General features: G+C 39.2%; 4 protein-coding genes across 4 annotated transcripts; 2 read left to right on the top strand and 2 right to left on the bottom strand.

Annotated features, from left to right (window-relative positions):
• Nucleotides 1–129,309: 129,309 nt before the first annotated feature.
• GPC6 (glypican 6) lies at nucleotides 129,310–934,358 on the top strand (the record flags this gene model as incomplete). The annotated part of the gene is made up of 9 exons (XM_082013968.1): nucleotides 129,310–130,828; nucleotides 380,122–380,280; nucleotides 576,178–576,569; nucleotides 716,679–716,844; nucleotides 861,879–862,009; nucleotides 869,750–869,893; nucleotides 923,207–923,343; nucleotides 933,533–933,708; nucleotides 934,156–934,358. The coding sequence occupies exons 1-9, from the start codon at nucleotides 130,495–130,497 to the stop codon at nucleotides 934,356–934,358; spliced, it is 1,842 nt and encodes a 613-aa protein (XP_081870094.1). The 5' UTR covers nucleotides 129,310–130,494.
• Nucleotides 934,359–961,119: 26,761 nt separating this feature from the next.
• On the bottom strand, nucleotides 961,120–981,235 carry DCT (dopachrome tautomerase; the record flags this gene model as incomplete). Its single annotated transcript, XM_082000438.1, has 8 exons — nucleotides 980,857–981,235; nucleotides 969,991–970,290; nucleotides 968,436–968,536; nucleotides 967,212–967,378; nucleotides 965,402–965,581; nucleotides 965,159–965,294; nucleotides 963,494–963,695; nucleotides 961,120–961,301 (listed from the first exon to the last, which is right to left on the bottom strand). The coding sequence occupies exons 1-8, from the start codon at nucleotides 981,155–981,157 to the stop codon at nucleotides 961,120–961,122; spliced, it is 1,569 nt and encodes a 522-aa protein (XP_081856564.1). The 5' UTR covers nucleotides 981,158–981,235.
• A 17,039-nt stretch (nucleotides 981,236–998,274) lies between these two features.
• Nucleotides 998,275–1,012,068, bottom strand: TGDS (TDP-glucose 4,6-dehydratase; the record flags this gene model as incomplete). Its single annotated transcript, XM_082012501.1, has 12 exons — nucleotides 998,275–998,375; nucleotides 998,779–998,876; nucleotides 1,000,762–1,000,820; nucleotides 1,001,410–1,001,575; nucleotides 1,001,843–1,001,886; nucleotides 1,003,554–1,003,613; nucleotides 1,004,789–1,004,887; nucleotides 1,006,533–1,006,675; nucleotides 1,007,708–1,007,798; nucleotides 1,010,341–1,010,409; nucleotides 1,010,845–1,010,911; nucleotides 1,011,992–1,012,068. The coding sequence occupies 12 exons, from the start codon at nucleotides 1,012,066–1,012,068 to the stop codon at nucleotides 998,275–998,277; spliced, it is 1,074 nt and encodes a 357-aa protein (XP_081868627.1).
• A 581-nt stretch (nucleotides 1,012,069–1,012,649) lies between these two features.
• Nucleotides 1,012,650–1,036,286, top strand: GPR180 (G protein-coupled receptor 180; the record flags this gene model as incomplete). The annotated part of the gene is made up of 9 exons (XM_082014465.1): nucleotides 1,012,650–1,012,785; nucleotides 1,015,262–1,015,420; nucleotides 1,019,252–1,019,446; nucleotides 1,023,329–1,023,509; nucleotides 1,023,718–1,023,767; nucleotides 1,027,323–1,027,480; nucleotides 1,033,815–1,034,006; nucleotides 1,034,355–1,034,432; nucleotides 1,036,128–1,036,286. 9 exons carry the CDS (start codon nucleotides 1,012,650–1,012,652, stop codon nucleotides 1,036,284–1,036,286), a joined length of 1,308 nt encoding a protein of 435 aa, XP_081870591.1.
• Between the last annotated feature and the right edge of the window lie 21,057 nt (nucleotides 1,036,287–1,057,343).

The following is a 1,057,343-nucleotide window of genomic DNA, read 5'->3' as shown; positions in this document are numbered from 1 at the left end:
GGAGAAATTCAACAAGAAGAAGCTGTGGCCTCAAGTTGCACCAGGGGAGATTTAGACTAGATATTAGGAAAAGTTTCTTTACTGAGGGAGTGGTCAAACACAGGAACAGGCTGCCCAGGGAGCTGGTGGAGTCACTGTCACTGGAAATGTTAAAAAAAAACTGTGGACGTCGCACTTCAGGACATGGTTTAGTGGGCATGGTGGTGTTGGGTTGACGGCTGGACTTGATGATCTTGAAGGTCTTTTCCAACCTTAATGATTCTGTGATTGTGTATCTGTTCCTGAGTTGCCATGGCTTACAGCCTAGTAATTTGCAGAAACGCATTAGGGTCTAAATTGCTGCAACAAGGACAAACATTCATCTCACTGCTGAAAAGACAGTAATCTCCAGGAGAGAAGAGCCAAAGCCGGTAATAGTTTCCCTGGTCCTAGTGGAGACTCTTTTTTAGTGTGAATCAGAATTCTGTGTGCTGAAACTAGCCAAGCAACACTTTCGGCAGAAATGAGAAAAGGAAAATTATGCACAAACTTACATTAATCTGTATAAACACACATCTATACATAAACAGGGATGTACTAATATATCAGCCAAGGATCATCAGCACTATCTTTTCTTTTTTTTTTAATTTATTTTTTTTAACAGTTGTTGTTTCTTTTCCTGTAAGTCATAAGAGGATTTTGGAAAAACATCTTTCTGTATTAAAAAAAACAGGCAACATATATCTGACTGAACACTCAGGAAAGACAAACAATGTAAACATTCACTTTTGCATTTTGATCTCTAAAGAAATAAGCATGCTTCATAGCTATCTCTATCAGGTGTCCATGTACCAATCTTCAATGAGAAACATTAATTATCTGTGCACTAAAACATCTGGTTTCAAAGACCATAATTTGACTCTGAAAAAGACCTGATGTCATCAGTATCCATTGTTTTGATTTTTCCCAGTTAAACTTAAACCATACTGGGCCAAAGTAGTAATTAACATGCAAAACAATGTTACCCTAAATGTTTTCTAAATCCCTGCATAACTATAAACTCTGTCTAGTTCTCTGACAATACAGATAAAAACACGGATGTATAACCACTGTATGGATATAGTTCATCCGGACAACTGCATAATCATTTTGTTGCCTCTCTCACATTATACCCTACCACTCCTTTCGCATACTAATTTTATTTAGTATTTTGTATATTTGTTAATTTTAGCCTTTTATTTCTAATCTGACTGTCGATTTGCAGAGCAGATCTGTTCCTTTTTAGGTTTGTTCATGGCCTAATGAAGAGGAATCCCAATGTTATTCAGGCCCATAGAACCTACTTAAAAAATTTATGCTTAAAAATTATTAATATGAGGGAAAGACAACCAATGTATCGGGTACGGGATATTATTGCTAGTATGCAAAATTCAGCCTTTGCTTCCAGAAACATACTTTTTATTTGGCATCTGTTGGTTATTTTAACAGTTTCAGACCAGAAATTAGAATAATCATCTGAATTCATAAAACTGTGAATTTCTTCATCAGATTTCCTGATGAGGCAAGTGGGAAAACAATGAAACCCAAAACACAAACTTCTTGCTTTTCATATAGGCCTGGATATGTGAGATAGTGGGTAACTGCCTTTCACAATTCAAGAGGTTCCTTCCAGTCCTCTGTTCACAACTGCTTTTTACTCCATGATGCAGCATCCATTTTGCAAGTTATTCAAACTCACAAATTATTCAATTTGCAATCGCAAGTTATTCAAACTGATTCTCCTACAATAACTGTCACAAGATATTTTATTACTCATAAGTGCTAAAAACCCCATAATTAAATAGGTATCCAACCCTCCAGGGCAGATCAAGAAACGCTGAGGTATTCTAGTGAGTTCAGACACTTTTCAGTCTCGGAAGGAAAATAAAGTGTATTTATCCACTGCTAAGTGGCTATATAGGTTACACTGTCCATATATCCATCACATATATCTTTGTAGGCAGTAATGTTTGGCGTTCTTCATCAGAGTCATCTTTTCCAGTTTCCCTCTACTTTCATTTATTAGGGTGATAAGACATATTTTATCAGAGACCCTACCATCCAAATTTACTTCTATGATATTCCAGCCCTTTCCAGGGAAGTTAGACCAATTATCACAGGAGCTGGATAAACCAAGGAACTGACAATGTGCTCATGAGATGCACCAGCTTTAGACTGGTTGTACAGTTTTAGGCAAACTACAGCAACACTGCTTTATCTGGTAGCTTTTTGCAGGACTGTATTGAAGAACACTGCAGTTTTAGATATGTTGCAACTAGTATATTTGATTGGCAGTTACAGCAAAAAGGCTGAGGTTTGAACAAGCAGAAGCTGAACTCCACCAGCCTCTATCACTGAGTCTTCCAAAATGGAGCTGAAGATGATGCTTTGACAGGGCAATGTCAGGAAGCCTGCAGTGCTTGCTGCAGGTGTTGTTTGTTCAGTGTCTAGATAAAAGATGTTAGATTCTTGCACTGTCACTCTGACACATTTCAGAAACACAAAAACGGCTTGTAGGAAAGACCCATAAAGCTATCAAATGTTAAGGCAAAATTAAATCTACATTTCATGTAGTAATTATCATTTCTCAAACATTGCTAGCTGGTTTAAATAAAATGTTCTTGACGATTTGTGGTCTGTGGTGCATTGTGTTGAAATAGCTTTACATCAAGGCCTGACACTGGCTTTTCACCAAATTATATCTTTGTTACATGATGTATGTTCATGGAGAGTCTCTCAAATTGTGAGGTTAAAAACAAACCTCTTGCTTGCAGACATAGCTCTGCCCTTTATTTTTTCTACCCTTCAGGCTGTATCTCATTTATTCAAAAAGCTTCAGAACAGTGAGTGTCTGAATGAAATTTAATTTGCCAGATTCAAATATCTCATCTAAATGTTGCCCTACCCTTTATGACACAGTAAGTACATTGTGAGATCTTATATTCTTTCTTTCACAGCAAGAATCAAACAACTTGAAATAGAAAATCCACAGCACAGTGTAAGCAATGGCCAGTTTCTTATGCAGAGAAACTCTAGTAGATAAAAATTTCTAAAAGACTCCATCTTATACACCCCCTAAGGGAAAGAAACTATCAGAGGTTCACTCCTTGATGCCATACAGGTTGGTCCAGGTTTAGATGATGAAAAGACTTATTTAGCAAATTACTCCAATCAAGCATCCAGAAGGCCACACAGAATGTTATAGCAGAATTTTTTTCACAGATTGAAAATGGTTGTACCAATAAATTGCAACACCTTGTATAAAGACCTATTAATTTCAGTAAGTATGAAGTTACTGAAATGTTATTTGTGGGATCTGGGATTTTACTTAATGGATTAAGTCTTTAGACATAAGTATGTAACACTTGGTGTTTCCTCCTGTGAAAAGATTGAAAATGTGTTATTTATGCCTCTGAGGTGGAGATCACACTTAATCCTTAACACTGAGTCCATGTAGTCACTACTCGGGATTTGTACCATACTTCCTGATCTGTTTTATGTTTCATGTTTTAATTGAAATGTTGAAAGCATGTTATGGACTGTCTCTACCTTTGTATACTAGTTTGCATTTATGTTGGGATATTGTGAATGAATGTCCTTTCACTTTAGAATTCAGATTATTCACTAATTATATTCACTATATATGCATATAATAATTCATATAATTATATTCAGTAATTATTCACTTTAGAATATCAGATTATTCCCCTACTCCCAGCTACAATTAAAGGTACTTTAAAAAAACATAATTTTTAAAAACCTTTTATCCACTACTCCCTTTGAAAATAACTTCATAAATAACTCACAGTAACAGGATCAATGTAAAATTTTGTGGTTTCCAGGCCTATGTGCACTAGAGCATACTACTCTAAGTATTTCGAGATATTATTAAATCACAACTTCCTCCAGTGCACAAGGTGCAGCCTAGCTCACTTTGAACCTTCTATCTGTTCTATCACCAGCATTGTGTACAAACTATCAAAGGCATATTAGTTTCCAGGAAAACACCTGAAAAATTAATGAGTAAAAAGATCCATAGTCACAAATAAGAAATGTCAACTTAAATGATAGGTTCTTTCTGCTTTCTCTCCTTTTTATCAAAAAGGGAGCAAAAAACCTCTCAGTAGCTAGCATTGAAGAAATGCCTCATTCTAGGATAATAAGCTCAAAAAAGGTGGGGCAAGGGGAATTAGGTAAAAGCTTTTAATTCTTCTGACTAATCTTCATCATAAAAAAAATTGAAATGGCCATGAATGAAAGAAAGTCTATGTATCTCCAACTCCATGCAGTAGGAGACAGCTGTGAACTGGAACATGTCACATTCACGAGACTATACCAGAAGAGGTAAGCATAGATCTAGGCATTCTTCTAATGTGTTTTCTCCAACTGCTAAATCTTAATTTAGAAAATGCAGTCATAATACAAAAGGAATTATCTAAGAAATAAAACACAAAACAGATATTGATATTCTACTGTAACCTTAAAGGGCACACCTGTTGCACTTCCACAGGTGCTGACAGCTATAGGTTCCCACATAAAGGAAATAATGATTTATTTTCAATGACGCTTCTTCCCCAAGAGTATAAAGGAAAAGTAACATCATTTGAGATCAAATTATATATTTTATCATTAATTCTAGAAGTAACAGTGGTCCCTGATTTCCTTGCAGGCAACTTCTAGTGTAGCGATTCAAGCCTTTGTCATTTGATCTCTCAAAATATATCTGCAAAAAAACAAACCTGACTAAACTCTACGAGGTTTTCTTCAAAAAAACTAAGTAGCATATTGAAATCTATTAATATCTTGGAAGACTATTATCATTCCCTGGACAAAAACGTTGAGCCTTTGAACAAAGACTTTGAGAAATCAATTCTCAAAGGAAAATTCATGGCTCTTTTCTACCAAATATGAAAAAAGGTGCTTTGGACTTCTTTTTTTAAGATACATGTATGCTCAAAGGAAGCATAGTAGTTCACGGAAAACTATCACAATAAACCTTGTATTTTGAAATCTTTGAATGAATACCTAGTCAAAGACCATGCTGGGAATGTAAAAGAAGTTGAGCTTGGAGGCGGAAGAGATAGAATTCATGTCACCTAAGCTCAATCTTCTAAAGTGTTAGGTCCAAGCCTGTCCAGACACTCTCTGGAGTGCCTCTGAGGCACTCTGTGAGACATTTGCAGCACATCTCATTTTAATATAAGCTTATATGAAAGAAAAAATGGATTGCCTCCTGCAGATAAATGTCTTCCTCAGTCCTCTGTAAAAAGAACCTAGATGACTAAATTACACGAGGTACCTGAGCTTTTAGGTTGCAAATAACAACTCATCCCCACCTCAGGTGTCCAGCAGCAGTGAGAGGAGTAACATTGCCTTAATCAACTGTTTCCTTCAACTAAAGGAATTCTAAATACAGTTATGATTATGAAAATATTTATTAGAAGGTTGATTATTATTACATACATGTTGTGGTTTAACCCCAGCCAGCAACTAAGCACCACGCAGCCACTCGCTCATTCCCCCATGGTAAGATGGGGGAGAGAATAGGAAGAGTAAAGGTGAGAAAACTCATGGGTGGAGATAACAACAGTTTAGTAGGGAAAGCAAAAGCCGCGCACACAAGCAAAGCAAACCAAGGAATCCATTCACCACTCCCCATGGGCAGGCAGGTGTTCAGCCATCTCCAGGAAAGCAGGGCTCCATCATGCATAGCGGTTACTTGGGAAGACAAACGCCATCACTCCAAACATCCCCCCTTCCTTCCTATTTCCCCAGCTTTATATGTTGAGCATGATGTCATATTGTATGGGATATCCCTTTGGTCAGTTGGGGTCAGCTGTGCCAGCTCTGTCTTCTTGTGTACTTGCAGCCTACTCGCTGGTGGGGTGGTGTGAGGAGCAGAAAAGGCCTTGACCCTGTGTAGGCACTGCTCAACAATAATAAAAATATCTCTGTATCTCTATCAATACTGTTTTCAGCACAAATCCAAAACATAGCCCCATACTAGCTACTATGAAGAACATTAACTCTATCCCGCTGAAACCAGCACATTAAGGAAATTAAAAGGAAATTAAATTGATGTTTAAATACACAGATTAAAAATTTTGATACCTCTTCAAAGTCTAGAGACTAAATAAAAAGCAGAGCCTTAACTGCATCAATACAGTTATTTTTCCAATGTTTTTATGCCAACCAGCCAACACTGCAGCTATATCAGTCCTGTGGCAGGAATGAATTGACAATAGGACTTTGGATTTCTTATATTCATAAGGCCTTGATTAGACCAGGCAAATAAAAAATTTCTTAGACAGCAGAAAGTATCATAACATGGCCTTCCATCTAACAATTAGCATTGCTGTAAACTCAATTTGGCAGGAACACACATCAATTCAGCTTTCTGCTACTTGCTGTATACTTCAAAAACAACAAAGTAATTTCCAAGGGATATTAATGGAGATGGTCTGGACCTAAAAGGAAAGGTTCGTGCATTTTAGATCTTTGCTAATGAAATTAATGAACAAAGACATAATGTCTGATGGATTAAATATTACATTACCAGTCCATTTCTAAAGGATTGATGAGTTCCTTGTTTGTTTCAGATGGTATTTAAAACTGAGAAGTAAGACTGACTAACAATCTGAATACCTGAACATCTCCGATTTTGTTTACCAAAATGCAATACAAAAAGCACCAAATCCACCACAGCCAAGAACGACAACAAAACAGCAACAAGAAAAGGCTTTTGTTGGTAAAGCTCTGCTTGAAGGCAAAACTATGGAGTAATGCTGCCTCAGGGTATGACTCGGTATCATAGATGCCTTATAACAAAGGTTAATGAGCCTGTTGCCAGTACTGAAAACACTATTTGCCAGTAGCAAAACTAACAGTAAGTCTATATTACTGCTAATTTGCTGGCTATTTTTCTTCATTCACTATCTCATAAATTCCAACAATGTTGCTTCTAGGGAAATATTAATTGCTATGGAAAAAACATGTAAATACGTCATAATTCTAAGCGGGTTTTTAACAGAATTATTAATATTTGCAACTCAGAATCACAGAATCACTAGGTTGGAAAGGACCTTTAAGATCATCAAGTCCAACCATTAATCCAGCACCACCATGTCCCCTAAACCATGTCCTGAAGCGCCACATCCACACGTTTTTTGAACACTTCCAGAGATGGCGACTCCACCACCTCCCTGGGCAGCCTGTTCCAATGCCTGACCACCCTTCTCAGTGAAGAAATTTTTCCTAATATCCAATCTAAACCTCCCCTGGCGCAACTTGAGGCCATTTCCTCTTGTCCTATCACTAGTTACTTGGGAGAAGAGACCAACACCCTCGTCGCCACAACCCCCTTTCAGGTAGTTGTAGAGAGCGATAAGGTCTCCTCTCAACCTCCTCTTCTCCAGACTGAACAACCCCAGTTCCCTCAGCCGCTCCTCATATCAATCCTCCGCACAATCACTTCCCTACTCCTGCTGGCCACACTATTTCTGACACAGGCCAGGACGCTGTTGGCCTTCTTGGCCACCTGGGCACACTGCCGCCTCATGTTCAGCCGGCTGTCAACCAGTACCCCCAGGTCCCTTTCCACCGGGCTGCTCTCCAGCCACTCCTCCCCAAGCCTGTAGCGTTGCATGGGGTTGTTGTGGCCAAAGTGCAGGACCCTGCACTTGGCCTTATTAAACCTCATACAGTTGACCTCTGCCCATTGATCCAGCCTGTCCAGATCCCTCTGCAGAGCCCTCCTACCCTCCAGCAGATCAACACTCCCACCCAACTTGGTGTCATCTGCAAACTTACTGAGGGAGCACTCAATTCCCTCATCCAGATCATCAATAAAGATATTGAACAAGACCGGCCCCAGAACCGAGCCCTGGGGAACACCGCTTGTGACCGGCCGCCAGCCAGATTTAACGCCGTTCACCACAACTCTCTGGGCTCGGCCATCCAGCCAGTTCCTCACCCAGCAAAAAGTAAACCCGTCTAAGCCACGAGCCGCCAGTTTCTCCAGGAGAATGCTGTGGGAGACGCTGTCAAAGGCTTTACTAAAGTCCAGGTAGACAACTCACATGTATCACTGAAGATATGAAGGTTAAACTTTTCTAAAATATCTAGTCAAGGAAATGTGTTTGCTTGGATTTAGAAATGAATAGTAAAGAGGACTAAATGGCAATAATCAATCCAAGACTGTAATATCAAGTGATTTCTAGTTTAGTTGCTTGAGAGGAAGAAGAGTTAATAGCCTGCCAACTTGTAAACACAAGAGTTTTCCTGAAAATACGGCTATACAAATATCCTCTAATAATGCTGAAAAGGTAAATAAAATATTTATTTCTGTGGGAGGTATTTTTGTCAAATGTTATTATCTTTATTGATGGAGAGGCCCTCTTAAAAAAGAATATAAAAGTTAATGGCAGGAAGTTTTGACTATATTGAACAATTGTTTTACTGTGATGGAGTAGAAGTGAGCAAAGGGAGCCTTGTAGTTATGTGCATTAGCTTGTGTTTTATCTCCAAAAACTCTTCTCTGAAAACAGTCAAGATCAGCTTGGATAACAAACATGATGTGAATTTAATGATACCTAGTCAGGTATAGGTATTTTTATTGAAATAACTTGTTTTAAGCCTGAATTCAGAGAAATATCTCTGCCAAAACATACACTTGACAATGTGATTTCTTCTTTACCTTAAAAGTTACCATACCTCCAGGGAAATTTTCTTTGTAACATGTGATGTATTAAAAGCTGTTGACAAATGAAGGGGGTGGGAGAGGGAGGGAGGAGAGAAGGAGAGAGGGAGGGAGAAGCAGAGAGAGTAAGATCGATGAAAAGGATGGGGGAACAAAGGAAAGAGGGAAAGGGAGGGATGAAGGGAAGGAAGGGAGAAGTAAAGGGAAGAAAACAGGAAAGAGAAAGAGTAAGAAAAGAAGGAAAAAGAAAGGAAGAGGAAGAGGAAGAGGAAGGGGAAGGGGAAGGGGAAGGGGGAGGGGAAGGGGAAGGGGAAGGGAGCAAGCAGACATTTATTTACTGTTGACTATGTATTTCAGAATTCTGAATACTGTTGTTCATATAAACGTCCCACTCTCTGGATTTGCTAAGATTTTACCTTGGTAGTATTACAAACAACAAATTCCTTTGACAGTGCATTTGATTAAAATCATTATTTCCTTGAGTTTAAAGCTAATGAAATTTTATAGGAAACAGTAACTTTTCTTTTCTTTATATTTTTGCACTTCCAGAAAAGGGAGTTAAACCTCCATTTTCCTTTTGCTGCTGCCTTCACAGGCAGTATAAGCCTCTTAATGAGGATGTGCTGGCATCTTTTAAGTATTTCCCTTTTGTATCTTCGCTGGCTGGCTAATGTTACAAGATATCAAGTAATATGGCATTGAAAGAAAAACGTCATAATAAAAAAGGCATTTAAATAACACAAAATAAGGTCTAGCAGTTTGTAGAGGGAGGGAAAGACTATATTTAATATTTCTGAAGATTAATTTAGCATAAGTATTACAGTTCATATTCCAAATTCCTGTAAAAAGCAACTATAAAATCTATAGTTCCTCAATGAAAGGGAAGCACAATGCTCTGCCAGAAATCACTGCAATAAAAGGATTTATCCATTTATCCCTGGATGATAGAAAACTTTAATAGGAAAAAAACAACTATATTCACTTACTTTTCGGTAAAAGAAAAATTCCTGTCGAGTTGCCCAACACTTTAAACAATATGTGCTTTGCCTGTTTTCCATTTATTTGAATAATGGCTCTTAAAACCTTTGTAAATCCTTTTGTTTGGATTTTCTGCATGAAATATTCCGATACAAGCAAGCTGTGTTAGATAACATGATGAATCTTAAAAATGCTCTCCATTTCTTTTAAGCAAGATGTCTAGAGATTCCTCTAAACAGCAGGCTAAATGGAGATCACTGGTTTGATTGAAAGTATGCTGGGGCAAAATGGACTACCTGGAAATACATCACAAGTGACACTAGTGAAAAATACTGCTGAAAGCACTTCTCTCCCCTGGGTGGCATCAATTTTTCCACTAGTGCTGGTCAGCACTCTTCAGTACATTCATCCACAGATCTGTGTTTCTTGTAGGTGCCAAGCCACCATATGGCATATTAAAGTTCTTACTTAATAAATCTAGCTAAGGAGACCTTTCCTTCAAGCTCTTTGTTTGTTTGTTTTATAATAAAATTTCCTGGTTTTGCAAACATCTGGGTTTGACAATGACGATAGTGTACATTTTGCAAAAAGATTCTTCATCTCTGTTATTTTCGTCATTGACTTTCAGTGTTAGGAACTATATTTTTCTGCTGATACATATCTGTCTTTATGAGATCCTAGAAATACAAAACATAAAATGTGGTATTGGCAAAAAGTTTCTTTGTTTCTAATTTTTTCTCTTTCAAGTGTCATTCAGAAGGAAAATTTGCATTCTGATTATAAAGACAGAAGTTAAAAGCAAGTGGCAAATTAAAAAGAACAGGATTACTAGACAGGTTATACACTAAGCCTTCCATCAAACTAAACAGATATCATACTTAGGATTTCCAGGACAGCTGCCCTTTTATATAACTTATATATAATTTATATATAAATCTTTTTTTATGTGACTTCCACTTTGTCATATATTCAAACGATGTGCAGGCACCTGTTTCATAAAAAGTAAATAGCCTCTAGGCAGTCATATAATGTCCACTTTATCTGGAAAAAACTATAGCTCAACACCTTTCTTGCTACAAGTAAACCTTTATTTCTTCGGGATTTAAAGAATAAATGCTGTCAAAACAGTATGCAAAATGGACACTATGTGATTTTATTCTTTAATAAAACACACAAATCAAGCACAGTAAATCAAATAAAATTGATTTTCAAATAATGATGAAACACAAATGTCTCAGGTAGTAAGAGTTCATGGGTCTGGTACAAATATTGCCACACACTTGCACATCTTCATATTCATAGATTTCCCTACGCTCTGGTTCTGGGTGTCTCTGTTATGCTGTAAAAGAGAATCTCTGTTCCCTGTCTTTTCTTTTCTTCACATATCAGAATGCAGCAAGATATATATTTCTGCAGATATTTCTCAATTTCTGATGCACAAACATAAAAACCTCTAGATTTTTTTCTCTGTAAGGTTTCCTTGCTGAAACATTTCTCGCTGTTTTGTGCTTGACTCTATTTGCAGCCCCATCAGTTGTTCCTGGTAACTATCCACTCAGCCCACATGTGCTCCCTCATGTAGTTCTGTTACTCTTCAATAATGCATAACACAAAATATTTTTGTTAAATGTGTTGTTCAAAATGCACCAACTTCTAGCATTCGCTTTGTTGTTTTATTTCTGGTTCACTATTGACCTCATTTGTTCTTTTCTCCTTTCCTTTCCCTACATGTTCAACATGATGGAATGTGATCTGATCTCTCCCTGTCCCAACTGGCAGTGAGGCTTCCCGAGTGCCCGAAGCCCATGTGGGACAGTGCTATGCTGAGAGTACCAGCCTCCCCCCATGTCTGTGACTGCACATTCCCGCTGCCTCCTGGATTTCAGCTCACTGTGCAGTGAGGTAGATCAAGTTGTCAATCCTGTTGGAAATTTATCCAGCAAAAATCAACGGTTTTTTTCACTCTTGGTGCCACTTGCTCTTGCAGCAACTGCTTGCAGGAGCACCACTTCAGATGAAGAAATGCACGGTATCCCCCATCTTAGAAGTAACTGTAGCTTGAAAATTAGGGTGATGAGGGCACTGTCCCAGATCTTGAAAGATGTGAAATTGAACTCTCTTGGCCTGTAATCCTTCATGGGTCAATCATTCTAACCACTTCACTGTCACCTAAGAGTGAACAGGTCTGCCACCACCACAGGCTGGTTAGCCGGGTGGTGCCCAAAATGCATCTATGATCTGTGGCTCACAAAGACATAAAAGTGCACGCACACACAGAGACATGTACACCTACAGTCCTACAGGACACTGGGATTTTTCATGTATCTCTACCCTCATCATTCTTATCAGGCAGTTCCCTGCACAGCGTGTGGGGTCTGAGGTCTTCATGTATACTGCATGGGGAAATTATCTACTCAACAAAACCTGCAGTCTTAAATGTCAGGCCTTATAGAGAACTTTTAAATCCTTGATTGGATATTTTACTCTCAGACTCAAGAACTTCGTGTTATCTTTGACTTGTTTGATTTATTATTCTTCATATCAGTCCTTTACTAGAATGTGATACAATTTTCTTTTAGAGTTCCTTCAAAACCTGAGGGAGGAAACACATCACGGCTAAAGCTCTCAATGCTCTAGCTATTTCTGTTTTAAGAATTGTGATCTTTTCATCAGCATCTATCTTTTGAGGTTTGACATGCTGCCACTAAAATTATCTTCTGTTTTATCATTTGCAACTTATTTTCTACCTTTCTGCAATCTGGTCACTGACTCCCCTAATTTAATTTCACATTCACCCTCTTTAAAGCACTCTATAGCTCCACCTTCTCTGCTATCTCTCATTTTCTTTCCAGTAACAGTAGAGAATCTTCCTCCTGACACAATCTGCCATGCGCTTTCTATTAAATAACCCTCTGTGTTGCAAGAGCAAGCTGATAATCATCTGCTATATGACCTCCTCCTTTGTCAAATTGCTCCCTCAACCCCACTAACACTGTGAGAACTGTTCTCGCTGCTAAGTACATTGTTACATGTTTCCATTGTCCATTACTTGCACTCATTGTAATGAAAGTACCTTTATGTTGTATGCAGCGGTACTGTAATGAACACATTTTTTTGCATTTCTTGCTTTTCTCTGTGGTCACTGAAATAATTACTTTTTCTTTTTTTTTCCAGGGATTTTAGTGCTTCAATGGGCTTTGAATTTGAACCCTATATGGAGTTTTCATGAACAGCGATTTTGTCTTTTGGATATGACATTTGCACTCAGTGTGCTTTTAAGCACTGGACATATCACCAGTGTAGTAGGGACAGGTCATCTCAATAGAAGAGAAGGAAAGGGAATGATTCTCTCCACATTTTGAATGAAACCCTGTTAAAGAAATGGCTGAACTTGCAGCAGTTTTGTAAAGGTCTTAGAATATGAGAGAGTGCTGCATGGTTAATAAGAATGATTGATGATAAAATTTAATATCAGAGAAGTTAACAGCAGCCACTTTAGAAGAGAACAGTTTCTGTAAAAGTTAAGCATCATACCAGCCTGGTACCATTGGGTTGTTTCAGCTGCTTGTTGAAGTGATGCTATTAAGTGTTGGTACTGATGGTATTACTGTAAGTGCTATTGTTTGTAACATTACACCATGGAAGAGAGGTGTTCATCAGAAGACTGAAAGGAGAAAAAAACAGGAAGGGGAAAGGATATTTAGTGAAAATGTTAATAAATATTCAATAATTAAATAATTACTTGAGTGATTTAATCATCATAATTTTAGCTATAACATTTTCTGCTTACATCATCTAGAATTATTTACAAAATACAGAGGATTTGTGCCTGGTATCTATTCCTAGCATATGCCCATCAATTTTTAATATTTACAAATTCTTTTAAGTGCATTTTTGGGAAGGATTTATTTTATATTACGGTTTTTCTTGTTTTCATACACACAAGGCTTGGACTGGCACCTGGTGAACCTTGTTTCCCTGAAACCTTTCTTACCAGAAAAAGTGATTCTATCTGATGTTTTGTCGGAATACAATTTAAAGTAAGCCCCAAAGTAAACCATACTTAACTTCAGAACAATTTAAGATCAGGCTTAAGCATTGGGTCAATACCATAACACAGTTTCCTCCTCATTTTTAACAGTAATCATTTATTTAAATTGAGTGTAAAGTAAAATTTCTTGTACCATGTGTGCCTATAAACAATCTCTAGAATATGATAGTTTATCCAAATCACAGTGCTTTGCTTGGCCATTTTATTTTACATTCTTTTGGAACGTTATAGCTGAACAATTTTCCTGGAGAGAGGTTTAGTTAACATTTTATGAGACAGACAACTTTCTGAATTCCTTTTGAGCTTTGCTAAATTGAACATGTGAAAATAAAGTTGTCAGGTTTAAGAGCAGTGGAGCATTTTGCTAGTCTGGTTTGGAGGATAAAATCACATGGTGCTGTCTTGGGAACAGATTTTAGTCACTGTGAAGTGCATCATTATTATTCAGTCTGGTTGATCAAGGGAAATATTCACTCCATTTAGATCAAGCAAAGCCACAAACAAATGTCACAATTTGATTATTCTGTACACAGTCAGGTATATGCCATCTATCTCATCTAAGTCAATCTAATACACTTTTCTGTTTTGTTAAAAAGAGCAGACCGGTTCCAGCAGCTGAGAAGTAGTAGGTGGATGATAATTAACTCAATGATTGTCAGGCTATATGAGCAGAAGAAATAAATAAAAAAGAATAAATAATAAAAAAGAAAAACAACTTTTAAATCTTGCAAGTTACATAGAAGGAAGGACATGTTTCTGTTGATTTTATTCAAAATAGTGTTGGTATCAGATAAATTAGATACACCTTCTGCCAGACTGTTCACTCAGTTTTGGAAGCAGATGGAATATTTTTACATTGTCAGACTGACTAGGTAAGAAATAGTCCACTCTGGCTATTTGTGAACAACTCTAATTTATTCCATTATTTTATCAGACAATTGTCAAGAGACTTAACATGTCATGTGATTCATTTTTGGGTGTGAAGAGGAGATTTCTGACCTCCTGGAATGCTGAAACTAGAGACAGTTGAACTTACATATATGCTTTTACAAAATTTTGTTTCATATTTTCATTAGATTCATGGGCAAGAATATCATATGTATTCTGGATCTATAATGCTTTATTTTTCATGCTTCCACAACAAAATCTGATTTTTTTTATAGTATTTAAAACAAAGTTAAAAGTGACAATGCCAGTGAGAAAACTTCAGCTGTGTGGCACCTGCACATGCATTTTCTGAACTCTGTTTAAAAATCTAATTTTAAGCTAAAAGGGTAGAATGTAAATAAAACATTACCATTTGTTACATATTGACGCTGTCCTTAGCTGTGTGAAAGAGAGCACGATTCATGCTTTAAGAAAGAAGTTTGCAATCAATGACTTAAGCATATAATGACCAGAGCCAGTTTTTGAAGAAAGAGACCACTTCTATAGATCAGTGAGATTTGATCCCAGACTTTCATCCACCTATGGCAAGAATGGTATTTGAACCATTTTATCAAGTTATGCAGCTTTTGCTTTTCTGCATCAGAAATCATATTGCTACACAGTACAAGGCAGCAGGAACACAACTTCACTTCTCGCACCTCTTTAGGGTTCAACATAGATATTCCACATAAATAGACAATGTTGACCCTCAGCCAGTGCTTTTTAGTTCTGCATTTTGAGACAGAGATTATAATATCCAAACTGACAGACTAATAATGAAACAACCACAGAAACAAATTCTACCGGAGTAATTATCCTGTTTTCAGAACAACATTTAAATAAGTAGTATAGGGCACATCCTGAAGAACATTAAGAGTAAGAGAAAGTATCAAATGGTTATTAGAGTTCTGTGGAAGGTTTGTTGCTGCTGCAGTTATACAATATTAATACGACTATGACAGCTAGTCATCGTGCCAAGCACAGTGAAACCTTTGCAGGTGCTTATCCATAGTGCTGGCTTAAACACCTTTGTAAAAATGAGTTTCCTAGCCTAACTCATTAATCTTCTCTGAAAATATGGCCAATAAAGGAGGATTAAGGGACAGCGATGAACATTCTAAAATTGGAGAAGTCATTCAAGAAGTTTGAGGAGATTACTCTTTCTCCCAAACTTCAGTTTTATTCCACGTCATCTGCCATCGCTACTACTGAAGTCAAGCCATGGTGGAGTTAGGAGTGCAAGATTTATGAGCACAGAATAAAATCCAGATCCAGAAGGCAACTGATTCTTACTGCATATCTTGGTCCTGCCCCCAAGGCTGCTACATATTTCATAGTAGACAGTCACTGAATACAATACAGTTATACCTCAGAAGCAAAGACCAAACCTCAGCCTGCCATGCATGTTCAAACCCATAAACACATTTCTCCAAATAGTTTCAAAATCTAATACCTGAACATGAGGATTTGGGGATTTTTAGTGGGATTTTGGTTGGAATTTAGGCATTAAATTCCACTTTTAAATTCCTATAATTCACCTTAAGCATCTTTGTGAGCAGTAAATTTTCTGAATAGAAGACTCCCTGTATGGCCCAGCAGTTAAAGTATATACCTCAATTTAGAGGACCAAATGATGACCCACAGGCAGCTTTAATTCTAACCTTTTGTATCTTCTTGAGTTCTTGGTTTTGTAACTTCAGCATTGTTTTAACACAAACATGTAATATATTTAAAATATGTATTTTTGAGTGGTAAATAAAATTACTAGAATTAAAAGCAAAAAAAAAAAAAAGCAAAATCATTACAGGGACTAAATCCAAGAGAGATTTATTTGATAATCCCATTTTATAAATAAAACATGGATGCCTCTTATTGATCCACCATATTATTAATTTTCTCATTAGATAGGAACATCAGACAGGGATATTCCAGTCCCTTGCTATTGCAGGCAATTTGTAGCATGGTGGCTCAGAAGAAAACTTCCTGAATAGGTTATTTCTTCACAAAGATTAAGGAAAGTGTACTCAATGAAGCAGGGAGATACAGTGAACACTGAGGACGGCAAAAAGAAAAGGATTTAGACCTTATAAAATGGCTTACAGTGAAAATGTCTGGGAGATTTCTGATGGTGGTTATACTTATAGGTGAAGTTAGTAACATAACTTATATTTACGAAAGCATGTAGGAATAAATATACTTTCTCATGGATATTTAAGGAAAGGAGGGCTTATTTATGTTGCCTGCTTGGTCTGGAATACTGAGAAAAAAGTTCTTCTGTTTCCACTATGAGGAAGATGATGTGGTTTTGACAGGGGTGGATGAGAAGGGGCCAGGAACCAACCTTATAAAAGCTAGAAGGAGTAGCTGGTAAAATGCTCAAAGAAAACCAGTCCAGGAAAGAACAACTTCATTTATTCCTACCCAAAACATGTGAGAAAACTGGGAAGAACAATGCACAGTACTTTATTCCAGGCAGATCATAAAGCTAAAATGTATAAACAAAAGGCCTAATTGAACAGTTAGTTCATGGTTAGTCAAGATAGTCAAGAATAACTGGGTGACTGATTTTATTTAGTTGTGATATAGTTTCCACCTTCTCCCAACATCGACTGCTGGTTATGGTCCGTACACATAATTAATTTGTTTCATCTAAGGATGTCCTTTAGTATACCTCATCCTCTACAGCTTAAGAAGCAAAAAACTGGCACAAAAGCTAGTTTATACAACCTATGCAAAAATAACCCAAAACTAGTTCTACAAAAGCCAACCAAAGACAGACATGGGTTATAAGATATTGTTTAAACATTGACAGTCTTTCCATATTTAACATTTCGTTTAAGCAAGATGAATACATAAATTACTTCTTGGATTATTTACCTTTTCTTCGTCTTCTGGCATGACATAACTCTTGTTAGATACAGAGGTTCTGTTAAAGGACTTTTTCATCAGGTTTATCATTCAGAACTTGGTGCTGCAACTGCTAGCACTACCAGTGAACAGAGAAATTGAGAACGATACAGCTGATAGGTTTTATCCTTTATCAGCTTCATGGTAATTTAATGGCAATACTGAATATTATTTGCATTATTTCAAAAATAAAAAGATGCTTCCTGTGGGATTACATCACTATTAGACATTTCTTACTCTATGTGTGAGTCAACACAGCATTCAAAACAGGGATCGTACAAACTTCATTTGTGATAATAAACTTAATGAGTAGCACTGAGAAATGTCTAAAGAACTGAATTATAACGACATAGTATTTGCCAAATAGAGCTTTGTATTTTTTTGTGTATTTTTTTCATTAAAGACATACTAGCTCTTTTGGCACGTAATTGAAAATGAAAACAGCAATGTTCATTTTAAACATCTACCATGCTGGGCAATCACTGGAAGGGAAACAAACAGATATAAGATGTAAAACCAGAACACTCAAACTTGTTCCTTATGAAATAAGATGGTTAAGGTGTTTTGTTACGCTTTCTGTTGCTGAAGTAGTAAAATTCCCCAGTTTTAGTGTGCATCGTTGACAGGGAAAGGGAGGAGGGAACAGTATACAAGTTTCTATTTCATTAAGAGATAAAATAATAATATAAATATAAATAATATAAATATAAATATAAACAATAGCCCAGTTTAGTATCAGACAGAATGGCTGAAAATAGTCATACACCAACCAAAGTCAATGTCACCTAACTTGGTCATTATACGCAACCACAGAAGAAAACAAAGAAAAAATCTTATAAGGCTTCATACTTACAGACTGGGTTTTGCCTGGTACCCAATAACCCGTCTGGACCCAAACCTGAAGGAGATCTTCTTTATTCACTGACTTCCATATCTGAGAAATTTAGCATCTGGAAGACACTGTTCTGAAAATCTACTCTAAAAGAAACTTACACCAGGAAAGAAACACAACACAAACTTAAAAATTAAACCAATGACTTCGTAAGAAATAGATTTGCCTGAAAAGAAACATATCACCTTCTGCCCTAAGGGTAACTGAGAATTCTGTTTGGGTCTAACAGCTATGACAAAAGACACGCAGGGGACTCCTGTCCTTCTAACGTGGCATTTAAGAACAGGTAGATACTTCAGAGAATTATGAAAAATTGAACTAAACTCTTAAATCTAAAATTATGTATATGGGGCGGGACAAAGACAAGCTATATTCATTCTGCTATGGACTACAAGAGTTTCTATAATGTCTCTGGAAAATAATAATGGAAGTCAGGAACATGAGAAAAAATTGGATAGATATGTCCTATATTTCAGAATTCATACTGAAACTATCTGAAGTTGAAAATTTCAAAATATTTTTGTTTCTATTTTTCATAAATTGTAACAGACTTTTTAAAAAAATAATCCATTTAATGTTTGGTTTACAACATACTTTTGATTTTGCTTACCATGCCTGACAGTCTTTCTTCTGTCATTTCATTTTCTGTTTTGATATTTATCACCACACTGTCACTGTCCTCATCCTTTCTTTCCTATTTCTGTCAGTCTGCTCTCTAAACACATAAGGACATCATCACCTATTTACTCTGAATGAAATAGCCAGCATGATGAGTCTTGGGCATGTCAATAATTCATATTACACACCAAAGAAGATTTAAGAAATATTTGTGATCTCTCAAAATCACCTTGAAAACAGATTAAATCTAGGATGATAAAGATAAAAATGACCTGTGAAAAACTGCATTTGAGGACAAAAAGGTGAGAAGACAGTTTTCCTAGTATGAAGGACAAATACATAATTATTTAGTTATTTTTTTAGAAATGCTGGTGCAACTTCAATTTGTATGGCTTTTTTTTCAATGAGTTCCCATGACCAATATTCTACTATTTCTAAAATAAATGATCCAGTTTAGGGAAAAAAAAAAAAAGTTATTATGAAGGACAACTTCAGACTATATTTTTCACCTGGGATTTCATTGCTGGATAAGTATATCTTCATTTTTTCTATTTATGATAACTTTGCTCCACAAAACTCCAACAAGGCTGTATATGAAGAATCAGTGTCTACTGTTCGATGCCATATGTTTCTGAAAACTACTTATTTTTTTTCCTTGTTTGTTAACTCCTTTAGGCAATTTGCTTAAAACAAATTGGTCAGTGTCACGTAGAATGTGCTGAAGATAAAGAATTCCTGAGTGGGATGCATACAAGGTAGTCGTCTTCTAGCGAAACATAGCAGAAGGCTGTAGCAGGTATCAGATGGAGAAAACTGTAAAGAAGCAGATGTGAGTTAACAGAGCTGTAATCTGTGTGATCCATAATGATGTTTTACAAAAGCCAGAAAGAGTATGTGTTATAAAGTAACAATCACAATTGACACTATTGATGGTAATCACAAAAGAAAATCTAAAAGCTAAATGCTAAACAGAAGGATGGAATAATTTTGTAAGTTTGCTTCCCTGATTCAAGGTTGAGATCATCTGGCAAATGTCCCTTGTTACTTGTATTGTAAATACCTCCGCCCATGTTATAGTGATAAAGGCCTTGAACTACAAATTTTTCATTTATTTCATCACCAAATTCCACCTATGTCAAGCAAATAGAGGCCATGCCTACACTGCTGTACAAGGCAGATTTCCTGTGGTTCCTGTGCCTTGGTGAATGCCCAAGCCATATCCCAGCCACACATTAGGACAAGTTATCAGTATGTAATAGCCCTTTCCTGTACTCACAGTTACACAAGAGTGGATCTTCAGAGCATGAGAGGCATCATTCTATTAAGTAAGTACAGATCAGGATGTCTAGGATACAAGGCCCAGGAATGCATCAACAACAAGGCTAGTGGCAGCCATAGAAAGCTAAAGACAAGGACCAATGTTGAAAAACACAAAGCTTTCTTTTTTTCAGACTCTTTCAGTCTACTGTAAGACAGAGTAAGAACGGGAGCTCTTCAGAACTCCAAGTTTAATTAACTTCAGTCTGAAAATAAACAAGGACTGGATATAGGGCGACAAGGAGCAAAAGTTAATCTACTCTACAATGCAGTCAACAATTGTGGGCCAAAGGTTCTCTAGTTAATAAAATGATAATTTAGACAGTGTGTCTGGAATTTCTGCAGTATTTCTGCAGTGCAGATTTCTCTAGTGAAGGTCTCCCAGATGCATGAAAGTGGAAAATATTCATAAGCTTTTTGTCAAGAAACCATTTCAAAGAGGACTCACTGTATGAATGTCATACTTATATCACTAATTTTGCTGTAATGTGATTAGCTGAAAAATAATTGTGTCCTAGTCCAGATTTGACCTATTAGATGTATAGTGCAGTAGTAATCCTTTTTAACTTAATATTTGTCATCTGTTTAACAAACATCAGCTGCCAAAACACTGGTGTTACTTTTTTGTTCTCACAGTCCTCAGATTTTACAGCATTTATACAGAAAAAATTGTAACTTCTTACCACTGCAGTAATCATGGAAAGAAGTTCCTTGTTGTGCCTAAATTATTCTAGATTATTTTGGGAGTCTCTTATTAAGCTTAAAAATAATCATGGTATTCCAAAGACCACTTGTTGTGGTTTAACCCTGGTAGGCACCTAAGCCCCTCAGAGCCACTCACCTACAGCAGTATGGGGGAGAGAATTGGAAGGGTAAACGTGCAAAAACTCGTGGGTTGAGATAAAGACAGCTTAACAGGGAAAGAAAAAGTTGTGTGCACAAGCAATGCAAAATAAAGAATTCATTCTATTCTGCCGATCAGCAGGCAGGTGTTTAGACATTTCCAGGAAAGCAGGGCTCCATCACACGTAACGGTTATTTGGGAAGACAAACACCATAACCACAAACATGCCCCCTTCCTCCTTCTTCCCCCAGCTTTTATTGCACAACATCATATGATATGGGACAACTCCTGTCCCAGCTGTGCCCCCTCCCAACTTCTTGTGCACCCCCATCCTACTCACTGGCAGGGCAGTGTGAGGAGCAGAAAAGGCCTGGACACTGTGTATGCACTGCTCTGTAATAGCTAAAACATCGGTGATGAAAACAAACAAGTAGGAATAAATCACTTCTCATTGAGCCTGGTCTTTGAAAATTACATGTAAAAAGGTTGTGAACATACAGGAAGTTTAAATCTTGTTTTAGAAAACAAGAGTAATGAAAAGTAATGAAAATTTTAAAAGAGGAAGTGATAATCTATTTCAAACTATTTTAAAAGATTATGTCAGTAACTCTTGACAAGGTAAGTGTTTGAAAGAACCTTACTGAAATGTTAGAAGAAACATCATAACAGAAATTTATTTTTCAAATAACCATAATATCAGACTTTTTGAAACAAAGGTCTCCCCAACAAACGTATAGTCTTATTTTCTGTTATGAATAAATATCCTTTTTGCTGTTCTACAGCTGATAATCTAGAGGGTTTTTTATGTTATTAACATATGTAGAAGTATTTAGATAATCTTGAGATGAATTTTACAGTCAAAATTAATGAAGCTGATTTTTTTCGTTCTTGGTTTTTGTTGAGTTAATATTAAAAATTATACCCAGCTATCTTAATACCTTGATTTATAAGTTTTTTCTTTCCAGCACATCAACCCATTTTTTGGCCCACATAAATACATGAAAACTGAGCTACACTGCCTCAGTATAATGCAATTCTGGGAAGGCATCCAAATCTGGGAATGCTGTTTTATGATCAGAACATCAAAAATGGATAAATAACTCATCTCATAGTTGTGGTTTAACCCCAGCCAGCAACTGAGCACCACACAGCTGCTCGCTCACTCCCCCACCAGTGGGATGGGGGAGAGAATAGGAAGAGTGAAGGTGAGAAAACTCATGGGTGGAGATAAAGGCAGTTTAATAGGTAAAGCAAAAGCCGCGCACACAAGCAAAGCAAAACAAGGAATTCATTCATCACTCCCCATGGGCAGGCAGGTGTTCAGCCATCTCCAGGGAAGCAGGGCTCCATCACGCCTAGCGGTTACTTGGGAAAACAAACGCCATCACTCCAAACATCCTCCTCTTCCTTCCTATTCCCCCAGCTCTATATGTTGAGCATGAAATCATATGGTATGGAATATCCCTTTGGTCAGTCGGGGTCAACTGTCCCGGCTGTGTCCCCTCCCAGCTTCTCATGTACCCCCAGTCTACTTGCTGGTGGGGTGCTGTGAGGAATAGAAAAGGCCTTGATGCTGAATAAGCACTGCTATAACTGAAACATCTTAGCATTAGGAATGCTGTTTTCAGCACAAATAAAAAACATAGCCCCATACTAGCTACCACTACACAATCAACTAAGAAAAGCTTATAACCAAGGAGTTTGAAGCTGAGATTTTCCATTTTATAAAAATGATGCAAGAGACTTTCTTGTTTCCTTACTAAGAGTGCCTTAAGTGTACTCAACGAGTACAGTGCCTGTATTCTTTGAAAGGCCCTTTTCCATTTACAATTGTTTTATTAACAGGTAATATAGTTCAAATAGTCTTTTATGTAGCCAAGATTTCTTCTATGCAAATATTAAAGATTTGCAGACAAGCACAACACAGGGTGGTGTTGTGTGCTCTTTAAAATCTACTATAGCAAAGCTGCAATTAAACAATGTCTCATTACTTGCAAAATCTTTCCAGTTTAACAGTCTTTCTGCTTCAGTAGTTTACTGGTTTCCTCACCCTGGAATCTGAAGGTTATTTGAAAAGAAACAGACAGACAATTTGTCTTTGCAGGAGGAGTAGATTAGGGAAACAGTTTAGAAAGGATGAACTCTGGAAGTAGCAGAGCTGAGTATCTAAAATAATATTGGAAATTGCTTTCCAGTGCTGTTTATGTTCTCTGGCTTCAAGAACATGCAGTGCGAGATGATGAGTGTCAGCTAGTAAACATGACAACTCCAAGAGGGAGTCATGAAATGACAGCAAAAACACCTGGTAAGTACAGCAGTACCCAGAAATCCCAGAACTTTAAAATCACAGATTTGTACCAGCTGAGGAAGGTAGAAAGATATTAAATGTGCATCCATTCTTTCACAGGTCTGTAGCAGGTTACTTGCCATGGGAAATAACCTGCAAGTCAGGTTTTCTTGCTGTTGGCCTTTCTGTCTTTATGATTTTGGGGCTTGTAGGATACCCAAAGCACAATCCCACATTTCAGGTTATGTTACCATTTACAGAGCTTTTTTCAATGAATCACCTTTAATAATACATTTCATTTTAGGTACAATGCACACTGGTTGACAATGGTTCTCTTAAAATCTTCTCTTTAACTTTTAAGCTATGTCTTGCAAATAAATGGGATGTTTCAAGAGCAAGGTTCATTATTATAACATCTTCTCAAGTACAATTTGCTCAGTGCAGATTACACCAAATGCTGTCGAATGCTGAAATGTACCACACAATATTTATTATTCTTGCTAGAGGTTGAATGACAGAGTCCAAGCTAAATTACAGAGAATAAAGTCCTCCAGAACTGTAAAAGAGTGAAAGTCACAGGTTGTCTATACCCAAGTATTTTGGAAAAATAGGTTGAGCATAATAAGCACGCAGACAAAATCCAAAAAAACATAACCTCCAATAAAGATAAAATCTGAAGTCTTTCTTTGGAGAGGTTTAATAGAATGGAAAAGAACAAACCAGTTGGATGAACTTGATTCTGAACTGGATGAACACTTTTGGGCCCTTCACAAGAATCACACACACAGAATCACACAGAATCACTAAGGTTGGAAAGGACCTTCAAGATCATCAAGTCCAACCATCAACCCAACACCACCATGACCCCTAAACCATGTCCTGAAGCACCACATCCACACATTTTTTAAACACTTCCAGAGATGGCGACTCCACCACCTCCCTGGGCAGTCTGTGCCAATGCTTGACCACCCTCTTGGTGAAGAAATTTTCCCTAATATCCAGTCTAAACATTCCCTGGCACAACTTGAGGCCATTTCCTCTTGTTCTATCACTGGTTACTTGGGAGAAGAGACCAACACCCTCGTCGCCACAACCCCCTTTCAGGCAGCTGTAGAGAGCGATAAGGTCTCCCCTCAGCCTCCTCTTCTCCAGACTGAACAACTCCAGTTCCCTCAGCCGCTCCCTATAAGACTTGTGCTCCAGACCCCTCACCAGTTTCGTTGCCTTTCTCTGGACACGCTCCAGCACCTCAGCATCCTTCTTGTAGGGAGGGGCCCAAAACTGAACACAGGATTCAAGGTGTGACCTCACCAGTGCCGAGTGCAGGGGCACAATCACTTCCCTACTCCTGCTGGCCACACTAGTTCTGACACAGGCCAGGATGCTGTTGGCCGCCTTGGCCACCTGGGCACACTGCTGACTCATGTTCAGCCGGGTGTCAACCAGCACCCCCAGGTCCCTTTCCACCGGCCAGCTCTCCAGCCACTCCTCCCCAAGCCTGTAGAGTTGCATGGGATTGTTGTGGCCAAAGTGCAGGACCCAGCACTTGGTCTTATTAAATGACATGCATTTGACCTCTGCCCATCGATCCAGCCTGTCCAGATCCCTCTGCAGAACCCTCCTACCCTCCAGCACATCAACACTCCCACTCAGCTTGGTGTCACCTGCAAACTTACTGAGGGAGCACTCGATCCCCTCATCCAGATCATCAATAAAGATATTGAACAAGACCGGCCCCAGAACCGAGCCCTGGGGAACACCGCTTGTGACCGGCCACCAGCCGGATTTAACGCCATTCACCACAACTCTCTGGGTTCGGCCATCCAGCCAGTTCCTCACCCAGCGAAGAGTAAACCTGTCTAAGCCACAAACCGCCAGTTTCTCCAGGAGAATGCTGTGGGAGGTGCTGTCAAAGGCTTTACTAAAGTCCAGGTAGACAACATCCCCAGCCTTTCCCCCATCCACTAGGCGGGTCACCTGGTCGTAGAAGGAAATCAGATTGCTGGATTGAGGGGAGGGGAGGGGAGGGGAGGGGAGGGGAGGGGAGGGGAGGGGAGGGAAGGGAAGGGAAGGGAAGGGAAGGGAAGGGAAGGGAAGGGAAGGGAAGGGAAGGGAAGGGAAGGGAAGGGAAGGGAAGGGAAGGGAAGGGAAGGGAAGGGAAGGGAAGGGAAGGGAAGGGAAGGGAAGGGAAGGGAAGGGAAGGGAAGGGAAGGGAAGGGAAGGGAAGGGAAGGGAAGGGAAGGGAAGGGAAGGGAAGGGAAGGGAAGGGAAGGGAAGGGAAGGGAAGGGAAGGGAAGGGAAGGGAAGGGAAGGGAAGGGAAGGGAAGGTGTCTTTTCTAAGTGAGAACTTCTATTGCTTTCTAATTCTACTTCAATTGAATTCTGCATGTGACAAGGTACATCTAATGAAATCATTTCATATACTATTTGAGATTACACAAGACACTCTGACCTCATTAGAGAAGAAAAATCCTGAATTAGACATCTGTATGGAGAATTACAAGATTGAAGAAAACTGTGACAGATGCTATACAGCATAACATGGATGGAATATCATTTTAGCAATATAATTAAAACTGGAGATATTATCACCACATGGAAAGTTAAGTATGCCAGTTACAATCTGAAAGGGACAGAAAGAAGCTGAACCTGAAGACTTTATGTGCACGTTAATTTCTGAGTAGTTATCTATACACTGCAGTGGGTGTGCATGAATACATGATTCTGAACCTTGTGTTATGAACCACTGCATGTGATAAGTGAGGTAGGGAGGCTGACTAATTATTATATATAAATATATGTCTTTTTTAGTAATGACAGAAGTAATAAAATGCATATATTAATGAAAAAGTGGAAGATACATACATCACTAAAGATAAATGACAATGAAAGTAACAGCACAGAAGGAAAACATGACAAGGTATGTGTATCTCAGAAACACACTGCAGAATGAAATAAGCAAGATAGCAAGTGAACTGAATATATTAACGGTAAAGAATATAAGTGACATCCCAGCTGCCTGTTTACATCAAAATTCCTCCTTCTCTCCCCATCTCTTCCAAACTTGTCTTTATCAAACATTCATATGTCCAGTTTCAAGATGCTGAAAGAGGAGTTTCAAACTTTTCTTCTGGAAAGAACTTCAAGATACAAGTACAGTAGTCCAGACTATTAATTTGAGTAAATTAGTCAATGTTCCTGAAAAACAAAAAAAATCTTTTGTGTACTGTGTACTTTGCTGATTTTCATTAATGTCATTTTTATATTAAATTTTATCTCCTGGAAATAAATGTCATTCATAATATTCAAATGATAGACAGATAATGAGAAACTGTTCCATTTGAAAGGGCAATATGACTAAAGCAAAAAAGCTTCTTTTGGCAATTTTGTTGATTTACAGTACCTGAAAATCTGACCCAGTACAGAAATTTTTGTTTCCTTTTGTTTGCATTTACTTGTGCTATGAAGAAGAAAGTGTCGCAAGCATATAAAACCAAAAATTACAAGTCATCCAACTCCTGTTTTCTCCAGATGTTGCTCATGAATGCAGAAGAAAAAGAGAAAGAAATCATTTGTTAGCAATGAGGAAAGAATTTACAAAAAAAAAGAGCCAAAACTGCCATTACTATGTAACCCTGCTGCAGAATTTTGGCCTGGATAGAAACTTCTGGGTAATCTGAGATGGAACAGTAACTTCAGAAACATAAAAATAAACATCAAAGTATACTTGAGGCCACTGTGTAACCCATACTACCAATCTCATTTATATTTATTGAAAAGCTTTAATGGGACTAAGAGACATATTTTAGGGAGTAGATTCAAAAGCGTCTGAGCTTGCTAAAAAGCACTACAGAAAAGTTTTCTTTTTTCTGAAAGCAGTTGTATTCAATGGGCAGACTGTTCCCATGCCTTGCAAAGCATTACAATAGCTAATGTTAACAGACAGAAGGAAATGTGGCTACAGGTAGAAAAGAAACCTGAATCACCTCTCTCAGTAGGGGCACTGTCCTAGTTCAGCATAAGCTAGTTGTGAAACCAAATCCTAGGAAAAGTAGGGAGAACTATCTTCTGAAAGTGCTTAAATTGGTCTATCATCAGCTATGGGAGGTATGTAAATGTCTAGGTCAAAATGATCTAATTCAAGTTTCACACAAGATTACCTGAGCAAAATTTGGTTTTCAAGATCAAAATCAAGGCTTAAGTGGTTCACAACTCAATTGCATTTTTCCCTTTTCTGTCCTATTTGTCATGTCCTCCACGCCATGATAACACTTGAGAGAGCATTCACAGCCCTGAAAAGAGAAGGGTTTAAGACATATTCTTCTCATTAATATTTTCTGTTAATTAGTTGGGCTATATAGTTTGGGCTTTTACCTCGGTGAGCTCTTGTCAGTGTTTCCAGAAGACAAAGAGTAGGACTGCCCCTCTACTCGCTCTGGTGAGACCCCACCTGGAGTGGCATCCAGCTCTGGAGCCCTCAGAACAAGAAAGACATGGACCTCTTGGAAAGGGTACAGAGGAGGGTGACCAAAATGATCAGAGGTATGGAACACCTCTCCTATGAGGACAGGCTGAGAGATTTGGGGTTGTTCAGCCTGGAGAAGAAAAGGCTCCAGGGAGACCTTCTTGCAGCCTTCCAGTACCTTAAAAGGGGGCTTCTAAAAAAGATGGGGACAGACTTTCTAGCAGAGCCTGTTGTGATAGGACAAGGGGTAATGGTTTTAAACTAAAAGAGGGTAGATTTTGACTAGACATAAGGAAGAAATCTTTATGTTGAAGGTGGTGAGACAGTGGAACACGTTGACCAGAGAAGTTGTGGGTGCCCCATCCCTGGAAACGTCCAAGGCCAGGTTGGACTAGGCTTTGACCAACCTGATTTAATGAAAGATGTCCCTGCTTACTGCAGGTATGTTGGACTAGATGATCTTTAAGGTCCCTTCCAATGCAAATCATTCTGTGACTGTTTGATTCTATTCTATAATTTATGAAGTCTCATAACTCATTAAATATGCCAAGCATTCACAATATAGAAATCTTACAAAATAGGAGTAGAGTCTTGATTTAAAGAAATGTGGTCATTAAAATAAAGTCTGACTTGTAAAAATTAGCCTTTCTTAGTTATTCTCTGCTTTGCATTCTGAGTAGACTGGTACAAATAATTTATTTTGTAAGAGTTAAGGTGTGATGTTATAAAAAAACCCCACGGCTTCAATGTTTAGTTTAATACCAGAGCTAAATTTAGAATTAATGAACAAAGTAGCCTAAGCTGTAACCTTTCATTAAATTCTGGCTACAAGGAGTCTGAGCTATTCTAGTTTACTTGCACTGGAAATAAAGGAAAATGTAAATTAAATATGTCCATATATGTATGTATGTATGCATGTAATAATATATTCTTCTTTATACACCCTGCAACTGGAGGATTGAAAATATACAGTATTAAGAGAAGTTACTAATTCATCACAATTTGCTCAAAATACTGAGGTGATTGTTTCAAGAGTTTTCAGTGACATTTGTTGATTGTATAATAATCAAGCACGTGTGACCTCTGTTCTCTTAGAGGGAGTGGTGAGCAGAGTATCTTTCTTGTAAGCAATCCAGGATGCAAATGAAAAGAGCAAATATTTTCTTTCCACTTGAACTAAGAAAAGAAAACTGCAGATGTGTACATAGAATGGACCAATGGTACATACCAAATTCTTTTCATAGAGCTGGTATAAGGAAAGATATTTTGGAGCAAGATCAGCAGAGGGCTACTAAGATGGCTGAGGGGGTTGATCCACATGCCCTGTGAGGAAATGTTGAAAGAATGGGGCTTGTTTAGCCTGGAGAAAAGAGGCTAAGGAGGATTTTATTGCCACCTACAAACACATAAAGTGAGAAAGTAGGGAAGACAGAGCCAAACTTCTGAAAGGTGCAGAGTGGAAAGTGAGAAACAAGTTGGAATACAGAATAAGGAAGTGAAATAAAATCCTTCTACTTAAGAAAAAAAATGCCATAGAGCTGGTCAGACACTGTAACAGGTTGCCCAGAGAGGCTGTGGAACCTGCGTCTTCAGAGATATTGAAAAATCAACTTGACATGGCCTTGAACAACCTGCTGGATGTGCTCTGAGCAGTAGGTTGGACTAGATCACCTCTGGAGGTCTTTTCTGATCTATATGAGTCTGTGATTCTATCTTCAGTATAAGGAGAATCCTTCAGATTCATGGGAGATTTTATTTCCTTTCCTGTTGCACTGGATAAGTATCGAAAAGAATGCATTGTAGAAATACCAGGCCAAAATGAGGCATCGACTACACTTTTGCTCATTCTTCCAGTTTCTCAAACGATAAATGATACAAATCAGATTCCCTGTAAATTGCTGGAGATCTTAAAAAAGGTTCAGAGCAAATCTAGATTAGCAGAAGAATTCTGAATTGTCAATTACTTCATCATCAAATGGATTAATTCTAGTAGGTTAGATCCAGGCAATTTATTTCTGACTGCACTGAGGTCAAATGTAGAAGGTTCAGCTCTAGGTAGCAACACAGGGCTGTCTCCTCTTCAGGCATAGCCTGGTCTGCCTTAAAATTATCTTGTTGCTGCAGGGCATTTCAAGAAGTGCTCAAATCAACTGCAGTGTAGGTTTTCTCAGGTGATGACATGACTAGCAGTCTGTAGAGCAACAGAATCAACAGAGTATCCCTTACATGCCATGCATTGAAGCAGCATAACTGTGTAGTTCAAAATATAAAACTTTCAGTGGGAGGAGGAGACTAAGATGCAGTCCTTTGATGAAAGAATATCATGTCTCTCACTGATGTTTAATTACTGAGTTATATGAAAGAATCTTTTTTCCAAATATAAAGAAATGAGCAAACTGTTTTTACCAAAATGCATTATTTCAGTTTGTGGTTTTAATAACCTTTATGATTTCTGAGGTTTAATTTATTAGAGGTGTTTACCCAGATCTTCCATTTGAACAATCTAACTTACATGCTCATGCTCCCAAAATAATCAACAATTGAAGCTATCATTTTGGTTATATGGTCGCCCTTCTCTGGACCTGCTCCAATAGCTGCATGTCTGTCTTGTTCTGGGGCCCCCAGAGCTGGACACAGTACTACAGCTGGGGTCTCATGAGAGCAGCATAGAGGGACTCACCTGCTAGCCATGGTTCTTTTGATGCAGCCCAGGATATTATTGGCTTTCTGGGCTGCAAATGCACATTACTGGTTCATATCCAAGTTTTTGTCCACCACTATCCCCAAGTCCTTCTCCTCAGAGTTGCTCTCAATCAATTAATCCCCCCAGTCTCTATTGATATTGGGGATTGCCCGGACCCAGGCTCCAGACCTTGCACTCGGCCTTGTTGAACCTAATGAGGTTCACATGGGTCCACTACTTAAATCTTCCACAGTCCCTCTAGATGGCGTTCCTTCCCTCAAGTGTATCAGCTGCACCACTCAGCTTGGTCTCATCTGCAAACTTGCTGAGGATGCACTCAATCCCATTATCTATGCCATTAATGAGGATACTAAATAATATTGGTCCCAGTATGGACCCTTGGGGGACACCATTTGTTACTGGTTTCAACTTGGACATTAAGCCATTAAGCCATTGACTATAACTCTTTAGACATGGCCATCCAGCCAATTCTTTATCCATCTAACAGTCCATCCATATCTCTCCAATTTAACAGGAAGAACATTGTTGACAGTACCAAAGGCCTTATAGAGTCCAGGTAGATGACATCTGTAGCTCTTCCTTTGTCCACTGATGTAGTCACTCCACTGTAGAAAGCCATCAGACTAGTCAAACAGCATTGGCTGTCTCCAGTCACCTCCTTGTCTTCCATATGTTTCTATATGTCTTCCAGGAGCATCTGCTCCATGATCTTACTGGGCACAGCAGTGAGTCTGACTGGTTGGTAGTTCCCAGGTCCTCCTTTTTAATCTTTAAAAAAATGAGTACAATATTGCCTTTTGTCCAGTCACTGGGGACTTCTCCTGACTGCCATGACTTTTGAAATATGACAGAGTTGTTTGGCAACTACCTCAGCCAATTCCTTCGGTATCCCAGGATCACCTTGGTCCCATGGACCTGCCTACATTCAGATTTCTCAGGTGGTCTCAAACTTGATCTTCTCCTACGATGGGAAAGACTTAATTGCCCTAGTTCCTACCTTGAGGTTCAAGGACTTGAGAGATAAGGGAAGAGTGACTACCAGTGAAAACTGAGGCAAAATTTACTGAGTACTTCAGCCTTCTCCATGTTGGTTGTTACTAGTTCTCCTGTCTTATTTATCAGGGCGGGGGGGGGGGTATATTTTCTTCAATCTTTCTTTTCTGAACAACATACCTGTAGAAGCCCTGATTATTATACTTCACATTCCTTGCCAAATTCAGCTCCAGCTGTGCCTTAGCTTCCCTGATCCCATCCCTACACATCTGGGCAGCATTCCTGTGTTCTTCCCAGGATACATGTCCCTGGTTCCACTGCCAGTGCATTTCCTTCTTACCCTTTAGTTTGACGAGGAGGTCCTTACTCAGTCATGCTGGTCTCCTGCCTTCCTTACCTGAGGATAAACATATATGTTATTTTGCAATAGAGCAACCCAACATTATTCAAAGGAAGAAAGCTCATAGGAAAAGAAGTTCAACAAAAAAAGATTCAGCTATACAGTTAATACAGTAATCTGTGGGACTGTGATTTCGAATATCAAAACAGGCAGTATACCTAAAATATTCTTATGTTTTAAATGGCAGATTATTAATGGAAGGAAAAAAATCACATCAAGCTCAGGAAACTATGCTTAAACTTACTGTATTTCAGTATGTTTATAGGAATAAGAAACTGATTTACTAAGAACTGAGAGGAAATACTTTATAGTTCTTATGAAGCCACAAGTTCCATAAAATTCCCTCTAGGTATTCATAAGACTTTTCTGAAGAAAAAAAGAGAGTACAGTAAACTCATGTTAAATCATAATTTTTATTTTAATGACTAAAATTTTGGTTTGCTCAGTACATTGTATTTCTACCTTAATGGACATTTTGGGTTGGGTTCAGTTGCTTAAACAGAAGCACCTAAGGTGTTTGATTAGCATTGATTAGCACAATGCATTGCAGCTTAAGTAATAATGTAAACTGCATTAAAAGTCACTCAGATGTTTACACATGCAATGTTACAAGCTTCTAATATAGTTACTTCAATTAAGGACCTTAAAGTAAATGCAACAAATCTGACTCCTGTGTTTCTGTCTTTGACACACCTATGTCTCTATTCACCCCTCTTCTTCATGACCTGTTGTTCCTGTGATGATTTAAGTGACCCATGTACTTACACACACACCCCTAAACAATCAGTACTGTAATATAGTCCTCCTGTAGAATTTGTATAACTTTCTTATGAACAATATCACAGTTATCCATTATGCCAGTAAAATGGAGCAAGACATTGAGGTTTTTATAAAATATATTAATTGGGGTTTTTTTTCAAAAAAAAACCCCATAGCTAGACTTTAGATCCTCATATTCACAATGCTTTATTTTGTTTCTACTGTATAGTTTCTGTTGTAGCTTTTATCTACTATCTGTTGTGATCGATGTGTTACTGTCTCTAAAGTGATGCTTAAAATTTGCTCTGAATTTGTAAGTCTGGTTGTTTATGTCTTTTTATTAACTGACTCTACTTCTGTAATTGTTATCTACATGAAAGTTTAAAAAAAAAAGAAGCATTTTGTTAAAATCTCTTAGCTTCCTTTCAATGTACTAGACACTGTATCAGGCAATAAAGTAGTATCACCCCATGAGAATTTCAGAGACTTTCATTGCAGTTCTGTATCCCAGATGATACTCCAGTTTGATCACTGGTTATAATGTAAACTTCTAAGTATTGACTAGGCATTAAATATTGTATTGGTAATACTAAATGTATCATCTGTCATAACAGAAGAACTTCAAAGAGTACAGACAACTGTAGAAAACCTGAAAGTTTGATTTAGACCTCAATTTTAGTTGAGGGTGGATGTAAGGTTTTACTCCTCAATAATAGGGAACACAACTGATGCATCAGCAAAATGAAATATTAAAAAAAAAGTTAACAATGCTTAAAATATTGTTTACAGAGTATGAAAAAAGTTGTATCATCCTATTCGGTCAAGCTTTATATAATCTATAACGGCAACATCTTTATTTTTTCTATGTTATATTCTTCACTGGACAGAAATTTGAAACACTACTAAGTGATAACTTCTCATTTTGTGCAAATGAAATATCTATCCAGTCATTCCAGATGGTTAGGCTGGGATACATCCCATCTAATTTTGGGCAGATAATCAAAGGGCTTGCTCTTTAGTTGATGACAATTCTTTTCATGGCTATAAATGAAGGGAGCACAAATCTGATGATAACAGAAAATGTGAACTATCTTTGGTTCTTCTTCATTGGTCTGGACAGAGAGGTGGAGCCCAGGACACTAAACCACCAACAATATGATTTGTAGACAAGGCTTGGCCAAGAGAACTCAAGAGCATCCAGTTTCTAGGAAATTAATTTAGAATAACAATATGAAAAACAAAGTTAAATGTAATAGAAGTTTAGGGACCTGGCACAAAAGCTTGGTGGTCTTGCATATCAAAGGCCATCTCAACTCTACTTTTCTTCAAAAAATTGTTTCAAGAGTATAGTTCATATAATAAAAGCATGCATCTTCAAATGTTTACTTGCTCTTAAGGTCAAAACGAAAAATCTCTAATTCAAAGACAAACAAAGTATTTCATGAGACCAAGAAATGAAAGAAGGCATGATAATAAATAATGGAATCATTTGGATACACAACAGTTTCAAAGCAGTAATTCTCAGACGTGAGTCAGAAACCTCTTTGAGAGAAGTAAACCTTTCATTCTTTTTAGCACCTGTTTCTTCATCTCAGGTTCAGAAAGGAGAGGTCATTAAGTACAGAAGGAAGACATTATATTCCAGCTACTCCATAGAGATAATATTGCAGCTGCTCCCACCAGATAAATATCTAAAGCTCGTCGCACAGTACTAAAGCCCAGTATTTAATCATTGAAGACCTTTGTTAATTGAAGTCAATGAGGAAGCTGAATGCTTGATATAGCTAAATATTAGTTTACTGAGTCATGGTTGAGAATATACATTTAATTAAATAAATATTGTACACGATATATTATACCTATGAAAACTATCATAACTATTGCTGCTAAGTGGCTTATATAATTAATATTCATACTGAAATGATAATTTGTATAACTAATTACTGATAAAGGATAGCAAAAAATCTAAATTAATCCGACTGCTTTATTTATGAATAAACTTTTTGTGCCAGTTTCGCTGTAGCCCTGTTTGAGGGATTTCATGGAATTTCAATGGTTTTTGTTTTATTGAGAGATGTATTTTGAGACACAAAAGTTAAAAAAAAGAAAAGCATTTAAGTTTACTGGTATTTAATGGAATGTTAATTTGATTTTTATATAATTATGTCAGTTTCATTTAATAAAAAAACTGCTTCTCTATGTTAGATTACTTTTTTATTCCACAGAAACTTCCATCTTGTAATTTTGAGGGAAAACATAGGTAAAGAGAGATTAGCACTAAGAAGAAAATTTGTAAAAAGTGATTAGACAAATGAAATAGCTGGGGTTTTTTATTTCTAGAAATATGTATGTTTTTCAGAGCATTCTATTTCACTACACTACCTGCTTGCTCTTGCTTTGCTCAGTCTTGCAGAAGTGATCATGTAGGACTGAAATCCTATATATCAGCTGGCTATCATGGGACTTACTGTAGACTGCAGATAACACAAGTTAAAATTATTTTTGTGGGAGGAACAAGAAGGCATCTTCCTTAAGTACCATATAAACATAGTATCTTCCCATTTTCAGGATCTGTATGAAACTCCCTAAGCAAATACTTTCTTACGTGAATACTGAAAACTAGCAAAATAAACCTCTCTGTAACTTAACATAGTATCAACTGAAAGTTCATCATTTCAGATTAAATTAATTCAAATTACTTCTAGGCTAATTCATGTAAAAAGGTATTAGTCTGTAGATTCCATTTGAAAAGGTCTTTTTAAGAATTTGAGCCTACCTGACTAATTTTTGACAAGACAGAGTCACTAAGAGAAATTTTTTCCCCCTCAGATGAATGCAAGTAATTCACATGATATGGGTTCCTTTCATCCATTGTAAGACCCATACTAATCTCATTTTTATGATTATTTACTGCTGAAACTGCTTGGAGAAGGAGGTTGGACTAGATGACCTCCTGAGGTCTCTTCCAACCTGAATTGTTCTATCATTATGTACAACTGTACATGCTGAGATTAGTCCTATTGATTGCAACTTGTTCTATTTCAACCTGTGACTGAAGTACAAGTAAATATATGCAGCAACAATTTTTGACACATAAATTCAGTTACAAATTTAATTCAAAAGTTTTATTCCATAAAATCTTGCTACCTACAGCTGTTTCCAGAAAACATCTATGAAGATGACTAGGAGGTAGCTGATAAGGAGACAAGAAGACAATACAGAACAAATAATTTGATTAAATTATTGAAAAATGAATATATGCACTATGTGTTCCTTATGCATTTTCCCAGCTTCTATACTGTAAGCATCCAAGAAAACTTATAATCCAATATTTTAAAACATTGTTTCTATAATTACCTTTCTTCTTGTTGTACGTTTCTGTCTCTTCAATTATTAGCAGCTGTTCAATTATTACAAACTGTTTGTTTAAATGAGTGAATCATAACTCCAATTACTCTCCTTACAAGATATTGTTATTGCATCTATAGTAAAAGACTTAGAGTTTCATGCAAGAGCTGCCTAAGACAATGATGTATTGTTTAAAAGAGCAAAGCTTTAAAAATGTAAGGCACTCAATAGCAGGAACAATCCATGTTTTTTACTGTCACACATTTTTATATTATTAATATTTCTGTATAGGATCAACCAAGTGAACAGCAGAGGAAATGCGAAAAAATATGCCAAATAACTCTGATAATTGGCTGAAGTAGTACAGAAATGATAAAAAAAAAACCACAGTAACTTAAACGAGTTTTAAAAGTAGGATTTTTTTTAAATTTCCCCCTAATTTGCAATTCTCTTTTCTAAAGAAGACATTTACAACTATACAGATCCCCAGCTAAGAAATAAACTTAATACTCAGTTAAGAAGTCTTCAGTCAGGAAGCAAAACTGATTTTAATACCCAACTTGAAAAATAGCCCTTGGTAAAGCCATATGAGCTGTTTCTGGTGCCTTCTTGTCCTTCAGGTGCCTGAGCAAGGTTTCCCAGAGAACCCTAGCCTGTAATCTTCCCAGGGATTGAGGTGAGGCTGGTGGCCTTCTTGTCCGTCTTAAAAAGGAGTGTGAGTGATGTCTGCCTTTTTCCAGTCACCAGAGACCTCGCCCAGTTACCAGTTACCTTTGAAGATGATGACAACCACCTTGCAGTGGCAGTCAGGTCCCTCAGCACCCTCAGGTCCATCTCCTTCAGTCCACTGGTTTGCTATAACGGTCCCTAAATGGATCATCTTCTGCTGTGGGCAACCAGACTTTAAAAAAATTGGTAACACTGTAGCTATGACAAAACAAAACATTGTTTTGTGTGATTTATTCTGTCTTCTCTCTGCAGCAATACCTGTTAAAAGGGCTATCAGACCTCCAGAAAATTTGGGATTTGCAATTCTACTTAAAGATCCCATTACTGACACGTAGGAACCATGTAAATATAAAAGGCAGAATAAGGACAACAAATAGTTCTGAACGAGTAAGCAGTTTAGTCATTCAAGCAGCTCATACTGAAAAAAAAAAAAAATAAAAACTTGATTTGCAAGCTTGTATAGCTGGTTTACAAGACCGAGTAACCACATAAGTTGTATTTGAGCTATTTGGGAATGTGCACTGGAAGCCCCCAATGCCCTGTATCAACCACTGCTCTAATGTTATAACATTCTCCTTTATTAAAACCTCCTAAAAGTTCACAAGCCATGTAAGATTCTGCAAGGACAAAGCCCTACCAAAAACTGTTTCCAAGCTAAAAAATAATCTTTAAAAATCTTGATTTCCATCTCTTTTTAATTCCAGTGGATAGTAAAGGTGAAAGCAAGGCTCTCTTTTGTCTGCCTGATGTTACATAGTCTCTTACAGTATGCTGTAGTCTTGATGAAACCCTTTTATGGAGAAATATTTTTTGGAAAAGTGCAAAAGAAAATCCCTTTCCTCATCTTTCAAGATTAAACATGGATTTGAACTAGAATTAAAAATGGAGACAATTCTTAGCAAGGAACATCATTAAATTCTTGATTTCAGCATTAGAGCCTGCAGTGTATAGTTTTCAATAAAGCAGGAATTCCTGACGTATTTTGTCTGATCTTCAGAGCTACCACAAAAGCAAAACCAGTGTTTCAGAAAGTTCCACTTTGTTCTGTGAATGAGCCCTTTGTGGTAACTTAGGAACACATGAACAAAACACAACACAATTATATTCTGTTCATGTATGCCATGGCTAATTAAAAAAAAAAAAAAAACTCATAGATCTTTTGGGTTGGAAGGCACCTTTAAAGGCCATCTAGTCCAACTCCCCTGCAATGAGCTGGGACATCTTTAACTAGATCAGGTTGCTCAGAGCCCCGTCCAGCCTGACTTGGAATGTTTCCAGCAATGGGGCATTTACTACCTCTCTGGGCAACATGTTACAATGCGTTACCACCCTCATTTCTTCCTTAGATCTAGCCAAAATCTACCCTCTTGTACTTTAAAACCTTTACGCCTTCTCCTATCACAACAGGTTCTGCTAAAAAGTCTGTCCCCATCTTTCTTATAAGCCCCCTTTAAGCACTGGAAGGCCACAATAAGGACGACCCGGAGCCTTCTCTTCTCCAGGCTGAACAACCCCAACTCTCTCAGCCTGTCCTCACAGCAGAGGTGTTCCATCCCTCTGATCATTTTTGTGGCCTCCTCTGGACCCGCTCCAACAGGTCCATGTCTTCCCTGTGCTGAAGTCTCCAGAGCTGGACACAGGACTCCAGGTGGGGTCTCACCAGAGCAGAGTAGAGGGGCAGAATCACATCCCTTGGCCTGCTGGCCACATTTTACAGAACCCCATTTGCGAAAATGAAGAGAGTAAAAATTGAAGCTCCCTGAAAAGCAGGTTATCTAGAATGTATTGTTCATTTTGGCTACAGACCAAACTGATATTGCTCAGTTTCTTTCCTCTTTTACTTGATTTCATTTCATTTATGAACTATGATTGCAGAAGAATAAAATGTGGATAATGAAGATAAGAAGATAAGGAGCAAGAAAAAGAAGCAAAAAAGAAAACAAAGAGGAACAGTCCTTTGAGTTTTTTCTTTTTCTTAAAAGACACTGAGTACAGGTGAAAACTCAGAGAATAGAAACAAGAAATATAATTATGATCCAAGAAGAAACAGAAAAATCCCAAACCATATTTCTTATTGATCTTATTGACTGATAATGTGAGCAGTTGCATCAGTATTAAGCAGTTTTTCCATAGTATGCATTACTTCAAGCATCAAGCATTTATAAGATTGAATCCAGAAATTTCAGTTCCAAAATTTAGTTGCAATTTCACCTTACTGACCTGGTCAACAGCAACACTTTGGAAATGTCTTTAGCAAGCAGCTACTAATTGCAATATTTACTATGTAGATAGCATGATAGCAAATGAACTACAAATGCAGTGGAGAGCCACAGTGTCAGTCCTGGATTAGATTGTAAAGGGATTGTGATTAATAAAGAGTGATAACTATTTTTCACTGCCTGACACAACACACAGTGGAAACAACTCACTGAAAATTTTCTGTAAGAGTTCTAATTGTCTTATCCCCAAGGAGTTTAAATTTTGAAGAATGTAGAGCAGAAATACATAGTACACCATAAATCATTTCTGCCTTGACTGCTTCATTAAAAATAAATAAAACCTCAAATAACTCTAAATATGGAGGCCAACGGAAAAAAAGTCTCACCAGATTCTTGATTTCTTTATATGGTTTCTACAGCATACCAGAAATGTGAAGTACTGAAGAATAATTCCCCAGTTCAAGATCTAAAGCAAAGAACCCTCTAAAATTTGACTGTTAAACACTAAAAGGCAGTGTATTTGAAAGCCTGAAACACTTACTGTGTTTGACAGGTATTGTGCATAAACCCCAATAAATACTGAAATACAGCATGCCATGTATGATATGGAAGTTACTGAGATCTTAAACTATTTATCTTTTTAAATCAAAGGCTGTCGATTTGAATTCCACTTCTTTCCATTTCCAAACTGCATTGTTTATATGTCGAACCGCCAGCCAATAAAACACTGGAGAGAAAATGGGTACTGTATTTAATCTTATTATAAACATTATGTCTTTTCTTATGCATTTTCACTTCTAATTCTTCACTTTTTTGTCCTTTACATGAAAAGAATTTCAGCTCTCTGTCAGAATTTTATAATAACTTTGGACAAAAGTCCTCCATTTATTCAATCTAATTTTTTTTAAAGGAACAGCTCTTAAACGTTTCTCCCTTTTAAAAGCATCAAAGTTCTGAAATCATCTCAGTTATACTTTTGGTTTTTTCTACAACATTTAATTTTTTGATAAAACTTAATTTTTATTTTGAAAAAATAATTTGGTTTTGAACACAAAAAATTACAAAACCAAAGCAAATTTTAAAATCCCAATGACATAAAAGAATGATGCAGCTACTTTTTGGTTTTGAGGTTTATCAACAATTTGAGATTTTGATGTTCCATCTTTCACATCAACCACAAGAGTTGTGGTAACGACAGACACAAATGGGTCAGAGGAGAAGGCTGAGTTCAGCTATAGGATTTGACTTTGAAAATGTGATTCATTCACCTAAACAAAAATATCTAATTGATTCCAGCAGTTCTTGTATGTTCATACATCCCTATATGGGGTACTTGTGCAGATAGCATACACATTCAGTATCAGACTATAAAAACTGAAGCAGAGAGTGATGTGAAATAGAGTTCTTGTTAACTTGTGCAACATGTAAAGGAATATTATTAATTGAAGAATGTGAAACTGAATTCATAAGTGAGGGGGTTCCTCAGCCACCTGCAGGAATGCAGCAGGGTAGCAGCTAGATGGTGAGTAGTTTGAACACAACTGTTCAGGCTTGCTGAATTTGGCAGCCGATAGACAGCTCTCTGTCCCCAGATCCAACCACTAGTGAGGCTAAACATGGGTTCTCAACAGGCATGTGTGGATGGACACACACACTCACACACAAAATTCAACACGTGGCCAGTCACCCCATGCTAACTCAGGTGGAATATAGTGCCTTCACCAGCACCCACATAAACTCAAACAAATATGAATAGCATGGAAAGCCTGATACTGTGCTTCTTCTCCACCTGATTGGGATTGAAGTTCAGTAGCAGACTACACACACACACAAACACACCATATTTATATACACTTATATGCACAAAAGAAAACATGGATCAGTCCATCAGCTGGCCTTAAACACTCAGTATCTCCAGTGGCTGGCCCTTGGATTCCCTGGTCTTCCCAGTTGCTGGCACTTGGGCCTATGAGCCCCCACATTTTTTGTCTTACTCACCTTTTATACACTTGTTGGCTAATCCAGCTTGAAGTTGGCCAGTGTTCACACATATGCACTTGGAATAGAGAGTACACCCACACAGAACATAGTTAAAAATACAATTTAATGACAACATGGATTAGACCACGGTGATGAAGTGCAGGGCGTAGATGACCTGTATACACTTTTAACTTTAATCTCTATTTCTCTCTGTTTTCCCAGGCTTGTTCCGTCCCTTTCTTTGCCATTGGTCCTTACAATAAAAGTTCTACAATAAGCCTTGCACATTCTCACAGTCTCCTGAATATATTCCACAATAAATTTTAGGCAGTCCTAAAAAGCTCTTTCCCCGGCATCCCATAATTAACCCTATGTCCCTCTTCATCAATAGCCCCATTCACTCCACAAGGCATTTGGGGAATCACAAAACAACAGAATCATTAAGGTTGGAAAAGACCTTTAAGATCATCAAGTCCACCCCTCAAACTTCTTTCCTCGGCTTATCTTGGGGGATGAACACTCAGACACTGGGCTCATTGTTCTTCTTGGGCAGCACTGGGACAAGCAGTGTCATCTTGCACTCATGGAGTTACTGGGGTCCTTGGCCTGTTGTTGCTCCTCTGTTCCTCACCAGGCCTTAAGTGGCTGTGGTGATATAACAACCTAACACACTCCGAGTAGTATTCAAAACACTAAAACCTGAAAGATTATTTGGAAGCACGGGGCACTCAAGGGGTGAGCAACATGCTTGGCAGGCTTGGGAGCGGGAAGGTCAGCAAGTGCCAGTGTTTTAGCTGTGAGTTAGGTGCAGTTGCCATGAAAAAATGGCTAACTCACTTTAAAAAGGGCCCAAGAGGAAAAAAGTTGAAGCAAGGTACTCTGAACCAGATGGCTCAGGGAATGAGGATGGCTCCCTGGGGCACATGTGGAAGGTGGCAAAGTTTGTCACAGCTGGTACAACTGTCTGGAAGGAGCCACTTACCTCCCCTTGCCCCAGTCCTCTCTCTGAAAAGTGGGAACAATAATATTGCCCTATCTTAAAGGCTGGGGAAATGCGTAATATCTGACACAAACTCAGAAATCACGCCACTATTGTAACAAAAGGAGAAAGCATTTCAAATGGTGAACAGTGTTTCCTTATCCAGGCTGTAAAGTCTTGCACACAAAGTCATTAAAAGTCCCATGTCCCTTTCTCTGCCTGCATGTTTGGTTTCCATCTGAAGAACAGCGTAGGACAGCGCACTTTCTCCATTGTTATTTCAATATACAGTTGGTATATATATGACTACTGACAATGTCAAAGGATTTGGAGCTAGGAAACACTCCCCACTCTGAGAACTTACAATACACTCTTAAAGCTCTCTTGTACATGTAGTAAGTAATCATATGGCTCAGTTTTGAGACATTTTTGGGAGAAAGTGACAGCTATAGTAAGGTTAGACTCCACTATTCATCTTTTTTTTTTCCTGCTAGTGAAAGAGAAGGGATAGGAGGCAAGATAATCTTTCTTTAAACCACAAGCTTTTGACACCAAGACTTTCAAAGGAACAATGAAAATGGTGATGTGTACTGTGAATACATAGACTTGTTTAAATGACTCACTTTCTGGCATGTTGAAAAAATTATTTCCTGTCAAGAAGGATCAAACAACTTGTTATAGAGAACTACAGAAGACAAATATAACAAATTGCCTTGCAAAGTAGCATATCAGGGAGTTCCTCTGCCCACAGTGGTTAAAAAAGCACAGCAGGAAGCCAGGAAGCAAGCACTCATTCTTAGGACAAAACCCATTTTCTTTCAATAATTAAATAATTAAATTAAGTAATAATAATTGTGCCATTAGAAAAATGTCATGTTAGCAGTGTATATTTCACACATACTGCATTGACATTTATGAGAAGCAGCTGATGTCCAGGTTAATATAGCACATGCCAACTCAATGAGATGAAAGTTTCTTTGCATCTCATAGAAGTACTGTATATTGTGACATCTGAAAGAAATATCATAAACTGAAATAGCCACAAATTTTCATGGGGAATTTTTCAATTTAAAAAGTCATGACTTATTGAAACAATCTCTTAGTAAGAGAGTGTCACTGAATTTTCTGGGTAAAAATAAATTTATAACTGTCAAAGCTTTTATAGTTTTTTAAAATCTATTTTCTGTTCTTCAGAAGAAAATTACTTTTAATATTAAAATATAAATACATTTATATAGTGAAAAATAAAAGACAAAACTGAGATGGAATGTTTTAGAAATTACTGCTACAGAATGTTTTGATTAATCTTTACAGATGTTTTTCTTTATTACATTTTCATTAAGATATATTTATCATATATTCAGTGTTTCTTTCCAACTCAGAAAGAAGCAATTTAGTTGCTTTAAAATGGACAACTAATTCCATTATAAATGCTCCAATGTTTTTTCAGACAGTTGCATGGAGCTAGCATATCTGACCAAGGATCATGGCAGGTGAGGGGCAACAGATGAGTACCTCAAAACTCTGCATGTCTACATTTAGGTAACTGAATCCTGCATTTTGTGACCCTGCAAGCCAAAATTCTTTGGTGAACATATGTAGACATATCTTCACGTTCAGCTGTGCCACTTCTTTTGACTTTTGTTTGCTTCTTGCCAGAAACCAAGTGAAAAACTCCACTCTCCATAAGTGTAATAAAAAACAAAAAAGGGAATTTGTAAAATAAGGGAAATTGTAAAATCGTATAAGTTACAAGAATGTTTCAAACAAGCTGTTTGTTTGTTTTTAATAAGTTTGTTTTATTGATCCTGGGTTTTGATGGGTAAAACTTGCAAATGGAAACTTTAATATCTCAGTATTGTTCTTTATAAAGGAAGAGTGTAAACAGGAATTAAGGAGGAAAAAGAAGCTAAACTCTTCTGAAGAGTGTTGCTCTGATTTTACATTTCATATCTATCCATAGTCTGGTATTATTAAACACAAAATTTGAATGCATAATGAACTCAGCTCTTGGACCTTTCTTTGGTGTTTATAGGGAGAAAAAGCAGTAGAAATATTTGTGCTAAATCCAGTAACAAAAATCCCCAAAAATGGCATTTTTCTGATTATTGGTTAGTGTTCTGATCCTTGTTTCATAAAACATATTTTCTTTATGAGTATGTGAAACTAAAATTAGGATATTTAAAAAAAAAATTATGCTTACATTCATACTTGTTACAAATCAAGATTGCATGAGACCAATACTCATATTTTAGCCATAGCAAACCAGAACATAACACAAATACAACATAAACTGTAGAAACTTGTTTTCATTTTATCCTTAAAGCTATTTTGTTTCTAGTGGCTTATCTTTTTAAAGTTTTACCTAAACCTAATTCTAAACATATTCTTTCTTTCTTCTTGGATATATATGTGTCTCAAATACAGTCATGGACACACATATATTGCCTCAGTAAAACATTTACAGCCAATGCAATTAGAAGGAGTTACAACAGTATCCCCAGAGTATCTGGATCACTCAGGAGAATAATGTAGTTGCAGAGACCAGCATTATACTGCCTTAGAGCTAGAGAAAGTATGAAAACAATGGATAAAATATGAAGAAGTTTTGGGGTTTTTTTATTCTCACACCTTGGAAAAAAACAAAAAAAATCTAATTTTTTTAAGATCTATTATTTTTTTCCTAGACAGTTTGAGGAGATCCAGTGAACTACGCATTAAAAAATTAAGTGCTTCCTCCAGATTTGTTTCATTCACATTAATGATTGCTCTAAACCAAAATCCTACGTCTTAATATATTTTTACTTTTACTTTACATAGATTTCCAACTTAACATCATAGTTTCTAATCTTTGTCATGGTCCAACCCACAGATCTGTATCTCAGCTTGTACCAGCTTTGGACAAATGAAGACACAGCACAACTTTGTTGGTCTAACTCCCTTTGCAAACTTTACAATAGTGACATATTCAGAGATCCTCACTAGTTTTGAACTAACAACAAAAAATAACATGTATTTTCTAAACAAATAAACTTTTTTGCAAATATAGCCCCTTTTCTAGTCAGAAGAACATAGTTTCAACCCTACTAGCATTTGTGACAGGTTTTACATATTAATGAAAAATCTTGACTGTGAACATTAAAAGGGCAAACGCTTGACAACATGCACAGTTACGTCTGTAATGACAAAAAAATGCTCCTGAAAATGTGCTGTAACTGAACGAACTTGTTGAAAGACTTGAAGGTCAGTTTGAGACAAGAGACTTGCTAAATGGAAGAAGTCATGTCACCTACATAGCTGCCCTGTCATATGAAGTATTTGCTTCCAGAACTGACTCAAATACACTTCCTTTCCAACACAATGCATTCTTGATTTCTCAGGAATGTGACACACACTATTAAAAGTGGCAAGTGGTAAGTGTCTTCACAGAGCAAGTTCTGCTGAGCAGCCTGCAGAAATGTCACATTTTGTTAGAGCTGCTACCATGTCCTCATGTCTCATTATGTGTGGATGACTATACTGGAGGGTATCAGTTAATGAAATTAAAGCTGAAAATGAAACAAAACCCAAAATGACTGCATGACAATGCCATAATACATCTGCTCCCTTTAGAACATGTTACAAAACAAAGGTACAGCCCTCACTATTTCAGCTGGGGTTTTTATATTATAATTGTTTGTTATGTACTTGCAAATCACCTTAAATGGCTGCAGAAGTAACGTATTACTTCTGTTGTTTAATTTATGCAAACATGTCGGAATTTACTATTCTCCTTTCCCTCTTCCTTACATTACTCTGTCTATTTAACCTCCTGTTATGACTTGTTAGACAAAGATTTCGTCTAGTGTTTGCCTTCCTTAAGGTGTCTACGCTGGCTTGCATCACGTGAGTCTAAGATGCATTGGAACCCACAGGCACTATTCACAATGTAAGTAATAGATAACAACAGATAGCAACTGAGAAAATAATGCAAAATATAGGGATTAGGGGTCCATCATACAGTTATACTGACACTAACAATATTTTACCTGAATATTCTACACGGCTGTTATGGAGTTTTTCATTCTTGAGAGAAAGATCGGTCACTGGCTGAGGCATCTGCTAGATCATATCTAAGACAACATTCATGCTGTCTTTAGTAAGTAAGGCCGGAGTGTTACTAGAGTTCCTAAACAAAGTGGCATTCATCAACAATAGCTACTTTTTGGAACATTTAGGCAGGGATGTGTCCTCCGGTATCTTTAAGACTACAGTGAGATCCTGGAGGAGTATGATGGAGTCCACTGGTTGCACAGAAAGTCTTTGTAAAGTCTCCCTAAATGGCAATTTCTACTGCTCTTGGAGAAAAACACCGGGCAAGACAAATTGTTGGTTTGACTTTGGAGGACATTTCTTGTGTTCTTGTGATAGGGTCGAACTCAAATGCCCCCACATAACTTCCTCCTTCCTCCACCTCTCCCTCCGTTTGGAAGATTATATGGGAAGTGAGAGTGGAAAGATAAGCATACGGAAGAGTTTCCTGCTGAAAATTCAGCACTCAACCACTAAACAGAAGAGATTTACAAGATAAGAGAAATCTTGACTTCACAGTCTAGTGCTTAAAGCATTCCATCAGGCCGTGGAGTCCTGGATTATGCTCCCTGTTTTGTGTTTTACATTTGAAAGTCAAAAGGACGGATTCCCGTGTGGGTTTCCTAGCCACTAGGATAGTCAGTAATGCTTTAGGCCTTTAGCTCTGAAGAGAGGCAATGAAGTATTCTGGGGCTGTTGTTAACTAACAAGATAGATTCTTTAAGTTTTAAACTTGGATCCTACATCGCTCAGTCCTACAGAGATAATAATTTATGAGAGTCATAATCTTTGTTATCATCATGAAATTCATTTCATTTTCCCCTTAGCTCAGCACTCATGATTATAACTTTTATAAAGTAATTTCAGTCAATATTCTGCAGGACCTTGATTCACAAGGGCATACAGGGGTGGGGAAGAGGATGTAATATATCACATTAAAATCTCCAGATATATTTTCCTTGGTATTGTTTAGCTCACTTCCTTTTCTACTAGGTCAAGATGTGTATTCTGCTGGATTTTTTTTCTCTCTTTATGTCAGGTAAAGCGGAAAGGAAGTCATTTCACAGTGTGTAACTTATTTTCACCTGTTGTTTCCCACATAAAGAATAAAGTTATGCACATTTGGCATTTATTTATCTTGCTCATATGTTAGATATGTACTTTCTTTGATAATTCATTCTAGAGCTGCTTAGACTCATTTGAACAAATTAGGATAGGTAAGGGGGTCTGGGAGAGAGACATGAAACTGTCTAGGAGTTGCTATCATCTGAGCAGAGTATATGATACAGATCTGAACTTCTTGTAAACTAAACATGAAAAAATGGTGCAGAAATGTGAGATTTTTCCTATAAAAGCTATAGACTGAGGAATTCACAATGTAAAACTTTCAGGTTGCAATTCTGTTAACAGAAAGGTAGTGGGAGTAAAAGACATTAAAAGATGGCGCTACAAAAACACTACACTATAATTGTTAGACCAGTGCCTCACAACCACAGCCTTTTTTAATCAGAAATCAATCTACACTTCTAAAAATACAAAGGTTATCTTGTGCTATGCTGGCAGAGTGATTTTCATCTACAGCCTATTAAAAAGCTAAACTAAGCATGGAATGCTCAGTTATTATTTTTGTATTTTCATATTTTGATTGCTTCCATGCCTGTATGTGAACAGGTATCATTTCATGAACCCCTTGCTCAGATCCTACAGATCACTGATAATCTGGAAATCATGGGCTGAGAAACAGATCATCTGGCTGTTCCAAGAGCTGCTTTGATTAGTCCTTCGACTCAGATGAAGTGTCACAAGTAACACTAGCAGCTATAAATCTTTAGGAGTTAATATGATTTTTTCTAGAAGCTGTCTGAAAGAGACCAAGATCATCATTCTTCTACAACGTTAATGTATACTGTACATCTTCACACACATAGACAAAGCCACTTGCATATATTTTACAGTGTTTTCTCTTGGGGCTTGATGACAGTTGGTTAGTTAAATCACAGAATCACAGAATCATTAAGGTTGGAAAGGACCTTCAAGATCATCAAGTCCAATCATCAACCCAACACCACCACGACCCCTAAACCATGTCCCAAAGCACCACATCCACATGTTTTTTGAATACTGCCAGAGATGGTGACTCCACCACCTCCATGGGTAGCCTGTTCCAATGCCTGACCACCCTCTCAGTGAAGAAATTTTTCCTAATATCCAATCTAAACCTCCTCTGGTGCAACTTGAAGCCATTTCCTCTCGTCCTATTGCTAGTTACTTGGGAGAAGAGACCAACACCCACCTCACCACAACCCCCTTTCAGGTAGTTGTAGAGAGCGATGAGGTCTCTCCTCAGCCTCCTCTTCTCCAGACTGAACAACTCCAGTTCCCTCAGCCACTCCCCATAAGACTTGTGCTCCAGACCCCTCACCATCTTCGTTGCCCTTCTCTGGACACGCTCCAGCACCTCAGCATCCTTCTTGGAGTGAGGGGCCCAAAACTGAACACAGGATTCGAGGTGCGGCCTCACCAGTGCCAAATACAGGGGCATAATCACTTCCCTACTCCTGATGGTCACACTATTTCTGACACAAACCAGGATGCTGTTGGCCTTCTTGGCCACCTGGGCACACTGCCGGCTCATATTCAGCCGGCTGTCAACCAGCACCCCCAGGTCTTTTTCCTCTGAGCAGCTCTCCAGCCACTCCTCCCTAATGGTTTTCTGTGGCTTGATCCCTAGACATTGATGGTGTCTCTGAAGGTGCTAAGGTCTTAAAAGGTGTAAAATGCATTCACAACACGTGACACCTGATCCTGTGGTAAGTCCTGTTCTAGAAGTATATGTCTGCAGCCACAAAATCTGTGATTCTTCCTGCTGACTTCGTTGGAAACTGGACTGTACGTTTATGTCTAAGTAAACAGTGTTAGTGGAAAGACTGACATTCATGTGTATTCATAGATGACTAGAAACTAATAATTATTTCATTCTGTACTCTTAATATATTATGAGATGGACTTTTGTACTGTTTTAACTAGTATAAAAGAAATGGAATGAGATGAGGGAAATACTCACTGTTAAAATCTCCATGGAACTCATTATAAAGATGAATTGATTACAATACTGAAAAATGAATGGAAAATTAGACTGAAAACAAAAGTGAATATCACATGGGTTTTGTCCTATTTTCTAGGGCTTTTTTTAATATGCTCTTGTTTCATTGCATTTTTACATTTTTGTTACTTGGCTATCATTGAAAATTTATTTGTGGTGCCAGAGAGGATTTGGAAAGCAGCAGAAAAGCTGAGAGAAGTGTAATAGAACTCAAAGAGCTGAACTGGTATTTTGGGGAAAAAAAAAGGATTTTCTTGCTTTTCAGCAAAACTCGCATTTGGTAATTCTACAAAATATGATCCTTATTGCAACCACAATGTCAAAATACAAGGGGAAAATGAGAAAAATAAAAGTCCTATAGAATTTTTTCTGTTTGTAACTTTGGTAATGAAGTCTTTGGCAACTGGCTCTAGGTCACCCTGATCAAGCGGAGGGATTGGACCAGATGACCTTCAGAGGCCCCTTATGACCTCAACTGCTCTGTGATTCTATGGTTAAAACCTTTACCGTTTGTCTTTGACAGAAATCAATGAACTACAGAATTTATTTTTTTTTTTCTCTTCAGGGTAACTGTAAGGGCAATTCAGAAGGAAATCAGATTTGTGTCATTCACTTTGTTTCTTCAGGAAGAAGTGAATGTATAGGTAGTGTAGCTGAGCTTATTTTGAAGATGCTCATCCTAAGAGATTGAGTTTGGTGGAGTATAAGCATAGTGCTTTCAGTAGTAAAGTACTGTTTAGCAAAGTGAAATGGTTTATGAATGCCAGAATCTCCCTGCCCCACTCCCTTGCTTCAAACCCCTCTAATGACTTTACATAAAGAGATTCCTGAATTGTAGCAACATAGAAGAGATGAAAATTGATCTTATAATGCACCTATATGATCTTTGCAAGGCAAGTAAAACCTTCATCTGCCTTCCTCTAAATCTTTGTCACTTTTTGTAGGCTCAACCAATTCACACACTGTGTTCTGTTGTTAACATAATGATTTCTCAAGCTAATGTGATAGTGAATATTTAGAATATTTATGTTATATATATATATATAAGCATCCAATCAACGTGAAAAAAGTAAAAAAATTTTGACTCAAATGTTGTGTTTTCTTCTTATGAAGATTACTTTTTCAAAACAGCTATGGTATTTTTTTGCTTAATTTTAAATTATTTATTCATTGCATATAAAATTGCATTAATTACATGGCATTACAGTTACCTGGTTATGGATGAAGATTTTAATATGTTTAGCCATATCTAAGTACACATTTTCCTTTATATTTCTTATCAGAATTAATTCCCTATAATCACCAAGGGAACCCATAATAAATAAGATCAGTTCATACCAACAGACTAAGAATCTATTCTGTTTAATGTAGTAGAGTATTAACTCTTGTTCTAAATCCAGGTATTGAAAGATTTTATGTAAGTGCAAAACTCAGACTCTTAGGGTCAGAGTCAGTTGACCAAACATAGATTTCAAGTGCCATTTGAGCTGCTTTGGGATATTCCTCCTGATCTACAGACAGTTCTTTGAATATGTATGGGTTATCCATAGATTTCATATCAACTAGCCTTGAGTAGATAGCTGAAATGTCCATGAGTATCCAAAATGGTTCCTGGTGCCCATATACAGGCACCCAAATCTTACTCCAAAGTTATTATCCAGCTAAATGCCTACTTTCCCATTACAGCCAAATGAGACCTGGTATCATTTCATCAGTTGCATTACTCTGCAGACTCCATTGGCTACAAAGCAGTTGATAAGACATTGGTAACCATTTGAAATACCATGTGTTATTCCATTTAGCCCATACTCTTCCAGAAGGACATGGGACTTCCATAGATTTTCTGTAAGATCTGCCAGTGTGTGACATCTCAAAGGCACCAAACACCTTTGAGTGGGCCTCTGAATCAAGTCTAAAATCTTCCAGAAATACAGTAGCATCTTGGATACTAGTTTACAAGTGGACACCTAAATGTAGGCTTCTAAATCTGCTTTGCAACTTGTCCACATTGGCAATTATCTTGCTTTCACTATAAAGGAAAGCACACACAACAGCTGTTTTAAATTTGGGGATATTACATTTAATTTCCCTATAGCACATGGTGTTTATGTTACTTTTGTGCAGTCATTAGCTAGCAAGACCCTATGAATTAAAAACAGAGGATCAGCTAACATTGCACAAAATTATCTAAAGAACAAAAGTTATAGTAGTATCAAAACCAATAGATAATCAAAACTGTTAGTAAAAGTATCTCTTTTGCAGAAGAAAACTTCCTTGTAATGTAATCTAAGTTGAGATACTGTTGATTACAGATCCAAGATTACAAGAAGCATTAAACACAGAGATCTTCTCAATTACTTTGCATTAAACTTTTCAATTACTTTGCCTTGAAGTCCCTATTTGTAGCTTATGGCAGTTGTGCTTAGCAATATCTTGTATCTGTTGGTTTAAAAGCAAAAATACTTGTTTCTCTTTTTATTTTAACTAATTAAAATATAAAATTCTCAATTCATTGAGTGGAATTGAAATGTGGAATTAGAAGTAAATAGGAATCTGAATTCTTTTATTCATTATGCTAGACAGTCACCACTTTATATGCACCACAAAAGCTTAAGCAGAATAAGTACCTGCAGCTGTTCTGTAGCAGATGGCTTTTGTCAGCATCTGATTTTTTGTTTACTGCTATCGAGTGTGCAGCACTTGATTCAATAGCCTAATTAAAAAAAAAAGAAACAAAAAACCTACTGACAACCTTATAAGATATGATTTGTCTTTTCTCTCCTTTTGTCTTATAATTGCCTTATAGCTTCATCATACTATTTCCACAGCTTGGTTACTTTTTTGGGAGGTTGGTATCTTTCAAGACTCCTGCTTGATAGTTTTTGAATTAGCATTGTAGATACCCCTTGCAGACATTCTCTCCTCTGAAGGAAAGTTATGTTGATAGTCTTAAGACTTCATTTCACAATTTCACAAGAAACTTGCAAACATTTCTATCTTGTTTGGAGAAGGGCTGGGAATCAAGAAGGTAACAATCAGATGAGATTTTTCCAAGTAGACTACAAACCTCAAAATTATCCACTCGATCTGAAACACCAGAATATGAGACAAATTAGTCCAAGCTACCATAGGCAACTTCTAGCCCATTCCTTATGGAAGGGAGCTGGCCACCCAGAGTTTGTGAGGGGTTACTCCACAGGTTCTTAAGATATAGTCTGTAGTCCACTGCTGATCAGTAATGACATTTAAAGCAGATCAGAACAATATTGTCGTCATAATCGCTTTTTTCCCCCAATGAAGTTTGATACACAAATGCCTATAAAAGTGTATATATGTATGCACACATATGGAAGTCATTAAGAACCTTTAACTGAAAAATAAATAACACTCCCATTAGACTGTATTTATTAATTTCTAGCTTCAGAATGACCCTAAAGCCATAGAGAAGTACCTTTTCACTGAAGTTCCTTTACGGTTCTTTACACAGGCTCTTCATGGAGAAAACTGCTTAGGTGTGGTTCAATTCTTTTTGAATTTCTAAAGCTTTGCTGAAGATCAGTAATTTCTGCACTGCACTGAAGAAGGAACTATTGGAGGCTTTGCATCCAGGAGTCATATCAAGTACAAGGAGACAACTTACTTCTGAAAAGTTCTGCCTCTACAAATTTTAGGACCTTCGTAAGAGCAAAGTCAGTATATCCCAAGGGACATATTAGTGAAGACTTCATGGATGTCTGATTAACATATAGTTTCTGTTAATCAAAGTTTAGTTAATCAGTTGTCCACTTGATTCTAGAATAATTCATTCTAGGATAAATTGAGAATTATCTTAGAAATATCTTAGAAACCACTCACGCTTAGCAGGTTGATTGGCAGATCCATTAGGCAGCCTTAGGCTTGCTGTTGCCACCCTTGCAAACAGTATTTTCCCTTTCCCATTTGCACTTTATTTTAGAACTTGTTCTAACACAGTCTAAGCTAGTGTGAGTGTCATGAGAAAGGACCACGAAGGGAGCAACTCCAAATAAAAATTCTGCAGCTAGTCTGTAGCATAGAGAAGTAGAGTGTCTGATAAACACAGAATTAAAAGTGGAAGAAAAACATAAAAAAGAGGAAGTCGTAAGATCTATAAACCATACTAAATAAAATACCATGTGAATTGCTTTCTTTAATACCAATTCTCCCATGCAGACTATTAAATAGAATAATATCTTGATAGCTGGAACCCAAGGTATCTTCATCATAGAATCATAATTCTATCTCTCTAGTTTCAACAGCATCTTTTATAGTAATTTTGAAGTTGTTTGGAGAACTTATTCCTCCCCGCTCCCACCCAGCAGATTAACTAACCTAACATATGGAGAAATCAAGATCAGGACTCCATTATGAAAGCTGCTATAGTATTATTTGGGAAAAGCTACTTTAAAAAACAGTTGTCATACTATCACCTGGGAAAATCTGGCCCTGCCTTGAGTGGGATTTTGGAGAAGTTGGCCTCCAGAGATCCCTTCCAAGTAGGTGTCCTATGAATCTGTGATTCTAAAGCCTGTTTTATTTTTCAAGGAGTTTGTGGCTTAATTGAAGACAGATCACAACAGCCCATCCTGGAAAGAAAGTAAGGATTAGAGTTAAACAAGACAAACTACCGGACTACTATATCATGCGATAGCCTTCACATGCAAATCAAGAGGAATGGTTACAAGGAAAGTAAGCTATAAGACTAATTTTTCCAACTGGAAAATTATGTCAATAACTGTGGGTTATTGTTATATCGTTAATATTATTCAGGGTTTATGCATAGCTGAAAGAAGGGCAGACTTCAGAGCAACATCTTGTGACAGGACTACTGAGAGCTGTCAGGCTTGTTACTTCACTGATAAATCTACCTGAACACAAGACTACTGCTTCCAAATATGTAAGTACCCCAGCAGACATCACTGCACTGGCTGTCCTTGATACAGGTTTGTAGTGCATCCTGTACTGTTGTGGAGGTTAGAAATGAGCATGGTAGAGGGACATTTTCCCTTATCTTCATACCTTTCTTTTGCCTTCTTTAATCCAAGGTAGACATTTCAAAAACCCTTCAGACCCAGAAAGTAAGGCCTAAGCTTACGTTTTAATTTGCTCTTGGAATTTCAAAACATGATGAATATAATAGAATTTCTTTTTTTTTAAGGTAACTATTGTAGTTATGCTGTACTAATATAAAGGACATAGTTTACTATCTTGTACAACAGCACCAAACCACATTGATCTGCTTGCATTGTAACTCCCCATCACTGTAGTTTTAAAAGTACACCGAATAATTTCTTTCTATAGGAACAGACTGTTACTTGAACATGCTTCTCTGAAATTGTTATGGGTGCTTGAGTGATAACCAATTGGATGACCTACCTACACTCTAATAATGAACAGAATATAGAAAGTAATATGGCATATTAAATTGAGGATATAAATCTCTTTCTATTACTACTGTCTTCCACAACACTAATGGAAAGTTCAGCTTTTTATGGCAGCTTAAATAAGAACTGGAAAATGATGAAGCAGACAGGATTAATTGAATGCCCAGGAGACATCGCTGTTGCTGGTCTGCCTCCTCTGTGTTGGTCTCCTGCACTCACCCTACAGTTCATCTACATTCACCTTCCATTTAAATAACATATTTGTGACATATTGGGTTTAGGGTTTTTTTGTTTTGTTTGATGAGATTAATTTTCTGTAAACCACAGGGGCCATTCTTGTCTTGACTTGACATGTTTGTCCATAAAACTCAAAATTTCCACTTAAGATACTTGCCCACCCTGTAACTACAACTGCAGCTAACATAGCTTCATTCAGGGCAAATTGTGCCTGACAAATTTGGTGGCCTTCTAGGACAGGATTAGAGCATTGGTGGGTAATGGAAGAGCAACTGATGTCATCTACTTGGAGTTCTGCAAAGCATTTGACACTGTCCCACATGACATCCTCATCTCTAGATTGGAGAGACCGATTTGACAGGTGGATCACTTGGTGGATAAGGAATTGGCTGGATGGTTGCACTCAAAGAGCTGCGGTCAACATGGACATCAGTCCAAGTGGACACCAGTGACAAGTGGCATTCCTCAGGGTTGGTATTGGGACTGGTGCTGTGTAACATCTTTGTCAGCAACACAGGACGGTGGGATTGAGTGCACCCTCAGCAAGTTTGCCAATGACACCAAGCTGTGTGGTGCGGTTGACACACTGGACCCAGCATGTGAGTTGTGTACTTGCAGCCCAGAAAGCCAACTGTATCCTGGGCTGTATCAAAAGAAGCACGACCAGCAGGTCGAGGGAGGTGATTCTGCCCCTCTACTCTGCTCTGGTGAGACCTCACCTAGAGTACTGCGTCCAGCTCTGGAGCCCTCAGCACAGGAAAGACATGAACCTGTTGGAGAGGGTCCAGAGGAGAGCCACAGAGTACTGTGTTCATCTCTGAAGACCCCAACATAAGAAGGACATGAACCTCGTTAGGTTGATGGCTGGATTTGATGATCTTAAAGGTCTTTTCCAACCTGAATGATTCTGTGACCTGTTGGAACAAGACCAGAGAAGGACCACGAAGATTATAAGAGGGCTGGAGCATCCATCCTATGAAGACAGGCTGAGAGAGTTGGGCTTGTTCTGCCTGGAGAAGAGAAGGCTCCAGGGAGACCTTATAGCAGCCTTCCAGTACCTGAAGTGGGCCTACAAGAAAGCTGGAGAGGGACTTTTTACAAGGGCATGCAGTCATAGGACAAAGTGTAATGGATTTAAACTGAAAGAGGGTAAATTTAGATTAGATATAAGGAAGAAGTTCTTCACTATGAGGGTGGTGAGACAGTGGAACAGGTTTCCCAGAGAAATTGTGGATGTCCCATCCCTGGAAATATTCAAGGCCAGGTTTGATGGGGTTTTAAGCAATCTGATCTAGCGGAAGGTTTCCCTGCCCATGGCAAGGGGTTTGGAACTAGATGACCTTTAAGGTCCCTTCCAACCCAAACCATTCTATGATTCTATCATTCTAAGAAATCAGCAGTATCAGACCAAAAGTCTTGTTGCTAAAAAGAAAAAGGTTGTGTTGATTCTGTCCCCAGTACAAAAGTGTGTCTCAAACATTTCCCTTAACCTTAGATGTGTAAACTCTCTTCAAAACTTAATGTTCTTGGGTTTACCTTGCATAATATCCCACATGATGTGCCTAAAAATTAAATTAACTTTAGGAAGAAAAACTCAACCTATGAAGTTTAAAAGAAATAGCTATATATGATGTTGACAGTTTACTATTTTATAGAAGTCTTGCGGACCTGGTTTTGTTTCAGAGTTAATTTGGCTTTGGTAATAAGAAAGAGAGGTATTTGTTGGCATATTAAACTCTTTTGTTGAAGTATATTGATTTAGGGTTTAACACCAGCAGTCAAGATAGAAGTTAATTACTATTCAGTACCTTTAATTGCAAGCTACAGTTCAAATACTTCAGGACAAGGTAAAGCAAATAACACTTGTCACCATTAATTACAGCAAGTTTTCACCATCCTACCTTGAAGGCACTGAGCTGCTGCTTTCTTAAGAGGTCATAAAAGATAAATGAATGAAAAGGGAATCAACACTTCTAAAACATCTGAATAACACTTCACTTTGAGAATTCTTTTATTTATCCTCAAATATTGCTTGTCATTCACCTTTAACATTGTTTAGACCCAAAAAATGCATTTAATTTCTATTCTTTTGTTGTTAGGCATTCCAGGAAGTCTCCGTAACATTTACTTTTGCTTACTGGTAATATTCACAAGGTCTGAGGAAAGGAATGAGTTGGCTGTTGTGGGGGTTTTTTTAAACAAACTCCCAGAAAGACCTAGTAGGCAAAGTACACCCCTGTAAGCAAAATGTGCAAGAGAAAAATAAACAGAAAGCTCTATAAAAATGAAATGGTCAAAGGGAGACTGTGATTGCTTCTAAAATTCACAGATACCTCTTTTTCTCCTATGCAGCATGTGTGGAAAACATAAACAAGTAAATGGAAGAAGACAATTTACATCAAGCTGTTTCTTAATTGAGCTCTAATGGATCCCCTTTGAGACCCATCATAACACAGAAATTCATATGTAGTCTGATTTGCATCTGTGCATTGAGCTGGCTCACAGGTGTTTACCTTTGCTATCTAGCAATAACAGCCAGTTTTTAGGACTGGCATGTGATCTAAATCCTCCTCTCATCTTTTCGAAGCAGCACAGCCCAGAGCCTCAAAAATAAGTGTGCTGATACCTCTCTGTGAAGCTGCATTTCCCTTAAACATCTGCACCTACGAAGTACTATTTTTCATCTTGCCTCACAAGGTTTCTATAAGGTATAGGTGAGTTGGATTGTTAAGAGTAGAAGATAGAAAGCATAAAACAAAAAAATGTCTCTGCTAGACAATCCCTACTATCACCACCAGCTTTAGCTGCTTTCTAGTAATTATAAATTGTCACTGACAGAAGTAAGGTGAATGTGTGGTTTCAAGACAGCCTCTAGTGAATTAGCAAGTATATCACAAAATTCCCCTTCACAATGTATTCATAAGCTTCATGCATATGTGGGTGTTTGATCATGTGCACACACAGTAATGTGGCCAGTTCTCTGAAATGGATTGATCTGGAAATTATTCAGACTGCTGAGAGATGAGGTATTACAAAGAGATGAGTAGAGCTTATATTGCCATTGAAACTATGCCTAAAGAGAAAACTTGTGTTGAGTTTCTCTTACTTAGTGACCACAAATGATACGAACTTCCTGGAATTATTGGTACCTTCCCATGCGGTTCTTCACTGACTTTATTCAGATCTCAAGAAAGTTACAGTCTGCTAGGAAAGGCTCTAAATTGCTGCTGTACATAAAAGAAATCCTAACTTTTGGACTGGTTAATGCTTATTCTCCTGGGTCATTTCTTCCTTGGACTTTCATTGGCCCCTCCTGCTCAGCCGTAGTCAGAGAGGAGTTAGTTGCAAGCCAGTTCATTGGACGCTTGTTTTCTCCCTGACTGGTCTCCAGAGGGAACTCTTCATGAAGCCTACATATGCTAGCATGTATGAACTTAGGAAGAGTAACAGGATAAATGACAGCTTCAGAATCAAAATGTGCTCTTCTTATATTGGATCTTTTTTGTGCTTTTCTTCAAAGTTCATCATCTAACTTTGTTTTGAGATGATTTAGGTACTTGAGATGTTCAAATGTACAGTTAATACTTTGTTAGAAAGGAAGTCATTTCAGTCATTTAAATAATCCCTATGAAAGTCTTTTCGACACGAATGTAAATCGAATGTTCAGAAAAATTGCTATCCTCAAATTAAATTCATAAATGTAGGACTAGACTTACAGTGGTTTGCAGTTGTGGAGCTCATCAGATTAATAAATAAATATACATATGTACATATGTATGTATATAATCTTATATATGTCATTTGTGTATATTCTTCTGATTCTATGAAAGTTTCACATCAAGAAAGAGAAATCATAGAGGATTGCGTGGGGACAAATGACCAGGGAAGAACATACATGAAAGTGTGGGGAGAAAGGGAATGTCTGTTTACCTTAATAGGCATTTCAAATATGTCATTTTGGGAAACATGCAGATGATCATATGCTTGTGTGTCAAGCATGAAGTATTCAGGTGAATCAGTTTATTAAAACAGTTGCCTTCATATGAATTGTCAAAGGTAAATAATAACGTGTTTTAACTTCAGTGGACAATCATCAGTCATAGTTTCCCAATATGTCTGAAAAGCCCAAGTATCGAGTATCATGAATAATTTTCATTTAAGTAAAAAAGAATATCACAGAAATTGAGATATAAGCCAGAAGATCAGGAAGTAAATAAGTTTTATCCAAGAATTTTGAGGGCACGTTTTCATCAGAAACAAATTAAGGTCCTGAAAGTGCTAACCCAAAATCCTGGCAGTAGTCAAAATAAAATGTGTTTTAGATACTGCTGAGGATGTATTATATTGCCTCTGCAAATTCACTGCTTAGATAAAGGCTATCAGATTCATTATTTTCTCAATGAGTAAACAAATTTTATAAAAAAAGACAACTTTCACCTTTAATAATGTATACCATGAGCAAATTTTAGAGATGGAAAAGTATCTTTTATCCTTTCCATTTTCCTGACTTTATATAGAGACAATCATGCATAAATTGTCAAGATCTGGACAAATATCAGATTAAGAGAATAAAGAAATCCTTGAAAAACAAAGGGATTTAAGATGGCAAGCTAGTCCAGAACTATGTCTTACTTCTCTTTTATCAATTTTTACACCCTGTAAGTTTTTGTGCATCACCTTAGCTATGTGAGACTCCTCAGCAACCACAGTAGGGTAAAAACTTGGGGTGGCTGTGGCAGTGCATCAAACGTGAGGAGACAACATCCATCAACAAATCTGAGCTGATGTCTTCATCACTGGTTTTGTTATGCCAAGTGCTTTGTCAGCAGAGCCCCTAGCGTATATGCAGAGCATGGCAGCAGAAAGTGCTTTTCTGCCATCATAGTCCCACTAATCCTCTGAATGACATAAACCAAGTCTGACAAAGACTCTCCTCTATCAGCATAAATGTGTCTGCATAAGGCATTTTTCTGACATAACAAAGTCAGTAAGGGGTGAGGTTTTTTTCACACCCTCAGCTACGAAACTCTGTTGATAAAAATTTTGAGTGTAATTTAGACTAAGACTTCAAGACTAAGAAATCAACATTAAAAATCCCTGAGAACATTCTCTCCTTCGTGTTTGTGTGGAGGAAGAGCTGAGATGGCAGGAGCAGGATCTGTGGGCCACAGAAGGGTAACAGCATGAGTTTGATGTGGGGCTGTAGAATTAAGTGTTCATGTCACCCTCGTTCAAAGACGATGTCAAGGAGTTTGGGGAGAACTAAGTAGTGTTTGGGGACTGTAGTAATGTTCATCTGTGATGTGGTTATCAAGATGCCACTTTCTGTACAATGATATACTGGAAAGATGTTTCTAGGAAATAGTCTATATAATGGAGGTTATTTTCCTTTGCTTTCTATCGGATGCTACTGGGCCTGTTGTCATTGCTCTTAGTCCAATGTCAGTGACAGTGCTCTGTAATATAAATGGAATTTATTATGAATAGTGTCATAAATTATAATATATCATACCTTCACCTTCTCAGTTACCAAAAATGTGCTGCTCTAATGGATACATAACAACATAGGCAAATAACGTGCATTATATACCATGCATATAGGTACATACATACCTAGATATAGTATATACCACTATATTATATATAGTATATGTAAACATTTACATATATATATTCATATTGTATCTAACCCAGGCCTTGAGGTGCTAAGTTTTAGCTGATTGTTTAGACTTATTTAGTGAAGCATAAAATGCAGTTTTACTGGAAAAGCTCTGGTATTCCATTCCCTCTAGTGACAGATTCTGAGGCCATAAGAAATACTCTAAGGACTGATCCACAAATTTTTGCATGTCAGTGGAATGTTTGTTTATCATTACCATTATACAGAGATATACGGTCTTGTACCAGTATATTCAAGATAGTAAAATTTCTTTATGAAGGCAAGGCCTAGGTTCAGGACAGCTTCTTCTCATCTAACTGTTACATTTAATTTTAAACCTACAAAGTATCCCTAGAATAATTCTAGCAAAGTTCAAGCATTTTGTCCTCACTGTCTGCAATTATAGTTCATATTTATTGGTACTATTATAAGGCATTGCTTTATTCATAGCATCCATTCCGAATTTCAGTTCTCTCCAGTGTTTGCTTTTCCCTTCAGGTGCCTCCTATTAAGTATTTATATTTTTAAATTTGACATGGCTGCTTTATCTGCAAGTCTCTTACACTTTATTACCGCAACTAGGTAACTGAACTTACGAACTTGAACTTACGAACTTGAACTTACTACGTTGGCAGTAAGTAACAGAGATTTTCTGGCTTAAATTTTTTTTAGTTGAATGTTTTCTTCTGGACTGCATATTTTTTGCCTCAGTAGTTATCTTCATTGCTGCTGTCTTAAGAACCTTCTGACACTACTGGCAAAGACTCTTTCACATGCAGATCTGACTTCTGATTCCTGTTCACTAAGCACTCCTCACTTCAGATGGGGCCCAGTTGTACAGAAGTAATTTTTACTAGTTCTGTTTGAATACCCCAGTCAGAGCATTTAACTGGGGCTTTTCCCCTTACTGTCTTTCCCTCTGGTTCCATGTCTCTTGTATCACTGGTTACAGAGGGAAGCACACGTTTTCAAATGTGGAAAGGGAAAGTTCGTTCTCCAAAATACTCTAATACTTAGAGTATTGCCTTAGAAGGTCAAAGAAGAGACTGAGACTCTTCTAGGGAAAGCTGTTATTCAAAAGGTGGGATCTTATAATCTTTTGTGAGAGTTATTTTAGGCAATTACTCTTATGGGCAGGCCTAATTCTCTAGAGGATGGATGGTGCTAAATAGACTTCTCTGACTTGGAATACTGAATCTGGGACAAGCCTGTGCTCCAACAGTCCTGTTTGTTGGGTGTGGGAGGTCCTTCCTCAGCTGGAGGAGTTCGAGCATCCTCAGAGGGAGGCTACCTGGTCTTCCCTGGCCTATAGATGAGAGCCTAAATACCAAACCTCTGAGGTCTGAATCATCACCTAGTGACAGGTTCCTCATGCCTGTGTCTGGTTAGGTAAATGAATTTCACCTTTGACTGATAGAATATACTATATAGTGCCATATAATGAGACTTAATGGTAGTGTTCATCCAGTTGAATTAATATATTGTTATCAAGAAATTATTGTCATTCAGGAAAAATGTACAGTGTTGAATACAATACCTGAGTCTTGGGTAAAATGTTTATTTTACTGTAGCAACTATTTGACCTATAACTTTCCTTACATTTTTTCCCTGTTGTATTCCTAGGTTAAAAGACACGACTTTATTTTTTTTAGTTCTCATCTATAATTAATTGTACTAGTTTAGATAATACTCCTTTTATTGTTAGTACATAATTATTTTAATGAAATGCTAATCAAAACTAATTATATTAGAAAAGACTCAGCACTTGCACAGCTCAGATCTTCACCAAGGATGTATAGGTGCTTTCTTTTCATTATGTTTTTCAATGGTTTTAACATCAATAAAATCTCAAGTGCACCAAGACTAACATTAAATTGCTGAGGCCTGCATTCCAGGTCCAGGTTTGAAGTTAAGAAAAAGAAGAGAAGGGTTGAGTTAGTTTTTTCAGAACCTGGAGACAGAAAGAATAGGTGAGCACTGTCCTTAGATCAAGGGCTACTGGTGTTTGAAGACTGTGGACTCTGCTGCTATGGCTTTTAAGCACATGGGCACAAAGGGCATATATTGTATATTACTCATCCCTGGAAACAGAGCTGAACAGCAGGGTCCTCCTGAAGAGCTCTCCACATGTAAGAATTTGTAATCTGTATTTGGACAGTGCAGCATAGTACAACGCCAGGCAGAGGCTGTGTCCCAGCTAGTTCTGAAACTGGAGGCACCCTCGTGCTGAGCCTGTACCTGCCAGGGGTTACCTTAGTGTGTTTATGTTGCTTCCAAGGTCTAATGGAGCATAAATCCGCAATTGTAGTATTGTACTGCACTGTGCAGCCACATTGCATCATTTAGAGCTAACTGACATGTTTCTAACAGACTGTGATATTACTTCTTGTAAGTATGTCCTTAAAGCCCTAACAGCTTGGACTGAAATCAATTCACCTGAGGTACTTGACGCCTCTATTGGCTACAATGACAATGTTATGCTATAGTGGTTATGGTATTGCCGTATGCTATTTCTTCCTAAAAAGCAGAAATGGCAGCTCTGTGGATGGACATTACTCTTTGGTTCCCAAAGGAACATATGCCACATTAAGATGAATATTCAGAATCAAGGACTGTCAGTGTAAAAGTGGTTTCCAGACTGTGCAACAAGGATTTGAAAAGCAAAAGTCAGCTAACAACTTGCCTGTGACTGAGCTCAGGCACATTTTAAAATCCACTTCAGTAATTTCTCAAGAGTATGTAGGTTGTCACCGCTTCTTCATGTGCTTGCAGCTCTGAGATGTCCATTCTATCAACGTCTTTTCTATTTCTTAAATTTTATAACTTTATTAGACTCAGCTATCTATCTGTTCTTGCCAGTTACAATCTCAGTATTGCATGGGTATTTTGATTTTTTTCTTCCGATCACAGTTTTCTAGATGGTATCCTTGTTACCGTCTCTGTATATGAGATAGTCAATATTGTCTTGAATTGCAACAATAAAATTTCAGATAGTTTACTTTCAATATCTCAGGTATCATTTCTTGAAAAAATTACTTAAATTTAATATTCAGTTTCTAGAGTTATCTGTGGTTTTTCTATTTATTTTCACCCTGATTGAATATTGGTCTTGTTCCACTAGTATGGAAACATATTTCATAGCTTTTAGCTCCAGAAGATGGAATTTCTATATATAATCTAAGAATGTGATACCAATGATCACGTAATAGATTATTGTATGCATAATTTCAGACAATAAATAGCTTAGCAGTTACTAAGACATTTATGAAAGTTTCTTAGAATGCCATGCAGTACCATTTTTTAAATTAATGGTTTTCAGGAAGCTGTGTCTCTTTCATTATGTCTGAACATGAACAACTAGTACCATTTGAGACAAGGTGAAACATTTGCACAGAGTTGGCAGACAGAAGGATGGGAAGGTAGAGGATGTGCAGCAGAGCGGTGCCTCTCTGGAGTGGCAATAACAGGCTGGGCAGCATGCCCTAGAATTATAAAAATGGCTCCAGACATCTATCTTTAAGGACCTGAATCAGTCCCTAGTTGAAGTTTTTTCATGCGTATAAAATATTTGAATAACTGTAGTTTCAAAACATATTTTAAAAGTTTAAACCTCTCACAATCTCATACATCCAAAATCATTACCATAAAAGAAATTTTATGGGCATTTTTTATGCATTTAACACTTATTTTTCCTACGATTTTATTCAAATATGCAGGGCGATGTGTAGTAGGGTCTTGCGTGAGCATATGTGTTAGCCATTTCATGGAAAAACATGCACAGACTATTTCTGCAGAAAAAAAATTACACATCTGAAAGGACACAGAACTGAGGCTCCTTTGAAAATTAGAGATAAAAATAATGTATCAAACTTAGTAACCATTTAGGTCTGTGCAACTGCACTGTTACAGGGACAACTGAAAATAAAGTCTTTCCTGTGGATATTAGTTGGAAGGTGGCGAGATGCATTATGGATCTAATAATTATATAATAATTATAATTAAATTTTCCCATCAGTTAAAGAGAAGCCTCCAGAAAAAAAAAAACACAAACAAGAAAAACCAACAAAAAACTAAGAAAAAAAATTTTTTTTGTCTTTGCTGGCATAACAGTACAGCTCTCAGCTCCAACAAGAAGAAATTCCTTGCCACAATAAATTCAGTATTTGATCTTGCTGTCCCAATATAGCACTGAGTTAAACTTATGGGTCACTTAACACTTTTGAAATGAACACTATTTATACCTGCAACAACAGTCTGTAATCAAACTGTTCCACGATCTCTATTACGTGTCTTACAGAAAGGTTCAGGAGAGTAATTAACGCTCTTCACTACAGCAAAGAGTTATTAACCAACACTAAAACAAATACATGGAAACAATTGTAAATTATTGGGTTTGTAAATTAATAGGTTTGCAATGAGAAGATCAGTAAAGTTTAGCAGCCTTTTGAGAACTTACTGTAAAAACATTGCAGTATTTTTCCATTCCTAACAGCAAAGGTGGACTGTCTATATTGTCTTAGGTAGACAGAAAACCACATCCGACCTGAAAATCTCAACAGAGAGATGAACATCAGTTTGAATTTGCTATCTGATTTGATAGCACTATCTCAGCAGTTTTATTTGCTAATAGAGTGGGTAATTTTTGAATGGTTCTTACACATCTCAGTAGTCACATGGGATTTATAATAATTTTTAACCAACCTGTAGGTATAACTGTAGGTATAATGAATTTTTCAGAAAATTCAACTTCTGACTTTAAATGTTTAATTTCTATTATAAAGTTCGATTTTTCAAGATTTTTCATAATATCATAACATTTTTAATCTACAGATTTTTCTTGTGTCTTTTGCTCAGGTTTTCTTGGAGATTTCATAGAATGAGGACAGAAGATACCTACTGGCCACCTATGGGTGTTAAGTGCCTTTCCTATGCTTTAATGCTACCCTGAGTCCATTGCCCCAGGAATATGCCACATTGTTTCATTAATGGCCTTATCGAGAAAGGCCAAGGTTGGCATCATGGGCCTGGATCACCCAGAGGTGAATGAATTCACTCATGGAGGCTTTACTGGAGGCCTCTGCCCCATCGCTTATGCTCAGACCCACAGCCCCGGCCCTCGCCTGAGCTATGCTGTAGGTATGACCATGCCCAACCTGATCCCTACCTGTTGACGCAGCAGCTCTGACTCAGTGCAAGCAGGGACAGGAGCGGCGGCAGCCAAAGCCCCTCAAATACAAGAGCAACCTCAGGAAGCGCGAGCGACCCGGATTGTGGCAAACAGGGCGGGCAAACAGGGCATGGCATGTCAGAAGGGCGTGGCGTGTCAGAAGGGCGTGGCGTGTCAGTTTGCACAGAAGATCACACAGGGAAGGCATGTGGGCAGGGCGCAGTCCCCCCTGGCACTAGGGGCTCTCTGACAAGTGGTCATCGGCCTCCCAGAAGAGGTTCAGCCATGGTTTCCACTCCGCTGAAAACCATAGCCAGAAGGAATATGGCGACCCAGACCAAGCTCCCGCTCAAGCAGGCGGCTGTCCAGGTGTCCAGCTGCAAAGAGTGCCTGAGCCTGTCGCTTGTGCCTGAGACCAGCAGAGACACCACCTGCGTGTGGTGTGACCAAGTGAGCGACCTGCTCAGCCTGGGGCAGAGCTGAAAGAGGCAGTGAAGAGGCTGAGGAGCATCAGGGAGTGTGAGAAGGAGATGGATTGGTGGAGCCACATCCGGCCATCCCTGAGGCAGAGGCAGCTGGTGAAGACTCCACAAAGCAGCAGGGGATCCTCTGCCCTCTTGCTGCTAGGCAGAAGGAGGTGACCTAAGAGATGAGAGGAAATGGAAGCAGGTCCCTGCTCGGAGAGGCAGGCGAATCCCCTCCCGGCCTCCCTCACCATCCCAGCTGCCCTTACACGACAGATATGGGGCTCTGGAACTTGAGGGCCAGGAACATGAGGACCCCAATGTAAGTCCATCCAGGGAGTGAGTCAGCCAGCCCCACACATAAGACATCCTCTGTTAAGAAAAAAAGGAGGGCAATTGTCATAGGCGACTCCCTTCTGAGAGGTACAGAGGGCCCAATATGTCGACCAGACCCCACTCACAGGGAAGTCTGCTGCCTCCCCTGGGGCCTGGGTGAGAGACGTCACCAGGAAACTCCCTGGTCTGGTTCAGCCCACTGATTACTACCCACTGTTGTTCATATAGGTCGGCAATGATGAGATTGTGCTAAGAAGCCCAAAGGCAATCAAAAAGGACTTGAGAGCACTGGGGTGACTGGTCGATGGAGCAGGAGCACACAATTCCTTCAGTGACAGGGAGGAACGCTGAAAGGAATAGGAAAGCGCACCTGGTCAACACATGACTCAGGGGCTGGTGCCGTCGGCAGAATTTTGGGTTTTTTGACCACGGGGAGGTTTACACTGCACAGGGCCTCCTTGCAGCAGATGGAGTGCAACTGACTCCAAGGGGCAAAAGGATTCTTGTTTATGAGCTGGCAGGCCTCATCAAGAGGGCTTTAAACTAGATTTGAAGGGGGGAGGGGATAAAACCAGGCTCACTAGAGACGAGCCTAGGGGTCGCGTGCCAGAGTTGGGGGTGAGATCGATAGCCCAGATCAAGTGCATCTACACCAATGCACACAGCATGGGCACCAAACAGGAGGAGCTGGAAGCCATTGTGCAGCGCGACAGCTATGATGTAGTCGCCATCACAGAAACATGGTGGGATGCTTCTCATGACTGGAGTGCTGCAATGGATGGCTATAAGCTCTTCAGAAGGGATAGGCAAGGAAGGAGAGGCAGTGGGGTGGCACTGTATGTTAGGGAGTGTTTTGATTCTATAGAAATCAATGACTGTGAAGACCAAGTAGAGTGCTTGTGGGTAAGGATGAGGGGGAAGGCCAATGAGGCAGATATCTTGCTGGGAGTCTGTTACAGACCACCCAACCAGGATGAAGAGACAGATGAAACATTCTATAAGCGGCTGGCAGAAGTCTTGCAATCGTTAGTCCTTGTTCTTGTCAGGGACTTCAATCTATCGGACATCTGCTGGAAGTACAACACAGCAGAGAGGAAACAGTCTCGGAGGTTCCTGGAGTATGTGGAGGATAACTTCCTGACACAGCTGGGAAGTGAGCCTACCAGGGGAGGTGCCTTGCTTGAGGTGCTGTTTACAGAGAAGGACTGGTGGGAGATGTGATGACTGGAGGCCGTCTTGGGCTTAGCAACCATGACATGATAGAATTCTCAATTGTGAGCAAAGTAAGGAGAAGGGTCAGCAAAACTGCTACTATGGACTTCCGGAGGGCAGACTTTGGCTTGTTCAGGTCACTGGTTGAGAGAGTCCCTTGGGAGACAGTCCTGAAGGACAAAGGGGTCCAGGAAGGCTGGACAGTCTTCAAGAAGAAAATCTTAAAGGCAGTGGAGCAGGCGGTCCCAATGTGCCGAAAGAAGAGCTGGCGGGGAAGATGACCAGCCTGGCTGAACAGGGAGATTTTGCTGGGACTCAGGGGAAAGAGGAGAGTTTATCATCTCTGGAAGAAGGGGCAGGCAACTCATGAAGAGTACAAAGATCTCTTTAGATCAAGCAGGGACAAAATTAGAAAGGCAAAAACCCAGCTAGAACTCAATCTGGCCACAGTCATAAAGGATAACAAAAAATGTTTCTACAAATATATTAACAACAAAAAGATATCCAAGGAGAATCTCCATCCCTTACTGGACATGGCAGGGAACATTGTCACCAAGGATGAGGACAAGGCTGAGGTACTTAATGCCTTCTTTGACTCAGTCTTTAATAGCCAGACCAGGTATCTGCAGGGTATTCAGCCCCCTGAGCTGGAAGACACGGATGGAGAGCACAATAACCCGTCCATAATCCAGGAGGAAGCAGTTAAGGACCTGCTAAGCCACCTGGATACCCACAAGTCTATGGGACCTGATAGGATCCACCCAAGAGTACTGAGGGAGCTGGCAGAGGAGCTTGCCAAGCCACTCTCCATCATTTATCAGCAGTCCTGGTTAACAGAGGAGGTCCCAGATGACTGCAGGCTTGCCAATTTGATGCCCATCTACAAGAAAGGCTGGAAGGAGGATCCCGGGAACTACAGGCCTGTCAGCCTGACCTCTGTACCAGGGAAGATCATGAAGAGATTCATCTTGAGGGTGCTCACAGGGCATGTGCAGGACAAGCAAAGGATCAGGCCCAGCCAGCATGGGTTCATGAAAGGCAGGTCCTGCTTGACCAACCTGATCTCCTTCTATGACCAGGTGACCCGCCTAGTGGATGGGGGAAAGGCTGTGGATGTTGTCTACCTGGACTTTAGTAAAGCCTTTGACAGCCTCTCCCACAACATTCTCCTGGAGAAACTGGCGGTTTGTGGCTTAGACAGGTTTACTCTTCGCTGGGTGAGGAACTGGCTGGATGGCCGAACCCAGAGAGTTGTGGTGAATGGCGTTAAATCCGGCTGGTGGCCAGTCACAAGCGGTGTTCCCCAGGGCTCGGTTCTGGGGCCGGTCTTGTTCAATATCTTTACTGATGATCTGGATGAGGGGATCGAGTGCTCCCTCAGTAAGTTTGCAGGTGACACCAAGCTGGGTGGGAGTGTTGATATGCTGGAGGGTAGGAGGGCTCTGCAGAGGGATCTGGACAGGCTGGATCGATGGGCAGAGGTCAAATGCATGTCATTTAATAAGACCAAGTGCTGGGTCCTGCACTTTGGCCACAACAATCCCATGCAACTCTACAGGCTTGGGGAGGAGTGGCTGGAGAGCTGGCCGGTGGAAAGGGACCTGGGGGTGCTGGTTGACAGCCGGCTGAACATGAGCCGGCAGTGTGCCCAGGTGGCCAAGGCGGCCAACAGCATCCTGGCCTGTGTCAGAACTAGTGTGGCCAGCAGGAGTAGGGAAGTGATTGTGCCCCTGCACTCGGCACTGGTGAGGCCGCACCTTGAATCCTGTGTTCAGTTTTGGGCCCCTCCCTACAAGAAGGATGCTGAGGTGCTGGAGCGTGTCCAGAGAAAGGCAACGAAACTGGTGAGGGGTCTGGAGCACAAGTCTTATGGGGAGCGGCTGAGGGAACTGGAGTTGTTCAGTCTGGAGAAGAGGAGGCTGAGGGGAGACCTTATCGCTCTCTACAGCTGCCTGAAAGGGGGTTGTGGCGACGAGGGTGTTGGTCTCTTCTCCCAAGTAACCAGTGATAGAACAAGAGGAAATGGCCTCAAGTTGTGCCAGGGAAGGTTTAGACTGGATATTAGGGAAAATTTCTTCACCAAGAGGGTGGTCAAGCATTGGCACAGGCTGCCCAGGGAGGTGGTGGAGTCGCCATCACTGGAAGTGTTCAAAAAACATATGAATGTGGTGCTTCAGGACATGGTTTAGTGGGCATGGTGGTGTTGGGTTAATGGTTGGACTTGATGATCTTGAAGGTCCCTTCCAACCTTAATGATTCTGTGCTTCTGTGACTGGACTTCTGGACTCCACCTCAGATTTGACTGGCTACTGCAGACTTTCCCAGTGATCACAGGACTCGTGTCTGACCATGGTGACCATCACTGGTCCCGCTCTGTTCTTCTTATTCACATACAACAAGGACGTGTGCCCTTCCTAGCAAGAGCCTGCTGCTCTGTGCTCCTCATTGTCGCCTTCAGGACCATGTAGGGGGAGTGGAGACAGTGACATTGAGAAGGAACCACCACTGCTGTTGAGCTTCCTCAGGCAGGATGTCACAGTCTGGATCAGGACTCCTCTTCTGAAGCAAAGGAGCTCCTCAGCTGGAGGCTGGGTATGGGCACAACTGCAACATTGCACAGGTGAAGAACAAGGGCAAGGGATTAAATGCAGGTCCTGAGCAAAGAAATGGTGAGTCCTTGATGGGCTGCCTTGCAGGTAGCTTACTCACTGTCCAAAACTGGGGACCACCTTCTCTCACCATAATGATTTACCAGAGCTACTACTTTTTCTTTTAACCTTTTATTGAAGATCTGTGCTTGTTTTCTCAGCTCAGGATGAATGACTCAGTTATTATTGTTGATACAGGGTTGTTGTCCACTGGCACTCAAAAACAATTCTGAATCATAAGGTAAGTTTTAAAACCAGCTCTGTTAGTTCTCCGTTTGTCCTCAGTCTTCTCAATTTATGTATTCAAGCTTTTCTATTTAATAATTTCACAGTTTCATGTTTCTCTGCTTCTTTTTAATTAAAAGCTGACATTCTCATGTAATGATACAGCAGTTAGGACATATGAAAATAAAATAATTGATTTTGTGAAATCTGGTGACTTTAAACAATGGTTTCATGGACTGCCATCTGAACCAAGGTTGTTGGTATAGTGAGTTCGGAAAAATCCTTTACCCACAGTTATAAAATATTTCCCCATCTCCTCTATGTCATATTGTTAACATTCTGAACAAAAATCTGAGAAACCTTCCAAAATTTTTTTTGAAGTACTTGACTCTCTTATGCACTGGCATTCAGCTCGCACAATAGTTGATGTTGCAAATGATTGCTTATGTCTCTGCAATTCGATTTGAGGCCAAATCAGTTGAGTAGACCACGTGCATGTAAACCAGCTGATTATGATGGTACAAGGGAACTTATTTTTGCTTTCAACCTCACCTCATACATGAGGTAGCAGCAGCTCTGCCAGCCAATATAAATGTCTTGGAAAAGAGTGTAAAACTGGCCATTTTTACAACAAAAATTGCCTTAAAAATGTCCTTTTGTAAGAAAGAAGAGATACACACAGAAATGAGATGTTAAATAGCTTCCATTACATGTCTCTGAGCATAAAATGTATCAGTTTTATCTCCCTGGAGCAGTATAAAAAGAAAACATAAAATGGTTTTAAAACTTAGACAAACATTATAGATATAATTACTCAACTTTGCGAACAATATTATTATCCATTATGAACATGTCATCCTGAACAAAGCATTCACACTTCTTTTTTTGTTTTTTACAATAAAATCATACATACAACACACAGGTTCATTTTTTCCTAATTGAGGTTTTATAAGCAAATAAATAGTTAAACTTTTACTTGATCCTGAAGAACTAGGGAAATTAACAGGGAAAACAGCATGTCTCCCACAACATCTAAGAAACTTCTCCCTTATCCTAAAAGCAGATGTTGTTTGAGGATTTTTTTTGTGTTGAGTGATCCAAAATAGCTGAATATCAGGGTTACTTATGAAACATTATATTTTGTTTTTCTTTACAGGAGAATTATCCATTTCTACAAGACTCTTTCATACTGTATTTTAAACTTTATTTCTTTTTCTGTAGATATTACCTAAAAGCAATATAATGTTAATGTGAAAGTACAATTGGGGAAATATTGGAATATTTATTCCATATGATTAATGCTTGAGCTCTTTTTTCCTTAATGCAAGTAAAGCCAATGGTAAGGCTCCTAATGAATGTCAATCTGATTTAAATATGAACCAAAAAGTTTCTGACCCTTTGACTTGTAAAAACATACTCTGTATGGCCAATATTCCTAGTATTCTTTGATCTCTTCAATTTATTTTTATTACCAGAGAGGTTGCTTTGATACAAGAAAAAGTTTAGGGATAATTTAATCTCTTATCTTCCCTGGAATTCTTTAATGAACAACTCGATTTACTTCCTTACAAATCAGTTGATGACAGCAGATACAAATTAAAATCATCAATTTCTGTATAATACATACTGAGTTTGGACTATATCCAGGAAATATGTTACTTAAATATACTGGTCAAGACAAAAATCTTTGAAAATTATTCTGACTGTTTTTTGAATGCAATAAAATAAGAAGCAGCTGTCCCATTACTACAAGTTAACAGTGAAAATGTATCTTTCCAAAATCTTCATGTCTAAATTCAGGTATAATAAGCTTTATGTAATGTCTTTCCACTTTGCCCTAAAAATCCTGTTTTTATAAAAAAGGGATGGCTAAACAGGTAAAAACAGTAGCAACATAGATCAAAACATGTACAACAGGTGCAATAATGTTCACTGTTGCAAATAATCATCATCTGGATAGTGGTATTCATACTTCTTTATTTCCTGTCATGATACTTAAGTCAGTTGAACAGGCCTGCACTTGTCTAGGGTTTTGGTTCTTTGGGTTTGGTTTTCTTTCAGGTTTTTAATTTTTTTTTTTTTTTCCAGGAATTTCTCTCTTAGCTCTGTGGATCCATGTAAGATATCTGTTTCCAGATCTGGAACTTCCAGGGTTATGTGACAGAAAGGATCAAGTGTTTCTGACTTCAAACATTGCATCTTTGAATTTTATTTTTCCTTTGCATATAGACATGTTCACATTTCTGTATGCTGTTCCCTACATGTTTTATACCATCTTCATGAGAGCAAATCGAAGAAGACAGTATATTGGCTTTGGCAGAGTGCGGTGCTAACGCAATTGGACTGCTTCTGGTGTATGAGGTAGCTCTTTCAAGCTGTTTTTTTTCTTGATTCACAGGCATTTATACATTTGAATGTGAAGGAATCCTGGAATTTCTGTGGATGAATACCCTGAGCTCCTCTGTGCAGCATCACTAATTCCCTAAATTCATTGAAATCTGACCACTTCAAACCAAGAATATTTGTAACAGAACTCCTTTTTTTTAAAATAATTAATTTAATTGAATGATTTAAGGTTATTTTGTATTAAATCCTTACAAGGATATCCAGATCAGTATAAACTTAGCATTACCTCTTATTGATTCATAACGATTTAGCAAAGAAATCTGCCAGCTGTCACAAATCTGAATAGCCGAGGCTATTCAGTACTAATATCATTATTAGTGGCATTTGTTCTCCAACACTGTATTTAAGAAGTTAAATATTACTGTAATGATATCGTTCCCAGATCGCCATCTGTTGAATGATAATTGGTCATTATACAACACTTACAGCAAAATTAATATTGAAGTCTTCTATGGTGATTAAAAAATTACTGTTTCTTGAGACATCAGCTATAAAGTTTCACAAATGTGTCTTCAGAAAGACACGACTGAGAAAACAGCCTAAAGCCATTAAGAAGGTTGTAAATAAATTGAAGACCACAGCAAAAAAATGTTAATTGGTAAATGCTGGTGAAAAAAGCTGAAAGACCCAGCCTAAAAAAAAAAGGAATCTGAATAGGATTATCTATAGCCCAATCATAGAGAACTAGGAATCAAATTCTTATAACAGCAAGTTGAAGACTTTAGCTTAAATACATTAGAAAGAAAAAGAGACAGCCAGCTTCCTAAACTATCTAATAGACACTGAGGCACTTCAGGAATTATCTTAAGGATGACTCTGCATTTGTAATTTTTTGCCCTAAGGTTTACTTTGGAATGTTTTCCTTAACATAATAATATATTTCAGTTTTAAACCCTGTTAGGCAGAGGGTAATTTTTGGGAGATCTGACAGCAGTAACTGGATCAATGAGGAATGGTGGCTGGGCAGGCAGAACCCATGCTCCAGTACAGGACTGACACATTGCTCAAGAATTTCTTCTTAATGAATTTATTTGTGTGCTTGCAGGCTTATGTGAGAAAGGAAGGTTCAAGAGACCTGCATACAGCTGCAAAGGCTCATTTTGGGGTGGGAATTCCCAAATGCTTAAGCTGTGGAGGGTTTTGACTGCTGCTGCAACAGGGTAGGAGTGTATCAAAATGACTATGGAGTGCATGACTGTCACATTGGTCATCATATCCAGATCTGGCTCAAGGGGCAAGAGAAAACTCCCAAAACAAGCCAGTAAAATCTCCTTCATTATTTTTTTCTGGTTTGTTCCCAAAAGATTGTCCACTATCCACACCTTCGTTGTGCTGGTGTTTCTATGGCAAGTAGGATTCCTACAAGAGAGTTTCTGATTAAAAAACAAAATATTTACCAGAAATATCAGCTGGAATGGGTGATAAAGGAGCATCCATATTTTCCAGAGCTAAATCTTTCAAGTTCAAAATTCCTGAAACAAGCTAGTTTGTCTTCAAGAGATGCAAAAAGCATGAGCCTGTTCTTATTTCAGGACTCAATCTCTGTGTCAGACATAGATTTCACAACCTGCTGTGATAAAGCAATTACCTCAAGTTTTGAAGTCAGCTATAAGAGAAAATATTTAAGGATTCCATAGTCTGGTGGAGACATCTGGCTGGAAGACAGAAATTAGTGCAATTGTATTGCTCTAAGCTAAGATACATTCCAGCCAACAGTCCAACAAGGCGCCTAATGCTTTTTAAGGCTGCAAATATATTTTAGAAAACAGAATATCTGTAAATACGATAGATGAACAACCCCAACTCTCTCTCCTATGAACATAGGCTGAGCGAGTCAGTGTTGTTCAGCCTGGAGAAAACAAGGATCCTTGTTACAAGGACCTTATTACAGCCTTTTAGTACTTAAAGAGGGCTTATAAGAAAGATAGGGACAGACTTTTTAGCAGGGCCTCTAGCGATAGGACAAGGGGTAATGGTTTTAAGATAAAAGAGGGCAGATTTAGACTAGACATAAGGAAGAAATTTTTCACAATGAGGGTGGTGAAACACTGGCACATGTTGCCCAGAGAGGTGGTAGATGCCCCATCCCTGGAAACATTCAACGCCAGCTTGGACAGGGCTCTGAGCAACCTGATCTAGTTGAAGATGTCCCTGCTCACTGCAGGGGAATTGGACTAGATGACCTTTAAAGGTCCCTTCCAACCCAAACTATTTTATGAGTCTATGAGTCTATGAGTCTGAACATGAGCCAGCAGTGTGCCCAGGTGGCCAAGAAGGCCGATAGTATCCTGGCTTGTATCAGAAATAGCGTGGTCAGCAAGAGTAGCAAAGTGATCGTCAGCCTGTACTCGGCACTGGTGAGGCCGCACCTCGAATCCTGTGTTCAGTTTTGGGCCGCTCACTGCAAGGATATTGAGGTGGTCAAGCGTGTCCAGAGAAGGGCAACGAAGATGGTAAGGGGTCTGGAGCACAAGTCTTATGAGGAGCGGCCAAGGGAACTGGGATTGTTCAGTCTGGAGAAGAGGAGGCTGAGGGGAGACCTTATCGCTCTCTACAACTACCTGAAAGGGGGTTGTGGCGAGGTGGGTGTTGGTCTCTTCTCCCAAGTAACTAGCGATAGGACGAGAGGAAATGGCCTCAAGTTGCACCAGGGGAGGTTTAAATTGGATATTAGGAAGTATTTCTTCACCGAGAGAGTGGTCAAGCACTGGCACAGGCTTTCCAGGGAGGTGGTGGAGTCATCATCATTGGAAGTGTTCAAAAAACATGTAGAAGTGGCACTTAAGGACATGGTTTAGTGGGCATGGTGGTGTTGGGTTGATGGTTGGACTTGATGATCTTGGTGTTCTTTTCCAACCTTAATGTTTCTATGATTCCATGATTCTATGCTTAGACCCTAAAATAAATGAAACTATCCACTTTTGAATTGTCTAAACCATCTTACATTAGGTAACAAAGCCACTGAGAGGAACGGTTTGGTAGAATATAAATAATTTTCTTTTCATTTTAATTATCTTCTACATGTAAGTAATTGTCTTGTCCTTCATATTTATTAAAAGTAGTCCGAATTCTGTTTATAACATAGGTAAAAATCCTCATGAAGTATTCAGTGATTTCTAGATCCCATAGGTGGGATACATCATTCTGGATGACTTCTCTCTTTGCATCTCTTATGAAGGTAGGTCTTCATTATATAGCTTAAAATAAATGCATCATTTTCAAGGGGTTAAAACTGAGTGAAATGGATTGCATCTTTACTGATTAATTTGATATTCATAAATTTTGCCAGCTTGCCTTTTACATTTCCATTAAAATTTTTCAGGATGCTTAAAACAATATATCTTGACTTCTTTCTTTCAAACAAAATTAAGAATCACATGATGCCATCTGTAAAAGGTTATTTTTCAGTTTAACCTGTAACTCCCTTACTTATTAAAAATAAATTTAAAACTCTGCAAAGGCACTAAAAAAAAAACAAAACCGAAACAAACAAAAAAGCACAAAACGATATTTCAGAAGAGCAAGTTTATACCCATTTTCTTAACCTGCAGATGCACTCATATGGGAAACTGAGAGGTTTTCCTGTCTTCATGAGCAGAGATAGGAACCATTTTATCTGAGCAAATGTATGGGAATAATGAGATTAGTAGATGTAACCTGCTAGATTTCCTCTTTGTCTTCAGATTTTAAATCTTCTTCAATCCTTAGCATAATCCTAAAATTATGCCCTTTTCACATTCACTTCCCCTGTATTTTTAACTTGACCCATTATTTTTCCTATCATGACTAATAAAATAAATGTTACTATTTTTTCCACTAAATTATCTAACACATTTCCTTCCTAAAGCTTCTACTGACAGTCAGTGATTTCAATAGGACTGTACTAGAGCCTTCAAAAAGATTACTTCCTTTGGGTGGTTACCTCTTCAGAAGTGGAATACCTAAATCTTTGCTTTTTAATTTAGTGATTGACCTTAGGTTTTTACATACAAGTTTTTTAAAAGGTTAATTCAAAGCCCTGGAGTTTGTTCTATTTCAAATGCACAATAAATTATTCAATCACACAGTTCTGACAATGTTGATGGAAATTATATTTCTTAATGCAAAAAATCTATTAATTTAATTAAAAATAATATTCATAAGATGTTTTAATATTCTATTTGGTATGATATGCCAGCTAGGTGATATTGTTATAAGTGTGCTTCTTTCTTTCTGATAACAAATAATTTAATGAACTTTTCCACTGGAACTTTAGATCGTCTATTTTTCCTTTGAGCTCCATTTACCTAGTCTTTGCTGACACAGAGAGCAGTTGATGTGCAATCAGCTGTTCACTTAGGGCACCTTTGAACTTACCACTTTGCTATCTTAATAAGACTTAAATGATAGAATAATAAAAAACTACCAGAGCTTTTTCATGCTGTTCATAACACTGGTAGTAACAAAACAGATGCACAGACAAAAAACTACAAAAGAATCCCCATTTTCAGAAGTGACTTTGCATTGATATTGAATCATGATGAATGGGCTTGACTTCTAAAGTGTTATGGACATTTAAAATAAATGCAAATCATTCCTGAAAGTCTATGCCTTATTATGAAGAATCTAATGTGCTTCTTTGAAATTAAAACTTTTAACTCTCCATTCTTTTCATTTTTAACTGTGTATGTATACTGTGACTTCTATTACTCAAGTGATTCACATGTTACTGCCAGGCTGAAAAATACAAATAATCTAATATAATTTGACCTTTTAAAAGCAACATCCATTTTTAGATTAAGAAGAGTTAGGTATTTTCATCAATTGTAGAGGCAGCATGTTATAAACTTCTGACCTTTTGTAACAAAATTGTATTCCTCTGTTTATTTGGAGAACCAGAAATAAAGAACAGTGGTAAGGTACTCAGGGGCTAGCAAATCGACATGTGGTTTAAACTAAAACTATAGGTTTTCATTCCCTAGTAATTTCTAATGAGAAACTGTATCTAAACACTCTGTACCGACATTGTGGTTTAGCACTTATGTTTTCACTTCACCTGGCATCCAGGTTCTGTGTACCTTCTTTGACAATATGAATTATATATTTGCATTTCTGCAAAGTATGGAACCAGTAAAAAGATAAAAACCTTCAATCAGTTAACTTTTAGATATTAAAAAAAAAGAAACCAGATAAAGAAATGGGCAGGGACGTGAAACCAAGAAGGTTTAGTAATGTAAGCTTGCTTACATGATTAGCTGATCCTGTTGTATGAAAATCTTTTTGCCATTATGACAAAGAAGGAGTTGTGAGGGCTAAGATAGCTGACTGAAATTTCCCAGTATATACTTATTCTTTTTTTCCCTTAAATGTTTTTTTCCTCCCAATGAAGAGTAGGTGCATTTTTGTGCTGAAAGGATGATTATGTACAGTGATGATACAAGCGACTGTTACTGTCTATATGGATGTAATATCTCACAGATTAAAAAGTGAAAGAAGAGCTTGAAGTATACTTCAATATACAAAAATACTGGAATCAGAGCAAGGCTTTGGACAAGACTCTTATGTATTTTACTGTGTGTTTGCTTTTGTTAAAAAGCAGGTCTTCAGGGAGTATCTCAATAGCATTAACAAAGTCCTTTCCCTTGTGTAATTGATTGAGGAAAAGGCAGGCTCCTGCTTTGAGCCATCCTGTGGAAGAACCTAACTTTATAGACTAAATAAGCAGCTGAGAAGCCTTTGTCTCTCTCCATTGACTATTAAGCACAAATTAATCCTTAAGATGACCTTTCACTTAATTGAATCATGCCTCTAGATGATGTCACATTGCAGGATGGTTCTTCACTGTTTCCTTAATGCAGGCAGCCCTGTGCAATAGCTGGCTCTAGGGAGAGAGCTGCAAAGGTGGGGGCTAAAGGGAACAGTTGGCAAGCTATAGCATGGACAGAAAGCAAGGGAAAAACCCAGGATACTTCAGAGTGAGGAGAACAATAGAGTTCCTTGGAACACAGGACTCATTTAGAAACACAGGAATTTTCTTGCTCCAGATGGCCAAGCCTTTATGCAATTTTTCTCCAGCTGTGCAGAGAAAAACAGGACTGTGAACATATTTTTTCTGAATAACCAGTATCATACCGAAGAAATACTCCATTTCTATTTCCAACCAAATATAAATTACTTGCACAGGCTTATGGCAAATATTTTCAAGATAGTTGATAATCTTAAACTTGTGTTCAATAAGATTTTATGAACTTGGAGTTGTGTGGTGGTAGGTTTTGTTTTCCTACAAGTTTGGGAAGTTTAAAAAGCTCTGCTTTGGATGTCATTTTCTTCTGAGACAGCTGTAATCAGGTGCATTTCTAGTCAGTGATACAGATATTTGGGAATAAAATGAACATGCAAGGCATTGCACAGAGAGGTGAAAGCTGCTTTCAGGTGGAAGAAATTTTTCTCCAGTGGCACTCAATTCTGCATTCGTATGAAAATACAGGGGTAAATGCTTGATGTCCATAACCAGTCTCCTTAATCATCTGTGTCCCTGAGATAGATAAAAAACTTAAAACAGTCTAATTTCAGTCAGAAGGGACCTGCAATGATCATCTAGTCCAACTGCCTGACTAATTCAGGGCTGACCAAGTTAAAGCATATTGTTAAGGGCATTGTCCAAACACCTTTTAAACTTTGACAGGCTTGGGGCATCAACCGCCTCTCAAGGAAGCCTGCTGCAGTGTTTAGCCACCCTCTTGGTAAAGAAATGCTTCCTAACGTCCTTGTCTAAACCTCTCCTGGTGCAGCTTTGAACCATTCCCACACGTCCTATCACTGGATACCAGGGAGGAGAGATCATCACCTCCCTCTCCGCTTCCCCTCCTCAAGAAGCTGTAGAGAGCAATGAGTTGCCTCTCAGCCTCCTTTTCTCCAAACTACAGAACCCCAAAGTCCTTAGTCGCTCCTCAGAGGACATTCCTTCCAACCTTTTCACCAGCTTTGTTGCCCTCCTCTGGACCCATTCAGGGACCTTCACTTCCTTCTTAAGTTGTGGGGCCCAGCACTGCACACAGTACTTCAGGTGAGGCTGCACCAATGCTGAATACAGCGTGATAATCACCTCTCTTGAGCGGCTGGTTATGCTGTGTTTGATGCACCCCAGGATGTGGTTTGCCCTCCTGGCTGCCAGGGCGCACAGCTGACTCATATTGATCCTGCTGTCAACCAGCACCCCCAGATGCATTTCTGCAGGGCTGCTCTCCAGCCTTTTCTCTCACAATTTATAATTGTGCCCAGCATGATCCTTCCAGATGATTGGATGACTTTTTATACATATTTTTCTCTGTTAGAGGTATCCTGTCAAGACACTCACTTTCAGAAAATAGGCATTTGACTAATAGGAAGGTCACTTGCATAGAATTGTCCCTATTTGGTTAATCAGTGCTACTGTAGGCAAGCTTTAAAGCAAAACAAATTCACCAGATGATTGTATACATGATTCACCAACCAAAATACCCTGCATATCTCTATCACCACTGGCAAAATTTGGAAAGTTTAGTTTTACAAACAGATACCCAAACCAGCCAGGTTGTAGCTGGATGTCCCACTGTATCAGGCTATGGTTGTTAGCCACCTGCTCTGAGAAGCAGAAGCAAAATGTTAAGCCCACGGCGCTTGAGGATCCTGTTTTAGACTTGTGGTTCTCTTCTGAGAACTGAGCTGAGACTCCCTGCTGCCCACAGAAACATAGAACAGTTTGGTAAAAAGATTAGAGAATAAAGTTAGAAATAATGTATCTAGAAAGGAAGAAAATAATGGGATATTTGATTCTTGGCTATTTTATCAGATATATATCTTAGCCAAAACAAGAGCTGTGACAATGACCATATTAAAAGTAGCAGTCTGTCCCATTTGTAAATTCATATGTTAACGTATGTGTTACAGACAATCACTTTATATCTAAATATTAAATGTTTTATAGTATATCTTTAACAAACTTTTAAAAGACTATATATCAAGCCTCTTTCTGGACTATCTTATCTTTTCACAGCATCCACAAGCCACTTTTTAAGAACTTATGAGCACAAAAGTACCATAAATGTAATAAAACCTGAGCATATCTCAGTGGAGATGAGTAAAAGTTAAGCTAATACAACAAACATTACAGTGGTCACATGCTGGAAACACTTGGAAATACACACAAGAATTACTTCAGTCATATCTCAGTCTCTACTGAACTAGCCTTGATAATGCCAATTCTCATACAACTGGAGTTAAAATAATCAGGACTACTGCTGACATGAAGATTAACCATTTGCAAGCAACCGTTCATACACATATCAAGCAGTGGTGTTCTTATAAAGGAAGACAATAATGGCATGAATATCTCTCTTCACATCTCCAAGCCATAATTCGACTCATCCTAATACAAATGTCAAAACCAGGTGAAGTTAATTAATTCTAAAATATCCAGTTTGGACTTAGACATCCAAAATTAGGAAAGATATTTCTCATCCTATGCGGTTTTGAAACAGGTTCTGTTTAGGCTATTCTTGTTGCTTAGTATCTAACAACAAAGAAGCTTTCCTTAGTAGTGAAGGGTTTTGTCCTCATCGGTAGGATACATCTCACTTAACTTTAGACAACTACAACTGAACTAATTTGCAATGCTCCCTGTAGAGTTAATAGAGATACAAAGGCATCTTGAATCGGACTCATTGTCTGTGAAGACAGTCTGGACAACTAATCAAATGTAGACATCCTAATTCACTTATTTGGATCCTAAAATACATTGTTAATTCTAGATACAATGTTTTTAGAGATGACCAAACACATCTAGGTCATTTTCTCTCCCTTCACAATTCTTATTCCTTACTATATTATGAAGATACTATGCAGTCTTATTAAGAGTGATTAAATACTAGTTTAAGTAGATAATCAATGTTTGCTAAGACAGATCACCTTATTAAAGAGAAATTAAATTTTAGGCATCTCCAAAAACTGGGACATAGTATGTAATAAAAACTTAGGGCAGTTCACCAAAGTCAAGTTAAGAAAGAAACGTATCAGATCAAGCAAGAACAGAAGTAACTAGACACAGTCAAAGTAAAAGTAAAAATCACAGATGTAGGGATAATTTATGTCTCAACATAGGCAGAGCAGGACTATATTTTATGAACCTCTTGCTTAACCTTAAATGACCTCCTGACTCTGCACTTAAAATATCCAGAAAGAAAGAATGTTTACTTCATTATAGGAGGGATTTTTTATTTTGGCTATGTTAATGATAAAGCCTGTACTGAGAAATAATCAGTTACTTCAGTTGTCTGCTTAAATTCCAGGTATTTTCTACCTTTCTGACTGACTGACTTTTCTTCCTTTTTTATGATTTAGTATATCATCTGATCTATTTCTTTAATGATGCCAAATTGATTGGATGTTTTGCCACCTTTGATGTACAGGTGGTTCCAGAATAAAACTTTTTAATGATCCCTAATCTGTATTTAAACAGTAGACATGAAATGATGGAGAAGAATCGGTGCATCATGAAACTGAAATTTTCTTTGCTCATAATCTTTGTGTGCATTAATAATACTACCAAGGGAAACCTTGAGCAGACAAAGGGTGGCTCTAGGGGCTAACGTGAAAGGTATAGCTGCCCAGACAGTATCCTACTTGATCCTAATGGTCAAAAGGAGAGGATGCACCAGAAAGTCATCTCCCAGCTGCTCAGCTGGGGTCATTGTCAGGTCTTTGTCTGTTCTTACCATGGAGCACTCTTCAACGGATGCGAACTTCTGCAGGGAGAAGAGACAAGATCCACCCAATGGAGGCAGGAGGCAAGATTATATTTAACAACAGGATTCCTGACCTGGTGAGAAGGACTTTAAACTAGGTTCAGTGGGGATGAAGGCCAAAAAAAATGCAGAGAAATGGGGGAACAGGGGTGAGAGGAAGCTCACTGGTGACAGCATGATGGAAAAGGGTCTCACACTCCCCTTGAGAGGGCAAGGTAGATGCAAACCCATCTCAAGTGCCAGTAACCTATGAAGTAAACAAATCAGAAGCCTGTTCACAGCCACTGAGCTCTGATACCACTGGGATGAGAGAGATGAGGCAGGATAGCTCCATCACCTTGAGTGTGGCAATAAATGGACATGGGCAGGCTATTACATGAACATAGGTGGAAAATACATGCAATATGAACTGCTCCAGGCACAAAGGAGCAACTATGGAGCATGGACATCTGCTATGAAGCAGCCTATTGAAAGATTATGGTTCAGGTCAGAGAAGAGCCTGTATTTGGTCTGGCTGGGAAGGAGTTAACTTTCTCCATGGTAGCCCTCTTAGTGCTGTGCTTTGTATTTGTAGCTAGAACAGTGTTGATAACACACCCATACTTTTGGCTACTGCTGAGCAGTGCTCACACAGCATCATGGCTCTCTCTCTAACAGCCCCACCCCAAAGGTCAGTAGGCTGGAGGTGGGAAAAAGGCTGGGAGAGGACATAGCCTGGAGAGCTGACCCAAACTGACTAAAGAGATATTCCATACCTTATGACCCTCTGCTCAGCATAAAAAGCTAAAAGAAGGCGGGAGGGGGAGGAGTCAGGGGAAGGGAGGACACATTCATTATTAAAGTGTCTTCCAGAGCAACCTCTATGTGAACTGAGGCCATACTTCCCAGGAAGTGGCTGGACATGACCTGCTGGTGGGAAGTAGAGGATAAATCTCTTTGCTTCACTGCACAGCTTTTGCTTTTCTTTATTAAACTGTGTTTATCTTGATCCATTAGTTTGTCGTCTTATTTTCTCCTCCTGTCCTGCTCAGGGAGGTCAATGATAGAGTGGCTTAATGGGCATATGGCAGCCAACCAAGGTTAATCCACCACAGAGCCAAAAGGCAAGACACTGTAGTGGGCATCTCATATAGTCTAAGCAAATCAAGAAGAAAAAGTGGATAATGTCTTCTTAAACCAGCAGAAAGTGTCCCATCACAGGCCCTGGTTCTCACAAATGAGGAAGAGTTGACTGGGTATGTGGTAGTCACAACTTCCCCACATATTTTGGCATAGATCATCACAGCCTCTGACACTTATAAATGAACTAGGGCAAAGTTACAATGAAGCCACGTTTTCGTCTCTGACCATTGCATAATCAATGTTATCCTGGAACATGGGTAGAAACTTTTAAAGGTTGAGAGGTGGAAGATAAACTTTCTTTTGTACCTGGCTGCTGTTCCTATAACTTATTTCTGTAGGGACATATATCCTACTTGTGCTTCTACCTGCAGAACTGCCACCTTTACACAGATTTCTTGATACAGAACTGTGTTAACTGGTGGACCCATTTCCTTTCAATCTCATGTACAGCTGGGGCAGAAACTTTTCTTTTGTAAGTTTAATGCTTGGAATAACAATACCTTATTTGAATCACACAATAATGTGGCCATACATGACCTAGAATACTGGCATCTCCTTCTCCCCCTCTCCCTGTCACCAACATCTGCCTAATCCCTTTATTTCTGTACTTTAGTTGTGTTGCTACCAAGAAACAGACTGTGTCTGCTTTTAGTAGGCAGAGGATGGGAGAGGCGGAAAAGATTCAATTTCTACAACAATCAGGCACACAGAATGATTTTTCATAAAGTTACCAAAAGGAAATATTTGAACACATTTTAGTATCATTTATGAGTAAAAGCATGTTGAGCAATAGACAACTATGGTCTGTTGTCCAACAAGTGAATAAAATAGAGGCAGATGGCAATACATTAACTCTAACATGTTTATTCCAAGGCACCCAATGCCAGCTGTGCTCACCAGAACTTCCCAAATATTAACTTCCTTCTCCTTCATTGCCACATGCCACCTAGTGACTTAACGCTGAATCACGGCTTAAAAGCTATTAAGAATGACTGGGAATTGCAGCATATCACACGAAGAGTAGTTTCTGAATGTATAAGGATTTAAAATGGGCCATGGAAACTGCTAAAGGCACAGCATGAAGAATAGCTTTACCTCGGAGTGCAATTTCTCTTGCAGACCTCCAAGGACAAAGAAGCAAAACAAAAAAATTGTATGTGTCTGAATGATCCAAATTTTGTCTTCCATTATTTGTACCCATGAAACTGAAATACTAAAAGAGAGATCAGGTCATTCAGATGTTAAAATAAAAAATAGAAGTAAGACAGTATATTTGCTAAAAGATGAAGCAATAAATTCAGTTAATGTATAAAAATAACAAACATGCCCTTCTTCTGACTTAGACTTCTTAAACATTTTACTTTACTTTCTTACTTATCTCTGTATATTTTCAACTTTTTAAAAGTTATACCTGTATTCATATGAGTTCTGGTTTTTCATATTTTTATTTTCTCAGAGAATACAGAAAGTGGAAGAGAGCACCTCTTTCTGAGGGTGAGCTAAGGCCATGTTACAGAGATGTTTTGATTTTTGAACACAGCATCACATTTCTTGCACAGAATAATGAGAGTATGGTCTTTGTCTCAGAAATTAGAGATCCTTTAGACATTATTTTAACATCTTTGCCAGTAACAGCAACCCTAGAATCTCACTAAATGATGTATTTATAATAACTTTAAACCCGAAAATTTTGTGCTTGAGCAAGCACTTTTAAGAAGAAGAGATATGGTGATCTCTGAGGATTCTTCCTGCTCAGGAAATAAAAAACCCAAACAAAACAAAACTATGGCATATTCATGATGCTTATCAAAATACTGTGTCTGCTTTCTCTCAAGTGTATTTTGATTGAACACTGTCTGAGAGGTTCTTGATTACATAGGCAGTCCAGACATTAGAGATTCAGCATGACTCTATGTAATGCAGATCAGAAAGCATTTGATGGCAACTTAATATTTGAAATGTAATGAATAATTCACTATGTGGATCCAGAACATCATTCTCTAAGTTGCAACATTAATAAAATTAAACTGCAAAGAAACATCATCTCAAAACAAAACAGGATACCAGACCAAATCAAAATGACATTTATCACACAAGACTGTTAAAAGATCTTGTAGATGAATATTGCAATATATTCTCCTTTGAGGGAGGGTTTCTGTATGACTGGTAACATAATAATTATGCCATGTTTGTCTATAGTATTTTTTTCATCTGATAAGTCTTGACCTGTTTCCCCAGAAGAAACTTCCCTTAATCTGCATGAGGGAAGCTGAAGTCAGAAGAAACAAAGAATCTTTTAATGATTTATCTGTTACCTTATTCACCTGCAACTGTACAATATTCAGCACAGTCTGTCTTTCAACAAGATTTAGGAATTCAAATCTGAAATATATTTCCTGGTCTGTGGATGTTTTTTTAAGGTTCATACATAGCATGACTCCACATTTTTAATGGTACAAGATATTCCTTTGCCCAGCAGTTGAAGATTTCAGGCTGCATTTAATGAGCAGCAGTATCTATAAGCCTATCTCATGTTAAGATCAACTGTAACTGCATTTGAGAATTTGATCATTTGGTCTGTTTGCACTAGATAAGACCAACCAAAATTTCTTTCACTAAAGTATTTAATCTTCATTCTTCTTCACTTATGAAGTCTAAGACTTCCAGACATAATTCAGACATGCAATTCTCAGATTAACTGAAAAAGTCTCAAGTGTTTAAACAGAGAGCATGTTTGTAATGCAGATATTACAGGAAAACAAACCTGGATTGGTGCTACAGACCTGGGCTGGTGTTTCGTCAGTATTTGACAGAGCAGGAGAAAGGCAGTTTTGGGTAGGCTTAGGCATTGATAGCAAACATTCAAAATGCTCTTTTAATTCAGGGGCTAAGTATCCTCCTTCGACTGTTAGTTGTCCTTCAGCTTGTCATGGATATCAGCCTTGATAAATGGGAGGATGGGAGTGATTCATCCTTCCTAATGCTCTGCACTACAGCTGACCTCAGTCTCTCCTGAGAGTTCCCAGAGTCTGCTGAATTTATTGGTATAACCTATGGCTCATAACTAAAATTTTGAAATAATTTTAACTGCAATTTAAATGTATTATATATGTATGTATCTCAGTGAAGTGATATCAGAGAGGGAAAGGAGGGCAACGTACACTGTGTTGCGAAGGGAATCTGCCTTTGAAAAGCTATGTGTTCATTTGGTGTTTAAAAACCATCTGTTTTAGAGTGGAAGAAAGGAGCACACAGTGTAATACACCATAGGCTGTCAGTGCTGCATCTACTAGACAAGGACAATGCCAGTCAAACTTTAACGATAACTTATTCTGGTTGAAGCTAGACAGAACAGCTTCCTCCAGCTTCTTTGCAGGTGTGGCAGTTTGGAGAAAATCTCTCAGGGTTTGACAAAGTAGCTGAGTTGTTAATAATGTCTTCCAGAAACCTCACAGAGGCAAAGAGAGAGAAAAGAGAAGAACGAGGAAGAGAAAGGAGACCGGCTTTGTGATTTAATGACCAGCTCTGGCAGAAGCGTAGGATCCTGAGCTCTTTAAATGATATTTACCTAAACACTGGAGAGTTTTTCCAAATGGTAAAGAAATTGTGGCAACTGTTGCTTGGGGTAGGTTATTTTTTTGTTCAAGACAGTAGCAGTTTGCTGCATTGAATCCGTTGAGCTTTCCCTGCTTATCATGTCTCATGCTTTCAGAGGGCTGAATGATAATCATCCCTGTGACAGTGTGAAAGTGTATGCTAAAGCTATCAACTAATCACTGTGCTGGCCTAAAAGTGCTGCAGACCTTTTTACAAATGGGTAGTAGGTTAATAGCATGATTTAGGCCATTTATATTCTCTCGAGTCCTAAAGAAAAACTGCATGTTGTCTACATTGCAAAGCAAAAGAGGCTAGGGAGAAAACTCAAGCACTGGCCCCTGATTATCACACCACGTAATTGTAAGTCTCCCACTAGCTCACTATACAACTGTCCCAGTTAACTTTTTTCAGGATTAAAGCTGAGCTGGATGAGGGATATAGTCAATTCCCAAAAGCATAAGGATAAGACTGTTCCAGGATTGATTTCCTCCACTCTCCACATCCTCCAACACAATGCAATGACATCTTGCAGCCTCAAACACACCTGAAGACCCTTATCCCTTCCCCAAGGCATGCAGCTAAAACCTTTAGTTTCACACGAAGACACCATTCTGGTGAGCGTCATCAAAGCCCTACATTATTTCTGACACTCCTAATGGAAACAGAACTGGGGGCAGTGCAGACTGCATGTATAGACTGTAGGACCATATCTTATAGGACAGTCCAGCCTTCCCTTTCATAACACTACCCATGTCTGAAGCATTTAAAACAAATGAACGTGCCATCATGCTGCACTTCAGCAAAATGGGCTTGCTTGAGCAATGTTGAGTTCAGTGGTGCAAGTGTAGGAGCCTAAACTACTCTTTGGTGTCCAGTAGGGTAAAACTGGCAGGCACAAAACGTGTTCACACTGTGTCCAACACAGCCAGAGAGCACAAGAGGCACAAGTGACTCTGCCAGTCACTGAGTACACAGGGTCAGAGCAGTGTGAGGAAGGCACGTCCTAAAGATCTAAACTTTGTTGAGGTAGCAAGCTTGGAGTTAAGGAATAATTCACTCTACCGCTAGTGACCTGCTACGTATAACTCATACATGGAACATTACCAGGCTGTGTGCTGAAGAAAGAATAAACTGAAGATGTGTGTTGTGTACAATCTAGAGAGTATTAAATTAACTTCTTCTGACCCGACACATTATTAATAATTAATGGTATATCATTACTATGTATCATTCTACATACACATTAGTAATCTATACTAAGCAAAATCAATAATATAAATCAGTTAAGAACTTTAAGTGAAATCAACATAACTCAATCATGAGTGGTTTTTTGTTTTTTTTTTTTAAATGCAGTAGTTCAGTGCAGTTCAGCCAGAGGAAACTGAACAGCAAAAAGTAAACAGATAAATTGTCTATTAACTATTCATTTACAACCTAAGATGCTTACTATATCAAAATACAGTAGATTTCAAAGTGTAGTCAAGAGCTTATACAAATGAACAAGTCATTGTGGTGTAACAGCTTCACACACCTCAGCTGATTTGTGGCAGCTGCCTGTATACATGCTCTTAGCTTGTGGTAAAGTAATGTGAGCTAGCTTATCCTTCTTTCATTAACTTTGTACCCTGTGGGAACTTTTTCATGTATTTAAACTCTCTGGCAGACACCTAACTTTCAGACTAATACACTGAAACATCGCAGCCAGACTGGTATGAAAGGATTTGAAAATATGCACATCTTTTTAAGCTACACTGATGGAAAGAAGACATCACGGGATCACATGGTTTTCTTTGTATCTGAAGAGCATAATCAAGTCTTACTGTAAAGTGAAACATCCAAAAGAAAGTGAAAAGAATCGAGATACTTGTACTACACATATTTCACCAAAACAAGGGATAGTTTAGTAAGAACAGTGTTCTCTTAACACTGTTAAAACTCCTTCAACTTATGAAGCTGTCTTCAAGGACATATCAGCTCTTAATCATTGTCTAGCTGATCTACTGAGAACCCTTTCCTTCTGATCCCTCCATAGACCTTCATAAAAAATGACTGAAAACAATAATAATAATAATAAAAAGTTAAACAAAATAATTACATAAAAAAATATTCTTAACCTTAGGAGAAGGGGAAAAAAGCCCTGTTTTCCAAATGAACCCTATACTTGTAGTTTTATTTGTATTAAATATTTTATAAATATTTCCTTTGTTTTATATTCCCTCAAAATAACAGTTGCTTCCTGCTTATCTTATCCCATTTTCAGAGATGACTTACCCATTTTTTCAACTTCTAGTCCTTTTATCTGGTTCATGGAAGAACTAGAAACTGTCTCTTTGGAGTCCCATTAAAGCTCTCTATTCACAGTTGTGCTCCTCTGTACTTCATGGTGCAACTGGTTTTGAAAGGGTTGAAAGCAGAAATGTACTTGGAGAGGGAAAATATCCCAATTCAAAGAATGAGATGGGTGTGCATACAGGTCTTTATTTTATGAATATGGGTGGGAGATGTGGAGCAAAGGGTATTATTCTCACCTGACTACAGATATCTAAAATGTTATGTCATCATCAATCATCAATGTCTGTCATCATCAATTCTTATTAATGGCAGAGAAAGAGAGCACCAAAGAACAATTTTGCTCACCCTAACATAGATACCTAAGACAAGCCAGATTAATCTGAAGGTGTCTGTTTCTCTCCATCGTAACCAAAGAGAATTTAGGATGACTACTTCCAGCTTAGGCACCTAACTTTCAGACATCTAAATTGTGAGAGAGGCAAATGTTGCTCTTAGAATTATTCAACCTTACTGAACTGATTAATTTCATGCTGCTGAGGATAATATGCAACAAAGTAAGAACGACTCCCTTTCATAAGCATTCTATAATGTGTATACTCCCAATACTTTAACTGGTCCGTTGTTTTCATAATTTGTTTAGACGAGTTGCCCAGTTACCTTTCAGACTGATTTCTATAGCTTCCCTTTCTTTCCCCATAAATGCAACCTTTTTTTTCCTACCACACTATTACATCTGAAATAGTTTTTGATATATAGAACCCTCCTTTTAGCATCCCTCAATTAAAATGCAATCTCTCTTCATATCCTATTTGAAAAGGGTATTCTCTCTGCAATAATCTTAAACTTGCATCTATCAACTACCCAGAGAAGTTTGGGATTTTCTTGTCATAGTTAAACTATCGAAAGATGTAAATTAGCACTAAGTTAACTATATTTAAAATATATATTATTTTAACAACTTCCTCTTAGAATATCAAGAACTATTTTTAAAGATAAGAGTGCTTTAGTGTTACTTCTGTAGAAGTAGCTTTGTGTAGCTATTCCTTTAAGTAAAATGGACACCGACCAAATGAAAATATTTATGTGAAAGCAGGACCTCACAAAAATATATTATATATGACTAGGAAAGAAAAAATGAGCTGGGCTTGGAAGAATAACAGCAACAAGAGATATCACTATCAGAAATAAAATTAAATGTAGACAGGAACATCAAACAAGAATGTTGTATTATAAATAACTATGTCCCTAACTGAAACCATAAATCAGACTTTACTTATCTTTAATCTTTCTCTTGGGCATTGTAGATGTAGCTTCAGCCGCCTAACTACAGCTCTGACTGGCATTTGATCCCTGGGACAGTCCAGTCAGCCTTGAAGCAATGCATTCTGCCTCACATTAATCCACGCCCTGGACCAGATTTAGGCTTCATTTCTACTCTAAGCCATATCTCTTCCCAGACTGCTTTTAAATGACTTCCCTGATTCACCCTGAGGAAAATTTTGAGAATATGCATTCTGCACGATCCCCCAGCAATTGTCATGCAGCCAGCGTAATGCACCCTGGCACCGGCCCATTAAGGCTCCAGTCCTGCCTCCAAGGTCTGTCCCTGCCCGCCTTTCATCTTCAGCTCCCACTTCGGCCCAACTGCCTCTGCTAGTTCCATGAGCCTTGAAGGTCACCTGGTCAATAAAAAGATCAAAAGTGAATATTTTAAGACAGGTAAAAATCATGAAATCTAAATGAACAAAAAGTCAGCGGAAGAAAGCAATACAATTGTACTACCGGAAATAACTGACACAACTTCTGCAAAAAAAGTGGATATAATGTCAGTTACAGCTAATAAACATATAACTGCCTTTATGACTTACAGATTTCTTATGCATAACATTTTTAAGTTAAAGCCTTTCCTATCCACTGGCAAAAGAAAACCAGTAAAAAAATTGATTTCATTTTTTTCATCTCTCACTTTGATTAATGACCTTTTTTTGCCTTGAAAATTGCAATATTGGCCAATAATATCCATTCAAAATGTTCTTGCAAAGTTCATTGTCCTTGTGCTCAGCTTGATCATATTGCCTGCTTCTCTAAGTTCCTTATGTGTCTGCCCATTCTTAGCTCAAGTCTAAGCTATTTGTCTTTAAAAAGGTTATATATGTACACTCAACTGCATTTTGTGCTTTCTTGAATACCATTCAATACATTTGGGTGACCCAAACTAAACTTTTTAAGAGGTTTCTGTTTTTTTCTTAACACTGTTGAGCTTTCAAACTGCTTACAACAGTTAATTATTGTTGAAATACAACCAATTAAAAATCAGTAATAAAAATAAAGTAAAAATTGAGGAAGGAGAGTTTAGAAGACAATAGAGCTGAGAAAAGATCAAATTCAAAGATTTTAGCTTTTGTGGTGCACTACCTATTGCAAAAACCAACAATATTGACATGCCCTTTGTACATGAAAAAAAACTGAATGCTGCATAACCTTTGGTATAAAATTATTTGTACTAATTGCCCCACAGTTTTAATAGTAACACACCTATAAATAACCACATTGAAATTACAAAAAATTAAATTAAATATGAAAAAGTATTTCTGATTTATAAAGTCCCTAACTAGTGAACTTCTATAAAGTCATATAATAGAAATAGTGGTCAAGCTAATAATAAGAATTAATTATGTTAGATTTTAAAAGAGAGGAAATCAAGACAAAAAAGAATTAGACATACTACATCTAGGCTCATCAGTTTTTAATTTAAATTGATAAATATAATATGCATGGATTTAAAACAATAATTTTCCCCAGGAAAACAAAAAAATAGTCAGCAAAATCTGGGGGCAAAAATTATGTACCTCTATCCGTTTTCAACGACTCCTCTCTACTGTGCCAGCTAATCTGCAACATCATTGTGATGAATGAGTCAACAGAAGGTAATATAAAATCAAGGTATTAGTTTTTGACAAGTGTAAGCAGAATTCATATGAAGAGTGCGACATTGATGGAAGAATCTGAGAAACAAAAGTAAAGAAGAGTGGCAGTACTCCTAATCTTCAAAGCTTATAATGTTGGGGGTTGAAGAAAACAACATGTGCAACAACACTTGAAATCTCTTAGTTTTGTCAAGCCAAGTGCTAATGAGAAAAATGCAAACCATGATAGATGCGTACTTCAGCTTCGTGTTTCAAGAAAAAAAGCTAGCAGCAGGATTACCCTGTGGTTTAGCATGTGTTATGACATTTGGGGATTCTACTTAATTTCATTTCAAAGACGAGTTAGCCATTTGCTTTCCTATATAAAGTTATACCTGTGTTGTGTGTATCTTACACACAACAGAAAACAAAGGTGCACTTTCCCAGTGTGTTTGATTATTATTAATAACAAAATTCAATTATGAGTTTTATGTAACTGTTACTAAAGCAACATAGTGAGAAAGGCTGTCAGGAATTAAGGTACTTTATCATTAGTTGGTTTGAAATAAACACTCAAGGTTTCCAGAACCAAAGCTGTTGATGCAACTGAATGCCCAAGGCTGAACATCATCTAAAAGTGAACTGGAAGAATTATTTCAGGAAACTAAGTGTCCATTAACAACACTTTGACAGCACATACGTGGACACTTGCTAAATATATAATTAAAATGAATCTCCACTTGTTGCACATTCTATGAAGCAGATGACTTTGTGCTGAAAGAGTGAAGATAATGTCAGTCAAAATTAAATGACCGGCCATTTGCAGCTATACTTCTATCTCTTGTAAAATATTTTTTTTGCATAAATATAATGTGTTTTTTTAAATTTTGCTTTATTAGTGCAAATTCTTGCATTGCTATTTGAGAAAACAGACATCAAGAAAACTTTGAGCCAAACAAATTTTCATGACAGAGAACTGCAAGACAGTTTAGTTCCTTCATGAAAAAAGTGTACAAAGAATTAAAGAAAGATTTGCACCAAGTTATTCGACAACTAAGAAACAGTCAGCTCCTGAACTTGGAACTTGAGCATTGTAGTTGCTGTCTGGGCCTTAACACCCATGACTGCTGAGTGCTCATTAGTTCATTTCAGAAAATTCAACATAAAAGACTAATTCAGTTCTCTTACAACCACTTTTGACAGTTGAATAGGTTTTATTCTAACATAGACATTAAAATCAACTTGGAAAATTGAAAAAAAGAATGTTTTTGACTTTCATATAGACAGTTGTTCTCTGATGGCTCCAATTCTAATTTGCAAATGTCCTTATTGCAGACATTGTTTCTTTAACATTTTATTTTGAAGATTAATTAACAAACACACACAACAAACGCATAATTAACAAATGCATCGTTTTTTATGTGACTGTAGGTACAAAACTTGAGGACAAAACCATAAGTTTATTGTAAATGTTATGGAACAAAAGGGTAAGCACATACTTAAATGTCAAAAATTATTCTCAGTGTGTCTCAAGGCAGTTTTAAATGCCTGCTTTTTGTTAATGTGATTAATGTGCTACCTTTGAAAACATATTCACAGAAGAAAAGTGTGGCAATAAAATTGGTTACAAATAACTAGAAATATTTCAGGTTTTTTCTTGACTTCCATTAAAATAAATTGTAGTTTCTATAAATTCTACCTATAATTCCTGACCAACATATGTCCTTTGGAATTTCCAGAATGGAGATTCTTTAGTCACCTCAATTTTTAACTTGGCACATTTTCATAATATATAAAATAAATCTTGCCTTTCTGAAACTAAACCCCACATAGTCTGTGTACAACAAACATGGAGAATGTTTTTCTTCACATCTAGCATTCACAATTTTACTTTACCCTGTTTTCATTGCATTACAGGAGCATTTCATTACAGGAGGATTACAACTGCAGCCTTCTGGACACTCTCGACCTGGTGTTTATCTACCTTACACTGCAGGTGAAAACATTTCAGCCAAGACCATACAAGAAGATACTCTACAAAACAAAGCAGAACGGGGTATGGCCTATGCCTATTTATATACCCCGACAATAATTATAATATTTTTTTTGCAATTCCATTACATCAATCATTGTTGTTTCTCTTTGATCCTGATCCTTTTTCGCATAATGCTACAAAGCCTATTATTCTTATCTTTGAGAAGTAGTGCAGAACCTCTTGCAGCGTATTTGGAGAATTGCATCCTGTTTGGATTGAGGGTCTTTTTCCAGAATATTTATCTAGTTTACCAAGACAATTTTGAATTTTAATCTTATTGAACAATGTGCTTGGAGTACCTCTTAGGTGATAAAGATATATTCTCTTCTATTATCAAATGTTTCAAGGCATTCAAATTTAAACATTTAGGATTGAGAATTTATTTTTTTGAAATTAAATATTCAGGGAAGATTCTCAGTAACAGAGATAGAAATGAATTAAAAGGAACTTTGCTGAACGAATGGATTACTTTGTTGCTGTATAAACATTGTCAGCGCTAGGTGACATTTTTTCCAAGAATACTTAATTCGGCAAGAAGTGACATTTTGAAGTAATCAAAATAATTTGCAAATTTAGTGAAGAGTTTAAAAAAATATTAAAAGATATATTTTGAGAATGAGTTGTTCTGTCTTCAAAATTAAAAATAATTTCTCTTTGATATTTTTAAATTAAATGTTTTAATATATTGTTTCATTTGGATATTTATCTCTATTAAAATGAGAAAGGGCTAAATAACTTGAATGTGAAACCAATATTTTCATACAACAAAAAGAAAGTGTTTGACATTAGTCATATTGGCAGAGTTTTTTTGTTTCAAAAAGAAAAGGGAGTAGGTGTGGTTGTTGAACCCACAAGAAGTGTATTAACCACAGCTACCTCGGGGAAATATTTAGTATCAAACAAAAAAATTTTTTTCCTATCTTATTCATGATAGATATTCTACTTGCATTGTCAGATCACAGTGTTGAAATCAGAATATTTCTTTTCAGATTTTTAAAATACTGATAATTGCAAAATTAGTCTTTCAATAGTTAATTATATACTTATGTGAAAAAACCATGTCAGATACCTTAAATAATATTTTAAATAATACAGTTCAATTCTAGGATCAAAGATTAAGCCAGACATAACTGAGATAATCCTTAAAATTCTTCTCCTCAGCTCTCCCAATAAATATTCCACCACTACTACTCCAGGATATATGTCATTGTTAATCAAATAAATGTATAAGCAATTGTATTGGAATAAATTGAAAAAAACATAATAAAATCAGCCCAGTGTGCAAACACTGCTGCACCTTTTCTGGAAAGTCTTATTTAATTACGGACTGACTATTCAACTCTGGACAGTGATAAACAACAACCAATTCACCGCAGCAGTAGTAAATTCCTCCTCATTAGTTCCTTTCATTCTATTTCCTCTGATCTGAGAACTTAACTACCTGAACACCCGAGCAACCCTCTCTCCTTCCGCTGCTACTGTTAGAGCAGTGAGGGCTCTTTCGGCTGACAAATGGCAACGGGGCTTTTCCCTCACCTAAGCACAGTCACACCAGTGACCCAGCACCGTAGGCTACAATCCTGCTGTGAGACTCAGGAGTCCAGCATCTTCCAATTGCGTGTCTGGGCAAAAGTTAGGCTTGTTCATAGTCCCTGGCCCCTACGATTGCCGTTGGAGGACCATCTTTTGCAACGACAGGTGCAAAAAAGAGATTTCAGTGTGCTCTAACAGTTCTTTTGGAGAGAAGCCAGGACTGCAAAATGAACTGGGGAGCTACACTACCAAACAGCTCAAATGCAAAGGCAGACTTTGAAGTTGGTCAATGTATTCATTTATGTATTTTACTTTTATAATTTCAAGACAGCATTTTGAAATTCCAGCCAAGTTTGTCTACATTTAATAGTTTCAGATGTTTGCAAGATGACTGTGGTGTTTCTCTGTGGTGACGGTGAAGAGAGGAAGGTTGTAGGAGCAGCAGCCAGCACTACCACTATCGCCTCGAACTGAAAAATCTACCACAATTTGTTTACAAGAGCAGATGTTTACCAAGATTTTAGGGGACAAGTCCTCACATAAAAGCTTGAGAAAAGGCTTTCACTGCAACTACACAGGCTAAGACTTGACCTGGGACTGTACAGTTACTGTATTATAGACAGTAATATATGGTTATTCCCAAAGGGAGCAGACAGGGAGCTTGGAGACACACTGTACCACTGTGTGACAATAATTTGTTCAGCTAGTGTCTTGTCTGAATTGATGTCCTGTTCTTTTCTGAGTACTGCTGATACTGACTGCTTTGGGTTGCTGTCAGGAAATAGACAAAGGGCCATTTGTTGTTAACCACTTATGGAAATTAACATTGTGAAACCCTGAAATTAATTGCTGAATTCCTACATTTCACTTTGCAGATTTCAACAGCACCCTCTTTTGAAGCTACCAGGAGCTATGTAAGAATTTGTAGCTGTCATCAACAGATCTTATTCCCATATAAAAGGCAGAACTATTTCCCATTATGATTTCCTCCTGGAAATACTCCCTGCAGGAAAATAAACATATGGTAAATGTGAAAAAGTTAATTGGCTATATATTGGCTGTAAAAGTTAATTAGCTGTATAGTGTTCCATATACTGGTATTTTAACAATTTACCTTCAGATGTCAAAACTGGTCCTTTCATTTTCCTAGTTCTGTTACCTCAAAATTAGCTTTCAAAAAAGTTTGATGCAATAAACAGATCTTTCTGTCCAGAGACTGTGTGCACCTTATAGAGAAGTGTTATACTTTTTTGTTAGTCAACACAGTGAAAAGAAGTGCATCCTTGGGATTCTTGCCATCTGAATTTGTGAATGGCCAGTCAAAAGCTAACCTGGCAAAAATACACATTTTAAGCCAAATCAGCTCCCTGAATCAATTCATTGTCTGGCCACACAAGCACAAAGGCTCAAGAAAAGAGGTAGGACGATAGTGTCAGACATGATTTCTGTGGCCTTAAGCCTACCTAGAAACCATAGTTTAGTTCTTCTCATATTCTGTCGCTATGACTACTACACTTTTTAGCCTCGGGTGCTCAAGCTTAAATTTGTCTCATATTCAGGCTTTGAGCAAGCTTCAAATCAAGGTGTGTAGGGGAAAAAGGGGAGTTTGAGCTCCAAAGACCCCTTAGGACAGTGCGTCAAGGACCTAACCATGATGTACATTACACCTGGTAATGCACATAGCTACAGTCAGTCTATTTCTACATTTCTCATACTGCCTGCAGATGCAACATGTGACTAGTATCAGGCAGAAAACGAGCCACACATTCGTTAGAAGCCCAGCAGGACAAACCAGAATTTTGAATTTTTGGTTATCTGAACACAAGCTGTCTGTATTACCATGCCCTGTCATAGTCCCAATTTTATGCTCCTGTAAAAAGCTGCTTATGTAGAAAGATGTGGATTCTACTGAAGACACCAGATACTTGAAAATCAGGTGTTAAATTATCTAACACTAGACCTTTTATTGGGTTTAGACCTACCATACTCCAGAGTCCGAATTTTGCTACGAAGTTGGTACTTTGAAATTTGATATAGTGCTGAATGTCACAGCGGCCAAAACTCTGGGCACTGCTAACACTGTCAAGACAGAACTCAAGACCTGAACCCCTGTCCATCCACAGCACTTATATTTTAATTTATTCCTTTGTTATGGACTACTCTAGCTATCTGTTTCCAAGAAAGCTGCGGTACAGGCAGATAGAACCAAGCAGTCTGGAGGCAAGACAGTCTGCGTCACTTGGCTTTGAGGTCCTATATAATTCTTATCATAACTTATCATAATAGTATAATAATCACTTGTTTCTCAGACTCTGGACCTGACAGTGAGTCCACTGTAATCTTCAGCAAGAACTGGACAGCCTTGAGGAAGCCTAGTAAAATTAGATCTATGGGAGGGTTCTTTACTCCTCTCTCTTTTGGACAAAGGAAAGGTAGAAAAGGGCATGCCATTAAAAAATTAAATTATTTTTGCATTTACAGAGGCTTTTTGTGCAAGAACCTTACAGTATTTATGAATTTCATGTACTCATGCAACTTCCTTATGAAAGTTCCATTTTCCAGGTGTTTAAGAACTTAGAAGACAACTAGCTTGTCAGTGGCAGAATATGTGCAAGATCACCAAAGACACTCTCCCTGATGCCAGTTAACTAATTATTGCAGAAGGAAAAAAACACTGGAAGATATAAGTTCTTAATTTGGACTGTGGTCTCAACTTTCATTCAAGCTGAAGCTACATTTGTAATAACGTTTGTAATATTCATTAAAAATTCCCCTCGTTATGTCTCCAACTCTTCTTCAACTTCGTGTGTATGATTTCTTATACTATTGATAGATGCTTCTGCAGTTACTTTTCAAATAAAAACATCCTTCCATCAGGATCTGAATGCTCAAAGACTGACAGTCTTTTCCTTTTCATTAGATGTCTTAGTTGTCATGAAACTGAGAAAAATAAATTACTATCACTAAATGACTACCAAGGACTACCCAGCTACTCTCATCACTGCCTCTAGTCTGACTTAATTGGCTAGTAATTCCACGATGAATGCTTTTTTCAGATTTTAATTCCTTCTTCCTACGCAGATTATTCCCAAAGAAACAGTAGAATTTTCTAAAGCGTGTTAGCTCTATTTATTTCTGCATATTTGAAACAATTCTCATTGGATTTTATATACAATTCCAGCAAGCTTTTAAATCAGAATTTACGTAGCCCAGAAAATCTGCCTTTTTGCTGCTCCACTGGCAAAACTGGAGTAGTGTAAAATGATCTTGTGGTGGTCAAACAAAGCATTGACTTGTTTGTTCAACCTGTGTTTGACAAAACTCTGAGGTGCTAGATTAGAAACACTTGAGCGGAAAGACAAATCTGGACCAGCTTCAAGAAAGGCTTACGCTTAAGTCAGTACAGGCAAATTTTAAACGCCCAGGTGCAAAACTAACAGATGGTCATCTCTACAAACATTTACAGCTGGGCACTTCTTTCTGTACGTCAGACAGTTTCACCATCAAGTTTGCTTTGCAGCAGCAGCACTTTAGACACCTGCAAGCCTGATAAAGTAGGTGTGCTTTAAACGCACCTAGTACACTGGCCTCACTGAAGGCAAATTATTTTCTTTTTAAAATACTGAGGATGAATATGCCCACTATCTTATCAAATAGATGGAGGTGATCTAGATTCCTGTCCCTCCTCACACTAAGCCATAAATCCACATTCTAAGGCTACTATTAGAGCATCGAGACAGAAACTAGCTTCCTTTCTATGCAATGAGGCTCCGGCAGAATTTGCGGAAGAATATAAAGTTTGAGGGGCCAGAAAACAAGTAAAACAATGTGTCCACTGGGAGATGAGGCTTCGATTTCATTCTAGCTGAGCAGGGAATAGAATCCAGGCTTTTTATTCTGTGGTTGAATGCTTTACTAATTTTGTAAACAAGTCCTGAAAATTAGAAAGTGTGTCACTGCCATGTTGTCCTGATCCTTCATCAGCCCACTTGAGTCTGTCAGTGCATAGTCATATATGCAGTTTCCAGGATCTGGATCTTAAGTGGTGAAGGTATTTGTGGTTTTTTCTCTCAATTTTAGTTTCCTAAGAAACCAGTAATTCTAAAAGAATTGGCATTTCAGGTGTGGATAGCCATTGGCTACCTTTAGGCCTGCCACTGCACTAACCATTGAATTTTTTCTTCTTTTTTTGACAGAGTGGACTTTCTCCTCTCAGCTGTGTTAGGATTCCCCTTCTGAGTTCCTCTCGAGCAGAGGAGAGAACAGGCCTTCATGGGGTTTAGCCTCCATCTCTGGGAATGATGAATTCAAGCAGTATTCAGTGGTAATACAGTACCTGAAAGTACATCTAATAGTCTTTCTGAATGAAAGGAAACTTCCCTTTAGCCTGTCTCTGTAACCAATATACAAGTTAAAATCAGCAGGTCACTGCATGCACATCTGTCCCAGTCTGTGACATTTGGATCCACTTCCTCGTCCAGCCCCGCTACACCCGGAGCTGATCTCAGACGTGCATGCCATCTCCCTTCTCCACAGCCTGTTTTTTCTACGGGAGGGAGTTGCTCTGCATTCACTTGAGTCCCTTGATCTGGACAAAAAGATCAAAGCTGTAATGCACTCAGGGAGGGCATCTGCCTCACCCTCCTGACACGGGGACAAAGTCTGCTAACAGGGAGCCTATGTAGGACCTTTACAAAACACTGACTTAAAAAAAAACAACAACCCAAAATGCAAACCCCTATACCCTGAGAATGTATACAATGCTGAATGTAAACAACAACCCCCTAACTTTGAGTACGAGCCTACAAAGCCTACAATACACTACAGATGGGCTGAGACATCCTGTACGTGACTTTCTTGTCAACGGTTCCTCACAAACCTACTTGGAGGAGTCTCCAAAACGTTAAAAGCTGCCCACAATGTTTAGACATCCTATATATGTATGTGCCAGTGTTCTCCTGAAGAATCGGGATCTGGTTCTATCCTTCTGGTGAGTGTGAAAGGTCTTGCAGGTTTGCCAAGTCAATCTGGCCATCTTCAACATGAAGGAAAGCTCTCCTTTTTCAGCCTGGATGAAGTCCTTAGATACAGTTGTATAGATTTGGGACTGATGCCAGGGACTCAGGGGAAGCTTTTTAATACCTCACATGCAGTGTTAGATTTTATCAATCTCTCTGCAGCTGGTACACATTTACGGAGGGCAACTGAACTTCATTACCAAACCAGGCAGGCAGGGCAGGTAGCCTCACATCTAACAAACAAGCCCACTATCAAAAATGATAAAATGTACTAGGCTGGGCAGTAAGAGAGAGAGATGCAGATCAGAAATGTTGCTTGAAGAGGCGGAAGCTGTTTCATGAGGGAGTTATTAGTAGACTTTTGGACATTGCTTGTTTTCTTGGAACATAGCTGAAGTTAGTAATGTTAGATACAGCTGGACTAGGGCTTGGAGACTTTGATACTGTGAACTTCAGAAAGCTGCCAGTGGACTCTGGATCTGCTATTTCTTTCCTTGCCTGTAAGTCTGAGTATAATGTAGCTATTGATCCTTGCTGGTTTTGCTTATTGTGAATAAACACAATCTTGTTATAAACTGCGGTATATTTGGCTTAGTTGTCTTTCCAGAGTGGAAGCTGATCTTTGCTGTTTAATATCCTTTCACTGGTTATACTTTTATATGCTATGTGCATTGAGCAATACAACCACATTGTACTTGAGTTATGGAAAAGCAGTCAAATAGACTGGTCCCAAGTTATCCAGCTATAAATCAGGAAATATAACTTGTATTTATGCTGAGAAACATTTGCATATACTTACATCTGAGATCTTTAATTGCTGAAGTATCATTATTTTTCATGTTGTCATTTTAACTCCTATTTTGTTGTGTTATTGGTAGACAGCAGTGAAATGGTTAGCAGCATTGAACAGAGGTTCCCAACACTTATATCCCATAATCACTTAAAGAAACATATTTAGTTCTAATTATCTTTTTTATTGTCTTTTTGCCTATCATGTCTTTCAAAGTAGCCACATTTTCCAAAGACATGTAAATATAATGGCAGTCATATTGACCCTCTGTTCCAAATGCTTAAATCCCATAATCACTCTGAGAAACATGTTTAGATAGGAAAAGATCTCTGCTACCCCCTGATTTGATGTGGCGGCAGGTAATCTGGGATTTTTTCCCTGTTCAAGATGAAAAAAATCACCTGAAACATCAACATTTCATGGACATCTAGGTAAAACACTCTCATTCTAAAAAAAGAATGTGCATATGCAGACTGCACAAAAATGAAAGAAAAATATTATTCCAATTATTGTTAGCTTGACAAACCAAAAATAAATCACTCTCAAGCTAAAATTGTTTATGTATTAGTTAGAGGTAAAATCAATGCAGAACTGTGAGTAGCAAAAACCTAGAAGCTCAGAACTAATTTCTTTTCCAGAGTTGAGGAAAATGGAAAACTGAAATAAGGGGTAGCTTATCATAGGCACAAACCTGCTTTTATTTTTTTTTTATTTATTTTTCTTTTACTGGGATATGCAGCTCTTCCACTCTATTTTAAACCTGCTGACCTCAGAAGCTATTACAGCAGACAACTTTTTTAATGCATGTTTTTTGAAGTAACTTTTTGGACAAGAAAGTGGTATCCACTGAAACTAGGGTTGCATTTGGAAACAAAACTGTCAGACATAGGAAGGAACAACTTCATTGTTGGTATGTTGGTTTTTCATTCCTTCTATATATAGCTAAGTGACAAACTCATTCTATTTGCTCATACAAAAATTAAAACAAAATTCCTAGGACACATCTATGAGACTATATATCTGAGATGAAGGGGATTAAGCTGTCGCTTGTACTTTTCTTGTTTAAGGGTTTTGGCAGTTCTCAGAGTTGGGATCAACAGTTTTTTCCAAAAACCCAGAACTAATACTGGAACTCAAACTGAATTTTGCAAGCTGATGCCAGTTTGGGTAGCCAATTGATTGCTCACTATATTACACATTCTTTTTCATGCTGAATTTTTTCCAGCTATTTCAAATCATGATGTGATGTATTTACTCCTATATATTTCATCACTTTTTTTGATAAATGGGGAATTTATAAAGCTAAAATAATAGATATAAGGAAGTAGGACAGTAAGTTTGATTTTGAAGGTCAATCTCATGGTCATTTCAAGTTTCAATAACGTGTCTTCATTTCGTGTTTTTGATCTAAATCTTCAAAGGAATGACACTTTCAAAATACTGATTTTGTACTTTCTGAAAGGCAGTCTGCTTTTAAAAAGTTCAAGATTCAGCAACCAAAATCATTACTTTTTACAAAATTTAATACGTATGCATAAAAATTCATATTTGAGTAAAATATTATCTCCTAGTTTTTCTGCACTTCCAACTAAAGGCAATGCATGAGCAAACAAGCCTGACAAACTTCTGTGAATATTCCCTGATAATACATTTGTTCTGTTAAGCCAAGGAACTAATTCGGTATAGCTATTGTTTCATACCTGTCTTCGGGAAGGAAGCTATTGCTATGTACTGAACTCAGAATTCTGATGAGTTCTAGCTGCTGTAAAGATTGGGTTTACTTTATTTAAACCATAAACTGTGCTCATCCCTTCAGAAGATGGGTGTTGTCGAAGAACTTGCATTGATTCAAAATCAATCCCAAGTGGGAGGAAAATGAAGATTTAAGATGATGTTAAGATGGATGTTCTGTATATACTATTCCTGCACATTGCAAAAGAAAAATAGAAAGTTTTTACTTTTTTTTATATAGAGTCAATGCCTTTAATGAGGTTTCCTGCTTTCTAGAGATAGACTCAGGCTAATCATTTAGCTGAAGTTTAATTTATAATCTGGTTATGTCCATTTTGAATATTTGGATACTACTTGCATAAACAATGCATCTACTATTATCATCATTTCCCAAAAGATTACAAAAATACTAATTAATCTAATTAACATGGGGATAAAGATAGTTACCTGAGCTCATTTTCTATTACTTTTCCCTTTCTTTATCATAGTAAAATGCCTTTTTTTTTTTTTAAGATTCACACTGTACTCTTATAGAACTGTGCTCCTATAAATATTGTTGTTTGAAGTTTTCAAAGATAGGGCTCAGTTCCCTCAGAATGGATTATTCTGTGGTTCTATTCCCTGGATATTAACTGATACCATGCACCCATTCAGCTGAAAATCAAATCTTGGAATCCTGAGCACTCTCAGCATTATAAATAGCCTCCTCTTTAGTCTTATATTCTAACATGCATGCTTATAAATGAGGAATTTATGGAACAGGTTAACCCCACAGCTGTGTTTGCCTTTGAACACTGAATTCCTCTTTTTTTAACCTTCGTGCTTCTGGATATCTCTATATGTATGTTCTCTTCTCCAAAAAGGAGATGCAAGGCTATTTTAAAATTTGTGTGAGAGAAAAAGTATTTTCTTAGTTGAGTGGCTAGCAGGGTTCGATAGGTTTAAATCCCTAGATGACTGACAGGTACATTCTTCACATTCAGCATCATTGTAGTCAGTGAGCTAAAGGGTTTCAGAGAGAGTGAAAACAAAGATCATACCCAAAGGATTTCTTCTCCTGGTACCAGCAATAATAACCCTGAGTTTTATCCTTAGGCGGCACACATGAAAAAAAGGAGTACATAAATAATTTACAACTATTAAACATTAAAACAGAAAAGTTTTTTTCAGAGGTTATGATGTGTCAATAACATAACACAGAAGGGAACAACAGCAAACTTTGCTGCACTCTCCTATTGTCATCCAAGTTGAAGGGAGAGTGGCAAGGACAGAATTTCCAAAGATGGAAAGTTATTTGAGTTATAAATGTAGGCATAAATGCATATATCTCAACCCTTCTGTTATCTGTGGTACAAATTTTTTCCGTGTGGTACACAGGTCACAGCTTGTGAGTTTATGGGATCTCTCCTTGCTTTCCTTGTATAATAGAATCCCTATGGCTTTATAAGTAAAATTTCCTGATTTTTTGCTATTACTGCATCTTAGATATGAAGCAATCATCGCGTTTTATCATGATGCAGAGGTGGAACAGTCACACAGGTCTAGCTGCGTGCAGTAGTATTTGGGGTGGCACCAGATACACTTCACTTGGTGTCAGGTTTCTTCCTTTTGCCTACGAAGACAAAATCTCTCAGTTCTCACACTTTTGGGTCAGATCTTGTGTACCATCTCTTGTGCTGTGTACAACCCCATGGTTACCATGACGGTCCAAGTTTGGCACGTGGGATTCTGCAAGGATGCTGGAGAAGACTGATGAGGTAACTGTTCTAATGCCGGTAAGAACAAGGTATTCTAAGGTCATGAAAAGAAGGAAAAAGCTTAAAATATCAAAGTGCATGTCTGTCTGTCCTTAAAGGTGAACTTACTTCTTTAGACAATGCTCTTCTTCGCCCAAACTAGTTCATGTGGCTTTCTGGGCAATTAAGTGTGAATCTCCTCAGTCTTTGGCTTTTCCTTTGCCTTTAAATACATCAAATGTGTTTTCTTATATGCCTTTCTTCAAGCTGCAGCTTACAACGCCTGCTGTTTTCCTGAATTTTCTGTGGACTCTTGCCAATACCATGTGCAGTGCTACAGCATTTCAGTCTTGGTCTTTCAGAGATGCTGCACTCTTCTACCTGTTCCCTCGCCCTCCTGCCCCAAATCTTCCCAGATCTCTCCCTGTTGCTGGCATTTTTTTCAGAAGGAAGATGAGGAAATTAGTTTTCAGTGGGAACAGGTCCCTGAATAAATAAGCATGCTGCATTATTTCTGATGGACTAATGCACAGAGAGGTAGGAGGTGATGGAAGAATGATCAGGTTTTGGCAATCGCGTTGCAAACAAATCAGTTTTCTAGTTAATAATTTTTCCATACAGCATTGTGGAGTAGCTCCATGTTTACCAAGAAACTATTCTCTTATATTCTCAGAAAAATTACTGATGATTTTTTCATTTAGTTTAATATTGAATAAAAAGAGCTAAAATTACCTTGATTTAGAATAAATATAGATTAATTTATTAGAATAAAAGTGCTGCAAGGATTTTGAGATGTTTTAAGATTGCCTTTATTTATAAACAACGCCTTTTAATGCAGCAGATATGTTTTAAGGTTTATGTGTTGTACAAAGACTTATCTATCAATTTATATGTCAGCTTCCTTATTGGTCTGCCATTTTGGTTTTTGTTTTAAGTGCCTCTGTGAAGTTTCAACCTGCACTACATGAAAAAGCCACAGCATTTGAAGCCAAAACTTTCATAAAATATGAAGATGAATAATATATTGTTAAATATCAACAGGGCAGAATAACATTCAGCTTCAATAAGATTCATTTTCTCCTGTTCTTTTTAGCATAATTTTGGTAATGTTTTAATTGATTACAAGTTTTAATTTTTGGTCCTTTTTTACATTATATGCTACATTGAAAGAGCCAAAAGAAAGAACCCTACATTTATCACAATTTTTAAATGGAATTATTTGAAAAAACAAACAAACAAAACAAAAAAAACCCACCACTGCTCCATGACTCTTTGAAGGAACTACAACTCCAAGAATTGGAGTGTTGGGGTTTTTTAATGCTAAATTATAATGCTTTCAGAGTTCTATCTTGTTCTGAGCCTTAAGCTCAAAGGATAGCACAGAGTAACACAGAAACCAAGGCACACCGGAACTTCAGTCTCTTCTCTAAAACTCTCCCTGACAATGCTGATGTTGTCAGACATTCCTGGGAACCTGTCATTATCCACGTCAGCTGGGCTGCAAATGCTGTCGAGAATGCATATACATTATGCTAGCAAATAACGCTCTGCTTTTGGATGTGGACAGTACAGTCATGACTGTCCCTGAGCAGCAGCTGCAAGGAGGATGACAAGAAGATACTTTGAGATACTGAACTTCCCAGGCATGAAAAAGGAACCATGTGGTCTGGAAGGCAGCAAAAATGCTTGTCACCCTTGAATGAGAAGCATGGTAAAAACTAATAAAGCAATAATGACAATGTTAATTTTATATATTTTCTACTTCCATAATTTCCATTTCATTTATTTAAAAGAAGAAAAAAGAACAAGTGAGAAAAGGTCTGAAAATTTCACATTCAAATTTATTAAATAAAACTTGAAGGCTGCTTAAACAATGAAAAAATAAGGCATATGTAAACTTTTCAAAGGTATTATTAAGTACTCTTTTAACAGAAAAAGACAAAAAGACAAAAGAAATACTGAACATTTAATGGATATTTTCTAGTGTTAAAAACATGAGGCACCCATTAGTGTCTCATTTACTGATTTCAGTATGATAATTTAATGCATGCAATGTGTGACTTGTACACATATCTTTGCTTGGAAATGAGGCAGAAACCATGTTGTTAGCTGTTGTTGACAAGTTATTTCTTACAACTTAGTATACACTGAAGTGGCTGCGAGCTTGGCAGCCAGAGTGAACCTTGAGTTTTAGAGCAAAATCATTGGGGTGTTTAACTTATAAAGTTTGAGAAGCTTTATTTGGTATAATGAGATGATTTAATAATGATTTAATAATGTATGTTTGCAATTATAAGCATGAAAAACATAGCTCTGTGTTCCCATATTTCCTACCCATCCCAATGAAAAATCAAGTTCTTGGTGTTACTCACTACAGATCCTGTGTATTTTTACAGAATTTGCATTATGCAAGTAGGTCACCTCAAAGTTTCTGTGCTCTTTGAATGTTCTTGTGTGAATGCAATATGGAATTTCATTTGAAGATATGCAATTTGTTAAAGGGGTTTGGAGAAAATTATGAGATTATACTAAACTACGGTGCTGTACTATATCCTTTTTTTATACTCTCTCTCCATTAAGCTTGAATGGTCATCATGGTAAATTATCTGAATCAGCTAATATTAAATTTCTGTTAATTAAACTAATTTATAACTTCACTTATTTTTATTGTCAGCTTATATTTTTCACTGTTGCTTGATTAATATTCTATCTCCTATTTACTAAATCAACTCTGAACTGTTAGTAAAAGGAAGTATTTCAAAGTATTCTGGTTATATCTTTTAAATCCCCCTAGTCCGTTTAACTGAATCCACAATGTATTTTATGTCAACAAGTGATGATCTTTACAACCTCACAATACAGTCAAGGATAACAAGTTGCATGGATATAAAGTAAATTGATTTGAAATATTGTTCTGTTATGGCAAGAATGAGTTACTGGAGTTTCTCTCAAGGGTTTGCTTCTGTGTGTTGTCATATGCTATTGATGTATTTTTACATTACGTACTGCCCAGTGAGTTGTTTTCTTTTCTGTTATCTTTTTATTGCTGACTGAAACATAGCAAGGGCTGAGTTAAAATTTTATCATGTCAGACTGGATCAGGTGAGTGAATAGTCTCTTTGTTGTTCTTGTTGTACTGGCCGCATATTTGAACACAAAATGATAATAAACAGGATAAAGAAATCCCAGTCTCAAAGAGTATGGAATAAAATCTGAAAAAATTGTGGTCTCAAAAAGCAGAGAATCTGAGGCTGACCAGGTGGTTCAAATCTGTCTCTTCTCTGTAGACAAAAGGGAAGCAGTACTGTTTAGGATAACAAGGAGTATGTGTGGGAAAAGTTTTCTGATTTAGGATTATTGGTCACTCTAAAAAAGAGTTCCTATAAATTTTTCATACACTGATTATCACACTTCTGTTTAGCTACTGGATCTCTGTAACATTATGTTCCATGAACTGATTCATCTGATAAAATCTGTTTTGTAAAGGACAAGGACTGCTCTTTTAACCTATTATCTTTAACTCTGTAGAGGTTAGTACGTTAATAAATGACACATTAATACAATCTGATAGTGCAAGCTGCAGCCACTGAGGTATCAGCAAGGACAGATGCTGCTCTGTAGGGAACAGGTTAGGGAGGTAGAACATCCGTGTCAGGAGCACGCTCCCTCTGCCAGACCACCCGAGGGAGGAGAGGGCACTGTGTGCTACAGAGCTTTGGGTGGGAAGAGGAATTATCCCCTCTCCCATTATAATGCCTCCTGTCTACCAAGTTTTCCTTCTGCTTGGCATTTGGTGACAAAAGAGGACCGGGGCTGCTTGCTGGATACGTGTGGAGATCCAGCCTACATAAATTATGATACATCCACCGCAGTGGGGTGTATGCATGTCCCCATATTTTAGTCCAATGCTTCCTGGATAGGAAGATGGGAAGCAGCCCCACCCTCTGTTACCTTAATAGCCCTTTTCCTTGCTCCGGCATTTTTGGGTTGCCACCACTTCTTGTCCTAAAGCATGGTCAAATTTGGGTCATTCTACATTTGGTTTGTGGTGTTATGGAACTGAAGAAGGACATCAGTAAGCAGAGCAAGTTGCGCAGGCGAGCCATGGAATAGAAAGAGTATGAGAGCAAATGGGGTGGAAGTAATGAAAATTCCCTCTGCTAATCTTCACCTTGAGGTAGAGCAAGCTATACAATTATACCCTCAGGAGGGATGGAAAAGAGACACCTCAGAAAGATTTAAATATGTGGAAAGCCGTATCTAACAGAGTCTGTCCAGGTTCTCTAAAGTGTACACAGTATGACAAAAATAATAACCACCTCTTCTAAAAGGTACAAAAAAGTGGGACACCTCCCAGAATAAACCATGCTCTGCATCCCAGGCAAAAGTATGAGAAAGGGCATTGTTTTGTTTGCTTGGGGTTTTTTTGCATAACAATTGCTTTGCATCATACTGGACTGAACAGGTAAAAAAAAAAGTTGAGAGCCTTCTGCTGATGGCGGCATGTTTCCAGTCATTGATGCTCCCGCCTGTTCACTGTGAGCACATCAGAAGATCTCACTGCCAGGTGGTAGATGATCCAGGGAAGGAGAATAGATTTACATTCAACCTGATAAATCATAGAATCATGGAATCACTTAGGTTGGAAAGGACCTTTAAGATCATCAGGTCAAATCATTAACCTAACACTGCCAAGTCCACCACTAAACCATGTCCCTAAGTACCACGTCTACACGTCTTTTAAATACCTCCAGGAACAGTGACTCGACCATTTCCATGGGCAGCCTGTTCCAGTGCTTGATAGCCACTTCGGTGAATAAATTTTTCCTAATATCCACTCTAAACCTCCCCTGGTGCAACTAGAGTCCATTTCCATATATGTACGATGAATTATGTTTTCTGCATGTGAAGAGGACTCCTACATTCACTGACAGCTTCTGTCCCAGCTCAATTGTATGCAAATGAATGCTTAAAAACAGGATACTCCTTTAAATATTAACACCTCAACCCTGACTTAACCTTAGAACTACATAAGAGCCCACCTAATAATCTCTGTATTCAGTCTACAACTTCCATCATATTTTTAAACAGATGCAGCTGATTTAAAGATTTTAAAGTGATAAGGAATTTACCACCTCCCAGTGTAAACTTCCAAGGATTAAATAAACTTATCGTAAAAGAAACATCTATGCCCTCTGTTTTTGTCCAGCTTCAGTTCCATAGCATTGCACCATATAACTGCTTTGTCTCTTTGAGCAATCGATCTGAAATCTTTTCCTTTATGGGTTGTTGTGGTTTAGCCCCAGCCAGCAACCAAGCACCGCACAGCCGCTCGCTCACTCCCCCACGGTGGGACGGGGGAGAGAATCAGAAGAGCAAAAGTGAGAAAACTTGTGGTTTGAGATAAAGACAGTTTAATAGGGAAAGCAAAAGCCGTGCATGCCAGCAGAACAAAACAGGGAATCCATTCACCACTCCCCATGGGCAGGCAGGTGTTCAGCCATCTCCAGGAAAGCAGGGCTCCATCACGCGTAATGGTTTCTTGGGAAGACAGACGCCATCACTCCGAATGTCCCTCCACCCCTTCCTTCTTCTTTGTCCCAGCTTTATATACCGAGCATGACGTCACATGGTATGGAATATCTCTTTGGCCAGTCTGGGTCAGCTGTCCCGGCTGTGTCCCCTCCCAGCTTCCCGTGCACCCCCAGCCTGCTCGCTGCAGGCCAGCATGAGAAGCTGGACTGTCCTTGACTGCTCAGCAGCAACCCAAAACATCAGCACATTTTCAACAGTTTTCTCATCCCAAACCCAAAACGTAGTCTCACACTGGCTTCTGTGAAGAAAAATAACTCTATCCCAGACGAAACCAGGACATAGGTATAGATAGACTGTTATCCAATACTCTCTTAGCTTTCTCTTAAGTAAACTGAAGAAATGGAGCTTCTTAAATCTCTTATTATGAGATTTTTTTTTCACGTCCTTCCCAAACCTCTAATGATTCCATAAGTATCCTGATGGGTGAATACCAGAATTGCAGATGATGTTCCAGCCAGAATAATTTATTCCAAATAACAGCTTCACTGCATAAGATATGTTTGTAAATAACTGAATCAAGTATTGTAATAAATTACCCCACATGGTTAGAAAACATGAAAGTTGTTACTGATGTTTAAAAACTGCAGTGTTGAAGTTCTGCTAAAGTCTATTCATTTTATGAAAAGAAGCCTTAAAACTTGGGTTAATATACTTTGAGTATATTTCCATTTCCTTTATATATAATGTCTTAGGTTTGGGTTTTTTTATATCCAGCAAAAGCAAGTAGGTACAGGAGAGCAAGCATAGCATAATGTAGCAAGTGTGGTTTTTGTTTAAATGAAGGATAAGGAATAATTTTCCTGAAAATAGGAATGTTAATTTATGCTTTTAGGATCTTCTTTTCCTGTCCTCTGTTTTTTTCAGAGATGACTTAGAAGACCTTTGAATAGTGGTGAAAGCAGAAAGAGTGATGCCACAGTAAAATTTACATACTGTACCTCCTGTATCACAGAGATGGGATGTTGTCTTTGAGACTTGTTCCTGCATTGGAATTCTAAATGCTTTGTAAGCTGGGATTCAGTACATTAAACCATCTCAGATAAGTAATAAAATTGAGATGATTAAATGGTATGTACTTTTGTTGGCTTCTTTAAATAGGTAAATATTTATCAGTAAAACTGTGCCCTTTTCCAGCATCTGGAGAATTATGCTGTGACTGAAATGGCATTATTCTACCACCCACAGAATGTTTTTGCTCAGAGTTCACAGAGAGATTGAGATGATAAAAACATATTCTAACAATGAATATGTTAGAGGAACATTTCTATTGCAAAGATCCTAGAAGCTGAATCAAAACAACATCTACTTTAAGCATTTCTTTTCAAATAAGATTATTTTCTTCCTTGTTTTCTATAAAGCTCTAGTAAAAAAAAAAGTATTTATTCATCCTGTATAGTATTATTGTTGTTGAATAAGTATTCTTTTTCCCATTTTCCTCCTGTTATTCAAGGTTTTGATTGCTTTCTGTGAATATTCATTCTATATATTTTCAATTGTAATATAAAAATGAATATTGTTATTACTCTGTCAACATTTCATTCCATCAGCATACACCTTAGTGAGAAATAGTGTCTTGGGTGAACTCAAACCAGTTAGTTTTATAAATGCTTTTTCTTCCTAAAAAGAGTAGCTAGTTTTGTTTTCTTTAAGTTGATGTGGATTAAATTTGTATAGGTGTGCTCTGTACCTTATGGTTTGTGGCATCCACAGAATATTGTATATAGGAAACTCAGAAAGGAGGAAACACTAATATGATGAGGAGTGGCCACCGGGAGGAAAATGAGTTCCACATATGTTATTTTCAGTCTTTTCCTTCACTAAGTAGCAGATGGGATAACTGATACTGGGGGCTTCATAGGATGAAACAGTTTTCAATTTTATATTTTGTGGGATCTTTTAGACGAATATGTCAGGCTTCACTCAGCAACTACAATCACTGACATTCTGGATTTGCCCTTTTGGAGTTTAAGATGTATTTAGTCACTAAACAGATAAGGTAAAGCAGAAATATATGGGGTCACTGAATTGGTCAATAAAGTTTTGTTAACAATTTAAGCTGAAATCACCCTCTTTCTATTTAGAGACTTTGTAAACATCATCCTCCCCTGCTGAGCTTAAATATGCTATTTCCTTTGGAAAGTAACTATCCTGTAAAATTCTGAGGTGTTAATGCTTTGGCCAAGATTTGCTAGGCTCAGAACATCTCACCTACTGCTAAACTAATACCTCCATAAATATGTCCCTGGTACAGGTCTGGTGGTAATTTTGCACTGAGAATATTTTTGCAGTGATCACTGTCAGGAGAGGTAGGATCTGATTAACACCGGTCACCTTTGCTAGCTCTATCTTTAATCACAGACTCTGCAATAAATAGAGAAATGTAATCAATAAAGTTGCAGATACAATGAAGAAATATAGATGGGGACTAAAAGTCTATTGATAAAATCTGGTGATTATTTCCCATCAAGACTTTAGGCTGTTATCTTTACTTGTAACACAATGCGGCAGAAGTGTGTGGCCAATTATTAATAAGCAGTGCCAAGGGAAAAAACACTGAAGAAGTTCCTCTCAGGACTGTTTCTTAAACCTAACTTTCATTTACTTGATCTATTTTTTTCTTTAAATATTTCTTATGTCTCTTACTATGAGATTATTTGGTAGACAAGTCATTTATGCACACTAGTTTGAAGTTTGCATCATTCCTCATTATAATTTTATTCTAACTTAACCTTTCAGGTAACCAAATAACTTAAAGCATTTCTAGAAAGTGATCAAATATTTTTATTTAACAAAAGCATCACATCTTTGTTTTGCTTTCTAACAAATATATAAAACCATTGTTATTTTGAATGTCACAGTATATAACCTTTTTATAAAACCACAATCCAATTCCCCTATGTTCAGTAAAGTTCTTAAGCCTAAATTTTCTCTTTTTCCCCCTAATTTTTTTCTAAAGTCTGGAGGAAAAATCCCAAAGCCCAAACAATAACAAAAAAATCAAGTATTGAATGTGATAAATGAGATTTTGAGTTACAACTCTTTTGTTTCTTTTTGTAAAAGTTGCATACAACTGTCAAGGATCTTCAGGGAAAGAAAAAGGGTATTTGTCTTAAGTTTGACTTCTTTATTAGCCATAAATTTAGTAATAAATCTCTCTACGTAACAAACGCCTAAGATCAGGTCATAATCCAAAGTATATGTGTATATTCATCATATACAGGATACATGTTTGAAAACTCTGAACCTAAAGCATCATTTTAAAGAAGTAAGTTGCTCATTTGGATCTCCTTTCGAAGCAAGGAATGGCACCGTTGCTCTTAACAGTGAGGGAACAGATCCAATATTTTCTTGATTTTTGATCAAATAGGATAAAAGTATGATAAATATGTCTACTATCCCATAAATTCATGATAAACTGTCATTCTTTTCCAAAAACAATTTATCATTGATAAAATTAAGCTAGCAACTTGAGCATAAACTTCTTGGGGATGAGCATAATTTCTATAAAGACACTTATATGCCCTTTTGCAGTATTCAATATCTTGTCATTAATTATCTTTAAAACAATATCCTATTTTTATGTTAAAAAACCTTACACTATCTCTGCAAGAGAAAAGCAGATTTCTTTCTCATATTATCAGTGATTACTTCCACATATACTTTGAAAAATAGAAAGTAAATTGTGGTTTTCAAATTCAGATGATCTGCCACTTTTTTGGGAGCACATAAACATATTGCTAGAAGCTTTGCAAAGGTATTTCAGGGCTGAATTCAAGATGACAATGGAGTTAGTGAGTGAAATCTTTCTTACCCACCACAGCAGAAAATGTACACCGCACGGTATTCATCCTGCTCTCTTTCACTCCAGTAATCACACTGTATTCAAAATGTCAGTGTAATTTTATTACGAACTGACAAAGATGAGGGGATCGTGTGATGCACGTATTGCATATGGGGTATGGAAATGTGCTCTTCAGCTAAATATTTGCATGTGCCTTACATGTCCCCTGCATTAAGACTTAAATTATTGTCTCCTGCTTAATGCTTGTATTTTTGCAAGATGTGTGTGGTTTATTATTCAAGTGGTGTTCAGACTTGTAGATTACAGATATGATGCAGCAAAGCTCTGCCCCAAACTTCTCTGACAAGATTGTATGAAGTTTTTAGCTTCCATGTAGATTAAGTCCTTGGGTAGATGCACAGAGAGGAATCACTAGGACATGGACAAACACAACTTCAGGAGCTCCTTGAAGCTCTTGGGCTATAGCACTGCATACTTGGGGCATGACTTTTCTTCCCTACCAGGAACAAGGGCTGCCTTTTGGACTGGTTTGCAACACTAATCTTCAGTAATGAAAGCACTGAAAGAGTGCACAGACTTACTAGAAAGAGGAATGTTTGAATTCTAGCGATAGCAAGGAATCTTTTTTGGTTTCCCTTCACTTTTTTTCTTCGCATATTGTATTCTATGGTTTGGTTAGGTATCTAAGGTGCATTAGTCCATTCTGTATCTGCCAATTGTTGTGGTTATTACTATCTGCTGTTTGGCAATATGCTTTTGTGTGTTATCAGTGACCTGAGTTGATTTTTCTGGTTATTCTTCTGGAATTTTTCAGCAGTTAGGGTCATGAGACTCCAGTAAATCTAACCTGAAGTCCAGGCAAAAGGACTCTGCACATGCATAGAGTATGCGTGTCTAAATGCAGTCTACTGCATATAGTTAGACTGACTATACAACATTTAGCGTACCTATGTAAACATATGCAATTTGCATACCTCTAGTAAGTTACAAGTAGGGACAGTTTGTGTGAAGAAATCAATTGCAAGAGTTCTACTGCAATCAGAGTAATTTAATAACTTTAAAAAAAAAACCTTAGGGTTTTTGGAAAAGCTTTGCTTAGTCTTTTGAGCTTTGCATTTAAAAATAAGTACATGATGTAGAAAAAACATCAAGGGACTGTTTTTGTAGCTCTTCCCTCAAGAAAGGTGAAATCAGATTTACAAGAGGACCTGCATAGTCTATGTGCCAAGATACCAAGGCTCACTTAAATTGACATTATGATACCTGTGGTTTCCAAGAAGGTCTCCAAAGGCACTCTCGGAACTGTGAGTTTTGTCAGATGTGTATTCTGTAAATACCTATTGTGATAGGATTTATACATGCTTTAGCTTGAAAATGAGCAGCAGGAAGCCATTTCAGCTAGACAGAAGAACGTGTTAATTAAAGAAACATAGAATGGTATGAGCTAATGCTTATTCTTGAGCCAAGATGAGTCCAGTTGCTACACATGCAATGAAAGACAAGAGGAGCCAATTAAAATGTCCAGGAAGAAAAGAATACAGAAAATTGCATTCTAGGCATAGACATTGCAGAGTTGCTGTTCTCCTTAGCCTCAAGCACATCCCAGTTTCAGTCCTCCCAAGCCAGCTTCATCGTTCCATTTTGACAAGCAGCAAGAAAGGAGTCGTTGCTGTCAATAGAGTCATGCTCATGACTCCTATAGCTGAGATCTGTCCTATAGAACCACAAAGAAAGATGGAGTTTGCCACCAAGTTGTTTTCAGAAATCTTTTTGTTTTTTCTTTGTATAACTTTATTTCTCACCCAAAAATCAGCATATCACATTGAGGTACAGAGTCATAGAATAAATTATGCTAAAAGGGACCTCAGAAAGTCATCTGGTCCCACCACTACCAAAAATAGCGATAGTAAGGTGTAAGTATTCCAAGGTTTTTTCTAGTAATCATGGAGAATGGTACAAATATGAAATGGAAACTTCCTAGCCTTGTGCGGCCCTTGGATTATTACCCGCTACTGCTCTTCCATGTGGGTGGAGACGAAGCTGCAACTCATAATCCAGGATGGACCACAAGAGAGTTCAGGGTGTTGGGACATTTGGGAATGGAATCTGGAGCACAGGTTATTTTTTCCTCCCTCCTTCCAGTTGCAAGCAGCGATATAGGAAGAAACAGATGTGTTCGGTCTATTAATGCATGGATCCATAACTGGTGCCACCACCACAATTTCTTTTTTTTTTCTTAATGGGACAGCCTACATGGGACCTGACTTGCTGGCATCAGATGGGAGTAACGTTTCTCAAAGCGGGAAGAGGGTCTTTGCTTGCAAGAAAGGGGAGTTTATTGACAGGGCTTTAAACTATACTCGAAGGGGGAGGGGGATAATATCAGGCTCAGCCACAGCAAGCTGTGGAATGACACACCAAAGTTAGATGGATGAGGTGCTAGTGAGGTCCCTCAGCCTGTTGCACAAGAGAAAGACTTCAGAGGAACTAAAGGAGGTACCTCTAAGAGGGTGACATGGCCAACAGCCCAGCTAAAGTGTCTCTACAGCAATGCACACAGCATGGGCAACAAACAGGAGGAGCTGGAAGCCACCGTGCTGTTAGAAAATTATGACCTGGTTGCCATTACTGAAATTTGGTGGGATGAGTCCCACGACTGGAGTGCAGCTATCGATGGCTACAGGCTGTTCAGAAGGGACAGGTGAGGAAAGAAGGGCAGAGGCGTTGCCCTCTATGTCAAGAAATGGATAGAGTGTGAAGAGCTGTTTCTGAAGAATAGCCACAAGCAGGTTAAAGCTTATGGGTAGGAATCAGAGACTGAGGCAACAAAGGGAACCTGGTGGTTGGTGTCTACTACAGGCTGCCTGATCAAGCGGAGCCTATTGACGAAGCCTTCTTACTCCAGCTGCAGGACGCATTGTGCTCACAGGCTCTTGTTGTGCTGGGAGACTTCAATCAACCTGACATCTGCTAGAAAAGTAGCACGGCAAGCTGTAGGCAATCCAGGAGACTCCTGGAATGCATGAAGGATAACTTCTTAAGCCAGGTAATAGACAGCCCTACTAGAGGGGATTCCATACTGGACCTGTTGGTCCCCAACACAAGTGAGTTAATTGGGCATGTAGAGATTGGAGGCAGCCTGGGCTGCAGTGATCATGCACTAGTAGAGTTCGCAGTCCTGAGGGATAGGGGTCAAGCAAAGAGAAAAGTCAGGACCCTGAATTTTAGGAAAGCAAACTTCCAACTCTTCAGGGAGTTAGTGAATAAGACCACCTGGGAAATGGCCCTTGGGCACAAGGGAGCAGAACAGAACTGGCAGATATTTAAGATGCATTCCATAGGCTGCAAGAGCTCTCAATCCCCAGGTGTAAGAAATCAGGAAAGGAAGGCAAGAGGCTGGAATGGCTGAGTTGAGACCTGCTGGTCAAAGTAAAGGGCAAGAAGGAAATGCACAGGCAGTGGAAGCTGGCACAGGTGTCCTGAGAAGAGTACAGGGACACTGCCTGGTTGTGTAGGGATGACATCAGGAGGGCCAAGGCATGGCTAGAGCTGAATTTAGCAAGGGATGCAAAGAATAATAAGGGCTTCTACAGGTATGTCAGCCAGAAAAGGAAGGTCAAAGAAAGCGTACCCCCCTGGATGTGCAAGAGTGGCAAACTGGCAACAACAGATGAGGAGAAAGCTGAAGTACTCAGAGACTTCTTTGTCTCAGTCTTCACTGGCAGCGCCTCTTCCCACACCTCTTGAGGGAATGGCCTGCAAGATGGGAACTGGAGGAGCAAAGTCCTTCCCACTGGAAGAGAAGATCAGGTTCATGACCACCTGAGAAATCTGAATATACACGAGTCTATGGGACATGATGAGATGCATCCCAGAGTCCTGAGGCAATTGGCTGATGTAGTTGCCAAGCCACGCTCCACGGTATTTGAAAAGTCCTGGTAGTCAGGTGAAGTGCCTGGAGACTAGAAAAAGGGAAACATTTCACTCATTTTTAAAAAGGGTTGAAAGGAGGACCCTGGGAACTACCGACCCGTCAGTCTTACCTCTGTGCCTGGGAAGATCATGGAACAGATCCTCCTAGAAACTATGCTAAGGCGCATGGAGGACAGGGAGATGATTTGGGACAGCCAGCATAGCTTCACCAAGGGCAAGTCCTGGCTGACCAACCTAGTGGCTTTCTAGGATGGGGTGACATCAGTGGACAAGGCAAGAGCTACTGGTGTTGTCTATCTGGATTTCTGTAAGGCCTTTGACATAGTCCCCCACAACATCCTTCTCTCTGAATTGGAGAGAGATGAAGTTGATGGGTGGACTGTTCGGTGGATGAGGAATTGGTTGGATGGTCACATCTAGAGAGTACTGGTCAACGACTCAATGTCCTGATGGATATTGTCCCTCAGGGGTCTGTCTTGGGACTAGTACTGTTTAATATCTTCATCAGTGACATTGACTGTGGGATCGAGTGCACCCTCAGAAATTTTGCAGATGACACCAAGCTGAGTGGTGTGGTTGACACACCTGAGGGACGGGATGCCATCCAGAGGGACCTGGACAAGCTCGAGGCATGGGCCCATGTGAACTTCATGAGGTTCAACAAGGCCAAGTGCAGGGTCCTGCACCTGGGTCAGGGCAACCACTGGTATCAGTACAGGCTATAGGATGAAGGTATTGAGAGCAGCCTTGACGAGAAGGACTTGAGGGTACTGATGCATAAAAAACTGGGCATGAGCCGGCAATGTGCGCTTGCAGCCCAGAAGGCCGACCGTATCCTGGTCTGCATCCAAAGATGTGTGGCCAGTAAGTCAAGGGAGGTGATTCTGCCCCTCTGGTGAGACCCCACCTGAAGTCCTGTGTCCAGCTCTGGAACCCTCAGCACAGGAAAGACATGGACCTGTTGGAGCAGGTCCAGAGGAAGGCCACAACAATGATCAGAGGGATGGAACACCTCTCCTATGAAGAAAGGCTGAGAGTTGGGCTTGTTCAACCTGGAGAAGAGAAGGCTCTGGGGATACTTTCTTGCAGCCTTCCAGTACTTAAAGGAGGCTAATAGGAAAGATGGAGACAGACTTTTTAGCAGGGCCTGTAGAAATAGGACAAGGGTAATAGTTTTAAACTAAAAGAGGATAGATTTTGACTAGAAACAAGGAAGCCATTTTTGACAATGAGAGTGGTGAAATGCTGGCACAGGTTGCCTGGAGGGGTGGTAGATGCCCCATCCTTGGCAACATTCCAGGTCAGGTTGGACGGGGCTTTGAGCAACCTGTTCTAGTTGAAGATGTCCCTGCTCGTTGCAGGGGTGTTGGACTAGATGACCTTTAAAGGTCTCTTCCAATTCAAGGATTCTATGATTCTATGAAATAGACATAAATTACCTCCTGCATAGTCAGTGATTTTCATATACAAAACCCCCACTGGAATTGCATATAACACAGAAAATTGTCTTTTACATTTCTTCTGTTTATTCTGAAGGAATTGATATCTGACTTGATATTCTGACGCTGCAAAGAACCTTATCTTCAGAGAGTTGAGGCTGAAAGTGACTCCCCAGCCACTGATTTCCAGGCTCTCTTTTACCTCAGCACCTTCTCTCTCCTAGGAAGGCAGGGCGCAAGCCTGCAGTCTTCACAAGGACGTCACCCAAAGACTTTATCAGATAACAGAAATGTTTTAGCCAATTATCTGTAGCTTGCCAGGTTAGGCAAATGGTCTTTCAAAGGCTGCCTGGAGGCAGCTGACCACCTGCCATGCTGCGTGACATGCCCATGGGGTCATACGCTCCTTCGGTGTCAGTGGGGAACAAGCCATGCATAAGGATCAGGTAGACTGCTGGATCCTGTGCAAATACACAGTCCTTTATCTTCTGGGTTACCACAGTCTCTCTACTGTGTTTTATCTGCTTTGGAACTGTTTTATTTTTAAGGGTCATGATTTTGTTGTTGCTGCAGAGGAGACTGTAAAGAACTACTTCCAGTAGAAAAAGAAAGTGTCCTGCTTAATTTTTCTTGCTTTCTGCAAATAAACTCCTGCCATTCCCATTCATAGCACTTTCTGAAATCCTGACATTAAGACTGAGCTTTGCAAAACAAGAAGGATGGTGATATGATTACACTAATGATAATTTTGCTGACAGAAGTAAAAATTATCAAAGGAAGATACATTGAAGCATCCTGACACAGGGGGTAATGAAAATAATCTCTAGGAGAAAGAGCATTCTCCAGAAACCTGTGAGCCTGGAAATAAAAATAAAGCATCTGAGAGACTTAACAAATACACATTTTATAATTAAAGCCAGCTACTGTCTGAAGATTGTAGGGAGACTGAATACAATACTTTCACAGAAGAGTTAAAGGTAATGCTGGGAACTACAAAGAAGAACTGAAGCAGTACAGGAAAAGCTACCTGCCACTAAATTAACCAACAAAGAATTGAATAAGGACGGATCAATGCCCACATCTAATTTTTCTGTATCAAAATTGTAAATCAGCAGAACTCCCTGAACACAAGTATTGTTAAAAGAATACAGTCTTTTCTTTCATAGTATCTGCAAAAAGCATCCTGATGGAAGTGGGGTAAATTTCTCATGAAAAAACAAATTTTTTCCCGGGGCTTGGATTTGTAGCTTGCTGAACATGAACATAAGGCTGTAGCAGACAGGTATTTATCTGAACAATAGGCAGGTAAATATAGAAGAGAGGTTCTGTGAGCTTTCCTCTCCCTAGGAGGAGTGATCTTTTTATTCAATTAAATGTGTGGAATCCTGTGTCCTGAGGATAAAAAACCTAAGACTTTTACACTGATATTAATAAAATCTTAGTAATTTTGCCATTTAAAGGTCAAATGGACATGAGCTGTGTTGAATCAAATTAGAAACTACTGCTGGGACTAAAAAAAAATCCCCTTCCATGGAATACCACTCAGTAACAAGTCAGGGGGACTTACTGGAAGGGAAGGATGGGAGGGAGGAACTGTGCTTTCCTGTGAAGCAGAACATACTGTATTTGTTCAACCAGTGATCTTGTAGAATACAGTAACTCCTGTGAACTGCCCTGACAGTGGGAAGTGGAAAAAAGTCAGGTTTTGACAATCTCTGTAATACTTGCAGGTTGAAGTTGATATACCAGGGGTTTATGAGGGATTTACAAGGCATGCACGTTTATTGGGAGGGTCTGCACTGCTTCCTGATGGAGGTTTGAATTGATTGAATGCACTTGAGAAACCGGTATGTTTTTCCAGACCCAAAGAGATAAGCACTTACTTAGCATTTAGGTTGTCTTCTGTTCTAGGTACATAAAATCAAATCTGTATTAAGAACATAACATACAAATTTCCGTACTGGCTTTGACCAAAGGGTAGACCTAGCAGGCTGTTCCTTCTCCAACAGTGGCCCAAATGTGCTGATGGAAAGTACAGAAAAGGACAAATTTATAGAGATAATCTGTCATCTTGAGTGACTGGTTGCTCAAGTTGAACTGGTTGCTCAAGTTATTCCTGAGCCAGAAGTTGACTCTATTTATTTAGCAATTCTCACCTCATTTCTTCTCCATTAGTTTGTCTAGTGTCTCCTTGATCCCATGTAAATCTGTATCAAACATCCATTGTTTTGCATTCTATAGAATATTCTATTTTGATTATTAGGCATGCCATGCCCATCCCATGACGCGAAGGCGATGACATCACTCTATTAAAAAGTGCCAAGAAAAATGAAATTGTATAACTGTGCCTGAGGTGTATTTTCCTTTAACCCTCACAAAAGTTTTTTTGCCTATCTTTACCTATGAACGTGACCTTTCTTTTCTCACAGCCTTCCAGTACATATGTGTGTGCACAGGAATGAATGCACCATTGCAACCTCCTCCTGCACCTCATTTGCTGATATTCTTACAAGATGTTTTGGTTTAGAAAAGTAAAACACACAAGAAAGCTGACAAGGTGAGCAGTGAGCATGACAAGAAATGAAAAGAAAATTTACTCTCCAATAAAATGTCAACTATTATCATAATGCACATGCTAAGTCTAAGATGTCCCATATTTTTGCTGAGTGTATAAGCTTGTATGATTCGTTAGGCTCCCATTCATTATGAAAAGAGACCAGTAAATTACATTTTTTGCAAATGGAGTCATTATAGCTGTAATTTACAAAATATATTAAGCCCTTTGATCTTTGTCAGAGAACATATCATACACTTTTAAACACAATGCTCAGAAATTGTAATTTAAAAACTATAAACCTTACAGTCACAGCTCTAATGCATCTATTAGACTGTACTTTTCTACCAAAAATATGTCCTTGTTCTTTCTATTGTGTAACATTGCCTCAATGTTCATCTGATCAGAAAAACAAAAAGATACTGCAAATGGATAAAATATGAATGAAAATTGTCACCAATGGACACCTGTTGGCTTTGGCATTACTTAGGCCTATGATCTAAATAAAGTGAATTTTTCTAGTGATAATCTATCACAGAATCACAGAATCACTAGGTTGGAAAGGACCTTCAAGATCATCAAGTCCAACCATTAATCCAGTGCCACCATGTCCCCTAAACCATGTCCTTAAGTGCCACGTCCACACGTTTTTTGAACACTTCCAGTGATGGTGACTCCACCACCTCCCTGGGCAGCCTGTTCCAATGCTTCACCACTCTCTCAGTAAAGAAATTTTTCCTAATATCCAATCTAAACCTCCCCTGGGGCAACTTGAAGCCATTTCCTCTCATCCTATCACTAGTTACTTGGGAGAAGAGACCAACACTCACCTCACCACAACCCCCTTTCAGGTAGTTGTAGAGAGCGATAAGGTCTCCCCTCAGCCTCCTCTTCTCCAGACTGAACAACCCCAGTTCCCTCAGCCGCTCCTCATAAGACTTGTGCTCCAGACCCCTCACCAGCTTCGTTGCCCTTCTCTGGACATGCTCCAGCACCTCAACATCCTTCTTGTAGTGAGGGATTGCATATTGAATATTTTCAACTCTGTAAGATTGCTACAATATACCCCGTAGTTTGGCATCTTATATATGCATGTTTAAAAATAAGTAATATTTCTCAAAAATATTAATATACAGTCTAAATGTGGTTTGGAAATTAATATTTTTCTTTGACTTTGTACACCAAGTGTTTTTTTGTTTTAATTGTTACTTTCTAATGATAGTAAGATAGTGCAGGAAAAAAACAATAAAAAGATGCTTAGCCATTTTTAGGAATCTTTAAGGTAATCTTCCTGTACAGTTGAGAATCAGAACAGATGTTGCATCTTATCCATGGATTAACTAGAGAGAAGCGGATTCATAAAAGTATATGTTTGAAAATGCAGCTGATTTTGTATGTATTTGTTCTTATGAAAAATGGCATTTGCTCTTGAAAGATCTAGTAAAATATCAAAATCCTGCCTGAGCTGGAGACCAGACACTTTGAAGGAAAGCATCATAACAGCCCAAAAGAAGCAGTACATAATATTTAAAATGCTATTCTTTGGTCAGTGTAAGATCTACACAAATATATAAATAGTTGTATTTTGGAACTTTACCAACATTTATTCAAGCTTTAAAAATGTTTTGGACTTCAGTGAAATTGAGCATAAGAACAGAATTCATCTCTATGTGCACTTCAGTCTGATGGTTTCACTGTTTATTGTAATGAAAAGTTATAGTCTTTTTAAGACTATTAAGACCATTTCCTTTTTACCCTTTTTTTGGAACTGGCCTTTTCTAAGGAAATACAAGCTGTAGGCATTTTATTTAAGAGAAAATGTCACTGTGGTCCATTGCTTTTATTAAAAATGGGAAGATTAAATGACACTACCTTAAATAAATAGGTAGAAAAACATGAATTTAAAAAAAATTATTATTATGAACAACAGCCCTGGATTGTTTGCAGTAATCCTCACCTAAAGGGAGCAATGGTTCTGTCCAGCCTTCACATACTGCTGCTGCAAAGCCCAGGCGTTTCGACTTACCCATTCAGTTGCTATGCATAAACTTCTAGCATTTGTTCACAAAAGGTTTCATAAAATGAACAGCTAAAATAAAATGCTGCTTTTTGCCCAAAATAGCATAGCCTGCAGATTTCAAGAGCAACCACTACTGCTTATAATTAATATGATATCACTGATTACCACTTACAAACCTTTTCTATGGGAGCCTAATCCTCCTATATTATGCGTAACTGAGCATATGGAATCTTAGATCATTTTTTTACCTTCTGTCTCTGAAAATTTTCAGAGGAAAGCAAGCTAGTTGTGTTTCATTATTCTGTATATTTAGTAGGTCTGTTTCCTTGGCCATGAGTCTGAAAACCTTTTCTAAGAGGACTTATCTAGCAGCTGTGTTGACAATTCTATTTTTGAGTGCAACTTCAAGAGCAAGACGAGTTCTTCACACCTGTGCCTCTAGAGCTTACTTTTTGGAGAGAACGGGGCTTTGCATTAATTTTGCAGCGAACACCATACAATGCAAAGGAAAAAAAAATCCCTTCTAGCATAGAGTGATAAGGAAGAGCAGTTTGTGCTGTGTGGAGGAAGTTTTTCTATGAAGGCTCTGGACATGACATGAAAAAACAGTTAAAAGGGGCATTTTGATTCTGCAGTGTGTGCCATCATTGAACTGGTCTTCGGAAACTTTATTTGGGACAAACTCATAGCTCAATTTCATTCACAGAGTGTTACTTCATCACCATACAGTTAACAATTTCTGGGCTTTTAAAGAACCACATCCACCTGGAGTAGACACTGTAGCCATAGAAGAAGAACATTTCTTCACATAATTACTTTATATTTTTACAGAAAAAGGAGAGTGTTCAGATTTCCCTATTGGGGCATATGGCCTTGATTGTGGGTGACTTTTGGTCCTCAATATCAAGGATGTGTTCTGTACTCTAAAAAAATGCGTTGGAAATCTGTATGGGGTTGGATCTCCCCCTAAGATGAAGGCAGGATCCTACCAGACCTCCCTCCCCCAGAGCTACAACTTCTGCAGTGCTTCAGGGCCTGGTGGTGCAGACGGGGCTAATTGCAAAGAAGCAGTCCTCCACCTGCAGAACTAACTGAAACATCAGAGCCACTTCACCAACAATAATTCTATTTGACATCTGAGAATCTCACTGACTGTTGCCTCAACCTGTGAAACCTTCTTGCTAGAAATCCATTATGTGAAAGCTGCAAATCTATGGAGAACATAGATTTAACGGTGAATCTAGAAGTCAGCTTCTTTTTTTTTGTGAAGCTGAGTTATAGAGCATTTTGACATTTGCCAAAGCTTTATTGTCAAGTCAGGTGAAAGATGCTTTTGTCTATGCAGTCCCCTTAATACCCATGACATCAAGGAGAGTTTTTTGGTAACACCTGATAATAAATCAGTGTATCTTTCAATGTAACATCATTTATCCTGTTTCTAAAGTGAAATAACTCAAAAATAGGAAAAAAAAAGAGCAAAGCTTCCTTGTACAATCTCAATCTCATACCTATGTACTACACGTTATAATGTTTAAAATCCATGATCATGTGCTTTTCCACCGTGTCCTTGAATCGTACAGAGTTCAAGATGATGGCTGCTTGGCAAATGACATAGCAATTCAATATTTGGTTTTGCCTTTATTTTTTAGAGATTCCAAAGCTCCTTCACTGCACACCACAAAACTATCTCAGCCATGTGGGGCAGAGTGTTCCAGTGGTTGGAGGAATTGGAGTGGAACTACTGCTCCACTTTGCATTGACGTTTTTATTATGATGGGGTGTGAATGATTACTATTAATCCATTTTTATAGAAGTATTTGGACACAAAGGTTAAAAATCATTTGTCTTCCACATTTTTGGCACAACTGTAGGAAAAAGTTTGAAAAAAATCAATCAGTAAAACTTGATACGAATGAACACGTTCTATTTGGAATAACTTGAAAAAAAAAGCCCGCTTGTGGTAAACTTGGCCAGTAGATGCACTTCAAAATCTTCATTCTATGCAATCATCTATGTTACTACATTGAATGTGCTTGGTGGATGGGGCTCTCCATGATTGTTTTTCAGTCCAACTGCCACGCAAGCAAAATTATTAAAAATAATTTATTTTTAAAGTGCTATTATTTCTTTCCACAGAAATGCAAAAGCAGCAAAAACATTCCTTGATGATTAAAATGTTCCATTTAACTAAAATAAAATGTTTCATTTTGGTGTTTATGCAAATGAATTGAACGTGTTTCTTCCCAAAGTTAAGGTAGAAATAGTCAGCCTTTTACCCAACAGCTTAGAGGTTTGAGCACTCACCAATACGCGGCAACTCAGAATCAAGTCCACTTCTGCCAGAGAATGCTTTAAACTGGAAGACCCTAATCATCACGTCAAGGAGGAGGAAGTAGGACGTTATTCACGGTCTTATACACATTAAATTGTTTCTAATTCAGCAACCAGTGGTTGGTTGTGCATCCTTCTGAAAGAACAAATTAAAGAAGTATTTTCATTAGTTGGGACACACACTGGTTGCATGTTTTTTTGTAAGGTACTGTTGAAAAGGGATGGGTATGTTCTGACCACCTCAAATAGCCGAATAGCGTAAGCCCTGAAATCGGAGAGCTTTTAGCTCATGCCTGTGATGTGCCTGGCAGAAGGTGTTATATTTCTAAGGGATTGCTAAAGCCACTGGCTTAGAGTGCGTTCCGACCTGGGCTTTCTCTGGAGCTCTTCCACTTTGTAGAAAATTAATTACATATGTACTGAGGACACACAAAGATTCTCCCATGTGATGAGTAGGAGATTTGTTGAAGCGGTAGAAATATTTGTGTTTAAACGTGAGCTCTTGGGAGAGTAAGTTGTTCTTTCAACACACAGGAGTAGGATGCAACCGTCTGTCCAGGCCATTTATGTCCGAGGCAGGATTCAAGGGTGGAAATGAGTCTGATTTTCCTATAGCAGGTTTCTCATGTTATATAAAGGTTATATCATGCTGTCATCACCTTATGTAGAAAAGCTATCATATTATCACTGGTGTGAATTCAACTGGTATTTGCAAAAAGTGCAGGGGTGAATAAGCCCCATTTCTCCTAGCAAATTTATGGTTTTCTTAAAAAACAATTACATAGGTGCACTCCTGAGTTAATCACAGAATCTCTTTTGCTATTTTATGATGATTTCTGCACTTCAAACTAGTTTGCTGATTTTCTCATTTGCATCTTTGAATTTGTGTTAAATAACTTTTCTGCAGGTTGAAGAAATGTTGAAAAAGATGGGATTGCGGGGGAGTCTGTCATGCTTTGTCTGTGGTAAGCTAATTCTCTGCTTTGTCCACGATGTAGAGGAAAGTTGGAGCAATCCAGAAGAAATGAGGTATGTGTAACATTTGTAACACTCTCCTGACCCTATCTCGGGGTGAACTGTATGTATCTCACATACAGTGAGATCTTACATATGGATCTGTCAAAACTTTTCCACTCAGTAAATATACGGACCTTGCCTAACTTTTGATTAATATGGTGTCATTAACATGTACCAACAGCTTATTATTTATAGTGGGCTGGTAACACGTGGAGTTCTCTGTGGGTTGCTAAAGCAGTGACTTCCATCCTGTCCTCCAGGAGATGAGGTTGGGTGATAGCACTTGACACTGTGACAAGACCTATTCACCAACTCCCCCAAAAGAAGCACTTGCAAGGATTGTGGTATGCAGTTAAACCTTTCAAGCTAGCAAGTCTGTGGAGCTTTAAAGCGCTTGTGGACCAGGAAAAAGGAAGGAAATCCTCTTTCACCAACCCCAAACCTAAGCCTTTGACTGATCTCACTGGGGTCTGGCACCTGTCCCCTAGAGACATCTCGCCGTAGGGAGAGGTTGTAGGCACAGGTGCAAACCCCATCTTTCTGACCAGATTGCAGGATTCCATGGCTCACCCACCCCTTCCTGCCCACCTGGGCTCTGCACATGCAGGGACTTTGCTGGGAAGAGGGAGGACAAGGGCTGCACATACAACTGTTGTTTCTCTGCTGTGTACACAAGCAGTGTCAGAGCATCATCACTCGGTTGGTGGGGAAAAGGGGAGGGAAGAAGAAGAAATGACGATGTGGGAGAGGGAAAATGGTAGGGGAGGCTAAGGGAACACACAACATCAGGTGGGACCAGGCTGCATACGCTGGCCCAGACCCACGACTAACGCTGCAGTTATTGTGACACTGCAGCAGTATCGGTACCTAATAATTTCGGTCTAATTTGAATGCATCTCCAGCTATGCAAGTGGCATGATCTTGCTCTGTGGCTCCTGAAAAGTGAGTCTCCAAGTTGATGGTCTTTTATCTCTCCTGTTGGCCGCCTTCACTTCATCCTGGGCCTGACATCTCTCTCTGTATACTTTTGACAAAATACTACACTTCTCTACAGTACTCGTAAAAAGCACTGCGATAAATCCTTTCAAACTGTAACTTTGGATTTTACTATCAAATACTTAAGAACAGACTATTTTTCTTCCTCCCTAAACAGAAACTGAATTCACCTTGCAGGAGTTTTCTTCACTTTCTCCATTCAATTCTCTGCAGATGCTCATTTGCAGGAGAGAATTTATGGTTTTGTCGCCTGCTCTCCTCTCCTAGGGTGGCAGGAATTACCCGGGTCAAGGACTGCCTTTCTTGTTTCCTCCTCATTCTTCTCTGTCTGATTCACTGAGCCATCCTTCCTTCTCTCTCCCTTAGATGATGGACTCATCCTCATTCTAGCTCTTCAGCTCAGGTATTTATGTGTGCAACAAATAATAATGAAAAAGAAAAAAAAATATTTACAAAGCCCACTCCAAACCTGACATTACAGAGAGCAACACCACCGAAGAGTATCGTTTTTTGACTTCTCACTAGCAGGCAATTTGTAATTTTGGGGCTAGGAGCAGCTGGATTTGTGGTGAGGAGGAAGTTTTCGAGGCTGTGGGTGCTTTTCCTTCCTTCCGTCAGCAAACAGCGATCCACGCCAGGATTTGCTTTCTGCTGCTGTATTTCGGCGATGCAATGTGCAGCACGTTTCTCGCTCTGTGTGTGTGTGTGTGTGTGTGTGTGTGTGTGTGGTGTGGTGTGTATGTGTGTGCGGGTGTGTGTGTGGCTCTCCCTCGCTGTGTCTGTCTCCAGGATTTCTCCCTTGCCTGGCTCAGGAGGCTGCTCCAGCGCTGCGCGGAGCGGAGGTTTCCCCGGATCCCGTAAATACAGGCACACGCATCCAGTACACCACACGCATGCACACACACACGCGCACACACAGAGGCACGCACAGAGCCGCTGTCCAGTCCATCCCCACGCCGGCTGCTTTCCCCACCACCTCCAGCCTCGCAGAGGCGGCAGGCACAGCTCCGCGGCGGATCGCCCTGCCCCTGGCCCGGGACTCCGCTCGCAGCAACGCACCCGCGGTTTCAATCTTCACAACCTACTGACAGATTTTTAACCCCCCTTTTTTTTCCTTTTCTTTTTTTTTCCTTGGTTTTTTTTTTTTTTTTTTTTTTTTTGGCTGGGGGAGAGAGCGCTTTGCATTTGGAGAAGGAGCCGCGGGGGGTCGAGGCTGCCGCTCTCCTGCCCCCGCCGTGCGCGCATGTGTGGGTGTGCGCGCCCATCTCCCCCCCTCCTCGCAAAAGTTTGCCTCGGCGGCCGGGGGGCTCCCGGGCCGCCCCCCCCTCAACCGGGGGGCGCGGCGGCGGCGGCGCGGCGAGGCGGCGGCGCGGGACTTGCGCGTCGCGCCATGCCGGCGGCGCAGGGGGTTGCGCGGCGTTGCGCCCTAGCGGGGCTGCTGCTGCTGCCGCTCCCGCTGCTGCTGCTGCCCGCGGCCGCGGGGGCCGAGGGCAAGGCGCGGAGCTGCGGCGAGGTGCGGCAGGCGTACAGCGCCAAGGGCTTCAGCCTGGCCAGCGTGCCCTACCAGGAGATCGCAGGTAAGGGGCCGGGCGGAGCGCAGCGGGGCGGGGGGCCGCGGAGCGGGGCGTAGCGCCGCCGCCCGCCTGTGCGCAACTCTCCGCGGAAGCGGGGCTGTGAATCGCCGCGTTGTCTGCGCGGCGTTGGAGTGGCTCCGCGGGCGCGGGTGGCACCCGGGGGCTTCCTGGTGAGGCGTTGTGTATGTAAATAAATGATTCAATAAACATAAAAACTAAGGAGGGGGGTTAAACAAAAAAAGGGGGGGGGGGCGCGGGCGAGCCTGAAGCCGTGGTTCTGTTCGCCGGCAGAAACTTCTTGAGAGTTGCAGCCGGGCTGCGAGAGGCAGCGAGCGGATCCGCAGTGGCTGCTGCCCCCGTTGCCGCCCTGCGCGGGGGAGTAACTTCGGCCTCTGCCAGCGGGGACAGGGCGCGAGGGAGGAGGAGGAGGGTGAGGAACGCAGTCCTACCCCCCCGCAACCCCCACTCGAATCCCGCCGCTGCCGCGGCCCCGAGGGTGGGCGCGCCCCTTCCGAGGGGGCCAGCCCAGCCCCGCGCCCCGGGCCGGGCAGCTCGGCCCCGGCAGGCGCAGCCGGGCGCCTCCGCTGCAGCGCAAAGCGCGCAGAGGCATCGGCGGCTGGGGAGAGGCACCCCCACACAGCCCCCGCTCCGCCGCCCGAGACAAGCGGGCAGCCTGTTAGTTAGCTTTTCCTTCTGCTGAAACGTGCCTACAACAGGTTATAGCTCAGTCTGCCTACGAAAGTGGTGTTGGTTTCTTTTTTTGTTTGTTTGTTTGTTTTAATTTTATTTCCCTGCTTTTCCCTACAACCTTATCCATATTGCATCTTTGGGACTGAATGAATAAAAACATGTTCCGGGGCAGATAATCCTTTAGCAATCAGAGAGCACCACAAAAAGAGAGAAATGATATGGGAAGGCATGAGCTTGGGCTGCTTTAAATTGGACTGCTCGAGCCATCAGGAAAGATTTCTGCTTTGCCACTGGCACTTTGCTGTTAGGTTCTGCCGTTTGTGGAGTGAATTAGATGCCCCTCGGTTTGCTTGCTTCCTTTTTAAAGTTGGAAGCAGTAGATTTATCTTCCTTGAGGTGAAATAAAGCCACAGTTATTCGCTGTGCAGTATTTAGCGCTTTACATGAGGAATGATAAATGTGGAAAATCTCAGGACAGTGAGGATTCAGGTCACAAAAATGCGGGGAAGGTTTGTTCCACGTTGCCAATGCAGAACAGACCAGATCACTGCGTAGCCACGTTGGTTCCTTTGGACACGTAGGTCTGACCCACTGATGTGTTTTAGGACAAGGCAGGAGAGTAAAGGGCCTGTGTGTCTAACTATTCCACAGGCACCGTCATCCCTTAGGCTCACCGATTCTCTGGTCTTTCTGTGCTCTTTTTTAAAAATTTCTCTTCAGATTGCTCATCAGTTGTAGCAAATCATGAAGCCTCTCCTGTGAGCAACAGATCCTTTGAATATACAGTCATGCTTTCCCTTCACTCACTGTTACTCTGTCTGCTTTGAGACAATGTAGTAGGATATGCTGTGTCCCATTAAAAAAAAAAAATCCAGTGAATTTCAGACTTCTGGTAACTTCGGGTAAACACTTGTTGCTTTCCGCTCACAGAGAAGTTTTATTGTCACATTTGTTTTCTGAATGTACAGTGCAAACTTGGCATTCAATTTTTAAGTAATCCCAGCATTTGCAAGTTTCTGGTAACATGTATCGGTACAGAAAGACTCATGGTAGTTAAATATTTAATAGTAGTTCAATCCAAAATTACTTTTCAGTTTCCTGCTAAGCTTCGTAAGTAATGATCTACTTTTATGGTTAAGAAATACATGATTTATGCAGAGATGAGGGTTTTTTTCTGACCTTCCTATTACAAGTTATTTGTTTTGTTTGTGGTTTATCTGCCATGTTACTAGTTGGTGTATCAACTTTGGAGCGGTTCTGTGTGTAGCTGTTCAAGCTACTCAGTTGTTGGAAGACTAGGATTGCTTAAAGGTGTGTTTTGCGGTATGCTCTGCTCGTACAGTGCTGAGAGGTTGTGTAATAACTGCTCCTGCAGCATGTGCTCTTGTTAATGTGAAAGCTATGTATTTGCAACCCGGTGTGATGCTGGAAGTTTAATTAAAGCAATCAATGTACAGGTTTCAGAATAATCTTTTTTTTTTCATTCTGTCTTTTTCCACCATACTGACTTGGTTAAGGAAGCAATTTGTTACTGCTATGAAGGAAGTGTAGTCTGTCAAATGCCTCATGTTTTAAAGAGTTCAAAGAACTTTAATTACAGTCATATTTCTGAACAAACATGGTGTTTTCAAAAGATTTTGCATCAATGGCTTGAAAATATAATGGAAAATAGTAATATGCAGTATGGTTTATGTGTTTTGATTCAACAGTAGTTGTCTGTTTTCATTTGTCATTTGTTTAAAAGCTGCTTTCTAGCTAGGACTGTTGAAACTTGATAAACTGAAGAGGTAGTGTGTATGTCCTGATGCAATGTGTGTATGTCCTGATGCAGAGAGCTGAAGAATCTGTTCAAACTAGAGACGCTACGGACACAGAGGTTGAATGGAGCTGCAAAGCCAGGCTTGTTAGATAACTTCTGTAAATTTATTTATACTGGCACTCACTTTTGCATGGAGAAGGTAGAAGTTACAAGTTACAGTAGATGAAAAAAGCTGTCTGTTTTTGCACTGTAAGGCAAGGTTTTCCTACAGTATTTTGTTGCACGTGAGATGCGTTGAAGTTGGTAATAATGTGATTGCAGTCGTCTGCTATGCTTTTACAACAGTGCTAAATTGTTCAATGTAGTTGTATAGTACTTATTTGTAATCAGCCTGCTGTGCCTCATGTCTTGTCCGATTCTGGTGCTGTGACCTACACTGGAGCACAGTGTATAAAGTTGGCTTCCAGCACAGGTTGTCAAAATAAGTCCTCCACAAAGGAACTTTGTCTGAGAATGGGGGAAGGAAGAAAAATTGAAGTACACATATAATATGCTGCTGTGGCCTTGATGCTATGCACCAGTCACATGCAGGGCGGGCAGCAGTAGCTTGTGCTGTATGTTGTGCTATCCTTGTAAAAGCTGCCCTCTTCCCAAAGCTGCTGTGGAGTATCCTGCGTCTGAAGAAGGGTTCAGACTCACGCTGCCGTGACCCAGCATTCCTGAGCACGGAGTGGAGCTCCTAAGGACTTTGCAGGAAATGTTGCGCCATAGGAAAATCTGTCACTTGAAAGTCAATACAAAAGTCACAGCACGTATCTGCTAGCATTACTTGTTTAACTCCAATTATGATTTCAGTAACTTGTACCATCTTAGGGGAGGCCATGAAAATGAAACATCAAAGTTAAAGGTGAAGTGTGTCCTTGCCTCAGAGTTTTCTGAATGGAAGTTAATGTCTGATTGTTTAAAAGTAATGCATGTGTCTGATTTGTGCCTTCCCACTTTCAGTTGATGTAGAGAATTTGAAAGATGAAGGGTTTGGAGGTTTTGTGGGTTGTGGTTTTGTTTGGATTTGTTGTTTGGTTTTTGGGTCGTGTTTTTTTTTTTTTTCTTTAACTAGATGCTGAATAGTAGTGTATATAGGGAAAGACTAGAAGTGTTCTGGTAAAGCGTCCAACTGTAAAGATGTTGAATTCTAAATACTGTGTAAAAAGTTAGTGAGCTTTGTTCTCCTGTGTACATGATGAACGAGCTGAGATTCTGCCGACACAGAGACACAGTAGTGAAAGTAACTGAAATGAAAGCAGAAGCAAACCCTTCATTTTGAAGGTCAGGAGTCACCTGAAATTGTGCTTTGATGAATGGGCTTCATACTGGCATAATACAGAGGTGTTGACTGAAGAAAGCTAGCAAACATAACACAGTTGTAGCTTTAAAGTGGTAATAATAATAATAATAATAATAATAATAATAATAAACTCAGTAGTCACTCATGCAATTGAGCTATTAGTCTGTGTCAGATGTTCCCAAGATACTCTGAGTGTTTTGCTTTCCTTTAAGTAGCTCTAAAATGTGATGATAGATTGACAGGAGAACAGCAGAAAATCCTCCTGACTGAGTCTGTATGAAAGGATTTCTTAATTACTGTCTTCTTTTACTGTTTCTCTGCTGCTGTCACAGAGACTTGTGTGAAGAAAGTGCCTGCAGACCAGGAGGCAAATGGGGATTTGCAGGCACCTTGTGCAGTTGTCTCAGGAGTGTAATGTAGGAATAGCCGTACTGAAATTAATAATATAATTGATGCAAATTTGTGGAATCTGAATTGGGCCATTAGAGATTAATTTATTCCTGATCTCAGTGATGACAGTGAAGATGGACATGGAATTTCATGTAAACTTTTGGAACTTCATGTACTTTTCTTGTTTTAGTGCTGTTGTAGTAGTATCTTCCACACTGTGTATGACTGGTCCTCGTTTTTTGTTTGCGATTTCAGTAACTGCTGCATCAAGAGACTCTCTGGTCAGCCTCCCTTACAGCCTTCCCGATGTTCCTGTTGTAAGAGCATGGTGCACGCTAATAAACGGGTGCGTGCATTTAGCTAGGAGAAGTATAGCTTTCCTAAAAGCTGGCTTGGCTGTATCACTTTTGTACATATTTATTGGTTTGTATGTGGCTGATGCCGTTAAAGGGAATACAACTTAGGTGTGCACATCTAAACATAAAGGTGCTTTTTGTAAGATCAGGGCCTATGAGGAGAAATACCATGGTTTTCATGCTTATAAGCAATTCATTTTTGACTGAGAATTTTAAATCTCAGCATCTGGAGTTTCCTCGATGTGACTTTATGGTAGAGTATCTTGGAAAAAGAGACTTTAAAATAGAAAAGGCAATGTTTTAATAATTAGTGTAATGATGAATTTCAGTGTATTGTACTCCAATCATCTTTTTTCTTTCTGTCGTCAGTCTGATTTATAATCAAAAAGCATACCTAAAGCTATAATATTTTCTACACTTCTAAGTGCTAATGTGTTAAACTGTTCTAATGCTGTATTAGTACTTACTTCATCATATGCTATTGTGAAATACTCCTGAGATTAGGTGGTGTTCAGACATCAGAGAGGTCAAGCACTATGTTAAAAGCTCAAGCCATTCTTTTTATATTACTGCAATAAAGAATATATTCATTTCATTTATATTACCACTTGGCTCTCATAAAAGGTCAGTTTCAGCTGAATGTACAATTACTTGCAAATGGCAAATCTTATAACAAGTGATCAACAATAAAAGCTTTTCTGGGTAATTTGTCTTTAAAATTACCACCTGCCATTTCTTTTGAATGACTTGAGCATCTTGCAGTATCACTTGGAGATCTCTGTCTTAATCCCCACGATACGTGTAAGAAAACTATGCATACTGATCTTCCTTTCTGCTTAGTAAAGTAAAAATGCATACTCACATTAAAGTTTCTATTTGAAATAACAAGCTTGGTGCTTAAAACTCCATTACGGTATCAAAGTATCAGGACTCCCATTACTAGCAAAATGAAATTACGTTTTCAGTGAGCTATGACTGTATGCTCCCCTTCATACCTGGTTAATGGGTGCTATCTCCCTGGGAAGGGAACCTTCATTCAGTGCTTTTGACTGTTCATACTACCAGGCGTAATTATTTTAGCAGCTTAAATATGTGTAAAAGAATTAACACTTCTCCACAAATTCCTAAGAACAGCCTATAAAGGTTGGTGTTTAAAGGCAGAATAGTTACGATGCTAAACAGAGAGAATACATTACAAGATGCAAAAGGAATTTAAAATGTGTTGCAGATGGCAGGAAAACATATGCCTGGTAAAATTCTTAGCACTTTATTCCTCTGTATGTAAAAGCAGTCTAATACCTACTAAAACTGGGGTTTGCTTTCTTCACGACTTATAGCTACAGAGCTCCTGAACACATCTAGAAAATAAGCTTCCCGAATAAGACGTTTTTTAGCCCTCGTTATTAGGAGGCTGTCAGAAAGACCACCAGCTCTCCCCGGTGAGCTTCTTTCGGCTGACACGGCCTTTTCCTTCCGGCAAAGCGAAACGACGGTACTTTATCCTGCTGAGCGATTGCAAACGAGAGAAGACACGCAGCATTTGAAGGCAGGTGCCGCGAAGGAGCCGCCCGCGCTCCCGTTGACGGCGGGGGCGGCAGCGATTCGGGCCCTACCGCCCCGCCCGGCGGAGCGAGTCTCCGCGGAGCAACGCCAGGCGTTGTTCGTCGCGGCGGGAGGGTTCGCGTCCCGCCCCGCCAGCCCGCTGTAGAAACCCGGGTGCCCAGGAGGAGGCTCTACCGCGCAGCGCCAGCCCCGGGACGGAGACCCGCCGGCCGCCCGCCTGGCGTTGATGTCTGTGGGAAGGAGCCGCGTTCCGTCCGTCAAAAAGAAGCAGCGCGGGCTGATGCTCCTAATGCAAACAGCAAATCGCTCCCCGGCTCGACTCGCCTGCCAGGTCTGTCACCTGGCAGGTCTAATGGCCTTTTAACCGCATCTCCAGCTGAGCAGCAGATGTAAAGGGTACCGAGCATCCTGAGCTGGGGTTTTTTCCCTCCTAAAAGAAGCATTTCTACAGATGCTCGACTAACAATAGAGCCTCGGACCTGCTCGCTGACCTGTTGGGCTTAAAATAGCAGGGCAAATCTCCCGAAATAAGTGGAAGTCTTGACCGCTTTTTATCAGGTGCCTTGTAGGGCTGCTACATTAAATTAGGTGTGCTTACACAATAACGCAGTCGTATCTCTGTGTGTGTGTGTGTGCGTGCAGGGGTAAAATCACAGCTTTTTCCTGGAGTGGCCTCGAAGTTGTGTTTAAGCGCTGGAAGAGCTAGAGAAGTTGCACGTTACCAGGATAGGTATTTGCAAGCTAGGTTGAAACTTTGTTTTATGGGCCCCATCTGAAAAACACATGTGCAAACACGCATGAATGCAAACATATGCACAATAAAAAACTACACAGGGCTCAGTTCATATATGTCAGAAAGATCAAAGGCTGTCAGCTGCACTAATCTTACTGTTTGGGGAGTCTAATTAGTTCAAGCCTGATGCTTGTCTAAGCAGTAGTAATATAACCTGCCCTCTAAGTCAAAAGCTAGACCTCTCTGTTGCCAGAAACAGATTCTTTGTCGGTCTCCCTAGCTGTAGCTCTTGCTGTATCTATGATGGCAGCCACATACTTCTCTGATATTTTTGGCCACGTCTCTTGGACTTACGTGTTGAGTTTCTAACATACTAGAGACTGTGGGGACACTCGTCTGGCTTTTGTCTGAGTTTGTCTTGGAGGGAAGTCAACGCACAGGATGAAGCTGTTGCACATCTGGGTATCAGACGGTAGTATGGTATGGTGTGAGGATGTGCGTGGATATGGTAGTGAGAACAATGGAGGTATGTAGAAGTACTCCAGATCTGTCAAAATATAGTCTGTGAATGCCTCACTACAGTTCTCATGTCATATGTCTGCAGCTGGCCTTTGAGTTATGGTGTCTCTTATGACCTCAGAGTTTTCCTTCGAGAGACCATAAGCAGTAATTAATACAGAAAACTATAAACGGCTTTCTTAAACAGAATTATTTTTTAAGAAGTAAAGCATAACATTAGGAAAGGATCTTCATGCACAGCTATCCTACCAAAAGTCCGATGGTGCTGATTGATTGTCACAGCCAGGGAGACTCCCATCAGGGCCTGTGTACATCTCCTGTAAGTTCTTTTTCAGTTCCGGATTCAGTTTCCTGTCTTCAGGAAATGTTTCTCTTTGAGCTGCTCTTGTCTAAATTCCATTTTTCTGGTGATATCAATCAAGTAACAGAGGTAACATTTTGGACAAAGTGTTGGTATTTATGGTTGCAGCATTTGAATCTGGAACAACCATTTTTCTTGCCCAGAATATGCCACATTGATCTGTGTTTTGGTTTTGTACAGTGTTTTGTGAGCGTAGCAGTCTGTGGCTTTGGAGTCAAATTATGCAACTCTAGATAGAGGCAATGAGGTTAGCAAAAACCTAACTCAGAGACCTGGGGAGAGAATGTAGGGTAGGATGAATTGTTGGAGAAGGGACTGTTACTGGAAGATGAATGAGGCATGAATGGGAGTACTTCTCCGTCTCATTGCTTGAGTCACTTTGCATTCATTGTGTTAGGTATTAAGACCTTTCACACAGTTAAAGCCCTAGGAGAAGGGAAGAAGACTGGAAAAGTGCTTTCATGCTTTCATGCAAAGCTTTGGATGAATAGGATGCAAAGAAGGAGAGGTGGAGCAGACACACTCCATTTCTTTTTGTTGTTTTTTTTTTTTTATGTCCCACTTGGTCTTGGTCCATACAGTCTGTAGATTTCTCCTTTTTCTCGCCATCTAAGTGGTTAAACATCTAATCTCAAATTGATTGTGATGACCTGAGTTATCATGCTCAAAAATGGAAAAAGTTCTAATCAAGATGTATTGGCATTTCTATTGTTGAACGGTTCCTTCAGAGCTTGTTGCTCTGCTAAGTGGGCAGTTCTCAATAATTCAAGCTGAGTATCTGGTAAGTAATTGTCTCATTGCAGAGAGAACAATGGAGCTTTTGCACGGTTCTGTCTCTCATCGTAACTTTACGTAACTATACTCCATAACCGGAGAGATCAGGCTGTGAGTTTCTGGCTTATACCTCCTTTAAACCTAACAGCGCTGTAAAAGGCTTGTGTCCGGACTACTGAAGTATGTTTTCATTTACAACTCGTCCCATTGGGGGTTGGCTGTCAGCAAAGTTGTGTGTTCCCCGTTCCTTCCTCTGACCGCTTCCCTTGCATCATGTCTAGCCATCTGACACACTGACCTGGACCAGCAAGCTAATCTGCTAGGTAACCCACCAAAAAAGATCTTGAAGTTACTCAAGAAGGTATGTGTGTGCGTGAAATCATGAGGAGAAAGCAGGGCTCACCATTTGATGGTGGCTTTCAGGTAGATGTCTTACAATTGTCAAGTTGTAAGACAATTTATCAAATTAACAAATGAAATTGCAAGAGGACGACTGTCCCGTCTTTTCTCACGTGGCAGCAAAATGCAATGTGCCAATAGTATAATACTTTTACAGTATGATTGAGAAAAAATTGTTAGCAGCTGAGAATTTTTGGGTATTATTCCCACTTTTGCACTGGACTTTCTAACTGCATCACCAAAATTTGAAAAGCCATACTAGCCAAGTCATCTGTTCTCCAAAACTGAAGGACCTGAACATCTCCCTGAGATGAGGGATCATACTGAGAATGCTTCTCTACCGTAGGGAAAATCTCTACTTGTTATCATGACGATGTGTGATAGTTAATGTGGTCAGTTTAGTGAGTGTCTGCCGATTTTATTGCACGTTGAAATATGGGGTTTATGAGGCAAATGGATTGGATTATTAGACCACAGGTTTATATACTATGTATTGTTGTTTTTATGTTTTAAATCTTTTCTACACCTGAGAGTACCCCCTTCCAGCTATATGCAGCTTTGACATATAAAATTGGGCTCATAGTAGTGTTGAAATACAAGTTGTTAAAAGCAGTGGCAGGACACTTCTTTGAATGTGGTAAGTACCCAGTCAGGCAGCAGGCTTCAGAAGCTGTTCCACAATTTTTAAATGTCTTATAATTTCCGAGTACCCTTGTTTCTAAATGTGTGCTCGTCCCTAAGAAGCTTAAACAATGCAGTGACAAATCAAAGGCAAGGGATGATGAGCACCCAGTGTCCAGTGGCTAAACCTGAAGTGTTTTCCATCTTTTCTCTTAAACTGACATAATGTTTCACAGAGAAAGGAGCTGCAAGTACAAACAGTGGCTGCATCTTATTTAGTTACACAAAATTGATTCACAGTATAAACACATAATATAAATATTTATTTCTCTGATATTAGCTTTTGGCTTTACAGCTTTAACATGTAAGATAATACTGCATATCAGCAATTCAGATTCCTTGGATAAAAATAGCTATATATAATTTTGTCTGTCAGTATTATCTGTGTTGTAGAGAAATATGGAAGGTAGATACCCTTTGAACAGTTTCAGACTCAGACCATATTCTCTTTAATCAGTTAGAGTGATTGCAAGTATTCTTATCTGGTCCAAACTTTGCATTACATGCATATATTTAAAGCAGTTTCAAAAATGTAAAAGAAGATAACAAAGCTGGCCTACAGTAAAAACTTCTTTAATAAAACTTTCTTTTTTTTAATTTGTGAAGTAGTGTATCCTCTGCTAGCAGTCCAGCTTCAAAAAAAGCAGGGACGACAGATCATGCTAATCAAAATTGCAAGATAGGTTTTGTTGGTTCAAGAGAGGTTTTGGTGTTTCTGAGCAGAGAATCGAAATCTAATTTAAAAATTAAGGTATTTAAAAGGGGAGGTTTATTTTTTGAATTGGTGAAAAGCCAGGAGCAATATTCCTTGACTGCTGCTGTTCCAAGATGGTCTATCGTGCTGGCTATGGGCTGGCAGTGAGCACTGTTAATTGAATACACGGAATGTAACTAAAATGCATTGATTAAATACAAACACCTGTCTTTGTAATGTAGCATGGCTGATGAAGTGAAAAGACTCCCAGAAACGTCTTCCTGAAATTGAACGCTGAAACAGTGATTAGCTTGTTCTTAAAGCTGATCTTCAGAAGTCCCGTACCGTTCTTTGAAGGAGAACTCCAAAGCCTCTTTCTTCTTTAATTACTGAGAAAGCATACTAAAAGCCATGTATAAATTGACTGTAATCAGATTGGTTGTGGGGTATGTGCACACTTCTGTTGCAAGTTTTTTGAGTTTAAAGACCCCAAACCTGATTTCTGCCCATTTCCATTGAATGCAACTGAGGGCAGAATTTCACTGAGAATTAATTGCAGGTTTTTTTACAAAAGTAAGCAAACCAGTATGTAATGAAAATTCAAAATTATAATTTAATTGTGTGAAGCTCTGAAGAAATACAGAGGAGGGACAGTCCTGTCTACAAAGAGCTTCCATTTTATTTTTTGCCAGTATTTCTTCTTAAGACTTACACAATCGTAATGTCATAGTTACGTGCATACTGTTTAAACCTTTTTTCTGTTACGTAAATGACAAATGCAGTACAAATAAATATGCTGCTTAATTTTTTAATTGTCCTTTTAAAGGACACGAGCTTAATATCCCGCTGAGATTACTACAATAATTGATGGATCTTTTGTGGAAGCATCTTTGTACCTTGTTAATTAGTAATTTAGAGTCTGCGTTTGCTTTTTAAAGCAGCTCCAGCTGGACACTGTACATCACTGTCTAGAACACAGTCTATGCTCGGTACAGAAACTGGCCAAACCACAAACTTTTTGCACCTTGTATACCAAAACCTGGTTGCTGGTGAATACTTGGACACATAAATACAGATCATTGATCAAGTGGAATTTTTCCGTATCTGATGAATGGATTTAAATTGCATTTCTCTTGTGATTTGCCCAAGAGACTAATGCCTTCTCTTCAACTGGGAAGACTGCACGAAAGCATTATGTCCACAGCATGTGGACGTCTGTATATACATTCATATACCCATGTACCTGAACAGCCTCTGATGTTCAAAGAATCTGCTGAAATTCTATGATATGCCAGACAGCTTTTTTTCTAAGGTATATTATACCACTGTAGATAACTTTTGGATTATATGTGAGGTCCAATTTTCCTTCTAATATTTGCATCGTTTTCTTTTCATTATTAGTTTTTGCTTCTTCGAGTATTCTAAAGTAATTTCCATTTTTCTGGTGGCAGGATGGTCACTGCCAGAGGAAGCCGCACAAATGATCAGAGGGATGGAACACCTCTGCTGTGGGGACAGACTGAGAGAACTGGGGTTGGTCAGCCTGGAGAAGAGAAGGCTTTGGGAAGACCTTCTTGCAGCCTTCCAGTACTTCAAGGGGGCTTTTAAGAAAGATGGGGACAGACTTTTTAGCAGGGCCTGTTGCAATAGGACAAGGGGTAATGATTTTAAACTAAAAGAGGGCAGATTTAGACTAGACATAAGGAAGAAATTTTTCACAATGAGGGTGGTGAACCATTGGCACAGGTTTCCCAGAGAGGTGGTAGATGCCCCATCTCTGAGTCCTTTCAAGGGCAGGCTGGATGGGGCTGTGAGCAACCTGATCTAGTTGAAGCTGTCCCTGCTCACTGCAGGGGGGTTGGACTAGATGACCTTAAAAGGTCCCTTCCAAACCAAGGATTCTATGATTATTGACATTACCTGCATGCCTAATGGACCTCTCAAGCTAAATCTCTCTACAGGATTTCCCTGTCCTTTTTAGTTGAAACACCAGCAAAAATCAAACTCAAGATGAAGAAAATTAGATACTTAATAGCAGATTCATCCAGATTTTAGTCTGTAATGCTGAACAAATCCAATGCAGGTCCATAAACTCCACTTGGGCTAAAGATTCATACATGCAACTTTGCTATTGATTTATGTACTTTTAGGTTATTTTTTACAGTCCTTTCAACGTCATTCATACAGTTACTCTACAGCACAGACATAAACCTTTCTAGAAAGACTAATGGAGCTGGCAAATTAGGATCATCATCATCATCATCATTTTGATGGCTGATACATAAGCGCTAATCTTTTTGTTCCATTCTGTGGCTTGCCTGAAACTGCTGAAACTGTTGCATGCAATGACTGTTCAACTAAGTCATGCGTAAAGGACTGATGTAGCAGAACAGAACTTCTCAAAATGGTACTTAGAGTTCCTATACCTTTGTGTTAATTCAATACAGAGATACAGAGATACAGTCACAATTAGTTTAAATCAGCAAAAATGAGATGCGTTATTCACAATTTTCAACAATAAGCATCTTGGAAATATGATAGTAACAGCAGCCACATTTTCTGATTAATAGATATTTGTATTTTTGACACTCATATGAAAGGCAAATTTGGAAACATTACTAATATTTATTCCACAAATATTTGTCTCATTTTTATTTCACCCTGCTGTGATCTTCAAGTGCTAATCATTTGAGCCCCTTTGGAGCGAAGGTATTTACTAAATTGTGTTAGATACAGCAGGAACTCAATAGTCAAACAAATTTTTGTTGAAAAAATGTCTTGGTTGGTCTAATTTTACAAGAGAGCTGTATGCATGCTTTTCAACAGTGAGGAGTTAATTTGCACAGGCGAGCTAAAGAATAAATCCTGAATATTTCCTTAGTTGCATATCGGGGGCTCCTCTTCTTCCTTTTTTTTCTAAATCATTCTTTTCTATTCTGCCCAGATTATTCCGTGTTTATGCAACACACATGCACACCTCCATATTTCAAGAGAACTAAAAATAACAGATAATTCGTTTTTTCAACATTGCTTGCATTTGCTGGAACACTTAACTGCTTCCACAAAGATTAGGCCATCGCTGTATTTACTGCTGGAGCCCCTTATTTTCAGGCAGCTTCCTGCCTTGCAGGATGAAGTTTTCATCGAAGTGCTTAAGGCTTCAGGGTACAGTGCACGAGGAGAGTTCGTCACAGCAACTGCGCAGTCAGCCAGTGACTGAGCTGGGAGAAACGTCCTGCGCGTGATGCCGGCGAGTGAGAGGTTTGAGTCCTCACTCCTCACCTTTTGGGAGAACATCTGGGAGGCCCTTTCTGGAGGGATGCATGCAGTCTGTCCTTTGGAAGCGATTCTGCTGTGCATGAATAATAGCAGGTTCTCTAAGCCAGAGAGGGTGTCTGGTTTTGCGCCTGGTTGTTAGCACATTGGAGGACACTGTTTTGAAAGCGCCGAAACATTTTCTCCGGCTCCAGTCCAGCAAATACATGAATATTTTTGTGTAAGGCAGCTACTGGAAAACGGACTGAAACCAGCATCCTGGATCTGGAACCCCTCTGTGAGGTGAGGGGTGCTGCACTCGGCTAGATAATGCCTTCACTCTGTTTCTGCCCGAAGTAATTATTGCATGCCAAGCAAGAGTGTTTTAATAGAAAGGATTGAGAGCAGGTTGTCAAAATTATTTTTCTTTGCCAAGGAGAGCCCTGTCTATAGTATATCTATTTAAACATAAGGTAGCTTTGAAGTAGGCTGGCATCACTATTTGATCATGAAGCTTTTCTTAATAAAAGACTTAATCAACTTGAAAATTGGTCAGTGCAGAAGATTTTTTTCCCTTTATGTTTTCCCTCTTGAGGAATATTTAAACAATTGCAATTTTCTTCCTGTGCTGATAATGTTATTTAAATTATTAGTAATCAAATACTAGATTGCAAGCAGTCAGCAATAATCTAAAAGATGTTTGGCAAACGCTTTGGCATAATGTGTGGATGTAGTGCTTCAGGACATGGTTTAGGGGACACGGTGGCGCTGGATTAATGGTTGGACTTGATGATCTTGAAGGTCCTTTCCAACCTTAGTGATTCTGTGATTCTGTGATAATCTTCCAAGGGATTTGATGGGAAACTCATTGCTTGGGCCATTTTATCCTAAATTAGATAAAGTACAATGAATTGCGTGTTCCCGTCACCTCGTTAATGATTTGTCATTAGTGGTAGCAGGCCTTTTTTCTCTAAGTACTCTAAAGGAACAAACCACAGTGAAAAGAAGAATCTACACCTTGAACTGTGAGGTTCTGTAGGGGCCAGTTTGGTTTAACATGGTTCCCGCTGTAGGTGGCTGCTGGCCCTTCGGCTCGTGGATTCCCAGACGACCCAATCCCTGTGACATACCAGTTTTGCTCCAAGCAAGCACACGGCCTCAGATGGTACGTATTGCCTGCTCCCGCTGTGCAGGATCCTCAAAAAGTGATGCTGAGTTGGTATGAAGAGCCTACGCAGAAATATTTTGTCTTCTGCAAGAATGAGTCTTTCGTGAAAAAGCAGTAGGTGTAACTGTTGGAATTGCACATGAATAATGTTAAAGGTGAGTTTTGGGTAGGTTGTAGTTCCAAAAATGTGTTGATTCTTCCTCAAACATGTGCACGAAACAGAAAGCATTCTTGGAAGATGTTTTTATTTTCCTGTTAGTGAGAGTGGGTGGTGGTGCAGAGCAGTTCCTCATAGACCCCTGCTAAAGGGTTTAAAGTTTTACATCCTACAAATATGTTTTTTTTAAGAATGATACTATAAAAACAAACAAACAATCAATTCTGTGGAGAGTCAGCAGCAGAAATCTTAGTATTCTTTGCTGAAGATGAAACTATTCTCCTCTTAAGATGTTCCACTGAGGTTAAGGTAGAAGAGAGAGGTCTTGAACATCCCAAGGGTTCTGTCTGTTTCCAGTGGAAGTTTTATTTGCTTTTTGAGTCTAGATACAAACTTGGCAGAGGGAATAACAGCAGCTTTAAAATTTTCTCCTGGGGAAGTTGCTTGACTTCAGAAGCATCTTAGAAGGTTGCAAAGGTATCACTGGCCAACAGGCACAAAATAATTTGATATAAAGCTGAGCTCCAAGTTGCTTTTGGAAACCACGAGGATAATGAATCAGTTTCAGAGAAAAAGAGGTTCATTATTTTTTATTTCGGCTGCTTTCCAAGAAATCCAGGGGCTGCTCATCAAAATGCAAGAGGTGTTCCAAATATCATAAAGTTTAAGGAAATTAAGTTCTGATGAATTCTGTATAGCTGACATGATGAATCTATTGATTATACACTGCTGACCTTCACTAGCGAGTTTTCCTACATCTTCAAATATCATCTTGTGTGAAAAACGACACAAACATCAATTTAAGCAGTACATAAATATGAACTGAAGTAAGTACTTAAAATGAAACTTCAACAAGACCAAAAACATTTTGGCAAAATTATTTCAGTGAACAGTTAAAATAAATGAGAACAGCTTTCCTTTGTCATTAACACCATTATATTCTCATTCATTGAGGACATTGTATTCATTCAGGACTTAGACAGGAATTTTCAGAGGAGCTGTGTAACAACAGAATGAGAAAAGCAATAAAAGACATAGAACTAATAATATATTTCATTTTCAGAGAAAGCAGGATGCAGAGTGGGCTGGGAGGACTGGGGTACGTCTACATTCAGCTTGCTGCAGAACTGTGATGTAGGCAGATGTGGGAACTGAAGAAGCATTTCTCATGCAGTTACATAGATATAACCATGACTGAGGAGGTGGATATTTGGTGGAATGCTGATGGGTGGACTTAAAAGGCTTTCTGAGATTGCTTATTTTTGCCTTCACTTTAAGTCTGAATTCCCTCCTTATTGCCATCAATCCCCAAAATAAAACTGGATTCAAAACTCCCTTACTAAGAATTTTGTGTTCATGTCATAGGGGCTTAGTACTAAACTCAAAAATGAACTTGACGCAGTTACCACATATCTTTGACTGTGTGTTCCTGAGTGACTAACAACAGCATCAATCCTGTGTGATGTCTTTCTGAAAGTCTCTCCCCTTAGTCTCTTCCCTTTCCCTTCCTTTGGTCTTTTCCTAAACATCCCGAAAGTTTTCAACATCTCCCCAGACCCTTCAGCATGTCTCAAAAAATTTGACATGGTCTCAAAATGCTCTTCCCTCTGCACCCATCTTACAAGGAGTTGTTTACCTCTGTAGACAATTACCCTGTTTCAGGTGCACAGCATTTGGGGGAGAGAGCTTCTATCTTGGCTTATTTTTGGTTTCATATTATCAAGTGATCATTCTCCTCGGACAGTCATAGGAATAGCCGACTCAGTGTCCTCTGGTTTTCCCTGACTAGAGTTCCTCACTGCTAGAGTTCCTCCACCTATATTGTTTCCCTGATCCTTGCCAGGACTTATTTGTGTTGCCTTTATTACAAAGATAACCTGACAGCAAATATTCAGCAGCTTCACTCCATGCCACTTTTTTTCAGTCTTTTACTACTTTTTTTTTTTTCCTTTTTCAAATTACCTAAATATTTTGCTTCTGCAACTCCAGAGTAATTTTATCTGCCAGTTACTCCAAAAGAAGTATCATTTAGTGTTGCCTTCTTACATTCATGGTTTAGCCTCCTTTCAGTGCGTTTTCTGTCAGAGTCTGTTGGGAGTACTTTTTTGCCTTGTCAGAGACAACCTTGGTTTTATCTGTGTTTCAGAAATCACTTCATATGAGGATATGTCACTGAAACTTTTCCTGACTCGTTGATACAGTGCTGGCTTTGCCAAGGTCTATGTCAAAACTCTGCTGGATGTTAGTAGGGCCAGGACTTCTCTCTTTGCCCAGAATGTTCTTTCCTGAACTATATCTTTTGGGACATTTTAATTATTTGCTCAATATTTAAACCAATATGTAAGAAAACTTCTACCCTTTGGCATGTGAAGAGGAGTCCACTTTGGCTTTGTGAAGGAGCAAAGTGTTGAGGAGCAGAAGCATGAAGCACACAAGCTTGCTTCAGCAGAGCAATGTGAAAGCAGAGGAACACAGTCCACGTTCAGCAGTATCTGCAGGAGCAAAAGAAGCAATAGTTAAAGTAATCTTCTGTAACTTTGGCATATGTGTTGCTATAGCAGTTTTGCTTAAATTCTGACAGTAGCAGAGCCTTGTTTCCAAACTCTGATTTTATGACCCCACTATACTTAGTCCCTGTATTTTACTCTTAGACTGTGACACTTAAAACCGGTAAGTTCCCATCCTTTGTCAAAAGGGATCTGAAAAACGGTGCAGCCCACTTGCAAACGATGTGGCCTGGCCCGGGGAGGGATTCCCACCTGACCTGCAGCTCAGGAGCTCCAGGCTGGCCAAGCAGGCATACGTACATACATACATGCATACGTACAACACAAGACGTGTGTTTCTGAACTTCACAGAACGCCAGGAATTTAGCCTTAAAAATGCCCTTAACTACTCCTGTGCAGAATATATTTACTTCTGTTGTGTAAGCAAGCACCTCTTGCCTTATGCAGTAGTTTGATGCTGTGTGGAGAATAATGCTATGCGGAGTAGAAGGGGGTGTTAGGATGGCTCTGAATTTGGATAGGACATCAAATGAAGAAGTTAAGAATGAGAGGTTTATTAAATTTTTTTCCCCTCATGCTTGAAGGACGGAGAAGTATTAACAGCAAACAGCAGTATGGATGTATTTTTACTTCTCAGTCATCAGCACTTTGGGAAGAATATAGACAAAGGACAAAACAAAAATGCAGCAGCATGGCAGAAGTAGCGGGATGTGTTGAAAAGGCACTGTCTCTGTCATCCTGCTGTAGTCAGAAAAGTCAAAATCCTCTTCAGAATACAGGAATAAAAATGACATTCTGCTAGACTGAAGCCTGACAAAATTGCCGTGAAAATAAGCTAGCTCCAAGCAAAACACTGCTCATCTACTGTTTACCATGATGTTGACTTTTAAGATAAAAAGTATGATACTGTATTTGGGGAGTGAAAAATTAATTTTTTCATAAGCATGGCAATTTTTAGTGCCATTACTTCATAATCACTCCACCAAGTTTGGAGCAGAGATGTCTAGCGTTGCCAATAGCTTTTTCGTCCTGTTGAATAACACGGAAAAATAAACAGCATAATCAAATCCGAATGTAAAATTAATATGAAATTGCCAAGGCCTGGCTTTTTTTATTTTAAACAGACACATAAGCTTTGAAGAAAGCTTCATTAAAAAAAAGAAAAAAAGTGTTAATTGCTATTATGAAAAGGAAAAAGTGGAGTTTTTGACCTAGAGGAGACAGCTTCAGAATAATGCATGAAATAAGCTGTTGCTACATAAAAGCGTGGAGCACCAAAGGCAGATGCAACCTCAGTCTAAATCAGGACTGTGCAAGCACATAGCGTGTGGCACCACAGGGCTGACTGATCTGTTTACTGCTGCTTTAATCTCCCCTCCTGACCTGCGCGTGGCCAACAGGCGTGAACTTTGTTTGTTGACATTTTTTATGTTAGCTCTGTTTTTAGTAGCAGTGAATACAGCTAAATTTTGGGAGAGAAACACACGCAAAAAGCTTACATGGTAGCATATTGTGATTGTAACCTGAACCCATGTGATGTGAAAAGTACTGCATCAGCAAAATTGTTTGTGTGTTACATTTTGGGTTTAACATTAAATCGTGGCGGTATTCCCCACCACCTTGTTTACCCATGACTAATTTGCCTTTATAATCATGATACAAAAACCACATGGTCAAGGTAAAGCTATTTTACTAACTCCAGGTAGGCAGAACAGCCTGCAGTTCTGCTTTTGGCATCATGCTATATATCTGTAGAGCAAGGAAGCAGTTTATTTAAAAATGAAAAATCTACTTACTCATTCCTTGCAGAAAGCTTGCTGTTGTTACCGATTCGGATTCTGGGCACAAATAATACATATACACATACTGAACCAGGTACTGTGATTGCTGTTGTTTAAAACTGTTTCTTACACTACAATTCATGAGCAGATACTGGTAGAAAAAGCTTTACTATGAACAGAAACAGAGCTGGGGAAAAAAACAGAGAAGTCTGTGAATTGAGCTGAGATGAAGGTTGAATTTGTATTTCTGTGTGATGCCAGGGACAAGTAAAAGAGGGAGATCCAAGGAGAAATGTACTTGGAAGCCTGTTGGCAATAGGATCAAAAGGAACCCAAATGGGAAGTAGGGAGGATGGGGAGAAGGGGCACTCCATGGCAGCAGCACGCAGAGGGAAGCGGAGGTGAGGGCAGTGGCGTGCGGTACCTTCCCTTTGGATGCCAGGCTTTAGTTTGTTTGTGCTTGTTTTGCATGTGAATTCTGCAGCATTGTATTTGCTTTCAGAACCTCGTCAGGCACTAGTGCTTGTTGGGGTATTTCTGACAGTATTTCTAGTCTCTGAACTTCATAGTTGTGATTAGTTCCTTCAACAAATCGTCCATGCAGTTGCTTTGATTCTCATAATTAATCACTCGCACTCAAGCAAGTACACTTTTCAAAGACTGGAGTTGTTAAATATAAGCCGTTCATGATCCCATAAAGAAAAGGCAATTTTGAAGGTTTCAATTCTCCGTGTATTTTCCTGCTATGAAGAGAACATGACTACCTGAAAAGAACAAAGAGCCATGTTCCAAGATACTCTCCATTCAAGGACAGGTTAGGGGATTTTTTTTTAATACATTCCTAATGTGTTAAGATGCCAGTCAGTTTCCAAATGCAAAATCCTGGAATTGATTTATTAAAATGGAATTCTCTATCGTATTTGTGAGGTGCATATATATATATATATATATGTATAGCTCTGTATAGGTGGTTGAAGCAAAGCTCTTATTTGCTGACATTTGTGAAACAACATTTTTTTTACTATGCGTGTGAGATCGGAGTGTCTCAGCACGTGAAATGATGTGTGATACTAGCAAACAGAAAAGCAAGCAAAATGAAAGGTGATGTTTCACCTGGAAACAAAGGCTGGAGTGGAGGCTGTATTACAAGTGTTTTATTGCATGCAAATCCTATAGTCCACTTAGCAGGAGCGTATGCAGATCCCCTAAACTGGAACTTAAAAGGACTTTATCTGGAATTTAGATACTAAAATTTCAGAGAACAATTCAGGGAGCTGCTTCTCAAGAACCCCATGACTTCTGTAAAAACATAAAAAACAGCCCCTCTCACCCCAAACAATTTCATTGTCTGTTTTGGGGCAGAAACTTCAACTTGCTAGCCATTAGGCTACTGAGACAGAGTGCTATTCTCCTGTGTATGTTTCTCACCCAGAAAGAGGTGTTTGGCAACTTTGAATCCCAACTGGATTTAGGCATCTGCTTAGTCAGGTTTATGTGCACTCCTGTGCTTGGTGTTCTGGTGTGTGGATACCTTGCAGTTTTACTTGAAAGTATATAGGTTTCTATGGTCTATATGTTTTCTTTTTTCTTTTTATAGTACATGAAAAGAAAATATATGTCTTTTTTTTCTGTCATAGTTATTTGTAGTCAATGGAGAAGGGAAGTCTTCTAATTAAGATGTTCTGCATCATTCCCTGGAAGCATTTAGAGAATGTACCTGCATTAGGATTTTGGTATGAATTAGGAATGTGCTTTTGAAGTAAAGCTCCCGATTGTCTCTATTTGCTGTGCTTGGATTCACATCACAGAGCGATCTTGGAGAGCACAGGATGGACCTTTTTTGGATAACTGGAAGATGTGCTCCAGCCGTTACCAGATATTCAAATCCACGGGGCCAGATCAGAATAGGTCCAAAGTCTTTCATATGTATAGCGTGGATGTCAGGTTCTCATCACCAGTGTTTTACCCTAAGGTTTTGTTCCTGTTGCACTGCACTGCTTGCTGATGAAGGTACACACACAGATTTCTTCAAAGCTTTCTCTCTTCTAGCTACAGGGCGAGTCTAGGTCCTCAGCACAGGCAGTCTGAATCCCTGTCCTGCAGTGAGGTGCCTAAACATGAGGCATCGAAACACTCACATTAGCTGTCTAAAAGTGGGTGATATAGACACAGTCCACAGTGTTCATATAAAATAGAGCAAGACAGTGCAGGCAGCAGTATATCTCTTCTTACTTCAGTCCCTTTCAGTGAGTTACTCTTCCTGGGAGAGAATGCAATGCGGATCGCACCCCATCTTTGCTAATCCAGTTCTTGACCGTTTGTTGTTTTACAGAGACATGGTAATATTGCAAAAAATGTGAACCAATAGTAAATAGGAAACAAAAACCCTATTTCTTTTGAGATGTACCCTTCTCCACACTTGCATTTGGCTGTTCGTAATCACTTGGGTAGCGTGAAACAAATTGTTTGATCTTGTATTAGGACTATTAAGTAAAACATCTAAATTGTTACTAGCATTAACTCCTGTTTCCTAGCTTGTTCTCTCGAAAGCCATTTGGTAAATCTTGTTTCACTGTCAGTTTAGATATTGTTCCTCCCTCCCAGAAAACACAGACCTCTCAATTCTTTCAAGGAATAGTTTACCAGTACACATTTCTCATGTCAAGGCCATAATAAATCAAGTACGAAATGGTACAGGCTTTAGTGATGCATTTTTCTCTAACTTACTCAATCTCATAAACATTTGTAGCATATATTTCTACTTAAAACACGTAAAATACTACGTTAGCTCATAGGTAGGACCCTCTCCCCCAAAGACAATATACTAGTGTATTCTTAGAAATTTAGAAGTGCAACATCAAGCATTAAACATTTAGATAATTAAGATTGTTGCGGAAGCTTCAATTTAGCTCCCTCGTATGTATGAGTAAAGATAGTTGTAGCAGTATAATCATGCACAAATCCTCATGCATGATCAGTAGTGCTTATAGACTTAATTCTTTGTCTTCTACTAGATTTTATTAAAATCTTGTTCTGAAGACAAGATTAAATATTCTTACAGCCTCTTTTATAACTACCATATATGGAAACTTAATTAAACCCCTTTACTTTCACAGTACCTTGTGATATGTTATTTTCCTTTTACAGGTGAGAAAGAAACATATTTTTAAAGTTTCAGATGCTTAACTTGTGTTGTAAGAGTGCTTAGCACTTTATATTTTTAGAGCATCACTAACAGTGGTTTCAGGTGCAGTCTCTGAGTAGATCTTCTGCATATCAGGCTCCATTGTGTCTGGTTTTGGACACCAGAAAGTTATTAATGTAAACGGAGAATCAATTGTGAAAGTTTGGCTGAGATGCAGGAAACTATAGCAAGAAGAATGGTACAATGCAGTTCTCCATGGAAATGCTCTCACCGTCATACTCACGAGATTATCCTTTCTCTAGCTGTAACTCACATCTCCATTCACTGAACACTTTCCAAGTTCAGCAAAAAAAAGACTTATCCTACAGACTGAATAATACCCAATCTCGCTCATGGGACAGAGGGTACGGTTTTATGGTATGGATGTTTCATTTCCTAACTTTCATAATGATCTTTAAAGAGGACTCCTTAGATGTATATAAGTTACAGTGAAGGTGCCTGAAATTTAGATTTTCTTATTGCCATGTAATCTTTCTGTATAAAATTCAGTCTTTATTCTGCTCAAATCACATCTTGGTTCATTGAGATATAGACATGTTGGAGCAGAGGAGGGCCACAAAAATGATCAGAGGGATGGAACACCTCTCCTGTGAGGACAGGCTGAAAGAGTTGGGGCTGTTCAGCCTGGAGAAGAGAAGGCTTCGGGGAGACCTTCTTGCAGCCTTCCAAGCACTTTTAAAGGGATCTTATAGGAAAGATTGGGACACTTTATAAGAGGGCCTGTAGAGATAGGACAAGGGGTAATGCTTTTAAACTAAAAAAGGGCAGATTTAGACTACATAGAAGGAAGAAATTTTTCACAGTGAGGGTGGTGAACCATTGGCACAGGTTGCCCAGAAGGGTGGTAGATGCCCCATCTCTGAGTCCTTTCAAGGGCAGGCTGGATGGGGCTGTGAGCAACCTGATCTAGTTGAAGCTGTCCCTGCTCACTGCAGGGGGGTTGGACTAGATGACCTTTAAAGGTCCCTTCCAACCCAAACGATTCTGTGATTAAAAGTCCATTATAGACCCTTTATATTGTGATAAATTTCCCCAATATTCATCTAGTAGTAGCTTAGTGAGAATTGTATTAAAATGGACAGGGAATATGATGACATTCATTGAAAAATGTGAGAAGAGCTACACATTTAAGTGTTCTGTGACTTTTACCGTTTGATAAAACTGGGAGATTTGCTTCAAATGATACTCAAAACAGCACCGCTGGATACAGTATGATACTCTTGCTTTAGGAGGATTAGGAGGAACCTTATGAAGACATTTAGGGGGAAAAAAAAAATGGAATACAATTCGATTCTTTTGAGCATCTGAGTGGGATTCAGGTCCATACATGCAGGAAGAGGGTGGTTTGGGATTGGACTCACAGGTCCTCTTCTTTGTGAAGCCTATTCTGCTCCAATGCTGTTGGTCCCTGGGGGACCAAGCGACAACTAATGAGAAAGAAGATTTTGCAAGTGGAGCGGACCTGTCAGCAGAAAGGCTGGGGAAGGCACAGTTGAAGAACGAATGTTTGGTTTATGCCTGAGCTCTTCCAGACAGGGGAAATGCACAGTTTCTTCAGATCAAGTGGCAGCTGCTAATGTACTGCTGTAATCGTACTAAAGCACCAGGTTCATATGGGACGCAGACTTATTTTAAACCCTCGCAAAAATGAGAACAGTTCTTCAAAGTTGAAAGCTAAAGCATTCATTTATTTCAAGTGTTTCTCTTAGAATGATTTACTTTTCGTAGACTACACTCTTAGTTTACTATTGAGTAGTTTATTATTGTTTCTGTTTCCTTTTGAGAGTTACTTTGGGTATTGTACTGCAAAGTTCAGGACCTTCTTGAAAAGTCCGTGAGAGAGAGAAGCCTGGCTTGTCTCCTCCTCCTCTCTGGTTAGTGAGGTTACTGCTGTGCTTGAATTACACCAGATGAGCAAGTGCACGATCTAGGAGACATACCATATTGTCACACCCCTCATCCAGTATGTTTCACTTGGTACAAGCCTCTCCTGTGTTATCAGATTACCACTTTTCCTGTGTCACGTATCTGCCTTGAGAAGTTTTTTTCCTATTATTATTTCAGCCTTGTGAAGGTTTCGTTTTCGTAGGTCTTGGGAACATTTATCATTATGCTGAAGTTTGCAGCATGTAATGCAGCTTCTACCTGCAGCTCCATGACCTTGTACCAGCCAGCAGTATGGTGTCACTAAGAGATGCCACTCATTGGCAACAAACGCTCCTCCTTCTCCATAATTTTACCTGTCTCCACAGCAACTGACAGCTCAGATGGATTTCCCAGAAGCAGATCTTTCGTGTTGAAGGCTTAATTTCAAGGCTTAATTTTAAATTCTAATTCTAAAATGTGTGCGCTGCCCACATCTAATTCCATTTGTGCCTTCCCTGCGTGCTGAAAAAATTTCATCTTCTCTCTTCTCCCTCTCCTGTCTTCTGACATAATTGTAGTAGCTGGTGTCCCAGTAGATTTCAAGGAGTATACTAGAGGCAAAATTCCAAACAAGCAATGCAAAACAAAACAAAAAAAACACCCTAATATGTTTTTCTCCTATTTAACTTCCATCTTCAATCCCTACAATCGCGTATAATTGAATATAGGCAGAGTCTGCATCTACAACCTGGAAAGGCAAGGCTAAATCAGACAGAACTAGGTGGTCTACCCCAAGACATGTGTACAGCAGACAGTATTCCTAAAACAAAATCTAAATCTATTCTTTTTTCAAATTAAAGTTTCTTAAGCTATTTAATCTTTTTGGGGGTTAAGTACAGGAGCTTTTTCTTACGTTGATTCATTGTGGTCTTCCTTTTCTATACCTTTGCTAAGTATACCATGCTGTTGAAATTATTGTGCAGGTGTCGAGCATTGTAAGGTTATATAGTAAATAATTTTCTATTTTGGTCTTGTTTCCTATTACTTAATAATTCCTAAAATTGTGTTTTGTTTTTAACTGCTACTGGGCATGAAGAACAATAATCAAAGGATTTAAATTGACTATTAATACTAATGAAAGTTATAGGAGTCCATGATTGTTTATCTGCAGTGAGGGCTGTCCCTTCTCGCCTTGCATATGCAGTACTTTGCAAATACATATTTTGAATTTCATCTGTCATTTTTTTGCCAAGTGATTCAGTATTGTCAGATCTTTGTACAGCTCTGCAAAGGCAGCTTTATATTCTTCCTGTTCTGGTTAATTTTTTATCGTCAAACTTCCTTTTCACTCATCATCCTCTTTTCTCAAATGCTAAGAAAGGAAGTTCAGTGGCATGAGAACCTGAGAGATGTTGTTGGGAACTCTTCCTTCTCTCTTGTGAATACTGACCATTTATTTCTAACATGCTTCTTATCTGCTAACCAGTTATTAGGCCAGAAGAGACTCTTCCATCTCCTCTCATGATGGTCAGGTCTTAGGCCCTTTGAAGGATGTTATCAGAAAGAAGTCTTTTGGAAATCCAACTACTCATTGTAAATCAGTTGCATCTTACACACATGTTGCTTATTTCTTCAGAGAAGTAATAATTTGTGAGACATGACTTTTCTTGTTATAATACATTCAACAATTTCCTATTCATTTGATTCATTAGACAAACTTCTGTTGATACCGCTGATACAGAGGTTGGGATTCCTCTTTTGGTGTTTCTTAAATCCTGAGGGAGATTAAAAAAACCCTTCTCTCTTCCAGCTGCAGCTTTCCTCTCTGGCACAGAGCTTGACTTAACTGGCAAAATTGGGTGTGTTATGTGCTCTCCCATGTTCTACACTAATTTGGAGTGCAATGCAAGCTATAGGAAAGAAAAAAACAGAGGTGCCTGAAGAGCTATGAAACCACTGTTTTGTGGACTGAACGTTACCACAGGTCTCACGCTGCAAAGAGAAATTCTTCATTCAGAACCATCTTAGTTTAAAAAGGAAGCTGAGCTCATCCTCATCAGGAGTCCTAGAAAGGCATAAGCAATGCAACTCTTCGAAAACCCAGAACTGTGCACTAACTGCCACAGTAAATAAACAGAAACATAGTTTTTAGAAGACCAGTAAGAAGAGTTTGTTGTGGTTACAAGAGTTAGCACAAAAGCAGTAAGTGAAGTTGCTATCCTGCGTTATCAGCATGTTCAAAGAAAAGCCTCTTTCCTAGAAATGCCAACGTTAAGTTAGTTCTTAGCGTTACTTTTACTTCAGACCAGAAAAGCTAAGACCTTGGAACAGACCCATGAAGATCAGAGAGAGAGAGCGCGTGCGCTTTCCAGAGATACCACTGTATGGAGGTCTGGTTGACTAGAGAAGCGTAACCACGGTCTCCAAGCAAACATCTTTGGAGCTAGAAGCACTTACTGATAAGATACAGGATTGCATTATTAGTTCAGATGAGCACTTGTTATCACTCACATCGTGTTTATTTCCAGAATAACTCCAAATAGCATTCTTCCTTTCAGGTAAGCATCAGAGCTTTTATAAAGGCACTATCAATCTGAGGCAGAGAAGTCATGACTCCTATTTTGAGATCTATGGAATGATAGCCATGAATGCATGGCTGTCATTACATAAATTCGCCATTTCTGCTATTGGTCATACAAAGTAGAGGAAAACAGAAATTACATATAATATAAAAGTTTGTTTTGAATTTCCATATTTGATGTTTGATCTTGCTATCCCAAGCAAGATATATCTTTCCAAGCTTATAACTGAAAAATTTCACAGAAGTTGATTTATGGACCTTAGTGTGATGGAAGGTAGAAAAGTGTAACTGTGCTTACGTGGAGGTTTCCTTTCTTCATCAATAAAAGTCCTCAGATCAGAATATTCTAGAAATGCTGTTTATGTCATTGTGGTGAATTCTTATGCTCTGCAGTACTAGAAATCTTTTTTTCATTTTTCCTCAGTTCATTTATTTGAAACAGTCTGTTACTTAGTGTCGTGGTTTAGCCCCAGACAGCACCAATTAAGCACCACGCAGCCGCTTGCTCACTCCCCCCTCGCCCAGTGGGATGGGGGAGAGAATCGGGAAAAACTCATGGGTTGAGATAAAAACAGTTTAATAGGGCAGCAGGAGAGGAGGAAACAACAATGATAACAATAATGATAATGCTACTGACGAATGCACAAGAACAAGTCATGCCCAATACAGCAATTGCTCACCACCCGGTGATCGATAGCCTGTCCCCGAGCAGCGATTCCCTCCCCACAGCTAACTCCAGTTTATGTACTGGGCATGACGTTATATGGTAGGGAATATCCCTGTGGCCAGTCTGGGTCAGCTCTCCTGGCCGTGCCCCCTCCCAGCTTCTTGTGCACCTCCCCGCTGGCAGAGCATGGGGAGCTGAGAAGTCCTTGGCTGAGTATAAGCACTGCAGCTACTCAGCCACAACTAAAACATCAGCGTGTTACCAACATCGTTCTCATACCAACTGCAAAGCACAGCACTACACCAGCTATCGGGAAGAAAAAAAACCACCAACTCCATCCCAGACGAAACCAGGACACTTAGGAATGTAACACTGAATTAACTTGGTTGTAAAAGTTTACTGGTATGGATTGACCCTCAGGGAATGAGCTGAGGTATCACTTGTTTGAGTTTTGCCCTCTTGTTGCAGGGACAAATCAGTGCCAGTCTTAACAGATGCATGCATGATCTTTGTAAGAGAGGGAAATTTCAACAGTTTTATTTGACCCAAGGTCATAAGGGTGGGGATTTCTATTTTTTAAACCATTTATTGAAAAAAAACCCTCAGGTATATATGAGGCCCATTAAATAGCCCTAGAATATTTTTTTTTTTTAAGTGACTGAAATGCGGGCTTTAGAGGACGTATGAAACTTTCAAACATGCTTAGATCTGCTTTTTCTGTTCCCATTTCCCCTAACCCCAGGCCCACAACTCAGCTGAGGCGTTTTATTACGATATCCAATTACGGTGTGTTTGCGTTGTTGAAGTTTTTATGATATGGTTTGCATACATGGTATTTTTTTCCCTGGACTTTCACCTCCTATCCTCACCTCATAATGTAATATGTTAAGCTGTGGGTTTTGTTAGCCGACGTTAATGGTAGCCTGCTTTCAGTGTGTTTTTTGTGACCACATTTGAAGTGCCAATAAAAAGTTATGAGTCCCACAAGATGAGGACATAAAAGATGCAAAATTTAATCCTCTACCTCATAGTCTTTTAACCACAATTTTATTTGAATCAAGGACACTATCATTATGTGCCATAACCCCCAGTATTTTTAAAGAGCGTCTCCCAAAGTAATTCTGACAGATGGGACAGACATCTTTTGATGTGGTCATCACCTACCAGGGGTTTTTAAATACCTATATATGTTGTAAGAAAATAGTAGAAACAGGACCTATCACTGTAGATACTGGAACAACTAACATGATGATCTGCGCTCTAGATGAGCATTCCTCAGGAATATTTCAGCACAAACCAGTTAAAAAACTACTGTCCCTTCCAGAGATTACTGAAAAGCAATAGCTGTGCCTTGTCTTAGTCCTAGTCCAACAGTCGGGGATAGGTCTTAGGCTAACCCAGAAAGATTTATCTTGAAGAGGCTTGTTAAGGTGGTTTAAAATACTCTTGAAGCAAGATGCTAATTAAGCACTGCGGACTGTTGTATAATAGGTGCTTGAGCTTATTACATAGCCATCTATTTTTATTTTTATTTTCAAAGCAAATGTGAAATCCTAAATATTTAGAGAACTCTACTAGGTGATTCAGTGGCCCTCATGTCCTTTGCCAAGGTGTCAGCACTGAAAAATATCCTCCTTGCTCAACGTTGTGATGCCCTCTCCCCTCTGTAGCAGTCAGCTGAGCACTCCCTCTCTGGGGAGGAAATCCGTTTCTGGGTTTGTTTTCTGTGGGTATCAGTATTAACTCTTCCCTTGCAGTCTCTTCCGTATCAGGTGTCTTTTCTGCCCACCGGTAGATGCAACCTTGATCAGCATCCAGCCAGCCCATTTCCCACGAGCCTTCTCTCAGCTTAGTCCTCAGCAACGTCTTTAACATCAGCGTCCGATGACAGCTCCTTGTGCCTTGTTTGTAGTCTACAACCACTCTCCAGGCACTGCGGAAGAGTTACCCGCATTTCGCCCGTATTGTTAGGGTAAAGGGGTCTTGGGGTGGGACCAGATATCCCTAGTGAGTGTAACTACACACTCACCCCCAGCTTGTAGGGTCTTGGGACCACAAGACGGCCCTTGTATAAACACTTGTCCTGAACCACAATATCCTAGCCCTAGTGCTAGCCTGCAAGGCCACTATGGTTAGCACGTTCCCAAGTGGTCTCAGAGGTTTAGCCATAGGTACATATGTGTTTGCATATGAATATACAGATATGTAGCTATACACACCTACATATCTAAATACGTACATATATGTATATATATACTGCATCAGAGGGTAACCTTTGCACCTGGAATGCTTCTGGCCACATATCAAATGCATTAGGAAGGCCCCCATCACCAGGCTGAGAAAGCAAATGGCTACAAACCCTTTTTTTAAGGTCGGGAAAATGTCCAAGAAATTCCTCATTCTTTCTTGGACCCTCTTTTCCTTAACTAAGCTTTCTTACATGGGGGGCTAATCTGCCTCTTTCTCTGATGCAGGTCCCTTGCAGCTCCCTTAGCAGGCAGATTCCCAAAACCTGCAAATGGATTGCTGTCGGATCGAAGCTGGCTGTTTCCCAGACTTTGAGGGACTCGTGCACCGCTGCACTGACCATTGCTGTGAGCAAGTTAACTGGAAAGACTGGGTCTTCCTCAGTAATGAAATCACCAGTTTTCAAGTACATAAATTCTTTGAGAAAAATGGTTTTAAGCTGCAGTGTTTTTGTGACCAACAAAATGCTTACATGTGATGGGGACTGTGCAGGCAGAGCGAATTTAGCTGATATGTTGTGCTCTCAGTGGAGCAGCATGGATGCTACAGCTGATGACTACAGAAAAGTGTGAGATCGAGTGAAATGTCTGAGGGCCGGCAATGGGACTGAGGTCAGAAAAGTTAAATCTAGTTAGACCATTTATAATGTTTCTTGCTGAAAGGCTGGACCAGATTTAAAATTCTTGTGTGGGAAGAAAAAAAAGCAGCTGTGCACATCTCAGAATTTTATTAGTTTGTTTTGTTTTAATCCTTCTGTCATACACTAGCTTAGTTTTCAAGTATGCTCTCTGCTGCTATGCAGTATGCCAGGGAGTTTTTCCTTGCTATTGCCATGAAACCATTGGAAAATGCTTCTTCCTTTCCTGTTGTTTGTTGTACTGATTCTTAAAATATCCTATTCCAAAGAAATATATTTGCTATTCCCTGGATGCCCTAGAAATAGTCTGTTGGGGGACCTGGGAACTTGTAGGTGTTTCAATACCTGTGTTTAAAGATTTGCCATGTACTTTCATCAGGAATGTCTTCTTGTCTGTCAGGTCATCCAGGCAGTGTTCCCTATTTAAAAACTAAATAGCATATCTTTAAAATATAAATTTGCATTAATGGGGCCTGAATACAGAATGATACAACAGAATTAAGACTATGCTTAGTAATAGCGACCTTCCTTGGCTGCTCCAGCCTCTCTGAAAGGCTTCATCTCTCTTCCGTTTGTGTCAAGACAGACTCTCCCTCTATTTAATTGAAGCTTATCTGCAGACCCCTTTCAGTTTGCTTATGCTGAAGAATATGTCTCCAAGTAAAAGCTAGCGCTTTCCTCCCCCGCCATCCCCAAACTAGAATGCTCCCCTCTGTTGACTTGTCGTGTAAGAAAGGCTCTTTCTTTTTTCCTCTTTGCTGAGCACCCCTGGTGATGACTAGCCCTGGCACTGAGGAGGAGGAGAAGGGATTACTTTACTTCCTCCCCAAGGTTCTCGAACTAATGCTTCAGTGGCTGCTTACTTCAAAGTGGCAAACAGAACAGTGCCTGACGGAGATGTGTGCGCCTAATTCATATGAGAACCATTCCTAAGAAGACTTATGAGGATTTGTCTGGGATCAACAGACTTCATAGTATGCCTCTCATTTACAGAAAAGTGAATTTTATGTCTTTTCTTTTGTATTAGAAATATAACGACTCAACAGGTGTTTCAAGCTTTGGGCATAATATGTGATTTTTTTTTTTTAGGACATCTGGAATATATAGCTTTAGCTTTTTTTGTATCTTAGACAACAAAATGTTAAAGCAAGTGCAAGATCTCAGACTGGAAAAATAAACCAGGGTAATGTAACACTGAAAAAAAGTCCAAAGCATAAACGGAGTAAAGATTTGTGCAATGTACATAAATGCAGAAGCGATTTTTAATCATGATAAACTATCAGTGATGCAGGTATTGTAACTGCTGTTTTCCATATCTTATTTCTGAATATCAATAGGTCATTATAGCAATTGGGAACTCTCACCTTCAGCCACTGTTTTGTTCCTGTGTATTGCTTGTGAGAGATTCAGTAAATGAAGTCATAAAAATTCATCCATTTTTGTCTGGTGAGTTTTCAGAAACAGCAAGTCAACAATCACAAGAATATGTGAGGGAGTTCTTGGTCATTGATCCTACCAATTTAATTCATGTTATGATAAGCCATTTTGGAAACCACCTTGTATCCCCTGTATTCAGGTTAGGCAGATTCTGGTACAGTTCAGCTTATCACACTAAATGCAGAAGAATTGCATGGCTGCTGTAAAGACTGTGATTTCAGCCAGTGGGTCTCTAAATGGGAACGTCACCAGACAAGCAGTATTGAAACAAAAAACCCCAAACTTCCTTCTCCACCAGCAAAAACCATCTAGGAACATAGATTTCTCACAAAATGGGAGTGATGATCTAATGGTAGCTTTTACAACAAGAGAGGGGATAAAACACTCCCTAGAGGTACGTTTAGATCCCTTCCAGTACCACTAGAGAATATATGTAATTTCAATAGTATTTTCTGCTATTGCTTGCTGTTAGTAGACTGCACTCCCTCTTCTAAATTGGAACAAAATCTGTTCCTTCATATACATGTGCAGTTCCCAAAGAAAGCTATGGCTCTATATAAAGTGGTTTCTTGAAAAGGTTTTCAGCTGCTAAGAGGCTTAGAAAGAAATTGTTGATGTACTATCACTGATGACCTAATAGCTGTACTTTCAGGATGGAGTTTTCAAAAGCTGTTATTGAGGTCCTCCATAAAACTCGTGGGAACAACCTAAGATAATTCTGTGCTGTTTTGAAATCTGCCTTAAACATGTGAGCTCTCCAGGTGCTACATGAGAATGTGAATTGGGCTGTCCTGTCCCGAAGAAAAGCCCTCGTGACCACTACTGATACGCCCTTACTCTGTCATGGGGGCATTTCTGTGTTCTGCGGGTAGTGCAGAAATAGGAGTTGCCATAGCATCCAAGGACTGTCATAAAATTAAAAACTAGCAATTGAATTCACATGGAATCAACTCCATTTTCCTTTATTTAGCTCAGTCGTCTGCTTCTAACAGTAAAACCTGTTATTCCTTCATGAGAATTTATTTCCACTGTAATTCCTTTAATTAAATGGTACTACATAGGTACTGATGTAGAGTAGGAACCACGCTAAATTAGACTTTCGGGGGCCCACAAATGTTCCAAAGAGCCCAGGGCAAAAGTTGAAATTATGGTCTTTTCTAAATTGGGATGTATTATTAATGTCATCACACAAAGCTCACTGTGCCTACTCGAAATATTGCAAACTGTCTTTCCTGCTTCCTCAGCCTCATCTCCTGGGCAGCCCTGGGCGGTATTTATGAGGTACTTTTCTTTTTCTTTTTTTTTCCTGTTTTAAACTTCTCAGTATCTTTCTTCAAACTTGAAGTGTGGTCATTGCTTTAGAGACAGCAGAGTACATAGTGGAATGGTCACTTGTGGTTGGATTTAATAATAACTGGGAGGACAATGTGAGGTCCATTTATAAATTATAACAGCTTGAAATGCGTTGTATATAATGGCTTGGGAAATACAGCAGATGTATCGCCCAAGTTCAAGAGCAATTGATTAAAATACTATCAAGAGAGACATACTTACGAGCGTGCAGTAACTCCGAGTCAGCGCTTAAATTCTGTGTTCCTGACTGCTGGGTCCAACTGTTGTCTCTCATTTTCTATACACATCATAAAAGCTACGTGAATGCCTTGCTGTTTCTCCCAGCCTGGTGAAGCTTTGCGCCCTGATCAGTGACACTAGGTTTTATCAATATACAGGTAATAAATGTATTGCACAGTGAAAGGAGCAAGTGGTAACTGTTGCATAGATTTCATAGAGGTGGCATCGCTTTTGGTGATGGTCAGCTCATTCATTTCATTGATAGGCTATGCTTTGTGCTTACCCTTTAATTCCTTCTCACACTCCCTACAGTCTTTTATCTCCTGCATTACATATTTGGTTAAAAAAACTGTATTAATAAGTATTTAAATATTTTATAAAAATACGAGCTTTACAGTTAATATTGTTACTGCTGTTTCTGCTAGTTGACGCATACTGCTCATTCTTTCTAGATCTGAGGACAGTCTAACTCTTAGGATTAGACACGTGGACTCCAGCACTCAAAGGGGACCCATCAAACTGAGGAGGTTCCCTGGAGCTTGGTAAACCTGTTGCTCAATCCCAGGGAAAGCGTACTGGCTGTGGCCTGCCCATCAGCACCCGTCTCTCACCTCTCCTTCCTTCCTAAGTAAGGTCAAACTGAGTGTGCAGTGAGTTAGTAAGGACGGTATCTTACAGACCTCAGAGTCTGTAAAAACCCTGTCTGCAGATTCCTCTTTTGGCTGCCATTGTCGATGTCACTGCTTCTATACCCTTACCACGCCTGCAAGTATATATTTCATTCCAAGCCTTCTGTACTTTTCATGAGTGCTAATTTTGTCTCTTTTATAATATTGTTATGTCATCTGTTTCTTTGGATAGGCTTTTTAAGAAGGTTGGAAATAAAGCTGCCTTTGCAGTCATGAGTAGGATTAAAAAAAACAAAAAACCCAAACACTAATAAAAATAAGATTTAGCTACTGAATGCTGAGCATAGCCACTGACTAATCTTTAAATGTCAAGACTGGAAATTATGTTAGGCGTTGCAGGCAGCTCTTATTCTTGCGCATGAGAATAGTATTGGCTGCAAGAGTGAGAACCGGGTGCGAGACAGCATAGCTGCTGAAGGGCAAAGAGGGAGTCGAGGATTTCAAACCTGCCTCCCGAGCGGTCTAGTTCCTTACGTTAATGAATTGCTGAATAAATATAATAAACAGTTATCACAGAGGGAACTGCAGCATGCTTCTCTCTCACCTGGCTGCTCTGCCCTTGAAGCTACAGAATCATGCTCTTTGCTTTTTCTTTCTCCTCTTGACTAAGGAAAAGGCTGGAGGGGGCTCTTTCACAGCCAGAATAATGTACAACCCACTTGTGAAGACACTTTCCAGGGAACTTGGATGTCTGGGATAAAGCTTCAGCTCTCCCACCTCAAAGCAGCACGTGAATACATTAGAAAAGTATGTATATGGGAACTGGAAACATCAGGTGGATTTTTATCGGTGCTGCCTGAAGGAAAAGAGTGATCCCAAGTACATTTTTGAAAGAAAGGGTTTCTTGTTAGGAAAGATTTTTGCCTCATGTCTCCGCGGACATCTAGATAGGGATAGCACTTAAGGTATATATGGGTCCGCTTTGCTAATTGCTGGCTACTTCCAGGCTAGTTTCCGCACTGTTCTCCGAGGTTAATTAGATCCTCCATCAGCCTGGGCTGAGCATCTCGCTTCCGTGATAATACTGTACAGCATAAGGAGCTGTGCTGCTGATACCTGATTCCTTACTCAAGTCACATAGCCTGATGCTTTGCATAACCTGCAGGGTAGTGGGAAATTGGGGCTTGAATTGCAGTAGGTGAAGAAAGGGGCTGAACCGTCATCTCTTGAAAACATCTTGAGTATATCCTTGACCCGCTGAATCAAGACTTTGAATTTTTTTTTTTTTTTTAATACTATTCAGGGTGAGATGTGTATCCATAGCAAACTTCAGTCTATTGATGATAGGTGTGCTGCTCTTAGTTATTTTTTATGGATTACACTGAGATAGTCTGCTCTTGTGTAATGCCTGCAGACTACAAATTGAAAATAGGTTAAGCTACATTCAGCTATTGAAAAACAGGGCAAGCTAGCAGTTTGTGTTAGATTTTAAAAGTGCTAGTTAAGACTCTACTTCATAGGTGCTTGATTCTGGTCCAGTGTATCAGAATAACATCTAATGAATTCAGTTCTTCATGGAAGGTAGGCAGGAGATTATCAACTTGATTTTTGTGTTTGGATTTAGCTAAATGCTGACTTCCCAGTATTCACAAACCTGGAGAAAATCTGTGTATATGCTGAAGGAAAATGTTAGGCACCTAGGAACTTTTCAAATAGTAAAACTAGGTTCCTTGGGTAAACTTTCATCTGACTTCAGGTCTTCAGGATTACATTTTTGAGTATAGGCATCTGTTTTTACTGAGCTTACTTTAACTGCCTGATTTCCTTCTTTACTTCTTTTAGTTTTTTCCATCTGGACCAACATGGATTAACCTTACAGTATACCTACAAATGAGTGAGTTAATACCCAAGCTGTGCTGCTAACAGTGTTGCGTTTACTGCTGAACTAGGAAGGAGAATAGCTACCTTAACATCTGGCTGTCTGTGATCTGGCACCAAGTTTAATTGGACAGCAGTAGCTCCTTGAATTAACAAATCCTACTGGCAGCACGCACCTGATTCCCAACATGACCAGAGGGGATGCAAGGGAAAAGATATCTGACACTATGGAGGAAAAAAAAAAAAAAAATTAGTAAAAGCAAAGCTCTTTTTTTTTTTTTTTTTTTTTAAATTAACAGGTAGTGATCAAACATTAGTTCTATTTTAGGAACTGCTAGCTGATAAACACTTTTTAGATTTTGAAATTTTTTGTCTGAGAGCTTGGAATTTTTATCTTCTGTCTTGAGAAATCTTGGAACAGAACAGTCTTATTTATAGTAAATACTGGCAGAATATTGGACATACAATGAAGAGTTATGCTACTTTTTTGAGTAACAAATAACTTGTCATACCACTTCCCCTAGTCAATGCATGCATTTCAACAATGAATCAGTGAGTATTTAGTGGTATTTTTTGAAGTATTTTTGAACCAGGCAAGGAGACATTATGGCATAGATAATTATGGTAGACCATCTAAATCCCTGTTTTTTAACCATTATGTTGATGCTTGGCTGTGGAATACAGGAAATGAACAGAAAATTATTTTCAGCTTTACATCATGTATCTGCATGAAAAAGCTGGTTTATTCAATATGTTTAGCTGGTCACAGCTAAAGAGTGAATCTCACAATCTCCTGTATGTAAGTACATAACCTTAAAAGCTGTCCATCCTTGTACCACAGTAGCTGATAAACTTCTTATTCCAACTATTTACTCTTCCCCTTTTCTACAATATGGATTTTGAATTATTTCAGTTTCCATTTAAACTGTTCCTCCTTTTTGTTTTATTTTTTCCCTTATCAGCCTGGTGTCTTGGCTGTCTAGTTAAAAGAGAGAAGTGCTAAAAGAACCAGAACTGAAGAGGACCAGTTTTTTATGGATTTATGGCTCTTGGTTAATAATTGAATTACAGAGGTCTTCTTTTATCTCTGAATATGCATATATTCTGGTAATGGTATGCGGGCTGCCACACTTGACAGCAGAAATGGGCTGATAAGATTGTTAGCACCCTGCATGTTAATGCTAGGGTCCTGGTCTCTCTTCTTTCCAGCAGCTGCTGCTTTCAAAATTTATAAGAGCGTAACTGTCTTTGAGATTTCTATCTTCTCAGTCACATTTGGTTGAAATTGGGCTACTTAGTTCAAAAATTACAAGGAGAGGACATGCAGACTGTATTATGTTATTGCGCAGCCTTGTTTCCATAGGAAACCAGGCTAAAAACAGCCTGATAAAAGTCAGCTTTATCTTCTGCCAAAAAAACTCCCATCCCAATTTGCACGCTATAGACCCATAACATAGTTGAGGCTACTCTGAAGCAATTACTTTTAAGGACAATAGTATGCCTAAGCACACACGTGGCAATGACAAATACTCATCTTCTGTTAGAAGGAAGCTTTTCACCTGAGCAGGTGTAGATAGGAGTCATTCAACCACCGAGAGCCTTCTCTGCCCAAACCTGCCCGTGCGGTCTCCTGTGGATGAGGGTTGACATCTTGTTCCATACGTCTGTGAGGAGAAGTAGATGAAGGCAGGCGGATGAGGACTACAGAAGGGTAAAACGTTTCTTCCCTACCTCCTGTTGAAGATCCATATGTGTCTTTTTTTCTGCCTGCACTCCGCCTCTCTGTTCAAAGCTTCATTTCTCTACAGGTGTGCAGGGAGCATTATGAAACTAATTGGGAGCACGTTATGAAGGAAATTGGAGGTACAACCTTCCAAGTTGTATACTGCAGCAAGAAGAAGCCTTGCTTGTAGAACTTCACTGATAAATGACAAAGTGAAAGAAAGAATATTTGGCTAAATCGTAAAACAAATATCAAACCCCAGCATCCTGTAGAGACACATGATCCAAAAAACAGGAGGTTTTAAGAATAGTTTCACCTGAAAAGAGTATTATATACAAAACTCTATTAAATTGTTTAATAACATGACTTTCTGCACCTCAGAAAATATTAAATTATCAGGACACCCCCCCCCCCCATTTCAATGATAAAAAACTGGATTAAAAAGCAGTCTATTCACCAAGTACAACTAAATCAATAATTAAGAATAGCTTAACTTGAAGAGTGCAAAATTTGAAGAATTTTGGCTTGGCAGACTTGTCGTAAGTTTGACTAAGTGTTTGCTAATTTGTTTATGTACGCTAAAATATTTAACACATATGACAAGGGAAAATATGCCAGCTGTGGACTATTCATGAATTATTGAGCCTTTGGGGTAAGTAGTGGTCTCTCAAAAATAACATACGTTCTATGTCTATTAATGTAACAGGCAAAGTATACATACGCCAGCTTACTACCTTCAAAATATGTGCAAACTAAAGGCTTAGTCAATAGATGGTATCTGTATATTTTTAGAAATCCAAATGATGATGGCTTGTATAGTAATATATTCAGAAGTGTAAAGTTCTGGAAATGACCCGGCACGTGTAACTGAAAACTCCTTTAAATTGAATGCAGCCATAGATAATCCATCTCATTTGTGCAGCATGCAGTACGTTGTTTAAGGGTTAAGCATCAAGCCTGAAGTTAGTTACCTCAGCTCCTTATGTAGTCAGTGGAGAGGAAGGGGCACCTCCAGAGTGTGGTTCATCCCATGTTAAGTGTATGACTGGCATAAAAGTGGATAAAAATAAAGAAAAGAGATATTCTCATTCTGAAGATAAGGAGTGTTTAAAAAAATTGTGATTGTTCTTAAAGCATGTCCTTCACCTTCAGAGCAGCACTTCGGACACGTGCTGATTTTTGTTGCGACATTTGCAGCATGTGACACACAAACATGTTAAGATGTGTTTAGGCAGTGGCGTAGGACCTGTGCCAGGTGAGGATTTTTTTTTTCTACAGCATTTAGCAAATGGACCAAGGTTATGACAGGATGAGGTGGGATGTATCTTTCCCACCAGTTTGCTCAGAAATACTTTAATTGGCTTATTGAGTTCTAAAAATCCTTTTTTCTCTATTATTATTTAATCAGGCTTAGTACTAGCAAATATATTCAATAGCAGTTTTACCAGCTGAGGAGCAGACTCTGATTGCAGATTCCGAGAGTAATGTATCCAAGATATGATGTTATGACAACCGCCATTTTTATTTCATTGATTGAGGACAGTAATGAGGTCAAAATCATACATTTAAAACTGGTTCATTTAAGCCGCTAATGAGCTGTGTGATATGAAAGCTTTTTTCATGTCTTAGAGTATAGACACATACTGTGCAGTAGGGAAAATACAGAAAAGCAAAACATCTGAAAGAAGCACATAATTTCTAAAGGCTACAGAAATAGCAAGATCATAGTAATATGTTTTGAATTTGTTAACCTTTCTAATGGAAATTTATGGTTGATTAAGGAATTGCAGTGCCATAACTTGAGGCTGCAATGCCATGTTGGCTTGCGGCCAGAAGTTATTCGCCATCGTCACCGGAGGAAAGTACGTGCACTGAAACACGTGTTTATGGAGTTTGTTGCTGCCCACAGGTTGCACTGTGTACGGTCAGGGGTCCACCGTGTGAAGACCTGCGGAGATGTGGATCAGGAGAGCCATGCTGATTATAGTTGCAGTCTAATTTAAGATGAGGTTGAAGAGGTAGGAAATACCCCTGGAAGGACGACTGAGAGCAGGAGGTTTGCAGTACTGAGGGAACAAAGCCATGGAAACTAGCTCTGTGCAACAGTCTCATGTGCATGTTGTTATTTTTTTATTTATTGGTGTTCTTGTGCCATTTTTAATTATTTTTCAAAGTTTACTGTAAGATCACAGGCACTTTCTTGTTTGTATCCATTGAGAGGTAAGTGTGTTCACATACCAAATCCATATGTATGTGACTTTTCAGGTGTGTCACTCATCTTTCACAGGACTGCAGTCCTTTGGTTTGCAGTTTCTAATGGGCTGGCATATCAGCTATCGATACTGTAACACATACACTTCAGACTGTAGTAGTTTGCAGTAGAATCACAGATGTGGCTTACTGTCTTAAGAGCTTACCTTAAAACAACCCTTCTTGTGGTATCTTGCTTCAAACCACTGAATCTGTGGGCTGGAAAGCAGTCTGTGAAATTAATCACAGCTAAAAGCGTTGTGATTCAGCTTTATTGTGTAGGCTAAAACCAGAAATTACTTTTTTGAAGACAAAGATATATTTATATTTTTTATTCTGCATTTATTCATGCAGTATAATGGCTACTCAGGAATTCTGGTCTACTAGTCCTAACGTACTGATGGTTTCATTGACATCTTCCAGAGGTGAACAAGACCAGAAATTAATTTTACTTAGTTGACAGTAGCTTCTTTTTATCTTAAAAGTAAGTACTGTACTTCCAGTCTTAATAATTATAGTAAGAATGATTAAAAAGAAAAACAACCCAACCCCCCCAGGTTTGAGATTTCTTCAAGTCATAAAACTGTTAATGTCACATCCACCCATACTTGTCTATAATTAAAAATATTTCATATGTTTTTAAACATGGTATTTTACTCTTTATTATCTTCCTGTTACTGTTTCTCTCTGTCTTCTAGGGAGATCACAAGCTCCTTATCCAACGTTTTTTCCATCAGGTAGACCTGACATTATTCATTCTCAGTAGCTTATCTTTATATATTTTATATATTTTTTTTTAAAGTATTTCAGGTAGATATTTGTAACATACATTATTTTCCTTTCAAATGCCAGTTGTAGTGTGGAGATAAAACTAAAAAACATGTAAATTGATTCATGTTGATAAATGAAGGACAACAACTGTTTTCCCTCACCTGTTTTCTTCAGATGTTACACTGTAATGCTGCATATGTTAACTGTTTCAGCGCTGGGGTTCAGAATGATTGCACTACGTTCCCATCCTGAATCCTGTTTGTTACATTTTAAAAAGTTTCCATTAACTCGATGCCACGTTGACTGGATTTAAATCTTCAAAGATGTCTCCTGAAAGACTACCTTCCATCACAGAGCCAGGCTGTCACTGCTGTTCGTGTTATACTTGCCTCTCACTGATTTTCGTGGGACCACAAGTAATAGGGCAGTGGAAGATTTCTGTCCTTAGGGAGCATACCAGCCATTATCACAGTATCATACTATTTATTTCGGCCTCTTGCAGTGTTTTCTTCTCTGAGTCAAAGTTACCATCCTGACCTGCCACCGAAGCCAAGCAGCAGTCATCTCCTCTCTTCAGGAGATGCTGGATACAGGGCAAAGGAGAAGGAAGCAGCCAGTACCATTGCGACAGAAAGCTACAAGACCAGAAGGAGCCTTGCGATTTTGGCGGTGGCTCTCTTTTCCCATTGCCTTTTTCTTTTTTTCTTTTTGAAAACTTGTTAATATTTTAAGTTCATTCTCATCTCTATCCTTGGCTCTCCATGCCTGGAAAACAAGAGGGAAAATTAAGGCCGTTTTGAGCCACTTTCTCTCCAGGCCTGAGAAGAGGCTTAGGATGGGTATGGGTGCAGATCGATGTGCTGAAAGAGCAGAGCTGCTCAGGAGGCTCCCATGCATCAGCTACCTGCTTTCTTCTCCTTACCTACTTGATGCAAGCCTCTCCATCCCTGCCCAATATGTTTAGTGTTCCTCTATCTTCCACTACTCTTACCCAGTCTTCCCTCTCTTTTTTCCCACCTTTTTCTTTGGTGCGGTTTCCATTAGTAGTTTATCCTTGTTGGCCCTACACACCTTTCTTCCCTCCACCTCCCCCCAGCTTACCAGGTACATGTCAGCTTTCCTGTAGACTTCCCACCCCAACATATGTTTCATTCCAAGCTGAAAGCTGGGCCCAGCGATGGATACTTGGGATTTTCTTCCCCGCCCCCCCAGAAGGGACCTTCAAAGGCCATCTGGTCCAACCCCCCTGCAGTGAGCAGGGACATCTTCAACTAGATCAGGTTGCTCAGAGCCCCGTCCAGCCTGACCTGGAATGTTGCCAGGGATGGGGCATCTACCACCTCTCTGGGCAACCTGTGCCAGTGTTTTACCACCCTCAGTGTGAAAAATGTCTTCCTTCTATCTAGTCTGATTCTACCCCCTTTTAGTTTTAAACCATTACCCCTTGTCCTGTTGCAACAGGCCCTGCTAATGCCCTGCTTAACCATGGTAGCCTTGAACCAGGGCACATTCAAGCACTGAGGGATTTCTTGGAGCATCTAGTTGCCAAATTCATTTCCACAGTGTATGTCAGGAGAGAAATCTTCCAGAAGAGTTCGCATTTTGTTCAAAGTCAGTGCTTTTTTTCTAGGAACCACAAAAAGCAGCTTTGTTTACATATTTCAGTTTGCTTCTCTGGAGTGTGAAGTGACAAGTTACTTGATGAGACTGGAGAAGGCATTTGTAAAGCTTTGGCAAAGCAAATCTTTTCCTGCCTTTCCCTGTCTAATTTCAGTCTGGAATGGAGTATCTGAACAATTTCTGCATACTTAAACAACAAACCTCAACCAGATAACGGGTGAAAGAATTTTTTTGTTGAAAAATTGTTGGCAAAATTGGAAATTCCTGAAAGTAGGGAATGTCATAGAAAAGTTTGAACAATACAAGTGCTGAAGCTTCCCATCTCCTGTAAACAGCTTCCACGTTTTGCTTTTAGCAGTGTCTCTAGAAATAATGAGAAATAGTGCAGAAGATTAATGATAGTGCTGTTATCATAATGCTGATTATAATTGCATACACATTGTAATAGCTTCACACCGTGATTAGCTGTTCAGATTAGGATTGTTGCAGGTTTAGAGCTTTTGAATTTTAGAAAGGTTTACCATGGTAGTTAGTTGCTTTCTATGACATATTTTTTTATAGCTTTACCAAGATTTAGCAGGGAGAAGTGAAACAAAAAAAGTTCTTACTTTATGCAGACTGCTGTTATTTGATATTCTGTTTGTACACTTATAGTAGTGTTAGAGTAGTAGACCAAGAAAAAAATCTTTTCTATCTTACATTTTAAAGACATTTGTAAAATTGCTGCATGCAAAATCCATTTAATAACACTATGTAGAAGGCCTACCAAGACTATTACAAGGCTACTGTTAATGAATAGTGCACCTTCCAGCTCCTTTGAACCTGCTGTTAACATGCGGATATAGGTATAAATTGCTACTAGAAGAATCTTTCCTGTTTTCTAAGAATTGCTGGAGAGAGAAAGGGAATGAGACAGACAGGTAGACAGACACGTGGCTCTAGTATTGCACAGTTTGTGTTTGATAGTCACATACCCTCCACCATGGATCTAGGATATAGTTTTTTAATATGTTCAGCATAATACAGAGTAGATACTGTTTAATACACATGCAAATGCTTTTTATGTCCTTTACTCAGATGTTTTCTTGTGGAATTTTAATTCAGTGATTCATAATCCTCTGAGTTCTTTGGAAACCAGTGTATTTTCAGCTACTGTTAATGTCTACCAGTTTGTCTTCAGATTCCTGTGTTTTTCAAGGGGAAAGTTTAACAGCCTCACGGAGAAACTAGTGCTGTACAATGCAATTAATTTTTCCATAGAGACGTCTCCACCAAAGTCATACTTCATATGAAAAAGTATAATAAACTGGTAATTCTTTAGTGAGAAGACACCATGTTTCTCATGCAAAAACACTTTTAAATGAAAATACAGTCCTTCAAAGAGTTTTGTTGTTAATGGTCTGTTGTCATTTAGAGGAATATAGGGAACACGTATGGGGAGCAAAGAGAATTTTATTAATTTGCTAGAAACTGTATTACTAGGTTATGCCTCCTGAATAATCATGTCCAGTATCTACCACAATTAGAACATTTTGCAGTCCCTTCTGTAAACGTACTCAATTATATTTTAAAAATAATGAGCATATTTTGCCCACTTACGGTTTTTATCCTTCTTGCTTACACCATTCACCCATGCACTGTTCCATTTTCAGTATATCTTGCATGGGTATAAGGCAAAAATATTCCAGACAGGGTGCATTAGGGGTTGACACACCTGAGGGATGGGATGCCATCCAGAGGGACCTGGACAAGCTCAAGGAATGGACCCATGTGAGCCTCATGAGGTTCAACAAGGCCAAGTTGACCTGCACCTGGGTCAGGGCAACCCCTGGTATCAATACAGTCTGGGGGATGAAGGGATGGAGAGCAGCCCTGCCGAGAAGGACTTGGGGGTACTGGTGAAAGAAAAGCTGGACATGAGCCGGCAATGTGCGCTCGCAGCCCAGAAGGCCAACCTGGGCTGCATGCAAAGAAGCCTGGCCAGCAGGTCGATGGAGGGGATTCTGCCCCTCTACTCTGTTCTGGTGAGACCCCACCTGGAGTCCTGCATCCAGCTCTGGAGCCCTCAGCACAGGAAAGACATGGACCTATTGGAGAGGGTACAGAGGAGGGTCACAAAAATGATGAGAAGGGTGGAACACCTCTCCTGTGAGGACAGGCTGAGAGAGTTGGTGTTGTTCAGCCTGGAGAAGAGAAGGCTCCAGGGAGACCTTATTACGTCCTTCCAGTGCTTAAAGGGGGCTTATAAGAAAGATGGGGACAGACTTTTTAGCAGGGCCTGTTGCAGTAGGACAAGGGGTAATGGTTTTAAACTAAAAGAGGGTAGATTTAGACTAGACATAAGGAAGAAATGTTTCACAATGAGTGTGGTGAAACACTGGCACAGGTTTCCCAGAGAGGTGGTAGATGCCCCATCCCTGGGTCCATTCCAGGTCAGGCTGGATGGGGCTCTGAGCAACCTGATCTAGTTGAAGCTGTCCCTGCTCACTGCAGGGAGGTTGGACTAGATGACCTTTAAAGGCCATTTGCAACCCAAAGATTCAATGATTCCATGATTCTGAAATAGCTCAGGGTCTTTTCTCTTTTCTGGATTTCTGCTCCATATACTCCTAGGATAGTACTGTGGTCCCTTTTTTTTTTCTTTCTTTTTTGTTTATCATCTTGTTGGCACCTCTGATCTTCTGGGCTGGATTTCATAATGTCTAATCTGAGTCACCTCCAAGGTGATCATCCAGTCTAAAATAGTTGTTGAAGTGTGGAGAAAAAGACAGGCATCTAGTGTGTGTGATTCATCCCACCTAAGATAACAGTTTTAGTTCAATGTGAATCATGAGCTAAAGATACTCTCCACTAACCGCAGAGAAATCCTCAATGACTAGCATAGACTAGACAACTTGTAGATGCTTGAACTGGGTAAACTGAATGTGATAGTCTGTGATCACCTGTACACAAAGACTTTTTCCTGCTTCTCCTGGTAACAAAAGAGTTCCCCTGTGCAAGAAGGCAACAGATAACGCTTGTGTGAAGTATACTGCCAAGGCAAAAGCAATGCAAGAGCCAGAGGCTCATTGCCTTTATTCTTGCATCTCTCTTCCCTTTTCACAAGGCCAGGTAACACTAGCTATGCTGGAATTAAATGTCAGTCCACCGAAAACACAATTGCTGTCAGATTTTGAGGTAGCACACTACTGCTCTAATAAAATGTCTATACAGAATATATATATACACATATACATATACATCTCTCTCAATAGAGATATATATGTGTGTGTGTGTATATATATCTATGCATAATTCTGTCTATACAGTTTCTCTCCAAAATTGGTCTTGGGATAAAGTGGTGCATTTAACCTAAAATGACAGCTTGTGAAGAGCTACATGGGAGGATCGAATACTGATATCTCAGCAGAACTGAGATAGCAGACTTCTTGCTATGAGAGCTGTGAAGAAATATCAGAAAAGTTGTATTTGTAAAATGGAAATCATAGTTAGAACCATTCTTGGTATGCACATTCTGAGTAACTGAATTTATTAAGAAGAATCTACATTCAGAAGTCTCCAATGGTTTTCACATTTTTCAAATTGTTTAGTCTTGGTGATACCTCCTCTTGCAGAAACATTAATGAAGTAAAAGCTAAATTTTCCCTAATTCTTTATATAGTAGTACCAACCTCATATATAGTCTTTTAAACTTAAATAGAATGTTTAAAATAATGTTTTAACATTGGTACCTATTGAACAAGTTACTGACCTTTCCCCCCCCCCCCCCCCCCCCCCACTTAGAGAGCTCATTCTTGTCCTGATGAGCCTGGCAGCTCGCTTAAACATTGCCAGATAAGTAACTTCCCAATTAAAATCAGCATTTGATAGTTAAGTGCTGATACTACGTTGGTAACCAGTTATAATGTGAAATGACCTTGCAGGTTTTATACCTAAAACACCTTTCTTTGTACCTGATGATGGTGTTATAAAGTATTGCTATTAAAATCTGGAATATTTTGGAATTTGGGGGAAGTAAGAGTTATTATCTTAATATTTGAAACATTCATTAGAAGTAGCAAGAATTTCTTGTTGAATAATCCCCAAGCATAAACCTTCTTCGTAATATTTAATGCGTGAAGACTTTGCAAGCTTTTATAATACACACAACAGGAATTACAGAGGGTAAAGTTGAAGCCAGTGCCTGCTTTTGTGTTGTGTTGTGTTTATTACAGATTATACTACAAGTACGTTAAGATTTGAATATAGAACCTATGTACAGGTTATCTAAAAGTTGTAGACAAAGAAATGACTACATCTTAAATATCAATTAGCCTTAGAGAAGCTCATGATAAGGTAAAGTTAGAAAAGAAATCAGTAGAATTCCAATTTTCAGCTGGTTTTCTTGTCATTATATTTGTTACCAGTTTTACCACTTACAAGGGTCATCTTATTTCTTGCACAGCAACCAAAAAAAGTCCTATTTATCTTATAGAAGCAAGAGATAATTATATGCTGGTATTTCCCTTTAATCTGGGAAATGCTGTCATTCACAGATTGAAACGATCTCTTATCTAAACTATTCTAAATTTCCGCAGGTTTGCAAATACTTGAAGACAAGCACAAGTCTAAAGAAATAATAGCTATGTTTCTTGAATCTTGTATGCTCAGATGATGGCAGGAGATCAAGACACCAAAGCTTCATGACTACTGCCTGTGAAAGGAGCCATGGGAACTGATGATGACTCTCTAACCGTAGTCATCTGCACTTGTGAAGTAAAGTACATGAGCCTAAACCAGGGCCACTCAACCTTTCTAACTGGGTGGACAATGCTCATTATAGGGCCCTAGTGACTTCTGTCAAGAAGCACCCATAAGGTGAACAACATCAGTAGAAATTGGGACAGAAGAAGGCTGAAATGCTGGAGACATCCTGATGGCCATAAAACATGGTAAATTTTATAGTGTTTTCCTGGGTCCCCTTGGAGTAGATGGTGTGAATTTTAGCTTTTAAGTTTGATACCTGAGTAAATTAATTTCCTCTGACGTCCCAGCAGTTTGCAGGTGCCAGCTTCTACTGCCAGACTTTTTTACATGCTGTCTTTTGCTTTTCACTCGTATAAACAGTGAAAAGAGTCATGCAAACCTTAGTCTTGCTAGCATAGGTAAAATATGATGGCATGAGTTTCAGTGTGTGCTGCATGAGGCTGGTGGGATCTTTACCTGCTGGGCTTTCCTGCCATTGCTGATCTCATGGTTACCATTTCTTCACTGCTATTGCTACAGGGTCACCTGGGTTAAAGCTAATGTGAGCGAGCACTCCTGTCCTGATTGTAAGTGCAGCTGTGTACACTGTGTACCAATGCTCTGTTCCTGGTCATGGATCATCAGCTTGTCTTTCATAGTACTGAGGTGGGGAGAATCATATTACATGGATAGTTGATATTCATAGGATGTGATCATAAACTATTCTCCAGTTTCTGCATCAGAAATTATTTATTTAACTTTCATGCAAGTTCAGAATTTTTCTGTTGTAACTGACCTTTGCCATGGGCAATTAAAAAGCTGTGCCTGTACCTGGTTTTTGGGGTTTTTTTTTTTTTTAATTTCTTTTCAAAGTCCTAATTCCTTTTATGCCTAGAAAAAAGAACTTGTATGTTTTATGTACTAGTGATCTTTCTTATTGTTATTATTTTCATTTTAGACCATGTCCTTAACATTTATTATGCAATATTGCTGTTCCATGGAAATGTGAGAGCACTCGTACTTTTAATAATCAGTCATCACTCATATTACACACAGTAAAAGAACTTGATACATTTGACTCTGCTTTTTTTGCCTTAATCCATTTAAGCCTTTGGGTGAAGCTAGAACCTCCATAAAGATATGTTGCACGTCTTTTTAGAAAAAAGACTATTTCAGTTCCATTTGGGCTTCTTTTTTTAGAGAAAAAAATGCAAATATAACCAGGGGAGTAGAACTACAAATTTGTTTGGTTAAAAGGCCAGAATGTTGGATGTTTTGGATCACCTAGAGTGTCTGCCCAGGTGACAGAGAGTATTTCCAGGAGACCTGTTTGAGACAGTTTGAAAACTAACAAAGGTGAAGATGAATACTGTGCCGATACAGAAAAATACAGAAACAAACCTATAAAGGAAAGTTCTGGACACTGATGTTGGTGTAAAAGCACATGGTACTGGTTTGTACTTTGCTGCCAGTGGATGAGCAGGCAAATTACTGGTAAGTGTGGTATGGAACTGAGGGACACATATATAAATAGAATATATTTATAAATGTAAATATAAAATATTATATATAAATATAAATATAATATTATATAAAATATAAAATAGTGGAGATCATTCATCATGACTTTTATGCAAGGAAGTTATGTCACTGTCTGCAAAAAATCTTCTGAAAGAAGTAAAGGAGCATATGGACCAAGGTTCATCTAGTTAATATAGTCTGCCTGTATTTACAGAAATCTTTCAGCAAAATTCCTTACCAAGTCTTTAATAGGAAATTAAGCATCTATGGAATAAGAGGGAAGATCTTTCCACAGTTCTATGTTTAAGGATAGGAAGGAAGGAATAATAATGAAGTGAAAGAATAAAAATGGTCAATATTTGCAATACTAGGATAGTGGAATACCACAGCTATTTATTGCAATATAGGGAGGTGATAAAGTTTTCTAGCGATACTGAGCTATTCACGGTAGTATACTCAGAAGTGAACTCAGGCTTTAAGATACCGAGTAAGTAAGTGATAACACAGAAGACGAAATTCAATAATGACAAATCCAAAGACAGGTGTGCTGGGGAAAAACAGTATTACCTATTCAGATACAGGTATTTTCACTCTGAACTGGCTGCTAAAACTGTGAAAATGCATTTTCAAGCTTGATAGTTCTGTAAAACATTGGAGAGGGGTGACAGACTTGATTATAGGTACGGAGCAGTGCCTGGGCAAGGAGATCTAACTAGACTAAGACTTAAGTAAGAAAAAAGAAGTTACTAAAGGTAAATAAAGTAAAAGTGTATGAAACATGCTGGGGTTGAGTAGAAAAATCATTATTCACTTTTTCTCATAAGTATCATGGATCCTTAAATTATCAGGTAGCAGGTATAAAATGAGGAAAAGAAAACTTTTTTCATACAGTACATAATGAATTCATGCATTTCATTTCACTTTAGGAAGTTCTGGAGTCCAAAAATACACAGGATCAAAGAGTGACTGAATTCATGGAAGAAGGAGTGTCAGACCCTAAGATGCAAAGTTTACAAAGTCCTGAAATCCCACATTTCTGGGAACTGGGAGCAGGTGTGGAAGTCTTACTGTGGGATTGTTCTGCATTTAGTAGATTTGTAGAGATCGTTATATTCATTACACGTTTTCAGACACAGGATGCCTTGAAGGATCTTTGTTCTGGCCCAGTACTCCTGCTTATACAATCTTACAGCCTCATCTAGCTGCTTGTATTCCATGCTTTTAAAAAGTGCAGTAACCCTTGGGTACCAGGTCAGACCCAGTGTCCATCTGCCCCAATCTCTTGTGTCAAAGCCCAGCAGGGAATGCTTAGAAAAGGTTTTAAGGTTTGCACCAGCACACAGTTATGTTTCCACTCCTATACACTCTATTGCCTGCAATCAGTGGCTTGGAGATTTTCTGAACAGGAGCTTTTGTCTTTTTTTTTTTTCTTTTTTTTTTAATACTACTGTTGATTTTTCTTAATCTAAATTCATCTAATTGTTTTTGAACTTACACTTTTGGCATCTACAACCTCCTGTTGCAATAAAGTTTAATATTGCCCAGATGCTGTGAGGAGTATCTTCTTTTTCTTGTTTTGGGTGAATGACCTGATAGTTTCATTTGCTATCCCTTTACTACTTGTACTACGGTGCATAGTTCTTCAGGCACAGTGTTTCCTATTTACCGTCTCTATAATGGTATTGATTTTACATTTTTCTTTTCCAGTTATTTGTCTTTATTTATCTAATCTCCTCTCAAACAGAAACTGATCCGTACCTTTGCTTATTTTTGCCATCTCCATCTTTGCTGTACATTCCCCAGTTCTTCTGTACCTGCAAAGGCCCTTCAGACAGAGCTTGTGATGGGGTTGCTATTAGACAAGTTTTTGCAACGCTAGTAATGAACAGAGAGAAGTCTCACAGTGTGTCTTGTATCACTTGCAGGCAGGCCCGTGGACTTCTCTGGGAGCTCTTCCAGAGCAACGTAACTGAGTGTTGCAAGTTAAGCAATGCGAAAATGCAGAGATGTCTTTCGCTACGCTGGGCGGGGATAAACTGGTACATACACAGTACTGCCGTCATGCTGAGCTTTGCGTCAACAAGAGAGGAATGCAGGAGTTGAGTTAGGATAGAAAGAGCTTAACTGTTTTCATGAAAACAAGTATTTGGAAATACTTTTTGTTTCAGTTTTTGCAGTTACTTCTGGTAATACAGTTCTCATGATTTGAAATGTAAAATGCACGTGTAAATGCATGTGTAAAATGCTGGTGGAGATAAGGGCCAAAGGAGTGTTCTCCTTTGTGTACTGGCCAGCCATGGTTTTAGATTTTAGCAAGGTACAAGTATAGCTTGTTTTTTTGGTCCCATAGGCAAAAAGGCAATGGCTCAGTGCGGCTGAAGAAGAGATTGATGAAGGAGGTCACAGAGGTCTAAGGGCAGAGGTCTTCTACCCTTCTTGTACCTGCACATGGGTGTCATGAGGAAGGTTACTGAGATCCCTTCTTCTCCAGTCTAAGGCAGCGAAGCTCCTGCTTGTTGAAGCAGACCCGAGACCATAAATTCAGTGTTTCTCAATCTTGTTTTTATACCTTATATTAAGTCTTGTATCATACCTGAGCTGGGATTAATCTTGGCTAACCTGAAGGATAATGATGTTGTTCTATTTCCAGTGCTTATCTGTATTGTTAGTTGTACTTATCTTTATGCAAAAGTAGTAGTCTTTCCTCATGTTTTTGTGCCTTCAGAAGACTATCAGGAAAAAAAATTTCCTTTACACTTGCAGCATCCTTTGCGCTTTAAATTATCTTCTTCAAACCCATTACGAGATTTGTAAAATCCTTCATTGCAACATTAATCCTTTCATGGTTTCTTTTTTCCAATTTATTCTTCTTCACATTTTTGTATTTTCTTAGATTATAGGTTTTGGGATCAAATAATATAGTCAAAAATTATAAATCAGAATCCCCTAATTATGAAATTTTACTAAAAGTGACTTTAATGTTTCTAGTAGGTCTTTTTTATACATGCTTCTTAACATTTTAGGCTTTTTTTTCCTTTATAATAAGAGTGGTTCTTTTTTCAGATGAAAGTTGAGTCTTGAATAATTATGTTTAAATGGATATATAAGGAAAATACTAAATAATGTAAGACTTCAGATGACACCATATAAGCTTAAACCACTGATGATATTCCATGATTTATTTGAAGTATATTTTATATTTGCACTCTGCGAATTTGCTGTATTTACATAACAGAATAAAAATAATAGGTATGAGTGGAAGTTTAAGGTTTGCAGACAAGACACTTAATCAAGATCTTTTTAATTTGGATAATCATAAGAATTCAGATAATGTAAAGTTATTCAGTCACCTGAACAATGAAAAAGGGAGAGATGGGCTTCCACTGTTAGACTATTGGCTCCAGAGCACGTTTCCTGACTGACTTAAAGTGCTGCTTGTGTGTTTGGGCCATCAAATGCTGGAATGCTTTCTCTTTTCATTTTTATCCTTTGAGGAGGAATGACATTTATGGTATATAAGACATAGTGGAAAAAAGTAGACAGTTTGATCTGTTAAGGAAAGGGTTAAAGATCTGTTGGCACCAAAGGCCAGTGTTTTCTTAAAGGCTCCTTTGTTCCATATGTGTATTTTTATAGTAATAAATTAATTAATTTTTGATATTATAAAGGGAAGAAGCCAAGGTAAAATTTTAAATTGGTTATTTTGTGGCATACCATCATCAATTTAGTTTCAACAAATTACTGTAGGTATTTTTATATAGGCATAACATACTTGCTAAAAATATACTCAAATTATATGATAGGCTAAGTTTGGGGGTTTTTTTTCATAAATAATATTACTTATAGAAATTGTATTACTATATTACTGTAAAATTAATTTTCTTTTACATTTTATTTACTGCATTTACTCAAACTGACTAGGTACTTTAAACATGTAATTAAATAGTATTTTTTAATGTGTGCAATTTAAGCAAAAAGCTGGAATGATTCCAAATCCTTTTTGGTAAATGTATACAAATACTATTTTTGAAAGCATAAATTACAACACTGAAAGATATTTTTCAAAAGATTTCAAACCTGATATTATATAGGTGTTACTGCTTTAAGCAATGTTATCTGTGAAAGGTGAAAAAGTAGAATGCAGGAAATACAGTGTCAAGACTGCTGCTCTATATTTATATTTTTGTGTTATTTTCTATTCAATTATATGAAAGCCAGCTTCTCTTGGAGATCATACTGATTTTCCAGGAATTTAGACTGCATTCTTTAAGAACCAATTACTCTGGAAGTATCAACCCATTGCACTCGTCCATCCTTTGCTGACCCTTCTTCTTATTTTTAACTCAGACTCAATTTGACCGGAACAACACAAAACAGATTTTATAACAAGTTTAAGAGGAAGTGACATTGGGAGAGGGGGAGGATTATATTACCTGAGTGGTGACAAGGTAAATAAACACACTTCTGATGTTTTTTTTTCCTTTTTTTCTCCCGTTAGCTTTCACTGCTTCATGATTTGTATCTTACAGTTTCAAAAAAACCCCCAAAAAACACTGCACGAAAAAAATCCCTAACAAGAACAACAAAAAAGCCTATAACTGCAATTTCAATTACTTTCATTGTGTACTACAATAACAGTAGTTATTGGTTACAGTTAATGCTCTTAGGCAGTAGGCAGTGATCTGCCAACATCTCTGTTGGTTTGATGTAAGGCTGAGAACACAACTGTTACTTCAAGTAAGTGGAGGGATATTAAAAACTTCCCTTTCATATTTTCAATCACTGTAAACTCTACGGGAGGAATTTAACCTCTAAAAAAACCCTTGTGGGGTATATCGGTTATATAAAAATAAATGAAACACTGATTTTCTTGAATTGCTTAGACGTGTCACAGCTTTTCCTTTTTCCCAGCTGCAAAGAAACACACTTGTTGAATTGGACATTGGACTTTGTGCACAGGATTTCAAGCCCTCACGCTTAGCAAAATGGTGGACCAAAATGCAGGGCCAAGATGATGTCTTGATGGATGGTCTGATAAGGTTGGGATGGCTTTGGTGTAGAGAAGATACTGAAGCCCACTAGAGGGCTCACAAAGCGTTTGAAGACACTTGAGTTTTCCTATGTTGCGTATTGTTTCCTGCAGGACCTGACAGTGGGCCTGGAAAGTACCTGCTAGTAATCTGGAATATGTGTGTAGTGAGTATAAGTGAGAGCTCTCAAATTTTTTTAAGGATTAGTGTCGTCTACAAATTCCCACTATTTTAGCGTATGTACCAAGTGTCTGTAGTACCCTTGTACAAATGGTGCTTCCATTCTGCACATACTTGTGCATATGTGCGTTTTCATTTGCCAGGAGCAGTTCAGTTTTCTACTCTGCCTGCTAGCACATGATTGAAAATTCAATAAAGATTAGATCCAGCGTCAGAATAAACATCTAAACATCTAAGTGTGAACTTGGGGTCCAGGCTCCCCATATAGACAACGTATTTTTAGGCAAACCAGTCAACGTGGCCAGGAGCACCATTCAGCCCTGGTTAAAGTTAAAGTTAAGACATTGAATATGATTCAGTTGGCTGTAATGGTCCCATTTGAGGTGCCCTGCTGTTTTACAGGTGCTACTTAAGAAGGTTACAGGTGTCCTATCTGCCAGCCCCACCAGATTGGTTTGGATGTGCTATAAAACCTCAGATGGCACAAGGCTTCTGTGCAGGCAGCTAAATGAATCACCTTTGCCAGCTGAGTAACTCTGATCATAGGGTAAGTTACAAATTTCTAGACCATTATGATTAGCAGTATCTCTGTCTCAGTATGCTTAGTTTTTTATGCGGGGCCATTTTCCCCACAGGACCAGGATGAAGATTAGCAGTTCTTTGGAGAAGACTTCCTATTTCATTCATGACGGCTGTCCATAATACAAGTGCAGTGGGCACATTGGGACTGACAATATCCTAGCACCCTTGCGTTGTATATCAGCATAGTTTGGCTCTCTTGACAAAGAGCAAGCTTCTTTTGTAACCAAGACAGCCCTATATATCCTCTGAATAACATTATTTTTAAACCAGTATTACCAGGATAACTCAAGGTCATCAATAATCCTCTGCTTCTATCTGAAAAATTAAATATGAGTGTTTGGAAAAGCTATAAATGCTGATAAGCATCTAAACCTTGCTATATATAGCATCTCATACGGAAAGGTACTACAGTACAGATATCAAAGTGAGACACAATGAGCCATGATTAGTTTGTTCCGGCTGATACTAATGATACCATTTTCATTTTTAAAGCTATTCTTTTTTTACAAGTGGCTGCTGTGTAATTAGGAGGAAACATAGCCTATCCTCTCAAATACGTTCTCAACAATCTCCACTTCAGGAAGAAAAGGATTTCGAAGTCCTGAAAAAACATTTGGAAGCACAAACTAGGATGAAGTCAGGGCAATCCTCTGTCTTTTATTATGCAGCAGGTCAGATTATGGGATCACAGAGATCTTTATGGCTTTATAATCTATGATTACCATCTTAATTTTTAACTCTGTGCTTTGGTCCAGTTCTTTGCAACAATGCGTATTAAGCATGACTTTGGAGAAGGTGGAGCCAAAGCAAGGCGTTAAAATCAGGCAGATGTTGTAAGTGCTTTGCAGGCCACAGCTTGAGTCCTGACATCCTCAGTTCTTTTTGTCTTTCAGAATGTTTGCAGTGAAATGTCTTTTTTTGACATGGTGCTCTTCAATGCCTTCCACTTTATTTAAAAAAAAAAAAAAGAAGGTAATGAAAGTATTAAGGTTATAGTACTTTTTCTTTGCCTAAAGAAACAATTTTATTACTTGAGAAATGCATTTTAAAAAGTTTTAGTTAGATGGAATAATCTGCTTTTCCCTAGGTTTTTTTTTAATTTTACATTTTCATAGAATCTTAGAATACCAGGTTGAAAGGGACCTCAAGGATCACCTGGTCCAACCTTTCACGGCAAAAGCATGGTCTAGACAAGATGGCCCAGCATCCTGTCCAGATGAATCTTAAAAGCGTCCAATGTTGGGGAATCCTCCGCTTCCCTGGGGAGATTATTCCAATGTCTGATAGTTCGCATTGTGAAAAATTGTCCTCTTGTGTCCGGTCAGAATCTGCCCAGGAGTAACTTGTACCCATTACCCCCCTGGTCTTTTCCCTGTGACTCCTTGTAAAAATGGAGTCTCCATCTTCTTTGTAGCCACCCTTTAAATACTGGAACATGGTGATAAGGTCTCACCTAAGCCTTCTTTTCTCAGGGCTGAACAAACCCAGTTATTTCAGCCTTTCCTCACATGGCAGGCTTCCCAGTCCTTTGATCATCTTTGTCACCCTTCTCTGGGCCCTCTCCAGCCTGCCCACATCTTTTTTGTATAACAGGGACCAAAACTGAACACAGTATCCCAGATGTGGCCTGACAAGTGCTGAGCAGAGCACGATAAGGACTTCTTTATCTCTGCTGGTGATGCTCCTGTCGATGCAACCCAGCATCCTGTTGGCTTGCTTTGCCGCAGCAGCAGCACACTGGTCACTCATATTGAGCTCGCTGTCCACCAGGACCTGCAGGTCCCTTTCCACAGAACTGCTCCCGAGCTAGGTAGATCCCAGCCTGTGCTGCACTCCTGGATTATGTTTTCCCAGGTGCAAGACCTTACATTTGTCTTTGATGAACTTCATAAGGTTCTTGTTAGCCCACTCTTCCAGCCTATTCAGGTCTTCCTGCAGGGTGGCTCTCCCTTCTGAGTTTGGTATCAGTGGCAAACTTCATTAGGGTAGACTTGATCCCATCATCCAGATCACTCAGGAAGATATTAAAGAGCATTGGGCCCAGTATTGATCCCTGGGGGACCCCACTTGTGGCGAGTTGCCAAGAAAAGGAGCTATTTACCACCACCCTCTGAGTGACGTACAGGACCACTTGTCTAGACTGTAACGTATCAGTTTCTCTGGAGGACACTCTGAGAAACTGCATTGAAAGCCTTGGAGAAGTCCAGGTAGACAACGTGCACTGCTCTCCCCACATCAACCGAGCAGGTTACTTTGTTGTAGAAGGCGGTCAGGTTTGTCAAGCACGATTTGCCCGTGGTGAATCTGTGCTGGCTTTTCTCAGTCATGTGCTTCATTTGACTTGTGATAGCCCCCAGGAGGATCCGTTCTGTAACTTTCCCAGGGCCTGAAGTAAGACTGATGGGCCTATGATTTCCTTCATCCTCCTTTAAACCCTTCTTGTAGAGGGGGTGACATTAACCTTCTTCCAGTCTTCTGGAACATCCCCTGATCTCCATGACTTCTCAAAGATTATGGAGAGCAGCCTTGCAGCAATGTCAGCCAGCTCTCTTAACACCCTTGGGTGGATATTGGCAGGGCTTATCAATCTCTAGGGGTCAAGCTCCTCTTCACATACAGTTCACGTACCAACTCTCCCCTCACTGACTGTGGGTCTGTGTATCAACCTCTATTTTTGTTCACAAGGTCTTGGGCCCAACAATGCTGGTAAAGACAGACGTGAAGAAAGTGTTGAGAACTTCTGCCTTTTCAGTGTTGTTGGTGACTGTCCTGGTTTCAGCCAGGATAGAGTTAATTTTCTTTACAGAAGCTAGTGTGAGACTATGTTTTGGATTTGGAATGAGAAAATGTTGGTAATGTGGTGATGTTTTGGGTTGCTGCTGAGCAGTCAAGGACAGTCCAGCTTCTTGTGCTGGCCTGCCAGCAAGGAGGCTGGGTGTGCACGGGGAGCTGGGAGGGGACACAGCTGGGACAGCTGACCCAGACTGGCCACAGGGATATTCCCTACCGTATAACAACATGCTCAGTATATAAAGCTGGGAGGAAGAAGAAAGAAGGGGTGGAGGGACGTTCAGAGTGATGGCGTCTGTCTTCCCAAGTAACTGCTATGCATGATGGAGCCCTGCTTCCCTGGAGATGGCTGAACCCCTGCCTGCCCATGGGGAGTGGTGAATGGATTCCTTGTTTTGCTTTGCTTGTGTGTGCGGCTTTTGCTTTCCCTATTAAACTGTCTTTATCTCAAACCACAAGTTTTCTCACTTTCACTCTTCCGACTCTCTCCCCCGTCCCACCGGGGGGGAGTAAGCGAGCGGCTGCGTGGGGCTTAGTTGCCGGCTGGGGCTAAACCATGATAGTGACTAATTCACCTTTCCTCTTTAATAGTGGGCCAATGTTTTCTTTCTGTTTCTTTCATTTTCAGGCAAAATACATAGTATCACCCATAGAAATACTCTGAAAGTTCAATTTTTCTTGTGGAGAAACATTAAAATAGTGTATATGATGGAAAATTAACGTTATCAACCCGAATTCTGTACTTCAGGGTCTAAATTAAATCTATGAACAGTTATAACACAACTAAATAATATATCTAACTTTTCTAATAACCTGTTAAAGTTTTGAAAAGTAATAAAACTGAGGATATTAGTCAGCTTGATATCATTCTTAGTTAATTAACTAAACATCAACAGTAACACTGAACTTAAGTATGCTGACCCCTGAAAACTATATCTTTGATAGTAGTAACATGAAGTAGCAGGCTTACGGAGTGCAACTAATTCTCCAAATATGTATTGGGGTCATTGCTCCCATTACAAAGTGGTTGTGCTGGCTAAAATCAAAAAAATTGTAGCAGTGTGGCACACCCTGAGTATCAAGTGAAGTAATGGGTACATGTGCCTATACTAAAAAGGACCTACCTTACCTGGAGTCCTGCATCCAGCTCTGGAGCCCTCAGCACAGGAAAGACATGGACCTGTTGGAGCGGGGCCAGAGGAGGCCACAAAAATGTTCAGAGGGATGGAGCACCTCTCCTGTGAGGACAGGCTGAGAGAGTGGTGGTGTTCAGCCTGGAGAAGAGAAGGCTCCGGGGAGACCTTCTTGCAGCCTTCCAGTCTTTAAAGAGGGCTTATAAGAAAGATGGGGACAGATGTTTTAGCAGGGCCTTTAGTGATAGGACAAGGGGTGATGGTTTTGAACTAAAAAGGGTAGATTTCAACTAGATATAAGGAAGCAGTTTTTTACAATGAGGGTGGTGAAACCCTGGCACAGGTTGCCCAGAGAAGTGGTAGATGCTCCATCCCTTGAATGATTCAAGGTCAAGGGATCTCTGAGCAACCTGACCTTGTTGAAGAGGTCCCTTCTAATTGCAGGGAAGTTGGACTAGATGATCTTTAAAGGTCCCTTCCAACCCGAACTATTCTATGATTCTATGATCTTTCTGTCTGCAGGATTCATCTTTCCATCTCTCATCCCTGGTCTCTTTGGGACTAGGATTTACGTCTCTCCAAATGTTTCTATTACAAATAGAGTTGCAAACGTAATTTATAGACAAAGATACGTTCAACAAATTTCTTGCCATTTGCAAAGTTTCTGTCAAGTTTTCTCATATTGATTTGTTATTCATACACCCAGTGCTTCCAATAACGTTTTCACATGCTGTTGTCATCAGTCTTCAGGAATCTCAGATATGTTGGGTTTACTGGTTCTCAGCCAGTTTTCAGCTGCCATTCTAGGCGTTGCCACTTTTTCAGTTACCCAGATGCTATGAGTTTTGCTGGTAGGATAGCTGCATCTATTCATCTGTTTCTGGTGAAATACACCCTTTCTGCCCGACTTTGTAATTTCTGTGAGCCTAGAATTCCCTCACGGTTCTTTTCTTTCTTCTCTATCGGTCTCCCTTCCTGCCATGCCTTTTGTTTTTCCCATACTCATTGCACTTCATCCCTTCTGTTTGCACTTCCACTTGCCACAGTCTCTTTCCTGAAACCTCATTTTCCTCCTTGCTTGTTGCATAGTTTCTCTTCTGTGTACCATTTTGCTCTCTGCATAATTATCAAGGTTTTAAGTGTTTGCCACAGACAGAAACCTGTTGACAAAAAAACTAAACAAACAGATGACCAGCAAGAGAATGACTAGAATTTTTATAAAAGTGTGGATGATTCCAGATGGCTGGCTGATTTGGAAAACCACCTTGTGAGAGTCTTAAAACATTATGGTAACAAATAGTTTTTGAGGTCCTGTTTCTCCTTGTACAAGTATGTTCTGGGTTTTGAGCTGGTGAGCTCATAGTCATTAGGACTATGCGCAGCCAACGATGGGAAAAAGAAAGCATAGAAGCAGCAAGAGAGTTTGTCCTAGTGTGTACATGCTTCTGCCTTTTGGAAAAGTTGCACTTTACAGGCTGGTGGTAATGCTGATTTGCAATTCTTAGCAAGTGTACATTAGCTGTCCAAAAGTCTACCCCAGAGTTAGAGTTGCCAAGGGCACTTTCAGCTCTTGAGTTCGATTTCTTTAAATTCTCATGCAACATAGTAGTGCATTTTAAAACACCAGAAAGTGATGAATTGAAGTAATGCTGACTTCAAATTATGAAAAACACTTGCAGGTGTGCCACAAAATATTCTAACACTGCCTGCCTGAATCAGCCAGTAGTTACTGGGAACAGTAATAATTGTATCAGAAATGTTGTGGCCAGCAGGAGTAGGGAAGTGATTGTGCCCCTGTACTCGGCACTGGTGAGGCCGCACCTCGAATCCTGTGTTCAGTTTTGGGCCCCTCACTACAAGAAGGACATTGAGTTGCTGGAGCGTGTCCAGAGAAGGGTGATGAAGCTGGTGAGGGGTCTGGAGCACAAGTCTTATGAGGAGCGGCTGAGGGAACTGGGGTTGTTTAGTCTGGAGAAGAGGAGGCTGAGGGGAGACCTCATTGCTCGCTACAACTACCTGAAAGGGGGTTGTGGTGAGGTGGGTGTTGGTCTCTTCTCCCAACTAACTAGTGGTAGGACGAGAGGAAATGACCTGGAGTTGCGCCAGGGGAGGTTTAGATTAGATATTAGGAAAAATTTCTTTACTGAGAGAGTGGTCAAGCATTGGAACAGGCTGCCTAGGGAGGTGGTGGAGTCACTATCACCAGAAGCATTCAAAAAACGTGTGGATATGGCACTTTGGGACATGGTTTAGTGGGCATGGTGGTGTTGGGTTGATGGTTGGACTTGATAATCTTAAAGGTCTTTTCCAACCTTAATGATTCTGTGATTCTGTGATACATGTGCTGTAAGCCGAGTATTGGAGTTTGGAGCATATGCCGTGTTGGTGCCTCGTCTTCCATTCACAGCATTAAGTGCAAATGTACTGAACAGTGGGGGATTGGTTGAAGGGTGTTGTCGGTGTCGTGAATGATGTCATGAAGACAATAGTGGGAGCCTGATGCTTCCACTTATCGTCACCTAAATATAGATGTCTGCAAGTGAACTTTGTGAGTAAGGGTAAAATTGGACTCGGTTACCTCAACGTAGGTGTCTAATGCTGTTTGAGCCAGATTCTCCCCTGTGTCTGCAAGACCATTGTGCAGAATTTGTTTCCTGAGTGCCATTTGAGGTGGTCTAGTGCATCCCACTGATGGGAAACTAATAAATAGTAATGAAGCTTACAGGTCTTCCATAGAGCCTGAATTGTATTGGTGTTGTATCATCTCCCTGCGTGTGTTATGGGTACCTCACAGCTTCATGAATGACTTTATATGCCTGTCTTGAAGTAACCAATTCTATGTGTAACTTTCTGTTTACAATGGTGGGAACTTGTTCATATTTAGACACCTAAATGTATATCAATGAAGAACTGAGCATATCTCACTTTCAGTACTAAGATTCTCTATCACTAAGAAAAATAAGGTGGCATTTTGTTGCCATGATGGATAAGATAAAATAGTAATATGGATGATATAGATCAATGCAATAACAACATGTAAATAAAGGCAGTTTAGGAAAAAATGTTCTTGTACAAGGGAGAAGTGATTAAGTGTGCAAGGGCTGTTTGATGAGTAGTAGATTCAGAGACAGGGTGGAAACCATGCCTAAGTGGTCACCTTTTAGCTTGTGCCTGATGCACTTGTCTTGCTTTCACATAATGCTTTCTTTTTCCATAATGCTTCTATACTGTTCTGTAATGGCTCTAGTGGAAGTGTTCTGATCCCATTATGAAAGAAGGCAGAGCTGAGGTTAAACCTTCTTTCTTTGATTTTTTAGAGACTTGGGGATATTTTAGTTCAGATTGTGACACTAGCAGGTGACCCTGACTGTGCATGAGCTGGTGGATTAGCCGGTAGCCAGATGCCCAGCCTGGCCTCTTGCCACAGAGGCCACCCCTGCAGCCCCCTCCATCTACCAAAACCTTGCCATCTGCACCCACTACAGTCAGAAACAGTGATTTCCTTTTTGTGCCAATGAAGGAAATATCCATTCTTCCCTTCTACTGCCTGTAGTTGTTTGAAAATAGTTCTGCTGGCCAGAATTAACCCTTTTCCTACTTTTTCTTATTTTTTTCTCTCTACTTACTGTTTGACCTTGCTCTTTTGAGGTGAGGAGGTGGTGTGAGCAAGTAGGATTTGATGAGCTAAGCAAAAGAGACAGGGATATTACACTCAGTGAGATCAGCGGTGACATGCTATTTGCAAGAATGGAAAGGAAGAGGAGATCATTGTGACATGTATATCCCACATGTGCAGACTTACTCTCCTCTTTATACTGTCCTGTGTTGTGCTGGCAGTACCCTTATCCCTAGGAGTATGTTCACTAGCGATTACGAAGAGAAAGAGAGATTTGGGGTACTTTCTTCTAATAAGAGAGCAACAAAGGATCCTCACCTGAGATTCTGAAGCAGATGCTGAAATAAGAAAGGAATTATGGAAAAACAGTATTTGTAAAGGAGTTCGTTAATAGATCTCTCATCTCTTTCTTAATATTTGTAGTTCTCCTCTGCCAGAATTCCCAGAAAGCAAAGGCCATCTCAGACCTTTATTCATTGATGGGTCTTAGAGAAACAGTATTTTTGAAAATCTGCTTCTTAATTAAAGCTATAATGACCATATCGGATTCTCAAGAACATAACAAGGAATATCCCTAATGCACGTACTCTTGAGCCCTGCCTCATAGTGTGTGTGTAAGTCATAAGTCAGGTTGTCGTGGTTTAGCCCCAGCCAGCAACTACGCACCACGCAGCCGCTCGCTCACTCCCCCACGGTGGCACGGGGGAGAGAATTGGAAGAGTAAAAGTGAGGAAACTCATGGTTTGAGATAAAGACAGTTTAATAAGTAAAGCAAAAGCCGCGCACACAAGCAAAGCAAAACAAGGAATTTGTTCACCACTCCCCATGGGCAGGCAGGTGTTCAGCCATCTCCAGGGAAGCAGGGCTCCGTCACGCGTAATGGTTTCTTGGGAAGACAGACGCCATCACTCCGAACGTCCCTCCACCCCTTCCTTCTTCTTTGTCCCAGCTTTATATACTGAGCATGACGTTATATGGTATGGAATATCTCTTTGGCCAGCCTGGGTCAGCTGTCCCGGCTGTGTCCCCTCCCAGCTTCCCGTGCACCCCCAGCCTGCTCGCTGCAGGCCAGCATGAGAAGCTGGACTGTCCTTGAGTACTTAGCAACAACTCAAAACATCAGCACCTTATCAACATTTTCTCATCCCAAATCCAAAACATAGCCTCATGCTAGCTTCTATGAAGAAAATTAACTCTACCCTAGCTGAAACCAGGACACAGGTTCACATTGAGAGAAGAGCATGATGTTGCTCTAACAGTATTGTTACCCATGTGGCAGTGGGAAATTACTGTTAATAATACTTTTGAATGTAAATTCTTGAACTTTAAACTTTTGACTTAAAAAAAGAAACACATTTTGAGCTACTTTCCAAAATGTGAACATCAAAATGAATGTAACATTTCAATAATGTTGTAAATATGTCTTAATACATCCAAGAGCAGTATTTGCTGTCTTAGCTGCAGCGTCACACTTGAAGTACATGTTTAATTGATCTTTTACGCTTAATTTTAAGTCCTTTTCAATTTTACTGAATTCCATTGAAATTCTTCTGTTGTGTGAATATAATCTGCACTATCTGTTTTGACATGCAACCTTGAATTTAAGCCTCTGAAATTCACATTGGTCTAGGTATTCCACATTACCAAGGAATCTAAGTTTTCTTTGTAGTTGACTTATTTCTTCATTGCTTTATGTCTCCAACAAATTCGGATTATCTACAAATGTTTTCTGTACCTTTTTTTTAACTAGCAAACACTTGTACTTATCTAGGAACTGCTGGGATGATTTCTGATATTGCATTGGCATGAATACCTAGAAAAACACCTAAGTTGAGGAAAACTGAAGTAAATTATAGTGAAGTAGAAAGAAACTTTTTTTTTCCCCCAAACAAATGGTTTTTCTCTATTTATGGTGTGTCATATAGGTGTGTTTCTTTAAAAATACTCATATAATTATGTAGTTGGGCTGTGGAAGTACTTTTTGTTTATGTAGAAAATAACTTACGAGAAAAAAAAAAAAGCCAGAAGGCAAATCCAGATTTTTTTAATTGGCTGTTTAAAATTTGAAATTTCAGATACTTGAATACGTATGCAACACTGAGTACTAGAATAGTTTGCATGTTTAGTGTCCTGGTTTCGGCTGTGATGGAGTTGGTTTTTCTTCCCGATAGCTGGTGTAGTGCTGTGCTTTGCAGTTGGTATGAGAACGATGTTGGTAACACGCTGATGTTTTAGTTGTGGCTGAGTAGCTGCGGTGCTTATACTCAGCCAAGGACTTCTCAGCTCCCCATGCTCTGCCAGCAGGGAGGTGCACAAGAAGCTGGGAGGGGGCACGGCCAGGAGAGCTGACCCAGACTGGCCAAAGGGATATTCCCTACTGTCATGGTTTTAGCCAGGGTAGAGTTAAGTTTCTTCATAGAAGCTAGTGTGAGGCTATGTTTTGGATTTGAGATGAGAAAATGTTGATAACGTGCTGATGTTTTGAGTTGTTGCTAAGTACTCAAGGACAGTCCAGCTTCTCGTGCTGGCCTGCAGTGAGCAGGCTGGGGGTGCACGGGGAGCTGCGAGGGGACACAGCTGGGACAGCTGACCCAGGCTGACCAAAGAGATATTCCATACCATATAACGTCATGCTCGGTATATAAAGCTGGGACGAAGAAGAAGGAAGGGATGGAGGGACGTTCGGAGTTATGGTGTCTGTCTTCCCAAGAAACCATTACGCGTGACGGAGCCCTGCTTCCCTGGAGATGGCTGAACACCTGCCTGCCCATGGGGAGTGGTGAACAAATTCCTTGTTTTGCTTTGCTTGTGTGTGCGGCTTTTGCTTTACCTATTAAACTGTCTTTATCTCAAACCATGAGTTTCTTCACTTTTACTCTTCCGATTCTCTCCCCCATCCCACCGGGGAGTGAGCGAGCGGCTGCGTGGGGCTTAGTTGCCGGCTGGGGCTAAACCACGACATTTAGTCATCTTCTTTACTGCATTAAGTAATCTTGCTAATAACAACAGAATGTTTATGTACATATAGGAAAAGTGATAAAAAAACGTCAGTTGGAATCTGGAGAAAAAAAAGCAATACGTGAGTACAGCTATTGCATTTTTGTTGGTTGTGCCTTAAGATATGTATTTTACTAGAGTATTTCAGCATCAGTATGTTAGTCATTTATACCAGGTGAGGCTATAACCTGTGGTCTTAGGTGATAGCTGGCATTTTCTCCATGGTCTCGGAGATAATACAGGGAACTTCAGTCATTTACTTTTCACACAAGCAGAATTTTCCCATCAGTAACTTTACAAGGTTATCTGTTTATAATCCTTCCTCTCTTCTTGAACATAATTTTGCTCTAAACACTAACGTTGAATCTTCTTGTAAGGATTGTCTTCATCTTTTGTTACAGGGGTTTTAAGTAGGGTAATAAAATCTAGTGATGTGGTCATTGTCGTATACTAAAAGCCTATAGTCAGGCAACTTCTGCCAGAAGTGAAATTGGAAGCATTATCAATGATGATGTTTTGTAAGATAAGATGGGTTTAATTATGTTTTATAAGCACCGATGAGAAAGAAGGGTACTTGTTAACTACCATTTATTCACTACACTTCCACCAGCGTACTGTATACGTTTCACAGGAAGCTCTCCAAAGACAGTATTTTGAAATTAATTGTTGTTATGACTTAGTCTTTTTGCTTTTTAAAAAAGCAGCAGTGCAGAAAATCTCTGGACTTCGCAGGGGCGCGGTGCTGGGAGGTCTTTTGATGCAAGGAGGGTCACAGGAGACTAGGAGTACAGCTTGCTCTTTTCGCTGTTTACAAACCCTATAGAAGAAGGGGATCAGTGAAACCATTGCTTAATCTGCTTGCTGGTCCCATTATGTTCAAGAAGTGAGGAAGGATTATAAACAGTAATTCCCACACTGAATTGTGTCCCATTGGGGGTAATTCCTGTGCCTCCCTGTCAATGAAGAACAACTGTTTTGTTTGATTTGATTTTTGTGAATTGAAGATGCGTTTCTTGATGTGTTGGGTGTTTTTTTTGCTTTTGCCCATGAAAATGCTAGGTACCTTAACTGCTGTTCGGTGGATATTCTTGTTACCCCCTTTTTGTTCTACATTGTAAAGCTTGCAACAAAAGGTCTTAAAAATCTTAAATAATGTAAAATTTTTTAGTGAGGATAAAAATCCACTGGGGACTAACAGTAAACCAAAGCCCTGATTTTTCTTTTTATAGCTTGATGAGTGGGTTAAATTTTTAATTCCATCTTTCCAAAATATTCCCAATGTGTTAGTGTTTATACAGTGTTCTTCAGAAGTACACTGCCTTTGCCAGAAGCTCACCTTGCATTGGCTAAGGTATAATGGTGACAAAGTAGCAGGGACACAAAGGTCTCTCTTCTCAACTGAATTTAGATGTACACATCATAGATGAACAGGGTAGTAACTGTAAATGCCATTTAATGGAAAGACATAAACACTTCTCAAACGCTGTTAATTTGGTCAGCATTAGATGCCTGCTTCTCTCCAATGACTAGAAGAAGTGCCTAGGATGAATTCCTTAGAGGTAGATGTCTATGGTATAAACATTGTGACAGGTAAATTCCCATTCAGAACATCTGTCATTTTACACTGATGAAAACACAACGCTTCGTTAATGCTAACTGATATTTTGCATAAATAGACGCAAATATACATACATAACCTACATTTTTTGGTATCATTTAAGGAGATATTTTTCTTCTAACTAAAAATTCAATTTACGGATGAGTGCTTCTGAAAATCAGTTTTGAGCTTGTTTATGGGAGGATTGATTGAGTTGAGCAGATTCTGCATTTAATGACAAAATATCATAAAGTTGTAATATTTTAATTCCAATATAAGCCTACTTGGTAAAATATTTTAAATATGATTGGAATGCAGAATGAAGGTATTATTAAATGAAATGGAAATGTTTTAGTGACACAGTAGCACCAGTTATTAAGTGACTGAGTATGTTTAGGGAACTAAACCAAAATCCAAGCTATTTTTCAGGATATGTAAAACATTACAAGGTCCTTATTTTCAAACATTTATATATCGAGTTAAATGCAGTATGAATATAAACACATCAGCAAAGCTAATATGACTTGCATCTTCTGAAAACTTAAGGCCATATGTCAACTATATGCCGAGAAAATGACACATTTAACTTTGAATTTGAAAAGATATGTCAGCAGATTGTGATTTTTCAAAAAAATCCTTTTCTTTTTCAATACTTTTTGCAAGAAAGGAGTGTTTTTGATAAGGAATAATTTTAAATTAGAATATTTTAATCAAGTACAACAAACTATATTCCACTATATTATCTGATGCTTACAGAAGGTAGTAATAATACTCTTCAGACAGGGACTATGAACTGAGAACCATGTTTTAGGAAAGCTATTACTCCTATTGCTAAGGCCATTCATGTGTAGATAATAGGTACCAAAGAGGTGGTGTTTTTAAAGTAACTTTAGTTTAATAGATATGTCCAACAATTTGCTCCTTCCCAGTCCAGGAGGTAATCAGCTGCCAAAAGGCCAAGGAAGGTCCAAAGGAAGTAGAGAATGAAGACTTCACGTTCCTCTATTATCTATTAATCTGTTATCCCATTTTTCCAAAAACAGATGCATGTCACAAGTCATTTCACAGTCACGGAATCACAGAATCGTGATTTTCCACACCAGAATGTGGAAGCATGACTCTCTGAAGCCTGTGGTACCCGAGCTGACGCAACACGAGTTGGTAGCATCATACAAGGTTGCGTAGCAGCACGTGACCATATTAGCTTCAATCTAAAACCTTCTTTGGTTCAGTTTTGTGCCCCAGCTGATAAGCGTTAGTTCTTCATTGGTCTCACCAGGCAGATCATTGCAGTTGCAAGCACTGAGGTGATAAAATCATGCTACTTCTGGCTCTGCACCTTGTGTAACTACTGTGGCAGTTGGTTTGCACTGGCCATTGCATTTTCCCTGATAGTGGTACCTTCAGCTCATGTATGTCTACAGCTGTTGGAGATCTCTTCATTTGTGGTATCTTTAAGCATTTATTTATTTATTATTTGCTTTATTTTGCATTTTGCCTTTACTGCTAGTGGATGTATCATTTTCTAAGCCACAATTACTTTCATTAACAATTATGTACCGTAAACTGGCAATTACACAAATTGTAACAAAATAATTAGTTGCAAAATGCAACTATACATATTTTAACTTCCTTTAAACAGCACTGGTGGATAGAAGTATTATTGTCTAATTTTAAATACAATGAGTAATAGTACAGAAAGATTAAGTGCTTTGACGCTGCAGGTCTTTGACAGATTTACATCTAGGATCCGGTTAACCCAGGAAACAGTTATAGTGCATCCCAGAAAGACCAGAGGAAAACTAACAGATATGAAATCCATTTCAATATGTATATATTTTAAGTAGATATAAAGCCAAATTGTAGCTAACTATTCTTTTACGACATATGAGCTTTGAAATAGGCAATGACATAATAGTCACAATCAGAAAGCTGTACAAGACAAAACTGATTATTAAGCTTATGTTTACCATAGAAGTGCAGGATTATGATACAACAAGAGAAAGTCTATAGGGTAAATAATGGTCTCTAACAGTGTGGCGTCTTATGATTAATGTGACGTCCTCTTGGCTGTAATAACTATATTACGCTCTCTACATTGTTTTGGGGATTATTTGTGTAGAATACATACAATGCAAAACAATTATCATGTGAAAGTAGCTGTCAGATCAGGTCCTCTTTCTTACATATTTCACTTATTTTTGTGTGCTTTTATGTATTGCATAAGAATAAATGTACTCACATTTGAGAGTATACTGTATCATTATACAATCCAAGTATTTCTGTAGAATGGATTACAGAATAATAACCAAAAACTTTAAAACATTTTTTTGTGGTGACTAAACTTACCTTTTTCATAAACTGTGAATAAGGTAGTGATCTAGGAAGTAGAAGGTATAAGAAAGGTGCATTTACTGTATTGATTAAGTTGCAAATCAAGCAATTACTTTAGATTGTGAAAAATACCGGGTTTTATCAGTATTGTTTACCTAGAAATCACTGTGTAACACTTATGCCTGCTAAACAGAAAATTCCCTACATCATTGGTACAAATGTATTCAGCCACAAAACTGCATGGGAACTGAAATTAAAAGGCTGGTGCTCTCTGATGAGGGAGAAATTGATAGACTATTAAATATATGTTTACTTTTAATTTTCTTTCTTGATTATGCCATTAATGAAGAGAATACAAATAATATTTTCTTTATGCAGTCTGGGCTAGTGAATGAAAAATGTACCTGCTTGGGGATCATTCTCACCCACTCTCCCAACATCAGTGAAAGACAACATTTTTTATAGAGCTAGTGTGGTTTTCAGTCAGATGTGCTTCCTAATACTCATTTGCACGTACTATGCATTTTCTGACTTGGTTTGTGTGAAGGTTTGTAGCGTGGGTCTTGTTCCTCTATGGCCTGACAATAAATTGGTTTAAGGAAGGAACAGGGCATCTGATCTCATTGATAAAAGCTGGTTGGTTTTATTAACAGCTGAATACTTCAGCTGCTTTGGATGAATGCTGCCTTAATTCTTGGGCCATTTAACTAAAATGAATAGGCTTTCCTCCTGAAAGAAGATGACAAATATGTTAGAAGGCAGACCTTAATTTTGCCTGATAGGATGAAAATATATAATTTGTTTTGTACTTATTAGTCTAATTCTCCAAATGTTTCGTGAAATAGCAATAAACCATACATCTTCTAACAGATTTTACTGGTGCGCATATATGCTTTGCTGTGTATTTGTGCAATTAGCTGCTGGCAGTGGGCAGTAAAGCGGCTATTACGTACTCTCCTTTCCATGTGGGAATAAATCTGAGAATTAAACTTGGCTTATTGCAGAGGAAATGTGCTCATCCACCGGCAGAAGAGTGTCATCTGTACCGATGACTGACTGCTCCTCGGGAGAGCCGGGGCAGCGGCAGTGCCGGCACCGGTGCCCGGCAGCAACACCTGGGAAGCGCAGAAACGCTGGCGGGAGGAAGAGGATGGTCCAGGCAACAGAGAAACAGTGTTTATTCCCTTCAAAGGAGAGACGGGGAGGGAGAGTGAGCTCCAGCGCACGCGTGTGGTGTGTGATTACCGTGGGATTTTTTATTTATTATTATTTCTCTTCGGAGATCACACATGAGAAGAAGAATTAAAACATACTCGACCCTGAGGAGAAAGGAGAAGAGAGTCCATTTAGCTGACAATCTACCGAGGGACTAGAAAATGGGACTTTAAGGACAGGGAATAGAATCTGTCAGCACATCTGCATCCAGCCTCTGGTGTTATACAGGTCTCTAGTTTAGTGGCACTTTCGAAAACCCGTTCACTTACTTTAATATTGAGTTAGCCTATACTGTGTAAGTCTTGGCCTTCAAAAGGTGTTATGCCACTTCCTGAAGCTACTCCACTCTAGTTTGTCAAAAACCGTGCCACTAATTTACGCCAGTAACTCCTAAAAAACTTCCCTCCACCAGGAGTCCTCAAGCCACTAACATCAGCCGCTGCTCCCACTAAATTCAAGGAACTGCATTGCTGTAAATCCCCCATCTTTTTCTTAGGGGAATGCATTTGCCATAGGAATGTTTTTTATTTGATACTCTTCTAATGTTTAAGCTACTTCTGCAGAAATTCCGTATCAAAAAAAAAAATCACAGTAATGAACAGATGAGTTAAAGCACATCAGAAATTACGTGCAGCTCCAGCAGTGGGGTAACCATCGTTTATTAGCCTTGCATAATACACTTTGTAGTGGTGTTATTTTTTTTTAAATTATGAGTTGAGCATTTGTGATGACAGTAATGACGATGTTTGTCCACAGAAATCCTGCTTTGATACATCCAGCCAGACATAAGCCTGAATAGTTCACAGGATTAGAAATCGGATAAAGAACAGTAAGCTTTGTATTCCTAATTCAGGAACATTGCGTTATTATTACCTACTAATTGGTATCCTGGAATTTGATCTTGCGGCTAATTTGCAATGAAAGCTATTTTTTATAATCAAATATTCATATCACAACTCATAAGATTCTCAGACAGCTGAGGTCATTAAATCATGGAAATGTAATGCTTGAATTGACTTGAAGAGATCATCTAATTCATCACCTATACTGAAAGCAGGATCAAGTACAGCCATATGTGACAGATGCTAGTGTATATTCTGTTCTTAAAGTGAAAAAGCTTTTCCTGAGATCAGACATAAATCTTCTTTGCTGCAAATTAGGATAATCTCATTTTATCCGCCATGGCCACAAGGAACAATTGATCGCTGTGTTTTCTACGCCACCTTCTGCCTACTCCAGTCAAACGCCTCTGCCCTTGCCCCTTCCCGCTGCCCCTTCCTCTCGGCAGCGCCTCATGGGCTCCATTCAGCTTTCCTTCATTAAAGTTGCATGTTTCGGTCTTTTAGTATCTTCTTGGTTTTATTTGGGTTCTGCAATTTGTCTAGACTAAATTGCCCCAAAACGCTGACCGTCCTCTGGAAAAGGCCCACTATTGCGAAGACTAAGAAAGTAAATACTTCCAGTGTCTCATAATAAATGTTCGTTAAAAAATCCAAAGCTGTCTTGCTTTTTTCCTACAGCAGTGTCATGTACAGTTAGTGATGAGTCACATATAGTTAGGGATCCATTATAACCCGCAAACCCTTTCTATCATACTGGAGAGTTTCCAGGCTGTTGTAATTTTGGTATCTCTTTGACCCCCCTTTATAAGTATCACACTTAGGACTATGTCGGTGGATTTCCTCGGCTCACCGGGCGTACTGGTTGTCTGCGCAATTATTTAGACGCTTTCCCAGAGCGATGCCGTGCCCTGTGAGCGGTGTAAGCAAAATCCCTTCTGCACCACACTACAAATGCTGTGTGAAGCTGGGCCCAGGACAAACTTCTGTAGAGTTACAGTTGCCCATTTCCCCACAGGTCATAAAACAAAACAATAGCAGCTTTGTGTGTGTTGTTTTTCAACATGTTTTGCATCATCTGGGCTGAACTCACATGTCACGTGTAGACATTAGATCTGTTTGATATGTCCTATGTTTTTCTGCCTGACTTCCAGCTGCTAAATCGAAGTCTCATGGTCCAGAAAGAATGGAGTGCTCCCAAAAGGTCTGTGTCGTATCGATGAGCCTTGTGTCAGGAGACTTACTGTGCCTGGATAACTCTCTCTCTTATCCCCCATGGCTTTTCAGATGTTACTCTAGACTATTGCTTTATTCTTCCTTTTGCCTCTGACCCTATTTCAAAAACAAATCTCTGGTATGACCAGACTTTTGATTTCTCAATGTCAAAATATGCATAAATATGTAAAATTTTCCTGCAGGTTCTCCTTACTGGATTTCTTCAGACCTAGCTGTAGTCTTCCTTATTGTTTTTTGGGAGATTTGGCAAATGAGCATGTTTTCTTATGTCCCTCAGAAGTGGTCAGGTGTCTTTTCTTATGCCTTTTCTTAAGATCCATTGGTAAAGATTTTCCAAAGACGTTATTGCATTAATGTGTTAGAGTCACATTAATCCAAAATAAGAAAGATTTGGTCAAGCAATTAGAAATACACTTGTTATCTCCTCAGCTGTAAAGGGAAATCATCGTGTCCAAAACATGACAGTAACCTAACTGGAATATTGTTAGACTGCAATGTCAATATCTACAGAGATGCCCGCACATAAATAAAAGATTGGAATTGTTGACATTATATAAATTTCTATTTTTCTGATCTTAATTTTTCTTTACCTTTACAAAGGATCAAGTGCTTTCAGAAGAGATCATTTCAAACTACATATAAGCCCTGTGTAAAGACAGTCAGCAAAGTTGATGAGGATAATTTTAGAAATGAAGCTGAGTGGCTCAGTTTTTGCTATGAAAGAGATGTGTAACTTCAATAAATGAGAGCATTTATATTTGGCTTGTGGGAAGAATCATTTGATTTAGTTGAGGCAGTTGTTGCTGATCTTACAGTTTCATTTTTTAATATAAATTGAAACATCCCCAGTAATGACATATATGTTGATATTAAACCTTTAACTGAAGATAGTAATCACGTTGATCTACATACATTGCACGAGGATAGTAACACTTCGAAGTAGCATATTTTCTGTTAATCCAAAATGGTTAGCTAGAAATACGTTGAAAACCCTTTTTGGGTGTAGTTTTTCAACATTATTTGAAATAATGGGGATTGTTTGAACCCTTTTTATCAGTATGGCTCCAGAATATATGCATTAATTTTAGCTCCCTTTGAAGATGATTGCCACGGGAAATTAGTCTTTATTATTGCGTTGGCCTTATGCAGCAGAGTAAAGCTTGAAAAAGCAAAGTTCAGAAAAGAAAAAAGTACTTTGCTTACTACATCGTCATTTTTTTCTCCATTTTTTTCAATGGAGATCATTGGTTAACTTCTGGTTAAATTACTTCCTTCTCACTTGGCAGTGTTTCTATATTATGTTGGGATTAAATCAACTAGCTCTAGATTGGGTAGATACTGCTGAGACTTAGAAGTTGGATATGGATTCTTTTAAACATTTAAATGAACTCCTATTATTGAACCTGAGAAATCTTTGTCAAATACCAGGATTTGCCATCGGCGTAACGAAATTTTTACCATCCCATATAATTTTCTATTGCATTCGTGAGTTAAACCCCGGTGTAACCTGAGACAAAAAAAATAATCAGAGGAACATCTGAAGGGAAAAGTTTATTTGAAGGAAAATGTTTGCTCCTTGATATGTTTTAAGCGATGGTTGAATTTTGTTTGCAGTATTTTTACTGTTTCTGCTGAAAAATAAATATTTACAGACATTTTAAAGACCTGGTGCAACAGATGCAAAGCAACGCATCTAAATTATTGTCAATTAGCAAATTCTGAGGACCGCTCCGCAATGTGCCAGGGAAGCCTTAATGAAAAAGGAGACCAGATGTATTTCAAAGGACAACTTCTAGCTGCCTTGGCAGGCTCCAGTCCTGACGTGAACTCTCTGAGCTGCAGTGGGAAAGTGTGATTTATGACTGATGAAAACGGATTAATACTGCTGTATCCAGAGGTATCCAACCGTCATTTTGTCTGTGGAGATACTGAACTGCACAGTCAGACAGTGCTGTCGGCAGCGGGGTAGAGAGCCACTGGAACGTGCCTTGTCCTGAGGGAGAGTTAAGCAGCCTCACAGGCTGTCTTAAGGCAGCTGGGTCCCCCTCCACCCCCCCGTCATTTACTTTGACCTGCGTTCTTTATTCATTTATTTCCAATGGTTGGCAAAACCCTTGCAAAATATCTAAAGCTTATATGGGTGAGGAAAAAAGTAAGTTCACATGATACTTCCTAAAAAAACCCACTCTATCATGGCCTTATAGACCCTTTATTCTGGTTCTAGTGCCAAAGTGAATATTCAGTTTTACAAAGAAAATAAAACATCTCTTTATTATGAAGAAGATAAGACATCTTTTTATAACAAAAGTAATTATGTATTTTAGGTATGAGTGCCTCAGCTACACGATTCACGTGAGATTATGCTGTAGAGATTATGTTTTAACAAAGATAGTTCAATAGTGAAGTCTTCTTTCTTGCGTTTTACTATTGGTTTAGGTTTCAGATGAAAGTTAGAAAATTAAGTTTCTCTTTGCCATAACAGGAACATTTTTGTGATGAATCTTTAACATACTAGCCTTTGGCAGGTAATGCAGTTGCCTGGAGGAAATTTTAAAAGCTTTTTAAAGTGCAGAGTTATCAGCAGATGGTTTGCTGTATCCCAGTTTCGCTTTTAAGACTGACTCAGAAGTGTACAATGTTCAGTCATTATGCACAAGAATATATGCTAGTTTACCTCTAAAGCAAATGAGGTTATGTAGAACAAGTTAAGCAAAAGATTCAAACAGACAACTAGGAACTTTGTAGAAGTGTTTGAAACAGAGAGGAAAAATGAGAAGTGTAAAGAAAGAGTGATCTTCTCATAATGGAAAGAAACTCGAATAGTCTGAAACTGTTTTGTAACAGTGAGTTGCAAATAATACTAACAAAAATATCATTAGGCTTATGATTTTAATACCATTACCTGTACATTGAAAATTACAAGTTGATGAATGTGACCTCCCTGTCTGTAGGGATGATGATGTTTCATGAACAACTATTTGAATTATCCAAAGCGTAAATTTTCAGCTAATGGCAAACTCCAGCCCTCTGCTAGAAGAACAACACAGCAAGATGTGGAAGTGCTTGCAACAAAACAAGTTGGGCGGTGTGGTGATGTGGGGCAGGGAAGAGACTGGCGTATTCACTGCCTTCCTTGTTCTGCATCTGTGCTGGCAAGGCTTATGTCAGGTCTACCTGGTATAGGAGCAAAGTTTTTGGAGAAATGTACTATTGCCATAGATCAAGATCAAGTTAAGGACTATTCAAGTGAGCTGGTCAGACACAAATCCATGGGGGGCAGTTGGCTGATGTTATTGTGAGATTGCTGCATTTTTGAAAGGTTATACCAGCTGGAGGACATCCCCATGAGAGAAAGACAAATGTTTCATCCGTTTTAAAAAAAAAAAAAAAAGGAATAGTATCTGGGGAGCTATACACCAGACAGTTTCACATCAGTCCCTGGAGAAAATATGGAGTAAGCCCTTGTGGAAACCATTTACAGATACATGAAGACGAGAAGATGATTGGGAGCATCTGGCATGGATTTGCCAAGTGAAAATCACATTGGATCAGCCTGATTGCCTTGTATGCTGAAATGGCTGTCTTTGTGTACAAGAAGAGGGCAACAGTTGTCATTTACCTTGACTTTAGCAAGGCTGTCTACACAGTGTCCCATTAACCAAATCAGGGCAGTGTGGCCTGGAGGAGTAGACTTCAGGGTAGGGGGAAAATGGCCTGAACCGTCAGGCTGGAAGGGCTGCGATTAGCAGTACCAAGTCCTCCTGTCCACTGTCTGAGGGGTGTTTCTTGGGCCTGAGACTGGGGCTGATGCTGTTTAACGTCTTCATCTGCAGCAGTAGGAGGTGCATAGCTGGTGACAGAGACTGATCGACCCCTCTGCTTGACACCAGCCAAGCTACATGTGGGAAACTGTGTCCAACTTTGGACCCTATGGAAGGGAATATTGGCAAACTGGACAGTGTCCGGCGGAGGGCCATCGAGACTGTTGGTAGGCTGGAGAATGCTGTACAAGGAGAAGCAGAAAGAAATGGTTTGTTCAGCCTGGATAAAAAAATACTGAGGGCCATCTAATTGCAGTTTGCCACTACCTGTAGGACATTATAGAGAAAATGAAGTTAGACTCTTTCGGAAGTGCATAATGGAAGGACAGCAAGCAACTGTCACAAACTGTGATACAAACTATTTCAACTGAGTATAAGGAAAACAATAATTTAGAGCAAAAGTGGTTTATCATAAGAAAAGGCTGCACGGAGAGGTGGTGGAATCAACTTCAGCTGCTTCGTTGGAGATTTTCAGAAGTCGGCTGACTGGAAGCCCAGAGCAATCTGATCCAGCTTTGCAATTAGCCTTGCCTTGAGCAGAAGCTTGGACTAATCGCCTCCAGAGGTCCCTCCTAACCTCAGTTGCTCTGTGGTTCTTTGAAGGCAGCTAGCAGGAAGCCCCTAGAAAAAATGTAGTTGAAAATACAAAGGGGGTTTACTCTCACTTTCTTTAACCCGCTTAGTGAGGACATAAAATGATTTATTACATCAAGGAACAGAAAGTGCAGATCATAATAAAACCAATAAATTCTAAGAGAACAAACTAGTAGTAGGGCTGATGAGTCAGACCTCGTTGCAAATAAATCTAAGGGAAAAACATTTACAAGCACTGGCAGTTCCTCCTAGAAATTATATTTAAGGGAGAAGCACAAACCATCTCAATACATATGAAGCCTAGGAAGTAGCTCCCTTAAGTAAGCCTTGACTTCAGTGGCCTAAGGCCCAGGAAAAAAAATCCCTCAGAAAGTGGAAACTAGGTCAAATTACCAAATTGGTGTAAATGAAGTAGCACTAATGTGAAGGGTGACAAAACTGGAAAGGCCAAGACACAGAATTATGCATGGCTTAAAAAAAGAACATAAAAGGAAACTAAAAGTAATTTTATAAACACATTAATAATAAGAGCAAGAAAAAGAAGGTTGATCTGCTATCAAACAGGGAAGGAAATCAATTGAAAAATGCCATTAAACATGCAAAAGTGTTTAATATCTTTTTCAGTTTTCCTTAACTGGAGCTACTGTGCTCGGTTAACACAAGCCTAAGAGAGGGCTAAGATGTCAGATTGAAATGCTGAGTTTCTGAAAGAGCATATAGATAAAGTAGGTATTTTTAAATGAGCTGAGTTTAATGAAGTTTATTGTATAGTATTTAAGTAACTAGATGAAGCATTCTCAAGATCCATTAGCAGTTCTCTGTTGTGGAGAATGGAGGAAGTTTCAGGAAACTCAAAAAGAGCTGACTCAGTGCCTTCCTTCATAAAGGAGAGGAAGGAAGCGCTGGGGAATTACAGACCCGTCAGCATAATTTAAATTTCGTTAAAAAAAAAGATACTGGAACAAATAATCAAATCAAATGAACTGTAAGCACCTGCAGAATAGTGGGGAGATGAGTAATAGCCAAAATGAATTTATCAAGGAGAAATTGTGTAATAGCAGTCCAATACCCTTTTGTGACAGAATAACAGTTCTTGAGAAGAGGATGAACCAGGAGTTGTCATCTGTCTTCACAAATAAAGCTTCTGACATTATCTGACATGACATTTTCATAAGAAAACATTAAAAAAAAAAAGAAATTACACTACTATTATGTGAGTGTGTAATTAGTAGGGAAACTATGCAGAGTGTATTGTTCGCTGTCAAGCTGATGTGTGTTCTGTAGGAATCTGTCCTCAATCTTGTACTATTGCACACTGTTAGTATTACATGGACAAAGGAATAAAGACTGGTCTAATTAAATTTCCACCAAAATGGGTGGGAGGGGAGGGTGAGCTGAATCAGCAAGCAACATGGGAACTCAAAAATTTAAAAAAAAACACCAAACAACACAATTGATGACAAAGGCAAGTTTGTATTTTAGGTGAAAAAATACTGAGGTCACTGAGGTTATTTCCATGATTGTAGTAATAATTCTTGGTCTCATTTTTTAAAGAAAACTTTCAAATAATGTAAATGAGATACTTTTACGGTACATAGTTCTTTATGAGGGTAAATATATGCATATTTCATATAGATCTTCCAATGTACTTAAATTTGATCTTTTTACAACGTTCTTGCTAATAAGAAAGGTAAAGCTTACACTTTTAGAAAAACATATTTTGTATCTTTGCAAAACTTAGAACCCAGTACATTTTCACTCTACCTTCATAACTTCTTGATTTCTAGGTAATAATTACAATTTGTCACATGCTCCTTCGGAACAATTGTGCCTGGTATATAGTCCATGGTCATGAGTTTAGACTACAGTGTCATAATAATGTTTTTGGTAACTAATAAAAAAAATCATGCAGCTTTTATAATGTTTTCAGCCAAGAGTTTTCAAGAATAGATTCCTGAGAAATGTTAAGGGCCCAGTATTTTTATGAAATCCTCATAGATGCTCTAGAAACTCTCTATAGTGGATGCAAACCCAAATTTTAGGGCATGGAATTTCACCATTAGTAGAAGACTGTAATGATCTTCTATATGAGTTACAAACCTATTGGAAAGGAATCAGTGTTAATGTTGTTAAAATTATATTTCTATAGGTGTGGTTATTGTAGACTCTTTATTGTTTACATCTTTATTTACATTGCCTCCATTTTTCCATTTCCATATCATGCACAGATGATAATTTTTTTGCATTTATTTTTTCTAATTTTTGTACTGTAGCCATCTTCACCGTAGGTTAACAAAGTGTATTTCCAAGAGATGTCTCATATAAAACACAGAAGGGATAGTAACGATTACATACTAATTTCATCTGGACTGAAAAAGGTGCATCAAATAAAATGATACAATTTATTGGTGCTCTTAAATTTTATTGAAGCTAAGCTAACCTTTCTCTAAGATGAGTAAACTAAGAAAACTTTCAGACTAAGAATTCTGCAATCTGTGCTCAAAATACGAAGAACCTAGTGATAAATTTAGAAAACAGGCATTATCTCTGGTTCATATTTGTTAGTTAAATACCACCATGTTCTTTAAGAGGAGAACAAAGGCAAGCAAGTTCCAAATGCTTTATCTCTGACAAAGCATTCGGCTCTAAATACTGAAGATTCAAAGCTAGTGGTGGGGGAAAAAGCAATCCGAGACAAGACACCTGCCTCTTACTTTCCTATTCCAGAACATACTTATGCACAGATACTTTAGTATTTTTAAAGCTTTAGGCAGGATATGCGGAGGTCCAGGAGGAGAGACAAGAAGCTCACCGCTGAAGTCAAGAAGAATTTTGCCAGATTAGTGACATTCAGGTTAGACTCCAGGGCCTGGATTTACCTCACTTAATTTTAGACATCTAGCTATCACACCTCATTTAATTCAGGCTGGGTCACTGTCACTGGAAAATATTTAAAGCACTTCACCTAGTGAGATCCTGTTCTTAATACAGCAACACTTCAGTCAGCAGTAATCTTATATTTTGTATTGCATACTTTGTATTGCAGATTATTTATTTCGCTAGAGCATATTGCATACAAAGCAATTGACTTTCAGGTCAATCTGAGAGGAGGTTTCAAAGATACAGCATAGAAAGCAGGCAAAACCCACACAAATACGTAAAAATAATAGTAATGCTCTGCAATAACAACTTAATCATTACCGGTTCCTTTGGCATTTGTTTTAATAACATTAATCACGAGGTACTCGTTTGGGATTAATGTGGATGAAGTACTTAAAGGATTTCAGTGTTCATTGACCATTAGTTTTAAATGTTCCTACATGAATTTTGAAGTCGGGAGCATCACACACTGAAGATGACTTGATTGTAAGGTAGCTGCAGAGCTACAGAACTATGTTCTGTATGAGCATATGATTTAGGTCTGGGGATGGTTCTGCGTCCTTATTGCACAGACTGAAAACTGCATGCATCGTCTTCTGTGATTTGCTTTTAACTTCATTGAAGTTGCTGAATCAAGTAATGTAGACCTATTTAAGTCAGTAAGTACCTATGCATAAAAAGACAGTAAGTTTAACCAGCGGGAATGAAGCATTTACAGCTAAATTGCCTACCTTTTGGATAAATTATCAACCGCTGGCTTTTGAATGCTGCTTTGTTTTTAATAACTTTATCTTAAAATTAAGCTGCATAACATCAATATAGATTTTTGAATCGTTAAAATTGTGCTTTTGATTCAGGACCAACTTCTTTCATACTAAGCACCTGTCAATGGGCACTATGTGCAAATAATCTGAAATCAAAAGGAACAATGGTGGTAGTAGCTGCAAGTGGTTATCTTTATGGTTGCAGATAGGTTTTCTGTCTACCTACTTGTTTTTATTATTTCATTCTCACATCTTTCTGAAACTGTCATCTTTTGGATTGCCCAAATTTAGGTCTTCCTGAAAATATCTTTTTAACTTCTGTTTTGGAAAATCGTTAGTGAAGTTTGAGGTCTTTCTGTAAAGTGACACCTCTGACTCGGAGGTTATCATTCATCTTCTTCTGTCTTTTACGATCTCTACTGAATTGGGAAATGTACGCTTTTGTCTGAATTCCATCAATTTTTATAAGAATAGCTAAAGGTAGGTCTACACTATGCAGCAAAATACAGAACAAAGATTGTTAATCTTAGTCTGACTTGCATCTGCTGTGTGTCACACTGCAGTACTCTACAGTTGAGACAGGAGCTGGTGTCCCAAAATGCATATTAACTGAAACAGTTAAACTAGCTACCCTTTCTAACAGAGGTATTGAAAGAGAAATTAGTTTTCCAGAACTGTTGTTGAACAGGGGGGAAAAAACAACATAAAAAGATTGAACCCCAAAATTCATGCCTGGCAAGTGATTAAGGGGGTTGGTGGAGGGTGCTAGAGAAGCAAACAGAAGAGGTTATCAACCATGTTGCCCAGAGGCCAGAAAGGTTATGTGTTATCTCTCTCCAGTGTCTGAAAGGAGGTCTACAATTTGTGTGTGAGCAAGACGATGTATGGTATTCTACATTTTGTGTCTGAAGTAACAGAATCTTGCTTTTGTAAGTGAAAAAGTTGGAAAGCAGACTAAAACCATAAAGCATTATCGTTGTTTTGTTTTTAAAATCTCTTGGTTTTAATCATATCCTTTGTGATTGACAACTGTAAAGAAACTTGAGCAAAATTGAGCACTTGCAATGTTGTAATTAAAAACAAAATCAGAAGCTGAAATTACACTTGCTCAAGTTTTTCTCAGTTGTCAAAGTCCACAGGCAGAGCAGACTGAGCTGTCCATTTTGTCAACAGACAAAATAATAAATACAAATCTAGTCCAAGGTGACTAACTCAAGTTTATAAATTTTAGACAAATAATTTAGGTCAGAGATGGTATTAAAAAGAAAATTTCATGTGTTATTTCAGTAGTGTGTGAAATACTATTTAGGAGAGGAGGGAGCATTACTTATACTTTTGCAGACTCCCTACTTTACTTATTTTGCTAAACTCCTTCTCTACTGTAACATGGAGCAGTAAATGTTTCTGGGTAGACTTCATGAAGAAATGAAGCGGTAAATTGCGTTATGTTTTGTATTATCTCTGACTGCCACTAAACAATGCAGCTTCAAATTGAGCTCATATGTACAACAGCTTTTACTAGAAAAAACATCAGTTCTGATAAACTCATTCTGTAAAATAGCAAGTTTTCTCCCTCATGCAAAGTTGTTTTTTTTCTGTACTCTGTGTTGCACAGGGTTGTGAACCCCAGTTCATAGTTTCTTGAGGTTTGCAAAGATATTTCATTTAGTCCATGAAACCAGTCATGTCTGGGAGCTGCATGAGATGGGGAGGGAGGATGCTGTGATCCAGCTGAATCATGCTGGCTATGGCACCCCACTGGATGCCCTCTTACATACGGGCCCTTCAGCAGCCCATACATGCTGTGGGTAGCACACACTCGGTATAGGCATCAGCGCTCACAGCTCCAGTACTGCAGCCATGCTGCAGCCCTCGTCGTGTGTCAGGAAAGGGGTTACTTATAACCCTCAGCTCCCTTAGTTATAACCCTCAGCTGCTGCTAAGAAGATATGTGGCTCTGAAAGTCAAACGAGCTGAACTGAGAGTAAGAGTTTAAAATGCATGAGTTGGGGAATGCTAAGTCACTATCTAGATATTTTGGTAAATTAAGTGGGTTTTCGTCACAAGAAACTGGTCTACATCTGTGTGGTTGCATGCACATAACCTGTATTTAATACGTATTAAAGATACACCCTTGGTCAATTGGCTTCACGTCCCATCTAGAAAAAAATTATTTATTGTGGAAAAGAAACGGTATAGAATATCAAACTGCACAATGATTTCCCTAAGGCCCAGCAAAGGTCAGAGCAATCAAAGGGATTGTTTGGAGTTACTCCTTTATCTGCCTCTGAGCAGGTCACTCTCTTCTGGAGTCAAACTACAGTGGTCATACTGATGGCAGTAAAACTTGAAGAAGACCAGGAGATACTCTGGGCAAATAAATAAAGAAGAGGAGCTGGAATTAAATACCTGACTGTGATATATTGTTTAATGCACACTGTTCATGGCGAGTCACAAGTTAGAGCTGACCAATTCCAGTCATCACAGAGTTCATTATTCTTCATTACCACCCATTTAAAGATCATTACGGTGTAAGTAAAAAGCACTTTTGGAAACAAAGAGGTATGAATGAAACTTAAAACAGTAAAAACCCAGAGGTTTTTCTGTTTCCCTGCTGTGTGCCACTTTTTAGTGGCCCTTGTGGCACTTTTTCTTCCATTAAACAAATCACTTCTAAAAATCTGCTACGTTTTTCACCTCTAAAAATGAAGATGCAGTGCTCTGTATCCCCTAGCTCACACAAAAGTACCTTGAAAGCTTTTTCTTGACGATATCCCTTTCAACCCGTGGGAGAGGATGAGTATGAGATGAAAATAAATGTTCTGTGTCATTGGTCGTCTTAAGGATTTGAAGGAAGCCCTCCTTTTTGGCTTTCTTTTTTCTGTGCGCTTCATTTCCACAGCTGCTTTATGCATGTTTCAGAAACCTCTCTGCTTTAACTGTAAGGACTTCGAAGCTGATTTACTTCTTTTATTGTTTGCAGATAGTTCAAAAATTCTGGGTAAAGAAGCCTATCAGAGCAAAGAGATTGGCCAGTCATTGTACATATATTATTAAAAATTAAATACAGGATTTTAGAAATTAAAACCTTGTAGCAAAATCGTCCTCCAGAAGCTGCAGTACTTCTGTAAAAAAACTCTACTGATGTGAAACAGTTTAACTATAAAACAGCTGTGTGCTCTGATGGCTGAAGAAATTCCCATTTTAGTGTAATGGCTCATATTGTTGAAAAACTCCACTAAAGGTGATGAAAAAAGAGAACAGTAAATGTTTTTTATTATAAAATATGATTAACTTTTCACATGATTGGGCCATATGAAAGAGATGGAAGAGGAAAAGGTAATTTAAAAAATAATTAAAATTGATATTTGCAAAAGGTTTATTACCTTGATTTTTATTAAGGTTTTCTGCTAGCTGCTCTACTCCCTGCTGCTCCAGTTCTTTCTGCTAAAAATCAATCATAGATTTTAACAGTAATTCGCCTGTCACCAGGAATTTTAATTGTCAGTGTGATCATTTATTAAAACCAGAGGTTGATCTGCCCTCTGCTATGCAGCAGGTATTTCCATAGATTCAAATTAAAGCAATTGTGCAAGCATGTGTTATACAATAGAAATAACACTGCAGGAAGAAAAGCTGCTCTGTATAAGCAATTCTTTAATGCTAATAGTGCTGAAGGTGTAGATACCTCAGAGAAGGTTAGTACTATGGGCTATGGTGTATGCTAACTTGGAGGAACTTCTTGTTGTGTCACTAGGGATATTTGAAAAGTCTTTACGCCAAAGGATTCTGTGCACTAAGAAAAAGGGACTTTTAAAGAAACAGCCCTTTATCCCAGCTCTGCTCCAGGTAGCAATAGAGCAGGGGCTGGGTGGGGACAGCTGCTGCTTTCCTGGAGAAACAGGGGCTTGGGATTGGAAATTGAAACCCATGATCCTGTCTAAGAGGCCACATGTTTAAATTTACATTTATTGAAAAAGGCTGGAACTAAGTTATTTTTGCAGCAAGGACAGAAAAGAAGACCCATAATGAATGGTAAATCAAGATCTATCTTTCCAGAATTATGGCTTTTAGTTTTGTTCTTTAATCATGGGAAAATACTGTTTCACCATTTTGTATATGAATTAATATTTAAAATACAATTTTGGTACCAAACCTACATGCATAAATAAACATGAGCTCTCAATTGTTGGCAACATAGGCCATTCTCATCTTTAACTTTAGGCACCTGCTTGAGGCACTGGAGCTAGAAGGGTAGTTGGCTACAAGCCCTCTACCGTTACAGGGGAGTGTTAAGGCTTGAATTGCTTAGAGGAAGAGTGTGTATATTCTTCTTCATTGGCTCTAGGGGGAACTTCAGGTCATTAAGATTCAAATTTAGATATCTCAGATTTCATAAATGTTGAATATTGTAGCCACATTTGGGGCACCCGACTCTGTGGCCGTGTATTGAAACTTAGTCTTCTTTGACACTCTCCGACTCTTTTCTCTCAATTTTCCTCTATAATGACAGGTAAGATTCAAGGAACAAAGAAGAGAGAATACAAGGATGTATAGTCGGAGAGAAATCTTATTTACTGATCTCAAGACTATACATATTTATACACAGTGATGACAATGAAAACTGTGCAAGTAGTCCTGAGTGCAAAGTGTCACCTTGCACCCATATGAATGGAGAATCCAGCATGTACATTCTCCCAAATAAAGACTGAGGTTGACTATGAAACTTGTTAGTCTATGTAGATTGCTGGCCCGTTTCACATTCTCTTACATTCTCTGGTCTGATTCTGTTAAATCAAAGGGAATTTGACTGAAGTGAAACTGCAGCAGCACAGGTAGGGTCCAGTGCAGTCCTTCAAAATCATACAAAGGTACTTACTAAAACAGATCACTTTTTATTAAACATGCTAATAAACAGGCATTGTGATTTATTGGCTAAGAATGGCTTGTCTTTTAGCATCCTCTGCACCTGTGGATGTTGTAGTTTTCTCTGGAAAAGGGATTCCTTTCATTGTGTATTTGGTGGAGTCCTTTCGATGAACCAGAAATCTGCACTGCGATAGAAGGAGGATGCTGGATGTAAAGGATGAAAGCACTCATGACAAGTTCTCAGGAATGTGTATGCCAAGGACAGATAACCTAGAGCAGAATTCACTGCATGCCTGCTTTAATATCTGGAAGTAGGAAATTACAGGGACAGTGTGATGTTAAAGCAGAGATCTCTGTGAGATCTTCTAGGTACGGGAGAGGGCAAAGCTGCAGTCACACATCAGCTGGGACAGCTAGCATTCAAGGTCTTTCAACAGTCTGATTACGAAGGAGTTCCACCAGCAGCTTCTTTCAGAGGTTTGCTTTCATCAGAGAACTCCCAAGTCTAGCAGAGGGGATTATCTTAGGCACTAAAATGTAACTGCCATATGAAATAGAATAAAACGTGTTCCCATGTCCTGCATTTACCAGGTTTTGTCTAGCAGGGTATTTGAAATGCGGAGTTTAAAACATCCCTCCAACAGAGATTTATGCTAGACTGGCAACACTGATAACCAAATAAAAAATACTACCATGCAGCATGATGTCTGGAGTCTGCAGAATGGATTCAAAGAGCTGAGGCTGTAATTTTCTCTTCTCCTCTGGACACTAACCAGGTTTACATTTCCCTCTCTGTTGGTGGACACTCTTCTATGTTGTTTTGGAGTTTTTTTTATTCTTTTATTCCTCGTTAAAGTTTTCTTGCAATATTTACTGAGGCCAGATTCCCACACACTTGAGCGACTGCCAACAATTCAGAGTTTCACTTAGCACCAAAAATTAATCTGGTTCTAATTGCTAAAAACACTTTATTGATGGAAGTGATAACTGGGTAAATTCTGAAAGGTAGTGTTTATCAAACGCTCTCCTTTTCAAAGGCTGGTTTTAAATTAAAAACAAAGGGTTATGTAATCTCTTTTATTATTGGTATGGAACATCACTTCAGTTGAAATGCTATTAAACTAAGCAGTAGTCTAAGTCATTTTTATATGACTCCTAGCTCTTAATAAAAAGATAGCTGTTCGTGTAACTCAGTATAATGCTGGATAGCAATAAAATGTCTTCCTCATTACAATCAATACCTATGAATAGCAAAGACCTGCAGTGTGCCACGGCCTTTCTCAACAGGCAGCCTCACTTGGTGGTAAGGAAAATTGCTGTCGTCTTGTATGAAACCATTTTAGCATCACCCTGAGCTTAATAGAGCAATCTTTCATTGCCTGTTAACAAGCTGAGCTATTGCCAGAAAGTGTTTAAACTGACAAATGTTGTCAATGCTCTTTCCTTGCAAAGATTATTTTTTTTGGTGCATTTGGTGTGTTAACATTAGTTTGAATTCTGTCAAAACATATGTTGATTATTTTATTTAACAAACCAATCAGTCCATTAGTTCAGGGTACAGAAATTCTCTAAAACACAATAGCCAGCTGTTAGCGTAATAGTGGTAAGTCAGAGCCTGTATGCTTGCAGTTGGTTTCATCATGGTTTCAGTCGTGTGAAAATGTGGAGCAGATACGATCGTTAAGGGCTGTGTTCTATAGCCCAACCTTTTGCTCAGTAGACGGTCGTCGTTCCTATGCGATATACAATACATTGCTGTTACAGTAACGACCTACATATAGCAAATATGATGGAATGATGAATGTCTCCTAAAGGCCAGACATGCTGACATTCTACAGGGATTTATAGTGATATATGTTCTTGCAGCTGCATATGATGCATACTGATAATAACATGCAAAAAATAGGGCAAATGAAGGTACATGATGTTTAGAGGTTTTGTGTAAGGTGAACAGTCGTGAAGAAAGTGAAGAACAGGATCATTCCACTGCTCTGTATTCTGGGAAGGAAAAGGTGAAATCTAAAACTGTCCAAATTTGTTAACAGGAGAAAAATTAAACATGAAGGTTTTTTGGGAACATACACCAATTTTAAGATGTCAGCAGCTGGGAGTATAATAAGGATGCATTATTCGTGCTGCAACGACTTTCAAATGACACAAATGGTCAAACTGGCTTTGACCATCTGCCCTCCAGTTTTGGAAAACTTTCACAGGCAGTGAGAGGCAGGAAGAAGCAAGAGGACATGCTGAAGAAGGAGACAGGCTAGTGTATGCTGCTGTAGGCAGCGTCCTTCCTGCTTTATTTCATTGCAGCCTCAATTCCGTGATTTACCACAAGGTAACCCCCTTCATCCCTCGTGGCACAAAGCTATACTGTAGTGCTGTACTTAGGCAGCTGCCTACTTTGCTGAGTGCACTTCAGGTAGACCTGGTGGATAATATGTATTATTTTTTGAGTGTCCTAGAACTAGTAGCATTTTTGTTTGTTAGCCTTACGGTTAGGATTTTACTTTTCAGTAAGCCTGATAAAAGGAAATCATAGTTTCTATTTTATGTGGGAAATGCACTCATTTTATTCTCTGTGCCTCCCTGGGAGCCTGTAGCTTCACCAGATTTCCTAGATTGTAAGTGGAGTTGGATGTGAAAGGGAAGGAAGATGCAATTTGGTCTGGACCCTCTAATTTCAACTGGTTTTCAGGAAATAATTATCAAATGAATTATGTCTCTTGATTGAAGCTCAGACAAACAGTTATTCGACTCTGTAGATAGACTGTTCTATTTTCATGCAGTCCAGAAGTGACCAAAAAGACCGTTGAAATAAATTGAGGATCTTTCATTGAGAGTTACTTTTTCATTCCTCTTCGCAATATAAACTACGTTGTAGCCTTTCTGTGACATGTGGTTAATGTGTGGGGAAAAGTAATTCTTTAAAGATAATTGTTTTTCTTTATGCTATAACGAATGGCTGGAATACTGTCGTGATTAAAAAAGAGGAAAAATACTAATTAAATACCTTTCTTATGCCAGCTGTGTGTTCAAATCCATATTTCTTGCTACTTTTCTCAAGATACACAGACCTAGAAATAAGGCTTCAGAGTAAGAAAAAAGCTAAACCATAAAGAGATCTAGAATCTCACAAAGGGCGGAATTGTCTTCCTTTCATACTTGAAAAATCACACCGAGTCAAAAGGAGGACAGAGCAGTGCTATATACAGTCCCCTGAGAAACAGTCCTCCTCTATATCCCGGAGTAGGAGGATTGTGCATCAAAACCAGGCTCACGCTACAGCAAGTCTCAATACAAGCACTGTATTAGTTGAGACAAGGGGAAAATGAGAGGAGGGAGCAATCAAAAGGGAAAGATACAGGAAACTCCCACTTCATTTAAAACATTTCCAAATTGCTAAGTTCCTGAAATAATGTTTGAGAGAACTCTAAAATTTAATGCATTATAATTACTTGCAGCAAAATAAGATACAGGCTTTTCAAGAATCTGATCTCCATTTTCCCTTTCCATGTCTGTGAATTGCCGGTGATGGTTGAACGTACAGCCCGCTAGATCAGGGGACCAAGTTAAATTGAATGCTGTTACTGCATAATAACTATGTTCTTTTTCATAAAATGTTCATTATATTATGGGCCAAGATTTTCCTGTTTCCCTGAGCTATGGAATTTAGCACAGTTCTGTTAGTGCTGAGAGTTTTATGCAAAACCCAATAATTTTCAATAGATATGCCTCTGATATCATAGAGATATCAGAAGTTTTAACTAGCGACACTTTGTGCAGTTTGTGAAAAAATTGTTCTAGTTCTTCTTCCTAAGTAGTGTTGAAAGACACTTTCTAAAATGCCAAACTGATTTGTTTTTTGGAAATAAATTACCTTTTTGTTAGTTTATTTGTAACCTTTTCCTGAGATACCCCATTTTGAATGTATAAATGAAAAATGGCCCAAAGCATATGATAAAAAATAATGCCTATGGGTACATCAGGCAAACAGAATGTAAGAGGTTAGTATACTGTAATAATGCTGCATACCACTGAGGATGAGACCAATGTTTTTGTCATCTGGTCCTCATGATTATTTAAAAAAAAAAGCGGAACACATATATATACAATGTACCATAAAACAGTTTGGAAGCAGAAATCTTTTTCTTCGTAATCATGTAATTGTACTTCTGTTCCAAAATATGTTTATCCAAACTTGGAAGTTTTGGAGTCTAGTTTGTTATAAGTTCTGAATTGGACTTGTAAACATTTACACTTACTTTGAGCAGATTTTAATTTTTGGAGAAGATTCCTAGTGCTAAACAAGAGCATTTAAATTGAAGATTGCATCTGCTGTAAAGGAACAGCAAATGAGTGTTAATATCAGTGAAGATATTTGCACATGGGGGCTTTTCTTGGCTTTATGTGAAGTTTGCATAAAGTCTCTGGAACATTTCTCACCTTATCTTCCTGCAGCAGTACAGTAAAGCCTTTCCAGAACAGCAGGGATGCTTTCTTAGAGTTTGCATTGTGCTCATAAAATTATCATCAGGTTCCTTTTCTTCAAGTAGATCCCATGTGATCTTTCTGAATAGCTGCAGAAATAAAATCAAACAGTTTGCTGGCCACGAAAGGAAAGGATTTGCTGAAAGTCTGAGGGTGGCCCTAGCAAAAGAGTAATGCTTGGGAGTCTGAATCCAGATGAAATAACAATCTCAAAAGTGTGGGAAATAGGGACAAACACAGGAGAAGTCAAATGTCTTCTGAGAACTGAACTGAATATCTTCATTCAAGGCTGCCATGCTAATTGTTTAAGGAATCCTTGTTAGATTGCTTTTGGCTGCATGCAGGTGAAACTTCAGCAGTTAAAAAACAAGCAATAAAAACGCCTGTTGCAGTTTCAAGTAGTTGTGGTCAGTCTGTGGTTCCTGCTGTTTTATACATTAAACTATAAGCATTGTAGTCAGCTGAAGAGAGGGATATGCAAACAATCCTATGGTTTGGAAGCAGATAGCTGAAATCTAAAATATACATTTATTTTCCTGCTTAGGTCATTCAGTCTCTTCTGCAAAAATAATTTAACAGTGCAATTATAAGAAAATGTATGCACAATTTCATGTTAACCAAGGTAATGCTGAGGTCTGCTAGGAAGGAAGAGGATTTATTTTGGAGTCTGTTTATAAAAATGTGTCCTAGTTATATCTCAGGACTGTGTCTGGAATTCGGTTTCCTGTTTTGACTTTCAGTTTTACAGGATCTGCTTGTGTGAGAGCTGAATCTCTCAAAGATGCTGATGTTAATTTGTAGGCTTCCAATCCAATTTTGAGGGAAGCTTTTACAGTGGGGAGTTGAATTAGGGCCTACAAACTGTATAGTCTGTGATGACCCACGGAAAAGATGCAGTAGCTTTTCTTCATAAGGGCTTGTGTTTTCAAATACTTGACACTTTTTGAAGTTTTCGAAATGCAGTCTCTTTTCTTAATTTCCCTCTGAATTCTTGCTACTCAACGCAAAGCTTGGCCGGACAAACAAAAATTCTGATCCCCTCTCTTAATCTGGGTATATTGAACAGAAACGGAAGCGCATGTTACTCATAGGTGAAGTCCAGGCTTTCCAACAGGTTGCGGGGAGAAGCGTAAGGGCCAGCCTTGCGCTGGCAGTTTAAATTTAGTGGTGTGGAGGAACTATCTTGTTGCATTGCACCTAGAAATGGGCTTGCACTAATCAACCACAAAACCTCTGCTGCTTTTCTGTTCATTTTTATGTGAGGATTGCGTTTCATTGCTATCTCAAAATCTGTAGCTTTCAGTTCTCAAGCAGATTTTTGCCCTGCATATATGCTGTAGTTTAGCTGTGATAGTAAAAGTGTAAGTTATTCATATGAATATGATTTGGAGCAATGATCTTCTGAATTTGCTGTCTAAAACTAGAAATTCACATCTAGTATCCTCAAGTTCAGACATTTGAGGCAGTTACAGCATTTTGTGTTGATGAAGTATTGCAGTAGTTTTATATAAATTATGATTAAGTGTTATTGACAGTCATTGGTAAATTATTGGCTTGCTTTTGCCGGTACTGCTAGAAAACTTCAATTTCTGCAGACTTCTTACAGCACAGATAAACAATTCTACATAAAAATTCAGTGACCACATAGGGACCTGCTTATAAATGTGTTCACTAAGGGTTAAATTGTGTGTGTCATAAAGTATGAAAAGGCGGTATTTTGTGTTGCAAGATTCATCCTTTTATCTAGGTCTTTGTGGAAACGAATTCACAATACTATCAGATAGTTCACTAAACATGCCAACAAATGCGTAATCTTATTTCAAGCACAAAAATAAGTTGTCCTTTGTCTTGGAAAACTGCTTGGTCCAAACCCTGTTAAACTCAATGGAAGTCATTTTATTGACTCTTAACAAAATGGACTTTTGCTTCATACCTTTTCAGCTTTCCTCCCCAAAACCTTCTGCTTTCCAGGCACTCCATACCTACCATAAATGCACTGCATCTTCCGTGATTATGAACAGATTCACATACTACATAGTATAACAAAATGTTCTCCATGCCTTTTCTGCCTGACATCCACCCTTCTTTTACTCATGCAGTCTGCCAGAGTTGTCCATTTTCTGGTGTTTTCTAGGTAGGTCCCATTTGTTCTGACAGATGTGCTGCATCTATACTACAAGTTGGTGTGTTGAATCCCTTGCATGATTCACTATGTTTCTTATATGTAGATGATGTCAGCATAATTAACCAGTCAGCACTACTAGATATGTTCATTAAACCCATGATTATAGAAATGCAGTGAGCAGATCTTTATCCATCTGTCAAGAGAGAGATCTAAAACCAGCTCCTTGGGCATGCTTTGGATTCCTCAGTGCAAAGCTGTGTTTTATAGTCACTGAAAGACGCATCTTCATCCCTCAACCCTATCATTGCAAGCTCTGAAGCTGATCCAGGTGTTTTCTAAGGTTCATTGTGCTTTGGATAGTCTTGAAATTGTGCCGAGGAGATAAAGCACTTGTTAGCACCTCACAATACCCACTTATAAATCTCCTAAGCAGTCCTGGATGAAAAATCCTGGCGATCACCCCTAGCTCAAATCTGCTGAAAATAAAAATGCAAGAAAAAAAAAGTTTGTTACCATGCCGTCTATTTTGTATGTTGTAAATGTTTCTAAAAACTGATGAATAAGAGAAAGAAAAAAATGCTTTATTTTCTGATATCAAGATTAAAACTGAAAGTTGTCTCTATGTCTGTATGCATTACATAGAGGATTATATTTTCTACATGCCATTCAGGTTCATTTTGGGAAAGAACTGCTTTTTGGTGGGAGTGTTAGCTTTGTAAATAATCTCCTTCCTTGAATGTCAGTAGGACTTTGGAGAGATTTACCTGCTCTCCTTCAGTTCTTTCTGCCTTACTAACTTCTGGTTTTCTTAGGACTTAGCTTTACTGTTCCTTCAACTGAAACAGACATTTTCGTAAGGGAGCAAACATAACTTTGATGGGTCAGGTATCAATTCCTTCATTTGACGGTCACCTCTGAGTGAATGTGAGGTGTGGTGTTGCACTGCCCTCCTATCTGGTGACCTGCTGAGAAGTGTCTCCACCCAACAATCATCCACTTATGTTTTATATCAGACTGCATACTAAGATATAAAGATCATATACTAAGAACACACGTGATGCAAACGTGTATAGGGAATGATGTATGTAGTCATTACTAAGTCACAACAAAGTCCTAGACAGAGTGGTAGCCAACAACTTTGAGAGGACAAGGAATTTGTATCCTTGTTGGTGTCCACCATAATTTTTCTAAATATAATTAATGTACCACTTCTGAATCCCATACGCTAGTAGTGAATCTAAAACGTATGAGAAAGCTACAAGGTTCCGAACACCGAGGTGTGGGTCAGCACAACATACTGTGCTTTCCATACTGCTAATAGGAATAACCATAATTCAGTCTAAAGATGTCACAAATCTTTAGATATGAAATAAAGCCATAGTTTCACTTAAGCAGTAAGAGCATGGAAAATATGTCTATAATAAGACAAATGAGGTAGATTAAGCTGAATGGTAGTACTAAATACAACCAGATTCAGCTGGAGGGTGAAATAGATGACAGTATTTTTTGCCTTTTTGGGTAGAACTGCCAGTTGGGTAGAACGGGAGTATCCATGTAATGGACTGTGCAGCTGTGTATCTCGCACCTAGTGCCCCACCCAGCCAGTCCTGTAGCTGGGTAAAATCTGCCATCTGTAATTATTCTTTCATGATCTATTATATGGCAAACGCTGTGTTCCAGCCAGTAAGTCATAAAATTCTAATTAATTACATTACTGTTTGTGTTGACATAATTACCCTTAGATTAATATTTTTTTCAGTAGGATAAAAGTTTTACCAAGGCAAAATGACATTTTATATGGCCTCAGACTCTGAAAAGTGAAGACTACTTTTTAGTACAGGTTTTGAGAAGCTGACTCTTAAATTTATTACAAATTAAATTTTCCTAAATTTCCATCTGGTTCCTATCCCGTAAAAAATTTTGTTGGTCCAGAGACTATGCTTAATGACTTTATATATGATTCTGAATCTTTGTAACAAGCGGATGGTAACTAATACTTATGTCTGGTAGTAAGTTAAGAATCTTATATTACACTATGTAAATATATCAGAGAGAAAGTTTTTGGAACCAAAGTCTATTTTAAACTGATTCTCATTGTTTCTTTATGTGATGGATCTGTACCTTGGAATCTCATGATAATCTTAACTATGTTGCTGGAATTAATGCTTCTGTAAATGGTATAAGAGTGTTAGATCCAGTATTATTTATTTGGGGAGAATTTTTTTTTACTTAAGATGTTTTCATTCGATAGTGTGGTTTGTGCTTGGCAGTTACCATCTGTGCTTCTGACTTTTTCCTGCCCAATGCCACCTCTAATTAATTAAAACGCTTCCTGAAAAGAAAAAAAAAATACAATTTGTGGTTCCAAATTTCCCCGTCAGAAAGTTGCCTATTAAATTTTGATATATTTGGAAGTAGTATGAAGCAAAATTGAAAGTACGCACAAGGATAATTCTTTATGTGTCATAAAGTAATATCTCCAGGATTCAGCAGTTTAACGTGGTGCTTTCCTGATCATTAGCAATCAGTTATGTTAACTGGAACTTGGATAAGAGTTTTGTCCATAATGCTGGAGCCAGTATGGAATCCAGAATTTTTTGCCAGAAAAGACCACATTATAGAGAGCTCATAACAACTGAAAGTAATTTTTTTGTATTCGTGTGTCTTTGTTTGGTTAGTTTTAATTATTATTATTTTCTCCAGACTTCTAGTAAGCATGCTGAGGTAGATCTCATTTTCTTTTATTGTTGTTCCGTGTACAAGACAGGGTATAAAAATGTGCATTGATGTAAGGAAGGTAGATGGCTCCAAAGGTGTTGAATAGCAGATACAGAAAAGCTAAAATTACAAAATTACAAAAAAGAATTATTTTAATTAATAGAAAGGTTGAATGACAATAATTAGTTAGACTGAATTGTTGGATCAATCTAATGCTTCAATTTAACATGTCTCAGTTGGTATAATAGGTGTGCGAACACAGTTCTGTAAAAATACTCTCCCAACCAACTAGGCAGCATCATTTTCCAGATGCCATAGTAACATAATTGTATTTCTAAGGACTCAAGTGACCAAAGAATACCTAAAAATGAAGTTCCAATGACATTGAATAAGAGATGGTTTGTCAGCAAGGTGACTGAAGAAAGATGATGCTTCCCCAGTCATTTGGAGAATGGAAAAGTCTTACAGTAGCACAGGAGCTAGACATGTGTATAGATTTTTGAAAGGATATCTATCCTATTTGAAAAGTTAGGTTATGAAAGAAGCAACAGTTTTTTTCAAGGAATGATATCATGTACCTCTTCCTAAATAGCAGGTGGGAATTTAATTGGGATTTGCTGAGAACAATTTGGTTATTACCTATGGGGACTGCAGTCAAAGATTGTGTCTGACTACAAGTTTGGGAAGATATTCTTTGTCCTTTGCTATGCCTGTATAACCTCGAATCTGGAAAATGATTGAGCTGTCCCAGAACTAGTTGGAAATGTGATTGCTTCAAATTTATACATGAAAAGGGCAAGGAAGGAATAACACTTCTGGTGATCTGAGGGGGAAAAAGTTCACTAAATTCTTAAAGTTAGTTTGAATTCTCATGAATGCCATCAGGTGCCCAAGTATTTAAATTGCATATTTTAGGAAGCCAGTCAATCACATTCCAGCGGTGATTTCAATCTCTACTTTTCACCTTATGCTCTAAGTAGAGGAATGGAGTTGTACTTAAAGCAAGACTATAAACATTCTGATTGCCTGTAACGGGACTGATAGATTTTATGTTGTACATCATTTCAGTGAGTTTTCTCAGGGACCCTTCCCCTCCACAGTATTTTAGGATTTTATGGATTGATTGCTAAAGCCAAAAAACGCCCAAAACTGTTCAGGACCATTTTTGCTGCATCTTGCTCTTCTGTCAAATTGATATATGGACTTTAGTAAAAGGAACTTTTGAGATACGTGAAAAAGGATTGTTCAAACTCTTCCTTCCCCAGTGTAAAGTGTGTACAATTATTTTAGTATCTCTTTGCTTACGGTAGAGTGTTTTATTATAGAGAAGTGAATAAGCAGGTGAAACAGCATTTATAAAGGATGGAGAAAAGGATGGTGCACCAGTGAAGACACAGGGAATGCACAGGCTGTGTATTTGGATATGGAAAGCTGTATCTCTTAAAAGGTTTGCTGAAACAGTCTGCAAGGTGGAGATGTATCTTGACTATAAGGAACTAGAGCTACCACTTGAGGTAAGTCTTAGGTTTTGTATCTGAGGAGGAGGATGGAATATTCACAGACATACAGAAAGGAAAGAGTAGAGAGCACTCAGGCTCAACAGTAAAATTAAGAATACTCTTTAAGCCATTATTATCTTAAGCCAATAGTTAAGAACTTCTTGAAATATACCAGAGTGTTATTTTAAAGCAAAATTAGAGAAGTAGGAATAAAAGCTGAAAGGAGTGATCTCAGAAGCTGAAAGATTACTGTATTTCAAGAAAAATCTTGTGCCAGAAGTCTTTAAAAAATAAAAGGGTGAAAAGTAAGTCTCGATTCTGCTTTTGGCTAAGAGAAAGCATAGGGAATCTTTCTGGGAAAGTTGTGTCCATGGAATACAAGGACAGAAGTCATGCTGAAGCAGAGGAACTCCAGACACCAAGTATAATTAGAGAAAAATATGAACTCAGAGGTAACTGTAAGAGAATATTTAAGATGCTGGTGTCAGGGAATGTAGGTGGTTGGTTATGACTTGCTTCTGTCGTGTTTTTTATAAAACAGAAATGACTGAGGGTTTGGACAGATATGCTCTGCCTAAAGAAATTACCATATCTATCTTTTGTCTCACTTCCATTCTAACACTATAAGGATGACTAGAAAATGGCTTATGCAAGTCTTAGTTTCCATTATATTAATATTGCAGCTCCAGGGTCCAGAGCACTATTAAATACACTAAGATTTCAAAAAAAGAAAAAAAAAATTTTTTATATATATATATATATAAAAACCTATCTGCAATAAGCACATAAGAGTGATGGCGCTGGATCAATCTGAAGAGACTTGCAGTATAATACTGTACATCTGAGAGCCATCACTATCAGATGCTGAAGGAAGAGTATGAGATCAAGGGAGCATACAATAATATCCTGACTACTTGCCCAGACTCCAGCAACTTATAGCTTTTGTGGGTTTTTTTTACAATACTTTTTCATTTAGTTTTCTTGGATGATTTGGGCAACATTGCATTTCATATTACAGTAAATTTCATGATGGGGCATAGCCTGACATAATCCTTTCAGTCATTTCTGTATGGAAAGACAGCTACAGCTGACATCTGCATCAGTTGCGATCCTAGGTAGCCTCTTGTTGCAATGGAGAACTGTCTCTTATAGATGCTTGTCTGAGTCCATTTCTCTTTGCAGGTTTTGTTTGTATAAAGTACTGCCCTTTTTTAATTAGTATGATTTGCCATGATCAAGAAAGTCAAGAGGAATGACAAGATTTCAAAGGGTGACAAAAGATTAGGATTTTGTGTCTTTGTTCTGTGAAAGGTGAGATAGGAAGGGATAGTTCTTTTTGGAAGAGATTCTGTCATCGCATGTTTTTTTTTTTTTGGTAGCTTTATAGCTTTGAACTTTAATAACTGTGTGGTTACACAGCTAAATACCTCTCAGATTTCAAGGATTTGGTCTGAGAATCAATATTCTAGTGTGGGACTTTCAAACGTATTCCTCAAATCTCAGGTCTTAGAATAAAAGGCCTAAACTGTTGCATGACATAAGGCAAATCATATTGCTCCTGTCTTGAAATCCTATGAATCTTTTTTTTTTTTTTAAAGGGATTTTGAGTGTGTCATTGTAACTTCTTAAATTTTTAAAAATTCATTTATTTAGTTTTATTTTTGAAAAATCTGTTAGAACTTAAGCTGTGGCATTTCTCATGAGTGATTTTCCGAGTGTCTTTTTGAAAAGCAAACCCATTATTTTTTCTTTGACCAACTGGCTTTCCAAGTATTGGTGTTCTACTATACAATATTCTACTATATAATGCATCATAGGTGCATCATAAGGTGCCTTCAGGGCATATGATGCTTAAGTATTATGTAACTGCAAATTCTTCCTTCTATCTTATTTTGGTACAGATGATCTTTTTTTTGGGGGGGGGGCAGAGAAATTCAACGTAGTTCATTGAAAATAATATAGGGTAAAGACTAGGAAGGGCGAAGAGTAATGCCTGCTTTTGGAAGTCTGCTGTGTCATCTTTGCTTAATCATAAAAAATATGTGTCCGTTGCCCTCAAAGTCAGGATTTACTGACAGTCTGACTTAGTATCTTTAGGGTTGCTTAGGCTCTTCTGCATTTTGCCAGTGAATGTTGTAGTGGGCTAAATTAAAAAAGGTAAGTCCATAAAGCTGCTCAATCTCTTTTGAGTAAGATGTGACAGGAAGAGCACTAATCCATGTCATTGATAGCAGATATGCCTGTACCTGAGTGAAGTTCAGAAATTCATTTTGGTATTGATAAACCTAATCATGTTGATTATGAAATGTTTTTGAAGCTGTATGCTTGCAATTTTGACTTTGCTCCTACTACTTCAAAGCAGCAATATGGTTAATGCAGTCAGAGGAAGATTGCTTTTGTTTTGTTTTTAACTCCCTGAAATACGAATTTAGTCATGGAATAAGAGGGCTGACTTCAGTTGAGTTATGTCCACATATACACTATTTGGGCCAAGTTAGCTGATGCAGAGAAACACCATGTTGAGCAGTAAATCTGTTTGAAAAATATACTTCTCAACCTGCCAAGGCCCTAAATGCCTGCTGGAATGTGGTCCAGGGAATCAGAATGAAAGACACAAATATTACTAAGGCAGAAAATCTTAAAATGCTCTAGGGTTCATTCTTTCATAAAAAAACACAAAACCCTCTTTCTGTAACTTCAGTTTAAGGATCTTTTTTTCTGATACAAATAATTCTTAACAGTAGAATGTAAGGAGAAAGCAAATATAGCGGAGCATGTGGATACCTTAGGGACTAAAGATTACTATGCAACTAAGATGACCTTCTTTAAGTGAGCATGAAAAATGTGACTCCCAAATTTTGCACGCACTAGAATGCAAAACAGGCTATGCAGATGGAAAAATATATTTCCAATAGCAGAAGTAAAAATCAGTGCTGCAATCTAATGTAACAGTCATTGCAAAATAATTCTTGAAGCTGTCACAAACGAAGGATAATTTCTAACATGTGCATAAGTTATTTGAAGTGCCTCTAGTAAATGTTTGTACTTACAAGAAAAGTAGAATTTGGGCCCATTTATTTACATATATCTTAAGTTCATTCTTTGGTGATATTGAATCATTTTGTAGTTTCAGTATGTTCAGCCAGGATTAGGGCATTTTTATGTTAGCTGCTAGATAGCACTTTAGTTTATATTTGGTTGTATTTCATTTACAGAATATGCTTGATGTATAAATACCTTTTGTTATGAATACCATGGCAAATATAGCCTGTATTTATGATAAATTTGTTGAGTTATATAGAACAATTGTTTTACTGTACCATGTACAGAATCTACAAAACTGCTAACCTACAATTTCATGAAATCCTGAAATCATTAGGAAGCTCCTTACAGGCATCAGAGAACCTGCCAAAGCCAGTCTCACCACACGTGGAAATTGTTTCCTCAAGGCAGGCAGCTTTCCAGTTTGGTGAAAATGATCTGAAACGCTACTTGTGATTTGACGTTTGCTCGTGCCCCTTGTGCATTACTTTATCACCAGTGGAAACCGAAGTGGTGGGCTGCAGGAGGGTACTAAGGCCTCTGGCTCATGTTTGCAGACATTTTGCAGCACGACTGAAAAAGAACTTTGTTTTCTCCATTGCTGCCGTACCCAGCACTGAGCTTTACTAATGCGAAGTGCTGTTGGTTTCAGCTTAGAAGATGCACGGGGCTGTGAACAGCAGTGGCGTAGGAGGGTTTCCCTTTCTGCTGTTCCTCATGTAACCTCCGGCGGAGAGGAGCGCCCAGCTGGGACGGTCACCGCTCCATCGGTTTCAACACGTCCCTTTTGCAAGCATTCACCATGCCAGCCTGAATTCTAGCTCTTAACTCCCTGAAAGACTGCTATGGTTTTGAAGGATGCTGAATTCTCAGGCGCTCTCTGTTGAACTCTCTAGTAAACGTACGTTGAGGCACGTTCTATGGCACCGAGGCCGCCGGGAGCAGAAGACCACATCCAGGGCATCACAGCCCGGCTCTGCGGTTACGCAGAAGCGGTTGGGGGTGGTTGGAAGAACTCCAGCTGGCACAGGTGAAAGCTGTGACAGCAGCCATCCAAACTATTTCACAGTCCGGACGGTCAAATGATCAATTATTTGATAATTCCAGAACCTGAGTCCCAGGTTATTAGCAATAATTTCTAAACTTCAGCTTTGCTTTATGTATTACGCAAGTATGCTAGTGGAGTAGATGTGCACCCTGTCACCCACTGCATACCTCAGAGTAATGTGTGGGGCACTGAGACAAAGCCGGCTTTTAAAGTTGGCAAGCCTGTAAGGGTGAAGTCTTGTTGCCCATCACATTGTCCAGTCACCAGAAATTATTATTTTGCTGCCTTTTTTGTCTTTTTTTTTTTCCTTTCACTAACAGCCTTTAAGGAAAATGTGTTTATTTGAAAATATATTTGGAGGAACTATTCAAGTTAAAAAAAAAAAAAAAAAAGCTATACCCAAAAGACATAACAATAAATTCTTTTGCTGGTTATTTCAGTGTCCTGGCAGGTAGTAGGTTAAATAACACTCTGCTTTCTGCCCTGGAAACCCTGGCTTGGGAGTTTTTAAGAGGCATTTTACCTGTTCCAGGTGCTAAAAATTGTCCTTGAGCTGATCAGAGTGGCTGCTCTAGTGACTTGGTCTCTCTCTATTCCTAAGAGCATTTCCTCCCTTCCTCCCTCCCTTCCTCCCTTCCTTCCTCCCTCCCTTCCTCCCTTCCTCCCTCCCTTCCACCTTTCTTCCTTCCTTCCTTCCTCTCTCCCTCCTTCCTCCCTTCCTCTCTCCCTCCTTCCTCCCTTCCTCTCTCCTTCCTTCCTTCCTTCCTTCCTTCCTGCCTGCCTGCCTGCCTGCCTGCCTGCCTGCCTTCCTGCCTGCCTTCCTGCCTTCCTGCCTTCCTTCCCTCCCTGCCTTCCTGCCTTCCTCCCTCTTCTCTTGTCCCTTCATTTCCTGTGAGAGTCCGGGACCACTGTTGGTGGCTGAACCATTTTCTTCTGTTACTATTTCTCAGTGAACATTTTAATATATATGTATATGTATATTTTATACAAACAGAACTATATATGTGACATTTCATATGTTTATATAAACAAACAAATACATAAACCACAAACATATACACATGTGCATATAAAGCATTGCATGTATAAAATGATAAATATATACACACAAAACAGTCCTGACTTCAGGCTTCTTTTCCCTGTAATTCATTTTCTAAAAATGAAATCAACAACATTTTGTATACTGTATCATAAGGAATATTAAACATTGGAGTTAATTCCTTCGGCTTGCTGCTGTGTTTTGTCTGTATGCAGGAGCCAGGGCAGGTGGGAAAGAGCAGTTAGGTGTGCAATGACACCCTCATCCACCCATATCTGCTCTTAGTTTAGGAGCTCTTCCTAGGGACTCTGTAGGAACTGGAGCCATCAGACAGACTGGATGAAGACTGTGCTGATTATAAACCGAAGGATAAGGCGTAGGACTAGGTGGAATCTTCTTCTGTACCATATGTTCAGACTACTATAGTGACAAGTTTTAAGATACCAGGAGTTCTCCTACGTTTTCTGGAATTCTTGGAAAACTCCCCCCAACTTCTCTCTCTCAAGTAAAAGTACTTAGTATAAACTTTTTAGAGTTCATGCCACCGTAATCATAGATGTTATAAGCAGTGCTCTTTCAATTCATTAATGAATTTCAGATTTTGAAGTACAAAACCATCTTCTAAGTGGTGAGTTTAATTGCTTCTGCAGATTTACTGAAAAGTGTAAAATCACATTAAAGAGTCACAGAAGTTTTGAGGTGTTAAAATTACTTGTGTTTCTAAATATCTCCATCTTAAAACAGAACATATGCTTTGAGACAATTGTCTGCCATCTTAACTGTTTCTGTTTGAAACTGTAAAATGTGGCATAAGTATGTGGCCATAACAAGGGTGAAGCATTTAAAGCACTGAAAATCTTTCAGTAGGGATTTAGACAAGCTGAATTCATTTGTCTTGCAGTCATTAGAACTATCAAGTGCTATTAAAACAAATTATCTGAAAAAAATGTAAAAGTATGGATATGGGGCAGGAGACAAGGCACTGAAATTGTCTTGAGGAGTAACTTAAATGAGTTCTAATTTCCATTAAGAAAACATTTCTACATATTCAGGAGTTGGTAAATGTTAACATATTTCTTCCCAGTGACATGAAAAAATAGCCATTTGAAAAGCATTTTATGCATACCCTCTTGTATGATTTTTTAATTTCTTTTTTATGGATTGATATATTTAAATTGAATTAATCAGAACTTAGCATGAAAAGTAAAATAGTTCTGCATTGGATTCTATGGGTTAATAACAAGAATAGAAAAAGAACTTTATGCTTTCTGATCTATGTACAATACAATCTTAAAAACACTACAAAGATACATGTCTACATGAGTAGTTGTTTGATACTATTGTGTATACACTGTGAAGCAGATGGTATTTTCAGTAAGTTATTAATGAAAGACAAGCTTTGCATCACCACTTGAAAGAATTAAGTATCTTGTTTGCTAGTCATATCCTGTTAAAAACTTCTTTCACCCTTTTGTTCCTGCTATAAGTATCCAATGGGATAAAATTAATCACTTCAACCATATGTGTTATGCAGCACAGAGATCATAATACGATTTTTTTACTTTTTCAAAGTAACTCTTATGATTTTTTTCTGTATATAATTCATGATTTAGTGAGCATATGGTAGTTGAAGTTCTACAACTTTTCTTTTTGACTATTTTTAAAATTAATGTCATCCTTCTGATCATCAAAAATATGAGAGGTTCTGAAAGATATTTGAAAATGCCTTATTCCCTAGCAGTGTTTTCAAAAAATGCTATAAATTAATTTCACAACTTCTAAACATATTGTTCAAGTGAGTAATATGATAAAGTGAGCTTTGTTGCTAACCTTGGTATGTGACTTCTAGCAGAAGGAGCAACAATCTGTTTAATGTGGACAGCTAAAATAGTAAAGGCTATATATTAAGGCGATCTGAGAGGGGGAAACTATCTGGGAGGTTTAGCTAAGTATGAACTTGTTTCTGTACTTGAAAGAAAGTCTTAGAAAATGTAACTTAGTGCCTTGGCCAGGTTGTCCTCTGGTTGTGAAGTCCATTAGGTGGCCTCCCACCGCATGAATGAACCCAGGGACTGGAGCAGTTTGCTACCTATAGATCTCTGCCAGAATCGGATCTCAGCCTGCAGGAGCTATTACCTGCAGCAACCTAACATCATCGTTATCACTTCCAAGCAGAAATAACCTGCCCTTCCCAGCTGTTTTATTTGGAATGACAGGTTTTAAGCTCAGTGCCATCCTCCCTAATTAGGAGGCCTTGAAGATCTTAGCCTGGGGGTTGTTCAAGCAAAAGGTATTCTCCAACACAAACATATTTTATCTCCAATACAAGTATGATTTCGTGATCTAACTGCAGTTAGTTATTATAGAGACATACACTTTTAGCTTTGGGCAAACACCATGAGCAGCATTTGTATTCAAGACAATAGGCACTCATCAGTGTAAATTCCTGTCTACTATGCAAGGTGCATCTTTTGATCTTTTAGAAAGAGCTGGAAAATTGGATGGTATTTGCAAAAGTCTTTCAGCTGAGAAATGTCAATAAAATAATCGTGTTGAGACTAGTACATGGAATTGTCTTCTTGGAGAGCCCACAGGGATGGTTGCAGGTGCAGGAATGAATTGTGTAGCTCTTGATTACATAGACCGAAGTTCACAGATGAGAAGTGCACAGGATCGGCATCTCCAGGCTGTACCACAGTCTCATATGTGACATAGTGTATTGGCGTGGAAATACTGGGATGCACTTTTTTTATGCAGTGTGTATGGAAATGCTTTGTAAATACTTTGCCTTCAGCATGCTAGTAAATACATAAAGGCAACAATGAAGTGTGATTGCATTGTTACGGTTGGTGCATGTTAACAAATGGGAGTAAATGTGTAACAGAATTTCTTACTGAAACGTTGTTACACAGTCTGGCTCCCCACAAACACTCTTCCTCAGTGGATTTTTGCAAATCTGCAGCATTTGATGTGTCCCTCTCCAGGTCACTGCTCCCAATCCACACTACTTCCATAAATAAATATAAATAATTGCCAGTGGTTTAAAATTATTATCATTCATCAATTGCATGTGTGTGTTGTTAACCCATTAGCTTGAAAACACTACTGTTGTTTTATTTCTTCTTTTTTTTAATACATCCAGAAGAAGCAATCTAATGAGTATGCGTAAGTCTTTTCTCCTCCTTCTTAGACATCACTACTTTGAATGCAACATTTTTCAAAGCTTATTTTTTTAATAATCCTATAAATATGTAGGGATGTTTGTGAAGTACAAATGCAAATGCTGTACTCAGTGCAATATTGCAGGATTGCCAGGATAAGCTGATGGTTCATTAAAAGGCTGGTTTTAATATAGGAGTGAAGTAATCAAGAAGTGGAAATGAGAAGATAATCCAAATGGAAGTACAGGGGAAGGGGAAATAAAAGGCTTAAGGGAACATGTAATATCAGTGCTTCCTTGCTAAGAAGGTGTAGAAAGGAGAAAGTGGTAGATTGGTGAGTCCACTGGTAGAAATACAAAATATAAGTTTTCCTGACATCAGATTAAGGTCTTGACTTTTACTGATTGATATGTGTTGTCTTTGCTGTTCGTGGAGTAGCCATCAGCATGTAGGAATTTAACAGTGCTTAACTGAGCTGCAGAGGAGCACTTCAAAATAATCTCCATTGTTTGTACAGTAATATCTTCCTATAAATTTCAGTACAGTATTTCTCAGGAAAGGTTCCTTATTCAGTGGCCACAGAGAGAAGCTGATGATGCTATAACAGCTGCTGAAGATACACATATCTAAAGATGCGATCTAATGCTTGAGACTGATTTTTTGGGGTTTTTTCAGTGTAGGGGATCTTTTTAGCTATAGGATACACCCATTAGCTCTTTGGGATTTTCACATGTGAGTTCTGGAATAGAAGTATTTCACATTTTTATTTGGGTTTCTGTAAGTAATAAGCAAAGATAATGGTTAAAGAACAGCAAACAAACCCAGAAGATAGAGATTGTTTTCCAATATTTGGAAATTTCAAAGCACAAGACAGTGACATAAGTATATATGTAGAGGCATATCAGATTACACCAAATGTTCAGCCAATTTGCATCTTGACTAAAACAGATTAATAACAGGGTATTGACAGCCTGGGGAAGAGTCTAAGATGAAAGCGACATTGCACAGAAATTTTCCCAGGACTTCCTGAGACATAATGGTAGGTTTGTATTCAGTGGTTTCCAAATGGACTTTCTTCCCATGAATTTGTCCGATCAGTTCTGGAAATTTGTAAAAAGTTTACAAAGAGTTCCTTACCTTTATTTCTTGTTATGTGAGACAAGTTATGTCTCCCTCCCTTCCTCCTTTCCTTCCTTCCTGTTTTTGTTTGTTTTGATAGTAAGTCATTCCCTTACTCCCTGTATCAGAAAAGAGAATGAGCGGTCTATATGCACCTTCTTCAGACCACAGAGAACTTTAATAGACCTCTATTATATTTCTGTCCTCTATTTATCTCTCATCCAGGCCGAAGCACCCTTGACTGTTTCGTAGTTCCAGGTACAGAAAACCTGTAAAGAAGCCTAATAAGTTAGGTGCAGTTTAATAACCCAAAAAGGCAAAACTACATATTTTAAGCAGCTGAATAGAAAGAGGTCTCTGTGGGCTTCTAGAGTTGTCCCAAGCATTAGCTGATTTTGCTTATTTGAAGTTTACTCGGTACTTTGTTGCTCATTTAGGAAGCGTATACCTCTTTGAATCTATCCTTTATAATTCTTCCTAGAAATATAGGTTTGATAATAAGAAACAGCAAATCTAAATGATCTAAATGTGAACTTTGTGATAATTTAAAACTCAAAAAAATCAGAGTCCCTTAACTGTGCTCTTTGACATGCATATACCCAAATAGGGCAAGATCACCGTACATACATTGAGGTTTATTAACTGACGTGATGCGCTATTAACAATGACACTTCCAAACTTGTTACTGACAGGGGCTTTATCACTTAGTTCAATTGTTTGGACTTGATTTTTTGAAACATTTGTCTGAGTTTGTGTGAAAATGTAGAGAGAAATTAACGATGAGACTGGAAGGAGTGAAAAAATTAACTTTATTGGCTTTTAAGGTTTGTTTTGGTTTTGTTTTTTTTTTTTCCAAGACAGATTAAAGTGGAATTCAGGAAATTACATTTGTTGGCAGATGTCACACAGGATTTGCCGTTTCCCAACTCCTAGCTTTGTGCTAAATCTTGCTAAAAAAATACTATTTATCTCTCAGTTTGCAATTTTGAGCTGGATTTTAAATACATTGTTGCCAACTCTTTCTATATATAATCTTACACTTTTATGGATTCTGTGGAAACCCAAACTATGGGAAGGTGAGAAATAGAGTTAGTCATTCTGCAGTTCCTGTGCTCCTGTGATTCCTCACCACAACACATCCTTCTTGCGTGTGCGGTGGAAGAAATAGCATTGACACCCTCCCCCAGCTGTTTGGAGAGCTTAGCTAGGTCCACACCTTCTCTGAATCACAGAATCACAGAATCACTAGGTTGGAAAGGACCTTTAAGATCATCAAGTCCAACCATTAATCCAGAACCACCATGTCCCCTAAACCATGTCCTGAAGTGCCACATCCACACGTTTTTTGAACACTTCCAGGGATGGCGACTCCACCACCTCCCTGGGCAGCCTGTTCCAATGCCTGACCACCCTCTCAGTGAAGAAATTTTTCCTAATATCCAATCTAAACCTCCCCTGGCGCAACTTGAGGCCATTTCCTCTTGTTCTGTCTCTAGTTAGTTGGGAGAAGAGGCCAACACCCTCATCGCCACAACCCCTTTCAGGTAGTTGTAGAGAGCAATAAGGTCTCCCCTCAGCCTCCTCTTCTCCAGACTAAACCACCCCAGTTCCCTCAGCCGCTCCTCATAAGACTTGTGCTCCAGACCCCTCACCAGCTTCGTTGCCCTTCTCTGGACACGCTCCAGCACCTCAACATCCTTCTTGTAGTGAGGGGCCCAAAACTGAACACAGTATTCAAGGTGCGGCCTCACCAGTGCCAAGTACAGGGGCACAATCACTTCCCTACTCCTGCTGGCCACACTATTCCTGATACAGGCCAGGACGCTGTTGGCCTTCTTGGCCATCTGGGCACACTGCCGGCTCATATTCAGCCGGCTGTCAACCAGCACCCCCAGGTCCCTTTCCGCCGGGCTCCTCTCCAGCCACTCCTCCCCAAGCCTGTAGCATTGCATGGGGTTGTTGTGGCCAAAGTGCAGGACCCGGCACTTGGCCTTATTAAACCTCATACAGTTGGCCTCTGCCAATCGATCCAGCCTGTCCAGATCCCTCCGCAGAGCCCTCCTACCCTCCAGCAGATCAACACTCCCACTCAGCTTGGTGACATCTGCAAACTTACTGAGGGAGCACTCAATTCCCTCATCCAGATCATCTATAAAGATATTGAACAAGACTGGTCCCAGAACCGAGCCCTGGGGAACACCACTCGTGAGCGGCCGCCAGCCGGATTTAACGCCATTCACCACAACTCTCTGGGCTCGGCCATCCAGCCAGTTCTTCACCCAGCGAAGAGTAAACCCGTCTAAGCCACGAGCCGCCAGTTTCTGCAGGAGAATGCTGTGGGAGACGCTGTCAAAGGCTTTACTAAAGTCCAGGTAGACAACGTCCACTGCCTTTCCCTCATCCACTAGGCGGGTCACCTGGTCATAGAAGGAGATCAGGTTGGTCAAGCAGGACCTGCCTTTCATGAACCCATGCTGGCTGGGCCTGATCCTTTGGCTGTTCTGCAGATGCCCTGTGAGCACTCTCAAAACCAACCGCTCCATAATCTTCCCTGGAACAGAGGTCAGGCTGACAGGCCTGTAGTTCCCAGGATCCTCCTTCCGGCCTTTCTTGTAGACGGGCGTCACATTGGCAAGCCTCCAGTCTTCTGGGACCTCCCCTGTTAACCAGGACTGCTGATAAACGATGGAGAGTGGCTTGGCAAGCTCCTCCGCCAGCTCTCTCAGTACTCTTGGGTGGATCCCATCAGGCCCCATAGACTTGTGGGTGTCCAGGTGGCTTAGCATGTCCTTGACTGCTTCCTCCTGGATTATGATGTTTCTTTGATGCTAAGTAATTGTTGCATGGACAATTATGGCCAAAGTACTTTTTTAGAAAAAACAAACCAAACAACTTTGGACCTTGGCATACAGCAATACTTGCGTTGGGAATGAAATCACCCAAACAGTTGATCAGTGTCTGGATGGAAATGGGAGTCTTCATGGCAAGGGTCTTTGCAATGATATTGTTAGATCGGACGAAATGCCCCAAACTACTCTTCTGCTGGCGTGTGGTACTAGTTGACCACTCCAGTGCATGCATGGTCCATTTTGAGGAGCTATCTTAAACGACATAGAAAACACCTAACCATCTTAAAAGTACATGCAAAAGAATGTCCTGTATGAACATTTCTGCATCTGCAGCATGTTTCTACAGGCTGTTTTCAAGTGTCTTACCTATGTACGATTTGATCGATTCCCCAGTAGGAGCCGACTGGGACACTCAGGATGTTAATCAAGGCATTTAAGTTCACTAATTGAACGAGGCATGTCAGGAGGTGCCTGGGAGAATCTCTACAACTCTCTGAAATTCCCACCTGGAGAGCTCCTGCAACGGTAGCTCCTCAGTCAAATAATTAAACGTGATGGAAGGTGGCTCAAAGTTCAGTCAGTCACTTAGCTTCCAGTCAGTCCCTTGTCGTCAACCACTCCATTAGCTCATCTGTGCAGAAGATTGGCCTGGGAAGTCCTGGGCCAGTCAGGGAATTCATTACCGGGTATGCACACAGGCACAGCCGTGATATCCAGCTGCACCACGGTTGCAACTGTGGACAAACCTGAGCTTCATAGTTGGAGTTTAACTTCCATAGCCCATGCGACAGAAGTACAACAGGAGAGGTGCCGCAGCTGGAAGGGGCATGGAAAGACAACGGTCATGGGCTTTCCTGCTCCCCCAAACGCTGTTACCTTCTGCAAACTGTTACTTAAAATCTGCAGCCAAATTGCCCCTCCACCTGCAAAACCAAAATATTTTGTCTTCTTCCACTTACTAATGTGACAGTGTTTCTATCCTTAGCACCTGTAAAAAGTTTCAATATCCTACCAAATTCTTGCTTTAGGACCCTGTGGCATAAGGAAAAATTCTGGTTTCCTGATAATATGCACTGGCATTACTGGACGTCTATCTTCAGGTTTAGGGGATTAATGAGGTAATGGCCTGCAGTTCTTTTTGCTGAATTATGTGTGTTTTGCCATTTATCAGTAGTAGGACTGGGCATAGTGGGTACAGAAATCTGTGTGTGTGAGAAAAAACAGTGAAGCCTTTTACTGCTATTATGTCATTAAGAGCATACCTCCTCATTTGTCCTTAAAATAAAATTTGGATTAAAATATCCACACAACATTACTCAGAAAATCTCATAGTGTTTCTCTCTTACTAATGAGAGATACAGTGACAGCAACACAGTTCTTGGGTCAGTCACCCATCTGTCTGGTTTGCTTTTGTAAATTTAAAATACCCCCAAAGAGCCCTGCAACAGTTAGACCTACTCTTCCATGTCCTCTTGTGTTAGTGAGGATACTTCAACCTTCAAATGAAGCTTCGTTTTGATTCATCTGCCTGGAATGACAGCTTGACATCTAAAATGAAATGTTGTCCCATCAGAATAAATGCTTTAAAAATATATCGTTGGGTTTGCTAATGTCATGATTTTAAAATTAAAGTACAGGGTCAGCACTGTTTCAGAGAGCTCTTTTTTTTTTGTTTTGATTTTTACTAGCCCAGATGGTAGGTTGACACTTACATTGTCAGTATTATCTTTAGCAATACCACTAGATGTTTCTTTCCCACCTCTACCATTCCGGTCAATAAAAAATAATAATAAAAACAATTCAATTTTATTGAAGTGTTACACCTTATTTTGTCCTTGCCTGCCAGCAATGCACAAAATGTCAATGTGGCTTCTTTAAGGTTCTTGTGGAGGTGGTGCACTTGGAAATACATTATTCCAGACAATTGTCTCTCTACTGAAACTTGAACCGTGTTTTATCTGGGATTTTATGAAAACCTCCAAATTCTCATTTCCTTCAGGATGCTACTTAAAATGACAGTTCTTTAACTGTTAGGTTGGTGACAAGATGCCACAGATGGTATATTTGGTATCTCAAAAAATGTTTTGCAAACCTTCTACCCCTCTGGGAACATTAGCTCCTGTTTACTACGCTGAGCTTCAGAAACAGCTAGTAACATGCCACAGCTGAATTATCCTCAGACACGAATGCTGGTTAAGTGCATGCCTTGCTGTCAACAATTTTAGTTGACACAGTAATTTTTTATTTTTTTAATCTGAGCAAAATTTAAGTTTAACATAGCCTGGAAAGTTGACCCCTTCCTAATTGGCAGATATGCCTGGGAAATGCTGTAGCTTGTATGCCAGAGAGAGAACACAAAGACTGCCAATGAATATGAATATAAACTGATATGAACCACTACACATGCTTGCCTAGATTAAGAGCATGTCTGTGATATATTTAAGCAATTAACTATGTCTCTCAGTTTCTGGTCCAAAGGCCTTTATAGGTTTGGGTTTTTTTGTTTTGCTTTGTGGTGTTTTGTCTGACCAGTCTCTTTCTGTTTTTTTTTTTTAAACAGATTATTCCAGTCTTGCTGCTGTGTCACTAATTGGTTTCATTGCTGAAGTAGTATGATCTAAAAGTAAAATATTCTGTACTTGAAACAAGGACCTCTCACATATGCTTCACTATTGCTGGGGATATACTCTCTTACATTTTTTTAAACCTGTACAAACCTTTACTTTAATTGTCAAAATCTTTTGAATTAGTGCAAAATATGTTCCCTGGTCTGTAGGGCTTTTTCCATGATTGATTTTTGCGTATGTACTTCTAATGACTTGTGGAGTAGAGATATTAAATCTTTGTGGCCCAGTTACACAACATTTTATACAAAATGTTTCTAGAGTGTCCCACATTTCATAACTTGGCTCATAACTTTGCATAAGCTGGTTCAAGCTCACTGCCTGCAGCCAGAACTCCTTGCATTCATTTGCTCTCCTCCTCCTCCCCTGCTCCATATCATTGGGGCCCTCATGTGCCATCTTTCTAAGTCACCAGTTTTTATCTTGCAGAGGTGCAGCATCTTCCCGTTTGCCGCTTCTCCTTCCTGCCTTGGTGGTGGTTGTTCCTTCACCAAAGCGAGCAGCTCCACACATGCATCCTGCCCCACAGTGCTATTTAACCCCTTTCCCTTCGATTTTCACCCTCCCCACCTCTTTTCAGGGGTCGTCTTTGGGACGACCACAAAACTCAAACGAACCTCCTGATGGCAGCTTTTCCTGACACAGATTCCTGAGTCTCCCTCGCCCAGCACATCTGGAAATCTATTCCCCACCTCCCTAGTGATGGTGGCCAGGCAGGGTAGGCTTTCAATGTTCATTCAACAAAAGGAAAATTGGTTTTCTTTGGGCAGCTCCTTCTTTTCTGTCACTCTTCCCCTCTTTTGTCCATTGTGAAGGGGAGACAAAAGCCCACAGGCTTCTAGTTTTAATTAAGACATAGTTTTCCTTACTGAACAGAACTTTCTTCTCTAAGCAAAAATCATTGACAAGACTCACATAGATACAAAATGTAAGATAAAACTGATTAATCTATACCCTAACTTCTTAAAAGTCATGGAAATATCAGAAACGTGAGCAAAAATGAGGGCTTTATTTTCCAGCTATGCATATTTTGGTTAAGCTGTTTTCACTGACTAACATCATGTGAGTAATAATATTTAAATGAAATTGCTGTTGTTTTTCATAAAGAAATGGAGGACGTCTGGTCTGGATTGAACAGCCAGAAGAAGAGACAGAGTAGATTAAAACTGTATGAAGCAGAAATCCATATAGGGTCATAGGAATTGATCAGACACTTATTGCCAGAAACATAAACATGAAGATGCCTCTATACTTGCAAATGCACCAAAGCAAATATGTCAGCATATAGTACAGAACAAACTTTTTTTTTTTTTTTAATTGGTAGGAGGGCAGTTACTCAGAATACAGATTGTCTGAAAGTGCAATAAAGACATTTTTCCAAGGCTAATCTAATCTTGCATTGACAGCACTGTACAAGTAGACTGCATAATGGTAGCCACTGCAGAAACGCTGAAGCTGGCAACATCTCACACCGACTCTGGGATCATGGAATATAACTTACAATTAAGTAATTTAAAAGCAATGCAACTGCATTTGTGTGATGCATATCCAAACTCTGTTCCTGCTGAGAAATGTTCTGTCTTAGGTGTAATGTTGCATTTTTGTTAGGACATGTGCATCACGCTGAGCTGCCTCGTGCAGACGCAGGAGCTTGGTCAGCATTAGCTTCAGGACCTCAGTGATGTGCAGTGTGTTGGAAGGATGCCCTGTGGAGTCCCTTGCTTACACATAAGAGTGCTTTCTCTCAACTCTTTAAAAAAAGATGTGTTTATTGAATGTGCCACTGAGAAGTCTGTGCCGTAATGACTTCCCTTTACCTTCATGTTTGTGATGAATTAGAAGTTATCAATATTCTCAACAGTTAATTGCTGTTTAAAATCTCTGAGTCATCTAAATCTGCAAAGAGACTTATTTTCTGTGCTCCAGCAGAACATTCATCTTCAGTCAGCTACATTTGGGCAAGACCTCTTGAAGCTAAAAGTTGCAGTATTTTTCACTTACAGGACAATGTCCGACTGGGGGATGTCAGCAACATAAATACTGTACTGGGAAAAAATTAAACCGTAATTGTTGCTCCTCATATTGATATTAAGCTTCGCACTTCTCCCCTCTAATTCTCTAATTCTGTGCCTGTCATCAAGCGTACGATGTACAGAATCTCGTAACACAACAGTTGTGTGAATCGAGTTGTGCAGAGAGACAGGCTGTTTTGCTGGGAGAGCTGTTCCTGAAGGACATACCAATTTGTGCATTGTGCTTGTATGTAATTCTGCCGTGACTAGACAGATGGGTGGCTATAAATGAAGTATCTTCCTATTCCCTCTGAGACGTATGCAGTAATGTCCTTCTTTAGATGTTCTGTCATGGCAGTGCACACAATTAGCTACAGAGTATTAGTTACTCTGCAGGATGCAAATCAACATCTTTCTGTAAGTGTAGTAAAGGCACAAACCCATCAAATGGTATCAAGATACCAGATTTTCACATATACCCAGCTTGTATTAGTGATTTGGTTGCTCACCAGCTGAGTCAGGGGGAGAGAGTATAATGAATGGACAGTCTTATGTTTATTTGTAATGAACTACAATTTAATGTTTTCATCTCCTTGCCCATTTAAATGCAAAAGAGCACATTTCACTTTGTAATGAACCACATACACTGATGTACAACTTCACTGAAATATCAATTTCTTCCAAAGCTTCTCATTGAGATGTAATAGCTTCACAGTGGAGAATGACATTGTGGTTAAACACCAGTAAGGATCTAAGTCAGAAGTAGACTCGTCTTCAATGTCCTTTATATAGAAAAGAGAAATACATCCTGCTGTTAAATTTAATATTTTTTCAACCTGGAGGATTTCCTTGGAACTCTTTGTGACCTTAGCTACACCAATGGGTGTCTATCTGTTATGAGCTTGCTGGGTAGATAGCTTTAATTGAAGAGTAGATGGGTTTGATTAAACACCTTAATCTAATATGTGCATATAAAGACCTGATCTCTGCCAAGGATCATCAATAGACTGAGGATCTGACATTTTGTTCTTAAACATGAAGTCTAACTCATTTCTCTTGCAAAATCCTGTTTTGAATCTGAATGCCCAGTGGGTGCCTTACACCCCTGAGAATCAGGCTCTAAACAGGGACCTGAAACCCCAGGAGATGAGATAATTTTGGAAGCACAGAAGGCCTTCAATAGCCTCTGTAAAATGTCAACCTTCCTCAGTCACTGTGCAAATGCAGCAATTCTGTTCACACTTACTTTATTGTGAGCTATGTTGTGGAAAGATCTAGATCACTCTTCTTGCATCAGTTCTGTCTTGAGCAGTTAGTCATCTCACATTTCTCAGGCAGAATAAAATTAACAGCCCTCTGGAGGAGCTAATTTATCTCTATTGGTTATAAGGTAGCATAGGGATGACTGGCTAGATGAAGGTGTCTGGAAGCTGATTGTGTAAATTAGTGTTCGATAACCTTACCCTTAAATACAGCAACACCTTTCAATGATTACAGTCTGTGTCCTCATAATCTACTTTCTGTTAACATTTCATTCAACAGATATACGTTTATTCTAAAGCTTGAGTATGGCTTTTGGAAGGACTAAGTTAACAGCAATTTTAAAATCATAATACAAGTTCATAACTTTGTTCACATACACTTTTTTCACTGCATTCAGGCAGTACCCATACGCATAAACAGAGCTTCCTCTCGCCTACTCCTAGATAACAGTTCTGTCTGTTCAGATCTGCTTTATTTTAAGCTTTCTCTTGATATGTGATGAAGCACCACAAATTTGCATCCAAATCTTACAATTTATCACATGTTAAGCCCTTAGAGAAGACAGACAATATTATGTTGTTAACAGTCCACTTCTTTCCTATTTCCACAAGAACTTGCTGATGAGCCTTGATGATACTGTAAAAGTGGGAGAGAGAAAATGTATCCATAGCATTTAAAATGAAAAGGCCTTTGAGAAAATGACTCTTCAGCATGATATGCCAGGAATGATCTGGAGTGTTGGCTCAGTATTTCTGGAAAGCCAGAAAACTGATCTCCATATCAAAGTCAGATAGAGACCTTTTACAGCAATGCAAGCCAAATTTTAAGACACTTCAGGGAGTCTGAGAGTGAATTAAGCAGTTCATGTAGATATTCCTACTATACTCTTCGGTCACAGTTGGAAATGTTTGATTGTGTTACTCATGGTAGATTTCAGAATGACTGTGTTTTCAAAGTGTTTTTTTCAGTTGTTCACTAACAAGTCTATTAGAGTTGTGTGGGTTTTGGGGTTTTTTTGTTTGTTTATTTGTTTGTTTGTTTCATACCTACTTTGCAGCAAACTTGCAGTTGTTTTGGAAGAATTTTCTGTTCTGTGATTGTTGAGACAAGTAGCCATGTCTTATGGAGCACAAATGTTCCTTTCAATGATGAGTTATTTGTTCTTCTACTTAGAGCAGTATTTATGGTTGTCCAGGTGGAGAACTATTGACAAGTTAGCATTACCCCACTTGAACTCAAGCCTGTTATATTACTGCAACACTGCAAAATTTCAAACCATCTGTTAAGTTCCTTCTGAGATTCCTGACTCAAGAGTGTTCTTGAAAGGGAATAAGCTCACCCTGGACCCAAGCTTAGATAACACTGAAAGCAGTTTAATAACGTAAGTATTACCATCATCTTGTGTTGTGTTTTCTCTTCTAGAAATAAGAGAAAAAAAGAAAAATACATCCTCAAATCCAGATTTTTGTTGTAAAGAACCACACCTTCTCATGCTCTTTCTCATTCTTGTGCTGTCTTCTCCAGTACATTTGTTCAGCTCTAGAAAGGTCTCAAAAGCAGGAATGCTAAACCAGAAGCACCTGCAACAGTTCTCTTCAAGAATGAATTTTCTCTGCTAGTAACAGAAGTGGTTTCTCACTCGTTGCAGAAAATGATGTAAATATGGCAAACCCAAATATGTACTGGTAAGATTAGAGTCATATAAAGCTCTTAATTTCTCCAAGGATCCCCTGGATATAGTAATTTTGTACCACCTCCGTGTTCATTTTGTAAGCCTAAAGTCAATATGAATTACTACTCTGAAACAAATTAGGTTTATTTTCATTCAGTTTGAAGACTGGTAAATAGCCTCACACAATTTTAAAATATGTTGCTTCTAGTACAGCTAGTGTACATTAGCTATGTCTAGGTGTAATAGCTAGGCTAAAAGTAGCAAGTCATCAGTAATTCTTTGTTTCATTCTTTAAATGCACATAGGCTGGTAGTGGGTATACCCCGCTGAATTTGTCAGTACAGCCTTTGCATTCATTTCTCTTCCCTGACAGCAGCGTCATTCTCTTGCTTGGGCTTTGGCCAACTCAAATTAACTACTTACACTGAAGCATGTATTACAAGGACTGTGCCAGATCTGCCTGGTATTCACGAGTTTCTGGAGAAGGCCTTGTGCCCCAGAGGTCTAACACGTCTAGCCAATTTGGAGTGACTGTTAGGAACCCCATTCCTGTTCCCTACAACCATTTGTTCTGGTTGTAATTCAAAGAAAGCTCTTCCTCTGGCAAAAGAAAAACAAAATTTTTTTAGTTGGAACAGCCTCATGTCTTTTCCTTTGAGTGTCAGTATATTATGAATAGATGTCTTATATGTATAAAATCTGTTAAAGTGTTATGGCAAGTTCAGTTTTGTATCCAGATGACTGACTGACACACTCTATTTGTGAAACACTGTTTCTGAGCTTTTAAGTTCAAGTTATAGGTCACTTCCATTAGGAAATGCAAAACAAAAGTTTAACTAGCATTGGTTATTTCATGGAAGACTTTTTAAGTTATGACAGGCAGGCTGCTGGTCACTTCATCAGTTCCTCTGATGCTTTTCTACTGAAGCCTTTGATAACTGCTAATCCAACAAAGGTTTAACGTTTGGTAAACAGCTTCTCGTTTTCTCAGAAACCACCAGATACTGCTTTGATCTCCTTTTGCACCTCTTGTCTTTTAGTCTTATTTAAAATTACTGTGTCCGTTTTGGTGTTTTTTAAACATGCTCGCATCTGCTCTTTTTTGGTTCATCAGAAAAACCTGCTCACAATTTTATCTTCTTAAAAATAAATTCCATGTCTCCTTTCAGAATTTCCCTTTCTTAATGTGAGAAGTTAGCTAGTAATTAGAGTCCTGAGGATCCTTTAAGTTAAAGGAGAAAATGACAATGAGGTTGGATCCCTCTTTATACTTCCTCTGTGAAATAAATAGGGTTGTGTCAAAGTCCTGTTCCTCAGTATGGTAAGGAGACATGCTTTTATTCACAGATTCAGTTCTTCCACCTGGCTGCTTTGTTGCCTGCTGCCTCTGCTTCTCTCTGCATTTTTTTAATCACCCTGCCTCAGAGATAGGCAGGCCTTTGTACGGTCCAGCAGAGCTGTCGAAATACCGTGCCCACATCTGCCTGGCGCCTGCCTTTGGGAAGTGACCTGGATTTGACCTGTCCTGAAACTCCTGTTTTGGCAGTCTCCTTCCCTGGAGCTGCTCAGGGGCTGTCCGGCCACGTGGGAAAGAGAGCATTGGGAACAGCCCCCCCTTTCCAAGTCCTTTAACCAAAGCATAACCTGTCTGAGAAACTACGTGTGAAACACAGTTGAGGTTGGGCAAGATGACCTGCAGAGGTCCCTTCCAACCTCAACCAATCTGTGACTGATTCTGTGATTGTGAACAAACTCTGTACAGAAATTCCCAGATGGGAAATGTGGTGGCCCTCAGCTATCCACATAAAAAGTGGAACTATATGCACGTTTCCAGACAATGACCCACTGAAGATCTAATTGCCGTCTGCAAAACACTGCCTTCCTCCTTGTTGACAATAGTGGAAGCGTCCCAGCTACCTCTCTGTTAGCACTTCACTTAGGTTGTATGACTCTCCCTTGATCTCCAGGTATAGATGCAGGTATTGGAGTAGAATGGTTTGCATGAATTTGAAGGGACATCTGATTTTAAAAGACATGTATCTGAAGGGTTCCAATTACATTCTGGAATGAAGGACCTAGAAGCTATTTGTATTATTACTGCTTATTTGATCTGATGACTAAATAAACATGTCTGCATCCCCTCCTGAACTTTTATCTTTTTTGTTAGAGCATTTGTTTTTGTTTTGTGGTATTCTACACATCTTTTGGTGTTAAGAAATTGTCTTAATTCAGTTTGAGTATTGGAACAAAATAAAAGGCAATTACTAAAATCTAAACTGTAGTAAAGATATGTTCTTTAATAGACAATTTAAGTATAAGTCTATATAGAGTTAAGGATGAACATTCATAGCATGAATTTCTTTTTCATAATACCCCTATCTGAATAATTTGGGAATAGAAAGCAGATTGTAAGTCATATAAATTTTTCTACATCTGTAGGCAATATTTAGGTCTTGAAAGCAAAGCCAGAAAGGAAACCATTTTTTTCACACTTGAGGTTTTTCAGAGTGTTTCCCAGTACTATACTGGAGTAAAACCTGTATCTTTTGGAATGAAAACAAGAGTATAAAGTTGAAGTTCTACATCTGAATCGGGGAGAACAGCAGTGTCAACTTGTGTCTCAAACATCACATATGAGCTTTGTGACCACCTGCCCATTGGATATAGGTTTATATGTGCTCCCTTTCACAGATGATGACGAGTAGTTCCATCTTTCTGGATGGAACTTTTCCAAGCTTCAGTTCTGCAAGCCAAATGAGAAATTATTTTTGTCCAAAAATTCCAACGACTTTTATCTGCAATATTTTCCTTTGAAATACCAGCCTAATTTATCATAGAAAACTGTTGAGCCATGCTTTTATCTTTTGCTGCTTTTAAACACATTTTAACTATGTTTCACATGTTACTACCTGAAAGAAACACAAAAACAAAAGCTGCTTCTTCAAATTCACTTTTGTAACTGCTCCTCAGTCCTTCGCTATGTTTTTAGTCAGTTGTTCTGTTTCCATGGAGCTGTACAAATTAGTAGACGTCTGAGTAGAGAAACAAGAAAAAAAGGCACAAAACTAGAGTACGTATCTTATCTGACATTTTCAGAAGAAAACCACTGTGTTTTCTTTCACTATCAGGGATGTAAAAATGGGCACGTTTTGAGTGGTTTGAAAGTTTCAGTTACTCTTCAGGCAGAAGTATCATTACTGGAGCACTTCAGCAGAGCTCTTTTCTCCCTGCTGAACTGTAAGTGTTCAGCAGATTATGGCAGCCGCAACAGGGTTTAGATTTCATCCCTTCTTTTGTTGAGAGCAAAATAATTCCTTTCAGTAAAAATAGCATTAACAATGCTTCTCTATATTTGTGGGACTTTTATCATCTTTGTGGTTGAGGACACTTTGTAACACAAGATTTTCCTTGTTGTTCAGGTACCCTGTGGCATGATCACAGTGAAAAGATTCATCAATCATTCAATCAATCTCTCTATGCCTATACGATGACTCATCAGTTAATCAGTGTGCTAATTTGATTGCTACTTGCCCCTTGCCAGATTGGTAAAGATGCCATTGTGGTCCCCATAAATTAAAAATAGTATTGTGCTAATATAATAGCAGTTGCAATTAATTATTCATAAATTCTTATTTATGTGATTATTCTTTTGACTGTGATGCAAATTATATTTAAACCCTATACTCTATTTTTGGAGGACTTAATGGCAAAGAAAGAAGTGCCATTTAATCTGAGGTGAATTGAATCTCTAAAGAATAAAGGAGAAAATAAAAGAAATTGTGATCCACATCCTATTCTTTTCTTCAGGTCCATAGACCATTACATAGTGAAAAGGTTAACAATTTGCCTCTAGAATAACAAGCTTCAGATTGTTCTGCTTTAAAAATGCATTTGTTATCTCCTTGAGTGCTGGAAAACTACCTAGATGACTTTTATATCCTTATAGCCTTAAAATAATAGACGTACACAAAAAGCAAAAAGGTGGGAGTTATACCCATTAAAAATAATTCAAGACAGAAACAGCTAACTAGAGGTGACAAAGTAAGACTTCCTGTCTGTGGACTTTTTTACTTCGTGGTGATTTTCTGCTGATTCTGGTAGCAGTATCTCTTGTAGCAAGGTAGGGCTCTCCCTGCTAGCCCTACACTTCCACCCCCAGAGGCTGCAAAGAGACTTTGAAGTATTTCATTACTAACACATATGTAAAGGAGGGACACATGTTCTCTCTGTAATTCTGGGATTTGGGGTAATACCATCTGGCATGCTAGAATGTACCAGAGTTATTCAGCGTGAAAACTGATCAGGAGCCTTCATTAATGTGGACAGTATGGATCATTTCTCGAGCAGCATTAAGGTCCCTTTGAGGCCAGGCCAGGTCCCTTGACCCTGAGTCCCGAGCTGTAGTATAGCTCTGCCTTCCAATTCCCTTCTCCTTTTTTATTATATTCCTCAAGAAAAAATGCCCAAATTTTTACCTAAAAATGTTGTGTCAGCTGGTCCAAGTGGTAATTGCACTCACTTCTTTGATCTCCCCGCTTTCTGGAGAATTGTATTGGAAATCCAGGTTGGTGGAAAGCACATGGTGCTTCAGCAGAGTGTTGACATGATACAAGTAATACAGAAAAATAGCCACGCGGTACGGTAGCCCTAAAAGGAGATGAAAAAAGGAAGATCACATAAGATTTCTGTCTGTTACTGAAATTTAGTTTTGCCAGCACTCTTAAGGTGACTATCCACAGCATTCCCACTACATTAAGATCAGCGAAGACTGCATAGCCTGAACCCCAGGAATGCACTTTTTCTAAGAGCTATAGATTCAAATATTCTAACCAAGCTAATAAAATAAGCTGTCTTCTGGGAGAATCACCAGACCTGGAATGGGCAAATTACTTCGGGGAAGAATCTGCAAAATCTTGTATATTTTGCTGCTTTGGGTTGCTCTGATAAATACATGCTGTTTTTGAAAGAAAATAAGTAACATAACTATGTTATTAAAAAAAATGGGTTTTCTTTGATTAAAAACAATACCTCACATTTAGCTTGCACTGCCCAAAGTGCAATTTGCAGGCACTTCACACAGTCTTTTTTTTGGATTAGAAGCATTACATCCCTTCCCATCAGCAACATGAGAACAGTGGGGTTTGGGTTTTTCTCCTTGTAACTTGTTAAAAAGGAGATGAACTCTTTTCCCTAGCTGAAATTTAAGGCAAAAAAATGAAGTATATAATATAATTACCAGCACTGGAATCTCGCCAGGATGCTGGACCTTATTTCCCTGAATTCCTCCAAAAAAGTGTCACGGGACCCTCTAATTATAAGCAATCAGGACCACAGTTCCATATCTGACATGAAAGACTCTGCCTCCAGCAACACAGAGCATCAGTCTAGGCATTTGCTCAGTACTGACTCAAAAATGCCACCTAATGACTCATAGTCATATTTTCTGTTGGGGTTTTTTGTTATTTTTAATTTTGTACCTAGGGCTTGTCACAATATCTTAATAACCAACAAATGTTCATTTTACAACACTCTGTTCTACAGTCAGTAAAACAAGATCAACCAGTACATATAATCCAGTCTATACGCCTTAATACCATTTTGTAAGAGAAGTGTGTGGAAAATGTAGGGCAATGTTTTTCATCTTTGTTCATGTGATTTCATGTGATAGAAAGTAGTATGGAAATAGTATTTTAATTGCAAGGAGTTTTAAAATCATTCATGTATGATAAAGTTACAAATTCAGCAGGAAAGAACTGTTCAATTAGAAAGCAATGCCCCATCGTACTATCCTGGCTATAATATGTGTCAGTGACTCTATTTTACAACTCACTGAGAAAAGATTTATCCACACTCCAGTGACAAAGCTATTCAAGATCTACCAATGAAAAAAATTACTTCATGTGAAATTTGAATTTCCTCAGCATGTTGATCAAACAAGTCCTGTTGCTCTTGTGCAAAAAGGAGTCACTGGTATTTTCAAACAGGAGGATGATAAACTCCCAAAAAAAGGAAGTGAAAAAAGGAAATTGAATGGGCTTGCTCTCATAGAATTATTTTTAAAACAGACATCAAACAGTTGATGAAGATGGAATAAATGGATTGCGGTTCATGTGCCAGTTTAATGAAATAACTTCATAAGTTCCTGGAGTTGAGGTGTCTAAGTGGAAGGAAGTGTGTATGCGTGAAAATCTTCCCATCCCAACCTATGAACAACTCTAGTTTTTACTTTCAGAAAGGAGACTGGTAATAGAATATCAGTTGTAGAAAGTGTAGAAAATATCTTTATTCACATGCTAACTAATTAGAAAAAAACACCAAAGTTATTAGATAGATCACATGTTTACTTTTAAGTTTATCTCGTTCTCATTTATATGCAGAGTATGTGGTAAAATCAATGATCTGCATGGGTAAATGAAATCAACATCAACATGTTGACTTCATCAACATGAAAACAAAATCAACATCGGTGCTGCTTAGTGAAATAATTTTGGAAATTACTTTGATTTCTTAGGTTGTTTTCCATTTTATAAATCATGCTACTTAGTCTTTCCTGTTCTAAAATTCCTGTCCAGCTGTTAACTGTATAAAATAGAAAAATCCCAGCTAGTGGATGCCTGGAAAGAAGGAGATGGGCATCTCCATTATTTTCCTGTGTCAAGAAGTGCACAAAAGGAGGTTTCCTTCTTCATATGAGGAATCTGTAATGATTTTAAAACTCTGTTTACCTCACTACTGACCAGCTTAAGCCTGGCTTGTCTTTGGTTTACAGTAAGTCAGCTTCTATGCACTGTAAGGCAATAATAACATAAGGTTGTATAATAACCATTTTAAACAAGAGTTGCATCACTTCTGGAAAACTGATTTAAGACAGCTGAGATACATAGCAAATTGTTGGGTCCAGAGAGATTAGAGGCTGTGTGGTTGCCTTGAATAACTCTTGTTTTTTTGTCTGGTGCTCAGGGCAGTGAGAGCTGTTTTTGAAATGATGTTGAAGTGCAGTTGACATCAGTACCCTTAAAAACTGGTCACATAATCTTTGACTTCTGCATTTAGAAGGATCTCAGGGTTCTGGAGGATGAAAAGCTGCACATGAGCTGGCAATGTGCATTCATATCCTAAAAGGCCAACTGTATCCTGGGCTGCATCCAAAGATGCGTGGCCAGCAGGTCGAGGGAGGTGATTCTGCCCCTCTACTCCACCCTGGTGAGACCCCACCTGGAGTCCTGCGTCCAGCTCTGGAGCCCTCAGCACAGGAAAGACATGGACCTGTTGGAGCGGGTCCAGAGGAGGCCACAAAAATGATCAGAGGGATGGAACACCTCTCCTGTGAAGAAAGGCTGAAAGAGTTGGTGTTGTTCAGCCTGGAGAAGAGGAGGCTCCAGAGAGACCTTCTTGAAGCCTTCCAGTACTTCAAGGGGGCTTATAAGAAAGATGGCAACAAACTGTTAGCAGGGCCTGGTGCACTAGGACAAGGGGTAACGGTTTTAAACTAAAAGAGGGCAGATTTAGGCTAGATCTAGGGAAGAAATGTTTCACAATGAGTGTGGTGAAACCCTGGCACAGGTTTCCCAGAGAGGTGGTAGTTGCCCCATCCCTGGAAAGATTCCAGGTCAGGTTGGATGAGGCTCTAAGCAACCTGATCGAGTTGAAGCTGTCTCTGCTCATTGCAGGGTGGTTGGACTAGATGATGTTTCAAGGTCCCTTCCAACCCAAAGATTCTATGATTCTATGATTCTGTGATCAGGCCCCTAGATTTGTTACATACTAAGTCCTTTAAAGAAGCTTGCATGTGTGAAAATAGGACAGAATAAGATAAGCTTTCATCTGAATTTAATAGTTACTTTTGGCAGAAATTCACCTGTAGCAATGTGGTTATCCAGGCAAATTCTTGTCCATTTATATCAACTAAATTTAGATTATATTCCTTTTTGTGGAGTTGTCAAGCTGAAAGCAGGTCAGGACAGACATATTCACAGATATAATTCTCAAATTTTCAGGATATATGTAGGTGGCCTCCTATGAGGGAGGCTAAAATTTAACAAGCTAATAACAGATGAATAGGAAAGGTGGCATTTGACAGAAATGCAATTATATGTTGTGCAAAAGTTTTAATAATCTGGAAAAAGAAACCTGACAGCATAATATTATAGAGCTAGTAATACCAAGTGCCTTGGTATACTTACTTGAAGTAAAGGTTGTTGTTATTACTACATTGCTAACTTGTAAACAAACAAACTATAACCCAGCTCTGGAGCATTACCACAGTGATGCTCCAGGGAATAATTTAAGTGGAATAAAGGTATATTATTCTGTTAATTGTTAGTGATTTAGTTGTGGTTGTGAGATATTACTTCACTGGACAAGCAAAAGAAAAGGGCAGGTAATGAAAGACATGCTTTTATTGGGAGGACCCACCTCCTCATTTAGTCAGTCAAGGATTGTTATCCCTTTATTACCCTGTAATTTGAGGGCAAGTTCAGTGAACAACTGTGGAGGCCATTAGGAGCTGTCATGGAAAATTTATTTGCCTTTGAATGGAAGGTGGAAGCAGTACGGCAGAGGCTATGCTGCTTCAAAGTGGATAGTTCTCCTTTTGCAAGCTTTTTAATACCATGTTTATTGTTTCCTAGTATGTCTCCCTAGGCTGTTCTTTGTTGCCTTTGCTGCTCTTGTCAGGAGTAAAATTTATGGAAGTGTGGCCCAGGAGAACCAATCTTATTTTGTAGTGACTACACCACCAGCTCACAATGTGTCTTACTGGAAACCTACAGGAAACAGTAAAATCCACACCTTTGCAGAAGGTAAAGGTCTGGTTACATTTTCTTCTTTCACTGCTGTAAAATATAGGTAGTTGTGGTAAAATAAACTCTTTCTTACACTGTTTTAACTCCAGAGTAGATCTCATCAAAGTTTGTAAAAACAAATTAAGTCAATTAAGTTGTTACATCCTAGTTTGTGGAGGCATCTGAGTTGCTATGAAAGCAGTTGTTGCTCTTGTGTTTCCTGAAGTGTAGTAGCCATCTTGAATACAAGAGAAAAACCCAGTCCTTGCTTTAAATAATGCACTATATGAACTTAAAAGGGATAAGAAGATATGTTAATTTAGACAGAAGACTGACAGCAGTAAGTTCATCCAGTTGCAACCATAGGCTACGTTTACCCTGGAAGAACCAGTGCTACTCAAGAAGTTGAACCAACAATTTTGCTCCAACTGTGTTTTGAGGGTAAGGATGGGAGAGAGGGAGATCCTTTTTTAACAGACACTGTATATTAGACATGAAAGGTATCTGTAAGTAAAGATGCAATTTCCAAAGCTCATGTCACCAGTACTTTATGTAATTCACATACCCTGTGGATGTGCTGTGTTACAGGAGTGTTTGAGTAATGTATTTTATTTTTCTAAGTGAAATCAGTCCTTGGGTTTTGAGCCACTTCATAGGTATGCAGTTTCCTTACCAGGGTTTCTCTTGCAAATGTCTCAGAGGAAGAAACTTAAAAAACATAAACTAATATGAAAGTATCTGGAAAAAACTTTTTCAGATACAAAGTCAGCCAGGGGCTTCAAAGGCCTTAAGTTCACGGTCATCTAGGGCTAAGTTTGAGTCCTATGTTTTTCTCTTCCCCGGTTAATGTTGCTTTGGTTACCACTCAGTATTCAAAACTGAGGGGATCTTATTGTGGCATTGATACCACTTATACAAGTAAGTGAAAATTGACAGTTGCAGTGTGTTTGTGCAGATTTTTACTGGCTGATTTACCCATTCTTCTTAATACTTCATCAAAATGTGATTTTTAATTGAATATCTGTGCATTCACTGTCAGGCTTACGCTCTGAATTTAAACACTCTTTTGTTTCCTGAAAAGTGCAGTGTTGTTGAAATACTGCTGAATGAATCTAAATTCTCTAAAAACTGTAGCTAAGCTAAGTCTTCACTGTCATTCATCTGAAGAAAAAAAAAAAATTGCTGATACCCAAAATAATTCCTGTTCATAGATATACTTCCTGCCCAGTAATGCTCCAGTATTATAGCATGAACTCTTAATAATGTTGATATAGCAAATCATCTAATTCGGAGAGAAGAACACAGTCCCAAGTACTTTATTAACTGATCAGCTGCATCAAATCAACTACAAAGATTCTGGCACTAATTATTTTTTCCTCTTAGTTGCTTCATTAAGAAAAAATAACGAATATGAGCTTTTTAGTTGGATACTTCCACAAGGCATGGACTGATTCCTTTTATAAATACCTAGACATTATTTAAAGTGTTTCTTTCAACAACTGGCTTTCAAGGCATACATTCCATTCTGCTTTTCTTCTGCATTTCCTTCCTTTTTCATCTGCAGGGTTTTAAACAATTTCTAGACGCACTAGCAGAGGTTTCTTCTGATGTTATTAATAGCCTAAAGGGCAGTTTATGGAACAGCAATAGTAGGTACAGCCTAAGGAAGAAAAATGGTTGGAATAAAGTTGAAGATGATAAATATTTTAAAATTGGAATTACATGATCTTTCAGAGGACAAGCAACAGTCATTTGCTAATCATCAGTTATTGGTGGAAGAGTTGTTGGCTTTTTTTTAATTGTATCTCAAACTCTCTGTAGCAAACAGCTGTGAAAATGTAGCTATGTAGCTGTTATCCTCTGTGTTTAGTTCTGGTGAACAGCAATTCCTCAGTGAGCAATGTGCTTGCCTAGTGGTAAACGATTAAATCAGTAATGGGAGGAAAAAAGAGAAACCTCTAAACATACGAAGAAGCATTATCTGACGCTCCCAAGTCATCATGAGTCTGGTCTTACTTTTCGCATACTCATTTATTCAGCTGTTATCATTTGTAGGCTACATTTACAAGGCTAAATGTATCGGTTCCCGAAGTGTCCCCTGACTCCTCAGGGGAGTGATGCAGGGTGGTCTGGCCCACGCTGGTCACGGCTAGCCTCCACTGAAGGGGAGCGATTGTGTCGCGTGAAGCAGCGCTTGACTGTGGAGGGTCCTCAGAGCCCCACGTAGTACCCACGCAATCCTGATACATGACTCTTACGTGTGTACAAGCATGTGTGCACGTGGGTGGTGGAGGGGGGCAAAAGCTCTTTTCAGTTCAAAGCATAGTTTTGCATTCCAGTGTTTTTATAGCATGATATGGAAGGTATGCTGTGCTCAAAGCCTAGCAACCCTCTCGTTCCCCATGTTGAAAGTAGAGTCCAGTTGTTCATCTGTCATTGCCCATTGTGCAAGACCTGGGAGTACGCTATATCCCTGTTAGAGGCACAGAGTTGCCTTCATGTTTTTATGTTTTATGTTTATGCTTTATTTTTTATGTTTTATGCCTTTATGTTTTTAAATAAACAGTACTGGACCTTCAGTACTGGTATTCATGCTCATACTTCTCAGTTAGGCTGCTACCCCGAGGGGAGCAGTACTTTACATCCACTCACACCCATCTGGCATGGTTAAGAGCAACAGGAGATGGCACTTCCACAGTAACAGTGTGAGCAGTGTCAGAGCTGCCAGGTGAAGCTCATTTCAGTCGTTACCAATGACCACAATCTTAACTGCTGTGCCACCATTCCCCTGCCACTGGCCCTGTCCTTACCTGTGCAACCCTCTACTCCTACCTTCATGTTTTACACAACTGCTGGAACACCAGTTGTATATTTACACAACCAGTTCCTGCAACTTCAGTGGAAAAGGGCACTTTGGATGTGTTGGCAATGTCAAAAAAATCACCTGCTGCTTTGTGAAGTAGTAGATACATTACTTAATTCCCCAGCTCTCTGGTGAAGCAAACCAAAGTGTTTCATCCCTCCAAGGTGAACCCAGCTGCAGTTCAGGAGATGCTTTGTCCTGAGGACAAATCGTTCTCAGCCAGGACCATGCCAGGTTTAGTTTCTTCTGCCCTACACAGTCCTCTACGCTATCCCAATGGGCCGTGTACTTTCAAACACACCATATGTTCTGATGCCATATCCTTCGTTCCCTTAGCAGCATGCTGTGTATACACCACTCTGTGCTGACAGATTGCACGACAGCCTTCCTGTTATTTCAGGTATTCGAACAGCAATAGCTCTAAAAAAATCAAACAATTATGTCTAACGGCCACAAAGACACTGCATGAAGGAGTGGGACTGGACTGCGGGCCACGGTACTGCCAGCCCAACCAAGAAGGAGGTTATTCACTACATGGCCTGGGGCCCGGGAATGATTAGCAGTATTAGACGTAGTGTTGTACTTAACTGGCAGATGCAATTAATCTATCTGCTGCAGGATATTTACTTGCACAGTGTAGCTACATTAGCAGAATGATGTGAAAAAGTGTATCATGTATCAGAGGTGGAATAATAACCTTACAGTGGCTCCTTTTTTTCAGCTGTCCACATTCCAGTGTAAGTGGCCAGTATCAGAAAGGTCTTCCTAGACCTCCTCATCTCCCTTATATCAGTGTGGAGAAGTACGGCTTGCAATCAAGACCTGAAAGAATAGCTACTTTGAAGTTCATGCTCAGACATTATGCCTTTTAATTGCCTGATTTTCACAGAATGGGTAGCTCTTGCATGTCCACAGGGCATACCAGTGTCACTTTATGGTGCATCATAGCTTCATAGTGCACACAGATGGAAAACCACTCATTAAAAAGATGAACAGTTCCTGCTTTTCAGCACCTATTACTATCAAGACATCTAAAATATGCAGTGCACATTCTTAATGGGTACTGACAAAGTACTTTTAGGCACATTGATGTTTTAAATGTATATTTAGACTAATGAACAAGATGTAGCTGAAGATTAACCTTTTGAGTCTATCAAATCAGTGGGATAGCCTCCCCCGCTCCTGAATCCCACTGTTTTCTTTCTTAATGTTTTAACCATACAGTGATACATTAGGGGGATAGTGAGGTTCCAGCTCTCCTCAAAGCATCCCAGATCATAGAGAGAAAGACTGGTAATTCATCAGGGTAAAAAAGAACCTGCATAGTAATGGCATAAAGGACAGAGCACAGTCAAGATTACTGAAAGTATGATTTTGACCTTGGCAGTGACTTTGCCAAAAAAGCACTGTAGACCTCCATATTTAATGTGTCTCTCTGATTTTTCATCTAAAACTTGCTTAGCTGGAGGGTGAAGCAGTGTTGCTCTTCCAGACCTTCTATCTCTATCGACGCTGCCTCAGCTCTAGTGTCCCAGCTGAGCTCTCTCTGGCATAAGATCCTTCAGCAGTAAGGGTGCTTCTACTAATTGCCACCCACCCATGTGTAACCTTCACTTAAGGGATTCTTTTCTGCAATTCCTGTGAAAGCCCATCACTGCATTCAGTGCATGGGCGTGAGAACAACCGGTTTTAGACATGCCACAAGTAGTACTAGCAGGTATGTAGGGAATGTACATATTGAAGGGCAGGTGACATTGATGGCAATGCATGACAGGAGCAATCTGGGATTATTTTCTTCTGTGCAGGCTACACTGAGGTCACAGTTTGGTCTGTCCTGGCATGCAATTCATATGCACCCGTTTAGTTAGGAAAGAAAACAGAGCTTTGATTACTTGACAGTAAAAATAGCAAGAGATGGATATATTCCCGTTCAATCTGAAGTACTCGTTGCTGTAGCAGTCAATGTAAGAGCTCTGTGTTAGAATAATTTTGTCTAAACCTTGGTTTGGGGGAAGAACGTTCTAGCTCCCTAATTTCTTTCCCCTGTTGTTGAAAGCTCAGTTGTTTCTACTAGTTTCCAGAGCCCACTTTCTGATACAGTTTGCACTTTTCTGTACTGCTATGTGTTTGTAAAACATGTCATGATGGGACTTCTAGGCAACAGCTACTAAGTCCTTGGATCACTTGTCATAAATGCAGGATCACCCACCAAGATTAAATGATGTGGCAGACTGCCTAGATCACAAGTGGTATTGGAATTTAGAACACCTAGAGATAAGCCTTGAAAATATGTGACTTGGTTTACTCACCTTTCTCCTCTATTTATTGTCTTAGTAGCAATTTTCATCACACCTAGCTTTAGGAATATTCTTGATGTTCCTAAACTAGCAGGTTATTTGTCCTAGGCTTCCTTAATGATAGCTGAGGGAGATAGGCATTTCTAACAGACGGATCTTTATGCTTAAATGTAAACATTAAATCTTTTATTTATCACTGCAGAGAAAGATTAAAAGTGGTTTTAGTGTAGGAATCTATTAAAACGTGTGGTCCAGAGACTCTAATGCTAAGAGTCGCTGTGCTGCATGATTTTTGTGTTGATTCTCTAAGATACAGAAATATGAGTCTTCTGACTTAGCTAGATCCCTCTGAATATTAGTAAAATCACTCATAAGATATGAATAGCTGCTTTAATAGTATGGGCTTTTTACATTAACTGAGATAATAAAACATAATCATTGTAATTAAATACCTAAACTCACATAGACCTATATATGTGATGTTCTTATCCATCCTTTTTTTAAAAGTATGGGAACAGTAGGGGCTTCAGTAGCATTGTATACACTGGATGTTTGGAACTTACGTTTGCAATATTGGTATTTATTTCCAAAAAAGCCTCCCACATCCTTCATGAACAGTTTTCGTTTATGTAGATATAGTAAGAACAAAATGTTTATGCCTGCTGGTAATCTCTGTGTATGTAAGGTTTCCAGATTTTAGCTGAACGTTTTGCATATGACAGCTTGATCTTCTAATAAGTGGACTGTTCAGCCCAGATTATGTCTTTCTACGTGAAACTATCTTTGTTTTCTTGTACTGACTTTCTACTTAGTTACCTGTTGCTTTTCCAAATACATGTAGTTCCTCAAGAGTGTGGGATCCAGAAGACTAGAATTAGTGTCAAAGATCTGCTTTTTGGTTGATGCAGAGTTGATAGTTTCCATATGATTGGCAAGTGTCACAGAATCACAGGATCATTAAGGTTGGAAAAGACCTTTAAGATCATCAAGTCCAGCCATCAACCCAACACCACCATGCCCACTAAACTATGTCCTTAACTGCCATGTCTACATGTTTTTTGAACACTTCCAGTGATAGTGACTCCACCACCTCCCTGGACAGCGTGTTCCAATGTTTGACCACTCTCTCAGTAAGAAATTTTTCCTAATATCTAGTCTAAACCTCCCCTGGTGCAATGTCCTTGTGGGACATTCAATGCTTCAAGTTAACTCAGTATGAACATTTGACAAAACCTTCTTAAAAGGACTTCAGAAAAAATGTGCAAAGGATATAAAGGTTTGATTCCAACCACATTTGCCTTATCTTACACTTAGATAAATAAGAACCAAAACAAGCTACACAAAAAAAGGCCTCAGTGAGCATGCTGATTTCATTGCAATAAAATCCTATGGCAAACAATGTCAGTGAAAGGCTTCATAGTTAAAAACTGGAAGACAAATCAATATGAAATTTGGATCTTTCAGATTCTTCTTTATTGCATTTTTGAAAAATTGTTGAAATCTGAGGTTCCACTGAAGAGTTTTGTATAAAAAATAATCATATTATATACCACATCTTCTTAGTTCCACAAAACATACTTTTCTTTTAAACTTACACATATTGTCTACTGATAAGCTTTATGTAAAGTCTAGATAAATGTCCTATTTCAAACTAGAAGTGTGAGGCACCTTGTTCCTGATACAAATGATCATTTACTCTACCAGAAATTGGTGTTTCTCATTCAATCTACTAACCTTTGCAAATCTATGTGAAGTTATTTACAATCTTCCATACTTCACTAACTGATATGATCACCTGCACGCTTCAAGTATTTAGTCAACTTTCTCTTCCAATACACTGATGAATAGATCTACTTAGCATATTGACGTTAACTGTCTCCCTTCAGAAGAGCAGTCTTTATAGAGTGTCCTGAGTTAACATACCACAGGATTTTCATTTATTTATTTATTTGGTGACTGTCTCACAAAATTGTGATTTTTAATATCCTTTTGCATGCTAGGCCATATTTCATTTGCATCCTTTTCTAAAGAGAAGCAGACACTCTACTATTGACTGTGCAATCTACAGTACTCTGTATGCTGACTTCTGTGGAAAAAGGATTTTTTCCTGGTGCTGAATATATAGACAAAAAAGATTTTCAATGAAATAGGGCCATTAATGCATGGTATTTGCACAGGTCAAGAAATGTGTTTTTGTTTCTGTTTGATGTTTTTTGCAACTGTAAGTTGAAGGACTGCTCTAATTTGGTCCAATGTACTTTCTCGGGAACTGTGGGCAATTGTCCTTTATAGTGATGTTGCTGCTATATTCCTTCCATGATTTGTGGATTCGTGGCATGGCTGAATCTATAGCGAATAACCTTTTTACAGAGCTATCCAACTATCCGATTTGCCCTCAGTCATTTGCTGCACTTAGGATTCTCCCGAGAGAGTTCAATTTCTAAGGATCAGTTCCTGAAAAATGTCTTTAGGAGAGCACGACAACTCTTCTCTCCCTGTGTAAGACTGACAGGAAAAAAGAAAATTAGCCACTGTGCTTGTTAACCATCTTTTTTTAGTTAGTATTTCTCCCTTTGAATTGCATTTACCATATTTTTCTAGCTGTATTTAAAAAAAATTCCTAGTTTGTCATTGGTTTCCTTTTATTGTTTGTCTTATTAAATACCGTAATGTGTGATGTTCATTTTCTATTATCTCCATTACTGTTGATGAAGCTGTATGTCTATACACTTTTACTTTCTCCTTTCCACTCCAGGGCCCATTAAGAATTTCAGTCTAGTCAGTAATTTAAGGTGAAGGAGATAGGAAGAGGGGTCAGTTGTGTCAGTGCTCAGCAGCAATCTCCTTATTAAAGCAAGAGCAGAATAAAGCAAGAGCAAAAGCAGCGGCTGTCGTCATACTTCAATCTGGTATTTAAGGTATCAGTTCATTGGGAAATAACTTCCTCCCATTGGAATAGTACCTTCTCTTACAATGGGAGAAACACTGAATGTGTACGCATTTTGTTATTATTAACTTCCTAATGATCACTCGGAAACGGGCATCATCAGAAATCTTTAGATGGAAATTACAAATCTTTGTATGGAAATTACAAGTCCATTGCACATATATTATGACACAAACACATGTGTGTTTTATTTTACTCACCCCTCCATTTTTCAGTTTGCTTTTTGTATTTAATGTGTCCAGATGAGATGGATGGATGAAGGGAACTGTATGAAAAATATTGGACAGTTTAGTGTCTTCAGCAGGTATTTCTTTCTCTACCTCACCCCAGTACATTGCTGATCTGATCTGAGACACGGCATTTCCATTTATCAAGTTGATGGAAATATTGTAGGTTGCACTAATGGTTCGGAGGCCCACCGGGAGAGCAGCCGTAAAACCCGCCTGGGATTAGACAGGGATTTCACTTGCGCACATAGGGAAGGGGCAGTGGGTCAAACCTTTTCTACCAGCTCTGGTTTCAGTCTCTTTTCAGGCTTGAACTAGTCGGTAATGGGGCTCATGCCTTGCGCTCGCTCTCTAGGAGAACTTTTGGCAGAGTTCCTGCTGCCAGGGCCTTTGTTTGGCTGTCACAGAGATGAAATCTGCCTATAAATGTGACAAATGTCTCCCAGGCGTAATTCCCTTGGCTTCAATAGAGTTACACAAGGGATGATTTTGGACATTTTCGGCAGTACTTTGCGATTTTACTACCTGCATGCATGCAGTTTGGAGCACGTATTTAATCTGCACAAGCAATTTGATAGCTGTCCCAGAAAGATGAGTCACCTTTTGTCAGAATTATTGCTCTATATATTCCACAGTTAAGACACTATTAAATCATTTACTCTAAAAGCTTAACATTCTCTATCTTTGAGACTTTGCTTTCTTCAAGTAAGTAAAATGTCCAATCCAGCATAATGTAAATTTTTTTCCTGTTGTTTTTTAATAAATACGTGAAGAACTAAATAATTAATAATACTGTGGTTGGTTTAGGGCCTAAGGCAAATACAGTTTATTAGTCCAAAGACCAGAAATGTGAAGGCTCTTCTTTTCCTCTTGGAGTGCTGCATTTCCAGATATATCCTGATATCCACCAGTCTTGTGTCTAATTCCAATTGCTGTATATCCTGGTTTCGGCTGGGCTGGAATTACTTTTCTTCCTGATAGCTGGTACAGTGCTGTGTTTTGGAGTTAGTATGAGAATCATGTTGATAACATGCTGATCTTTTCAGTCATTGCTAAGCAGTCAAGGACTGTCCGGCTTTTCATGCCGGCCTGGCAGCGAGAAGGCTGGGGCTGCACGGGGAGCTGGGAGGGGTCAGGACAGCTGACCCAAACTGGCCAGAGGGATATTTCATACCGTATGACATCATGCTCATATATATATATATGCTCCCTCACATAAACTGGGGGAGTTGGCTGGGAGGAGCTGCGGCGTCAGTCAGCAGATGGTGAGCAGTTGTGCTGTGCGTCCCTTGTTTTCTATATCCTTTTATCCTTATTATTATTCTTTTTTTCCCCCCCCTGTCCTATTGAAGTGTCTTTATCCCAGCCCAGGAGTTCTACCTTTTTTTCCAACTCTCTCCACCATCCCACTGGGGGAGGTGGGGAGAAGTGGACGGCTGTGTGGTTGTTTTAGCTACCTGCTGGGTTAAACCACAACACTTGTGTCAAGTCCCCTGTGTGTGACCAGAGCCAGGAATGAACCAACAGTTCAGCAGTTAAGTGGGTGACGAGAGATCCCATGCTTGAGCTTTCTCCTTACCCTTTTTTAGTTTGCAGTATGGATATACTCAATTATTCAATCACAGAAGCTTTTAAGCTAATTATATCTGGATATGGTCTGCACTTGTAGGTCTACGAGGCCAAATGTCAGGTTCAGGAATCCTTTTAGAGGCCCTTGCTAACTATCCTTGAATAACACTGCCTCAGCTCTGAAAAATAGTGTCTGATCATCTTGGTACTCCTGGGGCTGCAGTCCGGCTTTTGGCACTCTGGAAATCCAGTCTGATTTATCCCTTCAAAGATGATAGGCAGTAAAACAAGGCTTAGCAAAGGCCTACTCATGAGGACTTTGTCCTTAAAATATCAGACATTTCAAAATACCCCATGTCCTTCTGTTGCTGGCCCTTCAGTGCGTGCGATGTTTGGAGTTTGGGCAGAGGTGGCTGCTGCCAGCCCTTGCTTTTACACACGTTTGCTGGGCAGCCGGCCGTGTTTGGCTTCCCTTGAGCGGAGGACCTGCCTTTACAGAAGATATCCCTCTTTATGACCAGCAGCTTTAAATCTGGGAATGCTCCAGGCAGTCCCGTTTGTCTTCGCGTTTTCATATGCCACCTATATAGCAGATGCTTTTCTGATGCTTTTTTTCCCAGTGAAATTTTAGTAGAGGAAGAACGGTAGTAGCTTTTGAGCTATTTCACAGCCTTTCCATAAGTGACTGACATGATTGCCAGGGCAGAGAAGGCCCTTGAGGTGTCTTTAGGGTTGTGCTGGCCTGTAGAGTCCCAGTGTCCCAGCATTTCTAAACTCAGACCCAAAAGAGATTATAACGCGGTTGAGAGGATCAGTTCTGTAACAGCTCCTTCTCCCCATATCGGTGTTACAGCCTCTAAAGCACTATGAGCTGGTTGAAAAGTGAATGTGCTTCACCCAGATATGGGTTGTGACAAGCGGTAAAAATTTATTTTTTTATTTTGTTTTTAGTGATTTTTTTCTTTGAAAACTGCAGAGGAATGGTCCTAGAAGCATGAGAAAGCACTTAATGCACCAGATGCTGACAAGAAGGCGAAACCGCCTGAGCAGAAGTCCAGGTTCCGTTACCATTGGCAGCAGCAGTGCAAACTATTCATTAGGATTCTCTGACACACTGGTACACTGCATGAGAACAGTTTATTTTCTATTCTGGGTTTAATTACCACATTAGACCTTAGACCTCTCAGTGAACGAAAGCTTCCTGCCATTCTGACAGTTTATTTGATAGCAACAATTGTTAACCTTGAAGGCACCTCAGATGACATTTGAATAGTGTTATGGATTTATACCGCACATCGTGCTGTTTTGCTCACTCTCCGTTAAACCAAACAAGACACCTCGAGAAGGCTGTATTGATTCTTGACCACAGATCCTGGCTCTACAGGATACTAGTCTATTCTTCAGAAAGGTCGTGCTCTCTCAATATCTTTTTTGCAGAAAATACACATTGCATTGCAGCCAAGAGCTGTACAGATGACCACATAACCTAGTTTTAATGAAGGTCACTGTCCTTCTGCTCCTGCTACATCAATGGTGCAACACCTTTTGCAAAATATATGCATACACGTTTTTTCAAAGTCAGCTTTATTAGTCTAACAAGTAGCAGACGTTAAATTCATCGTTGTTTTGTGTATGCTTCAGTGACTTGTACCTGAATTTTAGAAATGTCTCATTTGCTTTTAATGTTTTTCTTCTGTTGCTGTTTACCTCTGCCAGGTAACACCTCCTTCTATGTCTGTAATCTTTTCCTGTTTATGTTCTATTTCTTTGCTTTTCAGAAAACACCACTGGGAGTAGTCACTGCTCTGCTACCCTATAGACATCTAGCTTCCTTTAGCTTCACTTTTCACTAGCTTCACTTCTTGTACAATTAGAAGGAAGTCTACGTTCAAATAAGTGGTTTGCAGAACATGTTCTAACATACAGCAACCTGTGAAAGCAGATGAGGCGAAAGAAAACAGACAATCATATTAATTATAAATATATTTCTGGGTTTTTAATTTCTCTATATTCAAACTACATTCATTTCAGCCTTGTAGCCTCAGCCTTTGTTTCCTGTAAGGGGTACTGCATCACCCACTCAGACAACTCCTAATGTATCATATTGAGTATAAAGCTAACCCCTCATTTCCACAAAAAGATGTAACTTTGAAGTCCATTGTAAACTCTACAGACACTTGTGATGGACATTTCAAAAGACAAGTTCATTTTTGGCTTTCTACGCTATACCTACCAGTCAAGAAAATGATCTCTTGACTTGCACAGTATAGATTCTGCTACAGGTGTCTAGATAATGCCATTTGCTAAATGATTTTATAATCCCATTGCAATAAACCAACATAACTGAGACCTTCTGTCAAAAACAAATTAATATAATTTTCAAAAGAATGTACTAGTCCTTTAATGATTTTTCCTAATTGACTGTTCAAGTTGATGATACCAGTTCATTCACTCCTGAATCTGATTTGCAGTTGCTGGAATATTATCTGGAGGATTGGAATTAGTAATTGTTACAGGAACACGGTTGTCTAATAACCTCCAAAGACTGGTGAGAAACGGACTGACTTTCGGTTACAAATCCAAGGAGAAAAAAGCCACTGACTCTGCACTGCTGCTTAAAATAGGATCAGAGGATTAGTAGCAGTACCCACGACATTAAAGGTTGATCTTCAGAACATCTGCTAGCTCCCCACTTCTGCCCTGGCTTTTCACCAGGCATCACCAGTATTTTTAGTTGTGATGTTAACAGCAATACTAAGCTAATGATTTGTGAAACACTTCATTTGCTTTAGTGATGTACCTGCAATTTTTCAGCTACTAGGCAGCAGTGGGCTACAAGCTGGTCAGTTACATTTTTCTGAAAATTGTGACTGGTCCTTTGCTAACGCAGTATCTTGAAAAAGCTCTTCTATGGGTGGTGAGCATTGTTTAATGTGGTGGTTTAGAGTCACCGAGGGCATATGCATTTGCAGTTCTCTTGTGGTAATTAATAATGACCTGGGACTTTTTGGTTGTGTTTATCAAGCTAAGTCCTGAAGTTTTGGTTTAAAGCAGCTATTAAGAATGAAGACAGTGAAAAGAAGTGTGTGGGTGTTGATGCATAGAAAAAAAGTTGTCTACTAGGCAAAAAAGAAACAGAAAAGCATTTTTTAGAAGATGTTCAGGTTAGTTCAGATAGTCAACAGAAACACTTAAAAAAAACATGCTTCAACTCAATATACAAGTTCATGAAGTTTGATGGAAAACAAAGCAAGAAACTAGAAACCTTCTAAGGTTATTTCATCTTTAAAAAGGTATTCCAAAGCAAATTATTTTTTTGACTGCAGTCTTTATCTTTTGCATCTGCTATCTATTTAAATATGTGTTCATTTGCTTTGATGCTAACTATTTATTCCCTATTTATAATAATCTAACGTGATAAGTCTAGTGAATCACAGACTTTATTTCTCCAAGCTCTGGAGTCCTTTGTATGTAAACTGAAGCAGTTGCTGACATAAACAGAATAATCAAAGCTACTAATCTGAACATCAGGCTTGAATTAAGGCCATTAAGTAAAACAACGACATTAGAGAGATGAACTATAATTTACTTTAAATTAAAGTAAATTGAAAATGTTAGCATTATTATACTGTGAGAAATTAAATACTTCTACCTTCTAGACATGCATAAATACTGGTGAATTTTCCTAATTGGTTATAAAACCCAATGTTATCATTTTAGGAAAAATGCAGTGCAACGTGCATTATGTTTTGGCTCACTGAGTATAAAGGTTTCAAAAAGCAAACATTAGAAGTGACTTTCTAGCTGAATAATGGTATTGTAAAAAGACATAAAAATGGGGAACAGTAATAGATTACAACTTGTTTAAATACAATATTCTTAGAGGAAAATATAATTGACTGTGTTCCTTTTCTACATAGCACTACTGATTACTGCCTAAAGTTAGCCAGAGGTCATTAGAAAATCTACAATTTTTTTTTTTGATTTGCGATTATTGGGAAATTTTGAAAATTGGGAGGTATAAAAAGTAAATTGGTCATTCTCATGTGTTTTGGTAAATTAAAATCTTGTCTTCCACTTTTAAATCATGTCTACTTTTAAGATGCAAAAAGTAAGAAACATAGTTATTAATAAATTTTGAAATACAGGAACATATTCATATGTCCTCTAGCAGTAATTTTTGTGGCCAAGAATCACAAACATTTTGCAAACACATTTCTCAGAATTCTTAAGGAAATGCTTGAAATTTGTCAAATTTCTCAGGTATTTGGGGTTTTTTTATGCTTTTGGGGTAAAACATCTAGTTTTAGTTTTATTAGCTGACTGTTTAGAAAAGCAAAGTATTTCCATGCAGAATTCAGAAGCAGCTGTTTTACTAGTTCTTCCCAGTTTTTCCCTAGTGATAGTGCCAGAGTAGCCAGCCTTTTCCCGCATCACTTCTGTGCTAAGAAAAAAATCAGTCTAACTGTTGTGTCAGAAGGACTGATCCTTCTGCCTCAGAATGTGGCCATGCTGCAGACAAACTGCGTATGTGTGCTGGGGACAATAATCTGTGGAGATTGTGTTGAGACAAAGGGGCTATTCAGCTGCTATCACAGCCTGCTTCTGCCCTCCCACTGCTTTTCCTGCTGACATATTTATTTGTTTGAGGCATCCAGTGGTTTATAAAATTCCTCTGGTCTCTCCATGACTCTTCACAGCTCTTTCCAAATACACATGCAGACTCATTTACACACTGAAGAGATGTCTGAGAATTGCAAAACAATAGTCATCCCAAAATATCCATATTCAGAAAAAAAAAAAAATCTCTGTTCATGGAGTTTTGTGGTAGCGCATAGAGACAAGGCTTGCACATTGCTTGGTTGAATGGCAAGTTAGATTGAAGACACATGTACAGATTTTTCTTTTGTTGCTATCTCTACTGCAGGTTACATAATGAGCCTACTTCCAATGTTTCAGAAACTGCTAGCATTACCATATTAAAAGGTACAGGTAATACTTATCTGGAAACACAGCATATATATCATAAATGTGGTGGTTATATCCTGAAAGCAGATAACGGCAAATTTGCTGAGCTCAGACAGTAGTTTGTTGTTAATAAATGCCTTATTGAATCTAAGTAAGCATATTTGCTCCTTTGTGTGAGGAAGGCAATTATAATCCGTAAAGGAAGCATCGACTTGTGATATTGAAGCTACCATGCATTGGATGTAATAAGTAATAGGTATAATGGTTAAAATGGTATACATAAGGAATAAGGAATAGGAATGAGGAATAAGGAAACTTCCTCTTCCAATATTTAGGCATACAGGTATTCATTAGTATGGTATACTGTGTGTTCCTCAGAAGAATCAATTGTTCTGGCCAATTAGAAATCGGTCTTCTACTGTCAAAAAAACCCCAACTAACCACCTTGTCTCAAAGAATATTTCATTTAGTCATTTATTCGTGAGGCTGTTTATTGCTCTTTCAAAGAAGGGAGGCAGGCATCACTTCCATTGTCCATGCTGGCTGAGCTCTTGCTCCCCGTGCGGGGTTGTGGTGCTCTGTGCACACCCTTCCTGCACATACCTTGCACACTGAGTGGTCCCAGCTCATCTGGAGTTGGTCTGGTTGCCCACCCAGAGCTGTTGGACTTCATGTGCAACACTTCATAGTCCTGCAGATACAACTTAGACATTTAGGAAAGTCATTGGTGACATTTAGGAGATCCAGTTCTTTTAGGATTAGCAGCTGGAGGCCATGAGGTGTTCATTCCCTGGGACATCTTGGATGGCACCAGAGACATACATGCACTCAAGTAAATTGAACACTTGATTAATATTGAGGAAAAAGAAAGACCCTTGAGGCCTGGGATTGCTCACTTTGTGGCTGACACTACTTTGGGCAGGAGGTTGGAATGGAGACCTCTGATGTGCCTTCCAAACTGAATTACCATGGGAAGCTATGAAAAGAAGTTAAATTTTGCTTTTGCCCTGGTTTCCGGTTACAAATATCTCTACAGTGGACATGCTTCTGAGATTTGGGTATTAGTGTTGAGTCCAGATTCCTAGACAAGACTATCCTTCAGCCTGACTGCCTTATTTTAGTACTCATGTTTATGCAGAAGTGAAATTAGTTACTCTGAGATTATGCACAGATTCTGCATCACTCGTATTCCCTCTGCTGGGAAACTGAAATGAAGGATTTGTGCTTTTCCACTGAGATCCTTCCTGTCACTCTTGGAAAGTCCACCCGGACACCACAGAAAATGCGAGCAAGACCTGCTGGTCAGCCAGGATGGTTTTCTCCCACTGCTACAGAAAGTTATCTCAGATAAGCAACTTTCTAACTAAGTTTCTTTTAAGTGTCTAGAAGAAGACTGCAGTCATACAGCTGAAAAAATACTTGGAACGAAACCACAATAAACTGAATTGGACTTTGTTCCTATTGTGAAAAAAACAGCCAATATGAGCAGTCAAATATACTTGGATAATTAATCATCGCTTGATGAATGGCATCCTTCTGTTCATTTCTTTTTAGCTGAAGATTAACTTGGTCAATAGAAGATTGATATTTTCAAAAATATTTCTGTTGAAAAAATTACCTCATATCACTACAAATAATTGAGCAAGAATGCCGCAACTGTAAAAATTGTTACATGGAGTAGTACATTGTGCAACAAGGCAGTAAAAAGTCAGCAGAAGCAAAGAGAGCATACTTACAGTGTTTACAGAGTAGAAATATTTCACACTCCTGGTCATTTCTGATGTCAGCAGTTCAGCCAAGATGTGCACGGAAAGACTCTGTAGGGATTGCCATGCACAGATCTCAGGAGGCTGAGAAGATGAGCTGGGGTCATTTAATGCCATGGATACTGTCTTCAGAGATTGCTTCTCATCGGTAGGGAATGATGGATTATGAAATCAATAATTGCCATCAGCATTAAAAGCAAATTTTAAACCAGTGTTATGGAAATCTGTGATAAGACGTTGATTATTTGTATAGGGGAATGTCAAGAAAAATATAAGCTCTAAACGACTGGTTGTTATATTTGAGATTATAGAGCTTGATGAAAACATGCTCATAACTTGAGAGAAAAATTTAAAATAGTTATTTAATTAAATAGACTGTTTACATTCTCAACTTTCAAATAATTTAGAGCTGAATATTCCTTTCTATTGACAATTTTTAAAGGAAATGTGTTAAGAATTTATATTTTCATAGTGGTGCCAGAACTGTCCATCCAGAACCATCGAGCTTTACTGTTGCATGGTAAAAGTTTAACATAAGAGTGCAGTATGAACCTTGTTTTATTTATTTTATATTGTTTTATTTACTACTCTAGGAAACTTCATTCAGTGTTGTAAGACAGATGCACTTACAGAAGACGTTCCTCTTTGAACACTCTCAAAAAAATACAGAAAATAACATACCTATTCTAGCAAATGTTGCCAATTCTTATTCACACCTTATTATTTATCAGACACTTATTTTGAGCTTATTTTCTATTTTATTCTAACAAATAAACTCTCTCATTACATTAGTGATAAGGATATGTCTTTTTTTAATTTGAAATTGTTAATTGTTAATATAAACTTGTTCTCATGTACTTCTGGGTTTTGTTATAGCATAAAATTATATTGAAATAGAAAATTATTTTACTAAAGGTAAATAGTTACAATCTCTGTAGCTACGATATCTGTAGCTAAGCCACACTTTTTTTGATGGTTAAATAATTTTTTCTGCAATATGCAATTTTGGTCCCAATGAAAGGATTCATGAATTTGGGCCAATACTGGTGAACAGATAAAATCAAATCAAATCAAATCAAATCAAATCTTATTTTCTAAAGACACCTTGAATTTCCATATCAAAATATTTTGAGCCACTAACTAGCTAGTTTATTTCATTAAAAAATCTTTACACATAGCTTTTTTAGGGAAATCAATTACAGCAGATGTTGATGGGAAATTAACTATGTGGGAAAGAATTTTACCTGTGAAACTGAAGAAAAAGCTATCCCTGTGCTGCATGGAAAATTAAACAATGGTTGTTTATTTTTTCCTAGTTTTAGAATCACAATACTTAATAACATTGAGCTCTTACCCAGCATGTTCAATTAGCAGATCTCAAAGCATCTAGAGAGGATTTAATTGCAATTTTATTAATTCCATCCAAGACCTTTCAAAATAATCAAGTATTAAAAATCTGAAAACACAAAAGAAATCAAGAAAATGTCTAATGAGACATTAGGTCTACCTCCTGAGGGAAATTGTCTAAAGACACTGATAAAATAAGTTTTAAAAAGACAAAATACTGGGCTTTTTTGCTTCTCAGAGCTCTGAAAAATCTACGCACGAAACTTGTCACAGGCAAAGATGTACATCAGAAGATCTATCACCAGACATTTAGTCTCTAAGGCATTGGTCATGTTACATATGCAAAGTTAACGCACTGCCCACCTTGCAACTGCAAAATGTGCTTGGTTCTTCTCTGCTGGAGATACTGCACTATACTTGTAAATATAAACTGTTATTCATCCTATTTGCCAATTACACTTGCTACTTTTCAATAAAAACTGTTGGTTATCTTATCACTAATACAGGCGCTCTGCTTGACTGCGTGCTCTGTCAGCACACCATCTTGGCCAAGGCAAGAGAGCAAATAGGCTCCAAAAGTATAACACGTACAAAATATTGCTGTAGGGTTTAAAGAAAGTTGTAAATTGTGTTCCACTATGAGAATAATTTGGATAAACAAACCATATTTCTGCTTGTAAATGCTGATCTTTTGGATTTCAGTAGAGATCTTTCATCCAACTGTCATATAAGGGACAAAACAATTAAATCATCTCCTCTGCTGTCATATTCTGGACTTTGGTAGTGTGTGAAGACTAAGGCAGATAAACGTAATGGGAAACATTCAGTTTATGGTTAATATTTCTTTCTCTTTTAGGCCACTCAAAGGCTAACTTCCATTTATTCCTAACATTTTTTATGACACACATCTTTAAGTAATGTCCACATTGCACTATTTAGCTATTCAGGATAACTGTGGGATGTAATTACACCTCAGTTAGCTGATTTGTTCCTTTGTTTCACTACAAGAAACAAAAAATTGCAAATCAATATCTAGACAGAGATGCTTTCACAATATTCTTGCGATATTAGTACCAACAGTATTTTCTGTGTATGTTAGAAGCCTCAGATAACCACCTTCAAAAAACGTACCTTGGCAATGCATTTGTTGCTTCCTTGTAGTAAAATCATGGTGGTTTTGTTTTAAGATAACCTGATTTCGGAGAACTCTGAAAGGAGGCTTGTGCGACCACACAGTCTTCCCACACGTGTCCGGAGCCCATGGGCTAATTTCCAGTAGAAGGTAGACAGTAGAGAGAGAGTAGAAATCGCACAGACAAATTCACAAACTTGGGGGAAAATCAGTGTTAGAGAATAGGAGAGAAAGCAAACTTTATTTTCTTAATGGAGTATTCAAGAGAATTCAGCTTGGCAGTGTCTGGCTGTGTAATTCTGTGATCACCGCAGCACCAGTCTTCCTTGCCAGTGGACACAGAGAAGCAGGTGAAGCTTACTGTGGTGAGGGAGAAAAGAAAAGGACAAATACTCTTTAGTTCCTAGTGCTTACAAACAGCGTAAGCTGCTGCTCTTTTTCAAAGGTATCACAGAGGTGCAGCTGGCACCTGGCTCTAATATTTTTATGGAGTATATCCATTGGCGTGTTAACTATATGATGGGCATAAAGCAGTCCTATTGAAGAATGCAGCTGGCAGAAGTTTATTAATTCAGGTGTGGGCAATTCAGGAAGATCAATAGGGTCCTGACCACATCATTGATTGTGGGAGCACCAAAATACTATGCTCAAATACTATTTTTGTTATTATATGCCAATTTTAACAGCTTCTCTGGGCAGTTGACTGAAAGCCTCTTTAAAAATAATGTATAGGTTACATTCTGCAGGTCTTCCACAGGTGAGCACCAGTTGAAATCAATAGTAAGGACAGAAATACATTTCCTCCAAGGAAAAAAGGCTAATGGAGAAATGAGCAAGAAAATAAATGTCTTTGTTTCACAATGGTATTTTATATGCAATAAAAACTGTGGCGTGGTTGGGGATGAAACAACCTTCATACACAAATATATCCACAATTGTTCTGATAGCTAGTTCCTGCTATTTAATGTGTGGGAGAGGTAAGAAAACAAAAGTGCCTCTGTCAATTAGTGGAGATATACCTGTTGTGCGATTCATAAAGCAAGCGTTATTGGGGAAAGAGGTAGTTACATACTAGGGAGCTCATAGCCTGAAGACCTGATGTAGAACTGTCATTAAAGTGAATACTAAATGAAGTTCATTCAGCTTAGTTCGTACATGATGCTGATGATTGATTTTCACAGTCAGGCTAATAAGAACAGTTTTTGTCAGTCCTGCAATTACATTACTGTTAGAGCACTCTTAGTTTTTTTTTCCTCTGGTATTATGGATTTAATAGAATTTCTGAGTCTCTTTTGTTGCTTGTTAACTTAGATTTAATTGAATCTTGAAATCTCAGTATTAAAAATTTCACCTTTTATTCTTTGGAAGAACAACTGTTTTTTGTATTCCCACCACCTCAACTGACTGACCTCAAAAGGATAATCAATGCTTTCATAGTGGCAGATATTTCAAAAAAAGAAAATGCCCATGTGACTTAAACTCAGTCATATAATTTATCAATGGAAATGCTTTAAGACAAAAAAAAAAGGATAACGTCTCTTTGTCATTTTAAGTGAGGTTAGAAGTCTGCATGTTTATATCACAATGTATAATGAGAATATATTTTGTCATGTTATTTAAGTGAGCTACAGGCAGTGAACAAATAGTGGTTGTTTTTAACAGTTTTCCTGAAAAAGCTTTTCTTTTAAATAGCACAGATCAGACTGGTCCCTCGCAGAAAGTTACACAAGTCCATACATGAAGAAATCATTTCAGACTGATTAAAAATTTAACAATGGTGCAAGTGACATTGTTAGCTCTGAATCAGACATACACGAATGGGGAGAAAAGAGAGCAAGGCTGACCAGTCAATCATGTTGTATCACAAGGTACATACAGTTGGACAAGTGCTTCCATATTTGTATACTGAAAAAGGGACAGAAAAAATTCTGTTGTCACATTGCTGTTTCATATATTGTATTCTTATTAAGAGTTGGTTAGTGCTGACATCTTTTAATACAGAGTATTAAAAGCAAGGGTTCTCAAAGTGATGCATAGTAATTAATTCACTGAAATAATATTGAAATAGCATTTGATTTTTTTTTTCTACTTCTACCTAAAGAATACTTCTAAATTAAGTTGTAGTCATGTGGGTCAATGCATAGGCATCATGAAGCAGAGCCACATCTAGAGGCGCTATCTGTAATGTCATCACGATCCAAAGCACGCTTGGTACACCCTGCATGGTGAAAGAACAGTGTCTCCTTTCGAGTCACCTGATCTCTGTGGTTTATAATCTGTGAAAGCCAAAAAAATGCTGAATGAGAGAGGGATGTGCGTATGCATTGAAGATAAACTCTCCACAATGAATACAGATTACGGACTCGTTTATGCAAGAAGTACAAATGATCACTGAGAAAAAGATTTTCATATACTGAAGCAAAAGTCTTTTCTGCTTCACACTATTGACCATGACACAAATAAGAAGATAAGACAAAAAAATAATGTATTTTACATGGTAATTTTTACAATAGCTGGAAGTAGCTCCTATTTTCTTTTCAGGTGGTTGGACAGAAATGGATCCCAGGATGATTGTAAGAAGCCATGTAAATACACTGGGGATAGTTTGTGTCATGTAAGTTATGTGCCTGGTGTGAAAGACTGATAATCAGCTGTACCTTTGCTGGAAGAAGCAGCATGACCTTTTCAAAAAATATTTGGGTCTGCTCCCCAGCTGCTAAATCTCACGAGACTGTCTTCATGTGTATTTACACATTGTATTTGAAGGTGCTTAAAATTACAAGAAGGTCATTGGATTGAAAAATAATTAACGCAAAGGAATTTAATCTTTTAATGCAAAAAGTTGCATCTGTGTGATGCAATTTCCGAAGGCTTAATAAAAATATCAAAAGCAAAAAAGTCAATGCATTTTTTTAGTGAACGCGTGTCAATCAAACCTAGAAATTATTAGGGTTCCTTGTCCAAAAATATCTGTAAAATAATGAGAGAGAGCAGAGGAGTTCAATATGATAGGTAAAAGGGAAAGCCCTTATTATCCTGTTTGTATTTTCTGTGAGTTCCCCTATAGCCATCTCTCCATTTCTATAGGTGTCTGCCCAAGGAAGAAATCTCTGTTCTCTAGCCAAGGGGTACAGAGAGCCTCAGTGTGTGCGCCGAGTGTGACCAGGAGGACTGCATTACTGCTGCCGAGGGGGGACCTGCGCACTGGGACCTGTGTCCTTAGATGCGATGACTGTCGCATGGGTGTTTCTCAAACCCCTGGAAATAAAGTGAGGGCTGAATGACAGCCCAGCAAAGTGATATTTTCTTAGCAGGATGGTCGGTGTTGCCTTGCCTCTCTTGGGATGTGGCCTGAGAAAGGCCATGGTTCAAGGTCTGATGATATAATGTCAAAGTGCATGTACAGAGCAAGGGAGCCGCATCTAAACTTCCGGCAGGAATCTCTCCATCTAAGTGAAGTGTACCAAGGGTGGTGTCTGGGATTTGGTCTTGGAGGGGGTTAGTTTGTTCACTATAAAAAATATGTTTAGACTACTAATTACCACAGGATAAGAATCCAAAAGTGAATTGAGGAGTGAAGTTACCTGACCCAGTGGATCCTTACAATGTTTATGACAGTGAGATCACTGCTCATACAAAGTCATAGTTTCACAGGTGATGCGTTGTGAAGGGCTCTGGCACTTGAATCTCTATCTATCTCCTTCTCTCTCTTTCTGTCTCTCTTATCTGATCTGGAAAATTTCCCTGCACCACAGTAGTGGTGAATCTAAGATGATTTTTCTTTATGAGGGCATGTTTTTGCAAACTGATAAGTACTTTGGGGGATCCAGCGAAAGTTCATATCGTTTTTTTTAACGTTACATACATGACATGTCATTACAGTTTCTGCTAACCCCAGAAATAGATTCAGATTGAACTATAGGCCATTAGTACAAGATGTTATTGTCAGACACAGGCTAGTGATTTATTATAAACCAATTAGATAAAAATAATTTTGGGGGGGTCTGAGATGGAGTATGTGTATCTGACATTTAGAAACAAGAAACTTGAAAAAACAAAATGAAAATGTGTTTTGTAGTGCAAACTCAGGTTTTTATATTTCAGGACCATGCAAAATCAGAAGGTAGTCTGAATTGTTTTTAAGGGCTTTGATAAAATTTTAGTCAGCAATGACATCTGAAGTTATTCCAATTCCTGAAAGATTAATATAAATTTAATTTGATGCATGAGAGGGAAGCTCCACATAAAACTCTTTTAGAACATTGCCAATATGCATCCCTGGTTTTGTTAATATATTGAATTGTTAGACCCAGTGATGCTAGGATGCTGTCACTTGACAATGTACAGGTCAGATTCACCTGAGCAAAATGCTGTTATCAAGAATGTCTGCTGGCTTGCAGCAGAAACAGGAGGCATGAACTTGACACACTGGTGCCAGTCAACAGCCTATGGAATAAAGAGGAGCCACCTGCTTCCCTTCTTCTCGTCTATGCCTGTCTTCAGGCGTGATGCCTGTTTATATATTTTTTATGAGGCTCAATGTCACTGCTACCTCTGAGAACAGCTGGTAGGTGATGGGTGGCGAGCTGCTTTGCACTGATGAGAAATGCTGCTGTGCGGTGGCACTGTTGGTGTTTCCGAGCACACCAGAGCAGTCACAGGGTCCAGTTCTGCTCTGATGCTGATGAAAGGCAACAATAACTTCATCAGTTTATGTAATCGCATTAATTTTAAATTTGGGCAAGTACATTGTAGGCAGGCTTCTGAGTTTTCTCTTATACTTTTCTTAACTGTCTTCTTGATGTGCTGGGTATGGACATTTGTGGTTGTAACATCTGAATATTCTAAAATGAGAGAGTATTTTTATATGCACGGAAAAAATAGCACTGCAAGAGTTGTACGAGTTTTCAAGCAATCAGCTATGTTTTTTGTAGTATGAGATGGATCACTCATTGATTTGCTGTCAGGTACTTTATTATTCTTATGCCTACACACCACTATAGTATCATTCTCTCCCTTTGTCATGGTTTAGCCCCAGCCAGCAACTAAGCCCCACGCAACCACTCACTCACTCCCCTGCCGGTGGGACGGGGGAGAGAATTGGAAGAGTAAAAGTGAGGAAACTCTTGGTTTGAGATAGAGACAGTTTAATAGGGAAAGCAAAAGCCATGCACACAAGCAAAGCAAAACAAGGAATCCATTCACCACTCCCCATGGGCAGGCAGGTGCTCAGCCATCTCCAGGGAAGCAGGGCTCCATCACGCGTAATGGTTTCTTGGGAAGACAGATGCCATCACTCCAAACGTCCCTGCATCCCTTCTTTCTTCTCCCTCTCCCTCAGCTTTATATACTGAGCATGACGTTATATAGTATGGAATATCTCTTTGGCCAGTCTGGGTCAGCTGTCCTGGCTGTGTCCCCTCCCAGCTTCCCGTGCACCCCCAGCCTTCTTGCTGGCAGGCCAGCACGAGAAGCTGGACTGTCCTTGACTACTTAACAACAACCCAAAACATCAGCACGTTATCAACATTTTCTCATCCCAAATCCAAAAGATATCCTCACACCAGCTTCTGTGAAGAAAATTAACTCTACCCTGGCTGAAACCAGGACACCCTTCTAGGATAAATATTCAATACAACAGCAAACCAACTTTTGAGCAACTGAGTGAATTTTTGAAAATTTGGTTAGTAAAACTATCTGACATTGTGTATAGACAGTCTTTCAACTACATGAAATAACGTTCTCCTGACTTCACTAAGAATGGATGTCATAAACAGCTCAGTGTGAGATTCTAGTCTATTCAGAAACCTGAATATTTTAAAATAAATGGGCATGCATCACATTTTGTAGAAGAACCTTCCCTGTGTGTTGAATGTAAGTGATTATAAGAAGCAAAACCAATCATGAAGTCGGACCAGGGCTACCAAGAAAATTCACATTTTAATTAAAAAAGATCCAAACACCCACTGTTAAGAGCTTTTCTCAAAGGGAACTCAGTGGGAGTTAAAGTCCTTGACATACGAGTTATCTCCCCTTAACTAGAATGAAGAACTATTTGTCATTTTGCACTTGTCAGTACCTTTTCTCTTTTTAGTTTTTCACAGTCTGATAACTACGAGAATTAACATAAGAACTTTTGAGATCAAATTTTATTTCCATTACTGAATCTTTCCATGACCCAGTCTGTCTGTCTGTAAAATTGAATTGGGATTTACCAAACAAGGATAATAGAAATAAATTTACTGTGTTAAGCCCAGTAAAAATAAAATGCATTAGAATATGTAATCAGTGTTTTGAACATTTTCTTACGTTGCAATAATATGCTTGGTTTCAAACTTTCCAACTTTCAAACTTTTTCAATATAATTTGAATGACCTATGGGTAATTCTGGGTAATCTGGGACCTTTAAACACTGATTACACCTAAACTGTTTTGCATAAATGATTTTGCATCAGTAAATGCCTGCAAGGTGGGTACGACAGAGTATGTGGTCTTCAGTGGGTTCATCTTCAAAAAAAAGAAGAAAAAGAGGGAAAAAAAAAAAGACAATGTGCTTCATCAGTGAGCCCAAAGTCTTGGTTCATTGATATGCAACATCCTTGCAACCCCAGCTGTGCAAGAGCCAAGTATTCACTGTCTCCGAATGTACCCTGATTTTCTTCAGAGGTTTGTGCAGTGTGGGCAGCAAGGGAGCCAGGATGTGACCCAATAAATGGGGGGTCGGTGTTTTGCGGAGTGCTTGTGTTCCCCCGTGGGACGCAGCGAGCCGGTGAGTGTGCGGCGTGGGGCAGGGCGGCGTGTGCCTGCAGGCAGGGTATTCACCCGCCTTAATCTGATATAAATCCTTCATGAAGATGAAACAGGCCTGTAATTTTTGTGTCAGCTGGCTAATGAAGCTAAGCCCTCGGCTTCTGTTGGTCATTTCCCGTATCGGAAGTTACTGGCAGAGCTGAACACCCTCTTCTTGAAACGTTACCGTCCCTTGGCCGCTGTGGAGACTACATCCAGTTCTTGGGAGGATTTCGATCATCCGTCCTCCAGGACTGGGGGAAGGAAGATCCTGTTGATGTCACTGGCAATAGGGGCCTCAGCAGAACTCAAAGGTTTAAAAAAAAAAAAAAAAAAAAAATCAAATGAAAGATCAATATTAAAAAAATTCAAACAAAACATCAACATAAAAAAAGAGGGAGCTTGTTCTTTGTGGATTACTTTGTAACCTGTAAAACTGTTTGCCATAGGCCACTGGGAATACCAAAACTGCACAGGAGTGCAAGGGGCAATCCCAAAAGTTAATGAAATAAATGCCATCAAGAGTTTCTAAATGCAGAGGTGTCATCCCTGAAATCTGTGTGCTGCAGAAACACAAGGACCAACCGAGTGTTACCAGTCTCTCCCTGTATTCTTACCTTATTCATATAGTTTGATTTTGGCCGTTACTGGAATGGGTTATAGGGCTAAATAGAGTGGTTTATGTTTATAGAGTGGTTTATGAGCTGGTTGACAGCCGGCTGAACATGAGCCGGCAGTGTGCCCAGGTGGCCAAGAAGGCCAACAGCATCCTGGCCTGTATCAGGAATAGTGTGGCCAGCAGGAGCAGGGAGGTGATTGTGCCCCTGTACTCGGCACTGGTGAGGCCGCAGCTTGAATCCTGTGTTCAGTTTTGGGCTCCTCACTACAAGGAGGATGCTGAGGTGCTGGAGCGTGTCCAGAGAAGGGCAACGAAGCTGGTGAGGGGTCTGGAGCACAAGTCTTATGAGGAGCGGCTGAGGGAACTGGGGTTGTTTAGTCTGGAGAAGAGGAGGCTGAGAGGAGACCTTATCGCTCTCTACAACTACCTGAAAGGGGGTTGTGGCGACGAGGGTGTTGGTCTCTTCTCCCAAGTAACTAGTGATAGGACAAGAGGAAATGGCTTCAAGTTGCACCAGGGAGGTTTAGACTGGGTATTAGGAAAAATTTCTTCACTGAGAGGGTGGTCAGGCATTGGAACAGGCTGCCCAGGGAGGTGGTGGAGTCGCCATCTCTGGAAGTGTTCAAAAAACGTGTGGATGTGGCGCTTCAGGACATGGTTTAGGGGACATGGTGGCGCTGGATTAATGGTTGGACTTGATGATCTTAAAGGTCCTTTCCAACCTAGTGTTTCTGTGATTCTGTGATTCTGTGATATGTTGTGCTCAACAGAGCCAAGGTTTCCTCCCCTGTCTGTTGGTTCTCCAGGTGGAAGTGTCCTGTGTTACCTGTGTTCATTTTTTGCTGGCTTTAAGAGGAAATTACTTTTCTACATCATCAAGAGGAGGATACCACAATTATTATTTAGGAACAAGGGCAAGCCTGATGGCTCTACTAAAAAGGCAACAGAATCCTAAAATCGTATTTCTGTGCTTTCACTGGGAATGGAGAGGTGTTTAAATTAGTCAAAACACATCTCTGTGGGGACTTAAGCGAGGAGCAGAAACTGTGAAACCAACAATTGGTCAGTAAAAACTCTCACAAGCCTTTGGGGCAACATTAGTGAAAATCTTCTTTTCCGTGAGATAGAAAGCAAGTGTTAAGGAGAAGAGGGTTAAAGGAACAGGAATTTTACAGAACATGGAACAAGTAGCAATCTCATCCTTGCTGTTGAATTTCAAGAAAAGATGTCTGTATGTCATTTGTTTTAAATCAAGTGTTTCAATTACAATGTGAGAAGTACAGGACATCCTTTAACTCAAAATACTTGCTAACAAACTTATATATGTTCGTTGTGATAGTAGTTGTAGATTTAAATAGTACTTGTACTTTTACATAATGGTCAATATTGTTTAAAATGTAAAAATGAAGTAAGTTTACAGCAAAGGCAAGTTTGCAACAATAGACCTTTGGAAGGAATTTTTGAAGGTATTTTTGAAGCCATTCAAAAAGAAAGCTAAGATTCAAAAAAATAAGGCAAAGTACCTTATATCCGTGAATTCTCAAATATCTTGAGTAATGATTATTTTTCTGTAACACTGAGGGAATATTAAAAGTGCACAACACACCTGAATATCACGTGTCTTATTGAAGATATAATTCTTTTGGATTTTTTCATCAGGGGGCATGGAGAGCTAAAATTAATTTATTTTCTCAATATGACAGAGCTCACTTCAGGAAGATTTGTGAAATAATTTTGTTCAAAGTTTTCTGTACTAGTTAGGCATCGAGATACATTTTTATAGCTGCAATTCACCACTACAACACCAATAAAATAATCATAACAGCTCTCCTGTGTAAAGTACTTTGAAGTACTCTTGAGGGTTACAGAAGTCACGACATAAGTGTAAAGTAGTCCATATAATCACGGTACAAACATTGTCAACAAATTGTTGTAACAACTGACATTTCATGTGTCCTCAGTGAAAATATATGGCTTTTGGAAGGCCTGTTGAAAACATGGTACTCACAGGAGCTGTTAAAAGAATGGAGGAAAAAGAGCAAAAGAAACTTTCAGATTGTAATTCTAAGAACATGTTTCATGCAATGAAAATTTCTGAGAAAGTTGCTTCACTAGAAGCCAGAAGGTAGAAAGTGCTGGCAACAGACAACAAGATGAAGGGATACAATTAGCCACAGATCTGCGAAGGTAAATGTGTGGTGTCCGGAGCGTAAGAGTAAACACCGAGTAGACTGTCAGGGAGAGTACGTGCTCTGAAAAACCTGAACTGAGAAGGTGTGGAACCAACTTTAATTTACTGCCTCCCAAAATGAGCTGCTGCTTTGCTTTTAATATTGAGAGGATATAGTTATAGCTCACTTTAGGTAACATAGATGTTCAGATAAGTTAATATAATTTTATTGAAGCTTTACCAAAATTATAAACTGCAGTGCTTTTAAAGTAGCCATTTATTTGTGTATTTAAAAGCAAAACATAGATGTATAGAGGGCCACAGATTATTGTGTAATTTAAATATAATAGCACATATTTGTTTAGGAGAAAGTTGTTTTGTTTTTTTAAAAAAGAAGAAACAACTTCTGAGAATACAGTTATAAGTATAGGTCAGGAAAGCTATTTGCAAGCAACTCCACAAATCCTTTTAATCCAGTCCGGTCCTCAAGTCTTTTCTAGGAGAATCTGTTGTTTTTTTTTTTTTTAATGTTGTTTTTCTGTAAATATCGAAAATGTGCATTTGAAAATTAGAAGACAGAGTGTGCCAGAAAGATGCTCTGAGGCGGTGGGACAGAGGACCAAATCTGGCTGTGCACTGTTTCCTATGCTGTCAAGTTTAGCTGGCCATTGAAGCAATTTATCTAAGGTTGTTTTCATGTTTCCATTTTACTTTATTTTGAGTAATATAATTTAAAGTCCATCCAGATAGTTTTTCTCTGACATCAGAAGAGGAAAGGCTAGGTAATCATTTTGTGTAGCAGAGGCTGATGTCATGAATTACCAGCTTTAGTAAGGCCAAATAAAACCCCTCATATTCAGGCTCAGGTTCTGCATCTTCCTTCTAGCACTGCAATGAAGATGAGTTTGGAAAGTGCCTGCCTGAAAAAGACATAGAAATGAGTGTATATGAAATGTCCACTTGTTCTCACATCACGTAAAACCTTCTGCTGGTGTCTCCTCAAACCAGGATGTTCCCACCCCACCTTATTGAAGGCTCTGAAGGAGGAGCGTCTCTGTTGGGATGCAAAAGATCTCACGGTGCCAATACATTAAAGTGTAAGCTTCACCTTTTGCCTTTCACTTTTGCTTTGGAGCAGTCATCTCTGTTCTTAAATCCGGACAGTTTGGATATTTTAGTTGAATTGCTACTGATTTAGTGGTTTAAGGTAGTTAGTGAGGTTTCTTTACTCATTCACCAAGTGTTTGTTCAAAATTGTTGTTTTCTGGAAATTGTTATTCACAGAAGTCCACAGAAGTTTCTTTTTTCCTTCCTGAAAACCTAATGGGAAACTTGACCTTGTTCTCTAAGACTATATAGTAAATTTATTATCTGTATTTTCACAGTGTTTAATAACATGAACTGAACATCATGATCCAATTTTAATTGGTGCTGTAAAAACACAGATGGAAAAAGGAGGTCCCCAAAATATGCAGAAAATAAGAACTACCAGATGGGCAAATTTCAACTGAGGAATACAACGAATGAATTAGCCAGTGCAAGTACATATTGCTGGCAGTGGTTTCGGTGCACTCTTGGATTAGACAGTGAATTCAGATGAAAGTTTGTTTCTAATCTGGAAGTGCAGTTGATTGGGTTTTGGTGAGTCTGAGGGTTAGACCAGTGAATCCAGATGCAATTTTAGTCTACAAAGTTGTGTGTATGCACTGTTCTAATTGTTTAAATGGTTCCCTTACTCAAGTTTTGCATTCAGTTTACCACGTGGCAGGAATTAGTAGTAAATAGAAGAAAGGTGCAGCTTCCGTGAGTATTCTGAAGGCAAAATGAAGTAGAAAATTAAAGATATTTATCTCCATTATTCTCCTTTAAACTTGTTATTAACAAATCCAAAATAACAAAGAAAATGATAAATTATTATTCAGACTCTGAAGTCAATATATATTTTAATGGCAGGAAAAATAGCCTGCTGCTTGCATATTTTGCTCCTTTCTTTCTTTTCTGGCATAAATGAGGTTGCAACTGTTCTGTGGCTATCCCTGCCTATTCTAAGCAGTTGTTAGATTTGTGATGTGCTTTCGTGGCAGGCTGTACCAGTTGGTGCCAGCAGAGAGGTCGGTAATAACCAAAGCAGATTACCAGTGACAACAAAATGTGAATTGCCTCTCAAGCTCGAACTGTTAATGGCATTAAAATAACCCATGCATTTTTAAATATCGGTAAATGTTAGGTAGGTTTTAAAGAAAAAAAAAATCAGACATACCTTAAAAATTACATTCCTAAATACGTGATGTGTTGGATGAACTGCTTTTAGTTTGCATTCGATGCTGCTTGCCTCATAAGCTTCACTCGGTGAAGAGCTTTTTATCATTTGTTTGCCCGCATTTTCTCTGCCTCAGAAGAAAAGTTATAGGCTGTTCCTCTGAAATTGCTATCTTTAAGTCGCATTTGCGGGATAAGTTTATAAACACATGCTACGGCAGACAACATACCAGACTGTCTCCATACGTTGATGCCCATGCTGCCCTGGCAGGATCACCAGAGCCGTGGAGATGCCTCCAGTCCCGCAGGGATGTCCGAGGGAGTTGGACGTTATGGAGGAGTCTCCAGGACATGAAGCCAGGCTCCAGATCTCCTTTCTTTCACTTGCTGATTCCTGTTACTAACTGCAGCAGGGTGCAGTATGTGGGCAAGTGGTTCTCCAGTAATCCCCAGGAAAAACATTTTCCCTGAAGGATGGTAGTCACGCAGATTATAAATGGTTTGAGCTCCCTGGGGCCAGGTAGCCGCCTGACTCTTTTCAGTCTCCCTAGGCTGCACGCTCCTCAGAGAATCTTGGACCACTAACATAAATAACTGGGAAGTAGTGCCATGTTTTATCAGCAGCAATAGTACTCTTTTCTCTAAAAAAGAGAATTATTAGTACCTGTGCTTAAAATGAACCTGTTTGTTGTCAGTTCAGCCGGCTCAGCTGGTGCACTTTTTTCAGTGATTGCTGATCAACTGCCCAGCTGCAAACATTTTTTTTTTTTTTATCAAAACAACTACAGGAGTAACCCCTAAAAATTGTTTCAGCTCATATTGTGCCGATTAGATTACTGCATATTGTATTTTTAAACATTCTTTGTTAACCTCAGTTGTAATTCTCCATATTAATACTTTAAAAATAGTCTAAACAAATTGTCAGGAACACTGGACTATCAGGTAATCCTGATGGATTAGCATGTTTGCTATAAGTGTAATGAAGTGTATTTTACCTGAAAAAGGTTTTAATTAGGAAAGCATCAGAGATTTGTCTAACAGCAAACCATTAATCTGAAAATGGAATTATAGCAAAACCAGATGAACACACCTCATCAACTAAAAATGAATTTGCTATAATTATAGAAAATTACATAGTCTGTTTAATACATAAATTGCAAGATAATGAAATTAGGGGTCATCTACTTTAATAATAATGATTGTTTTTGGAAAAAAACCCACAGTACTGCACATAATAGAGAGGAAAAAGGGTTATGATAAAAGCTTTTCAAACAGTCTCTGCTGACTGTAATCTGAAAAAGACAAACATGATCTTGAACATTTCTAAAAAGATGAACATTAAATCATAGTAATTGTATAATATACTGTTGTGCTCACAATTTGATACATTTAAGAAGTTTTGGTCATTCTAAGACAAAGAGGTATTAAAAAAGGTCTCAAATTTCATATTCTGTGGGGTTTTTTGTGTTCTTTTCTAAATTCTTGCAGTCATAAAACGTACAATAGAAGGGCAAAAACATCCTTAATGGAAGGAGTGACTGACTTAATGACAGAAGTAGCTCTGTAAGTAACTGACGTTAAAAAGAGAAAGGCTAATGGTATTCATGATAACATAAGTCTGTCTGTTGTATAAACTCAGTACTGTTTACTTATTTAATGAAAACCATGTCTGTGAATATCCAAGCAGATCACAAAATAGTTACAATTATGTATAACCAAGAGAGTTCAAAAGACCTGAGATTATTTGTAACTTCGTACTACCAGGGCTTAACTGTTCACTGGCTTTGTTTTGTAGTTTTCATACATCTTGCATTGGTTTCAGAAAACTTGGGGTATTTCTCCTTCTAGCATAGATCTTTAAAAAGTAATAACACATTTTCTCACTTTTGCCTAGGTACAACGTCGTAAGCAAGACAAATGATTCAGCTAATGACCTCATACAAAGTTTTGGGTCATCCAGTTACAGACTTTCAGTAATTCTGATGCAGACCCGAACTCTGAACCACCCTTTCCTTCTTGCACAGGCCTAATGGTCAGTGCCCAAATCCAGATGTTCAACACCTTTACATCTACGCTGCTAACATGATCAGACCTGTATTTTATTTTGGAGGCTGAAAGTAGGATATGGGATCTGCCACTGTAGACTATCAGCTTTGCCTAAATTTGTCAGTTTAACAAAAAGCTTAGCAAAAAGCGAAGACTCTTGGTAGGTTTTGACCAGGCTCATGACAAATTCTGACTGTAGCTGTATTGTCAGCTGGAATCCAGCTACATGATAAAGAAATGTGCAACGTACTTGAGATCACTAAATAAGTAATACTGTTTATCAGATTCCTTATGTAAGTCATAAAGTGATAGTAACTAGACATATAGCAAGTAAATCCTTGAAAAGAATAAAAATGCCTTGAAAGGCCGAGGTTTCCTTTCATGTTATGATAGATCGGTCGATCACCTTCTCAAAGTACACGTTGTTAATCAGGAAAAAAAAAAAAAGCTATATGATATCTGAATTCAATCTTTATATATAATTTTTCCCACTTTTAAAACACGTAAGAAATACAGACAGACACACACAGAGAGAGATATATACACAAACACACACACAAACACATGCTTAGCTAGATTAAGAAGTAAGGCTCGTTAAATGGAAGGTGACATGTTTTGTGATCACAATTGACCCATCAGGTAAAATATAAGCATGACACTTAGAGACATTAGGAAGTGTTCCAACCTGTACGGTCTGGTTTCACAGAAATCACAGCAGATCTGCAAACATAATTGCATTAAAATGCCTTGACATAAAAATGCCACCTCAGCTATTAGTATTACTTTACAAAGAAAACCTCTTGCCTTGTAGTATTGCTACAGAACTGCCAATGAAATATGTTCTTTGAAAATACCTTCATTCATATTTTGTATGCCTCAATAATTCATATGTTAAATGAAATTAAATGCACATGCTGTAACATAACATAAAATATTTTAATATCCATAGTTCATAGAGCTTTTTATAACAATGATTAATAATATTTCAATTGCTAAAATTTTTGCTTTCCTCAATTCATTCAAACCAATAATTCAAGCTTATTTAACTTACATAAGATGACTAATGGAAAAGCAAGTTAAAATACTTATATAGATGTATAAAAATATATATATGTTAATATGTGTAAAATATATACATATATATAAAATATAATGTGTGTGTGTATGTGTGTGTAAGGCACTTTGAATACTGTGGTAAATATCCCACGACATGCCAGGTTAGAAATGTCTGGGTTTTGTTTTTCAAAAAGGAAATCATATAAGAAAACATATGCACACTAGAAACTGGCAGATATTTCTTTTCTTTGTCTTTGTTAGAGCCAAAATACTATCCCGGAATTCTGTTGGATAGATAGTCCCAGGTCTAAAATGAAAATAAGCAGTAATCAAGAAATAAGTACTTTTTCCATGACAGACAGGAAACACAAACATGTTTTGTTACGTACCTCTTTTTAAAGTACTGTCTCTTCTTTTAGATTTGCTGAAATATTTAGAATGAAATTTACTGCTGACACAATTAATAAATAAAACCGGCACAAAATCAGGTCCAAATCTAATCCTCTCACTGTAGAAATAACAGGAATGTGTTATTGTTGTGGTTTGACCCTGGTAGGCAGCTGAGCCCCAAGGAACCGCTTTCTCACTCCCCCACAGTGGGATGGAGGAGAGAACTGGAGAGGTAAGTGTGCAAAAGCTTGTGGGTTGAGATAAAAAAGTTTAACAGGGAAAGCAAAAACTGTGCACGCCAGCAAAGCAAAGCAAGGAATCCATTCACCACTCCCCGTGGGCAGGCAGGGGTTCAGCCATCACCAGGGACGCAGGGCTGCATCACGCGTAATGGTTACTTGGGAAGACAGACGCCATCACTCTGAACAACCCCTCTTCCTCCTTCTTCCTCAGCTTTTGTTGCTGAGCACAACCTCGTATCATATGGGGGATTGCTTTGGTCAGTTGGGCTCAGCTGTCCTGGCTGTGTCCCCTCCCAACTTTTGGTGCACCCCCAGCCTGCTCACTGGTGGGGTGGGGTGAGACACAGAAAAGGCCTTGACGCGGTGCAAGCACTGCTCAGCAATAGCTAAAACATGGATGTGCTATCAACACTGTTTCCAGCACAAATCTAAATCTTAGCACCATACAAGCTACGATGAAGGAAATTAACTCTATCCCAGCCAAAACCTGGTGCAGTTATATAACTTAAATAGTGACATAATTGCTATGAAAGTAAGTATGTATCATTAAGGTCTCACTGCCCTCGCTTTAATGATGACCCAAGGTTTTTTAGATAACATTAGAAAATTGTGTCTTAATCTTTCTTTTTCAGTGTTAACATGTTAGAAGTGTTTGGGGAAAGCTGAGTAGTTCTCGAGTCTCCTCTGAGTACGTTGATCAGTCCCTCAACTAAGCAGACAGTAGTCTAATGCCATTTTGATTTCCTGGGGCATCACAGCTGCCTCCAGCCGCCAGGCCAGAAAGCCTTGGTGCTCATTTGGCACCTCTGTCATGTCTGTGTCTGGCTCATATACTCCAGAGTCTCTCAAGTCACTAGACACCTATATTTAGGTAGATAAGTCAAGCGCAAGGGTTTGTAATCTGGAGCTGAATTGCACCCAAGAGGGCATTAATTTGACACATATTGCATTAATCTTCACCAGGAGCAGATTTGTGGTCAGGTTTTCTGCCTCAGTCAGAGATACAGGGGGTTGTGGAGGGGGGTGGTGGTATTGTTTGTATTGTGTTTTTATATAACACGATTTTTCCCACAGTGATTATGTATGGTGTAGCAATTTAAGCAGATAAGGAAAGGCAATACAGTTACATCATGACTGGGAAAACCAGTAAGAAAATTGTAAGGCAGCTAAGCTACAGAAATATTGAATAGACACAACTGCTTTGAAAAGGACTGGGATTTCCTGTTACTGGACACAGTTGGGTTCATTCAGGTTGCCTCATTTAGGCTTATAATGATTCTAACTGTTTTAGATTATTAGATTATTTCATCCTGATGAGTTTCAGTTTTAAACATGAACAGTATTATTTCTATTTTTCTACTAACTGCAGCATCTAAGAGTCAGAGTTGTTTAGCCTCAACATAATGATTTTGATTCTCCAGTTGTTAATGGAAATATTAAAAAAGACACTGAAAACTGATCCAGAATATCCAGTTGCTGTCTGTTTTCTTGTCTATTCGGGGAAATCAGGTACCTTTACATAGTGATTCATTTCTCCTGAGTGCCAAAAAATGGGTCAGCTAAGGTCATACAGAAAAAAGTTCAAACATATATTGGTAAGGAAAAGAGGTAGAAGTATTATTTAAATTATGTGAATTATTATGTGAAAGTAAATTATTAAATTTTCTAAGAATAATTTTTCTTCCTTATAATAAATGTCATAAATACTATAAGAACTCCTACATGTAGAGAGGTGCTTCAGAACTTCACCAAGTACATGTTTGTCCCTAACGCCTTCTGATCACAGTGTTCATCAAATGAACTAATGTTTATTGCTACTTTAGTTTTTTCTCATCTCGTTTATGTAAGGAGATATCTACTGTTCAGTTATGCAGTCTAGCATCTCTAGGCTAGTGACATGTTATAGTCACTACAGAAGTCTAATAAAACATGTGGGTCCACAGCAGCTGTGTACTCTATGCAGTATTAGACAAATTGATTTTACACTAGTATTTTTTTCAAATCAGTCAGAAGATATTTCTTTCATTGTCTTTCCTTGTAAGTTACATAAACAGAGAGATTCTCAGTCTCAGCTCCCCAAAATGGTCTGTTCTTTTATTTTCTCTTCCTTATTTTATTTTATGTAATAAAAAAAGTTTATTTAAAAAAAATCTGTCTTGCTAGATGGTAATTCTATGCCTCTCATCTTAGATAAAAATTTTATTTTTTTATTCCTGTGTATTTCCAGTTTTTCTTTTTTTTTCATTAGAAGCAGTATTTTAGGTTAACATTAAAGACTATGCAGCATGAACTATTCTAAAACTGTTGGGTCATCTTCATCTTGTCCTTGTCAATGAAGTGCTTAGCACAGGTTGCACTTGACTAAGAAGCAGGTAGACTCTTCATAATGCACTGTGTAATCATAATCTTGTGTCATCATGGCTAAATTTGAATACAAATGTGAGCTACATCTTGGACTGCAAACCGTATGGTTATATTTCTTCACTGCTCCATTCAATTCCATTTTCAACCATCTGGAACTGTGTCCACATTCATATCCGTTATAAGTTAAAATTTGACAGAAAACATTAACTTTGTTACAAGAAAAGTTTTGTGTACTATGTATGAGCTGTTCCTCAGTTAGCCTTTTGTATACCAGTTTCCTCCACTAATTTGTTAGGGTTTTGTGTATGTAAATCCTAGCATCCAGTAAGGTCTACAAAAACACTGTGCATGGGTCAACCAGATATGTATGCTCAGCCTTTCCCATCAATCAAATCTGGAAAAACTGAAACCTCCAAATTCATAACCAAGTGCTTCATGGACACCAATATTCATACCCTTTCTACCATGAAGTTGGTTTGTCTTCATAACAGAAATTGAAAACATGTCCCAGGAACAGCAGCTAAAAAGAACATGTAATCAAATAGCAACATTTTAGAGTTTTCTCTCAAACCAGAATATTTTCATGTCTTTAATCTTCTCCAAATGTCTGCCACAATTTTTCCCTTCATGACAGTTTACAAAAGAGAACCAAATAAAAAGAGAAAGGAATCAGACAAAGCCTACATTCAAGGTTTTCAAATTTAAACCATTTGTGAATCTACGTACGGAAGGAAACTTCATAGCATATGCAAAGGGTATAAAATACAGAACTGGATAATAATTAGTATAACTCTACAGAAAGGAATTTATGGTCCATTTGAGGTCATTTTAGAACACACCCTAATTACAGAGTAGCTATCAATCAAGAAAAACAGATGAAACAGCATGATTCTTTAAACAGTCTAACATTACACAGTATACATCCAAATGGGATACTCATCATCATTCATTGTATTCAAGGATGTGGTTAAAGAAAAAAGGAGTTTCTATTGACAAAAGAAGATTTTATTTCTTCTTATTTCAGGGAGTAAAATATAAGTAACAGCTCCAGCAATCCTTCTAACCTCAAGTCTATTCATATATATGAAGTCTTTACATTACAGTGAAGTCTCAGAACTTTTGCTTATACATAATATAGACTGATTTTATACTAAATACGCTAACACTAAGCTATCGCTATTAGAGGAATGTAATGTAAGGAAAAGTTTCACAGAATGGTTCTGTATAATATTAATAGTGAAATAAAATTATTCAGAATGACAGGATGAGGCTGCAAGGTATGAAAATTGCATGCAGAGTGGTACACAAAAATGTGAGTGTCCATAAATTTGTTTTTATTTTTTCCCCTGATGTTTTTCATTGAAGAACAGTTCTAACATGCCTGAAGTGTTGTCAAATGTAACTCTCAAAATTTGAATGGATCACCACATGCTAAATGCTGTGTATGCCTGTGGACAACCATTATTTTACCACCCTGGAAGAGTATTAGAAGCGTAGTTACTAACAAGTGTAGACCACATGCAGTCATAATGATTCTTTGCTGCCAAAGAAAAGTGTAAGGGCAAAGGGAGCTGTTGGATACACAGACTGGGCAGTCTCCTGGATATCAACAGTAAAAATATCTTGTGATGTATGTCAGGCCTTTCAGATTATCCTGAATATTCCAGAAGTGAGAAGATATTTGGATTTCACACTTTGACTGGGAGAAGTCTTTTTATTGTCTCTTGGTAGCATCTTATTGAGGCTATTTGTCTACTCACTAGAGCCTGGAGAAGTTCTCAAATCTGTCACTCATGAGACTCTACTCTGAAGGCATGATTAGATAGCTCCTAGAAAGGAAAGATGTAAGTAGTGTCAGAAATTACTATTGTCTCTCAAAACATCCTCATTTTGCCAGAGGAGTAGAATATTGCAACTGGACAAATGTAGCCTCATTCTTGATTTCAAATGGAATGACTTACAAATACAGGGAACAGGTAAACATGGTGTGTCTGGAGGGCACCTAAATATGACCTAGTAATAATAAGCAGCAAGTCTTATTCACTATACCTTAGAAATACAGGCTTTCTTCATAGAAATTCATGGTGAGATAACAAGTGGAAAATGCCTGTAGCATGCTTAAGGATGGTACAGTATTTGCTGTTTTTCTATTTGATGGGTGTCCTAACACAGACTTCGAAATTTACAGATTTGCTGTGTCTTCAGTCACATTAGAGATTATATGGCCTGTAAACTCTGATAACCATTCATTAAATGTAGTGCATTCTTTCTTAATTTCTCAAATTGTCACTTAAGTGACATCATACCTTTACTTTTTAAAATAAATGTAACTGCTAGAGATGAAGGATAAAGTCCTGGCCAACACAAAATTGTCGGTGACTGCAGTATACCTAGGATTTACATCTTCCTTCCTATCATGACATAAGGGCAAATTCTAAAGCAATTCATAGAACGCTACTAGTTATTATAAAATGTTTTTCATTCTTGGTAGCAAAATTTGAGCCCTATTGAATTCACCAGAGAGAAAAAACATTCAAACATTACCTTTCCTCAGCTTTATCACCATAGATAACTCGAAGTATGGAGTTCTTCCTATCGTAGAGGATTTTTGTTGTTTACTTTTCAGTCTTTTATCTGAATGTACTCCGCACATTTTCAAGGTTTCTGGGTTTACATTCAGGCCAAAGATCATGATTAGTGTGTCTGTTGCATTCATCACTTAAAAGCAAGTGGTTTTAATGCTGTTCAGATAGAATGGGAACGAGAGCTAATTAATCATTTTGTAATAATATTACTAGAAAATCTGTGATGTATCAGAAATACTTTCATTGGACTCACTGTAGCAGACAGATTCTAAAAACCAACAGGAAAGATTGTTTAACAAATAGTTTTAAGAAAATGTCTTCTGACGAAATGAGTATGAACCAACTCAGTCTTAAACAACACTGATTTAATTCTACAAAAAAGTTATTTTTAGAGTTGATATTGTACTTTAATGGTTCATTTAAATTTCAGTTTGGTTTCCCATAGAAATATATCTGAAAACATGAGCAACAAAACTGCAGCTTTGTAAAGATTTTTGTAGTCTTGGATTCATAATATGAGAGAAGTGTATGAGGTTGAACACTGCACTATCAGGAAACATTGTATCTTCTAGTTTTATTTTTTAAATTGTAGTTGAATTTAACACTTTTGAACTTGAGAGATTAATAAATAGCACAGCCTTGAAATGGTCCTTACAGATCTCCCCATCAGCTTTACCAGTGTTCCCATATTCTGAGCTTCTTTGAGCAAAGACTGGTTATGGGAGTGGTAGTTTGTGATCTGTGAAACTTGAAGCAATCAGAGCACCATCAAATGCACTTTTTCTTTTTTCCTTAGGGATTAAATTTCTCATGCAGAAGCACAAATCTGGTATTCTCACTCTGCAGGTCTCAGTTATAATGTCAGGAGACCATTTAGTGGTGGAGATTCCACTTTCTAACATCTGGGTCCTCCTATGGAAGTGAAGTCTGTCACAGAAGTGAATGACCAAACAGGTTTCCTGTGCTGAAGGATGGTTAGGAAAAGAAGAGTATTTTGCATAGAGTTATTTGCATACATACTCTGCATACAAATGTCCTCACATGACAGTTACAGATATCAAAAGGTTCTTAGAGTTATAATTTTATCTAGGGTAAAAAAAAAAATCACTGTAAATCCCATACAATTGTGCACAGATGAAGAGATGTCAAATGGAAGAAGCTGGTCAGTATATACAAGAGGAAAATTATTCAGAACACTGTTAGCTCACAAAACTGAGCTAGACTTGTCTATTTACACTCTGAAGCCAACAGTTTTTTACCCAGTGGCCTCCAACCCATCTCTTGAACTGAATCACTTAGCAATATTTTGGGTTGTCATTTCTTCTATCATCTTCCCTGTTTTTCTTATATTATTCTGTAGTGAGAACAGAAAAGAACTATGGAACAGTTAGCTTCCATGACTCTGCAGTTGATTTTTGGTTCATTTTCTACTATATTCTCCTTTTTCTGCTATATTGACCACTATAGTGATGTATAAATAAAAATACTCTCTTCTAGCAAAGCCAGAATTTAAAACACAGTAAAGGAACTTTGCTCAAATGAATGATGAAAGTGTCCTTTTTGTCTGTAGATATTAATGCTAAATCTTCTTTCTCTTCTTCTTTCTCTGTTCTTTGACATTTAACTGTTACATTCAATAGCTATCATTAGGACAAAGGTACTATTTCCAAAGAAGAATGTGACTTTTACTTTCCTTTTGCCTTAAGATTTGGCACTGGCATTATTTATACTTTTATCCAATAAAGAGAAGCTTTCTAGAAAATGATTCATGTTCTGTCTGTTTAAAGAATGCAGAGGCATATACTCCATTCAAAGGAAAAAAAAAGATTTTTAGGCCTTTTTTTATGTCATGTCTATCCTCTTTATATCATTTTAATGGTTCCTTCAGTTTTTGTGGAATGGAGGCTTTATTGACTAGTCAGCCTAAAATACAGTGGTAAATATTATATACGAGCTAAATAAGTTGATTGTTATTTTGCCAAGTAGATGTCTGAAAAATGTTAAATTCCCCATTGTGATCATCTAAAGAGAAAGCTCATTTAGTCTCAGAAGAAACTATAACAGTGTTACTTCTTGGTTTTGTTTGTATTTATTGCCAGAAGCAAACTGAAGAGGTGTAAAAAATTCACATCTGGGGAGAAAAAGCAATATTTTAGGAAAAATATTTTTTACTTTGGTTGAAATAATAGTTCATTCTTTCCATGTTTTAAGTGTTTATTTAGATGACCCTTCCTCCAGTAATCTGAAATAAACATTCGGTTGCAGAAGGGAAGTCCATTCCTTCTTAGTATATATCCTCAAGGTATATAGCAAGAATTAATATTGACTGACTGTGTGTTGTTTTTCTTCTCCAAAAACACACCTTAAACTGGTTAGTTACTTGAAAATGCTAAGGAAATAAAAGCAGCCTCCAGATGCCCAGCATGCTAAGCTTGTTCTAACCCTTGAACGACCATATTTCTAGAGTTGTAACAATTGTAGCTGCCCTTGGGACAGCAAAGTGAGGAAAAGGTTTTCCAACTAAGGAGAGGGAACTCATGCTAGAAGGCTAAAGCAGGTTGCTTATGTCTGTATCCAGTTGGCATTTGAGTGTCTCTGAGAATGGAAACTCCTCAACAATCTCTGGGCAACCTGTGCCAGTACTTGGTCACCCTCACAGTGAAAAAGGTTTTCCTGACATTCAGAGGGAACGACCCATGTTGCAGTGTGTGCCCATCGCCTCTGGTCCTGTCACTGGGCACCACTGAAAACAGCCTGGCGCTGTCTTCTTTGCACCCTCCCTTCAAAGGTTTGTGCACATTGATGAGATCCCTCTTGGGCCTTCTCTTCTACAGGCTGAAGAGTCCCAGCTCTCTCAGCCTTCCCTTACATGAGAGATGGTCCAGTCCCATCATCATTTTTCTAGCCCTTTTCTGGCCTCGCAGCTTTCAAACTGCTGGTTTTTTGAAGGTTGTGTAATAGTCAAAGCCACTCTATAAAGCTTAACATAAGATAATTAAGGCAAATTGAAAACACTTGCTTCTTCAAGAATCAAGTGATATCTTCATTAAGTTTTAATTTATGGATAGACTTTGAGTGCTATTGACCAGCGTCTTGTGACTTGGAAGGCCAAAAGAATGACGGGGGGAAATCTTTTGTGGCTGGGATGAGGCAAAGCAAAAATTATTAACTCAACTGATTAGCTACAAAAGAAGGTGGAGTCCAGACTTAGCACCTTTGAAGCTATTTCAAAGTATTTCTTCACTCCTTTTCAAGCAGTACTGAGTTTTGGAAAGAGTTGTGAAGGGTGCATAGATGGAGATGTGTAAGACTCATATTAAGAGAAAAGCTCATAGTTTCTTGCATCTTTCAAGGCCCTTGAGACAGGTCTAGTTGAAGAATGACTGCATGTTATGTCTTGACAACTGGCACATGTATATTACCATTTTATTTAAAATGAACATATTCTTTTGAAGGAGATGTTCTGACCATCCCACCTTTAAATCTTTTCATTACTATCATGGAAGCAGTGCTGAAGGTTAGAAAGTGAAGGCTTTTTGGATGAAACTTAACCAGATGTTTTCCTGCAAATCTCCTGTGCACCACAAGAATGGACTAGAATGAGTCTGGAGTAAAAATTCCCAAAAACTCAGCAGAAAGCGCTTCGTTCTGCAGAACCCCCTGTTGCAATGCACTGCTTGATAACGTAAAGATAACCCACAATGCAGAAAAAGCAGCCCAGGAACTGATTTTCTTTGTCGTTCACAGATAGGTAGACCATTTTGAGGTGAAAAGCCCCATCCTTTTAGGGAGAAGTTGACAACATGATGGATCATTTATAGTAACAGCTTCTTTGTATCTGAACCCATACAAAGTGTTTAGGTGAAGTTTGCAAGTTAAGAGTCCAGCCAGCACAGGAGCTAACTTTACAGCATCTGGGCAGATGTTTGATTCCCTTCAATGATGGCGGTGTATCTATGGGGTATGTATGGGGATATGATTTGTTTTCTTTGCAAATGTTGACGCTGTTAAACTACTGATCTGAGCAAACTTATCATCACATGTATGTGTATGTGTATACACACACACACAAACAATATACACATGCACACCAAATGTACTGTAGTGTTTGTAAAACCCTGTACTATAACTGCCTGCCTTCAAGTTGCTTCTCACAGAAATCTTGATGAAGGAACTTCTGCTGGTACACATGTGAAAAAAATCAGTATCCTAAATCAGCTGTTTCTATGTAAAATACATTAATGCAGTTAATTAGTATTGACCTTTTAGAATATTCATCATGCCATAGCTTTATTATCCTGAAAGTTCACTTCAAAGGACATATAGCTCGTCCTGCAGGGAGAGGCTGAAAGAAATCTCAGTTGGGTTTTATTTTTATGCTAACATTAGAAAAAAGTAAACAGTTTCTGCTGGGTAACCTTAATTTGCAACATCGTTACACATACCATATTTATTTTGTATTATTGTAAACTTTCTTAAATTATATTATTCATCAGATGATTACTTGGCTAGAACATGAAAGTTATTTGTACTGAAATTGCTTAATAGTCATGCTTTAGCATATTTTCTTGCAGAAAAACATGTCTTTATCCAAATAAGCAAAGTAATAATGATCCCTGAAATTCCATCACAACTCCACTGAAGATTAATAATCGGGAGTAATACTAAGGATTTTTTAATACAGTATATGAATGATTTCTTCTAAGTCTTCAGTGAGTTTCTGTAGACATACATAAGGCTGTTGTTGTTTACTTGAGTTTCGTGTTTTCTGTTAATATTTTTCTGGAGCTCTACCGTGCAGACTTCATCTGCTGTTTTATAAAGAAACTCAGACATGATGAACTAATAGTAAGCCTGCCAAAAAAAGAGCTGGTGCAGGCCATAGCCATGGCTGGTCATATTTGTACTCCCCCATGGAAAAGAAGTATCTCTTGAGATACAGTTTCTATATACGCAGTATCCAAGTTACAAACACAGGTGCAAAGAAACAGACTTAAAACTTATGTGGCTTCTTATACACACATTCTTTTTTTCCAGAGTTTTCGGAGTGCTAAAATATGCTTCCCACTGCATTTGAGGCTTGCACCTTGCAAAATCCTAATCTGGATTTCTGCAGTTTTCAAACTCCTGCTGCTATACTGGAGTTATTCCAGTGCTTCTTGCTTAACTAAATGGTGGCACTACTGTATTTTCCACTTTACGAATTACTACGGTACCTACCAAAGATATGTTTAGGGGACAGTCACTCCCAGTCACTGCCATCTCAGCAGGGTTAATGCAAGAGTTCAGTATTTATCTATGAGGTCATGTAATGAACCAAACACAATTATCTCGTCATATTAGTGTCAAGTATATTTTATAATCTCCACGTGACCATAAAAATGCTTCTGAACTAATAAATGTAAATGGAGTCACTGAAATTTCTACTCTGACATTTTTACACAGGCTGGAAAAGGAATTATTCATAAATCAAGGAGAATGTGTGTATATGGTCAGGGAAGTGCAGGAAGCAACACTATTCTGCCACATCCGTGCTTGCATCTCTACAGCAGCAGCACGACAACCTTCCTTTAGATGGGAGGGCTGTCTAAATCATCTCCCCAGTAAGTCAAAGAGCTAAATCAATTTAGGAATTGGGAAGAATTGAATGTGTGTAAAACTCCCAGAGAGCACTCGGAGAAATAGTCTATAAAACCCAGTATGTTTTGGTAGCAACAGATGCTCATTAAGGACATGCAACAGGAATGCAGGACAGCAGGATTGCTGAGGGTGTCTCTGGGAGTTGGATATATTGAGAAATCTTTTACATTTGATGTTCACACACCTAGTTTAAATATAGATTACTATAAACATTTGCATCTGTTTTCTATTTTGCATTTGCTTTAAAGGTCTTTTTATTCTACCCTGGGTTAAAGGAAATGTTGAGGTACACCAAAGCACTTCTCACCCATTTAGGGAAGAAAGAAGGCTTGAATACAAAACGTGCCCTTTACTAAGTGTATTTTCAAAACTTACCACAGAGGGGCCACACTTTGTCCGGAGTCTTTTTATGCTGCTGTTCTGCTGTATAAAACCATTTCTGCTGGATTACATGAGAGTGGGCAATTTGGGCAGAGCTAGGCAGGTAAATTCAAGGATGTATGGAGATACCTCTGTCCGCCTGAACTAATTTGTTCTTCAGTGTCTGGTTTAGGTTCTGGGAGCAGGCATCCAATAAAGCATAATTAAAACTCCTAATCTGATTTTGCTACTGCTGTTGTTCCTGCTGCTGCCATTCATACTGTCAAAGGACAATCACTCTCATTAACCAAATGAAAGTACTGTTTAGGGGAATGCAAATTCAACGAATCTTACTCAGCGCTTGGCCTGTCGTAAAGGTAAGCAATCTCTGACTCTCTGCTAAAACTTTACACTTCCCCTGGGCAGTAAAGCGGTGATTTTTTAACCAGTGTCATGCTTCTTTCTATACCCGATGATTAATGTGCTGGTAAAAACCTCATGCACACTTAATCATTCATAACCAAACATATCTTATTCTGTGCTGCTAAAAGCTTCAGCATTTATAATTAAATGTCATCAGCAGAAAGAAACTGGCTAAATCTAGAACTAGACAGTTTGAAAGCTTAATGATAATGTTTAAATCTTCCTCCATATTGCACTGTGTCATTTAAGGGGGATTCTTGGTGGTTTTTATCATGAGAGAGGGAAGAGGTAATAGCAGCTCCTTCACAGTGTTTGCTTGGTTACACTGTGTTTTCTTGTCTAGGGAGGAGAAAATTGGGGCAGTGCAAGAGCCGTCTAAACATTTTTACAGGAATATATGTTAACAAAGTATGTTTGAAGCCATGGGCATGAATATTCAGCATGTAAATTTGAAGAAAAGAAGACAACTGTTGGCTGTGAAGATTGTAAAGAGAAGGGGAGAGACAGTTGTGGGATTCTGCTTTCTCATCTAGGGACTCTCTTTTACTAAATTAGGGTGTTCAACAGAAATAAATTAATGCCAAAATTACAAGAAAGTCCCATCTGCTGATCCTTAATCTGCCTCCTCTTAGAAGAGAAGGAAATTTAAGTTTAATCTCCGGGCCTGTGAAGGACTGGATGAAAGTTGAGGCATTAGCACCTGCTTGTCAGGCTCTGTTTTTGATGGCACACAGGGACTGCACAGCCAGAGGGGGATGCATGTTCTCAGGTCACACCCTGAGTGCAAACTTAGCTTAGAAATAACACAGTTCATGAATTTTGGCTAGACTTAGATGGAACTGTTGTTTCTCAGAGAGTAAATGCAAGAATATAGCCTTATAATTTATCATATTGCTTCTTCCCATAGCTTTTGTAATTTATCGTAACTCCTCAGATGTAGCATATCTTAGACCAAAAATGAGTATTATCTAAAACATATGTGTACTTAAGACAAATTACCTACGGATATAAAGTGTTTTCTGTGAATGTTTGGAAGTAGGCTTTTTGTATTTTCATGTAACCCACTACATAAATAAATATGCACACTTTTAAATCCAAGTTTTTAAATGGACTTTTCACTGGTTGGTTGGTTGGTTTTTTTTTTCAGTTGGGAATATGTTAAGCAATAGTAAAGGACAATAAATTACAGGATGAAATGTTTCCATCTTGATTTTTTTCTTTTTTTTTGTGGTCCTCCAAACAGGTGTAACAGATGGATCGGTGGTCTAATTTATTAATTCCCTGAAGCTTGAAAGAGATATCTTAGGGCAAAAGAATGTGGAAGCTCTCTGAAGCAATGCAGTATTCAATTATTTATTTGCCTCTCTCCTTAAAGACTGCTTCAGTTCCAGATCTTCCCATTTCTCCTATATAATTAATGGGAAGTATAAAATACAGTTCAGAGAAACTTGGCTGGATTTGAAAGCATGTATGCATGTCATTTCTTTTGTTCATCATAGGGAGTACATAGGCATATGCATACCAGTTTCTGTTTATTTGTGCAGCAAATACTTGATGTATGTCATGTGTTTCACTATGTCCTGAAACTGAAAACACCTGTTTTGCAGGAGGATATCTGCATAGATGTATGAAAAAGATTTATACATTTGTAAGTGGATATATTTATAACATTTGTTAGGCCTAAACCATTATTTTAACTTAGTAGTACTGAGATAGACCTCAGAAAGCTACATATTCCTATTTGTTTACTCACCATAGACAATGTTTTACAACAGGAACAGAAACCTTCACTCTAAAATACGGAAGGGACGAGGGCATGTTCTGGGAAGGTAAAAGGTATAGGTATATTGTTGTGGCTGAGGAGAATGTTGAACCCAGACCTTCCATTTAAAGGGTAGACTCTAAGGTGAGAATCACTACCGCATTCTTCTGCTGCTTCTTTACTTCTGTTTCCTGAAAGAAAAAAAATAAGGAATCAACTAATTGCTTCAAATGTGATGTGTAAAATCACTGCTATGTCATTGAGTCTCCAAGTTGTTCATCCCTGTGCTTCAAAACTCCACAAATAGATTCCAGATCCCAGCTGCCCAGTGGAAAAGTACCCGAGGGTGCTGGCTGACAGCCGGCTGAACATGAGCCGGCAGTGTGCCCAGGTGGCCAAGAAGGCCAACAGTGTCCTGGCCTGTATCAGAACTAGTGTGGCCAGCAGGAGTAGGGAAGTGATTGTGCCCCTGTACTCGGCACTGGTGAGGCCGCAGCTTGAATCCTGTGTTCAGTTTTGGGCTCCTCACTACAAGAAGGATGCTGAGGTGCTGGAGCGTGTCCAGAGAAGGGCAGCGAAGCTGGTGAGGGGTCTGGAGCACAAGTCTTATGAGGAGCGGCTGAGGGAACTGGGATTGTTCAGTCTGGAGGAGAGGAGGCTGAGGGGAGACCTTATCGCTCTCTACAACTACCTGAAAAGGGGGTTGTGGTGAGGTGGGTCTTGGTCTCTTTTCCGAAGTAACTAGTGATAGAACAAGAGGAAATGGCCTCAAGTTGCACTGGGGGAGGTTTAGACTAGATATTAGGAAAAATTTCTTTACTGAGAGGGTGGTCAAACATTGGAACAAGCTGCCTGGGGAAGTGGTGGAGGCACCATCACTGGAGATGTTCAAAAAATGTGTAGATGTGGCACTTCAGGACATGGTTTACTGGGCACGGTGGTGTTGGGTTGATGGTTGGACTTGGTCTTAAAGCTCTTTTCCAACCTTAATGATTCTGTGATTCTGTGATTTTCAAAATATAGCAAGTGCTGGCTTTTTTTTTTTTTAAAGCTGATTTTTGAGACAAACAAATGTGATAAAAAATATTTAGAACGTTATCATTACATTCCTTACTCCTGGCTGTCACATGTATTATTGCCCATATTGAGGAGAAGTGTCTGTGTGTGTATGAAATATATGAGCTGATTTGTAGACTAAGAAATCTGCAAGAAATGTAACAGCTAAGTTATGTGGTTGAACGCAGGATATGCTTTGTATTTGGATTCCCAGTGTAGTTTCTAGATAAGTAAAATCCAGTAAACATAGCATTTTACTACTGATTAAGTGTTCAGCCTCTAGAAATCACACATTTCTAGTAACTGAAGACTGGCTAGTCTTGTTGGGGACAACAAATATGTAGTGCATGCATTTTGCTTCTATCTCAAAACCTATCATATAAAAAATATACCCGTGGATAAATGCATTCTCTTTCAGTGCAGCCCTCTCCCAGGTTTGCTAGACGGCTCTGCATAACTCACAAGATTCTCTGTAAACAGACAAGTGCTCTATTGAAGTCACAAGCACTGCTGTTTTCTTAAAACTCAGATCCTGTTTTACATTCTGATATATTAATCTGAGCCTTTCAACAGGAGAAAACAGATGCAAAAATCATACTATTAAGGATGTTAAATATAGTGCTTTATAGAATTCAGCCCTTGCAAGCTTTCTATACTGAAGTTAATTATTTCTCTGTGTCTGGAGCTGATTTAGCACTAGAAACCCCAAAGTAAATACAGTTTGCCCTTGAACAGTAGTATAGTTTATGAATGTAAGGCAGTTTGTTTATTTTGAAAACTGCATGAGCAGTATGGATAACAGGTTTCTTAATTTGCACACATTAAGTAGACCTTTCATGTAGTTATTAATGTTTAGTTTACAGTATCCCAGGTCATGATATGTGACGCTGGAAGCAGGGTGAATGAAAGCACAACCTTTCCCTCTCGTTTGTGAGAAAAGAAAGTAGTGGGGAGGAGGAGAAGTGTCTTAACAGCTCTCATTGCCAAAGATTATTTAAAAGCTGTAAAAGCCTTCATTTGCCTTCAGGAGTTGTGACATATGGTCAGAAGTGGTTTCAAGATTTATTGTCATCTTTGTTGGATGAGATTCAAAATAGTCTTTAACAAGGATATTGTCCCTCATCATCCTTGGAAAAATCATTTGGAAATTGTAAAGCGTACAGGAATCGGACAGAGCCTCAAATCTTTTCTTGGGTTTTTTGGTTTTTGGTTTTTGTTTTTTTTTTAAAAGGTGGTAAGCAGCATTTCCAGATGAAATAAATTAAATACTCATGGTAAAAGTGAACCTTATTTTTTACTTGCAATCCATTTTTTTACATGACACCATTTCATCATATGCATCAATGACAGATTGTTCCTTACCCAGTTAATTCGAATTTCAGGTGCAAACTGTACACACTACACATCACAGGGTCGTTCAGTCATGATTTGGAGGCATAAAGCTTCTCCATGCAATTACAGGTATCCATTTTGTCTGGACCTCCCTCTCCCCATAGTTAGCAGATGTGGATTTCACATTTTGAAGCACGATGAGACCTTTCCACCCATAAAAGCCCATAAAAACTTGTGAGGCCAAGAAAGTGACAGGGAGATACCAAATGGTAGGCTGCCTGATCAAGCAAAGTAAAGGCTAATGGCAAAGGGAATAAAGGCTAATGGCAAGGGGAAGACAATTGCCTGAGCATAGAAATGCTTAGAACCAAAAATAGCCCCAACTGCATGTCTTAAAATGCAATGGACAAATCTTTAACTTCATTTTCCAAGCTGAAGGTACATGGAACAATACTGTGCCTGCTCTTGCTCCCACTGACTGCTGCACCTGTGGGAATTTAGAATAAAGCCTGTCATGATGAATATTGAAAGGCACATTGATCTCAAGGTATACGAGGTACCAGTGAGATATGGCCAAGGGCACCTTTCTTATCCCTCTTAAATTTTGCATAAGTCAGACTGATTTAAGCTTTAGCTGAATAAAATCCTCCAATTTTAGCAATCCTGACAAGAATTTATTGTGTTCCACTAAGAAAATAACACAGAAACGTAATACTCCAATCATATTTTTAAAGGTAGCTACACAGTATAAAGTCACAGCGCTTGCACGGTAGAATTGTAGTTACTTTCAGATTCAGTGTCCTTGGTTGCTTCTTGAGTAATAGTAATATATCCCATAAGCAGGAGATTAATCATCTACATATGTAAAACTTCTCACTCTCTCCTCTCTAGCTGGGGTTAGGAACTCCACAAATAGATTCCTGCAAGCAGGATGGGGACAGGAGGTGGCTGCCACGTTAGTGTTCCACTGTCTCGTGACGGGAGGAGGCAAGAGGCACCATGCAAGCCTTGCACACTTTCATGACTACCCTGTAAAGACCATGAGGAAGGTGATCCAGTAGTAGTGAGAGGCAGAGAAGCTGTGAAAATGCATTTTCACCAGGGCTTCTTGGAGCACAAGGAATCAAGTGAAGAGCAGTAAGGGGAAGAGAGGCTTGGTGTGCCACTTGGGCAGGGAGTTTTTCCTCTCCCTTGATTTTGTTGCTGTTGTCACTGAAGTTTTCTGCTCCTTTTGGGAGGAGGGAGAGTATCTAAATAAATCCTTGGCATGCTCTTTGCCATGTTTCCAGGTTGGATGAAATCTGGGCCAGGCTTACGTGAAAATAAAACCATTTGTTCCAGCATCCATTTACCATCCAAGACAAAAGAAAAAATTATGATTGAACAGAAACTACTTCATCAAATCTGCTGAAAGGTTCCAGCTACACAAGTGGTGGCAAATTAGACCTGTCCAGAGCTGTCCTCCAGCAGTGGGACCAGCAGACTTGTCTATTCAACTCTCTTTACCTCCACATGTTGCTGCATGCAACATGCCCATGGGCACAGTGGCTGCCATGTGCCACTCCAAATTCCACTTTCTCCATACCTGCCACTGCAGGAAGGAAAATGATCCATAACTGCCCTGCTTCAGGGTTCTTTTTCTGATAATGTTTTTACCTGTTTTATTCCTTCTTCAAATGCCCAAAACTTTCTACAGAGCATCCTTGTTTCTTGCAGGAGCTTTGTTTTCCTGGCAGCAAGACCTTCCTAGCCCTCAGGCTGTATTTTTGAGCCTTTTTTGCATAAATTTGCATAAACACACCAATATAGGGCCTCCCATCTGCTTGCACTATTATCACTGGATGGTAGGAACAGCATAAATATTCGACACAGAGCTGCCAAACCTGCCTGAGACGTTCTCCTCTCTCACACAGGGGCCACTGTGGTGCAGCAACTTGAAAACAAACTTCCAGGTGTGAACACCACCCACTGTGGTGAAAAACATCTCCTTCCAGTCTAATCCAAGGGTTCAGACCAGCAAATGCTACTCCAAGAGGAGCACGGAGGCGGTGGGATCATCACCAGCGAGGAGAAGGCAAGCAGTATAGGTCCTCAGAGACTGCCCTGGCACTCCTGGCTGTGCCGGCAGGGAAGGCCCTGCTGTTGGAGAGGCAGGGCTGTGCCAAATGCCTGGCTGGAAAGGCAGGCACCGCTTCTGCACCCCTGGAGAGGGCTGTCTCCTAGGGCCCATCTCCAAGTCAGGACTATGGGATGGAAGTAAGGAAGGAGTACATAAAAAGAGAGATGTCCGCTGCAGAGTGGAAGGGGAATGAGCCCTTCTACATTTCTCTCCACACCTACATCTTGAATAACCAAGATGAGCTATCCAAGATGATAGTGAAACAGTCTTGGCCTTCTATGAGAGCTGAATCGATGCAGACCTGTGTATGGTGCCTCAGAAATTGCTCCAACAGAACACACTTCACAGTATTATTCAGTTTCTGAGATGCAGAACTAAGCTCTAACAGTTTTCTGAATCACTTGAGATTTGCTCCTTGTTAATGCTAATTTAAATCTTGAGGGAGTTGGTAGCAAATCTGTCACAGGCAGAAAGTCTTTTTTTTTTTTTTATTTTTATTTTTTAAGGAAGGAAAAATTATACTTGGAAGCAGATCTTAGTCATTTTCATTTGATTTTTGTGTTAAACACTGAAGTACTGCTCCATGACTTAAATTAACCTTGTTGATACAGTTATATAGTAACTCACACCCTCCAGTGGCCTTTAATTCCTAGTCTGTCTTCAAACACCTGTTTTTGAACATGGAGCCGAGGCATACATATAACGTATAAAGGCACAAATATATTACTAGGAACTTCAAATATCCTGTCCCATGGATACTTACCGTCTCATTAAATAACTCATGAAAAGAAGTTTGAATTATCCACACTGAATGATAGCTAGGAGACCTGTGTAATGAATTTATAAATTTATCCTAATCAAATGCTGTTTTCCAGATATAATTTCTTGACTGAGCTGTGGGCTAAAGACAGCTCAGTAGGGGGCTAATTATACTAGTGCTACTAGTAAGAAAAATAGTTGCTTTCCCTTACGGGAATGTTTCTGTAGACTACCAGGTCAAGGTAATGAAGCGCTGTTTGCCAGTCCGGAAAAGTGCAAATAGCAGTTGCTTTTCTTAGAAGTTGAGGTAGGTGATTTTGATGAAATTTGTGAAATTCTGTGAAATACGTGCCATTGCTTCCAGAGGGTAATTCCAGTGAGCAGGACAAATAGGCTACTGTACTTTATTTAAGATATTACATTAGAAATGTCAGCACACGTGAGAATAACATATTATGCAGGTGAAGGAACCATTGCTTCTAAAAGGAAATCAATATATAATAACCGCTAATATCAAGCCTTTATTCAGTATAATGGGGGACATTTTCAAAAAGCCTGCAATATGCCTGCAAGGAACATCCACTTAGCACTCCAAGAATAGGTGCTGTAACTGATCGTGCCATTCATGCATCATAATACCCATTTGTCCCTTACATTTTTGGGTTTACACAGTGAGCTATAACCCTGTAAATACAGAGGAAAGTGGAACTTTCTATTGTAGCTGTACAAAAATAGACATTATTTTTACTGTTGTGCACACATTTTAAGAAGGGAGCAGAATAACAGAGTTAGAATCTCTGGATGGAGGGTAATAAGCATGTTGGAGAAACCTGAATTATATGGTTTACAGAATATTAGGACGATCAAACTTTTGGCTTAGGCCTTAACTGCTACGCAGCTATTATCGTGTTGCGTATCAAGGTCAGGAAAGATTCTCTCTTACTTCTTTTTCTGGATTGAAGATGTATATTTAGGTGGTCTCAGAGGAGGAAGAGGCAAGCAGATCTGTGTTTGAATTCTTAGGTATTGATTAAAGTCTCTGAGGCTCGATTCTGAAATTATTTTGCACGGTTTTTGTTGCCACTGTGTCCAGTCTGTTTCAGTTTTAGTTTAGGGAATAGCTTAGTATAGTGCTCTCAGTGAAGTATTTGTTTCCCATTAAACACTGCCAAAAATTTGCAGTACAGAGTACAAAGTTAATGATCAAAATACTGCTGTGTTGTTTTCTAACATCAGCTGCAGTTCATTGTAGTCCTACAGCTATGGTGTCTACGTGGTGGATGAATGAATGTGCATGGTTTATAATGGGATTAGGTCATATGGGTCTTTCTAACATTTTTTTGTCAACGCTCCCCCCTTATCTCTAAGAAATCTAGGAAGTAAGTCAGAAGTTGTGGGAAAACAGCATGGTCTTCCCAATATGCAAAAAATGTTAGGGAATTTCTTTCTTACTATTAGTTTGGTTCTGATAGAGTCATCTACATTTTTCTCTCTTATTTTTTGATTACAACTTTTGTCATTAAGAACAATTTCTTAGAACAAATTTTCTGACTTAACCTTTCTAATTCTTTTAGATGGTTGGAGAAGTTTTGACTTTCTTTAATGAAATGTTGCAAAATTGGGCCTTTGAGATGTATGTGCTTCTGTCTATTTTACTTCTTATTGGAGGGTGTAAAGAGAAAAAAGGTGATAAAATATAAGGCCACTCACAGGTAGGAATGAAGGCCTGCTTTTCAGAATGCAATACACAACCTGAAGTGAATTAGAGGAGAAAAAAATGTACCAAAAATGGGAAACCACAGAAGTAAAGTACACAATATTGGATTATAAACTCAGAATTCCTGTTTTACCGTAGGAATGCTATGAATGGTATTTTTTGCTTCTGTTTTATAATCAATAAATCATTTGAAGGCCTTACTAAGGATAGACAAAAAAACTCAGGAAAAAAATCACTTCTGTAAGTATGCATACATAAATACGTTTTCTACTATGATGGAAACACAGACAATTAAGTAACTAACTTATATTAGAGATGAGGATAAGATAAACTGATGTTGAAAGTCTGCCTAAGACTTCACCACACAGCTCTAAGGGTTTCTTTTCTGCAAATTTTAGACCATATGCAATTTTGAAGAATTGATATGGCTCCCTCATCACTGGATTTAAGTGCCAGTAAGAGCAGCGGTGACTTAGCATTTGACAGTCTAGTTTAACTAAATTTGATGGTAACAAGTGTATGTTTTTCTCCTTGGTGCCCAGGCATAACAGTGATGAGCTTTGGAGGTACTGAACTTTGAAGCAAACCCATTTCCTTTCAAAAGTATGAAAAACAAACTGATGTGTAGGTCTCTACAGTATATGAAAGGTATGAGTAACCCTGTCAGATTTACTCTTTAAGCATTCAGCAGACTACTTAAGCAAAGATATTAATTCATTTTTAATGTTAGGAAAATACAGTCATTAAAAAGCAGATAACATAAAATGCCAGAAATGCTTTTAACATTACACGAAGTGCACTACTTGCCTAAATAGCTTGCTACTTTTGGAGATCTAGATATGCTGAGGTATTAAATATTAAAATAGGGGTTGCTTTTTAAAATGCAGTGTTTCTTATCAGAAAAACAGTTTGAACAAGCAGTGCTGTTGTATAATGCATGATGTTGCTAATAAGAGAGTCTTGGAAAATCATTTTTCACGCTGCAAGAATGACTAGTGTTTTGAATAAGATTCTTTCTCTTCATGTTCTCTTAACACATATATAACAGTGCTGTCAAGCTGCATGCAATTATAAATTTGCAATACATTCTGAGTAACATGAGGTCCATTCTGGGCTTTTATCCTATTTTTGTATATTTACTAGTTATCAAGTAGTAGTCATTCTCAAAGAGTAGTTATCAGTGTTGGTTTAGATGAATGTGTTGGAAGGGTTCTGCAGTGTTTGCTCTATGTTTGATGTTATTTAATATTCACGGTATTGATTTGGATGAGACAATAGGAACAATGCTTATTCAATTTTCCAATGACACTAACCTATTCACTATTGAATCTGCAACATTAAAGGAAAAGATTCTGATAGGTTGGAGAAACCACTGGGAAGAAAATAGGGTGAATTTAAATGAAAAAAAAATTAATCTGTGAGAAATAGCAGTTTAAGTACAGGCTAAGAAATGGTTGATTATGTAGCATTTTAAAGAAAAAGGTTTCTATAGCCACAAGGCATTACAAACTGACCAGAAGTAAAAAATGGCATGATATTGCCAAAATAACCCAAAATATATAGTGGGATGGATGGGCAAGAACATTTTTGGAAAGATATAGAATCATAGAATAATAGAATAGTTCGTGTTGGAAGGGACTTTTTAACGTCACTTAGTCCAACCCCCCTGCAGTGAGCAGGGACATCTTCAACTAGATCAGGTTGCTCAGAGCCCTGTCCAACCTGACCTGGAATGTTTCCAGGGATGGGGCATCTGCCATCTCTCTGGGCAACCTGTGCCGGTGTTTCACCACCCTCATTGTGAAAAATTTCTTCCTTCGATTTAGTCGAAATCTGCCCTCTTTTACTTTAAAGCCATTACCCCTTGTCCTATTGCAACACACCCTGCTAAAAAGTCTGTCCCCATCTTTCTTATAAGCCCCCTTTAAGTACTGAAGGGATGCAATAAGGTCTCCCTAGAGATATATAAAAATACTCTGTGCTGTCATACAGGTGCATTTGGTCCAGGTTTGGACACAACTGAGAAAGAGCAAGTGCAGATAGTCCAGCCAGTGTAATCAAAATTACTAGACAATATAACCTCTGAGAAAACGTGGAGGAAACTGAAGTTTTTCGATTAAGAAAAAATCTTGAAAAGTGAAAAAAAGTAACTATTTAAAAAATTAAAATTAAATTATAAGTTCTCCAGATTTATGAAAACAAAACAAAAAAAAAAGAAATAGGCATTCAACATCATAAACTTTCTAACACTAAGGCCATTGAAGCACTGGAATGAGAATTTGAGAGCAGATTATTTTTCAACAATGGCAGAGACATTCAGAAGTTGGAGATGGACAAGAGCTGTGTATTCGGTTCTGAGATTTTCTCAGCACAATGAGCAACTCTTGTCCAGCCCAGATATCATTTTTAACCTGCCGAAGACAGTAAACCACAGCCTCACTTCCGAATGGAATTGGGATTGGTTAGAGCACCCAAACTTTTGACTATATAAATCAGTGATATTTAAACTTTGCTATGATTTTTTCATGGTAGAAGTTATGTGTTGGTGAGAACTGAGTAGCTGTGGGGGCTTTTGGGGTGTGACTTTGAATTTGTATTCCAAATGGACAGACTAACACACTTTTAATCTATGCAAATATTTCTTTTCATCAAATTCCCAGGGCAAAAATTTTCCCACTGGAAAATTTTCAGACCAAATAATGTGAAGCAAATGGGAATAATGCATTTGTTACTGTGTGCTTACAACTGTATGTGAAAGTCTTTTTTTTGTTTGGTTGGTTTGGTTTGTCTTGGTGATAGCATGCAATGATATGTCTTAAGAGCAAGTGCAATAACGTTTTCACTCAACATTAAATAATGAATGATCACTATTATAGGAAAGCGAGAGACTTCTAATAGGCCATGTAATAACGTGGAGCTAAATAACTTGAGAGGAGGGTACATCAGACTGGAAGGATCTGGATTCAGATTTTGCCCTTGACTTGCCACTGACTTTGAGCAAATCGCTTTGTCTCTTCCTTTCGCCTTGGCCCTACTTGCCTTATGTAAGCTAATTCTCTGAAAAGGAGTGCAATGCATGCCTCTCACTGCATGTTTAACAACATGGCCACCCTCATTCCACTGGGTACTTTAGGGAATATTATTATTTAATAACAACAACAGTGTAAGACAGAAAAGGAAATGTTGTAAGTAAGGTTCATATGCACAGCACACATCTCGTCGGGTTAGACACATGGTGCCTTGCGGTGAGAGATTAGTACTATTCAGCCAGAATCTACTTAGTTCCTTATTCCCTTTAAAATATTAATATTCTTCACTTACTGTGTTATTCACAGCAACAACAATAAAAGGAACGGAGTAAAAAATTTTCGTAATAATCGCTTTATTAGTCTGCGTATATTCCTTGCATAATCCCAATCCTATTGTCTTTCATCTCTTCTAGTATTATGAAATTCTTTATCAGTAAGTACTTTAATTAAGAGATATGCTTAATGTTATAAATATTAATGTTGGACATTGCGTGATAGCTCAAAGAAGGTAGACATATTATCCCCAGACCATTTTATGCATGCTGGTTTATATTTACATCTTGCATGCATTTTTGTCCTGAGTCAGAACTGTTGATGTGGTAATTTTATAACCTGTTGATTTTAAAGTCTACAATTCAACATAAATGTAAAATTTCCAGTAATCCATTATTTGTAAGCACTGTGAGTGAAGTTTTTGGCTGCCTGTGAAAGAGATTAGGTCCCCTGAGGCAATTTTAGGTAACAGAGTTCCTTCAGTGTCAGGTAGAATAGCTTTTCTGAATTATTTCAATAGACTAATGCCTCCAACCTAATCAGTCCTGCTGATTTAAGTGGTCTACTCTGGAGCCAGGATTTTCAGATTCGACAACACTTGTGACTTTATGGGAATCAAAAATATTCTGGTTTCTGGTGCATTCTTGACCAGTAGCTTAACTGGAAAACATTAGAATGAACTATCCAAGAAGAAAATTAAATCTTATAAGACTGGATTAACCTTTTAAGAAAAGAGGTGTAATTGAATCTGAACTATAGTAAAAAAAGTAAATAAATCTCTTTCTTACTTTTTATAGCATGTAGCATTTCATGGGGTCTAGGGGGCAGAACTCCACAAGAATAAATTGTAACTTTCAGTACTTGCTTGTAAATTATTCAGTCTGTTTTCATTTGTTTCAGTCCAAAAATTAGTAATATTGATACATGGGATGATGATGAATGGAAAGCCTGAGACCTCTACTAACATTTGATTGAATATTTACTACTCCTAATACATCAGCACCTGGAGATCTAAAATCCTATCTAGGCCTAGTTTCTGTTGCAACCTTCAGTCTGCTCATGACTTCCCATGAAGAAGATAGGGGCTGAACTGCAAATTTAAGTTTAGCCTTAGACTAACTTTGTAGAATTCAATGAAAAAAGCAGTGACTGAGGAAAGCTAGGTTTGGACGCACTGAGATACTGAGGAGTAGCGTGTCTCTAAATAGGCCCATTGACACTGCATTGAGTACAACTATATCAATGTGGTAATGAAGCGATGTGGCTTACAGTTCATAGACTAAAGACTTCAAAAACTGGCAGATTTGCTAGGGGGAAATATATTTTTATAACATTTTGTTACTGCTTTTAAGATTTGGATGCTACTGATATGAGGGTTTTGTAGCACAGGCTTACAAAATGTTTTAGCCATTTATAATTTAAATTATTCTCAAACATTTTAATACACTTATCCTTTTTGGAAAGACTTCTCAGTTACATTTCTCAAGATTAGTGTTTACCTTCTGTGATAGCCATGCACGATAGAGAGTTTCGCCTTGGTGCTTTTACATTCACATCGTCAGTTGTTTGAACAGTCTTTTGTATCTTGCAGTCACCATGGCCAGCTTTATACTGTAATTTAAGTAACTGTAACTTCAGTGTCCAAGCTTGGACTCCCACAGTCAAGGAAGAGGTATTTCCAGAGAGCAATTCATCTCATCCTGAAATAGGTATCTACATATTTCCTTGTAGTGAAGTCTATTTTTCTCCATCATTGTACATACCCTAACACTCACATTTAGACATTTAATTTTTAGATGTCTGAAATTAGAGGAGATAAATGTTGTCCCATTGGACAATCAGTACTGCACATGTCAAAATATTTAGCATAAAAGTGTTACCTGGAATTTCAAATGTTGTTCTTGATAAATTTCATAACTCATTGGTTGAATTTCCAATGAGATTTGTTTGTGTTTGTCATATACCTTGTACTGAGACCAGCCTGCAGTATTCAACAGCTGAGAAACATCTTGATTTCCTGCTCTGAAGTCACTTATTCCCAAGATGATATTGTATGCCTATGTTGGTGAAAATTATCGAGACATTTTTCATGGCCAATTTCCAAAGGTGAGAAAGTCCTACTTTTGTTCCGTATCAACAAAGGAGGTAGGATTTTATTTTGTACTGTCTTTCAATTGGTAATCATTTACAGGTGCTCCAAGAACAAAACTCTAGCAAGTCAAAGTAATTGTCTTTATGTAATTCAGATCTGTCAAATCTCATGCACTGAACATGAGATTCCCACCCTCCTCCTCTTTTCATTTCGGTCTCCTATTTCTTTACCACTACACCTATGTATTTCCCGTACAGTGCCATGGTCTCTCCTACTCCATGAATCCCTACACAAGAAGTGCTGCACCACCTGGTCTGGGATCTGCTGACCAGCTGTGTATACAATATGAAGTCAATAAATAAATAAAATATCAACAGTGCTATACTGCTGCCAGGGCATTTCTTGTAGCCTGGTCTTGCTTCAAAGGACCCATAAGAAGGCATTTTCCCTTTTTGCAGCCCTGTGTGCAGTCATGTAGCTGTCGTGATAACATGCAGAACATGTAATCAGAAGTTTTCTATAATGGTATAGGAGAAAACTAAGAAATTTGTACATTCATCTTTACTGCAGAGATGAAAATGGCAATTAAAGGTAGAAGACTCTTGTGACTCAGATCCAACCAATTTCCTGAGGTTTTATGGCAATACAGATACAAAGCAAATCTGAAACAAAATTATTTGATTCTTTAGGAAATAGCACATTCAATATATTTTGCCATATGTAAGTAGCAGTATGTGGCTAAAAGAGGCAATGTGGTGTATGACAACATAACAAAAAGAATTTGGTAAAGGAAAAAGAAACTATTAACCCTTAATCCAAAGCTGTAAGAAAGACAAATCAGTGAGGCCACTGCCTATCCCTTTCAGGGAGTGAAATCTACCCACAAGAAGCATTTCTTTTCCTGTATGCATGAAAAAAAAAGAGAGACATTCAAATAATGGAAGAATCTGCATATTCGTCGCTTATACGGAAATGAAACTTGCTATGTGGACATGATAAGAGTTGCATTTCAGTAGCACTGATAAGTGAATGTCAAAGCATACATTTTTAGGAGACAATCTGGTTACTTTGGCAACTCAAGTATTATTAGTCACTTTTGATAGAAATCCTTCTTTCGTTACCACCTGTGTCCTTTGTCGCTCTGTTTCCTAGTAACATCAAATTGTTTTGATAAAAAGTAATTAACATATTCAATTGTAACAAGACTCTACATAAATTTGATCATTCTTTATTGTTTCTTCTGGAGACATCATAACAAAATATTAAAATAAGCTTTATTTCCTTTTCTTTTCTTTATTCCTAACAAAGCCTAAGAGAATTATGAATTCTGAAGAGGATTAGAATTACTGAAGCATCTATATATCCAATTCCATTAAAATAATACAATTAGGTTTAAAAATGCCAGTTAGGATTGCTGCTTTAGATCAGGGAATATTTGATTAACAAGGGGAAAAAATAGCCTTGAGTTAAAGTAAAATAGAAAATGATTATTGTGAGAGCTTTGAGAAAATTGCAACAATTCAGAGATACAGAAAATAGTTAAAACCCCTTTCAAAATATAATTGTGAATGATTTTTGTTGTGAATTACCTTGACTTATTTAACCATGTCTTAAAATCCTGATAATTCTAAGTCAGGAAAAACACTAACTTTTAGAAAGTTTAGTACAAAGAATATTGTTAGGTTTTATTCAGATGATTACGGATGTTAACATACACAAAAAAATACACATTCATATGTATGTATGTGTGTATGTGTGCATGTGCTAGTGACTCTGTTTTTGAGGATGTAGGATTCTTTTCTTGCTGATGCACTTAATATGGCAAAGAAGACAACGCAGGGAAAATATAGTGCTGGTAGCAGTAGAAATTCCCTGAATTAAATTGCCAATTACTTCAATATATTACAGAACTGCAGAATGGTTGAGGTTGGAAGGAGTCTCTGAAGACCATCTAGTTCAACCTCTCTGCTCAAAGGAGAGTCGATGAGAGCAAGTTGCCAAGGGTGGAGTCCAGCTGGGTTTTGAATAACTCCGGGCTTGGAGTCTCCACAACCTCTCTGGGAAACCTCTGCCAGTGTCTAATCACCCTTACAGTAAAAAAGTTTTTTCTTGTGTATCAGTTTGTGCCCATTGCCTCTTGCCCTGCCACTGGATACCACTGAAAAGTGTCCAGCTTGGTCTTCTTTACTCCCATCAAGTACACACTGAGAAGATCACCATGAGCCTTCTATTCTCCCATTGAACAGTTCTGGCTCTCTCAGACTCTCCTCATATGAGAGATGCTCCAGTCCCTTAATCATCTTTGTGACCATTTGCTGGACTCTCTCTGCTATTTCCATGTGTCTCTTGTACTGGGTAAACCAGAGGTGGACACAGCACTACAGGTGTGGCCTCGACAGTGCAAAGCAGAGGGAAAGGATCATCTCCCTCAGTCTGCTGGCAACATTCCTCCTAATGCAGCCCAGGAAGCTGTTGGGTTTTTTGCTGCAATGGCACATCAATGGTTCATATTCAACTTCTTGTCCACCAGGTCCTTGTCTGCAGATCTGCTTTCTGGCAGCCCCCAGTCTGTACAGTTGCGTGGGGTTATTCTTCCCCAGATGTAGGACTTCCCCTTTCCCTTTGCTGAACTTCATAAGGTTAGTCCATTTCTCCATCTTGTCAAGGTCTCTCTGGATGGTAGGACAACCCTCTGGTGTATCAGCCACTCCTCTCTGCTTTGTATAATCTGCAAATTTGTTGAGGGTGCACTCTGTCCCATCATCCAGGTCATGTCCTTACTGAAGTCAAGATAAAACACATCCACTGTTCTTCTCTCATCCACCAAGCTAGTCATTTCACTGTAGAAAGCTATTGGTTTGGTCAAACATGCTTCACCCTCCATAAATCCATGCTGACAACACCCAGTCACCTTCTTGTCCTTCATATGTTTAGAAACGGCTTTCAAGATTATTTGATTTGTCACCTTCCCAGGGACTGGGGTGAGGCTGACAGGTCTGTCGTTCCCTGTGTCCTCCTTCTTGCACTTCTTGAAGATAGAAGTGGCATTTGCTTTCTTCCAGGCCTCAGAAATCTCCCTGGCTTTCCATGACCATTCAAAGATATTTGAAAGTGGTGTTTGCAATGATGGCAGCCAGCTGCCTCAGTACCCATGGGTGCATCTCATCCAGATCCAGACTGTGTATGTCTATTTAGTTTAAATGTTCCCTAACCTGATCCTCCTCCACCGAGGCTGTCTTCCTTGTTCCAGGCTATCTCCCAGGTCTCAGGGCAGGTATTGCTGAAGGCTGGTCTTGCCAGTAAAGATCAAGGTGAGGAAGATGTTGAGCACCTCAGCTTTTTCCATGTCCTATGTCACCACGTGCCCATTCCCATTCAGCAGCGGGCCCACACTTTCCCTAGTTTTCCATTTGCTGTCAATATACCTGTAGAAGTCCTTCTTGTTGCCTTTTCTGCCCATTGCCAGATTTATCCAGCCAAACATGCCTTAATTTTAGACCAGCTAAAATTTTAAGAGGAAAAAAACATGCAAAATATGTTAGTGTACATAGAATCATAGAATAGTTTGGGTTGGAAGGGACCCTTTAAAGTCATCTAGTCCAACCCCCCTGCAATGAGCAGGGACATCTTCAACTAGATCAGGTTGCTCAGACCCCCGTCCAGCCAGACCTGGAATGTTTCCAGGGATGGGGCATCTGCCACCTCCCTGGGCAGCCTGTGCCGGTGTTTTGCCACCCTCATTGTGAAAAATTTCTTCCTTATGTTTAGTCAAAATCTTTTAGTTTAAAACCATTGCCCCTTATTCTATTGCTACAGGCCCTGCTAAAACATCTGTCCCCATCTTTCTCAGAAGCCCCCTTTAAGTACTGGAAGGCTGCAGGAAGGTCTCCCTGGAGCCTTCTCTTCTCCAGGCTGAACAACCCCAACTCTCTCAGCCTGTCCTCACAGGAGAGGTGTTCCATCCCTCTGAACATTTTGGTGGCCTCCTCTGGACCCGCTCCAACAGGCCCATGTCTTTCCTGTGCTGAATTTGTTTATATGTATTAGTGTAGATATACATATATGCCTGTATATATTTATGTCAGTAAATACTATGGACCATTCAAACAGACTGTAAAGCAATGCGATCCTATTCCATATATGTCACAGATTTCACTAAACAGCCTGAAAGAGAGGAAACCCTAAAAATTAGTGCAGATAGCAGAACTGAGCATTTGACTGCCTGTCAGATTGCTGATGTAGCAAGAAGTAACCACTCTATGTCCTTGAAATGTGACCTCCCTGCTCTTGAAAAATAGGTGTCAAGGAGGAGTTACTCATGGAATTAATTTTAAATTTAAATAGGTGCAATTCAATTTGTAATGTGGAAACAGCAACTCAACAACTGATTAGCCAACATCTTATACAACATTACATACTTTACTCATGAAACATGCAAAATAAAAAAAATTGTGTCTGTATATGAATGTGAGTTTGGACTCTGGCGTGATGTGTATTAGTATTTGTGGTATGAATCCCATTGATTGTAATCTAATAGCACCAGTAAATAGCAATTTACACAAAGATGAGAGGAATACTTTTTCAATAGCTATAACTGAAGGCAGACAAATTAGAGAATATTTTTTTCTGTTACAATTTAGACAGATATATTCAATATTTTCAATTTGTGGCGTTTTTTGTTTTGTGAAAAATGAGAAGTTCTGAATATGTTAATTCAGAAAATAAAGCACTCTATTAAAACATTGTCAAAATATTTGCCATTTTCTGATGTCACATAAATCTTTTTGTTAGTCATTGTTCACATTTGTTTTTTGGTTTTTTTCTGTAGATCTACTTAGGTGCTAGAAATCCTTGCACACTGTGATCATGGTATTTTCTGATTGACCCTCCTTTTTTTATTAACACTTTCTGATTTTATTTAAGTGTCCAGAAATGTGTCAGTAGGTTCCTACTGAGAATCAGCACTTGCTGAATATTGATACTGATTGCAGTGGAATTTTTTGGTGTGCATTCTAGTTCTCAAAGATTGCAAAAGATTAGAAACTAACTTGGGGGACTCCTGTGAATATTCTATGTGAACGATAGTCCTCTGTGCAGTTTTCTGTAAGAGAATGGCATAGGGTAGAGTAAGAGTTGTTGCAGAAGTTGCCATTGAGTAGTATTCATTGTTAAGTACCATTTATTGCTTCATTTCCATGATGAAATAGTTTTCAGAAGTCTGATTATGGATCAACTGAACTGGAAAGAAGCTTAATCTAAATTGTGAATTGTGTACAAATGTTACATAGTATTTGTAGAAAACAAAATACCGCAATTTCAGCTTTTTCACAAACTATTCCCTTCACTCATAAAATATAATGCAAAATTCTAGTCAAAATTTGTTCCAACCATAAATACTAAAATATCAAATAAGTCACGATTTTTTAGAGTGCAAAGAAAAATGTACTATGAATTTTCTGTTGCTCAGTCTTGACTGTTATCTTTAAGAAGAGTATGAAGCCTTTATGACCAGAGAAAAGGACAAAATTCATCAGCTAAGTTATTCATTAAAAATTATTGCCCATCTGTAGTGACATCATGGAGTGTAATGGTCTCTTTTTACATTATACTGTTCAGGCCAAACTTAATTCACAAGTGCATTAGTATTTGAATCTGTTTTTCTGAACTAGCTGAGTCAGCATTGTGAAGTTTAATGGAAACAACAATCTTGCTATCTTGTTCTTAGAAATAGGCTTTTGCACTCCTTATACTAGATTCTTCCCAAAGTCAATACATGAAGGATTTGTGAAAATTCAGGGTAATAATTAAATAATTTAAGCTGTGATAAACATGGGAATAACTTCCACACAGCAATTGAATCCGAAATTATTATGTCATTTTACACAGTAAAAGTCCTTGGTTCAAATATCAGTGAGATCAGCAGAGGTCCTTACAGTTTGTCACAGTATTGAATTTGTGCCTGCAGCTGTTGGGAATGATTCAAAAACACACTAGCATATGTTCAAAAGAGACATTTTTGTCTCAGCTTAGCTAGAAGTGAGCACTACGAGTAATCTCATCTAATTTCTAAGCCACTTAAATTAGTCCTTTTGTCTAAGTTATCAGCTAGGATGTATTTGTAGGTAGGAGAGACAGTCAAAAAAATCTAGAAGGCAGCTAAATTATCTCCATTAACTACAGAGAGCTAACAGTGGTGAATGCACATACATTTACATCTGGTAGAAGAGAAACAAGAGGTGCAATCACACGTGACTTGGAAGACAGGCAACATTGCTTTCAGTAATGTCATGATCATCCTCATTTTACCCGGTGTAGACTTCTCTACATCAGATGAATTCCCCCCGCCAATGTCACTTGTTATCTCCTCGGACTTTGAAATTACCGTAGCTTAGGTGTAAATGTGGCTCATCCAAATGTAGACACCTGCAATATAGAGAGATACGTAGTTGGAGTTAATAAATCCTACCTTCTTTGTCTCTGAAGTTAAATTATATTTACAAGATGGGCCACTGATTATGTTACGGTAGAGTTAGTCAGAAGTTTGGTATCGGGTTCCGTGACTGCCTGGTAGAAGGCACTTGATGCAAAATCTTTGTGACTATCAGCAGCTGTTTTTTCAGCCTCTGTAAATGTCAAGGGACATTTTACTGTGACTTTGACTTTAAAAAGATACCTGTGATTATATTCTAGAGAAATACTTGTTACTTTGGGGATAAAGAAGCCAAAAACTGAATAAATTTTAGCTTAATTCCTGATCCTTTTGCAGCTCGCTCAGTTTTGAATAGTGTAGGAAATGAATTTACTCACTATCTGCTAAACCACTGCAGCTATGTGGAATGAAAGAAGAACTATAAACTTATATGTGAATTTGCATATATATTTCTATCAGAATCTTGATCTGAAAATCACATATCCAGAGCCAAAGCCTAAATACAAATTACATATACTATAACTGTACTCCTGTGTGAGATGTGTTGAAATTAAAGGGCTGTAGGCATAGTGCAATTTTAGGGCTATAATTATGGATCAGGATTTATAATTGGAAGCAAAAATAAAACAAACTTGTTGAACTCAAGACAGCCAATCTCAGTATTTGAAAGATGCTTCACAAGGAATTCCATCCCTTTAGACTGAGAACTGTTTGAAAAATCTTTCTACAACAAATACATTTTTGTGGTAGTCAATTCAGATACAGTTTTAATCCAGAAAATAAGTTGCTTGGATAAAGTAGCAACTGCAGTGCATCCCTTTCCAAGGTGTAAAGGGATGGGGACAGAACTGAATATTTATGTATGTGAGGGGGAGTGTTACTAGTATTCTATAATTTAATTTTGTTCTCTGAAACCTGATTTTGGAGAGATGTGAACGTTAATGATTCCTATGTTTATCTATTTGAAAATGATAATTTCTACACGTTTCTACAGAAATCTGATTCACTTACCTTGTGTGGTTTTAAATCTAATTTCTTTAAAGGGAGTCCATTCAAATGGCACTGTGTGTTAATGTGGAGATTTGATTTAAATACAACATCTATTAACAGTATTTGGGTTTTCAGCACTAAAAATGTCTTACCAGAAAGAATACTTATGCTTTGAAATTATTTTTTCTCTGTATCTAGAGTATTTTTCACTTTTGTTTGAAGTTTGTTTAAATAAGTGAAAGTATTTCAGATACAATATTTCCATAAAAAGAGCTGAAGACAGTGATGATATCAACATCAGAAGAAGAGTTGCAGCAGCATAGTTAATGCAGCAATATCACCGTGAGATATGGAAGCTGTATTCAGGGGACAGCAGGATATTAAGAAACCTGAGCTATGTTGTTTAAGCAGCTGTTTAGAAAGAATGAGGGCTATCGTAGGAAAACAGATATTCAGCTTTATCCTCCTGTGTGCCTGGGAGTTGATGTAGTGGAACAGAGTACTCTGCTGGGATCAAGGAGACATGGTGTGGCCATCATCAGTAAGATGAGATGCAGCTAACTCGAGAAATTCCCTTTGCAAATAAATCAGACTTCCAGGCTAAGAATAGGAAAATAATAATAATAGTATAGTACTGCAAGAACACAACGCTCCTGTCTCATCTGTGGGTATGGTCAAACTCTGTGATGGTCTGTAAGTTCATTTAGCTCTACTGACTGTTAAGCAGGTGGTAGCAGCTTCAGATAGAGGCCCAACAGATGAAAAAGAGCAAGGAAACAAGAATTAAAAGGTGAATAAGCTTTATATTTACAACTGTATATATTATGGTTTTACTGCTTTCTGTTTAGGTTGTGCTTTGGATTATTCCTCTACACAGTTTTGAAAAACACTCCAGAGGGAAATACAAACAAAAGTATGAGAACTTGAATTGCGATTGAGTGGTGACTCAATCTGAAAAAAAGAAACAGAATACAGGTAAAATAGAGCACAGGCAGAAGACTAGCACAGGGCTAAACATCTCTCCATTTTATTTAATTTTACTGCTTGCTTTCTGTGGATGGAGTTGGAAGGGACTGCCTCAAATTTACATGCTGGCAAAAAGAACTGTTCAAAAACGAATTGTAATTGTATACCCTGTTGCTTAAATTTCCCCAGTTTCAGAGTAATGGGAGATGACAACTACAAAATGACTGTTTAAAGGTGACCTTAAAAGATTCAGTGGAATATAGGCCTGTTAGTTTGACTTCTCTACTGGAAAGGAAGTTTTAAACATATATATAATTATGACAGAGAAGACAATTATTCATCTTTTGTTTACAGAACATCACAGAATAGGGATGTATAAAGGTGTTAAATATACTTGATTTTCAAGAAGCAACTTTATTCAGTCCTCAGGTTTTCTAGGGGAGTAATAACTGTTTAAAAGATAGGTGACTGAAGTTAGAAATAAATGGTCGGTTTCTCCAAAGGTTCTGCTCAAGCGTGAGATGAAAATTGTGCTCTCTAACCTCTTTATGAATGATCTAAAGGAAAAAAAAAAAAAAGTAACAGAAGGGACATAAAACTGAAGTGGTTAAGTTGTTGAGCCTATCAAATTATTAAAGGCAATGAAATTAAAATAAACCTAACTAATCTATATTATAGTTATAGCTATGTGTAATAATAAGTATGTGGGTGCACAGTGTTGATCTACAGATTAGATATTACTTTTCAGGAAAGAGTTCTTAGGGGACAATTATTAAATCTCACTCCTCAACAACTGTAAAAAAGACAAATAAAACTTTGGGGATTTTTAAGAATGGTCAGTGAAAAAGAAGCATCATTATACTAATGTCCAAATAAATGTTTTTCCCTCATCTTGAACATTATATTCAATTCTGCTCACCCCTAGTAAAAAAGATTAGAAGAGCCTGAAAATGTGCAAAGGCATTCAGAAAAAGATCATCAGAATTACAGACTTCCATACAGCCATAGAAAGGATTATTAAATAGACTAAGAGCCTTCAACATTGAAAGGAGATGATTGACTGAGGTCAGAGAAGATGCTGGAGTTCGCCATAACATATGGAGAAAATGTCCAGGTCACGATGGGTCACCATGTTTTACTGTAAAAGTAAAACTTATTGGCATTCAATTAAATTGTCAGGCAGTAAGTTTAAGAGAAACAAAAGTAAGCATTTTTCTCATATGACCCACAATCGTGGAGCCAGTGTGGAACTCACAGGATGTTGCTGTGGACAGATGGATAAAAGCATTCAAGGAGCAATTGCGTAAGTTACCAGCACAAAGTCTGTTAAAACTGTAGTGAAGCTGTTAAATGAATTTATATACAGGGGATCAGGTTATCCTTAAATTACAGACTGCTGTCAGTTAGAAACACGTTGAAGGAAAGTATCACTGTACTATTAGCCTGTTCTTATACTTCTTCTCTTAGGTACCTGCTATTTACTCCAATCATTATATCTGCAATGCTGAATGGAAGACGTCTGGGGCACGTAGGGTCTGGAGGTTAAGTAAAGTAGCTCATGGATTGGCACCTGTCCATTTTACATTGGCCCTTCCAGAGCAGATTGGTTTAATCTGGCTGCATAATGCTGAGTCTCTTCTCAGCCCCATGTGGTGCTCCTACAGCCCTAGCACACAAATCTTATTTTTTGCGTGTGTTTGTGGTTTTTTACTAAGTGTGCCTGAAATAACATGAAGACTGTGTTGCAGCCCACCAGAACAGGCTCTTATGGTACGCTGTGGAGGGTATAGGTTGCATGCCAGCAGGTATGGGGAAGTGATTATTTCCTCTACTCAGCAACCATGAGGCCACATCTGGAATATTGTATCCACTTCTAAGATACTCAACATAGAACAGACTTTGTCATATGTTGACATGTCATCTACCAGGACCCTGGAGCCATCTTCAGAGCTGCTGCAGTTGCATGTTGTTGTTTCAGCCCAGATGCAGGACTTGGTATTTGTCTTTGCCGAGTTTCATGAGGTTTATGATGGCCCGTTTCTCCACCTCTCAAAGTCTTTCTGAGTAGTAGCTCTCATGCATATCAGATGTTTCCTCACCTGTCATTTATTAACTTACTGGAGGTCCATTCTGAACAATCATGCACATCACTGACACAGCTTCATTGATTCATTTGGTTCATTCATTAGCCTCAGAATCAGCTCTTGAAAAATAGTACCCCAGACTGGCTACCAGTTAGACTTTGAACCATTAGCCTTGATTCTAATTTGCACAGCCCGTTTTTCATCCACCGTGTAATTTGTGCATCCAGTCCATCTTTCCCCAGTTTAGCTACAAGAATGCTATAGGAGACTTTGTCAAAAGCTCTACTAAAATAAAAATAAATGTCTTCCAATGCTTCCTCCCCACCACCTCCACCATCCACAGAGGCTTTTAGTTCCTCATAGAAAGCAATCAGGTTGGTCAAGTGCAGTTTGCCCTTGGTAAATCTGTAATGGCTGTTCACAGCCACCTCTTGTCCTTAATGTGCTTGGAAATAGATCCATGGGGACTTGCTCCATAAGCTTCACAGACTTTCATATTCTCAAGTTAAACAAACTGAAATATAAACCAAAGTAAACGTTCTCTTTAAAAATTCGTCTTTCATGTTGGTAGTATTACTTCAGACTTATTCCAGTTTTGATGCATTCATCTGTTTTGATAAAGGATAGATTTTGCATAGAATATTCTAGGTAATATTCTTCCTTACACAGTTGTGGTAACAGTTACCTTCAATTCTGTAAATACATAGTGTGACACATAACATATGCATGTTGTAGCCTTCATTATGCTGGCATCTTCCAGCTATCTTCTGTTCAACAAGTAAACCTAGTTCTGTCATCTTTTGCTATTCCCTCTCCACTTAGTAACATGATTTCCTAACTGTGTGGCCTTTTTCCGAATTCTATTGTTCCTGAAGATCCACGTATCCCTATATGGTATTCTTATCCTCCTGTCTTGTGTCTTGAATAAACTTCATTAGTGTACTCCAGCTCTTTGTGCCAAAATCACTAAAGAAAAGATCCTTAAGGAACTCCAAGAGTAACTTCCTTCCAGTGAAATATGTTACATTCTTCTCTTTAACTAGTTTTGCCTCCACCTCAATTATTTTAGTCATAAATGTTAAACTAAAAAAAATTACTAAATTACTAAAACAAGTAATAAATGTTTTTATATAAACTAACAACTTTTCAAGTGGTATCATATGTAATGTTTGGGAAAAATATATTGTTTTGAAAAAATATATCCATGATACTGCATTTTCTAAATAATTTATTTTCTAGATATAAAACCAGTCTGGCACCTATGCTTAGTGCATACTTTTAAATATTTTTTCCCTTATCAACATTCTTTTAAAATATTCTTTCTTTCAAAAATTAATCTAAACCATATAATCTTTAAACATTCATCCTAAAGGAATGTACATTTTTATAAGTCTTGTTTTCTCTTTCTTTTAGGTTTTATATTTGCTACTGTCTAATCATATGAAACCTTGTGCAAGAAACTGCTATTTCTTGCTAGACAACTGAGAGTGACACAGAAACCTAAACAGAGAATTACAAAGTCTCTTTCTATAAAAAATGGGCTTGGACAGGAAGAAATCAGTGGGGCAGCTTGTCCCATATAGCATCAACAAATGGGAGACAAGTCTGCTCCCAGTCAACAGACATGTCAGATCTGTTGGGGAAACTTGTCTTGTTTTCACATGCCTTGAAAGGCTGAGAACTATCCTATGTATGTACTTTGAATTTGCGTGATGGATGCACCTATTTGCCAGATCCCAGAACAGATTTAGGGGAAAGAGGGAATATGAAGTAAAGTCTGTTTTTTTCCCTTTGATGCCTCCAAATGTAGCATGGTAGTGTGTTGTGGTTGTAGCCACATAGCTGTAAGGTACAAACTGTGACTGTACCAGCACAAAGAGATTACACGTACAACTGGCCTCACAGGGCAGGTAGAATCACAGGGGAGAAGAGAGGTGCTGTATTGCAAATCTCTGCTCTGTAGGATGCCTGCGATACGTTGCTCAGGATCAACATCTGCAACTTAACAGGACCTTGATCCACACTTAGCCAAACTAACTACATTATTTGGTGTCCCATATATAACATGGCTCTAGTAGCAAAAACCATGGTGCAGGTGCAAGTATACCAGCAACAGCATTTTGTCCTTCTTAAAATCAGTGTGTGTTTTACCATTGAATTCAGCAGCTAAAACACAGCATGATTTTGAAAAACTCACCTAGCATTGAAATATTAACACTTTAATTTTCTGGCATTATTAATCAAGAATCATTAAAAGGTGATAATAAATTGAAAATGTATGAGACAATTGCCTTGACTACCCTTCCCAGATGTCTTTATTTATTTTCAATTATAAAGAAAGGCAGAAAAAATACGAAAATATTTTCTTGTGGCTAAGTGCTATCTTGCTTTCCTTAAAGCCTACTGGCTTATAACATCTACATTCAAACAGTGTTCAGATCAGTGAAGTGGAAGTAAAAGTAACAGGGTTGTTGGGTTCTTTTATAATTGTATGAAAGGAGCAATCACGTCACTTTATGAATAGCAAGTTCTTAGGTCAGGGAGCATTAAGAGACAAGCCATAAAATAAAGAATAATATAATGAGGATATCAGTAAGATAGTAGAATCAGCACTTCTTACTCTATTTAACTGGAAAGGATGAGGCCTGCCTTGGGAACTAATGCTTCTTAACGGTATTTGGGCAGAGAGCCAAAAGGAAAATGCATTTCAGAAAGAGAAAGACGGGCTGGTATTTGGTAGGATAGGTAATCATGGCAAGCCACCCTAAAGCAGCTAAATCCAGGATTTAAAATTGAGCATGAATAAGACTTTCAAGTCCTTGTGGATGCTGCAAGGAATCAGCAGTGTATTTATCAGATTACTTGTGAAACAGAAGCTTGAAGTTTAGACTTTTGCTTACTGTCCAATCCAAAATTGAATATATGTAAGTAATCTAATTAGTTACACAGAAATGTTTTTATAAAAGTACTGAGATAGATATTCAGTTAGGTCTACATGGGCTTTGCAAGATGTAACTGGAAGACATATTACCTTAAGGATGTGCCCATCCTTGAATAGTCCGTGTAGAGTTCACAAAGTCTAGTTTTTCAGTTTGTTACGACTTCATTTTATTGTGTAGTTTGTTTATTTGTAATTTATTATAAAGGACAATTGATTCAAATAGTCTAAATATAAATGCAGGTTACTGCCCCTTCATCCTTTTCTTCCTCAAGTTGTTTTCCACTTTAACCCAAGATTATAAGTGCTTTCATAATAAGCAGCAAACATAAATCTTTAGGCATATACTAGGGATTTCTGTTTTCTCAAAAGGAACCACATTCTCAAGTTCAAACACATATGAAGAGCTGTTGGAACAGAAATCTGTGTTCATGCTGATGAAAATCTTACTATAGTAGCAGTAAGTGCTCTTATGATATGTGAACAGCAAATATAAGACCTGAAAACTGCTATTAGAAAGAGTGATAATTAAGGTACAGAAAATACTAGGATATGTATTTCCTTTTAAGAAATATTTGACATTGCTTTTAATTTTACTCCTAAATAGTGTTAGGCAGTGATTAACTTTGGCATCAAGACTAATTTTGGTTCTTATGTGTTAGTCTTTTTAAATAGAATATGTCTTGTGTGTCTTTATGATTATTCATATGTTTATTAGCAGCATACAGAAGAAGAAATCTAAGGGTCTCAAGTCTAAATCCATCCTTGTATTAGAAAGGTTAACAATCTGAGAAACACGTTATATTTCATACCTCTCTCTCAACTAACAATCCCCACTAATCTGTTGCCCGTTTCTCTTCAAATACAGAGTTTAATGAGATTTTAGAAGTATATGATTTTGCTGTTTTGATCCAAAACATTTTTCCCACCATAGAAATATTATGCATTTTTTAAGATATGGGTTTTTTTAGATATTCAGTTTGTACTCATTTGTCTTAATAATATATAATTACTATTTTCTTCCGTAGCAGAGTCGTAACAGTCCTTCAATATAATACCAGTAGTTCCCTTGTCAGAGAAAGACTCAGAAAAATCTTGAATGCTGCATATCCCTCACAACACACTGCTACCTCCTTAAAACCCCAAATGGCATTGTATCTTATGACCTAATGTGTTACCAGACTATGACGAATTTCTCATTTTGAAGCGAGGGAAAAAAAAAAAAAAAAGCAGCAGCCAGCATTGAAAATTTCACAGCATCTATAATTTTTCTTCAGCATGAAGGTGCAGTTTTCCTTGTCATTGAAAGTGATCTTGTAACCATACAAGTCACAAATAAATTGAAATAAATAGGTATATCTGTCATCAGTTGGTCTTTATAGTTGAAAGATTCACAACACTGTGAATTACTAGTGATGTTTTTAAATATAATAATCATTGAGTTTTGATTTTAGAACTTGTCCTTTGCTCGTATATGTTGACAGCAATAGATATATCAAAAATATATGCCAGCAGACTTTCGTTTAAACAAGTTCTTGTGGGTTCATTTTGTTCTTCTATGGTAATCATTTTTATTGTAAATTATATAATCTAATTTAATCTTTCTGCAACTTAATATCCATCTTACCCAAGTCTAAACACTGTTCCTTTGATCTCACTCTTGAGTGTAAATCTGCACAAGCACAGGGGGAAGCTAACACAGAGCTGTGTCAAATGCATGTGGTACATCATGGGGAAACTTAAATTTCTTGCAGTTCTCTTTTTAATGAATGGTGGAGGCATTGCACTTGGGTTTTTTCACAAGTAACCAAACAAAAAGACCGAGCAAGTTTTTTCTTGGAAAAATTTTCAACTGGAAATTTTCAAGTCAGGCACTGACTCATCTGTGAAGCTCTAATGTGAAAATAGGGAATTATCAGAGGATCTTTGTCCTCACTAAAAGAATACTGCTTATTTTCTAAGAAATATTCTGAAGGATTGAAATAATTTTTAAACACCGTATCCTCATATTTACTTTTATTTGTCTCATGGCTTATAAAGACTAACAAGACTTGAACTGTGCTTCATTTTGGGAAAAGTATCAAAAAAGCTGCTAATCTGAATCTTAAGTAAAGTTCTTAAGGGATAAATGTACTTAGCTCTCCTGATTTATATCAGAAGTATGCTATAACCTTTCTGCTGAGATCAGCTCTTCTACAGGTTCATCTTTCATTCTCTTCCTAAGTAAACTAGTAATGAAGTAATTTATTATGAGAGAATGTATAAACATAGTTAAATCTTGAACTTTTTTACCACCACTTCAGATGAGCTGTGTATGTTATGCTGCTAGGACAATACTGAAAAAGAGCAGGGTTTAACAACCCTTTTTCCCCATTTTATCTAAAAGCAGTATCAAAATTAGTTATGTGGCTTAATTTGTTTTTAATTTATTTTAAAGGATATTCAGTAGGCACAGCAATAGCATGCAAAAATACAGTTACGTATAAAAGGTAGACATGGATTTCACAGCAGTTTGTTGTATGCACCTGTAGAAGAAACAAAACAACACTTTCAGCATGAGAGAAAATCATAAGTATTGCCCAAAAACACTTATTTAAACAAAAGCTCTAATTTTCTAGAATTCTGTAAATATTTTCACGTCAGTAGCCTTTCCCCCATAGTATTGCCTGTATATTTTAAATGCACAATTGCTGATGCAGCACAAGTGCCTGCATGCTGATCGTCTAGACTATAGAATCATGCTGTCAGTACCCATCTTACATAAGATATTTAACTTATCTTACATGTCTTACATATGTTAAGACATTCCAAGGAAAATGGAGTAGTTTCAGGAGGAGAAACAGAGAGAATCAAACTTCGGCATTAAATACCCTGACTGGAATTCATCTTACAAAACTTAGGCACTAAAGAGCTATTAAAGATTTTGGTCTGAAGCAGGAATTTAGTTAATAGAAAGAGTTAGGTGATAGGAAAAAAAGTAGAAATACCCGTAAGTTAAATGACTCCATCCTAAATTGGTCGTCAAGAATAGGTTACTGTTGTAGGTACTGACATTGACAGCTAATGACATGTATACAGCTAAATATAGGTGAGATATACCCAGAATGGATGAGTACCAGAAGAAATTGGACCAGGTTCCTGCAGTCAGAGGTAGGGAACTGAACTTGTTTCTCTATCTGGAGCAAAGTCTCTATCCAGTGAAATACTGGCAGAGAAGCATGCCGGGCACCACAGCTCTTGCTCTTCCAAATTGCCTCTGCACCACGTAAACCCTGACGTCTCTTAAAGCACCTACTCACTTCAGTCATTTAAGGCAGGTACGTGGAGGAATACTCGGTTTGTGAGCCCAGCAGTAGTTAGATGTGTGCCAGAAAGCTGCCTGCTTACTTCGGTCAGTACACATGCAATCTGAGTGTGCTCAAAAAGGGAGACCTTAGTGCTGGAAATACACCTGTGGTAGTTCAGGTACCTGAGGAAGTCATGTTCTGCCAGTGTTAGGCAATAGTTCTGTGTGGAATCTGAGAAGCCTAATTTTCGATTTGGGCCTCTGAAAATGGCAACTGAACTCTTATGTCCCATTTGGGAATTTAGTGTAAATGAAATAAATCTGTTCTAGCTCTTCTGTAAGTCAAGTGGGAATACAAAGTCCTTGTTTTGCTTATTATTTCTGAGATATTTGGGTGGCCATTCTTGCTGTACCTTATTGCATTCCAAAAGGATGATCATAAGAAAATATGTGCTTTAGTCCCTAGGAAAAAAAGCTATTAAAAAAAAATAAACATATCCAGAGACGATATTCAAGTAAGTTCTTAAAAAAGAAACATGTAATAAGACAGCTCTTTTCTTTGGCCACTAAAGACAACAATTGTGGTTTAGTCATTGAAATTGTGTTAATACACTTCATAGACCTTATTGCAGCCTTTCATTACTTAAATGGGGCTTATAAGAAAGATGGGGACAAACTATTAGCAGGGCCTGTTGCAACAGGACAAGAGGCAATGGTTTTAAACTAAAAGAGGTCAGATTTTGACTACATATAAGGAAGAAATGTTTCACAATGAGGGTGGTGAAACACTGGCACAGGTTGCCCAGAGAGGCGGTAGATGCCCCATCCCTGGAAACATTGAAGGTCAGGTTAGACGAGGCTCTGAGCAACCTGATGTCGTTGAAGATGTCCCTGCTCCTTGCAGGGGGGTTGGACTAGGTGACCTTTAAAGGTCCCTTCCAACCCAAACTATTCTGTGATTCTATGATTCGATGAGTATTCAGAAAGATAGCATTCCCCAGCTGATTGTGGTATCTGATATTAATGTTGGTCTCTGTCGCTAAGCCAAGGACTATTTTCCTTGCCTACATTATCTTTAGTCCTAGACGCTAGTAGCCAATAATAATAAAAAAGTATGTATGGGAGGGTGAACGATAAAGATCAAAATAGCATACAGAAAACTGATATCTAGTGGAGCAGTTCAGATATCAATATTTGATGCCATTATCTTCCTTCTCAGATCATTAAACAGCTGATGATACTGAAATGCATCGGAGAACTGCTTTGGCAGTATTTTGTATATAACTAGTATGCTTCCTTTCCTAGACTAACTATTTGTAGAAGCATTGGGTGGAGTTCTTACTCGCTCCAAGGAAAACTTCCTTTACAATTTCATAAATAGCTGTTGAATTAAATGCCCAATAATTTTCAAACTTTCTGGATATTTATGGGCTGAGTCATTCTATTCAAATCATTACAAATGTATAGACATTTGAATAAAATACAGCTAGTACCCTGTTTTTCCCATCTTTTCTTCTAGAGGAGAGAGTAAATGGGATAAAGCATGTGTATTATAACATTAAACCGGAAAATGTGAAAACACTAAAGTAAAATGGTACCAAAGTAACAAGACAGGTAACACTATGCCCAATGACTGTAATAGTACTGCAACTAATAGAAACTCAATTTGTAAAACTGTGATCTAATAAATCAAAGTGAAAATATTTTAAAATGGGCTTTCAAAAGAGATCTGAGATATACATTATGAAGAAATTTTGCCAACGGTATGTTCCAGAAGGAAGAAGTGCCTGGAAAGCAGAATTATGTCAAGAATTTAAATAAAATGCCAATGCATTTTGGTGTTGGATTTAAAACCAGTGTAGGGATAGATTTTAAGCATGCAGAAAAGTTTTAGAACATAAGTATATGAGGTGAAAGCATGAGAGAATTCCTGTCATATGAACATGGCGTTGTCATATAAATTTCTCAAACTGTCAGTAGGACTGCAATGTTTGTATTCTTAAGTGTCCTTCCTATTTTCAGTGAATGAGATCAATTCCATCAAATTCTGCTCATCTCTTTCTCTGTCCCATATGATACTTCAGAAAATATCAGCTGCTTTATTTCTAAAAGGCCTTTTGTATCCAAATACAAGCCATAGGTGACACACTAAGCATTCTTCTAAGGCCATACTTACAGCCTTAGGACTGTACCAAACTGATGCTATAAGCAAGAGATAAAATAATAATAAACTAAACCACCAGATAAAATTTAGGGTAGGAAAAAAAAAATCCTTTCAAAGTTCAAACTAAGGAACTAACATTATAAAATTGCAGGTCCTTACTTCACAGCTGTTGGGCTGAAGAGGTAAAGATCAAAAGAATCAGGAAAAAAAAGTCCTAGAAGGATCTTCAAAAGTTCATGTTCCCCATTTTGATCCAAGACAGAATCCTATACCAACAACATTGCAGACCTGAGCTTTTACTGAGGATGACTTTTTCACAGTTTCCACAGAAGATTTCTTCCTGTATTCAATTAGCTTTACTATTAGAGAATGTTCATATTTCTTAACTAAATTTTCCTTGCTGGAATGTTAACACCATTTTTTCTTTTCTTATATACTGAGGGCACTGTAAGTGGCTTATTTCCTTTCTCTTTACAACTGCTTCTTAATATTGGAGAATATTTTCTTATTCTTTTTTTCCTCATTTATTCTTGTATTGCAGTTTCAGTCATTTTTCTTCTATGGACAATAAATCTGGCTATTTCTGTAAGTTATGATTATTAGACATCTGGTTGCTCCCCTGTAGGGTCCCTCTAATTGACCAATTTTTCTTTGAAATGCAAGGCCCAAATGCTGACTCAATAGGCAGAGAAGGCTTTGCCAATCCCAAACCCAGCCCACTTTTTGTGGTTTACAAAAGGTATTTCTCTTTATACATCTCAGAATAGCCTTTTTCCAGTCACCTGGCATTGACAGCTTGGAATCAGCTGGGAATTCAATATATGCCTTAGACTTTTCCCTCTACAGCTGCCACCCTGCCAGTTGTTTCCCATCTAGTATTTTTGCAGCTGATTATTCTGCCTCCCTGAAGAACATTGTGGGTGTTTTTTCCCCATAATGAATCCCGTCCTGTTTCTTTCAGACCCTTTCCTCAATTTTTTGCTCTTGTTTTCTAAAGCATTTTTTTATTTTGTTGTCTGTGAATTCAATTCTCTATTCTGTCACCCAGGTTGTCCATGAAGTATGGAGACTATTGATATTACTGGATCTACATCTGTTGATTGTCATATATACTTCCAGTCTTAGAATGAACTATTGATAACTACTCTCTGAGTGCAGTTCTTAAACCAGTATTGCACGTGTGTCAGAATAGTTTTGTCTGTAACATTTTTTGGTTATAAAAATGTCTTGTGAGGCAATGTCAAAAGTACTTTTTAAGTTAGTATATCTGTTTTTCATAAGGCCTTATTCTTAGAAGGAAATTGCATTGGATTTGTTCATGACAAATATGTGTTGGCTGATACTCATCTTCATGTTAACTTTCAGGTTGCTAAAATTCGTCATTTTTTCCAGTATTATTTCAGGAACTGAATGTAAGCTGAGTGGTTTATAATTCTTTGTCTCTTCCTTTTCCCGCTTTCTAGAGATAAAGGTTGTGTTTGACCTTTTTAAATCTTCTGAAATGTCATCGTCTTCTCCAAATTCTGAAAGATAACCATGAATGTTTCTGACGTTGTAGTCAATGTTTCATGTACTCTAAGGCAAATTTCCTGAGATACAGTTGATTTGACAACATCTAATTAAGCCAGATACTCCCTCCTCGGTTCTTTCTGTGTTCTCACCTGATTTCTTGCCTCTCTGTTGAAAATGTTAGCTGCCTGATACCTACCTGGTAAATGCAGTAACCACGCTCTGATTTCTTCAATACTAGTAAGATAGGCCTGAGCTTATGAAATCAACACAGACTGGTCTTCAATGTTCTTGTATCTTCTTAAACCAAATTTGAACCCCTACTTCATATACTTTTCATGGGCAGACAAAACTAATCTCTTTCCCGGTAACCATCACAAAATTTTCTAAAGGCAGGCAGAAATTGAATTACAGTCCCTGATATGAAGTGTTGTTAGTTTTGTCGTTTGGTTTTTTTTTTCCCCTCTTCTTTTTTTACTGAAATTCCACCACAGAAATAAAACTTATGTCTCTAAATTGCCATTAAAGGTAGGATTCAGACACCTCATTGCAGGGGCTAAATGCACCTGCCTAAACATAAATGCACAGGTCTTTCTGATACATGCTACAATGTCCAGAACATAGTTAAAACACAGGATCGGCACAACACATCCTTCATATGTCAGTTCAGCTCAGGTATCTGGTACCATCTGAAATGTCCTACAACATTCTTCTTTGCCTTCAACTGCAGATTCAGAAGGTCACGCATCTTCCATATGTCTGCTGTCGTATTTGATAACTCATGGAGATACCCCAGGTATGCCAGAGTATCTTAGATGGAGCTTGGCACCTATGTTTAAGCAACTCATTCCCCCTCACCATTGTATAGATAGACACCCATACCCTGTAAATTAGATGTCTCATTTACAACTTAAATCCCATCCCAGATTTCATAATAATAGAATTATTACTGGTTGGAAATAATCCTGCTTCTCATCAAAAGTGCTTGCATGCCCTTTTCTTCAGAAACAGTTCCATGCTTGTATATATTTGATCCTTTTCCTGTATCCTTTAGTACTGGGGAAATGAAATAAGAACACCTCTCCCTCAGGCTGTTTCTAAGAGTTAATCTTCTTGTTGCTCTTTTGTATACTAAAGTCATAATCCTCTATTTGTGACACCAAAACTGGTTGCTGTGGAAATAATTGCACTGTTACCAAACAAGATTAAGAGTTCAGGTAGAGAAGCAGCTGGAGAAACAAATTCTTAGACATGGAAATTCTACTTTAACATTAATATCCTTGGCAGTGAATACGGTATTAAAGCAAAATTGTTTCTAAGCAGAATTGTTTTTTCCAAAGTTCTCCAAGAAGTATGACTGTTCTTTCAGCCATCATCAAAATTCTTTTTTCCCTCATATTTCTATGTAAATATCTCTAATAAAAGAAAAAGAAACAAAACAGGGGATATATATAATACAGTGAACAAAAGTGTTTCTAATATATATTCTGAAGTGGCAGAAAAAAATCCCTGAGCTACAGTTGCTGCTGGCATGCATTATGCCCACTTCTCTTGCTGCAGATTAAAACATACAAAAGTATTTTTCTCTCAATCCCTTTTTTCAGGCTAGTAACTTCTTTTTTTTTGAGAAAGCATATGGTTTACATTCATGTATGATAAGCCTAAAATTAATCTGAAAAAAAAAGAAAGTAAAACTAGATCACTGTAACAGAAAACTGAAACTGAGAAAAAGATTTCTTAAATAGCATCCCAAAAGCACTGCTTACTTTAGGGTAAAGTGAGTAATGGTGCCCATTTATCATCATATGTAAATAATATTGGCAAGCCTATCTTGTATGCTGAGAGCACCACTAAACATTCAGTCACACAGGTTTACACTAAAACACTTTGACAGCTTGCAGACATTTTAACCCAGAGACAAGTATCTCTGTGTGACCACTAATGATCCTGATGCATGAAAAGCAGTGACTGAGCTGAAACAGTAGGAGAAGGAGACAAAGCTGCTAAATTAGATGTACTATCAGACACCTGAAAGCATTGCTGGTAGTTGCTGTAGTAGGTGTACGCTCTCATTGTGAAGCCCGAAATCCAGACTCCTAAGTGCATATGATTTATTTGTACTTAAAAATTAAATCGTGTTGATGTTCTGTGCATTACTTTGGCTAAATGGGTAAGTCAAGAGGAGATAAAGTCTGAGGTTGTGTTTGATCAGATGTGCTTAGCAAAAAAAGGTTAGAGAATGAAAGCTGGCAGTAACAATCTTCAACTCTAACTGAACCAGCTGATCAGATGTAATTAATCTGTCTTGTGTCATAGGTGGAATACAGCTTTAAATATACTGCATCCTCTAACTGTAAAGCAATAATACATTTGCTATTTGAGAGAGAACTGTATTCAGCACTCCACCGAACTGCAAGAGGAATCTGTTCCCAACACGGAGGAATTTACATTGCAGTCAGGTTAACTTGTTCCTGTTTCTTTGTTCCTTTCAGTCGTCGGTATCTTTGCTCCTCTGTACCGCTGCTGCTGTCTCCCGCTTCTATGTCAGTACCGCTCCAGAGCAGGAGATGTTTTGCAGACATGCACAAAGAATGAGTCCCCGGGATCCAAGAATATAAAGAAAAAGCAAAACGTGAAGGCAGGGAAAAGAGACAGAGTCTAAAAGTGTGGGAGAAAGAGGGCTATTATGAATCATCTGTGTTTTATCTGTGCAAATTCATATTCTGGACAAGGCGTTAAAGACAAACTTCCCGAAATCATAGCGACGTTTAAGCCGTGCTCAGCTCCCTCCCCTGTTGCTGGCCTCACCGCAGGCACCAGGCTGTATTTCTAGAATCTACCTGCAACCAAGAGTTCGTGTAGCAGCACCTAATCACTACAAATCTGCACTCTTAAGCCTGAATTGACTTAAAATATCTCTCCAAGTTCCAGCATAAATCACAAGTTTTGTAAATTTATTTAAGAGGAATGAATCTCAACATTCCTACCAATGCATACAGTCAATGCAAAATTCCAAATACTCATGAAACAATAATGACTGATCTCCCTTCCTCAAACTTGTAGCAGCACCGTAAAAATGTCTCTAACGGTGGCATGGAAAAACTCAAGTTTTAACATATGTATTTCATGAAATCTGTGTGCCATGGAGTAAGGGAGTGAAAATGAGGAACGAATTTGAGCCTATTGACTGCATTCTCAGTTAATTAATATTGCCACACCTTTATTTGGAGCATGTTTTAGCAGTAGAACACTTACTGAGAAGTAATAATCTGAACTTATTTTGATCAGAATAGTGTAAATCCTGAGTCCGTAGTAGATCTTGATTTCTCACTTCCTGGTACAACAACATGAAATTATTAGGTCAAATCTTAACACATGTTAAATTGAATTAAATTGAATTTATAAAGATAAAATATTTTCTTTTTTAACTGCTACTCCAGACTTTATTTCAAGCTTAAAAAATGCTTGGTCGTTGCAGCCAGCTTGTTCACACATACTTTAATTGCTCCCTTGGGATCTTGTAGGGTGTCTCTAATTTGCAATTTATAATAATTTGCTGGCCCTGGCAGTCAACAGTGCCTTTCAAATTTGTGACTTCTAGCATTGCCAAGAGAACATTTATCATTAACGTTCCTATCACCACTTTCATTTTGAGCCTTCTGTTAGTTTCTCTTTTTTTAATTTAATTTTATCAAAGTCAGACTGAAACAAAAGAGCTCATCAGTGGTTAGGAAATAAGGGTTATGGCTATGTTAGCAAATACTGCAGTCCAGTAAGAGTAGATCTGCAGAGTGGAACAGCTGCTGCTGTGGACCTGATGTCTATATTATATGCATTTCAGGGTGTTTATTTAATTGTAGCTGTAATGGTTCTGTGGATTGTATTTCTGTTAGATGCTGGAATACCTTAGGTAAAGACCTGGAGTGAATCTTTTCACTTGCCATAGTTTAATTGGAAAGCAAAGCAGTTTGTACTTGCTGTCTGAGACGTGGCATGAACCAAAGCACCAGAGGCGCAGGCATTGCAAGATTAACTTCAAAATTTCACTCCTGATCCAAACCAAAATGCTAAAGTAGCATACCCAAGGTTTTAATGCATGTAGGACCACTATGAGGCAAAAGTACCTGGGGAAAAAATGTTCTTTTTTTCAGAAGACAAAATGTCCCATGATTCTTTATCAAACAGTAGCAACTCCAAAATGTCCAGCCTGTGTTCAAGGCGCTGTTCAGCTGTGTGTAAAGGCACGCAACAGTACTGAGAAACTCGCTTAACTCGATATTTGGTGGATGGTGTTTTGCTCTGCCTTGGGGACGTTTGCTAGGCACCACTAGAAAGCCATCCTGCAAGATATAGTTATTAAGCAAACTGAGCAGCTAGGGAACTCTGAATCTCCAAGATCTATTGAAACTGAATTCAGGGTACTCAGCTTGAAATAGAAAATGACTTTTTGTTGTGCTTGACAAAAAAGGTACGATAATTTGACAAGCATGGAATGACCTGTCTACTGGTTTGATTTTCTGATAATCTGCAGTCTGGGCACTTTCTGAGCAGGAAATTGCATCTGTGTCAATATATTCTGTAGACATCTTATTTGTCCAATAATTCCTGAACCCATTTTGAATTTTACCACCCAAATGGAATATGTGGCAATGAGTCAAATACCAAATATCTACTTTTGAAAGTCACTACTTGATTTGATGCCTTCTGGTTTTTGCAACATAGGATATGCCCACCTTAGCAAGTAATACGGTGCAATGGAAGTGAATATGTAGAATAAAATGGTTTATGCTGATGACCCTACAATATGCATTTGAGGGGGGTTACTTCAAGGTAACTGCTGTGTGGTTCCATGAACACCTGTTAGTGGCTGGATCATTTTAGGTATCTGGAGTACATCTTTCAGTTTATTTTCCTTTTAAAGGAATCTATGTCATGTGCACTGAAGCTGCGCTGCAGTGTGAACCAAAGACGATATTTGCTTCAAGTGTTCTCCAGATCAAAACAAAACACTGGTGTGGATTCACATTGCTAGTAAGAGCTCCCCACTCTTCTCTCTGCTATTCATCATTTTACAGATCTCCTTCACATTTCCTCAGTAATTTCTTTTCCTAGCTGAAGAGCCCTAGTTTATCTATTTCCTGCTTGTATGAAAGTATTCCATACTTTTTATCATCCATGTTGCCTTCTTAAGTTTATTATCTCCCTGGGAACGGAACTGCAAAATTCAAATCCTTCACTGCCAAGAGAGCTCTCTGACTACAGCAGGGCTAAGCGAGGAAATTGCTGTGCCCCACTCGTGGGAGCGCAGGGTCAGTCCCTGGAACTGAAGGCTCGTCATGTTCTTCTTCCTTAGACACAAAGTCACTGTGGAGGAGAAGCCTCATTCAAATACAGGGACAAAGTGGAGGAGAGGTGGACGGAGCCAGTCAGGAAACTGGCAGTTTGCAGGACTAAAGGAATAAAAAAACTGGCAAGGAGAAATTCAAGTAAATTAAAGATAATGGAGATGAGAAAGACGGAGCAGGGAGGACATAAGTCACACATTTCCTTCAGAATTTGGAAGAAAAGTCAGTATTCCTCTGCAAAAATCTGTCAAATAGACTGGCAAAATAGCATCCTGCTTGCACAACTGATTCTGTTAGGTTGTGTCTGGTCAAGTTGAACGGGACTTTGAGTAACCTGGTCTGTTTGAAGATATTCCTGTTCATTGCAGGGAGGCTGAACTAGATGACTTTTAAAGGTCCCTTCCAACCCAAACTATTCTATGAATCTATGAGTGTTTGTCTTAAGGCAGAGCTGAAGTTCTGGGCAGAGCCCCCAGGTCTTCCCCACTTGCTGCACATCAGAGAGCTGAGTCACAGGACTGTTTGCATTTTCAGAGCAAACCAGCAACATCTTCAAAATGTGCCCCCTCCAAAAAAGGTCCAGTCCAGGTGCAAGCCAAATACATTCTGACCCTTCTTGGGGAGTTATGGATCTTTACCAATGACCAGTCCTTTGGATCAATCAGTTCCCACGCAGACTAGATTAAATCTCATTTCAGGTAAAACCCCTGTAATACATAGATCGTTGCAGGAGTCTCACCACCCTCTGTTTTCATCTGGTGATCCTCTTCTGTTGCTTCAAATTACTTACTAACGTATACATAGCTCGCAAAACTAACTGATAATTAGCTTGAACATCCAGTGTGTCTAACAGTGCAGAGCTCATTATGGTTTCACAAAGCATTTCTGACATTTACTTTCCTTTGTTTATATACAGCAAAAAAAAGTGATGTTTAAAATAGAGATAGACCCCCATAAACAGGGTCTGGAAAGCCACATGCTCAACTGTTAGGAAATGTCAGAATTACGGTTGCAGAGGTGCCCAGCAGTCACAACTGCGAGTCAAGTCAATTAAGGCAATATGACATATATTAAGTGTTAATGCTATTAAAACTCAGATTCTATGTAGCTTTAAGAAAAATGTAGTGTATAATTTGGATGGCTTTTAACAAAGTGTTTATTGCTATTAGTTCTCTAGCACTTTTGGAGAAACTCTGCTGTCAGGGATGTGTGCATATATCGTGGCATAGACACACACATGTAGCTCTGTGAGTTTTACCATCTTAGTCACTGGTAATCTATACCAAATTGCAATCAGAGCATTTTTGAATTACAGCAAAACTATTGCAGGACTGAGAATAGTCTTAAATAGAAATCAAGCTGTACTGGCTGTCCTGCTGTGGTGGTGTCTGCCCTCCAAATGGAGCAGTGCACTAACGCTGGGAGCGCGTTGCTGCTGGGTCACGGTTTTGCTGTTCTTCTGCAGCACTGGACGCAGACTCCACTGGCACTTCCCACCCCAAACCTGTTGTTTCTGTTTCAGTAAAAACACACCCTTTAGAGGGCCTCCCAAAATTTTTCCATTGTGTCCATGCTTAAAAATGTGTTTTTTCTTTCAGATAAATTTGTCTGGTTTCATATTCTAGCTGGGACGAGGGGGAGAGAAGAGAGTACAGACATGGATTTGATATTCTCAGATTCTCTCTCATATCTTGATATGTTTTCCAGCACTAGTATTATCTGAACTGACAGTATCATCATGTCAAGTTTTCAATCTGTGTTTAAAGGCATAATGTGGAATTCTTCTTAATGTTGCTTAGCAGTGAGATTAAACACAGCTAAGTCAAATGTTTTGGCTTGCAATTCCCCTGTTGTCTGTAATTCGCTATTTGCTTTAGTGTTCCCATGACTGACTGTGCTATAGTGGACACAAATTGAAAATATACACAACCAAAATTAACTAAGTACTTATTTGACTTTAATGGCTTTTTTGGGGTAGTAAAATATAATGTAAGTCAGGTTATGAAAGTCTTTCAATGAAAATTTTAAAATGGTATGGAAAGATAAGGTGCTTTTTCAGAGACACTTACAAAAAGACATTTAAATAAATCTCCTTTTGTGTAGGTTTTATCTGTTTATGTAGCTTTGGAACAGAAATCTAAATCAAATTATTCTGAATACCTTTGTAAGTCAAGTAAAAGACATCTAAATACTTTTTGTGTGGAGGAGATGCTTTCAAATATCCAAGAAATGTCTGCTATCCCATTTTAATTTGCCTTAGTAGAGTGACTTCTTTGTTATTTGTTTCTGGTTTGCATAATAGTTACTTCTGTTCAACCTGTTCTCTTCTAAGCAGGGTTTGCAGATGGTACAAGCACGTTGATTTTTTTATGGTATATAAACTGATAAACTGAGTTCCTTCCATAAAAGGGTAACTTAAAGATAACATTGTGGTAAACACACTTATGCTAAAATATCAGGTTTCTTTGGAAGATATGAAAACCTTAATTGCCCTGTCATTAGGAATATTCAGCTACAATCATTAAAAAAACCCATATTTTGATTTTGGGGATTTCTTCCCATTTTATTTTGCTATGTGCATAAGTTCAGCAATTCATGTTGAACGGAAGTCAAATTCATAAAGATATGTTGGTATAATAATACATAATCCAAGTGTCAGATTTTATTGTAACAAGATGCTACAAGAAGTTATCTCAAATAAGAAATACTCAAGAATTGCACAAATTTTCTCAAACAACTGATTTCTCTTTTTTTTGTTTTGAAATATTTTTTTATTTGCTGAAAAAAATAATCTAATTAACAATCTTCTATATCATTAAATTGCCCCTTAAGTCAGCTTTGTTAAAGCACATGCCTTTCTTTTATATGCCTCTGTTCTTCACATTCTCCTGCCGGTTTGGCTTTCACATAAATCTCAAGCCATGCCACACCAGTTTTATCAGCGATGTCAGTCCTAAAGCCCAGCTGCTATTCTGTCACTTTTGTCATCTCTTTGCATGCCTCTGCAGTGCACCGAATATGTTCCCAATGAAACACATCAAGTACAGCCATCTGCCTATGCTAACACAACAGGAAAACCTCTCTTGTCTTCTTGTCACTTGAAGCAAATCTCCTACCAGATCGCTGCTTCCTTGTTTGTGCAAAAAGTGAGTTGAAAAGGAACAAAATATCCCCAGGTTATCACCTTCTAATGTTTTCCAAGCTTGTCCATTTTTGATCCAAAGATTTCATGTTCCAAGTGTGGATAGTCCTGCTGTCGCCAGGGACTACACTGCCACTCAAACAGCAATTTTTTATTACCTCGAGTGATTCTGTACTATGTGTAATTCTAAATCAACCTCTTAATCTTCACAACGGTTGTATACGCACAAGTTTACCAACAGGTCCTGATACAGGTGATGCGTACCACCCAAGCCACATCACATTTTGTTGTGTATTGCTTTTTCTCATACCCTCAAAATCAGTAACTACCAATACCAATAAAACAAGTAATGAAATATTGTTATACTGTGAACAGTATCACAATCTTTATGTTATAAAGGTTTAGTGGTTCTCTGGTAGAATTAAGTGAAGGACTATTATTATCTGAAGACTGGCAATTCTCCCCAAAACAGATAAGCAGGATGTCAAGTTAGACCCAAACAGATAGCTCTTCAGGAAGACAGTGGTACCCCAGAGCTGAGGAGGTAGACCTCATTTGTTTTCAGACAAAGTGATGTTAGAAAGTGTATAAAATAAAAACCCCAAAAAACTTATCTGAAACTACATTGCTTTTTAAAAAAGAGTAGTTTCAGTGGTTACTCTAAGATTTACATAGGATATATGCTGAAGCATGTATTCAATGCTTTTTTACCTACAGTGAGATAATTCCTTCATCATAGCATGAAAAGGTGGCTCTGGAGCATCTGAAAAAAATATACACAGTAGAGAGGGATAAAATTTAGATTTGAGGGAGCAGTAGGAGTAGATAGATGTCTTGGAGAAGATCTACAGAGGCACTAGCTAGCCTGCCACCACAGAAACATCCAAAACTGTCACTACTGTAGGATATAGAGTAACCCCCCATTAGGGAAAGAAAACAACTGTCGGTTGTTTTCAGTGTTTTCAGATCCCTTCCTTAATGGACACATGTTCACTGTCCAAAAGTGGCACATAAAAGAGCAGTATTTGCTGTTGCAGTGCATAAATGTCTACATAACAGAATGATATGGAAACTAGGTCTTTGTCTGTCTTTGAAATCCATGTCTCAATAGGGCCTGTGTGCAACAGCTGCCTTTGATCCCTACTCTTTGTAACGGGAAAAAACTACTTGTAATAGTCAGGCTGTCATCTTAGATGGATAGTTGAAGTATTTTGAGAGCTAGGGTATGGCAAAAGAGAAGGGGTTCAATGAGGAGTCAAAGAAGAAAAGTTCATGATGAAGGAATTATCTCACTGTAGAAAACAAACATTAAATACATGCTTCAGTATACATCCTATGTAAATCTTAGAGTAACCACTTGTCATGGTTTAGCCCCAGCCGGCAACTAAGCCCCACGCAGCCGCTCGCTCACTCCCCTACAGTAGGACGGGAGAGAGAATCAGAAGAGTAAAAGTGAGGAAACTCGTGGTTTGAGATAAAGACAGTTTAGGAAGTAAAGCAAAAGCCGCGCACGCAAGCAAAGCAAAACAGGGAATCCATTCACCACTCCCCATGGGCAGGCGGGTGTTCAGCCATCTCCAGGGAAGCAGGGCTGCATCATGTGTAGTGGTTACTTGGGAAGACAGACGCCATCACGTCCCTCCGCCCCCTCCTTCGTCCCAGCTTTATATACTGAGCATGATGTCATATGGTATGGATCAGCTGTCCTGGCTGTGTCCCCTCCCAGCTCCCCATGGACTCCCAGCCTTCTTGAGCAGGCCCGCATGAGGAGCTGGAGTGTGTTTGACTGCTTAGCAACAGCTCAAAACATCAGCACCTTATCAACAATTTTGCCATCCCAAATTCAAAACACAGCCTCACACTAGCTTCTGTGAAGAAAATTAACTCTGTCCTTCTGAAACCAGGACACCACTGAAACGATTCTTTTTGAAAAAGCAATATCGTTTCAGATAAGTTGTTTTTAACAATTTATTTTAACCACTTTCCAATACTAACCTATTTCTTATCAGTTTCTCATATTTTATATAATCAATTACATTACATCTAATTAGGTGTTAAGTTTAAGTGCAAGTAATCAAAGGAGTAGATCGTTTAATTACAAAGTAATTACAAAGTTATTGTGTTGTACAATTACATATTTGTCCTCATTAAAACTACCACATAGTGTATGCATAAGCAAAATTTCTTCTGAAGTTCAGTATTTTCATAATTTCAACATGGCAAGGATAATTAGTCTAAATTATAATTTTCATTGCCTTGGAAGTACAAAATGCTTACAAAATCTGGAGGTGAAACTGTATAGGTGAGTTTCATTTTGATTTCCTACCAGTCCTGTAAGCAGAAAGACCCTTGACACAGCTTCAAGTTTTTTGTCTTTTTAAACTTTTGGATTTATATAATGATTTAAAAAATCTCTTTCAGGAGGGTCAAGTTTGCCGCAAAACTTGAAGCATTGCCAGGACTCAAAATCATTACGTACTTTACTGTTATTATAGCATTTTATTTGCAAAACAACTTGCTGCAGGACAAAGCAGAGTGATACGTATCTGGTCGTTCACTCCTGCTTTGGAAGTGTAGCAACGCGATGCAATTCTCAGAATGGTTGCAACCAGTGATGCTTCACAGCAGCTTCAAAGAGCAGTTCCACATCAGCCTGCTAGCAGATGGCCTTGCTGACTTGACCAGCAGACCAGCCTCAAATCCCTGCAGTGACATGTTCTTGTTTTGTTCCTACTGACTGCTACATTTCATACCATGGTCACAGTTGACAAAAATTTACAGGAAGTGATTAGAGTTGATGAATGTTTCTTATTCCTAATAATTTGCTGCACAGCTTTATCACATACCTGTAGTGGTGATACAAGCAAACTTTTTAATTAAAGATTGGAAAGGACATTATAATTCGGATTGAAATCTCCATTTTATAATACATATGAGATTTGAAACACGCAAGGTTGTAGCTTTGTTCTAAATGTGGGAGCAGCGGGAAGTTGAAAGTATGATGATTGGTGTCTCAAAAATCTAAGATCTCAGTAAGAACTAAAAGGATTTCTCAAACTCTAATCCAAATGGCAAAAAAATTGCTGTAATTAGTAATATTTTTTAATTATCACTGTAATTTACCTGTGATGAAAATCTCAGTTTTATTTTTTCTGCTTTCCTTATTGATAGCAATTTTCAGAAGGGTAGCCTTCAGGTATCATTTTAAAAGATTATTTCAGTACAGATCTTGTTCAAAGGCCAAAGTCTTACTCCTTGACTCTTTCAGAGGGAATTAACTTGCATCACGTACTATGCAAAGAGCTAAATCACCCCATTAAGGAAAATAACCCCAGTCACCATATTCCTAGTTCTCCATATGCCAATGCACCTTCTCCTATGGGACCTATGTTGGGAACCTTATCATTTGCAGATGTCTGGAGAAGAGTTAGTGATGAGTTGTTGATCACTGGAAATGAAGAAATTATCTTTTTTTATATGCATGTTCCTATGAATGAGATACATAAAAATGAGCTGCGCCATAAGAACATCACAATATTAATGTGACAGGACATCTATATTTCTGTTTTCTATGGAAAATAATGACAGATGAAAGGTCCATAAGTGCCAAAAGGAGCCCACTGAAACTTAGGCTGGACAACAATATCTCCAACATCTAAATGATGATGATGATGATGATTGTTGTTGTTGTCAAATATTTAGTTCAGTAAAAGTAGATATGTAGGTCTGCAAAAACTGTATGACAGATTTGATCTAAACTGGGAATCATTTACGCAGCTGATGGAGTGCAACTGACGCCGAGGGGCAAAAGGATTCTTGCTCATGAGCTGGCAGGCATCACCGAGAGGGCTTTAAACTAGATTTGGAGGGGGGAGGGGCTAAAACCGGGCTCACTAGAGTTGAACGTGCTAGAGTTGAAATCGATAGTCCGGCTCAGGTGCATCTACACCAATGCACGCAGCATGGGCACCAAACAGGAGGAGCTGGAAGCCATTGTGCAGCGCGACAGCTATGACGTAGTTGCCATCACAGAAACATGGTGGGATGCTTCTCATGACTGGAGTGCTGCAATGGATGGCTATAAGCTCTTCTGAAGGGATAGGCAAGGAAGGAGAGGTGATGGGGTGGCTCTGTATGTTAGGGAGTGTTTTGATTGCATAGAAATCGAAGATTGTGAAGACCAAGTAGAGTGCTTGTGGGTAAGGATGAGGGGGAAGGCCAATGAGGCAGATATCCTGCTGGGAGTCTGTTACAGGCCACCCAACCAGGATGAAGAGACGGATGAGACATTCTATAAGCGACTGGCGGAGGTCTCGCATTCTCTGGCCCTTGTTCTTGTGGGGGACTTCAACCTACCGGACATCTGCTGGAAGTATAACACGGCAGAGAGGAAACAGTCTAGGAGGTTCCTGGACTGTGTGGAGGATAACTTCCTGACGCAGCTGGTGAGTGAGCCCACCAGGGGAGGTGCCTTGCTGGACCTGCTGTTTACAAACAGAGAAGGACTGGTGAGAGATGTGGTGGTTGGAGGCCGTCTTGGGCTTAGCGACCACGACATGATAGAATTCTCGGTTGTGAGGGAAGTAAGGAGAGGGGTCAGCAAAACTGCTATCATGGACTTCCGGAGGGCAGACTTTGGCCTGTTCAGGTCACTGGTTGAGAGAGTCCCTTGGGAGACAGTCCTGAAGGACAAAGGGGCGAAGGAAGGCTGGACAGTCTTCAAGAAGGAAATCTTAAAGGCGCAGGAGCAGGCGGTCCCCATGTGCCGTAAGAAGAGCTGGCGGGGAAGGCGACCGGCCTGGCTGAACAGGGAGATTTTGCTGGGACTCAGGGAAAAGAGGAGAGTTTATCACCTCTGGAAGAAGGGGAAGGCAACTCACGAAGAGTACAAGGATCTCGTTAGGTCAAGCAGGGACAAAATTAGAAAGGCAAAAGCCCAGCTAGAGCTCAGTCTGGCCACAGTCGTAAAGGATAATAAAAAATGTTTTTACAAATATATTAACAACAAAAAGAGAGGCAAGGAGAATCTCCATCCCCTACTGGATATGGCGGGGAACATTGTCTCCAAGGACGAGGACAAGGCTGAGGTACTTAATGCCTTCTTCGCCTCAGTCTTTAATAGCCAGTCCAGGTATCCGCAGGGTATTCAGCCCCCTGAGCTGGAAGACGGGGATGGACAGCACAATGTACTCCTCATAATCCAGGAGGAAGCAGTCAAGGACATGCTAAGCCACCTGGTCACCCACAAGTCTATGGGACCTGATGAGATCCACCCGAGAGTACTGAGAGAGCTGGCGGAGGAGCTTGCCAAGCCACTCTCCATCGTTTATCAGCAGTCCTGGTTAACAGGGGAGGTCCCAGAAGACTGGAGGCTTGCCAATGTGACGCCCGTCTACAAGAAAGGCCGGAAGGAGGATCCTGGGAACTACAGGCCTGTCAGCCTGACCTCTGTTCCAGGGAAGATTATGGAGCGGTTGGTTTTGAGAGTGCTCACAGGGCATCTGCAGAACAGCCAAAGGATCAGGCCCAGCCAGCATGGGTTCATGAAAGGCAGGTCCTGCTTAACCAACCTGATCTCCTTCTATGACCAGGTGACCCGCCTAGTAGATGAGGGAAAGGCAGTGGACGTTGTCTACCTGGACTTTAGTAAAGCCTTTGACAGCGTCTCCCACAGCATTCTCCTGGAGAAACTGGCGGCTCGTGGCTTAGACGGGTTTACTCTTCGCTGGGTGAGGAACTGGCTGGATGGCCGAGCCCAGAGAGTCGTGGTGAATGGCGTTAAATCCGGCTGGCGGCCGGTCACAAGCGGTGTTCCCCAGGGCTCGGTTCTGGGACCAGTCTTGTTCAATATCTTTATAGATGATCTGGATGAGGGAATTGAGTGCTCCCTCAGTAAGTTTGCAGATGACACCAAGCTGAGTGGGAGTGTTGATCTGCTGGAGGGTAGGAGGGCTCTGCAGAGGGATCTGGACAGGCTGGATCGATGGGCAGAGGCCAACTGTATGAGGTTTAATAAGGCCAAGTGCCGGGTCCTGCACTTTGGCCACAACAACCCCATGCAATGCTACAGGCTTGGGGAGGAGTGGCTGGAGAGCAGCCCGGTGGAAAGGGACCTGGGGGTGCTGGTTGACAGCCGGCTGAATATGAGCCGGCAGTGTGCCCAGGTGGCCAAGAAGGCCAACAGCATCCTGGCCTGTATCAGGAATAGTGTGGCCAGCAGGAGTAGGGAAGTGATTGTGCCCCTGTACTCGGCACTGGTGAGGCCGCACCTTGAATCCTGTGTTCAGTTTTGGGCCCCTCACTACAAGAAGGATGTTGAGGTGCTGGAGCGTGTCCAGAGAAGGGCAACGAAGCTGGTGAGGGGTCTGGAGCACAAGTCTTATGAGGAGCAGCTGAGGGAACCGGGGTTGTTTAGTCTGGAGAAGAGGAGGCTGAGAGGAGACCTTATCGCTCTCTACAACTACCTGAAAGGGGGTTGTGGCGACGAGGGTGTTGGTCTCTTCTCCCAAGTAACTAGTGATAGGACAAGAGGAAATGGCCTCAAGTTGCGCCAGGGAGGTTTAGATTGGATATTAGGAAAAATTTCTTCACTGAGAGGGTGGCCAGGCATTGGAACCGGCTGCCCAGGGAGGTGGTGGAGTCGCCATCCCTGGAAGTGTTCAAAAAACGTGTGGATGTGGCGCTTCAGGACATGGTTTAGGGGACATGGTGGTACTGGATTAATGGTTGGACTTGATGATCTTAAAGGTCCTTTCCAACCTAGTGATTCTGTGATTCTGTGATTCTGTAATGAAGAAAGGAAGGGAAATTGGATTTTTTTATTTCTTAGCCAAATGAGAAAAATAATAGTGTTCCCACATTAGAGCATGATCTTTCATATAGCTGATATTCTTTAGTCACTCTACAGATAAAGTACTAATGGTAAACTCCCAGCAGCTTGTTTTTCCATTTAAATGGAATAAAGACTGGTTGGGAACCTGCCTTGCAAAGTTTTCTGGTTAACACACTGCTAATGAGAAGGGGAGAGTGGATAGTTTGGCCTTTAACATTTTGCATAACATGTTTTATTCTTGAGGAAAAAACTCTTTCAGTACTCTCACAATGGAAGTTCAAAGAACTGTGAAGGAGAGAAAAAGTGAAAGCAAATCCTTTAAGTGAAAAAAAAAGCCTTAACAAAAGTGTTCTGAGTAATTTGCTCTAGCTGTCAGTCAAGAACTATAAACCAAACCAATCATATGCACCAATTGTTTTCCACTACTTGAAAAATACATTATTTGGAAAAACCAAAAAATTGCAATAGAGAAAGATACTTCCAGTACCTTAGGAAATCATTTCTTCTGTTAAAAAGTTGAAAATGAAGGACCTATTTTTTTAATTAGCAAACACCTCTTTTGTTCTATTTTAGCTGAATTCTTTTTAAATTTAAAGCTCTTGAATCTTACTGAAGAAACAACCCAAAAGTTTTAATCAAGGTTTTGAAAGGTAAGCTCCATTTCAGTAGCATGAAACTTGGGTTTCACTTAGTCTGACAAAGCCCACTAACAGTTACAACTAGTAAGTTAAAGAGCAGATATTTAAATACTGCGTTTTGGAATGAGGACTAAAATACTACCAGTAGAGTTTTCTCGTGGATAGAGAGACATATTTTAAGTAATGAGCAATCAAGTTCTTTTAAATATAAACATAGTTCATTTCATTCTGTTTGTCTCTCTGGTACTTTTATGTCTTCAATACTATTACACAATCTTTTTGATAGTCAAAATGCTGTAACTTAAATTGACTTTTTACAGTATAAGTGCAGAACAATAATTGGTAATATGCTTGAATCCTTCAAGGAATTGTATTTTATTCTTTTAGTCACATGTAAGAAACATATAATAAGCAAATAGTTTTAAGTGTGCTTATTATTGCCCTAATTAGACCTACAAAATTCTGATGGTGGAGATGAGAAATTGATGATGCAGTGAATCAATTATCCTCTGGAAACAGTGTTTAATGGACCAGTTTTGCTTCAGTTTTCTGCCTCCTTCTACTAGAAATCTCACTGATTTCAGGCTGCCTTTAAACTCATGATGGTAGAATTCCCGGAAACTTATGTATCAACATCTATTTTAATTAGAGAGTATACATATATACACGTGCACACACACATATATATGTATACACCCCCCCCCCACCTCAACACATACATATATCTGTGATCAAAAAGGAAAAACATGAAGAATTTAGATTACATCTATGATACCGTAATCAGATGAAGTTGCGGATTATAATAAAAGACTGGATGCAAAGGAAATAGTGCTTGTAGTATACAAACTGGTTTGGATATTGATGAAAGCAAAATTCCCATTGTTCAGGAGAGCACTTCTTATTGATGCGGAGAGTTAAATGACTGTGCCAATGTATTGCTTGTAGTTCAACATCCTCAAAGCAGCAAGATGCATGTAGGAAAACTCTCACGGAAAGCTTATAAATAAAGGCAAAACAATTAGCTCACAATCTCTTAAATCCCTGAAATCCATACGAGGCACTCAGAATTGAGATTTACTGTACAGTTCAAAGATGCCGTTAAGTTTGAACACCATTCGCTCAATCTCTGCTAAACTCCCCCAGGCCTCAAGGTTTCTCTTTTGTTTGTAAATATCAGTGTGGTAGAAAATGATGTTTCATAAATAAAGACTAGCCTTTTGCAATGGGGAATAAATTACACACAGAAGTATTGTTATTAACTAATTTTTTAAAAGCTTAAAACACTGTGCAAACTCTGTTTGTAAACCAGGCCACAGTATGTGTGGAGCTTCGGTTGAAAATGAGAGCCAGAATTTCCTGACTATAAATCAGAACAATAAATCAAGTTGAAGTCCACTGAATTTGTGTCAGTGGAGAATATACATATCAGAGGTAGTGAGCAATCCGTGTAAAAATGCATTTGAGCGCGCCCACACATTTCTTGTGGCTCCTCCTTGACCTCTCCAGCCCACAAGGGATGCGTGTTTTAAAAACATTAACAGCAAATCCAAACATTTGCAACTTCATGGACTTCTGAGGAGCGGAGATCAGGCTTGCAACTAAATTTCAGTTGTCCTGTTCCAGGAGCAATGCTGAAAGCACAAATGAAGCATATCGGAGAAGTATTTGCTGTTCACAAGTCCAAGTTACAAACAGGGAATGGTCTATTTTAAAGATAGACACTGATTCTGCAATACCATTTTAAGGACATCAGCATGGATAGTGATATACTTGACTTCTTATATACTGCTTCTCTGTTTTAACTGCTGCCAGCTGCTTCCCTGCCATTCATAAAAGACCACGTTTGTTTTTGTAATTAATAACTAGTCCTGTGCCCTGTGCAATTAAAAAAAATTCTCTGAGTTGATAACTTCTATCCCTTGACATAATAAAAACAAGAAAGGCAAAGTTGCAAATACCTGCTACTTGTGTGCTTAGCTTTCTCTTGGGGTTAGGGAGGTTTTTAAAGTATGTCTCTTAATAAAAACTGAGCACTTCCATGCATAATCTCAGCTGGTATGGCAATTCTGACGTTCTGAGGCAGAATCTATATACACCTAACTGTTCTCACAAATATATATCTAATGGGTCACAATGAAGCAGAAAATAACCTGAAGATTCTGTTAAAGTGTACGTGAAGCTTAATATGATATATTAATCATATTAATATGTATGTATCATATTATGTATGATATCATACATATGTATTCTGCACCCTTACCACAGACCATAGGAAAGTGTTGTTTAGTTGTCGTTCTGAGAAGGGAATTTCTAATTTGTCCTTTTTCTACGTATGCTTAGAACTGGGTCAGGAAAAGAAAAAAGTATTTTGCAATTTTTTTTGTTTATTTGTTTTAATGCCCCCATATGGAACTAATCGCACTATTTACTGGAGACTTCTATTTACAATACAAAATTGGACAAATGTGAAATAGAGAGTTCAATTCCTAAGCATGTTGAACATTGTTTTATACCAGAAAAATCAAAGGACAAACCTGATAGAGGTAAAAATGTGCTTTCTGTATTTATGCCACATAACAAGACAATTTTTTTCTTAGTTAACTTTTTCAAGACACTGTAGATGCATGCTTCATAAGGAGGAAATATATTGTGCAGATGGTATTAAATATCCAGGTTCCTAGAGACTGTTTCTGGGATAAGAGAAATATTTTATTCCCCAAGGCAATAACCAGAGCCACTTGATGACATATGTAGTAAAAGGTGCAGAATCCCAGTTTGATACATTGTCCAAAGTACATTTTTTCCTTACCCAATGGAGAATTAGTTTTCTCTTTTTGTTCAAGATGACATATTTGGGAGTATTTTTTTTTATTATTTTTCTGCTCTTAAATCTCACAATCTTTTTTTTTAAACTCTTCTATCATACATTGCATTCCATGATTTAACTTTTCCTATTAAAAAAATTCAGGCAAACATAAAGAATTATTTTTTTTAATGTAAAATCAGGGAGGTAACCTTTGGAACCAGAGGATGGAATATGCTCAGAGGAGACAGAAAACGCAAAGAGAAAGTTGTAACACCTTTCAAACAAAGAGAAAGGTGTAATTCATAGGCCTGGTTTTAACAGATATTTAAAAATATCTGCGGCTGATCATAGTACTGCTCTTTTATAGAAGTAAAAAACTTGTAAGAAACTTGTCTTTTTTTTGTCGCCTTCAAACAATCTGAATTGTGAATGTTTAGATTAATACTGAAAACTGCAATAAGTATTCTGACCCATACATTTTTTATGAGTGACCACAGGCAACTGGCAGTAACTACTTCACAATTTTGCATTATCTGTAACTTAAAGTTACAGATAATGTAGTAAGTTGTAGTTACTATTGGAAATATGTAGCATGATAGACTTCAGTTACTGACCTGGGAGACAGTATTGTTATATGTCTGACAAACAAACATATGCATTAGAACATTGTATGAGGGTCCAGTATACCATCACAGTTAGAGCTTTTCCTTCTGTTTTCTAATAAGGGATGAAACGGATACAGAAACAGATGCAGATATACAATAGAGTAAATGTAAAAAGTACTGTTGAATATTGATTTTAGCTATCATCTTAACTTATTTAAGTAGCTTAACTAACTTAATAAAATAAATAAAACCATTTAAAATTATTTATAGTGAAGCTTATAGCAGATGAGTGAAGGCAAACGATTCTCTCATTTTTCATGTCTGTCTAAACATAGTTTCACACAAGTCTCAGAAAGATTTGTTTACATTTCCATTGGTTCAGCACAAGGTAATAAGCATCTGCCTTAAAATTATTTCTTTGTGAGGAATGATTTTTTTGCATTTTTTCCATGTGTCTTAATTTCCTTTCAGCATTTTCATTTATACAATTTATCCTATATTGTCAAAACAGTGAATACATCCTCCAGGACCAAAATATAAACATGTCAATACAGTGCTATTTATTGCCACAAAATTATTGCCTTATGGTGTTGACTCTTCCTTATCATCTACTGAATAAATGAAAAAATAGATCTTTGGCCTTCACTGTTTCTTTCTACACTCCTAGAAGACGAGCCAGCTATGCACCACCATGCTTAGGAAATGTCAACAGTTTACCCCTGATAGAACTTACTGTTCTGAGAATATCCACGTTTGCATGTAAGCACTTATGAACTGAAAGAAGAGCATATGTGGGTTTCTTCCAGCTGTCAGTTTGTTGCATTTGTAGTGCGAATTTGACCACACTAAATTTTGACATTTGTAATGATGTATTCATACAATGCCAATATAAATTAATGCATGAACAATCACCTGGAAAAAGACCAGCAGCTCAGAAAAAAAAATAATCTTATTTCTGCGTAACTCTAACTGCAAGTTTCTACTTTTCTGCTAAGGTTTAGATCAAGATTAACATACTTAATTTACTGGGAGAAACAAATCAAAAGAAAAATGTTGCCTAACTTTGATATTTGTTACAAAACTGGTTGTCAAAATGACAGTGCAAATGCATCTTTTCTCTGTAGCTACTGAGACAAAATTTAGTAGTTCGACAGTAACAAGTGATCTAGCAGGATTCCCAAGCCAGGAAGGTTTAGGAATGTCAAGGATGCTTTGGGAACTTCCTAAACAGTACAGGATTCCCAAAAGTATTCTTGCAGTTGTACATTGGTAGATGTTCTTGCTTGTCTTGTAACCAGTAGAAGTTGCATCTGTTTGAGTGTATGTTGAGAGTGTTCATAAAGGAAAATTGTAATTTAGCATGTGCCAGAGTGCATAGTCTCAACCCATAGTGAAATGAATTCATAGCCTTCTGAAGTGGTATATATTCAAGCTGTACTATATAGTTTTTTTCTGAAATATATTTTAAATGAAGTAAAATTAATATTGCCCCATTAGCTTCCTTGTTGATAGCATGTTTTGCATTTTTTAAATTGAAATTTGAGTAAATTTAGGGGCATGTTTTCCTACCATTCCTTCCTTCCTGCCTGTTTATCTAACTACTCCTGCCAATACAGGAATTTGCATTTAACATGCAGGAAATAAACTTTATTATAATGCATTTAAGTGCCTGAAGGAAATTATATTGATGAACTACGCAATATATTTTTTTTAATTTTACAAAAAAAAGGGCATTTAAATACTCATGGTATTTAAAGAACTGGCTGAGTAAAGAACTGCCTGGATGGCCAAGCCCAAAACACTGTGATGAACGTCGTTAAATCCAGTTGGTGGCCAGTCACAAGCGGTGTTCCCCAGGGCTCAGTACTGGGGCCAGTTCTGTTTAATATCTTTATCAATGACCTGGATGAGGGGATCGAGTGCTCCCTCAGTAAGTTTGCATATAACACCCAGGTGGGTGGGAGCATTGATCTGCTGGACGGCAGGAGGGCTCTGCAGAGGGATCTGGACAGGCTGGATCGATGGGCAGAGGCCAACTGTATGAGGTTTAATAAGGCCAAGTGCCGGGTCCTGCACTTTGGCCACAACAACCCCATGCAACGCTACAGGTTTGGGGAGGAGTGGCTGGAGAGCTGCCCGGCGGAAAAGGACCTGGGGGTGCTGGTTGACAGCCGGCTGAACATGAGCCGGCAGTGTGCCCAGGTGGCCAAGAAGGCCAACAACATCCTGGCCTGTATCAGAGCTAGTGTGGCCAGCAGGAGTAGGGAAGTGATTGTGCCCCTGGACTCGGCACTGGTGAGGCCGCACCTTGAATCCTGTGTTCAGTTTTGGGCCCCTCACTCCAAGAAGGACATTGAGTTGCTGGAGCGTGTCCAGAGAAGGGCAACGAAGCTGGTGAGGGGTCTGGAGCACAAGTCTTATGAGGAGCAGCTGAGGGAACTGGGGTTGTTTAGTCTGGAGAAGAGGAGGCTGAGAGGAGACCTTATCGCTCTCTACAACTACCTGAAAGGGGGTTGTGGCAACATGGGTGTTGGTCTCTTTTCCCAAGTAACTAGTGATAGGACGAGGGGAAATGGCCTCAAGTTGCACCAGGGGAGGTTCAGACTAGATATTAGGAAAAATTTCTTTACTGAGAGAGTGGTCAAGCATTGGCACAGGCTGCCCAGGGAAGTGGTGGCATCACCATCACTGGAAGTGCTCAAAAAACGTGTACATGTGGCACTTCAGGACATGGTTTAGGGGTCATGGTGGTGTTGGGTTGATGGTTGGACTTGATGATCTTAAAGCTCTTTTCCAACCTTAATGATTCTGTGATTCATTTTATATACTGTAATCTGGTAACATCTTAGACTTTCTAGGTTTTTTTGAAAATTAAGTTTGGACGAGTATTAGCCTGTCTTTTCTTGCATTTCTCTACCTGACATAAATGCTTTGATATGAACGAATCTCTGCACCTTGCTTTGCAGACATGTACGTCCTCATAGATGTAATTTTATAGTTTAAGACTCTGATTCCAGAAAAATGACTAATCTTTCTCTGCACACTTGTGAGGATTATCTATCCAATAAATTAAAATGATACAGATCTTCTACTGTGTCGTAAATATGATACTTTATGTAGATAATATATGAAAACTTCTTTCCGAGTACTATGCACTCTTCTTTTGTTTTCAAGAACAGTGAGATAACACAAAAACAGTAAAATAATTTTCAACATCAGAACAAGTTTCTGAATATTTATAAGAGATGTAACATGGGGAGAGGTGAACCCAGTAGACTATTACTTTAGTAGACAGCTCGTTTTAGTCAGATGTAAAAAAGTTGAAAAAGAATTGAAAATGGCCAGATCTTCCTATTATTTAAATATATTACTTAAACTGAATTAGGCACTGATCCCAAGTGAATATACAAACTGTTGGCTGTTTTCTGAAAGAAAAAGAGAAACAGAGGACAAGGAGTTGGAAAGGCAGCTTTTCTAAACTGTCATAAGAAATAAAATATATATGGAAGATATTTGTGCAGAAAAGGTTTCATAAAGTTATAGAACTTGAAAACTGGTAAGAGAAAAACATTTTCAGTCTGATGAGACATGCCAATCATTGTATGCACATTCTTTTCTACAGAATTGAACTGAACAGAAGATACAGACCAGAAAACACTCTTTTTTTCTGTTTGCATTAAATATTACTGAGTAAAAAAGTCCATGTGCTGAGAAGAAAAATATCTTTTTATTTTCTCTCATCAATCCATGAAGAAACTGAAAAGCATCTTAAATTTATTTTGTGAGTGAAGCACCCTAGGTAAATTTGTCCCTTGAAGGCATGTACAACGATGTAATACACTCAGCATGTAAATCTTTGCATCTTGATAAGACACTATCCTTACCATGGTTTGACAATGAAAACTCTTGTCTTCATTTTAATATCTTAGAGGTATAAGATTATGATCATGGAAAAACATTTTTAGCTTGCAGCATAATTTAAGTGTATTATTTTAAAATACTGTGTGATGAACTGCAGTGTTTTTACCCACATGTTTTGTGAAGCCCTAGTTGCCTTAACTTTAACAGCTGAGTTTCTTGGGGTTTTTTTTCAAGTTTCTGTCTAAAACTGAGCTTTAGATCATACTTCACAGAATCACAGAATCACTAGGTTGGAAAGGACCTTTAAGATCATCAAGTCCAACCATTAATCCAGAACCACCATGTCCCCTAAACCATGTCCTGAAGCGCCACATCCACACGTTTTTTGAACACTTCCAGGGATGGCGACTCCACCACCTCCCTGGGCAGCCTGTTCCAATGCCTGACCACCCTCTCAGTGAAGAAATTTTTCCTAATATCCAATCTAAACCTCCCCTGGCGCAACTTGAGGCCATTTCCTCTTGTCCTATCACTAGTTACTTGGGAGAAGAGACCAACACCCTCGTCGCCACAACCCCCTTTCAGGTAGTTGTAGAGAGCGATAAGGTCTCCCCTCAGCCTCCTCTTCTCCAGACTAAACAACCCCGGTTCCCTCAGCTGCTCCTCATAAGACTTGTGCTCCAGACCCCTCACCATCTTCGTTGCCCTTCTCTGGACACGCTCCAGCACCTCAACATCCTTCTTGTAGTGAGGGGCCCAAAACTGAACACAGTATTCAAGGTGCGGCCTCACCAGTGCCGAGTACAGGGGCACAATCACTTCCCTACTCCTGCTGGCCACACTATTGCTGATACAGGCCAGGACGCTGTTGGCCTTCTTGGCCACCTGGGCACACTGCCGGCTCATATTCAGCCAGCTGTCAACCAGCACCCCCAGGTCCCTTTCCGCCGGGCTGCTCTCCAGCCACTCCTCCCCAAGCCTGTAGCATTGCATGGGGTTGTTGTGGCCAAAGTGCAGGACCCTGCACTTGGCCTTATTAAACCTCATACAGTTGGCCTCTGCCCATCGATCCAGCCTGTCCAGATCCCTCTGCAGAGCCCTCCTACCCTCCAGCAGATCAACACTCCCACTCAGCTTGGTGTCATCTGCAAACTTACTGAGGGAGCACTCAATTCCCTCATCCAGATCATCTATAAAGATATTGAACAAGACTGGTCCCAGAACCGAGCCCTGGGGAACACCACTCGTGACCGGCCGCCAGCCGGATTTAACGCCATTCACCACGACTCTCTGGGCTCAGCCATCCAGCCAGTTCCTCACCCAGCGAAGAGTAAACCCGTCTAAGCCACAAGCCGCCAGTTTCTCCAGGAGAATGCTGTGGGAGACGCTGTCAAAGGCTTTACTAAAGTCCAGGTAGACAACGTCCACTGCCTTTCCCTCATCTACTAGGCGGGTCACCTGGTCATAGAAGGAGATCAGGTTGGTTAAGCAGGACCTGCCTTTCATGAACCCATGCTGGCTGGGCCTGAGCCTTTGGCTGTTCTGCAGATGCCCTGTGAGCACTCTCAAAACCAACCGCTCCATAATCTTCCCTGGAACAGAGGTCAGGCTGACAGGCCTGTAGTTCCCAGGATCCTCCTTCCGGCCTTTCTTGTAGACGGGCGTCACATTGGCAAGCCTCCAGTCTTCTGGGACCTCCCCTGTTAACCAGGACTGCTGATAAACGATGGAGAGTGGCTTGGCAAGCTCCTCCGCCAGCTCTCTCAGTACTCTTGGGTGGATCCCATCAGGCCCCATAGACTTGTGGGTGTCCAGGTGGCTTACTTATAAAGTTTCAGCCTGTTGCCCTTAGATAATTCATAATTTTAAAAAACAAATTGTACTTGAACCTAACCCATGTAGTAGATTTCCGTGAGAAGAAATAGTCAGTTCTGAAGACTGAAGACATATATATGTAGAACCATATGAATAAGAAAGACTGTATATATGAAGACCTTCTATGTCTCATATATCTAAAGTTGTATGTGTTTGGTTTTGTTATTGTGGTACACTGATAAACAGCAATGTAGTTATAAGTGTAACTTTAAGGCAGAAACATCAGTCAACAAAGTAAAAAGATCTGAATGAGATTATTTAAATGAATTCCAAAGTCTGGAATGCTACAGATTTTGTCTAGAAAAAAAGCACCGCATTTTTTTACTTTTCAGTGTTTCAAAAAAAGGCTAAACTTCATATGAAGAGTTATCTGCCACCTCTTCTTCAATGATGTCACTCTTCTTTTTCACACTCCATATGTTTGATTTGTCACATATGAAAAAATATGCTAATCAACATAACCTCCTCAAAGTTACTGTGGAAACAAGGTTTCTGTAAAAAAATATCAAGGTATTGCATTCACAGCAAAGCTATACAAGATTGGGCAAACCTTGAAAGCAGAATTACCAGCTTCAGTGTGTGTGTTGCAGAGTGGACCTTCAGGAAGGACTGCCGCTTCCTGGAGACCAGCAGCTGTAAAGCTTCCTCTAGATCCAAACCGTTCAGTCTGACACTGGATCTTGCTTTCTTAAGAACCATGTCAGACTTAGGAAGTTGTAGAAGATCTGGAGATGTTTTCTGCTTGCAAGCCTGACAACCAGAAAACTGCTTAAAAAAGGGGGCCAATTTGTAGCCCCAAAGTATGTGGCATAGTCAAGCTCGTATCCATATTACTTTGCCTCTTCTGGAGCAGAAGCCGTTCCCACATTTCATATTCCCCAGCCTTGATTCTCTTGTGGTCCCATAATAGGGTAGTGCGGTGGCATTATTGGTGCATTTATTCAGGTGGCATTATTGGTGCATTTATTCAGTTCAAAGCATCTGAAATAATGCAAGGTTTTATTCTGTCTAAAGAATTAGTGTGATTTGCTTTTATGTTCTACTTTACTTGAGAGCTTATGAAAATTAAGATAGCAATGACATGGTTCTTTCTGGACAAATGGTACATTATTTATACCCTCAATTATCAATATTCTTTGTTCATTTTTCTCTTTTTGTTTCCCTTTCTTTCAGTCTCCCTTTCCTTCTAATATTTCATAAGCCTTAGACCTTTGTTTGACAATTTAATTACACTATCTAAAAACAAACTGAGACTATCTAAGGGTTGTGGTCCGATCCTGAGTTGAGCTTCATAGTTATGCAAACTTATGCATTGAGTAAGTGGGTAAGTAAGGAAAATATGACAAGTTTGACCGAATTTTCTTTTTGAGGTTTGTCAGTTCAGTCAAACTTGGAAAAAGGCAACTTAGGCAGATCAAAACTGAAGATGCTATTAGCTTGACTCTGTGAAATTAAATAGGTGAACTTTGTTCAGTTCTGAGCAGCAGAATTAAAGTGCAGAAGAGATCATGAAATGCTATGGGAGCATTTAATAAAATAAGTTGTAGTCACTCATGTGACACTGTGATTCCATTGTATTTCTTTGATCAATCACACTTTTACCTGTGTGGACGTCACTCGCTGTATTACTTCCACCTTTCATTTAATTAATCTGTTCTGATGATACATCCCCTTGTACAGGAGATTCTGCAACATTCACAGAGTTTCAGTTTGATCATTTTTTCCTTTGAATATGTCTTGTCAAACAAGTCTTAGATGGTGTCTTGACTCTAAACGATACATCAAATTAGCATTAAATCACTGCTTGCTGGTTCTCTTTTCGAGGTCTGTACTTACAGATCTGCAGCTTGACATGACGTATACAGTATCTGCCTTTAAAAAAGCAGGGAGCTCAATTCATATCTTCGCTCTAGAATTCATTCTAGCTTGGCTAAAGCTTTGAATATCTTTTTGTATTACTTATTTCATCTTCATAGCTATAGTAAACTGCAAATCAGCTGAGAATTATTACTGTGGGACCTGACAAGATTCTGTCACTAGCACACATGCCTAAGTCTTATCATTATATGATTACCAATTTTTTAAACTTGTTAACAAAATTTTATCTTAATAGCAAAGTAATAATAGTTTCCTATTATTATAGGAACTTAAACTCCTAATTCTCCAGCACAGTATTTCCAGATTCTTGCATGGGACGCTTGCCTTAAGTACCACTGGAAAGAAGAGGACAATGCAGGTGCTTAATCAGATGTTTTCTTGGATATCTTAGATATCAGTACATTAAGGTTATCTCGGCTGAGTTCATCACCAGATTTAAGTCATTTAAGTGTGACTACACATTTATAGGTTATAACAAGGAAAGTTTGAAGCAAGGACTTTGATAATGTGGTATGTGAATCATTCTAGTTAATTGTATCCCAAATAAAACTTTACCTAGAAGCCAGTAGGTTCTATTTATTTTAGATACTATTTGGCCAAACCTAAGGAAAGTCTCAGATTCTTGCGTGGAGCTCATGATCATCCCTGGAGCTTCCTATATTTTACAAAACTATAAAAAAGTGAAATCAATAATTCAATAATCAATAAATTATCAATAATAATTTAATTTCAGGTGTGTAAGTCATCCCATAGATCTTAGTGGACATTTCAGGTGTAGAAATTATTGCAGAATTATTAGTATCATCATCATCATCATCATTATTTCATAAGTCTATTTTGAATGTTGTGGGTAGCTTTTCATATTTTAGGAAGTAGATAGTTACTTTATGAGTTGTCAGATAACAGCAAATTGTTAAATGACAGCAAGGAGTAGCCTAGATGGCTGTTTTATGACTTGATTTAATAGTTTTTATGTAAAGGTTTAGAACTTTGTCATAAGATTATGCAGTATTAATTTTGGATTATAACTCCATTAAAATACAATTTTAGCTTTAGATACTTTGTTTTTAACCGTATTGTGAGAAGGCTAAACCTGCTCAATCATGCTATGTTGTTTTTTAAAAGCATGTTGTCCAAGTGGAAGGGGATTGAGAGTATTCCTAAAGTGATGTTAAAAGAATGCAAGTAGTAATCTGATTCTCCCTTTAGGACATTAATCTTTTAACAGTACTATCAGCTAAAATTGGCATTGATAATTTAATCACTCAAGAAGTGAATTTGCATTTGGCAGAAAATGGCTGGAAACATCTGCAACAAGTGCTAAAAACTGCTCTTCTGCTGAATGGATGTAGAAAATAGCCATAAACATTCAGAGAATATTCATTAAACATAGTACTCATTAAGCAATTTGTGAACTCCACCAAATAAATCACACTGCTTAGAAGTCACCTTGAAATACAGACTTTTTGTCTTAGAAAACAGTACACAAGGAAAAACTTTAACAAAATGGTTTGTATTTTCTGTTTAATGGAAGATGTACAGGATTTTCTTTTCCTTTTTTACACATAGTGCTTAGTGGAGTTAATAGCACCTGCACTATAATGTTCCTCATTATAAACCTATAAATCTCTTTCAAAAACATAAAACGCTGTGAGAGCTATTAACCAGTAGTATATTGTATTTATTAGGATCATGAATCCCAATTTGTAATTTAGAAAAGCGACAACTCATTGAAGAGGTTATTTACCGGCAGGTGTGTATATTTTGTATATGCCTTTTTCATAAACCATTTTGACTTGTTTTGTTCATGACTGAATCTTAGGTTTTATAGAACATGATTTGTTGTTTTATCTCATAAACCACTATAAGTAGACCAATCTTGATACTTTTTGTCACAGAAGCAGCCAAACTTCACTCCAGTTTTTCTGAGCATGGCTTTCAACAATTTCACAAGAAGAAAGTATATTTTTTCATGCTGTACACTTAATTACATAGGTAGCTTAGTGCAAATGTTCATAATTTGTACATATTATTTCCAGACTGATTGTTTAAATCACCACCCCAGAGCAACGTTCCATCTCCTGGTATCTCCTTATTGCCCATAAATCAAACCAGGAAAGAGACTACGCAGGCTGACATTCAGGCAACCTGACACAGTTGTGCAGTAACTTAAAGTCTCATAGAAATAGAAAGGCCGTTCCTATGACAGTTAGCAGAGACCTTCCTTTAAACACCTTACACAGTTTACCAGATAACTTAGGCTTTTTTCTTTTTTTTTTTTCCCATCTGTAATTACAGATATTACCTTTACTTGCCAAGGAGACATATACTCTAGAAAGACTGGAAAAGACAATTTAATGTTGTTCACACATACAGTTCACTAGATGTATTCCTTAACTGAAACCTGTCAGTCATCTTTTATAATTGTGTTTGTGATATACAAGGAAAATAGAATATATATGACCTCCTTTTGACAGTCAATAAAAACAGTGTTAAGGACAAGCATAATGTGAGTTTTATGAGGACATTTGCTATTAGGAATAATATTAATGACAGCAAAAATCAATATTGTTGACTGAAAATATGAACATTACTAGAATTTAGCAATTACTAGTAACTTGTATTTAAAGAAAAACTACAGGGATATTGCCTAGTACTATTTTTTCCTCTTTCATGTTTTTTGCCAAGGCGACAAAAGAAAAATATTGCAGGCAAAAGATTTTAGGCATGCATTAGTCCAACACAGCACCAGAAAGTACTGTAATATATTTCCTACTGCTGCTGTTGGGCCCAGAGTAGAACTATATAATTCATCCAGGAAAAAAAAAAGTCCCAAAATATAACTCTTTCCTAAATATACATGATTCATATTGGAATTATGTGCATGTTGACCTAGCTCGTATTTTACAGATTTATTCTTGCTGTTTGCAGAGATTTCTATAGGTAACCATAGTCATTCCCTGTTACGGGTGTAAGTGATCACCGCTTTAGCTCAGAAAGCAGTTCTGCCTTGGGAAGGGGACAGCAGCACACTGCACAGCTGCCCCTTGGCAGCGAGGGCCACAAGCTGGCAGGAGGAGAGGGGAGGGAGGGCAGGAAATTCACCCCAGGCACCCGGGGAAGGCAACAGACATTTCCACAGGGAATGAGAAATCCTCAGATTTAGACCTTCGGAGATAATAATAAAACCTGGAAGCATTATAGCTGCATCTGCAATGCAGCCTTGGCACATTTTTAGGAGCGTTACAGATGTTGTATTTTTACAGTTTTTGGGGTAAGGTGGGCAAAGTCATTTGAGGTTTGTGCAGACATGCCTGGAGATTTCTTTACATTTCTACCTGTCATTACTGTGACCCCATCCATGCAGCAGAGGCCAGAGAATGCCTTATTCTGAGTAGTTTCTGAAAGAAGGAACGAAGAGAGAAATATGTTCAAGGACTCTGAATTTAGACAGATGCCTTAGAGTCTTCCTTATACTAAAGAGAATAAGCACAAATGACTATGACATAGTCTTTGCTTTCTTTCTTCCCAGTTCCATCTGCTATAGATCTGCAGTTTCCTCCATGAGACAAGTATTGTCTCTGGACGATGTCTGTCCATATTATGTCAGCTGAAGTGCACAGAGTAAACAGGACTAAAGAGTGCTTTGTCATCTTTATAGGAAATAGCCTGTTTAGTCATAATGAAGAAAGATTATCAAGCATCTTCAAGGAAAATACAGTGCCTATCAGATCCAGAATATAATGTTCTTTCAATAAATAACTAAAGAAAAAGGTTGTTTGTTGTTCTGGTGTTTTTTTTCCCAAAAGTCTGGGCTACAAGGTAACTACAAGGTAACCAGAGGTCACTGCTGTAAGCAGCCAGTCGAAAGCTGTGATTGTACTGGACTGGATTCAAACAGTGCACAGAAGCCTTTTATTTTTGCAGTCAAAAATGTCCATTCAAAAATATGGTTACATAAGAGAAGACTTCAGACATAGAGATTTCCTTTCAAGCTGATCTTTAATCATAAAGGTCAAACCTTTAACATTAAAACACCTGAAGGGCAAGAAATTCTGTTACATTCAGTTATTGATTTTGAAGACCCTGACCCTTGCTAAGTATCAAGGCCATAGAGGGCATTGACAAAAGTAAATTAATAAAAAGAGCTAAAACACTTGTTCAGTCTTTTTTGTGTCTAAATCCAATAAAAAAAAAATGAAAAGAAAAAAACACAAACAAAAAAGCGCCTGTGTAGGACTAACAATAGATTCAGATCTCAAGCACTATTGGGAATAGTGGAAATCTGCAATTGTTGCAGCTAAGCTTCTATCCTCTTCTCTAAAAAGCTTTCATTTTCCTTTTGTTAGTGATTACTGTGGCTGGCTGATATAATGGAAGCATAGTTTCTCCTAATTAGAATGAGTTAAAAGTTTTCAGAGAAAAACAGTGTTCTATTAAAAAATATTGACTTAAAGAAATATGATTTTGTAAGCAAAAAATCTGTTAGACTGTAGGACTGCCTACGCTCCAAAGCTTGCAGCATCAGCAGTGCAAGGCACATCTGCCCTGTGTCTTCCTTCAGGCCAAGAGCCCTCTTCAACTCAAGGACAACATCATGCCTGCTGTGCCAGGCTCCCTGAATCCAGAGTCCTTTGGCCTCTGAAAAACCTTACTCTGATTGTTAGAATCATAGAACCATATAATCGTTTAGGTTGGAAAAGGTCCTTTAAGATTATCGAGTACAACCATTAACCTAGCATTACCAAGTCCACCACTAAACCATGTCCCTAAGCGCCACATCTACACGTCTTTTAAATATCTCCAAGGATGGTGACTCAACACCTCCCTGGGCAGCCTGTGCCAATGCTTGACAACCTTTTCAGTGAAGACATTTTTCCTAACACCCAATCTAAACCTCCCCTGGCACAACTTGAGGCCATTTCCTCTCATCCTATCGCTAGTTACACGGAAAAGACACTGACACCCACATCACTACAACCCCCTTTCAGATAGTTACAGAGAGTGATAAGGTCTCCCTTGAGCCTTCCTTTCTCCAGGCTAAACAACCCCAGTTCCCTCAGACACTCCTCATAAGACTGGTTCTCTAGACCCTTCACCAGCTTCATTGCTTTTCTTTGGACACGGTCCAGCACCTCAATCTCTTTCTTCTAATGAGAGGCCCAAAACTGAACACAGTATTCGAGGTGCGGCCTCACCAGTGCCGAGTACAGGGGCACAATCACTTCCCTACTCCTGCTGGCCACACTATTTCTGATACAGGCCAGGATGCTGTTGGCCTTCTTGGCCACCTGGGCACACTGCTGGCTCATATTCAGTTGGCTGTTGACCAACACCCCCTTCTCCTCAGGGCAGCTTTCCAGCCACTCTTCCCCAAGGCTGTAACATCGCATGGAGTTGTTGTGATCCAAGTGCAGGACCCGGCACTTAACCTTGTTGAACCTCATACAACTGGCCTTGGCCCATTAATCCAGCCTGTCCAGATCCCTCTGTAGAGCCTTCCTACCCTGAAGCAGATCAACAGTCCTGCCTGTCAGGATCTTTGTTTGAAAGGGGACTGAGGAACAAGCTCAAGTACTGGACCCAAAATCATGAAGTCCCACCCTGGCTCTTTTTGACTGGTTCAACAACTTTGCTCCCAGATTCATTGCGTACAGAGGGAGTTTGCCCTAAGAAATGTGGGTGCAAGCTCCTCTGCCCACATTGATCAATTGCTGGCCCCTTTTTGTTTAGGGGTTTTAGCTATAGCCTTTGGATGCACAGGGAAGTGTACAGAAACCTGACAACTTGACCCGAACCAGAGGCTGAGAGGATTTTTATCTCCTGTCATAGAAAATGTGGAAACCCCAGAAGTTTTCAAAACTGGCAAGCTCTGAGAAAGCCTTGGGACTGTAACAGGAAAGATATCACATAGTCCAGACTCAGAAAGCCTTCAAGACTTCACAGCTTCTCCTGAAGTGTGACAGCGCTGCTGTCTGAGTTACCTTCAGTCCAAATACCTCCAGGCTTCTAGGCACACATGCCAGCTGCCTCCCTCTTCCCATTCAGAAGGATGCCTCTGAGTCCAGCTTGCCTGAAAGAGGGGAGCACCTGGACACCCCAGCCCAGGCTCTAGGAGATCTGACAGCTGGTTATTGAAACTGAGAATCTGATAACAGGAATTAAGAAAGGATTTCAGGAATGTCAGTTTGCATTGCTGAGATTCCTAAGGAAATAAATTTTATTGAAAATGTTTCAGAATTTCCTGCTTATTCATCAAAAGTTTGCCTATCCGTGGTGTTAATAATAGAATGTCTACTCTCATGATATACTTGACAATATCCACAGAGAAGCTTTAGATTCATGTTATGAAGCCTTGTAATTCAGATTATTTTTATTCATACTTTAATGCATAGGGTTTTTTTCAGTTCACTGAAGCTATATTTGTCACGTAAGTGAATCAAAACAGTCTAAAAATAGTCAAAGTCAATAGAAAAAATCTAGCTTAAGAGAACTTTCCATTGGCACATTCTCAGTGGAAATTTGTACTCCTGTGTCAGCTGGTATCCCCTATCACTGAAGAAGAGTCAGTTCATCAGCATGAATTTTGGTAGGAGAGGGCAGAAAAAGGTCCGAGTTCTTTAACTGCGTAAGATTTACTGTGAGAAACCACAGAACATTTTCTTGTGCACCTTTAGGAAAGAACTAAATGCTTATTTCTGTGGTTCTGAGGTCCTCTCACCTGAAGGAGATATGACTGGCAATGAGCAATTTGTAGAAAAAAGACACTCCCCTACTGTGGTATTTTCTCCCACCTGGCCCATCAGGAGGAGCAGCTGGGGAAGTTTTCTCCCCAACGCCTGGGATTCAACTCTCTCTGAGCCACTGCAGAATATACACAACTGCAGAATATGCATAAGAGTACAAAGCAATCATTTTCTGGTTACTACACATGATAGATAACTAGGACTAATGAGCTATGAGGCTAAGCAATACTATGATTGCCATCGATGATAAGACATCCAATAATGCTCTGGTGGCCAGGCAGTCATCAGTCAGGTTGGGAATGGGCTGATCTTCCTTATTGTTGGGTTGCCAACATCCAGTTTTTCACTTTTTTCCCATGGGCTTTTATACCTTCCTGTGTCAGTAGTTTTCTCCTTGAATCCTTTAACTCCCACAATCCTGTCAGTGGTTTTGTTTCCAGTACCTTGTCTGGCTTTACCATGGACTTGCTTACGCTGTAACAGCAATTGGATCTGTAAAACCAAGGCAAAGACACACAAACTTGCACCAAACTTGGCTCACAGACCATGGGACTCCTGCACAGGAGTAACAGGACATGATTCTTTGCATGTCTTTGGACTCTCTTGCATCGAGTGATTTCTCTGTCCATTTTACTTGTGGCTATATTCTTAGCATGCTTCTCTGGGAGAAAAGAAGGGGTTTTTTGCCCCTATGAAGTCACAGACACACAAACTTAGTGCTTTGCTGTTTGCCCTACGACTTGTGTCACAGTAAGGTTAATAATTAGGAGCTGGTAGGGGCAGTTTGTTCTTTACAATGATTGGTTCCAAACAGAAATGAAAGGACAAATGCCAGCATTTCTGGCCCTGAAATTTCATGGGTAGACCTTGAGCCAGTACAATAACAGGACTAGGAGGTACTTATAAATTGTAGCCTTCCTTTTAATGTACCCTCTTTTCCTTGGGTGACTAAGAAAGAGATTAGGCTGAAGTGTATCTCAATAAAGAGCTTATGGCAGAAACGACAAAATCGTACCACTGACATACCCTTTGCAGCCTTTGACATAAGACCAACATGATGTATGTCGTGGTTATCTTAGTGAACTGTTTCTATGACTGGCATTGCAAGAAATCATGTCATTATCAATCAGAAGATGGGAAGGTAGATTCATCAGTTTAATGGCAGCATGAAAAGGTTTCCTTGGACTGACTGAAGCCATATGAGTAAGATAAGAGGACTATGATTAAGGACTATTAAGCACTTGTTGCTAAGTTTAGTATCTTAGAAAGATGGATTTTATGCATGACAATACAGTGATGAGCAAGGGATCTGCATGGTTTTAAAGTATACTTGACAGTGCAATCAAATGGCACAACTGTAGCTCATGCAGCTTTAACTTCTGTTACATGTATGTTGGTAACAGCATTGACTGTGTTAAGGACTTGTTCTGGCAATACAGCATAGCCAGTTAGCCTCAGGTAACTAACTCCACTCTGTCCTATTGTGATTGCATTTCTGTGGGTACATGAACGAAGTGTTGCAAATCTGTCTCTGATACATCATGTGCTGCAATCACATCTTTGGATTTCAGTGTTATGTGACAAATGATGATTAAAATCTTTATAAATGCATGAATGTGTACAATCTCATCCTGTTATTTTAATAATAAAATTATTCTGAGAGCAGCTGAAATACAAAACCTGCTTGCACTGTGTTTTATGGCCATGGTAAAGCGATGTGCTGCTTGTATTCTACTTCTCACTATAATGCTGTATAAGATATTTATGCTATTATAGTAGGGGACATAATAAACAGCAAAAATCAATGCGGGGGGGGGAAGTTGCCTGCTGTTGCCAGGTGAAACATGCTTTGAAATCAGAAAATTGCAGCCATGTAGCCAGCAAGATGATGAAAATATACTGTGCTGAATCACAGCCTTACCGTTTGCTTTCCATGAGGCACTGAGCACAACGCCAGTAATACACCCCCCAAGAGGTAACTAAAGATTCTTCTCACAAACTGTGCATCAAAAACCAATTGTCTGACTGTGTATGCTTGGAAAATAAAATGAACTTGAGTGTTGGAGTAGTGGTACTGCTTGTAATAGTTTAGTTAGGAGGACTCTAGGGACATCAGCTCTTTCTCTAGCATCTGTATAGTCCTAGTCTGAACAGGTTTGCCTTGGCCTCTGCTTCTGTAACATTACTGCCAGCTTCCCAAGGACAACAGGGTCAGGGCTTCTTGCAAATGAATGTTCCCTGTGGGACCTGTAATGAAAAGGCAGTTAACTAATTATCAGTCTGTTTCAAAGGCATTCATTTTTTAATTGACCTCAAAGCACTCAAGGAACAAAAGGAATCCAAGCAAAGATGATTTGGGTCCAAGGCAAACAAATGAGTCATTTTCTTTCATAGGGTAGTTGCATAGGTTTATTAGAGTCCACTGGACATACAAGTTCTTCAAGTTCTATCATAGAAGTACAGAATCATAGAATAGTTTGGGTTGCAAGGGACCCTTTAAAGTCATCTAGTCCAACCTCCCTGCAATGAGCAGGGACATCTTCAACTAGATCAGGTTGCTCAGAGCCCCGTCCAACCTGACCTTCAATGTTTCCAGGGATGGAGCATCTACCACCTCTCTGGGCAACTTGTGCCAGTGTTTCACCACCCTCATTGTCAAAAATTTCTTCCTTCGATCTAGCCAAAATCTGTCCTCTTTTACTTTAAAACCATTAGCCCTTGTCCTATCACAACAGGCCCTGCTAACAGTTTGTCCCCATCTTTCTTATAAGCCCCCTTGAAGATCTGAAAAGCTACAATAAGGTCTCCCTGAAGCCTTCTCTTCTCCAGGCTGAACAACTCCAACTCTCTCAGCCTGTCCTCATAGGAGAGGTGCTCCATCCCTCTGATCATTTTTGTGGACCTCCTCTGGACCCAGTCCAACAGGTCCATCTCTTTCCTGTGCTGAGGGCTCCAGAGATGGACGCAGGACTCCAGGTGGGGTCTCACCAGAGCAGAGTAGAGGGGCAGGATCACCTCTCTCGACCTGCTGGCCATGCTGCTTTGGATGCAGATCAGGATACGGTCGGTCTTCTGGGCTGCGAGCGCACATTACTGGCTCATGTCCAGCTTTTCATGCAGCAGTACACCCAAGTCCTTCTCGGCAGGGCTGCTCTCCATCCCTTCATCCCTCAGCCTGTATTGATACCGGGAGTTTCCTCGACCCAGGTGCAGGACCCTGCACTTGGCCTTGTTGAACCTCATGAGGTTCACATAGGCCTATTCCTTGAGCTTGTCCAGGTTCCTCTGGATGGCATCCTGTCCCTCAGGAATGTCAACTGCGCCACTCAGCTTGGTGTCGTCTTCAGACTTGCTGAGGGTACACTCAATCCCGCTGTCTGTGTCACTGATGAGGGTATTAAAGTACTGATGGACCCTTGAGGGACACCACTTATCGCTGATCTCCATCTGGACATTGAGCCACCCACTGAGTCAACCACTACCCTCTGGATGTGACCATCCAGACAATTCGTCATGCACACAACAGTCCACCCATCAAATCCATCCCTCTCCAATTTAGAGAGAACGATGTTGTGGGAGACCATGTCAAAGGCCTTACAGAAGTCCAGAGAGCTGACATTGGTTGCTCTTGCCTTGTCCACTGATGTAGTCACTCCATTGTAGAAGGCCACTAGGTTGGTCAGGCAGGACTTGCCCTTGGTGAATCCATGCTGTCTCAAATCACATTCGAGACAAAGTTCAATATTCTGTTGATTAAAATTAGGAGAGCTGTGTCTGACAACATGAGCTGTATGTTACAGACAGCTTTCCCTCCCTTCCTTCAGCTGTCATTTTCTGTGCAAATATTGCTCCCGTCATCACTTGTCAGGCCAATATTACAATGGAATTAATTTAAATCATAATTTGTTTCCTTTTAGTTTGAGTAGGAAAGTTCAATTCTGTGACTTGAATGTCAGGTGCAATTTTACAGAGACTGCTTGCAGGGCTGTTATACCCCACAGAGAAGATAATTACAAAGTCAGAAGGAGCCTTAGGACTTTTTGGTTAGGGAACAAGTTTCATCCAACAAAATGATATTTTAATTTTCACTATTTGAATAATGGCTGAAATGATGAATCTCATGTTTCTAATTTAGTTATAACTGCTAAATAAGTTAATGCAGTTTTGGGTTTTAAGTTAAAGATGATTGTTAGTCAAATTCTTCTACATTTCTCTTTACATATATGAGTGACAGAAGGGTATAAGTGTATTGGAGAGGTATAGTTTTCTATAACAGAAAATTAATAATGTCCCCATGAAGAGTTCTCCCATGCTCCTGATTTCACCAGCAGAGCACTTAAATGGAAAACTTAAAAAAACAGGCGTTCATCCAAAGATGATCCAAAATCTCAAAACAATGGACAAGGATTAAAGCTGAATGAGGTTTTTACTTTAACTCTAGTCATCATATTTTTAAAATAATCTACAGTAATATTTTTAAATAATTTTTTAAAATACAAAAAATGAGATAGTATAGGGATATGTTTTGTATTTGTGCTGGGAACAGTGTTGATAATACAGGGATGTTTTCATTATTGCTGAGAAGTGCTTATACATAGTCAAGACCTTTTGTACTCCTCACATCATCCCTTCAGTGCATGGGCTGGGGGTGCACAAGAAGTTGGGAGGGGATACAGCCGGGAGAGCTGACCCCAACAGACCAAAGGGACCATATGATGTCATGCTCGGCATATAAAGCTGGGAGAAGAAGGAAGGGGGGGATGTTCGGAGTTATGGCGTCTGTCTTCCCAAGTAACCATTACGCATGATGCAGCCCTGCTTCCCTGGAGATGGCTGAACACCTGCCTGCCCATGGGGAGTGGTGAATGGATTCCTTGTTTTGCTCTGCTGCCAAGTGCAACTTCTGCTTTACCTATTGAACTGTCCTTATCTCAATTGATGAGTTTTCTTACTTTTACGTGGTGGGGGAGTGAGTGAGCGGCTGTGTGGTGCTTCGTTGCTGGCTGGGATCAAACCATGACAGGGGGAAAATGCTAATTTAGAAACAAAACTCCAGCTGTCCAGTCCTTTATAATTCTGAAAGTTTGGAAGCTCTGAAGTGCCTAATTGCAAATCCATAGAACAGACCAAGTTGGAAGGGACCTTGACGGATCATCTGGTCCAAGGCACTGTGGGAAAGGGAGCCTAGATGGGATTAACTAGCATCCTTTCAATCGTATCTTGAAAACCACCAGCAATGGAGACCCCACCACATCCCTGTGGAGGTTGTTCCAGTGATTGATTGTTCTCACTGTAAAAAATTTATTTCTTATGTCAAAATGAAACCTCTTCTGGTGCAACTTCTACCTGTTGCCCCTTGTCTCCTCCATGAGGCTCCTTGTGAAGAGAGAGTTTCTGTCCTCTTTATAGCTGCCCTTTAAGTACTGGAATGGTGTAATGAGGTCCCCCCTGAGCCTTCTCTTCTCGAGGGAGAAAAGACCTAACTTCTTCAGTCTTTCTTCACAGGGCTGGTTCTCCAGCCCTTTGGTCATATTCATGGCCCTCCTTTGGACCCTTTCCAGTCTGTCTGCATCTTCCTTGAATTATGGGGACTAGAACGGGACATAGTACTCCAGGTGCAGCCTGACAAACACTGAGTAGAGTGGGATGATCATGCCTCTATCTGTGCTAGTAAAGCTCCTGCAAATGCAGCCCAGTATCTGATGTGCCTTTGCTGCTGCCATGGTGCACTGCTGACTCATGGTCAGCCTGTTGTCCACGAGGAGTCCAAGTCCATTCAGCAAGGCCTCTCCCCAACCACACAGATCCTAGCCTGTACTGGGCTCTTTGGTTATGCTGTCCCAGGTGCAGGACTTTGCACTTGTCCTCATACTGTTATTAAATTACACCAGTTTGTCCACAAATGGCTGAATATGAGCAGGTCTGGAGCAGGTATTTCTGATTTTAAAGAATGTGGTTAATGACAAAGCCCAGTCACATTAATCTAATCTGCAGGATGAAGGATGCAGAGCTATCTTCTCTTCCTTTAGGTTCTGTTAATGAATACAGAGTGATCAAGTTTGAAAGCACACCTTGAATTTACCCCTTTTGTTTATTAACATGTATTAATTGCTGTTTTTATGAAGCAGTGTCATGACAGTATGTTTCTATTCTCACCAGTCATACAGTTAGTCCCACCATTCTGTCAACAGAACAGTATCGGTTTTTTTAATTTATGTTTAGGATAGAAACTATAAAATATTGACTGCCTCAGAAAGAATTGTTTCTGAAATTGTTAAACTTGCAATATGACTCATAAAAAACTCTGGCTGATGTAAAATATTTTACATGATAATGCTTCCAGTTCTGATAATGTAACCAATGCTTTCATCAAGTATTCAGGAAATCTGGCAGTGGAATTGTTAAGGGTAATGTTATATTCCACAGGGTTTACTGCTCCCTCAGATTGTAACTTCTGCAAGTAGTTGCCGTGCTCAAATCAGTTCTGATACACAGTAGGAGCATTTATTGAGAGTTGTAAGTTACAACATTGTAAAGACTCTTGTGAAGTTTGTAGCATGTTATGGGGACACCAAACTGCAATATATCTGAATATAGAACAAGTGCTTTAGAAATTGTTTTATCACACTTCAAAACAACATGCGAACAGGATTGCCAAATTCAACTGTAAAACTTGCCAATTTAGATCATGTGAAGGCAGGTGTGAGATTACAGCTGTAATAAAACTGAAATTGAATACTGGTAGCTGAATTTGTAGTAGGCAATTGATTTGATTTATATAACATAAGACACATGAGGAGATAGATGTAGGTCAGCATCTTCAGCTGGAAATGGTCGTTAGAAGAGTTGTGGTAGGTCGCTGGGAACTGCTGAGTTAATACTTGTTTAGTCTGGGAAAATGCTGGTGCAGTGTAACTACATTCTGTCAAACTTGTCTGGGGAGACACCATTTGCAACAAGGAAAAACTAGTCAGTTATATCCAATGCCACTTGTGCCATAAATATCTTTGCTAAAATTAGCATAAGAATGTAGACCATATTGAGTTTCCCAGGGCAAGAATTGGTACATTAGCTGTAAGCACATTTTCAGCTAGCAAAATACTTAAGGTGTGTAAATACACAAATCAGTGATTAAACTCCTTTTAGAGTAATAGAACAATATATTACAAAATGCAAAAGGTAAATGATCCTGTTCAGGGAAATAGAGGAAGCAAAATCAAATATAGCCTGCAGTTATTCCCAGTCCAAGCAGCCTGTTACATCACACATTTGCACAGAAGCAGCAAAAAAAGTCCAGAATAAAGCACACACCCCTTAATTAAAATAACAAAAAAACACACAACAAACAACACACAACAAAAAAAACTATTTTAATTTGAGAAAATCATGTCCACCTTTTTCATCCAAGGAGTGAACTGGTGATTCTATCATGAGTTGGAGGTTTAATAAGAACAAACACAAAATGGTAATTGCTGCTTTTAAAAAGTAAATTAAGGTTAAGCTTACAGAAATGACTGTTTGTCAGAGAGTTTCCATTTGCCATTCCTAGGAAAGGGCCCAAGTTTTTGTTCAGTTGTGAGCGTTTGGAGACTGCAGCCAGTTGTGGTCAGTACAAACATGCTAGGGCTTATGAGCCATAATTCCGAAAGACTTTATCTTTGCGAAGTGTAATTGAACCTTGTAGGCCTACAAACACTCCATTGGCACAGAGCAGTGGAAAATGCTTTTGCTTTAACTATAAGCTGACCTGTGCCTCCAGTGTGGAAAAGAGGAGGAGGAAAAACATCCTGAAGCAGAATATGAAGAATAGCACAATATTTACATTATTAATTCTTTCTACCAAAATACAAGGAGTATAAGGCAGGGGAGGAGAGAAGAACTAGAAATGCTATTTTAAAAAAGCTGATTATAGTTTAGCAAAGTTTTTGTGTTGAAGACGAGTAGTTAGTATAGATGATTTAGAAAGATACATCGTTAGGAAAGGAAAGCAATAAGGTAGTGTAGAAGTGAGCATTTCTGATAAACGTGAGTTTCGTATTTCAGCAGTCAAGAGCCTCATGAATGAATGAAGATCCAGTGAATTAAAAAGAAGAAACTTAATGAAAATACATGTATAAGAAATAAGTGCAGTAGGACTCTGAATGAGTTTGTAGCAGCCAACGTGGGAAGTCATTTTTGTAGCAAAGAGAAAGTAAGACCGTAAATAAATAATCGAAAGAAAAATTAATATCGCCACAAAAATGACTGCTATACTGAGTTCAATATGCTTTAATTTGTTATAAGACTTAGCATAATGTAATGTCTTAAAAATCTAGACCCATGGCTGTTAATCACTAAGTACAGTGCCTTGATGATCAGCATTAGTTCAGTTGATAGTCTCTCAATCCTGAAAAACAGAGCCAGATAAAAGAGAAAAAAAAAAAACCCAACAACCTTGACATGAACAGAGGAAAGAAAACTGAATTTTATAAAAATTCTTGAGTGAAACAGCACTACGGGACATTATCATTATAGAAAGCGTAAACTACCACTGTGGCTGGAACTGAGATTGTAGGTCTACCCAGTACTTTCCAATGAGCAAAAGACCATGGGTTTGCTCAAGGAAGGGCGTTACAGGCGTTATGGATGAGGTATTTTTTTTATTTAATCAAGCACTTGGCACTACTTCTATTGACACAATATTTCAGCTTTCCTTGTCTTCCTGACATCTAATAAAAACTCGGAACATTACTGTTACTAAAATAATTCTTATTGTGTCGTTATGGTGCCTCCGCAGTCACCTGGTACCTGTTGAATAGTTTCAGCTTAACGTGACAGCAATGTAGAGGCTAAGGCAACCATTAGTGTGCCACTATCATTTATGTTTGACAGCAGCTGGCTCACCAGTCCCTGCATGTGTTGTTTATGGCTTAGATGCGTGATTTTGAGACTGGAGAGGAATTAATTTGTTGTGTTGGGGGGGTGTAGTAGACAGGGCAAACAATCCTTACAATATTTTGATGGTCATGGGGTATGTCTTTTTCCAGGTTTATACAATGTTTTATATCATGGTGCTTTTGGACATGACTGGGACTTGTAGGTAGTATTGCTGCACAGTAACTGATAGTAATGAAATGATCCTTGCTGAAGATGTATAGCTGTGAGCTTTTAAAAAGTCTTGAGACTGCTAAAAGGAATCTCATGGCATTATAGTTCATATACTATGAACTCTTGCAGAAAAAACAATTTAAGATGGGAGTGGTGGGTCAGGGTTGAGGAATGACTAAATTTCAAATTAAAAGGTTTAATTCAAAAACTGAAACAAAAATTTGAATAAGGGAGAGAAAACTCAAGACAATGTTTATTCTAAGCATGTGCAAACCTCTTTTTGATGCTGTTTTCAAAATGATGCAGCAGCTAAATGTATTATACCCCTGGGAAGCATAAACCTTAGGGCCTGATTCTCCTCACTACATAATAAGAACGGTGAAAAGTAGCCCTAAAGTAGGTATACATTGCATTTAAATCTTGTTTATGGCTCAGCAGTGGTGGAAAGAAGGCTTGATTTAAATGAGAATCAGGTCCCCAGTATTTATTTAACCCTTGGGCTTTGTATATCATTTTATTTGCACCTTTAAGAGATTTGCAGAGGGATTTTTAATCAGGATTCGGTGTACAGAAAGCTAAATGTTTTCATTGCCTTACAAGTAACTTTAATCATAGAGGCAGATCATTCTTTTTATTTCTCAAGAGGGAATGTTAGAATTTCCTGCCTTTGTACAAACTGAGCTAAATGTTTCTGACACCCATAGTACAGTGTCAATTGGAAATTCACATTTCATGTAATAACAGACCATTTTAATTTCATGAGCTAAAGAATTGGTTTCAACTTGCAAATTATACCAAAGAAAGCAATATTGTCAGAAGAACTGGCACAGTGCTTCAAGAGATAAATCTATTGAATTAAATAAGAGGCTTTCATTACCTTTTACATTGCATTTCCGTATAACATAAGCATTAATTAAACTCTTCATTGCTTTCTCCTATGCAGCAGAGCACTTGCTTGGTCTGACAAGAAACGCTGCCCCAGAAACCATGTAGCACCCAAACACAGGCATTAAAATACACTTACTCAAGCGAGGGGAAGGAAGGGTAGAAGGGGAGAATGTTTTGGTGCATTTGGGCAAGTGGGATCTATCTACGGAAATACATAATTTCTGGTTTTTAGGTTTTGACAGCAAGACAGCTCCAATGACTTGTAACAGGTCATCTCACTAGGTATTTCTCCAGGCGTTTTGAATAGAAACAGAAAGCAAGCAATTACTTTGAATTTTTAAATATATGTCTGTTTGTGAGGAAGGTTTCTTCAGCGTGAGGAATCACTTTTGGCATACGACAGTTCTGCATTTTGAAGTATCACAACAACTCTGCAAAGCATGTCTCCCCTCCTGTGTGAGGAATGCCCAACTATGGCAAAATTGTTGATACAGATTCAAAGTGTTCCCAATCAAGTAGTCAAGCTTTAAAGAGGTCTTTGGATACCCCATTTTCCTTAGCTGAAGAGACATAATGAATACTTGGTTCTGACACATTTCTATCTGTATTCAAATATTTCTAATTCCTTTTTTCTTGTGATTCCAGGGGAACATTTGAGAATCTGCCCTCAGGAATATACATGTTGCACCTCAGAAATGGAGGACAAGTTAAGTCAACAGAGCAAACTGGAGTTTGAAAACTTAGTGGAGGAGACAAGTCACTTTGTACGCACCACTTTTGTATCCCGGCACAAGAAGTTTGACGGTAGGCTGGATATAATTTACTTACTTTCAAGGTTATGGGATTTAAAAGTCAGTTATCCATACTAAATTCCAATGCTCTTTTCTTTATGATTAGATATCACAATTGCGGTTGTCAGTTTGGCTAAGATAAGGGTTAACTTACAGCTGGTATGCTTATCAGCCTTGTGAGTATTGCCTTTAATTACAATGACATCAAGAATCAGCCTGTTAAGTGCCTGCAGGCTTGGCTAATGTTGAAAAAAGAGATTAGATATGCATAGAGAGGTTTATAATTTTTGACTCCTAGTTTCAAATGCAAAATTTAGATTTGCAGTTGCGTTTACTGTTGCAAGATGAACTGTGGATCTTTCTTAAGTTTTGTTATTGCAAAGCAGTTCTTTTGTAGTCTGCCTTTTTGCAGCCTTAAGGCTGTAGGGTTTTTTCCTGCATGATTTTCTTGTGATGTACAGAGTCTCTCTTCTGGCTTCCAATCGCTAAAGCCTCAGTTGCATTTGAGAGGGATTGTCATGCAAACCAGTGAAGCAGTATCGAACGTGTCTTTTATACCTAGAAAGAACTGACAAGGACAGTTTGGGGTTTTTATTTGTTTCTAATCAGTACTCCGATCTCTTCTGGTTCTCGGCCTTTGTAAGATCTTTGTAAGATCAAGGGCTCAGTGTCACAATTTGCTAAACGCTTGTCTTTAATAATGAACATTAAGTAGTTTTTATGGTTGTGTCCGTATTTACAAGTCACACTGTACTGAGATTTTCTCATAAACTGCAGACTAGATATGCGTAAAAGACCTTCAGAATACTCAGTCATGGCTTTATCTAAATATGAAATCTGTATTTGTGTTGAAAGTGTCTCCCTGAGCATTTCTGCATATGTGTAAATTGGAAAGGGTCTGGCACTGAGAGGTATAAATTGGCATTGCAAAGGGGGCTGCAGAGCTGCATCCCTGCATGTAAGTAGAAAGACTGCAAGCAGGTGCAGTAAAGCTGGCTAACCCAGGTCATGGGGCATATGCGCACATGTAGAATGGTGGAAAGGTTGTCCCTGAAGTTGGAAGCTTACTTGGAAACTCTGAAGTCGCATTCAGAAAAAAGTGAAGATGTCTCTAACTTCCTAGGGTAGTTCTGTATCATTCTTGTTATCCAATTAAAGATTTTTTTTTCCTAATATTGATTCTTTCAATAAGACACAGAAGGGAAGATGAATTATAAATGGAGGGAATGGAAACTATATAATATGAGGATGAGCTGGAGAAGAGTCCCCAGCAGCAGATCAGATGCTAATATAATTTTAAAAGTGTCCTTAATCCTTGGAAGGACTGCGGTGCGGATGGCTGTGCAGTGCTCTGCATTGTGATTGCTTCTCTTTTTAATGTTAAGTTGGAAATTTTTGTGTAGTGGACTTTCAAAATTTTACTTGGCTTCGAAGGACCTAAAAAAAAAAAATCCAGAAGTTGTGTACAGTGTTACAAGATGGGCATGCAAGCAGAACAGACGTTTGAAACCATCTATGGCATGTACAGGGCTTTTCTCTTCTTCTGGAAGGAAACCAAGATGATCACTGGTGTTCAGTGAGCAGTGCAGTTTCCTAAAAACACTGGGCTCATTGACCACAGAGCTCAGATAGTACCTTACTAGTTCTCTGGCAACTTGAAGCCTTTTTATATTGCAGTCAACTTAAGCATATTATGGCTTTCTCAGTAGCCTGAAATTCTGTGTCTTAATACTGACGGGAAGGTGTATGGCTGAAAGTTACTGACCTGTTGTAAATACTGCATTCCGGGATTCTTATGGATCTGCTCCACAGGAAGTTGGATTAAAAGACTAATTGGTTTCTTCTGGTTTATCATTGATGTGTTAAAGGGAATTTGTAATGTAAAGTCTTATCTAAGAGCAATTGAACTTTGTGTATACTTTCAGTATTTTAGTGCTATTCTAAAACTATTCAAAAGTTGTTCACTTCTATGGAAAAACTGCTTAATCTTTCTAGAAGGGCAAATACATTAATGAAAAAATATATTCACCTAACAGGCTGTCTTTCATATAAAACCAGCTAGATTTGTTGCAGTTTAAGTCGCTTTTTGGTGTAAAGCAAATACTGGATTGTTAGATAACGTCAATGTTTTAACTCTTGAAGAATCATCTTTTTTTGTTTTAATTTGGTGCTTTGATTGCACAAGGGAGTTCTGATACATGATTCTGCCATTTGATGCTAGCACACCACAAATAATAAAACAAATAACAGTCAGTTGTGATGATGTTGTGCACAGGACATGTTAATCAAGAGCAGCAATAACAGAATATATGAACATTTAAAGTAAAGTTGAGAGAGTATATTAGCGTTGTTCCCATGAGGAGTTAATTTAAACTAGTGTTGCTGCCAACCTCTTTGATCGTGCAGGTGTTTTTATCATTTTGCAAACTCTTGAAAGGGACATGGAAGGTCTTGTAGATTTTTGCAATTTTTTTCTGCTGTACCAGGCATATCTTAGGGTAATGCTAATCTTTGCAACATAAGACTTTCTAGGGGTATGTGAACTCTTGTTGAATTATGATCTGACTTTCATATGTCTTGCCTTTCTTGTCATATTTGCTTTTCTGTCCCACATCCATACCATAGATGGAATGATTTTATGATTTCAATTTTGAGAGTTAATTTGAGGTCTGTTTTCTTTTTCAGGATTTTGCCCCAGATTCCTATTCATGATCTAATCTACAAGGAAACTCAGTCTGCTGTAACTTAAACATTGTCTCTTTAGCCTCTGGTCAGACACACATTCCTAAACAGCATCACAGAATCAAAGCGTGGCTGAGATGCGAAGGCATCTCTGGAGATGGCCTGGTCAACCCCTCCCCACTCAAAGCTGGGTCAGCTACCGCAGGTCTCCCAGGACCATGTGCAGTTGGGTTTTGAATATCTCCATGGATGGAGACTCCAGAGCCTCTGTGGGCAACTTGTGCCAGTGTTTGACCATCCTCACAGTAAAAATGTGTTTTCTTGTGTTTAGATGGAATTTTCTATTTTTTTCATTTGTGCCCACTGCTTCTTGTTCTGTCACTGGGCTCCGTTGTGAAAAGCCTGGCTCCATCTTCTTTAGTTCCCTCACCAGACATTCATACATATTGATGAGATTCCTCTGAGCTTTCTCTTCTCCAGGCTGAACAGTTCCAGCTCTCTTGGGCTCTGCTCATGTGGGAGGTGATCCAGTCCCTTTATCATCTTACTGCCCTTTGCTGGACTTGTACCAGTATGTCCATATCTCTCTTGTACTGGGGAGCCCAGACTTGGACCCTGCACCCCAAACGTGACCTTACCAGTGCCAGTTCACCTCCCTCAGGCTGCTGGCCATGTGTCTACATCATTTCTATGTCAGTTTTACATTTCAGTTTACCTGAAGTGCAGTACTTTCCAAATCTACAAGAACTAATTTCTGTAAAAACTATAAGCAGAAGCAGCTAATTATGAAAATCGTAACAGAGAACTTTAGAAACTATTAAGCATTTTGGAACCTGAAATGAACACCAAAAAAATATACCTTTCTTTTAACTGGCAGCCAGTTCTTGCATCCTAAAGCCCTGTGCAATCTTACTAATATCTTATTAATTTGTCCTCCACATTTCTAAGGGGCTGTCACTGTGTTGGGACTTTTAACTGCTCCATTCTTCTAGATTATTTTTTTCCTAAGTGTTTTATTCCTCATAAGAGGTTCAAAGATGCCTAAGGTCTGCCGATAGTATTTTTCATTTGGTTTCCATATTCTAGACAATTACTGTGAATTAGTGTGAATCACTACACGATATAAGACAAGCTGCCAACTGCTTCTCGTCTGAGCTTTATCTGCAGTTTTTTACATCTGTATTGCCCACATCTGCGTATTTGCCATTGCATTGCCATACTGGATGGTCATTTCAAAAAAATGAATATCTGCAATTTCACTAATGGGTGCATGAGGATTTAAGGAATGTTCTCCTGAGAATCTTGCCCAAGAAAGCAAGCCTTGAAATGAGAAAAATTCCTTTGAAACAGTACTTGCTTAATGTTTCTAGCAAAGAATGCAATATCTGTTTCAGCAATGGGACTCACAAATCCTTCCAAAAACTAGTAAAAGGAGCAAAAAAACTTTCCAGCAGACAGGAAACACACAGGAAGTGAAGAGTTCCAGCAGATAGGGATTTTTGTTTTTCCTCAAGGCTTTGGGTAGGACTAATCCAAATAAGCAGACATGTAGAGACCAGCTTTTTCTTGTTCCTAGCAACAGACAAGAATTGTTCTCCAATTCTTGGACCCCCACTGCATACCTCAAAGAAGCTTAAAGTATGTTATGCTCCCAGTGTAGCTGTAATAGTATCATCTTATTATCACTGATTTCCTTGCATAGTGGCATCGCTGAGCAGCTGTTTCACAGACAAGCCAATTTCTTTTAAGTATTGCTCCATCAGCAGCCGAAACCAGCCCTACCGGAAGGTTTTGTCATGAATGTTAATTAGGAGACAAGTAGCTGTTCAGTGACATTTTCTCACTAATCCTTTGAATAACTATAGGAAAATCAGAGCAAATAATTTTAATTTAAGCTAAATAGATCTGAACCTGATAAAAGAGACACTGTCTCCTCATTCTCATTAAAAAAAAGTACAGTAGTAGTCTTGGTAATGGTGTTAAAAAATGAAAGAATGTCTAAGAATAGCTGTCATGAACTTGAATGGATATGGATAGCCTTCAGCAGAATGCGAGGCATGATGCCATTTAAGGAAAATAACCTGAATAGCATAAGAACCAATCTGCAGCTGCATTGATCTGTCTTACAGGGTCATCATTCCCCATGCTCCTTTTTTTTACAGTCTAGGAGAACAGTGATCCATACCCATTAGCACTGCTTGCATTTCTTACAGTCATTAACAGCGGTAGCCGTGTAAATTACAGGGCAGAAAAGAAAGTTTCAAAGATAATCCCCCAAAATAATACAGAAACCCTGTATTCCCTTTTATTTTCTTGCACAATTTATGAAAGAACTTGGAGAAAAATAGTGTTTGTGAATCTTTCCTTGATATTAGAGCTGACAAAAAATGTGTTTTATGAAGCTGCTGTCCAACTAAGAACTCTTCAATGACATGGACTCTTGCAGCCAGGTATAACTATCTCATTAAACTTGGCAAAAAACGCATTGAAAATAAAATAAGGGAGATGCTGGAAATCAGAATACATTGAGGTTCAGGTGTGTGGCCAATGCAAGTCAATAGCCCTCTGCTCTCCCTTCCTCCCACCCTTTCTGCCCAGCCTGCTAGCCCAGCTCGGGCCCCAGCTCATGCCTGGAGCTGCACTGACCTCCATGGACTTCTGCAGAGGAGGGGGAGTGCAGCAGCACAGAACCCCACTTGCACACTGGTGCTGGCATGGTCAGCGGATGAAGGATGGATGTTCAGCAGGGAATTTTTTTCATGCTTTGCTTACACTGAATGTGAAAGGGCACAGTTTGCACAGGAAGATTTTTGGTTTGTTTCCCTGGTTTTTGGAAGCAGGGAATCAGAAAGGTCTGCCTTTTCCATAGACCTCTCCTGGAGGCAGGAGTCTTCTAAGGAGTGTGGAAAAGTCAAATAGATATAGCATAATCTGTATAATGCATGCAACTACTCATATTATTCTTGTGCTGCCAGGTCTGCGCTAGAACATAGCTCCACCATACGAAAGCTGGGCTACAGGTATTTCGGGATTTTAGTTCTGGTGAGTGTGTGGCGCTTCCTTCCTTTCCTTTCTCCTTTCCTTTCCTTTCCTTTCCTTTCCTTTCCTTTCCTTTCCTTTCCTTTCCTTTCCTTTCCTTTCTTTCCTTTTCCTTTCCTTTCCTTTCCTTTCCTTTCTTTCCTTTCTTTCCTTTCTTCCTTTCCTTTCCTTTCCTTTCCTTTCCTTTCCTTTCCTTCCCTTTCCTTCCCTTTCCTTCCCTTTCCTTCCCTTTCCTTCCCTTTCCTTCCCTTTCCTTCCTTTCCTTCCCTTTCCTTCCCTTTCCTTCCCTTCCCTTCCCCTTCCCTTCCCCTTCCCCTTCCCCTTCCCCTTCCCCTTCCCCTTCCCCTTCCCCTTCCCCTTCCCCTTCCCCTTCCCCTTCCCCTTCCCTTCCCCTTCCCCTTCCCCTTCCCCTTCCCCTTCCCCTTCCCCTTCCCCTTCCCCTTCCCCTTCCCCTTCCCTTCCCCTTCCCCTTCCCCTTCCCCTTCCCCTTCCCCTTCCCCTTCCCCTTCCCCTTCCCTTCTTCTTCTTCCTTCTTCTTTCTTCTTTCTTCTTTCTTCTTTCTTCTTTCTTCTTTCTTCTTTCTTCTTTTTTTTCTTTTCTTTGTGTTACAAGATTTCAGTGTTGATTTGCAATCTGCTTTCCATCAAATGCAAAATCCATTGCAGGACAAGTGGATTTTTAAAACTCCACAGCTGTTCAGCTGTAACAGTGTTAGCAGGACCACAGTTGCCATATAATTCATCTACTGTTTTAACACACTACATAACTTCTGCACTTACCAAAATACAGGGCTTAGAGCAGTTAGAAGCCTTAAAAAAAGGTAACATATGCTAGCTTGTAGTATGTAACTGCTTGCAAGCCTTCGTTGGACATCTAGCACAAGCTTCTAAACTTTACAGAGATTCTTGATAAAAGATCCCTTACCTTATGTTTGACAGGAACACTAATTTGAAAATAAAATATTCTACACCTGATCCAAATCCTATTGGGGTTGATAATAGCCTAAGAGGTATCTCTATTGCCTACAAATGATTTTACAGGTCTAATCGTGTAAGATTTGTGCTGAGATTACTGTTTATCAGTTTCACATATTATGTCAAAATTTGTGAATTACATTAGGTCAGAATAAATTGTTTCTTACAAATTAACCAAAAGAGGAAAGGTGGCAAGCCTACAATATTTGGAAAGGAAGGGTTGACCCAGCACTAAGAACAGTTTCCAGACAGGTCTGCAAAATCCTGTAACCTGGTCAAGTCCTGTACTGAAAGACAGAGCTGTGGGAACTGGTGTCTTCCGCATGCTCCCTGCAGCTGGAAATGCACTTGTTCTCTCTGCTCTTCCGCAACTTCGTTCGCTAAATGCAGCTGGTCAGTGGAGCGTGTCATCTTCTACCCAGCTGCATCAGGGTTGTGAAGCTGCAAAGCAAAGGACAAGCTGCTACCCTGTGCTGGAACAGGCAGACAGGACCTGACAAATGAATCTCGTTAGAAAGAATGTTGTCCAGGTATAGCCAAATCCAAACAGGCTTTGAGAGGACAGGGATCTGCTGTTTTTCCTGTGAAACAGAAAGCAGAATATGCTTTGCTGAGTATTAGATGTGTATGGTGTAAGATACCCCTGCAGGTAGTCAGTAGGGAACAATAGGTCCAAGTTATGCTGGTCTAAAGTCTATACCTCAAATTGGTCAGGAAAAATCTCTCCCTGAAGGGCTTATTTCTCTATATTGATTAGAGAGGGTGTTTAGTTCAGACATAGATGCCTATACTGTGGACTTACACATTTGTTCAGATAAATTCCACCCTGAGGAACATGATATAGAAGTGAAACATCTAAAACACTCTTGAGGCTCTCTTTTTGCCCTACCTGCTTCTTTTACAAAAGTCATCCTCTGTTTTTTTCTGTAGTATTTTGTGAGGGAAAAAGACCTTAAAAATATTGAGGCAAGTAAACACTATGGTGGTCAGTTATTGTCTTATGCTGGTTGAAAAAAACTCTTGTCTTGTTGAATTCAAATGACGTTTAATCTTTGCTGAAGCTCTGAATAGTGTATGTTTTTAATATTTTATGATAGAAATTGTTTTCTGAACTTAGTGTCAAAGCCTTAAAAATACTAATCCGTAAGTAAAATTACTATTTATAAATACTAAAAATCCTGTGATTAAAGATGCTTCATATGCATATGAACAAGAACAGGATTAATAAAGGACTCAACCTCAAGTCCATAGCACTGATGAAAGACATCAGTCTTCTGACAATCAGCCGTCAGAGGCTCTGTTACCCATACCTGATTCTACTCTGATGGTAGGTGCTCACCTGACACATAGCAAGGACAAAATTATGCTGTAAGAATGAAAAATAGGGACTGTATACAAAAACCAAGCTACAAACCAAGGGTATTCATACATAGTGTCAGCAACCTGTATAACAGGAACTATAGCCTTATAATTTCTCATTTTTTGTCCTCAACCCTCATTAAATGCAGAAATACTATGTTTAGATGTAATTTTTTGACTGTAATACACAGGCATTGTTGTCTTTTTTATCAGGGCCTGTTGTGATAGGACAAGGGGTAATGGTTTTAAACTGAGAGAGGGTAGATTTTGGCTAGATCTAAGGAAGACGTTTTTGACAATGAGGGTGGTGAAACACTGGCACAGGTTTCACAGAGAGGTGGCAGATACCCCATCCCTGGCAACATTGAAGGTCAGGTTGGACGGGGCTCTGAGCAACCTGATGTTGTTGAAGATGTCCCTAGTCACGCAGGGGGGTTGGACTAGATGACCTTTAAAGGTCCCTTCTAACCCAAACTGTTCTATGATTCTATGATTCTAAAGTTTCCTTTTTTCTTTTTACATCTGTTCTCTGTTTTTCCATGAAAATAAGGAAGTGGCTCTTTTTCTGAGAGGAGTGTTGTAGGAATGCCACTTTTAGCAGTAAGATAGATCCTTTAGGGTGGGAATGGAACTATATGCCTATGTGCCACAAGAATACTTTTAGGGATAGTTGAAAACCAGGGATATTAAAGTCCATTTTTGCTATACTTCATGATAATTGTAAAAAATTCCATATATAAATCAGAGCTACCAAATCTTCAGGAAAAGCGTAGGAAAGATGTAGCACAGAGGTGTTGCTTCTGAAGTCTTCCCTGCTTGCTATATATTAGCTCTCATTCTATACCCATAGCTGAGAGATGAAAATAAGCATATGCTGCCGACACTCCCATAGTGCAGTCTATCTGCTCGTAGGTGCTGGTAGAAAGGAGTAGCAGTCGCTCTCTGTGTGGGCAGCCCCACTCGATGCTGGTGAGGGCTGACAAATGCGGTGTGGGCTGGCATAACACCATGCCTGCAGTGCAACTGTTGTTAGATGTGACACCACCATAACAAGAGCAGTTCCTGCCGCAGACTGCTACAGACGAAATCAGATCACCAAGATACAAACTCTCCTAGATGATCCATACTGCAATATTTCTTGCTTGTTGGTACTGTTCAAGAACATGCAGGTATAATTTCTGAAATCTTGGGACTTAAAACATGGCTTAATAGATAGAGGCACCTAGATTATGGAAATGTTCCAATTTTCCTTAATATATTGGAACACTAAATTTTACTGATTCCCCGTAAATTTTTTATGGATTCTTTTTCTGAATATTACTGATAGAGTTCACACTCTCTCACTTCTTGAGATATTTCCATAAATTGGGATCTTTATTTTCAACTTGCCCATCTTTTCCAAGTTATACTGAAATGGTTTTGTTTAATGTCTTTTTTGTATATGAATCACATGCTCACTTTACTCTGGGATATGTATAGATTCATTTACAAGCTTTATCAGAATAAACTCTTTCATTTTCTTCTAGTTGTAACCTGTGTGCTCTATGCCTTCAGAATGATATACCACTGAAACATCAGCTGAATGTTTCAGCAATGTGCAGGTCGGTTACCTATCATTAAGAGCAGTGATATTGTAAGGGCAATGTATCAAGCAGGAGATTAACTGGGAAAGGGAGAGAGAGCGGTAGGACCAAAAATACTGCACTGCACCATGAGCTGTCTATTATGAATACAATAATGTAAAGGACAGTATATATCTTACAGGAGCAATCTTAGGTGGATCATTTGATGCAGCTCTTGTGGAAGATAGTCTTCGTATTAGTGGAGAGACAGATGGTGGACAGCATTACTAATTGAAGTGTGCTTTAAAGATATACTAAGAATTTTAATAAAATGAACAACAAACCTTAAGGCCTGAAATATATCTTCTTTAATATATGGCAGGTTATTAATTTAACATTCTTAGGTGAAATTGTTTACTGTGAATTGATACTTTTTTGCGGTATCATGGGAGCTTCTAGAAGCCATTTGGTATTTCTTAGTTAGAAAATTTATCAACACACAGCTAAAAGGCTGTCCTGGCTCTTGAAGAGCTACACTTGTAGTGAAAACATTAGACATATGTGAAGCAGGAAGGAGGTGAAAACAACTCATTTCAGTAACGTAGGACATTTTCAGTCAATGAAATCTCAGCAAGATTATGGCCAAGAAAAGGCAACAGGAGGTAGCTGCTGAGTGCTAACTTCAGTGAGTGGGTACAACGTATGTGATTTAATTTTTACTCCAATAAAAGCAACTTGATTACACAGGTACTAAAACTGCACTGAGGAAATAAATTCTGTTGATATCTGCTTTTGCCTTGTCCTCACGTTGAAGCATTTTCATAGGGGTGTGCAGTTTAAGGCAGGCATCAATTTATACATAGTTGTGGTGTAGAAGTTGGATCAAAGTTTGATAGCACCTTGGAGTAACCACTGGAAGACAAGGTGATCTCCACTTGATGTGAAATAGTTTTTGGAGCATATAAAATCTCTAGAGGAGAAAAATATGACAAGCTTGCATGTGATGGAATACAGACTAGGAAATTTGCTATTTTCTAAGACTAAGCAAATGACTGTTTGGGTTGTTTAATTTTCAAAAGCTGGAAGAAATTGCTTGAAGAAAACACTTTGTTTCAATCAATGCACAAACCAAAAAGCAAGATTTGAAGTTGAAGTACGTATTTCATGTCAACAAAATGCTATACAGATTTAATTTCGAATTTCAGTAAACTCAAGTATTTTGAAGAATTTCAAATTAATGCTAAGGGTTATTTTCAACTGAAAAATCCAACATTTGCATTTAAAAATGAGGAAACAAATTATTATAAACTTTTTTTGCAATAGTATATTTTATGGCACAGTGAAATTCTATGAATTTGTGAAAAGCGTCAGCACTGCATTTTTAAGTTTTACAAGTTTTTGATGTTAACATGTTGATCAACTTTACAAGCAAATCTCAAACACTCCCAGAAAAGTAATGTTTTTTTTGGTGTCTACTACTGTATATGTCTCCATAACTTTCCTGGCACTCCTACAAATAAATAACATATTAATTTAAGCTCTCATTAATTAACTTGCAGGGGGAATCTGTCTCATCTTCTCTGGTGCCTAATGAAGTTTTAATACTGGCCATGAGCTGAAGATGCTTCTAGGCTATGAGGAGTGGATCCCAGAGTCTCAGACATCTCAGGGTTGGTTTTGGGCTCTACCCAAACCCAGCTGGGATCTGCTGCCTACTGAAGAGAGCTACAGCTAGTGGAGAGCTACAGCTGTGAAGTTAGTCTTTTTTTTAGTGCGATGCCCAGAAGCCATCTTTTTCCTATATGTAGTCTATCTTTGAGATTCAGCTTCCTATTTTGATACCAAAACATACACGATCTGATATTTTAAAAGGCCGGTGTGTGCTTGTAAGTGTGTTGGTATTCAGCTCTTAAAACTTGTGATTTGCTTATTCACACATTAGATTTTAAATTTAGGTAAAGGTGTACAGGCTTGATCATTCTCATCTAACTGCATATCAAAAGGAGAGATTCTTTTTGTTTGTTTCTATATAGCTAGAAACTTGAACCAGTGAAAATTCCATGTTTCATTACATTACCACATCCTACTTGGTCCAGTTTTGCCACATTAATTCAGAATCCGACCATTCTTGGAGTTTACTTTTTAGACTCTTCAAGCAGTGTGATCCACAGAAACGGGGACATTTTAGATGAAGGCAAGGTGCTGCTAAATCAAACAACCTTCTTAACTACTCCCCAGTTGTGCACCCTATACCACATGTGGCATTTTCCTGTGCCAGTGTGGAGCTTGAAGTGCCATGTTTGAAAAATCACAGTGCTATGAGAACAGGTTGGAGGTAGGGGAGCAGAAATGGAGAGTTGAGTGACATGATGCTAGTAACAGTTTTCCAAATAGGCTACTGTGGTATACCAAGTGTCACTCATCCGTGTCTCTAGGATGCTTCCTGGGATTTGTTCTCGAAATGTCATTAATAAATGGAGCCCTCCAACACATTCCTCCTTAACCACTCTTCTTATGTTTTGGTATAGCCATCATTATATCAATACCAATTATTAAGACATTGTAAAGATTCAGCTTTATTTTGTTCATTCTATTGACTTAAAGATATTATTTAGCACATACGCAGTTGTACTATTTAAATATCAATCAAACCATGTCTATCTTATACTCTTTACACTGGGCATAGATATATCTTCAAATGCCAATGGGTGGACTGAAACAAACAGTATTCTGTGGAGCCTTGTGTCCAAGCTGAAGTTATTTTAGTGTGTGATATTTTTTTCAGCTGTCCACTGCCAGAGTCTAGCTTCTCAAGCAAGTTGTATAGTAACACAATTAAAGATAGGGATAAAATAAAATACCTTGCAGGCTAAGGATCCCTACATGACAGCTTCTCTGTTAAATAAAAATGAGATGTTAAATATCAAGTGATCATTAAGGAAATTTAAATTAAGAATTTATACAGATCTTATACTAGAAATTACCCTACAACAGACTTTTCTTCCCCTCACATTTTATAGTCACAGTATCACACTCCTTGAATAGCTATGGGCACATCTTTAGTATTTTTAGCAGTTTCAGTGTCATGCAATGGGGGTGCTGGTTGGCAGCCGGCTGAACAGGAGCCGGCAGTGTGCCCAGGTGGCCAAGAAGGCCAACAGCGTCCTGGCCTGTATCAGAACTAGTGTGGCCAGCAGAAGTAGGGAAGTGATTGTGCCCCTGTACTCGGCACTGGTGAGGCCACACCTTGAATCCTGTGTTCAGTTTTGGGCCCCTCACTACAAGAAGGATGTTGAGGTGCTGGAGCATGTCCAGAGAAGGGCAACGAAGCTGGTGAGGGGTCTGGAGCACAAGTCTTATGAGGAGCGGCTGAGGGAACTGGGGTTTAGTCTGGAGAAGAGGAGACTGAGGGGAGACCTTATCACTCTCTACAACTACCTGAAAGGGGGTTGTGGCGATGAGGGTGTTGGCCTCTTCTCCCAACTAACTAGAGACAGAACAAGAGGAAATGGCCTCAAATTGCTCCAGGGGAGGTTTAGACTAGATATTAGGAAAAATTTCTTTACTGAAAGAGCGCTCAGGCTTTGGAATAGGCTACCCATGGAAGTGGTGGAGTCACCATCACTGGAAGTATTCAAAAAACTTGTAGGTGTGGCACTTCAGGACATGGTTTACTGGGCATGGTGGTGTTGGGTTGACAGTTGGACTTGATGATCTCGAAGGTCTTTTCCAACCTTAATGATTCTGTGATTCTGCAATCTCTGTATAGAGGTAATAATTGGATCAGGACCTGCCTTATTAAATCTGCATACCCTTGTGATACCTATACATACGTACCTATGCAATACTTCTTTTTATGCCAGAGTAAAATACCATGAAAAATATCAGAGGCTTTGGAAAGTGAAAGAGAAACAGGAAAAAGTTTTCAAATGGCCCTTTAATAATGCTCCTTGTGGAAGGAAGGTACTGCTGGTCTCAGGAGTCTGAGTGTACCTGAATTCTATTTTTCTCTGATTTTACATACTTCTTGAAAAGGAAAAAAATATTAGTGTTAGTTCAAAGTAATAATTAACCAATTCTAAGAACAGAGCCAGAGATACAGTACTATTCTTGCCAGGATAATATAGTGCTTAACTGTTCACAGGGAAGCCTAAAAGCATAGGGATTTATTTGGATTTTCTGGCATCTTATCTTCCTACATTCTCTTCCTTAATGTGACTGGTTTTTTGAACTGCTTTCTTTCATATGCACTGAAATCCATGACAGTACATAAAACTAGAAAAATCCCTGTTCAGTTCTTAGCCCAGGGATAAGTCTGTGCTGGACCTAAATATACACAGGCTTAATGCCAGGCCTTTGCATGGGGATTAATTGCATTTTCACCTAATGCATAAAATAAAATGCAGGAAGACAAAGCAATGTTGTGCTTGCCATTTTTAAAAAAGCTCTTTGAAATAAAACTCCTTATCCTCACCTTCACCTGGGCTACACTCGTGATTTATGTAGTTACATTGCTGAGAGATGTGTTTCTCTAGCGTCATCTGGTTTTCTACTTACGCATCGGTAGGTTGCTTACTAAAACTTTATCACTGTTGTAGCGGTGTGCCGAGGAGGAAATGGTTTTGTTCATCTGTTTCTAAAGAGGTTCATGGAAGAAGAGCAATGCGGATGTGAGAGGAGAGCAGAGGAGAACTGACTGTACTTTTTTGGTGGCGTTAGTCCCATTAAGCATTGAAACCCGGTCACCCGGGGAAGGCCACCTCAGCAAAGGACTCTCACCGGGCAATCCACGGGGCTTTATCGCCATTGCAGTCAACAGATTTATTTGTCAAAGGTTGCAGGATCTGGTAAGTGATGTAAAGGTATGAGCAGGAGAGGAAGGCTGCTTACCTAAAGATTGTTTACCAGCAGGAATTTTTTGTTGTTGTTGAGTATTATGTAGTACGTAAATCTGCCATCTTCCTGGCACCTGCTTTTCCTCTTCAACTCAAAAGAGACTTCAGAACGCAAGGAGTGTCTGGCCTTCAAATGCACAACTTGAAAGGAAACAAAATCTGCACAGCATAAAAAAAATAGCAGATACTTGGTTTGACTAACATTTCTAAAGATCTTAATCTCTTTAATTTGTTTCTCTAATGCTGCTTTTTAAAAATCACCTAAATAGAAAATGTGTTACTATGCAGACTGACAATATCCTTATTGATAATCTATATTGTATTTATTTATTTATATATTATATTATTATATTTATATCATATATTTATTTATTTTTACTACTTTAAGCATACCTCGGAAAACTATAATCCATATTTAAGTGAGGACTAAGAGTGATGTGAGAGGCTTTTTATGTAATCTCTGGAATAAAGCTAAATACAGCACTAGGAGGAAAAAGCACAGACCCTGTGACCGTCTATGGGGATGATTCATGAATCCCTAATGCAGAGCTATAGGTATGTAAAAGAAGGTATCCCCGGGCATTTTATTGGCAGGTCTCAAACTGAGACTCAGGTGATAATATTGCTTGTGAGTTTGTGTGATGCTGTTCATGCCCAAGTGAAATTAAAAAGCTAATACTGTGGCCGTGTGTTATTTCCTGTTCGTTGCTTGTTCAGTGTTTTTGCTTGTGGCTTACAGAAAATTTTTCTTTTTTTTTTTTTTTAACGTAAGATGAATATCAACCTTGCATTCTAAGTGTTGTACCATTGCTAGACATACAGGTGGCAAGATAATTTTCTGATGGCTATAGGGTGCACAGATAGAAGAGCAAAACAAGGCATCTTTGCAGCAAGTACATTTTTAGATCAAAATATTAAAAATAAATTAACAATAAATTGCGAATGAAAAAGAAAAAAATTAAATTAGTTCTGCTTGCAAAGATTTCAAAGGTACTGCCTGAAGTTAGTCTTGTTTGAATGAGTGACCTTTGTTTTCCATGCATACAACTTGTATACAGGACCCCAGTGTCCCTAGGTGTGGGTTCCTTCCTTCTGTCTATTTAAAAATCTCCTTTTGCTACTCAGACCTTACATATCCTTCTCACTTGAAATTTCCTTCACTAGTATGATGAACATGTTTAGGCTGGTTATAGTTAAACTCATATTGTTCAAGAATTTTAGATGTTGAAGTTCAGGATCAACCACAAGGTCACCTTACTGTAATGGTCAGCATACCATCAGCCAACTTTAAACCAACTCAACTGATTTAGCTTGTTAAAGCAGCAAAAATGTTCTGTGTTTTTTTCAGATAAAAGAAAAGGGAGGAAGGGATAGAAAGAGAAAGAGAGGTGAAAATTCAATGGTCGGGCCATGTAGTATGGCAAGTAAGAGGTAAGAACAAAATACTGTAAAGAGAGTAACAAAATTAGGAGGTGGAAATTTTGACAAGGAGGAACTCAATAACTTAGCGCTTGGCTGTTTCCTTATGTTCAGCTGTGACATAAAAACACCAAAGTACCAATGCAGATTTCAAACTCCTCGGAAAGGGCGAGACCCTGCTCCCACCAATGCCTTACCACTTAGTCTATTTAAAAGACTTTATTAGACTACCCAGAGAAACAGCGCACTATCAAATTCGCTAATAGACCATCTATGAACAAGTGCAGCAAGTTCGGTAGCAGCTAAAAGGTTTCTCAGCTTCTGTTTGCAAAACATGTGTGAGTTAATGGAGTATCACATTTATATAGTGCTGGGGCATTGACCTGGAGTCTCTTTAGGAAATAGATCTAGGTTTTACCTAGACGTATTGTGCTTTACAATGGAAACAGCCCACATTTTCTTATAAGATAATAGTGTTATTTGTTCATTAAATAATAAAGGTGGATGACAGCTTTTCTATCCCTGAATCTTTACCATCTATACATTACTATGCTGTTCCTTCTTGGAGAGAAGTTATCTTCCAAATAAGTCTCATTTCTCTGTGTTTGCCAACTTAATTATTAAGCAAACCAGGGCAGCTCAAAGTTTGTAGTAATGATCCTAGTTTGTATAACTAAGGGAAAGAAAATAATATGGTTTTGTTTCCAAAGAGTTCAGTGCCATTTGGGAAGGAATTTGGGGAATGCTTTAGAAATACCTAGAGAGTAGAGCACTTCTAAGGCAACACGCCGTGTGAAAACATGATACTGAGATTAGTCGCACAGATAATTAATAAACAGAACTTTTTCTTATGCTGGTGTCAATCTATCTGTCATATTTTAACTGTTGAATATAGAACATGCTTATGGATTGTCAGGCCTTCCTGTTAATGTTGACATCTCTTCTTAGGTAAGATGTAAAGAAAGGCTGAAAACTGATTTAGCAAGTAGAACTCAGTAAATAAATTAACATGGTCTGAAAAATACTCTCCCCCACTCCATCCTTTAGCAAAAAAGACAATTATGAATTGCATATTCATTCTCTGAATGACACGACTTGTTTTCAAATACACATCTGCTTCAGACATTTCTGTAATTAGACTCAAGACACTTTGCTGAAAAGAAAACTTGTTGTCAGATTTTGCAGAGTTGTCCTGCATTACCATATTTCAACCAAGTACATAATTCTCTTTAGCCACATAGAAAGACTTCATACATATTATTCATAGGCGAATGAATATGCACAGGATCGCTGTCCCAGAATGACAGAGATGGGAATCACAGGTGTTAAATGAGAATGTAAATCACATACCCCTAAACCTTTGAACCACAAGGATACTAACTCATTCTTTCAAGTAGTTTTACCTATCCAGATCTTGACAGTTCTTCTGTATGTGAAAGTATCTCAGGCATATTTTTTCACCCCACGTATTTTCATTTTAGTATTTATATTTTCTCTTGTTTTTTTTTTAATAATTTAGATCAAGATTGGTTAGTTAAAGTCTTCTTTAAACTTCTTTTTAAACTTCTGTAAGGAAACTTAGAGTCTTGCAACTTCTTCTATAAGAAAATGTTCTTATAATATCCATATACTTATAAAGATGATGAATAAACCGAGGCACATAAAGGCAATCTGACTTTCCTGAGGTCACATAATTTGGTAGTGACAAAATTGCAAATGGAACAAGGGTTGCATTTCATCTGCATTGTTTCGGATCCTTAGATATAACCTCACCTTTCTTGATGTTAATGCCATAGAGTTTTTAGAGAAATTCATAGGTTTTCTTGATTTTCATTGTTACAAGCTTTTTCTGTAAGGAACAATTATTTTTCTTTTCTCTTATGAGTTTAATATTCTCTCATATTCACTTTTTATTACTTTTTGGTAAATTTCTTTCAGTTAAGGTTTTTGGTGTAGAAGTGTCCAGACCTATACACAATATTCAGTGAGTGCACCATGTTGCCACAGGAGGGGTTTCTGGTTTGCAATGTCCTTTGCCCTATGAAATGAAACTGATTATTTTTTTCCTCGCTGCAACACTGTGTTACAAATTCACATTATGTTTTTTACCCTCAGATAATTTTTCCCCAGGTTTTCGTGTTGAATTTTTTCTTATTTATCTTAGAAACATTCGCTTATATTTTTCTCGATAGAACCTACATCAGTACTGACTGTCAATTTTTATTTTCAGTCAGTACAGGCTTTTTGTCTTACCTCTGTATAAGTTGTTGCAGCACCTCCCATTTTGGAATCACCTACAAATTTAATTAATGTGCTGTTTACCCCTTCTTCCAGGTGATTAATAGATGATTCATTTGAAAAGAACACCCATTCTTTATCTGACACAAGCTTCTTTGGGATATGCTACTAACATAACTAATTACACTGCTGAAATTCTGCCATAACCTCCTCTCATCATTGATCTTTCAAAACAACAGTGCTCTCGTATCAAATTTCTGCTGTGTATCTTCATGCCAGCTTCCCACAGCTAAAGTGGATTATTGAACCCCAGTTATTTATCAAACAAAGCAAGCCTTTTTCTTCAGGTTTGTTACCAAATTGCAGTAGACTTGTGGCCTTCCTAAATTCAGTATTCATCAAAACATTTAAGGTTGGCTGGCTCTAAAATTGTTTCCATTAGTACCATTACTGCATTGACCACTCCACTTTCTGTATCTCACGGGTGATTAAGATGCCCAATATATCTCTAAACCAGTAAATAAATACTCATCCTTGATTTCCTCAAATTCTCTCCAAAATTAAGAAATAAATATATTCTTTCACTAGGTCTGGATGAGTTTTGATTTTAGCTAGTAAATCCTGTCCAAGGCACAATTCTGTAGTGAGCTAACTGTAAATAATTAATATGAAACTTCAGCGTATGTTGCAGCACTTCTTAGCTGTTAAGCAGAAGCTCCTGAGTATAGGTTCTGTACGTAAGGACTTCAAATACATTTCTCTATTAGAAATTTTGTTTCAGTTGCCAAATGCATTTACCATATTTCTATACAGAACTGGAAAACCAATGTTATCCTCATGTCATACCTAACAAAAGTGAACCACAGGTCAGCTCAGTGGTAGCTGCTTATTCCCCCTCTTAACACTATGTCTTCTCCATAAAGGCAAGACAACGCTGTCTTTTGGGCTGGAGAGAGATTTTATGCTGCTTTCTCCTGGCATGTGCATGATTTCCAACAGCCAGCTTTGCTCCTGACTTTCAGAAGAGATAGAAGGGTATTGCTTAACAGCACATGCACTTAATAAATTGCAAATTCATTTTGTGGCAACTTCTGGCTTTTACTCTTTCTTCCTCCTCTCCAGCTGACACATTATTTGTCCTCCAGGAATGTGTTCTGATATCACAGGTACTGGAAAGTGGCAGCTGTTGCTAACTAATAGCATTTGAATGATAAGGATAGTCTCTGATAGAATTAACTATTACAATCAGTATTTACTTCATGTGATATAAAGAGTTGTGACTGCATACGCAGAATGTCAGTATGTGGGTGTACAAAACATATACTGAAAACCAAACAAACAGACAACCAGGCAAACAAAAATATGTACAGGTAAAAACAACAGAAAAGGAGAAACAACCATTGCATCTCCTCAGGACCAGCAGTGAGTCCAGAGGTGAAAGGACAGGTATACCTAGCATAGCCCTATGGTCAAAATATTTAAGAAGAAAGAATATAAACCACCAGAAGGCTGGAAAAAGAGAGGTATTCTACATCTTCAACGGATGATGAAGACAGGAAATGTCTTCATGAAGACAGATGAACAGACAGGAAATTTGTTTGCTAATACTACAAATACGATTCCTTCCAACTGACAGCATACAGTACGTGTAATTATTTTGCTGGCTAGCCTAGCACCTGCCTGTTACAGCGCTTAGCTCTGAGCTATCCTGCACCTTAAAGCTCTATCCTCAGAGGACTGATGGGAACCAGGATGTCATCCTGAGCCTTTTCTTTTTGAAATATCTGTGCAGAGAATACCAAGCTAAACGTTTTTCTATTCCTTATACAGCTATTGCTTGAAGATAACTTATTAGTGAAATGATTGATTTATGCTTTGACCTTTACTGTTCAGTAACTGATCTGTTTGTCTTTGCCTCCGAAAGACAGAAATGTGTGTCTTATAAGGTAGCCCTGCCACGATTTCAAAACATTCTGTTTTAAATGGAAACAATGAAATCTGGTATTTGAAAATGCTGCATGTGGAATATCTTAATAGAGATGATGGTACCGACAAAAATACTAACAGTGATTACTATGAATATATCTTTATGTGACCTGGAAACCTATCTAAGATGTACGTGTATTATGTATAGCTTTATACCCTTGTAAACATGAATAGATGTTATCATTTATTCACAGAAGTAAGGAATGCTTTTAATCGGATGTCTCATAACTAATGTTTAGAACATCTGAATTACTCTGAAAACACTTTCTCTGTTTATTACTCAGTACTTTCAAGTTAATTTGATTTAGTTTTAAGGCTTAGTTTGGGAAATAAAAGACACCCCCACAGAATGAGATGTGAAGGTATTTAGGAATTTAATATTTTTATTATTGTTTGTTAATTTGCAACTATGATCTTACAAAGTCTATCGCCATCCCTAGAAACAGCACTCTGAAAAAATAAATACGAGTCTATGATGTCCTGAAGTGCAGCAGGTGCTGGCTGTGTCATTACAACGTCAGTTTGGAGTTCAACAGCCTTGTAGGACTGAGATTGTCAGTTTGCAGGTGTTAAAATTAAAAAACTGTGAGGCCAGCTGCATTCAGGCACTGCAATTGTTCACGGCAGGAATTCAAGGACAAATCATGCTTGAACAATCTGATTGCCTCTCTGACAAAATGACTGGCTCTGCAGATGAGAGAAGAGCCGTGGAGGTAATATACCTTGACTTTGGTAAGGCTTTTGACACCATCTCCCACAGTGTTTTCATTCGGTAGCTGAGAAGACCCTGGCTGCCTAATCTGACTGCTGTGTGGGTAGAAAATTGTCTTGGCTGTCAGGCTCAAAGGGCAGCGATCAGTGGCTAAATGCCCAGAGGGCAGCTGAGGAAGAGGGAACGCTAGGGGCTGAGTGCTGGGGCCCATAGTGATCAGCGTCAGCATCTGTGATGTCAATGGTGACACAGAACAAATTTTTACATGGCACAAAGTTAGGGGAAATGGCAGATGTGAGGAATGGGAACTTTGGTCCAAAGGCTTATCAAGGCAAACCTGGATTAACTTGAGGACTGAATCAACAGGAACCTCATGAAGTTCTGTGAGGAGAAGGCAAAAGCTCTGCACGTAGGAATGACAAGCTGCTTGCAGGCTGGAAAGCAATTGCCTGAGAATTAGCCTTACTGAAGGAACCTAGGTGTCAATGTGGATGCCAGGCTGAATATGAACAGTTTGCTTTTTGCCTTATTGCAACGAACTTGTGTACTGGGATATACGAAGAGAAGCATAGCCAGTGGAGAGAAATTATAACACCCTTTACTTGCTGCTGCTGAGGTCACATCTAGAATACTATTTCAGGCTCCCACTTCAAAAGAGGTGTGGAGAAACTGGAGAGGGTCCAGTAGAGGGTTACAGAAGGGTCAGGGGCCTATAGTTATGCAAAGAAAATCGGAGAGAATTTAGTTTTAGTCTGACAAAGAGGAGGAAAAGGGGAGCTGGAATAGCTACTTATAATTCCTTAAGGGATATCTAGTGAACAACATAATAGAACCAAACTCTCTTCGTAAGTGCCAGATGATATAACAAAAGACAACAGCCACAAATTGCAGCTTGAAAGCTTCTGGTAAAAAAAAATTCTCTAGAAGGCTGCACGGCTCTGGTGCAGGTTGCCCAGAGAGGCTGTGGTTCTCCATCCGTGGAGGTTTTCCTGGTCTGGAAAGGCCCCAGTTTGCCATGCTTTGAGTGGGAGGTTGGGACAAATGACCTCCAGAGGTCCCTTCCACCCAGCATTTCTGAGATCCTCTGGTTTGTCTGGTGTCAATATCTGGAGTAGCCAGAACAACAAAAACTTCAGATATTTTAAAGATTTAAAAATCTTAAACAGGAGCAACAAGCAAATGGTGTATATATTAAAAAGGGAAGCGGGAAATTCTTAACCAAATCCGTAGCAGAGCTGTATGGGCGCAGAGGAGTTAGCCATGTGTAGAAAGCTGGGGAGGTTTCCTTTCCTGTTCAGTTCTAGCTTCATTTATACCTCTCTTTTCTTGCTTTCCACAGGCTTGGTAATATAGTTATTCAGAGTGTTTTCCTCTCTGCCTTTGACAAGTTAAATCTGTTCATCACCTTGTTCAGTTCTGTATTATGTCCCAATGTCAATCTGTCCGTACTTTCTCCACTAGCATTTCAAACACTGGCCTCTCACTTTCTATTAATTGAGACATTTATGTTTGTTGCTGTTGTTCCCAGTTCCTGATTATTCTCCTTCTTTACATGTGACTTAAGTATTAAAGGTTAGTCACCCTCCTGATACTAGGTCTTTTCCATTTAGCTTAGGTCCTTGTGCTCTGCATCTTTGGTACCTCTCCCTCCTCCTCCTCTCTCCCTCTCTTTCTCTGTCTTTTTTGAATGGGCATGTCAGCCAGCATGTGGATGACTTCATCTGAGCAAATTGTCTCAACTCCCTTGATAGTCACTGGAAAGAAATAGGAAGTCTCAGGGCACAACATATTTCCTACTTTAGAATAGGTTAGATTAATACATCTTATATGTGACTCCTTTTCTCTATTGACTACATGAGAAATGAAGATTAAGCTTCTCAGATGCACGTCACAGGTATCTAAAGTTAGGTAAGATGATATCACAATAAATCAGAGTGATCACAGCCAGAAAGAACGATGCTGACACTATCCCACGGTAATAGGGGGTGTTCCTTCGTCATGTTTTAAGGACTTGTCATTCTTTCCATGTTCCAAAGATTCCTCTACCTAAATTTCTGTGCTGGCTTTTGTGTTTCCCCATATTTTTAAGCTTTCTATTTACAGATATAGTGTATGGAGACATTACTCCCCTTCTTTTTGTGCAGCACCTTGTGTATGAATGTATCAGAAAGTTTCAGGTACAGAAATCACTTTTCACACACAAAAATGATCGAAGAATCACAGTACCGGGTACCTCAGTGTTGGTTTTGCAGATGCAGATTTCACCCAACAGAAACAGAATAGATTAAATACTTTTTTCTGGTTATTTCCTTTCCATCTTTTACATTCCAGTTAGCTTATTGGCCTCTGTAATGTTGAATACCATCAAAGTTCCCCAATCTGAGAGATATTATAATGTTACTGGCTGGTACAAAATGCTTCTGCTGTGTTATAAGTACAGCGATATACAGCCAATGAGATTTTAATGTCTCTTTATCGCAGCTGGACTGTAGTAATAAATGCATCAAGACTTCAGACACTTACATTCTCCTTATACGTGACTGAGGACATTGACGAATCCAAATACATGGGAAATATAATTAGAATATTTTGATTTACAATAAAGTAGCCAATGCTGTAGCACTATTTTCAGTCTCCTCATACTTAAACTTGTCTCACTTCAGATTTTAATGCACCAGAAAATCAATATTAGGCTAATTTTATACACATAGCAGCAAACCTCCACATTTTTTATTTCCAGATATTCATGAAGACTGTGGTGACTTTTACAAGATAAGCTTTTCCAATCACAAGCGATAATGAAGGCATCTGCTTTAGAGATGTAAGATCATCAGGTATCAGGTTTCCTACTCTTCTAGATTTCATTAAACCTATGATTTAAAAGAGGAAAGGTTGATCTAAAATTTGTTTATTAATTCAGTGACTGGCTTTTTTTCTCCTTTCTTATTACAGATGCGTTTTCATCCTTTGATAATCATTCTTGTAGCACAAAATACAGCCCAAGCTATTTGCATGCATATGTGAGCATAAATTTATGTATATTATTAAGTAATATTGCACAAATAGGGACACATTTGTCTTTCACTTATATTGAAAACTATAGAATTGAAAATGTAAACTTGGAGCAATTCTTCGTCTTCAAGTTATTGTATGTTTTAGATCACTGAAGTTAAAGTCACTTTCAGTGACAGAGTAAACAAAGTTAAATGCGAAGTTAAATGTGAAGGAGCAACTTTTAGTTCTCTTCACACTGCATTTTACAAATCAGTCTGATAAAAGCAGGGTTTTTGTCTCCCTTTTATGAATTTCATGTGAACAATGCAGAGGCAATTGCAAGTCACAGAAAATACAAGGCAATCTCCCATAATGGAAATTTTCTCATCTTTTTTAGTAAATGGCAATAACTTCACCTCTGAGACGACACAATTCTTGATGTCCATTCCTGTTTATCTCACTGAGATATTAGGACTAAAGGGTCTGATGTTACTCATCCTGCCACAAGCTCCCTGTTTTGCATTTGGTTACTTGATCAAAAAGTTTGAGTGTGACAGTAGAAAGAATGTAATGCTGTAATGCTGCACTAGCATAACGCTGGATGAACCATACTGGAAATATTTGTTCTGTATCTTTCTCAGGAACAAACATGCAGTTGGATATTTGGGTCAGCCCCATATTTTCTTTTTGGATACTCAGGAAGTGTTTACATTCATATTGTCTTTGTTTTTCACTGCAGGGAAAAATCCCTGAGTCTCTGTCTGCAGCATGCATACATGAATCCATGGCCATCTCTCTTCTGCATGGTAGTTTTGCCTAGATTAATAACATGATTATTAATCATATATCTGTGGTTTTTTTTCATGTACAGCTGTAAAATCCACAGAATAAGTCTATTCTATGATATTTTAACTTCTCTGCTTTCAGTCAAATGTGATGCCCCCAAGCAGGGGTGCTGGCAAGTGTTGCAGAGTTTAAATGTTACCGTTGTGGTTTCTCCAACCCATTCTTTCTAGGAGGGATTCCTCATTCATTGTAAGGGTGGTCTGCGTTGTGGAAATGGCAGGACAATGCTGCACAGGCTTTGTGCTCCAGAACAGACGTTGAATATTTTGAAGTTCACAGTGTCATAGACAAAGTGATAAGTGAGTATGTTACAACAGGCAAAGTGATAAGTCAGTACTGATAACAAGTATGTTATAACTTGAGTTAACTGAGACCCTTACCACCTCTTAAATAGTTATATAAATAGCTTTATATGACTAATGCCCCAGTTTAAAGCCCATATTCCCTTCCCTTTCTGACTATTACACACTGTCATAGGTAGGAGTCAGGTGTTCCTTTGCAGCACACACAAGTGGGGCATTTAGCGTATTTTTGGAAATAGTACTTTTGTCTCTTTCCTCTTGAAAAGCAGAATGAAAACTTTCTTCACCCTGGTCTCTTAACCCTCAATTCTTTCTTTTCAATATATAAAAAAGTAATTAAAAGCAAATCACAATTTTGTTTCTTCTTTCAGCCAAAATGCCTTTCCAGCATATTCACTCTGGGTAAAGAAGAGTTTGGTCTTTTCAAAAATCATAGAATCATAGAATAGTTTGGGATGGAAGGTCATCTAGTCCAACCCCCCTGCAGTGAGCAGGGACATCTTCAACTAGATCAGGTTTCTCAGAGCCCCGTCCAACTTGACCTTGATATTTCCAGGGATGGGGCATCTACCACCTCTCTGGGCAACCTGTGCCAGAGTTCCATAAAAATATGTACTTGCATATAAAACATCTACTATTAGATAAATTAGACTTTGTTGTGAACCTGTTGTGGTATCATCTCACTGTGGTCAGTCTTAGGCTGCTTTACATGGCTCGTTACACCATCACATGTGATTTTTCTCCTTCAAGAAGAATGATACACTGATGAAGAATAAATTAAATTTAAAAGGAAGCAACATTTGCTTAAGGGCAGAGATAATATGTTTACCTATTGTTATATTCACCATTTATTCCTTTGTGATTGGGCTTGGAGGAGTTTATTGATTATCTCCCTTCTCCAAAATTAACATAACAGGTTTTTGTCATAATAAAATAGAAAACAAGACTATGCTATTTTAACTCATTTGAGCCTCAAAATCCTTCTTTTGTTTCTAAAAATTTTTGTGAATAGATTGGACATTTATTTGGCTTTAAACCAAAATTCTTGTTTTTTTAATGAAAAGTGGAATTAGGAACACTATATTGTAATTACATTGTCTTGTTACCCGCTGTTTTCTGTTATTTTAAATGGTTATCAAAGTTAATCAAATATGTTTAAACTATTTTGTTGAGAAAAATGTGCCTGTGTTTAGCTTTTGTTGTTTCAGATTCTCAGGGTGGTATTTCACCTCCAGACTGCACACACCAAATTACAAGGGGGGAATTCACTAACCTAAAAATAGACATTTGCCATTTCAGATGTTTCAGGGTTCTGAAGACACATGCAGAGCTTTGGCAATTGCGATACAGTATGTGTGAGAGACCTGGAGAGGCAGCTGGATGCCAGAAGGACCCATGTCCTAGTGTGCAAAATAATACCTGTCTCGGTTTAACCCCAGCCGGCAACTAAGCACCACACAGCTGCTCGTTCACTCCCCCATCAGTAGGATGAGGGAGAGAATCAGAGTGAGAAAACTCATGGGTTGAGATAAAGAGAGTTTAATAGGGAAAGAAAAAGTCTCCCATGGGCAGGCAGGTGTTCAGCTATCTCCAGGGAAGCAGGGCTCCATCACATGTAACGATTACTTGGGAAGACAAATGCCATCACTGTAAACATCCCCCTCTTCCTTCCTATTCCCCCAGCTTTATATGCTGAGCATGAAGTCATATGGTACGGGATATCCCTTTGGTCAGCTGGGGTCAGCTGTCCTGGCTGTGTCCCCTCCCAACTTCTTGTGCACCCCCAGCCTTCTCGCTGGTGGGGTGGCATGAGAAGCAGAAAAGGACTTGACTCTGTGTAATCACTGCTCAGCAGTAACTCCAACATCCAACATCCCTGAATTATCAACACTGTTTTCAGCACAAATGCAAAAGATCACCCCATACTATGAAGGAAATTAACCCTATCCCAGCCAAACCCAGCACAATACCATACCCTTATATTTCAGCAACTGATTCACATGCTGAATGTCTGCTTGTGAGCAACATTGCCTTCTAACACACCTAATGCCCTGTGAAATGCCTCAGTTATCCTGCCTGGCCTTCAGCTGCCCCTTCAGAGGGCATGGCTGACCCAGAAGTCATATGCCACCTTTTGTAGCTCTGTGAGGATGTCTTACATACCCTAAAACACCTCAAGTGGCACCAAACCCCTCTACATGGATAACTGAAGTGAGCTATCAGCTTTTTCAAGTGCAAAATAAGGCTAAAGCAAGGAGATATGGGCTGGAAACCTAGGAATTATGGGGTTTCTTTAAGATAAAACGAAAGGCAGTTTTTCTGTGATCAAATGACAAAAGACAAGACACAGAAGCTCAAAGCACTGTAGAAAGAGTTCAGGAGTTGTCCGTGGAGCAGTCAGATGTGTCAGGTCTCTTTACCAGCACATGGCAGACATAGCACTGTAGAATTTAATTGACGTTTATTTTTTGAATTAGTGAGTACAAAAGGTGTGATAGTTTCAGCTGATGTCTGCATAATAACTACGTGAATACCAAGGAGTCCTGTGATGAGGATGTTACGGTGAATCAAAACTGGAGTTGTCTAACCTACAGTCCAGAGCTGGAGCAGCGAGGGACATTTTGCCTCCTGCTATATTGTGAAGGATGGAGAAGGGAAAATTAGATACCACTTTTAAATATATAGAGAGTAAAGTATGATCTCGGAGTCACAAGCCTTAGAAGTCAGAAGGATATATGGCTTAGAGCAAGAAGCAATAGTGATAAGGCAGAGGGAAATTAATGAGAAGATGAAAATATGGATGTTTTGAGACTTTTTGCCTGTCAGTGAAAAAAATAGCAATAAAAGAAATCCTCTTGGGAAGGTGGAGTTGCTCATCAGTAGGAAGCTAATTCATGCTTGATTAGAGATAACATTTTTTCTTCCTGAGAATTTTTTTTGAAGCAATGTTTATTTTCCTGCTCTTATTTCAAAGAATGCATTTTTACTGAGCTAAAAGACAGAATCTGCATATAAATGGAAATCCTTCAACACCATCACAGGAAAATTTCATTTTCCTGTGCAAGGATAATATTATTATATACACTTCTTAATACTGAATGAAGTGTAAAACAGAATATTTTATTTAAATGTAAATTTTGAAAAATGAATGCCAGGTTATCTCTAAGTTAATTCAGCATCACAGTGCTGTTATTGGGCAAAATGAATAAACATTTAAACAAAATATACTTCAGCTTCTTTATATATATTTTAATGTAAAATTTTTGAACAAATCTAAAAGCAATGCTACTGAAGACATTTTTATTTATGAAAACCAATTTGTGACATATAGGACATAAGTGTTTCAACTCTTTAGTCTGCTTCTGGTTTACGTTTGGAAAAAAAAAAAACAAGAACTTTCAGTGTCCCCCTCACATAAGATATTTTGCCATAAAAAAGCTGATTCAATAATAGTTTCTGTTATATTAAAATTAAAGTAAGGTACTCTTTTCAGGGCGCTCATTTCTTGTGTCCAAAGAGCAATGAAGCTGGTGAAGGGTATATAGAACAAGTCTTACAAGGAGCAGCTGAGGGAACTGGGGTTGTTCAGTCTGGAGAAGAGGAGGCTGAGGGGAGACCTTATCGCTCTCTACAACTACCTGAAAGGGGATTGTGATGAGGTGGGTGTTGGTCTCTTCTCCCAAGTAACTAGTGATAGGACGAGAGGAAATGGCCTCAAGTTGTGCCAGGGGAGGTTTAGATTGGATATTAGGAAAAATTTCTTCACTGAGAGGGTGGTCAGGCATTGGAACAGGCTGCCCAGGGAGGTGGCGGAGTCGCCATCTCTGGAAGTGTTCAAAAAACGTGTGGATGTGATGCTCTGGGACATGGTTTAGGGGGTCGTTTATGGTGGTGTTGGGTTAACGGTTGGACTTGATGATCTTGAAGTTCCTTTCCAACCTTAATGATTCTGTGATTCTGTGATTCTGTGATAAGTAGTCTTTTTGTTTGGAACTTGAGTCCAATCTTTTTACAGTCAACAAGAGCCTTTCCAGAGTGAGTTTTGATTAATTTCTTGCTATATCAGTATGAAGAGACAATAATAAGGATACCTGTCCTTAGAAAGGGACTTTTTGAATCCATAGGTTTTGCTTTCAGGTTATTAGGATAACGCAGATTAATATTTTAGCCAATTGTAAGCTGCTAAGAGTGTCTGTGTTATAAAAAGTTCTGCAACTTTTTCTTTAAAAACTCCAAGCTTCATAAGCTCTACTTAGTGAGCTCCTGTTCTGCTGTTATAAATTATCAACTCCAGTATTATTGCAAATCCAGATAAACTCCTTGGTGATTACAGATTACAGTCACAAATCCAAAAGGTACAACACAATATACTTTTCTTAGCTAAATTAATTATTTCAGTTCTGGGCAACTCAATAGTAAGAACTGAACCACCAGCTGGCTAATATGTACAGTCAAAACATTTAGCAGCAGGTTTTTACATTAGTAACAGCAAGAATCCATTTCATGGAAGACAACAGAGAATAAATGATTCTCATTTTAAGAGTCCTTAAGGCTAAAGTGCATTATTCTCCTTAAATGTTCTGACTAACTAGCTCCACATGATGTCATCAAGATTAATTTTATGTAGGTAGTTTCACTGCAGAAAAACAGTAGAAATGTGTACAAGGCTATGGGAAATAGGGGAGACAGAGCAGAACAATGCATGTAAAATAAAATTGTCCATTTTCATAACCAAGCCTTACAAATGTGAGGCAATCTCATTTTTCCAGTTGCTGATGATGTGATTGTAAGTTCAATGATGGAATGTACTAAACTCCTCCCTACTCTCAGAAGTTTTCTTTTCCATGAGTCAATGTGTAGGCTAGACGTTTTTTAGAGACTAATTTGCAAAGAAGTAGTGCCAACATTCTTCTGGAAAGCATGCAAAAGACAATGCATCTAGGAATGTTGCACTGTTAGTTTGCTATTCAATTGAGCCAGCAAAGTTATATAGTAGGTTGGGTTTTGGTGGGGCTTTTTGTTTCTCCTTGACCCCCAGCAAGAAAATACCTTTTGGCATATAGTTTGAGGAAACTATGTTAGATGTTAAAAACCATCTTATTCAACAATACAACCAGTAGTGCTTTAGCTATCTGAACTTCCATTAAGGCCAAAGGAGGCACAAATCAGTTATGTACGCATCAGTGTCTAGTTTCATTGGAGAAAACCCAGAATACCCAAAACGTATCTACCAGAGTAGCAGGTATGACACAAGACTTGTTAGAGACATTGGTGAGTCTGCTTTGGTTTATGTTGGTCTTTTTCATTGGAATGCTGATCCAGCCTTGTTGCAATCAACAGGAATTTGTCCATTAACTACAATGGAAAGATGTGACACAGGACATTTTGGAGACCCACATTCTTCTGGTGTAACAGTTTGAGGCCAGGGAGATTACAGTAATGCATTTCAAATGACACTAGAAGCCTGTGATAAAGAAGTTGAACTGAGTGCTTGCAATCTTGCCAAAATTATCAGTGGATGCTGGCATTTCTTCATCTATCCAGTAGGATAAACTGAGTAGCTCTCCAGATCCACTGAGTTTATTCATTTGCCTGGCCATAGTTATCTAAAGAAAGGTACAAACATTAGACAATTATGTAGTTGCTTGTGTCAAATTCTATATGAGATGTCCTGTATGATCCAAGATACAGCCTTGGTTATCTCAGTGACAGTAGTTTTTAGCAACTGGTTTTCAGCAATTAAATTGAGGCCCATAAGCTTCCCAGATCTTCAGTCAGTGTAACAGGAGGATTTCCCATTCCCAGAAGATGTCTCAGATATGTTGGGATGTTTTGAATTAGACACTATATTAGATACTTGCTGTAGAGGCACCTACATGTAGATTTTTCCAGTCTGAAGCTAATGCTTGGTGTGGGCACCAAGAGATGGATTTGTTGACCTCATCTGGGAACTTAATGTAGGATTTGTTGTTCCCTAAAATTCAACACAGTCAGTGAGGAGAGTAGGAGCTTCCAACAGGAATTTCAGAGTAGGAGCATTGATTAGATGTTTTTCCATCCAGGTAAACTACAGCTAGGAAGCGCAGAATTCAGTTGTCCATTTGGGACATTTGAGATTCCCTAGATTATCTGCCACATCAGATAAACACCAGATACACTGGAGATCCACAGCATTTTGGCATGGCAGCTGGAAGCCAGGCTTTTGAGGCATCTCAAGGTACTCTAGACACTATGCCCAGGCATAATTTTTTCATGTATGAGCAAATTCTATAGTACGCAGAGAGACTCGGCAAAGAATGATATACACGGTTTATGAGTGCAAAGTAATTATTTCCTGGCTAATACACACAACAGATAGGTAGGACTAATGAGCTACACGGCTAAGCATTAATATGATCGAGCAATGAGATACCCAAGACGTCTCAGCTGGGCTGCCCCACTGTCAGGTGGGGAACAGGCTGATGCTCAGTGTTGCAGGGTTTCCATTTCTGCTTTTTTTCCTTTGGGTTTTATAGCTTCCTATGCCAGTGTTCTTCCCGAATCCTTGATCTGCTAACCAATTGCTAAGCAATTGCTCGGCTGTCTCTCTCTTTGCTTACTTATATTGCATGACGTAGCTAATGGACTTTCTCACACTTCCTCACACACTTCGTAACAATTTTCTCCATCAGGCTGAGCCAAACCAGGCGTGGCTCACAGAGAGCAGGCTGCCTGGGCTGAGGGTTACAGCACTGAGCACAACATCTCCAGAAGACTTGCAGTCTTCTGGGGAGGTAGGTAGAGGCCAAGAAGGATACCACACTGGCTGAAATAATGCTGATTCTGGGCAGCTAAGTCCCCCACAGGTCAGTATTCCTCCATACGCTAGCTTCTTGATAAGTAAGTGCAGTCATAGTGAATTTTGTCCTAAAATTGAAACTCTGTGACAAATTGTGTCTAGAAATCCTAGTTTTACCAGACATCAATGAATTAATTGTGCAATTGTGCTTAGTGAAAATAGTTGCAGGAATGAATAAAAGATACTTTTTTCTTTTTTTCTGAAGAACACTATGTATGTTTTGAAAACAAGACGTGTCACAGTGAGAAACAGTGACAGAGAAGAAAGTGGAACTATTTCTGTGGCACACAAATGCACAGACATCTGGAAGAATATGTTAGAAACACTATTTTCAGTGTTTCTAACTACTTAAGTCGTGTTTCACGTAACCCACATTCCTCTAACTATCCATGAAATATCTCTACAGATATTTTTTCCAGACAGGGGAAGACTTTGCTTTGTCTGTTGAAAGAAAGGGCTGGGAAGATTGCACCAACTGCCAGCATAGAGGATTACATTCTAGCTAGAAATAGGAAGAACTGATATATTATCTGTTTATTTTTTATAAACTTGCCTGTGTATTACCTGCATAAAAGAAAATTAAAATATTGCCCAATTAGAAGTTTTCCCACAAGTAACCCACCGGCTATGAAAGTATGACAAATTAAGTGCATTAAATAACTTTCTTACAGAAAATTAGAAGACTCTTTCAGAATCTGATGGAAGATATTTATTAAAATATTTTTCTGGCCTACTTCTTTAACTCTTTGATGTCCTTCTTTTTTTCATCACTGGGAAAGGACACTCTTCCACTCCATGAAAAGTGGAGAGGAAATTAATAGAAATTTAATATTTTACTATTGTGGTAATTATTTGTAATATTGTCATAATGATGGTGATAAGATTATAATCTTTCTTTTTTTTTATCAATAGCTGTAGAATATTTTATATAGACAACCAGTTAACTTTTGGAGTTGGGTAAATGAGGATGCTTAAAGATGTTTTGATTTGCCCAGGGACCAGAAAATCTAGAACAGAATGCATCTGTGTTTGTTTCTTCTTAAGCATGGACTTTTATCTCACTTGAATTAGTGGGATATAGAAAGGTGATTAAAATTAAAGCATTGCTTGTATGCATTCCTTAAAGGCAAAAGATGTAATTCTGGCCCTGTCCTGTCCTACTCTAATCAGTTTTATAGTCTTCCTTTTATTTGGAAGTTGATTAGACAAATCACAATAGGTGAGGATGTATCAGCTAAATACACAATATTCTTTCTGAAAATTTTTAATGAATCTGAGAACTAATAGCTTTAGAATGAAATTTTAAATTAAAATTAAACATTTTGTGGAGATTTGGGGCATTTTAGTGTGTTTCAAATAGCATTTTAGAGAAATGACAAAGCACAAAATAAGCATAGAATCATAGAATAGAATCATAGAATCATTTAGGTTGAAAAAGGCCTTTAAGATCATCAAGTCCAACCGTTAACCTAACACTGCCAAGTCCACCACTAAACCATGTCCCTAAGCACCACATCTACACGTCTTTTCCACTTTGTGAAAGTTTTTTTTATTGTGAACTTTCCAGAAGTTCTATCACTCCTTCTCCAGGAGTGGTGACTCAACCACTTCCCTGGGCAGCCTGTTCCAGTGCTTGACAACCCTTCTGGTGAAAACATTTTTCCTAATATCCAATCTAAATCTCCCCTGGCGCAACTTGAGGCCATTTCCTCTCATCCTATTGCTTGTTACTTGGGAGAAGAGACCAACACCCACCTTGCTACAGCCTCCTTTCAGGTAGTTGTAGAAAGTGATAAAGTCACCACCAAGCCTCCTTTTCTCCAGACTGAACAACCCCAGTTCCCTCAGCCACTCCTTATAAGACTTGTGCTTTAGACCCTTCACCAGCTTTTTTAATCTCAACTTAAAAAACATAATATCCCACTTCATGTGATTTTTTTTTTTTTCTGAATTGATTCAGTTAAATTACCTGAAATTCACAAAATTTTCAGGTGGACCCTGTATTTTTCACAAACTGATAAATGAATCCAATGTTTATATTTTGCCACTTTTAGACAGAGCTATCAAGTAAGCATGTGCTGAACTAGTTTGCCGACTTGATGGGTCAATGTTTCAAGTATCTCAGGTATTGAATCCCAAAGTCAATTTTCCAGATATTTGGGCAATAAGACATTGTGAAGAAAATTCAGAATTTCACTAGGAAAGAAAAAAAAATTAAAATTAGTGTTGTCATTGCATGTAAAATATTTCTAAAAGTTGAAATAGAAGGCAGATGAGCACCAGAACAAGTTGACGCAGAAAATCATGGTAGAAAGAGGTTTGAAGCAAGAGAATAACTGTAATTGTATAGTGAATTTGTCCAATCAGATATGATTTATTTGAAATGATTTCTAATTTGCAGATAAATGAGCCATCAGAAATCCTGTCTGGAAAGACAGACATAAAACAGTGAAGTGTAATTTAATAGCAAAAATGGTAGTGCCAAATATAAGGAAACCTAACTGTTCATATAGAAATTAATATGAGTCTTGAAATAATGTAATATAAATTCATCTTTGGAATGCACCATTAGGAATACTTTGAAATTATGAACATAGTTAAGTGTAATCATCTCTACCAACAAAGATCACAGTTAAGGATTTGTTTTCAGTTTGTTTTCATAAGGCAACACCTTAGTGGGGGTTTGAAAAAAACTTGTGGAAGGATACCCTGTCTACCCCAAACACTATGTGAACGACATTATTTATTTGAACTTACAGCCTTTTACAGAATGGCAGCTCAGGGCTACTAGTACCTTTAAACACATGCAGTGTTGCATGCAAAATTTTGTTATGGTCAAAAAGGAACACACCTTTTGTACAGAGCCAACAATATATTGTGAGTCTAGTACAAATCTTACCAGTCTAACCAAATAATTATTGCTAGTCCAGGTCCAATTACAGAAAAGAACACAATCATAGAAAAATGTCCCAATAATAATACAGGTGGTGGAGGGGGTGTTGTGGTGAGGTCTCAGCATCCCAGCTTGGTACTAGCAGAAGGCCACTGACGATTCTGGGCAATTCTTCCTCCCTGCTCCTGGGTTTGCTTGGGAGGATTTGCTTGCAAATTTTCCTAAATCTTCTGTCAAGTCTGCTTGCTTGTTCTTCCTTCATTAGTTCCCAAAGCAAAGCTGTATATGAGGTTCTACAAAGGTATGCTTGATCTTTGCATTTGGTTGACCTTGAAGTAAACCAGCTTTACCCACCTCCCAAGATTGCATCCCTGTAGTGACCAGGAATTGACAACTGGCGATTCATTCGTAGAATCGGGGCCTCTATTATCCTCCTATGTCAGCACCTCCACAGTCTATGCTACTATCCTATGCTTGTACTGTTCTACACAACATTTTTATTCTGGAGCCAGAGATACTTCATTCTGTGCCATTTTTGTTTTAAAGCCATGGATAATGTTCATTCCGTACAGAATTACTGCTTACTGTTACTATCATTATATATATGTGTGTGTGTGTATAAACTAAAATTGCTATAACTATTTCTGTGCCACCACAGAACTGCACAGAGCTAAAGCTAGAACAAGTTAAGTCATAGGAACCTGGTTGTTAGACCACTGCCACTAGAGATAAACCAAAACAAGGTCCAGGCCAGAACAGCAATGCTATATCAAATGGAATAGACAGCACAATCACTTTGCTAAATGAAGAAACCTAATTTGTAATTGTAATCTAATCCCTAGCTTCCAGATAAACACATTGACAGTCTCTTGTCCAGTTTTGACTCCTCTAAAGAAGAATTTATCTTATCTTTGTATTTTTGGTGTCAGTACGGACAGAGGGGAAAAAAAAAAAGAAAAATTTCCACTAGCAAATGTCAAAGTGCTTAGGAGAGAACTTAGAGCAGATGTTGGAAAAAACGCTTTCAGAGAGTCAGAGAGGTCTGTTTTTGGAGTTGGTCTTTACTAAATCAAGGTGGTGAAGTCAGCATGGAGTTAGATTATTTTAAGGAAGGTTTGAAAGAAGACAGCAATTTTGCCCACCACTTATCTTACATAAATACTGAAGATTTGTAGTATGGCTCCTCTCTCCTTTATATGATTGCACGCAGGTCTGTTATATGATGAATATGTCTTTGTTTCTTGCTGTCATGTGGCACTATGTGACACAATAACGTGATGACCACATGGATTCATACAGAAAGTAAAAAAGGAAATTTACAATTTCGAGGTAAAGAAAACAAAATGAACATGTGTGGAGTGAGTTATACAAATATCACAGGGGCTTGTAGAGAAAAGTTTTTTCCTTAAAAAATTTGGTTTAAGACCAAATTAAAAATGCAAAGACCTGTGCTATTTCAGATATTGGGTTTTGGTTCTTTTTCCACTTAACTCAAGTTTTTCATTATTTAGGCTCATATCTAAACAGTCTCACTTTTGTGTAAGAGTAGGAGGAAGGCATGGATTTAATATTGAAGAAAGAAATTTCACAAACATACAAAGTATACAAAGTGAAATCCTTTAAGCTCTTTCAAAGGGCCATAGTACTTTAAACTCCAAGAAGTTTAAGCTTTCTGATAGTTTTGACCTTTCGGTTGTATTTCTCCGGAGTATTATCCCAATGTAATTTGTTTTAAGAAGAATAAAGGAAAACAGAAACCTGATGCAGTTCAACAAATGGAATTGCAAAGTCCTGCACCTGGGGAGGAACAACCCCAGGAACAAGTACAGGCTGGGGGCCGAGTGGCTGGAAAGCAGCCTTGCAAAAAAGCACCTGGAGGTATAAGACATGGGCATACTGGAGCAAGTCCAGTGAAGAGTCGCCAACATGATTAAAGGACTAAAGCATTGAATATACGGGGAGAAGCTGCGAGAGCTGCCTGGCCAGGAACAGAGAAGGCTCGGGGGTGGAGGGAGGATACCTGAAGGGAGTGTGCAAAGAGGACAGAGCCAGGCTCTTCTCAGGGACAGGACTAGAGGCAATGGACAGAAACTGAAACATGGGAGGTTCCCTCTAAACATCAGGAAACACTTTTCCATCGTGAGAGTAACTGAGCACTAGCACAGGTTGTCCAGAAATGTTGTGGAGTCTCCATCCTTGGAGACACTCAAAAGCTTTCTGGACACAGTCCTAGGCAACCTGCTCTAGGTGGCCCTGCTTGAGCAGGGGGGTTGGACTCATTGACCTCCACTTTTTTCCAAATCTTTCCAATCGCAGCCATTCTCTGATATTGTGAAGAAACGTAAGATTCAATAAAGTTCTTGGTGCTTTAATGTTGGTGGTTTGTGAAACTGTGTATGAATTGAAGAATAATTGTCATAGGTGTCAGTATTTACTATCAATCAGGCTTTATGACAATCTGCAGAGCATATGTTGATTTTAAATAGTGCTGTCTCTGCTATTGTTTCTTAATCTGCGGAGAGTAAAGTTCATAAGTTGTATACCAAAGCAGTAATGAACCAAAAAATAGCTGTATAAAGGAGAACCCCTCCCTCCCACAAATAAAGCACTCTTGTAATCACAGAACAGTAAGTATAAAAGTAGGTTCACTTTAAATACTTTGTGAAGCTGTTGTGACAATATTATTGTAAATAATGTAAAAGAAATGTGTGTGATTTATTTTCTAATACAGCAATAAATCCATGCAAAAAACTTCTGTCTGACATTGCTGAAGCAGCCTCTTATGCTGTTTGAGAAAAAGCAGTAAAATTTCTGAAGAGATTTCAAAAAGCTTTCTAAGAAACCTTTGCCAAATAGACACCTGATTTAGAATAAAATTCCCACATGATGACAAGGAACTGGAAGGTATTTTATGAGATAAATTTAAATATAAACATTATTATCTCAACAGGTAAAATCTTTTGCCACTTGTTTACAAAAGATTTCCCTGATTGTGAAAAAGTTGCTGTAAGAGATCCAAAATTCCAAGTATAGCTCTACATCTTTCAGTACTTAGCACACCAAGTTTGACTTTCATCAGTATTTTCAATTTAGACAAGCAACTGAGGAAAATGCGGTTTTATGGATAGCAATGAAAAATTCTTAGCACAATTTTGTGACACAGTAGTCATTTTTTACTATTGTTTTCTATGTAGCTGAGATTTTTGCCTGTTTAATTTGAATGAAATAGCTGTTACTGTGTCAGAACAAGCAAAGTCAGAAACTGAACCAGGTCCCTTCCATAACACTGTGAAATACAATTATTCTCTTTCATCTCATGATTTAAAACACACCTCTTGAGCAGATGGACTGCAAGACAGGGACTGGAGGAACAAAGTCCCTCCCACTGGAAGAGAAGATCAGGTTCGAGACCACCTGAGGAACCTGAACATTCACAAGTCTAGGGGAACTGATGAGATGCACCCCAGAGTCCTGAGAGAATTGGCTCATGTAGTTGTCAAGCCACTCTCTATGATAACTGAAAAGTCCTGGCAGTCAGGTGAAGTCCCTGGAGACTTGAAAAAGGCAAACGTTGCACCCATTTTTAAAAAGGGTTGAAAGGAGGGCCCTGGGAACTACCGACCCGTCAGCCTCACCTCTGTGCCTGGGAAGGTCATGGAGCAGGTCCTCCTAGAAGCTATGCGAAGGCACATGGAGGACAGGGAGGTGATTTGAGAGAGCCAGCATGGCTTCACCACGGGCAAGTCCTGCCTGACCAACCTAATGGCCTTCTACGATGGCATGACTACACATCAGTGGACAAGGGAAGAGCTACCGATGTCATCTATCTGTACTTCTGTAAGGCCTTTGACACAGTCCCCCAGAACATACTTCTGTCCAAACTGGAGAGGGATGGATTTGATGGATGGACTGTTGGGTGGATGAGGAATTAGTTGGATGGTTACACCCAGAAGGTAGTGGTCAATGGCTCAATGTCCAGATGGAGATCGGTGATGAGTGGTGTCCCTCAGAGGTCCATAATGGGACCAATACTGTTTAATATCTTCATCAGTGCCATAGACAGTGGGATCGAGTGCACCCTCAGAAAGTTTGCAGACAACTCCAGAGTGATGCGGTTGATACACTTGAGGGATGGGATGCCATCCAGAGGGACCTGGACAAGCTTGAGGAACAAACCCGTGTGAACCTCATGAGGTTCAACAAGGCCAAGTGCACCTGGGTCAGGGAAACCCCCGGTATCAATACAGGCTGGAGAATGAAGGGATTGAGATCAGCCCTGCCAAGAAGGACGTGGGGGTACTGTTGGATGAAAAGCCAGCAATGTGCTCTGGCAGCCCAGAAAGCCAACCAGATCCTGGGCTGCATCCAAAGCAGCGTGGCCAGCAGGTCAAGGGAGGCGATTCTGCCCCTCTACTCTGCTCTGGTGACCCCCCACCTGGAGTCCTGCATCCAGCTCTGGAGCCCTCAGCACTGGAAAGACATGGACCTGTTGGACTGGGTCCAGAGGAGGCCACAGAAATGATCAGAGAGATGGAACACCTCTGCTGTGAAGACAGGCTGAGAGCGTTGGGGTTGTTGAGCCTGGAGAAGAGGAGGCTCCAGGGAGAGCCTGTTGTGGCCTTCCAGTGCTTAAAGGGGGCTAATAGGAAAGATGGGGACAGACTTTTTAGCAGGGCCTGTTGTGATAGGACAAGGGGTAACGGTTTTAAACTAAAAGAGGACAGATTTCGACTAGATCTAAGGAAGAAATTTTTCACAATGAGAGTGGTGAAACTCTGGCACAGGTTTCCCAGAGAGGTGGTAGATGCCTCATGCCGGGCAACATTCCAGGTCAGGCTGGATGGGGCTCTGAGCAACTTAACGTACTTGAAGATGTCCCTGCTCACTGCAGGGGGGTTGGACTAGATGGCCTTTAAAGGTCTCTTCCAACCCAAACTATTCTAGGGTTCCATGAGTCTATGAGTCTGTGATTCTAAATTCTTCTGAAAAAGGTTCCAGGGAAGTAAGAAATAGATGTAGTTCTATAGAAGTACAAAACAGGTACATTTAACTTTGAATGGCATGCAGCAAAAATGCTTTTCAGGGTGTCTTTCAATTCGTGCCAATTTGCATTGGTAAAATGTCTAAGTAGTTAACAGATTTAAATAAGAGCTTTGAAGAGAGGCTTTATATTCTGCATAACAGATAGGTATTCAGCAGAGTTTACTGAATTTTTTAAAGCTTTAAGTGGTAAAAAGAGTATCTTTCAAGATGAAAATCTTTCTTCATGTACACTCATGAAGGTTTTTTATGGAGACACTATGCTAAATGCTCGAGTCTGAGTTGGTAAGTTACAGAGACAATCAAACTGTATAAAAGTAATTTTTTTAAATGCCCATGTAATTAAGCTTGTCATATGCAACCTCAGTAGTATTTGGGGTTATATTTGTAGCTGTGGTTATTCATGGAAGTGTTGCTGAGAAATCACAAGTATTACAGATTTTAAAATTAAATTATAATAATCTCAATGTTGTTGAAAGAATGTCGCTGAGACACCAGCTTGTATTTCAAAAAGATAATTGGCAGCACCCCACTAATGTATATCAAATATCTGTGCTACAGCGTCTACTTCAGATCTAAATAGTATTTTGAAGAAAAGCTTGCACACTACGAGTAGATGATATACACATGTTTGATTGTATCCTGTTGACCCCATTTTGACGGGACATTAACTTCCATTATGCAGTTCACTTGTATTTCACCTGATATGTCAGCCACAGTCCGTAGTAAAGACTCAAGGCTTCACAGAGTGTTCAGATAATATAGCCAAGATTTTCTGGGAGATCAAGACCAAGTATTTGCTCTGAAGCACATAGCAGAATGGTTTTAGTGTAAATAAAGTTGTGCAAGGAAGCATGAAATTGAGAGAGTTCTTGAAGCCTCTGGGAATGGAGGGAGCTAGTGCTTCTGCTACATTTGACACTCTTGGTTGGGTAATTTGTCTTCAAAATGGGGTGAAATGGGATAAGAAATCAAGAAGTGCCCATTATGCAGACCCTTTAACTTCTTAGAAGGTTATAATGTTGCGAGCCAGTAAAATGCATGGCCAAGGGAGAAACTATTCCATCAGTGAAAGGTTATGGTGATATGAAGTGACTGTATGAAAAAATTTACAGCAGTTTAGTTTTAGCTGGTGTTTTTGGTTTTAATAGATTAACTTCTATTACTAGCAAAATTCTTCACTATTATTAGTGCTGCCTTGCTTTAATTCTTTAAAGCAGTTCAAAAGTAGTACTTATAAGTTGTTTCACAGAACTTTGAATGGGTTCCTTGCCTACTAGGCGTATCACTGCAGCTCAGCTAGAGCAAGCAAGAAAATTAATAAACCCATGTTTTCTGAAATAAGCAATTTTAGAGTGTCTGAACAAAATGCATCTGTGTGAAGTGATACAAGGTAGGAAATGGGCAGGCTGATAGTTGGAGACAGCTCATCCAGCTGTAGATTTAATCTCAATAGATGGTTTACATTGAGTTCTTAACATTTCATTCAGAATAGATAAACAATGCTTGTAGATCAATTAATTTATAATGGCAATTTTTGAGGCTCTACTTCTCGTATTTTAATAAATTGAGCTTATGTTCTTAAAGCAGTTTTGTTTGAAAGTGCAAGATAGAGAAAATTTAAATTTCTTTGCAGGTCTTCTCTATGGACTTTCTGTATTTGGTTTGGAACATTTGGCTTCTCAGCATTTAGCCGTGCATGATGGGGGGTGTGGGTGTGGTTCTAAACTAAAATGTCTGTGATTACACTGAAAAAGAAAATATAGATGGCTTAATTAAAGTACCTATATATAGTCATCCAGTGCCGGTTGAAATGCCATGGCATACTGTTTTTGACCTCCAGCTGTCACTTCAGAAAAGCACAGGCCTTTGTATACGCCATGGCATAATGCCTCATTCTTGAGTATCCTAGAACATCCCATGTAACACTAGCCATCTTTGTTTAGGCACCTGAATTGACAGCAAAGTTATATTACACTCTCGGAGAAGGATACAGTTGCTTAACCATAGGTGCTTCATGTCATTAAAGGTGCATGATACTGTACATACAAGGTCACTAGAAACTTGTATTTAGGGAACAAGTATTCTTTGGATGGGACTCAGTTTCAAACTACAATGCTTAAATTTAGTTGTATACTACACAGGTGCTTACAAGTGAGCCAAGTATCTAAATTCCTATCATAGTTAATGGAGGTCTAGTAAATACAGACAACGGAATCTAACAACCTATTTATTAGTCTCAATTCAATGCCCATGCTTGACATCTCAGAAGGAAGTAGACACTGCTTAGGTAATTGAACCAAGATCAGGGATTAGCTCTCAGCGACCTAGCTGATTTGGCCAAGGACACCTTCTGGTTCCTGCACATAGGTGCTTAGTGCTACCTGAGCCACTGCAGGTTTTCTGGGACATTTTTCCAGGGCTGGCAGGTATGAGACAGCACTTACGTCACTTGGGGAGTAGCAGCTGAAGGGCAGGCAGGGTACCCTAGAGAATTTCAATTGTTGCTAGGTACCTATGTTCAGAAAAATGAATCAAAATTGCATCCGTGATGATGATAGTGGGAGCCAGGGCATGTAAATAAATATAGGTATCTTTACCTGAGGGTTGAATCTCATCCTTCATGTCTGTTTTTTCGCTCTAATGTAGTTGTCCGTTGCATTTGAGACACCTGTGGTGTTCTGCCTGTCCTCTAGCTGCAAGCCCAGAAGGGCACAAATCTTTCCTAGATCTTGCATCACATTGACCAGAATAACGCCAATATCTCAGATAAAATAAAGCATGTTGAAGGGCCCTAGACACTTTATGTTAGGCAACTGGGGGAAATCCTTAATACATATGTCAATGAAGTGGTAACACTTCAAGAGTTTCAGAATCTGAAATTGAACCTGATTTGAAGTATAATGGCAAGTGACTTGTAAGTGTAAGTAAGTTTGTTAAGACCTCAGAGCATTTGGAAACAGGCAGGGGAAAAAAAAACCCAACCAGTCTTACATATCTGTGCAATAAAGATGATTATTACAATTTTTTAAAGTGTTACCCTTCCAAAAAATTAGATAAGTCAGGTATCCCATAAGTAAGATTTACTAAGATTTTCACAAAGAAAACAGGCGTATCATGCAATATATATGCAATCCACATAGTTGTTTACTATAAACACAAGATTTGATGTGATCTGGGAAACAATCAAATCAAAACATTAAGGACCCAAAAAGAAAGAAACTGGTATTCATCACAGAAAGGTTACTATTTCAAAAGTTGAGTGATAATCTAGAATACTTAAAGAGGGTACTTCTCACCTCAAGGTGAGGAGTGGCAAGACAGGTAGTTGTTTTCCCACCAAATGAGGTGTAGAAATGCTGCTGGCTTCATTCTCGGCTGTTTTTGCTGTAGCATTCACTGTCGTATTAGTTAAGCAAAGACTCGAATCTCCTCTGGGAACATATGAGAAATGAACGGTGACTTTCTTAGTAGATATTGAAACTAAAAAGCATTGATACTAGTAAGTTTTATAGAGAAAAGAATTTGTGTTTGTACTAAATGTTGACACCCATGCATACATTTTAGTGCACATGCTGTTTTTTCATGTGTTTCCTGTAACACAGTGTGGCCTTTGTAGTAGCATTATCAGGGGTATGGTGTCAGCTAACTGAGAATAGGTCTTTTTTCATAGTTAGAGAGGGCAAACAAACTGACAAAGAAGTACTTTCGGCTTTAAAAGTAGAAGTATATATAGAGCCTTTGTTAAAGGATTAAAAAAAATCAGATTATGATATGCATAAAAGCAGATTAGAGTAAGGACATTGGTCTGTTACGGTTCAGAGGACTGCATCTTTTACTTCGCAAATATTTGCGGCCGTGGAGAACTGCCAAGCTGCCACATCTCTGTCAGCATCAATTCTAACCGCAGATGCTCTTTTCCTTTTTTACTTTGGGAAGTTGTTGAGCACAACCTATTACCCCCAGTAAGCCAGGCGAGTCCTGTCCTACCTCTAATCCTCACTGCTGCTTGGAAGAGTCTACTGTTTCATTATATTCTAGTGCAGAGCTACTGGAATGCTTTTATAACCTGTCCATTACTCATCATACAAATCGTTGCCTATTTCACTACAATTAACCTGGCACTAAGTGTCTTGGGTTCTTGACAGTCTCTTGCCTTTGCTGTATTTCTTGGCTTTGATTGATTTGCTAAGTGTTTTCCATAATCCTTTGACCCTGTAGGTTTTGCTTCCTGAGTCTGCTGTGTTCTTACGGATTGACTCTGTAGTAATGATTTGGACTTTTTATCTTTACAGTCTGTCCTTAGGTTCCTGGCACTTAGTATTTACCTTGGTGCAAAAGCTTGGTTCCTTACTGCAGCTTCCTCCATTATATAGAGAGGATGCAGTTATACGTAGCTGCTTATCTGTAAGTGACTTTAGACTGACTGACCGACATTCGTAATCAACCATAAACTGAAACAGAAAATCGCCTGGTTTACAAACTGTGTTTTTGTCTTTAGACAGAAGTATCATTTTTATAATTAGACCACAAGTAATATTCTTTACTAATAACAAAATTTTGGTTCTACAAATGAGGAAAACAAAATACTTTATTTGTAGTACAGAGGGACTAAAATAAATAAACAGTGTTTGGCCCTGATCTGATAATTTTCTGGGGTTTTTGTTTTGTTTTGTTTTCGTTCCCCTAAACTGGCTTCATTTAATACTGAATTAATGTGCTGTCTCTCCCTTGGTCATAATTTCTGTATCAAAAATTCTGCTTCTAATGCCTCACATTATTGTATTTCCAATCTGCTGCTGTTCTGTGCTATGTGATTTGATACCATGTGTGAAGGACTTGGATCAAAGTAGACATTTATTTTTACAAGGCTGGAAGACTATATCCAGTGAGACTCAGAGGCTTAACCTCATTCATTTATTTTTAGTTAAATCATTATGCTTTGATACACATTCTCTGACACTCTTTATTGTTAAGTAGGAATTTAGAAAACCACGCCTCGGCAACTTCGCGGTATGTACATTTTCTGCTTCTGCTTTACCTATACTGCTTAGTAACAACCTATAGCCGAAGTACCTATGGGCATAGTCGCATTGTTTGGAGACTTTTGCTGCATTATGATGAAAAGATAATTCCTCTGTCCACTAGCTTTCCGTTACATGGATTCTCAGGAAGCATAAGCTGCGATTACACTTAACCTTCTTGATCTCTTTCATAGTAGGGGATGACTAAAGAAAAGAGTATGCGAGCACCATGAGATACCAAAAACTTGTAGCGCCTTCCAGTACGTGTAACTCTGTGGTACCACAGTAGAGCTGCTAGGGAAGAGGGACGGGTGGTCCTCTGCAAGCTCTGCATCATCTCATAACTCACCTGCACTTGAACGCACTAGTCGCACAATTATAAGTACATAGGGATATCTACCCTAAGCTGTAATGAACTTCAAAAAGTCATCTCTAATCTTTTGTAATTGTTTTGCTTTGCTTTGAATAGTATTTTTTAAAGTGATGCAACCTGAATTGCGTGCAAGGTAGAGAGACACAGATGGCTGTGAACCCATCTTGTTAGAGTTTGTTAAAATAAAATGGCAGATGTACCTTAGAAATTGAATACAGGTGCTGCATAGAGAAAGTTATTACTTTGTATCTGACTTTGGCTGGAGACAGCTGGTGCTACATCTTTTTTTCTCTCTTTTTTTTTTTTTATAATGGGGATTCAGGCATTTTATTTGTTCTCATCTGATATGTCACTTTCAAAACATAGTTAAATGGCTCTAAAGATGACTACCAACTGTAATAAATAAAGATTTTCAGATTTGCCAGGTATCCACAACTCCCAGTGATTTCAGTATGTTTTTTCAAATTGAGGTCCTCAATCAAAAAAATAAAATGGAAGCATTTTGCTTCAAATGTATTTCTGTATTTGCACCTGAGTCCAGGCTAATCGATATAAACAAAGTTAGACAGAATGCCTATAAGTTTTGCAAAGGAGATGATTTTTGATACATCAAAATACTGAAAATTAGGTAGTTCTGTACTTCCTGCATGGTGCTTCATGTCATATCTTCAACTCCCATTTACCCTTTACTCTGAACAGAGCTAACTGCAGAATTATATCTTATATTATTAAATCAGGAAGATTCTGTGGGACTCTGTGTCCATATATCATCACAATTTAGAAATCAGAAAAAAAAAAATAAAATTAGTGTCTTCAGTTATATTGACTGAACTGAGCTGAAGAGAAACAGGGCACTAAAGCACGTTGTTTAGATGCGGACCAGAAAGACAAAAGTGAAAAATCGTCTACTGGTTAGAAACAGTTGTCTTTAGTTTCGTTCTGCTAATCAGTAAAGCCATTTGAGAGAAAAGGGTGGTTGGCAGCTGGTGAAAGGCGGGGATGTTAGTAAAGCGGAAGATCACTATTCTGCACGGAGCTGACCGAAGCGGGTGGTGAATGCCTATGAAATGTTCAGGGGTAGCTGGCAGGGTGTCACAGGGGAAAATGGAACACGCGATATCTTTATTCAGTCCATAACTTTTACTATCTGGTATAATAATGGGGTTTAGTTTCCAGGCTCATCTGTTGAAGGTATTTTATAGACCTCACTTGGGGCTCGGGACAGAGAGAACGGTGACAGAGAGACTGTTCTGTGACAAATGGTTTCCTCCAATGCCTGGATGTTTCTGTCGTCTGCCAACTGGCTCTTCATTTTGAGATGTGGTGTTCGTTTGGTTTCAACTTTATGGCTTCTACAAGGACATTCTGTGCACTGACTGAAATGTATTACAGCCTGGGATGAAGGGCTATAGGGCATGTAGCTTTTGATGACCCAGTTGTCCAACTAATTAACTGTGGTAGCTTAGGAGATGAATTGAAAAGTTTTACACTTGTTCTCACATCACTGATGTGATGTGAGATGTTTGTTAATTTTGGGGAATTCTCCCTCTAATAGTGTTAGGTGAAGTTAGAAGATGCTTTCTAGGATAAGAAAAAGCAGAATGTCAGGAAATCTTCTTCCAATGTATGAACTTCTTTTCTGTATAGATTGCAACAGGTTAAACACTTTCTTTTAAAATAGATTTCAGCGTAGAATGATATGTAACACTAAAAATGCTCAGTTAAGCAAGGTTGGAAGGTCTTATTCATGGCAGGGGTTGGTGGTGAAATAAGGATACATAGAATTCATTTATAATTCAGCTCTGTTCTGATACAATCCTGTTTTTCCAGAGGAGTACTGAGTGTAGGTCATTTTTCAGTTATTAAAGTAGTGTTCTCCTCAGATCAAATGCTCTTGTGTTTGAGACCCTAACTGTATGCCACTTTTTCTTTGATTTGTCTGGGTGGTTACTGGTGCTATACATGCATAACATGGAGAGAGAGGCTTACAGGCATTCAGCTGGTCATTGAATTTAAGAAACTTTCAAACATCCTACTAATGCTGAAGAAAGACCTTGTGACACATACTTAACTTGGAGCATATTAAAATGAAGGTGTCTAAAATTATCAGTCCTCTTTGAAACATAACAGCTTGTTAATCATTAATTTACCAAAGTTTCTTTAGAAATTAATATATAGGAATGCAGTGTAAAATTCTTCTTTCATGTTCTAAATTTGCTTACATTTTTTCCTTTGGTAAAAATCAACACCATTAAAAAATTAAATACTCTTTGTGTGAAATACTGCAAGTTCTTAAATAATTAGAAAACCTATATTCTGGTGTACTGACATATCTCTGATTATGATGCCAGCAGCTCTGGGCAAAATCATACTTTGTGGGTAGTACTGTGAATCAGTGGGTATTTTGATTAACGACTGGAATAAGCAGAGCTCTTTGAAGCACCAGTTATGCAATGCCCACATTCATATAGTCCAACAGACTTCTACCTAGATTTTGTGTAAGTGGTACAGAGAAACAAATATTAGGATCGAACGTTGCTAATCAGATGGTTAATTTTTTTTACATTCACAGTGATGCATTGGTAGTATCCAAACTCTGTAACTGTTAGACTTAAATACATGGCTTGTGATTACTATTTAATTTAACTGTAGTTTTCCATCTAGATTCATATTTTTTATGCTGGAAATAATATTTCCAACTAGAACAAAAGTTTGCTTTTAAGCCTTTTGCATTAGTTCCCCTGAATATTGTTGATTAGTTCTGTTTTTTTAAGTGATAGCATAAAATCTGTTTCCTTTAAAAAGAGTGATACTGATTTTTCAGTAGTCTTACACTGTACTTAGCATGTGTCTGAATTACACTGTGAGCATCAGCAGCTGAAGACTTGCTCTGCTTTGCACTTGCTATCATGTTTCCCATTGGCCACAACTGTTTTAAAGTATTTAAGGGGAAAAAAAGAGTGTATTAGTATCAAAAGCATAAGAAGAGGTTTAATTATTTAAAAAAGAATAAAAAACACCAATATACATTTGCACTCTAAAATGACCAAAGTTAATAAAAAATCTACTACAGTAAGGGTGTTGGATATGAAAAGACCCAATGCAATGTTCAAAAATGAATGAGAAGCTGCATGTCTAGGAGGTCACAGTAAGATGCACGCTCAGTAACTAGCAACCAGGATATCTCTGGCACTGGATTTCAGTAAACGATTAAAGTGGTGATAAAGGCCTGCTATAGACCTTTGAAATTATAATGATAATAATCCTTAAATGAGATAGATAAATGGCTAGGGAAAAGGTAGGACTGCATAAAAATGTACTTTGCATTTTTTAGTTAGTTCATTACATTCTTATATATATCTGTGATGGCTGGGTAAAAATTTTAGCAGTTGAACTGAAAGTCAACAGTACTGATTTAGTCATTCTTGTCCCAGGAAGGCTTAGCTCATTGGACAGGTATCACACCTTCCTTTCCTCCTTATATATTCTAGTACAAGGATGGATTTAACATTGCATTCTTGCCTCATGAACTGCATTAAAAATAAAGAGATTCCTATATCGGAATAGAGTTATCCATAGCATTGAGATTATGCCGCTATCATTGTTGCAGTTATATCCATATCTTGTTTTATACACATGCAACTTTCTTAGCTAGGAAAGTCCCTTAAATTCCTTAATAACTGAGGCACTCCTGAGACTCTGGTTTCAGGACTCCCAAGGATGCTTGTTCATATGGCTTGATCCGAAGTCCTCTGGAGTTCCTGGAAGCCCGTTGACTTTAGTGCAATTTCCATCTGACTCATATGCAATTATGAGCCCCTGTATAATGAAATTAGAACAATCGGTTATCTATCATTTTTGCAAGTGTAATGACTGTTGGCGTACTCAGCTTCATTATAAGGGAAGGCTGCTGGTAGAGAGACTTGAGAAAGCCAGATGGATTTACTCAGGTGTTGGCAAAGTATTAGTCTTGAACGTAATTATTAGACTTTTCCTTCTTTAACTCAGCAAGAATCACTTATCATCTATTGCTCTGCCATTCTAGAATATTATACCATGACTGTAATGCCGAAACACTGTTTGCATACTGTTCCAGACCATGACTGTTGGCAAATCTGACTTGCTTCTGTGGAATTTGCAGATTACTTTGGAGGCAAATATGTCTTCTCTGATACTTTTCAAGTGTTTTCTGCTCTTTTTTTAAATTTTATTTTTTCTTTTTACCTTTTTCTTCCTCTGCTTTGTTATGCAGAGCCAGAAAATTTTTTTTGGTCCCTTCATACTTCATTATTTGTGACAGAGTGTGCCTCGGGAGAATCTGCATCACTCCAGGTAATTTCATCAGTGTCAAAATGGATGTTAGCCAGTGGCCTTGACACTGCAAGTTAGTCTTTCATGGAAGATTTAAACAGACAACAATAAGGCGTAGGGTGGTATCTTTAGACTAGACCGTGGAGAACTCAAATGTCAAAAGCATACAGCATTCTCTTTAGTGTTTTCAAATTTTCTTGAAGGTTTTACATTTGCAACAAGACATATACTTTGAAAAATCAAAACAGTAGTGGTAATTTCCAACAAGTTGTCAAATTTACATTTCAGAATCTCTTTCTCTCCTCTTGTTTGGATGTAATAAAATACCATAAAGTCTGACAGTCACCCACACATACTAATATACTAAGACCCTGTGAAATAAAACCGCAAACTTTAAAGTGCTGACTTTCAGCTCCTGCAAGTACTGTGTAGTTATCACACAAACACAGTATTTTATTTGCACACTAAAAAAGTTAACTTAGTATTTGGAATGTAGCAATACTTAAAACAATTTAATCTGAAATGTCCTTAAATATTACTCGGGTTATCTCATTAATACAGACAACAAAAAGACTTCTACAATGGAAAAGCTTATGATGTGTGTTGCTGGTAATTTGTATTTCCCATTTTGTAATGAAAATTAGTCCAAAATGTGGCTTATTATGTAACTTTTCAGAACATATTCAGTAATAATCTGGTTTTTTTGCATGTGCTGATAATTCTTTGGATAAACAAATTTATAAAGTTGTTTTTCCATCATAATTTCTACACAGTCCCTTAATGATAAATGATCTGGGTGCATGAATAAGGAGTTAGGCAAGTTGATCCTGTTACAGGCTGAAATGTCAATTTTTTTTTTTTTTTTTGAAGAAACTCTCTTGCCTGTATTTAGGGGTCAGTAAATAAGGGGGATGCAGCCTGACCTGATTAGGGCTGCAGATGCGAAAAATCAGTTCAGATAGGTTCAGGATAAGTTTTTGTTTAAGGAACAGATGCAGATTTTTGTTCTCCAGAATATATTTTGTTTGCACAACAAAACATTATATCAAGGACTGTCTGAGATTTAAAATAACTATTATAATCTAACAAAAAATAGAAAAGCAGTCCAGAGAAACAGAATCTATGTTACTTGTAGAATTGGTGTCTGGGGAGACCTCATAAGATGAGACAGAATTGTGGCTGAAGGGGCACTTCTTCCAAAGTATCACCTTTTGTATCTGCTCCCTTTACATTTTGCCAACTTGATTTACTTACTTAAAAATGTTGTTCTTTTTATCAGTTTTGATTATGAGTCTCACTTTGGTTTAGGGTCCCTGTTTTTGACAAGTCAATAATCCTCCATCTGTTAGAACTATTAATGTTACATTAGTTGGTTACCATGGAAAAATTGTCTACAGTCTGGTGAGGCTTAAAGTGTGGTATGTGCCCATTCTTTATCTGAACAGATCCCTTCTTTGTATTCATTACCCATAGCACTCCATAGCACTTCTGGAAGAATGCTGAGATCTTGTATTTGAATCTTGGTTTGGTTATTTTTGGTTATTATTATCCAGTAATTCTGTAGTCCCCTGTTACACGTTCATGTACAGTTATGCTATACTTTAACTATTATTACTGTAACATAATCTTCAGATAATTATATCAATGCTAAGTATATCAATGTCCAGTGATGATAATCTCTTGTAAAAAGAACTTTTTTAAGATTTTGATGGTCACAGAAACAGCAAGAGAGCTTTAAAATGTGCCATATCTGTATCAAAAAGCAAAACATACTTGTAGCTAGTCCTTCCAACAACGTGACTCATACCAGAAGTGTGCAAGAATACAGAACGTGACATGCCACACTGAAACCCATCTCAAACTCATCCACTGAGCAATGGAGCCTGTTGACTGACGGGTGACCACAGTGAGCAGAGAGGTTTTGTGTAATCAAGCTGTTGCTGAGGCAGTCTTTTCCTTTTTGAGTCTGTTTTATTATTAGACTTGCAAAAAACTTGACCAAACAAGATGCTATTGCAAATCTTTCTTCCTGGTAATTATTTAATTTCTAATGTAGGCAGAGGCATATTACTTGTTAATATGTAATATGTATGCATTTGCATGCTGTTTGGTGTTCTTCTGGATGAAAGACATCCCAGTTAAATCCATCTCTGTATGAGTTGATATGACAATATCAAGTATCTATTAAAAATAATTAACAAATAATTAAAAACAATTAAAAAGGAAGAATAAAAATTAATAATTTTAAACTGTATGGAGGTATCTGGAGATTTACCTCAATAAAAAGCTCCCAGTTCGGGCGTTGCTGGCACCATGTAAACCAGAAATGATTCTACCTTCCCATGAAGAGTTCCAGACTCATCAAGAGACAGCTGTCAAAGAAGGTTTCTCTCTCAAACCCTCTTCTTTTTGCATTTCTTATATTGAGCTCTTAATGTTTCATTGTTGTGGTTTATCTGTTTGGTATATTTATGTGTGTCAGTAGTACTCTCTCAGCTGCTGGAATTACATATTTTCAATTTATATATAGTGTAATGATGGAAAGAAAGATACAGCAAAACAGTGTATTTAGAAATAACAGGAGTCATGAATGGGCTTTTCACTTATTTTTAACTTCTCAAAGTTAAAAATTCAGTGGCAAACATGGAAACACTTCCTTATGTTTTTAAACACAAATTCAGGGAAAAAAAACAAACTTGAAAAGAGAGATTAATCTCCCCAGCCTTGACACATCCAAAGCATAGATGAGTAAATCTCAGCCAGTTCCCTAGGCTTCTTTTAAAGTCAGCAGAGATAAGCATTCCAGAGAGTAATTCATCTTACTCTTAGATGCCTTTCTTAGCATGAGATTAATTTCACTTCGTGGATTGTAAAGGGAGCCTAGAATGACTAGTTGAGACTTAAATGCCCAATCCGGAGATGCCTAAATTAGGGCTAACTAATCTGTCCCACCATTTAAGGCAGAAGGCACTGTTAGACCATTTAGCCTGAATTTCTGTATATTACGTTTCACTCAGTGGCTGAATCCAGCAATTTCAGCTAAAGCTGACAGGAAGCTGAGCTGATATTAAGGTCAGCTTCAGCTCATCTATCTCAGAGGGTCTAGTTATCACGTATTAATCTGAATTCCAAAACCTGTATTGGAACATATGCTTCTGCAAGAAAGTGGATGGGTGAAGTCTCAGCCTTCTATTTTTCTACCTCTGACGCTGAGCTACGACAAAATCTGTCTCCTATGCAAGTGAGCTGGGTTTTCTGATTGTAAATGATGAATACAGAGAATTATTCTATTCCAACTACTAGGACCATGTTTCATTCTAGTTGATTGTCTTGCCTACCTGTGGCTTCATTCCAGACATGAAATAATTGTTGCAAATCTTTGCTCTGCTTCAAACAGCTTTCTGTTCATTTCACATTCAGTAACGTTGTTCCCTCCCAGGCAGTAACTTTCAATATCCTCTCAAAACACCATTTCCATGTATTAGGTGTGAAAAAGTCCCTCTGAATGCGATAGTTTCCAATCTATTTTTGAGAATTTGGTGCTTGCTGCATCTTAAGTTTCACTTTCCCACCTTCAAAATATTGCCATATTGAGACTCAGTTAATAGCAAATGCAGCAGCTTAAAATCCTCTCTGATTCCAGTCTCATTACATTACACCTGTTCAAAAAAATCTCTTTACTAGCCTTCTATACAATTCCTTATAGACTTCAAAGTGGCTTTTTTTCCCCTTACAAATACTTCCACAATAGTAGTCCAGTATGCTGTGGCACTCTGACCACCTTTTATCACATGTCACTACTTCTCCATCTAGGCATGTATGCATCAGACTGTTATTGAAAGGTCCTCATTATCAGCTGGATTTAGTCTTTAGCAGCTATAGCTCTGACTGCAGAGTTACCCTATGATCCAAATTCAGCGCACTGACATTGTGCTGTCTTTCAAGTCCACATTTAAGGAAGATATGCTGGAGATTTTTAATGAGTTTTTAGCCTGTCAAACACAAGATGTCAACTGTGAAGAAAGCCCTTGATGTCTGTGATTTTAGTACTGAGAACATCTACGATTTAATTTGTAATAGTCAGCATTCACCAGAACAAATCTTGTGCCATGTTCTGGGTTGGTTCTTCAAATAAGTTCAGTTTCAGTAAATCACTGACTTTGCTTGGTTTCTGAGATAAGGGAAATTCAAAAGATTGACTGGTCATCTAGTATCATTGTCTCAAAATATAAGACAACTTAAAATATGCAACAGTTGCAAGACAACTAGAAGTATTTCTCAACTTGACGGTTGACAGGCTTCCAATGCCTGAAGATGATCCCTTTTTTTCCTCATTGTTTGTCATGTTTTCATACTGAACTACAAGTATGGCAACAAGCCTTTTTTCCTATCAAACTAATTTCAGTCAACTTCTGACTCCTCAAACCAGAGGTTCACCACCAAAATGCCTAAGGGACACAAGCTGCTCTTGCAGACATCTATGCAAAACCCAAACACTACACTCTTGCTTTGCATAACTGGGATTTATGTGCTCTTGTTTAGCCGCCTCCTCCTCTGGCTTGCTCTCCTTTCACAGAGCAGCTTAATCTTTCCCAGCCTCATCAACCATCACTATCACATGTATACACAGTAATACAGTGGTGTTTACAGCCCTTTTACCCCTGGATGCTGTCCCACTTGATAAATATCAGCAACTGAACACACTTGGAGTTACAGGGTTCATCAGAGCTCAGATTTCTGCCAAACTTGAGCACTGCAGATGATATTTATGTGAGTATTGCGGCACACAAGAGGGAAATATTTAATGAAGAAGATCCCCTCCTCTTCAACCTTTGCCATATCTTAATGTTAGTTATTGTTTTTTCCTCTTTCTCTTTTACTCAAGCTCTGGTCTATGTATTCTGACATAAAATCAGGGTTACTTTAGTTGATCAGCAGTCATGTTAGCAACCTGTGTCGTGGTGGAGAGGGGATTTCCCACGGCACCTGGGAGTAGAAGGCTCTCGGCTTGGGCAGCAGCTCATCCTTCCCACCGGCAGTGGCTGGGGCACCGGTGGGAAAAGTAGAGGCACGATTATGGAGAAGAAACAAGGATCTGCATATGACTAAAAGAGAAATATAGAGGTTTGAATCTACCAGGCCTGTGTACCTTCAGAAGTCTAAGAAATCCAAACAGCTACATATACTGCAGAATCACAAATATGTGGGGGAAGGCAGGGGTGGGGGTAGAAAATACCGTACAAATTCAGGTGAGAGTTAGCAGGAGGTTGGCTGTCAGCTGGTCTATTTAGTTCTTATTTAGCAGGAATACAAGTACCTAGTACAAATAGGAAGTTTGGTTATTTTCTTTGACACGGCAGTTCCCTGTTTTTACCAATCAGTGTATTCTGACTTTCTAGCTTCATCCATTTGCTATTTATGTACTAATATTCATTCAAAAGACAATGTGCTTCATACTAACCAATGGGAATGACAATATTAAAGTATCTTTTTAATATACTTCCCAAGGATGCAGTGAGATTTGCTTATGTACACAGCTAGCCAATATAAACATACAAATGAGAGTATAGTTGTATATATACTTTGTGATATGTGTTTTACATGTAAATATGCAAACATTAAAAAAACCCCAACTATAGTAGGGGACATTATTGATTTTTTACCTAGAAGTAGAACTTATAATACCTATCATTAGGGAATGGTAAAATCAAGGTCTGCACACATAAATGATAATATAGTCTTAGCTTTCCTATTCACATAGATTTTTAACAGAAGCCTTAACCCAATGCCTCGTTCTGTCAGGCTGCATTGAAAGAAAATGCTGTCTATAGGATTCCCGATTCATTTGTTTCTGGTTTGAAGGTGTGTAACACCGGAGATGGAACTGATGTCTGTGAAACAGGATGATACCATCATTAATGCAGCCATGTTAAAAATAGTATCTTCGTAAGTGGAAAAATGAGACAAGCTTTCAGGAACCTATGCCCTTTTTCCATTCTTAAATTGAAGCAGCAGATTTTAAAGTTGAATACCCCTGTTGAGAACAATTGCTCAGATATCTGTCAGTTAGAACATCTTTGTAGGAAGAGGTAGCCTACAGAGCAGAGCCACAAGAGGAGAAAGTGAGAGGTGATAGACAGAGGAGAGGTTATCTCCCAGGGGAGAGAGAGAGACAAAGCTATAAAGCATGGCAGAGTCTGGAGGGAAGGAAAAGGAAATTCCTGGAACCTACACCTGAATGTCAAAAATACATCTTTCATCTAGTGCATGAAATAATACATTTGTAACTATGTTTCTTTCTTTCTAGATACTCCATGGAAAGTGTGGGGTCAAATTTGCAGATCTGTTGTGTTTCCAATTGTAGATAAAATCATTTAAGACTGCTCTGAATGAGGACAATGTTATAAATTAGTGTATGAAGAAGTCAGATCTCAAGTGATCGAAACTTCGTACCCCAAACTAGTGAGCATCTCAGTACAACTGTGATTAATTTTCAAACTGGCAAATGGCTGTAATAAATTGAATCTTAGGAATTTGTATTTATGAAGCATTCATTCACTATAGCAAAAACTCCATGGAAACGGTGATGAAGAAATAATTTTACTTTCAATACAAGGTTTGAATAATGTGTGCTAAATAAGGTATGGGGTCAAACACTGAATAAGGAAAACAACAAAAAATAGCACCTTGAATAGCAATAAATGCAACGGGAAGCTTTGAGGAAGAAATATAATGAGTCATGTAGCTAAAATATTATGACGGATATGTCAAAGAGGCTATAAAGTTGCATATGCATAGGCAATTTTTCTGACAAACTTCTGAGTGCTTGAATACGTAACCATGACATTCTGCGCACAGAGGAGTGTGCGTACTCCAGATTAATAGAATTCTGCATATTTCTAACTTCTTAGAAAACAATCTGCCATCTGATCAGCTATAAATATGTTGGTAATGAATTAGGATCATCAGCATTTTTCTAATCAGTGCCACAAACTGCTTCAGCTTCAGGCAGTGGAGTAACAAGTAACAGTAGACGACTATGCATCATCTATGTACCAGCTGCTATGGATAATGGGACATAAGGAATCCAAAGTATAAAAATATTAAAGACCTTTGAAGTTCAATTACAAACTCCTTAAGGAAATGTACCTTACTGATTAGAGGCACTTCTACCCATATAACATCAGCTAATCTGGTCCTCTATTTCTATATAACCGCATGTCTTGTTTTCTCTCTGTCACAACTCCTATTTCTCATGCTCTGCAGAGTATTCAGGCAATTGCCTCTATTCTCATTTTACATTTATGCCAGGGAGTTATAATAAATACTTTTTAGTTTAAAAGCTGACCTCCCAGCCATAGCCAGTCCTCTCATCATGGAACACAGTCGGGTTGGTCAGACACAACTCACCCCTGGTGATCCCGAGCTGGCTGTTCCCAGACCCCTTCTTGTCTTTCATGTACTTGGAAAGGGCTTCCAGGAGGATTTGATCCATAACCTTCCCAAATACTGAATGACGCTGACCAGCCCGTAGTTCCCCTCACCCTCATTGCTCTTTCGGAAGCTGTGTGGCACGTTCTGCTCTGTGGGTACTGTTTCACTCCCACAGACTGGGACACCTGAGAGCAAACCTGGCTAATGGAAACTGAGAAAAAGAGAAGTCATTGAGTACCTTGGCCTTTTGCACATCTTTTGTCATTAGTTTTCCTGCTTCATTGAGCTGTGGACCTCCACTTCCCTTAGCCTTCCTTTTGCTGCTATGTACATACAGAAACCCTTGTTGCTCTTCACCTCCCCAGTTTGTTTCAACTCCAGCTGAGTTGCTGGTGTTCATGCCTCTGTATTCTTCCTGGGTAGCTTATCCCCACTTCCACCTTCTCTGTACTTTGTTTTTGCTTTTGAACTTATTCAGGTGTTCCCTGTCCATCCATGCTGGCCTTCTGCCTTGCTTGCTTGATATTCTGCACATTGGAGTAGACCATGCCTGTCCTCTGAGGAGGTTGTCCTTGCAGATGAACCAGCTGTCCTAAGCCCTTGCTCAGATCCCTGAGCAAGACAAATTCTTTTGAAGGTCAGTATTGTAATTATTTGTTTTGGTCACTCCTGTGAGCATTTTAAGCTCCACAGTCTCACGGTTACTGCATTTCTTGTTTGCTTTTGAGTAGCAATTCCAATAGACCATCTTCCTGAGTCAGGTTGTCCATCACCTGTGTCAGGAAATTGTCATCAGCACGCTTCAGGAGACTCAAGGGTTTACTTAATGTGCACAACTATTAAATCTTCTCTCCTCTCCTCTGCGCTCTGCTCCACCCCACAGCTATTTGCCCTTCCAGCAAATAAGAGACTTGTTATGTACTATAAGTAATGGGGCCTGTTATCATGAGGCTTCCTCCAGCTTTCCAAAGAAAGCTTCATCTGCTTCCTCTGCTCAGTCAGGTGGTCTGTAGCAGAAGCATACCACAGTGTCAGCTGTGTGTATCTGTCCTCTGTTCCTTACCTGTAAGCTCTGAAATGGCTCATCACCAGTCCCAAGGCCAACCTCCAGGTGTTCAGTGCACTCCTTTGCACAGAGCTCACCTATTTGTGCTTTCCCTGCTGGGCTTTCCTGAACAGCCTGTGTCCACCCACCGCAGCTCCCATCTGCTGCTGCAAGCTCCCCTGCTGCACCTCCTCACCGCACATGGGATCATTTCAATGGTATTTCCAATAAATAACACAGCCTTTTTTAAATTACTTTTGCCACTCAGTGGCTGTTAGGATAGCCACCAGATGCAATCATTCCTTTCATGAAATCCTGTAATGAAAATGTCGTGGTTTTCTAGGGAGTGAGCAGCCGTTTAGGAAAGCCATGGAGCACTGAGGACCTCAGTCAGTCTCGGTTTTTCAATTGGTCAACAGTATAGGCTTAAAGATCTGAGCTTTCTTAAAAGTGGGAATGCACATAATAGTAATTGAAAGCCTTTTTCTAAATAACTGAAAATTCACTCTTCACATTTGATTAAAAAAAATCTCCAATGAATTATCGTATCACTAATAGGGCAGAAGAGTAGCTATAAATATTGGACTTCTGAGGTGTCTTACCCCCCCTAAGGAAATTAAGAGATATGATTTAAACTGTCCTATCATTACTATTATAAATGATGTTGAGTAGTAGGTACTTCGTATGCAGCTTGAATGTATATATAAATTCATTATTCTTCAAAATAGAGGCTCCATCAGCTAAATTCCACACTATATTGTAACACGTTGTGAAGACTGATAATATATATAATATGAGAAGCTTGCTATTAAAACTTTCCTAATATTATCACATAATACTATGCAAATCTGTGGACTGAGGAAAATCAGAGGACATAAGATCAAGGATAAATTTGTCTCATCTGATAACTTATGTCTATTCTGGGCATATACCATATATATTTGGCATATTTTGTATGAATATTTAGTCATTATGAAAAATGGGGGTGTAAGCTTGCTAAACTCCATCCTAGTAGACACAGGAAGTGGTGCACAGGGATGGTGCAGAACTAAAAAAATGGAATTTAGTATCTTTGTGTAATCACCAATTCTGAGATAAAGAAATATTAACAATGTCAACATTTTCATGACCATTCTGTTACCTTAGGCTCAGCAATATGGCGGATGATTAAAGCATATAAGAAAATGCAGTGAAAGCTGTGTTCTGAATTCCATGTCATTGTGGCAATGTCATCCTGTTTTGGTAACAAGAATAGTGTGTGTCTGGGACAGGGCATAAAAGTATTCCTAAGACTGTGACTGTAACGGCATGCAGCCGCCCAGTCATCACATATGGCAGCACTCTTTTATCACCATCACAATTAAAGTCCATTCATCTTGGACAGTCAATGAAGACACATTGAATTAGAATGCAATTTAGATCTCTGAAGCACCACACTTTTTTATCATAGTTTTATCATTGTTCCAAATATCAGCAGTTCTCAGATGCAGCAGAATATCAACATAAAGTCTGGCTCACTGCCAATATATGGTCCATTATACCTGTATAGAAAAAAACATTGTTCCTTTATCTTGATGTGACGTTCTTAAAAGAAACAGTTGAAAGGTGATACATTGTTCAGAAATCATCCTTTATTTTTCATTCTTTCATACTTCCCCTTTTAAAAAAATAATTTGTAAACACTCAAAGCAGTATTATAACTTCTTAAGCAATTTTAAAACTACTAGTGATCCTACACGTTGTGTTGTCCCTATGTATTTCACACCTCTTGTCAACCAAAAGCAGATACTTCTGTGTGTTAATCCTGCTCTAACAGCACCTGGTAGACTAAATTCTCACTCTGAAGCCCTGATCTTTAACTCCTGATTATGGGATATATTAGAATGTTTCTCTTACTATTTATAAGTCTTGGAACACTGCACATTTTATTTTACATAATATTTGCTACTATCCAGTCATTCTGTGAAGTATTTTTTTCCCTTTTTAATCATAGAAACCATGTCTCTCTCTCCCCTTAATGCAAGAGATAAATATAGATTCACAAGCATTTTATTTGGGTTGTTTTATGGGAGGAGGAAGTTGTACTCCATTAAGTCTCTTCCTATTCCCTTTAAATCCAATTTGTATTTGTTTTACTATATATAAGCAGGGAATTTGTTTGTTAATGCATTATTTTTTTACTCTGTATGCCAAGCTATATCCCTTATATGATGAAATATAAGTCACAATACAATAAAACAAAGACAGAATTTATTTCAGAGAATTATTAAATATATCAAGTTGCCTAAAGTAATTTTCAAATCTTTGTCATATTTGAATTACATCTTGTGCAGTAACACACTCTTGATTCAAGGAATATTATAAAGAGGGAAAGTAACCAACAGGACTAAGATACCTGAAGGAAATATTACATAAAAAAAAAAAAGAAAGAACTATTATGTTACGAATCCACTTTTAAATTAACTGTTATGTCTTTCATTAACAAGGCAACATATGAACATTATTTAAGGGGTGTTTAACTGACTCCTATGATAGGTCTATTTCCGTGAGTTTAGCAAAGTCCCACAAATCCCAAAAGTCACTGCAACTGTGAGGCAAGAGCGTTGTTTCTAGTATGGAGTAGAGATGTGCTGCTGACAGCAGGCATGTAAATTTGAGTAAAAAGAGAGGTGGTAAATATGACTAGTTACAGCATAGTTTATCTACTGAAGTATCACAGAGCTTAAGCCCAGACAACACAATAAAATATCCAGCCTGGCCTTTCGGTCTTCATCTTCCCCAGGGCTCGGTTCTGGGGCCGGTCTTGTTCAGTATCTTTATTGATGACCTGGATGAGGGGATCGAGTGCTCCCTCAGTAAGTTTGCAGATGACACCAAGCTGGGTGGGACTGTTGATCTGCTGGAGGGTAGGAGGGCTCTGCAGAGGGATCTGGACAGGCTGGATCGATGGGCCGATGTCAGCTGTATGAGACTTGATGACACCAAGTGCCAGGTCCTGCACTTGGGTCACAACAACCCCATGCAACACTACAGGTTTGGGGAGGAGTGGCTGGAGAGCTGCCTGGTGGAAAGAGACCTGGGGGTGCTGGCTGAATATGAGCCAACAGTGTGCCCAGGTGGCCAAGAAGGCCAACAGCATCCTGGCCTGTATCATAACTAGTGTGGCCAGCAGAAAGAGGGAAGTGATTGTGCCACTGTGCTCGTCACTGGTGAGGCTGCACCTTGAATCCTGTGTTCAGTTTTGGGCCCCTCACTCCAAGAAGGACATTGAGTTGCTGGAGCATGTCCAGAGAAGGGCAACAAAGCTGGTGAGGGGTCTGGAGCACAAGTCTTATGTGGAGCGGCTGAGGGAACTGGGGTTGTTCAGCCTGGAGAAGAGGAGGCTGAGGGGAGACCTTAATGCTCTCTACAACTACCTGAAAGGTGGTTATGGTGAGGTGGGTGTTGGTCTCTTGTCCCAAGTAACTAGCAATAGGACGAGAGGAAAAGGCCTCAAGTTGCAGCAGGGGAGGTTTAGACTAGATATTAGAAAAAATTTCTTTACTGAAAGAGTAGTGTAACGTTGGAACAGGCTGCCCAGGGGAAGTGGTTGAATCATCATCAGTGGAAGTATTCAAAAAATGTCTAGATGCTGCACTTCGGGACATGGTTTAGGGGGCATGGTGGTGTTGAGTTGATGGTTGGACCTGATGACCTTAGAGGTCTTTTCCAACCTTAAAGACTCTATGATTGTATGATTATATGATTTGAGTGTGTCAAATCTTGCCTTTTGCAAGAAAGGTACAAGAAAAAGAAAAAAAACCTCAAAACAAATTCTTTGCCTAAAGAGGGGAATAAATTCCTTCCAGACCCCAAATTAGCAATCACTATGATCTTGATTTTTAGAGAATTTAGATGAAGTGTCAATAATCCTAATTATGATAAGCCATCAATACTGTATTGAAAAACTCTTTTTTGGCAATTGCTGGTTACAGCCACCCAATATTTCCAAAAAGAACCCGAGGCAGCCTCATGATTCCCTCTGTGTATCTAGCACGAGGAGTAGGTGGTATCAAGATGTCCCTGAATGCTCTCCTGGAATGTAATTTGCAGACGTGCATTAAATCTGCATGCCTGTTCCTGACCTGCCATTCTGCACTCAGTTTACCATTATGTTTACTGGATGAAATTAGTCATGTTGGGAACCATATTTACTCAATAAGAGAGGGAATTTTAAAAATTAAGGGATTGCTGCTCCAAATTTGCAAGTAACTGTTCAGGGAACTTGTGTGTGGTGGAGAATTAAACAAAGAAGGTTACAAATGTGATTTAACACAGCTCATCAGTACCTTTATGAACTTTTCATGTTTTCATTTCAGAACTGTAAATTTGGGTAAGTCTGATGAGGTTTCAGGAAGGTTTCCAAACCCCTGACATTTACTGCTATGGTCTCTGAATCCGGGTGTAAATGTGCTAGTGTATGTTGGCTCATCTGGACTTTTGGCAATGTCTGGGACTAATTCATTGCCTCCTCCTATGTGTATTCTGGCAACGCCACAGGGCTGGGCAGCCATATGCTTCTATATTAATTTTGGCGAGGCTAGCATTGCTTCAATGCACATTCCACAACACATTCATAATGTAGAACCTACTCTTGTCCCAGTGGTGCTGCTGGTGACATTACTTTGAAATCCTAGAGGTAAGGCAGTAGGGGTTTTTGATTGTTGGAAGAGGGGTATGGTTTTGTTTTGTTTTGTTTTAAATATTGCAAGTAAGCAAGGGAAAGATGTCACTTGTAAAATACTCCATATTTCTACAGGACATGAGAACTCAGTGTCTTAGTTTTGCCTTTGGATATGAAACATATGATGAATCAGTGCAGCTGAAGCTAGACCTTGACTGTCTGAGTCTGTTTAGAACAATAGTAGTACATTTCCAGTGTTTTAAGATAAAAATGGCTTAAAGTTTTAGCATTCATTCTTGTCCTAATAAAGCTAAACACTCATGGTTCTTGAACACCCTTCAACACAAAATAGTGTCCATGTATTTTTGCTAACTGAACTGAGCCAACTGTTGTTCCCATAACATAATACTAACAAAACAGAAAAAATGCATTTTTGATTTTTCATTATTTTGCAACTAAAAATGTGTCTGAACAGGTCAGACAGATCAGAATAAAATTTTTGATTGATGAAAAGCCAATATATCCGATTCATAAAGATTCCTTGTCAAAGAATAATTTTGATTCTTTTAGTAAAATCGTAATAATTTATGAAAGCAAACTATATAGCAGATTCGAGATAAACATAATGGACTTGAAAGTTCTTTCAGATTTCTACTTTTACTGAACAATACATCATAAAAACAAATGCAGATTGACTGTGGAAACTGTGGTTTATGGCTTCTTGGTCTCTGGGTGTTCATAAAAAGTGTTTTAAGAGAGCACTTTATTTTAAAGGGGTTTCATTCTTAGCATGTCTCCTTGCAAGGTAGGTTTTTTTAAATGAGAACTGTCCATTTTATTTTATTGCACATGCAGTTAAGAAAAAGGTAGCATTTTAATGCTGTATGACAAAAAATGCTACTATGAAGCTGAACATGTACTAGAAAAAAATAGAAAAATCTAGTCATTGAAGCATAATCATTTTACCTATTGTCTCGGCTTTTACTGATATGTGAAGAAACCAGCAGTGCATTTTAAAACACAGTGGAGCAGTAAGGGACATTTTAGAAGTTACTCTTCTCTACAGATTCGTACTCTATTCCAGTAATCATGTAACACTAATGTAAACATCTTCATGGCTACCCTAGTCACTTCCTTCTTGCTAATTCAAGTTACAGACGGTAACAATCAACTTGGTCAGTCGTATAATCACTGTGGTAAAAAGTATAGCATAAAGAAGAAACATATTCCTTCCACTGAAGAAAGATATTCAATCACATGTTTTAATATCCATAGCAGTGAATATTTAAAGAATCTTTGTGAAGTTTCAGAAAAATAGCCTACACTATGTTTTTTCAATATTCTTTCTTTATTTCTTCAACACAAAACATTTGCTTTTAATTAATGCATAATACCATGCAAGGAAATTCACTCATCAACCCTCTATTGAACTTGATCCAAATTGTTTGATTCATGGAATGGCTCGGAGAGGAAAACCTACCTGACATTTGTCTCTGCAAATTAATGCAAGTTTTAGTGTAGTCAGGTGCAATCCAGTTTCCATATATACCTCATTAAACCAAGAAGAACTGTATAACTGTATTTTCAAAAGTGTAAAAATGTCAAAGCAAAAGTGTGCAATCATTCAGAGAAGAACAATATGAAGTTTAATACTCTTTAGTTTAATAGGGTCAAGTGCTGGGTCCTGCACTTGAGTCACCACAACCCCATGCAACGCTACAGGCTTGGGGAGGAGTGGCTGGAGAGCTGCCCAGTGGAAAGGGACCTGGGGGTGCTGGTTGACAGCTGGCTGAACATGAGCCGGCAGTGTGCCCAGGTGGCCAAGAAGGCCAACAGCGTCCTGGCCTGTGTCAGAAATAGTGTGGCCAGCAGAAAGAGGGAAGTGATTGTGCCCCCGTACTCGGCACTGGTGAGGCCGCACCTTGAATCTTGTGTTCAGTTTTGGACCCCTCACTCCAAGAAGGACATTGAGTTGCTGGAGCATGTCCAGAGAAGGGCAACGAAGCTGGTGAGGGGTCTGGAGCACAAGTCTTATGAGGAGCGGCTGAAGGAACTGGGGTTGTTCAGTCTGGAGAAGAGGAGGCTGAGGGGAGACCTTATCGCTCTCTACAACTACCTGAAAGGTGGTTGTGGTGAGGTGGATGTTGGTCTCTTCTCCCAAGTAACTAGTGATAGGACAAGAGGAAATGGCCTCAAATTGTGCCAGGAGGGGTTTAGATTGGGTATTAGGAAAAATTTCTTTTCAGAGAGAGTGGTCAAGCATTGGAACAGGCTGCCCATGGAAGTGGTGGAGTCACCATCACTGCAAGTGTTCAAAAAACATGCAGACATGGCACTTCAGGACATGGTTTAGTGGACATGGTGGTGTTGGGTTGACGGTTGGACTTGATGATCTTAAAGGTCTTTTCTAAACTAAACTATTCTGTGATTCTGTGATTCTGTAATATATAGGTCTATCATCCATGAGAAATATCTGGGGTAAGAATATTATATTTATTTTCCTTCTCCTTCAGAATTTTGCACCACAGACTTCCAGATGATACTTCCTTGTTTTTCATGTATTTTAAATTCTTGCTGTTAAATGTGTATTGGCTTAAGACCTTGAACTAGTGAGGTTGAATGGGTCATTTTATCTTTCATTTCGGTCACAACAGCTGGAGATGTAGGGTTAGTCTTGCTATATTTCTTCCATTGCATAAGCCCACAACTTTCAGTTGATTATTTTTGTTTTTCAACAAAAGCAATGACAATGACTAATGGGAAATTCATTAAGAGATATGTGCTAGGTTGCGTGAATATTTGCAACAAGGTTTTGGAACTACAGCTGAACCAGTACTTTCCTATTATACTTCAATTTTGATTTATATTATGAAGTAAATAGGGCCACGGAGCATTGAAAATGAGGTTGTATAGGAAAATATCTCCTAAGTTGTTTTTTTTTTTCACTGTAGCACTGAAAGCAAAATCAAAGTAAAACCTCTTCTCCATGGCTGGGTAGCTCTGACCAGTCTAAATGGGTTTGTAATTTACAAAGACAGTCACGACACTGAGGAATGCAGAAATATAAAATGATCTGTCCATGATATTTGATAAGTCATGGCAGTCAGGTGAAATCCCTGGTGACTGGAAAAAGGGAAACATTGCACTCATTTTTAAAAAGGGTAGCAAGGAGGACCCTGGGAACTACAGACCCATCAGCCTCACCTCTGTGCCTGGGAAGATCATGGAGCAGGTCCTCCTAGAAGCTATGTTAAGGGCCATGGAGGACAGGGAGGTGATTTGAGAGAGCCAGCATGGCTTCACCAAGGGCAAGTCCTGCCTGACCAATCTAGTGGCCTTCTACGATGGAATGACTACCCACTAGTGGACAAGGGAAGAGCTACCTGTGTTGTCTATCTGTACTTCCTTAAGGCGTTTGCCATGGTCCCTCACAACATCCTTCTGTCTAAATTGGAGAGAGATGGATTTGATGGGTGAACGAGGAATTGGCTAGATAGTCACATCCACAGGTAGTGGTCAATGGCTCAATGTCCAGATGGAGATCGGTGATGAGTGGTGTCCCTCAGGGGTCTTTAATGGGACCAGTACTGTTTAATACCTTCATCGGTGCCATAGACAATGGGATAGAGTGCACCTTCAGAATGTTTGCAGGTGACTCCAAACTGAGTGGTGCGGTTGATACACTTGAGGGATGGGATACCATCCAGAGGGACCTGGACAAGCTTGAGGAACAAACCCATGTGAACCTCATGAGGTTCAACAAGGCCAAGTGCAGGGTCCTGCACCTGGGTTGGGGAAACCCCTGGTATCAATACAGGCTGGGGGATGAAGGGATTGAGAGCAGCCCTGCCGAGAAGGACGTTGAGGGTACTGGTGGATGAAAAGCTGGACATGAGCCGGCAATGTGCACTCACAGCCCAGAAGGCCAACCAGATCCTGGGCTGCATCCAAAGAAGCATGGCCAGGAGGTCAAAAGAGGTGATTCTGCCCCTCTGCGCTGGTGAGACCCCACCTGGAGTCCTCAGCACGGGAAAGACATGGACCTGTTGGAGCGGTCCAGACAAGGGCCACAACAATGATCAGATGGATGGAACACCTCTCCTATGAAGAAAGGCTGAGCCAGTTGGGGCTGTTGAGCCTGGAGAAGAGAAGGCTCTGGGGAGACCTTCTTGCAGCCTTAAAGGGGGCTTCTAAGAAAGATGGGGACAGACTTTTTAGCAGGGCCTGTTGCAATATGACAAGGGGTAACAGTTTTAAACTAAAAGAGGACAGATTTCGACTAGATCTAAGGAAGAAATTTTTTCATGATGAGGGTGGTGAAACACTGGCACAGGTTGCACAGAGTGGCGATAGATGCTCCGTCACTGGCAACATTCCAGGTCAGGTTGGACGGGGTTTTGAGCAACCTGATCTCATTGAAGATGTCCCTGCTCATTGCAAGGGGGTTGGACTAGATGACCTTTAAATGTCCCTTCCAATCCAAACTATTCTATGATTCTATGATTCTATGATTCTATGATAAAATATGTTATCACAAACTAAATTGAGTTCATCGAAGGAAGGACAGACTCCACAGAATTCTGTGACTTTACAGGGTTGAAAGGTGATATCCAGGTGACAGTTGCTTGTCTGTAACTTTATAGATATTATAGATATTATTCAGTAAGGTAAATGAGAACAGTGCTCTATAAAGTGTGCTGAATGTATATCTAGTGTGTAGCTTATGAAGAGCAAAATGCCCCACAGTCAAGTTTCCTGCAAGTAATTTGAGGTTATTGTTGAATTGCTTAATTTCTTGATGTGAAGCAATTTAAAAGGGAGTGTATTAGATACATCGTTCCCATGACATTTTCTTTCTCCTTCATTCCGTCCTTATAATGCTGCTGTTGACATTCCTTCTTTGACATTTATTTTGCTCCCTTCAGTAGTTTTGTAGTTCTGTGAGAAATCAACAGACTAACAGATTCCCCATTTTAGTTTCATTCAGTATTATGTTTTTATTGGCAATACTGCTTAGCATTTGGATGAAAGAAGTTTATCTTGTTTCCTACCCAGAAATAAGTGTTAGTTGAATGATGGAAACCCAGTGGGATAAGCTAGTCTCATTCTCAAATGTTTATATTAATCCAAACAGGTAAATTTGCTTAACCACACTGGTGCATCCAAAGCCTTAAGTTAGGAAGAATTTGGACCTTTCTCTAATTAACAATGACCTTAAAAGTCTTTATGTTTAAAAATGGATTAAAGATAATGCACCACTACACTCAGGAAGACAGATTCTGTTCATGACAACTCAGAATAAAAATGGGGGTGATATATAATATGTTTTTCTTAGTTGGTTTAATAACCTTGAACATACAGCTTTCACAACTTAACTGAGAGATCTGGAGTAGCACAAGGCTATTTTTATTTCCAGAGTTTTGACTGAACTGGATTGCCATTTTTTTGCTTTAAATTAATATGTAATTATATATGGACTGCCCTGTGGGCTTTTAATTTTTTTCAAAAATATTTGTTTTTCTCTAATTTTCCTATGGTTTCATCTTAACACTGATTTTGGAAATCATAATTTTTAATTCCAAACCTCAGCAGCCATAATTGTTTATTAAACTATTGTATTTTCCTAGGCAGCATATGTAGTTTTATTTTGCAAAGCTTTTTCAGTCCTATGAGTTTTTGGCCTTGTGAAATGTGCAATGAAATACCTGATTTCTTATAGAGAGGGAAGGGAAGGGAAGGGAAGGGAAGGGAAGGGAAGGGAAGGGAAGGGAAGGGAAGGGAAGGGAAGGGAAGGGAAGGGAAGGGAAGGGAAGGGAAGGGAAGGGAAGGGAAGGGAAGGGAAGGGAAGGGAAGGGAAGGGAAGGGAAGGGAAGGGAAGGGAAGGGAAGGGAAGGGAAGGGAAGGGAAGGGAAGGGAAGGGAAGGGAAGGGAAGGGAAGGGAAGGGAAGGGAAGGGAAGGGAAGGGAAAAAAGGAATTTTCAAAGAAAAATATCCCACAATTTTCTGTGCTTGGCATCTCATTTCTTTTTCCAAATATTGTATAATATTTGGAAGCTCTCAGCATTCCTTTCAGAAAAGTTGTATTACTTATTAGATGTACCTCTGTGTATTGTATTCTACAGTTACATGCCATCTTAACTCAAGGATAAAGATTCTGAATATAATTTTGAGGAATGTATGTTGGTCAGTATCTGCATCCTCCCTATCTCTAAGTATTTTTTCTTCTATTTAAAAGACTGGGCATTAGCTGTCCACTTGCTGAAGATTTTTTTTTTTTCTCCTTTTATGCATAGAACCCTTTACTCAACTTTCCCAACTGCATCATAAAATGTATTTGAAATTAGGTTCTGAAATGAACTACTGCTCTTATGGACTGTAGCATACATATATTCTAGTATTTGAAACAATGTTTGATAAAATATTTTTATTTATGTTCAGTTTTCTCTATTTCTTAATACATAAATACATCAATGAAAAGATATGTTTTTCTCGAGTCACCCCAAAAATATAGAAAATTATGCTCCTCCATAGTTTCAAAGGAAGATGAGTTATTAGAAGATTTATTGAATATCTTTCTGAAATTTACCTTCCTGAGAGGCTCTGATGTTATTGGTGTCGTAGACACATGGGAGAGCTAGCAATCAAATACAGCAAGTTGAAGGAAACTCGGTGTCAGTGACTAGAAAGCCTTCTTTCGCCTGCCTCCCTAGTCTGAAACTGTTTAATTTCCTTGTTTCTCTTATGTAGAGGTAGAACTTTATAGGCATGGATTTCCTCCATATCTACCTAGATCTGCTCCGTAAATGTTGTCTACCTCTCTGTTTTCCAGAGACTCTATACTCCTTCCGCCCTTAGAAATTCTCAGAATATCTTTCAAACGCAGATAAGTATGATTGGTGATGTGGCAGCATCTTTTATATAACATAGTGAAGCTTAGCCAGGAATGAAGGTGTCAGAGGGTGTACAGTACTCAGGAAGGAACAAAAGCTGACTGGGATGTAGGCTGGGGGTGGAAACTTTCCACTCCTTCTCCTAATGTACTTCCATTGTTTAAAAAAATTCTTCAAGTGTTGTTAAGCTAAAGAAAGAGTATAAAAGGAAACATAAACCTGTGACCCAGTAATTTAAGGTATGCATCTGTAAGAAGGGACTCTTAGTGGCACCTGATGCAAGGATTAACTTTTGCACTTGACTTAAAACAGTCATAGGAGAAAATATAAAAAGGAATAACCTTTTCTGACTTGTTTATGAGTAAAGTAAGTTCTCTGAAATATTTGCCAGAGATATATTTGTAGACTGGTGGTAGCAAATGAACAAACAGTTTTGCCTAAAGCCCAGAGCATGATATAGAAACATAGAATCCTAGAATAGTTTGGATTGGAAGGGACCTTTAAAGGTCATCTAGTCCAGTGAGCAGGGACATCTTCAACTACATCAGGTTGCTCAGAGCCCTGTCCAACCTGACCAGACACAACGTAACGGAACCAGTTTCCAGGGATGGGGCATCTACCACCTCTCTAGGCAACCTGTGCCACCCTCATTGTGATGTCTTCCTTATATCTAGTCTGAATCTGCCCTCTTGTAGTTTAAAACCATTACCCCTAGGTCAACATCTTAGTCCCATACAGGAAAGGATGAGAAAGGATTGCACAAATGCCCACTGAACAGCATTTCCTACAGCTGTCTTACGTTGAGCTTCAGCATGCGAGTTGGTTTAGATCTCTGTGGCCCTTAATACTCTAGTAACAGGACTTAAAGCTCCTAAAATTCTCCTTTGGAAATAAGACTTAATGGAAGCTATTATATAGGTACCAAAATCTTCTGTTAGACTGTCATCTTGTCATTGTTTGATACCTAACATTTCCTAGAGCAGGCTGCATGTCTAAAAAGTTATGCCTACAGACATTTGCATTTGTGGAAGGGTCTCCAAAAATTTGGAGAACAGATGTTTAAAAAAAAACCAAGAAAATACAAAAAATAAGAAATAAATAGTGGAACTGGACCATAATCCTGCAGTCAGATTTTCATGGCTGCATAGATCCCCCTCTACAGATGCTGCTGTATAAACAGTGATTTGGCATGGTACAGCTGTAAAAGGTGTCAACATATTTATTAAAGAAACAAAATTTCTTCTTAATTAGACAAAGTGATTGAATGTAACAAAATAGATCTTAGTGCCATTAAAAATAACCAATAGAAAAATCGAACAAAAAGAATCAACAAAGTTAGTTATAAAGAGCCTGAACTGTTGCCCAGTTCTTTAAAAAAACAAAAGTCAGAGGGACTAGCTATGGGGCATACGCTTAGTTCCCATAAGAAGAAATTAGTGGTATTTCAAGCAGATTAATTGTGGACTAATATACTTAATTGTTTACATTCATTTTGAATCTGACTGTCATCTATATCTGGTCTCTCAAGTAACTCTAAATCCTCCATGTAGGAAAAATATCTTCTTTCCCTGAGTTTGGGAGCAGGGGATGTACTTCTAAACTTGTCTTACTCTAATCGGTTTCATATGTGGTATTGGTGAGGATAAAGAATGAAGAATGCTTCAAGTGCTTTTTGCTGTTGAAGTGCCATTCTCGTGTTTATGGGGGATTGAGGTTGCTGTGGCTTGTGGCTTCCTCCATGGGAGGAGAAGGTATTGCAGTAGCAGGAGATCTTTCAGGGTGAAGATTGCTTTGACAAAGGAAAAGCATGGATGGAGAGTCCTGTTAAATTACTTCTAAGAAGTGGACAATTAGAAGGGCTATAGCACTCCTTCTAAAAAACCAGTTTATTTTAAAAAGCAACAACAATTTTTGTATTAATAAATTGTTGATTAGAAGTTGGATGACTGAGAGGTTACAATAGAGGTGTATTATAAAACAAGACATGTGGCTTTACATTATTCAATACCTTTTACTAACCTGAAAGAAAATGAAATAGAAAAAAAATAAAGAGAAAATACAAAGAAAGGAGAAAAAACAACCATGGAATGGTCAGTTATCTTTGCTCACTTAAAACTGCAGTTTCATTTGAGGGGTATCTGCTGCAGTACAGTTAAATATAAAAAATATTTCTTGAAATCAAGACTGAATGTTGTACCTGCTAGATGTATCCTCAAGTGCAATGAAACTGAAAAGGATCTTGAGGTCAGGGTTGAACATGAGTTACCAGTGCAGGGCTACAGATAACAAATAGACTGTAACTATTGGCAGTGATTTCCAGTAACCAGGACAATAAATGGGACTAGGGAAGAAGTATTACATAGTATGCAGCATCAGTGATATTGTTACTGAAGTACTATGTTCAGCTTTAAAGTTCAGCTTTAAAAGCTGTTGATGGAGGTGAATTACTAGAGGATTAAAAGAATGGTTAAATTCAGATTTATCACTCATTACATGAATTTAAAGTAGTTCTCTAGTTTAACAAGTAGAAAGCAAAGGGTGGTTCATTCTAAGGCTCCAAATGAATAAATTATTTCTGGCAATGAACAGCCCTATAATATAGAATCAAAAATAACCTATACATGGAAACTGAAACGAGATAAAAGATCAGTCTAGATGAAGGCATTATACTTTCATATGTAGTCATTTGGAAAAATGTGTTCAGTGATATGGTAGTTGCTCCATGACTTTAAATTCAAGGCACCACATTTCTCTCAGACACATATGATAACCCTAAAAGAAATCAAGGGCTTAATTCCTGAATTATTGCATGACTTTTTTATAGCCTATGCTATGAAAAGACCAGATGACTGTAAGAGTTCCTCTGGCTTTTAAATCCAAACCTCTGTGAAGAGGCCACTGAAGAAAGAGCTCAGTGAAATTGGAGCCGACACTGGAATCTAAACCCCATGAAAGAAAGTGAATGAAGGGTCAACTGGAGAAGATGAACATTCCCTTGTATTTGCTGATTTCATCCCACATGCCTAAACTTTTAAATTTTACTCCAAATACATACAAACACTGATTTTTACTGATTGTCAGAGCAAAGCAGTATGTAATATTGTAATCTAATTAAATCAGTTTCTAGATCTGCCTTTATTACTTGTGTTCATTACAAAAAAGTATTGGATACATACTTGTAAGAAAATACCATAACCAAAATTATCAAACATTAGATTTTTGTTGAATTAAATAATTTCATGTTGAAAATTTCGTAGGAAGATGAGCTGAGATATTTGAAGATTTTGTCAGGAAGTCGTAGCAAGTCTGGTCAAACTTGCACTTTTCAGATGGTTTTGCAACTGTGTCTAACCATGGTTTGTCTAGGAACAATAATTAGATGTTTTAGGATTATGTTGCTCATGATCCATCCAAGCTCAAGTTAGATGCTATGAATTAATAGTACTATTTCTTATGTAAAACAGACAAGTGCTGTAGTATTTATTTTGCTAATTTATATACATGACTAAGCTACATAAATATTTAAATCATTAAGTAAGCCTTATGAAGATGAGCTATAGCTCCTCTAGTAGTAATATAAGTACTGATGGAAACCAGGAAAGAGACTCCCATTTTATATTAACTAAAAATCACCTTGACAACTGAAGATACCCCTTTATAGACTTCTTAGAATGCATTTACATGTAATTAATCAAAATGTTTTTTGAGAGGACTTAAATTCATTTCAAGGTAACATACAAGTGTTATTTCCTGTTTTAAAAGTATGTTTGAAGCATTGTATGAGATGCAAATTTTTTGCCAGTGACGCAGGTTTCCAAAATGTCTTTGCTGTGAGCAAATGAAAAAACAATGGGACGTATTTGTCAATGATCTTTGTTAAATCTTGTTAAGCAATAGCTATTTTATCTCTTATGGAATAATTTTAGCATATTTAAGGACAGAACCAAATACACAGGACCATCCTAAAGATCATCCTGTTTGGATGACCACACTTAAAAGAACAATGAAAACTGTTATTTGTTTCCTACAACAGGAATTATGTTCTGTGCCACTTGTTCACTTTCCACAAGCCCACAATCCACAAGATTGAAAAATCTATTAGGAGTCACATGTGAGTGAACCCACTAGCCTTTAATGTGCAAGAATACTCATCAGTCATTTCTCTATCCCTTCTTTGTTCTAGTTTTACTCACTAGGAGTGAGTGCTGCATGAGTATTCTTACACATAAGATTACCTGTTTCACTGGCTGAGCCCCTTAAAGATAATACTCATTTGTGAAAGCTGTGCAATCCAAACCCTTTTACAGTTTGCAGCTTTGCATGTTCAAAGTAATGTGTGTCCATCCCAGATTAATTATTTGTGTGATAATAAAGAAATTTTCATAAAGCCTAATTAATTTTATGGTTGGATATAGAATTAGTCTTTTCTTGTTCTGTAGATGCAGTGCAGATACCTCTTTATAAGCAAGGCAGGCTTCACTGTCATAAACAGTTTGCAAGTCTAAATCATAAAGGTGTAATACAAACAAATGAGTCAAGAAAGCGGAACTAAAGCTTGTTGGAGAGAATATAATTTCATGTTCTCTTTAATGTGTCAAAACTTTAGTGTGTCAAAACTTTAGAGTGTCAAAACAAAGACCTACCTAGCAGTGGTCAATTGGATGTTCAAGGAAGAATGTAAGTAGTCTTAAACTCTTTTAGATCAAGCTTTTACAATACTTCACGTTACTTTCCAATAATTGTATGATCCATAATCACGTACTTCATGAGCCAGGGGTTTTCTCTTTACATTAAGTCTCTTGATGGATTTTCATTTCCATCAACAGGACCCTTTTTGGCCCTATGCATATGCCATTCACAGCTTTCAGATGATAGAATGGTAGAAACAGGAAAATGGGTCTTAAAGTAGCTAATGAACATCAATTAGTGCAAATGAAGGACAGGGACCTCCCAAGTGTAGGAAGCAGTATTTAGGAAAAATATCTTGAGTGCTTTGTATATGTAGACCTTCTGTTTCTATACAACACTAATGAACTTTCAAAAGAAACTAAACATAGAGATATGAAAACTAAATATAACCATCTATTGTACTTTTACTGAAATGCGGCTATTCCAGCAGCTCGTGTCATCAGTACAAAAGGATTGAGGGGAACTCAGCTGGATTAACACATCGAGCTGCAACCGAGTGTATTTTCAGTTACCAACGGGTAAATTCTTGTATTTGTCTATGATAGAAGAGTTGATGCCTTTAAAAGAAAACACGCAGTGTAGTTTTACTAACCAAGCTTGGCCAGGACTGGGATTGTATTTCACACCTGAAATATGATGGCCTCTGCATCACCATCCTGATGCCGCTTTCTGCATCTGACAGGTGTTTTATCAAAACCGAGGAGCAGCCATACCAGCTGAGCGTAGAGGTCTGTCTAACCTAGAATTTGTTTCTGACAGTTGCCAGTAATGGATGATTATAAGAGCAGGGCAAATAGTGATCAATCACTACCTTGTTTAGGTTTTAGCCTACCGTAGAAAATAGCAGTACTTCAGACTAACGTGACTCATTTTGACATATTTTAAAGGTAGCGCTTTCTGATATTAGAAACCACAGGTATCACTTCAGCTGTTTTCCTGAGCAGTAGGAATGCTGACAGCAGCTGTACGACGAAACCTGATAGAACCATTATGCATTCCCTGTATTTGTTGCAGTGCTAGCTGCTGGTATTTAGGGACTCCTCATTTCTATTTATTTTTTATTCAAACTGCTTTTGTAAGTGGGCTAGGCTGTACACTCAGTAATTTTCCCCCCACAGCTTCTGGTGATAAACACCAGCTGTCAACAGTGAATGCAGTGACATGAGAAGCATACAATGATTTTCAAGACAAGGTCAAATGACAGGTAGTTAAATAATGTAGAAAGGATAATCTTCTGAACAAGCAAAAATCTGAGGTTGGCGCAATGTTTTTCACAAAATCTACAATCAGCAGATGGCAATGCAGAGGTCAAGCTCCCAGACAGAATATCTCATGTACCTGAATAAATAATTTGTGTATAAATGATACTCTCTGAAAACTAATTTTTGCTGTTGAGATACCTACCTGACCTTGTGATGTTACTGTTAACACTCTTTAAATTGTTGTCTGAATTGCATAATGAGGTAGTACTTGAAATCATATGTTGCTACTATTGTCACATTTACATTGTTATACACATATGTTTAAATATCTAATGATCTTGAAAGCTGGAAGGCTGGGTTCTCTGTGCTGCTGTGCATCTTTAAAAGTGTCTTACAATGGGAACATGACAGAAATCATGTTCTTCAGAATTTAAGCCAAACTTAGCTGGTCCTGGGATTTTGTCTGGTCAGTTTAGTGCCTTTCTTTGCATATTCCTTTTATGCTTATGTCTTTAAGAATATTTCAATAATTTGGCACTGGGCAAACTTCACGGTGTTTCACGGTGTCTCTTGAGAGTTTTTCCTTTACGTTGTCAAAAAGCCTACGTTCAACTGACGTGAGATTAGTAAAGTGCTTTATACTACTTCCAGAGCTTAATTTCAGTTCTCCCTTAAGCAAGAGGTTCTTTAAATTTCTTTAAATAAAGAGTATTGCATACATTTATTATGCAAAAGTTCAATTCAACTCAGTAAATATCTTCTTACTACCCTTTTAGAACAATAACAAATTAATGCTTTTCTAAAATGGAGCTCTTATGTACATCAAAAAAATGCAGTAAATTGATAATCTAAAATCAGTATGTAACCATAGAACCCACAGTAAGCTGTCACAGACATAGTAATGTAACAGCAATGGAAGATTTTTTAATAGAAATGTCAAATACAATTGTATTAATAGGAAGTTAGCTCCCTATGACAATGTAAGTACTATTTCATTGTCAGTTGGGAGCTTAAAAGATTCCTTTCCTTTTATATATTATATTTTAATAAAGGAAATTAAAATATCAATCAAAATCTACGCTAAAATCATGTTAAAAGTTTTAAGAAACTAGGCAATGTAGGAAAATTCACAGATAAGGCTGCCACAATATCCAGAGATTAAAAGCAGTGAAACAACCCCCAGGAATTGCTTGCCTTCCATGAATTGTCAGTTGATGATGAGCTGATATCAAAGTGAAATATTTCTTCCCAGTGAGCTGAAGGTGTGATATTGACTTTTGAAGGTGCAAAGATAACTTGATTAGACTGAATTTGTTCTAAATTTACTTTCTAGTTTTAAAGAGACAATCTCCCTTAAGTTAATGGAATACTAGTAAGCAGAACCTCATACATTACATTGTTTTTAACACCTAGGACATTCTCAAAAGTAAAGAAGCATTTATGAATTAGTGCAACTACACTGATTTTAAAGATCACAAAATCTTTGGCCATAGTGACAGAGAAGGCAGTTTTGAAGATTGTGTTTACAGCTACCGTACTTACTGTTCTGAAAACAATCTTACAACCTTGGTTTTGAAAAGGAAGTTAATACAGAATATGAAGAAGTGGGGGAATTTTTCTCTAACCAAAAAATAAATGGATGCTGCATTCTTTCTCTGCAGTCACTTTGTGCTAGTCACATTCCTTCACTGAGACAGAAAATATAAACAAACTGTAGGGCTCACATCCAGCAAAACAAGAAAAAATATTGTTGACAGCTTGAAGATTATAAAAATTACTGGCTATGAAAGTCAAGTGTTTATGCAGCTCAGAGGAAACCTGTTGCTAAAATGGCATTATACTCCAGTTCTACAAAACTTTTTTGCAATACCACTGTCAATAGCTACACCGTGTTTAAATGCAATTAATTTATTTTTTTTTAACATTCGAATAAGAGCAAGATCCATCTCAGTGACATAATAAGGATTAATTATATTGTAATATTACATACACCAATAGAAGCATAGAGGTTGTCATCAGGTTCTAATACTGCTGTTTCTGGCATTTGAAAATGACCTCCAATGGTTTAGCATATGACATTTTTATGAGCATCTCTAGCTGGAAGCAGAGAACATTTTTTAATATATGTCTCTCTCTGGCTTATCTGACAAGGTCTGGGATTTAGATTGTGGGTTTTTTTATTTTTAATCCACACTTTTATTGTCTTTGAAGTTGTTGCACAATACCTAACAAGCTGACATTTCAAATAACCTATCAGCAGTATAATAATAATTTGGCACTGGGCATGCATTTCCATTGCTACCATCAATGCTTTTGAAGGATCTGGTTATTAGCATAGGTTGGAAATTATTGAAAAGATTGAAAATCATAGCTGTTGTAGTGAAAAGAGGGTCTATCTGCAAGCAAGAGTGTTCGATGTAAAAGTTATTTCTCTTGGGATATTTTAACTTTTATGACACCAAGTTGCTAGCTGATGCAACGTGTGTATCACTGACAAACCTGAGCTGCTAAAAAGCCATTGAGAAGTGAACAAAAAGGGTCAATTTGTGTATTCTGTATCTTGTCTTTCTGAATAGAAGGCAATCTCTAACAACTGTATGGCCTCCACTGTTACATAAAATATGCACAGATCACATTTTAAGCTCTAATAGAAGTAAGGAATCATTATCTTATTTTTCATCTGAGTCCTATGTCTCCATATCTATTCTCCAACTGAACTTAGCAGTGATTATTGAAACAAAGGGCTGGAGATCAAGATGCATTTGTAGCTACATCAGAAGTGAAATTCACAGTGAATTCAATTACTGTGTGAATATTTCCCCCCTCCACTTACAGATTTTGGTGAACCTGAGACCTTAAGACATAGTCTTAATGAATTAAGTCTTCTATTTAACTGCAAAATAGTTGTAACAGAAGCAACAAAACATGGCACACATAATCATTGAAAATATCTTTAAATAATGGAAGCAGGAATTTCACTTCATCGCAGTACCTGCTAAGAGCCATGGGAGAAAGCAGTAAAGAAGGAATGTTTAACACAACAGCATGTCATGCTTAGTGTGGCTGAGTATAATTAGAGGCTGATGCAATGCATGCTTTTAAGAGTTGTTAGCTTTTGTAAACCTTTCTTGTATAGAAAAGGGACTGGGGGGATATTTACCAGCAATTTTGCAGATTATGTTTTATATGAGGAACATTTCATCATCAGATTGTCATAGATATTTAATCAAGTCAGTCAGTTGGGAAAGATCAAGAAAAGATTTTGATCTGAGATGTCAGGGAATTCTTCCAATACCACTGTCTTAAAAATAAACACTAAATATAGTTAAAGTCTTTCAGTTGCTCCAAAGCAGATTCTGTAATGCTCCCAACAGTGTAAAATGTACAGCAGGTGGGGTGCCGTTCCAGGAAACCATGATTCTCCTGTCACCCAACTTACACTTATCTTTCATCTATTCCACCAGAATTATGTCTTGGCCGATAGTAATTTTATGAGATTCAGACCATAGTTTTATAACATTTGGTGATCATAAATTTTTTCCATATACATTACAATTTGTATTTTTACTGACTTGTCTGCTAGTCAGGTGTAATCTAGTGTAAAAAAATAGTAATGTCTATGTTTTATAATGAAAGCGCTCCGGAGGTGTCAGTCTTTCTTTGTTGCCTGAAGATAGAGCCTACATGATCAGTTTTGGGTGACTACTGCCATTTATAGGACAAGTCTAATTAGCAAAGATTAATCCAACCCTGTGGTGTTAATCCACGTGCAACAACATGTTTCCTTTGAAACTTGAATCTTACACAGAAATGATATTTTGAAAGTGATTCATATCGGTATAAACATATACATATATGACATCTTTGGTTAAGATGTTTAGTTTAGAACATTTTACAGCTCTGTTTTTAAGGGTAATTTAATTATAGAGAAGATTTATCTCCTACCATTTATGATAATGTTCATATTTGAGTTCCACTGAGATTCTTTTAGGTTATTTTTTGTCAGGATTTTTTTTTCTTTCATAGAGCTACACATTTGGGTCATAATGGTTCAGTATCATGCCATATATTGAAGAAGTAGCTTTCTAATACTGTTTAAGCATTCTGATGTTTTAAATCTTGCAAAAGAAAAAGATGAGAGCAAGAAAAATATTTTACTACTGCATCATGAGTTTAATACCTATGTGACTTCCTGAATGTTTGAAGAACACAAAAATATAAGTTCCAACCTTCTATACACAAGATGAATCTACGAAGAGCTAGGTAGTGTCCTGGGTTACCAGTTCAGAAATAGAAGATAACAAACAGCTGTGAAATCAGGCTGATTAACAAGGCTAAGGGAAGCCAAGATAAAAACAGTAGTTTCACATGAAAAATGTCACATGAATCATGAGTAGGTAGGTAAAAGCAATGCATTTCTACATGGGCTTATTGGAAAAAGTGTTTTGCAAAACAAAATTAAAAAAGGAAAATATGTTAATGTTTTTTGTTTCTTGTTATTACCAAATACTCAAATGAAACAGAATATAAATTAACTTGAAAACAACTGAAAACCAACCACAAAAAAAAACCATAAAAAGAACATACCCCAGAATCAAACAGTTTGGAGACAAAATCACAACACCATTCTGTAATCCTGTAGTGCAACAAAGGTGAACGAACCCAGTGACATCATACTGAAGTTTCAGGGGAATGGTTAGTTCAAACTAGAATACAGTAAAGAATATAGAATCATAGAATAGTTCGGGTTGAAATATGCTGGAGATTATTGGAAAAAGTCATTCGCGCTCAGAGAGTGTTCCTTTCTTTTACCATTTTCAGAATATGGCTCATGTATGCTCGGTTTATGCTGATTTAGAGGATAGGGTTTTTCAGGAACAGCAGTCCTGCCACAGTGATGATTCAGCTGTCAGAAATGTTTGCACTATGTGGTGGAAGGGATGTGGTCAAGGCTGCATAGAAATGCAGTGATTAGGATCACACCTTGCATTTTCCACAGAAGGAGAAACTGTCCAGTCAAGGTACAGTTGCCATCTTCATTTTCCTCTATGGCAAAATCCTGAAGAAATTGTGACTAGTATTTTACTTTATCTATCTTTCACTCTGGGACTATGATCTGGAACGTAGTAGATGGCATGGAGGAGATGTACATAATTTGTGCTGGATATGATTCTCTATTTCAAGACAGTCTATAAGGAGACGTGAAAGGACGCAAGGAGGAAGTCTCAACTCATTTCATACACAAAGCTCTGTCTTCATGTTTTTTCTTCAGAATAAAAAAAAAAAATTATCTGCTTATCTACCTTTAGCACCAGCTAGTGGTTAAACATGCTAAAATTATAACACATGCATGAGCTCACCTCTGACTGAGTGCATTATGTTCGGCAAGCTGCCTTCACATCCTTTGCAGTCACATTTTTTCTATGCTTTAAGTGGTTTTAGTTGTGCACGGAGAACAAAGATATCCTTGTAAAATGGATAGTGCTCACTTCTATTTTTATTCCTTTAAAAAAATTTAAATATAAACACATAAAAAATATAGGTAAAAAGGCATAAGGAGAAGAGAAAGTTAGTTAAAAATACTTCAGCAGCAAAGATGATATTCAGTCAGCAAAGTGGAAGTTATACTTCTTGTCATACGTCACTTTGAATCTTTGGAGACTACTCCAAATACCATCATGATGGGCATTAGCGTAAGAATACGAATATAATTGCTTTTAAAATGCATCAGTGTGGGCAGGACTTCATTGCACTTACATAAGGAACTATGGAATAACCTATCAGCAGTTTCTGGGGTGACGAGGAGGTAAGAGAAAAGAGGAGAAAACCCTGTTTCTGTCAACAGTTGTAGTTGTTCTAGGGAAGTGGGCAAAGACACACATTTTGTTCTCATTGCCATTTGTGAATGTGCAATTACACATTCTTTATATTGTTGGTGATACCCAAGTAATTAAATAGTGTAAACATCTGAGAAACTCAGAGCATCCAAGAGCATCCTGGTTAAACAGTTAGAAGCAGCTCTTAGGGCACAGGTCTAGGATGTGGTACAGGTAAAATGTATAATGAAAGCATGTATATACCACCATATAAGTAAATCATAGCTTTCTTCATGTGATTTCTATATGGTCATATGGATTGCATGCAATTAGTGAAAGCCATCTACTTTACATGTTGCTTTGAAATAACGTATTAGTCCAAAATTGAGTCACTGCACCTGGTGCATTTACACTTGACAAAGCAGCATTTACAGGAAAACCTGCAAACTTTATCTAGGCCACTGTCAGGAAGTGATGAATGAGGTCAATGGTGGTGTAACCCCAACTCTTTTCCCATGGGTGCGATTGGCTCCCTCGGAAAATATTTGCTAGCTGATTTCAGAATATGCAAGGTTTTCTACCGAGTATCTGTGGACTCATAGCTTTTACAAGGCACCTGAAATGGTTTTTTTTGTCAATCAGGAGGGAACAGTGTATGCAGCGGTGTACTGTTTTCAAAAAGCTATATAGTACTAGATGTCATTAATAGAGGTAGAAAGAGTTGTTTGTTGACGCATGAACATGTACAGATTCACTCACCTATCAACTCTAAAAACTAGCATTTGCGTTACAGTAAATCAGAACTTTGATGTTTGAATAATTTTTAAGAAGTCTGCTATACTGCCTCTCATTACATTTTGAAATACCAACTTTATGCTGGAATCAATGGGGATATGATAAAAATACAGATAAAAATTAACGGATATAGCAAATTTCCTGTAACATTACCCAATGTACATATTTTCTCAGCTGTGAAAATTAGTGGTTGACTGTCCTATTTTCTATTTGATTAGTGAGTGCCCTTTTGGTACCAAAAGGCTGTATTTGTGCAGTGGTATAAATACATTACAGATTAATGTGAAATTAAGGTTTAGTTTGCATTTTACCAATACTCAGATCAGAGTCTAAAAGAACGAACAGGTGAGATTTTAGGACCTTAAGCACAAAGGTTCTTTGTTGTTCTGATTTCGGATCAGTGTAATCCTCTCAGTAAAATAGATGTTGACCTCCGGAACAGGCAAGGAGGGAAAGGACTGTGATCTCTGACAAGTCCTACACTGGACTAATGTATTTCATGTTCATACAATTTAATTCCACATAAGTTCTTTAAAAAGCATCAGTAGTGTATATGAACATAAGGAAAATATGTGATGTAGATCTATGTTTGTGTATAGCAACACATCTAAATTCTTGTGATAGTCAACTTAGTATTTACCAATGAATACCAATGCTCCCTAGCTGTGCCCTCCTGCTAGGAATGTTTTTATCATTGCCAAAACCATAGCTTTACAAGAAGAAAACAAATCAGATGATAAAAAATTAATGCATTCATTATACTGGTCTTTTTTCTCCCTACTGAAGAAATCCAGCACCTGTTAATAGTACTTAGACAAAGAGGAAGAGGGAGAGAAAATGTAATTTCACTGCCCTATCCATTAGCGGCAGTTTTTAAATCATCAGCAGAAAAATGACAGTATCCTTTGATTTCCTCCATGCCTATGGAGGAAGCATAAGACATTTACAGTGAAATCAATATCTCTGATTATATGGTGATAATCTAGTTTTAAAAAAGGAGCTACCCTTATCTTCTTTGTTCCAAATAAAATAAAATAAAATGTAAAAACCCACCCATCAGTACAAACAAAACCCAATCAAACAGAATACTGAAGTCAAAAATGGGAAGAAAACAAGCTGGAAAAGGGCAAAAGTAAGTTGCTCTAAAGTTATATCAAAAGGCACATGCCATTTTAGTTCCCACCTCCTCATTTTGTAAAATTTTTGCCTTGTAGAAAAAATAAGAAAGAAGAGAAAGGTAGAGATGGCTGACTGGAGGCCTGAGCTAAGTACTGTGTTTCTGAAGCCCTTCTGGCTTATACTGCCCATTAATGACATACACTCTCTATCCAGATTACAGCTGATCTTCAGCAGTTAACAAAATCTCATCCTCTGGTACTCTCATACTCTGTAATGCATGAGGCCAAGTGTGATCACGCCGTTATCAGTACCAGCAGATTTAAATGTTAAGTGCAAGAAGTACACTTTCCGTGGCAGAGTAACAAGAGAAAGCGGCATCCTTTAGTGATGCTCAAAACCACATCTTCCCACTCACCTCTAGTAAATTCTGCTCTGCTCATAAGGGCATATTCAAAATAATTACCACATTTTTTCTTCAATTCCCCTTCTGTCAGTCTTATTTTCTTCTGTGAAAATGTAATAACGTACCCTACACTTTATTTACAGGAAGTTTTTATGTCTTGGCAATCTCAAGACACTTTTTCTTGTTTCCCTCCGAAAGGGCATAGGGCTTTGCTTCATCATCCAGTCTCTTCAAAATTCTGTCACTGGGAAGTGTTTGCCTTTGGTTTCAGCCTCCTCACTTTACTCAGTTCTGAGGACATTTAATAATGCTAAGTATTTATGGCAAATAGACTCCCTTTTTACTCTATTAAAAAAAAAAAGTGCTTATGTTCTCAGTTCACGTGCTGTTTCCCACACTTTTGTGCTGTTTGTATAGGCATGTGTGTGCATGCAATGTACAGTCAGAAAGCACGGAACTAAAGGTCCTTGTTCAATCAATTTAGTGCTGAACATTAATAAGAACAATACTTTCATGTTGATTTGTATTGTAAGAGGTCTGAAAATGACATTCTGACAGATAGAAATGTTTCTAGTTCAATTTTTTATTGCAGATGTGGCCTGATAATTTGAAATCACTCTTACCATTTTGTTCTTCTAACTTTCCCTTTTGAATGCATTTCTCTCTTTATTCCTGTACTCAGCCCTTTTGTACCAACAGTCCCCTGAGTCAGAAAGAACCAGCATGACCTTGAGAACAGATCAACGCGGATGTAGTAAATTTACATAGTATCATGCAGTTTTCCTTGAAAATATATCACCTAGTGGAAAATGGGGACATGCATAATCCTAGACAACATGAATTGAAGGATAGCTTTGACTAAAGGCTTTTGACATATTAAACTGTTTTTTTATGAGAAATTACAAACTTGTGCAACTTTTTTGCCCCTCTGAAACTCTGAAATTAAAGGCTGGTATACAGAAAATACGGTACTGAGTGAGACATTCACACAAGGAGGAACCACAGGGTTTTTGCGCATCTATGTGCTATTTGGCACCATGAATTTTAAAATTAAGTGACTTAACGCAGTCCCTTCTTCCAGTTGCTGCCTCTTTTCCCTTAGTCCAACATACGCACACCGGCATCCAAAACATTTTTCACCTTTGTTTTCATGTTCTCTTCAATTAGATGCAACTGTCAGCTGTATTTTTTTCCTGCTGACCAAGAACAGCATCAGCAGATTGACAGCGTGAAGTGTGATAGTGTATACCAGCTGGGTGATAACAGTCCTTGTGAAACAAGTTGGGAAAAACCCTACCTATTTTGTGTGTTAACTCCACTACAGCATTTGTCTTATACAACACTCAGTAGCAGGAATCTTTCTGGTGGCAGATAAATAGGAAGAAAGCAAATCTGTTGTGGCTACACATGATATCCCAGAAGTACCTCTGAAATCCACTTACGTTTTGAAGGTTCAGATTGGTTACGCTGGCCGAAGTCTATCTGCTATTAATATTATTAGTAGCAAGTGTCAGACAATGGAGATTTCCCACATGGTCTGGTCCCCATAGTTCGCCAGATGTTTGGAGAGAAGAAGAAAACCTGAAGATGTGTGTTGGAAAATCCCACAGGTAGACAAACAGGGTTAGGTGCAGGTGAGTCAATTAAATGAGAATGCTAGTTTTGAGACATTGCGGTTGTGTATTACATCAGTGTGATGAATAAGTCAGCCAGAAGTATAATTTGCAGAAGATAACAAAATCAAGTGTCTACACTGGGTTTTTTTATTCATGTGCTTTGACTATAATTATAATAACACAGGAACAGGGAATTACTCAATAGCTGAATTGCTAGCATGCAGAACAACAGAGTTAAGCACTGACCTTCGTTTTGGATAACTCGTTTTTCCCCCTGGGGGCTGAATAGTTTATCATTTTGCAAAATGGAATTCAGAAACTGCAATTTACACTTCAGATCTTAAAAAGTGAAAAGCTAATATGTTAATGCTGTAGGTCAGTGGATGCTGTCAGGATTTGTAAAAGCCAGTGCCATTTACAGATGTCTTGCTTCTGTCTTTGCATTGCTCTTCACTGTTGTTTTACGCCATATACCTGAAATGCTAAGGCATCCAAGCATAGTAGAGAGCTCAGACTTTTGGCCAACTGAGTTATATTTGCCTAGCAAGCACATCGAGCTGTAGCAGTATGCAAGGAAGATAAAAATTAATGTCCCTCTTGAAATAGAGTGGTACAACTGTTTCTGTGTTATAGTTACCTTCAAACACCAAATGCCAAACTCCTTTGAAACCTAGAAAAGACACTGTGAAAGTTTAAATATAATTTCCTCATGGAATACATTAGATTACTAAATATTTCCTGAAACTTTACAATGCTTGTTGTTGAAATTATACAGCAAGCAAATTGTATACTTGATGGAAATAACATGAGAAGAGTCTGGAGAATATTAGCATACATGAACAAATCATCTCATGTTCCAACATATTTGACTGTGATATGATATTGTGCTGGGCAGTTTCTGAAGTAGATTAACTTGGCACAGAAATGCTGGGGTTTTTTTTAAAGTATCCTCCATACTCTGTTTATCTGTAACATTTGGAAACATATAGGGGCTGGAAAAATACATTTAAAATTCTATGTAGGTTAATGCTGAAAGACTATTTATTTCAAACAAAGAATAACTTGGTGCTGACTAATCAGGTATGACCTATATATCTGACGTGTTTATTTTAAACATATAATCCTGTATGATTTTATAATCTGGTACTTTAAAATGGTTCATTCTGGTGACTGTATTGGATTAGTCTTTATTCTTTAAGGGTCTGTTCTAATGCCCATTAGAGAGTAGGATCAGGTATTAACATAAAACTGGTTAGCTCCCCCAGGACTCAAATGTAAGTAGCATCTGAAAATATGAACCTGGGTTTATGTTCGTTGTTCTGACAGAAAAAAGTGCTTGGAAATTAAAAAAGAAGAAAAAAGGGAAGATTTAATTTATGTCTTATTTGAACTACAGAAAGAACTTAAAACAAAGATACCTAACAATTCAAAGATTTCTTAACTTCATAGAGATATTGGAAATTGCTACTCTTTAGGCTCTTTAGCAGTTTCATGAATTTTTCAAGTTAATTAGTCCCTGTGATAGGTTCCTTTTCTGATGAGCCGTACCCACTCTTCACATAACTATTATTCTTTACATAACTATTTTTTAGTTTATTTATCTGCCAGCGGTTCTTTTTATTATGGTCACAGGCTTCTGAGGAGCTGAACTTCTATCGTAAACTAAGCTGTCATACAGGCAATATACTTTTATATTTGTCTTTTTTTCTTCCTGTCTAATTCAACTGTCCCCCTAACATAAGGATTCTCCACACTTAACTAGAGAATCCTTTAAAACAGATTGTCCTGGCCAAAGAGTTGTGGGGGTTTTTTGACTTAAAAAAAGTGGTCATTTAGACAAAAATTATCTTCATCCATAGGAAATGTGTGAAGACAGATCCCATAGGTTTCTTACTGCAGTGAATGATTGTATGAAGAATTCTGAGCTTCATTGCTGCTAGTAATGGAGGAGAGTAGGAGGAAGAGCAATTCCAGCAGCTTTATTCATTGGTTTCCAACCGTGAATCATATGTTCCATCACAAACTGTTTTGGAAACTTAAGTAATCCTGCACTGATGTCTTCTTAAAGCTGTAAAATTAAAACCAAATGAGAAGTTGGTCAACTTTCAGTCAAAGTCACACTGAGATGCTTCTTCATCAGGTTTATGGCCATAACAGCATGCCTCAGAGCCAGAGCAGGACAAGTAGTGCGCTAATGAGAAATGAGCCATCCTGTATAACCGTGTCCTGGGGAAGAGCTATGTTAGGCCTTACATACAGCCAATAATGCTAAGTCAAAGAGGATCACTTCTTGTCCCTGAGAGCAAGTGACCAGGACTGCTTCACAGCTATCCTGCCTACAACTTCACTACCTATCACATCATTCCACTCTTGAAAGAATCTGTTTGGAACAGTTCAAAATGGAATCAGAAAGTAGACTAATGACAAGACAATATAGTGTCTGTTGATATGACTTGCTTGACCCTTTATTTATGCCCTTAAACCTAGCCTCAGAGGGCCATTGATGTCCATAGCAGCAGCCACAGCTGGCTCACCTTCCCCAGCCTACCCAGAACCTCCTCTTCCTTCCAGCTAGTCTCTTTGCCAGACACATCATTCCACAGTGCACATCCTGCCCTCAAGTACTTGGACGCCTTTCAGCAGATGAAGTTTCGTTATTCCTACCACAGTGGCTTGATTCCACATCAACTGCAATGTCGGTTTGTGAGGTTCCATAGTATGTATATGTATTTCCCCTTGTGTGCTTACTATACCTGCATGGGCTTCCATGCATTTGTATCTTATGTGCACATTTTGTGGCTATGATGTCTTAAAGGACTAATAATACAGACCTCTTTATAAAACCTGGAGGAGACCTCATCAGATTAGAAAAACTGGCTGGATTTGGTAACCTCTTAAGCCTTTCCCTTCTCTAAGTTTGTAGTTACAAAAGTACAAAAGTTACCAGTCCTGGTAGATAATGTTTGTGTTCAGTAGACTCATATGCATTAAAACAATCCATAGAGCAGACAGTATCCATTCTGCTGCTACTGAACAATTTGGAAATATTAGCTCTTCATTTTCCAAAGCTGTACTTAGATAAGACAAAATATCTTGGAATGAAAATAAGGACACCACTCAATGAAAAAGTGAACCTGTGAAGCAGACCTGCTAATTTTGTTTAAGAGAAAGAGAAATCTGATTATTAAAAGGCAAAGTGAAATCTTTACCATTTCCTGCAGCTACAAGTTTACCTTCTCCTTTGTTGAGAATGGGGACCCGTATGAGCACCCTGCTTTGCCTCATGAAAGTTTCTCAATCACCAATGACAAAAATGTTATAATAAAGTGTCAGGGCAGAATCAGGTGTTTCCATCTGGAAGAAATCTCGTTAAGTAGGTCTGTCTGCAAAAGGACCTTCTGCATCTTCAGTAGCAGCTCTAGCCTTATTTTATTACCTGCAGCTACATGCATGTAAAGAAAAATTCCCTCCTCTGCTACATCTTTTCCTTTGCTACAGGAGATGAACTCTTAAACTTTAAACAGTGATATTCCCCTTTACTCTTTTGTGTTGTTAACATGCACTCATCATAGCAGTGAATGTACTGTGCTTGGAACAGCACGTGCCCTAGGAAATTTTCTTGCAGGTACCATTGCTGTTCCTGATCTCTCCTTTGGAACCTGCGACACGAAAGTTATGGTGCAGTTGATTAATCTGCAGGGTTTAGAGCCTCTCCTCTCTTATACACAGCTTTGTAGCCCTGAATGACACCAGAAGCTGCTAGATCTGGCCGAGGTAGACCTTTTCAGGGAAATCACAGCTGTGCACTCAGAAAATTGGCCAGCACTCTTCCTGCCTGTGGGGTAATGGTGACATGTAGAGCACTTTGTATGACCAAAGACAGCCAAGTTTCAGTCTTCATCTAAAGAGTCTTCAGTTTCATGGGGATTTCTACAACTTAAGAGTTTAGGGAACACTCTGTATTGCTTTTATGGGTACTAGCCAATTTGTGTTGGCCAGTAAATCAAGAAACTTCCAACAGTTCTCTCTTATTTCCACCTGTTTTATTTTCCAGCACTGAGCTCATGCACCAGTAAAACCCCTTGCCCACCAAACCCGAACATGTACAGTTGTTTGCTAGTTTTTTTTTTCCTGAGAGAACTCAGTGAAAATATACTGAATGTTTTTAGACACACATAATAATGAGTATACATAGAAATTAATTACATGATCTTTCTGAATAGGATACTAGCAGATTAAAACATAATTATGAAGTCAAATATAATTTTCAGTACATAGATCAAGTTTTAATTGCTAGACTAATTACAGAAAGACAAGAGACCTTTGAAATCATTTCACTGAACAATTTATCAAATGTGGGGTTTGTATTTTTTCTACTCCTTTCCTTGTTACTTTGCAAATAATACCAGTCTTCACATAGTCATTGTATTAAAAGCTTTTTATTTAGTAATTTAGAAGTTTAACTTCTTGGATAAGATGAATGCTTGCATTAATACACTAATTAGTACTTTAAGGGGTCTGGAAATTATTCAAGACTTAAAATATTTATTGCTGTTTTGCTTTCAGCCAGTGTAAGAAGTGAGCACACAGTCTAAGTTTAAAGATATGTTTGTGAAAAGATTCTAAAATGCAGAATACCTTTATTAGTATTAAGGAAAATATTTCTGATTTGGATATTTCAGCCCCTTGAATATTTTTGACTGAAATAAGGCTGTTGAATATAATTTTATTCTTTTTTATTTTTCCTAATATTTTTGCTAATTAAGCCAGCTGAGATATGAGACAGTGTCATTCAACAGCTCAAGCTTTTTCTCTGACCATGAAAAATAATACGGAATCTTAAGGAATGACAAGATCTATTCTAATGACAGACCTTTCCATCAGTTCAGGAACGAGGGTCTATGGGGGCTCTGCTACAACTCATGAACATTGTAGAATATCAACATGAAACATTATACAGAAGGGTTTATAATTAAATTACAGAAATAAGTTTGAACATAAAATATTTTACAGCTACATGAAAAGTAGCTGCCTTATGAAAATCTGGATTAAACTGAATTTTTAATTTCTTTAAAAAGTTAAAATCAGATTTTATTTTCTGATATTCTATTTTCAGTAATCTGTGACTTAATGGTATGTTCTCTAAAACAGGAAATAAGTATTTAAAATAAGCACCATAGGATTCATTTTTATAAAAAGGTACAGTGTAAGGTCCACTAATCTGGTTATATACAACCATTCCTACAGACCTGTGTGCTTTCTAAACCTGTCTGAAATAAATAGTACACATAAAATACAAGGAGCATGCTGCAGCTCTTTGTGAAGGTGGTTTGCGGGAGGAGGTGTCTTCTTTTTGGAGGGAGAAACAGGTGTGGTGATTTTCAGATTACAAAGAGGGAAATACAAGAGACAGATGTTGACTATGATAAGGAGATGATGATGTATATATGATTAATATATCACTAAGTATGTTTTAGGACAGTTCTGTATGACCTCTTTATTCAGATTAAAAGCATGTGCTCTAAATAACAGTAGGCTTTTAATTTAATCAGCATTTGCCTTTATACTGCCAGGACTCAAATGGAAATGTCATGGGCATTTAGGTTGATGAGACCTTGCAGCTACTATATCATTTTTGTTAAGGACAGTAAATGACTACATATTTGACCTTTCCTGTTATATCCAGTTACACTATAGATTGAAAAATTATCCGAGTTGTAAATGTTGTCATTATGTGCTTTGCTAATACAGATCAAATCCTATTTTGTGAATATCCACTTCATTGTTATTCTTGAATATTATCATTTCTTTTTCACATGGATTCATAGCCCACTCTGCTTTCACGAGACTAAATTTAAACGTATATGAAATATATTGTTTAATGTAAATGCCGCATATAAATTCTGAATGAAGCCATATATTAGGAGTTTGATATCGCCATACCAGATTGTTCATAAAACCCAGCAGAAATTCCATGCCTTGGAAATTAAATTCCATCTCTGCAAATCAAAGTGCTGAGTTTTATTGAAACACAACGTTAAAAGAATTCCAAAATACATGTTTTCCATCAGACTTCACCTTACCTCAAAACACATATAAGGGCATGTTGTACACGACTACATTTTGTGACTATTATTTTTTTTTATTATTCAAGGATCATTCACAATCTGTCTTGATAAATGGGAAAAGCCCAGTCAGCCTTGTTATATGTTCTGAGTTGTATCATGTGATATTGATACATGATACAAGCAAGAAAACTAATTTTACAGGCAAAACATACTGATAGAGTTCTGGTGCTCTAGTGGAAGGCAGCTATGTTTACACCTCTATGACAATGCAGCCTGCTTTTAAAAACCTGAATAACAGCTTCTGCAGTCTTGCAATAAATCACTACCCTGGGCTGGATGGAGATATCTGAAAGTAAATGCAAACATTTGAATTAAATGTCTAAATTATGTCATACTTAATGAAGATCTAGGGTCAATTTGGTTGCCTAACCACAAGATCCAATGACACATGATCTGACCTCAGGTAACCACTCTCACACCAGAGATCTCTCCATGGTGTTTTTACAGATCTTGCATTGTATCTACTACTATCCACTTTCACTTTATGCCTGCTTTCATTTGTGCAGCTTTCATCTGTAACCCTAATACAGATAAATAAATATTTCAGTCATGATGCACTGCTCTGAAATTCCAACAGGAAAAAAAAGTCAAAGGGAATTTAAATTTGGACAACCTATCATAAGACATGTAGCTACTGAGAATACAAAACAGAATGATCACAAAGAGAGAGAAGGGGACAAATCACTTTTCTGAGATAAGAATTTCCCTTTTTCTGATCTAAGAGTTGTCAGAGGTAAGAACAGAGGGTAGGTTTTCCCCGGCCTTTCTTCGAATAAAGATATTGCTTTATTTGATAAAACATGCAATTTTAGCACTCAATCTGTTTTTCCAAAGTAGAGTCTCCTGCAAGTCTTCTGTGCTGCTTTTTCTCTTGAGATGATGCACAAAGTCACTGGGGGTAAAGAGATTGTCAAGTGACTGTGTATCTCATAAATTAAAGTACAGGAAAATAGACTTACTCTTTAAATATCTGAATAAATTTAATAAAGCTTTCAAAAGAGACCAGAAAATATACTAGAAGTAATCGAAGTCTTTAAACAGTCTTATAATGAAGTTCATGCAGGCCTTAATTATACAATCCTTTTGTGAGTATTTCCAGGCTAAATACCCACTACAGTAAAGGATTTTTTTTTAGTGTAATGACATTTGGAAGAAAAATCCATTTAATAAAATATAAATGCATGAGTTTATGAATTTCAATTCATTTTTCTCATCAAAATTATTTTATGTTATTTATTCTGAGAAAATAGTATTTCTAATTGCTCTGATGTATAGATTTTACAGTAGGTTTTAAGAGCACAGACCTCTCTGTAAATCTGCTTATACAGATTGCTCAGTTCAAATTAAATTTGGAATTGTGTAATACAGAATAAAACTTCAGTGGTTTTATCAGAATACAATAGAATAGATGCAAGTTAGATACAGAACTACTGTAAATCATGAAAATACTCTCTAAAAAGACAAAGAATACTATATAAGTCTGTATCAGCAGTTTGAAGCTATTCCTTTTAAAAAGTCCATTATAAAAACATTTTTCATTTTATTATTGTTTACAAGGTTTAGCTTTTAATTTACTGAGGGGAATCTCATCATTTCTTTCCTCCTGTGCTTTTGAGTTGTGATAGACATGAGCATGAGTATGTGTCCTAGTGAGAAAAAGTGATTATCTGTATGAATGAGAGATAGGTCAGGCTTAGCATAGTAATTGCTGGCTTGTGTGTGTTGTATACGTACAGATGCAGAGTGCATACATACCTTTATAATAATAAAGTGAAGAGCAAAGCAAAGTAGCTACTCCCTTTCCCCTTACCCAAACCATGCCCTTTCCCCCTTCTGTGGCACCATCCTACCTGACCCTCTATCCTCCATCTATTCGCAGCTAAGCTTTCTAGAGCTGTGCTAAAATTATATCGATTGACAACTTCATAATAACAGAGGAATCATTTTTTCTCCCTTTTGGTTAACTTTCTTCAGACAGATCATGACTCACAGCGATATGAATTTTCTATCTGAAGAATTTGAAAACGTGTTCTCTCAATCATTTCCAAAATGAAATAAATACGGGAGAAGTAAAAGCATAGGACTACGATGTACAAGTTTTTAGTTTAAGACCATAGAAAGGTTTGATGAACATGGACTGTATCATCTGAAATATTCGTCTGTTCCTAGGTTTCAGTGCAGCGCGCTGCTTTGCTATGCTTGTCAGTAAGTTTTCTTCTGCCATACAATTAAGTACGGAGCAGGGAACTGCAAAGTAGCAGTGACTTAACTTATTGCACAACGGGAAGCAATATAGTCATGCTGGTATAGAACCAAATCCGAACTCGTAAGAACTCCTTCTAGGCAGCAAAGTTAATTAGGACCATGCTAATGAGTTTAGACTGCTTTTGGGACCTCGGGTGTTTTTTTTTTTTTTGGCCTGGTGCTGCACCAACTTTATATAATCTGTCTCCTTTAGGGATGTTTTGCATGCTGCTATGCCATGCTCCATTGAAAAATACAGATATGCTAAAGAAAACTCTATGAATTGGGTGCTCACAAATATGTTTGTCATAGATTAGAATATCAATGCATGATGAAATATTGCTTTAAGAAAAGTAGCAAGAGCTCCAAATTAAATAAGACATGAAATGTTTTTGGCTGATTTATGCAGTTCTCTAGAATAATAACCAGATGTATAAACGTGTATGTGCACAATTTGTAGATGAATTCATGTAACTGAACATAGATATCTAAAATATAGTTGTCTTCATCTGAGTTAATCATGCTTACTTTTATAATCAGTGGAGAACAACAGAACTTCTAGAGTGTGATTCACTGCATCCTAAAATAGACTTCTAAATTTGACTATAGCATTACAGTGCCTGTTTCTCCCCATCGACTATACAAGGATCCTACAGTGACTAGCACAGATATAAACTACATTGCAGATATCTTAGGTCAGAAATCCCATGCTAAATGACCAAAATAAAGTCTCTCTTAGCGCATATTATAAGGATCTGAATTTCCCTGGAAATACCATGATAATGAATAATCAGTGTAGTCATTAAAATACCTAATTAACTCTATAATGATAACAACCCTACTGTATGTTTGTCAGAGGGCTAGTGAAAATGATAAATACTTTCAACTTTTTCTTAAAATACATGGTAGGTTTTCTTCAAATTGTATTAAGAAGTTTCAAAGCAAAATGGCTGTACCACATTGTGTCAATGTGGTATTTCATTCATACAATTCCAGTGGGTCAGCTCAGGTGAATCTGAGTTCCTACAATGATAATATTAAAAATACTATAAAAAAGTAATATTATATAAGAAAATTAGAGGGATTGTTATACAAATGTGTGGTAATGGACTGTACAATCTTTCTATTTATCTACTAAGTGTCTGGACCACAAGATGGCTTCTCTGTTAGCAAGACAGATTTCTGGCTATACTAAAGCTACCTATCACTAGGCCATTCCCTATTATTGTTTACATTTTTTGTCTCTCACATACCTTCCTAGTGTTGAAGCACTTGATTCAAGGGATCATCTTTATGAATAACAGCACATTTTTATCAGAAGAGACCAAGAAGGATTCTTCACAGAATTACCTAATAGTGTTTATGAATGTACTGATCATTTTTCCAGTCTGCAGAATTATTTGACTTGAGGGTATTGTTCCAAATTTGTGTGAGAATGAGGTTTTGGAAGAAAACCTGAAATCTACACTCTCAATGCCAAACACCCATTTCTGGTCCTAAATATTGTGGTAGAGTATATATAAGTACGCATAAATATAAACTGTCCTGTAAAAAAAAGTGCTGCATAAGGATCGTAGAGGGCAAGGCAGCCACTGTGTGGGGAGTGTTTAAGGGTATGGCTTACACCTAATAGTAGCAGTCACCAACCCTAACGGATGCCTAAAAGTTTGATGTCTGAACTTCATCTAATGACTCTAAGTTTTAAGCTAAGCATCTCTAAAAGCCTTCCACCTTTCGGACCCTCATTTTTGAATAAATTAAGTGCCTTTTAGATCAATCTATTGGTCTTCAGAGACTATGAGGAGAGTTTGGTGTACTGGTTCTACTAGTTACTAGTTCTAGGAAATAGCATGCCCAGTGAGGAATTCAGGTGCCTAAAGGCCATTCAAATCAGTAGGAGTGAAGTCCAGACTCATTTTCAGATGTATTATAACTTTCCTCTCCAAAACTGAGTTGGGCTACTGCAAAAATTCTGCCAAGAGCAAAGTGATCAGACTCATAGCAGTCAGGGTTAGAAATTAGCCAGAATAGAGCATGAGCTACCCCTTGAAGCTATTGTTGATATCAGAGACTTTCTTCTGCTACTCCGTCATAGGATGGAAGCCTTATTCTTTTCTTGTGCCCTTTTCAAGCTTAGAATTATCTACCTACATCTGCTGGAGCTACTTTTCTTCTGTTGTGCTGAGTGTAGTTATCATAATTTCCTGGGATCCTTTCCTATGAAGGAAAACTACATTGCTATTCAATACACAGTCCATTAGTGATTCTGTACTCTTGAATTTAAATACTTCGATACCTTATATCACTGTCTGTCATAAGAAGTTTTTGGTAGATAAAGCCTAAATGGGAATTTTAAACATTGCTCAACATACTGGTGAAATCATTAATACTGAAAATATAAACAAGCTGTCTTTATGGTGAATGTAGCCCTCAGGGGGCTGAATTAAAACTATGACATTTTATCATAATCATTGCATAAAGGGAAAGATGATAATAATGATGATAAAAGAAGCCTCTGGAATAAATGACAGCTGAAATTATTTTCATCTTGATGTTAAGTATTCTCTCAAACCCCCTTTCTAACACTCTTTTTTATATATCCTATATGCCAGATTGGTGCAGTGAGACAAGAGCATTTTAAAAAAGAAAAAAAACCTTCCGTTTTAACTGATAATGTGCTAAACAGTGACAGAGACTGTCTCTTACTCTTGTCCAATCTCAAGATATAATATTTATATCGCTTAGTGCCCAAGCAATGGGCATGTCAGTTCGGTGAATCTTCAGCAGAAATCAATAGTTGCTTATGTACACAGAGGTATATATAAAGAGGTTACATATAAATAAACTAAGTACTAGGAATTATATGGTTGCTGGCTGCTTTTATTGTAGACAGAGCTGACACTGATGCTAAAGCTTCCTATTACAATCAGTGTTTTCAGTAGGTTGAGTAGCTGTGAGACATCAGCCATTTGGCTTCGGCTAAAGGCAGGTATTAGTCTTTTAAAAGTTTTATTCCCCTTTATTTATGCCACTTTCTAAGCCTTACATTCTTGAATTGGAAGTTTTCTCATTTTATATAGCAGCATAATTCAATAAGCAGGAAAACACCTTGCTAGAGATAGCTATCAAAATATGTGCAGTGTTTACTATGCACTTTCCTACTGCAATACCTAGAAGACGTGCACACTTGATATCAAAAGAAAACAAATGTAAAAATATTCCTACAAAAAGCTTTGTAGTGTCAGATTATTTTTCTGTATTTTTTTGATTCTTTCGTAAAGATTTGTATAGTAACATTATTAAGACATTGAAGTGAAATTTTCACTTTTCTTACTAAAACCACTTACTATACTTTGCCCCTCTCTTACACTCTCTCTTTAAATGCTTATCTTCAGTAAATAGGTTCTATGAACTTACTTAGATTTTCCTCCATGTATCAGGCTCTATCCTTGCAGCTTGGAAGGATGACTTTGCAAGTGCTATGCTGCATTGCTTCTACCACTAACAGCTTTGGAAACCCCCTTCTCTAATACAGGGTTTTCATTATTTATCGTAGCTGATATACCACTGCGTAATGATACAGTAATGGAAATGCATAAATAGGAAGATATTTTTGCCTGGCAAGAGATGGAAATATTGAAAGAAGTAAGGCTTGCCTTTTGTGTTGGAATAAAATACCTTACTGCTTCACAAAAACTCCTGTAATTGTTATATGTGGTAGCTCTTGAGGGGTAAGAAGACATTTCATCCAGATATGTTATCAAAGGGACTTTGCTGATACTGTAAGTAAAAAGGAAAGGAAAATTATAATGAAATATTAGAAATGCTACATTTCTTCTGAGAAATATAAAATCAGCTTACTCATCTAATGATACTTGTGTTAACCTTGGAAAGTGAAATGAATTAACAAATACCAAATTTTTCTGTAGACTGAAATGTCCCAGAAATGAACACTTTCTTGTGGCTAAATCTCATTCTTTCAATACGAGGGGGGAAACCACTAATTCTGTGGTACAGAGATGCCTCTTCTGCCTAAGTGGCCAGAGTATTGTGTTCCTTTCATTAACTCTCTTCATACATACTGCCTTCACAAGGCACAGAACATCGGGTAACCTATTTTCCAAATTTTATTTGTTCTTTTGTTGTTGTTGTGATATCCTGCCTGATTTCAGTGGTCATAGTAAATACTGATTTTTTTTAGGGAATGAAGGAAAAATCCAACAAACAGATTATCTTCTTATACCAGTCACAGGCAAGCCAGGCTAAAATATGAGGTGGTTTATGGAGCACTAGATTGAAACCATCTTGGTTAAAATACAATCAAATGACAGTGCACAGGCATGCTTTATTTTAGTTCATTTCCAGACTGTCAGGGAAAATTGGTGATATCAGTCCTCCTCTCTGTTTGATTATTCTATTATCGAAAGAATGGGGAGTGCCAGAAACATACATGTTGATTTAGTGTTGTGCTGATGAAACCATTCTGTTTGTGTGATGTGTCATTTTTCATTGCTTTCTTATCAAGGTGTTTCAGCTGCACCCAACCCAGGTCTTGTAATTGCTTCAGCTGCTTGTGGCAAAGTTATGTCAATGTCAATCGCTGAATAACTTTTGACTGCTTCAGGTTGGATCAGTTAGAAAAGAAAGTGCAGAATGGACTTTTACATGCTGATGGTGTGTCACTCTGGATTGCAAAAGAAGGCTTTTTACCAAAGAATGTGACTGCTAGTAAATATAATTATAAAGTATTAAACATGAAACCTTGACATAGGATTTAGAGGAGTGAAAAAATACATTTATATTAAGAAGAACTATAAAGCTTGAGGAGATCGGATGACACACTCAGAAAATTTCAAGTAGAAATCTAAAGGCAAACCCTGTTATCCATACTAGGTAAAACTCCTGAATTTCAGCAAAAGATATGTCCCCAGCTGAGACTGAGTGGACATGCAATACTCGCCCAGAGGCAGAGATAACACCCATTTGGGTAGCGTCCACAAGCCATTCCCGCATTTCATTGAAGAGACATGGTGTAGGGAAGGGCTGCACATCCGTGGTAATTAGCAGTTACTGGAATGTGAAAGCTTGTTCCTCCTGCTGAGTAGACAGCTGCTGAAGCAGATTCAGGAAGACACCATGATTTTTCCTGATGCCCATTAGGTACAGGGCGTGAGAATTTCAGATTCTTGTATCAGCCCTACATTATTTTAATATTAAATACCAAAGTGGAAATGAAGTAAGTCTGAAAACCAAATGTGCCGTGTGTCAGACAGATCAATGCAATGTAGTATTTCTCTCTTGAAATAGTCCTGTTAACTATTTAACTTACTATAACACAGGGTCATATATGTAGATGTAAAATATAAGAGAGAGACAGGCACAACTAGCTGTTTTGCTGTGTTATAAGTTTGGAACAAAAAGTTGACCGTCAATTCTCGAATTACATTTTTCAGTGAATCGGTGCCAGAAGACCAACTGGAACATATTTCTAAAAATAATACCACTTTTTTATCACACTGAATTTTTCATATCTATGACATTCACAAACTGCTATAGCTCAGGTAAGAACATGGTCAGCTTAAAGTGATTATGTTTAGATGCTCAGACATGCTGGGAACTGGGATCTCAGGCTGTCATGAAGATATGCAGTAGAAGCAGATATGGGAAATCTGGGGGAAAAAATATAAAAGGAAGGGGCAATGGCAGGCTGGTTTTCAATATCTGTCTTTGCTTTAAAGATATGCTTTGGCAGTACCTTGGGTGGTCTGAAGTCAGAATAGGGTCCAAGCCAGAAAAACAAATTTATTGACATGACGACAATTGGTGTGACCATCTAGCACCAGTCAGTGATCTTTACCTGTAGCCATCCAGACTTTCTCTACAAACTGGTTTTGACACGCCTTAGGAATGAAAGTCTTTGTTTCAGAGAACCTGAGGACCATGAAAGATGAACCACTGAGTTTCCAGGCTGATCGCAAAATAAAATAATAAACAGATATTACCATAGGATTTCTAGGTGGCTTTGCACCCTTGCTTGAATAGGAGTGAGCTCCTACGTGGTGAAACCTACAGCGGTTCCTGAGTACCACTCACATAGTAGTAGTATTTTTTCTTCACATCCACTGGCAGACATTACATTTACAAAATAGCTCTTGTGTCCTTATACTTACGGTGAACTTTGAAACTGATTAAAGCAATATGACTCATGAATATGTGCAAGTGAGATCATAGCTAATATTCAAAGAGGAATAGAAAACGGTTTCCATTACACATACTGGACAACACATTCTGGTAGAAGCAGTATTTCTTGTCTCTGTTGCATTCTCTGAGGCTGAAATTACTACACACATTTAGTTTTGCAGAATCTAGTCTTTAACTCAAAACCAATGTGTTTCCTGCACACACACAGGGCACTAGACTAGTGTTTACCTCCTACTGCTTGCCTGTCTTCTGAGGGAGGCAATTATGAATGTATTGTACCTAGTCAAACAAGCTCTGTGTTCCATGCTTTGGTGGCAGGTACAAGAGCTATCTAGTGGTACTGCCTGGGGGAGAATACTCCCTATTACGTAGACTTCCTTTCAATCAGGTAAGGAACAGTAAAGATACAGCAGATAAATTCTTCAAGATATGGTACCTATGTGAAGATGTCAGTGCGCCCAGGCCATCTGGGTCCTCTGTCAGTATGACAGCACGGCCTTCTGTATCTGTACTTAGTAGCCCAGTTCTGCTGCATAGGGCAGGACAAATGATCTGATTTCAATTTCCTGACCCCTCCAGACACATATTCTTCTTGATTCCCCCAAATCAAGTTAAGCATCTTCCAGAATCCACTAGTTTTGCTGTAACCCCACCCACCCTTCCAAGTTGTTGTTGTTATCGTAAATTATTGTTACATATATATTATACCATGCCCTAAAGTAAAATCAGTAGAGCAACTGAAGATACGAATACCATTTTTCATGATCCTTGGGTATTCAAGATCCTTGGGAAAGGATCCAAATAAGAAGGAGCCATTCCAACTTCTCCACTTTGGAACAACGTTAGAGATCCAGTTGCTGTATGAAATGGTGACATTTACTACTTAGGTGATTTATATTTGCCAAATAAACATGAAAAGGGCCCATGGTTTCTATTGCCAACTCGTTGGAAAGCTAATTCAACTTGAATCACAGGAAGACATTTTAAAATTCTTTTAAAACTTTTTAAAATTGTTCTGACTTATAGTTTTGCTATTTCACTCCAGAGACGTGGTTTTAGAAAGGAAATTCTTCAGGTTTTAACTGGATGGAGAACAAGTTATTTCAGGCCGCCTCCTTTGGCAGGATTTCACTTCTCTTTGTTCATTTAGCATTTCTTGTTAAGTCTTGAAAAGTCTGTCATTTCTGATCCATGAGATGTATATAGAAACAAAGCAAGCTATGTCTCAGTTGGATCAAAACAATACAATATTTCTTTCTCGGTTTTCGAAGTTTTTGTTGAACAACTATATTCTTGTAGTCCCAGAATTTCATGATAACCCTACTTTTCAGATTTTCGAGCATTTAAGTGACCCATTGTCGTGGTTTAGCCCCAGCCGGCAACTAAGCCCCACGCAGCCGCTCGCTCACTCCCCCACGGTGGGACGGGGGAGAGAATCGGAAGAGTAAAAGTGAGGAAACTCATGGTTTGAGATAAAGACAGTTTAATAAGTAAAGCAAAAGCCGCGCACGCAAGCGAAGCAAAACAAGGAATTTGTTCACCACTCCCCATGGGCAGGCAGGTGTTCAGCCATCTCCAGGGAAGCAGGGCTCCATCACACGTAATGGTTTCTTGGGAAGACAGACGCCATAACTCCGAACGTCCCTCCACCCCTTCCTTCTTCTTTGTCCCAGCTTTATATACCGAGCATGACGTTATATGGTATGGAATATCTCTTTGGCCAGCCTGGGTCAGCTGTCCCAGCTGTGTCCCCTCCCAGCTTCCCGTGCACCCCCAGCCTGCTCGCTGCAGGCCAGCACGAGAAGCTGGACTGTCCTTGACTACTTAGCAACAACTCAAAACATCAGCACCTTATCAATATTTTCTCATCCCAAATCCAAAACATAGCCTCATGCTAGCTTCTATGAAGAAAATTAACTCTACCCTGGCTGAAACCAGGACACCCATACATTGATAATCTTTGTATGTTTCAGTGACTTGCAGGCTATTTTTGTGTGCTCTGTTTTCTTATAATTGCTTTTGATCCTTTTATATACACTTAAGTCCTGTTAATTGCATTGATTTTTTGAATCAATTTTAGAAGAACACATTTTCATTTCTTTGCCTGAATAAACTTTTGGGTTTTCTTCTGTTGATTTTTAAATGCTACCTTCACTTTGATGTGCAAAAATTTGTGCATGTTCCAAGACTCTTATAAAGCTGTTGGAGACCAAGAGAAAATTGGAGATGTGAACATCGTTTTCTAATCTGTATCTGCTTCTAAGCTAAAGAAGCTGTCAGGACGATTTAATTAGCTTCTGTTTTATTTCTTAGGCACATTTTGCTGTGCAGTATCAGTATTTTACACACAGGCAGTGAAAACAAGTCAACATTTCAAAAATGTTGAAAAGATTTTATTATAGTTGCCTGTCTTTTACTTAAGAGTAAAAGCAGCAACAGAGTGGTTGCTGTGTATTTCTACAGCGGATGCCTGAATTCCTCTTTTCTTTTCACGGTTACTCTCCAGTTCCCGTTTGTCATTATCCTGCTTCTGAGAAGGAAACATTTAGAAAGGTGTAAAACGCTGACTGCTGTGGACATTGATGTAACTGGAATAAGCATCACTGAAAGAATAAAACTGTGTTAGAAATTAAATATTAACCCTCATTTATAAGACAGATAGATGTCAAATATTGTTGTAACTATATTTATAACACCGTATTTTTAAAAGAGGGCTAGTTTATTTTCAGATATTGTGTCTATCACTATAGATTCCATAGTGATAGAGAAGGTCTTGTAATTGTTGCAAACAACAAGACAATGATAGCTAAATATATATTTATAATGCATATTCTAATGAAGTCTTGAGGAGAACTTTGCACCGTTTTAATTCTGATTGGAGTCATATGTTAGACTCTTCCTTCAAGCTCGGACGGGAGTGACGTGTGATGAAAGGAGTCTGTTCTGCCAGTGCTATGGATTGATGCTGCTCTCACAAAGGCTGCACCTACTCTGTCAGTTTGAATCATTCAATTTTTCACTCCAGAAACCCATTCTTCCTGATTGTTCACACTTCATGCATGCAGAATCACTCCTGGAATCCCTTTTGGAGTGGACCAACTGTGTCTGTCTGCAGATAGGAGTGAGGAGGGGCTCTGTGCAGACTGGTCCAAGGACTGCTCCAGCAGGCAGGGAGGTTGCCGTGCCCTCCGGCACACAGCACATGCTTTCAGCTTCCTGCCGTCGAAGCAAAAACTTGACAGGCACCAAGGAAGCCATTCAGCTTGTCCATTTCATATAGAAATATTAATCTTTAAAGAATTGTAAAAATACTGCTACAATGTTTCATACCCTCAAATTAAAATGACCTCTGTTAAGCCCTTGATGAGAGCTGGTGTCACACAGTGAGAGAAATGCTATGTATGGTGCGCTGAGTATGTTGAAAAGGCTTGCGAAATACCTATTACATCCAAATTATATATAGCCTGAAGAGGCATCCAGACTAATTTAGAAAAAGCAGGATGGGCTTGAATCATTCAGGACTCATTTAGTTAAGGGAAGGGTCACTCCTTGGAGCGTATCACAAAGACCACATAACCCAAATGTGTACATACATGTATATATATATGTAGATGCGTATAGGCAGAAAGGCGAAGTTTGGTTTTAAAAACCTAAAACTGTGGCCTAGTTGCAGACATGAGGGAGTGAATGGTTCTTTTTCTTTCAGTACGCCTGACGTGTCAGTTTTACAGACATCTATAAAAGTCATAATAATGTAAATGTGAATTACCTTCTTAGAGAACTTGTAGGTATCTTCCCTTTCACCTGTGATTTTGCTATTAATAGTGTTCATTTGCTTATCGAAGGTAACAGTGGAAGTTTCATCAGGTTCATTAACTTAATTTATGATGACATACTCATTTTGCCTATGTAAGCTGGACCAGAGCCAACCTCCAGACATCTAGAGAGAAAATAGTCTCTCTGGGAATGAGTACATTGGACTCATCATTGGATGCAGGATGGCGAGTTTTTGGCAAAAGCTTCAAAATTCCTGTAAAAACGTACACTTCTTTTTAACTACATAAAGCTAACATTGGAGAGCTCCGGTGAACCGTAATAGACTATTAGTATTGCTCTTTAGAACAGTGCTAAGCAACAACACTACATATCACTCCTGAATAACACAAAACTGTTTTAACATTCAGTACTAACAATTAAAAACCATTGTGTAGAAAAAGATTTTTGCAATTAGGAGGGATACAATGAGGAGAAGGCTGCATAGACTTCCTTTAAAATGTGCCTAGGACAGTAGCTGCCTAGCTCTGATTGCTGAGGCAATATTATTTTAGGGTGTCACTCTTTTGCTTTATATCTTTATGTTACTGCATACGTTCTTATGCCTACCTTAGTGCCCTGACTGAAGTTACTTATTTATTGCCATTTTTTAAGTTTCACTAGATAAAACATGAGCTCACAAAATAAACATCTTCCTGAGCTGACTAACAGTAACACAGTATATTCTTTTTCCTATTTTGTATGATGTAGGTCTTCTCTTTTCTATGTCAAAAAAGATTTATTTAATAGAATTTTATATATGAACCTTGGGGGTTTTTTGTTTGTTTTGTTTTGTTTTTTTCTGGGAACAGATTACTGAATCATGATTAAGCACCAGTCAAATAGTTGAAATGCGAAGGGAGAATGGAATTATGAAAAAGATAAACATTATACTACGGAGTGCTCAGTAGTGTCTGGAGAAAACCAGAACCACACATTCTCTCATTTCTTGTTTAAAGACTTTTAATAGATTAAAGTGGTGGACGAAGAGAAACTTGACAGCATAATCCATTTTCACTTTGAAGGAGACTCCAGTGAAGTCCCTCACATGTGGCTGTTAGCAGTAGGGTGTCAAGGACAAGATTCAGAAGTAAGCTCAGTGATGTCTGACTACTAATTTAGAAGAAAAATCTCCATATTTGAAGGTGATACAAAATTATTCAGGTTATTGAAGAAAAAAAGAAATGGGTAGAGCCTCAAAGAAAGCTAGACAGATTAAGAAAATGGGTTTCAGATAAGTTCACTGTTGAGAAATGCTAGGAAATCTATTTAAAGAATATGTGAGGTGTTTAGCCGGCTCAAACTTAATTGCATAGATACAGGAGAAAGAGGAGACCAAAAAGACTTAATAACTTCTGTGAAGAAATCAGAGAGAATAATGGAATGGGCAAGAGCTGATAAAGCTACACAAAAAAAAAAAAAAAGGCTTCTCACTTGAAACATACAAATGAAAGGATTAAAACTCTGCAAAGGGAAGGGGAGAAGTGATAAAGACAGAATTCAGAAAGTTGATTGGACACCGTGGACAAGATACAATGATCTGTCCTATACTTTAGCAGTTGCAAGCAACAAAATAGTAACATTTGGTACAAGAAAAAGTAAAGATTATATCGATCTATAACCTATATAAATACATTTTCTTTTACTCTCCCAAGGGAAGTGAATTTACAACTGCAAAAAATGTGTGCAAATGCTTGCAGAAATCACCACACCAGAAGTGGTTTACCTAAACTCTTCTCTCTGTTTTTTTTACAAACCAGCCTGGGAACTGTAGCAATCTCTTGTGATGTTCGTGACCAAGAACAGCAGACTTTTTGTTGCATGCCACAGAGAAAAGTTCAGAATCTAGTAGGCAGAGGTATTTTTTTTCCATAAATGTCCACGAACATGATGTATATACATACGCCAGCTAAAAAGATGAACTTTATTTGCAGATAAATGCAAAGTGAAAGAGAAGTTACAGTTATTAAATAACTTGGTCATTTTAAATGAGAAGAATGTCTTAGCAGTGAATAACTTTCCTAGTATGTATTCACTGAAATTGCACATGAACTGAAAAAACTTTTATATGAATGGGGAACGGATAAATTTGCTGCTTCACAATTATGGGTTTTATATTTACCATATTATTTTCCCCTTCTTCAATTTTTTTCTTCCCATGTCCACAGAGGAAGAAAGGCTTGCGCACACCATCAATAAATGTGGAATGTGGTGATATTTTCCATCCTTATTTTAATAACTCTCAAGAAATAAAGTACCAAGTGATGGTTGTTGGTTCTTTGAATAATTCCTGGATTTTTTTTATCGCTTAAAAGAAAACCTTAAAGTAAGTGCAAGAGCACAAGTAGATGTATAAATATCTAAAATCATATAAAAGGAATTTGCATAAATCTGTATATCAGTTTATACTCATTGATTTCTTTTTAAGTTTCCACAGGGACTTTAAGAATAATAAGAATAATAAAGAAAGATAGATATCTGAGTCCCCAGGTTTACTTTTTACCCCGTACTTCAGTCATGACTGAGTTGAATTGCTTTATTATTTCTGTTTTAGGAAGATGTTGCCAGTCTCTGTGTGATTGGTAAAGGACGAAAGACAGTCTGTGAGCAGAAAAATGTTTATAGCTATAAATATCTTCATCAGGTTGTGTTTTAAGTTATTTATTCCCTTTTCTTTTACATATAAACATTAAAACTGTTGCCATGAAGATTTATTTCTTCATTAAACACCTTGAACCCTGGAGGGAAGGCCTGGGGTTCAGTTTGACCTTGTAGCCCCAGGACCATACACCCACGTCTTGGCTTGAAGTGGCGTTTGCGCCCTTTGCTGCGCCCTGGCCCATTCCATGTGCAAATACAGAGCCAGCTGCTGGGGCATCCTGCAGCTGGCTATCATGGGGCCTCACCCTGGGTTGCCACCAGCAGGGAAAATACTTGAATAAATCAGTTTTGCATGCAATCATGTGCTGCAAGGCTATAGACCAACCGCAGACACAAGGGTAATTTTTACCAGCAAGGAACCCCTTGTGTGCCTCTTCGTTACCCCTAAAAATGCAGTTCTGGGAGGAGACTCCAGCTATGAACTGTAGTGTAATATGTGATAATAATCTACTGGTGAAGTTACAAAGTTTACTGTCTATAATGTATATATATGTACTTTCTATGTACATGTGCATGATGCCCATCACTGTGCTGGGAATTTTTTATTAATACTCTATTAATATGAATTGCATACAGAAATAGTAAATTTTTTTAAAGATTACAGTGTTCTGGTATTGTGGTATCTCTCCAGCTAGACTGAAGTTTTATTTAGGAATGTTAATTTTGCATTGTTTCAGTGTGGTTTAGGAACTTAAAACTGGATACGGACTAAGATGCATTTTTTCAGAAAAGTCTGAAGGACATTTGCATTCTATTAATTTTAATGGAAGATGCGTTTAATTTTATGAGGGCTGGGTTTGTTTAAAATAAGCCTTTATAGATAGGACAAATGAAAACTGATGTGATATCTGAAGATTTACATGTCTTGTTCTCTACATTCATTTTGTAGAAATAATAGAAGACTTTATGTCTCATTGCTTTATATTCTGCAAATTTACCCAACACACACTCTCCAAGCTTTTGATTTGCTCTTCACTGTAAGGCACACAGTGGATGAAAAGTCAGAGGAAACTGGTAGAAAGATCACTACAAACATCAAAAAGTTAGAGGTGTAAAAGGTGGAGTCCACATAAGGAGCAGGTATTTATGGATAGGGAGAGAAAATTTTTAGGAAAAAATTTTTAATATTTTTGTCCTGGGAAAAATATGATCAAGAATTGATAGTTGCACTGTCATAAAATTGCTTTTGTTACCCTGGGCTTGTCTGAACCAAACTTGTGAAAGGTCTCACTCAAAATAACAGGTTTTTTTGTCATTAGATGTGGAACATTTACAGGTAAATGTTAATTAGCAGAATAATTTCTCACATAACCCCAGTAAAAAATTCTTCAGTGTTTACCTTTTCTTTACACAACAGAAAAGCGAAGTATGATCAGGGTGGTTCACGAATTTGGGACAATGAGCTTTCATTATTTTTGTCTATTGTGTTTGTCCTCAAAGCTTGACTATGTTTATTTTTAGAAAAAGTCATCTATGCCTAGGAAACTCTATTTATTCTTAGCGTTTCCTTTAAATATTCTGAGTGGTTCAGCATCTAACAATCTTTTTAACATTAAAATATTTTCAATCCTACTATATTTTCCAGGCTTTAAACATGATACAGACTTGGTTGTGAATGACCCTACCAGAATTGTATCTCATCAACAATCAAAAAACCACACACCTATTTTTCAAGAGTTTATTTGTTAGGTAAATATTAATTTACTGGGTCCATCTGCTGTATGCACAGTACAACACAATTAAAATTCTTCTTAGCTTCATTACACAATTACTTTTCTTTATGCTGTAGAAATTAGTGCTTTTCTGAACTATTTTACTAAAATAGGGCAAGTTTAGGAAAAAAAGATTTCTTGTTATTATTAACATTTATATTCAAAAATGTTAATCTTATGCTCTTAATATGCTAATATCTGAGGCTGAGGTATTTTTGTCTGTGAAAATGTATTCAAAAGCATGCAGCGGTTTGCTGCTAGGCTTAAGGTAAAAGAGTTTCTGAACATTCTGTAATGAGAATGTAATCCAGGAAAATTATTCATTCTTAAGCATAGATTCCTTAATACAGTTTTGTAACCTCCTGAATATGGCGAGTGTGCTTGAAAGGACAGAAATCATTATTTTCCAGAGATATAAATGTTTCTTTCACTGAGACTGGGAAAACTTTGAGTAACTGGGGATTAATGGAATAGATGGGAAGTCATAAACTCATTTTTACACACAGCTTAACTTACAGGATATGTTTATTAACTACCTGGAATAACTTTGTGGAAAGGACACATTTTAAGAAGTTAAAAGTTTGTATTAGCAGATGACCATTTTACATATAAGCTGGAAGCACAGTATTTATAAATATCCTGATTAAGAAAAATATTCCTACTGAGGAGAGCGTATGCAAAGGTGCTTAAAGTAAAGCTGAGTCTGAAGTTCAATTAGAAGTAATTTAAGTGGAAGCATGTCAGTAAATTCTTCGCTGTTTTAGGGAAACACGTACACCTCTGCTTTACACTCAAATATACCATGAAGTTCTTTCCCAAACAGGATATGTGAGTTGTCATCTGTCTAAATCAGGAACTTCTGTCCATGGACACACCACTGTGTATGGCATTATACACATAAATTAATTAAATTTATTTTGTTGCTGCTTTTAAGGACTGAAACCATGCATGAAAAAGAACCAGCTTCCCAAAATGTGTAAAGCTCTCAGATGTGACTTTCAACAGGGTAGCCCTAGACTCACTTCCAAACCACATTATGCCATCAGAGGCTATATCGTGGTTTAAGGAGCGTTTCTCTTTTCCCTGACAAAACTTGTTCCATTTCCTTTTCCAGTCCTGATGCTTGCCAAATGCTTCATGTACAATTAGGTAATTCTACAAAAAGAAAAAGTTACTACCTTATGAATTATGGAAGGTCATTTGACTTTCATAAATTTTTATACCTGCAAATATTTCTCCCAAATGAGTACTCCCAAATATACTCCCATATGAGTAGCTGTCCTGACAGCCATGAAAAATTTCTGATAGAGGTGATGGAACAAGTAATCCTCTGCTAAATCAAAGGGAACATTCTTAGACCAGCTTTGAAGGTTATTAAATAAACAAATTGGTGAAAGGTGAAAGGTGTGCTTATCAAGCTGGCATGCTCAGAATGTGACATTTTATGTAGCTGATACCATGTCCACTGCCTTTGATTGTGCACATCAGATGGGTTACCCCTTTGCTGCTCGGTCAATATGAAGTGGCATTTGGGAGTCTTCTAGATCCATTTCTACTTTGTCATTTCAACGTTGATTTGAATTTAACTGCATTTTTTTGAAACTAGCAATCAAGACTTCAACTATGAGGACATCGTAAAAGGTGATTATTAACATTTAATAGAGAGTATTTAATGTCTCTGAAGTGCCACAAAGTCTTCTAAAAATTCATCTACCCAGCATAGTATCAGCATTATAAAACGAATAAATAAAAACAAAATTTAAGGTATGATTGGAGACAGTTGAGCAGATAATTTGTTTAGAGACTCTGGGGATGGACAGATGACAGGCAGACAGACAGATGCGTAGAGATGTGTATACACATGCATACATGTGAAAGCCCATGAATTCTGCTACCTTCCATTTCTGTATTTCACTGTGGCAGTTTGTGCACAGCTCTTACATACTCTCCAGGTGTTAGGATCTTTTGAAGAAAATAAGGGTATGGAGACCACAGAAGCATTGGTATTTCCTGTTTTAAAAGTTTTTAAGCTGCTCTTTCTGATTTTTATTGAGATTTATATGCAGAGAGATCTGTAAGCCTGTTGTTCACAGGTCTATGACTGATAGTAAAAGAGAAGGGGACTGCTAAGAAAGAGGGTTAGCAATACTTAAAGCTGAAAATAAAAATAATTTGTAATTTATTATTTCTTCATATATATTGGACTTTTAATATATTTAGGGTCTTAATTTTTCGTATTTGAAAATATGCAGTCAGTTGTGCTCCACCTGCATTTTTCTTATTATTGTATAAACCGGAAAAAATCAAAACAAACCAGATCAATTTTTTTTTTTTTTAAATGTTGTCCCATCTACTAGGATTTCCGCTTAACCAAAAAGGGACAGCAGTCTATAATCTCATATCTGTTTCCAATTTTTTCAGGATGAAGAGCGGGAAAAACATTGATATCAGACACTTACTTAACTAGCCACTTCAAACAATAAAGAGTGAGGATAGGACAACCACAGTATGTATAAAAAAATAGTAAGGTCTAATCCAAGCCACTGTCTGCATTTCAAAACATTACAAATGCTAGTGATGGTGCACAGGCGGACCCTGTGTCATTTTCAAGTAAATGGCTTGGTTGCACCCGTCTTTATTAGGTATTCCACCTGTGAGACTCTCATAGAAGAGATAAATTGATTTGGAGAGTCTGATTAATTTTGTGAGTTGATTTATTGGCTTTGCATATATTTTCCTAAGTATCTCTGCCTTTTTATTTCACTCTTTGTCGTCATGCATCCCATATCTACTTCTTTCTTAGAGAAGTTCTAACTCCTTCCTGCTTCTCTTTTTCACTGAGCCATCAAATTTAGCCAGGTATCTACTTTCGACCTAGTCACTGGCTATGTCTGTACTGCTTAATAAAACACGGCCATAGGGTGGTCTTGAGGACTGAAGTGCTGCTCATCGTTACTGCTGATTCCTGGCATGGTTTTGACCCATGCGATCTGGTCCTTTCGTTGCAAGACAGTGCCCAAGAGTTGTTTGTGGAGGACATCTGAGGGGCCATTCCCAACACAGGATATGAAAAGCACTGCTCCAGGCCTGGCTCTCTGTAGCCTACACAGTTCCTGAGCCCCACAGCAATGCCAGCAGTGCTCTCGTGCTGCCTTCATTCTGCTTTCTGGCACTTGCAGGGAAAAAAAAATCCTCGGTTTCACGCTATAAAAATGTCACTCCAGTGGACCGCACCACAGTGCCATATCAGAAAGTTTGAAATGAAAAACACCCATACCCTACAACTAGCAGTAATGTATAAAGACCAGCAAGATACCAAGGAGACCCAAAGGAAACCAGTAGCTAGAGCCATGCAATGTGCCAACCTGTGTGCCACTGGCTGAAGGGCAGAGGGGTCTCCATGACGCTGTTTTATTCAGTCTTTTTACAACCAATGGGGAAAAACAGGCACCCTTAAGTGGAGTTAGGCTCAATCTACGGTAAAAGTCTAGTTTGTATTAGCTGAATTCTGCTGTAGGAGAGAGGCTGTTAGTTAGGTTTAGGTGAGATCAATCCCACCCCAGGTGCTCCAGTTCTGTTGCTATATACTCTTCTGTGTGTTTCTTTGTTTTGGTAGGAGCTTTTACACATAGTCTTTAACAATGGCTGGCTGCATCTCCCCGGTTGGGAGAGTTGTGCTGGTTTGCAGTGTTCCTTCAGAAAGTACATTATATACTGAGACTCTGCTGGTAACTGTTGTATTTCGGTGTTTGTGCAGCAGAAGAGAGTTTGTCCTTGCTTGAGAAAGGGAAATTCAGAAAACAAATTTCAAATTGCACCGGCACAGGTGTTGAATCTTATCTTATTGGAACAAACATACAGATAAAACCCTACAGTGTGATATCAAGTTCAATAAACAGCTTAGTTATTAAGGTTAAACAGTGCTCCTGAGAGATATGCTAATGTCCATTTTATTTTTAACAAACATAGTTTAAACAGTTTTGCAGTCTGAAGAGACAGTGGGTTGGAATGGTTCACATAGGGATGATTAACGATTGGATCTATCACTGGAAAGTAATAGCATCTTCTGAGAAATTATTTTTAAAAAGCAGTTTATATAGCAAATATCCTTCTAGCAAATTGTTAAAAATTGACTTAATTTTACTTAGTAATTAAAATATCTTGTATTTTTTTCTTAGTCCAAATAAATACTGAAAAAGGCAGTGCTTCATTAGAAGTGATTCTTTGCAAGGACTACATTTCCGATCAAAGAAAAAAGTAATTTTTCCTCTAGTGTTAAAAATGTAATACAGTTAAATACTGGCATAAGTTCAAGGTATGAATTGAATTAACAGTTAATGTAGTTTAAATAATGCATTGATTTAAAATTGAAAAGATTTAAATACTGAAGCTGTTGTAAAAAGGAAAAGGTTTCCTAATACTTCTGCTACGTCAGTGGTGGTATATAAACCCAGGGCAAAGCTATTGCAGAGGTAAAAGACAAGTATTTAAAAGCTTTTAACATAATGTTATGGTGTACTTTATTATAGAAAACATAGCAGCACTCTAACAAATAACTTGAGTACTTAAATAGTAGCATTTTTCTGAGTAGTAGATCTTTCTTTAAAGAAGGCTAAAGAGAATGATATGGCAAATTTTTATTGTCTAATGAAGCAAGTCATTCTTCTGGCCTGGAGAAATGACAGTATAAATCACTGAAGAGCAACCAAATCTTCAGTTGTGCAAAGACTGGATATAGGTTGAAAGGTAGTTTGCAAAAACATCATGAGAGAGTTCAGCAATCATCATGTTTTACTGTTTTTCTAGTCAAATCGGACTTTTTGCAATAAAAAGAGGTGGTTTTGTAATTGCCAGAGCTGCAGAAGAACTCCAGGGTCTGGTCATCAAGGTGAACTGTCTTCCTGACATGTACCTGTTGCCAGAAGGCAGCAGAGCAGTTGCACAAGTTTCACCAGGGACATATGATGAAGACAAATGATTCCTACCTGTAAATTAGGCATCATGTAACTGAAGGTTCCCTCTTACTGGAAACATGGATGGGATTAAAAATACCAGGTTTGGTCCTCAGATCATGTGGGAGCCTAGGTAACCAGGCAATATACTGCATTTTCATTTGCAAACTGTGCAATTTTTTGTGAAGAATGAGAAACCCAAATGTCCAGAAAAGAGAAAGTTCATTTTAAGGTTTAAAACCCTGTTTAAGATTTGTGTCCCCAGAAACTGCCTTAAAATCTCAGTGCTCAGACCTGGGAAACATAGCGATCAAAGTGACAATACTGAAGTCAATAAAGACAGAAGCATAATCTGAGATTATGCTGTTTTATTTCAATTCATGATCAGCCTTAGGTATTCTGTTGCAAAGTGTATTTTGACTTAAAAAATCAGGCTTTTGAGCAAAGACATTGATTCATTTGTTCTGATGATTGTAACATCAGATCAAGGATGCAAGTGAATAAACTGTAGCAGCCCTGTTTCCGAATCGGTAAGTGGTGCTAGCTTCACTCTTAGGGGAGCAAGCATCCACCACACGCTCTGCAAAATGTCACGGCTTTGGAACTCTCACAGCAATACGGCCATAAATACTACAAATCAGAGTAATTTAAGGCTGTAATTCCACAAAGACAAAAATACCAACAAAAAATTATTTGGTCAGAAAACTTCCATATCCTGATGTTTTGTCTTTTTACATGTATGTTCTCTTACCGTGTGTATATAAGGATGGATATTTCATACAGTTCAATATATGTAGGTTAGTTCTATAGACAATCTCACTATCTCGTTCATTCTGTGAAGGTGTGACACTGCACTTGTGGAAATAAGAAAATATTTGCTAGTATTACAGTTTTACTGACTGTCAGTGTGAAATTTACAGCACATATTTGTTTCCAAAGTATTTGAATACTTTATGAATGTGACTAAGTAAATGAAAAGATATGTTGAAGCAGCTTCTCTATAAATGATGTTAAACACAAGTAATCAACACAAAGTAAGTAAAATGAAAATAATCCCAGTGCAGATTTATACTTTGCTTATCAGAAGATTCTTCATGAATCCATCAAGGTAACTTCTTTCTCCTCCCAGTGGAATGAGAGCAGTAGGTACATCTTTTCTCTTTATTTGCAAACAATCATCATTTCAGAGCAGAGCTTTTATTTTTTCTTTTTGCAACAATCAGAAGAGGAAAAAGCTTTGGGAGTAAGGATGTGTATTTATGCATATACGTGTAAGAACAGGGATTGCCTGTGTGAATAGAGCTTTTTTTTTAACATCAGAGTCACTATGAATAGACAGAAAACACATTTGACAGAAAATGCATTGGAGAGAATGGGCAGTGTTATATAATTTAGGTATAAGGGAAATAGAAACTATGAATTCTTTCCTTAAATTTAAAAAAAGTCAGAATTCTTTTGTAAAATGCCATCATCATACAAAAATATAGAGAATGCAAACTTCCTGCACCCGTCTGGAAAACCTTGGATGAATAATCCAGGTTGACTTCATAATGAAGTCAACTTCTTTAATTAGGATTTTTCACAAGACAATTAGTAAATATTATTCTGTACCAATGTTTCCAGTTAGTGACCTCTAGAAGATACAGGACTCCTCAATAATTAGAGTTTCAATTAAGCAGAACATTGAAGAAATTGGGGAAGGGAGGAATAAAATAGCTTTTTTGCTAAAATCTGAATAATTTCCTTTTCTTGCCCTGTAGACTCTCATTTCAGGAATTCAAAATGTTCATCACTATCATCTGATATTTTATTTAATGAATGGGATTTTTTTTTTTTTTTGTTAAAAAGATTTATACATATAACCCTGATGTACCAAGGTAAAAGAGGATGAAAACTAAAACAACTGCATACCTGTTGGTTCTGATCACAGCTTGTGTCCTGGCTGTGATTGCAAATTACAAATTTGTCTAATTATCATTTATAATTATCAGTTATTTTCTCTACAAGGGGTATGTGATAATGCCTAGATCCTCTGGCACTTCACTTCAGATCCTCAATAATCCTTGAGAAAGCCTTCCTAGCTGTCCCGATTATCCTTATGCTTGTCTCTGACAGTTCTAGAGGAGTCCAAGTTTGACTACAGACTGTCTAAGAATTTGAAGTGATTTATCTACAATTTGCCAGACCATTTCCTATTCTGAAATCAGGAACTGACACTTTAAACTTTATTTCATAGGTAAAATGAAGAAGATCTGAGAGATCCATTTTATTGTTCTTGAGTAAACAACAGTGCTGGAGATGTGACCTGACACTTTTTTATTCTTAATGGATTTGCTTTAGTGACGCAGGCTTCCTGTCTAGATAATTTGTGTTGCTGTAGTACAGTGGAGAGATAATTTCAGAAGAATCACATGATGCCCGGTCATCATCTACCACAAACAGAATAGATTCTTCTCATCAATGAAGAGGACATTCTTCATTCATTTATGAAATTTTCTTACCAATGAGTAGTCTAAGAGTTTTCCTAAACTGTGGATCAAGCTGACCAGTTGTGGGCATGTGCTTTAAAAGAAAGGTAATGATTCTACAGATAATTTTTTTCCCTACATCTTTCCTTGGCACATTACTCACAGTATGTATACCATTCTTCCCCTGATAACATGATATTTTTCTGTGAGCTTTTGGTAATTTAATTCAGTCTCGTAAGAAATAGGGTGTGGGGATGCGGAGAAAGGCTTTAAACCAAAAGTACAGTTAAAGGTATATGATTCCTTAAACTCATAAATTATTTATTTATGGTGCGTAGCTGTGCACTGGAACAAACCATCCGTTTTATTGATGCACCTCTTAAGAATGCTTAAGAACAGCTACAGAATATTTGCAGGAGTACACAGGTTTCAGAACAATATCTTAATATTACATGCCTTGGGATGCTGAAATGGACACCTGAGTGGGAAGAGCAGTTAGTTGCTTCAGGGTAGCAGCCATATTTCCTCCAGGTTTATTCTATCAAAGGAGAACACTCATGCAGGCAAAGCTTAGAAGAAACACTTGCAGGAGAGATTAATGAAATAAATCAGTCAATAGCACTAATTGGAATTTAAAAGAATGAGCAGATGGTCTTTATGTGACTGGAAGTATCAAGGTAAAAATCAGCCCATGTGTTTGCTAAGAAAGCTCTGCTCCAAGAAAACACACCTGTTTACTTTTCTGATAATAAAAACATTGTTAATACAATTTTTATTTACAGTTATCTTTGCAGTTAAATTACTCTGCAGAGTTTTAGTCCCTTTTGTAATCAGACAGATAATCAGCTTTAAACTATATTATTCGTATAAGTGTTTTTCCCCATGGGTCCAATAACATTAATCATAACATCAAAATAGCAAGGTGATCTTTCCAGTTTCCTTAATCCTATTTACACCATATGACAAACACAATCCAGCTAGAAATAGAACAAATGTTGTAGCCTCACAACTGGAAAGTAGAGGTTTTTTCCCAAGGAATAACAAATGAAATTCCAGTTTTCACTGCACTGTATTGGCAGTTGATCTCCATATTGCTTATCTTCCTAACCACATTGGCATAGAAATTTCACTTGGGTCACAACCCCATGCAACGCTACAGGCTTGGGGAGGAGTGGCTGGAGAGCTGCCCGGCGGAAAGGGACCTGGGGGTGCTGGTTGACAGCCGGCTGAACATGAGCCGGCAGTGTGCCCAGGTGGCCAAGAAGGCCAACAGCGTCCTGGCCTGTATCAGAACTAGTGTGGCCAGCAGGAGTAGGGAAGTGATTGTACCCCTGTACTCGGCACTGGTGAGGCCGCACCTTGAATCCTGTGTTCAGTTTTGGGCCCCTCACTACAAGAAGGACATTTTGTTGCTGGAGCATGTCCAGAGAAGGGCAACGAAGCTGGTGAGGGATCTGGAGCACAAGTCTTATGGGGAGCGGCTGAGGGAACTGGGGTTGTTCAGTCTGAGGGGAGACCTTATCGCTCTCTACAACTACCTGAAAGGGGGTTGTGGCAACGAGGGTGGTCTCTTCTCCCAAGTAACTAGTGATAGGACAAGAGGAAATGGCCTCAAGTTGCGCCAGGGGAGGTTTAGATTGGATATTAGGAAAAATTTCTTCACTGAGAGAGTGGTCAAGCATTGGAACAGGCTGCCCAGGGAGGTGGTGGAGTCGCCATCTCTGGAAGTATTCAAAAAAGTGTGGTCATGGTTTAGGGGACATGGTGGCATTGGGTTAATGGTTGGACTTGGTGATCTTGAAGGTCCCTTCCAACCTTAGTGATTCTGTGATTCTGTGAAATGTAGCTACAACAGACTTTTGCTACATTGCCTAAAAAAAGAATGGGCATTACCTATTTTTCCTTAACTTAGCCAAGACACAAGTGGTGCTGTGACAAAAAGGTTCAGCTTCCTTTTGCCCCTTCCTAAAAAGTGTCTGTCATCAAAAGATTTGCTATGGCAAGACCTCAAACCAATTATTGTACTTTAGTGGGATACAAAACCTAATTCCAAGGATTCCCAAGCTCATTTTATTTTCAGAGACCCAAGAGGTAGGGCTGCAACATGGCTTTATTTCAGTATAAGAAAACAGACTGCCTTCTGTGTTCAGATGGCCTTGTGTGTTCATTGAACAAGTCTACTAAAGTGAAAACGAATTTGACTACAAAACAAATATCTAAGTATTTAACTGCTAACTTTGGAATGCAATTGTGAAGAGGCAAATAATATGAATATCTATGTGTTCTCACTGAACTCGCTGAATATCTTCCTTTGCTGCTTTCACATTGCTGATGACTTTGAGAGAATTGTAACATACAGAGTTTTCTGAAACTGAATTTTCTTAGCGAAATTGTTCAGGATATAAATCTCCTCTACTATCTTACTCATGCCTCTTAAGAAATTTCTTTTAGTTCATCTTCATTCTATAATTCAATCAGAATTTAACATTACTAGACCAGAACTCCTAAATAATTATAGTTTAAAGTTTTCTCTTGCTCGGTGTTCTTTTGGCATTGGTCTTTAAAAGGGAAAATGCAAATGAGTCATTCCCCTCTGATTAGGGAACTTCCCAAAATGTACCTTTAATCATATTTCTTAATTAGCCTTTGCATACTGAGCTGTGTTCATACTACTCAATACATTTTTGAATGTAATAAACAGCAAATAATAGTACATAATAAATAGTAATAATAAAAATAAATAAATTGTATATATTCATGAGAGTTTCCTGTACGTATTTCATAATAAAATAAAGTTCTAGTCACTAATGACTAGAATTAAAGGTATCTGCTAGCCACAAAATTAACCAATTAGGCATGAGAGCATGCTTTCCCTTTCACTACTTTCTTCCATCCCTTTTACCAGTTTTAAAGCTCCTGATGTCATGAGGAATACTTGTGTCTTTTACATACAGCTCACATAAGCCCGGCACTGTATCTACTTGCCAGATGGATATACATGATAGCATGCTTTCTTAAGACAGCTAGCTCTGCAACTCTACTCTTAGCCTTGATAGTGATGAAGAGTCATTAATAATTTGTAAGCTTTCTTTTATGTCATATTTTTTTAAAAATACACTTAATTAAGCACAATGCTTTTTAAAGAAAAAGATGTTGATGTACAGCTTCAGCTTTTAACTTTTCAGAGTGAGTGCAGCAGAAAAACAACAGGTACATGTTCTACATTCATAAAGATTCTCTGATTCAGGACCAATCAGAGACCTAATTCAGACCAAAACCAAAAGTTATGTTCTTTGATCCAAAACTCAGTAGATGGCTCAAGTGATAGGGCTTGTTCTTACATGTTACATTTAAAATGATAGCCTTTGCAGGCACAGTAGGCTGGCAATGATGGAAGGGAATGGCACCAAAGGAAAACAATACCTGGTGAACCACAAGTAGCCTGCTAAATAAAAGGAATCATAGAATTATTTAGGTTGGACTTTTAAGATCAAGTCCAACTGTAAACCTAACACTGCCAGGTCCATCAAAACGTTGTGTAACTTTGTTACTAGGTCTGACTTCGACTGAAAGACCTTAAAACACCTCTGGGTCTCTACAGTATTTTTATACTTGGTTTAGTATTGTATTGGAAAACAACAATTGATAAAATTCAATAAATAGTGATATTAAAACCGTTTCAATCAGACTAGTTTTTACTACAAAGACTATGCCCATGCACCTATAGTAATTTTGTTGTATTTATGATTGCATATGAAACATATGAAAATCAAAGCAAAAGTAGCATGGAAATATTTTGTATATTTTTAATGGCAATTTAACACTGAGAAATGAAAGAACAAAACAACTGTGTACAGGATGCCCTGTAGACTAGTGTTTTGAGAATCTATATCCCCACTACTAAGACGAATTCTTGGTCCAGGTCTGAGCTCTTATGTACATTACAGTGAACAGAAGAAAGTTGAATCCTAATACAAATATTTTTTCTAAGATGGTGTATATTATTAAGAATTTACGAAAACACAGTACTTTCCAGCTGCCAGAAATTCTTCAGTAAGAAAACAGTTAAAGATAATTTATAATTAGATCAGTAGCAGTTAACACAGCAAAACTTCATGGTTCCTTGAATAGTTGGTCCCATTTCAGGTAAACAGTTCAGAAATCAGGTCAGAAGCAAATCAAAAATACATGTCATGCCCTCAAGCCGAGAAACATGTTCACTGTATCTTTTACGAAACCTCATTAAGTTACTTACAAACCATGGGTAGCAAGTTATAGCAAAAAAAAGGTGGAATAGAACAATAGTAATTAGAAGATAATTTAGCCCCACATATGCCCCACAGAGCTTAGCAGTTGGAGATCAGCCCACACTGTGAGTGAATTTCATTTAAGCTTCCTTGTCTTGCTTTGGAAATTAGAGTGACAAAAATACGCCTTGTTAATAGACATCAGACTACATTTCACCCCACTGAAAATTTTCCTTATCATGTGCTAAATCTTATTATCCATATGGTTGTTATTTAGGCCACAGCTACCCCATTTATCTTTTATTGTTCTTTAATTTTATCCATAAATAACATAATTTCAGAAAACTTAATTCTTGTCATCTATCACTATATGTAATGAGCATAAAATTAGCTAAAGAAAACCGTAGCTTTGCACAGATGGCCAAGTGCTGTCTGATAGTGGTTCACATGATGTCTTTCACCACCACCGGGATATATATTGCTGCTTAAGTAAAATATACATACATATACCCCTTCTCACTGAAATGCTCTCATCTACCTGGCATGAAACCTGATTCTAATACCCAGATCATCTTCTTTTTATTCTCTACCATAGCCCCAGTTCTACAAGGCACTTAAGTCAGGGATAAAATTAAGAATGTGAGCGTCATCTGGCTCTGCGGGATTACATATAGGTTGGAGGTAAAATATATTCCAAATTAGAAGCTTTCCTTTGAAAAGTTTTGGATGTTAATGTTAAAAATGCCCTAAATGTTTTGCTGAATCAGAGCTGCTAAGAAGTTCAGAGGGTGAAGAAGTGATTACCTCCATCTTCTAAATTTGATACCATAACATTCTCTTCTACACAGTAATCATTATGATGGCTTGCAGGAATTCTGGATAGATAGATAGATAGATAGATAGATAGATAGATAGATAGATAGATAACCTATTCAGTCAATTAAGTAGTTATCACCTCATCACTCTTGTTTCACTTTTGGTTCATTTTAGAAAAGAAGTTTGTATTTTCAGTCTCTTTAAATACTTTTAGAAGTGCTCAAAAGATGTTCTTTAGCAATTTCCCATGGGAGTAATTTGTACTTTATGTATTATTTCCATGGTAACTTCAGAGACCAGGAAAAGGATGCTGCTATGTTACATCCATCTTAATTTAGTTTAGGACATGTTGGGCTTTTTTTCCCAGAGTCAGTTTTCTTTTAACAAAATATTAAACGGCCTGTAAAATGAAGATTGAAAAGGCAAAAGTCCTTTAATAAAATACTGTACTGAAGTCCTTTTTCACAGTACATTAGTTTTCATCTTTGAATAAAATACTGGGGATCTTGATATTATTATTACTTTTTGAAAAGCAGCAACTGAAATCCGTTGTAAGTTTTCTGGGACAGAACTAGAATACAACAATGTAGAATTTATCCTGAATCACTTGGAAACTTGCTCCCTGACCTTTTCGCTGTGCTATTCCTCATTAATGAAAGTACTAGTCATCGACAAAGGCAACATTTTTCAAGTGAATCCAAGCAGCTGATTGGTTTGATATATCCTCAGGAGACATCCTCCAGTGCTTCTGTCTTTGCTTCTTTTAAATTATAGTATTGAAGCACTTTTCTCTGTTCCTACCTGGCTCCCCAGCCCACATATTCTGTCAGTATAATTAACAATTTTTGTGCTCTGTATCCTTTTTAAACCAGCCAAACATTCTTTGATTGACCACAATGCTTTTATAATCTTTTGGCTCCCAATTCTGTAAATAATTATTTGCAAATATGTATATTTATTTGTATATATTATATAGATTAAGAATTGTATGTATATATCACTAAATGGGATTCCCTGTTCAATTAGTGTTGTTACTTAGTATTGTTGCATACGTAATGTGATTCTCTCCAGAGTCAGACTTTTTATTAGTAGTCTTCATATTTATAACCTTTGGCCAAATATTTATTAATTTCTAACTAGATTTCATAAGAATTATAGAGATAATGAAGGATCTGTAATAAATGAAGCTACGAGAAATGAAAACAGCAGGTTATACTGTTGGGGATAGTGGCAAGCTAACAAGAGATGTTCATTAAAAGGTTAGGTTTCATTTCTCTGTTTGCGTGTGTGTCCTCCTAAACATTAAGAAATACTGTGTAAGACACTGTACAACTTCATCATGAAGCTGTCAGGGTGCAAAAGCACGTTTTCTAGATCCTGAAATATACTGGGTAGAAGGTATTTTTATAAAGCGTCAATAGAAAATATACTTCAGGGAACAGTTGTGCTGTGTAGAGAGAGAATTACATTATAGTCATCTCCATTAAGATGTCAGTAGTCACCAATTGATTCTGTGAAGTCATTTCCTGTTTGCATCAGGGAGAATAGTGGTCAGCTGTATGATGGAAACAATGGCATTTAATTATGCATAATGTTAACTTATCAGCAGTTTAATGACAATCACTGTATCTCAAGTATGACGTTAGCATATTTACATGCTAACCTCACAGTGGGGCCATATTTTTCACTGGAAAGCCTTGGTATTTTTAATATAAAATAACTCTTCATTTTGAAATTCTAAGTGATTTAGACTAGAAATTTTCAAGGGTAAACAAGTGAAAACTGAAACGATGTTTCCACAAATCTTTTCAAAACTGACTGTTTCTATTAGACTCCTCTTATTTTTCTAATTTCTGCAGGGAGACTGACTTGAATTTCCTGATTTGCAAATTCTTTTTTTCCATCTCTGAAATGTTCCTATATGTTTCTCACTCCCTTCTGGCACAGAATGCATTGATTTGGGCACATGGTTTCAAATCTGTGAAATAAATAGGGTGCATTAAGTTTTGGCTGAAGCAGAGAAATGTGGAGTTAAGATTTTGTAGGAATTGTTTTCTGTAGCAAGTGACACCTTCATCCGTAAAGATACTTTTGGCTCCTCTCAGCTCCCTTCTCCTACTCCTCACAGCCTTTTCTCATTTCTTACAGTTGCTCCCACTGTTTGTTCAGCTTGGTGCCTGGAAGAGGGCAATGGAAAGCCTTGAGTATATTTTTGCTCATTGCATGCCCTTTATTGTGTGCTTCCTTCTCATACTTCATTTTGGATTAAAAAAAAAGGATAAAAACACAGCTGAAATCCAAGGTTCACTTTCCTATGGAAAAATGATCCCTCGTGACTAGCTTTGAGAGAGGGCATTGAAAGCAGGGTCATTGCATCTCTAGTCTAAGCTGTGATTTCAAAAAAGGAGAGGAGAGAATCAAAATAGTTGGTTATGAGTGGAGGCACATAGTTTATATGTAGTGCATAAATTGCAAATCCCACAGGACCCAAAAGGTTTGGATATACTGGTAAAACAAAAATATTAATAGCAAACACTGTAGCAGAATCTCAAAGGGTTTTATATATTTTTCAGAGTCTTTGTGATTAATTTTACTGCCTATCCAGAAATAAATATCTTTATTAATTAAAAGAAAACCTCAACATAAGACTGAAATTAATAGAAAGGTAATATTTTGTCTTTTTAAGTATAATGTTTGATTTAGCTATTTCCTTGAAATTCGTGTTTTGTTGTTGAAGTGCAGGCAGACCTAGAATCTAACTTACTTTACCTCAGTTTTGTGAAACACAATTTTTGTTTGTCTTGAATTTTTTATGAAATAATTGTTAGATAATAATTCTCAAATCTTAACCAAGGTGTCATTAAAGCAAAACATGGTATCACATTTTTTTAAGTAAATGCAAGCTGACTACAGACGTCCTTGCTACCTTAAAAAAGGTAGCAAGGAGGACCCTGGGAACTACCAACCCATCAGTCTCACTGTGCCTGGGAAGGTCATGCAACAGGTCCTCCTAGAAGCTATACAAAGGCCCATGGAGGACAGGGAGATGATTTGAGACAGCCATCATGGCTTCACCAAGGGCAAGTCCTGCCTGACCAACCTAGTGGCCTTCTACGATGGAGTGACTACACTTCAGTGGACAAGGGAAGAGCTACCAATGTTGTCTATAGGTACTTCTGTAAGGCCTTTGACGTGGTCCCCCACAACATCCTTTGGTGATGAGTGGTGTCCCTCAGGGGTCCATCTTGGGACCAGTACTCTTTAATATCTTCATCAACGACATAGACAGTGGGACTGAGTGCACCCTCAGCAAGTTTGCAAATGACACCAAGCTGAGCGGTGCAGTTGACATGCCTGACAGACGGGTTGCCATCCAGAGGGACATGGACAAGCTTGACAAACGGACCTGTGTGAACCTCATGAGGTTCAACAAGGTCAAGTGCAGGGTCCTGCACCTGGGTCAGGGCAACCCCCAGTACAGGTTGGGGATGAAGGGGGTGAGAACAGCCCTGCTGAGAAGGACTTGGGGGTGCTGCTGCATGAAAAGCTGGACATGAGCCACAATGTGTGCTTGCAGCCCAGAAGGCCAACCAGATCCTGGGCTGTATGAAAAGAAGGGTGGCCAGCAGTTCGAGGGAGGGAATTCTGCCCCTCTACTCTGCTCTGCTGAGTCCCCACCTGGAGTCCTGCATCCAGGTCTGGAGCCCTCAGCACAGGAAAGACATGGACCTGTTGGAGTGGGTCCAGAGGAGGGCCACAAAAATGATCAGAGGGATGGAACACCTCTGCTATGAAGAAAGGCTGAGAGAGTTGGAGTTGTTGAGCCTGGAGAAGAGAAGGCTCTGGGGAGACCTTATTGTGTCCTTTCAGTCCTTAAAGGGGGCTTATAGGAAAGGTGGGGACAGACTTTTTAGCAGGGCCTGTTGCAATAGGACAAGGGGTAATGGTTTTAAGCTAAAAGAGGGCAGATTTTGACGAGATAGAAGGAAGAAATTTTTCACAATGAGAGTGGTGAACCACTGGCACAGGTTGCCCAGAGAAGTGGTAGATGCCCCATCCCTGGAAGCATTGAAGGTAAAGTTGGACGAGGCTGCGAGCAACCTGATCTAGTTGAAGATGTCCCTGCTCATTGTAGGGGCATTGGACTAGGTGACCTTCCAAGGTCCCTTCCATGTCCCTTCCAAATCCTATGATTTCCCAGAGATCACCTCCTTGAAATCATTTAATCTTTACCTTTCAAAATGACTGCCTCACTCCTTCAGCAAGCTGTTATATCAGAGGAGGCATCTGTCCAATCTCCTTTATCAGAGAATCATAGAAGCATTTAGGTTAGAAAAGACCCTTAAGAACATCGAGTCCAACAAGGATGTGGCCACAAAGTAGCAGACCTGGATTCTCTTACTTGCTTATTCTATGGGGATTTAATGTCATATTTCCCTAGTCTGGGGTAAATTCTTCTTGAAGCTGGGTCTTTGTATTGACAGAACTGTAAGGCACATGGGGCTGTGAAGTGAAGGCATTTGAAGCCGGACTTGATAGCACTGTATGCAGGTACCAAGATTGCCTTTCAGGCTGTGAACCTTCACAGAAAAGAATAAGGGATGCCGGCAATGTGCATAATAATGTAGCACGGCATTTCTCCATGGGACTCTTTCATTCTCTCTGCTTATCCTTTCTGGTGCATGGCTTCTGGGAAAAATGGTGTCCTCACACATTTAGTGATTATCGTAACATTTAAAGAGACAAACCTTAACCAGCATGTTACTGTGCATTTGAGAACATTAGACAGAGGAGATCTCTAAAGTCGACCTGACCTACCCACAGCAACCCGGAACCTCATCTGGAGAAAGAGCCCCGAGGAACTCTGCATTGTACCATGCCATTATAGATAAGATCTTCTGAGAATTTAGGAGTCAAAATCTAAGCATCTGCTGAATGTAGGAGAAATGGTAATTTTTCAAAACCCTGTAATTTTGACTGGATATGGGCAGGTCTGTGGTAGGAGTGACTGAAATTACTCACTGGCACAGAGGCAATGCAGATGGCACTCTGTATTCTGCTTGCACTAGGTTGTGGAAGTGGGATCAGTGTCTCAAGTTTCAACTTTTTCTTCTAATTTTTGAAAAGATTTCTGCTCTTGAACATTTTGTGTCCTAAAAGAGCTTTTGGGGCCATTCTTACCTGCAGTGCAGTGACTTTCTGCCAACTCTCATTAAGGTATATTTACTATCATTTGCAAAAGTAAAATTAGGCCATCAATCCTCCCTTATAGTGTGACTTCATTGTATGTTGAGATGGTGCTGCTGCTGTTACCAGTATCAATGCTTTCCTCCTGAAGGTGTCAAAATGCCTTGAAGATGCTAATGAACTAGGAGTCCCAACAACCCTGCAAGATAATTAGGTAACTTTATTCTGCGTTATAGACAGAAGAAATTCATTTGCACAGAGAACTGATGATTTTCTCTAATGGGCATAATGTTTTGAGATGTAATAAATCATAGGGCCAGAGTTGAATAAAGGTTTCTGTATAGCTCTGTTCACTCCTATCATAAAAAGATATTACAGAGGCATATTATCAGTGTGAGGGTATTTGCTTTCTGCTTTTCCAGTCACCCCCTACAAATTCAAATGTATTGCAAGATGGGGGTTTGAATTCTCAAAAAATTAAACCTACTTCCATAATTCTTCTTGGGTCTAACAAACAAAATTAAATAAATCTAGGTAGCGTCTCCATCTGTGGAGATTTTCGAAACCAGACTGGATAAAGCCCAGAATGTCATCTGACCTCATGGCTGTCCCTGCTTTAAGCATGAGATTGCACTAGAAACCTCCTGAATTTTCCTATGTATCAATGTTTTTGTGCTGTTTACTGCTAGAAACTGCCTGCCCATGTCAATTATATGCATATATCATTAGCATATTATTGTGTGTAAGAACTGAATATTCAAAATAAGATTAATGGAGAATACATTCTATTTATTGTAATATAATACCATAACAGTAGAACTTCTTAGCGTTAAAGGAATGATGGCATCTTGTAGGACCTCTCCTGCATTAAATAAGCAAATGACTTAATTTTAACTAAAATGCTTCCTAAGAGAAACAAATAATAATCATGGAAGCCGGAACAAGAGGATGCAAAATGTGAATGGGTCAGAAGTTATTCTGGGTACCTGTAGTGCACATTTTCAAGTTGATTTAAAAGATATTTAAAGAGATTAATCTTTTGCTTCCATAATAATTGTAAAATATGTTTTTTTCTGTAAAGTTACTAGAAGTTATGCATAACATTTATACAATGAGTACAAATGAGTTTACACTGAGTATAAATTTATCATTAGCTTGCATGATCCAAACCCTACAAGCCTAGGGACCACAGCCTAAATACCATATCCTTTCTGCAGATTAATGCATTAATTGGCACACAGTGCGTGTAAGCTTGTTTATTTAATGAAGTTCATGATGGTCTCTGTGGGTGAATGCACACATTAAAATCTTACAAAGCATGCGTAACACTTTTTCTTCCTTTAATTTCTGGAACTTTTTTGTGTTAATACTTGATTATTTTCTAGACTCTTCAAGCTTAAGGCAGAGGTAATCCATAATTAGGGAAATCTAGGAAACCCTGAAATCAGCGTTGTTCTCTCTGTCTCTCAGCCTAACTTGCACTGTGTCAACAGGGGACTGAGAAGAAACTACCATGATGCTCTGTGGAGCTTTGGCAGATGAAAATGCTGCCCTTTGTATTTGAAAGATAATTTCACCTCCTGGCTGTATAGGCAAGCTATCTTAAAGGTTGACTGTCTGAGGGTGAATAACTAGATCCAGGCTCTTTTGCAAGGTCTTTTCACAGACAGGAAGACAAAGACCTAATGCCCCCATTTAAATGAGCAGTTCACAGTGCAAAAACTGCAGCCTGTCAATCTAGTGGGAAAATTGTAACCGCCAGTGACGGTTGCTACAGAAATCAGTACAAAGAAACTGCCAGAAAAGGAACTTACTCCAGCAAGTAAGAATAAAGGAAAAGTTAAAGAAAAAAGAGTGTTGTACCAGGACAAGCATTTGTTGCCAGCTGCTGTAGCACATTACTTGTAAACTTGATCCAGACATCAAACCCATTTAGTGGTGACTGCCTATAGGTAGTGTCAGGATCCCTTTTTCAATGAATGACTGTAAAGCACAACATCGAAGAAGGTATTATAATTAGTCTGACTCTGATATATCTGAACTTTACCATCTGTCCTCAGTTGCCCAAGAAAAAACAAAAAGCATGATCTAATTTTGTTCCTCCAATGAAAATATATTTGGAAGAGGTAAAAGAGAACAACAGAATGCAAAGCAATTGCCCCCTTTGATCTTACTTACATGAAATATTTATAACTTGCATTCACTTTCTATTTTCCACTCATGTTGGAAGCATACAACTTAATACTTATGTGGAAAGCATGCATCTTAACATTTTTCATCTTGTGAATAGACCACAGTAGCAATCTGAAATCTGACCTCCTGTCTGTTTTCTGCCTACTTATTTGGAGCTGTTGTGGGACATGCAGAAAAATGTTTGAAGTTCTCTATCTTTTGCATGTGTTATGTATATTTGATTATCATAATACTAGCAAGATTGTGAATGCAGTGGATAAGCACAGTCTGGGTCATGACCATGCAGCTATGGCCAGCTGGAAGTTTCTTTTTCCTAACATGAGGCATTTGGGTGCTGTATCTCCCCAGTCAGAGCATGCTCCGTGACTGATGGGACACAGTACTCGGGCAATATGTTGACTACCCAGCTTGGGTGTCCTGTCCTGTCCATTAGCTATTCTCTGAGTACATCTGGGCAATATGGATATTAGTCCTGCAAAGAATGCGTACATGTTTAACACTTAGCAGACTTTCAGGGTCAGGTCCAATTAACTGTAAACCATGGAAGCAGCTAGCAAGAAACCTGTGCTGGGGCATTGACTTCCAGCACTGACAACATCAGTGGACGAGAACCAGAATGAGCAAGGAAGGCTAATTTTAAAGAAATAGTCCATAAACATGACCTTGAAGAGGTTTGCTACACAGCGAGACTTAATGTTTTTTTAATATTTCTTTTTTCTCCAGGAAGAGCAAGATAACAGGAGGTGAATACAGTTAATGACAAAATTAATCTGCAGTGCAGATTCTCTTTCATGTTTCTCCTGAAGAGAAGCTACACAGCTGCACCAGCCCAAAAAAACTTTTCTCGTGCCACCACTACTCTTCCCCAACTCCCAGACATAGCTCTGGCCACTGTGTTCTTCTGCCTTCTCCAATTTACCTCTTTTGCCTTCCCTTGTGCATGGGGAGCATGCATAGCTGGTTGGGTCAGCCTAATTCCTTCAGAAGTGGCACCCTTGAAACAAATGATATAGCAGGTTTTTCCTTCCTTTACCTGATAATGGGGAGCCCTCTGGGTTTGCAATATGCAGCCTGAGAAGCCTCACAAGTCCTGGTTGTTTGCTAGGTCTTCAGAGAGCAGACCAAGAGGTAACAGCAAGCAGCAAAAAGCTCCAGCCATCATACGCTCTTCTTGCAAGGTATTTGGTCACCACCTTGGTCTTGGGGATTAGAGGATTCTGTCAGGACAGCCATGACTTAGAAAGTCCCTTCATGGATCTGATGCAAAGGCACTGCAAGACACACGTAGGGATTCTATGGTAGTGCATGTATCTTTCTTGCTTTCTTTCTGTAGCAGCCAGCACTCTCAATACAGATCAATAAATTTCAATTAGCTACAGAGGCTTAAAATAACCAGGCTCAAAACCTGTAGGGCAGCTTTTAGCACTTTCCTTTGTCATTTTTTATCTTAAAAAAACTTACTGAAAGTGGGGTAAAGAATATTAGTATCATGCAGTTAGATCAAAAAATTCTTCGTTTGGGTTCTTTCAGTCTTTTTAATTAGTACGCTTTCGGTTTAACAAGACACCACTGAGTTCCTGTAGAAAAACGGCATGCAACAAGCAAGCTATTCTTTGCAAGGTGTTGGGCTTGGTGGGCACTTTTCTGTTTTCTATTGGGATTTAACTTGAGGTCAGACTACATATGGGCTAAGCTGATTTCATCATATACAATACTGTTGGACTTTTTCCTATATCAAATAGAGCTGATGGGAAAGGTTTAGCAGGAAAACTGTGTATGTGTTTCTGCAAAAAGAGGTTTCTGGAGAAAGAGAAAACAAGAAATAGCCAAAGTCCAACATCTACCGAGACAATGGGTGACCTAAAGTCAAATCACTTATTTCTTGGCTATTGGGAGCTTGCACTTGTATTTCCCTATATCCTGGTCATACCCCTGGCTTTATGGAAATTCTTATAAAAGTTTCTCACATTCCTCTTTTGGAAATATCTGTAGTAATTATGAACTATTTCTTAAAGCACCAACTTTTTAGCTGGGTCTCATGCTTTTCATAAGATTACCCCAACCACATGGATCTGTCTAACTAGAAACTTTTGAAGGACACAGGTTTCAGTATAATGGAGAAAAAGAACTCGGGGTTGCAGGGTGTTTTTTCTTTTCTATAGGATGGGAAACTTTTTTTTCTCGGGATTTATCTTCAGTGGGCTCTTTCTTCATTGCTGGATATCCCACTTGAATTAGAAAAGCAGAAGCTTAAATAACCTATAGTGGCAACGCTATACTATTTAATGATTCTATTTCTACTTTTTCTTCTTGAATGTATTTAAAAGTTCATATAAGATTAGCGTATGTCTATGTAAATTTTGGTATATAGAATATTGGATCAGATCGTATCCCTTCCAAGTTCTCATTATGATCCTGTAAATTGAAAGGGATCCTTTGTGCTTAGTGTTTTTTTGAATACATAAAAAATAGGGAATAATTTGTCAAGGTGGAAGGACATTGTACCGGTGAAACTTCTCATATTAGTGGCATAATTGATGTCAGCAAGTCACACATCCATTCTGATCTCACGTGGGTGAGGGAATAATGGTGTTATGATGTCCTTTCCTATCCCCATCTGAAATCTATACATCACATATTTTCAATGGCTGTATCTATTAATATTTAGTGTTGTTGCACTTTCTGTAACATTGGTTTCAGTAACATTGGTTGCAGTTTTTAATAACCTACAGTTAACTGAATCACCAATCTGTCTCCTAATGCACCCCTATCTTTGTTAAAAAACATGCACACTGATGCGTTATTTCTAGTATACACTAATATGCTGTTTCTGAGATGCTTTGATTTGCCATGCTGGGTGAAGTGCCAATTGTTTAGAAAACAATCTCTGCCTCCCATGGCAAAAAAACCCACATAAAGAACTGCCTGCAATGTGTGGATAGATGGGCAGTGACCAAGCCAGACTATACATCAAATATATGTCTCAGGAACTTTACTATTAATAATTTTTACTGTCAACTTTTAATATCAAAGAAGAAAGCACAGCACAATGTTTTAACACACTCCAGAACACTTTATTAAATAGCATAGCGGTATGCTGTTGTAAATTGAGGTCAGGAGGAAGGGTAGCAGTACTTTACAGGCTTAGGAACTTGATACTTCGGTATACCACCGGGATAAGAGTCTCTCTTCCAAGACTGTTCGCAGCTGACAGTGCTATCAACAACTCCCGCTCATTAAGACAACAATAACAATAACATGGTGAAAAAAAAAAGGGGGAGTAAGTATCAGAGATATAGGTAAAAACAATGATTTTGTTTATCCCAAGCAAAAAAGGCAACAAAAAGGGACCCTTGGGACACCTGAGAGAAGAAACTCTAATGCTAATTGACATGACTAAAAAGATGACTCTGTTATTGCCAGCAATCTAATTTAGTCATTAGCTGCCCAATGCTGAGGCAATCAAACCAGTTGTTGTAATTTTGAGTAGATGGATGACAAGGTGTGCCTCAGTGTACAGATGTATATGCTTGAAGATAGTCTAAAAGAATGTGAAAAGAGCTTTCTAATAAATACATATTGTATATCTTTTTATGAAACACCACTCCTTAATGTTATTTGTCTGCTGCATGAGCTTCATTATATTTTGCACAAATATGTAGTAATAATTTGTCATGAGGCCTCAGAAAAACAGCAAAACCAAAGCTATCTACATCTCCTTAATTTTGCCTTTTCTCAAATTAAAATGTTTACATTTTTACAGAAAAATAAATATTTGTTAGAGGGAAAATGTTCTGTGGGTTTTTTCCTCCCTATATTCTATGATTGCTTTGAAACAAATGTCATTGTATTAAAGAACTCAGGTGTTTGCTGGAAGTTGTCAAGGATGTAAGAATTAAAAAGTAGTTGTACTTACATCCATGGCAGGTGTAACTGGCTAGGTGAGGTCAAAGATTTGCTGCAATACTGTCCTCACATCTGTTCCTGAGTACAGTTCCCACTCTTAAAGTGTCTTATCAGTGTCATGCATTTTTACTAAATGATGTGACAATGTCCTGTAATGCATTACACCTGCTCTAACCGTTCTCTTTGCTAAATCGTATGTGGTTCAAATGAAGAGTGAAGGGGAAAAAAAGAAAAAGACTGTATATAGGAGTCTCTTTCCAGACCTCCCTGCTACCCAGAAAAGCTCTCTGTGCCTCTCACATAAAGTCATTGTCCTATCTTAACTTTTCTCTTTAAACTTGCTATAACATTTTACCTTTCTCAGTAAGTTTGCTGCAACATAAGACGCCTGTGTTCATAGAATCATAGAATAGTTTGGGTTGGAAGGGACCTTTAAAGGTCATCTCATCCAACCCCCCCTGCAGTGAGCAGGGACATCTTCAACTAGATCAGGTTGCTCAGAGCCCCGTCCAACCTGACCTTGAATGGACCCAGGGATGGGGCATCTACCACCTCTCTGGGCAACCCGGAATAGGCTTCAAGGGACAATGCTGATGCTCTGAAATCAAGACTCTGTCTAAGTAACAGGATTGGGTCAGTCAAGGAAGAAATACCTGAGTGAGAAGGAGAGTAGCCAAAAGCTCCAAAGATAAGGTGTTCTTACGTCATGTGCAGATCAGAAAATTGGTCTTTACTTTGAGTCAAACAAGGTATGAACAAACTATACGAATGTCCCTGTTTCCAAATTCTTTAAATGTAAACTTTTGAAAGGTCTATTTCAAAGTTTTAAGTGGATTTTCTATATTAAAGAAAAAAAGAAAGTGCAACCCTCAAAAAAGTTAAGCTTGAAATTAAATGTTTAACACTAATAACAGGTTAATTTTGCTTACACTTTGTTTTGTTCAGAGCAACATAAAAATACTAAAGATGAGCTTTTGAAAAAAAATGTCTTGTTTGCTTAGCTGGTATCTGCCAAGAGTTCTTGCAAATTCAATAGAATTAATGCCCTTCCATGACATTACTACACTTTATCGCTGGATGATATAAACGGGCCTTAGAAAATGACACTGCCAGGAATGGATTAAGAGAATTAACTTGCACAAGGGGTCAAATCTCTGACCTCCACTTTGATTCGCCTCTCATGAGTGCCACAATCCGCTAGGAGAAAGATGGAAGTGATAGCCTTTACACAGCAGAGCAGATGAGTGCTCTTGTACACAGAAGAGCTTTTGAGGAGTTGGATTGCATGTGGGTCAGTCCAGTCACAATTTACTGCTGTCTACTGCTAGGGCAATTTGCATAGGGGAGATTTTTATACAGCTTGTTAAAACAAGTGTAAGGGAATCATTGTCAGACAGGAGACTACACAATGGGAATATTAACAAGCCAGCAATCTGTCATTTGCTGCCTGATTTTTTTTTCATAATAATAACTTAAAGTATAAACTAGTCGTAACCTACAGTGTACAGAATGGGAAAGTGCCATACGATCCCTCCCTCCACACAAATACCTCCAGCTCTGTTTGGGAAAAGAGTAGCCTCACAGCAAAAAGGAGCCAGTACAGCAGAAGCCATGCCCAAATGGCATCTCCACCTCACTAAAATTTTGCCGGTGTGCTTTCCTGGTGCCTCCAAAGGGAGAAGGAGAAGGAGTAAGGACAGGAGGAGAGTTCTGCGGCTGTGAGCACAGTCGTGAGTCAGGGTTGAATTTCTGTGGGATTCACAGTTCTGGAAGTGTAAAAACATGCACCTGTGGATGAAATCACAGTCATTTTAACATGAGTTAAAATCAAACCACAATTCATACCTGGATGTCAGGAAAGCATTCTTACCCCGTGATGTTAATATATTTTCTGTAGATGGTGTATGTCTAACAGAGGGCTGCAAATAATTAAGCATGTGCTTTCTGACATTTGAACTACGCAATGCTGTGTCTGGCAAGGAAAACGTGTCTATACCTTATGTAAAAGGAGATTTGTAAAGATTTCTCTATTGGCTTTTGTGTGGGGTTGTGATGAATTTTGTTCAGTTATGAGAAGGGATTGAGCTAGGGCTTGGATCTAACAATTCTATTATTCGTAATTGTATATCAGGATATATCATAGGTATATCACAGCTGAATTTTGACTCCAGGAAACAGTTTCTCAATTGATTGAGCACAGACATCTGTGCTGCTGAGAGGAAACGTGCATTCCCTGTACAAGGGAAGCCCTTGGCGATGATGCAGGTTACCTGCCAAGTGGGCCCTCAGTGGCTCTAGAGCACACCTACCCTGCTATAGTTTTGATTATTCAACTCCTATGGAGTAAAATGCTGTTGCTTTGGTGAGCCTGTTACTTTATTTCTCTACTCAGAGCGGAGCAATCCTCACGTGTTGGTGCTGTCACTGCTCACTTGCCCCATGACTGGTGTTCCCAGTCCTAACCTCCAAGTGATGCAATGCATGCCTTGTACTATAGAAGTACTTCTAAACCTATCAGTTAGCATGTGCTATGAATGGCCACAATACAGAAACAGGATACTTCCCACCACCAAAGAAATTTCTAAACTTGTCATTCAAAGCTAAACCATGTTTGCACATAAACTATGTCTGCTTGTAGCTTTTTTTCACTTGTTTTATGTTAAGTCCCATAGATCAAAAAGCTTGGGCTTGCTGAGAACGGAAGGATATGAGACCGCGAACTGTTCGCTACAGCTTTCAGCTTTCTGGTATGGGCTGTACCCTTCCTGTACCCCGTAGAGTATCACACTTCTCACCAAGCTTCTAGATAACCAACACAGTTCTGCACTACCTAGCAGCTTTGGCTTTTCCTAATTATTTGGGATTTAAATATGATGTGCAAACAGAGAGAATGGGTCACTCCTTCACTTTTCAGAAGTGCTTTAATCCAGTATAGCCACGTTAATGAAATGCCAGGCACACCGGTCCTATTATTGTCACAGAGAGTTAGGTGATTGTATGAAAATATTACCTTCTATAAAAACCTGTCTAAATTATCTTCCTGGAGTTTGTATGTTATTACTGATGATGATGTTGAGTGTTATTTTTTTTGTAAAAGTGCTTAATCTGAAAAGAATTAGAGCTCATGCTTATGTTATTCTTTCTTCAGTAAAACCTGTAGGAAGACACTCATATCCTAGATCATGATATTGAAGGAGAAAATTTCTGCAAAACAGGACTTTAGAAAACAGTTTTTCTGGGACTGCTATTAAACAATAGAAATACATGTTGCCTGTCTTTGTTAAGAGGACATATATTAGCCACTACCAAGAAGACATCAGTGTTTAGTATAATTTAGTCCTCAAAGACTCCAATAATTAACATTTTAGCATTGCAATTTGTATATTTGTATAATGCCTTCGAAGTATGTGAGGGGCTTTATAGGCATGCAGTAATGATTCTGCCTTTGGGAGTTAAAAATCCACCTGGGTGCCAAAAAGTGAGGGACAGAACAATACACTGCAGTCAAGGAGATAGTTATTTATATATTTTTTTATATATCAAATTGACAAAAAATTTAATATTAATTTCATAGATCTGTAGTATACCTCTAAAATTATATTTTTTAGAGTACGTATGATAATGCAGTTTAAGTCTTACAGTTAAAATACAGGGCTCTTTCTGAAAGAAGTCTGGTTATGACAATGACCTACCCCTTAATTTTTTTATATATATATATATAAAAAAATATATATTTTTTTATATATTATATCAACTGATAATATTTCCACTGTCACCATTTGTACAGTGTTTAGAACAGTCAGGGCCCCTACTCTGTAGGTCTTTAAGCACCGCAAGAATTAACATAATTAATCATGGTAATTATAGAAGGTGTATGCTTAAGAAAACACAGTGCAAAAACAGCACAACATATGACGGAGGCACTGCCAGTGGTAAAGCAGTAAGCAAACAAATGGGGCAACAGCCTTGTTTTAATGTACTACATTACGAGATGCAAAAGATAAGCCTGAGTGCAAGTAGATAAACAATCCAATACTCCAGTGGGATGTTGTGCATCAGAGACAGAATACAGTGCAGATGCTTTGAGATAAGAGTTGTCCGATCATATTTCTTGACTCTCAGCAGAAAACAAAGAGCAGTACATTTAAGCATGCGGATTGATAAGCTGCATTTAGGAACCGGGTAGAATGTCAGCAAGAAAAACCGGGTAAGATAGAAATATGAAAGTATGATAAACATGCATTAAGGTAGAAGAAAGTCTGACCCTATGGCTATATTCATCTGAGAAATGCATTTATTGAGATAAAATGCAGTCTTCCATATATATGAAAATCTACAAATACTCAGAGACCAACTGCACCATTTTATTGTATGGTAGAGTAAACCATATCTTTAATGACTAAAATTTTCAAATATTTTATTTAAACAATGAATTGCAATACCATTTACAAGATATATTTGGGAAAAAAACCCACCAGTTATACCTTGGGAGGCCTTTGAGTTTTTAGCTGAAATTTGTGCCAACCCAGTACAACTACAGACTATTTTTATGGTTTGATGAAGTGCAGGGCAAAATGACAAAAGAAAGTAATGACATTTCTTCACATTCCTTGTCATTTCCTCCATAAGAGGAAATTTGTGACCATTAGCTTTTAAAATGACCTGCATATCTTTTTAGAACATCATCATATCCATAGGACCTGATACTTATTGCCAATAAGACACTGCAGATTATTCTCACATAAAAGGTTAATCATGTGCATAAGTGTTTGCAGGAAGAGCTATTAAAATGTGCACTGTATGCGCCCTAGTAGCAAGGCAAACCTTGAAATAAAATGAGATAGAAAAATTCTATTCTTTAGACCTTGCTGCTTATCTGGCAATTTTTAGCGTTCAGATCACATAGCCACAGTCTGGAGGAACATCAAACAAAGGGAGAGAAATCAGCATTACAATTATTTGGAATATTTCATATCAAAGCTTATGAAAAGACTAAGGAGCAATCACGACCAACGTCTCACTGCTAATACATGAGTTGGCTCTTCAAGGTTGAATGCCCCTTACTCTCAGTGATATCAGAAAGAGGAATCTGAATTACCTGCCTTTTGCCATAGGTTTGGCTGTGCATTTTAGCTGTGCATCAGCTAATACACTGTTAACATTCCTGCATGCTAAAACCCTCAGACACTGTTTTCAACCCACTACCCAACAGAACTGGTCACACAGTCCATTCTCACCTGTAACTAGCAGTTCCCTCACCTTAATTTCCCTCCTAAAATGTTCTTAGAATCCCCAAATCCACCAAGCAAAATATCTTTCGTTTTCTATTTTGAAATTAGGGAAATTCGAAACCACATGTAGAAGCATGAGCCGCGAAAACTAGGCACAAATTGCTGTTAATTCTAGTACATATGATAGGATTTTATGTAATTATAAATATTTGCATTGGTGCTTTTCTTATAATCAGACCATAAATGGAGGCTGGATCCTACCTCCTACATTTCTACCCTTAGAGTTCTTATCTGAGGAACACCATGATAGCAGAACACAATAGAGTATGTCAGGCTAAAATATTTGATTTCTTAATTGCTGTGGAAAATCTGTCTCTCTTGCTACATTGTGCACAAAGCATTCCAGCCTTCAAGTATTTTCCAAATGTCTCTGTATCCCAGTTTTATTGGTTTGTTTGGTCTGGTTGGGCTTTGAAATCAGTCTGATGAAATATTCTTTCCAAATTAAGCTATGACTTTTTCTTTCCACACCAGTATTTGATGGATCAAGTTGAGCCCATTAGTTGATTTATATAATAAAGTATCTAGGTAACATTGTGCAAATCTTTCAACACACTTCTTGTGAATCTGCATTTGCTAGACGAGGTTTGCTTTCCCTTTGGGTGCACTTTGGGAGCCACCACAAATACAGGAGCATAACTTGACTGTGGACTCCAGGCAGAAACTAGTCTATGTAAGGCTGCAGGGCCTTAACATAAAAAGACTAAGCCCAGTTCAGCCACTGGGGATTTTCCTAAGGCATTTACAGCCCTCGTCATGCTAATATATTGCAGGACACCGAACAGCATTAGAGGCAGCACAGTTGTCGTTACACACAGAGCAGAAGTCCCCCGTACAAGAGAAGGTGCCATATAATTTCTGATAGTGGGAATGGGCTCTGCATCAAACTTTTTTTACACAACTGAACAGCTACATGCACTTCAGGTTCAAATACCAAGACCCAAGTCTGTGTGATAAGCTGCCACCATGGAAACCACCTTTTCCCTTTTATTAATCATGCAAAAAAAAGGAAAGGAAAAAATCTCAAGTGGCTGAAAATGCATGATATTCAATAAGTCTTGCAATTCTAATGACCTCAAGAGTTTCTAGAAAAAAAAAATCCTTTCTGCTCCACAGTTTTTAGGTAGTGATGCTGATAGTCATTACTGGAAAAGGTTAGCTGAGAAGGACTGCAACTTTCACTACTCCAGTTCTGTCTTGTTTCCTTGAAGACAAAATAAATCAAACAAATGCAAAAGTGAGAGGAACAGATAGCCAGAGCAGAAAATACAGCATCAGTGACGAGGGTTGAATTGCACGTCATTGCAGTTGAAAAAAAGATGGGTATTACACACAATCGAGTCAGCTGGTCTGACACTCAGCAAACTTGTAGCAGTGTCAAGCTGTTTGAGATATTATCATTAGCTGCCTTTCTAGTGATAAGCTTATTTGAATCGAAAAAAATTAGAACATTTTGAGCAGCCAAGGCTAGCAGACTTGCAATGAAATGGATTAGAAGTTGTGATCTGCTAAATACATCTGCTTTGACATTCCCTGTTAGCAAAGTGTGACCACTCATTGTGTAGCTGTGGGAACTGTAAAAGAGGTATTTTAGCCATTAGCAAGAACCAAAACCTAGTATGTTGAGTGTTTCTATCCTCCAAGTCTATGAAATAGAGCCCTACTCTGGGGTAGAGTTCATCACATCAATAAGTCACTGAGTTGGCGGATGCAGTTGTACAAATACAGCTCTGGTCATCTCTCTCTGCCTTGCTGTTTTACTTGCACTTAATTTTAGGTCTGTTTTCCACTGCAGTGTTTTTCATGTTGATGGAAAACATGCTAAGGGTTGCTGGTGTGGCTCTGCAAATGGAAAGGTTTTACGAGAAGAAATACGAGGTGAAGGTTAAAAGGATACATGGAATCCAGTAATGTTAGGATTGTGTCACATTTCAAATAAGGCTTCATACCTGACTGAGGCCAGGGATAGTGATGATATCCTCTGTATACAGTTTTTGTTTTGGTCTGTTTAGGTCATTTCTCAGGGTCAGTATGACGAAGAATGGTGTTAGGCTGGGGGGAGGAAAGAGACGAGAACAAGCTCCAGGAGGTGGCATGGTTTGTGGGTAATTCTCATTCCATTACTACCAGACTATGGGTCCTGATGACTGGAATACTCCCTCCTTCTTTTTATTTTCTTCACTAAACAGGTCCCGTATCAATATATATAAATTCAAAGTAAATAACTTCTTATCTGTAGTACATATGTTCCATGCTATTAGGTGGTTGACATAGAAAACTTAACTTTGACATGTTCTGCTTTCATATTGTAATTGTTGACTGGCTTTATAAATCACTTTATGCATGTAGATGAGACAGATTTTTTGTTATGTTGGTCAACTAAAACAATAATTTTACAAAAATACGGTGTTCATTAGTTCTCTGCTGTGAATTTGTCTGCAGCTTCATTGGAATAAAGTTAAATTAGACACCATTTCCTTCATAGTCTCTCTGAAAGACTCTGAAAGAATCCAACCCAATCAAAGATATAACTACTGAACAAAGAATAAACTCAAGTTTAACATTAATTATGTTAATGTAAAATCGACACAAATCCAGCATAATGGCAGCCCTTAGGTATTGAGTTCAAGATGGAGAAGTACACCAACAGGAGAATGTTTGGTAAAGCTGAGAGAAAGTAGAGAAGATACCGAGAAGAATATCCTGATTGTACTCCAAGGCACCTACCCATCAAGTCCTGCAGGAGGTCTTGTTGCCTTAATAGGTGAAAAGGCCAGGAAAAAATACTGCCATTATAAATCCCCTGCTGAAAACAGCAGGGAATTCTCCTCAAGAAAGGTGAGAGAAGACCCCGTGTCAACTGGGGACAGAGGTAGACTGATAAAAATTCTTAAGTTATTTTATATGATATACCTCACTGCACCCTGGAGTGGTTATTTGCAACCAAGTAGAAACAGAGGACTTGCTAAAATGTAGAGAAAGGATAGAGTACCATTTCCAGGTAAGAAAAAAGCTAATAGAAACCTGGAAGAGTTATAAAGAAACTATCAGATGGAGAATTGTAATTGTAGTGTAGAAGAAGCAGGTTAATTGCTATTCCCCTCCAACTAATAGGCAATGAGAGAGACTGAAATTGAGCATCAACATGCTTAATTTATTTTTTTAAATTATTATGGCATTTTGAATTCTTGTTTCTATTACTCGTAAACGTTTTATGAAGAGGGTCTTGTGTATATATTATGCTCCTAGTCATTATGTTAGCACATTTAATATTAAAAAAAAGAAAAGAAAAAAAAAGTCAATTCTTTCTGTACAGAATGTTTCATGACTTGTTTAAGAACCTCTTTAGACTAAGAGTCTGCTGGGATTAAATGTGGCTTTTACCTCTTCCCAAACAGACCCCAGGCCTGTTCTGTTTCAAACACCAGTTGATCAAATTCCTGTCTAGGCAAGCCTGAGACTTGCTTAGGAATATACTTGAATCTTTCTGCTCTCCTTGATATTATGTCTCCAACTGCATGCTGTATAAAATTCCCTTTTAAAAATCAATAATGATAAAGGAAGCATGCAGAACTGTGTCATTCAAGTTTCACTCCATTGAAGCACTCCGTCCTATTTTCCTGTGCATCACTGCCTTAAATCTCAACAACTTGAAGCGCCTTGTCATTAAGGCTTATCTGACTCCTTCCTTTTTCTGAAGAAAGACATGTAAGATCTGTGAACAAAGAGGTGAGATCTATAAGCAGAGATTTCTTTGTGGTGAGGTCCAAGGAATCTTTCTGCTAACAATGATAAATAGGGATTCCTAACTGTTTAAAAAAAAAAAAATTAATAGGATTTTGAAAGATAAAATTATCTCTATTTAAAAAAAAAAAAAGTTTGAGGATCCCCAGGGTTGAAAACTAGCAATGCAGAAGTCAGGTCATAGAGAAAAAGGTTTAGCATTAAAGTAAATAGTAATTCCAAATTTTCTTGTTGCTGAAAACTTAATGAAATAATTGAATCCCTGGCTCTCTACAAGTTTTACCACCCCAGTAAACAGACAAAAGCAGATTTGGGGGGAAAAAAAAGTAAAAATCACTCATAGCTTATTCCTATTTCTAGAAGAGCTACTGGAAAAGCTGTCAATTCTGTGTCCACTAGTGAATGGAATGTATAATTAATTTGCTCTTTTTGCTTGGAAGAGGTCATCTTTATCTGTGACAGTTCCGATCAGAACAAACCATCAGACCTCTAAACCACCTCCTGCTGTGAATGATTAACAGTCAGAAGTATAATAAAAAAAAATTATTTAGCATATGTTTTTCATAGCTTTAGCTTAACATACTAGCCTCAGCTTACGTCTTCTGTCATATTAAGGGCTATATTTTTACACTTGTAAGTGTCTCTCAATTTCAACAGAATCATAAAAACCATAATGCATAATTTCCTTTTCATTGTCAATTTTAAACACTTTGCAAAGGTCTCAAAGACTTATGCTGGATTCTTGTTCAGTGTTATAAATAGATGAAAAACAAACCTCAACATTTTTAATATTTCTGTTATTTCTTTGAAACAATTGGATTGTGCATGATTGGTGTGTAGAGCAGCATCTTTCCACACACTTGTGTATAAATGCATAGTTACAGTATAAATGCATAGTTACCCATAGCTAACATTATGGTTCTTTGCTTTGTTCTTTTTTTTTTTTTTTTTTTTTAAGGATAGTATCTTGGTGTTGACTTCACATCATGAATACCCCAACATGGTGCAAGATGGAAGTAATGTAAAAAAAGTCCAATATTTTCTCTGTACAACCACATTTTTTACAAAAATCTTTCAAATCATACGTTTTCTGTAGTATTGTATAGTTCATATATTATGTGTCAGTAATTTATAAACACTCATGTATTCGTGAAATTAAATAAAATTATTCTCAGCTGGGAGTTAAAATTATCAGAACTATGTTATTCTGATTCATTTTAGCATCTACACCAGTATTACCTTCTTTAAAATTCTATTAAATGTTTTGGGGCATTAGAAATTACACACGTTTTGTCACTGAAATAAAGCAAGGCAAATAAATGTGTATTTATGGAAACTGACTCTCAATAGAATCTATCCATACTGTTTCATTAATTGAATAAAGTATTAAGCATTACAAATTGTGATGATTTTAAAATCTACCTTAAAATAAAAGTATTATATTGCAAATGGTAACATCCGTCCTTCGGACTTTGTAATCTCTAATGTCCAAAAACATTTAATTTAGTTCAGCTCAGCTACCCACACATACAAATTCTGTATTGGCTGAAGCGCTTGCTGGATCAAACCATTGTTTGGATTGAATTACGTATCCAAATATTTGTCATTTTATTGACAATTTGTTTTCCCTGGTTCCTACCAAAATATAGCCCTGAAATACTGACTTTATTTACAGGTCTCTTGCCATTTTGTCTATTTCACATGAAATAAACTGTTATTTACAGAAGTTTAAAATATTTACACTCCTTGAAATTGAATATTACCATATGATGTGACTTTCTAGAGCTGCATGCAGTGAATAAAATTACAATACTCAAAGTTAAGATAGCATACATGAGTGTACCTGTAGCGTCAGGCTTGGTGTTTGTTCTTGTAGATGAATAACAGTAATTCTGTTTTCTAACTTGTGTTTGAGGCACTGCTGTGACTATCAATAGGGAGGTTGTCTAATTATTCTTTGAACAGACGTGAGGCTTGGGTTTCCATTATACAGCTGATTGACAGAAATTCACCATGCTATCATTGTAAAATAGAGGTGCTATTTCTAGTAATTACTTCTAATCAGATATTTGTTCCCTAAACCACATATACCTGCTTCTTAGAATAGAGCATGCCAGTTGTTGAAAGACAGAATTCTGTTTGCTTTTTACTTGTTTACCTGGTCTCATCATCCTGATTTTTGTAAATATTTGTGAATCAATGGATTCCTTGTTTACAGGCTCTCCTACAGAGCTTGAGTGGAAATCTTATGTGATTCAGAAGTTCTGTAAATTACCACACATTATGATAAGCATGAAGAATTGACTAATGTTCATTTACACTGTAGTCATCTTACATTCTATTAGATATATATTTAAAATCTCACTTGGGCTCTCTTTGAGAAAGTCAAGGCTGTAAGGTCACAAATTGCATGTTGAACAAACCCCACATTAGTCACAAAAGAGATAGCCTGTAGCGATGCAAGTTCTTGTGGTTTTTGTTGGGGTTTTTTTTGAGGAGACCAACCACTAACATACAGTATTTGCATCTTGAAATTTCATTCTAGCAACGGTATTTTAAGGTTAATCTGAACCTGAGTTTTCTTCAGCTAATTGATATTCAGTGGATGGCCTGACTTGCACTGCTGAAGAATCCTTAATCGAGTAGTTTTTTTCATTCCGAGTCTTGATGTTGTGAAAAAGAACCCATCAGTTTTGAAAAGGAATTTTAGATTATTTTCTCTCTTTTCTCAGGAACCAGAATAGAAAGTCGCATTATCCCCAATCCCATCAAGGACTGTGACAATTGCTGTCTAGATACGTACTTGCAGTGACACAGTTATTGGGGTAATGTTACAGCACGACTGAACAATGTACCTGTCAAAACTACTACCGACGTTTGTGAATTAATGCTCAAATCAATTCAGCAAACTGTAATACATTAACTTGTGACTGGACTTAATGTTAGAGATGGAATTGGTCCAGGCATTGTTTTGTGCATATTAGAAGTGGCCAAGAACTTCTTGACAATGTTTTGTTTGGTTTTTTTAAGCTGGAAAATCCAATTAATTGAAACAGAAGCTCATTATTAGTTTGTGCCGGTATAAGAAGGCTTTTGCTGGCAAAGACTTTGCAGCTCCCTAAAGGAGTTCCTGGTCAAAACAAGTAGTGAGAGAGAAAATGGATTTAAATTGTAGGGTTGCGGTCTCCAGCATGAGAAGAGAGTGCCATGATGAACAGATTATTATTTTGGATTAGTCTTTTTCAGGTTTACCTGCTGGAGCTGTTCCATGACGTGTGACTTATTATGTATTAGTTGATGAGGCAGTGTCAGCAATGTCCCAAGTAACTCCCATGCCTACTGAATTTATCCTTAATAATTTTATCCAAGGTAGAAATTCTTCAAAAAGGAACAGGCTTAATAAATAAGATCCAAATCCAGTAACTTCATCAAATGGATCATCTGTGAATGGGGAAACAAAAATGGACATGAGCCAGCCAGAGCCAACAGGAAATGTTGGTATAATTCAGAGCATGTTGAAGGCTGAACATCACATGTCCTCCAGTCATCAAAGCAGTGAAGGCAGTAGGACCGAAGCAGAAAGTTAACTCATGTGGACATAATACTGTATGACACCTGAGATAGTGAAGAATTAAACTCAACTCAATGTGACACTGTTCAAAATTAGTCCGTTTAGTAAGGGTCCCTAGGCACTACACTGCTAGCCTTCAGCAATCGCTCCTCAAATGAGGATTGCTGGCGCATATCATGCCCCCAACACTATTTCTCTTCCTTCCTTTCTCAACATTTTGGGGTGTTTTTGCTGCCACTCACTGATCAAGATTTATACTTTGCTCTCATGCAACCAAATAGAAAACTTGAATTTCTGGGAACTACAGCTCGAGGTAATCCACTAAGTGGGTTTAGCAGAATGACTGCAGGATCCTGGCTGAGCTGCTTCCCTGAATAATGACTATAGATTAGATGTCATAATAACAGCTGTCAACAAGCAGCGTGCAAAAGAGTTTTTTGAAGTCACAATTACTCGACAACCTCTGTTCCCCTCGCACACTAGAAGCACGTTTGATGTGCCGTCTGTTGCCCTCCCACCTAGCGTTACCACTGCTTTGGGCACCATAACATGCCTGCTGCTGCTTGCAAGATGAGTCACGCAGCTCAGCAAAGCCTATGCTTCAGCTGTGGAAAATGAATAAAAGTGACACCGGCGTCCTGGCAACATAACATGTACTTAAACTAGTGCCTTTTCAGTTCAGCGGGAAAGTGTTTTCCTTTGCATTTGGGATTGGTGTTGGCAGGAGGTTGGAAGTGACCGCTCTGTGATAGCTTTTGTCTGTAATTGGCCTTTGCTATACTGACATAGTTGATCTCAGTGGGAATAATTAATCTTTCACCCACTCAGGATATTGACTGGGTAGCTAGAGCTTAGAGAGATCAGCTAGAATTGTTCTGAGTCACCAAAAAATTGGCACAGGGAGAGGCAGGATGAGAAGGGATAGAGGTCCTCTACAGTAACGAATGTAAAACCATGCAGGGAAAGAAAATAGCGCATTCCTTTGCTTTCCTTACAGAGTAGCTGATCAAAGAGTTTTCTAAATAACAATCTAAAACATTGGATTGATTAAAGATCTGCCATATGCAAAAAAATATTATTTGCTCTGTTTAGAAGGCAGCTATCTAATACTGAAAGGAGAAACATGATTTTCCTGCCTTAAAATTGATAAGATGGTTACCTAAAAATAGGTTCCCTGTAAGACTATTCTAAAGAAAAATATACAAAACCTGTTACAGCTCCAGTAACATATTTTCTCACTGTTACTTCTCTCTGAATTTACATGTCATCATTTCAAGTCCTTTAAATGGTATATAAATCGAGAAATCCAGTACACCGAGAATGCCTAATGTGCATGAGGATACACATTTTGACAGTGCAGTAAGCAATATTGATTCAGCCAATTCTTCACAAAAAGCAAATGCAGAAGGAAAAGTCTTATAAGTGTTGTTTCTTGTGCTCCCCATTTTTCAGTCTTAGAATAGTCTGCAGATTTAAGTGCATGAGGAAAAATTCAGGAGGCCAAGCCAGGGAAGAGTTAAGCACCGTCCTCTCGTCTAGAATTTTAATGCATCCAGAAGTCTTCCTTGTGACTATCGGAATTTGGACACGAGTTCTAAACCAACCCTCCTGTCTGAGTAAATAAGATTTTCCACACACAGAGTTTCAGGACAAGCACCATTACCACCACCACCAACAAAAAAATTCAGCATGGCAGAAAAAAAGCATGCATGGCAGAAGAGAAATTTATTCTGTTCTCTTTGTAGATAATACACCATTAAGTGTGACTTAAAAGCCACGGCTGGTCCTAAGTTGTGAATTTTCATTTTGAATTGTTTTCAATTTTCTGTTCCAGATAATTTTTTATTTAAAGCTTATTTTATTAACTAAAAAGTTGGAGGTTTTTTTTTCACATGAGATCTTCCTTTCAACATGAATTTTTTTACTTCATTAAAAATTAATAAAATATTCAGTCCGAATTGATTTTTCATTTTTTCCCATGATTTGCCAGCAAAGCACAAAAATACTGTTTGCCAAGCTCAAGTCACGAAATATTTAGTGCATCATGCAGAAATGGTACAATGTGATTTTTACTTTTTCATAAATTTTGTTCTGAATGCATTAATCTTTATACTTCCAGGCAAGTAGCTCCAACAGCTTAAGTGCATGTAAAATACTGTTGCAAGGAATAGACATTTTTGTCTTTTGTTTCCCTCATTCAAATTTCATGATCTTGCTAGCTGTACTAATGCTAACAAATTACCAGGCACTGATAGGTTTGAGTTGGATTGGGGAGAGTGGGGGAAAGGAGGAAAGGTTTGTTTCTCAGACATTAGGCAGTTACACATTTACTTTTTTTTTGTTTTAAACAATTAAAAAATTATTTTTATTAGACTAATCAAATGGTTAAACCTTCTGGATTAATTCTTTCAACTAAGTAAGTATTGATCACATAGAGGCGTAGCTGCGTAGTGGATTCATTTACTTTCTGTGTGAAAGCCTTACAGCCTTCATAAAGTAATAGATACTGGTAATATAGCAGATAACTGTAAAAAAAAAAACAAAACCAAAAACAACTAAAGTCATAATGATAAAAGAAAATACAATTGTTTCAATTTATAGCATCTTCTTCTGTTCTCCTTTTCCAAGTTCTGATTTAATAGAGCTTCTTAAAAATGTTAGACATTTTAAGACTGTCCTTCAACTAAGAAAACATGTTTTGTTGAGAACTCAGAGTTTGGCCAGGTTATCCAGGGTTCAGATAAAGCTCATGAAAGTGAAACTTTACTCCAGCTATTTTTTTTTTTTGTTTAAGTTTTAGCAACATCATTTCTTTACCTTTTTGACTAAGTTTCCTTGGAGATCTTGTTAAAGTTTCACGACTTGCTCCTCCATCCTTGCTGAGGTTTATTGTTTCTCTGTGTATTTAACAAATAACGTTTTGAAACTTTGGGGTTTGGGATTTATCTAGGGTATGAATTAAAGAATTCATTTTTCTTTCCAAAATCTTCTCCATGGACTTCCAGCAACTTGTTGCTATTGCAGCTTCATGTTTTCTTTTAAACAGCAAAAATTTGAGTTTTATAGCTGTGCATTATTAAAGTAAAGAAAAGAACGTGCTGGGAGATGAAAGTTAGAAACAAGATATGCCCTATAGCCATGTCAAAGCTATTAAATCTCCATCATAAAAACTAATCTTTCGTTATTTTTTTCCCCTGAAGAAATACACTGTGATCTCATTGTGTTTTATAAGCTAAGAAAGGTCAGGCCAGCCTCCTCAGTCTTTGGATGAATGAAAACCTAAGAACTCATCTGTGCTTAGGAAGATGCTGATTAAGTTAGTGCAGAGACAAACAAGATCTAGCTAGAACAGTTTGAATTTACTTTTCACAGCTGTTTATTGCTGCTTCTTTAGGTAATCATTACAGCCCCAACAGCTGAGGCCAAACAACAGCTTGTGGGAATCCTCCCACTCTGTTCCAGTGCAAACCAGCTGTATTAATTTAAGTCACTGTGGAAGAGTGCTCAGGCTAACCCAAATGGTGACTTATTAGTGCAGTTCAGTATGGGGATGATGATGAAGATGAGGAGGAGGAATTGTTAATATTGTGACCTAAAGCTGCTATTGCTGCCTTCAAAGTGAGTAATTTATGGTTCTCTAAGCTACACTGCTACGGAAAGGTAACAGTAGGAGGAAGCGCTAGAGCATTGCCAGTTGTTTTGGGAGATATGATTCTTATTTTTGAGAGCTTGGACCCTTTCAAACACCACACTGAAGACTTTCTGTGCAGTTAACAGTGTCAAGTACCAAAGAGTTTCAGATAGTTTCATATTCTTCTTGTTGTTATAAAAATTAGTCCTTTCTTTCTCTTGACTTCAAGAAAATCAAGTGAAAAGGAAAATGTTTTTTCAAGTGAAATAAAAATTTCTTCATTCATATTACATTGGCTTGATTTTTTTTTTTCTCCATGGAAATGCAAAGCAATGCATGGAGAAAAGTCTTTGATAAAAAGACTAAATGGAGCTCATTTCTTCAAAAATAATTTGAGTTTCTTTTACATACTTCTTTGTCCATGACTAATGCTAAAATTAATGATCAAATTAGGAATAAAATACAATTTGTTTTTTTGTTTGGGAAATATCAATTTCATATAAATGGGAAATACTGTTTAATATTCCTGTTCCACACTACTGCATACTGTTGATAAATGCTGTTAGACATAGTTCTCATGATCACAGGTAATGTTGCTAAATAAAAAGAAACTGAGGAAATCAACTTGAGTATTTCACACCATCTATTTTTTAAGTCAGTCTTTTGATCTGTTTTGGACCTTTCTAACTAGCTCACTCTGGTAGCCCTAAGCATCGTGGGCACAAGCCTCATGAGCAAGAACTTGTTTCTTTTCTTTTTGAACACTGATATTTTAGGATAAGTTAACTGACAGAAGTTTTGTAATCAGTTTATTAGATTATTTGTGCATCTGTTTACTAAAGTTCATCAGTGGCCTGTCTTATGATTTCTAATCATCTTTTTTCTGAAAATCAGCTCTTTCCTGTGACACCCTTTGCTTCTACTTATGAAATTATTACTTATAGAGAACAAAAAGGAGGAGGTAATCCCAAAGCTAATGATCTTTTGTTTAGATCATTTGTGTGGAATCAGGAGCAGATGAGAGCTTTTTTGACTCTCACAGATGACTAAGTACATGCAATCTTTGCAGTAATATCATCACTTATTATTTATTATCTGGGAGAGACGTGAAGCCTCTGGCAAATGAGGGACTGAGTTGCTGCCAGTGCCATCTTTCCACTGGCTATTGCTGAGGGACACCAAATATTTCCCCTCAGGCTTTTTTTGTCACTGCTTCCTATGCAAGGAAACCAGAAAAGGTACCTGCTACGTTTCCCCCATATGAGCTCAAAAAACTCTACAATGAGACCCTTGGAGAGATTCTTAATTCTGTTTGACTACTGAATTGCAGTTTCTGAATTACTAAAGGGTGCTTATACATACATACATACCTGTGTGCATATAAAGATATATATACGCATACATATACATATCCACGCATATATCAGACAAGCTACATTGATATCGGGGAAGTAAATTTTGTAATAGGCACTGTCCCTTTTCTCCCAAACAAGGTTTAAAATAACTATCAACAGTGGCGTATGATTAACGCCACCATTTGATTAATGCTGTAGTTTAGAGATAGATTTCAACTGAAATTGTGTTAATTTATTTTTATTTCTCTCAGATTGGAGAGAGGGCCTGCAATGCTCTGTGGATCAATTTGTTACCTCAGTTTGGGGCACTGATGAACAGCAGCTCCATGATCTACCTGTGTGGAAAGGACCATACTAATTGTGATTTGTAAATGTTATCCCCTCATTGTACTATTTTAGAGCAACACTCAATCCAGGTAGTTATGATCTGTTGCCTCCGCTGCAAGAAGACACTATATAAATCCTTCAGCTGAAGTGGGCTTGTCAGGCTGAGACTAATGTGCAGGTCCTCAGAACAGATTTATATTCAAGGTCCATTTGGTAGGTGTGATTTCCAGTTTTTCATTTCTCAGAACTGACAACAAACTGAACTAGTTGGTTATTCCCCACCGATGCTGTTGTACTGATAGGATGATTGATAATCTGTGACTAATTTGGAGTCACTCACATGTTAATACTAGGCAGTTTCGACAAGCCTTAGTTTAAGTATTGATTTCTTCTGTAATTTACAAAAGAGAGGCATACCAGACATGATGATGCTTTGGAAGTTGTTTGCATCCTTCTTGTAGGGAACCCTCACCCCCAGTCAGAAGAAGACCCATGGTAAAAAGTTCGTTTGAATCAAATACTCTTACGCCTGCTCAGGAACAGTTTTGTTTTGTTTCCTTTGTCTTTCGTTCATGATGGATTTAATTTCAGTTTAGAGATAAATAAATAACTAACTCTTTCAGCAGTGTATTAACGAGTCTGTCCCAGCAACGTAATGTACTCGTCCCTTGCTACTGCATGTTTTCTGGTTTTACAAGGTGTCACAGCCTCAAGGGCTGAGAGATCAAGGCATGTTTTGCTTTGTTATCTATTCAAACAAAAGCCCTTTTTAGTCAGCACAGCTAAGGAAGTACGTAATACCATTTGACAAAATAAATGCACGTTTTGGTCACGTTTTAGAAATCGTTTGGGTTTTTTTTCTTTTCCTGGAAAAATATATTGTGTTGAATTCAGCTTTCTTTTTTAAAAAGTGCAGTTTCCATTGAAATCAATAGCAATATCATGGCTGAAAAAAGGTGTATGTTGGTAGTGTATCAGGGCGTATGGTTGGAACACATGGAAGTTCATCTGATGAGAATGAAGGATAGTAAAAACTGTAGTGGAGAACCCAGGATTTTTACCCGGTAAAACATCCTTTTGCATAATACCTTATATTTGGAAACATCAGACAAACAGTTTGGAAGGTTTAATGAGGCCTAAGGATAACAGCCTTTAGTACGTGGAAAAAAATAGTGAGTCAGTTATAGCAAGAAAATTTTCCTCTCTGTTAACTGTGATAAATGACTGTTTTAACAGCAGGTTAATATTCCCTGGCACCTTCAAAACTGTGAAGATTTTTTTAAGCAAATAGAAAAGATTTGTAGTGAAAATTAAACTAATTCACTTTCCTTTCTTACTGCTGAAGTAATCAAACTGTAAGATATGTTAATCATTTTGCAAAAAGAATTTCGCCCTGGGAAATTTGCTAAAATATATTTATTTAATTATTCATTTTCATTTAAATAGCAAAATTATTTACAGGAAGCTAAATCATAAAACAAAAAGCCCTGTAACGATATAAAAAAAAAATGGATGCTAGTTTAACTAAAGATCAAACAAACTTGCTGCTGACAGTATTAAAAATAATGTGCTCATTTTCTGGTTTTGTTTTGTTGCTATTTTTGATTGGCAAACTGCCCTGTGCGACATGAAAAGAATACAGGAATAAAGTACTTCGGGGTTGGTTTGATTGTTTGTTTGACTGGGGTTTTTTGTCACCACATATCAAGGTGAATGCATTAGTACCTGTCTCCTGCTGTTTTGCTAATATGTGTCAAACCAGCTATATTCCATATAGCACAATACACAATATCATGCAAACAGTAAGTAATTATGCAGCTGTATACACAAAATGAAATCAGAATGCGATATGCAAATTAGCCGTCCAAACCCATCGAGAATAGAGATACATTTAATGTGATCTGTAGAGCTGACATTTTCAGCAGGAAAAGTGATACATTTTGAGCAAAGATGCAATATATGCAAAAATACCCATCTCATGTTGGCCGTATCTTTTGACCATTTTTGATTAAATTTTCTTTTGCCCACTCTTGACCAAACTGAAAGCATCAACCACTCAGCCTTGGTGAAGGGGACTGTTGCCCTGTGCTGTTGTATGTTGCTGCAGGAGCTAGTAGCAGGAGGGTGGTAATAGAGTTTACAAGGTAGTTTTGCGATTATGGCACTCTCATGAGTACAGCAGTTTTAATTTTTTCCTAGGTGAGAATTTACCCATTGCTTTGACAAACATGCACATCTCAGGTGATCAAGGCTGTGCCTTGTGTCTGTATGGCACAAAGCAAACACACGCTGGAATCTTATTCACTTTATTTGAAAATATTGTGACACAAAATTCCTGTGTTATAATGGTAAGTAAGGGCATACTTTATCCAGATTTTGCTGTTCATTATGTATGATATCAACTCTAAGGCTCTGATTCCACCACAGTTTGCTCTCTGGCACGGTGATGAAGTAAAGCAGCGCTGCAAGATACTGCAAACAGTATAGAAACTTTTCAAAGTGCTTGACTTAGGCCATATATACTTTAGAAGGACTTCACTAATTGGAATCCTTATTCTCTCTGTTGATGCACTGAAGCATAGGTTTATTCCATGTAATTTAGGCATCTGACCAAAATATCTAAGTCAGAAAACACTTTCCCTAAAATCCCGGAAAGTCAGTGAGGAGAAAGAGATGCACTTCCAGGGATTCAGATTGCAGAAAACTCCATATTGTACAAGAGGTCTACAGAAGTTATGCTCTTCACTTAAACTCCTAAAAGGAAGGTATGTGAATCTGGTACCAGTGTACATGGATCTATTTTTGAAGACCTGTACTTATATCACTTGTAATAACTGAAATAATGTTAATTTGTAGGAATTAACCAAAGGATTTCTGAGTCACACTGAAAGTAAGATTTGTGTCAAAATTCTGAAGAAGCAGGCATATTTCTATGCCCCGCAAATTATCCTGCAGGATGAAGATTAAACTGCCTTACTAATTTACATGTGTGCTCGGTCAAACAATGTATGGTGGCCTTGAAAGTATCACTAGTGACTGAATCACTAACAGAAAGGTCTGCGAAAAAAGTGTGTGTCAAATTTTGCAGAAGTGGTGGATTAAAGTGTCAGTGTTGTAGGAGGGTCCATGGAATTAATGAAGAAACGAGGAACCTGGTTGTTCATTTACATCACAGACCTGATATTTTTCTAGTTAGTACCTGTCACACTGGCAGCTGCCTTTGGCTTTCTTCACAGCCTGCTTCTGAGGGTTGGGCAGCTGGGCGAGGGATTTGCACAGGCACAGGAAAGGAAGCTAAGGGTTATAACAGCAATGACCACAACAAGCATGAAAATCCCAGGCAGGGAATTTCATTATAATGTTAGATCACATTTAGTGCTGCTCCAGAATGTTTTGATTTTGGTTATTCCTGCTCTTCTTCACCCTAAAGCAGAGCATGGGATTCTGAAGTTTGTTTGTTTATTTGGTTGTTTGTTTAGTTTACGGAAAACACAGTTAGTGAAATGGAAATGACAATATCGAAAAGGAAGATGGGACTGACGGGAAAGTTAAGGAGGGTTTTTATCTTCAACGTGAGTCCAGCAGCCAAGGTAGTCATGGGTTAACACATTTAGCAGGGTATGCAAGTAGAAGTCCATCTGATGGTCCAGTAATGAAATGACAAGCAATACTCTATGATTGCCCTCAATTACCCTATGCAAAGCAAGAATTAATTACTAGCATTGAAAAAATTCACCTTTGTCCCTCATTTCAGGCTCTCATTTATACTGAGTGTTTCTCAGGCAATATTAATAGAGGTCCAAGTACTTGATAGCTGGTTTTTTTTCTTCTTTTTCCTTGTAATGGGGCTGATCCTTTTACATGATAACTGTAGTCTAATCAATCAATGGCTGGAGTAAACATTAAGGCATATACAGAGCATTTTAAAAGTGCTGAACCCACCCATGTACTGTTTGGCACTTTGTTGTCCAGGATTGTAGTACACAGGATGGTTAATTTGATCCATTTGTTTTGCAACAAAGACTGCCACCACCAAGTTATTTTAATGTAACATTATAAATCAACTTGAAGGCTGCATAAAAAAATAAATAAGCCAAATAAAAACAACCTAGAGATTCATCATGTTTTGTCTCTTTTTCCTTCTTGAATCAAGAGATGTGATTCTAAAAGAAAAACAATGCTAAATGATCATTACCCTAGCCTCCCTTTGATTTACAAGTTGCCAGTATAGTATTATATTGGAAGAATGAACTGGCTGCTTGCATGTGATTTTAAAATACATTCTGTCTATGCATATTTAGTATAAGTCTAGACATAAATGCAGAGCCAGAACCAGAAATTTAAACAGAAATTACTAAAAAAAAAAAAAAAAAGTTATGAGAATAATCATATTCCCCCATGTCATATTTATTTTACAGTGAGGTTGACCCTTTATTGAGGTCTATTTTAACAAGTAGAAGTGATGCTGTAGTAATAAAAGAGAGTGTAGTCATATAGGAGAATATGCACCAACATCTTTATTTGGTTCTAGACATTTTCTTACAAATAAAAAAGGCTTAGAAGATATGTGTCCAGACAATTATGGACAATTTTGAGGAGCACTAAGATTTTTTGCGTACACTGCTATAACATTCAGGTGCCTACTAAGGCTGAAGACAAATACATGAAGAGTAAAGATAGCAGATGAGAAATCAATTCCAGAGACTCTGAGATTTGCAGTCCCCGGTGTCAGATGGGGAGAGCTGGTCGCGAGCTGCTAGCGAAGTGAGAGCAACTTCCAAAATCAGTTGTTCAAATTAACCCTCTTGACTCTGCTGTGAAAGGTACTGTAAATACTCACTCAGGAAAGAGCAGGAGGAAGTTTCAAAAGCCCTCTCTCTTCTTTCAGCAAAAATCCATGAAAGGAGGCCTCTCATCTGTGTAGACATCTATAATGTGTTGGCAGTATCTGAAGTGGTCATTCAAGCTTCCTTTATAGAAAAAGAATAGGCACTTCTAGAGTGCTGTTTCCCTCATTTCTTAGGTAGAGATCTGATACGGACCACTTTAATTGCTCTCTAAGAGTTCCTACTTCGCACCACCGCTAAAAAGGAGCTCTAGAAAACTAAATCTGTGGTAGGTGTCTACAGAGGTCTGCAGGTGGATGAGAGAAATCCCATCTCCATTAAGTGACTTATGAGTGCTTTGATCCCATTTGGTGCTAAGTCAAACTGGTTATTTTGAGTGATAACTGAAGATTTAGGAAGCTGATCCTTGCCATTTCTAATAGTTAGAAGATTTCAACTGAAAACTGTTTGAAATAAGCTGTTTGCCTTTGCACTGAAGGGGACTGGAATATGTCACACACCAGCTATAACCAAGAAATGCTTCTGAAAGCATCTCCCATCAAGAAAGCAGTATTTGCCAGTAACAGAGTGGGTGAGCATCCATGTCAATCATCCATGTCAACCAGCATATTGTGAATGAGCTCAGGATAGACAGCAGTCACCTGATCATGTAAGTGTATTCTAAATTGCTTTCTAAATAAACAGTAGCAACAGAGGTGCTCGGGCAACACAGAAACATGATCAGACACTAGTCACAATGAAGACTCACTCACAAAGACTAGCTTCATTTCATATATATACTGCATTTTGTCTCTTCTTTACAATTTTTTAATATAATGTTAGCAAAAGATACCATAAAAGTTTGGGTTTTTTCTTTTTCCAACAACTCAATATCTTCTTTCTTATGTTCCAATTTAAGGGACTTTTTTCCAGGAATTTTTTCTGCTGAAGGGGATTTTTTTTTTTTTTTTTTTTTTAGAAAAGTAAAAGTATATAAAACCAAAGGATTATAGAAGTTACACTATGACTCTGGAGTTGAGGCTGCATTTTCATGGAAAGGAGGATTAAAATCCTTCTCTTTCACACATCACAAGTTGAAGTAAACTTTTAACTTAAACTGCAGCCTTCACAGAAACATGATACAGCTGAAGAAAAAGACAAGCTCAGAAGTTATGCATGGTTTTTTTGTTGTTATTGTCTCCCCTTGTTTTCTACCTGTATTATTATGAAGCAAAGTGTGGAAAATATATATTGTTTTAATGACCACCTTCGCAGCTAGACACACTAGAAGCTTTGCTGCTCTGCAGCATTTTTAATGGAAGGACAGACTCAGAAAAATAAAAACATTAACAGCAAACCTTAAATCCTTGGCTTTTGTATGCTTGTGACTGAATATCCCCGACACAGTATGAAATGACACAATTGTCATTTTGTACAAGATGTGTGTCTGTGCTTTGTTCCTGGCTTTATTTAATAAATAGAGAACAGCTGTAACAGCACAGCACTGGGCTTGGTGAGAGAACCAGGCTGGCACACTGGTTAATGTAAAGATACGTGCAAGAGTAGTGGCTAGCAGGGAGACTTCTAACAGAGGGGATACAGCAGGTATTAGCAGAGCGTCGTGTAAGAACGCTGATGCTGAATGAGTCAAAACTGCAGTGCTTTTTCCCTGGGCGTTAAAATACATAGCATTAAAATCTTCTTGGGTAATCCTTAGAGAGAAAGGAGTGAAAGGAGAGCAACTGCACACAGTCACAAAGGCACGCGGCTTGTTGTGGTAGCTCAGTGGAAGCGTTTCGGTTCTTCTCACCCTGCTGAGGAATCCAGCAATGCTGAGGCCAGCAGAGACTTTCACAGAAAAATCTGATGCTGCTGGTGGCTGAATTATTCCTTTTTTAAGATGGCATATGCTGGTGGAATGGTAAGAGGCTTTGTAGGATTCAAATGGGAAATAAGTGTTTGCAGATCTTTGGTTATGATGTCATTATGGTTTACAGGATAAGGAACAAATTTGGAGTCTGGTCCTGAAAGTGTAACCAATGAATGTTTCTCTGCCCTTCAGGATGATGCTAAGATAAAACTTTAAGGAGAAATTAAATGTGTCATTAGAACTTTGATAATATCTGACTACATTTCACCTCTAAATGAATAAGTTTCTACATAAACAACTGGTAAAAATAGAAGTTGCTGAGGGAATAGATTTATTTCCCATTGGTTTTCAGCAATCTTTATATGCAGTGAAACATCCCTAATGTATGTCCAATCTCAACACAAAACAGTTAAATGAGTAAAAGCTCAGAGCAGTAAATTGTGGGCTACATTGATTTTGTGACCTGCATACACAGTGAATTTTTCACATTGAGGCTACCCACAAAGTCTTTTGTTTTCTACTTCTCAGATTTCAGTTTGAAATAATTGAGAGGAAGCTTTCAGCATCTCCTTTCAGAGGCATCTTTTGGAGGTGACCCTTGACTTGGAAGGAACAGAGCAGCTCTTCAAATATCGCAAAATTACAGTATTTTCAGGGAACTTTTACTGTTTGACCTAGTTACTAGGTATATATAAATATAGTATTAAAATCAAAATTGTCCAGAAAAACATTAATTACCTGGTTTTTAAATTTCTTAGATGATGATTGAGGAAGAAATTAAAAATGTAACCTTCTCACTGAAAAGTCAGGATCCCTCCAGTTAATGTGCTTGCATAGTCTGTTTGTCACTGACACAAGGGTTCTGTACATAAAGGTTTTGGTTGGGACATAGTGAAGTTCAAAACAAAGGAAAAAAATGCATATCAAGTCAGAAGGCAAAATTTTGTACGAACGCGTAATTTTTTAAGAGAGACAGTTACATTCCTTCCACAATAACAGTAGTCATCTTGAGGGGGGGTTTGTGGGGTTTTTTAGGGAAGGAACAGAATAATGTGAATAGTATGTTTTTAAAGGGTTTCCATCACATTAGATCTGATGGGAAGATAGGAAGTTTTGTGTTTGGTCTTCATACTGCAAATAACCAATTTAAATCTAGCTACTCAGATCCAGCTCTTTTCCTATGTCTGTTTAACTTTTGGGAAAATAGCTTGCTGTTTGCATCACTGACTTAGGATGCAAGTTTTGACAAAATTACATGTTTTCAGTATTTTTCAGTCCCCACTTTTTACTGTAGGAAAAACTAGACTTCAGGAATTTCTGAGGAAGATGAGATAAGGAAAAAACAAAACTAAAATTGAGCATTGAATGCCTTATTTCCATGAGAAAACTCTTTCCTATTCTGAAAAAATAGCGGTTATTGAGACTTACAGCACATCTTCCATGCATGTACACTCTGATTTGGTGGGAGAGGACCATTTAGGGCTAGTCTGGTAATCAGATTCTTTCTAGCAGAGTTTGTATATATTATTTAGGGCTTACTGCCAAAGATAGGTTCTTATCATGGGGTAAATTTCACATATCAAATGCAAAGTATAATATTAAGGTAAAGACAAGCCAGTGTTATTTTCTTCAGGACTAAATTGAGTGAGAGCTCTAGATGCCTAATAAATAAAAACAACTGTAGCTCTATTAGGAATTCAAAATTAGTGAGAAACGGTATGTGAGTAGTCCCATGGTAAAGGAAAAAGAAAAAACCCTTCTTTTCTGTAGAAGACAGGACTAAACCACAATGGAAATTATTTTAGTGTTGCTTTACTTTCTTTATTCAGGCTGAGCTTACACTGATGCAGATAGCAAAGAATTTCAAGTTTTGGTTAATACTCGTAGTATTTTCCACTGTGTGAGTAAAATTTTCCACTGAATTAAAATGAAAAATACTCCTTTCAGCTATACAAACATTGCAGTTGGACTAGATGATCGTTGTAGGTCCCTTCCAACTGAAATAGTCTATTCTATTCCATTCGCTAAAATAATTCATCTTGTCTTCTCATGGCTACATCCTCAGATAGACAAAAGTTTGAGGTCCGGGGCCTGAAATGCAGTCTCCAGCAAACAGCAACTTCAGCAGCTGCCACCACGATGTCCCTTTCCTTTTACCACTCCCAGTTCTGATGGAAGACTCTTGCCAGGGCCTTGCTCCTTGGTTGCATTTGCTATTAACTGTCTTTTTGTTTCCAGGTCAAGTTATGTTCTGTTGATACTCACCTGGTTTTGCACCAATATGGAACTTAAGCTTAAATAGTTCTTTTCCATCCCTCTCTGAAAAGTTATAAAGCCATAAATGAGTAAATATGTTATATAACACATACATATGTATGTAGAAAGTATATTGTACTTATGTGTACTGTAATGCAAAAAAAAAAAAGTATAAAACATTCCAAGGTAGCAAACTATTTTTACATTTGAGAAATCAAGTGTTTTAAAATCTGTGCAGTATTTGCATTTTTGGGTGTGAATCACGGCTAGGAATTAGTCTGCAGCCAGCAATTAACAGATAGCTGATGAAACAGCTTATGCAGAAGGGAATCTTACCTGTTCTTGGTGTTCATGGATGGCACTTCAAAACTACCTGTTGTGCAGAAACACAGTATTGCTTTCATCCTGGTTAGCTTCTGAAGTGTGTATCTTCTCAGGCTCTGATGTGCCTCTGAACCATTGGACTAAGTCCAGGCAAAATATTTTCAATTCAGCAAATCAACTTCCTGCTGTGGTACATTGTTAGGAGGTACTGAAAGGTGCTTCCAGATTTGTAAATAACCACATCTCATATAAAAATGATTCTTTTGTTAATAGAAGACTTTATGTAAACCAAAGTATTCAATTCAATCTTTGGATAGGTATGGTGATGTGGGAGAGAGTGCAAGCATCTGGACAGCCCTGTTAATAGAGGAAAGAAATCCTACAGATTATATTGTTAAATGCAAAAGTCACTAGATTTTAATTTTTCATTTAAAATTGTCTCAACTCGTATGCTGAAAGTGATGTTTCAGGAATACAGATGAACAGACAAAATATGTCTGTTAAGCCATTCCAAAAGAGATCAAAGAGAAGAGGCTGGAGTTTGGCAGCAGACTTTTGAAATACAAAATGTACTTAATCCCTGTGCTGAAATTTCTGCTAACTGTACTACAGGTCAAGGGGGTCTCAAAGGCATAAGAAGCTCCATAAGTTTGATAAAAATGGTTACACTCATGAAGAAGAGCTGTACTTTTTAAACACTGTCATAATACTGTTTTGTACTAGTTCTTTTTGTACATTAGTGGTGTCATATAACATAAGGAGAGAAAACCAAAGTGATTTTCTCTTGAGGACATCAACCCACTAGTGAAAGTGTATTAGGTCATGATCCTATGCCTACTTATAAAAGATACGAATTGTCACAGCCCCGAGACGCAAAGTCTTGATGTTGTTATTTCAAGCTGCTTTTTTAAAAGCAAGATCCAATAAAAAAACCTAAGTAGGATTTGGACAGTATTTAAGCAAATGCATGCAAAACTGTAATTGTGAAATTTTACATGATTTTCCTGCCCTGTACTTGGAGAAATGGAGCTCCTGTCACATGCACCTTATCTTCTGACCTTAAACTCGTGCACTTCACTCAGAATAGCATAAACCAAGTCAGAATCACAAAACATAGGTACTCTTCCAAATCGCCAGAAGTTGCAGCTAGTGGTTGCTTGTGGAGCATCCCTAACACAACCTGTAGGATGCGATTGCCCACAAAATGCAACGGTGTTTCCTTTCATTATATGGAAGCCAGAAGTAATGGTTGTCACCATAGCAGTGCTCTTGCTTGTAGAGGTTTGTAGCTGAAGCACTCTCCCAGAAAAACCTGGCTTCTGTATCTGCTTTGGTATACATTAGTACAGCTTTGTATTACTCGGGTATTGATGTTTCTACTCTTGAAGGTGTGAGACTGCATAGAGAAATCAGAGAGGAAACCTATGTGTGGGGAGCTGAAGCCAAAGAAAGGACGGAAATTTCAGCCTCCCTTCAGTCCTCAACATTTTCTACAGTGTGAAACCTTTGCCTAACTATAGGCTTCTCACGTAATATTTAGTGCTGTCAAATATCCCACTTGATCTCCAGAATTCTTGTACTCTATCTGCTGAGCTCAGCTAAGGTGTCTCAAATGACAGATGAATACTGCCCATTGCATTTGCCATTGATTAACCTGATAATGACTAAGGGAACTCGGATATGTGTTTTGCATATCTTTTTCCAAAGGTGTCACTTCTTCCACTTTGTAGAGACAAAACTTCCCCGGACCCAGCCTTTGAGTCTGGAAAGCCTCTATTCGGTTCAGTCTATATTCCATTGGCCTAAAGAACAGAAATGCCCATTAGGATCAGTTTACCTATATTTGGAATTTTCTTTAAGGTTTGGGGTTTTTTAAGAAAGCATAGTTACTCATACTTGACCAGTATACTTTAAAGCTAATTACATTTGAACCTGAATAGCTGTCATCCTTTTCAAAGAAAACACTAGAAATAAACTTGATTTGTATTGAGAGGAACCTGACCACACTGTTATCAAAAGTAGTACTTAGCACCGTTTCTTATCTGTCATAAATGCTTTGCCATGATAAACATACAAGAAGTATTCATTAATTTGGAAATTATTCCTGAATATCTCAGTCTGTTGGGTTTTTTACATCATATATTTATTAAGACGTGAATACATGTTACTAAAATTAATTTCTTCCTCTCTTGTCCACTTTACTGATCAGAATATGAAAATCTCTGTTGACTTTGAGACATTCTGATGATTGCTTAGATTTTTCAAGGTAGAGGTCACTCAGTGGTATTTTTGGATATAGATCAAACTAGCTTTGGTGCTAAAAACTTTTTTTGTATGTTGACAATGAAGAACCACTTATAGGGAAGACAGTACCAGGAAATGTTTCCAGGTAACACAACTTCCTTTTGTTTTTAAGTAGGTTACACCTTCAAAGTTCATTTCACTGTGCTTCTCATCCCCCCTAAATGTATTTTTAAGGACATAAATATGAAATGAAGATGTGGACTGAAAAAGGTTACTGACAAGTACTTTCAGTTATCATGCTCTCCTTTAGTTGGTTTGAATCTAGGTTGACTACTTACCCCCAGCTGACAAAGACCACATGCTGGTAATTGCAAATTTTCCTCCTTCATAGTAGTCATCTTTTCACAAGACAAGAGCAACAATATATGTCTCATCTCCCTTTTAACAAAAGTGTTTTTCTAACTCTGTAAAAGGGGACATACACATTGACCACATCCTATTGTTTTTTCATTGACCTTCCTTCCCTCCACCAGAAGCCAAGAGAGAGTCCTCTTCTGAGGCTCTTGTCACACAAGGCACTCCTGGGGCAGGGAATGTACGGCTGGGTCTGCAAAGGGATGCTTGTCTCAAGTTCTGACCATACAGCTTATACAAATCTCAGATAACTTGCTACTCCAACAGCATCAGGGGTTCATAATTTGTGCAGTATTATCACTGCTGGTCCAGACTTTCTGTAAATGTGTCTAAAAGAAGACAGGAGCCTTGGGGTTGATGCATTTTGGATATCAAATGCTATATCAAAATCCTTTATCAAAATGGAGATCATCTTAAGAACAATGCAAATAAAGTTGGTTTCCAAGTAGGAAATCCTCAGGTAAGAAACCCATAGAATATAGATTTTTTTTTTTAAGAACTACTATAGTGTCTTTAGTAAAGGAGGACCACAGAGCACTTGAAAAATAATACCTTATTTCCTACAAAAACACTTTAACATTAATGGTGCTGCTGTCCATGGCTTTTGCTCTGTAATTGTCATGACTAAGGGAAACACAGCTTGGGCCTGCCTTTGGGAAAAGAAAGGCAAGGCGCACAGTTCATCAACACATTTTATAATACACATCTTCACTGATTTTTTTTTTTTTTGCATGTAATAATGATAGCTTTGTATTTTGTTTGACATGCAGCACAGGTACACAGAGATGTTTCAGATAACTAAGGTATAACTGATGGAAGGGATTAATTTGGCTTAATTGATTACATTAATAATATAAAAATACCAGGGGCCACTTCAGGGACCTTATGGACATCACATCTCTGTGCTACAGATCAAGCAGGAGATGATGGTCAGGCTTTACATGAGATAGAAAGGACTTTCCCTAGCCAGAGCAATTTGAGACAGTTTCAGTACGTTCTTGTGACAAGTCTTCAACTCCCAGCTGTAGGTGTCTGCATTTAGGTATTTAAAAGTTGGTGTCTATATGCAATATTGTATCTATGGCCTCATTTTAGTCAGGAGGAACCTGGGTCTTGATTCCGGTGCCCTTCTTGGCTGCTTATGCTCATTTGAGGTGCCTTTGGGTACCCACAAGATTGGCAGATGTGACAGAACAGGTAGAGCTATGTATGTAGCGCAGTAGCTGTGACCTATCATTCATGTGCAGAATTACAGTAGTGAGTAAATAATCTGAGATACCATGTGGTTCAGATACAGTCATGCATTCTTAAAATAGGGGCAGATAAATAGGAGCAGAAAAAGTGAAATTAATCCTGATAGAAGTAGAGATTGTCTATGGGTAACCGTGTCTACAACAGACCAATAGGAGCAGCACATTTATGCGTCAAGAGTTCTGCAAAAGATGAGAAACAAAACACATAGAATGAAAATTAGTCAGTGTCAAGAGCTACTTGAAGTGTAGCAGAACTAAAGAAAATCTATATTATTACATTCCTTGTACCTCATTCTTTTGAATTTTTGTAAATGTACTCTTATTGTAGGTTATATTTTTAAGAAAACATATCATTCTAGCCTTATATCTTATCTTGAAGTGGACTTTTACTGATTTACCACAACTCAACATTCTACTCTTGCAAGTTTTCAAATCCTTAGAAACCAGAGTCTGAACAGTTGCAATCAAAGAAATCAACACTTTTACTCATAGTAGAAGGAGAAAGCATCTCTGAATACACTGCCATGGGAGCTCATTTGAGGGTAAATTTGTTAGATGGTATGCTATCAAATTTGATGGTTATTCAGCATTTGATATGGGAGATGATGTGCAACTGGGGATCCTTTTGTACTGCCTATTTCATAGGATTCTAGTATCATTAGCTAGGAGGTCTTAGGGTCGATTTAACTTCTTTATGTGTATACACTTCAGCAGTATTTACATTAAGGAAAAAATGTTGAGATTTTTTTGCCTTGGTAAAAGTTTTTTTTTTTTTTACTTTACTGGTTTCCCTCACGCTGGAAGTGTTGCAATTGGTGAAAGGGAGAAAACTGGAATTATCAAAAACAATGCATGCTGAGTGGGCTCAGGTACACTGAGGATGTGTGCTGAAATACTTAGGGCTATAGAAAGATATGTGATAATTTACATATAAATGGACTGTTTTAAAAGAAGAAAAAGTTAGCTTTCAGGAATTTGAGGGAAGAAGCATAATGCAAATTATATTTTGTTGACTGCTGAACAAGCTCAAAAATTAAATTATAAAAAATGAAATTATAAAAAAACAAAGACATTTGGAAAAATGTGTTACCATAAAAGACACAGAAATCAGTTGTTAAAACAATGGGCCTCAAGTTTCAGAACTTTGACAAAACTGAAGGTTCAGAGGCTTTCTTGCCTGTGAGTTTTCAGCAACTGGGAGGAAATTATTTTAATACTGGTGAAATTTGCAGTGAATAGCATTTTGTTTTCTGTGAAGTTTTAGGATCATTCTTTCTTTTTAGAATATATGATCATGTTTAAAATGCGTGTGTTCTGGATATGGTGCCAGCTCAAAAACAAAGCTCTCAGACTCATTTTTTTTGGTGGTGTTTTTGAAAAGTTTTCTGTATTTAGGGATGTTGATTGTGTCTCTGTAAAATAACATCTTGTGAAGTACAGAAGATGGTTCAGAGGCTATGGTACAGGAAAAACTGATATCCCAGCACCAATCCTCTATTCCCTGAAAAAAAAAGAAGCAATATCCAAAAGGCTAGCAACCCCTTTTTCTCCTTACTGGTGGATATAATCTTTCCCTAGTATCACTTTAAGAACATGTGCCTAATAGCCTTACCTCTTCCTGTACCATGCTGTAGATTTACTATGTTTAAAAGAGCTAAGAAATTCTGAGTAGCTAAAAAAAAAAAAAAAAAAAAAAAAAAAATCTCTCACTGCACAGCTAACATTTCTCAGGCTTAACCACTAGGAAAAGCCTTTTCTCACCTCTTCTCTCTCCTTAGAGCAATCATCTTGTTTCAAAGTGGCAGCGATTAAGGATTTAGCGAATGCCGCATCGCTTTTTGGCCTGGCAGAAGTTCAGTTCTCAATGAAGTGTTAAGAGCCTTAGAATGGGCAATGAGCAAATATTGCTGCTTGATGATCGCTGACAGCAAACGCTGGCTTCCCTCGAGGCTCTCCTCCCCCGCAAGGGAGGAAAGCGGAACCCAGCTCCGGCAAGCGGGGAGCGGCCGCGCAGCCGCGGGGCCGGCGGGCTCGGGGGGGATCAGCTGTTGTCTGGAGTGAAACGCACCAGCAAAGCTGCTTCGCCCGGGCATTCCCCCTTCGTGTGGAAGGAGTGAGACAGCCCCGAAGTGTCCCATGCCAGTTAAGAAGTTAATGCATACTTTCAAAGAAATATTTTTAATGTTTTCCTGGCCTTTGTTTCTAAGCTTTAAATATGCGGTAATTCTTGCTTCTTTTCATCAGCCTCTTTTCCTACAGAGCGTATCGCCCTTCCAATTCTCTCCTGTCTTCTCTCCCACTGTCTCCCGCTCTACCTCCTTTCTTCCTCTTATCCTTCATATGAAGCAGTCATGGGAAAGGCTTGATGCCTCTGCCTAGTAACTGGAGAATTTGAATGAGCATCCGAAGTCAGATACTGAAATGGGATTGGGGGTAGTTTTCCCATGTAATATCCATGTGAGAAATGGGCTCCTGCTGCCTTCTGCCACCACTGCCCCATCTGGAGAGAGGACACACTGTTCTTTGCTGCTGCTAGCGTGGGTTATGGTTCTTCACATCAATTTCTGGCCAGCAAGTACCAGAGAAGTGCTAAGTGCTTATCTTTTCCAAGACTGATCTGCTCCTTCACTGGAAGCAATGCAGTTCTTGCTAAGGGTTGGTAATAGTCTGGTTCAGATGATCCTTGTAGATGGGTCTGCAGTTGGACTCCCTAGCTTACCCCTTTATGGTTTCCTTCAACTTCACGGTGATATCATAAGAACTTATTAGTGAAAACATGGGACAGGACCTTATCCAGAATTTATACTCCTAAATCAAAGGGAAGATTAATATTCTGCATATTTCAGAGCTAAGAGTTAGTGTTTGACTTGTCCTTAATGTTGTCCCTCAAACAGGGTCCAGTACCCGGTGTGCAATAAGCCAATCCTTACACACAGAGCCAAGATACATGTTTGTGCAAAGATGGGTGCTAGGGGATAATTCCACAAAGCTAGCACATCACACGAAGGAGTGACAACGTATTTATCCTCTTACATGATTAGCAGAAACAATGGAAAACCCGCCCAAATTTACTTTCATTGGTTAGTGATCACCATATTGCTTGCTATTGGCTTATTATATTTAAATTAGCTTCACTTGCCATATAAATCAGCACGCATGCTCTTTACGGGGTGGGGGAATTTGCATAGACTCTCAGTTGAGTCAGTGGTCGTGATTTCCCCCTGACGCCTTTACTCTTACCCCAGCTACAGTGGATTTTTGCTGACTTCAGGCCAGTAGCGTTCTTCTATCCTTGTTATCTTCCTTGTAACAAGATGTCTCCTTGAAGTCCCCCTTATCAGTCCCTCCTCTGGAGGTGGGTGATTAGTAAGGCATACAAAGTAATCAGACCTAAATTAAACAGTGTCACCACTATCTAGACATTAACCAAATCACATGGTTGTACTCAGTCTACATTAACAGGGAATGTGCCCAGGATTAGTTACCAATTCAAACTTTGAAGTGGAAATAGGAATGCCCATTTTATAACAATCATGAGCTGCTTGCAACACAGTGCTTTTCAGGGGAATTGGAAAATCCTTACAGGACAGTGATATTAACTTGGAAAAAATACCTATTTTAAAACAGATTCACTCAGGAAAGAGAGTATTAGGAGTTGCAGAGAAGCATGTTTAACACAGTCCAAAGCAGCTGAGAAAGAGGTTTTCAGGTAGACATGGTGACCAGATAAAGACATCTAGCTCTGTAAGCAAAGTGATTTTCTTTGCTTTTTGAGCCCTGTGGTGATTACAGAATCACCTGCATTTTTTTATAAATAGACAAGACTCTTGAAAGAATCACTAGTCATTACATCTTTCTTTTGCTAATGCAAACAATTCCCCCACCTCTGAGTACCAGTTAACCCCCTTTATTAAGAACAAAAGTCCTAAATAACTGCTTTCAGCTTCTGATTTCTGAGTAGGAGTAAAATGAAAAATAAGATTCCTACTAAGACAGGATTGTCATTTCCCCACAGTAATTTCAAGTAGCATTTCAGAAGATACTGGACTAAGTATTCTATTTTATTCTCCCTCATTTATCTAACCTGAACCTTGAGATCTGTCTGTTATTATTGTTATACACATCTAATTCCAAACAGGACAGCTTAAGTTCCTAATTACCTGTTCAATTCTCAGTTTTCGATTGCACAAATGCTATGTAATGTTTCCCAGTGTGTAGCCATACAGGTCTTTCTGAACATAACAGGAATTAATACTTACTGAGACTACTAATCTCAATGACTATGTAGCAGATTTTATTTCCTCTCTCTCCATCAAAACTATGAAGTTTAGAATCACTATCAAGGATAAGAGGTTTGAGTTTTAAATCCTTTAAAATCAGGTCAAGCAACCAAAACCTTGTAAAAGCAAGATTAAACAGCAAGTGATAACGTTTAATCCAATTCTGTTAGATTTTGCATCAGAAGAAACACATAAGCAATATAAATCTTGTGCTGTGTTTTACTCCAAGGTCTAAATTTGTTTGCTGTTCCTTCCCCAAGCTATATTAAAAATATTAAAGCTTGGCTAAATTAAATGTTTGTTTAGTGCTTAACATTTAGCTTCCTGAAGTATACTTTATTACTTCTGTCACTATAATACGTAGGTACTGCATAGCTTGGTTGGGTATGTTGTTGAGGCTTTCAAAGCCTCTCTGAGGCATGCGGTCTGATTAGTACCATTTTTCTTATGAGAAACTAAAGCATAAAGTTATGTGTAGCTCTTTTGAAAACAGACACCTCACTCTGCTGGTTCTACAAATAGCCTCCTTGGTGGGATCTTTAGGAGAAGTTAATGTATTTCGCTTCTACTGCATCTGCCGAACCAGAATGCAGGCAATGTCACTTAACTCTGCTTGCAGGAGGTTGTGTGCTCATATCTTTAAATAGTCACAACTGCAAAGAAAATCAGAGTAAGACCTAGGATTTCAGTTTTGAGCACCTAAATTTGAGGCCACCACGTGAACACCTAACATTGGTTTTTCTCCGATGTTGCTTAACGTGAGGCAGCGGTACTTACTCCCTACTGCTCATGGTCATTTAGCACTGAGAGGCAGGGATATAAAATGCTGCATATGTAGGATTCCTATACTTACATCCATTGAAGGAATGATTTGTGACTTTTCATGGTCAATACATGCTCTGGAAGTGTACAGAAACATCCTTTTCCTATCCTTTCACTCACTCTTGTAATGTAGCAAGTTACTATCTTCTCCAAAGACAGTGACCCAGTGGTAATTGAAATAACATATGGAATTCCAGCATAAAAGGCCTTTACATGGTTACAGCTATTTCTCAGACAAAATCACTAGTCATCACCATTTCCTTAAATTTTAAACCACTGTTGCTTACGTGGGCTGCCTAAGTGCTTCTGGTTTTAACCACACAGTCAGAGATCCGGGCTTTTTGGCTTCTCATGATGAGATGAGACAGAGACACTTAGTAATGATGAATAGGTATCTGTAAGATGCACCACAAAGCTTAAAAATCATTTAAAAAGACAGAAAATTTGTATAGTGTTAGAATTTCTAGTGCTAAGCTTTGTCTTTGTGCTATAGAAGAAAAAAACCCAAACCTCAAAAAAAAAAAGTAGAACTCGGGAACTAATCCATGTCTCTTTTCCTTCTTGTTCATTGCTATTCTGTCTACATTTTGTTTCTTAGTAGCTTTTGTTTTGGGATGTATGTCTTTGGAAGAACCAGATGTTGCATCACAATTGCTGCTGATTTCTCGTAGGGTGTCACACTGTTGTAAAATCCTAATGACATGTTTTTCACAGTTCCTGAAGCTAAATGATGATTTTTCCTACTGCAACTTCTTTGTATCTTCCTTTCTTGCATGCTGTAGTAACTTAACATCCTCCAGCAAAAATGTACTTGAAATACACAAATTTAGTTGCATACCTAAAAAATGTGAAAGGCTGTTTTCTTGGCAGAGGTCCCCTTACCAGTTGGAGCACATTAACTGTGCTCACAGAGGACATCTTCTGGTTTGGTTTCATTTCAAAGGAATCTCGTCACACGGTCCAAGACCATCCTGCCATGTGAAAGAAAACATGGTTAAGTGCACCAAAAGTGCATGCCTGCTCCAAACTAAAATATCTAATGTAGATTCACCCCTGAAATGTAAAGAATAGTGTCCCCAGACAGACACAAACTTCCTCCTTGTGGAATCTGCTAACAAGTATTAACTCTTACAAGTAGCAATGGTTTTGGATGGATGGAAAAGGTAAGTGAGATCCCTAGGTCACCTACCAGGTATGGATGAGATCACTTGAGCATGCTATCAGTATGGTCAGCGTTATTTCAGAAAGTGGCTTAAGTGAACACTGTAGGGCAGAAAAAGAGGGGATTGACCTGCAAAAGAGATTAGAAAAAAATGGTGATGATACCTTATTGAAAATCTAATTGGTACTGATACAGAATACTTTATGAAATGTTAATTTTCTAAAATATGTTTTGCTTCACTTATACCTACAATAATCTGGGGTTTTTCTTGCAAATTATTTTATCTGTAAACCGAGTATGTGAAATATGTTTTGTAAAATAAGAACAATTCAGTGTAGATAAAATCTCTGTTAACATCATAAATGTCAAATTAGAAAACTGGCTCTGTTTATTCTGTACCTCTGTTTCTTCTTATAAATATTTACAGAAATGGAAAAAAATATTTTAGTGTTATACATTACAATTTAATGAGTAAAAAAAGTCTACTATTTGTTTTTGTGTGCTAAGGGTTCACTGTCTTCTAGTAACTCAAGGAAAGGTAACTAGACTGCAGAACAGTCTTTCTTTTGTATGTGTAAGCTTTTAGTGTTGCCAGTTTTTTCAAATCATTGCTATATTAATGAGTGAGGAAAATTATTTTAATGGATATTTGGATGGATGATAAATGGATAAATAAAATGGATTATTTTGTATAGATAATATTCATCAATTTTCAATGTAAATCAAATGAGCATAGGTCTTCCATGTCTACAGCACAATCTTCTCTTCTTAAAAGTCTTCCTCAGCTTTATTGCCCAGTTACTTTTATTGGAAATTTGTTGCAGAAATTCTCTATTCTAATAGAAATCATCTAATTCCTAGAAAACTGTATTAATGTCCTTTTGTTCTTATGCCTATTTTATCCATCATTTTAAAAAACTCTTTTTTCTCCCTGGTGTTTAACACTCATGTGCTAGAGAGTAAGCACATCTGGCCCCAGCCCAACATTCATAATGTTAGGTTAAGCATGACAAGCTCTTGTAGTGTCCTGTGGTATGACAGGTTCTCTGTTCTTTTGATTATCCTAATGGTCACACTAAAATGACCAATGAATCCCTTGTTGATATGTTTAATTTGCTATTATATTTCTTTTCAAAGTGCTGAGAAGACAACCATAAATAAATTCAATCCATTCATTGCATGTTACTTCCAATGGTCCTTTCTGCCTGTCCTTACTTTAATAGAAAACCAGATTCCTTAACTACCAAATAACGCCTAAATGCAATTAGGACATTCATAAGCTGTGGTTATAACTGAATGAACATCAGGAGGCAGCTATGATTCACCAGCCTCTTGCTGCCCACTGGGACTCTTTGCTCTTTATCAGCCGTCAAATCAGCAATTACAAGAGTGGTTTACACAAATGTAACTCCAATACACTGAGTTGCACCTTATTTTAAGCCAGCCCTAGCGCAAAACTTGCTCGACAGTTTGTTTCTCAAATTGTTATCACCCACTATGCTTTTCCAGCTACAGGCTGACAAGGTCTGTTCCATAGAAAATCCCAAATCTTATGGTTACCCTGAAGTTAGAAGTAATGTTTCTGTCCCTGGAGCGAATGTCTCATGTCATAGGAGACTTTCTGGTCAATCAATAAAACCGATTAGCACATGCCTACTTTCCTTCTCAACTTCCAGCGTTTGCAATGTGTTCTGTCAACTTTAGACATATTTACCAGGAATGTGATTGCCGGAATAAAACTCCAGCAGTAATGGCATAAGAACAACATACAGAACTGCCAGAGCTACCATTTTTGTTTGGGCTGTTTTGGGTTTTTTTCACCTTTCTAGAAATGCCTTAGAGACTCCCATAGCTGAAAACAGCTTATAAAGTGCTTTAAGACCTCTGGATGAAGAACAGTAAATAAATGCAAAGTATTAGTTGCTTTTCTCCAGGCTAGCATCATACATGACAATATTATGCTTATTTAGGAGGTAGAAGAAGAATTTCAGTACAATATACAGACTAAATATCATATAAGTACTATGGTACTGATACAGATAATAAGAAATGTCAACATATGCAGAAAAATACTAGTTTAGTAGCCTTTTCTGTTCTAATTTATATAAATGGCATGAAGCTCCAGAACCCTCTTGGAGGGGAAAATTAGGGAACACTTGACCTCTTAACATCAGCCCAAGTTTCATCTGAGCACTCTGGACAGATCAAGTGATTAAAAGGGCTGAACACTTTTAACTGACAGATAATCACAAGCTTACTTTTTCAAATAGGGAGAGCAAATACTGTGAGTGTGATTCACATGACCATGTACATTGTAGACATCTTTATCTGTTTTAGTCACTCTTGGTATTTTTATAGCCAATAAAGAGAAATAAGCACTTCAGGGTGCAGTTTATATGTCAGTAACGCACTCCACCTTAGGTCAAACCAGCTGTGTTGTAAGAAGCACTAATCCTATTCCCTAACTAAAAAGGGACCCTACTGTGACCAATTTGGATACAGTCATCAGCACTGACAGCATCCAAAGTTAGGTGACATGAATCCAGACTTTTAAATAATTAAGTCACGAATCAAACCAGTTGGAGGCTGCTGCATATCTGTCTGTTCCCAAACTCACTCTTTACCTTGCAGTATAAACACAGACTTGTGAAAGTGAATACTGTATTACCTGTGCTTCTGTGTCATGAATGCTGACAAATTAGTGAAAACAGCATTTCCAGACCAGTCAGAGAGCGACCGTGTCTTTAATGAGCTGTACAGAATTAGCACAGCAATCACCCACCTTTACATCTTGTCAGTGAAGGGGCGCACGTGGACACCCACGAAGACTTCTCTCCCGTGCACCACAGTTTACACCAGCTGAACATGTCTGACCATGGGTAAATTCTGCTATGATGCTATGAAAGGGGAAAGAAAAAAAAGGAAAGTTTGGGGTTTACTAGTTTTTGCCCCTATTAGATTTATCAGGGCTTTTTTCTTGTTTACAAGCTGATCATTTGTAACCTGGATGCTTTGCAAGTATAACAGCAGCTTAGGGAAGTGCTCCTCTCTCTCACACACATTAGCTATTTCTCCAGAGACAATTTAGAAGTGCTATATTAGGGAAATAAACATTTAGAACAAAAAAGGAAAAGAGAGTCATAAGAGGTTAAGAACTCAATAAAAATGTAACATTCAGTCACTGACTATAAATATTTAAAGTACCATCGATAGTGTTGAATGAAGAAAAATGGCTATCAAGAAATAATGGATCAGTCAGAAATTCTGACTATGTATTTGTAGAAATAAACATTTTCTTGCCAGCTAGGCACTTCCTGGAAAGAAATGCATTTTTAAATTTTTTAGTCTATACAGTCAGACAAGGCCTACAATGCATGTTATTCCAGGGTGGTGAGTTTAAGTCAAGATTTTTACCGTTATTTTCATCGTGGCATGAATAAATTTGCACTTAAAGTTTGCAAGTGTGGATCTAAGTAATGGTGATCTTAAAAGATGCCAATGAATCGGTAATCATGTCTATTTTTAACAGTCATAGACTTATTACTTTCTGAGGCTTTATGACAAAGATCGAGAAATATTCTGATTGATGCACAATTCTGTATTTTATGCATACTTACTAAAGATTGCTGCAGTTAAGTACATTAGTGTGCATAAAAATGTATAATACTGACTTTAAAAGTTACATCTCTAGCACGTGCATAAACATGCATACATGAGAGAGAGCATAACATGGAAGTATTATAATAATGTCAGGGTGATCAGTAGCTTATCTGTTTTCTCCGAAGTTCTAGAGCCACATAATCTTACACCACTGCATTCTTTAATGGTGCAAGTGATATCTCAGAAGTCGTGCTGAGAGGTAAATGAGAAGGGATCAACTGCTTTGACTCCTGTGACTTACTCTGCAAAATTCAGGTTGATTTGGACCTCTTCCTCAGTTCCTGTTGGTTTGTTTCTTTGGGGTGTGAGGTTTGTTGTTTGGGTTGGGTTTTTTTTGTGTGGAAAGGGTCAGTCCCATGTTTGTTTAAAAAAACCAAGCGGGATTCTTCTTACTTCATGGTGACCTTCATTATTTTGGACAGTGAGGGCTGTAACCTTTCTTTCAAGGTTCCAGATCTGCAGCTCCTAAAGGACTACGTGAATGATCTTCTTGCTCCAATTTGGTATAAATATTTGCATTTTATTTTCTTTATGCTTTTCTTTTTCATTCTGTCTATGCACATCTTGCATTTTGAAAACTTTTCACAAACTGTAATGGAAAAGAAAGCTTTGTGTTCTAATCAAAATTAAGATAATCTGAATTTTATGTCACGCTTGAAAGTGATCATGCTAGCAATACAAGCAGATAAGCACATTTGACAGGAATTGTCTACTAAAATATGTGTTTCTTCTCACCATTCAGACACTCACAAACAGACACTGTTTTTAGAGCTTGCTGGAGCAAAGTTATAATAAGTGGAACAGGGAAGAGAATTATATTATTTGTATTTATAATATACTTTATATATTTATAATAATTATGTATAATAATGTATTTTATATACTTATTATATATATTATTATATTTTCAAAAGGTTATCCATCACGTATATAATTATGTATATTTCATTAATGGCCAAATGTGAAAAACTAGTAAAACTTAAGAAAATCTGAAGTTGTGGATGAATATATCCAAGTGGGTTTTTTTGGTGTTTCTTTTTTTTTTTTTTAAATATCTTTTGATACATGGCCATCTTTTTTAACCCTAGGTACAATAAGTTCACCTTTTGGGATAATTCATTCTCCCCAGACTTTTGTTGACCTATGTCTTCAATTCAGAGTCCAATTAGATAACAAGAGGGCCAGCCTTTGATATCAACAACTGTATCCCAACCCATATTTGATCAACCATGCTTGCATTTTTATACTACACACGTATGTGAGTTACTATGCTCATTATAGCTCTCAGTCTGAAAAACCCATATAATCATTCTATCGTTTCTGGTGAAGAAGCATGGGGAACCGAAACTCTGTCTTGGTAGGTATATGGAGAATAAATCTTGGCAGAGTTCTATAATGGTTGCTTTGTGTCCACACGGCATAGTGAAGAGACCACTTGGGTTTAGATTGTATTGCTGACCTTATAGCATGTGTGTTGAAGACAATCAACCTCAGACCACAGGACTTCATGTGCAAAGGAGAAGCAGAATGAGACAGCAAGTGACTAAAAGACCTGATAGCTTAGAAGGGTAGGAAACATTTTTGGCACTTCAGAGGACCAGCAGCTTCCTTTGTCCCTTCTCTGCTCCTTCAGATCCTCCCTGTCGTCCCCAAGCTAGTCCTCAACGTGCATGAGAGAGTCTCCCACATCGCATCATTACGAGTCACCTCAGGAATTTAAAAGCCTGTCATTAGCCTTTTCCTGAAATAGTGGATAAAAAATAAAATAAAAATCAATTCACCTGCCAAGGTCAATGCCTTCTTGGACAAGGTAGGAAAGAAAAGGAAACAAGTTTTCTGGCTGCTTTTTGGTGTGTGGGTGTTTTTTTTTTTTTTCCAGAGAATGATATGACAGTTTATGATAATGAAAGCACTCAGTTTATTTTCCAAGCTTTTTAATCCTGTGTTTAAGATCCTATTTAATAACAACTGCTACAATTACTTGTTATCATAATGAATTGTTGTCATTTTGTAGTTCAATCTAGGATAGACATATCATTTGAGGGGCACCAATTTGTCATCAAATCCATGTTTGTTCATTTGTTTGTTTATTTTCTTAAGTTATGGATTTAGTAGTTTAAGAAATCTATATTTGTTTTCTGTTATTGTTGATGTCATCTGAGCAGCCAATGTTTTATTAGACGTGTGAGCCTAAGGTGGTATGTTCTTTAAGCACAAGTTTACTGGTGATGTGCATTTTGGTTCAGCAGAACTTTTTCCAGCATTTGCTCAAATGCCTGTGGCCAAACAAAAAAATTGTTGTCAGAATATTGTGCTAACAAGAAGCATTGCCAAATGGTAAAATATTAATCCTTTTACTTTATATGCAGATATGAGAGAAGAAGCAATTACCCCTACTTTAATTGTTTTGTAGATGAGTACAATTATGATGTTATTCATTCCGTTTGCAGACTGCATGTAAAAAATAACATCTACATCGTATAGTCAGAGATTTCATTTTAAAGTAAACCTTACCAGTGTTAGATATATTAAAGCAATAAACCAAGAGATTAAACTTTCATAAACAGTAAGAGCTCATTGTTTTGTAAATGGATGTATAATAACGTCTCTGTAGCTCAAATGAAACCATAAAACTGACTGGGTGCTTTAGTTTTTCTGCAAACTTTTGATTTATCTTTTTAATCACTTGTTAGCTTTTTTAATGGCAATTAAACATTGAAAATGGCTCCAGTCTTCTTGCTACATTAGTCTTCTGTTATTGAACTGCTGTCATTTCTTTATGATGACAAGCAATTTAGAGGTGCAAAAAAACAATTAAAGTGTGGATCCCGCTGCTACAGGTGTTCTGTACTAATGAATGAAGTGATAGCTATTGTTGGAAGATTTATCTTTCTTTGTGACTTGTGCAGCAGAGAGTGGACAGGGTACCTTTGAAAAGCTGATGTAAACAGTCCACAATCACAGAAAGACTGTAGCTGGAGTTTATATCCATAATACCACAGTTAAAGTTAGGGAAAGGTTAACTAGATTGGTTTAACTAGACTGTGATTTTGAAGCTTGCTGTAGCTACAAATAAAAAAATGTATTACAACAGGTGTTATGGTCCATCTGTTACAGGTACCTGCTAATGTTCCAAACATTTTTTAAAAAAAAACAACAAATACTTAGATATACATCATTAAGAAAATGCAACATAATGAATGATAAATACCATAACTGTTCTAAAAGAATTAAACACTCTGTAGAACTGCTCCACATGTACTGTGACAGCCATTGATAACAATAACTATACCTAAGATTAGGAAGCAGTTTCTGGAAATCCCGAATAATTTCCAAGCTCTCCGTCTTCCAATCTCTATGTGTTATGATCAAACTCTTTTTTTTTTTTTTTTGTGAGAAAGAGAGGCTGTTCATGCCTAATAAAAGTTTCTAGGACTCTCTTTGCCCGCCTCTGTCATGTTATTACTTCAGGGCTAACAGGACTAAAGAGTTCTAAGAACATATTTTGTCATTGAACAAATCTGTTGATCCAAACTGCCATTTTTTATGTGGCGACTTTTGAGAGACAAACAGCACCCTAGAGACAGCTGCTCTGTGGAAGAAGAAAAGTAATAACAACAGCAGAATTTAGCTTCTTGTTTCCCATTGCAGTCCAGCTACTTGGAAGTATTATCCGTCTCTGCACCCAGTCCACAATGAGGAGAGAACTGTAACCTGGGAATGTTTCAGTGTTGATAGGATCGAGTCTTTCATATTTTTAAATGCTAAATGCCCTCAGTGACTTTTTGTTTCTTCCTTTGCTTTTAATTTCCAACATCCTGTCTTCATATTTTTTATTAAAGCATTTATTGAATTTCACATTCATGTGTTTAAAATGCATTATTTTAGTCTATCATCACATCAATTACTATCTGCATCCATTAATGATTTTTTTCTGCCAAATATAATCAGCGTGGCTCTGCAAATAAGCTTGACCTAAAAATAAACCAGAGAATTAACATCTAGATATCATGGAAGAAGGCAGTAAATTCTGAAGTAGCATCAGCTTTGAATTCTGCTTTTTTAGATTACTTTCCATCCACAACTCACATCAGTCAGTCTGTGTGTTGCTAGGGTATCCCTACTGTACGGGGTTCATTTAAATAATTTTTGTTGTGTGTTGTTTATGTAAAATGGAATGAACAAAGGAGAATTTCAGGGCCGAGTCTGAGATTTTTGGTTTCAGACCACAGACACTATTTGCATGTAGCTTTTGTGGTACAATTGTTTGGTTCTAGTTCTGCTGATATTGTGGTGCGTTAGCAGTGCAGATAATAACAGATGACAGTTTATTTTGTGGAAGTTAAGAACTGGCTGATTAATTGTTATTATGTTACACTCTAGAGGAAACCTTGTAATTAAACCACAAAGAGCTACATTAACATAAAGTTAAGGGTCTGACTTAATCCCACAAAAGCAAGAAAATTCAAAGTTAAGGATGAAGAGTGTAATGTTACATGTTTTAGGCCAAGTGGTGGAAAAGCCACTCTCCAAGTGGAAAAGAGCTTAGTCTGACCATTGTAGTTGTTTCTGTGTGTGATTAGGGCAGCTGCATTTAAGTCAGATTAAGTCCTTTGACTTTTCTTTGTGTGTGCTTGCAGATCAGGCTTTATGAAAAAGATTATTGAGCGCTGTTATTATATAATTATATAATTATAATATAATAATATAATATTATAATTATTATATAATGCAACAGCTGTTCTGTCTGGAGCTAAGTCTGATGCTAGATTTCATGTTTCCAGGTACCTAGTCTTGGCTTTAAACCAGAGGATGAGCTCTTCAGTAATTCTTATATTTGCAATTATAGTTCCTGAAAGCCTACCAGACTAGTATCGGTACATTTACATGGCATATTTTGATTTGCAGTAAAATGCTGTTTCTTTACTTGTATAGTTTGGAAGAAGATGCACCCAGTTTATTTGAAGGAGTGTTTTTCTAGAAGCTAAAATTTTCCAAGTTTTAATACATACTCTGTTCTGGAGATATTTTTTAATTATTTCCACACTCACCCTTCCCCGCCTTGCTTCATGTGTCTTCAGCTTTTTTCTCTCACCTGTATAATACTGACCGAAGATTTCAAACCCTGTAGAAAAGTCTATGCAGACATACTATTGGGATGAAACGTACCACTAACATTTGTGTAGTTAAACATTTGAGGTACATTGGTGATTAGTCTGACCGGCTGATCACAGCAACTGCTTCCTCACCTCTTCTTCCTCCATTCCAGCCCTTGTTTCTCGGAGAGTTACAGCATCTGCCTTCAGCCCGGGTTGTTAGTTGTCATGCCCTTCTCCGCAGCAGCTGATTGGGAGCTTTGATACTCCTGAAAGGTCTTGATTTGATGTAGTCCAGTTTTGTGTGAACAATTTAGGTAACACAGACCTTAATTCTCTATTCTCTAGGCTGCATGATCCCATGGCAATTTCATAGCCTGTTTTGCATCTATCATGGGTAAAAAATTACACATAGGTCGATAGAGCTGGCAGTGAAGTGGCAAAGACAGGTGATTATCTGCAAAATTCACATCCTCTAACAAAAAGACTTAAATTCTCAGGTATGGGCATCCCCCCACCTTGTATGCCTAAAGATTAATTTCACATATATCTACAGAAAAATAATGTCCAATGCTTAGTACTGAAACCAGAGAACGAAACACGTTAAGTGGACAAGTTCCTGAATCGATCACAAGATTCAAGTGTAGTGAGTTATTTCCTGGCATTTTGAAGAACATGTACAATAAAATTAGTTTCAAGAGCTGCTTACTGTAAAGGACAATAACGACAAGTGAACTATGTATATTAAAACTTTATGAAAACAGAAACAGTTTTTGAAATATTAAGAACTCGCTCAGTTATGAAATTTAAACAATGTAAATGGACTCCCGAGATATGATTGCAATTCTAGGCATAGACCAGTTTGTGAGCTGCCACAGCTAAAACATTCAAAACAAGAATACATTTTTCATGTAGTCTTAAGGCTTTAAAACCAGTAAAATTCTTTAACTTTTATTTTTGAGTTTCCTGATTTCAAACTTAGTCCAGTACACATTTTAGTTGCATATTCCATCAACTCTGTCCTACTTAGTTATCATGCAAACTCATCAACCGCTGAATTTTAAATACGATGTAGTCATCCTTGTTTTGGTAAGCTAAAAGAATGCAATCTTACCTCCAAAGGGTTTATTATTCTGAACTCTCACCCCTATAAATATGCAAGAAGCAAGATCTGTAGAAGAAAGACAGGGATTAATATTTTTGAGCAATTTTTTTTTTTTTTTTTTTTTTTTTTAATTTCTAGAGTATACTCTTTTTCAGTGCTGTCCTGGATCTGAGCATACAACATCCCTCAGACTTTTGGAGCTTTCTGGGCTCCTTTTATGTGCACTTCTGAAGTGTTTAATTTGCTTTTTGTCCCCTCTCTCTGTCTCCTGGAGAGGAGTCCAGCTGCTAGCATCTGCAGACACAAGCCAGCCTCCAGCCTCCTGGCTAACTCATGGAAGTGCTCTGGTTTGCACGCAATTGATACACCTGCAGCTTTAGCTGTCTGGTTTGTATGGACCTTTTAATTATCTTTATCCTTCTCCTAAATGAAGGTCAGATATTATACTCACTGGCTTTAACAATATTTGTTCTCTAAGCAGACTAGTTATAATAACTTAATTTTGCTTTTTTAAGCCGCAGAGCTAGGTCAAATAAGTCTTTTTGAATAGGTGCAAGCTACAACCTTAGAGGTTGCCAAAGATTTTTCTTATTTTATCTGCATAGGATCCTAATGATATATGTAACAGAACACTGAAACTGTCATCTAGAGGTCTTTCATCACCTGTAGGAGCCTTATCTTCATTCCTGTAGATACCTGACTTAAATATTTGATTTGTAAACACTTTTGTATGGTGGTGCTTGACAAGCATGTTAAAAATGGTCGCTCATGAGCTACAAATCTCTTAACTTACAGCTACTGCATATAATGCACAGCTGGCTGTCATGATGCTAGCAAGATTTTTGCTCCATGTTCAAACAGGAGTTTAAAATTCAAAGCATTCAAGATGCTTATCATTATTGTTGTTTCTATGCCTTCCTGAAAATGCTAAGAAAAACTTTTCCACCATCCAGGCACCACCCACCTAAGATGCACTTTTAGCAAAGTTGCCAGCTCCATGGTGAATGAGTACCTTGCTATTTTCACTGAAGCTAGACCCTTGTCGAACTCTGCCTGTTGGGGCCCACTTAATTTGAAATAGTTGGAGCACTGCACAGAAGCCAGACGCAGAAGGACACAAAAACTACATTGGCAAATGATCTGTCAAATGACCCATGAACAAAATCGAAATTGAGTTGCCCTTTGAAATAAACCTATTTGAATTTTATTATCTCTAGAGCACCTTGTGTCTCTAATCTTGTGAAGGGTTAGTATTCCATCCATCAGAGCAAGATTAGAGCTCTAGTTGATGCCTGTGCTTGATGATAACTGAATGCAGCAGTTTAGGCTGGAGGAAGGAGATTCATTACCATCAGCAGTTCAAAGAAAGATTGGGTAAACAGACGGTCGGGGAAGCAGGTTCGCAATACAGACCTCATGTATTCCAGGTCAGGATAGCAGAAATCAAAGGAGCAGAATGTCAGTGAAGATTTAAACCTTTTAAAAATAATCCAAGCAAAGCAATGTTACCTTATTCCCATCCTTTTATTTCGTGTCGCAGATTAGCAGACCCAAATGGCTGCTGCCTACTTGACTGAAATGCTAATCACTTCCTCAGTATATCTATGAAGAAAAAGCTAAGACTGAAGGAATAAATGAGAAAATAATGAAAGACACAAATCCAGGACTCATGACCAGGTTAATGTCCACCTGATATGCACAGACAGAAACGAAGACTGCAGATTCTGTAATCTTAAAAAATAATGCTCTGTATTTATTAATTCAGAAGTTCTCCCTCTCCTACCTCAGGTAAAAATAATTTCTCGAGCCTTATGTCTTTTTAAAGCTTATCTGACATTTTGAAAAAAGCTTTAGTGAACAGGCATCGTTTTTCCATGTCTTTGTTTGCCTGAACTTTCTAAATTTTATATTATGCTCAGAATTATATATAAGATTAAGTTAATAACAGTGATGAGCTTACTTCTTGTTTCAAAAACAGAAATATGATTAAGTTCTTCATTGTTCTGTGGCAATGTCAGCTCCAGTCCTATGCATTGTTTCAAGAATATAGAAGTAATCCAAAGGATTAAAATGTATATATTTTTCTAATCCTTTAGTTCCTCCTGGTGGGTCTGGATTTATGCCTCTGGCTTTTCTATCCGTCCAGAGCAGACGGTGTATTTATGATCTCACATTTGGTTTTGAAGGATAACAAGAGGTCCTTTGGACCTGATGCCAATGTATCAGCCAGCAGCAAAATAACATGAGACCGAATTTTTTATTTGCTGTCAAACTTCATAACATCACAAAGGAAAAAGAAATAGAGGATAGGTCTGAGATTTTCCAGAGGCGAGAGGTATGTTAAAGCAGTAGAAGTGATTGTATGCAAAGTAGGAACCTGTTTAGTTCTTAGGTATTTCCAACAGTGTAGTCACAAAATAAAAAAACAAAAACAAAACCAAAGTAAAACAATTCCAAAATGAATTTAAATTTGTAATAGATTATACTGATGCTCAGAGTACAAGAAATCATGACTTTCAGCTAAATCAGATGAAATCAGAACCTGTTACAGACTATACAAACTTTGATGGCTCCTCAGAATAAGTAAAAATATTTGTAAGAGGCCAATTTTAAAGCAAAACCAGGTAGTAGCAACAACAAAATCCTGGTGTTTTCGTGTTATGAAATATTTCTGTACAGCTCTTGATTCTGGAGACCAAAACTGCTGTTTCTGTGTAATCAACAAAAAAGTTTTTTCAGTATTCTCTACAGTTACATTTTCAGCCACTTATCTAATTTTTACTGTATTAAGGGACTAGCACTATAACCTATACATGGGTGTATAACACTAATTAAAGTGCTTAATGACTAAATACATATTAGGCTGTATGGCACCTATTGCAATTATTGTGACAATAAACATAAACATTTCAATTGAAATGTATTATACATATACATATTATGGGCAAGTCCGAGTGAACATGCGATCTTTACAAGAGAGGAACATGTGACTAATAAAATAATGCTTCTTCAGTGAAAGTGGAGAATATTTTCTAGATAATGGGTTGAATGAGCAATATAATCTAATGCTGAACCCTCATATAAAAGTCACCTATTGGAAACACATTTCTAATTATATGGTTTGTAAATGTGGAAGCACTTAAAGTACAAGGCCATATAGGCTACATAAAATTATTGTGTACTTATGAAGTTTCTTATCATGGAAAAGGAGCAGTGTAATTAGTGTCACCTAATATGTAACATACCTAATGTTTCCATTTTGCAGAAGTTATCACTGTTTTAGTGTGAGCTTGAAAGTCTTGTCACAACTATTTAGGTCCTCATTCAAGGAAGTATATTCTTGGAAGTATATTCTATAATTCTAGGCACTGAATGGAAAGACTTTGCCACCAAAAGTGACCCAGAATCTCTCCACCACGAGGCTCGGGAGGAAGCATTAGGCACCAGTGAAGAAAAAGTGCCAGTGCCTATGCCCATGTTCCCCCATCCAGCTACCAGCTAAAAACCATGTAATGTGAGGAATTACATCTGTCTCAGAGACAGGGATGAGTATTGTATTGTAGGGAGGGCAGACAATTGGGTCTCAAGATTGCAGAGAAGATGGAAGAAGCAGTAAATGGCAGAAAGCCTGGAAGACCAGTCTTCTGTGCAAAAAAACCCCAACAACAAACAAACAAAAAACCTGTGCAAAAATCCAGAAATAGGTTCTAGATCTCCCACCTCCTACTGAGCCACAACCGTTTGTTTCATAGGAATGAGTCAAAGTGATTATTTGTCTGCTTAGATAGTCAACAGTTTGTGGGTTCTTTGAAATATTCTTGTCAATATGTTTAATAGATTCAGCAACCAATCAACTGACCAATATAGAAGCACAAAACTTTGGTATCACTACATGACATTTAGATGGAAACATCGTATGCAATACAGCAGCTAAAAAATGGGAACAATTCCCCCAATAAAATTGTCCTAGGAGTTTTAAGGCCACTCCTGTGTAGTTCAATCAAAGACAAAGTAGATTGTACTGCTTGAAATCTAATATAATCCTAAATGTATACCAATCTTGCAAAGATAGTTTTTCAGTTTATTGCACCATATCTTAGATATAAGTTTTCCTCTGACTGGAAAACTTTCCCAGTAGACACACTCTTAGGAGAAAAAAATGTTTCTGTTGAGAAGGTAGGTCACATAAAAATCAATCATGCAGCATCTCGATCAAGTGAACTGATGTCTGCAGATGAAGATTTGTGTTGACTTTGAAGCTATTCAAATGCAAACTTTGTTTTTTAATCCCTGATATTTGAAACATCCAGGTAGGAAAGTTTATTGACTTCACAAAGCCCCCCAGGGGATCCAAGGTCTTTCTACCAGCACATGAATCCAGGTCCAGGATCTGAAAGACTGTTTTCTTCAAAAGTAATCAATCTTTTCCTACATTTGTAGCTTCCTTGAGGCCGACTGTATTATCCTTAACCATAATCCTTAACCTCATCCTTAATCTATGACTTTATGCATTGCCTGGTTTTAAGTAACTGATTGCCCAAATCTCATCTGGAGGACCATTGCTGCTCCTTAACTTTTCTAAAAAATCATCCCTCTAACAAACTGAGAACATTTAACTTAACTTAGTTTGATATCACAAAAGAAAAAGCAAGTTTGCTGCTTCAGTGAAGTTTGACCATGTAGCTCAATTTACAAGCAAGAGATTCAATCATACCTCTGTATTATTACAGTAACAAATAGTCAAGAAACAACTGGGAAACCAGCCTGGATTAATACTGCTTGGCCTTAATGGTGCATGGGGCTCCTTTCAGTGTGGATGTAAAGAAACTGGATAAGCTCAAAAACAAGTAAATGATCTTGGAGGTAGTTTTCTCTTTTTTGTTAGTGGTGTTAAACCATAATAGAAGTTATTAGCTGCATTCAGAGGTGTCTAGAAAAACCATCAGCATGACTTCATTACCTCTTAAACTGCAGACTTATATACAAAATTGATTTTATGTATATAACAGGAAGTCAAACTTCAAACTGCTTTAACAGCAGCCTTCTGCCAGTTAGCTCCAACAGAAGTCTTTGCAGTTATTGCAGTAGTATCTGTCTCAGGACTCACATTTTAGCGGTTTTTTTGATATATTATACAGGTTTCTTTATAAATACTAAAATGAGCTTGTTTCAGAGAGAGAGAAAGGTGAAATGAGATGGAAAGGAAAACTGCAATGGATTTACAGCAGTTACATTAAATAAATACAACTGTGCAAATACGTCTTAGCTCTCTGCATTTGCAAGCGTGATGTCAAAGTAGCTGCAGTTCTAATTTTAAACATATCATGATGCACTCAATCTGATCTGTTTAATACCCATCTTTCCACACTGGGATTCAGGAACTTCACTTCCTACTGGGTACTTTGCAGAATGGATGTGGTCCAGTAGATGCTTCAGAAAACACCCAGCTTCTCTAAGCTGAATAGGGCCCAAGAACCGGTTTTCAAACTCCTCATAGACAGCCCTTCACAGTAGTCTGTTTTGTTTAAAATGGGAGGAGGAAACAAAGAAAGACGCTATCCTAAAGGAGGTGAAGCAGCCGTCCGCAATCCCATACATACCTAAATGCAGGTTGAGATTTCTTCCTCCAAAGCCCAGTTCCAAATGTCGCTGCTGTCAGGTTGGCGTTAATCACCCCACTGTAAATAAAAGCCAATGAAGATTTCGGTGTTTTCCTCTGGCCAGCCAGAGCCTCCTTCCAGATGAATGACTCCTGCCCTTAGTCAATTCAAGCTGTCTATTCTGAGCACAGGCATGAAGACATGCAGTGACTTCAGTGCCACATTCCTCCCCAGCACAACACCCGACCTCTGAACACCACAGGCCTGAGCCCAGTGATAGCAAATACTGCCTCTGGTTTGGGACCTGCTTGTCAAAAATTGCCTACTTTTTTTTTTTTCTTCTTTAGACAGGATATATACATTATTGTGGTTTCAATCAGTTTTATTTGGATTGTGGCAAGGCAATTTCTTGTTAATTTTCCCCTATGCCTTCTGGACCACCTTACACTTCCTGTATTAAAAGTCAAAGTTTTAATAGGTTTAAAAGATTGTTGTAGATTATAGGCATGGCAAAGAACTTTCATACAAAATGTTAGATGGTAAATCTCCTTAACTATAAAACTGGATATTTAATAGCCTCTAGTGGTGCATATGGAAAAACAGAACAGTCTCTATATTTTAAAACAATTGTTGCACCGAGTCCCATAGTTTATATATTGTTAATATCATTTTCATGAAAGCTTTAAATGTTTTTCAGAAGAAACTGTGGTGACTTATGAATACTTCATGAGGCGTTATGCATTTTTATGAACATATGATGTAAAATTCATCATTCTGAAATTCACAGATATCCATGAAATGCTACATGTCTCTCATATTCATGACAGTACTACTGCTGTAGGCATTTAAATGGCCATTCATAAATATTCTAAAATGTTGCCTTCTGATGCCATGTAACATTTTGCTTACATTTTATGAGTACTTCACTTGGGCATTTTCCACTTGATAATGAAAGTAGAACCTTCAGAGACAGTTATTAGTGTATATATAAATTATGCGTAAAGCTATCTCATTGCTTTGTTTTTATTCCTAGCACTTTCTTTCTTGGTTATTGCTTTAAGTTCAATGATTCCTTATAATCAAGGAGAAATCATCAGTACAATGTAGCAGACGCAACAGAATATGAATTGAGATTCTAGAGACCAGTAGACATTTCAAAAAATATGTGTTAATACCTAATTTAATAGTTCTCATGTGAAAGTGATGTGTTTCACCTAGTTGCAGGATTGTCTGTACAAAATCAGTGGCAGGATCAAGTCTCCCCTTTAGACATACTCAAGTGTTAGTAAATGACCCTCTGCAGTGAAGAAACAGTAAGTTTAGCATTTAAAGGTTGCACCCCAGCACCCCCTCAAGTTGATGATAACGTTCTCATTTATTTCAGTGTTGCAGAATAAAGTCTTATAGACCTTTACCATGCATGTAATCAGTTTTGAGTAGAAGACAGATACAGATCCTTTAACTCTATGTTAATGTTCAGTCGTACAATAACTTTGTTGTTTTATAACAAAATCTTTGTTGTAACTTTGTACATCGGTGTTAAATAATGCCTTAAATTCTTTGTCATATTAGGTTCCCATTGTGATAATGGCATTTGATGTTTAAATATCAGCCTAGCTTTTTCTCCATTTGCCTGCACCTGATCTAACCTGTCCAACCCAGCCCATGACAGATGTGTTTGTGTTTCTTTGCCATCCTCATGTCCCTCACTTTAGCACAGGACAGTGCTGTTTGCATTGTCTCCATGCTCCACTGTGGGGAGTGGTTCAGGGTGGAGCCTCAGTGGTCTCTCCTTCTGCTGGGTCTCCTTCCGTCCTTGCAACAGCCTGACCCATAATGGGGAAGAAGTCATGGACTCTGGACAGGAGGCAGGGAAGAAGGTCGCAGTGAATTGTCTTCTGTTATCAAGCCTTGCAGTAGTCTGAGAAAGGGAAGTATTAAAGAGGGGAGAGAGAGCCTCATCTTTACACACAACCTTTGAGACAGCAGTGGCTTCTAAAAAATTTAGTAGCATCCAAAAGATGTCATAATGTCATGTTATTTACAGGTATAGGACATTCTAGAAAGGTATCGATATCTATTAACAGCTAAATCATTTCACCCATAGGTGATTTTGCCCAAAACATAAGTAGAGGGTGTAAATGACCTATTCTGAAATTTGTAATTATAGAACACATTTAATTTTCTGACTTGTATTTCTTAGCTTTAAATGCAATGTCTATACATTCAAAATGAGTTTAAAAAGAACAGCCATTTTCAACAGACCTCATCACATTGCAGCTTTTGTTGTTCCTAATGGGAGCTGAAATTCGTTTCCCAGTTGTGACTGTTGAGTGTTTCTAAAGGTCAAAGCTATAAGGGAATTTTAAAATTAGTTATTCAGGCTCAATAAAAACTACTAGCAACGCACTGGTAGCCTTATGCATATGATTTGTTCACTCTTGAATATAAGGACAAATGTAATGTAAAAAATAGGAAAAAAAAATCTGCTGTAAGTATTCTCCTTACAGCAATTTTTTCTCAACCAGGAAGTTAAATTGAGTTCATTTTGTTTTGTAAGGTTAGTTATTTTTAGAAGAAAATCTCTGGAAACCTAAAAAAAAAGGTTGGAAAATGAAAAAGCATAGAAACCACAGAGGTTAATTTCACTTGATTTTCCTTGAGATAAATCACAACTTCCACTAATTGATACCATTGTGGAATACCTTTTAAAAAAGAAAAATTTTTAAAAAGCCTTTGTGAGAATTCTGCATAAAGATGAAGAGTTAATTTTGTTTTTATGAATGAATTCATGAACAAAGACAAGCATACAGAAACAGGGCAGTAGGAAAAAAAAAAAAGGCTGCCATTGATGTATGTCATGAATATAAGTGTCTGTACTTAATGAATTCCCAAAGAACCTTTCTGTCAAAAAAAAAAAGTAGTCAGCTTACATGAATTCTAATATCCTTCGTACCATCAGCCTTACCAGGACTGGGAAGTTCAAAGATGTGAAATGTAGTTAGGTACCTAAAGTCCCCATAGGGTGTAGATGCATGCACATCTTCACAGTAAATGGTAGATCACTGGAATTTGTGTGTCTAAATCCTCAGAGCTCTTTGGAAATCAATGCCCAGAAGCAGAAGAACAAGGCTATAATGGGGAAGTGCCTGTATGTTTTGGGTGGTGTTAGTCAATGATGGATGAAATCAGTATGCCACACTGAGCAATGTTTTGCATAAAGGTTGATGTGAAATCAGACATATATCCCTGCACAGAACTTCTGCAGAGCTCTGTGCAGCTGTGCTGTTTTCTCTCGGGTTGCAGTGAGACTGCTTGTCCAGGGTATCAGAGGCACCATAGAACAGCATTCAGATCTCAAGTTCTGCTAAAAGGGAAAGCTGAGCGGAATATATGGTAATTAAATGAAATTTCCTTTTGGTCTTTTTGGTCTTAAAGCTCATGCATATCTTTTTGTTTTTTTGGAATCAGACAACAAACGGTTTCTAGCTTTGCATCTTTTCCTACAGTCAGATGTTGGTTTTGCTTAAATTACAGGTTAAAAAAAAAATACAAGGGAATTTATCAGGCCAGAAATGATCATAGAACATCCGCTCCAACATAATACAACTTTGTGTATCTAAGAATTGCCTCTATATGGTTGTGATTTTGTTGAAGGCAGTTATTACATCATGTCATGTTGCAATATTATCCCAAGTCCTGATCTTATGGTGAGAACTAGTCATCACTTTGGAATTAGGCTAACTCCCAGGTTAAGATGCATTATGAGACTGGATTACCTATGTTAAAATAGAGTGAGAAAGTCAGTTTCCAGTCGACAAGGTAGTGTGAGAGCTAAAAAGACCCTGTTTAATCTGAGAGCAGTAGCTACCATTCAGTAAGAGATTCTAGCTATGCATTGTGTCCTTTCACGGTGTAACTGAGTTGACTTATCATAGACTTCATTTGCAGAGACTGTTATTATCAATCTTACATCCTAAATTTACAAATAATGTTTAAAAATTAAAACTAGCTTAAGTGTTATCTATTGACTGGAAACCCACCATTTAGGCTTATATAGAGCATGTAACGGTTTGAAATAGCAATCTTCTCTCCCTTTTTCGGTAGGCCAGTGTGCCTTAAACCTTATCCTTTCCAGCTACCTCATAAGCAGAACTGAATGGGCTTCCTGAGACCCTCTAGCTAATAAATGAAAGCTGTATAAAAATGAGCTTGCAACATAAGACATACCCAGGACATGTTCTGTCATATAAATGAATCACCACTTAAAATTAGGAAAAATTATTTCCAGCATTAACACTGCTCATGACAGCCTATTTTAGGAGCAAAGAATTTCACAAGATATATATTTTAAAACGCTGCACAGATCTGTCTTATATAGATTCTTCTCTCCCACCCTAGTACTTGAGTGCCTTCCAGAAGCACATTAAGTAACATGACTAATGTTTGTCTCATCTTCATTCTTTTACTTTGAGCTGAAATATTACATTATTTTTCAAAAGCTACCTGCAAGTTGATGAAATATAATCTTTGCAACGAACATAAAGTCTTTAAATTACTGTGAAGACCATGGAAAAATTCAGCATTTGCAGGAGCAAGTACAGGTTCTCCTGATGTAACTGGACAAGTGCCCAGCTATGCTAGGACAGAGGTTCTGTACTTAAGCATCACAAAGCAGACTACTTTTTTGATCTATGGAGGATTTGCTGACTAAAAAAGCAAGTGGTCCTTCACAGCAGCATTCATTTTGCTGGATGGGAGTTGATTAAGTATTTTTCTAATTAGTACAACAGGGGAGATCTCCTTCTCTCTGAAATTAAAAAGGTATCCAATTTTGTAGTTGTTGCTGCTTTATTATCCTGATCCTGCATAGGGTTACTGATGCAGATAACTGTTAAACTGTCTTTTGTATCAAAGCATACAGAAGACTAGCAGTCTAACTTTTTAATGGCATAACTTACTCTAAGCAATAGCTCTCAAAGACTAGAGACCTATGAGAAGACTAAAAATTAAATGAATGTACTGCTATGTAGAGGACATTAGCTTTCCTACAGAATGTATATATATGGTGTCACATTTGGACTAGTATGAAATTTAAGCTTGTGGAGTTGCTGATAATGTTTGTACTGCAGTATAAATATAGATTGAGACCAGTACGGACCACATTGTGCTAGATGCTGTACAAGCACAGAATAAATGCGAGCCCCTCCCAAAAATGTTGGTTGCTTCCAACAAACTGACTGTGAGATTACTAAATAATACCCCCACACAAGGAAATAGTAGGCTGACGATCTCAGGCAAGAGGAGCTATCAGCAAACTTGGTTATGCTTTGCTGTGACTGACTTATGTATGACATGATCTTTTAAGATAAATAGTGGGATTCCCAGTGTAGCTGTATATTGGGAGGATCCAGCATGTGAATTGCTTACAGCACTCCCCCAGCATACAAAGCCTTATGGGAGAGAAGTCGAGGGTCCTAGATTCACTGCTTTCATGATTGTCTTTCTCACTTCTCAGTCAGTTGCACTGGGCTGAAAGCCTGGCATTAACCTTAAAACAAATTTTAAATTGAGCCCCAAGTCCTCTGCCATATTTTTTGCCTACCACATTGTGTGACTAGAGAGCTATATGTACTCAGCAGTACAGTCAGTGTGCATTATTTCTTAGAAGAAGAAATGCTGAATGTATAAAATAGTATCAATAGTTTGGGTTGGAAGGGACCTTTAGAGGTCCTTTAGAGGACCTCTAGAGCAGAATACAGAGTGCCATCTGCATTGCCTCTGTGCCAGTGAGTAATTTCAGTCACTCCTACCACAGACCTGCCCATATCCAGTCAAAATTACAGGGTTTTGAAAAATTACCATTTCTCCTACATTCAGCAGATGCTTAGATTTTGACTCCTAAATTCTCAGAAGATCTTATCTATAATGGCATGGTACAATGCAGAGTTCCTCGGGGCTCTTTCTCCAGATGAGGTTCCGGGTTGCTGTGGGTAGGTCAGGTTGACTTTAGAGATCTCCTCTGTCTAATGTTCTCAAATGCACAGTAACATGCTGGTTAAGGTTTGTCTCTTTAAATGTTACGATAATCACTAAATGTGTGAGGACACCATTTTTCCCAGAAGCCATGCACCAGAAAGGATAAGCAGAGAGAATGAAAGAGTCCCATGGAGAAATGCCGTGCTACATTATTATGCACATTGCCGGCATCCCTTATTCTTTTCTGTGAAGGTTCACAGCCTGAAAGGCAATCTTGGTACCTGCATACAGTGCTATCAAGTCCGGCTTCAAATGCCTTCACTTCACAGCCCCATGTGCCTTACAGTTCTGTCAATACAAAGACCCAGCTTCAAGAAGAATTTACCCCAGACTAGGGAAATATGACATTAAATCCCCATAGAATAAGCAAGTAAGAGAATCCAGGTCTGCTACTTTGTGGCCACATCCTTGTTGGACTCGATGTTCTTAAGGGTCTTTTCTAACCTAAATGGTTCTCTGAATTTATTCTCTGATAAAGGAGATTGGACAGATGCCTCCTCTGATATAACAGCTTGCTGAAGGAGTGAGGCAGTCATTTTGAAAGGTAAAGATTAAATGATTTCAAGGAGGTGATCTTTGGGAAATCATAGGATTTGGAAGGGACATGGAAGGGACCTTGGAAGGTCACCTAGTCCAATGCCCCTACAATGAGCAGGGACGTATTCAACTAGCTCAGGTTGCTCGCAGCCTCGTCCAACTTTACCTTGAATGTTGCCAGGGATGGGGCATCTACCACTTCTCTGGGCAACCTGTGCCAGCGCTTCACCACTCTCATTGTGAAAAATTTCTTCCTTCTATCTAGTCAAAATCTACCCTCTTTTAGCTTAAAACCATTACCCGTTGTCCTATTGCAACAGGCCCTGCTAAAAAGTCTGTCCCCACCTTTCCTATAAGCCCCCTTTAAGGACTGAAAGGACACAATAAGGTCTCCCCAGAGCCTTCTCTTCTCCAGGCTCAACAACCCCAACTCTCTCAGCCTGTCCTCGCAGGAGAGGTGTTCCACCCCTCTGATCATTTTTGTGGCCCTCCTCTGGATCCGCTCCAACAGGTCCATGTCTTTCCTGCTTTGAGGGCTCCAGAGCTGGATGCATAGTAATCAGGATGATTCAGACATCAAGGATACCACCAGGTCAGGGTTAGAAGTGAAAAACAGTTTTGTTTTGCTTTTATCTAAAACAGCTTTGTCAGAATTAGTAGATAATTTGGAAAAACAAGAGAAAGGACTGTATGTTGTGGACCTCAAGTTGTTCTATTTGGCAACAAAGAATAAGAGTGTTTCTTTTTGGTTGTTTTTTCTTTTCCGTTCATGAACTATTTGTAAAAGCATATTCTTTTCCAGATGGAATTTATTCCATATGAAGGGCTATGGTTTTAATAACAGTTTAGACATTGATACATTTATTAGAATATATTTTCTCTTTAATAAATGCTTTGATGTAGCAAGTATGTTCTCAATATTCTGTGTATACATTTTCATGATAACCCTTCTGCTGTTATCTGGGAGATCAAAGACTGCAGCTCTGCACAATTTCTGCCGAAAAGAAGAGGCTTTTTTCTTACTGAGCCCTTGTACTCTTGTCCACAGTGTTCGGTGGATTCTGCTTTCAGCTGATCACAGTTGAAAATCATCAAATTTAGTGTAGATTTTTGGTTATGTAATCTTAATTGTCAACCTGTCTTTAGCATTGCAGCGGTTCTGCATTTTCATGAGTCACTGTAGTCACAGCAGGGCCCTGTCTTAAAAAAGTATTCACATCACAGCATTAGCCAAGACTGTAAGACATCAGCATGTCCCTGCAGTTAGCACACACAGATGTGTCTATGGGCAATGACCACATCTTTAGAATCTGGTATCCCAGAGTTGGCTGCATGATGACTCCTGCATCAGTGAGAGTCATTTAACTGCAGCAAATGTACATGTTTTGCCAAAGACGTTGCCATCTCTGCCTTCCTGTCTACAATGCCCCATTTACAGGCCACAGCAGTCATTGAACTCTTTCCCAAAGGAGGCTTGAGAAGGTTGACAAGTGGATCCTGCAGGAACATGGGATCACAGAATCACAGAATCACAGAATCACAGAATCACTAAGGTTGGAAAGGACCTTCAAGATCATCAAGTCCAACCATTAATCCAGCACCACTGTGTCCCCTAAATCATGTCCCGAAGTGCCACATCCACAAGTTTTTTGAACACTTCCAGACATGGCGACTCCACCACCTCCCTGGGCAGCCTGTTCCAATGCTTGACCACCCTCTCAGTGAAGAAATTTTTCCTAATATCCAATCTAAACCTCCCCTGGTGCAACTTGAGGCCATTTCCTCTCATCCTATCACTAGTTAGTTGGGAGAAGAGGCCAACACCCACCTCACCATAACCCCCTTTCAGGTGGCTGTAGAGAGCGATAAGGTCTCCCCTCAGCCTCCTCTTCTCCAGACTGAACAACCCCAGTTCCCTCAGCCGCTCCTCATAAGACTTGTGCTCCAGACCCCTCACCAGCTTCGTTGCCTTTCTCTGGGCATGCTCAAGCACCTCAGCATCCTTCTTGTAGTGAGGGGCCCAAAACTGAACACAGGATTCGAGGTGCGGCCTCACCAGTGCCGAGTACAGGGACACAATCACTTCCCTACTCCTGCTGGCCACACTATTTCTGACACAGGCCAGGACGCTGTTGGCCTTCTTGGCCACCTGGGCACACTGCCAGCTCATGTTCAGCCGGCTGTCAACCAGCACCCCCAGGTCCCTTTCCGCCGAGCAGCTCTCCAGCCACACCTCCCCAAGCCTGTAGCGTTGCATGGGGTTGTTGTGACCGAAGTGCAGGACCCTGCACTTGGCCTTATTAAACCTCATACAGTTGCCTTCTGCCCATTGATCCAGCCTGTCCAGATCCCTCTGCAGAGCCCTCCTACCCTCCAGCAGATCAACACTCCCACCCAACTTGGTGTCATCTGCAAACTTACTGAGGAAGCACTCGATCCCGTCATCCAGATCATCAATAAAGATATTGAAAAAGACCGGCCCCAGAACCGAGCCCTGGGGAACACCACTCGTGACCAGCCACCAGCCAGATTTAACGCCATTCAGCACAACTTTCTGGGCCTGGCCATCCAGCCAGTTCTTTACCCAGCGAAGAGTAAACCTGTCTAAGCCACAAGCTGCCAGTGTCTCCAGGAGAATGCTGTGGGAGATGCTGTCAAAGGCTTTACTAAAGTCCAGGTAGACAACACCCACAGCCTTTCCCTCATCCACTAGGCGGGTCACCTGGTCATAGAAGGAGATCAGCTTGGTCAAGCAGGACCTGCCTTTCATGAACCCATGCTGGCTGGGCCTGATCCCTTGGTTGTCCTGCACATGCCCTGTGAGCACTCTCAAGACGAACCACTCTATGATCTTCCCTGGTATGGAGGTCTGGCTGACAGGTCTGTAGTTCCCAGGATCCTCCTTCCGGCCTTTCTTGTAGATGGGTGTCACATTGGCAAGCCTCCAGTCTTCTGGGACCTCCCTTGTTAACCAGGACTGCTGATAAATGATGGAGAGTGGCTTGGCAAGCTCCTCTGCCAGCTCTCTCAGTACTCTCGGGTGGATCCCATCAGGTCCCATAGACTTGTGGGTATCCAGGTGGTTTAACATGTCCTTAACTGCTTCCTCCTGGATTATGGGCGGGTTATTGTGCTCTCCATCCCCATCTTCCAGCTCAGGGGGCTGAATACCCTGCAGATACCTGGACTGGCTATTAAAGACTGAGGCAAAGAAGGCATTATGTACCTCAACCTTGTCCTCATCCTTGGAGACAATGTTCTCCACCATATCCAGTAAGGGATGGAGATTATCCTTGCCTCTCTTTTTGTTGTTAATATATTATTTGTAGAATCATTTTTTATTATCCTTTGCAACTGTGGCCAGACTGAGCTCTAGCTGGGCTTTTGCCTTTCTGATTTTGTCCCTGCTTGACCTAACGAGATCCTTGTACTCTTTGTGAGTTGCCTGCCCCTTCTTTCAGAGGTGATAAACTCTCCTCTTTTCCTTTTTTCCCAGCAAAATCTCCCTGTTCGGCCAGGCCGGTTGCCTTCCTGCCAGCTCTTCTTACGGCACATGGAGACCGCCTGCTCCACTGTTTTTAAGATTTCCTTCTTGAAGACGGTCCAGCCTTCCTGGACCCCTTTGTCCTTCAGGACTGTCTCCCAAGGGACTCTCTCAACCAGTGACCCAAACAGGCCAAAGTCTGCCCTCTGGAAGTCCATGGTAGCAGTTTTGCTGACCCTCCTCCTTACTTCACTCACAATCGAGAATTCTATCATGTCGTGGTTGCTAAGCCCAAGACGGCCTCTGACCACCACATCTCCCACCAGATCTTCTAAAAACCATGAGAAGCTATGTCAGCTTTTGTCAGATATGTTTAAAGAACTACTGTGCATGCTCAGTGTTTTTCTTGGGAAAACCTAAGCATTGTATGGCAGTTAAAAGATCTTAACAGAAGAGGTGATTACATATTTCCACTGTATCTCATGTACTCAGTTTCCAGTAAGAGTAAATTCCACAAGCCAAAATTTAGAAATAGGTTATAGTGTGGGCCTAAGTAGATAAAAGGCACAGAAGCAGTAAAGTCTGAAATCCTTTCCAAAAAATGTAAAGTCTGCTGTTCCAAAACCAACAACTAGCACAAAATAGAATTAGTAGGCTGGCTGTGACATGACTCCTAGAGGGTTCTAGTGCTGTTCTTCAGCAGAGTGGCAAATTATTGAAAATACTAACATTTTCTTTAGCACTGCATAGACACATAATACTTTTAAGAGGGATTCTGCTCATTTCTACACAGGTCTATTCAAGTTCTCTTCAAGAATATTTGCAAAAAAGTTTTCAGATTTATTTCGATGGTGTTCTACTATATTGTAAACATTTCAGCAAAATGGAACTTATAATTTTCTAGCTATTCTAAAATAATGAAATTTTCAGTAAAATCATTATATTAATGACTTTACTTTTAGCTTAGAAGTTTTAATATACTGGCTATGGAGGATATTGCAAGGGAGAGGAATTGCTGTGTTCAAATAGTACATGAAGAAAAAGTGGAACTACCCTCACTAAAATTCTTTTAAATGTTTTTTTTTATATTCAACGTTATAGGTTCTACATCTTTCTACCTTGTTGGTAGAACAAGGGTATTAAGGTTGTACTCTATTTTTCTTTACTTGTAAATAAAGCTATTTCCTATCCAAATAGATTAATTTTGCTAATAAAGTGCTGTGGTAACAACATATTAAGACAAACTTTACTAATGGTAATGTAGGAATGCAATCAGAAAATGCTTCGTACCTTATTAACATATCTGTTAACACTTGCTTGTTTTCCCTGCAGAATTTTTCCGAGAACTTCTGGAGAATGCAGAAAGATCCTTAAATGACATGTTTGTCCGGACGTATGGCATGCTGTACATGCAAAACTCAGAGGTGTTCCAGGACCTCTTCACAGAGCTGAAGCGGTATTACACAGGAGGCAACGTGAACTTGGAGGAAATGCTGAACGATTTCTGGGCTCGCCTGCTGGAGCGGATGTTCCAGCTCATAAACCCCCAGTACCATTTCACTGAGGACTACCTGGAGTGTGTAAGCAAGTACACAGACCAGCTGAAGCCGTTTGGAGATGTACCCAGGAAGCTGAAGGTTCAAGTGACTAGAGCGTTCATTGCTGCACGGACCTTTGTTCAGGGGCTGACAGTAGGCAGAGAGGTTGCAAACAGAGTATCCAAGGTAATCTAAAATTAGACTTTTTTTAAGCTTGATTTTGTTTCAAACTTGCTTTGTTTCAATCAAATTGAAATTGATTATGCACTTTTTTTTTAATATGGGGAGGGGGTTGTTTGGTTGGTTGATTTTTATGTCTACTGATATACCCATCCTAAGTTTATAAATAGGGACAACAGTTGTTTTTAATTCCTTCTGGAGATATTAAGGTAATACTTATTGGAAAGCATTTCTCTGTGCATAGGACACAACAAAATATCAACATACATCAATGTTATAGCATGGTAGTGATTGTCATTAGTAATTCAAAACTGGCTATGTATATAAAAATTATGATTGTGAACAGAATTAAATGTTTCAAGCAAATTTATGCTGCTGTTCATTAGGGCAGTAGAGTCCTCACAGCATTCATTCATCATGCAACTGGGTGATGGATTTTGTTAGTAATGTCTAGTCATGTTTTTGATGAGAAAATAGAGGAATAGTGACACCTCTGGAGCTCGAGCTTTCCCAAAGGACAGTTTGACTCACATTTATTTTAGTTTTAATTATTTATCTATGCAAATATTTGTGACGATTATAATCCTTGAGGGCTTCACATAATTAAAGCTATGTAAGAAAAAACACACACAAAAAATAACCCATCTGGTTAACAGAAATGTGCATGAATGACTTTCTTTTATAGTGTTTCAAACTCAGGTATGTTTTTCTGAATTGCCGTTCAACTAAATACTTGTTCTGTGGTTTGGCTATTTCACAGTCCTCATACCGTATTTGGACCTTAACTATATTCTGAATTCTGAAATGCTCTAGTGAGATCCGCTATGAAATGTCCCCATCTTTCTTATAAGCCACCTTTAAGTACCAGAAGACTGCACTAAGGTCTCCCTGGAGCCTTCTCTTCTCCAGGCTGAACAAGCCCAACTCTCTCACCCTGTCCTCTCAGGAGAGGTGTTCCATCCCTCTGAGCATTTGTGTGACCCTCCTCTGGACCCTCTCCAACAGGTCCATGTCTTTCCTGTGCTGAGGGCTCCAGAGCTGGATGCAGGACTCCAGGTGGGGTCTCACCAGGGTGGAGTAGAGGGGCAGGATCACCTCCCTCGACCTGCTGGCCACGCTTCTTCATTATCATGAAGAATCATTACGCATCATTATCCTATGATCCTATTAAATGATTAATGAAATGAATATTTTTACTTAAATGTAGAATATGCTTTCATTGCAAGACTGACTTTTTTATTGAAATCTCAGTGGCTATATTCATACCCACAGCAAATGGTAAACAGTTGCTGGTTTTAGGGACTTTGCGTCTGCTCCAATAGGCTGTATATGACACAAAGAATCCCAAGTGGCATCAAATGTTCAAGATTAATAAATATCTTGTAGAAAGGCTGTGATTACTCTGAGATCCAAGCTTTCATGATCATATCAGAACTGTGGATTTTTATGCTGGTCTATCTACTGTAGAAAGTGACAAATCCTTTTCTTTAATCATCATTTTAAAAGACTGCAACCATTCCTTAGAGTCAGCACATAACTACAACCAAAAAAGAGACAGGTAAGTATTTTTTGTTGCTGTTCTGTGGTAAGAATGCCACATCTAGGTAAGTCAATGAAAAGCAATGAAAAAAAACCCACAAAAATGAAAAGAAGAACTGTTGCAGTTCTTTTACAGAAATCTTTGTCCATTGCCTGTAGTGGCTGGGAACAAGGGGGGGATCTCCTAGATGCAACTTCACAAGCTAAAAAGATTTTTTGCTTTCTATTTGTGGACCCATTATCTCACCGAACTGCCACAGTCAAAGGCCACTCACATAGAAAAATGTTGAACCTACACCTTAAAGACCACGAGAAAGAGATTTATTAACGAGAACGTTGGTAACGACATCTCCTTTGGGCCTTTAATTTGCTTTCTCAGCCTCTTCTGTCCCATTTCTGTAAAGGAGTTGGTGAGTCACACACTCAGAGGGATTTGTTCCCTACCTAATGTCAGGGACACATCCTTTCTGAAGATTTCTCTTCAGAGAGGGTGTAATGTTGATACTGACTGAAAATGATGCAGTCAGTGTACTCCTTGCAAAGAAGCTATACTCCCCTCTTTTTGCAATGAAGTATGCACTCAACCACACTCAAAATAGGTAACACATACCACAAACATTTTCCTCTTACAACAGTATTTTGCAATTTGAGATCACAAAGTGAGATTGCAATTTAGATAAATCCCGTTTAGAGAAGTAGGAAGGACATGTCTTTTTTTGTAATTTTTTTGTAATATTATATTTGAATTGTAAGCAGGCATAGTTGCATCTCATTTATCTAAGCTGTGCAGTTTTAGTTGCACGGCATTTTCATAATCTCAAGATCCAACTGCACTTTTTAATTTTCAGAGATTTTAAAATCTTTTTATTTTTCATACTAATGCATGAAAGATATGTCAGTCTGTGTTGCTAAGGGCTTGTTAACTCTTCACTCAATGCAGTATATTTCCACTGGCTTAAGTAGACTTTAGCCCACTAAATTCTATATATGCTTTGTAAAGCTGCATATGCATATGAGCAAAAAGTATTTACAGTATTTCTTAAAGTGAAAAAACTGAAACCTATTTATTCATTAATCTAGAGGAATCATAGAATATCTCAAGTTGGAAGGGACCTATAAGGATCAAGTCCAACTCCCTGCTCCTCACAAGATTATCTGAAGTTAACCATATGACTAAGAGCATCATCCAGATACTTCTTGAACTCTGACAGGCTTGGTGCCGTCACCATTTCCCTGAGGAGCCTGTTCCAGGGACTGGCCACGCTCTCAGTGAAGAACTTTTCCCAACGTCCAATCTGAACTTCCCCCAAGGCAGCTTCAACATATAATATTCAATATATGACATAAGAACTGCCATTTTGGGCACACCAAAGGTGTGTTCAGTTGATTTTTACCTCAATGCCCAGTAGTTTAAAGGTCAGTATAGGAGCAGAGCTTCTCACCCAGTACACTTCCTTAATTATAGCTAGTAGATCTTTATGGACTTTCTAAGCTACAGGCTCAGAAATAACCATTAAAATTTTCTACCACCTGTTTTTCTATGAATTTGTCAGATCCTAAAAACCTGTAGAATAGCCTTTTCTGCTTTGTTTCCATTTGGTGGAAAAAAATGTGCTATCCTTTTCTTTTCCCCCATAAACATATAATATATTCAAATGTCAATGTTTTTAAATGTATTTTGTTTTTCTCAACTTTTTTTTCTGGAGGAAAAAAAAAAATCAACACAAAAAAACCCCAAACCTTCCTGGCAAGCTGTGATTTAGTATTTAATGTTAAACTGAAGAAACCACTGAAAATATTTCTGAAGTTGCTGCCAGCTGTGATTTCCAATAATGTGATAGAAACATCGTATGCATTTTTTTCATGTTCATCTTTTACTATGTCTGAGCTCTGGACACTTTACAAGAAAATAATGCTAAGTTATTCTCTCTGACTCTAAACAAAACATTCTCAGTGATCATAATACTCTCTTTGAACTGTCACTGAGTGGTGGAAAATGTAAGCAGAAAAATAAATGGGGAGGATAAAGAAATTGACATTTAAAAAGGGGGGTCTTTATGACTTTCCAGGAGCTTATGATTCTTGAAATACTTTCCCAAATATATTCATAAATTACTTAAAATAATTATAAGGTTTGTTTTACTGGAGAATTTTTTTTCATTAAATAAGAAAGAGATCTGGACCACACAGAGCATGTAGAAAATAGAAGTAGTTCCCAAGAAAAGCTTAAGACTGAAACTAAAGGTACTTCAAAAGACAGTCTAAATCCCTAACAGGATGCAAATTTGCTAAAAATACTGTACTAGATGGTACAGGCAGTCCTGTTTCCCTAACAGGATGTTCTCCCATCAGGATAGCATTACACCCAAAGAAAATTTTTCCTGGAAAAGGAAAGTTAAAGAAAACAGGAGAAGAAAAAAAGCACATTTTTTGTTTCACAAGCATAACTTCTCAGATCTGACTTGTGCTGATTTCATGTTTTAACCTGGGTAAACTCACACTGAGAACATATGAGTTTAACAGGGGAAAAAAAAAAAAAGTAGTATGACCGGTCAGTCCTATGCAAAAGCACAGCCGTTAGCCAGCTGTCATTACCCCACTGCTGCTCAGAGCTCTAATTTAGTCCTAGGCAGACAGTTACGTCTTCATTAACTCCTGCACTGAATCGGGCTCACTAGGAACAGCAAGGGAGTAGAGAGTACTTTTATTTACATAGATCTCGGGTTTTAGTTGTTGTTTGCTAGTTTTGCTTTTCTCTAAGTTTGTCTGGTTTGTGGTTTGTTTTTCTTTCCTGAATTTGGCCACGTTCTTCACATTATGTAATGGGATAAGGACAAGAAGAATTGTTCTTGTTTTGACTTTGCCTTTCACACTTGCAAATTCATGCTACCAGGAACGAAAGTAGTTTTTATACCAGGAGTAAGGTGAAGCTTAGCTCAGGGGCATCATTAGGAGCAGTTAGTGATTTTGTTAGTGGCATAACATCAAAGATATGTGACCCAGCCACTAAGAACTTATTTCATTAATGCATTTAGATATCAATTATCATTTATTGCAAAATAGAAAAGATTGTTACAATACTTTCCTCATTGCATGGCATAGGCTATATGTCTCCTTCTTTTTAAACCAATTAAAACCATTCTTCCCCTGAATATTATTAAATTATGTTAATATCAGACTTCTTATTAGGAACCTGATGATATATGGGCAAAGTGAAACAAATTCAGTAATACAATTATAAGGTTAAACCCAAGATTAGTAGTGAAAAGCAGGCTCTAGTAATTGCCTGTGATTACTTCTACTCACAGAATGCCAGGCCACTGCTTTTCTAATATGCCGAATCAATATTCTTACAAACTCTGCTTTTCACGGTTTATAAATAAACATTCGACAGTTTGTGAGAGCCATAAATAAAGGTCAATATTGAATGTCACACTGATTCAGAATGTAATTATTGCGGGGGGGAGGAGAAATATGACATGCTGATAAGTCAAGTAATTAAAAACCAAAACGAATAGTACTTTAATGCTGGAAAATGTGATTTTCAGGGTGTGACAGATAGAGCTACGTGTCCAATATATTTTAACTTCATTGGCTAAAGGGATTTGGCTTGTTAAAGTCACATTTGGCTAAAAAGCACTGTGGTTTTCACTAAACTTTAATCCTGAGTTCAAACTGTTAGTTTAGGAATAGCCCAGCTGAGCAAGCATAGCTTTTATTATTGTTTCTGTGTCTATTGTTTTAAGGTTTTTTCAGTCATTCATTTTTCGAGTTTGAATTGAATTAATGTATCTTTCCAAGAACTGGATCATACCATGCCATGAGTGGGCCATATTTTTTTTCTTCTTCCCGTCCTTTGGTGTTCCTCAGGTAGGGGAGTCCAGGCATTGTCCATCCAGGGGGGTTTCAGAGCTCAGAGATGTCTATGGCATAGAAACAGGAGTGAATGGTATCTACGCTGGAGTGCTTGTGGGAAGTATCCATTGAATTGAGGTTCTCCAGCTATGCAGGAAATCTTTCCTCCTTTCTTGGAGAGAAAAAGGACATAAACAGATCTGGTTAATTTGCAGACATTTCATGGAAAAATAAACTAGATGCCTTCCAGATATCCCAGATAGGCTTACTGCAGATGCACTGATATATTTTCCACTTTGTGTGCACTGGAACATCAAATGTGCCATAAGAGCAGCTCAAGAGAAAAGGCCTAAACTGAAACCACAACTCCAACAAAAGGAAAACAGAGGTAGGAGGTCCGCAAAAGCTGTGGTCCATGTCCTATCTATTAGAATGGTCAAATATAATTCAGCCTGTCTTCTCCATTTCTTAGGTCCTTAAATTTCTTTCAGCTAGCTTTGTACTGACCTTAATATCCTGAGTTTGAGTCATACCGCTCAGTAAGGCATTCAGTCTTGCTCAGTATCCCTTAAGTAGGTCTACCAAGCTGCTTTATTCCTACTATGTACCATTTCTCAAAATTTGCAGTAGTCCTGTCTTCCTCGATTCTTTGTATCATTCATAAGCAAAGTTTTTCTGATTACAGTGCTTTTGTTCAGTTTGGACTTTTTTTTTTTTTTTTTAAATGCCTATGACAGAAAATAGCCTTTAGTTCAGATTTACATGAAACTTCTACCTATATATTAAGAACCAAAATGAAAGTATTTTAGTTTAACAATGATGTCATTAAACACTGTCATGCCACATTCAAAAAATAATTATTCAAATCAAGATTTTCTTTAGGATTGCCAAAAAGTAAATTTGACACACAGTCCTTCAAAGTTTTTGTACCAGTTGTATTGCCCACCTATAAAATATGTTGATATGGCATCTGCAGAAGCTATAAAACAGAAAATGTAGAACATAAAATGTAGAACTTCTTCAGAGGAATTCCTAGAACAAAGGATGTATCCTAATGCGTGTCATGACACACAGCCAAGTCATGATAAAAATAATGGTGAAGAAGCAAAGCTCACCTAGGAGCTTGCTCACCCTGCTAGATTTAGACCTCTGCAATTAATCTTACAGCAGGCTTTACATTTTTGCTGTTTTAGCACAGCACAGTAAAAGAAAATTCAGAAGAATCAAATGGAAATAGGAAGGAGATTAAAAATTCTGAAGGTTAAGCAATGCAAGGAGATCTGTATCATCTTGCAACATGCTGACTTTTCAGAATGACTCTTTTTACAGATTGTCTTCATCCTGTTTTGGAGGCAGCCTATGGAAGCACTGTTTTCCAACCACAATCTGATAAAAGCAATTAATTTTGTTTCTTATGTGAGCCAGAAGCACAAAACCTAATAGGTTCTTCTGCCTTCAGGTTTCTACAGAAAACATTAATCAAGGAAATATCTGATTTACCTAAAACTCATCAGGAATACTAACTGGAATTTCAATGCATATCTGCTTAAGTGTTGTAGTCAATGAAATCATCAGCAACATATTGAAAAAATCAGATTCTTTGAGATTTAAAAATAATGAAGTCTGAAATCAATGAAGTGGATCTAAGTTCAATTCTCAGTTATTCAGAGGTCAGTGGCAGTTGGTTTTATTGTCTGCTTAAGTCTTGCATCTCAAAAAATAACTTAAAAGAAAAATGGTATGAGCATAGGAATATAAAATGAAGCATTTCATTGTCAGGAAAATAACAGTTCTGGTAATCTGTAAAATTTTAAACTTAGCCCCATCCTCCAGTATCTGCTTCTTTTGGGAGTTTTTTATGCCACAAGCTTGCCAAGATTTTTCCATAATCTTTTCTGAAGAGAAAACGTCATTTTTGTTCAGTCCACATGTATAAGGCTATCATTGCTCTTTCTTTTTTTTCTCCTTTCCTCCTTCTCCTTTTTTTATTTTTAAAGCCCCTAGGAAGGATTCATTTCTTGAGTAAAAACTAAATGTACCAGACAAAAGAGTGGAAAAGTAGAGCTTTGAATAAGATTAGGAAGATTTAGTTGACCTCCGCTATACACATCTGTCACCATTACATGGCCAAGAGCAGAAACTAAGTGCATAGAGAGAGGATTTTAATGCAAGAAATACCTGCCTGTGCTTCATAACAGTTTGCCATGCTCTGGCAGCTGACATACAAGGTCTTGCCTTTCCCCAACACCACAGCACAGTTTCAGCCTGCGAACAACTTCCCCATTCTTGAAAATGGTTTTGCTTTTAAAACTGCCAGAGATGTTTTGATGTTCAGGTCTGTCCTGGTACTGTGCAAGTTTGGCTTCTGGTCTTTGATTTCAGAAGGTTTATCAATTTTGCATGAACACACCACTGGAGAAATTACTGGATTTATTCAGAAAGCACGTACAGACTCCCCACTTCACCCCTGCTTACGGGATTTTCGGTATTGCCAAGCAACAGAATTGCATCTACTCTTGCCTTTTGTACTTTTCATCCCATGATTCCTTCATACATGTCCATATGTTGGCATTATCCGTGGATCCAAAAGCCAGTACGTATAAGGCAATACCTGCCAAGCTAACAAAACTAAGCAGGACTAGTACACTTAATTCGCATTTCCTGAATAAATGCTCTGCATGCTGAGTTGTTGTGCCAAAGTATTAGTAGCTCTCTCCACAACACAAGACACTGATCTAATTGTTCTATTTCAAATGGAGTTTTTATGCATCCAGTTGGTAGAGGGAAGCCTGAGCGGCCAAAGATATGGATCTGAATTTCACAAAAGCAGCCCTCAGTGTTTAAGTACAAGAAAGAGAGAAATTACAAACTGCATTCTTCTGTTCAGCAATTTGCTGGCTCAACAGTACCGCCACTCACTGTGATGTTATGGCACACTGTGGCAGCTGTTATGAACGCTGTTTTTCAGACATGAGCCAAAACAAGTGAATGTATATGGATCTAAGAACTTGGTCTTCTCTGTCTAGGGAACGCAATAATGGACCAGCTTTGGTCTGTGGCATCTAAGCTGTATGAACACAAACTATCTCAGGCCTAGGAGCCATGGAAACGTGTAAGGAAAAGCTTCTCAGCTCAAGCACCATCTTCTTTTAGGTCTGTGGTCTTCGGTATTGATGGAACAGGGAATTAGGCTGGAGCAAGTCCGACAATTCTCACCCATACAGATGTGGCCATCAATACTTAACTCTCGTCTTTCACTATGCTGGAAACCAAACCTGTATTAGATGACAGACGACTCCTTGTGAATTTCAGCCAAAACTGGTAGCTTCTTGCCATGTTTGCAATTTTCCCTATCAGATTGCTGTGTTCTTTTTGGATTTGGCCACAATGCCTTCTATACTTGCCTATTTCGCAGTGGAAGAGGGAACTCTTAGAGGCATTTATGCATCTAATTTCTTCAGGCTGAATCTATCGCTTTGTTGTTGTTGGCTTTACCTGATTATATTAATATTAGAGTGCAAGTCAATTAGTTGTTCATTTGAAACAACAATTTAATTTTGTATGCTAGTGTGCAAAGGGTAGCCTGAATGAAAAAAAAATATCAGCTTTCTTCCACTCTGAGTGTTAGTTTTGAATTTTCTTTGGCTGACATTCTCTTTGGATAAGGGGTGGCTATTTTAACAGTTAGTTTGAAATCCAGCACAGAGACAGATCAAGGCATGCTGTGGCCTTTACTCCTGGAGATCTTAAGGTAAAATTCAAGGGAGTAACCTGCTATCACACAGAGTATGGGAAGGCAGAACTGAAATATGTTAGGAAAGTTCCTGGCAACCTATCCATCCTGGAAGCCTATCTATCATGCGTAAGATGTAGTTTTGTAGGAAAGATAAGCACTTGTGTATCTTTTGTCATCACACATCTGTTTGTAAAGAACAGTGCACATCTGCTTTTCAAGAAAAACATATAGAAACCGAACCACAGGACAAACTGCTGTTAGAAACTTCCATGCTGATCCTCAAAACTGAAGTTCTTTTGGGAGCCCTCAGGATATTCCCTGGCTGTAACTATGAGGTTAAAGAAATCTCTCAATTTGATACAACTTTTATATTGTTTCATAATTCATTATATGTAGCATTCAGCATTTAAAAGCAAGACAACATGTGCCCACTGGAAATTAATGCAATTCAGGTTTTCACCTAAATCAGAGTTAAAATTTTTGGTGAAGAATGTTTTCAGATTAATTTATGTTCTGGAGTCTCCAAAGCTAACAGAGGAAAATGGCTGCCAATTCCCACTACTATACATCTACTTTTTGTTCTATTTTGTTTTACAGTCTTCTATATATGGTTACAGGAATATTTAAAAAGTGTCAAAATGTGAAAAAATATTTATACAATAAAGTTTATTAAAAATAAAGGGGGGAGGGGAGAAGGAAAACTGTCTCATTTTTACCCTGACCCCAAAGAAAGCATCCTGTGGTCATATTTTATTTTCAGTCTGATTCCCCAGAACCACTTCTGAGAGAAATGTCTTCCAGACTTAGCTTAGTACTGAAGCACTGTGAATGTACATATATCAGTACAGTGCCTATTTTTATATGTAAAGGTAGATTCTCTATTCAAGATTTAGTCTGTGCCTCCCTCTCCCTCCTCACACTTTCCCTCCTGAATCAGTAAAAAGTACCTTAGCCCTTGACTTCAATCTGAACTTGATTAGGGTCTGATTGTTCAGATCTGTATAAAGTCAGGTAGAAAACAAAGTATATTAAGGCAAAGGGCCTTTACAGGGAGACTGAAGAACTTCCTGACGGAAAATTATTGCTGAGGAAATATGGGTGGAATAACAGATTTTCAGTCAAGAAATGACCATTTAAATGTGTAAGAACAACACTACAAGTTAACATAGGTAAAATGTTTATAGACTATCCATATATGCAGTTAAATTCACATAAAATCATCATCTGTGAAATTTCACCCATGTGATTTAGTTTAAACACACTGTAGAAGTTTAATATGTTTCTGAAGCATATCGCATCACCTGCCACCAGAAACGTGTTCCAAACTGGAGAGCACAGTGTTCACAATCCCTAAGGGCAATTCCTGTGCCCTGTGGCAACTAATTACAAATAGAAAAGCAGGAGAGACTACATACATGAAGAAGAATATGAACATAATTAACTTCTCCAACTGACTTGGTAAATTCTTGCTCACTCTAGTGAGTTAACTGGCTGCCAGGGTTTGTTTGTTACCTAAGGATGGGTAAAGGCACATGTATATGAAGCACTGAACAGGGTATATCTATGAAAATGGATTGCCATCCATCATCTGCTTTTTATCCACTAATTATTTATTTGCAAGAAAGTTTTTTCTCTATGAGTAAAAATGTTCTGTAAGCCATTTTTTGAACAATAGCTATAGAGTGACCACAAAAAACACTATTCAAAAGAGGTGTTGGAAGAGAAAACTCTGCTAGAGACTGAACTTTTAAAAGTTTTGAACATTTGTCTTTTATTATCCCATCTGCAGAGATTCAGTGCTACAAGGACATTCTCTTAGGCAGTATCAATACAGTGTGGAGGTTTATGAGCCAAGATACACATCAAAAAAATTTTGAGAAGCCTTGACAGATATATTGTATTAATAATGCTGATGTAGTGAGGTAGGACCTACGCAGAGGTGTGTGTAAAGCACGAAGGTATTCTTACTGCTGCCTAAGATATGACATAGAACAGACTGTCACTTGGTGGAAGAAAGAGATGTGTTAACTAAATGTAATGAATTATTTTCTTTTTTCTTGATCAAAATTCTTTTCCTGGTGACTGCATATTGCTTCTCAGTGGGAGGAGTAAGTACCTATCAAGGAAAGATTAGATTTCTGCAAAGTGAATGAGCTTACTGCTTAATCAAGTGATGAACTGTTTCAACACTTTTTTTCTCTTGTCCTGTCCTCACACTCATGCATGTGAGCACACACATACACACACACACAGATTCAGGGAGTGCCATGTTGGCAACTAAAGTAGTGGGAGAACCCATTGTGTTATGTGAGAGGTAAATTGGACTATCTTCCTTTGCACAAATTAATAGTTGTTGAGGTCCTCTCACCTGTGTCTATGCTCAAATATATTTCAGCATACAAAGAGAGAGAGAGGACTAGTGCGTATATGTAGGTGGGCACACAATCTAACTGCAGGTAATAGTATACAAATTCTATTTGAGCTTGTAATGACTACGTGGTTTACCATGCGATTGATATTTATTGCACTACGTAAAATGTTGATATGTATGTACATAGATCACAGAAAGCACTCTTCAGTGTCTTTGAAGGCAATCTTAATACAGAGGAAAACAGGTACAGAAAATTACATTAGGTTTTCTGTAGCATGTAGATTTAAGTTTCGTAGCTTTAATTTTGCCTTTTTGGGTCAAAGCTGAAGCAATGCTGAGAGTCACATTTTCTTGCTCATTTTTATCAGTGAGCAAGTACTCAAGTCTACTATGCTGTCAAGCTGACATCCTTTAAAAACAGAGGGTATAACTAAATGCATTCTAATGGAGCCATTCTTCACTATTATGCTTTTACCTACATTTATTTGCAGCATGATCCAAAAAGCTTCAGAACTAAACTGTTTCCTAAATGGTCTGAGAGACTCAAATATAATGCTATGTTTGAAAGTGACAAATGGATAGGCATGAGAAGAAGAACGGAAGTTTTGGCAAATGAAAATGCTTAGAAATGTGTTTATTAGCAAGAGAAGTTAAGGGCTTGCAGTGCAGAGAATATTAAATGAGAATTTGCTAAGAAGCAAAATGCTTGATGTGGAAAAAGTAGAGGAAAGGTGTTCTTTGTGTGATATTTAATAACAAGAAATTTATATTGCCTAGGATAGGCACTTATCTAAGTTAAAAATAGAGTGATCTGATGCTGTTTCTACAATCCCTGGAGAAAAATAGGCACCTTTAGGGGCAATTCACATCTTGTGCAGGTTGAATCATGTTCTAGAGCTGACAGTCTCTCTGCAGCAAAGGAGGGAACCGCTAGTGGCCGTTCAATGCATGGGCCAGACTATAACTAGTCCAAGGTAAAACTGACTGGTCATGTCGACATGCCACAAAGTTAGTGAAACTTCCTCTACACTCAAAGGTGGGAATTACTTAAGGTGTTCTTGCCAACATTTGTAATAAAAGTCTTACATTCTTTTCTTTCCTTTTTACTCAGCTGCAGAAAACACACCTGTGCATTTTGCTTGTAGCATTTAATTTTTTTTAAATGAACTTCTAGTTCACATTTTTAAATTACTCTTTAAGTTTATATTTATTTATCATGGTTAGGATTTCATTAGAGAAGTCAAGAAAGTGATGATGCAGTCCTTAAGAGCCCAGAAGGTTACTTTTTGCCTCCCACATGGATCTACATTAGTTATGTCTTACAAAAGAAAAAATCCGATTAAACTCAGTTTCTTCTTGTATAACCTGTGTTCATCCAAGTATACAATATCTCAGTGACCAGAAGCTAATTTTGCAGATGATGGATAAAGATTAAAATAAGACAGAACCAACCTTAATTTCCTTTATATGTAAAATGTGGTGCTTCATAATTCATTTTCCTGAAGTTAGACTATAAAAAGTGGGACTGCTGTTGAACTGAAATGGAAAATGTCCTCTTTAATCTGTTTCTCCAGGTGTATGTAGATTATTCATTATTAAAATAAAGAGACCTTGTAAATTAAAGAACAAGTGACATGACAAAAGAGGAGAGGGAGTCTATGGTTTATAGAGTTCAGATGCTATGCACTTACAACAGAATTGCAATTTGATTTTCTTAGCAATCATTAGGGAAAAGAACCTTTAAATCAGTACAACATAACTACAAATGCAATGGGTAAGAAATTTACAGCTGTTGGTTAGTACCTTCTGAGACAAGAAATGCCTGATTACAGAAACTTCAGTCTGCCTGTTTAAATTTTTGTCAGCATTAATATTATTGACTTACTCTTTTCCCAAGATAGGAAACTATATCCCAATGCAACTAATTTTATTCTGATTGCTGTTGAAGGTATTTCCGGATTTTTCTGGCATGAGGTAAAGGTGAGGATTTTTGAGCAGTTGCTTCAAATGAAATGGTGGTCAGAGAGCAGTAAGGAGGGAAAAAAGTGAAAATCTCACTTCCCTGCCCCTTTACTCAGAAATACACACTGGCAGGTATCAGCAATAAAGTACCCAAGAAAAGCTCCTGTCAATATTCAAATGGTAGGGTTTGCTGCTAGTAGGATCTGAAAACAGGTGTAATTTCAAGAGAAGAAAGCTGAACTATTTGTAAAAGAGGTTTTTTTCTGAGTGTCAGCTGATTTAAATCAAATATCCCCACTAAAAAAAAAAGTGCAGATAAATGTGTTGCTTGAATATCAACACAGTTCTGACTTGGTACTTTGTAGTTCCCAAATAGTTTGTTCCATTTAACCAGGTAGATTTGCCTTTGACTGTTATTAAGTTGGAGAAGTGGAGTGGCTGTTTTTTACCTGGGACCGTTATTTTCATTGGGGTTTTTTTTTATTTTATTTTTGTAAGAGTTGATAGATTGCTGGGTTTTCTTATTTGTTACAGAGCATGAAATGAACCTGGCAAAGGAGTTACTGCCTCAGTAAATACGAACAGCCATTTTCAGGATGTGCTTAAGCATTTTAATGGGTCTCATCTCAAAGCATGTGGTTTATCTAATGAGAGAATTGACTTCAGATTGTTCCATAAATTTTATTCTGGTGTAGTCAGAAAGGTATAAACTGATTTACTGTGAGATAAATCTCTTCTGCCTCAGAAGGCTGTGGAGATGGTCGGCTGCATAATTTCAGCCCCCTTTTCATGAGGTTCAAAAGGGAGCTGTAGTCTGGAGAAGAAGAAACAGCCTACACTAGCCTGGCCATACTGCGAGGGGGAAAGAGCTGTTTGATCATGTAGTCTCTTCTCTGCGCCCTTATCAGTCACTCTACGATGTGGTGGACTTAAAAATACTTAAATAAATTTTTATCAGTCTGATCTTACATATGTCCTGTAATAGCGTTTCAGCCGTGTAGTCAAGAGACTAAAACTTTACCTAATGTCAAAACTTACTTTCTGGGCTAGAGATTAATTACACAATTTGAAAGATTTCTTACCCCTTTGTTTCCATAACAAGAAAAAAATGCATTCCTGTTTCTCTTATACAAGTTTCAGACTCTTTACAATAGTTTTAGTGTATATTTCTCATCAGAGGAAAAAATATCTCAGAAGTCTTACTGAACTAAGAAGTTAAGAATTGTAGATAAAAGCTGACCTTTACTGACTTACTCATTTTTATAGAGGTTTATTCAGAATCACATTTCTCTGACCACGAAGGCCCCTTGGGTTATCTCAGCTAGTCTGGTTCATTAAGCAAAAGGGTGTTACTTTCTTCAGCAGAATTCCAGATGAACCTAACTTTAGGTTAACCAAGGTACATAGGTTTGGAGTGTATTTGCCATAGGCTTCTTCAATAAGCAATGAAAAGAGATAAGCATCTGCAGAAAGCAGTTCCTCTCTCCAGTCACATGAATTGACCTCAGGATGTTGCTGTCATTCCTTACCAAGTGTAGAGGAGAAAATAACTCTTAGAAGTAATATTTTCTTCCTTTAGATACTTTTGTTTACGTGCATAAATTTAGGTGGGAAAAAACATCCAGCCAGTCAATTATATGAAATATAGTATTTTGTAAGTATTAAATTAGAGATTAAATTAGAATTTTATAATGGGTTCTTATATTTAGCTTCTCCCTTTAATTAAGTAACTTAAATACAATTGTTAATGACATTATATTCAGTATTTATTAGTTAGTCATTGTGGAAATTATTTCTGAAAGGAGAACAGACCAAGATAATGATTTTCTGTAGAAATCAGCTGGTTTAAAGGCAACAAATACACAATTTAATGCAGTTGATTGTTCTGATGTATTAGCAGAGTTGACTGAATAATAAAAAATAGATTGTTGAATATGTTTGAGTAAAAGTAGACTAATTTTACTTTACTGGAAGGAGTATTTCTGAAAGTGCTTTGAAATCCTCAGTTTTGTAAATTCTAAATGAATTAATCAGAGTATTTATGCAAGGAGCCTGCTGTTAGTTGGTCAGCAGCAGAATAATTTTGTTTTTCAATAAAGGATCTAAATACATGGCTAACTAGTAAGGCATACAATTATCCAGTTAAAATATACAGTCTGTAAATAAGTCAATGATAACCATAATTTCTTAAATTCTGCTGTGCAAATGCTACTGAATAATGAAGACATCAACAGCAATAGAAATTGATCAGCATTAGAAAAACATCCTGCATCTCATAACCTGTACCACTTGCAACGATATTTCATCAGATGTACTGATTAGGATTATGACATAGGGTGCCTATGTGATTCTAGTCATGAAACTTGTTGAGTAATATATTTTCTGTTGTTATTATGGTCTGTATCTCACATTCTCCTTGATGCTCCCCCACATCCCAGATAACTCAAGCATTAATTAATTAACTTTTGCTTTTTTTTTTTTTTAAGAAGGGACTTGTTGACAACCAAATTTAGATGGGTTTATGCAGTACTACTGCATTACCCCACTTGTTGATCACACTGGAAGTGCTTAGATTTTATTCATCTTTTTCCTGCTGACTTCGGGTGTGTTCGTGGTTAACATTCTGCAATTAGCCCAGAGGTCTCTGTAGCACTTACATTAAAAGCATAACATTAGCATGAGTGTTAAATATCCTGGGAATACAGTTCATGGCTGTACAACTTAAGAATTTATAATGCTGGAAAGGTTTTTAAAACACAACTTTAAAGAGTTATATAAAAAGTTATGTAAGTACATAAAAGGATACATAGCTTTGGTTGGCAGAAAAAGTCATGACCCACAGGAACTGGAAGCATGACAAAGGTGTGAATAATGTACCTATCCAAGTTGCTTTTTTGATACCTAGTATCCCAGTCACAGAACGTGATTTGGCTAAGTCACTTTTCTCAAGACAAATGTAATCTGTGAATCCTGGCCTCCGTTACTCTAGCCTACCAGTGCTTGAGAGAGTTTTCTCCCATAAATAAAAGTATGTTGTGTCAGCGCTTGAAGATTGTACTCTTTGCTGCCTATGCTGGACACCAGCGTTCCTCATGAGCTGCCCAGGGTACCTACAGCAGTTCAACCTCTCTCTGGCAGAGTCAAGTGCCTGAAACCACCACGTCATCCTCTCTTCTATCATTCACGTATCTCATTTTGGCTTGGGCGTTTGGCACTGGTATTCCACTCTCTCAAAAAACACTGCTCTTCATGCACATAGGATGGCCTTGGCAGTGCAATATACTCTCCCCACCTCAACCCGCAGTTGACTGGCAGCTGTGTACTGGAAAACTGGCATATTACCTTGCAAGGGGCATATTGCCATCCATAGACAATCAGGAACCTCGGCAGAAAAATGATCACAACTGAGTATCAGCTGTTAACGTTCAAGAACTGATTCCAAGTCACTGGGGTTGGACAGAAGCATGGAGTCTTTATTCTCTTTATTGCTAAATGCAGAAATCTCTGTTGCACACAGCCTGCTGTCTTTCACGTAAATAAGTATAGATAGACAAATAATTCTCTGTACAATATTTACAGCACAGATACCTGTGCTCTTCCATTAATAGATGGAGCTATGCAGTTTTCAGGAATATTTTGAATTGCAAAATAAGAAAATATATTAAACATGTTTGGCTTTGATGTCTTATCTTACCCATGCTTACCCTGAGAAGCAGTTTGTGGTCAGTAGTAAATTAGATTGTTATCAGGGTTAATAAATGAATGTTCATACCACTGTCTTTTCAGAACGAAAGATAGAAAAGAAATTAGTGATCTAAGTCTTGACCATAACTTCTTAATCAAGAAATCAGATAAAGCAATAAAATAATGCAATAAAAAGCATATGTCAGGCAAACTTAGACACCATTTAAAAATGTGGGTTTGATCAGAAAAATATGTCTGGAGTCATTTTGAATTATTTTTTCTTCACAGTTTTATGTATCATATTTAGTTCATTTTAACAGATTTCTTAAAAAAAATAGAAGGAACTTTGAATTAGCAAGCATGAATGTTAAAATTGGCTGAGTTTGGCTCTTACGAAAATTCAATGAGCCAGGGTCCCTACACAGATTGGAGACTGTTTTGTCTCCAAATGGATGGGACAGTTGTAATGTGGAGCAGGATCCTGCACTGAACAGTTGTGGAGACCTAGAAGCAAAACCAAAATTGAGTTAATTCTCCCATAATTCTGTGCAGTTTATAGTGCTATGAAAAATACTAGTCTTTGATTTTTCTTACCAGACAAATACGATACTGGATGCATGAAGATGGCTTGAATGTTAATAACATGATGACATTTTTGCATATTGTATTCTCAGATTGGAAATTAATTTTGATTTATCACACAGCTTTTAGGGCAATTTTATTTGACCTTTTCTAAATACTACCTCTATTTATCCCTGGGCAGTTGACAAAGTCTCTTTTCCCTCTGACATGGTATTTGTTAGAAAATATGAGAGTCAAGGTTGGTTTGAAATTACCGGCCTCACGCATTTAGTTATATTATGAAAAATGTGGGTCAGCCTTAGCCTCGTTAAGCAGACTAATGAACTGCCCTTCCCCTCCCCCCCAGTTTGTTCCAATATTGTTGGAACGTTTTAATTGCCTCTCTAGCACTTTTCTCAGGTACTTTTAGCCACTCAGCCCCAGCTACATGGGTAAGACAAAGGGATAGGGGACTTAGCCCTGGCTTCAAGGTTAAGTGGCACAGATTAACTCACATTTGCATGGTGCTCTCACTATGCAGAGTGAACCACGCCTTCCACATTCATGCAAAAGCAAATTGTCTTTTTTTCTAACTGGGATGAGTTAAGCTTGCATCCTGGAAAAAAAAGGGGAATGTTATGTGCCAGTTTTCAGCACCTCTCCCTCCTTCCACGAGAAAGCGTGTTACCATGATCATCACGTCACGTTTCGGCTGGGCTCTGTGTTGTAATTGCCAGCAGAGTAGCGATACAATAATAAGCTGGCTGCCAACTGGGCTGAGAAAACTCACAGCAGGGTGGGCAAGTACACAAGAACCCCATGTGGAAGGACGGATCCGAAACACAGCTCTCATCCGGCCGCTCTGAGGATCTCTGGAGCGCAGTCGCTCCAGCTGCGGGTTTCTCACAAAGAGTGTGAAACCTTTGGCCATTCCAGCAAGTGACAAATTTACAAAAGGGAACGAGTATGCTGTCAGCACTTTGTTCACAGCCCATTGTAAGGTTGTGAGAATTCATCCTTAAAAAACGCGGAACTGGCATTTTTTGACAATAACTGGAATGTCAGTAGGTAGAGGTGTCCAAGTTTATGCCCCTTTGTTTTATAAAGTGAGCCCACAGTACTAAGCCGACAAGGTGAACTCGCTATGAGAATTGGCATTCACTGTTTGCCAAATTTTCCAAGACTTTATTTCAGGGAGTGGAGATGGTGCTAATCACAGGGAGGGGGCCGTGCACCCAAGTCGGTGTGGGAGTGATACTGCGCGTGGGTACCTATTCCACATACTAACGGGTACGTTAAACTTTCTCTGCTCCCATCGTGAATAAATCCATGTGTGTCTGGGACACCGAGCCGCTCCTCCAAGACAGACATCATTCCTATGAACAATTCTGGCAACATTTTAAAGTGAATTAGAGTTTGGCTTTATTTGTGTTTTCCACTCTATCCTCACACAGAAAGGATTGTAAGTGTCAATTAATTTATCCTTTAAAGGGAGGTATGATATTTTTCCGTAGGTTTCCTGATCCACCCCATAGATGGGAATGTTGTTACCATGAGTTTACAAGACCTCTAAAGCTGACTGACTGCACAGAAAACAGTGATATGAGAGAGCATCCTGTTCAGAACAAAGAAACTATAAAATGATCCAGATGCAGCTGCATCTCAGAATTACTTCATATGCTGGCTGTTAAACATCTTGCAAATGCTGTTGACTCCTCTTGAATGCAGTTTTTGTCAACTGTACACTAATCCTATTTGTATGCAGTGGCTATGTAAATTTCTTTTTATAAGGGTTTTTTCCCTGGCAAATTGGACTTGTATACAAGAGATCTTGATGATTTTATGATTCATAGAAGGAACCAATATATTACACACCAAGAGGCATGACAATCAGTGCAAAACAGTATCAGGTGGATATCTGAGACCTTCTTATAGCTTAAAAGAAACAGAAAAATCTCTTAATAAACTTTTTTTCAGAATATAAAATTCAAAAGCATCTTTTATTGCTCGATCCAATGAGGACTCCATGTTTTTTGTATTTGCGGTTCTGTTACTGTTTGTAACGTATCTCAATATGTTGACTTTGTACGTTAGTTCTGACTCAACTTTAGACCTAAAAAATATTCAGCTTTAAATTCGAAGTACTGTTTGAAAACTAAGAACATCACTTAAATATTTTGCTAAATCAGGGCCATGAGCTCCACTAATAAAATGTAATTTGAATATTGAATTTGCAGTAATGTCATTTTCTCTTTTTAAAGTGAATAAGTTCTTTTAATGTTTTCACACAGTGGGCTTTGGAGTTTTTAGCAACTATTAATCAGAAAACATGTAGAAAGAGTGTAGTTTTTCTATAGTCGGTGGTTCATGGCTTCTAGCACACCAGTACAAGATGACATCTTTAGCAGAATTAATTTTAAATAATTACTGCTGAGAGAGTACTGTCATGCTCATTGTTATCTCAGCATTAGTAGGGATTAACATAAAATATATTTAATGTAAGTTTTTTTAAAAGAAAAAGAAAAAATATTTCTAAGGCTAGAGCTTTCCTATTTTAAATACAGAAATGGTTCTTTTGAGATTAATATGGTCTAAAATTGGGACTAATATGATATTTACAGCAAACTGATTGCAAGAAGATAATTATGTAGACTGATGTTCTGCTAAAATGAAAATATTCTGATTTTTGAGAGAAACCTGAATGTCTCTAATGCAAGTTGTTACTCTTTCATTGCAATCACTAAATTAAAGATTCACTTTTGCATATTACATAGATGCCATTAAGGCTAAGAGTTTTAAAAGCAGCTAGAGAGTTGGGGAGTTCGGCTTGAGACACCACAGGAGTGGCATTCCCTGAACTCCGAAACTACTCAGCAGTTTCTAAAAGTTTGGACTCTGAAATGTTCATTGTCTGGGCATCTGGATCCCCTAATTATTTTTCAAATCTTGGATTAATATTTAATAGAAAACAGACACGTCAGAAATTTCTCTAAATTACTATCTTGAGAAAGAGGTGATATTCTTCCAGGATATGTAAAACTTACTTCAGGAAACTCCAGGCCATCTAGAGTCCAGGCATGCCCAGACTTCTGATCTGTATTTGTTTCACTAGGCTTTGTGAGCTGGCCTGATAGTTTTGGGAAGTTCTCTTCATCCTTATTTTGAAAGCATTTGCATGTTTACACATAACAGTCTCAGAGGATTATTTTTTTGCAGAGCAGTTTTGTAGCATGAGCACCAGGTCAGGGTGTTTTGAGAACCAGCAGCTTGGTGATTAGCGGGAGAACATTTTAGAATAAAGATTTTTCCTTTCTGGCTTGTTCTTCATCTTTGTTTTCTTTCTCCTACATCAACCTGAGCTAGAATTATTATATATTAATTATGAATTGCCCTATCTGTAAAATTAGGGCCAGTGGCCTTAAAAGAATAGAATCAGATATCTTTACAACAGAAAGTTTATGACAACAGGTACAATGCTGGAAACATGGCTTTTCAGACGATTGGTTATCTGTAAAATACAGGGAAAAAGAAAGGAGCATAGGGGAGTCCTTTGAAATACAAGAGAAGTGCAGAAATAAGCGTTATGTTTCTAAAGAATTGCAGATAGCAATTTCCTGACTCAAAAGGGCTGTACTGGATGAAAAGGGTTGAATACTGACAAATAAACATGAATTGATCATAAAATGAAAGGATAAAATTGCTCAGATTTAGGTGGGTGTAACTGGGTTGCATTTAGTTCAGTCTGAAGAAGATTTATCCACAGCCTATTTTGAATTGAAAATGTGCTTCCAGTGTCCATGTGTCAACAGTCCAAGAAAGATATTGAAACAGTGATGACGACTCAGAGGAATGTTATAATAATATTTAGAAGTAATTAAAGCATACTCTGTAAGAAGAGCCTGAAGGAGTTACGTCTATTTCCCTAGGAGAAAAGCAGTATAAAAGATGATTTAATCATGGCTTTTACATACGTATATGTGGAACAGCAGTTTGACTGATCAAAGCGGCTTGCTTTTAATTGACTAGAATACATGAAGTTCTCTGGCTGGAATCTGAAACTAGGCAAATTCAGTCTCTATTCAGTACACACATTTTTAATTGTGAGGGTAATTACCCATAGAAACAGCTATTCAAAGTCCCTAACACTTGAAATTTCGAATATTGTATTGGATATTTTTCAAAATAGCTTTTTCAGAAAGTTGTGTTGTGTTTTTAACCTAGTTATTTGACTTGAAGTAGGAATGAATTCCAAGAAGACTTAGTGGCAGTGTTTTGCCAGATGACTGCAATGGCCCTTTCTGGGTTTAAAATGCTATCCTTAAAAAGGGAAAGAACTGAACAGAGCTGCCTTAATAAGCTTATGTGAAAATTTATCTTGATCACACTCATTTACTGAATATTATGGCTGCACTATGAGCACTCAGATAAGACAGCACAGAATAGGTTCAGTGGGGAAGACTTGCCTTGAAGTAATTTTTGTAGTATTTTGATCCTATTCTCAAGGGAACTGAAAGACTTTCACAGAATAATTTAATAGTCTGTAATTCTGTTGAAAGTATGTAACCTATGTGGGATGCCTTATATTATTATTAATGCTGATAATAATAATAATCTGTAATTTTAAAATATATCTAAGCCCTCAGTCCTACACTACAGGCCCCATGTGCTGAGTGCTATACAAATGCAGATTTTCCATTAACAACCTGTGTGTGTGAAGGTACTAATCTCTATCTCGCTTTGTCCGCATTACTATACCAGGACAAACCAAGTCTCTGCAAAGCAAAGCCTATGCCTCGTATTGTTTCTAATTCAGGGAGATTGTTTCCCATTCAGGCTAAATGGATTTTATCAGCTGTGTCCGGGGCCCATGAAAGAGAAAATCCCTTCCTACTGCTTTTAATTTCATAATGCAAAATATGTCTTTAGATCATGGAGGACATGATCTCCAGGACCTCATCTCTGGGGTAAACCTGGTGCTAAGATGTAGGGCCTTCCTGTTTACCAAACAAGAGCTGTGGAGCTGTACTGCAGCGTATAACCTAGATAAATGCAGCAGAACACACTCTTGGGAGTTTCAAAGCGCACGTGAGTTTGGAAGTAGGATTTGTGAAAGTGTACCATCCAGTACGCGAGGCACGCGAGGTGCCTCACGTACCTTACACACCTCATATATGCCTCTGTATTCACAAAGAAAATAAACACTTTTTGACTTTCCTATGGCTTTTGCTCGAATGAAAAGGTAAAACAACTTCTTCTTTTCTTTCAGTTCAACTAAACTTTTTCAACAGTTTAGCCAAATGGGAAATGTCTTTATTTAAATTCCTTCCCCCCTCTGAGGGGATTAGTTAATAACCTTTCTTTGGAAAAAATCACCTTGTTACTTTAAAAAACTCTGTGTTATCTAGTGAGGTACACATATTTCTTCTTCAGTGAGTCAGTTCTTCCAATGTTAGGTACAAAAACTGCGTGTTGGACTTAAAAAGGTAAAATTATTAAGGAGTGAACTAGGCCAGAAAAATTTCTCTGTGCAGTGCAGATTGGTTTAAAAGATATTTTAAATATGCATTTAGCATTGATGACTGGGCAAACATGGATATTTGAATCAGAGGAACAACTTTTTATTTATGAATGTCAGATTACATAAATAATTTCAATATAATTTATGACAGTACGGTTTAAACAAACATCAACCAAAATGTATACCCAAATGTCCTTAGGAGCATTTAAATAAATGACAACATCCTTGGTACTTCAAAAATTCAGGTCACTCAGGCATTATTTCAGCACCAATAATGATATAGGGGACTTGTACGAGGCATTCGTTATTAAAAATCTTCCATAGGATATAAAAATTACTTTAAGTAAATGGCATTTCAAATACAACTGGATATTAAAGCAATGTAATCCATACAGTAATGTGTGATCTTGTATGATGTTGAATATCTTGTTGAATTTGCCTCTGAGTGGGAAGCATTTAAAACTTTCAGTCTTTGCTTATCCTTTTTAGCACAAAAGCTATATCATAAGAAATGATGATTGTGTTTGGATTGTTTGCTAAGAAGCAGCAGGATTTTTTTCATGTTGAAAGCAAGAGCAACACAGAGACAAGGCTCTGTGGGAGACTGTAGACACTGAATTATCGTATATTTGGAAATACTCAATAATCACTTGTGTGCAGGCTTCTATAAAGCTTTTGTGAATGCTCTAGGTACAAAACAAGACAGCATTTTCAGTCATCTGCTTATTAGAAAAGGGAATAAAAGGTTGAAATTGCTGAAAAATATGCAGTTGGCTTCACAACAGTTACTCTTCAATGCATTTAAATGCCCAGTGTTTGAAATGTCATTAAATATTAGCAAAGTAAAAATTCAGGTGTTTCTTACAGGGCCTTTGTTAAGTAATACAAAGAGAAACAAGGTGAGGAAAAAAGGCAAATAGGTAACTATGTTTAAGTAATTAGATACTGAAATTGCAGAAACATTTGTGATTGCCATATATTTATTTATTTTCTTCTGCATTTGTAAGTTTGAAAAATAGTGCTACTGAAATACCTGCTAATGCAGAGTACATTGCTAAGGGAGGAGGCACTGGCTGATTTGATGTAAATCCCTCCCAGAAAACAGCTTTTTGTGATAAAACTTACAATTTTGACCTGTACTAGTCACAGAGCCTGTGCTCTTTGCAAGCTATGGAGGCTCATGTTCAACACTAGTACCTTAAAAAGCAGCTGGAGAGGGACTTTTTAAAAGGGCATGTAGTGACAGGACAAGGGGTGATGGCTTTAAACTGAAAGAGGATAAATTTAGATTAGATATAGGGAAGAAATTGAGAGAGTCAGAGAGCGGAACAGGTTGCCCAAAGAAGTTGTGGATGCCCCATCCCTCAAAGTGTTGAAGACCAGGTTGGATGGGGCTTTGAGCAACCTGGTCTAGCTGAAGGTGTCCCTGCACATGGCAGTGGGGGTGGAACTAAGATGCTTTTTAAGGATCCTTCCAACCCAAACCATTCTAATTCTATGATTCTATGAATTACAATGTGCTGTTATCTTGTCCACCATGGGAAAAGGAAACAGTATCAGACAACCTTTAATACTGCACGATGTGATTGCACTGGTCCTTATCGAGGTGCAGGCTGAACTTCTTATATAGCCTTATTATTCTTATATATCTTTGGGACCCTTCACTGCCAAGCTGTCTCTGGACAGCTTTCTTCTCTGTTGTAAAAGGACAGATGAGAGCTGAGACTTTCAATGCACTGTATGCATCAGAGCTCCACATGGGTGGCAGGTTTGCCTTGATGACTCCAGAGATTTCAGAATAGATGCTTAAGAGTTTAGCAATCAAACAGTGTGCACACTTAACAAATTAGGATTTAAGCCCAAGCTATGGCCAACTGCAAATATATTATACTGCGGCAAATATTATAAAACTATACATATATATCATAGAATCCTAGAATCACAGAATAATTTGACTCGGTAGGGACCTTTCAAGGTCATCTAGTCCAATGCCCCTGCAATGAGCAGGGACATCTTCAACTAGAACAGGTTGGTCAGAGCCCAATCCAACCTGGTCTTGAACATTGCCAGCAATCGGACATCTACCACCTCTCTGGACAACCTGTGCCAGTGTTTCACCACCCTCATTGTGAAAAATTTCATCCTCATGTCTAGTCAAAATCATCTCTCTTTTAGTTTAAAGTGATTACCCATTGCAACAGGCCCTGCTAAAAAGTCTGTCCCCATCTTTCTTATAAGCGCCCTTGAAGTACTGGAAGGCCACAAAAAGGTCTCCCTGGAGCCTCCTCTTCTCCATGCTCAACAACCCCAACTCTCTCAGCCTGTCCTCACAGGAGAGGTGCTCCATCCCTCTGATCATTGTTGTGGACCTCCTCTGGACCCACTCCAACAGGTCCATGTTTTTCCTGTGCTGAGGGCTCCAGAGCTGGATGCAGGACTCCCAGTGAGGTCTCACCAGAGCGGAGTAGAGAGGCAAAATCACCTCCCTCAACCTGCTGGCCACACTGCTTTGGATGCAGACCAGGATATGGTCGGCCTTCTGGGCTATGAACGCACATTACTGGCTCATCTCCAGCTTTTTGTCCACCAGTACCCCCAAGTCCTTCTTGGCAGGGCTGCTCTCAGCCCCTTCATCCCCCAGTCTGTATTGATAGCAGTGGTTGCCCTGACCCAGGTGCAGGACCCTGCACTTGGCCTTTTGAACCTCAGGAGGTTCACATGGGCCCATTCCTTGATCTTGTCCAGGTTGCTCTGGATGTCATCCTGTCCCTCAGGTGCATCAACTGCACCACTCAGCTTGGTATCGTCTGCAAACTTGCTGAGGGTGCACTTGATCCCACTGTCTGTGTCATTGATGAAGATATTAAAGAGTACTGGTCCCAGTACGGACCCCTGTGAGGGATACCACTCATCACCGATCTCCATCTGGTCATTGAGCCATTGACCGCTACCTTCTGGATGTCACCATCCAACCAGTCCACCCATCAAATCCATCTCTCTCCAATTTAGAGAGAAGGATGTTGTGGGGGACCATGTCAAAGGCCTGACAGAAGTACAGATAGATGACGTCTGTAGCTCTTCTGTTGTCCACTGATGTGGTCACTCCATCCCAGAAGGCCACTCACTTGGTCAGGCAGGACTTGCGCTTTGTGAAGCCATGCTGGCTGTCTCAAATCACCTCCCTGTCCTCCCTGTGCCTTATCATAGCTTCTAGGAGGATGTGCTCTATGATCTTCCCAGGCACAGAGGTGAGGCTGACGGGTTGATAGTTCCCATGGTCCTCCTTTCTACCCTTTTTAAAAATGAGTGCAATGTTTCCCTTTTTCCAGTCACCAGGGACTTCGTCTGACTGCCATGACTTTTCAAATACCGTGGAGCGTGGCTTGGCAACTACATCAGCCAATTCCCTCAGGACTCTGGGATGCATCTCTTCAGGTTTGATAGACTTGTGTATGTTCATGTTCCTCAGGTGGTCTCGATCTTCTCTTCCAGTGGGAGGGACTTTGCTCCTCCAGTCCCTGTTTTGTAGTCCATCCACTCGAGAGGTGTGGGAAGAGAGATTGCCAGTGAAGACTGAGGCAAAGACGTCGTTGAGTACCTCAGCCTTCTCCTCATCTGTCGTTTCCAGTTTGCCAGTCTTGCTCATCAAGGGAGGTATGCTTTATTTATCTTCCTTTTCTGGCTGACATACCCATAGAAGCCTTGCTTACTATTTTTTGCATCCCTTGAAAAGTTCAGCTGCAGCCGCGCCTTGGCCTTCCTGACCCCATCCCTACACAACCAGGCAGTGTCGCTGTACTCTTCCCAGGACATCTGTCCCTGCTTCCACTGCCTGTGCATTTCCTTCTTGCCCTTTACTTTGACCAGCAGGTCTTGACTCAGCCATGCTGGTCTCTTGCCTTCCTTTCCTGATTTCTTACACCTGGGGATTGAGAACTCTTGTGCTCTATGGAAAACATCCTTAAAAATCTGCCAGCTCTGTTCTCCTCCCTGTAACTATATATGAATAGTTATCTGAAATATAACATTGCCAATAGTCAGATTACCCTTAGTTCTCAACCAAGGTTTTCCTCCCTTACAACATTATTTTCTTTTTTTTCTTCTTACCCACCCCTCCTTCACATGTTTTTTTCTTCTTATGTGAGTTTTATCAGACATTGAATCCTCTAAGTATTCCCTTTCCCTTACCCATTTCACCAACTACACCTCCAGATTTATCTCCAGTTCTATTTTTTTTAACAGTTCTGTTCATCTGTTGTTTTCTCTGCCACTGTATTCTTCTCTCTCGACTTTGACTGCAAACTCTCTGTTTGCAACTGAAGAGTATTTTGGAACGTAGCTTTCACACTGTGAATAAACTTTCTTAGAAGAATTATTTTTCCAACATAATGTCCTTTTAGACTTGGTATTATTTTATATTCCTGGAGTGCTTCCTTGCCCACCCCTCTGGTTCCTTTCTGCTGTGATACCATCCCTCTTTAATTAAGATTTTATGCCCTCTCTCCTGTTTGTTTCTTCCCATTCAGTAACTGATCATTATTGCATTTGTCCCAATAAATATCAGTGTGGCCTGTGTGACAAGTAGGACAACCTAAAGTCAGTAACAGATTCTCTGATTTCTGTTCTTCCACTGGCTATACCATTAGCATCATCGTTAAGTCAATGTTTCCCCATTCACTTTGCAAGCTGTGAATAGTATTCTTTTCCTATTGACTACATATACTTTCACTTTGAGAAATTTTACCATTTTAATTCCTGTCTTGTAGACTTCTCAAGAATTATGTTACTGTCAAGTGCTGGATTCTGCTCTTTGTTTCAAACACCAAGAATCACTTCAGAGTTCAAATCAGTATCACTTTTCTGTCCTCATGCAATATTTCTCCTCATGCAATATAGATTGTAAAGGTGTTGGTTGAGAAATCGGAAGCAATTGCTATTATCCATGGATACACTGTGGACTTCACTTCTTTGAATTTCATCTGGCCAATTGGCAATAGAAACTCCTTCCAGAAAACTGTCCTCACTGATCATTTTGTACAAGTGTTTTGAGAGGGGCTATTCTTTGTGGTTGTCCTGTGTTGAAAACCACTGTTCTATTTACAGGTCTCTTTCTAGTGCTTTTTTCAAGGTTAACAAAACTGGAGCTACTACATTTCAGTCAGAAGAATAGTGAAGATAATTATTCTTAACTTCAAGATAAAACTATTTTTACAGTATCAGTGTGAAACACTTTTGGTCTCACTTTATCATTTGCTGCATTTCTTCACTGTGAGAAAAGGCAAGTAACGTAGTATCGCCATCCTGTTATTCCTTCCTCCTATGAAACCTCTTCTTTACTGTAGGTGGCAGTTAACATTGTTTGTCCCACTTTATCTCAATTAAAGTAGTGGGAGGAAATTATGTGTCCTGGGGAGCTGCTGTGTATATAGCCTCTTTCTCTATTAGGCTAGTGAGTGGGTTGCACTTGAAGCTATAACATGCTTGCTTTCCTCCACTTGAAGGTCAATGGGACTGCCTGATTGTTAGATAATATCTTTGTCCACTACTCTCATGAAGTTCAAAATCCCACTTCTCAGAAGGGAAAAAAAGCGGGAGGACATTGAATTTGCTTGTCTTTTTTTTTTTCAGTCTGCCTTTTTGATGAAGAACAGTAAATTATTACAGTAAAATTCTACCACTCTTAGTTAAATTATTAGTGCTACATCCAAAGCAGATTGTCTGAACCCAGATGGCAGAATGTGAAACATTATCTCCAGAGTGGGAAATACATCGTGGTCATCACAACTGTTAAAACACACCTTCTAATAAGTAATAGCAGATACACAATGAAATTATGAAAGGAACTTACTTAGATAAATGATCAGAGGGATGGAAAACCTCTGCTATGAGGACAGGCTGAGAGAGTTGGTGTTATTCAGCCTGAAGAAGAGAAGGCTCCAGGGAGACCTTACTGTGGCCTTCCAGAACTTAAAGAGGGCTCATAAGGAAGACTTTTTAGCAGAGCCAGTTGCAATAGCCAAAGGGTAACAGTTTTAAACTAAAAGAGGGTAAATTTCAACTAGATATCAGGAAGAAATTTTTCGCAATGAGAGTGGAGAAACACTGGCACAGGTTGCCCAGAGAGGTGGTAGATGCCCCATCCCTGGAAACATCCCAGGTCAGGTTGGACGGGGCTCTGAGCAACCTGATCTAGTTGAATATATCCCTGGTCACTGCAGGGGGGTTGGAGTAGGTGACCTTTCAAGTTCCCTTCCAACCCAAACTATTCCATGATTCTATGATTCTAAGTTTTAGATTAGATTTTAGGAAGAAATTCTTCACTGTGAGTGTGGTGAGACACTGGAACAGGTTGCCCAGAGGAGTTGTGGATGCCCCCTCCCTGCCCTCCCTGGCAGGTTGGATGAGGCTTTGAGCAACATGATCTAGAGGAAGGTATCCTTGCCCATGGCAGCAGGGGTTGGAGACGTGGCCCTCTTTCAATTTAAAACTATTCCGCCTTGTCCTATCACTATACTCCCTCATAAAGAATCCCTCCCCATCTTTCCTGTAGGCCCCCTTTAAGTACTGGAAGGCTGCAACAACATCTCCCCGGAGCCCTCTCTAGGTTAAATAATCCCAGATCTCTCAGCTTCTCCTCATATGGGAGGTACTTCAGCCCCCTGATCATCTTTGTGGCCCTCCTCTGGACCTGCTCCAACAGGTCCATGTCTTTCTTATGCTGGGGTCCCCAGAGCTGAACACAGTACTCCAGATGGGGTCCCACTAGTGCAGAATAGAGAGGCAGAATCACCTCCCTCGACCTGCTGGCCACACTTTTGATGCAGGATGTGATTGTCTTTCTTGGCTGCTAGTGCATATTGCTAGCTCATATTCAGTTTTTCATCCACCAATACCCCAAACTCCTCTGCAGGGCTGCTCTCAATCCACTCATCACTCAGCCTATATTCATGTTTGGGATTGCCCTGACACAGGTGCAAGACGTTATGCTTGGCCTTGTTGAACTTCATGAGGTTTGCATGGACCCGCCTCTCTAGCCTGTCCAGGTCCCTCTGGATGGCATCTGTTGCCTCTAGAGTAATCAACCCCACCGCTCAGCCTGGTGTCATCTGCAAACTTGCTGAGAGTGCACCCAATCCCATTGTCCATGTCCCTGAGAAAGATGTTAAATAACACTGGTCCCAGTACAGACCTCTGAGGGACACCACTTGTTACTGGTCTCCACCTGGACATTGAGCCATTGACCACAACTCTTTGAGTGCAACCCTCCAGCCAATTTCTTATCTACTGAGTATGTCTCTCCATTTCAGAGACAAGGATGTTGTGTGGAACAGTATCAAATGCTTTGCACAAGTCCAGGTAGACATGTCAGTTGCTCTTCCCTTGTCCACCAATGCTGTAACCCCATTGTAGAAGGCCACCAACTGTCAGGCACAATTTGCCCTTAGTGAAGCCATGCTGTCTGTCACCAATCACTTTTCTGTTTTCCATGTGCCTTAGCATAGTTTCCAGGAGGATCTGCTCCATGATCTTACCCAGCACAGAGGTGAGACTGACTAACCTGTATTTCCCCAGATCTTCCTTTTTTCTCTTTTTAAAAATGGGTGTTACGTTTCCCCTTTTCCCATTACTGGGAACTTCATCAGTCTGCCATGTCTTCTCAGATATGATGGACAGTGGCTTAGCAACTTCATCTGCCAGTTCCCTCAGGACCTTCAGAATTATCTCATCAGGTCCCACGGACTTGTGCGCATTCAAGTTCCTTAGACAGTCTTGAACCTGATCTTCTTGTACAATGGGCAGTACTTCATTCTCCCAGTCACTGTCTTTGGATTCTGTGAACTGGGCAGCATGGCTAAAGCACTTGCTGGTGAAGAGGGAGGCAAAAAGGTTGTTGTGTCCATATTGTTAATGTCCACAGCAGACATTAAACAAGTCAAGGTTCTATTAACATATGTGTATTGTCACTCATATTTCTACTCACTGAATGTTAAACTTCTGTAATCTGGGGGATTACAGAACTCACCAACTTCTAAGGAATTTTTTTGCAAATTTTCACTGAAATAATGTGTTGATCGGATACTGTGTTATGACATCTGGAACACTACCCCCAGCTGTCTTTGGAACCAACGTTCATGTGGCATCAAAATTAAGCAAAGCGAGCTCACTCATTTACATATTTTGCATATTTATAAAAATGCCATTTTCCTGTATCAGTAAAAATCTGGGTGCAGAGACAAATCTGCCCAGCTCCATTGATTTTAAAGGACCTGATATGATTGGTACCAGCTGAGATTTTGGCCTGCTGTGTTTAGCTGTGGTTTACATTGAATTACATAAAGCCAGAAAACATGACGTGACAAATACGTAGAAGTGTTTTAAATCTTCTCTTGAGAAGCTTCTGCACAACAGTACTAATTTCAAATCCATGAAACTTTACAGGCAAAAGAGCTGGGATAAAACAAAAGCAGCACTGGACCCATGAAATAAGCCTGAAAATTATTTCTAGCAGAGAGTATTGGGACATAACTAGTAAAAGCTGTCACAGTATCTGAAGTTACACTGCTGTGGCCACGGCACAGGTGGAATGGTACCTCCAAGATACATTTCTGCTGGAATATTATTTTTTTATTTACCTTTCAGACTCCCCTGCAGCTGGATAGTCTCTCCCCTCAGCTTTAATGAAAATAAAAGCACAGCTGGGTAAGAACAAAATCTCCTGGAAAACAATGAATTCTTCACAATTGATGGAATAACTTAAATAAAGAAAACCCACAGTTGGGTACCAAAGATTACACAGAGCAGTCAGTGACCGGCAGAAATAAAAGGAGCGGCACCTAAAAAAAACAAGCTTGAGGAAACACAGTCTCAGGGGAGTTTTTTCTGAGTGACAAGGGGTGGCTCTGAGCGCAGTTTCCTGTGGAGGGGATGAGGTGTGTGACCGCAGCTGCACCAACGTGCAGGCTCACATTGTTCTGGGCACCTGCAGAAGCCAGGACACACCTGCAGCATTTGAGAAGGAACTCAGCCGTGGTAGCTGTTGGCAACTGTATAACTACCTTTAATGGACTTCACTGCAAATATTTTCTTATACATTTGTGCATGTGTGTGCATGTACGCATGTATTATATACGAACATGCACACGTGTGTCCATTAAGATTATTGGTATGATCAAACGTTTAAGTGTTATGTTAAATAGGCAGAAGTACTGTGTTACTGACATGACTGTTTGATATGTTAATAGATTGAAATATTGGTTTGGTAAGAGGACATCATCAACTTGAAATCTCACTTGCATCCGAAAGTACTTTTGATGTTTCAAGGCATACATAAAGTTACGATAACTGTAAGGTAATAGGGGTTGAAATATTTCACCTGTTGCTCTGTTTATTTAGTGTGTTTGACAGCGTTTCACATGCGGTGGGTTTCTCCAGCTACTCAGCGTCACCTTTAGTTGCAGAGATCTTGTTGAAAACAAACAGAAAAATCATTCTCAGGGGGGAAATTTTTCTGCTTTTCTCTCTTTACTACCTGTCCCTGATTCAGGAATATTTTTAAATATAGCTCTAGATGTAAGCGTGAAAAAAAGCTGAGGAAAATTATTCTATTTGTGTGCTTTAAAAAATAGCAGTTCTGTAAAGTTCTCCACTAGATCAGGCCCACTGCCAGGGTTATTAATGGGCAGATGTAGTCCCTGAAAGTACTTTTAACTCATCTCATGAAACTGATTCAATTTTAATTTGATAATCTCACTTTAATGGTGCTTATTGTACAGTCAGTGCTAGTTAATAGGTATATTCACTTTCTTTGCCAGGAAGTGGTTTCATGTGAGGTATTTAATGGATATTTCAGACCTCATGCCAGATATTATGGGTACCTGAGAATTTATTATTACATTCATATATGCAGTAGTCCCTTGAATAGTATCTTTGAAATTTGAAGAAATGTTGCATTATTTCTTAAATATGTGGAGATATCACAGAAGAAAATAGTGCTATCATTACAGATTTAACAATGCAGCTTACATTTCTTCCATTTTTACAGCTGAAAATGAGCCCTATTCTACGATTATGATAACTTCTGATGCTTTTTATGTGACAGAAGGGCATATTTACATCTTACCCGTCATGATGAACTAAAAGGAAGCCTCAGGAAATGCTCACATTTGCTAGCGGTGACCTTTGGTTTACACTAGAAAGAAACTGAGGCTTTGGTGCTCTAAGGATGGATTGCCTTTTATAAGCAGAGCTGTCTCTGTACAGCTGTGTTTGAAATCTGGTTTGAGCATGGTAATGATTTAAAAATGTACAGGAAAGGAGGCAAGTGATTCTGAGAAGGAAATGGACTGAAGTTTATTTTTTCTTGAAAGAGTGTGAGATTTGGATCTGCTCTGTACCTCCACTACAGAACCTTTATTATACTCTCAGGAATGGCGGTTTTACCATCAACTTCCCACACTGTAGTTTTTCAGTAACATCTCTTGTTAGTTTTCATCTCCTTTCTTATTTTTAATTACCCATTAAAAGAAGACTGCCAACACTTTCTAGCCATATTTAAAATTGGCAGGTTAGGGAAATCAAAGGAATTACTTTATTTTTTCCCTTAATTTTCTATCTAGTATCAAATTTTTGGCTCAGTTTAGGCAAAAACTTCCCCAAATGGTGGAATATTACACCGTTACTTGTAAACAGAGCAATTGCAGTTTGTCAACCAATTAGTTGCAAGCAATTTGTTCAGTAAGATTGTGGGAGGAATGACCATGGAGTGAATGAACTGCGTGGAAGACAGCAGTGGCTGGAATGGGAATGGGCTATGAATTACTTCACTGTGAACAGAAAGGCTTCTGTTAATCTGTTCAGAAAAAAGAGCAAAGCAGTCTGTTTGCCACTTCCTATCTGATTTATTTCTGGTTTTTTTGAGACATAGTTCAGATTTCAGAGACTGTTTGCCCTCTTGGCTTTAGTTAATATCTCTATATTATCTCCATTATTTAAATAATTGACAAGTCTCCAGAGTTCAGGATAGTTAGGAATGGTCTTGAATCGCTTCCTGATTTCAGTTTGGATTCAAAATAATAGTAAAAAAGTGCAGTGTTTCATTAGTTACATAGTAGTCAACGTACTGTCAGACAAACTAAGAACTTAGTGTTCCAGGATCAACTTACACAACAAAAAAAAAGAGAAAACAAGAAATACAGATTTTATTAATTTGTTATTTAAATGGCACATCTTAAAAAGCTGTTTGCTTCAGCAGGTCCAAAATGTAATTTATATGTTATGTTCGCTTTATAGCATTAGGCTGCCTAAAGCAATAACAGGCAACAGCTGAAGTAAAATGTGTTGTCAAGCAAATAGTGAAAGAGGGAATTAAAGGGAACACCTGTGTCTTGTTATTAGAAATCATATCCATGCTGGACTTGTAATAGCCTAAATAATACAAATTTATCTAGAAGTACCAAAGCAGATGGAAACATCTGTGTATTGTATTCAGTGACAGTTATTGGATGGTAAAGTATCTGGCCCTGGTTCTCCCCCCAGTAAACATTATTTACATAGTAGTTTTCATCTTCTGCATCTTTACCCCTTAAAAAACTTTGACGTCTGATGAAGATAGCATAGTTTATACTAGAAGATTAGTATAGGGACACAGTCTGGTCCTGATGTAAACACACAGGTACAGATGTACATCATGTAAATGTCCAGTACAGAAGTACAATGAACGTACTGATTGGCATAAGTGGAAAATAGCACATTAAAATTTCCTTGAATGTACCATTTTCTCGCTAAGTGAAAAACTCACAGGAAAGGTGTTGCAATGCCATGTATGACTGAGATAACAAACAGCACATCAAATGCAGCCAGATTGCCACATCATCATAAGTCAAAGCTTAAGTCAAAGGAATTTAGCTCTCCCGAACATCAGATGTCTACAGTGAAGGTACAGAGCATGCAAGCAAGCTGTCTCGTTCTAGTCAGTGTGGTCAAAGGAAAGGTGTCAGTATCTATTTTAGTGTGAGATGAATAGCTCTGAAGCCTCCACCAGCTCGGTTGACTAGGTCATCCTCTAGCTGTCGTGGGAGCTTGGACATTGACCTTGCTTACAGTTAGGCTGCAAGATATCTTACATTGAGTGTCTGAAGTCAAAGCTGAATCCCACTTTTGTAGTTCCCTTATACACAGATGCAGTTCCTAACATCACAGTATCTGGAGTACATCAGTCACACTAACTCTGTCTTATCTTTTAAGAGAACTATGTTAAATCACACATGACCATGGTGGGAAAAGATTGTTTTCTGATAGTCATGCATTCTTTTATATGTCTTCTTCAGCCAAGATTTCATCAGAGAATGGAACGAAACTCAAAAGCAACAACAAAACCAGATCATACTCAATGTGTGAAGCCTATAGGACCTTAAAATGAAATATATGACCCTTTGTAAGATGAATTTGAGCAAAATTTCTGCAGAGAGCTCTTTAAAAGCATCCCCTCTTTACAAAATATTTAAAGGAACCCAGAGAATCTGAATCTTAGATTCAGATTTTCCTTTTCATACTTCAAAGATGTAGAATTAAATATGATTTCTTTTTTTTCTAGCTGGAACATGTTCTGTACTTTGTCAGTAGTCTGAGATGGTTGAACACTGGGCATGTTGGGCCAGAATAAGCTTTGAGATTCTACAAAGGCAAATGCTAAATCAGACCTTGAGGTGGATGAAGTTAACAATACATGAGATGATGAAAAATACTTTTCTGGGAGTGCTTAATGGCGTGTATTATGCTTTTTGAGACATGACAGTATTCTAAGTGGATACATTTGGAGTGTGGCTAAGAACTGACTTCTTGTCTATACGGACAAATGAAGCTCTAAACTGCTGTTCTGCTTCACTCTGTGGTTTACATCTAATGCTTCCAAAGAAAATGTTGCCTAATGCACCTAGCAAATTGTGGAACTTCTTTCTGACAGAATAATTTCTTCCTGAGACCATCTATGAAATCCATGATTGCATTCATGTTTCTGAATTAATTTTTGTAACTTTTTGACATAGGTATAAAGGCTTTAGATCTTACTGTTGTTTGCATAAATACAGAATCCTTTTAAAATTCTCCCAGTGCAATTGTCTCAATGATTTCTTACAGATGACCTACAGAGATCCCATTTTGCTTAACTTGATGGCTTTGAGTTGCTTTCTGGGGTTAGCTATGGCTAAGCACGCTCATTGTTAAGAGAGTCTTCTGATGCAAGAAGAACAGTCGTAATTGCAGAAACAGTAATTTATTTTACTCAAGTTTTCCCTTCATTCCGCTGAATTTATTAGTAAGAAAGTAAGAGTCATGCACTCTTCTATTCTTCATCCAGCTATTGAGCATGTTATATAATAAAAAGGAAACATACTACTAATGAAATTACATTTCTTAATGCATTATTCACTAATCTCCAGGGTTTCAATGCTATTTTGTATTGCTAAACACTTACTATATTCATTATTTAACATGCAACAAAAATGCAGATAAACCAGGCCATTTGGGTGGTAGATCAGAAGGCAGAGAATATGAATTAGCCAAGGAATGTCTTTTTATATCAAATTTTACTATGCTCTACCACCAAATTTTCAGAAATGCTGCAAAGAGCAAATCTCTATTTTTAAAAATGCCTTCCAGACCAGATTTCCATAAAATAAAACTAATCTGTTGTATTCTTACCTATTTATCTTCCTCACTTGGAAGATATCCATGGCTCTGTCCCATCTTTAGGCTCAGACACCACCTCCCTATTTTCTGATCTTCCTTACTCTACATTTCCAAGGTACTAAACACGTCTTAATCTCTTAAACACCTCTTAAACATCTCTTAATCTCTGCTTATTATATTGCCCCTACGTATCAGTGACAGTTGTCATCTTGTTCTTTGGCATACTGCTGCCTGGTGTATTTTGTTGACAGATTCTGCTTGTGAGCCTTTGTGTACTGTTCTTTAAATCCTCGGTGGCAAGCAACCTGGTAAATCTGATGAAGGCAAGAAAACTATATAAAAGGAAAAAGAATTAAGAGAAAAAAATAGTAGTGCTTTCTCTAATCCAGTGAAGTTTACTGTTGAAAAGGGAAATTTAATGTGTTCTGTGTTCTGTACCACTTGCATACGGCAGAACCCAGGATTCATACGTCACATATTGCCTAAATGTCTCCAGTAATTACATTGTCCAGTTACCCTTTTCATAGAAATGGGTTTTCATCTAGATCATGTGCCATTGGTTATGGATGGGCTATGCTTGCTTATAGCTTTAATAACCAATCTTTGTAATTCAGGTAGGGTGTAACACTCCTTTAAGGGCTCCAGTCTTCTAAAGCTTCATGATACGTTGAGGTGCCCATGGTAGATCTTGTCCTAGACACTGGTATGACATTTTTTGTTGTCAAGATCCAAACCTCCAAGATATTTCTTTACGAAGCCACTATAAAACCAAAAATTCTTTCCACTTGAAAACTCTTTCTACATGAGATGGTCTGGCTCAGGCTGTCATGTTCCTTTTTCTTCAGAAAACCTCAGGGCAGAGTGCCATGCCAGAGTGCCATCCGCTTTCTTTCTGCCTCAGGTTGTCTGACCATTATTTGTTCATGTCCTGGTTCCTATAGTGCTCTGAATTATATTTTATTCCTGTGTGTGCCCTTTCCTGACCTTAGTGTGTTTTCTAAAGATCCATTGGCCATTGACCTGTGTGATAGAATATTAGCTCTCACTTAAAAATAATATATTTTTAACATTCATAGTTAATGGGGGAAAGGGAGGGAAAACCAACCACAAACCACAAATTGTGGCCCACCTAAGACCCAGAGATTCCCATACCTGAAGAAAAAGGCCCCAAAGCCATCAGTGTATTACTGAAATGTGAAATTTAAAAAGCCTTTTGGTGAAAATGAGTCTGATTTTGGAGGAACAGACTCACGGCTACTAAATGTTCCTGCTTGGCAAGGCAGCAGTGGGAGCACCTGCAGTGGAGCCCCTGCTGTGGAGTTATCCTCCTGCCAGCTTTTCCCCGTGCGGTGGTAGTGGCAGAACCTGCAAATGCTCCACTGGCATTCCTGCTAGGTAAGTGCCAATGTATTTCATTTTGCAGGTGAGCCCCAGAGCAAATTATACTAATAAGGATTCCCAAAATGGGTATTTGAGAAGGACAGCATTAGAGCATAATGATGGATATTGCAATGGATATGTTAATACGTAATTAGATAACCTCCATATAGACATCTCTATAGCACTCATTACCAGAGCAGCTGTGATCTGATTATGTCAGCAATCTGAACTTTATCAAATCATTAACTTACGGCTTTAACAGTTTGGGAAGACAATCACAACATAAAATGGCTGGCATTGCTGTTATTGTAATACATGACACAGCGTGGTTGCAACTGATAATTAACCATGTAATCAAATGTTATCAAGGTTAATACCTGTGTGTTTGTCCACTGCGGAGCATTACAGTTTTAAATAACACAACACTTAGGATGTGGTACTCTGGCTGGAATACAATCTCTTGGGAGGAAGCTTTATAACTGTGAGTAGTCTTATGCTCTTTTGGGAGCAGTGCATGTGTTCCCACGTACCCTGCGATGCAGCTGTACATGAAATAACAGGGCCCCTGTTTGACAAAGCCACCTGGAATAGGTGCCAGAAGGCTTGTGCTTAGCGGTCCGTGAAAGAAGTCATGCAAACCAGGTGGGACTCGTGCGTTCCTGAAAACATGTCCAACGTTGCTATAATTTAGCAAGCCCGGAAGGATGCAGATTGAAAAACACACTTCTTTCACCCTTTGTCAGACACTGTGAAGAACTGGGTTTTTGCCGTGCTGACAGATAGCACGCTGGACGGACACATTAGAAATTCTTGTTAGTACCTACCTGCATCAGGTCTGGAGGGCAGCACTTGCGTTAGGTAGGGCTGAAATCTGGACTGCATTTGTTTTTCAAAATCAGTTGTGTAGGTTATTCGAGAACATTTTTTTCTCCCTCACTAGAACTGAATGGTCTCATTTAGGGTGACAGATTGAGTCAGCTTTCTGCTAACTTTTCTTGAGTGAAAAGTACTGCCTTTGAAAGGACATTAGACTGACAGCAGTAAAGGCTGAAGTAATTTGCTTATCCACAAAACGGGTTCTGTAGAATCAATGTCACAGCATGTTTGCTAACACATCTATCTAGTCGTGGTTATGTTTTGTTTTTTTAAACTTGGAAAGCACGATATCTAGAGTGAGTGGAGTTTTTCAGCCTCATGAGCCATACCCTGCTGGTCATTCAACTTCGAATCTGCACCTGTATTTCTTTTGTGATGAAACAAATGAGGCTCATTCATTGAACTGAGACCATCAACTCGTTTTACGTATGGCCCCAAAAAAGCCTCACTCACAAATATCTTGAGAAGAGAGAACTAATATTGTGAAGGCATAAGTCACAACATTATTTGTCACTCTCCTTTAGCAGGTCCAAAATTTTTCCTTTTGCCCTGTTTGTAACCTTTCTAATAGAAGAATCTGAAAAGGACAGCATGATTGTTAGCATATTCCCGATCTACATCCTGATCCAGCTCTCTGTCATTTCATCTTTAATACCTAGACTTTTAGTCCTGAAAGAGACTGTCTTTCCTGCCTGCAGTTCCCAAAAGATATTAATTCAAAGTCACATTAAGGCAAAGACTCCCAGGAATAAAGGTATAAAATCCCACTAATCACATTCTGTCTTCCCAGCACTGTGGTGTCCCAGTGAAATGGAAAGAACAGGACATCCCATGGGGTCCCTTATACAACCATACTAACATTACAGAATCCCAAAGGCACTAGAAAATGTGATAAAAATATAAGATAAAACCTATGTTTTAACTGTTCATGAGACCCATAGGTGCCTGTGATACTCGGGCTTTTATCTCACGCTCCAAAATACTTCTCTCCTTGGAATCTAGCAGAACATTTCTGACCATCATTTGGACACCTCAGTGTCTGACTGAAGAGACGACCTCCTTACACATCTCAGACTGGCAGAGCTTGTTTTGTGTGTGACTGTGCAAAAGTGGGGCCATTTGTTATTTTCTTATCTGATTTTTTCTTTGGTAACATTTTGGGGTTTTGCAGCTCTGTGTGTTATTTTGAGTGAGTGTTTTGTGAACGTGCTTCAGTTTAAATGAACCAAAGGCACTCATTGCTCAGTGGATGTTGTGATGCTTGCAATGACATTGGCAAGTTTTTGTGATTGGGTGGCATAGCATGTATGTTAAAGACGTCTTCATGGCCCTAATCCAATAAAATGTTAATAGGAGTCTACTAGTAAAAGCCAACATTGTCTTATTGATTTCAGTAAGATAATGCAAAGATTCGTTGTTTTCTGGATTGAGACTGGAATGGATTGCTGCATTTGGCATAGAGATTAGACTGGTACATTCTCCATAATTACCTTAATTTAAAAAAACATTCTTAACTTTTTTGTGTACATTTCTGGGAAGTAAAGAACATTTCTAGATGTCTATGCAAACATTTTGTTTTGCCTCAGATATTTTCTGAGAAAGGAAAAAAGATCAAAACTACCACAACACAAATTAAATTTGTGGTTTTCATTCAAAAGATGCAAAGGTATGATTTTGGTGCTTTTACCACTAAACTAAAAGCTAGGCCCTCCTCTGTCCTATAAAAACCCACTATCTCTTCATGTGAACTAAGTGACTAAATCCATGATATGTAAGGAAAACTATTAAAAAAGAAGGAGGGTGTTAGATAGCGTGGGAAGCAGATTCATGGTTCCATTCGGCTGCCATAAACACAAAGAGAAAGAATATGAATCCTAAGGCAGAATATCCCTCAGTTTGCACTCATAAAACTGAGACTTCTTAAGGTTTCATTTTTATTTAAAAACAGAGAAAGTAACCTTTTAGCACCACTAGGGACAGAAGTTTTTGTTTTTCAAGGGTGTCCAACTCCAGGCGCAGTCTAGAGAATATTTTGTGCATAGTCTTATTCCCATTAGTGGGATTAAACAAGATCTTTAAATTGACAGGTTTAATACAGTGTTAAGTAGGGTATTACTTTGAGTCCAAATGGAAGATGTCTGAAGAACTCTTGAGTGCAATATAGGAAAGAAAGTTTTGCATGCACCTTGTCTCCCACACATGTTCATCAAAAGATGGCTCCGAGACCCTTAAGAGACCCTGTAAAAGAAATAAGCCTCCTAGGTACATTTAAGCATTGATGTGATGTGTGTGCCTGGAAATGCAACACCCTTCACACTGATCAGCTTCAAATTCACTGTACTTTACAGCTATAATAAGAAGAATGTTCCCCTCATACAACCACAGCAACTGACTGGCTTGGTTTGTAGTCTTCACTCTAAAGAAGAAAGAAGATTAATCATCTTGGAGTAAAAATGACAGTTGAGGGGGTGAGTTCTGTTTAAAGATGCCAAGATACAAGAAACACTGTGCACCCTTACATTGCAACAGGCTTTGTGGGTTTGTTTTCCTTCTAGCACTCGCATTTGGGGTGTTAGCTTGCCATCCACCCCAGGTGCCACTGCAGAAATGAGCAGTTTGTGACTGAAGAAAAATGAAAAGTTATCATCAGGGACATGGCACAGAAATCCAAAAATATGGAATTAAATAAATGGCAAAATCTTCTCTTGGTTTACATGCCAAATTCTAACTAAAATGAACTGCAGCTTGAAAAGGGTCCTGCCAGTAATTTTCTGCAATCAAATAAAAATTCAAACTTTGTCTTGGAGACCCTATGATTTTATTGCCACTCATGTGCATCCCAAGTAAGCCACCAGTGTCTAAACGTTTCATACACTGGGCAATTTGTCAGATTCCGAAGATGACACCATAATTCCCATAGCATGTTTTTGTTCTGAGTACTGCACCTTATTCAGTACCATGTGTTCTGCATACAAAAAACCTCCATCATTAAATGCTTCAGTGAAGTGCTTTTCAACTTATTTTTAAGTAACTTCAGAACAATAGGGACAGGTGGTGGTGACAAAGGGAAAGAGCTTCTGTTTTCAGTAACTACCGTATGAAAAATGCAATAATCTCCTGGGTTTCTGCAGACAAACAAATTTCCTTTCATATTCACTGAATACCAGCTTCGAGCCATACTGGCACTGGGACATTATGCAAGGCAGATCAGAAGGCCACAAATAGCATAGAGGAGGCGGCAGCCCCTCAAAACTCCATGGGAAGTGTTTTCCCATATGGAGGAGGAATGGATGCATCTTAAACATCATAGCATTGATATATATTAATTCCTTTGATTGATTTTCAAGCTTTCATTCAGTAGAAATATGGCCTTGAAAACAGCTCAGCACTCATGTGAACAGAATACAATTAAAGCACATTTCAGAGTCTGTTGCAGACATCCTTGGTTTTGGTGGGGTTTTCATATTTTTCTAGTTGGGAACCAAGTTTTAGAAATAAAAGGCGAGTTCATGAACATGTCTGGTTTCATAATGATTTTCTATAACATCACTTTCAAAGTATGTCATAACTTTGAGTTACCTCTGTCAAAATAGAATTATTTAGCTTCACGGCTGACCCACAAGATTGGTCTTTGTGTTTTATCATGTTTCCAGCAATTTACCCTTCCACCTTCATGTGCAGCAGTTGCAGGACTCGCATGCACGTTCTTACTCCTTCCTTTAAGTAGAGTAAAAGTTGTAATTTGTTCAGGCCATAGAAGTAAATCAAGAAATTATTATCCTTTCAAGTGTGGGAATGCTTACCTGCAAGACTGCAATAAAACTGCAGGAAGGAAGTTAGTCTTCTGAAGTTTACAAAAATGCTTACTGGAATCGAATGAATTCAGATTTTCCTAAGCAATATTATTTTCCTATATTCTAGTATCAGAAACTGCAAGGAGTTTTAGTTGCTAGGAACATACACTTCTACAACTAGTGTTCCAGTGTTATTCTGTGGCTTTAAAAAATGGAACATCCAAATATGGTTAGATATTTGGTATAAAACAGTTGGCAGTCATCTTAAAGCCTTTTGCATTCCCTCAGAAAGTTATAGTAGGTTTTGAAACATCTCTGCTCCAAACGTTGGACATGTAAGTAGAAATTAAGAAGAGAGTGTTTACAGAAAAACTTGCAGTGCAAAACTGAAACATAAAAGGTTAGTTTTCTTTCCATATAAGAGGGTTAATAAGTGCTGAAGTTCAGTTGAGCAAAAATGTTCCATTTGTGTTAACCTGTATATTTCAGCAAGAAAATTCCTCTAAAGACTGCAGTTTGGTAAATTGTAAATAAAACTATTTACAATGAGAATTATTGTGGTATATGTTACTATGGAGATCACTTGAGAAAAGAGGTATAAAATTATAGCTTTCCTTCTTTCAAGAATTGAAAAAATGGTTTGAAAACCTTTAAAGGAATTTGTTCAATTGAGATAGGTAAAAGAATAAAGTAATGGAAAACCTGTATCTACTTATTCACAGAATTTCACAAAGTGAGGAGATAGTGATGACAGAGTTATGTTTTTCGTGATGGGAAATGTGGGCATCTTTTATATGTCTAGTTAAAACCAATGGAAGATATTGTTAGTCCACAGCAGTGGAGTATTCAAAAACAATTCACAGGGAGAGGTTTGCCAATCCAAATAATGCTTACAGGAAGTTGTATCTGGGGCTCTTTTCAAAGCTCATTTATTTGCTGGGTATTTATGACTGCTATATGTGCTCTGAGAAATTTTTCTAAATGGAAAACCCCAGTCAACTGGTGTTCTAAGTAAATAATTTGTAGGCTTAACCTGTCCACATTCAGCGGCGTAAGAGGCTGCAAGTAGCATAATATTATGTCATTTTACATTTTTGGTTTTCTCTTTAGTAGAGAAATATCTCACTGTTCACTGGGAATAGAGTGTGGCAACCAGTGAGCAGTGATAGGATACACATCTGAAATTAACAGATGCTGTAATGAAATGCAAAGGTGGGAGAATGGAATTAGGAGGAGAAATAAAAGCAAGAAAGAACAGTAAGAAGAAAATTATAAAAAGATGGAAGACTGAAAGTAAAAGAAAGCAAAAGAAAAGGAAAATAAAAGATAAAGTTTTATTTAAAGCTATTTCAAGTCTTCACTTCTGCAATGGTCATTTCTAGTCTTCATTTGGCTTTGATGCTTTTTTCAATGGACCTTCTCTGTGCCAGTTCTTTTTCTCGGCTGTTCAAAGAGCTCAGAGATGCTTCTCTCCGTTTTTCTTATTCCCTTTTCTTCACATTTGTCATCTCTTTTCTGAAGAAAAAACGTGGCTCCTGAGGGTATTTCTTCACTTGTTTTTCAGGATTCTGCTAATGAAAGGGTGGTTTTTTAGAAGTTCTGATAACCAAACCCAATTGTTCCCATGCCTAGATTTCTACTCCATTTCCAACATACTCTCACTCTGGATGTTTTCTGGGGCCTCAGTTTCTGTTATTGTCTGTATGGCGCTGCATTTTGTGTTCAGGCTAGTCTACGGTTATGGTCTTTCCAGTCTTACTGGTCTTCTTATTAAGTTTGAAGAGAACTTAGGATAAGAATGCTAGCCTTCCTTCCTGGAAGCCACATATGATGTGTTGGATGACCAACCCATAACACCATCATCAGAAGCCCTCACTGTCTCCCGCAGGTGTGAATGACCTTACCCAGCAGCACATGGTATAGTGAAAGCCTGGGAGCTACACTTGAACATCTTTGTAAGAAGGGAAGAAGAGCACACACAAAAAGCTTCATATTTAGGCCAAAGTTTCATCAGCTTAAGATATTGGTAGTTCACTGAATTAACCTTTAGTCAAACCAAGTCATATAACTTTGTATTGGATAGGGATCAAGAGCATACACACACACGCACGCACATGCGCAGTGACAGTGACTCAGCTGAAACAGCATTCTAATTTTCCTTTTATGATTTAAAATGAATGAATTAATTAAATGATATTAGAAATCATTTATTTTGCATTAAGTTCAACTTTTCCCTTGTCATAAATGGAAACAAGTTCCATTTAAGCTAAAAGATACCCATTTAGTTACTTTGGTCACTACATTTATGCCCATAGCTTCTTTCTTTATAGTCTTAAATGGGAGTAGCTCAGCTTTCTTTTGAGAACAACATGGTAGTCAAGGAGAGAATTAATTCTGAGGCACTTGAGAAGGAAATAACTGAAACTAGCTATTAAAAACATAGAAAAGTAAATGCAGTGCATTTTACTTTCAAAGTACTTTACATTCAAAGCAGAGATGAAAGCATTGTGAATTTAAATTAGTATAATGACCTACAGAAACTACAGCAAGGTCTCTGGAATTATTCAGCCCTGGCAACAGGAAGGTGTTGAGATTTTGTCTTATTTAGAGTTCAAGTTAAGCACAAGCACTGCTAGCACTTATTTCACCCTTCATGTGGAGGAACCACTGCAGAGAACTTTGTTTTTCTGAGCAGTACTGTTCCAGTGCTCCACATTGTGGTATTGGAAAATAGTGTTGCTCTTTTTTTTCCATCTTTTTTTCTTTTTTCCTCTTTCTTTTTTCCCTTTCCCTTTCCTTTTTCCTATTTCCTCTTTCCTAGAATCATAGAATCAATCACTGAACAGCCCAAGTTGGAAGGGACCCCGACAGATCATCTGGTCCATATTTTAGTGGGAAAGGGAGCCTAGACAGGATTATCTAGCTCCTGTTTCAATCACATCTTGAAAACCTCTAGTGATGGGGACTCCACCACATCCCTGTGGACATTCTTCCAGTGATTGATTGTTCTCATTGTAAAAAAATTCTTTTTTATGTTGTGATGAAACATCTCCCAGTGCAACTTGTACCTGTTGCCCCTTGTCTTCTCCTTGTGAAGAGAGAGCCTCTGGCCTCTTTGTAGCTGCCCTTTATGTACTGGAATAGTGTAATGAGGTCCCAAATGAGCCTCCTCTTCTCTGGGGACAAAAGACCTAACTTCTTCAGTCTTTCCTCACAGTGCAGGTTCTCCAGCCCTTTAATCATCTTCATGGCCCTCCTTTGGACTCTCTCCAGTCTGTCTGCATCGTTCTTGAATTATGGGGACCAGAATGGGACACAGTGCTCCAGGTGCACTCTTTCTTCTTTCCTTTTTCCCCTTTCCTTCATTTTATTATGGTAATAAAAAGTTCTGCTTAATTCTCATTCTTTAATTTTATCTTCTGGTGTTTTTCTTAGCCTCTTTTTTTTTTTCCTACAAAGAGTGAAAACTTGAACTTTTAAGGTGTCTGAAGGTAGATAACAAGTAAGGCCATCCATTCACTATTTCAGCAGTCTGTTGAAGTCTTGTTAAGAGTCTTGTTTTTTTTTTCATGAGAGTTGTGGGTCTCTGGAGCCTAGTTCACAGAGTTTAAATGGATAAGGTTGGCAATACTGGCAATCAAGTTTTTGAAATGTTTCAAAGAGGATGATTCTTCATTTCTTAAGGTCTGTTTTTGAAAAGATAGGATAGATTTTTTTTTTCAAAATAAAGCAAAATGGAAAAGACTGTTATGATAAAATAATTATACTTGCTTTCTTTTAAGCCTAAAAAGTGCAAATACATTTTGCATTGAAACTGAAAAAGATGTCTCAACTAGAGAAAAGTCTAGAACTTAGATTTGCTTCTTTCCTGAGAAGATTGAATCCCTGGATAACCAACTTGAAATTAGCAGCATAAAGGGGCACGGTACCCCAATCAGTACATAAAAGCTATTTGGAAATTACATCTACACTATTTGTACATGTGATTAAGTTCTGAATTAGCTGTAATCTCTCAGGTAAAAAAAAAAAAGATTTAAATTTCACTGTGGACAGGTCAATGAAGACATCTGTTCGGTGCACATCTGCCGCCAAAGGGAAAATGTTATGTGCCTTTTATCTCAGTGGAAGCTTTACACAAGAGAGAATGACAGGAGCAGGCTCAGAGTGCTGAAGATGCTTGAGATGTCTTGTCTTTGGCCCTACTAAGAGGGAGGATATGAGACCAGGCGACCCATTGTTTTGTCCCAGTATGACAATTTCTATGTTCCCATAACGAAAGGAACAAAATCATATGTGCAAGAAAGAACAAAGAGATCTGCAGATAATAGCCAATTAGTGGATCAAAGGCTAATTAGGTACGTTCTAAAATAAAGTTCTGAAGGTGATACAGGCAGCTAAACAGGGAATTGTCATAGGAGGGGATAATGGTGCTCTCTATATACAGCTCAGGAAAGGACAACCAAAGAGCTTAGTGATGACTGAAACGGCAAGGAAAAGAAATATGCTTAAAGAAACATTCAAAAAAAGGAATTCCTTAAATGAGTGCTTCTGGAAGTCACTGGTGGAATTTGGACCAAATGAATGATGACACTGATGTATTCTATTTTAAAACACCTCATGTTCTACTGTTTATTTCTTAGATTTCAGAATAATCAACAAATAGTAGAACATGAGCTATTTTATAAATATATATAGATATGCATGCACAGATACACACACACATTCACATACACAGCTTGCCCATAGTTATTCCCAAGTATATTATCTGAGACTGAAGGCATAAGGCTGAGTTCGATCCTGAGTTAATATTTAAGTGATTTCATTACACTTAGAGAGTTGCTCCAGTCAAACAGGAAGGTAACTTGCAGATTGATTTATTTGACTTTTACAGAATAGTACTAATTTAATGACAATTTATCTACTGGAGGGTATGAATTTTGAAAGAAAGGAAAGAAAGAGGGATGATTAAGCTGTGTGCAACTGCAAGCGTTAAGCACCCAGGCAGGTAGAAAAGTTGTTAGAGGCAAGTAGAGCCTAAATCAATAATGAAGCTACAGAAAGGACTCCTATATGTACGCATTGCCTTCCTTCATCTACTTAAGCACACCCTCTCCCAGCAAACACTGGCATGCTTCCTTAATGAGAACCAGTCCTCACCACAGCAGCCCTTCTCCCACTCCCTTGAGGTTGGCTGCTCGAAGCCAGCGGTCCCCGCTCAGACCCCCCCGCTCAGACCCCGCTTAGCACTGGTGAGGCTGCGCTGCATGCCAGAGAAGGGAGTAGACCCGCTTAAAAACCCAGCTTTTCTGAGCTTTTCTGCAGGATTGCTTTTCAAAGTAGCTCTGTGGTCATGCAGTCACGTCAGCTGTGATGCAAGCTCAAAGCAAATGACGGAAATTGGCCACCAAGGCAGGGCTGTTGCTTTCTGCCTGAGTATGAATTGTCTTCAGCAAATCATGGAATGTCACCTTTATGTATTCTTCCTTCTTTAGTCTTCCAAATTTAAAAAATGGTTTCCTTTGCATACTCTGATTCCTTTTTCCTACAGCCAATATTTGGGTTTTCCTATGGTAATCCCCTTTATAAGAAGCAAATAATGGAATATATAATATTTATGAGTTATTATAGTCTGTCTCCAGAAGTCACCATGTGAATTAATGTCCTCCCTGGTACGGCATAAAGTACCAAACAACTTAGATGCCAACATACATCAGCTTTCCATCAAACTAATAACCAGAGATACCAAGCAAGCTGAATTACGTTCAGACATACTGAATATTTCCCTCACTGGATATTGTTTTTAAAAACTTTGGGTATGTTAATACTTTGCAAAATTGGATTTGTGAATTTTATCTTTGTTGTTGTGTTTTGTGATTCACACCACTATTAAATTCATTCCTTATAAAAGAGCATGTTACACTGCAGAGTGTGTTCAATGACTCTTTCTAGGCAGGGGAAAGACTTAGTAATGCGGTCCTGGAGTCACCGAGGACAGACACTGCTTTCAAGATGTGGCCTCCTGCATCTTGCCTAAAGGTCCTTGTGACTTTCAAAAAGAGCTGATAAAATACACTACATAGATGGAGTGTTCTTACATGGGTTTGGGGTTTTTTTTTTTCACATTCAAATATAAGAAAATATTCAGCATTAGGGAAAATGAGCTGTCTGACCTCCGTGCTTGGCAAACTTGACATGCTCAGGAATATATCTATCACCAACACTGTTTATATTTATTTAAAATACCCAACTTCATCACAAAGGGCAGACTTCATCTAACTTAACTGTAATAATCTAGAAATTAAACATTTAGTAGGCTATGCTAATTATCTATGCTTGCTGCCTCAGTGATCAGAGAGAGGTGGCACCTCCAAAAGCAATTTGGTTAATCCTACTATAGGCATCTAACAACCAGAGGTGGAAAGAGTTGCCCTCTGGGATCATGTGTCTCACAGAGGGCTTAATTTAAGTGAGATGAAGCACCCTGCTCACATTTGACTGTCTTTTCATATAAAACGTTCAACTGTCAATGGGAAATTGTAAAAGTAGGATTTATTTGGAAAATAAAGGGGAAAACTGTACTTTTAACAATGAATTAAGATATATTAAATAGGGATAAGACAATACCAATAATTCAGTATTTCTCTTTCTTTTTAAAAATGCTGCCAGATATTTTTTTACATTTTAATTACAATTTCTGTGTATTTATTGTGTACGTATGTTGATTATTAATTTTTGCAGACCGCTACGCAGGTTCCTTAGAGGGACTGTATTTTTTTAAGGGAGACAGATGATGCATATTATCTAATTAACTAACATCTCTGTCTCTTTTTTTTTTTGAAAGTATCCTCTGAGCTGATGTCTAGAAAACAAATATGTACTACCAGTATCTGAAAACAGATGGGGCTTTGCTTTAGTTAAAATTTGTGCAGGTTCTGCTTTTTAAGTTGGAAAGCTCTAGTTTGCACTTCACACATCTCATTTAGACAACAATCATGCTTCTTTTTCTTTGTCCATTTCATCTTTCATTATAATTTACATAGTGTGTCTGTTTGGGGATTTCTTTCTTGAAATCTAGATCCCCAAACGCGCAGTTTAAGAAAAATTTATGTGCTGAATGTCATACCAATGTGGGGATTCTTTTCAAAAATTTTTATCCTACAAAATTGCTCATGTACATTGTAAGTACATACTTAGGTGTACGTTCAGGTGACATAGTCCAATGTATATGAGCAAAGTTATTCATGTAAGATAAAGCCTAAAGGTGTATAATGCTTTGCATTCTGTGTATGCTGAGAAACCGCCTAACATCTACTTCAAGCTTTTTAATGCATAATATAACTCCTCCATAATAAGTTCAGATGATTCTATGGTTCTAACCTCATGCAGTAATGCTATAAATTATTTGCTCGCCCCTCTCAGAAAGACAACAGCTGCATCGAATGTGTTACCAGTTTTTCAAGGTCCTGGACACTGCACAAACTTCTGAAGGTGAATTTGTGCACTTTTGAAGGTGATGGAACAGTGTGCACCAGGGATGCATCATAAAAGATCCATTATCCTGCACAGTAAGTTAGGCGTATTTTCTTGTCATAAGAAAAAGAGACTGTCATGGTTTAGCCCCAGACAGCAACTAAGCACCACGCAGCCTCTCGCTCGCTGCCCCCCCATGCCCGTGGGATGGGGAAGACAATCAGGAAAAAAAAACTCGTGGGTTGAGGTAAAAACAGTTTACTAGGACTGCAAAGGAAGAGGAAATAATATCAATAATAACATCAACAACAACAATAATAATGAAGGAATATACAGAAACAAGTGATGCACAATGCAACAACTGCTCACCACCCAGTGATCGATAGTCCCCGAGCAGCGATTCCCACCCCCCAGCTAACTCCAGTTTATGTACTGGGCACGACGTTATATGGTAGGGAATATCCCTGTGGCCAGTCTGGGTCAGCTCTCCTGGCCGTGCCCCCTCCCAGCTTCTTGTGCACCTCCCCGCTGGCAGAGCATGGGGAGCTGAGAAGTCCTTGGCTGAGTATAAGCACTGCAGCTACTTAGCAACAAGTAGCAAAAACATCAGTGTGTTACCAACATTATTCTCATACTAAATCCAAAGTCACAGCTCTATACCAGCTATTTAGGAAGAAAGTTAACTCTACCCCAGCTGAAACCAGAACAGAGATACATGGCATTCTTAATGTGTTGCTCAATTCCAGTGATCTTATGGTACCTTATTTTTCTATAGTGCCTTTACATTCTGAAATATTATTTTCTTCTTTATAAATACATCTCGTGGTTTAACCCCAGTCAGCAATTAAGCACAGCCGCTCACTCACTCCCCTTCCGCTACGGCGGGATGGGAGAGAGAATCGGAAGAGTAAAAGTAGAGAACACTCGTGGGTTGAGACAAAGACAGTTTAATAAGTAAAGCAAAAGCCGCGCACACAAGCAAAGCAAAACAAGGAATCCATTCACCGCTCCCCATGGGCAGGCAGGGGTTCAGCCATCTCCAGGGAAGCAGGGCTGCATCATGCGTAATGGTTACTTGGGAAGACAGACGCCATCACTCCAAATGTCCCTCCTCCCCTTCCTTCATCCTCTGCCAGCTTTATATGCTGAGCATGTTGTTATATGGTATGGAATATTCTTTTGGTCAGTTGGGGTCACCCATCCCAGCTGTGTCCCCTCCCAACTTCTTGTGCACCCCCAGACTAGTCGCTGGTGGGGTGGTGTGAGCAGCAGAAAAGCCTTGACTCTGTGTAAGCACTGCTCAGCAGTAATGAAAACATTTCTGAATTATCAACACTGTTTTCACCACAAATCCAAAACACAGCCCCATACTAGGTCCTAGAAAGAAAATTAACCCCATCCTTGCCAAAACAAGCAGAATACGCCATTGACGGCCTTTCCACTGCCACCCTCTTTTCTGGACCAGCCATAATTGCACCTCTCTTTTATGGAATGATGACAACTATTATTGAGATGCTTTCATTTTTAAAAATCCGTTTCTTATTTTCTTAACCAAATGTTTAAATGTCCTACCTTTATATGTTATTGAAGAAAAAATAGGGAAGTGACAACTCTTATTTTAAAAGCAGAGCTCTTTTCCACAGTTCTGGGTTATGCAGCTTCACCAGAAAAAAAAACAGAAACACAAACACTGAAATCAAACTCAATATTTAAGAAGCAAGTAAGGAAAAACTGAAGAATAAAAGACATTTCTTCTCTTTTGATCATTGGATACTAACTGAAATTTTAAAGATATAGTGTAATACTATGCTAAGTTTATGTAGGAAAAAAGGTAGCTTTTAAATTGCTTAAAAGGGTCATGGTTTTCCTCAGTCTTTGACTTTAAAGAAAAAATAGAGGTGAGCTAAAAAATATTTTATTTTTTAAATAAGACCATAAAGCTTGTTGTAAAGCATAGTTGACAGAGAGGAAAGAAGAATAAAAAGATACTAAATTGTTTTTTAAGACAGAAGACTATTTAACTGAAAGAGAGTAGAACAAGGCAATTTTGAATCTTCATCTTGGAGAAAAATCAGTGATGTAGCTGAGGTCAGTACTGAGTAAGATATAGACTAATGATCTGGATGAGAAAGTAGGAAATGAGTCAGATGTTTATTAATAACAGTGTTGTAAGTTGTTTTACTTAATTAACATGACTGGGCAATTAAAGCTATAAAGATGTAGACACCTCTGTCCCTGATGTCCTCTATGAAATTCAACCAAGCTGAGTATAATGCTCATGAGTGAAAATAACGGAAATAACTGATTTTTTTTTTCTTTTTTTTTTTTTAACCTGAAAGATTAGAAGTCTTGAGAGGAAGATGCAGAGAATGTCTCTTCTAAAGAAAAAGTTTTCTTGTGGGAGTTTTCTGTTTGACATTATTTGTGCTGTTTGTGACAGTTTAGCTAAAAAATAACACACAGAGGATCCTCTCAAATAAGAAAATAAGAAAAGCCAGAAAGCGATAAAGTCATAATGATGACATTGTGAACGAAATAATGTTTCTCTCTTGCTTCATTATGTCTTATAGCTTTGATCCTATGACTTTAAGGCAAATGTTGCTGAGACTGAAACAGCCATCTCACAAAGATGTATATAAAATAAATAGCATCACCCAGGAATGTCCTAGTCTAATGAGGAGCTATTATACAGCTTAAAAAAACAAAAACAAAAACAAAAAACAAACCCAACCACAACAGAAAAGCCTCCTATAATAAAAGCAGACAGGGTTATGGAAAATGAGGGGGGGAAAATGAATGGCATTTATATTATTGAGTGGGAAGTGGGGCTGTTAAACTACTGAAAGAACAAGAAACCCTTTGGTAAACTTGGCTGGGAAGACTAAGACACACTGAAGGTTGCAGAAGGAGACGTGGTGACAGTTTGCCCCAGACTGCCCTCAGATCCTGCACTCATTGATATGGGCTGTTTTGATTTCTGCGAAATCAAGCAATTATGCATGAGCCACTTCATGATACTTGTGTCCATGATGGGAAAGAAGAACGAAGCTGAATAAAGAGCACGTGTCTCGTTTCACATGTAAGTAATCCTGACTCGATATCCATTACTTCTTTAGTTAAAGAAGCGAAAACAAAGTCATAATAAAATCTTAAGCTTCAGGGAGATAATCCATCACCTGTGGAGGTCAGGGAGGCATTTTCTCTCCCCTATAAAGAATATTGCCTTGGGTGCACCAGGCATATTTTGTCCTGCTCAAGAGCATGAAGTGTTTGATCATTGCTACTGGCAGGCAAGGCACTGTGACAGACCAGTCGTCTGATCCAGTCTGACAAATGCTGTGTTTCTAGTTTAATTTATTCAGGTCTAAAGTTTGCTTATGAAGTTGATAGGGGCACAGCAACTAGCGACACAAGATCGTTTAACTTGTCCTGGAGAAAAACGGTTGCAGTTTCAGAACACACTGCCTCTAATTAGGGTAAATTACTCCTGATGGAATAAGCAATCTGAGAAAAGGGAGAAGAAAAAGTGAGTTTAATTTCTAATGCCACAGGGAGGTCTTGACGGTTCAAAAACTGTCCTTAAATCTTAGGAGCTCCTCTTTGAAGTGATAGCTAATAGCACTGGGCAGGAAATAAGCCTGATTAACATTTTGTTAGTAACTTTGAGCACAAAAGATGTACTTACAACAATAGCAAGACTTATCATCTTCAAATGAACTTGACATTTGTTTAGAAAAAAAGTAAATCAAAGCCATTAAAATGACATTAAATAAATTAGGATATTAATTTTGTACATTGTTTATCACTTTCTCAATTAAAAAAATATGTTTGGAGATCTTGAGATCTAACTATGGAAGAAGGGTTAGCATTGATTTAAATGGTTTGTGACACATTTATATGCATGTTATTCACCAGTTAATATTAATTCATATCACAACAATCTCCGCTGCTCTTTAATACAGCAAATCAATCAGCAATATCTACAATAAAAAGGCTAGGAGAGATGTATTAGGTTTATTGCAAACAATTTACATCTGTAGCCTTAAGGCCTTGTTCCACAGGATTGATCTGAATTCTTTTCAATGCGTGAGGCAGTAGTTATGATGTCTTTTGCCATACAGAATAATTCAATGTAAAGCTTGGATGGGCCACAACATTTTCTCTTTGGATTCTTCTGGTACCACTACAGTGAGTAATTGTAAATGGATTTGGAAAGGAAGAGAGGTTTTCTTGTTTCTCTTGATTTGGCTTTTGCTTTTCATAATAAAATTCATATTTTTAATGAAAGAATTTCAGAGCACTTGCTCTTCTGCTTGGATTTTTTGTCGTTGTTGTTCAATATCTGTTAGCTCAATTTTGTGATGAGCACAGAAGACAATAAGGGAAAGCTCACAATAGTGAAGAGAAACAATATTTGCCCCTGCATACAGAACAGAATAATCCCTTTAAAACCTATAATCAGTATATCCAAAAGGCATAAATTTTTGTGAGCACACAGCTTAGTTGTAGACATGGATTTTCATACATTTGGGAAAAAAGAGAGAGGGGTAGGGAGACAAACTTTAAAAGTATACTTTGTAGACTTTTGTAGACAGCTTACTTTCCTGTAAAGAAAAAGAAATCATAAAGTGAGGAGGTTGAAAAATAGATGGAAAGGAATGTAAGTAAAAACCTTGGAGGTAAATGAATACTGAGGTATTCATCAGTGTGAGATTTTCTTTCTGGACGTTGTTTTTTGCCTTACTGCTTTACAGTCTCTTTGGTAGTTTTTCTGTCACATGAGGTTTGCTCTCAGTTGTTTTCTGTAGGCTGAACATGATTATCAGCATCCTCAATTCCCCTGGCTGCCTGTGGACCATTCATTTCTGTCTGGAGGAGGCTTCTGAAGGCTGAGTGGCAGGAGCAAGAAGTCTGTTGTTGCACTCAGGAACAAGCAGCTATGTACTGATAATAATAGATACGTATTCCTCTTTAAATGTGGATTTCCGAAGATTTATGTTTTATTTTCAGCTTACATATATGTATTAGCATATGAACTTCTCCAGTAATTTCCTTCCTAAGACTTGTTGTGCTCAGGTGTGCAATATGCTGACTCTGTTCAAGTCTTCCGTGCCCCAGAGACAGGTTTGTTTAACCTAATCCTCCCATGCTCAAACACGAGCTTTCCTAGCCAGATGTTCAAATCATTGGCTTGAAACACTTGGAGGACCTTAGAAACTCTTTCTTCCCCCAAGTATTAGCATTCCTTTTATTTAAAATTAGTGCCAGGTGGTTTGTAAAAACACCGACTCCTTCTGTTTCAAGTCATTAATTATTCAAGTTTCATCCATTTACTTTATATTTCAGTCTAAAGGAGTTCTGATTCCTCAGTGAGGAAAGGGACCACAGAAAAACAGAACTGTTGGTATAAACCCCGTATTTTTTAGCACTCAGTATTGCAGCCTGTTCAGAGAAGTGGGTGCAACTGTGCAACCTTCTTCCTCCTAAAAGAATTCAGAAAGCATACAGCAAGTTAACTGCTGAAATTTAACTTTTTGTGATTCAGTGTTTTCCAGCTCTGAAGAAGTGATGTTCAGAAAGTACTTATCTGGGAATATAACCAATAGCTTGTATGTGTACAGTGTATGTATGGTGCCCTAGGGCCAGTTAAAGTTTGGTCTGAGTCCCACAGGGATGCTTCTAAACAAACTTTCCAACTGGTCTCTAGTCTCAGTCAACATCAGTTTTGCTCTTATATTAAGAATTACCAGTATAAATAAGGATTTGCTCTACTTTCATATATCCTTACTTAAAAGATCAATATAGAGCTGGAAAGACAATCGAGTCATTTTAACTTGGTCATGCACTAGAAGTTTATACCTCCAGACCAAAACCTGTTTTCTCAGATGCCTAGTTTTAGGTTTAACCTGACATATTACTGCCTTGCCAAAAATATGAAGTGCTCAAAAATGTGCGTGCTCATTTGCCAATATGTGAAGTTTCACACAGTGCTATATGCAAGATTGTCTGTACGCATGTGCAGGATCTAAAAGTTCAAAGGTTATATTAAATTCTTAAGGAGGAACAAATCTTAAATTGTTCTAATGGATATCATCAAATAGTGTGATTCTTATTGTGAAACAAAATAGTAATCCTGTATTCCTTGTTTATCTCAGCTGAAATGAGATGCTTGAAAGGAACCAAATTTCTCCTTCTGACACTTCTCTTATCTCCAGATTTTGAAAAATATTTTTCCTCAGAATATTTTGCTTTTTGCTCCCAGCTTAGTGATAAAAAGGAAGTCAGACCGTGACTGCAAACAGACAAAGCTGACACAAAATCTCCAAGAATTCTGGAAGTGCTTTATTGCAGAATACCTGTAGCCTAACTTGAGGCTAAAACCTGCCCTGGATGAGATGATAGGCACTAGCTGTGCCAGGGAGAAGTAAGGATACAGCTTCTACAGACTTTGGCCCCTGCGTTAACGTTGCTTGCTGCAAACATTCTTTCTCTCTGCCGCTACCCCAAAAGGATGTACCGTAGACCCCAGTGCAGGATAATTCACAGATTTCCTTCCTGGATCTCTGTACCATAGGGCATGAAAATACACACCCATTGCAGGCAAAACATATATTCTATTTTCTGTTTTCAGAAGATACCTATCACACTAACCTACCCATAAAGGAGAAAACCCCCAAAAAAGAGAGCGTACAGATGCAAGTTCAGCTTTAAACTGCAGCATTTAAATTCATACCTGGTGATACAGCTGAATCAGCAGTTCTTTCAATAATGTTAAATGCTCAAGCAAGAGGATTCCTATTTGGGGCTATTTATAGGCCCCTTGGATCATGAATGCTGGAAGTCTCTTGTACCGGTTCTAACTTGCAGCTATTCTCTCCAGATCAGACGTGCCCGCGGGTCAGAGTAGAGTGAAGGGAATGTTTTTTTCTAGCACTTTAGAAAACTAGGAGTTGGATTTTTTTCTGAGCTTGACCTTTCAGAAAAAGGAATTGGCTGTCCTCATTACTGACTGTAGGATTTTCTTAACAGACGTGGATCAGTCGGGTCACAAGGTGAGAGATACTGAGGCATACAGAACATGAATGAGAATCAAATATCATCATCGGCTGCTTTTCTCCCTTCTATTGCCTTGAACAAAGAAATCAGTCAGCAGAGAGTCTCTGCAGTGCACAGAGCTGCCAAATTCTGGGGCTATGCCCTTTTTATAAAACCAAGCATGGGAAATATGAGAGAACAGGGAATACAGAATCACTTCAGTTGCTGTATTGTTTTTCAATCTCAGATGTAGTAGTGTCACCTAATACATGCCTTAAATAGTTTAACCATTCCATTGTATCTGCTTGGATAGTCCATCACATTCCCAGATAAGTGAGTTCTGATTATTTTTCCCACATGTCAAAGTCAAAATATCTTTTCTCATGTATTGTAAATGCACTCTAGGATGGTGACTACCCTGTAAATTGTCTGGATTGGCTCTTTGGGTATGGGAAGAAAGAGTAAAAGCAGGTGTTAAGTCTGCATCACACGGTGAAGCCTGGAGCAGAGACCCACAAGCTGGAGTCACCCAAGTTACCTCCAGAGCCAGGAGCAGCACAGAAGTGGCTGTACCCCACTCTGAGACAATTAGCCCATGCAAAGGAGAATTTGAGAGGAAGGCATAGCATCAGTTAGGGAAACGCTGCTGGTTTTGTTTGTTTCAGTGCCTCATATATACTATTTTCTATATATATGAAATATTGAAAGAGTATATTTTTTTTAACTTAGACAGACACTACTTTGTTAGTGTTTATATATGCAGTGCCACAAGGACTGGAGTTGATTCCCCATTGTATTCTCCATATCATAGCTCCGATAAAAGGTTTGGGAAAGCTTTTCTATTCTGTTTACCTCTCTTGGTGTTAATAAGATCGATCTTTTCCTTGCCCTCATTGCATCTCAGACATTGAGTGAGCAGCAGTAAGAACAGGGAGAGAAAGAGGAGTCTTAAAGACATGGATCATTTCCTTTACAGATGCCTATGGACGGACAAGTTTTCTCTTGATGACCTGGAAAGTCTAATTACACCAGGGTACAGTGAAAAAATGTAGAGCATACTGATCTGCTTTTGAAAAACAATAAAATTTAAGAATTATCCTTAACATCCTCTCATTAAAAAAAAAAAAATCTTGTAATTCAAAACCAGTAGGATTCTTCATGCTAAAAAGTCACTTCTCTCTCCCATCACAAGTTATCAACTGATACTCTCTCAATGAAAGTGGAGAATTGACAAATTAATCTATGGAAGTGAGAAGGAGATTTCAAAGAAATCAAGCAGGAAGCCTTCTATAACTGCTGCCATTAAACTGTAACATTACTTTTATAAGAAACTGTTTATGAAACAACTTATTCTTATGAATGTTTGCACAAGCTTGTGTGATAGTGAATAAGTGGCATGCATAAATAGCAAAACAATACAAAGATTAAATAATGATAATACTTCTCTCTGAGTGGAGATGAAGGAGCTTCCTCAAAGGCTGCTACTATTTGCAAAATTTCATTTGCAAACTTTAACTCACAGATAACGCAATAAAGTATGCAATATTTAATAGGTTTTTCAATTTTAAGTTTAGAATTTTCCATTTCAGTTTCGTGAACAAAATCTCTTTTCATTTCTGGAGTCATGTTTTTCCTGTGTTCACCTCCATCCGTGTGCTCCCCAGTCCATCAGAGATTTATACTTCTGTCTTAACAGTGTTTTCTATAATGTCTGTATTTTATTTTTCTTTCTTATTGTTCATCCCAAAAGGAAAACTTTGCACTGTAGTTTATTTTGGGTGACCAATTATTTCCCTTCCTTTGTTGACATGCATCTACTGAGGGCATGCTACTCTTGCTAGAGGTATAAAAGCCAGATCATTTAAGTCCCTAGCCAATTGTTACACAAATCCAAGAGAAGCACAAATACTTTCTTTCCTTCTTGAAGCACATCCAAGCACATGCGTGGATGCCAGAATTCCTTCCAGTATTAGTCCTAGCCTGTATGTGGTGGTCATACTTGAAGCTTCTAACTGGCCATTGATCCATCTGTTGAATGCCTTGATCGTGTCAGTGCTGACTTATATGTGTCCAGTAAACGTCATGTACCACCTGACAGGTTGCTCTGGCTGCAGAAAAAAAAACAAAGAAAAAACAAAAAACTCCCCCCAACCTTTCATTTCCTCCTTTTCAGGCCAGCATTGATATGATCAGTGGCTAGACAAAAGAGATAAAAATAAAATGGTTACAGTGCCTTTAAACTACCCAGAAACATTTCAGAGTGCCAATTAAAAAAAAATCTAGATTTTTTTTTTTTTCCTATTGCACTTTATCTTCAAATAAAACAAAACCTATGAGTAGGAGTAAAGTGACTGGATCTACAAACAGCATTGAGTCTACAAGATTCGCAGACAGCAAAGAATTTCCACTTACTGTTGAAGTTTTTCTTCTTTTTCACCATAAAAAATTGAAAAGTATTTCACTTAGGAGACAAATTTGACTCTGAAAATGGTCATATATTCTCTGTATTGGGCACACAAGGAAGAGTAGTTTTCCAGCTGATCACTTTTTAATCCATGAGTGCATAACAATAGGTAAACATTTTATTCGGTTTTTTGTTTGCCTATTTCACCCAGCTATGTTTGTTGATACGATGTAGAAGGAGAGGCTGAGAGAACAGTGTTTGTTCAATCTTGAGAAGAAAGGGCTTTGCACATATCCTATTGCTGTCTACAAATATCCAATGGGTGGTTGCAGGAGGGAGCTAAACTCTTCTGAAATGTGGACACTAGGACAAGAGGCAACAAGCCCTAGTTGCAACGTTGAAAATTTTAATTCGATGTTATGGGTTTTTTTTCCCATGAGGGAGGTCAGGCACCAGAACAGGTTGCCTTGGGAAACTGTGGAATCTCCATCCTTGGAAATATTCAAAATAAAATAAAAATTGAAAAAGTTATCTCAGTTGAGTAATAACACCTTTAGTGACATAACAGCTGTATCTCCAGTTCTCTGGGCAGTATTTGATATCTGTCAGCTGTATTTTTGGCACAGTTTGTTCTACATGAAATAGTTAAAGTAGCTGGATTTCAAAATTATCATTATATTGGTTGAGGGGATGTGGATCTGAGCTAACTTAGGCTTTATTTAGAGAAGCTCTTGAAAGTAAATAATTCACTGATTGCTCCTCGGTGATTATCTTCAGGCCACTGTAAAAAAACAAAGAGTACATTGTGATTAAATCATACTTTTTATGCATTATTTCCTTTAAACTTTAAGTACTTATTTTACAGAAAAGGTGAGGGTCTGTAGCTGGGCCGCAAAACCAGGAATCACTGAGTACCTTTGCATATCAGTAACAGAAGACCTAGTGCAATACAAGGCAGACACTGTCAGTGGAATTGCTCTAGAACAATAACGGCAATTTTAAGGAGTCCTCCTTACTTGATACACAAAAGGCAGAGAGTGCCGATGGCAAATCTGCTCTTCAGGTAAAAGTGAACCGAGCTTAAGAACTGGCATTACTTTTGTGTCTCTGCCTGCTGCCTATTTTAAATCTGTGTCTGAAGTAACCAGAGAGTTTTTTTCTGTAACGTTGATAGTACTGGTCTCAAGGACCGTGCTGAAGACTCTGAGACTCCAAATCTGCTTGCACTGGCCAAACATTGGTGTGAGCTGATCCCAAGCGTACGCTTGCCCTTGTGCAGCTCGCACTGATTCTGCAGTCAGTACTGAGTGCAGGGTGGTCTGTAAAGAAGCGTTGCAAGTCCTTCCTCCTCTTCCCCTATGCCATCTGTCTCATCCTGACGTAAGTGGTTCAAGCAGAAAAACATACGATGTCGCAGAGGTGCCTTGGGCTTTCCATTGATTAGTCCAGACACAGGCAGCTACACTGGAGACATCAGAAATGAGGAGCGATGGTCTGGCACTCAAAGGAAATAAACAGATAAATGCTTAATCAACTCTAGAAACAGCAGTCAAATATTACTTTGTCAAGCAGCCTGTTTCGATCCATAAAGCAAACCAGAAAGGGGTTGGAAGAAGAGGATAGAGGTAGGGGACAATGGAATTAAAACTACAGGAGCAAACAGTTAAAGGTGGTATATATCACAGACTCCACAGGCCACATATATAGACAGGAATAAAAAATAAGCTAGAAGAGGACTCTGCTTAGATTTACGTTTTATAATGCAAGGAAACACAAGCAGGCTGTAGAGCTCTTCCGTACAAATCTTCATAACTGTCTCATATGTTTTAATCATATCTCATTTTGGAAAATGTTACGCCTTACATCCAAATAAAACCAACATGTTTTTTTAATTAGCTACAATGACTTTAATTGAATGGGAACAGAAAGAACATGAGACGACCGCTGAAAAGAATCGATCCAGCCGAACTTCGCCAGTAAATTGCCACTGGTGCGCTTCAATCCACGGCAGTCTGCAGCTGAGCGGAGACTGCCCCTAATGACACGGTTTTCATCTTCACCACGTAAAGCCCTGCAACAGTCGCCACATTTCAGGCAACTACTGAGGAAAAAGAGCGTTAAAGGAATCAGTGCAAATCGTCGTTATTTTCATGTAAAGCAGGCAGAAGCAAAAGTGGCCCTTCACTTTCAGCTGCACTTTGGTTGCGGCTCTGGAAGCATGGGCTCCTGAGTGCCTGTGCCCTGAACTGAAACCATAAAAGGCACTCCGTGCACATTTAGTCCTTAAGTATCCTTTCATTTCAGTGAGACTCCTTTTCTTAAAATGTTCTTTATGCATTATACATCACCAGTACTATTTTTGTTTAGGCACATCAGGAATCATCCCACAGTGATTAAAAATCATTATTCCATTAACTTTCATGCCTAAAAAGAATTAATGACTCCATGAATCATAATTACGGCTTCCACTTCTTTTGGCAAGCAGAAAGCCAGACATTCAACAGACCTTCTTGTTATCTATTTTGGCTGTTCTAATGCTTCATTTTTCATCTTGCTTTCAGGCTGATATCTCCATGCTTTTCCTTCATGTTTCTTTACTGTGCTTGGCTCTAAAGTTGTTGAGCAGCAGATCAAAACTGATGAAGGAAAATATGGCTGTATGGATAGGCAAGGTACTTTGGGTATTTTTCTAGTATTTTACTGGAAAGCTTAGAATAAAAAATTGTGGGGTCATTTTTAATTTTATCTTTAAATGTAAGGTTGGAAAATGTCCACTGTATTTTTCCCAAATGACAAAACTGATGATTTGTCTTACTGCTGTCCTCCTAGTTTTCCCCAGCAATCAGCGCTTTATCAAATACTTTTGTTAGCAAGGTCATAGTTATGAAAGGATGTACTACCACTTGTGTATGAACAGGTAACCAGTGGTCTTAAAGCAGTCTTCAAGTTTATTGACTTAAAATATTTGCAGGTATTCATACATTCATCTAAATTGATTATATGAATCATCAACTAAATATTAATCAAAAACTTTCTTGAAAGTATTTTCAGGAAAATCAGCTATGGCCCAATGCAGTGACATGTTTTGAAGTTCAGAGGGAAAAGCTTGTATGTTTTTTACAGCTGGGTAAAAAACTGGCTGGATGGCCAGGCCCAGAAAGTTGTGCTGAATGGTGTTAAATCCACTTGACGGCCGGTCACAAGCTGTGTTCCCCAGGGCTCGGTTCTGGGGCCGGTCTTGTTCAATATCTTTATCAATGATCTCGATGAGAGGATCGAGTGCTCCCTCAGTAAGTTCGTAGATGACATCAAGTTGGGCAGGAGTGTTGATCTGCTGGAGGGTAGGAGGGCTCTGCAGAGGGATCTGGACAGGCTGGATCGATGGGCAGAGGCCAACTGTATGAGGTTTAACAAGGCCAAGTGCCAGGTCCTGCACTTCGGCCACAACAACCCCATGCAACGCTACAGGCTTGGGGAGGAGTGGCTGGAGAGCTGCCCAGTGGAAAGGGACCTGGGGGTGCTGGTTGACAGCCGGCTGAACATGAGCCAGCAGTGTGCCCAGGTGGCCAAGAAGGCCAACAGCGTCCTGGCCTGTGTCAGAAATAGTGTGGCCAGCAGAAAGAGGGAAGTGATTGTGCCCCCGTACTCGGCACTGGTGAGGCCGCACCTTGAATCTTGTGTTCAGTTTTGGACCCCTCACTCCAAGAAGGACATTGAGTTGCTGGAGCATGTCCAGAGAAGGGCAACGAAGCTGGTGAGGGGTCTGGAGCACAAGTCTTATGAGGAGTGTCTGAAGGAACTGGGGTTGTTTAGTCTGGAGAAGAGGAGGCTGAGAGGAGACCTTATCGCTCTCTACAACTACCTGAAAGGGGGTTGTGGTGAGGTGGGTGTTGGTCTCTTCTCCCAACTAACTAGTGATAGGACGAGAGGAAATGGCCTCAAGTTGCACCAGGGGAGGTTTAGATTGGATATTAGGAAAAAAATTCTTCACTGAGAGAGTGGTCAAGCATTGGAACAGGCTGCCCAGGGAGGTGGTGGAGTCACCATCACTAGAAGTATTCAAAAAACTTGTGGATGTGGCACTTCAGGACATTTTTTGGTGGGCATGGTGGTGTTGGGTTGATGGTTGGACTTGATGATCTTAAAGATCTTTTCCAACCTTAATGATTCTGTGATTCTATGATTCCCTTTTTAAAAAAAAGTAAAGGGATATTTGCTTTTATCAGAGCAATCCAGGGAAAAGCATAATAAATATTAGCACGAATAATTATTTGATTTGCCACAAATCAGATATTCTCGAGAAACAAACTGATGTAACTTGTTGGCTTTCACACAGCTAACCTGTGCAATGATCCTTTCCTCTTGAAACCTGGCCCTTCTTTCCTCTTCAGTTACTGCTCTGTTTACCTTCTGTATCTTCGTCCGTTTTCTGGTAGTCCTGTGAACCCAGCCATCTCAGCCTTCTCTAGGGTAATTGCTGCTGAAAGTCAAGCACTAATAACGCAAGGCCTAACACACTGGAGGCCAGGATCTGTGGCTGCATATAAATAGTAGTGCTGAGCTTCTGAAATAATGGCAGTAACCACAGTGCCTGAAACTGAAAGAGCTTCCATGCAGAGGAGGCGTCAGGCTGTTACCTGCTAAAGATCAACTTGCAGTTGGAATTCTTGCATTTTTCAGTTGAAGTGTAGGGCCTTTTTTTCCTAAAGCACTATTAATTATAATGCATGTGTATAGATAATTAAAATTATGATTATATAACATTTATACAAAATAATTAGTTATAATAAGACACTGGTGGTACTGACCGAGATGAGGTTTCTTCCCTGAAGAATTTTTCCTTATGGATGGCAGGAATCACTCATTTATCTCAAACACCACCTTCTTATCACATTTTTTACCCAGCATAACAGATCAAGCCTTGCAGCATGGCAGGGGTATGGCACTGCCCTCTGCTAATTGTCTACTTCTTTCTATTTTTATCTCTTTTCTTTCAATATTTGAAAGAAGCTATTTTGAAGGTAGTCCTGTCTTCCTTGGTTCATTAGCCAGCTCTGTCTCTCTGCGAGCAAATAACACCCACTGTGTCACAGATCTTCATATCTCAGACTTTTTATTTTTCTTCAAACTAGCAACAGAAAGCATCCTGTGAAGATACTTCCTTCTGCTGAAGAAGGGATTGCAGGACCTCCTCTGCTCTGCTGTTATAAATCCTATTTCCACATTAATTCTGAAGAATGAGACTGCTGAAAGAACTGTTTGTTAAAAAGTGGTTCTTTTTTCATTGTTGTTTTAGTTGGTGGTGATGCAGGTTTTTTTTCCGCAGTGCTCTAATGTATGAATACAAATTATTTGTGTTCTTTTTCCCAGATGCCCAGTGAATCTACATGAACAAAGTCACTTTGTCTGGTCAACCAGGAATTTACAGACCTACATTTGTAGCACCATAGTGAGAGCTGTTCATGTCCCAGGTGATGTTCAAAGATGTCCCTAATTCTTAAACTCCAGTTGAGGGCTTTTACAGAGACTTTCAACACCTCACTCACGACTCTTAGCTCCTGAGTGGCAAAACACATAAAAGAGTTTGAATCACTTACCATCTGACAGTACTTTTTATTGGCAAACTAAACAGGCATTCCCAAAATGTAGAAGAGATCAAACCACTCCACTGTCTGGGTGGAGGTAGAGTCTGGTCACAACATGGTTTCCCAGGATGTTTGGATTTTTTCCTGTGCCAATTTATCATCGGCATCTATTACCATTTTGGTGGGAAGCTGCTACAAGGTTTGGCATCTTCATCCCTCTTCCTGTTCTTTTCAGACTTATAAAAATGTTTACAGCGATGTTCAGTGAAAATCTAGTGTCAAAAATTTCTGTACATTTAATGAGAGAAATTAAATTTAAACAGAGATAAGAAACAATAATTTATTATGTCAAGTGTGGAAGTTAGTTGTCAAATATTTTATTTATTGTCTAGTGTTGCAACTGAGAGAACTTTTTTCATCAGTAACTTGAACAAATATTATGGGCAGCAAGTTGCAGTCTCTTTCCCTTAGAGATAGAAAAGTCTTGTAAAGAACCTACCATATGTATTCCTATAAGCTGCTGTTCAGAAGGGAACAATACCCTCTAAATTCTTTGGAAGATATAACAATGCCACAAAATAAAAAATAATAGTAGGACACTGAAAGATCCCCCACTCCCTGCCTTTTCTCCCTCCCCCCGTAAAGCAGAACATTTTCTAAGTTTCATCACAGCAGCTTTCAGCAGAGATGATTTCTTGCCCAACGGCACAGGAAGATTAACCAAGTATATCCAACTGCTCAACCAATAACTCATCTGAAAAAGAGTCTAAAGAGCAAATTGTAAGCTTCACAAATGCAATCAGTTTATCAAGGTCAGATAAGGACAAGAGCCTGAATAGATATGATTCAGGATAAAAACTGAATAGCTACTGATACTGTATGATTAGAACGAAAATGAGGCCACCTGCTGAATCGCAGGGGTGACATATCACACTCTGCAAAACTGCACTGTCACTAGAGCACACACAGACTGAAATCCCTGCTGATGATGAGAAATTAGCTTTGTAGTCAACAAATTTATTGATGCTTTCCTTTTACAAATGTACAGTGGAATTACTGGTGACATTAGGAGGAAATTCATAATTCATAAATGAAGAGCTTTTATGAGCATTTTCTATTGTGTCAGTGAAATAACAGTAAGTCTCTGACAATGACCTCTGGTATAATCATCATTAGTGATGGAGCAAGATGTCATCTGCTGAGAAGCTGGCACCTGGCAGGTGAAATATGGGTATCTTTTGAGTAATTGAGGGCAATGTTTTAATGGAAGAATGCTGCATAAATAAAATAAATTCAGGAAACCAAATTGCTGTATAATTGTGAATGTGTAAAACCAGAAAAGACGTGGCCTGTTCTCCAGATGATGTGAGGGAAGAAAGAAAGTCAGAGGGCAATGGTTCATCCCAGGATGAAACCTGAGAAGAACATGTGGTGACAAATGTGCCATTCAGCAACAGGATAAAACAGGAACACAAACAATAAACAGGACAAGGCAAGTCAAAAATAAACCAAGATTTACTGGTTGCAAATCTTACCAGTAGAAATCAACTGCTTCATTTTTGTTGTCACTTTTTAATTTATAATTCACAAGAATGGATGGTCTGGTATGTTCTACATAAAGGTCCTTACGCTTAGATAATATTTTTGCTGTAGAATTGATTGTCCCTTAGAATAGTTGTGAATGAGCACTTAGGCTGTCAATTTGCTGTTAAGCTGTGCTCATATGTGGAGTCACTAGGACTTCAGGGGTCAAACTGCACATTTCTTACCATCACAAAAAAGTAAAATATCCCTAGAAATCTTTCCCTGAGAGTTTTTTGTCTGAACATGTACGTGGATTGTAGAAATGCATGAGAGAAGCTGACTCAACCCCCAACCTAGTCGCTGGTGGGGTGGTGTGAGGAGCAGAAAAGCCTTGACTCTCTGTAAGCACTGCTCAGCAGTAATGAAAATAGCTCTTTTTATCAACACTGTTTTCAGCACAAATCCAAAACATCGCCCCATACTAGCTACTATGAAGAAAATTAACTCTATCCCAGCCAAAACCAGCATAGAATTCACAGAAGACAAAATGTCAAACTTGGATTTGCTGCAAGAAAAAAAATAAATTAAACTGAGCTTAAAGTGTCCAGAAGTAGAATTCATTATCTGAACTCTGAGAAGCTAGAAACAGTGAAAAATCAAATGTTATGATTTAAAAGTGTTTGGGATTTTTTCACAGAAGTCCTGAAACAATGCTGGAAATTATTTTTTCTATCAGACACATGTGGAATATGGAAGAAATCTCAAAAATTACTTTAGAGGAATACTAGGAAAAAGAACCATATATGGAGTTTAAAATTTAAAATTGACATTGTCTATATCTTTACCAAAAGAAAGAAATTCTTAACTTTAAAGACTGCATCATTCAGACAGAGGTTTGCAGGTATATCTCAGCTGTATTTTGGTAGCCTTCACACTTCAAAGTACCGGTGCTCTGAAAACTTCCTTAGAAGAAACGTTGTTTCAAATACTTGATTACACAAAATTTTATCAATGAGTAGTTGCATCAGTGTAACCTACCACTGCTTTTAAGTTTTTATAGATTGGTATTATTCACTTTTTAACTAAACTTTACAATTTTTGGAAAAACACGAGGGCAATGTTTTTATGTTCATCGGAGGTAAATAGTTTCAAACATATATGGAAACTGTCATATCCAGAAGTAAATTAACTTTTTGTTTAATTTAGTTTTGAAAATTCTAGATTGACTAAACCAAGCAAAGAGGAAGGTTTGGCTGGATGAAGATCTGGTGCTACAAAAAAAATAATAGGCATGTATTATAACATAACAAATAAAAACTCTTAGAATAGAAACATACTCCTTAAAAAAACACTACTTTATAAAAAACAGCAGATCTTTGAATGGCTTCTCATTTATGTGGGTCAACCCTTCAGCAGAACCAGGAATAGGAACACTGAAGCTTAGCCCTTCATTTGCAATAGAGGCAATGGTTGGGCCCTTTTTTAAATTTTTCTACAGGTGCATATTGTGTACCAGGCAGAGATAAAAGCAGGACAGATATGGAAGTTTCAGTTAAGAACAGAAGTTGATGGTTTGCGCAGTGAACTGATGCTGATATGGTGGTAATCAGGTGTCAGACTTGTGCTGTGCTAGTAAAATCATTGCAGTCCTGTACAAAAATGCTATGTAATGACAAAATAATGTATGAAGAGGACTCTAAGTGCATATGACATTTGGAGACACAGCAACAGCTACTGTCCAGTGTGCTGTGCACAGCAAGGGTGCTTTGGGTGCACAAAAAAGATCAGATCAGCGTACCCAAAACAGACTTGGTGAATTTTGTAGTATCAGGTGATAGGTATCTTAAATGATAAGAACAATATTAGCTTAACATAGATGTTGTTATGAATTCTATTATTATAATTGTCTATATATTAATATGAAGCTATTAAGGCCTATGCTTATGCTGGTAAAAAAATAAATATTTCTAATACTAACAAGAAATTAAGAGTCCTTCATCCTCTCCCCATAGGCAGTGTAGTCAAAGCCAACTCATGGAAGTTCATAAAAGAGGAGAGAACAATGACCTGAAGCCAGATTTACACAGAACTTTCTGATAGGATTCCTGCCTTAATCTGTGCATATAATTGCTCTGTATCTATGTACGCCTTCAAGTCAATTGAAGCTTCTTCCAGAGTTTGATTCATCATCTCTTAAGGTAGATCAGATCAATTAGCTAGACAGAGAGCCTAAGGTAACTCACTCACACTTAGATGTCTCATTTTTGAGCAGCTGAACCTCACTTTATGTTGCCAGTGAAGATCACAAGAGTACATGCTTTGCAACTGCCATGCTGAGCTATTTGCCAATTCTTTCCTGTAACCTCTAATCCCAGTCTAATGAAACAGCCCTCATGAGAATGATTTTTCAGAACTGAATTACACTGTAAGGATTTTATTTTCACTTTCTTTTATCTTTCCCTCGCTTTCGGCACCTCTGTCCTCTTCTTGAAATCTTTTCAGTCTCTGCTCTCAGGCCTCTGCTCTTTTCAGATTCTCTGCTTCTTTATTTCCCTTCCAATATACTAGTTTTAGCTGAAGGCCCTCTAGGGTCTGTCCTGGTCCATTCCCTCCTTCCACTGTGCCATAATCTCATCTAACAGCAATCTAATTTACTATTTTTTCTACTGGGAAGGTATGTAATTTACTATCAATACCAATCCTGTTTCCTTCTACTCAAGCTAAAACCTTGTTTCTGTGATACCTCCGGGTTACCTGTTCTTAAATTTACCTGCAAAATATTTCTCTATTACCTTTCTCTGTAGCTTTTTGAACAGCAGCACCATCTTTCCTGTCAGAAGGTCTTGTATGAACTGCAGATATTAGTCTCCATTTGGAATTTCCTCCAGGTTACACCTAAGTATTGTAGACTAATTGTATGTTATATGAAACAACAACTTTTTCCTGCATTGACATGCTTTTATCCAGGGTCCCAGCCTCATGTGTCATTCTTTCCTGGCCTTAACCAATGCAATCTTGCTTTTGTTCAGCGGCTGGAGAGCAGCCCCCCAGAAATGCATCTGGGGGTGCTGGTTGGCAGCAGGATCAATATGAGTCAGCTGTGTGCCCTGGCAGCCAGGAGGGCAAACCTCATCCTGGGGTGCATCAAACACAGCATAACCAGCCGGTCAAGAGAGGTGATTATCCTGCTGTATTCAGCATTGGTGCAGCCTCACCTGCAGTACTGTGTGCAGTGCTGGGCCCCACAACTTAAGAAGGATGTGAAGGTCCTTGAATGGGTCACAGGAGAGCAACAAAGCTGGTGAAAGGGCTGGAAGGCATGTCCTGTGAGGAGCAGCTGAGGACTTTGGGCTTGTCTAGTTTGGAGAAAAGGAGGCTGAGGGGCAACTCATTGCTCTCTACAGCTTCCTGAGGAGGGGAAGTGGAGAGGGAGGTGCTGATCTCTTCTCCCTGGTATCCAGTGATAGGACGTGTGGGAATGGTTCAAAGCTGCACCAGGGAAGGTTTAGACTGGACATTAGGAAGCATTTCTTTACAGAAAGGGTGGTCAAACACTGGAACAGGCTTCCTTGAGAGGTGGTTGATGCCCCAACCCTGTCAGTGTTTAAGAGGCATTTGGACAATGCCCTTAACAACACACTTTAACTTTTGATCAACTTTGAGACAGGTGGACTAGACAATCATCACTGTAGGTGCCTTCCAGCTGAAATCTATTCTATTCTATTCTATTCTTGCTAATGTTTCCACAATGCTGTAAAGATTGTTCTTCCAAGCTGGTTTTTGGGGTTTTTTTTTAAACTTCTCTTAGCAGTCCTCCAGTGGATCCCATTTTTTATTAAATTAAATGTAAACTTTCTGTTACCTTCACAGCTTATCCCCTTCTCTCATCAGGACACTTCAAGCATGCAACTGGTGCACAACCAGCCTCCATCATTGGTCTGCCCCTGATTCTTATTAGGAGTATCCTGGAGTAAACCTCTTTCAAATTGGCTGAAATTTGTGTAACAGCAAAATTAGAATCATCTGTGCTATTCATGTGCTACATATTTCTATTGCTTATTATGCTTTTCACTTTTTGGTTCACTCTGTGAACAACTGCTTCTCTCCATTCCTACTATTATACTCAGTCTCTATGCTTACTTTTGTTCTGTTTTTTCCTCACAGTCTTTTTTTACAACAGGGTCTTGATTTATGGCTAGAGTTCATGGTAGTAATAGTAATTAAAAGAAAGAAAAATAAGGGACAACTGCAGTATTCGATGTAATGTAAATCGATATACTGTTAACAGGGAAAGACATTTTGCAGGAAGAACTAGAAACTAATTTGTATTTATTTTACGTAACAACTTACAGTAATGTACTTTGGATGGCCAAGGAATATTTAAATAATATTCCAACATCATAGGTTAATTTTTCTCAATGAAAAATTCTGGTGAAAACTTTCCTGCCAGGAAAAATAAAATAATGCAAAATGAGTGTATGCAGATCCATAATCCTGAAAACGAGCATGCAAGGTTAGAAGTGATCATATGTTCCTTTGAACGTGGTATTTTGATGAATGCCACAAATTTATCATGTCCCTCATCGCTCCTGAAGGGGCAGTATCCACTCAGGCTACTGGTGACAGTGGATTCATTATTCCACTGTCAATCCAAGTTGACGGTGGATTCATGATTTTACTCTATACAGCTCAGCTGTATTGTGCTGTATTATTAGTAACTTTAAACTTATAGGAGATTTCTGTGTGCATTAATAAATAGTGCAGCAAGAACTCCTTCAGTCAAGAAAAGTGTTATTTCTGAATTACCATTCTCCAATAACTGAATTCAGCTACCATGCTTATTAAATCAAAACTTTAGCAAGAAAGCATAAAACCAATAGTCCATATAGATGAGAAATATGTTTCTCAAGATTTGAGTTGCTCAGATGTGAAAATCGGTGCAAGCTATACAATCACTTTTATATTGTGCTTATAAAGGGATTTTCGTAACAATATGATCTTACCAATCGCGTGTTTTATTTTTTCCCGGTAATAGTACTGGCTAATTTCAAATCGTTTGTAGAGGGTGAAGATATAAATCCAAAAATGTTACATTTTGTGATGCATAGGGAAGGATTGCATAACTGAACCCATTTTACAGGGATGGGTTACTCCATGAAATTAGAGAGGGGTTTTTTCACCCCTCAAAAGTTGGACAGGAAGGTGTCAAACTAATTTGAAGTTTTGGCACACAATTCTGTGGGACTTAGATAACTAGATCATAGTTTGGTCATTTCTTGGAATGGACAAACTGTTTTCCTCTACATCTGATTTATAAGCATAATTCAACTTTCAATTATTTTTTTTCTAATTTGAAACAGGTAGATTCCTTCAGATGATGTCTCCTTGCTGTATAAACTTTTGATTAGAATTCCTTCTTTCCCACTACTTTTTTTCACAGGCATTTTTAATACCCATCAAAAGCAACTTTGCATTGCAGTCAAGTTGTCAAACAGAATTCAGATGGCCTTGAAAGAAGGCAAAACAAGCTAATTCCTTTATTTTACAAACTGCCTATGGACAATAATTCCAGCAGATGCAACTGAAAAATCTAATGGGCTATGAAGGCAGGCAATTCTCCAAATCTAGGAAGAAAGCTGATTTAGTCACGCTCTAAATAAAATCTTACAAACTATTTTAAGCATTTGTTTTAATAAGTCTCTTTTTTTATACTATATTTTGCTATAGGCTTTTTTACATTAAGTCATATCTCACAGTCAGGGTATTGCAATGTCTAATTCAATATATTAGAAAAAGAAATGCCAATGAAATAACCCTTGTCATCTCCTTACTGCAATGTGTGGTAACTACAGCTAAATTCGCTGCTACAATCATTTTGCTTGCCCCTCGGAAGATTTCTTTGCACTTACTCCTCTCTGATATCTGAGGATCCTTTAAAAAAAACATGTGCAGCTGCATTCTCCAGGGAAAAAATATCAATTTAAGATTAATGTGCTAAAAATTAAAGGTCCTCTTTGGTAGTGTATGTCCAATGTATGATTCTAGATTACAACTTTCTAACGTATTTTGTCATTGCAAACACTTTATAGCAACTGCAGTTACGCATCCATCTAAACATTCATAATGAGCTAGCAACAAAAGACAAGGAAAGAGCATGTGCCACAGAAGCTATGTTCTTGCAGACACCCTATTCCAGCGTGCCTGTTTCCTTCCTGCTGCCCCCAGCTCCATGCCCTCAGTCTCCCCAGCTTCAGGCTGGTCTGCAAAAAGATGCTCCTCCTGAGAAAATTCAGGGAGTTGGGAAGATAGCTGGAACCACTGGCCTTGTGGAATGTCAATCCCTAACCTCCCTCTCACAAACCAGAGACCTCAGGTGGCTGCCCTTCTGCTCTTGTAGCACAGCTGATCAGCTTTGCAGGGGCAAGAAACATTTTCAGTAAGCATGTTGTGGTGTAACGTGGAAATGGGGAGGGCAGTTGGAGTGTTGACAATTCTAGGGACAGCACTTTTTGCTTGTTGGTGCACAAACAATTTAAGAGGCTTCATATATACTCTGTATTTTTCTACTGCTGTGGGCCTGTGAAACACAGGGAATATGACCTGTCCCCTCACTGGCACGTTAGCCCATTGCAAATAGTAATGAGCAAATGTGTTGGGAGAAATATTCCAAGCAAATATAAAAATAAAGATCTTACTTTTGGGGTAGGATGTTTGCTTTGAGAGGCTTCAGATTTAATTAATTCCAATACCCTGAAAGCAGGCAGGAAATCACAAAACATCCTTTGGTATGTTTTGTGTGTTTAGTTTGCCTGAGGCTTATGCCTGGGGTTTTTAAAGATGCATGGAAATGTTAAACCACAAACCAGCAAAAGCAGTGAAAAATTAAGAATGTATGTACTCTGTCTTTTTCTTTCCCAATGAGAGAGGTGTTTTAAATTGAACTCTCTACACTTGAGTTCTGCAAACTCTTACCATAACAACTAGCCACTGCTAACAACACTGAATATTCAAGGTCATTCCTCTACTTTGAGGACTAGGTTGGATATTTTTAATGTTAGATCATTCATATTTTACAGAACAAATGTTATAGAGAAAAAAATAAAGTAACCAAACCAAGAGAACAAACACCCAGTCTGATTCTTCTTATTAATCCCCTTTAGTTATAATTTTTCTTCTTTAGAAGGAAAACATTTTAATCCTAAATGCTTCTTTTTTTTCCCAGTTAATTTAAAATTAGTTTATAAACAAACAAATAAACAAACAAAACCCACAAATAACTCCATGCTAAGATGCAGAAGGCAACCCCAAAATTTAGAATTTTCTAAAATCTTTCCATATTATACTCAGACTATTGGTATTATTTACTAAATTGCATGCATAGAAATTATGAACCTATTGGAAACTACTCACTTACCTCCTAATGAAAAAGTAGGTTTTTGAATTTTTACAAGCCCATAAATAAAAGGAGGATAATGTAATGTTTCTACCCGCTATCTTGCCCAGGGAGCAAGCAATCATGCGGAGTGAAACCATTTTAGGGAGGAATTATCACAGTTGCTATATGTTCCATAACAATAAGGACAACTGTTCCTTTCTGACATTGCCCTGCTGGATGACAGAATATTACGCGATCCTGAAATGCTGTGACTATTAAACTTTACAATCTTATTCTTACAGGTCACTGAAAACTCTTTGAGATGTTTTGTTATATTTCAGCCACAGATAAATGAAGCAGAAAATGACTGTGTTAGAGACTTGTCAATTAAAGAAGAAAAAAATCTTTGCCTTTTCTGTCCTTGTTTTGACAGATTTATTTTTGTTTCTCCAATAGGGGATTTTTTTTTCAGAATTTGAAAGACTGAAGAAAAAGTTTATATGTGGAAATGAAACCTTTCAGTTTTAACAAGGGAATAGAATTTCTGCTCAGTACAAGCATGTGAGATTTGTTAAAATATTTTTCCAGTCCTTTCAGTGGTAGTGTTTTACCTCTAAATTGTGTTGCCCGATGCATTAAGGAGTAAGGTACATGTGCTCTGTGAAGTTGCTTTGAATCTTTGACATAAAAGTAACCATTTTAAGAAATGTACCTTGGGCCAATATCTGTATACTACTTATCAGGACATGCACAGTAATAAGCTACAATCAACACATGAACTACAAAAAAAAAATGCTTGTATAGATGGAGAAAAATACTCCTCTCCTCTCCTCTCCTCTCCTCTCCTCTCCTCTCCTCTCCTCTCCTCTCCTCTCCTCTCCTCTCCTCTCCTCTCCTCTCCTCTCCTCTCCTCTCCTCTCCTCTCCTCTCCTCTCCTCTCCTCTCCTCTCCTCTCCTCTCCTCTCCTCTCCTCTCCTCTCCTCTCCTCTCCTCTCCTCTCCTCTCCTCTCCTCTCCTCTCCTCTCCTCTCCTCTCCTCTCCTCTCCTCTCCTCTCCTCTCCTCTCCTCTTTCAAATTTTCTAAGTAACTAATTTATAACACATTATAAGTTATTTTTAGTTGAAAACACCCAACAAAACAGATATTGCTAGTATAACCCACTCCAATGAACTGCACAAGTAGTTCACAGTTCATCATTTATGTTCTCTTGTTAATATGGAAAACAATTAAGCTTTCCAGCTTTCCAGCTTGGGTGCATAGACTTGGGACTTAGGACCTAATGACTGAGGTTGGGGTACAGCTTCCTTCCTGATTTTGAGCACGGGTTGAGTATGGTCTGTGTGGTGTGATCTTTACACTGCTAAGTGCCATGAGACTGACTGGTTTACTGCTTCTCTTTAAAGAGGATTTTTGGCCCCAAGTTCAGTGTTACCTGCCATATCTAAAGAAGAACATTCATTAAAGTACTTCTTCTACATTGTCTTCTTGCTAAATAACACTGCGTTTGAAAGTCCATGTGCAAGAGATATCTTTTCCACAAAGTAAGGCTTGGAGGATACTAAAAATAGCTACTGCAAGGTCAAGTTTCCATAGTTTCCTGTCTGCTGTCCCCTCTATGATGTGTCCCATGCATCAGTTCACCAAGACTGTAGGATTCATCAAAAGGAAAAAATATACCTTTCCCTGTCTGATCATGTGTATTTCTCATATATGGTTGAAGATACTTTTCAGAATTTAAAGATTAAAGTCACACTAGAGAAGTTCCACTGAAAAAATGAAGTACAAGTGACAGATTTTAGTCTGTTTTCAAGAAACAGAAAATAACTATAAACAAGAATTACATACACTGTTTTCTCTGTTTTATTTCAAAAACCAGAATGGTAGAAAGAAACTAAGTTTCTTGCAACAGGCAGCTCTCTGTTTCTCCTCACTTCAGCCCATTTCTATCCCACTGAGGTTACATGGGTCCATTATCTATACATATTCTGTATTAAGATATCTGTGTTCTGCATGTTTTTCCATCAAAGAGTGAGGAAATCATTTAATAATACTGCCTAGAGCTTTACATTTAAATTTTCATTGCACCTGGGAAAGCTGCTAAGTGAACGAACATTGACTTTCTGAGATAAAAATAAACCTACAGTGCTTTAATTTTTTTGGCAAAGAACCAGCATTTCATAATTTCATCCTTTTGGTTTGTTATGGGCTATAACTCAACTTTGATGATCTGATTCAATGAAATAATAAAATCCCAGCTTTGCTTCAGCTTTTTTGCTTTTTAATAGCCAGATATATTGGTTCATACACAGGTTTTTCCATCTGCAGGTCAGACACTGTCAAATTGCTTAGACCAGGGTATGTGTTTTTCACTTGGGCACAAGTGCAGTTGCTTTGATTTCTGTATTATCAAAAGACCGATGATTGGATCACTAGTGACATAGCAAGGTTCATGATTTTGTCATTTGCAAAAGACAACCATACGGTTGTCTGACAGGTTACTTCTTACTTGCTTACTTCTTACTTGCTTACTTCTTAGGTAGTCACCTGTATGTTTAGCACAGAAGAAAACAATATTATCAGAACCAAAATGGACAGTCTGGGAGTGGTGTTTGGGGAACTCATGAACATTTTTACAGCTGTGAGGAAGGTGAAGGAGATAATTCATTGAATATTATAGTTTGCTTGTTTAGCAAATGGTATAGAAATAATAGAAATGCCTAGTATGTCAGTCAGATAGAAAAAAACGGCTAAGAGAAAGGCATAGAACAAACCTGGTTTGCACTTGAAATTGAGAGAGAAAGTGTAGTTGTCAAAATTTACTTCCCTCTTGACTCATTTTTTTCCCTATCATCAACTTAGGGGTGGAGGGGAAGGGTAGGAGTAGAGGAGAAGGGTCACTTCACTCATCCTGCTGGCAGTGATCTTCCTAATGCATCCCAGAAGTCTGTTGGCCATCTTTGCCACAGGGGCAAATTACTGCCTCATTTCTGACTTGGTGTCCAACAGGACCGTCAGGGCCTTCTTGGCAATGCTGCTTTCCACCTGTCAGTCCCCAGTGTGTTCTGATACATGAGTTTACTTCTCCTCACAGGCAGGACTTTACATTTACTGAGAGGGTGGTCAAACACTGTAACAGGCTTCCTAGAAGGGTGGTCAATGCGCCAAGCCCATCAGTGTTTAAGAGGCATTTAGATAATGCCTTTAATAACATGTTTTAACTTTTGGTCAGCCCTGCAGTGGTCAGGCAGTTGGACTAGATGATCGTCCCTTCCAACAGAACTAGTCTAGTCTAGTCTAGTGGAGACTAGACTAGTCCAATCCTTTCCATTCCATTTCCCTTTGTTGAATTTCATGATGTTTCTGTCAGCCCATTTCACCAGCCTGTTGAGATTCTTCTGAATGGTAACACAAACAACTAATTTATCAAGCACTCCTCCCAGTTTTATATCACCTGCAAACTTGCAGAGGGTGCACTCTGTCCCACCATTCAGGATGTTAGTGAAGAGGTTAACTGTACTGGCCCCAGTTTCAACTCGTGGGGTGCACCGCTATCAACTTACCTCCACCTCACCTTCGTGCCACCAGTTGCAACCCTTTGACCCCAGCAGTTCAGCCAGTATTAATCCAACTCATTGTCCACTTATCTAGTCTGTACCTCTAATCCGGCCTTTAAAAGATAATCAAGAGTTGACTCGCAAAGACATCAGCCAGCTCCTTCAGCACCCGTGGGTGCAACCCACCAGGTCCCATTGACTTATATATGTCAAGTTTGTTTAAATGTTCTCTAACCTGATCCTCCTCTGCCGAGGTTAAGTTCTTCCTTGCCCCAGATTTTCTCACTGGTCTCAAAGGCCCGGAATTCCTAAAGGCTGCTCTTACCAGTAAAAACCAAGGCAAAGGCGGCCTTGACTACCTCAGCCTTTTCCAGGGCTTCGGTCTCCAGGTCCCATTCCCATTCAGCAGTGATCACTCAGATTTCCTTTAGGTGCTGTAGAGGTCCTTTCTGTTGCCCTTCACATCCCTTGCCATGTTAAACTCCAGGTGGGCTTTGTCTTTCCTAACCTCAACCCTGCCTGCTCACAGACATATGCCTCCATACACCTCCTGGATCATCTGTCCCTGCTTTCACTTTATGAATGCTTCCTTTGGGGATTTGAGTATAGTCATGAGCTTCTTGTTCTGCCAAGCATTCCCTCTGCCACCTTTGCTTGGCATCCTGCACATGGGGGTGGACCACTCTTGAGCTCAGGGAAGATCCTTGAAAATTAACCAGCTCTCCAGAATCTATCCTCTTTCCAAGCCTATATCCCCTGGGATTCTTCCAAGCAGGTTCCTGAACAGGCTAAAGTATACTCCACATGCAATTGGAATTTTCTTTCTTGCAACTTTTGTCCATTTTCTCCTGTCTCATCACTATCCATCTCCAAGAAAAGTCTGGTCCATCTTCTCTACAATTCCCAAGAAGCAGTTTTTGACAGCTTTTTCTTCTCAAGGCTCAACAACCCTAGTTCCCTCAGCCTTTCCTCATACATCATACATTTCAGTCACCCTTTACCCTCTTGGTGGCCAACCCCTGGGCTCATTCCAGTATGTCAATGTCTTTCTTGGAGTGGGGAAATCCAAACCGGACACAGCGGTCCAGATGTAGTCTCACAAGTGTCAAATAGAGAAGAGAAATCATCTACCTCAACTTGCAGGCTACACCGCCCAGTATGCACTTACCATTCCTTGCTGCAAAGTAAAGTATGAAGGAAAATGAAGAGCTACTGGTTCATTTGGCAATATCCTTCCTCATTAACTGCTGTTATTAACAGTGAAATAGATAAAATACTCAGGCTCCAAGTAGAGAAAATTACCCGTTTTCTTTGTTAAAGAGATTTATTTAAGAGAGACCTAGACCATAGTTCCATGAGGGCAACATCAGACAGGCCAAATGTTAAAATCAGAGTGACTTAAGTGTAATCAATTTGTCATAATGGGGTCTGGATTAGGAGCTGCTCATAGGTCTCTGATCAAGAAAGATTTCTATAAAACAAGGACAGGGCATCCTATACTCTGCCAGATCAGCTAAGACTCTTCTCAAGAAGAGGTTTATGGTGATCTCCAGTGACCTGCAGCATGACTATGCTTTGCCCCTCTGGATGGAGAATTCCTCAGGGTTTACCTTTCTGGATGTGTTCCCACATTAAGGCAACTGCTAATGAACAGGGTGATTTGCCAACTTTTAGAGGCTGTGTTAGATTCGGTGGACACCAGGATGCAAGGGATTTCTCCAACATTGATCAGCTGGAACTGACTTTGCTCTTCACTAAGGCACAGGGGGCAATTGGGGATATTTCAGACTAATTTGGCAAAAAATATTGTTGGTTGATAGGTTGGTTGGTTCATACCTAGTCCAGACATATTTTGTACTGCCCTAGGTATTAAGCAATGCTCAGACTTGGTATTAATGTGCATGGAACAATAACCTTAGCCTCAGCAGTGCTTCCCCTGCCCCTCTCCAGTGGGAAAACCAAGAGCTTTCCTGGAGCTCTAGGGGCTAAAAATATTTGAATATTTGCTCCTAAGAGATATGCCTCTTTAGGTTCCTAATAGATACTCCTCTTTAGGCTTATCACCTTGGTCCACTTTTGGTTTTGTCATATGAAGAAACTCATTTGTACTATGCTGAATTCATCATATGTCAAGAGATCAGATCATACTAGCATTCCCAAAGAAAAAAAAAAAAAGCTATGAAAGAAAAAGCTTAATGCAACATTTTGTAACCATATAGTCAATACAGAGAGGGGCTATGTTGCTTCTGTTCTTTCAATGAAGCACTCCACTCTCCTGTAATTTCTGCTTCACAATATCCTGTTACTAAAAATTTCATAAACAAGGGCTGGGGGCTTTTCTCCTGGACTTGTAAGTAACCTTTCACAGTGAGATCTGCAGGAGCAAGGACTGTGCACCACTGTGTGTGTTTAATCTTCATATGATAGCGTTAAATCCTAAAATCCATTTTTCTGCAGCCGGTGGAAATCATGCATTCAGCCCTGGCAGTCAGCACCTGCACTTTCAAAATTAGCAAACATTTTGAGATAGCTACACAGATATCAACAACTTGTGCTCCTAATATCTGCCCTTCATTGAGCAGTATTTTATTTTCAGCAGGCTATTCTCTTCTCTTTTCAGAAATAGAATTTCAACGCAGAAGTCATAAAGACTCCCCGTCTGACAGGTGCAGACACCTGCGCACGTACGCACGCATGCACACATGCGCTTACCGCGCTGTGCTCACCGCAGACAGATTTTTGCCATTCAAATGTGAAACAGAAAAGAACATCAGCAGGGTTGTTTCTCAATAATTAGCTATTATTCAACACAGCATTAGGCTTTCCCAGAGCTTGCTCATGGATAATTCCCATCTAATTTGCAAGTGTGTGAGTTCTCCAGTAATTTCCCTCTATGTTTTTGTGCACACATTCTTTAAAATGGAGACAGAAACTGGCTTCTTTGGGGCCCATTTAACAGATTCATATTGGAGAAACCAAGTGTTTGCAAGTCAGAATGGTTGACAGGTTCAATTTCCATTTCAAATTCCAAGTCATCTTCATTTTTATTAAGTAAGTATTGACTTTCTGCAGAGAAATTCTAATCAGAATGCTCCTGACAGAGGAAAGGAAATTGAGTGTAGAAGACAGACTGTGTGAAAGAAGATAATATATTTAGTTCCTTCTCTTCTTCTGAAGAGGAATATGCTTTTTGGATCTTTGAGCTTGATGTCCAAGACTGTCTTCAAAGCAAAGCCTGTGAAAATAAATACTGAAATTTTGGACACTTTTCTAGCCATCTAGGTTTCATAGTAGTGACATACTTCAAACTACAGTGACTATTATAACTGTTGGAGTCACAAATGTTTTTATGAGATTTAAGGCAAATGCTTAAATCTAATCTCCTTTTTCCAGGAGCTTTGCATAAGACCTGGAATATACTGGGAATTCTTGTTTAATACTGGAAGAAGATGTAGGCAATTCACAGAGGTCAAAGTGAGAAAAGACCACTAAGATCAGTGGGGTTTGGTCATAGAGTCTAGCTGCTGTAGATCTTGGACTTTGTGATGGACAGAATCCTGATCAGCCTCACCTATTTGCTTAGAGCAGGATATTATTTCAGATGACTTCCTGAGGTCCCTCCAAACCTAAATTTTTCCTTGACACTATGGTAATCAGTGAAAATAAACATAGAGTTCCAATTCTGCACACCTGGTCTGCATCCTGGCTCCACATTAAGGTAAATTTGGGGCATGCTTTACTCCTTCCTCCATTTGCTCCCTTTCCAGTTTCCATTTGCAAAGACCCAGTGAAAGTAGCAGTGTGATCCAACAAGTTCCAGCTTGTCAGCAGCACAGAACTAAAAGGTTTGTTTAGTAGAACCAAATTTTTCTGTTGACTGTTGCCTTATTAATGTAATATACTTCAGTCTTTCTATCTAAAAAAAAAGGTGGCCGTTGCTACATGGTATTTGTAATTATGGTCAGCAGCTAAGAAGTTAAAAGACGAGAAAAATGCAAACTGTCACTCTGCTCCCCCCCCCACCAGAGGGCTTTATGAATGGACTTTTATGAATGTTGTTAGCTTTCCAGCTACAAGACATTTTAAATGACGGATGAACAAAAGCATCATCTGTGCAAACACTGGGATGTTTGAACCCACAGGAAAGTTCAATAATTAGTCATGCAGAATATTAGTAACGCCCTTTGGTCATATTCCAAGTTCCTCCTGGATTGCAACACAATGTCACAAATCATCAGCTGCTGTGACTGGTATTTTCACAGAGGAAAAGCTTCCTGGTGGTAATACTGAACCTTGGAATAATATTTAACTCTGCTTCTTCCCTAAAAACTGATAGTATGCAGTGGGCATTTGATTCAGCAAACAGCTTTTTCTGCTTATACTTCGGGAAAATTATTTTTTTTTTCCTCTTTCCTTTCTAATCTAGTCATCCCTACAGAACTGACTGTGTTCAGCAACTGAAAGTGGGATAGTTTTCTACTGTTTATGTTATCAGCATAACTATGAACACTGATGTATGCAGAACCCTCTCTGTTATAGCCTCAAATGAGTGCTAAGATGCACCTTTCCACACCCCCGTGGGCCCTAGGCTACCTGGACGGAGGTAAATGAAGGCAGGATTTGAAAGCAACGCTTTGTCTTTCCCAGTTGTACCCAAAGGAAGCATTTGCCCAGAGGAAAGGTTTTTTGGATGACACTGTGCATAGAAGTAACAGCATAGTTTAGTTTCCAGACTCCAGAAGGTTTGTAGAACAGACGCATAAGATAAAAATGACCTTTCAGTCAACAAGCCAAAAAACTTGATCTGGAAATCATTGGGATATAACAAATGTGGAACTTCATGCTACCGCTTTTTGCAAAACCCCTTTTAAAGTAGAATCGCACCTTAAATCCTTCAGTCTCAAATAGCATTGGACTGTAGGGACAGTATGGAGGTACAGGTCATGTAAAGAGAGGTAGGGAAAAAAAATTCTTTCTCTTCAGCTTTAAGGTTCTCCAGCAACTAGCGGATTTCACAGTTACTGTCAGTGACAGCAAAGGCCCATATCGTGTTAAAGATACCAACACAGTGCTGCACATGACTCAAAAAAAAAATCCTGTTCACCTAGCATTCTACCTTTAAACTGGCTCATTGTGCACTTAGTATCACTTCAAGATTTAAAAAAAGCAGTTTGGGCAGATAGGTTTAAAGTGGAACTCAGGCTGACTTCAATGCACATGTAGCTGAAATCTCCTGTGATTAAATATTGGCTCTGTATGGCAAGGCGTTCTGGCCGTGACTTCAATTGTCTGTTTTAAAACACAAGCCTCCTGCAGAAAAAAGATTATTTAGTTAGCTAAATAAAGTGCTTGTTGAAAATCCAAAGAAATCATTTGTGTGATAAATAAGGTTGCTTACTACCAAGCTAGGATGATTATAGCTATTTTATGAAATTTTAATTACATTATGTGGCTGCTCAAATATTGGTTTTGAACATTAATCAAGTTACTTGGGAAGCATTTCACGGAAGGGAAAATAAAAATGAAATGGCTTATTTACTTATCCCAATGTATTAAAAACAAAATTCAGCAGGGAAATCATGAAAAAGCCATCAGGGAGAAAGTACTGCCTAAGAGTGTTCACAGTCAATAGAAGTCTAAAACACATTTTCACTTGAATGACTCACCAGCACTGAGTTGGTAGTATCTCCATGCTCCAGACAACACAGTATCCTTAAAAAGCCATGTGTATAATTTTATAGGTAGGTATATAGCCTGAAGCATTCAGGTATATTACATGTTTAGGAAACCATAAGATGTTCTCATGTTACTAGATAACCAAGAAGTCTACCAATTTTGTTACTCAGAACATCAAGCTATTTACAGGTTCTGAAAAATCAATAAAAATTCTTTGTCAGAAAGACAGTTTGCGGTGAGGAAAGGTGACTATAAGCCTGCATTAACTAGACAGATACAGACTGACGCTGAACCGATGTGACAGGTCCCATGTTTTGCCACTGCATATGTTTCTTGTCTCAGTGATTTATTTCCCGTGGTAAATTGCACAGGACAGAGATGTTGCCAGAAGTCTGCTGCATTATTTCATTTTATGTTTTATTAGCCTTCAGAAACATCCCAGATTTGTACCGGCATTGCTGTCTGGAATAGCAATTCCAGGTCGTTATCTGTCCGTACAGTTTTACTACGTACAGATCAGCACTGGTGGTGGCAAAAGCCTCCTGATGACGCTTTGTCGTTTACATCCGTGATCTCCCGGCTGTATTCCACAGAACCCTCTAAAGAGATGCAGGCAAGCATCACTTCTGTACTGCGTGGTGAAAGAGAGTACTAAATGTAACCTAGCTCTGCTTTTCCCTTATCCACAAATGGAGTGATGTGGAGAAAAAGAAGCCTTTTTCCTTCCCTTTCTCCCTCACAGAAGCTGAAGGCCCAGCAGACTTCTGCCCAGCCAGCCCAGGAGCTGCAGCTTACCCGTTTCCTCAGGCCCAGAAGGAAGAGGGAAAGCACAAAAATGAGACGGCAGATGAAGTTTCGCATTTCTGTCCAGCTGTAGGAAAAAAGTGTGCCTTGCACCTTGAAGGTGGTGCAGCGGTACACGTGCTATTCACTCATCAGGAGCCCCAAAAGCTGTTGCTTTACTCAGTTACCTTCACACTGAACCCTTGGACATCCTTTTCCAGCCAAAGGTCCCATTTAAAAATTCTCCAGTACAATATTGTTTATATTAAAGGGGTGGGATAACGTGAAGTACAGTAAAAAAATACAGCTAGTCACTATGCAGTATAATCATTTTAACTTAAAAGAGCGGTGTTTAGCTTTCCTGTGTAACTAGCTGTGCAAAGTGCAAAAGTGGTTGTGGGTCACCAAAAGTGATGAGAAAAATAATAATAAGGAAATTACCATAAAACTTCTTGCACAATAACATCTAAACTTTAAGTAAATAAAAGCTATTTCTTAAGGCATATCTGTAGTTTTATTTCAAAGTAGTTGATATTTGTACACAAATAGTATGTTTTAATGAAGAAATTATAGCACTACATTAGACTGCTTGGCAATGAGAATTCCTCATTATTGCAAGCATTGTTCTCAAGCCCTTTAAATGTAATTCAATGTTCTTCCCAAAAGCATTTTACTTGTGTTGTACAATACCTTCTCAGGATAAAATTTATTTATTTTTATTCAATTATATTTATTATTATTCAATTTATCGATAATAATTTCAATACTAATATTTGACATGATTTGTGGTATTTCTTTTCCCTTCTGACAAGATAAAATGTCTGAGAAGAGAAAAAACAACGTGGAACAATCTGAAGTTCTGATAATTGGATAAATTTTTAAATCTCAATGTTTTTCTTGCAACAAAGGATAAAATAGCACGAAAAACCAAGGAAGAACCTAAGTACTCCAAGCGTGCTCTAAACAACCATTGAACCCAGAAAACCCTGACTATTTAATCTCTATCCAAAGGCTGACAGTCAGCTGTCTGTTTGCCTAGATCAAAATATTATTTAGATCACTTTGAAACTGCTGCCCAAGGTTGCATTTTCATTAAATATCAGCTCAGACCTCCTCTACTGTTAAAGGTAGTGGTATTCAGGATTGGACATTTGTATCACTGAAGTATGAATATAGTCTAAATAAACAGTGGGTATAGTGTATGTACAAATCTCCAAAGACATAAATTCATTTTGCATCTAATTTATACAAATTACCTTAAACTTGTTTTGTAAATATTCATCCTTCCTAAGAAGCCTTACCTAACTTTATCAACAAAGAAAAACTATTTTGTGCCCATCTATGTAAGTTTGTTTCTTACTGGAATTTTAACACCCAAAATGAAAGTTTGGATTCAGTGAGATCCAAAAAAAATTTCCTGCTTTTGTTGGTTTATTTTTAGTCTGAATTGTTTCCTTGGGTATCTTGAGCAAATTCCCCATGCGTACCTGAATTACTGTCAAACAAAATTTTTATTGCAAGAGGGGAAAAAGTTTTGGGCTCTTATGTGTATGTGTGTTTCCGCTTTTGAGATACCTATTTAGCCAAAATGAAACATAGTAAATCTTACAAGGAACACAGTAAAATAGGTTTGCTGAAGACTACTGAGGGCTATGCAGCATTTCATAACTTTTTAAGACACCATTAGAGATTCCATTGCATTTCACCTGGGTATGTCTTAAGTTAACTTTGAATAGTGTGTAATTGAGGGAAAAGAGAGATTTTCAAAGAAAATTAAATTTTCCATGCAAGGACCATCCCGATCCAAGGATATCCACTTCTCTGTCTTTTGCACTCTTTAAAGTTCAACTGAATAAGAATTGAGTAAAAATATTTTATGTTCCTATAATTATGTAATTATTTTGTGTTATAATACCTTTCATTCTAAAGAATCCCATGAAACTTCAATAACCCTGCTAAGGAACTGGGAGGTATTTTGTTGAAGGGTAGCAGAGTCTTGTCGTAAACCAGATAGCTTTTTGTAAGTCTAAGTTTCAGAATTTAAAAAACTGTTTCTCCAGTCTTTTCCTCTCATTAGATTAGTGACCAGTGCACTCATATGAATGAGAACACTCTGCTTCGTTCATAGTATGTATACTTCAGTCTGAGTCATTTTCATCCCAAACAAGATTCATAACCAAATGTTTATTTACTACTCTGAGAGGAAAAGAAAGGAATTCATAGCCTCTCCAGTTGGATCCTTTTCCACCTTGGTTAAGTAATGAATACTTCCGTTGAAAAGACACTTGAGCCTTTGCTTCCACTAGTAGCCCAGGACGAGGCTGCGGCTGTTGAGATAGAATTAATCTATCTTATGCTTCCTGTGCACTATGGAGTCTTTAAGAATACATATCAGCTAGGAAAAAAATCAACAAGAGAGAGATTGTCAAAACAGATTGGAAAAGGAGGAATCCCTCACTCCCTTCTCTTGCTCTTCTTTTGATATAAACCTAATCTTTGACTTGAAAATGTTCTTACTATAGCTGGTTTATCAGTGTGGGTTGACCCTGGCCAGCAATTAACCACCCGCCCAGTCGCTCATCCACTCGTCCCCCACCAGGACAGGGTAGACACTTCAAAGAGCAAAAACAAGAAAACTTTTGGATCAAGACAAAGACAATTTAATAAGTGAAGGAAAGAGAAAAAACCACAGTGGATGAAAAGGCAATCACTCCCCACACCCACAAGCAGACTGATGCCCAGCCAGTCTCCAAATATCTCTGCGGTCAGCTGTCCCGGCTGTGTCTCCTCCCAGTCTCTTGCCCACCCCCAGCCTGCTCACTGGTGAGGCTGCATGAGAAACAGAGAAAGTCCCAGTGCTGTGCACGCCCTGTTCAGCAACAGCTGAAACTGGTGTCTTATCAGCACTGTAATAGTCTCAAATTCAAAACACAGCACCATACAGGCTGCTATGAAGAAAAATATCTCCATCCCAGTCAGACCCAGTATAATCAGTTAAAGCAAGAGATCTCAATTTTGATAATTCAGCATTTCCCAATGGAAAAGTTGGTTTAGTGGAAAAATTCCCAAATTCCCAACCAGCTGTATACTAATACGTCTGTTCTAAAAAGTTCCATCTACATGAGAATGAACCTTGATTTCCTTCCAAGGAAACCGCATAAAGTGTGTGGAACTTAATTTATTTACTTTGAAGTGACAAAATTGCTCAGTTGAGTTCACTTAGTTTGAAAACTATCATTCCCTAGAATCTAGGTTTCCAAAATTTGTACACTATGCTACTAAATTATATCCTTCAAGATGTTTCTAATAGTGTTGTATTCTCAATAAATGAGCATGAAAACTGAGGAAGAAAATGAGGAAAATATAAAACCATAGGACTACATATTTAGAAGAAATATATTTAAATTAGTAGGTTGCTCAGCTTGCCAGGGTATTTTGATTATTTCCTATCCTTCTGTTATTTGTTGCTATATTCTTCACTGTGTAACTTGGTGTTCTGTAAACTCAGTATGATCAGCATGTTCTTTTAGTAGATATATTACAGAAGAGAATATTTTTTAAAGAAAATAAAAAAGCAAAAAAAAAAGTTCTTCATGCTCAAAGAGCTCTGGGAGTTTACAAAAGGAATACATTACAAATAAGCAATAAGCATCGGATGTAGAAATGGAGTTGTAAAGAGCATTTTCAAATACGTTATTTGGAGCTAGGTAAGGAGAGATAATATGCCACAATACCTAAACTGGAATTAAAATTGAAGGAGCTACAGTAACATTCACATCCAGGAAAGGTCACATTTAGAGCTGCTCTTTGGGCTGTGCTTAGAAGTTTGGCAGACAGTAGAGTTACACTCTTGTAAAACCGGTGTGAAAGGGAATCACATTACAAAAAACATGTAAATAATGCAATATCAATATCAAAACAAAGCAAGACCCCTATCCTTAAGTTAAAAGCTGGTCTTTTTTCTTCCTCACAAATAGTTTCACTGTGGGTCTACCTCCTCCTTCTCTTTCCTTCACCTGGGACATTCCCTATATCTCATTTGCCTTTCACAAGAGCCCTGCGACTGCACATTTGCTCCGTGCATTTGCTGAAAGACACACATTGTTTTAGTTGTTCAGGTATATGAATAATCCTACTCTTCATACAAAAGGAACTTATCTCTGATATCTTTCCTTGTAACATTTGACTTTTTTTTCTTCTTTTTCTAATTGAATCTAACACAATTGTTCTGTTTGCTTTGCCATCCTCTGGATTTTGAATAAGAGCTCTAAAGATTCCCAAAAACTTGGTAAGGTTTCAGTCCCGTTGAAATTCAGTAGAAGGTAAGCACTTCATCGTCTAAAGATGTTTTACAGATGCTATTCCTTTTTAAGCTATGTTCAAAAATCGTGTGATGCCTCTGAGATGGGAGCACTGTGACTTACTTTCTAGGCTAGATTTTTATCATTAGGGTAATGAAATATGTTAATGCAACAATAAAAGCCGGGGTAAATTTTCAAATACTTTTAAGTCCTATATCATAGAGCAAAACAAATTGTTAATCTGAAATAGTGCGTAGCCTCGAGAAGATTCTTCTCTGAGATTTTCTGTCAGTTTGTCCTAACATCCCACTGATATGACAAACCTGGACATCTCTGTCTCTCCTGTTTCACATTTAGAGTGTCACCAGTGCCTAAATCAACATTTTGAATTCTGCTCTAGAATCAGCACATCGCTTTTGCAAAGTGACATTCAAATCACTTCCACTTTGTTCTCCTGTAGAGTAGGCTCATTTGCATCTTTAAGTTGCCTACTCTGTGAAGTATCTGTTATCTGTTTCAACATCTTCAAGCTGCTTTTCAAGTAGAAGAGTCATTGTATTTCCTTGAACCAATTTTTCAACAGAGATTGCTTTTAAATTATTCTTGATTATTCTGTGAAACTGTGTTGACAAAAAGAAACATTGATGTAGTGTGGCTAAAACAGCTGGCTTTGAGAATATTTTAGCTGAAAATTAAGAAATTCAAAGAGTGAAAGGGGTAGCATCTAGGAAAAGGGAGCCATGCAAGGACAGGAAGATTAATCAAGATTCACATTAAAGTAGATGTTGTCCCATTTACTAATCCCATTCCAAATTGCAAGTATTTCTTGAAGAATATCATCAGTTTTCATCTGTCATTGTGTTTGCTCCATTTGTCTAAACAAGAAGGTAGAATGAAATGAAAATAAGATTATAGCTTATGATAAAGCAGAAAAAAATCCGAGACCAATCCAAAAAATTGTACCTGGTCACATGTTAAAGATTCATATTTGATCCTGCAAGTTACATGGTGTCTTGACAGTTACTAGACAACCTAATTTCAAGAAAATGGGTGAGAAAGTTGAACAAAATGGTCTTAATAGCTTTTTATGTTACCCTAAGCTTCTAAACACCTTCCAATATTCTATCATGATGGGTTCTTATAGCTTTAAATTTCAAGGGACTGCACTTGTTGCATGTTAAATTTCCTCGCATAAGCTAGCGAAAGATGAGGCAGCTATCAGCTCAATACAATGTATTTACTGGAGTAGTGGACATTTTTCCAACAGCACTATTGTGTCTCCAGTCTGGTAGTCATTCTCCTTGTATAAGAAAAAGAGAAAATGCTCTGATCACTCACTCAAATGGAAAGGGAACCTTCTTCATTTAATTTCTCTAGGTAACATGGAATGGATACACTCATTTTAACTTAGAAAGAGCGAACAGCACAGGTGATTAAGTGTATGCTTCTTCTTAACCACGTAACTTATCACTTTTGTAGTAGCTACATTTGAAACCAGCATCACTTCCTGTCCCTCAAGGACAACATGAAAGCTTATCCCTTTAAATTTATCTCTTTTATTGCATTACTTTGTTGAAAGGACACCTATTTTCTGTATAAGAATGATGAATTTTTTAGAAAACATGGTTGTTTAATTTCAGCTCCTTGATTACACATGTATTTGCTTTTGATATACAGTCATTCACTGTATCTCTACCAAGAGCAGTTGATTTAATAAACTTATTTTTATTTTCTGAAGAAAACACCTTATCAAACTACAGAAGGCAAAGCCCTTGAAAGAATTGTTTCATTTTCTGCAGTATGTCATAGAAGGAAAATGCCAGGCCATCTATCACTCCTATCAACTCTGCTGGATCAAAACATTGTGGGCAAGCATTCAATCCTTAGCAGAATCACTTTGGCAGGTACTGAATGGAGCTGTTGATACTACATTTGCTGGGAAATTCAGTCTGATCATGTAGTATAGGGAGGTAGAAGGTCAGATCACATGTGATTATTTCTAGCATTTCAATTCATTTTATTATGATTGAATTTAAATCACATCCTTAATTCTGCACCTCTTGTTATTTCAGGTTTTGATTGTGTTCTCTGTTATAACTTGCAGGGTCGTTTACTGATCATAAGGACCTATTCCACATAGATTTAATACAAGATTCAATTCAGTGTTAGTTAGTCAATTATTGTTGAAACCAGAATAAAGAAAACCTTGGCTTATACAGTAAAAACTTGCTTATATCTTCTTCCAAAATAAGATTTACTGTGAAGATAAAAAGACAGTATTTTATGACACTAGAATTTCTATGGAAATCTTAGTGTTTCAGCAGATTTTCCACATAGTAAGGGTTTTCTTTGTTTCCCTACCTTCCCATTTTTTCTGTTACAGGCTCTTTAATTTTTCTTCTATCATAACTTTACTCATTCTTATAGCTCAGTTCAGGGATGTGTTCTGTATTTATAGCTATATTTCTCATTGTGTGGTAAATTTAAATGTATTTTCTATAAATTCTCAAACTCTGTGCAGGTTTGTTCAGATTATTTACATTCTTGTCTGGACAGTCTTACTCTTTGCAGGGCTTATGTTTAAGTGGATACCGAACAGATAAAAATGTATGAAAAAACTTTCAAAGATGCTGAGCAGCCAAAGTTTCTATTGCCTTCAACAGGAGCTTTGTGCAGGATCTTCAAAAGCATGTGTCAATAGAGTCCTAGTTGAAAAAGTGGGTTAGTACAAGTTATTTAAAATTTCAGGACTGTACAGATGTAGTATCTGAATGTTAAGATATTCAGATAAGTGACTTTTGTAGTTTGAGGAGGTGAGTGAAGCAGAAAATGTCTTCTGCAGCTATGGTAACCACTAGAAATGGAATGTTATTTTATTTATGTGAAGTTGGAAGCTGGATGGGGTTTTGCTGTGTATGTGTAAAATAAGTTAGTGTTATTGATAGACCTATTCTTGACATCTTTTTGTTGTTCATGTTGTTTCTCTCCATTTTGTGGCAGCCCTTGACAACCAAAATTGGTTTTACTTCATCCATCCTTCATATCAGAGAAATAAAATAGTGAGTACCGACATGTCCAAGACAAGTTTATCTGTATGATATCACTTCTCTTTCATTTTGATCTGTCACTATGTTTTCGTTCCACACTCATCTTCACTCACAATGGAGAGATACACATAATGCAGTAGTTCTGCTGACTCAATGCAGAAAACTAAGTTTTGTCATCAGTTATGCCATATCTAGCTTAAATGATGAAACATGTTTGAAAACATGACTTGAACTCCATTTTAAGATATGTTTTTTCTAAATGTGTTTCATGTGCAATGTGATTACTTAAATACCACCTGCTCATTGGTTTTGGCTTTGATGTCAGTCTGTTTATGTCAGGTGAATTGTTAAAGTTGTTGCCTATTGCTGGAGTCGAAGGAATTTTTATATGTTTCATAGCACCCATGACTATTGCTTTATTAAACCTATAGTCTTTAAGGATGAATTTTGGAATGGAACAGTGGCTAACTGCATGTTTGCGAGAGACAAGAGTGTGTGTGTGTGTGTGTGTGGCAGAGAGCAAGAGATAGAAACCTGACCTGCTAGGCACTATACCTGAAAGGCTATAAGTTAACTATTCTAACTAAATTTCTCATCAGTGAATATCTTTTCCTTTTATGACACTAACTTCATCATGGTCATCAGTATTATACATAGGAACCTTTGCAGAAAATTCAGTAAGAGCAATTGAGACTTTGATGCCGCTTAGAAACAGGCTTAAATTTTGCCACTTATTCCCGCTGCATGTATTCATAGAGTAAGATTCAAAGTGATTGTTTGATCTTTTTTATTTATTAGCATGTGGACATACAAAATGAAATTGGATGTTACAAAATCATCAGGTATATTCTCAAAATGTGAATTGCATTAGTGTCAGTTATTAGTAATCAATCTCCGTATTAGTGCAAATCATTATACTAGATGTAAAATTACTAGTTTGTGTCATATATTATATTATATTGTATTGTATTGTATTATATAGTATATATTATATTATATTATATTATATTATATTATATTATATTATATTATATTATATTATATTATATTATATTATATTATATTATATTAGTAATTCATGGCATAATCTTATCATATCAGGTAAGGTGTACACCCAGGAAAAAATTAAAATGTTTCATCAGAAGTGACTTGTTATGATATTAAGGGTGGAGAACAACATACAGTAAGAAGGTTCCCTTGCAACAAGTTGGGGTTTGATTTTTTCAATAAAGTTGAACTTTCCGCTATAATCTCATGTGGGTATGTATGCTTATATTTCACTTTACATTCAAGTGAAGGGAAGTATAACTTTTCCATTCCTGTACTGCAGACCACTTGAATTCTAGAAGACAGACAGATAGAAAAGCAGACAGATGTTTTAGGCAATTTAAGCAGAAAATGGTAGCATTTATTTTCAGTTGTATGATAACACAATAAATGTTTAAGCAAAACTTTGTTATCCTTGGTCTTGCTCATATTCAAGCCTTTTGCTTAAATATAATCGCAGGGGTTAAGTAAATATTTATGGTTATCAGATAGTATAAATGAAAAAAAAAATAAGTTTAAGCCTCTGTCTGAACACTGTATTGTCATCTTGTTCATTTATTGTATCAACTTTGTTTTAAACAGGAATGAGGGAGTTATATTGGCAATCAGCACTCTCTGTTTACCTCTTTAATAATAATCTTTTCGTTGTTAATACTTTCATGAATTGTAATTCAAATGTTTCCTTGAGCTTTATTTTGCATTTTTGGAAAATGTCATTGACATGTTTTTTCCAGTTTATTCACTCCCATGTTTACTTTAGAAAATGCATCGGAGACAGTGTTAGAAATATGCACACTGTTAGAAAAGGGAAAAAAAAGTCATCTAGATGAGCCCCATTAGAGCAGTCATCCTGTAGTCTGTTAGTTTGCTGGAGGTGTTCTTGGCAGCGCAGAGCTATGCATTGTGCCTGTATTTGTTAAAAATACTTTAAAAGGAGCGGAAGCACTCTAATCATTAAGGCCTAATTTCTGCAAGCACCAGGTGTGAGAGGCACCATGTGATGAAAAACTTATTCCATATTTCCAAATGTCATGAGCTCCCATGATACAAGGTTCAAGCAATATCATCTGTGGCTTGAGCTGATGATAGAAATCCATACAGGAAATTTTGTAATTGCTACTATCTGGGTGTTTTGATAACATATCAGGAATTACAGAAGTAATAGGTATGTATGCAAACCCATGTGCGCTTGTGTGTGTGTGTGTGTAGTTTTTTGTACTGATGAATTTTATGTTTAGAAAGACACGTTTGCTTTTGGATCATCTCCCCTAAACAGATGGTATCTTTGTGATTGTTGTGACACTTCATTGTTGCTGCCGGCTGATGACTCACGGAAGGAAAATCCCAGCACACTCAGTAGGAGAAAATAAGGCTGTTTGGTGTTCTTTGCTACATCTAATTTTCTAACAGAATTTCAACAGATGTGACAATTTTGCTGAAATGTTGTCAAAATAATAGCAACAAGTTGACAAATCAAATCTGGCTCATGTTCAGTCCCCTGCTATTATACTGGTTCATCTGCAATAACAAGGGAATTTATATCAGTGTCATCCTTGACAACTTGATCATTTTAGATGGCACATTATCAATTTTTTTGTCCTTCCCTATGCCTTGCTTTTTTTCGTATGCTATTCCCTCTGGTATTTTTTACAAATAAATGTTACCATAGGTAAAATAGTGTTCGCTGATGCCCAACTGGCAAGAAAAATATAAGCAAATCATAAGCATAGGAACTTAAAATCTGAGATCAAGTTATGAAGGAAACTAAGCTTTAGTAGAGAATTTTCCTATTTTGTGCTATTTGCCAAAGTAAAACTGGGAATAGCAAGACCAAAAATACCCAACACCTGCAGCACTGAAGTCCCACACTTGAAAAATGCCAAACGGAGATCAGCCAAACATTCTACAGGGAATGTAGCTTGGCTATGGCATCTAATGAAATATGGTAAATATGCTTTGTGAGAGAAGTTATTTTGCCCACTGCATCGAGCATTCATATTTAAAGATATTCTTGTGGCTCCACAATGAGAATTTTTTTATTAATCTTTTTCCTCTCCTCCCTGGATAGAGCTGATTTTGACAAAGATTTTGCTGAAATGACATAAGGGAAGTGATAGAAACCAAAAGGATGGACTGCTTCTTTGAAGACCATAAAGATCCCTGTTGTGTCTCAGTCTGAATGCAGAAACACCAAAATCTCACTGCCCACTTCCCAAGTAATAAGATATTTGCAATACATTCACTGCTTATACAGTCTACTTCTCAGCATTGTAGCTGTTCTATTTTACATGGGAGACTAAAAAGTCATTAGGCAGAGGCAAAAAAAAAAAAGTCACTTCATAAAATTGGTAGTCATGCAGAAGAGGGATTTGAACCTTAGCCTTTCAGGCTCTGTCTCTCTGCCTCTTGGGGAGCTCTTCAACTTTTCACAGGCTCAGTTACTCTGTGTTGTGTTGTACAACTGCTGAATCCTCTAGATCATCGTCAGTGTGAATTCAAGAATCATAAATGCACTGTGTGAATGTGCAAGATTACAACAGATAGCATGTTTAAATGACTAAAAGGATATAAATCAACCAAAACTCCCCACATAAAGTACTGTTAATTAATGAATAAGGCATTTCAAAGTATGATGCTTGATCCTTATATTGGAAAGAGAACAGAGCTTTTCTTAATTTCTTTTTTTCTCTGTACAAGTTGTTTTAAGATTTCAGTGTGAAACTTGTTATTTGTAGGTAAAATAATCCAAACACCAGCCTGAAGCCTGACGTGTTGTCTGGATTCTTTGCCTAATGGAACTTACTTTTTGAAAGAGACTACTGCATTTGCAACAGTATTTTGCAATTTAGTAAACTCAGTAAGTATTTATATGAATTCATTCTGGTAGGCTGTAACTATTCTGCTGTCAGTCCAGGTCTCAGTGCATAAATGTCGAGATCAGAAATGACACTAATTATTACATTTATTGTCACACTCTGTAGAAAGGTTAAGGGCTAAACAGTCATTCCTATCTCATAACCATAGCAGTAGCCTGATTTTCAGGGTATTTTGACTGATTCACCATTTTGCAGCAGTGAAAACTGAATGCAAAATTTTAAAGAAAACAGAAAGTAATGCTGACAGATCTGAATGAGGCAAAAAGTATCCTATGGAGAATTTAATGGAAATTTTATTGTCAATATTCTGCACTCCGATGATATAAGAAGGGAATGTGAAAAAACCATAAGCAGGTAGAAAAATTGACCATCCACATCAGGAGTGAAAAGGAGTATGGAGTTATTTAATATGCAGCATACTTTCTGTAAACAAATAAAAAGCTAGTCCTCACAGCTGAAGAACTTGTTACTTCGTAAAATAACTGCATTGTATATAAAATACTAATGAAGATTTAAAACAGATCTGATACTCGCCTTTCTACAGCACACTGGGTAACATCAAAAATATCATTTACAGTGGTCTGGCACCTCTAAACGTCACAACAGTGTACCATTTTCTGTACAACATCTTCCAACCAGCTGAAGTCAATATGACCATGACTCTGTCATGTGAAGACATCCAGCTAGGTGTAGCATGCTAACAAAATTGAGGGGGAAAAGAAAGGATTAAGTTAGGAAATATTAGTCTTTTGAAATAATTGTCCTGATTAAAATCCTGTAAGGATTTTAACTCTTTACATATTCACCCCCCTTCCCTCCTTTTTTAGTATTAATTTGAAAATGTAATTTGAAACATGTCAGATATACTGATTAAAATATTTATAAACGAAATAGTCTTTTACTTAAAAAAAATAAAAACAAGTTTGGGTTAAAATTAGATCCTGAATTCAAGTCATATTTGACTTTTAAGAGTCACAAATGGCATTGTGTGCAGCATTACTACCTCTATCTCCATTCGCTTACAAAAGCTGAAGAGCAAGCCCAGCAATGGAGTCTCATGCTGTTTGTGCTGTCTTGCAGCAGCAGCTTTATGGAGAATCTATAAGTAGCCTGGTGCTGGTGAAGATGCTCAAACACAGTCTGGGCCTTGAATAAAATGTCCAGAAGTGTTCCATTGACTTGAAACTTAATCTATCAAAATTCAATAGGCTTTAGATTTCTAAATTACTTTGAGCCAGAACAGTTAAGCTCTTGAGTGGCTTTGTAGATTTTCTCATTGGGCACTCTTGAACATTTTCTCCTTTTTTTTATTCTTGCTCATCACCCGCTTTGTTCATGTAGGCAGAGAGATCACAGAGAAGCCATTAACAGCAACTTAATAGCAATTGCAGTGAGGGTGCGTCTTCGCAGGAGTTGGAGGACTGGAACCTCAGCCTTTGCAAAGAAATGTTTTGTTCATTCCAATCAGCTGAGGAAACTGCTGCATTACTTCTGCAACATGCCTGAAAAATGCCAAACTAAAAGAATTACACATGCATAGCCTATAGATTGTTACGGAGTTTATCAGAAACACTTTGTCTTGGGAGCAATGTTTTTTTCTATTCTTTAGAGGAAAATAAAGATATGTAGAATGGAAGGCAGTTCCTCCCAGCAGGATAGAGTCCCTTTTTTCACTTCTGAATTTGTTATGGGTTAGAGCTATATTTCTTCTCCCCGTCCTCTCCTGGTGCAGATTATCACTCTTTAGATCTCTAGACCCTTCCTTCATTGCAGAAGAGGAGAGGTTTTCCTGAAAGTGCAGATTATCTGATTATGGGTAATTGGAAATAGTGGGAGTTTTCTTCTGTTACGAGGCATCTGAGGAACGAAATATATTTGTGCAATACAGTACAAGGATTTATTTTCCTCTTCTGTTTTCAAACGACCTTTCCACAAATAATTTCCAAAATCCAGTGCTTTGCAGAGGGTCTCCCAGTTACATAGTGTAATAGTGATTTGCAGTATATGTAGTTTTATGGTACTTTATATGAAAGAAATCTATAAGAACAAATAGTCTAGCATTTTATCTGATAGGTGCATTCTGGCTCGGAATAACTAGTGTAAGAATTCATACATTTGCAGGGTTGAAATCCATAGCATACATTTCATTGTGGTCCAGTGCAGCTGATGCAGTTGTCAAATGCAGTGGATTGTGGCATCGTGAAAGTTTCAATCATTATTAAATAGAGGGAAAGACTTGTGTGAATCACTTTGACTCACAGAACCTCCTGGTCTGGTCTCATGAAGCACAGAAGAAAGTCTGTGTTGTTTTCCCTCTAGGAAAAAAATAAATATATTATTTTTAACAGCATTCTTTAAAGGTCTTCAGGAAACCATCAGGCTTCATATGTCAGTTTTCCTTTTCCTTTTCCTTTTCCTTTCTCTGTTCATCAGAAAACAACAGTTGCTGTCCATATTTATATTTAGAGCTTTTTGAATGACTTTTTTTTAATTCCATCTTGTATCTGACTCATGATCATGATCATTTAATTGCAAGGTAATGCAATATGGCAGAAGATAATGTTTAAATGGAGAGCTAAGGCAAACATCATGCATGGTCTCTTGAATTTAATTATGTCAGAAGGAAATTCTTCATAACAGAAATGATGGTCTGAGATGAGCTTAGGATGCTCTTTCCCTTTGTGGTAGAGCTGGGAGGTGGCTGGATCATGACCTCTCCTCCTCAGGGTGCTGACTGTGTGAAATTACAAGTTCTTCCTTGTTGGCTAATCCTTGAAGTGACTATGATTGCTCAGAGCAAAATGAAATAGGTCAGAGCATTGGTGACATTGAAGGAGGAACTTTGACTGACTCCTGATTGACCTTTGGGCCCCACCACAGACCAGGGCTCAAGTCTGACCTTGGGTAGTTCTGTCTTTTGCTGTATACCTAAAATACAATGTTGCTCTGCAAAGATAACATTTACATTAATCGACATACCAAAGGGATGTATTTGCCAAAGCCAGGGGCAGTGAACTTACCTGCCTTTTCCTAGTTCTTTACTAATCTGTATTTATGTAGTCAGTGCAGGCAAATCTTTTGAGACACGCAGACTCATTTGCAGGAAAACCACGCCAGCAGCACCGTGTGATTAGTAACCTTCCATCTCAAATCAAAATCAGAAAATTTAAAAGAAATACAGATTGAGATATGTTAAAAGCAAATATACTAAATGCAGTTTTGCACTGACTGCGAGCTTGAAATACAGCAGGTTTTCAACACAGAATGATAGTTATCACAGTTATTTTTACAGTACATGTGATATGCTAGGCACCTTACTGTCCTCACAATAAATCATAATCCCTGGTCCTGTAAAAAATTAAAACAAATCTCAGCTATTACTCAGTGAAAAGGTGGAAGGAATGAAGTAGAGATAGGTAGGCTGCAGCAGGATGGTAAGGAAATTAAAGGGAAAGAAGGACACATCAGTCTGTATTTTTTCCAAAGCCTTAACTTCATATTAGAAGTCATTAAAAAACCAGGACTGATTTAGGAATAGCTGCCTTTAGTGACTCTAATATTTCTGGGCATAAGCCCACTCAGAAAACTGAAGATCTAAAAATAGATCTATGCTGCTTATATTTTGAATGTGTGTAAATGAGATGCAGGAATATCCTTGACCACATTATAAGTGTGCAATATCTTTCAGAAGGCTATTTAGCTTAGACAATAGTACTACTCTGCTACCAGTTCCAGAGTTTAATTATCTTCTAGCTCAAGCGTCTCCATGCTATGTTTTACTATTTACTTCAAGCATATACCTAAGCAATCAGCATATGTTAACAAAAGTAGAATCGCACGTTCCGTGGATTGCCAAGTCATAGGAGAAGATGCGGCCCTTTGGAGTACGCTATTCATAAAGATCTATCCAGGAAGTACTAAAATTAAATTGTTTTAAAGCCAGCTACTAAATTCTGCTCTCCATGAGAAAGCTTAGCTTGGTTACAACCAGTTATGAGTTTTAGATCCAGGAAAGATCAAGTGAAAAATTCCTGATATATCTCCCTAGATTTCACTAAACATCATGAACCTTTACAATGGTCTGCACGTTATGCTGAACGTGCTGTGAAATTTCCTCATGCGTTACATCACTTCTCTCCTCTTCTGTTATTTCTTTCACCACCAAAACATCCGTTTACTTTTCAGCTTTATATTAAGCTGGCTTGTGCTTGATCTTAAAATGTAATAAAAAATTTCTTATTCCTTTTTCTTAAAATACAAAGAAGGAAGCAGTAATTTTAAAACCTGTGAGGAATTCGTCTAACTGGGAAGTAAGGTTGAGCATGCCAACATTAGGATTTGTTTTATTCTACATGTGCCTGGAAAGAGCAAGAATGATCATTTTCAGTCAATAATGACCTTGTTTGAGTGACCTGTAAGACAAACTGATGGGTTATTCAGAGCAGCATTTCCATCTCGTTGTCTCTTCCTTTTTTCTTGTTTTTTCTCTTTTTTTTTTTTTAATTGACATTTCGCAGCAAAAAGTGACTAAAACCGGCTTGCGCACCTCCCAGTGCAACAGATCCATAAAATAAGGACACCTTCAGGTGACAGCAAATCAGAGGAAACAGCTCACGCAGCACTCCCCCGGTACACCCGCAATCCCACTTGAGGACAAACACCAAGCAGAATGTGATATGTCCCTGAAATCCCAGAAACGGTACCTGACACGTAAAACCAGACACCGCTGGCGGTCGCCTGCTGGCGCCTGGAGTCAGGAGCTGTCCCAGACAGCCCTCTCCCCCTGCTCACACACGAGGCTCACTGCTGGGGATGCTCGCTGGCTACCAGGAGCTTCGACAGGCGGTCCCAGCCAACACCCTACAGCCAGGGCTGGTCTCCTGGGTGCCAAGTTTTGCAAAGAAGCAGCCATTTCCCTTCCCATGCTTGAGCTTGGTCCAGGAGGTAGAGCTAAACTCCTCGATTTAAGTGTTGCAGTGCCGAAGAGTTTGCTTCTCTTGTTGAGGGTCACACCATTCAGGTGATTTGCAAAGGTCTAGAAATGCCCTTTTTTCCTCGTAGTATTTTTGGGAGGTTATAAACTGAGGAAGCAGACTTGTTGATGATGAGGAAATATGATTTCACTGAGACTGCACAAGTAGACTCAGAGTAAGGGAGCCAGGATCTCGTTATCTGTTGTTACGACTGGTGAAACGTGCACTTGCTGTTGGAGGGGTGTAGACAACTTGTGTAAGTGGTGTGCTTTGAAAACAACATTTCAAAAGGGCTATGAAGTGGGGGGAACAAATTTGATTTTCATTTGCCATTAATATAAAGATAAGAAAGAACTGGAAAAAGAATGAACTGCATACTCCAAGGTAAAACTTCTGACCTTTCACATCTGGAAGCTCTTTTAAAGAAACACAGTCTGGTGTCATGCTGAGTTAGGTAAGATAATTGGTAAAAATGCTTTGGAAGTTTTTCATCAAAATGCCTCATCCATATACAAGTAATATGCTCTGTTAGACAGTGTCACCTGACCTTGTTATGTCTTCTTCATTCATAATTAGAAATGAGGCATCCAGATGTGAAAGGTTATTACACTAGTTTCTATGACACCTATCATGGCGTATTTGTGTCACCTAGATTTTTATTAGAAATGCACTGAACAAGCCCAGCTCTCTCTGCCATATGTTTATTGCCATGTTCAAGGACCTGCAGGTAAGAATAATATTTTGTCTACCCAGATGGTTATTGCCACATTTGTTTTTTTAACTTCCACAGCATCTCATAGTGCTAATTGGTTCACACTCTGATGCCAGTTTACAGAGATGTTATTTTTGTTAATAACACCATTGATAGCAATTCCTCTGTAAAGAATATCTCTGTAAGGAATGAAAGAAATAATTTAGGGACTTTCCGAGGCAAAAGCAAAAGTTTTTGTTTGGTTGGTTTTTTTTAAATACTAATTCATATGAAGTATATTTTGAGTGTATCCTTATTTAAGAGTGTAAGTTGTGGGGCTTTTTTTCTTTTTCCTGTTGTAGCTTTTTGAAAATTAATTTCATGCATGTTTATTGAAATGCTCGCAATAAAAAAACAATGAAATGACTAAAAGGCTCCTTTTTAAAAACAATCTATTTGTCTTTACACAAGAGCATTTATGTTTAAAAAATCTTCATTTTGTATATCAGGGTACATGAAATGTCTAGTATTCTTCATATTTTTCATTTTCAATTATGGAAGGTGACTTCCGATATCCTATTTAGTCTGAATAGTTTCTTATTTGGCAACTAACACCATTAAAACCAATTATATCACTTGCTAAAAAAGGCACCATCCCACCTGAACCCAGGATAACAGAATCTGTCTCAGAACTGATGCTGTCAAAACTGATTGATTGTACTTTTGTCTCAAACTCACCTGAATACCAAAAAAATCTGGGGCTTTTCAAAGTCCTGAAAAATACGCATATAATGGTTTCATCACTCTCCAGTAATGACAGGTGTAAGGGGTATTGTTTGTTAGTTTGGAAGGAAAGAGCTATGATCCAAAGCACATACCATTGGGCAAGCACCAATACACAGCAGCAAGACAGCAAATTACTTATCCAGTGTTAATATAAGGGCGTTCTATTACCTATATATTAGAATTAACTTCTCCTTTTTCCTTGAAAACAAAGATGGACTCTGATGTCTGTAAAGATTACCATGTGTCCATCTATTTTTCCCAAAGTAACAGAATGTGAGCATGACTGAATTTCCAGGTAATTTTTAAAATTTTCTTAGGGTTTCAGTATACAATGAAATGATGGTATATGTTAATCTTCATTATGGTACAGCAGAGAATTTCATTTAAGACATTCAGGCTTTTGCTGTAATAAACTTTATGTCTTATATGTATCCTCTGTATGTATGGCAACAAAAGTCTCAATGGGACTGAAGATGTCTCATTCAGACAGCATGTTCACAATTTCTATCCCTAGTAGTTTAGCAGGCTCTACTGATGATAGTACAAATGATAACATTGGCCTGTTCATAGCTCAGGCAAATCTGAACAGATTTTCCCAAGGATAGCCACAGATATTTTTCTAATCTCTTCCAAATTTCAGATACTACCCACAAACGATAGAAGTCTGCTAAAGACTGCTTTGAGGATTTTTAAAAGCCAGAAATATGTTTACAGTCTCAATGGCTGGGTAACCTCAACAGGAGGTCATTTGACTGTCTATTATAAAGATTAGTCAGTAAAACCTGTGTCATTTTCCTGTCAGACCACACATGGTAATTTGATTTTTTTTTTCACTAAGTGGTTAAATAGCTTGCTTTTCATATTAATTTATTGGCAAGTCTTCTGAGATGGTCAACAGATGTAGGATAGACTACACATATACCAGGAACAGGGTCAGGGACTATTCTTTAGCCCGTAGATGGTGGTGGCATGGCATAGCTCGTGCCATAAGGGCTAAACTCTTTTCCACCCCAAAGCAAGCTGGCCTTTTCAAAGGTGCCTTTTGTGAATAGACATTGTCTGGTAAAGCTCCAGGCAATACAAGACATAGTTATGTTTGCCACACAGCAACTGTGTTAACAGTGGGCATACTGACCCTTGTGCCAGCCCTCAGCCTGGCCAGGCTCAGGTTGCGGTATAGGCTGTGATGCTCTGACAGAGGCCTCCTTGGGATGTGCCAGGGTAATGTGCTCAGGAGACCTCATGTCCCAGGTGTCCGGATGCCCTTCCTATCCCCATGCCTGAGTTTCTTTAGAAACTGGAAGTGCTCCTGGAATCAATGATAGAGATGTCGAATAACAGCAGACTTTTGTGATATTAATGGTCAAAGACTGCATCAAAGAACATGTTCTTCTAGATTTTTTTCAAATCAATGTAACAAAAAACTGAGAGCAATTTTATGTGTCAGTAACTAAATGAACCCATTTACATGAAAACTAAGGATAAAGGTGATATAAAACTTAAGGTTATCGTTTAAAAATAAAACCAGATGTGGTGGTAAGACAGAGATTTTCCAGAGTTGTAAATGACTCCTCCATGCAACCTTAACTTGATGACTGTTATATGACAAAGCCATAATTTCATACTCATATAAAGTTAAATTTTAAAATATAAAAACTTCAGCCATGTATTTGATGGTTAGCAACTGTAATTGCACATTCTTGATTTCTGATATCTGATATCTCAGTTGTAGACGAGACCTTGTGGTTGTTCATTATCTGCTGTCTTTAGGCCCACCCTTCAAGAAAAACTGAACACAAAATTTAAATGCAATTTAGCCCAGATGAAACTTGGTCTTGAGTGAGTGCTTTAAATGAATAGAAGTTATACTAACTCTTCAAACAATGAAAATTTTCAGGATCATTTTTCTATGTAATTAGTCTGCGAGAAATTACATTTTACTACAAATGTGAAAGGTAGATCTTTCTCTGAGCACACACTGTTTACATTAGTCTAATTTCTGAGTTTGAGGACTTTTCACATGTCTTAGTGTTTATTTTAAACTACTCACTTATTTTTAACAAAACCTGTTTAAGAAATCTCTCAGATGTGTGAAGAACTTCTGTGCAAATTTTAAGTTATTGACTACAGTAACTTCAGGGGTTTTTTTACTTCATTTTCAAACATCAGTTGGGTTTTCTAAGGACATCAAAATGTTGATCATTCTGACTGAAGTTCTTCTTTGCATTTCCTATTCCCCTGGGATTTGAGCAGGAAAAAAAAAAAAGAAAAAAGAAAAGGAAACATGTCTTGAATCGTTATACCACTTAGTGGGGTCAGAAGTACCACTATTTGTGGAGACTGACATACTACTTTTGGGCAGCTGATGTGTTATAATCACAGGTCAATTTTCTGTGGGTCGAATGTGTGTCAGAAGTTTATTGTTTAAACATAATATTAAAAATGAGAAGGGGAGAGGAATTACTGTCTCACTCGTTTGTTGGAGATTGTGACAAATGATGAAATTTAAAAAAGCATTATTTTGTCGCTGATACACTAAGTGTATCAGCTATGTAGCAGGTATTTCCTGTGGTGTGGATCAGTTTGATCTAAAGCAAATGCTCAGACAGAGTGGAAGACCAGATGGGCAAACAGGATGAAGTCAGTATTGCTCCAAGATGTATGGCAGGCTGGATTTGCTTAAAGAGGGAAATTGCAGTTCCCCTTCTTTTCTAGCTCCATTCATCTTCACTTAAAAGAAAGTTGTGTTAGTATTGGAACCAGAACACAGTCAAAATACTGAGTCTAGAAGCAAGCAGGAACACTAGATCTCTGTGTGGCAAACATGTGCCTTGAGCCAGAGGAAATTATTTCCTTTAAAAGAAGTTTAACAGCCTCTAAATTATTGTGTTTTGTATAAAATGTACATTTGTACATTTCCTTACAGACTTGGAGGCCGAGTCATAAGCACTCGCTGGTTTTCCCACCATCCACTTCATCAGTAGCATGATGACACCCATCAGGGAGAGACTGGTCATGTCAAATGGCACAAGCTTTACTGTCTGCTAACTTAGCATAGAGCAAAGTTTGTTACGCAGTATATGGAGACCTTAAGGTTTCCAGAAATTGGCACTGTAATTTGTACTCCTTCCTTTTTCAGGCTCCTTGCTCTTAGAAAATAATTGTTTTGCTTGGGTTTCCCATGGATACAATAGCGAGCAGTCCTCATTGCCCAAGGTAAATGGGAAAATGTAGAGCACAAGGCAAGATTTTCTTTCTCAATCCTGGTGAACTAATCTTTTGTTTTCATGGATTCTCCTCAGGGATTTTTAAAGTAACTCTTGCAAAGCTCCATCCAGAATTTGTACAAAATCACATTTCCCAGTTTTGTGGTTTTTTTCCAGAAGCAAGTGCTACAGTGCTAACTGTGAAGGTGATTAAAATCCTTTCAGTTTTCCATAGGTGGGACTAATACTACAAAATACTTGGTAAGGTGGAAAAGAAGGCATTTAATGTTATGAGATACATCAGCCTCTGTGGACTTTTTGTTATTAACCATTATTAATATTTGTTACAAATAGTCATATTTTAACTCCAACTCTAAAAGGAGACAGCTTTCACAATTTGCTCTGTAATTCCTATTTAGGTAACCTCAAAGTGCTGTTTTAGTGCTTCTTAATCCTTTCCCATCAAATCTCTACCAACCTGAAGTAAAAAAATATTGATTGAAATGCATTATAGGGGACTTAGTATGTTCAGCTGCTCTGCAAACTAACTTTGAGAACATTAGCATATGACATAGTGCACCTTCCCTCATTCAAGATTTAGCCAAGTTCCTGCTTATGTACATGAGGTGGCTCTGATACCAGGCATAACTGCAGATGGAGGATGTTAGAGTCTGCCTGGCAAACAGCTGAGCAAACTGAATATAGAAATTATTAAAGGAGTGTTGACTGGAAGGAACATGCGTTGGAAAAATGTGGCAAGTATTTTATCTGCTTTTCTTTTCTGGTTGCAAGCCTTCCACCAGTTACAGCAACCATAGTTTTTTGTACAGGTTTAAATGTGAAAAGCTAAGATGGGGTGGGAAGGAAGAGGGGGAAGGATGTTTCTCCCATCATTGCACCAATGTTATTTCAGCTCTCCTTGTAAATAAAGTTATAGGATATATAAGATAGAGTTGTGGTTTAACCCCAGCCAGCAACCAAGCACCACACACCTGCTTGCTCACTACCTCCCTGGTGGGATGAGGAAGAGAATCAGAAGAATAAAAGTGAGAACACTCGTGGGTTGAGATAAAGACAGTTTAGTAGGCAAAGCAAAAGCCGTGTACACAAGCAAAGCAAAACAAGGAATCCATTCACCGCTCCCCATGGGCAGGCAGGTGTTCAGCCATCTCCAGGGAAGCAGGGCTGCATCACACGTAATGGTTTCTTGGGAAGGCAGACGCCATCACTCCAAACATCCCCCACTTCCTTCTTCTTTGCCCCAGCTTTACATACTGAGCATGACATCATACGGTATGGAATATCCCTTTGGCCAGCCTGGGTCAGCTGTCCTGGCTGTGTCCCCTCCCAGCTCCCCATGTACCCCCAGCCTGCTCGCTGGCAGGCCGGCATGGGAAGCCAGACAGTCTCTGACTGCTTAGCAACAACTTAAAACACAGTACTTTATCAACATTATTTTCATCTCAAATTCCAAACACAACACTACACCATCTACTAGGAAGAAAATTAACGCTATCCCAGTCAAAACCAAGACAGAGAGTTTTAGGATAAGTAGGTCACTGGTATTCAGTGGTATTTCTATTCCATGAGATCTTGATTATCATTACTGATTGGAAGTCAGATGAAGAAATTGTAATTTGCTGGCCATCACCCAAGCTGGTTCCATGTTTGCTCAGGAGTGAGTTACATGAAGCTGGACCTACTGATTCGCAAAGGCTTTACCAGTGCATGTTCATTTTTGTCTGCTCCCGAGTATAACTGCTCTATGACCATTTTGGAAACTGGAGTTTCTTGGGGAAGCAAGCAATAGACCCATTTTTAACAGTGGACCAGAGCTTCCTGTTGTCCATCTGCACAGAATAGAAACTCCATGTCAGTATGCCCAAGCATCAGAACAGTAAAATATATACATAAAGAATTAAAATATACTTAATGTTTAGCAGTTTTCCCATGGTATATCCTTCCACTTTTTACATTTGAAATTGTGTCGGTATCCATTGCTCGATGAAATTGTCTGCTATCACCAGTATTTGGAATTATGAGATTTTGAGCTGATAAATTGCCAACTTGAAGATTTACATTATTTATTTAGCACTTTGTCTTCTTAACTTCTTGGAGTTTTGCTTCAAATATTTGGCAAGTATTTCTATACAATGGTAGATGTTATGGAATTGCGGCCAAGATGTTAAGGAACAGTGATCGCTGACATGCTATATGGACGACATAATGGGAATAACTAGGAATATTCTCAACACATCAGTTTTGATTTAGGACCTCATTAAATATTAATCTGAATGAATATGCTCTTATGTTTCTACCTAGTTTAAGTAATAAGTGGACCTCATTTTCTTCTGTGTTTAAATTAGCTGATATACATTTAGCTATGCAAATAAACTTCACTGCAGATGGATGTTTTGTGAAATCCTATGAGCAAGTATTAAGAGCAGCATTAGGATCCTAAAGAGGCTGTGGCAATCTTAATTAGTTTTATAGACTGAATTCAATTATTCTTTATTGGAAGCCATGCTGTGTCATTCCAGCGCTTGCTCTTGGTAAAGAGTCTACTTCATTATTGCAAAAAAATAACACATTTTTAAGAGGTTATCAAAATATTCTTTAAAGAACTGGAGAACTGTTTACATGAATGTGATGCCTGTCATTTTGATAAAATGCTAGGGACCTCCAGGACTGAAAGCCATAAACTCTTACAGTCTGCAAAGAAGAGCCAGAGCTGCACACTGAGGACTCATGCCTTGTATCCCATGCAGACCAACCCATACCAGCAGCACACACTCTTCAGTGGGTCATCTTTTCGGCTGCTCAGGCAGTGCTTTCTCAGCACTTGAGACCTACTGCTCACCTAATCGCAGGTGACCTCCCACTCAGGAGGCTGCCTGATGACCAGCACATGTCTCCAAATCTAGGAGCACAGTTCACTGCTTTTGGGTGTAAAACACGCTGAGGGTAGGTAGGGGTGAGGATTAGTATCAACTCCTGTCATCTATCGAGTAGCAAAACCAGTGGTTTACACACATGTTTGCAATTCTAATGAAGAAAGCATGATTGCACGTAATTTAACAGAGACCTGATCGGTCCTGTTGTCCCTGGGTAGGAAGAATTAAATCTTTTGCTATTCAAATACTAATTAAAAAAAGTCTTCCACTGATTCTAGTGATAATAATTTTACTATATCTCTTTTCTGTACAAGGCTGAATGTCTTAACATTTAATTACTGTTAACAAGACCTTTATGGGCAGAATAGAAAATTTCATGTACTGTAATAACATTAGCATATTAAATGTAATTGTCAGGTGACTCTCTTAGGATTATTGCTCCTGATTGAACCCTGTTCAGCTTTTTCTTCATTGTCATTTAAACTTCATTAAGTATAGAAATTCATTCCTATCACTCCGTTCCATGGCAGACTTGCAGTCAAAGTTATGTAAGCAGATAATTAATTTTGTTTGATCAATAGAAATTTGATGTGATTACATTCTGATTTGGAACGGTCTGAAAGACAAGTTAGATTTTTCAGAGTCAAAATAACCATAGAAATAGTTGTTCTATATAGAAGTAAATAAATTAGAAACTATGATCTTTTTTTCCTTTCAAGGTGTTCATATTTATAGACATTTGCCCTTAAGTGGCTGGAGTTTAATATTACTTCAAATTTCTAATAATCTGCTTATGTTTTGGAAGAGCAAACCTGATTAGTATAAGGAAGCAAATTTTTAAGAAGTCATTCTTAAGGTCATAGAGCATCACCAAAACTGATGTTCTACAGCATCACGGCTCCTGTTATCAACAGAACACAGTTCAACCTTGCAGAAGTAGTGTAGTAGTGAATTTCACTGCTTCTGTGTTTAAAATAGCAAAAATAGGATCACAGAATCATAGAACATCTTGGGTTGGAAAGGACCTTTAAAGGTCATCTAGCCCAACCCCCCTGCAGTGATCAGGGACATCTTCAACTAGATCAGGTTGCTCAGAGCCCCGTCCAACCTGACCTGGAATGTTGCCAGGGATGGGGCATCTGCCACCTCTCTGGGAAACCTGTGCCAGTGCTTCATTGCCCTCATTGTCAAAAACTGCTTCCTTAGATATAGTCAAAATCTGCCCTCTTTTAGTTTAAAACTGTTACCCCTTGTCCTATCGCTACAGGCCCTGCTAAACAGTTTGTCCCCATCTTTCCTATAAGCCCCCTTGAAGTACTGGAAGGCCACCATAAGGTCTCCCTGGAGCCTCCTCTTCTCCATGCTCAACAACCCCACTCTCTCAGCCTGTCCTCACAGGAGAGGTGCTCCATCCCTCTGATCATTGTTGTGGCCCTCCTCTAGAGCCGCTCCAACAGGTCCATGTCTTTCCTGTGCTGAAGGCTCCAGAGCTGGATGCAGGACTCCAGGTGGGGTCTCACCAGAGCAGAGCAGAGGGGCAGAATCCCCTCCCTCGACCTGCTGGCCACGCTGCTTTGGATGCAGCCCAGGATCTGGTTGGCTGCCTGGGCTGTGGGCGCACGTTGCCGGCTCATGTCCAGCTTTTCATCCACCAGCACCCCCACATCCTTCTCAGCAGGGCTGCTCTCCATCCCTTCATCTCTGAGGATGAGAAATTGTTTTCTTAAAAACAGTAACATCCCCATGCTGCAGTACTGTCAAGAAGCTTCTGACACTTGGAAGAAGAGAACAAAGCATTGATAGTGCTGATCTTTGTAACAAGAGGTTACTTCTCAGTTCTGCCACTAATTAGGATTAACATCTAGACATTATTTTGCATTGGTTTAATTGGCAATTCTACTAAGATTAGGACAAAAAGCAGGTGATGTTGCCATGCATAACTGCTTTGCTATTATTTTTCCCACTCTCATTTGCTTTGCCAAACAATAATGTGTAGGTTCCCTTGGCCTTGTCATACAGGCAAGAGCAACTCACATTTTCAGGTAGCACAACACATGCTGGTTTAAAGCAATGAAATAGCCACATCTTTTTTACATCTGATTTGATTTGCACAGTTCATGATGATCCTTAAGGAAGCAGTGAGTGCTTTGCTTTCAGGAGATGGCAGATTTGGAGCACAGGGTCATGTTTGTAACAGGGAAGCATTCATATGGGGCAGTGATGATGTACCAGCCTGCAGAAGCATTGCATGCACAGACACAAGGTCTTGGCTTTGATGTCACAAAAAGAAATCCCAAGCTGCTGCAACACAGGCTATAACTTGATGTTGCTGAAACCAGGACACTTGATAAAATAAAGCTTCCCTTTTTTCCCCTCAGTCTTAAGGATTTGTTATTTAAGCTTATTTTAGCTAGTGCTTTCTGTAAAGAAGCCTTTTCTTTCTGCAATTCGATTTGACTTTGTAATTTGTATCTTCGCACTGTAGAGCAGAAACATTTTTTAATCCAAATGTATATATTTGATGGGGTGCAGAGGGCAGCAGCTCATTTTTTTTTCCTCTCTTTCTTATTTAAACTTTTCAAGATGTGTCAGTTTGCGTAAACACGACAAAGACTTTGACGGATTAAACAAGTTATCTCAATTATATAAGAATTTTCCTATTCTGATACAATACTGTTGAATAAGGAGGAGACAAAGATTGCCATGAAAACACTTTCTTTTATGTGGAGAAGCTGGAGATTATTATTATCTAGCTATTTGACATGCCGTGCCATCAAGACATCACAGAGCTGTTTACCTCTGTACGCACTGGTGGCTGCGGCTCAGCTGGGCACTCATGAACACCAGACAGACCTTTCCAACCAAGCCAGAGTTGGCACCTCAGCCTTGGCATGGACAACATGGTGTATGTGGTGTTTCACGTTTTCATCATCTTTACCAGACTTGGTGAAAGTGCACAAAGTGATTAATCACCTGAAACTAAAAATTTGGATTCACTCTGCTCTTTTCGCCTAAGTTAAGGGCACTAATCATGAAAGTGATATCATCCACTGGACCATAGTCCAGCAGCCTTTGTCTTGGAAATACCCAAAGCCTTTTTGGGGATTCACTTTGTCTCTTTTTCTTGCATAGTAAGCGAGTAAAACTCAGCAAGTGTGCTTTTGCCCACAGACAAAATGCATATAACTGCCCTTACCATGACAGCAAAGGAACAATGTTCCAAAATGCCCATGTCTACTTGGTAAAACAGTTGAATTTTCTTCACTTCTTTCGCTGTAGCAGGAAATGAGGAATTTACCTATAGGGATCATTGTGGAAAATTCTTCATCTCTGAGTTCCCAAAATGATGTTACCAAGAAATTTTGTTTGGAAGATATATAAATAATTGGTGGTTAAAAGTTCAAGGGACCTGAAAACCACCAGTGTAATGTAGTGTTCTCCTGAATGAACACAGGAGAAGGGAGCAGCAAATCCATGTTATGATAATTGATCATAAGAGATTAATCAGAAGGCTCTGTTTTGAATGTGGGCTATGGTTACCGAATGACATTAAAAACATCCAAGCACAATACATTATTGAAGATGAAAATATTTTATTCATTAGCTTATATACTCCTTATTTGTGATCAGTTCACAGTTTGGAGGTGAAGAAGGGGTGAACCAGAAGACACTACTATGATAACAAAGTCAGTTCCATTACAAAAGTATTTTTCTAAATTGTCTCAGAGACAGTTTTCTTTGTGTTAGTGAAATCTGCAGGTGTCATAGCCTAGGAGAAAGGCTGAGAAATAATTAGAGGGAATAAAAAGACATTGAAACCATGGGCAAAAAGTCCTTTTCTAAGGGCTCATAAGGAAAACTAACAATCACACACCCAAAGGAAAAAAAGAAATCAAATTCCCAGGCAAAAAATGTTAAAATTAAAGTTATTTAATGTACAATATAGAGATATGAAGTAATATTTAGTAAAGAAAAAAGAACAAGGTAAATGAGCATGAGTTTACTAGCCATGTTAGGCAGAAATGTCTAGTGTGAAGAGCTAAATTTCAAGCAGAAAGAGGAGCTATTTCATAATTGTCAAAAGGGTATAAACACAAGGTAGAAAAACACAATTCAGAAAAGGAAACTTTGCTTCACACATTAACCAAACTTCATACCTAGCTTTGTTCTAACCTTCCAAACTTGATGAGGAAATAACTTCTTCCTGCAGGAAAGGGGTGGAGGGGATTTGCACTGCGAAGAAAAATCTAGATTCTCAAGAGTTTGCAGTTGATGGCCAACGTTTTTTTGTCTTCAGCTTTAATAATTTTCAAACAAAAATATTTTTTCAATATGTCATGGTTTAACCCCAGCCAGCAACCAAGCACCACACACCTGTTTGCTCACTACCTCCCCGGTGGGATGGGGGAGAGAATCAGGGGAGTAAAAGTGAGACAGCTCATGATTTGAGATAAAGACAGTTTAACAGGCAAAGCAAAAGCCGCACACACAAGCAAGGCAAAACAAGGAATTCGTTCACCACTCCCCATGGGCAGGCAGGGGTTCAGCCATCTCCAGGGAAGCAGGGCTGCGTGATGCGCGATGTTTTCTTGGGAAGACAGATGCCATCACTCTGAACATCACCTCTCCCCTCCCCTTCTTCTTTGCCCCAGCTTTATATACCAAGCATGACATCATGTGGTATGGAATATCTCTTTGGCCAGCCTGGGTCAGCTGTCCCGGCTGTGTCCCCTCCCAGCTCCCCGTGCACCCCCAGCCTGCTCGCTGGCAGGTCAGCACGAGAAGCTGGACTGTCCTTGACTGCTCAGCAGCAACCCAAAACATCAACACGTTAACAACAGTTTCTCATCCCAAATCCAAAACATAGCCTCACACTGGCTTCTGTGAAGAAAATTAACTCTATCCCAGATGAAACCAGGACACAATAAAACATCCTAAATACATATTCAGTAAGTTATAATTTTGAAATAGTAGAAAACAACCATCTAGCAATAAATTTCTACTTTATAGAGAAGGTTAATCGGTGGTTTCTTTTATTTTATTTTACAGTTATTGTAAAAAACTATCCAGAAACTTAAAAGCACGAAAGAATCATTTTACCATCCCAGAATTCTTTGCTATGTTTCTCCCAGCAAATTGAGTTGTAAGTCATTTTCAGGTGGTTTCTCTGATAAGCTTAGGCAAGTGTAATTTCATGCAGTTCAATTCAGACTTACATTCCCACTATGAAAGAGAGCTCATCAGTCTGTCTTCTGGACAGAAAGGCAAAACCCTTCAGAATTACTTAGTGTCAGTTATATTTTCTTTGCAGTGCAACATAACTCTTTCCTGGGAAGGGAATATACCTTGTGCTTGTTTCCATTTATGGCCAAGAACAACCAATATAATTTTAACAAAGCTTTTATAAGTATTTAGAGAACTGCATACTTACGAATAGTGCCATATTAATATCACGGATAATAAAATGCTCAGGTTTAGCCAAAGAATGAAGGCAGCAATGAAGGTTTTATTTTTTTTTCTGGAGATTGGCATGGGGAATAGACTGATTCAGCATCTACAATATAGCTTTTCAGTTTAGTTTGCCAGAAAGAGCACCACTTAATGCAAAACATGATGGTGGTGGTGTGATGGACTGAGCTCGCTAACTTGTCTCCTTGTCTCACTCTGGCCACCAAACAGCCATGAGACAGCATGAACAGAAGCCAGGATGCTGCTGTGATCTCTGCATGGGGACAATACTTTGCAGGACTGGGACCATAATATAGCCATTATCAGTCTGCCTTCAGATTGGAGACTGAAAATTAAATAAACTTTATTTTCTTATCCAAGTCCAAGATGTCAGGGCTGCTTGTGGGAAGACTTTTTTTGTTTCTTGTAAACCATACAAGAACGAGGAAAAATTTTAAATGGGCAATATCTGGGGAATTTGGTCAAGCTGGTACTCCTATTTTGTTATTGACTAAGAAGTACTAGTCTTTTGTAACTCTTAAAAAAGATAAAGACATAGCTCATTCCACATTCTTTTCTTTCTACATTCTTTTCACATTGCTACCTTATTTTTAATTATTTTAGTAATTCTCATTTCATTGAATTACTTCATCTTCTATTCTAAAATCTCCACTTTTAGAGGGAGGGCTATAGTATCATAGAGCTTCAAAGTAGAAGAAAAGAATAAGAAATTGCGGCAGAGGTTTTTCATTTTATGTTTCAATATTATTTTGATTACCGCATGACATATATAAAGCAACAAAAATGTATTTGAAGATTAATTGCCTTCCAGCCAACAGCCTTGTAAAGACACCAAACTGCCAAAATTATCAGAGGAAAAAATTGTTGTCATGGATTAATCATCTGGATTTTGTTTTCAAACTATTAATAACATCAGAGTGTGGGTTGAGCAAGTTATCACAGATCCTTCCAGTATTGAATTATGAAGTGAAATTTCAGTTTATGAAAACTAGAGTAATATAAGAGAATCACCTGTTAAAAAATTAAATTCTTTGAAGTTGAGAAAGTTGAAGTGGTTTATTTGCATGAGACATTGGCAGGAATGAGGGAATCCTACAAAGGGTAGGAACAATCATGCAACAAAAGTTAAGAGACAAGGCAAACACAGATAAAAGATGCTTGGTAGGAGATATTGTGGCACCGGAGGCTGGATTCAAAATATGAAGACTGCTATTTGCAATAATTTTTTCATTTGTTTTTTAATTTCTTTGTGCTCCAGAAATTTTTTGTATGGTTGTTTGAGCTGTTTGAAAATAATTCCAAAAATGCTTGTAGTTCAAGGCAAGTTCTGTATGTTTAATAGCCTAGTTCCTGGTGCTTAATGGGCCTACTGCTATCTTAAAACATAATAAGCACTAATTTCCCCATCCCCCACCCCAAAACCTCCTTACATATGCACAAGATGTGTGAAAACAGCAAGAAGTGTCAAAAGAGCATTCAGAAGTTTCAGTTCTGCTACTGGACTTGAAGAGGGCTTTTCGCAGGAGATCCTCTTGGCTTCAGGGACTTGGATGGGCAAGAAGGGTGGGGTTCTTTAATTGGGACAAAGATAGATGAAAGAGGTTCTAGACAAAACAGCTGACTTTGTATGTCTGCACACTCTGCAGCCAAACTGCTCGCCCCTACAACTATATGAGAGTTTCACTTCTCTGCAAACGCTTTTTTACTTCTTTTTGCATTCCCATACTGTTGTCATTGATCACTTACCTCCTATATATGCAATCACTTCTTCTATTGCTGTATTTCTCTCCTGTTTCAGGGAATTTTTATGAAATTTGTGGCATCACAAATGGTTATATCACTCTCAAAAGCAATTTGCCTCTGTGCATTATAGTAGCATCTATTATATTACAGCTCATTGCATTTTAAAAGCATAAAAGCTTTCAAGGCGGTTGACTCTGTTAAGGTTGCATTTGCCTATTGCACCGGACATTGTACACTTACAGGATAAAGCAGCAGCTAAATATTTAGACTAAAATGCTCCTCCTCTTTCTCTAACTTTATGTGATACATCTATTGAACATTTTCTCAGTTGTCCAGAGGAGTTTCTGTGTTGTTCTTTGTTGTGATTTTTCTTGCGCCCTTAAATAATAGATGTGTTTCGAAATTCTATAAAGGATTATACTTCTTTTTTAATGGATAAAAATTACTTAATGGAAAACGTGCTTTTTTCTCTAGTTTATTTGTTTGTTTGCTTGTTTGTTTCTTTTATTATAGGTGCCTGATTATAAGGTCTTAACCCTGTATTTAGATTCTCAAGTTTAATCACCTAGTTTTCAAAAGGGCTGAGCAGACAGTCTGTCCCATGCAAGTTAATAGGATGTGTTAAATGCCTGGTCATTTTGAAATGACCTGAAGACTCACCTTTGTTACAGGATCTTAGTTGGGTTTTTTTAAAGTTTAGCCCACATACCTAGCTGAATTTTTATAGGGTAATTTATCAATTTAAATTTATCAATTAAATAGGGTAATTTATCATCTGTTTCTCTCAATGCCCACCTTGTGCTCATCATTTACAAATTATAACAAAAAAGCACAAAACTTGGCATCAAGCATAAAGAAAATAAAATTTAAATTAAATAACACTAGAGAGAAACTGTTATCATGCCAGAGAATTCAAAGGAATTGGGCCTGTTAAATGAGATGAACTAAATATATACAGTAGCATTCTCCAGACAAAGCTTAAAATTTACAAATCCTTTTTCTCTTTTTTGAAATATGTGTATTTCACTTCAACAAAGAGATGTGCCTTTTTATCTTCTTATGAGGTGTTATATGCACTGTCTAATGTAAATGAAAAATGGTACTATGTGGGTTCAAATTTCCTTTTTCCTTTCTTGCACATGGTATCTTTGCTTCTGAAATCTAATGCAAATAAATCATTATATCAGCACAAAAAAAGAGGGTGTAGGTGGCTAGAATGTGTATGAGAAAAGGCATCTTCATGACTTTAAGAAAAAACAGGACCACTTTGTCCAATAATGAGGATCTATTCCTTTTTGACTCAGGAGGAATTTGGCTTTCATTATTTACCTTCAGAGCTCTTTTTTGACAGTTTAGGTGAATTTCCAAATAGAAGTTGCAGCCTGCCTCTCGAGGTCTTCCTGTCAAATTCACATGGATGAGGGTTTCCTTCCTAGAAGCTGTTTGTTGCTTCTGGTGGTTTTCTTCTATGAGTATGAGGATTTTGTGTTACACTTGTAGCATGCAAATACTACCAGCAGGGTTGTGGTTATCTTTCAAAACCTGTGTCTTTTGTCAGAACTGTTTCTGTTCTATATGGGATGCTTATGAGATGTGAGCATTGGTGTGTGTAGTGTAGCTATTAGTTTAATGGCTTGGAAGGTATTGTCACTTGGGAGTCTAACACTTCTAACCCATAAAATGTCTGGGTGGATCAACTGCTAGATATCTTTCTAATTCTTCCGTTACGATTTTGTAATTATTTTTGCAACTGCTTCCAGGTTAATTATCTCTGAATACAGAAATATGTCTGGATGTCGAAAGTGTGATTTCAGTCACATCTCTTTTAGCTTACAGACCCAATGAAGACTTTTGTTGCATCACCACTCTTGGCACTAACTTCTATCTATGCTCAACCTCAAGCTTTCAGCAAAAGTTCATTCCAATCCTAGAAAAAGGTCTCACTCAAAACAGTGGGCCATTGCCACCAAAGCAGACTGTCTGATGACTCTGCCACAGGGACACCTCAATCAGGACAGGTTGATCTGAGCACAACTGGTTCACTCAGTGATCTTCCTAAGTGCAGATAAAGTATTGACTTGTATTAAGAACTAGCCTCATTTTTCACTTCAAGTGTGAAAAGTCCAGCCTTATTGCTAATCTTCTTGTTGGAGCGTGGCCATCACATTCACGTCATAAACCTAGAGCAAATCAGACACTGTCAGCTGTGTACAGAGTAAGCCAGCTGTGCATTTGGGGCATTTCAATGTCTGGTAGAGTTTGCCCTAGGTTTTCTGTCATGGGTTTGCAGCTTTTTAAAATCTGCTGTTGTCATGGGCTAGCCTGCTTATACAGCCACTGCATTTTCTTCCAAGCGAAACCTCTCATTAAATGGCTTCCAGGCATTGTAAGGGAACCCAGAGGTACGTAAGCCCTGTGAAGAGAGGGGTACATTTATTTCTGTGAACCTGATCTTCAGGCCACACACAAAAAGGCATTGCAGGAAGGAGAGCTTTTCAGTCACTGGAAGTTAAGCCCTCCCTTAACGTTTCCTGAAAAAGGACAGACTTACACTGTGTTGCCTTCAGTGAGCAGTTCAGTTTTGTATCTGCAGAATTAGGATCGTGGAGATAAAAAATGTGAACTTTAATTTAGAGTTTGTGAGGCAGAAGCTATAGTGCTTAATTCTGCTTAGCTGAAAAATAAAAGCAAATAACAAAGATAGAATTTGTATTTCCATATACGATAATCAGAATGTTCTTGTAGTCAGGTTTCTGCTGTTCATCTTTTAAAAAATATTTTACTAGCTGGAAGTTTATAGCAGAAGAATTATTATATGTTTAGAAAAGCTTGTTTGACATGAAATTTCATTTGGGAGAATAAATCTTGTTTCTAAAATTGAAGTTGAATGTCATGTAAGTTTCGTAGATTTTTCTATTATGATTATCTTCATTTACTTTTCATGGAGTTAGTGTATACATCACAATGGGAAAATAGGTTCTGGCACCTATCAGTGGTAGAAGAAATGCACTTACAGGAGACAATAATGAAGATTCATAAGGAGCTGCAGTAACACATTTTACACAAATGGCCTTTCTGTAAGTTTGTTGCTTCTTGTTGAAAAGCAGTTATTAACTGCAAGACATGGCTGCCTTCATGAAGAGTTCTAGGAAGGCTTGATTCATTGTTGTGACTTTATTAATAAGAAATCATGAACCTGAATTAACCAACCAATTTAGATAAGACCATCTGTTGTCTAATAAGATGTGACTGTAATTTGAATAGCGGTTTTGTAATAAGTGTATTATGGGATGAAGGACAAGCAGATATTAGCTTTGTCTCATTAGCTTCCAGGAAAAAAATATAGTTAGTTTGCGGGTATGGAACATGGAATGTTTTTTTCGTTAACTCTTAGCTCATCCTGTGTACAAGTAGATCCCCCGTCTGTATCTTCTCTGTCATATAATAATGTCAACACCAAAAAGAAAATGGGTTACGATGCACCATTTGGAACACTCGTGGTCACTCATTGGTGGCAAGGAATGTGTTTTGTTCTTGCTTGATTCTCCTTGGTGTTACTGGATACCCTGACTGCTCTGAAGATGAAATCGCAGGCACTAGCTTATCAACATTTTGTCAATGTTACTTGGGTTTGCTTTGTTTAGTTGCCCTCTCTGGGCTAATACAAGAAGCTAATGTCAGGCAAGCACTGAGAGTGCTGGAAAATGGTCCTTTTATGTTTGGATGTTTGTCAATAAGAAAATGGATAAAGCACATGTAATGCTGACTTGTCAGCTAAAACTCTCCCAGCAGGTCTCTCCATTTTTTATATGGATGTTAAATGATACTGTAGAGTAGATTATGCTTTACTACTCACTATCATGCTTTTATTAAAACTCTAAAACTGAATTTTAGAGAAGCATTGTCCAGTTAAGTAACAAGGATAAATCTTTCCTTTGGTCATACAAAACCATGCATTAATCCATATGTATGGCTATTAAGACAGACGTAAGTGCAGATCTGTACGGTAGTCACTTTTCTAAAAACATATTTAGAAGAAGAATGTTGTGTGTTTTGTAGCAGTTTCTTGTTGAGCTGTTGCCTTCTCTTGTGTCTTAGTGTCCTTGAATACAGGAAAGCAAAACAAGTGGCTAACAAGGAATATAGTACTAATAATTAGAAGATTGTATTAAAGATGTAAATTATGCTGGATGAAACATAGCCTTTCAAAAACTGTTCATATGCCATTAGGACTCTGTGTCATTTGGAGTATTCAGTAGATCCCTGCCAGCTGAGTTCCTATTTGCTTAGTTTTGCAAGTTTAAATTTAGAAAATGAAATTAATAATGAGTAGTGTGAAAGTCCACAAAATCAAACAGACTGGACTTTAGTCTGTTAGTATGACATCGGCTTGTGTGTGACACCATAGGTGTTGGACGTCAACACAGCAGTGCATCCTGAAGAGGTCATGGCTACCAATACCTGAGTATCACCAAGTTGTTGAGTCTCTTAATAAGTGTTCCTTCATTTATTTATACTGGGTTTTATACTTCCAAACTGCCTGAAGCAGTAGCACAACATATTACAAGATAAAGCTGCTATGAAAAAACCTGATGAAGGAAGCTTAAACACACAAGATACTAAACTTCCTTTCACTCCTCATAACTGAGTTCCTTGCTATGGATATTATGATGTGAAGAAAATATGTCAACATGTTTCACTCTTCCACGTTTCATACACATAGATACAGGAACGTAAAACAGCAAATGATACCAAGCTCTTTGATCCCCCTTTCTCTCTGCTCTCTTGGTGCCATCTTTACAGTCTGAATGCTGAGCTTCAGGGACCAATGCTGACTCTGAAAACTAAGGCACGTTTTAGGTAAACAGCTGGCTATCCCATTTCCTAGTCAAAGGCAGAAAACAATCCAGTATCTTGCTGAAAGTAGCCTGGCCAGGTCTAGCACCAGGATCAAGGTGGGTTGTAATACGTAGGACGGGGCCCTCCGTGGACCTCAGACCGAGAAGGTGGAGAGGGCACACTGAGCTCCCAAGGCCAGGGAGCTTCTAAGCCTCCAGGAAAGCAAAGAGTCTGAAACTGTTTCTTTTAATAAAAAGATCCAGTTATTCTATTGACTTTTTCAGAGAGGGAGGATAATGAGTTTTCTGTGCAACTTAATGAAGTATCACCAGAGAAGAAATTACATAATACGAAATCTTTAGACAGGATTGAAAGAGCACGTTTATATTTCCAGAACAGTAAAGATTCATTGCGGCTTCTCATTTCTTAACAAACCCTGAAGTGAAAATGCTGTCTCTCCATAAATCCCAGTCTATCAGTCTAGACAGGGAGCTGCTTTATGTTTGCATTCATACAGTTTTAAAGCTGTAAAATAATATCCACAAAGTTTTCTGAAGCAATTCATTTTTTAGTAAGTCTGTAAAGACATGTAAGGAGCAGGAAGCCTTTTGTATTTGCAGGAGCACAAAGTCTCAGCCAGCAAATACAATCCAGACAAAATGAAAAAGTATTGCAGGTGCTGATCACCGACTTGCAGATCAGAAGATTCTTTGCACATAAAAAAAAAAAAAGATACACATCAACAGTAGGCCTAAAACCTTACAAATAACATTGCAACATTTTAGTCATGTTCAGCTTGATTTCTTTGTGTCTTTGTATGTTGTTTTTTCTAAAATAGCTTTGGATTTATGACTAAGATCAAAATGCAGTATTTACTTCCAAGGAATATGCAAGGCTTAAAGTAAAGGAAATTGTTTTTCAGCAAAGGCTCAGATAAGTTAAACATGTAAGAGTTTTCATCATGTTGTGGAAGATATTTCTGGGCGAGGATTGTTACAAATGTTACACCTTTTAGAATTGAAGATCATGTCTTGTACATGTGAATTCTGCTGAATATGATTAATCCCAAAAAGCAGTCACTGAAGCCCTTGGAGAGGGGAAGAAAAAAAAAAAAGCTTCTATTTTAAAGCCAAGGTTATAGTCAAGGTTAGTTCAGGGTGTCACAAAAGTGTGACTGTGACAAGAGTTAGTGACAATGCAAGGGCAAATTAATGCAAGATCAGTGGCCTGACTATTGATTCTTATCATGGGATCCTGCTGAAATGAAGTCATTTAATTACACTTTTACTTACACTATAAATGGTTCCCAGAATAGACTGCATTTGATTTTGATGTCTGCAGCTCCATCTTCACTTTTCTTTAGTGTTCATAAGTGAGTAGGGAATGGGAACAAGCACTCAAGATAATTTTCATTTATTATACTTCACATGCTGTCATTTTCCTACAAAAAACAAGCAAGCAAATGTTTTCATTCTTCTATTCAGAATAGTCTGTGATCTCAAATAATTCCGAGTACGGGAAACGTGTCCTGAAACCTCTTAAGATTTTCAGATCAAAATTTCTCTAAATTTAATTCAAATAAAACAATGTTTGAATGGTTTTCCTACTCTTCTTGAGTGGTTTAAAAATTTTTTTTTCACTATCTCTAGAAGCAGACTCTAAAGTTAGTGTTCATACGAAAACAAGTAACTTAATTGGGGTTCACAAGAAGTTAGTAAGTACTTTATTGGGACTTAAAACACAACAGCAAGGGCTTTGCTGTAGAAATCTATTAGGAAAGCTCAAGCATCTATAAAATGACTCCAACATTCACTGAACAAACAAAATTGCATTGTTTCCCTATTGTATCCTTGATTCTCTTGATTCTGAATCAGATCTATTTGACAAATTTGTGACTAATAAAAAGTTATCATTAATTCAGGTTTAATTTTTTTGGTGGACCAAGCTGCACATTTTGTCAAATTACGCAGACTTGAAGACTCAACAATTAAAAAAATGTAACTTGTTGTCATTATAATAGTATTGTCTGAAAAATAATATGTAAAAAAGGGCAGAATTCACATTTTAAATGCAGGATTATGTTTGTCATTTTAGAACATGGAAGCATCTAAGTCTGTGCTTGTGTAATACATAGCACAGTGCAAACACAGTCTTGATCAGGACAAGAATCTTAAATAAATAATAATTGTATTGAGGGAAAAATCACAGCTCAGTGGAACTCAAATTTCATAAAATGTTGATGAGAAATTTAGATATCAATTAATCAAATAAAGGTAATAAAATTAACTTTTTTGTTTTGGATCAGAGTAGTAAGTAAAACCAATATGTGGAGTTTAATCTGAGCCTCTTTGTGTCCCACCATATTTATGAAAGCTTCATCTTCCAGGTCTCTTTTTTGTCTTGTGTACTGTATTTTTACATTATTTCTAAAGAAAAGAAAAATAAAACCATGTAATTCACAAAATGTAAAAGATAATAAATGTAATGCATGAAACAAACACAGCCTTCTGCAAGACAAGGTACTATACTCTTAGTGAGATAGCCAAGCGTTCTTTAGTCCATGGTGTGGACTTTTCTCCTGCAAATGTTATTTTCATTTAAAAACATTTCCTAAGAGAGTGATAAAAAGTTAACATATTAGACGAGTAAGTAACGTAATAGCTTCCTGTAATAACCACCTCTAGTTGACGCTTGCTAATCAGACATTCAAAAAATAAACAAATAAAATGCAGTGCATAAGGGGTTTGCTTGCTAGTTCAGTATCATGTGATTAGCCATTAAATGGTAATATAGCAAGATCAGAAATATCTTGCTAATCTTCAAAACAGAATATTAAAGAAATTCCTTTTCTCTCTTGTGCACCTATGTTCATAAGTAATGGCGTTAAAATTTTCACATCTGTTTTCAAGCACTACAGAGGGAATATATACATCTAAATTGGAGAGGTAATATATAAAGGGTTTTGTTAATGCTTTTCCTTTGAATGAAGAAATCTAACTGCAGTGAAATTATTTCTGGTTCAGGTTGTCTTTCAGTGCCCTTGACAATTGTAGGGTTTGAGAGAGAGAGGCAGCTTTCTGTGCTTCAAGATTTCAAGTCTTGGCTCAATGTATTTCTCTTCACCAGCCATTTTTTTAATTTTATTTCTTTAACTTTCGTCATCATAGTAGGTGCGCAGCAATTCTTTTCATCCACTGTCTCTATCTCAATGTCACTGATCTCACCACTTTGTGTGTGTTCACACAGCCAGTCAGAAGCGTGGTGGCTAGTAGGGGAAATAGGAACATGGGTTGTAAAGGGCTGATTAAAGTAAAAACCCACTTCCAGGAGTCATTTTGTACCAGGAACTATTTCTGAAGCATTATTTTGTACTTTTTTATTCCAGTGTTATTTGCCAAAGCTGTCTTTGGGTTTTATACATGCAGTTGTAACCAATGGACAGAACAGCAGGATCAGCTCTGGTGTTTTGGCACATAGTGAAGGGCAGGTCTAGGCTATCTGACATATCCTAATCTTGTTACTAAAAACTGACCTTTCTGTATTAAGAAAAAAATCAGTCACCCTCACAGCTCCATTTCCTATTCTTCTTGAAAGCCCAGATGTTCTCCTATACAAGGAGAAAAGGAACAAATTCTGGGTGAAATGTGTTTCTGAGTTTGGAGAATAGTCAACAACCCACTGACCAAGACAGCGAAGAACAATACAGGAAAAGTGAAGGCAAATATATATGGTGTTTGGTGTCAACATTAAAACAACTCCAAGCTTTTTCATTTGTGTGTTTTATAATAATTTTCTGATTGTTGTAATTAAAGTCTGAGACATATATACCTACTTAAATCTAAAATTGACTAAGCCCTGTGTGTGTTTCTCTCCATTACTAAAAGGGTTCCAAATAACTACATCACATGTTGATGTCTCAATTGTAGATTTATACACTTAAGTGAGATTAACCCAGATCTATCTAGCTCAAAATTGAATGGTTGGTTCCATTCACCAGCTGTGAACCACAGGACCATATGAACAGTGAGCAAAGCATTCTGGAGCATGGCCCAACATAACCACTGTTCAGACCATCCCACTTATGAAAGGTGATTCAAGTACAGAACATTTTCAGGTCATTTTTGTGACCTAAGGACCAGACCCCCTGATGAGCACATGTAAAGTTCTGTGGCAGATGACACAGTGTCTTCTGCTTTTGACTTTTTCCTGGGCGTTGTATGTTGTGTTCCTCCACTCTGGCTGCTCGGGTTGCACAAAGGCATCTGAGCATGCTCAGGGCAAAAAGCTTCTGGCACTGAAGGAACAGAAAGATGTGAGATACTCAGCAAGATGTGGAAGGATGCTACAAAAACCAAATACATGCAATGAGGGAAAGTTTTCCCATGGACTAAGGGGAGACCTTATCGCTTTCTGCAACTACCTGAAAGAATGTTATAGCGAGGTGGATGTCAGTCTCCTCCCAAGTAACAAGTGATAGGATGAGAGGAAATGGCCTCAAGTTGCTCCAGGGGAGCTTTAGATTGGATATTAGGAAAAATTTCTCGACCAAAAGGATTGTCAAGCACTGGAACAGGCTGCCCAGGGAAGTGGTTGATTCACCATCACTGGAGGTAATTAAAAGATGTGTAGATGTGGTGCTTCGTGACATGGGTTAGTGGTGGACTTGGCAGTGTTAGGTTAACAGCGTTCTCAAGGGCCTTTTCCAACCTAAATGATTCTATGATTCTATGATTAGTTGCAACTAGAAACCAATTTTACACTTGCTAGACTAAGTCAGAAAGAAAGTTTAGATTTTCAACTGATAGCAACCATTCTTTACCCATGTTTTTTATTCTGGAAGGTTCGCTAGCATGGAAAACTTCCCATTAGAAGTATTGCTTTATAAGCTCTAAAAACTGTTGAAGTTCACGTTTCTTTTCCTTTAGCCTGTTTCTTTTTTATTTTCACTTATTTAAGGTCCAGCAAGATGACAGAACAGTGTCCATCAAGCAAAACTTTTGACAAATCTTGGCTTATTTTATCTGATTATTTCACTGTGGGCTGTTCATGGTATAGATTTGTGGGACTGTGGATTGAGGTGCAGAGTGGTGGTGGCAAAATTAGATGTAAAATAAGCAATGACAGGAAAAAAGGACTACTTTTATACCGTGATTTTACTCTGTCAACTGGAAAACTGTGTTTTGATGAAAGAGGAGCAAACTGGATGTACCCAGTTGACAATTACCTCAATAATTAATTTTGAGGCCATCCATCAAATGGCATTTTACTGACATGGGGAATCAGCAACTGATCCCAGTTCACTTCTTGGGCCAGAGATACTCGTGCTGCAGAATCCAGTTACTGTTGCCTTTAATTGGCTGTCATGTTTGAAGTATCTTACGTAGGGATTCTGAAAATCAGACAAACATAAGCAAATTTACTCTTTCTCTTGCTCTGGAAGCAATCCTTTAAATCCAGACAGTGAGTGGGACGTTCAGGAGACCTTGCACAGCTTTGAACCTCACTGTACTTGCCCATGTAAATAAAAACTTGAACCTTGGTAGTTTTCAGTGCAGCATCTGTTCCATTCACTCCGCTGCTGTTTAAGAATGAAAACCGGGTATCTTCTACCCTCTAATTTTTCATTACAAATGTTTCAGCAGCCTTCTAACACATAGATCTTGAAGAACTGGTATTCTACTTAGGACATATATTTCTAGAGATACTGTCAGAAACAATGTACTCTCTGCTGAATGGACAGGCACAGTGGAATTTTTTTACAATGGTTTGTGGTTCCTGGACCAAAGTTGTCAGGTTCAGAATCTGTTACAATACACACCTTTAAACACACAGGACATTATCAAGTTTCTGGCATTTCTCATATCCACTGGAAAATTTGGCCTCTTTGTCAAAGGTTTACAGTAGTGCTAACTTCACAGTGATATCCCCATTGTCTTCTTGACCGAAGGTGGATGATATTACTGCCCTGATGAGTAAATCTCTCCCAACTTGTCAAATACCTTTGCGTTTTGGACATGACTGAGACTTTCCTTATTTTTAAAAGGTTTGGAAAGAGGTTGTGGTAATGTAGCTGACAGTTTATCCATACCGGAGATGGTAATGATGAGACATCTTTCATCAGGCATTATAAATGGATATCTGGCATTGAGAGTGCCTTTATGGTTTGAGCATGTTTATCCTTGTGGTTCTGGAAACCAGACCACTAGGTGGATTATATCGCTGTATATAAATTGTATTCCAGCATGTTTTATAAATCCAGTGGCTTAATCAGATAAAGACAAATGGCAATAAAATAGCTTAAATACAAATTTAATGCCAGGTAGCTATTATACAGTGCTGTATTTTACTTTTACTGGATTTTCTGACTTAGCTTGTAGTAGATTCAGTCATTTGCCACTTAGACATATGGGTCAAATTGTCATTCAGTCCAATCTGTGTGGTCCTTTCAGGCTCAACATGAATGGGAGTTTTGCCATCTAGCAAGGACTGACTTCTTACTTAACAAGCTACAGAACATCTTTTACTTTGTTAAAGGAGAACTCGGCATGCTGGGGGAGAAATACAAAAATCCTTGCCCTGGTCTTGCTGCAGGTGTATTCAGGACCAGTTCAGTACACAGCACAATTATTAAGTCTGTTCTAACTTATTTTGGAAAGTCTGTGAAAGCCTGTTGGGAAGAATGACACCATCAGGGACAAGGGTGGTCACAGTTACAAGCATTCCCCATATACGCTGTGTCTCTGACCCAAGATTTCAAGAGTCCTCCATGAAGATCATAGCTGCAGTGGCTCCATGAGCCCCATGGAGTACATAGGCTCAGCAGGATGGGTAATGTTGTGGCCATTGATTGCATCACTAGAATCTGCGGAAGCACCACAGATCCAGATTCCACCTAAAAGAAGACCAAAGCACACAGGATGGTTTTCTGCACGGATATCCCATCCTGACAGGCAGTCATGATGCAGCCTCGGTACCTGGAAGCACTGCAGTTCTGGGTTGATACATGGAGCAGATGGAGGAAGCAGTTACTCCTTCCCGTGCCCTCCAAATCTATTTCATATAAAATCTTCAAGCTGAGGATGTACCAGATATTAAAGTGATGAGAAAAGATGATGCACTTGATCTTAGCCAATGGCTGGGAAGTGGTCATCTGGGACGGGGGCTTCAGTACGTACGGCAGAGCACTTCCATCCCACTGAGAATGATACAGGATCAGTGCTTTCAAGGGCTGTTGACAAATCTAAACCACAACACATGAATGAGTGATTTCTGCACTTGAGAAAGTGAGAACTGTAAATCAAGACAATTACAGTAGTTTGTAATGAAAATTGAAAGTGTTGGTTTTTAAATTACTATGGCAAAAAAAGAAAATAATCTTAGGCTATATTTTTTCCCAGTTTAATATCTTCTTTCAATTTCACATTTATAGATCTGCTGCCTTTTAGACCCTAGCCAGTCCGATACAGAATGCATTTTCCTGCTCAGTTTTGGATTAAAAAAAAATTAACCAACAGTTTACCTGCTGAGATTTTATGAGGAACAAAATATTAAAAGGAGTGTTTTCGTATGCTTGTAAACTGTACTACTGCTTTGTACACCAACCTAAAATTCACGGTAGATTAAATGAAGATTTAATAGTAAATGTCACATTTATTCCATCTCTACATAAAAGGAAAAGGTAAATCTGATTGTCAGATATATTTTAATAGGGTAGGTTTTGATTTGCTTCCTGCAAGTTTTGATCTGCTTCCTGAGCAAATAACCAGTTTAAACACAACAAATTTTCTTTGAGTGGGTACTTGCTTATTTCCAACCAATGTTACAATGTCCTTAGTTTCTATTAGAATATTTTCAAAAAATTATAGTACATAAGCTATAATTTTATAACACTAGATATAATAGAGGCATTTTGCTGCTGCATTTCACCCGTCTGTTAACTATCAGGGAACAAGACAATGCATCTAATTTTACTATATATGTACACAATTTTAGTTTTTGTGTGTTTATGTGGATATGAGTGTGAAGGAGGAAGTTGAATCTTTTACACAGGACTAGTTTGCATTAATACAATCCAATAAAACATTCTCAGGAAAATTATATACTTGAGTTCATAACATATATTGACCCAGTGCTAGTACTTTGGACCAAGTACTTTGGACTTTTTTCTTTAGTGCACAACTCAGACAAAACACTGAGAAGAATCCCTGTTCTTATTGTAGAGACATTAATTCCCCTAACTATTCTTGGTTTAATCACCTTCCTATGTTTCTCTTATAGTGACTTGGAAGTAGGACATGCAGACACTAGTGAGGACCCCTCTGCTGTTACATTTTGTGTCTATAGAGAAGGAATTATCAGGAAGGGATTTAAAAGAAAATAAAAGAAAATAAAATAATGCTTAAATGATGGGATGAAGATGCAAATGTACTTTCTACTATGCAATTCCAAAAGCTGCAACTGCAATACTCAGCAGAAATGTGGGCACACATCCCATAAACAGGTCATTTCAGACCATAGTCATCATCCCAGGGTGCACTTGAGCATCTGTTAAATATTTTATATATGGTATTTATATTTACAAGTAGCTTTGTGAAAATCTAACAAGAGCATTTGAAAGACCATAAAAGAGGAAATGTTGACATAGACCTATAAGGTGATCTCACATGATTTGGGCCCACATAATGCAGTGGGCATTTATGGATCTTATAAATAGATGGTGAGCTATTTATAAAGCATCCCCCTGCTTCCCTGCTACCCTGAATATATTACCAAGACATTGTGTGTTGTGTTGAGGAGCCTGTGGTTGACTATTAGAACCCAGCAATGTATCTGCCTAGATCCTTGCCAAGATACCTTAAAGATCTGACACCCTTCTTCACTTCAGAAGTCAGGAAGATAGTTTAAAACGGTCCCTTTCAATCTCTGTACTTGCATATGATCCACACAGACTTTGTTTTACTGTCTATTGTTCTCCATCTTGTGCTTCAATCACATCACGAAATGAAACAGGAGCGTAAGCAAAGCATTATATCCTGTTGTGTCCCAGATAATCAACATCTTTCTTGCTTTCTACTGGGATTGAGGGTCTTCAGCAAATAAGAAGTCTTTAAAGCAGGCTTTTTTGCATTCCTTGCTGGAGTAATGACTGTATTTTTGTACTCATCTTGTCTCTGAAAACGTATGACCAGCTTATTCCTAAAAATCAGATTTAATGTTTCTTTTCAAAACCCAGTGATCTTTGTTATTTGGTCTTTTGAATTTCATGGAGAAGGACCAAGAATATGGGCAACTTGAAAAATCATGTTTTGTTTCTATGGAGATTCCGTTGCCTGTTTCCAAACAGCCCAGGGCTACTTATGGGGTTTTACCCCTTGAATTCACTTGAAAAATACTCAGTGATGAAGCTTATCAAGTAGAAAAAGCATCAACCTTGGAGTTGCATGCTTCGCTATCCCTACAGTCTTATTTCTCTCTCTAGTAGAATACCCTACTTTTAGTAACAGTTCACCCAGTCCGTACCCTTTAGTCGCTGCCGCTATACAGCCCAGGCAACTCATCAGTCATGCAGGAAGACATCGGTAAGGAATGTGCATATCCTTACTCGCTGTATGCAGGAGATTGCCGTTGTCAACAAATTCAGATAGTAATCACCTTACTATAAACTTTAAAGTGTCTTTGGCATCATGACTCTATCCATGTTTCTTAGAACAGGAAGGAGTTGAAACATGTTGGGTCAATCTGTTGTCACTTGTCACCTCAAATTATTGCATAACATATCACTGGCCAAGACTGCCAATATTATGTATGCATTTATTTCTTTCTCATCAGGGCTAATGTGTTCTTGCTGACAGTGCACTACTAAGACATCCCACAGCCCTCTGCACCACCCCAAGCTTCATGCCCTTTTTAAGTCAGTAAAACAATTCACAGGTCACTGAACAGTGAACAAGACTTATTTGTGAGTACTTGTGAGTACTTACGAGTGATCAGAACAGTTTTGCTGTTTGCTATTTTCTCTATTTGAGAGAAATTATCTTCTTCTCAGGTGCTTTTCTGTTTTGCACTGTGAGCATAGATAGGCAGTCAGCAAGACTGATCTCAGGCACGTAGTCTGCATTTGAAGCATCTTGGGTGTTGTAAGTAGGACTGACATTGACCATTCTTCACATCATTTTCTTACCCAGATACTGCTGCGCAACATGTCTAACTGCTCGATTTGATCATTATCTCCTGCTGCGGCAGTTCTTCTCTTTTCCCGTCTCAACCCTTTCTCAGAGTTTTCCCTCCTGCTTATCTGGAGGTTTGATTTCCAGATTATCAAGGACGTCCCCTTCTATTTCTGATTTGTACCTGGGTAATACCTAACCTACTACTCTGCAACATTTTTTTTCCTCCCAGTGAGCACAAAGCCACTTTTGCTTGATTATGCAGAGCCTAGTCTGGCATTTGTTCCTCACCATTCTTTCTTAATGCCTTTTTCCACTTGGCTCTTCTTCTGGCTGTTCTACAAGGCAACTGCACATCATTGCTTAGTAACATCATCCTGCTTTTCTAGTTGGAAAAAACAGTGGATTCTTCTTCCTTAACTTTAAACATATGCATGCACATGGATTAGTCATTATAGCACTACAAGAAACGCTAATAAGCACCTATTTTAGGTGCCTGGTTTTAGGTTGAAGTCAATCTGTTTTGTAAGGGATAATAGATCAGATTTTGGTATCTGTGTTTAATTGAGCAAATCATACTAAATTCTAAAATCATCTAAAATGTTGGACTTTGTGGATTTTCTTTTTTCTCCTCAAATTATTTGAAGTAGCCAGTTTCAGGGGATTTTCTGACCCTGTTGCTTAGTCATGTCCTATTCTATTTTCAGCCCTGAAAAATTTAGCATGTGCTTTCCTCTTAAACCAAGGCCATCTTATCTGGTGGAGGCCACAGACATTTCTACACAAGGCTGGAATAAATGAGCATGCTCCCTTTTAAGTGAGGTGCAGTGGATTTTTTTCTCTCAGAAGAAAGCAGAGGAACTACTTTTTGTTAAGAGTGTGTCTTAAAGTTTCTATTCCAGAAGAGATGGTGGGACTTGAAAAGCCTAAGAGCTGTGAGAGTCCTTCCTTATTTCTGCATAACAGAAAACTTCTTATCTCCTGGGAGTAGAAGGAAGAAATTATTTCAAAGATTTTTCACCTTGGCTTTGCCCTTGAAATGCTGAGAAAATAACAGATGGAATCTATACCTCAAATTCTATTTAATGTGGGCTTATCCTAACAACAGATGAGAAAGATAAATATTTTTCCAGAAAATTTGCAGGGCAGATTTTTCAGCTCAGTAATATCTCATGGGATGTAAACTCCTGTATCCTGGAGTATTTTCTCAGCTTGCACTATTTTCAGTCTAAGAAATTCTCGTTTTAAACCTGTTTATAACCAAATAACATTTTCCACCCAGTTTGTTTGAAATTGATTATGCCTCAGACAGGTAAAATGGGATTTAAGAACATTTTAATATTTATATCTGAGCATTGAAACATTTCATTTTGTAAAAACTTAAATTGATAAAAAAATTGCTTTAAAGCATCACTCAGAACTGATTCAAGAGATTAAAAAAACAGCTTTACACAAAACTTCCTTGTGACTGCAGCTTTTCAAGTGGTTTTCTAAATTTGGATTTTCTGTATTCAGATAATCTGATAACTATTTTTCCTAGTTTCCTAAAAATAGGAGAAGCTATTTTTTTCCTCTGTAAATGGAGGTTCAGTCTCACCCAGGTAAACATCTGAACATTTTGTCCTTGTTTTTTCTTGCTCTTCTCTAGGGAAATTGTGAAATTCCACAATTCACCTCTCCAACAATGTTTTATTATTTGATCTACAACTCCTGATGTAATCATTTAGAGACTTGCAGTCTTCATTTTCCTGTAGTCAGTTTCAGAATTATGTGTTATGATAACTTAGGCAAATCACAGAGGAGAGCGATACTTATGAACAGTGTTGAAAATTTCTCATGCATAACTTTTAGGGCATTATCCATCTAAATACCTTTAAAAATTCCTTGTGATGTTTCCTTTTTTTCATCAGTAAAATGGAGGAGCAATATTTGTCCACCTTCGAGAACCGTACACACACCAGAACACAACTATAGACAAACTGAGATGACCAAATAAGTATGAAAAATGCCTTGAGTTTTAATAGGTGTTGGAAAGAAATCCAGTTGCCATGTTTCTCATGATTATCATAGATAACGGAAAAGAACAATGGCTAAATGTTCCTCTTTTTTTAGAATAAAATAATGTGGTTCCTCTGAGTTGCAGTGGGGTAAGTCCGTAATGCTGCACAGTTTGTATCAGATAGTAAATGTGTAATTTCTTTTTTACATTATAAAACTTTTCTGGGTTCAACTATATTGCCCTAAAATTGTTCCTAATAGTTTAATGACCATATTGAACTATAAATTCTATATTTTCTAGGAAAATATTTTATTGGATATGAAAACATTAAAATTCAATTTACGCTGTTTTATCTCATCATATTCTTGAGTTATACTATCCCAGAATTGTGTGAATTTTGCAGCTGTTTAACTGGTTGTAGTGTTTTACTTTGATTTTGGTGTAATTCATGTGCAAAGTTAAAGACACTCATACAAAGCTGTAGCACTCAAACCAGGTCTTCTACCTTTCAGTCATCTGGGATGCTATAAATTGTTAAAAAGATGTCTATTTTCATCTTTGGGAGCTTAGTCTTAGACTAGACTTTTGGTTGATATAAGCAAGTATTCTCAAATTGACCTTCTACAACATAAATTCCCAGTTGAGTATGGCTGATGCGGTATTTCCATTTTTACATCAGATTGTACTATAAAAGCAACGAACTGAGATCTTAGCATCTAAAAGCCAGACTGAAACAACAAGAAGTACTTCAATAAAGCATTCAAATATCTTATGAATATTTCTATGTAGTTCTAATTAGATACACACAGATATATTTTCAGCTGAAACCTGCTGAAAAGAACTTGCTTGGTATCTAGATTATTAAATGAAATCAGCAGTAACACAGTGCTTATGAAAATAACCAAAATATGGACAAGGAGAAAAATTAATCACTTGGATCCAGCAGTAAGCAAATCTGATTTGAAGAAAAGAAAGAGCAAAAGGAAGAAAAACATCATTGCCAGCTAAGCTTTACCCGCTTTCCCCAGTATTAAAAACAAAAACCAACAAAAATCAATGGGCAGTAATTGTAACATGTTGAGAAGATAATGTCAAAGATATATGACAAAAAGTAGTGAGTGATTAGACTGAAATTTAACCTTTGTACTGAAGTTAATTAAAGATGAAAGGAAAGAAAAAAGGACTTGTAGCTCCTAGGATGGGTGATCCAAAGGTTTGCAGCAATCCTGCGTGCCCTATAAAGTGTACTACATGATACACCTCAGTCTGATCCCAGTTACATCACTGTTACAATGGGTTTACACCCATTTCACAAGCTCAGAGGTGATGTTTTTGTGTTTAGGAAAAGTTTCCTCAGTTCTAGCAGATTGAATGCAATTGTCAGCAATTCTTAATTAAAGGTTTTTCTTCTTCCTTCTCTTCGGAAATCTCAGCCATGAACTTCTAATCTTCATGTCCCATTTGATTTTAAATATAATTTTGGGTAGAATTACTATAATTATACTGTGGAGGTTTTTAGACAGGAAGTGCTAGAATTGGACTATGGAATTGTCCATGGACTTATTAACTTTTTGGTAGAAGAATATGAGGGAACAGCTACTTTTAGTGCAGTTTGCATTTCTCTTGGAGTTGGTCAAGATATGCCAATATATTCAAGATAAACTCTGACCTGGCCACATACATAAGCATTTTATTATTATCGCCCTAGTCCTATTTGAAACTCTTGAGGTAATTAGGCTGTGAACAAAATCATGCTTGGGAAACTTAGCTCATTTTTCCATCATTAAGTTGTGGATGGACTACACAGAGATCCAAAAAGTGACTTAAGGATGTCAGTGCCCCAGTTTCTCAGGTAGTGCATCATGCCTGCGCAGGACACGCATCAGCCTGCTAAGTGGGGAGCTGGATGATTTAACCAACATACAAGTGCTAAAGACAGGGATTAATTACAAAACTCTCTCCAATTATGACCATTTACATGGGATTGCAGGAATATACCTTACCCTCTTGTATAAAGCAAAGCATTTGATGCCTCATCTTGAACACCAAATGTGAAGGAAGTAGAAATTTCTGTTTTTTATCTAGCAGCCTTGTAAGAAATAAAAAGCATGTGAGAAATAAAATGCAATCTTTTTCTCCTTCCCAGACTATGGATTGTTCTACTGTAGAGGCATTTTAAAAGAATATCTACTTCCTGGGCCATTTGGCTAGAAATCAACTGGTTCCCCCCAGCAGTTTCTCCCCAAGGTCTTCATATTAAGGAGTGACTCCATGTAATTCCAAATGGGATCAGTTCCTTTGGGTGTATAGGAAATGCAGTAAGGAGTTGTGTGTGTCCCCCGTTGTGGTCTCTGGGGTGGCACTCAGTTTTGGTTCATTTTGCTCATATTTGACAGATTTTATTATATGCCAAGAAATGACAGGATCTGGACCTAAGTATGCCTTTATGCTGTGAGTTTAGGTACATTCAACATTACTTTGGAAGAACACCCCTACTTTATTATGAGAAAACATATACCAGCTACTTCAGTGAGGAATCTCCTATAAATACAAGTAGAGAAACTGCATGTCAGTGTGTTTGATCCTTCTAAAGGTGACCATTTGTTTAATCAGTTTATCTGATTCTTTGTATCAGAAAAAAGATTTATGTTTGTGTACCTGACAAAGACAAGGCTTTTGATTATAAAAACAGGTCAAATACATAACAAAGCAGTCTTTGCAAATGCAGCGTTCCAAGAGAGTACAACTTCATGGCTTTTACCCAAAGAAGTTCTCTCTTTGATTATTTATATTTGCAAGTTCACCATTGCAAAATCTATCTTCTGGATGAAATAATATTCCTCCTAGAACTTCTGAAGGGGGAAAACAAGTGTTCAGTAATGAAGCCCTTAAGAATCTTGCTTTTTGGGTTTTTTGGGGTTTTTTGCATGTACGCAAAACCACACATTTAGATAAAGCTGAAGCTGTCAGGAAAAATTACAAAGTAATGTAACATGTCCTGCAGCTACTAGGCTCAATCAAAGCTCAGAAAGGCACTTTTCTGACGTGCTGCATTCCATGTATGCTTACACTAAAATGAAAATGTCCTAGTCAGTCAGGAAGACAGTATGATATAATTAATGACTCCTCTATAGCGGTTTCCCCAGTTATGTTGTTCAGTGTGATCAGATTGATTTATAATATGTGATTTACATGAGGACTAGTTACTTCTAAACTTTGAAGTCTATGCAAATTTCTCTGCTGCAATTAGCATAGAGCCAATTGCAATGTATTTTAAAAGACAAAAAAAAAGAAAAAACCCAAGCCATATCCATTTACAAATATTACTTACAGAAAAAACGTTGAAACTCTTGAAGTGAGGAAGAGCTCTCCTTAACAATTGCAGGTTTGGAATACTTCTGAATGAAATTAATATCTGCCTTTTGACTGGTCTGCAGAAAAGTATTATTTAGGTGTGAGAGACTCTGAATATTTTTCTTTTAAGATGGGAATGAGAAATGGGCTTTGAAAATACATTTCATAGAATTTGCCAGCAGCAAGAAGTAGCAAGCGAGTTATAGGTGGTTGAAAAACAACTTGCTGTGATAATCTCCAGATTTCATGTGTTCATAGCTTTCTAAATACTCACACTCTAAGCTGAGTATTTTTAGTTTGTTTTTTTACCAAGATTTCAGAATGTTAGAGCAAAATTTGATTTTTTTTGTGTGTGTGAAACTTACTTCAGCTTTTGTTGAGGGAGAAAAAAGACCTGACTGTATTCTCTGAAAATAAAGGTACAGAAAAAACAGCTGGAGATGAGAACTGAAACTTGACTGCTCACTGAAGGCTAGATTCAGAAAGTCACTTAACTGTGCCTTTCCCAGCTGAAACCAGGAGACAGAGCATTTAACTTTTAGCGTTCAGGCTTCCAAAGTACTTGAGTTACTTTAATGTTTCCCTGTGCCACAAGTGGGAAGGGTTGGTCACCTAAAGGTACATCAGTACTGTTAAATGACAGGGGAATATGGAGCAAGCTGAGAATGGGACTTACGGTGTGCTCAAGTCACAGCTTAACTGTTAGCTCTCCTCCTGGACGTGTTTGGGACCTCTCCATGGGGCTCTCTCCACACAGTTCCGGTCTGGAGGTGCACAGCTGCTCCAGAAAGCTGCAAGAAGATACCTGTCTTGTTTTGGTCCCCTCCCTTCTTCTCAACGCTAACCCAAGTGTAGTCTAAGCACTATCAAATGTAACCTCCTGTCTCACTTCAAAACATGCAACATTATATTTAGCTTCCTTTTACTCCCATTGCCTGCAGTACTGCCTCCTATTATTCCAAACACTGTGAGCTGAAAAATAACCACACAAAATAATAATTATGTAGTTTAGTCACTCAGGCACCAGGTGGGACCCAGAGGAGATGTAGTGCCAAATACTATGTAGTGGAATGGGATGTGGCCAGCTTGGAGAAGAAGGTGCTGGCAGTAAGCAATGTGAATGTAAGCCAGTCCCTGCCACTTGGCCTCGGACAGCAATCGATCTGTGCTTGTATTTTATTTCACCAGCGTAGCATCTTCTGAAACAAGAGGTCTGCAACATCCAGCTTGATCAGCAAGCTGCTTGTGTTGGTTTTTGTCAGAGGCAGATACAGATATGTCAGAGGTTTCCGTAGAAACTTTCTCCATCTGCTTTCTGCTTGGAGTCACAGCTCTTAAAAACTGTGTTACTTCTCTCTAAACAAAAGCAGAACACCTTCCTGTATTTAGAATGTTGTTGCCACCGTTTTGTACAGGGGATATTGAAACGTTCAGACAAGGTATGAGACACCTGGGTTCTGCTCATTCTTTTTGAGTGGTAAGAATTTATCCTGACTATTTCACAGTGGACTGTGTCTGGGAGAACTCTGGATAAAGCTGTTCTGTAATGCAACAAGAATTCAAGATTCACTGGGCCAGTGCAAATAGATATTCCAACTGGCCTTTAGGGTCCTGTCCTAGGAGATCGGGGGTATGGTCCAGACCTCTGGCAGAGAAAGACATGATAGCTAGTTACCTCTCAGACTACACTTGTGATACAATAAGGCTCACATAAATATTTATTATATTTGATTTATATAAATATAATATAAAGACAGGGACTCTCTTCTCTCCTCTAGCTATGCTTCTCAAGAATGAAATTGCCAGGAAGTTTTTGTGCAAGGTCAAGATCCTATAGGTATATGTGCTGCCAGCACATGTACCAAAGTGGGCTTGGGAAGGTGCGGATGGGAGAACATGTGGATTCCAGCTGAACTTAGGGGTCAACCAGGTGCTGACAACTTTGCATTGACAAGACTTCTGGGCCTGGGAAGAAGCATAATTTTAAGCATGAAAGGAACTTTGCTGGTAAAAACTCAGATTTCTATCTGCCCACAGATAGAAATATCTCTGGCTTTAAGCAACAATTTCAAAGTAATTTTGAAGATACCTTTGTTGACCATAAGTATATGTATTCTGCTTATGTCTCACTTTTGGTGCTAATAATTTTGTAAAAATAGGTCTGTTCTAGGTTTGGAGGTATAAAGATAAAACAGTTGGATAAGTGTCTCTAAAAGGTAGTTCTGAGCAGTGGAAATAATGAAGTCCAGCTTTCCTTGTATGTGGATCTTCTGTTGTTTAATAAGCTGAAAGTTCCCCCTGGTGCTTTTTTAACCCATGGGTCATTCATAGCATCATTCCTCCACGTGAATTCTTTGATATCTGTGAGGAACTGACCTCATGCTTCAGCCTTTTCCTCAATAAAGGCAGTAATAGAACCTCTCTCCTTTTCTTCTCCCAGCTATTTTCAAAAAAAAATCTACAATCTTAATGTACTGAGACCTGAAGTCTTCAGTCAAATTTGATTGAAATTGACTGACAGTTCAAAAGCTATTGGAAAAGGATAGATAAATATACCTTCATACACACCATCAGAGTGTTGTGCTAGTCAAGTGCATTTCCCTAGGAAATCAAGGCAAAAATCTCTTCTGAACATACTCAGAAGCATCTGCTCTAATTCTTAACAGAGACATTTTCATGTAAAAATGTCCCATGTAAAGACTGTGTACTGCATTGTTCTCTAAAAATCAGTGATTTAACATCAAAAAGGGAGAAAGAAATTCCAGAGAAAAAGTGCCATTTTAGTACAATACCGATAATACAAACCACATCAGTCAGTTTAGCACGTACTGTTATAGTGCAAAGTCAGATTCACGCTTTCAGCCCAAGTTACCATGAATATAGAAAAACAGTTTAGTCCCTTGAAATTCATATTAGAAGTGTTGCATTTATTCATAAACCAACAGAATGAATGAAAGGAGTGCCAGTGCTTTGCACTTCTATTTCCAAGAATTTTGAAATCACTGAGGAACCTGTAGCCCTTTGTCATTGCTCTAGACTGTCACTCCAGAATGAGAACTTTATGCTCCACTGCATCATGACAAAATGCTATTGCAAGTAGTACCTAACGTGCATTTTTCATAGAAAAGATAGAAATTCTGGCCTGAAAACGTACATTGTGGTAGTGCATACGATTTTAAAAGTCTGAGATGAAACAATTAAATATGGAAATGAGAGGGTGAGGGAAATAATATTTACCCAAGGAACTTCACATGTTTCTCAAATGTGACCAATTCGTGTGGTTTTAAATTTAGATAGGGAGCATTCAGTAGATGTCCTCCAGAAGATGATTTATGCCGCCCTTCAAGAGGTGGGATAAAGAAACCACGCAAAAAGGACCTATTTCTCTCCATTGAATGTGGAAGGCACACTGCTGAATAGATTCCCAGAATTTTGATGACTAAAAGAGATGAGATGAAGGATCATTAGAAATAATGGAGAAGCCTCACACAAAAACCTTTCCCTAACCTTCATGCTCCCTCTCCAGGAAACCTGCACCCTTCTAGTGTGTAATACATATCACTAAAAATTTATATCTACACACTGCTTCCTTCTGTCAGCCATGCCCAGTGTTAATGACTTTGACTCAAAATCCTGAACTCATTGGGTGTCTTTCCATTGGTGGCTGCTTTAAGTTCACCATGTGCAGCCATGCTGTGCCATGCTGATATGTATATTGAAATGCATTAGACTGCTGTCTATAATGCTTTTTGTCACTCAAGATGTTGAAAGCATACAAGAAAAAACCCTGTCTGATCTCTTTATGAAATTGTCTGAGAAGACAGAAGGGTATTTTTGGCTGAAAACAGAACGATATCCCTTTGCCATGGTCCAGTTCTGAATAATTTTATAGAAATTGTCAAGATTATCCTGGATTTACTGTGCTTTAATAAAGAGGAGACTATGACCCAGTGATGGTGTGACTGACAGTTCTAGCTTGAGCAGAAGAGCGTGGGGCCTTCTCAGGATCCTCCATGTTAGGATCAGTCAGTTACTGTCCAGCTGATTCCCTGGATGTTTTCCCTTTGCTTTCCAGTAGACTTTGTGTGGGAGGGCTGGGGAGGCAAGCACTGCCATCAGTAGGGGAGTGTTGATTTTTGCATTCCTGAAAATCGCTGCTGGCTGTGCTAAATGAAGATAATTGGCAGGGATCGATTAGTCTCATAGGAGGGTGTTACTAAGGGTTGAGCTCTTTTCACAAATTGCCCCTTCTGCAGTTACTGCTTGAGAGGCATAATCTCAGTGATCCCGAAATTCACAGAACAGGAGATTGATTTCCTCCTTTTTCTTTTTCTTTCCCCACCTTAAACTCTGCAGGTCAGTCCCACCCCAGGGTGCATCCGGGCGTTAATGAAGATGTTGTACTGCCCTTACTGCAGAGGACTTCCCACTGTGAAACCTTGCAACAACTATTGCCTCAATGTAATGAAGGGCTGCCTAGCAAATCAGGCTGATTTGGATACTGAGTGGAATCTGTTCATAGGTAAGAAGAGTTTAAATATTAGTGGAAGGAAATGCTGGTAATAGCAAACATCTGCAGAGTTTTGTGAGGTTAGAAGACACCATATTCGTTAATATTCAATATTCAGAAGTCAATATTCGCAATGAAGCAAATGCAGATGCACCTCACTTTCTGATTGACCTTCCTGGCTTGCAGTAAGAAATGACTCTTTCCCTCTTCCGAGCAGCCACATTTTGTATTTCATATTTCAAAAGGAATGGTGTGGCTTCTGAGCTGAATTATTACATGATATGTGAAACGTTGAGAAAGCTTTGGTTGAGGATTTAATAACAACACAGCAGAAATAGTGTGTACTACAACTGAAAATTAGGCTCCTGCAGGCTGAGAAGATAGTGACATTGTATAACATCTATTCAACATAAATCACAACAGCTGCGGTTCTTAATACTGGTAGTACTTAGGCAAAAACTTTAAAAGTTTCGTACCGTAGCAAAAAAAAGAAAGACCAAACTCCCAGAAGAGCAACATTTAGCAAGAAATTGGAGCTTGAAGTTGGTTTTGATGATATACAGGATAGGATGAAGCATTAGACAAGGCTAATGATAGTACAGAAAGAACAGAAATAGCTAGTTACACCAGTCACTAATGAGCATCATAGCCTAGACCGGATTTCAGGAAAATAAAAGCAGCTGAAAAACATGGGATAAAGCTCTCTTTATTGCAAGCAAAGAAAGGAAATGTTAGTTCTACTTTTGGAAACACAAAATATGAGCAATCTCATTTTGTTTAATTTCAAACCCCACTGACCAATGTGACTTTGAAAATTTGACTCTGACTCATTCGTAGATTTTCACTTTACTCAGCATAGACTTGGTGCAAGACGGATAGAGAGAAGAAAACAGAATGAAAAATGAATCAGAGTATGAAAAGTGAAAAACAGCATTGAGTGTGCTATAAAAATAGCATAAGCCAAAAATGCAAACAACCATAATAAACAAATGATGCAAATAAACATGATTTCTCAGTCCCTTGTACTGGTTAAAGGAGCTGACATCGGAAGCAGCACTCTATGGAGGGATACCCATGGGATTAACTGGTGTGAAAAGAAGAGTCAGTTTATCATCAGAAAGCTAAGTAGCAGCTGATGGGAAAACAATGCTGGCCTGTTTAAAGTCATTGCATAAGCTAATTTCCCTTTGTCATTAAAGAGTAAGCAAGAGTTGAATTGTCACTAATTATGACCAAAGAAAATCATGTAGGCTTTGAGAAAAAAACGTTTTAACTAAAGTAAACAGCAGAGTTTTTATTAAGGCAGGAACCTGTTCAAATCAAAAGCTGGAAGGTAAGCTTTGTGGTCTTAAGAGAAGATTTCCTTTTCTGGTTCTTTAAATTCAGTAAGAGTGCTGGGCAGGGTGAGGTATGTCTTGGGAAGTGTGGAAATGCTTACAGATTCCGACTTTCAGAGTCTTTGACGCAAAGCCCTTGTCTTCATCAATGTCTTTCTGATTTTCATTGTTCCTGTGCTCAGAAAAGAAAAACTGCATGAAAGCTTGTACATTATATTAAAACAGTGCTAATTTGTTAAATACTATGTGATACACTGTGTGCTTCCTTAAAGGAAAGCAGGATGCTATGCAATTATCACTTCAGGCCAGTGGTGACAAGGCAGTATGAAGTACAAATACATCAAGACATATTTCCTCTTTCTTCTACCTATCCAACTTCCCCTCTACAACTTGATGGGGAAGGGAGTAGAGAAGGAGAAGCAGAGATTTTCCTGTGTTTGGAAAAGGTATTCCATTTTATCCCATTTTTGAGCCCTTTGACAGCTTTGCTGAAGATGAGGGTCCTTAGTCCTTCCTTTATGAAAGATTGAAATCAGGCAAGTTGTCTCTGTCTCTGACAGCTGTCAGAGGCTTTCTAATACCATATGCAATTCCCTTAGTACTAAACACAACAAAACTTCTACTCACTGAATTAAAACGAACAGCAGCACTTTACAGCACCGCTGAGCTATGAAAGATTGAAAATTATACATGAGCAGTTTTTATCCCTGTTCCCATACTAGGAACCATGCACTAGGCAAAAAAAGGATAATTTTGTGCACTAACAGTCTCTGCGTAGGCAGGAATCCCAAATGTTATTGCATATTCATACACAACAAGATAGTTTTGCTTAGCTCATAATCTGTGTATTGCAAGGTTGTTTTGGCAAAAGTAGGTACTAGGAGAAAACTCTCAGATGCATTTGTCAGTAACTAAGCAAATACTATAATTTGGACTGCATGTTCTTGTATTGTTCTGCAGTTACTGTAATTTTCCAAGCAACACCCAAGATCTACAAAAGAGGAGGAGCAGAGGAAAGTAAATGGGCTCTCTGACAACAGGATGTGTTACATGTTCCACCTAGTTTATAAATATAAAAGTCAGGACTGAAATCACATTTATATAGCACTAATAAATCTTGCATCTACTTTCAAAGCTAGGGAGAGTGGGACAGCTTCCCCTAAACATCTGGTGCTTTCCAAGATTTTATAGACTGTGAAAATTGGTAAGAGGTGAAACAGCTGCAGCAACATGACACATGTTTTATTATATTTTTCCTGTTTGTGTCACCTTAAGGTCTGTGTCTTTTTTGTGTAACATTTCATCATAGGCTTTTTGTATTTCGTTGCCTTCATTATTGCACAATAAAAGCCAAATGTAGCACATCTCATTCTAGCAGAATGCCTCTGAAACTCAGAATTTTACCTGAGAAAGGAAGACAATCTTTAATAGTTATATTATAATTATAAAACTATAATGAATAAATGCTTCTTCCAGGTACCCATATAAAATATTTAAGAGGTATTTAAAAGTAAACCAGTCACACAGACGTTGAAAATGTGTATTTTGACAAAGCTTGTTTCCGATGTTTTGCCTGTTAGTTACCCCTCATAATCTCCTTTGCACCACTCTCAAGCAAAGTTAGCAAATGCAAGATAAAAAGAATGAGTAGAAGAACTGTACTGCTGGGGAAGGAGATTGCCTCAGGGGAGGAGCTGACTGATTCTGTGGAATGGGGAAAAGGGGATTTTCTCTGTCTCATGGCCCAACAGATACAGTCAAAATTACGCTTTTCTCCATGGAGCTATACCAATTAACAGCGATAAGGATCAGGGATCCCAATGCTCATTCTGTCACAGAAACATAGAAAAGACAGAGGAAGCTATTCCCACTTACAAAGATTCAAACCCGATCTATCTTAAGGAATTATATTCAATTTTAGCAGTACTGTTACTCTTCTTTCTCTAGTTGCCCTGTATTTCAGTCCCTGTTTCTATCTTGAGATTCTTTGACTTTCCCTAACATTAGCTTTCTCTACAACTGATTATTTATTTCCCTTAAACTGCTCTTTTTCTCAAGCAGGAATGTCAGTCGAGGAATGAGCTCCCCTTAGTGGGCACCACACTTTCCCTCGGTACCCTCATTCAGCTTCAGAATCAACACCCACAAAGATAATTTCCATGAAAGCAAGTGTATGTCATTCTGACCATTCTGACCATTATCCACCGGTTCAGGATGGCAAAGTGGCCATAACGCTTTTTTTTTTTTTTTGGCAGCATTTCTTTCACAATTAACAGTGGTATTAACTTTCTTCTGCCTTGTGACAAAAAACATAGATGATATTATATCTGAATGTCAAGGAAGATTGTGAGCCAAATATGGTAGTCCTTACTTAAATAGTTCAGAACAACAGAAAAGAAAGAATCCAAGTAGTTGCTTTAATCACAGGAATTGCTGTACCTGGGCTTTTTTTTGTGGACACCTAAAGTAAACCATAAATTCTTTGTTGCTATATTTAGTGACAAAGTGTACACCAGTGTAGTGCAAGTGTAGTAACGTCACCCATGGATTGCTTCGCTGCAGTCCATGGAGGTTTGCCACTGCATGGCTATTTATAGTAGCAGAAATAACAAGTAAATTTTTTTTTTTTTACTATGAATTATTCAACAGTAAAACAGACACACCTGGACCTTACTCCCATGTTTTAGTAGGTGGGTGATTGCGGAAAATACTTCAGAAGTTGTGCAGTAACACAGATGTGCAAATGACCGTGATTCTGATGGCTTGGGATCACTTTCCTGCCTGTCAAAAGGAGCCGAGGGGCTCCTGCAGTAGTTCACGTCCACAGCCATCCCTCTGCTCAGGCTGGAGAGCAAGTGGGTTCGCTAGCAGTGTGTGCAGTATTTGACAAGCTCTGTAGCGTAGCAAGGCAGATAAGCGTGTGATGTGTTCCCACTGTAGTATTCGGGGCCAGCAAAGCTGGCATCCAGGCTCAGAGAGCCAGAGCCACCTCTTACTGTCACCATCCTGCTAGACTTCAGCTAGCTAGGAGAAAATCATATCTGCAAGGTTGCAGCAAAAGCTTCTCCTTCCAATCTTGAAGTTATTTCACTTACTGTCACTACAGCACCTCTGCACTACTAATAAACTTTCTCTTTACTGTGCTTTAAGAATCCCGCTTTTTTCTTGCTATCAGTATGACACAGACACTTACCTTAGGAGACTTCTTGAGGTAGAGGATACCATGCAGTCTCACTTATCGCAACTCAGTCATTTCAAGGAAAACTCTCCATCAAAACCTTAAGTACTTACTCCTAATGAAAGCTTTAGAGTGATGAAAATATGCAATCAGTTTTATTTACTGCTTACAAAAGCCCTCAGGACCCTGTGTTTTCTCTGTTCCATGTGCAAGCACGAGGATAAACATTTTCCTTGTAATGCTTCAAGAGACTACCTAGATTTGTCTTTTTTTAATGGCTTATTACAAGAATAACTCTGCTTTTCAAGGCTCGGTTTGGTTCATGGAAAAATGTCTATAATTGCAATAGTAATCCTTTACAATTTTCTTCTTCCTGTGCGAGCAGCTACTGTAAATAAACACTGACATGGCTGTGTAAGCAACTACATATTAGGTTAATGAAAATAGGGAAACTTTTAAGTGTATTGAGATAACACTCAAAACAGATTGGGTTTTTTGCCCCTTCCTTCTCTGAAGTGTCTAGCACCTGTCACTTCTATTTACCCTTACACACTACAGGCCAAAGGCTGGCAATCTGTTGTAACTCTCAGTAGTCAAAAGTCTTGCTCCTGCTTGATCACGGTAAGTAAGAGCTAAAAACAGGGATTTTTGCAATCTTGGTTACCTGGCATTTGAATTTCTTCCCTCTGCCACCCTCCTCCTTAATCATTATATGAAAGTATGCTGTGATATTTATTATATGTTAGACTCTCATAAGGACTGTGGGAGAAAAAATAAGTTGTATTACTCCCTCCATGGAGAGGCACTGCAGAAGGTTCCTGCAGTCCTGGGATGCCATTACTCCCAATTCAGAGTTTCTGGTAGAAATTAATGAACTTTGGTTTGACAAGCATAGAATGGGTACTTGAATGCAAACACTGAAATTTCATAACATGCTTCTGGAGCTCATATGAAAACTGATAGCATTCGTAGTTAAGGCAGACTAAAAATCAAAAAGTATATAAAGCCTTATTTTCAACTAGTGTCAACTTAGCAAACGTTTAGTTGTTTAGGCTAAAATCGTCCTTTCTTGCTTTCTTCCTGAATGAAATGCATCGTGACACCTCTAGTGAAACTATCTTTGCCACCCATCAGAATGAGAATAGGGAAAATTATCTTTACCTAATGCTTTTCATCTTTTCTACCCATTTCTTAGGGAAAAATTAGTGCCTCCAGAGTTTGGAGAAGTAATATTTTCTTTAAGTCTCTTGCCTGTTCAGACTATAGTCGCCATTATTATACATCAGCATCTATCCCTTAGTTGAAGTGGCAGGGTTTGGTGGATGGCTTTAAGGGTTGTGGAGACCCATCATGATTATATATGAAAAAATGGAGTCTATAGTTTAGAATTATTTTTTCTTGCGTTAGCTTATGTTTCCCAAAAGCAAGGGAAAATGAATAGGGTACTCTGTTGTGTGATACAACTGCAAATTCTGTTGCTCAAAAGTTGAGAACAACCAGATTTGTGGATGTGAATCTAATGTTGTTTGCAACTCAGAGCAACAGGCTGAGGGTCCTCGTTAGCATCCTGTCCCTCGAACCTTGGCATGTCATCCCACAGCTTGTCATGGGTAAGCTCGATATTATCCCCCTCCCCTTTCAAGTTTAGTTTCAAGCCCTGTCAATAAGCCCCACTAGCTTGTGAGCAAAGACCCTCTTCCCCCTTTGAGAAAGGGGAATCGCATCCGATACCAGCAAGTCAGGTGCCGTGTAGGCCGTCCCATTATCAAAAAAACCAAAATTGTCACAGAGCCATGCATTGATAGACTGAGCCTGTCTGTTCCTTCCAATGTCACTGACCAAGACTGGAAGGAGAGAGGAAAAAATACCCTGTGCTCCAGATGCCCTTACCAACCGTCCCAAGGCCCTGAAGTCTCTTTTGATCACTCTCAGAAGTATAAAGGATACACAACCTGCGCATGTAATTCCTCATATGGTAATGAATTCAGCCTGAGAGAAGCTCTCTGAAGTTGTGGGACTGCCAGCAAGGTGCAAATAGCACCCGCGCTTGCCGGCTGCTTAAACCCTGCTTACCCTGCTAAACCTCTCTGCCTCCCCCGGGGGCAATACAGTTTCTTGCAAGCAGCTCACAACACCCATTGCCCTGTATATTTGCTTTGGGATGTGTCACTGAAGAAGACGTTCCCTTCTGTGGGACTATGGGGATCTTCTGCTCCAGTTACTGGCTCAAGAGGGCTGGGACTCATCTGGCCTGATCTGGCGGTGCTGACACCATTGGCAGCCCGTTACTGGGAGGATGCATCCTGGAAGGATGCTAATGGCTTCACTCAGGGTGACTCTTGAAAACTGCAGCCCCTGAAGAGGAGATATGGATTTCTGAAGATGCAGATGCTTAGTTGAATCATAGCAGCAAAATTCTTGGGCTCCTGAGCTTTGACATGACTTGTGGAAATGATTAATGGTGATTAACTATGCCATTTCTGATAAGGATAGAAAGATATTAGTGCATGTGAAACACATCATCCATCATCATGTCATGTGGCAGTTACAAACACAGGATCGAATTCGGCAATTCTAGGATTCCGCCTTTGCCATCCATACACAATACTCTTGAACTGTATGATTTCTGCATTTGCAGGAAAAAAGCTTCTCAAAACTTGAAGTGATATGAGAGCCACACACTTAGCATTTTCAGCAGGCACAACAGAGCCCTAGGTTGACTGCAGCATTTAGATGCTACAGCATCTTTTGAAAATAACAAGGCTGATCAGCATTGTCAAAAAACTTTAAAAGATTGTATAAAGAAACCATTGGACCCGAATGATGACTTTTTAGTTCCATTTTCATTCCTCATCTCCGACTCCTTCACATCATTTTACCTCAGAGTGAAATGACTGTCTAGTACACATCAGCACAGTTTGGAAGTTGCATAGAATAGCAAATTTCTCTGTGTTTGCATTCAGGGGAAGTGTTGGGGAAGCTGATTTGCCACTGCCCTTCAAAATGCTATGAATGAACACAGGGATGTTACATGAGACACCTATAGAGACAGAATAATATGTTAATTATTTATTGCTTAAATACTGCATGAATCAAACATTATTATTTTGTACTTTTCCAAGTCCATAGCTATGCTATCGCAGGGGACTTGCTTCCAGGAGCGCAGTAAACTGTACTGCTCTTTCTGCTCTTGGTTACCATGTATATTATTAACACCTCAAAGGAGATTTCTCTTCAAGAGGAGAATTGATCTCTCAATTAATTATGCTTATGTAGGGCTGAATCTCTGTTTACCTGTGAAGGCATCCCTCAGGCACTTCACTGTGCTGATCTCTCTGTTTCACAGGCCAGAGACCAGCTGGAAAATGTTGTACCTCCTACCTGGTCTGATTTCCCTTCTGGTTCGGGGCGTTTGGGGCACCTGGTCTCTCTGGCGTATGAAACAAGGGTGTGAATGGAGCAGACTCAGAACTCATCCATGCTCTTACAGTTTGGCTACCTGAAAGAGCTACTTCAATGCAGTTGTTTTTTCAAGGAGTACAAATCCAAATGAAGAACGTGTGACTTTTTTCATTTTTCCCAAGCAGAAATAAAAATAAGTCTACTTAATGAAAGATTTGGTTAACTTGGGCATTATTTTGAACAATGTAAAGAGATTTCTTTCAAATGTTGGGAGCAGGAGGAGTTAAATATCAATTTAATTGTTTTGAACTTGCTACTTTGGCTGTACTTAATTGAGGCAATGCTACATTACACTTGGAACCGTGAAAATGATGTTATCTCTATAAACATATCGTCAGTTACATCATCATTTGGCTTGGTCGGTACTGACAAACTTCAGATGATATGAATTTTATGTTTTGCAGACACTCCTATTTTTAAGGGAAAACATAATGATGCAATAATTTGAATTTTTCCCAGAGGAATACCTAACATTGTTTTTCAACTTCTGTCTCTGTGTCCATTTTTCTGCATTTTATTTCTGTTTGTATTCAGCCGTATTTAAGACCTGGTCTGAGAAAAGTATTTTGTTGCACTGTGACACCACTTTATACTCTTAAATTATTTTGTCCTGGAATCTGCATCTATGTTAGAAGACTGCATAAATAAGAATCAGTTTTCATACACTGAAAATAGAAATTGAAACTATGTAATATTTTAAATGATCTGTTCTTTCTGATAGATTGGTTTGCCAACTATTTCAGATTCTCTAAATTTCATATTAGAAACAAATGTGAAATTATGTTCTCCATTATTCTGGTACATGTAATGGAGAGATGCCCATAACTCAGAGCAAATTTCTTCTACAGCAAAAAACCTCCCTACCTTACTACTATCAAAACACTTGGTTATATCTGAAAATTCTTTGCTGAGGTTATTATACAATATCAATAAAAGGTGATAGGTGCTAATCCCTTACCACACTGATGTCAAGGCAAAATTGACATTGATTTGCTTCGTATTATAATTTTGAGCCATTGCCTGATGAAGACTAATCTGTTTATGAAAATGTCTTAGGTAGTATATTATCTTTTTACAGTCATGTCCTATGACCTTAAAAGGAAACTGCACATATTTCTTTTTGAAATACAGAAGCAAAGTAGTGTTGGCACAAAAAAAGAGATTTTGGGTTGTAAATAATCTGACAAATTCCATTAATGAGACATTTAAGGGTTTCTTAGTATCATTTCCTTATGCTTTTTCTGTCCCTGAATTTCAGAGGAAGTTTCAATTTGATGTATCTTGAAGAATAAAAACTCAACCCAAAACTCAGTAGAAGAATTCAAATGTGTAGACAATCTCAGTCTAAATCACTAAATTTTCTTTACTTTTTAACTGCTTATGCAGGTCTTTTTTGAGCCATATATAAATGACCCTGTATTGCCAAAAGCTTCAAACTTTATTAGCAATATGGCAAAACCTACCCAAATATATAATTTTGTATGGATACAATATTAAGTACATATGTTCCTTAATGTAAACAAAATGTTCTTTTTTTCTTTTTTTTCTAATGAAACCACATAGGTATTCACGGGCACAGATTACACTCAGTCAACATTCTCGTTTCAGAAAGACTTTTGAAGGATAAGCTGATAGAAAAGGGTGAAGAGTGGTTGACTGAGCTATAAATTTCTCATGACTTGGCAAAGACATTATGATAAGGATACCTACACAGTACCCTGTATCTGTGCCAGTTTTAATGGAGCAAAAAACTTAAAATTATTAGAGAGATCAGAATTCTAGTAAAACAAAAAGATTCAGGAAATAATTATTTCTTCCTGGTATGGGTCCTATGGATTCCCTTCTTGCAATATGTCAACCCTCCATTTCTTCTTGTGAAGAATTTTTTTTTCAGATACAGGAATTATTGGGAAAAACATAGATTTTTCCTCTTTTCTCTCTGCCTTACTAACAGAAAGCCTTACCATTTCTATAGTCAAGAGAACTAGTTTGGCCCAGAGTGCTATGACAGAGTTGGTACGGCCAAAATTCATTGAGCATTTTTGTAACAGTGAAATCTAAATGTGTTCTGATGCAATTGGGAGATTCTGATGTGTTTAGAAGGTAATATGAAGGTAATATGAAAAATTCGCCTCTTATATTTCTTATTTCTATGTGTTACTCAGTGTCACCTGCCCTGTAATATAACATTCAACATCCCTTAATGTCATTTATATTGCAAGTTAACCTATGGGAGTTTAAACTCCCATGACATGTATTTTTCATTTAGCCACCAGAAGCATATACTGAACTTTCCATGTCAGTAGGAGCTCACCTTCATAATATCACACTTCAGTTTGCAGCAGCAGTAAGGAACCTTTCTATCTGTCTTGTCTTGCTAACTCTTAAAATACAGATAACTATGTAGCAAAAAATAGCAGCTTGAAAAATAAAGAATTCAATTTTGGTTCCACTGGATATTTGTTGCTGACCTCAAAGGAGAATCCAATTTTTCAACCAAGCTTTACATCTCGCTGTGATGTTGTGAAATGAGATGAAAGTCAGTCGTCTCTTTCAGTGTGCAGGTTACAACAGCATCTTCCACTTAGCTCAACTGTAGGATGAGATGAAAATCATCACTAAGCTGAATCATGTACCATAGAAAATGGGCAATGCCAAAAAGGCAAGAAGTTATCCTGAGCATGAGCCAATAAAACATAGAGCACTCACAATTTTCTAAGCTGAATTTCATAGATGAAATGGTACAGAAAGTCTTCCAGTAGATTTCACTCCTCTAATAAAACATGTAGGATCATACCCACTGGCATTTAGTTATACTTCAGCATCCTTATTTTAGTACATTGGTTAAAGGAAGCTGACAAATCAGATATAGACTGTCTCTACTACAGGAACAGAAGAGCGACAGTTCTGGCACACATAGCAACATTTTGTGATTTGTGTTTCATTTATACACTCAAAAGAAGGAGTTTATGTATTTCTTATGACAAACTAAGAATGAATCCATGAATATTTTGTTAGTTGAAACTTTTCTGATATCTGCAGTGCTGGAAACGTACTCTAAATCAGATTCTCCTCTTTGTACTGCACTTACTCTTTGGTTAGCTTTTCATACCAATTAGAAAATGAAATGGTGGTGTTTCCTTTCTACTTTATCCTGGGAGATATTCTGTCAAGAAAACCTTTCTGTGGGAGGCATGAGAGATGGCTGCTGCAAGCTACGTTGATGGCTAAAACCACATTTGAGTAATATGGAAATCTTCTGTTCCAGATATTAATGACTGACATTCTCATTTTAGCACATTGACTGCACTCAGATAAATCACTTCTAAATTATTAGACAGTTTTGAGTCCTTTCATAATATTTAGTTTGACTGTCTTCTCCATATATGATTAATATATTCTTACAGTATCTTTCAATCTTTTATTTATATAAGTGCATATTATATTTGGGTTGTTCAAATGCAGCTGCCAGAAAAATACATGTAGAACCTAGTTGTTTGATTGATGCATGTTTTGAAGAGTGTATATATAAATTAATATTTAAAAAATTGCAAGGATGTAAAACTATGGTAATGATATGTTAGCGTCTTTTTAAGAAGCCTCTGACATTTCAGAGGTGATCAAACTTTTTCATGGAAGTTTAGTAAAAGTATAATAAATTACTCAGGTTGAAATCACGAGGGACAGCGTGACAGAACTTCAGCTGATGAAAATCATTTACTAATAGAAATATGGCAGTGAACAATACATGAAGGTCTCATTCTACTGATACTGAATATAGCTCTCAAAAAATAATTCCAAAAAGAATTAATTTTGTCAAGTTATTTGTTACTGACAGATGAGGAAAGCAAGTACTTACTTTTCTTTCTGTGAAAGAACCTTCAAGCTCCCCAGCCCCCATACAGTTCAGGAAAAGTCTCTTGATTCTAAAATTTGGGGATGTTTCTGTCCCCTTAGAAAAAGGCATTTGTTTAAATATCTAGTTATATAGGCCATGAAGTCAAAAACAGAGCTGCTGCAGAAAGTCCCATGGGTAAAGTAAGGGTAGTCTTGTATAACATTTCAAGTTGGATTCACGTTTGTTTGAAATCCAGCAATATTAAACCCAAGCATAAGCCCAGATAGCGTTTAGAGGAAGGAACTCCTGTTCCAGTCTGCCTTCTTGCTATTGTCCAAGTAGCACAGGCTACAAGGCACGACCTCTAGCCAGCTACTCTTTACAGGGAAAGAAACCATCAAGCAAACATAACTTGCACTTTTTGAAGAATAAACAGTCTCAGAGGGAAACAAAGAGGTTACAAACAGCTTTTTCCAAAGTACATGACACTGAATTATAATTTTCATTTTCTCTTCATTTCACATTCATCTCATTTGGCCCAAATGGTGATATAGGTCCAAATTGTGTAAAGTCTTGTGACTTTATAGTGCTCTGTAAGTGACCATAATGCAGTCCTCCTCAACTGATGCCAGTATACATGGTTTCATTGTTGTTCTTTGTAGGGTTTTTCCCAGAAGTGCTCACCTCTTAGTTTTTTAATGTTCCATATAAATATGCAAAGCATGGTGCACACAGGAGTCTTGTAGTATAGCTTAATCAGCACTGTCGGAAATGTGTTTCTACTCACCACAATTCTTCACTTATTTTTCTAAAAGCATCCTATTTTGTTGTAGCTTTCACCTCTGTGGACATCTGAAACATATGTTTAAATTGGAGAACATTGCATTTGCTATGGATGAAAATAATAAGCATTTATGAAGAAGGATAATCTCTCTTTTCAGTTTTAACTCGGTCACAAAATCTATGTTTTATCAGAAGTCTTTTTTGTTCAAGTTTTTGAATGTTTATCCATAAACCTACATGAAGTTTGAGAGATCTGGGAATACTATATAAAGTAAATAGTTCTGACTAAAATTCATTTAGGTCATGTGATGTTTTAGTATTTCAGCTCAGCTTATGTGCAGATGTTACAATAACACCTTTGTCTTGGAAAATCTGCCTCTCAATATATCCTATGCATATGTGATAAGCTGCTGTAAAAGAGATGAAAGACACTCAGATTTCTGATTTACTGTGTTTCAAGAGAGGATTATTTCAGGGGAGGAGGGTAGATTTTCTGAAATTTTTCCCCCAGCTCACAGTAGAGCTCAGGGTAAACTGCAAGACCTTCAGGCATAAAAGTATTATTCCAAGCATTAAAGATCCCTAATGTGAACATGAAAAAAATAATTAGCCTTTCCTGTAGACCAAATTGTTTTTCAATACTTGTAAAAATATACACCTTAAAATAAAAAATAAAAATGGTATTGAATTAGTAGTTATTGAATGTGCACTCTGTTTTTCATTACTTTTTACTGAAATTTTATGGAAATTAATAGAAATTCTATTGAGATTAATAGAATAAGTAGCTATTATATTGCCATGTAACTCCTTGCAGAAGAGTTAGAATTCAAGGCAAACGGGTTAATTATGAAATACCATTATTTTCAGTGGAAACTGGGTAGCTATTGAATTTCCTTCATTTCAGCCTGAATTCCATAGCTCTTCAGCTTTGGTTATCTATCAAATTCCTTTAATTTAAACAGATACAGATAAGACAGAAAATTCCTTTTGTTTGATTTCTATTTGATTAGTGGATATTTCTCTGAAGCATATAAAACAAGCTCGCCATATCCAAACTGTCATATGTGACCTCATTAAAGAAAAAATTGGAGGTTAGGTAATGTACGTGAAAGGTAAGAGAAAAGGTGTAGAGTTGTGCTATTCCATCTTATATACATTGATACATTTTATTTATTGTTCTTATTTAGTTAATAAAAGCTCCATACTGGGACCTGAGTTCCCAGGAGAATATTACAAGACTTTTTAATAAGCAAAATTTAAGAATATTAAAATGTCCTTACATTTAAAAGCTGTATTTAAGCACAGGCAACAAGCTGCTGCTTGAAGAATAGCAACTGTAGCTTGTTTATTTGGGGGAAATGGAGCAAATGCCTTCGTAGGCTTCACAGAAGTGCCAAGAATATGAATGGACATCATCTCAACCAAAACATCCTTTTACAATACTACTATTTGAAAGAAATAATGATTCAACACTCTGCAAATGTACGTGTCACCTTTCAGTGAGTGAAAGAAACACAGAGAGATTAAAAACAGGCTTTTGGGAATCATAGAATCATAGAATACTTTGGGTTGGAAAGGACCTTTAAAGGTCATCTAGTCCAACCCCCCTGCAGTGAGCAGGGACATCTTCAATTACATCAGGTTGCTCAGAGCCCCGTCCAGCCTGACCTGGAATGTTCCCAGGGATGAGGCATCTACCTCCTCTCTGGGCAACCTGTGCCAGTGTTTCACCACCCTCAGTGTGAAAAATTGCTTCCTTCTATCTAGTCTAAATCTGCCTTCTTGTGGTTTAAAACTGTTACCCCTTGTCCTACTGCTACAGGCCCTGCTAAAAAGTCTGTCCCCATCTTTCCTATAGGCCCTCTGTAAGTACTGGAAGGCTGCAAGAAGGTCTCCCCAGAGTCTTCTCGAGGCTGAACAACCCCAACTCTCTCAGCCTGTCCTCATAGGAGACGTGTTCCCGTCACAGGGTTTTTTTCACCTGACCATAGGCTAGCGGAACAACAGGTTTCTTCCTGTTTTCCTAACACGTAAACTAGAAAATTTTCATAGCATTCATGGATGCGTGTGGAAGATTGGTAACACAGACAGAGCACCTGGATTAGCACAAACTATCTTCTCATTATTGCAGTAAATTTTCGGTAATTTGGGCAGCTGGGAGCTCCATGATGACCTGCACATCCCTTCCCACTATTTGAACAATGTAGTTTAAGTATCGTCATTATATGGAAGATTATCTGCCTAGTGAGAGTGGCCCGTTTTTTTATCAATGCATGTCTATTCCCACAACAGCTTGTTGGAGTAGGGGAGTTTGTATGGGTTGGAAATTCAGGTCACACCAAAAAATGCTTATTGTTAAATAAGCAGTAAAACATAGATATTGAGAAGATGCTGTGCCACAAGTTTTTACCGCAGCTAACGTGCAACCCGAGCTTATTTGGTTTACATACTATTATCTGGTTTGCATACTAATTACAGTATGAAAAGGCAGCACAGAATTGAGCCTAGACTTGCTGTCTGTATTTCCCTGAGCTCCCAACTGAGTCTTGTAACCTGTATTGAAGTTGGTGATGGCCCAGTCATGCCTATTGGTACCTGTAAAGCTAGAGTGGATATTCCCAAGTAGAATACCATCTTCACTCTTGCTACAGAGACTGAAGGAATGGGTTAATTGCCTTTTTTTAAGGAAAGAAACACACAGGCAAGAAGAGATGTTGAATAACAGTCTTAATCGCTTTGATTTCTAATATGTACAATTCCTACAGGTATAAAACTGAAAAGAGATTAATTATCACAGTTTAGGGCTTATGTACTCATAAACTGCTACTAAGGCATCTCAAAATTCCCAGCGTGATTCAGACCTTGTCTCTACATCACTGACTTTCAATCTGAAAAGGCTTATTCAATTCCTGGTTTTTAAGGCCATAATTTTTAGATTTCGATGTACATTCAGATAAGTTATTGTGACTATCTGCAATTTCACATAAATGTGGAGAATTGTGCCTTTAGGAAGCTCTAACCTAAGACAGCTGAAATTGTTTCTCTGCAGAGACTCACTGTGTGCGTAATATATGTAACAATGATCCATAAGAGCATAGGAAGCAAACAGTACAGATCTCATGGGCCCTGAGCAGCTGCTGACCAATGCAGATTGCACCCAGGTGTCAGAGTAGATGTGCACTTCACATGCTTTTTATGCAGAATTGTGAATGTTGCCTGAACGTGTGGCTTCATTATTAGCTGACATAAGTTGATCTAAGCCAATGCTGCTTCAGAAAAGAGTGATGCCAGACAGACATCCTTGCACTTTCCTGTGTTCCAGAACAAACACAGGGGTCCAGAAAGCTGATCTCTATGAAAACCACTTTTTATTTCTTTTCTTTTTTTTTTTCAATGAGTGTGTTTAGCTGAGTTTGTCCTCTGATTTGGCTCTCCCCGTGCCCCAGTGAGTTCTGGCACCGTGGCAAAGGAGGGGATGCGTGGTGAGCTAGGACACCTCAATAAACAATGAAACAACACCCTAAGATCTTCTGTGTTCTAATTTCTTTGCATTAGTTATCTTAGTTTATAACCAAAAACTGCCTAGATTTTTAATTTAAAACTTTTTAATCCTGTTTCCTTACCATAGCAAAGCCGTCCTCAGGGATTCACTAGGGTGAGATGTATTCACAGCCCTGTAGTCACCTTTTGAGGTTCAGGAGTTAGCACAATACCCCAAAACTAATAACTGATGTCCCTCCTCTTCCTCAAAGGAGATGAGGGGAGCCTGATAGCCTCCTCCTTTGAGTCCTCCTGTGTGAAAGAGCAAGGATCCGCCACTGATGTTACTACTGTCTCATACGGGAGGGAGGATTGGGGCCAGTGCCACGTTTTCTCCTAAGCATATGGTCTGGCACAGAGTGGGAAGGTGTGACAGAAAACGCTTCTAGTGCTATGAAGGCAGCGTCTGAGCAAGCTACATTGGGGAATCGCTGTCTGGCCATGATTTCACATTTGGCACCCCTCCTGCTTAAGCCAGTTAAGGAGGTCCCCACGCAGCAGCCAGCTGCGTGTTTGTAGCACTGTGTCATTGCAGTCCCCTGATCTTGTGATCCTCCACGCAGACAAACAGCACTGCAGACACGCAGCAGGGACAGGCAGCATGGTCGAAATGAGCCGGTGGAAGAAGAGGGTGGTGGAGGGAGAAAAAGAGCTGCCTAGGCCGGTGATGTCAATAGAAGTACAAGCCAGGTTGTCATTTAAGTGATTAGTTTGATGTTACGGAGAGATGAAGCTATGGGGAACTGCCATGAACAGGTCAGTTACATTTCTGTCCTCGCCGTGTGTTTCTGCTGTGTCTTTTCCAGCAGCAGTGGAGCGCCCAGCCTGCTGAGAGCTGGCTGGGACCAGAACCAGCAGGAAGCTAACCCAGCCACAAAACTGGATTACGCTTCCTTCTGCCTCTGCTACCTGAATTAACTCATATGCCACAATGTCACCTTATGGCAGAAGGAAATAATTCAGGACAAGAGGTGGAATGCTGATTTCATCAATAGATCTTTAGGTGCATTTAAGCAGTAACATCCCTAAGGTGAAGCATCCTGAGAAGCCTGAGCCAGTCTAAGAGCTGGAAGCTACCAAAAGCAGAGAACCTGTTTCCAGCCATGTGCTCCTTCTGCTTCCTTGCTCCTGACCTTCTTTCCAAGATTTCTCCAGCCTACTAACCTGATTGATAGAAAACAAACCACGAGGGGAAAAATTGTTTGAATTTCTCAGCCAGATTAATGAGCAGCATCAGCTCAAGGAGTGGCCATCGCAAGTAGAAATGCAAATCATAACTTTACATGAGGTGACTGAGATCGTCACTGCTGAAAAGGGGTCTTGTCACTTATTTCTTCTCCATCCTTGTGACCTCGTGTGGCTGCATATTTGCAGATTCTTTTGCACTCACTTCGATGCTGATTGATAGGATGTTTTTGTGAACAGGACCATTGCCCAAGCATGAAATAACCCTTCCACCCAATCTTTTCCTTTTTTTTTGACTGGCTTAGTTTTCTGGTTGATTACTAAGTTGTCTTGGCTTATTACCCCATTGGATCATCATCCAATGCATCCTAGAGCTATTGCAAAATAAGCTGTGGGTGTTCATAACAAGGAGCACCGATGAGATGTGGGGTGAGGGGGTGGGATCTCCCTCTATCCTTTTAATGCTACTAGGTTGGTAAAAGCTCTTACCTGTCACTCCACCTTAAGGGTCTGCTTTCAGTTCTTCATTAGAGTTACATGCAGCACAATGCTGAAAAAAAATATACGACTCTCTGAAGAAAATTAACTGTCAATTACTTTATATGCTTGCCATATATGCCAGTTTATTATTCTAGTTTTAATAAGTGTTAGATAACTCCTGGTTCACAAGATACCTTTTAAAAAGGAGAAAATTAGTTATGTATCATTTTCTACTTTTGCATTTGTGCCATTCATACTGTTTCATGCTCTAGTATGAAGATATTGTGATTTTGTTTTATTTTCATTTTCAAGTAATCTTAGACATCTCACAGTACAATACTGGTGGATGCAATTGTGATATATACTGCATCCTCTATTCAATGGACCAAAATGTTTTAGAGATTTAAATATGTTTATGAGAAAAAGACCAATCAAAATAGTGGAAAAGGATAAAAAAAGAAGTTTTCTAGTGTGATTTAGAATAGTGGGCTGCTAAGCATGGTTATGTAAGAAAGCTGACAGCGATGGCGAAAGCTCTATTTAGGAAGGCTTCTGCATGAATAATTGTAACAAAATGAAAAATGACAGAGAAGAAGATGGTATTAGACAGAAGGAGTGGTGAAATATGAAGCACAGACAAAGTCTGGGTGGTACCTTGCAGTAAATGTGTCAGAGTATTATCAGAGGTCAGCTTTAATCTGAATTCTGAAATTAATTCCAGTTTTAATATATTTGTTTCATTGTACCCATAAGAAAATAGCAAAATAGTTGTGAATACAGGCCAACAGTGCAGAAAACTCTGAGAAATATTGCTTCAGCCCATCTCAGAACTGTGTTGACAATCCTCCTCTTTCCTTGTGTTTCTGAGGTGTTTTAGTGAGGATATCACAACTGCAATAGCAGGTTTGGGTAATCAGCACAGACAGTAAAACTGAGGGAAGGCATTGCTAAAGGAACTGAAGATGAAAACTATGATTAAATCCACAAAAAATGTTATAATTTAGGAAGAAGTCCTCTTCATCTTCTGTATTATGACTGCTTCAGGTAATGAAATGTTATTTCCTCATAGCTGTGCTGTAAATAACTGGGTTGGTTTTTTTATAGGTATTAGGGAGAACTGGAACACCATGAGAAGAGTTTGTGCACATAAGGAAATATCACTTTTGACGAAACTTACCCAAGAAGGGTGAAATACAATTTCTTGTCAAAGTACACAATGCGCACTCCTGAGTTGTTACAATAACTGCCTCATCACAGATGATTAATCAGGAAATGGGGGTTTCCCATGTTCTGTAGGAATGACCTAGACTGTATTGGTGTCATATACTTTTTTCTCTTACTGTTAGCATATTTTCCATTTACATAATAAATCCGTGGTTTCAGCCTGATTTTAATAGGAAATTTTTTAACATTTCAAGGTTTCATTGAGCCATACATTACCTTTAAAAGCTTTTTGTATGGCTGGTATGTTGCTACAGCTTTTTAAATCACTATAATATCACATTACGTTAACTACAGAGAGCTTCCTAAATAGATATTTTAGTTAACAGTGTTCTATGTGATCTCCTAAATAAACATGAGGTTTTCTGTTACCAGAATGTTCAACAGTAGCACAGTTCTGAGATAAGAGTGAACACATGAGGAGGACTGTAATTACAGCAATTATGGAAAAGTAATTTACTGGTTATATAAACTGAACAGCTTTGGAAGAGAGTGGATCAACCATAAAAAGAAGTTCAATATTGAAAATAAATATTTTGGGATCTGTGATATGGTTGTTATGTGGATAAGCAAACTCTAAACATTTTGCCTAAAGTGCATGTATTTTCATTTTGGAGGCCCTTATAAATATAAGTTTGTGTTTTTATAAAAAGACTTAAAGATGTCAGAATTATAGAGAGCTATGCAGATCTGTCATTTCCCATCTGGTACGTACCCTGGGCTTTCTAAAGAAACAAATAAATATAGCTGAATTTACATGTCTTTGAGAAAAAGTTACAAAACCCAACCTTTTACATTTTGAAACAGGTAAAACAATCATTTATTTAAAAGGAAAATAATAAGTTAATGGAAAAGCATGCAATAAAGAATAGAGTTATCTAGGGAGAAATTTGATCCAAATACTTCTCCCAAAATGTAAATGCAGACTTCCACTATATTTAGATGGCTCAGAAGCCAAATCTACATGTAAACAGTTATATTCTAGCCCAAGAATTTGCAACATTCAGTTTTCAGTTTTTGGTCAAGAGAACAGCTGGGTTTTGTCTGCTGTTTCTGAAGACCACACAAAATGTTGTGGTCTTTTAAGGAAAGGTCTTTTAAGGTCTTTTTTAAGGAAAGCAAGTCCATGTATCCCATATGAAATTTCTAAAGAGGTTTGCACCTTCACCATATGGAAAAGACAAATTTTAAAGAGGATATAAATAGAAGGATGAAAACAATGTTCTAGCTAAGATCTTTACCGAATCAGGCCCGTTTTCACTGTACAAAAGCTGGGGCCATGCTGCAGGTAGCCGTGCTCCCCAGCACCCTCCCCTCCTCACCAAAGTGCACCGTACGTTTCCGTGCCTCCACTCTTCCTGTGAAAATCAGAAGTTAGGGACGAGAGGTTTACACCTAAACTTATCCCAGGTGGAGATGGGACAGGGCCTGGATGCACCCACAAGGCCTGAGGGACACCCCATCTCAGGCTTAAACAAAGCTCAAATGGTTTACTTGCGCTGAGAATGGCAGCATTTAGATCTTGCTTACTCATCAAGCCAGAGCAGCTCAAAACCTAGCGTAATTGATTGGATAATGGTAATAATCTTTCTTTGATCTGATGCCTGAAAATGGATGGTCTGATTATCAGTCGCCCATCACCTGCGCATTGTGGTTCTACATTCACTTTTGTCTCTGATTAATAGCATCCGTTCCAAGCACTGGCCATATTCCGCAGCCCAACTAAACCACATGGCAATTGTATGTTCCATTGCTTTGTAGTAAGTCACAGCATTTAATTGCATTATCACGATACTCAGCCATTACAAGCAAGTCAGAAGCAAATAACGAGGCCTGAATAACTATTTACAGTCACTCAAGCTTCGAGGACTGTTACATAGGAAGCTGTCACTTACGCTTTGCAGGAAGAAAATTAAGATCTCTATCTATGAGTTAAATGCTACTGAAAACTAAAGGGCTGGGCCAAAACCATTACAGAAAATAAACTGCTTTAAAAACAACCCTGCTGCTGTAAATGCTTCTTTTTATATGAAGCATTTGACTTAAATGGATTGCAGTTACTCTTGACTGTATGAAGGAAGGTACCTGGAAACGCTTTAAAGAGCTCTTGTATTCCACCTTTAAAGCTTTGGTGTATTAACTTGGCAGAAAATGGCTTATAAGAAAACCTTACTTACATCAATGACAAAGCTGAAGAGGTCTGTATGCTAGGGAAATAATACATCACTTTGTCGGTGGGAAAGAACACAGCTACCAGTGGGGGCTCATAAAACTAAGAAAACATTTGCAAAGGGATGAAATACCATAACCTTTTATTTTGTAGCATTTCCAGAATTTTTCACTTCTCTTTATAACCCATGTTTTTAAAATAAGTGAAGCTGAGCAAAAGGGAAAAAAGTAAAAAGCATATCTATTTGTACCCAACTAACAATTCTCATCCAATACATCTGATTTCTTAATTGCATCTTTCTGAATTAGTCCTGAAGAACTGAGTAGGTGAGGAAGAACCAGGGCTCTGCAGAAATCTAGCAGATATTTGTATACAATACTGCAAGATCCTACTTAATGAAATCTGCAAAATAATGTTGCTGGCTTTAGCCATATAGCTTTAACTACAATGAGATAATATACTGTGGAGGGTATAAATGATGTTTTAAAACTTATAGGATGGCTCAAGCATTTATGATTGTTCCGGAATGGAAAGTCTTGCACTGTCTTTAACATATATTTGTCATATTTAGTTTATTTGCTTTAGAGTAACATCATTCAGATAAAAACTACTCTCCCACAAAAATAGTCTTCTAATTAAGCAAACTATAACTCAAATAAAAATATACACCAAGAAGATAAGCCCAACTCTATAGCAGAAATCATCTTATGCTTTCAGAAAAACACAAAAGCATAAAAAAAAATCCTTTCATATCCCAAAATTTTATTATTATTTTCAGAATACCCTCCCCAAGTACTATAAAAAAACACTGATCTTTTTCCAGATATCTAGGGCTCAACAGGCCAAAGGTATCCATAATAAAATAGAGCTTGAATTCCATTTGGGGAACCTTAAAAACAATCTCATTATTGGCAGCTTCTTCTAATGTTGACCATGATTTTTATTAATAGATTTCTGTGATGGAAGCAAATGAAAAGGATTGCTATGTGTTGCTTTTGAAAATTGCGTTTTTGCATAAAATCGTGATGTATTTTAAGTCAACTGAAAAATAAGAAACAAGTTCTTTCAGTGGAGAATCAGAAAATAGTCTATTTCAATTTTCTATTTCTTGTCTGAGCAGCAAACTCATTCTGTAAAACCTTATTAAAAGGACCAGTAGAATAAAGATGATTTTGATGTTTAATTTGTTGTAAAAACTGCAAAGAGTGAGTAATATATCCCTGTATAATTTTAAAGTCAACTTTATCCAAAACATTTATTTTTCTTAACAATGCAGAAAAGTATGTAACAAAAATTGCAGGAAGCTGTTGCAGAGTTAGTCTGGGGTGAGTAAACAAACATTCATTTGTAGGAAAATTATAAGAAATAAATTTAATTGGGATATTAGGAAGCATATAGGAAGGGGAAAAAAATCTGATAAGGTTTAGAAAGGTATGAAGTTGATGAGATGGAGAAATGAAGAATTCTGTGGTAAATGCTACCAGGTATAGATGAGGACACACTCTGAATGCTGGTATAAAGTGAGAGAAATACAGTCTGATTCGGACAATGGAAGAAAAACAACTGCAATTGAAAGGAAGCATTTTAGTTTTGTGTTGAAAAACCTGTCACCATGATGAAGAAATCTTTAAAAGAGTAGCTGTAATTCTGAAGGTCACAGCTCATCAGGGATAAAGGAACTCACTGATTTGTTTGGAATTAACTCTGCTAATTTCCACCTTTTGTAGACATCGCAGTTTACTTCTACTCTTTCTCCCAGACAGAATTTTTTAAGAGCAAAAAGTCTGCTACTTTCTTTTTAGTCTCAGGAAGGACTGTCAAATGAACTTCCTTTGTCTCTCTGTGACACGGACAAGCAATAATACGTCAACCGAGAAGATGTGTGGGGTGTACTTTTACCTTTGTGTATATCTATTTTCTTGGGCTGCAATATGGCCTTGAGAGAGTCAACTAGGCAAAGTAGAGCAAGTTCATAAAGAGCAGCCTTGCCTTGAGCTTGAAATACATTCAAAGATGGGACCCCTGTTTAGTGATGATAATCTTTGCTTTCTTTGTGCATCTTGAGATGAAAAATGCCCTTGTCTGGCCCATGGGAAAAGAAGAGAGGAGGTGAGCTAAGTGATTGAACCTATGTCTATGCTGTGAGCAGGGTGAATACATCCGCGTCCCACAGCCGGGGCCCCCAAGCAGCCTGGGAGGCAGGTCAGACCACACAGCTCCGAGAGTGAGGAAGGACAAGGCTGCAAGCCCAGGCTGCGTCTCATCACGGTAGTAACAACTAAGTCACACACCTGGAGATGGAAAGCATTTCCAGTCCAACAGTGTAGACGTAGCCTAAATGAACAACATAGGGTAAGACATGTGAAGATTTCAAAATGCGAGTGAGATGAAGGCTTATACAGAACATGTGGATGACCTAAGAAATACAAAGTCCATTTGCATGCTGAAAATAGGAGCAAAATAAGTAGCATGAGGAGGATGACACACAAATTAGAGGCAGAACAGTATTTTTAAACTATTTAGACAGTAAACACACTGGAGGAAAAGATTGTGCCCTCTAATGGATTTATGAATTATTTTCCCTGTCATTGAATTATCCGCTCATGGAATAAAATTGTTTCCAAAAAATGAATAATAAGAGCATCAGCATTTACAAGATGATTAAAACACTCCAGTGGCATATCAAGAACCAAGCAAAAGCCTCTCTTTCTAAAGAGTCAAGGTAGCAAATTTGAATAGGTAACACGGTGGGAGAAAAGAGATTTCTTATACATTTCAGAATTGGTCAAGTTCATAAGAGTCACGAGCACTTTTCTCAAGGGCTTATATCTCTCTAATGGAATTTTACTGAAGATTGATTACACTACCTTAATAATTAGAAGGTCTTAATAAGCGGTTTACCTTTGATAAATAGTAGTATTAGAAACTACTGTACTCCTGTTGTAAGCTAATAAGGTTGAAGTGTCAAGTTTTAGAGTGCATTTTAATCTTGGTGTTACATGGTAATTAAAGGTAATTAATAACCCGGGAATAATCACCAACAAAAAACGCCAATCTGTTTTCCATGTTTAAGCAATTCTATACAGAGTATAGATGAGGTATTCACATAACAGAAAAGTTCATAAAAGGGAAAAGACAAGTTTCCCTCATTTGGAATCTGCATGGGGGAAAAAAGCTGAACAACGGTACCAGAAGCCGTGACCAAGGGCTCACCACAGAAAGCTCTCTGGAAGAGCAGGGTCTGCAGTGAGGTCCAGAGGTAGCAGGGCCATGGTCTGAACTGGCACACTCACACATCTCAGGGCTGCGGTGTCGTGAACCACCTCCGCATCTACGATGTGGCTGAGCTCCTGACTCCTGGGCTGGATGAAACCCCATTCTTGATGTGCCAACTGTGTTACAGATTCTCAGCTTCTTCCTAATGTGATACATCTGCCTTTCTAGGAAGGATTTTGGACCATCTATTCTGCCCAGCATTGATCATGTAAGCTCACTGCAAAAGCAAATAGACAGGGGCTGCTCAGCGCTCTGGGATCACCCACATACTTACTGAGCATGGTTTTTTGGGGATATGTGAATTCTTCCGCAAGAACTATCCCAGTTATCCCAAAGACAGCCCTGAAGATACTCCTGCAGCACATATTGTGGAGAGGAGGTGAATTTGGTCTTGGTCCTGGTCTTGGGTTTGATTCTGTACACCTCCATAGGTGCAGACAGGGAGGCATTACTGCAACAGTTGCAGCTTTACCAAAAAGTCCAAATGGCGGTTGGATTTGGGGAGGGGGGGATAAAATTGGAAGCCTGGAACTGGGTTCTTAAGAGTGTGCCCATTCCTTAATCAACCTTGCACTTCATTGCTTACTAGTGATAATGTATTTTCAGACATGCTGACACTTGACGTGCATAATCTAGGTATCAAATGTTTTTGAACAGGTAGAAGAAAATACTCATCATCCCATAGCAGTGCGAAATAAAAGTAGTGCTCCTCCTCACAGGAACACCAGGATTCTTGTGCAGCCCATAACGCAGGTAGTCATCTTTTGCAGTAATACAATATGTCTTAAATATTAAACAAGTGAAAAAAGAATCCATCACAGGGTAATTAAATATGTTAATTCCCCTCACTGTCCCAAAGGGATTGATCATGACTCTTAAGTGGGCAAATTTCATTTTCTTTATTTAAAAGCAGATGCAGTATAATCAATGTCAAATTTCCTGATTAACCATAAAAGCCCGGTTTGAATAAGTGATCCCTGGCATTTTAATAGGTTTTCATACAACTACAGTGTGTAAGCAGGGTTTATTAATACCATAGGACTGGAAGCATAGTGTGATATGGGTAGAATTGGTTCCTGTTTTGTCGAAATGTTAATATCCTGTGTAGATGACCTTGCACCTTCTTTCACATATATTTTAGCTCAAGGCAGCAAGTGAAATTTAAAGCCTAACTACAAGTAAGCGTGGCAGCAAAAGTAATTTTGATTTGTGAGGCATCAAAGTAGAATTTGCTCTCATTAAGAATATGGATAAATAATTACACATCTTAAAAGCTAAACTGTGCAACAAAGATAAGGTAGTGAACATAAAAATAAGTAGACAGCATTATAGTTTCACCGAGTATGTGCACTAAATATGTGCATAGTGTAACCGAGGAAAAGAGTTCCCTAAATCTTTAGGATTTATGGGCAGCCAAGACAACCCACTTTGCAGGTGGAGGGTCACATAAAAGCAGTTTCAATAACAACATTTTATTATAAAAGCTTGCTAAATTTTTTTCTTTAATGCTGCTGTTGTGATATACTCTGTGCGGCATGACTGAAATATAGTAGCGCATGTTGCTGTAAAAGTTGTTTTGCCACTTGTTTGGGATGACCTGTATAACTCACAAGTGGCGTACTGGCAATAAAACCTTTATAGCACTCTACACCATTACTGATTCTAACCGTATGTTGATACATACACTTATGTAAATCATAAAGCACAGGCTGTGCATACCACTTAACAAGACAAATGTCAATGTAACTTAACAAGAGCAACAAACTTTACCAACACAAAATCTGTAAAATTTAGTTTAACACTATAAGCCAGCTGGAAAACTGGATGAGGACAAATACCTAAGATCAGTCTGCCCCTTGCATGGAATGGAAGATTTACGTAGGCTATCTTAAGAAACACTTAATCTGCACTTGTTTCTCTTACAAAGCCTTATGCCACTGCAGGTAGATTACTTATTTTAAAATAAAAGATTTCAAAGGTTAGCAGTCCTGTTTCCATTCTCACGGCAAAACTGATCCCAGGAAAATCAAACATTAGAAGTGCTAACCTATGGCTAGGCGTATAGAAATACTACAGAAGGAGCAGGGATCTTTGATTCTCCATCCTTGCCACAGAAAGGACTGCAGGAAGAAAACTTGCCTTCCTCAGAAAGTGAATCTGTGGTTGGGCAAACGTGCAAACCCATCTTGTCCATCGTAGCACTCCACAGCCTCATTTATCACTATATAGAGTTAAGAATTGGATGGAAAGTTTATACAGCTTGAACAGTTGGGGTTTTTTTGTAATCAAGGTATGTTAGTTCATCACAGCTGAAAACTTTTTTGGGAAGATGCAAGCTTCCATGAAACTGTACCAGTACCTATTCTGATAAGGGCACTCACATCAGATGTGGGGCACTGAACTGAAGTCCATCATTTGTAAGAGGCACTTAAAAGCATGTTGGTTTTGTTCTTTTTCTTTGTTGGTGACGTGGAGTTTCAGGACAATCCCAATATGGAGTGATGAAATTTTCAAAATCATTAAAATTTACAGGTGATGAGGAATTAATTTTCTATCTATTTCTAGTAATCTCTCCTCAAATTTTCCCAAGAGGAACCTATTAGTTAGGGTATTGTTCTCACAGTGAGGGATTTCCTTGCCAGTAGCATGATGATCATGATGATAAATGTCCTTATAAGTGGATGTATCTTTAATTAAAAGTAAATACGTGAAGGAAATAACTGTTTCTGGAGCACTTAAAATGGCTTGTTTCAATGCTCATGTGTTCATACCATGAAGCATAACTTAGGTAGCATAGTGCTGTCACTTGTTACTCAGTACATACTTTATGAGACAGACAGAGGAACATAGCAACAACAATATGTTTCATCAAGGTTATCAAGAAAAGTTAGGGAAAAGAAACATGACTAGATTAATTGTTCATCTGTTAACACACCACAGTTCCAAAGTCACTGTGCTTTTTATCTTGTACACGTATTGGTAGAAGAGCATATATCATTACTAAAGGGAAAACAGAGACAGCTATTTTGGAAACCTGGAGAACAATGGTGACCTAGACTACAGCTAGGGTCTTGTTTTGGTTTTCCAGCCTTCTTGATTTAAGTCTGTGGTTACATTAGTGATCTTTGCTGTCCTACTGATTCGGTCTTAGTTATTTCAACTGTAAAATTTCAAGGCCAGCATGTATTCTGAGTAGAATGTGCCCAACTGTTGAAGGCATGCAAGGAATGAAGCTGGGGGTATTGTTCAGTCTCTGTGAGCAGTTAACAAGGTGCAACCCTGAGGGAAGGAACAAGATAATCACAAAAGAAACACAGCTACTCAACCTTGAGTGAACTATCCTAATTAACAGCTAATTAACATATAATTGGCATAATAGACACCTGCCCCTGGGCGGGGAAAGCCCCCTCCTCACAAAAGCCCCTTCCTCACTGAGCATGCCTAGGAAAAAAGAAGGATGCTGCGACTTTAAGTGGAGACAAAGCTTGTGAGAACCGAGGGGAACAAGGGTAACGGAGCCAACCTGTAAAAAAAAATACTGATAACTGTTGTTCAAAGTGTATAAATATTTTCTGTGTGTTAACTAAGGCGTGCTAGCTTTGTGGACCTACCATCTAGCACCCAACTCTGTGCAGATTCGGAATAAAAGCAAGTATCTCGGCTCTGTGTGTTTTTCGGCTCTCTGCACACCGGGTGGAAGAACCCATATCTGGGACAACACAACCATGCCACAAACTCAGTTTTTGCTGCTTCTGCTACTATACTATAACTACGGTTTGTGTACTAGTAGTCAGAATCCGGTTTTTCAAGAAAACTCAAATACTAAGAAACCGACAAAGTCAATCTGCTAGCTTTACGATTTCGTGCAAACCTGTATTTCAGCTTTGGTCTATGGCATATCTGATGTTCAGTGGGATGTCACAAGAAGGGGTTTAATGGAAAATATAGATGTCTTATCAGAAGTAGAGGATTACCATATTTCCTAATTGTTGTTGAATCAGAAATAATAGCAAAATGATGCAGTGCGTACCTTAATCATAGGCACAGAGTTTTTGTTTTCAGACAAATCATGCAATTACTTTTCATAAACTGGATGCTGGCACACCTCCTCTTCCCCATTTCCAGCTTGATATCATTCCTTTTAAGTTTAGGTACTGTGGTGGGGTAACCTTAGCCAGCAGCCAGACCCCCACCCAGCCACTTGCTCACTCCCCCTTCTCAGCAGGACAGGGGAGAAAATAGGATGAGTAAACTCATGGGTTGAGATAAAGACAGAGAGATCACTTACCAGTTACTGTCATGGACAAAACAGGTTCAACTTGGGGAAAATTAATTTAATTTATTGACAATTAAAATAGATTTAGTGAGAAACAAAGACAAACACTGAAACAATACCTTTCTTTCCCCCTTTCCCACATTCAGCTTCACTCCAGACTCCAAATTACTCTATACCCCCGTGAACAGCTCAGGAGGAGTGGGGCATGGGTATGGTCTGTGCAAAACGATTTATCTCTACCCCGACTTCTCTCTCATGTGTTTCCCCTACTCCAGTGTGGGTCTCCCACAAGCTGCAGGGGACTCTCTGCTCCGGCGCCTGGAGCACCTCCTCCTCATCCTCCTACTCTGGCCTTGGCACCTGCAGGGCTGTTTCTCACTCTGTTTTTTCCTCCTCTTCTGCCTGTCTGGCATTTTTATCCTTTCTTAAACACACCTTGCCCAAGGTGCCACCATCAGGTCTGAGGGGTTCAGCTGTGCCCTGCAGTGAGTCAGTTGGAGATGGCTGTGTCTGGCATGGGGCAGCCCTTGGCCACTTCTCATAGAGGCCACTCCTGCTGCCCCCACCAACACCACCACGTTGGCACCTATGCCAAATAAAGGTACGAAGCTGTTGAGTCCACTTTAGCTTGTAGTCTTCCTAAATGTTCTGTATAATCAATGGAGACAGATGAGCATCTCTGAGGGGTAATTCAAGTCTTGGGGAATCACTCACCGAAGGTGTCCACGTCTCTCCCATTTTTTTATAATTCTTCAATCATTTCTGTTAAATTGAACAAAATAGTTCTCCAGAGCAGAGCACACAGGACTTTCTGAGAGCTATTTATTCCTTGTACATACTTCAATGAAACAAAAAAAAAAAATATAGACAGATGACACAAATATACCACTGAACTACCTTAGTCAAACAAAATTATATCTTTTTATTTTTTTTAAATTTGCCTACAGGTGCAATAAAATAAAAGCATGTATGCAATGGAGGACATTTGTAATACTATCAGGGATGGCAAGTGGGCTGTAAAAAACATATAATAGTTTTCAAAGCACTGAACCAGATTAGCATGGATTAACACATTTGTTTGAAAATCCATGGCAGGAAGCATTATAGGTGCTTGGCACATCATACCTTATTACATTGCTTATTTTTGCAGCAATACAAAATAAGTATTGCATGAAAATAAAAACATTTTGTTGCAGGTTTCAGTTTCCCACAAAAGGAAACCAGTAAACAAGGTGAGGAGGTCATTGTCTGCAACACTGAAAACACAATAGTGACAGGTCCATGGTTTACAGTCCAAATGCTTTTTAACTGGTACACAATGGAATGCTGTTGTGGTGTGGTTGAACATACGAGAGTTTGCATTAACCTCTGTTCTTATTTGAAAAAGAAGCAACTGAATGTAAAAAGCATAAAAAACAATTTGCAAGTTGCAAAATGAGAAGTATCAGACAGCAGTTGTCAAATATAAGTTATTCATACAACATGAATTTTCCCACCTTTTTTCATCGCGTATTTTTTCCAAAGGAGGATCTCTTGCCATTCAGAGGATGGGTGGTGCTCCAGGAAAGAAGGAGCCGATAAGACCAGTAACAGTCTGTAGCAGTCCTGCTTCATTTGCTTTAGCAGTTGGGAAAGGTTCAATACAAAACTCAGTAGGTAATTTAGAGGGAAGAAACTCTTGAGTAGGTATGCTAAATGTATTAGAGTTGAAATAGCTGCACTAACTCACAGATTTTGATGCATCAGAGCTGTTCGGAGAGGAATTAACCAACTAAGTTCAAATGCAGTAACTATGCGTTCATGTGATGGCAGTAATTTGCATTCAGTAAAGTTATGTCTGGGATAATAATTCCCAACCAAAAGCATGACTTGATGCAGAATGAATGTTGATATCTAACATCCAGACCCAAAGTGATCTCATGGTCCCAAATAAATAGGCACCAAATGACAGAAAGTAATAACAGCAAATAGAAAATTAAGTATAGGTTCTAGGTTACTCCCTTGTTTGGTATTTGTTTCTACCCCAGTAACTTTAGCTGGATATTCCCTGTGTAAGGTGACAGAACATTGGATCAAGTTTATCCTTGCAGAAAGATTCAGCACACATCGTTTTATGGCTAATACAGATTTTGATCTCAGGTTCACCAAGGTCTGTCTTTCCAGTCAGCTCTGGAAACTCACTGAAAATTTTCATTTATCTACAGGTGACAATTTCCCCATCATTCTGCTCAGAAATCATGTTAACCAGCATTTTTACAGGTTGACACGTTGTGTCCCCAGCTCCCAGGTACTTATTTTGATATCTCCAGGGGTTTACAACAGAAATAAGGAGCACACACAAATTCATCTCACCTTACTAAAGCCTAAGATATTGTATGTTATCAAAAAACACCAGGATCAATTCATAGAATAAAATTGATGGCTATTAAGTAAAAAAAACTCACGACCTATAGATCAGGAAGTCCCAGAGTCAGACATCACTCATGGCTACAAGATTATCCAGAAAATATTACAATACTTAGAAATAAGATGTATTTATAGCACTACAGGCTTGTCCTATCCTCAGAGACTTCCCTGTTGGCTTCCCAAGGTCAGAGAGAGGATGCTAGCTTATAGTCTGGCCTGGTTTGAACATCCTTATGTTCATCTCATTTGAAAGAAATGTATCATGTCAGAACACACACCTTGCAGTCAGGTGATCCTAAATTATAACCCTTCATTTACCACTGAGCCCATATGTTGCCCTCGAAAGACTTTGTCTCTCTTTCTCCAGCTGTGAAATACATAATGTAATATTGGAGATTAAATGATTGGTCACAGGCTTCCAGGTTCTTGAGTGATGGACTGAAAAGCTTGTAAAAGACTGAATTATAATTTCTCAAAAATATTAAACCACTTCCCGAGGGAATATCTTGAGCTTTATCCATTGTGCACATTAGATGAAACAGGCCTCCTTTAGGAAAAATAACATGTGGGCATGGTATTAATACTGGTCATAGCACATGTGCACAAAGGGCAGTGGAAGATTTAAAGTTTTGTGTGTAACCTAAATCATTATTTAATTTATTGAAAATCCTGATTTTCAAGTTCTTGCCTTTGCAGATTTAATACTTTATAATATAGTTCTATATAAGCATAAAATAAACACACAGAATCATGCCTTTAGAGAGTTGCAGAGCGATTTTAGGATCAACACACATAAATGTGAATACCCTGCAGGGAGGAGAACCTTTTTTTTCAGGTGAGATAGTGCATGTCAGTACATCATAACTTGAGTCGATAGTATACTTTCATTTATCCTTTTCAGTCATTTGCTAAAGCTACAAATATATCTTATATGCCGCAGATACTTGACACTACCTCTAGAATAAGTAAGGAAAAGTAAAGTTAAATGATGGTATAAGCAAAAGCTGACTCACACCAAGCTATTTTCTCTGGTGCTACCAAAAAGTGACAGTAAAGTGGAAGAAGGAGTGCTAATCATAAAGAGGAAGCACTGAGAAGTGATAGACATAAGCGTGGGTGGAAGATGTCGTGGTTCAGGGCTCAGAAAGAGAGAGGCAAAAGGATTTTGTTACTTGGGGCTGTGCTGCTATGTGATGCAGCTTGAGAGGGGCTGGATCCTTCAGATGCTACCACTTTCCTAGGTCCAGCATAGACCTGAGCAGTAAATCTATCCTTCTAACAAGGTCACAAAGCTGGCCATTATCTTTAAAGAGCAAATGGTTTCTTAGATCAGGCTGCTCTTTTCTTGGAACGGAGCCTCTCCAGCTCATTCGTCTTCATTCCTTTGGAAAGTTGTAAACCCCATTTTCCAGCACTGCTAGTATTGCGTACCTCCTTTGTATTTCTACTCAGTGTCTATTTACTGTCCTTTCCTGAATGGTCACTTTCTCTTTCTTTTTTTTTTTTTTTTATTTTCACTTTGCTTGCAGATGTTCTATGACCGTCTCCATTTGCCCCTTTCATATCTGTAAAACAAATAAAATTAATCATAGAATCATAGAATCTTTGAGTTGGAAGAGACCTTTAAAGGTCATCTAGTCCAACTCCCCTGCAGTGAGCAGGGACATCTTCAACTAGATCAGGTTGCTCAGAGTCCCGTCCAACCTGACCTGGAATGTTGCCAGGGATGGGACATCTATTACCTCTCTGGGCAACCTGTGCCAGTGGTTCACCACCCTCATTGTGAAAAATTTCATCCTTAGATCTAGTTGAAATCTACCCCCTTGTAGTTCAAAACCATTACCCCTTGTCCTGTTGCAAAAGGCCCTGCTAAAAATTCTGTTCTCCATCTTTCTTAGAAGCCCCCTTGAAGTACTGGAAGGCTCCCCAGAGCCTTCTCTTCTCGAGGCTGAACAAGCCCAACTCTCTCAGCCTGTCCTCACAGGAGAGGTGCTCCATCCCTCTGATCATTTTTGCAGCCCTCCTCTGTATGCGCTCCAAGACACCCATGTCTTTCCTGTGCTGAGGGCTCCAGAGCTGGACGCAGCACTGCAGGTGGGGTCTCACCAGAACAGAGTAGACGGGCAGGATCCCCTCCCTTGACCTGCTGGCCACGCTGCTTTGGATGCAGCCCAGGATCTGGTTGGCCGCCTGGGCTGTGAGCACCCATTGCTGGCTCATGTCCAGCTTTTCATTCATCAGGACCCCCACGTCCTTCTCGTCAGGGCTGCTCTCCATCCCTTCATCTCCCAGCCTGTACTGATACTGAGGGTTGCCCTGACCCAGGTGCAGGACCCTGCACTTGGCCTTGTTGAGCCTCATGAGGTTCACACAGGCCCATTCCTCGAGCTTGTCCAGGTCCCTCTGGATGGCATCCCATCCCTCAGGTGTGTCAGTCGCACCACTCGGTGTCACCTGCAAACTTGCTGAGTTTGTCCCACTCAGTCACACAGTCCCACTATCTATGTCATTGATGAAGATATTAAAAACTACTGGTCCTAGTACGGACCCCTGCAGACCATCACTCATCACTGACCTCCATCCGGACATTGAGCCATTGACCACTACTTTCTAGGTGTGACCATCCAACCAATTCCTCATCCACCCAACAGGTCACCCATCAAATCCATATCTGTCCAATTTAGAAGGATGTTGTGGTGGACCATGTCAAAGGCCTTATAGAGGTACAGATAGATGACCTCGGTAGCTCTACCTTGTCTACTGATGTGGTCACGCCCTCCTAGAAGGCCACTGAGCTGGTCAGGCAGGACTTGCCCTTGGTGAAGCCATGCTGGCTGTCTCAAATCAGTCCATCTCCCTGTCCTCCATGGGCCTCAGCATAGCTTCTAGGAGGATCTGTGCCATGATCTTCCCAGGCACAGAAGTGAGGCTGATGGGTCAGTAGTTCCCAGGGTCCTCCTTTCTACCTTTTTTTCAAATGGGTGCAATGTTTCCCTTTTTCCAGTCACCAGGGACTTCACTCGACTGCCACGACTTTTCAAATACCGTGGAGCGTGGCTTGGCAACTACATCAGCCAATTTCCTCAGGACTCTGGGCTGCATCTCGTGAGGTCCCATAGACTTGTGTATGTTCAGGTTCCTCAAGTGGTCTCGAACCTGATCTTCTCTTCCAGTGGGAGGGAGGGACTTTGCTCCTCCAGTCCCTGTCTTGCAGTCCATCCCCTCAAGAGGTGTGAAAAGAGAGTTTGCTAGTGAAGACTGAGGCAAAGAAGTCATTGAGCACCTCAGCCTTCTCCTATCCATTGTCACCAGTCTGCCGGTCTCGTTCATCAAGGGGATTACACTTTCTTTGACCTTCCTTTTCTGGCTGACATACCTGTAGAAGCCCTTCTTATTATTCTTTGCATCCCTTGCCAAGTTCAGCTCCATCCATGCCTTGGCCTTCCTGACCCCATCCCTACACAACCAGCAGTGTCCCTATGCTCTTCCCAGGATAACTGTCCCTGCTTCCACTGCCTGTGCATTTCCTTCTTGCCCTTTACTTTGACCAGCAGGTCTTGACTCAGCCATGCTGGTCTCTTGCCTTCCTGTCCTGATTTCTTACACCTGGGGATCAAGTGCTCTTGCGCTCTATGGAAAGCATCCTTCAAGATCTGCCAGCTCTGTTCTGCTCCCTTGTCCCCAAGGGCAGTTTTCCAGGGGGTTCCTAATGACTAACTCCTTGAAGAGATGGAAGTTTGCTTTTCTAAAATTCAGGGTCCTGACTTTAGTCTTTGCTTGCCCTCCATCCCTCAGGACTTCGAACTCCACCAGTGCATGATCACTGCAGCTCAGGCTATCTCCAAGCTTGACATCACCAATTAGCTCACTTGCATTGGTGACCAACAGGTCCAGTATAGCATGCCCTACCTGGCACAGGAAATTATCCTCCATGCACTCCAGGAGTCTTTTGGATCGCCTACAGCTCACCATGTTACTTTTCCAGCAGATATTGAGGTGGTTGAAGTCCCCCAGTGGGACAAGAGCCTGCGAGTGTGATGCCTCCTGTAGCTGGAGTGAGAAGGCTTCATCAATAGGTTCCCCATGATTGGGCAGCCTGAAGTAGCCAACCGCAAGGTTCCCTTTGTTGTCTTGGTTTCTGATTCTTACCCATAAGCTTTCAACCTGCTCACAGCTTCAGAGACAGCTCTTTACACTCTATCCATTTCTTGACGTAGAGGGCAATGCCTCCACCTTTCCTTCCTCACCTGTCCCTTCTGAGCAGCCTGTAGCCATCGATAGCTGCACTCCAGTTGTGGGATTTGTCCCACCAAGTTTCAGTAATGGCAACCAGGTCATAGCTTTCTAGCAGCACAGTGGCTTCCAACTCCTCCTGTTTGAATACATCTTGAATACATTTCTGGAAGGGGCCACTAAGCTATGGAACCACTCTTGTACAATCACTGGAAAACACAGCTCATATTTCCTTTCAGAGTCACAGAAATTAAGAGCATTGTCCAAACTAAGTTCTTCTACTGTCTCAGTATGGAAAAACTGAAGACAGGAAAACTTTTTGGTGGAAAATTCTTCCTAACCTTTCTCTGTCTATGAAACACTCAGAGGCTCCAAGTGACAAACTTGGAATAGGTTTCTAATATTTAATTGCTTATGGACAGGCATTGGGATAGACTCTGCATCTTAATCAAAGTGGGTCCAAAGAATACTTCCCTCAGTTACAAACATCTTTATAATGGCTTCACAGATTAAAATGTGTGTTTGTTAACGTGCATTAATCAACTTCACTTTGAAATGGAAAAGAAAGTTTTACTCCTGGGGGAGGAAGGGCTAATGCTTCTAGGTTTTCTAAAAGCAAACACTGTTTCTTAACCTAGAAAAGTGGCCAGCGTGCCAACCAGTACTTTCCTCAAACCAAATTGTAGCAGTGACTATGCACATTATTTTGAAGTGCCATAAAAGTTTTCAAATAGCTGGAAAAAGCGGGAATACTGGCAACATCAAACGTCTATATTGACATACTGTTGAAATCAAAATCCAAGCTGTGGTAACATCTGGTGCTTCATGACTGTCAACTAATACTTGCTAGGGCCTCTGATCAACGTGGAGAGGTTTCTTTAAAAGTACAGTCCAAAATGAAATAAAGTGCTGCAATGTTTATAAAGTTCCTAGTAACTTGACACCACTTTATAACACTTGAAACCATAATACATATCTTTCCAGCAGGAATAAACTAACTCTAACACAAAGAGTTGGACTAAAGGGAATAAAGTTGTTAGGTTACTATAACTACAACACAGTGTAGCTTTGGCAACACTTCTCTTTCCATCCCTGATTCCCTTTCCTTAGTTTTTCCTTACGTATTTACCCTTTCACCTGTAAATTAACCCTTTTCAAAGGTATACCATCAGCACTCCATAAAGTCTTCCCAACAGAGCTTTCATTTAGTGGTGAAATGCCCATTTTAATTAAAAAGGAATGGGTTTGCAGATCCAGTATTGTAAATTCTGGATGGTTTGTCAAATTAAACCTGAATTTTAATTTCCTTTACCACTCTCAAGATGCAGGATTTTTAACTGCATTTATTTTACTTTTAGACTCCTAAAATGTACAGGTCAATGTGTTTGAAAAAAGAGCTATATGCCTTAAGAAATTTTGTGAATCCATTAAAAAATGTGATTTTCGTTTATTGGATCTGCTCTTTAATATTAATCGGTGTTGTGGGTTGACCCTGGACAGCAGCTAAGCACCCACACAGCAGCTCGTTCACTCCCCCCCTCAGCGGGATGGGGGAAAGAACTGGAAGATCAAAAGCAAGAAAATTTTTGTGTGGAGTTAAAGACAGTGAAGAAAAGAGGAGAAAAACCCACAAATGATGTTACAGTAGTCACTCACCACCTCCCACAGGCAGCCAGTCTCCAAGCAATGGTCCCCTTGGAAGACACAACCCCTTCCCCCTCCCCCAATTTATTGCTGAGCACAATGTCATATGGTAGGGAACATCCCTTTGGCCAGTTCAGATCAGCTCTCCCAGCTGTGCCCACCCCCAGCCTCCTCGCTGGGAGGCAGACTGAGAAACAGGGAAAGCCTCGACACTTTGCAGGCACTGTTCAGCAATATCCAAACCACCGGTGTGTTATTAACACTGTTTTAGTCTCAAAGCCAAAACGCAGTATCATACAGACTGCTATGAAGAAAGTTAACCCCATCCCCACCAGAGCCAGTACAATCAGCTATTTAAATAAATAAGAAATATATTTACTATTTCCTGATGGCCCTTGGGTACTTCTGCTCCTGCCTTTTGTTTTTCCTTTTAAAAGGTGTCCTGTTCTAAGACAAATTGGTACCAGACTAATTTACTAATTTGCTTAAGCAGTCAGGACAGTGCACCTACAGTCCAATCTGCAGCCTCAGCAAAGGAAAGAAAATCTATAGACCAGAATATAAATTTTATATATATATATATATATATACACACATACACACACATATATATATGTGCACTGGTTGTATATCATTTCATGTTCATGCATTAATCACAGATGTAAAAGACGTATCTTTAACAAATTTGGAAAATAATACATCTTAAAGAAATGATACCACAAAATGTTTAGAGGATTTCTCCTGACACACGCACTATTGCATTAATTGGGGGGAAACGGGTATACTGGAGCTCGCATTTAAAAATGCAATTTTTTTGTGTCTTTGATGATGTATTGGTATGGTTGGTGGAAGTGGAAGTTTACCTGAAAGGAGGTTGTGATGAGGTGGGTGTTGGTCTCTTCTCCCAAGTAACTAGTGATAGAACAAGAGGAAATGGCCTCAAGTTGCACCAGAGGAGGCTTAGACTAGATTATTAGGAAAAATTTCTTTACAGAGAGAGTGGTCAAGCATTGGCACAGGCTGCCCAGGGAGGTCATTGAGTCACCAGAAGTGTTCAAAGAACGTGTAGATGTGGCACTTCAGGACATGGTTTACTGGGCATGGTGGTGTTGGGTTGATGGTTGGACTTGATGATCTTAAAGGTCTTTTCCAACCTTAATGATTCTGTGATTCTGTAATTCTGTGAAGTAAAGAGAGAACGCAGAAATACAATAAGAAAAGAGCAAATGCTCAGGCTAAGACCAGCAAGATGAAAGTACGTGAGGTTTTTATAAACAACCGAGTCATCCCGTCCTGATTTAGTATAGAATTTTGCAGATTAATTACTGGAGACAAAGTTCCATCACAAAGACTGTTTCTATTACTAGTTGTGACCATTTGATTGTGGCAATATCCTTAGGAATAGTAAAGAATTCGAGAGGACAAATAGCACTGGATAAACCAGTTCATATACAATAAGCAACCCCAATTATGTGCCAGATAAATCCAAGTGGACGGATATTTCTTCATTTGAGAGAGACCTAAAGAGCATAGAAAACAATCTAAGGACCTTTACCCTCTGGGAACTCTTTTAGAAATCAGGATATATAGCATAATGTCCTTGCTTCAGGGTTAGTGAAATCATCTAAATCCATCTTTCATAATGGTTTCAACAGTACTGTGCTGGTTGCCACTGGTCCTGCTTTGCAATTAAAGCAAACCTCCATGACATCCATTTGCAATGGATCCTAGATCTCTCAATGGGAATGGGGATATTGCCACTTAGCTCATGAAATGTGTTTGCTTGGCTACAAAAGTGATGGACAGATGTGTTGACTGTGACCTAGTTACACAGTCCTTCCAGGTTTTACTTGTGTGAGATTGGCAGATTGTGTTTTTCCTCCACATTCTGAATTATCCACCCATTTTCGCATGAGCCTTAACCCTTTGGAAGTTATGCACAATTAACAGAACAAATGCCAGGCACACCTCAAAGATAATTAGAAACGTGTCATCTGTCCTGGTTTCAGCTGGGCTAGAGTTAATTTTCTTCATAGAAACTAGTATAAGACTATGTCTTTAATTTGGGATGAGAAAATGTTGATAAGGTACTGATGTTTTGGGTTGTTGCTAGGCAGTTAAGGACTGTCCGGCTTCTCATGCTGGCTTGCAGTGAGCAGGTTGGGGGTGCACGGGAAGCTGGGAGGGGACACAGCCAGGACAGCTGACCCAAAACTGAACACAGTATTCAAGGTGCGGCCTCACCAGTGAGTACAGAGACATGATCACTTCCCTACTCCTGCTGGCCACACTATTTCTGATACAGGCCAGGACGCTGTTGGCCTTCTTGGCCATCTGGGCACACTGCCGGCTCATGTTCAGCCAGCTGTCAACCAGCACCCCCAGGTCCCTTTCCGCTGGGCAGCTCTCCAGCCACTCCTCCCCAAGCCTGTAGCGTTGCATGGGGTTGTTGCGGCCGAAGTGCAGGACTCTGCACTTGGCCTTATTAAACCTCATACAGTTGGCCCCTGCCCATCGATCCAGCCTGTCCAGATCCCTCTGCAGAGCCCTCCTACCCTCCAGCAGATCAACACTCCCACCCAGCTTGGTGTCATCTGCAAATTTACTGAGGGAGCACTTGACCCCTCATCCAGATCATCAATAAATATATTGAATAAGACCAGTCCCAGAACCGAGCCCTGGGGAACACCGCTTGTGACCGGCCACCAGCCGGATTTAACACCATTCACCACAACTCTCTGGGCTCGGCCATACAGCCAGTTCCTCACCCAGCAAAGAGTAAACCTGTCCAAGCCACGAGCCGTCAGTTTCTCCAGGAGAATGCTGTGGGAGGTGCTGTCAAAGGCTTTACTAAAGTCCAGGTAGACAACATCCACAGCCTTTCCCTCATCTACTAGGTGGGTCACCTGGTCATAGAAGGAGATCAGATTGGTCAAGCAGGACCTGCCTTTCATGAACCCGTGCTGGCTGAGCCTGATCCCTTGGCTGTCCTGCACATGCCCTGTGAGCACTCTCAAGACAATGAGTCTTGATCTTCCCTGGTATGGAGGTCAGGCTGACCTGTAGTTCCCAGGATCCTCCTTTCAGCTTTTCTTGTAGATGGGTGTCACACTGGCAAGCCTCCAGTCTTCTGGGACCTCCCCTGTTAACCAGGACTGCTGATCAATGATGGAGAGTGGCTTGGCAAGCTCTGCCGCCAGTGCTCTAAGTACTCTCGGGTGGATCCCATCAGGCCCCATAGACTTGTGGGTGTGCAGGTGGCTTAGCATGTCCTTAACTCCTTCCTCCTGGATTATGGGCGGGTTATTGTGCTCTCCACCCTCATGTTCCAGCTGAGGGGGCTGAATACCCTGCGGATACCTGGACTGGCTATTAAAGACTGAGGCAAAGAAGGGATTAAGTACCTCAGCCTTGTCCTCGTCCTTGGAGACAATGATCCCCGCCATATCCAGTAATGGATGGAGATTCTCCTTGCCTCTCTTTTTGTTGTTAATATATTTGTAGAAGCATTTTTTATTATCCTTTGCAACTGTGGCCAGACTGAGCTCTGTCTGGGCTTTTGCCTTTCTCATTTTGTCCCGGCTTGACCTAACAAGATCCTTGTACTCTTCTTGAGTTGCCTGCCCCTTCTTCCAGAGGTGATAAATTCTCCTCTTTTCCCTGAGTCCCAGCAAAATCTCCCTGTTCAGCCAGGCTGGTCAGAGGCGTCCTTCTCTTTTTCACATCTGTAAGTGGCACATGCTTATCCATTCAAGCTTTTACTTTTCCCCGCCCCGCTACAAATCAAGCAATCATTTTCAATTTGGGCTAATAGGGCTGTATCTGAGATACACTGCTTAATCAATGGATGGATTCTGTTTCTTCCAATGAACAACAAGGGAGGTATCTGCCTGTTCTTAATCCAAACTCCAGCCTGATGAATGAGTGTTAGTGCATTTTATTCTTCTCATTACAAAGTATCAGTCCAGTACAATCTTTCTGTAACAGAAGAACAGGAGGAACAAAAGGATATGCTCATTGGAAATAGGTTGTTTTAGAACAGAGATTTTTAAACGTGGCATGCTTTTACTGTAAAAACACTGGATAAAATTTCTCCTTGTTGGATAATTATAGATGAATCAGTATCTGTACTAATTTGTTCTTATAAACAGCATAAAAATATAAATACATTATTTTAATGCTAACAACTGCTTCTATAAAGGGATATGCAATGACATTGGTACATACACACTATGCTAAAATGTCTTGAAAATTCAAGAAGAGGACTCTGCATTCAAGCCTAATTATTCCAAAAGCAGTCTCAATGACACGACAGTAATCTTGAACAGAATACTCGCAAAACAATGGAGGTGATCTTCTGGGACATTTGATGGTATTAATAAGGGTTTCATCAAATCAAGAGATCTTATTAAAGAGATGTGATGTATATATCTTAATGACAGACTATTTAAGAGCTTATCAGGATCCCAAATGAGAATGGTAATTACCTTAATGGAATGCTGATTCTTTCCAGGCATAAGACACTAGCTATTGGAAGTAATGTCTTTGTCTCCTAATTTTTTTACTTACTGTAATAAAATAAGAAATGCAATTGCTGTTATAAAAACAAAATTAATCACTCCTTTAAAGTTTAATCACTGTAGAGCTCCATTAAAATATCTATACTAAACCACTATTTACCTTTTTTAATTCTGGATTGGGTTTAAATAGAATTTATTGGATAAGATATACTACTAAATTGGTAGGGACCAAGGCTATCACCTCTGTGCCCACAGTTTAAATATTCTTGATCTCTTAGAAGGACCTTCTGTTGCACTCAAGAAAATTCTAGTTTTATCCCAGGAGTCTGTTTTTTTCCAATCATATATAATCTATCTATCTTTGACGTTATTTATCAAAATAGCAGCTATATATCTGTGTTAGAAGGATACTAAAATTGTATTTGCAGAAAAGGGTCTGAAAAGAAAAACAGGGAATATGACTGTGTTTCTGTGCAGATATCTGTGTTTAAATATCCCTTACTAGCTATCATGCTTCTTGATTCATCAGGTAACCGTTGTCTTTATCAAATTCTTTGTTTCGCTGCTAAGATCCAGTCATGAGAATTATGGAAAAGGCAAGAATAACAGCAACCCTCTTCCTTTTTTTTCCCCCTCTGACTTGAGTAAAGCTGTACCTCCACATCAAGAAACCCCCAAAAGAGTAAAGCTGCATGAGTAAACCACAGATACTAGATCTCTTCTGGCTGTAGGTGATAAGTCTGCTGCTTCAGAGTACTTGCAAAGTTCTCCTAAGAAAGTACCATTAAAAATGAAAACAGGAGAGGCCAAGTTGATCATCTTTTCCTTGTGGTTTTGACTCGGGCTGTGTTGCTGTTCATTAAGCAACCTCTAACTATCAAAATAGGGACAGAGTTATCTCAGGGCCTACCATCACTGCCAAATAAAAGAAGGCCAAGTTGCATGGATTGACTGGGATTTTCCCTGCTGAAAAGTAGCTGTATTTACAGAAGACAGGCCCTGCCTGCACGACAAATTATTAGGCTCTGGATTCCATTTGTATTGCTGACCTCAGAATACAAATTGTGTGTGTCTTAATTCAAAGTGTCTGATATGATTTGAGGACTCTATAAAAATATTGTGATATTTCTATAGCATGAAAAATGATTGCTTTGCATGTCCAGTGGTATATCAACTGGCATGTGGGGTTGTTTGAGGGCATAAAGCTCACTGGAGGAGTGCTGTGTGGAGGAAACCAAACCTGGTACAGTTTTGTCTCAAAAAGTATTGACTTTCAGAAGGGTTATCAGAATGAAATGGAGTAGTGCTCCAGCAGTGCCTTAGGGACAGCATGTTGGAGTATCCAGATCACAGACAGGAAAGTGAACTATCAGTTAAGCAGTATAGGTGATCAAATGGTTCAGATGTCATCGGTGTATGTGTTGTTCTTAACAAAAGACTTATTAAGCTCTTAGTAAATTGAGAGCTGCATGTAGCTATGCCAGAAATACCACGGCTCCTCATAAAGGAGGAGAGCAAGAGAATGCTTTTTGAAATCCAGCTCACTAGTGCAATACCCTCCTCTGATTTCTCATTTGTTGAAGTTATTATAGTCTTCCCAACATTCAAGCAGATTTAAAAAAATTGCTTTGCACAAATGAGGAAAATATGACAAATTGTGTTGTGACAGTAAACACACAGTAACTTTGTTAAGACTATGTTTATCCAAAATATCTTCACACTTAACCTTTAATTCAGAAAAGGTGCTGATTTTTCCATTCTTCCTCTTCATTACTTCTGGAGGCCTGAAAAGTAGGGGAATGGGCACTAGTGGATGAGAACTTGCACTGTAAAGCTGTGCTTTGCACTAAATTATCTTCAGCAGTTGGTGACAGATGAGAAGACCAAATAGATTTAGAAATTATGTCTTGTATGGAAGACTAGTTTCCTTTACATAACCCTGCATAACAGTACACTATCAGAGACTGCCAAAAAAGCTACTCTTAATATACTTGTGTTAAGGTTATGTAGCTACTAATTCAAGAATGTGTAAGGTGAAGATGCAGCAGCATTTCAACTGACCTCAAAAATATCCTCATTTTCTTCAAATTAAACATTTGTAGTCAAGCGATTCATGATTTTTTTCCCATGTCCAGGAAGCCATTGACCTGTGGCATGTTTTTTATTAGAATATCATTTACAATTCATCCTCAAAATTTCATGTAGTCATTATTCATTAAAATATGAAAGCAATACGATGATCAGAAGGAAGAGTTGTTGCCTTTGTGCATGTTTCTGATCTAGGTATTGACAGGTTGAAGCGAACTGAAGCCCTTTCCTCCTAATACCAGTGCTGACTGCTTCTGCGAGGAGTTGGTGAATTTATAAGAGGAGAAACGAAACACAAATTCTTTAAAAAGTGTCTTTGGCAGAGGTATATTCAAAGTTGCAAAGAAAAGTGCCACTTGTTAAGGGTGGTATTACCTTTGCACTGCTGTCCTTGTGGGGCATACTCAAGCTTACTTCTCGCTGCAAGTTGTCACTCAGCCCCAGGAAGTAAAAACTGAGACAAAAAGAGTGTGTGTGGTCCCCAGCTTCTTCATCTTGCTCCTTTACACTGTGAGAGCTCTGCTTCCCTCTTCCCTCAACCTTTTTCTCAGGATATTTTATGGATCATGCACTTTTTTTATCAGCTTCTCATTTGACTTCACCAGCTCTACTGTTCTGTGGTGTGATATGGATTTTTTTCTGGAGTCACTATGCATTTATTCTGAAGTAATGCAGAAAACAATTTGGTGTGACCAATTTTCCTTCACTCTCTTCTCAGTTAAGGCATGTGCATGTTGAAAATGACAGAAAAAAAATTGTTGGTATCTGACTTGTGGGATTGGTTGATTGGTTAGTTGGTTCATGTATTTGTTTTTCTCATGTAACAGGCATCCATGTACCGATATATTCACAGCTCTGTTCAAGCCTTGCACAGTCAGTAGTGCAGGCAAGGCTACAGGCTGCATTTTTGCATTCAGATAACCTATGGAACTAAACACCTATTACTTATCTTCAGGCTCACAGCATTTCAAAAGTGCCGACTTGTTTATCCTAAAGGCTATACTGGAAGTTTATTGCGCCCTTGTTTACTGCACGCTCACTGACTGACAGGATGACTACTTACACATATTTAACTGGTACTCCTAACCTCATCCTATAAACCTCCTGCACCCTTTCATGATCTTTAGATATCATGCCTATTTACAGTCTCTTGTTACAGCCAGAATTTCCAAATATACACAGGTTTAGATCAGTCTTTTTCATGACAAACTGATGGGAATAATACTCTTCTAGAAGCTACTATTTTTTGTCAGTTTTGTAAAATTTTCTAAATGGGCAGAAGTAATTGGAAAAATGGATAACGATCAGTAAATTTCCTCAGCTTGTCTCTCTCATCTGACAACAAGAATGCAAGAGACAATCATTCTAACAGAGCTATGATTAATCAAGTCAAAAGAAGAGTTAACCACAAACAACACATGATAAAATCTAGCTGGAATATGTTACTCTTGCTCTGAGAGTATTAGCACAGTTCTATGTTCAGTGCTTGATCAGGTGGAATTGCACAATTTCTGGCCAGAACAACTGTTTCTCCATCTTTCATGGGTTGGGGTTTTTTGCATTATTTTCAACCATAGCTGTATACGGGTGATATTTTTGTTTGGTGAAGGTCACCTTGATTTCACAGGGATGTGAAATTTCACAAGGTGGCCTTCACCAAACAAAAATATCACCATATGACATTAACAATCATGTAGTTTTTCTTACAAAATAACTACCATCAAACGATCCTGAAAGATGCAAAAGAAAACTTGGTCATACTAACCAGTAAAGTGTTTGATTCTTCATGTTTATTTTGACCCATCTTAGGAACTGCTAGAGCTTTCCTGGAGTATATTTTTTGCTTGTTTGCAGTGTGGGATACAATTACAGAGCAATTTTGTTCTTAGTCAGTAGAAAGACGTTGTGTAAGCAGAAGGCGACGACAGCTGAAGGTTTTTTAAGTGGTTCTGTAATTCACTAATTAAAAAAGATCATTCTAGCAAACAGAATTGCCTCTTGAGATAATGCTTAATGAACATTTCAGTGACTGGATACCTTTAAACTCTGGTCAAGATTGCTACAGTTCGTAAGATTACATTCAACAAGACTGCATATTATAGCACACAAATTAGTTGTAGCTTTCATCAAAGAATTTTGAACTGTTTAACATATTTATATCTCTTGTATTTACATTTGTTGAAATAATTGAATTTGTAACAGTTATAAGCCTGTGCAGATCTTTTTAACTGTGTGTATTGATTGTTATACGACATTGATTTTACCTCATTAATAATAAGAGTCTTTTGACATAATGCCTCCATAAAGACACTGGTTATCATTCTTTCAGGAATCATCTGTTTTGGGAGATATACCCAGGACTCCTTACAGTGTGACATGTACAATGCTGACTGACTGAATCTTAATAAAACCAGCTTTCTTTGAGGGCAACCCACAGCTTTGGAAGACTCCTTGCAGAAAACTCCTGGTACACTTTGATGAGGTTAAAAAAAAACTTCCTCAGGAGCACTCGTGAAGATGACTAAAAAAATGACTATAAACTTTCTTGATGATCTTCATAGAATCCTCTGTCTCTTGGAAGGGAATTGAGAACAATATGCTGCCCAAATTAAAACCAGGATGATATAAAACCATTGGCCATTAATAAGCCAAAGCAGCTGTTCTTCTCATCTTCTGGGATACAGTCCGGGACTCAGCAGTTAATTGCTGATATTGCACCACTACTAGAAAGAGCAGGGGATTTCTGTTTGTTCAGATTATAGAATCCCTATTTAGGACACAATGATCTTTAACATTGAGGATTTGAGGTTTTTAACGTATCTTGAGCTGGTAGTCGTTGCCATGGTGGAGCCTCACCACACGCTCTGTCTTAGCAACAGGCTCTGTAGGATGGTGCATATAGCAGGCTTCCAGTGAAACAATTGTGATTTACACTTCATCAAGGGGGTTGGAAAAAAACAAAACAAGCTTATTAGGTGCAATATATGTAGAAATTTGTCAGATTAGAAGTGACTGAAGATAACTGTTATGCAAATAATATGATACTAATGTAGCTGTTCTTTCTTTTATTGTCAGGATAATTGAAATACTTTAAAGAAAAAGCAATCTCATGGGTATGGAAGCAATGCTCCAATTTTAACACTCTATTATGCTTCATGTATTTTTCCTTTTTTTTTCTTTTTCCAGAGCTCCTTACAGCTGTGCCTAGAAGGGTTGATACAAACTTAGTATTCAATCAGGAAAGTAGCACATTTGAGATAATTTCCTTTCTAATTAATTTTTTTATTAATTTGCATCATTAAGATTGCCATATTCCTGCAGTTCTTTGGTAATGGTTCTTCCCATTCACAGAAGTTGTGTAATAGAGGACCATATTGACCATATTTTGCGAACCTAACAGTAAGTCCCACCAAAGCCCACAGGCACCAGTAAGTAGGATTCTCAGTGTTTTTCACTTGGGCATATGGAATTTAACAGGCACAAATAACTTGAATGCAGGGACTATCAATATATCTGATCTTCAGGTGTCTGGCTCCTAGGGTGCCACCACCTATACAGAGTATATAGAAAAAGACACATAGAAATGTACTCCTCATCAGCCAGCATGCCATTAGCTAGATGTCTGAATTGCTTTAAAAAGATTCCCCTCTTTATGGATAGTGCTTCAAGTCCCAACATTGCATCACATTTGGGATTCCTCCTCCCTTTAATTTAAATGGACCATTAATTTCAGTTGGATATGGGCATCTCAGTATCATTTTTGGATTTAGGCGTAAGTGCAAGAGTGGTGTTTCATACTGCATGTTTTGCTAGATATAAAGTGATGGCAGTATGAAAACTATTTGCCTCTGCAGTTTGGCTTTGATGGCAGTACGGAACTAACATTTGGTTTTGGAGACCTCATTTGTTCTGGTGTTTTTGTTTTGGTTTGTTCTGTTTTCCTGTCACATCACATTAAATCACTCTCTCTTAGCTTGTTCTACTTTTCTTTTTTCTTTATCCACATATTCTCTGCCTTAATCCCGAGTGCTTAATTTTTACAAAAAAATTGCCAATTCTACATTTGAAAAAAACAAATTTAGGGTAAAGCTTCACATTTTCTTCAGTTTCACATGTGCTTTTAATTAATAAACATTTTAACATGAATAATTTCACCAGAGCTGGAGATTAAATAGAAAAAGTATTAATTAAAATGGTATCAAGTATAAATGCATAATGTTCCCTTATAAGAGAAAAAGGCTGCAATAGTAAGGAAATATAATCATCGGAAATTAAATTAATAAAACCTGTATGAAAACAGCAGGAAACTGTGAAGCAGTGAGCAGCACTAAATAAGGAGTTCTCCAAATATGTTTGCACTGTCAAAGTCTGGTGCTGCCTTTTGTTTCTGGCCTTGCAGATTGCATGTTATCTTGGGCAGCTATTTCTTAACTGGGTGGGATATTCTGCTTTTCACCCAAGGATGAATCTGACTGAGTCTGAACTGAAAAGGGACGCGAACTGCCCTTATGACTGCACTTCAGGAGCATGCAGAGCCCAGTTCTTCTGCCTTCCTTCTCAGGCTGACACTTGGCACATGGGCAAAGCAGGTTGAAACCCAACGTGCATCACTTGACAGTCTTTCATGCTTGCTTTGTATAGCTGCCCACGTGTAGATCAGTGGACACTCAGACCTGTTCTTCACGTGACAGGGTGAGTGATAAAAGAGCCTGGACCAGGTAAGAAACTTGGCTTGTGTTTTGCTGGCTGGGCTCAGGTCTGTGCCCCTGTGCTGCCTCATCCCGTCTCTCCCAGAGCGTCCCCAGGCCAGAAGCTTTCCATGGCTGTGGCTGGTAGACAACAAGCCACACATGCTCCTCTTTCACCAGAAGTCTCCTTATGGTACTTTTTATTCCTTCTGTGAATCATTTTTAGTATCCTGCTTTGTCACTTTATCTCGCTGCCCCAAATAGAAAGTTTGCATTTTTACCTTCTGCTCCCTTTTATAGAGAAGGAGGAGGGAAAAAAAAGCTTTTCTACCTTTAAGTGGCCTCCTGAGCACACCTCCTGTGTAGACAGGGTGGTCATTAAGGTTAATGACTCTTCATTGTGCCTAATCTGGCGAGTGGTACAGAGCTTTTCAGAAAATGACAAAATTCCCCGTCCATAGATTGAAATTAAAAACCCACAGACTTTTCATAATAATTTTATACAATTGACTAGATCTCATAAATTGTACATTGGCAGAATCCCAAATCATCAAAGCAATAAATCTGAAAGTATTTCTCTGCGATAAAAGGATGCAAGTGCTTTCTGTACTTAGTTCTCTGGGAGATTTTGGGTCAATGGCCATTTCCAGTGTTTCCTGCTGCCGTGTCTAGACACGGCATCTGCAAAATTCCACGAAACTGAAAGGGTGCCGATCATAAAATGGCGGAGTTAAGGGAGTATGGCTAGATTGAGTCCCCTTTGTGACAGGGCGCCAAATATAATTATGTACAGTGAACTTTAACTCAGCGTATATGAAGTAGGATACTGAAAATTATCTTTGAGATTCAGTTTAAACTTACAGGGTCTTGAGGGGATATACTGAGAAGCACTTGTCAGTCTCACAACATCTGCAACAAGGATGCCTGAGCAGAAGGGCAAATTACCATATCTTCAGAGAGTGTGACAGTATCTCAGAGTAGCCAAAGATGTATAGTGTTAAGAAACGCCTAATAAAATTCAATCTAAGTTTGTGTAATCCATTCATCATCACGATTTGAGTTACCTAGGTCAGGATGAGCTTTCATGTGCTGAAGAAGAGTTTCCATCTTTGACTTGAAATTAAGACTGTGTTCCAGTGATCCAGGTCAAACAAACAAAAGAAGTCCTTAGTGAGCAGTGTTTGAAGAGAAGTAGTTTGGATTCTGCTTAGAATTTGGCTGCTTTGAAAGTTCAGATCCTTCGCTATTTGGAACAATATAAAAGAAATGCCATTTGTGCTTTAAAAAAACCTCATGAGAGAGACCTGCAGGCGCTGTGAGACAGTCAGATCGATTGCCTACATTCATCAGAGGGGTAGTGTGGGGGATCCTTGCCCTGGCTGCTGCTCTGGGGAAAGAAGCCAGGGGAAGGGATCGGTCTAACGCCTGTCCCCAGGGGCCTGTGAGTAAGGCAGCTGCTGGTGGGTCTGTGCTGGCCCACATGTTGGTCAGCCCCACTCAGTGCTCCCACACAAAGTACAGGAGTGCCGTGGACATACCGGAGCGAGTCCAGCAAAAGGCCTCTGAGATGCTGAAGGGATTGGAACATCTCTCATATGAGGGTAGGCTGAGAAAGCTGGGACTGTTCAGCCTGGAGAAGGGAAGGCTCAGGGGGGATCTCATCGCTATATAGAAAAACCTGACGGGGGAGATTAAAGAAGATAGAGCCAGGCTCATCTCACTAGTGCCCAGTGAAAAAATGAGAGGAAGCAGGCACAAACTGAAATACAGGAAAGTCGCTTAAGAATAAGAAGGAACTGATCTACTGTGAGAATGGTCAAACACTGGTACAGGTTGCACAGAGAGGCTATGGAGTTTCCGTCCTTGGAGATATATTCAAAACCCAACTGGGCAAAGTGCTGGGCAGCCTGCTGCACCTGACCCTGCTCTGAGCAGGCGGTTGGACAAGGGGATCTCCAGAGGCACCTGCTTGCCTTAGCAAACCTCTGTGATTTGGTGCACCAGGGACCATGCTCCACTTCAGATGCGGGTCCTCTTCAGGAGGGCGGCCAGTCTCTCCCCTCTGCTGTGTTACGGACCAGCTTCACTTGGAGGCCAGAATAAGCATGTAGCAGCAAGGAAAAAAGGTGGTGGGTACATAGGCACATACCCTGGGTGCTGCAACTGGAGCGGTTTGAACTGAAGAGCAAGACCTGCAGATGAGGTCTGAGAAAGGACCGATTTGCTGTTTCCCAGAGAAAGGCTGTTGCTCTTCACAGAACCAATCTGTAAATATTTAATGCTTGGAAGAAAGCAGTGCCATGGGATACACTATTTCCCTCTTTCTGCTCCAAATCGCTGCCCCAGAAGAAAAACACTACATGTGTAGGCGTTCCGCAGATACATACATCTTCAAGTTGTGGAAAGCAAACATATTTTTGTTACAGCTAGCAGGTAATGGTGAAATCTTTAAGAAATTGCTTCTTAGAGAGATAAATGGCACAGCAGTATACAACAAAATCCTAAAAGGATAATTCAGCAATAAACATTCTGAGACATGAGAGTTGTTTAATTTTTAAATTGCTATCACAACCTTTTCTAACAAAAAAAGCTTTCAGATTTTCAAGCCTGTTAAATAAATCTTTCCTGTGTCTCGGCTGTATGTGTTGGAAGTGCTTGAGAGATCTATTCCTTATGGGTTTACCTGTTCCCTGATAGAAATCTCGGTGATGAGATTCTTCATGCAAGCTGTCATACCGGCAGCAGCAGAGCTACCTGTGTGTCAAAGGCATTGCACGGAGGTAAGAGTTTGCAGAACAGGGCCTCCTGAGACCCACGAAAAGCAATCCTTTCAGAATGATGTACAGAAAACTTCTTGATAATCTTTGTTTTATAGAAATATTCCTGATTCAACATAATCCTGGTAATCTCATCTTCAGAAACAAAATCACTGACAAGACTTTATATAACCCAGGGAAATTACTTTAGCAATAAGTAGTTCAGTGCTGTTCCAGGTATGTACAAGGGTAGGAGTATGATCGTCTTTTCCAGTTCATGCTACTGATTACAAAGATATATTTGGTAAGGCAAAGGATGCAATGTTATTTCTGAGAACTGATTATTATTTACAAATTAATTGGCTTGTGGCAAATTAATGAGCAAACTGAGAAAGGAGAAGCATTTAATCCACACACTTTGCGACCCCATCCTGACTTTCCAAGTCATTTTTGATCTTTGCTGTTGGGTCCTCTCATTCATTTACCAACAATACGAGCCTTCTTCATTCACCTCTCCCACAGTTACCTTCTTTATGGTTTATCCTTCGCGTCTTGCTGTGAAGGAAATGCTGCCCCTACTGCTCTTTGTACCCCAGGGCAGAATAACATATAACAGTACATAAAAAATCAGCATTCACAGGTATTTGGTAGTGTCATGAAATAATCTGAACATCATTTTGCTTACAAATCATGATTAAAGTCCTAACACTACTGAATCAAAGGAATTTTTCACATTGACTTCAGCTGAGACAAGACTGTAGCCCAGGTACTCCCATATCCATTGGTTAGATTCATTACTCACAGAAAGACACAACTACTTAAATCCATAAACAATGAGTCATTGACTATTTTGCCAAAGAAGAATATGAAACAAATAGCAATGAATTGACAGAATACTAGACTTTAAGTTAACAACAGTGTTTTTAGACCACTTTTTAATTTTGTTTGGAGTTTTGTTTGTTAGATTTGGATGTGAAGGTGTTAAAATAGTCTGGCTTCTGGTACTCTGATTTCTTTATGCATTTGATTATGCAGATCTACAGAATGCTATTTGACAATAGGTCTCAAGGTGCCATAAAACAAAAACAGTACCTCTTTTACACAGGATACTTTTGTATAAAAGAATGCATCTTTGTAAAAGGAAAGTAAAAAGACACATTATTTTTATAAAATATGTCAAAGCAGTTTAATTTTATTATAATTAACCATATTTCAGTTTGGTCTGTGGATTCATCACTGAAAACCTGCTTCTTTCTGATTAATGTTGACTAACCAAAGCAAAACCAGTTCTGCTCAGAAATAACCCAAAGTTAACAAACAGTGGTTTCTCCCCAGTACCTGCCAGCAAGCAGGGGAAGTATACTTTTAAGACAGTACTATAATCTAGTTTTACTGTAAATAAATCACTTAGGAAATGAATTTTTTTTAAGAGCTGCCCTCCCCCTTGCCCCAATATGCTGTGCTCAATTGCCTTTTGGTTTTGAACGGGTTTTTTCCTATCAGCTTGTGTATCCCGTTGGAGAAGATTAACCATCTCTGTACTCAGAAAGGATGTTTCGTACATTGCATTTTTACTCACCATAAGTAGATCGTTGCAGTGATCTGGCATTTGAATTGTGACAAATTATGCTGAATAACAAATATAGCAATTAATCAGAGTCTTCCTTAGGATGCAAAAAAATGAGGATAATCAATCTTCAAACGTTCTACCTTGCCTTGCAGTTTTGCATTTTTGATTAACAAATGCACTGCAAATGCCTGTTGTGCCTAGCAAATTTGTATTTCCAAAGCTATCCAGCAGCAATGGGACAAAATCTCAAAGATCCAGATTTATTTATAAAGAATTCAACATCTGTTGAGGTTCCTGAATTGGGAGCCAGGAGTCTTTTTAAAATGTGAGTCACCTCTAGAGATAGCTGTGTTTCTATGCTGACTATGGAAGGCAACTCTATTCCTAAATTCAGTAGGTTCCTACAGACAGGCTACAATTCACTCCATATATTTAGTTGCAATGAATTTGGGACCAACTCTCTTGAATTACATTTGCAAATCCTAGCGAGTCTCCGAGTTTCACAAAGTCACTTTAAAATTCAAAAACCCGGAGACTGACCCCTGTTGTGATCTATACTCCATTGCTTCTCCTCCAAATCTGGAGAGATACTTCTATTAAAATTTCGGGTAGCTTTCTTAAATCACACTCACACATCCCTGGCTATTCTGTTCTGCATTGTAGTTTTTATTTTGAAATTATTTAAACTGAGGAAGCAGTTAAAGACTGCTATCCCACAAGCCTATGGGACCAGATGGGATCCATCCAAGAATACTGAGTTTGCAGAGGTGTTAAAATACTCTTGCTTCCAGTACTCTAATTTCTTTATGCATTTGATTATGCAGATCTAAATACAGAATGCTAAATGACAATAGGTCTCAAGGTGCCATAAAAAGTAGAGGAGCTTGACAAGCCATTCTCCATTATTTATCAGCAGCCTTGGTTAACAAGGGAGGTCCCAGACGACTAGAGGCTTGCCAATGTGACACCCATCTACAAGAAAGGCTGGAAGGAGGATCCTGGGAACTACAGGCCTGTTAGACTGACCTCAATACCAGGGAAGATTATGGAGAGGTTCATCTTGAGGGTGCTCACAGGGCATGTGCAGGACAACCAAGGGATCAGGCCCAGCCAGCACGGGTTCATGAAAGGCAGGTCCTGCTTGACCAACCTGATTTCCTTCTATGACCAGGTGACCTGCCTACTGGATCAGGGAAAGGCTGTGGCTGTTGTCTACCTGGACTTTAGTAAAGCCTTTGACAGCCTCGTCCCACAGCATTCTCCTGGAGAAACTGGCGGCTTGTGGCTTGGACAGGTTTACTCTTCGCTGGGTAAAAAACTGGCTGGACAGTCAAGCCCAGTGAGTTGTAGTGAACAGAGTTAAATCCAGTTGGCGGCCGGTCACAAGTGGTGTTCCCCAGGGCTCAGTTTTGGGGCCAGTCTTGTTCCATACTGTCGTGGTTTAGACCCAGCCAGCAACTAAGCGCCACGCAGCCGCTCGCTCACTCCCCCACGGTGGCACGGGGGAGAGAATTGGAAGAGTAAAAGTGAGGAAACTCATGGTTTGAGATAAAGACAGTTTAATAAGTAAAGCAAAAGCCGCACACGCAAGCAAAGCAAAACAAGGAATTTGTTCACCACTCCCCATGGGCAGGCAGGTGTTCAGCCATCTCCAGGGAAGCAGGGCTCCATCACGCGTAATGGTTTCTTGGGAAGACAGACGCCATAACTCCGAACGTCCCTCCACCACTTCCTTCTTCTTTGTCCCAGCTTTATATACTGAGCATGACGTTATATGGTATGGAATATCTCTTTGGCCAGCCTGGGTCAGCTGTCCCAGCTGTGTCCCCTCGCAGCTCCCCGTGCACCCCCAGCCTGCTCGCTGCAGGCCAGCACGAGAAGCTGGACTGTCCTTGAGTACTTAGCAACAACTCAAAACATCAGCACCTTATCAACATTTTCTCATCCCAAATCCAAAACATCGCATCACACTAGCTTCTATGAAGAAAATTAACTCTACCCTGGCTGAAACCAGGACATTATCCACCCCTTATTCCATACCATTTACGTTATGCTCAGGTACCACACTATCCAATATAACCTCATCAACCACCACCCCCCTTCCCATCCTTTAATATAATACACAGATTATCATCCCCTTAGTCTATAGACTTCCCTCCAAAATGTCTGTGAAAAGTCTGCTGAGTTCGTTTAGTCCATGACTTTGGGCTCCATCCCTTATGGTGGTCACTCAGGACAGGCGAGGTGGGGTGTTGCATGGAGTTACTGGGCACCAAAGCCAGCTCAGGTCAGGTCACTGCTGCACTGGCACTGCTTGTTGTAAGGCTTCTCCTCCATTCGTTCAGGTGGTTCCTGCTATAGTAGTTCCTATAACATGCAACTCAAATCATGGGTTACAACAGTTTAAAGGTACTTCCATTACAATCTCCACCCCTGGGCCCATTGTACTGGACCATAGGGTTTAACATTGCAATGAACTCCTCCCCTTGCCCCTGCTCCAGCTTGGACTTATCCACAGACTGCAGTCCCTTCCATGAGCCACAGTCTCTCCAGGGGTATATCTGCTGTGGCATAGACTTATCCACAGTTGCAGTCACTTCGAGGTGCACCTGCTCCAAAACGGCCATCTCCACGGGCCACACTACCTCCAGAGATAAATCTGCTCCAACGTGGCCTTACCCATAGTTCCAGTTCCTCCAGCAATATACCTGCACTGTTGAGGGCTTCTCCATGGCCACACACTTTGAGGTGCTCCAAGCATGACCTCATGCACAACCAATAATGCTTCAAGGTGCACCTGCTGCAACATAGACTTATCCACAGCCACAGACACTTTGAGATGTACCTTCTCCAGCGTGGACTTATCCTTGTGCCACAATCCCATCAGAGGTATACCTGCTGCGGCACACACATAACCATGGCCACAGACGCTTCGAGATATACCTGCTTCTGGCATGTATCATAACTAGTGTGGCCAGCAGAAAGAGGGAAGTGATTGTGCCCCTGTACTTGGCACTGGTAAGGCCACACCTCAAATCCTGTGTTCAGCTTTGGGCCCCTCACTACAAGAAGGACGTTGAGGTGCTGGAGCATGTCCAGAGAAGGGCAATGAAGCTGGTGAAGGGTCTGGAGAACAAGTCTTGCGAGGAGCAGCTGAGGGAACTGGGGTTGTTTAGCCTGCAGAAGAGGAGGCTGAGGGGAGACCTCATCACTCTCTACAATTACCTGAAAGGGGGTTGTGGTGAGGTGGGTGTTGGTCTCTTCTCCCAAGTAACCAGTGATAGGACGAGAGGAAATGGCCTCAAGTTGCGCCAGGGCAGGTTTAGACTAAGTATTAGGAAAAACTTCTTTACTGAGAGAGTGGTCAAGCATTGGCACAGGCTGCTGAGGGAGGTGGTGGAGTCACCATCTCTGGAAGTGTTCAAAAAACGTGTGGACGTGGCACTTCAGGACATGGTTTAGTGGGCATGGTGGTGTTGGGTTGACGGTTGGACTTGATGATCTTAAATCTCTCTTCCAACCTTAATGATTCTGTGATTCTGTGATTCAGTAAACTGAAGCAACATATTTATGAGAAAATTTCATCACAATGTGAAAATTCATGCAAAAGTGACTTGTGAGACAGACATTTAAAAAAGCATGAAGTTTCTGTTTTAACTTAATCCCAGGCTTCTCTGAACTTCAGACATGTACTTTGTAGTTTTAACCTGCATTTAATTTATTAATTCAAATTACACTGGCTTTTCTATTTATCTCTGACTGTAAAATGTTTATAAAATTACTAATTTATATATATCCAGTTCCTCAAATATGATTCATGCTTTGCATTTTCTAATTTGCATATTACCCTTTTTCAAACCAGGTTTCATTCTAACAGTTGAGTCATATTTCAAAGGACAATTCAGATTATTGACTTAAGATTTAGCAACCTTATCATTCTTTCCTTTAATTAAAGTACCAAGACAATAATGATTCTCTTGTCAGGCAGCTGTGACCTCAGGTTTTGTTAGCACTATGTGATTTTTCTGAAATTGGACTGAATCTTTGACAGTAAATAATGACCTTCACTCAAGAAAATTCCTAAGTCTTTGTTAATGAGGATCTACAACTTATTTTTCATGTTAATTGTGCAATTTTATGCCTTTATTTTCCATGGCCTTGACGTATGAGCTGTTGCACTTTCTTCATATAAAACTTTTTTGGCTTGGTTTCTACCACTATCTTTTTCCCTGATATCCATGAGATTTATGAGTTTATGAAAAGACATTTGAAATAAAAGAAAGACACAAAGCACCCGCACTTCTATTTTATTTGCTTGGAAAACAATACATCCAAAATCTGTACTGACTTTTCATTGCTTCATGCCACAGCATTAAGCACTGCAGTTCAACATTATGTTTCATAGGTACCTGTCTAACCTAGAATGGAAACCCACTGAATCTATATTTATAATTTTGTTTAATGCCAGATATGTCAGTACCACTAAAAAGATTACTATTTGATAATACACAAAGACATAATTATTCAGACTTTTTATCATTCATTGCTCTATTTTCAGTGTTAGAATTAAGTGGACAATGTTTCTCATATGCAAATAAATAGTCTAAAACCCTGAAATGTTCTCAAATGCTTCCCATTTTACACTGAAATAAATTTCAGGGCTTTTTACACCATGTAATAAGGAATATAAGTAGCTGTGACAAAGAGAGGAGGGCAGAGGAGCAGAACCCAAAATAACCAGGTAGGTCAGGAAGCTAAACCTGATTCACAGGAATCTTTTTTGATGGAGCCACATTTTCCGATGCAGTAAAACAGTAAAAAACAAAATAGCTTCATTAGTGATGTCATTTTAAATGACTGATGATTTGCTATAGACTAACTAGTCAACAAACAATATTCAGCTCAGATTTACAGGGATCAGTAGTCACTGCTATCTCATAGATCCACAGTACTTTTGCTAAGCGTGGCCATGTCAGTTTAGTTCATCCATTGCAGTGATGAACATCATCATGAAAGCTGGCAAGACAACTAGGAGGCTTCCCAACAATAGCAGAAGAGGGTTGAAGAGTGTGATGGTGTGAAGAGAGTGTGTGACTGGCAATACTGCAGGAAAAATGCAGTGCTGTGACCCCCACATCACATTTGTAGTCTCCAGCTCACATACCTTATACCAACTTGTCCTGGCTGAATAATAATGGAATCATAGAACCATAGAATTATTTGGGTCGGAAGGCACCTTTAAATATCTCCTAGTCCAACATCTCTGTCATGGGCAGGAACATCTTTCACTAGATCAGATTGCTCAAAGCCTCACCCAACCTGACCTTGAACACTTCCAATGATGGGGCATCCACAACTTCTCTTGGCAACCCGTCCCAGTGTCTCACCACTCTCATTGTGAAAAATTTGTGCCTTATGTCCAATCTAAACCTACCCTCTTTCAGTTTAAAACCATTCCCCCTTGTCCTGTCACTACAGACCTTAGTAAAAAGTCTTTCTCCATCTTTCTTATAAGCCCCCTATAGATATTGAAAGGCTGCAATAAGGTCTCCCCAGAGCCTTCTCTTCTCCAGGCTGAACAACCCCAGCTCTCTCAGCCTTTCTTCACAGGAGAGGTGTTCCAGCCCTCCGATCATCTTCACGGCCTTCCTCTGGACCCATTCCAACAGGTCCATGTCTTTTTTGTACTGGCAGCCCCAGAGCTAGATGCAGTAGTCCAGGGGGGGTCTCATAAGAGCAAAGCAGAGGGGGAGAATCACCTTCCTCAACTTGCTAGCCACACTTTCGATGCAGCCCAGGATACAATTGTCTTTCTGGGCTGCAAGCACACATTGCCAGCTGATGTCTAATTTTTATTCCACCAGCATGCCCAAGTCCTTCTCTGCAGGGCTGCTTTTCATCCACTCATAACCCAGTCTGTACTGATGTTGAGGATTGCCCCAACCCAGGTGCAGGACCTTACACTTGGCTTTGTTGAACTTCATGAAATTTACATGGGTCTACTCCTGATGCCTGTCAAGGTCCCACTGGATGGCATCCTTTCCCTCAAGCACATCAACTGCACCACCCATCTTGGTGTCACCAGCAAACATGTTGAGGGTGCACTCAGTCCCACTGTCTATGCCATCATTGAGCTGTATTGGTCCTAGTATGGATCCTTGAGGGACACTACTCTTTTCTGGTTTCCACTTGGAGATTGAGCTGTTGACTGTAACCCTTTGTATGTGACCATGCAGCCAATTCCTTAGCCATCTAACAGTCCATTCATCACACCCCTATCTCTCCTGTTTAAAGGTAAGAATGTAGTGGGGGACCATACCAAAGGCCTTATAGAAGTCCAGTCACATCTGTAGCTCTTCCCTTGTCCACTGATACAGTCACTCCATTGTAGAAGGCACCTAGGTCAGGCACAATTTGCACTTGGTGAAGCCATGTTGGCTACCTCTAATCACCTCCCTTCCTTCCATATGTTTTGATGTACTTTCCAGGAGGATCTGTTCCATGATCTTCCCAGGCACAGAGGTGAAGCTGACTGGTTGGTAGTTCCCAGAGTCCTCTTTTTTACTGTTTTTTAAAATAGGCATGATGTTTCCCTTTTTCCAGTCACTGGGGACTTTGCCTGATTGCCATGACTTTTTCAATATGATGCACAGTGGCTTGGCAACTACATCAGCCAATTTCCTCAGGACCTTGGGGTGTGTCTGATTGGGTCCCATGGCCTTATGTGTGTTCAGGTTCCACAGATGGCCTTGAACCTGATCATTTCCCTAGTCCCTGTCTTGAGGCTCAGGGACTTGAGGGATGTGGGAAGAGAGATTGCCATTGAAAACTGAGGCCAAAAAACTGCTGACTATCTCAGTGTTCTCCACGCCAGTTGTTACTAGTTCTTATTATCGGAGGAGGTACATTTTCTTTAGTCTTCCTTTTCTACACAATGTACCTGTAGAGGCCCTTATTATTCTTCACATCCTTTGCCAAATTCAGCTCCAACTGATCCCATCCCTACACATCCTATATTCCTCCCGTGATACATGTCCTTGGTTCCACCACCTATGCTTTTCCTTTATTACACATTAGTTTTACCAGGAGGTCCTTACTCAGCCATGCTTGTCTCCTGCCTTTCTTTCCTGATTTCCTATAGGTGGGAATTGAGAGCTCTTGTGCTCTAAAACAAAAGTCCTTAAAGAGGTGCCAGCTCTGTTCAGCTCCTTTGTCCCTGAGGGAAGATTCCCAGGGAGTCCCATCCACTAATTCCTTAAACAACTGAAAGTTCCCTCTTCTAAAATCCAGCGTGTTGACTCTACTATTTACCTGGCTCATATCCCTCAAGACTGTAAATTCTGCCAGGGTATGACCACTGCAGCCCCGGCTGACACCAATCTTGACATTAGTTCAGCCATGTTAGTAAGCAACCTGTTGCCTCTTCAGTGAAGACTTAATGGAGCAAAGAGGAGACTATCAATGGATTGAGCACGGAACCCAAGGAAGCATATTAAGGCATCTGGGAATACTTTCTTGTTTGCATCTTGTACATCTGCCCTGGCTACTTTGCAAATCCACACCAGGGAAGCCTGGTCTCAGAGCTGTGTTGCTGCACCCATCACCAGTGACAGAAAATGGGACCTATTTCACGTACTAGGCATAGAAAACCGGCACTCAGAATATATGAATGTGTCCTTGGATGTTTTCTGCTGAGTAGTGGTTTTTATCAGCCTCCTACGCTATGTATTTACCTCAATCTCTCTTCAACTCTCCCTCAGACTCTTCTCATTGGACTCTTACTCACCTTTTTTTTTTTATCACTTCACACCCTGTCTGCATCTGAAGTCTTCTTGTGTATACTGTCCTCACACAAGAATGTTTTTAAAATAAATTAATAACATCATTTTTCCTCTCAAAATACTACATTCTGCTGGTGGACCGTATGATTTACCCCTTCCTACCTTCACCAATGTTTTCTTTATCAAGTCTTTTTAGAGATTAATAGCCAAGAAACCTGGATTGTCAATTTTTTCTGTGTTTTCTTTGTACAGGGTAGTGTTGAAGCCCACTGGGGTTCAAATGACTGCCATGATAATATTATTATTAATAATAAAAAACATTTTAAGTTTTTCATTAGAATTTAACTCTCTTTCCTTTCTTTTTATTACTCATAGCCCCAACATTTTTCCTTCTATTCCTGTTCATCTGTGTTTTCATTTCTCTTATTCAGTTTGCAAATTAAAATATATTTCTGTAAGAACTGATACTTGAACAGGCTCAAAACTGGCAGGACCCGTTCATAGTCCTATGTCACTGAACATAAATAGAAGAGGCCTGCTGACTTCAAAAAAAGGATAAAGTAAATCATATTTGGGGATACCTTGAAGATAATTAAATGGCCTAAGAAAATCAATCTTAAAAATAAAAGACACATTAAAATGAGGAATTAATGTCAGCCTATACATCAACATCTGTGTAATAGGCATGGAAAAAATAGACACTTCTATGACATAAGGAATTAAAGAGCTCTCATGTTTCAGTGACCATGCACATTTTACTCAGATCTCAAAGAAACAGCTGAAAATCAGGGTATAGCATCTGTAGTTCACTCACTCATTTGGACAAATGTCTGTCAGAAATCTGATTCAAAGGGTGTTTTTCCTTCAAGTTGCAAACAAATTTAAAGTTATGTAATAAATTAATAATAATTAATAATAACTGAATTAAAAAAAAAATCTTCAACTCAAAGAGGCCAAAGCCTCTCTCTTCACAAGGAGCCACATGGAGAAGACAAGGGGCAGTGGGTACAAGGCGCACTGGGAGAGGTTTTATTTTGATATAAGAAAGAAATTTTTTACACTGAGAACAATCAATCATTGGAACAACCTCACCAGGGATGTGGCAGAGTCCCCATCACTGGTGGTCTTCAAGATGCATTTGGAGATGGTGCTAGATTATCTCATCTAGGCTACCTTTCCCATGAAAGATTGGACCAGATGATCTTTCAAGGTCCCCTTCAACTTGGGCTGTTCTGTGGTTCTGTCATTCTGTGATTTGATTCAACTTTCTATGCCATTTTTTTCCTTATATAATTAAAACTTTTAAAAAGCACAAACATTGGCTTAACTTAGGGATGCCTTATTCCCTTGAGGGTCCTCACTGTGGTATTATCAGATCATGGTCAGCCCTCAACAGCACTTGGATGGAAAATCCATTGACAAATTTCAACTAAATTCAGCAGACAGGTCGTGGTGGGAAAAGAAGAGAGACAGAGACTGACGATGTGAAACACAGCAGCAAGATGCACTGGTGTCTAGAGAAATGCCAAAAACTAACTGATAGACACACTGAACCTCGTTAGTTCTGTTACTAATGAAACAACTGTTGATAGATAATACAGTAATGTATTGCTGTTGAGGTAAATAGCTGCACAAGAAACTCCTTGTTAATTTGGAATTATATACTGAATTAATGGGTTGCAAATTGTAAACAAATCCAGATTCAATAAATATCATTATGAGCATCACTAGGTTTACCTACACAAATTTTCAAAGCAAAATTATTCTGCAACTACAATAAGATTTAGAGCACAGTTATGCTCCCTAAAAAGAAGTACTTAAGGAGAAGCTTACCATATGTTTAAAATTATCTGTAGTTGCATTTGTGATCTGTGATAACAGTGCATATATTTTCTGGATTGCAGCACTTCAGAGGTTTTCCATTTTATTTTTATAGTGCTAGTGAACAATTCACCTCTAGCAATTTATAGTAAGGCTTTAAAAATTCAAATAATAAAGAGTTTCTTTCTATGGCTGTGAGTAGTAATTTAACCTTACATTAAAATGTTCACTACAGAGAAGCCAAAAATAGCTATTGCTGACAAGTTTAATAAACTGTATTTGCATTGCAGTGCAATGCCACATTCTAAGTAGTGAATCCTGTTCTAGGATTATCATTGATGTTATTTTTTAAAAAGGAATTTATGGTAACACGTTTACTCATGTACAGTATGGAACTTTATTTTCTTGTCTGAAATCAACAGAAAAATATAAGGTGTTGGTAACCTGCAGTTTCTGAAAGTGTGTTCCCCTAACCACCTAGGTCTTTGTATAGTCTGGTGTGATTCTCCTTCTCTTTTCTCTGGTAAATCTGTACAGAAGTAGGAGATCAAGGAACGTTTCCACGTGAATGACATTGTTTGCAAGCGCTCCCACTCCACAGAAAGACAGCTATTGCCAGAGAGAAAAATCACCTTTCTATGTAGATTTAGCAAGACCGTGGCTATATGGAGAACTTCCATCAACACCGGGCAAGACTCCCCAACCCAGCCTGCAAGCCGTCCCTCTCACAGCTCTCATGGGCAGGCAGGCAGTTACACGCCAAAGGCTTGACCAGGCTCCATCAGCATTTGCCATGCCCACTCGGCTGTTCACTGCAACACACTACCTGAGCCATAAAGTGAGGGAAGCCTCTCTGTGAGAGAATGCGACTCAGAAAAGTAAATTACGCTGCACAAGCCCAACCACTTAGTATTCAAAAATAAGGTGTAAAATTACCTTAAGAGATTTGGAAAAAATTATTGTTAGCGTCAATCAGGGCAATGCTCTTCCTATGGGGATCCAGTACAAAATATCGGATCATTGAGACATAGTGTTTTCAGATGCCTGTATTGCTAATTAGCTACTTCACAGCAGTTTCTATTTGTGGATGTTTAGGGAACCAGTCCTCAAGAATGGAAGGAAGCCCTGGAGGCACTGCTAAAGATCTTTAGTACCAACTGATTGTTATAACAGAAAGGAATCATCCTTTATAACCTATTGGTCTCGAAGGCAGATCATTATGTTCAAAGTAGTCATTTGTCTTTCCTGTCAATGGAGATAAACAGATAGTTTCAGAGGGCTGTTAAATTCCTCTTGAGATAGAGGTCCAACATAGGTCAGGTGAATACCTTTTAGGAAGAATTCATTTCTTTCTGTCATCATGAAAGGAATCAAAGTTGTGTAACTCACACCTGATACCCAGTGCTTAGAGATCTAGAAAGGAGAAGAGCTTAATCCCACCTGAGATCTCTGTTGAAGGCAGCAGGAGTTCAGTCACAGTCACTAATTCACATTAACACATCTGCGTTGTAGACATGTGCATATATATAAATTCTACCTAAGTCATCCAAGAGTGTGTCTCAATGTTACAGACTAACAATAAGGAAAGATATCTTCAATGCTAGAGTTGTTTCAGTGAAATTAAGTATATTGAGATATCTGTCATGGTTAACCAGCCTGGATTCCATAGTGTCTTGTTCATATCTGCTTGGTTTGTAACCATTCAGGAAAGATTCTGATCATTGAAAAATAGGAATATGCAATGTTTGGGAATTATAAAACCATTAGATTTTTAGATTTTCTATATTTTCTCTTACAGAAAAATATCACTTTCATTTGTATCGATAAGAGCTGGATTTTTGAATAATGTATCCTTTTCTGCCTTTGATTCATATGCTGCTAGACTGAAAATGGCACTCTAACTTCTGACTGAAAAGAGAGAAAAGATATTTCTGATAAAACATGAAGTCTCTCTAAAATATTTATTTTTTTTCTGTAAAGTATCCATCTGACAAAGAATATGTGATGAATTGACATGGCAAGAAACTTGTATACTTACTTATTTAAGATCAGTTTACAATCTGTTCCTGAATTTCCTCTTAGGATCTGTGCACATGTTGATCAGCTCATGATAATTGAACAGATTATGCCTATATGCTATATCCTGTAAGCGTGGTTATTGAGCATAGATACATGCAGATTAGATATGTATTCATGGGCACACCTTAACGTTCAGAGGAAAAGATTTTAATTCTTTTGCAGACAGCCAGGGGTTCTTTCTTCTGTAACTTAAATAACTTTGTATAAACTAAGAGTGAATTATTTTGTCATTACTAAAGAATAAGATAAAAAGACATCACTGTCGACCCATGGAGCAGTCTGTCTTCTCTGCTTTTTGCCATCACTGAAATTCAGTTCAGCACCCAGATGGAAATTTTTCCCCAGAGTCTATGATTAAGAAAGACAGTATTCTGCCAAACTGTTATTTAAATTCTCTGTTGCAAATTTATTATGTGATATCAGACAATTTCAGAAATCTTTAACATCCAGTTTAACGCTTCATAATTGTTCTCTGTGAGTTTGAGAATTTCTGTAGCTCGCTCCACAGGAATTCCTTAGACATCCTAAGGGCGAGATTAACACATGTATTGATGGAAGTCTTCACCTGCCACAGTGTTTAATAGTGCCCCATCAAAATCAGAATGTGTAGTGGGATATTTAGGAGACTATAAATCTTTATACCCATAGGATAAAACACTTAATGTATCTTTGACTATACCTGCTATGTCCCTGCTTCATCTCAACTATCTAATGCCTTCTTGTGAGCAATGATTTTTTGCTGGTTTTGTTGTAACCACACTAACTACAGAATCTTGACGTTCCCAGATTTGCAAAACCTTTTTGTTGTACTTCAACGCAAACGTTTGCATTGGCCTTTTTTTTTCTTTTATTTTCCCCCTTACTTTCTTCATTTCAGAGACTGTCACACATAAGAAATTCTGCTGGCACCTAAAAGGCTGGATGACTTTAATGAAACTAATTTCATTAGAGTGTTTGTGCCCTATGATAAATGCAAAGTACAGAGAGCCATGTTAGTTTTATGATGAACAAATACTATTTTATATAAATAAAATCACAGAGTGACAAAATTAAAAAGTAAGTTTTATTCTCAATCCTTTGTGAATCAAAGTATGTATAACTGCTTAAGTGTTGTGAAAACAGGATCCTGATCTTAAGTCATGTTAAATTCCTGACTCTTCAGTGGATTAAGGTCTCTGTTAAGGCAGATACTCACACCGACATAGTTCTATTGGTGTGTATAACTACTGCATGAACCAGGGTCCTCAGCTAGCTGACTAATTAAAGCTAATACTTTCAAAATCAGGTTCAAAGTGACTCATTCCCCAAAATAAGTGGTGAAATAAGAAGGACGTCCCAGGAGCCCTACCTTAATACGCTCTGTAAATTTGCTGCTATTGTATTCTAGGATCTAAACAGTAGACACTATTTGTTGGCCACCTTTTCTACCCCTCTGCACTCTTCTTCCCCAGAGAATGTGAAGCTCAGATATACATCCATATTGCTCCCCCACTGAAATTAAGAGTATGTTTGCTGTTAGCTTCAGTGGGATTTGGCCTTTGCTTTGGGGCATCCAGATTTAGGTATGCTGTCAGTCTTTGAAACATGACTCTTTGTCTACATTGATGATCCTTTTTTTCCCCCAGTGCTGATTGCAGGCTGTTTTAGTGGCATTTCATTACAGAGTGGGAAGGACATCTCCTCAGAGAGACTTTTTTGTGTGTCTTTATGTTCTGGAGTAGCCTGTGTAAAGATAAAGCGGCAAAAAGCAGCTGAAGACTAGCTTGAACTAGATATTCCTGAAAGTCACATCCCCCCTTGCCCGAGGCGACACAAGCATCTTTTTTTCAAGCAAAAGACAGTTGTTAAAATTTTAGGCTGGCACTGATAATGAGGGGAAAAAAAAAATCCTGAAGGAAAATGTAAATGCATTAGCATAAAAATGCATAAAAGGGATGCTGCAAACTGGAGTTGTCCGTCTGCTTTCAAAAGCAGGCTGCAGTGTCTGGACCATCGCACCAGGTAAAGAGTCTGCTGCAGCAGCTGTTTTTATGTCTCCTGCTACTGCTCCTTTGAGAAGTCATTATGTAAAACCTCCTTCATACTCTTTTTCTACTCCTTTTTCAGCTGAAATGTAGTGCTGACATCTTTTCTATTAATACTTTTTTTTATTTCCACTAAGACAGTTGGCTTTTCCGGTTTTCTTGAATTTGTTTTCCCAGGCACATGGGTACCTAGACAGAATGCAAGGGAAAAGGTTTAATTGGATCACAACATTACTATTTAATTAATTTGCAGTCCATCAAGCAATCAATTTACCAGTGCAGTTCCTTTCCGACTGGCTTCCAGCCGGTGGAGCTGAGCTGTCTGCTCGCAGCCCACTGCCCTGTGTCCTTTCACAGCTAGCCTGTTCTGAAGCCACCTTACCTCATTTCCAATTTTAAGGTTAACAGACCGAGGAAAGAAGATTATATCAGACAATGAGAGTCATCTCCTTTCTTGCCTTCTCTAGGGGATGCATTCTCCCAAACCCACTTCTGTCAGCTAACAAAGTCTCTCATACTGAAGGCCTCTCAGACATGGGTGATGACCTTGAGTTCCCCTATGGCTCATTATAGCTTGTGGCTCCTGCTCTCTCCTGCTGTATAGATTTACAGATTTATAATAGAGTGTTTTGAAGGGTTGTGAGGTTGTGGTCTGGAAGGCAAATGGAGTTGATGTTATATTACAGCGTTGTCTTAATCAGGGGTGGGGCACAGGATGACAGGAAAGGATTCAGTGGCCCAAGAAATGCCGTTCCAGCTGAACACACCTCTATCAGATAACTGCCAATCACGAGCAATAAAACAGCCAGGACAACAGTTACCACAGTTTAGCCATTTTTCATTGCTTGTTATAGAGGGACATAATGAAAAAATCTATTCTTTATTATCAGGAAAACTTGTTGTGACCAAGAAAACATTACTGTGACCAGTAATGTCCCTTAGGATAATAAATACTTCAGTGTACAGAATCATGTGAGACTTGTTAGAGTCTCTCTTCTGCCTGAACAACCTGGTGCCTATTTAAGTGTGTTTTATCAAACACTCTCAAAGAGAGTTTCATAGGGGAGTTCCTATCACTCAAGGTAGAAAGTTGTCTTAAATTAGTCAAATGTCTCTGTATCACCTCAGAGCTTATGACCTTCTTCTACAGATAGAATCACAAGAATGCAGAATCATAAAATTATATCTCTACATAAATGGGTACAAATAGTATTTCCAATAAGAGGAACTGTTTTCTACCAGCTTTGGTAATTACCTCAAATATTCCAATAATGGACCATTTGACTTAATGATTAGTGAACACTAAATATAATTCATAGTTTTTGCCTTTGGAATGCAGAAATTACTCACTTTGTCAGATATAAAACAATGATCTCTCTTAAATCCCCTGGCTAATACGTTCCCAGCAAAAGCTGTTTTATTCCAGATGTTACAGAACATATGTATATATGCACAGCACAGCAGAGAAGATTTGTACAATATGTCACAAATTACTAAGGAAGAATTATAATGTCATTATAGGATATCCTTTGACCTTTCTGATTTCATCATTAAATTAAGTGTCTTCTTGAGAAGGCTTTTGACACAAAATCAACCCAGTTATTTTATTTTGGTATTATGCATGTACCTCAGTATTTGCGAAAAAAACCCTTTTTTTAGATTTATAAATTCTACTAGAATTCTTAAAACTCATTAGCCTCATGGCATTTAGGCACGCTAGGAAATCCACCACACTCCAAGAAGGACAGCTGTCTGTACTTTTTAGGCTCACTTGACTTCATTTATATCTCCCCGTATCATGACACTCTACAATACCAAAAGCAGCAGTATCAATGAGTAGAAACCAAGACCATAAAGTAAATCTAACCCTGTTTTGGTTCTTCCCCAGTTAAAAATGCCTAGGACACCAGCAATGCTCTACAACATGATGGAACGTCAGTCTGTCAGTATTTTATACGATGCTAAGCAACAGGTGCTGTAGCTTGCACATATAATCCAGTATTTGGTCTGTAAAAGTTAAGAAAGATTTAGCTGAGCTAACATTCATTTAGTAACTAAAACTAACTGACCTAATTTCTGAGATATCTGTAACATTATGAGAAACAGAAATTGTCTCAAAAACCACCAGCTCAAAATGGGAACTGCATCCATCTCATTAAAAGCCTACAGTGATTGTCCATGTGTACGCATGACCTTCCAAGAAAATGTAGTCAGTATCATGAGCCACGCAACCTCATCTAAAGATGAGGTTGCAGAGCATAATGAGGTACGCTTGTAGACGGGGAATGTAGTGTGTGCCATTTAAAAATTCTGAGGTAACTTAAGTTGTGAGCAATGACAGCAAAAGTTTAGAAATAGTCATGAGTTGAATCTGGTTTTACTTGGGTTTTTTTCTGGTTTTGTGGATTTTTGATTTTGGTTTTTTTTTAAGAAAAAGCTAACAACATGAACATAACCGTGCTGTTACAGACTTCACTTGTGTTAGGGTTCTCTTTGCAGTCTCTTTGTGTTCATGGCAGCACCTAGATAGAGTTAATGGTTTTGGATCTGGTGATCTGGCTCAAAAATTATGGGGATGTTTGATTACCTACAAGGCTGCATATGTAACTGTGCAGTCCTAAGACTTTTGACTAGATTTCCATCCCATTCACTGTCTGTGTTAAGTGGCCCAACTGAGCAGACACCTATAAGTCCTTTCCCCTAGGGAGCAACAGCTAATTAAAATAACAACTGAAAACTGCATCTTCAAACAAAGCTGTATGTGATTTTGAAAGGGAATTTTTCATACACAAAACAGTCACGCTTTCCCCACGCCCAACCATAATAGATGTATGTCTAATGTGGAGAAGCCAAGCTTCCTCCAGCATCTTCTCATTTTGTGTGTCCTTGCCAATCAACTCCCAATGACAGCAATTGCCTTGTTCCCAAGTCGCTGTAGTAAGTTTAGGTTTAGCATCTCCTAATTGCTCCTAAGAGGGAACCATTTTTAACCAGATGAAAATAAATACAAAGTTTTCTCAATTAACAGCAAAAGCTTTGTATTGTTCTTCAAAAAAGAATTCAATTTTTATTTTCTTACTTGTTCTTTCAGAAAACACTATGGTATATGTACAGGCAGTCATCCAAGAAGGTGTAGCATAGGCAAACTGGAACATTTATGACATTTATTAAAAAAAATACATCCCTATTCTGTATGTTTATAGAGATTAGAAAAAAGAAAAGCCAGACATCGAAGACTAGATATTTTATAGTTTTCTTATTATGTAAATGAGTTTAATAGTTTGTGAACCTATTCCTTGAATATTAGCAAATGAAATATATATTGTATTTCTGGGTGTGATTTTGATCCCATTTTCATGGGCGAGAATTGAGTCTAGTGAAGTTAGTGAAGTGCCACAAAAGGAAAGCTAGTGCAGATGAAGTCAGTTTAGTTTTGCCTTCCAGTTCTCTTCAGAATCAGTTCATGCTAAATTGCATCAGTAATCTTCATGAGATAAGATTTTAAATTTAAGAAAAGAAAGCATCACATGAACAACATCCAGAAATGTTTAATGACTCCTTGAATCTGAATGAAAAAATAAAGGTTCATATAAGCAGTTTAGCTCAGCTGAGTTGACTTGCTGCTTAAGATCCCCAAGTGAAACATGTTATTCTACAGGCATGAATTTGAAAAAGTTTTCCCTAACTAGGGCATATATTGACAGCTACCGTGCACTATATTGGCCACTGTCCAATGTAGAAATTATTCTAAATTTATGGGCCAGACTCTAAATTGTATACACAGAGAATCTGGGTTTCTTGGAGCAGTTACCTTTACTGACATATGGAAGAAATTGGCTTAATTTTGGCAATTAAACTAGTCATATTTCAAATATGGTTACTGGCCATTAGCACAAATTACCTTGGACTGAGTACATTTGCATACTACATTTTTTGCCCAGAAAATTCATTACAAGAAACATCTTGTTTATTAGGTTATTTAAGGTATAAAAAGCACTGTCAAAACATTACTTTATCTAAAAGAAGCAAAATTTAGTTAATATAACTGTGATGACCATTCTGTGATGACCAGTAAAGCAGTAGACTAGAAATGCGCAGATGATTCACAATTCCAGGCTGAACCCAGTTGTTGCAGCAAGTTGAGTGATTACTCTGTAAATGTAAGATGATTTGAAAATTGTCCACTGAAGCTGAAGAGGTCAGTAAGAAACAGCGTGCTCTGAGATTTGATTTGTTACCGGATTGTTCTAGATTTATATCTGCAATGCAAATATCTTTTAAAGACTATTGTATTACTAGCCTTCAAGTAATGCTAAGTTTCTACATGTCTTTAATAAAGCTTTCTAGTAATGACAGAATTTTGGAAAACAAACCTAATGCAGATAAAAAGGTATGAGCATTACCAAAGAACTTCTCAAATCATGCCAAACAAAATGTCCTAATAAATGATACAAACAGTGAAACTGCTCCAGTATCAGTCAGAGCCACTGGGAACATTTCCATTCAATTTAGTGGGTGTTGGATCAAGATCATTTGCAATTTGGGAGCAATGTTAGACAGTAGCAATGTTAAATCAGTCAAGGCGGTTAACAAATTTTAACTAAGCCAGTCAGGCCCCTGGGATGATAGGCAAAAAATTCAGTAACAATCAAGCAAAGCCATTGAAACATAGATGCGATTGCTGATCTCAGTGTGCCTCTATTTTCATGTGAAAATTTTATTTCATTCACATTTCAAAATACTTCTAAATTCACACTTTATTCAGGAAACTAAATGGTCTAGCTAATGCTTCAAGGTTTCATTCACTTTTTAGTTCTCATGCAACATATAGTATGAAATGCTTGACCTGACCCTTTTGCTCTTTTCTTGTCTAGAATATTATATGTTATATAGCATCAAGTTGTCTTTGTTCCTGCATGATTAAGTAACATAATTTGAGATACTTAGAGGTCAAGATACATTACTGGAAAGATTAAAATACAGCATTATAAATTAATAACATAATAACTATAAAAATAACTTAATTTTACTCAAATTTTTGGACCAAAACTATAAATCATAACATTTTGGCAGAGCTAGAATAGCTGTAATAATTTAATTAGTAATCTCTGTTTTTCAATTATCCTTGTGAAGAGAGATATGTAACAAAATTAGAAATGATTCTCTTCCATGAAAGGCAGAACGGTATTAGAGCATAACAACTTCTTTCTTGTGACTAATCAATTCTATGAAAATTTATAGTCCTAATGCAATAAAAGGCCAAAGGTAAGAAAAAAGATCATAAACTAATGAGACTAATAATATTAACAAAGTATTAAAGCAATCAATTATTAAAGAGACATAAAGGTTAACTGCCCATGAAATGAACATACTAATTCAATGTTATTTTATGATGTACTCACAATTTGTTTCTAAATTTACTTGAGTGGCTCAGGAGAAAATCTATGTACTCTTACTTGTGTTACATTAAATGATACCCACTACAGGTCAGATTTATGGTAAGCACATACACTGGTGATTCTGACAGCACTCTTCATTTGTCAGGATAGAAGTGTATCAGTATTACTACCCCCAGATCTGAGATGCTTCCCTCTCCCTTTGATATCCAGGCAGCCCAAGTCAATTTTGCTCTTAATTAGCCATCTAGCGTTGTGTGCGGTGGACCCAGACCCAAGCTCTAAAAACTTCAAACACCTTCACCTAAGAACTTTTTTCACAGAGAGTTGATCATTTTCCTCACAGCAATGAACAGACTGAGATACTTGTAAATATAACAAAAGGGTCCTTAAGTAAACTTATTCTCCTGGGTGAAAATTGAAATTACTTACAAAACTATTCACCCAGGTCAGTCTTATCTGTTCGGGACAAGAATGCCGACATACTCAATTGGTTGATCGTGGTTCGGTTCATTTTCACTTGAGATTCTCTTATCCCAGCTTTGTGAAGGTCGTTTCAAAGAAAGGTGATGACAATACATACTAAATTTGAAAAGCAGAAATTATAAAATCTCCTTGCCAAATTAATCAGTTATGGAAAGATATGAACAACTCAACTGTCTTCTATCTGGTTTCACAGGATCACCCAGACTGGGAAGGACCTCAGAAGGTCTAGTCCGGCCTCCTGTTCAAAGCATGATCAGCTGTGAGATTACACCTGATTGATTAGGGGTTTATAGGGCTCCCTTATACATGTGTAATATATCAAACATATTTCTGTCTCTCAAATATACTTCAGCTGTGAATTCCCTATTTTAAAATGAAATATGTGTTATAAAAAAAGTAAGTTATGGATTAATGAAGAAAAATAAGAATGTCTGCATCTTTATATAATTAGCACACATGTAATAGATGGATTGATATATACATATATGCTAAATCAATGCAGCGGCAGTTTGTGGTTTTGATTTTGATCAGTAGTCAACTGTCCTCATCCCGGAGCCTGGCCTTGCACATCAAGTTTTTCCACTGAGGAAGAAGTACGGCTGAGAGTGCTGCCTGAGGGAAGAGTGTTTGCGGGGAGGTGGGTACACGTTTAATGAACCGCGGTGGAGGAAAGGATGGAAAAAGGCAGGAACAGTTGCTCAGTTCAGTGTGAAAGGCAAGACTGCCATCCCTGACCAAGGAAAATGTTTATCTGCCATGCCTTCTCTGTTATCTGTAGTTGTTTAGCTGGGCACTTGAGAAAATTAAGGCTTCCTACATCTGTTTTCCCCAAAGATCTATGGTGCTACATTTTATGATAGCTTGCATCCAATCTTTTCTTTCTCAAAAATGAGACAACTACTGCCAAGGTTGGTGCTTAGAGAGGGCCCAAGTGACTAGTGTACCTTTGCCATATAATAAACTAAGTGATTGCATTGGCTTGCCTGTGGTTTTTTAGGTACTTGTGAATTAGAAAAGCAATGAGTGCTTGTGTCTTGGGGCTGAGTGGAGCAAAAATACTACAGATTAGTGACAACTTTGGGAGGCCCATAGCTGCAAATGGACTTAGTTTTCGAGTATCACCCATTAACAGCAACGCACGTAGACGCTGCTGGTTTCATTTGTTATTTCATTACAGGCAGTGGCGAAGAGGTGCACCCTCCCAATGGCTGTGGGTCTGACAGCATAACTGTTTTGATTGTCTTTGTTTCACTCTGGGTCTTGCAGAATGGTACAAATTTCCAGTTTGTACCAGATTTCCTGTTTCTACTTTTCCTCTGACTCCTCTCCCTCCATGATGGGGGGAGCTGCTGCTGTGTCCCTCTGAAGATGTCCAGGCAGCATTTCTTTTTTTCCTTCTCTCTCCCATCTTATTGAGAGGAATTGGGCCTGGAAGCCATCTCATGTCTCAACTCATTCACCTCTGTGCTTCCTGATTTGTGAGCATTTTTCACTCAGGTCTGGCAGTAAGAGACATTTGTTCAGCTGAGGGGAGAAGCACAAAATATCACTGCACTGTTCCTGGAGTGTAATGGCAGGAGTTTTGCCCCAGAGTGAAGTTCCCTCTCAACAGCTCTTTCTTATGAGAAATCACTGGATTTGTATCCCATCACAGGATAACTCCACTACTATAAGCTATATACCATCCCTTCAGTGTAATTTTGTTTCCTGAGGGGATTATCACAGAAGGTGCTTCTGCCTTCACCTCTCTCCCTACCCAGCTCTCATTATTCATTTGGTCCAAACCATGTCCCCAAGTTACCCTTCTTTACCAGGGAAAGACAAAAAAAGGACAAAGAGATGAGTTACTTATGTGAAATAAGGATAATCTAGTTTCTGGAAGGAACTAGCATGTTTTCAACCTGAGCCACTCATGCTCCTGCCTGAGCTGCAGACAGCCTGCACTAATACCCGCGTAATTCCCTTCCTACTGAGTAAGTGTAGAGGCCACCAGGTCTTTGAAAGCTGATATAGCGTGAGTTGCCTCCCTATTGATAATTATTTGCAAATAGATTTACAAATCTGATGATGCCCTTTCCCAGTTTACCATAGCAGGAGACCACAACTGGATCTTTGCTCTTTAAACATTTTAGGACGTCACCTAAAGCAGAACTTGCAGGTTCTCTCCTGCAACCTCACAGAGAACAGCGAGTGCTTCTCTTTCTTGCAAGCTCCTGCAACCTTACTTTCTCATGACTGAACTATGTAAGATTTTTTTAGTGCACCAGTAGACCTGCTGGAGCCAGAGAAAAAGTCAATTCAATTAGTACTTTTCATCAGAAGTTGCATTTCCAATGCAAAAGATTCCAGGTCTTTGTTTCTGCAGCAGAGACAGGTGGATTACACAGCCACAGATGTCTGGCATCTGGCTTTAAACGTGCCCATCTATTCACATCTGAATGAGCAATACATCCCAATGTATGGATTCAAAAAGAGCAACTCTAAATGACATTAGATTGACATTCCTCCCATTTCATACTGCCGCTGCCTACTGCAGAGATAACTGTTTTGTACCTAACACCAAGAAGGTGGCACAGGCAGGTTCTGGATGGTGCAGTTTGGATCTACAGCCTCCTAAGCAAGACCCTGGGAGAGAAAAGTATTGAGTCTCTTCAAGTTCCCCAATTCAGCGAAAACAAAACAATAAGTTCATGCCAAGAGAATGGATCCTTTGGAAGGACGCATCTCTTAGCCCCCACCTAACAAATCTCTAATATTCTCTGGCATATGACCTCTGAAGGATTGTCAGCCTTCAGTCTTCTTGGGTTAGCTGTGGAAATTGCAGACTTTTTCCAAGATTTTAGAGGGTTGGTTGTTTTGGGAGTTTTTATGTACTAAGGAAAATCTTTTCATTTGAAGTTTGGAGATTCTATAAAAAGCCTGAAGTTCATTTTTTCTCAACAGATTTTTGATCTGTTCAATCAAAAAGCCCTTGAATGACAAGTGAAAGCTTGATCAGATTGAAGGCATTTCTACTGTCATTGAAATGTCTCAGAGGGAGAAAAATAAAACTTGCCTACATTTCTTCTGTTTGTTTACTCCACACAGAATGTTTAAACTTTGCCATGGGCTTTTTCTTCAAAAAGATAAGCATAGGCCTTTTGTAGACATTTCAGAAATAACTTCAGAAAGTTGTCTACTTAACTTCCAGCTGATAAAAAAAGTATATTTAATATTACAGTGGAGAATGACTGCAAAAACTGAAGGGAAAGCTATTTCATTATGGTCAGCAGGTATTAGTTTACACTTCATAGCAGGATATTTTAATCAAACAAGTGAGGGAAACGTCTAATGAAGTTCCCTCTGCAGAACAAATGTCATACAAGATAGTAGTTTTCAGATATCACAAGCAAAGTTGAGTAACTTCACAGGTCAGTCACTGTATATTTTCCTGATACCTCATAAGAAGGGACTCGCACTAATACTGCGAAAAAGCCCACAGGCATAGGCATGCAGCTGCACAGTGTTTATGAAAGACAACCTCACCTGTGAGATGGTGCATAGCATCTTTTGACAGCAACTTCATAGCCACCCAGTTGTATGACTTCTGCTCCTGACTGGGAACTACGACAATAAATATCCCAAGAAGAGAAGCTCTGCCCTTTATCTCACCCACTGTTTGAAAGCAGATTCTGGTTCTCCATCCTTTGCCTCAGACCTGAACAAAGGCTAGCACCACCTAGAGAAGGATCCAGCTCCTCAAACTTCTTCAGCCATCTAAAACCTACTTATCTAGTCGAAGGTGGCCACTTGGGATGCCTTCATAGTAAATGAAGATAGATGGGTACGTAAGACTGGTGATATCAATCATCCTCTGAAAGTGCCTGGTCCTCAGCTTCTTCATTGTCTGCAGAGAGCAAGCTTAAACAATTTTTTTGTACTAGACACGACTTTCAGAAAGTTAATCTTACCCGAAAGAGTAAATAGTTACTCTCAGCACAGCACCAAATAGGCAGTTGTTACAACAAATATTCTTTTTTAGTATTGCAATGTAAGATTTCCCTAAAAAACTTTCCTCAATATCCTTTGCAGTTGGAGCCAGGGGAGGTTTATGTGACAGTATGTTCTGTATTTTCCTGTAATAAGAAGAGTTTATACCTGTCAATATTCTAACGAAGAAAGTGGTAGGCATCCACAGTGTCCCTAAAACCACCTGTACATGTGCTACCAGTCTGGTCTATACTGTACCTGCACAGATCAGCTCTTGCCTGTAAGTCCCAAATGAGGCCAACCTTCTTATGGGTTTGTGTCGTATCTGTACTGAATTCAAAGGGTCCATGTGTGTTTGGTTTGCTGCACACAGAACACAGATTTACTTTGGGTGCAGATAGTGACTACTTGTTTTACATTCCTGGATGACCAGAAACACAGCACCGTCAGAAATCTGGTAGATTGTCACTGACAGTCATCAGATGGTACATTATTGCTAAATGTAATAAAATTGACAGTATATGTGGAAGATATATTTCTGTCATCAAGCGAGAAAACTGTTCAAGCAAAAAAACTGTGAAGAGCAAATACTTTGCAGTAGTAGAGTACTGGAAAAAAAATTCAGCTGTGTACTGCAAGTGTATACAGTCTAGGAAAAACTGCAAGGACTGGCATCTACCTGAGATGCATGAAGAATAGGGACAGTGAACCTTGATGGGTTTCTATGAATCCAAGTGGAATAAATACACAACATGAGCCAGGAGGTATAAAAAATTTCTAGCAAAATCTGTGTGAAGTTCAGATGTTGACTAGGCACAGAAGATAAAATCTACATGTATTCTGTCGTTTTGCAAAATAATTACTTTCTGTTAAGCCAGTGCAAGTCCAGCATATCAAAACCAAAGTAAGGTCACTCCCTAACACTGCCTGAAATGCACAATGCTTAAGTCAGTACCTGGTCTTCTCTCTCAAATACACCAATTTCAATAGTCAACACCAGTTCAATACATAGTAAATCCCAGGAGTGATGACTTGTCCTAAAACAATTACTCTAAATGGCTTGGTGGTCACTGCTGGGATTCACCAGCTGACTGCAGCCATCTGAGGCAATTCGTATCACTGAGATGGGAAAGCATATTGAATGAGGAAGCGAAGAAATACTCATGTAGTGCAGTTCAGTGTGCTAGCCTGCTATCCACCTGCACAACATGTCACATGAAGAAGGTTAGGAGTGCAAAGCAGATGGCACAGGCAGCCACAATGCAGTAGACCTCTGCACTCAACAGATGGCATCAACAGGATGCAAGAAAATCATCAGTGTCCTTGTGGAATTGGGAGCACAACAGGAAGGTTTCCCAAGACAGCTACTGGAGGTCATGCCACCACATTAATAGCCAGCACATGTCATGGCAATTCAACACGAGCTGAGTAACTTTCAGAAATTAGTTCTGTATGCATTCCTCCTTTATTTGATCTAAACCTTTAAGGACAAATGTCCCTGTTCTTTAAGAAAGTTGGATCCAGATTCAAATTTACAGCTTAAGATGATCTTCACAACCTGTTCCCTTGTCCTGTTGCAGCTTATTACAAACCATATGTCAGTATTCCTAGCTGTAGAACAATTTTTTTCCATGCAATTCCTATTTACTTCTTGGCAATATCTTAATTTGTTCCTGTTTATCTACAGTTATCCTTAATTCTAACTGCAATAGTTGCTTTTTCATTTGTGAAAGCTAATTTTTGTCATACCCTGACAAAAAGTAAAGCATTGGCAGGTGTGCTGGTTTTGGCTGGGATGGAGTTAATTTTCTTCATAGTAGCTAGTATGGTAGCTACTACATAGTAGCTAATATGTTTTGGACGTGTGCTGAAAATAATGTTGATAAAAAGATGTTTTCATTAATACTGAGCAGTGCTTAGACAGAGTCAAGGCCTTTTCTGCTCCTCACACCACCCCATCAGCAGGTAGGTTGGGGGTGCTGGGAGGGGACACAGCCGGGACAGCTGACCCAGGCTGGCCAAAGGGATATTCCATACTGTATGATGTCATGCTCAGCATATAAAGCTGGGGGAAGAAGAAGGAAAGGGGAAACAGTCGGAGTTATGGCACCTGTCTTCCCAAGTAGCTGTTACGCGTGATGGAGCCCTGCTTCCCTGGAGATGGCTGAACACCTGCCTGCCCATGGGGAGTGGTGAATGAATTCCTTGGTTTGCTTTGCTTGTGTGCGCGGCTTTTGCTTTGCCTACTAAACTGTCTTTATCTCAAACCATGAGTTTTCTCACTTTTACTCTTCTGATTCTTTCCCCCATCCCACTGTGGGGGAGCCAGCAAGCGGCTGCATGGGGCTTAGCTGCCGGCTGGGGCTAAACCACAACAGCGGGTCACACTGTTGAAGAGTGAGTTTGTTATGTTTTCACTAATGTTATATTCACATAAAGGCATGCCCAAGATGTTCTGGATGGTTTATAGGCCAATGGTTCTTAACTGGTTTCAAGTGAAGGACCAGTTAATCTTTTCTGAAAACATTCTGAGACCATCTCACGGTGATTCGTGGGAGGGAGTGAGAGATAATAAACAAAATAATGAGAAATTAACTAAATGCAAATTATTTTATAAAATCACAGTGTTCTAATTACAAAGATTTTAATTGCAAGTATTGATAATAAGAAAAATAATTAGCAATGGAATTATGCCTGAGGATAGACACCAACAGGAGTCAGAATTTGTAACGCTATCAGTTCATAAGATAAGATTTAGGATAAATGTTAGATGTTCAGCAATTATTATATTTTCTGCTTTTTTGCTTTTTCTGCTTGTGAGGTGTTAAAGCAAACATATTTGCAGTCAGACCATATAACATCTATTGATGCAATTTGATAATCAGATTGAGAGGATAAAGACACAATCCCTACCTCAATAAATATAAGATCTATATTTCAGTCATGTAGCAAGTAGAAGGGTATGAGGCTTTGTGTGCTTGATAAATATCTTAAAATTACCTTTTGGGCACACTATTATCTGCATAACAAGTTTCTGAAACTATTTTTCATAGATACATACTCACAGCTCCTCCCATTTTAAAACTAGTTCAGTAGGACGAGTGGGTGTTCTCAGTGTATGAAGTTTGGATGCTTGCATTGTAAACATGGCACAGGTAGATTTTATTTAGATTTTTAGGTTGTTAAGACAAAAGTTTTTTATCACAATGTGCTCATAAGTCATTTAGCAAAGTAGCGCTCCAGTCTCAGGTTGAACCAATATATACAACTATAATATCAGGAATAATTTATGCATGTAGTCAAATATGTACTGTTCACTGAAAATTTTCAGAGGTTGATCCACACTTCTAGCTTTCACATCTGTTTCTCACAGCTGGCTGTATTCATACTCTTCACCACATGCTTGGTTGGACCAGACTTTAGACCATTATCTCTGGAGATACTTGCCGCTCCCCATGGTTATGGAATTAGGCAATCTGCAAACTGGAACATTTGTGTAAAATCATATTTTACTAAATTTATGCTAATCCATAGCTGGATTAGAACCACTAAGGCTAAAATTATGAAGTTTTCAGAAACACAGTATCTTAAAAACTACATTGATTTCATCTTTCTCTAAAATTACCATATGAAATGTTTTCACCAAATCAGATGAAGTGTTAGAGCCTTAGTGTGTATTTTTGCCAAATACACTGAAGGCCAGATGTGTTTCACCTAATTAGAGGCTCCTAAGTCAAGACTATAATTGCCTTTGGTTCTCACTAAAGCAAATCCAGCAAGAATAGCTGTACAAATGAGTCTTTTGGAACTCTAGGTGTCATGACTCTGCTCTTGGAAGTCTGTCTTTCTTTCACTGAATGACCAATTGCAGGTGGATTATGTGAGTGTGGGATGAACCTAGGCTTTTCTACATTTCTCGTACCTGTTAACTACTAACTGTCATGCTACCACCCTTTTTGGTTAGCACTTCGGTGGGTTTTTTTATATATAGTAAGAGTAATAAGTAAGTAATAAAAGAAACAGTAAAACCAAAGTTGTCCTTAACACAGCCTGGAAAAATGTTGAAGTACCGTAATCAAAGATCCAAAAGAAGGAAGAATATAAGGTTTCATAGTTGATGCAGACCTCTATGAATATGGAGTGTCCTCAGTCCTTCCATGGCATTGGCAGGTACCATTCCAGACACTACAATAACACTTTTAACACTAAGGCACTCGAGACATGCAAGTCAGGTTGTTAGCAATGGTCCAGTATTCAAAGGGGAAAGCAGAGTGGTCATCTGCTGGTTTTAGTAACCCATGCATGGGTCTTGTTTTTCTCTGGAGTTCATTCTAAAATGCAAGATGTATCATCATGTTTATGATTTTTACAACATCTGCCTTGACAAAAAATATGACTGAAATGCGAATAATATGGTCATGGTGCCAGAACAGTGAGAGCAGTAATAATGATAGCCTCTCTGTTTATTATGATCATCATTTTGTTCTCACTATTACACCAAACAGTGTAATTTATTGCAGTAATATGACCTGGCTATGAGTGATTATACAAATACATATTTTATATTGTTCAGGAGTTTTACATATTCATGCTTTCCTGATGAAAATACATTATGTACCAACAAGAAGAAGATCTTAGATAAAAAAGAAAGCAAATTTCTTCCACTTGGCAGGTATCCATTTGAAATCCAAGCAGGGTATGAGAAATGCATGCAAACGTGACACCTGCCTTGTTGATACTAGGATTTCTATGGATCATCTATTAAAGTAGCATTTTGTTATCGTTTTCTGCATCCTGACCCTGAACTATGTGAATTTACACTTAATATCAGATGAATCTAACTTTAAAATATATGCAGCTGCTAATGATAGAAAATAATCCCTCAGGTAATGCATCTCAAGTAATCTCTGATTTCAGAGGAAAAAGAACCTGTGTTCCTTTACCACCTAAATAGGCTTTAAAGCACTGATCCTTAATAGTACTTCTTAGAGCTTTGGGACTTCCTTTCTACAAAGGAACAGGGAGATTTTGCTGGGACTCAGGAAAAAAAGGAGAGTTTATCATCTCTGGAAGAAGGGGCAGGCAACTCACACAGCGTAGAAGGATCTCATTAGGTCAAGCAGGGACAAAATTAGAAAGGCAAAAGCCCAGCTAGAGCTCAATCTGGCCATGGTCGTAAAAGATAACAAAAAATGTATTTATAAATATATTAACAACAAAAAGAGAGGCAAGGAGAATCTCCATCCCTTATTGGATGTAGGGGGAACATTGTCACTAAGGATAAGGACAAGGCTGAGGTACTTAATGCCTTCTTTGCCTTAGTCTTTCATAGCCAGACCAAGTATCCGCAGGGTATTCAGCCCCCTGAGCTGGAAGACAGGGATGGAGAGCAGAATAAACTCCTCATAATCCAGCAGGAAGCAGATAAAGACCTGCTAAGCCACCTGGACACCCACAGGTCTATGGGGCCTGATGGGATCCACCCAAGACCACCGAGGGAGCTGGCAGAGGAGCTTTCCAAGCCACTCTCCATCACTGATCAGCAGTCCCGGTTAACAGGGGAGGTCCCAGAAGACTGGAGGCTTGCCAGTGTGACGCCCATCTACAAGAAAGGCCAGAAGGAGGATCCCAGGAACTACAGGCCTGTCAGTCTGACCTCGGTACCGGGGAAGATTATGGAGAGGTTCATCTTGAGGGTGCTCATAGGGCATGTGCAGGACAACCAAGGGATCAGGCCCAGCCAGCACGGGTTCATGAAAGGCAGGTCCTGCTTGACCAACCCGATCTCCTTCTATGACCAGGTGACCCACCTAGTGGATCAGGGAAAGGCTGTAGATGTTGTCTATCTGGACTTTAGTAAAGCCTTTGACAGCGTCTCCCACAGCATTCTCCTGGAGACACTGGTGGCCTGTGGCTTAGAGAGGTGTCCTCTTCGCTGGGTAAAAAACTGGCTGGACAGTCAAGCCCAGTGAGTTGTAGTGAACAGAGTTAAATCCAGTTGGCGGCCGGTCACAAGTGGTGTTCCCCAGGGCTCAGGTTTGAGACTGGTCTTGTTTAATATCTTTATTGATGATCTGGATGAGGGGATCGAGTGCTCCCTCAGTAAGTTTGCAGATGACACCAAGTTGGGTGGGAGTGTTGATCTGCTGGAGGGTAGGAAGGCTCTACAGAGGGATCTGGACAGGCTGGAGCGATGGGCAGAGGTCAACTGTATGAGGTTTAATAAGGCCAAGTGCCGGGTCCTGCACTTGGGTCACAACAGCCCCATGCAGTGCTACAGGCTTGGGGAGGAGTGGCTGGAGAGGAGCCCGGCGGAAAGGGACCTGGGGGTGCTGATTGACAGCCGGCTGAACATGAGCCAGCAATGTGCCCAGGTGGCCAAGAAGGCCAACAGCATCCTGGCCTGTATCAGAACTAGTGTGGCCAGCAGGAGTAGGGAAGTGGTCGTGCCCCTGTACTTGGCACTGGTGAGGCCGCACCTCGAATACTGTGCTCAGTTTTGGGCCCCTCACTCCAAGAAGGACGTTGAGGTGCTGGAGCATGTCCAGAGAAGGGCAACAAAGCTGGTGAAAGATGTGGAGAACAAGTCTTATGAGGAGCGGCTGAGGGAACTGAGATTGTTCAGTCTGGAGAAGAGGAGGCTGAGGGGAGTCCTTTTGGCTCTCTACAACTACCTGAAAGGGGGTTGTGGTGAGGTGGGTGTTGGTCTCTTCTCCCAAGTAACTAGTGATAGAAGGAGAGGAAATGGACTCAAGTTGCGCCAGGGGAGGTTTAGATTGGATATTAGGAAAAATTTCTTTACTGAGAGAATGGTCAGACATTGGCACAGGCTGCTGAGGGAGGTGGTGCAGTCACCATCACTGGAAGTGTCCAAAAAACGTGTGGATGTGGCACTTCAGGATGTGGTTTAGTGGGCATGGTGATGTTGGGATGGTGGTTGGACTTGATGATCTTAAAGGTGTTTTCCAACCTTAATGATTCTGTGATTCTGTGATTCTGTGATCTCTGCTTAGTCTCCATTTCACAAAAGATTTACCTAATCCTGAGAATATTTGAGCGTACAAGTAATTGTATTCATATTAAGACTGTCTGCAGTACTCAGTGTTTCAGTCAGAAACAAGATTTTTCACTTGATCAAGCACTTACAAGATCATAGTATCTATATTGCAAAATACCTTAATATAGCATAGATTTTCATTTTGTCTCTTGGAAGAAGTCAATTCTGATACTGTTTTGTAGACCAGATTCTTACAAATTAATTTTCCCTCTAACAAAACAAATTTAAAGGGCGCTAATAAGCTTTGCAGAGTCTTTATAGAAACGTATTGTGTGATCATTTTTTATAGGGAAAAAGTACATGGTGACCTCAGTTATAATTCGTGTTAATGCTCCTCAAAGACATGAAAAATTAAATTTCTTAGACAAAAAGAGTCTGGCATCCAAAGGACAGATTTTAAATATTTTTGAAAGCTATTTATAATCTAGTTATATCTGACACAAGTGTATCAATATATTGTAAGTAATGTTTGGAAGGCTGCTGTAACACAGTTATAAATTAAAAGTAAACTACCAAAGTTAAAGATGTTAAGCAGGCATCTAAGTAAATACTAAGTTTAAAACAGAGCTACTATTATATATATGTGACTGCTGAATTTTGCTTGATAAATTTCACACTTATATCTGTCAGTCTAGCAAAGCACATGTAGGTCTCTCATAAGAGAAGATTGTTAGCTGCTTTTTTGTTGTGTTTTTTTTTTCTTTTAAATCCTGAGAATAAAATTATTAATGTCTTGCAAATAATACATCTTTGCTGCAGGCGTAATTTTCAGGCATAGTCAGCCAGCTTTAACCTGACCGTGCTCTCATTGTTGGCAATTGTAGAGCTTTCACTGCAGCAGCGCTGTGCTAGTCCTGAGAACATCTGAAATATCATGAGAGCTGTTTTCTGCTGAAAAAAAAAAAGATCAGTCTCTAAGTGATGAAAGAAAAAGAAACCAGCTATTTTCATAGTTGACCTGAAAACTTTCATGAGGCTTTGGTAGTAAGAGAAGAAAAAGCTGTGGCCCACATGCTCTCAATGACACTGATTTCGACATGCTTCTGGTCTGACAGGTGCAAATTCTATCACTTTGCTAGTAGCATGGGTTTTGTGGTGTGTTTTGGACTGAAAATGACGTCATGCCTTTTCCATAAGGCAGATGTACATCACCCGTTAGCTGGCAGTGCGTGCTCCCTGGCCCAGCTCTCAGAGGACGGGCGTCCCGGCAGCGATGCTCCCAGGGCATCTGACCCTTGCAGAGCATCCTACCGTAGAGGCACATGGCAGGGCTGGGCCACGTGGTTTGGCTTTCCAGAGGTCAAAATCTTTCTTTGCCCCCATAGACAACAAAGGATGGTTTAACAGATCTTCTATTATATTGTAAAGTTGAACCAAAGTCATGTTTCTAATAGTGGTTCCCTGCTGTGTTTTCAGTCACAGAACTGAAAGAACTGTCTGTCTTACAGCATCCCTGACAGAAAGCTTTTTATTGGTGAGCGTGTTCCCTGACAAGTTCCTAAACACTGAGAAGGAAATAGTGACAGTAGCAAGTTAGAAAGAAAAGAATGACATACACATTAATTGATATCTTTGGCTTTGAACAGTCAAAGATACTTCCAGCTGCAGTTTCCATCAGGCCTTCTTTTGGCCTTTAATTTCGTGTAACTTACTGACTTAGTTTAAAATAGTAGTAAAAGAATTATGAGATATAGACCATTATTGGTTGTGTTGAGATTAAACAAAAATCAGCAAATGCAATAATCTGAAAGAAATGGCATTCCACAATGCTTTCTCACTAAAGATGTTGTGGGGTTTTTTTGAGAAGCTATGCATACAGCTGAGAAAACAAACTACCACATGTTTAACTCTAGTCTTAGGTGCTGATATTCACATAAATTGAGCTTTGCTGATTTAGTGTCATAGTCCTTATTTACGGAATGTTAATCACACAATAGCAAATATCAGAAAATCAAGGAGCACAGAGGTAATGTTCTGCCATAAACCCTTATATGTGTCCATATTTAGAAAATGTCTACATTCAAAACTGAGTAGGCTGCTCCCATAGAGAAAACCTATACATCCTTTCCCTTCTTTTTTAGGCCGACACTGCACTAATAAGGTCTTCATTCTAATTACTCTTCCTTAGGGGACAGAAGTCACAAAAGGAAAAAAAAAATATTCCAGCCTCCAAAGAGATGTAGAGGAGTACACCAGTATCTTTCCAGGAATCAAACCTCTCAGAGCCTGTTTCTCTTCTGCAAAATGGTGGCAACAATGTTTTTGCCACAAGTAAAATTCACAGGCAAAATGGACAGTTTAAGATACTTACAGCCTCACGTTTCTAACAAACAAGGAAGACAAGCGGGTGGCTTGAGATGTGTTATGGTCTGACAAGATTATCATAGGACTGGGACCCTCGAGGATGTACCACAGATGGGCACAGAGCTGGCTGTGATTCAGAACCCAAATAAAAGCTCAAAGTGCTATCTTTGAACTAAAACAAATTGCTTTTCAAGAAACGGAGCTTGAGTTTTTCACTCTAATTCAACTTTTCTCATGGCTTTCTGGGATATTTCCATTTTATCCTTCTTACTAAATTGCATACAGAAAAATTGACAAAATATGTTAGTACCAGGCATGCCAAAAACAAATATGGAGGCAAATGACTTCTATTCACTTCAGTGTTCTTATCGTACACCTGTCCCATGGGATGGAGAGTGGATCAGTCTTGCAGATGCCAATTTTTTGGCTTTGGATCCAGTGTCAGTGATACCTCCAGTCCTGGTCAGGTATAGGATTTTCTAAGGGACACTTGTGAAACACAAATACCTTTCATTTAAACCAGGCACTTTTAGGACCTTTTCCCCGTTTCTAGTTGTAGTTTTATACCCTAGCTGTGCAGGTCAGGAGGGAAAATCATTTTCCTTTTCTGCTGCTTGGCTCTCAGTGAAAGAAAATCCTCTCTGGGTGACAGAGCCGGTCCCTTGGCCTTGGGGGGCCAGGACTGCGGGAAGTGCCAGAGCACATCCTGCCCTGTGGCTCTTACTTGCTTGTGTGACAAGTCCCAGATTGCTGCATCTGGAAGTTAGCCTCTTCCCTTTTTATCGTTCACCCTGTCCCTGGGTCTTCCTCGCACTATAAAAGCAATAATTTTACCATTTCTTACAGATCTTGGATAAATACATGATGTATCTGAGTGCCAAGAACCAGTCCCTGATGGAGTTCATTGAAAGGTCTTGATGATGAACAAGAACGATTTCAATTTACAATGACATTTTGAGACCTATCAGTTAGCCATCTTTAATCACTTTAAAATGTCCCTTGCAGAGCTTTGAAATAATTTTAATTTGTTAATTAAAGTATCATGTAACATCAAGTCGAATGCCTTCCATAAGTTTAATTCAACACTTTTACCATCTCCACTGATCTTATGACTCATAAAGCAACTATTTAAATTTGATCTCCATAAACTTGTACTGACTGAACAATTACAGTTCCATGTTTTAGCTATTTACTTACTAAGCCTGTAGAACCCACATCATTATTTTGCTTGAAATATTTCTCAAACTAGCCTTCTTCATATGTTTTGTCTTAAAAACTGCTTAAATTTAAATAGAAGTGTCAATTGCTGAACTGCTTCTCTACTTCTTTCTCTCTTCCTTTATTATTCTCTTTTATAGTCTTATTTATTATACATGTCTAGTTTAAATGTTTTCAATTTCTTAATAAAATTTTCATTTAAAGTATCTATAAAATTAGGCAAAACACATTATAGCATTATGATTATTAAACGTCAATTGTGAAGACTACAAACGTTTTCTAGTTAGAAGTAGGAAAAGTAAAATTTTACCACTTTTCAGAGCAGTTGCGATCCTTAAATAAATGTACACAAGCAATTGCTCTTTTTAAAACAGTAACTGCTCTGAAAATTCTTAAAACAAGTCTTTATAGTAGAGAAGTGAAATTATGTCTGTACTGGATAAATCTTTTGCAAGGGAGGAAATTGAATTATATGGACTGTTAATAGTGCAATAAAACCTATTCATTACCAACAAAGCACAGTTTTGAAAGAAAGCTCTGAATTTACCTTTGGCATCAAGTCTTTTATTTTTAAAAATTTTCAGGTCTTCAAATAAATTATCTCCAACTTTGTAATCTAATCTAATTTATGATGGGCTGCCTTACCCCTTCTTGGACAGAGATCATAATTGAACTTTTGTCTTGGAGCACCTGTATTTTGAATCTGGAGATTAATATACTGCATGAAGAATTAAAAAAAAATAGAGATATGTACTCCCATCTATATTTAATTTATAGCTATCACTAGCCTTAACAGTAACTTGATTTTCACACTGAAGATAGAACAAACCATGTGCTTTCAGTTCTGACTGGTGTGTAAATAGAAAATAACAAATTATCCTAGCATAGTAGATAATGAATAACATTAAGAAGGGAAAAAAAAAACCAACTTTCTCTCTTACATCTTAGTTACTTTTACACTTAAACCAGTATAGTGATTGCTCTACTGTTCTGGTGTTTAATTTTAGTGTTACAAAATATAGATGGAAAACATCGGGTGTACAACAACAAAAAACTTTCAACTTTAGAGCTGCCCGTGGGTATGCTGAAATAATAGAAGATATTCTACTATCCAGCCACCTGAACACTGTCAAGTGAATGAAAGTTTCATAGCAGGAGTAAGTTTCAGCATTTCATAAAATGACTTCTCTATCATTGTCATCCCCAGATGACTTACATGCACCAACTTTGACATTACACGTTTCGTAAAAAACATCAGGTCAGGATTTTTCATAGCACTTCTGAGGAAGAAAAAAACATTGCTTGAGAAGTGGCACATGAAATGTCAGGAGATGTTACAATGGAATGCACAAAATAAAATCAACTTATAATAGAAAAGTAGATCTATTATTATTTGTAAAATGATTGCCTGTGATTCTGTAGCTGAACGGTATGAGAAAATGGGGTAGGTTTTCAGAAGGTATCTTAGAAGATAGGAGTAGGTGCAGAAATGCTCTTTCAAATCAGCTATTTAAACTGTAGATAAAAGATCATTTGTCAATGTCAGCTTGATAAAAGTCTTAACATAAGCTTAGATATTCTAGTAATAATAAGAACAAATGTTTGTAGATTGTGTTCTCTTCTACTAAAGCATAAGCAAATTACCTTTTCAGACCTGAAACATACGGAAATAGAGTATTAAGAGAGGTAGAATTAGTCTTACTACTAGACTTACCAATATGTCTCTTAACATACCAAGGCTAGGAAAATCAGTTTCTCTCCCTTTCACATAAAGGATTGTTGTAGTTTTTTCTATCTCAGTCTTTAAAGTGATATTAATTAAAAGACATCAGCTTTAATGCCTGTGTTCTGAAACTGATATGTCCCACCTAAATTTAGACCCCTAAGTGGAGAGCCTAACGAGTCAAGGCATACTGCAGGTACTTCCAATGGGCAGTCCAGACCTTGGCTTAGCTAAATGGTCTTCTGGAGTACCTGTTTCACTGCACTGATCACTTCTGTGGCCTCCATTGTCTACTCTCCTAAATTAATCCAGGTCTAAACCCCAGCCAACAAAAGGGGTAGGGAAGACAGACAAGTGCTTTCATCTTTGAAAATTTTTATCTCCAAGTGATTTCCTGATAATACATCCTGGTCAGGATGGGGAGCGGGTGATGGCAGCCTGCTGAGGTGCTCCTAGTCATGCCCAGACACCCTGGGGCTGCAGCGGCATGCTGCTCCCTAAGGACAGAGTCTGACTGACACTCTGGTGTTGGAAAAGGAATTAAAAAGACTGTTTGGAGGTGAGAAGGGAGGATACAAGCTGAGGAAAAGGTGAAAATGAGAGTACTGATAATTTCACTGCATCATCTTGGCCTCAGTTGCATTACTATTAACACTTAGCGTGAGCTGATCACTTTAGCTGAATTTGTGTGGCTTTGCTTCTATACAGCTACTGTAGTTGCATATTGTACAGACATAACTTTGACAATGTCTGAAGACTTTTGTAAAACAGGGACCTTTAGAGGCACAAACCTAATAGCATTGAGCAAATGAGAGTTCTTTGGCTAATCAGCAGATATCCTCCTGTGGACACCTTGCTACCGTTGGGTTAATTAGAAAACAGTTGGCACTGGCTGGCGGGAAGAGGGAGATGTTGGGAGATGGAGTTTGCCAAATCCCTGCAATGTTTTATTATCTTTCTCTAACCTTTTAGCCTTAATTGCCATTTTAGGAAGTGGGTTTGCTTGGGTAAGTGTGTTTAATCCTCTGAGTTTTCCTGCAAACTGTTCCATTTAATTGGATTACACCAGGGGTCTGACTGGGTGTGATGAGGGCCCTCTTCACAGGCTCTTGATTGCTTCATATTGTCTTCATCCTCTTTTACTTCAACCTGGTGGGCTGTAAAATGTGACAGACTGTTTGTCTTAAGACTTAGTAAAACATAAAGTTTGCAATTAGGGCAGGATATGCTGATTTCTGAAGGAAGACGGTTAAGGAGAAAGGTGGATACATACGGTATCTACAACATTAACTGAAGTATCTGACAGCAGTATATTTTTTTGAGCTTATGAACTGAGTTACCACATTGCCTGGTGTTTAGAACTAGTATTTCATAGCAAGGATATGTGGAAAAGATGAGCACAGCAAGAATAAGATCAAGAGCACCTGGGTTTAGATCTAGTAAGAGAAGACAGAGTAGGAGAAAAAGAGAGAAGACACTGAGGGAAGAAGAGCTTAATAAATGCCAAGCCACACACAGAGACTTTCAACCACCTGTCAATTTGGTGGTGGAAGAGGAGCTCCTTGGGGAGAGAAATGTGAAGAGGTAAGGAATTAAAGCCTTCTAGAAACAACCACAAGTGAATATCAGAAGAAACATTATGTGGATCATGAAGTCATGCAAAAAATGTATGCGAAGTGGGTGTTTTTTAGTCTAACCCACATGCAATTGTAAGAGATGTTTAAATGTTTTAGAACATGGTGCTAAAACAGCTGCACTGAGGCACTGGGAACATGAATGGGGGGAGCTGCCACATGCTGTGGTGTGGGAAGATGATATATCCCAATTTTGGGAGCCAGATTTCAAGGAGGAAGTCACACATGCATCATATTGCTTTCTTCCCTTTCCACCTCCCAGTGTTATCCCACCTTCCTGTAGGAGGTAATGGCACAAGTAGCCATAGTTACACACACACAGACCCCAGTACTATTGCAGAAGTTATTAAATGAAAATAAAGACAACAAGGTTTTCACTGAAAAGAAAAAATACTACTATTTTACACTGCAGGGCTGGATTGGGTTTTGAAATTAATAGACTACAAGATTTCAAATCATTACCAGTCTTTTCTGAACTTAAATACAATGTTGTTGAAAAGTAAAGTTTGCAATGAAGTTTCAGGTGGACAGTTTTGAAGTAACTACATCATTACCTGTAAGGTTAAAGCTGGTGTCCATGTGACAAAGGCAATCCAACCATTTATTTCAGGATCTATGAGTCTTAGTGCCTAGAAAGGAATTTGAAGAAAAATTCAATAGGATAATTTTCTAAGAAACAGAATAATTTTCTGAACATACAGTCATAAATATGATGGATACATGAAATCATGAAATCTTGAGTCTCTTAAATGCTTTATGGACCTCAAAAATATTATGGGTGAAAGAACTGACAACTCAGTAGGTCAAATGCATTAACCAGAAATAACAGTAGGAAGGGGCTCAACAGCAAGGAGGAGAGTATGCTTGTGGAAACCATCTACACAAGGGAAAGTTGCTTAAATGAGGAGGCAGAAACAAATATGAAGACAAAACAATGTGGGCTTTTTTTGCTGTAGCCATGCTTAAGTTTGCATAGAAGCATCAAGTATTTGGATCTACCTGCTCCTAGTACACAAGTGACTGCAACTTGAATCTTCATTACCCTAAGGCTGTACAATACCTTAGTACATTCCTGAACAATTTTAATTTTGTCTTGTACATGGCAATTACAATGACATTATCACCATGGCAAAGAATGTCAAGCACATGCAAATAAAAAAGCGTGTGATGCAATTAATTCAAGATTGATCAGATGAATGTTGTGGAAGTCTACAAAGGATTGTTACAAAAACCTGAGATAAATTAGAAAGTCAAAGGAGGAGGAGAGGAGAAAATTTTTAAGCAGGTGACATTTGGAACAAAGAGCAAATGTTGAATAACAATTTAAGATGAATTAAAGAAAAAACAAAACCAAATTTGAACAGGAAGATGGGGGGGGTGTCTTAAGAAAAGTGTAAACATAGTTATATTTGAAAATGTGACAGTTAGAGATCATTTCTCATGTTTTGAAATGAGACTAGAGCAAAAGAAAAATAGGAAAAATAAACAAATTGATAGACTCTGGTTGGAAAAACATATAGCAACATATAGGAGTTGTAAACACAAAATTATATGAGAATAGAAATCTAAAGCAAATTGTTAAAATTCTGAATTAGTAGATCCAGGGTCATAACATAAGACAAATAAATCAAGAGATTTATTAGTTCCGTGGTTAAGGCACAGCATTATACTGTATATCCAGTAGGGAAAAGGGAAGAATTTAGAGGAAAAAAATCAATCTTTGCCTAGGTCTGTGTGTGGTAAATACAATGGGATTGCAGAAGTGAGTAGGGCTCTTTGCAATTGTGTTCATAACCTAATTAGGGTGGTAATTAGGACACAGGTAAAACCACAAAAGATAAAAAAAAAGATGTTAAATTTCAAAGAGTGAGTTTTAGAAGAATGTAAAGGCACAGGATGAAATCAAGTAGGATAAATCAATAGAGATAACGGACACAGAGGGAAATGGAAAACATTCAACCATAAATTGATGTATGCCCAAGGGTTATGCATGTAATCTAGCTAAAAATACACCAGAAATAAAGAAGGCTAATGTTGATGAACAAAGAAGCACAAATCTGAAGCTATACATTCTAGCTGTATCCAAAGGGACTGTGTAAAATGAATACAACTGAAAAACAAAAGGTCAGAGATGAAGATAATAGGATATTTAACAAACAGCAAGAATACATTTTCCATGAAAAAAATATATACATTTCTCAAGGCAGAAAAGAAAATACCTCTTGGATTTGGAAGTAATCAGAAGAAGATAAAGACCAAAATAATTACAGAAAATGGGATATCAAGTGTCAGATGCTGAAAGAAGTAACAAAAACTGTCAACAATAGTTTAGATTCAGGGCAGAAGCTGTTGTGCTAGAGGACTGCAACTCTGATATTGACTTTTTACGATACTACTTTAGCATAGAGCAAGGGTCTATATAAAAATCCTAAAATTAATTCTAAATGCCTCTTGTAAATTCATCCATTTAAATAGCCTATTTATGGGTACTTTTATAAGTAGCAGGTGCATCTCTTGTTATCATTGGTTTCTGTCCTGGTTTTGGATCCAACATTTCCTTAGAAAAATAACTATAGAAAAGTAACTATAATTTCTTCTAGGCAAGGCAAGTGTTCAGACTCACTGACTAGGCAACCATGTTTCATCTTGTTACCACATGACGCTTTTCCCTTTATTGTAAGACTTATATTATCCACTCTAACCTTAACATATTTCACAAAATCTGACGTAGTTGAAAATCTGAAGCACAAGGTTTAAGAGTTCGTATTTTACTCTCCCCAAAGTACCACTGATGTGTCGGAGATTTGAATCCTGACCTCACTGTATGGTTCTTTAAAAAGATGTGAGCAACTGCAAGTGTTTTTCTTGAATATGTATGCCGTTATAATATGTAATAATAGTAAATTATGATTTGACTTTTTTAGTAGTGTGAACACTCCTCTGATAACATAAACAACCAACATTTTCCTTTTCTTTGAGCTGTGCTGGTCAGGGAAGAAATGGTTAGATTGTTCGCCGTCATAGCAAGTAGCAGTCAGAAATTTAGTGTACCTAAGTGTGATCTATTAGTGCAATGAAAAATAAAACTACACCCTGGGATGCATCAGCAGAAATATTTTCTTTAGGGAAAAACAAAAGAAAAACCAAGCTGATAAAAAGCAGTTTGTTCTCAGGAAAAAGGGTCCTAAATTGGGTAGGGCATGGTTGAGTATGTTCCAGCTCTAAGAAGAGCTAGAAAAATGAAGACTGGAAGAGAGTAAGAAAACACGATTGTTGTCTGTATCGGTGGTGGGTTGACCCTGGCCAGCAGCTAAGCACCAACCCAGTCACTCACTCCCTCCCTCCTAGCAGGATGGGGGAGAGAATTGAAGAAAAGCTGAAAACCTGTGGTTGGAGAGGAAAATGGTTTAATAGGTGAAGCAAAGCTGTGCGTGGAGCAAAGCAAAACAAGGTGTTCATTCCTGCTCCCCATCGGTAGGCAGGTAGGCAGGCAGCCTCGGCGTCTGTAATGGTTACTTATGAAGACAAACACCATAACCATGAATGTCACTCTCTTCCTCCTCCTTTCCTTGAGCTGTTATTGTTCAAGGGTATGAGCCTGGAATACCCTCTGGTCAGTTGGGGTCAGCTGTCCCAGCTGTGTCCCCTCGCAGCCTCCTCGCTGGGGAGGCAGCAGGAGAAACGGAGAAAGCATGGGTGCTGTGCAGGGGCTGTTCAGCAATAGCCAAAACACTGGTGTGTTACCAGCACTGTTTTAGTCTCAGATCCAAAACACAGCACCATGTGGGCCACTGTGAAGAAAATTAACTCCATCCCAGCCAAACCCATCCAGTACATTATCTGAGAAACAAGTATAAGGAAAGAAAAGAGAAATTTAAGTGGAAGGATGATGGCACAATTTTATTTTTTTTTTTCGGTGAGTTAAAGAAAGGCTTTGCAAAATTAGAGCAGTGAGATTCTGGAATTCCTTTTCATTCAAATAGTGAGGATAAAATTAATTGCTTTTAAGGTGCAGCCTGACAATTTTATGAAAAGCATTATATCATAAGAGTCTTGAAATACCAAATCTCGGTGACCCACAACTCTTCCCGTGTTCTGTTTTTTGTTGTTTGGAGAAGTTGTTAAAGAAGAAATATGTTAACATCAAAAAATTGCTTTTACTCTCTTTTCAAGAATGATAAGCAAACAGTAAATTAGAAGCACGGTGTCTGCAGGTGATTTGGAATTAACTAAGCTGCTTTATATCTGTTATCTCAGACACTGGTAGCTGTTTAGCTGAGGTAGCACAGCTCAGAACAGTGTGGGAAAAGGCACCCATCAAAAAAAGTAAAATATTCTGTCAGTTAGCATGCACTGGGATCCCTGCTGCTGCAGTCAGCCAATAATTTAAAATGTGTTTAGGTATATCTGCAATGACTGCAGGTCAGATATCATCTAAAGGCAAAAGAGCAAAGGAACAGCCTTCCCAGCCAGTGTGTGAGCAAAGTCCACTTCCAGGCAGCTGAGGGATAAATAGCGTGGAGCAAGATGCTCCTTGAGATAGCCCACCCGGTCACATCTCCTCATTGATTCCCAGCTCAAAGCAGGGATGGAAACCAGCTTCTTTTATCTTCTGAAGTGTGCAATTTGTCTCCAGTGGTTCTAGACAACTTCATTCTGTGCACTCAATCTCTTTACAGTAGTTGCAATAGGCTGAAGCAATTTAGAATCTCTGCTGTGGAAAATGGAAATACCTACTCCTCACTGCAGAGAGACACTTCTAAACTACTCCTTAAGCTCTCTGACAGTGTTCTCACTCCTCAGTGACTCCCCTCCATCTTTTCAAAGGAAGGTGACGAAGCATATCATTTATAAGGTGTTCTAGTGGCATATCACCCTGTTTTTAAGAGGAGATTTGCAGGAAGAGAAATCATTAGGACTGTTTTGTGAGCAAAAACCTGACAAACAAACTAAACTAACTCCACAGGTGTGAGGTTTTTTCCATATTTTTCATGTTTTCTATATTTTCAGAAAGCTAAATTTTTAAAAATACTTTGCAAAGTTCAAAAAAGGCTATATAGCTCTTCATCTGTTTTGTTTTTGAGAGTTGAACTAAAGGTGGGAATTTCCTATGAAGTTTGGCTTCTGTCGAAGGACTTCATTAACATGCCTCAGATAAAGCTTACTGCTGCTTCCTTAGAAAAGGGCATTGTAATACCAAGAGAAAATGTATTCCTGCCATATTCAAAAACAGGACAATAAGATTGTCACTCTGATTGAAACTGAATACAACAGTCATTGCCCTGGGATTCTCTTCTGCCTGATAAGCACTCACAAGAAATATTTGTTAAAGAAAGCTACGTAAAATCTCCCTGAATTAGATTCTTCTAGTAGCTTTCCTTGGATTAATACTTCTCTCTGGTCTGAGGTGCTACATATCTTCACAGTTTTGGAAAATCTGTGCTGGAAGGAATGAGAGATTCTGGAATTTGCTCTCTGACACTCTTCCAGAGATGTTGGTGCCCCCCTTTGCAGAGCACAAAGACTGGCTGAAGATGCAGCAAAAGAATCAATCCATCCTCTTCATTCAGAGTACCTTGAGCAGATGTTCTCTTCGATTTTGCTACTTCTTCACAATCAGCATGAGGATTACATGTTAAGAGGGGATCACTCTTTCCTTTGCTGACAGCTGGAAGAACAAGGCTAAAAAATCAGTCAGAAAAGCTGTGGGTTCATTTTGGGTTTTCTCTGAATCTCCTTTTCTCTAAAACAGATAATTCCAGAAATTTGAAATCATCAGGAGTAGATAATGCTTCTAGAAGTCTTCTCTTTGCACTAAGATGCAGCAGTTTTAAGGGGTGTAAGTTTTACTCCAAAGATAAGTTAATATATACCCAAAACAGAGGGAAAAGCCTGCTTTTTTCTGCTACCAGAAAACAGACAATATTAGAAGAATGAGGCATGAGAACAAGTTTCCCAACACAAAAGCTCAGAAAGTCCACTCGGGAGCTAAGACAGACACCTGGCCCAATGAAATGTTGTATTAAATTCAAAGTTAACATACTCATGGCTGTTGATGTGGAGTTTAATAAAAGGGTTTCATGCAATAAGATGTAATCTTTAAGATACTTTTCGAGTATGTGCAGTACGTAATTTAGCTTGCCTTTGGTTATTGTACTCCTAAAAGGGAAGTAATGCTCGTTGGTAGTCAGAGAGCACCAGGTTATATTCTACTTTCCCTGGGTCTGCTCTGGTACAAGCCTTTCATCTCTAGAAAGAGTACAAAGTAAGGACTTCCTGTCATACGCTCCTCTTGAAAACAATTTTAAGCTCATTGTGAAAAAGGAACATTATAATTTTGAGATGTTTTAATGGCTTTTGAGCAGCCTCGCTGTACAGCATATTTGGGATGGAGGAATGCAGACAGCCTGCTATGGAGCTGGGGATCTGGAGGCTCCCTTTGTAGAGACTCCAGACCAGTAATGGTCCCTTGGAAGCCAGATATTTTATGTAACCCTCCTCAGGTTACCCCTATGTTAGGCAAATACTCCCTCACAAGAAACGTCACTCTCTATAGCAGTAAGCCTGGATCCCTTTGGTCTGTGCCAACAAGCACTCTCCCATTCAATTCCCTGGCACAATTTGGCTGATAAGCTCCAGAAACGTCCCCAATATGCATGCAACCACAAAGGAAAGCCTTGATGCAACCTGTACTGTGGTGGCTGGTCCCACTGCCCAATTACATATAGATGCTGTTTCAACGTCCTGGTTGCTGGACCCTTAGCAAGGATCTGGCATTCTCAGTACCACCTGTCTCCCGCTTATTAAGTCAGTAGTCCAGGATTTTGGGGAAAATCAGACCCCTCGATGTTTCCAGGCAGGCACCTGCTACACAGTCAGGAGTGCTAGCTGGAGGTACCAGCCACCTTAATCCTTTAGGCAAAGACCTCCCATGGGAATGACTGCTGTAGTGCCCAGCTCCAGAGGAACAGGCATAGGTCCGAGCAGTGCCTGCAAGCAAGCACCCACTCAAATTCATTTAGGAGGAAAATCACAGTGTCCTGTCTCTCCACAACAATTTCTTTTTCAAAGTGTTGTTTCTTTAGGAAACTTCCACAGCTGAAATCAGAAGAAGGGCTAAAACATTCCTGTGTGACATGCCTCTCAGTGTTTAAGAGGACGGGGATACCTGAGATATCCAAAAGAATTGAACAGACATCAGGCAAAGACAGTCGATGACCAGCACGTCTGGCAGAGCCAACACGGCAGGTAGACCCCAGTTGACTTCAGCAGATCCATTCAGCTGTCTCTGTCCCAGACTCCCGCCCTAGCAGTGTGTATCAGCTCGGGCACGGCACCAGACCCACGCTGGCTCTGTACATTAGTTCCGTTCTGCCTATTAGCAATAATCCCTTGGACCAGGAATGCTGCTGGAAAACACTGCAGAGATGTGGAGAAAGAAAGCTCTATGAGCGATCACGCCGTGCCCATCAAACTCTTTACGTCCTCTCCAAACCAGCCGTGCCAGACTTGGACTAGCTCCATGCAGAGCCATTTGGTTGACTCTGTATGGTGCAGGGAGACCAAGTGGTATTAATTTAGCCTCTGTAATGTGTCTGAACTGCTTCTGGGCCAACTTGACCCTGGAAACTATAGAGTCACCTTCCCACAGCACTGTATATTACCATACAAGCCTTGCCAGACCAGACCTAGCTCTGCAAGGACCCAGCTCAGTGTCCCTGCATCTGCAGTTCAGCTAACCCACAACTTGTAAACCATCCACAAATAATTGAGAGTTGACGGGGTAGAATTCATTTCATCCATGTAAATTCTCATTAATCTGCAATTTCTAAGCAGGAAACGGGGGGGGGGGACAGAGGGTAAAGGACATTTTACTGAAGTGAATCCAAGTGAAACATTAAGAAAGTCATTACATTAAATTGCAGGAATAATACATGAAGCAAGATGGTTTTGGAAATTAAACAAGCCTCTGTTCTCATAGGCTGTGGTATGAATTATATCCGGTCATTTTCTGTGTGGCTTCTTTGGTTGGGATAAGTGGAAGAAACTTACTACAAGGGCTGGAACAAAGTGGATTCCTTATCACAACTGTCAAACCAAAAATAAGCTGGCCAAATGCTGCCACTCATTTAACAACAGAAGTTCTGAAAATAGTTCTTGAATTTATTATTGAACAGCCTTCTCTACTCAACAGAGCTGCTTTATGCAATCACTCAGTTATGTCATTTTTGCATGTATATGAAAATAACCATTCAGTCTTCAGTGGTCTTATTATTCATTCTCAACAGTGTATTTAAGAGCTTTGCAATGTCTTTCATCTTAGAACAGGGAACATATATACTTTTCATAGTACCCACTGGAAAGCCCTACTTGGTGTGGCATAACTAGCTAACTGATTTTTAAGAGGTGGTGGTTGGGCAACTGTTCTCAAAAGCACTCAATAAATGGCAATGTAATTCCTGTTTCCATGGGGATATGGCACCGAAATAAAAACATTGTCGTATATGTGTCAGGCAAGAGACCTCAAAGGGAACAGAAGAGAACTTCTGGGATGTTAGAATGTAGGAAAGAATTGACTGGAAAGGCAAAGCTGCTAATTATAAATAAGAAAAAAATGCTTCAGTTTGCTGATCCTTTATGAGAAATAGCTCAGTTGCTAAGAATATATCTGACATAGGAGCTTGGCCTGTTTATTCAGCATAAAAGGGAGCAAATATGTTACATTCAAGCATCCAAATGGTAACACCTTAACGCCCTAAAGAAATTCTGGAGGAAGTTAAAGAAAACAAATATATTCCTTTTCTCATTTTGCCATGCAAGTTAAAAACATCTGTCCTAAAAAGGAGTGATAAAGTTGCAACAAGCATTTAATTACATTAAATTCCTGGACAGTATCCATTCTAACAACAAGCCACTGTTATCAGGGTGGAGAGGAGTTGGGTGTATTCTTATGACAGCAAGATGTTGTCCTATGAAGGTGCCTATAAAAAGGAGAAAAAAAAAATCTAAGTAGAACTTTGCCAGTACATATGGTATAACTTTGAAAAGCAGACTCCAAAGTTTATTTTAGAGGTATCTGCAGGACATGGACTGCTCATGTTAAAGTAAATCAAATCCACAAGAGGTCACCTAAAAATAAATTACTGATTTTTGTTCCAGTATTTCTATTCCCAGTGAAGTCAATGGTCAGACTTCTTCATTGGCAGCAGACAATACAAGCATATTTATGGAGAAAAAGTAGGTATTTTAGAAATCCCTGTAGAATTAGCTACAGAACTAGAGATACCTGTTGTGATATCTTTGAAGGGATGAAATCTCCTGCTGTGGATTATTTGTAGGGCCCTCATTTTCTTCTCTTTCCTGAAGGAAGTCTGCTGACATAGGGCTTGAGTGCTAATGAGTTCCTGCAATTCCCATAACTGTTATAACAGATGCAAAACCCCATCCGACTCAAACATTTGGCTACAGGAGGAGCAGAAAGAAGCATCTGGTTTTCGGCAAATGAAGCACTGCTCAGCATTTCAGTGCAGGAGGGGAAAAAAACACAGTGAAGCCCTAGCCTAAGGTATACTTTCATATTCAGTATTAATGTACAAAAGGTGTAGTTATTTTAAAGCAATAATGAACAAGCAAAGCCATATCTCTTAAGAAATATAACTCAAAGCAACTGTGACAATCCTCTTTCTCACACATGCAGACTCTAAAAGCAAAACCTTTGGATTCTGGACAGCAGCATGATGCCGCTTTGTGTTTAGACAGTGCTCTACTGGCTGGGAACATTCCTGTGAAAACATACAAAATTAAATGAAGAGATAATCGGAAAAAGCCATTTTGGCTCATTGGACAATTATTTTTCAGTTTGAATATGGCAACCAGGAAAGGACCATTTTTTAACCTAGCAGTTCCTCTAGCAGAGGTGTCATGACTTTCATATGAACTCTGGGAAATGTATCATTTATGTATAGCTCTTAGCACTTTTTCACTCACTGGCAATACTGTTACTGATATCCTGGTGATCTGGAAGAACAGAACACCATGCAACCCGAAATTACTATAAATTTAGTTTTGACAAGTTGCTTTACTAACTTATGACACTTTACAACATGATCCTTGCCAGTGTGGAGTTTTACTTGATCAGAAAAAATGTCAGTGCTTGAAAGGAGGCATCTGAAGTAAGGTTAAGTGTCTTAAAGAGCTCTTTGGTTTGCATTAGGAGAAAGGGTTTGAAAAAGAAAGCTGTAGTTGCATCCTTAATATTTGATTTGTAAGAACTTCTACCTACTTCTTGAATAGTTTTCCTAAACCCTTATTGACTTCAGTTGCAGTTATTTTTTCCAAATTCCTCCAGGCTCTGGAATTCCTACTGCTTCAGACAGAAACCTGAATTATTCTCAGTTCAGACTGGATATTAATTTTTCCATTTACTATCCATTTCTAAAGATGCTGCTTTTAATAGGTCATCCTTTGTGATTTATTTTCTAAAGGAAGCAATTTAGTTTAATCTTCTGTGAATTCTTGATACTGGCTTAAATTGAACAGAAATGATAATAGAAGACAATAGAAACCAGGTAGGGGGAAGGGGGGACGGGGGAGAGGACACACACAGGGGTTGTATTTTCCCTTTGGAAATTTTCTCTTTTGGTTCTAAACCATCCCCTCGTTCTCTATAAATTAGCTTCTGTTTCAGTTTAATTTTCATCTCTTATTTTTTTGTATTTGCATTTGCCTATGCTTCAAGACCATTATTCAGGACTATATCTCTCAGCCTCTCTCCAGGAATGTCATCCTAGGATTGGTTGATTACTCCAGCTCACAGCACAACAGAGGCCTGATCTCACATCCTATCCTCACAGGAGAGAAAAAAAATATATATTCTTAAATATGGACCAAAATAATGTGGAGATGAGAGGAAAGTTTAGAGTGGTCCCACCTTTTTTAAACACAGCATAAGTAGCTGCCCCCCCACCGTCCTGACAGTTTGCCCAAAACCCATCCTCAGCCTGACAGCTCCACGGCCCTTGTCCTTCTCAGCACCTCAACCCAGGACCCCACATCTACACACTTACTTCATTTTTCCTCACGTTCTCCAGACCAGGAAACCAACCTTGTTTCTGTTTTCCCCTCTTCTTCCACCTCCATTTCCTCCCTGTACTCCAAACCCAATTCCCACGCTCCCCAGCATCACACCATGCGCTTGCCAGCAAGTGACGCAGGGTCGCTCCCCAATCCCAGACCTGCCAGCTCCTCGACAGCCACTGATAACTGCCATCTGCAGGTTCTGTTCATGACACTGTCTCTGGAAATACACAACTTCCAGCCCCAGAAACACCAATTCTCAAGCAGGTCCCTTCACTGCCTGGGCTGAGGTTTGCTCCACCTCCTGTTGCTCGCGGTATCTCCCGCGCAGACAGAAGTTTCCCTGTGCTGCCTTTCTGTTCATGGAAGAGAAATATACACTTCAGGAGTGTGATGCTTCCTATCCTAGCGTTGGTATCTAAAATAGATGAGCTGGCAGTCATGTGCAACCAGGACACTGTCAGTGATCTTCACAGCGTGCACGTTCCTGTGTAATGGGGGTCACTGGCTCTACAGCATCTAATGACCTTAAAGCTGTAACTGTTCAAACTGCTTCTCATGAGCTAAAAGGAGAGAGGAAATGATGCACACGGACATCTACCACTATTTGGTGTCTTTATTTTACTCTTCTGAAAGGGGCAGTTACAAGGTTCAGTTGTCTTAATGAAGGCCAAATCCTTTTGGTTTGATTTGTTTGCTGGTGATATTACCTGCCCTAGTAAACCCATGCCTAACTGCCCTAATTTTCACTTCAGAATATATAGTGGAAAGCAAGAGCTGCAACGAACCATTCTACCGTACAGAATAAAGATATGACTATATCTATACCCACTAGCTTGGCTATACTTTTGATGATACTGCAAAAATGTTTCCTGCTCCTGAATTATATATATCAACATTGCTTTTACAGCATTTTTGCAACCTTATTCTGAGTATTTGGCATAATTTGGGATTGTCCATAACATACATAATAGAAAGTACATGTTCTCGTGTCTCATTCATTTTTTTTCCAATAATAAAGACTTGTGAGTGAGTACAGGCAGCAGCAGTTCAAGGGCACACAGTATTACAACGCAGAAGGAGGGAACTAAGAAATGACATTTCATTAGTTAATTAATTCAGTCAGTGATTTTATGCTTACAATCTCTGTAATTCCCTTGAGGCTGTTCCAGATATGCAACTAAGCCACGATCCCTCATTCTTTCCTGTTCTTTCACTTGCAATGCCATCTTCTGCTATGAAATAAAGATCAAATATAGCTATAGTAGTCAGGGTGGGCACTGAGCTGAGGACAACAGGAACAGAGAGCATATCTGTCTATAACCTGAGCTGTTAGATATCTCTAGCTACTGGCTGTCAATTAGGCATAATTGAGCACCCATAACACCCATTGCTCAGTAGATTATTTTAGCAAAATGATCAAAAAAAGACTGTAGCCTTTCTTGTCCTCAGATTTCTTTAAAGAAGAAACATTTTTTTGTCTCTTTTTTCTTCAGAGAGTAGAGCTGCAAAAAGTAAATATATTACCACTTTCAATCAAGCTATGTAGTTTCCTGAACTATGTGAAGGAAATAATTAACAGGTTGTTGTGTTTCTTTCTAGGTAGTGTACATACATGCTTCCTCTCCTTTCTCATGTTGAATATTACCTACTAAATGAAGGACTACAGAATATTGTTGCTTACAGCAACATTATTGCTTTCTTACCACATTTTGTAATGTTTGCAGATGCAAGGGATTTTTTATATTTTTAGGAAAAAAAATTCACAAAGAGGATGGTCAAACACTGGAAGAGGTGACCCAGAGAAGCTGTTGATTCTCCATTCTTGGAGATATTCAGAACCCAGTTGGGCTTGGCCCTAAGAAACATCAGCTATGTTTGAAATTGAAGCTATCCTCAAAGTTAGCCCTAATAACCTCCAGACATCCCTTTACATCTAATTATAATTAGGACAACAAGTGAGAGTTTTAATCCAACATATGTAGCTTGTACTTTAAGTAATTTCCTCTGGAGTGTTGGTTCACTTAAACACTCAAATTTGAGGGAACGTCAGGCTATTCAGGATGATGCTTAGCTATACTGCGTGTGGTTGCGTTTTGGGTTTTTTCTGGATTTGTTTTTAAATATGATCTGTGGGCTGTAACTTTTAGTGCAGTTAATGGTGAGATGCTGCTGAAGGAGACTTGAAAAGCTACTGATCGTACCTGTTGCTTTGTTTAGTTCCTTCAGGTATGTAACTTGTGGTCTTTTGTACTCTTTAAACTTTGTTTTAAGGAGGGGAATTAATCAAAATAAATATGGATTACTACATATCTAAGCTGGGCATCTTAGGCTTATTTTTAATATTTATATTGCAATGTAGATCATTCTGGTAGAGATGCCTAGAATAAGTCAAATTAATTGTGTTTTCAAAGTGTCTGTTTCTGTAAAATGGCAACAGAAGTTTCCTAGATTAATTGGTTAGCTCAGCTCTAAATATTTATACCACAGATGCCTGAAGTTAGGCGAGATGGATTCCATCTAAGATTTTGGGTAATGTTTACAATCATGTGGCTTGGGAAAATATGTATTCTGTGGACATCTCTAAGCCTGCATTGCTTAGCTTTCTGTAACTGCCAGGGTGATTCATTCTCGGTTCAGGAAGTCTTTGGTCAGAGGCCATAGCAAATCATGTCCAGGAGCAATTTTGCTGAAAAATTCTATTTCCCGTTCTCTCCCCAGGGGCATAAGGACTGTTGCATGTTTTAGGAAAAGGTCTTGATTTAGAGGTGCTGAAGACTGAACACACTACTGAAGAACAGTTAGAGATTTTTTTTTTATTTAAAGGAAAAATATTCTGCACTCTGTATTTCAGGCTTCTGATGAAGCTTTTCAGCAGGAATTTAGGAAAGAACTCTGCTTTTGACCTACTTTATTGGCATGTCTGCTATCTGTCGGAAAAGATGTCCATGAATGGATTGCCTGGTCATCATGCACATAGTTGTGAGAGTCTTTAGAGAATATTAATGTGGCAGAGAAAGGCTTAGAAACTGACTGTCTTCCAAAATGCAACTGTCCCTGGCTTGTCTTTGATTGTACCATCAGACACCTTCATTGTCTTTTCCACTGTCAGCCTTAGATATTTGTTTATATTTCTGTAAATGTGAGTACAGCTGTCGTGGTTTAGCCCCAGCCGGCAACTAAGCACCACGCAGCCGCTCACTCACTCCCTCCTCCCCAAGTGGGACGGGGGAGAGAATTGGGAAAAAACTCATGGGTTGAGATAAAAACAGTTTAATAGGACAGCAAGAGAGAAGGAAACAACAATGATAACAACAATAATAATAGTGACAAAGGAATGTACAAGAACAAGTGATGCCCAATACAGCAATTGCTCACCACCCAGTGATCGACAGCCCGTCCCCGAGCAGCGATTTCCGCCCCCCGGCCAACTCCAGTTTATGTACTGGGCATGACGTCGTATGGTAGGGAATATCTCTTTGGCCAGTCTGGGTCAGCTGTCCCGGCTGTGTCCCCTCCCAGCTCCCCGGGCACCCCCAGCCTGCTCGCTGGCAGGCCAGCACGAGAAGCTGGACTGTCCTTGACTGCTCAGCAACAACCCAAAACATCAGCATGTTATCAACATTTTCTCATCCCAAATCCAAAACACAGTCTCACACTAGCTTCTGGGAAGAAAACCAGCTCTATCTTACGTGAAACCAGGACAACAGTCAAACCTCTCAATGCAGGAAAGCTGGGAATGTAGCTCAAGGTCTTGCTGTCTTTTGGGGAGGTGGAAAGATACTTAGCTCACATGCAAAAAGTTGTTCCTCCATTTTAGCTTTGCTTCCATTTTAGAAGACACCATTATGTCCCTCTTCTATTTCTTAGCTTTTTCCATGCTGCCAGGACTGAATCTGTGCAAAGTGAAGAAATAAATGAAATTTTCCTTGCTTCACATTTCCTTATGTTACTAAAAATTGAACCCAGATAAATCAAAAAGAATGAATCTCCCTTCTCAGTAAGGCTTTAGGTTGAAAATAATGTGGAGAGCAACAGTACAGGTGTGAAAAGAAACCAAACTTGTTCCTTTCACTCAGCTCCATATTAAAAGAGAAATTTGTGGGACGCCTCTGTTCAGGAACGCAGAATGAAACAAAACAACTGTCTGACTTATTGGAAACTGAATCCATTGAGTGCTAGAAAGCTCTAGTAGTCATCCCTCTTCCTTTCAACTGCTCACTGATTTTAAGTTTTTACCAAGAAACACATAAACAGTGGAAAAGAAGCATTTCATTTAGGTTTTTCAATGCTAAATAGACTTGAATTTACTTCGCTTCTTAACTTTTTCTCTCACTTTAATTTTCTCTCTGTTGTGACAGTAACAGCAGCAACATTAATACATAATTAGATGGGTAGGAATGTGCTTGGAGTCAATAGCTTGTAATAGCTCCTTTGGAGCCATAGAAAAGTATCTCCTATAGCAAATACATGGTTATGGACTTGTTAAAACAGACATTAGTTACCCAGTAGTCCATTATGGCTCCTTATTGTCTACCATTTGAGTAGATCTATATTTAGAGTCATATTGATCAGTAATTAAGAGATAGCATGGTGGCAAAATGGAAATATATCATAAACAATCTTAAAGAAGTAATTTATAGAAATGGTAAAAACATCAGGAACTGGCAAATGTCTTTTGCACTATTTTTGCTTTCATGTAGAAACCGATAAACTCAATAAAATTGTAACTGATATTATGAGATTCCCTTGTGTAGGCTGAGAAGCTTACTTCATCCAAAATTAATTTTTAAAACAGAGCTATTAAAACTAGGAAGGAGTCAGGCAAGTCACCACCATATATGCCGTCTTCATCTACGCCCTGTAAAAATTAACTTTATCAGTGGGGAAAGTAAGCACTGGTAAAGGGAATTCAGCCACTTATAATTTGAGCGATCTGAAGCCTTCCCATCTCTCCTTAGTCTATAATACTATACAGGTGAGTTTATCCGCTCTTCTATTTTACAACTATGTTCACTGAAATACCGTTATAATAATCAATTAATTACAAATAGTTAAAAGTCTCTACTAGAGTATGCCTAGAAAAGATGTTCAGGCACGATAATCTTTTAGACTATTCGAAGTGCTGCAGTAATACTAATCCCTTATGATTTTCACATGGTACTCAAGATATTGGGACATAATTAAATGTAAACCCAGAAAGAACAGCTATTCCTCACTTGGTTTACATTTCCCTCCACAAGCGGACTGCGATATTATTACTTGTGTTGTGTGTAATGGAATTGTTTAATTCACAATAGCTCTTTGAAATGTAAAGATTTAGTTACCATGCTTGTACTCACTGAGTAAAAGAGGGATGTTCTGCTGTGAGCTTATTCCTCTAATTGTTCGAATCTCTGCATTAACATTAATTAGCAAATTTGTCTTTCAGTCTCTCCCACATGGGGCATGTTCAGTCAGGATTGGGTCAGTAGGGAATTTAATTAATTTATCACCAAATTGGATTTTTCATTAGGTGTCCTTGCTTTGTTTTTTCTTTTTTTTTTCCCCCAGAAATTTTTGATGGTTTATGTAACTATAGGGTTTTTAATCTAAAATTCTCTAATGCAGAGGTTGTTAATGGAATGATATTGAACAGAAATACCTCATTTATAAAGGGTATCAAAAGAGAGGTTCTGTCTGTCTCGCTGGTCATTTGTGAGCAGGTACTTCTATTAGTGGGAACTTTTTCCTGTGTAGGCTTGTGGTCTAGTGGGAATATTACTTTACAGTAAACCTGCCAATAGCTGGATGTATAAATGCCCGATATTTATGGCTTAAGTACAAAGGGTATCAGTGTGTGAGGATTCAATTCAACAAGGCTAATCTCAAATGCAATTAATGTTCACTTTCTTTATGTGCCCCTATGGTAGTCTGTTTGCCCAAGGAATTTATTGGAAGTGATACATTTAATTAAACTTCTTGAGACACTTGGGCATGATATCATTTAGGCGATAAGGCATCACTTCTGGAAAGTAGAAAGAGGAACAGCAAAACTGTTGTATTAATTCTATACTGCTTTCCCTTTAATGAAGGGTACGTGTGATTCCATGGAGGGTGTGTGTCACATGCCGGTCAGAAAAGGTGATTTTCTTGTGTTTTACCAAGCTGCTAAATAAAAGTTAGAAATGTTTTGATCTTGTGTCAATTCTGATTTAGCTTCAGTAAAGTACTTGCTATATGTACCGTTTGAAGAAAGGTGAATAAGCAAGGAAATTTCCTAAACTGCTTGTAGGAAAAAAAAATGTGGCTTGCTATATTTCATTGGGGATTATTACTTTGATAATAGAAATAATTTTTTCTGCCTATTTAGCATCCATTCTTTAAAACTTGTTAACCATAACATGTTATAACCATAACATAAACAGTGCCAGGGAAGGTTATGGAGCAGATTTTCTTCAGTGCCATCACACAGCACATACACGACTACCAGATGATCAGGCCCAGTCAGCATGGGTTTATGAAAGGCAGGTTCTGCTTGACTCATCTGATCTCCTTCTGTGACAAGGTGACCTGCTTAGTGGATGAGAAAAGGCTGTGGATGTTGTCTACCTAGACTTTAGTAAAGTCTTTGACATCATTTTCCACAGCATTCTCCTGGAGAAACTGGCTGCTCATGTCTTGGACAGGTGTACACTTGCTGTGTAAAAAACTGGCTGGATGGCCAGGCCCAAAGAGTTGTGGTAAATGGAGTTAACTCTAGCGGGCAGCCAGTCTCAAGTGGTGTTCCCCAGGGCTCAGTACTGGGGCTAGTTCAGTTTAATATCTTTATTAATGATCTGGATGAGGAGATCAAGTGCTCCCTCAGTAAATTTGCAGATGACACCAAGTTGGGTGGGAGCGTTGATCTGGCTGAGTGTAGAAAGGCTCTACAGAGAGATATGGACAGGCTGGATTGATGGGCTGGGAACCACTGTATGAGGTTCAACAAGACCAAGTGCTGGGTCCTGCACTTGGGTCACAACAACTCGAATATTGTGTTCAGTTTTCGGCCTCTCACTCCAAGAAGGACGTTGAGGTGCTGGAGCGTGTCCAAAGAAGGGCAATGAAGCTGGTGAGGGGTCTGGAGCACAAGTCTTACGAGGAGCGGCTGAGGGAACCGGGGTTGTTTAGCCTGGAGAAGAGGAGGCTGAGGGGAGTCCTTATGGCTCTCTACAACTACCTGAAAGGGGGTTGTAGCAAGGTGGATCTCTTCTCCCAAAGTAACAAGCAATAAGACAAGAGGAAACAGCCTGAGTTGCACCAGGGAGGTTTAGACTGTATATTATGAAAAATGTATTCACTGAAAGGGTGATCAAGCACTCGCACAAGCTGCCCAGGTACATGGTTGAGTCACCATCCCTGAAGGTATTTAAAAATGTGTAGATGTGGCACTTAGGGACATGGTTTAATGGTAGACTTGGCAGTGTTAGGTTTATGGTTGGACTTTATGATCTCAAAGGTCTTTTCCAACCTAAATGATTCTATGATGCTATATAACTTTAGTTAAAGAGAGATCCCCTTCCTTGCTACGAAGGCATCTTCTATTTAGTGTTAAAATATGTTGTTACAGAAAAGACAATATGTATTCTCATAGAAATTTTATTTTTACATTGTTTGTGTGCTTTTTTTGTTAAAGCCAGGCTGTGTTACACTCCCTCTGTGCTGATTCTGCTCAAGACTGATATTCTAAGATAACTTATACAATGCGTGAAATTATTGTCAGTTTGTCTTTATCAGCCCTGTTTTCACAGTGTTCTTTCAAACAGCTCAGCGCTACAAGTGAAATCAGTGAAGGCTGGCTGGGTAAAAATTTCCTTTGTGTACTCTATGTCTAAGTGGGAATTCAGGAGAGATTAAATCCCCATAACCTGAGGTTTTGCTCCCATTGTTTAAAAATGACTCTCTGCAGGAGAAAGTGAAGATAATAATATATGCATAGGTGGGTCTTAGTGAGGTCTCCTGAATTATTTCAGAAATTTTCCACAACTACCCAAATATATGAGAAGTATCTGGTGAGATGACTAAGAAAATTTGCTCCGATACTATAACACATATATAAATTTAATTCATATTTCAAGATTATCTTTACAATGAAAGTTCCTCCTGAAGTCTCTTTTAAAAAACAAACAAACAAACAAACAAACAAAACCCAAAATATTAATGACAAGATTCATGAGCACAATTCCAATATAGGCAGTAAATTCTGCAGTGACACCAGTGTCCCAGTCATGTTCCTTCAGAGAATGGAAGCATAAGAATTGTGATATGTTGGCTCCATTTTTGTTACAGAAATATTTAGATGAGACTTTTGAAATACGGATAAAGATACAGTTCCAAAATATTAACCGTTAGATGTGCTTCAGTAAGAATAATGAAAAAAATTAATCTCCTGAGTAAATGTAATAATTCTCCACCATCTTGTATGTGTTTGTGTCTCATTCAAAGAAATATAAAAAACATTAAATATATGTAATGAAAAAACCTGCTGTTTTTTTATACATATGCATATGTATGGAAAAATCAGAGTAAGTAAGGTTTTTGCTAGGATGCTTTAGAGTGAACTTGTATAATAAGCGTGGGAATCCCTTGAAGTGGCAAAAGGGATAAACAAAAAGTACGTAAGTAGTGCTGAACATGAGGTGCTTTCATGTCTCTTCAAATCTGTCCAGGCTCAGTTGGAGTAGAAGGTAGATGCTTCTTGAATAATACGAATGCTTTCTCTTCTTTTGCTTAGGTACTGACACTGTTTCCATGATACAGAATACCATGGAGAGCTTATTTCTGTTTTAGAAATGCCATATTTCTCCTGAATTTAGACACGGGTTACTGCTGGGGGCTTATTTTCATCTGTAGGGAAATAAACATAGAGAAAATTTTCATCCTTGAGAAAGTCTCCTAATACTTGATTAAAAAAAAATAAGGAAAGGGGATTAAAGACACAATAACGAATGAAAATGTATGTGCTAATTGCATCCCAGCATGAGTCCATGCATCTTACCAGGTGTGAGCGTGCCGGTCTTCAACCAATCCACACAGCTTCACTGGCAGTGAGGTTATAAGGTATCTTTCAAGTCTCATTAGTTAGACTGTCTGTTCATCATGTGGAGATGTTGAATGCTGAATTCAAATGAAAGATTTCAGATATCCCCATAGGGATCTGCTGAAACTACTTTCACAACATTTTGGTCTTCAGTATTATTTTCATCTATGCAAAATCCTGAAAACTTGCAAACATAACATGCGGTCAGTCAGATTTACTATTCCTTCTTTTTCAAGGAGCCAGAGCACACGCTGGACCTGTGCTTGGACCACCCTTGGATTGCACTTCTAGCCCAAGTGCAATTCAGAGGTATTTAAGACTCCTAAACAGTCCACTAATTCTGTGTGATTTCTGCAGGCATAGGGCAAAGAAAAATTATGTCTCACTGACTTGATGAGGACTTTTCATGTAATGTAGGGCCTTTGGAGGGACAGGGATAATAACATTATCTTCTACTACGGTACTCTGGGAGAGCTGTTTAAAGTCACTTGTTCAACCTGGATAGTCACTGCAGAGGTAAAAGAGGGCTTTATTACACAAAAGAGCCAAGTCTGAGAAGTTTTATTGTTCTTTCTTTTTTCTTAAATAAATACAGATACATCTCCCTGCCTCTTAGAAATTCATGAAAAAATAATATCACTTATTGCAGACTGGTAATGAAGCTTAGCATTTGCTTCTATGGTGAAATGTAGAAGCATAATTATACTGCCATTGTAGGAAGAGCATAACTCACCAAGCGGGAGAAATTCAGATATTACTCAGAAATAAAGGCGTCCATGCAAAGAAATGTATTGGTAAAATTATCCTAGTAAATATCATCAGAATGACAAATCATTCTGTCATAGAGGCAGGAATTTCAGTTTCAGGAGAATAAGCTGATAATTTGGAGATAAGCTTGAATCAAGCCCTAGGATTCAAGTACCCATTAACACAGCCCAACTGAGACTGGCATCTGAATATTGCACTTCATGATGGCCTCTACTTGGAGGCTGGAACATCATATATAAAAGTAATAACTAGTTCTTAAAAAGAGAAAAAGAAAAAAAAAGAAACAACTATTATGAGAGTTAAATTATACTGGTAGATAAACTAGAAGAACAGGAGTTTATAGTCTGACTGTTCTGTAGTTGTATGTTAAGAACAAGTAGATAAATGCTCAATTTAAGTAAATAAATATGGTAATGTGAAGCATTTGAATCTGAGGAACTTGGGTGGCAAATCAGACTCAGTTATCATAATTTTGTCTGATACCACTGAGCATCATTTTATGGTATTTTAAGGTTCATGTTATATGAATAATAAATAGGATAGTAAGATGCACATTGAAACAACTTTACTTAAAAATTCAGTGCCACTCTTTTACTATATGACAATTTTGGAGTAGAACCTTTAATCCAGACCTCCACATTTTTTGGTGTTTTTTTTTAATAGGTATGAGTATCAAACCTATTCACCATTACTACTCTTAGTCTAACGTCAGTCATAGGAATGTTAATAAAAATAGTTGCTACCTGCTTCTTCAATCAGTCAGTTCAAAGCCTGGGACATCAGTCACCTCGGCTGTGGCATGCACACTCCCAGTTCCTTCTCCCCGTGCAAGCAAGCCGCCCCTCTTCTGTACTTTAATCGTTCCTGTACTCTCCAGTGCTCTCAGGTCAGCTGAAAGAACCAGGGACGTGTCCTGAGCACTGATACCACTCCCTGGTGCTTTAAATCAAGGGTCGTTCAGTCTAAATGGTCTAGCTGTTCTCACAGCTGTACTAGTCCCAAGGAGAGAGAGGGCATACAAGGAGTTGACGGGCATACATGGCGTTGAAATATGTATAAATCAAAATCAGTTTGAACAGAAATCTCCTGTAACTGTCGAGAAAGCGGTGTCATTCACAGCTGGTGAATATCACTCCCGTAGAAGGGAAGATCATTTAAATTTACATGGAAGAGGTAAAACTGCATACGCTATTTTTATTAGTCCCAGATAAATGTGTTTTGTTCTTCTCCAGTGCAGTCTCAAGTTCCGGTGTTGCAGGTGAGATGAGACAAGGTCTTTGGACAAAAGAAAACCTAAGGTGAAACACAAAGTAGCACATCACTTGCAAAACAATCCCTCAGCATCCCGTTGGAGAAAATAGGGCTGTCATATACCACGAGAAGCTACTTATTCAAATTGTCTGTATTCTTGCTGTCTCTGTAATACAATCACTGAGATCCTTTAGAGCATTCAGGCTATCTGTCCCTAGATTTAAACATCAGACAGAATCAAATATAGTTGTATTTTTATTACACTTATTAGCCTTTCACGTTAAAGGATGACCCAAAAAAATTAGATTTGTGTTTTCCAGTGTCACATGAGAGATCTTCTGAAAATATCTGAGTAATGGCCATACATTTCCCGAACAAGTCTCTCATCTACTTAAGAATCCGGATAACAGAACATCTTTTCAGAGTATAAACAGCCAGTGTTAAGAGTTCTTCCATACAGAAGAAAATCTTTTGGATAATATGTAGTTACATAAAACATCAACAGTATAAAATATGGAACCACACTTAAGATGTAATGTGTTTTATGAAACCTATAATTTGCCACACAGGCAGCAAAAAGCTTTAGATGCAAACTGCAGCTACTCACATAAATTGGTCCTAAGGTCAATAATGCTAACAAAATACAAAAATTAGTTACATGATGTCTCTACACTATACTTGTTCAGAAGTCCGTATGTTATCACTCAGCTCTACATCTAAACTGTAATGTTAGCTGATGTTAAATACCCCTTAAAGCTTTGGCTTCTCCGTCTTCAAAAAGTTTGAGTAAAACTAAATGTGATACAGAACAGAGCAAAGAGGATGAGCAAAGAAATAGAAACTCTTCCACGCTAGGAATGACTCCGTGGACCAGTACTCTTCAGCTTAGAATAGACACCTCCAGGGAGGCATTAGTGTGACCTATAAAACCCCAAGAAGCAAGGGGAATGTGCACAAAGTATTTTTTCCCTGTCTGTCATAGTGCAAGATGTGAGAAATATCTTATTAAATCAACAGATAGCAGATTGCAAATCAGCAGAAGGAAGTGCTTTTCCACACCTCGCATGGTTAAGCCTCAGATCTTGGCGCCAGATGGTGGTGTGCTTGCTGGAGAAGTTTACATGGGTTTAGGAAAGGGGCTAAGTGAACACATTAAAGAAAAATCAGGTAGGGGCTTACAAATACAAAGATGCTCCTCTGGTAGCACGGCATTTCAGGAGCATTTCAGTATGTGCCTGACCTGCTCTTCCATGCTTTCCTAGGCATCTGCTACTAGCCATTGTCAGAGGTTAGTGGATCATGTAAACTTTGGTCTGACCTGATACAGCCAGCTACAGCTCCTAAAACTACCTTAAAACTTAAACCACCTACTTACTTATTTAATACTACATAAATCAATGTAGCAATTGTATGTGCTGTATGTAGTGATAAACAATATTTCTGTAGCAGCTTTTACTCATGTGAAACTCATTAACTCTCTTCCCTTATATCCCATCTTGTTTTCTGTTTCTATATTATTTGAATAGATGTGGCTGCTTGCATTAATGATAGTGGGAAGCAATGATGTACATTGTACATGTACAACTGTGTACAATCCCTTATGTACAGGTACAGAATAATAGGCCCCTCAGCCTATGGTTGTGAAGAACAATGTGGCATTACCAAACTGTGAAGTAAACTATAAAATATTAATTACGGATTGATCTAGTTTGTCTGGAATTCAGCATTAATGGTTTCACTCAGTGTTACCTAGTTTTTCAAAATTATGGCAGAAGGAGAGGGCAGGGGAAGTCACAAAGGGGGCTGTGGAATGTGCTTTAACTCTTCACCTCTGGAAACCTGGGTTCAAATTCTGATTGTCCCCTGCAGACATGACTTAGCTATGTCAACCTATGCTCTAGTGAATGTTAGTGTGGATCATAAAACTACTACACAACAAATGTAGAAGTGAAGGGTGTGAAGGCAAGAGTGAAGTCTGCTGCAGGTCAAGAGTGCAGTGCACTGAGGAGAGCTTTTAAACGCTCTGTTTTATCGGTGGTTCTCAAATGAGTCTGAAAACTGAGAGCTTCTCAAAGTGACAAAAATGAGGTGAAACACAGCCAACTTCATCAGCATCCCGTGTTGGTATACTAGAGAATTACCAGAGGAAGTAAGCAATACAGAACTTCATATACTTCTGTTTCTTATTTCTTGCTGGACTTTGTGCCACAACATGGACAGTCATGTTAATATTACAACATAGTAGTTCTATTAGCAACCACTGAAATAAATTAGACCCCCCAAGTCCTATTTTCTAGGTATTTGGCTGAAATACCTCTTGTAAAATAGCTGTTCTACCTTGTTCTTTCTAAGGACATTCTTGGTAGTTTCAGTGGCATGTAGACACACTGGGCAGCTGCACAGGAGCTTCACGTTGTGGCTCAGCCCTTGAACAAATCCATACCATACCAGTGCAAGCGGACGCCTCAGATCTTTTGTCAACCAGGCTGGAGGCCTGTGAGAATGCACCATGGCTCTCATTTGATTTCCTCTCCACGTAAACCAGGGAATACAGGAGGGCCAAATGCAATTCTGAGGTTTGTCCTGGTGTACAGCCAGGGGATGCAGTCCCGAAATTACAGAAGCAAGATCCAAAATCCAAGAAACATTTTGATTTCAGGCCAGGCTTACTTTTAAATCATAAGAATTAGAGATTTTTTTATTTTTTTTTTTTTAATGGTAAGTATGTCTCTGGAAAGGAGCCAGGCGGCGGCGCGAGCATACACCTCGATGAGGGAGCACTGCACAACAGGTTGTGGAATGCGTTGGCCAAGCAGAACCTACGCAACAAGAGGCCGCCTATGGGCACGCCTACCCTGACGGGTGCAGAGTGACAGACCGTGTGCTGACGTGGCGCTGCACGGAGCTGGTGCAACCTGTCTTTGTTCTGTAGGTCTGGCAGAGGGAGCTTGGGTCGGTCCACATCAGACCTGTGAGACCTAGATCTCCCTCTAAGCAAAACTGCATGACCTTCATTTTCACAGGCAGCAGGAATAAAATACTTCTTTTTTTTTTCATATTCCTATGTAAGTTAAACACTTTTTTCTTTTCTTTTTTTCGTTTATTTGGCAATGTCTTTATGCACATGTAAAGACCACACTCTGATTGTCAGTATAAATTTAAACACATTAGACAGAATCTGGGCTGGAAAGTGAGGAAAGACATTAAATAGAGTTATAAATCTCACATTGTGAAATTCATATCTCAGTTCCTTTTGCAAATCTTGTTCTTTGTTATTTTAGTTCACAATTTTTACTAAAGCACTTGGTTTTCTTTCTAATACTGGGTTTTTTGGGGTTTTTTTTGTACAGAAGTAAAATACTTTAAGAAAACGCATCTGATTTACAGCCAGTGGAAGAAAGATTAGTGGGTTTTGTCCCCAGTTGAAGTCAATGTATTGTTTTTAAAGCCTTGCCAAGGTCAAAAAAAGACTGGCTCTACAATAAAGTTACAACATTTACATAGAAGGAAAACTTCGATGAGGAGTTGGTGGGTCCAAATTATCTCAAGGGTTCCTCTAGGCATGCAAGGGGTGTAACAACAAGGAAAGAATCTGAGAAAAAATTTTTAAGATGCTCATGTTTCTTTTGCCGTTTAACATGACATCTGCAAGGAAAAACTGAAAGAGGAGGTATCTGAGGTAGCCAAACACACTGACATTAGAATGTGACTTATTTCCTCAAAGAAAATATACCTTTACCTTACATAAAGGTTTAGTTTAGACAGTCTATGGCATTTCTTGGACGTTTAATTTTCAATTACCTAGATACTATTAAAACCAAATTTGTTGTCTTGTCTTCTCCTATAATTAGCATCAGTTTCCTCTGAATGTAACGGTTATCCTCCAGTTAAATATGAAGTAGCTAATCATTTAGGCAGGTAGCTTCAAGATGAATTGAGTGGGTAGACTGAGACTTTCAAAATGTGTACATTTTACTTGATAACTTAAGAGACAGGGAAAAAAAGATTTTCAAAACCAATTTTTAAAAGTAGTGAAGTAGAAATTTTCTGTTTCAAAATATTTTGTTTGAATATTTGTTTGAATATTTTCTAAAAGCTTTTAAGTTCACATCTGAAAAGCAATATATGAAAGTATTGTTATTTTAATATATGTGGGTCTATAAACTGTTCATCCTTTCTGCTAAAATGTTTATTGGATTTTTTTTAAATCATAGAAAAAATACTGTAGAGGAAACAATAATAGCAATACATTTTAGATGTATTAGATGCAATACATTTTTTAATCTTACTTTTTTATTTGGTTTTGTTATGAACTTTCTATTAAAAGAAACAAAGGACAGCCTAAAAGACATTTGGTAATTAAAAACCCTACTCAGTGTCATTATTTACCTCTGTTTTTTCTGTATCTTACTTTTATAAAATGCATACTGTTACGTTACTTAACATTTGGAAAGATTTTTAAATGGCTTATGATAATTAAACTGCAAGATAAATAAAATACATCATTTAATTATTTTAATTAATAGTTTTTAATACCATGAAAGGGGCTACAATATAAAGAACATTTTGCTTTACTCTTTCTTTTTTTAATATTTTACAAGTTATCTTAGATTGTCTGGCATACAACCCAGGATCACAAAATAAATAAAAATACTCACGTGTGGTTAATTGTCATATATGGATGACAATCTCTCATTCTTATTACACATGTATATTACCCAGAATTGAAACACCAGCTTTCTTGAAATCAACAGGAGTTCACCTATTTGTTTCAGCAGAGGCAGACTCCATTCTGGGAGTATATCTCAAGTTGCAGCTGCTGTTTGGTGATGTAGATGTACAACAGGTTAAAGCGCTCACCCCCCAAAACTGTTTTTCTGTTCTTGCTTTACTGCTTCTCACAGTCAAAATAAGTCCCACCAAATCTCTTTTCAGAATTGTTTTCCTTGTTTTCAGACCTTAGCAAATCCCTTCCAAGCTATCTTAACTGCTCACTTGCTCCATACCCAATATTAATAATCTCTTTTCGTACAATCTTCCCAGAAATGTTACAAGAACTTCCTCCTTTTCCTCTCCAACCATGCAGAACAGCTCTTGCTTCACCTCCTTTATAGCTTATTTCTGATATTGGTTCAAAACTTGACTCTTCTCCTGTGTTCTGGGTGTTCTCCCATTATGCTACTCGTCATTTTGACACTTTCTAAGAAATCCTCTATGTCAAACAAAGTGACACTATTTGTTATTATTCATTCACCATGACTTTTTCAAGTAAAGTTGGCCTGTCCTTTTCATAAAGTGCTGCATCAAATAAGAAGTCCTTGCTACCTCCTTTTCGTTAGAAAGAACTTTTAAAAGTGTTTTTCAAAGGGAAAGAGTCAAAAACATTGGCATGCAAATATTTCAGTAGAAAAACATGATTGCACGCTTATACAAATTACTATTTTTGCTTATGAGTGAGTACACAGAGAAGAAGTAGAGCCAAGCAGCTCAAATAAGTGTATGCAGAAGAGCTTCAAACAGCATCACTTTAAAGACGGAAAAATACCTTTAGTGCAGACAGATTCCTTTGGTTGGATAGACCAGCTTTTTTCAAGTTAGCTTCTTTTTTATAGAGGACTGACTACTCCATTCATCCTTCAAAAACCTCTTTCATAAGACAATGTTTAGTTTAGACCTCTATTTAAATTATAACAGCAGAATTTCTCCCTATTTATTTTCTTGCATTCCAACTAAAATAAAATGTTTCCAACCCCAGTGTTGTACATGCACACACACGTCACCAATTCCCATCACATCATCCAATATATATCAGCATTTACAATCTTCCTCCCAGAAGTCAATGTTGTGAGTCTCTAAATATCATTTGTGTCATCATTGACACTAAGATTAACAACAGGACTTTTTTCCAGTGGTGGTCGCCTCAGAGAACTTGTAAAGCATTATAAATGACACAAAAATCCATATTTTGCAGAGAAATCGCCCTGTCTTTAAAAGTTTTATGCACTCCTAGCTTGTAAAAGTCTGAGGAACACTAGTGCAATGCATTCAAATAGTCAGCGTGGAATGAGTCATAGATTCAAAACATTGCACACACAATTTTTTTTTCATTTAAAAAGCAAATTTAAAGTGCTTGCAGTTAATTTTTATCAGAAAGACTTTGTTTTAATTATGAAATATAAATATAATAACATATAACCTCCTATTTTAAAGGTTAGAATCTTAAGTTAGAAAAATGCTTCTGCCTAGGACTTTAAAAGATAACTTGCAGGCAGATGAAACTGTGGTCTCAGCTGTTTAATATGTGTATGGTCAGCAGTATTACAAATTGTCGACAGCATGTCTGAATCAAAATCTGAAATAGCTGCCATATATGTTTTCAAAACCTGAGCTGGGTCTTGGTACATATTGAACACACAATCAAAGAGTATTGGCAATGTACGCTCTGCCAGGTCAATAGATAGCTCAGAAAACACACATATAACATTAGTTCCCTGATTTCAAGAGTTACCTATGCTACCAAGCAGTAGCATCCCATACACTTTTACCCACTGAAAGAGAAAAACAACTTCAGTATAAAAAGCCCACAGGAGTTAAAAAAGCTTGTTTCACCCAAAAGTTTAAATTATTAAAAAGGAATTTGTTCACCTTCTAATATTATAATAAAATACTCAAAATGCTCCATTTGAAAAGGCTGTTTCCACTTGTGGCTGTGCTGAAATAAGGATATGATGAGAAGCTTTTTCTGTTTGAAAGAACAAAGTTCATCCTTTCCCTGAATCAGCTCATGTTTCTGAGGGACTTCTGCGGAGTCAGTGGATGGAAAATTCAAATTTAAGTAACATTTGAGTTGATCATGGAATAAATACTGACTTAATTTATTACAGTGATGATTTCTTGTTATGTGCCCTACTTTCAGAGCCACCCTCCGACTGAATTGTCAAACTTCTCCAGGTCTTTAGGGGAACCGGTTGGTTTGGTAAGAGGGAAAAAAGAGACTGAATTATCCTCAGGGTAGATCCTCAGATTGGAACCAGCAGAGAGATACACTTACTGTTTATAAAGAAAAAAAACCATGTGTTAGATCATTTATTACCTTAGATCATTTTTTATGAAATCCCAGGAGCTTAGAAGCTGGCTTGCAAGCCCACATCATTCTCTGATAGAAGTAGGAGCAACACAGATCTGCAATCTTAAGATTCACCAACTTGAAAGTCCTTTTAACATGCGGAATGAAAGGTCACCATCTCTTAACGAACAGGTTGAGGAAGTGAAAGATAATGTTCCTTTCAATGGATATTTATTCTCTTTAATCATGTATAAACAGCATTTGGCTGCACACAGTTTTCTTTTTGCAAGGCTTCCCTGGTTAAGTACATCCTCGAACATTGTATTGTGGGCTGCGTGTACGTAACTCACTTCAATACATAGACGTAAGCCCTACAGCTTTGAATGCCCATATTGGTGTTAATAGAATTATTTTATGAGCATAAGTTAGGGAATAATATGATCCATTCTGTTTCATCTTCTGCCTTTTTAGTGGATAGTAACTTTACCAGACCATCTGTTTTCTATAAAATATTTATATGTCTATATAAAAAAGAGAGACACCTAGAGGAAGATAAGTAGGACACTACAGAAATAGAAAGAAATTATCTGAGGACAACATTTAAAATGCAACTTATTTAAAACTTTTTGGATAAAACATAAGTATAAATCAAAAATCAGATCTGAAATGCTTTGAAAATGGTTTTATGAGCATTGATACATGCTAATGGAAGTTCTGTTCATGACTTTTTCCTTTAGAAAGGAGAAGAATCTTAGTAGTAATATTGATCTGTTGTACGTGTAAAAGAAAACTTAGGGAACAAATCAACAAATTAATATTTTTAAGAAAATGATCAATCTACATGTCTGTTCAAAATAATTAATTGATTAAAAAGAGTTCAAAAGCAGGGCTGCTAGCATTCAGTAAGGAAGCTGAACTCTATTTCATTACAGCTTGCACCCAGGCTTTAGGTATTGATTTAGCTCCTGACGTAAACAATTATATTCCTTATCTAGACAGTGAAGAAGGTGGCTCTGAAAACCTCCCAGGAGAAATCTTGCCAGCCTGGTTATGCTGCTTCAGCTTAGTCAGATAGGGATCTCCTTCTGCAGGCCTTCACTGCCACCTCTCCCCATTGACTAAAGAAGGAATTATGTGTACATTAGACAGAAGTGTGGACCCACAGGGGAAGATCTGCAAAGCAAACCAGTTGGTGCTGAGCACCTGACACCCGCAGCATGCGCATTTCAGAGCTCTCCCCGGGTCCTGAGCACCGATGCCCAGCGATGTTGGGAATGAGTACTGAACAATGAGTCCTGTGTCCAGCTCTGGAGCCCTCAACACAGGAAAGACACCCATCTGTTGGAGAGGGCTCAGAGGAGGGCCATGACAATGTTCAGAGGGATGGAACACTCTCCTGTGAGGACAGGCTGAGAGAGTTGGGGTTGTTGAGCCTGGAGAAGAGAAGGCTCTGGGGAGACCTTACTGCAGCCTTCCAGTGCTTAAAGGGGGCTTCTAAGAAAGATGGGAACAGGCTTTTTAGCAGGGCCTGTTGCGATAGGACAAGGGGTAACAATTTTAAACTGAAAGAAGGCAGATTTAGACCAAATCGAAGGAAGAAATTTTTCACACTGAGGGTGGTGAACCACTGGCACAGGCTGCCCAGAGAGGTGGTAGATGCCCCATCCTTGGCAACATTCCAGGTCAGGTTGGACGGGGCTCTGAGTAACCTGATGTAATTGAAGATGTCCCTGCTCACTGCAGGGGGTTTGGACTAGATGGCCTTTAAAGGTCCCTTCCAGCCCAAACTGGTCTATGATTCTATGAATGCAATGGATGTGACCCTGAAGTACGTCTTCCCATGCAGCTTCCACTCAAAGGGATTCAGTTTGTGTGCCCTGAGCCCACGCTGCAAAGTCAACCACTAAACGAGGACAGGCAAGGAATGCACATAAAAAGAGTAATCTTGATCTGAACTAAAAAGCTAATATAAATGCACCCACTGTAGTTGAGCCGTTTCGTTGGACAGCTGAACTTTCTGTGCAAGCTGGATACCTAGCTTAGGAAAGCATTTCATTTATGTGTTCAAAACTAAATTTGTTGTAGTTGAAATTTCAAATCTTAAAAAGAACTAAAGAGATTTGGCTTCACCTTCTCCTTAATCTTTTTTTTTTCCCTAGAATATAATCTTCTGTCTTTTTGTATCATTTTCCAAATGCTTTTATTTCATTGTCTAAGGAAAGGAGTATCAAAATTGCCTGTAGTGTCTCATCAAACAAAATTACCTTCAGTCAGCAATGGAACAATTTCCATGCCTATTTTACAGTAACTAAAATGAATAACAAAGCTTGCTTTGTATTGACGCACATTCTAGAGCTTTGTTCTTGGATACCTTGCATAAAGCCCTTACAGCCCCAACTATCTCTCCCCTCTATATTTCAGTGTGGTGTAAATTTAACAAATACTCTTCAAAGGGCTACTGAGAGGTTTTATGTATTTTTTTAGAAATTATTTCCCACATGTTGCAGTATACCCATTTTGAAAGGAAACATCTTTGTATTATATTGTCCATTTCTTCTAGTCAAAACCTCTGTTTCTTACATCCTTCTTCAGAAACAATCATTCTAATAACATGTCCAAGAAATGCCAATTTTACTCTTTTAAAGATAATCATATATGATGTTTGTCCTTTCGCCGGGGACAACACCAAAAAAAGCCAGAAGCTTTAACTCTTTCAAGGACTTTCAGGAGGCAGCTGAATCTACAGCAGAAAGGCGAGGTTGAATGTGACAAATTAGTTTGCAACACTTTTTCTTTCTTTATTCTCTAACTAGCCTCTGTTTAATTAACAGATCATAGAAGGAGAGAAAAAGGAAAGAAAGAGAGTTAAATCCGAAATTATCAGAAACCCAGAGGCTGCAGCTCTATGAGAGAAGCAGATGTTTCTTCTGAAAAAAAATCTGTAGTTTTTCTGAAGAGGGAACAAACCTGATGAAAGAAAGAGGGGTACATGCTATTTTCAAACTGGGGTCTCACTTGACAATTTGCAGAACAGATTAGGCTATGAGTAAAAAAGTGATTTAATAGGAAAAAACAAGAAGGCAGCTGACTTTCTGCTTGCCACTGCCTTGCTGAGCAGCCCGTTCTGACAGGACTCTTCCTATACGTCTCTCTAGCTAACTTAGCTCAAATAGGCATGGTTTATTTGTACAGTCAGGCATGAGTGCTAAATGATGGCCACTAAAATAAAAGGCAAATAGCTCCATGCAGTCATTGGTGTCAGCAATTTTCTAATGCACGCGCTCATTTAGTCCAGCTTCAAGCCCGGGTACCTCAGTTCAGCGCCGAAGCTTTAGCAGGATAAATCAAAGCAGAGCAGCAAGCCAGAGACGAGACAGGGAGGAGGAGGAGGAAGAGGTATAACGGGTTTGGACGCAGCAGGGGCTTGTGGGGAGGCACCGCATGTCAGCCATGGGTACGGGACTTGCGGAGGCTCCCCCGACCTCTCCGGGCGGTGGGTGGGTGATTGCCCCGGGGCTGCTGCGAAGCTGCAGCGCTGCCGAGCTCCGAGTCGCAGCCGGGCACCGCTCGCAGCCCTGACGCGTGTGGGAAGGCCAGCGAGGGGGAGGAGGGCATGAAGACGTGCCCGACATTATGCACAACCTTTCCCACCGGCAGCAGGAAGCCACTGGCTTTTCAGGTCATTAGTCGGAGGTAGCTAATGCCCAGGGCTCCCGGCTTTCAGATGCCCCTCTGGAGCTGGGCTCCTGGGTTGGCGCATCAAAGAGAAACATCCAGCAGCAGCTTGTACTGGCCTGAGATGCTAATTCTCATTTCACTACTACTACACCATCATAGCACTGGGAGAAAATACATATTTATCTAATATTAGTGACTTTAAAATGCAAATAGAAGAAATCCCATATTACCGATGAATCCGTTTGACAGTTGTGCTGGTGACACTCGTCTCCTTTTGACTTCATAGAATCATAGAATCATTTAGGTTGGAAAAGATCCTTAAGATCATCGAGCCCAACTCTTCCTTCCCATTGTACATCGGTCAGTCATAATTTCACCTCCTGCTCGCATTGTCTTCTGCCTGCAGTTGGAAAAGTGTTGCGGAGTCATCATTTAATTCATTTCGATCAAAGTCTGCACCTTGTATCTTCAATCAGAGTGAAAGTACTTATCCAGATGCAGTGTTCAGTAATCAGTAGGGATAATGCACAAGCAATCCATCAGTGCTTGAAGCTATTCTGTATGAGCCCTTTCAGGGCCCTAAATTGCTTATCATAGGCAGAACTGATGCATTACATTTTGTCCCCAACTTTTCTAAAAAATGATGGAGTCGTTTCTGGAATTATTCCAATATACCAGACCTGTAACTAGTTTTGAATCAAGGTCATATTGTGTAGTTAGGGTTCTGCTATTTTGCTATCACATAAGCCAACCGCTGCGTTCCCTCTGCAGCCTTGGTTGGAGACAAATGCGCACTCGTCCCTCCAAGGTTCTGCAACGCACTGGTACGCACCGGAGCTCAGACGCAAGGGCGATCATTGCTCAACTCATCATTTACTTACACTACAGTATTTTTTTCATTGAAAACCCACTGAAGGGGAAAAATTGCAGAACTCTGCATCCTGAAAACCTCTGTGAGCAGAAGTGAGGACTTCTCGCTTCCCTGCCAGTATGCCTACTGATCAACATCCATAAGGACTAAATGAGTGGCTTAATTTTTATGCACATTTGGACATAGCCTTTTGAGAGCTATGCACTGGGCAGCAGCGTGCTGATCACAAAAGTGCTGGCAAAAAGGGCTTCTATGGAAAACACTAGTTTGGCAAAAAAAAATAAATTAATCAGATGTTTCACATCATTTCATCTCCATTTTAAAGTTTCACCCATTTGGATGTGGATGCATATGTATTTCATTGTGTGGGGCTCTGCTTTATGTGTGCAGGACTGTGTTCATATACATATACACGCTTACATATATGCACACATATACACATGCACATTTACCAACCTGCACATAAATCTCATACGGCTTATTTGGCTCAGCCCTGCCATGCAAGTTACCCACATGGAGATCCCATTCAACATTCCTGCAGCTCCTGCTCTGTACTCGGGACCTCCCAGCTCTAAGCAGGTGGTTAACAAGATATTACGGCTTCTCCATCATGAGGCAGGGGATGTTCTGCCACCCAGCTGGAGAGATTTCCCACTGTCTTGTCCTGTAACATGTGGAGTCCCCAGGAACTGGAGCAGAAAATTGCTCCATTGTAGAAATTATGAGGCTGAAACCATTAAATAATTTATCTCGCTATTATCTTTAGTGTTTTCCCTTTTCTGTGAGTAGTAGTTGTAAATCGTAATAACATACAGGCCAAAAATGCATTGCAAAATACTTGAATTTTCCTGGGATGAAAACACTGTCTTTTGCAGAGCCCTGCCCAGTTTCTTTGCTGGACTCATGTGATGGTCAGTTTTAAGCAGCATAAATAATCAGGCCCTGCAAATGCACAGAATATGCCAATAACATTTCATGTGGATAAATCTGTCTTGTCCTGTCCTTCATTCCTGAAGCCATCCAGTCTCTGTTTTAAAGTTAGCAAAAGAATGGAAGAATAAATTTCTTTAGATTGCCTTTGTTAAATAGATCCAACTGTGAACAACAACAAAAAGTTTCTGCTAAAATTCATAAATTTATTGTAGCTTTTGAGTTCATTTGCCATAACTTGGTACTAGCAACTAGCAAACAGATACTGGTGTTTGCAGCCAGATATGCATCTGTGTGTCTAAAGGGTTTATTTACTTGCACTTTCAATTATGAAATTTGTATGCATGCTGGCAGATGTACGTGTGTGTGCACGCACACGTGTATGTATACAGTCATGCATAAAGCACAGCCCTACAAAATATAAGTGCATCTACATCCAAATGGGTAAAACTCCAATCTTCTCTATAGAAATAGTTAGTATAAATAACCAAATCCTCGGTAATCTAAATGATAAAAATAGGTCTCACCAAAGTCAATACAAAGAAAGAATTATTTTATCATCCTTCCCTGCGCATTTCAACATTAAGTAATAGATGAATCAGAGCAGGCTTTGCAATTAAAATTCTTTGATCTTTTTCTTTTAAACAAATAATGACAGCTGGAGGAAGGATCTCATGACATGTGCCATTAATAGTGCATTAGAGACAGCGTGAAACACTAAACAAGAAAAGCATTCAAAGAAAGGCATTAAGTTTTTAAAACTATTTCAAGAAGAATGATGGATCAAGACTTGGGTGAAGCCCTCTCCTCTGCAGCTCTGTGCTGGAGAGATGCCTCACTGAACAGCTGCAAGACATTTATCCCCATAACACAGCCCTACCCCATGGTCTCGTTCCTAGTCTCATTTTGCAGCAGAGTCCTGGCTCCTCTGCTGGCAATACTAACAGTGGAATGACTCTTTTCTGGGAAACGAAGCTGCTGTGAGGCACTTTGGGTAGCCCTCCCTCTCTTGGATGTACTTTTCTCCCGGTTTACAGAATCACAGAATCACAGAATCACTAGGTTGGAAAGAACCTTCAAGATCATCAAGTCCAACCATTAATCCAGCACCACCATGTCCCCTAAACCATGTCCTGAACCGCCACATACACACGTTTTTTGAACACTTCCAGAGATGGCGACTCCACCACCTCCCTGGGCAGCCTGTGCCAATGCTTGATCACCCTCTCGGTGAAGAAATTTTTCCTAATATCCAATCTAAACCTCCCCTGGCGCAACTTGAGGCCATTTCCTCTTGTCCTATCACTAGTTACTTGGGAGAAGAGACCAACACCCTCGTCGCCACAACCCCCTTTCAGGCAGTTGTAGAGAGCGATAAGGTCTCCCCTCAGCCTCCTCTTCTCCAGACTGAACAACCCCAGTTCCCTCAGCCGCTCCTCATAAGACTTGTGCTCCAGAACCCTCAGCAGCTTCATTGCCCTTCTCTGGACACGCTCCAGCACCTCAACATCCTTCTTGGAGTGAGGGGCCCAAAACTGAGCACAGTATTCGAGGTGCGGCCTCACCAGTGCCGAGTACAGGGGCACGATCACTTCCCTACTCCTGCTGGCCACACTAGTTCTGATACAGGCCAGGACGCTGTTGGCCTTCTTGGCCACCTGGGCACACTGCCGGCTCATGTTCAGCCGGCTGTCAACCAGCACCCCCAGGTCCTTTTCTGCTGGGCAGCTCTCCAGCCACTCCTCCCCAAGCCTGTAGCGTTGCATGGGGTTGTTGTGGCCAAAGTGCAGGACCCTGCACTTGGCCTGCAGTGCTTGCACTGTTTAGCTGCAATAGAGAAAGATTTGTCATCCGCATGCCTTGGAGTGCACTGCAGAGAGGCCCTTTATACCTTAAGGGGTGGAAGACACCTGTCTCTTCTGACAATTTGGTATGAAAACAAACGCATTAACCTAGAAATTCAGTAGCTTTGGATATGTGGTCTCTTATACTTCTTCACTATCTAGAATAAAAGGAGTATCTATTTATTCTCTTGCTTCAAACTCAGTTAAACTCTTGGTAAATAAACTGTCTTTCCGGTGACTGCATCCAATTTTTGCATGATATTTGGGGGAAAATGGGATGTGAAGGAAATTACTGTTAATTTTCTAACAAAATTAAATGCATTGTAAGTCTTTCAGTGATATCTGGGAATTTTTTCAATGTGTAACCCAAGAGGAAAAAATGAAATTGCCATCAGAGACTTTTTTTCTTTCCCTTAAACTATGCCTGCACGATCTTGCTGCTTCCTACAGAAAATCAGTAGGAACAGACAAGGTGCTGTACATTTCAGACTGGGCTGTCATTATCTTATTTCCCATGCCACCAAGCAGTGCTTTGAGTAAGATGGGATTGGTGATACCCATACACAACACTGTCCACTTCTGAGAGAAAGGAAAGGCAAAGACCCATGGGTTTTTACTAATGACTCATCTAAGAGTTCAGGGAGAATGTGAGCAAGTGATTGATATAAACTGGCTAGCTAAGTGTGAAACAACTAAGCTGAATGTGAACAAGGTTATTTTATCTGATCGACTGTCAAGAACATGCACAACACACTGCAATCTCTTTTGTAAGTAAACCCGTAAAACTACTAATCAAAGAGGATGCCCTAATGGTAAAGGGATAAATAACTGCATAATTACAGCATTTATCTGAGAAATTAAGTTCTCTCAAACAACACGAAGCTCTACAAACCGCTCTTCAGAAACCCTTAGATGTATCGTAAATGACAATAAAAATAATCCACCTTTAGATGAACAAAAAACCTTCAAAATAAATGTCTTTAGTGGCCTCTGTCCCCATGAATAATTTTCTTCTTCGGTGTGGAAAGGATTGAGCTTCCCCCACTCTTCCCCTGGATGGCAGATTTTTTTTTCTAATCAGCCAGAAGAACCCATCAATCTGCTATCACAACCTGCTCACCATTTTGTCAGGCAGTTGGAATGAACATAAGCTGGTATATAACTTGTTACACCCTTCCTGATCAGCATTTATTGTTACACCTTCTTGCTTCTCCACAAAACACAAAGCACTAAAAACTATTTACTGTTTAAAACAAGATTGATTTATGGGCACCTTTTTGTTTTAGGAACAATCGGTTTTTATATCAGGCATTCACTGAAAGACATACAAGTCTTGGCGTATCAAGATGTCATTTTACTGTTGATATTTTCTTTTTAATTTATTCTGCAGAGGCATTCAAAACTTCCCAAGTGCTTTCCAAGCACATGGTGGTTACTGTAGAATAACAAAGGTCTAAGAACAACAGCAGATGCAGGAAAGGAGCCCAAATGAGAAGCAGACATTGGGCAGAACTTCATTCTTGGCACAGTTTTCACAGTGCCCTGGTGCCATTCTGCCAAACCTTTGCTGTGGCCCATCTTTTGCCGCTGATTCACACCGCTCTTAAGAGTTTTAGCTTTGGCCACAGCTTCCAGCACCGTGGCAGTCCCCTCTTTCAACCTCAGCGAAGCAGTCTCTCTCCGATACGCTGTTCCCACTCCATCCTTCTGGAAATATGTTTCCCTGCAGTGTGCACGTCCTGTTCCGCAGCTGCTCTTGCTGCTACAGAGGAGGTCTGGTATCTCCTCGCCATGGTCACAACTTTCCAATGCACGCAACGTGCCTCTGGGTGCACCCATTGCATAGCTGTGCAGTCACCTCGTCCTGCAAACACCTGGCATGGTGGACACCACTTGAGATCCTGAAGCAGATGGGGGGATCGGTTTGAGTACTTGTAAAAGCCACCCTAATGCAAGCTGCCTTTTGAAAGGCAACCTCCTTTCCATTCCCATCATCTTTTTGGCTGCTCTGCAGTAGGTCACACCCTGCTGAAAACCAACCCAACTGAAGAAGGGATCCTGCTTCCAGCCAGCTCCATACCTCCCCGCCGCTGCCTCTGCACTCCCTGAGCACCAGCGCTGGCATGGAGCAGCATGAAAGTTTGTCCTCAGGGGCATGGGGGAGAAGTCTCTTTTTCAGTTGGCTTAAACAGATTGTGTGACTGCACCCTGAGCTGGGCAGGCACAGCGGGCCAGTCTTCTGCCACTGCTTCCTCATGTCTAGACTGCCTCTTGGAAGTTATCCCCTCCATGCATAACACCCAGGTCCTCTTTTTCACTACTCCATGTAGGTTTCCAGCCTGCACCATGCATCCAGGACAGCAGAAGGACAGGAGAAAGTGCCTGAGGAGACACATGAACCCTGTTGTGTCCCTCGTTGTGCCTGCAGGCGGCTATGCAGAAGCATACAACCATGCCATGACTGCAGTTATTATTCACTACATTTTAAAGAACAGATTTTATAAACTTAAGTGGATTTTCAGTTATACTAAAGGAAACCACAAGTATGAATTATAGACAGTCTGGCATGCGTTTTTGTGTAACTGGCCACTGAGTTCACAGTAAATAGATTTTCAGTCCTTGATTCCAGCCTTCCCGTAGGAAAGAAGGAAGGAAAATCTTTGTAGAATGAGGCCTAGTAGAGGTATTGAAAAATTTCATATTCTTTCCTTGCCAGAGCGTCTTTCATTTTAAATAAGTGAGATTCCTTCCTATGAAAGAAAGGAAGAAAACAAGAACTCACATATTGTCTTTTTACATCTAAGTGACTGATGTTTTAGTGACACTTTTCTGTGTCATATTTCTGTCAAGCAATTGTGGGCCGGGACGTGTGACAAAGGCTGAACAACCCCATCTGAAACACAGACACAATAATTTGTTCATGAATAAAAACTCCTCCATAGATATTTGTGTAAACTAACACCAAGCATACAAATATTTGCAGAAAAACAAACAAATAAAAAATGTTAAGCAGTACACTCAGTGCAAGGGATGATCTGAATTTAATGGCTGTTATGTGTCCACATATATAGAGAGAGAAATGTTTGAAATAATCAAAATAAATATTTCTGTTCCATGGTTTGAGAGAACATCACCAAAAGGACAGGCTTGTTCCAGTTTCATTTGTGGAACTCACCTTTGAAAAAGTAGGTTCTCTAACTTCCTTTTCTGAAATAAAATATAGATTATATCTATCTGCTTAGGAGAAAAGGTGTTGCTAGGATGATATAAGTATTATCAAGACCTTCTTCTACTCTTTTGTGGTTGGGAGAGGAACATAACGTTACCAAGTTAATCATCATTGTTTATATTATTCACTGTTATCTTTCTGTATAGAACTTGTGGGAAACATTGAGGACAAAAAATATGTCTTAAATTTTCCTTTTACTGAAGTGGAATCCAGCTGACATGTCTTTGGAGACTTTATTTAGTTACTGAATGCTGGCAATGCCAAGTGCCTGTGAAACGGTTTCCCCTCCTAGCATATAGGATCCAGCATCCAGTGCAGCACATCAATATCAGATGATGTCATTTTTCCTATTTTTTTCCTTGAAAAAATATATGACACTTGTAAGCAGCATTTCAGGAAAGTAGACATTGCTGTATCAATTTTTAGAAGACTGTTGGCTGTCCTTTTTCTGCCTCCTCACTTTTGCTGTCTTTTGAAAACGTGAAAAACTATTTCCCCCATAGATGCTGTCCTATTCCATTTGACAAACATTGATTTTTCTCCCCCATGTTCTGAGTGGAACGAAACCTGGCATGGCTTATTGTTTTTAATAGGAACAAAGATATCAACTACCACCTAGTCCTGTCATGCCAAAACATGTTTATTTCTGTATAGCACTGTCCACAGATATCAATACAGCACTGGGAATAATAGTTGTTCATTTGCTGCCATGCACTCAGCCAAGAGGAAACAAAATTGGATCTTTTCTTCAAAAACTGAGAAGAAGAATGGACAGCTTCCTCCACGCCAAATTGTTGAAAAGTTGCTTTGTGACTTTATTAGGCCTTGGATCATGTCCCACTTGCTAGGGAGACATAAATATTAATAATAACCTTAATGTCTTCATTCAAAGGTATAAAGTTTAAAGATTACATCTTTGTTTTTGTACTTTTGCATTCAGAAAATCTGAAACCAGTGTTATTTTTGATAGCAACAAACCATGGGTACAACAGCATAGGACAGAGCCTAACATTTCTTCTTCCCTGCTCTTGCTTATGCCTGTGTGGATCTGGAAGAGCTGCAATGGAATCAGTGTTAGTATCCCAGAGCTACAGCCGTTGCTAGTGATTGCAGAATTTCACCAACATTTGTTATTCTGGTAAACAGAGGAGCTGGATTAAGTGGCTGTGCATAAAGTTTAGGAATTGCATGAAAACTGACCTCGAGCACAGATCAGTGGCAGAGGAGGAGCTCAGGTGGATAAGGAGGGTGAGACAGAGCTGTGCAGAGCTTGAACGCAGAGGCACAAACCTGATGTCTTTGGGGTGGCCACTGAAGAGGGGATCCGATGTGAATAAATTCACAACGAACTTAATCCCTAAATAAACTGGGTGGATGGGATCTCTCTCCGGAGGTCTCCAGAGCTGACTACATCTCCTCATTTAGTGTACAAAGGATCAGGGAGGACTGTTCCACTAAGTGCTTAGAATTGTAAGAACCGGTTAAAATTCAAAGTTATGGAGAATTGATCCCAAAACATCCTCATACCTCCCTAGATTCCCTAGTCTGTTCTTCTGACATTCAGCAGTCTTATGGGGAAATATAGTTAATTCATATCCATAAGTCTCTCTTGGATGAAACTGGAGATGACTGGATGAATGTTTTTCTGTTGCAAAATGCTCATTTCAGGAAACCAAAAATTTCTGAGGGCAAATTAATAGGATGGTTCCCTGGCCACTGGCCTGGAAGCCTCACCAGCGAGCAGCCAGCCAGCAATTTTTCTGTGACAAATGTTCCGTTTTAAAACTTTTCACCCTCAGTTAAAACAATTTTTTTCCTGCTGTGAAAGTTTTAGTGGGAACAGATCTGGCCAACACTGCCTGTGTGTTGTTATTAATATTTATGACGATTACAACATATCAGGCAAGTGGCCTTGTGTGACGAACATTAGCTTTTTATATTACTTTGACCTTCTCTAGACTGAACGAACATTTTTACTCTTGATCTCCCAATCGTTTAAGAGATCAGGACACAGATAATTTAGAAGAATTAAGGAGCTCAAGTGTAGGGTTTTACAACGTTGCCCCTATCCTATTGATTAGTTCTGTTTCATCCCGATAATATAGTTAATGCAGCTAGGCAAACATACAGAAATTGTTCTTCCCTTTCAAGAGGAATGTCAAAACAATAAATAGATTAGTCATACCAGCTGTATTGATTTGTGACAACCCTGATGTAAGCAATCATTTGGGATTCAAACATTTGGGGGGGGCAGAAACCCACCATTTTTATTTGCTGCATTGGTGTTTACAGGGAGAAATGCTGTTAGGCATCTCAAAGTGCTCTGCATAGTGGCAGGCTTTTAAACACAATGAGATATCCACAGTACATTTCCATATTAATCAATAAGATGAAAGGCAGAAATCAATTTTGTCTGTGCAGCTGTGTGTGACACCTCCCGAAGAGCCCAATCCATTGGGATGGATTCATGCCAGCAAAGCTGGCCATAGGTTGATTGATTATTTATGGCAAGGAAAGGCATAAAGTCAGCTTAGCAACAAGATATGAGGAAAGAATTTACTCATAGGATGTCTATTCAAAAACCTGACATTGGTACCTGGGAAACATGTATTTCAGATCTTAAAAGCAATTGTGGTTTCCCGCATAAAACAAGGGCAAAAAATTTTCTTTGGTTCAGAAGAAAATAAGTCTGAATTTACCAAAGGAACTGAGGAGCATTCAGATGTTTTCTGATAGCCACGGCAATATTAAGGAATTTGCCACATAGTGGCAAATTAACAAGGTTTAGCAAGTGGATTAGCAAAGTACCGTTATTGTAACATTAGGAAATTAATAAAATGTGAGGCCTCTAGTTTCATATTCTACATCCTCCTTCCTGTTCTGGAATAGACAATGAACCTTAACACCTCCCCATGTCACCCACATTTTGGCAGGCCTCCATTACATCCTCCGCTAAGTCTTCTCTCTTCAAGATTGTAGAATGTGAGATTACAACTTGTGTCATATTTGAAAGCTTACGTTTATAATTTCTGCTGCAATGTGGTATCCAAGATGTTATTTCACTGTAGATTTATTCCTTAATATAAACATGTTTTCTTTGGTGCTCTTAGTTGTTCACAATATTCAGTGTGGTGTTTTTTGATGATTGCTAAGCCGCTGTTATGGTAGTATGAACTGAAGAGCTTGGTTTTGAGTGATAATAGTCATCTCAGAGCCCATCATTGCCTAAAAAAATGTTAGAATTTATTTCTTTTTTCTTATACTCATCACTTGATTCCATTTTACTGCTCAATCATCCAGTATCATGAGTCCTTCCGAGATTTGCTGGGGCAGTCTTCGTTTTCACTCTCCTGAACACCACCACCAGTGTGCTTTTTCACCTCATTGTTTACCCACATTCCCTGATCATTTCTGAAAAGGATACAACAGCAAAGTCTTAAGCATAGGGTCCTGTTAAAAATGTCTTTGGAGCAAAAGTTATCCCAACTTAAGCTTTCTACATCTAACTTAGATTGTATACCTAACTTCTAGATAGGTGAAATGAATTGAAACCCAACCACGGAATCACAGGAAAAGTCTGGGTCAGAAAGGGACCTGTGGAGAGCCTGTAGTGTCCAATCGTCAGCTGAGGGCAGGGCTTAGATTAGGTTTTTCAAGACTCTGCCAAGAGAGATTCCACGACATGCCTGGCCAACCTATTCCAGGGTTTAATTCTTCACATGGTGATTTTTTTTTTTTTTGTATAGCTAACCAGAAACCTGTGCCCGTTGTGTCTTGTCCTGTCACTCAACATCTATGTGAAGACAGTCTCCCTACCTTCTCAGTACCTACCCTTTAGGCACTGAAGGTTGATGAGATCTCCCCTGAGCTTGCTCTTCCTAGGCTGAACAAGTCCTGTTCATTCAGCCTTTCTTTATTTGTCAAGTTCTCCAGCTCTCTCATCATCTAGGTGACCATCTTGGACCCTTCTAACCCAAAGAAGGGCTAAATAATCATTGATAATCATCTTAATGCAGAACTGAAGATGCCCTACATCCAGTAGTAGAGACACTATGGAACAGAAAAAAGTATTCAAGGAAAAGAAAAAATAGAATGAGGACCAATGTCCTTCCATAGGTAATTCTCTGTAAACTGCCAATAGGAATGGCATGTCTGGGCTTTTTTTTACAAAAAACGTTAAAGTCATAGATGACACCACACGTAGTAAAAAGATTATGTGTAGGCTAGATACTGTTAAAGGGTGAAGTCTTGAAATAACCAAACAGTTTCTGGAAACAAATTGCTTATATGCATATATACACACACATATACATATATATTTGTATAAACTCTCAAGAAGGGATAGCAGACAGCTCATTAATTATGTTTTCAAAAGTGTACCATAACTTCTGTCAAGGTTGGAAAAAAAGTTCTACTGCACAAAATTTAGAAATATAAGTAGGAATGAAATAAAAAACACTGAAGAATATATAATCACTGTAAATTCTGAATACGAGGAGACACTTGAAAAAACATGCCAGGACTGACATTGGAAATATGGATTATAAATCAGTTGTGATGAAGAGGATAAGGAAATCAGATGCATCAAGGAAATCAAGCCAATTCTCTGAGTCAGACATATGGGCCAAAAAGGGCCTCTGCAAAATAACACTAATGAGATATAACTTTAAAAGTTTAACTAGTTCTAGACACGACAGTACCAGAGCGTTTTTTCAAAGGAAATAAAGAAAACAGCAAAAGAAATAAGGAAATCACTTATGAAAACAGAGTAAAAGAAGTTAGCATAGAACGTGTGACCTAGCACAAACTAAAAGAGGGTATGATAGACGTCTACAGATATCTGAAGGATGTAATAGCCACGAAAAGGATGGGACTGTTTAAGATGATATGAGGTAGCTTATTAGAAATAATAGAGTGAAATTAAGCAGCAGAAAAAATACACCACATAACTGGACAAATATTCTGATAGTGTTGTACAGTAGACAATGAAATAGCTTTATTTTAAAAAGTGGGAAGAGCATATCTAAGCTATTTTAAAATTGGGCTAGACAGATCACTAGGGAATGCATACTGTGGGTGGGAACTCTGCATGGGCGGTGGAATGGCTGAAAAGATCTTTGAGGTTCTAATGTCTGTGACTCTACTAAGATAATATGAGCTATGTACTCAAGAGATTTTTACTGAGGAAAGGATACATTAAATAAGAAACTTCAGACTATGATTTGCTATCTTCAATGACTTGAGCATATCTCATCAAAGCAAAGACAAAAAGATGGATGTTTTTCAGTGTTCCAAACCCCCTACACACCTTGAGAGAATTATGCACATCAGTCTAGGTTAATACAAATTTAAAGAATGGACTATAGCAGGTAGCATACAGGCGTGCATCAATGAGAGTTATTTTATTTACTAACAATATTTTCTGTGACTGATGCTGAGACTATTTAAACATCTCTTGGCACAAAGAAAAAGCAACAAGACAAAGGTTTTAGGAATGTATTGTATTTTATTAATTGATTCATGTAAGACGTTCAGATAGAATCCTCAACAACATTTGGCAAAAACATTTGCTAAAAGTCCAGTTCAGAACCATCTTGCATTCAGCCCCCATAGGGTAGTGAAAGAAGAATAATAATAGTAGACAAGGATTAACATTTTTCCTGGTTTTTGCTTCTTTCTTTTTGCATATGTAAACAAAAATAAGATATAATCTAATAACAGCGCACTAAATTATTTAGAATTGCTGAAAGTTATAGAAAGACAAAGAAGCAAAATCATTTTAATACAGTCATTTTTTCTTCAATTCGTGGAAGAAAAATGTATGTTATGTGAAATGCTCACAAAATCTAGTGAACCTCCGGTTCACTCTACAAAATTCATGTTGTTGCTATTAGCTACAGTAAGATGACAACTGCCTGTCAATAACATTGTCATACATATCTTGTACATGATATTAAACTGATTTCTTGAGCTTCTCTACATAAAGCAGAAGGTTAGAGACAAATCCAGTGGGAGGGATAAAATATTCTCCATTGTTACAGAGTGGGTATGGAAAAAGTTAGCTCCATTCATACTGTTGACATTCTTTTCTTCCTTTTTTGAGGGAAGAGTAAGTGATAGTATCATCAATCAAAATGGCTACACAGCTGATCAGAAGTATCAAAAAACACATTATAATTCTTAAATCTGCAAATTCTTATAACTGAAATTAAAGATATTTAATAAATAATTAGATCTGATTATCTACACATATTTTTAAACTTTGCCTTTTTAATTAATTGGTAATCAACCCGGCAGGGACAATTCTGGATTCCAGTCCCTCCCGCAACAACTTATGATGTGCTTTTCATTACATTAACCTTTGGACATCAACCCTGCAAGCATGAGCCAGAAACCTGGAATACCTGTGTGCCTTAAATGCTAAGATAGAGATTAGTCTTTCTGTCCAGGTGAATAACTAAGTATTCCATAGAAACAGCTTTAAAAGGAGAGCTATCAGACACATAAGAATAGCAGAGGTGGTTAGGGTATTTTTCCAGCAGGTAAAACTTTGAGCTTCCTCACACCAGGCAAAAATGATAGAATCATAGAATCATAGAATGGTTTGGGTTGGAAGGGACCTTTAAAGGTCATCTAGACCAATCCCCCTGCAGTGAGCTGGGACATCTTCAACTAGATCAGGTTGCTCAGAGCCCCATCCAACCTGACCCTGAATGTTTCCAGGGATGGGGCATCTGCCATCTCTCTGGGCAACCTGTGCCAGTGTTTCACCATCCTCAGTGTGCAAAAATTTCTTCCTTATATCTAGTCTAAGAATTTTTTAATTCAATATTTCAAAATATATTTTGAATTCAATATTTCAAAGTATTGAAATGGAGTCTCCCACATCTTCGTTGTACCCTGTAAAGGTAGGCACCTTCAGGACTGCATTCTTCTTCATTAGCCCTTTGAAGAACTCCACACTCTAGGAAGAGCTACAGAAGCAATTGCCTCAAAAGGGCTGAGAGAGTGAACAGATCACTGCCAGACTGCCATGAAGTGTTATCAACCTTTAGAAAGCATTTAAGAGTGATCTGGAGTTTGTACAAGGGTCCGACTTTTGCCTTGGCTGTTGCAAATATTTTCTCAGAAAACAGCTCAGTCACATCAGGATGGAATTCTGGCCACTGTGGCAGTTCACTAGAAGAATGCATGCAGACCACTTTATTCACACATGCACACATCTTTTGAACCAGCTCCCTTGAACCATAACCTGGACCTTGTCATGGTTTAGCTCGAGCCAGCAATTAAGCACCACGCAGCCGCTCGCTCATTCCCCTCCCCGCCCCCAGTGGGATGGGGGAGAGAATCGGGAAAAACTCGTGAGCTGAGATAAGAACAGTTTAATAGGACAGCAAGCGAGGAGGAAACAACAATGATAACAACAATAATAATACCGACAAAGGAATGTACAAGAACAAGTCATGCCCAATACAGCAATTGCTCACCACCTGGTGATCAATAGCCCGTCCCCGAGCAGCGATTCCCTCCCTGCAGCTAACTCCAGTTTATGTACTGGGCACGACGTTATATGGTAGGGAATATCCCTTTGGCCAGTCTGGGTCAGCTCTCCTGGCCGTGCCCCCTCCCAGCTTCTTGTGCACCTCCCTGCTGGCAGAGCATGGGGAGCTGAGAAGTCCTTGGCTGAGTATAGGCACTGCAGCTACTCAGCCACAACTAAAACATCAGCGTGTTACCAACATCGTTCTCATACCAACTGCAAAGCACAGCACTACACCAGCTATCGGGAAGAAAAACCAACTCCATCACAGCCGAAACCAGGACAACCTTAAGACCATTCAGACTCTGCACCCAGACCTGGACCCTTCACCCAGTGTGTGGCTTAGACCATGGGTCTTGCCAGCTGCTGGTTTCCTCCTACTTGCCAGGTAGTCCAGCTTGAAGTTAGCTAGCAGGACGTTACGCACATAGATACAGAGAATATGCTGCACACCCACACTATAATTCTCATCCAGAAAATGGTTAGGAATAGAGTTTAATAAGAAAATAGAGCAGATTGCAGTGATCACACAACCAACATTTGCTGACTAGCAGCAGTGCCTCCACATAGCTGCACTCTTTCACATGCCCTCTTCTCCTTGTTTTCCCATGCTTGTCTTCCCCAGTCCACCTTGATCTATCCCTTTCTTTGCCTTTGTTTTCTCCCATGTAAACAACACATGTCAGGTACTTTTTCCCCATGGCTCCCTGTTTTGTTAACCGTCTGTAAAATCCTGTCATTCTTCATGGCACTAACTGTGACTTTTGTTCAGTTGCCTACTCTGTTGCTTGTTACCTCCAGGAAAATCTCACACCCCATCTAGCAGTTTCTTATGTTTCGCTCAGTTACCTAAACCTCAGGACTAGTCACTTGCCTGCATACCTTACCTGTTAAGCTTAACTGGATATTGATAACCGAACATCCACATAAGGCATATTGAGATCCCCTTTACACAGGTGCAGACACGAGTTTTAAGAAAAATACTTCCTCCCCACAAAAAAAGAGCAGGGTGTAGCGGTAAGATTGAGAATTATCATGCCAGTACATATGTGGAGTTTAATGATAGTCAGAGAGGAAATCTGTCAGTTAAGCCTCATCAGAATAGAGCTGTACAGCGTTCTCATATGAATAATAAAGTGAAAAGGGGACTGTGGACCCGAAGAAAAACAGCAGTTTTGCATCACTGCCATGCCTTACTCTGATTTCCTAAGAAAAGAGTTCTTAGCACCTTATTAAATGTGAGGTGGAGTTTTCTCAAATTTTTTTAGTAAATCATGATCTAGCAGTAAAAGTTTTGGCAGAGTATTACAGGGATGTATTTCCACTGTTATTATATTTCTAAAAAGTCAAATGTATACCCATACTTCACTTTTCAAATTCTATTTTTTATTCTGTTGCATTAATTTACTATCTAGTGCTCTAAAGATTTTATGGTCATTGTTTATATTTAGTGTCATGATGGAAAACTCACTGAGTTTTGCCTACATGATGTAGTAAACACAACCCAAACTCCCGCCTCCCCTTGCCCTTGGTCAGAAGGTTGAGAAGCTACCAAATGAGCAATGCTTTGCAGCCCGACATATTAACAGTTATATCCTTTTCCAAAACAGTCATTGCCGTCCTTAGGTCATAACCAACCACAATAAGTTGCTCGGTCTGTTTACAACTAATTCATCTCTCTTCTTCTGTCATCCACAAACTTGTCCATAGACAAATCCTTTGAAGCTTCCCAAATAAAAATTTATTCTTACGTTATTTCACAAGCAAGTATGTGAACAAGCACTTCAGAGTTCTTAATAAATATGTGTTAGAAGTCCCAGATACATGGGACTAGAAAAAATAGAAACCTTCTATTTAAGATAAGGTCTTCCTCCCTTTTTTCCCAAAACAAAACATACCTCAAGATTTTGTGAAGGACATGCAATTCAGTAATTTGCCATTCTTTGTCTCCCTGAAGAAACAATGTTTGTAGAGACTTCATCCACAAATGTTTTTCTGGATTTCCCTGGGGAAAGTTCAGCCACTGCTGGAATCTCACTGAGAGCTTAAAAGTAGAAGAACAACAAATTGTGCATGAAAGGAAAAACTGACATTACAGCCAAACTAAGAGAGACCCCAAAAATGCCTTCACTTATAAGCTTCCTGAGTCTTTCCTACCAGCTCCCTGGGTCTTCTCTATCCTTCCCTTCCTAATTTGTATTTTCTTGATGATAGAAAGATGGTAAGAAAAAGGATGCACTGATTGTTTTTAGAGGAACTTTGTATTTCAGTCTAGTTTGGGTTTTTTTTCCCTTGTCAGATGTCTCATATATCAGTGTCCTTGTCTCTGCTTTTGGTTCAAACTGGGATTTACTAGGAAGTTTTCTGGAAACCTGCCTTGAAGGAAAGGTAACATAATTAGGAAAACATCACTTCTGGTATCAAGATGAGTCACAAAGACAGTGGCTTGATGCAGTTCCTAGGAAACAGAGGCAGATTCTTGCTTATTTATATTAATAGTCTATCCATTATTTGGCCTGGAGATTCTCAGGGTTCACAGAACATCACCATATCTTTAAATTCACACATGGCCTTATGAATTTTTAAGTTATACAATAAATCACTCATCACGGTGATCAGCTTTGTCCTGTATGTCTCATTAAAATGACACTTATAAAACTAAAAAAAAAAAAAATCCATGATGTAAACCAAAAATTTCTGCATCATCTCTTTCTTATATATTTCTTAAAATGAACCACTGTCAAATATCTATGGTATTTCTTGATGTGGACAAAGGAGTAGAAAGCAGCTAAACAGAGCTGCTCTGCTCAGCCAGCAGAGATATTTTAGGACCCCCGGGACTACACCCTGAGACTCCTGTAGGCTTGGGGTTTTTTACTGTATCAGGAAGGCCCCCACTCCTGTTTTGAGCAACACGCATCTAGCAGGAGACATCAAGAGCGGTGGCACTGCCAGTGAATCTAGTGTGCCACATTCTCTGCCCTTTCCCAGGACTGTTTTGTGAGTCCACGTCCTCAGTTGAGCAATTAGCCACGTTTATTGTTTCCGAGTCACTAACAAATCCACAATGCCAGAATGACTTACCTAAATTGAGTTCTTGAGCCACTCACCCTGCAGCTAGATGCCAGCTTTTTACCAAGTGTTGTAGTATATGGAGAGAGAAGACATGTACTTAGCCTAAGCAAAGCAGATTTTGAAAAATGTTAAGATGTACAAATAAAGAACATACGTAACTGAACAATACAGTCCAAGTGAATTAATGACAAAAAAACAGATAGTCAATTAATGAATCTGTATTTTATAGCATAAACAATAATTAAGCTCCCAATGTTTACTATTTGAGCTGACTGAGAAATTATTAAAGCCACACAGAGTCCCACTGAACTGAATCAGGCTTTCTTTGAGTTCAAGTGTCTGTTCTTGAGAATTAAGATTTCCAAGTCTGAGGCATACAGATTTCCTTAACTTCATTTTGAAGGCTTTCCAGCTTCTCCTGTAATAATATTCATAACATTTTTAGGAGAAAAAAAAAGACTTGGGACAACAGAGTGTTTTGTTTGTTGTTACATGGTTATAGATTTGAAGAGCTACAGCCTGGGAAGGACCATTACATCATTGTGACTGCCCTGTCATAAATCTCATATCATTAAATTTCTTCTGATTTTCAGTATATTCAACCTAAAAGCTTTTATTTCGTTCAATTGCATAGGATACTTTGTGTGTATACGTCGTATGTGTTTATATAGCATTATGCCAGTGAATAATAAGATTTAGCACTGGAGTGAGGGTTAGGGTTGGCAAACAAAAGGATGCAACCTAATGAGCTGAAGGAATATTTTCCAAGGGAGGAACTCACCTTAAGACAACACACTGTAAGATTTTTTTTTTCTAGAGATCAATGTTAAGGATAGGAAATGCAATCTGAATTTTAGTCTGAGATCTAACTCAAAAAATCAGTAGATAGAAGCTCGTTAACTGGAGTAGTGATTATGTTCCCAAGGGGCCTGCACACTCACAGTAATATGGCTGCCTTGCTCCTCAAGGCTTCTGTCAGACTAGGGCTGTCAGATATCATCTGGATAATGAGATGATGATGGTGACAATATATAGGACAACATGATGATTAATGACTTAATATATGACCTATATATAACTTTAAATATTACTTAAATATTACTTATGTGACTTAAAATATAACAATATTAATGACCTAATATTAGGGACAACATGATGGTTAGAGAAAGGGTAGAAGGAAGAGCTCAGTCAGACAGAGGCTAAGAGTTCATAAAAGTGACTGAGCTTATACTCATACCAGAATGAGACAGGAGTAACCCAGTAGCCCAGTCACTGCTAAATCAGCCATGGCCCCATACACCTGCTGAAACTGAGGAAGATGAAACGAGTCCTCAAAAAACATTAGTTTCCTGTTTGTGCAAGAGCTCGTCTGAACTGTGCAATTGCCCAAGACTTCTAGTCTGAGTTGAGCCCTAAAATGAGCCTTAACTGGAAGCACATGTGCCAGCCTCAGAAATAATTTTGCAGGAGGAACCTGTTTTGCCTTAGCCCTTCAAGCATCTGTCATCCCAGCATTTAATACGTTTCTCAGACGCTGCCTCTTCAACTATGTCCCCGTATAGGCCTCCAGTTTAACACTAGTCTTGTCCCACATTCCAGCTCCAAAACAAAAATACAGACTGTTGATATAAAGATGTATCTGTCATCAATAAAGGTGTGGATATTTCAAATTAAACTTTTCCCTTAATGCTAGCCATATCCCTATAGTGCTAACTAAATAAAAGATTGAAGGGCTCCAATGTCAAGTGATAGTGTTGGCTCACAGCCTCATTGCTTCAGGCTTAGCTGCTCCACAGATTTGTGTTGTGAATAGCTGGCTGGAGTGGTTCAGAGACATTCCAAAACAGAGAAGGACATAGTAATTACAGAATATGGACATCCTGGGATCTACTGCTTGATTTTGCTCTCTATTCTTTTTTTTTTCCTTTTCTTTTCTTTCTCTTTCTTTTTTAGCATAAAGCTATAGCCCATGTGATTGAAACATAAACTTGACTCCAACCTTAACTTGAACCCAAGTTCTTGAGCACACCATCAGACCTACACCATACTATATCAAACAAGGGAGCTCAACATAGCAAAAAGCTCACAGAGACCTTTGGCAGCCAGGAATTACTCACATTTCTCAGCCTCTGCCCACGTCCAATACAAAGACTAAGGAAAGACTAAGTCTATGAATAGGGTTAAGGTTCAGAAAATAGAAGCTGATGAACTAAAAGATGTTTTTTCTAAAGATACAAACTAAGCCAGGAACAGATCTTTAGTCTGCATCTCCCAGAACTATTAATTTTGAAGTTGAAGGTCCTTTGCTTGCGGAAAGGGGCTGTTCTTACAATTAAAGCTGTGGTTCTTGTTCAGTTAAGGATGATGCACTTCTCTCTTTTGCCGTGTAGCTGAGATCCCACTTCCAGATTCAATTCAAAACTAGTGCCCCATGCCATCAGAAGAAACAGCAAGTAGGCTCAAGGCACCACCTTTCTCATGAAGGGTCTCCAACAATTGCCTGTTTACTGAACTCCACTTCAACATAGTCTGTTATCCCAAACATGTACTTGAGCTTAGCACTAGACTTGTCCAAACTGCTAGTTCCCAACCTAAAGCTCCTTAACTTAAGCTTTGGGCTACTCCTGCCAAAAAAAAAAAAAACAAAACAAAAAAACTTATGATTGTTTTATACATTAACCCTCATCTTAACCGTAATCCTGAACTAAACCACCAAAATCCAGCCATCAAGACCTGTGCCCTAACAATGCCTAGTACTGGTTGTGGCAGCTAGGATTGTAGGCTGAGCATGTTGCCCACAAGGTGCAAAGGCATGAATGTTTTATAGAAGTCATTCCAAACATGTGAGGAATAAAATCCTTTGTACTAGACCACACTTACAAATTCTCTTTGCATGGGGAAAAATTGCAGGAATCTCTAAGTGTATGCCTGTGCACGTGTGTGTATCTCTGTGTGAATGAAAACTGATTTGTTCCCTCTATCAGAGATAGGTGCTGTTTCCACTGAGTCTCCCACTGGAAGGGGTTTAAACTAAAGAATTTTAAAATAATGGACAGCCAGAAACTGAATCCTTAGCATCTCACCATTTCTCACAGTTAGCAACAAGTGCTATATGCCCTGCTCCAAATAACGGACATTACACTCTATCCAGCCTAAAAGTACTGTGAAATATTAGAGGCAAATTTACAAAAGTGCTTGAGTAGTGCATGCTGAGTAATTTCACTTTCAGTGGGGTTTTTACGCATGCATTGACCGCACATAAACAACACATTGTAGCCCTCAGGTCAGGCTGCGCACTGAAGTCGGTGTCTCAACAGCTAGGGTGAGGTAACAGCCCGTTCCTCCCACACATCCATGCACACGTGTTTCTGTGGGGAGGGAGAAGATGGCCATGCAGGATGGGAAGAAGCCCCAGGACTCCACAGCCACGTGCGGAGCTCCACGCCTTCTCCACGTAGCTGCTGTGAGACTGGTGCTTACAGCACCAAAGCACGAGTGGGGTCCGTTTTGGAAGGAAGTCTGGTTGCCTAAGTCTTTGGAGCCTAAGTCTGAGGGATAAAGAAGAGGCCATGTGAAGATTTTTGTTTATCATGTTAGAATTACAAGTGGCATCTGTTTAAAGCTAATTAGGTGCTGAAAATTTTAAATGCTAACACGTGAGACAAGGATCAAACATGATGTTCAAAGTTCTAGTGTAAATCCAGTTTATCGCACGGCTATTGCCACAGAAACTGTGATAAATCTGTGTCTCTGAGTAGACAAACACATGATGAATGGCAAAACCTTTTTTACTGTTATTAATTTCTGTTCAGTTGCTTTTTACTTGTTAATGGACACAAAAAGATAAAATTAATTCGAAGAGGGGCTCTAATGTAAATCAAGCAAACAATTGTTTTTAAAATCCAAAACATAGAAAGAATATATGTTTCTACATACAACTTTCAACGGCGTTTTGAAAATGTAGCAAGGCAAACATTGTTTATACCTATACGCTATGGCAGAAATCCAATATTCATCTGCTGTTCATATAGCAAGAAAATGAGATCATTAAGGTCACAAAGAACAGCTGCTTTAATTATAATAACCTGATATATCATATCAAAGTTTTCATCATCTCACACAAACTCTAAGAACATACCCCAGGGATTCATTTCTATCATCCTGCTTTTTCTCGGGAAGGAGACTACATAAGCACACTCCAGAGCACCAGCTGCTTCAAGTGGTGCAATGCTGTGTAAAAGAATTTTACCCCAAGCTCAATAATGCTATGGCAACTATTATTAATTTAACTTTTGCAGTCTTTAGTCCTCTTTCTGTGGTGGCAGCAGTAGGGGAAGATATTTTTGACAGCTGGGAAGCTGCCCGGCAGGCTTCACAGTCCCACTGCCACACGTCCCCAGGGGCTCCTGCTCGGCAGCGCTCGGTACCGACGCCTCCGGCTGCTGACGCCGGTCTGCCTGAGGCACCCAAAGGTATCCCTTCTTTAAGGGAATGGCTGCTTTGTGTTTTAACAGATGCTATGCTTCTGGTAGCGGAGAGATTAGAGGGACCATTCAACATTGAATCAGTCATGGATCCTATTGATGTCAAGATTTCTGAAGCCATCATGAACATGCAAGAAAACAGCATGCAGGTGTCAGCAAAGGTACAGTGTGAGTCGCGCCTTCTCTGTTGCTGAATGTCACATGCAGGGGGAAAAACGTCTCCACCCTTTTTCTGTCCACCCTATATAAGAAAGGTTGTCCTGACCATTACAAATTGCTTTTGCTCACTCGACAGTTCACCAGGCTGCTTTTGAATCCTTCGTCTAGTTAAACAACCTCAAAGTTTTCAAAAGGGAGTGGCAGGGAGAAAGGTACCGTTTAGTAAACTTCAAATTAATAGCTGTAAGAGATTTAAGGAAAACAGAGTGTGTTGAAAATTAGCAGTAACTCTGTAAACAGTACTCTGTGGGGTGCTCTTGGTAACTTCTGCTCATATCTCATCTGTGATTCTCCATATTCGCTTCCAAACACCTTTTGATCTGTCTAGGTCAGACTGAAGTACAATGTGCTTGAGGTGAATACACAAAATGTTCCATTTAACCTCCTTTAATAGCCACTCAAGGGAAATATCATTACATCAGACAGCCTCTGATTACCAGACATCAGTTTGATAGAGTTTTGTCTGGATTCTGACATGAAGATAAACAGAGTTAATGACACCACCTTCCTCCATTCCATTTTTAGTGTGTGTGTGAATACACAGATCACCACCACCTCTGAACCTCATGTTAATAAGATCCATCGAATTCAGTAACAGGTGCTGTTGAGCCAATAGTCAATAATTAACAGCTTTTCCTTAATATTCATCAGTGACCTGCAGCTCAAAACCTAAAGTCAACAGTTTGCCAGGTTCTCTGCACTAGGAGTTTCTACCTCCCACTGATCTCCCAGTAGTCAGTTAGGTGCTGGCTAGACTGCCATCCAAGCCAGTGAATTTCCATTGCTTGGAAGGAAGCTGCCATAGTTGGGAAAAATGTGGGGACAAAAGGCAGGAGGCTGAGGTTAATATTCTTCCTGCCAACCCAAAATTAGATGCTTTTTATGGCCCCAGTGCTGCAGGTTGCTAAGGATTTCCTTCAAGATGCTTTTTACTTTCAACCTACGTGAAGTTACTCGGATTTTAAAAGCAGTCTACATCCTGCGCGACAAGACTTTGTTCTGGCAGCAGTGATCAAGGCGGCTAACAGCCAAATTCTCTCAAATGTTTGGGGAATTAAAGGCTAGCTTCAGCAAACTCAGCCCCTACGTCAAAAAAAGAAACAAAAAATATTTTCACTGAAAATTCACCCAAGGCTCAGGTGTATTTCATTTTCCTTCTTACTTGCTCAGTTCTCACACTTTATCCATCAGTCGGGAAGCTGCATCCCCTGCCAGAGTCCAATGACATCACCTGGGCACAAGCTCACCTCACTACTTGTTTGTAGCAGAGCAGACTGTTTCTCCTGTCCCTCAGAAATATTTTAGTTGCTGTAAAGATTAATAAATCACAGCAATTCCATTTGCAATGTAAAGTTTTTCTTCTAAGAGAAACCTTAGCCAATATTTCTTAAAATCTTGAGAAACAGAACCAAATTATATCCGTGAAATTTATTTTATTATATTTTCATAGATAACAGAGCTGTCTATCCTTGAGGGGCCTTTGTATATTTGTGTGTAGACCATTATTCTCCTGAAATGTGATTTCCTTGTTTTCCTAGGTTATATCCATCTTTTTTCAGGTCCTAACACATGGAAATGCTTTATTCTTAAAGAAAAGTATAAGAAGGCAAAGACTTTGGGTTTAGTGCTGTGTTCTCCTATGTCATGTCAGATCTGTAGAGATGATATACGAGCGGACTTCGAATCAGTCATCTGTCGTCTAATTTTTCCCCCTTATACATACTGACCACTTAGAGCTTCAGTGAAAATGACAGATCCCTTGCCGGATGTAATGGGGTGCATGGAATGCAATTGCAGACCTAATGTAGGAGAAAAGCCATGCTTGTCAATTATTCTGAGACTCTGCTCAGAAAGCTTCAGGCAGGGTGCCGAGATCGTGCTATTTTCTTTCTTCAAACAATTTGGTATCTTGCATTTGACTGTACCCACTGAAAATGTAGTGACTAGGAATCACAGCTGTTTTTCCAGAAGTCAGTCAGTGCATTTTTACAATGGGAAAATGATGATGCACTAATAATGTTATGTCTGCAACACCCACATACACATAGATTATTCTTCACCATTGACATGCAGCTTTTTCTACCTAAAAATCTGGCTGATGTATGGGAGGAGGCTCTATGCTGTATTCAGTAGAATTTTTGGCCATTTTGTAGAATGTTGTTTCTCTTTCAAAAGGAATTGAACAAATGAAAACAAACAGTTTCTTCCTCAAGGGCCTCTCACTAACGTCATCCTCTTTGTGGGCAGAAGACCCAGAATTCATTTAATCCAAAATCCATCCCTCTCCTGTTTCAAATGTTTGTATAAAATTGCCCTATTCCAAAAGTCATTTGCATTAAATTGCACTATCAATTTGTCTTTGTATCACAAAATGTTGTTTTGTATTATACCATCTGCAATTATATTCTGAAATTTATTTGAGAAAAATAGAAGTATGTTTGATATAACACATTGACTGTACATTACTCTGCATATACAGGCAAAATTAAGTGACCAGCAATGTACACTTTCCAACATAATAAGTGTATAAAAATAAGTAAGAATGCATGTGCTTATGTGAATGATGAAGTCTTTGGTTTAGATAGCAGCTGAAAAATACATCATGAACTTCCTAGTTTCCATTTTTATGGTTTGTCCCCCCATTCTTCATGTGATGTAGTACTGAAGGTTTTGTCCAATATCTTTTTCCTATAAATATGCGCCTCCTATTCAGCACTATTCTTCTGAGAAATGGTCTTCATGACTACAGTTATACTAATAAATAAAAGAGGGGCAAAGACCAGTGCCTGATCTTGAGGCCAAAGTGTCACAGCCTGATTCATTTCTATACTGCTGAGAGCTACCTTCTCTGGAGTTGTTTCATTCTGCAAAGAGCAAGTTGAAGCAGTCCAAGAAAAAGCCAATGAGTTAACAATTAATCAGTGCAGACAGCCAGGGCTTATTGCTTGAGTTCACGCCTTGTCTTTCATTTCCTTAGAAGACACAAACCCTCTGGCTTCCACTCTTGATGGGTGCACATCAATATCGAGACAAAGAATTATAGAGGTGCCACATGTACCTCTTCTATCTTTGTACTTCCAGCCAAGGACATACAGACTCAGCCATATCCCAGTATCTGTCACTGCATAAAATGGAGCATCTCTGTTCCTAGGACATGAGGACATTCCTTTTCTTGTTTGTGTGCTGATTGTGGTTGATTCTTTCAGCACAGTTCACATTAGCCTGGTACCAGTGTTATGTTAAGATCCTCCAATTCATCCTGAGGCTGGAGCATGTCTCTGTTTTCTTGATATTTCCCTGCAGTCTATATTCAGCACTGGCTGTCTAGAAAGTCTGACCACAAATCTCTAGGCTTCATACACTGCTCACCTTGTGTGGCTGTCATGTCCCTGAACGACAGCCACATGAGGTTCTTATTTTGTCTCAGGGAAAGTTACATTCCTGACAGCTGCAATATCTGGAGCTGCGTTCTGAAAAGGAGCAATGGTCTAGAAAGTCAGCCCCCAAGGCCTTTCTGCTAAAGGAATCTATGTGCTCTGAATCAGACCCTAGTTTCCCTTCTCCAAAAAAAGGGCAAGGACTGAAGATCAAAAGACCCATCAAAAGATCAAAACCAGCTTCCATAGCTTCACCGTCTAACATCTGCAGCCATTCTGACAGAGTACCTTCTGGAAACCAAACCACACAGAGTGCCAAAACAGTCTGAGCTGCCTGAACTGCCTCCCAGGACATCGGCACTTTTTAAGAGTAAGCTTTGCTATCTGGGTCTACCCAGACTTCAGTGGTGTTCGCTGAAGGTTGCCTCTGGTAGAAGTCGGGTTGCAATGGATTTACCTCGAGTTTCTCCTGATAATGTCTGAGACGTACTATCTCCATTATTGAAATCCCTTTGCTATTGCCAGTGACGCCTCTTTGGTATTGGAACATCATAGAGCCAAACCCAGTGCTCAGCAACAGCTTGAATATTTCTCAGGTAAAAGTTTCATATTCTGTATATTGTTTCCCGTGGCTCAGTTCATATCCAAGACTTAGTCATAGCATACATTTCCCTTATTCTCATTCTCCCTGAGGTAATTCAAGGAGTCATATTCAGAGAGTTGTAACATACAAAGGCTCATTTCACTCTTGGCCAACAAAAACATGTTTTGGGACCCCTCACAATCTTCCCATAAGGCTGTCAGTACCTTTGACTCCTGCTTCAAGTCAAAGAGTAAATCCCACATCTGTTCCATTTTAACAATATTAACGTTTACTAGTTGACATCTGCAGGGATTGCTCATTCACAAGTGCAGGAAAACTCAAAAAACAGCAGAAAAGAGGTTATTACATCCATTTTTCTTCAAAATGGAGAACATTCCTAGTCTTGTTGCATCAGCATAATTTTATCTTCATTGCTACTCAAAACACAACATACTGGACTATTTTCTGCATTTTAAGCAGTCTGGTTCTATACAGATATGTTTGGCTGCTGTAAGTGTCATTTGGCTGCCATACCAAGATTTTTCCATTTTCATAAAGTCTTTCTCATAACTAAGTCTCCCCTTAGTAAGTCTTAAATCTACTTTTATCTGAGCTGATGGATGTGCCATTTTAACCTACAGATACATGTTCCTTTTCAGCAATTACTTCAGCTAAAAGGATGAATGAGCTCCATGACATAGCAGACTACCTATGCATTATTTATAAGGAGGAAATCTTCATAAAACTACATCCAAGGTTCTTCTTAAAATAATCCCCAAGTTTCATATTAATGCAACCTCTTCATTTATCTGTGTTCTTTCCAGAGCCCCGTGCAGGAAAAATATGATGTCATTTCAGGAAAAAATCAATGCTATTCTATCTGGACATGAGAGAGTCAATGGAGCAGAGTCATGTCGAGACACTCAATAAGAAACACTGAGCACTACCACATGTCTAAATAACAGTATGACTCAGGGCTTCATAGAGAACAAATTCTGTCTGCTGGGATTCAAAACCCCGAGTTCTCCTGGGAAGAGGACATTTTTTTTACAGCATCTACTTCCTAGTCCTGAAGTAGATACCTCCACTTAGTCAGCTTGATAGATGTAATTCTTCACTGTCTCTGCTGACTTGATCTCACGGCTTGGTCCATATCCCTGACCGTAGAGGTCTGGTGCTCTTTGTGACACCCTAGGATATCCCATCTGAGCTTCAATTGGGAATGGTCTTGTTAAGGCTTAAGACAGTCTTAACAGATGTTTCAGATATCCCAAGACATCACAAACTATTAAAGATGACTTCTCTAAATTCATAAAGGATGGACTTCACCAGTTATATATAAAATGCAATTTTTTAAAGAGAGTGGATATATGCTGCCATTTCACAGCATGTGTAATGAAACACCTGAATATTTTTCCAGAAATCGCTCAATATCTCTGATTAGCATTGTGAAGAAAGTATTTCATGTGCTGCTTCTTAGGAAGCATTTGTTAATTTCAGATATCAGCTTTACATTTTCGTTCTGTCAGTTAATACCTGGACGCAAATTAGAAAATGTCTCTTTTGCTCTCAAAATTTAGTTACTGAATATTGTACCTACTGCATGTCTGCCAGGTCATTGAAAAAGTATATTATTTCTTCTTCTGTGATGTAACAATTGCTATCTAATTTCCATCCCTATTGTCTTCTGGCTGTATGTAGATTTGTTCATACAAAACTACTTGCTACAACTATTTGTATAAAGCTAAATGCCACAAAGTCAATGTTAGGGGGTTTTTTCAGTTTGTCATAAGGAAAAATGAATATAGATTATGTAGACTCACAGTTACTCCACATGGTCATACAAGTGGTCTAACAGTCACACACTGTGAAATTTAAGAAGAATCAATGCCTTCACTTTCCTTTTCCCTGAGAGTCAAGTTGCATGTTTTGGATAATTGTCACTTGTCTTTGTAAACAAATACTTGATTGCTTAATTGACTAAATGGGATTTCATAGATACCTAAATAAACGGTTATGTTTTCTGTACATAACTTCTCTTCAGTCAGAAGAAATATGAGTAAACTTTTGTAAGTATAACTGATGCCCCCCACATATATATTTGGCCCTTTAAAATGTACAGTATCATACAGAATCATGTATAAATGCTGAACATTAATCCTAGTCAAATTTTCTTCACAGAGGAAAAAGAAGATTCTTTCCTCATAGCTTTAGAGCTTTACAAGTTAAATCATCTTTTCTGGTTGATTAAATTAATTTATTGTACAATAGATCTCATGACCAGGGAGGCTAGAAGCTATTGAACAAATCTTACAGATGTTCTCAAACTAGACCAAGCAGTATTCTACTCATAAATTAAAAATCCCAATGGCTATATAACAGCTGACTGGCTGGACTTTGAGCCAAAACAGATCTGATGATGGGACATAAATTTAGTATGAATCCATTTCTTTCAGTAAATTTTGAATCATTTGGGGCCTCTAACTTAACGTCGGGAAACTTAACTAAGAGCCAGTTGTATTGTATACTGAAAGCAACAGAAGTCACACCATCCATGGCTACTTCAGGACAGAACCACTCAAGGTGGAAAACCTAGAAGTCTAAAAGCGAAACATGGGTCTTTTTGATTACTGGCTCACAACATAACTTGTGAGCTTGTTATCTTATTTGCCATACAAAAAGGAATAATCTGGTCCTACAAACAAAACACAGTACCTGCATACGAGTTTTCACCTCCACAAAGCTCATCCAGACAGATAGTTTGTGTCTGGCATTAGAGTTTTGTAAAATATATCTTACAAGAAATTCTGACATAAAGGGGTTTTTTTTTCCTTCTGAATGGAGGCAAAATGTTGAAATAGCCAAAATACAATGGTCAGGAAAAAAAAAAATACATTCCAGAATTGAAAAAGTTGGTATGAAGGGAAATACTAGTATCCTACTTCAGCAGTGCGCTTGAAAAATTTAATTCTGTGAATATGCTACCTCCTTTCAGCCAAGCAACTTCTGTGAGAGTTCCTCTGGGATATATACTTGATATCCAGTAGTCAAAAGTGTCCTCTGTGCCCTTTATTATCCACAACATATATGCTATTGAAACTTTTTTCCAAATACAAGTATATGAAAAATTTCATAACCCTAGACATTATTTTTTATACCTGGAAAACAAACACACCAGCAGAAAATAATTCTCACTATTGCCCGCTCAATATGCCACACCCCTCTTCTAGGGAGAGACTTACTAGGGAATAAGAAAGAAATCCAGTTATAAGACTATTTCATCATTGATCTTTTCTCTGAGACTACAAACAAATTACAAGGTAGGAAGAGCTGTGGGTAGGGATTATGAATGAGCTGTGATTCAGGGTAAATACCACATTTTAACAAAAACTAAAACAATTATCAACAAAGTCCTGCCACAAAGGACTTCCTTTAGCTCATTTCTCTTCCTGGAAAGATAGCAATTAAAATGCTTTCAGACATTAACTTCTTAGACTAATCACCTTCCTAAATTAAGTTTTTTTTAAGGTCCCTATATGTTTTCGTACCTTCACCAAGTAATTAATAACGCTTAATTAATGCAGGCAAGTGCTCAATTCACTATTATCAAAATGTCAATCAAAGCTGGTTTCAAATATATGAAAGAGAGAATATTAAGAGGCTGTGAAATATTAGCTTCCTTTTTTCTATGATTGTCATATAACCTACAATGCCTTTTTCAGGTTTTCCAAGGATGTGGACAGCCTAAACCAGCACCTGCCTTGAGATCTTCCCGTTCTGTCCCTGAAAACTTCAACACCCGGTTTAGACCATATAACCCAGAGGAGCGACCTACAACTGCTGCTGGCACAAGTTTGGATAGGCTGGTAAGGCAAAATATATTCCATTTTTGAATTAGTAGAAATGGCTTGGTAATATAGTAGAAGAGTGGTAATCTCCTGACAATTTATATTTAATAATTTCGTATCATTCTATATAGTTTCTATGCCAGCTGTTCCAGCATTCAGTAAATCTTTTTGTCTCCATTGGAAATGGTACAGAATTGCATTGTAGGAGAACAATATGACTCAGTTTTTATGTATTAAGAAATGTTAGAAGACAATAAGCTCTTTCCTGTAAGCCAAAAAACAGATGAGCCATGACAGGTACTTTGTAGTATAAATTCTCTTTGAAAATTGATCTGCAGCAATATTTTATATTTTTTTATTTTATTAAAAATGTTTTTATTTATTAAAGCAATTTTTAGCGGCTAGTTCTTTAACATATACACTTGCAAAGGCACATTGATTTTTTCCACTTCTTAATTATAAAAATTGCTGCTGCTTTATTTCCATCTGTTTCAAAAATTGACTTTTATCAGCTAAAACTTCAGTGATCATTAATCTTCCTTTATTTATTCAATCATTTTGAAAACAAGACTTTAACATAAGATTATTTTCTTTACTACCAGTCATTAGATTCACATTTCAGACTTTGATGTTCCTGCTTTTTATAGGTCTCTAGATTTACAGCGAGCTAATTATTGTAGCCGTTAATACTGTCTCAGCAATCATCTCGAAGTACAGCCAATGAGCGAAATTAAAGAGTTGTAAAGCGCCCGAATCAAAATAGACTGTACCGCATACCCTCCGCTTACCGAGCTTATCGCTGAACGCTGCATAGCATTGCTCTGTCTTGCCGAAGAGAGGCATGCTCAGGGCTGTGGCAAGAGCGAGGGGAGCGGAAAGCCCGGCTGGAGACAGCCACCATTAGTTGGGGTATGAGGTTTCGGCGAGCTGCACTCCCGCTGCGTGTCAGCCACGTGCTGGCTGCATAAGAGCACCAAAACGTCTTGCTATCGTTCTGATCATGATCCTAAACTGCCTAGGGATTTCTCCGATATGCAGCTTAAATGTCTGAGCAGGATCCCGAGTATACTAATTCAGATAAGGACCTAGGTATCTCCTTGACACCATCATTCAGCAAATTTCTTTGATGACCACAGCAGTCTTCCACAGTGACGAGTCTTTCCAAATTGCCTCCATCTACCAACTGTATTCTGTCAATCTTCATGGCAATTCAACTGGAAAATAACATGGCATTTCTAGCCAAGACATGGAAATACCCTGCAGCAAAAGGAAAAGTTTGTTAGTTCTTCTTCTGGAAATAGTGTAGCCTGGTTATCCAAAAGGAGAAGCAGAAAAGTCTCCACTGTAGACTTAGGTCTTTCTAAGACAGTAGATTCATAACGCAGTGTAGCATCCCAGGCTAAAAAATTTGGCTGGTAATGCTCAATCCATATCTTAAATTTATCCTTTCACTTCAGATCCAAAGCACCAGCCCTTGTGTATCACTCAGTGCAGAGGCCTGGATTTTAGTCTAGAATTGGCCAAGGTGAAGTCAAAGGTCACCAAAGTCTGTAGGTTTCAGTCATGCTCCATCAAAGGTTGCACACAGAGGAAGTGGGGAAAGGAGCATAAAAATGAAGGCCTGTAGCATAGTTCAGCTTGGATTACTCTTACGTTTTAAGAACAGCTCAAGCATTTTTTGCAACGAAAACACAACTGTTAAAGCCAAATACCTATTTTTTTTTCTTGCTGGTCATATTTAAAATAATAACTATTTATGGCCTGTTAGCTATGAGTGTTGGTACCAAACCCATCTCCAAATGGCAGTGATGCATGTGCTATCTCCTTCTGCGACAAGACCAACAATCCTTCAAGTTAGAGATGGTCACTGACCTCAGCTGGAGCAAGGAAAGGATGTTTATGTGGATTAGAGCAGAAGGCCTTATTTCAGAGCTGTAATCCCTGAGCAGCACTTAGGAAAGGTCACTGCCTGCATCTCACACCAACTTGGATACTTTTATCCAGAAAGATACAAATGCTGCACCCCTGTCTCATAGGAACACCATTCAACTTGCCTACATTAGATCCTTAGCATTTAATGTGCTGAATCATTCCCTGAATCACGTATCTCTCTTCATTAACTATAGACAGTCTGGAGGACCAGCTTCAGTTGGATCTTCCTAACCCCTGCAATGCTAACAGGACGTAAGGAGAATCCCCCACACAGCAGTTTTCCAGCCTGCACACAGATCATTTTCTATTGCTTGCTTGATACAAACATACAGCAATATTAGTATTTTGATAGTAGTGTCAAACAGTTAAATCCCTTTATGATTATTACAGATACAAGAAACAAATCTTTCCTTGTAAGCCAGCTGACTCTTCAGTCTTAGTGCTTTTAGAAGTCTGTTCTGGAGTTTGTAGTCATAAAACACAGTCAGACCACTTAACTTTAAACTGTCATCATGAAATCCAAACATGCAGCTATGTAAACCTCAGAAGAAGGGACCAAGAATTCTGCTTTCATCTGTCTTTGATGGCATGTTCTCAGAAGAGACCATGCTTAGAAAATATTTCCTCTGCGTCTCAATCTTATACAAACACGTAGCATATCTGAACCTTTTTTTTACTCCTGCTCATATCCCCATTTATAAGCTTAATTCAGTTGAGCATATTTTATCAGGTGTGTTGCACAAAGCAGCCCTCATAAGAAGCCTGAACTGAAATCGATGGGTACTGAACCCATCTGAGAAAGTGCTCCTTCATCCTTGCCTGGACTTGTGTGATTAATCCAGCCATTCCGTTCCAAGAAGAGGGAAAGCAGTTTCCCTGTCTGATTTTCATAACTGTAACCAGTAAGGCTTAATAAATAAGAAATAGATCAAAATAAATTGTGATAAATGTGAAAAAAAAACCTATCCCCCAAAAGCAGTGGTATAACTTGTTTAAAATGCATCAGATGTATTTAGGAAGTTATACAGAGCTTGAAAGAGTTGTCTAAGCATTTATGTAAAGCACCATCTGAGACACCCCAGAGTATCTGAAACATGGGACCCAGCAGATATGGCCACAGGACTAAAGGAGACCAATATACTTCTGGAGCAGCAGTAGGGAGCTGGGTAGAATACGCTGCAGCATCTCAAGCAATTCAAGATACCCATGCTCAGGCAATTCAATCACATCTTCACAGCACAGGGCCTAAAAGTCAGGCTCTTTCTGAAGTCAATGGAGAGAGACATACATCTTTGGAGAGCGATTCACCCCATCTGTCACAGACACCTCTCACAGACTGGGAAATGAAAGCCTCCACCGAGATAGCCACATGTAGATACGCAACACTGAGATGCCTCGGAGCATATAAGACAACTAATTGAGCTGGCAGATAGGATGCTCATGCCCTCCGGGACTGGCAGTTGGAGGTCAGGCAGTAGACCCTAGAGGATGCCTACTATGTGGCATCCAAGTGGGAGAACAGCACTGAGCCCCAGCTGTTCTCTGCAAGTTCCTCTGGGTGGAAATCAGCTACAAAAACGTAGACTCCTAATGCTATTTGAGATGCCTATGGTCTTCAAGATGTCCAAATGTGAAAGCAAAGTTACAAGGGACCTGGCCGGAAGTAACATGGAATACCTCAGAGCTACTAAATTCTCTTTCTATGCCTATATTTAGGTAACTGGCTTCCACCCTATTTCTCTACTGATTGTAACAGAAGCAAAAGTGAGGACTTTTCTGTTTCCTTATAGAGATCCACAGTGTAGATACCTATAACCTAGATTTGAAGTCTAGATGACGGTAGTTTTTACTGTTAACAGAAAGAAATAAAGGTCTTTGTTCAGTTGTCTAAACATAGGTTTAAGCAACTGAATTGAGATCAAATGTTTCTAAAACACAATTCATCTCACCCTGAAGTATACATTTAAACAGCTCAGAGAAATCATTCCATATCCCTCTACTACAAAAAGCCAAGAAGTGACAACCTTAGTCTAGGCATGCAGCAATTACACCTGAAGTTCAGTAAGATAAATACTGTCAGAAATTAAATAATTTTAACCACTGAGCTCAGCTGCTTCTGTAGAGTATGATCTAAGACTTTTCATTTAAAATCAACTGCTTATAAAGACTCGTTATCTTCTCTGTGGTTGCCTGTTTAGTATAACCTGTGGTTTATTTTGTTTTGTTTTGTTTTTCTGTTCCCTGAATCTGTTTCCCTCTTGCTTCCCAGAGGACTATCTGGAGGACAATGCAACATGGTGTAAGCTTTGGTATTCTTATTCTTCACCTTCATTCCCATTTGTCTTTGTACAATGCTGGGCAAAACACTTCTTCAAGTTTCATCTTCACCATCTTTACTTTGTGTGTGTCTTGTGGGCTAAAATGCTAGCAGTTCTTTCTGTAATTTTGCGTTCTGACTGATTTAATTCTGCCCAGTGCCCAGAGCTGCTGGTTCTTTCCAGTATTTTTCTCCCACTTCAAGGATGATGCCTCACCCCCAGAGAGTATGTATTCTCTCAGTGAGCTAAAAGCTGGCATAAGCATCCCCATGGTCTCAGACCCCACATGTGCATGTGCAGCAATGCAGACACTGTGGTGGCATTCAGCTCTGGGTCCTGTGCCTTGAGATAGCACTGGAGCAATGGAAGCAAGCTTGCAGGGCTCCTGGGGTCTCTCCCTAGGATTGCCCCCGTCTTGCTGTTCGATCTCGGAAAAAACACTGAGCTTCTCTGTGGGAGTTTGATAAAGTAGGTTCTCTTCTGCTTTCCAGCTTCATAAGCTTTGTCAATGTTAGAGGTCCCTGGGTTTCAGACAGAAGGGCTCCTCAGCAAGGTTCAGGCCAGCCCAAGGGGAAGGCAGGAGCACAACACCATGCAGATGTGCATCACCTCACTTGTGAAGTACCTCAAAGCATTTAGTTCAGACTATTCTATCCTGGTTCTTAGCAGGACTAATTAGTCTACAGAGAGCACCATGCTGATATAGCTATACTACCTCCTGTGTTTGAGCTGTCTCAAGTACCTCTGTACCCACCACATCACCGTACAGCACAGTGCTATTTTAATTCAGATGGAATTTCTCCCGAGAACATACTGCAGCCTGACCTGGCTGGATGTGTATAAAATAATTCCACATTTTCTTTCAGGAGGACAGGGAAGCTTTCTTGATTTTCCACAGGGGAACCGATGCACTATTAACCGTATAATGCATAATGCACATGCATAGTACAGAGATAGGCAACTGAGAAATTGGCTATGGCATTTTGCAAGTGATTTACATTCAAGTACAGTATAGTGGCTGCATAGATAAGTGGATGAGCATGCACCCAGTCTGAAAAAGAAAACCTTTCATGCTCTTTACCCTGGGGAGGGGAATATATTGCATCACACTTTGTAGGAAAATGTTCTTTTATGTTCCCTCCTGCTTTCCTTAAAAGTAAATAAAGTCTCCATTTCCATGAGAAAAAGACCCTGAAACAATTTTTTTAGGAACAAAGTGGGATGTATTTATTTTAAATGCCCACTCGTATTTTTTAAATTTTTTATTCCATTGTGTAATGATTTTTGGTACAAGAAAAAAATGCAATACTAACCTAACAAATCTGTTGTGAGCAATTCCTTCCCGGTGCTCCAAAACTACATGAAGTAGAAACTATGATTAAAAAAAAAAATCTGCTTTGTATTTTAGCTATAAAAGACTAAAATTAACAAGACAGTAATACTATGAAGACATTGATCTGAATTACCCAGGGAATCCTCTAGGGCACTCCTGAAAGTGGAGTTTATGTTTCAGTTTTGTTAGAATCCATTTAGTCCAGAGTCTAGAAATGTTAAATATATGCAGTGATAGCACAATTTTCCTGAGATAGGATGTTTATTTTCAACATCTTGTTTCTCAAGAGGCCCTAGAATAAAATCCAGTAGGTATAAATCTTAGAGTGTTTAAAATCTGAGATGAATTTTTCAAACACCTTCTGCGTACAGAGGCCATAGGGAAAGACAAAAACAATGAGCCTGTAAAAAACTTCATAGCTCAGGAGGTATTGGTCGAACTCTTAAGATTGAAGATGGCAGGCTCATGCAGGTGTTTTAGAAGCCCACTGACTTCCCACAGGCTACTCCTGCCGCTAGCCTTAGACGCTGTGCAGTTAGACGTGCCACTTCACCCCGTGTGATGTTAATCAGTAGATAACTCCGCTAAAACATAAGTTGTACAGCTCCTCCAGTTTTAGGTTTTGTGTGTTTAAAGAGAGTCCTGTTTCTTATTAGCTGTCTGGACACAATACGCACAATGAATAAATATATTTTACAACATTTGTCGTGGTCATTTGGTGTCAGATTTAGGATTTGCTTGGTTGTCCAAAAATAGGTGTTTGCTTAGTGTCACGTTTTGTTTATTCTCCGTTTCCCTGTCACAGCAATATCTGAGTAAGTTTAAGTCTGTGAGATCACTTTTTCCCTCATGGTTAATACCAGTTTCAGGTGGCAAAGGCAGATGAATGATGGTGGCTGTCAGAACCCTCCTGGGAGACCTGCCAGAGTCCTGTTTTTAAAAACGGCGATATTATTCCATCCTCCAGCTGAATGGTTCTGCATGCTGCGGTATCTGATGCATTGCATTCCTAATGCTTGTGAGGCTGTTACTAAGAGTGAGCTTTATCACAGTGCTTGCTTCTGTCTTCAGGTGGAATGGGTCCGCCTGCTGTTCGGACCCTGCTTACTATGAGCAAGGAAAGACCAACTTCCAACAGTAACAGGAAAGACAGATCTCTACCTTCATTAGGTGTCAAAAAAATGCACAGTCTTGATTACCTTGTGGTGTCTGCTTTGCCTGAATAATGATGTGTTGCCTGTGTCGCTGAACACAGTGCCTGCTTGAACTTCTAAGAATGTACTTGTTAGTACTGGTTGAACTTCCTTTAACTAACGGGTGTGAAGACCCACTGAGAGTCATCACCTGATTTCCAGGACTGTCTTAGGGTTATGAATGGTATTCTGTATCCCTATTACAGAGATGGGGAATACAAAACGTGTAGGCAGAATCCACTCCTGATTGCTAGACTTGTCTGCACACAGTAAGATGAAGAAATGTCATAGTCATGGGTCTTCGGTTGTTGTAAATCGAGAAATTATGTGATTCCGGAGCTTGGTTATTAGGGTAAAAAAAAAGCAAGATGAGTAGGCTAAAGTTTGCACATCTGTGCCATATCAAAACAGACTAAGATGAAGTGGGATTTATTTGCCCTAGCTTTTCATATTTCTAACGTTGCTATCGAAGTCTGACCTATCACCTCATTCCTTTATTAATCAACGGAGAGAATTAGGCACATCCAGACCTTGCTTAAGATACTCATTGGGAGATGACAAGAATCTGAATTACCCATTTCTCTCCACTGAACATGAAGAGAATCTGGATGATTAGCTCAGACATCCAATTTATAGATGTCTAAATGTAACCGTAATTCTGGGCTCTGGAGTTAAGCTCTGTGTATCAAATGCACACAAAGGAGATTTTGGTCTATAAAATATATTGATAGATAGTTCTAATCATACTTCTAATCATACTCATTGTCATGGTATCATCAAGTACCTAGAAGGATCACTAGTCTCCAATAAAAATATGTTCATTCCGGAGGCTGCACAAGTTTTATTCAATGGCAATTCCCCCTTGTAAATCTGGATTAAAATCCACTTCCTTCCATTTGATATTTTAGCTTCTGCTCAATAAAGACTAAGGGTTTTTTTCCAATATACAGAAAGTTTGTATTATCAGCCTCTGGAAGATGAGTCTAAGCAGGAAATACATCAACACTGCTGTTTCAGCTGAAAGATAGATCACATTTCATTTCGCATGTCTGTACATGAATCTGTGCAGAAGGAAAAGTGAATTCTTAATCTTCTTGTTAATGCTGAAGAAAGGTAGTGACTATATAAACATCCTCTGCACTTTAGCATTTTGACATGATATTAAAAGAAAAAATATGGTTTAAAAATTGGTAGCAGGGCTCATGTCCCCACTTGCAGTGCATAAACCATGCTCATTTAGATGCTTCCAAGTAACATGACAGTAACAATGATGACTGACTACCTGTCTGGAAGGTGTTACACTGTGATGAATCCTTGCATTGCTAATATGAGTGCAACCAACAAGTTCTAAGTTTCCATAAAAAGTGGATTTTGTAATATATCACCAGTTCATTTACAACTAGAGAATTACAGGGTCCTTTTCTGCAAGTGACTACAGACCATAAAATGACTCTTCAGCAACAAAGTTAGTTGTGCACAAGTGTGGATACCTACAAAGAAATCAAAGCTTTGGTAATTTCTGTATTAATTGCAAATAGTGATTCCCACTCTCCAAAGAAAAATATGTGTTATACTTTACAGGCAATTATATTTCTCCAGCATTTGCAGCTATTTTTATTTTGCTAGGCTGCAGCACACAGATATATTGCGAACTCCTAACAGAAGTGTGCAATGCTGGACTCCACTTATAACAAATAGTAGGTTACAGCAGACTGAAAACTCATTTCCCAAGCCAAACGTCTCATACATTTTTCTTTGGTTGTAATAGACAGAAATTGTCACTTTATGAACTTTTATGTGTATTACTAGCAGTTAGAGGGGAGGTAAAATACAAGGACTAAAAAGATTTACCTTCATACAAATAGTGACCCTTCTGTGAACTTTCTTTAGTCAAAAACAAATACTTTACATTAGGTAAGATTTCCTATATTTTCCTTCTGCCTTTATTTCCCAATTCCCCAGTCATATCAATGTATCACTCTAGGCTGTTGGGACAGCAATACAGGATGCTTCTATACTGCAGCTGCCTGTAAACAGCAAAACTTGAGTGGCTAGTTACAGATATTCATTGACGGGAAAGCCAAGACCTTTAATAATACTGGGGAAAGGGGAAGGAAAGGATTCATTGTAACTAACTTTACCCATCATCAACTAAGGACTAGTCTCAGGTTGTGCGTCTGTTAGCAGACCCAGCAGCACTTTTTGGATCATAGGTCTAGGTGTAGGTCCTAGCAGCGTCACAGCTTCACCGTAGGGCAAAATGCATAGCCCCCATATTACCACTCCAGGTACTTAGTTATCACGGAAAGTAGGAGGATACCTGCAAGATCCTTCAGTAGATCCCACTCTGGACACTGGCATGTGCAGAGGTACAGAGTAATAGAGAACTCCAGCTACAGGAATAGGAGTTAGTAGTATGCACTCCCTCCACAAGTGGTTAAGAAAACAGGCATTTTCAGAGCGTAGTTCCCACAGTCTAATGTAGGCATCTGCCAGAGAATGCATGAATAGCTCCCTGGAAGTGCCAATGTTTCTCTGACTACTATGGAGAACCTTAGACTTGACAAGATGTTTAGTTACAGAGTTAGATGAAGCCCTGCTGAGCTATCAATACCTGACTTCTCCACAGACAGCCCTGCTGAAGTGAACATGACTGAGGCTATTAGAATTTAGGACTTACTTAAGTGTATGATTCACTGGGGACTGAATAGATGCTCACAAGTTCTCACGTTCTGGTGGCTCTGCAGTCTGGTGGCAGCAATCATAAATGACCATTGTGTACATGCCTCTGTTGGTTTTCTTGGGGTTTGCTTCTTCTGCACTGAATGTATGTTATGTACGTGTCATTTCTGGTACATAAGAAGTGGAATTCACTGTATCTTATTCAATGTCTATAATACAGGTGTCTAATAAATGTAGAGCCACGTTTATTAATCTCGCATGGTAGCAATGGAGAGCTAGTCAAGGTGGTCTATAACAGGCAGAATTCAGTTGCTGAAACACAAGTGCCTCATGCTAAGTGAAATGCCCTGAATTATCTAGGCATCTGCAAGGAGCTAAAAGATGTAATAAGGACCTTGCAGGAGTTCTTCAGTCTTCTGGATGCTACAGAGGACTCCAAAATGGCATTAGAGTCATTTATTTCTGTAATGAATGAGGGATCTAGGAGCTACTCATTAGACCAAAATTAGGGAGTTGGCCACCTGAATAACTCCCTAGACTCCACTGACTAAGCAGTCAATGGACTGTCCAGAAAGAGGCATCTAGGGCCTTCACAGGATGGTCTCAGATATGGTGCAGGACCCACTGGAGCCCTATACTGGCATGCAGAAGAGAGTTAAGGCCTCCAAAGGCAGTGGATACCTGTGTGCAGGCAAGTGAATCCCACTCTAGGACTCCACAGTCTGTGGTGGGGCTTTGATACCCAGCTCACATGTCAAGACCCACACTGAGAGCACTGCCAGAGCCTGATGGACAACTGACGTTGCTGTTCATTTGTATGGGAGCAAACCACATTGCCTTCACTTGAAAGTGCTGGGAATTTTGCTTTCATATATATATGGACAGCATAAACACTATATAGGAACCCAAATGAAAGCAGACTGGAATGAAAACTTTTTTTCTCCTTAAACATTCAAGCCCATAAAAATTTCCAGTGCATAATAATAACTGTGTTACCTAAGTAACTGCTACAGCAACTGAAGTAAAAAGCTAAATGCTTGATATGCATTGCCTTTTCTAATGTAACGTGCCTACAGTGCTCATATATTAGAAGTGTAATATATATGCAGAAGTAACAGGAATTTGAGAAATGTGTTTGTTCTACTGGAAAAGCAGCAGTCACTTATAGAAAAAAATTCACTGCATAATAAATGAACCTGAAAGAAATGTCCTTTTTCCATCATCTCACAATAGATGTTAATGGGCTTCAAAATCAGAGAACATATAAAATCCTTTCAACTGTTATTCATTCAGATAAAATCCAGTTGACCAAAAGGAGGTATCTAACCCTAGAGCTAGGCAAATAATTTATCCTTTACTGTCAACTGAAAGAAATAGGCACTTTCAGGGCACAGTTGATCTGAACTAGTTTAAAAATCTCTATTGGATTAAGACATGCTTGCACCCTTCTGTTTGGGTTTCTCACTGTTGACTACAAAACAAGAGTTCGTAGCTCGGTTGAGGACACTGATGTCCTGTGAGATGAATTTCATTCTCAGACTCTGTCTTATGGAGCTCATGGTCTACAAACCTGGATAGACTACGAAATTACTACCATACACCTTGACAGTACTTCTACTTCATTTGTTTTGGCAACAAGGGGTCACCCTGTGCTAGGCATTGAACATATATTAAAGATATGTTCCTGTCTTGAACACCTTAATGAGATTGTCTTTTCAGGTGTTCTTTTCTTCTGAAGCAGAAGATGCAGGGCTCCCAGTCATCGTTTATCGTCTCTGTACAATTTTCTAACCATCCATTTGCACTATGGGAATGGAGTGATACAGAAAAATTAATCAGCTGTTTCTGTAAAGCATGATCTTCCTAATATCCAAGTTAACAAAGTCTGAATCAGTAACCTGTTTGCCCCATGAGGGAAAGAGAAGAAACTTGACATAGTCTTCCCCATGTCACTTATGCTTGGGCAACTGAGTTCAGATTACACCTCCAAGTGCAGAGGAGTAGAGAAGCAAGGCTGTCCAGGGTACAGGTCTCCTGGAGACTGTGAATACCCTTCTCTTCATGAGGTACAGAGCACTTTCTCAAGTAGTGACGGGACTGGGAAACCATGGCTGGCTTTATCTGCAATCCCATCTCTCCCAGATTGCAACGCCCACCTTGTTGGGAAAGAAGAGAATAGCTCCTGGATGAGTCCCACCTGGCTGTCACAAAGGCCACTCATGTCCTAGCACAGCTGCTTGTTCCCAGGCCAGCCCCAGTTCACCCAGGAAAAGACATTTGTTGTTTAGGTGGAAAATGCATCTGCCTGCAGACGGAGGCTCAGCTTCATCACAAATTTCATCAAGTCACCCCTTGCTTGATAAAAGCCAGTGTGGCAAAACTGGGTCCCTTAAAAATCTCTTTTATTATTAAATCAGATGGATGTAGACGGATAGGAGAGGGATTGATCGGAGAAAAAATACTGCCTGTGAAACGTGCATCAGCTCACTCAGAAATGTGACTTGGTAATATCCTGGGACAAAACCCCTGGAATTCTCAAGCTAGTTGTAGAAGCACTTTTAAAAAATCCTATTTCCCACAGGTTGTAATACTGATTTATTTCTGTGCTAAAATGTGAAATAACACGGCTGGCAAACACTCTTTCAGAGATCTAGAAAATAGTTAATGATATATAGGGACATATCCTTCAATGTCATTTGTTCCTTAATGTCTCCCCATGGCAAAGGCACCATAATCACTTCAAGGCCACTCATACCCATGCTAAAACACTCTCGTGCCTCTCTCAGCTATTTGCTTTATCAGAGAGAAAATAGGCATCATTGTACTAAAGAAGATGTGACCAAGATATTTCTGTGTCTTATAACCACCTAAATATTTAAGTCTGGCCTGCTGGACCAAATGACCAAGGCAGCCCTCTCACTCTGGGCTATCAGCCATACTCTGCTGGTAGTCAGCATGCTAAAGACATGAGCAAGTTGCTGAACTTTGCACCTTGACAGCTGCCCACACACACTCTGGAAGCTCTCCAGCAAATGCAAGCGAACTTACTGGGCTTTCAGGAAGACCTCAGCTGCTGCATGTTGACCACACAGCTGAGCTTAGACCCACACCTGTGTATTTTTTCCCTATTCGAAACACTAGAGTCTCTGATGCATAGAAAATCCAAATTTGTTTTGTGCTTGTTCAGGTAGCCATGCCCTAAACCAGCCAGGAATGTTTTGTCATTTTTCACTATTACTAGTGACAAATAACAAGATTAACAATGCTAAGGTTCTCTTTCTCTTCAGAATGCAATGTTATCTGGTTTTGAGACCTTACTCTGCTAGCTGTTGGCTTGCTGAAGTGCTTTCTAACGAACAAAGCGATACTCACTCTATAGTCCAGGCTAATGACAAACTTCCAGCAAGGATCCAAGGCTCAGCCTTCATTTGCACAGTTCACCATTTAATTTTAATGAATTCAATTGCATAGTCGGGGAAATGGGCACTGATAGGAACATACCTGTGAATGCTTCATTCTTGCTGCACTGGTGGAAGTTGCCATAGTAACTTATCAGGATAAGTTAATCGAGCTTTGCCTGTTATCAGAAACCAGATGGAGCAAAGAATCCCAACTATGGATCTTTAGGCAGCTGTTAAAAGTCAGACTGAAGTTCAGCTAGAGGTAAATAGGTAAAGGGTCTGTCAGATAGAAATCATAATATGTTGGTATAAAGGAGTTACAGGGGAAAATGGAGAGATGAGGCAGAGCAAGGAAAACATTTTAATTTTTTATTGCTAATATTTGAATGTTTTTCTCTTTTAGAAAGTATGTTTGTTTAAGGTTCTGATATTCCACAGGGTTTGCTCCACTCCTTATGTGACTACCGTATCCTATTTGCTTAATCAAAACAATTTTTCTTCTTCTCCACACAGGGTCAGCCCAGCATAGGAAAATCAAATTCTCATAATTCTCTTTCATATGGCATCACTCACAACCTCCAGGAACCTACATTTTCTTTTACAGTATCTGTCTATGGCTGGGTGGTGATTTATGAAGGAGAAAGGCAACATGGTTTTCATGGACCAGTGTGGGGATCCATGCTAGACTGGCAAAAAACTTGTTTCATGGAGTATGACAGCCACCAAGAAAGTGATGCAGAGAAAGATTCTGGATTTTCCACTGCGGGTGCCCCAGAGCACAGGGAGGAGGGGAACAGTACAGGTCTAAACAGTTTTCCCTGTGTTGTGAATATGCAGGCAGGGAGGTTCAACATGGAATTTTGATTCTGTGACTTGGGTGTATGCCTAACTGCAGGTTCAGGGATGGTCAAAGTTCTTGAGGTCTTTGCTTGGGAACACAAAGGGTGTTCTTGTCTCCTATCCCCAGTAGCCAAAGATGGCAAGCAGTAAAGTTTTTACTTTTTCCTGTATGTACAGTTTTTAATTTACCCGTAGTCTTTGGGTGTAAAAGACCATGATGATATGGCCAATGCAAGAAGGTGCCTAGTGCCCTACTCCTACTGGCCTATATGATGAGGGACAGCAGCATAGTGCTGCAGCCTGGTGAAGACATCCCACGGCTTTGAGTGCGGAGCACGCCATGCTGGCTGCCACCACAGGAGTAAGCTGCTACTCTGCACTGCAAATTCAGGGGAGGGAGGCCAAAATCATGAGCCTTGGGTAGCCCACTTATGAAAACAGAAGGAAAGCCAAAAAGTGTTTTTCACCAACACAATCACCAGCTTTTATCCTTTCGGGTGCACATCATACAAGACAGCTTGAGCTAACTTTCCTCTTCATCAGAAGAGCTACTAATCCTGAAAGGATCCATGGGCATCAAGTTGATTTGAATTTCAACAAGCGAATCAGAAAGCCCAAGGTTAGCCTGGCTTGGGAAGGTACTAAGCATCCATCTAGTTTCCATGAAATGCACTCATCTGCACATTTTTCTTTTGATATTTTGCCAGGTTTTCCTAAGTAGGAAAATAAAATGAGATAAAATTGCTAAAACCACCTTGAAAGGAAGTGTAAACATTGCAGAGATTTGGCTTGCATAGTACATTTCTTAAAGGGCTGGAAGCCATCTGTGGGATAATGTGAGACAAGTTATATCTTCTTAAAATAACTGAAGTCAAGAAGCATGCTAACATAAAAGGAGGATGGGTAAGCCAGTTCAGATAAAATAAAAAGTGACTCTACCTTTACTCCCACACCTGATTGCATTCAAATATTTTTTGCATTGAAAAAATCATGGGACCTTTTTCTTATTTTTATGGACACAATCCTTTTTAGGGCTCCAGACAAGACAAAGGATCTATTAATCTAAGAACTGTGCAAACACATAGCTTTTGTACCAAGAACTTGAGTCAGAAATTAATTCAGATACTGACCACCCCAGCCCTTGGCCACCAAATCATACTCCCTTTGAAAAGCAGGCAGGAGATATGAATAAGGCAGATAATTCTTGTATGTTTCTTCTTTATCTAGTTTTGGTCAGGACTAGAAAAAGAAGTAAGAAAATAAATTAAGCACAGTAAGCTTCTGACCTAGTCTGCTATCTCAGGTTGAAGTAGAATTGCAGCTGTATTTTACAGATTTCAAAGGTTCAGAAAAGTGAAGTACTCCAGTTTTGGGGCGGCTCTGAACTGCATTCTGAAGTGGAGCTTTAAAAAAAAAACAAAAACACAACATAGCTAAGTGTCTCCTTGCTTTGATGCATAACACCGCAGAAGCTGGAACACATCTGTAGGTCTGCATAATCCAGGCAAGGGTCCTGGAGAATCTCATTCTCAGTTAGAGACAAACTTGCAGAAGGATTGCTTTGAGATTAGTCTACTGATTGCTGTGGTGCTTTGCACCTTTCCAGTTCTTCTCTATTTCTGCTCTTTGAATAACAGCTTTCAGCTTGTCTGCTTGCATACTGTAAGCCAAATCTTAAAGAACTTATAGTCACAATGGTAAAGCTCTCCTGGATTTTAATGATGTAAACTGTGTTCTCCTTCATTGTTGTTTTTTTTTTCTTTTTGTATCTCTCTTGACACAGCTTTGCTTTCCTCTTGAACCTGCAGTGGAGTTCTAACCCTTTGTTTTTTCCATCACAGGCTGTACCTATGCATACGGTAGCTGAGTTATAAATGCAGCTTCATGAGCAGTTGCACTGTAGAATAAAATAAGACAGGCAAAGCATCTGTAAGAAACAGAACTTGTTTAGATGTAAGTGCCTTTGATCAGCAAATGTGGCAAGGGCATGTGGAAAATAAATAGGCTTATCTTAAAATAGGACATAGTTTAAAGTCATTCCTAGCGTGAAAGTATTCTCTTTGCACAGCTGAAACATAAATGATGTAGGATCGATGTTAGATGTTGGCTAGGCTATTCTAAAAAGGAGCCTGTAGAAAAACTGCACTAACTCATCACTGCCAATGAGTTTACTTGCTGTATGCCTCACGACTGAAAAACTGAAAGAGCATGTAAAACTAGAAGCAAGTTGATGAAGAAATTAAACTACAAAATGACAGGAAGAAGACGGGAAATGTAATGACCAGTAGAGGCTGGTTTAACTGGTTGTTTAAATTAAAATTATTATATATGCAGCCTCAGGAAATAAAAGCTCCTATTCCCTTCAATACAGTTTATAAAGTTTTGCTCCAGTAATGAAAAATGGAAATGAGCGTCTCTAATGAATTATAGCAATTATCTCTCTGCTGGGGCAAGGCAACTCTGAACCCTGTCATATTCCCCCAAGAAAAGAAGCACTGTGTGCTGTTATTCACCACACACCATGAGAAATTCAACATTTTCTTATTATCGTTTCTCTGAAGCACGAGGGTGCTCAACTGCCAGCCCATGGCACTTCTGGGTTTCACGCTGTGAGTAGCCTTCGACTTCACTGGGGTGTGTTTGCACAGGGAGCTCTCTGTGTATGAGCAGCTGGCTGACACACAATTAGATTGATTTCTTACACTGTTACAAGGCAGTGATTTATTCAAGGATTATGAATCTGGCTAAAATAAAATCCAAGTTGTTTCTCACTTACAGAGCTTAGCTGATTTGTGCAAAAGGAAACTGGTGTGAATCATATTTTAAACAGAAATATTTCTCTTCTCTGCTATCTGTCATGGAATGTAAGAAAAGTAATGCTAGTGTTTCCTTGTTAGTAGGACTTTATCTAGATTTCCTGGTTGTTGTTATACAGATGGTATAAGTGATGTATCAAGGTGAAAGGACTAGCACTGAGATTAAATCCATCTGCACCTATTCCTCTACAGATAGGAAAGCTGCAAGCACTTCATTTTACTATACATGTACATTTTTTCACGCACAAAACATTTACATTCAAACTGGTTCAAATGCATTTTTGTTCAAAACCATTATCTAAAAATTGAGGAATTTTCCCATTAAAGTATACTTGAACTGAGCAAAAAGTGAACTAGTGTGGGTAAATATCATTCATTGAAGGCCAAAAAGTCCATTATCTCTTGGATTTTTTTCCAGAGATAAAGCATATTTAGTGTGTGTCCCCCTGCAAAATTAAGCTGATGTCTACCTACATTAATAAAAACTTCAATATGTTGTCTGGGACATCACTGTTGAGAGATCACTCTTCATTTGTGATGCACTACAGCTATGCTGGAGCATTATTTTTATGCAAGATGTTACGTTAAATCAAAGGTATTTGGAGCATCTGGGATGTCTTTATCTCAATGTTTTCATGTGACAAAAACCTATTTTTATTTGTATATTTGTATCAAATAAGAATATCACATATACATATAGCTGAGTTTTTTGGACTTGCAGACTGAAAACTTCACAGTCTAAACAGAGATGTTTTGAGCACCCAGGAAAGAAAATTTTGAACATCCTATGTCTGTACCTCCACTCAACAGAGAACAACCTCTACAATTAATTGTTTAGAATGGACAGAGCCTGTTTTCTCTCTTTCTTTTGACAGTGATAAACTCTTTGCATCATGAACAGCCCCAGCCATAAATCTCACTTAAGGCCAAAGCTGTGCATCATCTCCCTGTCAGTATCCAGCCACACCACCCTGCGCTCGTGGGCTCCGAGCTCGAATCCCAGAATCCACAGTCACTCATAAAAATTGCACCAGGAGCTTTTGCCTCGACACACCACGATGACCCTGATTTCCAAAGGCAAGGTCGGCATCGTCCTTCAGGGTGCGTGTTCCCAAAGAGCGGCTGGGGGAACAGCCCTCCGGGAACCGCGGTGGTGTGGCCACCAGCTAATCAAGAGGCTTATAACAGCCAGGGAGCAAAAAACAACAGGCCGAAGAGCTGTCTGCCTCGGGAGTTTGCACAGTTCGTTGTACTGTAAAACGGGGAGAGCTGGGAAGAAAGAATGAGACTGGCTAATTTCCAGTTCATTTCCATGATGCCTCGTTGAAATGAAAATATGCCTAAAAAGCCGCACAGTGTAGAAGAGTTGCAGACCCCTGAGGCTTTCCTCTGAGGAAAGCAGAGTCTTTCTAGGACAAGACTTCATCCTTGTGGCCGCTGTTTTATCCCTGCGGGTCTACTTGTTATTACTGCCCACGAGTAACCTAGTGGCACGTTGCCATCCCTCTCAGGTCTCTTTTTTTCCCCTCTCCTTATGCAAGGTCTTTAATGGTTTCCAGGTTGCTCAAGGAGATATCACTGCTCTTTTCCCTCCAGTTTTGGTCTTTACAATTAAAAATGTGCCATGGGTCAGCTCTGTGCCCTGCAGTAACACAGACTAAAAAGTCAGAAGCTATCTCTGAGTGAGCTGGTGTACCTCTGCCACCCAGCACTGTGCCACACTGTGGGAAGCTGCCAGCTTGGGTCCTAGAGGCAATAAAGATATTTTAGCACTCTTCTGCACATCAGGACTAACTGATTCAATTGACATGGCAGTCCATCCAGCCCCCCGGTCTGTAACAAACTTCGCTGGGTTAGATGGAGGATCTCTGACTGCCATGACATAGCTGCACCCCTTGTCCATCCTCTTCCCCATTTGTTTCTCTCCAAATAGCACGGGGCTTTCTGTGTCAATTCTTTCTCATTTACAGCTTTTGTCTCTCCTAGAGGGACATATTTCATGCTGTTGAGGTTGTCTGTTAGTGGGCAGTTCTGCACCCAAATCTGTATTTTCCCGGGCCTGGTTTTGATATGTCTAGTTTGATGTGTAAATTAAAAATGAACTCGTGTAACTTCAGCAGCCTAAAACTTAAAGATCAGCCCAAGCTGGGCATCTAGGTTGCCTGTAAAGTCATTAAAGGCAATCCCACAGCCAGCCAGTCCATGTGTTTTCTCAGGATAGGTTGAACTTGCCTCTAGAAATGGCTACAATGGGAATTCAGACAACTAGGCTAGCCTAAATTTTTACTTTTCAAGTGACTAGACGTAGGTGACAGGAATGCTGCTTGTAGTGAAAAGCAATAGCATACAACAAAAAGTATCTGTTCTTTAAATGCCTTAGTCCTCTAAACAGTGCCTTTAGAGGTAGTATGGCTGTGGCTATGTTGCTGTTTTAATCATGGTTGGGACTCTTCTGGTGCTGCAGCCATGGTGTGGACATCACCAACAGACTGGGTCTTTCCATAACATTCTGAGATAGAAACACAGAGTTGCTGACTCAGAAAGAGCCCTGTAGAAATTTAACCAGCTGAGAACTTGGAGCAATCATGGTGCTAAATCTCTTATCTTCCCAAGCTTGGCGGCCTCATGAAAACTGTTTTGGGGCCTGGTGCCTGGCCTATAATAATTCCTGAACCATGCCAGAAAGTCGATCTGGGGCGCTGGCCCGTGCCAGAACTGTTCCTGGGACTGATCTCACAGTTTAGGTATATGGACGATCAGTCTCCAGTGGGTCCAGGAGTGTTCCTGGTACTCTTAACTTATTGAAGAAAAAAAATCATAGGCTAGGCATGTAGGTGCAGTGAAGTGTGCTGTTGGGTCCCTCATGTTCCAGTGATGCTTTTCTTGTCCCATGTTTCTTCTTCTTAAAAAAAAAGACCAAACAAGCAAGCAAAAAACCAAACAAAACAATCATATGTAGATGAAGGCGGTATCCAGAAATCTTAGTCCAGAGATGCAGTGAAATTGGGAGAGAGCAGTAGTGATCTCTCTGGTGTGAATAGTGTAGGATTCACTAGAAAAATAAAATTGCAGAGGGACAGATATCTGGTGATTTTGAAAAAATGGATTTAGTCCATCTTATAGTTATCAAAGTAATGGAGAGCATATAATAGGTCATCAGATAAAGAGTGAGAAAAGTAAATGTACTGAGAGCTTGTGAAAATACAGAATTTTCTCCCAAGACAAGGTAGACAACTAAAAGTTTTGACTGTTAGAATCAAAAATAAAATTAAATTATTTCTGAATATATGTCTCAATTATGCAAATCAAAAGAGGATCAGCTCTGTGCTCTGCAGTAACACAGACTGAAGAGTCAGAAGCCAGCTCTGAGTGAGCTGGTGTACCTCTCTACCTCTGGTGTGCCATTGACATGTACAAGAAAGTAAAATTACAATATTCAGAATAAGAAATTAAGGAACTGAAAATGGTTATTGACAGAGGATGATTTGTCAATAAAATATATACTAGAAATTACTGCAGCACTAGACGTCACTTCAAAAAAAGAAATAGAGTAACAGTGTGATGCCATTTAAGCAATAGAGTTACTTGACTAGTCAGAATCCCTATACAGAACTTATGGTTCAAGGACAACCTTGACAACACAGAACATCTCTGCCTGTTATTGTTTTTCACAGACATAATCAATCAGTTTTGTAATACAACTTAGTAACACATCCCTGTTATTTGAAGTGATAATACTCATCATCCTGCTTTAAAATCTTTCTCTATAAAACATGTAGAAAACATGTACTAAAAACATTAAGAATGGCGATACATTTTTAAAGCTATATGGGCACTTCCTGTCCTTTAATTGCAAAAAGAACTATCTGGCCTTACTAGCTGGCTGACTGATCTCAGCAAATAGAGGAATTCACCATCAAAACAGTCTGTTTCCACACAACTCTGGTCCTCTGTATAACCATGTCTTCCTGTGGGACTCCGTGCACATCAGTGATAGGCCTTGCAATATTCAGTGTTTTTTTTGGTAGAATTCAGTATGAGTTTTGCAGGTAGCACAGATCGGTCACATAATAAATATTCTATAGAATAGGACAGCCCAAAAGAGTGATCTAAATCACATATGATTTCAATACATTCAGATAAAACATGTTTTGATAGAGCCAGATACAAGGTCATGTATCTGGGAAAAATGACAACCTGCCAGACCTAAGCAATGTGAGACTATCCTGCAAAGGAAATACTTAAGAGAACTGAGGAGATAACAGAAAAAGGCAAAGTAGAAACTTCCAGTTGCAGCGGCAAACGAGGTTAGCCGTCACACAGGCAATGGTGAGGAGTAACTAAGGATTTATGTCTTTGAATATGGAACTGATGGGTCTATTTATATCACTGAATAAGAAAGGACTGTGGTGTGATCAAGGGCTGGACCACTGATTGCCCACACTACTAGTGTGTTAATTCATTCCCCATCACAGTTTTGGCCCACACCAATAAACACCCTCCAAGACACAGACACAGTTTGAAGGATATCAGGAACCATTCCCAAAAACCAGCAGCTGGGGCACAAAGACAACTCACTTTTGACCTCCTCAATCCAGCATATTCCTCCAGCACTATCTTAGCATCTGCTATCCCAATATCACCTTCAGAATACTTTTCCCAGATATGTGGCACACCACAGGGCAGGTAACACCTGGGCCATGGGAAACCCTGGACCAAGTGCTGTGTAGAACAGATGCAGGGAGTTTCTGCCACTTGGTATCAAGACCACACTCTTGAGATCATTTCTAGAAAGAAGCATGTATTTTTTAAATGCAGACTTTAACAAGGATGGTGAAAAGTCAGAACAGTATGAACCATATATGTAAAGTCTAGAAAAATGCCTTACAACAAAAGACTTAAAACTTTTCCTCTTAGGTTATCAGAAAAGATGAGGAAGTGACTTAGTGGTTGTGTGTGTGTGCCTCCAAATGGAAAAAATCCAAATACTTAATCTCAACAAGAAATAATGAGTGCATATGGCTGGATGGTGAAGTTAGAAAAAAGGTACCTTTGAAATAAGGCATTTGGCTTAACAGTGAGGATGACTAACCACATGAGCAGACTCTGCAGTGATTAGCTCCCTCTGTCATTTTCTGGTGATTTTCTATCTTTAATCAAATTCGGGGGCAATGGGTGAAAGTCCTTTTGCAAGAGGTTAAGACTAGGTTCTGTCTGTCTGCAGCATCAACAAATCCAGGGCTGTTTATTCAGAAGATAAAGAGTTAACTGGGAATATTCTCTCCAACAGAATGGATAAAACTTGAAATAGGTCTTGATAAAAGGTACGCTGCTTATACATTAGTACAGTAGATCCCAAAGCAATGTGTAATGCATTCTTGGCATAAGATACAGCTTAGGAAGCAGTGAAGCAGTGGCTATATTCCGTGCGTACTCCATTTTCCAAGTGAATTCAATAGGTCACTCCAGATAGAGTGCGTTACAGTAATCCAGTCTTGAGTTGACAAAGGTATGCAGCACGGTTTTATTGGAATGAAGAGGTTGTGTTTGCCTTTTCAGGCATAGATGTAAATATTATTTGGGGCTATAATTGCAAGCTAGGCATGTAGGAGATTCTTAAGATCTTATAACACACCTGAATGGCCACCTGCCGCTTCCAGAGTGCAGTCGCACTCTTTCAATTTTAATGCTGATATAATATTTGATAGCATTCACACCTGCTCTTCCCAGTTCACCCAAGTTGTCTCAGGTCATCTGCAGACAGCTAACCATCTTCTGGCTGTCTCGCTCACAGTGGTACTCAGTTGGCTCATTGCACCAGCTGGAACCAATGGGACAGGTATGTAAAGTTTCATCAACATGCTGTGTGCAGGTCTTCCCATGCCGTCTACTGACTCCCCCAGTTCCATTTTGAGCTAGCTCTGTTGTTTCTTTATTGTGCCTGCAATGCAATTCATTCAGAGCTGGAAATAATCCCCAAGCTAGAAATAAAGTGCTTGACTTTCATATTTCAAGGGAGGGCTGCTAATTAAGTAAAAATCCCACACCATTTTATTTATATAGAAAGCAAATTTGATTTTGAAACCACTGAGAAGCAATAACCACAGAACTTTATGATGTCACTCTTAAAGAGATGTTTTTCAGGCTTTATTTATGGCCTAATTTTATACAAACCACTAGCAGTGTTGTGGACATATAGGAATACCAACTAAGTGCAGGGAAATCAGAAGCCTTCTGAAGAAGTCATTTACTCTGTGGTCACCAAGGGCTGGTTCCAACAGAGGACTTGGGTACTTGCAAGTTATGTCATGCAACACCAAACTTTCAAGCAGCTGGATTCCAGTGTAGAGTCACAAAAATGGAGGCAAATGGATCGGCGTAGGAAGCCAAAAAAGCTCAGAAGCATGATTTAAACTATGTGTGCTGAGCAGGTGGTGAAAGCGCATCGACAGGTAATAGAAAATTTAAGCACCGGAGTATATCCAAGCCGACCTCACTTTTGGAGCCAAGTTGCTTTCTGAGGGCAGAAATACACATCAGGGCTCACTGTTTCTGCTCCAGATACAAGTGCCACCTCGCCACAGCAACCACGCACCTCAGTGTATAAAAATATACCAACAATGGTTCAAGCACGGCCTTGCAGAGTGGGGACATACCCACATTTCTAGTTGGCTAGGTTTAGGTGTCTCCACCTTCCATGGACAGGATTTTAAGGTAGCCCTTGAGATGCACCTGACTTTGGTGATTTATGCACTGCAATCTCAGCACCTCGCTCCAGTTCGCTCATTCACTTTCTGGGGCCAGGCAACTATCAGGATTGGTAATTGCTACACTGGCAACAGCAATACAGCCACAGCGATTCTCATCCAGACGCCTGTAAAAGTTCTCTGTAGGGTGACTATGCCTCTTTTTAACCAGACCCTGGATTATTTCTGAACGGCAGTACTAAACAACAGAAGATAGATTAGCATCTTGCTGAAGATTATTCTGCCTCACACTCCAACTCCAGGCCCAGGACGCCCTTTCTATTTACTCCTTAGCAGCAGAAGGGATTTACAGAATCACAGAACCACAGAATCACTAAGGTTAGAAAGGACCTTCAAGATCATCAAGTCCAAGCATTAATCCAGCACCACCATGTCCCCTAAACCATGTCTTGAAGCGCCACATCCACAGGTTTTTTGAACACTTCCAGAGATGGCGACTCCACCACCTCCCTGGGCAGCCTGTTCCGATGCCTGACCACCCTCTCAGTGAAGAAATTTTTCCTAGGAGAACAAGCCATCCCCCCCCCGCCTCCCCCACTCAGGGCAATGTTCAAAAGTTTTATTTATATATACATCAGCTTAAATCTCAGTTTCAAGTGGTATGACCTAGCTGCAAAAGCTGCCAACTCCCAGATGTTCTTTGTCTCCTGCTGTATACTTACTTATCTCTCGGAAGACTGCCCTCGGTCAGGGGATGCCAGTGATTACCCATATTTCTTTCCTATGCTCAAAGCAATCATTTTAAAGCTGCACAGTCTTTCTCACAGGCCCTTGTCTGGGTCTTGTCTAGGTCATATATTACTACTCAGTATGAAAACTGCAGAGTCTTGCTAGATTGACTATAAAGTATCTGCAGGTTGCTGCAGGTTTTTGATTTGTTGCACAGTGCCAGATGAAAATCCTTTCAGCTAAATATGAATGAAGACTCAGGGTTTATATAGCGGCCATCCAAGAAGAGAAGGTCGTCATAACTCTACCCTCTGAAAAGAAAATGAGGGCTAAAGGAGTGTAATTAAGATTTTCTTCTGCAAGCAGTAGGGCAGTATTTAGTAAGCTCTGTATTTGAACAGTTTACGGTAGTGATGGCAATCACTGACACTTACGCCACGTTTGCTGCTGACAGGTATTTGGGCTGGTCCCAGCAGTAATCAGTCCCACTGCTTTTTAAAAATAAATTTGTCACCAGCTGACAAAAAAGGTGCACTATTAGTGCTTTAGGAGAAAGGGAATGGCTTACAAATCTTTATTTTTGTAAACCTAAGGGAGACTCTGCGCTCTTCTTTTCGAGGATTTACCATCAGAACCAAACACAATGCTTAATGACTATATTGTGAAAAACACCGAGCAACGTATGAAGATCCATCACGTTGGTAACACGTTCAGGTAACTAGGGCAAAGCTATTCCTTCCCAGTCCAACTGGCAGCACATTTCAGAAGAGGCAGGAGGACTCCTACCCAGCTGCAGTCTGAATGCCTCCATTCGGACAGAGCGGAGGGTTTCTGGAGGCTCCTGCCTGAGCTGCTCCTCAGGACCAATGGCACCAAGGCTTCTGCGTGGGCATACGGACAATTTCTACCAGAGGGAGTTCTTTCCAGTTCTTTACCCCCCACCTTGTCCCAGCACTCATCTTACACATCCAGACAATCTCGGATACATCACAGAAGAATAAATATTGCAGGTTTGGGTTGGATTTATTTTTTACAGCTGCTGCCACCAGCTGTGTTTTCTGTACAATCTGCCGGCCACAACTACCGCCCTGCCGAGTTATCTCTACCCAGCAACTCCCCCACAGGGCTTCAGTTCTCTTAGAATGGGATCATTAGCAACAGGATTTTCATGTAAGCTTGGCAACAAAAGAGAAATTTCCTTTGCCCTTCTTAACAAAAATAAAATAGCTACAAACTCTGAAACCTTCTAACGATGACTGTCTCATCCTACTGATTAATGCAGGATATGGCAGGATATTAAGGTGCACTTGGTTTGGTTTTGCTGCCAATATATTTCTAAATGCATGGGCTGCAACTCAGTTTCTGCCCCTAAATACCTCGGTTGCCAGTAAGGCATTAACACACTTTGCCTAGTCTAGTCAGAAGCCTACAGACCCACTAACAGTTCTCAGGGAGCTCTTTCCCACCCCTGCAAGTGCTGCCACCCAGCCTCTTTGCTATTCCAAGGCTCACAAAAAAAAATCTTACACAGAAAAGAGAAAATTTCTGGTTTATAAAGCACCTGGTTCTCCAGAAGGCATTACCCTACACGCATTAAATTAATTTCATTCATGGATCGAAATGAGAAAACAGAGAGTAGGTTACATTATTTTTTTCTGTTCAGATTTAATTTCTAGAAGGGCAAAAGAGAAGAGGATGATTATTATAGTATTATTATTTCCACACCAAAGAAAATGAAGACATGGTATAACTCTGTGTGAGAACATAAAGCCTCTACACACTCCTTCCATACTGTATTTTTTATCATCACAGTGGCTACATATAGATACAGGAAGTATAAGTACCACTCAAATATGATAAACTTCTATAAACAAATCGAGTAATTGGACTGCTATAGAAACAAATATGACTTCTTAGTGCATTTTCAAGTTTCTATTTCAAATTACCAATTGCTCATGGCCAAATGTACATTCATTGTGTGACAAATAGTGATAACAGCCTTTAGGAGATCAGTGAACAAAATCATCACAATCACATAGAAAGCTTCATGTCTTCAACACTAATTTGTCACCTAAATACACTACATAGCAGTGACAGTATCTACCTGGCTACTGTATTCAGACATCATCAGAAGTGTAGGTGACAATGAAGATACGCTTTTGCCAACAGTAAATCTTATCAGAGAGACATCAGACAGTTCTTACTACATGTTAAAAGCTATGCTTCATTTTTAGGAGGATTCTACGTCTATGAGAAAAATTAAGTCAGGCAGTGTATGATCATGCTGGTGACAGAAAACCCTTCACTCTGTGATTTTCCTTTGACTCTCACAGATGAACATGAAAATGTCTGGAAATGCAAGAGATAGATGGTCTTTAATGGTTATCCAGCTCTTCTGGCATTGCAAACTCATCTACCTGATCTCCTTTTTGTCAGAATCCCTCCAGAGTTTTGTCAGAAGAATTTGTCAGAAAAATTCTGAGCTACAGCTCTCATTGCCTGCATTTTCACTCCATAGTTAGTATGCTTGCATCAATTTTTAGCAGGCAATACCAAGTAATATCTATTCCTTTAATTTTCCTAGGCCCTTTTTAGGTTTCTCACATGGAGAGTGTAGTCTTTAAAAGGATATAACTGAACTATAGCCTTCTCATCTGTCCCTGTTACCCACCTGTCAAATTTCCTTCTTCTCAGGAAAAAAGACAAGTGCAGGCCATTTTACATTTCAGACGCTAAGTACTTTGATTCACTGTGTGAGTTTCAGATTGGTCACCAGGTCAGGGAGTTTGGTTTGGGGCTCTTGACCTCAAAGCTGCATGTTTTCAGATAGATATAAATGCTTTTGGTATTATTTGTGTAGACACCTGCACTTGTGCCTGCTGGTGCCTGTATTTCATAAGACTTGGAATTGGTTTAGCATTTAAAAGGGTCCATACAAGGAGCATTAACAATCAATAAACAGACTCTGTCAAACTTTCCCTCATGGTAAATGGAAAGTGTGTAAAACTCTAAAAGGCACTGGAGCAAAGCTTAATCCTTGGACACTATGCATATATTAACCTCTACAAAGACTTTGATCAAATCCTTAAATGTCACCAGCCTCTTTTCTCTTTCTTCTGGGTCATATAGCATCACACACAACATGAGAATTTACCTTTATGGTTTGCAGGCATGCCTGAGGATATTTGCATCATCCAGACACAGCCCAGCGATGCCAGTCTCTGTTCCTTAAAAGATCTGAATAACTCACAGTCGATGGAAGGCAGAATTGCATACTCACAGAATAATTCAGATTAGAAGGAACTTCTGAAGGTCATCTGGTCCACCCCCCCACATGCCTCCCCTTCATACCCCCATTCAGTTCAAAGGAGGGACAACTTCAAAGACAGGTCTATCTTCAAGTTAGATCAGGTTGCTCAGGGCCTTGCCTCAGTCAAGTTTTGGATATCTCCAAAGATGTAGATACCCCAAGCTGTCTCAACAGTCTGTTCTGATATTCAGCCACTTTCATTGTGAAAAATATGTTCCTAACATCTAATTGGATTTTCCCATACTGCTGCTTGTGTCCACTGTCTCTCGTTCTTAGGCTGTGGACCTTCAAGAGTCTGGCTCCATCTTCTTTGTAACCCCCTATTAAGCAGCTGAAGGCAGCAATAAGATCCCCTCTTCACTTTCTCTTCTTTAATCTCAACAAGGCAGCTCTCCTCTCCTTGTATGTCATGTGCTCCAACCCACTGACTATCTTGTAGTTAGAAGTAGTTAAAGGTTTCTATAGGAACTCCCTTCTTCCTTCCCATGCCAGTGAAAACAGCAGTCAACGAATGGATTGCTCCTAGGATACAGAACCCATTTGTCTGGACTTGTGAGAGAGAGCACGAATTCCCCAAGAGTCATTGTCCCACAGCAGCATTTCAGTACCCGATGCAAGCAGCTTTCCTTCCTGGTCTATCAAAATCAGCCCTTACCTTAACACTGGACAGCATGGAAATAGCATATTCATAGACAAAAGCAAAAGCAAAAAACTGTCTCCTCAGTTTTACACCAAAGCCAATGCTCTGAAAATAGCGTATGCACGGTAAAGAGCACTCTATCAGCAGTGCACATGCTGCCCACAGAGAATACCATCTGGAAATCTCCACAAGTATTTTCTCCACAGATCGTGAATGGGATCTCTGAAGTTTGATTATTCTGTTCATTTTTCAGAAATGGAGGTGTCTAGCCATGAACCCCTCAGTTGTCAGCACAAGTGAGATGTGCCAAATTTTGCTCGAGGGACATCAGAGCCAGAACGCCTTTCTAATGCACTGTCAGGTCAATTAATGTCTGCATCTCCAGTGGTTTCTGCACTGCTGAGAGCTCTGAGGAAAATCAAATGGGACAGAACAACTAGTTCCTTCAGTGGGGAACTCAAAACCGTCTTGCCCACAGAGCATCTGACCCCTCAGTGGGTCCTGTGGGGCCCCAAAATATGCCTTCTCTGCTTACGAATGGATATGCAGGGGAACCAAATCCCATTCAAATTAATTGTTTCTTGCTTAAAACAAGAGGAACACGAAACCCACTTCACTTACTGCTATTTGTATGTCACTACTGCTGTTGCTCTCCCCTGTCAAGCAGGCACTGCTGGGAAAGAGTGTCCAGTAAGTGCATGCACACGCCCACACGCAGAGCAAAATGCATACAGAGATAACGCGTGTCAGAGACCTCCAACTACTAAACAGGTAAGTAACTTTCCTCTTAGCACACCGCATGACTGAGTCCTAATTGAGCATCACATTCCTCCTGGATGCAAAAGCAAAACTTTATGGACAAATGAGTCAAAAAGACAAAATAAAAATCAGTCAGATAGCTCAAGCACGCCTGACAGAGCTTTTTTAAGGATTCTGACCATTAGCTCTCACTTCAACAATATCACTTTTCATACTGACATGAAAGGTGGCAGAGGAGCTTTTTTCTCAATCTCTTGCTTCTTTGTAAAAGGAGATAAACATCAGGCACAAAATATTCAGAAAACTGTTAGCTGTCTTTGTCACCACCACATCTTCATCTGTCTCTAGTGTTGGGTTTGGGGGTGGGGAGGGTACATGTCTGAACAGCCAAAATACTATTTTTAAGACTTTCAAAGAATAGTCTGTATATGAAGTACAACGAAGCTGGTGAAGGGTCTGGAGAACAAGTATTATGAGGAGTGGCTGAGGGAACCGGGTTTGTTCAGTGCAGAGAAGAGGAGGCTGACAGGAGACCTTATCGCTCTCTACAACTACCAGAAAGGGGCTTGTGGTGAGGTGGGTGTTGGTCTCTTCTCCCAAGTAACTAGTGATAGGATGAGAGGAAAAGGCCTCAAGTTGCACCAGGGAAGGTTTAGATTGGATATTAGGAAAAATTTCTTTACAGAGAGAGTGGTCAAGCATTGGCACAGGCTGCCCAGGGAAGTGGTGGAGTCACCATCACTGGAAGTGTTCAAAAAACATGTGGATGTGGCACTTTCAGGACATGGTTTAGTGGGCATGGTGGTGTTACATTGATGATTGGACTTGATGATCTTAAAGGTCTTTTCCAACCTTAATTATTCTGTGATTCTGTGATTCTGAAAAAGATGTGTCTACATATGGATGATTACACTGATTTTTAATGTGTGAGCCCCATTTAGACTTTGCTGATGCAATAAAAAGACTTAGACCCATGTATTTAAATGTATGTATTGCATCTTTTCAACGTTTGGGTTTTATGATTCATTTGCCAGTGAGACTGTGATCCGCATAGGATTTCTTCCTTTCCTGTTATCAAAAAAGTGCTGTTTCTCAAACCAGTGGCACCCAGTGTAGTTTGACGCCTAGTTTTACAAAAAGTTAGAGAACACAATTTGAGGCTGGTTTGGTTTAAAATTAAGTCATTCCTCAGCATACCTTGAGCATACCTCAGATAGTTATCTGAGTCTTCCTTTACACCAAAAAAAAAAAAAGTCTTCACAGTAATGCCTTTCCTTTTAAGTAAAAAGAGGGCAAATACAAATAGCATGTCTTTAAAAAATATCACTTCTCTTATTTGACTCTTGGCTGAAAGTCTTCCTTTACTGAGGTTATGTCCTCTCTCTCCCAATTTATATTCTTTCTTTTCCTCTCAAAAATTGACATATTGAAGTCATCTGTTATGAAGGTAAATGTTTATCCTTTTCGTAATTTAGTTCATTGGTACAGTTCAATGGAAACACCAGTGATACAAATTTGAATGACAGTTTTGGGCTACGTGTCTCTTCATTAGGACATGGCCTAGTATCAATACCAATCTCCCCACTGCTGTCAGTGGATTTTGGATCAGGTCTTTTAGGGCTAGATGCAAAAAGAATGGACGCACTGAGTGAGCCCAGAGCTGAATCCAAATCTTTGAGTCAGGCACTTAGCAGTACTTGTATCACACCTGGGGACAGTTTTGTGCCTCGTTGTGAGATGCAAAACAAATGCCAGAACTTAAACCAGCAGTCTGCAGGCTTGGGCTTGGAAACACTGCTCTTTATAGTGTTTTCAGTCTAAGGAAGCAACGTTACCCAGGGGAAAATTTAAAAGTTAGCAGATTTGTTGGCCAAAAAGTTTTGGGAGCCACTAGCCTAGAGATAGCCAGTCACTGCTTTAGGGCAGGCTAACATTTTAGACCTTGGCTTTCTTAACATGTTCGGCAATTTACTCATCAGTATCAGGAAGCAGCTCCACATATAGCCTAGATCATATATCTATGTATGTTCGGCGTAGCTATCACCTTGAACCACTGAGCAGAGGTCGTCTTCCAAAATAGACATCAAGCATGACAGATCTCATTATCACAGCATTCACTGGCACATGGAAAGTCTGGGTTTAATTCCTTTCCCTGGCTGAAGTGGCTCCAACCACCCACCTTCCTGGAAAGGGCCTTGTCCATCCTAGCACAAGAACGTCCTCCTGAATTTGGTAGTGTGCAGGACAGACGTCGAAATGCCTTAGGGCAAAGTGCGGGAGCACAACTGAGCCTGGCTGTGAAGTGCAGTGATTAGAAATCTCACAACCCTCCCAGCACCTGTTAGTGTGTCGCTGAGCTGACTTCCCCTCATTTCAACTTACCTCTGTACATTGGTTATTGTTGGTCTCTGTGCCAACAGCTTTGTTTGCACTTGATGTAAGAACTGCACATGGGCAATCCTTAGGAGCAGATTACACGTACTTTACTACCACCGCTTTTAGATGCAGTATAGAAAAATACGGTACAGCAAGAGAAACAAATCTGAATGCTGAGTTTCACTGAAGAGTTTCAGAGGCAACACGAACCCTGAAACAGAGATTGTTCCTCTCTTTGAAGCAGTGCCTCTTTCCTAGTGAGTCTCACCTCAGCGTATTCAGGCAGCTGTTCTTCTCCACTGAAGGTTTACTTCTGGGTTTTTTTTTTCCACATCCCTAGGTAAAGAACCTTTCAATCTCACATGGCAAGTCCTCCTTTGACTGTCAACACAGCGGTCTTTTACTTTTTATCAGTGGAACACTGATCGTTTCATCATTGTAATTAAAGCATATTAAATCTTGCCTATAAACTTTCTTATTTGTTTGGGCTTGGAGGGAAGCTGAAATATGTTACTAAAATGTGAATGTATCATCAGTGTTGTCTATTCTATTAGAACTAACGATAGGTAGAAAAGATACAGAGGCATAGCACAAAAATTGTATCATCCATTTTTGGCAACTTGTAATTTTATGGTACCCATCATTTTGGAATGCCTTCCATTTTGAGGAACACTAAGATGAGGTCATTTAGACTATTATTGATTCTGCTATTATGGCATCGCTCATAAGTATTTAAAGGATTTAACCCTCCGTGAGGAGCTCTGAACTATAAATGGTTTTCTGTAATAAGGACAGCCTGCTGTTTTATAGCGGTGACACCAGATGTGTGGTCTCTTTCATGGCTGCCTCTAATGACACAGTAGCTTCTCTAATTCTCATGTTGCTTGGAACAGTAGTCTCATTGAAGACAGTGAAATTACACTCAGGTTAGAGACATAGCAAGCATCTTTTTTTGTCTATATACTTGAAATCTTTTCAGCTAGATTGGACTGTCTTTTCTGGAGTGATGTTAAGCTAAGCTTGGAATCAGTGAGCAAATTAACAAGATCTTGTCCCAGGCAAACAGGAGGTGCAGAATAAGTATTAATACAAGACACCATGTTCCTTTACTAGAGCCCACAGTTGGCCTAATAACACCATACTGATCTTTTTCAGCAAGTGGCCTTGTTTTTCAGCAGGTCTGACCACCCATGCTGTTCCAGTGATTTTGCAGGAAGCATCTGCTCATTCCTCCAAAGTGCGTTAAGTGTTGACACGACAGACTAACTCAGATATCCTCTTAAAACAAACCTGAGCATAATGTTCACAAATCAAACTGTATATATACAAAGGAAAATCTAGAGCTTAATATTAAGCCCAGTGAAGTCAATGGGAAAATTTCTGTTCATTTTATAAGGTCTTGGGTGAAAGTCACAAGGCAGATTCAGTACCTGTTCAGAGGATAAAATCACAGCTTTCACCTAATTCTGGTCTAAGTGTGAACCCTCAAAGCACAAACAAAAATAATAAATGCATTCAGTCTGCAGATTTTTTTTTTCCTACCACTAGCCCTTTCAATTTAAAATATACCAGCAATGAAATTTTAATCCAATTTTGCCTTAAGTAAGCATGATTTTTGTACCATTTATGTTTTCCAACTGTGAACTCCATAGTTGCCCACAGATACAGCTCTCCTAAGTGTGCCCATCTGTAGTCTGTACCCAGCATGTAGACCATCTTTTCTGAGTTACTGGAAAAGAAGCACCTTCCAGATGCTGTTCATCAATGTCAAATAAGCATGAGATACATAGGTTCAATTCTTCTTTGAACTACAAAGGGATGTTTTAGCATTTAGTATACACTAATTTTTTAGCTGTTAGAGCTTAATGCATTTGCTTAGACATGGTACCTACTGCCAGTTGAAATTATGTAGATTATGTGAGGCATCTGCATGGGGCTATCACATGTGACGCAAGATATGTGTCACAGCAGTTCTTCAGCATGATAGCAGGCATGCACCCTTCTGAAGCAACAGCCGAAAGCCAGGTAGCATTCTCCAGGGCATCTCCAATGTCAGTGGCAGTCTACATTTGGGCAACTGGACTATATCCACCAAGTTAGGAAAAAGAGTTTCCATATGTATTGGAAATGTCATCCTGGCCTATAAGGGTACATTGATACCACTGAATGGGAAGATGGCTAGGATATGATCCTGGCATCTTGAGGCTATATAATGTAAACTGTGCCTTGTTCACATTGCTAAGGACTAGTCTCCACAGAAGCAAACTGCCTGCATCCACAGACGACACCACTTGGTCTTGGGTCTCCTGTGGGTCTCACATTGCATTGCTGTAGTCTTAGAAAATACTGTTTGTGTGCATGTTTCCAGTTCAAACAACCTGAAATAATGTGAGGGCCATGCTGCAGTCCATCAGTGTGGTAGCATGAAACTGAGCATATATGTCATGCACCCTTGAACACAGTATGCAGGTAGATGGTTGTGCGAGAGAAAGCAAAGCCTGCCAGGATGGCAGTAGAGAGCTGCACAGGGCAGAGGGTATCACAAATACGCAGTCTCGTGTGTATTGCCTGCTGGGAGCAGTTCCTGGAATTAACTCTTCCCCAAGCTATGCCAGGACATTGTGATGGAGAAAGCACTTGGAGTGGTCCAACACAGTGCCAGGGAACAAGTTAACAATTTAGCACCTTGAACCATTCGAGGTCCCATGCTTGTGCCTTCTCCCATTTTCATTTAGCAACTATCTACCTTCACTGTCTAGTGGTTAGTATTACTGATGCCAGGGTTAAAAAAGTATGCCTTTACAAATATACTTACATTTATAACTTTTCAAATATCAGAGAAATATAAATTAAAGTGTTTGAAAATTTGATATTATTTTGTGCTAGAATGACTGTGTCTAGCTTGGATAAAAGGACTTGGATGAGCAATTCTGCTTGGTGTTCCTGGAACTTCGCATGCCATCTCCCTTAGCACACCATACAAAGCACCGTGTTCTATAGCATTCCTGTCCAAGACGTGTGAGATCAGTATATTCACTGATGTAACCTACATCCCACAGAGAGCAGATCGTCTGCGGATAATGTGTATGCCCCCAAAAACAAGAGTCAATGAGAATTAAGCACTTAATACTGGCCAAAATCTGCTACTAGCTACTATGAAGTTAATCAAAATCAGTCCTGCGATGCACTACTACTTTAAGTTCAGTGACTTTCCTGTTGTAGAGGGCTCTGGGGAAGCAAATGATCAGGACATTGATTTAATATCAGTTCTGATTTAGAGTTTCTTGCAAAGAAGTGGGTTATGCTGACTCTCAGCCTGTGTGTGTTGTTATTTGGATTCTACATAAATGAAACAATGGTTCGTTAGAAAGACATTAGCACTTTTGTTTTGAGTTCCTGGGGCAGGAGGAGGGGGAATATGCCTTGCATTTGCTGTTATTTTTAAAATTTTTAAGACTGAAAACTATAGGTAATTTGTATTTGATGTACGTCCATATCAGCTCAAAGTACACTTCATGAATATTGCTACTGGTAGAGAAGCCATGCTTTCATATGGCTTTGCTGTTCATAAACAAGTTTACTTTTTACAAATGGATACACAGATCATTTTGTGACTACTCTACTACAAGCTCCCGTCAGCAAGCCTGAGTATTTGTGTCTTTCACAATATCATTACTTTTGCATGTGAAGCATCTCATCCACAAATGTCTGCAGGACTTAAGTCCTTACATTGTGAGTATTTTGCACAAGTTATGAGGAAATATCTCATCGGGTCCAGAGGAGGGCCACAAAAATGATCAGAGGGATGGAACATCTCTCCTGTGAGGACGGACGAGAGAGTTGGGTCTGTTCAGCCTGGAGAAGAGAAGGTTCCGGGGACACCTTATTGCAGCCTTCCAGTAGTTGAAGGGGGCCTATAAGAAAGACGGGGACAGACTTTTAGCAGGGCCTGTAGCAATATGACAAGGGGTAATGCTTTTAAATTAAAAGAGGACAGATTTCAATTAGACATAAGGAAGAAATTTTTCACAGTGAGGGTGATGAAACACTGGCACAGGTTGCCCAGAGAAGTGGTAGATGCCCCATCCCTGGCAACATTCAAAGTCAGGCTGGACGGGGCTCTGAGCCTCCTGATCTAGTTGAAAATGTCCCTGCTCACTGCAGGGCGGTTGGACTAGATGACTTCTAGGGGTCCCTTCCAATCCAAAGATTCTATGATTCTATGAATCTCCTGGATTTTCTAGGATGCTTTAGTCCTCAAGTATGGATTATTGTTTTTTTCAGTAGTACTTTTTCTTTGCTGAGATAGACACCTAGAAATCATTCGTCTGCTGAGAGAAAGTAGGTTAACTTGCTGTCCCTAAGGATGACAACCAGAGCTATCTGTTCCCAGTACTGTATTGGCAAAATTCTGTTTGTGATGAGAATAAGGCTGGTCAGTGCTGTAATGCAGACTGCTGCTTACTGTGTTCGAGCAAGACAAGCTTATGGTGTTTGGAGTTAAATTAATGTGAGATGGAGTCATTTTAGCATGCTGTGAACTTAGCCTGTGACAAAATAATTTTGTTATTTATTCTATAGGACTACATGTATCCACTGTACATTCGTCAAAAGGAAATTTTAATCGATTCCTACAGTTATCAGGCATCTGCCTTTCTGTTATTGCATTTATTTTCAGTTTGTCTATTGGGCTCACTTGACTTGTCCCTGTGCATTGTTTGCCCCCTCCCTATCATAATAACCTCTTGTTTCTCTTTCTGGTAAGAATAGTCTGTAGACCTTTCATAAATCTGTGCTACCCTTAGGGGTGTTTGTTCAGTCTGTTTTTCTGGGATTTTTCTGGTGCTTTCAACCTACTGAATTCCTTTTGAAATTCACAGAAAAATAAGATCCTAGCACTGATACCTCCCTGTTGTCTGATTTTGAAGGAAGAATTAAATCATCTACAAACTGTCCCTAGAACCTCAATCCAGCCTAGGCAACATCTCTGCATCTAACTTGTCAGGGTCTTTAAAAGAATTAAATTATAGAGGTTTCATTTGGCTTTGTTTTGCAATTAAGATATTTTTCAGAAAGTTACTCCAAAGCAGCAATTGTGACAACCATGGTGTTTTGGAAAACCAGTTAACAGAAATAACACCAAGATTACATTGCTCTGAAATTCTTATTCCACTGTTTTTTTATGTATACAGCATGATCATCCAATGGACTGATATGAAAAAAGACACCTAAAAAATGTATTTTGTGCACAAAGGTTTGTGTTGCTCCTGGAACAGTTTAAAAGTAGGATTTTCAGTGCCTGTATCTTCAAGCCATATTCAAGGGCACCTGGTTTTAAATTGTAACCGGTACCCCAGTGTATAGTCACAGGGTTATTTTTGTTCTTTGGGGAGAAAATCAGGCTGCTAGTGCACATGTCCTGCATGGCAGAACATCTGTCTAGAGAGAGGAAAGCAGATGTATGTATAAGGCTAAAAATCCCAAATATAGCCTCTAATAGGTGAGATAATTATTTTCAGGAAAAAGTGATAAGATGCAGTTTAAATCCACAGGGAACATTGTTCCAATGAATGTGTAGTGTATTTATTAGGGTACTCATAGGATTTATAGCTGCTCCAAATAAGTACATCTGGTACAGGCAACATTAGTTTCTAGGGAAAGTTTCTTGAAACTTTTTTTAATATTCTTTAACCTCTTGCATACTGACTTGATGTATCTGAAAGTGAATTGCTCCACTTAGTCTCCACCGGCAAAGGCTAGATGACAGCTTCCAGCTGCTCTTGATGCCCAGGCTGGGTTAACTCCACTGGCCTAAGTCCCATCTCCAGACTATCAAGACTCAGGTACACACCACCCAAAACCTGTGTAATTCCTGATTTCTGGGAAAGGAAATGCAGGTATAAAGACTGGATGGGAATCATAGGTCCCGGTAGTACCTGATTTAAACGACCAGGGGTTGCAGGACACACCATGGCATGCAGCAGCCGTTTAGTGTAGGGGGGTATGTGTCTATGTACATATATAGAATGAGCTGCTGGTCCTGAGAAATGGATATGCTAAAAGAATAGCCCAACAAGAGCCCCTATTTACATTGCACTTGCTTGGCTTACCCCTATAGGCACCCAGTGCTTTGACCCAACAAATCTCCTGCCCCATAACTGTGCTCAAACTGGCAGGCTCATAGCTTGGATGGGCCAAGGAAGAGTCTCTTAACCCACCTCCGTGTGCCTGCATAAGTTCACCGTCTGTCAGGTATTGAGCCAACCTCTTCAACATCTCGTGGGGACATGGGGGGCACACGCAGGTGGCTGGGTACAAACAGAAGGCAGCACCCACTGGCTGAAGAGTAGTGGTGGAAGCTGTTCCTGTTCCCCATCTCTTATGCCCAGCCACGGTGTGGGGAACCATCCTCCAGACTCACAGGGCATGGGAGACTGTCCTGTCTCACCCAGTGGGGCAAGTTCCCCTGGAAGTGATTACAGACCAAAGCTGGAGCTACCATAACCCTGTGAGATGGTTAGCAAGCTGGACCACAACTTCAGCATACCCCAACCATGCAGGCAGAGAGCGCCAACTCTGAGACAGCTGAAAGAGGGAGATTCTGTTCTGCACAGAGGAAGAAGGAAATGGGAGATAGTTAAAATAGAAAAAGAAAAAGGGAAAAAAAAAGGCAAATAACCCCATGAAATGAGAAGTAATGAATTTTTTATTGTATTTCATGGCAAGTTATTACTGCAGTGACAACAGGTGTTGAACCTCATCACCCTTCCCTATAGCTGCTGAATTCGTATGACCAATGCTGCATGACTGTTTCCCTTCCCATGTGCCCATTTGTGGCTCAAGATGTGAACTAGACAGAATGTAACTACTCAGCTTGATATTTAGGGCAGAGTAGTCAACAACTGTTAGTTCTTCTGGCAAATGACCAGTAGGTCAGGCTGTTTGCTCAGAAATATCTCAGGACGATGTTGCCATTCAGAGTGCTGACTAAGGGAGAGGAGGAATGCTGAATGAATGAGCAATCACCACGGTCTTTTGCTTAGGATGGAAATCTCAATTAGGATTCTATACTCCTCCTGCTCCTTGTTCTTTCTTGTGGCAATCTTTTTACACAACAGCAAGATGTTAACAGAGCAGAATAAAAGGCATGCTAATAAGTACAATTTTCCTTTTTTTTCCTTGAACACCGTGTTTGCTTCATGTTCTTTCTTCCATTGTACGCAGGAATTAAATAAAGAAAAAATGGTGCTGGACTGTTTCTTTCCACGCGGCTTTTAACTTTTTTCAAGCCACCCCTCTCTTAGCATTTGTACATTTGAGAGCAACTGTACATTTGCTCCCTTTCCTCCACAAACACCAGGTTCCCTCTAGGAACCTGCTGTTCTTGCACGTAAAAATGTGAGAGCACTGGACAGCAGCAGAACAGTCTGTCTGAAACCCATTCTCATCTTTTCTTTTTTATCCCAAGCGTTATCTCACTCATTATAAAAGACTTCTGTTCCTCTATTATTTTGTTAACTTTTTTTTTTCAAAATTGTCTGTGTCTACTATTATTGGCTTTGATGGACGGATGAAGCATGATATCCTGAGACACATTTGACAAAATATGACTTTGGCCTGCATAAATTTCTGTCAAAGAATTTTCAGGGAAGTACTGAAGTAAATTTGCAGTGACTAAAAAATGAGTTATAAATTATAGCGTAATCACTGCTGCTGAGCAATTTGATGGGTAAAACAATTAAGTGAGTTTATACTTTAGGTGAGTCCTCATAATTTTTCCTTATAGTTTAACTTCTCAAACTGCTCTGAGCCTTTTGGAGGAACAGATTTTAGAAGGGGCATTTCCCCACTTCCTTGCCAAAAATTGTGTTTCTGTTCTGTCAACATTGTGTCTTTCCCCTCACAGGCAATTCAGAGATGGCAGGTTTTGGTCTTTCCTCACATACCCATATCAACTCCTATGGGGAGGGTAGCTAGGACCCTTCTGCCCTATGCCAGTACCTTTCTGGTCCTTTTCTACTCCATGTCACCAAATCCCAGGCTTTTCAAATTCCATTCTTGAAATAACTCCATTTAAGAAGATAAGAAATGTAAGAGTTTGTGAAGCTCAGGATCCTTATGGGATGCTCCTGAAAATATACTTCAGGCAGTGGCCTATATTTTATGCATTCAGCATCAGTGGTAGCTTTGACTCAGTGAGGGTAATCTCTTCTGTCTGGTGAAGAGTTCCTGACTGGAAAATATCACTGGTTTTATAGCTAAAATAGACAGAAATGTGAATGTTTCTATTATTATCTTTATCAATCTCATTTGTGACACTACCCTTTGTGAGGTTGTATTTTTTCCATTTTGAGTGTTTTCTATGCTGCAAAGAAGTCGGGGTTTAGTTTTTATAGACAAACTTGCAAATTTTCTAGACTTTTCACCCCATGTCTTGTGAAACTGCTTTTCTCAAAATTTGTGGTCTTCACTATTATGGTAAAAAAAATGCAATTTTCTAGCCTTTTTGACTATTACTAAACTCCCCAAAACATGAATTATAAAGCTTCTAGATCTTGGAGGCAAGTAAACTGCAGCACTTGTTACTTTTATAATGTCATTATTTTTATGATAGACTCAAGACCATGGGAACACAGCTTGTGATCACCAAATGCCTGGCGTGGCCTTGCATGAATCCTTGCTGAAATGCAGCAGCGGGCTAAGGTGGGGAAGCCACTTTGAAAAAGAGACAAATAAATAACCAGAGTGCAGCTGCCTCAATCCTGAGGGTGCTGGCACAGAGGCTCGGCTGCTTTTAAGCTGCCTATGTGCAAGGAGTAAGCATCGATCTTCTGTCCAGCTACTCGCTTCCATCAAGAGGGGTAGCCGGCAGGATGCTGCCTGCCAGCTGTAGGCAGCTCTGCAGCAGGTAACGCTCAGTTATACCTGTTTGTGCTCACAGACAGCTGTGAAGAGCAGGCAGGGGATTGCCCAGGCTTTGAGGGCAGAATGAGACAAGAATATTTTACTGTTCTTTGTGAAGTGACTCCCTAGGTATCCATTGCAGCTCGATTGCTTCAGGTCCTGTAGCTTTGCTTTCACCACCCACCCCGCCTTCACCAGCCCGCAGCAGAAGATGCAGAGCGCCTTCTTCCCGCATCCCGTTTCGGCCCCACATACCCCAGTGACAGCATCCTTGTCACCACAGAGACATGCAGCCTGCTGGGACCGCCTGCCTGCCCTCCCTCTATAGCCTCTGTGATGCCTCTTGCATTAGCACTGAAGGTAAGGGGAAGGGGCAGGCACAGCGAGATGGTCGGTGGCCATTGCCGCTTGTGCCTGTAGCAGAAGGCAGGCTTGACGTTGCGTCACGTGCGGGGGAGCAGCCAGAGCTGCCTCCCCTTTCCCAGGCCGTCAGGAGCAGCAGCCGCAGCTTTACCTCCTCCAGCTCTTCCCAGCTCTGCCTCACTTGCCTTTCCATCCGGCCCTGGGAGACATAATCGTTCTTGGGAGACATAATCAACTTTAAGCACACAGCTGCCTGACTCGGGCCTGCTCACTTGGCAGTGTCCAGAAAGTGGTGTGTCCCCCTCAGCAATGTGGCGACATAAAAGTGTCCAGATGCCAGCAGCACACTTGCAGTGGTAAGAAGATGGATGGCAACCTACAAAGCCTGCCCAAGAGCTGCAATAAATACTCGAGCAGTAACACCAAGTCTAGCTGTATGCTGTATTTACCTGCTTGATTTAAATATAGCTTGAACTATGCTATATTGCCATAACTGTTAAGTAGACATATTATTGGAGGGGAGGCTTATTACCTAAAGCAACACCCAAGGAGGGAAAATAGACTTTTCATTATGAAGAAGGTCCTAGAGATGTAGGAGTAATGCTTTGCTTATCCAGTGACTCCTTGTTTGACTTCAAGTAATTTTCTTCACATAAAATTATGTTTCATATATATATCTATATGAGAGGGGTATTTCTTTCTGCTCTCCCTTTTTCTGTTTTGGGACAGACATCTCCTCATTCAGATTCACACAGTATGCCTCAAGTGCTTGCTACTGTGCCCATTCTTATCCATACAAAATTTCTCCATCTGTGTTTGCTCTTTAAATTGTCCGGATTAGATTCCACAAGTGGTCTTGCAGCATGTATTGAATTTATGGCAGAGGTGAGCTCACCAAGTCATGAAGTTCAGACTCCCGAGTTCAGACATACACATGTGCAAGCACTTTCAGCTTCAAAGTGAACAAAAAACTACAAGGGGTCCATTTCCTGATTCAGGATTAGATTGAACACCAATCTTGCAAGAATATCTAAATTCATGACTTTCCACCTGGCTATAGCAGAAAATGGGAAATCAATTAGTTTCATCAGTTTTTTGTTGCTTTAGGATAAAATCTTACGAGAACACCTCATTACTTTGCTGTACTTCAAACTGGACTTAAATTTTCTCCCTTTCAGAGTGATCCTTAAGCACTAACGGTAGCTGGACCCGCACCCAACCTCTATTTCTCTTGCCTAGATCGGCCTGAGTGCTTGGCAGGCAGCCCTGAGGAAGGTGTGTGCAGTTGTTCTGTTAGGATTCAGTAATTGGACGACTTAACCCTATCATGAAAGGACAAGAGAATGAAACTCCACATCAGCAGAGGATAACCCACCCTCTCCTCAGTAGGAAGGCAATGGAAGTCGTTAGTATATTGACACAGCAGATTTACAGTACAAGGCACTCTCTGACTCAGATTGTTTTCCTGATAAACGCTTTTCCTGCTGAGCCTACTTGCCTTGCCAGAAACATCTTTTGATAAACACTTCTGCCTCTGAAAATATTATTGTTTTCATTCTGAATCTTTTGTGGTTTTTATTTTGGACTTGGATGTTTTAACAAATTATGTTTGCATGTGATATAACACCTATTTGTTGAAACCCCTCTCATCTCTGAAACAAGTCTGAAAATGAAAATGTGCATCTTCCTCAGAGAGTCTGGAAAGAACATTTGGCAAAAAATAAATATAGAACTCCACATCTCCACAATCAGCACACACAATGTCACAAAGCCTCTACGCTGACTTTTAATTCTTTCCTGACTGTATATATTCACCACTTGTAATAATTCAGATTTGTATATTTGGATTAAAATAATCCGGAATGCAAATATCCAGGCCATTGAAATCAAGCACCAGTTTCACTTAAGCTGAATGACTGGCAACCAGAACCACTTGGGGAGGGGAACCTACCAAACATTAACCCTGGATTAAATGAAAACCTAGTATTGGAGGGAGCAGGAGTTTGCATGCTGTGGCTGCAATTTTAGGGTGTTCCGCTAAAAGGTTACGACGCAGAGAAATGCATTTTGCCAGCTCCAGTTTCTTCCTCCTCGCAAGCGGCCTGCCGTGGGCTCAGCCTGCGGCGCCCAACCAGGAGGTGTTGAAGGCCACAATGGGCGCCGGGCTGGCCCGCCCGGCCTCCCTGCCCGGCCCGCCCGGCCTTCCCGCCCGCCACGGCCCACGCTTCGCCAGGCAGCCCTGTCCCACCTGGGCCCTCGGCTCACCGCCTCCCTTTTCCCCTCCGGGCTGGGGGCGGGCAGGGGGTCACACACCCGCCGGCACAAGTCGCCCTCGGAGGGAAGGAGGTTTGGATCCATTTCTCTCGTAAGAGCGCACACAGAAGGAGAGGGAACCGATTTCCAATAACCTTAAAATTAGGGTTTAATGGGCCGAGAAAGGTGCTATGGTCTGATTCACTTCACAGCAGCAGAACGGCAGGCATGGCGGAGCAGGTGCTTTTACACTTAAACTCCCAAAAAAAGAGGTGGTTAGGCTCTGAAAAATGGACAATGCCGAACGATCCCTGAAGTCCATAGGGAAAACTGTGCTGGTTTTTACATGTATGGAAGACATTTCAAATATTTTATGACAGTGTACAGTACTTTCAAAATCTTAAGGTGGATCCTTCATCAAAACTCTCACTTGCATACCCCGGCTTTACATATTTCTTTGCTTTCTTTATTTTTGGCCACCTTAGCACAGCCTTTTCTCCATGACTCTATCTACTCTGGGCAAAACAGCTGGATGTGCCATTCGTGGTTGAGGGAGAGGAAAGTCAGAAGCCCAGAAGTTGCTGCCAAGGTAGCCATCTTCTTATCGCTGAACTTTGAGTTATTTCAAGGCACTGAGTGTCCGCTGAGAGCTTCTTCAGTTTGGAAGGCAATGGAGCTATGTCAGGAAGTAACCACTAGAAGAAAGGAGGTTAAATATAAGGCTACTTCAAGTATGAAGTACAATTATCCTCCTTGTTGTGTAATGAAAGGACATATCCCAGCTCTTGCTGCCCTTAGAAGTCATAGGCTTCTCACAGCTGTTGGGAGGCTTGAACTACTTGTCTATTATAACACATGCAGTTCCCTGCAAACCCTTGAGATTTAAGAGAAGAAACAGCCACTCCACTATTGGTACCAAATGAACATTTCCAGGACAAATGAAAGCCTGTATCAGCTTGAAGTATTCTATCAGTAATTGTTTACATTAGCGATTAACATTTTTGCTTGGAGAGATGAAGGACTGTTCACAAAGAACGAGTGCTTAACAGGTAAGCCTTGCCACAGAAAAGCTTATAGCATTTTATCTTTAAGATTCCAGCATATTTAGGGTGCTACTTTTATACTTACCTGCAATAAAAAGCTGATTCCTTCAAGTGCTTTGGATTTTCTTGAATCAGATTTATAGACCAGCTTTTTTGCACTGCTCCCAGGTGTTACAGGAAAAGGGAAAGCTGCTTCAAGTTCCTACAGATTTCCATTTCAGAGTGCTGATGTTTCCAGTAGCTCCCAATTTCCAAAAGCAATGTTTCTGTTTACTGGAGAGCCAAGTGCAGGGAACTTGGCCTGACATACCTACTTAAGGAGGCAGACTGGTTGTGCAAATCAAACCAAGAGTAAGGGCGAGGGTAAATGGGCACATTTGTGGAAGAAGTTAATCCACGTTGCTCCACCATTTGATAGACTCTTCCCCTTCCTCTCTCCCCAGCCAAAATGAATGTTAAATGTGGCAAGACTTTGGTGTCAGGCTCTACCTTCCTGTAAGCAATAATGTCAATGGTTTTGTTTTTAAAAAGTCTCCATTTGGTGATGTGAGGCAGTGTTAAGCTCTCTGCAGAGATGTGGAGACTGCTGAAGGTAGGGCCTCCGGGTAAGGGTTAAGACACAAAAAGATAGAAGTGCCATAAGGCACATGCTCGCTTTGCTTATATGATTTTTGAGCACGGGGCTGTCAACTCTGAGCAGTGACAGTCTAGCCCCTTACATGGGCAACGGCACCTGCCCCTGGAGCCAGCTAACATCAGTGTTGTAGCACAGGTATTGCCAGGCCACGGATGGCAAGGAGACTTCTGCAAGTACATGTCAGCATTTGTGCAGACCTGTAAATTATTTTCTGTAAAAAACATGCAGTAGGCAACCCAGATTGCTTTAAAATGTGTGATGTAGATCAAAGTTGAATGAAAAAAACCTGCAGCTAGGTCATCCGAGACAGTACACTGGGCAGTCACATAAACTCAAAACTTATAGGAGACTTGTCCAGATCACTGCAGTCATCTCAGATGGCACTAGAAACTTAGAGTGAGTCAACACCAGGTTGCTGTGGACTATATTGCAAATGTAGATATATAAGTGTAGGGATATTAGTATGGGAGCTGAATTCACCCAAACTCTCTAAGGTTATATAACTGTTAATCTGAGAATTCAGTAGGGCCAATAGTCATTCTTTACTTACTGTTATTAAAGGCTTTAACTTTTTTCTTGTCAAAGATGTGGATAGCCCTTAGAGACAATGAGAGGAAAAAAATCCTTTCATTTCACTTTAGAATGCTCTGGTGAGAAAAGTCTGGCTTTGGAAAGTCGCCTAGCTCATTTGTTTTATTTCACAAATTACCCAAGTGCCCATTTGTGCTTTATAACTGGGATGCGGCGTTAGTTCTTGATTAGAAAAGCTGTCATCTGCTTTTCTGTGCAGAAACATGAATCATGAGCAGGCAGTTATCGGTAGAGCTCTGGATCGTTTAAAGTCACAAAGTCAAATTAAAAAAAAAAAAGGAGGCAGAAAAACAAAAAGCATTTGTTGCGCAAGAAGAAATTCTCAGAACTTATCTGCGCTGAGAAAGTATCAATAACCGTAAAATTTCATAGCCCCCTTTTTAAAAACGCAGCCTTAACGTTTTGTAGGGGAAATAAAGCTTTGGTTAACCTTGGCACTGGCAGACCTCATTAAAATAACAGCCTGTCACTTTCGAGTTTAAAATAACAGGGTTGTCAGTTTTATATTCAGCGGAACAATCTACGGTCTTATTCTCTGGGAAACACTGTGGCGTGCGTCGGGGGGCTGGCAGCCGCGTGGAGGCTGAGCAACACTGCCATCTCGAGGAACCCCCAGATCTGGGTGCTCCCCGGCAGCTGGGGCGATGCAATGCTCAAATCCCGCTGAATCCATGCCCGATGCACTTCACTTTTCAAAAGGCTGAAAAATAATCCGTGATAAAGCACGTGGTGGTTCGGCAACTGTTTGGTGTTTAAATTTATTTTGTGGGAAAGTGTGGAAATGTATAATGTATGAAAAAATAATCTCCATATAGAGCAAATAAAGTTCTGCTTCACTTGTTACAAATCGAAGCAGGTCATCCTTACTCAGGTACCCAAAGTACATTGAAATTTTGTGCACCTAATGTGCTATTCTAAACAAAAATATGCACCTAAGCTCCCTATATCTAATCAGTGGAGAAATGAAGGTGCCTTAAAGAAACCTCTGAGAGACAAAACCTCTTTAGCTAAATTCAAACACCTAGATGAGATGGAGGAAGCCCATTTCAGTTGCTTATACATAAGTGCCTAGAGCCTGAGGCATCTGTATGAAGCTGGCAGAGGTAGCAAAGGACATACAGGAGACAAGAATTTCTCGAGAGGCAGCCCCTAAAACTTAGGGGTCCAAATTAGTTAATTGTTTTTCATTAAGCCCAGTTTACAAGGAAAACTGTGTCAATTAAAATACCAAGCTGTCCTATACTAACCTGCCTGTGGCATATGTTTCTTGCCCTGACTATGACACCCACAAGTACCACAGACATAAACAGTATATAATATGTGCTTGCTGACCTACTCTTTTTAAACAAATTTTTGGCCATTAGTCTTAGAATGCTTTCAGATTAAATCCCTAATGGACTGATGTATGGAAGTCTGGCACAGTTTTCTGCTGGTATGGCATAACACAAATCAGATCATGATGATCTGTTTGTTCTTCCTACCTGGCCATGCCCATGATGAAGGGCATGCTCTTCACAATTCCACACGCAGCTTAGGTGGTCAAGCACCATATCCATAAACCTGTTATCAAGCTGCCTGTCATTATACAATCTCTGCATCATTTTTAATAAAGACTGCAAGTGATGAGTGGCTGGGTATGTTAGACACGTCTAGGGGAAAGCAAGCAGGAGGCAGTAGAAAACTGTCTGGTTTTTCACCTGAAAATAATGTAGCATGAAGAAGTGGTATTACTTAAATGTTGCTTGTGAATTGAAGGGCAAAGGAGTATGTGACTAAAGAAACTACACAGACACAAGCATGGCTTGTGATGGCTACTTTCACGACAGCCAGAAAAGGACGGTCAAAGAAAATATACCCCTCCTGCTGAGCAAAACTGACAGTCTGGTAACGACGGATGAGGAGAAGGCTGAGGTGCTCAGTGACTTCTTTGTCTTCACTGGCAATCTCTTCCCACATCTCTCGAGTGGATGGACTGCAAAACAGGGACTGGAGGAGCAAAGTCCCTCCCACAATAAGAGAAGATCAGGTTTGAGACCACCTGAGGAACGTGAACATACACAATTCTATGGGACCTGACAAGATGCATCCCAGAGTTCTGAGGAAATTGGCTGATGTAGTTGCCAAGCCACTCTCCATGATATTTGAAAAGTCCTGGCAGTCAGGTGAAGTCCCTGGAGACTGGAAAAAGGGAAGCATTGTACCCATTTTTCAAAAGAGTAGCAAGGAGGACCCTGGGAGCTACCCACCTGACAGCCTCACCTCTGTGCCTGGGAAGAGTATGGCACAGATCCTCCTAGAAGCTATGCTAAGGCACATGGAGGACAGGGACATGATTCAAGACAGCCAGCATGGCTTCACCAAGGGCAAGTCCTGTCTGACCAACCTTCTAGGTTGTGTGAGTGCCTTCTAAGATGGAGTGACTACATCAGTGGACAAGGGAAGAGCTACCAATGTCGTCTACCTGGACTTCTGTAAGGCCTTTGACACGGTCCCCCACAACATCCTTCTCTGTCAATCGGAAAGATATGTATTTGATGGGCAGACTGTTTGGTGGATGAGGAGTTGGTGGGATGGTCACACGCAGAAGGTAGTGGTCAATGGCTCAATGTCCAGATGGAGATCAGTGATGAGTGGTGTCCCTCAGGGGTCTGTGTTGGAACCAGTACTCTTTAATATCTTAATCAATGACATAGTGGGATCGAGTGCACCCTCAGCAAGTTTACAGACAATACCAAGCTAGAGTGGTGCAGCTGACACACCTGAGGGATGGGAAGCCATCCAGAGGGACCTGGACAAGCTCAAGGAATGGGCCTGTGTGAACCTCATGAGGTTCAACAAGACCGCATGCAGGGTCCTGCACCTGGGTTGGTGTAATCTCCAGTATCAATCCAGGCTGGGGATGAAGGGATTGAGAGCAGCCCTACTGAGAAGGACTTGGGGATACTGGTGGACGAAAAGCTGGACATGAGCTGGCAATGTGCGCTCACAGCCCAAAAGACCAACCGTATCCTGGGCTGCATTCAAAGCAGCGTGGCCAGCAGGTGGAGGGAGGTGATCCTGCCCCTCTACTCCACTCTGGTGAGACCCCACCTGGAGTCCTGCATCCAGCTCTGGCGCCCTCAACACAGGAAAGACATGGACCTATTGGAGCTGGTCCAGAGGAGGGTCACAAAAATGATCAGAGAGATGGAACACCTCTCCTGTGAGGACAGGCTGAGAGAGTTGAGGTTGTTAAGCCTGGAGAAGAGAAGGTTCTGGGGAGACCTTATTGTGGCCTTTCAATATCTATAGGGGGCTTCTAAGAAAGATGAGGACAGACTTTTTAGCAGGGCCTGTAGCGATAGGACAAAGGGTAATGGTTTTAAACTAAAAGAAGGCAGATTTAGACTAGATAGAAGGAAGAAATTCTTTATGATGAGGGTGGTGAAACCCTGGCACAGGTTGCCCAGAGAAGTGGTAGATGCTCCATCCCTGGGTCCATTCCAGGTCAAGTTGGAGGGATCTCTGAGCAACCTGATCTAGTGGAAGATGTCACTGCTCATTGCAGGAGGGTTGGACTAGATGACCTTTAAAGGTCCCTTCCATCCCAAACTTCTATGATTCTGTTTCTTTTCTCTAAGACAAGACCCCAGGCCTCTTTGTATGCACCGTCTGTAGCTGTTCTGTTAGTGTGACACACCCATAGGATACACTTTACATAACCAACCTGAAGTCCCTGAAATTAGAGCACCTTGTCGCAAGCATCCTCTTGAAACATCTTCCAAGTGGCTATGCCGCCACATACAAACCCACGGTATGTCATCTAGAGTGGCATCCTGGTACACCAGAGAAGCAACATCTAGTGAGCAGCCAGAAACATTTGTACATTTTTCCAGGGCATAAAGGCTTAATTCTCAATGGGACTTTGCATTGAGGTGTTTCTAAGCATCCCCAGGGAGAAGGTATCAACAGAAAGGCAAGCTGAATATTCTGCTTGCATTTCAAAAGGAAAATCTTCACAAATTCCAGAATAAACAAGAAAAAAATGAAATGCAAAAATGTCAGGAAGAAGTAAAGAAGGTTAATGAGAATGGTTTCTTCTCAATACAAGCAAGATTCTGTATTATTTTAATTCATTTATTGTATTGAACCTGGACCAGGTTTTGATGCATTCCACCACATTTGAACACTATTTTAGCATCTTCTGATATTCCTCTATCTGCGAGAGTTGGGATTATATTGGTGGGGATGATAAATCTGGAAGGACTATGAGGTGGACTTGGCAAGGGAGGAGAAGGAAAAAAGGGAGTTTACTTTTTTAAATTATTTTAGGGCCCCCACCTTTAAAATTTGCTTTTTGACCTGCATTGCTTCTAAGAACACATTATCCCCCTGCCAAAGCAGTGCATTTCCATCAGTAATTAAACCAAAGTGGATTCCATGGGCAATTGGCTGCCCACTTCACAAGCAAGTGTCTTTCTGGGATCTTTCATGCCTTATAAAATGTAGTCATCTCACTTTTTTGTTTTGTACGGTATGTTCAATGCTTTTTTGAATAATCCTGGTGAGTCTTTTGATTTATCCAAATGTCCTGAATTAAAACATGGAATGCTAAGGTCTGATTCCTGCTAAAATGATGGGCTTGCTTTTTAGCTCACTTCATTACTTCGGAGTGCAAGGTGAGTAAAGAAGACAGAAACATTGCTCAGCTTTATTTACCTGCTTATAACTGAGCCCATGCTGGTAGGACTGGAACTGAGCTCATCGGTGCTGTTCCAAGTTCTGCTGAGGAACTGCATGACATACGTGACTGCCTCAGTCACATAAGAAGTCAGTGGCAGAAATAAGAATTGAGCTGTATATCTCAATGTAGGGCATGTAACTGTACCATTTCCATAACTCCGGATATGAATTTCTCTTTGGAAATGATGCAAATATTTAACTTTTCTCACCTACACAGTAATGCCTTTCTTCTGTTAGCAATTATAGATGAAGGGCAGGCTATTTTAATATCCATTTCTATATATCCCCCAATAAATTAAAAATGTAACTTTTTTGCATGGCTTTTGCTATATCCTTTTTCTTATGAGAGAGAAAGTATTGCAAATCAAAACAAATTTAGTACCTTCAAAGCAGCTGAAAAAAAGTAGTTCAAAATAGTATCAGGTCCATGTCAGGAAGATAGCTAGGCTCACTACAGCCAAAGAAATCCAGCTGCCTTAATCCAAATAAATCTCTGTTAGAGAAAGTGGAAAAGAAATATGTAAAATATCAAAATTGCATATGTCTCCTGTTTAAATGTTTCCACAGAAGTCTAACTGAACTTGAAAGTTAATCTTTAATTCAAAGAATAGGAAATACCAAGGAATCATTTACAAGGCCACAGGTCACTAGGGGGATACAGTAGTCTGACTTCATAAATCACAAGCAAGTAATGTTAACTGAATCCTTAGTGGCTTTTATCTTGTTTTCAAGGGACTGCACATCTGTTACATATTTTTTAATTGCTGGCGGTGATCCAAACGATGTACGGAGGAACATGCATAACCATGGGGACTAATAAGAGACTTTCTGTGGTCATGCTTGAGGAGATCCCAGAACTGAAGCCACCAAAACCCACAGGCAAAAGTTTTACATGTAGTGGCAAGCACTACCTCACCTAATTCTATTCTGCATTGAAAATTATATTCAAAATACTCCAAAGTCATTGCCTGCCCAAGCGTTCATCGTACAGAAGTGAACATGGCCATCAGGCTACTCCCTGAAAGAGGAGGTGAATCAACTGGTGTTCATAATTTCTCTTTCAAGGCCATCAGAAACCACACTGCACTTCCAGAAAACCAGTTTCAGGGTGAGGTGCAAGGAATGTAGGTGTGTAAACTCCACTACCAAAAGCTGAGAGGGTTAACAGAGGTCCGGTCGCACAGCAAGAAAGAGCAAGACTTCTCAGGCTGAGCCCAGGAGTTGTTTAAAGCTCAGTGGTGAAATAATGCAATGGGGCTGGGAGGATAGCTATGAAGGGAAATATCTGAGAGGGATAGAACGTGTTAAAATACACCTGAATTGGAGGCATCTACAGCGGGCTGCAAATGGTAACCTGTTCCTAAGTTGTATACATTTTTGCTGTTGCTGTTTTTTGTGAGTCATGTAAATGTCTCCCTCTGCCCCAGGTTCTAAAACGGGAATGACACCTCAGGGGGATGTCTGTGAGATTTAATCAGCTGTCGTTTATCAACAATCCTGGGTAGAGTAAGACCACGTTACTTTACTAGGTGCACGTCTGAAATGCAAAAAAAAAATCTTTATTGTTAGGAAATTTAATTATTTGTTGTCTATATGCAGGACACATAAAGAGTATGTAAACATCATTTAATATCTTCAGAAGTGAATGTGGAATAAGAGTCCCCGTTTTGATTTTCAGGGAGTATCTGGAGAGCCTGTGCAGCATGTGAGCTGTGAAAACCTCTCTCCATTCTTTTGCTGACTTCTGTGAAAATACAAAGTTTGTACTCCAAATTACAGTCCTTACAAAGGGGAGTTGACTCACCTGTGGCTCCAAACAGAAGTCTGCAGTTCTCAAGCACCAGCTGTCACTTGGCTATGATAGAAATCTGAATATAACTCTAAACATCTGAGTTTTGAATAGCTTAAGATAACTTCCAGATAGCAACGAAGTTACTGCTCTGAAAACTAATTAGTCATCACCGATATCAATCAGATTGCTTGTGTAAAAAGTTATCCGGGCACAAGGAATAAATCTGTCCCTTTGACTCTCGTGTTCCCCAAGCTTATATGAATGGACCCTCCTCCCTATAAACCCTCACCTCTACGTTTTTTATAGGATTTCTCTGATTTACTGCATGGTGGCCTAAGAGTTTACACCCCTCTCCATGAACACTGGGCCATGAACACTGGGCCGTGAACACTGGGCAGTGTAACTGAGTTGCTTCTGCTGGTTGGTTGTACCGGTATGGACCCTGGGGTTTTTACCCTCAGCATGGGCAGAAGGGGAAGAGGAGAGGCTGCTGCCTGCCCAAAGACCCTGGTCCCATGGACCAAAGGCATCAGAAAGGGCAGGCATCCTGAGACCATCCCCACTTCTGCTGAAGGCTCACCCACAGTCTGTAAACTGGAATTTAATTTTTGGCTTGACAGGGCTCCCCTACTGAGACTTTTGAGGCTTGCAAATGCTGCTAGTGTCTCAGATGAAAACAAAGCAACTAGGGCTTGGCAAGGGGCGTGGGGGAGATTTATAGGATGTCTATCATGGCAAGAAACACTGTCAACAACTTGTGCAGCCAAATACTGTCCTACTTATTTCTTATGGATGAAAATGCAGACGGTGCTTCTGAAATAACATCCTTGGTTGTTTCTATTTCTTGGCTTATAAAGTGATATTCCACAGAGTTTAAGCGCGGCAAAGCAGCATGGGCCATTTGATCGGAGAGCTATCATGTCTTCAGAACAAAAGATAAAAGAGATAAATAGCCAAGTACAATATTGTACCTCAACAACCTAAAAGCCAATCTCAAAACTGAATGGAAGAATGTAGAGCTTTTATTTCTTGGGTTTTTAAAGAATAAAGCTTGGCGATTTCCTTTGAAAGCTATTCAACAAGCTCCCCTAAATCCTATTACAACTTAATGTGAAATGCATCTGTTTCCATAAGAACAACAGTGGCACCATTCATCCTTTGTAGTCTGTTCTTTGCTGTGTTTTCTATATTTTCTTGTAGATTTTTTCCACTCTAGTAAACCAAACCCAAAACAAGAACTGATAACATTTTAGCCATTTATTTATTAAGTTGATGCTGGAAATTCAGTTTGTTCATGCTTGCTGTCTGAATCATGCCAAATTAAATTATTGTTCAAGGAGTTTATAATGTAAAGAAGCTGTTTTGATACTGTCCCAGCATTTCCTGAACGTGAAGTCTGTATCCAGCTACAGATATTTATCTACACCTAACAGCAAAGATGGATATAGTCTCTGCATACATGTATATACGCAAACTTCTTGCTGCTACTCAGATCCAAATGTACTGCAATGTATTCAGCCTGTGTATCTTAAATCATTTCAACATCCGCTCAGCACTGCATAATTTTTTTAAAACCTGCGCATGTAGCCTAAGTGTAATATTTATCTAAGGCATGACCAAGCTGGTGGGTGAGACATTTTATCTGATGTACGCTGTTTAACTGAATTTACATTCAGCAGACTGTGAGGCATATTAATTCTTAGAAAGATGTATATTTAGAAAACCTTAGACAAATGGACACTAGAAAGAGCAAGATGTAACACGCTTTTTATAAATGTCTTGCCTGTGGAAAAAGGTGACTGATTATGTGTACTCTCCAAACCCAAATGCTGAGTGCATTGCTCGTAAATACAGGAATTTAAGTTTTAGCACTTTCAGCCCTTTTAACCTTCGCCATCATCACCATTACAGAAAAAAACAACTTATTATTTAACACGATAGCATCGCTGGTGGTTTTAACCTGTTTTCCCTCTCATTGTCTCTTAATCAGGTAACAGACATTAAAGAAAAGCTAAAGCTCTCTAAAAAGTTCTGGTCAACATTACCCTACACAATCTGCAAGGATGAGCGAGTGACAGCCGGTCCATCAATCGAGGAGGACTGCTGGAACGGCCACACCAAGGCAAGGTAAGGTGGACCCCTCTCCACTGCACTCGGTCCAAATCCCCATCCAGCCTGAAGCAATCACAAAACAGAGGGCATTTCACAACACTGTTTATGAGAGTGAAATGGAAATGGGGAGAACAAGTAATTGTCCACATGCAGCTTGCAGCCGAGATTACTTATTGTCAAGGTGCCATTAAAGCCAGAGTGTGAGTCAGGGTAAATGTGCACAGCATGTCTGCATGTGAACACAGAAAATGTTCATTGGTTCAGCTCCAGAAGGATAATTTATACCGAGATTTCAAAGAGCTCTTTAGCTCCATTTAGCATCCCTGTGTTGGGATTGACAGGTTGTGAAGCAATTGCACTCTCAGGATATCATACTGGGATGAAACAGAAATTGGAATTTCGGCTCTATTTGCCATTGGCTGGCAAAGCTTAGGGCTTTTTGCTGGGGGAAATAAAATGAAAAATAGCCAGCAGAGAATAAATGTAACACTCCTACTTATCTTGTGTAGAAGGCTTGACCTTATGTTACTTCATCAGAGCTACTGTGGTCATCTGCCCTTGTTTGTGATGAGTTTTCTGTGAGTTTTAATTTGGAAGTTTCCTTGGCTCTGGCTGTGGCAGGGCTGGAGCTGGCAGATGAGCAGCTGTCTCCAAAGGTCCCAGTGTGGATCCATCAGCTGACAGAAGAGAGGATCTGATTACCCCTGCTGAGAAAGAGAGAGATGAATTGGCTCAAGGACCACCCCGGGGACAGTCAGGTTTCAGTTCTGCAGTGGCAGCCTGTGCTTTTGGGGAGGCAGGAGGAGTGGAGAGATTTGAGCGTCTGGTGAGCACTGAATCTGGAGAGCAGTGATACCTTCTGGCACTCAGGGACTGGAATCTTTATTTTCCTTTTACCTGATGATACAAATGAAGCCAGAATTTAAAAATGAGCCAATAACACACACACACAAAAACCAAAACCACAAAAACCAAACATACCAAAAAAAAGCCAACAAAAAAAGTGAGACAAGCACATAAAATATAAAAACCCAGTGAAAATAAGACAACATGGGAAAAAACTCACAAACCTGTTAAATGTCATTTTGCATGGATGGATTGATGGGGTGGATGGGTGGATGGACAGATTACACCCCACCCCACCATCTAACCATTTTTATAAGACACACACTTTACAGGGGGAGGTTTTGCACTGAACGCACACCCTTTCTCCTAGCCTTACTACATAACGCTCAAAAGAATTAATTTTACAAATGAGAGCAGAGGGCTGTTTGGGATGCTGCTAGCCCACTGAACCCACTTTGAGACACACATGAACAAATCTGTCCAAAAGCACAGGTCACCTCTCTGTTCCTAAGTCCCAGATCCAGAGAAAGCCCCTGGGGACTCTGAGAAAGACAGCTAGGAGGAGTGTCTGGCTGTTAACAGGACTCATCACAAAAAAACAGTGTGAAGAGAGAAAAAAAAAATCATGTTTTTATCTTCCTTTATAATATCTTTTCATCAGTGGGCTTTCTAAGATATGGCCACAGGCTGATGGTGCTGCAGCAGTTAATGTAGATTCCAGGCCTCCCGGCTGGATGCCATGCATCACATCAGGATGCATGCATTAATAAGAGATATATCACAGAATCACAGAATCACAGAATCACTAATGTTGGAAAGGACCTTTAAGATCATCAAGTCCAACCATTAATCCAGCACCACCATGTCCCCTAGATCATGTCCTGAAGCGCCACATCCACACATTTTTTGAACACCTCCAGTGATGGTGACTCCACCACCTCCCTGGGCAGCCTGTTCCGATGATCGACCACTCTCTCGGTGAAGAAATTTTTCCTAATATCCAATTTAAACCTTCCCTGGTGCAACTTGAGGCCATTTCCTCTCATCCTATCGCTAGTTACCTGGGAGAAGAGTCCAACACCCACCTCACCACAACCCCCTTTCAGGTAGCTGCAGAGAGCAGTAAGGTCTCCCCTCAGCCTCCTCTTCCCCAGGCTAAACAGCCCCAGTTCCCTCAGCCACTCCTTGTAAGACTTGTGCTCCAGACCCCTCACCGGCTTCGTTGCCCTTCTCTGGACACGCTCCAGCACCTCAGCATCCTTCTTGTAGTGAGGGGCCCAAAACTGAACACAGGATTCAAGGTGCGGCCTCACCAGTGCCAAGTACAGGAGCACAATCACTTCCCTACTCCTGCTGGCCACACTAGTTCTGATACAGACCAGGACGCTGTTGGCCTTCTTGGCCACCTAGGCACATTGCTGGCTCATGTTCAGCTGGCTGTCAACCAGCACCCCCAGGTCCCTTTCCACCAGGCAGCTCTCCAGCCACTCTTCCCCAAGCCTGTAGCGTTGCATGGGGTTGTTGTGACCCAAGTGCACAACCCAGCACTTGGCCTTGTTAAACCTCATACAGTTGACCTCTGCCCATCGCTCCAGCCTGTCCAGATCCCTCTGCAGAGCCCTCCTACCCTGCAGCAGATCAACACTCCCACCCAACTTGGTGTCATCTGCAAACTTACTGACGGAGCACTCGATCCCCTCATCCAGATCATTGATAAAGATATTGAATAAGACCAGCCCCAGAACCAAGCCCTGGGGAACACCGCTTGTGACCGGCCGCCAGCCGGATTTAATGGCATTCACCAGAACTCTCTGGGCTCGGCCACCCAGCCAGTTCTTTACCCAGCAAAGAGTAAACCTGTCTAAGCCACGAGCCGCCAATTTCTCCAGGAGAATGCTGTGGGAGACACTTTACTAAAGTCCATGTAGACAACGTCCCCAGTCTTTCCCTCATCCACTAAGCGGGTCACCTGGTCATAGAAGGAAATCAGGTTGGTCAACTCTTTATACTCTTTATACAAAAGAGCAGTCAAACAAACCTGCTAATATCCTTCCTGGTTTCCATGACCAACACTAATGTTTGTACCACATCTGGCCGATAGTTTTCAGCTGTCTTCTGCTCCTGCACTGAAGGGTCTGGCACAACTTCCACATTTGTTGGGAGTTATGGAGGTGCATTTTATGCATGTAGTTTTTCACCCTCCTTTTGCAGTATTTATGTTATGAGAAGCCTTGTTATTTTCATTATGCCTTCTGAGACTAATGTTCTAGAGACATTATCCTCTGATGATAATCTCCTTGATTAATTTAACTTACATTTCACTGGATGTAGAATCATAGCTTCAAAGCATTACCTGAAAATACAGTCTCAGCAGGCCCAACCACTGCTCCTCTGTCCAGTTTCTATTTTATATCCCTTCACAAAGGAAATGTATAGTCATAGTCTTAATAACAGAATTCAATAAATGCTTCAAGTGGAGAGAACAGTAATAAATCAGAGAGATATCATAGAATGCCATGGCCCATATATGAAATAATGTTGAAAATAATATTGAAAATAACTACCTTTAGATGCAAAATCACCTCTTGGCAGGTGAACAAGGACATTTACTGCAGCACAAAGAAAAACCATAAATGTTTCCTTGATCATACTGATTAGTATCTGATCAAAACGCTAGTTTGCAAGAACAAGGGTGGCAAGATCTGGCCAATATGCATATATGTATTTGTGTTCACTGTGTCACCCATCACAAGAACCCCTGTGCTATATGAAGAGGTGCATTTTGAATTACAGAGAATATTACAACAGCTCATGATAGAAAAAAAGGAAATTTATCCAGCTCCTGTTTTCCTAGGCATTAATACCACAAATAAGAAGACATCATGGTGTTGGCTACTGTTGGGAAAGGAGATTGTTGCTGGGTTTTGATCAAATCCTGTGGTGGTATAAACTTTGTGGTGGTAGAAACTTTGAACTGCCAGATAGACATTATGCCTCATGTTTCATTTTACACATCACCCTTCGATGCTGTTTTTACAGGGGAAAAGAGTTACGAATCTGAGATCACAGAAAATGAAAGCTAGGCTTTCTCCCGAGACAGGCATTACACCAAGGTCACTTGTGTTTATTACACTCCCCAGATATCACTTTGCTACCATGATTAATTTACAGTAACACCAGGTCACCAAATGAAGGTCACCAATTCACAAATAATCATGGGGTAACAGAGTCATCCATTTGGCGTTCTGGAAGGGTGCACTTGGCTCGTTGCTGATCCTCTAGGAAGAATGGTTTTAATCAGGTCACATCAGGTAGAAACCAAGTGCTGTGGAAATGGGAAAACATTTATTAGGTGGATGAATCTCTTTTTTTTTTTTATTCCATATTAAAAATAATAATAATAGCTACCTCAGACAAAGTGCCTTTTAGAGACATGCCCAACAGGACTTTACTATCATACCTGTATTCACAAAAGAACTTGAACACAATTTTATGTTTAAAGAATTAATGTATTCTGCCAGATGCACAGAGACAGAATTTTTGAAAGATATTTAGGATCTAAAAAAATCACTAAGACCAAATTTCAAAGTTTAGCTCCAGATAAATTCTTAACGACAGCTGATAACCTCTTCAATGTTCTCCAGAAATTAAGGAATTTTCCCAGGAATTACAGAATTCAGGCTTCAGGAATGAAACCAAATCCAAGGTATTAGCCCTTGAATAAGTGACTTTTACTGAAGTGAGAACGGTAACCAAATCTGCAGCCACTGTGGTGGCCAGAAGAACCTTGAATTGCTCCAACCAACTCAGCCAACTCGTTTCAACCAACCCATGTGAGATATTGTGCTCATGTACTATCATCCTGGTGCTCATGCTCACCAGGACTATGGGCCTACTAATATGTCTTACCTCTGGATGGCTGCATGCTATGGAAGAGATGAGACCTGTGTTCTTTTCCATGAAGAACCTATCACTCCTCCGAGTACAATGAAGAAGAAGTAGAATTATATATGAAACAGACAGTAATTATAAACAGAAAAAAACCAGAGAAAGGTAAGGAATAAAAGGGAAAATGAACACTGTAATTGTCAACATCTATATCAAAACTACAAGGTATTTCACCAAAACTAACATAGGATAGAGTCTCAGCTGGCCTGAAATTTTCTTCTTCTCCTGACATAGATAGGTGATTGCCTACTTCCCTGGCAGAGAGCCTTTAATTCCTGGTAAAATTCAGGTGGGAAGAAAGATTCACTAGATCAGTGCCTGCCCTGGGAAAGTTGCTCATTGCTGATCAGCAAGGCTTTTAATGAGAACAAGTTGAATGTCCTTTACCTGGAAGTAGGAAAAAATAAACATTTAGCATCACTAGTGAAAGTGTGAATAAACCACTTCTTGGTAAGTGGAAAACTGCCTTTCCTTAATTGATGGCTCTAGTTTATTTTTTCAGCTTCTTCCTTCCAACAAACTGGCAAATGAGACATTTTCTCCCTCTCCTTCTGTCTCCTCAAGCTTTTCTCCAAGATGGAGAAAAAAAACCTACAAACTGAAAATATCCTTTGGGGATTACCTCCTGAGCAAACAAAATCACATGAGGTGATCTAGTTAGCCAAACAAGCCAATTTTCCACTGCACTTATCTTTCTGGACCAGATGTGGCTGCCTATCCTCAGCCCAGCCTGAGCAAGCCTGTGCTATATTTTGTACGCTATTGCCTACAATTCTGTGCACCTGGAAAAACTCCAGTACTGCCTAGGTGGGGTGCTCCAGTTGCACTGTAAACAGCTGCTGTGGCAGCAAAATAGGAGAACGTTGCCCTTTAAGGCAGATGTCTTTTAAAAAGCAGAAGATTCCTCCTTTTTTGTGTTTTTTTCATAGCTACAGCCTATAAATGACCTAAAAGATTCATCAGTCATTTTCAGACTTGAAAAGGAAGCAGACACCCTGGAACATTAACTGGCTATTAAAATTTTAAACAAAAAAAAAAAAAGTTATTTTAAATAAGCTTTGTGGTGCTTGGCCATGATGTGCCAAAAGACATCTTTGTTGTGTCTGCTGAGACAAGCAAGAACTGTGGAAAGGCTAAGAGGAAGAGAAAGCATTAATATTTTAGAAAACAATGTAAATTACACTAAAATCCTGACATAGCTGAGCAAGGAGCAAACAGCAGAAAACAAACAGTATTGTTCAGCTTTTCTATACTCAGAGGGCTAAGAAAGATGATTTTTTTGTTAGCAGGATGCAAAGAACAGACACTGATTCAGGTTGGCACTTCTCTTCTTTTTGTTTATAATGGGCATACAGTTCTTGTAATGGCCAAGCATACAAAGAGATCATTAACGAGAGCAGAAGCAGCAGCAAAGCTTAAAATTCACAGGGGTGTCTCCACTTACAGAACTGCAGCAAAAGCAGCTGTGTTCAACAACTTTGCCCAGCCAGCAACAAATCTTCTGTCAAAAAGTGGTCCCAAGACATGGCTTCCTATTCAGTGTGGCTTAACCTTACCCCACACACATCAAAATGCTTTTGTCAGAACATGTGCCGGGCTGCCTCTCAGAGGCTGTCACTCATGAAACACCTTGGGCTGCATGTTCCCATATCTGTACCAGTCCTCTCAAGAAAGGAAAAAACTCAAAGGTATTTACATTCAATATAGGCTTTTCTGCCTTTTTTTTTTTCCCTGAGGAAGCAGGTGAACTAGTTCAGTAATGAGGGCAGAATCCAGCTCACATTCAGACATGTAAATTTATGCATTCAAATATAGATGCCTGTGGGTGATACAATAAGGAGTCATTTCTGTTGCCCAAGTGCGAGTAGAGTCTTTTGAGACTTTGTGGCATGTCTGAGATGAGTATGACCTGGTGGAGCATTTTAAAAATCAGCAATGTTAAGGTGCCTGAAGAGAGCCCCAGTATCTTGTCAGTGTAGTCAATGAGGCAGTTTTCAACTGCCTAAACACACTTACCTACTGACATGTGAGATGGTCTGAATAGTCAAGACACCTTCACAGAGCTGGCAAATATGACACTGGGACCTATGGGACGTTCAGATGCTACTGGTGTGGCAGCAGGACACGAAGCAGCATATCCCCCAGTAGCTAAAGTGGCACTTGACTCAATTCAGCTACCTAAAGAAATATATGCCTAATACAATTTTAGATGCCCCAGATGCACAAGATCTCCCCCTCAAGCCTGTAGATGCGATGCAGGACCTATGGGAAAGCCATTACCTTTCAGGGTTGGTAATGAGAAGAGGAGGAATAACCAAGAGTATTCAAATGGCACCAGATGTCTATGTTTGTGCAACTAAATCCCAGCAGATGAAATCTAATGAACTAGTCATCTGGCCAAAGGCACATGGGACTCCAACATCTGTCTCCACTCCACTGACAAATAAACTCCTGACTAGTTTTGACTAAATATTGTGTTGACTAGATCCGGTGAGAGTGGGACTTCACTCATATGCAGACACTTGCATTTAGACATACAAGTTTGGGTATCTGTGTAAACCTAAAGATGAATCCTCAGCCTCTCAAATTCTTTTGCTCTTAGGCCCTAAATGACAAGAAGTTCATTTGCCTGGGAATTTAAGTATCCACCTAACCTTTAGGCAATCATAAACTAATGGATTTCTTGTGACCCACATCTAGTATGGCTCCCTTACATATCCAGGTGAGGTGCACCAGAATGTTCTCCTGAGAGGTTAACCCCTCCGTGCCAGGAATGCTTTGGGGATCACCAAATCCTGAGGCAGATACTAGGAAGTGTGTGACAGATTGACTGAATCACTTCCTACGACTTAATGGGCTGGCCCATTTAAAGTTTGATGGTCTTCAGAAGGACACCAGATCCACACTGATCACAGTGCAGAATATGAACCTCGATAAAAAGCACAAACCACAGCACTGCTTTAAATCTCCAAACTAACTCATATTCTCTCCATGTGAAAAGCTTACTAAGAACTCAGTGCATTCTTCTTTTACTACTGACAATAAGACAAGATGAAATCAAACATAAATCAGTCAGAGAAAGCCTGTGAACTGCCATTCAGAGCTATCCATAGCTTCTCATGGATGGCTTGCAATAAAGAGCAGCTAGCCCTTCATAAACAAGAAAAGCAATCCACAGGAATGCTCAGCAGTTTCAAATCACTTCTAGCTGCTAACAGCTATGGCCATTGTCATGGACAAGATACCGGGCAAGATGGACATCCTGTCTGAGCCGGCAGGGCAATTCTTACATTCTTACTTTTTTAATCAACTGCACCTTGAAATCACTGATTTACTTCTAGGCTGAGTAATTTATCTACAGCAGCCATTTCATTTGTAGAGACGTATGACAGATGGAGGTGCTGTTCCTTTGCAGCCCAGAGCTTCCCTGTGTGCCAAGGTCTCCAACCTGCTGCCTCCAGGCAGCTCTGCAGAATTATTTCCAATTTCTATCTTTGGTGATTCATAACACTGCGGGCTGCAGTCCTCCGTACTAGGGGAGGTGGCTCTGTATTCTCACCGTAGTTAAGCCTGTACCACAGGAGTCTGGATGGGATCCCTACAGCATTGTTATTTCTCGTTATGGTACTAGTGAAACAACAGGACATGCAGTTTGAGGCTGGGTATTTTTGGCAGTCATGTTTTGTTCTTATACGTTCACACTCCCCCGGGATTATTCTCATGTAAGATTTCAAAAGCCACTGATGACAAATGAGTCTCATCTTGCAAAGCAAGTACCTATTACGATGAGACTAAACCCTTCCCTGGTGCAGCAAAGCAGTCATCATTTTGTGAACCTCCAGAAGCAATACAAAACTTGTCTTCCCTTAACCATGACTTCACCAGAGAAAGTCCTTTCTTCTCCCTTACTTTCACATTTATTTTCAAGGTATATATTTATTTTTGAGGCCAATATGAACATAGCACTGGCAAAATCTGAATATTGGTAGAGAATTGAGCTGGCACAAGTGAGAGTGGAGTAAAATACTCTTAAACTATATCTCATACCAGGATCATGAAAGTTTGCCAGTAGTAAACTAGGCTGTGCTATCATTACTGGCTGAGCACATACCCACAGGCAGAGTCCCACAAACATCAGTAGGATAGCCTGGTATGCAAACTAATTACAAAATAGACCAAATCTGGATAAAGAACATGAACAAAAGGTAGATCTGCCCCAAATCCCTTGCAGTCTAAATATGAGACAAAGATAGTAGGTAAATAAAGACAGATGAGAGAGAACAGGGAAGCAGTGATACACTGCTTTCTCAGTATACCATGCCAGTACAGAGAAATAATGTCAGCCTTTTATCAGCCTAGAAGCTGTAAAATGCACAGATAATTTTTAACAGAGATTCAAAGCAGGAAAAAAGGTAGCTTTGCAGGTGCCTATAAGGAGAGTTTCCTAAGGACAAACAACAGCAAGGGACGAAGCGTGCGTATTTAACGAAAGATGATGAAGACTTTTACTGTAGGATGATTAGAGGCATGGGCTGATTTTTGTAGGGGAGAGATACCTGCAAAAGCACATTTGCTGCCGGTGAGCAGCATAAGACTGCAGTTGCCAAGGTCAGAGAAGGGAATGCTTCAGTAATCAAGAAATGATAAGCTAAGAGCCTGAATAAAAATATAAGAACAAAAAATTCAGATGTGTGGATGGATAGGACATGCCATACCTTAAATATGTTATGTACAAAGCATGTGGGACATGCAAGTATAGCCTGTTTGTAAGGAATAAGAACCAAATCAAAGAGAACACTGGAGTTTAGCAAACTCATAACGCTGTTTATGGGCCTGAATGTCGGATAGGCTGGAGATGTTGTTCACAGTGGTCAAAAAAGAGATGCAAGAAAGAACTGGAGAAGAAAATTAAGTGCTTCCTTTAAACAAGGAGAGACATAGTGCTTCAAGATAGCCTTCTAAACTATCTCAGAACAACAAATATGCTATATATAACAAAAGAGTTCATAATATTTAAGCAGAAAGAAATTAAAACAGAAGAATGTACTGTTAGATGCTTAAGTTAGTGTGCAACCATTCATATCATTTGAGCATCTGAACATGCAATGACTTACTGCTGACTGGTGAACCTTTTCCATAGTTCACAGAGCCAGTGCTCTTGCTGGGGAGTATGTGGTAAGTTAGGAGGTTGGAGAGCTTAAATCTTTTCTGCTCTCCATGCAGCTCAGCTACTAAAGAGTCTTTAGAGTCTGTAAAATTAAAAACCATATTTTTAAAATGGTTTCACTGGAGCTGTTTAAGAACTGTGCAGTCATTATCACTGTCAAATTGCTTACACAACATTTACTGTACCATCTTTTATTTCTGACACTTACTGCATTTTAAACTAATCATTCATCCTGCTTTATAGATACTTGCCTGAGATTATGAACGATGGCTTGACCAACCAGATCAACAATCCAGAAGTAGATGTGGACATCACAAGGCCAGACACCTTCATTCGACAGCAAATCATGGCCTTACGTGTCATGACTAACAAACTGAAGAATGCATATAATGGAAATGATGTCAACTTCCAGGATACAAGTAAGAAACCGTTAACTGGCATTAAGTATATTTTTGAAACACATTTATAAATCTCTTCCCTTAGAATAGCATTCTTTGGTTTTTGTGCTCTGTGCTGCTGACAACATAACAAAAACGTGTTTTTCTGTGCCATGAAATTCCAGTTATATTTTTTGTTTCCTTTGCTTCTCTTGCTTCTCTATCTTCATGTCAAATGCATGAAGACACTGAGGGCTTTCCATAATGCCAGCAGTCCACTCTTCTCTCAGAAGGGCATTTAAGCACCTAATTAAATCACGGTGGCTTTCATTTGGATGCTTTACTGAATGAAAGTTAGAACCATCAACACTTTTCTGTTGCCAAGGTGTTCATCCCCACCAGGGTGCCAGGTGGAACGGGAACGGAGAAAAGGGCCAAACTCTATAACCTGTGGCCCTCATGGTTTTTTCCCTCATTCCTTTGTGCCAGGTGATGAGACCAGTGGCTCAGGCAGTGGAAGCGGCTGTATGGATGACATCTGTCCCACCGAGTTCGATTTCGTCACCACCGAAGCACCACCGGTTGACTCTGACAGGAGGGAGGTGGAGGCTTCAGCCACACAGCCTGGCCAGTCACTGCAGACATTGCTCGTCGTCTTCATCAGCCTTGTACTGCAGAGACAGTGGAGATAATCCTAGATCTGGTCGGAGAAACTGTGTTTTAGGTACAGAAACAGCCAACTTTCTTCTTTTCTTATACTCTTGGACAATGGACCATGCCACAAACACTTGCAGTTTTCTACGAGAAGAGAGCAGTACTGCAACCTGCTTCCCTTTTTTGTTTTCCCAAAGAGTAACAGGTGCCAGACTGAACTGCTTCCTGCTTTTTTCAGATAACTCTGAAGACAATATCCACTCTTAAAAGAATTCTTTCTCAAACCTTTCTTACAGGAGACTTTCTGAGCTACATCTCCTTTTATGCTGCAAAAGTAAAAAAGGATCTTACAGTGTGTGTTTTTCCCTAACAAGAAAAAAGAGGGAGGAAGAAACCAAGAAAACAGTTTTCTTTCTGAATCAGGCCTGACTTAAGGCTGCTGCATTTCAACAGAATATCAACACAACTAAAAAAGACAAGAAAGGAACAAAAAAATGCAACCGTTCCTCACTGACAGCCAGGTTTCCTTTAGGAACTTCTGTAGGATGATTCAGGTCACCAGAATGATCATTGTTATAGGGAGGAAGTCTGGATTTTTTTTCCAACACAAAAGTATGTCTTAACAGTGAATGTCTTGCACTCCATCTGCCAACCACATCAGATTGGTATGAAGGTAGAGAAGCTGAAAAATAAGTTTATCTTTTAGTCTGATAGTAATGCCACTAGCTTCAGAATATCATGTAACAGTTGTTTAGGATTTAAATCTTAATGCCCAGTAAAAAATTGAGTAGTAGCACGATTTCACCTAGCTTCTTTTAGTATTTATCCATGTTATACAATTGGCACAGATTTCCACTTAGCTCACCATCAGCCATGGTGCTAATGCTAAACAACGCTCCTGACAAATCTCACCTCAAGGGTTTGGACAGAACATAATCTCTTGTGATATAATCTCTTTCCTTTTGTCACTGTTCTAATATTGATTAGGACTTTCTGCTACTATGTTCATTATCCTACCAAAACAGCAGTTCTCTAATGGACTAACAGCAACCAGATCAATAGTGCGTTTCACATCTAACTACATCTTTCGTATCAGTTAATTTCAGTATCACAAGGATTTCTTCTGCAAAATTTCAGAACAAACAAATATATAGTACTGACATGGAGATTTCTTTCACTTTTTTAGTCTTAGTATGATCATCTATTTTTATATATATAAATATATATAAATCACAGATTTTAACTTCTTAATTACAAGCTCAGGGTTGACACTTCTTTGTAAGAAAAAAAATATTTGGTCAACCAGCTCTTCTTTTTTTGTGCTGCTCTGAAAAGCAACCCTTTAATGACTGGTGAGCACGAAAATCAAAGAAGAGAATTTTTTACGTATCCAGTTGTCCATTTCTTAACAGGTTCACAGGGTGGGGGAGAAAATCTCTCTCATATGTGTGCATTGGTGGGGAGCATGGGAGTTTGTGTGATAGGCCTAAAGAAGGACAGGGATGTTATTTGTGATAGCAGTTGTACTCTCAGATTTTTCAAAGATACATTGCTTTAATAATCATTGCCTAAATGACCATGGTCCTGTAGAGAGTTTCCCTAATTTGCGTCTGGTCATAAGACTGGAGGTGGAAGCTATTTAAATCCTGGGCAAATGATTGTCAACAGTTACACATCAAAACCTTCCCTCTTCCATCAGCCACAGATGAAGGGCTTCTGTGACAATTCTGCATGGTGTTGAAATGATTCGCCAGAAATTTATTTTCTGATTCCTATGGTGACTCTGGAAACAGTATAGACAAATTATGGAAACACTGTAAAGCCAGCCAGCTACATTACAATTTAACAGCAGAGCAGGTCGATCATATCCATTGCAATCTCTTTTTCTTTTCAAATTATAATTAGCTATCGATTTAGGCATGAAATTAAAGTAGAAAACACACAGCACATTAGGATAAAGTATACTTAAGCACTTTTACTAAAAAGTATTTACAAACTATCTATATAGTATGTCTAATTAAATAAAGCATAGGCTTGGAGCCACTTGTGTTTCATTCTTTTTTTCCTATTTGTTTGTTTACTTCAAAGTATAATGATCTACTCTTTTTGGCCCAGCCTAGTGTGCAGGAGTTGCTGGTTAGATGTTCAGATCCTGCATGTCTTACACTGGCCATAGCAGTGCTTCCTGCTGCTGTGATGGTTCGCTCTAGAGCGGACCTCATGATTGAGCATTTAATGCCTTCGGGAAGTTAAACAGCAGAGTTTATGCTAATTTTCACAGGCTTTTTCATTGGCCCTGGTACAGCAGGTACCAAGCAGAGGATATGTTCTTTGATTTTTTTTCCTGAACTTGCATATGCAGCTTTCTACAAGGATATCCATTTAAAACTCTTCCCCTGGTCCATCTCTTTCTACCCATCTACACACCCTTTCTACGCTTCTCCTCCTCAGCAACCTCGGTTCAGGACAAGTTGAGTGTCATTTTGATTTTTCCCATTGTGTGTTTGTTCAGCGATAACTGATACTATTTCCATCTGATTATTCTGTGTCTGGAAGCTTATTGACAGAAAACGAAGTCCTCTGAGGCAGGTCCTCTGTTGTACCTGCTCCACACTGCTGGCTAAGGAACTGATGGACCCCTAGGGTCTTTGTGTTAGCATCAGGCCACATTTAGGTGACCTGATGACTCTTCAGCTGGTGCAGCCAAACTGGGTGTCCAGGGTGCTGTCAGCTATTTGTAGACCTCCATGGACTCTTGGGCAAGGAGTAAAAGATATCCCTAAGAACTAGGGGGTTTGCTGAAGGCTGTTCTCACTCGGGGAGCTTGCAGGAGGGACCCTGCTCTGCTTGGACTGGTCTTACAAACTGCTGGTGAAACAACAAACCAGAATAATCTTTGCCAAAATGTGATCATCTTGCGTGATTTCTGCCAGAAATTTATGTCTTCCATATTATTTCTCCTCTTATTTTCCTACTATGCATGGTGATATCTTGTCAGGAGATGGAGATGCCTTTGCATGAGGTATTAGGCATACATTTCTTTAATAGTCCCTAAAGGTTGAATACTCTCTTCATGCATTGCATTTTTCTGAGATTCAGAGAGCTATTAAATCTACAGAGCAAATGAAATTGGGAATGAAGGAAAGAAAAGAAAGAGCATTCGTGTTCGTAAATGCAAGAATCTACATAATTTCCAATGCTTCTATTTGCACATCCTTTACTTCCATTAACTGTTCTTCTAAGGTAATTTTTTGGTGTGCCACAATTTAAACATTTCTCTTCCTTTAGCAGCCGGTAAAGTGAGAACTTATAAAGAAGACAATTACCTGTTCAAGAAAGAGGACCTAAGTCCTAAGGAAAAAAATCTTTTAATTGTGTAAACCCTTTATACTCTGCAATCCTGAAGTTCTTGACATTTTATGTCCTTTTACTGTGGAGGCTCTTCAAAAATCAGATGCAATGAATAACACAGACAGTGCTGTAGTCCCCTGTGAGGTTTTCCATTTTAATATTAATTACATTGATTTTACATTGTCCCCAAATTTTTAGCATTCACTGTACCATGGATTTTTATACTGATGACTCCGTACACACTACTGTAACTGCAGTGCAGAATACTTGAACTCTGGCTAAACTTAGGCATTTCAAAAAAGGCAATCAATCAGAAAGAACTGAAAAGAGAGGGTAAAGATTTCCTGCTGGAGAGGAAGAGCAGAGGAACCTGTGGCTCACGGTTCTGGTAAGGTAGCTGATCTAACGCAATTCCCTAAGAGGCGTCGCAGAGCTCTGTCCATGGAAAGCTCCCAAAATCTGAGTCTCAGTCATACAAATTATCCCAGATCTGCGGGATTTTTAGGAATGATGATTCCCACAGCTGTGTGAACCAGTTTGAGCTGCTTCCATGCAAAATGTCTGTGAGCTAGAGCTGTTCTTGGGAAGTGGACCCTGCGTGCAGTGTCTCAGTAGGCAGAAGCTGCCTTCAGTTTACTAACCAACCCTGACTCATTATCAAGTGTAACTATACATATTAACTTTTTTATTACTTCAACATGAAAAATAAATTACAGCACTGATGCAAGTTGTGGTTTTTGTTTTTAATTTACTTCCAAAGATAATCCATTACAATGGAATACAGAAAATTTTTTAATTATTCTGCTGGGAATATCAGGTTTCTGCAGATTTCATTATGAAAACAAATGTTTGAATGAACTTCAGGTATTAAGAAGAAGTCCACATTTCAAAGACTACAAAGTTATATTTATCATATTAACCCATAAATTTTCAAACCTGCTGGATGACAGTAGGGTTAACAACAGTGGAACATCACATAGAACTGCAAAAACCTTAATTTGAAAGGGAAATTCAACAGTCAACAGCTAAGACTTAGCTGTGGGACTGAGAATAAGTTGTCAAAACACAATAGACAGAGCAACGCATACTTCCAGGAAAATTAGGGCATCTGATGCACTGAACAGGGCAATGTTTCCATTACAGCTACTCACATGGAATGTAAGGATCATATTAACATGTGTAATTATGACCCTTTGTTGATAAAGCAACGATAAAGACCAGAGTACCATGGTAATGGGGTACATGAAAGATAAACAATATGGTATTAATAATGGAGAACCAAGAACTTTGAAACTTTAAAACAAACTTCTAGCACCAGGCAAGAGAGATGGTCTCCAATTAATTCAGTCAGAGCATTTTCCAACATCTATCTTATTCAAAACTGCTGACCAGTGCAATCACTTGAGAGTATTTTGCCAATGTAATACAAGTATTCATTTACAGTAGTTACTGCTTTTTCTTCTAAACTGACTACATAGTTTACAATTCTGATTGCGCATCACGTGTTCATATAACAAACGTGTGCATTGCACCTGTGTGAAATCCCATCCCCGTGACAAAGCAAACGGGAGGTTTGTCATTACCAAGGCTTTTGATTATAATCAGGGAGAAAAAAGTAAGTCCTTTTTTCTGGAAGCTGTTCATATTTGATTTCTTTCTGAATCTCAATAAACAGCAACATTGTCCATAAAAGAGGTGACATTAGTATCCTCACCTGTAAGTTTCCAAACTTCACTCCAAAGCAGTCACAGTCTTTCTGCACAGCTTCCCCACAGCCAAGGTCTCTGGACTGTCCAGAAGTTGAAGAAAATCACATAGGTTTGTCCATAACTTAAAGTCTACACAAACCATTTTGAGGCAATGGGTCAGTATTTCAATCAGTTCTCATCTCACCTTTATTATTAATTATGTAGCGTTGATACTTAACAGTGTAACATGCATGAAAGGCTTTTGTCTCATGGTGCACTGGAAAACATTTCTTCTTGCTTTTCCTCCTTTATTCTGGCACCAGGAAATCTGTCAGTCTTGATACTTTAAGCACTAGGCAGCATCCAGTGGTGTAGTTTGTTTATCAAACTAAGAACAGCTGCATTACCAAAAGAAGTTGTCTTTTTTCTTGAGAGGGATTAGAGAAAGGGAGTATCCATTCATCATTAGCAAAAAAGAGGTAGAGTGGGAACTGCTTACTCTACATATAGTGGGGTACCATCTGTCACTACCTCTGAAGACATTTTAAAGACAAATTTTCAGAGAAGACGAATCTACTTCCTCTAAAATAGAAATCAGTATGATTTTCTTCCTTGAAAAAAATACAGAGTATATGGCTTTCCGCTCCAAGTATTGGGGAAGTTGGAAAGAAATTTACCTTCTTCAAAGTGATAGGCTGGCCATTGAGACAGTTCTGCTGCTCTCAGCTCCTGGAGCTGCTTTTATACTTTCCCAGGGCTCTGCCAAGCCCCCACACAGACCACCTGAAGCAAGGTGACTCCTGGGAGTGCAAGCTGACCCTCCCAATGGTGGAGATTGCTCTTCCAAGATGGTTAGAGAGACAACTGAGGAATGAGTGAGGGGAGCAGCGACTTCAGAGTGAGACCCAGCAGATATATGGGCATGGGGAATAACAATAAAACCACGTGACAGACAGCTGGTGCTCCTCACTGCTGTCCAGCTCTTCTTTTCGACCTATTGTCTGTGAATTTTCTGCATAATCTAATTATAACCGTACACTTGTGTACATAGCAAAGGCCCAAATCTTCCTTCCTGAGTCAGTAGAGTTTCTGTATTCTGCTGCAAGGTTTCTCTCTCTCTTTTTAGTTTCAAGGTATGCTGGCTAATTCTGTATCTTTCAGTGTTTGAGGAAGAGCTTACTACCTAAAACAGAACTTCTGTGTGATTCAGAAAAGTAAAAGAAACTTAAACGCAATAACATCAAAATGTCATTAAGCAGACATCTTCATTGCAGCGCTGGACGCATGGGAGATATCTCCTCCTAACATGCATGCGCTGAAACAAAAGTTCATCTTTTATATACCTCAAAGACATGAATATTCACACATTTTCCAAGAAATTACCGCCTCCTTGCTTATCTACTACATTTACGTAATGCTGGCGTTACAAAACTACACTACGCATGCACGGGGGTCTCAGGTGGTCATCGGTGGTCAGTTGGGGAGTCAGCCCCCTACTCCTTTTTCCCTTTCATGGTCACGGGTCTCTTGAGGATAATTTCTTCTCCTTGGATGTTTGCCCCTTCTGTTGTTCAGCCAAGCGGTTCCTTCTTGTCGTCCTTGTTAGAGCATTCCTGACAGTCTGTTTCTATGCTCAAGGTTAAGATATCTTCTCTGTTCTCTTTAATCTCTCAGTCCTTGCTCTTAACTCTTCTTTGTTTTAATTTTCATGAGGCCTGGTTTCCTCGTGATTAACTGTTCACACATAGTTAAAATGTTAACATCAAGGCAAACACAGCCTAAGGACTATGAGAGTAGGACGTTAAATACAATCACACAGTTATTAGGCTAAAGAATTCTATACTAAAGTTAAACTAATCATGTAATCAGTAACCTTCCACATATTAAGAAATTTGCAAAACTTACAGTTGACACATGCTAAAACCTTATAATTGTTTTAGAGCCTTGTTTCATGTGTGTTGGTAGTTATTTTTCCTAAAAATATACATTATTTAGGTACGAAATTCCTTCACATGTCTCACAGAAATTACTTTATTCCACTACACATCTAGTGAGTTTTCTTCTCAAGCCTGAAGAGGTCTCTTACAGGGACTTTGGAGAAAGACCAAACTCCAGTCGTTCAGCCAAGGTTTCGTAGAGGTCTCCCATGTTCCACTAAATACCCCAAATACCAGGTACAGGTGAGCTGTGCTCTTTCTCCTTCCTCCTCTCCTCACTCCTCACCTCAAAGTATCATCCTGGGCCTAAGAAATATTTCAAATGAACGTTTTGCCAAAGCTAGTGCATTCCAGAAAAAAAAAAATCCTTTTTGGAAAATCTGTGTTTCCTGATGATAAACATTTCTAACTAAAGGTTCCTGTCTGGCTCTCCTCCTCCTCTGTGCCACACGTCCCGTCTGTCTTTGAGTCACCAGTGTCCCTATGACCATTTTCTTCTCCAGGCTGAACCATCTTTTCAGTAATTTTTAGCTCACTGGGTTTTCTATCTCCCTTCCCCAGATCTCTGTGCCTTTGGTAGCACTTAATGCTTCTCTTTTCAGACAGAGGATGTAGCAACAAAGAGATTTGGTCCACTTACTTGGGGTTTTTTTCAGGCTTTATCAGACCCCACTTTAGCTTTTATTCTCTATTCTAAACATGCTCTGCTGGGTGTATGTTCTTAATCATCTGACATAAATCCTGATGACTCTTTTTCTGATCTAGTGTATAATTAGATCTTACAGACTACATTTTGGCTCATTCATTCAGTTGTGGCAAAATTTTGCTTCTTCCTTGTAACTATAGCATAGAGTTTCTGTTTTGTTACTGTCTGCTGTACTGATGAGCCAGCAAGGCCAATGGCAAAGAATTTGTGGATTTTCTATACCAAGATTAACTGAACAGGTAATGACATCAGGAAACAATTCATATTGGTTCTGTGGTTGATTGTTTTGAGGTTTGGAAATCTTTTTTTCCATTTATTTTATTTTAACATTCTGGGTTTCATTTGATTTACTTTCACATCGTCTATGTGTATATTACATTATATGCATGTAACATAACTACAGATTATCTTTTCAGTCTTTTGATAACACAGACTAATTTTAAGTAGTTGGTCAATCTTAGTCTGCTTGTAAGAGCTACAGAGTGATGATCACTCATAAAAATCTACCCAAACAGAAGTCAGAGGAGTTCAGATTTCAGCTTTGTGCTATTAAGTTCAGTTTGAGGCTGCAAGAATATTTTGTAAATATTTTGTGAATATGCACATGTACTTGAGGGGGGAGAATGGAGCGCTTGCATCTCCAAAATATTCTGAAGCTTCTTTTCAACTTTTACCTAATCTGAATACCCATTTACAAATGAAGAATTTGCATTCAGATGGTCAGAGATGTGAAACTACATAAATCGATGGACACTGATATACCGATTCGTCCCAGGTTACTTTGTTTTGTTGGTGAGCAATATCATTTAATCTCCACTAGCAATTTTGTTACATTTAGCAAATTCAAAGAAAAGTTGTCAGATGTCTTGATTTGGGTATCAATTGACATTTATACTTGCTTGTTAAACTTTTATGACTCCAGATGTATGAACATTGCTTGAAAGCATGCAAATTGTTAGCTCCAGTTTTGATGCTGTATTTCTAGATTAGTTTTTAACATAGTTAAATGTGAATCAATAGGGGTGATATTTGAACAAAAGTCAAGTTTAGAATAAAAATGGTTTTAGACAGAAATAGCATTGGGTTGAAAAAATCTCATTAAACATTAAACCTGCTTTTCTACAGATACGATTTTAACATTTCAAGCCTAATCTGACGTGAAAAAAGAAAACCTACAGATCCTATTTATAGGTCATACCTGAAACTAAATGGTACAGCTTCAGTTCTGGGACAGTTACAAACAAAATGAAAGTTAAAGAAAAACCCCAAGTTCTCCCATCTCCAAACACTACTTACAAAGGTATTGTATTTAGCAGCGTATGTCAGTGTGTATATATATATAGCAGTGTAGCGAGGCAGAGTTTGAACTTTTAAGGAAAAGATTCTTTATGGCTTTGTAACTTCAGAGAAGTATGGACATAAATGGACATGGACAGAAGCAGAAAAATATATACAGTTGTTTTGATACACTTGTGAAATAGGTTTCACAGAGCCCAGTATTTTTTGTGTAAAATGCCTTAAATCACTTTCTGTAGGGCTAACGCAATTGAATTTGTTTCTGTATATAGCCTTTTATAATAATAACTTCGGATGCAACACTAGACTTTTCTTTCCACTACAATCATATACAGCCTTATGATTACTAACTACAGTAGACAGACTATGAAAGCTCTGCTTTATTAGCTGTAAATGCACTTTCAGTCCACTTGTAGACTTAGAGCTTGGAAGCAAGAAGAGGTGACAGTGCCAAGAGCACTGAGACCTTCCTGATGGGCAATCTCTACATTCTCTCAGGCTTAAAAACCTTTCCCACTTTTTTGACTCCTTTTTGTCTTACCCCATCTGTCTTCATGAAAACTGGCTGTGTCTTAGGGCCTTGGGTCATCCCACCACCACTAGGCACTTCAGGGAGCATGTCGATCAGCAGGGTTGTCTTTCTAGGTCTCTGCAGTAGCTCAAAAGAGATGGGCACCTCGGTATCTGGGAAGGAGCAGATACAGAGCATCTGTACTCTCTCTTCTCTGCACAGGCAGCCTGGGATGACAAGGCTTGTCATTTAGGCACCTCACTTTAAGTGCCTGGAGGTAGATGCCACTGGTGAGACTGAGGGGATTCAGACTTCGCCCAGACTCTCTCCTGTTCTTCTTGTCGGTACAATGGTGGCTCTTCTTCATGCCAGTGCTGGAGTGAGGAGCCTGGCGAGGGAACCCGTCTGGGGAAGTCATAGTATAACGACGTCATTTCTGGGCCAAACCAACCCTGATGTAAATAGACATACAACCAATGCGCATTAGCTGTTCTGAATGCTGCCCAGTGGTGTTATGTTTGTATTCTTCCTTATAAGACATTTGAACCTGTCAACTACCCTAGCTATGAACATGCAACGCCTTCAATGTGCATATGCATAAGGGATGGAGCTCAACAGATCTCTGCTGAAATCCCAGATGCCTTTCCAAGGCTGGTGAAAGCAGTGCGCGGGGCTCAAGCCAGCTCAGACAGATACCGAGGAGTCAGGTGCACATTGCCAAAGGGCAGAAAACACATTAATACAGTGCCCCAAGAGTGAGAGCTGTGATAAAGATACCCTTTGCATTTAATCATTAATGGACTTCGTCATTCGTCAGTCTCAGCCCTTACTGCATCAATGAAAGGATAATACACATTTTCTAAGAGGTCAGTAGAGAAAGCAAGGTTAACATATACAGGATAATGCTGACAAACCACTAACAGACCTCTTGCAAAATAACTGATTGCTATGACAGAAAACAACTTTTTAAAAGCTGAAAATAATTAAGTGCAGCTTCCTCTATATCCCCCAACATCTCTTGGGACTCCATAATGAGGAAATCCTTTTTCCTTCCCCAACCTACTTTTTGGGGGTTGGTACTTGAAATGTGGCAGAAACCAAAAGCCCTAGCTGTAAAGCACCCGTTCAGTGTCCGATTTTCTAGGTCTCCTGCTCTTCCACTTTGTTTTCCTTTCTGCATTTCCAAGAATGACACACTCACATAGTATATGTGAGGATGCATCTCTCTCCCTGTATACACAGTTGTTTACATAGATACACACATTTATCTCTCTATAAATACAACCACAAGCCAGTAAATTTCAAGAGCATATGCTATAAAAAAGTATTGGAAGGACTCTGTTTACCACAATGCTTGACACAGGCCTAACAAGGAGAGTCCCAGGCAGGGACTTCTGCTTTAGAGATGATTATAGCTCGGGTCTCTGTAAGTGTTGTTGCAATTTTCTGAAATAACTGTGGAAAAGGGTGAACCCGCAGATATTATTTGGCAACACCTGCTGGTACTAGTAAGGGAAACGGGAAAAAAAAGACAACTATCCAGATAAAAACAGCAACCTAGATGGTATTTCGTTCACATTATTTTGGGCCTTTATTGTTATGAATGTCATTATTTCTTGTTTTTCATTTGAACACAAAAAAACTTGTAAAAGCCTACTGAGCTTTTCAGAACCCCTACCTCCTTGCTTTCAGGCTACAATAATTGTTAAATAATGACTTTTCTATATTTACGAAAATACGTTCTTCAAAAATGAATTGGGTAAAATACTGATGATCAAAACTGTCATCTTATTTGGTGGGGTTTTTTTTAAATTAAATTCACAACCCACAGAAAGTGGTTCTTACTTCTAATAGTATCATCTGACACCCACCCGCCCTTAACTGAATTACAAATTTATAATCATACCGCCACTGTCCATCACCCAAGAATGACATGACACAACAATACCCAATGGATTACCCCCACAGCCACTGAGTCTTTTTCATCACATCTTTGCCTTCCGCACACTTTCCTCCAGAAAGTTTTGATTAGTAGAAATGCATTCAGATTTCCCTGTGGATAAAAAGAAAGGAAGTGTTTGACATTTTCAAGACAATCATCTCAGACGGTACTGTTCAGCCCATTGCTTTTCCATTTCCCCTTGAGTCTTTACTAAGTCCAGTGCACAACAGTTAATGTGGTTTTCACAAAGCAGTGATCAGTAATGTAAATACCATTTCTTCCCTCAAGACTTATAATGAATTCTGTGTTTCTTTAGCTTGTTTCTTCCACAATTTGTCATGTCAAGGATGTTAAAGATGATATTTGGAAAATCACAGAACAGTTAAACCATAAACTGCTGTGTTCCTGTCCATTAGTAAGAAAAGTTTGACTGCAGTGATATTTTGTTGGAAGGGTTGTATTAACAGTCATTTACATATATATATATATATTTGTAGTGCTGCACCTGCTTCTTTCATGTACCTTAAAATTACTACCAGATAATGAGTGACGTCCTATTAAACTCATTTTTTGTAACGCATCTTCCTGAAATAGAGGCATCAGAAGACCTTGCTGCTCAGCCAAGGCAATTTTGCCTGGTGCAATATTATCTTACTAGACAAAGGCATTTTAAAAAGGCCATAAATTTTATTTTCTAAATCAATACTTTCTTTTGCTGCCTAGCGAAAAACCCTTTTTTAGTGCTTACAACACATTTGAGAGTTAGGATAGGATTGTAATATTCAGTAACAGACTGAGACAATAACTACCATTCTTAAAGATTAATTTTATTTGCCTTGCCTTTTGCCTGCAAACGTTACCCACATAATGCTTTTCAGAACGATTGTACCTTGTTAGTTTCCCTGCTTCATAGTATGCATATATTAATGAATACTTATTTTCATTGACAACAGTGTAAGGCAAGTTATTTCTCTCATAGTGTTATTCTACTGTTTATTCATGTGCATTTTTTAAATTTGCAATGGCTTGTTGGGAAGTCTAATTGATTGTCACTGATTACTAGCCAAAGTTTTGCTTTTGTTAAGACGCCATTACATAAAATTCTGATCATTACATGAAAGTTTAATTCTGATTATAAGACATTAAAGATATTCTATTCAAAATCACAGCAAACTTTTTATCAGTGAATCTTCACAAAAACTGTGTTAAAAATGTTAGAAAACACGGTTTTTCCAGGTGTCTGTCTTTATAATGAGATATAAAGATACTTTTCTTGGTGAAACAAGAGGATCTATTAATCTTTGTATTAATCTTGCTGCAATTGGACTGGTAAAGCATTAGAATATAGAATCCACAATTAACTAACTCTCTGAGCAAAGAGAGCAATATCTCAGCTAAAAAAGATCAGACTGCTTGTCAGGAAAGTCTTACTGATGCAACCCACAAAGTCAGTCATATGCAGACCATCTACTATAGGTATCCAGTTGCAGCAACTACTGTAGCACGCAACATCAAGCAAGGAATGAGGGAGTCAAACTATCTGCCACCCAATGCCATGAGGTCTCCACTGTCTATACTACCAACAGACAGAAATAGTGAAACATATTCTCTCCACCTGCTGCGGGTGCATATATTACATGTTGCTCCTACTTCTCTCCGTTGACAGTACAGAGGATCCTTGGTCTGGCATCATAGTATAATAAGCCGTGTGAATGATTCATGACTATCTTCAGCTTAGAAACCATTACAGGCATGCACAACGCCATAGTAGGTGGTTTGTGCACAGCCCCTTAATCCAAGTATTAAAGACAGGTGATCAGAAGTAATCATTTTTGGTGAGGTATCTATTCCCAAGGTGTATGGATAAGGACTGCCCAATGTAAGTCCTTTCAACCCAAAGTTTAAAAGCATTACAGCAATCTGGACAACGTAATTTACGCTGTGTGAGGACTATGCAATGGAGGATCAGAAACGCCTTCCCCAGCCTCTCTGGTCCTCCTTCCACTGAAGCTAGTGAGAGTTTGCCACCGGCTCCAGTACGAGGAGAAGCATATCTAACAAGTTTGGTACTAACCAGTTAAATTTGCGCTTATATCCTCAGCATCTATCTCTCAAACCACACTGATGATGCTAATTTATTAGTTCATAATTACAACAGTAATAAAGTGTGGGGCGATCTTTTACACTGTTGCTTAATATTCAGTACTGTATGTATATATATACTTGACACCTCAGTGAAGACTTTGACATGCCTTATTCATTCTAGTTATTTTTATGGTATTGGTTTTGTTAGATTGCTTTACCATATAAAGAATAAAACTGTAACTGCTCTGACTTAAAATTATCCAATTCATTTTTATCCAAGATGCATTAAACAAATCTAAATCATGTTCATCAGTTCTTCTCATTCTCATCACCCTTCACTCACACCATGAAGGCAATGTATATTGGTGGTTTGAAAACAGGGATTTGATATTCTCTGATGGACTACAATAAATATCTGAAGTAAATACCTGCCTCGTGTCTTGTGGTTTCTTGGCTGCAAAATGAAAACTGCTCTCTGCAGGCCAGCAATGTTAATCCCATGATTGTCAGCTACTGGAGAATCATGAGGTAAAATGAATCTTTAAAATAATTTATGAGGAACTCATTCTACAGCATTCTTTTTCCAGGTATATTTATGTGCCAGCGATGTTCCCCTAAAATCCGTCAGAGAAGTGAAGAACATTGTGGAAGTGTCAAAAGTCATGACATCTAAGGATGAAATTTCAGGCAGTAGTTATTTATTTATTCTCTTGCAAAAGGTGAGACCTTTCTGTGACTATACGTTAGTTTAAAAAATTATACTCAGTTGTTATTTTTGACTTACTTATTAGTTCTGAGTTAATCAGATGGAGAGCTGATTTAACGGTGGCATTTTATTGCAACTGTTGAACACCTTTTTTTTTTTTTTACATAAAACTGCCCATGATATAGGAGCCTTAAAATTTAAATCAATGTTGTTCTTTAAGAAATGTGGGATCTGGCAAAGAAGGGTCTGTTTCTTCATTTTAATTTGACTTATTCTAATTTCTGCACTGGACTCGACTCTAAGATTTCATACTAGGTCTTTAAACTGTCAACACAGCCTCCTTAAATTCCTTCTGTTGATTTGGTTCTAAGCTTAAGGGGCTTTTTTCAGCTGCCTACATACTGCTCTCTGGTGTCACTTGAAACAGCTTAGGCTAGCCAAGACATCTGCCCAGAGCCCGCAGACATTGCACAGGACCTGCAGAGGCCCTGCACCCTTCCAGATTGGCAGCAAGTCATCCAGGTGGGGTGGTGTCAAGAACCTCAAATGAAACTAAAGGCCTAAGTTTAGGCAACAGAATCAATTTCCTAAATATGGGTGAGCTGAATCCCACCCTAATGTGGTACAACCTACATTTGGGTGAACTGAATCTCACCATGAGCTGGGGTTTTGTTGTCTAAGTAGAGGCATCATTGCCGTTCTGGGTACTGCAGGGTTTGGCTCAGCTGCCCACTGGATCTGTTGTATATCCTGTGTCTACATCTTCTAGTCCTACTCATTATGCCTTGGATTTTCTGGGGTGTCTATCTCAAATGCCACCGGACACTTTTGTGAAGCTCATTGAGTCATGGCTTATATTGCGTCCAAGATATCTGTGTGTAGCTGGCAGATAGGCAGAGCAGCAAGAAACCCGTGACTTTCTGGGGTATGGCTGGAGCCAATGCACGGCATGGGGCTGAGCATCTCCAATGGCACTACACTACCTACCGCCAGGTAACCACACGAAGTGTCTAAGATAGATGAAGCCTGCTACCTTCCAGTGGTGTCTGTTGCTGAACTGAGAGACACCAGCTCATTTTATAACAGTTTTTGCGAACATATTGTTTGAGCAGGGCTGGAAATGCACTCACTTGTTTAGAGCGGACTGCTGTGTTCCTCATTCTAGACCAAAACGCTGAGTTTTCAAACAAAAAATAGTATTTTGCAGTTTTCAGACTCTGAAGAATGATTTCCAGGTTCTACTAATTTTGCGCTATTTTTTACTTTATTAACACAAGGCAAACCTTGCTGTGCATGTTTCATGCTCTACAAGGAAGAAAAAAACAATTGCCTATCATAGAAGAGCTTAGTGGAAGCATCAGTTTAGAATTCTGCTACTTGCCTGAAGAGACATTACCTGCAATGGTGCATAGAGTCTTCTGTGAATCATGGAGAATCTGACAATTAATAACTCCTTTTAATTATTATTCTTTTCCCCGGCACCTACCACAAGGTTCTATTAATTAATGGTGCCTTGCTTTAAATCATGCTGGAACAGAATGAAAATGTGAATTGCTAGAGATTTGATTCAGTTTCGTTAAATGCCCGAAATCTATCTGCCTATTCAAACACCACTGAATCCCTTTAGTCTAGAAATACTACGGCAACCATTTTCTCTGCCAGATTTCTGATATTTGTTTCATGACTGCATGAAACATTGAAAGCCTATTATGATTTTTTGTCTCATCAGAATGCAAATAAAATTCAAGGGGAATCAAATGTGAGAAAGTATTTAAAAAGTGAAAATATAACTAGCTAACTGTTTGAAAACAACAGATGCTTTTATCTGAGTGGCAAGCCAAGGTTCTGGTCTGTTCTTTTACCTGTTAGAGACGATATTTGAAAACTACTCTTTAGCACTGAAATGATATTGATATACTAAATTCTGGGGCTTTACTAAATTTATTCTCACATTCTTGTTTTAATACACTATTTGCATCTATGAAATGCATATCTATTCACTTGAATGTTTGGGTAGTATAGATGGCAAACATTAATAAATCAAATAACTGTTGTCACTAATGCGGGAAAAACTGTGGCCTCAGAAAGTGTTTTCTGAGGCATTGCTAAGCTCAGGCATACCAGAGGGCCATCAAATACAGATGCCAAGCAATGTACAGGTGTCAAGTATTTGCAATATGATGTAAGTACAAGAAAAAATTCCCCTGGAATTGGGATCTGCATGAGGAATGATATTGTCTTATAAGCAGAGGGACAATGGCCCGTTTTTGTGCAGCTGCGGTGATGGATGGTGGTCACTTCAAATAAATACTTACTGGTGCTTACTGCAAATAAATTATTTGATGACATGGTGAGGATGGGAGAGAGGGAAGAGGAAAACAGAAGAAGTTCAGGAGACACACGATAATATTGAGGAAAATTTTGAGCTGAGTATCGGTAAAAATGTCCTTGAAGTGGAAGAGATAAAGACACCCAGTATGGCCTCTGATTTTGGTTTTGGGGATGAAGTTTCTCTTTCTTGCTTTTTTTTTCTGATTAATGGTTTTCTTCAGTTATGTATTTATTCAGTTTTGGTAGACATTAATTAGTACAAATTAATCAATAAAACTATGTAAATACATTAAGTCCTCACAAGCTCTTAATTAGACGTTAAAAACTTCCATCTTTTAACTGTAACCCTGACTATACTTAACTGAAAGTACATACAATGCAAATGGTTAATACATGGGAGAACAATTTGTGCTATACATTTTATAATGCTTTTTTAAAATATAGCTAGGTTTAAACCTCATTCCACCTTCTCCCACTGTTATGAATATTAATAGATAAGTTAGAGGAGGGTGAAATAGATACATTTGCAAAGCAAGGCAGAAAGAGCCAAAAGGACAAGACAAGCAATGTGGAGGAGAGGAGGGAGACTGGAGAAGTCTCCAGAGGTGAAATCTCTGGGCACCTCCTAGCAGACAACATAGAGCTGGGACAATCCTGTACTGCAATGGAAAGACGAGAAATTCAGATAGGCTTTTTTTTATTTTCCCAGCCGTTGTGAAGGTTGGAAAACTTTGTTTCCCAGTTCAATAATTTTTGCTGTATGTGCAGTTGCAGTGCCCTGAAATGTTGAAATGTTTGGGGGACCCCTCCCTAAAACCATTTCAAAGTTCCTTAATCATGCCACAGCCAAAACTGAAAACTAAGGGATTTCTATTCTAGAGAAAGCTGCTCTGCTACACACTCCATGAAATGTGGAAGGAAAAAAGTCTGACATTTCCTGGCTGCAAAATGAATTTACTGGAACTTGTCAGGCAAAGGCAATATTCCAATAGTAGTCTTTCTGTTGTTCAATAGATTTCCATTCCCATTCACCTTGCTCTGCAAAACCTATCCTTACTTTGCTTCCAAATGAAAAAAATTGTGGAATATTAGAGAAAAGTAGAGGGAGCAATTTTATACAGTGCTACTAGAGACGTGCTTCCTGGGTAGCAGCTGTACTGATATTGAAAGACTGACAGCAACTAAGGCAAAAATGAGCATGAGACAGGCTGTTGTGGTGAGCTGACACGAATTCATCTGTCTGAATAATACAATTAAGTACACATCAGAAAAATATGACTAGGCAATCCCCAGACCAAGCTAAAAGATTTAGACACAGGCAAGACTGAAGAGAAAAGTACCACTTTTTTTCCTCCCTTTTCAGTTTTAGATAGAAATACACCTTTTATCTTTCTGTTTGTCTATCCTAGCACAGCCACCAGGGTATACTTTTTTCCTACCAGCAGATAGACATAGTGTAAATGAGCACTGAGATCTGTCATCTCTCTCTACACGTCACGTCCCTGATCAGATCTTTTTAGCTGGGAGATTGTATTTAAAAACAAAAAATTCTACATTAAAAACATGCCTTCATTCTTTTGCAAAATCATAAGTCTTATCCTAAGATGACACATGGAAAGAGTTGGAAGGAAAAGAAAAGGAGGTAGGAAAGAGTGTACTTGGCCTGAATAAAAGGATGATTTTTCCCTCTGTTGAAAATCCAGCTTTTCTCAGTAAGGATTGTGCTTTGCCTTCACAACTGGTATTTTTCAAAGCTCTGAGCTGAATTCTAAATCCATAGGGTTTGGCACACCGAGTGGGTGTACACATCTGCAGAAGAAGCAGGCTTTCTACATCTCATCAAAGCTCCTGTCTCCAGGCATGGGGAGGAGGTGCAGCCTCCTTGGGATGTGACACAAACCCAAACAAGTCTTAGAGCTGCTCTAAATGAAGCCATTTGTTCACGTCTCTGCTGGACAGCTGTGCCGAGGAGACTGGCGAGACCATAGCATGCCAAGCAAGAGTGCGCCTGCTAACCACAAAGCCAGTTGCTGTCGTAGGTCCTCAGGGCGGTAAGCAAATTTGATGTGCATCTGCAAGCGCTGAGCACACCGGCTCTCCTCACAGTGATGCTCTTGCCATGCACAGCCAACCACAGCAACAAAGCAAGAAGCAGCTCTTTGGCAAGATCTCCCTACCCTGAGCAGCTGCTGACCATGGGATGGTAGGACACGGCAGCATGAGAGAAAGTGGAAGAGTTTGTTGATAAAAGCCAGGCTGGAGTTCGAAAATCTCCAGTTAAAATGAAAAAGAAACCTGACGAAGAAGGCTTAATAAGCCCTTCAGGCTCTCTCTGAAATCGGTGGCAACGAGCCCAAAAGAAGCCAGTCATCAGTCTTATACCCAACAGTAACAGCTTCCGAGCATTTAACGTGTTTAGTAGCTTTTCAATTAACTCAAGTGGAGGAGGCAACTGTGAAACTGCTACAGATATCTAAGCAATAATGCCTCCACATAAAAATGAAGCTGCTGAAAGATGTTTGCAAGCAAAAGGCACCAAAAAAGAAAAGCCAGTGAAATATCAGGAGACCTTCTTCTAAGGCAGAAATTTTAAAATGTGCTAAAGAGATGGGATGGACCAAACCCTCAGAGATGTCTGGCAGGAAAGCAGGCCTGGAAGCAGCTTGGGACAGTGAAATCACCAAGTGGAGGAAGCCATAACAGGGGACTTTGTGGCCACACCACTGAATGTTTAGGCACCTGTCTCCCAGCCATCAATCCACCTAATGCAATGCACTGTATCCAAAACAGACGGCTGAGATCTTTGCTACAAGACCAGAGAAAATCAGGAACCACAGAAGGAGACCCACCACAGGCAGAACCACAGTGCTGAAAAAGGGACTTTGTAATCTAGTCTGTGAGAAAGCCTGAGTGCAGAGATAAGGGCTGAACAGACTTCCTCTGAGCTGGAGATCAAGTAACTGCCTTCTTTATTCAGGCACTTGGAAGTGCTGCCAAGGGCAATGCTTGGAGTCAGCCCATACTTTTCTTCCATCCTGCCTGCTGAAGTTGCTTCAGGGTTCATGGGTTTGTCATCAGGCCAGAGGCAGCAAGGCAGTGAAGGGAGGAGAGACAAACAGGGAGGGATCATCTGCTGTGGAACAGACCTGACCGCTTATTCCCTCTCTACTGAATAGCTTGGTATGCTCAGGTTTCTCACTCTCATCGTCACATTTACTAGCTTAGTTGCTACCTTCAAATCCCATCTGTCCTGGCACAAGGGTTGTCTCAGGTCCCTTTGAAGGGGAAATACATGGAGATGGTAGCATCACCATGATCACAGACAGGATCGGTGAAGAAGATCAGCTCAGGCAAACCGAACCAGACCTGCAGACACTGCAGTTACGTGCCTACCTGGAGCCCTATTAAGTTATAGGTTGAGAGTCAATTTTCTTCTCATGTTTCTTCCTTGGAGGGCCCCCTGCTAATATCAGAGCATGATTTTGGATCTATACAATGCAATGGCTTATACATTTGCTTACTCTGAAACCCAGTGCAGAGGTAGCTTTTGGTGTCCATGGTTTTCAGCCTTTAGGAGAGGAGGTAGATGCTCCCTCACAAGAAGAAAGAGCTGGTGTGTAAAAAGATGGCCAGCACTGGTACCCTTTCTTCTGGCCACCCAGGTCATGAAAAGCCTTGTTTTAGCAAAGAGCTCTGGATAATGAGTATCTGCTGTGCCTCAGCCACCGGAACACTGAAATAGAGCCAGATCATAGATGTAGCCTTGCGCATAACCTGACTTTCTGCAGGCAGCTGTGGGCAGGGCACGTAACTGGCTGCGTACACGGCGTAAAAGGCAAAAGGGGGTACTTCAGGAAACTAAGTTTCCTTCCTGATTGCCGTCAGCCTACATGCCTCATTCTGTAAGTGTGCATCTTCACTGCTAAATTTAGCTGATAGTCTTTGAATCTGCTTCTCTTCTTTCCCTTTTCTTTCCGTCACAAGTACAGGCACACAACATCTCTCCCAGAGCAGTGTAATGAAAGCAGTTAATAGAAGCAGAAGGTCAGTAATGGCATTGCAATTTCCAATGTTACAATAATAGCCATGGGATGTGGTTGGTTTACAATGCTTCTTTCCTAAATCAGGGACAGAATCAGAACAGATTCCTTTTCAGGCATTCACCTAAATGAATGAGATTTAATTTAATTCAGAAAACAGGTTCTCATTAATTCCTTCAGAGAATTTTCATGGTAATCGTTTGCACAAAGGCACAGGCCATGATTGACGGAGATTATGTGGCTGCCACCAGTTTACTACAGAGTCAAAAAATTAGGCAACAGACCCACTGGATGACTTGGAAAGAGGAATTAGCTGCCTACAGATCCAGTACAGCCAACTGAGAGAGCAATTAACTACTGACTAGAGAGAAATTAACTCCTCAGAAAGATAATCCACACAAAAGCCCTACACACAAACCTGGAAGCTGCATAGGTCTACCTAATAAAAAGTCTGAGAAAGGGATGTTTTTGAGCACTTTTCCCTCTCCAGAACTTAAACACCTCATTTGCAGCTGCATGTTACATGTTCCTGTGTGATTCAGAGCCTTTTGTCGGAAGAAAGCACCAATTCAGCAGGAATTGGGGGGGGGGGGGGGCAATGATTGCGCGATGATTACACCCATCTCTGCTTGAAGGCATTCAGGAGTGCATCTCCCATCTGCCAGCAAAGTATCTTGAGAAAAAAAGGACCATAAAGATGGATGTGCTGGTCCCTCATCCTTCCTCCCTGGGCTGGGTGACTGCTCAGTTATGAATGTGAGAGGAAAAAGTGATGGGCAGAGGTGGTCCATGGGCACCAGTGACCCCTGCCCTCTCTGTCCCCATTTCGGTGCCCATGCTGAGCCCAGCACTGCCACAGTGTGAAGGCAGGACGCCCCAGCAGGCACCACTCCATGCCCCCACCCCACACTGACTCCAGGAGCTGAGGTCATGCTTTGCACTGATTTGTAGGGCCAAAATCCCAGGGTGTCCCGGGCTCTGTGGAGATTGGGGATGGTGTGTTTTCAGCATTGTTTCCCTCAGCTTAGGAGTCTGTGGGATTCTTTGCCTCCAGTTATGGGACAGAAGATTTCCTTTTCATCTCACCCTGGCAGTAACAGCTTCAGTATAATTTATGCAACAATAGATTGCAGGTATTTACTAACACCTTCATAAACCAGCAACAAAAAACACCTCTTCTGTAGTTTGGGATGGGTGGAACATCAAAACATGTAAAACCAACCTTTATAATCAGACTTGCTACAGGATTTCCTCCAACCGCTTTGTAATGTTCCTCTTTCTTTCTTTTTAAGCATTTCACATAAAGATTACCCGCACTTCTTCCTCTCACCAAGGACACAACTCTCCTTGGTTGCTAGGCTGAGACTGTACTTTTTAAAAAAGGGAGAAAACAGCTTTCTGGTGTCACCAGGTAATTTTCCAGTAAACCGCGAGAGGGCATGTTGTGCTCTCTATACAGTTTGCTTCAGCCAGATTTTTAAGGACTTTAATTTTTTTTTTTTTCCCAGCAACAGTTAAGACCAGTTTTAAAGCGCTAATTACTAAACTAAGTCGCAGGGAGTGGAAACAGTAGCACACGGATCTTTGACCCTAGCATTTTTTATGGGCATAGTATCAATATAATGCCCTCATTGCTTTTCTTCTGTAAAGGAAAACATATTTCTGCTCAATTTACAAGTGAGAACTGAGCAACTCCCCCTTGTTTTACCCACCTGCTCTTAGGCCAAATCAGTTCTAACAAGTTAGATGCTATGCTAGATTTTTACATTTCTCCTCTGTCTCTCTCCTTCCTCTACCCCACTGCCACTGTCACTTGCCCACAACCAGGGCAGCTTGCAAAGCAAACACTTGGGACAGCAGTATCCAAACCTCCAAGACAGTGAAGCTAGTTAGGCACACACTATGCCCTGTGAGCCCAAGGAAAAATCTGATTCACCCTTGGAAGTAGCAGCCTAGCCTGTCTCCTAACCTCTGGCATTCACATCACATGAAGGACAAAAAAGTGTCAATCTCCATGCAACAGCATCTCTCAAAATCAGTATTTAGAAGGAACTGGTGCATGTGAAGAATCATAGTCCTGCAGTGCTGGAAAGTGTCTGACATCTCCTCCTTGAGAAGGACATGTGGAGACCTCAGACCTAGCTGCAAACTGACCCTGATCAGGGTCCAACTGATGTGACACATGCCTAAGCCAGGTCTCTGGAGACCTCAGCTGATGTCCTCAGCACCAAGGAACACTGGTCTCTACACAGTAAAAACGCCCAAAAGGCAACCTGAATTGGGAGCTAGGGTGCTGGGCTGAGCAGCTCTACAAAAAGTGCTCCAACGATCGACATCATGGTCATGAGCCAGGAACAAGTGCCCAAAGGCACCAGAGAACAACAGAAACAACAGGAGACTGTTGTCCACCTGATGCAGTAAGCACTACCTGAGCATGTGGTGAGCAAACTGTAACTTTTCTTTGCCCCCAAAAGTATGCATTTTAGAGGTAAATTTTGTAAGTTACACATATTCAAAGCTAAGTATATGTGAAGACCTACTGAGATCTTCTTTCTAGTCCGCACAGCTAGTATTGAGCAGGCCTAGAAGAAACATCAGAAAGCATTTTATTTTTTATTCAAGGCTACAAAAGCAGAGTTTTTCTAAGACTCAGGACCTTACAAAATGCAAAAACTGAGCACTCCATTAATGTAATATATTATGTACCAAATCTGACACGATCCGTTCAGGGCTTCATTTGCTGTGTAAAAACCCTCTTTCAAGATAACATGGGAGAGGCACCCAAATATGGTCCAAATCTATGCCTAAATGAAGGAAATGTACAAAGGAATGTTTAACATGGGGTCTAGGGAGTGCCACATCCAAACCTGATACTCTACCTGCAGACCTGGGTAATGAGATCTATCTCAGTCTTGAGTCCTGGGTCCCAGACTTTGGAAATTTAGGTCTCACTTCATGAAACAGTGCAGCAGAGACAAAATAGAGAAGGAAAAGCACCATTTTCAACTTCTGTCACAGGTCCCTAACACAGAGGTAAAACACAAGCGTATATCTAGCTGTCAGGGAACTCCTGCTCTTAAATTTCAGGAGAATTTGACTTTGGATGTTTACCTACTGCTAACATTAGCTTAAGCGGAAATAACATAAGGAATTGATCATGCTTCTAAAATAAATTGTAACCGGGGGGGCCTATAGTATTCTGTCAAACAGTGTGCTGGTTTCAGCCCGGGTAGAGTTAATTTTCTGCACAGAAGCTAGCGTGAGGCTGTGTTTTGGATTTGGGATGAGAAAATGTTGATAACGTGCTGATGTTTTGGGTTGTTGCTAAGTAGTCAAGAAGAGTCCAGCTTCTCGTGCTGGCCTGCTAGCGAGAAGGCTGGGGGTGCACGGGGAGCTGGGAGGGGACACAGCCGGGACAGTTGACCCAGGCTGGCCAAAGAGATATTCCATACCATATAACAACACGCTCAGTATGTAAAGCTGGGGGAACAGGAAGGAGGGGGCGGAGGGACATTTGGAGTGATGGTGTCTGTCTTCCCAAGAAACCATTACGTGTGATGGAGTCCTGCTTCCCTGGAGATGGCTGAACACCTGCCTGCCTGTGGGGAGTGGTGTTTTGCTTTGCTTGCATGCGCGGCTTTTGCTTTCCCTATTAAACTGCCTTTATCTCAACCCATGAGTTTCCTCACTTTTATTCTTCCAATTCTCTCCCTGTCCCACCATGGGGGAGTGAGCGAGCGGCTGCGTGGGACTTAGTCGCCAGCTGGGGCTAAACCACAACAGTCCTTTTTGGTGCCCAACGTGGGGCCCGAAGGGTTTGAAATAATGACAGGTTTGATTGGAATGTGCTAGATAGAATTTATAGCTGTTATTGCTGTTTAGCTATTGACTGCCAGGCCCCTGTGCTTGCCATGGGTTTCCTTTCCTTATGTATATTAGAGCCCGGTGCTCGTTAGTGGCTGCTTTTTGCTGCCGCTGCTGCCGTGCTGCTGCGCTGCTGATGGTCTGGCCCTGCTGGGCCTGGGAACACTCTGATAAAGCAATGGCCTTGGGCCTGCGCTGGCAGATGGCCGGGGCATCGCTGCTGTTTCTGTGCCGCTGTACCGGACAGGCTGGAGCTCCGCTGTGAACTCGCGTCCAAGGGACTGTGACCTGTGGGTGAGTCCACGCGGGAGCAGGACACTCCAACGTGTCTGTGGCCATAGGTAAGCCCATGCCAGAGCAGGTATATCTTGAAGCATCTGTGGCCATGGTTGTGTCTGTGCCGCAGCAGGTGTACCCCTGATGGGATTGTGGCACACGGGTAAGTCCACACTGGAGAAGGTACATCTCGAAGCGTCTGTGGCTGTGGATAAGTCCATGCTGCAGCAGGTGCACCTTGAAGCGTCAGTGGTTGTGCATGAGGTCATGCTGGAGCACCTCAACGTGTGTGGCCATGGAGAAGCCCTTGACAGTGCAGGTACATTCCTGGAGGGACTGGAACTATGGGTAAGGCCACGCTGGAGCAGATTTATGTCTGGAGGTATTGTGACCCATGGAGGAGGCGGCCATTTTGGAGCAGGTGCACCTCGAAGTGACTGCAACTGGGGATAAGTCTATGGTGCAGCCAATATACCCCTGTGGCTCATGGAAAGGACTGCACTCTGTGGATAAGTCCAAGCTGGAGCATGGGCAAGGGGAGGAGTTCATTGCAATGTTAAACTCTATGGTCCAGTCCAAAGGGCCCAGGGCTGGACATTGTAATGGAAATACCTTTAAATTGTTGTAACCCATGATTTGAGTTGCATGTTGTAGCAACTACTATAGCAGGAACCACCTGAACGAATGGAGGAGAAGCCTTACAAGAAGCAGTGCAAGTGCAGCAGTGAGCTGGTGTTGGTGCCCAGTAACTCCACGCAACATCTCACCTTGCCTGTCCTGAGTGACCACCATAAGAGATGGAGCCCAAAGTCATGGACTAAATGAAGTTAATGGACATTTCACGGACGTTTGTGGACATTTCAGAGACATTTTGGAGGGAGGTCTATGGACTAAGGTGGATGATAATCTGTGTATTATATTAAAGGATGGGAAGGGGGTGGTTGGTTAATGAGGTTGTATTGGATAGTGGGGTACCCAAGCATAACCTAAACAGTATGGAATAAGGGGTGAATAATGTCCTAGTTTCAGCCCGGGTAGAGTTAGTTTTCTTCACAGGAGCTAGTGTGACGCGATGTTTTGGATTTGGGATGAGAAAATGTTGATAACAAGCTCATGTTTTGAGTTGTTGCTAAGTAGTCAAGGACAGTCCAGCTTCTCGTGCTGGCCTGCTAGCAAGAAGGCTGAAGGTGCACGGGGAGCTGGGAGGGGACACAGCCAGGACAACTGGCCCAGGCTGGCTAAAGAGATATTCCCTACCATATAACAACATGCGCGGTATATAAAGCTGGGATGAAGAAGAAGGAAGGGGTGGAGGGATGTTCGGAGTGATGGTGTCTGTCTTCCCAAGAAACCATTATGCGTGATGGAGCCCTGCTTCCCTGGAGATGGCTGAACACCTGCCTACCTGTGGGGAGCGGTGAATGCATTGGTGAATGGCATGCGCGGCTTTTGCTTTACTTATTAAACTGTCTTTATCTCAAACCATGAGTTTCCTCACTTTTACTCTTCCAATTCTCTCTCCCGTCCCACCGTGGGGGAGTGAGCAAGCGGCTGCGTGGGGCTTAGTTGCCGGCTGGGGCTAAACCACGACAAACAGCATGAAACATTTTGAACCTTAAAAAAGACTATGTTATTCAGAATATTTATTGATAACTGTAAAATAATGTTATTCAAGTATATATGTAGAGTTAATAACTTTCAGCACATCTCTAAGCTGCTAAATGAAATAAAAAATACATTGAGGTGAAAAATTATCTTGGTTATTCAAGTTGGTTTTCTTCTATTTAGATTCTTAGCTGTCTTGATCTAAATCTATAGAGGATGACTTACAAGTGTCACACATTCCAGATAATGTTTGGTAATGAGAAAAGTCTGGCCTGTCTTGAGCCTTTCACATATGTACCCAGAGACTTCATGTATTACAATTCACAAGATAACGGAAAAACCTGAATGAGAGCAATGTAGTCAGCTGCTGAAGGAGTGGGTGATAAATTCTCAGCTAAGATCTCAATAAGGCAATCAAGGTCACTTCCTACAAGAATAGGCAAAGAAACAAAGCGAGAGCACTAGGCCTCTTCCATGTACTTTTTGGGGCTGAAGCTCACATTCATTAGTGGTTCAAAGCCTCTTCTCTGCCTTCGGTGCTGGAAAAGTACAAGCAGCAGAACAAGCGTGGCCAGAGCTATAAGTGCTCCTCCGATTGTGGATCCAACCATGACAGCCCATGCTTGGGTTTCTTCAAGTGAACCTGGAAATATATATGAAATGTCTGAAGTGAGGACAGCCCTTAACTTCATTTCTCAAATCACATGGAAGAAGGAAAATATCCCACAGCCTGGTAATTATGATTACTTGTGTAGCTTAGAGACCCACTGGCCACAGGGGATGCTGGTAATACACCGTGTAACCAACACACATACCAGAGCCAGAGATGTTTCCTGCCAGAGAAATCTGAATTTAAACTTCAACCTTTCATAAAAATTAAAGTGTTGAGAACAGGAAAGATTAACAGTGACAAGACAAAAAGATCATTCTCTTATCTAATTTGTCCAAAATTATGAATTATTTAAGCAATTCTTTCTATAATGACATTTCAGCACAGCTGTTTCCAAGCTATTTTGGTCAACAGAAAACCCTCAAATTTTCCTACAGACCACAAAGGAGCCTATTGTCAAACTTTTAACTGAAAACACTACTTAGTGTGGTTTTGCCAAGCAGCTCCAGATCACATTCTCTGATTTTGAACAACTTCTGGGGAACCACTTCTGTCTTCTAAGATAATGTTGCCCATTCTTATAATAACCCTGCTCCACTTGGCTGAATAACTTTGTGTTTTGATTTATGCTTTCAGAAGCAAAAATGGCCTGCTGTCCAGTTCTGAAAAGTGCTACATATACCAAGATGGCAACAGCTACATTTGCCTAAATATTCAGAAAAAAAATGCTCAAAAGGGCTTAAGTCATTTAGCATGTACTTAGACTTATGGGCTTAAATCCAGATGACTCAAGGAGATGTTACACTGACTATAAAAGCAACTAAAAGTTGTGTGCCCCAACCTGCAGTCTCTGCCAACGAAAGAGTTGAGGGCAATCATGCCCAAGTTCAGCAAGGTCCCAAAATTAATTTTTTACCACTTTACCATCTCTCGAGTAAGAGCCAGCAATGTATTACATATGTTGATTTCTAATGCAGTTACATGACGTAAAATTAGCAGCTTATATATTTAGATAAAAGAGAAGGGTTTGGATGTAAAAACTTCACTGTCTTAACACTGACCACGCAGGCAGGTAGATGGGCTGCTTCGCAGTGAGCTAACAACTTAGGTAGGAGTTGAGAAGCAGCAGAATCACAAGCTGCCTTTTTTCCTCTCTGGGTACCTCACACCCAAGGGGCAGCAGCATTTCCAAAGCTGGAGAGGGGACAGTGGTCCAGAGGGAGGAAAACTTAAACTCTATAAAAGAGGAAGTTTAAATTTTCAAGGTAAATTCTGGGGATACCCCCCAGAAAAGCACTGCAGAAGCAGCTAGTCTGCCTCCCCAAGTCAGGGCTCCCCTGCATGAATGCAGCCTGAGGACAAGGGTTTCAATCTTTTGCAGTCTATAGACCTTTAAACAGTCTCCACAGATTAAAACCACAGATATGTGGTAAGCATTTAGAAGAAATTTCTGGCCACATAGGTTAGATAAGCACCTAGTGCCTCTCAAAGGAATACCGAGGTGGAGAAAGAAACTGCTCAGATTTAATCTTCAGTAAAGCAGCTGAAGCATGGTTTTCATGTATTTCTTATTCTTGTGCCTTTTACAAATATTTGTAACTCCTGTTGCAAATTTTTCGTTTTGTGCATAAATACTTTGATTTTTTTTTTTATCTGATTTGTGTCAAAGGTAATTTCAAATGAAAAGACAAACCCTAAGGCATATCACACCTACAGACATAGAAAATCATTAAAATTGGGGTTTTATAACACAAAACACAGGGTATCCAAAGATTAATGGAGTTCATCTCTAATGAGATTCACGGAGCAGGATTATTCGGGGCCCTGTGCACAGTAAGTATTTTCTAACGACCAGCGTTAGCCAGACGAGCTCACTGGCAGAGTGCCTGACCTCTGACAGGTTGAAGGATCCTGTAACAGGCACAAACAGTGCTGGGAGCAGGAGCCAAAATCAAAGACCCCTCAACCCCCAAGGACCACCATCACCAATGCCAGAGCAGTGCAGGTTGATCCGTTTTGCAGCAGAGCAAACAAAGTACGAGCACACTGGTAGTTGACCATGGCTTAACTGGTGAGTTGTGCTACGATACGTGACTGCTAGCGAGCAGGTGAATAGACCCACGTGTCTTGTGAAAAGTGCCTTATTTTCCAAGTGCCTGTGTCATCGAAAATGTGAACTGTCTCGTCTCGTGGCCTGGAACAGCCTCCACACCTCTGAGACATACCTGGCAGGTCAATGGCATAGGTGTAGCCGAGCTGCTCCGCCGTTTGGAAGAGCTCGTCGTTGGTCACAGGAGGGAAGAAAGGGACCATGTTATACAGTCTGTTGTGACCGATGGGGGCCAGCTCCTCAGGCCAGGCATCATCAGGGGGGCTAAACCGCTTCATCCACTCGTCAAAGATGGCATCAGTAAAGGAGTGGAGGACCTGCAAACCCAGGCATGGGCACACCCATTTATTAAGCTCTTTCAGAACTCAACAACATTTAAAACACTCTCACCTAAAGTGGCAGCAGCTTTTGAAAGAAAGAAAAGAGGGTAATCTAATTTAGGTGGGATTTACAGAGTGAGAACCCAGGAAAGCTCATGAGAATGGAATAAATTGGTCTCCTGCGTGGGACATTTTGCTGTGTACGTCCTTGTTGCTGCTTGTTCATAACAATCTCTTTCTCCAGACGGTTTAATATCAGCTGTCATTGAATGGGCAGGTCCCTCCTCTCAGGTGAGGGCCCACTGAGCTCATTCAGGTGAATGTACCGCTCAAATGTATTTTAATCTCTCTCGTCTCTGAACAGGTATGGAAAATTGTGGGAAATTTGATTCCTTCATGCTCATCTTAGAGAGTGCCACCAGCTCCACAGCTCCAGGTACCTATGAATTTGATCAGGTCTTGCCCAGTGAGTTTATAGGTATATAAGCACTAATACAGGAAAGTTGTTTCCAAGTTGAGTTGAGACAACTATTACAAATGCCTGGGTCAGTACAAATTCACTTCTGGTGTACTCATGTTTTTTTAATTATCACCCTGGAAAAAAATTAGAAAATATCTTACAGAAAATAATCTTGCATATAAAATTACAGCATAATGAAATGAAGATTTCATTGTCTCAGAAAGGAATTAATGTAGGAATTCAGGAATTATTAAGGAAAGAAGCTGGAGAACCACTACATAGGTATTTGGGCTAATTTCTCCAACAAAAGATTGCAATCTTAAACTAAAGGTAAGAAAGAAATTAATTTTATTAGAAATTGTCTATATAATCACTGTGGTTTAATCTAGCAAAGAGAAAAAGAATTTACATGAATTTATTAGGAGAGAAAGATGTGTAAGCAAAAAGTTAACTGTTTCATTTGCACATTGCTGTTTGTGCTGCTCATTGCAGTGCAGCATGGTACCAATGCACCAGTGAAATCACATTATTTCTCTTCCCCAAGAGACCCTGATATTAGATGTGCTTCCTTTTAGACTGTGAAGTTTTAAGCAAAGAAACAAACTACTTAGCCTACTGCTCTAAAATAACTAACCCCACTTTCAATTTTTGTCGTTGCTGTAAAATTGTCTGGCATAAGCCATTAAATTTAGATATGACCTAATCAGAGGATTCAGGGCAACATGACTTGGAATAGCAGCTGTTCTCCCTAAAAACTTATTTTATATTTTATATTTCTCATAATATTTATATTTCTCATATCAGCCTGAGATTTCTTCCCTCTTTATTCGACCATTATGCAGGCATGGCAGTGTTCAAGAAAAGAGAAAAGATTTCTCCTTTTCTATTTAAAGGACTTATTTTTAGGGAATTCACTTTGCTTCTGTTCTACAAATCTCTGGTGAGACAGCTGCCTTTGAGCCACAGCCACTGCTGCTCAGTCTGGGAGAAAAAGGCATACCACAAAGATGGGATCGTTGGCAGCTGCATGAGCGAGAACGTTGGTCCCATTCAGGAAAGAGTGAGCCAAATTGTGAAGGCTCAGCATCGGCGAGTTAAGGACTCCACCTGGTTTATCGAAGCCCTCCAGCGCATTCCTGCGGATGGGTAAAAGCAGCATCGAGTAACCATATTTTTCTCACAAAAACGCACACGTAAAGAAAACTCGTGACCCGGCCGGCTCCGGAGAAGCTGAAGGACAAACCTGAAGCTGAAACTGGAATTGCGGAAAAAAGGGGGGCTGTCGAACTCCCGCAGGGAAAGGCACCTCCCAACGTCCTCCATGGTGGGCAGCTGCTCGCTGGAGCTCCCGGGCGGCCTCCGCCGCAGCGGCCCTTCATCACTCCCATTGCACAGCGTGACCAGGCGGTTGTAGTCATCCAAGCTGAGCGTGAAACAGGAAGAAGCACAGGGTAGAAGAAAGTGATGACGCCTGGCTTGTTGGTTTTTTCCCCTCCAGTGTAAAAGGGGCCTCGGCTGCACGTGTGAGGGAGCAGGGGTTAGGGACTGACACCTCCCGGGGCATCTCAGTTCACCTCCCATGGCCTGGGAGCTGAATTTATGGCAGGACTGACACCATGTCATGACTTTCCGTCATGGTGTCAGTCCTGCGGCCTCCGTGGACCATCGGTCATTTGGACCACAACTCGCCGGGCTCATCCTCCACAGAGAGAGGGTACTTTAGAAAAGGCGAGCACAACTCCCTTCACACCTACTCCCCTGCCGAGGGCTTCGGAAGAACAACTCTTGCCAGATGATCTAAAAGAGTCTTTTGAATTTTGATTTGAAAAACTTTCAGTCCTGAGTAAAGACTAGTTTATTAACTCTTAACAAAGAGGAAAAAGAACAGGAAAGTCCCAGTGGAGGGTCAGCTAAGAAAACACAAGGAATGACGGTAAACAGGATTTCGCTTTCCATTCCCTTTAGAGGAAAAGCAACTGCAGTGCATTGCATCCTCTTTTTCAGGCTCTGGAGAACACTCCGCTGTTGCAGGGGTTGCCCGCTAGCTAATGGGGAGCAAGTCCTTTATATCAGGGAGAGAAAGAGGGAAGGAGGAGGAGAAAACCAGTGTAACACTTGTGAAAAAAGTCTGTGCTGTTCAGTATAAAATGAAACAGCTTTTTCAGAAACTCCTGAAGTAAACAAAAGCCCTTTTCTGTTTGACCTTGGCAAGGCAAAAGTTGAATCACTTCAGTTTTCAATAAAAAACAAACCGCTATTTATCTTAGAGAAAAAGTAGAAAAAGTAGAGGCAAGATTTAAAACCAACCGGTGCCTGAAGCTAGAATTTCAAGTAGTCCTTTAGGTACCCAGAGAAAGAGACTCTTTTGAAAAGCCCTGAGCTCTCGGTACCTCCGTCTGACTGACTGCACGCTGTCCCAGAGCTGAGAGGAGAAGGTTTTATGAGTATTTTAACCAGCAGCATCTTATGTCATAGCACCCCAACCCTGTACGGCAAAGCCCTGCCCTCACCCAAATCAGTATGTGCCTACGGAGAGCAGGCAGCAAGCACGGGGTTGTCTCCGTGCTGATTTCCATGTGAAATCTCAGCCGCTTTGAAGTCAGTCCTCAAACTGCACCAAATACATCAGGGTTAAGATCTCACTCAATACAAGGGAACAGATTTTTCAGCCTACCTCTAGCTTCCCATATGCCAAAACAGTTTTCTGATTCTGCTGCCAAAATCAGTTGGGTGTGTTACAGAGAAGTGACACACAGGCATTTCTCCTTTAAAAAGATACTTGCCAACGTGCAAACTCTTCAGGCATTTCGCAGCCTCAAATTGGCTGAATTGACTAAAAACCTGTACCAAAAGAATCATCTTTTAAAAATACGCTTCCATAATACCAGGGGGGAAAGTTTACACAGCACCATCTACGCACAAATCGACTGCGAGTCCCCATTTTAAAAAAGACATTTTGGCTCTTTTCCTGCCGCTCACTTACACGGCGCTGTCAATAGTGAACGACAGCAAGGTTTGGGCGATATGCAAGCTTGCCCTAGATATTCTCGTACCTGTTACAAACTACTTGCCACCGGGAGAACCTGGAGCTCAGGCTGATCAGCCCCGGGTCATCCAGCCGCGACGCTCCGAAGAGCTGGTCCGTGCAGATGTCACACTCGTTTCTACCCGTGGCGAAGTTCCAGTAGGGCAGCGCGAAGGAGTCGTTGCCCATCAGTCGCTGCAATGGACAGAAACATGTTAGCAGGGAATCGCCTTCAAAGGAAAGAGAAAGAAAGGGATTCCTGCCAAGTTGTTTCACTGGGTATTTCACTGGATATTCTGCTCTTTCATTCCGCGTTTCAACTACACACACTTCACAGAGCTGCTCCAACTCCTTTCAAAAGATCGGGGCGTTAAGTCAGTCCTAGCAAAGATCCGTCACTAGTAACTCTACTGTTGGCCTGCACTTCTTTTGGCCATGTTACCTTTCTGCCAACACAGAGACCAGGCAGGAGCAGAGATGAATTGAGCCTGGAGGAACTAAGAGGCTTTCTGAATGAAGTAAGTGGGGAATGGGTAAAATTGTGCACGTGGTTTGCTTTCGCTCCAGAAAGGCTAGCCCTGGGGAAGAATCTGAACTTGTATTAATAGAGGAATACAGTGCATTTGCTTGTGCTTGCTTGTTAGATACGATTTCACGCAAGCAAGATCCTGCAGCTATTTTGATACCAACAATTTTCATTACAGATCTGCAAGGCTGAAATACGGTAACATTGCCAGTGTAGAAGTAATGCAAATAGAAATGAGTCAATGCTTTGGCAACTGACTGTCGGGCATGTTAACATATATTTCTTTAAAAGATGTATTGCTAAATATATACATGTATTAAATGTATAGCATGGCACATTTAAAGGGGGTAATATTTAGAGGTGCTTTCTTTAGGAGGGTATCTTCAATATTAGCATACAGTATCTGTTACCAAGTTTTAGGTGTAGGTGCAGCTTTGATTTTATTAATAAATACTGTTAATTCACACCTTCTGTCCTCTTGTGGAGATGAAGAAAAAAATCTCCATGATAACCTTCACATCGTTGTTCACAGTGAGAAACTGTTCAGTCCTCGGTATCTTGAAAGCACTAATTTCACTTTAAACAAAAAAGGATCAATGAGCAAACACTCCTGGGAGTTTGGGTAAGAATCTGTCGTAGGAAATAGCTTACCCTTGGCTGACTCGACAAAGTCACATAGCAAAAGAGAGAAGCGGCATGAGGAAAGGGGAAGGCTGTTCAGCTAACCTGCAGCTCTCTCTCCAGCAACAGCAAATGGTACCTATGCCAAGTAACAAAGGCAGGTCCTTGATGGGAGAAATCGATACCTGTGAAGGGGCGGCCAGGTCCTGCAAAGGGAAGATAAAATAAGCACTTAGGCAACAAATGAGGCTCAAGAGAAAGACACCACCTTCTTCTATTGCCTGGAGTGGAGTTAAAGAAAAACCTGCAGCTCTGCACCTTTGGAAAGAGCGCACACATCAGAAGCTACAACACTTACATGGGACAAGTGAAACAAACTCTTCTGTGGATATTCACTTCAGTGATTCTCAAAACTTCACATTGACCCAAAAGCTGGATATTGTGAAGATTTCTTATCACTTCAGTGGATTTTGGTTTTAAGAAGTAACCTTATTGCCTAAAATCTTAGCTCCTTGCTAATATGTACCACATTATCTCATTCTCTTGCTCAGCCACAGGACTTACACCATGTGCCTATCAAAAGAACCTCAGCATTTTCCATAACCTGCCAGCAGTAATTCAACATCCTTTGCCAATTTTCTTCAAATTGTGCTTGTTATTTCTTGTATTGTGCTCGTTATTACACGAGAACTAAGACTCTCAAAGGCTAGAGGCTTCAAACTACATATGGATTTGTTTATCACTGCAGCAAGCTTCAACCCACATATGAATTTATTTATCACTGCAGCAGCACTAGAAGTTGCCTCTTTCCCTTTCCATTTGACTGTCCTGTCCCCTGAGGGACTTTTGCTCTTGCTAGGCCAGGGACTGCTTCCTTCAGTTCTGCAAAATGGAACCATGTCAGAAGGGTACACTGAGGAAAACCCACTGCAGGGTAGCAGATATCCTCTAGCATGGAGGTTAGATATGGGCTGTTCAGCTTGCATGTAGGACTGCTAGGTAGAAAAGCCATACTGTTGCCTCCTCTTGCAAGAGCTGGGCTTTGCAAAATGGGGCTGGCATAGTTATTTATGTCTAAACATAAAGAGCAATGAGGACTAGGAATCCTGATTTCGGAGAAAGCATGGGTTTAGATACCCAAACCTCTAACGTGGCTTGCTTTAAAAGCTGGCTGTGGTTAGTCAGGCAAATCCCATGCTTAGTGACTTGCTGAAGGCCACAGAAAGCAGTAACACTCTGGTCCCCAGTGCCTTCACCACTGCAGAGCCCCTTTCCCACTGCAACTGCATCTACCTTGCCCTGTGGACTAGGAAGGTCTTTTTGAAGTCAGTCACTGCCCGACCACACTTCAGTTCACCCAACAGTGGAGCCCGTGAAAAGCCTCCCTGGCAGAGGACGCACCAGGAGCGCAGCGGGTGTGCTGCAGCTGCGATGGGGTGGGGGGACCAGATGGCAGCAGGTCTGAAGCACACCTCCCTCAGCTGCGGGTGGCCACAGGCTCCTCAGCACCCACTGTTTCACTCCACAGATCTGCTCCTGCTGGGACTCATTGCTCAATGAGGAAGCGCAGCTGCGTTAAGCATACTTACCTTTGTTCAGCAATGGTACTTTTCACCCTTTCCTTTACCTGCAGAGCCCCTTAGATAAGAAAAGCACTAACCTAATAGCGTGTCTCTGACAGAGTAGTAATGAAGCCAAACAAAGTAGTTATAAATACTACAGTTGGCAATTTGCGGCTCCTCTCCAGTGGGACCAAGCAGACTTATCCAGTGCTGAGTTGCAATTACATAGTCTGGGTGAACGGTTGTCTTCGCACGGTCTAGAGCATCAAGGAACTGCTCTCTCTCCTCTGCCGTCAGGGAGTGGACGTCCTTCCTGACAACTGGTGGCTTCCTCACATTGCAGTCGGGGCCAGTCCAGCCAAACTTGCAGTCACCACAGTTATAGCCAGCAAAGTTTCCTGAATCAAGAGGGCAAAAGCAGTCATGACACTATGAATCAGGGAAAACTAACAGTGAAATGCAGAATTAAGAATGAGCACTCTTTTTCCCCCGAGACGCCAGTTCCTGGAAGGGACAGCAGCTGAGAAGACTGGCAGCTTTGCCAATTGCCTAACCAGAAGGATGGCTGGCTTCCCAGCGCCATGACAGGGCCAAGAATCACACTCAGCCGGTTGGGGAGGTGAAGCGCTGGGTCAGGGGCTTGATGGGCCTCAAGGTGCTAAGAGCTCCCCAAAGCCCTGGGGCACGTGAGGAGTCTGAGCGAACAGAGGGCTGAGCACTTCAGACTAAGCACATGATGAAGTGTTTTGCTCAGCTGGCTCCCAAGTACTCCCAGACTTCCAGGATCAAACCCAAAAAGGGGCAGCTCACGTGAATCCTTAAGCACAGAAAAAAATCCCTAAACAAAACAGTTCTCTTAAGGACAAAACCTAGGAAAAACTAACCTCTGTTAACAGTGTATCAAGGACCCAGCCCGACCCAGGAAAAGCACCAAGGGTGCTGCCGGTCGCACTTTAAGCATTATTAAATGGTGCTGCCGTAAGAGCCTGAGAAACGCTGCAGTGCCATTGCTCCCCGCTGGATTAACTCCTAAGGCAAGTAACGGGGCCCACTCTAGGCTGTTAGCTCAGACCCTCTAATGTGGCAAGCAGAGCCCAGGAAGGCAGAGCTTGCTTTAACGCGGCTTCTCGCCCACTGTGGCAGACGGCCAGAAGCAGCACAAAGGCCCTGCTGCAGCTGGTTTTGCCTTTGCCGGGGAAGACGGGGAAGACCCACTCCTGCGGCGGACATCTTCCTCCTGCCCGCACGCAGGCAGGCTGCTGGCATAGTGTGGAGTAGGGCAGTGGGCACTGCTGCCGGGGGAAGGAGGGAGTGGAGGGGCATCCAGGGCTCCTCTGGGTTCTCCCCTCAGTTCTCCAAAATCTGCACTGAGACTCCCTAAGCCCACTCTCCCTCCAGCCCCACATACGCACTCACTGCACAACAACCAGGCCAATCATCTTCCAAAATGACACAAAATCTCATTGCTCCCCACACATATTGGCACTGCTAGACCCAGGACAGGCTTCAGGCTAACATGGAGATGGGGAAGTTGCTTATGAAGTCCTCCTGGATGGGCAGACATCCCTAGGCTCTTGGGTTGAGTCTATGAGCAGAACAACAGTTAACACTAAAGTAAGATTTCAGATTGTCAGGGGCTACAGGGCTTATGACCAATTTCAAAGACTCCCAAGGTTACAAGAGCTGTTACCAAGAAGGCTTTGTAGCTTATGGCTAGCTCTAGGATAAGGGCTGCTGAGTTCTAAACATTTGTGACAGACTCCTGTGAGACCTATCAAGAGGACATGAGGACTCTTAACTGTAGGTTTGGAGAGCTTATGGTTGTTTTGGAGGCTCTGAGATCTATAGGTTTATACACTAGCTTAGGACCAGTGCTAGGGTTAGAGACCACAAAGGTGAGACTTCAGCTAGGTTTTGGATGTGCACAGCCCAATGGCATACCATGAGAATAGTTTCCAGATGTATGGCTTACGTTTCATCCTGATGCAGATAGGAGTAGCTGGGCTCAGCTGCCATGTTCCAGCTGGGACAGAAGGCACCCAAAGCCAGGGGTCTGCATTGGTTTAGGAGGATGAAGACTTTGCCAGAAAAAGCAAGTAGTTTGTAGTTTTATGAGAGAAAGAAGATTCCAAGGATGTGTTATTACAATGAGGCAGAGATTAAGACAGAGGGTGTCGTGATTTAGCCCCAGCCAGCAATTAAGCACCACGCAGCCGCTCACTCATTCCCCTCCCCGCCCCCAGTGGGACGGGGGAGAGAATTAGGAAAAACTTGTGGGTTGAGATAAAAACAGTTTAATAGGGCAGCAAGAGAGAAAGAAACAACAACAACAACAATAATAATAACACTGACAAAGGAATGTACAAGAACAAGTGATGCCCAATACAGCAATTTCTCACCACCCGGTGATCAATAGTCCGTCCCGGAGCAGCAATTCCTGCCCCCAGCAAACTCCAGTTTATGTACTGGGCACGACATTATATGGTAGGGAATATCCCTGTGGCCAGTCTGGGTCAGCTCTCCTGGCCGTGCCCCCTCCCAGCTTCTTGTGCACCTCCCCACTGGCAGAGCATGGGGAGCTGAAAAGTCCTTGACTTAGTATAAGCACTGCAGCTACTCAGCCACAACTAAAACATCAGTGTGTTACAAATATCTTTCTCATACCAACTCCAAAGCACAGCACTACACCAGCTACTGGGAAGAAAAAACAAATCCATCCCAGCCAAAAGCAGGAGAGGGAGGGAAAGCAACATGGAATCAAAACACTGCTTTTATCACAATATCCTGAGAGTCCCATCAGCAGAGCACGACTGCTGTTGTGAATTTCATGTACTCCACTATCTGTATATTTGCTCATTCTTGACAGCTCAGGCTAGCTATTAGGGCCCATCACATACTCCATCCTGTACGGACCAGATGACAAATATCAGGAATTTCAAGAAGGAAATATTAAGGGCACAGGAGCAGGCAGTCCCCATGTGCCGTAAGACAAGCTGGCAGGGAAGACGGCCGGCCTGGCGGAACAGGGAGATTTTGCTGGGACTCAGGGAAAAGAGGAGAGTTTATCAACTCTGGAAGAAGGGGCAGGCAGCTCAAGAAGAATACAAGGATCTCGTTAGGTCATACAGAGAGAACATTAGAAAGGCAAAAGCCCAGCCAGAGCTCAATCTGGCCACAGTCATAAAGGATAACAAAAAATGTTTTTACAAATATATTAACAACAAAAAGAGAGGCAAGGAGAATCTCCATCCCTTACTGGACACAGAGGGGAACATTGTCACCAAGGATGAGGACGAGGCTGAGGTACTTAATGCCTTCTTTGTCTCAGTCTTTAATAGCCAGACCAGGTATCCACAGGGTATTCAGCCCCCTGAGCTGGAAGACAGGGATGGAGAGCAGAATAAACTCCTCGTAATCCAGCAGGAAACAGTTAAGGACCTGCTAAGCCACCTGGACACGCACAAGTCTGTGGGGCCTGATGGGATCCACCCAAGACCACCGAGGGAGCTGGCAGAGGAGCTTGCCAAGCCACTCTCCATCATTTATCAGCAGTCCTGGTTAACAGGGGAGGTCCCAGACAACTAGAGGTTTGCCAGTGTGACACCCAATTACAAGAAGGGATGGAGAGAGGATCCCGGGAACTACAGGCCTGTCAGCCTGACCTTGGTACTGGGGATGATTATGGAGCGGTTCATCTTGAGGGCGCTCACAGGGCATGTGCAGGACAACCAAGGGATCAAGCCCAGCCAGCGTGGGTTCATGAAACGCAGGTCCTGCTTGACCAACCTGATCTCCTTCTATGACCAGGTGACCTGCCTAGTGGATCAGGGAAAGGCTGTAGATTGTCTACCTGGACTTTAGTAAAGCCTTTGACAGTGCCTCCCACAGCATTCTCCTGCAGAACCTGGTGGCTCGTGGCTTAGACAGGTGTACTCTTTGCTGGGTAAAGAACTGGCTGGACAGCCGAGCCCAGAGAGTCAAGGTGAATGGAGGTAAATCCAGTTGGCAGCCCGTCACAAGTGGTGTTCCCCAGGGCTCGGTTCTGGGGCTGGTCTTGTTCAATATCTTTATCAATGATCTGGATGAGGGGATCGAGTGCTCCCTCAGTAAGTTTGCAGATGACACTAAGTTGGGCGGGAGTGTTGATCTGCTGGAGGGTAGGAGGACTCTGCAGAGGAATCTGGACAGGCTGGAGCGATGAGCTGAGGTCAACTGTATGAGGTTTAACAAGGCCAAGTGCCGGGTCCTGCACTTGGGTCACAACAACCCCATGCAACGCTACAGGCTTGGGGAGGAGTGGCTGGAGAGCTGCCGGGCGGAAAAGGACCTGGGGGTGCTGGTTGACAGCCAGCTGAACATGGGCCAGCAATGTGCCCAGGTGGCCAAGGCGGCCAACAGCATCCTGGCCTGTGTCAGAAATAGTGTGGCCAGCAGGAGTAGGGAAGTGGTCGTGCCCCTGTACTCAGCACTGGTGAGGCCGCACCTTGAATCCTGTGTTCAGTTTTGGGCCCCTCACTACAAGAAGGACGTTGAGGTGCTTGAGCGTGTCCAAAGAAGGGCAACGAAGCTGGTGAAGGATGTGGAGCACAAGTCTTATGAGGAGTGGCTGAGGGAATTGGGGCTGTTGAGTCTGGAGAAGAGGAGGCTGAGGGGAGACCTTATCGCTCTCTACGACTACCTGAAAGGGGGTTGTGGTGAGGTGGGTCTTGGTCTCTTCTCCCAAGTAACTAGCGATAGGATGAGAAGAAATGCTCTCAAGTTGCACCAGGGGAGGTTTAGACTGGATATGAGGAAAAATTTCTTTGCTGAGAGAGTGGTCAAGCATTGGCACAGGCTGCTGAGGGAGGTGGTGGAGTCACCATCACTGGAAGTGTTCAAAAAACGTGTGGATGTGGCACTTGGGGACATGGTTTAGTGGGCATGGTGGTGTTGGGTTGATGGTTGGACTTGATGATCTTAAAGGTCTTTTCCAACCTTAATGATTATGTGATTCTGTGATTCTGTAATATCTTGCAACATTGCCTAATTAGGCCATGTATATTGCACAAGTTTCAGTACATGGACCATGAACTTCTGGAAAGCATCTGTTGTCCCCTCACGCCCAAAGGTACAATTCAATCCTTTTTAAGAGAAGGAGGGCAAAGCAGGAATTAACCACAAAAAGATCCGTCAACAACCTTTTTTGAGACTGATGGTCACACTTCCAGTAATTCAAATGACCCATCTACTCACAGTGTTGGATAAGCATCACATTGAAAGATAGCACTAGCAGAACCAAAGTTAGTGCAGGACCAGGTTTGTCCTGTCTAGTCTTGGTACTAGAACAAGACTCCCCCAGTCACTTTTTGAGGCTCTGATGGTGCCTATTCCTCTCGCAGTGACAGCTCTTTGAATCTACGCAGCTCTTGATGACAGAGGTCCTTTTATCAGACAATATCCATATTTAAAGTATATTCTATGTGCCGCCTCAGGCTATGAAAAGAAATTTGCAAAAGCCTGAAATGGTGAGTCATCTTTGGGGGAAAAAAGCTTTTCTCCAGCTGTATGGCATCTGGAGCCAGGCAGACCAATGATTCCTCATCTGTTTACCTTGGGCAGGAGCTAATTATATCCAAGTGATGCTGTGCAGGATTTTCTCCCTTAACCGCCTCATCTGTGAAGTAACCCAAGGGGTCCATTCTTTCCACCACTTCACCAGACACTTTTCCATGGGACATGAGTTTTTACTGAGTAAGAAGGAGGCCTGCAGTGAAGCAAAGACTGGCAAACAGGAGGAGCCAATTTCCAGGCAAAGTGGTATTACACACTGCAGTATTTCTGCTGATTGTGTTGAACATTTTTGTAACATCCTCAGGTCTGTTTGGCAATGTTCTTTTGTCAGAAATGCACACGACAACAACATTTTATGAACTTGAAAGTTGCTTTTTGTCATTTTCTTTCAGTAGACTCCATGCATCAGAGGACTGTCGCTATGCCGCAGCTGAAATGACAAGCTGATGGAGGTCTGTGGGATTTCCCACATTGCAAACAGGAATGACTGCAGGTTTTTTATGTCCCACCCAAACCACTTTTTCAGCACTTGTTTTTAAAACACTCTACCAGGCCACTGATCTGGAAATGATGCATTGCTGTTTTCAGTAAGTTCATTTACTGCCTTGTGGACTTCCCACATAATAGCACTGTGAAATGTATGTCCCAGTCTCTTACAGCTCAACTTCAATGTCTGCTCCGCTGGTGATGGTGGACTTCAATGGTACAGCTCTAGGAGCAGGAAAAGTAATCCCCTATTATCAGGATATGGCACATGGTAGACATTTTCAGTAAGACAGTGAGACCCTTTCAAGATCCTTTAGAACACAGGGACCATAGGAATATGCAAGGATTCATGCCTTGGCATTGTTTTGCCTTCAGTGACTAACACACAGCAACTCAGTATATTACCTCTCTGAGGCTATGCCAGGGACAAATCAGGTTATTCCCACCTCTTGTGGTTCCTTGAGAATATAGTGTGGAAGGTCATCTGACACACAGACAGGAGATCATGTCACAAATGGGGTCCAGATGCTCCCTGATTGCTCCACTGCTTTCAGGAATGACCACTGTACTGCTGCTTGGCAAAAAAAAATCATCTGGGGTGTCTTCGGCACTAACCCTTTTGTCTGGAGATGGGATCACATGCCTTGGAAGCTGTCATCTTCTGTGCCCAATCTCACCACCATTAATGGTGCTCTTTCCCAGTCAAGTTGGGTGAATCTGGCTGTTTCTGTAGGCACTATGGTCATGCTACTTCTCCCAATGGGTCAGTCCATGGGCATGACACAGAAAAAGACACTTCTTATGACACGACACTTAGTATGTGTTAATACACATCACTGGTGTATCCTATCCAGCTATCAAATACCACTGTAGCTGCTTCTCAACACTAGTGATTGCCTGAGCTCACAGGGATTTTTCTACCTCTGAGCAGTCATAGCATGTGGTTGGCCTTCAGACACTGAGCATAAGACAAATTAATAACTCCATCAATTCAGTGTCTTTTCTTCAGTAAAAAGGAACCCATTCAACACTCACCGTCTTCTGCCTTTTATTGTACCAAGATGAAAGCTGAGCAGCTGTCAAGCCTTTTCCTTCCACAAAGACCAGCTTAATACACATCATTTATCAGATGGGGAGAAAGGACTCCTTTTCAGACTTCTTTAGCGATTGCATTAAAACAGGAGCTATATTAGATTTGCAACACCAGCATACTGTAGTATCCCAAGGGTAGGATTAGGATTGCTACGGTGTGAGACAAATGGTTAGTTCTCCTGTCTTTTCTAGCTCTTCATTTGGACATACTGCTAGGCTGTAGGATATGGAAGATCTGTACCTAACACAGACTCTAACAGAGTCATCAAGGTATGGTTATAATTTAGCATTATCCTACAGCTGCATTACCCTACAATAAGTAAATTAAGTGTATTTTATAACTAATTCAATAGCTCATTTTTACTTAGTGGGAGGGCCATCATATCAGCTACATGGCTTAGCTGGCAATTTGCTTACAGCTAAACAACAGAATTTAAACCTTCTGTCCGCCGCGTGACTATATATTGCACAGGAATGTGAGAAGATTTAAATATTTTTTCTCAAAAAAATCCTATTAAAAAAAAAGTAATGTTCATCACATGTCCACATGTCAACCTTAGAAAATGGCAGGAAAAAAATTATGTTTAACTCCTCAGTGAACTCAAACCATGTCATTGTTTAATCACTGTCACAATCTGTACTAGCAACCACATGACTGACTGCAGTGGTTTTTCACAATAATCTTCTGTACTAAGTTTTTAAAATGCTATACCAGATCTGTATCCCATTAGTAGAATTTTATCCTTTAGAACTCAAAATAGCATTTAGTTCATCAGTCTTCTAAAACAGTATTCTTCTAAACTAAATTTAACTACCCCACTGAAATACTGCTTTGTTGTGTAGTTAGCTACAAGTGTCAATTTTCAGAGTGAGACTAGTGCATCCAACATTTTGTGTAATTCAACACCTACACCTTATTAAAAAACAAATTACCGTATTCCCCTTCACACAGTACTGCATGTTGTCAGGAACTGTCATCAGGTCATTTCAGTTTAAGAATTTATATAAATTGAATCAATATTTGGTGCACCCAAATCAATTTTAGAACACATACAATGGGTTCAAAACTGAAATTAGACAGGAACTAAAAACTCCTTGCTACCTCCCAGCTTCATTCATACCATAACCACATGGTTTTTTTCTGGAGATTCTATTGTTGCTGCCACCAACATGTTGAGTGAAACATGCCACAAGCAGCATCCTGACAATAGACTTACAATTGTCTTTTTGACTTGACACTTCATACAAAAAGTGGGAAGTAAAGCTGGATCTTTCTGTTATACTAATTTTATTCCGTTATATTTGTCTCCAGTAAAAGAAAGACTAATGTATATTATCTGCTAAAGTCTGGAAGTGGAAATGTGGGTTTTTTTAATTTTCCTTAGAAAATTTACATCAATTTGAGAAAAAGTATAAAAATAATCTGGCCCCACAATCAACCACTCATCAGTATTTGTTTGTGTTTGGGATTTTCTTCTTTGTTTTCTTTTTTTCGGGGTTTTTTTTTTTTTTTTTTCCAAAAATATTCAGCACCCAGACCTAGATGGATATGATTTTAAGACATTTTTCCTCAGTGAACAGCTACCACAAATGGCCAAATTTGCAGAGTTCCTTTTATCCTCAGCTGTTAAGTTTTTAGCAGAAAGCTCAAAAGGATTAATTTATTGTGAGAACTCCAGAATCCCCCCTTAGGAAAATCCTGGCCCCTGTTCCACACAGCTTCTCCAGGTTTCCCAGCATACAGCCATCAGCTATGTGACATGTCTAAATGGCACTGTCTAAACAGATATAATAAGCTATATGGCAGTTTGAGTTCCCATAGCTTGTCGCTTATACCACATCAAAACTACAAATTAAACAGTGCCAAAGATGGCATTGGACCGTGACCGCTTCTATTGTTAAAATGCTCGAAAGAGCCTCAGCATGGGTTGGAGTTTGCACCAGCCAGGAACCATTTCAAATAGGGAGTTTGCATATAACATTCATTTGGAAAATAAGATACCTTAATAGTAGAGATGTGCACTGTTCCATGTCCCTTTGAATGAACATATTTAATTTATGTTACCTACCATAGGTACCATACATAGCCCTAGATGCCTAATAAAGACCACACATCACACCACTTAAAACTCTGGTGTGCAGACAGCCAACCAGTGCATAAAACAGAGTTAAAAAAAATACAAGAAAATACTAATAGGCACAGACACACGATCACCAGCATTGTAAAAGCATCAGATCTAATTCAAATCCCACGCAGTTATGAACTTCTTAGCGTTCTCTTAGAAACACCTTTGCATCCAGCATCAAGCTGACCATAGCAGAGTAGAGCCCAGGAAACCAAACATCAAATACCAGTGCTTACCTCTGCTTGGACAAGCAAATTAATGTCTGCCTATGCAGACCATGTCTGCCTATGCTGCTCTTCAATTTACTCCTAGGTTTTGATTCCCTAATTACTTAGACTGCGTAAATATTGGTGTATGCCCATGTGCTTCAGTGCTCTTCTGACTCGGGGTCTGTGCCTATATGTGATACCTGACTTCAGCTTCGGAGGTATATAAGAATCTTTAAAACGAAAAAAACCTACATCCAATTTTTTTTGTAAAGTGCCTGGAAAAGTACTTCCACACAAGCAATTTGAAATCTAGTCAGAGATAAAAAGTTATACTCTGAAGTCTGTTGCTGTTATTTTGAGGAGCTTCAGGAACACCATCTATCCACTTAAGACATCTGCCACCACCTCTCTGTTTTCAGTTGATAACAGCGCCGCAACACTTAACCTGGTGGGCTGAAATTTTCTGCAATGCTGCTTTTTCAGGTTGATCTGGGCTTTTTTGATAGTGAGAGCCAAGGTATCATTTAAAAACAAGACAGTTCAGCTAGTTCTAAGAATCGGATTGAAGGAAAGCAGGCTATTCTTCCCATGTGAGAAAATTCAAAGCACTTTATGTTTCCAACAAGAAATCCCAGGCTGCATTTGAAATCTGCTTAGTAGGTGACTTTGGTGCTAGAGATGTGCCTTCTGCCTGACTGCTGGTACCATCTCCTGCCAGCTCTGCAGAGCAGCCTGGGCTGAGGCTGCGGGTCCTGCTCATTTTAACCCTCCTTCAACCAGGGCTGCTGCTGAAAAAGGGTCCTGTCGCCTTATCCTGCCCCGTCCTCATCCTCCTACTCCCTCCCTCCTGCCAGGACTAGTGAACTGATCCTTTTGGCCAGGTTTGCCTTCAAGAACATGTCCTCCCTGATCCGTTTCGCCTCCAGCATGTGAACACAGAGGCCCACGTAAAGTCACGGTGGAAAGGGGTGGCTGGAGATGCGGCGGAAAAGGACAGGAAGGCCTCTCTCGTGGTTGTACAGACCCGTTTCAGATCAAAGTGAGATATAGACTCAGTTAACAACCCTGGGAAACACCCCAGCCAGAAATCCACACACTTTCGGCGCGCAGGGGCATACCATGCTGCAACGTACTACTCCAAGAGGAATAAACCTCTGATCAATGTCAACTGACCCAGGTTCACTGCGCCATGATTAGCAGTGACAGAGGTTTGAACACAGCACTGAAAAGCCCAAAACCCTGTGGAGAAAGGTCATGGGTGGCTACAGAGACAACTCTAGGGGCAAAGAGGAAAACCCAAAAGTCTGCATGAAAGAAAACGCGTTTTCAACTACTGCTCTGAAAAAGTGCTGACAGCATCATGAACATGGTAGTATTTTTAGGAAACTGATAATATCTGAAGCCTTCTTGATGCCTTATGCCATCAGGGATGTTTCCGGTCTTCGGAGCAAGATTAGCAGACCCATCCATCCCCACCCCTTCACCCCAGCACCTCTCTCACCTGTGCACCGACAGCTCTGGTTGAAGAACTTGAGGGGCCACCGCTCCCGGTCATCCACATTTCGAAGGGTGTAGGGGCCACTCCAGGGCTGAGTGTCTGCCTGCACCCCCTGACACCGTCCCCTGCCCTGCAGGGACCCACAGACATTGTCTGGCTCTGTCCCCAAGGCCGGGCAGCAACGCTTCAAGCGAAGGGCGTCCACCGTCATGCAGGCACGGGGGAACTGCGCCTGCACCCGGTGGGGACGGCAGCAGCTCAGGTAGCCCAGCCCAGCCCAGAAGAGCCACCTCAGGGCGCCCATTACAGCTGGGTGCAGGCTCTGCCTCTCCGCCAGACCTGAGCGAGCGGAGCAGGGAGATCTCCACCCTGGGACACCCTGGCCTCGCTGAGGCTCTATGCCCCAGCCGACTGGGATAATCCCTCTCGCTGCTGAGGATGCTGATGTTGGGTGTTTCTTTAATCCTGGTCTCTAATTGCCTTGAATGCGGTTCAAAAGATGGGCACTTGGGCTCTGCAGTGCCTGCCCAGCGGCCACGGCTTTGAGCAGGGTTTATATAGAGGTTGGGAGAAGCCCTCATTAGAGGGATTAGCACGGCACAAATCCTCGTGTTTTGCACATGACATCAAGGGCAGAAAAGATGCCAGCATGAGAGCAAGTTCTGCAGGCTCTGGCAGCTTGTCAGGAGAGTGAACGCCTCAGATTTATTTCTCCAGGTCTTTCCTGAGCTTTGAGAAATTGATGGTCTTGTTTAAGCTGAGGTGGCTGGAGAAACAGGTTTATTCTTTTAATCAAAACCCTGTAAGCAGATGATAAATAGAAGAGGAAACGCCTTCTCTTTTCAGTTCATTCACTGCAAGATAATACTTTCTACTAAAGCAGCAGCAGTAGAAAATGGACTGGAAGTGCAGAGGATATAGGTGCATCATTAACGAAAATTAATAAAACTCGTAGTAACAGCTTGGGATGGAGACTCCACTTGCTGACTGTGGAGCTCCAGTGCTTGTACTCTAAATATCTGAGTGGCAAGCGGAGAAGGCTTCCCTTAATAGCCTTTTCGCATGCAAAATAAATTATTTAATTGTTTTTAAAGGGTGAGTGGTCTTTGTTTGCTCTCTAATCCTTCCCCCATCATTACACCAGATGTTGTTTTGGGGCTGGTCTGGCTGCTAGACTTTCAGAACTGTCACAGCTGAGCATTTATTACCCACCTGGCAGGAGACAGTCTCTAAGATCAATACACACACCAGACATGCAGACAAGTGGTTTTGTTCAGGACATTAACAAAAATTACTTTTAAAAGCTGCTAGCATGCAGCAGTTCTTGCCCACAATGCACCTCTTATGTGCTAGAGGAATAAAATTAATAAATCAAAATAAAGTAGTGGTAAGTCATGAGAGGAGTCTGAAGCAATAGCTATTAGTTCAGCTCCACACTACTGAAGAAAAACTGGCAACTCCCTCTGCTTCCCTGAAAGCTTTCTCTACCAACCCCCTCCTCACTAAAATTGTTTAGACGTATTTGCTAGTATGCATAATGAAAACAGCTGCGATTGTGTCTGTACTATTCAATATTTCCATGGATGTTCAACCACACCATTCTGGCACAAGAATTCTATTATCTATGCAGCGAACTTATCACCATCATGCTGCTAAGGAGTTCATTGACCCTGCAGACACTATCATCAGCACTTTCAGGTTCTCCAATGTTTATTAAAAAAAAGTATTGCTTGCCAGACAAACCAAAATACAATTGTACTTCATTTTTGGAAGTACAAAGCCAATTAGCCATACCACGTAGTCTAAAATGGGTTTCAACTCACCTCCCTTAGGATTCAATTTATCTGGAACTGGCTTTTGCCTGTTGCTCTCAACACAAGATATGACAAAGACAGAAAGTAAGACTAGTTGCTGGAAAAGTATGTTGAAAAAGCTCAGGAGTTATAAATGGAGGTACTAACTCAAAAACACTCTGAACAACGCACCTCTATACTCTTCAGCACCTGACCGCACCTCTCTGGTGTGGGAAAGATCAGTCCTTGAATCTAGGTTAGACAATGTCTTGAACCAAAATTACCAACATACCATCTGAGACCAGTTAAAGTGAACACACATTTATCAGCATCACCAAAAAAACCCATCAGAAATATGGATAGGATTCCGCTACCTGACTAAACCCCTGAACTGAGCTGTCCATACGTAAAGTATATGTCTATGCAACCACTTGAGGAAGAGTGGCTGGAGAGCTGCCCAGCAGAAAGGGACCTGGGGGTGCTGGTTGACAGACGGCTAAACATGAGCCAGCAGTGTGCCCAGGTGGCCAAGAAGGCCAACAGCGTCCTGGCCTGTATCAGAAATAGTGTGGCCAGCAAGAGTAGGGAAGTGATTGTGCCCCTGTACTTGGCACTGGTGACGCCACATCTTGAAATCTGTGTTCAGTTTTGGGCCCCTCACTCCAAGAAGGACGTTGATGTACTTGAGCGTGTCCAGAGAAGGGCAACGAAGCTGGTGAGGGGTCTGGAGCACAAGTCTTATGAGGAGCGGCTGAGGGAACTGGGGTTGTTCAGTCTGGAGAAGAGGAAGCTGAGGGGAGACCTCATCGCTCTCTACAACTACCTGAAAGGGGGTTGTGGTGAGGTGGGTGTTGGTCTCTTCTCCCAACTAACTAGTGAAAGGACGAGAGGAAATGGCCTCAAGTTGCACCAGGGGAGGTTTAGATTGGATATTAGGAAAAATTTCTTTACTGAGAGAGTGGTCAAGCATTGGCACAGGCTGCCCAGCGAGGTGGTAGAGTCATCATCACTGGAAGTGTTCAAAAAACACGTGGATGTGGCACTTTCAGGACATGGTTTAGCGGGCATGGTGATGTTGGGTTGACGGTTGGACTTGATGATCTTTTCCAACCTTAATGATTCTGTGATTCTGTGATTATAATCAAAGACAGCCCAGTTCAGACACCCACCTACTGCCACTTGAGAGCCTATATGAGACAGAAAGAGTAAGCCCAGAGAAAGGCAAGGTACTGAGGCAGGCAAGGCAAGGTAAGGCAAGGAAAAGTGCTTCTAATATAGCACAGTAAGGAAGGAGAAGTGTGTCATTTTCAGCAAAGTTAGAGTGTGGAGAAAAGGAATACTGGATAGACGATAATATGACATTATTTAGCGAGTGGAGAAAAGAAAACTGCGAGTAGAAGAGTGGCACGTACGTAGCTTTTTTTATGATGGCTTCCCTCCGTCACAACTACATAATTTTGCACAACTGGGAGTGTGCTACAGCATGCAGCACTGGCATAGACGCAGCGCTCACCGCTGGTCCTCAGTAACGCAGCGACATTTCAACAGTGCCCTCCCTGGCCAGACAGCAGGGACACATCCCGCATCCTGGCATCGCGGTGCCGGTGCCCACTGCAGGCCTGCCGACATCGGCAGCAGCCGCACGCCACTGCGTGACACGCCGTGCAGAAGACACCGAAAAAAATTACAAAAAGACGGTTGTCTTTCAATTAGTCATTGGGAAAACGGCAGGCAATGCCCGTTTCTTAAGTGCCTTGCTGTTCAGAAGTTTCTCCAAGAGCTTCCCCTCGGCTATGGCGCTTAAATAAAGGAGCCGTTGTCAGGGCCACACAATATCAGCACTATACCAGTTTACAAAATAGCATGCTGAATGACCTCTTATTTACTACGGGGTTTTACTACCTCTTGAAAAATGAGTAGCGCTGTGTGTTGGCCCTACTGCCCAGAACTGCTTGTCTGCAGCTACCAAAGGACTTTTCAGGCGGCGAATCTGAGCACATGAGCAGTGGCCAAAGCCCCTTGATGCAAACAGTGACCATGCTGCCTTCACCACAATTCTGAGCTACCAGGTCAGGCTATCACACCTGAAGCTGTCTTAAATTTATTAGTTATAATATTTAAGCTTTCTGCTGAAAGTACAGGAAAACAGTATTTCAGCTACCCTGTAGTCTGGATTCGTGCCCAGGTTTACCCCCAATAGCAAACTTCTCAGCCTATCATCAAAGGACGGCAAATAAACATACAGATGCCAACACATTTTTGATTAATATGTTCACATATTTTTTTGGCAAGAGTGGGAATAAAGAAAAAGAATACTCAAAGGTACAGGCAAAGAAATCACTAAACACAACTGACCCAAGTAATACAGAATTCCTGAGCGGTAAGTAGGCAGGGTTCACATTTTTTTTCTGAATGACAGTATTGTTTCTCAGGCTCCTTCTACCCTACTCAAGCACAGATTAGCATCAAGCCAGAAAAGTATTTAGCCTTTGGAATTTTGGAAAGAATTTTGGCCAAAATACAACTTTCTATGTATAAATTTATGTGGAAATCAATATATCAATAGAAAGAATAAACCATATGCTAATCCATAGTGGCAGGTAATAATTCTGGAGATAACAGGAAGAAAGATAATTCTACAAGGAAAACTGCAGACCAGTAAAAGATCAAGGACAAACTGGAAAGAAAAGAGACAGGAAGAGCATCAGCCAAGTATCTGCTCCACAGGCAAAAGAATTTCTGAACTAAAAAAAACCAAACACCCCACTATATAATAAGAAGCAAACTCACCCAGTCAGGTGAATCCATTGTATTTGGATGCTGAGAATCCAAAAGCGATGAACACTTCTGGAAATTTTGGCCATTGTGAATACTTCTTATTTTCTTTGAAGAAAATATTATACCTCTGATTTTTTGTTCTGCCAGACACATTTACATTAGTTTAGGGACATTTAGTTTGTCATAAACCTCATTTGAGAAAGAACAGATTCTACTTCTGTCAAGCAAAATTTCAAGTCTGGACAAAAAGAACTTAGCAAGAAGCTCAAATTACAATACCTTAGTACATCTTTCATTGCTCCAAAAATCATGTAACATGCCTTTATCTTATGCATGACATGAAATCGGCCACAATAATAATGTTTTGAACAGAAATGAACCCATGCTAATCTCTACCCAAAGCTTACGTCAAATCCACCTTTTTGTTCCAATTTTAAGTGACAGATAAATATTTTGACTGCTTATTTTAACTGTTGTGAATTTATGTGCTCCAGATTCCACAGAGTAAGAAGCATGATCTAAGGCATGTTTTTCCAACACTGCCATGGGGTGAATATTACTTGAATACTTATGAATAAGTCTCTCACTGGAAAATGAGTGAAGCAAAGCTATTCCCTTATACACGGTGGTAGTCGATTCAAGACTTTATTATGCATCTACCATGTATGCATCTATCTAGACCTACATGCCTTTTAAGTTCCCATTATAGCAAATAGACATCTAATCTAAATACTAATTCGCCTAGAGGAGAGAGATTGCATAGACACAAATTTTTTAGGAGTTTCAAGAAATCTAGAACACACTAGATGGCAAGTAAAAGAGAGCGCTGGTAAGTGCCTCGACTGAGGTAACACCTTCAGCGTAAGATTATGCACTAGGCACCAGAGACTCCACAAGTAAGTAAGTGAGCCATTTCAAGTTACCTGACAACAGAAAAAGCTTGCACCTGATAAAAAGCCACCTCCTAAATACTGAAAACAACCACCAAACAGAAATCCTTGGGAAGAAAGGCTTCCCTGCATCTGCTGCTCATGGTTTTATTCCACTCTCTGAGGTACCCAAGTGCAATCAGATCTACACAAAATCTTATAAGCCATTAGATCTGGGAAAGAACAACTCAGCACTTTTAGAAACAATCTTCATTCTCTTAGGCTTACATCTCAAAGCAGTACATCTCAGAAAAATATCTTCTCTAATATTTCAAAATTTTCAAATCCTTCAAAACTGCAGTAAGGGATAACCTAAGAAGAAAAGAGTAGTTGCCACTCTGTTCCCTCCTATGTTCATCCACTACCCGAGTAGGTTTTTTTATCCTTGCAAGATTATCTTTCATATCTAGTAAGTCTGATAATAATTCTTCAACCTTTTATGTGCTTATACTTAGGCCTTTTGATACCTATCTCTGTACTGGAATTTTTTTCCTTTTTACTTTGAAACTTACTTGCTCATCTCTGTTCTCTCCCACCCTCCTTAAGAGTAGATGCTCTTCAATCTTTTGTCCTTACTTTTCTTTCTCCTCACATCCCATTCTGCTTTTTCCTTCTTACACAGGCTCTTATTCATTCATGTCTTCTCTCTTCCTTCCTCCAACACAGGCCACTGCCCCTACATGTTACCCTTTGTCTCCCTGTCCCGTAGCTGGGAGAATGAGGACAAAGTTTGGGCATACAGAGCAGCTCTCTGTGATCCTGCCCTTGCTCAAAATCTCTCTTCATATGAACAGTCTCGTCAGCTCCTGCCTTCTCATATTTGCATTATTTATTCAGTTCCCTTCTAATTTGTGGACTTTTCCTGAAAACCGATTTACGTGCTACAACATATTCACGTTGTTAGAAGGGCAACTCAAGGGAAGAGTAATCTGGTCAGGTCTCAAGAGAAAATACACAAGAAGACTTCTTTTTCCAGTGTCCATAATATCTAGGAACACAGACGAATGCTTAAGCTACTAATAGTTTAGATAAATACAATGCTGACTGGCAGATGAAACCATCCTGAGTAAGCAACCCCACACACTCAGCATCTTCAGCTGGCAAAGGATGTGTAAGTAACGTCAAAGAGATCTACCGCTCCAGACTCTCTCTATATCTGCTTCTGCAGCACTGCTGTGGTGACCACCTGTCCAAACACTGTCCAAAGACAACTTTATCTCCAGAGTTATTTCATCAGTTTCTAACCTGGGCCAACTATAAAGGCAGTCATAGACTGTAAGGTATGATTCATTTAAGGAATCCAGGCATCTGGAAGGTAAGAGAGTAAATCTCAGTTACCCTCTGGTTCCCCAATAGTCTATGAAGAGCAAGAAGCACCTCCACGGGACTAGTCATCCCATTCTCAGGCAGGCATCTCGGCAAGGTCTCTCTGTCCTAATTTCTTTGCTTTGACCTTTAAAGGAGGTGAGGATGACTAGTTCAAACTTAGACAGACACTGAACATTTATACGTCTAAAGTGAAGTGAGATTAATCCCACTCCAAATGGCTGTGGTAGAAGAGGACCTGATTTACACAGAGTAGATTTATGCTGGTTGACAAAAAAGGTGAAGTGAGATGTAAGCGGTTTTAATATCCTAGTTTTGGCACATGGTGGAGCTTTAAAGATGTTGTGCAAAACCTGTAAGGAGCCTGCAGCCCGGCTAGAACGCAGTCTGCCGTTGTGGCTCATCATCCAGGACATGGTCAGGAAGGCGGGAGCCCAAGACCTCATGTGCAGCATGGAAGAGGTAGGACAGGGACTCTCGTCGCCACAATTCAGCAATGCAACAAGTCGTCCCAATCACAGAGAAAGAAATACGAAGAAGGAAAACCAGATCTGGCTCTGCACCACATTAAAAAGAAAAAATCTGAAAGACAGTACAAACACAGTATTTGAAATAGTATCAGAAATCTCTAAAGCCTTGACCTTACCTTAGTCCTTCAAGAGCCAGTTCCAGAAGGTACTCTTCTCTGACAATTTTTATTCAAAATACTAACACTACTACATATCCCAACAGAAAATATAATATGGAGCAAAAGATATTCATCCCTCATGTCATGCAGGCTAAATCCTAAGAACATTGCTGGGCGAAGCAATAAATGCTCCCTTGCTTCAAGCAAGTAGATGTATGTACATCCAAACGAAAATACAATGTTTCCCCTGAAGTCCACTGAGGAATAAAGATAGCATTGATAACCATAGCAGGACTGAAGGCTAAGATTTCACTTAAACCGCCCCAAATCTGTCTTGTTAACTATACCATAAATTTTATATTCCTTCATTACTGTGGATTATGAGTTCTATATTCCCACAAAAGTACAAAGCAGGAACCCTGGGATATACTGCTGGGGAAAAAAAAAACAAAACAACAAAACCCCCAAAACTCCCAAGGAACTGAGGGAAAAGGAAAAGCCTCCTTATACGGGGTTCCTGTGCTGATCTCAAACAGGACAAAGCTCTCCTAACTTTCTCACTCACAGGGAAAAAAAAGATTAATACTTGAATGTAGAGTGCTAGATTCTAGAACTCCATAATCAGCTGAAAAATTTGTTTTTCTTTTTAAATGCATTTCTTTGCCAGAAAGCTGAAAGACACAATTCTAGTTATTCTACGAGACCAGAAACCAGGTAGACAAGAACTAAGACTTGCTACTAAAAATATAGAAAAATCATAAAAATTAAACATGAGTCCTGACTCATGTTTTCTAAATCCTTTGCATTGATCACACTGCATAACTAAATGAGATTTACCGGTTGTCTGTGAACAGTGCAGGAGACAAAGTCAGAAATCTTTTAGCCAAGAGACAGAAACAAATCTTTTCCATCAAAGAAACCCAAGGAGAAGGAAATTCATTCCAAAGAGAAGGAAATTTTGCTACATGCAAGACTGAGTAACATTTTTTCACTGCTGAGAGGCAGACAAGAGAGTGACAAATACCGGGTGCAGGGAGCTTTTTAAATCAGGTAGATGTGCAAGTCTGGGGACGTGGAAGAGGAGGAGGAGCATTTCGCCCGAGGAACACCTGAACTTGTTAAAACCCTCAGAAAGCCTATGGAAAACGCCAGCCACAGCAAGTTACTCCCACCACTGTCAGAAATACCAAATAGAGGTATTTCAAAGCAAAGCTTTAAGTTTTGCCATTATTTGTCGTGTTCTGTGGTTGCAAGTCGCTGCAGCTTGCAGCAGAGCTAGGATGTGTGGTACACCTCTCGCTGAGCTGCTCCTTCTGCTCCAGCTTTCGTCCACTTAAAACAGTAGCCAAGGAGGGTCATGGAAAAAGCATGTGAACCAAATCCACCAGATTTTGAGTATTTGAGTAAGGCTGAAAAAACACTGTAAAAAGTGATTTTTCCTCCGAATCCCTGTGAGGTATCCACTTCAGTATTTGATGGTCGTTTTAAAAACCATATGTAACCATATCTGTAGTGGCAGAGAAGTTTCCCAGTTGCAGAGAAGGAACCTCGTGACTAAAACATAAAGGCTTAGTTCAAGAGACATGAAAGTAGCCTGGATTTGCTTCCTAGCAGGGGGTTCATCATGAGGGAAGGAGTTAATAGAAAAAGAAATGGAAATAGAGATGTTTGCTGGCAGGAAGAAACCTAGAAAGCAGCAATGCTAACAAAAAGATGGTGTAAGGAGGATATAGCTGAATGAAAAATGCCTGAATATTGTGTGACATAAAAGCAATATAGCAACAACGCTTGGGGTTATCTTCCCAGAACCTGCCAAATCACAATAGAATCCTGCATCAAGCCTGCAACAGACAGGAGTTAAAAAACACCGCAATTAAGGTTATCTCTTAATTTTATCTTCTTCTTCCACATAAGTCCCGAGGCCTTATTCAGTGCATGGTATCCAAATCCCATACCATACAAAAATGAGATTTTCTTCTCAGCGTCCCCACAGCTATCACCCCTAGTCTTTCAGCGCTCCACAAAACTTCTGTTTAACGTCACAGAACCTCTGAGAAGGGAATTGTTGTTACAGGTAATGTTACCCTGCCTTTAAAAACAGAAATTTCAGACACTACCACCGCACAAAACTGTCAGACACCCGTGTGCCTGGGTATTCCTACTGAAAATCAGGCACTTTGAGAGGGCAAGAGTGACTCCCACCTTTCCTGCAGCAGAGGGGACCCAGCCTCCGGTGCAGGACTAACAGCCTTTCTTTCTTTTGCCTCTCTGATTACACATCTGCAGGAAATTAATACCTTCCTAATTCATTCCCAAAACACCATTAAAGTTTTCGATGAACAATTAAAAGTTTTTTGGAAAAAAAACATTTACTTCTGATATCACACGCACAAAAGTACAGATGAGAAGTCACAAGTAATCCTCACTTTAACATTTCCTTCTGTCCCCGAGTACTCGACTGTGCAGTCTTAATATTCTTCCAAAAGCTTAAAAAAATCTTCAGGAAAAGTAGTAATATAAGCAGTTATACTATCCCTTACCTGTCTTCTTAGTAGGGGCCTAAGTAACACTTCACCTGTTTGTACTAACAGGATATTCACTAGCAGTGAGCGCTCCTTGTACTGGCCAAGAATTCAACAGCAACGCTTGATATGATGCTGTGATTAAAAAAGGACCAGTGATACTTTTTCCATGAATAGATGAAAGATGCTGAATGGAGGCAAGGAGCTGATTTACTGCTGTGTTTTGCACCAGTGACACCAATACTGAAAGACCTTTTTCTGTGTATTGTTCTGGTGTCAGGATACTAAAAACTTTTCAAAAAAATACCTGAAAGCAAGAGAAAGTGTCTTAAAATGAGAGACTCAAAGAGTTTGATTTCTTTGGTTTATCAAAACAAAGCTGGGTGCTGACTTGATCGCTTCACAATGACCAAACGCCAGGTACTGAGAAGATCTTTGATCTAACAGAGAAAAGGTTTAACAGAAATAATAGCTAGAATTTAACAGAGGGCAGATCCAAACTAAAGGATTATATTTGGAACCGTTGCGATAAATTGCCAAGAGAACTAATGAATTTTCTGCCTCTTCATGTCTTCAAACCAAAAGCAGATGCCCTCCTTAAAGATATGCTTGGGAAAAATCACTTGGATTTTTCCCAACTTAAAGAAAGGATCGGGGAGAAATACATGAACCGTAAAGATTAGGTGACATTAATTACCAGCATTTCTGGCCTTGAAGCTCTTCCTTAGGCTTTCTGTGAACCAGAAGTAGTTTCAAGCTATCCGTTGACAGCAGAGGAATAGTGAGGTCCAGGAATTTTGACCTCTGCTCCTTCTCTTCCAGTGCCCGTCCCTTCAGCTGTAGCCAGAGGCGGTGGAGGGCAGAGGAGGGACTGGCAATGTAGGACCAGCTTTTTGCTCTTAGTTCTTCTGCCAGAAATTGAAAAAGCTTAACCTTAGAAGAGCTAAAAAGGGACGCCGGGAAGCCAGCCCTCCCAGACGCTGCAGCTCCAGCTGCCGGGCAGGACGGCCGGCACACGCGGTGCTGGGCAGGCGTGAGCTGCACGGCCTGTCGGTGGTTTCGCGGCCGGCTTCGCAGCCTGTCCTCCTCGGCTCTGCGGCGGGCAGCTCTGGAAGGGGGGACGGGGAGGCTCGACGGCTCGTTCCCCTCCCACCTCCTTCGCAAATCGCCGCCGCGTGGTTTTCTCGCGCACGTACGGCACACGGGCTGACCAAAGGTCGCCGCTGAGGGCTGGCCCTGCCCAGGCGAGGCCCTGCGGAGCAGCGCCCGTGCACCCGTGCCGTCATCGCCCGGCAAGCGCCAACGCGCGCGCCTTTAGCAGAGGTAAGATGGCATCGTTTCCCTGAATGGCAGCATTGGAAACACCTCCACCGCCGCTTTATTCCTGGGGGAAGGAAAATTAAGGAAAAAAAAAAAAAAAAAGCAAGCCAACAAAAGAGGAAGGCAAACAGGAAATTTTGGGCCCAGCAGCCGAAAGGCCTGGCAGAGCAAACCCTGAGAGTCCATCCACGGGGCACGCTGTTGCCGGCTCCGCGCCAGTGGTCATGCATGACAAGCACGACGTGACCTGAACTCTCACAAACGATATGTCGCGAGCGACGCGGTCGCTACCAGCTCGATAAAGCGGCTCCCCGGGGCCGGGCCGGGCCACTCGCGCCCCGCAGAACCGCCGGGGCGGGCCGGGCAGAAACAGGCAGGGCCGGGGCGAGCAGCGGTCGGTGTTCGAAGGCGCCCCGGGCTCGCGGCGGCAGCGGCCACCCGCCACCTCCTGAGGAGAGCGAGAAGAAAAGGAAAGCGACTTTCTGCCGAAACCCGGGATCGAACCAGGGACCTTTAGATCTTCAGTCTAACGCTCTCCCAACTGAGCTATTTCGGCTGCTGTTTGTAGTATTTTCGAGCGACACCACTAATGCCTGCTGCTCCGCCTATCAGCTGGCTTCTATTTCAGTGCGATGATTTAAATAAGAAGGCTGACATCACTCATCTTACAGCGCCGGATACCGTGACTACTACCACAAACGAACAGACGACGGGTCTTTGAGGCAAAGACAAACGCAGCAGCAGCACAAAGCTATACACATACGTGCGTGCACAATACATAGCCTACATGCATTTAGTATCAGGGTAAAGGTGTTTCGGCTGTGGCTCCTTGGATTACTTGGGGTAACAGGAACTAGAATATTCTGTGGGATTGAGGAGCGTTAAATGGGCAGTATTTTTGCATCAGTTTTCAGGGACTTTATTTTGAAGTCTGGTGTATTCTGTACAGAGCTGATGTACCGCACATAAACATGAACGGAAAGGGCACCTTGACCCTCATTTTTCCATAGTCTTGCTCGGAGATGCACGTCCCACAGGGGAACTAAAACAAAAACTCCTTAACAAAAAATTTCAGTTCAGCAGAGGTTTAAAAAAAAAAAAGGTATGTACTAAAGAAGGCATGCTAACAAGATGCTGATACAAAATCTCATATTCTCATGATTTGCCATTGCCACTGGCAATGATTGTTTTGCTGAGAAATGATGAATGTAATTACTTAATGAGCATGTCTCTTACTGATGCAGCTAACAATCTTGTTATCTTTGGTGCCAATAAACTCCAAATGTGTGATGACATGCACAGAAGTCAAAACACTATTGACTTTAGAGTTTTCACACATTACCACAAAAATCAGAGCTACTACTCTAATTTTTATTATTTTTAGAAACCTTTGTTTTGCCACATAAAATGGAAATGGAAAAAACTAAAGGTAATGCAAAACAACAACAAAAGACAATTCAGTCTCAGGTATAGTATATTTAATAAAACAGCCACTTCCCTCCTCCCCGGCAAAACTTTTTTTATGAAAGTTGCCCTAACTGAAAAGCAGAAAGATATTATTATTTCATGGCTATTTAAAGATCACAAGAACACAGTTTTAGCAAAATGGAGCATTCCATGTCCAGCCAAAACTATTCACAGCTTTCTTCTAATGGGAAATCAAATTTGTGCTATTTTGTACCCCTCCAAAATAGGGATTGGATTAAAAAAAAAAAAAAAAAACCCACACATTTTTTTTTTCACCCAGAACCTTCCTCCTATATCCAGTAAAGGAGAAAGTGGAAAGAGAACAGCTATTTTCTAGGCTGTCATGTCATGACAGCCCCAACCACAGCTGGCACTCCTTAATGCCAAGCAGCATACGAATGTAAGCAAGCAGGCGGCAAGGTCAGAGCAGAGAAAGCCTCGGAGAACACAGGGATTATCTCCACCACACAGACTGGGACCAATACACACACAAAGGCCCCACCGACCACAACGTGTGGGGCAGGTGGATCGCCAGCAGCCCTGCCTCAGCTGCCCGCTTCACCCTCTTCGAAATTCTTTCACTTGCAGCTTGCGAGGGATGTGCTGAACAGTAGGCTTGGTACACCACGCTAACAGGGTAGCAGTGCTAGTTTTCATAGAATCACAGAATCATTAAGGTTGGAAAAGACCTTTAAGATCATCAAGTCCAACCATCAACACAACACCACTGTGCCTGCTAAACCATGTCCTGAAGTGCCATGTCCACACGTTTTTTGAATGCTTCCAGTGATGGTGACTCCACCACCTCCCTGGGCAGCCTGTTCCAATGCTTGACCACTCTTCTCAGTAATGAAATTTTTCCTAATATCCAATCTAAACCTCCCCTGGCACAACTTGAGGCCATTTCCTCTCGTCCTTTCACTAGTTAGCTGGGAGAAGAGACCAACACCCACCTCACCACAATCCCCTTTCAGGTAGTTGTAGAGAGCGATAAGGTCTCCCCTCAGCCTCCTCTTCTCCAGACTCAACAGCCCCAATTCCCTCAGCCACTCCTCATAAGACTTGTGCTCCAGACAAGCTTCGTTGCCCTTCTTTGGACACGCTCAAGCACCTCAACATCCTTCTTGGAGTGAGAGGCCCAAAACTGAACACAGGATTCAAGGTGCGGCTTCACCAGTGCCGAGTACAGGGGCACGATCACTTCCCTACTCCTGCTGGCCACACTATTTCTGATACAGGCCAGGACGCTGTTGGCCTTCTTGGCCACCTGGGCACACTGCTGGCTCATGTTCAGCTGGCTGTCAACCAGCACCCCCAGGTCCTTTTCCACCAGGCAGCTCTCCAGCCACTCCTCCCCAAGCCTGTAGCATTGCATGGGGTTGTTGGGACCCAAGTGCAGGACCCGACACTTGGCCTTGTTAAACCTCATACAGTTGACCTCAGCTCATCAACCCAGCCTGCCCAGATCCCTCTGCAGAGCCCTCCTGCCCTCTAGCAGATAAACACTCCCGCCCAACTTAGTGTCATCTGCAAACTTACTGAGGGAGCACTCAATCCCCTCACCCTTTTCCCTAATGCACAAGGGATTTCAGCAGCTGCTTCCTGAAGATCTATCAAACCCACAACTGTAACCCCAAAAAGAGATGTAGAACTGACAGCTATCCCCAAATAACTTCCCCGAGTGTGAGCCTCTCATCTGGATAGAAACCCTTCACCAAAGGCCAGCCCTTCCCCTTTAGAAAGCTTCAGCGATTTAAGTGATGTACACATTTACTCTGTTTTCTTATTGGCATAACCTCAATTTCTGTGACACAAACCTTCAGAGAAGTGGAAAGATCGCTTAAAGATTGGTGTGTTCAGAGGATTTTACATCAGTAGTTTTGCCTTCTGCACAAATGCTTCTTCATATACTCCAAGTAAAAACATTGAGAAATAAAAACTAAAAGCATTACACTTCTCCACACTAACAGGTCACTAGTTAATCCTTTGTCCTTTTCTTCCTACTGAAGCCAGAAGGTTAATGCAACATAAGCTGTTTTCTTTAACAGCAGCAAGACTTTTCCCTGTGAAAGGAATGCTCCCACCAGAGCACTCACCTGCTAAGGCAACCTGACCTACAGCAAAGCAGCTCAAAGCAAAACCCTCCTAGATTAATTTTTTTAATATATATTTTTTAAATGTGCGTGTATATATTTACATATACACATACATAAAAGAACACAGAGCCAAAAATCTCAAACACTTGGAAGGATTAAATCTTCAAAAACATTTAAATAAACTAGAACAGCTCCCACTAAAAATTAATAGAACCTTTTCAACAATCCACTCCCAGTAATATCACTTGTTTGGACAGTCACATGAATGTCAAAGCTTGCATCTTCAGCATCTAAACATTCAAAACAACCTTCAAAAGATCCATTCAATAAGCCAATCGCACATGACTGCTTCCTTCTGTGTATTTCTGATCTGGTAAGACTATAACAAGGTAATGGATTTTTGATGTTCTAAAGACACTGTATCTAGGTATAAAGTTAAAAATAATAATTTAATAATCTATAATCCCTATTCCTAAAATTAAAGGCACATCACATAACCAGTATTCCAGTAGAAGCAGATGTGAAAGATGCATACCTTCATGCAACTCACCCAGAGCAGCTGCCACAGTAAGCTTAAATACAGCTAAAACAGATCTTTGCAGTACTTCAGCTATTTCTGGTATTGACTTTTGTAAAATGCAAAACAGTAAGGAAGCTGTATCTCAAGAAAATATAAAAATTAAGAAAATACTTGAATGTTACCAGCAATGTGTGTTTGATAATGAAATTTAAGTGGTTCATCAGTAGAAGCTTAAGTCCCTGGTAAGCCAAGTATTCTAATAGACTAGTACATACTAAGTCCCGTAACTTCTATCCTTCCTAAATGGAGGTTTTGGCTACCAAATCAAGTATCAAAAAAACCCAAAAAATGTAAATGCAACACAATTCTCTCATAGTATTATCATCACACAAGTCACAGAAAACTCACCTTCAGTAACACATTCCTAGACTTTGGAACGCACACTTGGTGCTAAGGTAAGCCCAGCTTACTGTTTAGCCTTCTTTCAGGATGACTCTTGCAAGCCAAAAGTGTCATTTTACCAACCGCACCGTACAACACACACAAGGCGTGATGAAGCTGGGAGCATTGTGGCTCTAAACGCAGCACTACCTGTAGGCTATCTGGGTCAGCACCATTAAATTTTGTGTTCAATTACTACCAAAACTCTAGCAGGGGCAAAGCTAAGGCAGATGCCCCATGGTCCGTTCTTCCTGCACTTAGGGGGAAATGCAAGGAAAGGACTTCTGCACATACTTGCATTTTGAGAGTTAACTCCCAACTTCTGAGAGACTTCAGAAGTCACAGCAATTTCTGAGCACACCATAGCATCCCAAGCTTCTGCAGCTCCACCCAAGGGCAAGAGCAGGGTCTGGGACTGCGCCAAGTAAAGAAGCTGAAGCGATAAAGCCAGGAAGAGTTCTCCCTTCTATGTCTTGCCATCTCAAAACCAAAAAAGCGAAGATAATTTTTTCAGGATACAGGAAAAACTAAGAAATATAAAAACCCCACTATCTACCTTTTCAGCGTGTTTACTTAATCAAGAGAAACAAGTCACACTAACTTTTATTACTAAATCAACTTTGAAAAAGATTGACATATTTCTAGAATTCAAGTTTCCTCCCAAACTTCACATTAAAACTCAAACAATGTTTCATCTTTAAGATGTTTGTCACGAAAAAAAAGTGAAACACTGCATTGAGTAAGGTCTGACAGCCCACAATTCACAAGAAAAGTGTTTAAAATTTTTCTCCATAAACAGCCTTCATATCACAGGAAAGAACATCACTGGAATATTAATTGTGTTACAGTATTTCAAGTTTGTTATAATTACAGTTAAGGAAATGTAAGAGACAGTAATACAGTAAAAAGATGACATCTAAAATAGAGCGAAGTGTAAGAAAATGCTTCTGGAGATCTCAGCAAGAACACCTGCTACTTTTCGACACCTTTCTCCCCTTAAAAAAAGGCATTTGAAGTTATAGAATAGGTAACAGTTCAGTCATCTACAGAAGGTGATACTACACCAGCAGAGGAAAAGACTGAACCACATGGGTGTCGTATCTAGCTTTTATCAACTGATTCATACTCTTTAGAAAATATAGCATTTTTCCCCTAGGTTAAAAATGAAACCAACTTTTTAAAGTGACAAAAATAACATATTATACTGTAAAAACAAACTAACACAGATAAACGATTCCAGAACTAAAAGAGATTTCACCGCAAGGCCGAAAGGCTGTAATTGCAATTATTTATTCTTAATTAATAAGGCAGATTTGACTTCAGTTACACTAATTTATAGCATTATAAATATTCTTCACCCCGTACAGTTCTTTAAAATCAATACCTAGTGAGAATATAGTATTGCACCAAAAGCTGACATTAACAGGTTCAACTTATATAAAGTGCTGAAACCCTTCCAAAGCTGTGCCGTACTGTAGTTCTGTATTCATCATGGTTCATGTATCTTGAATACAGTAAGAGTTCAATGTGGCCACTTGATTGCAGGCACTGAAGAAAAGACTGTATGAGGTAGAATAAACTCCTTCAGATGCTCCACCACCCTATGGGCCACTGAGATGTGCAAATGGGTCTCTCACAGGAAAGGGCTCCAAAGCTTTCTCCGAATTCTTCCAGTTGTGAAAGTTTTCTTTGTACCATTCGACTAGTATGAAGAGAATGTTGATGAGACAAGTTGACCAGAGATAACAGGGAAATTAAAATATTCCACAGCTATCATAAGACTAACAGGATGCTAGCAGTTCATTATGCAAAATTTTAACCTATATTTAAAAAAAAAAATCTAAACTAGATTTTATAAATTCTTTATGCAAGACTTATTCTAGCACTAAAAAGTAATTAAATCTAGTACCTGATGCTATTTTATTGTGATTAACTTTTTTTAATAAGGTAAATTCACTACTTAAAAAGCAGCCAATTTTACATAAAATTAAATTGTTAAATTCATTCTCTTTAGCTTCTCATTAACTAACCTATATACCCATTTCCCCCCCCTTCCCTCCTCCCATCACTTCTAAATCAGTTAGTGTAAAAGGCATCAGTCCTACTTGTTTTCTTTATTCCTTCTTTCCAAGGCACTTTAGGTTTCCATCCTAAGTTGTGCATTTTTTCTGAATTCATTGGGTATCTCAGGTCATTGGTAGGTCTGATGAAGTATAAAATGCACATGGAAACAATTTGTTTAGACTTTTTCATTGATGAGAGATGCAGTACCTCACATTGTCTTCAAACCAACAGTAGGTATGTTTCAATTTTGAAAATTCCTATCAGCATGAACAGATTATACTGCCTTTAAAAATACATGGCAGTTGAGTGCAACTGCAACAATATAATTCAGTTTGTACAGCCAACTACTTGGAATTGACTAGAATAAATATGAATTAATAATAACTTATTGGCACAAAAATGAATGCAAAACTCAAATCGCTGCCAATGCAATTGTGCATTTGCAACTCTTTACACAGGCACTATGCAAACCAGTGTTTTCCAATATCAGCATTCACGTTTTTCATCCTGAAAGCCCACAAATTTTTACATACCTCAGATCTGAAACACATGGACTTCCAAGTATTGTCATTACAGTGCTTCATTAGCGACACAAACTTAGTAATACTGAATATGTAAAATCCCAGGCTGCAAGTTTCAAAACAGAAAGAGGTTCCCTACATTTAAGCATGGCACAAATTTCAATTCCACAATCTGGCAGTTAGGTAGTCTAGTCTAGCATTCCTGCATTACTGGCACTAGCATACCGAATAGTTAAGATACACGTGCAGACAGAAGCCAGCTACTTATCACCATTATTAAAACATGCTAATCTCAAGCAGAAGGAGAACTAATTTTTCCATGGCAAATAACCCCCATGACCTTTAAAAGCCACTCATTATGGAATTAAATAATCATTAGTTAGGTATCTTAAGAATCTTTTATAAGGCCTCAACATTCTTCAAAATACATATTCCTAAGTGGTTAGTTTTCCCAAGCCCATTTATGTTTCAACATTAGTGGACAGGGCCCAATACACATGAAGAAACATCTCAATCTGAATTACAAGTCCTACTGAACACTCACATCATGTGAGCCAAAGGCAATTTGTTCAAAGTCCTGCGATACACTCAGATAGGATTCTGAAGAACACTACCTTTTAAAAACAAAAATTAGTACATTTAAAGACACTTCAGTCGACATGATAACAATCCAAATGTGAACAGAGAGTGAGGATTCTAAAGGCCATAATACTACTTAACTACTGTCAGCAGATACATCATTTCTAATCACTCTGGAGAAAGAGAGTGATATCTAAAGTAAGCACAGACTCATTGCTGCTGCAGAAAAAAAATGGAGATAAAAGAACAGAGCCAAACTAAACCTAAAATTAAGGACAAAAACAAACAGCAAAAGCCTGTTTATAAAAGCTATCCATTTTTGCTGCTGCCCTAACTTTGGCACCTCAGAGTTTTACACCTACTTTTGAGATAGCAGTTTCAGTAAGATTTGAATCTAAAATTAACTGCACTCCACAGGTGCATATTTCTGCCTGTGGAGAGTGGGTCTTACCTATAAAGCACATCTAGGTCTGAACTAGTCACATTAACATCAAAATACTAAAGCTAAATGAGAGACAATGGGATTCATCTCTCAGGTGATGCTGAATAAACTATCTAAACTACCCTTAAGAAAGGGTTTAGCTACTGTGTAAAACCTATCCTTTTCCCAGAGCAGACTTCAGTAGTGAGAAGGCTAAAGAAAGTTTGGAGATAGACAGGTCAGCATTATACATTCCTCTTCAAGACATACACTCTGACTCTGATCAAAATAGTAAGTGGAAATCCTGTTTTTCTACAGTGTTCTATATGGATCATAGGTGTCAAATCCACTAGAAAAAAAAATTAAGAAAGCAAAACAGCTCTTACTCCCTCAGAAGTTTTCCCTCCTAGACAGCAGAAACAGTTTCACAAAAAACTATTTGGCAAGAGACCCAGCAACCACTAGAATAAGGCTATCCTGTGTGTGCTTCGCTATTTTCTTACCTGTCTTTGACATAATCCATCCAGCGCTCTATTTCAGATTCCGAACTGGTCTCCTTTATCTGTCAAGAGGAGAAACAAAAATCATCCCCACACATCTTGCACTGTCTTAATATACATTTAAAAGTAGATTTAACAAGATCTAAGTCCGTAAAAGCAAACAAAAAAAACCCCACAAACAACAACAAAAAACACAACCCAGAAATTCTCTTTTGTCTAAAAAGAGTTTTCAAACTATTGAAATTATCAAAACTATCTAGAACAATTCCAATACTTCTCCTTCATCTGAGCACTGCCTAACCATTCATAATCAAATTGGTAGATTTTAATAGTGCCCCATTCCCAGACCAAAACTGAAGCAGCCAGCATGAAAAAAAAAAAAAAAAAAACCCACAAAACTACCAAATGGCATTTAATCATTATGCCAGTGATGTCCCTGTCAGGCTAACTGATGCAGCAGTGCAACGCACATGAGCCTGTACTGCAAACTTAAATAGTTTGCCCCCCGAAAGGGCAGCACATAGTTCTGCTACAGCTATCTTCTAAGACCCAGCGCAAGCCTAAGCTCTCTCAGAGCTACAAAAGGTTTAAGGTAGAATTGTTCATATGAGCAATGACTGGTAAAGAAAAGCATCGTAACTGTTTACTCACTAAATGGATTAACTCCTTTGCAAGCTGGGCAATGGACATCTCAAAGTTAGTTCCAATGTTATAAATTTCACCTGGCTTCCCCTCCTTCAGGACAATAAGGAATGCTTCTACCACATCAGTTGCATAAAGAAAATTCCTTCTTTGAAGTCCAGACCCATGAATACAACTTAAAACCAGGAAAAAGCAAGAAAATTTTGTTATCCTTAAATAGAAGGATTTGGTTTGTTAGACTGTGTTTTAAGCAGTTTGCCATTACCTGGAAGTATCTTAAGTAGCTGACATGCAAACAATCCTTTAGTTTAAGGAAATCCTATTGCTAAAATAAGCAACTCATAACTTATTTATGAAATTATAATTTCACAAACTATGCCACTTATAACTGTAATTACAGGTTTATAGCACAAAAACCACAAACAAAAAAGCAAATACATACCATTTTCTGTTCTGTTGCAACAAAGATATAAACTTTGGAATAACCTACGGAATTGAACAAAAAAACATTACTCTGCTATTTTAGAAGCTGTTATTCTGCAAAGAACATGGGACTTCACCAGTAGGTATCATTAAGTATTTCAATAAGACCCTTTAAATACTTTTGAGTTTTCTTAAGTCTTATCAAAGAATGCATCAAGCCTAGAAACTGCAAGGATTTTGGGGTGGGGGTTTTTTGTTTGTTTGTTTTTAAAAGTAGATGCTTCCATTGTGTTGTAAAGCTTATCTTGCTGGTCAACCATTACAGATCAGTAGTTACACATGTGACATTTTTACCAAAGAAAATGGTTCCATTACTTTTTGCACACAGAATTGCCCTAGAGTTTAACTAGCGGTGACACAGTTTAGAACATGGTTTCAACACCCAGCAAGTTTCAGTAAATCTATAGACTCTTACTTTTTGACATTAAAATAGTTAAATTCCGACAAGAACCAACAGAGAATTTCAAGATAAGTATACGCAGATCAAGCGACAGCCACTGGCTTGCAGCATAAAGATTTACAGTATTATGTTCTGCTACAAGCTTTCATAGTGTCCCAGAAACTTCACAACAGTTGGCCCCGCTAGTAAAGCTTTTAAACTGAATCCATTAGAAAGCTATTACAATTCTTTTAATTTTGCCAACTTACTATTATAAACATAGGAGCAGACATCCTAGGTAAAACTAAAGATCCATCTAGCCTAGTATTGTGTTCTTAGTGGTTAATTAAAAGTGGATACTTAAGGAAGAATATACATAAACGGAAAGCAAGTAAGTAGTGATACATCCCCTGAATATAGTCCCAACATCATGCAACCTGTAGTCAGACATTTCCCAAGTCATAGATCAGTGAAAAACATATTTTTAAAACCATTGCTTATCCTCCTGCAATAGTGTAGGGAAAATGAATTTATTTATATAAAAAAACAAAACACACAAAAAGCAACTCAAATAACTCACCAGTACTGCAAAATATAGCTACATTTCACAAAAGCTCCAAACTCCAAAGAGTATATCTGATTTATCACTATCATTCCATCAGTGTATTTCCATTCACTAGCATAGCAGGTCTTGATATTGCCTACAAAGGCAACTCCCTCTCACCAATAGCCATTTTAAATAGTTACCCTGCAAGGTATGTATGGACACACGCAAAGAACAAGTTGTTCTGTGCTACTTCTCACCATGCACCCGATTGCTATAGCTTCATCTTACCTATTTTCTCTAGAGGTTGGAACATCTCCTACACCAGACACATATTGCTCTCTCACAATTTACTTTCTGAAACATTTACTTCCGTTATTAAACATTCCTAATTACACTCATGACACGTGAGTTAATGTAATGTGATGGGGAATCCTGCCAGACACAGCAGTTAAATACCCTTTTAAAAATTACAAAACAAAGTCACTGTAGTAAAATTCATGTAAATAAATAGAAATCTCTAATCGATGCTTTACTGACAACGAAAAAATGCATTCATTGTGTTGATGCTAAGACATACTAGTTTGACTTCAAAATATATGATCACAAGTAAGCATGAACAAACATACTTACAAGACAGTGCTTTTTTTTCAAAAGCCAGTCCATTCTTATGTGAAAAAAGTAACGTAATTGCAACCCTGAATTATGGTATACTGAAGCTCAGAGTAAAGCATAGGTTTAACTTACTTTTTCTGGATACTGGTGTGGTCCGTAAACATTACTGGTCCGTGTGATAACAGCTGGGAACTTAAGCATGAAACATGCATGTGATTACATAAAAAAATACATACCAGTAAAAATCTGTAGGCTTCTTGCTGATCAATAAACTGACACACCCACAGCGCTTATTCAAAAATCTGCAAGCCCTTACAAACTTTAATGAATATAGCTATCCATACTCCTGTCAAATAGGCAAGAGCCTCCAGCCTTCTCACTCTGTTGGAAGCACCACAAGTGACAAATGTTTGTAATCTCTGAGTCTTGCTATGGAACCACCACAGGACATTATATACATCTGGTTGACTGAAGACTGGCTTACTACTTCTTATTCCAAGAAAATGTCTCAGAGTCATTAGCTGTTGGGATCACCCTGCAAGGGCTCAACCTTAAGGAGAAGGAGCTGTGGCACTGAGAAGCTGGTAAACAGCTGGACGCCTGCAGGGCTTGGCCTTGAGGAGAAGGAGCTGTGGTAAACAACTAAAAGGAAGTAAAGGAGCGTGTGGACACCTGCAGGCAGCGAATCCTGACTGTGAGAGAAGCACGTGGACTGTGTGTGGTAACCAACCAGGACGTATTTTGTGGCGCATGAAAGAGCTGTAACTGCATAAAAAGCAGACACTTGTAGCAATAAAGGTCTTTGGCCTGAATCCCCGCCAGAGTCCGTGCCCTATTACTCTACAATTAACATCTTATTCAAGCCAACTTCAGTGAAAAACAACTTAGCAGAAGGACTTGTCAAGAACAAAAGACTAAAGTATTCAAAATTTTAAATATTTTCACTCAAGTCTGAGTAATGGAGGGGTGTTCTTTCTGTTTGTTTTCGCTTTCATTATAAGCCTAGTCTTAATACAATTTGAATTTTGCATATTCTACTTCTCTATAGATGGATTTCCTCCAAGCTTAACACTGTTTTTTTTTTTTTAAGTTGCTGACATTCTCTTTTACCATTTTATCAAAGAACATTTTTAGACATTACAGTTCATATTTCAGAAGAAAATTAAAAACATTTGACCTCTCCCCACAGTCTTACAGTGTATCTCCACCAGTAAGTGGTGGACATCCTCCAACAAACCCAAACTACAAAACCAGCAATCAGAAAAGAGGGGGTATTGTACGGACTAGTACTGATTTTTCTCTTATAAACATAATACAGACACTTAAGTATGATGTGCAAGCTTCAAAAATTCTGAAGCCCAACTTACGTGGTATTTTTCCCAGTAAAACTGGACAAAACACTCTGCAGCTGCTTTAGAGGAGGCATAGGGATTTGTTGGACATTTTGGTGAGGATTCATCAAATTCCTAAAATGAGAAGAGAAATTTGCATTACTCAATTTCTTTCGCCCAGATAAGTCTTAAAGTTACAAAAGTGCAGTTGCAACCAAAATAAAAATCCCTAAATATCCAAGCCCACCAGTCTGAGAAAGTCACCTCCCCCCTGCCACTTATAGCAGAAGACCAATAACAAAAGACAGTCTATTTATCAAACACAGGAGGTGGCCAGAATACCAGCAGTAATATTTTTATACTTCTAGCAGAATACCTCACAGTAGCAGGTCCTTACTTTTTTGTCTTGTGAAATAATCACTGTTGCCACAGTGAGGTTCAATCCTGTTCAGGCTGATACTGCCTCAGAGGGCCATTGCATGACAGCTAGCAAACTGACCTTTCATTCCTAAATAAAAGGAGTCCATTCTCCCTTTTCTATAAACTGTATTTCTATAAGGAAAGTAGAATTTCAATCCAAAGTCCTCCAAAGCAAGGCTTCAACAATTCTGACCTGTTCCCGAACAGCTAGCTTCATGGCTTCCCTGCCACTTCTACCTACTTCTCGCCTTGGGCTGGGGAATACAATATTGAACCAAAGAAAGGAGAGATTCTACACTGCCTGAGGTGCAATTCATAATAATCAGCTTAAGATGCGAGTAAAAGACTCACTGTTCTTGTCTGACCTTTGCCTCTGAAATTAAATTGACCCCTATTTACTTTTTGACCTCCCCCCCTCCCCCCGAAAAACTCTCTTCAAGAACTTCTACTATGATGCATAAAGAGAACAAAAAACAGATTAAATGAAAGTGCTCTTTTCAAGGCCCAGAGGCAGAAAAAGTTCACTTGAAGTTGTCTCAGCCAAACCACTGGTCTACATGCAGGAAAACAACATCCTTGGGTATCACAAAACTCTACAGACTGAAGTGGTGTTGAAGGTACTGACAAAGACATTGCAACAATAAGAAAGGGCACATGACTTTTCTTAAAAACATTAGTATTTTCATGGATTATGACACAAGACTCCTTGGCCGTTATTCATACCTTTAGAAAGAAAAGCATGCAGAATTTGTGATTTAGCTCCGTAAAAAGACATTTCCTGAATTAAGGTCAGGCATAAATTGTCAAGGAACAAAAAGATTTCCATAGAAGAATGAGAAATATCTACATTTTTATTCCAGTAATACAGGAACCGCTTCCTGTTCAAATTGACAGTACCTACAGTTCTGTTAGTATTTTAGCTAGAGTATAAAAAAGTTCCCTGCCTGTCAAGTTCATAGTCAAGGCAGAGCAGGAAAAAATTTGGGAAGGAAAAATAAAACAAACAAAAAAAAGAACATACTGTGCACATTACTGAAGTCTCATGAATGCTCCAAGGAAAAATTTGTATAATACATTCCTTTGATACTATCTCTGAGAAGTATTCCCATGTCATTAATGACCCCAATCTCAATGCTTTACGTAATACATATTGAATATAAAACATGCTACAAAAAAAATTCATGACAATTTTGGTACTTAGCTTTCTAGAAACAACCAGTGGTTGCTTACAAGTTCCTGTATCGTCAGAAATAGCTCAAAAGTCATACATTTACAGAGGCCAAAGGAAGTTAGATTGACTTTGTTTTCACTGTTAAAAGCAAGTAAAGCTAGAAAAATCTTCATGCACTTTCAAACTCACCTCATCAGTGCTTCCTCCATATACTTCATCTGTGCTGACATAGATAAACTTCTCCACATTGGCTTCATGCGCAGCAGCAACCAGTACATTAGTGCCATAAACATTCACATAGCTGAACTCCAGGGCATGCCGAAATGAAAGATCTACATTAAAAAATCCAGACAACTGATGAAATTTCAGAAAGATGCGGCTTCCTATTGAACAATAATATCAGAGGCTGCAATATAGACTGGGACTTTAGCACTAGTTCTTTGATTGTCAGGTAACAAAGTCATTATTAAATGAAGATACTTTCTACACTTACTTGAAGACAAAATCCTTGCTGTCAACAAGTGGCTGGAATCAGGAGTGAAAGCTTGTTGGCTACGAATGGTTCCATTTGAAATAGCATTATCTAACTTTATTTTAAGTGGCAGCATGGCTACATCCCCTTCTCCACTAGGAAGGGCCAAGCTCAGTAAGAAAGTATCACTCAAAGACAGTTGTAAGACGTAGTAAGATATACCTATTACTGTTAATTAACTATCAACTGTTTTAATTCTTAGAATCGTACCACAGGCCTAATGACTTTGGGCATATTCAAATCTGTCAATTTTGAGAAGTATTTTCCTGGAAAATTCTTCAAGGATTTCTTCTCATGATGAAAGGAGTATGGCAGGGATAGTTCTCATTAATGATATTACTGAAGAGTTGTAGTCTGAAATAGGCACTTTTAAGTGTAAGTCATTCTCTCGCTTTTTAGAATCCAGGCAAGAGTCTGAGGGGAGCTATGCCTAATCCTTTAGCTTCCACACTGTGTTTTTTTCCTGTAAGGTTGGAGCCAGTCAAGTAAAAACTTAAAACTATGTGCAAACCCTTTTTCCATTGTCTTCAGGACTCCACCAGTACACTGTCATGTGTGTCGAGATGGAATTTAAAAATGGAATGCAAAAAAAGAAAGGGCATTACCATTTATGCACAATCAAAACAGACAACAGTCAGATGAAGCACTTTTTTAATTAAGGCTGTGAACCCCTTTAAGTTAAAAAGGCCAACAGACCTTGAATCATGTAGTTTGTAGAGACAAACTATCCTTCTTTTATATGAAAGGAAAAGACCAAAAAAAAAAAATCAGTATATATTTCAAACAAATATGGAAAATGGAAAATAATACCAAAACATGAAACAATGCTCACCTACATGTGTTTGGGCTGCAAAATGAAGGACTATATCTATTTTCTCAGTCTGGAAGAGCTGTTTTATAAAATCAGGTTCACAAATATCTCCCTAAGTAGGGGGGGAGGGGGGAAAAAATCAAGTTATTTTTGATAGAAAATAGTAAGCTTTCATTTGTACTAAGTGTCACATAACAAACCATTACAAAGGAAGCACAGGATACAAATAGCACTACCGACTGAGTTTTGGGCAGTTTATCAATGCTGTGTCTAAAATAAGACCAGATATACAAATTTCACACATTTTGAGCAACAGCCTCAACAAAGCTTATTTTAGGATTTATATTACTATTTAACATTAGAAACAGCATCATCCCCAAAATATACACAACAGAAGTATAGTACAACAGAAGTATAGTACGTAGCTTGAACGCTGAGGTTGAAATGGCAAGTTCCCAGAGCAAGTTAAGTTACTGGAGTCTGGCTAACAGACAGTGACACCTAGTGGCATTATAAAAGGTGACATGAATTTCCACTTCTGTCAAAACAGACAGTCAGATGTCTTGCAAGAATTTTAGGTTTTGTTGTTTGTTCTGGTAATTCTCTTTTTTTTTTTTTTGTCTTAAGTTGATATATTTAGGGGAAAAAAAAGAGTCAGGCATCGACACACGAGCCATTCATTAGTTTGACATAGAAGCAACAGCAGCTTTTAAAGGTAAATACAAGCTGAGAAAAAGCTTTTGACATTTATCTGTTGGCTCAACTTAAACAAGACAGTACCTGAGAAGAAGGGGTGTCTTGGGGAGGAAGACCTTTGTATTTTTAGTGACAACGCAGTTAACTAAAAATAGTTCAAATGCACCTATGTTTTAAGAAGTTCTCAAGCAACAATTCTTAACAACAGCTTCAAAGTATTGTATGTCAGAAATGGAAGATTAACTGATTTTCCTATTTCTCATCCCCGAACAGATCTGTAACACTCCAGTAAATAGTTCAGGCTCATACACTATTTTGAACTAAATAGTTACAATTACTAATTTTTTTTTTTAACTGAAATTCAAACTCGATACACCTCGTGCTAAGCAACAACAGAAATTGTGACAAAACTATCTTTCATACAGCCCCTTATGCAAACTTTCAGAACTTTTTCTTCTTTACCTTTCAAACAAGCTTCTTTTCTACAGCACCACTACAGCATTTATCCTTCCTGTTCTTTCCTAAGGCTAGTAATAGTGTTATAGGTCTAATCATGGGGCTTGTCCATCAGAGATTGTATTTTCCAGCACATTTTTTCCTATCAGTGACTGCTTGGTTGCGTGCAAGTTCTGATCAGCCTTCTTTCCCCAAAAAGAAACAAACAAAAAAACCACATAACCAAACAGAAAAATTGGAATGAATTATACTGTTTTAAGTTCTGTGAGGATATATTCCTACTCTAGTTCAGACGCAGTATAGCTACATCATTCCTTGTTACTATTTACCTGCCTCACATGGGGATCTGGTTGTTTGCAGAATGCGTCCTAGAACTCTGTGCTATCCCCAGCAATTAAAGGTTAATATATATCCAAGTAACACGGCTTTTTTTCTAAAGCATTCATACATTTCATCTCACATGCTGGAAACTGTTAAAAACATTAGGAAAAATAACCAAAAATCCAGTTTTGGCATGCTGAAACTGCCTACATTTGCTTAGCAGACATCCCTTTTCCCCTCATGCAACTTCTATCCCAACAGCTCGGAGATAATCCCTTAATGAAATAGATGTAGGTTCACAGAAATGCAAACAGCCATAGGGGTCACCAAACAGGTGAGGACAAGTTCAGTTCCCAGCCTTGCTTGAATCTAACAGATATATTTAACTCACATCTACTACCTCTGACAAAGTTGCCTGGAAGTTGCTCTTTCAGAAAATTAAACTGCATTTCTCCTGCAACCTCGGGCAGCCCAGCTAGACAGAGACCAGCATCAGTACTGACTTTCACAGAGGGGCAGAACCTCAGCATACAAATCCAGCAATCAGAATGTTTATCTGAACAATAAATCTGAATCCATCTCCTGTCTGAAGACAAAACTGGGTAAACAGTAAACTAATTTACTTGGCAAAATTTTAAGAAAGCATACCTTGAATGTTCCCATGAGACCCTGTTCCAAAACAACTATCAACAGCAGGAAAAGCAAGGATGTAGCCTCATGTTTAGTGCTAACAGAACAAGAAAGAGCGTGTTGCACACTATGGAATATGACAAGTGGCAGTCCTTCAAGGTGCAAAATCTAAGATAGTGTCAGAGAAGCATGGAGGAACTGAATCTAAGTCCATCTCGTCCATACCACCTATCAAAAGTGAAACAATCACCCCTAAAACCAGTCATCTCCATAATCAGGCTTTTTCCAATTCTGTACCTTTATTATAAAATAAAATATCTCAACTTTCAAAAGACTACTTCATGAAGGGGACAGAACATACTGCATATTGTCACAGACTTCTGCAGGTGAAATATGAAGTCTATTAACAAAGGTAAACAGATGACGTAAATGCCATGATGTTCATGTGATCATCACATACATTGGCATATTATGTACAGTGGCTCAATCTTGGGGGAGGGGGGCGGAAATCAGTAAGAAGTCAAGTTTCCTAGAAGAGAAGGCTTTATCACCTGGATAAACTTGTAGTTTTCCTTCTCAGAGACAGTTTCAAGATTCTTCAAGCTTGCACAGTAGTCGAGCTAAAGAGAAATACCAACACAATATCAGTAAGTGGGCTTTGTGAAAGTAAATAAGCTAACTTGGAGCCAACCTAATTACTAAAAAGTTTGAGAACAAAGTAAAAACTTCTTTCAAAAGAAAAGCTAATTTGCAAGGAGACACAATGAAGCTTTAAAAAACACAAAACTCTGAAAGAACTTCTGCAGTTAGAATATCTTAAACAGAAGTTTAGAACTTCAAAAGCTTCCTTTTTTTTTTTTCAAGTAATTATTTGCAGTGGGCACAAGACTTTCAGTATGAACAGCAGTTGATTTTTTTTTTTTTTGCATAGGAACAAATAGATAGTCAAACAAAAATAAAGAACAATAATCCATACAAATTTCAACACGCTCTAGACTGCATTAAAAATCATTTAAAACAGTTCTCCATATCAGGAAAGAAAACAAGCTACTTACCTTATCTAGATTTATAATCAGATAGTTTGGATAGTTTTTCACAAGAGAGACAACTACATGTGAGGCACTGTAGGATAGAAGAAAACATATTTTACAATTATATAGTTAGCTTTAAGGTAACAGAGACAACAAACCACAAGTAAGTTTAGCAACATCAAAAGGCTTTGCAGGTAGAGAGCGCTGTACTCAAGACAGGAAAAAGAGGAATTCACAGATATATCTTAAGACATGTCAACATTATTCTACTGATAATGCCAATAACTGCATACTATCAAGAAGTTAAAAATCAGAGTAAAAGTTTATGCTATAACAAAAAAAGCAGCACTGCTCACAGCCACCTGAAAAAAAAAAAACCACCCAAACTGTTACATGCTACATTCAACCGCCATTCTAAAATACTTTTATACTCTTAGGTATTAGGGAGAACTAAACAGCCAACTCACAATACTGACTCTCAACAGTGAACTCTCCCGACACTGCTGCTAGGTGTAAGAAAAAACAACAGCTTGAATGCCAGGTGGCATTTCCCTTTGGTACAGTCTTGTGTAGAAGAAGCTCACCTTGAGAGTTCAGATTTAGCAGGGCTTATTCACACCTCCAAACCCCCTAAGCTGGGGGTGCACACAGAAATGTGGTCCTATCACAGTTTCGGACTCCGAGCACGCTGATGGGCTCAAGCTCAAGACAGATCTGAACTTGCTCTGTCCCGAGTAGAGCCCACAGCACTGGGGAGCGGAGGTGGGAAAGAGCCGCTGGCTCAAGCGCAGCCACCCCTGACCCTACCCCGGTTGAGGCACAGCACCGGCTCCCACCACCAGTGCCGGGAGGTCCCTTCAGCGAGCACCTTCCCGTTGGCCGCGGGCGAAGGACAGCCGGGCAGAAGCCCAGCTCGCTCCCCAGCACTTACCGCCTCAAACTCCGTCACACGGGAGAGCCACAGGCAGCCTCCGAGGCCAACCCGGCCCCGCAAGAACGGCGACGCCCACCGCAGCCTGCGCCGGAGGGACGGCGGCCCGAGGCCTCAGCCAGCAGGCCCGAGGGCGGCGGGCACCCTCCAGCCCCCCCACCTCCGCGTCCCACCCGCGCCCCCAGAAAGGAGGCCGGCGGTCCCCGCCCAGCCCAGCGGGGAGGCGAGGCCGCCACTCACATGAACCCCGCGCCGCCCGTCACCAGCAGCCTCTTCTCGAAGACCGACAGCCCCGCGGGGCCCGACGATCCAGACATAGTCCGCGCCCTACGGCGGCAGGCCTCACACCCCCACCTTGCGCCGCGACCTCACGACTGCGCATGCGCAACCGGGAACGGCAGCTGTTACTTCTCCCAGCCGTTTCCTAGGCAGGGCTGGCGACTGCAAGAGCCTGCATGAAAAAACGCCTCCCTCTCTCTCTCCCCCCCCTCGCCCGAACGACGGGGCTCGCCGCCTACGAAGCGAGCAGCAACGGCTCCTCCGCGACAGCAGCACGTGCGCGCCGCGCAGAAGCTAAAGCTCTCCCTCCGCTCTCCGCAGCGACTGCCGCCTTTTACGATGCTGGGTCACAACTTACGGCCGAACCCAGCAACGGACACGTTGCAGCAGAGGAGGTGCAAGCGCACGGTGGAAGGGGAGGAGCTGGCTGGTTTGGCCCCGCCCACCTGGGTGGGTGAGCTCCCCTCGCGCACGGTGCCTATTGGTTCTCTTTCCGCTCCTGCCCTCCCGCTCGCCTGTCCCGCGCCCGCTCGTAACCCGGGGGGAAGGAGTGTCACGTGACGCGGCGGCGCGAGTGCGGGCGGGTGGGGGCCAGTGCAGGCGGCGGCGGGGCCCGAGGATGAGGTGGCGGCTGCTGTGGCTCCTGTGCGCCGCCGGCTGGTGGGGCGCTGGCGGCAAGACGCTACGGGGCGGCTTCGCCAGCGCCGCCGCCCGGCTGGAACCGTGGCGGCCTGTGGCGTGGTTCCAGTTCCACGGTGGGTGCCCGAGGGAGGGGAGGGGAGGGGAGGGGAGGGGAGTGGGGGGGTAACGGGCGGCTGCGCGGCCCGGCCGCTCCGTCCCTGTCCGCCGTCCTGAAACGGGGGGAGCGGGCGAGGAGCCATTGGGTCGCGTCAGAGCGGCGCGTGGCAGGGGGAGCCGTTAGGGCGGTGGCCTGAGGGGCTGGGGGTGCGGGGGGCAGCTCGGCGGCCCGCCCTCCGCCGGGACTCGCGGCAGGCCTGATCCGCTCTGCCGCCGGTAGGGAGCTCGGCCAGAAGCGGGACCCCGTTGGGCAGAGGCAGGGCTGCACCAAGTCGGTGGAAACAGGAGTTGATAGCAGCCCGCCGTGCCCCATAAACAGCGTCGCTACTTATCGGGGAGTGGACTCAGCGCTGTGCTTCCCTTCGCGCCCCACAGCCTGTCGCAGCGGGAGGTATCTGGGAAGTGGAGGCATTTTAACTTTCACCTGCTTGTCTCCTTCCCTCCTGGAACCCCACCGAATGAGGGCAACGCTTAACATTCCGTGTCTGTTTCACATCACTGGAGTTTTTAGTGTCACCTGCATCAGGATGTAAATTCTCAACTGATTATTCCCAAGGGCTTTTCTTCCCTGTGTTATTAACTCCTTGTTAGTAATAATTCCTGACTTATTTAGGAGGCCTAGGGATGGGCTAGAATCCTGTTAGAATGGCCACTGCAGAGGTACAGGTTGGAAATTACTCTCCTTGCTACAGAAGTTTTACTTGCAAAAACAGGTGTATGCAAGCGTGGCAAGTGCCATACACAGCGAGGCTGTGCTGCTCAGCGTGCTTTTCTTATATGCTCAACGTTTCGGTAGCTTGGACTGTTTTCTTTCTCAGTTAGCTTCATGGGAGAAGAGTTCTGTGGAATGCTTCGAAAGACAGCCATGAAGATAATACCTCACATTTTTACACAGGAGGAGTAGTGTGAGAGGCAACCAAAAATGTTTACAAGAAAAAAAAAATCTATTGGGATGAAGGAAAATGTGACATAGGCCGAGATGAGTTGGATTGTGACCTTCCAGCACTGAATGAGATGATAGATGGGGTGGGGAGAGCTTGTGGAGTGACTTGAAAGCAGTTAATTATCACTGCCCTAGAAGATAATTGTAGAAGCGCTCTAAATAGATCTAAAGAAAAAAAAAAAGTGCACTGCTTAGATCTGGTAAATGAATGTTAAGATTCAAGATGAGTGGTTTAGGTGTTGAGATATAATTTGTTCTACAAGTTGATGTTGATTATTTTCTTACAAATATTCCTCTTTGTGCACGAATACCCACAACTATATGTATTTTGGGTCCTAATGAAACCATGTGGAGTTTTGGGTTTGGTTTGTTTTTTTAGAACCTTCTGTTAATTTTTCAAAACCTTCTGTTAGCAACTTAGGTAAACTGTAGTCCATACAACATTTTACAGATCCCTGGACATCACCTTTTTTGAGGTTTTATTGCAGGACCACTATCTTTCAGTTGGCTCTGAACAGGCACACCTTCCTGGCAAAGCCATATTTGAAGCTGGTAGTAGTGTATTTACTCACATCCAGCTGCTGCCTGGGTTAGGTGGGAACGAAGATTGCTCTGATAGTTTAAAAAACATATAAATCTTGCTTAAATTTGAATGAGTTTGTCCTCTTGCAGTACTGATTGATTTTTCATTTTCATTAAATCCTATCTTTTAATTTAGGATGCTGTTATGTTAAAGAAATCTGTGGCAATGTATAATGAAAGGATTTATCAAAATAAGTTGGAGGATTTAGAATTACCGAGAAAAGATAAATGTGTCAGATGAGCTAGTTCTAAAATGGCTAAAATACTTCTCTATGTCAAGATGCAGCCTATAGGTAGACTGATGCATTAGACAACACTTTTGAAGTTTGATTATCTTTGTATCGAGTTGACGTCTGTCATCTACAATTAGGTATTTTAGCTCTATTCAGTCCATAACATGAAGGTCCATTTATGCAAGTTCTTGAGGTATTAGACTCAAGACCTGCCCTATGGTGCTCATAATCATGCTACAAAGGTCATAAAATACTGGACTCTGAACCAGTTATTGAGAATGATTGAAGCACTGTCTTTACTTGAACTTAGGAAAATGAAATTTGAGGTGGGAGGAAGGAAAAAAACAAGTTTACTGGAAGTCTGTTTAAAAAAAAAAAGAGCAGAGCAGGGAGGGGAGACTGTTTGTAGTAGAGAAGGTTAATGACATTTGGGTTATGATGAATGTTTAAGTACCATCACAGAGAATCATGCATGCGGTATTGTGTTAATGAGATGTACAGAAATTGGTTCTGAAAGAGTGTAAAGACTTTTATGGGAAGCAGTGGTAAAAGTTTAAGAAATAAAGTAAAGCTTTAGTACTGCTACGTATAAAAAAAAAAATCTATGCCATGCTAGCTTTTTGTTTGTAACTGATATCAAGGCAGAGCAGTTGATTTTATTTTTTAAATATCAAGGTGACCATGCTGTTCTGTGTGTCAGAATCAAGAACGTAGCAGTAGCTGTGACAAAAGCAGCTAGACTTCACCTGTTTCAAGCACAGGAATGGCAGAAGCTGCAGAACAGTGTCCAAGATCACAGCTGTACAGAGAAGTTCACTAAAGCTCAGCTGACAAGTGAGTTGCTGCTTTTTTCCTCTTACAAATTAAGTTATCTGTATATTTAGAACTCTGTTATCTGTGTATTTAGAATATTATTCCAGTGAATTTGGACGTTGCATCAACAAAAGCAGGACTTTGGCATTCTGTAATTAAAAATTATTACAAGGAAATTAAATTGCTATGTTTGCATCACTTCAGAAGACTTTGTTTGCAAGTTATGATTTAGTATACAGCTAGAAAATTAACAGTCCTTGACAAATGATTACTTCAGTGGAAACAGACAAACTTTATGACCAGTTCTGGTCTCCTGCTCTCACTTGTACACAACTCGGAAAGGGTATACATTTGGCTGAAGTTTTCATTTACTCATTCAGTACAGAGATTTTCTTTAACTCCACTCGGAGTAAAAGCTTGGTTTTGGTTTTTTTATATCTCAACTATTCCATAAAAAGGATTGTTGAGTATTTGAAAGAATCTACAAAGAATACCATTGTGATAGGAAACTGAAGACCTTGAGAATCTAAATGTTTGGGATAGTCAAATGTACAGTTTGAATTGTGACTTTTATTGCAGTGAAATGAAAAAAAAATTAGGCAAACTGATGGAGCCTGCTGCAGTTACCTCTAAATTTGTGAATAAAGTGAATGCCTGTAAGGTGGGAGTATGTAGCCCAAGTACACAGTAAAAGGGTAATTTTGTACCTGAAAACCTTTTTTCTCTGTTCTGCTTTGGTATTGTTTTTATATTTGTTTCTTTCACAACCTCATAATCATTAGCTTTCCCCTTCCCTGCCCCCTATTTTAAGGTCACGCTGCCTTACTTTATAACTTGCCTGCATTATCATTTAATGTTCTTTCACCCTTTAATTTTGTGATTTGATATTCATCACTGAATCTCCCCTTCAAATGTTTTTAATATTTGAGATTATAATTATACCAGTACAAAATATACAGGTTATTTTGTCTCTTTTGTTTATGGAGGAAAATTTCTCATTTGTCAGGAGGTTCCTGTTCTCCAATTCCATGGAAATGGCATTTTTCAAAGACAAGAAAACAAAAATAAAAGGATATTTTCATTTTCATGATAGCATAAACCTGTCACACTTTGATGTACAAAACATGTTAGAAAATTTTTAGTAGATGTCAAAGATGAACTAATTAGGATAACGCTTAACTAGAGTATCCATCTAAACAGTAAAACATTGAAGCATTCAATTATGTAACTGGAAGACAAACATACTGAAATAATATTTTTTGCACCATTTATTGATCTTAATATTACAAAACCTACTTAAAACACAAATTTTCCTTTAAGAAATTAAATTAATATTAGAAATTTCATTCAGGTATATTGTAAGTGAATACAGCTTCTTTTTCAAATACATTTCCTCTGTGTGGCCAGAATCCCTAGAGTAACAAATTGATCTCCTGGAACACTTTCGTAATGAAATCTTGTACAGATGTCACTTCTAAGGATCTAGTTCCCCTACTCTTGGTCTGAGCTGAACATGAAGTGCTGCTGAAATGACTAGCAGTTGGTCCATCACTCCTGTCTGTCCCAGCAATGTACTCGCTGCTTTCTGCTGTGTTTAGGAATCATATGACCACAGGGTGAGTTGGATTGGTTTACTTGTCTTGGGCAAAATCAATTACATTTTATTTTATCTTCATTTCCTGTGAGTTAGCTTGCAGATTTGATGGAAAACTGATTAAACGCTGTCTGTGTGATCCTTAGTATTGATGCAAAAAACACTCTGTTCAAACTCAGCTGAGAGTACAAATGGAGAGTAAAGCCACCTGTTAGCTGCAGTTTGCTTTTCATTTGGATTAAGCACCGTATGAAATCCTAAAACTGTGTTTTTAAAAATCTTGTTTTTTTGAAGGGAGCTGTTTCACTTTGTATATTTGATTGATAAGATTCATAGTTCCAGAGTGGAATGCATACTTACCGTTAGCTACACAAGACAGATTGCCTGTGTTACAACACTTTTTTTTTCTGGTTCATGTGTTGTCTGAATTTGTACTTCATGACAATTGCCGCAAAGAAGCGTATCATACGTTTCTTCCTGTATCCTAATGTTGATCCGTTCCTGCCCTCAGAGGACAGAAAATAACTTATTGAAGTTGAAGCAGTTAATTTAAATCACAGAAATGTTTTTCACAGGTAGGCTTCAAGTTAGAAATTAGTTCTAAATTTTGTCTACAAAATATTTAGGAATAATGAGTTTGCTAAGGGTTGTTTTGTGTTTATGTTTGCACCTTTTTCATATAGAAAGGCCTTTGCATAAAAAACAGAAATAGCTTGTTTTGTAGAATTTTAATTAAATTTTTCTTTTTCTTCATTCTTATCCATTGTCATCTTAAACCATTAAGGTGAATTAATCTACAGTCCAGTCATTATATTTTGATTTCTTCTACAGAGGTGACTTTCATATATGGTTGAGTTGATTAGCACTCAAGTTCAGTAATCAGTGTAACTGTATTTACTATTCTTATGGTTTTACCCTGTCCTGGTTTCGGCTGGGATAGAGTTAATTTTCTTCCTAATAGCTGGTACAGTGCTGTGTTCTGGATTTAGGATGAGAATAATGTTGATAACACAGTGATGTTTCAGTTGTTGTGAAGTAGTGTTTATATTAATAAGTCAAAGACTGTCCAACTTCTCATGCTGAGGAGGCTGGGGGTGCACAAGGAGCTGTGAGGAGACACAGCCAGGGCAGCTGACCCAAACTGGCCAAAGGGATATTTCATACCATACAATGTCATGGTCAGTATATAAACTAGGGGGAAAGCTGTCTGGGGACCGCTGCTCAGGAACTGGCTGGGAATTGGTCAGTGGGTGGTGAGCAATTGCATCGTGCAACACTTACTTTGTTTATTCTGTTGTTGTTGTTATTATCATTATCATTATTATCCCTTTCTGTCCTATTATACTGTCTTTATCTCAGCCCGCAAATTTTACTTTTTTTTTCTTCCCGATTCTCTCCCCCATCCCACTGGGGCAGGGATGGGGAGTGAGCAAATGGCTGTGTGGTGGTTAGCTGCCTGCCGGGTTAAACACCACCACCGCCAAACATAAAGAGCCACAGGTTTCGTTTTCAGCAAGTGTTTATTTTGGAGAGATTGTGCATTTGTTATTCGTTAATAGTTGTTTTTACGAAAAATAATGGTAAGATCAATGAGCAGATGAAACTTCAGTGTCTTACATAGTTGGTTTTAAATGTAAACTGATTTGAAATACGCAATTTTGTTAGACAATGGTCTCTGCCCTTAGCTGTCAATTGAAATTCAGTCTATTACAGTTTGGGGAAGGTGCTGTAAAATATGCGAAGTTGCACCTTGAAAGCATGCACACTATTGGTTATCAGTCTTGCATGCAGCTGTTCCTGTTCAGTGCTCTAAATGTCTTTGAAAATAGAGTAGAATAAATTTCACAAAGGTATTTTTCATACTGCAGAAGTATCTGTTGGCTAATACAAAACAGCTATTCCCATCACTATGGTACTAGAGGATGAAAATGTGCTAAGTGTAGGAGACATAGTTTGCAGTTACTGGTTTCTGGCAGAAGGGAGCCCTCCCAGCAAACCCAAAAGCCGAGAGGTGGAATGCGGTACATATCCTCACCAACTGTTGCGTGCATTTATTTGAAACAAAAGGTGAGGATGGAAGTCTGTCCTCTGGTGTTACGGCTAGCTTTCAAAACAAAGACTGTTTTGTACTGTATGTCGTTTATAACCTGTATATGATGTTGTGGATTTAAATTTTATCTTCAGTCAGAGATGAGTTTTCTAAAAACAAACTAATTGAGTATTGACTCCTTTGTTTATTTGTTTGTTTTCTTCCAAAGTGACTGTGAACCACACAGAGCAAAATCTGACAGTGTCCCAGATTCCTTATCCGGAAACATGGTATGTGTTTTATGTAGACAAGTTTACCTGCGAGGAGAATTATTCTGAATCCGAGGATATTCAGTTTGAAATGGTCTTACTAAACCCAGATGCAGAAGGGAATCCATTAGATCACTTTAGCGCAGGGGAGTCTGGTAAGATTTTTTTTCTTAAAATTAGATTTGTAAGTTAAGGATCTGATCACCCAAACAAATCAGTATTTACTATGCTTGGAAAAGTGGGGCACTGGGGAGTCTCTTGTATTTCTCTTGTATTAAACACAAAACACACAGCGGGGTCTCTTGTATTTTGGATTCTACTTTCTCACAGAGAGTAAACTTTAATTAATTTTCTGGCATTACAGAAAAATCCTTCCCTTTCTCTAGACTGACTTTCCAAAACTGGCATAACTGGAAGCATAGATGCACAAGGAAAGATAGTGTTGATATCTTTGCTAATAGGTATTTTTCCCCTGTTGAAATAGTAAGCTTACGCTTGAATGTGAATGCAATCCCTGATTTTAATGAATTTGCTTCTTTAATTCGTGAAATTCCTTGTCTGTGTAAAATTTCATTCTGTGCAACATGACTACATGCATGATACCACATTTCACCAATACAATTTCAGTTCAATGTTTAGGTCTTTCTAAGTATCTTGGTCACAGGCCACATTAGATGAGATATTTGTCTGTCCTGGTTTTAATTTAAGAAATGCAATTTTAAGTCTTTAAACTTGCAAAGAAAAACTTCTAGAAGTGACTGAAGACAGCAGCCAAAGAAATGCCTACATAAAATTGTATGCTTTGGACAATCCAAGCCAACCTAATGTATACTTCCTTGTAGTGCCTATCTTCACTGCTCTGGGAGGCCTCATCAGCATGTCACTAACCTGGGTCTGTTGTAAGGGAAGAGCCCAATAGACTTTGTCTGCCTTCATATACAGATTTAACCTACATAGTCAGAATGAACCTAATTGCTATGCTAAGAATCACGTGGCCTGCTGTCATTCTTGGTCTCAAGAGAATATAGAGGGAACAATGGCAGCTCCCTTTTTGAAGGGACGAAAATATTCACTGAAACGTTCAGCAGAATCTGTAAGAAAGTAGCACTGTTAATCATCTGTATTTCAAGGCTAATAAATTGACTTACCTGTTTAACTTCTTAACTGTGCTTCTTAATCTACAAACTTAGTTGGCAGTTTTTATTTGGCGAATTACATATCCAGAAGTGAATTCTAAATTAATTTACTTACTCTGAAAAAACAGTAGTAGCATTCTTTTGCTAAATGAAGGGGCAAACCAGCTATAACACATCATGTGGCCCTTAAAAGTGGTGTACCGACCTCCTAGAGAGGCATCTCAGCTCTATTTTAATTTTGTAAAAAGACTTTGAGCACTTGAAAGCAGAACTCTTGCATGCTCAGTGAGGAGGTGTGTAAATGTGTTGGATGCATGAATTTAGATCTAACAAGTAGGAAAAAGGAGCTTTACATGCCATGTCTTCCACAGTTGCAGAGGAACACCTCTGTTTATTCAGAATTAAAACCTGCAACACTGCCATGAATCCTGTTACATGCCATGAAAAGTTACATGCCTGTGTCTACTGTCAAAGAACCGAGGAGGATTTCTTTTCTCTCTCTTTTTTTTTTTTTTTTTTTTTTAAAAAAACGCATCTTTCGGGAATAATTTTTGTCCTTTCTCCATAGAGATGTGCAGCATAGAACATTAGGGCATCAAAGAAAAGATCCAGCTTCGTTTCTTGGTTCTTTCACTAGGGCAACTAAAAACTACATAGTTCCAGATGGTTCTAGTTAGGTCATCTTTCACTTTAGTAACTAAAGTGCCCTGACACAGGAGATCTCAAAATCAAATGGACTACAAGGAAAGTATAGGAAAGAACTTGAGACTGTAACGTTGTGATTAAGATGTTTGCCTTGAGGGAGGAGGAGGCCTGGCTTCTGATCCCTAGCAAGTAATCTTTTATCATTTTATAAGGTATTTTTTCTTATGGAAGACATCATACCAATGGAATGTAGTATTTCTAAGGGCAGCTGACCAGGTAGACAGCATTTTGAAGATCTTTAAAGTTAGATGTTTCAAATTAAGGTATATATGTTTTATTTTCTCTGTCAACTCTAAGTTACTTGAGACTCAGGAAACTTAAACAAGACAGGTTGAAAATTAGCCTTCTGGGTTTTTTATAATTGCATTTCAGTGCCACTTTCTCGTCAACCCTTTTGGCCTAAAGCCAATCATAGAATAGTTGGGGTTGGAAGGGACCTTTAAAGGTCATCTACTCCAGGCCTTCTGCAATGAGTAGGAACATCTTCAACTAGATCAGGTTGCTCAGAGCCCCCTCCAACCTGAGCTTGAATGGACCCGGAGATGGGTCATCTACCACCTCCCTTGGGCAACCTGTGCCAGTGTTTCACCATCCTCATTGGGAAAACTTTCTTCCTCAGATCTAGTCTAATTCTACCCTCTTGTAGAATCATAGGATCATTAAGGTTGGAAAAGACCTCTAGGATCATCAAGTCCAACAGTCAACCCAACACCATCATGTCCCAAAATGCCACATCTATGCATTTTTTTGAACACCTCCAGTGATGGTGACTCCACCACTTCCCTGGGCAGCCTGATCTGTTTAGTTTAAAACCATTACCCCTTGTCCTACTGCTAAAAAGTCTGTCCCCATCTTTCTTATAAGCCCCCTTTAAGTACTGGAAGGCTGCAGTAAGGTCTCCCTGAAGCCTTCTCTTCAGGCTCAGCAACCCCAACTCTCTCAGCCTGTCCTTGTAAGAGAGGTGTTCTATCCCTCTGATCATTTTGGTGACCCTCCTCTGAACCTGCTCCAACAGGTCCATGTCTTTCCTGTGCTGAGGGCTCCAGAGCTGGACACAGGACTCCAGGTCTGTCTTTGATTGGAAGGAGCTTTCTATCCTAAATGTTTAGTGTTTATTAAAAGGTAGTTGATTTTTTCCTAAAAAGTTTTACATGTGTACCCATTTTTCATGGTGAGAAATAATAATTTATCTACAGAATCCTTGCCAACTTCAGTGGGTGTCTTTTGAAGCAGAAAGACACCCAGAAAGCTGGTTGAAGTCTTTAGCAGAATTGTTTTGTTGCTGGAGGAAAAACTTTGTTCAGAACCTGATGCTATGGCATCACTATGGGCACCACTTGCTTTCAAGGAAGATGGAGAAGAAAAACTGTGAGAAATTTCTCTTTACTCAGTTTTGCTTAAAGCTCGCTGCCTGTGACCCTTTGGGAGCTCATACGGTGGATTCCAAAGCTCCTGGACAATAGAAAAGATTTCCAGGATCCAAGTCTTCAGGGAAGCATTTTACCAGGCTACTGCCAGACTGAAAATTAGAGGACTTCTGTTTTGTAAATAATACTAAAAACTTTTTTCAGATTTGTTAAAAAAAATCAGTTTTATGAACTTACTATTGTTTTCTGTGGAATTTTTCTTTCAATTTTTCTTTATCTAGAAGTTTTCTGTCTTGGTCAACTGTGCTTCTTGGACTAACTACTTTATGTGGAGGAAGAGTGACACCCAGTGGTTAAATAGATTCAGCCTAAGTCTGTTACAGGTTTCTCTCATCTCAGATTGTGCCTTTAAAAATTGAAGCAAAAAAAAAAAAGAGCTAAAAATGAGTCCTTCAATAAATATGTTTCTGGCTGATCAAATGGGCTACAATTATTATTTGTTTATCAAGAAACTGTATGTCACTTTATGCTATTTCAGTAATTGCTGCAAAGCTATTCATATTTGAAAGAATCTCTCTACACTCAGAAAAGGTGTTGCTGAATAAAAAGTACTTGTCAGATCAAACAATAAGCAGCTCTCTGAAAAAATTCACTGACTTTTTTGGATAAAATAGGCTCAGATTTACTCATTTTATCTGTACTACCACCTTTGGGTGACAGTTACTAAGTATTTCCCAGTGCTTATATAAAAAATATGTTGTGTTTTAGTTATTTCCTGCTAGTAGCAACATTTCTGTATAAAAACTAAGCTGTATTTCTTTTTTCACAGGATTACATGAATTCTTTTTCCTGCTTGTCCTAGCGTACTTCGTAACTGCTTGCATATATGCACAGTCCCTATGGCAAACAATTAAGAAGCGTGGACCTATGCATACTGTATTAAAGGTGTTGACAATTGCATTATTGTTGCAGGCTGGTTCAGCTTTTGCCAACTACCTGCATTTCTCAAGGTACCTTTGCTTATTTTTGCTTTCAGTCTTAAGACTAGAAGAGCATTGTGTTGTAAAGATTGGTACATGATCTTTCCTGTGGTGACTGTGACAAAACATAGGACTGACTTTTTAGAACTACATCATTACCTAAATGCCTAAATTTCAGAAAGAACAGAAATTTAAGACTCACTCACTTAAAAATACCATCTTTTTATTCTTTTCTCAGTTATTCTAAAGATGGAATAGGAGCACCTTTTATGGGAAGTCTGGCAGAATGTGAGTATGCTCATCTACTGTTTCTTACATATTCCTACACATTAATTTCTAGAATACATGAGTGAATGCTGTTGTTGGACTGTGTTATGATCTTGGACCATATCACTGGATTTTTAACATAAAATACTAAAAGTTGCTCTTCTGAACAACAGGTTTTATTGTTGATGTTTACAATAATGGTATTTAAAGTTATATAATTGTGATATTGCTTAGGATTTTTTAAAGGATTTTCTTGTCTGAAGATTCCATCCTACAAACACTTAAATGCATGCCTATCACATGAGTAAATGTTTCAGTACATTGAAGGGTTTTGTGGAGTTTGCATGATCTAGAGTAGCAAAGCTTTTTAGGAAACTTATTAACGTTTTATGGAGTGTGTCGTTTCACTAGCAAATTTAACATTGATTATAATGAAAAATGTTTTACCGCACGAGTGCTATGATTAGAGTGACGCAAAAAATGCTTATGTGAAGAATTGATGTTAACAAAGCATTTTTCTCCACTCTGTATAGATATTCTGAGTTCTCACTGGAACTGAATTTCTATAACATCCCTTCCCAAAATGCAGTAATTTACTCCTCTTGGGTTCTTCAGGGCTAAATATTGTTGTTGGGGGTTTTTTTCTGTGGTTCACATTTGAAGCATTGGGGGTTCTTTCTAAACAAATACATTGCCTTTTGATTGGCTTGAAGCACCCCAAGAAAGTAGTACTGTGGTAGTGAGGTAGCCTTGGAGAGTAACAGCCTATATAGAAAAACATTTCCCTTCCTAGAGTTCATTTAGAAGCTTGCAGTTGGAATTAACAGCCTCTTGATGGCACTTTGCACCGCAGTAATTGCCTCTTTCTTGTTTTAACCATTTGAGTTAGCAGCTCCTTGCAGCCTCTCTAGCAGCTGTATTCTTAAACTTTCCTCCTCGTCTCCTGAAATTAAATTAAATAGAGAATATGGACGTAGTCATAACTCCTCCCAAGTGAGAAACCCAGTGTTCACTACCCAACCAGAACTTCAGAGAAAGTAGCTGCATGTTAGATTTTCTGTGTATGTATTGAAGAGCCCACTTTTATTTGCTTAAAGAAAGGCTACTAAGAATAAAATGGTATTTTTTTTAAATAAAACTAAGAGAGTTTTTCTTTTCTGCTGTTTTTAAGGTTTGTGGTTCCCAAAACAGTAAAAGAGCAGAAGTCACAGAAATGGGAAAAGCTTCAGTGTCAATTACCATTCTGAAGAATGGCTGATAGCAAGTAGAATAGTTTGAAGATGGAAGGTGCTACCATTTTTCCTATATCAGAACAGAAATACAAGTTAAAAGTAAATGGCAAAATTTCTATTGACTGCAGTGGAGCCAGAATTTGTTTCTAGACACCTGTTCAGATACTGTCACAAGCAATCATTCTTTTTCTACCATGATTTAGTCTTTACCGTGTATGAAGACCTGACCCTCAGTCTAATTTATCACACAAATCACACAAATAATGCTGGCACTCAAAAGCATCACAAATAGGGATCTTTTAACTTTTGATAAGATCAAAATGTGAAAAGTCAAAGAATGTTGTTATGCCTGTTGAACAGCCAAAAAAGATGAATAGTGATGAAATTAGACAAATTTACACATCACAAATATCAGCTGAGTGACATGTGACTTTACACTGACTGTGGATATTGTAGGTTTATTATAATTTTAGAAATTTCTCTCAACCTTCTTATTTTCTGGCAAGGTGTATGAGATGTTAACGATTAAAGCCAGTACTGAATTTTTGTCTTATACCATTTTGTCTTGAATTGTTGCCACACTGAAACTGAAGCAGAGCAATATCTGTATCCAAGATATGACTGAGAGCTGATGTCTGGCTATAACTTAGAGAGCAAGTTATCTTAAGGAGTGAGAGAAAAAGAAATGCTCTCTAGAACATCCAAATTTGTTCAGTCATTTCTCTAGCTTGGGTTTGTGACGCTGGTTTGGTGTCAATTAATATTTTTTTCTAGCAAGTTCTATGTCTCCATAGCTAGCATTGTAAAATCATTCCAAGACCATTTTGCCCAAAGTCAATGCCAGTTCATTTTATTAAAGAATGAGCAAGTTTGTGTTTACTAAAAGCTCTTGACATTTCTTGAACAGCAAAGGTGTCTGAATACATTAAAAAGCATTTAAGCATATAAACTGTGAGAATACCACGTATATCCCAGGAATAACGTGTTGAAGTCTGTTTTATATCGATATTTTGCTAGTATTGCTGGGTGTCAGGGAAATATTGTAGCTGATCTTCATTTGGCACACTTCCCTTGTGTGCATACTAATCTCTGTATGGTGGCAACATTTTCTGTGCCAATATTTTTAGTAAATGTGGAAGTACATTTATTTTTTATAATACCGTCCAGTTATATAAAAATAGAAATTTGCTTTTGTGACGTAGAGATATTTTTCTTGTACCTGATAGTGTAAGAAAAAATTACAAATATGGAACAAATTTAATTGAACTAAAATATTAATCAAGTTAAAAAGAAAGCATTGTTGTGTGTAGTGCCTAATGTCTAGTTTCTGAACCAAATTTGCAATTTATATAATATAAGAATCAATTTTTCTCATACACCTCTGCTATGTCAGTTCAATGAGCAAGGTTACTTTCAAGTCCAAACACTAACTTAAAAATTGTTCCATCAGTTTCAGTCAAAAACTTACCAGATTGTTAGCTTAACACCAGCCAGAAAGAAATCTTCAGTTCTTTTTACTGCCGGTAGTATTTCAGCAAGGCTAACAAGTAAAGGATTTAATATATTCTAGCTTGAAGTTTTCTTTATTCAGATACAGCTTCAAACACAGGCTTGAGATGCTGATTAAGAATGTAACTTTATGGAGTATGTGTTAATTGTTCCCAAACAGAGCAAAAAAAATGGATGTAGCAAAATGAGGCTAAGGTAGTTTGCATTTAATAAAAAGAAACACAGGCAAGTTGTTTCTCCAAATGAAGTTTGTGTTAGGGTTATTCATTATATTTTCCCCTTTAAGTATCTGAGAGTGGAATTTGTCCTAAATATTTGTGCTTTCTGTTGCAAGCTACTGCATCCTGAACACAAAGTGCAATTAATTTAAAGTACAATGCAACTATCTGATTTTTTTAACAGAAGTTTTTCAGAGCAAAGAAGGGAGTTCATTTCATCATGTTTCATATTTGCAGTATGTTTAACATACATATGATTCTAGTTCTTTAGCATTTATAAGTCTATTTATGCAGATGGACTCCTGAGCCCAGACTTCTTTGACACAAGAGTGGGATTTGGAAGGATGTGGTGCTGTGCCCATGTTGTTGCAGAACTGCAACATAACTAGAGGAAAGCTGATTGTGATTTGTTTGGTCACTGGAAACTGCTCAAAATATCCATTTTTTGTTGCAAAGCAACCTCAGCTAGTCAAACTATCATCAGAATTATGTTTAAAGGTGATACAGAGGCATAAACATCCATCCTTCATTTGTGCGTATATAGAACACTTCTCTTTGCTTTAGAAAAAGCTTTATTTCTGTTGTAACTCTATTTATTTTTCTTTTGTTTTCCATAGTGTGTGACATAGTGTCACAGATACAAATGCTGTATTTATTGTTGAGTCTCTGTATGGGTTGGACAATAGGCAGAATGAAGAAATCTCATGGCAGACCTCTTCAGTGGGATTCCACTCCAACATCTACTGGCATTGCTGTAGTAGTTGTTGTTACACAGGTTTGTATTTTATATTCATTCTTATACTGAAATATACAGCTTCTATTAAGTATGACAGAACCATGAGCAAACTGATTTCAATATTTTATGAGAGAAGGAGTATCAAGACTGAAAAAAACCCCCACAGCATAATGTGCACCCAGTATGTCTAATAGGTAACAACACCTTCTCTTTACTTTAACAATTTAAGGTGTAGCTCCACAGTATGTTTTTGTTCAGTAGTAAAACCACTTAAGAAGTTCCCACAGTTTTCCAAACTCCTGGTTGTGCCAATTGTTCGTAGCATTATACTGTAAATCAGATCAGTGGAATGATCTAGATTTAAAAAAAAAATTTCAGCACAATCATACTACTGATCTGATTTATAATGTGATCCTATAAATAGTCGTAATCAGTACAACTGAGGGGTTGTGAACTACGTTGTGGGGGGTGACAACAAGCAGCATGAGAGGAAAGATGAGAAAAGCTGCTGTGAGAAATTCTTTCTGTCACCAGAAAAAAATGAAATCCTTAGTGTCCTCCTCTTAGAACTACACAGATAGGATGTCTAATGGTCTTTTCAATCAATTCCCTTTCAAGGGAATTCTTGAAAGGTTCATGTGCAGGATTGGTCTTGCAAATATAAATATACAAATGGTCTGACACATAATTTCATTCAAATATTTTCCATTAGTATAAATTAGAAAGTCAAGTAAACCAGTAACTTAAAAGTAAATTGTAATGGAGATCATCCAACCCTGGTGGTGCCTTTTGTAAACAAATTTTTTTAAATCACAGCATAAAGACGAGAAAATCTGAAAGCCATTGAGAAAGAGAAGAGCAGGGAGGAACTGGAGACAGTAATGAGGAAGAGATTATACAGAAGATTTTGTGCCATTTGAGTAGTATCTGTAATTAGTGCTGCTTCCAAACTAAATAAGTGGACTGCTAAAACGTTAAGAATAGCTGGGAGCTGACATTTCTTGCTAATTAAGAATATAAACCAAAGGCTATTAAGGTCAATGTGGCTGTTGAAATTTAAAGATAGGTTCATTCCACCTTACTTTGACACCCATCTAGCACCAGAAATTTTACATGCTGGTAGTAAAGAAGACTTCTGAACTATTTAATTATATTCATGCCTCTCCACTTTTATGTACATATGGGTGTGTTAGTGCTCTGTCACTTGTGATGGAAAGTTTTTTGTTGTTTCCTTTTTACTATACATAGAAAGGACACTGAGTATCATCAGCTTGATCTTTTTTTGGGTTGTTACATGTGGTAGAAATTGGGGCAGGTATCAGACGTATGTGCTGCTTCCCCCAGTACTGGTCCATTACACATTTGTGTTGGTTCATTGAGCACCCTTGGAGCATTGGCACAAAGTTGGCTATCTTACTTTTCGCCATGAAGGCACAGCTTTACCACATCTCTCTTCCTGGTACCGTTGGGAATGTCAGGTTTGGCAGGAGTCTTGTAGGAACAGAATATGGATATCGGAGTACATCATTGCCTGGGTGATTTTGCACACCCATGCCAACAGTGTCTGCTGTCTCCAGCAAAAGTTCCCTGACACCGAGAGTATCCTTGCCTCTTGTGGAGAGGATGTTTTCCATCTCATAGTTCAGTATATACAAAATACACATTTTGCCAGATTACTTCTCCTTAATACAGAATGCAGCTGTTGGTCTCAGGATCCAGACTGCATCACTGCTATCAAAGGTGGTGACCTCAAGACTTCATTGTCTGGATTCATCTGTTGTTCATTGGTCTGTTTAGGTTGAGGCAGGTGTTGGACCTGCTATGTAACAGGGCAATCAATGAGCACTTTTAATGATTAAAATAGAATAACCTCCTTTCTGTCCTGCTCTTTCCCAGAGATGCCCATGGAACAGCCAGCTTCCTCCCATGCCAGAGGTTGGACAGACTTACATGGATAATCAGAGGCATTCTGAGGACTTGCTGTGGAGGGTGCTGGAAACCACATGCATTACCCCAATGCAGCAGTCAGAGATTGAATTGTGTTAGTTTTATTGACCTTCTACACTGCCTGTCCTCATTTTCAGGGAAGTCAAGCAAGTGGGCAGCCTGTGAAAACATGTTATTCTTCAACTTAACTGCAGTTTTGACTGGCAAACTATCTGACCCTGTTTGCCTGCTACTAGTTCAAATTACTCGGCAAATTTTCAGGTTTTTTGTCCTCTTTGTACTGATGCTATGGATTCTTTCTCTTTGTTCTTTCAGAAATGCCAGCTATTTCCCGGGCTATGTTTACAGGTTGCCATCAGTGTAAGGTGGACATAGCCTCCTAGTCAGCAAATCTCTTGTGGTCTTTGCAGCTGCAAAGATGTAGCATCTCAAAGGAGGGACAAGCCTGCCATTCAGCACCTCCCTTTGCCTTAACTTGTTCATTATTTAAGCCTCAGAACAAAAGATTCCCAGGCCACTCTGTATTCATTAAAGGTTCTGCTCTGCTGCCGAGATGCAAACCTTCTTCAAAATGTTTTCTTGATGGCAGGCCTTTCCCATCAGATAGACCTGAGCAGTTTCTGTTTTCAAGGCTGATCGGAGAGGAGGCAGTGATTCTAGAAAGACAGCTGATCACTTTGAACCTGTTCAAAGACAGAGTCTTACTGCGTTAGACATCATACTTCACAGGGGTACTTAGGTATACCCCAAAGGTGTGCTCAGAGTGAGCTCTGCCTCTAACCTTAGATCTAAAACATTTTTTTTACTGTACTGGCATTGCATGGCATCAGGTACCCAAGTACTAGATACGGTTAGAAGCAGCTAGTTAATCCACTTTGCTTGCTGCTACTTTTAATTTCCCTTTTGCTTCCCCCTTACCCTGGCCTCTCAGAGATGATCTGTCCCATAAGAACCTGCCTTTCCTGGAGATCGATATGTTATCTTGGCTTACCATAAAGTTAATGTTGGCATAGGGAAGGGGAGGAGGCGTTCTACTGTAGTGTTTCCTCATGACAAAAAGAGTGTCTGGTTCTTCATTGTATGGATGTGGAGTTTCAACTTATATAGCTGGAACATCAAGATGATGTCCGTGGTAAACGTTCTTCTAGCAGTTGTAGAGGACAGCCAGTGCTGGACAGTGGTTCATGCCCACTGTGAACCAAGATAGGTCAGAAGTATGTGCAGGTGAAGTCAGGCATTTTGAACAGTGTATTATGTAAACAAGGAGATGGTCATTCTCCCTCGCTTTATGAAGGAGCAGTTGTGACTTTAATGTTGAACATAGCTAATGCGAGTCAGCTCTTCAGCTAGCTCATCCAGTTCTGTTGTCTACAGCCTAAGCAGAGTCATTCTTCTGTATAACAGTTAGGATTTTCCCCCTGATTTCTTCTCAGAGCTCAAACATAGTTCTGCTCACTGCCAACAATAAAATGTCTCTAATATCCGCTTCAGCAAGTTGGCGTCTGGGTGTTTTCTCAGCTTGTTCCTGATACCGCAGCTAAGTAAGCTGATGTTTGCCATTCTGCGGTCAAGGTAAGGGACTTCAGGGCTTATTGACCTTAATTTCTCAGGCATAGCCAGCCAAAGAGATTTTTACTTCAAGATCATGCTTGTCTATGAAAGCTCTTCCTACACTGAGAACAGATTGCCTAATCCATTGTTAGCTAGAAACACTCCATAGCAGAGATTTCTCTGGTTTTTATAGGATCCTGTTTTTCTCTGGTGAGTGAAAACAGTCCCAGCTCATAGTGAGAGTAACGACATGGGTTCACCTTGTCCGAGTTTCCAGTGTGTTGCACTGACGGTTCCATCTCTGCCTCAAATGCCTCTGCCTTCTGCTTATTTTGGAATAATCTAACAGAACTGAAGGAAGCTAGACTTCTGTGATCTTGTATTGCTGTCATTACAGGCAGTCTTTGCTCAACTGATTCCTGTGTTGTTAACACAGTTTACACTCTTTATAGGGCTAGTCCAGAGCACACCCTGCTGTCAGACATTATTTTCCCGTGAGGATTTGGACTTGGTTCTCATGATTCCTTTACTTCAGCGCTTTCTCATCTTCTCATGACAGTGGCTTCCTTCATTGCTGTTACTATTGGTGTAGGTTAAGGAAAATTCAGACCCTCATGAGCTCTGTTCTTTAGGGTTAAGCTGTCCCTGGGATCTACCTAGTTTCTTCTTAAAGTAGTATCACAGTCCCATCTCCATCAGCTTGTATTTCTTTCTCCCAGATGCATGCTTTAGTCAGGAAGATTCTGTATGTGGGTGGATTGTTGGTTAGGGTTTTTTATTATTATTATTATTATTATTATTATTATTATTATTATTATTATTATTATTATTATTTATTTTCTCAGACAGTGTATGTCTAGCCCAGGGAAGTTTAATACTTTGACTGTTCCCAAGTGTAAATGTCAAACAGGAAAATGCTCTGACTGCAAGACTGCAGTGATTTTTGTAACTGTGGTAGAACCCTTGTTTGTTGGCTGAGCATGTTCTACCTGAACTGAAATAACTTCTGTGATAGGAATTCATCGATTTCATGCCAAAGCTAGTGCTGTAGGCACAACTTTACCAAACACTGTGCTGTATCTCGGGAGCCATTTAGTCTTATTTCAGTCTTACTCCTTGACAGAATTCTCAGTCAAGCAATTTGATCATTTGAAGGTGTTTGCTTGGAGTTACTCAGAAGTAGAGTGTTATGGTGGGAACTTTTGAAGCATGTTGGTCTGATTGTTTACTAGTAATCAGTGATGTTCAAGACTTGCATGCTTCACATCTGTTCCTCTCCCATCCTTCCATTTTCCATCGAGGTAGTTGAGGAGTGACTGAAATAACAGTCATGCTTGCTGTGTCATGGCCTGGGTAAGGGAGGGGAAAAGCAAGAGAGTACTCTTTAAGGGTATTCTAAGGAAAACTGATCCTGTCTTAACTGATGGGAGTCAAGGACACCCACCTTTGGAAGGAACAGGTGGATTACACGTTTTAGAAAAAAAAGTTACTATCAGTAACCTTTTTGTCTTTGTGTAGTTAATGTAGTGAGAGCGCCTTTGAATGTGTTCAGAAAGGAATCTGACTAATTTAGATTCCTAAATTGAGGCATACAATGTCTGCTTCTGAAGGTCTTCAGAGGTACCTCACTCATATAAATCAAATTTGCCTACCTTTCTTCAGAAAGCCTGCTTCATTAGACACCTGAAACCTAAGTGCAAGTTAGATGTGTGCAGTAGGTGGACTGGATTCCAGTGTATATTCAAGTCTCAAAGTGACATTCAGCTGCTACATGATGCTGGGAGAGTCTAAACTTCATGGATATTCTAATTTATAACGTTAACATTCCCAAGGTCTTAAAAGGGTATTCTTCAGCAAGACCCAATTTTTATGCAGCAAGTAGGCGCCTGCCTTCTACCCAGCTAAGATTCAGAAACTAGGCACTTCTTAGTCTATTTTTCCTCAGAGAATCTATCGGTATTCTTTCTCACGGTGCTCCTACAAAATAGGATTCTGCAGCAAAAGGATACAGTGCTGAGAGTGAAGGAGGATTACTGCCTTTTCTGTAGTTGTCTCTTGGCTAGAGCGTTTGTCCAGATGTTGGAACAGCATTTGGCACCTGATTTCCTAGACCCTAGGAGGTTTCCGAGCGGTTGCTTGCAGAGTCAGGCTTGCTCGCAGTTTCTGACCTAGCTGATGTTGAATTCTTTTCTCCACAATGGCACAGCATCAATAGAAGGGGTGGAGAGTGGCCCACCCAAGAACAGCCTATAGCCTGGCAGTTGGGGCACTCTCCAAGGAGGTGGGAGATGCGAGTTGGATATCCTTTAGGCAAAGAAGGGAATTGTGGGAGATCCAAGTTCAACCTGGGTGAATGCTTGAGCCTTTAGGCTATTGCATAAAAGGGGCAGCAGCACCACCCTCTTACTTCCCCATGTTTAAAAAGAAAAGTGAATCCTGTTAGGATTTTGAAAGAAAAGGCGTAGTCACCTGCCTTTGAAACAAGCTTTACAGGTTGTGGATCCCAAGTGGAAGGAGACACCTCCCTGTAGCTCCGTGGAATCATTTCAGTGGGCTTCCTGCTGAGTAGGCCGACTGTTTAACTAGATTATTATTTTGGATCTTATGCTAAGGTGCCACATTCCTTCTGTCCAAATCAGAGGAAACTTTAATTTGTCAAACTTTACCGAGTGCAAGAAGTGAGACTCTGTTCCTGCCAGTTGCACTTGGAGTAATAGATAGTGCCAAAAAGCTGTTCAGGCTGGGGTTTTTTCTGTAACATGGTGGTCTCCAACAAGCAGAGCAGAGTATGACCAGTTGTGATGGGAACATTCACTGAGCTGCAGTGTAACCTCAGTTACACTAAATGTACTTTGCTGCCGTTGTTCTCTTCCAGAGCTTTTTATTAATTTGGGAGCAGTTTGAAGATACGAATCACCACAGCTACCATTCACACCATGGCTTAGCAAGTGGACTGCTTATTGGCCTCAGAGTTTGCCTAGCTGTGTCACTGGCTGCTGGTCTTTACCAGATCATCACAGTGGAGAGAAGCACGCTGAAGAGGGAGTTCTATATCACCTTTGCTAAAGTATGGGTTACATCACGGAAACCGATCGCTTCTGCTGTAAATATAATTGTGGCATGCAGTTGACTCAAGCACTAAATTCTTTTCCTCCATAAGAAAGTTAATGTTTAAGTGTCTGATTTGATTAAATTGCACCCTGTCATCATACTCTGAGTAGTTGTTTTAATTTGACAAGGAGTATAGAGCTTTTTTAAACAGAAATCCCACCTTTCATTGTGTGGTTTTCGTTCTGTTGATTGAAAATTAAACAATGGGTTCATAAAATAGACAGAAATGTAAATGCAGTTCCTCTAACTGTCATCTCTTTCTTCTGAGCTGGCATCTAGTAATTTTATAACTTATCTCTTTCAGGCCTGCATTCTCTGGTTTTTGTGCCACCCATGTCTTGCAACCATTTCTGTAATATTCAGAGAATATCAAAGAGAAAAGGTATGTACAGGCAAGATAAAAGAGGATGGAATTTGAATAGTAGTTGTTCTTCATGTTTAGTGTTTGTTAGCAAACTCATGCTCTTAGGCTGTTAATCTTATGACCCCAAAGAAACTTGAAAAGTCTTAGTCACACAGCTCTCATTGATGCTAATGTGAGTCATATTTTACAAAGGCATACAAGGTTTGAATCATCTAAGGGTAATCATGTCTAGGTTTGGGCAGGGGGGGGGGTGGATTGTTAAGTCAAAGGAAAATGTGGAGGGGGTGTTTCATTTTATTGTTTGCTTGTTTGCTTTTTAATTAAAAACACCTTGGGGATTCTTTTAACAAAGCTAGTAGAAAGATAAATCAGTGGATTTTTTTGTTGTTGTTGTTTGCTTTTTAGTCTTCATCCTTTAAAAGCTTTATGTGGCTAAATAGGTCGGGAAACCTGTAGCTGAACTGTATTCTTTAGATAAAGAAATCTGTCCAAATATGAGTTTGGTTTGTAAGCTCTAAACAGTTAAAAACAAAGGTGGACTCACTGGGTCTTTCGGTTGCTTAAACGAATTGGGAACTAGAGAACTAGTGTGTGGAGCCTGCCATGTTCAGACGAAGTGCACGACTATTCTCAGGTGATTGACTACCTCATTCCAGGGTAGAGTTTGCTTCTTTTCTTTATGGTTATAACCATCTGTGCATTTGTAGGCAAATGTTTTTGGAAATTGAGCTTTTATTTGTGTAGAGGATATATACAAGAAAGAAAAAGGTTCCACTAAAATTACATAGTAAATGAAATACCACGTTTGATTTGGGGGGGCAGAAAAAAAGAAAAAAAAACTAGGGAGAAAAGAGACTCCTCTAGAGCTACTAATGAAGCAACTTTTTGTTGTTGCTTGATGAAAACATCATCAGGACCGGGGGACAATCTCTAGAGACGGGATCAGTAAAGGAAATTTTTGCAATATTTTGAGATTTTGAGCTTACTGAAGGGACGTTACAGTTGCTCTGCTCTTGCATTTGAGCAAATTTAACCATTGTGTGCAGCTGCAGTTCCTACATTATGATAATTTAGCTGTGTTTCCTTCTTTCAGTGCACTTCAGTGCAATAAAGAAATGCATGATCGGTAAATACCATATTTGTTTAAAAAAAAAACCCATGCATTTTAAAAGACTCTGTACATAAACTTAGACTTTTGCTTTCTCAGAAACAGTAGTTACCTGTGTGTGATAAATATTGCCTTACACATCTTTTACAGATGAAGAGAATTGCACTGAAAAGAGGTCTGCCTAAGTGAGGCCGATAAATCACTATCCTCACAGCTTCATGATTGTGCTAGTGCAAAGTGTTTCCAGGCTTCCCCCCCGCCCCGCAACTCTGTTTGTTGTAAGAATAGAATATCTAAACATCACCTCTGCTTGTGAAACTGCATGGGTGGTGAATTGCAAGTCTGAAATTCCCCAGAACAGAGACCGCCAGAAGGGTTATGTGACTTGCCCGGGGCTATCTACTGATTTAAAAACACCCAGGTGTGAGAGACTGAATCCTGGGCTTGAGATTCATGTTCAAATCTTTTGTAACTGCAGCAGTATGAAAAGGTTTAAAGTTAAACCTCAAGCATTTACACAGAATGCTGATAGAAATTTATTGTGGGTTGTTTGGTGTTGTTTTTTTTCCACTTACTTTTTCCTTTTCTCTCTTTGTTGTCTCTAGATTATTACCATAGGTGTTATCCTCTGTCAGTGCATCTCCATGGTTATCCTCTACAGACTTTTTCTATCTCATAGTCTATACTGGGAAGTATCTTCACTGTCATCAGTGACATTGCCACTAACAGTATCCTCTGGACATAAAAATCGACATCACTTCTGAGATGTTTAGGAAGAAGACATTATGTAATAAATGTGCAATAATGATCTAAATATACAGGTATTTTTGTCATAGGTGTGTGATACATTGATTTCACTGGAAGAATGAGTGATAATATCAGAGCACTTCATAGACCTCTGGTCTCACAAGGTCCCTAGATTAATCTGTTAAAAGTATTACGTAGTGGAAAATTTCATAATTTGAATAATTTTATAAATATTGTTTATGTGTAGTATGTGGTGCTGAGCTGTATCACAGAAAAATATAATGAATCTTTTCTCTCCCATTCACAGCCACAAAAAATGTCCTTACTTTATATCAATACTAGGTTTGAAGGTCTTACAAAATGCAGTTCTTAAAACATCTACAAGCTCAAACAAGTCTGAAATAGGCCAGTTGTGAAATTGGTGTGATGTGTAATGATGAGTACAAGTTCTTTTATTTTCATGCTTTAGAGAAAATGCATTTTATGCCTAAAAGAAGGGGAAACAAAAGAGGAAGAGTTCTCTAGAAAACACAACTGACTGCGAGAAACCTTCCTTTATTATTGGTGTAAAAGAAAAGCCTTTTTTGCAACTAATGTTCATACTGGCTAAAGTTTTAATGCAAATGAAAACAGGGTTTATATCTGCCATTTTTTTAAATAAATGCAACTAAAAATTCCATACAGTAATGAAGGTCTAAACAGTATTTGAGGCTCAGAAGACATAGCAACATAAAGGTAATTAAAACAGCAGGCTCACATCTTTTAAAGGAAAAAAAAAGCAAAGAAAATGGAATGGGTGATGTGGTACTAGAATTTTAATCCTGATATAATTCATTTCTGTTACATTGAGGATTCAATCATAATTAAGCCATATACACAGATTAAATTAACAGAAGCATTTCAAATAAATGTTGGTTTCAGTCATCAACTACCCATGAATTCCTGCCCAAGGATACTTAATCAGGATTAAATTTTCTATGAATAATTGAAAAACAAAATACTCACTGGATTTGTTATAATCCATGTTGGCACTGGGTTCTAAGTAGTTGCCATCTTCCATCCATTGTAATAAAGCCATACTACTTTGTGATGCCCTAGCATTCAGAAAGCCAGTGTAAATATATACTTTATTGAAGTGCCTATTTATTGACTGTGATTAAATCATGCTGACATTTTTTTTTTCCTTCGTAATAAGAACATACCTATTGCCATTGTGACTGAAATCTTTCATTTTGGATTTTCTTTAGTATTTGTCAATTTTTTTTTACTTCTTTCCATATGTGTGTGTTTTTCCATAACATAGATTTTATTTTCTGGTAAACAAATGTTTGTTTCTTCTTAACAGTGTGTATTTAATTATGTCTCCATGAAAACATGAAGGCACCAGTGTTATAGCTTTAAAATAGCCCTAACTTTTCCATTCACGTTTGCTTCAGTTGTGAGCATAGTTGAAACATAAGTCTATTCCATTTTAGTTTAGAGGCAAAACTAGACATTTGCCTTTAACTAAGGCAAAATGGCAACATGACAAAGTTGCTCATTAAATCATCTCCTTTCTTATTGTTTGTAATTCAGATCAAGAATGGCAGGTTGAGGCTGGAAAAGATGAGATATTATGATTTCACACAATCTTCAGAATGATTAAAAGATTAATTATTACATTCCTCTGATAACCACACAAAAATATTATTGGTTAAAACTTCAGTCTTTATTTCCCTGCTTATCTCTCTACTTTTCATCTTCTCAAGAAAAAAGCATCCTGTTTTTGATAAATCTCCAATAATGCAGTGGAAGAGTTCTATCTGTCCTCATGTATAAGGCATGAAATTCACGCATGAAATAGAATTTTCTGATAGACACAAGAACTATTTTGCAGTTTATGATCCATCATGATAAAAGTTTAATCTATGCAGAAAAACCTGTATGTGACTTTCAGAAGAGGTGCTCTATTTGTGTTGTTCTCCAGAAGTATTTTCTTACTTCCTGTAGTCCCTCTGACTTCAATCGGTCAGTATTAAGGTAAATGGTATCTTAATCTCACCTTATAAATACACCCCACAACAATTCATAAAATGAATTCAGAATTCATAGTTAATCTGTGTATAAATATGAAGCAGAAGATGTTGTCTTTTAATCTTTTCCTGATTGCCTCATAAGTCAACAGGTAACATCCTCTTAGTTTGGCATTGAATCCAACAATTTGAAAATAAAATTTTAATTTTGCTATTAATGTAACTGTACCAATTAAGTATCACTTTCTCGTGGCAAGCGGTACAAAAGGCAGGCATTTCTGTCCAGGTCTGTTAGCATTCCTTATAACCAACACTCACTAATTTTACATTCGTAAATCATCAATGTGTGCTGTAGCAGTAGGTCAGTATGACTGCAGCAATAGTCAAGATGTCGGTTAATTCGGTACAGGACATCTTTGGGCAGAGTCTTCAAGTACAACTAATTTATGAAGCTTCATACTTACCTGTACTCTAGCTTGAAGCTTACTGCCTCTGGATCGTGCCTGAAGCATGATTTGAGTATGTGAAAGCCTATCTCTTCTTCCTAACTTGCATCTTCTGTGAGACCAGCTGATAAGACCTTGCTTTTTTCATGCTTATTCACACAGCTACCCGTTTTATCAGTGTGGTTTCATAACCTCATCTCGAAAGAATAGCTTCCAGCCTTCTTACAGCTGCCTTCAGTCAGCGCATCATGACTGGAAAACTTTTTCTTTCTCTTTTTCTAAAACATGCTTTCTGTCAAAAAAAAAAAAAAAAAAAAGGTTTCAGTCACAAACTTGGGCTCTTGCCAACTCACCTGAGGAAGTCCCGATGGACCCTACATCAGCTGTGCGTTAGGTGACTGTGGTGGACAAACGCACACCTCCCGTAGCCCCGGTGTGTGAGTGGTGTGTGTTTGTGCCCGCTGACAGCTGCTGCGCAGCCGCGGCATTCTCGGGAAGAGCTACGGCAGCCCCAGGCTCCTGGACGTCTCGCTGCTGCGAGGGGCTGAAGCGTGTTCCCCCTGAAGGCAGCGCGGCCGCTGCTGACCCTGGTGAAGAGCGCTCTTCAGTTGAGGTTGAATGGCGGCATCTCACTTGAGAGTTTGCGCAATACGGAGTTGTGTTTTAAATAAAGTTGCCGTTAACAAGAGTATATGAATCCTGTTGCCCGCGCATTTCGGTGTTGGGAAAAGGTAAGGGTATATTGACATGACAGCAAACTGAAGTTGGTTGTGCTCTGAAAAATTCCATTTCTATGTGTGAGAGGGCATCTCCTTTGCCAGCCATCACCTTTTCTACCAGCACAGATGCCAGTTTGCGTCAATTATGATTGGGGGTGAGGGAGTGAGTATCATGGTTCGGGCGAAATGACGGTGAGGTCACCGACTCAGTCTACAAGACCCCCCACGAGCTGTGAGGAGGGATCGTCTTGTGTTGCTCCTGACCAGTGATGAGGAGGCTGGAGCAGTTCTAGGGCTCATCACAGGTCCCCTAAGCTGTTTGCTTCCCTTCTGTGTAGAGTGTTTATTGTACAATTATTTAAAGTGCTTCAGGTAGGAAAATGAATATTTACAATTAAATATATGTAAATGGAAATGGAAAGGTTTGATGGGAAAAATATCCAGTTTCTAATACATATTACTATACCAAGACCTCCCACACAAGACAAACGTTTATAGTCAGATCTAATGAATATTCCTTTCTGGTTCCTGTGCCAATGGAGAGCCATGGAAGTATCAAAATCTTTTTGTTTGCGTCTCGATCCTCTACAGAACTGGAAGAATATTTGATTTGGCTCTAGTTTATTCTGTGCAATATTACGCCTCTAGTTGATACTTTTTAGAGAATACATTAAATGTTTATTGGGCTGGCCAAAGGTGATGTTATACTCTACCTTTTAACTCTTTGTATGGGACTATGCAATGTACAAAGGGCAGGTGATCCTTGCTAATGTCAAACATTGAAAGAGAAAGTATTAAGCTGTTTTTCAAAGGATCATTCTTTTCTAACCGCACTGATGCAACTAGACTGTGATTTTCCAGCGAACAGTAAGTTCCAATTCCAGTTTTTCTTCAGCCATTATTTTCTGCAGATGTTTTCCCTGTCTTGCGAATCCCATCTCTGCCACCGCTCTCTGTCCCTGCCCTCCCCTCTTCCCCTCTCTCACACATATGATTTTGAGTGTAATGGGTGTCATTCCTCTCTTGTATCTCTCCATCTGTTCCCACGATCAACACTCGCAGTCCAGCCCCTACTTTGCATCTAGTATGCGTATTCTCTTTATCCTCGGTCTGTTTTGATTTCACGCTTTTCCTGTCTCTCCTTTGCCCTCTCTACCATGCCTTTAATCTCCCTAGCCATCAGAGACCTGAGGGTGTGGTTTGACATCGCAGCTGATTTGGGCTAACATAAAAAAGTGTGTCCCTGTCGTCCTGGCTGCACGTTGCTCTTGCTTCCCTTGAACTGACACTGGCTGTCACCTAGCAGTTTAACTGAGATGGAGTTGAGTTAAACTGGTAGAAAACTCTGCCTTTAGCGGCAGCTAGAAGAAAAAACAAATTCGTTCTCAGTGGTTTTAGCTCACCGAACCAGGTCATCGGGATTTGACGAGTACCAGTGGCATTGCTGGGGCTGGGGTAGAAAAGCCGTGCTGAGGAGGGGTGAGATCCCCTTTAGAAGGGCAGCTGCAAGGCCAGTCAGTCTTTCACAAACTATCAGCCTTGTAACTCCTCCATCTCCCTCTCCTGTATGTCTTCTGCTGCATTTTGCGTGCTGAGGATTGGCCTGACCCTTCCCTTAACAGCTCGCTCTCTCGATAGTAGTGTCAGGGCAGGTTTTCTCCCAGCAAAAAGAAAACTATTTGGCTGCTTTAAAGTACTTGAAAATGGATAGGGTCAGTTGTGCCTTTGCAAGCCTTACGAAAGGGGCGGGGAGGCATCACGAGCAGACCCCAGTTTGAGGAGGGAGTCTTGAGGGGAGAAAAGACGAGCACCATGAAAACAGCCACGACTTGAGTGGGTGCCAGTTTTTTTCAACGCATGGCAGCGCTGTGGTAGAGAAGGCAACCAAAAAGATCACACAGGTTTTCAGAAGGTCTGCCTGTGGGTAGGGAGAGACTTAATCCGAACAACTGCAACCCAAAGAGCAAAGGTTTCCAGCAGTGGGTACTCCGGAAGGCTGCTTTTATCTATCTATTTTTGCTAATCTGCTGAGATGTGTGACTTCGTGAGGCTGTGGTTAGGATGGCGAGGATCTGTCTCGCCTCGTGGTCAAGTGCTGATGAGTTTGCCCAGGCTGGCAAGTGAGTTTGGGTTTTAATGCTGCTGCAACAACAACCCCCAAAATACTGATTCATGGAGGCTGCAAATGAGCAACCTGAGGAATCTCTTCTTTTTTGGTACAGTAGGTAGAGCTGAAAGACTGCACGTGTACCTCGTTAGAGTGGATACTTTTTTGCCTAGTTTCTGACCCTGTGAGCCTCTTTTAAAACAATGGTATTATTTTCAAATCAAATTTTATAAAATGAACACTGGTGGTGTTAAGAAGAGATCAAAATTTACATAAGACTTCTGTTCAACCTATTACCTATGAAAATTTACTTCAGGCTGAAACTTGTTTTCCAAAGTTTACAGCCTACAAAACAAATGGTTTTTAAAATTTCCTTACTTATGAGTACCTTAAATTGTGTTTTCTAAAAGGGAAAAAAAAATCTTGGAACTTTACCAGTTTAATTTGCATTTTGGCTCTGATGTAACTCAAAATAGATTAGATTAAAAAAAGGAAATTTGGCAAGTGATTACTCAATTACATGATTTTACTGCTTTGGTATTTTGAAAATAAAAATGAACAGATCTGTTTTACTTTGAAAAGTGCCTGGCGCACGTGTGCTGTAACCACTTTTCAGAAACCATATGGAAGGTTCCCTACACTGCATATGGCAGTGCTACCCAGAGCTCAGATGTGTATTCCTGCGATAGACTACACCAGCTACACAGGTTCCAGCTGGGTCAGGGTTTTTCATGAGCACATTCAGGTAATACTGTATTGAATCAATGCAGGGTAATGAGTTTGGTGTGTAAAATGTGGGAAGTTCACAGTGATGGGTCTGCATTGCTCCTTTTTCATAGCGAGGAACTAAAATTGCTTGGAGGTAATGCCGGGCCAGGAAGTTAGGAGGAATTTGGGGCTGGGATACAATTTATATGGGATCTATATTGTGCAAGATATAAAGGTGAGCAGTGTCAACAAATACTTTTAAAACATTTCATCATCTAGAGCTATGGATATTTCATCTTCTCTGTGCCTTCCTTGTTACCCTTGATTCCCATGCAGCCATGTCTCCAGCCCTTCCCTGGTAGCTGCTCATCCCTAGCCTTCATGCCAAGCGGAGGAAGCCCCTGTTGTCTCCTGGAAGACCAAGCAAGTGGCGACAAACTCCCTAGAGTAACTTAGCATTGATCTTCCACGTGGTGAGGGATGGGGTAGTACTATGCCTTAAACTGAGAATCGTCGGGGTCATCTCTCATTTCCGTCACCCTGTTTTCATTAGCAAAGTGGTAGGAGGAGAGGGAGCATCTGTCCCTCTGTCACTGGTATGGCAGCTTGGAGTGCCTGGGGCTGTATTTGTGGTCTCTGAGAAATGCAGCCATTTTGCGAATGTGTGTTCAGTACCATGATCTGGTCGCTCCCCTGTCCTTTCCTATGAAGCCGCTTTCCTTCTTGAAAGTTTCTCCACATGCATGTGTGCAGCTGTCCCTTCAGTGCAAGGCACCACAATCTGCGTCTGTTTCTCCAGCGCAAAGCCAGCTTGTGTGGTGGTGAATTCCGTCGAGATAACAGCAACTTCCCATGACAGAAACCTTACTTAGTGCCGTGCCTGCCCTGGCAAACTCTACCTCTTCCAGTTGGTTTTAGTGGGGTTTAGGACTCTCAGAACACTAATTTTGGTGCAGACCCAAAGTCCTGATGCATGAAGAGCAGAAATTAATAAATGCCTTTTGAAACAGTGGCGTGGAATGGAGGTGATGGATTACGGGATTTCACTGGACTATCGAGCCTGTTGAGCTTCAGCAAACTGGCCCTGCCTGAAGAGGGGTCACTGCCTACACGTCCCTCACACAATGCTTGTTGCAGAGGGGCAAGCATTCTGCTGTCACAGCGCGGACACCCTGCTTCTATCCCACTATTTTAAGAGTTAACATGGCACATGAGACTCAGTTGCCCTCTATGCATCTTGATTTCATCCTGCTGCCTCTTACAAGTAACTAGTTTTGACTACTATATACCTGATAGCTGGCAGACCGGTTTCTGAGAAGTCTACGAGATGAACATTTGCCATCCAAAATAAAGCTCTTCTCAAGACTGTCTTAATTTCCCTCATGCTTTTCTCCTGTTTAAATGTGAAGGGATGGCCTTCAGGAATCTCCACTGCCATGCCATTGTCCCTGATGTCATTGGTGCATGAGGATCATTGCTGCTTCTCCTCAAGAACTGAATACGTTTGATTGTCTCTTCCTCCCTACCTTTGTAGGGACAAGGAACAAGCTCAGACCCTGGTCTCCATCCCTCCAAGGCAGCGAAGACTGCTGGCACTCTGTTGATGGTCCAGGTCACCCCAGGACTGACAAATGGACAAAGGACAAAGCTTTTATCCATGACAGGAGAGGAGCTGACAGCTGCCATCACCATCAGCCCAATGTATTTCTGCAAGGGGGGAATTGCCATGCACTTACCAGAAGAGCTGACCACCTTCAAAGAAACAAAAAATAAAAAAGAGAGGTTTCTACCACTGAGTTTCTGATGTGTAGACTGAGAGTTTCAATTTCTTCTCTCTGAGGTCTGTTACCAGAGACCAAAACGTGCAGCGGTGTGTGTTTATACGGGCCACACTGTTGTAAGTGACTTTCTCACGTCACATGACAACATGTTTCTTTGTTGGGGGAAACAGCAGCAAATCTGGGGCTTCTGTTCTGGAGAAGAAAATAGGATGATAGGACCGGAGCGAGGGGGAATATTCTGCTTCCCGGGCGCCATATCCCAGTGGAACCGTTGCAATTCATGTATTATTCAAAGTGTAGATTTTGCATCTAAGTCTTAAATTAACCTCGAAGTTGTCTGAAAAGCCTCTTCTCCCCCGTCGAGTACGTGGCTGTCCCAGGCGAGCGCCCTCACTGCCGGCGCACCTCACCGCCCGGTGGCGGCGGCCAGGTGTGCTAGAGGAAGGAAAAGCGACCAGTGCCTTAAGAGATGGTTTAGAACTTTATTCAGGTCAATTCCATGAAGCACGACTGTGGCGGTGCCCGGGTCCACGTTTGGGGTGACAGGCGCCGGTTTCCACCTGAGGAGAAGATGGGTGCCGTGCCCCGTCGGCACTGGCGGCCGCAGGCCCGCGCCGCGCCGGCTGCGCGTCCGTTCCAACGGCGGTGGAAGTTTCTCCGCTGGAGGAAGGCGGCGAAGGGAGGGGGAAACCCCGCCGAGACCCCTCGGGGGCCGGGGCTGCTGCGGTTCCCCCGTGGCGGAGAGGCCGGGCGGGACCCGGAGGGGCTGCCGAGCGCGGGCGCGGCGGGGCGGCGCCGCCAGGGGGCGCCCTCGGGCCGTTCCGCACCGCCCCGGGGAAACGGCTGCCGGTTGTCCCGGGCCCAACGGCCAACGGTCGGGGCCGCGCTCGGGCGGGCGGGCAGCATGGCCAGCGCGGGGCCGGCGCGGCTCGGCGCGGCGCGGCGCGGCGCGGCGCGGCCGGCGCTCCCCCAGCTCCCGGCGCGCCGAAGTCGCCTCAGAAGTAGCGCCTCGGGGCCGGTACTGGCTGGCCGAAGCGGGGAGCCAAGCACAGCCCCCCGGCAGACCCCGCGCCCCGTCGCCACGGCGCTGCCTCCCGGCCCTTCCTACCCACCCGCAAAGAGCTGCCGGCGGGGCCTTCTCCTTGGCGCTGCCCAGCCAAAAGCAGAGGGTCCGCAGGGGTCGGAGCCGCGGCGGCCGGCGGGAGGAGAGCCCCGCATGAAGGGCAGCGCCCAGAGAGACGGGCACGGCGGGGCCGGGCGAGCAGCCTCTCCCTTCGCTTTGGGGCTGTGCTTCCACTATTTTTTTTTTTAATTTATTTTGCCTTTTCTCCCCTCACCAAGCCTACACTTGTTTTAAGGCACCTGACCCGCTCTCTCACCCGCCCAGGGAAACCCGGAGCGCGACTGATACCGAGTCCCAGCGAGTGAGACGCGGGAGAAGAAGGGCAGCCGGAGAAGTCTGGGAAGAAAAGTCTGAAATTATGAAAAAAAACCGCAACTAAAAACACCCGAACACACGACTCTTTAGAAAAATCCTGAATGTCTGAATGTGTGTGTGTGTTTTCCTTCCTGCCAAAGCAGGATGTCAAATACTGTCCTTTTCCCCTCTTTTTTAAAGCAGGCTAAAAGGAAAATTCTTCGCAGAATCTTAAAGAACTTTTTGACACAACAGCTGCAAAATCTATTTTCTAAACAAAGGTTTATACATATTTATATGAGCTTAATCCAGATTTTTTTTAATAAATCATTCTCAGAACTGCAGAGGTAAACTATATGTAAATACCTCAAGTAATAGGCTTGTAGTGCAAATCACATCATTTTATCTTCAATTTTGCATTCGTTTTTCTGGCTTAAAGGTGCATCAGAGATATGCATTTTAGCATATTCAGAACACGGGGCGTGAAATTAAATGTTTGACAGAGTGAGAAAAATATACAGACTTTGGAGATGCCTTAAAAATAGTAATTTATGCAGATCTAGAGGAGTGAAATCATTTGCAATGGAGTGACCCTCTCTCCAGGAATTTTTTGCTCAGTGTTCTTCTCTAATCTCCTGCTGTATCTTCATTTTTCATTGAACTAGCCAGTTTTCTGCGAAGCAGTCTTGTAGATAAGGGAAGTGCTAAAAGAAGAAGAAAGAAGAAGCTCAGTGGGTCCGTTTCCATTGCACTTTTACCCAAGGCAATGGGCAGAATTTAACGGATTCCTTCCAACATATGTTTTTGCCAGATAAGTAAACAGTGTGTGTCGGAAATGAAAAAGCATTTGCAATTTAATGACATTACAGCTCTCAGCTTAGGCTGGCGTGCTGCGAGGCGAAAAGCAGAAAGAGAGAGGAGAGTAGAAAGAGAAAAAGAACAAAGTTCATCTTCCCTTTTGTGCATTTTTATCAAGGAAAATATTACTTCTTTCCCCCTCTTGTTCTCTTTTCTTTTTCTCTTTGCTTTTTTGTCTCACTCATTTACATTTTTTTCTTTTCTCTCCTTTTCTCTCCTCTGTTCACTTTTACCTTTTTCTTCCACCGCCACCGACTCGTTTCCTTTCACCACCACCACCCCCCTCCCATTGTGTCGCCTTATTCATCTATTTGGCCCATTCCGTTTTTACCTATAAGGAGCTGTTTATCCAACAATGTATCTTTTTTTTTCTTTTTTTTTTCTTTTTTTTTGCCGTGTTGTACTCCTGGCGCTAGAGCTCACAGTCAACAGGATTGTTGGAGGGATTATAACGTTTCATTTCAAAGCGCGACAAATCTGCTCGCCTTCCCTCCGTCCCCAGGCTCGCCGCACCCTCGCAGATGCGCGGCACCCTCGGGGCCGGGACCACGCACCCCCCCTCCCCCGCCCCACCGGGGCCGCCCCGCTCCGCAGCGGCGGCGGGGGGAGCTGGGGGAACCCCCGGGACGAGGCAGGGGGTGCCGGGCTGGGCGACCCTCCGCTCCCGCCGTCGGAAGTGCCTTCGCCCCGTGTGTTCCCGTCCCCCCCGATTTCCCCATCCGTTGGGTGTGGAGGAGAGCGCAGAAAAGCCGCTGACCCCGACCTGAGGGGTGCCCTGGAGGTCGGGGGGGACTGAAAAATACCTCCAGTCAGTGGCAAGTCCCGTCGTACAGGCACATATCCGAAAAGATGTTTAAAGAAAAAAAAAAAAGTACTTGTCTAAAGACACGTGCATGGGTTGGTTTGGGGATTTTTTTTTTTTTTTTTTTTTTTTTTAGTTTTGGTTGCTTCTTTGTTTTGGTTTTTGTTTGTTTTTTTTTTTACCATGAAATTACATCTTCCACATCTCCCAGATCCGGTACTTGGTAAGTAAAAAGGGAAATCTGTTTGGACATAAGGAGGTAAAGTAGCTAGAGGTGGTAATTTAATCAACCGAGGATATATTTCAATGTTTTTTTTCCTGGTCTTCTAGGCATTAGCACTTTAAATTCATTATGTCTCTTTGACAGATATATGCAGCCTTAAGGATCTAAAAATGAAATCCAAGAAGTATAGCCTGCTAGAGGACATATATTGAAGTTAAGAGATTAAAACGGTCTAACCATTGCAAACAGAATGGAACATCTCGCATTTCTCATTCCTTATAAGCATGACTATTTTGCAGATGTTAAATACGGTCTGCTCTAATTATGAAGGGGGGGGGGGCACCCGCTCAAGAGCCGAGGCTTTCCAACTTTTACACTGATGAAGTGGATATTAGAAAGACAATATTAGCTCCTGTGCCGTCTCGGGCTCGGGAAGTTTTACGTGGGGGATTTTCTCTATCAATTATTTAATAAGGAGGGTGCAGCAGCAGCAGCCTCTCCTACGTGCTTTAAAGGCTCAAGAATCGTGCACGAATTTCCTATAAGGCAAATAACAAAAGAGCCAAATGAGAAGAGCGGGTCTTTTTTCTCCGTCTAACTGGGACACTGAGGACTCTGTGTCATTACAGTAATTTAGCAATGTTAATGATCTGTAATATTAATACATCATACTTGAAAATGGGGAAGAGTTGTCATAATTAAATGCATTAAGCCACAATTAAAAAGTCATCTAAGCAGTTGTAAAGATACCAGCGACGATAAGGCTCTTCATTATCCTCCAAACCTCTGCCCGTGGAAGTCCCTCCCTGGCAGGGCTGCTTGCAGCACCCCGGCCGCGGCGCAGGCGTGTCAGGGCAGCAGCCACGCGTGTACGCGCTGCACGGCCTTATCCGCCCATCACCAGCTGCGCTGCCGCGCTTCCTACGCGGAGGGCGGTGGGGGGGGGCTGTATCAGCGAGCCCTTTGGCGGATCTGCTCCAGTTCTTCAGAGAGGAGACAAAAAAAAAAAAAAAAAAAAGAAAAAAAAGAAAAGGACAATCTCGTCCCGGCCACACGTGTCCGCACTCGCGGGTTGTCGCCTCTCCAGCCGCACCGAAATGCTCCTTGCGATATTGTGCCCCACCGCGGAGCCAGTGCCACGTTGAAGCATAAACCCAGCCCCAAGGCTGCCCTTCACCCGGCGGCCGAGCGACCCTGCCGTGCCCCCCCGCCTGCCACGGACACACAGGGCCGGGGTCAGAGCTGGGCGGGACCCGCGGCACAGCGGCAGTGGCCGTGTGGGGCGGCTGCTGGCCGGGCCGCTACCCCGCTAGGCTCTGGACCCGTGGGACAGACACTGGTGCTCAGCCCCTCCATCCCTGCACCCCCGGGCACCTTCCCCGTGCTGCTGGGGAGGTGAATCCCTCAGCCGTGGGACTGAGCCCTGAGCAGTGGGACTGAGTCCTCCACCTGTGGGGCTGAGTCCCCCGAGCAGGGGGGCTGAGTCCCGGAGACATGAGGCTGTCTCTGCCCATGCTCTGCCATGCACAGCCAGATTCCCAGGAAGCCAGCATGGCCCCAGTAGCAATTTTGTGAAACCATGTGGTCACCTGGGTCTGGGGTGCGAGATACAGGGCCTGGCCCTCACGCTGCCCTGATGCTGCCAGCCATCCCATGGGGGCAACAGCCCCACGTGTTTCCTTGTGTGACTCGTGAAAACCTCGTCCCCAGCCTAGTTCTGTCAAAATGACCCAGCTTTAAAACAATCCAGCAGAAAAAAATCTTCATGCTCAACCAGATGGCTGCCGATAGACAGAGTGTTTCTTCTTCCGTCCCTGGCAGATTTTTTCAGCCCGTGGACACACACGGTGATTTTCAGGCTGGTTTCCTAATGGAGAGAAGGTTGTGGTACCAGGCAGTGTGCTTATGTATGGCTCTCTGGTGGTGACCTCCTGAAAACTGCTTGTCTCTTTGGCCAAATCCAGGTAAATCTGGCAGAGGGAAGATGGTCTCACAGCCTTTTATTATGGAAATGGACGGGTGGGTATAGGAGGAAAATCCAGCCTGGTGATTCCGGAGGGAAAGACTCCAACACAAGCTCAATCCTATGAATCAGACATAGAGATGATGAGCGCCCCAACCCAAGGAAAAGTTTCAGATGGATCTTGAACATAATTCCAAAAATTAGGCCTATTTCCAGCTGTGATCTACAACTCGGTGCAAATGGAGGCTTGCTTACCCTGGAACTGCTCAGGGAGCTGCAGCACATGGACACAGTCACCTATGTGGCGGGTCCCGAGAGGAGCACCATGCATTTCACCTGCTTATACTGATCTCGCTCCTGTTGATGTCAGTGATGACTGTAATTGTAAAAAATAATAGCGGTGCAAATAAGGGAGATAGAATTAGTGACAAATAAATGGATAGGAGTAAAGAATACAAAGTAAAAGTAACGCAATTTGCTCAGTCTTCAGATAATGGTATTTAGGTAATGCCAGTGCTTTCGTGTTCTGTTTTGAATTGCTGTTACATTCAAACATACCCTAGAAATACCTGTGTGATTAATATCCTAGCTGGATATTGCTATTTAAACCAACATGTTAATGGAAATCATTTACATATGTTACTGTTTACATCTGTAAGTCCAACATTCATATATGGTGTGTGTGTGTTTCCTCGGAGGTCCCTTGCCTTCCATGGGAATGTTGCTCCTTTGAGTAACAGCGTGATGATGGGAGCTCACTACTGCGACCTTTACTGCTGAGAGAGTCTTTGACTGTATTTGTTTAAAATATACAGGTAGAAAATGGATATATCCTACAGAACCACCAAGGTGTAAGTTGTGATAAACCAGGGGGAGCAAGTAAAATGAAAAATGTAGAAGTGATGGAATATTTGCTTATGTGAGTGTGGATTTCTTAAAGGACTAAAGGGAGCTTTATCTCCCCTTCCTCTCCAGCAGCCATCAATGCTGTACATATTCCCAAACTATGTGATAGGATCACAACTATGTGACTACATGGCCTCCCATTCAGATCAGAGCTGGATCTATTTCTCTTGTCTATTGGTCCACCGGAAGACTCTCACACATCCTCAGCTTTCTATCTCACTGCTTTCTCAAGTTTGCCTAAAGCCCATGCTTGACCCTAGCGTTTGTACCCCAACAGTTGAATGCAAAATAACCTTGGACTTGAGCTGGCACTTAGGTCCATGGTCAGAATTGCTTGGAACCACTCAAAACAATCTTGACTTAAGTTGCGATGGAGCTGTTACCTGTTACCCTTGGTAATGGGAATGAACCTTTCATGGTCTGTGGCCAACACTTCATCTCAGAACCTCATTTGTCGTCCACTTGTCCATTTCATACTGTATCTTCATACAGAAGATGAATGTTTGCCCCACAAAGCTTATGTGGTGTCCTGGAGAAGATTTATGGCCACTGTGAAATCTTGGAAGATATCTCTGGTGGACCTTCCCTGGAATTCAGCCCTGAAAACACTGACCTGAACCCAGGCTCCCTGTAAATGGTCTTTATGATCTTCCCCGCAGCCTGCTGCAGGGCTGGGATTCAGAGCCCAAGCCCTAGGGTGATGTCTTGGGGTCCATAATCCTGGGCCAGTTTGGGTGCTGGAAATGCCTTACAGCCATATGTTCTGGGAGCTTCCACACATGCCAGGTGACAGTGCCTTGAAGAAGACCTATGCAGTTACCTCATCAACTGCAAGATGCAAGGTATATATTTCATTTGGAAACATTACATTTTGGTGTTCTAAAAGGAATTTATTTCTCTAAAAATGTCCAGGCTGTGGAAAAACATTTTTTACTGTAATGAAAGGTGTGTGTATATATATAAAAAATAAATTGTGTGCATGTGTGAGTGTACATGTATTTTCAGTCTTGAGAAATGAAAATCGTGCTCTTCAGCCAGCTGTGCTGTGCATGTAGCCTGAGATACATTCCTGGGACCGGAGAGTGAACAAGCCTAGTGTGTGATACAAGACAACAAATAATCCAACATGCAAACAGGATGAGGAAAGGGTAAAATCATAACTCATATCAGAATAAGATATTATTCATATAAGAATAAGATATTATCATATCATCCATCCCACCAACTGCCTTGATTTTGTTGAGTGTTTTGCTGGTGCAATTGGAGAGGTCATCTTTAAGGAGAGCTAAGGAGGAGGGCATTATACAGCTAACCTCATAGGAAGCTCCTGACACACAGAACTGGCTAAAGCTAGAGATGCTTGAGAGGGAAGCTGAACCAATGGACCATGAAGATGATATCAAAAGCACAAGAAAGGCAGAAGCACATATAGCAACAACGTAGTCAAGGAATAAGATGGGGTAAGACACGCATTTGTCAATGCTAGTACAACAGTTGTGTTCAAACTGTTGAAAGCTGTGCGGAGAAAAGAGGTGCAGAGGAGGAAAGCACAGCAGGAGGTGGTCACGTGGGTGAAGGAGACCCATGCACTGTTATAAAAGGGTAGAGGGAAGATGGACAAAGGACATTTGTCAAAGGAATTTACACTAATCTAAATGATGTAAGACTTGACTGGGGTTTGGTTTGAAGGACAGTAAAGGAAGGTCAAGGCTCGGACATGTTGGTTGGAATATTAAGCAAGGGAAGGGAGGAGAGTGGAAGAAAATGCTTGAAGCCTGCAAAACTAGGTGTTCGCTCTGAGCTATGCTGAATTAATGCTGGTAAGTTAAAAACCATGACGATAAGATGATTTGAAAACAACTACAGAGACAGAACCTGAGCAAAGAGGGATATTCTCTGCTGTCACAATGAAGGTGATAAATGAAGCCATCTTCTTCTCTAGAGTCACCAGGGAAGGGAGAGGTGAGGGTAAGAGAGGATGAAAGAGGGAAGGTTTTGGGACCCGGCTAAAAGGCGGTGTGAGGAACATGGGGGTGTTGTCACATCCCTGAACTAGAAGAAATAGTCTGGAAAAGATGGCCTCAAAAAAAAACCCCAAATAAATGAACACTGAAGAGCAGAGCTGCAGGTGTCAGAGGCAGCTGAGAGTTTGAAGAGGATGAGAACAAACCATGGGCAGGAACTTGAAAGAGTTGGATGGAAAACCTTGAGAGAGCAAGCACGGGTGGCATGTCCAAGGTTGGAATATCTTCTGCCATCAGCAGGAGGTGTTTAATGAGGTGGGATACTGGCTCATCTTGGAGGTGCAACTAGTGTTAGTTTGCTACTAGATGTTCAGCTCTATCGGAGCTTTGTGGTGTGCTTCCAGGTGACAGGTGTATTTGTCAGAAGCATTATATTACCTGGCTAAGGTGGACTTGCTCTGAGGTTATCATTACTTCTGCACAGCTGATCATAAATAAATATTTTAGTATGTGACTTAACTCCCCTCCTTTCAATTTATAGAAAAGTAGCACAAGAGAGAATTAATGGTTTCTTCTAAGCATGGGTTTTGGAGACTGACAAAAATTTAACCAGTCTGTGATGGGTTGACCCTGGCTGGAGGCCAGGTGCCCCCCAAAGCCGCTCTGTCACTGCCCTCTTCAGCTGGGCAGGGGAGAGAGAATGTAACGAAAGGCTCGTGGGTCGAGGTAAGGGCAGGGAGAGATCAAGGGCAAAACAGACTTGATTCAGAGAAAAATCAATTATTACCAATCAAATCAGAGTGGGGTAATGAGAAATAAAACCAAATCTCAAAACACCTTCCCCCCACCCCTCCCTTCTTCCCAGGCTCAACTTCACTCCCGATTTCTCTCCCTCCTCCCCCCAAGCGGCGCAGGGGCACGGGGAATGGGGGTTGTGGTCAGTTCATCACACGTTGTCTGTGCCGCTCCTTCCTCCTCAGGGGGAGGACTCCTCAAACCCTGCCCCTGCTCCAGCCTGGGGTCCCTCCCACGGCAGACAGTCCTCCACGGACTTCTCCCACGTGAGTCCTTCCCACAGGCTGCAGTTCTTCCCAAACTGCTCCAGCCTGGATCCCTTCCCCAGAGTGCCGTCCTTCAGGAACAGACGGCTCCAGCCTGGGTCCCCCGCGGGGTCACAAGTCCTGCCAGCAAACCTGCTCCAGCCTGGGCTCCTCTCCCCACGGGGCCACAGGCCCTGCCCAGCTCCAGCATGGGCTTCCCACGGGGTCACGGCCTCCTTCGGGCATCCCCCTGCTCCGGCGTGGGGCCCTCCCCGGGCTGCAGGTGGAGATCTGCTCCAGCGTGGAGCTCCATGGCTGCAGGGGCACAGCCGGCCTCACCATGGGCTTCCCCAGGGGCTGCCGGGGAACCTCTGCTCCGGTGCCTGGAGCCCCTCCTGCCCCTCCTGCTGCTCTGGCCTGGGGGCTGCAGGGCTGTTGCTCTCATGTGTTCTCACTCCCCTCTGTGGCTGCAGTTGCGGTTGCCGTTTTTTCCCCTTGTTAAATCTGTTACCCCAGAGGTGCTGCCACCATCGCTGATGGGCTCGGCCTTGGCCAGCATCGGGTCCGTCTCGGAGCCGGCTGGCACTGGCTCTGTTGGGCACAGGGGAAGCTTCTGGCAGCTTGTCACAGAAGCCACCCCTGCAGCTCCCTGCTACCAAAACCTTGCCACGCAAACCCAATACACAGTCATATGGAAACAACACCTACAAAACCAGTGCCTCATAAAGAGCATCCTTTCACTAAAACCTCGCAATCTCACACCTGAATCCTTCAAAAGTGAGAGATCTTTTTCTTTGTTATGAGCTAGAGGTAGAATATTCTGCTTGTTTAGAGGGAGTGAGCCTTGGGTACGTCTTGTTTGATGTAATAAAAATTGCTATTGAGGATTTCAGAGCAAATAAAAAAAATACAGAAAAAAATCTGTAAATATGTCTTCAGCAATTGTTTTGATTAGGAGTCTTTGAATAACATGTCCTAGTCTGTCATCCAGGAGCTAAGTTTGTCATTAGCTCATGTCAGAAAAAGACCATTCTCAAGCATACATGTGAGATGTAAATTAAAGACTAAATTTTCATGTAGTCCGCTATCCTCTTCAACTTTTCACTTTATTATTGAGAAAGAAACTTTTACATGAGTTTAAAAAAATGTTCCTATAAGTGATCCAGGTGCAACTTCAAGAGGGAGCTTGTTTTCATCTGGATTTATGGCCCTCTGAAGAGTTTGAAGCCCAGAAACTAATTAATTTATTGCAAAGCACTAACAAAAAAAAAAGAAGTTGGGCAAAAGCCTGATCCTAGTGAAATCCATGGTAGAGATATTATTCTCCTTCGTGTGGTCTGGATTTTCCCCAGTATCTTTTATCTGTGACCAGTATAAACCTGATGCAGTTGCTTTCTGATTACTTTTACAGTTGGGACTTCTTCTATTTAAATTGCTGAGATTATATTCAGAATACAGTAAAATATCAATATTAATATTGCTAATTTTCAATAAAAGAATCTGGACGTGACAATATCTCTTGATTTGTGCAGGTGCATATGAATGGACATTGTTGATACAAAATGTTTTGGTAAATATCAGCCAGCAATACTGGTTCCTGGACTATTTGAATGCTGGCTTGCTAATTGTTAAATTTAGATGATGAGATGCAAAAGCAAGTATTGTTTATCCTGTCTGCAGACTATTCAGGCCATAAAAACAAATTTCAAACATACCTTTATTCTTCAGTAATTACAGTAACAAGGTCAAGAAAGGCTCGTCAAGAAATGACCATAGGCCAAGCACCAGCCGGACTTGGACAATTACAGCACGTTATAATGAAATGTCATTGCCCAGTGACACCCAAGAACATGCATTCAAGAAATTGGCTTGGCAGCACACAAAAGTCAGGGGCCAAAACTGCGATGGAGTCCACAGGTCCCATGCACTTGCACAAAACACGTAGGATGCCCACACCGGGATTCACAAAGGAGGTTCCCAAGAAAAAGGTGTCTGATGTCCATCTCCTGTAGTTGTCCCTGGGCTGCAGCTGGGCGGGGACAACTTTTTGAAGCTGAACTATCAGACCCTGAAATCACTCCCCTCACCCCAATCTGAGGTTTCCACTGGAGCTCTGCATGCTGAACAGCGTCTGCCTTTTACCCCACAAGTAGCTAATACGAGATATTTAAGTAAAACACCCACGGAGCAGAATCCCAGGACACCCCTCCAGCCACTCTAAGCTTTTCCATCTCCTGTCTCTCGGGACCTCACTCTCCAGCCCACGAATTGCCCCGGCGAGAGCAGTGCCCTCACCCCCACTGCCCCATGGCCAGGTAGGTCAGACCGGGAGCAGGAGGTGGAAACCCTTCCCAAGAGAGGCACGGCCAGGATTTGGAGACTCATCTCCTGGGCGAGAGGTACTCTGCCAGGCAGGAGCAAAGGTGTGGAGCCGACGGGCTATAGGGTAAGCCTCGGGGTTGCCTGATTTGGGGTCCCAGGTGCCCGTAGGCAGGCGAGAGCCTGGGGGTGCGGTGGTCAGGACTGTGGGGAGTCCCTGACCCAGTTCCGAGGAGCCGCGGCCAGGCTGCCGTAGCGGGGTTTTCCTGACACGTTCCCCCGGTTTTAGGCTGCCACGTCGACTTTAGAGATTAAAATCGTCAGCAGGTCCCGAGAGGGAGAGAGCCCATAGGTATGTGTGCGTCCCTCCACGGTTGTTTTTTTGTTTTTTCCTGAAAAAATAATTAAAACCCACCCCAGTCGCAGCCCCCGAAGGAAAGGGGGTTCATCGGAGCTCAGCACTCCGGCACGGCACGGCGCCGGGAAGGCGGGACCCCACGGTGCTGATTGCACACCCGAGATCCCCAGTGGTCCCCACCAGCGGGTGGAGCGAAGCAAAGACCCACGGAGCACCGTCCTCAGCTTCGCCCGACGACCCTCCCTAAATTCCCGGGTCCGCACGGTCTGTCCCCGGGGTGGCCTTCGCGGGGCCGGGGCTGGCACGGGGGGGACACGGGAGAGACACGGGGGACAGCAGACGGGGGACGCGCCGGGCCGCTGGCACAGCATCGGGCCGCGTCGGGGTGATGCAGGGCCGTCGGGGGGTCCTGCGAGAGCGGTCCTGCGTGGGGCAAGGGGGACGCGCACTCGGCCAGCCGCTCTGCCAGAGCCGGGGAGGAATGGAGGGGCCGGGGCGGGCGGTCCCTCGCGTCCCCCCGGTATGCCCTGTTGGGGTGGGGGGTACCCCAGCCCAATTCGGCTGCTCGCCCCAACCCGTGGCGTGGGATTATTTCCTGAGTGGGCGTGAAGGGGCGGCCGAGGAGTGGGTCACTGCCTCCCGGCGATGGGGACTTGGCCTGGTGTGAGGCAGCTGGCGGGCGCCTGCGCCTCGTCACGCTGAAATGTTTGAACGTCGAAAGAAAAAGGGGATCGGCGCTACCGATTAACTCCCGAAGTATGTTGAAAATGCGGTGTCACTTGTCTTAAGAAGGGCTTGGTTTTTTCTGCGGTGCTAATTGATTTCTGTTCAGGCTGATCCCTCTTAAAACATGAACAGATTTAATGGTTCTTACTCCCGAGCTCTATGCTATAGAGATAATTTGGGTTATTAAGACGCATTAATAAACGGTTAATAGACACCCTTTTTTTTCCCGGAGAAGTAAGCTCTTCTTCAGTCCCAAATAAACGAGCGGCCTCTACCAAAGCTCTCCCGCGCTTGGGAGCAGCATTTACTGCCCACGCGTGTCAAAAATACCCTACAACTAGGGCAGTGGAGGTGGCTTCTCCCGCAGAACCCAGGGAAGTCCTCCTCCAGCGTCGCACCGGGAGTCAGAAGGACTGCAGCATCTAAACAAAGGAGCGGTGACTAATTCGGTCTCGGACTCCGCCGATGAGCAAATAGCGCCCAACAAGTGCAGCGAGCCCGGCTCCAGCCCCTGAGCAAAAGAGGGCGAGTCAAATTCCTCGAGTCAAAGTCTGGGATGTGCTGGAGAGCTGCCTCGCTGTTAAGGCCAGGAGGATGAATTCATATTGTAAGGAACCTGAATGAGAGCTGAGTTAGATAACTTGTCATTTCCCTGGCTCCAGCCTCCGCTCCCGCCTCCTTCCCCTCCACCCCTCCAAAAAAAAAAAAAAAAAAAAAAAAAAAGG

The sequence above is a fragment of the Phaethon aethereus genome (assembly GCF_964289735.1).
Source record: "Phaethon aethereus genome assembly, chromosome: 1".
Classification (NCBI taxonomy): Eukaryota; Metazoa; Chordata; class Aves; order Phaethontiformes; family Phaethontidae; genus Phaethon; species Phaethon aethereus.
Note: the sequence above shows the minus strand (reverse complement) of the source record. Positions and strands in the feature narration are given on the sequence as shown.